General features: G+C 46.7%; 2 protein-coding genes across 7 annotated transcripts; one reads left to right on the forward strand and one right to left on the reverse strand.

Moving 5' to 3' along the window:
• Nucleotides 1-55,438: 55,438 nt before the first annotated feature.
• On the reverse strand, nucleotides 55,439-593,628 carry MIS18BP1 (MIS18 binding protein 1). 4 transcript variants are annotated; one of them, XM_078659685.1, is made up of 17 exons: nucleotides 593,381-593,628; nucleotides 579,485-580,245; nucleotides 552,378-552,557; nucleotides 537,998-538,512; nucleotides 507,471-507,547; nucleotides 501,936-502,066; nucleotides 471,245-471,335; nucleotides 458,644-459,020; nucleotides 423,715-423,881; nucleotides 423,323-423,389; nucleotides 392,390-393,332; nucleotides 304,208-304,380; nucleotides 236,054-236,202; nucleotides 134,464-134,609; nucleotides 105,463-105,550; nucleotides 95,283-95,334; nucleotides 55,439-56,281 (listed from the first exon to the last, which is right to left on the reverse strand). In XM_078659685.1, the coding sequence occupies exons 2-17, from the start codon at nucleotides 580,158-580,160 to the stop codon at nucleotides 56,169-56,171; spliced, it is 3,945 nt and encodes a 1,314-aa protein (XP_078515811.1). In that variant the 5' UTR covers nucleotides 580,161-580,245; nucleotides 593,381-593,628; the 3' UTR covers nucleotides 55,439-56,168. The 4 variants fall into 4 exon arrangements, with proteins under 4 accessions (XP_078515811.1, XP_078515810.1, XP_078515813.1 ...); XM_078659684.1 differs by having other exon boundaries at nucleotides 537,998-538,515; nucleotides 593,381-593,572; XM_078659687.1 differs by lacking the exons at nucleotides 423,323-423,389; nucleotides 423,715-423,881.
• Nucleotides 593,629-593,663: 35 nt separating this feature from the next.
• Nucleotides 593,664-969,947, forward strand: LOC144781059 (uncharacterized). 3 transcript variants are annotated; one of them, XM_078659688.1, is made up of 5 exons: nucleotides 593,664-593,866; nucleotides 739,960-740,721; nucleotides 796,461-796,664; nucleotides 882,647-882,878; nucleotides 969,613-969,947. In XM_078659688.1, exons 2-5 carry the CDS (start codon nucleotides 739,977-739,979, stop codon nucleotides 969,812-969,814), a joined length of 1,383 nt encoding a protein of 460 aa, XP_078515814.1. In that variant the 5' UTR covers nucleotides 593,664-593,866; nucleotides 739,960-739,976; the 3' UTR covers nucleotides 969,815-969,947. The 3 variants fall into 3 exon arrangements, with proteins under 3 accessions (XP_078515814.1, XP_078515816.1, XP_078515815.1); XM_078659689.1 differs by lacking the exon at nucleotides 593,664-593,866 and adding an exon at nucleotides 593,920-594,036; XM_078659690.1 differs by lacking the exon at nucleotides 796,461-796,664.
• Nucleotides 969,948-1,153,433: the final 183,486 nt, after the last annotated feature.

The raw sequence follows: 1,153,433 nt of genomic DNA on the forward strand, positions 1-1,153,433 counted from the left end.
CACCTTCTTGCTGCCGCTATAGTCTCCACTTCAATGAGTCACGTGCTGCTGCTGAGGTAGTAGGGAATCCAGCAAGGGCCAGCGCTGGCTTCTTAATCCCGAGATGAAAACTCCAGGCAGGTCAGGCTTCCAAGTTCTAAGATTGGGGCAGGGGTAAACTGTGTAGTGTTCTGCTGGACAAGTTCTAGTGTCTCAGCAGGTAGCACAAGTAGAGCAGCTACTCCCTTGAGGGCTAGGCACTCACACATCCCACATTCATCCGTCACAAGTGAGGTGGGCCTGCTAATAAAAAGGGCCAGAGTGCACGTGCTCACATCCACGTCCAGGGCACAAGTCATAAAAAAAGAAGTGGGGGGACGCTGTCACGGGAAGTGACGTCATGACAGGAAGTGATGTCATGAAAGGTGCCGAGCTTCTCGTCCCAGAGAGGCCAAAGAGTGAAGTCCAGTTTTTGGCAGGGGGAAGGTGTCCTAAGCATTACCACTCTGTCTCCGTCACTTATTTCCACAGGATGTGGGCTTAGAGTCCACAACTTTACAATGGCGTGAGGGAGCAGACCCCACTTGCTCAGATGCCTGCGGTCACCCACGGTGCCTGGTGAGGTATGCATCAGCTTTGCTGAGATCGCCTGCCCTGAGACTGAGGCCACGCCACCCCGAGTTGAGGGGAACCCTTTCTGTGCTGTGAAAGGAGAGGAAAGAGACTGCGGCGGCTCAGTCTCCTTACAGCTGTAGTGGGAGATGTTCCACCTCGAGATCCGGTGCAGACTGTGGCACCACACCAGCAGAGGTGAAGGCGAGGCCTCACCTCCATGGAGTGACCCCACTCGCACCTACACATCTCCAGCGCCTATGTGAGCAACGACCAGGGTCGGATTGGGATCACAATTCGGCCCGGGCACTGACGAAACAAGCATTTACAATGCAATGGTCTCGGCATTATTAAAGGTAGAGCTATTGGCATTGCTCATGACTTTTTTTTTTTTTTTTTTAAATCATAAATAAATGGCATAGTCATTTACATTGCCAATAGCTTAATCGTTAAATAAACGGCATTGTCATTTACAATGCCAATAGCTTAATCGCTCGCAAATGCATGACCGATTGCATTTACACCCACAGAGCCACACACACAAAGCCACCCACACACACACACAGAGCCCCACACGCACACACACAGAGCCCCCCCCCCACACACACACACACACCCAGAGCCACACACACACACCCAGAGCCACACACACACCCAGAGCCACACACACACACAGGAGACCAAGCACAGCGAGGGGGCGGGGAAGCAAGCACAGCCAGGGGGCAGGGGAGCAAGCACAGCCAGGGGGCAGGGGAGCAAGCACAGCCAGGGGGCAGGGGAGCAAGCACAGCCAGGGGGCAGGGGAGCAAGCACAGCCAGGGGGCAGGGGTGCAAGCACAGCCAGGGGGCAGGGGAGCAAGCACAGCCAGGGGGCAGGGGAGCAAGCACAGCCAGGGGGCAGGGGAGCAAGCACGGGCAGGGGAACCAGGGGGCAGGGGAGGAAATGCGTTACTTACCTGTAACAGCAGTTATCCAGTATTGGTGTCTTTCATAGATTCACATGCCTGAATCATTCCCAGTCGTCGAGACGGGAGCCTCCGGTATATAGAAAAGTAATGTCCTATAGACATACATAAAGAAAAATAGGCCTAAGGGCCTCACCTTAGTAGCCTATCCTTGTCCTTATGCAAAAAGGACCAAACTCTTAGAGCCAGCCAATCAGCTATCACCTCCCTCTAGAACCTTCCCTGCTGGAGCCTCAGTCTCTCAGATTTTCGTACGCACCAAGCTAGGTAGGCGTAAAGCAGGTAGAGAGAAAGTGAGTCCTTCCAGGGGAGGCGGGAGGGTTGCATGTGAATCTATGAAAGACACCAATACTGGATAACTGCTGTTACAGGTAAGTAACGCATTTCTTATCCAGTATTAGGGGTGTCTTTCATAGATTCACATGCCTGAATCAGAGTAGTTAGCAATACATTATGCACATGTCTGATGTAATGATGCCATATAAACAGTTAGATAAAACACTTAGAATCATGCGACTGTAGCATCAGCATACATCAACATAACCAAATAGAAGAGATGTGCATACCAGGATGGCGGGATGTAGGAAGGCTCACCTCACTGGAATACACCTCACTGGAATAGATGTCGAAGCACCGCCTGACCCACTGCTGCGTCCTGCAGAAGTTCAACATCCAGGCAATAGTGTCTGGCGAACGTATGCGGTGACTTCCACGTTGCTGCTCTGCATATGTCCAGAATCGGCACTCCAGCGAACAGCGCTGCTGATGTGGACATTGCTCTTGTGGAGTGTGCATGCACCGTGGCATTCAACGGCCGGCCGGCCTTTTCATGGCAGAATGCTATTGCCGAAGAGATCCACCTTGAGATACTCTGTTTCGTGAGAGGAAGACCAAGCCTTGGTCTACTGTAGGCCACAAAAAGTTGTGACGACTTCCTGAAGTCTTTTGTCTTCTCCAAGTAGAACTTTATACACCTTTTGAGGTCTAAGGAGTGTAACGTCCTTTCTGCTGCAGTGGTAGGGTTTGCAAAGAAGGAACGTAGAACCACTGGTTCATTAAGGTGAAAGTCTGAAGGTACTTTTGGTATGAATTTGGCATTCATCCTCAGCACCACTCTGTCCTGTTTAAATTGCATAAATGGTTCCTGAATGGACAGGGCTTGTAACTCGCTGACTCTCCTGGCAGACGTTAGAGCGAGCAGAAGAGCTACCTTCCATGAGATGTACTTGATGGGTGCTCGATGAATGGGCTCAAAAGGATGGCTCATAAGCTGGGTGAGTACCAAGTTTAGATGCCAAGTGGGCGGAATCCTTCGAGGTCTTGGATACGATCTATACAAGCCTTTGAGGAACTGTTTAATAAGCCTGCTGGACCAAAGCGAAGGGGCCATCGAGGATCTGGTGTAGCGTGAAATCGAAGCCAAATGAACTTTTATAGATGCATGTGCCAACCCTGACTCTGCCAAGTGTAGAAGGTATAACAATATCTGCACAGGGGTAATGTAGTAAATAAGGTTCTTGAATCCAGTATGTAAAATAAGTATAATTTATTATAGATTAATCCAAGTTAAATAATCAATAGATTTAATGATAAAGATCCCACCAGGAGCAGTTCTTCTCTCGCTCAGCCTGTCTGCCATCAACTGCCTCTACTCAGAGCAGTCAGGTACCAAACATTCTAGTGTGTCATCAAACATTCTATTAGATGCAGTGGCTAAGCAATGGGGAAATCTAAGTAAGGGAAATGTAAAGCATGAGCAAGATGTAACACATCCCCTTTCCTTATAAAACAATAATTAAAGATAATAGAATAAATTGCATTGCATTCATAAAATTATGACAATTGAAATATAAGATGGATTGCATTTTCATTTTAAAATATATTGACCAAAGGAACACATTACATTGCATTCTTAATTAACAGTTGAAATGCAAGAAGGATTTCATTTTCATATTTAATGACCTTTCAAATCAAAAAGGCCTCATCCCCTTCCTTAAGAAAAATTATCCACTAGAATGAAAATATGGATTATATGTATAACTTAATGAAATCCACTAGAATGGAAAATATGGATATAATACACAATAACATCCATAAGAATAAAAATGGATGGGTTAGATAAAATTTACATATAAGCCAGATAGAGTAACCTGCAGCTCTTCACAACAAAATAAATACAATATGAACACCTCTTAACATTAGAGCACTTGCGTGGTTCATAATAGCCAATAGAGTAATTTGTGGCTTTTAACAACATTGCACAATGGAACTTCTCAAAGTCCATAACAAGAAAATTGAGCAACTACGGCTCTTCTAAACATCAACAATTGAACCCCTCAGAGTCCATACAAGAAAATTGAGCAACTTATTGCTCTCCATAACAATAGAATAATTGAACTCCTATGAGTTCATATAAACAAAATGGAGCACCTCATAATGAGCACCGAAGTGGCTTCCCAGAAAGTATATATCTATAGTGGAGCGCCTCAAACATGAGCACGGATGTGGCTCCGAAAATTACATATTCAATAAATCCAACACTAGGACAACTAATTCTCTGAAAAGAACACCTGAAATAGTTTGGGCATATAGTGGTTCACAACAATAAAAGAAAATACATGACTCTACTCAGTAACACATGTGAACTCCTCTAATATTTTAGAGCACTATATAACTTGGTACACCAAAAGTAAGGAATAATAACATTGAACACCTCAATATAAATTGAGCACCTAATTGGTGGTTCAAATCAGCATATCAATATCAAACAAATCTGCAAGTAATCACGAAACTAACAAATTGAGCACCTCCAACAAAAGTTGAGCACATACGTGGCTCAATTTAATAAAAGTAAACCAACACATATTGAGCACCACAACTAAAAGTTGAGTGTAATAATGGCTTATTTCATAAATAATTAAAACCAGAAACTTGAATAAAATTGATAGGGCACCTCAACATACGTTGAGCATAAACATGGCTCCTACATTCAAAATATATCATGCAAAGTACACACATACAAAGTACACACATGCAAAGTACACACATGCAATTGATATGAGAAGAAATACATTGCAATTTAAAATGATGTGCAACCTTCCCAAGAAATACATAAATAAAAGAAGCAGCACCACCCCCTTTTGAAAACAAGTAACTTTAAAAGATGAACATACACTCCGGTGAGCGATTTCTCACCCGAATGGGTTTTAGTAAAATTTGCAGTTCCAAGGAAAACGGTGAAATTTCTTCTTAGAAAACAGTTTAGATGTTATGACAGTAAATTGCCGGGACGGGAAGTTCACAACTGAAGTCTTATTAAGCATCACCAATGCCAAAGTTATGTACGTAGGTTCTTCACAATTTCGCAAGTTCCGTCAAAGAAGACAAAGCTATGACCTTTATTTAATTGGGCTTCAAAACTGACGAAAATACATGCGTGTTTCACGCTGCTTCAAAATTTGGGCCAGAGTTCTTCCTTGAAGTGTACAATGATAAATTAACTCACCCCAGGACTCCGTTCCGCCATGAGATAAAGTGTTAAAAACAGCGATGTCGTCTTGCCAAAATAACCGCAGATTGCCGCTTTACTGGAAACAGCTATGACTGAAAGACAATAAATTTGCCAATGACACAATGATGTTACGTTGCGTTGCGTACGTCTTTTTGCGCACGCAACTTTGATGACATCAGCGGCTCTCATGGACGAAGAGAAGACGAAAATGCTTAGCGTTGTCAAGGAGACGACCACGCTTAGAAACCGTTGTGAGCGCTCGAGCCAATGCTCACGTAAGTTGTTGTTGTTTTTATTTAAAATTCGCCATAAAATTGAAAATTAAGAAATGTGCAAAAATCTGCACAGGGCCTTAGAGCGGTAAATGGGTTTGAAACATTTGAATATCCCTTGTCGAAGTCATAGCAGACACCGCAGACAATGCTCGGCTTAATTATGCCAGCGTCGATATCACAGCAGACACTGCACTCTGTGTTCAGCACACCAAATCCAGCATTTTTCTTGGAGGGGCTATAGGAAAACAATAAGTCCATTCTCACGCTGCTCAATCTCTTTAAACAAATTTAATACAATTGAATGTTGCACCTCCATTCATCATAGTAGATGGCAAGGAAATGTTTTCCCAAATATGGCACATCTCTTTTCTTTTTTAAAAGTTGTTGATAAAGCAGGCCAAAACAGATTAAGTCTTAAAAGTTTTCTTCACGTTTTTCCAATTAGAAGCTTTATATGAGAACAGATCCAAGTACTCAGTTCAAATCACGCAGTCAGAAATCAAACAATGCCCTGGGATAGCAGGCTGTCCAGATGGCTAGGGACACTGGTGGGGCTAAGCAGGGCGTTTCTGTAAATTTACCTTTTCTTTTCTGGCTTAAGTAGTTCCTTGGTTGCAGTAGTAATAAATTTAATCCGTCTTCTTTCCACGCATAAGTTCAGTTCTGTACCTCGTTGCCATTTTGTAGTAAATAAGGTTCTTGAATCCAGTATGTAAAATAAGTATAATTTATTATAGATTAATCCAAGTTAAATAATCAATAGATTTAATGATAAAGATCCCACCAGGAGCAGTTCTTCTCTCGCTCAGCCTGTCTGCCATCAACTGCCTCTACTCAGAGCAGTCAGGTACCAAACATTCTAGTGTGTCATCAAACATTCTATTAGATGCAGTGGCTAAGCAATGGGGAAATCCAAGTAAGGGAAACGTAAAGCATGAGCAAGATGTAACAGGTAATTTGGAGAGGTGACAACTTGTGTTCCACGCACCATAAGCAAAACTGCTTCCACTTGAGGGAGTACGTTTTGTTGGTACTGTCCGCTCGCGCTTTCGCTAGGACCTCCCTGCATTCTTGTGGGATGGCTAGATGACAGAATTCTCTGTGCTCAGGAGCCAGGCTGATAATCTGAGCGATGGTAGGTTCGGGTGTTGGATCTGTCCGTTGGACATAGCAGGTTCGGGTGCTGTTTCAGACGAATCGGAGTTCTGATGGAGAGGCGATGAAGGTCCGAGAACCAGTGCTGCCTCGGCCAGAACGGGGCAATTAGGATCAGGGTACAAGGCTCTGCTTTCATCTTCCTGAGGACTCTGGGAATCATCGGGAAGGGGGGAATAGCGTATGCAAAGACGCTGAACCAACTGATGGAAAGGGCATTCCCGAGAGACCGTGGCTGGGGACGCCAACTTGCGTAGTGTGGGCATTTGGCGTTCTCCCTGGTGGCGAAGAGGTCGATCCGCGGGATTCCCCATTCTGAGAATACCTGATCCAGTGTACCTTGGTTGAGTTCCCATTCGTGAGTGAGAGACGTCCGTCTGCTGAGTGCGTCTGCAATGGTATTGTCCTTGCCCGGGACATATTCCACTTTGAGCGTGATCCCTTGGAGCACTAGCCAATTCCAGATTTCTTGCGATTCGTGTGATAGAGTGAGCGAACGCGTTCCTCCCTGTTTGTTCAGGTAGTGCATCGTCGTGGTGTTGTCTGTCCTGACGAGCACCTGGGAGTTCTGGATACGTGGTAAAAAGGCCTTCAGTGCCAGGAAGACCACTCGCAGTTCTAGAAGGTTTATGTGGAATGTCTTCTCCTGCTCTGTCCATTTGCCGCTGACTTGGAGGTCCTGGAGGACTGCTCCCCAGCCTTCCAGGGAGGCATCCGTGGTGATCACCAAAGGCGCTGCTGGAAGGAGGAAGGGTAGGCCTGTCGACAGATTCCTGTGGTTCATCCACCATTGCAGGGTTTTTGAAATTTGTGGTGTGATTCTCACTGTGTCGTCGAAAGAGCCTGTACTTTGAGTCCATTGGTATGCTAGGGCTTCTTGCAATGGGCGCATCCTGAGGCAGCAGTGCGGGATGAGGAGGATACAGGACGACATCATGCCTAGTAGTGATTTGAAAGTCCGAACTCTTATGGTCTTTCTCGAAGCCACAGCCGTGGCCAGAGATACGATCTTGTGTTTCCTTTCCTTTGAAGGAAATGCTTTTACGCATTCCGTGTTCAAGGTTGCCCCCAGGAAGGAGATGTTTCTGGTTGGGGTCATGCAGGATTTGTCGAGATTGAGAGTTAATCCCAGGTGCAGAAAGAGATTGGTGCAGGCGTTGGAGGATGAGGTCGCGCCTGCCGCTGAGGGAGCTTTCACCAGCCAGTCGTCGAGATAAGGGAAGACCTGGTGACCCATTTGACGTAGGAAGGCTGCCACAGGGGAAAGGCACTTCGTGAAAATCCGCGGCGCGGATTTGAGGCCGAACGGCAGCACTTAGAATTGGTAGTGGCGTCCTGCCACCTCGAACCGTAGGAATTTTCTGTGCCCTTTGAGTATTGGGATGTGGTAGTAGGCATCCTGGAGATCTAGGGATGTCATGAAATCTCCTCTTTCTAGGATGCCTAGTATTTCTTGGATCGTCACCATCCTGAACGACTGACTCTTCAGGAAAGAGTTGAGGGCTCTGAGATCCAATATGGGCCTCCACTTTTTCCCCTTCTTGTGGATGAGAAAGAAGCGGGAATAGAATCCCTGTCCTCTTTGAGACGATGGGACCATCTCGATCGCTCCCTTGTGTAACATCGCAGATATTTCCAGGAGCAAGGGCCGCAGATGTTTGTGTGGCCGTTTGCGTGGCGGTGTTGGAGGTGGGATGGTGATGAATTCCAGGGAATGGCCGAATCTTATTAGTTGTAGCACCCACCGGTCTGTGGTTATGAGATGCCAATTGTGTAGGAAATGGGTCAACTTTCCTCCAATTTTGAATGAGGGAGATTGTGGCGGGACTGGCTGGAGTAATCGGTCACTGGCGTCCGCCAGTGCCCCTCCTCTGGTTCTTTCCACGGAAGTTCGATCTGCCATACGAAGTTTGGCGACTCTGCTGTTGTTTCTGCGGGTACTGCGATTTATTTTGGTATGAATAGGAGGATCTATTCTGGAAGGACCCCCTGTAGGAGGGTTGACCTCTGGACCTGTTGCCCCGAAAGGACTGGTTTCTCGCCTGCAGCGTACCCAGTGCTCTCGCCGTATCGGTGTCTTTTTTGATGTTCTGGAGCGCTTCATCAATTGCGGTTCCAAAAAGATGTTGGCCATCGAAGGGCATGTCTAGCACTTTTGTTTGAACTTCTTGTCTAAATGAAGTAGCCTTAAGCCAGCCCTGGCGCCGCAGGACTGCTGCCACCGCTAATTGGCGAAAGCCCGTCATGGCTCCGTCAATGGCACAGTCTATGATTTCCGCTGCCGAGGCTTGTCCTTCTGAGAGCAGTGCCTTGACCTCTTCCTGCATCGTATCCGGCAGCTCCGCCAAATAAGGGACCATGTCCTCCCATAGTTGGCGATTATAACGTCCCAACAGGGCTATAGAGTTGGCGACTTTGATAGTCATGGCAGACGTGGTGGTGAACCGTTTCCCGATGGTATCCAACTTTCTTCCCTCTTTGTCCGGTGGTGCTGACAAGGGAGAGGAAGGGTTGCGGGAATTCTTCTGAGCTGCTTGGGTCACCACTGAGTCAGGTTTCGGGTGCCCATTGAAACAAACTGCCGCCTTGGTGGTAGCTTTGTATTTCTTGTCCAGGCGTGGGATTACCGCCGGTATGGAGGCCGGCGTAGCCATCAGTTTCTTTCCCTTGTCCCAGAGAAATTCTATAATCGGAATTGATTTGGTGGACTTCTTCGTTTGTTCTTTAAAATCATATAAGAAACATTCTGTTTCTGTTGTTTCCATTTCCATGTGGAAACGCTTCGCTGCCCGTTCCACTAACTTATGGAACCCGCCAATGTCCACTGGCGGAGAGTCCGACTGGCGTGGTTGGGGTGAAGCTGGAGAGGGCGCGACATACTCGTCGTCTTCGTCCTGATCCGCGCGATCCTCAGGGACTTCGCCTTCTTCCATCTCCTCAGCTTCCTCATCTGAGGAGTCCACTACTTGCGGCGAGACTGCCTCATGGGAGGTCTGCGGAGGTGGTCGCGTTTGACGTGGGGCTGCCGGTGGAGCAGATGCAGCCGGCGTTGGGCCCCTATCCTCAGTAGCCTGTGCCTCCGGGAAACGCTGCTTATAGTCCTGGATGAGATGTTTATAGTAATCCATGATGGACGCAGGAAGGCACACCATTGGGGTCACTTCCGTCCGTATCTGAGCCTGGAAAGAGTGTTCCTGGTAAGTAAATTCCTCCTGTTCCTCGTCCGTGCTTTGGCATTTGACGTGGAGGTCTGAGATGGACATAGCCTGAGTCGTCGTTTCCTCTTCCGATTCTTCACTCTGGAGAAAGTCAGAAGGTAAGTTGCTTTGTACTTTACTTGGGGACGTCGTTTCAGGCGTGATCAGCTTCTTTGGCAATTTGCGCGGTGGCGTCGGCGGTGGCAGCGTCCATGACGACGTTTCCACTAGCTTGGATTTTTTCCATGGTTCCGCGTTGTCCCTGGTCGTAGACGACTCTCCCGTCGACGGTTTCGTCGTCGACGGCCTGTCCTCCGTCGTCGGTGGTTCAAGCGATGAGATTTTAGTCGTCGTCGATGTTTTCGTTGACGACGCGGTCGTCGACGACGTCCTCGTCGACGACGCACTCGTCGACGATTCGTTTCTCGTCGACGATTCATTCCTCGTTGACGTCTTCTTCGTCGACGGTCTCGGCGACGAGTCTTCCGTCGACGGCGGGCTTCTTGTCGTCGCCGTCCCTGGTCTCGCCGACGATGGGGTTCTCGTCGACGGTGGTGTCGTCGTCGTCGACGATGGGTTCTTCGTCGACGGTGTCATTGTCGACGGGCCCGATTTTGACGTCGATGAGCTCTTGTTCGACGGAGTCGTCGTCGACGGCACCAATTTCGTCGTCGGTGTGCTTTTGGTCAACGACGGTTTGGGCAGTATGATAGATGGGATGGGCCTACCTGCCGACGACGATGATGGAGTGGTCGTCGTCGATGCTAGGACGGACGACGCCGTCGTCGTCGTCGTCGTGGAGACGGCGAGTGGCGTCACAGCTCTCTTTTGCGTCGAAGATGGCGTAGGCTTGGTGGATGAGTGTGCAGGCTTCTTAAAGGCGTGAGAGCCTGTGTCAGACACTGAGGAGGTCGTAGATTTTGCCTCTGAAGATTTCTTTAACATCTTCATAGGAGGAGTGTCTGAGGGGCCAGGGGGGGTCCCCCCTTGGCCTCTTGAGGGAGACGTCCGAGGCCATGGAGAAGCTGCCCTCTGAGGACTCCACATTATCCCTCTGTTTAAGCCTGTCCAGCCAAATGAGAAGTCGACCTTCTCTGTCCCTCAAAGTCTTATTAGGGAAAGAGCGACAGATTTTACAGTCCTTGGGGACGTGGTCCGGATAAAGGCAGTATAAGCACAGGTCGTGCTTGTCCTCCACATGGAGCCTTTTCTTCCCACATGAAGAAAAGCAGGCCCTGAAAAGGGCTTTCTTCTGGGATCCAGGCATTCCTTAAAATTGGTAAGGAAAGACAGCACTTACTGCAAGAGAAGAGTCTGAAGTATCCCTGATGAAGAATTAGAGAAAGTAATCCTTTTCCAAAGTGAAAAAAGTAGGTTTGAAGATATCCCGAGGAGAGCTCAGGTTGGAGACTCCCTAGCACAACGTGCGGTAGAAAATCTGAGAGACTGAGGCTCCAGCAGGGAAGGTTCTAGAGGGAGGTGATAGCTGATTGGCTGGCTCTAAGAGTTTGGTCCTTTTTGCATAAGGACAAGGATAGGCTACTAAGGTGAGGCCCTTAGGCCTATTTTTCTTTATGTATGTCTATAGGACATTACTTTTCTATATACCGGAGGCTCCCGTCTCGACGACGGGGAATGATTCAGGCATGTGAATCTATGAAAGACACCCCTAATACTGGATAACAAGCACAGCCAGGGGGCAGGGGAGCAAGCACAGCCAGGGGGCAGGGGAGCAAGCACAGCCAGGGGGCAGGGGAGCAAGCACAGCCAGGGGGCAGGGGAGCAAGCACAGCCAGGGGGCAGGGGAACCAGGGGGCAGGGGAGCAAGCACAGCCAGGGAGCAGGGGAGCAAGCACAGCCAGGGGGCAGGGGAGCAAGCACAGCCAGGGGGCAGGGGAGCAAGCACAGCCAGGGGGCAGGGGAACAAGCACAGCCAGGGGAGCAAGCACAGCCAGGGGGCAGAGGAGCAAGCACAGCCAGGGGCAGGGCAGCAAGCACAGCCAGGGGGCAGGGGAGCAAGCACAGCCAGGGTGCAGGGAAGCAAGCACAGCGAGGGGGCAGGGGAACCAGGGGGCAGGGGAGCAAGCACAGCCAGGGAGCAGGGGAGCAAGCACAGCCAGGGGAGCAAGCACAGCCACTGCTGTCCCTCCTTACCTCCCTGCTGTCCCTCCTTACCTCCCTGCTGTCCCTCCTTACCTTCCTGCTGCCCCTCCTTACCTCCGTGCTGTACCTCTTACCTCCCTGCTGTCTCTCCTTACCTCTGTGCTGTACCTCTTACCTCCGTGCTGTCCCTCCTTACCTCCGTGCTATACCTCCCTGCTGTCCCTCCTTACCTCCGTGCTGTCCCTCCTTACCTCCGTGCTGTCCCTCCTTACCTCAGTGCTGTACCTCCTTACCTCTGTGCTGTACCTCCTTACTGTACCTCCTTACCTCCTTGCTGTACCTCCGTACCTCCGTGCTGTACCTCCCTGCTGTCCCTCCTTACCTCCGTGCTGTCCCTCCTTACCTCCGTGCTGTCCCTCCTTACCTCCGTGCTGTCCCTCCTCGCAGCCCCTCGCCTGCACTTGCTCCAGGATGCTCCTCTCGCTGCCTCCTGACCCTCCTCCGTACTCCCTGCCCCGGGGAGAGCAGCAGTCACTGCATCGGGCGGTGCAGGGAGGAGCCCCTGGCCGCCGCTGCCCTGGGACCGCCAGTTCACCCTTGCACATGGATTCTCGCACAGAGTTCTAATCTAGTTCCTTATGGCAACACACCTGTACATGGTCTCTACTCGCTCACGTACAGCAATATGCTAAGCTACTGAAGGGTGCAATCAGCACTCTGACTCCTTTGTGAAAGGAATCACTTTGACAAATGGGCCTGCTCTAGATCACACATCACTCTCTTGCTTCTGACACAGTTTGCACGCACGTGGCCCCCTCTCAGTTGTAATGGGCTCCACATCACTCATCACAGTACTCAGTCAATCAATATCCCTTCTCACCTGCTCACAGCATCCTCTGGCTCATGACTGTGCCTACTCACACGTGGGCCTCCTCTCACTTACACCTCACCCCGTTGCTCACAACATTGTTTACTCGCAGATCGCGCCAGGATAGATATTAACAAGACACGGTAGAAAAGCGACAGACTCCAGGCGAAACAAAAAGTTAGAAAAAATATCTAACTGCCTGAAAGCTATGAGGGGACCACGAAACTGTGTGGTTTTTTAAACTGAAAAAAGTAGATCACCAATGTTTAAAAAAAGATGTAGAAATACAGACTACAGTAGGCTCCTGCAAAGTCCATTTTCGGACAGATCGATGTGTGTCCAGCAGACCCTTCAATTTCCGCTCAGTGCAGAAAGGGCTCCTTTGTGACCCGCGTGCGCGTGCAGAATTCCGGGGTTTTGTTTACAGGGGGTTGCAGAATAGGAAAATTGCATTTTGGGACACCCACCTCATTTTCTTAGCCCCTGCTTGATGGACCACATCGAAACGTTACAGAAAGGAGCCGAGGTGGATGAACTTTATTTTTAGAAAGTTTTATGAAGATTCATAAAACAGTGCCAAAGTTATTACCAGACCAAAAAACTATTTCTATGGTAACTAGTTCCTAACTATAACTTCACAGTGGTGACTGCAGACTATATATGTTCACTGGAAAAAAACAAAGGTTAATGTATCCTTCTGCACAAAACGTGCAGAGAGACATTTAAACACCCAGAGAAAATACCCAGCGTTCTTCGCGCAGCGTTGAACAGCTGCAAGCCAGTCCGGGTAAGTAACGCTCCTTCTGGTCTGGTCTGCATCAAGGAAACTTATTAATACGTTAACTACAATAAACAGGTTGGCACTTCCGTTTTTCATGCAGCTCCCATGAGTAATTCGCTAATACTGAATGAAATCCGTACAAGCCTGCTCACGATGAACGCACTACGGACAGTTCACTACATACATGACCCTATATCAGCAGCCTGTAGTAGCCCTAATGTCTGTGGAAAGGTAAGACTGCGGTTTACAGGAACGATGATCTTGCTGGACGCCCAATAATGGTGTCAGCAAGAGGTTGTTGATAAAGTACCCAAACACGAGGGGCTGGCTCCAATACTGCATCCGCCAAGAACCCTGCACCTGTAATCCATAGTCATACCTTTCGATATGATTATGGTGTCCACGAGCCGCGGGGCTGAACTGCGAAGCCTTGAATAGGATGGCCTAGAACTCGCATTATAAAAGCTTCGTTGTAGCCATAGGTGGATAGATAGATATATAGCGTATCTGCTGTAGGGGTAAATATATATTAATAAAAAGGTACTCTCTGGATTCAGGTATTTATCATTAAATCAGAACGCGGTGGATTGTGCACTATTATTCGAGGTGGTTTGGCGTATGTCCAAACCATACTGGATTTGCAAATAACAAATGCTTTGTTAACCTCGTAAATAATTGTGTCCTATTCATGTCCCTTGAATACAGTGGAACCCATACCGGCAATCTGCTGCCCTGGTCAGCGGTCACCACTGCAGGCCTTTGGGAGAGCCGTACATACGGGCTCTCCTTGGGACAATGGGCAGAAGCCCTTGGCCTGAGCTGGAGGCTGGCTAATTGGAGAGAGCTGCTAGGGTGGAAGGATCTCCCCTCCCCCACGCCAATGGAAATGCAGCCCCCCACTTCCCACCTATTGTTGGTGGACGGCGGCCCCTGACAGGGCGCCGCGGGGACCCTCTGTCCCAAGAGGAGGAAGGGGCAGGCTGACTCAGAGCTTCCAGCATGGAGTCTTTTAGACACGGGGGGCGAGGCAGCTTCCTTGCTCCCAGCCCTCTCTGGACCGTGGCCCATAACTCAATAAAATGCATTCTGGAGTGTAGGAGAGTAGGGTCTGCAATCCTATGATCACCCAGATTTTTGCTTTTTGCTGCACTGGTTTACGACTTTCCCTGGCTGTGGGCCTGCTAATCAGACCCACAGCCTAGCTGTTCTCTCTATCCAAATTGTACTCAGGTACTGAATTGGCACTGGGCCCTCTCCAAGTCCCTGTACCCAGGGCTGAGGTGTACCCAGAAGTCTCCCAGGGGCTGAAGCATGTATTATGCCACCCCTGGGCTGACTAACTAAACTGACACAACTGGCTGCACGACAGCTGGGGCAAGGTGGTGTACTCACCCTTTGCTTTAGATATAGTATGCCTATATCTAACCCTAAAATGGACACACAGATCTCCTATCAGTCACTCCTATGGCAGGCCTTAACAATCCTGAAGGCAGAGTGCTTGGAATCGTGTGAGATGGTGCTCTGGCATGAGCTGAGCCTGTCTGCGGCTTTCGGGATCCATCCCTTAGCCGTTTCCATGATATCGCATACCATATACTCTTAAGTGCATTATAACCCTCGCGGTTATATGCCAACTCTGGTATCGCTTTATCAAAACATGTCGAGTAAGGTGTCATACGAATTGGAATACTAACCCCTCGCCAATTCTGGTGACGGGGTTAGCATTCCACCCTTCTAGAGGGACACGACATGTATGTAACCCCTAACCCCGGTTAAAGTCAGACATAGCCTCAGCTCCACAAAATGGATGCTGCCACCGAGACACAAGTCTGCCCTCCTGCTGCTGGGAGTCCTCCCAGAGCAGGAGGCAAGGACAAAGGGTTTCCTGCCAGGGGCGGTGCCAGCACCGTCCCAGACAGGGTTTTGTGTATTCCAGGTAGGCAGGGCTACAGAGGAAGGTGACTGCAAGTGGCACCCCGGTGCTCACTGTGCATAGGCCGGCTGAAACCAGTTCCAGGGGCACTCCAGCCCCTGGCCTGGGGAAAGCCCGCCAAGGAAGTGGGTGTAACCACCCCCCTCCTGGTCCCCCCCCTAGGGCAGGACTTAGTCGCGTGCCAGCCCCCTTTTCCCAGATAAAGGTAGGGACTGGCCCCCTTCCAAATCAGATCATCTTTGGAATCAAGATACCACTTTCCACGAAAGGACTTCACGATTTCTTCCTCAAGATTCTCCCTTGTGGCTAAGGAGTAGTCACCCTGCATCCGCAGGCACCATCCAAGAACACTGCGGTCTGCTGCACGTCCTTCCTCCGGAATCCGACTGCCCAGCTCGACGAGACCCGGCTTCCCTGGCACCTCTGACCTCTACCCACCTCTACAGCACAGCTGAGAACCGTGGGTGCGACGAGACCTCGAGGGACCGGCCATCGCCAAGACTGCACGACTTCTGCACAGCAAGCCCACCGAGTAATTTCCTGGTGAGTGCTTTGGGGTCCGAGAAGCCCCCGCCCTGAGCAGCTCCAGCACCGAAGAGCAGCCCTCCAGCATCTCCACGATCGGCGTGGGGCCCTTCTGCTTTTTGCTGCTCACCGCGTTGTTTGGCTACTAGCCCGCTGGCTTGTGGCCTTCCGAACGACGCCCGACGACAACACTGCTGCTGGTCTGGTTGCTCCAGACTGGCCCTTGCTTCCCTCCATCGGAGAAGTACCCTGGACCCTCCTGGTCCGGCTAAGACGCCATTTTAGGTCCACCGCGTGGGCCTTGCATTTGCCAAGACTTGTTGCCCAATCTTGGGTCCAGCGACGTCGACAGCAAGAACCTTCGTGGGACAGCTCGCACCTCCATCCTGGTCGCCGACAACGCCTCCTGGTCCGAGAGACTGCAGAGCCCAGCAGCGCCCACTCACCTGACTGCGGTGACTTCGCCCGGTGCCATCCTGGTGCCCACTTAATCACTGGCTAGTGATTCAAGAACTTGGTCCCCTCTGCTTTCAGGTTTTCTTCTTCCTTGATCCAGGCTTGGATCCATCGAACTTTTCTTCACTGGTCGCCTGCCAGCAACTTCCTTCTTCCAGGCTCCTGGTCCGGCACGAGGATTCCCGACGTCTTTTCAGACCTATGCAGCTGCAGCCCCTGGGCTAGGTAACTTCGGCATTTCGGTGCCCCAGCATAGCCTCACTATCTAAGGGTCAGGATCCACTGTCGTTTTCTCCCTACCAGGTCGGGTTCGCCCGTGAACACTAACTTTGTGAATTCTAGCTTCCATAGACTTTGTCCCGCATCCCGCGTGAGAGTGCACACTCTGCACCCGAGTTCCCTAGGCCTCCTGCTAGTAATCTGAAGGTTCAGTAGTCCAGTCCTAGCGATCCCAAAGCCTCTGAGAATCGTTACTTACCTGCTAGTAATTCGCATTCCACTTTTAGAGTATATGGTTTTTCGTGCCCCTCGGGCATTTGTGTATAACGTGCTAACTTAAGTATTTTCATAAGAGTTTTGTTGTGTGCTTAGCACCCTGTCCTCATAAAGAGTACAGGGTTGTTGTGATTCTAATAAATACATTGTTTATTTTCATAACACTTGTGTGGTGTCCTTTCACGGGGTGTTCAAGGGGTAATGTGATGGTAAAACAGCTGGCTTAACACGCCCTCTAGAGTCTTAGCCTTAGACTGCTCGTATCCATGCTACTAGGATAGCTGGTCTATAAGGTTGACTTACAACCAATCATCAATAAGGGTTGTTTGGACTGATATATAGTGATCACTAGAATAGTGAGCACTGCACATCAGGCCAACTTCTCACATTGGTGAGCAGCGGTTGGGATTTGAGCTTGCTGTTGTTTTACCACACATGCCCTAAGAATATCTTGTGAAAGATCACATAAGTACTAAAGGTACATATAACTTAGCTTAGAATACTCTGAGTTCTACTGAACCAGCTGTTGTAGCTCCTAGGGCCTAGCACACCCTAAACTACAACTCTAGCAAGGGATCAGTAGGCAAACATATAGTGTAGGTAAGTGCACCACTTACACCTCACTAGAAAAGCATGTCTACCCAGGGAGAATCTACTGAGACTCCCCTGGTCAGTGTTGACCCTCCACAGGTCACTTCAAGATATGCAGCTCTCAGTTTTCAGGAGATGAGACAAATCTGTGTCTCCAGGAAACTGAAGCAGGGGTCTAACCCCACCACTCCCTTTCTGATAGGTCTCTTAGAGACATATGATGCCAGAAAGCTTTCTCAATTACATGAGAACATGCCAGCCTTAGAAGGAACCTCTGAGGATCCAGATCTCCCCAACATTGCTACTGCAGTTGAGGAGGAGGATCAGGGGGAACTCTCTGGGGACGAGGTAGACAAAGGTCTTGAGGTAGTCAGAAGGCTAACTAGGGCCAACTTAGACTTGCTTGGGCTAGGATCTGGGGGACCCCCAGTACTGACCCTAAGTAGGCCTAACCTTGGAGTTAGGAGAGATAGATCTCTTTCTAGGGACTCCAATAGATCTCTGCACTCTAATGCCTCTTCTCAGAGGAGAAGGAACTCTCCCCAGAGGAGATTGACTTCCCCTCAGAGGATGGAGCATGAGGCTAGGATGAGACAGGCTACTCTGAGGATTGAAAGGGAAGAAATTGCCCTGGCCAAAGAGAAGCTTGCCCTGGCAAGAGAGCAGCAGATGAGTGGGTTAGCTCCCACTGGTGGCAGCAATCTCCCAAGAGATAGAGAGAAGGGTTTAGATACTAAACACCTGACTAAGATAGTGCCCCCCTTTAAGCAAGGGGATGATATCCAGAAATGGATGGCTGCTCTGGAGAGAGCCTGCACTGTGCAGTGCATTCCCCAGAGTCAGTGGGCAGCTATACTGTGGCTCTCCTTTGATGGTAAAGGTAGAGATAAGCTCCTCACTACAAGAGTGGAGGATGCTAACAATTACCAGGTCCTGAAGAATACACTGGTTGATGGGTTTGGTTTAACCACTGAACAGTACAGGTTGCTGTTCAGAGACACCCAGAAAACTCAGTCTCAGGACTGGTCTGACTTTGTGGATAGTGCCACTAAGGCTTTGGAGGGCTGGTTGCTGGGTAGCAAGGTTACAGATTACACAGGATTGTATAATCTTATGATGAGAGAACAAATTTTAAACAATTGTCAGAACCAGTTGTTGCACCAGCACCTTGTTGATTCAGATCTGACCTCTCCCCAAGAATTGGGAAAGAAGGCAGACAAATGGGTCAGGACAAGGATCAAGCAGAACCAGAACCAGAACCAGGGTGGTCAGAAGAAAGCAGACCAGAAGGGTAATGCAAAGAGTGAACAAAATGACCAGAAGTCTTCACCAGGTCCCCAACAAACCAAAGAGGGTGGGGGTCAGGCTTCCCAGAAGAAGAAGACTCAAGAAGGCCAGTCAAAAAGGTGGTGCCAGTACTGCAAAAGTAAATCTCACTGGTTTAGTGAGTGCACCAAAAGAGGAGGACAAACTCCTGCCACTACAGCCCCTAAGGCAACTGCACCCCCTAGTACAGTCAGTAGTGGTAGTGTACCTCCCAAGGCATTAGTTGGGTTAACCTTGGGAACTGAGGGGTCTGACAACTTAGTTGGCACACTCACTCAGGCTGTCCTTGTCTGTACAGGGGATATGGATATAACCCCTGAGATAAGTCCCAATACTTTGGGCAAATACAGGCAGACGCCTTTGATTAATGGCAAAATGGCTCAGGCCTATAGGGACACTTGTGCCAGTGTCACCATGGTGACACCTAACTTTGTGGACCCTGGACAGATCATGCCAGGTACTGATTTCCTGGTGACCAATGCCAGCAATGTCACTACTAGTCATAGTGTGGCAATTGTGGCTTTCTCCTGGGGTGGAGTGAAGGGACAAAAGAAAGTTGTAGTCAGTTCAGACCTCCCAGTTGATTGTTTGTTGGGCAATGATTTGGAGTCATCACAATGGTCAGAAGTGGAGCAGAGGACTCACATGGAAATGTTAGGCTTGCCAGCACATGTGCTTGCTGTGACTAGGTCACAGGCCAAAAAATGCCCCACTGAACAGGTGCTGGATCCTGAAATGATGGACCAGACACCTTCCAAGAAGAAGAGCAGTAAGGGTAAGGCTTTGCCTTCCCCCTTGCCCCAGGTTGAGGATCAAGTCTCTGAGGAGGCTGATCTGGAAGAGCTGAGGGAAACTGAGCCTAAAGAGCTTGAACTTGATCAAGTTGAGTTTCTAAGCTCAGGGGGACCCTCCAGAGCAGACCTGGGGAAGGAACAGTTGAGCTGCCCTTCCCTTGAACCCCTCAGACAGCAGGCTGCTGCTGAGGCTGCAGGGAATGCCACAGGTGCCCACAGGGTATACTGGGAAGATGGACTCCTGTACTCTGAGTCAAGAGACCCCAAGCCTGGTGCAACCAGGAGGCTGGTCATCCCCTTGTCTCTGAGAGGTTTCCTTCTCACCTTGGCCCATGAGATTCCCCTTGCAGGTCATTTAGGTCAGACAAAGACTTGGGACAGGCTTGTCTCACACTTTCACTGGCCCCATATGAATGAGAATACCAAGGAGTTTTGTCGCTCCTGTGTCACTTGCCAAGCCAGTGGTAAGTCAGGTGCCACCACAAAGGCCCCCCTCATACCACTACCTGTGGTGGGGGTTCCCTTTGAAAGAGTGGGGATTGACATTGTTGGTCCAATGGAACCCCAGACAGCATCAGGGCACAAGTTTATACTGGTGGTAGTGGATCATGCCACCAGGTATCCTGAACCTATTCCACTTAGGACCACTACAGCACCTGTAGTGGCAAGGGCCCTAGTTGGAGTGTTCTCCAGAGTGGGCTTCCCTAAGGAGGTTGTTTCTGACAGAGGTACAAACTTCATGTCAGGATATCTGACTGCAATGTGGAAGGAGTGTGGTGTGAACTACAAGTTCACCACACCCTACCACCCACAATGCAATGGGCTTGTTGAGAGATTCAACAGGACCCTCAAAGGGATGATTCATGGGCTACCTGAAACTCTTAGGAGAAGATGGGATGTCCTGATCCCCTGCCTCTTGTTTGCTTACAGAGAGGTCCCACAGAAGGGGGTTGGCTACAGCCCTTTTGAGCTTCTGTATGGGCATCCTGTAAGAGGACCCCTGTGTTTGGTGAAGGAAGGATGGGAGAGACCTCTCAAAAAGCCTGCAACCAACATAGTGGACTATGTACTTGGTCTCCGCTCCAGGATGGCTGAGTATATGGAAAAGGCATCTAAAAACCTTGAGGCCAGCCAAGAACTTCAAAAAGCTTGGCATGACCAAAAGGCTGTTCTGACTGTGTACCAGCCAGGACAGAAGGTGTGGGTGCTGGAGCCAGTGGCCCCAGCAGCTCTGAAAGACAAATGGTCTGGGCCCCACACCATCATTGAGCAAAAGGGAGAGGTTACCTACTTGGTGGACCTTGGAACTCCCAGGAGCCCTCTCAGAGTGCTCCATGTTAACAGGCTCAAAGCATATGTTGACAGGAAGGACATGAGCTTGCTCATGGCCACAGATGAGGGACAGGAGGAAGAGAGTGACCCTCTCCCAGACCTGCTCACTCAGAATCCTGATGATGGATCAGTTGATGGTGTTGTCTTTTGTGGCAGCCTCACTGAACATCAGCAACAGGATTGCAGGCAAGTCCTGCAATCCTTCAGACATATGTTCTCTCTGACACCCAGCCAAACTGATTGGTGTACCCATGATGTTGACACTGGGGACAGTCTGCCTGTCAAGAGTAAAATCTACAGACAGCCTGATCATGTTAGAGACTGCATCAAAACTGAGGTGCAGAAAATGTTGGAGCTGGGAGTCATTGAGCCCTCAGATAGCCCTTGGGCTAGCCCAGTAGTTCTAGTGCCAAAGCCTCACACCCAGGGTGGTAAGAAAGAGATGAGGTTTTGCGTAGACTACAGAGGCCTCAATGCAGTCACTAAGACTGATGCCCACCCAATACCAAGAGCAGATGAACTTATAGATAAATTGGCTTCTGCCAACTTCTTAAGTACATTTGATTTGACAGCTGGGTATTGGCAAATCAGGTTAGCTGAGGAGGCCAAACCCAAGACAGCATTTTCTACCCCTGGAGGGCATTATCAATGTGTGGTAATGCCCTTTGGACTGAAAAATGCACCTGCCACCTTCCAAAGGTTGGTGAATCAAGTCCTCACTGGGCTGGATGACTTCTGTGCAGCATATCTAGACGATATTGCTGTCTTTAGCTCCACCTGGGAGGATCACCTGGTCCACCTGAGGAAAGTGTTAGAGGCCCTGCAAAAGGCAGGCCTCACTATCAAGGCCACAAAGTGCCAGATAGGGCAGACACAGGTTGTATACCTGGGCCACCTTGTAGGTGGAGGCCAGGTTCAGCCACTGGAGAGTAAGATACAGGCCATCAAGGACTGGACTCCTCCAATCACCCAGACTCAGGTTCGAGCTTTCTTGGGCCTGACTGGGTACTATAGGAAGTTTGTCAGAAATTTTGGGTCCATAGTGACCCCTCTTAATGACCTGACAAGCAAAAAGATGCCAAAGAAAGTTCAGTGGACAGCAAGCTGTCAGAAAGCATTCAATGACCTAAAGCAGGCCATGTGCACAGCACCTATCCTAAAGAGTCCAGATTACTCCAAGCCATTCATTGTCCAAACAGATGCTTCTGAGTTGGGTGTGGGGGCTGTTCTGTCTCAACTGAATTTTGATGGTAATGATCAGCCTATTGCTTTCATTAGTAGGAGGTTGACACCCAGAGAGAAAAATTGGTCAGCTATTGAGAGGGAGGCCTTTGCTGTGGTCTGGGCCCTGAAGAAGCTGAGGGCCTACTTGTTTGGCACTCACTTCACCATTCAGACAGACCATAAGCCCCTCTTGTGGCTAAATCAGATGAAGGGTGAAAACCCCAAACTGCTTAGGTGGTCCATTTCCCTACAGGGGATGGATTTTACAGTGGAGCATAGACCTGGTACTGATCACAGCAATGCTGATGGGCTCTCCAGGTATTTCCACTTAGAGCAAGAAGACTCACCTGGTCAAGGTTAGTTTATTGTCCCAAAGTTTGGGGGGGGGGTCATGTAGGAGAGTAGGGTCTGCAATCCTATGATCACCCAGATTTTTGCTTTTTGCTGCACTGGTTTACGACTTTCCCTGGCTGTGGGCCTGCTAATCAGACCCACAGCCTAGCTGTTCTCTCTATCCAAATTGTACTCAGGTACTGAATTGGCACTGGGCCCTCTCCAAGTCCCTGTACCCAGGGCTGAGGTGTACCCAGAAGTCTCCTAGGGGCTGAAGCATGTATTATGCCACCCCTGGGCTGACTAACTAAACTGACACAACTGGCTGCACGACAGCTGGGGCAAGGTGGTGTACTCACCCTTTGCTTTAGATATAGTATGCCTATATCTAACCCTAAAATGGACACACAGATCTCCTATCAGTCACTCCTATGGCAGGCCTTAACAATCCTGAAGGCAGAGTGCTTGGAATCGTGTGAGATGGTGCTCTGGCATGAGCTGAGCCTGTCTGCGGCTTTCGGGATCCATCCCTTAGCCGTTTCCATGATATCGCATACCATATACTCTTAAGTGCATTATAACCCTCGCGGTTATATGCCAACTCTGGTATCGCTTTATCAAAACATGTCGAGTAAGGTGTCATACGAATTGGAATACTAACCCCTCGCCAATTCTGGCGACGGGGTTAGCATTCCACCCTTCTAGAGGGACACGACATGTATGTAACCCCTAACCCCGGTTAAAGTAAGACATAGCCTCAGCTCCACAAAATGGATGCTGCCACCGAGACACAAGTCTGCCCTCCTGCTGCTGGGAGTCCTCCCAGAGCAGGAGGCAAGGACAAAGGGTTTCCTGCCAGGGGCGGTGCCAGCACCGTCCCAGACAGGGTTTTGTGTATTCCAGGTAGGCAGGGCTACAGAGGAAGGTGACTGCAAGTGGCACCCCGGTGCTCACTGTGCATAGGCCGGCTGAAACCAGTTCCAGGGGCACTCCAGCCCCTGGCCTGGGGAAAGCCCGCCAAGGAAGTGGGTGTAACCACCCCCCTCCTGGTCCCCCCCCTAGGGCAGGACTTAGTCACGTGCCAGCCCCCTTTTCCCAGATAAAGGTAGGGACTGGCCCCCTTCCAAATCAGATCATCTTTGGAATCAAGATACCACTTTCCACGAAAGGACTTCACGATTTCTTCCTCAAGATTCTCCCTTGTGGCTAAGGGGTAGTCACCCTGCATCCGCAGGCACCATCCAAGAACACTGCGGTCTGCTGCACGTCCTTCCTCCGGAATCCGACTGCCCAGCTCGACGAGACCCGGCTTCCCTGGCACCTCTGACCTCTACCCACCTCTACAGCACAGCTGAGAACCGTGGGTGCGACGAGACCTCGAGGGACCGGCCATCGCCAAGACTGCACGACTTCTGCACAGCAAGCCCACCGAGTAATTTCCTGGTGAGTGCTTTGGGGTCCGAGAAGCCCCCGCCCTGAGCAGCTCCAGCACCGAAGAGCAGCCCCCCAGCATCTCCACGATCGGCGTGGGGCCCTTCTGCTTTTTGCTGCTCACCGCGTTGTTTGGCTACTAGCCCGCTGGCTTGTGGCCTTCCGAACGACGCCCGACGACAACACTGCTGCTGGTCTGGTTGCTCCAGACTGGCCCTTGCTTCCCTCCATCGGAGAAGTACCCTGGACCCTCCTGGTCCGGCTAAGACGCCATTTTAGGTCCACCGCGTGGGCCTTGCATTTGCCAAGACTTGTTGCCCAATCTTGGGTCCAGCGACGTCGACAGCAAGAACCTTCGTGGGACAGCTCGCACCTCCATCCTGGTTGCCGACAACGCCTCCTGGTCCGAGAGACTGCAGAGCCCAGCAGCGCCCACTCACCTGACTGCGGTGACTTCGCCCGGTGCCATCCTGGTGCCCACTTAATCACTGGCTAGTGATTCAAGAACTTGGTCCCCTCTGCTTTCAGGTTTTCTTCTTCCTTGATCCAGGCTTGGATCCATCGAACTTTTCTTCACTGGTCGCCTGCCAGCAACTTCCTTCTTCCAGGCTCATGGTCCGGCACGAGGATTCCCGACGTCTTTTCAGACCTATGCAGCTGCAGCCCCTGGGCTAGGTAACTTCGGCATTTCGGTGCCCCAGCATAGCCTCACTATCTAAGGGTCAGGATCCACTGTCGTTTTCTCCCTACCAGGTCGGGTTCGCCCGTGAACACTAACTTTGTGAATTCTAGCTTCCATAGACTTTGTCCCGCATCCCGCGTGAGAGTGCACACTCTGCACCCGAGTTCCCTAGGCCTCCTGCTAGTAATCTAACGGTTCAGTAGTCCAGTCCTAGCGATCCCAAAGCCTCTGAGAATCGTTACTTACCTGCTAGTAATTCGCATTCCACTTTTAGAGTATATGGTTTTTCGTGCCCCTCGGGCATTTGTGTATAACGTGCTAACTTAAGTATTTTCATAAGAGTTTTGTTGTGTGCTTAGCACCCTATCCTCATAAAGAGTACAGGGTTGTTGTGATTCTAATAAATACATGCTCGTATCCATGCTACTAGGATAGCTGGTCTATAAGGTTGACTTACAACCAATCATCAATAAGGGTTGTTTGGACTGATATATAGTGATCACTAGAATAGTGAGCACTGCACATCAGGCCAACTTCTCACATGGAGTGATTAGCCGCAGAAGCCTTCCTGGTCAGGCCTGCTCCCAAGGGCGAGCAGGGGCTGTGGACAGGCAGCCAGTGCTTGGAAATAAAATGTCTTGCGGCAAATACCGAGCTCGGAGATTTTAACAACACAAAGATTGCAAATGCAATTTAAACTGTTAGCCCGTGAGCGACATGCTGGAAATACCAGTTGACCAGTTACAGATGGTTTCAAGTGGGTCGGGTGGTCCATGTCACGAGAATCTGTTCGAACATGAAATCGAAATCAAATGTGACTTTCTTCAAAGTTTTTGAGTAGCTGTTGTCAAAACTTGAACTAGTGATGACAAATCTGCACAATTCCTACTGGTTAAAAAGAAAAGACACACCGGACCCCAGCTGAACACTAAGAACTAAAGGCTTTTAATGCCATAAAATCCCACAGCGTCATTATATACGTAAAAGAAGAGTTCCACGTTTGGGGACCCAGCATATGGGACAAAAGAAAAACTGGTGTCAGACATGCTGCAAAAACATGGTCTTTGAAACCATAGACTTTCGTGCGAAAAAAACATCCAAAGCGGTAGCTTCACCATAGCAATGCCTCTTTAGTATATGATGACATTAGCAGATATGACCAAATAAAAAAGTGACACTATTCTTTGTGTTATGCCATTCAATTTAGCAATATGTCTGAGCAAGCAGCATAATATATAAATGATATATAAGTTACATGTATGTAGGGATGTAGCGCAGAAAGTAGAAACAAGGAGCATGTGTGTAGTTTCATGTTTAGCCTTTGCGTGTTTGGAGCCTAAGGGATGGCACGAGACACTCTGGGTCGATCCAAGGTAATAGGAATTAGTACATGTATTTAGCGCACTAAAAGTGCAGAGGAGCCTTGGTCTTATCGACCTCATAAGTGTGAACGGCTGCGTCAGTCCTGCCGAGATTCCGTATTGACTTTTAGGTTTACACAACTTCGGGCTGGCTTGAAACTAGCAGATGAAGACAGCACAGCGGGTTTGTGTCATGATTTGCAGGCGTGAACAGATTTTCCGAAGCAATGCTTCCACGCCAGTATCCGCGCAACCCCACTCCGCGTTCGCTTGTAGCGCCTAGTAGAGGGGGGGAGGGCCAGTACAGAGCGCCTCGACCACTACTGGCACAAACACAGCTCGTGGCCAAAGGCGGATGCAGAGCACACGTCGCGGGGATCCGAGAACGGAGGCCTGCTGTAACCAAACAACAGATCGCGAAAGACAAACCACGGAGTGGGTCATGTGGACCCGAGACAATGCCTCAGAGACAGGGGTAAACAGAGGGGGGCAGCGTGCAGCAGAGGGGAGACGCAGGAGGAGCTCGGGATGGAGGCGGTCATTATATATAGATATGTGTGTGGCCTCCGTGCCCTTACCAGTAGCAGATTACATGCAGCAGCCAATAGAACGGGAAACAAGACAGTCCTGTTCTCTACCTTGATGTGTCAAGAGATGGCTCCGAGGGTTTCCGCGGCTGAGAAGGAAGGAGGGTGCCCACACGCAGACTGAGAGAGAGAGGACACAGTCACCGTGATTGAAAGGAACGGCTCTATGGGCTTTATATAGAGGACGCGAGGGTTGGCTTCGGAGTGTGGTGGGGCTGCTGCTTGTGCGCTCCGGCTCCCGCTCCGTACCTGTGATCCTGTGCGTGTCTCCTGTCTGGGCCGGGCTGCCTCCGCCTAACTGCCCGGCCATCGCGAGCTCCCTTGCAGTAATGCAGCAGCAGGGACGAGGACTCGGCGACTTCTTAGGGCGACCGTCGGCGCGAAATGGCATTATAAAAGCGCCGCCATTTTCGGATTCGGGGGGGCGTGTTTTGCTGTCCTGAGTGACGGACGACGTCACTGTCTAAAGAACAGCAAAACTTACGCCCCCAAATCCGAAAAAGACGGAGCTTCTTTGGAGGGACGGCTCTCTCCTCCAATGGCAGGCCTCCGTTTAGGAAGCCAACCTATGGAGGAGAGAGGCGGGATAAACAACCCTACTAAGAAACATAAGATCTCCTCCCGGAAGCTGGCAAGCCAGCATTTCCGGTCCGAGACCTAAAAAGTGGCCCACATTCAAGAGGCGTGGCCCATATTTAAGAGGCGTGGCACATATTTAAGGGGCGTGGCCCACATTCAAGGGGCGTGCCCTTTAATGAAACACCATTTGCACAGACAAGGAATGAAAGTAGGAGGATACTGTTCTTGCACAGGACACAGGGCCAAGGTGACAATGGCCTACATGCTGAGCAACTAAAAAAAATAGCAAGGCCCCTTTCTGTCACAAAATTATTCCAGCCCTCCAGCACAGGAGCACCTGAAAAGCAGCAAAGCCCCTGCTATTACTAACCTACTTAGCCCTCCCCAGACCTTCAGCTCAGGAGCACATGAACAGAGGTAAGGCCCCTGCAATTAGTAAATTAATCAGCCCTCCAGGCCTCTGGAAAATGTCCTGGCAGGGGAGCACAAAAAAACAGCTTTCTGGGTCATCCCAGGTAGCCAGGGGGGAGGCTGAGGTGGAGCTGGAGCATGGGAAGGAGTAGTTTCTGTCCTGTAACTCCAGTTCTGTAGTAGGGGTATCTCTGTTATAGTCATAATCTAGTGAATAGTCCCGCCCATATGCGTGGACCCCGGAGCAATCAAAAATAATCTCTTACAGTGTCAAAAAATGCAGAAATGCATAGACACTTAAGAGAGAATTTAAAGACAGATAATGCAGCCAAAAAGGCTACACTGTCCAGTACTTCAACTAGAAATTCCACCACAAAATCCACAAAACAGCAAAGCCTGTACAGATTTCCCTTGCTTAACAGCAAAATCCCTCAGGAATGATAGAGAGAAGAACCTGGACAGACAAGCCCCATAGGCTGCCATTATGTGGCTTAAATAGGATACTGTGCCTTTAAGGAACCTTCCAGAACCTTCTCCCAGTATCCCAGAATGCATAGCAGGTCCAACTTAGTTTCAGTTCTTTTTGAAGGCGTAAACAACGCCAGACCTGTAGCATTATGTACCTGAACAAATCTCCACCGGGGAGGCGGGAGGACGCTTATGACTATAACAGAGATACCCCTACTACAGAACTGGAGTTACAGGACAGAAACTACTCCTTCTGTAGTAGGGGATCTCTGTGTATAGTCATAATCTAGTGAATAGAATGGCAAGCCCATCCCCACATCAAGCGGCGGTGGAGAATATGAAAATCACGCCACTATTGTGCGAACAAATTCCGCAGCGAAGCCTGCCCAACCTGAGCGTCTGCCCTGGCATCAGTGTCCAGGCAGTAATGCTTAGCAAAGGTATGGACCGACTTCCAAGTGGCCGCCTTGCAGATCTCTGCAAAGGGAACATTACGAAGCATAGCTGTCGTAGCAGCTTTGCCTCTGGTGGAATGAGCCTTAGGCTTACCCCCTAAGGTCTTATTAGCTTTGCAGTAACACAATTGTATGCAGGACACAATCCACCTCGAGATGGACTGCTTAGAGGTAGCAAGACCTGTCCTGACTGAGCCATAATTAATGAACAATTGGTCTGACCTACGAATATCTTTAGTCTTATCAAGATAAAACTTCAGCACCCTCCTCACATCCAGGGAATGTAAAGACCTTTCCGCTGGAGATGACGGATTCTGAAAGAACGTAGGCAAAGTGATAGTCTGATTGATATGAAAATCAGAAACAACCTTGGGAAGAAATTTAGGGTGAGTACGCATAACAACCTTAGCAGCATGAAACACAGTATAAGGTTCTTGGCAACACAATGCCTGAATCTCACTCACCCTGCGGGCCGATGTAATGGCCACGAGGAACGCCGCCTTCCAGGACAGGTGCTGCAACGAAGCCTTATGAATGGGTTCAAAAGGCTCCTTCATCAATCTGGACAGCACCACATTCAAGTCCCACGAAGGCGAAGGAAGCCTGACAGGAGGGAACACTTTCTTCAAGCCTTCCAAAAAATCTTTGATCACAGGGATCTGGAAGAAGGAAGTCTGTGAAGGGCCTTTCCTGTAGGCAGTCAAAGCAGCCAGATGAACCTTAATGGAATGGACATTAAGGCCCGACTGCGCCAGATGCAGCAGATACGGAAGGATGACATCTTCCTTGCATGTCGTAGGGTCATAGTTCTTAGACTTGCACCAGATGCAAAACCTCTTCCACTTGTAAGCATAAGAAGTCCTAGTGGAAGGTCGCTTAGCCTCCTTCAGTATGTCCATACAATCTTCTGGGAGATTCAGATGGCCATATTGCACTATTTCAGGAGCCATGCCGCCAAACTCAAAGACGAGAGGTTGGGGTGTACCATCCGCCCCCCGAACTTCGTGAGAAGGTCCGGCCTGCACGGCAGCTTCATGTGAGGAAGGAGCGAGCGGTGAAGCAGGTCCGTGAACCACCACTGTCTGGGCCCTTCCGGGGCAACCAGGATCATCCGCGCCCTGGACTGGGACAGCTTGATGAGAACCACCGGAATCAGGGGAATTGGTGGAAAAGCGTACAGAAAGCTGTTCGACCAGTTGATCCAGAACGCGTTCCCCAGCGTCCCCTGCTGGTAGTACCTGGAGGCGAAGCCTCGGCATTTGCTGTTTTCGGCAGTGGCGAACAGATCCACGTCTGGAGTTCCCCACCTTGCGAAGACTTCTCCTAGTACTTCGTCGTTTAAGACCCATTCGTGGTTTTCCTGAATGAGTCTGCTCAGTTCGTCTGCCTGAACATTCTGCACACCTGGCAGATGGGTGGCCGTTATAGACAGTCCTCGAGCCAGAAGCCAGTGCCAGATCGCCTGCGCCTCCTGCGACAGAGTGCGCGATCTCGAGCCCCCCTGCTTGTTGAGGTAATACATCGTTGTCGTGTTGTCCGTCTGAACAAGCAGAGAGTTGGTCTGAAAGGACGGGTGAAAAGCCTTCAGTGCCAAGTGCACAGCCCTGAGTTCCAGGAAATTGATGTGGTACGTGGCCTCCATCTGGGACCACGTCCCTTGAATTTGTAGGTCTCCGGAGTGCGCTCCCCAGCCCTGGAGAGAAGCATCCGTCACGATAGTCTGTGTGGGAATGTCCTTGTGGAAGGGAACCCCTCTGAGGAGATTCTCCTTCGAGCACCACCACTTCAGAGACTGAAGAGCATGCAGAGACAGTCGTATCTTGTCGTCCCAAGATCCTCTCCTCTGGTCCCATTGATCCTCCAAGCACTCCTGTAGCGGTCTCATGTGCAGCCGCGCATGTGGCGTCAGGAAGATACACGAGGCCATCGATCCCAGCAGAGAAGACACCGTCCTCACTGTCGTGGACGGAGTAGACATGAGAGCCTGAGCCTTCCGAAGGAGTGATAAACGTCGCTCTTCCGAAGGAGACACGCTTGCCGACAGTGTATTGATGGAGGCTCCCAAGTACTGGATGCACTGGACCGGAATCGGGACCGACTTGGACATGTTGATGTGCAACCCCAGCTTGTTCAAGAGAACGCACGTCTTCTGGAAGTGTGCTTGAGCTTCCGAGAAGGAGGAGGCCTTGATCAACCAATCGTCCAGGTACGGGTAGACAAACACCTTGTTCTTCCGCAGGTGTGCCGCTACCACTGCCATGCATTTCGAGAATGTCCTGGGTGCAGACTTCAGTCCGAAGGGCAGCACCGTGTACTGATAGTGATTGGTGCCGACTTGAAAACGCAGAAACTTCCTGCGTTTGCATGTAATGGGCACGTGGAAGTATGCGTCCTGTAGATCTATGGCACACATCCAATCTCCTCGTTGCAGCTGAGGGTAGATTTGATGCAACGACAGCATGCAAAACTTTTCTCTGCGAATCCACTTGTTTGCCTGTCGCAAATCCAGAATGGGCCTGAACTCGTTTTTGTCCTTCTTGCGGACAAGAAAGAACCGAGAGTAAAGACCTCTTCCTCTTTGAGACAGGGGTACGTCTTCTATCGCCCTTTTCCTTAGCAGAATGTCTGCCTCCGCCTGAAGCTCGCGCAGTTGATACTGCGAGCTGACGGGAGGAATCGATGGAGGAGGGCTGGTGAAACGCAGACTGTATCCATTGCAAACAATATTCAGCACCCACTTGTCCTGAGTAATTTTTCTCCACTCTGCCAGAAAAAATTGAACGCTTCCCCCCACCGAAGCGGGTAACGGACGAGGGGGAAGTAACAGCTCAGGGTCGAGGCCCGGCCGGGCCCTTGGAAGCGGTAGAGGACTGCTGTCTACCTCTACCCCCCTGGTGTTTCTGGAAGGGCCGTCTGTACTGCTGCTGCTGTTGCTGCTGCTGATGTTGTCCGGCAGACTGCCCTCTTCCACGACCCTGCGACCCGAACCGCCGTTGGAACTGGCGGTAGGGTTTCTTCTCCTTGGGCTTCTCCAAGCCCACCGCCGTCAGGGTCTCCGCCTCGGCCTTCATCCTGGCCATCTCGTCATCCGCGTGTTTTCCGAAGAGGGTATCTCCGGAAAACGGGAGATTCGCCACACGTTGTTGTGCTTCTGGCTTAAGAGACGTCAACCGGAGCCAAGCATGGCGCCTCTGGTTAATCCCGTGGCAGTATCCGTGCGCAGACAGCAAGGAAATATCCGCCGCGGCGCTAATGGCCTGGTTAGAGACCAGCATCCCCTCCTGGACGATCTCCATGAAGTCCTCTTTGCGGTCTCGAGGAACGAGGTCCGCAAACTGCTCCATTGAGTCCCACAGTGCACAGTCGTATCGTCCCAACAAAGCCGAGTCACTGGCAGCCTTCATTGACGAGGAGGATGTACCACACGCTTTTCGCCCAGCAGAGTCGATCCAGCGGCTCTCCTTGTCCGGAGGCACCGTGGACGCAGGGGAGGTGGCATGAAGCTTCCGGGCCGCCGTCACAATGACCGAATCCGGCGCCGGGTCCTTTCTCAAGAAGGCTGGGTCCGAGTCCGGAGCTCTGTATTTCTTGAGGAGCCTGGAAGGCGCAGACTTCACAACCGCCGGCGTCAGGAAAAGCTGTTCAGCCGGCTCGAGGAGCCCCGGCACCAGAGGCAGTAGGGGGCAAGACAGGTGTTTCTTGTGTAACGTCTCAAAGATGACAGAAGTCGAAGGCGTAGGCGCTTCAACTTTGATCCCCAACTTCGCCGCTCCGCGCAGGAGAACCTCTTGGAATGTGCCGATATCGTCGATCGGGGACACCCTAGTCTCCGGCGAATCAGACAGCGTGGGCGAGTAAGAACGGGTCCCAGATGAGCGTGACCTGGACCGACGCCTCCTATGGCGATGCCTGGATCTCGATGAAGATCCGCGTCCACTCCTGGACTTGTCCCGTCTCCCCGAGCGAGACCTCGATCTCTTGGGCCTGGGACGGTCCGCCGGCCTCCCCGGTTCCGGAGTCCGAGGCTTCGGCTTCGACTTAGGAGTCTTCTTCGGCGGCGTCGGAAACTTGGGCATCGACACCGCCCGCGGTGGAACCGGGGGTGGGGGAGTCACTGGAAGCGGGGCCTGCGGAGCCGGTCGAGCAGGCAATGCAGGGGGGGTCGGAGCCTTCGGAGGCGGACCCCTTGGCAAAGGAGGCAGTGAAGGAGGCGCTGAAGGCTTCTTCGGGGTATATACCTCGGAATACGCCGTTCCCGGCGAGCCATCATCCTGTCCGGAATGTGGGGAGCCCCTCACAGTCCTGGGCCTGTCTTTTCGACCTCCTGACGCCGAAGATTGGTGCCCAGACGGCGAGCCTGGGTCCCTAGACGTCGAACGGCCCCTCGGCGTCGACCGCCTCTCACTCCTTGACGTCGAACGGTGTCGACGTCTCGACCGACCAGATGGACGAGCCACGGAATCTCGACAACGGGCGATGGTGCCTCGACGGCGACCTCTTCGGACGTCTCGACGTCGACCTGGATCGTCTCGACGTCGACCTCTTGGAACGTTTCGACGTCGATCTCTTTGAATGTCTCGATGTCGACGTCTTCCGCGCCGGAGACTTCTTCCGTCTCGACGGCGGCCTCGACGATGAGGATCCCCTCGACGACGATGTCCTCGACGGCGAACGGCGGTGTCGCCTCGACGGCGAGCGCCGACGCCGGGTCCTCCGATGTCGACCACTCGACGCCGACGGCGACGACGAGGAGATCGACACCGGCTTCGACGGCGGCCGGAACACGTCCCTCGACGTCGACGGGCGACGTTTTCTCAACCCAGAGCCCTGGGGAGACCGGGAACTGGCCGTGGACCTTCCCCTCGACGTCGTGGTCAGCGCAACTGACCCAGACGGAGATTTTGGGCGCGGGCTGGACTTCCTGCCCCTGGGGAGCCCCCCAGAGGCCTCAGCATGGGCAGAAGGAGCCCCTCCTGACCCACCTCGTGCCTTCAATCTTCTTTCTTCAAGTCCCTGACGTCTGATTTTACGCCTGTCCTTCAGGGTCCTTCCAGAGAAGCCTCTACAGATCACACACTCCTCAGGGATGTGGGAAGAGGGAAGGCAGAGGATACAGACCTCATGGGGGTCTGACTTGGCCTTCTTCCTGGAGCACTCCGGGCATTTGTCAAATAATGCTGGCATTATGGACAATAAAAGAGTGCAGGAACCCAAGAAGAAATTCACTAAAGTACTTTGAAAGCACCAAAAATCGAATTTAGTGTAAAAACACCAACAAAACCCTTGAAAAGGGAGAGCTCAATGCTCCAGGGTCCTGCTTGCAGGAGCCGGAAAAAAGAACTGAAACTAAGTTGGACCTGCTATGCATTCTGGGATACTGGGAGAAGGTTCTGGAAGGTTCCTTAAAGGCACAGTATCCTATTTAAGCCACATAATGGCAGCCTATGGGGCTTGTCTGTCCAGGTTCTTCTCTCTATCATTCCTGAGGGATTTTGCTGTTAAGCAAGGGAAATCTGTACAGGCTTTGCTGTTTTGTGGATTTTGTGGTGGAATTTCCAGTTGAAGTACTGGACAGTGTAGCCTTTTTGGCTGCATTATCTGTCTTTAAATTCTCTCTTAAGTGTCTATGCATTTCTGCATTTTTTGACACTGTAAGAGATTATTTTTGATTGCTCCGGGGTCCACGCATATGGGCGGGACTATTCACTAGATTATGACTATACACAGAGATCCCCTACTACAGAAGTGCCTTCCCAGTGTGTTCCGGCAGTTTGAGTGTTTACCATTTATTGCAGTATTACCCTTGTACCTGTGTATGGTACCCTTTTGTAACTTGCACACGTCACTTTTCTCTGGTATCACACTGTATGCTACCTCTCACTTTTGTTTGCTTTAGATACTTGCACACGTGCCACCATTGTCTTTAAATTCTCTCTTAAGTGTCTATGCATTTCTGCATTTTTTGACACTGTAAGAGATTATTTTTGATTGCTCCGGGGTCCACGCATATGGGCGGGACTATTCACTAGATTATGACTATACACAGAGATCCCCTACTACAGAAGTGCCTTCCCAGTGTGTTCCGGCAGTTTGAGTGTTTACCATTTACTGCAGTATTACCCTTGTACCTGTGTATGGTACCCTTTTGTAACTTGCACACGTCACTTTTCTCTGGTATCACACTGTATGCTACCTCTCACTTTTGTTTGCTTTAGATACTTGCACACGTGCCACCATTGCCTACGTAACGTTTGTTCTTGTGCTGGAGTGTCTGCCATTTATTGCAGTATTATACCTCTACTTGTACTTTGTACGCTTCTGTAACCTGCACACATATCACTTTTTCCTCCTGTAATGCACTGATTGCTACCTCATGTATTTTGGTTGCTCACTATTGTCACTTTTGATTCATGTAACTTAACGTTTGCTTTTGTAATTTGTCCACTTGTAATTTTTCTCCTCATGTATTATTGCTGTTCCTAGTGTGAAGCGCTCTGACACCTTCGGGGAAAAGTCCGCGCTATATTAAATTGCATAAATAAATAAATTAAATAAAAAAATTCCAAACATCACCTGGCCCCCACAGCAAGACCCATTCTTCCTCGCCCACTATGCCCTGAATGTGAAGGCCTGTGGGCGAGGTGTTAAGACTAACACCGTTTCTGGGCTGCATGGGCCCCAGGGGTGCCGAGGTGAAAATGGCTCAAAGGCCTGAGAAACACCTGGCCCCCAGGGAGGCCGATTCTTGCAAACAATCACCCCTGCCCAGCCTCAGCTTGATTGCTTGGCAGGTAAGGGGTGAAGGAGAGGCCACAGCTGACAATCGCTGTCCGGCCGCACAGCGAGGCTGCTTTCATTTTCTCTGTCTGTCTCCGTGCACTCTGTGGGCCGTTTTTTTCCTCCCCTTTCCTAGTCCACTCTCTGTGGACTGGGACAGGGGAGGAAAAAACGGCCCACAGAGGGCACTGAGACACCGGCCCTTCGGCCCATGCCCGAATGCCCGCCTTGCCAATCCGCCCCTGGCAACGACTGCACATACCGGTGGAGCTGTCAGTGAAACCCCAAGGACAGCCCCTACAAACATTACTGGAACAAGGGCGGTGAAAGTCACGCTGGCTGCCTGTAGATGCGGACGGTGCCCCTCCTGTAAGTGAGACGAGCCCGGCCCATGGCTGCATCCAAAGTAAGCACCAGCAAGGACTAACCTCTATGTGGTGGCCTGACTGGGATAATGTGGGGAGAAAAGCATCCCTGCTGCACCAGAATCGCCAGAAGAAAGCCTGCCCAGTGACGGGGTGACCTGCCTGAAGCCACACATGCTGTGGAGACTGCAGAGAAGCCCACGGCACCGTCAAGTAAGGCCAGCAGCAATGCTAAGGTTGCCACTGCCTGTAAGGAGTGGCTACAGCACTCCTAGCAGTCGCTTACTGCATATGTTGTAATTAAAGGAAGAATGTCGCGATAGCACATGGCTCAAGAGAAGGCCCCCAGTAGGACTTAACAGTCCAGTGCTAATACGGGCGTGGCGAGGGTAGCCCCTAACTGGCCTGGTCTGTGTGTGACAGGGGCGGTTGAGTTAGTGAAGCTGCTGTGGCCCAAGTTAAGAGGCTGCAGTGCCAACTGGTGGTTGCCTGATGCACTGTACCTCATCCGTTGCAGGGGAGACCATACCTGCTTAAAAGTACAGCCTGTGTGCCTGCATCATAGAATAGCATAGAACAGTTCAGCATACTGAATGCCTGCCACGGCCGAAATCAACAGGCGAGAGGAGCACGGCATTGAGAAGAGGGGCTGCAGTGTCACATACAAGCCAACTGTGGTACTGCACCAGAGCACAGCACAGTCTGCAGTTAAACTGTCCCATTTGAACACTTGTAATCTATACAATGCAGACTTGATCACCTAAGAGCCTGCTGGCTCCTGTGACCTTGACTCAGTCAGCCAAAACTACCGCTGCTGCTAGAGCACCGCAAGAACCAGCTAGTTAGCCAGCAACACACTCAGCACTACAAGTCCCTAGTAGTCTCTTGCCATCAATGCAAACCGCCTAGGCAAAGAGGACAAACTGGCTAACTTTCTCTTGAAAAGTGGAGGAGACCACCACCACAGCAAGTGATAAGAGCAGGAGCACCCTCACATAGACTAAGCATGTTACAAAAAGATCCTGGTTGCCCACCAGCTGCCCACAAAAGAGATGCTGCACATGTCGCTGGAGAAAAGAGGGGAGCAAAGGTCTAGCATGGCCTGAACACAGGAAAAGTGTGTCTACATCTCAATTACAGAAGCATAGCCCTGCAGTGGGCTAAAGACGGTACAGAGTGTCCTCCCCCACACTGCCCCAAGATGGAGTCACCAGTGGCCCAATACAGGCAAGAGGAGAGTCGCATACTCCAAGGGGCAAGCTGCCACCAGAGCATGTGCTGAGAAGACATGCAACGTATGGCCAGACGCCACATCACACTGCAAGCAAGAAGTTAGCGGGGCATGCCACATTCGTGAAGAAAAGAAGTGACATTCCTGTCACTGTGAAGAACTGGACGACCACAGGTGCGCTGGAAAGGTCAAAAAGAGGATATGAACAAGGACTCACACCACTACAGGAGTTCACCTGCAGACACAAGCTGGCCAACGAGGTGGAGCGAAGTCCCTGGCGACAGCACAGCGGGAGAACCAAATGTATGCAGGCAGCAAACGCAAACTGCATCTCTACATTATGATTCCAAGTACGACCATCAGTTCCCGAGCATCAGCAGTTCGAGTCAGATGGCATCCCTGCTCGCGATCGCACATGCCACAGGAAAAGAACAGCACCAGCAAAGACAGCGAGCACGTGGCTGCGAAGTCCCCCAGTCATCCTCACTCCAGGCGAGTCATCACCACCGGTCATACAAGTTACTTACCTTCGGTAACGACGTATCTGGTAGAGACAATTCCAGCCGCAGATTCCTGAACGTAGAATATCCCCAGGCGTGAGACTGGACCCGGAAAACTTTCTTGCCCAGCATCCCTATGCGCCGGGTGGGCGGTGCCACGTGACTCCACCTGACGCCCTCCGCGGGCGTGACGTCAGTGACGTCACATAAGCCCCAACCCGGCGCGCTGACGTCAGTTTGCTTCGGAGAACGTTTCTGTGCCACAACTCGGAGCCATTACAATAAAACTGAGAAGAGCATGGGAACAGTGTGCGAAAACCAGAGAACAAATCGAGAGAAATAAAAGGTGAGGCACACCACCTGACGGCCCCAAAGCACCAACAGGCGACAACAGCGGGCCAGAGCAGCAAAGGAACAGAGCACAAGACTAAGGAACAACGTGTGCAAGCCAAGGCTAAAGCCATCCTGAAGGCACAAGTACGTGAAAGCTCCTCGACAAAGAAAGAAAAAAAGAGAAAAGGAGGAAGAAAGTCCGCAACTACAACCACAAGGGGAAGGGTCACACCCCCGGAAAAGAGGAAGAAAAGTAACCCCACCCCAGATCACCCTGCCAAAGAAGGGCAAACCTCCTGAAAGGAGGAGGAGGAGTCAAGGACAGGAAAACCCATCTGCGGACAACAGTGCCATCTGAAGGGAACAGGAGGCCAAGGACAGGTAAAGAACCCACCACGACGAAGATCACATGGGGATCATAAACTCCAACAACAGAGGGAAAGAGCAAGGTAGGCCCCCACGCCAAACAGAAACCACCTGGAGGAAAGCCTGACCGGAAGAAAACGAAGAGGATACCCACAGAAGACAAGGTACCCAGAGGGAGGCCACCTCAGAAACCCAAGCAGAGGGTTCTCGCAGAAACGTGGAGGAAGGGTGAGTCGTGAAAGAATCTGCGACTAGAATTGTCTCTACCAGATAAATCGTTACCGAAGGTAAGTAACTTGTACATCTGATAGAGACTACTAGCCACAGATTCCTTAACATAGAATAGATATCCTAGCCATACCCAAATGGAAGGAGGGCCTGCGAAGGACCCACCAGCCTGGACTCAACACAGGACCCCGAGGGGATGAGCCAACCGGACAGGAAACAGAGCCCTGTCCCTCCAGGCAAAAGAACACCCTCATTCAGAAGATCATCAGTCCCAGAGAGGAGGCGGGAGGGCGAGCAAAGAGGCGGCCCACCCTCCCCAGCAGGAGAAAACAAGGACAAGGCAAAGGGAGGCCAGAGCACCCCAAGACCAGTCAAAGTACAAAGAATCTCCACCAGAAGTCCCAGAGGCATAAGCAATGCAGAAGAGCACCAAGAAAAAAGAGCTACCCAGAGGCTCTGAGGAGAAGAGGTAGGACCAGGGCAAGCCCCCATCCACCAGGAACACACCCAGTGAAAAGGACATCCAAGCTCACCACCGCCGGAAGGCAACAGACAAGACCGAACAGGACCTCAGCCAAAAGGCAGACATGAGAAAAAGAGACCAAAGGTACAATAGTGCAGAAGAACAGGTCAGCTCTGGCATACACAGCCAGCACCAAGGAACAGTGCACCCGGGGCAAGCCAGATGCCAGCCGAATTTAGAGGCCAGGAGGACCTAGAAGGGCTCGGACACACCCCACAGAAGGGGCCGTCACAACGGACCCACGAGAAAATGGGTTACACGCAAAAACGCAGATAACAGGCCATCCCAGGCTAGCGGCACAGCGATCCAGAAGAAGGACAGACCGTGGCGCAACGCAAACCATTTAGTAAAAGGATCGCACCTGCAACATACTGTGATGCCACGGAGAGCAGAGACCTGAAGGATGACCACACCTCCCAGCACATGACAGAGCTATATAATAGCTACCAATACCCCACATAGGGCATGTTACGTCCGAAGACATGGGAACCCTCTAAGAGAAATATCCACAGCAGAGGGCAACAAAAAGACCTGCGGAGGAGCCGCAGACGGCTTGCCAACCAGAATACACAGAAGGCCCAATCTCAGGGCCAACAAGGCTAACCAATCATCCAAAACTACAATCAAAAGGGGGCCGGACCACCAGCCAACAGCACCAAAGTCCTAACAAAAGGACCGGATGGCAGAACAATCACACAGTCCCCACACACACCCGGGGCCACTCGCCACAAGGCCCCAGAACATAATGGAAGAACATCTCCCAAAAACAGAATGACGCATCGGTCACTGTGGGGGAGAAGGTGGAGGGGGAGGACGACGAAGCCCCGCCAGAAACCTCTGAATGGCTGCAGGGGCGTGGAACAAAAGAGTGCCATCAAAAGGAAGGTCCACCAGCCGTTCCCTAACGTCTCCGGGAACACAATATGCCGTAGCCAGGCATGCCGGCAAAGGGCCACAGAAGAAGCCATGGTACAACCAGGCACGTCCAAAATGTCCAGAGCGGAGCGAAGAACGAATGACGCCAAGACATGGTGCCGCAGATCAACACAGGCACCCTCCTGAGAAACGGCAGACAGAAGGGACACAGCCGAGTCCCACAAGCAAGAAGTGGCCCTAGCCAAGACATACAGAGTGTTAAGGGCCCGTAAGGCCGCGCTGGTGGAGGCAAAGAAAATGCGCCCCCAGGAGTCTAACCAGCGAGCCTCCCGTGACAGGGGAGCCAACACCGATGGCAGAGAGGGAAAGGCAGTCTGCAAAAGAGGGCTCCTGGTAGAGGGGTGGAGGGAAAGACAGATGGGATAATGCGGCGCAGGGCGATGGCAGTGCAGGAGGTGTTAGGGCACCAGGTACCCTGTGGCGGGACGCCCCCAAAAGCTAAGTGTGGAGCGAAGCCTCGAAGGGGAGAAGCATCTCCCGAACAACAGAACCCTGATGGGAGGACCTACAGAAGACGATCGTAGGGAAATGGGCAGCGGGATCGCCCATGTGCAAGATTCCAGCCGCAGTGGAAACAAACCAAGTGAAGGCAGCACCCGCCTCCGTAGGGCCCCGCGGTGGGGAAAGAAACTCCTCTGTGGGTGACGGCTGCAAGCTAAGGTGGCCGTCCCCCAGTCCCACCGAAGGAAGGAAAGGCCAAGTCTGGAAAGGGGGGAAAGGGACCGAGGAATGGGGTACCTAGGCGTCTCCAGCGAAGACTGTGGTCGTAGTGACAGCGAGGAGCCGTCCTTTGACAACGCCAGGGAAAAAGCCACGGCCCGGCGACCCGTATCTAGAGAAGATGAAACCATCAACTGCCAAACCTCTGGAGAGGAAGGGGCGTCTGAAGACTAATCATCAATCTGACGCCGGCCTGGCGCCGTAGAGTCCGCGACTGGGGGCAGGTCGACGTCGACCGGCTCCCAAGGGGACGCCGGAACGATCTCCACCACAATGCGCGGCGCAGGAGACCATGGTTGGGCCGGAGCCGGGGTGGCTAAGGAACGGCGCTGAAAAGGTGTCGACCCGACTCCCACCGCGGGTAGCGCCTGCGAGGAGGGTTGAGGGGAGGATCAAGTACACGCCCGACCCCTAGCCAGCCCCTGCGTGCCACCAGGGCCAGCAACCGCAGGCACCTGAGCGGCGTCACCTTGGACTAGGCCGCCGCCTGCCCAAAGGACCGAGGGGAACTTGGGGACACACCCGAGCACCGGCAACCTCCCGCGACACCACTGGGACCCCCGCGTGGGTTTGCAGAAAGGCAGAGGCGCTGTGGCCCAAAGGAGGGAACCCCGAAGGGTCGCACCCCGACGGCACCACATCCTCCGAACCTGGAGCCGAACCTGTCGGCGCCGGGGCAGGAGCCGCAGATGTCCCCACACGCTGTAAGGGATCCGTGGGCGTCCCAGGAGGAGGAGGAGCCAACAAGGCCTGCAAGGCCGCGGCATAGGCCTCCATCTGGGCTCTAGTCGCCCCCGCACTGGGAAACGGCGGATAGGGTGGAGTTGCGCGGGGCCGCACCACCTGCGGAGAACCAGGGACAAAGTGTGACACTTACCAACAGGTGAGCGACGCTCTTGCGGCCTGGGAGAAGGACGATGTCGGAGACGCAGGCGGCGGTTCTTGAAGCCTTCCGTAGGGGCCGGACGCGGTGACAATGCCGACCTAGACAATCATGCCGAAAGGAGTTTCATCCGGTGCTCCCGCTGGGACTTCAATTTCATTTGCTGACACGCCTCACAGTCTGTGGAGTCGTGGTTCTCCACCAAACACCACATGCAGATGGAGTGAGGATCCGTAGCTGACATCTGGCGCATGTACCATGAGCACGTTTTGAAGCCCAAAGGCATTCGCCCACTGTTCTCAAGTAAAAAACGCTAAAGGCGAAAAAGGGAGGCCTGAAACAGGCCAGGAGACAAGATTCGGGTTCCATTTACATGCAGAAAAGAAGAAAACTGACGACAGCCCGCCGGGATTGGGCTTATGTGACCTTGCTGACGTCACGCCCGCGGAGGGCGTCGGGAGGAGTGGCATGACACCGCCCACCCCCGGCGCGAAGGAATGCTGGTCAAGAAAGTTTTCCGGGTCCAGTCTCACGCCTGGGGATATTCTATGTTAAGGAATCTGCGGCTAGTAGTCTCTATCAGATGTCCAGGTCTAATAGCAACCACATCATTGCCATGTGCATCTCCCAATCCAGCGAAGGAGCAACTCATCACCAGGGTGTAGCCTTGCACCTGGAAAGCACCACGAGACTGAGGCTCCCCTAGCAAGACTTGTCATCATAGTGCCCTGACGCCCCAAGAGAAGACATTGCAACGGGGCACAACTGATGCGCCTGATGCACCATGTTTGAACTGTTTGACAGGCTGCCAAAGAATCTGGACTTCGTCTACACAGTGTTCGTGCCCAGTGGTAGCTGGTTAAATTATGGACATGTGTTGAGATGCCCATGTGCTCCCAGCTGCACCTGTCCACCGTTGTCCTGCAGATTGCCTCTTGAGGCTGAGAGACTAAGTGGTGTTTTGTGTGCATAGTTTTATTTTCACAGGTTGGACTTGTTTTGGTTTTAATATAGTTTGGGAGGAATGTAATATCCTGCTAGACACGTTGTAGTGTCTCCCTTGAGGGCTAGCCACACACACACGCCACACCCATCCACTAGAGGTGTCACGAGTGAGGTGGGCCTGCTAATAAAATACACAAAGGTGAAAAGAAAAAATAATGGACAGAATGCTGAACAAATCAAACATTCACCCCCAATCACAGATCTGGGTTTAATCCATTGTTTTGCTCACCATGCCACCCCAGTTTGGACCCAGCCATATGCAAATCAGTCTTGGCCCTGCTCCCTATGGAAACAGTTCAGCCCGAACTGCCAGGCCAGGTCTCAACAGGCACACAAAGGTGGTCATAAAGTACCTAATTTGCCTCCTTCTACCTCCATCTGAGGGTTTTATTGTTACATTTTCAGCCTTACATAGAGGTTCAATGGCTTTTTTGTTGCTCCTTAGTCACCTCATTGCATTTGGCTCTACACTGTTTTCTCACAACTTTTTCTCAGTTCCACCACAACTGCCTCTTGAAAGACACCTTCTGTATTACAGGCTGCATTCAGGACAATTTTCTTTTTCTTTTTTTGAGTACACTAGGTTGGCAATTATCAAGATCTGCAGTAGTCCAACCCTACCTTCTTCATCTGAAAGGTTCTGCTTTTAGTTTTATAATTTGCACAATACATACGTTTCTGTACAATATAAGCAACATTAAAATCAGTTGTTTTTCTGTGTGTATCCTTGCATTAACTTACAACGTTCACTGCAAAATGTTTAATCAGTTTAAGTTTCCCGACATACTTATAGGTGTCAATCAATGCATTTATATGATCAAAATGGTTCACTGAGCAGAATGATTACCCCAGTTCCAAAGCATAAAGCTCATCCTCATTAAAACACAATCCGATAAATTAACTATACTTTCACAATGTTTGTGCCAATTGTTAGATCCAAAAGCACAGGGATGCAGCAAACAAATATGCAAAAGATTTGCTGCCTGACTTTGATTTGTCTCTTTAGTTTTCTCAGTATTTGTTGCCTTCTTCGCTACTTATCTTTGCTTTTACAGATGGTGATCTCCTTTTGTTTTTACCCAGTTACCTGGTCTTATTTCCAATAGACAATACTAATCTCAATCAATCAATCAATCAATCAGGGAATTGTAAGTGCTCTACTCACCTGTGAGGGTCTCAAGGCACTGGGGGAGGTGAGAGGGGGGGGTTAGGCAGCTCTGTTCAGTCGAAGAGCCAGGGTTTGAGTGTCTTCCTGAAAATGTTAAGAGAGGGGGCACATCTGATTTTGACCGGGAGCTCGTTCCAGGTCTTGGCTGCGATGTAGAAGGCCCTTCTGCCTGTTCTGGCTCTGCGGATGCACAGGATTTCGGGGAGGGCGAGGTTGGCGGATCGGAGGTTTCTTTTGGGTGTGTGGAAGGAGATTTCCTTGTTGAGGTATTGGGGTCTGGTGTTGTGGACGCTTTTGAAGGCATGGGTAAGTATCTTGAAGGTTATTCTCTTCTCGACGGGGAGCCAGTGGAGGTCTCGCTGGTGTTGGGTGATGTGCTATTGTCGAGGGATGCAGAGAATGGGTCTAGCTGCGGTGTTCTGTATGGTCTGCAGTTTGCGGAGCAGAGACTTGTTGATTCCGATGTAGAGCGCGTTTCCCTAGTCTAGTCTACTGGTTATGAATGCATGGGTGGCGTTTTTTTCTTCTTGATTTGGGGGATCCATATGAAGGTCTTGCAAAGTATGCAGAGGGTGTTGAAACAGGTGGAGGCGACGGCATTGTCCTGTTGGGCCACGGAGAGGGAGGAGTCAAGTACGAAGCCGAGGTTTCCGCAGTGGTCAGTGGGGGTGAGCCGGCTGCAGAGGTCGTTGGGCCACCAGGTGCTGTCCCAGGTGGTGGGGGAGGATCGGAGGACGAGGACCTCTGTCTTCTCCGAGTTGAACTTCAAGCAGCTGCTGCACATACAGGATGCGACGTCCTACATACCTTCTAGAAAGCGGAGTCTGGTGGTTACGGGTATGGTGAGGGAGAGGTTGAGCCGGCTCTCGTCAGTGTAGGAGACTATGTTGAGTCCGTGTTGTCTGACAACGGCGGCGAGGGGCTCAAGGCACTGGGGGAGGGGAGAGGGGTGGTAACCAGCTCCGTTGAGTTGAAGAGCCAGGTCTTGAGTGTCTTCCTGAATATATTCAGAGAGGGGGCACGGCATGTCTGATGTCGATGTGGAGCTCGTTCCAGATCTTGGCCGCAATGTAGGAGAAGGTCCTTCCGCCGTTGTGGGTGTGCGAATGCGTGGGGTTTCGGCGAGGGAGGTGGATCAGAGGTTTCTTTTGTGTAGGTGGAAGGAGATTTTCTCGTTGAGGTATTGGGGTCTGGTGTTGTGGAGGCATTTTAAGGCGTGGGTAAATATCTTGAAGGGTATTCTCTTCTCAACGGGGAGCCAGTGAAGGGGTGTTCGGTGACGTGCTCTTATCGAGGGATGCCGAGAACGAGTCTGGCTGCGGTGTTCTGTATGGTCTGCAGTTTGCGGAGCAGAGACTGGTTGATTCTGGTGTAGAGGGAGTGTCCGTAGTCTAGTCTGCTGGTTATGAGTGCGTGGGTGATGTTTTTTCTTGATTCGGGTGGAGGGGCGTCCATTTGAAGGTCTTGCGAAGGATGTGGAGCGTGTTGAAGCAGGTGGAGGCGACGGCATTGACCTCTGTCTTCTCCGAGTTGAGCTTCAGGCAGCTGCTGCACATCCAGTATGCAACGTCCTTCATACCTTCCTGAAAGCGGAGTCTGGTGGTGACGGGGTCTTTGGTGAGGAAGAGGATGAGCTAGGTGTCGTCAGGGTACTCCGCAGTTGATCTCTGTGGGTTCTGAGAGGAAGGGTGGCGGAGACAGCGTTGGTCCAGGTTTCTGTGAAGAAGGTGACGTCTGGCGAGAGGGTGTCAAGGAGGCCCCAGATCTCAATGGTGTGTCTGTGCAGGGAGCGCCCGTTGAGGATGCATTTCAGGGATTCGGTGGTGCGGCGTCTCATGTGGGGGTGGTGCCCGTGGGAGTGCAGTTGGTGGTAAAGGTCTGATGGCAGGAGAACTGGCCAGAACTGGCCATGGGCGGTGTTCGGCGTCGACAGCTCGTAGTTGTTGGTTCTTCCGGGGTTGGGTGCGAGGAGGGCAGCTGGGTCATAGGGGAGGATGCTCGGGGATCCAGGGTCCCTGGCGCTGGTTGGGCAAAGACAGGCTTGCATTTGGCGCTTTCACCACTATATAGGGAAGGGGGAAGGAAGCTCAGCTAGGAGCCAGGAGTGGGGACAGCAGGGGGAGGGGCCACGGGGGAGCAGTGGCAGGAACACGGAGGCAAGAGAACGGGCATGGAAAACAAGGGTACAGATAACAGGCGCAGCAGTTACAATTACAGATAACTACAGTAAAGACAGCCAAAGACACAAGGATAAAAAGGGCACAAAGCGGCACAGTAACAATTACAGATAATTACAAAACAGACAGCCAAAGTCACCAGGCTAAAATGGGTACAACGAGGCAGACAGGCAACAGTGGACACAGCAGAGGCAAGGCTCAAACACCTACCAGCCACCTCTCAGTTGCAGCGGCACAACAGCGGAGCTGCTGGGGGAGAGAGCACCTAAAAGTAAATGCTCGCCCACCTCTCTATTACTGGGGAATTGCTCATATTCTTCAGTTCAGTATCTAAGCCTGATTTAGATCTGGTGTTTGTGGATTTAATTCTGCTATTTCAGTACGGTGGTATTTCTTTTCCATATAGTCGAAGTATTTCTCGAAGATGAGCACCTCCCCATGGACAGCCATTTTTTTCTGTCACACAAGAATTTTCTTAGTTTAATTGTTTCTTTCATTTCTGTGAACATACCTTATTTTCTTGCTTTAGCTCTACACTTATTTTTTGACCTTTCTCTTTTAATATTTTGAAGTTCGTATCTTAATCTAGTCCAGCAATTCTACACCATCTAGTGTGGCACAAATATACATTAAAAGGCCAGAGAAAAACAGTGAAACTAGAACCCGGCGCTAAGAGTGCTATCACAAGTTTGCTTCCTCTGCTTGAGAGATTCTGTTACTGCATAATGAACATAATTTGTACAGTACAAGACACTTCCCTAAAGACCTTAGTGCCCTAAGGATTCTGGCAAGTTCATTACACAGTCACAGTTCCAAATTCTTAGGGTGGGGGGTTCTCACAGATGCGAACAGTGAAGACAGGGAGACCTTGTAGGCCTCTCGCATCTATGTCCCTTAGACAGGAAAATGATTCACATCACCTACAGTTTTCTGTGCATTCATTTTTAAAGTATCTCCAACTTGTCTTTTTATTGGATTCGTAGCCTCTCATTTGATGTGCCTGCATTCATATTTGCTAATATTTTATTTTCTCACTTAACATTAAGCCAGCTGGATCCTTAAGATTTTCCTCCAATTCTTCCTCCGTGAAAAGGGGGGAAAAATAAACTTATTTTGACAATCTTTTCTCAATTTCAGATACCCCTTTTGTCATCTGTGTACAACACAAACGTTTAGGATTCCTGGAGTTATTTATAATATTCAGTTGTGATACCCAGCCAAACTTGTTAGACTGACCCCGGATACGTCAGCTACATATACAATACTTTCTGTCCCCCCCCATGTGGTGCCGCCCAAAAATATATGTTAGAAACAGTGCTGATTTCCGTAAAACAAATCAATGCAATAATGTGATACAAAAATCTCATGTTTAATTTCTAATGACTGCTCTTTATACACAAGCAGGCATCATAAAGATGGAACTGAGGGAAGTAAACACTACCTATGCGCAACGTCTACATACTTATCTGAACAAAATAATATGAACATAAATATGCTTGAGTTGTCGCTGAGAAATTATATTTATATCTTTCAGGTTTAGCTACATAGAGAGGTGCGAGGCACGTCCTGCATCACACCTGATGATACGCAATTGACAACACAAATGTGTGGTCAGGTATCTATGAGAAATGTACATAGCATATTGTAGTATGAGCAAGCTAAACAGATTATTTATTCCTTGTTTATAATAGACACATCACCTAAAAAGAATACATAGCTGTATTCAGTGAGTGAGTCATTCCTGTAATTCATGATATCACATTGCCAACCTATTTGTTTAGAGAATAAACTGCACAGATTAGTCTCTTAAATGGTTCCTAAGAAGTAAAAATTGAGCCATTTCCATTGGTAACTTCTTTGATCAATGTGTTATTTTAGCAATGTTGTCTTGTACGAGACAGTGGAATAAACATTATTAAAAGGGTAAAAGAAAGTGGCCATCGAGGATATATGTTAAATTACAAAGAAAAGAGCAGGAAAATATAGCCAGTGAGCGGCACCGGCTGGTTCTTCCCATTTGCAGGTCCTACAGCCTGGTACGGTGCAGAAGAAGCCTCAGACCTGTGTTTCTCTGCCAAAGCAGCTCAAATAGCTGCGCGGCTAGGGAAATTTACAGAATCAATCCGGGCAGCCCTGTCACAGAAAACGGATTCACAAAAAAGAAACCAACTGGCCAACAAGCAAGAGAGACTTTGACAATACTTCCCACGTAGTTTTATGCACTTGCACTTTACTGTTGGTTTGGATAAACTGTTTTTAATGTTTTAAACTCTCCTATAGTTCGTAGCACGTTGTGTGGGATTTTAACACTTTGCTCGTTTAGATTATTGTAATAATAGTATATTGTACCGATTTTAAATAATTGAACAATAAAGCTTAACTCACTATAGCAGGGTAGATCTATTATAAACAAAACAAGCATTAGAAATGCAATCGGGCTCGGATTTATTTGAGTTTGAGCTAATGGCATTGTAAATGCCAATGTATTGTTGCTATGTGTTATGGAGTGTGTTCATATGGTGTGTACTGCCAGTGATCTCCTTGTGAGTGTGAGAATATTGCACCGTTACTGCCTGTGATGTCCTTCTTGTGAGTGTGAGAAGCTTGCACCTCTGCTGCCTGTGGTCTCCTTGTGAGTGTAAGAAGCTTGCACTGCTGCTGCCTGTGATGTCCTTCTTGTGAGTGGGAGAAGATTGCACCTCAGCTGCCTGTGGTCTCCTTGTGAGTGTAAGAAGCTTGCACAGCTGCTGCCTGTGATGTCCTACTCACTACTCTACTCTACTCACTACTCTACTCACTACTCTGCACTCACTACTCACTACTCTACACTCACTACTCTGCACTCACTACTCTACTCACTACTCTACTCAGTACTCTACTCACTACTCTAATACTCTACTCACTACTCTACTCACTACTCTGCATTCACTACTCACTACTCTGCACTCACTACTCTACTCACTACTCTGCAATCACTACTCTACTCACTACTCTCCACTCACTACTCTACTCACTACTCTACTTTCTACTCACTACTCTACTCACTACTCACTTCTCTACTCACTACTTTACTCACTACTCTACTCACTACTCTACTCTACTCACCTCACTACTCTACTCACTACTCTACTCACTACTCTACTCACTACTCTGCACTCTCTACTCACTACTCTACTCACTACTCTGCTCACTACTCACTACTCTGCTCACTACTCTACTCACTACTCCCTACTCTACTCACTACTCTACTCACTACTCTACTCACTACTCACTACTCTGCACTCACTACTCACTACTCTGCTCACTACTCACTACTCTACTCACTACTCTCCACTCACTACTCTACTTTCTACTCACAAGGTGATATTAAGCCAAGTTAAGTGGCTTTTTTTTTTTTGGTTTTTAAGAAGATCTTTATTATGCAGTATGTGGTTATCTTACAATTCACAATTAACATCTCTACATAGACTGCGTAAGCAGGTAGCTATCTGTTAGGTCCTGAACAGGATGACACAGCCATTCAGCCGACAACCCGGGGGTTCGGCGGCGATTTCCACATGTTAGTTTGTATAGCCATCTGGTGACTAATAACGTTAATGGTAGATCTCATGATTTTACATTTTATCCTCAAGTTTCGTGTCGCAATGGTCACCCAGCATTTGCCTCATGTATGTAACTTCCCCAAGTCCCATAGGTCGTGTGTGAGTCAGTTGTGGGTAGTGTAGAAATGGGGTGGGGAATCAGCTGTATATGCGTTTCCAGTGCTGAGTCAGTTTTGCTGCACTTGTATTGGCGACGCGTGCATTAGTATAGCTCACTGAGGCATAGGAGTGAGCAGGTGTAGTCAGCAAGGTTAGTCCGCAGTCATGTTGGGTAGGTTTCAAATTACTTAGCAGTAGGGTGCCTGTGTGACCTCCCAGTTGCATCACTGAGAGGGCGTTAGGGACATGTCAGCGACCAACGAACAGAGTGTCTTATCCATGTGTAACACGTTTGTGGCCAGTTGTCCACGTGTACCCCTTGCGATGTGTGAGCGGTATCGCGTCTCCGCAATTCGCAGGTGTCATGAGGTCCCGAGTGATTGGCTTCTTTTAGTAACGTGTTACCTCCTGTGTCTTCATTTAAACCAAGGAATTTGGGTCCGGTCAGGGAACTTGACCAGCAAACAAACTGTTCCCTACACCCATATATTGGCTGGGAAAACTGGGGGTGGGAAAGCGTGAGAGGCAGGGGAGGGGAAAGGGGGGGAGATCGTTGCAGGTTTCGATGTGGGGCATCTATTGTAAGGTGGGGTCCAGCGAGGCTTCACGCAGTGTATAGGGACAATCGAGGAGGGGGGGGTGTCATTGGTCTCATGGGACTCCCCGTTCCTGGCAGGCGCGCTGGAATGCCTTTAGGAGGTCGTTCCAAAGCTGGGCGATGGGGAATTTGCGGAGTCCCGCTGTTTCCTCTCGAAGAAGAACCGTGCCCTCCGCTCGTGCCCAGTTAGTGAAGGAAGCGCGCCAATGTCGAACATGGGGAGGGGCCGCTGCCTTCCAGTGTTTGGTGATCAGGCGTTTAGCCGTTATTAGCCCCATGTCCCAGAAGCGGGTCCGCACTTTGTTGAGCTTCGTGCGTTTATACAGTCCTAAGATGCATGTTTCCCACGTGTGTGGCATTTGCTCATTAGCGCTGCGCGTAAGGAGCGTCACGATCTCGCTCCAGTACGTGTGCACCTCAGGGCAACGCCACAGCATATGTAAGAGGTCAGCTCCTGCCAAGTTAAGTGGCTTAACGCTGCTTTGTAATATACGGAGGATATTACCACCAGACCGGCGCTAAAAGTGACATTCGGGTGGCGATATCCCCCTTGTAAATATGCCACTTGGTGTTAATTGTATTGCTGGGTTAGTACCCTATGCTGCCTAGGAATTCACAAAAGGCATCTTGGCACGTGTAAACGGGTTTGGCACTGAATATATATACCCGCCACGAGTGTGAAGAAATGTGCTGTGGTGACTATCTTTAAGGGGTGTTGAGGGGATAGACGAAGGGGTGGTTTGCCTTGTGAGTTTTATGTTTGAAAGCATTCACAAACTTCAATCCGACTATTTTGAGATCGGGAAACGGTCGGAGTAGCGGGCTGGAGTAACTCCCTTCCGAAAATGGGGAGGGAATGGGTCTACCTTGGAGGCGATGCAGAGAGGAGGGATTTCCATTTAAAAAACAGGAAAATAAAATATTTACCTTTGCACTTTGGGCATCATTTCCCCAGTGCTGAAGTGTACTTTTTGGGGGCTGTCTTTATTAGTTTTTCTAATGTATGCATCCGCCACAAATACAATTACACGAGACATAACAACATAGCACAGTGTCTCCGCTTGTCATTACAAATGTATAACAATGTAAAAGTTTAGTAATAGTACCGGAGTCATGCGGTATGCAATTTCTCGGTCATATGTGCATCAGTGATCACAACTTACAGCGATGGTTGCGCACGTTTTACAATATTACTTGATATATCTGTTATAACATCAGAAACAATATTCAGCATATTAATAAAAGTAAAAATCGGGGGAAGAGCGATATGAGCAAAATCTCTACCTTATTATAACTCTCGTTCCACCCCTGTCACTGCACGCCCCATTCACTCAGCCCGTTGCAGGGGACTTCAGAATGACATGGGGTCACAATCACAGTGTGGTTACCTTAATTGCACCGGAGGTATCCTTAGTAAATTCGGGTATCACGAGGGTTGGGTACATTGCGTGGGGAAATGTTTAGCTTCTAATCGTGAATGTCTTATAGGAAGAGCTGCTCAGTCCTGCCTGCGTGGGGCCCAGTCGAGACGGCAAGCCTCCCGCTGGCCCCCCCCCCCCAAAAAAAGCCCTATTCGGCCGTGAGGGCTCTGTGCAAGTCTTGCAACCATTTTGGGATGGAGGGGGGAGGGGCGCAGGCGTGCCTTCCAGCACATAGCTAGCTGCTGACCTTGAGGTAGAATTATGTATTGGAGAAATGGGAGCTGGGGTGATATGTGGCCTGGCATTCCCAGTTATTATTCCTGCAATCCTGCACAAGGAGTAGATTTTCAACATAATAGAAATTATAATATAATAGAAGTTTGAAATTCCAAAAAGTAGTCATCTGCACCCATTCTCAGTACTTTAACATGTACAGATATTTTATTTGTGTGTGACTTGCCCTCATAATGTATACAACCAATGACCAGAGGTAAAAAAAAGCTTCTGCTAATGCATACAACGCAAAAAACAATAATACTAACATAAAATGTAGTTGACAAAAAAACGCTAATGATACAAATATTTAACCCAACAACACGAAAACACGACACTGTTGCTGCAAAATAACACAAAGTCAAAACATCTGTAGAAGAAGCTGCAATTCGAAACAGAAGACAGCCAGACTAGAACTGAACTAAAATCTAAGGTTAAAATCTCATTTCCATCTGCCTTCAATTACCGGCACCTCGGACAGCTGGTAATTGAGGATTTATGTATTCTTCTGCGCGTGTTTCTTAAAAAGTACTGTGACTGCCCTTGAAGCTACAGGAAACTTCTTTCAATTAACTCCGCCGTGAACGCGGCACTCTGACAGCTCCTGCAATGGTGAACGCGCTCCCACCATCTGCATTGCATTACACGGGCACTCGGACAGCTCCTAATTAAGATTAATAAGTCTGCCGGGCACGTAACCGCACACTTTATGCCATGAAACTGAAATAAATGACGGCCGAAAAGTAAATATAGCCTATCACGTCAAGGCTACTAAATAGACAGCACAGCGAAGACGAATCACTAGGCAGATGCCAGAAAAAACGTGGCGCGCACTAAAGAATGTGCCAGCAGGACCCCTTTCAGAATTCTTTTTTTTTTCGAACACATAAGAGCTCGGAAGCTCCGCCCCCCACTTCGTGGTGGCGTAGGCCCGAGCCCTAAAAATACAAAAGGATTAGCATCTTGAACACAGCTTTACATGCACATTGGCAGGTCCAACAGAGAGTATTTTGAAGACAGACATGGTATTGACCAACATGACAGAGGTCCAACAGGCAACAGCCCATGGGTGTGCAACATCATTAAGAGACAAATGAGTACATATTAATTTGGATAACACAGAGTACAATTATGGAAGTCTGGCAGCTAGATGTCATAGAAGTAAAGCATGAAGAAAAAGTGAGAGTAGAACTAGATATACGATGTCATAGGCAAGCAGGGTTCCATAACGTGTAAAACAGACCATGTAGTATATATAATAGAATATCCCTCTCTAAAATGGTTAATTGGCAACACAAATCCGCTGCTTAAGAAACACGTTGTGAGACACAGAAAGACAATACATACCTGGATGCGTGACATTCGAAAGGGACACAGAACATCAACTTTGAACGTTTTCAGTACTATGGTATAGATCAAGTTGAAAAGAACACAGGAGGAAGTAAGACAGTACAAAGACTAGGGCTGTTAGAGTCACAGTTTGTCATCATGTTTGGAGCATGTAACCCAGAAGGCTTGGGGATGGATGAGAAGCTAAAAACGCAAGTTTAAGGAGTTAAGAAATAAAGTCTCATGAAATAGAAAGCGACATATGACCTGTTTAACATTCCTATTTGCACACTGGCTCAATGTAGCCATACTAAAGTAATAAGAGACTAATGAATAAGGGAGCCTTTATGTGGATACACACTGAAAAAGATAAGGCCTTTAAAATGACTACTGAACATAGTATCTGGATATTAAAAAAATAGAATGTAGTGAATAGAGCACTCTGAAAATGTTAGACACATGTGCAATACATAGATGTATTGGATCATACATTCAATGGATTAACTAATAATAAGAAAACAAATGTTATCTGTACTAGCATTTAACAAGTCAGATATAGTAATGTAGGAAACTTGTGATATTTATTGTTAGTAGTACAGTGCACGTTATTAAATGAATGATGAAAAGAAGATTTAGCACTTTATGACAGAATTATTGTGTGACTAAACATTGGTGGCATTTATGGTTAGGAAACGTACAAGAATGCTGCTATGTGCACTAACATTTTGTACTATATACTATGAGTGTAAATAGACTATTAAAATATATTGCTTCAGACACAATGCATATTAATGGATAAATTATGGAAAGGTCATTATATAAACATTATGTACCAGAGAATTCTTTACTTGTGCAGGACAAGACTATAACCGATGTAGATTAAAGTAAAACTTTATTAAAAATCTGAAGATATAATCTTGTGTAGTACATACATAGTGTAGTGGGTGCTCTGAGTTATTCTCTAAAGAAATGGTTCGGTACGAAATACATGCAAGAGTGAATGCAAGATATCATACCGCAGATAGTATAGCCATGGCTCATAATAAATATTGTGATGTTGAGAGGAAAAAGTACATATGTAGTAATGACTGTTCAATCTCTACTGTTGTATACAACATGTAAATATGTGGCCCCATCCTGATAGAAAAATGTGGCTTATAAAAGGACTAGAGGTCTCAAACACGTGGATGCAGATGCTCAATGTACTGCTTTTAATGGATGAAACAAAGGGAGAAGTTGAAAGGGTGCAAGTTTTCTCTTCAAAACTAGAATAGACCTGTAAGGGAATTGAGAAGAGCGGCATAACTGCCTCAAAAAGGTGCTCGAGTTTTCAGGCATAAATAGAAGCAATAATATATACCTGATTCTCCACGGTGTCTCCTGAGATTTGAGTGTAACCAGAAAAAAACAGATTTTAATGAATTACTATGGGCCCACTGAGCCTCTTATATTGATACCATGAGCACTGTTAACTTGAGTATCAGCAAAACTTCATATTTACAGCACAACAAATCCAGTCAGTGGCAGAAAAACGCTCTATTATCAGTGTTACCTGCCTGCAATGTGGCATACATTCATTTCTTAATATCGGTGTGTTCTAACATAAGAAAGCACCTGTAATAAGACAATAATATATAACTACGTAGTAATCGCTTATTACAAGCTAGTAGTCGAGTTCCAACAGGGTCAATACCATCTTTGGCATTTAAGTGGCTAACCACTTATACAACATCGGGTATACATTTTAGTAACTTATAAGTTTGCTTATGTCAACTGATAATACTGAATAATGTAACTAGGTATATTATAGTGCACAATTGGGTGTACATTATCTCATATAAAACTAGGTCATTTTATATGGAGCATTAATTAGAGATGGGGAAGAAATTTTGTTAGGAACTTCTTATCATTTTAAGATATGTTAAACCAGGTTTATTGTATGCTAGATTAGAAAAATGCCCAATAAATTGATAAACCACAACAGAAATTATATATACATTATGAGAGACTGGATGCTTATTTGCAAAAACAGTTTGTCACTAAGTTTCAAAAGTTCTTCTTTAGTTTGTTTTAGGAGATGACTCATTGCAGGTTTTAGTACATGACTAATTCACAATTTATTAGCCTACCGTATTTTCTGGCGTATAAGACGACTGGGCGTATAAGACGACCCCCTACTTTTCCTTTTAAAATATAGAGTTTGGGCTATATTCACTAGCTTATTAAATGACACCCAACTTTTGAAAAGATGTTCAAGGGTTAAAAAGTCGTCTTATACGCCAGAAAATACGGTAAATGTTTTCAACTAGATTAAGTCCCCATACTTCATTTGAAAAGTGCAGGAAGATCTATTGTGCTAAGTATCAGGATTTGTTTTCCTGGAGACAGAGCCAATCGAAGAGTTTATAGGTTAATATTTGTAAACTTGCAAAACATTAACATAGTTAAAGAGGTAGATCCTTCGGGAAATTGGAAAACTGGTACAAACAAAATAATACTTTTATTTTTGTTTAGAATAATGTACACTTTAAAAGGATGACCTCTACTACAAAACGAATTAAAGACATGGTTGTTGGTCAAAAACCATAGTTGCTATAATAAAACATACAAAATTAAATATCAGCAACAAGCATTTTTTGGCTGACTAGGTCTCAAAAAATGAGCCTTCACCATGAGCTATGAACCGCAGATGCTGAATGTGACAGATTGGAGACTGAATCAAAATGTGTAATTTCATAACATACATCAATAGTATAATACACCATTCTTTAAAACAATATTTAAAATTGAAAAGAAATACGAAGACATTTTCTTTCTCAAACAGTTTTGAATGCTAAGAATTTTAACACGAACAATAATAATGTACACATATTTCTTAAAATAATTTTCAATGCAATTCTATTCAGCCATTACAGACAACTATTAAAAAATGTTTCCACTATCTCATTTATATTGACCTTCTCTTTATTTAAAATTTTAAGTCTAACACAACTTCTAGTACAACCAGCAGCCAAGCCAAGTAATGGTTCTTTGCACTGTTAAAATGTCATTTTAAACTGGGCAGGTTAGTTTTGAAATACTCCTTGTAAGATCATAAACAAATAACAGACGTGCACTTGCTGGGCTTATTTTCCCTGAGAAGGAGGAGTCGATTACATGGTTATGCATGTTTCAGAATGTTATTCTTTTCACAGTGATAAGGCAGTCAGGATTTTGAAACATCTGAGAAATAATCATCTTCTTCCTCTTCTTCATCAGAAGGTACAGACTCTTCTTCTGTCTGAAAAAGTTTTCCTATTACAGTTGTATCATTTAAACCTGTAAAAATAAAAAATGAAGCCCAGCTGATTATTTATTCACAATTTGCACCTTAAGAATTGAACACTGGTTGATGATGTTTTCTTAATTTTAATATATTCAGGTTCATCAAATTGAAATACATGGATAAAAATGCTTGATTTTCTTCGGACACGCCTTATACTTAAGTGGTGAGTTAAGTACCAAACTGTTTAAACATAAAACAGTTTGTTTGCTTAGAAGTGTAAGACGTCCACGTGCATAGATATCATAACGCTGATTGTAAAACATAGCAATGGAATTGCAATTATGATGCCTTCTTTCTGTAGAAAATTGGGTATTTGTTGCAGTAGTCCCCCCCCAATATTTGCCTGGTATTTGATGCAACTTTGACTGAAGTGCACTGGGGGCCTGCTAACCAGGTCCCCAGTGTCAGTATCTTTCCCCCAAAACAAGTTAGTCAATTGAGCACCAATTAACCAGGCCTTTAGCACCTCTGGAAGTCCCTAGTAAGTAGTACCCCTGGTACCTAGGGAATAGGTACTAAATAGGGTCCCTAGGAGCTGCAGCCTATATTATGCCACTCTAAGATATCCAGCTCCAAACTCATGCAAACTGCCATTGCAGACTATGTGACATGGTGCTCTAAAAAATGAAAACACAACATGGCACACTCCTTGTATGCTATGTCCCCAACACAGCATGTAATATTTGTAAGTCACCCTTACAGCAGGCCTTACAGCCCTCAGGCAGGGTGCATTATAATACATGTGAGGACATATCTGCATGAAAAGATGGGTCCCTGTGCTGCCAGTTCTATTACTGACAGTACATGTGAACAGGGAAGTCATCCTAAGGTATGTAATGGGCACCGGTCAAAAATAGTTTCCCAGATACATAATGGCTTCACTGAAATCTATGGTTTTTAGTATCAAACACCCAGTATTAATAAACCCGCACTGATGGATTTATTAATACATGCACCCAGAGGGTACCTTTGAGGTACCCCCTGAAACTCACTATTAGCCCTCTAGTGTGCTGGCTGACAGGTCCAGTCCAGCCTTCCACCACAGACGAGCTTCCAACCCCAAGCAGGTGAGAGCAACACTCTTAGAGGTCAGAAACAATGCCTGCTTTGGCGGAGGTGTTTATACCTCCTCCTCCAGGAAAGCTAGTAAATCAACATATCAAGGCTGGAGGCTCCAAAGGCCTCTGCCGTCTTTGATATGTGATCCAAGGCGTTCCCAGAGAGGGGAAATACCAACCCCCTGCCCGGGGCTCATTTGGCAACCGGCTCATCCTGTCGCTGTGAAGAGTCGAGGAAACCAGTAGGGCTGCCGGTGCTTCGCCAATCGCCAGAGAAACTCTCTTGGAGTAGAGAATCTACTCACCTGCATCCGCAAGCACCAAAGAGTCAAGATCTTGTTTACCGTCCAGCTCTACCGGGACTACCGAAGCTGCAACCACCCTGGAAGAGGTCACCATTCTCTCACAGGTTAGTTTGTCATGCCTTTAAGTGTTGGGACACAAGGACCAACCGGAGATGCGCAGTGCCAAATAACTGGGGTACATGCCCCCTTGACGGGAACCAAGGCTTGTTGTGACCAGTCCGGACACCAATGTCGAGGAAAACTGACCTGCACATCGAGAAACCTCAGGTGAGACAGTGAGACCCACATCACGAGTTACCCAGCTGTCCTGTTTACCCACCTACTACAGAACCAAAGACAGAGAGCGAGTGCATGACTACCGCCACCCGATACCTTAAAGCGCCTCTGCACCCGTGCCCCACAGCCTGAGTCCAAGGAAGGTGACAGTACAGATGGGTTCCTGAGCCCCACAAGCACTGAGCCCATATTTATATCTAGCTAGACTGGACTTCCAGTCGCCACCTGCAGCCTCTTTCTGCAGGCCCCCCTACAACCACGAGTGGCTCCAGCACCGAACCCGACGGCAGAAGACACCATTCTACCCATGCCCCACAGCCCGAGTAGAAGTGGACCAAATGTGTCCTTACATGCCAGAGCATCTCAAGGGTTGAGCCCCCCCTGTGGGTTCCCCGGACTGACCCCCAGCCCCAGTCTCCTCCTGACCCAACAGTTCCTCATTGAAGTGAATGGGGAACCTGACGCCGTAACACCAATGTCCCAGTGCCTCCCGGGTTGACCTGCTGGTGTGTGTAGGAGAGTAGGGTCTGCTTCCTATGGTCACCCCCACTTTTTGCTTTGCTTTACTGGTTTTCGACTTAGATGTGGCTGTGGGCCTGCTAATAAGACCCACAGCCCAGATGCACTCTCTCTAAATTTACACCATGTACTCTAGGTACATACACAAATGGGAATTGGTTCAACCTGTCAGCCCCTGTAGAAGTGTACCCAGGGCATAGGTGTAATCAAGGCCTACCAGGGGCTGCAGCATGTATTATGCCACCCCTGGCTGGCTACTCAAATAGGCACAACTGGCTGATCACTCAGCTGGGGCAAGGTCGTGTAATCAACCCTTGCTTAGGTATAGTATTCCTATACCTACTTATATATAGACACATAGTAACCTATAAGTCACTCCTATGGCAGGCCTTAACAATCCTGGAGGCAGAGTGCTTGGTTATGTGTGAGATGGTGCTCTAGCATGAGCTGAGCCTGTTTGCAGCTTTCGGAACCATGTCCTTATAGCTGTTCCATGATAACGCTATACCATATACTCTTAAGTGCATTATGAACCTCGCGGTTAAATGCTACCTTTGGTTTGGCTTTATCCAAACATGTCGTGTACGGTGTCATACGCTTTGGAATACTACCCCCTTGCCAATTCTGGCGACGGGGGTAGCATTCCACCCTTCTAGAGGGCGAAGACATGTTGTTGCTGACTATCCCGGTTAAAGTTAACCAGAGCCCCAGCGTCACAAAATGGACGCTGCTGCCACAGACACAAGTCTGACCTCCTGCTGCTGGGAGTCCTTCCAGTCACGGAGGTTTGGACAATAGGTTTCCTGCCTGGAGAGGTGCGAGCACCACCCCAGACAGGACTTTGTGTACTGGGACAGGGAGGGCTGAATAGATTGAGACACTGCCTGGAGCACCCTAGGTGCTCCATGCATACCCCGGTTCAAACCGGTTGCTGGGGATCTCCAGCCCCAGCTCTGGCGCGAAACTGGACAAAGGAAAGGGGGTGTAACCACCCCCCTTCCTGGTCCCACCCATAGGAGGGACCTAAAAGTAATCCAGCCCCTTTTAGTTGTATAAAGGTAGGAGCTGAGTCCTGAGACTTTAGATTAATCCTGAATCGAAACTTGACACGAAACTCTGGACCTTCGACATTCTGCTGAAGCTGAAGAATCTCCCTTGTGGCCAAGGAGTGACCACCCTGGGTAACCAGGCACCATCCAGAAAATCAACGGCTTGCTTTGTCGACGTTCCCGCCGGAACCAGAGCACAGAGCCTGACAAGACCCAGACTTCCAGACCTCTCTGACCCTCTCTTCATGACTGCAGCATAGCTGAGATCCGTGGAGGCGACGAGACACGTGGGACCAGACATCTTGGAAAGCCTGCAACTTGCTAACTGTGCAGCTCCTGAGGCATCCTCGAAGCTGTGCACTGGGGATTGAGAAACCCCGAACCCGAGCTTCACCTGCACCGAAGATCAGCCCTCCACACTCCAAGAGTTCTGCGTGGGGCCCTTTTGCTTGTGTTCTGCTCGAAGCGTTGTCCGGTTGCTGTCCGGTTGCTGGCCCGTTGGCTAGTAGCCTCTGTGACGACAATCCTTTTGAACCACCTCGCTGGTCTGGTTGCTCCAGACTGGCCCTTGCTTCCCTGCAAAGGTGAAGCACCTCAGACCTTGCTGGTGTGCACCAGAAGCCTTTGTTGTATCCTGCGTGGGTTGCCTTTGCCAAGGCTTGTTGACCCCAATCCGGCAGTCGACCCCTCCATCTGCGAGAACCTTCGTGGGACAGCTCCTCTCCAGCACCTGGTCGTCATCAACACCTCCTGGTCCGCGTGGCTGCAAAGACAAGCTTCACGAAGGCACCTGATTGCTAATCGACGTCGTCTGGTTCCTTCCTGGTTCCACCTGGTCACTGGCTAGTGACCCAGACTCTGTCCCCTCTGCTTTCAGGTCCTCTTCATCTTTGATCCACCCTTGGATCCACCCGGACATCTTCCTCCTGGTCGCCTGCAGCATCTTTCTTCAAAGGCTCCGTAGGATTCAACGGCGAAACCCGACACATCTTCACACCTATGCACCCGCCGTCCGTGGGTGAGGTAACGCGAGTACTTCGGTGCTCCCAAGGGTATTGACTATCCAAGTGTCTAGGTTTTTAGTTGTTTCCTCCTAGCTAAACCGGAAGTGTCCTAAATCCTTCTAAATCTAACTTCTAAGCTCCCATTGACTTTGCATTGACTCGCGTGTGTGTGTGTGTGTGTGTGTTTGTGTTAAGACCCTGCAGGCGCCGCCTGTGGGCCTCCTACTTCTAAACTAAGGTTCAGATAGTGTACTCCAGCGATTCCCTAGGCCTTTCCTTTTCTCGTGACGTGGTACTTATACCACTTTCTTAATATATGGTTTGCTTCGCTCCTAGGGCCTAACTGTAAATTGTGCAACTTAACGTATTCTGACTAAGTATCTTGTCATGTACTTTGGCCTCTAATCTCATAAAGAGTTCAGAGGAGTGTGTTAGTAAATAAATACATATATATTTTATATAAATCTTGTGTGGTGTCCTTTCATTTGATATTCAAGGGGTTACATATGGTAAAACAGCTGGCTTTACACGCCCTCACGAGTCTTTTAGCCTAAGGCTGTTCTGTCCACGCTACCACTAGGATAGCTGGTCTACAAGGTTGACTTACAACCATCACCATAAGGGTTGTTTGGACTGGTGCAAGGTGTTCACTAGAATAGTGAACATCATATACCAGGCCAACTTCTCACATTGCTGTGCAGCGGTTGGGATTAGAGCTTGCTGTTGTTTTACCACTTGTAATCTTGAGATATCATTTGAAAGATCACATAGGTATCTATAGGTACATATAAAAACAAGTCTTAGTATACTTAAGTTCTACTGAACTTAGAGCCTGGGCCTAGCACACCCTGACTACAACTCCTAGAAAGGTTCTGTAGGAAAACAAATAGTGTAGGTAGGTGCAACACCACACCTCACTAGAAACCATGTCTCAGACAGTGAACCCCAGTGGTTTTCTGCCTGCAGAGGTAGATCCCTTGAGGACTGCTTCGAGATATGAAGCCTTAGCCTTCCAAGAATTGAGACAATTGTGTACTTCTAGAAGGCTAAAACAGGGTTCAAACCCTACCCTCAGATTCCTGGTTGAGCTCTTAGAAGAGTATGATGCTCAACAGCCACCTAAGACAGGTGACTCAGTTAGTGCAGATGAAGTCCTTCCCTCCTCAGATGATAATGCTGATACTATTGAACCAGAGGAAGAAGAGGGGGTGGAAGAGGAAGATTCTGATCTAGAGACAAACAGCCAGGTGCCAGTCAGAAGACTTAGCCAGGCTAACCTAAGCATACATGGGAGTCAGTATGGGCAGCCCCCATCAAGACCCCCAAGTGGGCTTAACCAGAGGCAGAGGATAGGGAGATCCCACTCCAGCGAATCTCTCCAATCTCATGGCTCTGATGGCCCTGCTCAGAGAGAGATTACCTCCCCTCAGAGAAGGGAACATGAGGCCAAAATGAGAGAGGCTGCTCTGAGGATTGAGAGGCAAGAACTTGAAGTTGCCTTGGCCAAAGAGAAGCTTGCTCGTGCTAGAGAGCACCGAGAGAGTGGGTTAGAACCCACTGGTGGCAGCAATATCCCTAAGGCTAAAGATAGGTCCTATGAGAATAGAAACCTAAGCAAGATTGTGCCCCCCTACAAAGAAGGGGATGACATCCACAAATGGATAACTGCTTTGGAGAGGGCCTGCAAAGTACAGCAGGTACCACAAAGTCAGTGGGCAGCAATGTTATGGCTCTCCTTTTCAGAAAAAGGTATAGATAAGCTCCTCACAGTTAGTGATGGGGATGCTAACAACTACTCTGTCCTGAAGAGTGCTCTGATTGATGGGTTTGGCTTAACCACTGAACAATATAGGTTGTTGTTCAGGGATACCCAGAAGAGACAGACTCAAGACTGGACTGATTTTGTTGATTGTGCCACTAAGGCTCTGGAAGGATGGTTATTGGGAAGTCAAGTTAAGGACTATACAGGTTTGTATAATTTGATCATGAGAGAGCAAATCCTTTTGTAAATGTTGCCTCCTACCCCCTCCAGGACATGTAGTAGCCCCAGCTTTGGAGTACGAGAGAGGTCCCACCCCAGCACATTCGACAGACAGTTCCATACGCCCGTCCAAAATCTCACTAGGCCACTACAGCCCCACACTGTGTGTAGAAGGTCACCTGTCTCTCGGCTACACCTCAGACACATCGGAGACTCAATCATGCCAGCCCTCCACAGTCTCTCTCTGGTATAGTAGGCCCGATGTAGGTACTTAAACTGTATCAGGCGCAAGCGCACGGCAACAGCCGCCCCCCTTGGGGATTCAAGGGCTTCTCGCCAGTCCTCTTCTCCTAGCTCCCCCACATCTCTCATCCAGCGATCTCGTAGGGGCTGTAGGTCTGAGGAGCAATGTGTGACTAGTGTCTGATATATACGGGAGATTTTCTTCTCCCCCAAGGTCCCCCATGAATACTTTCGCTTCTATCGGGCTGAATTCTGGCAGGGTGTCAAGTCGTTCCAGTGTGGGAGTGATGGCATGTCTCAACTGTAGGTATCTAAAGAATTGCGTGCGGGGCATACTGGATTCTTCACTGAGTTCTTGAAATGATTTAAGCGTAGTGCCCTTCAAGATATGCCCCAACGCAGAGATTCCTATCGAGTCCCAGCCTCCGAAGCCCAGTAGCGACGCCAGTTCCGGCAGTTGCCCATTATGCCAGAGCGGGGTCTCCTTCGTCAGTTTCCCCCACCATCCCACACGACGCAGTGTTTGTCGCCAGAGCTGGAATACCACCTGTGTTGCTCTCGGCAGCCCCCTCCTCAGCCGCGCCGAGTACAGAATAGTGTGTAATGTATCTGGGTCCATCAGGTACCTTTCAAGGGCGTAAGCCGGGTCACCCCTGTCACCATACCACCAATCGTTTAATACTACAAGGTGTGAAGCTTGGTAATGCGACAACATGTCGGACGTCGCCAGCCCCCTGCAATATGTGGACAAAAAACAAGTACGCAAAGCCACTCTCGACGCCCCTTCGGGCCAAAGAAATAGGCCTAGAGCGGAGTTAACCTGTTTGAACCATTGCGATTGGATCGGGTACGGGTGATTCTGCAGCTGCTACAGCATGCGGGGGAGGGCCACCATCTTAAATATTGCCGACCTGCCGTATATATTAAGGGGCATACGAGACCAGCACTTCAGCTCCCGCTGTACTTTGTCCCACACTGGAACTATATTGCGTTCCCAAGCAATAGCCGGTGAGGCCGTCAAAAACACCCCATGATATTTAAGGCCCCCAACCGCCATCTGTAGCACCGATGCCCACGCCCCAATCCCGGAGCTATCGCTAAGCATCCAAAGCGTGGACTTCTGTGGATTCAGGTATTGCCCCGACACTTCCCCGAAAACTTTCATAATCTCAAGGACCCGTGGCCCGGACCGGTTCACATTAGTCAGGAAGAACAGGACATCGTCCGCATACAATGCGATTCTGTCTGAAGGTCCCGCCTCCCATTCAAAACCCCGCAGCTGCGCATCCATCCGGACCCAAGCTGCTAGCAGTTCCATAGCCAGGGCAAAGAGGTATGGCGAGAGGGGGCACCCCTGTCGGGTACCCCGTCCTATTGGGAAGGTCGCCGACGTCTCACCCGCCACTCTTACCGTGGCTGTCAGGTCGGTATATAGCAGCCGAATACAAGACATGAAGTGTGGTCCCAGATTTAGACGTGGCAGGAGCGCGAATAAAAACTGAACAGCCCAGGGAGTCAAAGGCCTTGTCAATGTCTGCTAGTAGCAGTGCCGCCTGATCCCCGGTCTTAGCCATCGCTTCTACTGCCACGTGCGCACACCTGATATTGTGCCTCGTCGCTCTGTGAGGCATAAAGCCTGCCTGATCTGGGTGAACAAGGTATGGGAGTAGTCGGTTTGCAAGGGCCTTGGCCAATATTTTGGCCTCAATATTTAAAAGGGAGATTGGACGGTAGGACTCGTGGCGGTCCGGGGGTCGTCCGGGTTTACAGAACACTACGATTTCAGCATGCCTCGAATCTGCCGGCAGGAGGCCATCTTCTCTCGCCGCCTCCAGGGCCGCCCTATAGTGTGGCCCCAGCTGGAGGTGATACCTTTTAAAAAACTCGCTTGGGAACCCATTAGGCCCAGGGGCCTTGCCCGTATTAAGCTCTCCAAGGGCCGTACCTAACTCTACCGCTGACAGTGGGTCTCGAGCAGCTCCCGCACGTCGTCAGGGAGTGCGCGGGGCGGAAGGTCGTTAATGAACTTTTCAATGTCCATTGCCGGGAGGGATTCCCGCAAAGCATATTGGGCCGCGAGGTAGCAAGCAAAGCTGTCTGCCAGCTCCTTTGGATCTGAAATAGAGGCTCCGGTGTCATCTTTAAGGGCTGGCATCTCATATGCCTGAAACGAGCTCTGACAAAGCCTGTGGAGCATTGTGCTGGACTTGTTGCCCCACTGATATATTCTACTTCTGGTTGCCAACCAGATCTGTCGGGCCTCATCCAGTAAAAGGGACGTGTATGATTGCTGTGCCAGAAGCAGCTGCCCCACTCCCTCTTGATGACTCGCAGCCCCACACTGGGTTTCCAACTGCTCTACAGCCGCCGCTGCCTTCACTATCTCTTCTTTCCGCTTCCGGCGCGCTGTCGCACACCAGGCTATGTCAACCCCTTGCAATGTGGGTTTCAGGGCCTCCCAAGCCGTTCTCGCGTCCTCTACTGTGCCTAAATTCTCCCCCCAGTAGTTAGCAATAGCCGCCCCTATATGCTGCTGGTAAGCCGCCTGTCGCAGATTCCAGGCGGAGAGGCGCCACCGAAATGGCTGTCGCCTCTTGTCTAAGGTGGCTTCTATCACAACCGGAGAGTGGTCCGAGAGACCCCGCGGCAGGATGGACGCCGAGGCAATCCTCCTTGCCACAGGAGCCGGAACAAATATATAGTCGAGTTTCGAAAACGAGTGATGAACCGCCGAGACATAGGAGTATTCCCATTCGTGGGTGTGGAGGTGTCGCCATGTGTCTACCCAGCCCATGCCCCGCACCATATCACTCAGTTTAGTTGGAGTATCTGCAATGGGGTCGCCCCCAGGCCTAAGTCGGTCAAGTCGGCAGTGCATGACATCATTCCAGTCCCCCCCGATCACTGCCAGTCCCTCTGGAATCTCAGCCCATACAGTAAACAGTTTCTCTATCAGTGCCCATTGGAGCGGGGGCGCAGCGTAGACACTCCCAAATATTAGTGTATCGGTGCCTATAGTCCCTTGTATAAAAACGTATCTGCCCTGTGGGTTAGTCCACTGTCTTGTGTGGGTGTAGGACAGTCTGCGGTGCACCAAAATCGCTACCCCCCTAGATCCCCTCACAAATCCCGCATGATAGACCTGGTTGTAGCCATATCTCTGCAGACCCAACGCTTTGTTACCCATCAAATGTGTTTCTTGTAGGAGGAGGACATCCACTTTCTCTCTCTTCCCTAGCCTCAGCACTGCACCCCTCTTAATCTTATCGAGCATGCCCCTCACGTTCCAGCTCATCACTTTCATTAGGGCCCCATCGGGCCTTTGCTCAAAGTTTTCAACCGCCATCTAGGCGTAAACGCAGTAGCGTAGGCAGCAGCAGGCATTCTGGGCCCGGACGCTCTAGCAGCATCATTCGAGACAACCATGTGCAAAACAACTCAATCATCCCCCCTCCCTTGGTCTCCTGTCCCCCCCCCCCCTTCCCTCTCCCCTGCCCCAATACCACCCCACTCAACGAACATGTCCCCAACTTGCCCTCAGTCCCCCAGCCCCCCACCCCATACCTCAGCAACCTTGAAGTACCTGTCGCGGTATAGAGCATCTCTAGTCCCCAACGGGAGACCTGAGACTGTCTATCCCAACGGGGCCCCCCCAACAGTCCCATAAACAGTACCATCTGGTCCCCTAAAAAGAGACAAACCTCCCCGAACTAGAGGCCTTTTAGTTCTCCCCCCACCACCCATCCCGCATCCCGTGTTTATAAGTCTACAAGCTGTCGCACAGTTGTGGCGCCCCCGAAGGCGTACCTCTTCTCCAGCCAGGCCACCGAAAATGTCCACCTGCCAATGTTATAGTGTACGATCCGACACAGGGTGTTCCAGTACCCCTCATGGATCTACCTTCGGATCATCCGGTGTCTCAATGTCCTCCGTGTTCCCCTTCTTTGCATGAGAACGTTTCGACGAGCGAGACCTCCAGTTGCTTCTGCTACGCGAACGCCTGGGGGTCCGCGGCGGCGCCGGCGAGGAGGATGAATCCGAGTCTCGGGCCGGCGGGGTATGAGGTCTTACCCGCACACTTTCATCTGTCCATGCAAACACTTCCTCAGGAGAGTTAAAGAATTGGGTTTGTGAATGAAAGACCACCCGCAGGCGAGCCGGGTAAAGTAGGGCATTCTGGATTTTAAGGTTTCTCAGGTGGGCCTTGGCCGCTGTAAAGGACCGCCGCTGCTGCTGCACCAGTTTTGTGTAATCCGGGAATATCATAATCCGCTGATTGTCATACATGAGGGGCTCTTTCAATCTGGCTTGTTTAAGAATTGTGTCTCGGTCATGATAATTGAGAAGTCTGGCTATGACCGGCCGCGGGCGTTCGCCTACCGGCGGCTTCTGTTTAAGTGCTCTATGAGCCCGCTCAATAACAAAGCAGCGGGAGAGTGACTCTGGCTGGAGCCAGCCCTCCAACCAGTCCGTAAGAAAGGCCTCCATGTTGCCCTTTTCGCAATCTTCCGGAAAGCCAACCAGCCGTAGGTTGTTGCGCCGAGCCCGTCCTTCGGCATCCTCGGCCCAAAGCGCCAGGCCTTTCTGTATGCCCTCCATGTTGGCTACTTTCTTTTTAAGGATCACCATGTCGTCTTCTACTCCAGTAATTCGTGCTTCCGCTTCTGTGATGCGGGCCACCGCGTTTCGCAGGTCTTGACGCAAAAGTGTAACGCCCGCTCCAACGGCCCCAATTGTTTCCTCTAGCATATCTCTCGATTGGGTAATTACAGCTAGGAGGGCCGCATTGTCCGGACCCTGAGTCTGACCGCCTCCCCAGAATTCCCACTCGGGCCCGTGAATTTGTCGATGGTCCCCTGTTTTGAGGCCCCGCCGCCGCTCCCGCTCCCGCCTCTAGTCATGGTTCGGTGGCTATCGGACACCTCCTGCGTCTCTCGTGGCTACAGTTCCTCACCGCCTGGGGCCCCCTCCTCAGGATATCGTTCTCCGGGGTTTACCGGCCTCTCCTCACTTGATCAGGTAGTAAAGTGCCAGGCGGCCCACAATCTAGACCCTCACCGCAACCCTCGACTCTCGATGTCAGCCCTGGGCGTCTTCCCCGTAGGTTCACCGCAGTTCTTGATCTGCGACTGTCTGCCAGGGGGTCTCAGCCTTTGTGCATCCGGGCCCAGCGTCGGTCGATGATATCCGGCAGATCAGTTCATTGGAGCCTGCCACCTGGGTACAGTACCGCTCTCGTGGCCCTCGGTGCCATCTCAGCCCGGCCGCGCTCCGGAGATATACAGTCAGTCCCAGGGGACCGGCCCAGGGCACCCCCGCCGCACCCCACTACAAGGAGAGGCTCACTCGCCTGGTCCGGGGTCTCGTTCCACGCGGTCCGGCGCAACCGCCGGGGTGTCTGTGGGTGTCCCTCCGCTCCGGCCACCGGTCCCAGTTTGCCTCCGCAGTCCCAGGGGTCCGCCGCCGAGCAAAGGGCGCCACCAGGCCCCGGTCTGCTCTTCGGATCTTTGCCCCCGCCTCCAGTCAATCCGACGGCCTCTGCACCAAGTACAGCAGCTCGGCACCTTCCCGGGTCTACCACCGCAGGTCCGATTTGTTTAGCGGCGCCGTAGAGGCCGCGCCGACAACTCCGCCGCCAGCCCTCTTCTCCGCCGGGCGTCTCCAAACTCGAGGTCCCTGGCGCCTCGCTCTTCAGTAGGCCGATCTGCTAGTATCGGCTGTACGGTGCCTTCCGAGCCCGCAAGTCGGCTCAATCTCGCACCCCGTACGCCGGCCACCTTCCGCTGCACCACACCATATCGGGATGCCCTCGGGCGTGGTGGAAGAAGGATAATTTGGACAGATAATTGAGCGGCGGGACGGAGCTCAGTTAAGCTGCGTCCGCCATGTTGGCTGCCTTAGCCAAGCCCGAGAGCAAATCCTTAACAGCTGGCGAAACCAGTTATTGCATCAGTACCTGGTTGACTCTGATCTGACCTCTCCCCAAGAATTGGGAAAGAAGGCAGACAAATGGGTCAGAATCAGGATTAAGCAGAAAAACCAGAACCAGGGGGGTGATCAGAAAAAGGCAGACCAGAAGGGTAATGAGCAGAAATCAAAACACCAGAAGTCTTCACCAGGCCCCCAAAAGGCACAGGGGGAGGGTGGCTCCAAAAAGAACAAACAGAAACAAGAAGGCCCAAAGAAGCCCTGGTGTGGATACTGTAAATCAGTCTCTCACTGGTTTAGTGAGTGCACCAAGAAGGGCACAGCACCAACCACCATTGCCCCTAAGGCAACTGTTCCCCCTAGTCCAGCTGTTAGTGCTGGTTCCCAGCAAAAGGGTGTAGTAGGGTTGAGCCTGGGAACTGAGGTGGACTCTGGCCTAGTCAGAGTACCAACTCAGGCTGTTCTTGTCTGTGATGGGGACATAGCAATGCCCTCTACTGTAAGTCCCAGTAATCTGAGCAAGTACAGGCAGACGCCTTTTATTAATGATAAGATGGCTCAGGCCTACAGGGACACATATGCCAGTGTCACCATGGTGACACCTAACTTTGTGGACCCAGACCAGATCATACTAGGTGAGACCTACCTAGTGACCAACGCTAGCAATGCCACTACTTCCCATAGTATGGCAGTTGTTAACTTCTCCTGGGGAGGGGTAACTGGCCTCAAAAGAGTTGTTGTGAGTTCAGACCTTCCTGTAGAGTGTCTGTTAGGTAATGATCTTGAAACCTCAGTCTGGTCTGAGGTGGAGTATAGGACCCATGCAGAAATGCTGGGAATATCAGCACATGTCCTTGCTGTGACCAGGTCACAGGCCAAAAAGTGCTTACCTGAACAGGTGCTGGATCTTGGAACAATAGACCAGACACCACCCAAGAGAAAGAGAAAGAGGGTTAAGGCAGTGCCTTCCCCCCTGCCTCAGGTTGAGAATCAGCCCTCCCAGGAGGATGATTCTGAGATCCAAGAGGGAACTGTCCTAGAAGAGCTTGAGCCTGATCAGGTTGAGTTTCTTGGGACAGGGGGACCTTCAAGGGCAGATCTGAGGCAGGCACAGTTAGACTGTTCCTCTCTTGAACCCCTCAGACAGCAGGCTGCTGCTGAGGCTGCTGGGAATGCTCAAGGTACCCATAAAGTGTATTGGGATGATGGGCTCCTTTATTCAGATGCTAGAGACCCCAAGCCTGGTGCTTCCAGGAGGTTGGTTATACCTCTGCAATGTAGGGGCTAACTTCTTAACTTGACCCATGATAATCCCTTAGCAGGACACCTGGGCCAGAACAAGACTTGGGATAGGCTTGTCCCTCACTTTCACTGGCCCCACATGTCAGAAGATACCAAGGAGTTTTGTCGCTCCTATGTTACCTGCCAAGCCAGTGGCAAATCAGGTGGCATCACAAAGGCCCCCCTCATACCACTACCTGTGGTGGGGGTACCCTTTGAGAGAGTGGGGATAGACATTGTAGGACCAATGGACCCCCAAACAGCATATGGGCACAGATATATACTGGTGGTAGTGGATCATGCCACCAGGTATCCAGAAGCTATTCCCCTGAGGACCACAACAGCTCATGTTGTGGCAAGGGCCCTACTTGGAGTTTTCTTCAGAGTGGGGTTTCCAAAGGAGGTTGTCTCTGACAGAGGTGCAAACTTCATGTCAGGATATCTAACTGCAATGTGGAAGGAGTGTGGTGCCAACTATAAGTTCACCACCCTCTATCACCCACAGTGCAATGGGCGAGTGGAAAGATTCAACAAGACCCTGAAAGGGGTGATAAAAGGGTTACCAGAAAAGCTGAGGCGAAGATGGGACTTCCTTTTACCCTGCCTTCTGTTTGCTTACAGAGAGGTCCCACAAAAGGGGATTGGCTACAGCCCTTTTGAGCTTTTGTTTGGGCATCCTGTAAGAGGACCCCTATGTCTTGTGAAGGAAGGATGGGAGTTACCTCTCAAAAAGCCTAAGCAGGACATAGTGGACTATGTACTTGGTCTCCGCTCCAGGATGGCTGAGTATATGGAGAAGGCTTCTAAAAACCTTGAGGCTAGCCAAGAACTTCAGAAAGCTTGGCATGAACAAAAGGCTGTGCTGACTGTGTACCAGCCAGAACAGAAAGTGTGGGTGTTGGAGCCAGTGGCCCCAGCAGCCCACCAGGACAAATGGTCTGGACCCCACACAATAGTTGAACAGAAGGGAGAAGTCACCTACTTGGTGGACCTTGGGACTCCCAGAAGCCCCCACAGTGTGCTTCATGTCAACAGACTCAAAGCATTTGTCGACAGGGCAGACATGGGCTTGCTCATGGCTACAGATGAGGGGCAGGAGGAAGAGAGTGACCCTCTCCCAGACCTGCTTACTCAGAACCCTGATGATGGTTCAGTAGATGGTGTAGTCTTTGCTGACAGCCTCTCTGAACATCAGCAACAGGACTGCAGACAAGTTCTTCAGTCCTTCAGACATCTGTTTTCCCTGACCCCAAGTCAGACAAGCTGGTGCACCCATGAGGTGAACACTGGTGACAGTCTGCCTGTCGAGAGTAAAATCTACAGGTAACCTGACCATGTCAGGGACTGCATTAGGACAGAGGTCCAAAAGATGTTGGAGCTGGGAGTTATTGAGCCCTCAGAGAGCCCTTGGGCCAGTCCAGTAGTCCTGGTACCAAAACCTCACACCCAATATGGTAAGAGAGAGATGAGGTTTTGTGTGGACCTCAGAGGTCTCAATGCTATCACTAGGACAGATGCCCATCCTATCCCCAGGGCGGATGAGCTCATGGATAGATTGGCTTCTGCCAAGTTCTTGAGCACATTTGACCTGACAGCAGGCTACAGGCAAATCAGACTAGCTGAGGATGCAAAAGACAAGACAGCATTTTCGACCCCAGGAGGACATTATCAATTTGTGGTAATGCCCTTTGGTTTGAAGAATGCACCTGCCACTTTCCAAAGGCTGGTGAATCAAGTTCTCACAGGACTGGATGACTATTGTGCAGCTTATCTAGATGATATTGTTGTCTTTAGCTCCACCTGGGAGGATCACCTGGTCCACCTGAGGAATGTTTTGGAGGTCCTGCAGAAGGTAGGCCTCACTATCAAGGCCACTAAGTGCCAGATAGGGAAGAGCAAGGTTGTGTACCTGGGCCACCTGGTAGGTGGGGGTCAGGTTCAACCACTCGAGAGCAAGATCCAGACCATCAGAGACTGGACTCCTCCAATCACCCAGTCACAGGTTAGAGCTTTCTTGGGCCTGTCTGGGTACTACAGGAAGTTTGTTAAAAACTATGGGTCCATTGTGACACCACTGAATGATTTAACTTCCAAAAAGATACCAAAGAAAGTTCAGTGGACAGTTAGCTGTCAAAAGGCATTTGATGACCTGAAGCAGGCCATGTGTACTGCACCTATTCTGAAAAGTCCAGATTACTCCAAAAAGTTCATAGTCCAAACAGATGCTTCTGAGTTGGGTGTGTTGTGTGTTGGTGCAGGCTGAGAGGTTGTGCCTTTGACCACTAGAGTGCAGCCGTGAGCCGAGAGCAGTCAGCCGTCAGTAGTGAGCAGTAAACGGGCTAAGAGGAAGCTCGAGGAAGCTACGGGCTACGAAGAAGCGAGAAGCTCCGGTGGTCTGCAGTGGGTCTGCGCCGGGTCTGAGAGCCGTTTTGAGCCGGAAACAAGAAGCGGTGCTTTGTGCTCTGTGCACCGCTCCCGAATTCCGAACTCCAAACTCCGAGGGGGGAAGCGGCGACCCTGCATTGATCCCGGAGAGAGGTTTGATTCAGGCTTCGAGCTTTGAGCCCTGAGCACCGAGGGGGAAGCAGTTATCCCGGTGAGAAGCTTTTAATTTAATTCAATTCAATTGACCCCGGCTGCTCTGAGCACACCTCTGAGTGTTGAGGAGGGAAGCATGATCCCGCAGTGATCTCGGCGGCTCCGAGCACTGTGGGGACAAAACTGTATGCGGTTCCTGTGAGTGCCGTGAGAGACTTGGTTTGCTGCAGAATGATTTTGCAGGAGTCTATCACCTGTATCGCCTGAAATCTCTAGAGTCCCGAGGTCCTTCTGAACCCTTGAATCCGAGAGGCCGCTCGTAGCTTTACTTTTCACCGTGACTTTGGTTCTTTATCTGCTTGCCTGCTCTCCGCCGAACCAAGGGCGCCAGACTGCATTGGAACCGCGTGTGAGGCTGTTTTCAACAGGGGCTGGGACTGCGAGACCCAGGCTGCAGCGCAGGATCACCAGAGCGCACCTGGAGTCTCTTCCCGCCCCCTGCTCCTCCTATAATTACACTCCCCTGACGCGTGCGGGACGCCGGGCTAAGCCCGGGCAAAGGGCGGGCCCTCTGTGCCCCTCAGTGGCTGAGGTAGGCTGGGCTGGGCCCGGTTATTTCCTTTTTCATTTATTCTAATACTTGTATCCTGTCGGATAGTGAAGTGCCTGCTACGAGGGTTCAGTCTACTTACTTTCGTCCATGGACTTTGTCTGCGGGCTGATTGTTTCCCATCACTCCAGTATTCCTTTGGTTTTTACCATCTTAAGCTTACTTACATAATTTTAAACATCGTCATATTAGTGGACATACTTTCTTTTGTGGTGTTATCCCATCTGGAAATTCGTGAGGATGACTAAGAAACTCCGCTCTGGGAGGTTAGTGGGGGGAAGAACCTGTGCAAAAACAAAATCTAACCCCCTAAGAAATAAATCTGTGATTAATTATTCACTTAAAGGACAGTGCCAGCTCTTTGACCTTTGGGAAAAAGCCGTGGATAAGAAAGCAGCTGTGAATGCAATTGACGGTTGTTTACCCATTTCTCAGGCTGGTCCATCTCAGACGGCTGATAATATGGTCTCTCCTCCAACACTGATAGTCCCATTGCAAATAGAAACTACTGTAGGGATTAGCCCTGCTCTTGTCACTGATCATGTTATGGAGGGAAAACAGTCTACCAAGTTTCCGGCGCCACAGGCTGGTAATGCTTGTGTTGGCTCAGGGGGAGATGGCTCTCTATCATTTATCGACCTCGAACTTTGTGGCCGTTATGTGAGCACAGGAAGCCCAAAACTCTCTGAAACCTCCAAACCATTTGTGGGCGAAACTCCATCTGGCCTATTGCTATACAGTAGTACTCCCTCAATAAATGCGCAGGATATGTCCGCACTGTTAAATGTTTCTGTGTCTCCTGAATTCCATCTGTCAGGAATCTGTCCTCCAGTTGCTAATAGCGAAAAACCAATATCGGAGTCTTTGATTGCCCTTGAAAATTTGCTTTCATCTATATTATGTCTCTTGGGTAAATTTGTGGGCAGCTCGGACTGTATCTTAGAGTCAGTCACAAAAATTTTGAATGCAATGTTGCACAAGGCCCCCGAAACCAGGAGTGCTCCCGGGAACGGGACTGATACTAACCAAACAATGGGGAACTTAAATGTACCTTTGGAGAAGCCTGATAAAAAGCCGTTAGCTATGGTTCTAGAAAACTCTTACGGCTACGTCTGTTTCAGCGGCAAAGAATTGTGTAAAAAACTCTGATATTGAAATAGAGGAAGAAATTCAGTCTGATGTACCAAGTGCTGCAGTACAGGAATTATTCCCGATTTTTAAAACTGGGAAATTGGAACTACAAGAAGAGGACGACCAAGAAATTACCAAAAAAAGCCGAAAACACAGAAATGACAAAGGAAAAAAAAGGAAACCTCTGCGTAAATATAGGAAGAAAAGACAAAGGCGGATAATCTTTCAAGACTCTATTGTATCTATTAACAATGAGGAGAATGCCACTAATTCTAACCCGGGGTCCATTAAAAGGGCAAGTGAATCTTGTCATGAACATTTAGGTATGGAGACTAACGATAATTTTCTTCCTTTGCCTCCAGAAGACTTGTCCCAGAAGGGTGGTCATGGCCTGATTACCCCGCAGGTGGTTGAGACAGGAAGCAATACCCCGGCTGTACTGGGGGTCCTTAACCCTTTTGCTCCCTCCTTTGCCCCCTCGGTCGGTGCTGATATAGGCCCGTACCACGGTCCTCAGGTAAAAAAATCATTGAATTTTGTGGACACTTTTGTTTTGGACTTTGTTCCTTTATTTGATGTAAATTTGCCTCTAAATAGATCTTGGTTGCTTAAATTCCTTGGTGATCAGGAATCCCTTCACCTTATTCAATCAAGGGATATTGAGTTAGTGTCTCTGTTAGGTGAAGATAGTGTAACCAGTATTAGAGTCAAATTTTATTCTAAACTCATTGTAAATTTGATACTACAGCAAATGGAGAGTTTTCAATGTAGAGGTATCGATGTCCTGCCTATTTTTGGTTCGGATGTATCGATCTCTCCTCATGGGATGACCAGACAGGGCGACAAGGTGGATAGGCAATCCTCTCCGTTTGAGGATCTAAAAATTTGGGTCTCAAAGGGGAAACGGTCAGTCTCTAAAGTACTGCCTCTTCCGCCAATCCAGAACTCCGCCCCAGTAGACGAGAATCATCGGTGGAATTGGCTGCATGGTGTTCTTGCAACCAAGAGCGCCGATAATTCCAAATTATTCCATCACCTTTAACAATCAACTAAAATTAGTTTCTTGGAACGCAGCCGGGACACACAGTAGCCCCGAGAAACTGGACTTCTTATTCTCGTTAGGAGCAAGTGTGATCTGTATCCAAGAAACATGGTGCACTGGTAGTATTTATGGAGGGAAGGAATATTTCGTGTTGGAGGCTCCTGCCGCCCCTTCTAGGAAAGGTCACGCTAAAGGGGGAATAGCTTGTATGTTAACTAATAAACTGAGCTGGAGATTCTCGCACTACATTGATCCCAGTAATCTTTTTCAAGCTATAAGTATATCGAATCTCCCTAATTTTCCTAATAAATCCGGCATTGTAATTATTAATGTGTATGTCCCACCTGAAGAGTGTTTTAACATTTTATTGAAGCATGTATTTCAATATATTGGACAGATTAAGAATGTTCCCTCTCCTCCTGATGTCATTCTAGTTGGAGATCTGAACTGTAAAATTTCGAATGTCAGTTTAAATTTATTTAGAAATATACCCAAAGAAGAGGCTTACTTTATTCCACAATCGATTTTTCCCGACAAAATTATAACTAATAAAAGAGGAAAGATTCTCTTGGAGGAACTGTCGATGGTTGAGGGACTTATCTTAAATGGGAGATTTCCTTCTGATACGCCAGCAAATTTCACGCATAAGTCTCCCTTCAGCTCCTCTATCCTGGACTATGTGATTTCTGACTTTGACATTTTTCCTCATGTACAGGACCTAATGATAGTCCCCACTTCTCTGAGTGATCATTGCATAATTACCATGATGCTCTCTCTTAAACCTCCTCCCACCGAGTCTTGGTCGCTTGGTGGTAATGAGGTCACCTTCCAGGGAACTTCGGGTAGGTGTCGTTGGAATAGTACTTTAATAAGAGGTGTACATGATATTTTATGCAAAACTATACCAGTATTAAATAGCTGGTGTGGTGTTGAAATCGCTAATTTTGAAAAATTGGTGAGAAAGATCACTTTTGATGTAAAAAAGGTTAGTGGTGTTGGAAAAAAACCTTATGTCCCTAGTGCATTGCGCACCCTGAACAAGGAAATAAATAAACTTGTGCAAATGCAATATATAGGAAGATCTGGGGAACTTGCTAAAGAAATCTCGAGGTTAAAAAGAAGGAGAATCAGATTAAGAAGGAGTTTAAAAAAGGAGAAGGAAGACTCACTGTGGATAAATTTACGGGAGGCTGTTGTTCATGGAAAAACTAGAGAATTCTGGTCCATAGTTGGGAGGGGCTGCGGTACTAGAAGTAGTCCTCTTCCGATACCCATTTCGGAAGAGGTATGGTCCGCTTATATTAGAAAGCTGTATGAAGGGAATGATGACACGGGTTCAGACAGTGTTCCTGAACTCCTTTCTGAGGATCTGATTATTTACCCATCTGTGAAAACAATAGAAATGGCTATAAAGAACATGCGTTTGTCGGGGGCAATGGGACCTGACGAACTCCCCATGGCAGTCTTAAAGCAGGATTCTTTACTCTGGAGTAGGATTCTTCACCCAGTGTTTAAATCCTGCTTTGTTACTAAAACTGTTCCAGCCTCATGGAAGGGAAGTATATTGATCCCTATTTTCAAGAAAGGATCTAGGGAGTGTCCCATGAATTACCGTCTGATTGCTCTCCTCGAGTCAGTCGGAAAGGTTTTCGCTAAATGTATCCTGGGCTTGCTTGAGGACTGGGTAGTGGAGAATAATATTCTCCCATGTGAACAGACTGGTTTCCGTAAGGAACACGGTACATTGGACAATCTCACTACTCTGCATGTGATTACAGATAAATATGTACGTGTAAGAAGAGGAGTGGTGTTCGCGGCGTTCATTGATTTCTCCACAGCGTTCGATAAAGTCGATCGTCGAACGCTGTGGAGAAAATTATCTGCTCTTGGCTTACCAGTGTATCTCTTGGAGCTATTACGTGCACTCCACTCAGAGACGTGGTGCAGTGTGCTTCAGGGGGGTGAGAGGGGACTTTCTCCTAAGATCCCCTCCCAGAATGGCCTTAAACAAGGCTGTCTTTTGGCACCTCTATTGTTCTCACTCTACACTGCTGACCTTCCTGCCTACTTAGCAGCATGTGTGGGTATAGCTCCGGTGGTAGGTGGGACCCCGATTTCTTGTCTCATGTATGCTGACGATATTCTCGTATTAGATCTAACCCCTAAAGGTCTTGCTAATCGGCTGAAAGCTTTGCACGTTTTTGCTGATACCCACTGCATGAAAATTAATATATCTAAAAGCAAAGTTATGTGTATCGCTGGAAAAAAGAAATGCCGTTCTGTAAATTTTGGATGGTTTATAGGGAGCCAAAAACTAGAGGTTGTTAAAACCTACACCTTTTTGGGAAAAATTATTGTGGCTAACTTGAGTGAGAGGCCCCATATAGAGCACTGTTCACGTAAAGCATTTGCCCACGGCAGAGCCTTAAACTCCCTTTATTCTGCTACTGGAAAGAGACACTTTGCTTGTCTTCTTGAAGTGTTTAGGGCCAAGATTCCTCCTACGATACTGTATGGTATAGAACTGTTAGAGTTGAAGAACTGGGAGTTCTGTAATAAAATTGAGGGGAAAATCCTAAGATCTCTATCCAGCTTTAATACTTCCTGCTCTTTGGCAGCCTGTAGGTTGGATTTCGGCCTCAGAAGCAGCTGGGTTCAGGGACTATGTGCCTTGGTAAGATGGGTGGCCTGCTTGGCTAGAGCTGAATCAGGGTCAATGAGGGCCCTTCTTAAAAAGGAACTGTTGGGCAATTTCAACGAGTTTTCACAGATGGTAAGGAACTTCAGAAAAGTTGTGTCACTCTTAAAGCTAGATGAAAGTATGTTATTTCTGTATTCATCATCACAGCTAAAACTGGTCCTAAAACAGGCATCGTGGGAACTATGTCACCAAATGGATAGGAATTTAATACAAGGGAAAGGGGGTAGTAATCTTCTCCTCAATTCCTACATCATGAAGTTGCCCCAACCCTATGTAAGTTGGAATTTACCGCATGGTATTCGTAGATTATGGTTTCTGCTACGCTATGATGTACTGCCCTTAAATTCGCTACTCTCCAAATGGTACGGAACCTCCCCCATTTGCAATCTCTGTAGTTTGAGTACTCAGAACTGTATTCATGTTATGTTAATCTGCCCTGCACTCCGACCATTGCGCTTTAAATGGTTAAAATCGATATGTCTCCAATTGGGTATATTTGATGTTAATGTTTTTTTGCGAGCTTTATACTGTCCCCCAAATGAAATGCTTTGCTTCTATATTTTTAATTTTTTTAAAGGTTTTTTTAGCTCTTTATTAAGGTAACCTGGAGAGATTTGGCTTTGTGCCCTAGTGCCATCGATTCTATGGATGAAATTTACTTTGTATATGTGATGTAGTTTCTTTTCTTTGTCTGTATTTGTCATGAATTTTATGTGGCCCTTAACCAGAGCCAAACATAATAAAATAAATTGAAATTGAGTTGGGTGTGGGAGCTGTACTTTCACAACTGAATATAGATGGTCAAGACCAGCCCATTGCTTTCATAAGCAGAAGGCTGACCCCTAGAGAGAAACGTTGGTCAGCTATAGAGAGGGAGGCCTTTGCTGTGGTTTGGGCCCTGAAGAAGATGAGGCCATACTTGTTTGGCACTCACTTCAAGATTTAGACCGACCACAAGTCCCTCCTATGGCTAAATCAGATGAAGGGTGAAAACCCCAAACTTCTTAGGTGGTCCATTTCCCTACAGGAGACGGACTTTACAGTGGAACATAGACCTGGGACTGACCATGCAAATGCAGATGGAGTCTCCAGATATTTCCACTTAGATCATGAAGACTCAACTGGTCAAGGTTAGTTTAAGGTCCCTAAGTTTGGGGGGGGGGGGGGTTGTGTAGGAGAGTAGGGTCTGCTTCCTATGGGCACCCCCACTTTTTGCTTTGCTTTACTGGTTTTCGACTTAGATGTGGCTGTGGGCCTGCTAATCAGACCCACAAGCCAGATGCACTCTCTCTAAATTTACACCATTGCGCTTTAAATGGTTAAAATCGATATGTCTCCAATTGGGTATATTTGATGTTAATGTTTTTTTGCGAGCTTTATACTGTCCCCCAAATGAAATGCTTTGCTTCTATATTTTTAATTTTTTTAAAGGTTTTTTTAGCTCTTTATTAAGGTAACCTGGAGAGATTTGGCTTTGTGCCCTAGTGCCATCGATTCTATGGATGAAATTTACTTTGTATATGTGATGTAGTTTCTTTTCTTTGTCTGTATTTGTCATGAATTTTATGTGGCCCTTAACCAGAGCCAAACATAATAAAATAAATTGAAATTGAGTTGGGTGTGGGAGCTGTACTTTCACAACTGAATATAGATGGTCAAGACCAGCCCATTGCTTTCATAAGCAGAAGGCTGACCCCTAGAGAGAAACGTTGGTCAGCTATAGAGAGGGAGGCCTTTGCTGTGGTTTGGGCCCTGAAGAAGATGAGGCCATACTTGTTTGGCACTCACTTCAAGATTTAGACCGACCACAAGTCCCTCCTATGGCTAAATCAGATGAAGGGTGAAAACCCCAAACTTCTTAGGTGGTCCATTTCCCTACAGGAGACGGACTTTACAGTGGAACATAGACCTGGGACTGACCATGCAAATGCAGATGGAGTCTCCAGATATTTCCACTTAGATCATGAAGACTCAACTGGTCAAGGTTAGTTTAAGGTCCCTAAGTTTGGGGGGGGGGGGGTTGTGTAGGAGAGTAGGGTCTGCTTCCTATGGGCACCCCCACTTTTTGCTTTGCTTTACTGGTTTTCGACTTAGATGTGGCTGTGGGCCTGCTAATCAGACCCACAAGCCAGATGCACTCTCTCTAAATTTACACCATGTACTCTAGGTACATACACAAATGGGAATTGGTTCAACTTGTCAGCCCCTGTAGAAGTGTACCCTAGGTACCCAGGGCATAGGTGTATCCAAGGCCTACCAGGGGCTGCAGCATGTATTATTCCACCCCTGGCTGGCCACTCAAATAGACACAACTGGCTGATCACTCAGCTGGGGCAAGGTCGTGTAATCACCCCTTGCTTAGGTATAGTATTCCTATACCTACTTATGTATAGACACAAAGTAATCTATACGTCACTCCTATGGCAGGCCTTAACACTCCTGGAGGCAGAGTGCTTGGTTATGTGTGAGATGGTGCGCTAGAATGAGCTGAGCCTGTCTGCAGCTTTCGGAACCATGTCCTTATAGCTGTTCTATGATATTGCCATACCATATACTCTTAAGTGCATTATGAACCTCGCGGTTAAATGCTAACTTTGGTTTGGCTTTATCCAAACATGTTGTGTAAGGTGTCATACGCTTTGGAATACTACCCCCTCGCCAATTCTGGTGACGGGGGTAGCATTCCACCCTTCTAGAGGGAGAAGACATGTTGTTGCTGACTATCCCGGTTAAAGTTGACCAGAGCACCAGCGTCACAAAATGGACGCTGCTGCCACCGACACAAGTCTGACCTCCTGCTGCTGGGAGTCCTTCCAGTCACGGAGGTTTGGACAATAGGTTTCCTGCCTGGAGAGGTGCGAGCACCACCCCAGACAGGACTTTGTGTATTGGGACAGGGAGGGCTGAATAGATTGAGACACTGCCTGGAGCACCCTAGGTGCTCCATGCATACCCCGGTTCAAACCGGTTGCTGGGGCACTCCAGCCCCAGCTCTGGCGCGAAACTGGACAAAGAAAAGGGGGTGTATCCACCCCCTTCCTGGTCCCACCCATAGGAGGGACCTAAAAGTAATCCAGCCCCTTTTAGTTGTATAAAGGTAGGAGCTGCGTCCTGAGACTTTAGATTAATCCTGAATCGAAACTTGACATGAAACTCTGGACCTTCGACATTCTGCTGAAGCTGAAGACTGAAGAATCTCCCTTGTGGCCAAGGAGTGACCACCCTGGGTAACCAGGCACCATCCAGCAAATCAACGGCATGCTTTGTCGACGTTCCCGCCGGAACCCGAGCAATCCTATATAGAAGAATCCTATATATAATCTGACCAAACTGGTTCTGAGCCAGGTAGAAATCGAGGTCCTGACTAAAGGATTATCATTTATCCCAGTAAGACTAAGCGACATCAGCCAAACAAAATTAGAAATACTGCAACTATTCAGAAAAATGCGACTAAAATCTATCTTTGCAGAAAAACAGGAAAATCGAGAAAAGAGTTATTCAGGCCTTAAAGAAGAAACATCAAACTTCTTTCCACCATCAGGGGGAATCCCGATAGAGAGCCAAGTCTTTGAGAGAAATGTCTTGAAAGATTTTGACACACTGGAAAATAAAAAGGAAATGTATCAAATGGAACCTGTCGAAAGAAGAACATAAAGCCCTTGAAGATCTCAAACACAATGAAAACATCATAATCAAACCCGCCGACAAAGGCGGGGGAGTAGTACTGATGGAGAGAGAAGAATATGAGGCGGAAGTTCGGAGACAGCTGGCCAATGAAGATGACTACAAAAAAATCGATAGTGATATGGAAAAGATAATTGTCGAAAAACTAAACATCTTGATTCACAGTGGGGAATAAAATGGATGGCTTTCAAAACATGAGGCCAAATACTTCCTCAACCAGAACCCAAGAATTCCATTAATGTATATTCTACCCAAAATTCATAAAGATGCAGAACACCCCCCAGGCCGCCCAATAATATCGGGAGTCAACTCTATCTTGGAGAGGCCTGCCAAATATATTGACACATTTCTCAAACCACTTGTAAACATGACCACGAGTTACATCAAAGATACAATGCAGGCAATTAACATCCTGGATGACCAACCTTTTGATCAAGAGAATGAACTCCTCGTCACCCTGGATATTGTTAGTTTATACACTAATATTCCACAGGAGGAAGGTCTAGAGGCGATGGAATATTTCTTGGAAAAAAGGACCAGGCCACATGAAGTTCCAACATTATATATAATGGAAATCGGAAAGATATGCCTGAAGTACAACTTTTTTTAATTTAATGGCCAGCAGTTCCTTCAAACAAAAGGGACGGCTATGGGATGCCCTTTTGCGCCAGAAATGGCCATAATGTTCATGGCTCTGTATGAGGAAAGATGGATTTACAACAACAATCCGTTCGATGGCCATATAAAATCTTGGCATCGATATATAGATGATATCATAATGCTGTGGAGGGGATCGTCGGAAACACTGAATGATTTTTACACCTGGCTAAACCAACGAAGCCCACACATACAGTTTACTTTGACATCCAGTAAATCGGAAATCAATTTCTTAGATCTAAAAATCAAACAGGAAAATGGGAAATTATTCACCACACTACATACTAAGGACACTGACCGAAATACCTTGCTACACTATTCCAGCTTTCACCAGAGAAACCTTAAGGACAATTTGCCGTATGGCCAATTCCTTCGGATAGGAAGGAATTGCTCAAAAAAGGAAGATTATTTCTCAAATGCAAAAATCCTACTGGAGAAACTAGTACAGAGAAACTACCCACGAAAAATGACCAAACGAGCAATGAAGAGGGCATGGTATACGCCGAGGGAATGCTTACTAACACCCAAAGAAAAAAACTAAGATATGCCCCTGGTCTGTGTCACCACATTTTCAGGATCCACGAATGATGTCAAAAAGATAATCAGACGGAACTGGAAAATTGTCAAAAACTTAATGGAATTCAAAGAACTACCCATATTTGCTCTAAAAAAGAATCGAAGCATTAAGGATATGCTGGTGCGAGCAAACACCAACAAAAAGAGAATGCAACCATCAATCCAATCAATCCTATCTCTGCCCCCAATCAAAGGGCATCATAGATGTGGAAACTGCATCAATTGTGACAACACTGTGGAAGGTTCAGAATTCATCTATGGAAATAAGACAATTCGCCATGAAGAGTTCACCAACTGCAATACCCCAAATGTGGTATACTGCATTACCCCAAATGTGGTATACTGCATTATCTGTCCCTGTGGTATGGCATACGTGGGAAAGACGATACAACCAGTCAAAGTAAGAATAACACAGCACAAATCCAGGATTAAGTGCAGAGTATGGACAGCACCCATGGTGAAACACTGGATGGAGTCAAATCACAACAGCAATGACATGAAATGGACAGTCCTTAGACAAATTAAAGGACGTTCCCCGGAGAAACGTTTACTGAGTGAGGGAGCAAAAATGATTCTAAGACTTGGGACCACAGAGAACGGATTAAATGAACTATCAGAGATTGAACACTGCATTTAGTCAACCTCCGGCCAAATCTTCGAGCAGAAAGAAACATTTTCTACAGAACAATAAGAACTGTAACGGGTATGCCAGTGCGATTTTTTAAGGAAGGTACTTGAGAAAGTATCATAAATGATGCCTTTGGAGAAAACATGTGAGGGAACGACAGTTATAATACGTGAAAAATACAGTTATAAGTTATGACCACATTACATATGAGACATAAGAGTACAAAAAAACCTTTAATCAAAAGACGAAAAAAACGTACACCAAAAAATAAAAGGATCATGGATCAAAAAGACCGCTTGCTCCTACTACATTAACACCTATAATGACATGGTGTTGAATCGAGAATGAATGAAACACACCTTGGGATCCATCAAAAGCATGCTTTAAATCGAGCCACAGCTATATGTGCATATCAATAAAGTTGGCTGCCATGTCAACAACTCGGGCACAACGAATGGGTACATTGCCAGGAACAAAAGGTAAAAGACGCACGCAACAAACTAGACTCATAGAACCGATGTCCAGCCTGTCGCAGTGCACAGCCAATGATAGGAACAGGAAGTCAGGCAGCATAACCTCGGGACATCGCCATTGAAAGAACCAGGAAGAAGGAAGGGAGACGTAAAGACGTACAATGCGAAACGTACTTAACAGACCTATGAAGAGCCGGTGTAATCGTACACAATTAACCAATGAGCCTCTGAGCAAGAGTAACGGACGAAGCAACTCGGATGAGAGGCGAGAAAGCAACCGTAAGGTTCTCCAGCTTCAAGGATAACAAATATAGAAGAACGGAAGGTAATTGAAGCGATGCTCCCTAACTGCATGATAGGGTGATATTGGTTTAAGACGAGAGTCACTTGGGGCACAAGACGAAGGGATGAACCACCACTATCGATATGCCCAAAGAAAACACAAGGGTGCTTCATAAACGGAACATAATTTACTTACAGGAAGATCCAACATAGTAAGGCAATTTTCGCCTCCCATGAGGTTCTTAAAACTCGGATCCACGTAATCCATTAACCACGGTAATGTAACTGTAAGGGGAGTATCCACCTGAATAACTCTAGCGGATGTCAAACTAACACGATGAGGTGTACACCCTCCACACACTAAGGAAAATCGTAGAGATGACATATTGCTCCTGTAAGGATGGGTCAAGAATGACGTAATATCTCTTTATCCTCTAGAAAAACAGACTCCAAGTGTCCCAAGATGCCTAAACACCAAAGATGGAACTGAGATCATTGACTATGATACCTCCACAGAGATTAGGTATGCCAGAGAATTCTTAAAGGAGAATTTGTAAATGATATCACAAACAAGTGGGTATTGATAGATATTCCCTTATTTTTTTCAAAAATGTTTTTAGATCACGATAATCCTAGCACCAAGTCCCAGTCCTGAGGAAGACCTTCTTCGAAATCCTCCTGGTCCCCAGCACGAAGGTCGAAACGCGTCGGCACACCCACACAATTCACTTTTTTATTTTGCAGAGGACTCAGAGTGTCAACAAAAAATAGGAGTACTAAGAAGGGACTCTTATTGTTAGGCCACAAAAAATGGTATAGGCCTAACAAGAACTCTTTTAGGAACAAATACCTGAGCCTAGATCTATTGAAGGACCACTTAGAAAAATACACTAAGGAGTAATATTGAGTGTTACCCTAGCTAATAGTAAATGTAGGATTAGGATTACAAAAGCCTAAATGTGTTTTTTTCACTGTGTATATAATATGCACTCTAATTTGATTGTGTTTCACTAATTGCAGAGTTCCTTGTAAATGATCCAATTTGTCTTTGCATTAGTATTGTATGTACAAACATGAACAAAAATAACTTAATCATGTGACATTATGAAATTGAATGCTACTTGACTTTTGAAAAAATGAATGTGAAAAAAATATAACTAACTCAAAAGCAAGTTTTGTGTTGCTCATCATTGAGAAAAGGACTGATTAGCTGTGTTTTCTACCACAAAGATAAATAGTAGAAAGTTTTTTCTTGTTCATTAATTGAATTCGCCTTGGATAAGAGTAAAATCCAAGTGTATTAATTAAGTATGAGTTTATGGTCCTAGAGGTAATGTGTTGTATAACCACCCTGGGTAACCAGGCACCATCCAGCAAATCAACGGCTTGCTTTGTCGACGTTCCCACCGGAACCCGAGCACAGAGCCTGACAAGACCCAGACCTCTCTGACCCTCTCTTCACGACTGCAGCATAGCTGAGATCCGTTGAGGCGACGAGACACGTGGGACCGGACATCTTGAAAAGCCTGCAACTTGCTAACTGTGCAGCTCCTGAGGCATCCTCGAAGCTGTGCACTGGGGATTGAGAAACCCCGAACCCGAGCTCCACCTGCACCGAAGATCAGCCCTCCACACTCCACGAGTTCTGCGTGGGGCCCTTCTGCTTGTGTTCTGCTCGACGCGTTGTCCGGTTGGTGGCCCGTTGGCTAGCAGCCTCTGTGACGACAATCCTTTTGAACCACCTCACTGGTCTGGTTGCTCCAGACTGGCCCTTGCTTCCCTGCAAAGGTGAAGCACCTCAGACCTTGCTGGTCTGCACCAGAAGCATTTGTTGTATCCTGCGTGGGTTGCCGTTGCCAAGGCTTGTTGACTCCAATCCGGCAGCCGACCCCTCCATCTGCTAGAACCTTCGTGGGACAGCTCCTCTCCAGCACCTGGTCGTCGTCGACGCCCCCTGGTCCGTGTGGCTGCAAAGACAAGCTTCAAGACAGCACCTGATTGCTCCTCGACGTCGTCTGGTTCCTTCCTCGTTCCACCCGGTCACTGGCTAGTGACCCAGAGTCTGTCCCCTCTGCTTTCAGGTCCTCTTCATCTTCGATCCACCCTTGGATCCACCTGGACATCTTCCTCCTTGTTGCCTGCAGCATCTTTCTTCAAAGGCTCCATAGGATTCAACGGCGAAACCCGACACATCTTCACACCTTTGCACCCGCCGTCCGTGGGTGAGGTAACGAGAGTACTTCGGTGCTCCCAAGGGTATTGACTATCCAAGTGTCTAGGTTTTTAGTTGTTTCCTCCTAGCAAAACGGAAGTGTCCTAAATCCTTCTAAATCTAACTTCTAAGTTCCCATTGACTTTGCATTGACTCACGCGTGTGTGTAAAGACCCTGCACGCGCCGCCTGTGGGCCTCCTACTTCTAAACTAAGGTTCAGATAGTGTAGCCCCAGCGATTCCCTAGGCCCTAGGCCTTTCCTTTTCTCGTGACATGTTACTTATACCACTTTCTTAATATATGGTTTGCTTCGCCCCTAGGGCCTAACTGTAAATTGTGCAACTTAATGTATTCTGACTAAGTATCTTGTTATGTGCTTTGGCCTCTGTGGCGGGGAGGACCCGGACCCGGGCCCTCCCGGCTTACCTTTACCTGTGTCCTCTTTTGTCACCCAGCACGCAGACGCCTGGAAGCCCGTAACAGACTGGCCCAACACGCCCCAAGATGCAGAGGAGCCGTGTTTCTTTAATTGGGCGGAGCTGGAGCCGGAGGCCACCCCACACGGGAGGTAAAGGTGCGCCCGAACAGATCCCAGGTGTGTTTATCACCCGGAGGTAGCGGAGAGTGGTGGCGTGAGCGAGGAGCGGAGTGGAGGAGAACCGAAGACGAGGAGGAGGCGTGTGAGCAGTGGAGGACGGGAGAGGACGGAAGCAAGGAACATCAGCTGGAGGAGGCGTGTGAGCAGTGGAGGACGGGAGAGGACGGAAGCAAGGAACATCAGCTGGAGGAGACGTGTGAGCAGTGGAGGACGGGAGAGGACGGAAGCAAGGAACAACAGCCGGAGGAAGCGGGTGAGCAGAGACGGAGACCGGGAGCGGATTGGAGAGCGGACCAGCGGAGGGAAGAGGCGTTAGAGGAACTTCGGAGGACGGAGCCCAGTGACCCCGGAGACAGCGGACAACGGACCTGGGGAGACGAGGAGAGAAAGGCCAGCGACGACCACGACAAGCCGGGAGGCCAACGAGGAGGCGCATCGCCCAGCCACACTTCGCATGAAGTGTGGCTCGAGCAGGTACGGTCAAGGTTCACAGGGTGGGCGGGTCGTAAGTGGGGTAAACCCCCGTAAGACAAAGCCACCGACCCATCGTGCACGGTACCTACCCTTCACCTCACCGGCCCTTTGAGAGTTACGAGCACGTGTGATTCCTCACTTCCCTTCCCTGACAACCACCCCAAAACCGCGAGCTAATAGTGGTTTTCTTTGTTTCTGTTTCTTTGTGGCACTGAACCGAGAGCAAGAGACACGACGGCGGAGGCAAAGCCTACAACGCCCAGAAGGCATTGGGACAGTCGGAGAAGCGGAGCAGCTAAAGAAGAGAAAGAGGACATTGACAACCCCTTGCCTTTCTATCGAGTACCAGTGCAAAAGCGGAGGCTGTATAAAATAATAAAACCCTCTTTGCCTCGCAACCCAGTATCCGTGAGTTTATTGGATAACCCGCCAGAAAGCCCACAAGTGGTGGAGAATGCGGGCATAGAGGAAACCATCCAGGACACAGAGATGGAAGCCATGTTGCAAGCACTGATAAAAGGCCAAGAACAACTGGGGTGGGCTGTGGAGCAACAGCTTGCCTCCGCCCAACTGGACCGGGATACGTTCCGCTCCACTGTGGTCACTCAACTGGAAGGGCTGCAAACCGCTCCTGGTCCCGGGAGTAGCCCTGTGCGAGATGCCAGACCGCCACCAACCCCGGCAGGCATCTCTCTACAAAGATACACCCCCGGAGAAGATCCGGACGCCTTTCTCTTGAATTTTGAAAGGGTGGCACTGGCATGCGGATGGCCAGTAGAGAAGTGGCCATTCTTTCTGGCTCCCCTACTGACGGGGGAAGCCCAAGCCGCCTATCAGGTGGCCAACAGCAGTGGACAGACGCCCTATAGACTGATCAAAACGATCATATTGGACCATCTAGGGCTGGATGCGGAAGCATACCGAGTGCGCTTCCGGAAGGAGAGAGGACAGGGGGGGGGACAATCCTAAAACCCTCTTCTTCCGCTTGAAAGCAGCCGCGGATAAATGGCTGACCCCCTCCACCAGTACAAAAGAAGAGATAATGGATAAAATCTATCTAGAGCAATACCTGGAGGCTCTGCCATATGGGACCCAACGCTGGTTGCGACAGCACTCCAACCTCACTACCCAGCAGGCTATGGAGATGGCTACCACGTTCGTCCGGGCCCAGCCCCGCCTTCCACCCAGTGAACCAGACAAAACACATAAGGCGATCCCTAGACCAGAACGCAGACCCCGACCCCCTCCTGGACTACCACCCCCACGTTTCGTGAGTCCAGAGGCACCTCCGTTCCGAGGACCACAGTGTTTCGATTGTGGGACCTGGGGCCACATAGCCCGCTTCTGCCCACAGAAACGCCGCCAAGAAGAACCAATGGAAGTGGGTTATATGCCGAAAGCAGTCATGTACTCCGCTGAATTGGGAGGCGCATACCACGTGAGTGTGACCGTAAACGGGACAGTAATCCAGGCTCTGCTGGACTCTGGGTGTAAACAGTCAGTTATGCGGGATGTGTATGTACTGCCTCTCCAGGTGATGCCCAACGAACAAGTGTACATAAAATGTGTCCATGGGGATGTTAAGGGGTATCCAGTGGCCTACGTCCCCATAGTCGTAGAAGACAGGAGTCCCTTGGTAGTGAAGGTGGGAGTAATGGGTTCGCTACCGGAACCTCTCATATTGGGTACTGACAATCCTCATTTCCTAGAACTGTTCGAGGGCCAATTAAGGAAAAACACATCCCCAAAGCAAACCCCTGTCCCGGCTTTGCTGTCCCCTGATCCTTGGGGCAATGATAGGAGCTTCAAGTTCGCTCAAGCCAATGATTCCACATTGCTCAATGCGTGGGAAAAGGCCCATGCGGAACAAGACATCCTCCCAGCGACATATCCCAGATTCCTCATTAAAGAAGACCTATTGTATAGACAAGCGAAAGCAGACGACCCAGTACAACTCCTAGTACCAACCTGCTTTCGTGAGCAGATAATGTTTTATGCGCATACTCACTTGCTGGCCGGACACACAGGCAGCGAGAAAACGACTCAGAACGTGCTACGCAGCTTCTACTGGCCGGGTGTGTACCAAGATATAAAGAGTCACTGCCAGACGTGCGACATCTGTCAACGGAAAAACACCCATCGACCTGCTGCAGTCCCCCTACAACCACTCCCCATTATTGGGGCCCCGTTTGAGAGGGTCGGGATGGACCTGATTGGTCCTCTCCCCAAAACGCGGAAGGGGCATCAATACGCGCTGGTAATAGTGGACTATGCCACGCGATTCCCCGAGGCTTTTCCCCTGAAAGCACCCACGTCGAAAAACATAGCTGAGAAATTCCTTGAGTTGTTCTCCAGAGTAGGGTTTCCCAAAGAAGTCCTAACGGACCAGGGGACCCCGTTCATGTCCCGAGTCATGAAAGAAGTCTGTCAACTCCTGAATCTCCACCAGCTCCGTACGTCTGTCTATCATCCACAGACCGACGGACTGGTGGAGAGGTACAATGGTACCCTGAAGACCCTGTTAAAGAAAATGCTCACCGTTAACGGGACTGAATGGGACCTCATACTGCCCTTGGCGTTATACGTCATACGAGGCCAAACGCAGAGCAGCTTAGGCTGTTCGTCGTTTGAGATGTTATACGGACGACAACCCCGTAGCTTGCTGGAGATGACCCGAGAAGTGTGGGAGAACGAGAGTGACGGTGAGACAAGATCGTTGCTGGAGTATAGCCAAAACTTAAAGAATCAACTAGGGAAAATACGTGAGTTGGCCTTCACGCAACTGGAGTCCAGTCAACGGAGACAGCAGACCCACTACAACAAGGGAAAGAAGTGGCGACAGCTAACAGTATGGGACTGGGCTTTGGTGTTGTTGCCCTCGATGGCCAAAAGGTTCCAGAACGAGTGGCAAGGTCCCTATCGAGTCGCTGAAACGATCGGGAAAACCACGTATCGCTTACAAATGGGAAGGAAGAAAACTCAGGTTTTTCACATAAACCTACTGAAAAAATGGTTGGGGCCAACCCCTCTGGTATCTGTGATAACCCTATCAGATAAAAACAAGAAAAACAGTTCCTCCCTGGACGAACTGGTGATAAGCGAGGAACTGTATGACAGAGAACAGGAAGGACTACAAACCACTTTACGTCCCTTCACGGAGATCTTTTCGAACAACCCCGGGGCCACTACCCTAACAGAACATCGGATAGAAACCCCCGAGGGCGTCACGGTAAAACAAAGACCCTATAGGATACCAGCAGCCAAGAGAAACGCGATAAGCAAAGAAGTACAAGAGATGCTGAGACTAGGGGTCATCCGGCCCTCACGCAGTGAATGGTCTTCGCCCATTGTAATGGTGCCCAAGCCAGACGGTAGTAGCAGGTTCTGCATGGACTTTAGAGCCTTGAACGCAGTGTCATCCTTCGACGCCTACCCGATACCCCGCATTGATGAACTGATAGAGAAATTGGGAAAGGCAAAGTACATCAGTACCCTGGATTTGACAAAAGGGTACTGGCAGGTCCCTCTCAGAGAGGAAGACCGGAAGAAGACAGCCTTCGCCACACCCGACGGTCTCTATGAGTTTAATGTCCTACCGTTTGGCCTCCACGGGGCTCCGGCCACATTTCAAAGACTCATGAATGAAGTACTAAGAAACCATCATGAATACAGCTCGGCCTACCTGGACGACATTATCATATTTAGTCCCTCATGGGAAGAACACTTGACGCATCTACACAAGGTCCTACAGCAACTGAGAGAAGCCGGACTGCATGTCAATGCAAAGAAATCCAGAGTGGGGTTTCGCAAGGTCAAGTATCTGGGGTATGTACTGGGACATGGTGTCATAGAGCCACAAATAGAGAAGGTCAGGGCTATTGCGGACACCCCTTTTCCCTCCAGCCAGAAGGAAATGAGAGCCTTCCTTGGCCTCGTAGGCTACTATCGACGATTTATCCCCTCCTTCTCGGACATAGCCGCCCCCTTGACGGACACATTGAAGAACCACACCAAAAGCCAGGTTCTACTGAATCCGACAGAGGCCATGTGGAACGCGTTTCAAACGCTGAAGCGAGCCATCACGACCAGTCCCGTCCTTACCTCCCCTGACTTCAACAAAACCTTTCTCCTGCACACGGACGCGTCTGATTTCGGTATAGGGGCGGTGTTGTCCCAGGAGACCGAATCCGGCATTGAGCGCCCCATTTTGTACATTAGCCGCAAACTGTTCCCCAGGGAAGTTAAATACCCAACCATAGAGAAGGAATGTTTAGCGATCAGGTGGGCCATAGACAAGTTGAGGTATTACCTGGAGGGGCGTTCATTCATCCTCTATACTGATCACGCCCCCCTGACCTGGATGAGCCGGAACATCTCGAACAACCCGCGCGTCCTGCGGTGGTTCCTGGCCCTGCAACCCTTCAGGTTCCAGGTCCGTCACCGTAAGGGGAAAGACAACGCCAATGCGGACTTCTTGTCACGGTATCCTCTCCCCGATCGGGAGAATCGTGGGGGGGAGGGATGTGGCGGGGAGGACCCGGACCCGGGCCCTCCCGGCTTACCTTTACCTGTGTCCTCTTTTGTCACCCAGCACGCAGACGCCTGGAAGCCCGTAACAGACTGGCCCAACACGCCCCAAGATGCAGAGGAGCCGTGTTTCTTTAATTGGGCGGAGCTGGAGCCGGAGGCCACCCCCACACGGGAGGTAAAGGTGCGCCCGAACAGATCCCAGGTGTGTTTATCACCCGGAGGTAGCGGAGAGTGGTGGCGTGAGCGAGGAGCGGAGTGGAGGAGAACCGAAGACGAGGAGGAGGCGTGTGAGCAGTGGAGGACGGGAGAGGACGGAAGCAAGGAACATCAGCTGGAGGAGGCGTGTGAGCAGTGGAGGACGGGAGAGGACGGAAGCAAGGAACATCAGCTGGAGGAGACGTGTGAGCAGTGGAGGACGGGAGAGGATGGAAGCAAGGAACAACAGCCGGAGGAAGTGGGTGAGCAGAGACGGAGACCGGGAGCGGATTGGAGAGCGGACCAGCGGAGGGAAGAGGCGTTAGAGGAACTTCGGAGGACGGAGCCCAGTGACCCCGGAGACAGCGGACAACGGACCTGGGGAGACGAGGAGAGAAAGGCCAGCGACGACCACGACAAGCCGGGAGGCCAACGAGGAGGCGCATCGCCCAGCCACACTTCGCATGAAGTGTGGCTCGAGCAGGTACGGTCAAGGTTCACAGGGTGGGCGGGTCGTAAGTGGGGTAAACCCCCGTAAGACAAAGCCACCGACCCATCGTGCACGGTACCTACCCTTCACCTCACCGGCCCTTTGAGAGTTACGAGCACGTGTGATTCCTCACTTCCCTTCCCTGACAACCACCCCAAAACCGCGAGCTAATAGTGGTTTTCTTTGTTTCTGTTTCTTTGTGGCACTGAACCGAGAGCAAGAGACACGACGGCGGAGGCAAAGCCTACAACGCCCAGAAGGCATTGGGACAGTCGGAGAAGCGGAGCAGCTAAAGAAGAGAAAGAGGACATTGACAACCCCTTGCCTTTCTATCGAGTACCAGTGCAAAAGCGGAGGCTGTATAAAATAATAAAACCCTCTTTGCCTCGCAACCCAGTATCCGTGAGTTTATTGGATAACCCGCCAGAAAGCCCACAGCCTCTGATCTCATAAAGAGTTCAGAGGAGTGTGTTAGTAAATAAATACATATATATTTTATATATATCCTGTGTGGTGTCCTTTCATTTGATATTCAAAGGGTTAAATATGGTAAAACAGCTGGCTTTACACGCCCTCACAAGTCTTTTAGCCTAAGGCTGTTCTGTCCACGCTACCACTAGGATAGCTGGTATATAAGGTTGACTTACAACCATCACCATAAGGGTTGTTTGGACTGGTGCAAGGTGTTCACTAGAATAGTGAACATCATATACCAGGCCAACTTCTCACAGTGTGGCCTTGGACAACCATACTCATCTTTAAATCCAGAAGAACAGTCCCGTAAGTCACTGTTAAGTGCCTGAATGCAGTACATGTTAACATAACAATTCCGCTCCCATAAACTGCAGTGTTAAATCTGAAAAATGCAAAAATTCATAGCTCGAAAAGTACTTATTTGATTCCGATGATCTGGGTACCTGAATTCATATAAAAGTATGTGTTATTCTTATAAATTGATATTGGATTTCTTCATTTAGTGCATGTCTCACTTATTGCCTTTGTCTATGCAATAAATGCTTAGCACTACCATCTGATAAACCCAACAAATAAGTTACTTACCTTCGGTAACGCCTTATCAGGTAGAGATAGGATCTAGCCGCAGATTCCTTAACTGTGAATTATCTACAGGGGCCAGACTGGATCCAGAAATTGTTTACAGCAGTACCTCTGAGTGTAGGTAAAAGGCGTCGAGCGACTCCGTAGAGACATCATCCCCCTGAATGTGATGTTGACAGAGTCCATATAAATTGTCCCCTGATGCACTGATGTCAGTTTCTTCTGTAAGAAAGTCCCCGTGCTAAAAACGTGGAGCCACTTATAGAAACTGCTTACGGAAAGATTGTGCCCAAGAATATTCTTTTTGTAAACAGTTTCTTTTTTTTAAAAAAAAACGAATAAAAGGAATGAGAGTGTTCAGAAGGGGATCTAATGGACAAAGGATAAACCAGTTTGAGGCGGGGAGGATGTGTGGGTGGGTGGATAAGGAATCCGGGAGCTCCAAAGGTTCCTGCATGTCCTCCCCCAGGAGGTCTCGCAGTGCATGCCTAACTCTGTGGAACTGGAGGGAGCCCCACCCTCTGGAACCACACCCTCTCATCTTCATGCAACCCCACCTTGAAAGAGATCTGCCATCTGCATTATGCTTAATTGTTCCAGAGTAGAAGCCACTTTTTTTTTCACGTCCCGCCATAAGCCAGTGGCACCAGTCAATTGGTATCACACGGAGTACAACAGGGTACTCGCCTGTCTGTTTAACAGGTTACGCCTAGCATGGACTGTCGTGTTTATAGAGTCCAGCACGCCCGTCTTTCTACTTGGCAAGCAGAACAACATCTGGGGGAGACTGAAGGGGTTGGCGGCAACTTTCTCAATATGTATATGTGGCAAGTTCTGCGGCTCGTCAATCCAATAGCGAGCATTGTGCTAATCTATAGTACAGATCTAAGTCCGGGGTCTTAAGACCACCCATCGAGTAAGGCAAAGTAAGGGTGTCCAACTTAAACCATGGTTACCTGCCCATGCAAGTCTAATAAGCAAGGAGCGAAGGATTGCAAGTGTCCTACCTGGAAGGAGCATCGGGACATTCTGGAACAGAAATAAGAATCTAGGAAGTACAACCATTTTCATTAGAGAGATGGGCCCTACCAAGGAGAGGTGCAGGTGAATCCGTCGGGCTACATCCTCCCCCAGTTTGGCAATTGTCCTTCCTCAGTTCTCTGAAAATACCATGCCAGGGTCGGTGTGCACCTGAATACATATAAGAGCATGTAATCCGCGTAGAATTAAAAACATTGGTCCTTTTGCAGTTTTCTACGTTCTCAAAGTTGAAAAATGCACATGGCCAAGTGCATCCAAACGTCCATTTTAAATCTAATGACATACTACATATTTTAGCACGATTCCACTTTATTTCTTATTAATAGGACTACGGTTTTTGTGGGAACCAGCCTCCTTGGCTGTATACATATGGATATATACAGAAAACAGGAGACAAACAGTTTTAAACATTTGAAAGCATTCCAGCTCACCTTTACTCAATGGAGGTTTCCTTCGGGAGGTTGGAGTTGTATAAGTTCCACCCTGCATACAAACGAAAGGACAAATAATATTATGAGATCAAAATGATCTGCTGTAACAAACAATCCAAAGCATATACCCCAGATTACATCTGATTCTGATAAAAAAAATTACCCATAAAGAGGTAAATTTGAATTACTGCTTAATTTGTGCACATAAAAAATCTTTAGGAAGTCATTATTAATCTTGATAGAAAGGTGAAATGAAATGCTGAACTCCTAAAAGCCCAGAATAATGGCACCGACATGTGGCAATTACTTAAATTACGAACCACAGATCGGATTTCTGTAAGTCAGTATGTTTGACAATGCCAGAGACCTCAGAAACGTGAAGGCAAGTAAGGGGAGGGAGAGGTCTTGGGGAATGGTGGAGGTCTTCTAGATTTAATATAGTTTAAGATTACGGCACCATGAGAGCCTTGACAGCTAAGTCCCACGCCCATCTGTGCAGTTCATGGTGCAGTTTCAGGTACATATTACCAAGAAACTGAAACAGCATCAAGCAGCTACGCAAAAGCAATCTTGTTGAAGCAGCAGATGGGACGAGGACTGAGCTCTGGGAGATGTAGACAGCCGGTTTCAGGCTGTACTACCTTCGGAAGAGCTCCTGCTGAGAGGGAAGCATAATGGGTGAAATTCAGGCTGATCACTCAAGGGGAAGTTGTCATAAGTGCAGCGGCATAAACAAGAGTCTGTAAGCACATGCTGCCCACCCGATTGGTGCTCACGAAAAGAGTAACAAGGCATAAAGGATCACAGAGCCTAGATTCAAGGGTCCTTGTCTACATTGTGAACATGGGAGAAGCGGGCAGGGTTCAACCCAACGCAAATCTACATCTATTCTTTTCAGCATGTAACACCACCGAGAGTAAGAGGATGGAAGAGTCTTGGTAGGACATATGGCCGGTTCCAGAAACGATGGGAGCAAGTCATCCTAGCTTAACAGATCATGTATATATAAAGTGTGCATTCTCCCACTAGGTTATCTTGCTGCTCAGTAACATATATTTTCATATAAATGGCACTCATTTTAACAATCAAGGAAGGATAAAAGGCTAAGTGGACCAGCAAGGATTTTACTTGTAACTATGAGGTGAAAATGGGTTTACTAATATACTACACCCCCCAGACCTGGCTTAATTAGCTGCACGGTATTAAATAAAAAAAAGTTTTAAAAATCCGTTGGGGTGCGAGAGAGTGCGTCACTGGCTCCCGTTCACACAGATCATCACAAGACGAACCTAATAAAGTTGCTTTCATACTCTTGAAGTTAGGATGGGCGTGAATATTGTCGGCAATGGATTATTTTAAATAACATTCCAGTCTTCAAAGGGATACTAAAAGTCGCCTTTTCGTCTTTTTTTCTTAGAGCAACGGCACTAGTTTGTCTGGTACTCAACTTAGCAGTAAAATCTATCACGTGAAAGGAATTACAAGTTAACATTATTTCTCAGTGCTTTATCTCATTTTAAGAATTGTATAAACCGAATTGACGCAAGAAACCCTGTAATAATATTTTTTTTCCAAATCTTGGAATTGAAGCAGATGAATGGTGAATTTATAGCATCATTTCTTGTTAGCAATATTTACCTCTGATGCTAATGCCTATTACTTACAGATCCATGTTTTTAGCAAGTCGCATTTTCGAAGGTTTAAGTTAAGCTGCTTTAATAACCATGTATTTTTTTAGCTTCTTTTTACAGACCAGTACACAATTTAATGTCTGTGCCAGTGACGTGGCAATTCTTCAGGTACTGTTAACACCACTGATGCCAGATTACAACATCCCTAAGTGCAAGTTTTGTGAGGATAAGAATTCTGGTGTTTGCAAGGGTGTGACTTGCACAGCAGGCGTAAATCTGGTACACAATGTTATGTAGTCTGTACAGTTTACAGAACACAGCATTCAGGAGTAATGATGGTACGCAGTTTGTGTGCTAGCGTTGTGTACTCTGTACAGCTATATTGCAGGAATGGGTTGTTTGTCAAGTCTTTCTATTTGTTGTATACTTACTTATCTGTATAACATGAGTCTGGAGTCTGACAACACTGACGCATCTGAGATATTGTTGGAATGTTAGCAGAAGGGAATATGAACAGTTACGAGGATGAAGAAAGAATAGTCAGGATTGAAGTCGAGGAGAGCCAGAAGCCACAGATTTTACAGGGTCCCATCTCTTGTTTATCTCAAGAGGTATCCTATGTTTCTGAAACTCCCAAGTTTTCAGAAAAGCTATAGTTGCCCCAAGTGGGTCAGGTATGCTCAGACGTGGGTCCGTGCTCACTATACCATTGGATTCAAGCTATCAAGGCTGATGAGGGGTGATACCATGAAACTGCACCCAGGAAACTTGTTTCCGGTCCAGGCAGGAACTGGCTTGCAGTTCGTGCTGGACTGTTTCCACGGGGTCCAAACCGGAATAGCATGATGAACATAACAAAAAATAAAAACAAAAGGATTTAGGCCCAGATCTATGTACTGTGGGTAAATGCCTAACAATGTTCAGCATTGTGTCCATCATCTTTTTGTTTTGCCTGAAGCACTCAAGCAAGCTTAGCAGCGTGGACCACGTGCTGTGAGTCTGGCAGAGTGCATTGTACTGACTGCACACTGATTATGCAGTGCTGCAGGCTGATAAAGATTTGAAAATTTTATTTGAATTAGATCAATGGGTCGCACCAGCCTGGGGCTCTGTTGCTGTGTGCTGGCTGCATACTGATCAGGTTTCAGAAAAGGGGGTGGTGATGAACAGAGTGTCTGAATTAAGCAGATCACTCTTACCCAGTCCAAAGATCAGGGCTTGATCCATCACCGTTATTTAGCTCACTGCCCCATCCCAGCTCAGAACCTGGCTATATGCAAATTAGTCTGTCCCTGGCCCAGTGCATCATGGGAACAGGGCAGACCAAACTACCAAGCCAATTCTTCACCAGAAAGGAGACAAGCTACCGGGGACCGGTTTCTGGCATTTCAGCCTCGTCGGCCCGGCTTGCTTGAATCCTGATGGAGCAGTGAGCAAGGGACTCATGTCTGAGTATACCCTGCCACACCTATAGTGGCCAAAAACGATTCAGAAAAGGGGGTGGTGATGAACAGAGTGTATGAATTAAGCAGATCACTCTTACCCAGTCCAAAGATCAGGGCTTGATCCATCACCGTTATTTAGCTCACTGCCCCATCCCAGCTCATTGCACCATTAGGATTCAAGCAAGCCGGGCCGACGACGCCTGAAATGGCAGAAGCCGGTCCCCGGAAGCTTGTTTCCTTCCCAGTATAAGAATTGGCTTGGTAGTTTGGTTTGCCCTGTTCCCATCATGCACTGGGACAGGAACAGACTAATTTGCATATAGCCAAGTTCTGAGCTGGGATGGTGCAGTGAGCTAAAAAACGGTGATGGATCAAGCCCTGATCTTTGGACTGGGTAAGAGTGGTCTGCTTAATTCAGGCACTCTGTTCATCACCACCCACTTTTCTGAATCATTTTGTCCACCATAAGCGTGGAAGGGTATACTCAGATGTGAGTCCCTTGCTCATTGCACCATTAGGATTCAAGCAAGCCGGGCCGACGACGCCTGAAATGGCAGAAACCGGTCCCCGGAAGCTTGTTTCCTTCCCAGTATAAGAATTGGCTTGGTAGTTTGGTTTGCCCTGTTCCCATCATGCACTGGGACAGGAACAGACTAATTTGCATATAGCCAAGTTCTGAGCTGGGATGGTGCAGTGAGCTAAAAAACGGTGATGGATCAAGCCCTGATCTTTGGACTGGGTAAGAGTGGTCTGCTTAATTCAGGCACTCTGTTCATCACCACCCCCTTTTCTGAATCATTTTGTCCACCATAAGCGTGGAAGGGTATACTCAGATGTGAGTCCCTTGCTCATTGCACCATTAGGATTCAAGCAAGCCGGGCCGACGACGCCTGAAATGGCAGAAACCGGTCCCCGGAAGCTTGTTTCCTTCCCAGTATAAGAATTGGCTTGGTAGTTAGGTTTGCCCTGTTCCCATCATGCACTGGGACAGGAACAGACTAATTTGCATATAGCCAAGTTCTGAGCTGGGATGGTGCAGTGAGCTAAAAAACGGTGATGGATCAAGCCCTGATCTTTGGACTGGGTAAGAGTGGTCTGCTTAATTCAGGCACTCTGTTCATCACCACCCCCTTTTCTGAATGCATACTGATCAGAGCTGTGCTGAGACTCACTCAGCCTGGGTAGGCTGCATAAATTGACATTGGGGTCATGTAAATGTGTCCATTTGCCGACAGGAACTTAAGTCACTAGTGAGGCGGCGAGCGGCAGTTTTGTTTCTTTGCTGCACTGCTGCCTGTGTGTCGCCTTTTCTCTCACGTGACCATTCGGAAACCCCTATAGCAGTGCAATTAAAATAAACTGCGCTACCTGTATTAAGCTTTGTCTTCAGCGTGGTCTATCTTCTTCTCGTGGGGGTGGGGGTGGGGAGGGGGTTTTTAATGGCCTCTTTCTTTTGTTCACCCCCACAAATGCCTAGTTTTAGACATTTGCTTTTACCCAATGATCAGCCTTCAGAGACTGGCCCCAGGTCCACTAGGTATTCATATAACTTCTCATGGACACAATTACTTAAAAGAGGCACTTCCATAATTAAATGATAAAGCCCATCATAATCATGCCCAGGTCCACTAGGTATTCATACAACTTCTCATGAACACAATTACTTAAAAGAAGCACTTCCAAAATTAAATGATAAAAGCCATCATAATCATGCCCATTGCTATCTTTTAAACAATCACCTAGTGTTTTTACTAAAAGTCTACAAAATCACCCAGGACTGACTGGGTTTTCTAAGTCTCCCTGACCATGAACTCCTAAGTGGAGAGTCCAAAGCCATCAATCAGGGTGTCCTTCATGAGGTCATAAGCTGCAGCATCTGCCTCACTCATTGTCAGGAGCCTATCCCTACACTTTTCTGACAAAAGCTCACATAGAAGAGAGCCCCAATACTTCTTTTCAGCTGTCTCATTTTACAGACCTGCCTAAAGGCCTTAAACCACTTGGTGATATCATCACCCTCTGAATATTATTGGACAATCCCTTTGGGAATTTTAGGGTCCAAACCTTCTTCCCCATTTCATTTTTCATTTTTCATTTCAAAGCTTTATTCGACTTTAGTCATAAGAGCATACTTCCTAACCATGGTACAATAAATACTAAGCATAAAATAAAAAAAATAAAAAAACAATTGATTAAAAAACATATTAAACAAGAAAAGTCGATGCTGATAAGATCTAAGAACATGGATTAAAAAAAATTTAGAAAAAGAGTTTTAAAAACAGACGTCATTAAAGGAGGCAGTTATTAATACATATTAACTAGTAGGCTTTAGCAGCACGTAATCTTATTACCCACGCCCAGGCCAAAAATTTTGCTACGCCTATTGCCGGTAGTGCAGAGGAATCAGATGTTAAGATTCTAAGGGCTTGCGAGGAACAGCGAGTGCCCATGTTTCTACAAATTGGTTTTAACCATGTTTGCCGGGGGTAACATATAGGGGGCAGACAAAAAACAAGTGTGCAATGTCTTCTATTTGATTTTTGCAATAATCGCAGTAGGCATCCTGCGATGAGGACCAGTTTTGTCTAAAAGCATTCACTGGGAGTGTTCCCACACGAAATTGGAAATATAATTTCCTGTCAAACGGACGTTCTATTAAATCCCATTATTTTTCATATGATGGAAGTTGTTTAAAGTCCAAAAAGCGAGATGACAGGGTGGATTGCAGGCCTTTACGGTACATTGTAGCATGCACTGAATCCCAATATATGTCCTTCAGTTGCTTTTTTGTTGAAAATAAGGCAACATCCGTGTTACCCCACAAATGGTCTAGGCCCAGTTTCCCTAGTGTACCCCGGAGCTCTTTTAGCCAAGTAATGCAGTGGAATCGGTCAAACTTCACAACATCAAGGAAAGCTGATACATAGTGGCTTAACTCTGGGGTTACCATTAGGCGCCTCCAATACAACAGAGGACGTAGGCGAGCAATATCTTCAATGCTTCTCCTACCTAATTCCATCTTTAATGGGATTATGGGGGTACTCTGTGGGGCCCCAACAAGCCCTCGCATAAATCTATTTTCCGCCCGCCCCAGATTACCTAGGTTCGAAAATCCCCAAAGCTCAGACCCATATAAGCATGCACTCAGTACCTTCATGCTATAAATTTCGAGCGCACAGTTAATGGGTCTTGTCAAAGATGTATTATGTTTTGATGGAGACCGCACCTGCTAGCTGATTAAATTTCAATAATGCCATGTCAGTGTGTGATTTCCATTTCATGTCATGTTGGAGAATAATGCCTAGGTAAGTAAAGGCATCTACCCTTTCCAGTGGTTCACCCTTATATTTTATTACCCCATTGAAAGCCGATTTGGAACTTAGACACATGAATTTGGTTTTACTGGTGTTTAATTCCAAACCACGGCTGTCACAAAAGTCCCCAAAAGCGTCCACCGCTTTCTGCAAACCACTGGGCGTACGTGATAGCAAAAGCGTATCGTCCGCGAACATTAGTACGGGGACGTGTACACCTGCTACCAATGGGGCGTCAGTTGGGGATTTATTTAAGAATTCCACAATTCCGTTTATATAAATTGAAAAGAGCGTTGGGGCCAGGACGCAACCTTGCCTCACCCCCCGTTCAACTGGAAAACGGGCCGTCACTTCCCCCTGTTTGCCCCACCTTATTTTTGCAAAATTATTTTCGTGGAGGCGGACAAGTAAAGTGAGGAGCTCTCCGCTAATTCCCACATTAGCCAGAGTTTCCCACAATTTTTCTCTCGGGACCAGATCAAATGCAGCTTTTAGGTCCACAAAGACTGCATACAATCTACTATTCCGGAGTGTTACATTTCTCCAATAGATGGCTAAAAAATAAAAAACTTGGTCAACACTGCTAGTCAAAGGGCGAAAGCCTGCTTGGAATGGCGACAATATATTTTGGTCTACGATCCACTGCTGTAACTTGTTCTGGACCATACGACCCATTATTTTCTGTGCGGTGTCAATTAAGCTAATGGGTCTGTAGTTTTTTGCCAGCGTTTTATCCCCCTTTTTAAATATAGGGATAATTTCAGCCCCTTTCCATGAGGGAGGAACTTCTCCACCCATGGCTATTGCATTGGCCAACCAATTAAAATATGTGCACCATGATGGCCGATCGGATAAAAAAACATCTGCTGTGATGCCATGCATGCCTGGTGCTTTTCCGCATGACACGCAGTCGAGTGCCAGGCTAACCTCCTTTTCAGTAAATATTTGAACTTTATAAAAGACAGTTTCTGGGAGAGATATGGCTGCATATCTCGGGTTTCTGGCATACTGAGGTCGGAAAAAATCATTCCATCCTTCCTGGGACACGTGGTTTTGTGGTTGGGCTGCTTCCCCACATCTTCCCCATTTCTAATTTTGCTGCCTCTAGAGGGATAGGGCCCATACCTATCTCAATTCTTTCCTTTTCTGTAGCCAGGGGTTTAGACTCTAATGGTATCCTCCCAGCTAGTTTATGAAGATCTGGATCTTCAGTGTCTACCTCTTCTAGGACACTGATAGGAGTGCTCATAGTGGAGTTACTGTCTGAAGGGGTAGTGATGGAGTCAGTGTCAACCTTACAAAAAGAACAATTGAAGGACAGAATGCAGAACAATGTCACACATTCACCCCAGTATAGAGATCTTGGCCTAAATCCATTGTTTATTTGCTCCCCATGCCATTCCAGTTTGAACCATTGATCTGTGACTGGGGGTGAGTGTCTGAAAAGTTTCAGCACTACGTCCATCATCTCCTTGTGTTTGCTTTGTGTCAGTGTCAACCTCATCCACCTCTTGCTCCTCTTCACCTTCCCCAGTGGGGGAAACCTTACTTACCAAGGCCTTCTCGTTTTCTGCAAGCAACTGCTGCAGATGAGGTTTTGTGGCTTTAGTTCCCATGGCCAGTTTTCCATGCCTTACAGAGCTGCTCGAGGTGGGGTTGTCATGTGCCCAAGTCAGGCCTGGTAGGAAATAGTGCCAATGTACATGGTTCTTTTATTAAGTTGCCTTCCCCTTTGTCACACTGACTTTTGACACGCATTTGCATTTACGACTCAGGTTAGTTTCTAAGAAAAACCGACCTTCCTGACACAAAAGAACTTTGTGTGAACTCTATCATACTGCCTTCGCATTAGGTGCAAGGTCTTAATGTGCGTGAAACAAGTGTGCTCATTATTACGTCCATATGGCAACGCAGCTATTTGCAGAATACAAATAATAGGCAACCTGATCACAATCACAGCCCAAAGCAAGGATGCCCTTTTCTATATACAGCATTTTGATTCTGAATACAATCAGAGGAGACACATCTGCTAACTTCGTAGGGTCCTGCATGCTGAAGCTTTCGCCAAACAGCTGACTGACATCTCTGTGAGGGGTGTCCAGTTTGTCACCAAGACTGGGTCGTACATTCTTACCTACCAGGAAAAGGGGTTAGATCATCCAGAATGGGGTTTCTTGGCAGACCATACTTTCACACCCTAGACACGTAGGTTAGGGTTTGCAACGTCGGAGTATGCTAGATTGTTATAATATTATGTATGTATGCATATACAAGCTGTCTCCACAAGATGGTGTAACTCTTTGTTTTATTCACTGTTTTGACACTCATTATAACTTTTGGTCTAGTAATCATTACAGCGCACATCTACAAAAGAATCACTATGGTTCAATAAAAGCAAAACTTCAGTTTGTGCATTCTCTGAGCGAAAGAGAGCATGAGTGACTAAGCAAAAGTCCAAGGTTTGTCACCACAATTCCTGACGGAACAGGGCTGTCATGTTCAGTAGTTGCCAGAACTATTCATTCCCTGTCTAGGTTCAGGGGAGCTAACGGTGGCACTTTGAACTAACTGTTCCAAGGGACAACATATCCTACGAGGATGCATGGAATCAGTCTGGAACCATCCTAAATTTATGTTGTCCACAAACTCGCAGTTCCTACTTGAGTTCCTGGGGGGTTCTTCAACAGAGAACGTTTTTAAAGTAGTTGGGAACCTTTTAAGAAATTAAAAATGCTAAGTACTACCAAAGGCCTAACATACGTTACTGCTTTTTAAATTCTAAACAGTTTTGTAATGGGGCTAAACCAAGGCCCCAAAAGCTAGTTTAAAACAATGTTGAAGAATCAAAAAAGGGAAAAAACAATTTTGAGCTACAGACAATTTTGGATTCCTCTTTAGAATCACTTATCAACCAAGTGGTACAGCAAATGTCAAGTCTTCTATCCCACTGTGGCACCACCAATGTAAGAAGCTGGCTCTTTATATATCAAGAATCTCGTATACCGTGTAACGAGTCCAGGGGTTCTCTTATGCATGGGTAGGGGCTTGCTATGTAATCCCAAAGTGCTCTATCAGGGGCAGTGTGGCCCAGCAGCCTAAGGCTTAACATAGAGGAGTGCAAGACATTTGCAAATATACACAACGATCAATAAATGATACACACAACTCAAGAAGGAGATCCACTCCAATTTATGAACATAGGCAGTATCTTTTATATGTTTAGGCATCAGAGAAAAATTGTTCAGGCAAGTAAGTTTTAGAATACGCGGGGGGCCAGGTGCACGGTGCAAATCAGTGTTGGGAGCCCAATGTATTTCAATGGAGATCATCACTGCGGAAAGAGCATTATGCTGGAGTACTGCCATTTTTGGTGACATAAGCAGTAGGTGTTCGAATGCAATCACTTAAGGAAGATAGGCACTCGAAATGGCATGGGAGATAGTGGTCAGAACTTGTCACTACTTAACTTTCAGGAGACCTATTCAAAACACATAATTGTATTGTAACACGTTTTTCTTTTTGCTGTTAGCCGATGTAAAGAGAGAATAATGGAGAGAGACTACCTCCAGTTATTTCAGAAAATCAACACTTTCCATTGTAGTAAATGGAAAAAAACAATTTCTTTACGTCCGACAAAAAACCCTCACCAGATATAAATAATCTAAAACAAATCCAGTAATGAAAAAAGGTAAGCGAACAGAACTGAATAATACAAAAGGACACAGTGTACTAACTACACACAATACAATAGCATTTTTTGGTCTGACACCCAAAAATAAAAAATTCTTACCGATCTGTTCCGGAAGTTGCCCCAAGTCTTAAACTTGTCATTCTTCGTGCTCTTTTGGATTCTGTACATATATTTGTCATTAATGTCTCTGTTGGGATCAATATTTATTCAGTCACAATTCGATCACCTCACAAGCAAAGGTACAAATGACAATGACAGTTTAGAATATATACTTAGACATGCTTGGTTTGCAGCTGCTCCTAGAGCAAGCCGTGAGAGAAGGACAAGTTACTTAGCTTTATTAACGATATTACTGGTGGATATTTCATATTGTGATTATTCCCCAGGTGTCAGACTGGATCCGGGCACTTTTAAGCAGTACTTCTGCATGCCGGAACGCTGTGGAGTGCAGCTTCATGCCAACATCATTCTGCTCTGGAAGGGACGAGCTCAGCTGCATGTCAGCACTCGCACTCACGCTGAAGTCAATTGCTTTCTCTGCTGTCCACATCCTCCGACGCAGAGCCCATTGTCAGATTTGCGCGACCAGTGTGCAGCTCTGTAGAATGAGACCTTTTTAGATGAAAAAAGAGCCCAGGTCACAGAATAGGGAGGTGGGAGGGTTTAGATAGAGTATTCACTAGAAAGTTGTTACCGAAGGTTAAGTAACTTGTTCATCTGATGCATACTTCTAACTACACATTCCTCAACTTGTGAATAGATACCACAGCAGTACTTCATGGTGGTGGGTCTGTAAACTGGCTCAACCAAAAAGTCATGCAGAACTAAATAGGCAGACTACCTTTCTCAAGGGACCTGACTGTTGAAGCTTTATGAATGTATAGACTGACGCCTGTGTAGCAGCCTGAGAGATGTCCAGGCCTGGCACTCCGTGTGCCAAGACAGTTGTAGCAGCTTTGGCCCTGATGGCAAAAGCCGGTAAGCCTTGTTAGGGCAGGCTGTTTTTAGTCAGTGTGTAGTAACATTTTATGCAGAGCACAATCCCATCCAGAAAAGTTACGTTTTTGTACTGCCTTGCCCTTCTTTGATCCAGAAAACCCTACAGAGAGCTGAAAATTCACACAATGTTCTTTGGTGCAATTGAGGGATGAGGCAGAGCAAAGAAAGCAGGTACGGTGATAGATCGCCCAAAATAAAATATAGTGCACATTTTCTGTAAGCAGGATGCTTGGGCCCTCAACACCAACTCATCCAGAAAAATCTTTGAAGAAGGTTGGGTAATAGAAAGAGCCTGCAGCTTGCTAACGTGACTAGTCAATGTTATAGCAATGAGAAAGATTGTCTTCAACGTCAGAAGTCTTAATGGACAACTTTGCAGTGGCTCAAAAGAGGTTGACATAAAAAAGTGAGGACCCTGTTTAAGTGCCACAATGGCATCACAAAGAGGAGTGGCGAAAATAAATGTTGCAAGTAAAAAATCTTGCAACAAAAGGCGATTTAAATAAAGAGGGCTTATAATGCATCCCAAACAGGCCGAAAGATCCCATAAGTAGACCTTAGCAAGTGCCAAAAGCAAGTTGTGCTGGCAGAGACCGAATAATAAAACTTCTGACAACTTTGCTTGTAATGGGTCAGGGTGTAGGATGCTGCACCAATCCAGAACTCTGTCCCAACGAAGGGCCTACACTGATTTTGTGGAAGGACGCTCTGCTGTCAAGATGACAATAATGACGTCAGGGGGAAGGTCAACTGCCAGTCAATTTTCAAATATCGAAATGCAAACTGTTCAGGCCTGGGTCCAATACACTGTCCTGCTACTTAAGATCGCTCTCATGGCCCAATTAGGTGCCACAAGGATGACTTGGTTTCTGGTCTTCTTTATAATTCGGGTCAGGAAAGTGTACAGGAGTCCCGTGCTCCACTCTCAATGAAGGACTTCTCTGAGAAAGCTGCTTTAGAAACCCCAATGCACAAAGGTACTGACACTGCACGTTCCCAGCAGTGCAGAAAAGATCAAGCCAGGGTTCTCCTCATTGCTGAGAGATGCCCAGAGCCACCTCTTGCTGCAAATACCAGTTGTTATCCGCTAAGCATTTGGGACCCGAGTTCATCCTCCCTGGCATTTAGAGATCCTGCAAGATGTTTTAACCACTTGTTGCAGTAGCATGTGGTGGTGGTGTTGTCCATGGGCACCTGCACCAGTTTCCTCTGATGGTGGGAAGGAAGGAATTCTATACTAAGTGAATGGCCCTCAACTCCAACAAACTGATGTGGAGTCTAGTCTCGGTCAGGAACCAGAGGCCTCTGATTTCCACCTCTCCACAATGGCATTCCAACCAGTAGTGATGCATCGGTGACCACCATCAGGTCTGGCATGCGTAAGGAGAGGGATAGAAGGGTCTGCCACTGACCAAGTTGTGGACCAATAACCACCACTGCAGATCTTTTGAAGTCTCCCCTGAACTCTGGATACAATACAATCGATTCCTCTTTTGCTGTGCCCACTGGTATTTGAGGTCCCACTGCAATGCCTGCATATGCCAGTTCGTATGACGTACTTTGCAGCATTGCAACTGACTTGAATATCCTGGGTAAGAGATGCTTGAAGGTGTCCAGAACAGTAGGTACAACTTGTGCCACTGCATTCAGAGGGCATGAGAATAATGACCGTGCCTTCAGTGACCTCAAGAAAAAGCTTGTAGAGGGGAAAAACATGTTTATAATGTCTCCGTTCTATTAGATTTACGATCCGGTGGTGTGGAAGGAAAGGCATTGGGATACACCTTGTTTGTGGACTACTCTCTGTCATAGGGTGTTCAGTACAGTAAAAAAAGGCTCAGTTGCCTGGTGTGTGACAATGGTGATGAGCGATCTGCCTATTAACAGGTGGACCTGAACATGATTTCAACTGTGTGCCCAAAAGGGTATCCATAAGGGCTCCATTAAATGGTAACAGGGGCTCTGTAGGAGCCTGACCTTGTTGAAGTACCTCATTTAGCACAATAGTCATCACTTACATAGCGCTGTAAGAGTAGCACTTCTGCTGCTCTTCGCATAACCACTGCGAAGGAGACGCTTTCCTCCATTGCAAAAGAAGTATTTAAACCACTGGAATATTGAACTTTATCATACAAGTTTTCCTCCTTATATTGGGGAACATAGACGCCACTCATTGTAACGGTCTTTGCCAGTGCCAAAACTATTTTTTAAATTTTTTGTTGTGCAGAATATGAGAATACTTAGTTTAAAAAAAGGCCAAACACAATACAATAAGTCACATGATAAATAAGAAAATTTCCAGCAACTGCATTTGGTATTAACAACAACACATTCATACCACTTTCCTCTAAATGTAACAGGATAATAAAACACTAAAATGATACGCCTTTAAAGACATCACAAATATACATAATACAATTTCATCACATAATAAATAACAAAATTACCAGTAATTGGTTTTAGCAGCTAATCGTTAATATTGCCTTCCTCATAATTGAAATGCTACAGGATAAAGTGCTATAGTGTTACACATTCAAAGAAAACATGGATATACAGAAGCTGAAAGGCGATAAAGTGTAACCATGAGGTAGCTTGACTCCTGTGGGCTCTGACTCCAATCCCCTACTCTCTATTGAAACTGACTCTACACCATTTCCTATTAAATACTGAACAATAAATAGTAAAGTGCAAAAATGCTATGAATTTGGACATAAACGCATACATTTATCAGCTCATTAAGAAAGTGCATTAGTGTCTAAATCAAGTAATTCTAGTACTGGTTGCAAGCCCATAGAAAATCAAAACCATACCACCTGAGCCCTAAGGTTCGACCCAGACACAAACCAGAAGGGGAGTCACCAGTCTAACATCTTGAGCCCCACATGTCTTCTCTGGCACCGTGTTCCTGCACCCTGGCCACTCCTAACCTCATGTAACCTCAGGAGGATCCTCCTACTCCACACGCATAACACCTATAATATTAACTAAACTTACACCTTCACTTGCCTACAATATATTACACAACATTTATATAACTGAAAAACTGAATTAAAATAAAGTGGTACTGCCCTCTCTTGTTATCTGCTCCAGCAGAACTTTGGATCTTCAACTGTGCCTCCCCCACTTCAGAAAATATATGAAACTGGCCTTTAAACAAGACCTTGAGTTTTGATTGTCGAATCAGGGAGGCCTAAGCATCGCCAGACCTAAACTGTCCCAGAAGGCCTAGGAACTCTTATCGTCTTTGAGCTGGAAACAGAATAGACATGAAATTTCGAACTAGCCGAGATGCTGAATGTCTTGCTGCATCTAGCATCTGTTCCTTGATACAATAATCCGCAAAGTTAACCATGATAATACATGGGTAATTCATGTTTGGTAGACATTGGGCTGGAATTCGATGGGCTCTCTTAATCGTCAAATCCTTGTTGCAGTCAGGAAAAATATGTGTTTTGATACATGTTTCGACCAGTTGAACCAAGCTAGTAGATCCTCCCAGGTTTTCATCACCTTCTGACACTCCCACAAAATGTAGGTTAGATTGTCTCCCATAAATTTCCAAGTCTTCAATCTTATTAGATAGTAGCCGGATCTCCGTTTTGGCAGTCGCTTTTATTTTGGACAACCGTTTTGTCCTCAAGATCTGAGATTTTCTTTTCAGCAAGTATGATGGGTAGCTGCACCAAGGTTTTGTCTATCTTGACCAATTGCTGATGTAGAGTAGGAGCCTCCTCTTACTGTGACTGTTTCAGGCCTCGTATTTCATCAAGACTGACCACCAATAGATGCACTAATGACTTAGAATATTCATGAGGGATTTCCTGTGTTTGCACCTGCTCTTGATTTGATCCCTGTTAGGGCTTCGCAACCCCTCTCCGGATATCGGACCTTTTTACAAGAGTGGGATCTACAATCAATCTCGACAAATGCTTTATCAGTTTGTGCTCATAAGTTGAAGGTATGAGCCCTTCTCTCAGTGCAAGCAAAGAAGCTCCAGATACAACTCTGTGAATCTCAGACTGAATAGATAGTGGGCTGATCTTTTGCAGTCACTGAGGGCCTCTCTCTGATCCCGGCTTTTGCAACTACAGAAAAAGTTGGTACTTCTTCACACATGCCTCCTTATTTGACCCCGCCTTAAACTGGGTTGACTGATTCAATAAATCAATTAATGAACTCGCCAGCTGGTCGACTTGGGATGCCCGGGATTGAGGTATTCTCTCTCAGTAGAATGGGCACTGTAGCTCGGTCACTAAATCTCTCCTGGGCCTGAACTTCACTCGATGAAGTGGGCAGCTCAACATGGGTGGGAGGCGACACTAGCTCCTTGGAAGAGGAATAAACTTCAGTGCTGACGCACAAGTTACTACTTGTGTAACGATATATCTGTAAGAGACATTAGTCAGTGATAGATTCCTTATCTTAGAATATCCCCAGGCGTCAGACTGGATCCGGAAACTTTTGCGTAGCAATACCCCTGCGCGTCGGTAGGCGTCGTCCGCGGCTCCGCGTCCGTCGTCGTTAGCGCCGGAATGACGTCGCCGGAGTACTTAGACGCTGCCCTCGCACGCTGACGTCAGTTCTGATACACAGCATTTCCGCGCCAGATACGCAGAGCCATGATAGAAACAACACTGGTGCCATGAAACTAGGGCCCTGAAAGGGGATGACCGTAACCCTAGATATCGGTTCGCAGAACGGGGAGGATGGGTGGGTCGGTAAGGAATCTATCACTAACTAATGTCTCTTACAGATATATCGTTACACAAGTAGTAACTTGTGCATCTGAAAGAGACACGTTAGTGATAGATTCCTTACCTTAGAATAGATACCCCAGCAATACCAACCCCGGTGGTCTGCGAACCAATAATCACACCAGAAAGTCCTGGAGGACGGAACGGCCAAAGAAGCCATCCCTCCGGACTTGACTGTCCAGACAGTAGTGTCTCGTGAACGTGTGCAGCGAGGCCCACGTAGCTGCCTGACAAATGTCCTGCAAGGGGACTCCTCGGCCCAGGGCAGTAGTAGTCGCCGTGGCCAGAGTGGAGTGGGTCCTCAGCCCAACAGGAGGTTCCTTTTTAGCCAAAGAGTAACACGCCTGGATGCACAATACGATCCACCGAGAGATTGTCCGCTTGTGCACCGCCTGTCCTTTCTTAGCGCCCACGTAACCAACAAAGAGTTGGTCATCCACCCGGAACTGGCGTGTTTTGATCCAGATAGTAAGAGAGCGCACGTTTTGGGTCCAGACGGTGGAGCCTCTCTTCCTCTTTCGAGGGATGCGGAGGCGGAAAGAAGGTGGACAAGGTGATGGACTGCCCGATGTGGAAGGCTGTGACTACCTTGGGCAGGAAAGAGGGTCTTGTCCGCAACACAACCTTGTCCGGATGGACAGAAAGGAAAGGAGGTTTGGAAGAAAGAGCCCGGAGCTCACTCACTCTCCTGACAGAGGTGATGGCAACCAGAAAAGCAGTCTTCAGAGTAAGAAGGCGGAGAGGACAGTTATGAAGTGGCTCAAAGGGAGCGCACATCAGATAAGTAAGTACAGGGTTCAAGTCCCACTGAGGCATCACAAATGGAACAGGAGGGAACATGTGTGTGATGCCCTTCAAAAACCTATTTACAATTGGGGACTTCAACAAAGATGGCTGATCAGGTAGCCTTAAGAAGGCGGAAAGGGCAGAAAGGTAGCCCTTGATAGTGCCCAGAGCAGAGCCCTGCTGGGCAAGAGAAAGAAGGAAGAGGAGAACCTCAGAAAAGGGGCAGAGAGTGGATCCACAGCCTTTGCTGTGCACCATGCCACAAATCGGTTCCACCTGCAGGCGTATACCGACTTTGTGGAGGGGCGCCTGGCTGCCAGAATGACATTACAGACCACAGGAGGCAAGTCAAATGGCCTCAACTGTCACCGCTCAATCTCCAAGCTTGGAGGTGGAGACTGGACAGGTTCGGGTGGAGGACCGCCCCTGCTGCTGCGACAGAAGGTCCTCCTGAAGAGGCAGATGAATCAGGGGATCGACAGACATGCTGAGTAGCTCTGGATACCAATACCTTCGTGCCCAGTCCGGAGCCACAAGGATAACCTGGGCCCGTTCGCGCCTGATCTTCTTCAGCACTCTGGGCAGAAGTGGTATAGGCAGAAAGGCGTACAATAGACCGCAACTCCACTCGCGACGAAAAGCGTCTCCGAGCGAGTGCCGCCTTGGAAATTCCAACGCGCAGAACTGATGACATTGCGCGTTCTCTTCTGTGGCGAATAGATCTAACCAAGGCTCTCCTCACTGCTGAAAGAGGCCTTGCGCCACGTCCGAGTTCAGACGCCATTCGTGATCCATCATGCACCGACGGCTGAGTTCGTCCGCCCTGGCGTTCAGAGAACCTGCCAGGTGTTGAACCACCAGGGTCACGCCCTGATGTTCCAGCCGCTGCCAGAGGCGCAGTGCCTCCTGGCATAGGGTTTACGGTGGTGTTGTCCGTGAACACCTGCACTACACTGCCCCGGACAGAGGGGAGGAATGCCTTCAGTGCAAGTCGGATCGCCCGCAGCTCCAGAAGGTTGATGTGGAGCTGGGACTCCCCCGGAGACCAGAGGCCTCTGATCTCGCCTCTCCCATGTGCCCCCCCCCAGCCCTGGAGGGACGCGTCCGTCACAACTACGTGCTCCGGTTGGGGTAGGGAGAGGGATCTGCCGCTGACCCAATCGCGGTCCGTGAGCCACCACTGCAACTTTCTTGCAGTGCCCTCCGAGATCAAGACATGGTTGGACAAGTTGCCCTGATGCTGGGCCCACTGAAACTTCAGGTCCCACTGCAGAGCCCGCATCCGCCACCGGGCGTGATGCATCAGAAGGATGCAGGAGGCCATCAGCCCCAGAAGCCGCAGAGTCAACCTGACCGAGACTCGGGATAAAGGCCGAAAGATCAGAATCAGAGCCTGAATATCCCGAACCCGCTGTTCGGGAGGATAAACCCGAAACTGTGCCGAGTCTAGAACCGTTCCGATGAAGAGGAGCTTCTGAGAGGGACACAGGTGTGACTTCGGCACATTGATGGAGAACCCCAGCAGGTGCAGGAGGTTGGCCGTAGTCTGGAGGTGGCTGACGACTGTCTGGGGCGAGCCCGCCTTCAACAACCAGTCGTCGAGGTAGGGGAAGACTGAAACCCCTACTGTAAGGCCGAAGGGGAGCACGGTAAACTGAAAGGGCTTGTGGCCTACCGTGAACCGCAGGTAACGCCGGTGGGTCGGCAGGACGGGGATGTGGAAATAGACGTCCTGCAAGTCCAACGCTACCATCCAGTCTCCTGGGTCTAGGGCAGCTAAGACCTGAGCCAAAGTCAGCATCTTGAACTTCTCCTTCCGGAGGAAGCCGTTGACGTTCCGTAGGTCCAAGATAGGGCGTAGGCCCCCTTTGCCCTTCTTGGGTACCAGAAAGTAGTGGGAGTAACAACCACACCCTACATCTGGCCCAGGAATGCACTTGATGGCCCCCTTGGCCAAGAGGGCCGTAACTTCCTCTTGCAGAAGTTGCAAGTGATCCCCGACACGCGGTGGTATTGCGGTGGCATGGTTGGAGGGGTCGCCTCAAAGAGGAGGGAGTAGCCCCTTCAGACGATTTGCAGCACCCACATGTCCGACGTGACAGTGCGCCAGTGGAAGTGGTGATGGCGAACCCTGGCTCTCACTGGCGTCACATGGGCCTGAAATCACGGACTAGGAGGGTTTTGAGGCGGATGCTGCAGGGGAAGGTGTGGACTGGCCTCGCCGTTGTCCCCGACCGCCGCCACAGCCACGGCCGCCACCGCGCTGTGTAGTAGCCTGTGTAGTAGCCTGCAGTGCGTGGCTGGCAGCACGTGTGGGGGCGCCCCGACCTTGACCATGAAAGGAGCAAAAGGCACCCGTTTGCTGGCGTGGGGCCGAGAGGCCCAAGGACTTGGCGGTAGCCCTGGAGTCCTTAAAACGCTCAAGCGCATGGTCTGCCTTGTCGCCAAAGAGGCGACGGCCATCAAACGGCATGTCCAGAAGGGTGGCCTGGACATCAGCCGAAAAGTTGGCGGTCCTCAACCAGGCGTGGCGTTGAACCGCCACCATCGATGCCATCACTCTGCCCAGTGAGTCCGTGGTATCCAGCCCACACCGGATGGAATAGCGTGCTGCATCTTGACCCTCCGCAAGGGCTTGGGCGAGTTTAGTCCGGGCCTCCTCCGGACATTGTGGCAGCACGTCTGCGACCCATGATGCACTGGGCCAGGGACAGACTAATTTGCATACAGCCAGGTTCTGAAACTGGGATGGTGCAATGAGCTAAAAAACGGTGTTGGATCTAGCCCTGATCTCTTGACTGGGTGAGAGTATTCTGCTTAATTCAGAGACTCTGTCCATCACCACCCCTTGTTGTAAATATTTTTGTCCACCCTAAGCGTGGAAGGGTATACTCAGATGTGAGTCCCTTGCTCATTGCACCATCAGGATTCAAGCAAGCCGGGCCGAAGACGGCTGAAATGCCAGAAACCGGTCCCCGGAAGCTTGTTTCCTTCCCAGTGTAAGAATTGGCTTTTGTAGTCTGGTCTGCCCTGTTCCCATGATGCACTGGGCCAGGGACAGACTAATTTGCATACAGCCAGGTTCTGAAACTGGGATGGTGCAATGAGCTAAAAAACGGTGTTGGATCTAGCCCTGATCTCTTGACTGGGTGAGAGTATTCTGCTTAATTCAGAGACTCTGTCCATCACCACCCCTTGTTGTAAATATTTTTGTCCACCCTAAGCGTGGAAGGGTATACTCAGATGTGAGTCCCTTGCTCATTGCACCATCAGGATTCAAGCAAGCCGGGCCGAAGACGGCTGAAATGCCAGAAACCGGTCCCCGGAAGCTTGTTTCCTTCCCAGTGTAAGTATTGGCTTTTGTAGTCTGGTCTGCCCTGTTCCCATGATGCACTGGGCCAGGGACAGACTAATTTGCATACAGCCAGGTTCTGAAACTGGGATGGTGCAATGAGCTAAAAAACGGTGTTGGATCTAGCCCTGATCTCTTGACTGGGTGAGAGTATTCTGCTTAATTCAGAGACTCTGTCCATCACCACCCCTTGTTGTAAATATATATCTCTTTTATTAGGGCAGTTCCTGAAAAGGGAGCCAGTGACTATGTCCCTATGCTTAATCGGCACAGTACCTCGTACCCTCGAGGAGCGGAGTCTTGCTTCACTAACCCTTAATAGGGAAAAGGTCATTGGTATCCATAGTCAATTTGCCAACCAAGCAGCAAAACTTAAAGCCAACTGGAATCCACCCCAGCTACCCAAAACCCCTCTTTTGACTCCTCCTGGCTTTCACTAAGGGAACTGCTACACACACGTCCTAAGAGGCTGGCCAAAGGGGGAGTGAATATGAAGGACAGTGAACAATGCCAGCCGTGGGTTGGGAGGGCGGGAGAGCACAGCAAGGCATCCAAGATTGAGCAAAGCAAGTGGTGTACTCACTGACAGTCACCTTCCCAGACTGAATCAGAAACTGTGGCCTGGAACCCACCGCTCTGCGATCTCCTACGCTGACTGCCGCCATCCGTGCTGCCTAAGGGTTGGTACCTCTTACAACAGCAGAGGCAGAACAGAGGGTCCATTTGGCTACCTCAATGTATATTTAAAAAGCACCCTTATCCGGACCGAAAATTCACGACCAAGCGTGCATTATCCCCATTTCTCCGCAACCGCCAGGCTTGCTGCACGCCAACTGAGCCTGTATTCCAACGCAGAGTGTAACGTGGGAGGAGGGGAGGAGCAACCTAGCGACCAGGTATACGGGCTCAGCTTGCCCTCCTAACTTCCTTCCAGAATGCCACCAAAAAGCTTGTGTATAGTTTAGGCTCTACTATGTGGTAAGGTCAATGCATCAGAATCTGATATTGGCTGCCTGTAGGTTGGAGCCAGGAGGAACCTCGGTCAAGGTGGATTCTGCTCCGAGTCAGATAGTACAAAAGGCTGTATACACTCTACACCAAATCAACTGTGACGCACACAAATTACATGTTTAGCACGTAACCTGTGCTGCAACTCCTTCTGCTACTATAGCACCAGTGGCAGCTTCAGGCTATAAAAAAAGAAAATCAGAGGTTCAGAGTGCCTCAATGACGGAAGCCAGAGTGGTGAATCAGAGTAAACAGAGTCCCCCCAATTATGCAAAACTGATACAACTAGAAACCCTACAGTGATTAGCATTTATTGAGAGTTGTTGCCAGCCATCCAGGAAGGAACTCAATTTTCTAAGGGAAGTTCCAGAAGAAGCATGATGATCAATAAGAATGGAATGAAACTAAAATGACTTTCATATTTCAGTATACTAATTCACCACTAATCCTTATGGGTTCCGGAGTAGAGTGGTACTCGCAAATAAAGGGCTTCAACACCCCATTAGGGGGAACAAATGCTATATAAATGCTAACCTTTTTTCCCTCTTCTATGCCTTTGCTATCCTTTTCAAGCCAAGTAACTGACTAATATACTCCACTCAAACTGCTTTCATATTTCACTATACTAATTCACCACTAAACCTTTATGGGTTCCGGAGTAGCGTGTTACTCGCCGATAAAAGCTCTTTAACACCCCATCAGAGGTAACAAGCGCAATATAAATGCAAACCTTTTTCCCTCTTCTATCCCTCCGCTATCTTCTGAGTTCAAATAACTGACTAACCTATCCACCACTCAAATTACTTTCATATTTCACTATACTAACTCAACACTAATCCTTTATGGGTTCGAGAGTAGTGTGCTACTCGCCGAAAAAGCGATATGACGCCTAGTCAGGGGTAGTTAGCGCTATATAAATGCAAATACAATACAATACAAGAAATAACTGTTAAAACAGTATAAATGTTCAAATAGAAGAGGTTAATTCAAAATAAATATTCTATTAAATTAGCTTAAATAGGGTTTCAGATATAAAGTACAAACATACCACCGCACAAGCAGCTATAGTTTGGTGCTCAGTCCTTTGTCCTCTCAGGCTAGAGGCCAGCGTACAGGACCACCGAAGATGTGACATTACTATGGTAACAAATGGTACTTAATACCTCATAAAGGTGTTATATTCTATGGTTCTTGCTATCTAGAGTGTTGTTGTTCTACTATCTATCTGTGTTGTACTCTTTGGTATTTAGAATCTGTAGGATGATTCTTGGTTAGGAATTCCAAGCTTGTCAGTTGAGCTGTGACTTTGACTCAAGCTGGAGCGTAGGACTGTTGCAGCCTAACGGCTAAGGCGCTTGACCTCGGACCTGGGGATCTGGGTTCGAGTCTCTGTAACGACGCCCAAAAAAAACCTCCTGTGATTCTGGGCAAATCGCTTAATCTCCCCGTGCCTAAAATGAAAGTGTGTCCTCATGTAACGTAACTGGTGCTATGTAAAGCGCCCTGATACCTGATTCGGTTCGGGTCTAGTTTGCGCTATATAAAACTCTGCAAAAAAAAGAATAATAATAAAGAAGACTTCATCTGCCTTCCTGTCTCCTCTTGTCCTTTGGAAAGTACCCTCTAACATTTGGCGACGAGGATGGGGATCCGAACCCACACGTGCAAAGCACAATGGAGTCACAGCTCAACTGACAAGCTTGGAATTCCTAACCAAGAATCATCCTACAGATTCTAAATACCAAAGAGTACAACACAGATAGATAGTAGAACAACAACACTCTAGATAGCAAGAACCATAGAATATAACACATCTGTTATAAAAGACCAGTGATATAGCATGGCAAGCATCTTGAAACAGAAGACGTACATCCACAACTGTCATACAGATTCCATTACCATAGAAGGTCTGCGGGTGGGTTACTAGTAATTAAAGAACCCTATTGTTTGTGGATGATCTCGTACCTATTCCACCATATCATCCACTACTAAAATGGCATGAAAAGCCGAAAAAGAAGCAGGGAGCTGAGCTTAAAGTTAGTAGAATTCAGATCAGTGCAGGTAAGATGAGCCCTTTTAATAGGAGTTGAACAATTGCATTATTATGACTTTTATTAGATTTTATAACGCTATGCCAGGCTTCTCCAACTAGTAGCTTGTGAGTTACTGGTAGCTTTCCAGCTATCTGAAAGTAGCTCACCTGCATGCAGCTCAGCCTATCAAATTAGAAGCTTTTGCTTGGTAAATTAATATATAGATACAAACATTGAAGTGTGTGTTTGAAATGGAAATGTCTGAATTTTCAGAATTCATAAGCTGATGTTTGGGATAAAAGGCTGAATTCTCCAAAAATATTTAAAGCACATATTTGAGAGGAAAATCATGCAGCATTGGTGAGACTTCTTACTAATAATACTATCTTGGTGGAAGTGGAATTGAGGCTATGGATGTAATATATTACCCATGTAGAGACATTCCACATTGATAGAGCCTTTTTTTACATTACTACTGGCAACCCTACCTGATGTCCTAAGGTGATTACTGACGGTAATCCTGCATGGTGACCACTAATGTAATCTTGTTTGGTGTGGTCACTATAACATCACTAATGATATAAGTAGCCTAGAATGATTTTCAATTAACATAAGTTGTCCTTATTAAAGAAAAGGTTGGAGCCCCTGCTCTATGCCAAAGTGGATTACAATAATTAATGACAAGGTACAATACATATTTTATTTTCTGATATAGCTACAAGCTAAAAATACAAAAGAAATAAAGTTCTGTATTGTGAATACACGATGATCAGAAAAAATGGAATCAACAAGAGTCAGAGACAACAAGCAGCTGTGGCAGAATTCCTGTCTAACATAACAAAGTCCAGAATTTCAGACTTTAAATGTAAACAGGAAATACAGTCTCAGCGCATTAAAAAGTGCATGGCTGGGACAATACACCAAACGAAAGCTAAGTAGCAGACTCACACGTAAGCCATGTTCCTCTAGAGAGCTAGAACACAAAGCAAAGGTAAGGAGCGGGTGCAAGCCTGCAGAAATAAGGAAGACTGCACTATCAGGTTCAATGTTGAGCAATGATCATCTAGTAACCAAGATTTTAATTTGTCAGGACTTCAACTGTATCTACCTTTGAAATGAGGTGAAAAGTATTACGACACCTATTAGTTACAGATTTCACCCATGTTTCAGCTATCAGAGTGCCAAGCAGGTTTAAAGCTTTACTTTGTTACACGAATATTTAAACATCTGTCAGTCAATGTGTTAGCAAAGTCACTGCAGAGTCCTACTGATAGCTGAAATTTGGTAGACAAAACGGACTACAGCTCGCAGACAGTTAGAGACAAGATTAATTTGGAAGATAAAACAATCTGCTTTAGCCTACCCAGAGAGGTTGCTCTAATTATGGATCTGAATAAGGTCCCTTACATGTGAAATGCTGATATGTCTTAAAGTTGTAGAAAGAAAACTTAAAATAATACTTAAAGTTGAATAATTAATGATGCTCATGCCCTGTGGCAAACTACATCCATTTGCCTTTCACTTCAAAGTTTCTAGAAACTCCAAAATGCAGCCTACAGATTTAGAGAGTTTAAGATGGCTGGAAAAAATACATCCCTGATTTAAATGTCAGTGTATCGAAACAGCACAGAAAAGGACACTCAAGAAGCAATCCAAACCACATGAAGAGGTCTTTTACTGAGGGCCCTAGGAATACTATTGTGGGCAATTGCGTACACAAATAGAGGGATTTTCGCTGATTCATAAGGCTGTCTTGCAAATGGTGACTGGCCCTTCTCCTGGGCAAAAGTTTGTAACCACTAATTACAAGATCCAACATGACTCACTGTCCCCACAATCAGCTAACCACTTCACCTCTGTTCACCCCAGTGCTCCATGCGTGACCATTAAGGAAGTCTGGAGCTGCAAGCCGCACCAGATACCCCCTCCCCATGCCTGTTAACCACAGCTGGACCATGACCGACCAGCACCATCACTTAACTGCACATTTAGACAGTCCACTGGCTCTCTCAGGTAAAGCATGACTGTAGGAGAGCAGGCTATTACAATATGAACCAGTGAAAACGCAGGCAGAAGTGAGGGAAGGTGCAGGCAAAAGCACATCTAGGAAATTATGTTACTGAGCAAGAAGGCAGATGGTAGAGAGAGGGAAAAGGGAATTGCAAACTGGTCTCTTATTTGATATAGCTTAAAGCACAAGTTACTACTTGTGTAACGATATATCTGTAAGAGACATTAGTTAGTGATAGATTCCTTACCTTAGAATATCCCCAGGCATCAGACTGGATCCGAAATTTTTTGCGTAGCAATACCACTGCGCGCCGGCAGGCGTCGTCCAAGGCTCCGCGTCCGTCGGCATCAGCGCCGGAATGCCATCGCCGGAGTACTTAGACGCCACCCATGCGCGCTGACGTCAGTTCTGATACACAGCTTTTCCGCGCCAGATACGCAGAGCCATGATAGAACCAACACTGGTGCCAGGAAACTAGGGCCCTGAAAGGGGATGACCTTAACCCTAGATATCGGTTCACAGAACGGGGAGGATGGGTGGGTCGGTAAGGAATCTATCACTAACTAATGTCTCTTACAGATATATCGTTACACAAGTAGTAACTTGTGCATCTGAAAGAGACACGTTAGTGATAGATTCCTTACCTTAGAATACATACCCCAGCAATACCAACCCCGGTGGTAGGTCTGCGAACCAATAATCACACCAGAAAGTCCTGGAGGACGGAACGGCCAAAGAAGCCATCCCTCCGGACTTGGCTGTCCAGGCAGTAGTGTCGTGCAAACGTGTGAAGCGAGGCCCACGTAGCTGCCTGGCAAATGTCCTGCAAGGGCACTCCCCGGCCCGGGGTAGTGGTAGTCGCCGTGGCCTGAGTGGAATGAGCTCTCAATCCAACAGGGGGCTCCTTCTTAGCCAAGGAGTAACATGCCTGGATACACAAGATGATCCACCGGGATGCTTGTGCACCGCCTTTCCCTTCTTAGCGCCCATGTAACCAACAAAGAGTTGGTCATCCACCCAGAACTGGCGTGTGCGATCCAGATAGCAAGAGAGCGCACGTTTTGGGTCCAGACGGTGGAGCCTCTCTTCCTCTTTCGAGGGATGCGGAGGCGGAAAGAAGGTGGACAAGGTGATGGACTGCCCGATGTGGAAGGCTGTGACTACCTTGGGCAGGAAAGAGGGTCTTGTCCGCAACACAACCTTGTCCGGATGGACAGAAAGGAAAGGAGGTTTGGAAGAAAGAGCCCGGAGCTCACTCACTCTCCTGACAGAGGTGATGGCAACCAGAAAAGCAGTCTTCAGAGTAAGAAGACGGAGAGGACAGTTATGAAGTGGCTCAAAGGGAGCGCACATCAGATAAGTAAGTACAAGGTTCAAGTCCCACTGAGGCATCACAAATGGAACAGGAGGGAACATGTGTGTGATGCCCTTCAAAAACCTATTTACAATTGGGGACTTCAACAAAGATGGCTGATCAGGTAGCCTTAAGAAGGCGGAAAGGGCAGAAAGGTAGCCCTTGATAGTGCCCAGAGCAGAGCCCTGCTGGGCAAGAGAAAGAAGGAAGAGGAGAACCTCAGAAAGGGGGCAGAGAGTGGATCCACAGCCTTTGCTGTGCACCATGCCACAAATCGGTTCCACCTGCAGGCGTACACCGACTTTGTGGAGGGGCGCCTGGCTGCCAGAATGACATTACAGACCACAGGAGGCAAGTCAAATGGCCTCAACTGTCACCGCTCAATCTCCAAGCTTAGAGGTGGAGACTGGACAGGTTCGGGTGGAGGACCGCCCCTGCTGCTGCGACAGAAGGTCCTCCTGAAGAGGCAGATGAATCAGGGGATCGACAGACATGCTGAGTAGCTCTGGATACCAATACCTTTGTGCCCAGTCCGGAGCCACAAGGATAACCTGGGCCCGTTCGCGCCTGATCTTCTTCAGCACTCTGGGCAGAAGTGGTATAGGCAGAAAGGCGTACAATAGACCGCAACTCCACTCGCGACGAAAAGCATCTCCGAGCGAGTGCTGCCTTGGAAATTCCAACGCGCAGAACTGATGACATTGCGCGTTCTCTTCTGTGGCGAATAGATCTAACCAAGGCTCTCCCCACTGCTGAAAGAGGCCTTGCGCCACGTCCGAGTTCAGACGCCATTCGTGATCCATCATGCACCGACGGCTGAGTTTGTCCGCCCTGGCGTTCAGAGAACCTGCCAGGTGTTGAACCACCAGGGTCACGCCCTGATGTTCCAGCCGCTGCCAGAGGCGCAGTGCCTCCTGGCATAGGGTTTACGGTGGTGTTGTCCGTGAACACCTGCACTACACTCCCCCGGACAGAGGGGAGGAATGCCTTCAGTGCAAGTCGGCTCGCCCGCAGCTCCAGAAGGTTGATGTGGAGCTGGGACTCCCCCGGAGACCAGAGGCCTCTGATCTCGCCTCTCCCATGTGCCCCCCCAGCCCGGTTGGGGTAGGGAGAGGGATCTGCCGCTGACCCAATCGCGGTCCGTGAGCCACCACTGCAACTTTCTTGCAGTGCCCTCCGAGATCAAGACATGGTTGGACAAGTTGCCCTGATGCTGGGGCCACTGAAACTTCAGGTCCCACTGCAGAGCCGGCATCCGCCACCGGGCGTGATGCACCAGAAGGATGCAGGAGGCCATCAGCCCCAGAAGCCGCAGCGTCAACCTGACCGAGACTCGGGATAAAGGCTGAAAGATCGAAATCAGAGCCTGAATATCCCGAACCCGCTGTTCGGGAGGATAAACCCAAAACTGCGCTGAGTCTAGAACCGCTCTGATGAAGAGGAGCTTCTGAGAGGGACACAGGTGCGACTTCGGCACATTGATGGAGAACCCCAGTAAGTGCAGGAGGCCGGCCGTAGTCTGGAGGTGGCTGACGACTGTCTGGGGCGAGCCCGCCTTCAACAACCAGTCGTCGAGGTAGGGGAAGACTGGCACCCCTAACCTGTGCAGATTAGCTGCGACCACCGCCATCACCTTTCTGAACACCGGTGGGGCGCTCGTAAGGCCAAAGGGGAGCACGGTAAACTGAAAGTGCTCGTGGCCTACCGTCAACCGCAGGTAACGCCGGTGGGCCGGCAGGACGGGGATGTGAAAGTAAGCGTCCTGCAAGTCCAACGCTACCATCCAGTCTCCGGGGTCCAGGGCAGCCAAAGTCAGCATCTTGAACTTCTCCTTCCGAAGAAAGCCGTTGACGTTCCATAGGTCCAAGATAGGGCGTAGGCCCCCTTTGCCCTTCTTGGGTACCAGTAAATAGTGGGAGTAACAACCACACCCTACTTCTGGCCCAGGAACGCGCTCGATGGCCCCCTTGGCAAAGAGGGCCGTGACTTCCTCTTGCAGAAGTTGCAAGTGATCCCCCGACACGCGGTGGAATTGCGGTGGCATGGCTGGATGGGACGCCTCGAAGGGGAGGGTGTAGCCCCTTCGGAAGATTTGCAGCACCCACCTGTCCGACGTGACATTGCGCCAGTGGAGGAGGTGATGGCGAACCCTGCCACCCACTGGCGTCACATGGCCCTGAAAACACGGACTAGGAAGGTTTTGAGGCAGGTGCTGCGGGGGGAGGTGTGGACTGGCCTCGCCGTTGTCCCCGACCGCCGCCACGGCGGTTTCCACGGCTGCCACCGCGCTGTTGAACATTCTGCGGTGCGTGGCTGGCAGCTCGAGTGGGGGCGCCTCTTCCGTGGCCACGAAAGGAGCAAAAGGCACCCGATTGCTGGCGTGTGGCCGAGAGGCCCAAAGACTTGGCCGTAGCCCTGGAGTCCTTAAAACCATCGAACGGCATGTCCAGAAGAGTGGACTGGACATCGGACGAAAAGTTGGCGGTCCTCAACCAGGTGTGGCGTTGAACCGCCACCGTTGTTGCCATCGCCCTGCCCAGTGAGTCCGTGGTATCCAGCCCACACCGGATGGAATATCGCGCTGCATCTCTACCCTCCGCAAGGGCTTGGGCGAGTTTAGCCCGGACCTCCTCCGGACATTGTGGCAGAACGTCCACGACAGTGTCCCACAGGGTGTGGGTGTAGCGGCCCAAGAGGCATGCGGTATTGACAGACCGCAGTCCCAACTCAGGGACGAGAACACCTTCTTCCCGAACTGTTCGTACCTCTTGGATTCCCGATCGGGCAGAGCCGTCGGGAATGCGGTCTGGGAAGTAGAGGCCTGGATGACCAGGCTCTCGGGGGTGGGATGGTTGGACAAAAAGCAAGGGTCGCCCGGAGCCGGGCGGTAACGTCTGGCCACGTTCCTATCCACAGGCGGACCTGTGGAGGGCTTGGACCAAGTGCCCACAAGAACGTCACACAAGGCCTCATTAAACGGTAGCAGAGGCTCACTGGAGCTTGCCTGCGGTTTAAGGACCTCAGTGAGGAGGTTAGTCCTCACGGCCGTGACGGGGAGCTCAAGGTTTAACGCCTTGGCCGCCCTCGTCAACACTACACTGTAAGCAGCCCCCTCCTCCGTAGCCACGGTGGGAGGGGAGACAAATCCAGTGTCTGGCGTAGTGTCAAAACCACTGGCCTCCCCAAGCGCACCTCTTGAGACTGGCACTTCTGTGCCAGAGGGTCCGCAGACCCCTCCCAATCACCATCGTCACCCTTCTCCTGTGGAACAGGGTCAACAGACGGGCCTCCTCATGGAAATTAAAATCTCCAAAGGCCGTCGAAAGCGGCGCCCAGCGGCGCCGCTCCGGCACCAGGGCGCCGCTCCGGCACCAGAGTCGGACCGAGGGGAACATTGGGAACGGCGTCCACAGGGGGCGACACCCGCGGGGCCGGCGCCGGTGAGGTCGACCGGCGACGACCCGGATCCGTAAGCGGGGCCGAAGCACCCGACCCGCTAGGGCATCCAGCTGGGACCGTTGGGCCCGAAGGCGCCACAGGACCCGGCTGAGAAGGGAGGGACCTCATGGCCATGAGGTACCGCTCGACCTCCTCCAGCGTCGCGCCATGCCCAGGGACCCGAAGGTGTGGGGCAGGCGGCGACGCCTGCGACTCAGTCGGAGCCACGTGGCTGGTGTCACCCGAACCCCGGCCGCATCGTGCGAGCGTCGGGGTGGGTCGGAGGAACCATGATGCCTCTCCGACCTCTCATGCCTCTTACCTGAGGACTTGGATCCCGACGACCGATGTCCACTCCCGGAGCTGCGAGGACTCCGACCCCGCGAACGGTCCCTCGACCTCCTGTGGGACGGGGACCTTGAGCGGCGCGGGGCCGACTGCCGGAGCTCGAGCCGCTTGCTGGACCGCTCCCGCCTAGCCTTCGACCAGGGCCCGGCAGTCAGAGCAGGTGTGGTCGTCGTGGTCGAGGCATAAACACTTCAGGCACTGGCGATGGGGGTCGGTAACCGACATCAGTCGGTCGCACTTGGAACAGGGTTTAAACCCGGGCATCCCTACCGGCACCGTCGGAGTCGAAGACTCGAAAAGAGCAATGATCAAAAGATCAAAAAAGTTTTGTCCAAAAATTACTAAGGGGTAGAGCTTCTCCGGATCTGTGCTAGCTGGCGCGGAAAAAGAACTGACGTCAGCGCGCATGGGCGGCGTCTAAGTACTCCGGCGACGTCATTCCGGCGCTGACGACGCGGAGCCGCAGGCGACGCCTGCCGGCGCGCAGGGGTATTGCTACGCAAAAGTTTCCGGATCCAGTCTGACGCCTGGGGATATTCTAAGGTAAGGAATCTATCACTAACGTGTCTCTTTCAGATACAGTGTCTCCAATATATGAGAAGTAGAATATGTGACCCAATAGCCAAGTACATAGCTCCTGTGTCTGGATACAAGTATAAAGCAAGTCATGATTCTCCCCTGCTAAACTTATGCATTATATTAATGTAATCCCAGTGCTCAAAAGGTGTATGTTAATTGATTCCATAAGGTATCGAGAAGAAAGTTAAGAGCCAAAATCTAGTATTGGAAGCTGTTTTTATAAGGTATACGTTCAGCAAATTGCCTGAGCTCTCCCATGTATGCACTTTAATACAGGGAGAGAAAAGGTGAATACGCTGATGACTGCATGGTGATTTGGTATCATAAAACAGTGTTTTATAGTCAGTCCATGCCAGGTGGAGTGTATCATTAATAAACATGATTTCATATGACACAGGAATCAGAACTGAAAGGTGCCCACCTTCAGAGTGTCATGGTGTACATGCTGCTTGATCCCCCAAAAAGTCTTAAGTCTGTTTCTAAGTTAGATGTGGCAGAAAAGTAAATAGTATCAGACCAGGTTTTAAAGAACCACCTAGGAGCCTGAGAAACATGAAGTATGATTTAACTACTGTATTAAGTTATGTTGCCAAGGACAGACCAGAGTCCAGTATATATCTCTCAAGCTCTTCACCAAGTCAAACAGGATAACTAAGAAACCCAGTACTGAGGATGATGGTTGAATTTAATGAGTAGATGCACACTTGCTAAAGGCAAGGATTTGGTCTTGCAAACAGTTTTATGTATTTTTTGGTCATCTGGTTTTCAGGTAGGAGGAGCCAGATCAAAGCATTGTGGCACCTGCTTCTGAAAAATGTTTGAGATAAAAGATGATTCGGCTGCCATCAACATAGCTTTGCTAGCAAGGCCTTAAGAATGGATCACATGGGAAAGGGACTGAGGTTCAGCATAAGAAACTTGTGGAGAGAGTTTTGAAAGGGGGAGAGGTGAATGGAGGAAAGGTTAGGGGGAGGGAAATAGTTAGGTCTCACTACAAAAAGGAAAATGAGGTCCAGTCATAGACCCTAAAACACCACAGTCAAAGAAACTTTGAGGTGTCGTTGGGTGTACTCTGTTGAATGCTAACGGCAGATCTGTGAGAATGGGTACAGCTGCCACATTCAAGTCTTTTTTTCCGAAGTCATCCTAAATGATAAGAAGGGCAGAAAACGTTTTTTGTGTGGCAACAAGGACTGTTCTCTTCAGTGCACTCCATCAATTAGAGACAATGCTATTGTTCCATTACCTTGGCAATAGATTTTTCATTGATATTATGACAAAGTTGTAAGGTCTTGATGCCCTAGTCTTAGATTTTTCTGCAGTGGTTTGACATACATATCGCTCAGGTCTCATGGAACAATATCAGATTAACATGCTGTTTTGTGCCACTTTAGTTAGCGGACTTAGCAACTGTTGTGGACCTTGAAATACTGCCGGGGAGATGAGGCTCTTGATTATCGGGAACTCCTGCCAGAGGTGGTTGGTATGGAAAATAGTGAAGGTGTGAGCAGTTGGAAAATACGCAGAATGGCCAATAAAGGGGATGGGGAAAAGTTGAAATCTTACCAGTAAAGCAATTATTGATGTCTCTGACTTTTCACTGTAATGTCTGGCTAGTAGCTCCCAAAGATGTTATATAAGATCAATTTTGGCACAGGTGGTACCATGTTTCTGAATTTTCCAAAGTTACAGAGAGTTCCTTGGAATGGCAAGAGCGTAGCTCAGGTGACACAAGCTTGCATTTGTAGAACTTTCTGCTGGTAATGTGCAATCCTTTCCTTATTTATGTTTGAAAGTATAGTGTGACATTACGGACTGGTGTCCTGGCACCTAGAAAGAAGGATCATACAAGTATTTGCTCAGTTTAATGAACCTAGAGCTGAAACAGCCAATTATTTATTTTTTGCTGATTATGTATTAGTTAGTTTGAGAAAGAAGATGAAGAGGAAGCTTGTTCTAGTTTTTTATCCATCAGATGGATGAAACAGAGACCATCCTGGCACATCTTAGTTACTGGTGGAACTTGAGTGGCAGTAGGCAGAAGCAGACTGCAATGCCCTAGAGCAGAAGTCTTCAAACATTTTGATGCCGAGACCTCCTTGTCAAACATTTTTAGGCGTAATGACCCCCTTCTGATAAAGATTTCTAGAACCTGGTACTCCTCATCATTAACAACTATCAACAATCATATACGCCCCCAATTCCCACAGCAAATAACTTTTTTGGTGGGGAAATAATATTAAACAGTGTGTAGCAAACCAAAGGCCAGTGATCGTGGGGTGCACTCAAAGGTGTAGCTAAAAACAAAGGGACTCATTTATGAGGAATTGGCATCGTATTTTATTAATACGGTGCATTCATGCCCTTTCACATTGGCGTAGGGCAGCACCGCTAATCTTCTTGCTACACTGCCCTATGCCAATGTGAAAGGGCATGAATGCACCGTATTAATAAAATACGATGCATTCCTGTCCTTTTCCCTTGTGTTGGTGCTTAACTTGCTGCCTAGCACCAACATAGGCAGGGTTGTGTTTTTAAAGGAAGGGGCACCTTCCTTCACAAAAACAATCCTGAGAGGCGTTTTCCTCTTTCTATGTGAGCTGCAGAATGTAGCACACATGGATAGAGGAAAGAACGAGGAGAAATTAAACATTTCTCCTTTTATGCCTCAGCTGGGGAGGCGTCCGTTTTTGGAGCTGCCACAGGTTTACACAGTTTGTAAATATGGGGCAGCATAAAAATCCATGGTTGTTGCGTTGGAATCCCACGCAAAGTTTATGGAACCCCTCCATGACGCAGAGTAAGAGAGCGCAATGACTTGCGCTGCTATGTCTCATAGCTATGAGGACATGCAGGTGGCTTTGCACTGCCTCGTAGGTATGGTTGAGACGCTTGCGCCACTGGACGCTCAAAAAAAGAGATGCTCGGGTGATGCAAGCCTCTCATAATTAATCCCCAAAATATTCTGCACGTTTTTAAGGTCTTTCACCATCAGATTACTACATATAAAATAATGGGCAGCGTAAATGAAAAATAACATTTTAAAAGCTGTTACTCGGTGGGAAATGCACTGTAGTACATTAAGAAACATCTATTAGGTAATGCACTGCAGAGGTCTATGTGTAACCAGAGAGAGACAGAATTAAATCTTGTTTTGTTCAGTGGAGAATAGTGGCGTGTATTTTTAGTGCTACGAGGTCACAGAATGTGACAGAAAGCACTGTGAATATGCAAGTCATTTTCTATACCTGCATAACACACAGCGTACACACTGCTACAAAATGCGCAAAATGGTTTACGCTAAAATGGTGCTTCCAAAATTTAGATTTTAGTAATACCATGTAATAATTTTTTTTCTTACATATAACTGTCCCTTCAACACCTCCTTAGGGGTACTAAGGGCTGTGTAAATGCAGTTACAATTAAAAGCATGCACATCACAGAGCAGTTTTTAAGTCTTTGCACTCCCACTCAAAAAAATTTTTTTTTGTCATTCCAAAGCTTGGAGTGTTGCATCAATTTAACGTCATAACCAGCCACCCAGCATCCTTTACACTTGCAGATTAACTAATAGCAACTTCAGCTGATAATGATCTAAATTAGCCATCAAAGGAAAGCAAACATTTTCAATTGCAGGCACAAGTAAAGCTGAGGAATGCAGGACCCCCTTTCCCAGGACTCCATGACCCCCCTGGGGGCTGCGCCCCATAGATTGAAGACCTCTGCCCTAGAGAGACATACCGTGGATGACGTTGATACAGAGTCGCGCATCGCCCTCTACCGGCACTCAAACGTGCTTTGGGGAAAAAAAATCCGGATCCAGTCTCGCGCCTGGTGAGGATTCTAAAGTAAGGAATCTGCAGCTAGATATCGCTATCGGATTGAAGAATGTTGGGAAACATTCAAAAGTAGCAGTCCGGAACAATTTTGAATGATTTAAAGACATTGAATTGTGTAGGTTGGAGCAATTAGATAAAGAGCATTACAGTAAACCAACTACACTCCAATTATGGCTTGAATTGTGAAAAGTGGAGTGATACTGGCAGATAAGGAAGAATTTTGCATAACCACTGTACATGACAGAAACACTCAGAGGTAACTTCATTAATCTGTTGTAGGTAAGCGGATTATTATGTGGTGTAGTAGTGAGACCTGACCATGTAATAATGTCACCATTTTTTGCAGGGCCAGTTAGATTTGTTTAACTATCCCTTAGCACAGTCCTGGGTAGCTGACTTACAGAGCAGTCAGGCGTTATCAAAGGAACAAGTGTAAAGTATGTAGGAGTACCAAAGCAGTTAATAAGTAACAACACAATAATAATCGGACACCAATTTTTAAAATTTAGTGTATTTTTATCTTAAAATAGTAACCAAAGTGACACAAATCTATTAGGAGAAACCAGAGATATTATTTTTTAAAGGCATGTAATCACTGTAATTTCACTCTTGGGAAATGTAGGTGTACGCGGTTTAGCAGGTCTTAGCGCTACGTCTCTTCAAATGGATAAGCAACTACGGGTTGGAGGCAATAGGCACCCTGAGGCCCAAGGAGACAGTTAACTGTTGAGTCCAGTAGTCTTAGGTTCTTTCCTGAACTTTTATTCTGTAACAAATTCAACCACAAAGTAATCCTGATGCTGCAGATGCAAGATGCTGAAAAGATGCAATGAGGCCATCCTGGGATCCACAAGCGCCAGGGGTCATCTCCGGCATTAGGACTTGCTCTCCCACTAAGCAGTAGGGACTTCCAGTGCAGATCCAGTAGCCACTCCACAACTGGTCTCCCGATTACAGGAGTTGAAGTGGCTGCTTACAGATAAGCAGATCTTCTCTTTCTGGAGACCTGGGTCCACTTCGGCTACAGGTTCCATGAGCTTGTGAACCCCTTGGTAAGGTCAGGACTTGGTAACCTAACAGGCACTTCGGCATTCAATGGCAGCAGGCATTCCCAGGCAGCTGGGCACTCAAGGAGTGCAGGATTCCTAAGCATTTGGTGGTCCTGAAGCTTAACAAAAGGCTAGCCGACTAGCCCTTGGAATCACTTTGTCTGTGCTGGAGCAAGTGGAGCACAGTTGAGCACAGCAGGCCAGTTATCTTTGCGGGTCCCAGCAGCTGAAGTCCAGTTTTTGGTGTAGCAACTCTTTGCTGGGTTCAAGGAGCAGAAGAGTAGTCATTCTTCAGCTTCTTTCCAGTCCAGTAGTGATCTGAGGACTCTGTGCTAAGAGTGCCATTTTTATGCCATTGTTGTGTTTGTGGAAGGGGAGGATGCACAAGCCAATGGGGCAACCGTTTTAATGGGGTTACCCTTCCCACTTTAAATCACATTCTGGGGTTTAGATAAAACTATCCCAGAGCACCATTTTTGGCTAAATCTAAGCTGGTGCAGGTCTTCTTCACCTGTGAGGAGCCTAACCCAGCACAATGAGCCCCTTCTCCTGAAACGGGTGTAACCCAGCATAATGAGCCTCTCCTCCGAGAAAACCAGTTCTAGAACTGGTTTTCTACCTCTGGAGGAGATGCCAGCCTGTCTGCCTACACAAAAAAGCAGCAAGAAGAAGGTGTGGTACCAATTTGCTTCATGGAGGGGTTAGCCTTTTTGAGGCTGTTCCATCTGTGGCCACTGCTCGGAAGTCATCCTACTAGAAGAGGTCACGCCTCTTTCCACCAGCAATTCTCTTTGTTCTCAGTTCCTGGGAGCGCTTCACACTTCCGAGTAGTAGGATAGCATGTTGCTTTGAGTGACAACTGCTGCAAATAGACAGGAAAGGCTTCCGGAGGTTTGGGCAACATACGGGTCACTTTCTTAAGTGCCATTTGTATTAATTGGTACTTTAAACCCAATCTCAGCAAAGAGGTTGATACCTTGGAGTAATATTGTTGGTGGTCCCAACTGGAAGTTAGTACACAGCACGGCACCTAAAGAAACTCCATGGGTAGCATGCATTGGCGGTAAAATAAGAAGGGGACAGGTAACAGCTGGATAACGCAAAAAAAAGGAGGAGGGAGCAGTCCAAATGGAAGGTGAATGGGTCCTGGACAGGGACTATGGGAGAATGGGAGGTTAAGCCGGATTTCTCAGCACAGTGGTTTGAGCTAACACAATCCAAGCCTGAGGGCTGGATAAAAGAGGAAAAAAAGCAGACGAGCCAACAGTTAAGGGTGAAGGTTGTTGAAGTGTCCCTGAATATGAGGGATGAGAAGGGGAGGGTTTTGAGTTGTCAGAAAAGTGACAGGGAGAATGTCTGGTAAGAGTAATAGAGAGAGGATTGGGATGCTATGGTTAATAAAAGAGAGATGATGGCGAGAAGGTAAAGATGAAATGTACAGTCTGAACAGCGAAAACGTAGGGAAAGGAAGAAGAGATAATGAGATACTATGTATTTGTGCACATCTATCCAGGTCCTACTGAAGATTCAGGAATATGATTACGTTCTCAATGGGAATAATACAAGCACACCCATCTGCTTAGCAGGTCACTGACTAATCTATTCCCAGGTAACATGTAGTTGTGTAAACTATAACAAACAGCTAACTTTCTTAGATTGTTTGGGTATGAGTGGTGCAAGTTATGTTATGTTAAGGCCGTACTTTTAGAGCGCACGGCTACCCCAAAGGGTGTCCCGGCGCTTTGGCAAGGGGGCCTGAAGACCAAAAAACACAAAGGCAACAACGCTACCGTCACAGTGGTTACACAGAAAAGAGCATGGTCTTCAGCTCTTTCCTAAAAGCTAGAAGGTTATTAGCTTTGCGGAGGGAAAGGGGGAGTTCATTCCAAAGGCAAGCAGCCATAAATTGGAATGACCGTCCTCCCATCCGAACTCGTCTGACAGTGGGTACCTCCACTTTAGCCAGGTCGGCTGACCGCAGCATCCTCCGTGGTACATAGAAAGCGATACGCTTTCTGATGTAGTTAGGGCCAACAGAGTGGAGGGCTTTGAACGCCAGCGTGAGGATTTTAAACCTAATTCTTTTGGAAATAGGTAGCCAGTGCAACCTGTTTAACAGCAGAGAAGCACTGGCTCTCCTTGGCAGGCCAAATATGGCCCTAGCCGCCGAGTTTTGAACGATCTGCAGCCTGGCCAAAAGGTATTTCGGCAGACCTGCAAAAAGCGCGTTTGCATAATCTAACCGAGACCCTATTAGCGCCTGAACTACAGTCTTTCGGTATTGCAGGGAGAGCAGAGGGAGAAATTTCCTCAGCATTTTAAGAATGCCGAAGCATTTCCCAGCAAGCCCTACAATATGGGGTCGGAAGGATAGGTCTTCATCAATTACCACTCCCAGATTTTTCACTTGGGAGGATGGCCTTTCGGGAGGAAACATGTCCTGGGGCCACCACAACTTCCAACTCGGATCGGGAGCACAGCCAAAGAAAAGAAACTCAGACTTGTCCGAGTTGCATTTCAGGCTGTGCTGCTGGAACCACGCAAAGACTGAACTCAGACAGTCTTTAATCCTGCCGCTGTCAAAGACCTCACCCTTGCTGCACGTAAATAGGAGCTGGGTGTCATCAGCGTAAGAGATGACCCGGGCCCCGTAAGCCTCCGCTACCATCGCCAGAGGAGCCATATAGATGTTAAAAATGGTGGGGCTCAAGATGGATCCTTGGGGAACCCCAACCTCTAGCGATGGCATTTCCGCGGAGAACGGTGGAGCCCAGATCACCTGTCGGCGGCCCGATAGAAAGGATCGAAACCAGTCCAACACCGTCCCCCGTAGTCCGATCTCCTTGAGTCTTAAGAGGAGACCCTCATGAGGGACGGTGTCGAAAGCCGCCGACAGGTCCAACATGACCAACATCGCCTTTCCCCCTCGATCGAGCGTCTCCCTGATGGCGTCGGTCACTTCCACGAGGGCTGTCTCCGTGCTATAATTAGCACGGAAACCCGATTGAGAATCATGGAGAGCGTTGTTATTCTCGATAAAGGTGGTAAGTGTATACTGAACATGCTTCTCAACCACCTTCGCCAGAGCAGGGAGGAGGGAGATCGGTCTGTAGTTGGCCGGCAGCAAAGGATCTAACAGAGGTTTTTTGATCAGCGGCAGAATAAGTGCGTGTTTCCATTCCCTGGGCAAGTGTGTGTGCATGTGTTGCTGTGCATGTCTGTCTTTGTGTCATGCCCTGGCTTTTTATAATTTCTTAATTAATTTTGTTCTTCCATTTTCAAAGTTTAAAGTCTGTAGGAGTTGACAATGAGAGTTTCCAAGTGCAGACTTCTTCAAGGCAGATGTCAAGTGACAGGATGAATCACTTCACCGTTCAAATTAATAAAATGTGATTCAAAGAGAAAAGCTACCTAAAAAAGCATTTTTAGTGGGCATAAGAGAAGCACATTTAATGCATTACAATTCTAACTGAAATGTTATACATATGTTAGACTAACTAAAAGGAAACTGGTACAGACCTACACATAAATTGCAAGGTTTATCTCTCACCTGTTGATGGGTTCCAGCATGCTAGGGCTTATGTGGTCACACTGTGGTGTCTTTGCTAAAGGGAAGATAACGGATGAAGGTGTAGTTGGGTTTGCTTGCTCCAAATGGAAGACATCATCCTCTTGGCTTGTACGAAGTGTTGGTAACTAAAAGGGTGATCATAAGTATTGTTCTCAATAAGGAAATCTATTTGATAAAAGATCTATACCACATATTTCATTAGGAAAGTTTCACAAACATTTGCAACTGCTGCAATCAAAAGGTATTACCGTATTAGCAGCACAATGAAGCATGGTAAGTAATTATAACACTGAACCACAACAATTACTCCAACTGACCGTGAGAAGGGCAATCTAAAATGCACTTGGATGGGGGGAACTGAAGCTTGTAGTGTGCGGAGGGATTCGCAACTTCACCACTCGGTGCGAAAGGAAAGGATTTCTTTGTTTATTTACCCTCCCACACCCTAGTGGTGTCATGCTTCATCATCGGGTCACCCCGACGCCTAGAAGTCAGGGTGGGCTTGACCACAGTGTTGGGAGCTCTTTGAAGACTGTAGAAGACCAGGGGGCGCTCAAGAATTAAAAAAAACCTGTGACAGAACCCCAGTTTCCCTTTATTATTGGTTCTGTCACGGTTATTAAAATAATGTAAAAGGTGGGTCGGTATTGGAGTGTTATGGTCCTAAGATCCTAGTACCAACATGTTTTTCGATCACTCTTAGAGCCATTGTCTAAATACACTGATTGGTTCTTACGTCCACTAGTTACGAGGATCAGGTCACATGTACAGGATACAAAACACCTGTTCAACCTACTAACAGATGTAGAGTATAACCCTGAAGAGAATATCCTTGTGTGCCTAGATGTAGAAGCATTATACACGAATATACCACAAGAGGAAAGTATCAGAGTAGTGGAAGAAATCTTAAAAATGGACGAATGGATGTGGGCAGTCCCTATAAAGTGGATCTTTACTGTCATACATCTGGCACTCACGGAGAACTTTTTTAAATTTGAGAATCAACTCTACCTCCAGGCGCATGGCACTTCAATGGGCAGTACATTCGCCCCAAGCCTAGCATGTCTTTATATCAGTCACTTTGAAAATCTACACATCTGGACCCAAAGCCCATACTCCAACAACATCCATAAATGGTATAGGTACATTGACGACATCTTTATGGTATGGAAAGGAGACATGGAAGGCCTCACTGAATTTAAAGAGTGGGTCCCCATCTCCGCTTTACCATGACCTCACATAAAGAACAGATTTAATTTCTAGATGTCACATTCACAGCAAAAGAGGGCACATTAGCTAGCTCCCTTTACACAAAACCTACTGACAAAAATAGTCTGCTTAGGTTTGACAGCGCACATCCACGCGCACTACGAGAAAATCTGCCAGTGGGTCAGTTTTTAAGAGTGCGCAGAAATTGCTCTGACCTCCAGACATACAAAAAGGAGGCAGTGATCCTCACTAAGAAATTACAACACAAAAAGTATCCAACCAAAATTATTGAGAAAGCAAATAGAGGACGCAACACTCCTAGAGAGGCCCTGTTAGAAACACATGTGAAAACACAACCTGAGCAACTCATATGTGTCACTACATACAATTCATCGTCTAATGATGTAAATAAGGTAATAAATAGGAAATGGCAAATCCTTACATCAAACAATCTTCATTTTGAAAAACCCATGTTTTCTTTAAAAAAAAATACAAGTCTTAGAGATTCACTGGTGCACAGCGGCACACGAACACCCCCACCCATAAGTCAATCTACACTGTGGAATACTCCTTCAGTCATGGGTCATTATCCCTGCGGGAACTGTGTAGCGTGCCCATTCACAGAACACACTAAACACCTTGAACTAGGACTTAATTCACCCCCTCGAGCAAAGATCCCACACTAATTGCAACTCTGAGTCAGTGGTATACCTCATCAAATGCCCGTGTAATCTAATGTATATCGGCATGACAAGCCATAAGGTTAAGACCCGCATCAGCGAGCACAGAAGCACAATACGCCGTGCAATAACAGCCACAAAACTCACGGCACATTACCGGGAAAAGGGACACAAAGATACTGACATCAGTTGGACCATTATAGAGAAGGTGAAAGACACGACCAATTTACAGCACAGATTGCTTGAACGTGAACAAAGGTTGGTATATCGTTTGAAAACACACGTTGTGGGTTTGAACGACTATATCCCATGGAGCCAACTCAATAGATGAGCTTTGTTCTTATGCCCGGGACAACTCCCAGTAATACTTTATCCGGTTACACCTCAGATTAGGCTCATGAGTCCGCCTGTCTATCACAAAAAGGAAGTGTATGACCTGGTTGTCCAACTATTAATCCCACGGTAGTAAGACCATGTCTTATTCCATTTACACTAAACACACGTTGGCCACTTCATTGAGAAGCCACGGTTCCACTTCATGAGGGCAACAGTATGTCATAATGGGTACATATCGACCCTATAATACATGTTCCTCGAACCCAAATAACCTCCAGCGACCCCTTAATATGGGAAAATGTGTATGCGCTCGCAACATTTAATGGGCAACGGGCCCCCACTCACATTTTAAATAGTTCTTGCTATTTAATCTATAGCTACACGGGACCCGGCCATAGTAACTACAATTCCCATGAGCCTAAGAGCTGCGGGACACGCCACTCACACGCCGGTACGTCACACGTAGGGTGGTGCCAAAAATCCTTGGCGTTTTTGCGGGTGAAAACTGCTTACAAAAACACCGGTCCTCGTCAGAACAATGCAAAAGCCGGGGACCGAGACCGAACAGGTTGTAAAGCGGGGCAGGACTCTTGACGAAGTAAGTAAATGGGCGCACTCATACAAGCGGAACTTCTTAAAACCGCGTGCTTCTTCGGGGTAACGCGGCCGTCTTAACATGGCCCGATGTTACCACCAATAGCAGAATCAGAACCCTGAAACAGGCTAAAATGGTTTATCTCTCTGGGGGCATACTATAGGGTTTGACTACAGAGCTACCCCACTTGGCCATACGGTCCCCTGAGACACGTAGACTCCACAGAATCAGGGTAAGACCGAGCATGTGAGGTGATGCATGGAATGTTAAGAGAATGAGTACCGTAACTGGTCCCGCTTCGTGGGTTGAGTCTCCTGCGCACCCACCAACGTGCTGCTGCCCCTGGAGGGGATCTATGAGGGAGAGAACACCGGCTGCCCGCTCCCACCTTGGAAGCCGTGTAACGCTGCTTGGGCTGACTCTGCACTCCGCACGGGACTCCATTGTCCAGGAGCCCGTGCGTGAGAACACCCGGGCGGAGACACGCCCACACAAACTCGGGAGGTCATCTATATAAGAGCCTACGGGTCCCGCAGCGCAGGACGCGCGCGCGGGACTAGCCGGACGAAGCCCGGACAAAGGGCGGGCCTTCTGTGGCCGTCCGTGGACGGCAGAGGACGGGACGGACCACATTTCAAAATTCCTCATTGTCCTTTTGCGCGCACCATCGTTAAGAAACTCGGCACAGACACGCTAACTACAAAGGTACTCTGTGCGTTGCCCTCTATATTTGTGGCTGTTTGGGACTCCTCCACTCCTGTGGTTTGACAATGGGTAAGCGCAAATCCATGGAGGGAGGCGGTGGGGCCATAGAGACAGCTAAACGACAAAAGCGGATTAAAAAGAAGAAACCCAAGGGAACACCGAAGCACGATGGGCTAAATTGCATCATGGACAATATTGATATCATCATTGAGGACTGCCAGGACATTTTAAATGGGGATATGGGAGTCATACAAGCATCTGAGCAAGAGAAGTCAGGGGGAGACCCGTTTCTCGTCACACAAGAGGTAACTCACCCAGTAACTACCATCCCAGAAATGTTCAGAATGAGTACAAAGCATAGGGCGGCCTCCCCAAACCAGCCTGGTCCAGAGAACATTCGAAAGGGGGGTAAGGCAAACTTACACGAGGGAGGAGCCAATGAGAAGATTATAGCCAATTCCCATGTTGTATCTGTTGTTGCCAATGACCCAATTGTCTGTGTCAATAGGTTTACAGTCCTGGCAGAGGTTGAGCCGGAACCAGAAGGAGAAACCATTATTATTAGTGGGTCTGGTAGCTCTCAGCCTCATGTGGTAAACTCTGGCACCATTGGTGACCTGGTCAATCTAGTCTCCTTATTAAGAGACGAGATTGAAGGTCTGAAAGCATTAGTCTTAAATCTAACTAATGCCCCAAATGTCAATCAATGTGTCCCTTGCCAACAAAATTTACCCCCGGCAAATATTTCTGCTATATCTTCTACTGCTTACCCAATTCGATCCCAAGGCACTAGGCAGGTAGTGGGGGGAAAGCCTGCTGTAAAATCTAAGTTGCCAGGCTCTGCTCAAGCTGACGGGGCACAATGGTCCCAGGGACTGTCGCCAATCCGAGTATAAAGACCACCAAATTATCGAGGAGTGACTCTAGAGTGGCTAACAAGCCTAGTACAAGTACCCAGAAACCTCAGTTAGGATCCATAGGGGGGGGAGTGTTAGACCAGGGTTGCTGCCTAGGAACGGATTAAGAACGGTACTTGGGTCTCTCTCTCATGAGACTGACCCGCCTAGGCACCACATGCAGGGTATGGGTAGCTTTGCAACAAATACTATATACATGACAAATGTCCCAAAGTACCATATGCGACCCAATGGAATAAGGGAGGGGGCAGACTCTCTGACAAACAAGGCCATAGATTGGTTAAGGAAAGTTAGAGGGTGTCGATCGATAATCAGGGAAGACATCATTAGAGCTAGGAGGATGAGCCACCCAGGGGCCTCACAGGATGTCATTGAACTAACCCTTGTCTCTGACACTTTAGCAGAGGATCTGTTTAAGATGGAGTATAGATCTAGTCCCCCAGCCCATTCAAGTATTCAGCTGAGGAAAATGCCCCCTCTACCTTTTTCAATGGCTTTAGCCACGGATGCATGAAAGACGGGGAAATGGGCACCTAGGTCCAGGCTTAATTCCAACGATTGACTGCCCCGAGGGGGGTTGGAGAGGTATCTTCTGCCCAACAGGTGCACAACGAATGGTATCCCCTCGAAACACGTAGTGGGGCTAAAGGAAGTGAATACTTGGGTCTGGTAGGCTCTTCCCCTATGACAGTGATCGATTTGGATAGCCCAGTGGGTGGTGGGGAATTCGAAATAACTAATAAGGAGACAGCAGGAGATAGCGTTTCCCTGAGCGTATGCGGCTCGGTGAACCTTCCATTAACCATCCTTACATCAGGGTATAAACCCAGTGGTATGGTGGGTAGTATAGTCTCATGGAACATCGTGGGATTGGGCCCCAGATTGCATTCACCAGAATGGGTATCATTCATAAATGGTTATGATGTAAGCATTTTCCAAGAGACATGGGCCTGTGAGCCCCAGTTTCTCTTGGGTTTCCTCAATTTTTTCGTCCCTGCCATGAAGGGCCTAAAGGGCAGACCAAAAGGGGGGCTGACGATTTGGGCTCGACAGGCACTATTTGAAAAAATAGTAGAACTCCCCACAGGTAATAATGACATCCAGCACATAAGATTAAATGTGACCAAGGGGGAACCGCTAGACATCTACAATTTGTATAGAAGAGGTTCAAACGGGGGGAAATCTCCAGTTCTAGTAGTACTTGATCAGCTGACTGAAGCCCAGCCAAGTGACAACAACATGTTAATTGCAGGGGACATGAATATGACCTTTGAGCCCCTATCTATTGAAGATTGGCAACCTGGAGAGGTGGCAGACATAGAGTGGGGGGTCCCCAAGCTGGGTTTAAATCCTGTGAGTAGATGGTCAGCTGAGGTAATTCAGATGAATGCCTTGTGTATTGAAAGGGGGGTAAGAGCTCTGAATGGAAGGTCAGCAAGTGATGGACAAGGGGCTAATACATTTGATAATGGACGATGACAAAGTAGAATTGATTATGTCATCTGTAACCTGGCGATTTGGCACCTAATGACTGACATGAGGGTGGTCAGTAGGCAGGAGAGTGACCATAATCCCCTATGTATCACTCACAAACTGTGTGGTGGGGAGGTGGAGGGCTTAAACAATTTAGTAGAGGGGATACTAGAGATCGTTCCAACGAACGACATGAGAAGAGTAAAGTGGCCCAAAGTAGCGGTGAACCAAGAGGCCTTGGATAGTATTAACAAAGAACTGGAGACTACTACTGTTGCCATGGAAGCTATGTTGAAGATGGGAACGGAGGGAGGTATAGAAATGGATGAGATCACCAACCTCCATTGTGCATTCTTTAGCCTAATAAAAGGTCACTTCTATACGCCAGTACGTGTGCAACCTGGTAAGAAAACCTCCCCATATCAAGCAGGGTGGTATAACGCCCAGTGTAGGGCAGCAAGAAGTTCATTGGGGATGGCTATTAAGAGTAAAGTTCCAGCTGCTGTGAGGGAGGCGAGGCAGGTGTATAAGGCCAGTGTTCTCCAGGCCAAGAAGGACTATGATGAGCAGCATTGGTTAGATCTTAAGGCCGCCAGTTCGGCCAAAGATTCCAGACTATTCTGGAATATAGTTAAGTGGGGGAAAGGTGGCATCCCCGAACCACCCTCAAACTATGTCTCGCAGAGTAGCTGGTTGGACTATTTTGGGCCCAAATACATGTGTCGCCCGGAGGACATCTTGGGAGAACCTGTGACAACTACAGTTTTTAAAATACCACCTTTTATTAAAACTGATGTAGCAATGGCCCTAGTTTCAGTGGCGCGGGGCAAGGCCCCGGGTCCAGATGGGGTGCCCGCTGATGTCTTTCTCCACGAAAAAACTTGTTGGGGGAAGTATATCTTGAACCTTGCGAACGCGGTAGCTTTAGGGGCACCAGTGCCAAAATCGTGGCTGGGGGCAGTAATAATACCCGTATTTAAAAAGGGAGATAAAACTATACCGGGGAATTACAGGCCTATCAGCCTAATAGATATGGTTTAGAAGGTTGTAGGAAAAATGACCCTAACAAAGATCATGAACTGGGTGGAAGAATCTAATGTATTATCTCCCTAGCAAGCTGGATTTCGTAAATTGACAGCACAATAGATCAGATCTTTAGGTTTACCTTGCTATATTGGAAAACAGTGCAGCTGGAGAAGGGTAGTCTGTACGCAGCTTTCATCGACTTGCATGCAGCTTTTGATTTAGTCCCCCGCTCCATGCTATGGAAAGTCTTAAACGAGATGGGTATGCCAGCTGAGATTTTATCCCTGATGAACAAGTTACTTACCTTCGGTAACGATATATCTGTAAGAAACAGTAGTTAGTATTAGATTCCTTACCTTAGAATAACCCCAGGCGTCAGTCTGGATCCGGAAACTTTTGCGTAGCAGTACCCCTGCGCGTCGGTAGGCGTCGTCTGCAGGCGTCCCCTGCGGCTCCGCGTCGTCGGCGTCGTGCGCCGTGATGACGTCGCTGGAGTATATAGACGCCGCCTCCGCGCGCTGACGTCAGTTCTTTGCACACAGCTTTTCCGCGCCAGAACACGCAGAGCCATGTGAGAACCAACACTGGTGCCATTTGAAACTAGGGCCCTGAAAGGGATGTCCTTAACCCTAGGTATCAGTTCGCAGAACGGGGAGGACGGGCGGGGCGGTAAGGAATCTAATACTAACTACTGTTTCTTACAGATATATCGTTACCGAAGGTAAGTAACTTGTTCATCTGAAAGAAACAGGTTAGTATTAGATTCCTTACCTTAGAATAGATACCCCAGCAATACCAACCCCGGTGGTGGGTCTGCGAACCAATACAACCTACACCAGAAAGTCCTGGAGGACCGAACGGCCAAAGAAGCCATCCCTCCGGACTTGACTGTCCAGGCAGTAGTGCCTCGCAAAGGTGTGCAGCGAGGCCCACGTGGCCGCCTGGCAAATGTCCTGCAAAGGGACTCCCCGGCCCAGGGCAGTAGTAGCCGCCGTGGCCCGAGTGGAATGGGCCCGCAGCCCAACAGGAGGCTCCTTCCGAGCCAAAGAGTAGCATGCTCTGATGCACAGGACGACCCACCGAGAGATGGTCCGTTTCTGTACCGCCCTTCCCTTCTTCTCACCCACGTAGCCAACAAACAGTTGGTCATCCACCCGGAACTGGCGTGTGCGATCCATATAGAATGAAAGCGCACGTTTTGGGTCCAGACGATGGAGCCGCTCTTCATCCTTTGAAGGATGCGGAGGCGGGAAGAAGGAGGGCAAGGTGATGGACTGCCCAATGTGAAAAGCAGAGACTACCTTGGGCAGGAAAGAAGGTCTAGTCCGAAGAACCACCTTATCAGGATGAACAGACAAGAAAGGAGGTTGAATAGAAAGAGCCTGGAGCTCACTCACTCTCCTGGCAGAGGTGATGGCTACCAGGAAGGCCGTCTTTAAGGTGAGAAGACGGAGAGGACAGGAATGAAGGGGCTCAAAGGGAGCGCACATCAGGAAAGTCAAAACCAGGTTCAAGTCCCACTGAGGCATCACGAACGGAGTTGGAGGATACATGTGCGTGATGCCCTTTAAGAATCTTAACACAATAGGGGACTTGAACAAAGATGGCTGATCAGGTAGCCTCAAGAAGGCGGAAAGGGCAGAAAGATAGCCCTTGATAGTGCCCAGGGCAGAGCCCTGCTGGGCAAGGGAAAGGAGGAAGAGGAGAACCTCAGACAGAGGGGCAGAAAGGGGATCCACAGCCTTTGCTGTGCACCATGCCACAAATCTGTTCCACCGGCAGGCGTATACCGACTTTGTGGAGGGACGCCTGGCTGCCAGAATGACATCACAGACTTCAGGAGGCAAGTCAAATGGCCTCAACTGTCGCCGCTCAATCTCCACGCATGGAGGTGGAGACTGGACAGGTTCGGGTGGAGGACCGTCCCCTGCTGCTGCGACAGAAGGTCCTCCTGAAGGGGCAGGCGGATCGAGGGACCGACTGTCATGCTGAGTAGCTCGGGATACCAGTACCTTCGAGCCCAGTCCGGAGCCACAAGGATAACTTGGGCCCGGTCGCGCCTGATCTTCTTCAGCACTCTGGGCAGAAGTGGTATAGGCGGAAAGGCGTACAACAGACCGCAACTCCACTCGCGCCGAAAGGCGTCGCCGAGCGAGTGCCGTCTTGGAAACTCCAACGCGCAGAACTGATGACATTGCGCGTTCTCTTCTGTGGCGAATAGATCTAACCAAGGCTCTCCCCATTGCTGAAAGAGGCCTCTCGCCACATCCGAGTTCAGACGCCATTCGTGATCCACCGAGCACCGACGGCTGAGTTCGTCCGCCCTGGCGTTCAGAGAACCTGCCAGGTGTTGAACCGTCAGAGTCACGCCCTGACGTTCCAGCCATTGCCAGAGGCGCAGAGCCTCTTGGCAAAGGGTCCACGACCCCACACCGCCCTGTTTGTTGCAGTACCACATGGCGGTGGTGGTGTCCGTGAACACCTGCACTACACTCCCGTTGACAAAGGGGAGGAATGCCTTCAGTGCCAGGCGAATCGCCCGCAGCTCCAACATGTTGATATGGAGCCGGGACTCCGCCGGAGACCAGAGGCCTCTGATCTCCGCCTCTCCCAAGTGGCCACCCCAGCCTTGGAGGGACGCGTCCGTCACAACCACGTGCTCCGGCTGGGGAAGGGAGAGGGATCTGCCCCTGACCCAATCGCGGTCTGTAAGCCACCACTGCAACTGTCTCGCAGTGCCCTCCGAGATCAGGTGTGATTTCGGCACATTGATGGAAAACCCCAACTCGTGCAGGAGGTCTGCCGTCATCTGAAGGTGGTGGACGACTGTCTGGGGCGAGCCCGCCTTCAACAGCCAGTCGTCGAGGTAGGGGAAGACTGAAACCCCTAACCGGCGCAGATGAGCTGCGACCACCGCCATCACTTTCGTGAACACCCGTGGGGCGCTGGTAAGGCCGAATGGGAGCACGATAAACTGAAAATGCTCGTGGCCTACCGTGAACCGCAGGTAACGCCGGCGGGCCGGCAGGACGGGGATGTGAAAGTACGCATCCTGCAAGTCCAACGCTACCATCCAGTCTTGTGGGTCTAGAGCAGCCAAGACCTGAGCCAAAGTCAACATCTTGAACTTCTCCTTCCGGAGGAAGCCGTTGACGTTCCGTAGATCCAAGATAGGACGCAGGCCTCCCTTGTCCTTCTTGGGTACCAGAAAGTAGTGGGAGTAGCAACCACACCCTACTTCTGGCCCAGGAACGCGCTCGATGGCCCCCTTGGCCAAGAGGGCCGTAACTTCCTCCTGCAGAAGTGTCAAGTGGTCCCCCGACACACGGTGGTTCTGCGGTGGCATGGCTGGAGGAGTGGACTCGAAGGGGAGGGCATAGCCCCTTCGGACAAGCTGCAGCACCCACCTGTCCGATGTTATCGCGCGCCAGCGGGAGTGGTGATGGCGAACCCTGCCACCCACTGGCGTCACGTGAGCCCGAAAGCTCGGACTAGGAAGGCTCGGATGCCGCAGCGGAGGGAGGCGTGGACTGACCACGACGCTGGCCTCTACCGCCACCACGGCGGAAACCACGGGCGCCACCGCGCTGGGGAGCGCTCTGCGCCGCGTGGCTGGCAGCACGTGTGGGACCTCCTCTCCCTTGGCCACGAAAGGGCCGAAACGAACCCGTCTGCTGGCGCTGGGTCTGGGTCGAGAGACCCAAGGACTTGGCCGTGACCCTGGAGTCCTTGAAGCGCTCCAGCGCGTGGTCCGCTTTGTCACCAAATAGGCGACTGCCATCAAATGGCATGTCCATAAGCGTATTGTGGACGTCTGGTGAGAAGTTGGCAGATCTCAGCCAGGCATGGCGACGAATCGCCACCGTAGTGGACATGGCCCGTCCCAGTGAGTCCGTGGTGTCCAGACCACAACGGATCGAGTACCGCGCCGCATCCCGGCCTTCAACAAAGGCCCGGGTGAGCTTGTCCCGCACTTCCTGGGGGCATTGCGGCAAACACTCCTCGACCGTATCCCACAGGGAGTGGGTGTAGCGGCCCAAGAGGCACGCGGTGTTACAAGACCGCAGCCCAGCACTCAAAGAGGAAAACACTTTCTTTCCGAATTGGTCGTACCTCTTTGATTCCCGGTCGGGCGGAGCCGACGGAAATGCGGACTGCGAAGTGGAGGCCTGGATCACCAGACTCTCCGGGGAGGGATGGGTGGACAGGAAGGCAGGGTCGTCCGCGCAGGGACGGTGACGCCTGGCAACGTTCCGGTCAACCGGCGCACCAGAGGCGGGCCTGGACCAGGTGCCCAGAAGGACATCCGTCAGGGCCTCATTAAACGGCAGCAGAGGCTCCTGGGGGCATGACTGCGGTTTAAAAACTTCCGTCAGGATATTCGGTTTGACCTTCGCGACGGGGAGCTCAAGGTGTAAGACCTTGGCAGCCCTCATCAGGACCACCGAATAGGCAGCACCCGCCTCGGACGCCACAGGGGACGGAGAGACAAACCCAGGGTTGGGCGACTCGTCCAGGCCACTGGCATCACCCAGATCACCTACCCAGTCCACATCGTACTGGCAGGCACGGGATAGAGGGTCCTCAGACCCCTCCCAACCCTCTCCATACTCCTCCTCGTCATACCCATATTCTGGGTCGACGATATAGACATCGGGGTCAACAGGCCCCATCGGCGTCGGGTCCGGCGTCGGCCGACGCCGGTCCGGCTCCGAGTCCGGAGTCGGGGAGGAAAGGGGGGTGGCGCCGCGCGGCGTCGGTGCCGGGGACCCGACGCCGGCCGGAGCCGACGGCGGAGTCGCTGCACCACGCGGGGGCGGTACCATGGGCTGGCCCACAGGAACCGACGCCGGAGAGGCCGGGAGACCAGCCGGCGACGAACCAGAGGGAACCAGCGGCGCCGGGGCCGGAGCCACCGGCGGCGCCGGGGCAGGAGCACCCGAACCGCTCGGGCCCCCAGACGGGACCGACGGGCCCGCAGGCGCCGAAGGCCCCGCCGGAGAAGACCTCGCCCTCATAGCAATGAGGAAGGCCTCGATCTCCTCACGCGACGCGCCTTCCCCAGGGACCGACAGGTGTGGGGCAGACGGCGTCGGCGACCCATGCGGGACCGCGGGGGTGGGGCCACCCGAGCCCCCGGCCGCGGCACGCGGGCGTCGGGGGGAGTCGGGGGTGCGATGGCGACGCCCCGACTTCTTGTGCTTACCTGACGAGCCGGAGGAATGGTGGCGACTCCCGGAGCGCCCATGGCGGCTCCGCGACCGCTCCCTCGACCGCTCCCTCGACCTCCGACCGGACCGGGACCGCTCTCGACGCGGGGCCGACAACCGGAGTTCGAGAAGCTTGCGGGACCGCTCCCGCCTAGCTTTTCCAGTCAAGGCCCGACAGTCGACGCAGGACTCCACGTCGTGGTCCGCGCCCAGACACCGGAGGCAGAGTCGATGGTGGTCGGTGACCGACATCATGCGGTCGCACTCGTCACAACTCTTGAAACCGGGCATCCTACCGGCACCGTAAAGATCAATCAGTTAACAAAAAACTTGGTCAAAAGACCGGAGTACTGCTCTTCGGATCTGCGCTAACTGGCGCGGAAAAAAGAAGAACTGACGTCAGCGCGCGGAGGCGGCGTCTATATACTCCAGCGACGTCATCACGGCGCACGACGCCGACGACGCGGAGCCGCAGGGGACGCCTGCAGACGACGCCTACCGACGCGCAGGGGTACTGCTACGCAAAAGTTTCCGGATCCAGACTGACGCCTGGGGTTATTCTAAGGTAAGGAATCTAATACTAACCTGTTTCTTTCAGATCATGAGATTACACGAGGCTAATTATGCAAAGATCCAGTGGGGTAGGCATGGCCAGGTATCTGAGGAGTTCCCAGTGGAAAGAGGGGTACGCCAAGGCTGTGTCATGGCGCCAACACTTTTTTCTCTATATATTAATGGTGTTGTGGAGCGCATGTTGTCTGCGTCTGTCGATGCTCCAATTTTGGATGGTTTGAAAACCCCAATACTACTTTTTGCAGACGACACACTGATATTATCTAAAACCCCTAGTGGCCTCCAGCGTGCCCTGAACATTTTTGAGGACTTTTGCAGGGATCGTGGCCTTGAAGTAAATGTGGCCAAAACCAAGCTCATGACTTTTAATCCTCACCCCAGCCTCAGAGGGAACTTTTTCTTGGATGGCCAAAATAGTATCAGACTTCGTCTATTTGGGAGTTCATATAGACAAGGGTGTTAAGTGGAAGAAACATATGGAATTGGCGCCCCTCAAATTCCGCCAAAACTCAGGTGTCATAAGTGCTGAGCATAAAAAATCATTGACTAGACCAATCAAGCCAGCACTTCAGGTATATGAGGCCAAAGCAGTTATCTCTGCGCTATACGGCGCTGAGCTTTGGGGCTATGACAACCTGGTACCACTAACACTCACAGAAAACAAATTTCTCCGAAGCCTTACTGCCCTACCTAAAAGCACTCCCATGAAGCCGCTACGTTGCGAGTTGGGTAGGAAAGCCATATCTGATATGGCTAGATTGCGACCCATTCTATACTGGCGTCGCATCTGGGTCCCTCCTGAACTCGCACATTACGCAAGGGGCTTCCTGGACGTAATCAACCGTGATAAGTTCCACAAGATAGGTTGGCTAGGGGATTTGCGTAGATCTTTGGGGACTTTGGGTTTGAATGAGCTTTGGGAGAAACCAGAGGAGGTGCAGTTCCCGGCTAAGGAAATTATAAAAACAAAGTACTGGGAAACAGTAAACCATAGGAACTGGAATGATGCTGACGCTTCTACTTTGGAGGGCCAGTATCTTGAAGTGAAATCTTGCCCTTCCCTTGAGTCCTACTGGGACATTAGAACTAAGCCCCAGGAAAGGAAGTTATACTTCCAGCTCAGGGTGGGGTCTATTCCTATTAGATCGTTAACTGGAAGATGGGCCGAAGGTAACTCTTATATTTGTCCATCTTGTAAAGTCTGCACAGAGACCACTGCCCATCTACTGTTTGTATGTGTGGCCTACTGTCTACCCCGACGTGTCTGGTAGAGGGCCATGTGTAAACAGCTAGGCACAAGGGATAGTGTTGTGGCCCTTAGAATAATACGTACTAATTCTTTCCCCACCATTGCTGTGGCTGTTGCGAAATATTTAGGCTGGGCATGGGCAATTAGAAGAACTTTCCTGGCACAACAATAGGATGTTTAGATAAATGTAGTCCTTTTTCTGCCCTTCCAATTAGCTATTGAGAATCTGCCTATACATTGGTGTTGTATCTGTATGAATTTTGTGGTTTTATAGCGAATTTTAATGGAAGTCTTGAAGCTTTATTTTTTAAATATTTCTGTGATTGTAAATAGGTTTTTAATAATATTGCTATGAACGTATGGTTTTATACGTGTTCTGCTTTTATGAGTTTTTTTTACCTCGAATAAAGCATACTTGACTTGACTTGCTACTAATTTACATGAAATCAGGAGGAGCTTCGCGCGCAACCAAGATGGCGGCGTGAGCTTAGGGCTCCTGAGACCCTCGTAACCTCCCACATCTATCCTGTCGTCTATCCTGTTCCTCATTGATGTCCTCGTGAAGACGAACCACTGGTGAGGCAAAACCTGCATTCAGATCCCGAATCGGACCCCGGGAACTGGTGTTGTGGTGCTCCGAAGATTACGGCCTACGTCTCCTTGATGCCCGGCAGTGGAGTTGGCATAGTGCCCGAGTTGTAGTTGAACAACATCGGCCTGAGGGGACAGGGACGACCGGTCCGGTTGACTTTGATTTTCGATTTGTCTTCTATAGAGATCGTCGACTGGGAACTTCCCCCCCGTGCTGAGGGCTGTTATCCTGCGCTTCACTCGAGTGTGCTCTTTCAATGCCTTGCTGGATTTGGGAAGACACTTGGCCGATGCCCTCTGGCTGAAGCTGGGCCTCCGCTCGGGGGTCCCTGGGGCAGCCATCTTTCTATTTAGTCTAACCGCTCCAAGTCGGACTCCATCCCGCAATGGCGGGGAAACCGGAGGGGGAAAAGCAGAAATTTAAGACGACTCGGCGGGGTGGCTATACCCAGACTAACATCATGGATCGCTACGCCCAGGCTAAGGGATCCCCTGGTGGACCGGGCAGGTCACTGGAGGACACAAGAGATCCACCGACTTCGGCAACAGAGCTGACCCTTCAGGACGTTATGGCCGCTATCGATGGGATCAAATCCTCCCTTGGGCAACAAATGGAGACTCTCGCCCACAAGCTTGATACTGTGGCGATAGATGTCAACCTGATCCGTACGGACTTGACGAAAACGAACGAGAAAGTCACGTTGTTGGACATTAAAACTTCCAGTCTGACGGGTGATGTCGCTGACCTACAGACAGAGGTCCGCAATATGAGGGCCTCCAATGACCTCTTTGCGCGTCGCCTGGAGGATTTTAAAGGAAGGGCTAGGCGGAATAATGTCCGTATCATCGGAGTTCCGGAGAAGGCGGAGGATCCGGCAGCTGACCACTTCGTCAAAGATCTCATCGTTAGCCACCTTGCACCCAAGGGACTGAGTAAGTTTTTTACGGTCAAGCGGGCCCATAGAGTTCCGGGCGGTAAACCAAAGATGGGTGCCCCACCGCGGCCTATCATCGCAAGAATCTTTAATTTCCGTGATAGAGACACTATCCTGCAGGCCTCACGGATGGGTGGACCTATAAAGTTTGAGAACACTATCATCAGCTTCTACCCGGACTTTACCCAATCGGTCCAGAAGCAGAGACTTGGTTTCCTAGGGGTAAAGAGAAGACTGCGTGACATGGGCCTTAAGTACGCTATGCTTTTCCTGGCCAAGTTGAGGATCGAACATGCGGAGCGGACTTATTTTTTCGATCGACCGGAGGGGGTGGCCAACTGGCTGGACACTCTGCCGAGCCAGCGTGCACAGGAAGAACAGTCTGGTTGGGCGGAAGGCGGACCGATGGAACAGGAATAGACACCTGTTGTCTGGTTTCTGGTTGGCCTCGAACTGTGGTTCGCTGATTCTGTTATGTGATTTGATGTGACATTCGGGGGGGTTGCGGGGCTATTGGTGGGTCTCTTTCCTCCTCTGATTGACTTTTTGTAGCTAAGTTAGATGTGGTGGCGACAGGCACACTGCAAGTTGGGGTGGCTTTCTAGTCTCACGCAGGGGTGCAGGGTTTGTAACGGGCTGTTGATGGGGGGACGAGGGGTTCTGTTGGGGAGTTTGTTTGTTTTTATGCAAGGCAATGTATTGTTAGACCTTCTGATCGAAGTGCTGGATTCTTACTGGGTTTGGATCTTCTTTCTCTTTCGGGATGGGGGTAGGGGATTGAAACTGATGAGCTGGAATGTGAATGGGTTGGGGGATAGGATAAAACGTGGGGTAGTACTGCAGTTGTTAAAACGTCTCTCCCCTGTTGTGGTCCTTCTTCAGGAGACGCACTTGATAGGTAATACTTGTCATGCCATGAATAGGAAGGGGTATCGTTTGGTCGCCAATGCTGGGTTTTCCTCTGGTTCCAGGGGGGTTGGTATCCTTGTTAAGAATTCTCTCCCGCTGGAGATTGACGCCACTGTCCTCGATGATAGAGGGCGCTATGTCGCTCTTACGGGTAGGTGGGAGGGCCGGACCCTTTCCCTGGTTTCTGTGTATGTCCCCCCTGGCCTGTAGTCAACTACTTTTGCGGACTTGGGGCGGGTTATCCTCGCTCTCCCCGAGGGGTCACTGCTATTAGGTGGTGACTTTAACGCTGTGGTTTCTGGTATGGTTGATCGACATCCACCTAGGGATCTTAAGGGGCACAGAATTGGCTCCACGATCTCATTGACACTCTGGGTCTGCTAGATTGCTGGAGATTGTTACATCCCGCTCAGCGGCTGTACACGTTTCATTCGGGCGCTCACGGTAGCCTTTCATGGATTGATTATGTTTTGGTGCCTGCCGCACAGGCACTTTCTATTACTGAGGTTAAGCATTTGGCTCGGGGAATTTCCGATCACTCTCCGCTATGGCTTCGAATGGAGTTGAATTCCGGGACTGAGGGACGGGTAGCCCCGATTAATCCCTGGTATTTCCGGAACCCTAAAACTCGTGCTGACCTGGTAAAATCTCTTGACCAATATTTTCTGGAAAACGAGGGTTCTGTTTTGTCTGCGGTGTCACTTTGGGAGGCTTTCAAGGCTGTCCTTAGGGGCCAGGCCCTGTCGTTAATCGCGGGCGTTAAGAAACGGAGGGATGAGGAGGTGGTTAAGATCGAGACGGAGATAGCGGACTTAGAGCTTGGCCTGGAGCAGGAGGTTACCCGTGCTAAGACACATGTTCTGCGACTAAAACAGTTGGAATACAGGGCGCTGGTTACTGACTCAGCTAAGGCCATGAGTGAAGAACAACAGGGACGTATATATGATGTGGGAGATAAAGCAGGCAAACTGATAGTGTGTCTGGATAGGAAAGATAGAGCTAGTCGTGTGGTGCCTGTGATCCAGACGGCGAGTGATGCTCGGGTCACCGACCCTGAAGAGATTGTCCAATGTTTTGCGGATCACTTCCAGACAGTGTACTCCTCCGTGTCGGATAGGCCGGAGGAGGACTCACACCTATTGTTGTGTGATATTGCTTTACCGTGTCTTTCTGATGTTGACAGGGAACAAATGGACGCTGCAATAACCGCGGATGAGGTGGCTCTTGCGATTCGCTCCCTGCGTTCAGGGAAAGCTATGGGTCTCAACGGTCTGCCTATTGAACTTTACAAGTTGCGGCCTGACAAGATGGCTCCCTATTTAAGGGATATGTTTTTGGAGTCACGTGAGTGTGGTTCTCTCCCACGTGATCAGCGTCTTGTTACCATTGTGGTGATTCATAAGGAAGGGAAACCAAGAGATAGGTGTGCATCGTACCGGCCGATATCTCTATTGAATGCCGAACCTAAGATCCTCTCAAAATTACTGGCTAACCGATTGATCACGTTATTAGCGGGTTGATACATCCGGATCAATCCGGTTTCATCCCACATAGAAACACTGCCCTGAATCTTAGGCGTCTACACGGCGTTCTCGCGAGGGCTGCGACGTTGCGTGAGCCGACAATCTTGGCGTTGTTGGATGCCACGATGGCTTTCGATACCGTGGAATGGCCATATTTATCGGCCGCGTTGGCTAAGTTTGGGTTTGGACCCGGTTTTATTGGCTGGGTGCGGCTTCTCTATGAGGACCCCCTTGCGCAAATTGTTGTTAATGGTCGTGTCTCTATTCCGTTTAGTCTTGAGAGAGGTACTCGTCAGAGTTGTCCCTTGTCGCCGCTCCTGTTTGCCTTAGCCCTCGAGACCCTCGCTGCATGGATCCGGAGGGAGCCCTCGATGAGTGGTCCTCTGAGTTTGAAGATCGCATCTCGCTTTACGCAGATGACATTTTACTGTATCTGACCTTGCCCCGGAAGTCATTGATGATATTGTGTGATGTTTTGACCTCTTTTGGTAGAAACTCGGGCCTGATTATTAATTGCTACCTATACGTTCTTTCTGGTGACGTCCCTCTTCTGCCACGTAACTGTCCCATTCGGGTGACACAATCGGGGTTTAAATACCTCGGTATCTATGTTTCATTGGACCCCGCAACTCGGTATGAACAGAATCTTCTCCCGCCCTTGACTAGATTGAAGCAGGACGTCGCGGGTTGGCGTAAGCTTCTGCTTTCGCCGCTTGGTCGTGCGGCCCACTTTAAAATTATGTCTCTGCCTCGTTTTCTTTATGCTCTCCAGAACACTCTTGATATAGTTCCTGCTAGCTATTTCCGTACAGTTGAGGGTCTTCAAAGGAAGTTGATATGGGATGGTAGACCCCGTATTGCACTTGCCAAACTGACGCTCCCGTGGTATGACGGGGGTATTGCTCTCCCTGACATCAAACGTTATTATTGGGCGTCTCAATTGGGTGCCATTAATCATGGTATGTATGGTCCCGAATTGAATCCTGCTTTTGCTATGGATAGATGGCTGTTGCCTGGGGGTAATTACTATAGGGCGATGTATTCAAAATCGGTGGTCAAGGCTTTGTCGGGGCCTACGAAGACGGCAGTACGTATATGGCAGGACGCAACTAGTTCTATGGGATGGAAAGACCGCTTGACTCTAGCGACCCCGCTTTTTGGCTCGGATAAGCTTGGTAAATTGTGGAAGACCAAGGGTTTCGATAAGTGGGACCTCATTGGTATTAGTAAGGTGGGAGACCTCTGGGTCAAGGGTCAGGTGAAATCGTTTGAGATGTTAAAGACGGAGTTTGAATTGGGTGACACAGAGTACTTCCGCTATGTTCAAGTTCGCCATGCCTTGATGTCAGTTTTCCCAGTGGAGGGTGTAATTCTGGAATCGTCCCTGCTAGAAGATAGATTGTTGGATGGTCATGTGCCTGATAATACTATCTCCCTTGTCTACAAAAAATTAATTAACGATAGGTCGGACCTCCTACTGCATCTCCGGGACTTGCGGACCCGTGACGGTCTCGAGTTAGATGACGAGGACTGGCAGTCTGCAATCTCCTCTCCCAAGGAGGTCGCGATTCCATCTCGACTCCGACTGGTACAACTTAAGATCCTCCACAGGATATACGTCACGGGCCCCCGTTTGGTTCGAATGGGCTTTTCTGAGGAGGGCCTATGTAAGCGGGCGTGTGGGCAGGTGGGGACATTTCTCCATATTATTTGGGAATGTCCTGAAGTTGCTGCTTTCTGGAACGGGGTGCATGAGGTAATGAAGGAAGTGACGGGTGTTGCTCTCTTGCCGGAAGCCAGGCGCTGATTGTTAAATGTCTTGGAACCCACTGATTATAATGCAGCCCAGACTCTGTGGGCGACCCAGGGGGCCATGATTGCCAAGCGAGATATTGCTCAGTTGTGGGGGTCCCAGAGGCCTCCTACAGTCGAAGTATGGAAGGAAACATGGACTGGTGTATGTTCAGGGAAAAAAACGTGTATTTGGCCCGGGGCCGTCCCTGGAAATGGTGTAGAGTGTGGGGACCTTGGAATAGTTATCGTGGGGATATATGTACACCGCCTGTAGCAGATAACACTGATGTCCCACTCTCCCCCTGACCCCACATTCTGGCTATTTTCTTATATGTGTATTGAGTCGGCCCATGTCCCCCCCTCCCTTTCCTTATATTGATTGCTGATTTTGTAGTGATGTCTTTTCCTTCCTCGTTTGAACTGGTACTTTGTATGACAATTTTTCTGCCTTGCTTGTTTATATTTTTTCAAATAAAAAGAAACAAACAAAAAAAAAAGTACATGAAATTTTTGAATGAATGTTGGGAGCAAGATGGTAAAGATTTTATAGTGTTATGATTCATTTGTAACTACGCACTACCTGCCATTATGTTACTGTCAGTTTACGAACAAAACTCGCCACTTCACTATAATCTGTCACAATATCTGAGAGTGTACAGACCTTGATGAAAGTGGCACTAGTTTGAAAGAAGTTGAATACTACTAAGTTGCACATCACTTGGCACTGGTGGGCTTGCTCTTTCAATTATGCACATATTGGGAGAAACGAAGGTAAAGGCCTCGTTTAACAGTGCATGCGGTGGGAGTCTCAATGTGAACGCACGGGGTTGTGATCTCGGGTATGACAGCTGTAATAGACATGGTGCGTGGTCGGGCAAAGTCCGTGGTAAGTGTGAAACGTCCAGGGTCCAAGCCGCCACCTCTCTAGAGATTAACCAAAAGTCCTAACGAGACCATGCACTGTCTGTGATGGTCCGATATACATGTCCCTTCCTTCACCAGTGGGTGTCTGTTGCGCCAAATATCTACTGGGTTCCCATCTGCAACTATGGACTGCAAAGGTGAGCTCGCAGCGGGATGCAAGGTCCGAACCGATCCCCTCCTATCCATGGCATCATCAAAGATAGCATTATAATCCCCACCCCAATATAGGAATCTAAAGTTAATGTGGTCGTAGATTGCGAGCTGTGGACCTGCGTGGGTGAGAGGTTAGGTTTATGAACGATACTTGTGAGTCTGAATGGGTGGCTGGACAGATGGTGGTAGATGGGTTGGTTAATGTATCCATTGTTATGGCAGAGTTGACCACTAACATTGTGCAGCACTAAAAGGAACTAAAGACCACCTGAAGGACCACCATTAAACTTTTAGAAACTAAGTGTTCAACTGTGTAAATTAATGCACATTTGGTACAATGTCTTGTACTTGAATTCTCTGCAACAAAAGCCTGAAAATGCCCCATTCTTTTAAAAAAATATTCAGACTTTCAGATTTCAAAAATTAAGATTCATCAAGTGCCAGAGTAGGGGATTAAATTGGAAAGGAAAAGCAAAAATAAAAGAAACAGGTAAAGTTTTAAATGAATATGTTATAAATAAAAGACAATTTCTTATTATCCTTTTGGTCCTTCACAATACGATGAGACAGCTCCCTGACCAGGAGTCCGGAGACACACTACACAAACTTTTCCAGGCAATGACTTATGTTTGCAGTGGCAAACAATCAATCGTAGAAACCCCATTTGTAATTGAACAGGGTAAACATAGCAGCAAAAGACCATGCTAAATCCAAACATATTTCCCCAAACAATGGCAAGAGTATGTTAAATGTGTTAGCATTGTAATGTAACACAGATATGTAGTACACTACTATTGCTCATAAGGAGCTTGTAGGTTCTAAACCTCAACACATGGAAGAAGGTAGCCCAACAGCCGGAGTGAAATAGGTAGGCTTCTCCACAGTTTTGCCCCTAAATACTGCTGCGGATATGCCTTATATTATACCCCTCAGGAAGTTAGAAGTTTGGCAGGCCCAAGTTACCTTTACAAAACATAAGGCTTGAACAAATTTGGATGTAAAGCTCTGCGGATGTGCATCAAGGTTATATATTTAATCCTTTTAAAAAAAGGAGAGCCATTGCAGATCTCGCAAAAATGGAGGCAACATAGCTTTGTCAAGGAAGATTCAGAAGGAGCCTGTCAGCTGAGTTGTGTACCAACTGTAGCTTCCTGAAAGTTTAGCTGGAAAGCCGAGATACAGTGAGTTGGGTTATTCCAAGCTAGAAGTACTGAAAGCATGTGTTACCATTTTTATTTTAACCCTGAAGGGTAATAGAGAAATACATTTTCTGAGTGCTTCAAGTAGTCTGCAAATGTTGATGAGACAGCATTGGACCGCTTGATTAAAAGAATAGGGAGTATCAATTTGACATCCAAATTGTGGACCAGTTCTTCTGCGGACAGACGAGTTTCCAGTCCTGCTGGCCACCATGAGCTATTCCAGGCTTGAAGGTTTTTACCTAGAGTCAACACTTTGGTTTTATCTGGAATCAGCTTTAAGTGTTTTTTATTCAACCAAGCGGAGACTGAACCTAGACAACTTCTGAATTTCTGCTGGCTCTGGAAGCTACTTTCAGCAAGCAAAACTATTACTTGGGTATTCTCAGCAAAGGACACCATCTTAAAGCTGTCACTCTGGATTCACACTGCTAAAGGAGACTTATACAATGCTGAAGAGTGTGAGGCTAGGAAAGACCCCAAGGGACCGCACAGTCTAAAGAAACTGGATGACTCAACCTAAAAGGTGGAAATATAATTGCTTACTGTCCATTAGCTAAGAAGTTCCAATCCAATCAAGTGCAGAGCCTTTGACACCAATTCCCCTAAGGTGTTGGATAAGAATAGCATGGAATCTGGTGTCAAAGGCTGCAGATAAATCCAGAAGGATAAGGTCAGCTGTGCCATCTGCATCCAGGATTTGTCCGCTTCTTCAGAGGAAATAAGCATGATGAATTCCGTGCCATGGGAGGCACAGAAAAATCCTAAAGCAGGCCCTAACATTCCCTCAAGTTATAGGCCAATCACTAGCTGCTTTTTATGGAGAATACACTGTTGAATCTCATATAAACTCTCTGGTTTTCTGGAGGTCAACAAAATTCTGGATCCCACACAGTTTTTTGGATCCAGAATTGAGGAATGTTTAGCAGACTCACTTTTCTGGAAAAAATGCAATTTTGCTGATTTAATAGCCTTATGATAATCCCTACTAGTAGCTCGATAGGCTTGTCAGATTTATAGCATGTAATGGGCCTCTTTCTTCCTAGTCTACATTTTTTCTTTTCAAAGTGACTAAGTACAAAGTGAACCCATAAATGTTCTAGGGTTTCGATAGCAGTAGCTACATTCAAGTCAAACATTATATAACAAAAGGCTCTGGAGTTATCCAACACATTAAATACTGTCTGTCTATAAAGAATAGCCTATAGTTGGACCTCCTAAAACATAAAGTGAAGTGCTCTTTTATGGGAAACCAATCTGGCAATTGCGAAAGTGTGGAAGGAGATGGGTCGAATAAGTTCTAAAAATGTATTCTCAATATTTCAAATTAATGCCCATGTATCCGGATGATTTAATCAATCAATCAATCAATCAGAGTACTTGTAAAGCACGCTACTTACCCGTGAGGGTCCCAAGGCGCTGAGGGTTGGGGGTGGGGGGGCGTGCTGCTACTGCTCGAAGACCAGGTCTTGGGTCTGTCATATGTGGGTAGGGAGGGTGTTCCAGGTCTTGGCGGCTAGGTAGGAGAAGGATCTGCCGCCGGAGGTCATTCGTTGGCTGCGGGGGGACAGCGGCGAGTGCGAGGCTGGTGGAGCGGAGCTGGCGGGTGGGGGTGTAGAAGCTGAGTCTGCTGTTCAGGTAGGCTGGCCCGGCGTTGTGGAGTGTTTTGTGTGCGTGGGTGAGGAGCTTGAAGGTGATCCTCTTGTAGACGGGGAGTCACATAAAGTAATGCAGTAACTTAGGGGCAGATGTATGCACCATGTTTTTTAGCCAAAAACAATCTGAATTGAAAAATGCAACTGCAAAAGTGATTTTTGCAATGTATTGTCATTTAGATACGCCCTTGCCTATATGCTGTGTTAAGTTAGCATGAGCTTATTAGAAGTTTAAACCTCATTTTTCCTTTCTGTTGCTTTTGCACAGGACACATAAACTGTTGTTTTAGCTTTGAAACTAGTAGAGCGCTTTGATTCACACGAGAATAATATGTTATTACTCTGATATCAGCTTTGCTTAGTGAACCGTGTCTGTACAGTGAGTGCTGAAGCCTTCAAGGATAACTCGACACAGTGGTTGTTGTGAGGTCTGATCTTCGCTCCTGCCTAGACATAACATACATGCAGCGGCAGCCAAATTCTGGCTTTAGGACGTTTTATATTGCTTCACGCAGCGCACCCAGACACACTTGATGGTGCTTCGCATGCAGAGAGCTGGTGGAAGATGATGTGATCCCTTACCACTAGGATCTTGAGGTATGGGGCCACCCTGCTAAAACCCAATGAGACCTTCTTAGATATAATATAATTTGCTAGTTAGGGAGGGTGAGAATTAGGCGTTGTTAAACCCGATTCATTTCAGCATTTCAGCATGTTGTCACCTTTTGCATTCTATGGACTAGTAACTAGGCTGATTACTTTGCTTCTTATAATATGTTTGCTGGTATTATCTAAGATACTGCTCTTGAGAACCCTGCATTGGTAAATAAACATTTCAAATATGCTTGAGTCCTCATTTACTCCTTGTTTTGAATTGAAATGATTGTATAACGAAAGAGTGTTCATGTGTTCCACGTTACCTGTGGTAACCTAAGTCCATGTTCTGGTTTGTCTAAGTATTGGGAGTTTGTAATTACCACTGAGACACTGTAGCTAGTCAGGTAAGGGGATTTTGGGTACTAAGGTGAGTTTTGGCACACCCTAACTTACTGAGGTTCTAATTCTCTATGCACAGTTCTGTAGGAGAACAGGATCCCTGCTACATGGCGCCCAACGTTTCGGTGGTCTTATTACATGACACTTGAGTAGTACATCTTTCGATCCTTAACTCCTTTCACTGTCGTTTCCGGAAAACGGTGGTGTCGGAAAAAACCTATCTATTTTTGTAATAGGTCTTTTCAAGCTTGAATCTTTATAAACGGTTTCCTTGAATTACTACCCAGTTGTGCTACAAAGTTTACTTTGTTCTTCTAACTTTCGGTGTCGTTATAGCCGCGGTGGACATTCCGCAGCATAGTCGCATTGCTGTGCGCAACCATTTACAGCATTATAATGTTCCCGTGGATGGCATGGCCGTGATAATGGTGGTGAGTGCAGAGGTGTCTTACCCTTACGAAATATTTTACTCGTGGGTGACCTTCCCGGCTGTGGACGGAACTTCAGGTGTGTTCCACACGTACACTCCCACTCCTGTGCCGAATGAATATACTCGGTATAGGACACAGGAAGTACCTATAGATATATGGCAGCATCGCGTTTGGTTTGGTGGCGCCCTCCCCCACACTTTAGCAGCTCCGAGGTTAGGTCCTTTGTCCATTCCGGGTGCAAATTGGCCTGTTTTGGCTGGATTTACTCCTCATCCTCAACACGGCAATTGTGCCGTTGTTGAGCTAAGACGACTACATGTAGTCTCAATTAGCGTTATTCGGTCGTTGGTACAATACATAACCCGTAATCTCCCGGGCGGGGCCCCGGGTGGTGCGGCGTTTCCTGCAGGACAGGGCGGCATGAAGCTCAGTCCCGTGATGGTCAATGCAGTGATGGGCAAGCGTCCCCAAGATAAGGACGATTTTCCTTTCTGGCTTGCAGAGAAATTTGACCAGCTGGAAGCAGTATTTCCTAACACGTCTCCTGGTGAGAAACACAGGATTCTGACAATAAGCTTACCTAAAGACTTGGCCCCTGAAATCTTTGACTGCGAGAACTGGGGTAGAACATTTGCGGCGGTCTATGCGAGGTGTTATGGCATTCCGTCTATGACTGTCCTGCCTACGATCCTTAAGCGTGTTTAGGATGAGCACGGACCTGAGGCTGCGGTTGAATTGGGTATGCGCCTGTGTGGCACCTTTGATGTAGTTTGCGATCTCGTACTTGCTAATGTCAAGGGAGATGCAGTGAACTTTCAGGTAGCCAATGCTTTGCATGCGCTTCCCGATGCAGAGAAACCCTGTCAGTTAGCGAGGATTATTGTGGTGGCTTGTAAAACCGTGGGCCGCAATAGTAGGGGTCTCAAGCCATTTTCTACTAAAGAGAAAAACCAACCCCAAGGACAGAAGTCGGAGACTGATGTCCAGGCCAAGACCAAAAAACAAAATTGGCCTAAAAAACAAAAACAGGGAAAGCAACAGCAACAGAAACAAGAGTCTTGTCCTGCGTCTCCATTGCCTGCCCCCCACAAAACGTGTTTATGACTTGCGCGATCGCGCGAAGATTAAATCACCTGATCGGTTTCAGGTTTCTGATCAACGCTCTCCTCGTTCTTTTCAGGATTCATCGGCCTCAGCGACCGGTGGTGGAGGAGGCGGCAGGGGTCGGGGTGGCCAGCAAGGACGCGACTAGCCCCGCCCGAAAGACGGTGCAGAAAAGCAGGACGGCTCTACAGCGAAGAGACCCTAGTTTCAAAAGAAGAAAGTCGCCGCTTTAACAGCGAGATATGCCACAGATAGTGAGAACGCGGCTTCGGAATCTGATATGGGCTCGGACCTTGCTGGACAGCGCGGCGGAGATTACCATAGTGCGAGAGGCCCTGCGTCCACTACTGAAGGTGACAGCGACTGACCGTTATGTTGTAGTGGAAATAGCAGACACTAGAGTTGCTCCCCATGACAGACTTTATGAAATTGTCCTTATGATAGAGGGTGACATACAGCATACCATAAAAGGAATATTTTGGGAAAATCTTACGGCTACTTATGACATTTTGTTAGCGGAGGCTGACTGGCCCCCACCTTTTGTTCTCGCAGCTCCGCGAGGGGAGGAGGTAATCCTCCCTAGTTTCGCGCACACAGTCTCGAAGGAGCATGCGCTGAATTTTGCAGAAGAGTGGGCTAAGGCTCTGGCGCCGGCTCTGTACCGAACACACTGTGGTTGGGATAAATTTTACCCACACCAGGAGATTCCTTTGTGGTCTCAGCCACAGCCTCAACTTCAATATCCCATTAGACGTGAAGCTAAGGCCTCCGTTGCGGAAATCCTTGACCAATTAGAGTATCAAGGAGTGATTGAAACATGTGTCACCAATGAATAACCCTCTTTTTACTGTGACCAAGCCTGACGGATCGTATCGTTTGGTATTGGATTACCGGCATTTAAACTTGCATTGCCGTACCTGTGCAGTACAGAATACTCACGGCTCTGCTTTAGTGGATAGTCTTGTGCGAAAGCGGTTTAAAACCACGCTTGACATTTCCAACGGTTTTTATGCCCACCATTTGGATGGTCTGAGTTCCCAATGGACCTCCTTTACTTGCGGCGGTGTGCAAAAACAATTTAGACGTTTACCCATGGGCTATAAGAATAGTCCTGGGGTTTTTACTGCCCGCATTGTATCTCTCTTGGAGAGAATCGACCCTGATGCATGCTCGTATGTGGATGACATTTATCTCACAGACGACGAACTTTGGGAGCATCTGTGTCAGGTTGACCGCTTAATTTGTAGCTTTGCAGACATGGGTTACAAATTCAACTTTGCAAAATCGCACATTGCAGAGTATACAGTATTGTTCCTGGGCTATGAGCTCAACAATGAAGGTAGGGGATTGGCTCCTCACTTCTTGGAGAAATGCGCACTACTGCACGCTCCAACAACTCTGAAAAAATTACATTCTTTGCTGGGATTTTTGAACTTCGGGAGGACATACATTCCTGATTATGCCCAGCATATCAAGCCATTGTATGCTTTGATACAACCTACTTTTTCCAAATCATGCTGGCTGCCTGAGCACTCAGCTATCCTGCAATCTTTGCAGGCTGATCTGCTCGCTTCTAAATTCTTACTGACTCGTGACAACCACACCAACCTGGTGATAAGAATCATCCCTGGGACGGTGGGTTTCACTTACCTGACTTTTAACGAAGGAGACACAGTACCTATTGCTTACAAGTCACACATCGGCTGAAATGCGATTTTCCACTGTGGAGAACGTTTTGACGGCTGTACAGATGGCGATTCTTAAGGAACGTGCTCTGTCACAGGGAAAACGCATGTTGGTTGTTACCCCATGTCCTGCTTTGGAGGCAGTTACGAAAGCCAGTGTACCTAATTCAAAAGCTTTGCACCCTCGGTGGATACAATGGGCTGCTTCATTGACATCCCCGGATGTCACGTTTATTTTTGACACCTCCTTACGGTCGCAGGAGTACTTACAGTATGAATTCGTTCATCCAGCTCCTTTAGCTATGCGGCCTATGGAGGATTTCCATTGCATCATTTACACTGATGGCTCGGCGCAGGTTGCGCATGGCTCCAAACACGCCTACGTTTCCGCTTGCGCCATTGTGGTCGGTACCATAGTGAACGATGAGTTCAAGTACAGAGTCGCGCACACGCAGACTCTAGGGGACTGCACCGCACAATTGTCAGAGCTTCGTGCTCTGATGCTTGCATTGGAGTACGCAGATCCTAGTGTGACGGCACTTATTGTGAGTGATTCCTATTACTGTGTCCAGTCTTACAATGAAAACTTGTTCTTTTGGATTCAAAATGACTTTCGCGATTCCAAGGGTAGCACAATAAAACATAAAATGATCTGGGTCCGGGTGGCTGAGCTTAAAGAGCAGTTGCCGCTCGTGTTTGTAATTCTCACTCTAGGTCATCAGCGCGTGGGAGTACACGCTGTTGGCAACTCGCTTGCTGATGAAGCAGCAAAATCTGCAGTATCAACATATTTCGTTGCAGCAGTTACATGGTCCAAAAGTAAGATTGATGATGATATCTTGGCGGCTGTTGCTGCCACTGAGAAGGGAGGTAAATATCCTGCGGGGTTCCCTTCGAAGTACACATACCACTTAAGTCCCGATCAGGTTCCTTATGTGAAAATTCCTGAAGTTGGGGAGAGGTTGATTCCCAACTCGGACCGCAGGAATACATTGATCACAGCAGTACATGAAGGTGTTGCGTCTGCGCATGTGGGCGTTTCGGCCACTGTATCTCAGTTACAACAGCGTTTCTGGTGGCGGGGACTGTACAAACAGACGCGCGATTATGTCCTTCAATGTAACATTTGCCAGCAGATTAAGCCTTCAACTGCTGCGCGTCCGCCACAGACACAGTTGTACATATCTAATAAGCCTCTAGGATGCGCTTATTTAGATCATTGCGGTCCTTTTTCTTCTGATACTGCATATAAGTATATCTTAGTCGCAGTTGATTCATGCACACGCTTTGTCTGGGTCTGGCCCCACCGCAGCGCTGATTCACGGACTGTCATAAGAGATTTGCGCGTCTTTGTAGGGATTTTTGCCTGTGGTACCTTCCATTCGGATCAGAGTCCGGCTTTCGCCTCTAAGGCATATAAGGATGCCATGATGTCTATGGGGGTCCAAGTCAAATTTTCGTCTCCATACAGACCTGAGGGTAATAGTGTAGTGGAACGAATGAACCGTGACTTAAAGCAATCATCGACAGCTCGAGTTATAGGCACTGGCAGGAACTGGCTGGCCCATCCCAATGGCGTGCAGTGTGCTCTTAATAATCTCCCTAGAAGGTCTCTGGGTGGGCGGACCCCATACGAAATGCTCTTTGGTATCAAGATGTATGTACCGGACCTTGACGGCCTAGACTGGGTGGCTAGCGCTACCTCATTTGACGTAGATGAACATTGCAATGTTTTACAGACTCTACAAGAGACGATCTTGCAAAGGAACATTTGCCCTCCACATCGGATGATGCGTTGCAGATCCCGGTAGTTGGCTGGCTACCCCAAGTTGGAGAACTGGTTCGGGAGAAGATCGAGAACAAGAAAGAATTTGGTCCCTCCTATCGAGCTCCGGTTCCTGTGCTTGGTGTGTAGGGCACAAGAACAGTCATTTTACCACCACTTCCAGGTCGTAAGGAAAACAGGTTTATCTCAATTGACAATGTCAAGATACACAGAGTGGCCGATTCTTCTTAGTATGACCCCGGCAGTCTCCTGTCCTTCGATTGTGAGAAATTCTGTTTTGGCCACTGCTTCTAATTCTGAGCCAGAGGTGGCCATCGAGATGCCTACAATTTCCAGTCCTTTATTAAGTACTTTGCCTGGTACTAACATTGATGAAATTGATTACACTGTAGCTAGTCAGGTAAGGGGATTTTGGGTACTAAGGTGAGTTTTGGCACACCCTAACTTACTGAGGTTCCAAATCTCTATGCACAGTTCTGTAGGAGAACAGGATCCCTGCTACACTGTCTCGCACACTTCAGGAAAGCCCTCTCGGATTGCAGTATATACAAGTTTATTTAAAAAACATTTTTTAATTCCTCCTTGGACGAATGTTTGGCTAGTGCTTTTTTCAATTTATCTTTTTATGTCAATTGGTTTTTGTGTTTTATTTTTTCCGGCTCGTCAATGGACACTATGCCGAAGAAAGAACGTGCATTCAACATCTCAATGGAACATTGTCACCCCTTTCCTCCTCGCATTCTGCACACAGACTGAAGAGAGACTTGGTTTTTGTTAATATCACTGCTTGGCCTGTCCTAGATGGGATTGTATGGGATGCTGTTAAATTTCAAATCCATGGCCCAACTGAGGTTATTAATGTCCCTAATGTGCTTAGAGTAAACATGGGGGATGTAGTGAAACAAAACATACGTTCTAATGATTGGGATGTTCAGGCCGTGGAGGCATTGTTTTCTGATTTGAAATATTATGCTGCCTTTGATGCTGAAGATTTATATTTAGATTCTGCTGATTTATTTTGCCTCCAACATTTTGGCAACCACTTCTTGCACAAAACTAGTTCCAGAAGAAATACTGTAAATTATACACAGTGGGAGCATTGTCCAGCTCCTTTACAAGGCAGTTCAAGTACGTTTTTGAAAAGGTACACTTATTTTACCGACTTTGATCAGTCCAATCCCGCTTCATTTTATTTTAAAATGACAGAAAAATCCATGTCCAAGGTTAGACTTACCGATACTAAGTTATTGTATTCGAAGTCCTTCCTCGATCAGCTAGCTGTTGGAGGCTACGAGTTGTGGAAGGAAACAATTGACCTTAAATCAATTTGGGGTTCTAAAAGTTGGCAGGTGCAAGGCACTGAGGCTTTGCACCGTGCATGTCTCATCCCAAATCATATGTTATTTTTTAACTCTACCGTTTCTCAAACAACATGCTTTGGATTGGCTTTTTCTAAAAAATGGAATACTCCTTCTGATTCGTGCCAACATCGTTTTCTGGGTTTAGCTGATTGCTTCAAACAAATCAGGAGCGATCCCCGTTTTGATAATGACCATTCTGTCACCACTTATTCAATAGGCAAATTATGTCAGAATTGGCTCCAACATTCTACCTTGGCATCAGTTAAACTGCATCTATCTAAACTATCGGGAGATGTTGATTTGAATGATTTTATAAAAGGCCCGGCTAATGGTAAATCAAAAAGATGGATATATGCGGTTTATAATGAAATCTGGAAAACATCACAGTTTGAGGCGGCTACCCGCCTTAGGGCTATTGATCTACCTAACTTGGAGAAAGTGCTTGCAGTTGTAGATAATAGCATTAACACGCTTTCTTCCCGCATTTACACATTGGATAATATTGCATTGTCTGTTGTTGATATTGTGCAAAATGAAGTGTCTGTGTTATACCATGGTCAAAATCAATTGCGTTCCATTATGCAGTTTGCATGGACCCTGCAGACACTTAAGGCCGGAAAAGTGCCTTGGAATTACATGAATGTCTCCTCTCTCTTTGCCCCTTTTAATTTGACTGACAAGCAGCGTTTGCTTTCAATGAGGGATGCATCTTTGTCCATGTTACACATTGAAAAGTTGGAGTCTTTGCCATTCTCTGTGGCAGAGGACACGGCTGCAACGTGGCTTATCCACGGTTTAATTACATTATCGTTTGCTTTATTTAAATTTACAAATTGTATGAAATATGTTGCCATTGGTAGATATGAACCACTGGGTAGTTCATACCTCCATGAAGCCTGGTCGCTCCCTTTCACATACAGATGCCTTAGAGAAGGGAGGGAGGTTTATCTCAAAGGTGAAGAGTGCACAGAAACAGCTGATCAATCATTAATGTGTAGACATATTCAGTTGCACGGTTCTTGCAACCAAGAACAGCCTAATTTAGCCTGTGTTTTGAAAGGTACTCCCGTTCCCGCAATCGTCCCCACTTTCACATTACTGGCAAATGGCAGCTATTTACTTTTAAATAATGAAGATTGTTGTGGGTTAATAAAAGGCATCGCTTATGTGGTTACAGTCACTGAACGTGTGGTTTGCTGTAAAAATGTTTTGTATCCGGCACCAACATTGGCACAATGGTGCAGGAATATGGACATGCTCATGATGATGGAGTGGGCGGTGTACCAGCAGAGGGCTAATCCACGTAAATGGAATAAAATATGGTTGCCATGGAACGTGCACAGGGGGGAGCCTTGTGACCCGCTGCCGGAGGAAGAAGATATAGATAGTACAGAGGAGGAAGACGATATGGAGTAAGGGTGGGAAGGCGAGAATAGGGAGGGTGCAGGGATACAGGCTGCCTTATGACTTCCCGTGCCCTCCTGGCATGGCCGATGGTTTGAATACCTGTGGGTTGTATAATTCTGTCCGCTGTGCTGACACAAAGGCGAAAAATGATGCTTGCTCTACATGCCTCCGATACACCAATCTATAAACCTGAATGTTGACTGTTATGTAATTAGAGACAATGTTGCGACTCTGATGGGATGTGGCTGAATGTTGACGCCGCACCTATTATTGCCTGAAATTGCCGCATGTGATAACCTGATGCAACAATAAAAACAAATAAAAAAAAATAATGTTTTGTATCCTCCTCCGCATGGGAACTCAGATGTTTCCATCTGGCCGCGAATTCCAACCTTGAAGGCAGAGTTCAATGGAATGAACCAGGGCTTCTTACATCCATCTCAGTCCGGCTTTCGGGCCCACTATTCAACTGAGACTGCATTACTAGGGGTGACGGAGAGACTTAGGCACGGCATCGATCGCGGTGAAACTTCTGCTCTCATCCTTTTGGATTTGAGCGCAGCGTTCGATACCGTGTCCCACTCCATCTTACTAAATTCTCTCCGCTCCCTTGGAATAGCTGGCCCCGCACTTGCTTGGTTTGCCTCCTATTTAAGTGAGCGTACATTCCAAGTTTTTTCTCAGAAAGCTGCATCTACGATCTGCTCTTCGGCGTATGGTGTCCCTCATGGGTCTATTCTCAGCCCGTTGCTTTTCAATATTTACATCAAACCTCTTGCTACCATCGCAGAGGAAGCCGGGCTGACTATTTTCTCATACGCCGATGATACGCAGATCGTCTTTTCCCTCTCCAGTGTAGAAGATGGCAACGTGTCGGGTCTAAAAACTGGTTTGTCACTTATGGCTGAGTGGATGCAGAGGCATGTCCTCAAACTTAACGGTGACAAAACCGAGATCATCATCTTGGGGAGGCAGAAGGATCTTTGGGGCCCTCAACATTGGCCTAGCACCATGGGTCCTACTCCTCTTCCAGTCCAGGTAGTACGTAACCTGGGTTTCCTTATTGATGACAAACTGTCTATGAGACAACAAGCCTCTAAGGTGGCGGCCATCTGTTTTACTATCTTAAGATGGCTCCAAAAAATACTTTGGATGTTGCCCCTTGCCACGAGAAGAACAGTAGTCCAGGCTTTAGTAACATCTCGCCTGGACTACGGAAATGTTCTTTATCTTGGTGCAGATGCTGCAACTGTAAGGAAACTACAGGTCATACAAAATTCATCAGCCCGTCTCCTCTGTAATATCCCGAGGAGGTCTTCAACTGCGCAGGCTCTTCGAGATCTTCACTGGCTCAAGATCTCAAGTCGAATTCAATTTAAAGCTTTATGCTACATGTTCAAAATTAAGCAGGGTTCTGCCCCACTATACCTTCAAAACTTGGTTCAACCCTACAGGCCCTGTCGCACTTTGAGATCTTCGGCTAACTGCGACTATGTCATCCCTAGATTTAAACTAGTGAAGATGGGTGGAAGATCTTTCTCCCATCTTGGCCCCAAACTATGGAATACACTGCCCATTGCCATGAAGACTGAGACCAACATGCTCAGTTTTAGAAAAAAAACTGAAAACTCTACTTTTTAAAAAAAATTACTTTTTGTAGCGGTGATTGATGTCAGTTTTCTTCTTCAGTCTGTCCCTTGCGCCGGGAAACCCATTGCGGGTAGCTGTTGCGCACTATAAATTTTAAATAAATAAATAAATAAATGAGTAGAATAAGAGCCCTATTGTCACAAAAAGAAGTTGCCCTGACTTCAGCTCGTGAAACATTTGTCCTTCATATAGCCAACACCCGAACAGAGGTGCAAGCTTTATTAAATACTGACCTACCATTGCATTTCAGTGAACTGATTCATACAATCTTCAACGCGTCCTCCACATCGGGCCTTGCACATTTTTTCGAAATAGTTAGCAGCGGTCTTGTGACTTCATTAGAAAAGGTATTTGGAGTCATTCCTGCTTTCTTCCATTCAATCTTTTCAAGCCTGTTTGGTGGGTTTCCTGTTTTATTGGCGTTGGCTGCAGGGATCCTGGTGATATTTTGTTTTGTTAAAAATGGATGCCCGTCCTGTGTTTCAAGACGCTCAGTCCCGCCTGGCACTGTTTCGCAACAGGATGCTTGAATACTATCGCACGCTGCCACTCGCCACCTTAAGTGCAGCGTATAGATTATCGTTTCGATTTTCCTATTTTACATGTGTCCAGCCTGTCTTTCATTGCCTGAGCTGCGATTTCGAATGGGCCCTGGATTTGTGTCTCTGCAAGATGGTTTCTCCTGACGTGGATTTTAATCATCTCATGAGTCCCTTAGTTGCTCACGAGTTGTTTTGTTCCGACGAAAGGATTATGGGCTTGGCAGCGATGCATGGAGTACTGGGTCGTTGGAATGTATTTGCAGCGGCGCAAGATTTCTTGGCACACAGCTTCATTGAGAACCCACCGAGTTGTCCTCTGATGGTGCTAGAGACTCCGGTAATTGAAGAGCATGAATGTTCATTCCCGCTATTAGATTGGATGGCTGAATTGTTTTCGGATGATGACAGTGACTTCCTTTTGGAGGCTGTTGCTGCTTATTTTGCATATTCAGTCCTGGGCTGAGAATAATCGAGGCCTTTGTTAACATTGAACTTTTTTCGATTTTCTTTTTGAAATTATGACTACATTTTCATGCCCCAGACCTATTGACTTTGAACTGAATTTTTGGGAATTGTATCTAAAATTTTCATGTCCCAGACCTATTGACTTTGCTCAATTGTGAAGATGATGAGATTTTGGTTTTTTGAGTGACGAAAATAGTTTTTCTCACTTCCTCAAATTTGAACTGACTATCGTTCTTGAACTCTGCACTTCAAAGATGAGCCCCTTATCTTATCTTGTCTTATCCGTGCTCGGATCATGGGGGGATGTCATATAGATACGCCGTGCCTATATGCTGTGTTAAGTTAGCATGAGCTTATTAGAAGTTTAAACGCCATTTTTCCTTTCTGTTGCTTTTGCACACGACACATAAACTGTTGTTTTAGCTTTGAGCCTAGTAGAGCGCTTTGATTCACACAAGAATAATATGTTATTACTCTGATATCAGCTTTGCTTAGTGAACTGTGTCTGTACAGTGAGTGCTGAAGCCTTCAAGGAGAACTCGACACAGTGGTTGTTGTGAGGTCTGATCTTCGCACCTTCCTAGACATAACATACATGCAGCGGCAGCCAAATTCTGGCTTTAGGCACGTTTTATATTGCTTCACGCAGCGCACCCAGACACACTTGATGGTGCTTCGCATGCAGAGAGCTGGTGGAAGATGATGTGATCCCTTACCACTAGGATCTTGAGGTATGGGGCCGCCATGCTAAAACCCAATGAGACCTTCTTAGATATAATACAATATGCTAGTTAGGGAGGGTGAGAATTAGGTGTTGTTAAACCCGATTCATTTTAGCATGTTGTCACCTTTTGTATTCTATGGACTAGTAACTATGCTGATTACGTTGCTTCTTATAATATGTTTGCTGGTATTATCTAAGATACTGCTCTTGAGAACCCTGCATTAGTAAATAAACATTTCAAATATGTCTGAGTCCTCATTTACTCCTTGTTTTGAATTGAAATGATTGTATAACGAAAGAGTCGCTACCTGAGGTAACCTAAGTCCATGTTCTGGTTTGTCTAAGTATTGGGAGTTTTTAATGACCAATGAGACACTGTAGCTAGTCAGGTAAGGGGATTTTGGGTACTAAGGTGAGTTATGGCACACCCTAACTTACTGAGGTTCCAAGTCTTTATGCACAGTTCTGTAGGAGAACAGGATCCCTGCTACAGTATGAATCCCACTGAGTAGGTAAAACAGGATTGCGATTGGATACCTATTCGCTATTTGGAAGGGTACATGTTGTTGGCAACCATTCCAAATACCAATTCACTATGTATTGTATCATTGCTTTGCAACTGTAATTCTTGTCTCCAAATACTAAAAAAGAACTGATCCACAAGTTCAGGTAATAACACATTCGCAAAGGAGAAGGGACTCCTGGATCCCTTCCCCTTTGTAAATGTTGAAAAAGGTTTTGGGGTTAGTAGGCCTTGTTCATACCAACTCTCTATAAAACTTTTTTTTAAAGATTGCCATTTTTCCTTTACAAAAAAACAAAAAACAGGTCGCATTAACAAACAATCTTTATTAAAATGCAATCACAGACATGGTGGTCTGCTGAGCCTTAAATGCCACAATCCCTGTAATAGCGTCTAATTGGAGTGAGTTGCAGTTTGTAACATACCTCATGAATATAGATGAGGTAGGACATATAGCAACGTACTCCAATTTGGTATTTTGGCAACTGACCTATTGAAACAGAGGTTGGCTCAGACAATTCCACTCTGGTTGCAAACTGCGACCAGTTTTTGCAACAAGTGTAATGGTCCAACTGGCCCTTCAATGCATAGTGACAGCAAAACACATTCTTTGAGTCCCTTCATAAAATGACAACACTTTACACACCACAGGCACAAGAGTATATTTAAATTTGAGCATCCAACGATTTATTCATTGATTTGTTTTTATTGTTTAGATGAGACATTATCTCAAGGAACGGTAACCGCTTCGCTACGGCTGGAATTCCCCCACAGTGCTGAAAAAATTGACGCGTGCGCGATTTGGACAACCCAAGGCCGTCCTCCATACACGCCCACCATAACGTCAGACGGCCGGGGGACATCCGACGCACGTAAGCGGTTTAAAAGTTTTACATGTGATGTAATGAAAGAAGCGAAGCATTTGTATATCAACACGAAAAGGTTACAGGAGCACCTTTAAACAACTGTAGATCATTTTGCAGTGTAGATGGCTACAAACACAGGCTGAAGGGAGATAATGGAAATACAGTTAATTACAGTTAATTATTTTGTAACCCTCTTTTTGGTGAATACTTTATGTATAGTCCAGTGTCAGTATAATTGATAATGCAGGGGGAGCAAGTTGTCCACCTCCTCACTGTTGTCCTCAAGTAAAACATTTTGGAACCCTTGAAATGCTGCTGAAACTGAGCTGACCAGGGACTCCAACCTCTGGTATTACTGGCATTGAGGAAGAGGCTGGGGATAAATACACGAATGAAATTAGTTATATCAAATGCAGTAACCCAGCATAGGATGTCACAGTGTTAGCAGAAGTGTATGCTCAGACTGAAATAATCAGGAACTGAAGCAGCACAGTGTGACAATAAATAGGTTTTGAGGTGCTTATGACATTTGGTAAGATTTCCTTCTGATCAAATGTGTAGCAGGGAAAGTGTTCCAAGCTTTAACAGTAATCACAGTGTAAGAACACAGGGATTTTTGCAGATGACCTCTCCCTCCCCCTCCCCCACCACATTGTGCTCCAATTTGGACTACTAGATGCTGGTTTTCGACTCGGACAGTGCTCTGAAGCCAGCTAATCCCAGATCTAGTGCCTGTGCTGTCTCCCAAAACTGTTATGTTTGACTTGGTAATCCCAATTTGGCAAATACTGTACCCCCTTATATGTCTCTAGTATATGGTACCAGGGGGTACCCAGGGAATAGGTGGTAAAGGGATCCTCAGGGATACAGCACTGTTTTGTGCCACCCTGGGTGACTCAAGCAAAGTACTGATAACAGGCCTGCCATTGCAGACTGCAGGAGAAGTGCAAACTGCTCAAACTCGGCTGTGCCCTCCCCATATGTGGTGCAGTCAATGCACTGTCTTTAATATGTATCAGGCACCCCGAAGGAAGGCCTCATCTGCCCATGAGGCAGAGTGTATTAAAGGTGTGGACATATAAGTGCAAGCTTACATAGCCCTATAGTGGCGTTCCCCATTGGAAACAACTATAAGTATTAGTCGTTCATAGGATAACATGGGCTCCCAACCGGGCACTCTCGACATTGGCAGCTCCATTACTGTACCACTAAAACGTGTTATGTTTGGTATTAAACAAAGTGCCCTCTTTGGGTGACGTGGTGCACACCTAGGTGGAACCCAAGAGGTTGCCCACCCAGGTGCCCCACTTCACTGTGCTCTGGCTGACCAGCCCACGCTTTCTTGCGACTGCTGCCACTAACAAAAAGGATGCAGCCCCTGGGTAGGGGTTGTCCCCCGGTGCACAGCGTTGAAGAACAAGTGAATGTTTATATCCGGTTTTCAATTGAATCACAAGTTTAAAACAAACGGTCCGTTTTGAAAAATAGTTTTTAATGATCACTTCACTTCAATGATCAATGGTCTTTCAAACGTTGAGATTTTCACAAAATTGTAATTCGAATGTCTCACAGTTAGATTTCCAAATTAAATCCATAATCCCAATGCATTTCGGGCATCGGAGTTGCCCTTCATCAGGGGATAAGGGATAAATCTACAAGCAAAGCAGATAATAATGGGCTCTTAGTAGGAAGTATCTCGGTATGGCTGCTGAATATATGGAAGTGACTATTCATGCTCTATGAAGACTGTGATGAGTTAGAACGCGCGTCAGTGATCGACTGAGGTGCTTCGAGTGATTTAGAATACCTGCAAAAGCGAATGTGGACTCGTGATGCTTTGGGTAATGCTAGTCTCTGGCATAAGTGAACGGAGGAAATGCGAAATGCATGCACAGGTGCACGGTGAGATTGCAACACGTTAAACCATATGTATCGGATTTAACTCATGAAGGTGTGCCTGTGTGGTGAATGAATTCGGGCGGTGAGTAAAAGTGCCACTAATAAAGTTCCACGAAATGTATACAGTGCACGTGTCATGCAAAGTGACGTGATGTGGCTGTGAGCGGGATAACAAAAAAGTTCTCACGTAATCGAAGGATCAATGTGGATGCAACATTATGTAAACAAATGAAATACAGAACTTGCTGTTAAAGGAATCGTTTGTGTCAGGTAGACGTACACGAGACTTGGGATCCACATGAAGCGGTACTTACGGGTGTGAAGGTCGGGGTGTACTAATTTCGTCCAGTCCTCCGCATTGTGGTACGGCTGTGAGCTGTGTTTGGGAGCTAACGAACGGGTGACGCTGGCGTAGCGAGATAAAGTTGGTCCGTGAACTCTAGTTTTATAAATTAGTGTTGGATTTTTCTCGAGTTGCATCGATTACTTATCGTCCATGTGGGTACAGAGCTAAGGATTTATGAGGGTAAATCCAAGGACCACATTTGCGGTACTGCAATAATATTACATGGTAAGGCTACCCAGCCATATCACATAATATTCCACTTTCCTACATGCAGAAAAAAAAGATCAGCAGTACTTAGGCACAGCTATGATGGAACAAAGAAGATTTAAGAGGCAATGCTGCCTAATCAGGAACTGGTGCTTGTGATTGAAAGATGTTGAGAATCTTGTTTTCTTGAGTCAAATCAAACACAGTCGGGCTGCAACATGTTGTACGTGTTTGAATCCGTCAAGCAAGTAGACGGAAAGGCCAATGAATAAAAAGTTACAAATGACCATAGCTTGGATCAGATTCTTCCTGCATGAATTGGGAAAAGGGATGATTTTTTGCTGACTTTCATCAAAAGGAAACAAGTGAACGTAAGTTTAGTAATACAATGTTCAAAGGAGAGAAAATCATATCCAGATTAAGGACTGCAGGGACCATTGAAGGGATGGGCTAAATCTGTTGGCCACAAATTGGGCTACCACAAAGTAGTTACTGAAGAGTATGATTTCGGCTTAGTCTGTGTTGGCTACAGCACATAAACAGTTTATAAACGGCTGAGTGGGTTTCTGCCAAGAAATTAACACAAGAAAATGGTTCTGATATATTTATTTGAAACAGAATGTTTAAGTATGGTTTCCGTAATAATATCACAATGGAGGGCTAGAGGAGATTTAGAGACTCCCATAATTCAATGACATGGCATGCTTCAGCATTGGGGAACCTCCTAGTATCATGTATCTAACTCTGGCCAGGGCCGTCCGAATAAATGTGTTTTCTGAACCTTGGAGTTAGTTTTAAATTATTCGTTTCTTTTCATTTGCTCTGCTGGCCTCACCACTCCAAATTCTACAATTGGGTAGTTAGTATGTACCTCCATTCGTACAAAAATACCTCATCTCTTCCCTCTCAGTGAAGGGGATGCAGCCCGTATTTTGACTGATCATCATATTACAAGGAAGTTCCCCAATGAAGAAGCATGCCACCTAGGTGGGTGAGGGAAATCGTACTATAAAAGGGACGCCTTTTGGTGGTAAGGCCTTATGCCGCCATGACTTCTCTCAAACCAGATATGTGACTGGGGGTGAGTGTCTGAAAAGTTTCAGTGCTCCATCCATCATCTCCTTGTGTTTGCTTTGTTCACCCTAAGTTGTAAGGGTAAGCCTAGACGTCGGTCCATTGCTCACTTTGGCACTGGATTCAAGCTAGCCTGGCTGATGCGGGCTGTTAGCACGAAACTGGTCCCAGGGTGTAATCCAAAACTAGACAACATGTATTGTCTGGTTTGGAGACAGGAAACGAAGGATTGTTCATGGACGAGGTGCATGTTTCAATCACTCCTTGGTATTCAAGTTGATCTAATATCTCCCTGGTCTGTTTTTTAGCTTCTTGCTTAACTGGATACTGCCTTTGTGCAGTAAGTTGATTTTTTAACTGGATTTTATGTTGAGGAGAATCCTCATCCCATCATAAATGTTTTTTATATAACGCCGGAGCCTGGGCTACTGCCCATTTCCTGGCATAGGTATATTTTTTACGAATTGGAATATGGTTGGAGAAAGCTGGCATAATGATGTCTTCGCCATGTGGGCACTCCCTGACAAGTTTAGGTGGCCAGTCTTGTTCAGCTAAAAGAATGTCATAACCCTGAGAGAGCTTCTCACAAAAGAGTGCTCTTATCTTTCTAGGTATGTCCCCCTCCATCCGGAGTGTTACTTCATATAACTTATGTGGGACACTAACCCTGGTATCTGCAGTTTCAACTTGGACGCATTCATTCAAGTCCACTGTCTCCAGATGATCCTTCAAGTTCTTGCGAGCTATGGTGACTTCTGCTGCGCTGTCCAACATCGTTTGAGCCCATTCCCCGTTCTTGAGTTGTCTCCTCAAGATCCTCGGCATGTCTGATCTTTAGACCTGCTACCTTCTTTTTGGTGAATTGAGTTTTCTTATTTTTTGGAACGTGTTGATCGTCTTTCGACTTCACGTGTTCTTTTCTGTTCTGATCGTCCTCTTCTTTTCGATTTCTGTGAGAAAGTCTGAAAGGTACGAGAGGAACGTGTATCAGTATCTTCTTGATATCTATTGGGTTTTCTCAAATTATCGCTATTCCTGAGGTTAAACCTCCTTTCAGAGGGCTCCTTTTGAAGAGACCTACCTCGGGATTGAGAACGCTTCTCTTTAGAAGTTTGCTTAGTGTTCTCCCACATCTTTTTGGGAGGAGTAGGAGTGTTTTTAATAAAGACCTTTTCAGGACTTTCAGTCAGTTGGGGTTTCACTGGTTTACCACCCAAACCGTCTCTACCTAGTTCTTCATAGGATTTTTCAATTATTCTGGCCAGTTCATATGGTTGCTCGGTTACATCAAATTCTCTTAACTTTTGGCGATCGCCACAGATGCTGCTTCACCTTTAATATTAGCTAATATTATTGTTGAGACCTGTTTGAAATCTTTCAGTAGTTTAATACCCAGATTTAAAGCAGGTTCTGCCCCGTATTCATTTTGAATCTGTTTCAGGATGTCTGGTATTACCGCCACAGACGGAACACCATATGTTTTGGTGTAGATTGCAGCAAAGACTGTACCCCAAATCTCGTAGTCCTCCAGGTGTGGTGCGATCCCCATTGGTAAACAGATTGTTAGAATCCTGTGTTTCTCATGAGGGGTAGTATCAGGAAATACTGCCTCGGTTTGAGTAATTTTTTGAGCTATCCAGAATGGAATTTGTTCTCGTTTTGCGGGTAATTTACCCATGACTGAATGTAGAGTCTGTGGTGTAATTTTATTTGTGTTCCCCTGGTAAGGGGTGTGTTGTGGAATCCTTATTGCCGTTTGGACAGTAAAGGTCCGCATGACAAATTGAACCAATTGTCTGTAAATGTTGATTAGTTCTTTTAGTTGAACTAATAGTTCCTCATCCGATATTTCTTCAAGGGCAGGATGTGGTGTATAGCTGGCTAATACCGGCCATGTTGCTCCTGGTCTACCTTGTGGACCGAGTCTGGTAATGTGATCTATGTGTTTTAGGGCGCCTTTAAACCAGAGCGCATGCTCTTGGTATGTTAGTGGAATTTCTAAATCTTCGAAAGAAATGTATTCCTCTGGAGTTTCATCTTCTTTGTAGAAGTGAAACACTTTTGTGCTTGGATTTCCTTCAGGGAAGACTATCCATAAATAGAACACCTCTGTCTGATGATATTCGTGTGCCTATATCACAAAAACTACCCTACCACCTCTAGATGATAGGCCATTTCTTATAAGTTTCATAGTGATGGCTTTCCTTAAAGTTTCTGGAATGCTTATAGCATCCTCGTTGGTCTCTTGGAAACCTGTAAAGTTTAAAACTTGTACGACGTTGTCGCCTGTAGCTCCACCGGTTGCGGTGTTGTCGCCGTTAATCGACATTGTTTAATGAAAGTTGCAGAGTAAGTTTCAAGGAAACAAAGATAAGGTGCACACTATTTTGGAACACTGTATCCTTCAACGTTGAAAATATAAGGGCAATGTGAATTTTAACTATATAAGGGCATGAATCGAGAAAATTCACTCGGAACTCTAAACGCCACACAAGAAGTGCTCGAATGTCAGTATGTCGTAATTAGGAAAGAGATCGGATAGTGTCAGACAATCACCCTCCCTCCAGCCATCAAAAGAACCTGCTGACCGCCGGGGGCAGAGGTTAAAATGGATTGGGGTCTTCTTTCCGATTTCTGTAAGGAAGTCTGAAAGGTACGAGAGGAACGTGTATCAGTATCTTGATATCTATTGGGTTTTCTCAAATTATCCCAATTCCTGAGGTTAAACCTCCTTTCAGAGGGCTCCTTTTGAGGAGACCTAACTCGAGATTGAGAACGCTTGTCTTTAGAAGTTTGTTTAGTGAAAAGATGTCCATCCCACGCCCCAGTGACTGTGTTGGGATGCTAAAATAAGCTTTCCAGGGTCTGTCCTTTTTTGGTTTCCAGACGAGGCAGGCCTTTCTTTCATTCCAGACGAGGCAGGCCTTTCTTTCATCTCTCAAGTGTCCCCTCAAGTGGGGAGCCCCATATTAAAGTCAGGGAAGGCGACGCTGTTTATCCTAGGGTTACCGGGCTGGATCTCTCTCGCTCTTAGTAAAGTACCCCCAGAGACTTCACTGCTTTCCCAAACTCCAGCAAGGAGTCTCTCCTTGGCGTCACCGCTGTTCACAACTGCCGTCTCAAGCTGACGCCATGTTGAGGTCAGGCAGGCCTGCTCTCCGCTTTGTGCTCTGACTCTCTGCTTTGGAGGATGATCTAGTCAACCCGGTGCTCCTGCCCCGCTTAATCTAATGCTCTGACTCAGCTTCCGCCGGAGTTGCAACCCAAATCTCCGCACTGGGCCCGAGACCGTTCTCGAGTGGGTTCGAGAGCCTGAGGTGCCACCTTGCTTTTTGACGGGCTTGTCCTCTCTCATTCGCTGATTCCTCGCTGTCAAAGGCTGGGAACGGCCGCATCTCTCCTTCCACGGTAAGCAGACTTTATATTGTCAGTTACAATGTAGGTGTGCCTCAGCAGCTTTGCACAAACAGCTGAGTGGTGGCGGAGCTGATGTGGATCACGTCCACCTGGCCATATTGCCTAGCCACGCCCCTCTACACAATGACTTTTGACATACAATTTCTTGCATGACTGTGGAGGATTAGTTTATCTGAAACTATATTGCATACATTTCAACTCCGTAGACACACTTTCACGACACCTTGAACACTTAGTGCAAGGCCTAAACATACATTGTGCAAATTTAGTTGTTTGTTGATCGTCTGTAAAGCGACACAGCTGTCACAAGAGGATTAACAATGTCAGCTTTTCTGAGGCTTCGGCACAGAAGCATGGGTGCTGTTCATTATAAATACACAAACATTTCCGGGTTTCAGGAGAGGAGCACTCTGCTTTCATCGTGAGGTTCCTGCTTGTTGGAAATCTCAGCCCATCTGATTCCTGTTTTCCCTCTGTGTGGAGGAGTGTTCAACTTGTGACCAAGACAGCGACCTGCATACACTCACCATCAGGTAATGGAGAGTTAGATCATTCAGTAAGGGATTTGGCAGATCATAATCCATGTGTTCCCTTCTGAGGGTTACTTATGGTTGCACTGTGAGCGATCCAGACTCTAGGCCAAGATATCCCGAGGGTAGTCACGGAATCAGTTTGGCAACATCCTGCCGTTTATGTTGTCCAACGAAAGCACAGTTTTACTGGTGAGGTACAAGCTGTACGACAGGGTGAGGAATCACTACTCCCTTCCATACTCTGATTTGTTTTACCCCCTTCTCCCTTCCTTTACAATCACTGCTTCTCCCCGAGGTTTATCATTATTTTTCCTTTCATAATCCTTCTAACAACTTGCCCCACCCAGTCAAGGCTTCCCATCCTCCGTAGCCTACCCTTTTGAACATCTTACCTTCTTCTTGCTATGCTCTTCTGACTCCCTGACAATTTTATTAAACTACTAGTTCATGGTAGTCGTAAAAGAAGGACAAATGCAACCCATAGTTTTGTTTTTTAAAAAGAAATAGTGTTTGTAAACAAAAATTATCATTTACCTTTGGTTTTTTCATTAACAAATAAATACTTAGAAGTTTAGAAAGGTTTAAAATACAAATGTTATGGATTTTGGCATTCATACCAAGGTCTATGCACTAAATGCCTTTCACTTTCAATTGAAAACCTATTTAATCCCATGTTTTCTAGCTTTTCGTCATTTTAAATTACATTCTGTCAAAATGGTTGAAATTTTCATGAGATGTAATTTCAGTAAAGATTGTTTCTTCAAACTACCTTTTCATCAATATAACTCTAAACCCTTTAAAACTGGTATTGCAGGATGGTCACATTGCAAAATAAAGCCCCTCAGAAAATCGTGGGTCCATTAGCACAGGCATAGAATCTTAACCCAAAAAACTGAATTAGGTTAGCCAGAAGAGATACATACATGTTCTAGAGTGGGACATAAGGAGAATTCCAGATAGGTGCCACAACTGTTCTTCTTGAATTGAGTGAAACTGCCTGAGATTACTCAAAAATTAAACAAAACATGCCACATCAGAGCCTCTCACACATATATCAGCCAAATGACCAAACAGAATACTACAGTGTTGAAGGCTGTGGAAGGTCTAAATGGACCAAGAAGGCTGTGCCTACAGTATCGTGGATCTCTCTGATGTCATCAGCAGCTGATGCCAGATCTACTTCAGTCAGTTAGGGCACAACAAAAGAAAAACATGATCTTGAAGTGAATGGAAGAAAGGAGATGGCTGGAAAGCATGGGGTTGGGGTGGGAGGGGATGCAAATAGTCTTCTTTATTTTTTCCTTTGGGCAGAGAACTTTTTTTCTTTTTTACGGAATCCAGTAATATGAAGACAAGTAGGAATTACACAACGTCAGATAATGGACTATGGAGGAAGTGACCGTTTTGACAAGATATGGGTCTGATGAAAAATAAAAAGAAACGTAGATCAGTTTAGCAAAGACTTCTTAGTGACTCACTTAAGAAGGAGAAAATGATTGGTCCCTTGCAGGCTGTTTTGAGTGTCTATCGTAGTAGGTTGTGAATCAGGTTGGTTTGAAAAAGTGCTAAGAAGTTTAGTGTACTTGCTTCCTGCTCTCGGACTGCTTTCGGGCACATCAGGGGGCATTTGTCATATGACTTTGAGTCATGATCACAGCTTAGAAACCAGAGACACCCCATACGGGTCAGTGACTGACAAATCCTTGCTGCAGTTGCAGCACGGTTCAAAGCCTGTGGTCATGAACGTAGACATTCCTTTCATATGCTAGCAAGATAGTTTTTAAGGATTGGTATCCCCAGACAAAATTAGGAAAAGAGCACCAGATGAGCATCAAACAATGCAGAAAGAAAGTACTGACATCAGCGAGCACAGTAGGTGTCTATGCGGCTCTGCACCATTAACCAGAGCGGTACAAAAGGGGGTGGTGATGGACAGAGCATCTAAACCAATCAAACACTCACACCCAGTCAAAAGATCTGGGTTTGATCCATCACCGTTCTTTAGCCCACTCTGCCACCCCAGTTCAGACATGGCTATATGCAAATCAGTCTGACCCTGTGCCTCATGGGAACAGTCCAGCCCGACCTGCCAAGCCATGCCTTCCCTGGACCGGAAACAAGCTTCCGAGGACCGGTTTCTGGCATTACAGCCATCTTCAGCCCGGCTTGCTTGAATCCAGTGGCAAAGTGAGCAAGGGACTCACATCTGATCATACCCTGCCACACTTATGGCGGCCAAAGCGGTACAAAAAGGGGTGGTGGTGGACAGAGCATCTGAACCAATCAAACACTCACACCCAGTCAAAAGATCTGGTTTGATCCATCACCGTTCTTTAGCCCACTCTGCCACCCCAGTTTAGACATGGCTATATGCAAATCAGTCTGACCCTGTGCCTCATGGGAACAGTCCAGCCCGAACTGCCAAGCCATGCCTTCCCTGGACCGGAAACAAGCTTCTGAGAATCGGTTTCTGGCATTACAGCCGTCTTCAGCCCGGCTTGCTTGAATCCAGTGGCAAAGTGAGCAAGGGACTCACGTCTGAGCATACCCTGCCACATTTATGGCGGCCAAAGCGGTACAAAAGGGGGTGGTGATGGACAGAGCATCTGAACCAATCAAACACTCACACCCAGTCAAAAGATCTGGGTTTGATCCATCACCGTTCTTTAGCCCACTCTTCCACCCCAGTTCAGACATGGCTAACCAGAGGTAGTATGAAGTTGTTGTGAAGTCTGATGTCGCCACCTGTCAGTATGAATTGCTTGGAAAAAAAAATCTAGATCCAGTGTGGCTCAAAGGCATATCCAAAATGAAAGGATTATGCTTTAGAATTTTCCATCAGAAAATAGGGATATGTTCTGTATAAGTAGGTGGTTTGTCAGCAGGTGATTTTTCAGTCTTGCTTAGAGAGAGGTATAGAAGGGGTCTTGTGACTAATTCAGAGAAAGAGCGAGATAAGCTTGACGTCTTGTTACATCGTTTGATTTCAAGATAGAGATTATTTGTGCTTAGACAATACGCCATTGCTGATAAGGACATCTGGCTGGTGTGCTACCGTTACTTCACTGTAACTACATCAGGAGAGCTTAAAGTACAGTGTACCTGACTTGGGCTTCTCGTCAGGCATGAATATCCATGCAGTAATGTTAAATGAAGGTGTCGATAGAAGACCATGTCACAGCTTTATAGATGTCAGAGTAGGAGGCTGCCTTGGTAAACCACAATGGCTCCCTTATCACATGTTGAATGTGTCCTCCACAGAGTGTAGTGTGCTTTTGGCTTTGACATATCAAAAATGAATACAATTGATGATACATCATGCAAGATCTGCTTTAGAAAATGGATTTCCTACATGGGCTAGGCCAAAATCTACACAGAGCTACCTGGTTTTCATAAAGTATTTATTAGGGTCAATGAAGTATATAGGGCTCTTTTAAGAGTTTGTTCCGCATCAAACTGTGGCTGACAGACAAAAAAGAGGGTAGGTCGATTGCTTGACTGATAAAAGGTAAAGAACTTGACACAGAATTACAATGTGTTCTGAGGATAACCCAAACTTTTGGGTACTTTTATAAATGGCTACTTCATCAATGAGGTTTTCTGTGCACCAACCCTGCAAAGAGAAGTGATTGCAATGAGAAAGACCACAATGCAGGAAAGAACCTGCAGTGGGCAAGAGCGCACCTGTTCAATGGAGGTCTCGTAAGTAGTCTGAGGACAATATCGAGCTCCAATTAATAGACTGGAGGCTTTCAATGTGGGATAACCCTACTGACGCACTCCGGAGGGCTTTAATAACAGTTTTTTGAAAATGGATCGTGTCCCCTATTTTTTAGGCAAGGGGCTAAGTACAGCCTTACGGAAGACTAAGCTAGACTGACTTTTGTAGGTGCAGCAAGTAGCAAATGAGGGACTCACCAGTGCTTCACCTGCTGTCCGTTGCTGTCCGTCGTGGTGTGGCATCCTTCTTTTCTTCCTGTGGATTAACTCAACTTCTTGCCGGACCCGCTCCGCGGGTCCCGCTTCGCTGTTTGGCCCAGGAGCATTGTGGACAGACTGTGCAGGAGGTGAAGGCGCTGTAAGTCTTGCAGGGCTGCGAGCAGTGTAGTCAGGGACTCGCTATCCCAGGAGCCCCTGACAGCCCATCAGCAAACACCTGGGCCGCTCTCCCTGCAAGCCCCGCCCCCTCACTCACGAGTGAAAAGCTCTTCGTTCCATTGCCTCTGTGGGACTCAACAGTGCTTCACCTGCTGTCCGTTGCTGTCCGTCGTGGTGTGGCATCCTTCTTTTCTTCCTGTGGATTAACTCAACTTCTTGCCGGACCCGCTCCGCGGGTCCCGCTTCGCTGTTTGGCCCAGGAGCATTGTGGACAGACTGTGCAGGAGGTGAAGGCGCTGTAAGTCTTGCAGGGCTGCGAGCAGTGTAGTCAGGGACTCGCTATCCCAGGAGCCCCTGACAGCCCATCAGCAAACACCTGGGCCGCTCTCCCTGCAAGCCCCGCCCCCTCACTCACGAGTGAAAAGCTCTTCGTTCCATTGCCTCTGTGGGACTCACCAGTGCTTCACCTGCTGTCCGTTGCTGTCCGTCGTGGTGTGGCATCCTTCTTTTCTTCCTGTGGATTAACTCAACTTCTTGCCGGACCCGCTCCGCGGGTCCCGCTTCGCTGTTTGGCCCAGGAGCATTGTGGACAGACTGTGCAGGAGGTGAAGGCGCTGTAAGTCTTGCAGGGCTGCGAGCAGTGTAGTCAGGGACTCGCTATCCCAGGAGCCCCTGACAGCCCATCAGCAAACACCTGGGCCGCTCTCCCTGCAAGCCCCGCCCCCTCACTCACGAGTGAAAAGCTCTTCGTTCCATTGCCTCTGTGGGACTCACCAGTGCTTCACCTGCTGTCCGTTGCTGTCCGTCGTGGTGTGGCATCCTTCTTTTCTTCCTGTGGATTAACTCAACTTCTTGCCGGACCCGCTCCGCGGGTCCCGCTTCGCTGTTTGGCCCAGGAGCATTGTGGACAGACTGTGCAGGAGGTGAAGGCGCTGTAAGTCTTGCAGGGCTGCGAGCAGTGTAGTCAGGGACTCGCTATCCCAGGAGCCCCTGACAGCCCATCAGCAAACACCTGGGCCGCTCTCCCTGCAAGCCCCGCCCCTTCACCAATTTCACTTACTGAAAAGAACGCTAGTATCACCGCTGCGCGGGAGCGCGCGGGAGGGCGCCGGGAGAAGCCCGGGACAAGGGCGGGACCGTCTGTGGCCGTCCGGGGCCGCAGGAGGCCGGGCTGGGCCACCCCTTTTTCATCCACAGGCTTGTGTTTGATTATAATTTAGTAATTATTTGTTTACCAGGATCATCTAGTCATTTGAGGATAGCAGGGGGTTGTAAACTATGGCGAATATCTCAAATACTTCTGCCTTACAGACTTCCATGGGTGATGCTGAAACTGCGGTGATGGGGCCCCTAGATTCGTATTTTAAGCGTTTGCCCCAAGATATTGATAGGGAAATTGCCTTGGCGGAAAGACGCGCTGGACGAAGGTTATCGATTGAATTGATGAAAAATCCCCTTGAAAAACACATAGGACAAAGCTTCCCTGCACTAGTCACCCCGTTATCTTCTACAGTATTGCCACTTACACAAGAAACACTGTATGATATATCTGTATGTAATGAGCTGTTGGGTGCCTCTCCTGTAGATACAGTGGTTACCGCCCTATCATCGGTGCATTTAAAGGGTTCTAATACAGCGCGTATAGGACAAAATGTTACACCAAAAGCAATTGCTCAAGCACACGCTGTCAAGCCCAAAGTATGCTCAAAGAGGAAGAGGGTTACAACCTTAAAAAAATCCATAGTCCCAAATCCGGCTAGGAAGATTAGGAAATTGGCCATCAAAACACCCATAATCCATGCCCTAGCCGAACAACCTAATGGGGTAACAAGGGGGGAGGAATTGGTTACCCTAATAGATGTAGAAAATCCAAAGATTACGGCATCACCAATAATAGAAATAAACCCCACTGCCATAGCATCTCCAGGGCAAATGAGGATTCATCCGGAACATTTATTGGATTTGGAAAAACTAATACGTTCCCTCTTAAATCCCCTTGAAACTAAACTGGAGAAGTTAGCAAAACAACTTGATCATCTTGAACAGGCTAGTTTAGACAATTTTTTCTCAGTAAAATCACTAATTAAGTCTCAGAATAAATTGGACGAGAATGGGCGACAAATTAATCTAGTCGAGCAGGATTTGGGTGTCACGGGGGTCGAGCTGTTTCCCGCAAAAGTAAGTGGGGTTCCTACTCAGCAGAAACAGGGACCGAATAAAAAAAATATAGCAGCACCCCGACCACCGGTAAACAATAGTGGCCCTGGGCGTACTAACACCAACTGCACCAGCACAATGGTCAATAGTATTAAGGATAGCATAAAAAACTGTGCCCCTGTGGTTCATAAAAAGAGTTCACTTTTACCATCTACTATGGACTGTGTCCAGGGCACACTGATAGACACAGATAAAAACCCTGCTATAACTATTGATGGATTAAATGGGCCGCTTGTCTCTCAGTTAGTAAATAAGGGTGGCTATGTAAGGAATGGTAATCACACAGCCGGTGGAAACAATGCTAGTATGGCTGTGGGAAATAGTGCTCCCGCGAGTGTTGCTGCCCCAGAACGCTGCCCACCAAAACCTTATGTTAATAAACCTTTAACTCGGATTCCCCCGGTCCAACTTACCCCTGATTCTTATCCATATGTGGCCATTCTTACCAATGTTCCTCCCCTACCGGATGGCCAAAGGGAAACATATGATATGTTAAAAAATAAAGCCATGCATTGGCTGCGGGTAAATAGACCCCTGCCAGGAGACGTGGATGGCTTGATTATTGGGGTCAGAAGGGTCAATTGGATTGGGAACACTTTGAAAAAGCAGGGGGGGTGAGTGTATCATAATTAACTTTCAAGATCCAAGGGTAGTAGGGTTAATCACGAAACCTGGATGGAATATTAGCATTGGTGGGATTGGCGTTGTAGATTTGACTTTTTTCTATCCAAGATCTCTGTCACCTTACCCAGGGGGGAATGAGTCACTGAGATTAAGTTTGCCTCCACGGGTAGAGGCTAGCTCTTTCCCTGCTCCCTTCTTGCGTTCACATGATGGTTACAACCAGGTACATAATTCTGATGGTGGCGCAGGGTACATGAGATGGGGATGTTGTCGAAATTTACCAATGTACCATAACACAGGCCCTATTATGGATCTGGTTAATCGTTTTAATCCTTTAAGTGGCTTGAACACTAACGATTGACTACCCACACCCCTAACACCACCTACAATAGCCATGCCGGAGAGGGTAACTTCCCTATCATGTACAGTTATGACCTGGAACGTTGCAGGTATAAGAGCTAAAAGATCGGATCCTACTTGGATACAATATATTTCTAAACATAAGGTCATAGCTCTGCAAGAAACGTGGGACACTTCACTTTTCTTTTCCCTAGATGGTTTCCTAAGTTTCATAACACCTGCTAGTACCAGTAACGCGGGGAGAGCAAAAGGGGGGCTTATTACATTTTTTTTCTTTAGACTTAGCAGGAACTTTTAATCTACTGAATTCAGGTTCCCCAAACATTCTAGCGATAGAATGGACAGTCTCCCCAAGCTGTACTATACTAGTAATTAATTTTTACAACGCCTGGGGTGGACCAAATGAATTTGAACACGTGCATTGTTTGGAGAACTTGATAAACAAACACAGTCAAAATTCACATACTCCTTTCGAAATTGTTTTAATGGGTGATTTTAATAGCCACAAATGTCAATTGCCCTGTCAATCACTAGATGCAGATTCTCCTGACGGAGTCTGCATTCCTCACTTTGAACACACCAAAATGGGGGAGTCACTTGACCTATTGTGTGCCAATTTTAATATATACGAATCATACAAAACTGCTTCTAATGAGAAGGTCCCCACCTTTAAAGGCACAACTAAGGGGACGATAATTGATTACATATTTATGTCCGTAGGCTTAATCTCAAAGACAAGTGACTATAAAGTTACTGTCTCACCCCATAGCGATCATAACCCTCTGTCAACTGTAATACACTGGAGTGACTTATGGCGCAGACAGGTGGATCAGCCCCGGGTTTGCGCCTTGGCGGTGCCCAGTGATCAGGGCAGACGGCTCAGATGGGGTATGGCCATGGAGGAACGGTTTATGGAAACCTTACTTCCCAAAATTGAGGGACCGATAGAAACTTGTCTAGATCAAACTGCCTCGAACCTCCAGGTTGTCACAGCTTTTAATTGTATCTGTGCACAAACCGTCAGGGATCTTACAAAACCCAAATCTAAGTACCCCACAAAGCCCCACAAATGGTTTGATAGCAAATGCTCAAGGTCACATAGAGAATTGAAATTGGCCCTTAAGGCCAAGGAAAGGGATAAAGAACTAATCTCTCATCTGAGACGGGCCTATAAAGCCAATGTGAGGGCAAGGAAAAATGAGATCAAGAACAATGCATGGAATGATCTACTTAATGTAGATGTTCTAAAAAATAGTAAACAGTTCTGGGAAATCATTAACCACTCCTTTTTTAAAGGGGAGGACAATATGAACACAGATTGTGTAATTCCCGATGAGAGATGGGTACAGCATTTTAGCAATATTTATGGGGGTGAACCATTAGTCTGCCCAATTACTACTGAGGTGGCTCACTGTGCAGTCACAGTGGTATTTACGGAAGAGCAAGTCCTAAAAGCCATTATGGATACCACAAAAAACAAGGCACCAGGCCCTGATGGTGTCCCGGCAGACTTTTTTAAATATTGCCCAGTACTTTGGAGTAAAGTACTGACCAGAGTGTTTAGAGCAGCAGCCGAAGGATCTTTATCTCAAACATGGGCAACATCCATAATAGTTCCCATCTTTAAGAAGGGGAATCGGGAGGACCCCGGGTGCTATCGCCCAATTTCCCTTATCGACTCTACTTTTAAAATCTTAGGTAGAGTCCTTTTGGTCCAACTAAGGGAAAATTTAGAACTGAATGGGGGACTCTCGAATATTCAATATGGCTTTTGTGGTAAATAAATAAATAATACCCTATTTTTGACTAGACATATATCATAACAGATAGCTCAATAAAATAAGAGTCAAGATTCGAGGTAGTAGGAGTTTTGCAGGTTTAATACAGCATAAGGACAGGAACGGGACAACCTGCATAGGAACAGGGGCCCAGCAGCTGCTGGGGCTGGGTCTGGGATGAGCGCGCTAACTTTTAATAACAATACATGGGCTTATATACAAAACGCAAACACATAGCATTACATTGCAGTAGGCGTAGCAGTGGGTGGAGCAGAAGGCGTGACGCGTAGCAGTCGCGAAAGATAAGAGTAAAAGTAGGTGTAACTGGGCGTATACATAGACATGTGGTGCAGACGTAACAGAATATGTCATGAATGGGGCGGAAACATAGGAGGGGGCTACCCAAGGAGCCGGGACCTCTAACCTGGTGGTGCGCGCAAACTGGCAATGACGTGTTACTAGGAGAAGCTGGGGGCTATGAACTCTGTGCTAGGAGCAGAGACTAAAGTCTGGAGGGTCGGAGCGACATGTACCTAAACCCTATCTAGTATCTGATGTTTAGGGAACATGTTGATATAAACTAGAAGTCAGGAGGGGAAAGGCTAACTTGATTCTAAGACTGGACCATGCATTTATTCTACATGTAGTGCGTGATGAAGAATATTAAATGACCATTAAATACAGTATTTCTCTAACGTGGAGCCGCATAGGCTAGACAATGACGGAAACTATTGATGCAGTTCAGTAGCTTAGGAATGCAGAGAAGGAGGACTGAACTGATAGCTGGAATCATAACATACTTTTGGCAGACTCAGAGGCAGAGCCAAGCTGCACCGGGCACTGCGAGGCAGGAAGTAAGTGAAAGGTCGAGGATACAGGTGGGGGCTGCATCGCTCCTCAGCGAGGCTTCAGGAGACAGGAGCTGAATCTGATGTCCAGGCCCTGTCGAGGCCTGGACACGGGGACTTTATAATGGAATAACGTGCACACTGAGAAACGTGGCAACATTACTTTACATAGGCCTGATATTCGTAGTATTCACGAGAACTGGAAACTGGCATACTAGAGGTGGACACAACTGTAATTGCGTCATTAATCGGACATGGGGAATAACATATGCATATTGGTCATGCACACATAACATATGATGGATGACACGTAGGGACACAGAACATGGCAAAATTTACTTTTCCACATTCCCTCCTTGTCACTACGTTTCCATCAGGAAACATCAATATTCATGATACCATCTATCATTTCATACAGTATCATTTGTTCATCTCGAATTGTCTTGGAACGAGATTTAAAACGGGGCTTGGGACTAGGAATACAAGAGGTAGCACACATGCCGCAAATCGCAGGGCCACATTGTATACAGAGGCAGCAGCTGAATATGATCGCTACTGCAATACCTAGAAAGGACAGGACTTTCCATCCCCAGGCGGAAATTATATTCCAGAACCAACCGGACCATGTCCAGGTGCCTGGATCTTGGTGTAACAGATGGGCAATTTTATGGAGTCTGGTTATAGCTGAATAAACAGACGGCGCGTTATTTGGAATAAAAATGCAGCAACTAGATCCGAGGACTCTACAGGCCCCGCCCCTATCGGCCAGTATGACGTCAAGGACGAGACGATTCTGTAAAACGACAATTCTCATAAAGGATTGCTCTTCGGTTAAGTTACCTAGAGCAGAGGCAGTCTCATCTACTACAGCTTCAAGGGTTCTTGTTAATCTACGGATTAGCTTACTATTTACAACTGTACCTAAATAAGGGAACACACCTTTATCAATATCAATGAATTGTTCTGCAGCAGTTTCAGTATAATCGACAATCGGGAGGTTTCTCTTGTGTCTAGTATGTACTAGGAAGGAATTCCTATGGTAGTCAGGTGGGGCTAGGAAAACTGGTGGCAGTAGGAAAGCAATGTAACAGGTTCCCTCCCAATCGAGGGGCAGACGAACATATGCGGTCTGACCACAAACAAAATAAGAATGACGTGAAGCTTTGAAAATGGATTTCCCACTGTCACTATACTTGATAATAGTAGTACAATCACTATGTCCTACGTGTACGGAACCCTTATTTCGGACACATAATTCGCCTTTGACTGGTAGTACTGAAATAGCAGGTGAGTCTGGAGTAGTATCAGACTGAACATTCAGGACCATAAAATTCGACGAATAGTTACCTAAATTGTATACTTCATTTTCTAGATCTAAACCTGTTCTGTGGGGGAAACCTTGCTTGTCTGGGAAACATGTACTGTTAAGAAAAGACATATCTGTTGAGGATGACGTTAACGTGGACCATGCTCCACACGAACCATTATGTGAGAACGGATAAGGAAACAGTGGCAGAACTCCTTTCGGTGTCTGAAAAGGGGGGAGTCGACCACACACCCAACAATTAGTGGCATTGCTGGTCTGGTGTGAGTAATGTAACATGCGGATAAATGAGTTATTACGCATAGCAAGGCGGTATGAATATTCGTGAGGAGGCAGATCACTAAACGTGTGCTCTGCTGTAACATTAGAATGCTTATTTACATGAGGAACTGGGAAATATAGGAAAAAGGCATAACTGGTGCAGGAAATCATAATGCTGAGAAACAATATGAAACTTAGAAAAACGATACATTTGATTGAGTTTTTACTAACTCTCTCACTATGGGGGTCTATTTTATACATGTCAGAAACAGTCTAACCGTTTCACCTAGGGGAGGACTTAGACAATCAAACTGACTGACGTATTTTACTAGACCGTAGTTTTTGCTTATACTCCTGCTGCGGAGTTTTCTCTACCAAGGGAGGGGTTGTATCAATGTCTTTTGCGGGACAGTCCTTAAGAGCAATATTTTGGCAGTCCTTAAAATCCTGGGAAATGTTCTTAAAGACGGGTTTCAGTCCTTTAAAAAGTTTAACGTGAGAAAGGTGTATCCATCCTTTTCGGCCTTCCAACTTCACGGCTGTACGGGTGGTGAGGAGGACCTGACGGGGCTCTTTCCATCGAGGCTCCAGCGGACTTGATCTGTCAAAGTTACGGACCATCACCATGGAACCTGGAACGATTTCATGCGGTGCCACCTCGGTATTGTCTGGAAATGCGGCAGCAACCTGTGAACGACATGAGTTGAGGGCAGACATCAAGGAAGCTAGGTAATCTGTCAGCATATTACATGAAACATCAGTAATACTTCGGGGTCTAGGAGTACCCCACATGTTAGGGGGGCGGCCGAATACGACCTCATACGGGGACAGACCTGATCTGGAATGTGCGACCATGCGCATATAAAACAAAGCGACTGGCAGAGCTACTAGCCAGTCCACACCCTTATCTTTGCATATCTTTGCAATTCGAATTTTCAGAGTCTGATTATGTCTCTCGACTAGACCGGCTGCTTCAGGATGGCGTACACAATGAAACTTCCACTGGTACCCTAACAACAGGGAAACGTGCTTCATGAGTTCAGATGAGAATGGCTGATCGTTATCAGAATATACGACTCTAGGGAGTCCATATCGAGGGAAGAATTCACGAACCAACTGCTTGGCAGTGGTCGCGGCTGTGTAATCTGGGACTGGATATGCTTCTGTCCATCTGGACAAAGCGCATACAACTACAAGGACATACTTGAAACCTCGACATCGCTCCATCTGAATATAATCCATCTGGAGGACTTCAAAGGGGTGGTCAGGAGGCTGGAAACCACCTTGTTCCACCGGGACACTTTTACCTGGATTAAACTGACAACATATCATACAGGTACGGACTTTCTGCTTGGCTGCAGCTCGTAAATGTTTGTTGAACCAAAGGTTCTGGATACTGTCTAACATAGCTTTTTCTCCTAAATGTGCTGGACTATGTGCGGTATTAATGATGACTTGAACCATAGAGTCGGGGAGAAACCATGTGGCTCCACCCTTCGTTAACCATCCTTGATCTGTCTGGACCCCTCCTTGTTCGGACCATTTCTTGATTTCATCGGGAGTAGCATGTAACTGGATATCTATGACATCTTGAGTGGGGTCCTTAACTGTCATACATGTAATCGGATCTGGAGTGTGTGTCAGGTTAACTGGAATGTCTGGAGTCTGTGCTGTAAGCTTGGCTGTGCGATCTGCTAGATCGTTACCTTGGGAAATAATGTCAGTAACTTTCGTATGTGCTTTGCATTTCATGATAGCAATAGATGTCGGTAAGTGTATGGCATCTAACAGAGCTTGAATAAGGAGACCATGCTGAATCTTGGTTCCATGAGAAGTCATGAAACCTCTCTCCTGCCAGAGCACTCCGAAGTCGTGTACAACTCCAAATGCGTAACGTGAATCTGTGTAAACATTAACTTTCAGGTTCTTGGCGTGTATACAGGCTTGTGTCAGAGCAACTAGCTCTGCTGCTTGAGCGGACAGGGTATCAATACGGTGTGTTTCAATAACTTCGGTGTCAGTAGTCACTGCGTACGCGGCGACTAGTTCTCCTGTACTAGTTCTCATACATGAACCATCCACATAAAGTGTCAGGTCAGGGTCTGGTAACGGAATGTCTGTCAGGTCTTGTCTTGGCTTTGTCGTAATATTGACTACTTCCACACAGTCATGTGGGTCAGGATTTGAATTAACTGATGGTAACAATGTAGCAGGATTCAGGACGTTGCAGCGTCTAATTTCTATGTGTGGCTGGAACAGTGTCAATTCATAACCTGTTAAACGTGCAATTGTCAAGTGCTGAGTTTGTGTTCGGTTTAGAAGAACTTCCACGGAATGTGGAACTTGTACTGTCAAGGTATGTCCTAAAACTATGGAATCACTTTGTCTGATAGCTAGTGCTGTGGCTGCAACTGACTTGAGGCACGCAGGCAACGCCTGGGCGACTGGATCTAATGTGCTAGAAAAATAAGCACAGGGCTTGTATTGTCCTGCTTGATCTTGTGTGAGAACAGATAATGCTGTACCTTCACGTTCAGTAACAAAAAGTGTAAAAGGCTTACTGTAGTTCGGTGTCGCTAGAACTGGAGCTTGACATAAAGCTTTCTTTAACTCGTTGAAACTAAGTGTATGTTCAGATGTCCAAGGGAGAACAGTCGATACGGCTGCCTCCTGTGTTGTTAACTGTATCAGTGGCTTGGCTAGAAATGCATACTGGGGAATCCATTGTCTACAATAAGAAGTAAGGCCGATAAAGGCACGTACCTCCTTCTGGGTTCTGGGCTGGGGAAGATTCGCTATTAACTGGATACGGTCTGGTGTCAACTGCCTACCCCTCTTGGACAGCAAGTGTCCTAAGTATACCACTTGCTGGACACAGAATTGAAGCTTCGAAGGGGACACCTTGTGCCCCATCTCGGCTAGGAAATACAGAACCGTCAGTGACGCTCGCTCGCAATCACGTTCAGAACGGGCTGTGATCAGTAGATCATCGACATACTGGAGCAGGGCAGTGTCAGTTGGCATGTGAATATTATCTAGTTGTCTCTTAAGTGCTTGACTGTAAATACTAGGGCTTTCTGTGAAACCTTGAGGAGCGCGTGTAAACATATAGCTCCTTCCATTTAAACAAAATCCGAAAAGAAACTGGCTGTCTGGATGAATTGGAACACTAAAAAATGCGTTCTTGAGGTCTATTACTGTAAAGAACGTAGCTTCAGAATCAATGGCTGTTAACAGGGAGGAGATGTCTGGGACAACTGGGTACTGCGGAATAATACATTTGTTAAGTTCTCGTAAGTCAATCACTAATCGATATACTGGGGGTGCATTTGGGTCAGTACGTTTCATGACTGGAATGATCGGAGAGTTACATATATTGGAGTCAGTTTCTACAACTACTCCTTGAGCGATGAGCTCGTCAATAATTTTGGATAAGGCTGCTACAGCCTCGGGTGGCAATCTGTACTGTCTGATTCGTGGTAACACTACACCTGGTTTGAGAGTCACACGATAGGGTGTGATTTGCATGTAACCTACATCAGTTGGACCTTGCGCCCATAGATGCTGCGGAACTTGAGACAGTCTTGAATCAAAATCTCGTAATACATAGTGACCCTTAAAGTCACGTAGGAACAGACGTATTCCCTCTGGGGAACAACAAATAACTGCACCTAATTCTTTCAGTGTTTTAATGCCTAATAGGTTTTCTGGACATGACTTAGTAAGTAACAGATCAGTAGTGCGGGACAATGGACCTACTTCTAGAGTAACTGGCTTTGAAATCTCATTTACGATAGGCTTTCCTGAAAATCCAAGGGAAACATTTCTTGAGCCTGAGAGCGGAGCCCCTGGAACTTCGGCGTGACTAATTGTGGTCCTACTTGCCCCTGTATCAATCAAAAACTTTCTGTCTTTCCCTAATACTTGACTGTGAACATAGGGACCTTCTTGATCTACAGGTATCTCGATGAGAGGCAAGCCTACCTCCCTCTCTAGGCTGTTTCATGAGTATGGCTGGTACTCTGGATACTCAGACTGTGCATACTGGTACATCTGCTGTGTAACGTGCTGTGTTGCAGCAATAGGCTGCGGTACTGTAACTGTCTGCGGTGCATTCTGTGACTGAGAAGTCTGTGAAACTTGTTCTTGTCTAGGCGGACGTGGTCTTTCTTTAGTCTTACCAGTAGCTATGTTGTGTTTCAGAACTGCACACTCATTTATAAAATGACCTGGCTGTTTACAATAATTGCAGTTCCCTTTAACGGGTGCTGCAGGATGACCGGCTTGATTCGGACCCCTCTTCTGACTATCTTGAGGAACAGATTGTGCAACTAGCACTTTCATTTTCGTGTCTTTCATACGTTTTCTTTCGTGTTCTTGCTCTTCCCTGATTCTATTCTGGTGGTACTGGAGCATCTGGAGCATCTGGGACGGAGTATTAGCTTGCCAGGTGCTTTCGACTTTCAAAACTCGGTTTTTAATTGGTGGACTTGAATTCTCGACTAATTTAGTAACAAAAAGGTGAGGGTATGACTCACTACTTGTCTTGAGACCACTGTTGATACTGAAACATTTTTCAAATCTAGAATAAAAATCACTAATATCTTCGTCTTGTTTCTGTTTACAGGCTGAGATTGCATCCCAGTCTTCTTTTCTCGTTGTTAATAATCTGGGTAAAACTTGAATCAATAATTCTGGTAATTCTGTACATTTATCTCCAAGACCGGTACCTGGTACACGTGCCTTGTCTTCAGCTTCTAGAACTGTCCAATCGATCTTTTTCTCTCCCACCTCCCATTCTTTTTCCTTTAGCTTTTCATACACCCCTGCGGGCAACAGAACTTTTAACATTTTAATGATATCTGGGTAAGTGTATTCTCCCATACGGAGCATGTCCTTTAATTCTCGATGGAACCCTGCTGGATCTTTGTCATGACAGGGAATTAATTTCTTCATTTCAAGGAGTTCCATCTTTGTGATTGGAGTGTATACAAACACTCGCTGCATTTCGCCACCCGTTCCTTTAACTGGGTGGACTTCTCGTAACGGATTCTGTCTGTCTATGTAGAATGATTTACTTTCTGGGGGTGAGACATGAACAAAATGCGGGTTCAAGAATGTTCTATATTTGTGACGCTGTTCTAGAATTACACTAATTAAATCGGTACCTAGACCTCTCCATTTATACTGGAGTAACTCGTTCAGGATATCATGTAACGGGCCTGGATCAGAGTGCTGACCCTCATACAGAGTAATGAGGTACTGAATCATATACATACCCACCAGTCGCTGCTCGGCTGGGGGCAATTTCAGAAACATTTGTGCCACTATTTCGTCTGGAAAAGTGGTAGAATCAGTAATCCATCGGACTGCTGATCGGACTAGTTCTTGTTCATGCATAGTACTTAACTCACTGTAACCGATTCGTGATTTCAGAATGTGATCGGTAGCTTGAAATACTTGTTCTAGGGAACCTTGTTCTGGTGCCGAATGATGAAAAATAGACTTGGGTTCTAGACGTAAATGGCGATCTGGAAATCTAGGTTTTCCTACATACGCTATTCTGGCAGTATTCTCGTCGTCTTCCTCTTCAGGATCAGAGGTACTTTCTTTCTCGCTTACTTGTGCTGCTTTACGCTGTTCGTGTATCTTTATTATTTCTCTACGGATTTTCTTGTACATACTTTCCATGGCACCAATGGTATTGTGCTTTCCTTCGGCAATATTATCACTCCACTTTGTCAGGACTTTCATTTCGGCTGGATCTTTAGACGGGTAATCTTGTTCTCTTATTAGACAATTAATTAAGAACTTTAATATCATGCGCTGAATCTCGGCTTTCCTTTGAGACATGGCATTACTAATACTTTCTGGATCATCCCCTGTACGGATGAAACGATATATCCTGTCTAGATCTTCTTTCATATTGGGTAGGGTGACTAGATACTCGGTCACTCTCCTTATGCGTACGGAATATAAAACCATATTAAATTCGCCTGGAACTGGGTCATAGACACATTCGCCAAGGGTTTGCCTGATTTCTGCAACAGACTTATTACTCTTGGGAGTACGCTGTGATGCTTGAGCATGTAATTCGAGTGCTGATAAACGCTTGTATGGCGGCGGGGTTTGAGGAAGACCTCCTCCTGCGGCCCCTAAACTGGAATCATCAACTGATGCTTTTCGTCCTGGCAGGGTCGGTAATTGTAACGTGGGCTGGACTTGTATGGCGGGCTGACCCGGGGGAGCTGTTAAGGGCACCCCGGTGTCTGGAGGAGCAGGAATTACCTGATTTACAGGGACGGGCGGAGCGTGAACAGGATTTGCATATTCGGGGACTGTGTCGTCCAAATAGGACGAAATAAAAATATCAGCTGCGGTCGGTTTGTGACGTAGCTTGGTCGGAACTAATGATGGCGGGAAATTACTGGATGCCTCTGGGGTCGCTTTTGGCAAGCCCTCAGCAAGAAGAGGATACATACCCTTAATGAGGGCATGCCTCTGTCTGTCTGACTGTTCGGCTTTGACTCGTTCACCTATCTCGATTAATTCTCTTTCTTGGGCTCGTTCTTGGGATTCTCTACTTAGTTCTGACTTTCTGATTTCTTTTTCGGTTCTTTTATGAGCTTCTTTGCGCCATAACTCGATGGCATCTTTCTGTGACTGTCTGGCTTTCTTTTTCCATAATGCTTCTTCTACTCGCATGATACATTCGGCATCCCATGTACCCGATACGGGCCATCTATACTTTTCTTCTAACTGTTTGGTATAATCTACCCATAAATCTAGATACAATATGGCGCTTATGCCATGTTTCTGATACATAAAGTGACCTGGACTGTCCCTGGGCGGGACAGGAACTGCTTCTTCTAACAAACCCTTTCTAGTTTTTAACTGACGTAGTCTCGAAAAGAGAGACATTGTAAACTTGAATCGGAACACAATACAATAGACGAGGAACAATAACAATTGGGAAAACAATTCAGGCATACCACGACATTGGAAATACATTGAACAACATCATAACATTACAGTTCGGACAGAAATATTACCTGGAATACTGAGAACAGAAACACAAGAATTTCTCGAGAACGGAACAGACTAGAGTTACTGGATGCACTGCTGAAACAGTACGGAACATACCGGTCCCATAAAGGGACGCATCAAGACCCGTATCCACCTAGGTGAACACTTCGTTAGTGGGCCTGGGTACCACCAACCCACGGACCAGAGTCAATTTAGATTGACCCTGTCTAGATACTACCCCAGCAATGGTACTCACCGGGCAGCAAGAACGGAAGGCCTTGGATCAGACTGGACTGCTACGACGACGGACGACGAACTTCGGACTTCAGTTACGGGTGGGCCTCCGGATACCTCGGACCTTGGACTCTTGGCTTGGGCTCTGGTCGGGACTCGCCGCGTTCCTCCACCGTCTCGTTTGGATGCTGGACCGCCTCCTCCGTGGGCCTGAGGGATACTTGAAGCAGAAATGTCTGCACGTGGCCGGTATGGTTCCGTCACGGCTGCAGAGGGTCAGGGGGTCGGCGTGGCTTCACCGACGCGTGGGGAAAGGGCAAGTCCCTATTTGGGCGCCATTATGTGGTAAATAAATAAATAATACCCTATTTTTGACTAGACATATATCATAACAGATAGCTCAATAAAATAAGAGTCAAGATTCGAGGTAGTAGGAGTTTTGCAGGTTTAATACAGCATAAGGACAGGAACGGGACAACCTGCATAGGAACAGGGGCCCAGCAGCTGCTGGGGCTGGGTCTGGGATGAGCGCGCTAACTTTTAATAACAATACATGGGCTTATATACAAAACGCAAACACATAGCATTACATTGCAGTAGGCGTAGCAGTGGGTGGAGCAGAAGGCGTGACGCGTAGCAGACGCGAAAGATAAGAGTAAAAGTAGGTGTAACTGGGCGTATACATAGACATGTGGTGCAGACGTAACAGAATATGTCATGAATGGGGCGGAAACATAGGAGGGGGCTACCCAAGGAGCCGGGACCTCTAACCTGGTGGTGCGCGCAAACTGGCAATGACGTGTTACTAGGAGAAGCTGGGGGCTATGAACTCTGTGCTAGGAGCAGAGACTAAAGTCTGGAGGGTCGGAGCGACATGTACCTAAACCCTATCTAGTATCTGATGTTTAGGGAACATGTTGATATAAACTAGAAGTCAGGAGGGGAAAGGCTAACTTGATTCTAAGACTGGACCATGCATTTATTCTACATGTAGTGCGTGATGAAGAATATTAAATGACCATTAAATACAGTATTTCTCTAACGTGGAGCCGCATAGGCTAGACAATGACGGAAACTATTGATGCAGTTCAGTAGCTTAGGAATGCAGAGAAGGAGGACTGAACTGATAGCTGGAATCATAACATACTTTTGGCAGACTCAGAGGCAGAGCCAAGCTGCACCGGGCACTGCGAGGCAGGAAGTAAGTGAAAGGTCGAGGATACAGGTGGGGGCTGCATCGCTCCTCAGCGAGGCTTCAGGAGACAGGAGCTGAATCTGATGTCCAGGCCCTGTCGAGGCCTGGACACGGGGACTTTATAATGGAATAACGTGCACACTGAGAAACGTGGCAACATTACTTTACATAGGCCTGATATTCGTAGTATTCACGAGAACTGGAAACTGGCATACTAGAGGTGGACACAACTGTAATTGCGTCATTAATCGGACATGGGGAATAACATATGCATATTGGTCATGCACACATAACATATGATGGATGACACGTAGGGACACAGAACATGGCAAAATTTACTTTTCCACACTTTCGTGAGAATAGGGGGACATTGGAACAATGTTCCAATCTCCACCTTCTAGTCTCCAGGTATACGGTGGTCGGGGAGGGGTCAGTTTACTTGGCCTTTATGGACCTCTCCTCGGCCTTCGACCTGGTGAATAGGAGTAAGTTATGGACTATTCTACTAGAGCTAGGTATAGAGGAGTCGTTGGTGGCATTTATGGCAAGGTTACACCAAGATCTCAAGGCAAAAATAAGAGTCACCAGGGATGGAAGGTGCACGGAAAGTTTTAAATCTGAAAAAGGGGTGCGCCAGGGTTGCATCCTGGCCCCCCTTCTTTTTACTATTTATATAAATGGCCTGGGGAAACACCTAGAAACAGGTTTGGCTGATGTTCCCCGTGTAGGAGGAGCTCAGATTCCAGCCCTCCTATACGCGGACGATGCCGTCCTGATAGCACGAACAGGGATTAGCCTACAGATTCTTCTGGACCGCTTTGGTTCCTTTATGGAGAATCTAGACTTGAAAATCAACGTCTCCAAGTCCCAAACTATGATTATTGGTCGTAAAGTAAATATGTCGCAGAAAAAAACTTTTATTTGCAAAGGGGAGATTCTCTCTAGGGTTCCAGTCTTTCCTTACCTGGGAGTCCTTTTTGACCATAGAGGGTCCTGGGCCCCCCAGATCAAAGCAAAAAGTCTTAGTTTAGCACGATCCTCATCAGCTCTGCTGGCCTTTACAAAAAGACTGGGAGCCAAACCAATGGAGGCGGTGATTAAAATATACAACAGTAAGTGCGTTCCAATCGCTATGTATGGATCTGAGATTTGGGGTTATGCAGAGACGGCAAAAATACAGAGGGTAGAAAATGGTATCATTAGGAACATTTTATCTGTCCCTGATTCCACACCCACTTTCTCTATCCATGAGGAAATAGGTTTACCATATATCTCTGATAAACTAAAATTAGCCCCCCTCCTTTTCTGGGCCAAAACATGGTTGAACCCCGAGCTGACGTTAAACCATGCCATTCTTAAGGACGTCATTGCAAGGGATAACGCCATGAGAATTCCCTGGCTAAAATATATTAAATCCACATTACTAATGCTGGGGAGACCGGAACTTTTTAATGACCCATCCAGCATCAGGAGGGAGGATGTCAGATTGATTAAGCAGATGTTTCTGGAGAGGGTTCGTATGGATAGAGAAGAATTGGAATTGAGGAAACCCATGGTGAGGGCACATATTGTTTTAACGACTTCGCCCACCATGGAACCCTATTTAAAAATCGTGACTAATCCTCTTCATAGACTCCTATTAACTAAATTCAGGATGAACTTAATCCATTACTCTCTAGGAAATTTTCCGGTGTGGTCAAAACCTGATAATGGTCCGCCATGCGGATGTGATCAATTTTCAGTTCAAGACACCCTTCATTTTATAATTTTCTGTGACTTTTATAACAGCGAAAGGAAAAAATATTTATTCCCTGTTTTGAAAGCGGCGGGCTTTATTCAAATAAGGCCAGCCTTAATCTTCCTCCAAATGTTAGCAGATACCTATACTATGTTTAGTGTTGCTTGCTATTTAACCGCTGCATTTAGATCTAGGAAAAAAAGACTACCCCAGATAGACCTGTTTTAACTCAAATTTGTTCTTAAAGGAACATTTTTAATATTTGTAAATAGATTTGTTCTTTCGAGTAATAATCTGATGAAATGTAATCACTAAGCAGAAAATTTTTTTGTAAAGAGATCGAGTGATGTTTTTAAAAAAAAATTGTATTTGTGTTTGCTTTATGTCTTTTATGATTTTAACAAAAATCGAATAAAGAGTATTTTGACTGACTGACTGACTGAGGTCTTGTACTGTGGCTTCTAACACCTGCGTGTGAAGATTGGTACTGTAATGGACAATATCTTCACATCTGTGTTGATCATGGTGATGGGGCGATATGCAGAGGGATCGCACCTATATCCGCCCGGCTTCAGGATCATACCGATTTCGCCCTGGTTCATACTCGGTGGAAGCGCCTCACAATCAAACGCCTCAAGATACACTTGTAAGAGGAGGCGGGAAAGAGTGTCCCCAAATGTCTGATAGAATTCAGGGGGGAAGCCATCACTCCCCAGAGATTTAGCCCTCGGCACGCAGGCCATCGCCACGCGCACCTCCCGCAGCGTCAATGTTTCATCTAGTTTGTCTAGCACCGCCCTAGGGAGGGAATGGAGGGCCAATCCCAGCAAATAAGGGAGGTACGAGGTCTCGGTGACCGCCGGATCCGCGGCGTATACTGTTTGTAGGTGGGATTGGAGGACTCGGAGAATGCCCACTTCAGAGTGTACCACACCGCCCGTAGATCCCCGCAGGGCCACGATCCTCTCCGGGGTGAACTCTCGCCTGAGGATCCAGGCCAACAGTCGGCCCGATTTGTCGCCTTCTCTGTGAAGACGTTGCCTATATTGACCAAGGGTATATTTGTCTAGTCGGTCTAAGATGTCATGCACGCACGACCGGGCTGCCTGTTTAGTCTCCGGATGCAAGTCCTCAGGGTCCGACAACGTTTGTTGGCGCAGGAGATTATCCTCTGCCTCCTGTAGGTCTCGGGTAAGTTGCTTCTGGACCCCATAGGTGAGGCCCAAACACTCGCCCTGTATCACCGCTTTCAGAGCGTCCCACCTGGTAGAGAAGGTGATGTCTCCCCCCTCCCAATTTAGGTCTATATAGTTGGTAAGGGTGGTCTCTACATGGTCCCTCCCCACTTGGTCTTGTAGGAGATCTGCCGGCAACCGCCAAGTCCGAGGGCGGGAGGGCTGTCTCTCCCAACTCAAAACGCATACCACTGGGGAGTGGTCAGACAAAAAGCGGGCTGATGAGTAATTGCCAGGGAGATAGTTGCGTCTAAGTTCGCAGCCAAAACCCTATCCAATCGACTATGCGTGTTATGAGTGGGGGAGGAACACGTATACAATTTCTGTGACGGGTTGCTCAGACGCCACACATCACTCGCCCCTAAGTTCCCCATGACCTCCCGGAGCTGCGCTGTCATACGCGGCTTTCTGCCCGCGCGGGGTGGAAACCTATCCAGTACCGGGTCCAGGACACAATTAAAGTCTCCGAGCCAAAGCAGGGGAGCCTCCAGGTCGGGGATGAGGACCTCCTGCAGGGTCAGGAAGAACCCAGGGTCATCTATATTGGGAGCATACGAGTTCAAAATGGAAAGGTCTCTGCCATCCAGCTTCGCTCGCAGGAGCAGGTACCCCCGCGTTTATATCCGCGTCCACGTACTGGAGGGCAAATGGGACCCCGGGCGCCACCCATATCAGAACCCCCCTAGCGTATGTAGAATAGGAGGAGTGAAACATCTGGCCCCGCCACTTCTTCCCTAACTTTTGGGCACCCTCATCATCAAGGTGGGTCTCCTGCAGGCACGTAATGGAAACTCCGTGCCGTCGGAGGAAGGACAGGACTCCATGCCTCTTGGTGCATGTGCCAAGCCCCCTCACATTCCAACTTAAGAACTTATATCCCATGGCTGGTGACATGTCCCACCCGGGTCTATAGATCTACTCCCTGCGACCCCCCAACCCGGTGCCCGAACTGTGATACACACGATGCCTGCAACAAAGCCCCCCAACATTCCCTCTCAGAACCCCAACCACCCCCCTACCACGAGCAATATTCCTGCAACAACCAAACATGCTAATATGTCCTTCCCCTGCTGGTGCCAGGACGTACACAGCCTACCCATGTTCCCAACCGGGCTAACCCACCCCAACAAACAAAGGAAAGAAACCCCTCCCTCCCATCCAGCTCCCAGCACCACCAGCTAATTCGACAATCATAGGTGACTCGGACTCTTAGAAGTACAACATGTGCGTCTGCCTGGACATCCGCTCCACCCGAGGACCCACCCCCCTACAAATTCAAACGCATCCAAATAACGCCCCCCATTGTGTCCAACAGGGTACGACCCAGGGGATCCAGCGAACATACACAAAATAGGGCCAACCTGAGTGAGAGCAATATGTCCCTCAGGATCAGTTCTCAGACGTGGCCGGTAGTTCCCCCGCAGTCTCAGGGATCGTGTCAACGGTAGACGGGAGAACATCCCCAGTAGGTGGCAAGGTGTCCGGAACCAGTACTTCATCTTGAGGCGGATCTACCCGGGCCGCTGGACGATCCCCGGGCTCCGAGGACTCCAAGCAGAGGGCTCCATCGTCTCCCACCGTGACTCGCCGTCTCTCTTCGTGATCCGCATCATCAGACGAGCGTCGGCGTCTGGGTCTACGATTCCTCGCAGGACGTGTTCCCCACGCACTCCTGGTTCCACCTCTTTCCTCCGGCGGGAGGGCATCCCCCCTGATCTCCAGCCACTCCCATACCTCCTCAGGGCCTTCAAAGAAGTGGGCCCTGCCGTGGGATATGACCTTAAGTTTTGCGGGATAGAAGAGCATGTACTGCAAATGCATGTCTCTTAACTTCTGCTTAACCGCCAGAAAGGATTTACGTTGTTCCTGAACTTGGCGAGTGTAATCCGGGTACACAGACACCGTGGAACTTTCAAAGGTGAGGTCCGCCGTTTCCCTAGCCGCCTTCAAGATGCAGTCTCTGTCTCGATAGTTCAGAATTTTGACGATTAAAACCCTGCGGCGGAACGCCGGGCCTCGGCGACGGGACCAGCGCTCTGTGGGCTCGCTCGATCACAAACACCTCAGACAGTCCCGTAAGGCAAAGTGTGGAGCGAATCTAGTGCTCCAGGAAGCGCTCAGCGTTCCCCATCTCCGCGCGTTCCGGAATGCCAAGGACTCTAATGTTGCTGCGGCGTGCCCTACCTTCGGCATCTTCCGCTCTACGCTCCAACTCCCCCGTCGAGGCGGAGAGTCGCGAGACCGTCTGTTTGAGGGACGCCACCTCCTCCTGCAGCTGGACAATATTCCCCTCCGCAGCTGTGACTTTATCCGTTACCTTATGGAGATCTGCTCTCAGGAGATTCACATCTATAGATACCTTCTCGATCTGCCTTTCCAAGGCGTTGTGGGACCCCTGTATCACCTTCAGTAGCTCTGCCCTGGAAGGCTCGCCGGCGGCACCGGAGGCGTCACCCTCCCCATCCTGACTGGACTGACGCGTGATGCGTTGTGATGGGAGCCGCTGAGTGGTGTACTGTGTGTACTGGTGTACTGTGTGATGGTGTTTGGATGCGAGGCTCGGGCCATCCTGTCCTTGCGCATTATAGGAGTCTATGGGGACCCCTCCCAGACGTCCGAACAACAGGGGCGCCTCTCGACAGTCCCCAGAGATGCGGGGGGTCCCGGTAGCCCGTCAAGCCCTGCGCCCCCACGGCCACGGACAGTGCCATGCCCCACTCACCACTATGGCAGCTGCACAGTATCTGTCCCAGGGAGAAGGCTCCGTCTGAGTTCGGTCAGCTGCGACCGTTGCAAGCGCCCAGGATAAATACAGAAGTTACCACACCCCCGGTCAGCTGCGACCGTTGCAAGCGCCCAGGATAAATCCAGAAGTTACCACACCCCCCCAGATATCCACCTAGGGCAGCCTCACGGCCAGGGAGCAGGATGAATTCCCTTCCACTATCCGGTTCCGCTGGTGGGGGCCACCATCCCGATCCCACCGTACCCCCAGCCGTCGTCTTCCGGGTCCGCCGGACACGGCCGGGGACATTCCCCAGCAGCCGCGCAGGTGCCCCCGCGAGGTTAAGGGCTGTCCAGTCGCTTCAGACCGATGCTTCCCAACTCCCTGGGCTCCGGCGGCATCAAGTGCTCCCTCCGCCACCTCCTGTTAGGCCCGACTTGCAGAGGCACAGGAGCCCGACAGCTCCGCCGCAGGACCGGACAAACTTTGGGGTCCCGGGATGGCAGAGGGCCCCCAACGTAGCAGGCTCACCAAGAGGACAGAGAGGAGCCCCGGGCCGGGTCGCTCCCTCCGCAGCTTCTCCACTCTCCGCCACAGGCGCAAGGCCGCAGTTCCGGGAGGCCCCCGATGGAAGTGGGTACCTCTCCGGCCGCACGCGACCTGCCCCCAGACTTCAGGCAGTGGAGTCAGGATCGTAGGCCGACTCCGCTGGTGGAATAGTGGCCCCTGCCACTAGCACGTCGGCTCGCTGTCCCCAGGGCCTGGCAACCTCAGGGGTATTAGAGTGGCGGGAGGTCCCCGATAGCAGTAGGGACCCCGCAGCTGGAAGCAAGTCCACCCCAGGGCCAAGGCCTAGACACCAGGATTCCGGTCTCACTGCACGCCTGCTCTCCGCCGGGCCGAAGCACTCCAGTGATTCCCCAGCACCGGGGCCCCCGCGTGCAGTGGGCGCCCCCCTCGCCGCAGCTCCACCAATCGGCGGGCCCTGAGGGGTCTTGGGAGCTCCGGTCGATGCCTCCACTTCCCTGCCGGGCGCCGCCGCGGATCTGCAGTCCGGTCGTCGGTCACAGCAGGCAGGATCTACGCCATACTAGTGGACCCGGATGGTAGCGGGTTCCTCCTCCACCCCCACGCAGTCCGGTGTTGCGACCGCAGGGGACCTCGGCCTGCAGGCCGCAACTAGGCCTCAGCACCGGCCTTGCGTAGATTACGGCCCCAGAGACCCGCAGCCCGGCCACCTCCTTCAGTTAGCGGCTTTCAGCTGGTCCACTCCCGGTGCCGGGGGGAGCCCAAGGCGATCAGATCCCCTAATCCGCCGTTTCTCAGTCCGAGCACATCAGGATCCGCCGTGAATCAGGATTTATAAACTGGGCCGGCCGGGAGCTGAAGGAGCTCACGTCCTGTCGGCCATGCTGCTTGGCCACGCCCCCCACTTTTTTCACATTTTACTGTATCGTAGGCCCTCTTGGGTAACGCAAAAATAAATTGAATATTGAGTGCTACGAATCATAGGAAGCACATACATAGAAAGGGAGGCTATGAGGATTGGTGAGTCCACATGTAAAGAGCCACAAAGTCCAGGAGTGTACTTGTTTGCCTCCGGGATTGCGCTCCCGACATCCTACCTGGATCGGCAGAAGCTCATCTGGCCCCTTTAAACCTCCCACTGTTCAATCGATCAATCAATCATAGCATTTCTAAAGCGCACTACATACCCGTGAGGGTCTCCAGGTGCTTGGAGGAGGGGGGGTGATGCCGTTACTGTTCGAAGAGCCAGGTAGAGGAGTCTCCTGAAGGTAAGGAGGTGTTCGGTCTGCCGTAGGCGGATAGGGAGGGTGTTCCATGTCTCGACGGTGAGGTGGGAGAATGACTTGCCGGCGGCGGTCACTATTCAGATGTGGGGGGACGTGGCGAGGGCGTGGTCTGCGGAGCGGAGCTGGCGTGTGGGGGGTGTAGAGGCGGAGTCGGCTGTTGAGGTACGCTGGTCCAGTGTTGTGGAGTGCCTTGTGTGTGTGGGTGAGGAGTTTGAAGGTTATCCTCTTGTTGATGGGGAGCCAGTGAAGTTTTCTCAGGCTGAGGCGAGGGATGTCGAGGATCAGGCGTGCGAAAGTATCCTAGATGCGTTTCAGGAGTTTGCCGGGGCTCCTGCGTGGAGTGCGTTGCCGTAGTCCAGTCTACTGCTGACGAGGGCATGGGTGACTGTCCTTCTAGTTCGGGTGGGGAATCCACTTGATGAACCTGTGAAGAATGCAGAGGGTGTTGAAGCAGGAGGAGGAGACGGCGTGACCTGCTTTGGTCAAATGTAATGTTATGGGCCCCTCTTTTAACTCAGCTAATCAATGCTAGTGACGGCTCCACCTTTCCTAAGACCTGGTCTGAATCAATCATTGTGCCAATTTTCAAGAAGGGAGATCGTCAAGATCCTGTTTGTTACAGACCGATCTCCCTTCTTGATTCCATGGTAAAGGTGGTTGGCCGAGTCTTCCTCCAACGTTTGCAGGACTGGGCAACTGAATCTAAGGTTTTATCTGAACTGCAGTATGGGTTCCTGGAGGGCCTGGGTACCCTGGAACAAAGTCTTAACCTGGCTATGTTAGTCGGGAAGTACACTCGAGCAAAAAATGGGAAACTATATTTAGTTTTCGTCGACTTGACAGCAGCGTTTGACTCTGTTGTCCATGTGAGGCTATGTGAGACCCTTGTCAATCTCGGGGTGGATCATGGCCTAATTGCCTTTCTGCATCGTTTTTATGAGAGAGCTTCAAACAGTGTTAGATATGGGACGAAGGGGCAATGCACCTCGGGATGTCCTGTTACAAGAGGGGTGGGCCAGGGCTGCGTGCTAGCCCCCTTTCTTTTTAACTTATATATAAATGGTATGGCCGAGGCACTTCTTAAGGGGGGGCTCAGACTTCCCGCAATTGGTAGGAGAGGAATTCCTGCTCTTCTCTATGCCGATGACGCGGTCATCATAGTGCGAACAGGCAATGGCCTACAAAAAGCCCTGACCAGTTTTAGCACTTTTACGGGTGACCTTGGATTAACAATAAACCTCTCTATGACTTTCACAATGAATTGTGTATCTGGGTCTCGGAGCACCACTGGCCGAGACATTTTTCTGGAGGGAAGCAAGATATCTAACACAAGGACCTTTTCATATCTTGGTGTCCTCTTTAGCTACAACAATACTTGGAGTCAAGCAATCACCCAGAAAAAACTGTCCTTTAAAAGATGCATTAGTGCCTTGACCACCTTTACTAAAAGACTAGGGAGGAAACCACCCAGGGAGCTTATACATATATACAAGGCTCAGTGTGTATCGGCCGTGGTATATGGGCCTGGGGTTTGGGGCATCTCTAATCCCTCTTCCCAGCACACAGTAGAAAATCTCTTTCTTCGTTTTATTCTTGGTGTTCCACCTGGTACGTCCTCTTTTGTTTGCCTTGAGGAGTTGGGTCTTTCATATATTATGGATCTTATTAAACTCGAGCCCTTACTCCTTTGGCACAGGATTTGGTCTAGTGAACAGACCCAATTAAATCGTGATATCATGTACGATTGCATGAAGCTAGATAGAGCATTGAAAATTCCTTGGCTCAAGTACATATTTCAGTTTGCCAAAGATCTTGGTCATCCGGAGTATTATTTAAAACCGAACTCAATGACCCAAATGTCTAGGAAATCCTTGAAGAAAGATTGTTTGGATATATTGGGAGTTGCGAGATTAGCGGTTCAAGCCCCAAAACCACAGTCAACTACAATCAGCTAAGGCTTACAACCTTCGATATGGAACCCTACCTAAATGTTGTCTCTAAAGACTATGACAGAATGTTGTTAATGAGATTCCGATTAGGAATAGTCCACAGAATTTTGACTATCCTGTTAATAAATGACTGGTCAAGAGAACTCCCTCGGTGTATGTGTGATTTGACATCAGAACAGTCTACCATTCACTTTTTCTTTTTTTGTAAATGTTTTAATGAATTAAGGAAATTCTGGATACATCCTATTTTAAGCTCCTTCGGCCTAAGACAATGTCGTCCAGCTCTCATTCGATTGCAATATTTAGAGAATGAATTCGTGGCTTGGAGGGTTTCTAGCTTCTTGAAGAAAGCTGTGTGGCTGAGGAAAAGTATGTGCTTTGATCCTTGATGGGCTTTCCCCCTTTTTAACCTGCTTTGTATAAAAAATTTAAAATATACAGTTTTACAATTTTCTTGAGATCTGTATTTTTATATATTGTGATTTGTCTTTTGTATAGATTTCGATGCTTGCTTTTATGATTGTATGTATGTAAAGCTCGATTTGATTTGACCTGCTTTGTCATGGAAAGTGTGGAGTCGAAGATGACCCCGAGGTTACGTGCGTGGTCAGTGGGTGTAGGGGGTACTCCTAGTGCAGTCAGCCACCAGGAGTTGTCCCAGTCCGAGGGGGTGGATCCGAGGATGAGGACCTCTGTCTTGTCAGAGTTCAGCTTCAGTCGGCTGTTTCTCATCCAGTCGGTGACGGCCTTCATTCCTTCGTGGAGGTTGGTTTTGGCGGTGTGTGTGTCTTTGGTGAGGGAAAGGATCAGCTGGGTGTTGTCGGCATAGGAGATGATGTTGAGGTCGTGCCATCGTGAGACATGGGCGAGCGGTGCCATGTAGACGTTGAACAGAGTTGGGATGAGCCTTGGGGCACGCCGCAGATGATCTTGGTGGCTTTGGAGCGGAAGGTGGGGGGGGAAAGGCAGAAGCTCTGTGTTCTACCGGAGAGGAAGGAGGTGGTCCAGTCCAGGGCCTTCTCTTGAATTCCGGCGTCGTGGAGGCTTGATCGTAGTGTGCGGTGGCAGACCATGTCGAAGGAGGTTGACAGGTCCTGGAGGATGAGGGCTGTGGTTTCTCCGTTGTCAAGCAGGGTACTGATGTCGTCGGTAGCAGCGATGAGGGCAGTTTCGGTGCTGTGGTTGCTGCGGAACCCGGACTGGTACGGGTCCAGGATGCTGTTCTCGAGGAAGCTGGTCAGTTGTTTGTTGACGGCCTTTTCGATAACCTTCGCTGGGAATGGGAGCAGGGAGATGGGTCGGAAGTTCTTGCGGTCCTTGGGGTCTGCCTTGGGTTTCTTGAGTAAGGTGTCTCTGCGTGCTTCCAGCTTTCCGGGAAGGTTGCTGTCTCGAAGGAGATGTTGATGGTTTTCTGGAGATGGGGTGCGATGGTGCTGCTGGCTTTGTTGAAGATGTTGTGTGGGCAGGGGTCTTCTGGCGATCCGGAGTGGATGGTGTTCATGATCTCAATGGTGTCGGCATTGTTGATGTTGGTCCAGGCGAGAAGGCGGTTGGTGCGGGTGGTGTTAGTGGGAGGTGGGGTCTCGGCGGTTGCTGGGGTGGTGACAGCATAGAAGTTGTTGTGGATGTCTGCGATCTTGCGATGGAAGAAGGTGGCCAGCGAGTCGCACAGGTCTTGTGACGATGGGATGTCGTTGGTGTTTTGAGAGTTCCTTCACAATGTTGAAGAGCTCTTTGCTGTTGTGTGCGTTGTTGTCTAGGCGGTCTCTCAAGGAGGTCCTTTTGGTTGATCTGATGAGGTGGTGGTGTCTTCGGGTGGTGTTCTTATGGGCTGTGTAGCTTTCCGGTGTTCGTCCACAGATCCAGTTCTTTTTTTAGATCTCGGCAGGTTCGCTTGGAGGTCTTCGGTGAACCAGCTGGCTCTCTTGCTGGTGTGGGTGTTGGAGGGCTTCTTGAGCAGGGCGAGGGTGTTGGCGCAGTCGTTGATCCATTGTCTGAGGCATCGGGGTAGGTTGGGTCTCCGGGTGGGCTCTGGGCGAGGGCGGTGGTTAGCTGGGCTTCGGTGACCTTGCTCCAGTGGCAGCAAGGCATCTGCTGGGTGTGGTGGTGTGTGGTGGATTACTGGAAGGTGAAGTGGATGCAGCGGTTGTCAGTCCAGTGGAGGTCGGTGGTGCGGTTGAAGAAGATGTGAGGGCTTGTTGAGAAGATGGGGTCAAGTGTGTGGCCTGCGGAGTGGGTGGATGTTGCGATGAGTTGTCTGAGTCCGAGGTTGTCGATCAGGGTGGAAGAGTTGGATTTGTCGTTGTTCTCGAGGTGGAAGTTCAGGTCCCCGAGGAGGATGTAGTCTGTGGAGGAGAGGACGTGTGTGCTGATGAAATCGGAGATGGAGTCGCTGAACTGCGGTCAGGGTCCGGGGGTCTGTAGACGAGGGTGCCTCTGAGGGTGGTGTTGGGGTCAGTGTGAATCTGGAAGTGCAGGTGTTCGGCGGTGCTGAGGGTGTCATCGTGTCTATCGAGACATTGAGAGTGTTTTTGTGGACGATGGCAATTCCTCCTCCTACTCCGTTGGTGCGGTCCTTGCCGGTGATCTTGTAGCCTTCCAAGATGGCTATGGCGATGTCGGGAGCCGAGGAGAGGTTTAGCCAGGTCTCTGTCAGGAAGGCGACATCTGGGGCATCAGTGTCTAGTAGGTCCCAGAGTTTGATGGCGTATTTGCGTGCGGAGCGGGTGTTGAGCAGGATGCATCTGAGGAAGTTGGGTTCTTTGATAGGTGGGTTGGCGGGCCAGATGCTGGTGAGGCTGCAGTTCTGGCAGGAGAAGGGTCCTTGGGTGCGCTTCGGGGCGGCCAGGCAGCAGGTGCGTGATCGTCCGGCGTTGAGTGCGTGGAGGGTGCTGGAGTTGTAGCAGACGCGGACATCGCGGGGGTCAGGGGTCCTGGCGATGGGCGCGGTCCAAGCGCGGACTGGCGCAGACGGGCTTGCCCCGCTGCACGCGGCCTCCATATAAGGGGAGGTGGGAGGGAGGGGCAGCTGGGAGGCGGGAGCGGGGCAGCCAATGGGCAGCAGGGGCGGCGGGGCCGTAGAGACGCAGCGGCGGGAACAGCGGGTGAGGATGGTGGGGGAAAAACGGGAGGCAGAGACAGGGCACAGGGCACGGTGGAACAAGAGATACCAAGGGGGAAGAAAAGTCAATGGAAGAAGCACAGCAACAGATCACAATTCGCACAGTCAAAGGAAACAACAACAGATCATAATTCGCACAACTAGACACAATGCATCAGCAGAGGAAATAAGAAACAACAAGGGGGAAGAAGAGAGTCAATCGAGAAAGCACAGGCACTACAAAAGATCACAATGCAACCAGGCACAATGCAGCGGTAGAGGATGGGCAGACACTGACACGGGTAGCGCAGTGGCGTGGGGAGCGACCTGCCTGGGGCAGGGTCAAGGGTCGCTCCCCAAGTACTGTGATGAGAGATTCATTGATCCTTTGCATGATGCAATGGTGGCAGCATGGATTTGCCCTGGTTAGCCAATCAGATTGATAGGATCTGCGGTTCCTTCAAGGATCCGTGGGACCAGCAAATCGACACCGGACAAAGTTTATTTTTCCGATCGGATTCATATATATATATATATACTTGAAATTTGATATCCCACAGATAAGGATTATCATCTAATAAGAGGATAAATGGTCAATATATCCTCATATTTAACCCCCTTGAGGTCCACCTGACACCCTTTTGAACAGCAAATATCCCAAACATTCTCAATGAATTTACATCAAACCAGAGCAAGAATATATTATAAAATCTAATTTATGTCAGGTTTGGTAAAGTTCCATCAGCAGTTTTTTGGTGAAGCGTGATCTATAAGTTACTATGGCACCTCTCCCTTAGCATTGACTTTCTTAGGGCAGTAAGAGCAAAAAGGCGTACAGTCCTAATAGTTACCGACTATATAACATCACTCGCTTCATTGCACTGCTAATGACATCACAAATATGGAGATATGGGACCTTCTGAATGACTGCACTCCAGACATGCACTTCCTCACAAAATCAGGGCTGAACTGAACCCTGCCGTGGCACTCGACATAGCATCAGCTATCCATGCCGGAAACAAAGCCTTTAGGAGAACAGCCATCATTCCTTAGGACTCTATCAGATACGCTAACTCCGCAGACACCACAACCAGCTACATGGAGCACCTCACCAAGTTACAGATCAAAGCAAGCTTAATTATGTGTGGAACCCTCATCTACAGACAGCCAGGACAGCGCACCAACTTCAGATGTGCATCACAGATTTTGGCACGCCCCTCGTTATCGCCTCTAGTACCTTAATCCTCCTGGGAGACTTGTACTTTTACATAGAAGACCACACTGAATGCAACTAACTCTGTCGCCCTCCTCGAAAGCCTCAGGCACTTCGGCCTCAACCAGCTTTATCAAACCCACCCAAGCCGTTGGACACTCTCTGCATCCAATCTTCTCCTCTCTCAGCAACAACCCCATGTCACCTGGACAAACCATGCCCTTGTTAGCTTCAACATCACCATCCCATACCAGAGAACTGTGACCACCTCGGGACTTACACGCTGAGGTTGAAAAAACTTCTCAGAAGAGGACTAGGCTTTTGCCTTCTTTGAGGACTGCCCCAAGCAAATCGGTAACCCAACGGAAGACATCAAAAACTTTAATGCCTATGATTATAAAAAAGAAAAACTTCAATGCGTAGATCACCACCTGTGCCAACACCCTGGCCAGTCTCAAGCACGGCAAAACAATAAGTATGCCAACACAAGCCAGCTGGTACACAGAAGTACTCAGGATAATGAAGCAGCACTCCAAACAACTGGACAAAGACATCTACCAGTCTGCTCGAGGCTCTACCATCAGCAAATTTGAAACACCAAAAGAAAAGTCCTCGCAGACCGTACAGAAGCTGGCTCCAACAGTAAGCACCTCACCCACACTTTCAAAGCACTGGACAACACAGACTTAGTGGGGGATTAGCTTGTATATACCGGAACACACTATCTGTCTCTTACATGGAGGCTTCCACCTCATCCGTAGCTGAATACCTGTGCCTCAACATCTTTAGTAATCACCGCCCAATATGCAAACTACATACCTTCTACCACCCGCCAGGTGATAACTTACTCTTCATCGAACAATTAATGGAAATTATCTCCTCTAATGATGACCACTCACTATCCCAAATGTACCTCTGTGACTTCAACCTTCACTGGTCTAAGCACAATAATCAAGCGGTGATCTGACTTAACGCTTTTCTAGAAGAGATGGACCTTATTCATTTCTGTGACCGGACAACTCACAACAAAGGAGAAATTCTGGACTTATTATTTTAAAGGGTCATACCATCACTTTGTTAGACATTACTCCTTGTGATTGGTCCGACCACTATTGCATCATCTTCAATATCAATAGGGAGGTGTTACTGACAAAGAGCCAGCCCAAGAAAATTAAACCTTGGAAACGGGACCTCAGGAATATTAACACTGACTGTCTAGCTACCGCCTGTAAAAATGCCTTGTCTCCACAAAATGACCTGACTGATGTTCATGATCTCACTGTCTTCTACAACTCAACTATCTCTGACATCATGGGCTCAACAGCACCTTTACAACTAAAAAATACCGCCTCCAAATTCTTCAAACAATGGTTCAACGGCAACATAAACTTCGAGCACCGCAACTTAAGAGCAGCTGAATGTCTATGGAGATCAAAACCATTCGCCTTGCACTTAAAAGCCCTTAGAAATTAGAAGCTCCTACAATAAAAAAATCAAGACGACTAAGGCAGACTACTTCAGATCGCAGCTTAGACAAGTCACTAATCGCCCCCAAAAACTTTTTGAAATTGTCAAACAGCAATCAGTTATAGCTTCCAATAATATCGACTCAGCAGACGTCTCCTTCCTGCAACAATCTGACTATCTTCTTTATGGAGAAAACTAAATCCATCAGACTTCATCTTGAAGCAAAGAGAGCCCGTATTACATCACTTGAGAGAACGATTCCACCTGTCCCCTCGGCGAATCAAAAGCCGCTCAGTATTAGCACGAAGAACAGAGCCACATGGAACTCCTTCTCACCCATCAGTGAAGATGACATCTACAAAACCCTGCTTAGCATTAACCCCTCCAATCACTTTAGCGACATAATGCCACCAGCTCTCTTCAAAGAAATCAAGGCATCCCACATCCCCCTCTGAACTAAAAATTTTAATGACTCTTTATCTCAAGGCAAGATCCCCGAATGTCTAAAAGCAGCCCAGGTCTCAACTATTCTAAAAAAAAAAAAAAAAAAAAAAAAAAAAAAAAACAGATGTGGACAGATCTGAACTCAACAACTTCCGCCCCATCTCCAAAATCCCTACTCTGGCTAAACTATTAGAAAAATGTGTCTGATCGCAAATGTGCTCGTACATCGAGACTTTCAATCTCCAGGATCAATAACAATCAGGCTTTAGGAGTGGTCACAATACTGAATCAGCACTCCTCCACATCATTGATGATATCTTAAACATACTAGACCATAACGAATCCTGCCTCCTAATCCTCCTAGATATCTCTTCAGCATTCAACAAGGTTAACCATGACAACCTTCTAGCTATTATGGAACACAGGATGGGCTTCTTCGGCTTCGTACTACAGTGGTTCTCTTCCTTCCTTCACAATAGATCCCAAAGAGTTAAGGTGAACCATACCTTATCCCATCCATCTGCAGTTTACATGGGGGTCCTGAAAGGCTGTGCCCTTTCTCCTATACTCTTTAATCTTTTCCTGGAAACACAAGCACATTTTCTATATTCCATGATCATTCGTTTCCATATGTATGCGGATGATATGCAACTGTATCTGAAAATCAATTCTTCTGAAGACTTCATCTTGCTCAACTCATCCTTGACGATTATCCACAACTGGCTAACTGAAAACCATCTCCTGCTGAACACCGCCAAAACGGGAATTCCTTCTCATTTCCCCTCCAAAGAACACCCTCCAGATTGAACTCTGGATGAAACACCTCAGTACCTTCAACTGCTCCCCAGTTATCTTCAACTCAGCAAAATCTCCTTGAATCACCCTGGACTCACACCTGAACATGAAGAAAAATATTAGTAAGATGTGCAAGGGTGCTAATCACCAAATAAGGACTCTTAGAAACCTAAAACGTTTCCTCCCGCAAGAGGACTTCAAGCAGGTGTTACAAGCACTTGTCCTACCTAGGCTAGACTATGGAAGTGCAACGCTCTGTGGCCTCCCCAAATATACCTTAGCCCCGCTTAGAGCTTCACTGAATGCCACTGCTAGACTGATCACTGACAGTAAAAGAAATGAGCACATTTCCCCATCCTTAAGATCTCTAAAGTGGTTACCCTATGAAGCAAGAATACAATTAAAGATTGGTTGTATGATGCAAAAAGCCCTCCACTTCAAAACACCTGGATACCTGGCTCAAAAACTGGAATTATCACGGGTAGAAGACCTTCCAGAAGTGCTAACTCATTGCTACTCAAGCCACAGACTTTTCGCAAAAAGAAAATGAGACTCAGAGCCTTCTCGGGCATGGCATCCAAAATCTGGAACACTCTCCCACTGGAAATTCGCAGAATCCCCTACACGGCGGTGTTCAAACAGGAAATAAAAATAATCCTAATGACCAAGTTCCTACCTTAATAGACCATGGATCGTCCGTTTTCAAAATGTCCTTTTTTTTTAATAAACTGTTAATTGTCTATGATTCTTTGCCTTACCTATTACGTAGAGTTGTGCCTTACCTTATTAAGTTATATCTTGCTCGCATTTATGTACAATTTTATTAGCTCAACATGTTAGCCTCTCTTACCTCTATGTTCCCCTACTTTGTTCCCCTTTCCACTACTGTGAAGCGCTCTGATACCTTTCGGGGTCTTGTTTGCGCTATACAAAACCTTTTAAATAAAATAAATAAATAAATACTTGACAATGGCCCGGCCTATCTCAACAACCGCATCTCCTCCTACCACCCAACCAAGCACCTCAGCTGAGCTGAGCTGAGCTGGACACCTTCTGGCAGACATACCATGCATACATAGGAGTAGAATTGGAGTGTGAGCCTTCTCGTATATCACTCCCAAAATATAGAACAACCTCCTACTTCACATAAGAGCCTACTCCTCCTTGCTTCTTGAATTCTGCCAGAGGCTGAAGACCTGCCTCAATGCTAAGTTTGGTGTTGTTTTATGAAATTTCTTTCTGTTAGACATGGCATCTTTTGGCGTGTTTCCCCTGAGTTTTTGCTTTCTGACCTCCCGGTTTTTACTCTGTTTTTGCTGGCGCAGTGGTAAAGTACAAGTGCTCCTGTGGTAAATTGTGTTATGGATTGGTGTTTCCATGATTTGATATTTGATTTACTTGTTAGTCTAGCAAAGTGAACTGAATGTGCCAGGGCCTGTGAATCAAATGGTACTAGCACGCCTGCAGCACTGACTGAGCCACCCACGTGAGTAGCCCTGAAAATGTAACTCAGACCCGCCATTGCGACTTGGCCAGTGCACACACTTGCCAGTCCCTCACCTTCCATTTTCTTACACTGCACCTGGCCCACAGGGTACCATGGGCCTACCTTAGAGGTGGCTGACATGTATGTGAAAAGTAGGACATGCCCTGGTGTATGTGGCATGTCCTTATAGTGAATTACGGCCAATTTCGTTTTTCGCTATTGCAAGGCTCTGTTCCCCATAGGATAGAATGGGGAGTTTGTTTATAACATCTTCTAAACATAACTGGCCCGGGGAATTAGGTAGGGAAATAAAGTTTAGTATGCCTGAACTCAGAACCTAAAGATGCATCTTTTAGTGAATGTGATTTGTACATTCTGTGTTTCAAAATACCTCTTTTAGAAAGTAGGTATTTTCTTGGTCAGTCATCCCGTGTCCCTCTGCTGAAATGTGGATTGCCTGTCTGGGTTTCAGATGACAGAAGGCTGGGGAGCAGGAGTGGCTCCAGATAGTCTAGGTGGGTCAGGAAAGGGCTGAATAGACCTGGGCTGCAATTGGGGAAGGGGGAGGAGATTTCCTTGCAACTCCTAGGGCCTGGCCTGCCTCTGACCATGCCGTCTCCACTTCCTACCATGAAGACACACCAAAGAAGGCAGAACTGGTCTGGATGGGCACAGACACTCTCTGCCTAAGAGATCAAAGGATTTAGGGATATAAATATTGGGGCCCAGACCCCTGACTTTTTGTACTCTTTTGGACCAAGAAGGCTGCCAAGAAGAAGAGCGTGAGAGGCTGTGAAGCTGTGAGGAGGCACAACCACATTGCTGTGTGCTTTGCTGTGATGTCCTGCAGTGGCTGCTTCTGTCTTGGGCAATGAAAGGACTGGATTGAACTTTCTGCAATCTACTTTTGTGAGTTTCTTCAAGGGCTTGAGGTAGAGCGTGTCCCCTGTTCAAGAAGTCTCAGGAACAGCACTGGGGACAGTGTTTTTGTGTTGCAATAGAAGAAGCAACCCGACAACGACGATGACGCTGCCGACTCCGTGTCCTGAAAGCACCGCAGAGGGCACCGCCGCAAGGCCGCACCGTGACCCTGGTCTCACCGATGACGCCTGCTGAGGCCACCACCGAGCTGCTGCTTGCACCGTGACCTGTGGGCACCGCAGTCCACACAGCCTCGCGACCACACCTGGGTATCCCCGACGATGCCGCTCCATGTGGATATCTACGCCGCTGCTTGCACCGTGGTTCGAGGGCACCGCTCGTAAAGTTACACGACGTGCCACCCTATCTTGCACCGCAGCTTTGGCCTACAGACGCTGGCGCCATCGACTCCCGTTCGTCAGCCGACGACAGTGCTTCAGCAACGACGACAACACTGCTTGCACCGCGACCTGCCAGCACCGCATTCACTTCGCACCGTGACCCTGGTCTCACCGCCACCTGATGCTGCTACTGAGCCGCTGCTCGCACCGTGACTTGAGGGCACCGCACGCCGCACCAGACGCCAGCGCTCCTGACTTCAACAGAGAGGAGTTAAATCTGCAATGCGTTTGACTTTGAGGGCCCCTACGACTCCTGCACCGACTTCCAGAACCGACGCCTGCAGACACCGTGCTTTCGGAAGCTCAACGAGAGGTCGCCAACGCTCTGCATTTCTAAAAGGTACTGTCTGCAGGTCTTCCCGACACAGTAGCTGGCCCGCGACATTGCGGTCAGCCAGAAATGTTTAGATTTGATTGTTCACGACGCCGTGATAGCCCCGGACGGAGCTATCGACATCAAGGAACTGTTTTTCAAGCATATTTTGATAACTGAAGATTTTCATGTACTGTATTGTGGATTCCTATCATTTTTTGTCTGGTCTGAAGTATATAAAAATATTGGATATTTTTCTAAACTGGTGTGGTGTCCTTTTGTAGTGCTTACACTATATTACTGTTGGTTATGTGCAAATGTTTTTCACACTGCCTCTAAGATGAGCTTGACTGCTTGTGCCAAGCTACCAAGGGGTTATTTTAGGAGTGTAACTCCCTTATCCGGATTAGAGTGGTGGTTTCTACCTGGCTTTAGGACATGCCCTAGCCTACCAAAAGGATAATGCTACTTACCAGTATGCATCTGTTCTTGGCATGTAGAGCTGCAGATTCGTACACTTAGCATTAGATCGCCACCTGGTGTTGGGCTTGGATGATTACATGTTGTTGTCGTCTTGGAAGAAGTCTTTGTAGTCACGGGATAGGTGACTCCTCCCTTGGACGATAGTGCGCATGGGCATCGGCTCCATCCTTAGATTGTTTTTCGCCATAATGGGAAATGATGGAGTTAGTAGAAAGAAGAAAATATGTCCATGCCTGTGTATCTAATTAAGATAAGACTGGAACAGACACATGTCCCGGGGAGGCGGGAGGGCGTGTACGAATCTGCAGCTCTACATGCCAAGAACAGATGCATACTGGTAAGTAGCATTTTCCGTTCGAGGCATTTGAGCTGCAGATTGTACACTTAGCATCGATTGTGCAGCAGTGTCTCCCCTAACGGTGGTCACCTGCATCTGTTGTAGTAGTTTGAAAGAGCGTTTTTAGGACAGCTTGGCCTACTGCAGCTTGCTGCTTGGCTTGCACATCAACACAGTAGTGTTTAGTGAAGGTGTGTGTTGCAGACCATGTTGTTGCCTTGCATATGTCTTCTAGGGGGATGTTCCCTAAGAAAGACATAGAGGCTCCTAATTTGCGTGTGGAGTGCGCTCTAGGAGGAACTGTTAATGCACGTTTTGCTTTTTGATAGCATATTTGTATACATTTTACAATCCACCTTGCAATTCCAGCTTTAGAGATGGGGTTGCCTTTATGTGGTGGAGAGAAAGATACAAACAATTGTTTTGTCTTACGCAAAGATTTAGTCCTATCTATATAGTAGAGAAGAGCTCTTTTAACATCTAGTGTGTGTAGAGCTCTTTCTGCTACAGAGTCAGGGTTTTTGGAAAAACACAGGTAACTCTACAGATTGGTTTAAATGAAAAGGAGTAATGACTTTTGGAAGGACTTTAGGTTAGTTCTTAGAACCACCTTGTTACAGTGTAGTTGTAAGAATGGTTCTTGTATAGTGAAAGTCTGTATCTCACTTACTCTCTTAAGAGAAGTAATAGCAATTAGGAAAACTGTTTTCCATGTGAGGAATTGCAGTTCACATTTGTGCAGAGGTTCAAAAGGGGGTCCCATGATCCTTGTAAGAACAGCGTTTAGGTTCCACACTGGAGAAGGTGGTAACCTGGGGGGAATGATTCTTTTTAATCCTTCCATAAATGCTTTAATAGCAGGCACTCTAAAAAGAGACAGATGTTGTCTGTTTTGTAAATATGCTGCAATTTCTGCAAGATGTAGGCGTATAGATGAATATGCCAAGTTACATCTTTGTAAATGTAGAAGGTAGCAAATTATATTTTAGATAGAAGCACCCAGAGGATCAATCTGGTTATTGTTGCAATAAATGGCAAATCCTTTCCATTTAACAGCATAGCAAGCTCTAGTAGTAGGTCTCCTGGCCTCTTTAATGATGTTCAGACAGTCTGGTGGTAGGTTAAGATAACTAAGCTCTAAGACTTCAGGAGCCAGATTGCCAGATTCAATTGATTTGGGTCTGGATGTCTGATGTCTCCATGGTTCTGCGTTAGCAGGGATGGTGTCAGACGTAGCTTTTGGTGTGGAACTAGGGATAGTTCTAGCAGAGTTGTGTACCACGGTTGGCGTGCCCATGAGGGAGCTGCTAAAATCAAATTGAGCGACTTGTCATAGCTTGCGCACTATTAGTGGTATTAGTGGTAGTGGCGGGAAAGAGTACGCAAATCTGCCAGACCAGTTCATCCATATTGCATTGCCCTTGGACAACAGGTGTGGAAACCTGGTGGCGAAGGTTGGGCATTTTGCGTTTTCGTGTGTAGCGAACAGATCTATATCTGGAACCCCATCTGTGAAAAAATGGTTGAAGAACTTGCGGATGTAGTTTCCATTCGGGAATTTGTTGTGTCTGCCGACTCAACAGATCTGCTATCTGATTGTGAACTCCTGGAAGGTGCTCTGTTTTTGTATATAGTACATAGCTGTCATGTTGTCCGTCCGGATTAAGACAGCTTTGTTTTGTACTTGTACTTGGAATGTTTTGAGTGCTAGGAATATTGCTAGCAGCTCTAGATGATTAATATGGAACGATCTTTGTTGAATGGTCCATTGCCCTTGAGTTGTATGATGCAGGAGATGGGCTCCCCATCCTGTGAGAGATGCGTCTGCTGTTAGTATTATTTGTGGAATAGGTTCGAGGAACGGCCGCCCCTTTGTCAAGTTTTTGGTGTTCCACCACTGCAGAGAGCGATGTGTGCGGCTGTCTACCAACACCAGGTCTGTTAGTTGCCCTTGAGCCCGATTCCACTGTTGTGCTAGGCATTCCTGTATCGGACGCATCTGCAGTCTTGCATATGGCACAATGAAGATGCAAGATGCCATCATGGCTTTTAGTCTCATGAACACTCTGGCTTTGAGAGAGTGTTGATGTTGGAAGTTTGTGACTAAGGCTTGAATGCTCTGTATCCTTGCTGGACTTGGATACGCTAGAGCTGTAGACGTGTTTATTGTAGCCCCTAAATACTGATGTACATGAGAGGGTTGCAGGTGTGACTTGGTGTAGTTGATTTTGAACCCTAAGTCGCGCAATGTTTGAATTGTCGGATGTGTGTGTTGGACACATTGATTCAATGACTTGGCTTTTATGAGCCAATCGTCTAGATAAGGGAAGACATGTATTTGTTGTTTTCTGAGATGTGCTGCTACTTCTGCTAGGCACTTTGTGAATATTCTTGGTGCAGTTGTAACTCCGAATGGAAGGACTTTGAATTGATAATGTTGTCCTTCCAGTACAAACCTTAGATACTACCTGTGAGCAGGATGTATAGGAATGTAGAAGTAGGCGTCCTTTAGATCTAGTGTTGTAATGAAATCGCCCTGTTGCAGCACTTGTTGTAAAGTGATCATATGAAAATGATCTGATTGTATATAATGATTGAGGGGCCTGAGTTCGAGAATTGGTCTTAATGTCCCGTCCTTTTTGGGTATTAGAAATTACAGCGAGTAAACCCCTGTTCCTTGATGCTGTAAAGGAACTATTTCTATTGCGTCCTTTTAAAGAAGTGACAGGACTTCTTGTTTGAGCAGAGTAAGGTGTTCTGCAGACATTGGACGCTGCCTGGGTGGTATGTGTGGAGGGGTTGCTGCAAGTTCGAGGCAGTAGCCATACTGGATAATTTATTTTACTCACCCGTCTGTTGTGATGGAATTCCAACCAGGTAGGAACTGTGTTAATCAGCCCCCACAGGAGTGGAATGCTGTTGGGGGAGCAGAGGGAAGTCACTGTTTTGTGGTGGAAGAGGTTCGATTATTGTTGTTACCCCGACCTCTTCCCTTGTTGTTGTTGCCTCTATATCCTCCTCTAAAATATCCTTTGCTAGAGAATGTTTGTGTATTGGATTTGAAGGATGTTGTATTGTCTGCTCCAGTTTGTTTGGAGCCTCCTCTATAGAAGGAGCCACAAAAGGAGCCTCTAGCTTGTGTGGACTGCAAAGCTCCCATAGATTTGGCTGTATCTGTATCCTTCATTTTTTCAAGTGCTGCTTAAATCCTGAAATGCGTAGCCACGCAGGTCTTCTAAGTGGGACACTAGTGTTTACAGCTCTAGATGCATTGTCTGCTACATCAAGTGCACACTTGATTGAGGCATTTGAAATTAACTTGCTTTCTTGTATAAGGTCGTTTTCCTGCGCCTTATTTTGGTATGGTAGGAGCTCTAGTAGTTTCTCTAACTGATCATAATGAGCCCTGTCATATCTTGAAAGGAGGGCTTGTGTGTTAGCTATACGCCATATATTGGTAGCTTGTGCAGATATTCTTTTGCCTGAAGCAGCTTGTGCAGATATTCTTTTGCCTGAAGCATCTATAGCCTTAGATTCTTTGTCAGGTGGAGGTGCTTCACCTGACGTCTGCAAGTTTGCCCTTTTTCTAGCATTTAATACAACTAGTGAATCTAAGGGTAGTTGTCCTTTAATGTAGGCTGGTCCCCCAGGTGCAGGCCTGCATTTTTCTCAATTCTAGGGTTTAGGATCCTAGCACGCACAGGATCTTTAAATACCTCTGGAGCATGTTTGATGACCCCTTTAATCATAGGAAGAATTTGAACAGACCTTTGCGATTGTTCAAATGTATCTAACAAAAAATCTTCCTCCGCTTCATCAGAATGCATAGTGACCACATGGTAAATGGCAGCCCTGTTCAGCAAGTGTCCAAAACTAATATCTTCTGGGGGAGAAGGTTTTGATGGATATGACTGTAGGTCAGGAATATCTGGTACATCCTGTGGGTTTGGGTACCCCCAGTCTGGATCCTCAATAGGGTATGGGAAAGGCTCATCTGGGTCGACCCCTCCCCCTAGACTATACTCATCATCATTTTGAGGTGAATGTGAAGAAAGAAGAGGAGAATGTTGAGGAGAAATTTGAGGTGAATTGTTAAGAGGAGCAGGAGATGAAGGAGAAGGAAGTATAGGAGAAGAAAGGTGCATAGGAGTGTTGGACCCGGCCTCGTGGCGTGGTTCGCCTCTGTCCCTCCACACCCTGGGAGCGTAGGCCTGTGCTCTGAGTCCCCTGCGCAGCCTCCCCATTAGTGTAGCCTGCACCCCGAGCCTGGTCGTCCTACTCCACTTAAACCTAGATCCCCCTAGAACCTCGACCAGGCCTGCCTTTCCCGCTCCACGCCCGGCTCCGAGCGCCTAACCTTGCATGCCCCACAAGGCCCGGACGCCATCTTCCCTTCCCGACATCCCTGTCTCCCTGGGCCGAGCGTGACCCCGGCCCCAGCGAAACCCAGACTCCAAAGGCGCGCCAGTCCCGGCTGGGGGGTAAAGGGCTCCCCGAGTGAGATAAGCCAGGGAGTTTCGATGGCACCTCCGGCCTCCCCTGAGGGGCTGGTTTCTGTCACACCTTTGGCCCTCTCCCGTGGGCCAGTTTCGATCACCCCTCTGGCCTCCCCGAGGGCTGGCTCCAGACCCGCTGGGCGTCTGGGAATTCCCAGACCCATCTTTCAAAGGGATCAAAGAGCCAACCGCCGGACCTCACCAATGACCAGCCGCCTCCGCCCCCCGGGCGGAGACCTCTGCCTGCGAGGGTCCGGAGATCAAAGAGCCAAAGGACTATAACTGGGCCCGCCCGACAACTAGCGGGCAGTTGTATCTTGGACCTGAAGCCCTGCTGATCTGATCGTGGCTGACCCTAAGAAGACTCATCCTGAACCTCTGAGCCCTGCTGACGCTGTCGCGGCTCAAGCTGAACTTGCAACCATCGGAGCCCTGCTGACGCTGTCGCGGCTCGACCTCTAAGACCATCGGAACCCTGCTGACGCTGTCGCAGCTCAAACTGAACCTGCAACCATCGGAGCCCTGCTGACGCTGTCGCGGCTCGACCTCTAAGACCATCGGAGCCCTGCTGACGCTGTCGCGGCTCAAGCTGAACTTGCAACCATCGGAGCCCTGCTGACGCTGTCGCGGCTCGACCTCTAAGACCATCGGAGCCCTGCTGACGCTGTCGCGGCTCTCACGAACCTCTCCATATTGAGCCCTGCTGACCTCGTCGCGGCTCGAGGAGTACTCTGGTCCGGCTGGACCATCGAGACCACCATCACGACCGAGCCGACTCGACGGAGGTGAGGCAGCCAGTACGACCATCATCCCGTACCCCCCGGCTCGAGGATTGAGAGCTGTGCGTAGGGTACGCCGCGTACTGACCCAGAGACTAAAAGACTGTCCCGCTTCCCCCTTCCCGAATCCTCCAAGACTTTGTGGTCCCTTGACCACTGTGTATACAAGAGTGCTTCCTTCGTTATTTGCTATATAAAGAACTTGTTACTAGAATCCAACGGTGTGGTGTCTGTTCGTAGTGTGGTGTGAGCTCAGTGTGTACGATCCTAGACCCGAAGTCCTCCCCGGTGGGGACCTCCCAATAAAGACTCGGCAAGTTCTGTGGGAGAGGTGGATCTTGGGGTGACCGGGTGAGCACAACCTGGCCCTCGGAGATCGCCCCTTCCAACATTGGTGGCAGCGTCGCGATAAGAACCTACGTCTAGGGATCGTACAGCACTGACACACTACCCGAACGAAGAGCAACCATGAGCCTCACGAGTGATAAGACCACCTTCCAGATGGAGCTGCTGGGAGACTATTCGCACCGTGAGCTCAAGCAATTCTGCAAAGATCTCCATATCCCATCAACGGGATTAAACACCAAAGAGGACTTTCAACAAGCTCTAACAGCCTGGGTAGAGACCGGAGCCCAACCTCCAGCACCGACAGAAGCCGATGGAGGGGGAGCACCACTGATCGAAACCCACGCCCCAGAGCAAGAAAGAGCAGAGTCCCCGACGCGGACTCACAGCACGGAGAGAGGTCTATCTCGAGAAGAGATGACCGACCGAGAACGCAACCGAAGCCACGAGCTAGAACTAGCCCGTTTAAAGATGGAGGTAGAACTCAAGCTGGCCGAGAAAAAACTAGCCATCGAGCAGCTACGGCTGCAAGGAGAACTGGAGGAGAAGAAACTCCAACGAGAACATGACGGAAAGAAGCTCCAGCTGGAGCACGAGCGCAGCGTATTGGAAATAGAACTCAAGGCCCGGAACGAAGGCAACAAAACAGCAGCGACCCGAGAGTCTGTTCCCCCAGTGGAACCCAAGGTCCACATCCCCAAGGATGTGGTCAAAGAATATTATAAAAACGATGACATCCAGCAATGGTTCAAGGCCTACGAGGTAGCTATGACCTCCCACCGAGTTCCGCAGAAAGATTGGGGAGCCGGGCTGTGGGGTCGATTCCTGAGTGAGGGGAGAGACACCCTACTCGACCTACCGTCTGCCGAACAGACCTCCTACAGCCACATGAAAGAGGTCCTCCTCACAAGGTACGGGCTCACCCCAGAAATGTACCGCCAACGCTTCCGAGAATGCAGGAAGATCCCCGGCACCACGTAGGTAGAATATGTCAATTTCTACAGCCGGGCCCTGGAAGGGTGGATCAAGGGCAGCAAAGTATCCACCTTCGAGGGGCTCATCGACCTCATTGCCTACGAACATTTGTCCCTGAATTGCTTTGTGGAACTCCGACAGCACCTCCTGGACAGCAAGTTGGCTGACCCCCGGAAGCTGGCCGTCGAGGCCGATCGCTGGGTGAGCACCAGAGTCCCCCGGGGGCCCGGGGGAGATTCTGGCCAAAATGAACAGGGATCGTCCCGCCAGAGGGGAGGGGGGAATCAGAATAGACAGAGGGGTTCCCAGGTAGGGTCCCCGCGTAGTCCCCCCAGACACCAGCCCGGCACCTCGCCTCCCACAGCGCGCGCAGGGTTTCCCCCAGCTAAGCCAGGGCCCGAGTCAGCCAAGCCTACTACCATTGCCAGAAACCCAGGCACTATGCCAATGACCCCCGCTGCCCCTTGTTCCAGAAGCCTGCCGCTGCAGGGCTCCCAGTGCGCCACATTACCTCAGTAGCTCTAGAAGAGGAGGGGGAGGAAGAGTTCGAGGGAGCAGACCCCGCAGCTATGATGTTAGTCTCCCTGGGTGATAGGGAGATGGTCCCCGGAGCCCCCCTACCCGACAACACAGAGAAATACCGACAGCAGGTGACTGTCAATGGCAATCACATAGGGGCGCTCCAAGACACTGGGGCCAGTATCACCGCCGTCAAACGGCACCTAGTCACCGAAGCCCAGATTGTTCCCCACATCTCCTGCAGGGTGATCGCAGCGGATAACTCCGTCCGCACCTGCCGGATATCTCAAGTCCCGTTCGAATGGGGGGGCGTCTCGGGGGAGTTACGAGTGGCAGTCCGCTCCGACATGCCTGTGGACTGCCTGCTCGGCAACGATCTAGAGAGCTCCCCATGGCAGCGGGTTGAGAAAAGGACCCACTTAGAGATGGTGGGCCTACCCGAGTGGGCCTGTGTGAGTACCCGGTCGATGACCGCCCGAAGGACCACCCCCGAAGGGGCGACCTTAGAGGCGGCACAGGCGACCCCAGAGGACCCCGAGGTCCCTGAATCCTTTGAGACCCCTGAGCTGTTCCCCAGGGAGAGCTTCCCCCCCGACGCAGGTCCCCTCGGCCCTGGTGTCGAACCGACCCCGAGCTTGGACGACCTTCCTGAGCTGGCCCAATGGCGCCAGGAAGGGGGACCGTCCCGAGAAGAATTCTGCCTAGAGCAGACAGCCTGTCCATCCTTGGTGGGGCCGCGGCAGCAGGCCGCCGCCCAGGCCGGCTCCCACTTTGTCTATTGGGAAAACGGCCTCTTATACAGCGAGCAAAAGTCCGCCGAACTAGGGTCCGGCCGAGTGCTGGTGGTCCCCCTACGCTTCCGCGGCTTTCTCCTGAACCTGGCCCATGACGTGCCCCTGGCGGGACACTTGGGACAAGACAAAACGTACCAGCGCCTGGTCACCCACTTCTACTGGCCGGGCATGCGCTCCGATGTGGAGACCCACTGTAAGTCCTGCCCCACGTGTCAGTCCAGCGGAAAGAGCGGAGGGAAGCGCAAGGCTCCTCTCCAACCCTTCCCCGTGGTCAGTACCCCCTTTGAGAGGGTGGGAATCGACATTGTGGGCCCCCTCGACCCCCGGACCTCCTTGGGGCACCGCTTTATCCTTGTCTTGGTGGACCATGCCACCCGTTACCCCGAAGCCATTCCTCTCCGAACGGTGACCGCCCCCGTAGTGGGGCGGGCCCTCATGGCCATCTTCTCCCAGGTGGGATTCCCCCGAGAAGTCGTCAGCGACCGAGGGACCAACTTCATCTCGAAATACATGAAGTCCCTTTGGCAACAATGTGGGGTGACGTACAAGTTCACCACCCCATATCACCCCAAGGGTAACGGTCTGGTGGAACGCTTCAACCGGACCCTCAAAGGAATGATCATGGGACTCGAAGAGCCCCTGAGGCGTAAGTGGGACGTCCTCCTTCCCTGTCTCCTCTTCGCATACCGCGAAGTCCCCCAGAAGTCCCTGGGGTTCAGCCCCTTCGAGCTGCTCTACGGGCACCCCGTCCGGGGACCCCTCACCCTGGTCAAGGAAGGGTGGGAGACGGCGGCCCCAGAGCCCCCTCCCGATGTGTTTCGATACATTTTGGCCCTCCGGAACAAGACGAGGAAGTTCCGAGAGCTGGCCGAGGCAAACCTCGAGGCCGGCCAAGAAGAAATGAAACGGTGGTATGACCAAAATGCCACTCTGGTCGAGTTTCAGCCCGGACAGCGGGTCTGGGTGATAGCCCCCGTGGAGCCCTGTGCCCTGCAAGACAAGTGGACAGGGCCCTTCAAGGTGGTAGAACGCAAGAGTCAGGTGACTTATCTCATCGACGTGGAGTCCCCCCGGAACCCCTTGCGGGTCCTTCACGTAGCCCGCCTCAAACCCCACTTCGCCCGATCCGAGTTGAGCTTACTCCTCGCCATGGACGATGGGGAAGAAGAAGAAACGGAGCCTCTCCCCGATCTCCTGTCCACAAAAGAAAAAGATGGCTCCGTAGAGGGGGTGAGTCTCTCCTCCTCCCTCTCTCCCGAGCAGCGAGAGGACTGTCGCCAGTTACTGGGACAATTCTCAGACCTTTTCTCCCTCACCCCCGGCGTCACCAACTGGTGCGTCCACGACGTGGACACCGGGGACAGCCCACCGGTACGGCACCGAGCCTACCGCGTCCCTGACAGAGTCCGGGCCTGCATCAAGGCCGAGGTATCGAAGATGCTAGCTCTCGGGGTGGTCAAAGCCTCTGACAGCCCATGGGCTAGCCCCGTGGTCCTGGTTCCGAAGGCAGCCGCCCCCGGTGCTGTTCCCGAGCTGAGGTTCTGCGTTGACTACCGCGGGCTCAACGCAGTCACCAGAACCGATGCTCATCCCATCCCCCGAGCCGACGAGCTTATCGATCGCCTCGGGGCTGCTCGTTTCCTCAGCACATTCGACCTGACCAGTGGGTACTGGCAGATCGCCCTCACCGAGGGAGCAAAGGAAAGATCCGCGTTCTCCACCCCGGATGGTCACTACCATTTCCAGGTGATGCCCTTCGGAATGAAGAACGCCCCCACCACCTTCCAGCGACTGGTGAACCAGGTCCTGGCGGGGTTGGAAGAGTTCAGCACTGCGTATCTGGACGATATTGCAGTCTACAGTTCCCACTGGCCTGAGCACCTACAGCACCTCTGGGCGGTGCTGACCGCCCTGAGGAGGGCGGGTCTCACCATTAAGGCAAGCAAGTGCCAGATCGGACAAGGGTCCGTAATCTACCTCGGGCACCAGGTCGGAAGCGGCCTCGTAGCCCCCCTCCAGCCCAAGATCGATGCCATCGTGGCCTGGGAGGCCCCCACGACCCAGACGGAAGTGCGGGCGTTTCTAGGGCTCACGGGGTACTACCGCCGGTTCATCAAGAGTTACGGCAGCATCGTAGCCCCCCTCACGGAGTTAACCTCCAAAAACCAGCCGAAGAAAGTCAGCTGGACCTCCGCCTGCCAAGAGGCGTTCGAAACGTTGAAAGACGCCATGTGCACCGCCCCCATCCTACAGGCCCCCGACTACTCACGAGAGTTTGTAGTCCAGACAGACGCGTCCGAGCATGGCATCGGAGCTGTCCTGTCCCAGGTGAACGAGAACGGCCTAGACCAACCAGTGGCATTCATTAGCTGGAGGCTACTCCCTCGAGAACAAAGGTGGAGCACCATCGAGCGGGAGGCCTTCGCGGTGGTTTGGGCCCTGAAGAAGCTGAGGCCCTACCTGTTCGGTACTCACTTCCGGGTCCAGACCGACCACCGACCCCTCCGGTGGCTAATGCAGATGAGAGGGGAGAACCCCAAATTGCTGCGCTGGTCCATCTCCCTCCAGGGGATGGACTTCACTGTTGAACACCGGCCTGGCTCTGACCACGCCAATGCAGACGGCCTGTCCAGATTCTTCCGCCTCAGCGAAGAGAACCCCCAAGAGGATGGGTAGTTCTCCCCGCCTTCAGCTGGGGGGGACGCGTGTTGGACCCGGCCTCGTGGCGTGGTTCGCCTCTGTCCCTCCACACCCTGGGAGCGTAGGCCTGTGCTCCGAGTCCCCTGCGCAGCCTCCCCGTTAGTGTAGCCTGCACCCCGAGCCTGGTCGTCCTACTCCACTTAAACCTAGATCCCCCTAGAACCTCGACCAGGCCTGCCTTTCCCGCTCCACGCCCGGCTCCGAGCGCCTAACCTTGCATGCCCCACAAGGCCCGGACGCAATCTTCCCTTCCCGACATCCCTGTCTCCCTGGGCCGAGCGTGACCCCGGCCCCAGCGAAACCCAGACTCCAAAGGCGCGCCAGTCCCGGCTGGGGGGTAAAGGGCTCCCCGAGTGAGATAAGCCAGGGAGTTTCGATGGCACCTCCGGCCTCCCCTGAGGGGCTGGTTTCTGTCACACCTTTGGCCCTCTCCCGTGGGCCAGTTTCGATCACCCCTCTGGCCTCCCCGAGGGCGGGCTCCAGACCCGCTGGGCGTCTGGGAATTCCCAGACCCATCTTTCAAAGGGATCAAAGAGCCAACCGCCGGACCTCACCAATGACCAGCCCCCCCCACCCCCCCCCGGGCAGGAGACCTCTGCCTGCGAGGGTCCGGAGATCAAAGAGCCAAAGGACTATAACTGGGCCCGCCCGACAACTAGCGGGCAGTTGTATCTTGGACCTGAAGCCCTGCTGATCTGATCGCGGCTGACCCTAAGAAGACTCATCCTGAACCTCTGAGCCCTGCTGACGCTGTCCCGGCTCAAGCTGAACTTGTAACCATCAGAGCCCTGCTGACGCTGTCGCGGCTCAAGCTAAACTTGCAACCATCGGAGCCCTGCTGACGCTGTTGCGGCTCGACCTCTAAGACCATCGGAGCCCTGCTGATGCTGTCACGGCTCAAGCTGAACCTGCAACCATCGGAGCCCTGCTGACGCTGTCGCGGCTCGACCTCTAAGACCATCGGAGCCCTGCTGACGCTGTCGCGGCTCAAGCTGAACTTGCAACCATCGGAGCCCTGCTGACGCTGTCGCGGCTCGACCTCTAAGACCATCGGAGCCCTGCTGACGCTGTCGCGGCTCTCACAAACCTCTCCAGATCGAGCCCTGCTGACCTCGTCGCGGCTCGAGGAGTACTCTGGTCCGGCTGGACCATCGAGACCACCATCACGACCGAGCCGACTCGACGGAGGTGAGGCAGCCAGTACGACCATCATCCCGTACCCCCCGGCTCGAGGATTGAGAGCTGTGCGTAGGGTACGCCGCGTACTGACCCAGAGACTAAAAGACTGTCCCGCTTCCCCCTTCCCGAATCCTCCAAGACTTTGTGGTCCCTTGACCACTGTGTATACAAGAGTGCTTCCTTCGTTATTTGCAATATAAAGAACTTGTTACTAGAATCCAACGGTGTGGTGTCTGTTCGTAGTGTGGTGTGAGCTCAGTGTGTACGATCCTAGACCCGAAGTCCTCCCCGGTGGGGACCTCCCAATCAAGACTCGGCAAGTTCTGTGGGAGAGGTGGATCTTGGGGTGACCGGGTGAGCACAACCTTAGAAATTACAGCGAGTAAACCCCTGTTCCTTGATGCTGTAAAGGAACTATTTCTATTGCGTCCTTTTGAAGAAGTGACAGGACTTCTTGTTTGAGCAGAGTAAGGTGTTCTGCAGACATTGGACGCTGCCTGGGTGGTATGTGTGGAGGGGTTGCTGCAAGTTCGAGGCAGTAGCCATACTGGATAATTTATTTTACTCACCCGTCTGTTGTGATGGAATTCCAACCAGGTAGGATCTGTGTTAATCTGCCCCCACAGGAGTGGAATGCTGTTGGGGGAGCAGAGGGAAGTCACTGTTTTGTGGTGGAAGAGGTTCGATTATTGTTGTTACCCCGACCTCTTCCCTTGTTGTTGTTGCCTCTATATCCTCCTCTAAAATATCCTTTGCTAGAGAATGTTTGTGTATTGGATTTGAAGGATGTTGTATTGTCTGCTCCAGTTTGTTTGGAGCCTCCTCTATAGAAGGAGCCACAAAAGGAGCCTCTAGCTTGTGTGGACTGTAAAGCTCCCATAGATTTGGCTGTATCTGTATCCTTCTTCATTTTTTCAAGTGCTGCTTAAATCCTGAAATGCGTAGCCACGCAGGTCTTCTAAGTGGGACACTAGTGTTTACAGCTCTAGATGCATTGTCTGCTACATCAAGTGCACACTTGATTGAGGCATTTGAAATTAACTTGCTTTCTTGTATAAGGTCGTTTGCCTGCGCCTTATATTGGTGAGGTAGAAGCTCTAGTAGTTTCTCTAACTGATCATAATGAGCCCTGTCATATCTTGAAAGGAGGGCTTGTGTGTTAGCTATACGCCATATATTGGTAGCTTGTGCAGATATTCTTTTGCCTGAAGCAGCTTGTGCAGATATTCTTTTGCCTGAAGCATCTATAGCCTTAGATTCTTTGTCAGGTGGAGGTGCTTCACCTGACGTCTGCAAGTTTGCCCTTTTTCTAGCATTTGATACAACTAGTGAATCTAAGGGTAGTTGTCCTTTAATGTAGGCTGGTCCCCCAGGTGCAGGCCTGCATTTTTCTCAATTCTAGGGTTTAGGATCCTAGCACGCACAGGATCTTTAAATACCTCTGGAGCATGTTTGATGACCCCTTTAATCATAGGAAGAATTTGAACAGACCTTTGCGATTGTTCAAATGTATCTAACAAAAAATCTTCCTCCGCTTCATAAGAATGCATAGTGACCACATGGTAAATGGCAGCCCTGTTCAGCAAGTGTCCAAAACTAATATCTTCTGGGGGAGAAGGTTTTGATGGATATGACTGTAGGTCAGGAATATCTGGTACATCCTGTGGGTTTGGGTACCCCCAGTCTGGATCCTCAATAGGGTATGGGAAAGGCTCATCTGGGTCGACCCCTCCCCCTAGACTATACTCATCATCATTTTGAGGTGAATGTGAAGAAAGAAGAGGAGAAATTTGAGGTGAATTGTTAAGAGGAGCAGGAGATGAAGGAGAAGGAAGTATAGGAGAAGAAAGGTGCATAGGAGATGTGGCAGAGTCCTTCTTCTTGGTAGGCACTACAGGTGTAGGTGCTGTATCTGACTTCCTCTTCCTGTGTGGTGGATACATGACCTGTTTCTGTGTCAATGTAGATCTTCTTTTGTAGAGGATCAGGTTGGAAAAGTTCTTCTCCTTGCAGAACCTTTGACGGTGCCGATTTTTCCGGTTCCGGGCAAGGTTGCTGCTAGTCTTTAGCCTTAGGAGTTGTTGCACAAGTTACTACTTGTGTAACGATATATCTGTAAGAGACATTAGTTAGTGATAGATTCCTTACCTTAGAATATCCCCAGGCGTCAGACTGGATCCGGAATTTTTTTGCGTAGCAATACCCCTGCACGCCGGCAGGCGTCGCCCGCGGCTCCGCGTCGTCGTCGGCGTCGTTAGCGCCGGAATGACGTCGTCGGAGTACTTAGACGCCGCCCATGCGCGCTGACGTCAGTTCTTCTTTTTTCCGCGCCAGCTAGCGCAGATCCGGAGAAGCTCCACCCCTTAGTCATTTTTTGACTAAACTTTTGTGATCTTTTGATCATTGCTCTTTTCGATTTCGGCACCGATGGTGTTGTTTTCGGAGTCGTAGGCTGTTTCGAGGGCTTGGGTGCATCGGAATCAGGCCTTGTAGGTTTCGATACCGAAGACAATGGCTTCGGAGTGGAAGCTGGTCTCGTTGGCTTTGAGGCTTCAGACGCTGGCTTCATAGTTTTGTCTTTAGAAGTCGACGGTTTCGGAGCAGAGACTTCTTTCGGTTCAGGGGCCGAGGGAGCTGGTGGGATCGCCACGTGCGGCTTGCTCAGTAAGGAGCTACCGGAAGGCTTGAGTATTTTCTTCGGAGCCAGGCTCGATGGCGGGGCTTCCGAAGTGTTCTTTCGGTCGCGACTGGGCCCCGGAGGCAGAGTGTTGACCTTTGCCTTCAATTTGGGTGCTTGTGTGGGACAGGGGCAGGGGAAGGGGCAGTAGTACTCCCGCGCTGACCCGATGGTATGGGGTCATCTGCCTCTGATACGACGATTTGGATTTCATCGGAATCTTCTTCGGGAACGAGCAGGACCTCTTCGTCAAAGCTATCCACCGGTTCTGGAGCTGATCTCTGCATGTCGTGTCGACGGGCCCTCCGATCTCGAATGGTTTTCTTGGATCGAAAGGACACGCAGGCTGTACAGCTGGATTTGGCGTGTTCTAGCGATAAGCACAGGTTACAGACCTCATGGTGGTCACTGTGTGGAATCTTTGCTCCACACTTGGGGCATCTTTTGAACAAGCGCCCTTTCCATGAAGTGTAGGCCTCACGGCGTGGATAGGCCCAACGGCCCGCGTCGACGATCGGAATCGAGCTGATGGAGTCAATATGATGTTTGTTGATATCGAAAGTAGTTAGGTGAAGTTTTAATACGGTTTTGCGCTTCAAAGTACTTGAAAAGTAGATTTCGAACTGGAGCGGAAAAATTTCATTCGAACCCTGTGGCGAAAAAAAAAAAACAATCTAAGGATGGAGCCGATGCCCATGCGCACTATCGTCCAAGGGAGGACTCACCTATCTTGTGACTACAAAGACTTATTCCAAGACGACAACAACATGCAATCATCCGAGCCCAACACCAGGTGGCGATCTAATGCTAAGTGTACAATCTGCGGCTCATATGCCTCGAACATTCAATTTCTAACTCTTTCACTTTTATAGACTCTGTAAAACATTAGCCTTTTATATTAAGCACATTGTGTTACAATTGCCATATATATAGTCACAGTAGACCTATAATCCCTTAAATCACCTGTATGGTGCCCAGTACCATTTTGGTAAGTTTGCGACTCCCTATTATAAAAACAATGACTGTAAGCTTGGTACATTGTAGCAATATCACACACAGGACCAAGATGGTACCCAAACAGTGCTCTAGAATCATGTACCCTGCTACGAGTGCTCCTTTCACAGATTTATATGTAAAGGCATTTCCTTGCCGCAATACTATGGTAGCCAAACATGAACTTCAGAGACCTTTTGAGGGCCCACCTGGAAATCTCTTCAATAGCGTTCCAAACACCGACTAGATTGAAGAGAAATGATAAATGACATGAGTATCTCCCTCAACGTCAAGGGCATCTTCAAAGTCAAGCATATTCCTCCCAACATCCAAGAGATGGACTCTCCACACATCAAAAGACAGTCATTGGAGAGGTTTGCGGCTGTCGCAGCATGCTTCCTTGGACATTGGAGCATGTGAAGACCTGAGAGGCAATGTATCAGCATGGCTGGTTTACCACCTATGATATATTGATTGAACAAGTAAGTACGGGTACGAGAGAGAAACATCCCTTGGGTCAGAATGGGAACCACCCTTACGTCCAGGGCTGGTACTCCTCCGATCTGCTTAAACTGCTTTAAAGCACAAGAAGACACAGTAACACCTAGGGCCACAAGCACCTTTGCTGGCATGAACGATTCTCCAACCATTGCAGAGACCACTAATCATGCTGCCACAAGAGCTAACATTACTAGTCAAAAGAAATAATATTCACTATCAGTAGCATGTGGACAAGCCTAGAATAAATGTGCCCAAGGTTGCCTCAGAAGTGCTAGATCCACGCCTAACTCTCAGGATAAAAACTGGGTATATCTCCATATAAATGAGTTAAATTTTTATTAACTCGAGGCACATCTACCTTATGGGTATAGTCTGAAAATCTGACACAGATTAGTTCTTCATGGACCTACGCTGAGAACCCTTGCTGCCACTATCAATTAGTGCCACAAAAAAAAAATTCAAATATAAATATTTCTAGATCAAATTGTCTGTAGTTTTGGTGATGCTTTAAAACTGTACAAAGTGTGGTAACAATTGAAATATTTGGTATTACCTTCACTCTCTTCTTCTGGAAAGGCGTGGCACTAAAAACATCGTCATGATTATCCTTTGGCAGCTGTTCCAAGAATTCCCTCATTTGTTGCTTTCTCTTCAGAGTTCCCACCTTAGCAGTTATCTTTACTGGTTTTTCATGTTCATCACCTGTCACAGAAGAATTAAGTGTTAACTTTTTTAAGCCACTTTTATATGCATTTTGGATTACGGTATAAGTAGTGCATACGAGTTACATCATAAATCAGAAAACAACTGTCAGCACTAAAAGACTACTTCAGAAGGGCACAACAACATACATCAATCAATGGGAAATCAACTGCTTTTCCTTACTGACAAAGGTAAATCATTGAGTCACCCTGAGGTCAGACAGTAAACAGTTAACAGCAGAATGAAAACATACTTTAAAAAAACAAAAACCCCAGAGGCAGGGCGGTGTCAGTGTTATAAGAGGAGCAGCAGGTAAGCGGCTAGAATACGTAGCTCGGCACAAACATGGATGCATCTCTTAGCTTAAGACCACCAGTGTGGGAGACCAAATAATGTGGGAGGTAAGGAAGACTGATCTAAAGCTGTCTAAGAGCCGCTGCTCAGCCGACCGCAGTTCTAAAGTATGAAAAGGGCATCAAATTAGAACCTAATAAGTACCAAGGTCAAAGAGGTCAACCTCGGAAGCGCGCGGCGGCAGCGAGACAAGTTGGCCACTCCCTAGAGCTGTTCCGCGACAACAAGAAAAGGCCAGAATTGAAGGAACCTCTTCCAGACAATGGTGAGGCAGCTAGAACATGGTCTCTTACGTCAGAACTAGTGTGGAGCGCGGAGGCAAGTTTTTTTAGAACTGTAATCGGTCTATTTGAGCGCTTTTTTCTTCTTTGTCCTCTGCGGCACCTAGCACTGAGGCCGCCATTTTGCGAGGTTGGCACTCGCATTTTCATTAGACGGCAGCGCGTCAGAAATGCCCCTTTGGTCGATGTTTTTTGGCCAATTGTGCTACTTTCACCACAGATAAGGATTATTTGTTTAAAAAATGTTCAATTTACAACAGAACACTCTTCTCTTTGCTGAATGCCTTTAATGCACAAGTTACTTACCTTCGGTAACAATATATCTGTAAGAAATAGTAGTTAGTATTAGATTTCTTCCCTTAGAATATCCCCAGGCGTCAGACTGGATCCAGAATTTTTTGCGTAGCAGTACCCATGCGCGTCGGTAGGCGTCGTCCCCCGCTACGCGCCCGTCCTCGGCGTCGTAGGTGCCGTGATGACGTCGGAGTACTTAGACGTCGCCCTCGCGCGCTGACGTCAGTTCTTATACACAGCTTTTCCGTGCCAGAAAACGCAGAGCCATGATAAAAACCAACACTGGTGCCATGAAACTAGGGCCCTGAAAGGGATGACCTTAACCCCAGATATCGGTTCGCAGAACGGGGAGGATGGGTGGGTCGGTAAGGAATCTAATACTAACTACTGTTTCTTACAGATATATCGTTACCAAAGGTAAGTAACTTGTGCATCTGAAATAAACAGGTTAGTATTAGATTCCATACCTTAGAATAGATACCCTAGCAATACCAACCTCGGTGGTGGGTCTGCGAACCAATAATCACACCAGAAAGTCCTGGAGAACGGAACGGCCGAAAAAGGCCATCTCTCCGGACTTGGCGCACATGTTTGTACTCGTGTAACGATATATCTGTAAGAGACATTAGTTAGTGATAGATTCCTTACCTTGGGGCGCTAGGTGGCGCTAGACCGGCATGGCCGCTCTGGTGTAGAGCTCTCGCCCTGCCGGGGATAAAATACAATCATAAACCCTATCCTTCCTTCTAATTGAATCCACAACCTCCACCGACGTCTCGGCGAGACCGAGCTGCTCCCTCGGTGAAACTCTTACGGCGAGCCCGCAGTCGGCGGGCGAAGTTACTGCGGGAGAAGGTGGCTGTGCTGGCGGTCCTGCCGAGCGGACCGGGGACCCACGTGAGACCGGTGCTGCACGGCCTGCTGGTAGGACTCTGCCCCCCCTCCCTGCCCCCCCTCCGTCGGCAGCTCCTGGCTTCTTTTTGCAACGTGGTAGGAGCCTGCAGACCCGGGACGACGCCCGCTGTTGCTCCAACAGTGGTGGGGGGCTAACTGTGTCGTTGCCTGGGGGCGGTGAACACCGAACTGCGTGTGGCGCCGCGGGCGCAGAGGCGAAAGCAGCCGTAACCATCGTCCTCCACACCCATGCACTGCCCGGGTCCCTGAGCTTCTCCTCGCTGTACCTGCCTGCGACTGTCTCGGACACCATCTCCCGACCAGCCCATTGTCTGCAGACAGCACGATCCCGCTCGGCCGCCTTCCCCAAATACATACCCTGTAGCTGCAATTTTGGAAACATCATATGAACGCACCCGCGGGAATAGCCTTAGCTGACAGCCCAGATCCCCTTGCTGTATTGGATCCGTGGGGCGCCGTGGGCTGGCCTGGTCTTGCCTTGCCACTATCATTTGGATCATGAGATAGGCTGCTCTGCACTCTCCCTGGATATCCTCCTGTGTGGAACACACTCGCAGGGTCGCTGGCACTGCCGGAGGGCGCGTCAACGGGGGGCTGTAAGTGGCGCTGGAACTGACCGCATTCATTGAAGGGGACGGTGTGAGAGGACCGTTCGGGGGCTCGCCCCCCCATCCCCTCTGTCCCCCCCACTTGCACGGAGTTTGGGACGGTACTGTGCCACCGCCGCCCAAAGGACCTAACTTGGGTGTACTCCTACCCACCACTTTCTCGAACTGGAACTGCGCAAACAGCTGGGTGGTGGTGCGCGGGCTTCCCTCTACCCTACTCCATCGCACCCCCGTGCTGCCCGATCAGCCGCAATGGGCAAAACGGTACCCAGACAGTCCAAACTACTGTTCGAGGGACGCAAGACAACGAGCGCCAACTCTAAAACCCAGAGTGACGATGATCCGCCCGAAACAGGGGAGGACAGCTGGAAAACCCTCCTTGTCGCCATGCAACAGAGCCTCACTTCAATTGATTCCAAAATTGACTCAATGAACCATAGACTAGATAATGTAGTGGCGAAATTGGATGGACATGAAACACGTCTTAAAGAAGCTGAACAAAGAGTCTCTGATCTAGAAGATGGCGCTACCTCTAATCAAAAGCAAGTGGCACAAATGGATAAACTATTGAGGGTCATAGCTGACAAGAACGAGGAGTTGGAGGCACGCTCCCGAAGAAACAACGTTCGTATGCTAGGCCTGGCGGAATCCACCAACACCGGACGATTGGAAGACTACATGGAACGCCTATTAAGTGATCTCTTCGGACGTGAGTCTTTCTCGGCGCAATTGGTTATTGAACGTGCCCATCGCTCCCTGGCGCCCAAGCCTCCTCCGGGAGCGTCACCGCGGCCGATCATCATGACATTTCTTAATTACCGCGAACGGGATACCCTGCTACGTCTGGCGAGAGAGAAAGGTGAGGTGCGCTTCGAAAATACAATTCTGTCATTTTATCCGGATTTCACCCAAGCGGTGCAAGATGCTCGGCGGAAATTCATCGCGGTGAAGAAACAGCTCCAAATACTCAGTATCTAGTACGCGATGCTCTACCCCGCAAAGCTACGGATTCACCAGAGTCCGCCAACACATTTCTTTGACACCCCAACAAGCTGAGGAATATCTAAAACGCGACAGAAGATCATCCTCGCATGAAGCGGCTGCCCGGCGCCGTTCGCGCTCCCATTCACCCTTGTCTGAACCTTCCTGAGTCGCTGTTTCCATGCAACATCAACCTTAATCTGGCGTCTCTCTCCTGATGACATGCAGGCGACCAACTGACTGGTGATGTATAACGTTCCTATTGACTTGAAGGATCTTATTGTTTCCCGGCCGCTCGCCTCCATCCCGCCATTCCGGCCCCTGTGATCCAGGAGGTTGTGGATGGGTGAAATAAGGAGCTGGAGTGACTCGGGCGGGAGCCCCCAGTGGCCCCCCCATCTGAGGGCATTACCCACTGAGAACTAATGATTGTTAATGTTTGGGACTGTTACGGCTGGGTGCTAATACTCAGCGTATTGTTTGGGGGGGGTGGTGCTTTTTCCTGGCGAGTTGGGGTTGCCAGTGTGGGAGCAGGGGGAGGGGGGAAGAACTGTGGTAATTGGTCCGAAGTATCAATGTTTCTATTCGCAAAACATGCTTTGTGGCACTTTTCTTTCAACTGCTTATTCATTTTGCCGTTTGCCACTACCCTGCCTATTATTTCACACTACCTACCCACATGTCCACTATGACCAGACCTGAAGCAAACCAGACCATTAGATTAGCTTCCTGGAATGTTAAGGGCCTCAATGACCCTAGGAAACGAAGGCAGATCTTGGGATATCTAGACAGGCATGGCATAAATGTGGCTCTTCTACAGGAAACACACCTGGCTCCTGGGCACGCTCCACAATTCGCATCCAGATTGGCCTCCAGCCGCACCTTCTCGCCTTATTCTAATTATGCCAGAGGTGTTGCAATTCTGGTAAAAAAGGGAGTGGCCTTTACGCCTACGGGGTTTGAAACTGATAAAGAGGGCAGGTTTTGTCTGGTGTGGGGGCGCCTGTGCTCGCATGACATTCTATTTGCTAACTTCTACGGCCCCAATGTGGATAACCCCTCCATTTTACTGACACTATGGAGCAAAATACAGACATTGGCAATCACACACATTATCCTGGGCGGAGGTTTTAATACGGCGCTGCAGCCTACGCTGGACAGATCTCGTCCACTCCCTTCACACTATACCAACACACGTACCACGCTCAACGATATAGTAGTCGATAATCACTTGACGGATGCATGGCGATACAGACACCCTGCTTTGCGAGAAGGCACACACTACTCTACCCAATATTCCACCTGGGCGCGCTTAGATTATGTTTTTGTCTCTGCGGGCCTAGCCCCCTGGCTGCGACACGCAACACACCTTGCCCGCACTTTTTCTGACCATTCCCCAGTCCTTTTGGAGATGCAACTTCCCCTGGATAGCTCTCCTTTTCTGTCATGGCGTCTCAATCCGGCACATCTTCGGGACCCTGCTTTTAAAGCCGAATTGGAACAGGACATCCGGGACTTTTTCTAGCGCAATATTTCGTCTGTTGAAAGCATTGTCACCGTTTGGGAGGCTTTCAAGGTAACAGTCAAAGGCTGGTGCATTGCTAAGGGAGGTGGTGTTTTACGGTCATTGCGCACGGACTTGCATAAACTAGAGGTAGAGTTGAGGGACTTGGAGAGGTCCATCGATCGCACCCCTACGGACCCAGATGCTCATATGCAAATGCGTAGTAAACTATCTGAGTACACGCAACTGGCTGAAGGGGAGAGCAAATTCTTAGGACGCCCGCATTTGGCACGTATATACGGGGAAGGGTACAGACCAGGCAGGGCCTTGGCGAACGCGGTTAAGCCCCCTAGATTCACTAACTATGTTACTGAAATACAAGATGACTGTGGCGGTACTTATAAGAATCTCCCTGACATACTTCGTACTTTCCGGGACCATTACCAGAAACTATATTCCTCGCACAGAACAGAACAGAACCCCTTGATCTCCCCACATACTTTGATGATGTCGCGCTGGCATGGTTGGGAAATGCGCAGCAGAAATTTCTCCACGCTGAATTAGAACTGGATGAAATTACCGAGGCTATTATGAGCATGCGCTCGGGAAAAGCCCCTGGCTCAGATGGCCTCCCCATCGATTTTTATAAACTCTTCGCCCTCATTTTGGCCCCCATACTTAAACAGGTGTACTATGCCGCTCTGGAAGAAGGTAGTCTGCCCCAAACCATGCGAGGCCCTTATCACTTCCCTGCTCAAACCAGGTAAGCCCCCCTCACATTGCGACTCCTATCGCCCATCATCACTTTTAAATTGCGACACCAAGATCCTTGCCAAAGTGTTATCTACGCGGCTCAACGTACTCATGAAGCGCCTGGTTCTTCCTGACCAAGCTGGGTTTGTGCCTAATCGTGCTACATCCCATAACCTCCGCACTCTTCACGCTGTGCTTCAAGACCTTAACCCTAAATGCGATGCCGTGGCGGTGTTCCTTGACGCCACCAAGGCGTTCGATTCCCTAGAATGGGATTACCTGCTTGGCACGTTACAACATATAGGGCTGCCCTTCAGTTTCCTGGACTGGGTGAGGTTGCTATATCATCAACCTACAGCTACTGTGCTCCTCAATGGGGCCAGGTCCACTCCGTTTACTGTCCAGAGAGGTACTCGCCAGGGATGCCCACTGTCCCCCATCCTCTTTGCTATAGCGATTGAACCCCTAGCCGCAACGCTCCGGCAAAAGCATAATCATCGCTCCCTCACTTATAGCTCCTGACCACTCCTTGTCTCGCTTTACGCAGACGACCTCACACTTTATATTGAAAAACCCTGTGAAAATTTAAATCCAATCCTGCGTGAAATAACAACATTTGGGGGGATTGCCGGAGTACAAATCAACTGGGCCAAATCTGCGTTTTTTCCGCTTACAGACAGCACACACTCATTCCAGCTGGACTACCCGTTAGTGTGGGAACAAGATGACCTGAAGTATCTCGGCATCCACATACATAGGGATAAGGGAGCACTGATGCGTGCCAACTATGGCACTACACTAGACAAAATAACGGACAACGTAACTAAGTGGCTACACCTCCACCTCTCCATGGCAGGCCGCATTGCCTTAATTAAGATGAATATTCTGCCCAAACGGTTATATCTCTTTGTAAATATCCCATATAACCCAGGCACTTTTTTCTTCCGCTCCCTCAGATCTCAGATCACGCGATTGAATTGGGGTGGGAAACAAGCGCGCCTCAGCCTCGACACCCTCATGCTTCCCTTTCACCTGGGCGGATTCGATGTGCCCAACTTTGAACGTTATTATGACTGTGCACAGGCACACTTCGCCGTCTACTGGTATCACCCACCACCCTACATGGCACACTTGGCAGTTGAGGACGGCTATATGGCCCCCTTAGTTCCAACTGGCTATATACACACCACGGTGAGCCAAAGAAGCCGGGACCCCTCCACTGTGGACTGTACAGTACAGGCCTGGAATCGACTTGTGTGGGCCTTTGATAGCCCATTTGTCTATTTACCCAATCTCCCTTTATTGAATGACCCGAGACTGCAAGTCATCTGCGAAGTCATCTGTCACAACCTGCTCCGGAAACTTAAAATCCGTTGCTGGGGAGACCTGTATGTGCAGGGTACCTTCCGCACGGCGGACCAATTTTTTGGGGTCATGTCCCCGTCCTGCATGGATACCTTCTTGTTTACTAGATTAAGCCAAAATGTCCGGGCCCTTACTCCTTCCTTCCCCACTGAACCAGACACGTTTGCTCCGCTTCACGCCATAGTTCAGCCGGACACCCCAAAACACGTAATATCCATGCTATACAAACATGTGCAGGCTGCACTCGGAACCACCCTCATAAGGGCTAGAGCGGAATGGGATAAAGATCTTGAGTCACCACTAACAGACGAACAATGGGAAAGCAGCTGTATTCAAACGCAGGCTATTACAATCAATAATAGATTACGAATTTTACACTATAAATTTCTTCATAGATTATATCACACACCTGCCAGGCTGAAAAGATTTCACTTGCGCAAAACAGACTTCTGCCTGCGCTGTGGTGCTGCTGGCGCTGATTTCATACACCTGGCTTGGTCCTGCCCCCGGATTGCCAGTTTTTGGGAACAAGTCTTTGTTGGCCTCACACAAATGCTAGGCGTAGCTCTTACCCCGTGCCGCTTCAAGCATTGTTGGGATTGACGCAATCCATGATTACCAAACACAAAAAATTCCTGGCCCTCAGTCTATTACTTGCTAAGCGATTAATAGGGTGCCGCTGGGGTAGAGGGCGTGCCCCCAAATTTAAGTGTTGGATTCGCTCCCTGTCTACCTGGCAAGAAAACTTACACGACTATGCGGAACTCCTACCCCCTAATTCCCAGCCAAAAGACATATGGGCTCCCTTCACGGCATATCTCCTCCAGCTGAGAGCAGGAGAGGACACTGACCAAGCTGTGGAGATCACGGACACTGCTACGTCACCTCAAGTACAGGATAGATAATGCCCTCCTTTACATGCATTCAGTAACTTCCCGACGACGTGTTATGATTTAACTGTATTGCCATTGCTGTGCCTGGGAGTGCGACTGGGAACGCCCATGGGGCCGCTATCTGGGAAGTCATTTGGACATGGTGCCCACTGTTATATCTTGCATGATTGCTCTGTTTAGATGGTTAGGGTTTAACAACAAAGGGGGACAAAATGAGGACAATATTTATAGGAGTCCAGTGTACGTGTCCTATGAACTAATAACCAAATAATGTACAAAGTTCCCCAGAAGGTAGTGATTATATGGCTGAGGAAGTCTCTCTCTCACTGAATGGATATTTGTAGGAGTGTCAGGGAATCAAAGTAATCCCTTATCGGAACTTAGTCGCTGGAGCAGGAGGCCAATGATGAGACAAAACAACCATCTGGTAGGATGACAACAGTCGTCCAGCTTTTTAGTTGTGTGAGGCATCCTAAGTTCCGATAAGGGATTACTTTGATTCCCTGACACTCCTACACATATCCATTCAGTGAGAGAGAGACTTCCTCAGCCATATAATCACTACCTTCTGCGTCGTGCAGCATACCGTCTCCCTGCTGTTGCTGCCGCCCCGGGAGGGGTTCCAATCATCACCAGTAAAGCCGCCACTGAGGGGACATTGTTGGCAGGATCGCGCCGCACGGGACTCTAGGGACCAGGAGCCCGTGCGTGCTTGCACCTGCAGGGAGGCCCGCCCACAGCTCACCGGGCGCATATAACTGCTCGCCGGACCCGCTGGCGCGGGTCCCGCGTCGTGCAGCATACCGTCTCCCTGCTGTTGCTGCCGTCCCGGGAGGGGTTCCAATCATCACCAGTAAAGCCGCCACTGAGGGGACATTGTTGGCAGGATCGCGCCGCACGGGACTCCAGGGACCAGGAGCCCGTGCGTGCTTGCACCTGCAGGGAGGCCCGCCCACAGCTCACCGGGCTATTTCCTCATATCCGGATAACGCAGCGCGGGACGCGCGCGGGTGGCGCCGGGCTAAGCCCGGGCAAAGGGCGGGCCCTCTGTGGCCCTCAGAGGCCTAAGGAGGACGGGACGGGCCATACCACTGGCATTTTCCTTCAAGAGGTACTGGGGTTTTTCTTCCTTTTTATACTATTGACTTACTGTGGCGACCCGCATTATATCATGTCATTGTGGGAGGAGCTGAACGCCCTGTGCGAAACCAAATACGTCCCGGTCATATCACCCACTATAAGTACGCTCACCAATGATGGTGTTATGGCCACCCTGCAGAACTCACCTCTTCACTTTAAATACCGATCCCCAGCAAACGTACTCCCGGGAGGGCCCAACACAAAATGGAAGTATGGGGATGACGTTGGTAAAGAGAAGCAAGCCATATTCCAAAACCCATGCCCCAGCCCCTCTCTACTCCACACCAATTTAACCACAGTATCGGGGGACATGGTGCGTGGAGAAGTAGAAAATGTTTCATCACCCCTCCAACCAACCTTATTGGCACAGCTTGAGAACCTACTAACATCTCTCATATCACCATTGGTGGCCAAAATAAACGACCTGGGAGACAGGTTATCTGATATGGAACTGACAATTAAAACGCATATTTTAAGCACCAAACTGGTACCATCAGACCCTCCTATTCCCCTCACTATCTCGGTAAAACCAAAGCATACACAAACTTCATCGTCTACAACAGGCTTCAACCTGCCCAAAATATATCCATTAATAAATCGTATTGAGGCTAAACCAGAACTCGAACCTGTTAGAATGCCTCGAATCAACCTACCCCCTGAAGCCGCCCCCTACGTGACTGTTGTCTCTGGGATTCTACCACTAAACCATGGAAACCACGAAACACGTCAAGACCTGCTTAATAAGGTCATGCCCTGGTTACAGACCAATAGACCTCTGCCTCCTGACTTAGATGGGGGGATTCTAAGCGTTAGGAGGGTGGGGTGGTTGGGTGCAATGCCAAAAGCCATCCCTGGGGACTTGGTGCTAATTAAATTCAAGCATAGGGAAATAGTCCCTTATTTACGATCATGCAAGCAGCAAGAGGGGGATGGCCCAATTCGCATTTGGGATTTATACGACTTTTATCCGAGCATCCCACCTATCCAGTCACCAAGAACGGCAGTGAAGAAGTATAATGTTTGGGGAGGGGGACTCTGTGCGCCTAATGCCCGTAGTTCTGTTTTGCAGCCCCTAACCGATCTGAACCCATGTTGAAATTCTGTACTTTCCGAGCACTATTCAGATATAACTGCTGACAGAGTCCTGCTTTGTGTCTTTTTTCGTTTTCATATTGATTAGCTGAACCATTTTATCAATTTAATCTTGTTTTTTTTTTATATAAGTGACATGTAATGTAACATGGATGTATTTTATTTGTGTTTCGCTGCTGCTTTTATGATTTTTAATCAAAAATCGAATAAAGCTAATTCTGATTCACTACCTTCTGGGGAACTTCGTACATTATTTGGTTATTAGTTCATAGGACACGTACACTGGACCCCTATAAATATTGTCCTCATTTTGTCCCCCTTTGTTGTTAAATTGAATTGCGTGGGTTGACCCCACGGGACTTCCAGGTTACCAACAGTGATACTTTCTCACTGCTTTGGCCCATTTTATAATCAAAAATACTCAGAAGACCAGACTCACAGCCTTGGCTTCTCTGGTTAGCATATATCCCTAACCCCGGCCACCCGTCACCAACATGGAAGACGTACCGGGCCTTAGTTTTGATGAGGATGCCATAGCCGAAGCCTTAAGGACAGCGCCACCCTTACTTAACAACCCAACTGCCTCTGCCTCTGGCACTTCCAATGATGAATGGTTGATGCTGACTGAGATGAAGAAAGAACTAATAAGGATTACCATACATGGCATAATGATGACAGAATACCTTAGGAGCAATATAGCCCCACAGGGACTAGTCGTGAACATCATTCCTAGGCTCTTCCTAGAAGACAAACAATTCAAAGTTGACTGGTGCCAGGTGTCATGGAAATGCACCAAAGATTTACTTTTCCTAATCACACAAACGGCGAAACGACTATCTGATGCCTTATTGGAAAAAATCTCGGCTTTAGAGGCCACAATGAAGAGTACTGTCAACAAGAACAACAAAGCCGCCTTCACCACCAAGTTAGCTGAAATTAATCAGGAAATGGCGGATCATCATGAATATCTCTTGAAACAAAAAACGACAAAACTTCAGAAAGATATTACAAAGTTTGAAAAGGAGAGAGTATATCCTTACCTAAGAGATGGTTTCAAAGGGAAAAAGACCAACTATTCCTCTGACGACAACTCGGACGATAACAATAGACGAGGCTCCACGAGTAGTGACTCAAGTGGAGGCTACCCCCCAAAAAACAACCGGTTCCCACAACGCCCTAACGGCAACAAGGCTACCAACAAGGTCTAATGTTTCATGGCCCACCACATATGACACCTCCATGGCAGTACCCCTTCTTCCCACAGGGCCCACTGCAATTTTACCCTTTGAACCCGCCACCTTTTCAAGGCAGAGGTTGGGGCAGAGGAAGAGGGCGAAAGCGAGGCAGACAGAAAGGGGTACAGTGGCAAGACCAGCCGACACCACAGACCACGATGGAAACCAGGAGTACCACCTCCAGGGGGAGAAGAGTCTAATTGTCAACCTTTCAAACAAAGTTTTGACTCCAACGGAGAAGAGCGTCTTGGAAAAGGGCCTCCGGTTTGTCCCGACCCCCACCCCAGACAGTTTCCAAGAGATGATCGAAATAAGACAACTTTTCAGAAAGATACGCTTACGGGCCTTCTTTGACGACAAACCCGAGCCGACGAGCCAAGACACCGGATTAAGGAAACCCTCAACCTTTACCCCCACGGATGGTATGGTCCCCCCTGAGGTTCTGACATTCGAGCGAGCGGTCCTTGCCAGCCTTAAGAAAAAACCTCACATCGACCAATTTCAAAACCTGACGAATGCGGAGAGACAAGCCTCTATCACTTTAGGCAATGATGACACCATTGTCATCAAACAAGCAGATAAGGGGGGTGCCACGGTCATCCAAAACTATGATGATTATGACCGAGAATGCAGACAACTGTCCCCCAACACCCACTACAGACCCCTCACTGTGGATCCAACGAAACGGCTGACGACTGCCATCATGAGTCTAGTGATCGAGGGTGAAACGAATGAATGGATCACTAAGAAGGAAGCAGACTTTCTCATTACAACGGAACCAGTCACACCCTACTTCTATACCCTCCCCAAAATTCATAAGGGTACCACTCCTGTTCCAGGGAGACCCATCGTCTCCGGAATAGGGTCTCTCCTGGAGCCATTGTCCCAATTTTGTGATGTGTTTCTACAACCACTGGTGAAGAAAATTCCATCCTATCTCCAGGACACCAGAGACGTCCTCCGCTTGATCAATGACGTGGACGGCAGAGAGGATGTTGACATCCTCTTGACCTTAGACGTGGAAGCCTTGTACATGAACATCCCGCAACAGGCAACCCTGGAGGCCGTTGAGTCCACTTTGAGGTTGGAAGAATGGTCTTCCTCGACCCAGATCTCCTTCATTATGGAACTGGCCAACATAGCTCTAATGGAGAATTTTTTCAAATATGAGTCACAGTTATACCACCAGATCCGCGGAACCTCGATGGGATCCACCTTTGCACCGAGCTTGGCCTGTATATACATGGCCACCTTCGAGAAATACTTCATCTACTCATCTGATCACAACCCGTTCCTCGAAAACCTCACCCTTTGGCGTCGCTATATCGACGATATTTTGGTTTTCTGGAAAGGCGACCGGTCCAGCTGTGATGCCTTCTGCACATGGATCAATCTCCAGGATCCATTTCTGAAATTCACGGGCACCATATCTGAACACTCTCTACCCTTCTTGGATCTGACTATCCAGCTGACTCCCACAGAAATCACTACCACCCTCTACAAAAAAGAGACCGACAGAAATAGCCTCCTTCTATATAACAGCCACCACACTAGGGCCTTGAGGGACAACCTGCCGTTCGGCCAATTTCTGAGGCTCCGCAGTAACTGCACCTTGGTAACGGACTACAAACAAGAAGCCACTACCTTGCAACATAAACTCCAGGACAGGGGTTACCCGACAAGACTACTGAAACAATCGGTGAAGAGAGCGCTCAATAATAACAGAGATTCTCTCCTGGAAACCCACACCAAGGAGACAGAGGATATCATCACCTGTGTTACCTCCTACACAAAAAACTCCACGTTCATAAAAAAAACAGTGAACTCTCACTGGGGTATCTTGAACTCGGCAGGTTTGGACATCCCCCGCTCCAGGTTTGCCTTTAAAAGAACAACCAATCTTAAAGACACTCTGATCCATACTCGACCAAAAAAGACGAGTACCCGTCCTCAGAACACTCTCTGGGACTTGCCCCCAGTTGTGGGCCACTTCCGATGTGGTACGTGTGTCGTATGTCCCCAGTCAACACAAGGTAAATCCATAGCACTGTCTGATACCTTCACTTGGCACTTCAACAAACACACGAACTGTAATAGCTGCAAGTGCATCTATATGCTGACCTGTCCATGTAGGTTAAATTACATCGGAATGACAATGCGTACTGTGAAATTGCGCATTATGGAACACAACAGCAACATCCGCTGTCTGAAGACACATACTCGTCTATACGAACATTGCAAGCAACAAGGCCACCATGCTGAGAGCATACAATGGACTGTTCTTGAATGCCATCCTTCAATCAACCAACAGGCCCTATACAGAATCGAACAGCGATGGGTGCATCGTCTACAAACAGACACACAGGGACTTAATGATTCCGTCCCCTGGAATATGCTAGCCAGATAAACTACAACTGTGTGGCCGCACTTACAGTATAAGATATACTATATCATCCCTTCGATGATTTACCAAACCAATACATTTCTTGAGCTAATCCTTATTACATTATACTGTTCCAAGATGGCGCCCGTGCAGGGATACTAATGTTTGCAACCCGCCCCTCTGGTCTGCCTATCCAAGATACTTTGGATTTTTGATCTGGGTATCTTGGCTCCACCGCCCAATAATAGGCTCCGGGTGGAATCTTGGACCCCAGATAATAGAGATCTATAGATCCTATGTTCACCCGATTAATTCCCGAGGGGTATTAAGCCCCCCATCATTATAGAAAGTTGGGCGCCTTAATTCACTTGAGTCCACCATGTCCTCGAATTAGATCCACACACACAATTTGAACACAATAATTCTCAAATCTTGCCGGTAAAACCCTAAAACCCTAACCGAGTGACACTATCCCCACTCGTTTCCACCGGCTTAGCCCCGTTCTAACATGGCGCATAACCAGGGCGCTAGCGAATTCCTTCGCCCTCGCCCGGGTCCCTCCCCCTGCTCGTCACACCGTTGAACCCGATTGGCCGCATCACCTAGCAACGAGCCATTGGCCACGCCCACCTACGGCGATCTCGGACTTCCGCATTTAAGGCAGACCGGCACCACTGCACACTGCCGGCTGTCCTGCGAACAGAATTTCGCCGAGGTGGGGGTAGGTGCCTACAAGCATTGGCCTCGAGTTCACAAGGTAAGGTGGGGAGACGTGTCTTGTGGGGCTGGACCGCGGTATTATCCGCACCTCGGATTTCCCGGCGAAGTTGTTTGGGGTCTCGTCCCCGGTTTCCCAGGGGTGCTTGGGGGCTACTCTTGCCTTGGGTTTTGCCGCGGTGGTGTTCTGCTGGGCGCCGTCGGGCAGGGGACTCGCACGGTGCCTCCCTGGGAGCATTTCCTGGATCTAGTTGCGGTCGACATTTCCTGCAGCAGGCTGGATGGGTGTGTACTCTGGGTGGCATACGGCGTTGCCGTCCAGGGCCCGATTGGTGCCCGCAGTATCACCACCCCCGCGGCTACCTTGCTCAGGTGGCGTGCCCCCCGGGCTTTCTCGGGGGCCGGGACTGAGCCCCACACGGTTTGTTGGCCAGCTCGTTCCACCACCACCACTTCTCTCTGTCCTGTAAACCGGGACAATTTAACCTTGTCCACCTTCTTTCTCTCTCCTTACTTATCACCCCTTTCATCCAGGTAATTACCTTGCAGCTCAAGCCCCACAAGGACAGTCTGTGGGGACCGTCTACCAGGGATTGAGGGTAAGATCCCAACATTCTAACAGCACACCCTTGGGTCCTCATCCCTCATCCCCCTCCCTCGTGGTCCTGATGACGTATATGGCCCCTCACTCAGTAATTAATTAACCAACCCCCTGCACTTGACATACGAATTAGTAGCAAGCAATGGGTTGCGTACATAATGTATAGTTAATTGTTTTAACCCCTTCGACGCTCATGACGAGCTGGGCTCGTCATGAGGTAGCCTCCTCGCACGCTCATGACGAGCCCAGCTCGTCATGAATAATGGGTTTTTAAAAATCTCAGCACTCGAGCAGAATTCCGCTAGCGCGCATGCGGTTAATTAAGCATGTCAATATATGGCACCCACTATGTCGCTCTCTCTCACCGTTCATTGATGTGACCCCACTGAGCTACGACACACGCTTGGGTCAAGGGTCTGTCCCTCTCTTTACATACAGAACTGACCTACATAGCTTATATGAGGCTGCGGAGAATGATTATCCTTTATTTCTCTCCTAGGGCGGGACTCCACGCAGGATACCATCCTGACTTGGTAAACTGACCGCGCAGGTTGTATATAACACACTTTTCAGCCCGGATGGGTTTGTTATGAGTTTATGAGCACGTTCAGGTCCTGAAGAATTGCCGATATGGCATGAAACATGTTGATCACACTATAGGTGAGGGTTGAATGAAGCCAAACTACCTTACTTTTGAGCTTCGGTACCCCTCCCTTCACCATTTTGACAAGGCAGTTAGCCACATGAATAAAGTTGTCTGAGTGGACTATACTTACCTTTTTTATTACCCCTTCACGCTCACTACTCCACCTTATAGGTCCCTCACACACACTCAACCAACGGCCAGGAACAAAAGAACTCCACTAAAGTGTAGCACCCCGTGCTACCCGTCAGGCATTGCAGCGCCAGCCTGTCGCTGGAGCAGGAGGCCAATGATGAGACAAAACAACCATCTGGTAGGATGACAACAGTCGTCCAGCTTTTTTTTTTTTTTTTTTTAGTTCGCAAGAGTTTTATTAACTTTTGACATTATTACAATCATTTCGCCTACAACCCGGAGGCCGGCTCCATTTCTATCCACAAGTTTACGTGATAATACACAGCTACTCAGCCGACAACCAACGGTCCGGCAGCAACGGCATCAGAGTAGTCCATACAGTAAAAAAATATCTATACCAAGTATCAGTGACTCTCACTTTTGTGTTTTATAAACCAACTTAAAACTTTTGATACAGTACAGTGGAATACACCCCATCGCTCTGTCTCGTACATATGACCTGTACACCTGTGTTCCCGCTCCCTCCTTCGTGTTTGAGTCGGGTGTAAGTACCGCCTTTCAGGGGACCGTCTCGTCAGTCAAGGTGCTAAGGAGACCCCCATGCCAACATTCATCCCCTTCATTCATCCGAGTCCTCCCCATCCGAGCTATCCACTTCATTTTCTGTTAGAGGATCACATATGTCTCCCCGGTATTTATTCCAGGGTGTCCAGACTGCATTCCATTTGCGGGGGTTAGCCCTCTTTTTATACACCGCCCTTTCAGTCACCATAATCGCATCCATGTTCCTGCACCATTGATCTAGCGTTGGTGTCCCCGCCACTCCCCATTTTTGTGCTATATCCCGCTTCGCCACCATGCAACACACCGTCGTTCATATCCTCCCCTGGCGTGTGATGTCAGTCGGGCCCCATATGTGTAATAAGGCCATACGGGGTTCTGGTACCAGTGTCGTGGCAAGCGTCTGCGAAATGGTACGTGCTATACGCCTCCAGTAGTCCGCAATTTTCGGGCACTCCCATAGTGTGTGTAGGAAGGTACCCTCCCCACCACATCCCCTCAGACAGTGCGGATTATCAGTCCTGTGCAGTTTATATAGGGTTGTCCTAGTGAAGTATATGCGGTGGAGGACCTTCAGTTGGACCAGACGGAACCTCGCCGAGACGCCCGCCTCTCTGGGGGAGGCCAGCGCCTCGTTCCATTCAGTTTCGTCCATTTCCCCCAACTCTCCCACCCATTTTTCTCGCAATTTGAGTAAGGGGTCTGGCAGGTTATGTAGTATTTTACGGTATGTGAGGGAGGTGGCGCTCGTGTGCATAAAATCTGTTAACAGTCTGTCTTCCAACGGCGAAGACTCCGGTATCGTAGTCCCCGCTGGAATTACTGTCATGAGTGCATGTCGAATTTGGATATAACGATATGTTTCGGTGGGGCCTAGTTGATAGGTCTGTTGCAGTTGTGTAAATGGGACCACACCACCCTCCACCCACATGTCTCCTACCGTTGATATTCCTATGGTATCCCATGCATCAAACCCTTTGGATTGTCTCAGACTGCCAAGCGCCCTGGTGTCCCACAAGGGTGTCATTCTCGTTATGACTCCCTTCCATTTAAGCTTTGCCTGTGCGCTGTGCCAGAGAGTCGCCGTGTGTTTTGTCGGCCCTAGGAGCTTATTTACCTTCCCTCTATGATATAGCGGTGCCAGCAAACCCGGCAATCCTAGTTGATATCTGTCTGCCATGTAAGCAGGTTCGTTCTGTGGGGCATGAAGCCACTGATTAACAACTTTCAATTGCGCCGCCCAGTAGTACAGTTGCAGGTGGGGCAGAGCTATCCCTCCATCGTACCAGCCTCTCGTGAGCTTAACATGCGCTATTCGGGGTGGGTGCTCATCCCACAGCAGGTTATTCACCGCCGCTGTCACCTGCCGGATATAACCTGCAGGCACTACGCTAGGGGAATTCTCTAACACATACAGGAAGCGAGGCAGCGCCAGCATTTTAAATAGCGCCGCTCTGCCTAACAACGTCAGGGGAAGGGTCTTCCAGTGTCTGACGTCTCCTCTCAATCTAGTCAATGGAGGCATCAAATTTTTCGCGTAGAAAACCGTGTTGTCACGCGTGACGTGTATACCCAGATATTTAAAGGAGGAGCCCGCTGTTAGTAAGGAGCAGTCAGCCGGTAGTGTGGGGGAGGGACCCCGCAGCACGTACATGACAGACTTGGTCCAGTTTATCCTATATCCCGACGTCCGCCCGTGTGTTTCACAAAGTGCCAGCAACGCAGGGATCCCGTCGTCAGGGTCCGTGAGGTATATTAACATATCGTCAGCGTATAGGGAAACCCTGTCTTCCCAGCCGTCTCCCCATACGATCCCCCGCAGCATCGTCGTGGCCCTAAGTGTCACCGCCAGCGGTTCAAGGGCTAACGCAAAGAGTAATGGCGAGAGCGGGCATCCCTGCCTCGTTCCCCTGCTCAAAGGTATCTCACGGGAGATATGGCCATTCGCCGTCACCCGTGCCACTGGATCGGTATAGAGCAGTCGCACCCAAGCTATATACTTGGGGCCAAAGCCCATATGTGCCAGCACCGCAAGAAGGTAGCCCCATTCCACCATATCGAATGCCATCCTAGCATCCAAGGAGAGAATGACCGTCGGTGCAGTCAACAGCGATGCACGGGCCACCGCACCATGGACTCGCCGGAGGTTCAGTGCCGTGCTTCTGTGTGGCATGAAGCCCGATTGGTCCGGGTGAATGAGCTGGGCGAGGTATGGCATCAACCTGGTGGCTAGGAGTTTTGCTAATATTTTAGCCTCTATATTGAGGAGTGAGATCGGGCGGTAGGAGCCACAGTCCTCTGACGGTTTACCGGGTTTCGGGATCGCCACAATGGTGGCTTGTCGTTGATCATGGGGCAACACCCCCTTGGCTAGACTGTCTTTGTACATAGCTAACAGATGCGGGCTTAGTGTATCCGACATTGCCTTGCACCATTCAATCGGGACACCGTTGGGGCCCATTGCTTTCCCTGAGTTTATCATGTGTATGGCTCCCTGGACTTCCTCCACCGTGAAGTCGGCTTCAAGGTCATCCACAGCATCTTGCGACAAGGTTGGTGTCGGCACATCTCGCAATGTTGCCTCCGCCATCTCCGTCGTGACCTCCTCCTCAGGGGTATAGACCTCCTGAAAGTGATCCGCCAGTAGTTCCACTATCACCGCTGGTCGCGTGTGCAGCTCACCATCCCTGTCTGCCAGTTGCAGTATACTCCTGGCTCCCGCCCCCTTCTTTTCCAGCCATGCCAGGAGCTTACTTGCCTTGTCCCCCACATCATATACAGTCTGCGTTGTAGCGGTTATGTGCTCCATGGCCCTCTTCTTCAGGTGGTCAGTGTGGAGCTGCTGACTCAACCGGAGGGAGTGTAGGGTGTCAGGTGACGGATCCTTCGTGTGTGCTGTGTGCGCCTCAGCCAGGCGGAGCTCCAAGTGTGCGGTTTCTAGGTCCTGTGTGCGTTTGTACCCACCGATAGTCGATATCGCTTGACCCCTGAGAACCGTTTTATATGCTTCCCAAAGGGTAGTGTGGGAGTCTACTGAGTCCATGTTTTCCGCAAAATAGTTATGGGTTACTTTTTTCAGTTCCTTTTTTATTGTTGGGACTGCTAGATATCCCGGTCGTAATTGATACATTCGTCTATACGCCCGTTCCGGACATGATAGCGTGAGAGTTAAGGGAGAATGGTCAGATATACCCCTAGGTTTGATTTGAATTTCATCTACGCTGAGACGACCCTCCCCCAAGGTGAAAAAGTAGTCAATGCGCGAAAGGCTGTTATGTGTCGCTGGCTGTTATGTGTCGCTGAGTAATATGTGTATTGTTGTTCACTGGGGTGCATAGTGCGCCACAAATCTACCAAACCCTGCGAGTCCACAAACTCTTTAAATCGGGAGGTGGCCGGGGCATACTGCCGCGTCGGAAATCTGTCCTGAGCGTTGTGCATTACCGCATTAGTCACCCCCCACGATCATGTCCCCCTCCGGGAGTTCCAGCAGGAACTGCCCCAATGCAGGAAGCGCTACGCTGTGTAGCGCCGGGGGGATGTAGACCGATACTATGGTTAGTGGTTTACCCTCCCATTGGCCCCAGGCTGCCGCAAATCTGCCTTGATCATCTGTTTTTGTGGAGGTGAGCAGGAACGGGGACGACCTACACAGCAGAATCCCCGTTCCCCTTGAGCCCGAGGTAAAGTCAGAATGCGCCACCATGTGGTATCCCTTCCTATTTAGTGCCTGACTAGCAGTGCCCACCAAGTGTGTCTCCTGTAATAGCACCAATGCCGGTGCCGCCCTCTTGATGCCCTGTATCACTAAGCCCCTCTTGATTTTGTCCCCCAGTCCTCTCACATTCCAAGTCATAAGATGCAGCGGAGCCACCTGTGTCAGCTGGTGGATGTCTACCCCTGCAGCGTCAGCCCGTGTGTCGTGCGCCATGGTGCAAATCGGGGTACAGCCAACCTGACCGTTATTACGCAACTCCCATATACATAGCGGGAAATGACAGTGTCCTTGCGCAAAGCTATCTCGCATTGTGTACCTTCATCCTGCGTTAAACATGTATCCACCCCCTGTATCGAGGTTATTACATTCTGAAATAACTGAACAATAAACAACACCATCTGTATTAAGGTGTAAACTGTGAAACTCATCCCTTCCTGAACACCCCCCCTCCCTGCCCTCATGCCAAACGGACCCAAAACTGCCCGCCACCCCAACCTAGCATAGTGCTTAGCCCCTAAATAGAACTTGATACTTGCTCGTTGAGGGGAGGAGTGCTCCACGACCCCTCATACTCTTTCCGTGGGGCCCCTCACCCGATATCCAGGGTCAGTCTCTCAGGCCGCATGTTTCATGTCCATCAAATTGTATTCACCGGGTGTTCATTGTTCAGGCGCCGAAGCATCGTTCAGTGTGTCCGACGCATCTGACCGTTCCCTGTCTGTGCGGTCTGGGGTCGACGAGCCCGCGCGGCCTCTCTCTGCCTGGTCACACTTTTTCCTGTGCCCTCGGCGGTGTTGGGCGGCCGGCCTCCACCCATCAAGCCATTCTCGCGCCACCTCAGGATTGTCAAAGAACCAAGTCTTGTTCTCCGCTACTATTCGCAGTTTGGCTGGAAAGATCATAGAATACTGAATTTCACAGGATCTCAGTTCTCTTTTAACATCCAGGAATGTCTTCCTTCGACGCGCGACCTCCGCGGTGTAATCCGGAAAGAAAGCAATCGTCGCATTCTGTATCTTGATCGGAGGGGATCTCCGTGCCGCCTGCAATACGGCATCCCTATCTCGGAAGTTGAACATGCGCGCCAGAATGGGTCTCGGAGGCGCTCCCAGTTGTGGCCTGCCCCCTGGTACTCTGTGCGCTCTCTCCACCGAGAAGAACGTTGATAGACCCTTGGGCTTCAGTTCGGTTTTGATCAGTTCTTCGACATAGAGGTCCATTGCTTCCGTGCCTTCCGATTCTGGAACACCCAAAATCCTTATGTTGTTGCGTCTTGACCGCCCTTCCTGGTCGTCCAGCTTGTCTCTCAGCGCTCTATTCTCTGCCTTGACACGTTCCATCGCTGTCTGCAACTCCGACACATCCTCCACTAGCGATTTAGTGACCACTTCCAGTGAGCCCACCTTTTCCGACATTTTATGAAGATCCGCTCTCAGTAATGTAACCTCTGTGGAGATGGATCCCACCGTGGTTTGCACCTGTTGCAAAGTGCGCATCACATCATCCAGCGTCGCCTTCGAGCCCCCGCTAGCTCCTTCTACCATTTGTTTGCCGGGCGGCCTGGTCTCAATTGGTGAGGACGCTCCCTTGTTGTACGCATACTTCTCGAGGCGGGTCTGCGTCGCATTCCCTCTGGTACCCTTCCCGGCCATTGCACTGGAGATTGCTGCGTATGTTTGTTGCGTCCGTTTCCGGTGCCGCAGTCTCAGTGAGTTTGCAGGTGTGCGCCACCTGGCTCAGCCTTGTGGCCAATGTTCCTTACAGGCTTCGGTGTCCGAGGGGGGGATAACGTGAGAAGCAATCTAGGACGTCACGTGTATGCACACTGGGTGGAGGAGTATCGTCACTGCACTGCCCCTCAGTGTCCGGTGTGTTGCGCCCTCCCAAGCAGGGGCCTGCGCCGTCCGGCTGGTGCTTTGGTACCGCTAGTGTCCCCAGCTATCGCCTGTTGGGCGCCCACCGCGCCTGGCTCACAGCTCCCACTCCTCTGGCACTCCCTTGCGCAGTTTCTTCACGCGGGGTGGGCAGCTCCGCCCTGATTGTCCCGCGACCCACCGGGACCCAGCCGCCACTCTCGCCCCTCTCGACTGAAGTGTCGGTGAAAGTCTGCCAAGTGGTCTTATGGGGAGGGGGGGGGGGGCCTCGCACCCCAGCCGTGTGCCCTCGCGCCCCCTGCCCGGTCTCCCCACTAGGGAGCGTCCTCACTCACCGGGTGCCTCAGGACTCAGGCCCGGAGCCTACGTCAGTCCGGCAGTCGCACCCTGACTCGCGCTGCTCTCCAACAAACTGTGTCGGACCCAAGGGGGGGTCAGGCGCGTCCGGCGGCAGAGTCTCTGCGGTGGTCTGGCCGTCCCTTTCGGCTGTTCTCGACCGGTGCTCCTCCGGTGCCCCTCGAGCGGGCGCTTCCGGTCCGGCCAGTCCCCACTCCACGCACTTCCGGGTGGGTTGGCTCAACACTCGCTGTCCCGGCTTCAAAACGCCGCTCAGGTCGCCAGTGTCCAGTCGATCACCCGGTGTCCAATCTTCACCGGAGGCGCAGCCTTCGAGTCCGCCCGGTCTCGGGCTTCAGGCGCCCCCCAAAAGAGATAAATGTTGCGTCGGATGGAAGGTCGGATAATCGGAGAGGCCGCTCAGTTCACGGAGCTAATCCTCTAAGCCGCCGCCATGCTGGGCTGCAAGCCACGCCGTCGTCCAGCTTTTTAGTTGTGTGAGGCATCCTAAGTTCCGATAAGGGATTACTTTGATTCCCTGACACTCCTACACATATCCATTCAGTGAGAGAGAGACTTCCTCAGCCATATAATCACTACCTTCAGGGGAACTTTGTACATTATTTGGTTATTAGATGGTTAGGGTCCCTTTCTTTTCAACTGAAGCATCAGGACTCATCTACAATGCTCCAGGACTACTTCGGACTTTCGATTGCTGTATTGGATTGCTATGTTGGGGAGGAGTGTGGCTCAATGGTTAGAGCGGCAGACCCTGATGCAGAGTTCTGGCCAGAGTCCAGGGTTCGATTCCCGCCTCGGCGGGGTCTCGGGCTCAATTTCCTCAGACCTGTTAATTCTCGCCTCGGTGCCTATTCTAATCACGGGCCCCACGCTGCAACTCTAGGCAATAGCTTGCTTAGCCTCCACACCGGCCCCAACAGCGCTAAGGATGCCTGGCTTCACCCTGGGGGTGCCCAGGAGTGGACACTTCACAGGGAAAGCCAGGAGGGGTTCCACAGCGGTATGAGTATCAGCGCCAGGAAGCCGCATAGGCGACACCGCAAGGTGACCGTCTGGTGGCAGTGCGCTCTATAAGTACCATGACATTTACAGGGGAGGTGGGAGGGCGGGTGGAGTTACTCATGAGATGTTCCTTTGTTTATTTGATCATTGCTCAGTACTGCTCTGCATGGGAAGATGCCACTATTCTGTAACATAATATAACGTATACCAACTTGACTTTATTGCATTGATGTACCATGCCAACATGCTCAATAAAGATTTTTGAAACTTTAAAAAAAAAAGAAAAGAAAAAAAAAGTAGATTCCTTACCTTAGAATATCCCCAGGCGTCAGACTGGATCCGGAAAATTTTGCGTAGCAGTACCCCTGCGCGCCGGCAGGCGGCTCCGCGGCCGTCGTCGTTAGCGCCGGAATGACATCGTCGGAGTACTTAGATGCCGCCCATGCGCGCTGACGTCCGTTCTGATACACAGGTTTTCCGCGCCAGATACGCAGAGTCATGATAGAACCAACACTGGTGCCATGAAACTAGGGCCCTGAAAGGGGATGACCTTAACCCTAGATATCGGTTCGCAGAACGGGGAGGATGGGTGAGTCGGTAAGGAATCTATCACTAACTAATGTCTCTTACAGATATATCGTTACACAAGTAGTAACTTGTGCATCTGAAAGAGACAGGTGAGTGATAGATCCCTTACCTTAGAATAGATACCCCAGCAATACCAACCCCGGTGGTGGGTCTGCGAACCAATAACCACACCAAAAAGTCCTGGAGGACGGAACGGCCAAAGAAGCCATCCCTCCGGACTTGGCTGTCCAGGCAATAGTGTCTTGCAAACGTGTGCAGCGAGGCCCACGTAGCTGCCTGGCAAATGTCCTGCAAGGGCACTCCTCGGCCCAGGGCAGTGGTAGTCGCCGTGGCCCGTGTGGAATGAGCCCTTAGTGCAACAGGTGGCTCCTTCTTAGCCAAGGAGTAACACGCCTGGATACACAAGCTGATCCACCGTGAGATGGTCCGCTTGTGCACCGCCTTTCCCTTCTTAGCGCCCACGTAACCAACAAAGAGTTGGTCATCCACCCGGAACTGGCGTGTGCGATCCAGATAGTAAGAGAGCGCATGTTTTGGGTCCAGACGGTGGAGCCTCTCTTCCTCTTTCGAGGGATGCGGAGGCAGAAAGAAGGTGGGCAAGGTAATGGACTGCCCGATGTGGAAGGCTGTGACAACCTTGGGCAGGAAAGAGGGTCTCGTCCGCAACACAACCTTGTCTGGATGGACAGAGAGGAAAGGAGGAACAGAAGAAAGAGCCTGGAGCTCACTCACTCTCCTGGCAGAGGTGATGGCAACCAGGAAAGCAGTCTTCAAAGTAAGAAGACGGAGAGGACAATTATGGAGCGGCTCAAAGGGAGCACACATCAGGTAAGTAAGTACAAGATTCAAGTCCCATCACGAAAGGAACAGGAGGAAACATGTGTGTGATGCCCTTCAAAAACCTATTTACAATTGGGGACTTGAACAAGGAAGGCTGATCAGGTAGCCTTAAGAAGGCGGAAAGGGCAGAAAGGTACCCCTTGATAGTGCCCAGAGCAGAGCCCTGTTGGGCAAGAGAAAGAAGGAAGAGGAGAACCTCAGAAAGGGGTGCAGAGAGTGGATCCATAGCCTTTGCTGTGCACCATGCCACAAATCTGTTCCACCTGCAGGCGTATACCGACTTTGTGGAAGGACGCCTGGCTGCCAGAATGACATTACAGACTTCGGGAGGAAAGTCAAATGGCCTCAACTGTCGCCGCTCAATCTCCAAGCTTGTAGGTGGAGACTGGACAGGTTCGGGTGGAGGACCGTCCCCTGCTGCTGCGACAGAAGGTCCTCCCAAAGAGGCAGACGAATCGGGGGATCGACTGACATGCTGAGTAGCTCGGGATACCAGTATCTTCGTGCCCAGTCCGGAGCCACAAGGATAACCTGGGCCCAGTCGCGCCTGATCTTCTTCAGCACTCTGGGCAGAAGTGGTATAGGCGGAAAGGCGTACAATAGACCGCAACTTCACTTGCGACGAAAAGCGTCTCCGAGCGAGTGCCGCCTTGGAAACTCCAACGCGAAGAACTGACGACATTGCGCGTTCTCTTCTGTGGCGAATAGATCTAACCAAGGCTCTCCCCACTGCTGAAAGAGACCTTGCGCCACGACCGAGTTCAGATGCCATTCGTGATCCATCATGCACCGACGGCTGAGTTTGTCCGCCCTGGCGTTCAGAGAACCTGCCAGGTGTTGAACCACCAGGGTCACGCCCTGATGTTCCAGCCACTGCCAGAGGCGCAGAGCCTTCTGGCATAGGGTCCACAACCCTACCCCGCCCGGTTTGTTGCAGTACCACATGGCGGTGGTGTTGTCCGTGAACACCTGCACTACACTCCCCCAGACAGAGGGGAGGAATGCCTTCAGTGCAAGTCGGATCGCCCGCAGCTCCAGAAAGTTGATGTGGAGCCGGGACTCCGCCGGAGACCAGAGGCCTCTGATCTCCGCCTCTCCCATGTGGCCCCCGAGCCCAGGAGGGACGCGTCCTTCACAAACACGTGCTCCGGGTGGGGTAGGGAGAGGGATCTGCCACTGACCCAATCGCGGTCCGTGAGCCACCACTGCAACTGTCATGCAGTGCCCTCAGAGATCAAGACATGATCGGACAAGTTGCCCTGATGCTGGGCCCACTGAAACTTCAGGTCCCACTGCAGAGCCCGCATCAGCCACCGGGCGTGGTGCACCAGAACGATGCAGGAGGCCATCAGCCCCAGAAGCCGCAGCGTCAACCTGACCGAGACTCAGGATAAAGGCTGAAAGATCAGAATCAGAGCCTGAATATCCCGAACCCGCTGTTCGAGAGGATAAACCCGAAACTGCGCCGAGTCCAGAACCGCTCCGATGAAGAGGAGCTTCTGAGAAGGACACAGGTGCGACTTCGGCACGTTGATGGAGAACTCCAGCAAGTGCAGGAGGTCGGCCGTAGTCTGGAGGTGGCTGACGACTGTCTGGGGCGAGCCTGCCTTCAACAATCAGTCGTCGAGGTAGGGGAAGACTTGTGGAAAAGTAAATTCTGCCATGTTCTGTGTCCCTACGCGTCCTCCATCATATGTTATCTGTGCATGATTAATATGCATATGTATTCCCCATGTTCGATTAATGATGCACTTACAGTTGTGTCCATCTCTAGTATGCCAGTTTCCAGTTCTCGTGAATACTACGAATATCAGGCCTATGTAAAGTTACGTGGCCACGTTTCCCAGTGTGCACGTTATTTCATTGTAAAGTTCCCGTTTCTAGGCCTCAAAAAGGGCCTGGACACCAGATTCAGCTTCTGTCTCCTGAGCTTCGCTGAGGAGCGATACAGCCCCCACCTGTATCCCTGACCCTTCACTCACTTCCTGCCTCGCAGTGCCTGGCCCAGCCTGGCTCTGCCTCTGAGTCTGCCAAGAGTATGTTATGATTCTAGTTATCAGTCCAGTCCTCCTTCTCTGCATTCCTAAGCTACTGAACCGCATCAATAGTTTCCGTCATTGTCTAGCCTCTACGTCTCCATGTTAGAGAAATACTGTATTACTGATCATTTAATATTCTTCATCACGCACTACATGTAGAATAATGCATGCACCAGTCTTAGAATCAAGTTAGCCTTTCCCCTCCTGACTTCTAGTTTATATCAACATGTTCTCTAAACATCAGATACTAGATACTGTTTAGGTACATGTCGCCCTGACTCTCCAGACTTCAGTCTCTGCTCCTAGCTCAGAGTTCGTAGCCCCCAGCTTCTCCTAGTGACACGTCATTGCCAGTTTGCGCGCACCATCAGGTTAGAGGTCCCGGCTCCTTAGGTAGCCCCCTCCATGTTTCCGCCCTATTCATGACATATTCTGTTACGTTTGCATCACATGTCTATGTATACGCCCTGTTACACCTACTTTCACCCTTATCTTTCGCGACTGCTACGCGTCACACCCTTTGCTTCACCCACTGCTCCGCCTATCATATGTACTGTAATGCAACTGTTTTTCTATATATGCCTGTGTATTGTTATTAAATGTTACGCCAGTCCTTTCCCCAGAGCGCGCTCATCCCAGATCCAGCCCCGGCAGCTGCCGGGCCCTGCCATCCTATTCCTATGCAGGTTGTCCTGTTCCTGTCCTTTATGCTGTAATAAACCTGCAAACTCCTACTACCTCGAATCTTGACTCTTATTTATTGAGCTATCTGTTATTGCTATGCCTAGACAAAAATAGATCCGGTATTATTTATTTATATACCACATAATGGCGCCCGAATAGGGACTTGCCCTTTCCCCACGCGCCGGTGAAGCCACGCCGGCCCCCTGACCCTCTGCAGCCGTGACGGAACCATACCGTGCACGTGCAGATATTTCTGCTTCAAGTATCCCTCAGGCCCACGGAGGAGACGGAGGTGGCGGTCCAGCATCCAGACGAGGCGGTGGAGGAACGCGGCGAGTCCCGACCAGAGCCCAAGCCGAGAGTCCAAGGTCCGAGGTATCCGGAGGCCCACCCGTAACAGAAGTCTGAAGTTCGTCCGTCCGGCGTCGAAGCAGTCCAGTCCAGTCCGAGGCCTTCCGTTCTTGCTGCCCGGTGAGTACCGTTGCTGGGGTAGTATCTAGACAGGGTCAATCTAATTGACTCTGGTCCGTGGGTTGGTGGTACACAGACCCACAAAACGAAGTGTCCACTTCGGTGGATGCGGGTCCTGACGTGTCTCTTTATGAGACCGGTAAGTTTCGTACTGTTTCAGCAGTGCATCTAGTTTCTGTTCTAGTCAGTTCTGTTCTCGAGAAAATTCATGTATCCTGTGTTCCGTATTCCAGGTAGTATTCTGTTCGAACTGTTATTTTAAATGTTCTTCATGTACTTTAATGTCGTGGTATGAGTGTGAAGTAACTATCGTGTTTATTGTGTATTGTATTGTGTCCAGATTATAGTTCAGTCATGCCGCTCTTTTCAAAACTGCGTCAGTTAAAAACCAGAAAAGGTCTGCTAGAAGCAGCAGTTCCTGTTCCGCCTAGGGACAGTCCAGGTCATTTCATGTATCAGAAGCATGGCATAAGCGCCATATTGTATCTAGATTTATGGGTAGAGTATACCAAAGAGTTGGAGGAAAAGTATAGATGGCCCGTATCAGGTACGTGGGATGCTGAGTGCATCATGAGAGTAGAAGAAGCATTATGGAAAAAGAAAGCCAGACAGTCACAGAAAGATGCCATCGAGTTATGGCGCAAAGAATCTCATAAAGGAACCGAAAAAGAAATCAGAAAGTCTGAATTAAGTAGAGAATCCTTAGAGCGAGCACAAGAAAAAGAATTAATCGAGATAGGTGAACGAGTTAAAACCGAACAGTCAGACAGACAGAGGAACGCCCTCATTAAGGGTATGTATCCTCTTCTTGCCGAGGGCTTGCCAAAAGCGACCCCGGAGGCATCCAGTAATTTTCCGCCACCGTTAGTTCCGACCAAGCTACGTCACAAACCGACCGCAGCTGATATTTTCATTTCGTCCTATTTGGACGACACAGTCCCGGAATATGCAAATCCCGCTCCGCCAGTCCCTGTAAATCAGGCACTTCCCGCTTCTCCAGACACGGGAGTACCTGTTACGGTACCCCCGATTCAGCCCGCCATACAAGTCCAGCCTGCATTTCCATTTCCCACTCTGCCAGGACGAAGAGCATCAGTAGACGACTCTAGTTTAGGGGCCGCAGGGGGAGGTCCTCTAGGAACCCCGCCGCCACACAAACGTTTAACGTTAGCCGAATTACATGCACAAGCGTCACAGCGTACGCCCAGATATCAGTCTGTTGCAGAAATAAGAAAAGCCCTTAACGAATGTGGCTATGATCCAGTCCCAGGCGAGGATAATATGGTTTTATATTCATTACGCGTGAGAAAGGTGACCGAGTATCTAGTCACCCTACCCGATATGAAAGAAGATCTAGACAGAATATATCGTTTCATCCGTACAGGGAATGATCCAGAAAGTATTAGTGACGTCATGTGCCAAAGAAAAGTTGAAGTCCAGCTCATGCTATTAAAGTTTCTGATTAATTGTTTAATACGAGAACAAGATTATCCGACCAAAGATCGAGCCGAAATGAAAGTCCTGACAAAGTGGAGTGATAATATAGCCGAGGGTAAGCATAAGACCATCAGTAGTATAGAGAATATGTACAAGAAAATTCGTAAAGAAATAATAAGGATACACGAACAACGCAAAGAAACACGAGTAAGCGAGAAAGAAAGTAACTCTGATACTGAAGAGGTAGAGGACGAGAATCCCGCCAGAATAGCGTATGTAGGAAAATCTAGATTTCCAGATCGCCATTTACGTCTAGAACACAAGCCAGTTTTTCACCATCCAGCACCAGAACAAGGTTCTCTAGAGCAAGTATTTCAAGCTACCGACCATATTCTGAAATCACGAATCGGTTATAGCGAGTTAAGTACTATGCATGAACAAGAACTAGTCCGATCAGCAGTCCGATGGATTACTGATTCTACCACTTTTCCAGACGAAATAGTGGCACAAGTGTTTCTGAAAATGCCCCCAGCCGAGCAACGACTGGCGGGTATGTACATGATCCAGCACCTCATTACATTGTATGAGGGTCAACATTCTGATCCAGGTCTGTTGCATGATGTCCTGAACGAGTTACTCCAGTATAAATGGAAAGGTTTAGGTACCGATTTAATTAGTGTCATTCTAGAACAGCGCCACAAATATAGTATGTTTCTGAACCCGCATTTTGTTCATGTCTCACCCCCAGAAAGTAAACCCTTTTACATAGACAGACAGAATCCGTTACGAGAAGTGCATCCAGTTAAGACAGAGGGTGGTGAAATGCAACGAGTGTTTGTTTACACCCCGATCACAAAGATGGAGCTCTTAGAGATGAAAAAGTTAATTCCCTGTCATGATAAAGATCCAGCAGGGTTCCACCGAGAATTAAAAGACATGCTCCGTATGGGAGAATACACGTATCCAGATATAATTAAAATGTTAAAAGTCCTATTGCCCGCAGGGGTATATGAGAAACTCAAAGAAAAAGATTGGGAGGTGGGGGAGAAAAAGATCGATTGGGCAGTTCTAGAAGCCGAAGATAAGGCACGAGTACCAGGTACCGGTCTTGGAGATAAATGTAAAGAATTACCAGAATTATTAATACAAGTTTTGCCCAGACTATTAGCAACTAAAAAGGAAGACTGGGATGCAATCTCAGCCTGTAAACAGAAACAAGACGAAGACACTAGTGATTTTTATTCCAGATTTGAGAAATGTTTTAGCATCAACAGTGGTCTCAAGACAAGTAGCGAGTCATACCCTCATCTTTTTGTTACTAAACTAGTCGAGAATTCAAGTCCACAAATTAAAAACCGAGTTTTGAAAGTCGAAAGTACCTGGCAAGCTAATACCCCGTCCCAGATGTTACAGATGCTTCAATATCACCAGAATAGAATCAGAGAAGAACAAGAACATGAAAGGAAACGTATGAAAGACACGAAAATGAAAGTACTAGTTGCACAATCTGTTCCTCAAGACAGTCAGAAGAGGGGTCCGAATCAAGCCAGTCATCCTGCAGCTCCCGTTAAAGGGAACTGCAATTATTGTAAACAGCCAGGTCATTTTATAAACGAGTGTGCAGTTCTGAAACACAACATAGCTACCGGTAAGACTAAAGAAAGACCACGTCCGCCTAGACAAGAACAAGTTACACAGACTCCGCAGTCACAGAATGCACCACAGACAGTTACAGCACCGCAGCCTATCGCTGCAACACAGCATGTTACACAGCAGATGTACCAGTATGCACAGTCCGAGTATCCAGATTATCAGCCATATTCATGAAACAGCCTAGAGAGGGAGGTAGGCTTGCCTCTCATCGAGATACCTGTAGATCAAGAAGGTCCCTATGTTCACAGTCAAGTACTAGGGAAAGACAGAAAGTTTCTGATTGATACAGGGGCAAGTAGGACCACTATAAGTCACGCCGAAGTTCCAGGGGCTCCGCTCTCAGGCTCTAGAAATGTTTCCCTTGGATTTTCAGGAAAACCTATCGTAAATGAAATTTCAAAGCCAGTTACTCTAGAAGTAGGTCCATTGTCCCGCACTACTGATCTGTTACTTACTAAGTCATGTCCAGAAAATTTGTTAGGCATTAAAACACTGAAAGAGTTAGGTGCAGTTATATGCTGTTCCCCAGAGGGAATACGATTGTTCCTACGTGACTTCAAGTGTCACTATGTATTGCGAGATTTTGATCCAAGATTGTCTAATGTCCCGCAGCATCTATGGGCGCAAGGTCCAACTGATGTTGGCTTTATGCAAATCACACCCCATCGTGTGACTCTCAAGCCAGGTGTAGTCCTGCCACGAATAAGACAGTACAGATTGCTACCTGAGGCTGTAGCAGCCTTATCCAAAATTATTAACGAGCTCATGGCTCAAGGAGTAGTTGTAGAAACTGACTCCAATGTATGTAATTCTCCGATCATTCCTGTCATGAAACGTACTGATCCGAATGCACCCCCAGTATATCGATTAGTGATTGACCTTCGAGAACTTAATAAATGTATTATTCCTCAGTACCCAGTTGTCCCAGACATTTCTTCCCTATTGACAGCCATTGATTCCGAAGCCACATTTTTCACTGTCATAGACCTCAAGAACGCGTTTTTCAGTGTCCCCATTCATCCAGACAGCCAGTTTCTTTTCGGATTTTGTTTAAATGGAAGGAGCTATATGTTCACACGAGCTCCTCAAGGTTTCACAGAAAGTCCTAGTATTTACAGTCAAGCACTCAAGAGACAACTAGACAACATTCACATGCCGACTGACACTGCCCTGCTCCAGTATGTCGATGATCTACTGATCACAGCCCGTTCTGAACGTGCTTGCGAGCGAGCATCACTTACAGTCTTGTATTTCCTTGCCGAGATGGGGCACAAGGTGTCCCCTTCGAAGCTTCAATTCTGTGTCCAGCAAGTGGTCTACTTAGGACACTTACTGTCCAAGAGGGGTAGGCAGTTGACACCAGACCGTATCCAGTTAATAGCGAGTCTTCCTCAGCCAAGGACCCAGAAGGAGGTACGTGCTTTTATCGGCCTTACTTCTTATTGCAGACAATGGATTCCTCAGTATGCATTTCTAGCTAAGCCACTGATACAGTTAACGACACAGGAGGCAGCCGTATCGACTGTCCTCCCTTGGACATCTGAACATACACTTAGTTTCAATGAGTTAAAGAAAGCTTTATGCCAAGCTCCAGTTCTAGCTACACCGAACTACAGTAAGCCTTTTACACTTTTCGTTACTGAACGCGAAGGTACAGCATTATCTGTCCTCACACAAGATCAAGCAGGACAATACAAGCCTTGTGCTTATTTTTCGAGCACATTAGATCCTGTAGCCCAGGCTCTGCCTGCGTGCCTCAAGTCAGTTGCAGCCACAGCACTAGCTATCAGACAAAGTGATTCCATAGTCTTAGGACACTCCCTGACAGTACAAGTTCCACACTCCGTGGAAGTTCTTTTAAACCGAACACAAACTCAGCACTTGACAATTGCACGTTTAACAGGTTATGAATTGACACTGTTTCAGCCACACATAGAAATCAGACGCTGCAACGTTTTAAATCCTGCTACACTGTTACCGTCAGTTAATCCAAATCCTGCCACACACGACTGTGTGGAAGTAGTTAACATCATGACCAAGCCAAGACAAGATCTGACAGATATTCCATTACCAGATCCCGACCTGACACTTTATGTGGATGGTTCATGCATGAGAACCAGTACAGGAGAACTAGTCGCCGCGTATGCAGTGACTACTGATACTGAAGTTATTGAAACACACCGTATTGACACCCTGTCTGCTCAAGCAGCAGAGCTAGTTGCTCTGACTCAAGCCTGCATACGTGCCAAGAACCTGAAAGTTAATGTTTACACAGATTCACGTTACGCATTTGGAGTTGTACACGACTTTGGAGTGCTCTGGCAGGAGAGAGGTTTCATGACTTCTCATGGAACCAAGATTCAGCATGGTCTCCTTATTCAAGCTCTGTTAGATGCCATACATTTACCGACATCCATTGCTATCATGAAGTGCAAGGCACATACGAAAGTTACTGACATTATTTCCCAGGGTAATGATCTAGCAGATCGCACAGCCAAGCTTACAGCACAGACTCCAGACATTTCAGTTAATCCGATACAGACACACACTCCAGATCCGACTACATGTATGACAGTTAAAGACCCTACTCAAGATGTCATAGATATCCAGTTGCATGCTACCCCCGATGAAATCAAGAAATGGTCCGAACAAGGAGGGGTCCAGACAGATCAGGGATGGTTAACGAAGGGTAGAGCCACATGGTTTCTCCCCGACTCTATGGTTCAAGTCATTATTAATACCGCACATAGTCCAGCACATTTAGGAGAAAAAGCCATGTTAGACAGTATCCAGAACATTTGGTTCAACAAGCATTTACGAGCTGCAGCCAAGCAGAAAGTCCGTACCTGTATGATATGTTGTCAGTTCAATCCAGGTAAAAGTGTCCCGGTGGAACAAGGTGGATTCCAGCCCCCTGACCACCCTTTTGAAGTCCTCCAGATGGATTATATTCAGATGGAGCGATGTCGAGGTTTCAAGTATGTCCTTGTAGTAGTATGCGCTTTGTCCAGGTGGACAGAAGCATATCCAGTCCCAGATTACACAGCCGCGACCACTGCCAAGCAGTTGGTTCGTGAGTTCTTCCCCCGTTACGGACTCCCTAGAGTCGTGTATTCTGACAACGGCCAGCCATTCTCATCTGAACTCATGAAGCATGTTTCCCTTCTGTTAGGGTACCAGTGGAAGTTCCATTGTGTACGCCATCCTGAAGCAGCCGGTCTCGTAGAGAGACATAATCAGACCCTGAAAATCCGCATTGCAAAAGTTTGTCAAGAGAAAGGTGTGGACTGGCTAATAGCTCTGCCAGTTGCCCTATTTTATATGCGCATGGTCGCACATTCCAGATCAGGTCTGTCCCCTTATGAGGTCGTTTTCGGCCGCCCCCCTAACATGTGGGGTACTCCTAGACCCCGAAGTATTACAGATGTTTCAAGTAATATGCTGACAGATTACCTAGCTTCCTTGATGTCTGCCCTCAACTCTTGTCGTTCACAGGTTGCTGCCGCATTTCCAGACAATACCGAGGTGGCACCGCATGAAATCGTTCCCGGATCCATGGTCCTAGTGCGAAATTTCGATCGCTCAAGTCCGCTGGAGCCTCGCTGGAAGGAGCCCCGACAGGTCCTCCTGGCCACCCGTACAGCCGTGAAGTTGGAGGGACGCAAAGGCTGGGTGCATCTTTCACATATCAAAAAGTTTTATGGATTGAAGCCAGTCTCAAAGAACATTTCCGAGGATTTAAAGGACTGCCAAAGTACTATTCTTAAGGACTGTCCCGCAAAAGACAATGTTACTGAACCCTCCCTGTTAGAGACAACTCCGCAACAGGAGTATAGAAAAAAGCTAAGGTCTAGTAAAATAAGTCAGCCAGTTTGATTGTCTAAGTCCTCCCCTAGGTGAAACGGTTAGACCGGTTTCTGACATGTATAAAATAGACCCCCATAGTGAGAGAGTTAGTCAAAACTCAATCCGATGTATCGTTTTTCTATGTTTCATATTATTTCTCAGCATTATGATTTCCTGCACCAGTTATGCGTTTTACCTGTATTTTCCAGTCTCACATGTAAATAAGTCCTCTAATGCTACAGTAGAGCACACGTTTAGTGATCTGCCTCCTCATGAACTCTCTTACCGCCTCGCTATGCGTAACAATTCTTTTATCCGCATGTTACATTATTCACACCAGACCAGCAATGCCACTAATTGTTGGGTGTGTGGTCGACTCCCCCCTTTCCAGACACCGAAGGGAGTTCTGCCACTCTTTCCTTATCCATTTTCACATAATGGTTTGTGTGGAGCATGGTCCACGTTAACGTCATCCTCAACAGATATGTCTTTTCTTAACAGTACATGTTTTCCAGACAAGCAAGGTCTTCCCCACAGAACAGGGTTAGATCTAGAAAACGAAGTTTACAACTTAGGTAATTATTCTTCGAATTTCATGGTCCTGAATGTCCAGTCTGATTCCACTCCAGACTTACCTGCTATTTCCGTACTACCAGTCAAAGGCGAATTATGTGTTAGAAATTATGGTTCCGTACATGTAGGACACAGTGATTGTACTACCATTGTCAAATATAGTGACAGTGGGAAATCCATTTTCAAAGCTTCACGTCATTCTTATTTTGTTTGTGGTCAGACCGCATATGTTCGTCTGCCCCTCGAGTGGGAGGGAACCTGTTACATTGCCTTCCTACTGCCACCAGTTTTCCTAGCCCCATCTGATTATCACAGAAACACACATCTAGTACACATTAGACATAGAAGGGAGATCGAGTCCCCAATTGTCGATTATACTGAAACTGCTCTAGAACAGTATACAGATTTCAATAGAGGTTTCTTCTTCTTTATAGGACCTATCCAGAATAGTAAGCTAATTCGTAGGTTAACCAGAACCCTTGAAGCTGTAGTAAATGAGACTGCCTCTGCTCTAGGTAACTTAACCGAAGAGCAATCTGCTATGAGATTTGTCGTTTTACAGAATCGTCTCGTCCTTGACGTCATACTGGCCGATAGGGGCGGGGCCTGTAGAGTCATCGGATCTAGTTGCTGCATTTTCATTCCAAATAACGCGCCGTCTGTTTATTCAGCTATAACCAGACTCCATAAAATTGCCCATCTGTTACACCAAGATCCAGGCACCTGGACATGGTCCGCTTGGTTCTGGAATATAATTTCCGCCTGGGGATGGAAAGTCTTGTCCTTTCTAGGTATCGCAGTAGCGATCATATTCAGCTGCTGCCTCTGTATACAATGTGGCCCTGCGATTTGCGGCATTTGTGCTACCTCTTGTATTCCTAGTCCCAAGCCCCGTTCTAAATCCCGTTCCAAGAAAATTCGAGACGAGCAAATGATACTGTATGAAATGATAGATGGTATCATGAATATTGATGTTTCCTGATGGAAACGTAGTGACAAGGAGGGAATGTGGAAAAGTAAATTCTGCCATGTTCTGTGTCCCTACGCGTCCTCCATCATATGTTATCTGTGCATGATTAATATGCATATGTATTCCCCATGTTCGATTAATGATGCACTTACAGTTGTGTCCATCTCTAGTATGCCAGTTTCCAGTTCTCGTGAATACTACGAATATCAGGCCTATGTAAAGTTACGTGGCCACGTTTCCCAGTGTGCACGTTATTTCATTGTAAAGTTCCCGTTTCTAGGCCTCAAAAAGGGCCTGGACACCAGATTCAGCTTCTGTCTCCTGAGCTTCGCTGAGGAGCGATACAGCCCCCACCTGTATCCCTGACCCTTCACTCACTTCCTGCCTCGCAGTGCCTGGCCCAGCCTGGCTCTGCCTCTGAGTCTGCCAAGAGTATGTTATGATTCTAGTTATCAGTCCAGTCCTCCTTCTCTGCATTCCTAAGCTACTGAACCGCATCAATAGTTTCCGTCATTGTCTAGCCTCTACGTCTCCATGTTAGAGAAATACTGTATTACTGATCATTTAATATTCTTCATCACGCACTACATGTAGAATAATGCATGCACCAGTCTTAGAATCAAGTTAGCCTTTCCCCTCCTGACTTCTAGTTTATATCAACATGTTCTCTAAACATCAGATACTAGATACTGTTTAGGTACATGTCGCCCTGACTCTCTAGACTTCAGTCTCTGCTCCTAGCACAGAGTTCGTAGCCCCCAGCTTCTCCTAGTGACACGTCATTGCCAGTTTGCGCGCACCATCAGGTTAGAGGTCCCGGCTCCTTAGGTAGCCCCCTCCATGTTTCCGCCCTATTCATGACATATTCTGTTACGTTTGAATCACATGTTTATGTATACGCCCTGTTACACCTACTTTCACCCTTATCTTTCGCGACTGCTACGCGTCACACCCTTTGCTCCACCCACTGCTCCGCCTATCATATGTACTGTAATGCAACTGTTTTTCTATATATGCCTGTGTATTGTTATTAAATGTTACGCCAGTCCTTTCCCCAGAGCGCGCTCATCCCAGATCCAGCCCCGGCAGCTGCCGGGCCCTGCCATCCTATTCCTATGCAGGTTGTCCTGTTCCTGTCCTTTATGCTGTAATAAACCTGCAAACTCCTACTACCTCGAATCTTGACTCTTATTTATTGAGCTATCTGTTATTGCTATGCCTAGACAAAAATAGATCCGGTATTATTTATTTATATACCACAGACTGACACCGTTAACCGGCGCAGATGAGCTGCGACCACCGCCATCACCTTCTGAACACCCGTGGGGCGCTGGTAAGGCCGAAGGGGAGCACGGTAAACAAAGTGCTCGTGGCTTACCGTGAACCGCAGGTAACGCCGGTGGGCCAGCAGGACGGGGATGTGAAAATAAGCGTCCTGCAAGTCCAACGCTACCATCCAGTCTCCAGGGTCCAGGGCAGCTAAGACCTGAGCCAAAGTCAGCATCTTGAACTTCTCCTTCCGGAGGAAGCCGTTGACATTCCGTAGGTCCAAGATAGGGCGTAGGCTCCCTTTGCCCTTCTTGGGTACCAGAAAGTAGTGGGAGTAACAACCACACCCTACACTTCCGGCCCAGGAACGCACTCGATGGCCCCCTTGGCCAAGAGGGCCGTGACTTCCTCTTGCAGAAGTTGCAAGTGATCCCCCGACACACAGTGGAATTGCGGTGGCATGGCTGGAGGGGTCGCCTCGAAGGGGAAGGAGTAGCCCCTTCGGACGATTTGCAGCACCCACCTGTCCGACGTAACAGTGCGCCAGTGGAAGAGGTGATGGCGCACCCTGCCCCCCACTGGCGTCACATGGGCCTGAAAACACGGACTTGGAAGGTTTTGAGGCAGGAGCTGCGGGGGGAGGTGTGGACTGGCCTCGAAATGGTCCCCGACCGCCGCCACGGTGGTTTCCACGGCCGCCACCACGCTGTTGAACATTCTGCGGTGCGTGGCTGGCAGCACGTGTGGGGCCACGAAAGGAGCGAAAGGCACCCGATTGCTGGCGTGTGGCCGAGAGGCCCAAGGACTTGGCCATAGCCCTAAAGTCCTTAAAACGCTCAAGCGCATGGTCTGCCTTGTCGCCAAAGAGGCGACGGCCATCGAACGGCATGTCCAGACGAGTGGCCTGGACATCGGCCGAAAAGTTGGCGGATCTCAACCAGGCGTGACATCGAACCGCCACCGTCGTTGCCATAGCCCTGCCCAGTGAGTCCGTGGTATCCAGCCCACACCGGATGGAATATCGCGCTGCATCTTGGCTGACGCGCGTCAACACTACACTGTAGGCAGCCCCCTCCTCCGTAGCCACGGTAGGAGGGGAGACAAATCCAGTGTCTGGCGAAGTGTCAATTCCACTGGCCTCCCCAAGCTCATATGTCCAGTCCTGTTGAGACTGGCACTCTTGTGCCAGAGGGTCCAGGGACCCCTCCCAATCACCTTCGTCACCCATCTCCTGCAACGCAGGGTCAACAGACGAGGCTGTTTCATGGAAATAGAAATCTCCAAAGGCCGTTGGATCCGGCGTCCATATTTGGCGCCGACGGCGACACCCGCAGGGCCGGGGCCGGTGCGGTCGTGAGGTCGACCGGCGAAGACCCGGATCCAGAAGCGGATCCAGTGAGTGCCTGCGGCGCAGGGACCGAAGTCGTCGGCGGCGCTGGGGCCGAAGCACCCGACCCGCTAGGCCCTCCAGTCGAGGCCGTTGGGCCCGGAGGCGCCACGGGACCCGGCGGAGAAGGGAGGGACCTCATGGCCATGTGGTACCGGTTGACCTCCTCTGGGGTCGCGCCATCCCCAGGGACCCGAAAGTGTGGGGCAGGCGGCGACGCCTGCGACTCTGTCGGAGCCGCGTGGGTGGTGTCACGTGAACCCCCGGCCGCATTGTGCGAGCGTCGGGGTGGGTCGGAGGAACGATGACGTCTCTCTGACCTCTCATGCCTCTTACCTGAGGACTTGGAGCCTGACGACCGATGTCCACTCCCGGAGCTGCGAGGACTCCGACCCCGCGACCGGTCCCTCGACCTCCTGTGGGACCAGGACCTGGAGCGGCGCGGGGCCGACTGCCGGAGCTCGAGTCGCTTGTGGGACCGCTCCCGCCTAGCCTTAGACGTCAGGGCCCGGCAGTCGGAGCAGGTGCGGTCGTCTTGGTCGAGGCCTAAACACTCACACAAGGCCTCATTAAACGGCAACAGAGGCTCCGAAGAGCTTGCTGGCGGTTTAAGGACCTCAGTGAGGAGGTTAGTCCTCACGGCCGCGACGGGGAGTTCAAGGTGTAAGGCCTTGGCCGCCCGCGTCAACACCACACTATAGGTAGCCCCCTCCTCTGAAGCCACGGTAGGAGGGGAGACAAAACCAGTGCCAAACCACTGGCATCCCCTAGCTCACCTGCCCAGTCCTGATAAGACTGGCACTCACGTGCCAGAGGGTCCTCAGACCCCTCCCGATCAGCCTCATCGCCCATCTCCTGGTACTCAGGGCAAGATGATGGGCCCGGATCATAGAAGAAAAAAATCTCCCATTGGCGTCGAAAGCGGCGTTGCTCCGGCGCTGGGTCGAAGGGGGGGGGGGGGCCACGACGTTCGCGTACAGCCCCGGAGGAGACACCCTAGGGGCCGGCGCCGGCGAGGTCGTAAGGTCGACCGGTGACGACCCGGATCCGGAACCGGATCCAGCGGGGACCTGCGGCGTCGGGACCGAAGTCGCTGAAGCACCCGACGGCAAGGGGCCGAATCACCCGGCCCGCTTGGGCTCCCAGTCTGGGCCGCTGGGCCCGAAGGCGACGCGGAACTTGACGGAGGAGTGAGCGACCACATGGCCATGAGGAAGGCGTTGATCTCCTCTGGCGTCGCGTTCTGCCCAGGGACCGGCGGGTATGGAGCAAGCCGCGACGGTGGAGCCGCGTGGGCGGTGTCGCCCGAACCCCCAGCCGCATTGTGCGAGCGCCGGGGGTGTCTGAAGAGCGGTGTCTCTGCTTCGACTTCTTGTGCCTCTTACTTGAGGACTGGGAGCCCGATGAGTGGTGACGATTCGACGAGCTGTGATGACTCCGGCCCCGCGACCGGTCCCTCGACCTCCTCCTGGACCGGGACTTCGAACGGCGCGGGGCCGACTGCCGGAGCTCTAGGCGCTTACGGGACCGCTCCCGCCTAGCCTTCGACGTCAAGGCCCGGCAGTCGGGGCATGACTTTCATCGTGGTCGAGCCCCAGGCAATGTAGACACCGGCGATGGGGGTCGGTGACCGACATTAGTCGGTCGCAAAAAGTGACTAAGGGTACCACTTCTTCCGGATTGGCACTTGCTAGCGCGGAAAAAAGAAGAACTGACGTCAGAGCGCGAGGGCGGCTTCGAAGTACTCCGACGACGTCATCACGGCACCTACGAACCCGAGGACGGCCGCGGACGACGCCTACCGACACGCATGGGTACTGCTACACAAACATTTCCGGATCCAGTCTGACGCCTGGGGATATTCTGAGGTAAGGAATCTAATACTAACCTGTTTCTTTCAGATTTCTCCTCATATGTGATAGAGGCTACTCAGGCAAGCACCTATAGTCATTGTCCTCACTTGAATTTACAGTGCAATTTCCAGTTCTAAAACAGTATTTTTGTATTCTGATTCCGGTGATCTGAGAGTTTTATTTATTTATTCTTGTGGAAATACACTGTTTCAAATATGGATTCCATGCATCCAAACAAGCCCCAATGGGCTGCTGGCTCCAATATTACAGTCGCAAAGACTCTGTAAGCAATACCAACAAACGAGTAAAAAAAGATCCATCCTCCCCAACCAAATCACCTCTTCCTCTGACTTAAGAGGACATTTTGGATGTACTGAGAAACATTCAAATTGTTATGATGGACGCCACCGAGCCTCTTCAAAGAATTGAAGAGAAATGATCTGGTTTGGACGGAAGGCTTTCGGATGTAGAACAAAAGATTAGTGACGCACAAGCTGTTGTTGCCAAAGTGGACATTCTATCCCGAGGTTGCTCTACTGAAGAAAACTACAGAAGATTTAGAAAATTGAAATAGGCGCAACAACATACGAGTTTATGGAACTCCGGAAGGCTCAGAAGGTACAGTAAGGATCTCTTTTTTGAAGATTCACATTCCTAAGATAGTCGGTCTGCCAAAATTTACAGAGCTCAAGATTCAAAGGGCTCTCACAGGATTGGCCCCCACAATGCATCACCCTCAAACAAACCTTGGGGAATTATTGCACATTGTCTATTATACTCTGAATTGATGCGACTCTCAATGTTGCTAAACAACCTAAACAGATGCTCTGGTCTGGCCAAAAAATGTTCTTCAATCAAGACGTCTCTAAGCCTACTGCCAATCACCGAGGAGAGTTTCTAGACCTCAGACCAACGCTGCGATCCCTGAATGCCCGTCATGTTCTCATTCATCCCAGCTGTTTCAAAGTAACCCACAAAGACAGAACTTTCACTTTTGAGGACCCAGCAGAGCTCAAGAAATGTATTTACATTCATAAAGGAGTAGCTAAGGAATTTAGTGAAACCTAACTTCTGACTGACGTGTTTTCTCTTTTGTTCCACAGGTTTCCCTTTCGTATCTCGTTCGATGCTGATGTTTTTATTCGCGTTGTCCATCTGTCTTGTTGACTATGTTTCAATCCTTTGAGCTGTCTCTTTCTTTGTTCGGTAACTTCCCTTCCATCATGTTGATTATGTTTTTGTTTCATAATTATAGTTTTCCAATTATTTGTTGTCATTAAATGTATCCTTTCACGGTGTCCTTCTTTGGGGTATTCTCTGTCCATCTCGGTCCCGCCCTACATCAATGTTCTTTCTGTTTGTGACTGTTATAGCTAAAGTCTTTTGGCTTTTTGTCATCTTTTCTCTGGATATAATTCAAGGGAGACTGCGTTCTCCTTTTGTTCCTCCAGCCCATCCACCTCATCCTATCCTTTTTCTCCACCTTTTTCCTTTCCTCTTTGCTTTCCAGTTTATTACAGCTTCTCTATTTCTCTATAAATCTGTTCTTGTGGTTATTTACTTTTTTTACCTTGTATATATGATCATGCACATAAGGCTGTCTATTTTATTTCCCTAATTTCTTGTTTTCTCTTATTTTCTGGCCTATTTCTGTTTCTCTCTTTGTTATAATATCTTCCTGTTTGGCATTTTGGCTTTTGCAGTTCAATTATTTTACTTATTTTAAGTTTCATGTATATTTTTGCATAACTTTGGATAAGTTCTTTCGATGAGTGGTTTACGTATTTCATGGAATGTTAGGGGTATCTGTAATCCTGTTAAATAAAACAAAGTGTATTATCCCACCTAGCTAAATTGAAATGCCATGTAGCGTTATTGCAAGAACGCATCTTTTGCAAATTATGGGTTGCGAATGTTTACTGTTCCTCAGCAGTTGATAATAAGAATGGCGTAGTAATCCTGTTTCACAAGTCATTAAAGGTTCTTTTGCTAAATAAAGACAAGGATAATAATGGTAGATGGCTTTTACTGAATATTAAGGTCAATAATACCCAATTTTCTATCTGTAATGTATATGGCTCGAATGGTATTGATCTAATTTTTTGGAATGATTTCTCTACTATCCTTTCTTCTTATGCCTCATTTGATTCTGGGAAGCGATTGCAACCAAGTTATAGACCCTTTTTTAGACCGGAAATCCCAAACCAAATTCATCCAAATATAATGCAAAAGACTTTCCACAAAGCTGTTACATCTAGAGGGTTGTTAGATGCTTGGAGAATTTCTCACTCTGATGTCTTGGAATTTTCCCTTTTCTCCCCTGCTCACAGGTCTCATTCACGAAGATTACATACTTCTCACCCAATCATCTCTTCAATTCATGAGACATGCAGAGATTTGCTCCATTCATATCTCTGATCACGCCCCCGGCATTTTAGACATGGATTACCCACTTCCACACCCATTTCACGCAGATGGCATTTTAACAATGCCCTTTTGTTAGACACTCAATTTGTTGAACAATTTTCACTGTTTATACAGGAATTTTTCAGAAACAATATTTCCTCCGATTCACAGCTTAATTGTATTTGGGATGCTTTCAAAGCTCCCGCCAATTAATTTATAATAGATCTTGTTTCCCGGAACAAAAAGAAGGCACTGAATGATGCAACACTAATTTTAAAACAAATTAAGGCCTTGGAGCATAAGTATTTTACCTCAAATGGTTCTGATACTTTGTCCAATCTCATTAAAGCCAAATTGAAATATAAAAAACAACCCTGGGATAATGCTTGCAGCAGTCTCCTCAAATTTAAGGCTAAAATGTACGGCAGCTGCAATAAAGCTGGCAAAACCCTAGCCAACTATCTTAAAATGAAAAAACAGATATACAAGATCGTTGCCTTCACAGATAGCGCAGGAGTCAGACATATGAATGACAGTATTTATATAAATGACAGTATTTATAACGCGCAACGTTCACTTCAAGGAGTTTCTTGGCGCTAGGGGGGAGGAGTATGGAGGTCAATAGTGGAAGACAGCGAGAGGGACAACTCTAGAAGAAGAAAGAAGCTCACATAAGAGAGAGTACCGGTTTATCAGGTGTGGAAAATAACCAGGTTTTTAGTAGTTTCCTGAAAAGAAGCTCAGATTGTTTCAATCTCAATTGTAGAGGCAGAGAATTCCAGGCCTTGGTACGGAGTACCGCAATGGTTTTTCCCCCTTTTGTTTTAAGACGATAACTGGGGGTCGCTAGGTAGTTACCTGCGGATGATCGTAGCAAACGCTGAGTGGAGTAGGGGTGTATTCTAGACCTGAGATAAGAAGGCCCCATTGCCTGAAGTGCTTTGTACATGATAATTCGGACTTTAAATAAAAATATTTTGTGAATTGGCAGCCAGTGCAGCTGATTAAGTGCTAACGCTGATGAGAATCCCCTCGGGAGCCGGAGTACCAACCTGGCTGCAGCATCCTGGACCACCTGAAGTTTTTCAGTACTGACTTGTTAGCTCCTGTATAAAGGCTGTTGCAATAGTCTAAACGAGACAGAACCAGTGAAACAGCTACTGACTTCCTGGCATTCATTGGGAGTAGGTCTAGGAACTTTCTCAGTGTTTTAATTGTGTAAAAGCACAAACCTGCCACTGCAAGGGTTTGGCTATGGAAGGACAAGGTTGAATCGAACTTGATTCCTAAGTTCTGTGCTGTAGCCGCAGTGTTAGGAGGTGGAACTGAATTAACCGGCCACCACTGGCTAGGCGTGAAGGTGTTAGCCTTCCCAAACAGAAAAATCTCTGTTTTATGGCTGTTGCACTTCATATGGTTGCATTTCATCCAGTTCAGAACTACCGTTATGCAGTGGTGGAATTTTTCTTCAGCATCATTGGAATTTTTGTCTAAAGTGAGAATGATCTGGGTGTCGTCTGCGTACGTTATAGCTTCAACAATGAATGATGGAGGTTTCAAGGAGGTGGACTACGTGTCTCGAGCTTCGTAGTCCACCTCCTTGAAACCTCCACAGTAAGTTACCGCGACCGCATGGCGGTGAATCGTCTTTTACACGAGCGCTTTGTTCGTTGATAACTTTTCATGATCCTGTCTTTGTTTTTTGCAGCACCGATGTGAGCTGTACACCAATGTGGAAGCGTAAGATACTTTCACATTGTACCATTAACCCCGTTTCACTTCACCTACCTGTTCGCGCTAATATTACAAGTCACTGCCGTTTAAACCCAATATGACACACGCCGTATGATTTCAACGCACTTTTTTTTATCGCAATGCACGCATGGTCACAGAACCACCCGGTTTCAGTTATAACTTCCAGTTTAATGACCGCATGCAAATGCCACACCTTCTTTTTAGCCGCATGTACTCACTTTGATATCACCTTAATCATAGCTGACAAATCTTATACACACCCCCCTCACCGCATGTGCACTACTTTACAGCTGCCTGGTTCCGTTGATCTAAATTGCTGTTGTTGTATCCTTCCCGCAGCGCTCCTTGATAAAGGACTACACGAGTCCGAAATGCATTGGAGCATACTTTGAATACACCATTGGATTACATTCAATTGACTTCATGGCGTGATGTAACGCCATTGTACAATGAACTTGTGAACATTTACCAAATATATACAAACTTTGAAAACCTTCCCGTTTGAACCTTATTTGAATCAGCTACGCTGAACTACATAAGTGTGCCCGGATACAGGGATGTGTCTACGTATCACGTAACACACTGTTTTGCTATAATTATTGACGTATTTTGGCTAGTTACGTCACCTGTGGGAGCACCTTCATCCTTCTTTAACCTACCTACCGTTCCTTACACTTTGTGTACATTCCATATTCGCTGTGCGCCTAAGCCTCATTTCTTGGTTCTATATTTAGTTTTCAGATAGATATCACTGAAAATTACACTTCTCTTTACACACACGATCCCTACGTCTGACCAAATTGATTCATTCTTTCAAATCATTCCCAAACCCTCCGACCCTCCGACAATCATGTCAATCTAAAATCCCTCAATAGTCCAATAATAAAACAAGAAATCACAAATGCTATTAATCAGCGTCCCAAAGATAAAAACACCTGGTCTAGATGGTATTACTATACATTTCTTTCTTCATTTCAAGCAATTTCTTATTCCTTAATTGTTACTCCTCAAAAATCACTTCTTAGCCTCTGCTAAAACGCAAGGTTCCTTTACTAAAGCTATGCTCTGTTTGATGCCCAAAAAAGACAAAGACCCTTCTTATTCTAAGAATTATAGACCCATTTCCCTAATGAATATGGATTGTAAGATCTTTGGCAAATTATTAGCCTTTTCCAAAAATCAGGTCATCCTGGACTTAATTAATATATATCGATCACGGTTTATAAAGGGGCTATCGATTACAGATAACTCCAGGACTTTCCTACACATCATTCATTTAACCTCCAAGGCGGACTCACCAGTCGCTGCAATTACTTTAAACACCGAAACAGCCTTTGAAAATGTAAATTAGGAATTCATTTTTGGAGCATTAAAACGGCACAGCTTTAGTCCCCCCATCATTTGATACATCCAGTTGCTATACTCCGCTACCTCCACCTCCATTTGGGTGAATGGATGTCAATCCAAATACTTTTCACCACAGAGGAACTAGACAAGGGATGCCCTCTAACCCCACTTTTATTTATTCTTGCCCAAGAGCCTTTTTTGGAAAAGCTTCCCCGTTCTCCAAAGTTTACGTGATTCCAATTTAAACATATAGATATTACGGCTTACGCGGATGACATTTTATTATACCTCTCCAAATCAAGTACCTCTTTGCCGGAGTTTTTCTCTTTGCTAAATGAGTACTCTTTGGTCTCTGGTTATAACCTCAACATCGACAAATCTGAGGTTGCCATTAAAAAACATATTGCCTCTATGATATGTTTAAAGACACTGGCTTGAAATGGAACTCACAAAGTATTAAATGCTTAGGTATCATATACACTAATAATATCAAAGAAAGCATTAAAATGAATCTTGCAGATATAGTTAAAAACTTTTGGTGTCATAGACAGTTGGTCCCAGCTATTTTTGTCTTGGTGGAGTAGATTTGCCACAATTAAAATGATGCTGCTTTCGATCATTAATTTTTATCTATTCATGTTCCCAATCACTCTTCCACTTTCTTTCTTTAAAACCGTCAATCGTTCCTTGACCAAATTCCTATGGAATAATCACAAGACCAGTATTTCACCATTTCTACTTCAACAGCCCAAAGACCTAGGAGAGGTTAATTTTCCTAATTTTAGACGTTACCATTCTGCATTTATCCTGAAATAAGTTTTGACTTTTCTTTCACACAACTCACATACACCATTAACGGCCTGGAGCTTACTAGAACAGTTTAAATACACACCATTCCCTTTTAACGCTGCCTTTCCTTTATCTCAGCCCCCTAGACATATTTTATCTTGTACACTCACCAATTCCACTGCAGTTGCCACCTCTTTGTTTAAAGCCCATCTCTCTCAATTGGATACTTTAGCACATACTCCTATTTGGTATAACAAACACTTAAAGATTATTAACTGAGCCCTATTTTGGAAAGAATGGATTGATAAAGGCTTTATTACATTTGAACATTTGATGATTAATAGGTCTCTTATGGACTTTACGGAGATCCAAGAGAAGTATGATATATCCCCTTTACACGCTCCTCATTACTCTCACCTCAGAACATCTCTAATTGAAATCCACTCCCAGAACTCTTCCTTGGTTTTACACAATCAGATACCCTCTCTCTCTCTGGACTTCTCTACTCAGTTTAAAGCATCTGCCATTTCATGATATGGCCCCAGGGCGACCGAACAGTCAATACCCACAACAGTGGGAAAGCCACTCCCCCCTGCCCTCGAGCAGGATCGCCCACTCTCCCTTCAGCCTACAAAGAGAAAAAGGCCCGTCTGGGGCCTTGGCTCAAGTTTGAGGGGTCCCCACGTCGCCTTATTATTTTCCTTGGCAATGAAGGAAACACTGGTGGTCTGCGGCTCGCTGTGATTTTCAGGGCAGAGCTGCCTTGCCCGGGCCGGCTCGAGCTGTCATCTGCCCCTGGGGGCAGATCCTGCTGCAGACGTGCACTTCCAGTGCAGGCCTGAGTTTATTACCCACTGTAGGCAGATATGAGCTTCCTGCCCCACTCTATCCCTCGTCAGCTGCCGACGGGGGGTAATCGCCTCATTTGTCTCTGCCTCTTTTCACAGGTGCCGGAGAAGTAATATCCATAAAGTCACCTGCCCTCGGATTTAATGTCACTTAGTTGCGACCTTTCAAGTGGGCCCGGAGAGCGGGGTGGGGTTTTATATACCCGGGCGCTGAGGGAGATGTCCGGAGTATGCCCGTCCTCTCCAAGCCGCCCCTTTACATCTGTGCAGTAAATGGACAGTACCGGCCTACTAAACATGGCGCGCGCTATTTGACTTGTATAATGACAGAATCACGGCTCTGCGAGGCAAACACGGTGCACACACCAAAGAGAAAAAGAGGGAGTAAGAGAAAGAGGGAGGGAGGATTTCACTGCCAATCCCCCGCAAGAGAAATGAAAACACGTCTTAATTGCCATTACGGAAAGAGGTTAAATACAAGCCAGGTAAGCTGCTAAGTACTAGTGAAAAGATTAGAGGAGAGACAACCACTAAAGCACAGGTGGCTCCCAAGAACGTAAAGTAAACATGGTTTATGTGTTGCTGAACGCGAGCATTCCTGCGTCTTCGGTAATAGTGAATGTAGCTTGACTGACACTTTGCTTTTGCTTTTTAATATAAAATCCAACATTTACTAAAGAGGCCATTATTATAAAAATCTGATTAAGAAACACAATTAAAACAAAAGACGATGTAATTTTTCTTTCTTTCTGCTGTCTCTGCGACTTTTATTGGTTTGCAAAGCACATGCTTGTTTACTTTCTAGAGTGCCTGTTTGAACATTGCGACATCATTGCAGGGCGCACGTGGAGCCATTCTCAGAGTCTCTTTATAATATCCAACTACGTCGGCACATCTTGATCATTATGAATTTTGTGAAGTAGCCAGTTGTGGTAGTTTTGAACAAGTTAAACAAATGGCCGTCTCAAGTTGTGCTGCGGAGGACGTGACAGCATATCAAAGAGTGCTATTAGCGAGGGAGTGTCTTTGGCATCCATGAAGTGTGGAGACAAATTTTGTAGTATTGTCTCTGTCTACTCCCAGAGATGTGTTTGCCAAGCCACCTCTTTCTCAAATCTGTTTGAAAATGCACCATTTGCCCACTCTTTTTTTCAAAATTTTCTCAGGGGGAAACCCCCCAAACCCGCGTAGGTGGTTCAGGCTTGCGGGCTCCCCACGCTTGCCACAGTGCAATATTTATGCCTCACCACTTTCAAATGTCACCAGCCGCCACTGCACTTGTTTCATACCTGGGACTCCATTTGGGCAAAAATTCACACCTCCTCGGAATCAGCAAGCACTATGCAGACTCTATATTATTTATTAAAATACGCTTTTTCTTACCCCTACAGATCTCCATAAGTTCAAGTTGTTGGATGATTCAAAATCCTGGTCACGAAAAAGGCAACTTATTTCATATGTTCTTTCTCTGCCATCTAGTTAAGAATTTTTGGTTGCTCATTTGAAAGAAATTGAATTAAATTGTATCCACAGATTTCCATTTGATATTATGCACATTTTTCTGGACGGCTCCTCCTCTATATGGAGTACCCAGGGAAACGTGGGTAATGAATATGCTACTTACCAGTATGCATCTGTTCTTGGCATGTAGGGCTGCTAACATTCATATCTTAGCATTAGATCGCCGCCTAGTGTTGGGTCCGGATGATCGCACATTGTTGTCCTGGAAGAGTCTTCGAAGTATCCTGAGATAGGTGGCTCCTCCCCTGGACTACAGTGCGCATGGGCATCGGCTCCAACCCCAGATTGTTTTTCGCCATTGTGGCAGAAGATGGAGTGAAAAGTGTAAAGGATGTCCATGCTAATGACTGAATACAATAGTATATCTGCAGCTGCGACAGGCACCGGGGAGGAGGGTGGGCGATATGAATGTTAGCAGCCCTACATGCCAAGAACAGATGCATACTGGTAAGTAGCATATTCAGTTCGAGGCATGTGGGCTGCTAAATTCATATCTTAGCATAGAATACATAGCAGTCCCTCCATCAGCGGCGGTTGCCCGTGCCAGCTGCAGAAACCTGGAAGAGAGTCTTGAGAACAGCCTGTCCTACAGCAGCTTGCTGCTTGGAATGCACATCAACACAGTAGTGTTTTGTAAAGGTATGTGGTGTAACCCACGTGGCTGCTCTGCAAATGTCCTCTAAAGGAATGTTCCCTAGGAAAGCCATGGATGCCCCCAATTTGCGTGTGGAGTGCGCCCTTGGGGGTATCGTTAGAGTGCGTTTGGCCTTTTGATAACATATTTGGATGCACTTAACAATCCACCTGGCTATTCCTGCTTTGGAAATAGGGTTGCCTTTGTGTTGTGGTGCGAAGGCAACAAAAAGTTGTTTTGTCTTTCTAAAGGGTTGTGTCCTGTCTATGTAGTACATCAACGCCCTCCGTACATCTAAGGTATGGAGCATTCTTTCCGCCGCCGTTTGTGGGTTTTGAAAGAATGCCGGCAAGTCAATAGTTTGGTTGAGATGAAACTGTGACACCACCTTCGAAAGGAATTTGGGGTTAGTGCATAGCACTACCCTATTTGGATGAATCTGAATGAAAGGCTCTTGGATTGTGAGCGCTTGTAGCTCACTAACACGCCTCAGTGACGTAATAGCTATTAGGAAAGCTACTTTCCACGTTAGGAACTGGAGTTCACACGAGTGCAGTGGCTCAAAAGGTGGTCCCATCAGTCTGGTGAGGACCACATTGAGGTTCCACATCAGAGCTGGTGGTGTTCTTGGGGGAATGACTTGTTTCAGACCTTCAAGGAAAGCTTTAATGGCAGGCACTCTGAAGACAGAGAGATGCTGCCTGTTCTGAAGATAAGCCGCTATGGCGGATAGATGTATCCGAATGGAAGTGTACGCTAGATTGCACTTGTAAAGATGCAAGAGATAGCAAATGATGTTAGGGATAGATGCATCTAGCGGGTTGATGTCATTGGCTGTACAGTAAATGACAAAACGCCTCCATTTCGCAGCATAGCATGCTCTGGTAGTTGGCTTCCTTGCCTCCTTGATGATGTCCATGCATTCCGGAGGTAGGTTAAGGTATCCAAACTCTAGGACTTCAGGAGCCAGATCGCCAGGTTGAGCTGTTGCGGATCTGGATGCTGAATTTCTCCATGGTTCTGCGTCAAAAGTCTGGGCGTGAGGCGCAGTCTTTGATGCGGCACCACTGAGAGTTCGAGGAACGTGGTGTACCATGCTTGGCGCGCCCACGTTGGAGCAACTAGGATGAGAGTCATCGCGTGCTGCCTTAGCTTTCTTGCCACCAGCGGTATCAGAGGGGCTGGCGGAAAAGCGTACGCAAATTTGCCTGACCAGTTCATCCATATCGCATTCCCCTGCGACTGTGGGTGAGGGAACCTGGCGGCAAAGTGTTGGCATTTTGCGTTTTCTTTTGTGGCAAACAGGTCTATCTCCGGATGACCCCACTGCTGGAAGTACGGGTGGAGTACAGATGGGTGTAACTCCCACTCGTGCATTTGATGGCTGTATCTGCTGAGCAGATCCGCCATCTGATTGTCCTTTCCCGGGAGGTGTTCTGCCATGAGGAAAATGTTCCTCTGAATGGCCCACTTCCACATGCTCTGAGCCAGATGAGACAGCTGTGGCGAGTGGGTGCCTCCCTGCTTTTGAATGTAGTACATCGCGGTCATGTTGTCCGTCCGGACTAACACTACCTTGTTGCACAGATGTACAATGAAGGACTTGATCGCCATGAAGATTGCCATCAGTTCCAGATAATTGATGTGCATCCTCTGTTGTTGCGTCGTCCATAGTCCCTGCACTGTGTAAGTGAGCAGATGAGCTCCCCATCCCTGGAGAGACGCGTCCGTTGTCAGGATAATCTGTGGCACTGGCTCCTGGAACAGTCGGCCCTTGTAAAGGTTGTGTGGAGTCCACCAATGCAGAGAGTCGTATGCCCGACTGGTAACCAACACTAGGTCTGTCAATTGTCCCTGAGCCTGTGTCCACTGATTTGCTAAGCACTCCTGGAGCGAGCGCATATGTAACCGTGCGTGAGGGACTATGAAGATGCAGGAGGCCATCATGCCTATCAACTGCATGAACACTCTCGCTGGAAGCGAGTGTTGTGGTCTGAACTTTTGGATTAGAGACTGCATGTTGTCTATCCTGACTTGGTTTGGTTGAGCCATGGCCGTCAGGGTATTGATCGTCGCACCTAGAAACTGCCGGACATGTGCCGGCTGAAGATGCGACTTTGGGTAGTTCAACGAGAAACCTAGATTGTGAAGGAGGTGAATGGTGGTCGACATGTCCGCGGCGCACTGTCGTTCCGACTTGGCTTGAACGAGCCAGTGGTCCAGGTAGGGGTAGACATGGATGTTCTGCCTCCTGAGGTGCGCTGCTACTGTCGCCAGGCACTTGGTAAACACCCTTGGGGCTGTGGTGACTCCGAAGGGTAGGACCTTGAACTGGTAATGCTTGCCTTGGATAGTGAACCTGAGGTATTTCCTGTGGGACGGGTGTAGTGGAATGTGGAAATAAGCATCCTTGAGATCTAAGGTTGCTAAGAAGTCCCCTTGGTTTAACAAGGGAAGAATCTGTTGCAGTGTAAGCATGTGGAAATGTTCTGATAGTATGTAGTGGTTGAGGGGACGTAGATCTAGAATGGGTCTGAGAGATCCGTCCTTCTTTGGAATAAGGAAGTAAAGGGAGTATACCCCCGTGCCTTCCTCTCCCACTGGCACGAGCTCGATTGCGCCTTTTTGCAGCATTGCCACTACTTCCTGCTGTAATAAGTGCAAGTGCTCTGCGGACATAGGCCTTTGCCTTGGTGGGATGTTGGGTGGAGTGGATTTCAACTCCAGGCAATAACCATACTGGATTAGCTGTCGCACCCACCTGTCTGTGGTGATGTTCCTCCAGACGGGCAGGAACTGCTGCAGTCTCCCCCCGACAGGTGTTAAGTGGTCGGGGGGCAGTGACAGAGAGTCACTGTTTGCTAGGGGTAGAGGAGCAGGAGTTGTTGTTTCCTCTGCCGCGCCCTCTGTTGCTGTTATTTCTGTAACCTCCCTTGTTCTGTTTCGCGAACGAGGATTGTGCTCCTCCTCTTGAGAATTGAGATTGTTGACCCATTTGTCCTCTGGTGACTCCACGTGCACCTGAGCGACGAAAATTATTGCCACGAAACTGTTGTGACTGCAGGGCCCCCATGGACTTAGCAGTTTCTGTGTCCTTCTTTATCTTTTCGAGGGTGGTGTCAACATCTGGACCAAACAGTCTATCAGGATTGACTGGCTGATTAAGTATTGTTGTCTGAATATCGGGTTTAAACCCAGATATGCGGAGCCAAGCTTGTCGTCTCAGCATGACGCTAGTGTTGATAGCCCTAGCTGCTGTGTCTGCGGCGTCAAGTGCACACTTGATGGCTGCGTTGGAGATCAGTTTACCTTCCTCTATAAGCAGTTTGGTGCCCTCTTGAAACTGTGGAGGCAGGTGTTGTACTATTTGCTCAAGGGTGTGTAATGCGCCCTATCGTAACGTGCTAAGAGTGCTTGTGTATTTGAAAAACGCCAAAAGTTGGCAGCCTGTGCCGCCACTCTCTTGCCCCCTGCCTCCAGCACTTTGGACTCCTTGTCAGGGGGAGGAGCTTCACCCGTTGTCTGGGAGTTGGCCCGTTTTCTGGCATTTGCGACCACAAGAGAGTCCAGAGGCAACTGTCCCCGAATGTATGCAGGGTCTGCAGGTGCTGGCCTGTACTTCTTTTCGATACGTGGATTGACCACTCTCGCCCTGGTAGGTTCTTTAAAGATGTCAGCTGCATGCTTGAGGACTCCCTTGAGCATAGGCAGCGTTTTCACAGTTCTTTCAGAGACTGAAAAAGTGTCAAAGAGAAAGTCCTCTTCCACCGGGTCAGCATGCATGTCTACATCATGATTAGCAGCTGCCCTCTCGATGAGTGCATGAAAACCTGCAGAATCCTCTGTTGGGGATGCACGTGCACTGAAAGGCTGTGGGTCTTGCCCCACACCTTGGGTGCCTTGGTCACCAATGTCATCATATGCATCTGTGTGTGCATCTGGTTCATTTACTGGGAAGGTGTATTGGTCCTCCTCATTGTAACCCTCACCATCAGAATGGTCTGGTGAGGGAGTAGGGCTTCTTCTTGGAGGAGGCTGGATAGGCTCTATGAGGTTAGAAGCGTCCAGAGGAACTTTTTTCTTCTTTAGTGGGATAACATAGGAGTCTAGAGGCTCTGATGTGATCCTTCTTTTGTATATTGTCAATTTGCCTGTGTTGGCGTCGATGAAGTGCTCAGAATCGTCCTCTGATCCGAGTTCTCGACTTGAAGGTACCCCTGCCGTAGAAGAATCCGCCTTCTTTGGCGTCGATTTTGTAGAAAAAGCCTTCGGAGCCTCTTTCGGCGGCAGAAGGAAGAGAAGCTTGCTTTTAGGCTTGGCCGGAGCATCCTTCGGCGTCTGAGGCGACGGTAACGGAGCCGACGTAGCAGCGGCCTTTTCCCTGATTCTCTGCAGCGAAGCGGCGATGGGAGACGCTTCATCCACAGTGGCTTTTGGCGCTGACGAGGACGTCTTGACCTTCCCCTCGGATCCGACGTGATGGTGGCCCTTCTGAGGTTTGGGCGCCGATGCCGTTGACGCCGACCCAGAGTCCTTGGACCGATGCGCAGACGTGCCAGCAGTTGATCCGTGCGCTTGAGTCGGTTCCGTATCCACTACGCTGCTGGCCTTGGCGTGCTTGGACGGTGTCGCAGCGGTTGATCCGTGCCGACCACCCTTTTTAGAGGATCCCTCCTCCTGCGCCGATTTCGTTCCAGCGGAATCGATCGACTTCTTCGGCTTCTGCGGACCGGAGCCCGACGGAGCCGATGCGGCAGCGGGTGCAGTATGTTTTTGTGGGCCGGCCGCCATTTTAGGGACGCTCGAGTCCATAAGTTTCGTTTTCGTTTTCGGGTCGGCCATTTTAGGTGTCGTCGACACCGCAGGTTTCGGTTTCGATCCGGCTTGCCCAGCAAGTACGTCCGTGGCCGGGCCTGATGGCGGGGCCGTGGCTTGCGGCACTGGGTCTTGGGTAAGGCCACTTGGCGATCCCGTGACCCGATCTTGATCTTCGAAACCTTCGGGGCATAGCTCGTCTCCAGAGCTATCTGCCGCGGCCCCATAAATCTCTTCGACGTCCCCTACCTCGTCGACGTATTGAAGGTCTTGACCCGCGACTCCGTCGTCGTCCTCCGGATCCGCCTCGACCTCCGTTTCGGGTGGGGAGATTTGGAGAAGATGACCCTGTTCATCTTCTTCCTGGTCGCCGAAGATGTTTTCTGGATCGGGGGCCGCTTGTCTGGCCTCCAGGCGCACCGCGCGCCGAAGCTTGAGAGTCTTTTTCGACCTGAATTGAGCGCAAGCCTTACACTTGCCGTCGTCATGGTCCGGTGAAAGGCATTTGTTACAGACCGGGTGGAGGTCTATATGTGGGTACTTGGACCCACAGAGCGGACACTACTTAAACGGACTCCGCTCCATGCTGTAAAGTTGTAGTCGTGTCGCGATGAGAAGGCCTCGATGTTCGAAGAGTGTAGATTCCGTTGAATTCGACTTCAAGAGTTGGAAGAACCCGAGACCGTGCGCGAACAATACCGACGCTAGAAAATACAAGGCCTTTTGGCCTGAAAAAGTTAGTTTTTCTCGGTTCCGACAAAGAGAAGTCGGGACCACATCCGAACCCAATGGCGGAAAAAAACAATCTGGGGATGGAGCCGATGCCCATGCGCACTGTAGTCCAGGAGAGGAGCCACCTATCTCAGGATACTTCGAAGACTCTTCCAGGACAACAATGTGCGATCATCCGGACCCAACACTAGGCGGCGATCTAATGCTAAGATATGAATTTAGCAGCCCACATGCCTCGAACATGTATTGATTTATTTATAGCCATTTCCTTTCAGATTATTACCAGGAATTGGAAGTATACTGCCAAAATCTAGTACCACACCTGGTGAAACCTTTTATGCCATCATCACAGGCTAGATCGTGCACACGCCACCTCTCTACCCTAATTGATTAACAAAGACTTACTCTGGTCACCACTCACGACATTCCTATCTAGGATGGCTGTTCGATCTACCTCGTAGGTACTTTGTTATGAGTCTCCTTAATGATATTATGTTTAGTAAGTTGTTATTGCTATTTTTCTATTACTGATCAGCTGCTTCTTATTATTTCCCCTTCTCTTCCCTTCCCTCCCCTTTTTACCCTTGTTTGAAAATGCCAAATTGCATATGCTTATGTACGTGTAGACGGTTTGAACTGGTTTTGATCCTATACTTCTTAACATTGTTCCTACCCACTTGGGGTTTATTTCGTTCTTTTATTCACTGTACTCAAACTAAGGTTATGGTAGTGTTTGAACATTGCTTGTATACTTTATACTGATGTTTAACTTTGGATATTATCTCAATAAAGCATTCTAAACTTTAAAAAAAAAAGAAAAAGAGGTCAACCTCTTCCTCTGACCAGTGACCGCCAAGGACGGATAATCCCACAAGTGGGGAGGCTGGCTAAAGGTGTTACGCAGCAAAGACAGGAGGCGACCTCTGTAGGAAGATTTTCAAAATTTTATTAGGGGAAAAATAAAGGCTATATAAAATATTGAATTGTGTGTACTAGAACCTGGCATTGCGCGAGACGGTATGACTTTCTCCTACTCCTCATCATGTAGCGCCCATCCTCCCAAACATCGAAGAGACAGTTGGATACGTGACTGAAAGGCCCTGTATCACACCAGCTGACCCACCGCCTCCTGCTTGCCATTATGAAAAAGTCAGAGTTAGAGCACGAGTCTCCGAATCTCTCGTCACATGTTTAATTTGAAGGGTCTTGATTAAAAGTTGGTAAGTTATAACAAGGGAGTAAGCAGAAAATGGAAATACCCCCACTTTGAATTCCAAGCAAGCGAAGCAAAGAGGTAAAACCTCCCAAGACGAGCTCCACTGTCTCTTCCATTTAAGAATCCATCCATTCACGCTTCCATCCAACCACTGATTCAAAACCTCACCTTTACATTCTGTCATCTATTCATTCTTTCATCCATAACTCAATCTTTCAATATTCTATCCAATCAATCCATTGGTCATTTCATCCATCCATCCATCGGTACACACATCCACCATCTATGCATGCATCCATCCATACATATCCCTACCCAGCCATCCATCATTTGACTTACCTATCTTGGAATCTTCTTGTTGCCTGATTGGTGGTGCACACGAGGGACTCGGTGTCCTGGAACTGCAGTGGGACAGGAGGCAGAGTTTTGACAGCCCTCCTGTGCACACGCGTTGAAAAGTGCTGTTAGTCTCCCGCTTGATGGGACCCGCACGGGCCAAAGGCAGGCCCGTCTGCACCCGGAGGAGGCTGGGTTGGGCCACCCCTCTATGTCCTTGAACATGGATCCTGTATTGGTAGCCTGGAATACGAACGCTTGGATTTCCTCGGCTAAGGTGGATTTGAGAGAGCTACAATCTATCGCAACTCAAATGTTTTTTATGGCTTTTATAGATGTTTCTACAGCCTTTAATAAAGTAGATCGACCTCTCTTATGGAGAAAACTACAAAAAAATAAGTTTGCCTTCTCCCCTGTTATCCATGATTATAGCACTCCACTCCCAAACTTGGTGCAAGATATTAATGGGTGGAAATCAAGGATTATCAAAAGTAATCCCTACTGAAAACGGACTTAAACAGGGTTGCTTATTAGCACCACTGCTTTTCTCGCTATATATAGCATACTTCCCCGATTGTTTTGCTCAAGTTGGTGGGGATGCCCCAAAGATTAGTACCCGTCCTTTCGCATGTCTACTATATGCAGATGACATAGTAGTAATGGACTTAACCCCTATCGGGCTGAATAGAAAGTTGGCTCTCCTACAAAAATATACTGTGGGCTACTTCTTGAAAATAAACATATCCAAAAGTAAAATTTTAATTCTAAAAAGTTTTAAAAACAGAAAATCATATGACTTTAACTGGCAAATTGGTCCTGAAAGGCTGGAGGTAGTAGACTCTTACCTTTATCTAGGGAAACTTAACAAGCAGCTTGAAAAATAAACCTCACATTTCACACTGCACTAGTAAAGCCAGCGGCTTGCGCATTTTTTATAGCGCTATGGGTAGAAGACATTTTTTACATTTATTGACTGTTTTTAAAGCAAAAATCCCTCCAACCCTGCTTTATGCGATAGAATCAATTTCTGTTAAAGATTAGAGTTTTTTGGACAAGGTTGAAGGTCAGATACTCCGAAAAATTTGTATTTTTAACACTTTTGTTCCAACTGCAGCAATTAGATTGGAATTTGGTTTGATAAGTTCCTATATTCAAGGCTTATCCAGGGTTTTACGATGGGGCTACCAGCTAAAACATAGCGAGCCAGATTCACTAAGAGGTGTTCTATGCCATGAAATCTTTGATGTTAAGGCAGGTAACTATACTTTTTACTGTGACTTTTCATTGGCACTAAAAACCTTTAGTATACAGGATGAAACAGTGCTCACTCTTCCATTAGCAGGATTTAAGTCTCTCTTAAAAACTCTGAGTGGCCGAATTAGTTTTGATAGAGATATTCAATCCTGTAACTCTAAAGAAAGACTAAAACTAATAATTAGGACAAATTCTCCGAGAACAGCACAAAAATATCTATTCTGGAATTTAGAACACGGTACTCGACGCTTGCTTATTTTAGGACGCATGAATCTCTTGCCTTTGAACGACCTTACAGCAAACTGGTCTCAGAACCCGAATAATGGGAAAATGTGTAATTTGTGTACACTGAGTAACCAGACTCTGGACCATGTTTTGTTTGTATGTCCAGCTTTGGCCTTGAGCCGTCATCGCTGGCTTTGTCCGATGTTTTTGCAAAATTCTGTATAAAATGTAGCATCAGCTCGAGATTATCTCCTGTGTCCTAAAAATTAAGCAGTGTGCGTAAAACTATTTAACTATTTCAAGGAATTTATGTATATATTTTAATTCTGTAACGATGTTCACACAAGATCGTGTAAAAAGTGTAGCATCAACTTGAGACTGCTAATTTTGGACAAAAATGGAAGCAGTGTGACTAAAACTTTTTAATCTCTTCTACCTTTTTAGCACACTTTTTAAATAGATGGCTATTTTTTTAGCTAGCCTTTTAACTAGCTTTTCCATTTGTAAAACATTAATATCTTAGCATTTATTAGTTTGCATCTTGTACATTTTTTAGTGAGCCGGCTGCTATTGTAATGCTTTTTGCACAGGTGTGAATATACCCATGTTTTATTTCTTTGTCCTTAATTTTAAATTGATCCTCTAGATGAATTGGAACTTTATCTCTTTTATTAAATGAATTGCCAGCTTTTATAATGTCCTATGTACATCTTAGGACCTGTTATGTGGAAAATCTTAGGTACTGTATGACTTGGGCTCTCCGTTAATATTGTTCGCCTCCACTTACAAAAAATTAGCAAATTTAAGGTAGGCTGTTAACAATTTTATGATAATTTGTGGATTGTGCTTGTTATGTGCTTACTCCTTTTTTTTAATAACTTGTATGTATTTTATGTGGACCTCCTTGGAGTTCCAAATCTTTAATAAATATTAAATTGAATTGAGAGAGCTATGAGGGAGCGATTACCGTAAAGGGCCCTGTGGGGCATTGCCCCTGCCGTTCAGTACGAGCAGGTAGGAGGAAGATCTACTGCCTTCTTGGTTTTTGTTTGGGGTTACTGATGTAGCACTGATTGAGGCCAGTTTGTTTAGCTCAATACCTGTTGTGAGAGTTTTGGGGAAATGCAAAGGAACAATGGCAGCAGCCCCAGGGCCATCAGCAACTACAATGGTCTCCTTTTTATTAAGGGCAGTAGGGATTTTAGACAAAAAGATTGAGTTGGTGGCCCTTCGGCTCTCCCGCTGCCCTGTAAATCGCCACCTCTCTAGCCCACCAAGAGTCATTATATCCTAGTCTGCCCAGCCGGATATAGGACCTTTTACTTCACCAGCCATATCTACCAGACTGGGGTCGGGCAGGGGACCTCACTCCAACGATGTATTGGTCATTAACATCCAGCCGGAGTCACTATGCCCCATTGTACGGAGCAAGGGTACTACTTTGCTCCTGGTGTATGAACCTTGCAGTATAAACTGTAAAATCTGAACGCAGCCACTCGGACAGACCAACCTGATTCGAACACAAAGTCCTCATAGAGTTTTGGAGAGTTGTGCCCCCGCTGTTTTACATTCATTTGAACAAGTGAGTCTTGAACTCAGTCCAGCTCCCTCTCAAGGGCCTTGCACATACAAACTACAGCATGAATGAAATGACCTTGCAAAAATACATGGAAGGTCTCCCACTCAGTCATAGAGAATGCTACTTTACCCATGTTCTCAAAATAACCATTTGTGCTAGGAAACTACAGAATGTTATGTCTCCAAAATGGAGCCCTAAAGGTGCCACAAGAGAATAGGAGGATGAACTTTGCCCCAAGTCAGGTTCAACAACAACACACTGTGATCTGAAATGGTTTGGCCAAGATCACTGGTGAAGGAGAAAAGCTGGCAGAGCGATGTCAAGCAGACAACTCACTTAAATCGCACATATCGCTCGCGTGGGGGCAGTAAAAGAAGTATAGTCTAACCCCTGCTATGGACCACTGTGCCACCCAGAGTGACAGTACATTTGCTCTGTGGACACACTGAGTCTGCTGTAGTAGTTGATGCAATGAGTCCAGCATGACATCTAACACCATTCAAATCACCATTGAATGTGTAACTATTTAGCCAGCAGTTCAGAGTGCTAGAGCAGAAATGTGTGTTGTTCTGCTATGAGAATAAGTACTTCCTGGTAACATTGAGTTCCTGTCCAACCTTCCCTCCACCAAGAAAAACCTGCCCTTCCTGTCTGCTTGAACCATACACAGTTTGGAAAGGCCTTCTGACCTAATCCAAATTAAGCCCCCATGGAATAGACTGAAGAATTCGAAGTGAAGACTTGACCCCACTGAAGCTCTTGAAGCTTGGCCCCTTCTGGCTACATTATGTGTGATTATTAACGTAGGGCCATATGGACCAAACAATACGTTGCTGCCTTTATAGCGGTTGGGAAAAGAGATCATTTGAATACCCCCACATGCTGGACTGGATACCAAGTGCCCACTCCCAGGCCTTGTTGGGCAAAGGACAACAGAAAAAAACAAAACATAAAAACAAATGTGTCTGTTATGGGTCTGTACCATGGGCAATACAACAGGCCACAAACTTATACCAGTATGTGTTGTAAACAATATTTGTAGCTGGATGCCTGGCCGCTAGAGTGACATCCACTACTTTTTTTTATTTTTTATTTTTTATTTTATTGTTCTTATACAGCACATCTGCAAATAACCACAGTGATAATCAAAGTACCAGTACAATTTACAACCAATTAACAAATCATTGTTCATAGTATTCCCTGAATGCAGTCCAAATTTTTAAGCCAATTCTTTTCTTCCTTAGTCCTTTAACAGAAAATAAGCTCCACTCGATATTATATAAACTCAACATTTTGGCGCCCCACTGATGAAAATTCGGTGGTTTTTCCTGCAACCATTCCATAGCTATAATCAAGCGTGCAGCAGTCATTGCGAGAAAAATAAAATGGCGATGTTGAAAAAGTGGTTCCAGTGCATTATCCTTTGGTATTTTACCTAATAACATCATTGCCGGAGTGGTAGCAACCGGTATTTTAAGAACCAAAGACAAAAATTGTTCAATATCTCCAATATACCCTTGAAGCTTAACACAACTATAAAAAATACGTATCACTCCAGCATCATTTTCGCCACATCGAAAGCACTTCCCTTCATTTCCACCTCCCCATTTTGCAATTCTTTTAGGAGTATAATATAAATCATAAACAGTTTTAAAGAACTGAGCTTTCAAATTTGCAGACATTAAAGCCTCCTTGGAAAGTATTAAAAGATCTTCCATATCAATCTCCAGATCTCCTAAAGAATCTCTCCACTTTAGCATAACTTTATCCATGTCGTCATTCTTAGTTGATACCAGTAATTGATATATCACTCCAATTTTAGCTGACCTCAGAATTCCTTCAATAATTTTATTAGGATTTAGGTTCCCTCCCCGTCGATTTAAGTAGTCACGTATTTTAAGGTATTTAAAAAAGTAACTTCTGGGCAGCATGTATTGATCCTTCATTTCATAGAAAGATTTATAAATCCCATCTTCTTTTATCATATCCCCAAGAGTCCTAATTCCTTTCTGTTGCCAGATTAAAGTCATTGCATCTGAAAAAATACTAGGTAGAATCCTATAAGCACTAAAGGGGGTATAATATGATACTCTCCCTATCGCCATTGATTTTTTAAACCATTTCCAGACCTTAAACGCTCCTAGCACTACCTTGAACCGAGTTCGTTTATAATAACTCCCATCAATCTGCCATCAATCTCATCCTACTTTAGGAGAAAAGTCTTAAACAGTTAATTTTAGACACTCATTGTCCACACACAGGTGTAGATTAATTAGGCCTGGGTGCAAGAACCTTTCCTGCTGCTGCAACAGAAGAGCCTTACAAAGAGCCTTATGATCACAAGAAAGAGCTTCATGTCCAGACGTCTTGGGTACCATATTCTCCTGGCCCAATTCAAAGCCACTAGGATGACTTGACCCCAGTTGTTCCTGATCTTTTTGAGAAATCTGTACAGAGGAGGTAGAGGCAGGAAGGCATAGTGTAGTCCAGAGCTCCAATCTAGGTGGAACACATTTTTATTTACTTAGGATTTGTAATGCGCGTAGCTACCTCAGCGACGAGGCGTCCCAGCGCAATCAGAAACCCCATGAGCCCAGGACCGAACAGTGAAACGGCAACAGTTATACTACCTGCGGGGGAAAGAGCCAGGTCTTTAAGGCTTTTCGAAATGCCAGATGGTTTGGCATTGCTCTCATGGTGAGAGGGAGCGAATTCCAGAGTTTCGCGGCCAGATAACCAAAGGAACGACCACCAGCCCTCGCTCTCCAAACGCGTGGAACACGGGCCAGCGCAAGGTCAGCAGATCGAAGCAGGTGACTGTCGAACCACACGCCCAGATTTGTCACCGCCTCTTTAGGGCGGGGGGCGGGCTTGAGGCGATCCGGCCAGCACTGCTCAGACCAAAGCTCTCGGTCCTTGCCAAAGAGGAGAATCTCAGACTTGCTAGCGTTCAACTGTAAACAGTTAGCCGCCATCCAGTCTGAGATAGCCAATAGGTCGTCCTTAAACTTACCCACATTGGTATTGCACTTCTTCGAGAAAGCAAATACCAGTTGGGTATCGTTGGCGTAAGACACCAGGGACAGCCCCCTGCTCTTAGCCACCTCTGCCAAGGGTCTGACATATAAGTTGAACAAGAGAGGGCTCAAAACAGAGCCCTGTGGGACTCCCCTCTCCAGAGTAGCCTCCCGAGAGTGGTATGGAGGAACAAAGACCTGAAACGACCTGTCTTCAAGAAAAGACCGAAACCAGGCCAATGCCACATCTCTCACCCCCACTTCCTTGAGGCGTTTCAGAAGAATTTCATGGGAAACAGTGTTGAAGGTGGCACTTAGGTCTAAAAGGGCCAGTGCAGCAGAGTCCCCAACATTCAGACTGCCCCGGATAGTTTCTAACGCAGCCAGTAGAGCAGACTCGGTACTGTGCCAAGGCCGAAAACCATGCTGAGTTGTTGCAAGAAAAGCATTCTGCTCAAGGAACTTAGCCAAAGTAAAGTTCACAAGGGATTCCACCAGCTTGGCCAGGACGGGGAGCTGGGAGATAGGTTGATAATTCCCTGGATAACCGGGTCATCTACAAGAGAGTGGCCTTTTGAAAACTCCGACACGTAAAAGTGTTGATATTATGTTTTCCTGGTGGTAGCGAACAGATCGAGCCAGTGTTCTCTCCACTTCTGGAAAATACCCTTTGCCACCTCTGGGTGTAGCTGCCATTTGTGTTCCACTTGTTGTCAGAGGAAGAGTATGTCCTCCCTGGAATTCAAAGATCCTTCCAGGTGGTTCAAGATCACGGAGATGCACTCATCCAGTTCCAAAGGTGCAAGGTGTCCTCGCATAGGACTCAGGATGCCTTCTGTCCTGACTTTTACAATACCACAGGATGGTTCTGTTGTCCGTGAGGGCTTGGACCAGTCTTGGCAGGAAGGCCTTCAACACAAAGTGAATGGTCCTCAACACCAAGAGGCCAATTACGGGTTTCGGTGGTGTTGGAGCGGGCGGTACACCAACACCGCGCACCCTCACCAGCGAGTTTGGCCATCACTTGCCTGCCAGATTATGACTTTAAATTGGTCTGGCAGCCGGGCGGCGTGGCAATCCCATGGCGGTTTCACTTTCAAAGGCTGCGGTGCCTTTAAAAAAGGCACGCAATGGGACTGCAAAACAAGGTACCTGCACAGCATAGACTTGAAAGTCCATGCAGTGTAGGAACTGGTTGCATGCACAATGGGGGGCACATGTTATGTTATGTTATGTTAATGCTTTTTATTGTGCGCACAGCTACTCCAGCTAAGGAGCGTCCTGGCGCATTTGACAAGGAAGCGCATAAAAGGAACATAACACAGCAGAAAGGAAAACCAAGAAGGACCACTCTATTTTAAAAGTACTTAAACGGGCTGGAGCTTAAGGGAGGGAACTAGAACAGGAATGTTTTCAAGGCTTTCCGAAAAGCCATGAGATCCTCCAACAGGCGAATTTCCACCGGGAGAGAGTTCCAAGCTGATGCCGCTTTTACACCAAAGGAGCGTCCCCCCATACGGCAGAGCCTGTATCTAGGGACTACAGCCAAGGCCAAGCCCTGGGAGCGAAGAGTGCGAGTAGGGACATAAAGAGAAAGAGAGCAGGCCAGGATTTCAGGGCCAATGCCTTTCAAGATCTTAAAGGCCAGGCAAAGGATCTTGAACAGAATACGTTCCCTCACAGGAAGCCAATGTAAAGAGCGAAGGACGTTCGTCACCGAACAAAATCTAGGCAGGCCGACAATCGCCCTGGCTGCGGCATTTTGTACCCGCTGCAGTCGAGTAAGCTCAGCCTGATTCGCCCCAGCGAGAAGAGAGCTCGCGTAGTCCAGGCGAGAGATGACAGTGGCCTGGATTACTAACTGTCTGGTTGGGGCGTCGAAATACTTGAGGACAGGTCTTAAGCCTCTCAACAGACCAAAGCAGCATGCAGCTGTTCTTTTAGTATGTCCTACGAAAGTAAGACCCGAGTCTAGCCAGACGCCTAGATTTTTCAGCTCCAACACCGGTGTCGGAGATGGTCCCAACTCTGATGGCCACCATTGGTCACCCCAAAGTTCCGCTCCCCTTCCGACAACCATGACCTCTGTCTTAGTGGCATTCAGCTGGAGACAGTTCCCCGTCAGCCAGCTAGCCACCGCCTTCAGTCCATCCTGAAACCTGGGGGCATCAACTTCCGCATCCCCGCTGAGAGTAACCGCCAGCTGTGTGTCGTCGGCATATGAGACCAAAGTTACGCCCCACTGCCTAGCGACATCAGCCAGCGGTCTCACGTACAGATTAAACAGCGTGGGGCTCAGCGAGGATCCCTGCGGAACCCCCATGGCCAGTGGCTGGAAGTTGGATTTGAAGGGAGGGATGGAAACACAGAAGGAACGATTGCCGAGGTAGGAGCGGAACCACTGCAGAGCCTGTCCGCCGACACCTATCTCCTCGAGCCGATGCAGGAGGATGCTGTGGGAGACGGTGTCGAAGGCGGCGCTGAGATCTAACAATATCAGCGCCGCCGTCTGACCAACATCCAACACCGCACGGAGATGTTCCACCATCACAAGAAGAGCGGTATCCGTGCTGTGCCCAGCACGGAAGCCGTTTTGTGTGGGGTCGAGGACATTGGTTCGGGCGAGATAATCTGCCAGGGCCAAGTTGACATGGGCCTCTGTTATCTTCGCCGGCCAGGGCAGCAGCGAGATGGGACGGTAGTTTTCGGGCTTGGACGGGTCCAAGGAAGGCTTCTTGATAATAGGGGACACCACCGCCTGCTTCCACTTAGTTGGAACCACCCCTGACTCCAAGGATAGGTTGACAAGGGAGCACACAGCAGAGCGCCCCATAAAGGCCTGATCTCTAAACAGAGCCGGTCTAACTGGATCAGATGGAGAACCAGATTTAACTCGCAAAGCGAGTTTGTCAAACCCGTCCAAGGAGAGAGGGGGAAAGGAGAGCAGGGTGGTAAGATGTAACGTCCCATTAGAGCTTCCCAAATCAATCCCTGTGCTAGGAAATGCCTGATAGATTGCTTCGACCTTTCCTAGAAAGTACGAGGCAAGGGATTCGCAGTGGGAGATGGAACTCACCACTGCAGAGGAAGTTCGCTTCGCCACAAGATCCTTCACTGCCTTAAAGATGGTCTTCGACGGGTTTGGGCTACTGCGAATTTCTGCAGCATAGTAAGCCACCCGAGCACGACAGATAGCCCGATGATAAATCTTGGTAGAAATAGCATATGCAGCTTTTAAATCAGCCCCATATGTCTTTCGCCAAGCTCTCTCGGCCCGTCTACAGGCTCCCTTCAAGGCACGCAGGGCACTATCATACCAGGGACTCGACTCTCTAGTACTGATTTTACTCGATATGATGGGAATCAGAGTGTCGAGAGCCCTGGTAGTCCAGGAGCAGAAGCGGTCATAACCCTCTTCCGCATCTTTCAGTGGACCCAGTGGATCTTCCGCTAGAAGGCGATGAAAATCCTCAAGCCTGAGTTTGTTCCACAGTCTCCTTGGAACACGTCTCACCGAAGGGATGGAGGGGGCCGTTGGAATGGGACACAGAATGGTCACCAGGAAATGGTCGGTCCATGCTAACGGAGAAATAGATGTGATTTTAGTCTCCGGCAAGTTGGTGAAAAAGGGGTCAAGAGTATGTCCCCCTATATGGGTAGGCTGTGAGACCAGCTGAACAAGCTGAAAGGCCTCTAAGTCAGCGGAAATGCTGCGTACCGCCAAGTTGGAGGGTGTGTCGAAATGTAGGTTCAGGTCGCCCAAGATTGAATAATTGGCACATCCAGTAACCAGTGTGTTATGCCCCTCTGTATGCATTCACATGCGGTGGAGGCACAAGGGACCCTGTAGAACCCTCTTTGTTTCCTCTCCGCCACGTTGTACATGGAGGAGGAACCTCCATGACATCGCCGGCTGAGAGGAAACTTGTTTTATAAATAGTGGGACCATGGCAGTGGGAGCAGAGTCAAAAGAATTCCCTCATATGCATAGGGCACACACCTATGCAAATGAGAGAACTCCCTCTGAAGGTAGTGCTGGTGCTTTAGGTGTGCCACGGTACTGGCATTATAGAAGAGGACGTACAAGTGTCTGCGCCCCCTTCGATATTACCAAAGTACCCCAGGGCACGCATGGCGGGCTCAAATGCCTGTGGCACCCCTGGGGCACCTTCTGCAATACGGCCCTAGGTCATCAGTCATTTGGTACTCCACAGAGGTCTTTCACTTTCCAATGAAACCAGTAAATTGTTTGATGATGATGGATGTGGGCAGAGGAAGGCAGGCTATGGCAGCTATCCTCAACTTTCCATGACACCTTAGCCACACACATCAGAAAAATTAGGTGTTCATAAGTAAATTCTTTACTGTGCACATTTCCCCGGTTATAGCCAAGAAACTGAACCTCTACATTTTTGTTTCAAAAACCGGTTTTAAATATAACAATTATAAATCAGTAAGGCATTATTCAAGATGGGATGGAGCTGTACACAGAGTTAGAATTTAAAGTGTAGTTACCTTTCATATCCTTTTTACCAGAGTCACACTTTTTGTTGGTGTTTACTTTTGACTTTTTTGACTGCTGTTTTTCCATGTGCTTCTGTTGGCATTCCTCAGCGGATCGACTACCCACTGCCATTGCCACATCAACCCAAAACCCACTCTTATGTTTGGGCAGGGATGACACAGCCCTGGAAGGAAAAAAGTACACAGTCATCTTTTTGTTATGTTTAATAATACTTAATCTGTATATACCACTGTAGTACAAAAAGTAAGATAACATTTTATGGAAAGTCATTAATTTATTGCATAAAAATTATTTTGCTACCCATGTCTTAATAGTTTTGTAGACTGGCATATTTTTTTACATTTAATACACAAGAAATCGTATCTGTGCACACGTTTCAATAAACAAGCAGTCAGTGACAGTTTTTTACTTGCAACAAACATCCTCACCTGGAGGAAATAATTTAAAAGAGAATTTTGTGGTTCTTAACCTTTTGACTGCTGGGGACCCCCACTTAATCATGACTGGAATCCGGCCCCTCCCTCCCACTGAGTCATTACTGGAAGCCGAAGACCCTGGCCTAAGCATTGGCCATGATTTGAACCCCAAAACAATACACAAAAAATGAAGAAGAAAGCATTCCAACAACTACACAAATCATGACACATTTTTTAAAATTCCCAAACACATATAGATTGAAAAAAAAAAGTTTTTTAATTTTAATAGAACATTTGGAGTTCTAAATTCAAATGAGGTCACTCATCGTGTATACTGTAGTCTGTTTGATGCACCTGCACTGCTCCCACGACTCTGAGGATACTTATTTAATTTTTAGCCTGCAATTTCAAAATACTCCACGTTTATAGTGAGTTTTAAAATGTATAATTGTACATTTAGCTTCTTTATTTATATACACTTTATTAATCTGTTATTATTATTTAATTTTCTAAGAAGTTGCAGACAACTCTGAGGGGGATTCGCGGACCCACAGGGGTCTCTGGACCACAGGTTGGGAACCACTGAGTTAGATGAAAGAACTGACCAAATCCAAAATATCACCAATGGTATGCAGTGTAAAGCCTTAATGTCAAGCGAAAATAAAATGACATTTAGGCAAAGGTGTATATCTATGTAACCTACAGCCACTTTTTGCTTTTCAGCTAAAGCAGCAAGAGTACGAACCTGCACATGAATGGGACCACGATGGACACCTGGGAGGTCCTTTTACAGGCAAGCCGTTTTAAAGGACTTGTTTACAGAGGATTAGGCCTAGTGAATGATTACATCGTAACACATGATAGTATGATATGATGAGGCGCATAACCTTTTTTCAATTAATATACTGGATCCAAGAGATTACAAAAATGAATCTGAAATTTACATACCAGTACATCCAAAAACTCACTGCACCCTACAATATGGAGTCGTATTTTTTTTTTAAACCATAATATCCTATTTGGAGTATTTTTCAGAATAAGAAATTTGGACTGAAAATCAAATCTTTTAAGGCCAGCCAGTAAAATCGAAATAAAGATTCAAATAGAGTATACAAAAAGGATATTGACCATAAGGAGCGAGAACCCTAAGGCAATGTAAAGAAAAAAACACAGATGATGAAAACAATAAGTCTCATAACAGACAAACATAAAGACAGTAAAACTCTAAACAATAATGAAAAAACTGGCCTGATAGTTTGTGAGACAATAGGAGTAAACAATAGGACTAAAACCTACAGTAACATATGTAAGAGGACATTGAACAATATGCAGTTTCCATAAAGTCAAAAGTTTTACTTTACACAGAGTGGAGTAGTTGCTCATTACATCTGCATACAGTGAAGAAACTACAACTATTAAACATTTTACATGTTAACTGCTGAACCACACTCATGGTTGACACCCTCATCTGACCTTGTAATAGAAATATTACAAAGAGAATACAAGAGCAATAAAAGTGCGGTTATGAAAAAAAGACTATAGCTATTCAATGGCATTTTCAACCGCACATATAACGAGTGAGATCGGAATAGATCATATCCCAATTCCAAGAGATGGCAACACAGAACTATCTATAATAAAGAAATAAAGCCAAAACACACAGAGTAAACATTTTTTTTATTAAACCTTTCTATCATTATCAGAAAATATACATAACTTAAATTACGCTCCCAAAATTAATCTAATAAAATACAGTCTAAATATCTTCAATGTCAACCATACCGCGTCCCTTTTCTGGCAAATCCATGCTAGATCTTTAAAAATCCACTGAATGAAGCATATGCCCTCCCTCATCCCCACCACCCTCCAGGTAACCTCCCCCTAAATTGACTGTGCAACACTATCTTACCATTTCCTTTGGAAGGTCTATCCAGGCGAGCTCCTCCCTAACTCCTGATACAAGAACTACCTGTGCATACCCTCTTACCACTTACTAATAAATTGCATGTGCCTACCCTTCAAACTGTTAAACCTTACTATTCCAGCTTCTCCAATTTAGATTATATGTAGCACACCTATTTACTCTGGCAGGGAACAAGGCTTCCCATTGGTTGACTCTCCTCATTTTCATTACCTGTTCCTCAAATCTTAGACCAACACGGGACTTCCAATGAGTAGTAATTAGTGACCGGGCAATCAACATTGCAATAAAAATAAAGTTCCCGACCTGGTGAGCCTTCTGGAAATGCAGATCCAGCAGTAGAGCTCCTCTTGGCTGTGGAGGAACATTCTTTTAAGTGGTCCTGCTAACCACTCTAAATATGCCTTCCAAAATGACGAGGAAATTGCAGGACCAAACCATATGTAGCTGCACAAAATCTGGACTCAGCACCTGCTACCAAAAGCTAAGGGAGAGATTGACTCCATCCTCCCTGAACAAATCCTTTACTATCTTCCTGGAAGACTCAATGCCGACCCCATTAATATTACAGAGGATAGCCCTTATTTGCACATCCAAGTGGTGCTGGCTATAGAACACTTTGGCTGGAAGCAACAGCTGTGATGACTCAAAACTTTGACCTACGAAAAAGTCCTGTTCTTCTTTATATTTAAAGCTGCCTATTTGCATATAATTTCTAGGGACAAACCAAAATCTACAAGAACCGAACAGTGTTTCAGCATTTATGGTGGGTATGCCCTGACTTGATAAGATTTACTGTCGCAGTGCCACAAATTGGGATAGTGTTTTTATCTTACTTTTTAGGATGATTGAGGGGTTTTGCAAACCAAGATAGATCAGGAAGGTTCAGGACTTTAAACAGCTAGTGTAGAACCGTATTTTCAAAACTTGAGGATTCCACTGACGTCAAATAATAACAGCTTAAATATGGGAGTCCCAGCACAGCCTTGGGCAATCGTAAAACACTAAGTATGGCTCTGGAGTTTCTGGTTCCTCACAAACATACATAGCATCTTGTCAATTCTACCATAAGAAAATCTAGTCTGTAGGAGACAGCAAGAAAAAGAAACAGAAAAAACAAGTTACTTACCTGTACAGTGTGGTTCTCCAATATTGACATCTTTCATAGATTCACATGCTTGAATCTTCCCTGTTGTCATGGTGGGAGTCCGACAGTATTTTTAAAAGCAGTATAGAAAGATGTACACAGAAACCAATGCAAAAGGAATAGACTTTTTGGTAACCCACGGTCTTCTTTATAAGGTCCAAACTTAAGCCAATGAGACGCCAACCCTGAGACCACAAGCCCCTGCAGAGCCATCATACCCCAGATTTCAAGCACAAGTGAGTTGTATCTAAGCGTAATGAGGTAAAAGTGGTCGGCCTTAAATGGGGAGACGGGCGGGCCGCATGTGAATCTATAAAAGACGTCAATACTGGGGAACCATAGTTTACACGTAAGTAACTTGTTTTTTCCCCACCATTGAATCTTTCATAGATTCACATGCTTGAATCAGAATAGAAAGCAGTATAGGACCCTCCTGGAAAAGCGTTTGAAGGCATGGACACTTTGGGCCAGAAGTACGAAGCATGCATTTTGCGACTTGCAAATTGGGTCGTTTTGCGATTCACAATATGTGAGTCGCAAAAGGCAATGTACAACAGTGCCTAAGACATTGTTTGCGATTCTCAATGGGGTCACCAATTGCATGCCTCATCAATACTCATGAGGCAAGCGTTATTTGCAACCCCATTGGGAATGGCTAGCACTCAGGGATGGTAGCCTGCTGGGGTCAGCAGACCACAATGCTTTTCAGTTTCATTTTTAAGAGGAGGCAGTGGTCTGCTGGCCAAACACCATCACCAACAATGATCTATGGCAGCAGACTTCCCAACTCCCAGCTCATTAGGAAATCATGAAAAGATGCTGAGGTTGGATAGCTCACACACTAGGCAAGGCCCCATCAAATGCTACCAGGCAAGCCCTGACCTGGAACCCTCAAAGGAAACGGAAAAGAAGGACAAAATCACACAAGGCTCTGAGGCTTCAAGGCTGACTGCAAGGAGCTGGGTTACACCTGGAGTCAGATTGAAAGAAAAGCTCAGGACACAGTGGCTGGGAAGTCCTGTTTAATGGACTACACCCCAATGTGGGGTAATAGGCATAAGTAGCTAAAAGCTTCAGTGTGTAGCTTATAATAGGCAAATAATAAAGTGATTGGTCACTAAGACCTAGTGTTTATTGCGGGTTTCCTGTTTTTAGGAATATTAATCAAGACTCCTCTAAAGAAAGAGTCTGGTATCTGTCTACCACCCAGGAGACTATTAAACAAGATAGTCAGAGGTCCTGAAAGGACTGCTGAAAATACCTTAAAAAACTCCAGGCCCAGACCATCTTCCCCAAGAGCCTTGCCACAGGCAAGCTGTCCTATTGACTCCATCACTTCTCTCTCTGAAACGGGGTTTATTAACTTCACAAAGGCTTCAGATCCTGCCAGGAAATCCTCTATTTGTTACTCTGTGACACCCTCTCGCCCATCACCCTTATCGCCACAGGTATGTGGTAGAGTAATAAAGGTAGAAAACATGCTTAATTTTCTCAGCCATATCCGTAAGCCGATTCGTATGGGGGTCTGTAACATAAAAATCAAGTTACGATTTTTACTCTCTTTGTATCGCCAGTCTAGGAAACAGACTACACAGTCTCCTTCTTCATATCTGGTGCTGAAGAGTCTGCTTGTTTATTAACTCATTTTGGAGATAAAAGTCTGACTCTCTCCTTTGTTTACAGCCATCGTGCTCTCAAAAGGCTATTGAAACTATGAGAGAGTGAGGCTTGTTAGGCACCATCAACCTCTTTCTGTAGGGAACAGATTGTTTCCCTGCCCATTTTAATTCTAAACACTGCTAGAGAAATAAAGATCTTATAGTATCCTCTGATAGTATAATTTAATGCCTCTCAGACCAATCAACATCTCTGCAGAAGAGTCATTGACTAAAAAAATAATATTTTGCATCTCCATGCTTATCAGACTCAGACACTCCAACCCTAGGAGCACGACCGTATCCATGATCCATATAGTCACATTTGTCTGCAGAGGGACTATACAGATAAATACTACGGCTGAGTGGTCTGAAAAGCCACCTATGTGATGGCAGATGTCTGTAGTGGACAGGGAACAGGAGGTTAAAAACAGATCGCTCCTGGAAGCAGAGTGGACACGTTTAAAGTAGCAGCTGAAGGAAATAAGACAGCCATGATACAGCAGTACACATCACATAGTGTTATTAGCAAGTACAGTATATCATCCATATTTGTAAAGAATATATACCAACTTTCAAAATAAGTTGTAACCCTGAAGTCCTTAATCTTTGTAAAATCGCCATACTCAGACAAGAAAACAAGTCTTTGAAGATTTTTCATGTGAGTCTTTTGTACTGGGTGTGCAATGGGTTAGAGGAGTCTAGAACTGTGTCTGGTAAAAAGTTAAAACCCCCCTCCCTTCTATTTCATCATAGCTGAAGAAAAAAATGCATCACATGGCTCCAGGTCCTTCACTTTCTCCTCCTCCTTTCTAGACACCAAATGTATTTCCTTAATATAATGATTTTATGAGTCCCTTGGGTCCGTAAAGAAAAAGCCACTCCAGAGCCTCGTGACCTACATCCTCGTATCAAAGCAAACGCAAAGAGATGATAGACGGAGTGCTGAAACTTTTCAGACACTCACCCCCAGTCACAGATCTAGGTTAAAACCATCGTTCTTTTTTTGGACCGGTTTCGGGTTAACACCACTCATCAGCCAGGCGAGCTTGAATCCAGTGGCAAAGTGAGCAAGGGACCCACGTCTGGGCATACCCTGTCAACTTAGGGCGAACAAAGCAAACACAAGAAGATGATGGACGGAGTGCTGACACTTTTCAGACATTCACCCCAATCACAGATCTGGATTGAATTGATCATCAATCTTTAGCTCACTTCGCCATCCCAGTTCAGACCCAGCCATATGCAAATCAGTCTTGACCCTGTTCCTCATGGGAACAGTCCAGCCCGAACGACCAAGCCAGCTCTTCCCTGGACCGGAAACAAATATCCTGGGAATGGTTTTGGGGTAACACATCCTTGTATCCCCTATGTTCTGATACCTCAGAATCATTTTCTATTTTTATTTTGCTTCCCTCCCCACCCCCTTGTTCTTCTCCCATAGTCTAAGCCCCACCCCCCTTGAGCCAGCCTGGAAGACCCTCCCCTCCCTGCAAAATAGATGCGCTGTTGTGCATCTTTGTCCAACCATGGGTGTCTCCCACCTACCCCTCCTGCCCGGTCCCCAACCTAAAAATAAAACACTTCAAACGACCCCTAAAACAGACCCAATCTCTGACCAGTTCAGACACCTTATGAACACATTCCTACATCAAAACCCCAATTACCAGTATTGAGCCAATCCCCCTTCGCCCTCCCAAAGAAAGACCCCCACACCCCCCAAAAGAGCTTGTGCCTCAACCCCCCAGGGCTTTATACACCAGAACCGTGGCTCATCTTACCCTGCTCCTAAGTCTCCCTTCCCAGCCAAAGAAACGTTAAGAGTGGAGATGAAATTACAAGCCCCATTAGGATCCGTAAAGTCCTGAAAGTCCTCTCTCCAGTTGAACCCTAAATTTGTGTCTCAAATAGTTGCTGGGATGACTAAGGCCTTAAATTGTGGAAGCAAGGCGTTGGACTCTTTCTGCTTCCTTGTCTCCCAAGCTAATTCTGGAACAATTGATGGCGCAAAGCCTATAACAGAAGAAATTTACTTTTTCGATCTGGCAGCACTCAAGATTAATCCCATAATTCTGCAGTCCTGAAAGTAGGCAATAATGAATGGTACTTGGCCTTGCCCCCACCTTAGAAGTGCCTGCCAGGACTGGACTGTCCCACACTATTGACATGTTTTTAGTAGGGAGCTCTACAATCACCCTGCAGAGTGAGTCCCTTAGTAGTTAGCCTGCCATTTTTCCATTTCCAATTGCAATGTCTATGAACCCTCAGAGACTCCCGCTATGCATATGTTGGACCGGCAGAACCGGTTCTCTACATCCTGATACTTTCTTGACAGCTTCAGACGATTTTCCATCTTCTGTTGAACTGTCATGAAGGTCGTAATTTTCTCGTCTAAGGCTACCACCTTTTCTATTAATTTCTCTAGGTGTGGTGCTTGTTCAGTTTGAGTTTTCTTAGCCTTCCTAATCTCCATCAGCACACACTTAAGCATAAATTCAGAGTATAGGAGGCTGGCTTAGTATATGTGGAACACTTATTAAAGTGATGCACCATGCACTAATCCAGACAACGCTTATGGTGATTTTAGTGGTCTTTGATAGCCTCTAATTAGCTTTCAAAGTGGTAGCTGTGGACAGCAGCCTTTAAGCTGATCTTGAAGGAGTGTAAAGCAGCTTTTTTTTTACAACTTTAATCAGTAGTGTAGGTCAGACGAAAATGAACCACACAGTGGTTATGTAAAAATAATGTCTATTTATTCACAACACAATCCCTAACAAATTGGTATATATCTCCTACTCGGAGATCAATAGCACACACAAGAATATGTTGAAAACAACCAGGTAAGTAGTACAAAATACAGTGGGCTCCAGGGAGAGATCAAACCATATGTTAAGAAAGAGGAAGACGAATAGCAAAGGAGGATGGGACTTGGACCAGAAGACCCAGAGGATCTGAGGACAAAAGGAACCACCAAAGGTTAAGTACTTTAGGTTTGGGAGCAGGAACTAGAGTGGAAAGCTAAGAGGACCAACCGTTGGGCCCAGCAAGGTCCTAGGGACTCACCAAATGAAAGAGTCAGACAGATCCCGAGCCAGCAGGGGAGCCCACTGAAGCGAGAGAAGACACACAGGAGGACCCACAGGCTGGAGGCACATAAGTCGCAAGAGGACCTCAAGCAGCTCACCAAAGTCGGAGGTACACAATGCAGTAGGTGCAGAGAGGGTTCTGTTCTTCAGGAAGTGAGGTGCTGAAGGCTGGAACTTCTGGTAGGCCAAAGATCTGAGGTGCAGAGCTAACAAGGCTTGGCAACAGTAAGTCGATGCGGTGCACAGGGGTTTGGTCCCAGCGGCCAGACAAGGGATACTGTCCTCAAAATTGCTGAGAAGACAGTTCAGGCCTCTAGCCACCTGTGTTACTGGGAGGAAGTCAGTAGGACGACAGTTTCAGTAGACCGGTCAAGTTTGTTGCGGTGCCTGCAGATGCAGGGGAGTGACTCCATCGCTCCAAGGGAGATTTCCTTGGGTGTCTTTAAAGTCCACAGGTCTGTTGAAGGACCTGAATGAAGCACAGACGACACAGAAGAATTCAAGAAAAGTGAGTCCAAGAGCAGAAGGAGTCTTCCTTGGTGCAGTCTCGGTTCCAGTCTAAGTCCAACAAAGTCCAAGTGTCTAGACAATTGAAAAGCAGCGTAGTTTCAAGGTTAAGTCAGCTCCCTCGACGAATCAGAGGACCCACCCATAGAGGGAGACCTTAATTACCCTAAGGAATGGGATGGGTCGGGACGACTTGGGGGATCCCTCCCAGAGGACAGGATGGACAGAGGGGAGGATACTTCTCATGTACTTTGTCCAGCTACGCGCCAGAGCGGGAACCAAGGGTTCCTGAACTGGTTCAAACTGGAGTATGCAAAGAGGGCACCAAATGTGCCCTTCAAAGTAGCCTGGTTGCACTGGCAAGTGCTCCCACCACAGCCCAAAACACTAAGTCATCTCTGAGAGTTGGTCACACCTCTTTGTGACGAGAAACCGAATGTTTTACCTTCCCCTGCTCGAGCCTGGCTCAGCAGCAGGAGGGCAGATTTGTTTCTGGGGTCGACAGCAGCACTAGATTGCTTGCAGACCCTCCAATGCTGTTTCCGGGAGTACAGGGGGGTCCCCAAGGGGTTCCCCAGTATATAGGATTATACTTCCAGCATCGGAATCGGTGTTGGAGTATGATTCCAACATGTCTGATACCAAACATAACAAGATTTAGTGCAGCTCCTATATAATTAGACATGTCTTAATGACTGATGTCGACTATGTGTCTAAAAATGGCTGACCGCACTTACAAAGCCGACTTAAAGGTTTGTAGGGGTGTCCTGCTCATGCAGTGGCACCTTCACACTTGCAACCGTGCACTGTACCCTCAGGACTGAAGAGCCTGCCATACGGATGACTTAGACGTTTCAAGTGTAGTGACCTGCAATATAAGGAAACTTATATCTGTTGTGAGAGGTGCAAGCACCAACAGGTTGAAATGAACGGCCTGTAGTCACAGTTTAAGTGGACTTCCATTGGTGACACAATACAAGCTTCACCCATCGGAGACCCCAAGTGTACCTATGCCCTGGGTACCTTAGTACCATATACTAGGGACTTACAAAGGTGCACCAGTAGCCAATTGAGTGGTACCAAAGTACCTACCAGAACCATTTTGGGAGCGAGAGAGCACAGATGCTGGGGTCTCGATTAGAAGGCTCCTAACAGGCTAGGTCAAAAACGCATTGACACCAGGCAAAAAGTGGGGGTTAACTATGAAAGCAGATCCTACTTTCCTACATTGATGAATAACTTTAAGAAAGTAAGGCAGGCAAGCTGTCACAATCCTGAAGCAAACCTATCTTGATTTGAACAGACCCATCTTAGGGGCAGAATTGGACTCTGCGTTACAGGCTTATGACAGATGGATGAAAGAAGCGGTGTCCTCCTCTTCGAAGAGGGCTGATTCAGGCAGAAATAGGATGACCCCTTCTCAACCCTGGTATTCGCCCCATCTCCGTACACTCAAACTAGCTTGCAAGAAACTGGAGCGAGTATGGAGATTAGCTTACTGCCCACAGGCTAAAGCAGTGTTTCGCTCAGCTCAGCGAGATTACTATACCAGCATTAAACATGCTAAAACGGAGTTTTTCTCTAGAAGAATTGAGAGAGCTAACAACAATAGTCGTGAAATCTTTTCGATAGTTAAGAGCTTTCTCTCTCCCTGTGCTGAGCAGGTGTCTATGAGGCCTTCTACCGAATGGTGTGAAAATCTCTCCTCCTTCTTCCTAACTAAAATTGCCAATATTCAACAAAGTCTGAGAACAGTTGGAGGAGGGAATGAGATGATGGATAATAATGAAATTAAGGTTTCACCCATCATCACCATGGAGAGATTTATCCCCCCTTCGGTCGATGATACCCTGGCAGCAATTAAATCACTAAAATCTGGTGCTCCTGGGGATGTCTGCCCGGCCCGGGTGCTGGCCGAAGCAGCTGAAATAGTGGCTTCTGAAGTCTCTCAAATAATAGGACTCTCATTCATTACTGCAACTGTCCCAAAAGAATGGAAACAGGCTAAGCTTTTGCCACTGATTAAGAAAACAGGAGCGGACCCAGCTGTGCCGAGCAACTACAGACCCATCTCTCTTCTGCCAGCTATGGCAAAAATTGGTGAGAAGCTTGCATTTTCCCAGCTTAATGCCTTTGTTGAATCTTCAGGGGCGTTACATCCAGCCCAATCTGGCTTCCGTGCAGCCTATAGCACGGAGACAGCGCTGGTAGAGGTTACAGAAGCGATCAGGGGGTGCTTAGACAGTGGCGGCAGAGCGGTTCTGATTCTATTGGACCTCTCTGCCGCGTTTGACACTGTTCCGCATGCACTACTCCTAGCACGTCTGGCAGACATCGGCATAGTGGGTTCAGCACTGGAATGGGTGAAATCTTTTTTATCAGATAGGTCTCAGCAGGTCTGGATCCCTCCCTATTCATCCTCGATTAAACCCCTCACTACAGGAGTGCCCCAGGGTTCTACATTGAGCCCCCTCCTTTTTAATGTATATCTCACCCCTCTTATTGTGCTAGCTGAACAAATGGGAGCAAAAATAATAGCGTATGCGGATGATACGCAACTTCTGTTTACGTGGCCAGATGCAAATATTAACACACAGGTCGTTCGTTCATGCCTCTCTGCTGTGTTCAACTGGTTAGCAGAAGCACAGTTGAAGTGCAATGAAGATAAAACGGAAATCTTGTTGTACGGTCACTTCTCGCCCAACTTCAGAGAAACTCTGTGGCCTTCCGATTTTCCCCAGCCAGGCTCCGCTAATATTCCTGCTAAAAACTTGGGAGTCTGGTTTGGAGAGGATTTGCGATTTGAAGCACACATAAAAAGACTCACTGGGGTATGCTTCGGATCCCTAAAAGCCATGAGGAAGATTTTTCCTTATCTGCCGTCCTCAGCTAGAGAGTCGGTTGCGAGGGCCCTTATTTTATCTCGGCTCGATTATGCCAACTCTCTGCTGTGTGGCTCCCCGGCTTTTTTAATCGCAAGGCTTCAGATTATCCAGAATGCGACTGCACGCCTACTGTGTAATGTGCCGTGTAGAGAAAGCATTCGGACTCACATGAAGGAACTACACTGGCTGCCAGTAGCGCAGAGGATAACTTTTAAAATTCTTACCATAGCTTTTAAAGCAGTTCATGACATTGGCCCTTCCTATCTGAGGGAAAGATTTACTCGCTATGTCCCTACTCGGGCATTGCGCTCAGCTGACTGTAACTTTTTAAGAGTACCCCGATTTCAGCGAGTTCGTTTGGGAGGCCAATCACTTGCTGTCACCGCGGCTAGGACTTGGAATACCCTCCCTCTCTCCCTGAGATTAACTGAAAATTTTTTACTATTTAAGAAGGCACTAAAAACTTATCTTTTCAGAACGGCTTATTAAACTGCTAATAGTAAAAAGAAAATTTAGATCTCTACCTTTTCCTTTGGCCACTTGCCTGTTTTTCTCTTTACGCGCCAGGACACTCTGGTAGTAACTGAGCGCGCTATAAAACAGCTAAATAAATAAATAAAAAACGAGCACCTTCTCTTGCGTCTAGTCTCTCTCCCATCTGAACTGACAACCCTTTCTGACCTGACCATGTACTGCCCTCTGTGGACTATACCAGTATGGAGAATCTACTGGGTGTCAAAAGTGATGACTAACAGGAGCAAGTCCCCTGGCAGATCATTAAAGTCTAATACGCGTCGTCCAACTGGCCATCTCAGCTGATTGTACCCTTGCTGTATATTGAGCAGGGGTACTATTACGCTCCACCAAAACACCCTCCTTAGCCTGATGAATGGAGCGGATGGACATGTTGGAGATCAGTTTAAAGAAGCAAGGACTGTCGGACCTCCACTCCTGCAGGTTCACCGTCTTTCCAAATTGCTCCTTGCTTATAGGCTGCACCTTTTCATCTCTGCACCTACTCAAACAACCAACCATCTTTTAGATCCAGTCTTTTCCAACATAGGAGTTGGTGACAGATCCTCCTCTCAAGTTCTGTGGTCTGACTATTTTGTGGTACCATTTAAGGTTAGTATCCCACACTGCTCTTTAACGCGACCCGGGCTCTGTTCTAAATCCAGGAATTGGGTAAATATGTTTCAGCCCTGAATGAGAGCCTTAATAGCACTTGGCCTATTTTAAAGCAAGTGGCTGACATGGCTCAGGAGGGCCTGGTTCACTACTGGCTTATGAAGGCCATGGAGAAAACTCTACCGGCCACAGATAAATGCTTCGACCAATGTCACCTGTTGGCCTCCTGGTTCAATGACCTGCTGAGACAGGTAAAAAAAACAGTGTAAAGTCTTGGGTAGACTCTAGAGAGACGCTTATATGGAGGAGGCTTAGACTAATTACAAAGCTGCTCTAAAAAAATATCATGGGCTCTGTAAATCACTTGTGCTGCGTTTTACTCCGATAAGATCTTAAGTACCCAAAAGTGTCTTAAGACACTTTTTAAGGTGGTGCAGGAGCTTTCAGATTCTAGCAACTTACTCCCTACACTTTCAATGTGAGGATCTAGCTCACTTCCTTCTCCCTCAAAGTAAATAATATCCTGACCATCTGGTGAGGGATTGCACAATTGGAGAACATATGGCAGAAGCTGTAGATGCTGACATTTTTAACCCTATACTAGCTGATAATAAGAATCTGGCTAATCCTCCATCCATTGCTACAGTAGGGACAGGGTCTCTTTTAGATATGGCGCTCTTTAAGACCATATTACAGTCTATCAAATCAGGATCCCCACTGCATCCTATAACACCCATCAACCTAGAGTTACTGAACCTCAGTTTGTTATTACCGATAATGGATCTTCTCAATTTCTCCTTATGTGAGGGATATGTCCCTTTGAGGTGGAAACACACAATGGTTCTTACACTTTTGAAAAAAGCTAAGGATCCGATTGTTGTCCTGGATCTGGAAGGCTCAGCACTGCTGTGGCCTGTATCATTCTTAAAAGAAAACTATTGACTGCAAGGTCTGAATTGTAAACCTTAACATCTGGAGTTCCACAAGGCTCGGTTTTGAGTCCCCTGCTGTTAAATATCTACATACGCCCTCTGGTGGATGTAGTGGAGAGTTGTGTCTTGACCCTATTTTCTTATACAAATGGCACACAGATAGCACTCCTCTCTCTGGGGCCCACAACATTGGCCGGGCTATCTTGGAGCTCTGCCGACTCCATCTTCAAAAGTCGAAAACGTGGGAATCCTGCTGGAAGACACACTTTCTATGAAACCTCGGGTGACCAAGGTGACTGCCACTTGCTTTACTGCGCTTAAGTGGCTAAGAAAGATAATTTGGATGATCCCCATTCCAGCTCAAAGGTGGATCTATATGTTATACCTGGGCTCTGACAAAGCAACAATTTGTCGGTTGCAGGTAGTACACAATGCGACTGCTAGACTTCTGTACCAGCTGCCAAAATTTGCATAGGTTTCTCATTTTCTTGACGAGCTGCACTGGTTCACAATCTCTAAACTCATTCAATATAAAGCCTTATGTTATATATTCCAGGCCAAAGCTGGACTGGGAACTCGTAAAATTCGGGACATGGTGGTGCCCTACCAGTCCACTCTAGCTTTGAGATCTTTGAATCAAGTTGTATTGGATGTGCCCAACCTCCACCTGTCCCATATGATAGAGCTCTCCTTCAATTACTCAAGCCCGAAATTATGGAACTCCTTTCCAGAACACCTGAGAACTTGTATGTCACTGCATGCTTTTGGCAAGGGTATGAAGACCTGGATTTTTAAATTTGCGACTTTAAAAAAAAAATACGTTGTTGCTTCTGTGCCGGAAAACCCCTGGGGCTAGCTGTGCGCTACAAATCATTAAATAAAATAAATACAAAATCTACAAGGACCATTTCAACCCTGAAGTCTCTGGGATATGCCCCAGTTGATGAATGGCTTGGCTATCCGGGCCTGTACCAGTGGTTTCAGTGTTTTTGTCTGGGGCAGAGAGGGCCTGACAGGAGAACTGGATCCTCCTTTTCCAATACGACCTAATCCCTCTCCCAGCAGAACCTTCATCTATTATGGCACCAGCACTCGCTGTCATGCAGTTTCTAGAAATGCCCAGGTCCTGCACATTTTGGATGACCTAAACTGAGGGCTTGAGGTCCCAACCGCTTATGGAAACCCCCACAGGATATATCGGCCGTTAGACCAGCTAGCTCTACAGTGCCTCTACCACCCCCTGTATCTTACAGTGGAGTAGTTAGTTTCTGGCAACCACTGAACATGACAACCCTGATTCCTCAGGGATCGTGGAAAACAGTACAGTACTTTTCGCTCGGTCACTCGTGCTCACTTATTCTCAGAACATACACAGGAGGGTGATTAGGACATTTCAATAAGTATTTATTGGTCCAGCATCAGTCTTGTATGAAACATATTTGATGACAATCAGGAGACAGAAGCATACGAAAGAGATTGCTAGTACCAATATAGTAAATGGTATACATTTCTACCATAGTGCTAATAAAATTAACATAAGCAGGTCAGATAAAAATAGTAGCACTTGCATATTGCTAAAATGTGCACCCTAAGTAATTTGACTAAATGTACCTAGCCTAGAACTGGATGTGTAGCATGTTTATGCATATATGTAGGCTAGAACACCCTAGGTAAGAACTATCCCCCTCACCTCGTGGTTGAGAATGAAAGGCCCGGTCTCTGCTTCGAGGATGACACCCCACAAGGGATGTCAGACCGCTGTGTGTCGAAGATTCAGCATGCAGGGCCCTGTGAAAGCTTGGAAGGAATTTGCCTCTAATTGGCAGGGGGAAATAAGGGTATTTTATACTAGAGTGGTCACTCCAGGGTTTCTTCTAGAATCAATATGTTTTGAAAAGAGTCATAAATGTTTTGAAAACAATGATAAATGTTTTTCCAAACAAATGCGATCATGCACAGCTGGCTGTTGCCCAAGGATAAAAAAAAAGTGGTGACCCTTATAAAGAATAAGGAAATAGAAAAATGTTACTGTGCCTGAGGACATGTTTATGTACTTCAGGTACATGGAATATGATAGAGTACTGGGAGCTTGGTGTTGAAGAGAGAGGTGCAAGCGACTAGATAAAATGTCACCGGTTCATAACTGTTATTGTTGTGTGGGTGGGATAATGTATGTAAAAAGGGGGCCATACATGACTGGAAGAGCCTAAAGGACATGACACCCACTCCTGATCAAAAGGTCAACAGTGTCAGCTAGACAAAGATAAAGCTAAGGCAAGTAAAAGCATCAAAAGCATTGATAATGAAAATACTAAAAGCACTTTAAAAGCCTGTAAAAAATGTCTATAAGAAAAAAGCCATTTACCCTAAAAGCGTTCAAAAGGTCCTCTAAACTTGTAATTGTGGTTATTATTAGACCGAGCACTTTGAAAGCACTAAAAATGAAACAAAGTCAGTTTCGATCTTTAGTTTAGAAAATGTTTAAAAATGCTGAATAATTCCCAGCACAGGAAAAAACAGATTGTTTATGAGTCCTGTGCTGAAAATTTAACATCGCTGAACATTGTATCCGCAGGTTGCAATCCCTCCAGCACTTCCAATATAATGTCGAGTGAGCAAAGATGGTCATCTCTGGTTCATAAACAAAAAATAGAGGGAGAAGGAGGTTAAACCCAACCAGGTCGGCCTCCAGTCAGTATTTGCAATACAGGAACCCTATGTGAAGGGTCCGGAGACCTGGTGGGTGTTGTGTGGTTACTGCTTACTAAGTCAGTGTGTACCAAAAATGTAAGAAAGAAAAATTTCTTTCTAGAGTCCCCTCACTCACCGGGGTTGCCCCACGGTGACATGCTTCATCATTGGGGCCATCCCAGTTCTCTACGAAAAGGAGCGTGCTGCGACAAGGCGACTACGCTGGAGCACTGGTTTTGTGAGATGACTATGTGTGGTGCTAGTGTGGTGATGGTGGAGTGGGTGTGAAATTAAAAATACCGTGCTAGTGGTCCTCAACAATTTATTTTGCTCCTAGTGTGGTATAAAAATTAAAAAGGGGTAACACTGTGTTCTAACTTTTACTGAGCTAGATCAGTGTTAAGGTCGACATGTTTCAAGCTCCCCCAAGCTTTTCCTCAGGACCATACCAAGAATGACCACCCACTTCATTGAACAGAACCATACACCTAACGACTTGACCTGGGTGGTCATAGAGTCAGTCAAAAACAAAGACAACCTGGAACGAATCCTCCATGAGAAAGAGCAAAGATGGGTGTTCCGTCTGCGTACAGACACCCTTGGGCTTAATGATGAAATCCCGTGGGGGGCTTTTTGCATCTCTGGTTCACACAGCAGCCGCCAGGGAAGAATTAGATGCCTGCACGCCTGGAACCGATGCCTGTACCTGTGGAGCAGAGCTGATTTCCCTTCCAAACAGGAGCTGAAGCATCCCTTGGAGGCTCTAGAAATGCAGTCATCAACATGGGAATACGCTGTGGACAACTGTACACATGGGCCTGCAAGGGCTCCAGTAGCATGTTTAGGTTCGGTGGCGCAACCGATGGAAGTGTCAGACACAGATTCAACAAGCATTTCGATACGCAGAAGAGGCAGCAGAACACATTCAGGACACAGTCTAGCCAGCCTGGTCTTAAAGACAGAAACCAATGCTCACTCAGCTCTCGAAGCCGAGGCATAGTCTAGTAGAACACCATACACTCACGACAACATCATTCCAGCAGTGTTCTCTCCATGTCTTGAGGGATTGAAATGTCCACTGCAAAGCAATAGGATTAAAACATTGATGCCCACCACTGATAGCAGGACCAAAGGAAGCCCTCCAAAAACGCTTCCAAGTACAGACGGTATGAAAGCTGGCATTACTCCTAAGATGGTCTAAAAGTTGGTTAAGAGACCTGTTGGACCCGGCCCTTTTAGCAGGTTCACCCCGAAACATTTTGCTTCTTCCTAGCCTATTTCTGTAACCTGGTGTTGGTGATTATAGGCCTCTGCGCACTTTTTCACTGTGGTACAGTGTAAAGTGCGTGAGCTCTCTGTGTATGTGTGGTGAGTGACCTGCCCTCCCATGGGAATGCATTGGGAATAAGTGTGACCATGGTAGTTCCTGATGTGTGGGGAGTGCAGGGTCGAGTTTGGTATGTGCGAACTCGTGAGACTGAATGCTGCGCAATGATGTATGCGGCATGATTGTGTCTAGTGTGGAAGTGCCACTTCTAGAAGTTGGCATGTTTGTGTAATTTGTGTCTGGCGTATGATTGGCTGGAGCTGGCTGGTGAGCCTGGCTCCAGGTGTCAGGGTGGATCTGCCCCGGTGGTGAATGGAGAGATTAGCATGCTGATGTGAGGGAGGGGTACACCTGGGACCTGAATAGTGAGCTTTCCCCACACAATGCTGGCTCCACCCCCCGTGGTGCGTCTGATATCCCTAGCCTGGCCAGTGAAAGGAGTTCCCCATAACCAGTTGTAGCTGGTTCTCTCATTGCCTGCTAGACAAAGGATTTTGTGTATAAAAAGAGGCTGTGACCTCTTGTAAAATGTTCTTGTTTGCCAAACTTGAAACTACCAGGGGCGTGCTGCTGCTTGGGCCCAGGGGAAGGCTTGCCTACCTGGGCCCTGCCAGCCCCTGGATTCCTGTAGGACGTGCCTTTACTGGGAGCTGCTGTGCTCCTCTTAATGCTCCAGGACTTCTTTGGACCCTTTTCTTTCTGCAGGGGTCATCTCTGGGGACTTGTGGGGCTGTCAGTGCCCCCAGCGCGATGTGAGCGCTTTATTTTTAAATGCCCCAGGAGGAATGCGTGGATTGTGGCAGCACGGCGAGGCCTGACGAAGAGAAGGGAATCCCCTGCGAGGGATTCCCCTGTGATGCCGTCATTGCGAGAGCCCACCTCGCTGCCTTATGGCCGGATTCCTGTTTATTTTTATGTTGCGGGTGTCACCCCGTTTATGGTGCCTTTAGCGAGTGCCCACCTCGCTTCTACATTTCAATTACGCCCTGAGGGAGCCTACCCTTCGGTATGCCAGAAAGGATTTCACCGCCGCAGCCCGGGGAAACGCCGTAAGGAGATGTCCGGCCCGCCGCCTGGTTGTGGGCGGGGCCGTGAGGACGTCGTTTCCGCTTCGCCCTGCCTGGGGGAAGCCATTCTTTGCCCTTCCGGTCTCCCGTGCGGGGAGGGAGACCGGAGATGCTGCGGCCGGAGAGAGGAAGCCAGCGAGGCGGCCAAGCTGTGGAGAGCCCCACCCGCCGCCTCAGTGAAGCCGCCGGGGCTCCCGTGAGCGAGGGAGAGCCCCGGCAAAGGAGTCCTCCGTCCGCCCCGGTGAGTGAGGGCTGGGCAGGAGCATAGACAGTGCTGCTCTTCAGGGCAGCCCTGCTCGTCAGAGGGCTGCCCCAACAGTTGTCCCGGAGCGGAGACCAGGAGAAAGCGCTGTGTCCACCCCCGAGAGCCGGTGAGTTTAGACGGCCCGAGATGAGGGGGAGAGCGCCCGAGTGAGGCGCCGCGCTAGGTTCCTTCACTCCCCGAGCAGCCCCCGCTTGACAGTGGGGCTGCTCCAGCGATGGGGAGAAGTTCTTTTTATCTTTTTAGTAAAACTGAATAGATTCGGGAGCCAGTGTGCTCCGAGGGGGTGTCTGATCATTTTAGAGCCTAGATGGCTCCCACGCATTGCCCATTCTTTTAAGGCCCCTGAGAGGCCCAGCCATGTGATTATTTAAGGGAGTGAGTGCGGTCCACAGTGTTTGGAGGCAAGTTCTTTTCATGTTTATTTGAGAAGCCCCGGTGGGGCCCTGGATATTTAAAAGGAGCCAGAGAGGCTTGTGTTTTCCCCAGTGGGATGCCTCAGTGCTGGGGACAAGTTTGTCCTCGTTATTTTGGGGGACATCTTTAGCTACAGAGCCTGTGTGGCTCCAGCATTTGTGAGGGCCCTGTCGCAGTTTTGCTGATTCCCAGCTGCCCAGCAATTAGTGGGCAGCTGCACCGTTTAGGCGCCAAGGGAGAGAGTCCCTGAGAGGGACAGAAGTGGCACCGAGGTGCCAGGCCTTTCACAGCTGCGCAGCACTTAGTGCCAGCTGCAGCGTTTAGGCCCATGTGACTGTCATCAGCTGCCCAGCAAGTAGTGGGCAGCTGCAACGTTTAGGTTTGCGCCGGTGGCGCACCCCTGACTGGCGCTGCGTTGGCAGCACGCCCTGACATTCTGGACACAGGGCATTTCAGTCCCTTCTTGAGATGGCCAGTTGGCCAGGGGGCTGGTATGTGGATAGGGCGCAAGGCCCCAATGTGATTTTTGCGCAATGTGATTTTACTATGTTTATGATGGTAATGGCCTAATGTGATTTTTGCGCAATGTGATTTTACTATGTTATGATGGTAATTGCCTAATGTGATTTATGGGCTAGAGTGATGTGGTACTAGGAAATGTATTATTTATATGTTTGGCGCACCCGGTATGTGATACCTCTGGAGATGGTTTTACCTATGGAGGTTGGTGTTATGGAGATGTTTTCACTCTGTGAGTTACGCCCCTAAATGTGATTTATTCTTAGGAGGCAGAGTCTAATGTGTTTAGACTAGTGAGAGATTGCCTACTGTATTTATACTGTAGACCTAGATGTGATTTCTGCTTAATGTGCTTTGCCTTTATGCTTGTGCTATACTTCTAAATGTGCTCATGCTTAGAAGTTTGCTTTGCCTAGTATAGTTTATACTAGAGAGGTTATGTGTCCATGCGTGATCTAGGCCTATGGTTATTAGTATTGCATAGTGTGTACCTACCTTCACCAGTGGTTACTGGTGGTGATTCTGACAGTAGCCCACGTGGCCCTGTCCTGGTGTAATTAATCCCTTGTGAATATTGCCCGTGCCAGTTGGCACAATGTATATTGTGTGATTACTATCTGATGTGTTTTGACAATACAAAAGTTATTTTTATATAACCTTGTGGGGAGTTCCTTTTGTGGTGTGCCTAGGATGTTGTTGCTGTTGTGTGTGTGTGTGCAAATGCTTTACACATTGCCTCCGGGATAAGCCTGTCTGCTCGTGCCAGGCTACCAAGGGGGTGAGCAGGGGTTATCTTGGCGTTTGACCCCCCTTGCCCTGACTAGAATGGTGGTTTCTGCCTGGCTTTGGCGCAAGCCTTCGCCAACCAGAAATCCCAGTTCTAACAAGACCCGATCCAAGACACTTAAATAACTGTACAATCCCACTCGTATCAGACATGTTAAAGATACGATTAACCATTTCTCTGAAATGGATCAGGAAGTTTGTACGGACCAGGGCCTGTATCTTTGCTGAAGACCTTGCAACCTGGAGATTAAAAGTCTGTCCGGGTGAAGTTAAGGCCACCTGGCTTTCAGTCTCCTCAGCACATCAAACCTTATACTGAAAAAATTCAATGAAGGCCACAGTGGTGCCTCCCTAACTGTGTGAGCTGGGTGAAACAATACTTGCTTACAGCAAACAACCCTGAGTTTACTATGACTAGATATGCGATGCCTGGCGCCATCCCGCAATAGCCTTGATCATTGTTCGCCTTCGTAGAATTACGGGAAGTGAGATTTCCTTACACACTAAAGATCCACTTAGCGCCTTCTCACAGCCTGTTCCACTTAAGAAAACTTCAGGGTCCTTATTTATACACCTATATCTGTACGGTAATTCCCAAGTTTCCGGTATGTACCCTTCACCCAACGCTGCATACTTGCCTGCTTGGATGTATCTAACATATTATTGGAACTGAAATGTTGTGATTGGCAGTGTGATATAGCCATGAATTAACCATTCCGTAGATGGTGACTCTGCTACTGTAAAAGGTAACTTCTATAATTTTTCATTGAGCAGCATGGTGTACTTTGCATTTTTGTGTGCCATGGTCAACTGTCTGTTGGTCAGATTATAAGCCGAAAACAGATTTGAGCCGTTAATATACCGCCATGGCACGTGGCCAGAATGCAGCGACTGTACCGTCCAGCTCAGAAGCAAAATGGAGCGCAATGGAGATGGCACAGGTGTAAAATAGACAAATCTTGTTCCATTATGTTAATTGCCGAGGGCACAATGTTGCCCAGTGAATAAATATGTGAAGAAAGTGTGGTCATACCATTTTATACCACAGCGAAGTCCTTTTCTAGGTTAATCATATCAATCTCATGTAATCTCTCAGCAGCATCCTGATGGGAGGCTTTCCACAGTTCATTGTAGATGGCATATAAGAAGCGTTTTTTACGCGGTTTCTTGGGACCTAGCAAGAAATCCCTAAGATCCCTGTTGTCTGACAGAAGGGACAAGTGTTGTTTAACCTGTTGTGATGTTGAGGCTTTTAGCCATTCCAGACACAACTACCCAACACTATAAAAAGTCTCTACCCCTGGGTCGTCTGTGTTTTCATAGCGCGGGTCAGGCCTATGGATACTAAACTCTCTGGTGGTACCCTTGAATCTTGTTTGACACCCATTTGTGTTGATAGGCCAAGCCAACCAACCTTTCCAATTGGGAGCTGATGAATTGTATGTACCGTTCTCTATCATTGTTACCTAGTATCTCCTCACTAATCAGTGTATAATTTGATATACCTTCAATAGGAATGGGCGAGGGGATGTATGGTGTTTTCAGGTCTTTAATTTTTGCAAACCTGTAGCAGGTAGTCTGTTGTCCTGTTCGGTTCAGGAATATTACCTGTAATGGAATGAGGCAAGCTCCAAATAAGGCCTCAAATCACTGACCCTGCCAATCTTTCGTCCCTCAGATGGATTTTGTGTCTATCATGCCACTCCAATAGTCGAAACCTTGTATAGACAGTTGGGAGATAAAGGGTGCTGAATATATAAGCCGGTGTTTGTCAGCATAATTTTCTTCGCAGTTGCATTCGTCTGTACTAGCTTATAGTAGTATGAAATTTGGTCTGATGTATTGAACCCTGAAAAGTATGTACATTTCTGTGCGAATGTTTATTTTTATTTATTTATTTAAGGTTTTGTAAAGCGCGTAGTAACCCGTAAGCATCCCAGCGCTAAGATCAAGACAGTCAAGAGGATGCCGTAAGGGAGGAGATCAGGGGAATAGGTGAGTTTTCAGAAGCTTTCTGAACCGGAGGTAATCTGATTCCATCCTAAGATTACGGGGGAGGGCGTTCCACAGGCGGGCCGCGTTCACAGAAAAACGCCGTCCGCCAGTGCGTGCCCTCTTCACTCTGAAAGTAGTGATCAGGTGTTCGTGGTCAGAGCGAAGGGATCTTGTGGCTTTGTAGGGCCTGATGAATTTCTTGAGGATGGGGGGACCCTTATCCTGCAGGAGTTTGTAGGACAGGCAGAGAGCCTTGAATTTGACTCGCTCTCTCACTGGGAGCCAGTGAAGATACTTCAAAGCTGGTTTGGCCGATGATCTGGCCGGAGTGTTGGTAAGGATCCGTGCCGCGGCGTTCTGGATCCTTTGCAATTTGTTGAGGGTTGCTTCGGGGGCACCCAGATAGATGGCATTGCTATAGTCCAGCCTTGAAAGGATGAGGCCTTGGATGAGCAATTTCTGGGAGACGGGAGGGAGCAGGGGCATAATTTTCCTGATAGATTTAAGGAGCCCGAAGCAAATTCCAGCGATTTTTTTGGCCTGGGTCTTAAAGGACAGGTCTTTTTCTATCCAGATTCCCAGGCTCTTGATCTCGGTTTTGGGGACTGGAGGTTCACCCAGACAGGGGGGCCAGATGTTAGGGGGAAGGGAGGTCCCCTTTTGGCCAAGGAGTAGGATATCTGTCTTTGATCCGTTGAGTTTCAACGACCAACCGTTCATCCATCCCTGAATTTCTGATAGACAGCTATGGAGGTTAGATGGTTCCTGGTTGGGATGTGACAGAGACACCACTAATTGCGTGTCATCCGCGTAGTTGATGATTTTCACTCCGAACGGGATGACAACCTCCTCCAGTGGGGACATGTAGACATTAAATAATGTCGGGCTTAATGACGAGCCCTGGGGCACTCCACACTGGAGGGGGGTTGCGGGGGAGCGGGAGTCGTTCTCCCATACCTGGAAGGAGCGATGGTCTAGGAATGAAGCGAACCATGCCAGGGCAGTGCCATCCACACCGATGTTTTTGAGTCGCTGGATTAAGACCTGGTGGTTAACAGTGTCGAAGGCCGCACTATGGTCCAGGAGGATCACTGCCACTGATCCTCCTGCGTCCAGGATGATTCTGGCCTCCTCCACTGCCGCAAGCAGGGCGATGTCTGTGCCCTGACCTGGGCGGAATCCGGTTTGCGAGTTTCTGAGCAAGTTGTTGGACTCTAGAAACTGCGAAAGCTTTTTGTTGACTAGCTTTTCAGTGATTTTACTGATTCCAGGGAGGAGGGAGATTGGCCTATAGTTGGCCATGTCCAGGGGATCAAGTGAAGGTTTTTTAAGAAGCGCCTTAACAACGGCCGCTTTCCAGCTGGGGGGGGGACTATTCCCTGGAGCAATGATGAATTGATAAGGTCCGTTAGAGGAGGGGAGATCGTAGGGGCCACTTTTTTTAGAATGCGTAGGGGCACCGGGTCACTAAGGGAGCCGCTTTTGATTGTAGCTAGCGTTGTTAGGACCTCTTCGATAGTTACCGGGCCAAGAGAATTAAGGTGGGTGGTGGCTGGGTCCAAATTAGTGCAGCCCTCATTGATGAGACTGAGGTCGACAGGAGGTGAGAATTTTTTGAATTTTCTCATCAAAGAATTTGGCCAGGTTGAGGCATTTCTCTTCAGAGGTTTGTGGGTCTGGGAGTTTCTCTGGTCGCGGCTCTGGGACTTTGAGTAATTCTTTTAAAATGATAAAGGTTTCCCTGGCGGAGCAGGAGGAGTTTTTTATCCTTTCATCAAAGAAAGTGCTTTTGGTATTACGAAGGGCGAGTTTGTAGTTTTTTAAGGAGGTGCGAAAAGCGGCTTTTTTACCTATGGATTTATCCCTTCTCCATAAGCGCTCTGTTTTTTTGCACTCCTTACGTAAAAGGTTAAGATCAGGAGTGTACCAGGGAGCCGGGTTCACTCTTTTGACTCGCTTTAAGCTGGTGGTTTTAGGGAGGAGATCGTCCAGTGAGTGGGTGAGCCAGGTGTTGAACTGACTGTCCGCAGTGACTGGGTCGGAGGCCGGAGGGGGAAGAGTGACCCTGAGTGTAGTGACCCATTCTTCTGGCGAAAGTTTGTGCCAACGCCGATCGGTGACCCGGGTTTTCGACGGAAGGGTAGGTGGGACAGAGAAATGCCAATGAATGGGTATAAGGAAATGGTCTGTCCAGGGTAGGGGAAAAGGAGTGTGGGTTTTGAGGTCAGGGATGTTGGTGAAAATGGGGTCCAGGAGGTGTCCTTTTTCATGGGTGGGCTCTGAGTTTACTAGTCAGATGCCATAGGACGTGAGGTCAAGGAGAAAATCGGAGGCAATTATATCCTTGGGGTCTAGTAGGTGGAGGTTCAAGTCCCCCAGGATTAGAAAGTTGGGAGTAGTGGTTGCCATCTGGGTGACTGTGTCGGCAAGAGCGCTAGGGAATTTGGCTGGGGCTCCCGGCGGGCGGTATATCAGTAGACCGGAGAGGGAGGTTGCAGGGGATATCTGTAAGGCAAAGTGGCAACTTTCGCAGTTATCTATATTACCGTCGTCGGTTCTGCAGGAGAATTGTTCTCTGTAGATTATTGCCAGGCCACCTCCTCTGCCGAGGTGTCTATTCTGAGAGTGTATTTGGTAGCCAGGTGGTAGAGCGTTGATAATGTCAGAGTCAGAGCAGGGGGTGAGCCACATTTCCGTGAGGAACAGAATGTCGATGGCATGGTCATGTATCAGGAGGTTGATTTCGTGGGAGTGCTTAGGAAGGGACCTGCAGTTAAGAAGGCCGAGCTGTAGGCCCTGGCATTCATCGACGGTAGGCGCCGGATTGCAGAGGTCACAGTTGATAAAGGGCTTTTCTCCTGAATAGGTGTAGTTACACTTAGAGTTTTTCGATGGGTTGAGTGCAAGGAGCCTGTCTCTGGGGTAGGTAAGACGACCAGCAGGAGAATTGGGCATAGTGACTGGGCCTGAGGCCGGGCCGGGCCCAGACGGGCTTGCCTTAGGTGCGCCCGCTGCGCCCGTCCGCTGCGCGTACGCGGTAGGCACATCACTTATAGGCGGTGTTCAGGGGTGTGGCCTAGTGCGAGTGGGCGTGGCCTGAAGTCAGGCTGAGTAATGGCGGCAAATGTAAATAATCGTTCACCCGCGGCAGCGTTTACCTCGGCTGCGCGGGGTCAGAGGATGCAGAGAGATGCCCAGGGGAGCACAAGACGAGGTAGGATTAGGTATTTTTAAAATAGCAATTTGCACAAAGTTAAAACAGCAGCGTTCTGTAACACACAAACACACAAAAGCTCCCGGCTGTGCCTCAGGAGTGTCGCAATCTACTGGCGGGCTTGTATTCAGTCCGTTTAAGTAAGCAAAGGGGGCGTGGCCTAGTGCGAGTGGGCGTGGCCTGAGGTCAGGCTGAGTAATGGCGGCAAATGTAAATAATCGTTCACCCGCGGCAGCGTTTACCTCGGCTGCGCGGGGTCAGAGGATGCAGAGAGATGCCCAGGGGAGCACAAGACGAGGTAGGATTAGGTATTTTTAAAATAGCAATTTGCACAAAGTTAAAACAGCAGCGTTCTGTAACACACAAACACACAAAAGCTCCCGGCTGTGCCTCAGGAGTGTCGCAATCTACTGGCGGGCTTGTATTCAGTCCGTTTAAGTAAGCAAAGGGGGCGTGGCCTAGTGCGAGTGGGCGTGGCCTGAGGGCAGGCTGAGTAATGGCGGCAAATGTAAATAATCGTTCACCCGCGGCAGCGTTTACCTCGGCTGCGCGGGGTCAGAGGATGCAGAGAGATGCCCAGGGGAGCACAAGACGAGGTAGGATTAGGTATTTTTAAAATAGCAATTTGCACAAAGTTAAAACAGCAGCGTTCTGTAACACACAAACACACAAAAGCTCCCGGCTGTGCCTCAAGAGTGTCGCAATCTACTGGCGGGCTTGTATTCAGTCCGTTTAAGTAAGCAAAGGGGGCGTGGCCTAGTGCGAGTGGGCGTGGCCGGAGGTCAGGCTGAGTAATGGCGGCAAATGTAAATAATCGTTCACCCGCGGCAGCGTTTACTTCGGCTGCGCGGGGTCAGAGGATGCAGAGAGATGCCCAGGGGAGCACAAGACGAGGTAGGATTAGGTATTTTTAAAATAGCAATTTGCACAAAGTTAAAACAGCAGCGTTCTGTAACACACAAACACACAAAAGCTCCCGGCTGTGCCTCAGGAGTGTCGCAATCTACTGGCGGGCTTGTATTCAGTCCGTTTAAGTAAGCAAAGGGGGCGCGGCCTAGTGCGAGTGGGCGTGGCCTGAGGTCAGGCTGAGTAATGGCGGCAAATGTAAATAATCGTTCACCCGCGGCAGCGTTTACCTCGGCTGCGCGGGGTCAGAGGATGCAGAGAGATGCCCAGGGGAGCACAAGACGAGGTAGGATTAGGTATTTTTAAAATAGCAATTTGCACAAAGTTAAAACAGCAGCGTTCTGTAACACACAAACACACAAAAGCTCCTGGCTGTGCCTCAGGAGTGTCGCAATCTATGTGGCAGAACTACCTTTCGGTGTTGTTGGGCAATGTAACCATTGATGGTAAGTGTTGACAGTGCGTGGAACGCTAGCTCTGTGCCAAAAGTGATGACCATAATGCTGGTAACAATACATACTGTCAAAGTCTTCATACAATTCCCTGTAAGAAAATGCGGCAGATTGTTCGAATCTGAGAGCATAACATTTACAGTCTCAATGTCCCAATCATCAGAGCGTGTACTTGGGGTAATTAAATAATTCCATGAAATTTGAAATATATTTGGAATTTTCAAATGTTCAGTAGGACCACATAAATCATATGAAACCCTATCCCAAACTATACCATAGAGGTACTGGCACTGCAGTAATGTTCACTAGGGACAAGTCTCTATTTACGGTGTGACGACGTTAATGGTTTCAGGACCAAGTTCTCAGGTTGTACTGCAGAGCATTGTGGGAGGTAACGTTCATTCAGTAGTAGGAAAAAGGCAGTTACTATGCCAATCCATATTAATAGTAACGGTATTCCCAATGCGAACCAAAGATGCAACCAAGGGGACAAAAATTAAGTTTGTTTGAGCAGAGATAGAACTGTGGGAAGATTTATTTTTTAGAAATGGGGGCGATTGCTCAGGTTCACTAGGATCTGAAGAAAAGTCATCAAAGTTGATGAAGTAGCCAGACGCAGTTCGATCTATCTTTGGGAGCTCTTCTAGAATCAATATGTTTTGAAAAGAGTCATAAATGTTTTGAAAACAATGATACATGTTTTTACAAACAAATGCGATCATGCACAGCTGGCTGTTGGCCACAGATGAAAAAAAGTGGTGACCCTTATACAGAATAATTTTACTGTGCCTGAGGACAAGTTTATGTACTTCAGGTACATGGAATATGATAGAGTACTGAGAGCTTGGTGATGAAGAGACAGGTGCAAGCGACTAGATAAAATGTCACCTGTTCATAACCGTTATTGTTGTGTGGGTGGGATAATGTATGTAAAAAGGGGGCCATACATGATAGGAAGAGCCTAAAGGACATGACACCCACTCCTGATCAAAAGGTCAACAGTGTCAGCTAGACAAAGATAAAGCTAAGGCAAGTAAAAGCATCAAAAGCATTGATAATGAAAATACTAAAAGCACTTTAAAAGCCTGTAAAAAAATGTCTATAAGAAAAAAGCCATTTACCCTAAAAGCGTTCAAAAGGTCCTCTAAACTTATAATTGTGGTTATTATTACACCGAGCACTTTGAAAGCACTATGCTCAGTAGGAGCAGGGAGCTCAACAGTGTTTGTAGAAATGGCAGTTGCTTCTTGTGAAGGCACAGGGATGTAAATTTCTTAATTGGGTCGAATTGCACTTTGTTTTTCAGTTTCATTTGGATGTAACTCGTACTCCGTTATTGGCTACTCCGGTATCTGGCGCAGAGGCGTCTTGAAACATTATTAGTCTTTTCATTTGAATTTCCACTATTGTTGAGAGAGGAGATCTGCGGCTACTCAGGATTCCACGCGGCCTACTGTTGAGAATCGGCCACATTGTGAGGTTTGATCAGATCAGTGGAGACTAATCTTTTTTCTTTCTTGCCGGCAAAATGCGGAAGGAGGACTGTTCTTGTTCTTTGAACCGCCAGGACAGGCACAGGTGTTCTGCAAGATGCCCGAAACTCATTCTTGTCCACAATCTTTTCTCTGACCAGGTCTCCAATCTTTGGGACCCAGACAGATCTTGCCAGTACCGGTTTTACTTCCCCAGTGGTGGTGCAGTTTACTTGGATGGTGCATTGTAATTAATTGAGTTCATGTAAAACAGCCAAACAATCATTCAATTCAAAGGTTTTATAACCACAACTGTGCTGGCACAATCGAGGTCAGGTGCCCACATTATTGTCCCAAACAGGATCTTCAAGGAAGTACGCCCTCCCAAGGATTTTCCTGGCATACTGTTTAGGGTCCTCTGGACCCCATAAAGGTGATTGACCCAACTACTGCCCGCACTCAATACCCTTGCTGTTAAGGATTGTTTTAGGTCCCGGTTTATCCTTTCCACCACTGAATTTCCCCAAGGATGGTAGGGGGAGCGGTACCGCAAGTCCACCCCCATACTTTCCATGGCTTCCTTGTAAGCCCAAGAGCTAAACGCAGGGCCACGGTCGGAATGTAACGTGCCAATTGTGCATGTCTCAATGAAGACTCGCAAATCCTTTATAACAGTTTGAGTGTCAGAAATCTAGAGCATAAATCTACTTTTACTGAAATGTACTTGTAAGCCCCATCTGAATTTAAGGGGCCTCAGTAATCCAAATAGATACATGCAAGAGACTTGTCTGAAATGAGTATGGTGTTTGTGGTGGCCGTGCTACAGTGGGACCTTTCATCTGCTGTTAGATGTCACAGTTTAAGACATAAGCCTTGATTTGTTTAGACAAACCTATCCACCAGAATCGCTGCTTCAGTAGAGAAATTTTAGCAGTGACTCCTGCGTGTGCTGAGCCCAGACCTTCGTATGCAGCTAGAAGTAAACCTAATCTGCGATCCATGTTTGGTATAACTCTATCCCCAACTCCTGGAATTTGAGCACAAAGTGTGTTTTGCGCATCTAATTATAGGAATATTTGAGTGGAAAGCCTTTCGGGATAGCAGAGCCGTTCTTTGAGGCGTTGACAGCCATCAGTATGCCTCAGTCTATCCTCGCACTAAACCGAGAGATTGCAGCAACTGCAGCAGTTCGCACTGTAGTCTTGGTGGCTTCATCAGCCAGTAAATTCCCTTTAACGTATATGCCAACACGTTGATGACTCAAGGTGTGAATAACTTGAGCTCGTGGCAGGAATGCTTTCAGCTTTGCCAAATGTTCCCCAAAACACTTTATGTTTAATTGTGCAACCCTTGGAATCTCTAAACCCATTCTAGCCCAAGTAATAAAGATATTCATTAAGCACTGCACACAGTAAAACGAAATCGCTCACTATGTGGGGAATTCCCGATCCTTATACTGCAGTGCTAGTATCAGGGCTTTCAGCTCTGCCAACTGTGCGGTACAATCGCCCAGAGATTGCGTAGTCGTATTGCTGGGATGAATTTTACCGTCCCGCATAGTCCCTTCACTATCGCACAAGCTGCGTTATACTGTTCTTTACTTCCAATGGCAGGCTGAGCAGAACTATCAGTATAAATGATGTAAAAAATATTTCTCTAGAGGCAAGATTTCATTCGGGAGAGGGAATTCTTGTTCGTACTGTAGGAACGCAGTTGCTTTTAATGTGGAATCGTATTTATATTCCACATCTGTTGCAGCGAGAGAATAAGCCCATTGTATCCATCGTGGATGCAGAGCTTTGGCATTTGGAATGCTCGGTTTGGAAACAGCTTCTAAAGTTGGTACAAGGGTTACAGAAATAATGCGTTTCCCCTGTTCTAGTGCTTTCTCTCACTACAGCAGTCTGTACTGCGGTCAATATTTTTTCAGTTGCTACAGATCGCATTTCAGCGTTTGTGTAAAATTGTGATTTGGACTGTCTCACCTTCAATGAAAGTGATATATGTATATCCTGATAAGCCTGGGACAACCCGGGTCACCAAGTTAGTAGAATTCGCTAGCGTGTGCAAATGTTTTGATGCTATCACATCAGCCTAAACCGAACGGAGAGCATCTGTGTGTTGTTGTGTCCCCTGGTGTGATGAGAAATCAGGTCTGATTAAGTCGTAGAAAGGTTTTCCTTGTTCTGCATAATCTAGAAGAAAATTAAGTTACTTACCTGTAAACTGTGGTTCTCCAGTATTGGTATCTTTCATAGATTCGCATGCCTGAATCATTCCCCGTCATTGAAGAGGGAGTACCACGGTACATAAAAAGCAGTAAGAATGATTCCATCATTAAAGTTAATAGAGAAAAACCATTCACTTTAATCCTAGTCATTAGGATGGTCCAAACATTAGCCAATCAGGCGACAACACCCTCTAGAACCCTCTCCAAAGAGGCTTCAGGCTCTCCGATTTTCGAGCACGCGTGGTATAAACCAAATAAAAACAAGCATTTGCAATGCAATAGGTCTCGCATTAAGAAAGTTTGAGCTATTGGTATTGTAAATGTCAATTTTTTTAATTTATGTGTTGGTTATGAAAATAGCGAAATTATTAGCTTTGTCATTTACAATGCCAATAGTTATAACTTTCGCAAATGTGACACCTATAGCATTTGTAATGCAATATGTGTTGTATTTACGTGACTTACATGTGTTGCTATTACAAATACCAATGGCTTTTAATTTTTTTAATAATTAATACTTAACTAAAAGTAATTGTAATTAATAATGGCAATAGCTTAAACTTTTGTAAATAACTTTTGTGAAGATTATGTTCAGTGTATTTTATTGTGATGAAAATCCAAGAAGAGAAGTGAAATATTAACATCTTTTTGTGACATTTGTAATAAAGCTTGAAACATTGAGAGAACATATTTGAACCAGTGATGCAGTGGCGGTCCTGAGTGATGCTGTGGTGGTGCTGAGTGATGCTGGGGTGGCGCTGAGTGATGCTGGGGTGGCGCTGAGTGGTGCTGAGGTGGCGCTGATTGATGCTGTGGTGGCGCTGAGTGATGCTGTGGTGGTGCTGTGGTGGTGCTGAGTGGTGCCGTGGTGGTGCTGAGTGCTGCTGTGGTGGTACAGAGTGATGCTGTGGTGGTGCTGACTGATGCTGTGGTGGTGCAGAGTGATAATGTGGTGGTGCAGTGATAATGTTGTGGTGCAGAGTGAATGTTGTGGTGCAGAGTGATAATGTGGTGGTGGTGTGGTGGTGCTGAGTGGTGCTGTGGTGGTGCTGAGTGATGCTGTGGTGGTGCTGAGTGATGCTGGGGTGGTGCTGAGTGATGCTGGGGTGGCCCTGAGTGATGCTGGGGTGGCCCTGAGTGATGCTGGGGTGGCCCTGAGTGATGCTGGGGTGGCGCTGAGTGATGCTGGGGTGGCGCTGAGTGATGCTGGGGTGGCGCTGAGTGATGCTGGGGTGGCGCTGAGTGATGCTGGGGTGGCGCTGAGTGATGCTGGGGTGGCGCTGAGTGATGCTGGGGTGGCGCTGAGTGATGCTGGGGTGGCGCTGAGGGATGCTGGGGTGGCGCTGAGGGATGCTGGGGTGGCGCTGAGGGATGCTGGGGTGGCGCTGAGGGATGCTGGGGTGGCGCTGAGGGATGCTGGGGTGGCGCTGAGGGATGCTGGGGTGGCGCTGAGTGATGCTGTGGTGGTGCTGAGTGGTGCTGTGGTGGTGCTGAGTGGTGTCGTGGTGGTGCTGAGTGGTGCCGTGGTGGTGCTGAGTGGTGCCGTGGTGGTGCTGAGTGCTGCTGTGGTGGTGCTGAGTGCTGCTGTGGTGGTGCTGACTGATGCTGTGGTGGTGCTGAGTGGTGCTTTGGTGGTGCGGAGTGAAAATGTGGTGGTGCAGTGATAATGTGGTGGTGCTGTGTGATACTGTGGTGGTGCTGAGTGATACTGTGGTGGTGCTGAGTGGTGCTGTGGTGGTGCTGTGGTGGTGCTGAGTGGTGCTGTGGTGGTGCCGAGTGGTGCTGAGTGATGCTGTGGTGGTGCCGAGTGGTGCTGTGGTGTGCTGTGGTGGTGCTGAGTGATGCTGTGGTGGTGCTGAGTGATGCTGTGGTGGTGCTGTGTAATGATGTGGTGGTGCTGAGTGGTGCTGTGTGAAAATGTGGTGGTGCTGAGTGGTGCTGTGGTCGTGCTGAGTGATGCTGGTGTGGTGCTGACTGATGCTGTGGTGGTGCTAAGTGGTGCTGTGGTGGTGCTGAGTGATGCTGTGGTGGAGCTGAGTGGTGCTGTGGTGGAGCTGAGTGGTGCTGTGGTGGAGCTGAGTGGTGCTGTGGTGGAGCTGAGTGGTGCTGTGGTTGTGCTGAGTGGTGCTGTGGTGGTGCTGAGTGACAATGTGGTGGTGCTGGGGTGGTGCTGAGTGATGCTGGTGTGGTGCTGAGTGATGCTGGGGTGGCGCTGAGTGATGCGGAGTGGTGCTGAGTGATGCTGTGGTGGTGCTGAGTGGCGCTGTGGTGGTGCTGAGTGATGCTGTGGTGGTGCTGAGTGGTGCTGAGTGGCGCTGTGGTGGTGCTGAGTGATGCTGTGGTGGTGCTGAGTGGTGCTGTGGTGGTGCTGAGTGATGCTGTGGTGGTGCTGAGTGATGCTGTGGTGGAGCTGAGTGGTGCCGAGTGATGCTGTGGTGGTGCTGAGTGGTGCTTCTCACAGAATACTGTGTTAGCAGTATATGACTGGGATAATTTCGGTAAAAGTTTGAAAGTGACATTTTGAAACACCCTGGGACAGACACACAGAGAAAAACTGGGGAGGATGTTCAGTAATATGATGAGGGACTATCGAGATAAACCATTAAATTAATTTGGGGACAAGGTTTGTAGTAGATGGTGAATTGTGAGGCATGTCTATGAGTTTGTTAAACCCAGCTCATAATGGCGCATAAATACAGCGTTTACATGCCTTTTGACTAATGGTCCGGTCAGCTGTTCCTCCTTCCACATCTTGCCCCCCCAGCATGGCATACTCTCTCTATTGTCCCAAGCAGTGTCAGCAGGCAATCCATCAATTATAAAAACTCTGTATTGTTATGCATCGGTTAATACTGTACAATACCGATTGCTTCCCGTAAGCCATTGTTAAGGTTGCACTATTCCTCCTGGAGCCCCTGTGATTATTTGACGTAGTCTTGTAATGGTACAGTCATTAACTATTACTAGCAATCAGTTGTTTATACAGCTTCACTGCAAGCCGTGCCCCTTCTTCCATCAAAACTGAATGTACATGTTCTCGGCATAATGTCAGAAAGCCATTATAGCTAAAAATTGACTTTATTCGGTAATGGGTGGGTGGGGGTATGTGGGTCGGGAGCGTGTGAATAATAACTATACCAAAGATTAGGGACGTTCTATGGCGAGTAAGTAATAATTACAAGAAATAAGACAGAGCGTAAGTCCCACCCCAAAATGGGTAAAGCCTGTCGACTCTGAAAATGAGTGACTCAAATAGTTAAGTAACAGGCATTATTTCTAAAGACAGAGTAAGGATAAGGTGGGGCGCAAGATCTTCATATCTGACAATAGTGTGGAAACGTGCCTTTAATACACTTGCGAATGCATAAACTTTCAATTCAAGGTAATTAAAGCGCCTGCTAGGGAAAAGATACTACTCCGAGAACACAGTACCCTTTTTATTTCCGTGAGGTAACAACAACAGGGACAGCCTCCCAGTGCTTAGAAGTGTCCGTTTGGTGGCGCAGTGGTGTCTGCTATGTGCGCTTGTGCTAGGATGCTTTCCCTTTCAACCCAGAGTTGGTGCAGTTCGTCACATTGTGCTGAACTTCAGTATTTCCATGATAACCATCAGGAGCTTGCTCATTTCATGTACTCACTGAAGTCGATCGCAACAACACAGTGACCTGGAAGTAAATTTGTGCGGCTTTTCCGGTTTGTCAATAGTTTTCAGAAAATAGCGAGTGGCGGAATTCAGTTCCATGTATGATGTTGCTTAGTAGACTTTGTTTGAACACAGGCGCCGCCATATGGGGCTTCGCGGAGTACTGACTGCAGAGAATTAGACAGATAAGCTGGCAAGACTCGCAGCACGGGTACAAAAAAGCAAAATAAAAGAGTATCGCGAATTAACAAATTAGACAGTAGCGCTTGTGAAAAGATCTTCGCTGTAACTACATATAACATACGCAAAAGGAGGCGGCCCTATTGCAAGCAAAAGCACAAGCGCCGCACGTTGTGTAGATACCGAACTATACCCACGAAAAACAAGCATTGGCGGCCGTACAAAAAAATCGGAGTACTGACTGCAGAGAATTAGACAGATAAGCTGTTCTGAGGAGTGGCAAGACTCGCAGCACGGGTACAAAGAAGCAAATTAAAAGAGTATAGCGAATTAACAAATTAGACAGTAGCGCTTGTGAAAAGCACTTCGCTCTAACTAGAAATAACATATGCAAAAGGAGGCGGCCCTATTGCAAGCAAAAGCACAAGCGCCGCACGTTGTGTAGATACCTAACTAGACCCACGAAAAACAAGCATTGGCGGCCGCAAACAAAATATCCGCCGCCAAATGAAAAAAGAAAACAAAAAAAAAAAACAAGTCCGATCTGGAGAAGCGTGAGCCTGGGGGGGGGGGGGGGCGGGATGCGAGCGAGTGGGAGGGAACGGCCCAAGCGTGCGCAAAGCGGCCGCAAAATGAAATTAAATGCGGCCGGGAAATGCTCTCGGCAAAGTGCGAAGCGGGGGCGGGGCTGATGGCTTCGATGTGGACGCGCTTACCGCACTAGTGCACCACATGAACTGTCTGAAATCCGCGATGGTTTCAGACCTTGGTTTGGCCTCTATAGTCTCGTCTTTTATCCCTTGCGGGATTAATAGGCGAGACCTAAAAAACAGGGGAGCCTCTATGGGGAGGAGGGTGGGTTGCATGTGAATCTATGAAAGATGCCAATTCAGTTTACAGATAAGTAACTTATTTTCTTTTCCAATATTGGGGTATCTTTCATAGATTCACATGCTTGAATCTGAATAGATAGCAGTTGAAACGTAGGTATACAAGCTTTTACACAATGTACAGGATGTTGTCCTACACCAGTGTATAGTGAATTCCCATACCACTCAATCATATACATATTTTAAAAAAAAGAAGAAAAACATACATATATATATATATATATATATATATATATATATATATATATATATATATATATATATATATATATATATATATATATATATATATATATATATATATATATATCTCCAAACGATCTTCCAGGAACCAAGAGAACCGTGGGAGGTGGAACGGGAGCCAGCGGAGCCACTGGTAATTCTTGGAACAACTGAGGGCCATAGCGAACAAGGACCATCACTACCCCATAGCATGGCATTTTGAACAACATCATTACTTGACAGCTCCAATTTGAAATACTTTGCTATTGAGCAAGTCTACATGGGCATACATGGAGAAAACAGGAAACGTCTATTGAGAAAACGTGAGTCCCGCCACATCATAGATCTAGGCACACATTACCCAGCCGGACACAATATCGATCAAGAAATAGCTGTAGATTTGCACACGATCATCCAGGTGTCCACAATTCAGACAAGGATTCGAATTTTCACTTTTTGCTAATTCTTTTTCCTTTTGGATGCCTCTGTTCTTTAGCGTTCCAGGGCTTGTTTTGCTGTGCCCTGCTAACCCACTTGGGTAATTTTAAGCACTAACATAAGATAATGATGTATGTACATGTGTACAACTGGTATTTTGAGTGAGGTATTTTACAATGCATTTTGCATTATTAAAGCACTTTGTTGCGTATATCCAACCTTGCAATTTTGCACTTTACACTCAGTTCAAACTTTGCAATTTACAGGCTGATGAGCGTTTTCATCGGGACTGATTCCATTTGTCACATACTTCATGAGGACTTTTGAATGATGAACAGACGCGGCGACTCAGGCTGCCAATGTGTGATTTACTTTCCGTGAAATAGACTAGCTGATTACTAGCTTTTTAACGCGGCTCCCCCGCATTCATTGCTGTGCATGTTTTAAAAATTACTGTTTACTTTATTATTGCAACTGGCTATTGTTGTGGTGCTTAGTGAGTAATCTCACCTGTTTCCCTCGCTCCAGACCCCGTTCCGCCCCGGCTGAGTGCCGTTTGAGCGGAGGGTCGATCTCTAGAGCGCCATTCCCCGCCTTCTCTTCTCCACTTCCGCCCTGCCGCACTCAGCGCAGGTTAGCGGTCTAGTGGTTCCACGTCCCTATCGTATATAATGACGGTATGGCGGAAGCGCAGCGGACGAGCGCAGCGGGAGCGCCGACGTCGCGCCGAAGTCAAGCCAAAGTCCTGCCCGTCTGCGCCCGTCCGCGGCCGGTCGCGACCAGTGGCCTTACATTCTGCCCACACATTCTCGTATTCATCCTCGGACTTATGTTCCCTCTGCCATGAAGTTCCCCTACCGCCTGAGGTTATTAGGAGGGCCCAGGCGTGTGGCATCTTTCACTCCCCGAGCACGTTCCTTCCCCCTCCGTCTGGTCCTGCCTCCTCATCCGTACCCTCCACTCCCTTCCCCCCCACTCCTGTGACCTGTTCCCTTACCATCCTTTATTTAAATACACGCTCCCTGGTGAGACACCAATTGGAGATCTATCGTCTATTAGATGACACTGACATAGATATCCTTTTTCTGTCTGAGACCTGGCTAACAGAGGACTCCGTGCCTGATATTCTAGCCGCTATTCCTAACGGCTACTATATCTGACACGTCAACCGTCCTAGGGGGCAAGCTGGTGGTGGAGTTGCAGCCATTATCCGTAAAGAATATGTTTTTTCCATCTTAGACTGCACTCCCATCCCCAATACTCAAACCCTCGTTATACAGCTCCGCTCTATCACTACCTCCCTTATCTGTGTTCTTATGTACAGACCCCCTTCCTATATGCCTTCTTTCTCTCAGTCAGTCGGGGAGCTGGTCTCCCAGCTTCTTATTAATCACTCCAGGATCCTTATCCTGGGCGATTTTAATTACTGGCCTCAAGACCCCCAAGAAAGCCGACTGTCTGAGCTGTTCTCAGAAACCCTCACCAGCTTGAACTACAAGCAACTGATTTCCACCCCCACCCACTGTAGGGGCCACATACTTGATCAGGTTTGGACGGCTAACCTTGACATCGACCCTCCACTGATCACCCCCTTGCATCTGGTCAGATCACTACCTCATTTCTTTCTCTGTTGATCTTCCTAGCTTCCACCGCCCTTCGCGCCCGGTAAACATCACGGCCCGTAACTGGAAAAATGCCAATTTGCCAAAACTTCACGCTCTCTTGGCAGCCTCAGTCCCACCAGTTTCTGAATCAGTCTCTCAACAAGCCTCTTCTCTTGAGCACTGGCTGAAGAAGGCAGCCGACATTGTAGCTCCCCCAAAAATTATAAAAGTCCAGCGCCCCCATGACGCCCAGCGATGGTTCAATGACCAGCTTAAACTTGACAAACTTGCCCTTCGTCAAGCCGAACGTCGCTGGCGCCATAAGTACGACCCTTTACTCAAGATAGAGTTTACCACTCTACTTAACAAATACAAATCCTCGATACTTGAGGCAAAAACTTCCTATTTTTCCAGCAAAATCTTGGAGTCGGCTTCAAAAACCAAAGACATTTTTTCAATTGTCAATGAGCTTTCCCTTCCAGATCGCATCACTCTTCCTCCGGTGCCCACCCAGGCTCTGTGTGATGAGCTTAATGCTTTCTTCCAAGATAAAATTTCCATTATTAAAACCAATATCTCTCCACCTTCCCCCTTTAAACCCTTTCCCCTCCCTCCGAAAACCCTCAGGAATTTTTCACTTTCCCTCTCATTTCCATCACTGACTTCCACAGTCTTCTTCAAAAAGTCTGTTCTGGCTCTCCCAAGGACTGCTGCCCTCCACATATTCTTAAAGAAATTTTCATGGCCTGTCCTGGTCCTGCCTTGGCCCTCCTCAACTCCTCTTTAACATCTGGAGTTGTCCCAGAGGCCTTCAAGCAGGCTGTGGTATTACCTATTCTAAAAAAAAACAGCGCAGACCCACTCGTGCTGAGCAATTACAGGCCCATTTCCCTTCTCCCTTTTTTGGGAAAGATCCTAGAAACCCATGTTACTAGGTGTCTGAGCACGTTTGTGGAGACCTCCCTTTTCTTGGATCCCCAACAGGCTGGTTTTCGCCCCCTCCATTCCACAGAGTTGGTGATTGCGGCTGTCATGGACACTCTCAGAGCTGGCGCCGACAACAACTTCTCCCAGGCCCTTATATTGTTGGATCTCTCGGCGGCATTTGACACGGTCGATCATACTATTCTGATCGACCGTGTCAGAAACGCCGGCGTCCAGGGCACTGCCCTGGATTGGGTTCGATCCTTCCTGCAAGGCCGCTCACAGGCAGTCCACCTTTCTACCTTCTCTGCTCCCTTCTCCCCCCTCACCTATGGTGTCCCCCAGGGTTCAGCTCTTCCCCCCCTTCTTTTTAATTTATATATGCAACCACTTATGGTTTCCCTTCGTCACTCCCCTGCCACTATATATAATTATGCAGATGACCTGCAATTGGTCTTTCCTTTGGACACTTCACCCTCTTCCCGTTCTAATTTTCAAACGACAATGTTGTTCATCTCTGAATGGATGGCTCACAGCCAGCTTAAGTTGAACCCGTCAAAGACGGAACTTGTGCTGGTGGGTGGTCCTACCAATCCTTGGGACGACAATTACTGGCCTCTATCCCTTGGCACTCCCCCTCGCCCGGTCAGCTCTGTGAAAAGCCTTGGAGTGGTCATCTCTGAGGACCTGTCTTTGAAATCCCAGATCTCGGCTGTGACATCATCCTGCTTTTTTCAACTGCGTAGGATCCGTAAGATCTGCCGTTTTCTTACCAGAGAGGCACTCATATTAGTCATACTGGCTTTGGTCATCTCCAGGGTTGACTTTGCTAACATTCTGTATGTGGGGATTCCTGCCTGTCAGCTTCAAAAACTCCAGTTAATTCAGAACCAGGCGGTCCGCTTGGTGTTTCATCAACCTAAACACCAGCACGTTACCCCCCTTCTGAGGAGCCTCCATTGGCTCCCAGTGGCCCAACGGGGCTCCTTCAAACTCGGATGCACCATTTTTAAATCTCTCCATAACCGTGCCCCTGAATTCATCTCCTCCAAGCTTAAGAGATACTTCCCCACTCGTAATCTCAGATCATCTGCTGATAATCTTCTTTGCATCCCATTTAACCGCCGCAAAAAACACGGCGGACTGCGTTTTTCTTTTTTAGGCCCCTCCTTCTGGAACGCCCTTCCTTCTTCTTTTCGCCACTGTCCCTCCTATGAGTCGTTTAGGAAAACTTTGAAAACTTTTCTCTTCAAAGCGGCCTCAGTATAATACCCTTTGCCCTGGTTCGCTATGTCTGTTATGAGCGCCAAGAAACCGTCTCGGTGTACGTGCGCGGTATAAAATTTTTAACATAACACATTTAACATAACATAACAATAATGATGGAGACCTCCCTTAGTATCATGAAAGCTCTTAAATCGGGGTCACCGTCGGACCCGTGTCCCTCGATGATAATAGCGTCAGTGGCGGAGGTTCTGAACCCTGCGGCAAATCAAGTTCTGAATATGTCTCTGTCAGAGGGCAGGGTTTCAGGGAGTTGGAAACAGGGTAAGATCCTCCCTCTATTAAAGAGACCTTCAGCCGATCCCACAGTAGTAAGCAACTATAGACCCATAACTTTGCTAAAACTTTGGAAAAGTATGTGAATTCGATCCTTACGGATTTTATGGAATCTACTAATGCTCTTCATCCCAGTCAATCGGGATTTAGAACTAATTACAGCACGGAAACAGCTTTACTTGAGATAACAGAAACTATCAGAGCTACCCTTGATAGAGGCGGCAAGGCAGTTTTGATACTGTTAGACCTCTCGGCGGCGTTTGATACCGTACCCCATGATAGGCTTTTACAGAGATTGAGGGAGTACGGTATCGGGGGGTACAGTTTTAAGGTGGTTCTCTTCCTTTCACGAGGACCGTCGACAAACGGTGTGGTCGCCTCCTTTCTCGGCAGATATTCCCCGACTAAACGTAGGGGTGCCTCAGGGATCAGTATTAAGTCCCACTCTTTTTAATATCTATATGGCCCCTTTGGCACCCCTGGTGGAGGAATATGGAGCAAAAATTATAACTTATGCCGATGATTCACAGCTGCTGTTTACCGCTGAGAAAGATGAGCAGCTAAATGAGCAATCAATCCTCTTATGCGTTACTAAGGTATTTGATTGGTTGCGTCAGAACCAATTAACGTGCAATTCAGCCAAAACGGAAATAATGTTTTTTGGACCTGTGCCCGAAGATAAATGGCGAAATTGGTGGCCCCAGACTCAGGCACCTCCTGCATCCCCAGTCACTGTGGTTAAACATCTAGGAGTCAGGCTGGACTCATCTTTGTCCATGAAAGCACATGTGCAATCCGTGGTAGGTACGTGTTTCGGATTATTGAAGATGATGCGAAATTTCCTTCCTTTGCTCCCTCTGGCCCATAGGCAGACCGTGGTCCAAGCCCTCATTTTATCTAGATTGGATTACGCCAATGTATTGTATTTGGGAATCCCTAATTACCTACTTAACCGTCTTCAGGTGATCCAACATGCAGCCGCAAGAGCTATTATGCTGGTAGGACCTAGAACACCTATGACGAGCCCCCTGAAAACTCTCCACTGGCTCCCAATGAAAATTAGGATACTCTTCAAGGCCCTTGTTCTGGCCTTTAAGGCCCTACATAATAGTGGAGCACAGTACATTCGACAGAGGGTCGTACAGTATTGCCCGGCGAGGTCGTTGAGATCATCGACACAACATCTGCTGGTGATACCAAGAATTTCTATGGTCAGAAAGGGTGGCAGATCCTTTCAGGTGGTAGTTGGGAAAATATGGAACTCCCTTCCACTCAGCCTTAGACAAGAGCATGAGCTTCTTAATTTCAGGCGCCAATTAAAGACCTGGCTGTTCCATCAATAATAGTCGTTTTTTCTTTGCAGTCCCGCCGGGACACTATTCGGAGTAGTCGTGCACTATACAAATACCCCCATAACATAACATAACTATATTGCTTTTCAGCCTACAAGTATCACACGATACCAAGTCTTCATGGTTGTACTTACTTTAATTTTGATTCCACCATATTTGTGTACACATGGTCCAAACGTAGTCATTAAGTTACATATTGGTTGCTTTCCTCTGCCAACTGTTCAGACGGCAGGATCTTTTGTTGTGCTTTAGGACCATCAGTCATTTTACTTTGCTAAGATGACACTCACCAAATACTTGACTAACAAATGCGTTTCAGCCACCTGGTCTTCGTCAATGACGAAGGCCAGGTGTCTGAAACGCATTTGTTAGTTTTTACTCTCTGAAGAAGCTTGAATACATTTATATAATCAACTACGTGCCGGAGTGCGCAGTCCTGTGTATCCTGTGACAACGTTTTGAGAGTTATTTCACTGAACCGCTTTAGTGAACTGTGGCACCCGTTATGCTGAGAGCGGCATACTCCAGGCGGTACACGTGATTGGAATATATACCTACACATGTATATAAAAAATGTATGTACATACATTAATATCTGACAATGCATATGTATGAATTGCATAATAGCAATATTATCACAATTGTCAAACATAAAGGAAGGCGGGAAGGATAGAGGCTCACCTTCTTGAAAAAGATCACGCAGCACCGCCTGCCCCACACAGCTGAATCAGTATTACTTGCAGCTTCCAGACAGTAATGCTTGGTGAAAGTGTGCCTGCTAGACCAGGTTGCTGCTCTGCAAATATGATGTTTAGGCACACCGTCAAAGAGAGCAGTAGAGGAGGAAACCGCTCTCATAGAGGGAGCTTTCACTGTTGAAGGTAGCAGTTTGCCTGCTAGTTGATGGCAAAACTGGATCACAGAAGATATACAACGAGCTATAGTCTGTTTAGTGACAGGATATCCCTTTCTTATTTTTCTATAAGCCACAAAAAGATGATAAGCCGGACGTATGGTGGCTGTTTTCTGTAAGTAGAATTTTATGCACCTTTTTCGATCTAGGGAATGTAAAAATCTTTCCGCACATGACTGTGGATTTGGGAATAAAGTCTTCAATACGACTGGCTTGTTTAATCAATCAATCAAAGCATTTGTATAGCGCGCTACTCACCCGGAGGGTCTCAAGGCGCTAGGGGAGGGGGGTCTGCTACTGTTCGAACAGCCAGGTCTTGAGCTGCTTCCTGAAGGCGAGGTGGTCCTGGGTCAGGCGGAGGTGGGTCGGGAGGGCGTTCCAAGTCTTGGCGGCGAGGTAGGAGAAGGATCTTCCCCCTGTGGTGGCTCTTCGGATGCGGGGGACGGCGGCGAGGGCGTGGCCAGTCGATCGAAGCTGGCGTTTGGGAGCGTAGAAGTTGAGGCGGTTGTTGAGGTATCCTGGGCCTTGGTTGTGCAGGGCTTTGTGTGCGTGGGTGAGGAGACGGAAGGTGATTCTCTTGTTGACCGGGAGCCAGTGCAGGTCTCTCAGGTGTCCGGAGATGTGGTTGTGGCGGGGGATGTCCAGGATGAGTCGAGCTGAGGCGTTCTGGATCCGCTGGAGTCTCTTCTGGAGTTTGGCGGTGGTTCCGGCGTAGAGGGAGTTGCCGTAGTCCAGTCGGCTGGTGACGAGGGCCTGGGTGACCGTCTTCCTGGTCTCGGTGGGGATCGATCGGAAGATCTTGCGTAGCATGCGTAGGATGTTGAAGCACGACGAGGAGATGGCGTTGACTTGTCTGGTCATGGAGAGGGAGGAGTCCAGGATGAAGCCCAGGTTACGTGCGTGGTCTGTTGGTTTGGGTGCGCTGCCTAGGGCTGGGGGCCACCAGGAGTTGTCCCAGGCGGGGGGTGAGGATCCCAGGATGAGGACTTCCGTCTTGTCCGCGTTCAGTTTCAGGCGGCTGTCCTTCATCCAGTCGGCTACCTCTTTCATCCCTTCGTGTAGGTTGGCTCTGGCGGTGGCGGGGTCGTTGGTGAGGGAGAGGATCAGCTGGGTGTCGTCGGCGTAGGAGATGATGTTGAGGTTGTGCTGGCGTGCGATGGCTGTGAGGGGACCCATGTAGACGTTGAAGAGGGTTGGGCTGAGCGAGGAGCCTTGAGGAACGCCGCAGATGACTTCGGTAGCTTCTGATCTGAACGGGGGAAGGTGGACTCTCTGTGTCCTTCCGGCGAGGAAGGAGATGATCCACTCCAGTGCCTTCTCCTGGACTCCGACGTTGCTGAGGCGCTGTACTAGAGTATGGTGGCAGACAGTGTCGAAGGCCGCGGAGAGGTCTAGGAGGATGAGGGCCGCTGTTTCTCCGTTGTCGAGCAGGGCTCTGATGTCATTGGTTGCTGCGATCAGGGCGGTCTCGGTGCTGTGGTTGGCCCGGAAGCCAGACTGCGAGAGGTCGAGGGATCCGTTCGTCTCGAGGAAGGCGGCCAGCTGCTTGTTGACGGTCTTCTCGATGACTTTTGCGGGAAACGGGAGCAGCGAGATGGGTCGGTAGTTCTTGAGGTCTGTGGGGTCGGCTGATGGCTTCTTTAGTAGGGCGCTGAGTTCGGCGTGCTTCCAACTCTCCGGGAAGGTAGCGGTGTCGAAGGAGGTGTTGATGATGTCCCGCAGGTGGGGTGCGATGACAGCGTCGGCCTTGTTGAAGACGTGGTCAGGGCAGGGGTCGGTCGGAGATCCGGAGTGGATGGAGTTCATTGTGCGGACGGTGTCTTCGATGCTGATCGGGGTCCAGGCGCGGAGGATGGTGGTGGGGGGCGGTGGTTCGGTCGTGGCGTGCCTCGGTTGGGTGCTGAAGCTGTTGTGTATGTCCGCGATCTTGTTGTGGAAGTAGGGGGCGAGGGAGTTGCAGAGGTCTTGCGAAGGGGTGATGTCGTTGTTTCCGGTGTTGGGGTTGGAGAGCTCTTTAACGATGTTGAAGAGTTCCTTGCTGTTGTGTGCGTTGTTGTCCAGTCGTTCCCTGAATGCAGTTTTCTTGGTGGTGTGGATCCGTTGGTGGTGTTTTCGGGTGGCGAGCTTGAGGGCAGTCAAGTTCCTCTTGGAGCTCTTGAGTTCGTCGGTGAACCATGGGGCTTTCTTCCTGCCGGGTCTGCTAGGCGGGATCCTCAGAGGGGCGAGGTCGTCTGCGCAGTCGCTGATCCACTTCGTGAGGTTGGTGGCCGCTTGGCTGGGGTTCGTTGCGCTGGTGGGTGGGTTCTTGCTCAGGGAGGTTGCGAGCTGGTCGGCAGTGATCTTGTTCCAGCTTCTGCGTGCAACCTGATGCTGTTGGTGGTGGATCGTGGTCCTTTTGAAGCTGAAGTGGACGCAGCTGTGGTCCGTCCAGTGGAGTGCGGTGGCGTGGCTGAAGGCGATGTCCTTGCTGGATGAGAAGACGGGGTCGAGTGTGTGTCCGGCGTCGTGGGTGGGGGTGGTCACCAGTTGCTTGAGTCCGAGGTTGGCGAGGTTGTCCAATAGGGTGGTGGTGTTGCGGTCGTTGTTGTTTAGGTGAATATCCGATGGGACCTTGGGTAGAAAGGTAGGATTTGACTGGAGCATAACAGAGTCTGTAGTGAACTGGAGGAAAGGATGACGAGTAGTGAAAACCGGACTCGTCTGGCTGATGTAAGCGTCAGCAGAAGAGACGTTTTCCGAGTAATGCATTTTGAGTCAGTCCTATGAAAAGGCTCAAATGGGGCCTTCATAATCTGGGTTAGAACAATGTTGAGATGCCAAGATGGAAGTGGACGCCTAATTGGCGAGAGAAATTGTTTTATTATTCTTGATGACTAAAGCAACTGTTGCCCATCCTGCCACCTAAATCTAGAGAGCGCGGCAAGGAATACCTTAATGGTAGAATGAGAAAGGCCAAGTCTGCTTGGCCAGTTGCAGGAAAAAGGGCAGTAATTGTTCTGGTGAATAAGGTGCACCACAATGTTTACGCACCAATGACAGAATCTCTTCCACTTGAGTTTGTAAGTCTTAATATTGGAAGGAGCTCTAGCATTAGCAAGGACCTCTCGGCAGTCAGCTGGAATTACTAAGTCGGCAAACTCATAATGTTCAGGAGCCAAGCTGCTAATCATAGCTATGTTGGGTCCGGATGGCAGAGCTGGCCGCAATTCATTGTCAGCAAGTTCTGTAATGGGCATACAAACCTGGGTCTGCACTTCGATAGGAGCAGAAGCTCTGTGAACCAGAACTGGCAAGGCCATCTGGGAGCTATGAGAAGTAATTGGCAGGGTTCCTTTCTCATCCTCCGAGGCACCCTTGGGACAAAAAGAATCAGAAAAAAAGCGTAGGCATAAATCTTCGACCAGTTTATTGAAAAAGGATTCCCGTAGATCACTGTTGGGTAAGCCAACTGGCGAAGAATTGGCATTTGCAGTTCGAACCTCGGTTTGCCCCACAACCGATAGATGCAATTCAGCGTTAGATGGTGGAGTTCCCAATTGTGGTTGGATGTAATCGACCTGCTCAAGGAATCTACTAGGATGTTTGCCACTCCTTAAACATGTTCTGCAGCTAGCGTTATTTGATGCTTAACAGCCCAATCCCAGATCTGCTGGGCCTGTAGAGATAGCATAGCTGATCTTATCCCCCCTTGTTAAAATAGTGAATGCCTGTTGTGTTGTCTGTCCGAATTAATAATGAAGCTCCTGATATTATTGAGAGGAAAGATTTCAGGGCCAGGAATATTGATTTTAACTCTAAAAGGTTTATGTGTAATGTCCGTTGATTAGAGTCCCATTTTCCTTTCACTGTTTGTCCTTCTATATGGGCTCCCTACCTCTTGAGGGATGCATCAGTTGTTATTGTGTAACCTGGCGAATCGACTAGGAACGATAGGCCTACAGCTATGTTCGGGATGTGAGTCCGCAAATATCAAAAGGATCCCTTTCCTGATTTTTAGTAGCAGCTGAGACTAAATGAATAGTCCCCCTACTGAACCTCGTTCTATGGTAACACGTAAGCACGGTCAATATTTGGAGTTATACCCCACAAAATAACAAATTCACAAATCTAACATTGGTCTAGACAATATTAAGCAATTCTATGACAACCCTTTAGTATTCTTATTTAGAAACAACTTTCAACAAAAATCAAGTAAGGAAAGGTTTTGCATTCAAAATATTTATTATAAAAAGAAGAGCTAATCTGTTTATCGGAATATTGTTAAAAACCATTTTTCATACAATTTATTAAAAACATGACATTACATATTAAAAAAACAATTTGAAAAGCAAGAAAACTGTCGACGCGGCGTTTCGGTGAAAACGTTGGTCACCTTCTTCAGGACAATGATTTCTTATATTAAAAACAATCTATTTAGAAAAATATATAAAAGAATTTATTACATAATATACCAGTTTCTAAGAGCAAAACCTTCATTACACAATTTATGATTAACAATATTCTGGTTCATTTTAATTAGATAGAAGCAGATTAGTTAACCAAGCCTATCTGTTGTTTTCGGCGTACATTTCTAATACAGCGTTATTTTCAGTTGCACAGTTTTAAAAAAAATTGTTTAAAAAAATGTATATACATGACTTAATAAGGGTTGAACCATGACAACACATCTCCTATTATTTCTTATTCTGTGGGCTCCTACTTTTTTGACGCATTATGTTGTTTAAACGAAAAGAAACTGGATTCTATTCGCTAAAACATTTGCCAGACGCTTTTTGCCACGACATACTCACTTTTAGATACACTTCATGTTGCAGCTTGACTTAAATGTATGGTACTGGAAACCTGTTTTGTGTTTCAACTGTTCAGTAGTACTGTAACATAAAAGGATTTTGTAAATGATCAATTATTGTGTTGGGCCTTAGCTCTGCACGTAATAGCTTACTACTGGTTTTCAGTATACCTTTCAGGGCTGGAACTTTCAATGTGTCCAACTCCCCCTAGTTTCTTCCTTTTCTGTTTAAAAGCGGATGTTGGATGTAACTTAAGACCAAGTTTTTAACTGGATGAACAGAAACCAGCACAAAATAACCCACTGTCTGTGAAGATACTAGAAAGAGGAATGAATAATATCGCCCTAAGTTACTTCAACTAAGGTTAGTATTCGGAGGGATTCTAAGAACTAACTAATTTAATCATTGAAATTAATCCAACACTTAGTATGTATAAAAAAAAATTCTCGACAGTGGAGTATAACATCCAACATCCGCTTTTAAACAGAAAAGGAAGAAACTAGGGGGAGTTGGACACATTGAAAGTTCCAGCCCTGAAAGGTATACTGAAAACCAGTAGTAAGCTATTACGTGCAGAGCTAAGGCCCAACACAATAATTGATAATTTACAAAATCCTTTTATGTTACAGTACCACTGAACAGTTGAAACACAAAACAGGTTTCCAGTACCATACATTTAAGTCAAGCTGCAACATGAAGTGTATCTAAAAGTGAGTATGTCGTGGCAAAAAGCGTCTGGCAAATGTTTTAGCGAATAGAATCCAGTTTCTTTTCGTTTAAACAACATAATGCGTCAAATAAGTAGGAGCCCACAGAATAACAAATAATAGGAGATGTGTTGTCATGGTTCAACCCTTATTTTTTTTTTAAACTGTGCAACTGAAAATAACGCTGTATTAGAAATGTACCCCGAAAACAACAGATAGGCTTGGTTAACTAATCTGCTTCTATCGAATTAAAATGAACCAGAATATTGTTAATCATAAATTGTGTAATGAAGGTTTTGCTCTTAGAAACTGGTATATTTTGTAATAAATTATTTTATATATCTTTCTAAATAGATTGTTTTTAATATAAGAAATCATTGTCCTGAAGAAGGTGACCAACGTTTTCACCGAAACGCCGCGTCAACAGTTTTCTTGCTTTTCAAATTGTTTTTTTAATAATATGTAATGTCATGTTTTTAATAAATTGTATGAAAAATTGTTTTTAACAATATTCCGATACACAGATTAGCTCTTCTTTTTATAATAAATATTTTGAATACAAAATGCAAAACCTTTCCTTACTTGATTTTTGTTGAAAGTTGTTTCTAAATAAGAATACTAAAGGGTTGTCATAGAATTGCTTAATATTGTCTAGACCAATGTTAGATTTGTGAATTTGTTATTTTGTGGGGTATAACTCCAAATATTGGCCGTACTTACGTGTTACCATAGAACGAGGTTCAGTAGGGGGACTATTCATTTAGTCTCAGCTGCTACTAAAAATCAGGAAAGGGATCCTTTTGATATTTGCTGATTACAAACCCATTCCCTTTTTCGTCAAAAGGGTGTCTCCCAATATAATTGTTGTTGTCGGGATGTGAGTCCAAAATTGGAGCGCTTCTTTCATTCGAGGTGTTATCCTGATAATATTGTCGAAAGACGCTGAAATTTGCAGCCACTGACTGTCCAGTTTCTCTTGTAAGGGTCTCATCCGCGAGCGACAGTTGGGAACAGGGAGAATGCAGGAGGACAACATTCCCAGAAGCGATTTGTACTTGAGGACTGAAATGGACTTTCTTGTGAGAAGTAAAGGTGCCAGTTTGTCGATCTTTTGTTGTCTTGCCTGTGAGGCAAAGGTTTTTGCCTGATGTGTCCAAGGTTCCCTCTAGGAATGTCTTCACCTTTGAGAGAATTAACTGAGACTTCGGAAAATGTATGGAGAGACCCAGAATTTGGAAAGAGAGAGAAATGTTTGAGTACGAGTTTCGGCCACTGCCAAGGATTTTGCCTTTTTGAGGTAGTCGTCCAGATAAGGGAATATTTGAATTCCTGCTTGGCGAAGGTGAGCGGCCACCGGGACCTTGGTGAACACTCGGGGCGCTGAACGAAGGCAGAATGGCAGGACTCGGAATTGGAAATCTCTGCCAGCAACTCTAAAGCGTAAGAATTTCCTGTGCCTGGGGAGGGCAGGGATATGAAAATAGGCGTCCTGAAGGTCCAGGGTCGTCATGAAATCCTCCTGATTTATCAATTGAAGCACTTCCTGAAGTGACAACATCCAGAAGGATTGCTTTTTTTAGAAATGTGTTGAGACAACAAAGGTCCAAGATGGGACATCACTCTCCCGATTTCTTCCTTGTGAGGAAAATCCTTGAATAGAACCCTGTTTCTCGCTGTACAGCTGGTACCACTTCGAATGCTCCCTTTCTTAACATCTTTACTTGAGACAAAAGTTCTTTCAGGTGAGCAGGAGGGGGACCTCTCGGAGGACAGTTGGAATCGATGGGAACTGTGGCTGGCAGTTTGTGTCTGTCACTGATTCTTGGAGTTATCCCTGATTCTGAAAGCCATTTTCCCCTGTGGTGCTTGTAGGAAGCGGCAGGAGGTTTTTTAAATGACTGCTGCTGTTGTGATGATGGGTACCTTGATTGACCCTGATATAGCTGGTACTGCTTGTACTGGCTGTTATTCTGGCACAACGTTGGGCCGCTTGCGAGATCACAGAACCCGGCTTAGGATGTCCACTAAGGCAGGCAGGCGAATTATACAACTTTGGCAAGACTGCCAGAATTAAAGCTGGTGTCTTCATTGCTTTTAAGCCTTCCTGCGATATAAAGTCTACTATTGGAATAGAGCCAATCTGCTTCTTTGTCTGTTTTTTGAAATCACACAAGAAACAATCCGCTTGTTTAGTTATCATGGGAAGCTGGAACCTCCTTGCCGCTTTCTCCATAATGGTATGGAAACCCCCTATGTCCTCAGGTTGTGAATCTATTGGAGGAGGAGTTGTAGGCGATGGTGTCTGGATCTGATAGTCATCCCATTCATTGGGAAGGGACATCTCATCTAACTCTCCCTCCTCCCTATCATTATCAGTGGTGTGACCATCCTGATGCTGCTGTTGCATTGTGGTAGGTAATGAAGAAGTTGGAGGGAGGACATAGTTAGCAAGGAGGGCTGTGTAATAGGCGACTGAGGAATTCAAGATGCCGGCTCTGAGGTAGGAAATCTGCAGTAGTAATCCTTTACCATATGTTGTACGTTTGAGACCAGGGAAACAGGCATCTGGATAGTTTGTTCACTTTGCCTCTCCTGGTTGGTGACCTCAGGGTAATACACATAGTCCTTCATCCTCCTGGCATTTAATTAGAAGGTCAGACGGACTGCGAGCCACGCCAAACATCCCATCATCTTCGGATTCCTCCTCATTTGCTCCATAATCAAAAATTTCCTCTGGAGGACAGGGAGACACCTTACTTGGAGAAGTGTGGATTATTTCCTGACAAGGTCTTTTCTTAGGTAAAAGTTCTTTATTATCTTTGGATGCAGTCAGGTTCGTCAACGGAACACGCCTCGACAATGATGTCAAGCAAATCACTGACGAGGATGATGTAGATGAAGTTTTCGGCGACATTCCTTCCGTCGATGGTCCAGATGTCGACGAGGTTCACCGTTGAGGATCTTGATCTAAAGTCTTCAGCTCCGTCGACGAGGCCAGCGCCGACGAGAAACACCTATTTTTGAGAGCCACTGACAGTCGAGGTGTCGACAAAGCTTCCGTTGATGAAGTCTTAGTTTCCCACAAGAATTACATGCCTGAATAGAGATCTTTTAGAAGAAGACATGTTGGATTGAAGATATGAAGAAATCAAGAAGGCCAATAGAAAGTACTGAGCAGAGCTCAGGGAGACTCCCTTCATATGACACGCAGTAGAAAATCTGAGAGCCTGGGGCCTCTGTGGAGAGGGTTCTAGAGGGTGCTGTCGCCTGACTGGCTGAAGTTTGGACCATCCTAAGGATTAGGTCAAGATACTAAAGTGAATGGTTTTTCTCTATTAACTTTGATGATGATGTAATTCGTACGGGTTTTTATGCACAGTGGACTCCCACTTCGACGATGGGGAATGATTCAAGCATGTGAATCTATGAAAGATACCCCAATACTGGAGAATGTATGTTCTACCAAAATGTAGAAATCCTAAGCTAGATTGCAAACCTTTGAGAGTCTGCGGAAGATGGTGCAGCACGCACTTTTCTAAAAAGTTGGCTGCCAGGCTCTCCCTTCACTTGCGAGCTCATATCCCAAAAACAGGACATTCCGATGGGCAATTTTTGATTTATTGAAATTAAATTTGTAGCCCAAATTGGCGACTTCCACAATTATGTTGTTCACCCTGCACAAGTGTTCAAGTAATTCATCGTCCATCAGATAGAGATCATCTACATAGACACTGCCTCCTCATCACATGTTTGTAATAATTCTGACACTCCTGCCGAGAATAATCTTGAGCTGTTCTTATACTCCTGGGTTAACAACAAAGGTTTTGTTGAGAGCAGGGGGCAGGATATGCTATCAAATATCTGCTTTCTGGAGCTATATTTTGGCAGAAGAATCCATTCAAGATATCTCATGTCGTTTTGTATTTCTTCTGCACAATGTTATTCATTAATGCACCACTATGTGCATGTTGAACTGCAAATGTTTGTGTGCATGTGTTTAAATGTCAGTAGTCTAAAACTAGAGTTCTCAGGTTTCATTACAGGAAACAAAGGCTTGTTCATGGGGGAGGTGCAGGTTTCAATTACACCTTGGTATTCAAGTTGGTCTAAGATTACTTTGACCTGTCTTTTTGCATTGTTTTTAATAGTGTACTGTATCTGTGGATTTGGAGTATATTTTAATGGGGTTTCGTGGTGAGCAGGCCTCAGGTCCCACCTTACATGGTTATGGTATGATGCTGGAGTTAGCACCCACTCTTGCACGTATGAATGTTTTAAAGATTCTTGAACGAGGTTGGAGAAAGCAGGCAAAATGACGCTTCCCTCTCTTGGGCAATCCATCACAAACTCAGGCGGCCAATCTTTTTCGGCTAGCAGAATGCCATATCCTTATGTTAAGTTCCCCCAAAAGAGACTGTTAACTTTTCTTGAGATGTCTCCCTCTATTTGTACTGTAATTTTGTGTAATCAATGTGGGACACTAACTCTTGTATCAGGTGTTTCCACATGATGTGTTCATTCACTACTGCTGTCACCAGGAAATCCTTCAGGTTCTGGCAAGCTATTGTTACTTCTGCCACGCTGTCTAGCATCACCAAAGCCCATTCCCCTTTCAGAAGCTGAGTTCTCAGTACCCTGGCCATGTCTAATTTTCAATCCAGCCACTTTCTTCTTTTTGAATTGAGGTTTTGCTTTAGGTTTCTCTTCCCGTTTGATAATATAATCTGAAGTAAGATTTGTTACCCTTTCGGTCGATCTTCAGTCTTTTATTCAGACAGCCGTCCCTCTCTGAGTTTTTTGATGAACCCTGAAAGAAACATGTATCAGTGTCCTGATACCGGTCAGGTTTCCTAATGTTGTCACGATTCCTACATTTATAACTCTTTTCAGAGAACTCCCATTGGGGAGACCCACCCCTTGATTGAGAATTATTTGCTGAATTGGTATTTTATAGTTTTTATTTTACCATTTCTTTTTAGAAGTGGGTGCTGGGTTTGAATTGTCGGGACTACCCGCCATTTGTGGCTTCTCTGGTTTGGCTTCCAAACTATCTCTACCTAATACAGCATAGGTTTCTTTGATCATTTTTGGCAATTCCTGCTTCTTATTTACAGGAGCTAACTCCCTTAGGCGGTGGTATATAGCCACTGCTGCTGCCTTTTATGTTGCTCAGCATGATTGCAGAGACTTGGGGATAATTACCCATTAGTTTCATTCCCATGTCCAGGGCAGGTCCTGCCCGTACTCATTCTGTATCAGTTGAAATAGTTCTGTAACGTCTGCTATGGAAGGGGTACTGTGAATTCTGATGTAAACAGCAGCAAAGATTGTTGTTCCCCAAGTGGTACAATCCTCAATTGAGGGAACCATCCCCATTGGCAAGCAAATGGTTAGCATTCTTTGTTTTTCCTGCAGACCAATATTGGGAAATACTACTTCCAGCTGTGTAATTCGTTGTGCTATTCAAAACGGAATTTGCTCTTGTTTGGTGGGGATTGTCCCCATAACTGATTTTAGTGTCAGTGGGTTAATGGTAGGTGTGGTTTGATGTGGACCAACTGGAGCCGTTCTCGCAGGTTGGACTGTTAATGTTCGCATGAGGAACTGGACAATGTATCTGTATAGCCAGACTATGTCTTTATATAGAGTACGGACTTCATCCACTGGTAGTGTACCTATCTCGGGATGTGGAATATATGCCGCTAAGACCAGCCGGGTTGCTCCTACTGTGCTGAGTGGACCGAGTCTCAGGACAGATGCTGCGTGTGGGAGGGCACCTTTAAACCAGTTTCTGTGTTGCTGGTAAGTTAACAGGACTTCAATGTCTTCGTAAGAAATGGATTCTTCCGGTGGTTCAACTACAATGTATGTGTGAAACAATTTAGTAATTGGATCTGCAGGTGGTAATTGAACCCAAGCATAGAATACCTCTGATCCGAACACCTCGTGTGCCTCAATCACGAAGGTAACACAGCCACCTGTTGCGGGTAAGCCGTGTTCTATCAACTTAATTGTTACTGCATTTCTACAGTCATCTGTGATGTTGAGAGCATTAGCAAATTCTTCCTCCCTATTCCATAAACTACTGCTCATTGAGTCAGTCATTCTCTAAATGGAGACTAAATGTTTTTAGAAATTTAAGGTTTTGCACGATGTGAGGAATCTTCTAATGTCGTGTAGTTCCTATATTCCCAATAGGCTCTGCGCATTGGAATAATATATCCTGCAGCTTAGACGTAGGACTTAAGTCGACTGGGCCTCTGCCGAATATATTAGACTTAATTGTGAGTGCCAGCTAGCTCAGAGGTCACTAGAAACTTTCTCGAATAAACAAGAAGGGATTAGTCTCTGGCAACCATATAACATGACAACTTTGTTTCCCCAGAATGAAACGTATCTCTAGAGTCGCGGAAACAATAGACGGCTATTTCACTCAGTCAGATGTGCATGGCTTTGTTTCACCAGAGTTGCTTAGAAATAGAGAGACAGGCGTTTTCAATAAAAGTATTTATTGAACAGTCTTATTTCTTAAGCATAAGAAATGCACTGCTACAATTGAAATGCTAGTTAAGAAGTACAATGCATATAATACGAATAGTATTATAAAATAGTACTGTAAAAGCATGATATGGTTTCTAAGCCATAAACATGGAATACATAAAATACATACAGTGATAAAATAGTGGCTAAAAGTACTCAACTGGTGCTTCTAAAATACGCCTACCCCGGTGTACCTAAGTCTAGTACGAGGGATGAGTAAGTGTGTGGTAGCTTAAGTCTAGTAATTTTCTGCCAAGAATCTGTTCCAAGAATTCTCTAAGGGTCTAATCAGCTCCGTTCCTTGGTTTTAGAATTATAGAGATCTTGTATCTCTCCCTCAGGACTCGATCTCCCAGCAACCCACAAGGGTAGCCTGGAAACACCGGAGCTGGATTTCTCGGCAAGAAAAAAGACAGCGTCTTCTCAGTGTGTCAGTTGGAGGGTAGGCTTCCTTCTGCACTTGCAGCAGCAGGGCGTCGGGCAAGTAGTTAGTCAATCTGGTCCTAAACCACCGTGTGTTTGACTGGGCAAATGTAGGCACATTAATTTGAAGGTGCCGAGTTTCACGTAAGATTGGAAATAATATCGTCATTTGTGCCTCAGTTCCTTGAAAACTCCAGGAGTTCTTGGATAAATTTGTATTCAAGCAGGGGGAAGTCCCTGACTGCTGAAGGCTGGTTTTTCCAAGAATTCGTTGTGGATTCTCTGAGTTTAGTGGAAGTAGCCATGCCGTATTTGGGCTGCATAGGCTAAGACTAAATGCCTATATAAGGACTGGGTGAATTATACCTAGATATGGGCATGAATCGAAAAAATTACACTAGGGTCCTAGATTCCCACATAACACTATCCTTACAAGCTTGTTTAAATCTTCAGCCAATACACAGAGTATAACTGCTCAGCTGAGGGTGATTCCCCTTCCACACTTCACTGAAAGGTGTGAGTAGGGCTTTATGAGAAAGCACAACTGAACTACTCAGATTTAATAAGAACCAAACCAGCGTTGGCGGCACCATGTTGTGTAGTTTCTAGGAATCCCCAGGACCTGTGCATTTTGGATGACGCACATCCATAGGATAGGTCAGCCGTTAAACCAGCTAGCTCTACAGTGCCACCAACCCCCCCCCCCCCCTGTATCTTCCAGTAGTGTAGGTAGTTTCTGGCAACCACTGAACATGACAAGCCTGACTCCTCAGGGATCGTGGAAAACAGTACAGTACTTTTCGCTCAGTCACTTGTGCTCACCTGGTCTCAGAAAATACAGATGAGGGTGATTAGGACATTTCAATAAGTATTTATTGGTCCAGAGTCAGTCTTGTGTAAAACATATTTGCAGCGACAATCAGGAGACATACAGCCTGATTCATGAAATGAAAATTGGCTCGCAAAGGGCCAGATTCTGAGAATCTGGCCCTTTGCGAGCGCAATTATTGCATTTGGGATTCATCATCCCAAATGCAATAATCGCTATTATAGAATTCGCTATTGTGCGAGGAATTGCATTTAAGGAATCTCTATTAGAGATTCCTTAAATGCAATTCATCAACCAATTTTAAATTGCGAATTCGCTATATTTGGCCGCTATTTACCACAAAGTCTGACTTCGTGGTAAATAGCGAAAAAATAGATTAAAGCACTTTAGTGCATTTTTTTCTTTTGCATGTTACACACACACATGTCCTTTGGACATGTGTGTGCGCAACACCTGTGTAATGTTGCATTTCAGGGGTGCTACAGGGTGTCCTTTGGACACCCCTGGCACCCTTGAAATCGCTTCCTTATTTGCGATTAGCTAATTGCTAATCGCAAATAAGGAATAACTCCCCATTCATTCCTATGGGCCTAAAGGCCCATAGGAATGAATGGGGAGTTATTCCTTATTTGCTAATCGCAAATAATCACAAATAAGGAATGTGTAGGAATCGCAATTTATTTAGCAATTTCTACATGAATCCCGTTTTTCAAGTCCTTAATAGCGATTCCTTATGAAACGGGAGAATGATGAATCAGGCTGATAATCATACGAAAGAGATTGCTAGTACCAATATAGTACATAGTTGATAAAGTTCTACCATAGTGCTAATAAGATGAACATAAGCAGTTAAGATAAAAACAATAGCACTTGCATATTCCTAAAATGCACGCCCTAAGTAATTTGCATGAATGTACTTACCTAGATCTGTATCTGTAGCATGTATATGCATATATGTATGTAGATAGCCAAGAAACCCCTAGGGAAGAACTATCCCTCTCATCTGATATGAATGAATAAAGGCCCCCGTCTCTGTTTCGAGGATGACATCCCGCATAGGATGTCAGACCGCTGAGTGTCACAGATTCAGCATGCAGGACCCCGTGTCAGCTTGGAAGGAAGTCCTCCTCTTTTTGCGGGGGGAAATAAGGGTCTTATACACTTGAGTGGTCACTCCAGGGTTTCTTCTAGAATCAATATGTTTTGAATACAGTCATAAATGTTTTGAAAACAATCATAAATGTTCTTCCAAACAAATGTGATCATGCAAAGCTGGCTGTTGGCCAAAGATGAAAAAAAGTGGTGACCCTTATACAGAATAATTATACCGTGTTGGAGGACATGTTTATGTACTTCAGGTACAAGGATTATGATAGAGTACTGAGAGTCAGGTGTCGAAGAGACAGGAGCAAGCTCCTAGGTAAAAGGTCACCTGTTCATAACTGTTATTGTCGTGTGGATGGGATAATGTATGTAAAAGGGGGCATACATGACAGGACTAGCCTAAAATACATGACATTGCTACTCCCTTGAGTCCTCAATGGCTTGCTCGTTGTCTCCTGGATTTTTACCTAGGCACCATCCTCTTCGAGTGTCAAAAATCCTCTTCTAGACTCCATAATTGGGGAGGACAGAAGGTCTTTTACCAGAACAAATGTACAACACCTCAGCATACCAGAGCCCCCAACACCAGACGCGGGCGAGGAAATTTGCAATAACAAAATGCAATGGAAGGATGTGTAAAGGGCACTCACCGAACTCGAGCTCTTCTTACAGCCGCGGTGCCTGAATGCCACTCAGAGAACCACACTCAATGCCTCCCATAAAAAAATGAGCTGGACCGTTTACCAAAAATTAGAAATTTTAGAGGATGCTGTGGGAGAGAACAGGAAAAGAAGGAGTGGGAGTGGAGGCATACAGGCCTGGTTTTCCAGTTACATGGCCTTTGTGATGAATACAGAGCACTACAGCCTCTATGGACTCACTGCTATCGCTGGCTTCTTAAACCCAACACAAAAGCGCTTTAGCAGCCAAATCCACTAAATCCATCTCTTGCCTAACCATAAAAAAATCTAATTCACTGGGGGTGCGCTGCAGGACACTGTGTACAAAAATAATCTTGTGTACAATGATGCATGGTGAAAGTCCCTCCCGGAAACATCTCCCCTTTGTCTGCACAAGGTGCTACCACTGGGTCTCCACTTGGATGTCCGCCACAGAATGCCAGCAGAAGTGCGCAGGAGAACCGCACCATACCTGAGGGAATGAGGAGGAAGGTGTGGCAAGGAGAGCGGACGTGGTGCATTATGACTCTGCAATGCCCACAGAACCTTTCCCGGGCTGTCTTCCGCATTCTTCTGAGCGCCGTTTTTGCTGCAGCTTCCCTGGAGATTGCTTGCAGAGTGGGTGCTATCTCACTGCTCTAAGGTGTACTGTGTCAGGGGATACAGTGCTGGAAACAGGAGATAGAATGAAGGCAGATGCGGGAGTGGCAGGCAGTGCACTTGAGCTCTAGGCTACCAGCCCTGCGACTTGGCTCCGACCGCCATGATGGGCACATACACGGAGTTACACAGCGACTTCAAGAAGACACAAAAGTGACCATGAAATGCACATATTGTCTTGTTTTGTCTATACGTATACAAACCTCAATCATTGCGTGAGGATTACATCGCTGAACCTGTTGGTTCTTGTTACAACTGTCCACAGAAACAGTATTGAATAGGAATTATAAAATAACAATTCACTCTTATATGCCTACTGACTTTAAGTTATGCTTTTCACAATCAATATGTCAGGCCTACTGCCTTTATTGTAACTTTTCATAATCAACAATTGGGCCTGTTACCGTGATCATTGACTTGTTACCATAACCAACTCAGACCTACTGTGTTGGTCATAAGTCTTTCCACCAGGCAACTATCAGGTATACTACAATAAAATTACAAATATGTACAAAATACAGTTGTAAAACAATATATAATTTCAACTAACCGTGCTCAACAAGTATTACTAAGTGCAAATCTATTCTCATGGTCTGTTTGGATGGGTCACCAACATCACAAACCGTGCCTACTACAGAGTTTCCACATAACAAAATTCCTTTCTAACAGACTTTAGCACAGTGTAAAAACAATGCAACCTTAAAAGCGCATTACCTTTAACACATGCTTTTCATAATAAGTAAGGCCTACTTGCTTTGTAATAACTTTTAATTTTAAGTTAATCGTATATAAGGAATCTGACATACTTTCCTTATTATTCAATAAGGCCTCATGCCTTTACCAATGTCTTGGTACAAAAGGGGGTGGTGATGGACGAAGCATCTGAACCAATCAAACACTCACACCCAGTCAAAAGATCTGGGTTTGATCCATCACCGTACTTTAGCCCACTCTGCCACCCCAGTTCAGACATGGCTATATGCAAATCAGTCTGACCCTGTGCCTCATGGGAACAGTCCAGCCCGAACTGCCAAGCCATGCCTTCCCTGGACCGAAAACAAGCTTCCGAGGACCGGTTTCTGGCATTACAGCCGTCTTCAGCCCGGCTTGCTTGAATCCAGTGGCAAAGTAAGCAAGGGGCTCACGTCTGAGCATACCCTGCCACACTTATGACGGCCAAAGTGGTAAAAAAGGGGATGTCTTGGTACCATTTAGAACACAGGCCTACTGAAGCGTGTTTAAGCTAACAACCATAAGGTACACATTTATAAAATGATAAATATATACAATAATAATTTTGGCATAATAATGTTCAGCCATCTCAATAGGGCCTAACAAAAACATCTTCACAGTGAAATTCTACTCCAAGGGTTTGTCAGAAGGGGTGACCTACACTAAAACCCTTGCCTACCATAGTATGGGAGATTAAGTGTAACCAAATACCTTTCTACTGCATGTAACAATGTAATAACAAACCACTGTTGGAGGCATATTTATTGTATGCTTTTCACAAAAAGTAAGACAGGCCTACTGGCTTTGTAATAACTTTTCATAATAAACATGCCAGATCTATGACATCTGGCATGACATTTCCCTGCATATTCATAATGCATATGGCTACTATCATTGCCTACTGTACTGAGAGTAAGAATTTACACAAGACAAACATCAAGCATACAGGCATGACATTGCAAACGTTTACAAAAGCACAGTTGGCACAGCAAAATAGCATCTCTTCTAACAGGGCTTAAGCATACGACACGGTCAAACACGAGAACTTACTCGAACTGCTGAATATCAGAATGGGTCTTTCAGGGACAGTACTCAAATGGTTCACCTCCTTCCTCCATAACCGATCTCAGGAATTCTAAATTAACAACACTATGTCCACACCCGTTCCAGTAACACCTTGTTCAATCTAGTCATGGAGCCACTCACCGCACTGCTTCAAGCCTCTAATGTGCAATTTCACATGTATGCAGACAATACCCAACTTTACATCAAACTTCATTCCAATGAAGACATCAAACTTCTCAACTCAACACTCAAGGACACACAGTCATGGCTGGCAGAGAACCACCTCAAACTTTATGCTCTAAAAACTGAATTCCTCCTAATAGCACCCCCCTCCAAAATCCTCATCGCCCAGGAGTGGCTTAAACACCTCACTGCATTCAACGTACAGCCTATCATTGTAGACTCAGCAAAATCTTTAGGCATAACCCTTGACTCCGATCTCAATATGCAACAACATATCAGCAACGCAACGAAGGGTGCTAATTTCCAAATCAATACCTTGAGGAAGATAAAACCCTTCCTCCCAGCCAACGACTTTAGGACTGCTGTCCAAGCGCTAGTTATCCTTTGGATTGATTATGGAAGTGCCGCCCTCTGCGGCCTCCCCCTATCAACAACCGCCCCACAAAGAGCCCTATCAATGCTGCAGCGAGGCTCATCACTGGTTCAAAAAAATCGCTCACACATCTCTCCGGACTTAAATTCACTGAATTGGCTACCCTACGAAGCCAGAATACATTCGCGTGCATTAACCATAAGGCCTTACACCACAATGCGCCCAGTTACATTGCCCAGAAACTGACTATCTCAGGAGGCTCAAGAGCCACAAGAAGCGCATAAACTCTCCTTCTGAAACCACAGAGATTCCACAAGAAAAAAACATACAAACTCTCAGGGATGGCTCCCAGGATACGGAATGCCCTCCCTCCAGAAACAAGACTGATCTCATCTACTGCATCCTTCAAAAAGGAAGTCAAATCGATCCTCTTGGCTAAATTCACATGAACATATACTGGGGAAATACTGCTGACTGTTTATCTCTCTCTTATACTTTTTATCTGAATCGACCACCCACTCACATTTTGTTTACCTGGCACTGTTCGATATTTGCACAAACTGCCTTGTTAAGCTCTCCTCATTTCATATTTATGTAAAGCGCTCTGATATCTGTAAGGATCTTGTTCGCGCTATATAAAACTTTGAAAATAAAAATAAAATAAATAAATACAAAGCTTCTGTAGTAATGATCTATTAGAAGGGTTTGCCAACACCAGAATCCTTGCCTCCCAAAGTAATTTGTGATAGTCCATGTAATAACAAAACATATCTGTGGGAGTTAATTCAGAGTAAAAACAATTCACCACTAAATACTTATTAACTTGAAAACATACTTTTCACAATCAATATGCCAGGCCTACTGCATTTATTCTAACTTTTCATAACAAACAATAAGCCTATAGCCTTAAGCATTTGCTTGTAACCATACCCAAATTAAGGCTACCTTAGTGAGTGTAAGCCTTCTACAAACTGTCATAACAGTACAGATGTATACAAAGTTACAGTTGGCAAAGCAAAATACAATCTCTCCAAAAGAGCCTTACAAGGATTATTGTAGTGCACATCTTCTAGCCTCACAATTTGAATCACCAACACTAAAATCCTTGACTACTATGGTAATACATCCCTTAAAGCTTTAGCACAGCTTTACAGCAACAATACTTAAAAGGCTTTTCTATCTGTAACAAACAAGTTACTTCCCATCGATAATGCCTCACCTGGTAGACTCTACCTTGCTGCAGATTTCTTGTCTTAGAATTATCTCCGGGCATCAGACTGGGTCTAGAACTTGTCAATCAGTAATCCTGCGTGCTGGTAGGTGGCGTCACTCAGCTCCGAAACGGCAAAGCAGTCTGTGCTAGAAGTCACATGCGTGGTGCTTATATATGCGCTACCCAAGCACACGGACATCAGTTACTTTTTGCGCCCATTCCACGCCAGAAGCGCGGAGCCAGCAAGGTTGCTGGGGCATTGGTGTGCAGCACTACATACATCATAAGGTACCCTATATGGAGAAATACGTTAGCAGAGTAGGAATGATGGGAGGGTGAGAAAGGAATCTGCTACTAGATAGTGTCTTTACCAGATAAGGCGTTACGGAAGATAAGTAATACGTTCATCAGATATAAAATTCTGCCTGCAGATATCTTCCCTTAGAATAGATACCCAATACCTCTCTGCATGTGGATTTGTGAGCAGATTTAGACCAGGATTTCTGGAGGGACGAACGGGCAATGTGCCAGGCACAACAGACCTGAGTGTCCTGGCAGTAGTGTTTGGTGTATATGGGCAAAGGTACCCATGTTGCTGCCTGACAGATGTCCAGGACAGGGACTTGGCAAGATAGCTTAGTGGTCGCAACCTTGGCTCTAGTGGAATGAACATGCAATGCCTCACGGGGTTGCTTCTTGGCCAATGTGTTGCAGATTTTAATGTAGAGCACCACCTATCATGAGCTGGTCCATTTCTGCATAACTTTAATTTCCATTGTCTACGCCAGGGCAAAGAAAGCAAATCACCCACCTCGAACTATTGTACCATCAATGCAGAACGACAACGCTCTTTTTAGGTCCAGTCGGTGGAGTCTCTCTCCTCTACCATGGAAGGATGAGGTGGAGAAAAGGCGGCAGGTGATATGTGGGCCCTTATGAAAAGGTGTCATCAATTTGGGGAGAAAGGAAGCACCAGTTCTCAGTACAAGTTTGTCTGGGTAGAATGACGTGTAGGGAGGCGCCACAGAAAGTACTTGCACCTCACTGACCCTAAGGGGCCAATGTTATGGCCACCAGAAAAGCCATTTTTATAGTGAGTATACGGAGTGAACAGTTGTGCAGAAGTGTGAAGAGCGCACACATTAGAATTGTCAAGACCATATTGAGGTCCCACTGGGGCATAATGAAGGGTCGTGGAGTGAGCAGGTGTTGGAGTCCCTTTTGAAAACGAGGAACGATTGGTGCCCTAAACAAAGAAAGTTGGTGCAGCAACCGCAAAAAAACTGAAATGGCTGACATGGAACCTTTGACAGTTCCCAAAGCAGAGTCCTGCTTGGTCAGAGAACATATGAAAAACAAAACTAAGGATAAGGGTGTGGAAAGAGGGGGGCAGGTTGGGGGAGGAGGGCCGGATTGTCAACAATCTTGGACGCTCTCAATGCCACAAATTAGTCAGAACGGCAGATGTACATTGCAGACTTCGAAAAGGATGTTGAAAACTGTCAACCGACAACGCTCAATCTCCAAACATGAAGGCGGGGTGTGTGCAGGTTCGGATGCAACACCCTGCCCTGATGCTGTGACAGAAGATCCTCTCAATGGGGCAGCCTGCTTGGAGGACTGATGCTCATACTCAGGAGTTCGGGATAGCAAACTCGCTGAGCTTAATCTAGAGCCACAAGATTGACTTTAACCTGGTTGTTCTTGAGAACTCTGGGTAGGAATGGTTTAGGCGGAAAGGCATACAGGAGGCGTGAGCTCTACTCAAGAGGAAAAACGTTTCCAAGTGAGAGCCAACTTGGAAACTTCAGCATGCAGAATTGTTGGCATTGCGCGTTCTCTGTGGTGGCGAACAGATCTAACCAAGTTTCTCCCCAGTCTTGGAAGAGACCTTCCACCACATACAGGAGGAGATGCCATTTGCTATCCAATAGGCATTGACGGCTGAGTTAGTCCACTCTGGTGTTCAGAGAGCCCACCAGATGTTGAACCATGAGGTGAATGCATTGACAATCCAGCCATGTCCAGAGACGCAGGGCCTATTCGCACAGGACCCACAACCCCACCCTGCCCGCCTGTAACAAATGGCGGTGCGTTGTCCATGAACACTGCCACTAGCCATCCCTTGATCAAAGTAAGAAAGGCTTTTAATGCCAGTCGTATCGCCCTCAGCTCCAACAAGTTGATGCGATGGCGGAGACTCCGGCAAAGACAAGAGTCCTCTGATTTCCACCTCTCCCAGATGGCCACCCCAAACCAGGAGTGACACACCTGTTACTACAGTCAGTGCTGTGTTGCAAAGGGAGAGGGATTGGCTGCTGACCCGATCACGGTTCGTCAGCCATTACTGCAGTTCTTTTGTAGCTTTCTCTGAGATCTAGACAGGTCAGAGAGAGTCCCCTGATGCCGCACCCACTGGGACTTCAGGTCCCACTGCAGAGGCCGCATATGCCAGCGAGCATGTGTCACCAGAAGGATGCAGTGACATAAAGACCATAAGGCCGGACTCAATCTTGAGCAGGCAAGACTATTTTTTGGGGGAATTATAAACATGTCTGTCTTTGATGCAGATGTTGTCCGTCCTTATCTTTCGAAGAACCTGTGAAAGTATCAAGTCACTAAGAGAATGACATTGATAAGATATCCAATGTGACATCTGGCTGGGACAAGTGCCTTGATATCTCTATTTCAAAGTCAGACAAGAACAATAGCCAAAACAATGTAGTCTAAATTGATCTGTTTTTACCTTAATTGTTTATAAGAATGTGTCAAAGACTGGCATTTCGATGCACATATGTATGCCCAACATTCCTGAAGCTATGTCAGAAATTCCCATCTCAGAAATTATACAGCATAAAAGGGCTGCCAATTGACCACTTGGAAGAGAGGCCCTTCGCCCCAGATTATTGCTTAAGATACTGGCAGAGAAGAACTTGACTGCCAGAGATGCTGTCACATTGCGCTTTCTACAGAAAGCTTATATTAAGCCATGTCCAAGAGGAGAGGAGCTGATGTGACATGTTGGTCTTTTGCAGGGAATACATCGTCCCCGACTACTGATAATTACATCCTTGCTGTAAACAGGTATGCAGTGCGCTGCTTCCCCTTAAGAAACAGTACACACAAGTTATACTACTCCATGCTCTCCTAGTGTAGCGCATAGAAGTAGGTTTTACAGAACTAGGTTTGAAGAAGAAAAATGTTCATCTTATGCTCGTTGTTCGCATCATGCATTTGTTCTGTTTTGATAATATTTTGTGTGGTGATTTTAAATGTACTACACAACCGAATGAGACTGTTTTTTTAATGTAAATGTCTTTCTTAGCGCAGTTTGTGTGTGGGGCATTAAGGAGAGTGAAATAGGTTTGTTTGGGATCACTGTGCCGACACAAATGTCCTACCACGTAGAGTTTCCCTTGGACTACCGAGTAAAATCATACCTCACTTGTGTGGCTGTTCAATGCAGAATCTGCTAAAAACGTATTAAAAAAAAAAAAATGTAACGCTTAGTATTTGCAGTGCAACATGAGTTTTTGGTCCTGGGTTTGGCGGCCATCTAGGGAAACCTACCAAACCCACACATTTCTGAAAAGTAGACACCCTGTGGAGTCCAGTGAGGTATGGCTTGTGTTTCCCTACCCAGAATCACCTGCAAACCTCAAATTTTGATGACAAATAACACCTTTTCCATACATTTTTGTGTAGGATCACCGTGCCAGCACAAATGTCCTACCACCTAGCATTCCCCTTGTATTTCCGAGTAAAATTATACCTCACTTGTGTGGGTGGGCCAAAGGCCTGTGACTGGGAAGAGCCAAAAACAGAGTTTAAAGGTATAGCCCCGCAAATTCCAAGCGTGACATTTAAAAAAAAAAAAAGTTTTTTGCGGATTCTGCATTGGACAGCCACACAAGTGAGGTATCAGTTTACTCGGGAGACCAAGAAGAGCGCTAGATGGTAGGACATTTGTGCCGGCACAGTGATCCCACACAGAAATGTGTGGAAACAGTGATCTTTATAGCTAAATTTGAAGTTTGCAGGGGATTCTGGGTAAGAAAACGTTCGGGGGATTCACGCAAGCCATACCCGCTGGACTCTCCAGGGTGTATAGTTTTCAGAAATGTGTAGGTTTGATAGGTTTCCCGAGATGGCTGCGAGCAGGGGCCAAAAAAACAGATGCCCCCCGCAAAATCAGGTAGCTTTATAATAGGGAATTTTGAAGTTTCCACAGTATGATTTGGGCCCTTTCCTGTTGCAGCCACTATGCCTACCCACACAAGTGTGGTACTATTTTTATCAGGAGACCTGGGGGGAACGCTAGGTGGTAGGAAATTGGTGTCAACCCGCTGATCCCACAACTTTTCCACACAGAAAAGTTAGGAAAAATTGATTTTTTTCCAGCTAAATTTGAGGTTTGCAGGGGATTCTGGGTAGGTGATTGGTGTAGGATCTGCGCAAGAAATACCTCACTGGACTCCACAGGGTGTCTACTTTTCAGAAATGTGTGGGTTTGGTAGATTTCCCTAGATGACCGCTGAGTCCAGGCCAAAAACCCAGATGCCCCTCCCTTACAAAACCAGTTTTTTTTAGTTTAAATTTTTTTTTTATTTGTGGTATTTATACACATACATACATAAAGTGCACAGGGATAACTTTGTATGGGGGGCCGTTCTATGTGGTACAAGGTAAGCGGTACATAGTAAATACTTTGGTGGCCCCCTTTTGCTGGTTATACAGTAGTCTTAGGTTGGGAGTAGAGTAGGAAGAGAGGAAAATATGAATACGTAAAGAGAGAGAGAGAGATAGAGAGATTAAATAGCAGATCCAACAGCTTCAGCAAGCACAGTGTCAGAGTCGAAACATTTTTATTGTTTGATAGTTCATTCAAATGTTCAGGTTTTTACGGTGGGTCAAAAGAGTCCAAGCACCTGTCCAGTGATTCCCATAGGTTCCTGGAGGTAGTTTTCCAGGGTGAGTATCTTATCGCTAGGGAGTAGGCTACTCTTAGGTAGGTGATCCAGTTGAGCCAACCGCTGTAAGATGCTTTAGAAGTGTCCTTCCAGTTCGTTAGTACTGACTTGGCTGCAGCGCTTAGGAGGAGATCAAGGAGCTCCCTTTCTCCCTCTGTGGGGAGTTCAGTTTGAATAAAGGCCGTGGTGATTGAGGCAAAGTCTCTTATTATTTTACATTTGGACACCTTCTCTATAAAGTCAAAAACCTTCCCCCAGAACCCATTGAGTATCGGGCACAGAAAGATCAGGTGTTCGAGGTCACCCTTGGCTACGTTGCAATTCCAGCAAGTGGGGTAGTCTCTGAGCCCTAGTTTGTGTAGGCGGTCTGGGGTCCAAAATGTTTTATGCAGAAGCCAAAGTTTGATCTGCGCGAGGACTGGGGTAATCTTAGTCCGTGTCGCTGATGACCATAGTGTTTCACTCCCGGTCGTCCAGTGGTGGGTGTATGTGGTCGTTCCAGTATTTTTCAGTTTTATCGTTGACATTCAATTTTTGCACGCTGACAGTTTTATATAGGCGTGAGGCTTGATGTCCTAACTTGTTTACAGGCTCTCATGTCCACAATCAACGAATACGCTGAGCTGTTAGGGTATACGCTCAATAACGATAAGTCAGAATGCAAACCGCTAAACATCCACTCCACTAAAGAGGTACTGGGAACGTCCGGAATCAAGTGGCCGACAGGCCACTTTAAATATCTGGGTATCTACTTCAGCACAGACCTGATCTCCACCCTAAGATACAATGAGCAGCTCATACTAGACAAATTTAAGAAAGAATTAGAGGCATGGTCCCCCAAATTCATAACCTGGTGGGGGAAAATAGAAACAATAAAAATGATGATCACCCCCCTAGTTAACTACCTCGCAAGCATGCTCCCAATATTTCTCTCAGACGAATTCCATAAAAAACTAGACAATATGTGCACCAAATTTCTCTGGCGGGGTAAAAATGCTAGGATAAGCATGACAAAACTGAGAAGACCCAAAAATCAAGGAGGGGTAAACATAGCAGACTTCAGAACTTTTCAACTCGCATTCCTAGCCAAGCAGGGCAGACACTGGATAGTGCAGTCGACAGATTATTCTCCAGTGTGGCTACAGCTAGAAAGGGCAATTCTAAATAATCTGAACCCACTTGCCCTTCTCACGGCCAACACACACCCCATGGTGAGCAACACAATACTGAAAAACACAAAGATTGCACTCCTAAAGCTAGACAAAATGATGGAGGTCAGCATTAAGCCGAGTCTCTATGGGCAAATAGTGCCATAAAATACAAAGGTAAAAAGCGCTACTTTGAAAACTGGATAGAAAAGGGTATCACACACCCAAACCAGCTGGAGGCGGACTCCGTCCACTGACTTTCGCCAGCCTAAAATACTCCCACCAACTCCAAGACTCAGACCTCTACAGATTCCTAAAGATCAAAACCAGGTTGTTTTGTGATAGGGGATTTTGATGTCTCCACAATACGTTTTGGGCCCTTGCCTGTCTCAGGTACTTGACCCACCCACACAAGTGAGGTATCATTTTTATCGGAAGACTTTGGGGAATGCGGGGTAAATGGAATTTTGTGGATCCACGCAGATTCCAGAACTTTCCATCTCAGAAATGTGAGTAAAATGTTTATTGTTTTTTTTTAAACAAAGTTTGAGGTTTGCAAGGGATTTTGGGTAAGAGAACCTAGTGAGAGCCACATAAGTCACCCTGAATTCCTCTAGGTGTCTAGTTTTCAAAAAGGTATAGGTTAGCTAGATTTCCTTAGGTGCCGGTAGAGCTAGGGGTCAAAATCTACAGCTAGGAACTTTGCCAAGAAAAAGTCTGTTTTCACTGTAAAAATGTGGTGTGTCCATGTTGCATTTTGAACCATTTTGCACTGTTTCCTGTTGCGGGCACTAGACCTGCCCACACAAGTGATGTACCATTTTTCTCGGTAAAATTCTGTGGATCCAGGCAGATTCCAAACCTTTCCATCACAGAAATGCGAGGAAAATGTATATATTTTTTTTGCAGTTTGAGGTTTGCAAGGGATTCTGGGTAAGATAACCTGGCGAGAGCCACACAAGTCACCACATCCTGGATTCCTCTGGGTGTCTAGTTTTCAAAAATGTAAAGGTTAGCTAGGTTTCCTTAGGTGCCGGCAGAGCTAGGGGTCAAAATATACATCTAGGCACTTTGGGGAAAAAGGGTTAGTTTCACTGTAAAAATGTGGTGTGCCCATGTTGCATTTTAGGCCGTTTCGTGTCGCGGGCACAAGGCCTACCCACACAAGTGAGGCACAATTTTTATCGGGAGACTTATGGGAACACAGAATTGTAGAGCATCTGTTATTACCTATTGACTTTCGATGCATTTCTGCCTTCCAAATGTCAGACAATGTGTAAGAAAGAAATCACTTTGAAAAATGTCCAATAATTCACATGCTAGCATGGGTATCCACAATTTCGGAGATGTGCAAATTGATACTATTTCTAAACTCTATATTTTGTTCCCCTTTCAGAAATACATAGGTGTCTTTCATACCAATTTTTTACTGTTTATATTTTCCCAAATGAATTACTATATACCCAGTTCACAATAACGAATAGTTTCTTACCTGTCGGTGTAGTTTTGCAGCTTGAAGACTTTCTGGATTCAATATGCTGTGCATTATTCCGCGGTCTAGTGGTTGGGTCCAGAATCGTAGTATTTTTTCTCTTTTTTTTACCCGTGGCCCAGGTGGGCGTCGACCTCCTACCATTTGGGGTCCTCCCGTGACGATGGCGTGCATCCTCCAGAAGCTCCTACCTTTGGGCGCCATCTTCAGATTCTTTTCTTCTTCTCTTGTTTATCCACTTTTTTTAAAAAAATGTACAATATTTTTTTGATCCCCTTCCTCCTGTCTCATCTTTCTGGCGGAGGTGGGTGGGTTCGCTAGTAAATCCAGAAAACACAGACAGGTAAGAAACTATTTGTTTTGCAGCGTGAATCTTTCAGGATTCACTATGCTGTGCATAGGCTTTGTAGCAGTTTGCTATGTTTGTGGCGGCTGGGTGGAAGATGAGAGTTGGTTGTTGAATATATGTTGAAGCACTTTTTGTCCTACTTGTGCTTTCTTGTTCATCTGTACATCCACGCAGTAATGCTTAGTGAATGTGTGTACTGAAGGCCATGTTGCCGCCAGGCAAATGTCTTGGATGGGTGTCTTTGCCAGGAAGGCTATTGTTGCTCCTTTCTTTCTGGTAGAGTGGGCTTGTGCAGCTCCTTGTAGTTCTTGGCCTGTCTGCTTGTGGCAGAATTGGATTGTCTGTGCGATCCATTGTGCGATGGTGCATTTTGTTACCGGTCTTCCAAAGAAACTGCTTGCGAAAGACACAAAGAATTGCTTTGTTCTCCTGAAATCTGTAGTTCTCTCACTGTAATGCATCACTGCTCTTCTAGCGTCCAGAAGGTGCAGTGCCCTTTCTGTGCTTGTGGATGGTTTTTAGAAGAAACTTGGTATCTGTATTGTCTGGCTTACGTGGAACCTTGATCTATGTTAAGAGTGGACCTGCACACTTTTTTTCACAATTTATTTTCTCAAGTTTTTATCACTATGTACACAATTTATAGCGTGCTCTCCAGTTCTAAGGGGCGTGCCCTGCTCCCTCAACGGATCAACTGTGTAAATAGGGCCCAAGGGAAACCCTGAGCTACTAGAGGCACTGCTGTGGGGCAATCAGCCTTTCAAAATGTAAACGCATGTTAATCAGTTTGTTTGTACTACTGGTACAAATGTTCTTTATTTTTTTCTCGTAACATAAGAGATTCTTAAGGAGCAAAAACACTGTTAAATGCTAATTGTACACTGTGGAATTTCTCACAAATGCATCCATAAACACAAATACTTTATGCAGTCACGATTTCAATTATACATTTGCATATTTCATTGAAACCAACATCAAAAATATATAACTTGTTGTCAAAACTCCCAATGCATTTCGGGTTGATAACAAACCCTTCGTCAGGGGAAGTAGAAATTAAAGAAATACGATATGTGATGTCGTTGAGTGCTGAAATCTTTCCAGGCTCTACGAAACAGCAACAAAAATCTATATTGCAAAGCTGTCATACAATTGCGTAATATTAAAAGATACAAAGCTAGGGAGTGCCGCCGGGAAAGGACCAACATGTGAAAAGAAAAGCACTGTGTGAGGGGGAGTGCTAAAATAAAAGGTATTTGGAACGCAACCGTTCCTATTTTAGATAAAAGTTCGCGCTCACTCTGAAATGCGTGGTTAAAGAGATATATGTGTGCTTCCTCCTCAAAACATAAGGTGGATATAACCCTTGGTGATGTTAACCGAGCCCATAGAAAGATTGCTACGTGAGGAATTCAAACAAGCGGTATACCTCTCAACATGGCATAAAATGTGGGTCTGTTCTCATTACCACCCTGTCATTGTGAATTTGAATATAGGGTTCTTGTAGTGTTAGCGCTTGCAGCTCACTTACCCTGCGTAGCGAGGTGATTGCTACCAGAAAAGATGTCTTTATGGTGAACATCTGTAGAGAGGCCTTGTGAATGGGTTCGAAGGGCGCTTTCATAAGTTGCGTTAGAACTACATTGCGGATCCATGCCGGCAGAGGCATCCTTTTTGGGGGGGCGATTTGTTTGGCCCCCTCCAGGAATCTTCTTACCACCTGGGATGTAAAGAAACTTTTCCCCGCTTCTCCTCTTGTGTAAGCTACTATTGCTGCTAGGGGTACCCTTAGCGAGGTGTAGCTTAGGTTACTGTTTAGCTAGTGTGTTAAGTGTCTTAGCACTGTTGATTCCCTAGTGATTCTCTTTTGGAGCTTCTCCTTGATGCTCCACTGGGTGAACCTTTTCCATTTTGCTACATAACACTTCCGTGTGGTAGGTCTCCTCGCCTTCGGCAGCATCACCAGTGTGCTCTCTGGGAGTTTTAGGTGTGCGAACTCTAAGTCTTCAGGAACCAAGCTGCTAGGCTGAGGCTCTCTGGTTCCGGGTGGAGCACCCTTCCATTTAGCATCGAGAGCAGGTCTCTTCTTTTTGGGAATTTGTGTGGTGGCCATTGTGCCATTTCCACTATCTGTGAGAATCAGGACTGCCTGGCCCATTGTGGTGCTACCAGTATCAACATCATGTTGCTTGTTCTGCACTTGCTGAGCAGTCTGTGCATCAGCGGTATCGGGGGGAAATCGTAGGCAAATGTCTTCGACCAGCATTTCTCTGGGATTGCTGACCTGGCTGTCTGGATGCGAAGTATCGGCATTTTGCATTCTGGTGTGTTGCAAACAGGTCTATTTGAGGGGTCACCCACTTCTTGAATAGTTTTTGCGTTTCCTGAGTATTGAGCTCTCATTCGTGGGATGATGTTGTCTGTCTGCTGAGTCAGTCTGCTTCCACATTGTCCTTTTCTGGTAGATGTATCGCCAGGAGGTCTATTTGTAGTGGGATGGTCCACTTTCATATCTCCTGCGCTAGCCACGATAGCGACACTGATTGTGTTCCTCCCTGCTTGTTGATGTAGAACATCGTTGTGGTGTTGTCGGTTTGTATCAACACCCTCTGCCCGTACAGTTGTTTCTGGAAGGCCTTTAGGGGGAGGAACACGGTCTTTAGTTCCAGGTAGTTGATGTATCTGATCGCATCTGTTTGTGTCCACAAACCCCTCACTTTGAGCCGGTTCATGCTCGCTCCTCACCTCATTTAGGATGCGTCTGTTGTGATGGTCACTGTTGGAGTTGGTGGTTTAACCTTTGTTATGTTCTCTTTGTTCCACCATGTGATCTCCTCTTGCACTGCATGCGTTACAACCACTAGATCTTCCCAACTCCCTGTTGCTTGTGACCATTGCTGTTGGAGCCATTCCTGGAACGGTCTCATGTGGAGTCGGATATTGGGGACTAGGTGTATGCAGGACGCCATCATCCCCATGAGTTTGCTCACTGTCCTCACTGTCAGAGGTTGCCCCTTCCGGTATTGACGTGTCGCCTTCAGCAGTGCGAAGGTTCTCTTCTCGCTGGGGAACACCCTGCCCTAAATGGTGTTGATCTGTGCGCCCAGGAAGATCTTCATCTGTTCTGGTTCTATTGAGAACTTCCCCCAGAGTATCGAAAAACCTAATTCTGTCAGCGTGTGCGTGACCCGCTGAGCATGTAGTTTGCATTGGTTGTAGGAATTCGCCTTTACCAACCAGTCGTCCAGCTAGGGATATACATGTATTCCCTGCCTCTGTAAGTGCGCCGCTACAGCAGCTAGGCATTTTGTGAAGACCCTTGGTGCGGATTTTAGTCCAAAGGCCAGGTGCGTGAACTGGTAGTGCGCTTTGTTGATGGCAAATCTCAGCAGATGCTTGTGCTTTTGGTTCATGGTAATATGTAGGTAGGCATCCATGAGGTCTATAGTGGACATAAAATACCCGTCCCTTATTTGCGGTATAACCTCCTGTAGGGACGTCATTTTACAATTTTTAGTTTTTATGTATTTTTTTAGGAACCGTAGGTCCAGGATGGGTCTTAACGTTTCGTCCACTTTTGGTACGAGGAAGTAGTTGGGAGTACACTCCCTTGTTTCTTTCCTTGTACGGTACTGTTTCTATTGCCTCCTTGTAGAGGAGTTCTTGTGCCTCCTGCAAGAGGAGTGCGAGCTCTTTTGTTGAGCGAGTTTTGTTGGTTGTTCTACTGTTTTGTGGCTTGTTTTCCAGTTCTATGCAGTAGCCGAACTGTATGATTTAGAGTATCCATTTATCTGTTGTTATTTTCTTCCCCTCCTGGAAGAAGTGTTTCAGTCTGCCTCCTACCGGTGTTACATGTTCGCTGATCTTGTGTGTTTCTCATTGTCTTTCTTTAGTCTTTTGTTTTGCCGCCCTCTAGCGATGTTGTGGAGGTGGGCACTTTTGATACAGCAGAGTCACTTGGAGGTGGGTTGTTGTCCCCCTTTTCTCCCTTGTCCTCGTCCGTTCGGCCGCCTGCGAAAGGACTTGCACCTGGATTGGTACTGCCAGCTTTGCTGTTGCTGACCCTGCTGCGCCTGGTTGTTACCCTGATAAGTTTGCTGGAAAGCCTGGTGCGATGTTCCAGGCAGGCTCCCTCCTCTGCCGTTTGGTCTCCTTGAGGGGGTGCCCCTTCTCATCCCTCTGAACTGCAGAGCTATCATGGACCTTATAGTTTCATATTTTTGTTTTGTCAAATCTGTTTTTATTGTTTTAAAGTCACATTTTACAGCATAAACATCAGTTATAAAAGCTCTAATTCAAGGCAGATCATTCGTCAATGCATTAACGCATGGTCATGGTATGTTACATGCATTCAAGTTTAGTAATGAATGAGCCGCAGATGTTCGCCTAGGGTGAACTGGATTACAGTACACCAGTCCTGATGCCGACTTTGAGGCTGTCTATGAGAACCAGGGTGTTAACCTCTCAATGGCCCGTGCAGCTTCAGGCTGGCCCTCCATCTTGGACATGCAAACAGACAGTGTATTTATAAAACAAGAAACATTAACTGTGGCAGCAGAAACCTCATGTTTAACCAACTCCCTTTCCTCCCCCTGACCCCTACTCTCCGCCCCCCTCAACCAACGCTCGCACTCCCTATCCGTGGCCACGCTATCATAGTTGTCTTTATGCTCTAGTACAGCCGGAGTACAGACTATCAGACTATTTTTTTATTTTATTTTAAACGTTTATAAAGCGCTTGACTCACCCAAATGGGGTATCTCCGCAGTGAGGACAAAAGCGGTACAACACAACGGGGGAAATGGAGCTAGAAAAGATGAGTCTTAAGCTTTTTCCTGAAGGCCAAATAGTTGGTATTCAGGCGAAGAACTAAAGGCAATTGGCTCCATAACGTGGGGGCAATGTAATTGAAGGATTTACCCCTAGTCTGGATTGCCTGATACGAGGAACTACAAGTGAGCCTTTTCCTTCCGAACGCAGTGTGCGAGATGGAATGTGTTTGAGTAACTTTAACTTTGATTAACTATCCCGGCAGGAGAACAGCCCGTGGCATGCATCCATCCGCGTGCGCACTTCCCTACCCTTCCGTGTCACTTGTGCCCCCCACCCTGCCCGTCTGTTGTAGCGCCTCAAGCATCTGCTCCCAGTGTGCCGCTATGGGTTCCCTCGGAATCCCTAGTGTTTCCTCACTGCGGATGGCAATCCACTCGGCTCTGGCCCACGCCTGAAAGGAAGAATTCCATGCCCGTGCACATGGCGGGTCATGCGCCTTCCATCTCCTTGTGAGGAGGCGCTTTGCTACCACCAGCCCTAGATCCAGAAAACGGGATGACACCTTATCTTTGGGGGATCTCTTAAAAGGATGTAGGATGTACTCGGGCCAGTCAAAGGGTATGGTTCGACCTTTGCAACTCCGCAGCAGCTCGTTGATTGCACGCCAGTAAGTGCCCAGCTCAGGTCAGCTCCACAGCATATGTAGGAATCCCGCCCCTAACTCATCGCACCGGGGGCAGAGCGCATCGTCACAGCAGAAGTACTTGTTAATCAACTCGGGCGTGAGGTGGGCCCTGTGGACAATAAAAAGCTGAATCTGGCGAAATTGCATGTTTCTGAGGCTTTTAAGCACCCTTTCCCATTCCTTGTCCGCTAGTGGCCGCCCCAAGTCCAGCTCCCATTTGCCTCTAAAGGGAACTAAACTAACTGCCACGTGCTCCCTTAAGGATGCCGCAAACCAGCGAACCAGATGTCTGCCCCTCCCCATAACATGTAGATACTGCATGGTTAAATGTTTCCTGGGCTCCGTAGTTACATCTCCCCACCTAGCAGTCAGTTTCGCTATCAATGAGCGGTGCATTAGATATCTACCGGGAGGGAGCCCCTCCTCTGTTACCAGCGTCTTGTATGTTGTGAGCTCCCCCTCCTTCAATAGGTCCCAGAGTGTATGGATGTCTGCCTCTCGCGATTCCGCGAGCATAGAGGCCATGAGCACCCCTCCACCACTAGGCGAGCCCTCCAGAGGTATAGCGGCGCGTAGTGGACCGTGTTGCAAGTGAGATATAAGGCCCTTCGGTAGCACTTGTATGCCACCGCTAAGGAGGAGCGGCGTTGGGCGCTCAACCGCAGCTATGGGGTGGAAAAGTTTGGTTATACGCTCTAGTGAGTAAGGTGGCATTACTGTGCCTGTGTCGTCTCTTCCTCTATCTGCCAACCAACGAGTGACCCATTGTAACTGCGCGGCCAGGTAGTAGTGCTCAAAACAAGGAGCAGCCAGGCCCCCCGGTCCGTTGGCAGGTCCAACTTCGCTAGCGCCAGCCTATGCCTAGAGGTGCCCCATATAAAGTCCCGCAGCATCCTATTAAGCATGGTAAAGAAGGATGCCGGAATGTACAACGGCAGGTTGGCAAAGTAGTACAGGAGGCGGGGAAGCATGACCATTTTAGCTAGCGCCACTCTGCCCGTGGTCGTCAGTGGGAGCGTTTTCCTGAAGCGTATCTGTGACCTGAGCACTGCAACCGCCCTCCCAAGGTTCCCATCGAGCAGGTCAGCTGGGTGGCGATAGATCTGTATACCCAGGTATCTGAAGGTACCCTCTTTCCACTGTACTCGCGTAAATCCAAGGTGGTATCCAGGGTCCTCCGTTCCTTCACTGAAGGCATAAAGGCAGGATTTGCCCGCATTCACTCGGAGCCCCGAGATGGCAGCAAAGGTGTGCAGCAGCTGGGCCAGCTGCTCGGGTATGTGCCCCACATCCCTCACGAACACCAGCAGGTCGTCAGCGTAGAGCGATACCTGATGGACTGCGTCTCCCATCGCGATACCATCGTTGAGAGTTGTGCGTATAGCTATGGCCAGGGGCTCGATTGCTAGCACAAACAGCAGCGGGGACAGAGGGCACCCCTGTCTGATGCCTCGGCCCACCGCCACCGAGATGTAAGGGCCTAATTGCACCCGGACTACGGGGTTCCTGTATAATAGGTCGACCATGTGGAGGAACCCCATGTCTAACCTGTAGCGTGCCAACACTGCCGATAGGTAGCCCCATTCTAGGCAATCGAATGCCTTCTCCAGGTCCAGAATCAGGCATCCCGCCCTGGGCCACTCCCGCGTGGCCTCATCTGCCACCCTGAAGTACCTCCGAAGGTTCAATGACGTGGATCTCACAGGGACAAACCCATTTTGGTCAGTGGGGGACCACTGGCGCTAACTTTTCCGCTAACATCTTTGCGAAGATCGTATAGTCCACGTTTAGCATCACCAGAGGCCTATATGAGCCCAAATCGGTAGGGTCCCTATCCAGCTTAGGTAGGGAGACCAAGAACGCCTCCAGCATAGGAGGGGGCAGCGATCCTTCCTCCACCGCCACGGTATACAACTGGTGAAGTAGTGGCGTCATGGTTTCCCGATATGCTTTATAGTATTCGGCGGGCAAGCCGATCGGCCCGGGGGTTTTCCCGGACGCCATGGACTGTATTGCCTCCCCAACTTCCTCCAATGTGAGAGACGCGTTGAGTGTTTTCTTCTGCTCCTCGGAAGCTGTGGGCAGTTGGAGAGAGTCCAAGAATTCTTCTAAAATGTGTCTGGAGACAATGCCCTGGGCCCTGTATAACTGTGGGTAGTGGTCGGTTAGGGCACGGTGGATTTCGCGCTGCGTGTATACCATCCCTTCACCCGTTGTGCGGAGAGCTCCTATCGGGGCACTGCGCCCCTTTTGTTTTATCAATCAGGCCAGAAGACGGCCTGCTCTGTCTGCCCTGGCATGCGTTCTGTCCGTGTTCGCTGCGTAGTTGTGACACCTCAACCTCTCCAGAAGCTCCGCATGTCAGGCGCGAAGGTCCCCCAGTTTATGTGAGTGCCTGCCCCCTCGTTCTCCTTCCCGCTCAAAGTAGGAGCTCAGCCTCTAGGCGTGCCAGAGAGGCTGAGAGCATCGGGCGTATGTTCCACGTGGTCCCCAAGCAGTGCCCCCAGATGGCCACTTTGTGAGCATTCTCTGTCGAGGCCAGGTATCACCTGGTCTATGAGATGCTCAACCCTAGTCCCTAAGGTTTCAAAATATTCAAGGAAAATATAACCTATAGTTGTCAATATGTAAACAAAAATAATCAAAATCAATCAAAGACAATATTTCACAATGTTTCTTTTGAATGTAGCTTATGGTGCTACCGTTCTTTACTTTAAATGTTTTAACATGTTATGCCAGTGAAAACTAAATTTACATGTGCTCAATTTTTGTGAGGTCCGTTCCAAAGGCGCTACAAATAATATGCATCAAAAAGACAATGATTTGGACAAGAAACCACCAGAGAGTTCGTGACAAACAAGCCTGACTCCTTGGTTGAACTCGGTGCCTCATTGTGAGTAGGCAATTCTTGTGTCTGCCTTTCACTGGGGAGTCTAGGTCACATTGATAAGGTGAACACCCAACCTCCACCCACAGGGCACCCCCGCATGTGCAAACATCCCCATAGTCTTCTTGTAATGTAAATAGTAATCCACAAACTAAATGTTTTCTGATACATGTCTTTTTGATGCATATTATTTGTAGCGCCTTTGGAACGGACCTCACAAAAAACAGCCACAACGAACCTTAAAAGAGAAATCATGAATATTGTGAAAACAATTTGAAATTAGCATTAGTATTTGTTACCCCTGAAGAAGGGTCGACATAGACCCGAAATGCATTGGTTTTTAAGTTAATAATGTTTTGATTTACCATTGACATTTTTCATCGTCTATTGTTTCGGACACAATTCTGACAGTGCAATTGAGCACATGTAAATTTCGTTTTCACTGGCATAACATGTTAAAACATTTAAAGTAAAGAACGGTAGCACCATAAGCTACATTCAAAAGAAACATTGTGAAATATTGTCTTTGATTGATTTTGATTATTTTTGTTCATATATTGACAACTATAGGTTTTATTTTCCTTGAATATTTTGAAACCTTAGGGACTAGGGTTGAGCATCTCATAGACCCAGGTGATACCTGGCCTCGACAGAGAATTTCAGGCAAGGGGGTTGGGCAATCCCCACATGAGATTGCTCACTAATCAAAGAGGAACAGCAATAGAGATACTAGTTTTTGGATAATTAAGGTGTGCTAGCCTACACTTACAGAGCACTTTGTGAGCATCCCATTCTACCATGGCATTGCTTGCTGTCCCTTCATTGGCATCGAAATATGCAAGGATAGCTGTGCTCAGAGACGAGCAAAACTCTGAATCTTCTACCGCATTAGGCTGCAGCCGCCACATAGGGACGAGCGGGCGATCCGCCTCCCAGCTGACCTGAAACCACAGAGGATTATGATCGGAGTGTGTCCTCCCAGATATTCGGATTGGGCAATAAGCGGGAGCAGGGACTGGGAACCCACTATCCTATCCAACCGGACATGTAAGCCTTAGACTGCTGAGTAATAAGAATAAATTCTGTCGTCTGGGTGCAGTACTCGCCACAGGTCCTGTAACGCCCATTGTCAAAGCCAGTCCCTGAACGCCTGCGCATTGGACGCTACCGCTGCAGCATGGAGGGGGAGAAAACACCTGTCCAATTGAACATCTAGTACCATATTAAAATCCCTGCCAAGCAGCCAAGGGAGCCCAACATAAGGGTGGAGGACCTGGGACAGCTGCGCTAGGAAGGATGGCAGGTCTATGTTCGGGGCATACAATGATCCTAATAGCACCTCATGACCATTCAACTTCCCCCGTACAAGGATATACCTGCCCTCTTGATCCACCTTTGCTTCTTCACATAGAAAGGGGATGCCCGCCCTCACCCAGATCAGGGTTCTCCGCGCATGCGCCGACAAGACCGTACCATAGATTTGTCCCCTCCAACGCCTACGAAGCTTGTCAAGTTCTGTCAGGATCATGTGAGTTTCCTGCAGGAGGGCAAAACCTACAGAGTGTCACTCCAGGTAGGAAAAAATGGAGTAGAGCTTCGACGATGTGTGCATACCACTTATGTTCCAAGCCACAATGTTAGTGTGCGTCATGTGTCTGGGTAAGTCATAGCCGCACAAGGCAAAGGGGCCATGTCGGGAGGGTCGGGCCGTAATCCAAGGGGAGCATATCGGAGTGCTGCAACTTAAACAAAATAGTAACCACTAACAATGCAACTAATGGGGCGTATCCCGAGAGGGCAAACACATAGATTGGTGAGCTAGACCAGTGCAACGACTAGCGGGGTGTGTGTGATATCAACAATTAATCTGTACTGTTTCCCTGTCTCAAGCCTCCTGTGCTCGCAAGAGGTGTGTAATGAGCTGTGTGCTAGCCGATCTCCGGTGCGGTCCGCAGTGGTAGGAGCCTGCCATGGAAGTATCTGCGCAACGTGTCCCCCCCCCCTCCACCCCCCCTCCCCCTCGGCAGCAATCTGTCTCAAGGCAGCGGTCAGGCATCGCGCTAAATGTCAAAAACGCCTTCAACATGCAATGCATTCCAACAGTATGTGCACGGGCCTATGAAAGATAAAACAGTGCACAGTTTACATATGCTTGCAAGCCATGGGGAGAATCAACATAGCCTCGCGTTATCACATGATCTGGTCCGCCATCTGAGGCGTCACCACAGGCAGGTTCAAGTCTTCGGAAAACACAGTGGATGGAGATGACGAGCCGCTGGTGCCCGGGTCACTGCGTGTGTGAGACTCCATGCGGCCATTGCTGTTCACTGTCCCAAGGGTCGCCACCGCCTCGAGAGCTTTCTGGCGTTCCATCCTGATCTTCTCTGGACTGGGCCCAGCCTCGTGCCCAGATAAGCTCCCCGCCTTCTGCGCCGTCTCGACCTCCTTTCCAGCCGACCGCTGTCCTCCAGGCCTGGGGGTCTCGTTCCTGTCCTCTACCCCGTCTCCTCTAACCAGTCCCAGATGTCCGCAGGGTCATCAAAGAAACGTGCACCTTTCTTCGAGACCACCCTAGGGAGGGACGGGAACAGTAGGGAGTAAGGCAGTTCCAGCTCTCTTAGTTGACGATTCACTGCCATATAGGTGCTTCTCAGCCTCTGCACCGTTGCCGTGTAATCCGGGAAGAACATTACCCGACCCTTTCCCACAGTCAGGTCGCCAAGTTTCCTAGTTGCGCGGAGCACCACGTCTCTATCCCGATAATTAAGGAGCTTGAAGAAAAATGGGCGAGGTCGAGCTCCGGGCCTGGGCTTTTGTGCTGTGCGCCCTTTCCACCACAAACTGCTGTGATAGCGCCCTCTGAGGCAGGAGGGCGCGCAACCAGTTCTCGACGTACTGCTCCAGGTTTCTGTCCTCCTCACCTTCCGGAAGGCCCACCATGCGGACGTTGTTGCGCCGAGAGCGCCCTTCCGCGTCTTCTATGCGGTCTTCAAGCGCGTGGACTCGGTCTATCATGTCTTGGAGTGATGTAGTGCGGTTCTGGACCACAGGTTGGATCTCCTGAAGTGTTTGACCGTGCGAGGCCACTGACTCTGCTAACTTACGACGATAGGCATAGAGAAGGGTGAAATCCGATCCGTGTCTCTAGGGACTCCTTGGTTTGCTGCAAGGTGGTGCCGACTCGTTCCACCGCTGCAAGCACAGTGTCCATTTTGGCTGCAAGGGCCGCAGTCTGGGGTTCCATGTTTCCACTCTGATGCCCCAGCGAAGGGTCAAGGCTGCCAGCTGTCGGCTGTCCATTCTGCGACTTGTTCCGCAGTCGGCCCATCACTAGCTGCTGCGCCGTTGGCATCCGCAGACGGGGTGCAGTTCAGGCGGGCGTGATCTACTGCAGGCCACAGAACTTAGGTCTCTTCCTGTTGTCGGAAGGGGAGTCAGCCGTGCCGGTCCGTCGTCAACACCGTCAGCAGAAAGGACCCCCCTAGGGGGTAGGCGCCGTTGTTGTCGGGGGACCAGTCACACTGCATTAGCCACCAGCCCTGCGAGATTACAGCCTGTAGGGCACCTTCTCATTGCAGCACAAAGGTCTGCCTCCTTCGCCGACCCAGGGCACCACACTTGTGTTCCCGCCTCCTTGTCTGACTCAGCCCGGCCCTGCTTGGCGCTCCTGACAGTTGCTGCGAGTTCGCAGAGGTTGCGGGCACAGCTCACCTATGGCACCTCTGACCGCCTGGGGCTTCCGTTATGCTGGTGCGATTCACGTGTCAGGGGCACACCACTTCAGCCACAGTTCTGCTTAAAATGGCACTGCCCTCAAAATGGCGCCCAAAACACACTGTTCCAGCTTGCAACGGCTCAGTCCTTGCCAGCGAGCATTCCCTGAGTACTTCAAACACAACAGTCTTGCGGTCCCCCCGGTCTGGGTGGCTACGCCTCAATTATCCCTCCAGGTCCAGCGCGGCGCCTCGCTTACGCTGTAGCCAGGGGGGGCCGCCAATCGCCCGCTTCTCTCCTTGTGGCCCGCTCACTGGCCGGGCGCTTCACCACAGTCTGCGCCGCCCTGTCTGCCAGGTATGTCAGCTCCCACAGAAGCTCTAGTTGGTCCTCCCTTAGCAAACGTGTGTCGTGTCCGCAGGCCGCAGGGCTAGCCGGTATCTCCTGGGTCACGTTTCCCCAACCTGGGCCCCACTTCACACCCAGGCCTCAGCACCCCGCTCGCAATCAGTCCACAATCGACCCCCCGGGCCTCACATGTCCGCCTCTCTTAGCCGCGGATTATAACGGCTCCCCCGGAGCCTCTTTGCTGTTGCGGGCTCTCTTCCTGCCTCAAGTTTCGTGCCTCACCTCAGAGTTCCAGATCTGTGATGAGCCGGGTAGGCCCGCAGCGCTTATCAGGCCTCAGCGCCCGGGCAGTACAGGGCTCGGCCCTCAGCGCCCCCTCCTTGAGTCTTAGTAGCAGCCAACTCCTCTGAGGGCACCCGGTGCACTTTCCTAACCGGAGCCACACTGCACCTCCCTCCGGCGTTCAGCAGCCCACCGACTCCCAGGCCGCAGATCAGGCCATCGCCACTTGCGTCCCGCCGCCTGCGTGCGTCGGCTCCTGTCCCAGGCCCTCTCACCGCGCCCGATAGCGGCTGTAGGCAGGGGGGAATGTCCACTACACCTCCGCAGCACACCTCTTGTATAGCCTCGTCAGGACGCCATACACCGCCGGGGCAACACAGGGACAGATTTTCAGCTCCCCTGACAGTGTCACTGTGCCGTCTCAGGCTCCGCCGGCAGCCGTTGGTTCTCGGAGCACTTTTCGCGCCTTCTCCTCCGAAGCCGTGCAACTCGGCCAGACCGCATCCCTCTCCTCAGCACCTCACAATCGGGGACCACCGTGCTTCACAGGCTCCCCGCTGCGTCCCCTCACCATCCCCGCATGCTGCAGATGTAAAAACACCTCTAAAGGAGAAATGGCAGGAGAATTAGAAGTTGTCGGTCGGAGCCCTAAGAGCTCAGGTCCGCCATGTTGGCTAGCTGGCCACACCCCATTGGACCTTGCAGTTTCAGTTTCATTATCATTTTTGAGCTGTGTCAGTTTCTCGTCCACTGGTTTGCCAAACAGTTGTTCCCCTTTGAAGGGTATGTTCAGAATATTGTTCTGGACTTCCAGTTTGAAACCTGAGATTCTCAGCCAGGCATGCTATTTCCCCATCACTCCAATCATCATCAGCCATACGAATGTGTCTGCCGCATCCAGGGCCGACTTTAGGCAGGTGTTGACCATGTTGTTGCCTTCTGCTGGCATTCTGCTGGGAGATGTTTGAGCAGCTGGCCGGCCTCATCCCAAGGTTGGTACGCATGTCTGTCTGTTAGGGCACTGGAATTCGCAATGCGCCAGTAAATTGCCGCATTCCTCTCTATTTTCCTCCCTGTGAGGTCTATTCTCTTACTCTTTGTCTGGAGGTGGCACAGAGTTCGTGGGAATGTTGGCCCTCTTTCTGGCAGTTGACGCTACAATGGAGTCAGCTGGTACGGATCCCTGGATATATGCTGGATCCTTCGCGGAATGCTTGTATTTTTTCTCTGTTCTGGGAGTGACAGATCTGCAGGCTGCTGGCTCCTTGAAAGCTTCCTTTCCCTGGTCCAGTACACTTGGAAGCACGGGTAGGAATTGGCTCCTAATTTGAGTGGGGAGCAGGGTCTCCAAGAGGAAACAAGCCTTTGGTTTCTCTTCCTCTAATTTAACCCCATAGGTTGCTGCAGCCTTCTTGATGACCATGTTGTAGATGCCAATGACGTCTGGCGGCGAAGGCCTCGACGAATATGACTCTACGGCCTCCTCCGGGCTTTCGGCGTCGAGGTCCTGCCATTCCAGGCCCTGCGCCTCCGAGGATGTCGAGCCTGTTTGTTTGTCGATCATCCTCGCCTTCTCCTTCGTAGTAGTACAGGCCCTCTTCGTCCTGTTGCTCTGCTGGTTCTGGAGTTTTCGGCATCGTCGAACTCCTCTTCGACTTCTATTTCGACTACTGTCTAAGGCTTCCAAGGGATGGTGTATCTGCTCATCCGTTCGTCTAAGTCCTTTTTCCTCTGGAGGATAGTGTCCATTTCGGCCTCGAGCCTACTTTTCTTTTACTCCATTTCGGTTGCTTGTCGGCGTCGAGAGTTTCGGCGCTTCTCTTCGAGGTCGTCGATGTTGACATCGAAGTCGCCTGCAGCTCTTTTTCCTTTGGCGTCAATCGCAACTTTTCGGGTCCGTGCTTCGACGACCTACGCTTGGCTAGAGCTTTAGCCGGCTGGGAGTCCTTTTTGAAGGATCCGTTGGGCTGTTTGTCCGTGGACGCCACTGTAGCTGTCGATTGCTTCAACACCAGCACTCCTTTAGAGGAATTTCGCTCCGTTTTTTGAGAGTCTGTCTGGGTTTAAGGGTCGACGTCTCGCTTACCTCCTTTGTCGACTTCTTATCGGTCTCTGCGAAGGTGTAGCCCTCTGGTCCCTCTGCGATGTTGTCCTCTTCTCCGCTGGAGAAGCCCAAGTCCGGGAGCAACGGAGGTTCTCCTTGCCCCTGCATGGCGAAGTTTGCTCTCCTCTGTCTCCCTCTCACTCCGAGGGTCTTGAGGGTCAATGTCGAGCAGGTGTTGCAATCCTTGCTTTTGTGGTCGATTGGCAGGCAGACGTTGCAGACCGGGTGCTGGTCTTTCTGCACGTACTTGTGGTGGCAATTACGGGAAAATTTGAATGGTGTTTTGTCCATCTTGCGCTCAGTGGACCCCCTGTGCGCGCATTCTCCGTTGGAAGTCGAAGTTCTTTATCTTCCTCACCCTCTTCGTCGTCCAGGCTATGTGCTTCTGGTCATGAGATGAAAACTCCAACTTTTGGCGCTTTCTGCTTGATTGTCTCTTCTTCTTTCCAAAAAACTCTAGAACTCTTCGGTGACGATCCAGACCCAAGGGTGGAAAAAAAAGAATTTGAAGATGGCGCCCAAAGGTGGGAGCTTCCGAAGGAAGCACGCCGACGTCACGGGAGGACACCAAATGGTCTTACGTCGACGCCCACCTGGCTCACAGAAAAAAAAAAGAGAGAAAGAATACTACGATTCCGGACCCAACCACTAGACTGCGGAATAATGCACAGCATAGTGAATACAGAATGATTCACGCTGCAAAAAAAACCAAAAAACATTGCAAGACGCTGCTCAGTTATTGGCTCCGGGTTCGCCGGGTGCTTGGTGAACCTACATGTCCTATTTATCCCCACAACCAGTAGCGTCCAGCAGATGTAATGGTATATTGCTTTAAAAAAATCTGCAAATTTAGAAGAAGTTTCAAGTGAAAATGTTGGCACAAATGGCTGTTTTTTTCAACTCATTTTCAATTTTTCCTACTTTCAACTGCTAGTTTCTATAAAAAAAACCTTGACGGATCTACACAAATGACCCCTTGCTGATTTCAGAATTGTGTCAATTTTTTTAAATGTATAGCTTTCCATGATCCATTATTGCTTTCATACCCATTTCTACCATTAACTAAAAGGACGTTGAAAGCACAAATAATAGCAAAAATAGGCTATGTCTCAGTAAAATACCAAAACTGTGTAAAATATTTTGGTTTTCTGACAAAAGTCAGTATGTCCCTGAAAGCTGGGAGGATGGTGATTTCAGCACCACAACCCCTTTATTGATACCATTTGCAGGAAAAAAGCCAGACGCTTTCATCTTCAGCAGTTTTTTTCCAATTTCTCCCTCAAAAAACAAAATGTGGCTGTATTTTGGTTACTTTCTGGGTCCCCTCCAAGGGAATCAACAAACCCTGGGCACCTATAAAATCCCCATGATGTTGGAAGAAAGATGCAAATTTGGTGTGGATACCTTAAATGGTCAAAAAGTTACAGGGGCCTAAGCGTGAACTACCCCAAATAGCCAAAAAAAGGCTTAGCACAGAGGGGGAAAGGCCTAGCAGCGAATGGGGTAACATTGCCTCCCTTTCCCCCTTCTTCCACGTTTTGTCCAAGAACAATAACTTCACTTTCAGCCTGCCAGAGTGGCAAATAATGGATGGATTGTTAAAAAAAATTAACCCACCCCAAACTTCCAAACATGACCTTGACATAGAAGTGAATGGAATTTTATTTCCTTTAAACGCGCTGATTGCTAGCGCGAGCCAGAGGCAAACCTATCTCCTGAGGCGGAAGCCGGGAGAACGCTAGGATTTTAATTTTAAAAATTGTTTGTTATATTGTGCTTTTATACACTCACTCTCTTCTCCCTGGGCACTTGTACTTTCGATCTTCACGTACTGGGCATCCCCGCGCAGCGGATCGTATCGCTGCCGCGGGCCACAACATTCTTGCCGCCATTCCCCAGAGGCCACTGCCACGCCCACTACCAACAGGCCACGCCCCCCCGCCGAAGGCATTTAAACGCGCTGATTGCTAGCGCGAGCCAGAGGCAAACCTATCTCCTGAGGCGAAAGCCGGGAGAACGCTAGGATTTTAATTTTAAAAATTGTTTGTTATATTGTGCTTTTATACACTCACTCTCTTCTCCCTGGGCACTTGTACTTTCGATCTTCACGTACTGGGCATCCCCGCGCAGCGGATCGTATCGCTGCCGCGGGCCACAACATTCTTGCTGCCATTCCCCAGATGCCACTGGCCACGCCCACTACCAACAGGCCACGCCCCCCCCCCCCTGCCAAAGGCATTTAAACGCGCTGATTGCTAGCGCGAGCCAGAGGCAAACCTATCTCCTGAGGCGGAAGCCGGGAGAACGCTAGGATTTTAATTTTAAAAATTGTTTGTTATATTGTGCTTTTATACACTCACTCTCTTCTCCCTGGGCACTTGTACTTTCGATCTTCACGTACTGGGCATCCCCGCGCAGCGGATCGTATCGCTGCCGCGGGCCACAACATTCTTGCCGCCATTCCCCAGAGGCCACGCCCACTACCAACAGGCCACGCCCCCTCCCGTCTCCTTTCCCTATAAACAATGTGTTTCCCCCGTACGCGCAGCGGACGCGCAAAGGCAAGCCCGTCTGCACCCGTTCGCGACCGGCAGGGACCAGGGGCCACGCACTCTGCTCCTGCCGCCCAAAACCCCTCACCCACTCCTAAACCCTAAAAATAACCTTACCATCCAATACCTTTACTCACCCATAAACCTCCAAAAACACTTAATACCCCTCCCCACCCAAAACCCTTAAGAAATAAATAAATAAATATATATATATATATACACACACACACACACACACACACATACATATATCGGTTTCAATTACCTACGATATACTTACATTTTTGTGGTAAAGATATGTGTGGTAAAGGCATATGCGTGGTAAAGGTACTGCATGAAGATGGCTGAGTTGTAAATGTTGTTTCCATGCTGAGTTATGAAACCATATTTTGTCCCCATTACCTTTGTTATCAGAGCAGAGTAAGATGCTGTTTTATGTACTGTGGTTTTTGGAATTAATGTCATAGCTATTTCCTATCATTATCAAATATATGTTGAACCCATGGTCTCACAAATGCCAACCCAACCATCCAAGGTATTTATAAAAATACTGGAGGGAATTTGCTGGTAATTGTACACTATCAAGAAAGTAACTACATAATAAGTAGGGAATATACAATAAGTATGGAAAATACAGAAAGCTCTTGTCTATACAATGTGATATTTGACTGAGGACCATTGGCCATATTAGACTATTCTCACACTCACACTCACTTTGACCTGCACTATGAAGTAGCTTCAGTGGAACGAAGGAGAACATGAAATTACTTATTTACATTGAAAAAGTTGGTCCAATGACATTATGAAGTTTTATTATTGAACTATACTTGCCTCTGTAGTCTCTCAATTTCTTTTTCACTCCAGAATTCACCTTGACGAACATATGGAAATTGCCCGGTAGAACTTTGATGCTCTTCCTTGTCAGCGGTGACAGACTTATCAGTTCCAATACAGCGATTGTCTGTTGATGTGAAGCCACTGGTTACTGAGCAAGGCGATAGTTTTCGTTCAGAGCTCACAAGCTGCCTATCAATGACATCAGAATCTGATTGGTTGTTGTCACATGTGTTCGGGATATAGGTTTTGTTTAAACTATGTTCACTAGAATATGAGGAGTCCACTGGGTTGCTGCGTATTTGCATCCCAGAATAAATTTTCCTCACCACCTTTTCTTCTGAACTGCTGTCGTGGATAAGCTCATACTTCCCAGACCGATTACTGTGGAATGGTGACATTACCTTTGAATTTCTAACTGCCAAGGCGTTATCAATTTCAGTATCAGAAGTTGCACTTGTACTGAGATAATGTTTCTTAGGTCTGACAATTGTCAAATTTACTTTGGGCTTCCTTCTGACAGAGTGTGGTGCATAGGCCTCATCACTCGAATTCTCTTCAGAACTTGAGTCTATTGATGTGCTTTCACTTAAGACAGCAGTGCTTTCCGAAATCACTTTCCTGTGGCGACTTGTGCTTTTGGTATCTTTTATTATGGCTTTTTGTCTTCGGGTTTGGTTTCTTTGTTCTAGAGCCTCTTTCTTGTTAGCATGCATTTTCTTGTTGCTTTTCTGTATATTATTGTAGACCACATTGTGCTTCATACACCTTTCTTGCAATTTAGCACTTGTATTAATCGGTGTCAACAAAACAACAGGCAAGTTACCAGCACCCTTATCGTTGTCATCCTCACTTTCTTCCGTTTCTGACACAAATTTCTTCTGCTTTTTTTGGTCACTTAAATTTACTTGGTCAGAGCTTCTTCTTGTATTGGTTTGCTCTAAAAGAAAAACATTTACATTCTTAGCTGAAGACATACCAGACTGGCACTACCGGCATACTTGTTGGTAAATTAATCAATTCTAAAAATTAAAAAATACATACAAGTAGAATAACATTGGCTACAAACAGGCAAAATACATGGGTAATTTGCAACTTTGGCTATGGGTCAGATAAATGCTTTGTTACCTATAAGGTAGGGAAAGGGTGTAAGAAATAGCAAAGCAGGGGAAGGTGGGCTGTATAGAGGCTTATGAGGAAAGATATGACAGAAGCAGACAGGAAATATATAAGCATCGAGAGCACAGAATATCAAAATAAAAGAAATGCAAACCAGGCAAAAACGTAAAGCTTAACAGAAAAGTAAGAAGAAAAGTTACTTTCTTGTAATTTTAGTGCTAAATCTAAGGAATCTTCACTTAAGTCAATGCGGGATCCAGCACAACATTTTCACATGCCTATCGAACAAGTGACTTACCTTCGGTAATGATATATCTGTAAGAAACTTAAGTGTTAGGTTCCTTACCTTAGAATACCCACAGGCCTCACACTGGATCCGGAAGGTTTTCGCTAGCAGTACCTCTGCGCGTCAGTAGGCGTCGTCGTGCAGATCCACATCCGTCGCTGGCGTCCTATGCGCCGAGATGACGTCACGGAGACTACATAGACGCCACCCATGCGTGCCGACGTCAGTTCTGTACACAACTGTCCACGCCAGGAACGCAGAGCCATGCAAGACACTGACCACTGGTGCATGAAACTAGGGGCCTAAAAGGGATGACCTTAACCCTATCGCAGAAGGGGGAGGATGGGTGGGGCGGTAAGGAATCTAACACTAACTAATGTTTGTTACAGATATATTGTTACCGAAGGTAAGTAACTTGTTCCTCTGAAAGAAACACGTTAGTGTTATATTCCTTACCTTTGGATAGATACCCCAGCAATACCAACCCCCATGGTGGGTCTGCAAACGAATATCACACCAGAAAATCCCAGAGAACAGAGCAGCCAAAGAAACCGTCTCTCCGGACTTGGCTGTCAAGGCAATAATGCTCGGTAAAGGTATGAAGCGAGGACCATGTAGCTGCCTGACAGATATCCTGCAAAGGGACTCCTCGTCCCAGAGCAGTAGTGGCTGCTGTCGCCCAAGTAGAATTGGCACGCAGCCCTACAGGAGGCTCCTTTTTAGCCAAGGAGTAACAGGCTTTAATACACAGAGCGACCCACCGAGAGATGGTTCGTTTGTGCACAGCCCAACCTTTCTTGGCGCCCACGTAGCCAACAAAGAGTTGATCATCCACCCTGAACTGTTGTGCGCGCTTCAGATAGAATGAGAGCGCACGTTTTGGGTCCAGACGGTGGAGCCTCTCTTCCTCTTTTGAAGGATGAGGAGGAGGAAAGAAGGTGGGCAAAATGATGGTCTGCCCGATGTGGAAGGGCGTGACAACCTTTGACAGAAAGGACGGGTCCTTAAAACCACTTTGTCCGGATGAACTGAAAGGAAAGGTTTAGAAGAAAGAGCCTGGAGCTCATTCACTCTTCTGGCAGAGGCGATAGCTACCAGGAAAGCCGTCTTTAGAGTGAAGACATAAAGGACAATTATGAAGGGGCTCAAAGGGAGAGCACATCAGATAAGTCAAGACAAGATTTAAGTCCCACTGAGGCATCATGAAAGACACAGGAGGAAACGTGTGTGTAATGCCTTTGAGGAAGCGATTAACAACCGGGGACTTAAAAAGAGAAGACTGATCTGGAAGTCGTAGAAAGGCGGAGCTGGCCGAAAGATAACCTTTGATAGTGCCCAGAGCAGAGCCCTGCTGGGCCAAGGATAGAAGGAACAGAAGGACCTCAGAAAGAGGGGCAGAGAGGGGATCCATAGTCTTTGCTGTGCACCATGCCACAAATTTGTTCCACCTGCAGGCGTATACCATCTTAGTGGAGGGACGCCTGGCTGTCAGAATGACATCACAGACTTCGGGAGGAAGATCGAAAGCTGTCAACTGTCGCCGCTCAATCTTCAAGCATGGAGGTGGAGGCTAGACAGGTTCGGGTGGAGGACCGTCACCTGCTGCTGCGGCAGAAGATCCTCCCGAAGAGGCAGTCGGATTGGGGGATCGATCGCCATGCTGAGTAGTTTGGGATACCAGTAACTTCGTGCCCAATACGGAGTCACAAGGATGACTTGGGCCCAGTCGCGTCGAATCTTCTTTAGTACTCTGGGCAGAAGTGGTATAGACGGAAAGGCGTACAACAGACCGCAACTCCACTTGCGACGAAAAGCATCACAGAGCGAGTGCCACCTTGGAAATACCAACGCGCAGAACTGATGACATTGCACGTTCTCTTCGGTGGCGAATAGATCTAAACAAGGCTCTCCCCACTGCTGAAAGAGACCTTGCGCCACGTTAGAGTTCAGACGCCATTCGTGATCCATCAAGCAAATTCAGAGAACCTGCCAGATGTTGAACCACCAGCGTAATGTCTTGATGTTCCAGCCATGTCCAGAGGCTCAGAGCCTCCTGACATAGGATCCACGACCCCACCCGCCCTGTTTGTTGCAATACCACATGGCAGTGGTGTTGTCCGTGAACACCTGCACTACACTTCCCCGGACAGAGGGAAGGAATGCCTTCAGTGCAAGTCGGATCGCCCAAAGCTCCAAAAGGTTGATATGGAGCCGGGACTCTGCCGGAGACCAGATGCCTATGATCTCCGCCTCTCCCAAGTGGCCTCCCCGTCCCAGGAGGGACGCATCCGTCACCACTGTGTGCTCCGGTTGGGGAAGGGAGAGGGATCTGCCACTGACCCAACCGCGATTCGTGAGCCACCACTGCAATTGTCGTGCAGTGTCCTCCGCGATCTGGACATGATCAGACAGGTTGCTCTGATGCTGTGCCCACTGGAACTTCAGGTCCCACTGCAGAGCCCGCGTATGCCATCTGGTATGTTGCACCAGTAGGATGCAGGAGTCCATCAGGCCCAGGAGCCGGAGAGTCATCCTGACTGAAACCCGGGATAGAGGCTGAAAGATTGGAATCATAGCCTGAATATCCTGGACTCGCTGCTCGGGAGGATAAACCCGAAACTGCGTCGAATCCAGAACCGCTCCGATGAAGGGGAGCTTCTGAGAGGGACTCAGGTAATACTTCGGCACGTTGATGGAGAACCCCAGGAAATGCAGGAGGTTCGGCCGTAGTCTGAAGGTGGGTGATGACTGTCTGGAGCGAGCCCGCCTTCAACAACCAGTTATTTATTATTTATTTATTTTAGGTTTTTATAGAGCGCGTAGTCACCCTCGAGTATCCCAGCGCTGAAACCTCGTACTCCTACAGGGGGGGGGCAAGGGAAACTTCAAGTAGATCAAGGAAAAAGGAGGGTTTTGAGGGACTTCCTAAATCTTAGGAGGTTAGGTTCCGCTCTAAGGTTCGGGGGAAGAGCGTTCCATTTTCTGGCCGTGTTTACCGAGAATCTGCGACCGCCAAAGCGGGCTTTCTTCACCCTAGGGACAACGATAAGGTTTCCCTGTTCAGACCGGAGCGCTCTCGGTGGTCTGTAAGGGGTGATCCACGTGCTCAGAATGGGGGGGCCAGCGTTATGCAGTGTCTTGTGGGCTAGGCAGAGGGCCTTGAATGCGACTCTTTCCCTCACGGGGAGCCAATGAAGTTTTCTCAACGCTGGTTTGGCCGATGTTCTTGATGGGGTGTTTGTGAGCAGGCGGGCTGCGGCATTTTGGGTTTTTTGTAAGATCTGGTAGGTGGCTTCCGGCGCACCGAGGTAAATAGCGTTGCTGTAGTCTAGCCTTGCTAACACTAGACCTTGAATTAGCAGGAGACGAGACTGGAATGGTAGTAGGGGAAGTACCTTTCTGCATGATCTCAAAAGCCCGTAGCAAATGCCGGCAGTTTTCCTCGCCTGAGTCCTGAAGGTGAGGTCTGTCTCCAGCCACACTCCCAGACTCTTGACCTCTGTTTTGGGGGAGGGGGGGTCACCCATACAGGCGGGCCAGATGTCAGGTGGGAGACTCAAGGTTTTGTGGCCGAGGAGCAGGATCTCTGTTTTTGACCCGTTGAGCTTTAAGTCAGAGTCGCTCATCCATTGGTGGACGGTGGAGAGACAGTCACGCAGGTTAGAGGGTTTTAACTTGGGGTGTGAGAGAGTCACCACCAACTGGGTGTCGTCAGCGTAGCTGACGATCGTGACTCCGAATGGGGCGACCAGCTCCTCCAGTGGGGCCATATACACGTTGAAAAGCGTAGGGCTCAGTGAAGAGCCCTGTGGCACTCCACACCGGAGGGGGATTCGGGGGGAGCGGCTTTCTCCTTCCCAAACTTGGAAGGAGCGTTGGAAGAGGAAGGATGTAAGCCATCTGAGCGCACTGTCTTGTATGCCTGTGTTGTCTAGGCGCTGGGCTAGGACCTGATGGTTGACAGTGTCGAATGCCGCGCTGAGGTCCAGGAGGACCACTGCCACTGATCCTCCTGTGTCAATGATTTCCCTCGCTTTTTCTACGGCCGCTAGGAGGGCGGTGTCTGTCCCCTGACCTGGTCTAAAGCCGGTTTGGGAGTTTTTTAAGAGAAGGTTTGCCTCCAAGAAGTGGGACAGCTGTTTATTTGCAAGTTTCTCTGCGACCTTCCCTATCCAGGGGAGGAGCGAGATGGGTCTGTAGTTGGACAAGTCCGTGGGGTCTAGTGATGGCTTCTTCAATACACCTTTGACCACGGCCTCCTTCCAGCTTTGAGGGACTTCTCCTTGGGTAAACGAGGTGTTAATTAGGGCCGTGAGTCTAGCTACAATAGTCCGGGCGATGTTTTTTGTGAACCGAACGGGCACTGGGTCGCTGGGAGCGCCACTTTTCGTGGCTGCCAGGGTGGTTGCCACTTCTTCTTCCGTGAATGGTCCGAATGAGGCTAAACTGGGGAGTTCGGAGGAATCAGTGGGATTTTTTGACGTGAGGGTACAGTTGTCGAGGTAGGGGAAGACTGACACCCCTAACCTGCGCAGATGAGCTGCGACCACCGCCATCACTTTAGTGAACACCCGAGGGGCGCTGGTAAGGCTGAAGGGGAGCACGGCAAACTGAAAATGCTCTTGGTCTACCGTGAACCGCAGGTAATGCCGGTACGACAGGGATGTGAAAATATGCATCCTGCAAGTCCAACGATACCATCCAGTCTCCACGGTCGAGGGCAGCCAAGACCTGAGCCAGAGACAACATCTTGAACTTCTCCTTCCGGAGGAAGCGATTGACGTTCCTGAGGTCCAAGATGGGGCGCAGGCCCCCTTTGTCCTTCTAAGGGTCCAGAAAGTAGTGGGAATAACAACGTCTCCCTACTTCTGGCCCAGGAACGTACTCGATGGCCCCCTTGGGCAAGAGGGCCATGACTCCCTGCTGGAGAAGTGCCAAGTGTTCCCTCGACATGCGGTGGTACTGAGGTGGCATGGCTGGAGGGGTGGACTGAAAGGGAAGGGAGTAACTGTTGCGGATGATCTGCAACACCCACTTGTCCGATGTGATGGCGTGCCAGTGGGGGAGGTGATGGCGGATTCTGCCAACCCACTAGCGTGGGTTGCCCCACAAATCTCGGATTAGGAAGGTTTGGAGGTAGACGCAGCGGGGCGGAGGTGGAGTGACACCCACGCTGATTCCCAGAACCCCATCCATGTCCATGCTGAGGCTGGTTCTGCACAAACTTGCTGAAGGTCGGAGCATCAAACACGCCGGTGAGACGCGGCACGGGGGGCGAGATACTGGATAGACGTCCCGAGGACACGTGATCAAAGGACATGGTGTTCATATCGGAGACGGTTGCAGGTATGCTGTGGCTCCGCAACCGTCAGGTTTTAGGCGAATCTTAAGTGAAGACTGAGAATTTTAACCCCTATTATCCCTGATGAAGTTGCGAGATGGTGTAGCAACGAAACATGTTGGCAACATTGAATTGATTATGGTTTGATGGGAACCATTTTTAATTGGGAAGGCTTGCAGCTTCGAATAAAATTGGTTGGCCAGCAAGCCTTACCGGTTTTTAATGGTGAGAATTATGTTCACTGATTCTCACACGGGTTCAATGGGCACTTATAGCGAATAGTAAGCACGGTTGTTTTATTTATTATCACTTTTTCACTACATTTATGTTATGGTTCTTTAAAAGGAGAGCATACACTTTTCTTTCTTTTTTCTCCACACAAAGAGAGAGAGTGGCTGATGATAAGTGGGTAAGCTGGCGAGTACCAGTCAACAACCCCTTTGGTGTTTCTACCGTGAGGTAATCTCTCTCTCTCCCTTCACAATTTTTCATTGGTGGGAGGTGGAACCTAGCCTGGATAGTTGTTTTAAAAGTAGGTATTGATACACTGTGACAAATCAGAGTAGTGCAAGTAATCACACTCAAGGGAATTGAGAAGGTTATCGAAAACCATTGCATTGTCATTCCTGTTAGGATTAGGTGTAATTAAGATGAGGCCTCTGTTGTTTATATTGCTGAAGGAACGTGCCTGGGCACCCCTTCCGTGGCCACGAAAGGAACGAAAACCAGGAATGGCTGGGCTTTTGGTGGAAAGACCTAAGGACTTGGCCGTGGCCTGTGAGTCCTTAAAACGCTCCAGCACACTGTCGGCTTTATCGCCAAACAGGCGAGTGCCATCAAAGGGCCTGTCCATGAGTGAGCTCTGGACATCTGGCGAGAACCCGGTAGATCTCAGCCAGGCGTGGCGACGAAGCGCCACAGTCGTAGAAATTGCTCTACCTAGTGAGTCCGCGGTGTCCAAACAACACCGAATGGCAAACTTAGCCGCATCTTTACCCTCGGCAACAGCTTGAGACAGCACAGCTTGGGTCTCTTCAGGACACCGAGGCAACACCTGTGCAGCGGTATCCCACACGTCGTGGGAATAATGGCTCAATAGGCATGCGGTGTTCACCGACCGCAGCCCTAAGCTGGCTGAAGAGAACAACTGCTTGCTGAACTGCTCCAGCTTCTTAGAGTCCTTATCCGGCAGAGGCGTGTGAAAGGCACTCTGGGACTTCGAAGCTTGGATGACCAGGCTCTCAGGCGTAGGATAAGTGGTCAGAAAGGCAGGATCTCCTGGCGCCGGGTGATGATGCCTGGCAACGTTCTTACCCACAGGGGCCCCTGTGGCTGGCCGCAACTAAGTGCCCAGTAAGACGTCCGTGAGGGCGTCATTAAATGGCAGCAGGGGCTCCGACGTAGTGGACGCCGTCTGGAGCACCTCAGTGAGGAAATTAATTTTTAGGGCCGCCGTAGGGAGATCAAGGATGAGGACCTCAGCGGCCCGATGGAGGACCATCATGTAAGAAATGCCCTCCTCCATGGTAGGCAGAGGAGAGGCAAACCCCGGGTCAGAGGAGACATCAAGGCCGCCGGCCTCCTCTAACTCGTCCGGACAGTCCTGCTCAGAGTCACACTGATGAGCAAGAGGGTCCTCGGACCACTCCCAGTCATCCTCCACCTCCGCCGCATGTGGGACAGACTGCAGCGGCAGGGACCAAGGACGAACAAACGGCACCAGAAGGGGCCGAACCGACGCTGTGTTCCAATGCGAATCCCAGGTAGGGACAAAATTGTCCTGGAACCTGGGCAGAGGCAGAACAAATGGCATCGACTGCGGCGCCATGAACGGCGATGGGACGAGTGCCGGACCTCAAGCAGCTTCCGGCGCAGTTCCCTCAAGGCCTTCGGGCCATGGCCAGACAGTCCATAGAGGCAAGGGAGTCGTGGTCGCAATCTAGGCAGGAGAGACAGACGTCGTGGGGGTCCGTCAACGGCATTTTGCGATGGAAGGCCCCACAAGATTTAAAACCAGGCATCATTAAGTGCACCAGAGTAGACTCAAACTTACGGAGACAAAAGTCTCAAAAAGATAGTCAAAAAGTGACTTAGGTACGTGCGCTAACGGATCTGCGCTTACTGGCGCGGAAAAAGAAAGAACTGACGTCAGCTCGCATGGGTGGCGCCTAAGTAGTCTCAGTGACGTGACGTCATCTCAGCGCATAAGACGTCAGCGACTGACTCTGAGCCGCACAGAGCGAAAACTTTTCAGATCCAGTCTGACACCTGGGGATATTCTAAGGTAAATAATCCAACATTAACGTGTTTCTTTCGGATTGACAGCAACATAAACTTGAGGTTGTGCGAGCACTGCGTACATGACAGGAAAGGTTTATATTTCAGATGTCAACCGACTATGGGGAAAATGATACATGGTCTTTATAAAGCTTTTAATTGCATATTAACTTTCAAGATGGAGACACCCAAGTCATCACTTAATTGTGCACCGATATGACTCAGGCAAAGTGGTGGTGGTTATACTTGTAACATGTGGATTAAGTACCATTCTCCAAGATATTCATGAGAAATTCTGTGATCAGACAATGCAACATACAGTTTTGACCATAATGGTGTATTTCACCTTCTAGTTTGTAAACTGCATCCTAGCTAAGTCAGTGTGTTTAAGAAAGATATCTGAGGAGTAAAAAACACATACGCCAATTTAAATTCTTAATGAGACTGGGGAAAAACTTGGGGGCTGAGTTCATCCTTTATGAAACATTGATAATTAGGGTTACAAGTGACATGACTTATGCTTCTCCTTCTTAGGCGCTTTTTTTGATAGTAATCCAAAAGAAACAGAAGAGCAAACTTTCTGCGAATGAGAAGCAAAGAGGAATAACAGAATGTTACACCATACAGAGATAGGATACTTTAACCGGCAGTATGCAAACATTGTCCTTTTGACTGTCTGACACTGAATTTTAGCGTAATGTTTAGTACAAAATTCTAACAGTAATCCAGGTTTCAGCTTTGCAGATTTCTCATATCGAGAAGTTTAATAAAGATTTTCCTACTGTGGAATGTGCCTTTAGTTTCCCTTAAAAAGGTATGTTAGCCTAGTGATAACAGTGAGCAGCACAATCTACTAAGCATCTGCATATGACTGCTTGTAGATTATTGGCCCATTGTACTCTGTTGCCACTTCCAAAATGTAATTTTGTTGATCTCATTGGTTTTCTTGAACAAAAACACTTTCGAGGTCCCAGTAGTTGGAAATCACAGGACAGGCTCCCACATAAACTGTTGACAAATCAGTCAGAGAAGGCTGAAGATAGCCACAACTAGTAGATCCAGAGGAATTTCAGACTGGCTATATAGTGATTTTTAGAAAGCAGAATGAAGGTGGTGACCCATAAGTAAACAATGGTCCACACAAACCAAATATCAAGACCCTTAATCAGCTTCCGCCACCTTACAAGTGGAAATTCTGCTGCATAAAAGAAAGCAAAATGAAAGTACAAAAATAAAGTGCAGAAAAAGAAAAGAAATTACTTGTTCCAGTTTTTAAAAAGGGCTCTCCCCTACTCCCTGCAAACTACAGACCGATCAGTTTGATCGATGTCACACAAAAACTGTTTGCAAGAGAATGACATCATAAGCCCCTACCACGTCGGATTCAGGAAGAACACCTCTACAGTGGACCACATATATAGACTCCAACTTATTGTTTGAAAGACGGTATCAATGGAGGGTGGCAGCCTCTACTTGATTTTTGTGGATCTGAAAACGGCTTTTGATTTGGTGCCCAGAATCAAACTTTGGGGGGTGCTAAGAGAACTGGAGATTCCCACCTGCTTATTAAGCTGCATGACGCCACCTACGCTCAAGTAAGATGTGGCAAAGGCGGAGATTTAAACAACAGACTCCCAGTTGAAAGAGGAGTGAGGCAGGGCTGTGTGCTTGCACCGACCCTGTTTTGCCTCTTTGTCAACGCACTCATTGCCCAACTTACAGAGTTTGAGAACAACGATGCCCCCAAGCTAGCAAACTCAAAGATACCAGCATTGATGTTTGCTGATGACACTCTCTTGCTGATGAAACTCTCTTGCTGTCCAAGTCGCCGATGAGCATCCAGAGGATACTGCACAGGTTTGTCATCTTCTGTAACAATAAGGGCCTAGTGATCAACACCATGAAAACTAAGTTCATGGTAGTTAATCCGCCCAAGAAAACATGCCCAATTTCCCAACTAAATGGCATTGCACTGGATAGGGTTTCTGTATTTGACTATTTGGGTGTTACCCTTACTGAAAACATGGACTGAGAGCCACAATTAGCAAAGCCAAGCTAAAATTAGCACAGACTTCCAGGGGTATAGCTAAAATGTTAAGGAATTCGACTATTAAACCTATTGCCCCTGAGATTTATAGGGTGCTAGCGAGGAGAGCCACGTTGTATGGGGCCGAACTCTGGGGCCACTGTTCCTCTGCCTCCTAAAGTCGAGAACAGTTTCCTTAGACAACTTTTGGGCCTCCCGCTCAGCACCCCGTTAACCCCTTTGCGGCTAGACTTAGGCATAGCTCCGATCGAAGATGAGGTTGCCCTACGGCCCCTAACTTTTTGGCGAGGCTGTGGGTAATCCCAGAACTGGTAGAGTACCAAGCAGAAACCAAAGAGCTATTAGACTACCCAGGGGTATTAAATAAAGTTCCTTGGTTTGCGCACGTAAGGGATGAATGTGTAAGGATGGGCAAACCAACCCTCTGGAGTAATCCTGTAGAAACTAGCTCCATAGTTTCCCGAGCCGAACTGCTGAGAACCTACCGAACCCAAAAGCTGGAGGCCATTCAGGTTAATACGAATTTAGGTGTTCTAACTATACAACTCCTCACTGTAAAGGAGGAGTATAAACTAGAACCTTTTCTGGATGACATCCTACCGTGCACAGCAAGGAAATTATATGTCTAGTTCAGATATAGCACTCTACCCCTCCGGGCCTTCTCTTCCAAATGGGCCGGACTGCCCCTACGTGGCTGTCCCGCATGCAACCACCAGAAGGAGTCTGAACTGCATGTTGTATTCTTTTGCCCCGGGTACAAAGCAGCAAGGCGGTGCTGGCTTATACAACTGTGTCGGAATCTCGGGTTTGTACAATGTAAGGCGGCATTTAGAGTCCTGAAGCACGACACCTCCAAGTCTATCGTCTTTGCTGTCTCCCGTTTTCTAAACGCAATGTGGCGGAGGAGATGGGCATTTTTAGAAAAGGAAAACAGACAGATTACAGTATCAACGCAAGCGTCCAATGCATAGAATATCTTACTGCCTAATAATGGGTAACCGCTTTTAAAATTGTTATGTTAAATGTAGTTTTTAAACTGAATCTCGTAGTTTTAATTATTTATTGTATTAACCGCCGTTATGTCGCATGCATTGGATCGATTTACACTAAATGAACTGATCTGCTACCTGGTATTCCTGCCCATGTATTGTGTTTTTTCCCCCTCTCTTCCTCGCCACTACAGCAATGTTACTCTATTGATGAAAATGCTATGTTGTCATGTGTAGGCAAATTGCCTCTGATGGAACAGGTGTCCTTTGTACTGTTTGGTTTGTTTTAAAGTTACAATGCTACTTTTTTATGTCTGTACACTTTATGGTCCTAGCGACCGAAATAAAGGTCTTTGAACTGAACTGAAATTACACAATTGGCATTCAATACATCTGACACAAGTAGACCACTATGCTAAAAGTGAAAAGAGGGGGTAGAACTGTATAACGTATACACATAGGCACCGGTCGTTCAATTAAAAAAGGCTAGTAAGGAGCCACCAACCCACCTTTACAAAGTAAAAATTCATAGCCCATGAAATTATGACATCAGTACGTAAGCTACACTCAGAGACATATAAGCACATTTAAAAAAAGAACATGATTAAATACATGCATGGTGTACACCGTCATTCAACAATATCACACGTAAGTGATCGGGACAGAGCCCACGCAATAGTAAATATATATGTACACAGCCAACAAGGGAAAGTAACAGATAACCATGTCACACTACTTAACGAGTCACTCATTTAACAGGCAAAAGAGGTAAGCAATAAACAGAAGACACACTGAGAAAGACTCAGAAAGTGGTTCCCTTTCTCTTTTTCCAACATAAATATTACCTTATCAGCGCCACCATTGTGCCAAAGCTTGACTATTGCAAAATACTGGGCTCTAGCTTCCTACCCAAGCAATTGAAGGTGCTCCAGTATGCCATGTCTCAGGCGGACTGCATGAATATTAGGACAAAGTGGAGGTGTACATCAGAGAATTAAGGCCCTATTACATGTTGAGCGGAGTGGAGTTCCCAGGTGGAATTCTGCTTGGATCAACAATAACCAGCCAAGTGTTCTTGCACCAGACTTTCTGAGTGTGGAACACCGGACAAGGATTTTACAGGCTAGTAAAATCCAGCCAGTAAAATTGCAAAAGGAATGAGCTGCACTGCAGCCAGGCCCCATTTGAAACTCTACCACGGCATTGGGGTAGCATGTAATACTTCCCGCTACCAGAGAGCATCATCCCCTTCCCTCACTCGCCAGCCCACCCAAAATGACAGCCCAGCTAAACAGAACTGTATCACCCACTCAAAGCATTAATTAAACCCCATAGAAGACTTCTGCACAGTAAATCAGGATCCACACATTTATTCCTCATTCTGTGCCATATTCTGTGCAGCAATAAGGGTCCTTACACAGGAGTCCCATAGGTAGTAGTGCATAAACTTCAAAATTGTGTGCCACTTGTTAACTTGCAGAGGAGTTTTCTGCCAGAACTTTAAGATCATGTCTAAACGCCAGTGCAGACAATTAAGCACACCAGTTCTGAAAGTAGATCCATGGCCGGTTGTAGGCCTTTAAGGAAAATTGGCATGGAATGAATGGATTTTAAATTTACATTGACTTACTTATCATCATATAAGAGCAAACTGAAAACCAGAAGGCATAATTAACATTGATTTGAAGCAAAGAATGGAGCACAACACTTATTATTCTCAAAACTTATAAATACCACTGCAAAGTGTAAACAGACCATAGCGCACTCAACGTTAGTGTCCATGCTCTTTGGACAAGAAGCTAGCAAATAAGCAAGTAAGTGGCTCAAGGGCATAATGGCAATGGCTACTCTTAGACATGTTTTAATAATAGGAAAATAATGCTTATCTCGATAGGTTTAGGTTAACATCAGTAAGCCGCAAATAAAATAACTAGCTGCTCACACTGACAGGCATTTTAAAGATGCTGAAGAAAAATGCACAGTTCTTTATTTTGTGAAATAGCTTTCCTTTGCAGAAAGCTATTGTAGAAAACAAGCGAAAAGTACTTCCAATTTGTGGTAGTGTTTAATTTGCTGAGCTCAAATGTATTGATTTTTGTTTCTCGAGAAAGAAGCCACATGCTGAGTATTCCTGTTTGTGCAACATATTCAAGGGCCTTTATCCAGCACTACCCCACGCATTGCACAGTGTATTGTTTTCACTTCTTATACAAATGGCATGTTAATATTTCTCATTTCCTATGTATACTTGTGCATGCAGAGTAGATGTTCCAAAATGCTTCTTGTTTCATGTTTTTGTTTATATGAATGATGATTAGTTCTCAGCACTATGGTCTTACTTCACACCATGGCAAGTGTGCCTTTCGACTGTCTGAAAACCTATAAAATGTGTCCTTTTTGGGGGATTTGTCAGATTTTTTGCTAATTTCTCGAAGGCTATCTCAATGTTAGTCTATTTTTTATACTTAGACTTATGTGCTGAGCAGCCTTTATGTCATTCTGCTAAAGATTTATAATTAGACTTTCAATGAATTTTGAATGGAACAGATTAATGCTAGTCTTAGGATGAACTATATTTTGGTCTGGGCTATTTTATTTACTTTGGTGGGCCACCTTATGTTATGACCGCACGCAATTGGTATTATTTGATACATTACTGATTATGAAGAAAACAATTGCGCCCTATGTAATGACTCTTAACTTTCTTTAAACCTTTATGGTTTTGACTTTTGTCCAGCGAGAATTTATTTATTGTTCAAGGACCGATGTAATGTGGGACTCACTTGGCCCGATCCGGACTTTGAATTCTTTGATCTTATTAATTAAAGCTTATAGCCTAGATATCCGTGAAGCCATTCATGTTTAAAGTTTTGCAAAAATTAATTTCATGTTATTTGGAAAACTATGGCAATGGTAATTTCTATAAATGCACCCTAACCTAATCTGCATATTTTGTACTGGCAGATTAGGGCTAGATTTGAAATGCAAATAAACTTTAACTTTTTTCCCCACTTGAAAAATTATTTAAGCCTTTTGAAAATGTGGGTGAGGTTAAGGATGCTTTCACATCCAATGTTTTGCCAATCAAGTTGAAAGCAAAGTTATGTGTGGAAAGCCAATAAGAATGTGAATACCAACATAGTTGTAGTTATTTCCAGAGATGACATCTGTCATACTGCAGAGTTTCGGCAGTTGTAAGTAGGATTTCAGGGCATGAAAAATCCTTAAATTCAGGTTCTGTGAGAATTTTTACCTTTGATCATACTTTTGTTTTAAGTGAAATTTACGTCCACAAGATGATTTCAGAATGTACATTTTCATAGCTAGCATTAAATAAAGTTGGATGAGAACTAGGTAAGCCCTATGCATGAACTCAGTCAGTCAATAAACTTTATTCGAAAAAATACCATAAAAGTATAATATTTCAGATGACAACACAGTCAGCTTATATATAGAAAAACAATTCATCAAATACTAATAGCATAGACAAAATATTTCAAATCCAGTCATATCGAACACCAAATAAAATAGACATGCAAATATTAATCACGGCACTAATTCTTACCTTCTCCTCACTTCTATAACAGTGTGTGTAAAATTAAATACTGCACATCTAATTGTGTCTCAAGACACTGAAAATATCTCATACCTTGTTTATAATTTCTAATAGTGGATACCCGCAGAATTGGGAGTAAAAATCATTTCTGTAAAAAACTACATACAAAGCAAACTGAAGAAAGATGAGTTGTCACACGGACATTTTGGCATGCATGCAAACCAGCCTCCCTGATATGGGAAGGCTACCAAAACGTGAAGAGTGCTAAGGCGAAAGCAAGGTAAAATAAAAAAAATTATATTGTGAATTACTCAAAGTACCAAAGTAGGGTTCTATAGAAGGTGAAGGTCTGAGGTGCTAAACAAGGCTAAGCTCTGCATCTATTGAGACGGTTAGCCTTTTCCTTTGAACAATGGCTTAAGAACAAACTGCTACTCTTTAATTTGTTATTTTATAAATCAACTCAGGATTAGAGAAATATTTTGGCACACCAGCTCCGACATAAGACTGTAAAAGTAAGCCAAGGGATTTTTTGTGAACTATTCAGCTCCAAGCAATCTTTTAATACTAGTCTTGAAAATGTTGCATTTGATGAGAGCCAAATGTATAGACTGTAAAAGTAAGCCACGGGATTTTTTGTGAATTATTCAGCTCCAAGCAATCTTTTAATACTAGTCTTGAAAATGTTGCCTATGATGCGAGCCAAATGTTCATTCAAAGTATTAGAGGGGCTAATCTTATGGTATCTGATGCATCATTTACCCCTAACTCAGTGTGACAAATGTGGGTAGCAGTAGCCGTGGGTACTGAAATAAGTCTATGTAAAAAAACATTTTCTGCTATTTGGAGAGCCCCAGAAATAATGGGACCCCCATATACCCGCCCGTATAGAGCTACTGAAATGCATTTACTCCTATACAACTGTAGCATCCCCCTTGGGGTCTGTGTTCTGAGCTTGTTGGCAAAGAAAAAAAAGCCTCGGTCTCTATTGCAAACTGCTATGATCTGGTATTTATCAAATGCCCCTACTGCAACAAAGTTTCAAAAATAATTCCCAAATACCTGAATGTAGTGACCTTACTGACCTCTGCCCCCCAATAATATATGCCTTAAATTTCGTATTTCATGGTCCACTCGACATAATAAAAGATTTGCTAAAATGTACTTTTAAATCAAGATTACTCATAAAAGTCATAAAAGTATCTAATAGGCCATTTGCCTTTCTGGCTAAAAGTACTTTGTCTTCGGCAAACAGCAAGGCTAGTATTGGACATTTCTTTGGCAACATATTAAACAAGAAAGGATTCCAGACCATTAATGTACATTAAAAACAAGAATGGGGCTAGGATACAGCCTTGGCATACATCACGTTTGAAGCTCAGTGGGGAAGTACATTTTCCATTTGAGCCATATCTAATTCCGACTACAGTATCTGTATGTAATTTCTTCAATAGGATAATAAGGGTCTCTTCCACTCCCATGGTTTCTAATGTGACCCACCGTTTGGAACGATTTACGTTGTCAAAGGCATAAGAGAGGTACTTAAAGCCAAAGTGAACCTCTCCTGGCCTCAACATACTTTCCTATTATTAAGGAGAGATTAAGAGACTGTTCAACGGTACCAGTACCCGGGCAAAAGCCGTTTTGGACCTCTGATAAAACAGAGTGTCTGTTGGCCCAATTCTCCAGTCTTGTAAGTAAAGCTTGTCTTAGGATCTTAGAGGTTGAATCAAGGAGGACGATAGGTCGATAACAATAAGGGATATTTCGATCCCCTTTTTATTTTGAAAATGGGGACTATGACTGTTTCCCTCCATTATGCAATTGAGGCGTCTTGAATTACTGCATCCACAACAATGGTGATAATTGGAGCCCAAAGGGTGATGTTAGACTTAAAAATATCCACTGGCACACCATCGGGCCGGGCACTTTCCCTGAAGATGATATCTTAATTGCAACGGGCTACTTCATCAACCTCAATAGAACTACTAAGGTTAAGGAGCGCCAAAGAGTTTACATTTAGGATTTCAATCTTTTCAACTAGATTACCCTTTCGTGCTACCAGAGTTAAAGACCTCAGCAAAATGTGGCGACCATCTTTCAGCTGCAATGTAATTCTCAATTTTGGAGGTGCAGCTATTGGACAGATAGGGATAATTTATTATATCTCAAAATCTATCTATGTCTCTATAGAAGAGCGCCCCTTTTTGACATGACCAGCCCACCTTTTGCCTGGTATCTGACACAATTTTAACTGGAAGTACTCTAGGTCCCTGCTAACCGGGTCCCCAGTGCCAGATCTCTTTCCCAAAACTGTACTCCAATTGTCAATACCTATGGCACTCCCTGTAAGTCCCTAGTAAGTGGTACCCCTGCTACCTAGGGAAAGGAGGCCGTAGAAGGTCCTTAAGGGCTGCTGCAAAAATTGTGCCACCCTAAAGACCAACTCACCAAACACCTACAGACTGCCACAGCAGGCTGCGTGTCTTGGTGCAGACACAAGTGAAAACACGACAAGGAACACAGCCCTGTGTGCTATGCTGAAGGACACTGCATGGAGAATAGGTAAGTCACCCCTACAGTAGGCCTTAAAGCCCTATGGCACAGTGCGCTATACTACATGTGAGGGCATAAGTGCATAAGCAGATATGCCACTGTGCTGGCCAGCCCTATTGCTGCTAGCACAAGTGAACAAGGAAGCGATTTTGAGTACATAAGAGGGTACATAAGCAGTTCCCCAGCTACATGATGGCTTCACAGAAAATAGGGATGTGTGGTATCAAACTGTTATGTTTACATCGTACACATAGGCTCGTGACTCGCGCTGGGCTCCTGTCGGCATGTTCTCGTGCCTGTGAGCTGAGCGTTCTGTCACGGAGCCGTTAGAAGGAGTGGGGAGCCTGGCACTGCTGGTCGGGTTTTCTATGCTGTTTACTTCGTCAAATAAACGGAGTTATCAAAGCTGAGTCCTGACTCATTCCCTTATTTACAACATTATGTGGCGACTTGGTCCACGCGGTGCGACACCCGTCTTTGAAAGACGAGAAGACATTATTGCCTGCCGAAGTCCGTTGACGAGCAGTCTAGAAAGCAGTCCACAGCCCGATGAAAACCCGACAGCGTGCAACTCACAAGGTACAGACTGAGACGAGAATTCTTGTGAGGACAAGGTACGTTCAAAATTTTAAAACTAAGAGAGACAGTATCTTACCACCGCGCAGAGGCTAAGAGTAATGCGTAGGCGCAGCCAACAGAGGCACGATCCCTTCGCATCACACAGAGGATATAAATAACGCGATACAGCGCTCCCACCGCTTTTGGACTGAATTAAAAGGGAAATTCTCTCGACTTGTTGCTTAAAGCGGCTATGCTCAAGTAGTGGGCCCCACTAGTGCAAATAGACGTTTGACTGCAAAGAAAATAAGGCTGTTGCTGCATATATTGAGAGAAGTGCTGCGTGCTTTAAGGGAATTACTGTGCGCTTTCTGCTGGAAGAGTTAACTATTCGTTCTCCTTTTTTCAAGTGCATCTTTGCACTCAACCAGACTCATTTGTATTTGTTTGCCAACTGTGATATACACACATTGTCACCAAGAGTGCCGCATTCTCTACAGCTGTGATACACACACAATACTACGTGTATCACCTTACTCACTCTTACTTCAAATGAATGTCAATAATGCAATTCAGGCACAGGTCCCGTTTTTGGTTGTTCCTGGGGAACCGTCCATGGATTGGGATGATTGGTGTGAGGCATTTGAAAATTACATTGTAGCCTTAGATGGCACCAAATTTTCTGCTGTTAGGAAGAAGGCATTATTATTAGGAGCATTAGGTAAGGAGGGCCAAAGAATTTTTAAATATTTACCAACTCCATCAGTTGAGATTGATGATGTTTACAAAGATGCTTTGTTCAGATTATATACTAGGTTTGCTAAACAGGAGAATATTGTAATGCGAAGGCATAAATTCTATACTCAGCCACAGAAACAAAACAAATCTATTGATGAATTTGTTTCAAGGTTAAGGGAATGGTCTATGAAATGCCAATTTGGTAACATGCAAGACGAAATGATTAGGGATCAGTTGATTGTCCAGTGTTATAGTAAAAAAAACTCAAGAGAAGTTATGGGCTGCCAAGAATCCTTCCCTTACGGAGGCTATTACCATAGCAATAGTGGCGGAAGAAAGCGATAGGTGCATGGAGGAGATGAAAGTTATTCAACAAGGTAATACTTCTGAGGTTGCAGCGGTACAAATTGACTGTAGCGAGACAATATATCCCATACGCACAAAACATCCACAAACTTCACAAACTAAAGCAGGTAATAGAGGTACCACTTCATATACCAGACCCACACTACCAAATAAGTATAAACAAAACATACGTTCGTGCAATAGGTGCGGAAGTCCTTTCCATCTGGCAGATTCCAAGAATTGCATTGCATTAACAAAAGACTGTTTAAAATGTGGTAGAAAGAGGTACTTTGCACATTTGTGTAGGACAAGTACTAATAAGAAAGTTGCAATGATAGAGTGTGACACAACCGATGACGAGGCAGAAGTCATGATGATTGTATCTGACCCTGAAAATACGGACCATATTGTCCTATTCCGTCCAAAGGCAGATTTCGATGTTAATGGGAAAAGCCTATCACTTATGGTAGATACGGGCTCATTATACACAATCATTCCCAAGAAGTTGTATGATACTTCTTGCGCTACAGATAAGTTAACTACATCAGATGTTATTTTTAAAGGTTATCAAGGGGTAAGCATTGGAGTATTGGGCTATTTTGAAGCATGCATTACATTCAAAGGAAGAGTTACCCATGGGAAAATGTATGTCTCACCTCATGGTCATGCTATTCTAGGCTGGTTACACCAGTATGATTTAAATATTAGAGTAGATCCTAGGGCTGATCCACCAGTCATGTGTGTTGATGGTGAGGATACCGATTTGGAAACTATTTTGAGCAAATATGGGAAAGTATTCAATACAGTGTTGGGAGAGGCATTAGGGAACCAACATATTAGATTAAAAAGAATGCTGTGCCGGTCAAACATGTTGCACTTAAAATACCCTTGTCTGCCAGGGATGAGGTGAGAAAAATTATCAACCAAGTGCTTGATGATGATATTATTGAGCCGGTAGAGGCAACACAATGGTTATCTCCAGTTGTCATCACACAGAAACAGGATGGATCTTTGAGATTCTGTGTAGATATGAGAAGCTTAAACAAAGCAGTAATAATGGACAATTTTCCTTTGCCCAACATCAATGAGATCGTTTTAGGCTTGGGTGGTGGTAAGGTGTTCTCAATGCTCGACTTACGAAGCGCTTACCATCAAATCAGACTCCACCAGGATTCAAAGGAGTACACTTCTTTCATCACCCCTGAGGGCACCTACCAGTTCAAAAGACTACCTTTTGGACTATGTTCAGCCGCAAGTGCATTTCAAAGGATTATTACGGATATCCTCAAGAACATTGAACGTGTAGTCTTTTTCCAAGATGACATTTTAATATATGGCCTGGACTCAAACGATCACAATTGCATCTTAGATAATGTTTTGTCGCGTTTAACTAAAGCTGGCCAAACATTACGTAAGGACAAGTGTGTTTTTGCAGGCCAAAGAAGTAGACTATCTAGGATACCATGTTACTGGGAATGGAATCCAACCTAAAAAAATCTTGTTAGTGCAATACTCAATGTGGCAGAGCCAGATGATAAAGATAAACTACGATCGTTCATGGGCATGGTGGAATACTATGCAAAATTATTCGTAAAAAACTTTGCAGAGAAGGTTGAACCACTAAGAGATATCTTGAGAAAAGGGAAAATGTTCACATGGGGAGCAGTACAAAGAGATGCTTTTGAATTAATTAAGGAAAATATTGTGAATGCTAATATCCTTTCAAGTTTTGTACATTCCTTATCTACCATTCTGACTGTGGATGCAAGCTCTGTGGGCATTGGGGCGGTCTTAACGGAGAAGCGTGCTGGTCAGTTAAACACAGATGCTTTCGCGTCTCGTTCGTTGACTACGAGTGAGAGAAATTATTCTGTCATCGAGCGAGAGGTGTTGGCGGCTGCATGGGCAACAAGGCATTTCAGAGCTTATTTGTGGGGCGTACAATTCACACTCAGAACCGACCACAAACCTCTGTTGAAGGTGTTGGCTCCTGGCGGCATCAAAAATTGTTCAGGCAGACTGGCTAGATTGGCGGTTAGTGTTCAAGATTTCACATGCAACGTAGAATATGGACCTGGATGGTGTAATAGTGTTGTGGATTGTTTATCCAGGCTGCCAGACACCAAGGTTAAGCCAGAGGAGTTAGTAACTGAGAATATAGTTGCTTATTTCGAAGACCTTGCGGAGGATCTTTCTAAGTCAATTTCCAAAGATGAGTGGATACAGGCCATGAAGGAAGATCAGCTTATGGGAAGTTTTGTTAGGGTGTGTAGGGAAGGGGTGTCCATACAGAGCACACTGCCACCCAATCTTAGACCCTATGTCCAACTACAGGATGAAATTTCAATGCATGGGGATTTTATTTTAGTAAGAGGAGAGAAGTACATTCCGTCAGAATCATTAAGGCCTTGGATCATTGGCCTGGCTCATGAGGGTCATTTGGGCCAGACTCTCACTGCCAGACGCCTCAAAATAAATTTTTGGTGGCCGGGCATAGACTCCCAAGTTAGGGCTTGGGTGGAGCGCTGTGAGCCATGTAGGGAGTCAGAGAAAAGGAGCGAGTTCCCGTTCTGGTGGACAGGTGGTATCTGAGGAAGGGGTTTGCAAAAAAGTTTGCATTGACTTTATAGGTCCTTTTCATGAACTTCAGGAGAGTGAAAAATGTGCAATGGTACTAGTTGACTGACCTTCAAGGTGGGTTGAGGTTGCATTCATGAAAAGTATTAATGCAGAGTCCACTATCAAGGTACTTACCAACATTTTCAGGAGAGAGGGTATTCCGGCCATGGTTCTGTCAGATAGTGGCACACAGTTCACATCCAGAGAGATGGAGAATTATTTTGCTCATGTAGGCTTGAAACACTTGCGCACTCACTTTATAACCCCCAAAGCAATGGCCTATGCGAGCGAGTGAATAGGTTGGACAAGGGCACTACGCAACTTGCTTTGGCTTCAAATCGGTCTGTCCAGAGGGAGATCGAGGAAATGCTTTGGACATATCGCACGACTGTACACCAAAACATGAACAAAACACCCTTTGAGCTTATGAGAGGGAGATTAGCTGGCACGAAATTACTTCCCACATGGCTGCAAAAGCCAGACTTGTTAACGGACCACCACACTGTCACGTTTGGCAGGACGAATATATCTGAGGCTGATCTAGTTAAGGTCAAACCTGGCGGGAACCATAAAATGTTTAACCAGTTCAGGAGACCTTTTCAGGTAAAATCTGTGTGTGGTAATTATGTCAGATTACAAACTGGACAGACATGGAAACTCCGGAGGGTAGCATTATATAAAAAAAAAAAGATAAGAGTCCGGGGTCACAGTTACACACATCACGTCCTCGACCGGTTATTGACGTAAAGGGGGATAGACATGTTGACCAGAAAAAGACACCTGCATTTTTGAAGGATTTTGTTTAAATGTTTAAGAAAGGAGTGGGTAGAATTGTAATTACTGCCACTGCTAGTGTATGAATCTTTGCTGTTTCTGTTCTTGCGATTTTGCTGTTTTTGTTCTTGGGATTTTCATCTCACCACATTTGTGTTTTTATCTTACAGTATTTGGACGACATTTACTATTAGAGTGCAATGGTTTTCCAATTGTGATGTATCCAACTTATGTTTATTTTTTGTCATTGTTTCATGTCAAAGGAAAGGAGATGTGTTATGTTTACATCGTGGAAAAGGAGAGGGTTCGCTTGTTCGCGTCCCCATCTGCTGCACTGCTTGAATAAGGAAACATTCCTCATACATAAGGTCATTCTGTCTTAAATTTATCACCATACTCCATAGTACTCCGTAAACTTTTCATCGTTCTCATACTTCACATGTGCTTCAAAAAGTGAGTCACTCCGGAGGCAGCCAGGTGGAACTTGAATGTTTTTATTTTTTGCATTTTCAAATGTCTAATGATGCCGAAGCTTTTTCACAGACATGTGCTTCCCACATACCTCTAGAAGTCTATAAAACAGTAGAAACTGAAATCACTCCGCTTCTGGTAGATTTGTTTAATGGGGTTATGTGTACAGGATTAACACCCGCCTCTTGGAAAGAAACAAATATAGCAATCTTCCATAAAAAGGGGAAACCAGCGGAAAAGGCAGGGTCCTACCGACCCATTTCATTAATAAACTCTGATACCAAGCTGTATTCTAAAATTCTGGCAAAGAGGTTGGGCAGGGTCATCGGCGGACTTGTTTCTCCATGGCAGCATGGGTTTGTCCCAGGTCGGGGTACAACGGATCATACTTGTAGGGCAATATCCCTGTTTGATGCCCAGGCTGCCGTGGGGGGGGATGTCGCTATGATCCTGCTCGACGCAGAGAAGGCTTTTGACCGCGTGGATTGGAGCTTTCTCTGGACTATTTTAGAAGCGAGGGGGTTTGGTCCGAATATTATAGGGGCCCTTAAAGCCATGTATGTAAAACCGACAGCAACGGTGACAGCAATGGGCGAAAAATCCGGGGTTATACATATAAAGAGAGGAACTCGACAGGGTTGTCCCTGCTCCCCCATTCTGTTTGCGCTGTATATTGACCCCCTCATACAGTGTATCCTCGATTGTCCAGAGATAATTCCAGTGACATGTAATGGTTATCCAAGTAAAATACTAGCCTAAGCTGATGACCTTGCAGTTTTAACAAATAATCCACAACAAACCCTTCCTATTCTGATTCAGATGGCTAAACTATTTGGGGAAGAGTCAGGTTATCTTCTAAATGAAACAAAAACGCAGGTTATCTGCTCCAAAAATATAGTCAGAACTGACTACAGATTCGTTGACTCTGCCATCTATTTAGGGGTGAAAATTAATGCTACTGTTGAGAAAATTGTAAGCGAGAACTATCTACCACTTATTAGGGACATTGAGAAGGAATTAAAAAGAATAGATGTACTACACCTCTCACTAATAGGAAGGGTGAATGCAGTTAAAATGTCAATGTTTCCTAGAGTTCTCTACTTATTTCGGGCCATCCCTTTAGTAATAGAGGACAGGATCATGAAACAACTTGAATCTATGTTTATCAGATTTGTGTGGCAATATGGCAGGGTAAGGCGATCTACAAACTTAATGTCACTGCCCAGAGAAAGGGGGGGATGGGATTGCCGAATTTAAAGCTATATCACTGGGCCTGCCTGTTAACTCAAATGACTATTCTATTTCAATCTATATCTGTACCTGATACAACACCTGGGTTTGTGGATCAACAATGCCCACCACAGATATATAGGATGTTACTGGGTGAAAAGGCCATAAATTTATTCCAGTGTGAATTGGAACTAAGCTTTTATAAAAAAACAGGATTGAAGACATTGTTTGGCGCATGGCAGGTTTGGAAAGAATCATGAAAATGTTTAGTGTCCCGAAAGTTAATTCCTATTTGCAACTGTATAATTCATCTCTTTTTCCTCAACTAAAAAATAATAGTAATTTGCTGATGTGGAAAAGGTTGGGGGTTGTAGCCTTGGGAGATGTGATGGAGGAAGGCGAAATCATGGAGTTCGGAACTCTCCAGGAAAGATTTGGTATCCCAGATAGTCAATGGCTGGTATATGGTCAAGTTACTAGGGCAATTAAGGCAGTCAGGCCACGGATCTCACGTACAGCAGATTTCCCAATGATTGAGTTATTACATAGGGGCTGTAGGAAGATTAAGATTTTATATAATTGTTTTTTGGATCAAATCCCGGATGATATCGAGAAGGTCGAATCTAAATGGGCGACAAAATTAGGAGATTCTGATGTCGATTTGGATCTTTCTCTCGTATTAAATAAAAAAATATTTCGGGCATCAAATCTTCGTGCGCAACACTACAAGACTGTTTTTAACCTTTATCATACACCTGCGAAGATATTTTCCTGGGGTCTGAGTGAAAATGATAACTGCCCCAGATGTAACGAAAGTCAGGCTGATATTATACATATGTTTTCTTCCTGCAAACAGTTGGATAATGTTAAAAAAGAAATAATGAAGTTTATGGAGGGGCTGCTAGGTCAGTCCATCGACCTATCCCCTACCTTAATTTTACTAGGTACAGACTCCAAGTTGGGTCTAGGTGAGGTTGAAAGAGATTTAATGTTTTTATCTGTTGCTGTACTCAGAATTTTAATTTCTGCGGCCTGGAAAGATACGAATCCTCCATCCTTCCAGATGTGGCTTTCAAGATTTCTAGGAATCCACAACATAGAATCCTGTCTATATGAATATAAGGGCAAGGGGCAGCGTAACAAGGGTATGCGTTTGTTGGCTCCTGTAACTAATTGGAGAATAGATAGAATTGGATAAAAAAAAAAAAAAAAAAAAAACCTGTTCCTCTCTAGTTAACTGAAACTGAATTTTATCCCTATTTATATATTTACTCATCTCGCTCCCGCTATATATTTAATCTTTTCGCTCCTGCTAACAAGCCTAATTCAAAATGTATGTAAATATATCAATTGTATATCAATTTTCATCATGTATGTATTCATTTTCGAAACTTGTCCTTTATGTACCATCTTTCTTAAATAAAAAAAAAACAAAAAAAGGAAAAAGTAAAAAAAAAGACAAAAAAAAAAAAGACATGTGCTTCCCACATTCAGACGAACGAACAAAGCCAGTGTCAAAACCCAATGCATTTCGAACTTATCGTTAGTTCTTCTTCAGGGGTACTGAAAAAAATAGATAAAGGGCCACATCAAACAAAAGTTAAAAAATAAAGCTTTCATTACATTAAAAGATACAAAGTCATCACCGCTACCTCCTTTCTTGTTCTTAATCCACCTAAGTGCGTGAACTGCCTCTCCTTTCCCACAATGACCGTTTCCCGATTTACAAATGAATCACATGGTATCCGCATCAACCCCTTACAACTTAAGCTCACCCTTCGCCAGTCCTCATTACTAAGAACAAAGACATAATCCGTATCTGGTACTCTCCCCACACCCCTAACTGGTCTTAGCTTAAAGCCACTGTATAAAGATGTTAAATGTACCTGGTTATGTAAACAAAAGCCAGCAGCTTATAACGAGTCTTCTCTCTTAGGTGCCATGAGCCTAGCCAAAGCTATCGTCAGACTGAGTTTCCCCTCCTAACTTGAACCTAAATCCTCAAAACACACATTTACCACATCAATCCCTTAATTGCCATCACGTGATCTTTTGAAAATGTTTACATCGTGCACATAGGTTCGTGACTCGCGCTGGGCTCGTGTCGGCATGTTCTCGTGCCTGTGAGCTGAGCGTTCTGTCACGGAGCCGTTAGAAGGAGTGGGGAGCCTGGCACTGCTGGTCGGGTTTTCTATGCTGTTTACTTCGTCAAATAAACGGAGTTATCACCGTTGAGTCCTGACTCATTCCCTTATTTACAACACAAACATCTCGTATTAATGAACCCACACTGGTGTCAGTGTTGGATTTATTGATACATGCACCCAGAGGACACTTTAGAGGTGCCCCCTGAAAACCTACCTGCCTCTGGTGTTTTGTCTGACTGGTTAACCCAGCCTGCACCAGAGATAGGTTTCTGACCCAAAGGGTGAGGGCCTTTGCTCCCAGGAGGTAAAAAAAAAACAGCTCGAGAACAGGATGTTAACACCCCCTCCCACAGGAAGACCTGCTGATTGGCATTTCGAGCCAGGAGAGCTTAAAAGAAATGCAAATCTGGCTCCTGGACATAGGGAAAATTAGCTAGTCAGGTAGGTATGCCCACTCTCAGGCTATTACCACCCCTAAGGTGGCCAAACCTGAACACAGCTTTTCAGAGTGAGCCATCTTTGTGATGGCAAACTTAGGAACTCTGGAACATGGTTATGCACACTTACCACTGGAAGTGGTTATAAAGGGGGCATGGTGAACCCAGAAGTAGGTAGTCCATTGGCTACAACCCTACACTCCCCTAATGCCCCTAAATTCAGTATATAGGGGAGCCCCTGACACCAGGAGCGCAAATCCTGCTGACCTGAAAGAATACGGATGTGAAGAGTCGCAAAGAGCAAGACAGAAGACCCAGCAATTGACTTGGTGCCAACCCTGCCGGCCTCCCTGCTGACGTCGACAATTTTACCCAAAGTTGACTGGTCCTACAGCTGCTATGTCTCCAAAGCCTGGGAGACCTTTAAGCCCTTCACCCAGGAACCAAGAACTCCCATGAATAGCGTAACTGCTTCTCTGCATCCTACGGGCACCCAAAGACACCTGAGAGGACTCCAAGACTGCAGAAACCTGACATTTAAGGACACCACTGCACAGGTCCCTCCAAGTCCAAACTGAAGTGGGCCAAAGGTGGCAGCATGGCCCACCAGCCCTTCAAAGATGGTGCCCACTATGGTTTCACCCCTTGTAAACTCACCAACGTCGCCTGCAGCCCCTGTTTGCAGGCTCCCTCTACCGCATAAGGAAAGCTCGACGCCTAAGGATACTTCTGCCCGTCGCCCTGGCCCGTGGAAAAGAGGATTAAAGGTTCACCTTCGTCCCGAAGCATTTTAAGGCTTGAGCATCCCTGCTGTTAGTCTGACTGGTCTCCCACTCCAAACCTGGAGCCTCCTTACGTGAAGACCGATTCCCTTTGACTAACATTGGACACCTGACGCTGCTTTGCACTCCTGCATCCGGCCGTCCTAGTGCATGTCTTGCTGGTGCTGCCTCAGACCTTGCCCAGCCCTCATCTTAAGTCTAGGAGATTGGTCCTGTAAGTCGTTGTACTGTACCTGAATGTAGTTCTTGTTCTTCCTTCCACACGATAACATTGCAGCTTCCGAAAAATGCACTGTCAACTTTTTAAATGCAAAAATATTTCTATTGAAAAGTGTACTTACTTGATTGTATTGATTCAGGTGGCTTAAATATATATATGAATAAAAATGTGTTCTTTTTATAAATTGGTGTGGATCCCCTTATTGAGTTGCGTCCCTCATCTATCGAGTATTTAATGTATTTACAGATGTCGAACACTCCTCTCAAATACGCCTAAGGCTGCTCGACCGCACTACCCCCCATTAGAGCACCTTGGGATTGCTAGAGCAAGCCCTGTCAATTCAAAAGCAAACCCCTGGACTCTCTGCACAATATTTCTCATTTTGATATATCACATAAAGAGCCAGCTTTCTACAGTCTCTTTTTAATGACGCTGCTTTGAGATCCATCATGCTGCCTTTCCAATATCCTCTTTACGGGTCTCTAAAACTGTTTTATACGCTAGGTGTGCTTGTCGGACATCGATGATGTCACACAGGATCTGTTTAAGTAATTCTAAAAGAAGTCTATGAGCTGCAGAACATGCTGAAATAAACCATCTCTGAAACGGTACATCCTGTTGCGAGATTTGATGTATGAACGCTTCTTCACTATGCTAGTCACAAAACTGCCCCTCGCTTTACTTATGGGCACCTGACCTCCACTTTGTTACCTAGGTCAGAGTGTTCTTATATTTTCATATCTTCTTTTTTTTTTATCCTTATGAAAAAGACTCCACCTAAACCACCTCGACCAGGAAGTTCTAAAAATGTCATGACCTCTAAATCGGTTAGTAACATGACACTTTTCTAATTACTCATTACATGCTGTAACGAATTCTAAAAGCACAGATTAGAACTGTAGTGGGGGATTATAATTGATCTAGTGCCCTTAAGAGAATACAGCATTTTCTACATGGTAGCTCGAGAAATAGGGGAATTTACATCTAGGTCAGAACCAGAATATGGCATTATGATATTTCAAAGCCTACTTGTACACCAGTGGTGCCATGTGTGAATACTGCTTGAACAAAACTTTAAAAAAAGATGCAGTAGATCAACGAGAACCCTAAATATATACTCCAGCTCATACTTGAACTACTTTTTACATTCCCCAATGAAGTCTCATACTCCAATAGGGATACCGCCAGACAATCTGGATTGGTTCTGAAAGCTGGGACAGAACACCATCACAGTGTCTGGTGTACTCTGTAGACCTAGAGCATAAAAAGCCACACCTTCTACATGAATATGTGCACTTCCAAATCAAGTGCATTAGATCCAGCACACCTTTACTAGTGGTTCAATACTGCAAAATGAGGTTCATACAGAACACTTTCCATTAAAAGTCGTAATTGTCTGGCCAACATTTGACCAAATAGAAAAAGGTCTTCACATTCGGCATGAGAGAATTTGCTCTTAGGGGACATGTAACAGATCCCCATGACATGCCACACATCAGCAAGAGCAGGCCTGCCACACTGACCTATGATGTGGCCTAGCATAATATTTATGTAGAAAACCCATTCAGCCTGAAATCTTCTTTAAAAGAGGGTCTCTCTCTAAAGACTGGTGTTGCAGGAAATACTGACTCTGGCAAATGAAAATTGTAGCCCCCCCCACCTCACCTGTCATAAAATCAGACTGTAAACCATAGCTATACTCAACCCATGGCAGAAGGGCAAGAGTTGTTGCTCTGAGCCTGTAGCAATGGATAACTAGAGAGTGCGGCAATCATGACTTCCTGGAGCTACTTCTTGTGAATAGGCAGAGTCAGAGGGCCCAAGTGGGACTTATAGACAGGTCAGATCATAATATGGGATAGATGATACAGTGTGCAAAGACACGAGTGTTCTAGCTTTGGCTGGACTTTAAGAGGGTGGTTGGCAGGCATCACATCAACGAGATGCCAGTCATTCTAGGGCTAAGATATTCAAGTGACCCAATACACCAACATTTATGTCCAACAACAATGCACACAAAAGCAAATGCCACCAGGCATTCATAGAAGCCATATTCTTATGCATAGATGATGGCATGCCTAGTAATGAGAGACTATTGGTGCATTAATGAAGTGCAATTTGTAATTTTGCTCTTGAACTTCTACCTTGGGTTCTTACACAATGTGGTCCTTGGAGGAGGAGTTTTTCCGTTGTTAGTGGGCTGCTGTTTCTAGTGAAGAAAAGTTAAAAGCACAATTACCGCCTCCAATCCTGACATAGAATCAGGCTGAATAGAAACACAACAACCACAACACAGCAACAGCTACATAAGTATTTGTTTTTATTTTGCAGTCCAGTAAATAGGCCAGTAGATCTGCTAACAATTATTTGAGACAGTCTCTTTTATGGCTTATGACTCCATCGATTGTGGGGCTCAGTTTGTAGACAAACAAGTTTACCTTTGTTTACAGCCTTTTTTCTTTTTTCTTTTTCTACTTGTTTCATTTTCATGGTGTAGGCGTTCATCTTGAATAGAGAGAAAAGACATAGATTTAAATACTCATGTACTGCGAGTCACAATAGCAATGTTAAAATGTTTAATTCATTAAACTTATTCTTAACTGTGTAAGGGTTCTCATTCAAGAAAAATAAGCTTGATCTCAGTATTGTAAAAGTAATCAAAATAAAATAAGAATACCCGAATACATTCTCTGTTAACCACTTCCTATGACAAAAAAATAGGCTTAATACACATTTGTAATGGAAGTACTGCAAATCATTTACATGCATATGTGAACATAATAGTTTGAAAGCTAAACACTCTTTAAAATTTGCAGAGGAAAAAACTTACTAAGGTTTCTGTCAAGAAATCTCTGGAACCCTCTGAAATGGTGCGATTCAGGTCAATGTCAACAACCATTCGCTTCCCACACCAGTATGGTAAAGGTGGTAAAACATGACGTCCACTACGAGTAATGGTGGTAGTTAAAGTAGGCTTTGCCCGTAGGGATCGTTCACCTGGATGAATACAAAAAGCTGAGGTTAGCAAAGAAAATGAAAATATATATATATTTTTTTAAATAACACTTTAGTCTCTATTATACAATGAAAGTAGACACTTCACACTAGAAACATTTTCCCTGCAGGTTTTCCCTCATAAATTACAATAATCCTGAAGCATCAATCGGATTAGAAAATTTGAAAAATTTACTTTTTTGTAACTATAATTCTCTAGCGTTGGTGGTATCTTTCATAGATTCACACATCGGAATATTCTCCATTGTGAGGCTGGGAACCTTCGGTAGACAATACAATGTAGTAGTGTTCTATTAGGCACTTCAGTAATACTGAAAAGAGCCAGTCATGTATAGCATCTCCACTTACTTTTATGACTCAAAGTCTGGCCAATCAGGTGGATTCTAGTGAGCTCTACACCCCGCATAGAGGATATAACTAGTAGATGTTTGAAACCTGTTAAAAGAACACAAAAGGTGAAGCCTCTAGTAAGTGGAGACAGCCAGGTTGCAAATGATGTGAATCTATGAAAAGTAAGAATGCTGGAGAACTTTAGTTGGAGGTGAATAACTATTTGTTCTCCTGCACTGGATCTTTCACAGATTTTGGTACTTGAACATTAACCAACAAAGCAGTATACCTGCTTTTCCCCTTACGTATTTGTGCTTATTGTTTATCTTGACCTTAAGTAACTATGTTGCCATGTTCTAATAACTGTAACCTTTGTAACGATGTAACCTGTAACTGATATGATGCTCATGTAAAGCGCTCGGATACCTCCGGGTCTAGCCAGCGCTATATAAAACCTTTAAAATAAATAAATTAAATTAAATAACCCGAAGGCAGTGGTCAACGAGCATTAAAAATGCAATAGGTCTCGCCTTTGATGAAGTTAAAGCCATTTGCTTTGCTAATAGTATTGTATAGCAAGACAAACGGCTTTAAATTAATCAAAGACGAGACCTATTGCATTTTCAATGCTTGTTTGATCTGCCCAGATCCAGGTTGAACTGGCCACCAGCGCTATCTGTGGAGGCACTGGTCCTTGTGTTGTGCGAGAGAGAGCAATAAGGAAGGACTTTTTCGTTGCACTAGTCACCCATTCTGGTTGTAATTAAGACTTTGCCTGTCTCTGCTATTTTTGTAGGTTCCTGATAGTTTGAAGAGAAGCCTCACACATAGACAGCGCTTCTCTATTTACATATGGATTGAGGAACTGGCTACTTTTGTCACAGGGCTGTGTCAAGGTCAGCATGGGGAACTGGGGAACCAACACCAGCCCTGTCAAAGAATGCTCAAACCAACCCGCTGCCTTTGTCTCCTCGCGCATGCTCTCTTTCGACCCGCCCTTTCTTCCTCCCTCTCTCTCTCATTGGTTTCTTTATACCTTTCCTCTCCCTCTCTCTCTTTCTCTCTGTCTTGTAGCCTTCCCATACAAAAGAATCAAAAAAACTCCCCTAGGTAAAAATAAAATCTCAAACACTCAAACTTCACAGTGTACACAGCCAACATATAACAAGCATTTGCAATGCAATAGGTTTCGCATTTATTAGAGTTTGAGCTATTGGCATTGTAAATCACAAAGCCATTTATTTATGTGTTGACCTAAAAAGGAGAAAAAAAATCCTAAAATGCAGCCTGACACGTCACTTTAATGGAGGAAATGGAGCAGACACACAGTAGAGCTGTAAGATAGGGGAACCATAAAGGAGGACAAGCTAAAACGCGGCATGCGGATATTGCTACAAAAGTATACAAATGGGAAATAAATGCGGCATCTGCCTGTATTTTTTCTATTTATTTACTTTTTTTTATTTTATTTAGCCCCACGTTTTTGGCTGCCCTTCCACCTTGCATGAAACGTTGTGTTTTCACCATGCGAGTTACACATGAGAATCAAGTCTGCAGATTTCTTCCCAGGAGACTGTCCCCTTCAGCAATCCAAGAACAATATAAAACAATGAAATCGTTAAAACCTTCTGTTTTGTACATGCTAAAGTGCTCCACCCAGACAAACCAGCCAAAAAGCACGTCGAACACCCGAGTCGCTAATCGCCAGAGCAAGTTTTTGTTTTCGCTTAGGTTTTATCCTAATGTAAAACTAAATACAAAATACTTTAAAACCGGCGATATAAATGAATGCACTAGGAGCAACTGTTCAAGACAAAGAGATTGTTATCTGGTGCAGTAGGTGGAAATAGTTTCGAGTTGTGTTTCTATTGATGAAAGATGAACTTCGCAGGAAGGACTGCAGCAGTTAACTTTCCTGCAGGGGACCGTAAAGTTACGATCAGCTGATTTTTTTTCCAAATCAGGCTTTCCTTTCAAGTTGAAGATGAAAGAGGTGAAGGAGAGAGAAGTGCATTGTGAGACAGAAGTGCACTGTGACACACGGAACCTTGACTTGCTTCTCTCAGAAAGAGTCAGTGTGTGTGGATGACAATATTTGCTTCCCGCATCTCTCACAGCTTCAAGCCAGTTTACAAACAGTGCCATGAAGCCTTGCTTAAACATCATATATGGTCGGCACGGCTTTTTAAAGACCTTGCAGAGCCCGAGCTTCCGCTTCTTGCGCTCAGTGAATGTCCCAGAAATATTAGATCATAAACAATAAAACTGAGCACTAAGTTAAGCAGCACTTAGAGCTCAATTAATAAAGAGCATCGGACGAGGCAGTCCTGGAAGGCTTCAGTTTGTATCAACAGTCACAGCAGACCGAGTCAGCTGCGAATATTGAGTCTGTTTCTCGGGCACCTCCACCCAACCTCGGCTGTGCATCTTGCCACTGACATACTGATAAAAGCTTTCGTTCAACCCACGCAAATCCACACATATTCTTACCGCCTTTCCTCCATCCTTGGGTGCCAAAACTATAGGACTCAACCATTCTGAAGATTCAATTTCTTCAATTACTCCTAATTTCAAAAAGTTTCTCAATTTCCAATCTCAAGGGTTCAAGCATCATATAAGGAACTTTGCGAACCTTATGTACACACGGTTTTGCAGATTTTTTAAGAACAATCTTGTGTTCAAATCCTTTTAAACAACCCAAGGTATCTGAGAACACTTTAGGAAATTCAGAAAAAATATCATTGGAATCAGAAACATTGCTAACTCTTTGGGAAAGAAAAGAGGAAATTAAATCTTCTATGAAAACTACTTGATCTTGGGGATTTTTAGCACAAGGATTAAGGATTATTCCAAAATCATGTTGATGTTTCCAGCCAAGGAGATTGTCTCCTCTCACAGCTATGTAACCTTTGCTGGTGATTTCTTTACCTCTGAAAGAAATCTTAGCTACTGTATACCCTAAAATGTCTATTTTTGAACGATTATAACTCAATGGAGCAATATCTGGAGGTAATAGTTGAACATTTTCTGGGCCAACAACTTCATCCCAAATTTTGTTACCTATCAAGGTAAAAGGAGATCCTGAATCTGCCATAAGTTTAAACATATACTTGTCAATTCCTATATCACAAAAAGGCATAACAATCTTTTCAGAATCTACATCCTCCTTAATATCTTTTACATTTGAAATAACTATAGTGCGTACAACGTCAGATGAGTTTTCATTAGATTCTTTCTTTTTGTTGGATTTGCAAACACGTGCATAGTGACCTTTACCCCCACAATTGTTACAAATGCTATCCCTTGCAAAACAGTTTGGATAATTAGAAGTGTGAGAAAAACTACCACATCTAAAACAACGCAGTCTTTGATTAGAAAGTGAACGTTGTTGTCTAAAATCACGTTCTTTGAAAAAAGAAGTCTCTTTATTAAATAAAGGACGATTCTCTTGAGAAGTTTTTTGAGATGAGATATTCTTTTGGGGCAGTTTATTCCTTACATTAGCTGAAACTTTAGCTATAGAATCAGAAGAGTCCTCTAAAAACTCATCTTCTTCTAATCTGTGTACAACATCTTGATTCTTTTTTTTAACTTCAATAGAAGTGTGAGTTGCTTCCTCTTTATTTTTTCTAATCTCCTTAACCCACGTAGAAGTATTTTCCATGCCTTCTACAATATCCATAGCCTATTTCAATGAAGGGTTCTTAGATAATAACTTTTCTTGAACTCTAGCGCTATTCGTACACCTCACAAGCTGATCTCTCACCAACGATTCAGCTAAATCTCCAAAATCACACGTGCGTGCAAGAGTTTTCAGAACAGCTACAAATGTACCAACACGTTCTATAGGACCTTGTGCGCGAGTGAAAAATCTGTGACGTTCTAAGGTAACATTAATTCTGGGACCAAAGCAATTCTCTAACATGGACATAGACATCTCAAAAATGTCAGAGGGTTCCCCATCAGCACCACCTACTGGTATTGTGTCCATGCTATCATAGGTGTGCCTACCCTCAACTCCTAAATTATGCAATAAAATTGCTTGTTTTCTGGCAGCTGAGAACTTTTCACCACCAACTGCCACTAAGTATGAATCAAAAAGATTCTGCCACCTTTTCCAAGGGAGAATAGGCTCTCCTTCTTCAGATAGAAAAGGTGGGGGTTGTGACATACTGGAGGCAGAAGTCATGTTGTAGATAAGTAACTAAAGTAGATGAGAAAATTAAAAACAATAAATATAATGTAAATATGTAAATCACACCTCAATATACATCTTAATAAAGAAGAATTTTTAATGTGCGGTCGTGCACATCGACGTTGCTGAAATGGTAGTCCAAAAATACACAGCTGTGTGTATCAGCGTTGTTAATTTAGTCAAAATGCGTTGTTGTGCATTAGTGTCGGTTTCCTAATGATACACTGCCATGTGTATCAGCGTAGTGAAGTTGAAGCGAAATGCGCTGCCGTGCGCATCGGCGTTACTATGGTAACCAAATGTCAACAAAATGGCTGCTGTGATGACGCGTGCTAACGTGATGATGTTGCACGCGAGGTCGAGTTCTACAACACGCAGATCAGGAGAGCGAGCAGGAGAGCGAGCACACAGGTACTGCTACACACGCGCTGCTGTTCACACGCGCTGCCTCACCCACAATGGCACACGCTGCTTGGGTCACACGCGCTACTGTTCACACGCGCTGCCTCACCCACAATGGCACGCTGCTTGGGTCACACGCGATGCCTCGTCTCAGGGTTTCAAAGGGAAACAATGTCTAACGGTAAGCGCCGAGCAGGTTAAGACGAAATCTGTTTCCCACAACTTTGTGTGTTCAAGGCTTCAGCGCGATGTCCAAAACAGGCTCGTTTCTCTCCAATGTAGATACAGCATATCCAATGTTATCCAAGATTAAAATGAAATGACTGAAAGAGATCAGTCAGTCAGATTTACATGTTCAGTCTTAGGAATTCTAGAAAGTGCAGAAAAATAATAGAAAAAAAAACAATCCAAGAAAAATATCTGTAAAATATCAATCCAGTTGATTGAAACCAAGTCCAAATTAAATATCCAGTGTCTAAGGTGTAATCCAATGTCCAAAAAACGAAATTCGAGCAAATCCAAGTCCAAAACGAAATTCCAATTGGTAGGGGATTTGATGGTTGTGGATGCTTGTCCCCAATCAAGCCTTGACCCTCGTCGCCAGTGATAAAAGCTCTTAAGTCAGGTTTAGTAGGAAGAGCTGGTTTATTAATACAACCATCAACAGCAAGCTTCAGTAACTGACTCAGTCTTAGGAATGTAAACACTCCATCAATGATGTAGGACAGGCAGTGTTCTATTAAAGAGACAGTGACCATAACACATACCTGCTTACGGAGCCACGATTGCTACAAAATTAAATAAACAGAAAAGAAATGGCTGTTTGCCCACTTTTTTTCCCTATTTATTTCCTTTTGTAGCAATCGCGCTACACTGCATTTTAGCTTTAAACCTGTGAAGCTAAAGTGCGACATGACGAATGCTACTAAAGCAAATACCCAAAACAGGCAGGCCAACGACTTTTAAAGCTTTACTTTGTAATTTTTACAGTAAAGCACATTTTTAAAAAAATATCTCCTCTGCTGCGCCACGGGCAGCAAAAATACACTGCTCCAAATCAAAGTTTGCCTTGAGCATTTATGAAGAGACAAAACGTGTCTTTGTCCTCTTCAGTGACCTTGGCATCAGGGTGTTAAACCGTAGTGAGTTCCAGCATGGACGAGACTCAAACAAGAGAGCTGATCGTGTCTGTGAGTGAGGCAGTTGTGTTAAGCCCATCTGGAGCTTAAGACACCAGGCCTCCCTGCTCTCCTGTGCGATTGCTGCGCTAAATGAAAGGAACACACAGCGGATATCACTGAAAGTGTCCCTGTGGAGGCAAACTGCACCCACACAATATTATCCAATTTCGCTGGTTTGAACACACACAAGCTGTCGGATCTACAAGTTAGAGCTATCACCTTTCTGCAGCACTGCATCTGAGTGTATGTACCTGAAGAATAGGAGGATCAAGTTGGGGATGGTCACAGGATCGAATCAGAGTAGGATGACGGACTTAACTTTTAGCCACCCAAAGGAAAAAACAAGTGTCTAAAAGTAGATATTTAAAAGCCATGAAAAACACATCGTTTTAACGCTACATTAGGTAACAGAGGGGATCAAAATAATTGGAAAATCTGGCCTATTCCCAGACCACTGAAAATAGTTCCTTACAGGACAATACTTTAATGTTAGAGTAAAATCTACTGCATATATTTCCTCAATTAAAGCTATGCTATGTTGGAAAAATTCCAGGCATTGGTTTTGCCTTTAATTGAGCTTATTTTAAATAATACACTGGATGTTATATGCCAGCATAACTCTAATGTGTTGTTGCGCAAAGCCGTAGGCCAACCTACTCCTGTGCCTTGAGGCATAACAGGAGAAAATGCATTCTAATAATTAATAGAGCATTTGAACCTACGGAAAGCTAAAGCATAAAGCCCCACAGTACATCAGGGAGTATTAATAAACAAAAGTAATGCAAAAGCATTTTAAAACAGCATCTTTTAACAAGGTTTATTGTTCGATAAAGTAACTAGCAATCTAATTGGCTTAAAAACTTTATTAGTAACAAAGCATTTTCAGGCCGCATTAGGGGAGGGGGGTAGCATTTTTGTCACGTGAAGTTAATTGTAGTTAATTGTTCAGAATTTTTACACCGCATCATGAGAAGAGAAATAAAAACGAAAAATGCATTTGTAAAGCGCATTTCCAAGTGAGGTTTGTTGTTCAATATTTGCACACCGCCTTGGGAGAAAACCAATGAAATCTAATTGTTATAAAAAAAGGATTGTCGACTAAGCATTTTCACACTGCTTCGGAGGTTAGCGCAGAAGCATTTTTAAAAAATCCATTTTTAACGTGACGTTTGTTGTTCAGTATTTTCACACCACATCGGGGGAACAGCAATATTTCTCACGTGAGGTTTATCGTTCTATCTTTGCACACCGCATCGCAATGTACAGCATTTTAGTGTACCTAAAAATAAATGATAAAGCCCCACATTACACCGGAAAGCAAAAAGCATTAGTAAGGTAGATCAGTAGATTGAGCACATGCTGCAAATACGTGTGTGCATGCCAATGATTGTACTTCATTTGCACAATAAGCACCATCCCGGGATTTTTACTGGGGAGGTTAATAAAACTAAACGAAGCCAGAAGTTTTAAAGCAGTTAAACAGTGCAAGAGTCCAATGTTAGAACCGGCTATTTCTGGTAGGCTAAGGCTGATGCCAAAGCCAGGCAGAAACCACCATTCTAGTCAGGGCAAGGAAGTCACACGCCAAGATAACCCCTGCTCACCCTCTAGGTAGCTTGGCACGAGCAGTCTAGGCTAAACTCGGAGGCGATGTGTAAAGCATTTGCGTCAGCGCACAACAGCGACAACATACTAGGCACACCACAAGAGAGACTCCACACAAGGTTATATTAAAATAACTTTTGTATTGTCAAAGCATATCAGATAGAAATCACACATGTACATTGTGCCAACTGGCAAACCAGTATGTGCTCTACATCTCATCTATCACCCACCTGGGGATAACCTCATCTTCACCCAACAACTCATGGACATGATCTCATCCAACGCTGGTCGGCAGATCACACAAATCTACCTGGGTGACTTCAATCTCCACTGGAACGATCAGAAAGACGCAGTGGTGAATAGTCTCGAAACTTTCCTTAGCGCGCTTGACCTCACCCAAATATGCAACAGCCCTACACATGACATAGGGTCCATACTTGATCTCATCATCGCCAACGAAGACTCTACCCAACTAGGGGCAATCCAACCTTGTGATTGGTCAGACCACCACATTATCACCTTCTTCATTAAGGAAAAAATCAAACCAACCACGGCTCAACCCACCAAATCTACGATCTGGAAAAGGGACATGAAGAATCTGAACCCCAACTCCCTGCCTCCCCACCTCTCCAATCGCCTCCTTCCCCCTCCTGACGCCTCTGATGTTCAATCACTGACTGACCACTACCTCGACGCTATGAACTCAATAATTAATGAAGCCGCCCCACTGCAACTAAAGAGAGTCTCCACTAAGATCTCGAACCCTTGGTATGACGGCAGACTCAATGAAGACAGGCGTGCTATGCGAATGGCAGAGCGCACATGGAGATCTGACCCCTCATCACGGCATCGCAAAACGCTTAAGAACAAGAGAAATGCCTACTTTAGGAAAATCAAGCGTGCAAAAGCTGACTTCTTCAGCCTTCAGTTGGACCAAGCAAAAAACAGACCAAGAAAACTGTTTGAACTAGTCAAAACTCAAACGAAGACGCAACCCTTACTATCAAACGACACAACAAACGACATCCCACACTGTGAAGACTTTTCTGCCTTCTTTAAGCTAAAGACCGACAACATAAGGTGTGACCTCCTTAATGATGTAAGTCGATACCCGAGCCACATCAAAAGACCCGACACCCAACCTAAAAATAACGCATCTTGGTCGTCATTCGACACCTACTCTGAAGAAGCAATACACAAGCTGCTCGGCACCTTGAAACCCTCTAATCACCTCACAGACCCCCTACCTGCTAATGCTGTAAGAGACTTCACCCCCGTACTCCTCCCACTCTGGACTAAAATCATTAACAGCTCCCTTCAGCAAGGTCTCATCCCAGACTCCCTCAAGGTGGGGCAAGTCACGCCTATACTCAAGAAACCTACAGCTGACCCGTCTGACCTGAACAATTACCGCCCTATCACCAATATTCCCACCCTGGCCAAACTGCTGGAAAAATGTGTGCAACTCCAACTAACAAAGCATATTGACCGATTCGAACTCCTCGACCCTCATCAATCAGGCTTCCGAGCGAAACACAGCACGGAAACGGCCATGACACACATAATTGATGACGCCCTCCAAATCCTTGATCGCAACGACTCCTGTCTCCTCATCCTCCTGGACCTCTCCTCAGCATTTGACACGGTCAAACATGAGAACCTATTGGAGCTCCTAAATACCAGAATGGGCTTATCAGGGACTGTGCTCAAATGGTTCACTTCCTTCCTTCACAACCGGTCTCAGAAGTTCAAGATCAACAATGTGCTGTCCTCACCTGTGCTAGTAGATTTAGGCGTCCCACAAGGATCTTCCCTCTCACCCACGCTGTTCAACCTCATCATGGAACCACTTGCTTCCTTGCTCCAAGCTTCCAATGTACACTTCCATATGTATGCCGATGACACTCAACTTTACCTAAAGGTACAATCCCCGGAAGATATCAAACTTCTGAACTACACACTCAGAAACACCCAATCGTGGTTGGCCGACAATCACCTCAAACTAAATGCGCTGAAAACTGAGTTCCTACTGATATCACCCCCTGCGAAAACTACCACCACCCAAATCTGGCTCAATCACCTAACAGCATTCAATGTCCAACCCACCATCGTGGACTCTGCGAAATCCTTAGGCATCACACTTGACGCAAAGCTCAATATGCAACAGCACATTAGCAAAGCAACGAAAGGAGCCAACTTTCAAATCAACACTATGAGGAAACTCAAACCCTTCCTCCCAGCCAAGGACTTCCAAACTGCTGTACAAGCCCTAGTCATCCCCCGCATAGACTACGGAATTGTGGCTCTCAGCGGACTCCCTCTAACAACAACCGCACCGCTAAGAGCCTCCTTGAATGCTGCCGCGAGACTCATTACTGGCTCAAGGAAACACTCTCACATAACTCCTGACTTGAAATCCCTGAAATGGCTTCCCTTTGAAGCCAGAATGCAGCTGAAAATTGCCGTTATGACACACGCGGCCATACACCTCAAGGCACCCATCTACCTCACTCAAAAGTTGTCTATATCAGGAGGCTCGAGATCCAATAGAAGTGCAAAAAGTCTGCTCCTGAAACCTCGCAGATTCCGTAAGGAAAAAACTTATAAACGCTCCTTCTCAGGGATGGCACCCAGGATCTGGAATGCACTCCCTCCGGAAACGAGGCTTATCTCCTCCACTGCACTCCTCAAGAAAGAAGTGAAAGCCATCCTTATGGCCAAGTTCACCTGGACCTTACTGTTGTAGTTCAGAGACTTTGCATCGACTTTGTAACATTGACTATTTGATGGTCCAATAGCTTTATACTCATGCATGACTGATCTTATTATGCTACTCACCTACTACCCATTACTATACGGTGCACATCTCCCCCTGATCCCCCTACCCCTTGTTCTCTGGATCTCTAAGTAAGTGATATAGATATCCTTTTAGCCTGAGCCCTCCTGATTCCTTCTGCAGCTGGATCAAAGACTCTGCACCATTTTATATTATTGTCTATTTTAAGTGTTTATTGGTACCTGCTGATCTACATTGTAGCTGGATCAAAGACTCTGCACCGCCTTATATTGTTATATTTATAACAGCACATGACTGCTATTCTAGCATGCTAGCGTTTACTATACTGTACCCAATTATTATGTTTATTCACCCTCCTGTTGCCCACTCCTGTTGCCCCCTGTGAAGCGCTCTGATATCTGTAAAGATCTTGTTCGCGCTATACAAAACTTTGAATAAATAAGAGCCACAGAAAATAAATGTTACAATTAAAACTATCTTTGTACTCGCGATAACAAGTACACTAAAGGCACTAGAGTCCCACGAGAGCACTGCGAAGTGGTATGGGTGTATTTGCTTGTGCATGAGTAATCATGACCCGTTCATTGTGGTAGGGGATGTACTCTCTCTAGCACACGTTCTTGAGAGTCACTTTGACTGGCGTGGGTGGGTGGAGGCTTACATTGAGATTGAATTACATATGTAATTTTAAGGGAGGTGGTGTGTAAAGGAAGACAAAGCAACAAGTAAAGAAAGCTGTGTTGTTCAGCAAGTGAGAAAAACAATAACAAGTATCCAGGAGAGGTTCGAGAAGGAACAGACACAATGTAGGCTGGCAGCGACTCAGGAGCTGAGAGAGTTTCACTATTACAAGAGGCCCCTGAGGGTCAATCTTTCAATTTCTTTTGCTTTCAGCAATCATCAATGCAACATGAAGTGTGTGCACTGCTAATGAGAGTGTCGTATTAGAAAGCTAGGGCTGTGAGAGGTGTAGCAGAGCGCAACAGAAATATTTACTAGCACTTGCAAAGCAAACATGTTTGACGGTCTCACTGGAGCGCCGACAACAGCAATCATAAAGCAACACTTGGGAAGGAAGCAGTACAGGGTGTGTGATCACTTTCGCGGCCACTTTGATGTTCTCAGTGGCCGCGCAGCTCACTGAGAACATCGCAGTGGCCGCGAAAGTGATCACGCAGGCTGACAAATGGTGCGCGCGCCCGGCGCACATGCACTGTTCCCGATCCGCCTGCAGCCTTTGGGAGCACTTTTAAAAGACCCTTACTTAAAATCTTGCATAGCATCGCTTACGCGATAGCTAGGCGAGACCTAAACAAGCAATAATGGGGGGTCTGGGGGGGTGGTAAGAGCAAGTAAACACCACTGAGCAGCAGGGAAGTGATGCAGGGGCTCGGCAAGGAGATGGGGGCGAGGAGTGGGACAAGCAAAGGACCCGCCCTGAGATGTGGAGATCTAAACTGAGAGTAGGAGGGTGATTGCTCAGGCAAAGCAGCACACAGCAGGGGGAATACGAAAGCTCATGCAGTGCACAGAATGCTGCAATAAAGAAATACATTCATCAGCTAAACCAACAGGTCTAACCTTTAAACTCCAAGCTTCTGACTTTGCAAATAACTGTTTGCATTGGGATTAAGGAGGGGGAAAAAGAAAAACTCCGAAATTATCTCCGAAGCATGAGAGCTTAGACATACACAAGGGCAGCCACTTGTGTGCACCTGTGGCTGACATTTTGGCACATTCTCTGAAAACTTTTATTACCGTTCCAAGATGACATAACATAACGTGTATTTGTAAAGCACAAGTTCACCCAGAAGGGTATCTTGGCGCTGGATGACACATGTTCACTGTTACCCAACTTAATGGTACTCATTATATCGACCTCAGAAGGATGAAAGGCTGAGTGGACCCGCTGAAATTTGACCTGTGGCCATGAGGGCAAACACAGGCCCTTGCAGTCGATCCATTAGTACACTGATCCACCAGACCCGGCCTATGGGTGACAGCTACGTAAGAATGATAAATTAATTTTTGAAAAGTATGTACAATGCTGCATAGAGATTGACCTGGGAGAGGCGCACTGCCGCTGCCTCGCTGAGGTAAAGGACACAGGAAGGGAAGGGGAAGGTGGGAGAGATGCCAAGTGGGGAAGCCAGCAGCCCAGGAGAGAAGTAAAGCTGAAAGACATCACACAAAGGTAAACAAAAAAAAAAAGAAGCAGCAGGGAAGTGGGGGCACGGGATGAGTTGATGGGGCTGGTGATGGGCATATAGGGAGGTCGGATGGAGAAGAGAGAAGGAAACCCTGCGCACACACAGGCTGCCAAGAGCCAAATGAAAACAAGCCAAGTAAAGGGGTCTTGCCTTTGGGACCTCCAACCTTTGCCAGCGGTTTTAGTGATGCTACACCATGGGCACTCAAACACTTTCTAAGGGATGAAGAAGCATGGTCCGTGGTGCGGCAAAGGGCCACATTGATGCATCATGGTGGGGGCCAAGGGAATAGTGGGTGTAAAGTGGGCGTAGGTGGAGCGAAGCAGGTGCCTGCTGGGAACGGAGCCCTGGAGTTATTCTGAGAGTTTCATTCCGTACTCTCCTCTAAATTATACACATTACACTCTAGTGGACAAACAAATGTAAACACAGCCTGATGGCTGCAACGCACTCCTGGGCACAGGAGACAATAGGTCAAGAATGAGAATGCAAACGTGTAAACCATGGAGGAATATTGGACTAGCACATCCGGTGCAAGGGGCGTGGTCAGCAGCGCTAAAAGGAGAAGACGGCAACACAAACTCGCTGCTTCTGCTGTGCTGAGCATTCTATAGAAATGGGCGTGGTCGTGACGAGCTCAGCTTGTCATGAGCACAGCGCAACCGTGCTGCGTGACGAGCTGAGCTCGTCACGAGCACCGCGGCGCCACCCCCCCCCCCCCCACCCCCCTCCCCCAGCACAGCGGGGGAATTAGCCCTGCAGCGCAGGGGCTAATAGAAGCAGCTAGTTGCAGGGCTGATGTATTGAGGCGCTTCATGTAGCGCCAACATGCCATGGTTTAAAAGCGGCTTCAAGTTGCTTTGACGTGTAAATCTTCACTCTTCTGCCTTGTGAGGAATGCTGAATGCAACAACGTGATGGAAAGAGAAGAGGAAAAAACTGCATGGGGGAATGAAGCCGACGGCAGGCGACTTCTTTTTATTTGGAATAAAACATAAGGTAAGTGGAAGCCTCTACCAGCTCCTGAACCCCTCCGGCTCGCAGGGCACACCGACCACCCACGAGCTGCTGTCCTCAGAAACAATGTGTGAACACCACAGAAACCCCGATGTAAGGTCAATGCAAATCTTTCAGTATGCGGCTCAGCAGTGCCGCCTCACCAAAAGCCTGATTGTAATGTATCGTTCTGTGGAGAGATAGGGGGTACGGGTGGAGAGATAGGGACAATGGCGTGATGAAGAATGGGTAGCTAACCATTGTGTTTTTATGACGGCTTCTCAATCAGGGAAACCGAAATCTAATTTTTTTTTTAAATAATGAACCTACTACAAAAAGCGATTTGTTGGCACACGTAAGATTTGCATCTGCCCTCCTTTAAAACCAAATGTTTTCAATGCAAGGATTTGACTAATGAAGGATCCATTGGCTCTTTGTTTTAATAAATCCAACTGAACAGAACCTATCAAGACTTGTATTGAACAGTACCTATCAAGACTTGTAAAATAGCTTGACACAGTGTATAAACAAATTAGATATTAAAAAACTATCACATTGTAATGTTTGTATTAGTTGATAGCATTAGCTGTACTTTCTGTATCTATACGGGTCATCTTGTTTTTACTGTATCTAAATTAATTGTTTCTTTTGATCTTAATTTAGCAACAAATTATCAACATTGCTGCAATACTATGACCTTTAATAAAACCTTGATGAGCAAGATGTATTAGACCTCGAAGGGTGCAGTACATTCATTCTGCAAGAATTTTGGCATATATTCTGTTGAAAAAATAAATCCGTCTGTATGATGAACAAAAAGCTGGAATTGTGTCAGGTTTGCTCAATACGGATAGGAAACCCTAGACACAAAGCGTGGTGGGTTTTCTGAATGTTAATACAAAGATATTTCTATATTTCAGCCTACCAGTCAATTACGGCCTGCTGCTTTACTGATTTTTAGTTACCATCCTAAGTTTAGTTATTTTAGTTGACAAGTTTTGTTAATCAAATCTATTTAGCTATAGAAGAGTCAGGTTGAAACACATCCTCTCCACCAATGATATACAAATATTATTGTCAATCAACTATATTGAATAAAGCGTCTGATAGATTATGACAAACTTATTTTAATTCCCTCATCTGATATTCTGTTCTATCCAGCATTCTTAATCATCTTTATCAGATTTCTGCTTATTGTTTGCATAGTTTGCCACATCAGGATTTTTACATATTTTTTCTAAATCCATATGGGGTTTCTTGCTGGGCATAATGTTTATTCATCGTAGATTCTTGCGCCTATTTGAGAAAAGCCTCCTCTGTAGGATGATTTACCAGTTCTAAAAACAGACAGGGAAAGCGTGGTAGTCTTGGCTTCTTGGAGCTTTATACGTGGTCTACTAACAAAGGCTTACATATTTTATTGGTGAATCTTTAGACCCCTTCAAAAAGAGGACTTTAGAAGTGGAGACAGCATTATTCAGGAGTCTTTCGAGATCCAATGGGGTTGCTCTGTAGAAGCAGTTGTACAAGGCATTGATTGCATATATTTACAAGTATTTCACAAAAGACAAAGAACACATACGAAAAATGTCTAAAGGGATATGAAAATAACAAGATTACACAACAAAATGATGAATATAGGAAGCAATAACCATCCAGGCAGAACTATGGTGTGTGGTTAGTAACCGAGTGCATGTAGCAGGGCTAAAGGAAGTGAAAATATACATGTCAAATTTTGCACAGGATTGTTGCTCTGACATAGGAAAGTTATTCTACGTCTATGTCACACAATCTCATAATGAAAATATACACAATGGAAATGAAGGTTTACTGTTTTAATCTAGTATTGCTCATTAAAAATGCACTTTTCCACAGTACTTCTTTGGAAGATGTTTTAAATCTAAAACCAGAGAAACAAATATTAAATCTTTCTTCCTATACAAATAACAAACAATAGACAAACTCCCCAAATATTTATCATTGCATTGAAAAACACTGCAGTCAAAATATACTATGGCTTACCTAAATGTGCGGTATTGTTCCTGTTTATGCTCGTCCTGTGCTCATATTTTCAGGTTTTCTGGACATTCTTTGCTTCTGTCTCTTACTTTGTATCTTCCCCTTATACTTTTCTACTTTGATAGAGGATGCTTTCTCTGTACTGGTATCATTTCCTCTTCCTCACTCTCCTGACACCAGGTACACCTACAAAATCCTTAGTATCCAGACAAGTTGGCCTCATCTGTAATAAATAGCTTCAAAGACTAATGTTTAATGTCCTAAGCTGGATATACCTCTGAGTGTCAATCTTCCATGTCTTTCTATACATACACTTAGTTTGTCATAGACCTTCTTTCGCTCCGATATACCACTGTCTCCCAGTCATACCAACTCATGCTAAACGTTCAGCTCAAATTCACTGACTTCAAACCTACTTCATAATTTATATCACACCTGGCACAAATGTGCGTCAGATTTGCTCTCGCAGTTAGGGATTCACATAATGCAAAACTTTCATAATGAGTGAGCAGTACAACTGCTGCCAGCTACAAGACAGGTTTCACTCATTATTTCTCATTTTACCAGTGTTGCTTGAGTGTCGTTTTGTATTTCCATTCCCTTTAAAATTGTAGCAGGAGATTATTCTGTTAGACGTTTCATATCCTGGCAGCTGTCTCATCTCACCTGATTGTTCCTGCATGATTTTAACAAAAATGCTATTTATTTTTTTCTGCAGTTGAGAGATGAGAAAGAATACCCCTTACCTACAGTGGTTCCAAAATACCCCATTCTCTCCCCTGTACAATGATCCCGTTACTCTCTTCCATCCCAACCATTTGTCCCCTGTAACCATCTCCCATTTTTCCTCGGGGGCAGTAGATATTGTATTGTTGCTTGTAATTGTATTGTATTGGTTGAATAATACTGTATGATCCTTGTGCGGCATCCAGTTACTTGGACTCAAAGCAACATTTAAACGTTTGGCCTTATTGCTTTTATATTTCTGTGGTCTGCTGCAGTGCAAAAGTCAATAAAACAAATTTAAACCAGAAACCAATAAAATGATTCAAACATAAACATTTCTAATAAGAGGTAAAAAAAGAACCCGGCGTTTTTCTCCAAGAGTGAAGACATTTTTTTTTTTAAATAACCCACAAAACACTCCAACATGCAAATAAAGGCCTGCAAAACTGCAAACGCAGTAAGGCACAAAGATACTGACATTTCATAAGAAAGGATAGTGATACTGAATGAAGAAACAATTGGCAGTATTAAAAATAAGGCTAGTGGATGTGGTTGGAGGGACTTATGGTCTTCCACATCCCGTGTGGTCAACTAGTTTCAGCCAGGCCTCGTGTTAAATCTGGCTTTCTTCAGGACCTATGTGCAAATGTGATTTAAAAAGGAGCTACATATGATGTATATGTGTTCCAATGTGTAGCACTCGCTAAGGTGCTCTAACTGTAAGAGGAGGATTTCCTCTTGAGTTGTACCTGTAAAGGAAGGTGGACAGTACAAACAGGTAAGCACACACATATGACTGGCTTGTGTATAGTGAATTCGTAAGCTGTGCCTTAGTGAAGAGCGTAAAAAACGGCAGTGTTTGTGCGGTTCGGGTCGGCATGGTGATTAGTTTGCGGATGTTGTAATTATTCGCTATTTGTGCTATTTCTCAGGGCTGCTTAAAAAACGATTGTGGCCAAGGCGGTAGCTACGACAACTGTATGATTGTTGCTTACTTTCAGATTCTCAAAAGCAAACTTCATGAGTCCCTGGAGGGGGTCCGAGTAACGATAGCACTTTGGTGATGTTTCGTGATCCGCTTCTTCACCTGTTGCGGCCGTACAGGGACTCCGTTGATAGGGATACGGAGTTCCGGTTTGGCTTTAAATAGTTTTCCCATGCCGCAGCTGTTACTCGTTACCTGCAGGGCGTGCCTCAGGACGTGATTAGCGCCTGCAAGGAAACGGAACAACACAGAAAACAGACAGCCTCTATGTTTGAGCAATGGGAAAAAGAAAGCAATCTCAGTAATGCTAAAAAATGTTAAAAGGTGTTCGTCAAGGGAAGCGGGACATTAGATGCGGTTTTTATGTGCAGTGCATATAGCATTAAATTGAAGTTAAGGATAGTACTTTTATGTGGGCCACACTAAAAACTCGGCGTCCTGACCTCAAAAAAGTATCTTAGTTGTGTGATTTATGAGAAGTACATTTAGACTGGATGCCCGTGCTACTAGTATGGACGTATATGCATAGTATTTGCTCCTAAAGAGTTCAAAGGGCATGGTGTGTGTCATGGTTGGACACAGAGCAAGGTTGTACACAGAGCCATGTGGATGGGTAGGTCTACCCCCGTATAACTTGGGGTCAACGGCTAAGACTGTTCCAGGGTATGCCGTCATTTAATCCACGGATTTGGGTTGACAGACGGTAAATCCAACATTGTTCCTTAGCCAATAGGATTCTGTCGTGGTTGGGTATCTGCTCGATTACCATCCATGACATATTGTTGGGTGTGTGTCCCATTTCCAAATAGTGGTCCATGAGTCTACTGTTCGTTTTCTTACAGCGGATAGTGCTCCCGTGTTCCGCGATCCTTGTTCTTATTTTCTGGGTTGTCATTCCCACGTATCCGAGTTTGCTGGGACATTCAATGAGATATATTACGTTGGTGGAGTTGCAGTTAGTATGTCTAAGTTGTTGCCATGTTTTGCCTGGTTCTGGGTTCAGTTTCTTGCTGGGTTGTGCAAGATGGCAGACACTGCAGTCACCACATGGGTGATGGCCGACCACGTTCGGTAGGCCACAAGAGTTTTGAATGGTGTTGATCATGGGTTTGGCACTGATTTTCGGGTGTGTAGATACCAATCGATCTTTCAGGCTGCTTGATTTCTTGTAGGCAAAGAGTGGTTGTGACCAGTTTCTATTGCCTGTGTTGACAATCCTCCAATTTTTGCATATTATTTTCGCCATCTGATTGGAAATGCTGTTGTACGTCGTGACACAAGTCAGGGGTGTGGGTGTGTTGGGTCTGGCTTTTTCCTCCAGCAGTGCCTCTCTATTTTGGTTGCGTGCCCGCTTTTTGGTGGTTTTAATGATTGCTTGTAATTTCAATGCCAGGTTCGCCGATTGGTTATGATAGCCTGTGTTGGAGCTAATTGACCAAAAGGAAGGTTCTCACCACCAAAAAGCGGGCACGTATACATCATATGTAGCTCCTTTTTAAATCACATTTGCACATAGGTCCTGAAGAAAGCCAGATTTAACACAAGGCCCGGCTGAAACTAGTTGACCACACGGGATGTGGGAGACCATAAGTTCCTACAACCACACCCACTAGCCTTATTTTTAATACTGCCAAGGGCCCACAAATAAATTAACCCTTGGGATACTAGGACCCTTAGATCAGTTTTTAAACCCCACTCTGCACACCATCACTGCACACTCACTTAACAAGAAAACCGCTCCACTGTAAACAGTCGTCGCAGCACACCTGAGGCACACTTGGGGCCTCGGGTGGGGTCCGATGATGAAGCATGCCACCAACTGGGTTGGTGGGTGAGGGCCTTCATAAAAAAACAAATACGTTTTTCTGACACACACTACATGAGCAGCATCAGTATAGCTAGTTTATTATTTATTTATTTGAAAGTTTTATATAGCGCGAACAAGATCTTTGCAGATATCAGAGCGCTTTACAATGCAGGGAATACCAACAAGAGAGTGAATAACAGGTCATTAGGAATATCGAGATTATAGGTAGTAAGTGACATGGGTAGGTACGTGAGGGAGCATAATAGCACAAGTAAATCAGTAATGCAGGTAGAAAGTCAGTTAAGTGAATCAATAATACAGGTAAAACACAAAGTCGTAGGGATCGAGCAGAAAAATACAGGAAAAACACATAGTCGTAGGGATCGAGCAGAATAATACAGATCGGTGCAGAGACTTTACAGATCCACGTTAATAGGTCAAGTGTATTTGGCCATGAGAATAGCTTTTACTTCTTTCTTAAAAAGTGTGACGGAGGAGATGCGCCTGGTTTCAGGAGGGAGCGAGTTCCAGATCCTGGGTGCCATTCCTGAGAAGGAGCGTTTATAAGTTTTTTTCCTTCCAGAATCTTCGAGGTTTTAGCAGAAGATTGTTTGTGCCTCTAGTGTATCTAGATCCGCCAGAGATTGACAGCTTCTGCGTGAGGTATTCGGGAGAGCTCAGGTGTACAGCCTTGTGTGTCAAGCAGGCGATTTTCAGATGTATTCTGGCTTCAAAAGGCAGCCAGTTCAAGGATCTCAAGTCAGGGGAGATATGCAAGTGTTTTTTTGACCCAGTGATGAGTCTCGCTGCAGCATTTAGAGAGGCTCTTAGGGGTGCAGTAGTGGTTAGCGGGAGACCGCAGAGGGCGATGCTGCCGTATTCAATTCGTGGGATTACTAGTGCTTGTACTGCAGTTTGGAAGTCTTTGGCTGGTAGGAAGGGTTTAAGTTTCCTCAGGGTATTGATTTGGAAGTTCGCTCCCTTAGTGGCCTTGCTGATATGATACTGCATGTTGAGATTGGAGTCGAGAGCTATGCCTAGAGATTTTGCTGAGTCCACGATGGTGGGTAGGACATTGAGTGCAGTTAGCTGTTTAAGCCAGGTTAGAGTGGTAAAGATCTTCGCGGGAGGTGAGATCAGAAGGAACTCTGTTTTCAGAGCATTGAGTTTGAGAGGATTATTGGCAAGCCAGGATTGGGTGCTTCTGATCGTTGAGTTCAGGAGTAAAATGTCATTGGGGGATTGTAGTTTGAGATATAATTGGGTGTCATCTGCGTACATGTGAAAAAGTACATTGGATGCTTGTAGCAGGGTGGTGAGAGGTTCCATAACTAGGTTGAACAGAGTTGGTGATAGGGAGGATCCTTGGGGGACACCTAACGAAACAGGTATTGGCGAGGACATCAGGTTGTTACTCTTGAATTTCTGCGACCTGTTGTGTAAGAAGGAGGTGAACCACTTGAGAACCGTCCCAGATAGACCCATTCTTGTGTTCAAAAGTTCTAGTAAATTCTCATGTTTAACCGTGTCGAATGCTGAGGAGAGATCATGAAGGATGAGGAGGCAGGTATCATTTTGTTCTAGCATTTGTAGGGCGTCGTCGATTATGTGAGTCATAGCAGTTTCAGTACTGTGTCCTGCTCGGAAGCCTGATTGATGAGCGTTGAGGAGATCAAACTGATCAATGTGTTTAGTCAGCTGAAGTTGTGCGCATTTTTCCAATAGTTTGGCGAGAGTGGGAATATTGGTAATGGGACAGTAGTTGTTTAGGTCGGATGGGTCGGCAGTAGGTTTCTTTAGTAAAGGTGTGACTTGTCCAACTTTGAGGGAGTCAGGGATGGATCCTTGTTGGAGCGAGCTGTTGATAATTTTAGTCCACAGTGGAAGGAGCCATGGGGTGAAATCCTTGACAGCGTTGGCAGGGAGGGGATCCGAGAGGTGATTGGAAGGTTTCAAGGTGCTGAGCAGTTTGCCTATTTCTTCTTCGGAGTAGGTGTCAAAAGATGACCATGTAGCATTGTTTTTTAGTTCGGTGGGTGTTATGCAGTTGGGCGTGGTGTAGCGGCTTGCGTCAATGCAGAGATCACTCTTTATGTTGTCAGTTTTTTGAGTAAAGAAAGCGGCGAAGTCTTCACAAGAGGGTGCTTTGCCCAAAGTACTGAGAGGTTGGGGTTGTTCCTTGGCTTGTGTTCTGATTAGCTCAAACAGTTTTCTTGGACGGTTTTTTGCTTGGTCGAGCTGGAGGCTGAAGAAGTTTGCTTTTGAGCGCTTTATTTTCCTGAAGTAGGCGTTTCTCTTTTTCTTCAGGCTTTTCAGGTGCAGTGCAGAGGGAGCTGTTCTCCAGGTGCGCTCTGCCATTTGCATGGCTCGTCTATCTTCATTGAGACTCCCGTCGTACCATGGATTGGAGATTTTAGCGGAGACTCTTTTTAGCTGCATGGGAGCAGCCTCATTAATTATTGATGTCATGGCGTTGAGATAGTGGTCAGTCAAGGATTGGACATCTGTAGCGCCCGTAGGAGGGAGCAGGAGGTCGCGGCTGTTCGGGGGAAGGGAGTGTGGGTTGAGTTTTTTCAGGTCTCTTTTCCATATTTTGGGTCTGGAGGATTGAGTCGTGTTGAGTTTGACTTTTTCATTGATGAAGAATGTGACGATATGATGGTCTGACCAGTCACAAGGTTGGATAGACTCAAGTTGAATAGCGTCCTCTTTGGCGATGATAAGGTCAAGGATAGAACCTTTCTCATGGGTCGGGCTGTTGCATAATTGTGTGAGGTCCAGAGCGTTGAGGAAATTTTTAAGACTATTTACCACCGCATCATTGTGATCGTTCCAGTGGAGGTTGAAGTCACCAAGGTATATTTGGGTGAGCTGTCGTCCGGCGTTAGTTGAAATCATGTCCATGATTTGTTGGGCGAAGGTGAGGTTGTCTCTGGGTGGGTGGTAAATGCCGTGAAGAGAGCATATCGGTTTGCCCTCACTGATAATATCGAGGCAGATGTATTCGCAGGAAGTTGAGGATGGTAGGGAAGGTGCGGAGACTTTCAGAACAGAAAGGTTGTTCCTGTATATGCATGCAATTCCACCACCTATCTTGCCAGACCTGTCAAGCCTAATGATGTGGTAGTTGGGGGGAACCAGAATGTCCATTATAGGTGTAGAAGATTCGGTTAGCCAGGTTTCAGTCAAGATGATTAGGTCAAGGTCCAATGATAGGATGAGATCGGCAATGGCGGAGGAGTGTCTAGAGGCCGATCTGCAGTTGAGGAGAGTGCATTTGAGACGGGGTGTGTCAGGGGAGGTAGAGGGTACTAGAGAGAGGGGGACTTTTCTAAGGTTATTCGGGACGGAGATTCTGTTTAGTGTGGAGGGTCTACGGGGATTTGAGTGTATCGTGGGAATGGGGAAGTGCGTGGCGGTTGTGATGTTTAGGGGAGCTGGGTCGTAGGAACGGAGGAGGGTGAGAGTGTCGAGGTCCGAAAGAGGGTTGCATGTGCGACGGGGGCGGTTGTTGCGATTGTGGGCAGGGATCGCGGCCCAATGAGGGCGGCGGGTGCGGTTGTTGCGATTGTGGGCATGGATCACGGTCCTGTGTGAGGGGAGTAGCCTGGGAGCGTCATCAGGACGGGTGGGGAGCCAGTTGAGAGGGGTGGTGGTGGTGAGTGGGGTGTGTCTGGGGGGTGTGATGAGTACCTGTTTGATGGTGTGAATGTCTTTTTTGATGGTGTGAATGTCTTCTTTGAGCTGGAGGAGGGAGGACATAATCTTGTCCAGCGTGGGATAGGTGTTAGTGCTGGAGGAGGAACTCATGGGTGTGTGGCTGACCTGGGAATTAGCGTGCGGGTGGGGGGGTGGGTTGGTGTTCATGCAGGGCTCCGTGGTGCCGGCGTACGAGTTGGTGTTAGGGAGGAGAGAGGGTATGGGGGCGATGGGAGTGGATGAGGTACGGAGGAGGTTGGAGGCGTGGAGGAGGGCATCGATGGCAGGCGGAGAGAGCGAGGTGGAGGTGGAGTGTATGTTGGTGGTGATGGGGGAGCCTGAGGGGTAGTGAGGGCTGAGAGTGGGAGGGTAAATGGTGTTGGAGATGGTCCTGTCTTGGGGAGGGGGAGTTATAATAATAGATGTGGTGTGCTCTGTGTGGTTAATTAGCGGGTGGTAGTGGGGACTGAGAGTGGGGGGAGCGGGATTGTGGGTGTGAGCTGTGGTGTCAGGGGAGACAGGAGTGGGAGTGGTATGTGTGGGGGTCCACGTGTTGGTGTTAGGGGGGCGGCTAGTGTGTGAGGGGGAGAGATTTGTGACTGTGATTGAGAAATGTGGGGTGGTAACAGCAGGTGGGTGATTGGCTAGGGCGCTGGGGGTAGAGGTGAGGTGCGTGTCGTTCTGATGCTGAGCTAGGTTAGAAGGGTTGTGGGTGGGGGCTGTGATGTCAGGTGTGATAGTGCTGGAGGGGATATGGGTGGAGGTCCGGGGATTGGAAAGGTGCTCTTTGAACTTGGGGAAGAGGTTGTCTAGTAGTTCCAGGTTCTTGTCTGTGGATTGAATTAGGACAATCCCGTTATTGTAGATAGTAATGGTGGTTCTGCGGGGGCGTGGCCAAGATGGCGGTGTGAGCGGACGTGTCTCACTGAGCTCCCGCCGCCGAACGCCGTTACATAGCCTCTAAAGCTTACCTCTGGGCACTGAGGGACCGTGCTGAGTCTCTGGTGCAGTGTCCGACTTGCAGCGGGCGTTGCTGAAGCGAGCTGAAACCTTGGGGTGCGAGATTTGGACCGGCGCGGGGTATGTACGGGGCGGCCTGGGAAGCCCTGCGGCACACGGAGAAGCGGGAGTGAGGCCGAGGGAGGCGGAGCCACCAGGCCGACGCGGGGACTGCCCTGCCGGGCTAGGTTCAGCCTGACCAGCGGGACTGAGGGCACAGCTACCTGCGGCTCTCTGGAGGAGGCGTCTGCGGACCTGCCGGGTGAACGCACCGGCACACCGGAGATCCCCGATCGGCGGAGTGGGACAGGAGGGCCCAGCGGAAACGATCAAGGCTGCGACTGCAGGGCCTGGGACGAGGCTGGAGGTGAGGGGGAGGGGGAGGCTGTGAGGAGCCCTAGCGGCCACGGACTGCGGCCCCGGTGGGCGGCGGGTGCTGACCGCTGCGCTCCCCCCCCCCCCTGCAACGAGCGGCCGCCTCTGCGGACACCCCTGGAGCTGAGGGTGCTTCACTGGCGGGGCTCCGCCATTTTGAGACAGGGAGGTCGGGCATAGAGATCTGCACCAGCGGGGAGCACCCTTCACGGCGCCGGACCTTAGCCTACTCACCTCCGCCAACAACACACATCTGCCCCCCCTGCACAGTGGAGGGCTCGGGTTGGAATCCCCTAACACTGCTGCTCTTGCTACTGACGGGGAGTAGAGGTCCCACCCCACGCTGCGCAGCAGAGCCAGGACAGCGGCAGGGTGTGGGGTCCTCAATGTGACGCTCTTATTTAAGTGGCCCCCGGTGTGAACAGCGGCGACCGGGCCCAGGAGTGGCGCCTGCGGGGTGGTGCACTGAGGACTGGCATATTGTGATTCGACCCGACCCAGCAACTGATTCCCCACGCGGCCTACATCGCTTGGGGTAGCGCCCAACGCACTTTCTGGGAGGGACACACCGACGATCAGGTCCAGCAAGCGGAAGTACTTGGAACAGCGGAATTCGGCGACGGAGCAAGGTGGCCGTTTAGTGCTGGACGGTCTGGCCCTGGACTGCAGGCGCTAGGGCGAGCTTCTGGACTAGAGCGCACCGGGAGCTGCGGACTATCTGGGGCAGTATGGCGAATGGTAGGGTGAGGAAGGACAGGACCATTAAGGACTTACTTTCGCCCGTCTCCACGGGGGGGAAGAAAACGGACCCTCGCGGCGCTGACAACACTGCGGCGTCTGCCAAGTCAGCGGGCGGCACTCCGGGCCCCAGCTCCCGAAGCAATGACGAGCCGGTCACAAGATCGTTCTTGGAATCACTATTTGGAGGTCTGCGGGAGGATCTCCAGCTTCTTAAGACTGAACTGAAGGGGGAGATTCGGGAGCTGAGACGAGACACGGACGCCATTGGGGAGCGAGTTGCGGATCTGGAGTCGAAGACTGACGCCCGGGATGTAGAGATGGAAGCGCTCCAGCAGGAAATTATCCGCATTCGTGACCAGCAAGTTGATCTACAATCACACGTGGAAGACTTGGAGAACAGGTCCCGAAGGCATAACATTCGAATCAGAGGAGTGAAACCCACCCCGGACACAGCGGATCTCTTCAAGTTCACGCAGGGCCTTTTCAACCACGTCTTGGGACGCTCTGCTGACTCCATTATCGCTCTGGATAGAGCACACCGGGCAGGGCCGCCTAGAGCCTCGGGCGCCCTGCCGGCGGACATTCTGGTCTGCGTACAGGACTATCGCACAAAGGAGGAGATTCTCACCAAGGCGCGACAGATGGGCTCCGTCACCTATGGCGATCATTCGCCGACACTTTATCAGGACCTGGCAGCCATCACCCTGGAAAAGCGCAGGTCGTTCCGACCGGTTACTGCGGAACTGCGGCGCCTCGGAATCACATACAGCTGGGGTCACCCGTTCAGGATTGTCTTCAAAATGAACAATAAAGTACATCAGATTCGATCTCTTGCTGACGCCTGCCGGCTGTTAGACATTGAGGAACCTGAACCCCCGGGGGACACCCGAGCGGAGAACGACTCAGAGATAGGCGCCGCGGGGCAATGGCGTCAGCAGAAACGGCGGCGTAGACCGCGTCGCCCTCCCCAAGAGGAGATACAGGAAGGCCAGCGTGCTGCGATCGAGGCAGCGACAAAGGAACTAGCGGAATCGGCTGCTGAGTGACTGCTGCGCTGCCCTTAATTGGCTTTGGCGGTCGGCGGCGGGGGGCGGCTTGAAGAAACTGGACACGTACCCCTCTCTTCTTCACGACCCTACTACTTTTGAGCGTTGTGCACATGGGGAAATTCTACTGGTTGATGGGGGGGGTTGGGCGGGATGGGATTCTGCATGACCAAATTGGGGTGGGTCTGCTGTGGGAGGTGGGGGGACTGTTGGGGTTTGTTCTTAAAGGGCAGTTGATTTTGGGTTTAACTACCGAGTGGTTGCTCTCTGAAAGTTGGTGTGGGGCCATGTGGGCTGCACTAGGCCAGTGTTCATTGTGTCTCCGGACGGTCAGTGCCCCTGGGGTCCGACTGTCACCGCTGCAGGACAGCCTGGTCGCGCATTCTATCCACAATGGCGGGAACTGAGAAATACACATTACGAACCGAAGAGGCGAGAGCCCCACTGCGCGCTTTGACATGGAACGTCAGGGGCCTTAATGACTATAGGAAGCTGAGAAAGGTCCTTAGCTACTTGCGCAGGCATAATATAGACCTCGCTCTCCTCCAGGAGACTCACTTGCCTCTTGCTAGCAGAATGTTACAACATAAGGGGTTGAGTGGGAATAGTATAGCTGCGGGCTTCACCACACACTCGAGAGGGACGCTGATATGGGTGAACCCTCGCTCCAAACTCACATTACAATCACTGGAGTCGGACCCGGTGGGGAGGTATGTAATTTGCAGGTGCAAGGGGCGAGGACACGACATGCTGCTTGTGAATCTCTATGGGCGAAATTACGATTCGCCTGAGTTCTACACTGAATTGGCCAGGAAATGCAAAATGTATGACTGTGAGAGTGTGCTCTGGGGTGGGGACTTTAACCTGGTTTTCAATCCAAACCTGGACAGGTCTGATGGACCGAGCAGGAGTCCGTCGGCGGCTGCCACGGCGCTCCGCACTGAGATGGTGCATCTAGATCTCTTGGATGTGTGGCGTAGTAGGCATCACTCCAAAGGGGGGTACACACACTATTCAGCATATCACGCATTGCACACTAGAATAGATTACTGGCTGGTCTCCCAGCGGCTATCCAATAACATTAGGGACTGTCTCATACTGCCACGCACCCTGTCTGATCACTCTCCCCTCCTCCTGCTCCTGGAATCCCCGGTGCGCGGAATCCCCCCCTTTACGTGGCGCTTCCCCCCGTACTCGTTACTGGACGAGGTGTTCCGTGGGGAGCTGGCGGAGGAAATCGAAAACTTTTTTGTGGCAAATACGGGCTCCGTGGACAGTTTTCAGACGCTGTGGGAAGCCTTTAAGGTCTTCATACGCGGGGTAGCCATGGCCAAACACTCCGGTGTATTGAAATCTATTAGGCAGCGGCTCGCACTTTTGGAAGGTCAGCTGAAGGACCTTGAAGAGAGACACCAGGCGGAGCCGGAAGGTGACGCTCTGGACCAGATAAAACAATTGTTGAAGGAGTATCACTCGGAGGCGGATCGGGAGGTACAACATATGGGTAAATATGCCACAGCCCGTGTGTATGGCGAGGGTGAACGCCCAGGCTCACTCCTGGCGAAAATGATCAAACATGAGCGCCGGCCCCTGCTGATTGGTGAGTTGGTGTCGAGCGCGGGAGAGACTCTCACTGATGAGGAACAGATAGTGGGGGAATTCAAGCAGTACTACTCCGCTTTGTATGAATCCAAATCGACGGGGCTGGACGGGGCGATTGACGATTACCTGAGTTATATTCAAATGCCGCATCTGTCTGACGCGCAGAGAGAATTCCTGATGATGCCTATCCAGAGGGAGGAAATAGTTGAGGCATTGGATAGTATGAAGGCGGGCAGCGCGCCGGGCGCGGACGGACTCACTGTTGGTTTTTACAAATCATTTAAAGACTTGCTGGTCCCCTACCTCTCAGCATTATTCGATGACATATGTGTAGAAGGGTCCATGCCCCTGACGATGCGCGAGGCACTCATTGTGACGATACTCAAGCCGGAGAAACCCCCCACGGACTGCGGATCGTATAGGCCCCTCTCGATGATTAATGTGGACGCTGAGCTGTATGCAAAGGTGCTGGCTACGCGTCTTGCTCTCCTTGCCCCTGCACTGGTGGCCCCGGAACAGGCAGGTTTTATTCCATCTAGGAACCTCACATACAACATTCGTACAGTCCTGGGGACGATGCAGCACGTGAAGCCGGAGAACAAGGCATTGGCTATATTCCTGGACATGGAGAAAGCCTTCGATTCCGTAGAGTGGCCTTTCATGTCCAGGGTTCTCAGGAAACTGGGACTAGGCGAGCCTTTTTTACAAATGATAGGCGCTCTGTACTACAAGCCGAGGGCCAGACTACGGATTGGTGATATAGTCACTGAGGCGTTTGGGATTGGCAGGGGTACGAGACAGGGCTGCCCGCTCTCCCCATTGTTATACGCTCTAGTGGAGGAGCCCCTAGCGTGTGCACTCCGGGAGTACCACAGTCATGAAGGTATTAACTTCCCCACGTACAGGATATGCATATCCACGTACGCCGACGACACACTTTTGTATATTAGGGACCCGGAGATTAACCTCGCGCCGGTGCTACGGGAGGTAGTGCAATTTGGAGCCCTATCTGGACTCAGGGTCAACTGGTCGAAGTCGGTGGCGTTCCCGCTGACCCCGGTGACAAAGGAGTTTGTCATGGACTACCCACTGCAGTGGTCGGACGACCCGGTCAGGTATTTAGGCATCAGACTACACCCGGACCCGGAGGTATTGGTCAGAGAAAATTATGGAGTGGCTTACATGAAACTAGTTGACGATGTGGACAGATGGTGCAGGCTGCCGCTGTCCCTGGCGGGTCGCATTGCGCTGATGAAAATGCTGGTGCTACCGCGGTTCCTGTTTCTCTTTTGCAACCTTCCGGTAGTGCTCTCAAAGGCGTTCTTTGCTACGCTGGTCCAGACCCTCACGAAGCTGGCATGGGGTGGAAAGCAGCCGAGGGTTAAGTGGCAGATCCTGACTCTCCCATATGATCAGGGCGGACTAGGGGCCCCAGACGTGGAACATTACTACAGGGTCGCACAGGCAATGCACCTGCACACTTGGATTCATGGCGATGGTACCATCCCGCATGTGAAACTGGAGACGCTCTTCACGAGCCCCCTCCACCCAGCGTCTACGGTGTTCGAACCTGCCGCGCGACGGACTGGCACCCTGGACTCTATAGCAAGTACGAATCACGCATGGCACTCTCTGGTGGGACGCAGTGGCTGTGCGCTCCTGTATTCACCCTTGGTCCCGATTGAGTGGGCCTTGTGGCTTCCACCCCTGAGAGAACGAGGGGTTGCGCGCGCCCTCAATCAGCTTGGTATAATCAAGCTGGGGGACATGTTCAGAGACGGGAAGGTGGTCACCTGGGAGCAGGTGGATTCACCCCAGATCACTACGACACTGCTTCATCGTTTCAGCCTACATAGAGTCCGGGCAGCGCTGCAGGTGCAGCTGGGGCCGGCCATGGAGGAGCCGGCAGAATTGCCAGAACTAACGTATATCATCAAAACACAGTCGAGTGGCAAGATGATATCGCGTCTGTACAGAATTGGGCAGTGTCACAGGAAGCAGGAACCCTCGAAGGCCCGCCAGGCGTGGCAGCGTGACTTACAGGCAGATATCAGCGACGAAATGTGGCAATACTGCTGTCAGAATACGAAACGAGTGTCGCTGAATGCACGACATAGGCTCGTCCACTTTAAATTTCTACAAAGAGTGTATTACACCCCGGAACGCTTGCACAGGTATGGGCTCCGGCAGTCGCCGGAGTGTGAGCGTTGCGGGACGCCAGTGGCTGACTTCGTGCACTTGGCCTGGAATTGCCCTGGGATAAATGCCTTCTGGGAGGAAGTCTTCCTGGAGTTGGGGCGGATACTAGAGGTGGAGCTCCCGGTAGATCCGGCAATAGCTCTGCTGGGGCACACCAGACCTTTGCCCCCAGCTACGCGTCGTCTGGCGGGCATGGGGCTACTTCTGGCACGACGAACGATAGCGATGCATTGGATGCGCGGCCCCCTTCCGACCAAACAAGAATGGGAAAGGGCTCTGTTGTATAGTTGTACGCAAACCCAACTGTATTGCGAGTTGCTGCCGCCGATGAGTAGGCCGCGGAGCTTCTGGGACCAGTACCTGACGTACGTTTCATATAGGAACGCCACAAGGGACGATTTGGAGGAGATGGAGGAGCAGCAGGATCGGGGGGGAGACACCGGGGACTAGGCTAGCTCGGGTCTGTGGGTGGCTTCGTAAGGATGGAACGCACGGGGTACACAGATTTCTGAGTACTGTGACACATAGGACCATACATATGGGATCCATCGGGCCGAGAGCATCGAGTGACTGACTGATTGAGTGATGGTGCGAGGCGGAGGTGTGTGGACTAGGCTGGGGTGAGAGACACGTACACTTGGAAAGGTGGTAACACATGGGGAGTGGCACATAGGTAGTTGGGTGGGGGGGAGGGACGTTCTGGACAAGTTGGGTTAGGGAAGTTTGACACTGACCAAGTTGCTGGGAGCATGCACTGAAAGAATTTACCAAGGCAGCATAATAGACAATGTACGCTGTACCACTACAGTACTGGAGAGTGTTGATATGGGACACTAGCTTTACTGCACTAACCTGCCGACCTGATCTGCACCCCGGGTGCCTGGAATGGGCGACGCCGGCACCAATATTAGCATAATTTTTGGAACACTGGTATAGAACATGATATAGATGTGTTGCTGGATTGCTGCCGGCCCCAGGGTTGTAGGCGAAAGCTGTGTGCATGTATGGAAAGTGAATAAAGTTAAAAAAAAAAAAAAAAAAAAAAAAAAGTAATGGTGGTTCTGCCAGGGAAGAGTTGGGATGGTGTGATGGAGAGAGTTAGGCCATGAGCCGTTTTCCTGGTGGTGGAGACGGTGAGGAATGCTTTTCTCCATTGAGCTCTACGTGAGGTGTGGAAGATGATATCAATGTTCAGGGATCCATTGACCGGTGAGAAGTAGGTGTCGGCAAAGGGGGTTTCAGGGTGGGACCTCAGGAAGTTGTGTTTAAAGCGTTTAGCGGCTTTTTTGGTGAGTGTGGATGGGTAATTTATTCTATATGTGTGCTTGCCGATGAGATCCATGTTGGAGTGGCTGTAGCGGTGGGTATGGGAGGGAGAACGATAATAATACAAGTGTGCAACGATAATAATACAAGTGTGCAAAAGACAACTGTCAACCGTAAGTTACTTAACACAAAAGTGACACTAGTGGATGGCCAGAAGTAACGGTGAGTGGATGCAGCTTACAGAAATGTACAAGGTATATGAGGTAGCAGCCAGTTAAATGGGGCCAAAGTGACGTTAGTGAATAGCCAACAATAACCAGAATGTAGGAGGTAGCATCGGTGTACTCCAGTAATAAAAGTGGGTGTGTGCAGCTTACAAGAATGAGCAAAATATATGAGGTAGCAATCAGTGCATAATAGGGATAACAGTGACCTGGGTGTAGCTTACAAATTATACAATATACAGATAGGAACCAATATAGGTGCAGAGAGAAGGCTACAATAGACAAGTATGACACTAATGAGCAGCCGGTACCATATGAGGTAGCGATCGGTGCAATACCGGTGAGGAAAAAGTGAGATGGGTGCAGGTTACACAGAGTGTATAAAATACAAGTAGAGGTATAATACTGCAATAGAATGCTCAGGGTGAAGAACAGGTGAAGAACACACTACAGGTGAAGAAAAGTGACATAGGTGCAGGGTACAGTGATACTAATGATATACTGGAACAAATACAGGTGCGCACAAAGTGAAATGGAAAGAGTGCCGCTTACCATAAAGAAGAAGAAAAGAGAGATATATAAAAATATGAGGTAGCACTCGGTGCAATACAAAATAGAAAGTGCAAAGGGTGCAGCTTAAACCATGTACAATATAGGAGTATAATGCTAATTATATACTGGAACAAAATACAGGTGTACACAAAGAGCTAAATGAGTCAAAAATGAGACTAGAAAGCAGACAGAAATATATGAGCTAACGATCGGCGTATTAAATACAAGTAGAGGTATAATACTGCAATAAAAGGCAGACAATCGCTAGTTGAGAATAGACTAAAGAGGCCAGTTCTTAGGGTGTGGTCATATATGAATAAGACTAGGCCATGATGGCCACCAAAGAGAGAGAAGGAGAGCCCAGTCTAAAATGGCCGCCAAATTGTGGAGAATAGAGAGTTCAGTTTCCCTTTCTACTCTGGGTAGGTCGAGTTAGTCCATCTTCTATGTTGCTAGAAGGGGAGGATAGAGTTCAGCTTCTATGTTGCTAGATGGTGCAGAGAGAGGCTTATCTCTGTTTTGCTGATCCCTGACCGCGTTGGTTATGCAGCCTCATGGTCATCCGGTGGGCAGGGGGGCGATTTATGGCAGCAGTTTATGGCCCCTGCCATATTGGCCAATGGAGAGTGAGAGAGATGATCGCAAAGCCCGCGAAAATACAAAGTATAGCGATATCAGTTCACAATTCCGGGCATAAAGTAAAGCGATATCAGTTTAAAGTTCTGGGCAGAAAGTAAAAAGCCGGCATGAGTGTTTAAAGCAATAGATTGCGTGCAAAGTTCCGGGCAGAAAGTGGGAAATCGGCATGAGTATCTAGAATGGTGGATTTGCGTGCAGTTACCTTCCAAGTCGCCACTGAATGTTGCTCAAATTGTTTTGCGTGCAGAAATCCGGGCAGAGAGTGAACAAATCAGCATGAGTATTAAGAATAGTAGTTTTGCGTGCAGCTACCTTCCGAGTCGCCCCTGACGATGTTCAAATCAGGCGCCTCCAGGTTGCGCAGTGGCTGCCCAAAACACACAATCAGGGTGCACCGGAGCCGCTCTAGATGCTCCGTTCTCGCAGATCCACTGGAAGGGGGAAGGGGGGAAGCCTCCCGTCGGAACGCCCTCTGTCACCCATGCCGGATCGGTCCGCGCCGACTCCCATCCACTTGTCTCCCGCCCTGGCGGCTCCGCTGACACGGGGGGCGGGCGAACCCTCCGGGCGCCACCGGGGCGCGAGGGATCCAGCCCCCGGACCGAGAAGACAGGCACCGGGGTGCGAGGGATCCAGCCCCCAGACCGAGAGGACAGACACCCAGCTCGCAGGGACACGTAGAGCACACAGGCAAACACACCGCCGAGCTAGCCCCACTGACCTCTTGGTGCAGAGATGTCAGGTCTTCCTGCCGCGGTCCAGTCCAGGGTCCCCGGGCAGTCAGATGCAGGCGGTGAATGCATGCAGGCGGGGCACCTCCGCCCTCACGAGTCGTCCGTCAGGAGTCTCCCAGGCGTCCCGAGCATGGCTCCGGGCTCAGGCACGCACCCACCAAGTCCGGTGCAAGCGATGCAGGCACGCACCCACCAAATCCGGTGCAAGCGATGGCGATCTCAAGCGGGTCGGACACCTCAACTCCAGCCGTCCTGGTCCTGGTCCGCTCCGATGCGCCGCCGAAGCTGCAGAAGTCCCAGCCGTCAATGCTGCAGGTATGTGCTTTGTATCGATATTCCTGTTACTTTTAACTCCAGTTACTTGTATCTTGTATTTAATCCAGTTACTTGTTTACAATCGCCGAAGCTGGTGCGTGCTATCGGGGATAATTCCAGGAAAGGGATCCCCAGCACTGGGAGCACCGGACTAGAGCTCCTACCAGGCGGCCATCTTTATACATCGGTAGTTCTTTTTTAATATTTATAACCTACGGGGAAGTGAACTAGCTACCCTAGTTCCTTGCTCTCCCTCTTGATATTGCTTATGATTACTTTTGCCCATCATTTGTAGTGAAAAAGACAATCAACGTGACTCAACAAGTAGGCCATTTTGTTTATAACAAAATGACCAGCTGGCAAAAGTTAAGGTGTTAGGTAAAAAGGAGAACATGAATGTGAAAATACAATACAAAAAAGTTCTGATCAGGCTCCTCAAGGGAAATAACTTACCAACTCTATTCTGGCATCAGTAATTACTCAAAATGGCACAAATACATGTTTGAAAAGGAAAATATTAAAATACATTTGCGGCAAGTTGTAACAGGAGTTGTAAATTGGCTGTACTATGTAAGAGCAATAGGGGGCTAAATGAAAAGGGCTATGGGAACCCCCATAATACATTCTGAATTTTGTACAGATACTGGACAGAACAATGTGTAGAAAGATAGAAATTTCCAGACAAAGTCAAATCTAGGGTGTGGGTCGTGCCAAAGGCATATGTTATTAATTTTTTTTTTTTTTTTAAAGTGGACGGGGTGGGAAGAGTAATGATTGAATGCCAGGAAACTCCTAACAAACAGGCCAGGTGGAAACTAGGCCATTCTGAACTATAAAGATGGTACATTAAAAAACATTGAATCCTCTCAGAGATAATGCACCTAAATATGATCCATTTGTGGAATTAAAATTTTTGAAAGCCCCAGTTCTCAGACTAATAAAAAGCAATTCAGGAATGCGTTCTACTTTGTCATGGAGCTTTCAATTCCCACATTGATGTTTGAAATATATTTTAAACCTATGACAAATACAACAGTACAATCGGGACTTTCACTGGAAACAAGACTTTTTTGAAAATGTATAACAACTAATTATCCTACCTCCTTCTCTGCTGTATCTGGACTTGGTGTTTTTAACACGAGACTTTGTTTTAACAACTTCATAAGTCTGATTGTCTTCTGAAAGACTTTCCATGGAGTCCATCTCTTCCGCTCTGGGATCACGGATGAACATATTACTTCTTAGCTGCCTGGTAACATATGTTTCATTTTTTCCTTCTCCGCTTTTTGATTTTTTCGTTTTCCACAAATGCTGTGTGTTATCATTATAGTTAGTGCTTAGGGATTTTGTCATGTTTCTTGATGGGTATTTTTTAACCTTTGATCCAGCATCACCCGTTATCCTTTGGATGCTATTCTTTTCATTCATTTTAGCATCAAATCCTTGTTTTTGTGGGGCCTTAGCTGTGGACATTCCACTAAGGGAAACAAACGGCATGTTAGTGTTTGCATGAGATCATTCTAAATACAGTTATACCAATATCTGGCAACAGTTTTACCTAACGATAGTATTACCCTAGCACTCAATTCTATGTGATATAATCCAAAATAGCAATATCTGAATTTAGAGATGGAATTGTAATTTGTTTGTAATTTTGCAATTCCTGCAAAGTGGTTAGCAGGATGTGGGTACAGATACAATTTTTTCCATAAGTCATCAGACTAGAACACTAAAAATCGTAAGCTGGACTAAATATTGTGAATCATTTCACTGCTAGGAGCAGTGGAATTGCCTTTTGCAAATCATTTTTGAGGCAGTTTATGGCTTAAACCCTCTAAAGTGACCACAAAGCTAAACATCAACAAAAAATAGTACATTTTGGCAAATATTCCATTCAAGCAAAATAGAATGAACAAAGGTATCTTTTTATATTGTAAGTTACCAGATAATTATTATTAAACCTTCTACTGATGGTAAAAAAGTATATTTTAAACCTTTTTCTTTGAGCAAATATCAGACATTTAGGAGGATTGGCATGGGTTTGGCATACTAATTCTTTGGGTGGCACTCTAGCCTGCAATTTCTCAGTCCATGAGCTAAATATGTTTAACCTTGCTTAAATTTCTTATATTTTGTAACACAGTATATTAGACCTGGCTTGGAGTCTGTCCTTGCATGACACTAGTATGTTTGACTTTTAACACCTTCTTGCACAACCCAAATATCTTTGGCTTGTCTTCTACTTTCTCTGCACATGTTCAGAGTACAACTGGCTGACTTTAATTTGATTCTTGCTTTACAGTGACACGTTCTGTGTAGCTTTTCTTTCTTGCAACTGCTCACTGCTACATATTGGTAGACATGGCTTACTTGCTTCTTTGACTTGGGTATGTTGAATCTAAATTTGCTCTGGAATTTTCAACATTGATTAAGGTTTCTCATTGTTCTGGTGTCATTGCTTTTCTTAACTAATTAGATCAAGCAATTGAGCTGACTTTGAGTTCTAAGTTGCAAGGGTTAGTATAATTTGTTTTGGGAAGGGGTGCCATTGGAATGGAAAATAATGATTTGGGTATCTGCATCTCCTGCCCTCATTTCCTCTACACTTAACACACTACAAGATGGACCTGAACTTCAGGACTGAAAGGAGAGATTCAAGCACAACTGTATCCAAACTATTTTCCTGCAGCAATTTGAAGCGTTTATCTTGTATAACTTCTCACTTCAAATCATTTCTTGTTTATCCAATAACAAAAACAATACCTGACCAATTTTACCCATTTGATGATCACTGGAACTAATGTAAATGAGCTGCTCATGAACAGGGTGTAAAATAATCATTAGGGAAAGTGTATTTATGTTCGGTACTCTGAGAGCAAGGCTGACATAATAAATATATGAATGTAAGGCATACATGAGAAAGAGGTAACACAGGGCTCGAAAAATCCACTCGCCCCCTCGCTATGGCCCGTTAGATTTATTCAGGACAAGCTATTTCTAGGGTCTACTAGCCCTTTCTGGCGAGTAGGAAGACAAACTGACTTTTGATCTCTGTCTCTGAAAGCGGAGCAAATGTGATAAGAAATGACGATTTAAAGGCATTTTTATTGCTCACAAAGAAATTGAGCAAAAAAGATTCCTTTAAATCTTATCCTGTCACATTTGCTCCACTATCAGAGACAGGGGTCAGGTATGTTACAGTTAGGTCGAGGAGATTTTTCATGTTACTAAACCTGCAGGTCTCATAACATTGTTTTGATTTTTCGAACCCTGAGTAACATCTAAAATGGCCATGTATTGCAATAGAAGAGTGCTGGTGGTCTCATCTGTAGTTCATATGCTTTGTAAACGTTCTCAGAATGCAGGAAGGCATTATAGGACAAACCACATTGTGGCAATACAGGAACATACGATGCAAGCTATGTAATTTTTATTACAATTTAAAATTTGCTGGAATTTGAATGTAAGGTTTGTATGAAATTGTCATTTGTTTTGTGGTGTACCCCCAGATTTGTGCCCTGTCTCTAATTACTGGCTGGGGAGCTCTGTGTAGTTTACTCAGTAGTAAAGTGTGTGTGCTCCCCTTTTAAATTGGCATAATTCCAATTGCAATATTTAACTTGCCAATAAGTCCCTAAAGTGTACCCAGGGACTGGAGCTTAAATGCCACTGGTGCACTGCAGCAAATATTGTGCCATGCACTACAGTGGCAGTGAAAGTGCGGCTTTTGGCCTACAACTGTATTCTGATAGGAGCAGTGTAAAAAGTGCAATTTGAACTGTCAAAATAAACAGTTCTACATCTTCCTTTTAAATATTAATATATCACCTCTAAGTAGGCTTTGTAGCCCCCATGGCAGGCTGCATGTTATTTAAATGTAGGAGGATGTAGAAATGTAATGTTAACATGTCCTGACTGTGAGTAGCTATTTTCACTGCAGGAAGGCTGACTGGGCAATAGAGAAACACTGGAAAGCAATAGTAAATACTCACTCAGCTAGAAATATGATTACTTTAATATTTATTAAAAGCCCAACACAATAGTAAAGTCAGATTTCTAAAAATTATTAAGGAAATCTAAGTTTCAGAAAGTTGCATATTCCATGCTTGAAGCTGTTGAAGGATAATTTAATTGAGCCTTCCATCTGTCACCCAGCTGGTGAATGGACCTGGATAAGGTGTGGAAACTGCTTCCAGAACAGAGACCAAGGCCTACGTGTGGTGAGATGTTTTGATTACTCAGGCAGGATGGTCATTTGGGCTATGCCCAATAACTTAGAGGGGTTGGTCTAACGGCTAAGGCGCTCGACCTCGGACCTGGGGAACTTGGTTCGAGTCTCGGTAACAACGCCAAAAACCCTCTGTGATTCTGGGCAAATCACTTAATCTCCCCGTGCCTAAAATGAATGTGTGTCCGTCCTCATGTAACGTAACTGGTGCTATGTAAAGCGCTCTGATAACTGATTGGGTTCGGTTCTAGTTCGCGCTATATAAAACTCTGCAAAAAAAAAAAAAAAACTTACTTTATTTTAAATGGTCCTTAAATGTCACAAGCAGATGTTGATGACACCCTGACAGGAATCTTCATTTGTCCCCGCACTCAGGCAGGCACCACACCTAGTGAAGGAAGCTGGCCCCAGAACTGGTCTGGAGTGCCAGCTCATTACCCAGTACACCCATTTATGTGGGCACACAGGCTCTGCACAAGGGAATTGTTTCACCATTTGGTATTTTAGGAGTGCCGACACTAAGGGATTGTTTGCATAAGGACAGAGTGGAACTGCTGCATAAGAAGGTAGTTTTACCCTGGTAACCTTTATTCCATTGATTATGAAGGGGCCAGGAGTCACCCTCACCCACAAGCTAGTGCCAGACATAAATGTTACATTCCCTAGTACCGTCCTCAGTACATTACTCTACCTGAAGTGGACTCCACCTGTCAGAGACCTTAGAGGAGTATTGAAGAACTGAACCTGCTCCCTTCTTGTACCCAGGACAAAGAAACAGACTTCAAGGTTCAGATGGCTGACATACTCTTCAAGCTGGAGGGACTAAATAAGCTACAAGAGGCCTTTTTCTGGGAAACAATCTATACCACACAGTCAAAAACACGGGGTGTCTTTCCAACGCAGTCTGAATGACAACTGCCTCTTTATCACATGCTCCTTTACCATGCAAGTCTTTAAAACAGCTTGCTTTAGGGACCGCATTGTTGGACTGGTGCTGGACTTAAAGTACAACACCACCTCTTCTGTTACGTAAACTGGAGTTGGAATAGTAAATTATACTACCCAAAGTCCTTCGCTTTCCTTAAGGCAAGTCGTTGTAACAACTTGTGTGGTAAAGAAATGTGTGATAAAGAAGCATCCGTTGTTTCAATCGCATTGTAAAGGCATGCATTGTAAAAGCATGTATGGTCCTGACATACAACCCTTATTTCTACAACTGCCCAACTGACCAATTCAAACTGTACAGGTCCTGAACCCTGCTATTGGCCTTTGCAGGAGTGAGACATGACTTCAATGTGCTGTTTCTGAGATCCTAGGACCCTTGGCTATGTCTGACTGGACTTCTACCACCCCAGAATACCAAGGATTTAAAGAAAAATCAAATTCAAGATCTCCGTAGTACCGGTACAAAACTTCTAAACGATATGCTTGAGATTTTTTGCTGATGGGCTCAAGATGCATGTTCCTCTGGCTCGGAGCTTTTCCACATCAACAAATCGCGTTCAGCAGGACCTTGCATAGAAGGTATCTGACCTCGTGGAGCCCTCTTTGGCTACTGCCTGCAGCCTTGCCCCACTGGAGGATTTCAAGCTCTGAAAAAGTAACTAAGTGTGAACGTGGAACTCTGACCGGGAAAAGGTCCCAAAAGTATCTGGCCAGGAGAGGACTTCCTGGGGCCGGAATTCGGATTCTTCCAGCTCCAAGCTTTTCCCACCAAAACCAATGGCTTCATTGGGACCATGTCCACCAGCTGTCTGATTTCATGGAGCCCTATTTGGCTGACCCTGCTGTCTTGTACATGGTCACAGTGTGGAACCTGACTGGGTCTAACCTGGTTTCTGTATACGATTGGGACTCTGCCTCAAGTCATGCCTAGGTCCCAGTCTACAGCGACCAGTTGACCACGGTTGGTATTTACTGTTTTTTTTTACACTTTCTTTCATTCAAAACTTCATTACTCCGGTCCCCCTTATTGGATTTCTGTCGTTTTTGTGTCATTTTATTTAATTTTACACTATTTTTCTAGTTTGGTTGGGTTGCGTTGTGACTTTATTACTGTTTTGATGCTGCATGAATAATTTACGAATTGCCCTAAATCAAGCCTGTCTCCTCTGTGGCATAGCTACCAGGGGGGTGAGGTCAGGTTGATTTAGTGACTTTGAGGGTTCACCCTAAGAAGGACCATCATTATTACTCAAAGTGGGTAGTTATTGTTCTTGACCAATAACCCAAGGGAAATGTAAAACGAAAACAGTAAGTTGAGTACTGGCCTGTTCTGGTAAACTGACTTGTAATGGAAGGAAGAGAAAATATCTATTTATATAGTTAATACAGAATTTCAGAGCAATAGGTTCCACTTTCTTAAAAAACATATACTGCCCATAAAAATCAAACTCTTAAAGCTACTTCCAGTCGGGGCGTGGCCAAGACGCCGACCAAGATTGCTGCGTAGTCTTGGAATTCTGCCGGCCTCCTCCCAATAAAATGCATGCAAGCCAAGAAAAACACCAATAATTAATAAGGAGGCGGCACCGGAAGCAGCTGCAGCCGTACACGCAAAGAAACCTGTGGTTATGGCGCACTGGAGACTTCTGGAGCCGTTGATCAGAACACTTGCATAGGCACCGTGGCTGGAGCTACGGGCACGCCTGGGAGAATATTTCCTTCCTCGACGTAGGAAGCAGCCAAGTGGCTTCGGAGGGTGAAGGCCTGCCACCGACCAGACCCAAGACTAAAGACGCCGTCGCCAGAAAGAGCCAAAACCAGCGCAGCCACGGACTCAATGGGCCTGCGCTAGCTGGATCTGCGGCCTATTGGAGCCCCTGCCACCAGGCTGCACAAGCTTGTTGGGCCGTGCGGAGTCCCGCACGCGAACTTCCGGCTGGGCCTCTTTTGCGATCCACCTGAACTGCTTGGTGCCCCAACCTGGGCCCCTCACCAGAGACACACAGGAAGACCGGACATTACACGATAATGGAGATCTAGGGAAGCATACATAATCGCGTACCGGGAAAGGAACAAGACAACGGCATCCTAGAGTGCAGAATACCTAAACAGGCCTCGGCGGGGCTGACCAGCAGGCGACTCTCCACATCACTACCTGAGCCTCACACTCCATGGCATCGCACTGCGGGGCACCATCCAACAATACTCGTTCTAGCACTGTGCTTTCTTTAGCTGTATCGGGTCATGGTTCGAGTAGAACCTTTGATTAAGCCGGGCGCGCCGGCGATACCACTGGCCCGGGACGGAGGGAGGGGACAATCCAGACAACAATATGGCCACACAACAGGGTTGGATTCCATCTTGGCGGAACTACGAGCGGGATTAGAGGCACTGAACACTCGATTTGACGCTCCAGACAAACGCCTAGACGACATGGGGGCACGACTGGACAAAAACAAGGGTCGCCTTGACACATCGGAGGGCGGGATCTCGAACACTGAAGATGGGGCAGCCCAAAGAATCAATAGACTGGAACGCATCGAAAATCTTCTGAAAACAGTAGCCATGAAAAATTAGGACTAAGAATCGAGAAGTAGGCGTAATATTATTTGCATAATATGGGTACCTGAGTCCACCAACACGGGTCGCCTCAATGGATTTGTGGAGCAATTGCTGGCAGACCTATCTGGCAGAGGCTCTTTCTCCCTGGCCTTTCTGGTGGAAAAGGCCTATCGCTCGTTGGGTACCCGGACGAACCCTGGATGCCCCCCTTGTTCAATAATTGCCCGCCTGTTCAATTTGTGAGCTAGAGACACCGCACTGCAACAGGCGAGAGAGAAGGGCACACTCCACTGGCAGGGTTCAACAATATCCTTCTAACCGGACTACACCATCATGACCCAGGAGGCCTGCCCGTAAGTTCACAGGGGTAAAAGCCACCCTCAGGAACTTGGGACTGAGTTATGGGATGCTGTACTCTGCACGCCTTAGGGGGGACGTGGACGGTAGGTCGCGGATTTTCGACACGAAATCACCTCACGGCTCCAGTTCCAGTGCAGACTTATTTTCATCTAGCTAAACCCACTGGACCTAACATGATGAACACAGCAGCTTAGCATAAATAAGGGTCATTACAGACTGCCTAATTGCCTAATGAGAAATAGCCATTATTACAACTCTGGAGGAACCAGTGTAGCATTGCCACCTCCCAAGTGTTTATACACTAGTGCCATAAGAAGTGAGCTAAAAAGTGGAGAGTAACATAACTGTGGTACGGGTTCTCCCCATAGTACAAGAAATGGGGATGGGCGGTGGGAGGAATGGGAGGGGAATGTTCAGTTTAAATTACAGCTCTTTTTTACCAGAACAGTAGTCCATTCTGTGCACCCACATCCCAGACTTGCTATATAAACCTACACTAGGACAATGAGCAATGAAGTTAGAATTTACCCTTTCGCAACCCTCACATTAGTGTCATGGAACAACCGGGGACTCAAGAATACCCATAAGAGTAAACAGGCGATTTAACATTTACAAAGACATCAGATAGATATTGCATTCTTAAAGGAAACACATTTATCCCCTTGTATCTCAACAGCCTCTGCTAGGAACTGGGGCCCCCATTGTTTCTTTGAAAACTACAGTTCGTATGCCAGGGGTGGGGAAGGGGGGGGGGGGGGGTTTGTGTGTCTCCATTCTAATACACAAGCGAGTCCCATTTAACCCCCTAGAAGTGAACAACAACAGGGAGGGTCGATATCTAATGGTGAAGGGCCATTTGCTGGGGCACACCATTCTGCTGGTTAATGTATACGCAGCCAATATAGATGACCCTGACTTTTATCTTGACTTACTAACCCAAAAAAGTGTGCCTGGAAAGGGGGGGGGGTCTGAATATATTACTTACCCATAGCCCGACACACCCTAGCCGAACTTAAAGAAGGATACAGCTTAGAAGATGCCTGGCACCACTTGCATCCCACGAAGGCAGCATATACAAATTATTCTTCATATCACAACACATGGCCAAGACAGGACTATTGGTTACTATAACCCAGTCTAATAAATTGCACAGTGTCCATGCAAGACTTACCATGCACCATATCAGAGCACTCACCAGTGATGGTGAAGATGCGCATCCCGCGGGCGGGCGAGGTAGAACGAAAATGGTGGTTTCCAGACAAGGCCCTCAGGGAGGTGTTCAAGTCCAAATTGGGTCAAGGAATAGTAGAATACTTCAAGCTAAATGAAGGTACTGTGAACTCATGGGCCACATTGTGGGAAGCCTTCAAGGCTTATATTAGAGGGATCTGCATCTCCAAGCATGCTGGCATTCTTAAAGACCTCTCCCAGTTACAACAGCTACAGGAACTAGATGAAGCACAAGTGTCCCATCCTCAGCCAACATACATACCACTGCGGGTCAAACTGATGACAGAATTTCACGAGGCAGCAGACCAGGAGGCACACTACCTGGGGAATTAAAAAAACTGCAAGAAGGTATGGGAAGGGCGAACGCCCGGTGCACACTTTAGCACGCACACTGCAGCCCCCTAGAGGTCAGCTAAACATATCGGCATCCAGAGACTTGACGGTACAAGGGTATCAGACACGACCCACATACAAGACACTGCTTACTTATTACACAGACCTGTACACGACCCGCTCCCCTGGGGATGTCCCGGAATGCAACAGCTACCTAGACGAAATAGCCATGGTCTGGCTCAATAATGCGCATCACCAGTTTTTTAGCGAACCCTTTACAGAAGATGAAGTCATCCAAGAAATAGATGCCATGGACGGCGCCAAGGCACCAGGTCTCAACGGCTTCTCTGGCTGTTTATACAAAGCACACAAGCATTTACTCGCCCCCTATCTCCTAGAACTATACCAGGTGGCAATGGAGAAAGGTGTCCTCCCACCCACCCTCCAGGAAGCCTCGATAATACTACTCCCCAAACCAGGAAAGGACCCCCTACAATGCGAGTCCTACCGCCCGTTGTCCCTATTGAATTTTGATAATAAAATACTCGCTAACATGTTAGCTACGAGGCTCTCCCTTATACTAGACCAGATTATTATCCCGGCACAATCTGGGCTCGTCCCTCATAAATCCACGCTCTGAACATAAGCACACTGTTTGCGTTCCTCCACAGAATCTCACCGACCATCCCCACTTCCGTAGCACTACTAGACGCTTGACTTACTGGGCCTTTTTACAGTCCAAGCTTTGAAGAATGGGCATTCCAGGGACGTTCTCGTCCATCATCCTTCTCTTATACACCAAACCCACTACCTACATTCGCTTAAATGGAACATTGACCAAAGCATCCACCCCACACCTGGGACTAGACAGGAGTCTGCTGCCACCCTTGTTGTTCGTCATAGCACTGGACCCTCTAGTGCGTCACTTGCAAGAACGGCACATTCACAGAGGGCTACAATTGAAAACCGGCCCTCTGCTCATTATGCTGTATGCGGACGACATTATTCTGTACATTAGGCAACCTTGAAACAATCTTGATCCCATACTCAAAGAGTTGGGTAGATTCGGGGCCCTGTCTGGCCTTCAGATAAACTTGGGCAAATCAGAGCTGTTCCCATTGACTCCATGCACTGGGAAATAGACACAGAGTACTGCCTTGTGAGGTGCGAGTAATATGTGAAACATTTGGGAATACACATCCATAGAGATCCAGAGCAGATTCTGCGACTAAATTACGGGGCCGTGCTTGAAAAACTGACTAGTCAAGTAGAACGTTGGTTAAACTGCCAATAGCGATGGCAGGCAGAATTGCTACAATTAAAATGGTTGTGTTCCCAAAATTCCTCCACCGGTTTCATAAGAAACCATTCCATTGATGTCCTCCTTCTTTGCAACACTTCGCACACCACTCTTACGCCTTGTATGGGGCAAAAAACAGCCCAGGATCTGGTGGGACACGCTGATGCCGACATACGGATGGGGCGGGTTTGGGGTAACGAACTGCCAAATGTACTACCTTGTGGCCCAGTGCAGCTTTGCAAGAAACTGGTATCACCCGGATGTTAGAGTTTCGTACACTAAGCCGAAGCGTACCTCACACACCTGACTCCATTATCTGCTATTCTGCTAGAGGGTTTAAAACGTGACCCACAGGATATTCAAATCGTCTCCACAACTAGTTGGGCATGGAAGAAACTTGCCAGATGCACAAGCGGGCACCTACTCTATTCACCAGCCCTCCCAGTGGGGGGAAATACATGGCTGCCCATTACACAAGAAGAAATAGTCAAGCGCACAATCAATACATTTTCCTTCGATACAAGGAAGACCTGTTTCCCCAGGGACATGTGTTCTCCCGGACAGAAGAAGTTCGGTTACACTGAGCAACACCGATGGACCACTTTGTGCTACACAGACTTCAGAGTGCTCTCTGTGCACAAATCCCCAGTACCCACTCAAACCACCAGAATTCACCCCCCTAACTCTGCTTATCAAAGACTCGGTAGGGGAGCAGCTAATGTCCAAATTATACAAGACGTGCATTACATTACTCCCCACCGAAGACACCGGAATAAGGGGGGGGGGTGGGGGTGGCAGCAGGATTAAGCGCACACAATATCAGACTTCTATTTGCAGTATTGCTGTGCACAAACACGTAAACGTTCTACGGAACATCGTCACAAGCTGTTTCATTTAAAAATGTTATGGCGCCCCTACATCACCCCCCACAAAGTACATCATATGGATGCCTCTAGCTCACACTCATGCTCTAAATGTCTTGCCCCAGCACGCAGACTTTTTGCACATGACCTGGACGTGCATAAAACTGGTCAAATACTGGGGTGCTGTATATACTGAGCGATCCCGCATGTTACACAATACACTTATACCCAACCCATTACAGACGTTACTTGGGTTTGTGCACAATATCCCAAAATCAGGGCGCAGATACGTGGCAATTGCTCTGATGCTAGCTAAAAGAGAAATAGCTCTAGACTGAGGTAACAAACACCCACTGAAACTTAAGAGCTGGTTCGGCAGCTTAATCTTCTGCAGCACCAACAGTGATATATACACTCAATTACAACCACCCACCTCATGTCAGTGGAAAATTTTGGCAGCCACTCCAAGCATACCTCCTTGAAACACAAGCAGCCTCAGACCACACCGCCAAATTGGATTGGATTGGATTTAGTTTTTGTATAGCGCGGTAGCTGCTCAGATTGGATTGGATTTAGTTTTTGTATAGCGCGATAGCTACCCAATATGACACATAGATAACGCCTATGGCCTAATTGGGACGCACACTTACGCTTTACGATATTGTCCACCAAACACAGTAACACTGGTTGTGCAAGGGGTAAAATCAGAACTATTGAATGCTGCTTTGGAAAAGTTATTAACACAGTACAAAATGCAACACAGCATGGAAAAGATATGTATGTCATAATCCTACAATTACGTTATCGGAGTAAAAATAAAGTTTAAAAATAAGCTACTTACAGTGAGGCAGGGCTAACAATAGACCCAACTACAATTATAATGTTTTAATGACTACACTTTTTATTAAATAATACACAGTCATTATACTCACAGAATGACAAAGCTATTCTCACCAAGGCAGTGTTAATGATTGGGTCGTTAGAATGTTCAGATTTTCCATGCTTTTCACAAAAATTAACCAATGAGCAATGGCTAAGCGCCGAGATGCCTGAAGTTTCTCCTGCAATGTACGACCATCAACGGGTCATGATTGCACTTTGAATGTTCCAGTTTTGCTTTAGCTTTCCTGAAGAAGTTACCAATTAAACAATAGGCCCTGCATAGGCTGTTATAATGATGCTTTCTCCACCAAGTATGGAAAATATTTCATGGGTCCCTGTGATGTACTGAATTTTATACCACTGCATTCTGTGCAATAAAAGCACCCAAACATGCAAAGAATACCTTCGTATAAACATGTCTATACATTCTAAAACGTTTTAACTCAAGTTATTTCTCCAAGCTAATCCTGAATACTTCAGCTGATCTTGCATCCACCCTGAAATGTATTGAAAATAATCTTGAGAAAAAGCTTTAGCATCACTCCTGACAGACAGCTCCTCATTAAAAAGTTCACTAGTAGCCGAAGCTTCTCCTAAACAGCCCTCATATTTTAACGTGTAGTCTATGCAATCGTGACGCCAAGACATCAACTGTCTTGGCTCTAACAGGGGGCTCTTTGGGATGACGGTTGGCACATCATTTTTACAAAAATGTCTTATTCTAATGGAATCATGACCAAATTATCGCTAGCAAAAAGTGAAAAGGAAAATACTAGGGTGCAGAATCTATCACCTAAGATAGTTCATACAGCTCACAGGACTTTAATATTTTGTGAGTTTGGTCTATATCACAGACAGGCTAAAAGACTGTGGTTAAGCCACAACGGCTTCCCAAGACACTAAGTAGCAGCATTCCCATTAGTTATCAAAACATACAAAGAATATTTCTTTAAAAATCTGAGATAATCTCAAAACTTAGAAAAGTGCAAAGGCATTACCTGTTTTTTTCCTTTAAGTAATTATCAACATAGAGTTTCCAGTCTTCAGGAAAACCAGATGCAAACATCTTAATAAATTTAGAAGGAAAACCTGATATAAACAGAAAACAATAGAATTACTATTTGTAAAGTGGCAGAACATTGTTTGTATTTGTCATGCAGAAGTGCGATTATTGCAAAGTCACATAACTTAATGGAACACAGCTGTGAAAAATATCAACAGAATTAGAAACATGATCTAAGCCATTCAGCTATGCTAACTAGCTTATGGGCTCATCCGGACCTGGGTGCAAAGTACAAAATCAGATGCAAGGCGTTTCTGCACTAGTATTTGCGACTGCAAGCAAAGTCTTAACAATGAAATCAATTGAGCACAAAAACGTCCTGTAATATTGCGTGGCTCTGGAGAACGTGCTGCTGCCTAACCCTAGATGGATTTTTATAAGTGGCCCATTTTCTCTCAGACAAACATAAAAGCCTACTGAGGACTTTTTTTTATCTAGAATGGTATGAAACAAAACAATTTTTAAGAACACCTAATGAAAGGTCTTTAAAAACATAATTACACACACACATACACATGTTTGGGTGCCTTTATTGCACAGAATGCAGTAAAAAAGACTTATTTCCCAAGGGCCTATGAAATATGGAAATGATTTCAAGTGCCTTTGCAAACTATGAGTTTCATCATCACAGCCCAGAATTCACTCTGCACAGCTTTATTAATGTTATGGCCGCTAATATTTTGCATCATGCGCGGAACAAATTACTTGCCAGCATTATTTTCATTATGGGGCATGTTCTCTAGTAGTGTTATTTTGATTCAAGCTATAAAGAGCATTTTCTGGTGAGTGCTCCAAACTATGCAGCAACGTTTGTGGCAAGTACAGTAAATGAACACTAATGCAGCAAACGCCTCAGCTACTGAACTGCATAATTTCATTGGACATCACCGCTATTTTAGCTGACTTTACTCAAAGGAGTCCCAATGTAAATCCCCCTTCTTCACTCCGCAGGAAAATAGTGTAACCGCTCTTAATAAATTTGAAATGACAACTAGGGAAGCCATAGATACATTTGCCCCTTTAAAACATTTTAAATCTAGACCGGGTAACAAACAAGAAATTTGGTTCTCTGACCATTTAAGGACACTTAAACGAACAGCCAGGAAATTAGAAAAGAGGTGGAGAACTTCCCACCTGGCAGAAGACAAGAAAGAGTATTGGGATGCACTGACCATTTATCACAAAGCTATTCGTATAGCACGTAAAACCTTTATTACATCACAAATTAAAGATGCAGGGAATTCTCCAAGGGTCCTTTATCAAATCTTACAAACTTTTGTTAAGCCAGTCGCATGTGAGTCCTCTGAAATGGCCTCTCAACAGCTTTGTGAAGAAATGTCCTGCTTTTTCACTAACAAAATTAATGCGATCTACGATAAGATAGTCAGTGCTAAAAAGGCAATTATCATAGACTCTGAACTCCCTCAGGTAGATATGGAATTGAAGCAGGATATATACTCTCTAGATACCTTCCCTCCTATTTCTTTACAAGAAACTTCCTCATTAATACTACAGATTAAAAGTGGTAGTCCAGATGATACCATTCCTGCTAAGATAATGCCTGCCTTAACAGAACAACTTTGCTCCACGATTGAAAAACTGGTGAATCTCTCACTCAGTTCAGGTATCGTCCCTAGTGAATGGAAACGGGCCCTTGTCAGACCCATAAGGAAAAATACTGCCATCCCATGGACTGACTTAACCAACCTTAGACCTATATCTTTACTACCATTCTTAGGGAAACTGACTGAAAAGTATGTAAACCATCACCTGTCCAGATACATCGAACTTGCTGGCACCCTGGACTACTCCCAGTCAGGGTTCAGACCAAAATATAGCACGGAATCCACTCTTTTGTCTGTCACTGATGATCTACACATGTACCAGGACAAGGGCTTTTCAGTGATCCTGGTTCAATTAGATCTATCAGCAGCGTTCAACACCGTGTCTCATACCATCCTGACCGATCGGTTGTCGAACGCTGGCATCAAGGACAAAGCCCTTGACTGGTTGAAGAGCTTCTTATCCGATCGCACCCAGAGAGTCACCATGGGTTCGTATCGTTCAGCGGAAGTAGAGATCTCAAAAGGGGTGCCACAGGGCTCCTGTATAAGCCCAACTCTTTTTAACATCTATGTGGCACCCCTGGCAAGAGTGATGCGTAGATATGGTTTCATCCCAGTATCATACGCGGATGATACTCAGCTCCACTTCCCCTTTGAGACTCTACCCACGGAGGTAAGAAACTCTTTCTCATCAGGTATGAAAGCAGTGGCAAACTGGATGTCCGTCAATTACCTTCAGTGTAACGTCAACAAAACTGAGGTAATGTTGTTTGGGGAAGCTAAATTCTTTGGACTCGAGATTGGTGGCCGCAAGACCTAGGAGCAGTGCCAGAACCTAAACAGGTCGTGTAGAATCTGGGGATTCGATTTGACCAAGATCTGTCATTAAAACAACATATCACCTATATCTCGGGTATCTGTTTCCATACCATTAGCCTGCTACGCAAAGTCTTTCCTTTGCTACCTGACTCTGTCAAGAAAACTCTTGTTCAGGCTTTGGTTTTAAGTCGGATTGACTATTGTAATGGCCTGTTGCTTTCCGCCAACGAAGGCGTGTTGGCCAAGCTTCAGGTCATTCAGAACACGGCAGCTCGCCTTGTCCTCAATGCCCCTCTGAAAACAGCATCTAAGCCCCTCCTTGAGAAGCTACATTGGCTTTCAATCCGACAGAGAACTAAATTTAAAATATGTTGCCTGATCCATAAGTGTCTAAATGGACAAGGACCTGTCTATCTTGAAAAGAAATTTGCTCCCTACATCCCCTCCCGATCTCTTAGGTCTAGCAACCTTCTTCTTTTAGTGATCCCCCGTGCTAAGAAAGCTAGACATGGGAGTAAAGCGTTATCCATCACTGGACCCACCCTATGGAACAAACTTTCTCTGTCTTTGAGACAATGTAAGGAACATCTTACATTCAGAAAACTCTTGAAAACTGCTTTGTTCAGAAATGAGATCTAGATTCTATTCATTCCCACTCAAACACAACTTCTGTTGTCACCGGATCCATAAGCGCAGAGATACTCCATCTGGAGTCGATTCGAGCGCTATACAAACCTACAAATAATAATATACAAACCTACAAATAATGTAAAATATTCAAGCAGTGCTTTAAAAGCTTCATAGGCTATAATGGCCCAAGGCCATCTAAACAGTAGCCTATCTATGTCCTTTTGAGAAATAGGACTAAATGTTGGAATCCAGCCAATCAGCTGTTAGCACCCTGTAGAAAACTTCCAGCAGAAGCAAGTTCTCTTCAGATTTTCTAAGCACAAGTGGTAAGTAAGAATCCAAAAACTAAAAGAACTGCCTTTACGGTGAGGAGGGTGGGTTGCATGTAAATTGCGATTCTCCTATTAACATGACTAGAGAATCTGGATTTCATTAAAGACAAGGAGGCTAACATTATGCATTATACTTTTAATGCAGTCCAAGCAGCCGCATACATCACAATAGTAAAGGTTCTAAAACAGAATAAAGGCAACACGCGAAAGGCATGAGCCAACAACAATCTGCCTCTTTTAAATGTGGAGGAAAATAAGACCATGAAACTTGAAACTTCAAAACTTCAGGACAATCTTCAGATGTATTCCACTTTGAGAGCGATCTTGTGTTCCAGACAGAACATCCAAAGTTTCTTTGCTAGATTTGAGAGGTCTTCAGATTTGGTGCCTCCCAGACGATTTATATAGGCTACCGCTGACATGTTGTCCATCTTTAGAATGACTGACCTCCCCTGGAGAGAGTGTTTGAAGCTCATGAGGGCGTAAAGCCCAGCTGTTAGTTTAAATAATTTATGTGGTGAGATGATTCCTCTTGTGACCAGATACCACCAGTGTTCTGATTGAGAAGGCAAGCTCCCCAGCCATGAAGGCTTGCATCTGGTTCTAAAACAAACTCTTGTTTTGAACCAAAGATTGCTTTCCCGTTGCACATGTCTAGGTTCTCGAGCCACCAGGCTAGTTCCGATTTGGCTTCTTGGTCTAGGCAGATCCGATCTCCGTACCAGAGGTCAGATCTTAGGGCTCTCGCTTTTACCCTTTGGAGGGCCCGATAATTGAGGGGAATGGGAAAGTTGGCTTGGATGGATGAGGAGAGGAGACCCAGGAGTCTGGCTCGCTCTCTCAGAGGTAAATCTTGTTGTTTCAGGACGTGTCTTATTTCCTTCCTGATTTTAGAAATGTTTTGGGAGGGAAGTAGAAAGAGACACCATAATGTGTCTACTGTGAAACCTATGAATTCCAGGGTTCTAGAAGGAGTCAGAAATGACTTCTCTTTGTTTATCATGAATCCTAGACTTTATAGGCGATCTATCACAGACTTCAGCTCTTTGACTAATTGTGAGGGATCTTGGGACATTATGAGAATGTCATCTAATTAGATGATTATACGAATGCCACTTACTCTTAGATATGAGATGACACACCTCATGACCTTGGTGAAGCACCAATTGGCAGAAGAGAGTCCGAACAGGAGTGCCTGAAATTGGTATAGTGGTTTTTGTTAAGAAGTAGACAATATGCAGTCGAAGTTCCTCAGAATAAGTTTATTAGAAACAGCCCCACACCGAAGGTGGTGCGTGGGTCAGAGGGACATCAGATATGACAGTTGATGTCACAGGTGGTGAACCAGGGGGAAATGGAATGTAGAGAGGACCAATCAGGGAGGGGAGAGCACAGAGAGAGCTCACGCGCAGGGGTGGGGAAGATACCACGCGCAGGGGCACGGGAGGGGTGGCATGAGTGAGATACAACACATCTTCCTCTCTTGAGAGTTTTGACAACTGTGCCACGAGATGTGGTAAACATTAACATGGGGGAAAATAACTGGTAGACAATTAGTCACAGACAAAGTCATCCAAGCGTTTTGGTCTTCGGATGGTTCTACCAAACCTTCCAGAGACCGACGGTAAGTCAGGTGCACATTCAGAGTCAGAATGGGAATCATAGCTATTTCTGCCGAACCTACCACTGAACCTGTGACCGTCAGACGCAACTTCAGAGTCAGAATGTGGTTCATCGTGACAACTCCGATTATATGTCGAAGTGCTTGGATTGACACCAACAGACCGATCTGTAGATTGACCATCATCTGAGTCAGTGTCAGGTTGGAGATCAAAGTGTGATGTCATTTCTAGACATATTACTCTCTTCAATACAAGACCTATCAACATCCACCCACAGCTCATTGCTAACCGTAACATGTTGCTGTTGATTGTGAGCCTTGCCTCCAGGATGATATTTTGCCAGTCTGCTCATGTGCCATACTTTCCCATCACTGAGTCTTGCCGCATTGTTAAACAGTTCATCAATGTAAAGAGGGGCAGTAAATCTGGTTTCTCCTTTCTTTACTCTTTTCTCTAAACGAACTTTCACAAGGTCACCGACCTTAAATGCATGTTCTTTAGCACTGTGTTTCGAGTCATACCATTCCTTGTAGTATTTCTGAGCTTTGATGATGTTATTCCTTATGTTTTCTGGTGACCATTCGATTTGCTTAGATTTGGACATCCACCCCAGGTCTATGCTTAAAGGCTGTCTGCTTCTCATGAGAACAAATGGTGCTGTGCGTGTGCTTGCACAAGGAGATATCCTGAATGCCCAGATGAGTTTGTATACTTCTTCTTCCCAGTTTAGGTTAGCATTTCTAGATAGTTGTATGTGTCCCTTCAAGACACGGTTGAAACGTTCAGTGAGACTATTACCTTCTGGATGGTAAATTGAAGTGGTGTGATGAGTGATACAGTTCCTTGCTAGAAATGACTTGAATGCCTCTGAGCAGAATTGCGGACCATTATCTGTGAGTACAGATTTGGGTAATCCTTCACTCACAAATAGTTTGTCCAAGAAATTAATACATTTTGAGCTGTCAATCTCATCGACAATTTTTATTTCTGGCCACTTGGAGAAATGATCTATCGCCACTAGGATGTACTTGATTTCTCCGTCATGTCCTTCGATGGGCCCCACTATGTCTAAGCCCAATTTCTCCCATGCCATTAGGGGGGGTTGAATTGGAGAGAGACTGACTTTTGATGTTTTGAGGGTTTTGTCCGAGTCACAGCATTCTACACAGTTCCTGACCTGGACCTCAATTTGTTTATCAATACCCGGCCACCAATAACTTGACCTGACTCTCTGCTTAGTCTTGGTGATGCCAAGGTGGCCTATGTGACACAATCTTAGAATTTTGTTTCTGAGTGTGACAGGGGCTATAGCTTTACCGATTCTGTGTGGTCTGTGCGAAGATGGATTTTGTATCCCCACACATATGCTCTGAAGTAATTGAGCGCCCATGAACAAGCCAGCATTTCACGCTCAGTTACTGAGTACTTTTCCTCTGCAGAGGTGAGCGACCTGGAGGCAAAGGCTACAACCCATTCTTGGTTCGATGTGTTCTTTTGTGCTAGCACAGCACCAATTCCCTTGTTGCTTGCATCGGTGGTTAGATAGATTTCTGCCTTGGGATCAAAACCTTTGAGAAAAGGTGCCTCGCGGATTTCCTTTTTGATGGTATCAAAGGTGTCCTGACAGTCAGGTGACCAGACAAATTTGGTTTTATTTTTCAGTAATTGTCTTATACTGTAGGTTTTTTTGAGAAATTCCTAATGTACTTCAGAGCATATGTGTGGGGATACAAAATCCATCTTCGCACAGACCACAAACCATTAATCAAGATACTGTCTGCCTCGGGTCTGCAAAATGCTTCACCAAGACTGAGCAAAATGTCAATCAAGTTGTTGGATTACAACTACTCGGTGGAATATTGGCCTGGAGTGAAAAACAAAATTGCAGATTTCCTCAGCAGACTGCCTCTGCCTCACACTGAAAGCATGGTCACACAGGAAGATGAGGAGAAAGTGGCTCTGCTCTTCAACACTGACCTGGATGGAATATCAGCGGAAGAATGGGGTCAACACATGTCGCGCGACTCTACGCTACAAGAGGTATGCAAATTTGTCAACTCTGCATGGCCTGAAAAGCGCAGCCTACATGACAACATCAAAGCATACTGGGAAACAAGAAATGAACTCAGTTGGGAAAACGGTGTGTTGTACAGAATCGGTAAAGCTATAGCCCCTGTCACACTCAAACAAAATTCTAAGATTGTGTCACATAGGCCACCTTGGCATCACCAAGACTAAGCAGAGAGTCAGGTCAAGTTATTGGTGGCCGGGTATTGACAAACAAATTGAGGTCCAGGTCAGGAACTGTGTAGAATGCTGTGACTCGGACAAAACCCTCAAAACATCAAAAGTCAGTCTCTCTCCAATTCAACCCCCCCTAATGGCATGGGAGAAATTGGGCTTAGACATAGTGGGGCCCATCGAAGGAAATGATGGAGAAATCAAGTACATCCTAGTGGCGATAGATCATTTCTCCAAGTGGCCAGAAATAAAAATTGTCGATGAGATTGACAGCTCAAAATGTATTAATTTCTTGGACAAACTATTTGTGAGTGAAGGATTACCCAAATCTGTACTCACAGATAATGGTCCGCAATTCTGCTCAGAGGCATTCAAGTCATTTCTAGCAAGGAACTGTATCACTCATCACACCACTTCAATTTACCATCCAGAAGGTAATGGTCTCACTGAACGTTTCAACCGTGTCTTGAAGGGACACATACAACTATCTAGAAATGCTAACCTAAACTGGGAAGAAGTATACAAACTCATCTGGGCATTCAGGATATCTCCTTGTGCAAGCACACGCACAGCACCATTTGTTCTCATGAGAAGCAGACAGCCTTTAAGCATAGACCTGGGGTGGATGTCCAAATCTAAGCAAATCGAATGGTCACCAGAAAACATAAGGAATAACATCATCAAAGCTCAGAAATACTACAAGGAATGGTATGACTCGAAACACAGTGCTAAGGAACATGCATTTAAGGTCGGTGACCTTGTGAAAGTTCGTTTAGAGAAAAGAGTAAAGAAAGGAGAAAGGAGAAAGCAGATTTACTGCCCCTCTTTACATTGATGAACTGTTTAACAATGCGGCAAGACTCAGTGATGGGAAAGTATGGCACATGAGCAGACTGGCAAAATATCATCCTGGAGGCAAGGCTCACAATCAACAACAACATGTTACGGTTAGCAATGATCTGTGGGTGGATGTTCATAGGTCTTGTATTGAAGAGAGTAATATGTCTAGAAATGACATCACACATGATCTCCAACCTGAAACTGACTCAGATGATGGTCAATCTACAGATCGGTCTGTTGGTGTCAATCCAAGCACTTCGACATATAATCGGAGTTGTCACGATGAACCACATTCTGACTCTGAAGTTGCGTCTGACGGTCACAGGTTCAGTGGTAGGTTCGGCAGAAATAGCTATGATTCCCATTCTGACTCTGAATGTGCACCTGACTTACCGTCGGTCTCTGGAAGGTTTGGTAGAACCATCCGAAGACCAAAACGCTTGGATGACTTTGTCTGTGACTAATTGTCTACCAGTTATTTTCCCTGACATCAACTGTCATATCTGATGTCCCACTGACCCACGCACCACCTTCGGTGTGGGGCTGTTTCTAATAAACTTATTCTGAGGAACTTCGACTGCATATTGTCTACTTCTTAACAGTAGTTGATGTCACAGGTGGTGAACCAGGGGGAAATGGAATGTAGAGAGGACCAATCAGGGAGGGGAGAGCACAGAGAGAGCTCACGCGCAGGGGTGAGGAAGATACCACGCGCAGGGGCACGGGAGGGGTGGCATGAGTGAGATACAACAGTTTTTCCAGACAAATTGGAGGAAGGGTTAGTGGATTTCGGCCATAGGAATAGTGAAGTAGGTGTCCTTTAGGTCTAGTTTGACTAGCCAGTCTCCCTCTAGAAGTAAGTCTCTCAAAAGATGGATGCCCTCCATCTTGAAATGTTTGTAAACCAAATACTTGTTTAGATCTCTTAAGTTTATAACAGGGCTCTAGCCCTTGTCCTTTTTTTCCACCAGAAAGAGAGTGCTTATGAATCTTAACGCTTCTAGGGGAATCTCTATTATCGCTCCTTTCTGAAGCATGGAGGAGATCTCTTCCTCTACAATTTTTTGTTGATCTAAGGAGGGGGAAGGTCTCTAGGGAAGGAGGTCTGATCGGGTGTATGAGTAAAGTCTATCATTAAACCCTTTACAGTGTTTAAGACCCAAGGATCTTGAGTAATCCACTTCCAGTTGTGTGAAAAGTGCTCGAGCCTGCCCCCCACTTTTAAGGGAAAAGAAGGGAAGGGAGAGTACTCACTTGTACGGATGTTGGAGTTCGGCGGGATCTAAATTCTCTGCTGCGTTGTCCTCTACCTCGTTGAGGGTAGAACTGAGGTTCATTGTATTGTTGATACCCTCTCCCGTAACCACGGCCTCTCGAGTAGGGCCTTTGATTAAAGCGGCGGTAAGAGAGGGCCTGTCTTCCGGCCCGTCCAAAAAGGTTGGGGTTAAACACCTTGCGCATGTTTTGTTGTGCTTTATCTAAGGCGGTAAAGGTGGATACATACTTCCTCAGAGATTTGATGAGTTCTTCGCCAAAGAGCAACCGCTTGGGGCTCTGAGAGGGTTCTTTATCTGCATATCGCTTAATTTTGGGTTTATTTTTGTAAGGATGATTCTACGTCTCTCTGCATTCATGCTTGCGTTGGCGTTGCCCAGAAGGATGATTTCCCTCTGGCTCCATCCCCTGATTAGGTCGGTATTGAGGGGAGTGCCGTTGATGTGGCTGTCTTCGGCGGAGTCCAGAATTCTGGCTAGTGGACCTAGTACGTCGAGGAGAAGATCTTGGCACCCTTTAAGGGATCTTTCCATCCCTTTTCTTGGGTCATGCCCAAGTTTGAAAAGGAACTTTATTAGGTCCGAATCCAGATTAGGGGTATAGCAAGTCTTGTCTTAATTAGAGGGTCTGGAGCATTCAGCTCTAAGAATTTTACGAGTTTTTCTTTCCAAGAGGTTTCTTACTCATTTTTTTATAAACTTCGCAAAGTGGTATTGAGGGGACCACTTTGAACTTCTTGGATGTTTAAGATTTAATGGGGAGAACATTTCCTCTCCCAAGGGGTTAAAGATAATATCCTTAGAGGATGATGGGAGTTCCTCTTCCAAGTTGTCGAGTTCTTGGTCATTATCATTAAGGCTGAGGACATACTCATCAGGTAAGTCTGAAGAGTCATTAGATTCGTCATCTCCCATGTTGTAAAGAGCTTTGTGATATTTTGTGCCGCCAAGGACATCCAGATGAGTTGTGCTGCTAGGGACACCTTGGGAGTTTGAGGTGCGGGGACCTCCATTATTTGTTGAGGTGCTAAGACCTCCCTGATTTGATGAGGTGCTAGGACCTCCCATATTGCGCTTTTCAATGTTTTCTTTTTCCTTAGTCTTTTGCCCTTGATCCTGAGGCACCTTGAGAATAGGGACATGTGAACTCTGTAAATTTGTCCTCTTCTGGGAGTGATCTTTTAGAGGCCATTATCTGACTTAAGGTCTCCATTGGCCATTACTTCATTTTGATATGGTACATTTTCTTTAGGGCTTCCTTGTCTAAGTTAGTGGTAGGAGCAGAAGCCTCATCGGAGTCGGAATCAGATGTAGTGTATGAAAAGTTAACTGATATAAAGCGTGAACTTAAAATAATATATGGCCTTTAGTGAAGGAGGCAAGATTTATATAAAGGGGTGCCAATAGACTATACCTGCATTGATATATTAGTTTAAAAAGGAAACCAAACCCTTTCCCCCCTATTTCTTTTTTTATTTTTTTATGCAGGAATATCAAAGAGACTTGCGGTGATTGTCGGTACAGCCGACCTCAAGCAACGATTAAAACACGTCCTCGAGCGATCAGCTGTGATCACAAGCCAGCAGTTGCCATGCCAACACCCAGCCTCGAGCGCGATCGGCTTTGCGATCAGATGGAGGCCGGAGGAGAAGAGTGATACTTGGCAACAGGAGGACGTCGCGCTCCCGTTGCCAGGGTACTTTTTGCAGCTCCCTCGCTTGGCGTGGAGCCGCGTTGGAGCCAGCGGCGAAGCGAAAAGCTTAACGCTTCAAGCAGGGATAATTATGAGGTGTTTCGGCCGAAAGATAAGCGACGCGCAAGGCGGTCAGTGCCGCATAATCGGGGAACACGGAAAGGAGTACAACGCTGCGAAGAGCAGCATAGAAACGGAAATGAAGAGGCAGTCATTTATTATAATAAATATCGGGCAAACAGGTGAGATTGACTTAGAAGAAGAGATATACCCACACAGTGTTGAAGTGGGGCGGGGAGAGGAGGATATCTCCATAAATTGGAGATTGGTAGGGGTGTAGAAGGGGTGGGGTTATGCCACGCCAACAGCACCCTGAAAATGAAGGGATTAATATCAAAAGGTTATAATAAATAAATAAATAAGAGTCCACTTATCTGCTTTGAGCCGCATTTAAAAGAGGCAGATTGTTGTTGGCTCATGCCTATTATGTGCTGCCTTTATTCTGTTTTGGAACCTTTACTATTGTGATCTATGTGGCTCCGTGGACTGCATTACAAGTATAATGCATAATGTAGCCTCCGGTCTTGCAATGAAATCTATGAAAGATAGGAATACTGGATAATGGTAGTTACAGGGAAGTAACATATTTTCTTATCCGGTATTGGAGTCTCTTTCATAGATTCACATGCCTGAATCAGACTAGCAAGCAGTACCCTAAATTGTACTGGCTGTTGTTAGAGGAAGGAGGGAGACATGTAACTTATAACCTCCAAAGCCATTGACATATAACAGTGACATTAGTATTCATACCATACTATACTGTTTGTAATGGAAAGTTCTAGCAGAATTAAATAAGAAGAACAATTAAGCTGTGCTTAAACTTCTAAGTTATACAAAGGATTCACCTTGGTAACAGAAATAAGGTACAATATAGATATATATATATATATATATATATATATATATATATATCCACAAAGCAACCAACTCCTTCTGGATCCCATGCGACCTGTGAGAGGTGGCGTGCACGCCGGCGGAGTAGCCGACAAATTTCTGCTTTCTTTGCTCAAAGTCTCTAAAGCGCGCTCTCAGAACAAAATTCAGGTCACCACACAATCTCCATAGTGCTGTTTATTCACAACGCGTTTCGCCGTACAAACGGCTTGATCACGTGAAGAGTACTGTATTACCATTGGTATTTGTTGAAAGTGTCCATAATCATAGAAAGAGGACTGACGTATTGAGAAACATAAGTACAAACATTATAACAAACATTTCCTTCATACGCGACATGTGATTGCATGTAAAACTAAATAAATATATTACAGTGAATACTGTTAAATGCGGTTATTTAACCCACACCAGACCTTTGTTTGTCACAAAATGTAAATCATTACGTGTTTCTCCAAACTTAGCACAAATGTATAACAAATCATAATTAATCTACTCAATTGCATGGGAAACACTGTGTAAAGGTCAAAGTGTATTATTCTCGAGCATAACCAGCAGCTCTCCATGTTAACGGAATTATCGTGACCACTCCCATTCTCCCACTAGATGCGTGTGAAACGGAAGGTCTTCTCCCAAACTCATAGCCAGTAGGTATATATAGTTAGGATTGTTTTCCATAGGGAAATCGCAACATTCTATTGGGAATAACTTTGGCGCCGGTTGAGGAATCTTCCTCAAATCTTCCTTAACTTTGCCTCACGGCGCTCCGCTCCTTCCCTGAAAGTTTGGGGGGGATACGTCAAGCGGGGGCCGAGATAAAAGGGGGGGTCCCCAAAAGTGTTTCCCCCATGTTAATTTCCATAGGGCGGTTGGACTCACTTTTAGCCCGAACGGCTGAATGGTTTTCCACCAAACTTGGCAAAATTGTAGGGACTGGTAGCCCGATGTGCCTTTGCTATGTCTCAAGATATGTGCTCCAGTAGTTTTTACGAAAATTTACTTTGAAAAAATATATATTGGGCTACATTGGGCTATATATATGTTAGAGCCCAAATGTAGCCCAAAGATGGCCACCAGAGACAAAAAAAAACAAATGTAGCCCAAATATCAGCCAGATGTAGCCCAACTATAGCCCAATGACAGAATGTCCCAGAGTGTTCTAAAGAACAACTAGAGCGCTAACAGTCTTACTTATGACAAAAGTATGGCACACCTGAAGTCATCTTGATTGGAATAAAGTGTTAACACTTAAAACATTTAATTTGCAAAGGAACAAAATGAGGGGGTTCATTTTGCCATAGAAATTATGATTAGTGCTGAAGAAAGAACAATTGGGGCACATTTTGAGTGACTTCTCAAATCCTCTTATATTTCATTAAAAAAATTCTGATATGCAGTCTCCCAAGATGGCCACCAGAGACAAAAGAGCCCAAATATCAACCAGATGTAGCCCAACTATAGCCCAATGACAGAATGTCCCAGAGTGTTCTAAAGAACAACTAGAACGCTAACAGTCTTACTTATGACAAAAGTATGGCACACCTGAAGTCATCTTGATTGGAATAAAGTGGTAACACTTAATACATTTAATTTGAAAAGGAACAAAATGAGGGGTTTCATTTTGCCATAGAAATGTTATATATATATATTCACTGAAAAAACCATAGGTGACACACCAGTTATAGTTAGGAATTAGCATTTAAAAAACCTTTGAAATTCACTGAAAAAAACCATAGGTTTCACACCAGTTATAGTTAGCTGGAAATTTTACTCGCATAAAACCATTGAAATTCACACGTTATAGTTAGTTGGACTCACTATAACTTGCACGTCTGCACTGCACTGCTGATGACGTCACATATTACATCACTCATGCATATATTTAAATATTTAAACATTACTCGCTAATATATGTATTCACTAAGATACACTTAATAAGCCAGTTAACCAATCAATTTTTTAAAACAAAACACTGAAAAAACCATAGGTTTCAGGCCTTATATAGTTAGGAATTAGCATTTAAAAAACCTTTGAAATTCACTGAAAAAAACATAGGTTTCAGGCCTTATATAGTTAGGAATTAGCATTTAAAAAACCTTTGAAATTCACTGAAAAAACCATAGGTTTCAGGCCTTACATAGTTAGGAATCAGCATTTAAAAAACCTTTGAAAATCACTGAAAAAACCATAGGTTTCAGGCCTTATATAGTTAGGAATTAGCATTTAAAAAAACCTTTGAAATTCACTGAAAAAACCATAGGTTTCAGGAGTTATATAGTTAGGAATTCGTTTTTAAAAAACCTTTGAAATTCACTCAAAAAACTATAAGTTTTAGTGGTGTTATAGTTAGCTGGACATTTTACTCATACACAACCAATGAAATTGCTCCTATATAGTTAGTTGTACTAACTATATTTCGCGCACCCGCAATCCACTGCTGATGATGTCACATATTAGATCATTCATGACATGGTCAGTGACATCACTGATGACATCACTGATGACATCATCCACGTGACAATCACATACACCTTTTCATACACTATTACAATTTTTCATCACTGTTTGTAAAATACAGAGTATCATATTTAAATCCATTGTCACAGCAATACAAGTATCTAAAAATCCACTCAGTGATTCATAGATGTATACACACATCTAATCACTTACCTATGGATTCACTCATACATGCTGTCAATGAACAATAGAACACTATCAAAAATACTTATACATCTATATCGACATTAAACAACAGCACGCATCCTATTCACATATGAAGTCATCCTACTCACTTATGCAAACAATGGAACATACTTACATATTTACTTAGCAAAACACTTATACAAACACCACTTCTTCTATTCATTTAGATAGTAAGTCATACTAAGTGAATTATAAAATAATTATTACAAGTATACCGTTATCCATACAGTCACTCACACAATCATTGTGTCTTATGTATACTTATTTATATACAACAACTGACACATACACTGCCTTTTATTTTTCTAGTTTGTTGGACCTGTACCTTTGAGAAATATATTTGCTCATCACCACACCCATAAAGAGATTCCCTCACCCAAGCTGTTAGAACATGTAGTTTTAACTTCATATATCTACTGAATCAACTATTCACACATCTTTGGACAGTCACACAACCCCCACCGAACCACACACACTTTCACACTCCCATACAAATACTCAGTTAACTAATCAATAACTAATATAGACTTTCACATAGCTAGTAACCAACTGTAGAATCAGTTTACACAACAACTGACAAAGTGATACAGATATTCACACAGTTTAGTCACTATCCACTATATTTAGTGAGACATTATAAATTGGTCAAGTAAACAGTCAATTACACTGCTACTAAATCCTCCATTCAAATATTTATTTATATATATCCACTCATTCTTCAATGTAAATTGCTATATATATAATGCATATTTAAATAACGAAGCAAACCACATTCACTGGATGATGTCATCAGTGATGTCATCAGTGATGTCACTGACCATGTCATGAATGATCTAATATGTGACATCATCAGCAGTGGATTGCGGGTGCGCGAAATATAGTTAGTACAACTAACTATATAGGAGCAATTTCATTGGTTTTGTATGAGTAAAATGTCCAGCTAACTATAACACCACTAAAACTTATAGTGTTTTGAGTGAATTTCAAAGGTTTTTTAAAAAACTAATTCCTAACTATATAACTCCTGAAACCTATGGTTTTTTCAGTGAAAATATATATATATATTCTTTGAACATTTGAGAACTCTACACAGGTGTGTTTCACTTCTGAGGGGGCGGTGCGAGCTCGTCACCACGGGTTCAGAAAAGGCGGCGCGCAGCAGCAGAGTGCATTCCATCGTTGGAGGTTTGGGGCGCTGACGACGGCCAAACACCGGCCAGAAATGCATCCGCCGATACTTTCCATTAAAAGACCTCCAACAGTTCCCCTGGGTCTCTACTCGTTCTTCTGGGAGGAGTTCATGGCTATTCATTTGTGCATCGGCCAGAGGTGCACTTCGGAGATCCCTGCTTCGTCTGGGCGAGAACTACACTGGCACCCACTGTGGCAATCCCTTGCTACAGTTTATCCCTTTTCAAGAGCACCTTGAACGGTTCGAGCCCGCTTTGGATCCCGGGGAAGGGAGTTGGTGGTGATGAGGTCATCCGACCTCGCTCTGGGCTGCCTGCACTGACAGCGTAGCCCCTGCCGCATGCATTCCCCGCAACCTGAAGCTGAAGTGGTACGGGGAGCCAAGGAGAACTTTTTTTGGACCACAAACCCACAGAATCTAAACTGTCACACTTGGTTTTTTTTCTTTTCTTTTGGGCACACTCTGCTGCAATTCCGCCGTGCACAATGGATCACTTTCCATCGATCCTTCCCCTAATAACATCCCCAGGGACCCGCAACACAGGACACTGGGACATGTAGTTTTCTTTGAACATTTGAGAACTCTACACAGGTGTGTTTCACTTCTGAGGGGGCGGTGCGAGCTCGTCACCACGGGTTCAGAAAAGGCGGCGCGCAGCAGCAGAGTGCATTCCATCGTTGGAGGTTTGGGGCGCTGACGACGGCCAAACACCGGCCAGAAATGCATCCGCCGATACTTTCCATTAAAAGACCTCCAACAGTTCCCCTGGGTCTCTACTCGTTCTTCTGGGAGGAGTTCATGGCTATTCATTTGTGCATCGGCCAGAGGTGCACTTCGGAGATCCCTGCTTCGTCTGGGCGAGAACTACACTGGCACCCACTGTGGCAATCCCTTGCTACAGTTTATCCCTTTTCAAGAGCACCTTGAACGGTTCGAGCCCGCTTTGGATCCCGGGGAAGGGAGTTGGTAGTGATGAGGTCATCCGACCTCGCTCTGGGCTGCCTGCACTGACAGCGTAGCCCCTGCCGCATGCATTCCCCGCAACCTGAAGCTGAAGTGGTACGGGGAGCCAAGGAGAACTTTTTTTGGACCACAAACCCACAGAATCTAAACTGTCACACTTGTTTTTTTTTCTTTTCTTTTGGGCACACTCTGCTGCAATTCCGCCGTGCACAATGGATCACTTTCCATCGATCCTTCCCCTAATAACATCCCCAGGGACCCGCAACACAGGACACTGGGACATGTAGTTTTCTTTGAACATTTGAGAACTCTACACAGGTGTGTTTCACTTCTGAGGGGGCGGTGCGAGCTCGTCACCACGGGTTCAGAAAAGGCGGCGCGCAGCAGCAGAGTGCATTCCATCGTTGGAGGTTTGGGGCGCTGACGACGGCCAAACACCGGCCAGAAATGCATCCGCCGATACTTTCCATTAAAAGACCTCCAACAGTTCCCCTGGGTCTCTACTCGTTCTTCTGGGAGGAGTTCATGGCTATATATACATATATATATATATATATACACATATATATATATATATATATTGTCCAATGTCACTCCAGCAAACAGAGCAGCTGATGTAGGAACTGTCCTGGTGTAGTGCGCTTTAGCTCTTGTTGCTAGAGGCTTGTTAGCCTTGTCATGACGGAACTGGATCCCAGAAGAGACCCAACGGTGGCCTTACTTACTGATGTTCCTTGTCAGTAAGCAACCAGTAACTGATCTGTCTTACTTATGTCTTTTGTTTTAGGCAGGTAGAATTTTAAACCATCTCTTAATATCCAACGCATGCAAAGCCCGTTCTGCTGGGTTAGATGGGTTTGGAAAGAAAGATTGCAATATCACTGGTTCGTTGAGGTGAAACTGTGTCGGGACTTTTGGGGTAAAAGTTGGGTTCGTTCGCAGAGCTGCATAATGATCAGTGAAATGCAGAAAAGGTTCTTTGAATCTAAAAGCTTGTATTTCGCAAATCCTCCTTTCATATGTGAGAGTCAGTAGGAGGGTTGAGAAGGACGGGCGGAAGAAGCGAGGAGGCCGAATTTGGGGCTCAATGATGGCAAGATGTTATTGATTGCAACAGAAGCAGAGTCAGCATAGGCGGGTGTTGAGTTCTCCTCTTCCTTTCCGGGTCTTTGTCCGACGGCTTCTTCCCAGTGGGGTCGTCTTTCCCTTTCAGAGGGGCACCCCAGGAGGCTCACGAAAGAGAAAAACAAAGATGGACGGTAAGTTATTCCACTCCTCTACTGCTGTCAGGATAGAACCCTCCACCAACCCCTGAAGGAGTGGCACACATGTAGACTTCAGAAGGGAGCAAAGAAAGTACACGGGTATCGGAGCTATACGTAAGGTATTCAAGAAGAACGAAAAAAAAGAAGAAACCCCGTCAACATTACAAATGATTTGTTGTCACTCTACCGACCCCTTAACTTCAGGAGGGGGTTTCGGTCGTACTGGTACTGGTTTATTCCCCCCCCAAAAAAAGAACCGAGGCAAAAAGCAGGAAATCGCCACTATTCTCTGGGCCTTCTACTACGAGGATCTTGTATTTAATAATAGGGGCCTTAGTGCAGGGGTGGGTCTCATGCAACGGCGTGAGGGATCGGGTGAGGTGTGGGAGAGTGGGGACTATACATTTCAATCTGGTGACCACAGTGATGTGGCCCTCGTCCCGGTTCCCTCCCTTCACTCCCTCCCGAGTCACGTACCACAAAAGCAGCAACTCTCCTGAGTTGCTGCGGCTCTTCGGCATCCTACGGGGGCATCCACAACTCCTCTGACCAGGCTTCTAGACCTCCGTCTTCGTCTGGATCTTGAGGGTCGGCTTTTCCCGGGGTCTCCTCTCTTCTGATCGAGATGCGCTCTTTCGGCTCCCACACAGGATCCGCGGCACGGGGTCCTTGTTCCTTGTCTCGATCCTCTCTCCTGGCTCCTCCAGACTCAGCGCGTCTTCCGGGTTCTCCGAGACTACCTTACGTGGTTGTGGCCCCACCTCTCCTTGCTCCCAATGGTCTGGGCTCCCCGGCGTGGGCAACACGTTCCTGCACGTAAGAGGCAGCAGCCATGGTTAACTCTTCCTTTCCTGGCCTCATCAGAACAATGTCTGCATACGCAAACTTCAAGGGGCATAAAGGCAGGTGTTAAATAGCGGCTTACTCGTCGGCCCCCTCAAATCCCCCTTCCTTAACTTTCTTGCTAGCAAGAAAAGAGTCAAGCAGGTACAGAGATAAGTAATCCGCATTAGACTGTTGCCTTACATTTCGTTGTAGAGTACTAAAAGGGAAAGGTTGAGAGCCAAGAACCATCTCATGACCCTGAAGTTGTGTCCTTTGTTGCGGGAAAGCCATTCCAAGGGGGCATGATCAGTGTATAAACTGAACTATCTCCCCTCTAGATAGTAACGGAGGGTTTCGATCGCCAATTTGATGGCCAGTGCTTCCTTTTCTATTACTGCATATCTTCTCTCGGATTGGGACAGAAGAGCACCCAGTCCTTGTTCCGAGGCGTTTGTTTGGAGGATGAATGGTTTCTTGAATCGGGGCTTAGTAGCACGGGTTTAGAGGTGAGAGCAATTTTTAGGTCTTGGAAGGCAAGTTGGAGCCTAGCCGAGGGCTGTCACCACTCCTTTTTGGTGTTCACGTGTTTTTGTAGGAGGTCTGTCAAGGGAGCTGCCTTTTGGGAAAAATCAGGGATGAATCGCCTGTAATAGCCTAGGATGCCCAGGAAGGCCCGGAGGTCTTTCTTTGTGTGGGGGAAGAGAATGTTGGCTATGGCAGGGACTTTCTTGTTCTGGGGTTTGATGAGCCCTTCCCCAAGTAGATACCCTAGGTATATTACAGACCTAGCTGCTAATATGCTATTGGCAGAGTTGATGGTTAGGCCCCCCCTCTCCTAGGGGTCGGATAACTGTGGTGAGGTGATCCAGATGCTGTTCCCAGGTAGCACTATGGATCACTATATCATCGATATAGGCCACCGCATATTCTGCACAGGGCCTAAGTATGGTGTTCATCAACCTCTGAAAGGTTGCGGGGGCCCTGTGTAACCCAAAGGGCAGCACCCTAAACTGATACAATCCCCCTGGGGTTGAGAAAGCAGTCTTCTCCCTGTCTGATTTTTTAGGGGCACCTGCCAATATTCCTTACACACGTCTAGTGTGCTAATGTATCAAGCCGTTCCCAGCCTCTCGATCATTTTGTCTACTCGTGCTAACGGATACGAGTCAAACTGCGAGATTTTGTTGACCTCCCGAACGTCGATGCAAAACCTGATAGACCCATCAGGTTTTGGCACCAACATGATGGGAGAATTCCACTCACTTTTTGATGGCTCTATCACCCCCATTTGGAGCATTTACTTTACCTCATCTTCTACGGCCCTCTGGGAGGAGGTAAGGACGTAGCTTCACCCTCTTCCCTGGTGAGGTTGTGATGGAATGGTCAATTAAGGAGGTTTTACCTGGAGTAGAAGAGAACAATGCTTGAAGGGGCCATAACCTGCAATGCAGGGAGTTTTTCTGCTCTTCAGACAGCACAGGATCTATACTTTGGTAGTATAACGTGAGAGTGTTTTAGATAAAGCCACTGGTGAAGGAACCCACCCTTCCCATCTTTTTAGTAGGTTTATATGAAAAATGTGGGTGTTGTTTTTCTTCTCAGGATCCATTTCGAGATGGTAGGTCACAGGGGTGACTATCTCTATGACCCGAAAGGGTCCCTGCCATTGCCCTAGGAGTTTGTGGACTGAGGCAGGCATCATGAGTAATACATATTCGCCTACCTTCAGAGCACGTTCTTTAGTCCTTTTATCGTACTGCTGCTTCTGGGATTCTTGGGTTTGCTCCATATGTGTCCTACATATGCTGCGTATTTCTTGGAGATGTGTTTTGAGGTTTAGGACCTAACAGGGAGGGGTTTGGTTCCTTCTGGTTCCTCCTCCCACTACTCCTTTGCCATATCCAGCAGGGTATGAGGTTGTCGTAAAAACAGTAATTCAAATGGGAAGTATCCTGTGCTTTTGTGGGGTTTACACTATATGGCAAAAAGGGCGAGGCGTAACATATCCTCCCATTGGCGGTTTTCGAGATCTAAGAGTTTTTTCAATGTAGTTTTGAGGGTAGTGTTATATCTCTCGACTAACCCATCAGTCTGGGGGTGTTAGGCTGTAGTGTGCCAAACATACCAGTTTCATGGCTGGAGACAAAAGGTGTTCTCTGGTCTGTTATTATCTCCCAGGGAAATCCTACTCTAGAAAATATGCTTACCGTGGCTTTTGCTATCTGCTAAGCATTTAGATGTCGCAAAGCAACCACCTCAGGGAAACGGGTGGCGTAGTCTATTACCACCAATACATATCTACAGCCGCTTCGGGAGGGAAGCAGGGGGCCGATGATGTCCACCACTACTCGTGTGAATGGCTCATCGATAATGGGCAAAGGTCGTAAGGGAACCTTAGTGGGCAGGGAACGACTGTTCTTTTGCCAGATTGGGCACTCCTTACAGTACCTACGGATTTGTTGGATTATACCTGGCAAAAAGAACCGTTCTAATATGTTTTTTTCTGTGTTCTCCTCCCAAAATGTCCCCCCAAGAGATAGCTATGCGCAAGAAACATCACTTTCTCCCGGTAGGATTGGGGCACTAGTAGCTGGAGAGGCTGGTCCCTTTCTATATACCAACCCCTGCCTGGTAATGAACTGGGGACCTACTTTGTCAGGCTTTTCGGTTTCGGTGGCCCTAGTCCAGGCCTCTCTCAAGGTAGGGTCTTCCCTCAGGGCTGCAAAGAATCCCTTGTCATATTGCCATAAGGGTTCCTCTTGTGTCTGGGTTAAGGCGATCCTAGTCCAGCTTCTCTTCTCTCTTTTCTTCTGTTTCCCGCTTTACTGAGGTTTATCTTTAGGGAAGGCAAGGCACGGTTCTTGAGCAAAAGCAAAGTCTGACACCAGTTGTCATGGTCGACGCCAGTCTCTGGCACCAATGTGGACAGATAGGGATAATCTGACCCAAGGACCAATAATTCCGGTAAGCGGGGCACCAAGCCTACCCATAGGGGTACCGGTTTGCAGGAGGGTGCATGCTGTATCTGTACTTTGTAGTGGGGTACCGTATGTTGTCACCATGCACACATTGTATTTAACTACTCCCTTGCATTGTGTAATCCATGTAATTACGTCATCTTCACCATTGTGGCCTCCATCCTCTCGGATCCCACTTCTGATACCAGATGTGAGAGGGACGGGCGGAAGAAGAAGCGTGGAGGTCGAATTTGGGGCTCAATGATGGCAAGATGCAAGATTTTATTGATTGTAACAGAAAAGAGTCAGCATAGGCAGGTTCTCCTCTTCCTTCCCGGGTCTTTGTCCGAGGACTTCTTCCCAGTTGGCTAGACTTTCCCTTTCAGCGGGGCACCCCAGGAGGCTCACGAAGGAGAAAAACAAAGAAGGACGGTAAGTTATTCCACTTCTCTACTCTGCTGTCAGGATAGAAACCTCCACCAACCCCAGAAGGAGTGGTACACATGCAGACTTCAAAAGGAAGGAAAGAAAGTACACAGGCCTCAGAGCTATACGTAAGGCATCCAAGAGGAACAGAACAAAAAACACAAAAAGAAAAGAAGAAACCCCGTCAACACTACAAATGGTTTGTTGCCACTCTACCAACCCCTTAACTTCAGGGGTGGTTTGGGGTCGAACCGGTACTGGTTTATTCCAAAACGAAAATAAAGAACCGAGGCAAGCAGCAGGGAATCGCCGCTATTCTCTGGGCCTTCTACTGCGAGGATCTTGTATTTAATAACGAGGTGTCTTAGTGCAGGGTTGGGTCTTGTGCAATGGCATGAGGGATCGGGTGAGGTGTGGGAGAGTGGTGACTATACATTTCAATCTGGTGACCACAGTGATGTGGCCCTCGTCCCGGTTCCCTCCCTTCTCTCCCTGCCCCCTCCCGAGTCACGTACAGCAGCAGCCGAAAATCTCCTGAGTAACGGCGGCTCTTTGGCATCCTCCTGGGGCGTCCACCACTCCTACCAGGCTTCTGGCTCTCCATCTCCGTCTGGATTTCGAGGGTCGGCTTTTCCCGTGGTCTCCTCTCTGCTAATCGAGATGCTCTCTTTCGGCTTCCAAACAGGGTCCCGCGGCACGGTGCCCTTGTTCCTCGTCTCGATCCGCTCTCCTGGCTCCTCCGGACTCAGCGCGTCTTGCGGGTTCTCCGAGACTTCCTTACGAGGTTGTGGCCCCGCCTCTCCTTGCTCCCATTTGGTCTGGGCTCCCCCGCTGGGCAACACCTTCCTGCACATAAAAGGCAGCAGGCATGGTTAAACCTTCCTTTCCCGGCCTCATCGGAACAATGTCTGCATATGCAAACTTCATAGGGCATAAAGGCAGGTGTTGAATAGCGGCTTCCTCGTCGGCCCACTCACAGAGGGCCACCTTCCAAGTGAGAAACTTGAGCTCTGCTTTATGAATTGGCTCAAACGGCTGTCTCATCAACTGTATCAGGACTAAGTTAAGCTTCCTTACCGGACGGAGCGCAAGCACCGGGGGAAATGCGCGGAAGAGACCCCTCATGAATTGTTTTAGAAGTCTAGAGGCACAGAGTGAAGGAATTTGAGGAGACTTCCTATAACGGGAAATTGCTGCCAGGTGAACCTTCACTGAAGAGAAAGTGAGACCTGATTTTGCCAAAGAGAGGAAATATGGGAAAATCTGCTCAGTAGGTGCTGAAAGAGGGTGAAGGTTGTATGGCTTGCACCAGAAACAGAATCGCTTGCATTTTAGGCAGTATGTTTTGATAGTGCTATCCGCTCTTGATTTGGCAATAACTTCCCTGCACCTTGCGAGATATAAATATCCCTGAATTCTAAGAACTTAGGAGCCATGTGTGAGATTGAGGGTCTGGATGATTCATTTGGCCTTTGTCCCTCGATAACAGAGATGGACGGCTGCAGGCAAATGGGCTTCGACTCAGACAGCAGGAGTAGCTCCGGGAACTAGTACTTTCTGGGCCATTGTGGCGCTACAAGGATCCAATGAGAGCCTTCCGATGTCATCTTGGTTAATACCATGGGAATTAACGGGATGGGGAAAAGCGTAAGCATATATCCCAGACCACCGCATTAAAAGGGCATTCGCCCTTGACCCTGGTAGAGAAAATATGCTGGCATAATACTAGCATTTGGTGTTCTTCTTTGCGAAGAGGTTCAATGCCTGTTTTCCCCACCTTTGAAATACCTTGTTGAGTTGGGACTGCTTGAGCTCCCAGTCGCGACAACTGGTCTGAGTTCTGCTTAACGTGTGAAGACCTCTGACATGCTTGGCCTTTGAAGAGATCCCATGCTGTGTCACCCAATCCCATAATTGTTGCGCTTCCTGAGCTAGCGTAATGGCTCTTGTTCCCCCGTTTGTTGACGTAGTACATGCTGGTCGTATTGTCCGTATGAACCAGCATTGAGGAGCCTGGTATTCTCTGCAAGAAAGCCTGAAGAGACAGGAATATGGCTTTGAGTTCTAGACGGTTGATGTGCTGATGTTTCTACGCAGATTTGCCCTGAATTTGCAATTCTTGCAGGTGACCTCCCCAGCCCTCCATGGAGGCGTCCGATGTCAGTATGAAGTCTGGGATAGACTGGAGAAAAGTACGGCCTTGTACAAGATTTGGTGCATGAAACCACCATTGCAGTGCGTTTACCATTTGTGTTGTGATCGAAATTACGTCCTCGAAGGATCCCAAAGCCTGTTGCTATTGCTTTTGTAGCTCTTCTTGAAGAGGCCTCATTTTCAGTATAGCTAGTGGCACCAGATTTATTGCTGAAAAACACATCCCCAGGAGCGACTTGTACATTCGTACAGAAACTGATCCTTTTTTTTTTAGGTCTTTGCAATCGCTTGTAGACGAATCTGTCTTTTGTGAGATAGGAATGCTTTGCATTGAATGGTGTCTATGGATGATTCCAGAAAGGATATGACTTGACTTGGATGGAACAAAGTTTTCCCCCTTGTTTATATTGAGTCCCAACATCCAGAACATGCGAGGGCACGTGCTCGTAGCTCGACTGGCCTCCTGTGCTGTTGGTGCTTTGCGCAGCCAGTCGTCGAGATACTGGATTATTTGAAGCCCCTCAGATCGCAGGGCCGCTGTTACGGGCGCCAGGCACTTGGTGCCGATTTGAGGCCAAACTGAAGTATTTTGAATTCGTAGTGGGTACCAGCCACCATGAATCTTAAGAATTGCCGATGCTTTGGATGGATTGGGATATGAAAACATGCTTGTCCATGTCTAGTGAGGTCATGAAATCTGCTTTGTTTAAAAGATCTAGGGTGTAGGAATGCGTTACCATTCTGAACGTCCGTCTCTTGAGAAACTTATTGCGATTCCGTAGGTCCAGAATTGGTCTCCGTTCTCCTGATTTCTTTTTTATTTGGAAAAAACAAGAATAAAAACCTTTTCCCTTTTGTGACTTCAGCACCTCCTCTATCGCTTCTTTAGCAAGCGTGATCATAGCTTCTTTTCGTAATAGGTGAAGACAAGGGGGAGGGGGACCCTTGGGTGAAATAGTTGGAGGGTGCTGAAGGAATGTGACCGTTGGTGACAAGGTCTAACACCCAGAGAACTGTTGTTACTTCGCGCCACTGGTAGACATAGCTGGAAATCTTCGCATCCACAGGCTGGGAGGGGAGGGGCTGGTACCCTGGTGTGATCATTGTTTTCTGCCTGAATCAAGACCTGGTTGAGGCGTTCGATTGCAGCCTCCCGGGCGAGTGGAACCAGCTGTAGACGACTGTCAGTAACATGGAGGATTATAAGATTGTCGATATTGTGACTGGTATGGCTGATACTGTTGAGCCCTCTGGTAGCCTCCCTTGTGAGTGGAGAATCCTCCTCGTCTAGCACCTCTGAAAGTCACCCTTCTGTATTGTAGTGTGCCCAACGACTTTGTAGTGTCATTTTTAATCGCCAACAGTGCCTCATCTATGTGCTTTCCAAAGAGTGACTAACCATCGAAAGCCATATCCTGAACCTTCGTCTTCACCTCGGGTGTAAAGGTGGTCGCTTTCAGCCATCCTTGACATCGGAGCACAGCAGCTCCCGCCAGTTGTCTAAAGCCAGTATTGGCTAAGTCAAGGGCACAGTCAATGGTTTCTGAAGTTCCCCTTCCACTATTATCTTACGTGCCTCTTGTCTTTTATCTTCATGGATAAGGTCTATTAACCCTGCTATGTCAGACCACATTTGGCGGTCAAAGCGGACAATAATGGATGGGGCATTCCCAGCCCTAATTGTCACAACTGCCATAAAAGAAAAATTTTTCCTTAAATGTCCATCCTACGCCCTTCCTTATCCGGAAGAGTAGTAATCGGGGTTGCAGGGTTTTTAGAGAGTCTTTGTTCAGCTTGAGAAATGACAGAATCAGGCTTGGGATGCACAATGAGGCAAGCTGGAGAGTCTCCCGGAGCTCTATACTACTTCTCAAAATGGTGCAACACTGGTGGTATGGACACTGGTGTCTTCATTATCTTGACGCCTTCCTGATATATATGATCTCTAATTGGTATGGACTGTATCAATTTCCTTGTGTCTTCCTTGAAGTCATATAAGAATCATTCGGTCTGTTTTACTGCAATAGGCAGATGAAACCTGTTGGCTGTCCTCTGTATTAGTTTATGAAATCCTCCGAAGAGTCTGATGGAATGTGCGGAGGAGGGGAGAGAGTTGGAATAACATAGTAATCCCAAGGGTCAGAAGCAGAGACTGGATCCGGCAGCTCACCTTCCTCTCTATCCTCTTCTGAGGTGACAGTGTATTGTGTTCTAGGGGCGGCTGCTCCAGGGTCCGGAATATTCACAGGTGTGCTTGGCGGTGGAGCGGCTGGCATACTTGTAGGATCTACTTGAAGCCCTGGCCTGTATGGCTGCTTCTGTTGCGGTGGAAACCTTTGTCAGTAATCCGCCAACATGGCTTGTAGATCTTGTTTCAATGATGATGGCAGATGGGCCAAGTCCCTTGGGCGTGGCTCTGGTTGAAAACTATATTGTTAACTGACACTGAGCCATATACCCCTGTAGGTAGTATTGTGTCTCATCATGATAGTCCTCATCATCTTGACACTTTACGTGAAGCTCCGAGGGGGTGTGGTCCACCCCATAAAGACCATCATCGTCATCGTCCTTTACATAACCCTCCAGCAGATGTGACAGAAGCAAGGGCATAACCTTGCAAACTCTTGCATGGATGGCCGAGAAACATCTTGGTTACTCCTGTGACTTGGGTAATCCTCGTTGACGGTGCAGAAATCACAGGAAAAGGAAATCACGGTGCCGTCAACTGTATCTTCGTCAACAAGGGAGCGCAGACGGTCCTAGGCGACGGTGGGGTCCTGGTCGTCGATACAGAGACTCCAGTAGATAATATAGGAGCCTGGATCACCATCATCGACACAGTTGCCGTCGACAACGGCGTTGTCAATGTAACACAGAATGTTGTCGACCAAAGAGGAAGTCTTGTCGACCATGAATTTTAAGGGTTTTCTTACTAACAGGATCTGATGAGGAACCTCTACGACGATCTCCTTCCTTACTGACAGGCGTAGAAGGCACAGATAATGCCGGCTCAGAGGAGGGCTTAGCAACCTTCTCTTTTCTTGAAGTCTTGGAGTCCAGGGAAGGCTTATGACGCTTTCTTCCTTCACTTGAGGAACTGTCCTTCGATCTGGCTCTCTAATGGGATGTAGAGGCTCTGCCATCTTCCTCATCAGAAGAATGCGACTGGTGATTAGTGGTTTGAAACCACAATAACAACCTTCCCTCTCTGTCCTGGATGGTTTTATTTGAGAAGTTGCGGCAGATCTTACATTCTCTCACCTCATGTCTTGGGTAAAGTAAAAAAATACAGTCTTTATGTGGATCATCTACATGGACTCTTTTCTTGCCACAGGTTTTACATGGGCGGGAAAAGCCTTTTCTGTCTGACATGATGTCAACATTTAAGAGAGCTAAAGAGAAAAACGGAGTAGCGCTCAGGGAGACTCCCTTCCACACGACGTGCAGTGAAAATATGAAGAGAACTTGCTTCTCCTGGGATTGTTCTAGAGGGTGCTAACAGTCGATTGTCTGGATTCCAACATTTAGACCTTTTTTAAAAAGGACATCGATAGGCTTCTGTTTAGATGGCCTTCGGCCATTATAGCCTATGAAGCTTTTAAAGCACTGCTTGAATATTTTACTGTGGGACTCCCAACTCGACGACGGGGAATGATTCAGGCCTGTGAATCTATTAAAGATACCACGATAATGTGCAATATTTTCCTACTTGGCCTTCTCAGGTTTATTTTGAACCATATGGTGTTTGACCTAATGGTTTATAATATCAGTAGCACTCCTTAACTGTGATGTTTGAAGTGTTGAATGATTACCCATTATTTGACCACTTGTTAGAACTGGGGGTCTCTAGTTGGCTGAGGCAGTTACCTTAGTCCAAATAGGGACCCTAGCTTCTAGTCCGAGAAAGGAGGGACACCCTCTTTGATAACCCCTGCTCACCCCCTGGTAGCTTGGCACGAGCAGCCAGTCTTATTTTCAAGGCAATGTGTAAAGTATTTGCAACCACACTCACAGTGAAAAAGTGATAACACCACAAATTGACACCACACTGATGTATGAAAAATGGCTGTATCTTTATCAAGAGGAAAAATAAGGTAAGACCAAACTATAAGAATCCAACACATGCGTATTCGTAATATTTCACTTTGCCGGTACAAACACTTGTAGGTTCTTGCAGTATTAATGAGCAGTTCATGATGTTCAAATGCAGTCCTAATGCAATGCTATGCAGTTCGTATTGTCAGAATAATGCAGTTTGTAATGCAAGAATAATGCAATCTTCAATGCACTTAATCAGGCACTTCGTAATGCATATATAATGCACTCCTTAATGCAAGTAATAAGGCAGTTCTCAATGCGAGAATAATTGAATCCTCACTGCACATAATAAGGCAGTTTGTAGTGCAAGTATAATGCACTCCTTAATGCAAGTATAACGCACTCCTTAAGGCAAGTATAACAGCTGTTCGTAATGCGAGAATAATACAATCCTCAATGCACATAATGAGGCAGTTCGTAATGCGAGAATAATTCAATCCTCAATGCCCGTAATAAGGCAGTACATAATGCAAGTATAACGCACTCCTTAATGCACGTAATCAGGCAGTTCGTAATGCAGGAATAGTACAATCCCTAATGCAAGTAATAAGGCAGTTCGTAATGCAGGAATAGTAACAGGCCAATCGACGCGGTTAGCACAGGCACCACTAGGCCCCAAACCCAGACAACAGTCCTGAAATTCAGAGAGACGAGAGCACTCCTGTACTCCTCCTGCGCCTCCCCAGCCCACACACGCTTGCGGCTCCTGGCCGGAGCCCAAGCCTTACCTGGCAGATGCGCTGCCTCGCTGTCTCTCTCGCTCCCCGCTCGTCGGACGTTCTGCTGGGCGCTCCTGATGACGACACACCTCCGATGCAAGGCGTGGCTGTAGCCGGACAGGTTATGGCGCTGCCTTCTCCGTTGCTGATGATCTTGGGCAGATTCCTCTTGCGAACAACGATCACAATTAACTCACGACTTCTTAGCTTTATGAAATCCTTCAGCACGTTGCGGCTCGGGCCGGCGACCTTGATCCGCAGCCTCCGTTACGATGCCGGCTGGGGCCACAAACAACTTCACAGCAGAGTGGACGATGATTCACGCTGCGGGGGCATTGCAGTCACGGAGCACTTTCTAACCAGCACCACGGACTCCAACGGCAGTCTCAGGCTGCACACGCACAAAGCGTCGCTGAGACTCGGTTGGGTTTCGGACCACACAGTCCTGGAGCAATGCTTACGAAGGTCTCAGGGTCCCCCTACACTCTAGATGCAGGTCAGCCTGTTGCTGTCTCACCTCCTCCCCTGGTTCAAGATATTTCTCAGATCCTATCACATTCAGAGACACATATAATTGTTAGAACAAATAAACCAGCCACTTTTAAAAGTGCGGTTTCTAAACACACCGTGCAAAAACCATCTTCACAAAAAGATGTGTTATTAAATTGTGAGTTCAGGCACACTAAACTTCACCTCTCCATCTTAAGCCTATAGGAAGATAAGCTGGAAACATATTACACAGCCTTCCCCATTCTGTCCTATGGGCAAGCTGGCCTTGCACCAGTGAAAATCAAAATGGAGAGTATTTCGCTGTCAGGACATGGTACACACCTCAGTACATGTCCTACCTTTCACAGACACTGCACCCTGCCCAGGGGGTTACCTTGGACCTACCATAGAGGTGTCTGATTTGCATGGAAAGGGAAGGGAAAGGCCTGGCAAGTGGATGCACTTGTCAGGACAACATGGCAGTTAGCAAACTGCAAGCATGCACTGCAGTAGCAGGCCTGAGTTCTCTTTACGGCTACTTGTGTGGGTGGCACAATTAGGACTACTGGCCCACTAGTAGCATTTGCATTACCAGCCCTTGAACACATAGTGCACTTTACTAGGGACTTTACTACAAACATACCAAGTATGGACAACCAATTACCATAACACTTTATACAGGGAACACTTGTACTTTGACACTGATCAGCAGTGGCAAAGTGCACAAAGCATCTAAGCCAGTATAACACAATCCATCACAGCATCAAAAATAGAGGAGGTAGAGGCAAAAAGTCAGGGGTAATCACGCCAAGAAATGCCAGGTCTAACACCATTCTATCAAGTATTGTCCACTTAACCACTTACTAACCTGATTGCTTCATAGAATATGAATCCATCTTTCCTTTCAGTTCATAGACTCTTCCAGTTACAGTTTTCACTTGATTCCTTTGAATACGTTCTGCAATAACATTGCTGTGCCAAAAGGTTCCACCTTCATCGCTGCAGAAGAAAGATGAAAAGGAGGTATAAGAAAAAACTCAGAGGCTGGAAAAGATGGATCATGTACAGCATAGGTAGCTGTGTTAAGGAAGCATGTTTCTGTATTTGATCTTTCACCTACTCTTCATTAGCTGTCACGAAACTAGAACCTACACCTAAACACAAGTGAGCCCTTCATTTTCTTGGAAACTAGGAACAATAGTTCATAAGTGCCAGTTCTGTGTGAGACAAGAAAGGTGTAACAGCAGTTCCTTAGTGTGGAAATTGTAGAAATCCATTAATTTTGTTTTTCACAGCATTGAGCAAAATATTTCAGAACACAAAACAGGAACACTCACTCCCAGAAGCTAGTGGAGCAACATAGTTTCCAGTGTTGCAACCTGCTTTGAGGGATCTAAAAATGTAACTATCAGAATATAAAGTTTCCTAGCTATTATGAAGGAAAAGTTTCAATTCTATTAAGGATGCAGAGCAAGGATTATGATTAACTCTCAATTATTCCACTTAGGAGCCTAAAACAACACATTTGTATTTAAAGACTGTAACTCCCATGAGTCTGTGCAATAAGTCAACAGTATAACCATAGAGTAAGTCCCATTTAAGCAACATCAAGGAACAGCACTTTCTCTTTCTTTGAGGGAAAAATCCTGATGTCCACTTTTCTTTCAGTACTCCTGCTTCTGGTCTGATTGTGTAAAAAACGAAAATATGATAGCAATAAAATCTCACCATATGACACAGTTTTAAAATGATCTGCAATGTCAGCAATACTGGCGACTGTCGAAATATGCAAAAATGAACTAGAATCATCCTCCCATCAATCGATACAGTTAAAACCAAAATCACTTAACCAAGCATTAATTGAACATTACCATTGGTCCCCCAAATCAGCATATACTTATCTAACACAGAAGACTTCAGAGGACACGGGCGGGTAATAAGTGTCAACCAAGATAGGAGGGATAATCCTCGCCTCTGCGTCCTTAATAGAATTGAAACTTTCCTTCACAATAGCTAGGAAATGTTATTTTCTATGTCAGGACCGGAGGCTGATATTAAGCTAGTTGAAAGCCAGTTGACAACCAGTGAAACCATGCCAGTAATTTCTGTGAAAAAAATGTTTTAAATGTGGAATCGGAAGACTAGGCAGCTCCCAAGAAGAAGGCTTTTGAGGCCATTTCCCATCTGGTGGAGTGTGCCCATAAGGCGGCAGTACCGATCAATACCTGCTTCTTGCAGGATCCATCTCACCCATCATGCAATTGTCGTGGCTGAGATTGGCTTGAAAATCTTCTTGAAGAAGAGAAACAGTTGAGCTGTTCCAGGTGGTCTATATACCTCTGTCATAGACTCATAGGCACCTGATATAGGGTACCAAGCACAATTTTGGATGACCCGGGAATACTGGGTATCGGACCACCCTCGTATCATTTTTGGTGTGCTGAGAAATAGTGAACGACACCCCCTCCAGAATGAACATGAGTGCTGTGATCTCTAAGGCTCGATCGTTAGAAACTCGTTTGCACAAGACGAGACAAAACAGGACTGCCAGCTTACCTGTTAATTCATTATGGGACAGATATGGATTATCCGGCCATGATTGCAACAATTGGAGTACCACATTCACATCCCAAAAAGAAGAATGCTTCAGTTTCGTTGGAAAGGATAAGCAAATGCCCCTGAGGAGCCTACAGACTAATAGGTGTTCCCCTACAAGGACATCATGAAAAGGAACATGGCCCCGCCGAAATTGCATGCATTGACAGAGCAATAAGCCAACCCTTTGCCCACCAATTCTGACAGGAAATTGATGAGGTGCACTACATCCACCCCATGGGATCCAACACCGTCGCAGACACCAGCGAGATCATCTTCTCCATGCCGGGGTACGTCTCTTAACAGTAGAGTCTGCCCAGGCCCTTCTGATAAGGGAGGAAGCCTGTGACGAAAGACCCGGGATCTCCCAACATCCCCTGTAATCCTCCAACCCATCAGTCGGAGAGTCCCATCCTGAACCAGCTGGTGCAAGCTGCCATGAGTGGCAGTCAGTTAAAGAGGAATTGACAAGTAGGATTGGAAAATCCAAAGAAAGTTCCAGAAGAACTGTATACTATACTTGTGATTTCCAAAGCGGTGTCACCAGGATTACCTCCTCCTTCTGACGTCTGACCACGCCATGAGTTAGCTATCATCGAGAACGGGTGAAAACGCATACCCCATAAACTGGCTAGAAATCCTGTGGGAAGGCATCCACCGCTTCCGCCAATGGGTCCAGACACCAGCTCAAGAAGCGGGGAAGTTGGTGAATGAGTCGTGACGCAAAAAGGTCCACTTGGCATGGGCCACACCATGTCATACTATGAAAAAGAGCGAGACCCAGCTTCCAGGCTCTGTAGTTGTTTAGGTGTGTGGACTGTCAGTCCAGAGACTGATTGAGTTTACTGACAACTTGTGATGCAGCCTATAGGTCCAAAAGTCCTTGGACATATCGGCCAGTACCTTGGACCTTGTGCCTCCTAGGCAATTAAATATATCTCACAGCCGATATGTTGTCCATCTTCAACAAGATGGTGCAGGACACCTTTTTGAACACCAAACTCTGAATCGCAAAGAATTCGGCGAGGAGCTCAAGACAGTTGATGTGGAGAGACTCCTCTTGTTCTGACCACTGTCCGTCTGTGGTAATACCCATATAGCGAGCGCCCCAATCATGCTGACTGGCATCCGATTAGATCGCCAGATCCGGTGCCGATCCAAATATGGCTCTGTCGTTCCAGGCTTGCATATGGTCATGCCGCCACCTAAGTTCTTTTCAAGTTTCAGGGGAAAGAGAAATGTCCTGCATGTATGGCAGGCCTCTCCTGAGGTGTTCCGACTTCAGGCGCAGTACGGCCAGATAATGCAAAGTTCCTGGAAAGATCGCTTGGATCGATGAGGATAGAAGGTGCACAATCCGGGCCAGGAGTCAGAAGGATAAGTTTTTCCTTTGCAATGTTTCTCACAATTCCCGACAAATTAGGAGCATATTCTTTTGGGGTAACCAGAGGCACTGGTGCACCATCTCAGCCTCGAACCCCAGAAAGGTCATCCGCTGTGCTGGCACAAAGTCGGACTTCTGAGTGTTCAGTATGAAGCCGAGATCTTGTAAAGGATACTGAGTCATCTGAAGGTGTGAGGTTAAAACAACCTTTTCCTGGTGCATCAGAAGGATGTCGTCCAGGTATACTATCAGATTCACTCCCGAGCCATTCCATCGCCGGCCTCAACACCCTGGTGAAGCACCAAGGTGCTTAGTACAGACCAAATGGCAGGCATGTGAATTTGAAGATTTGGCCGTCCTACTCTAATTGTAGGAACAGTCTGTGGGGAGAAAATATCAGGATGGTGAGGTAGGCATCCTTCAGATCGAGCCAGACCGACCAGTCGTTGGGCAGTAGAACATCTCTGAGGAGGTGGATGCCCTCCATTTTGAAGTTGACTGAAATTTCGGAGATTTATGACTGGTCTGAAACCCTTGTCCTTTTTCTTGACCAGAAACATATTAAGAAACCCCTGGGATGACTAGTTCAATTCTTAATGGACCCTTTCTCAAGAAGGACTCTCACCTCTCTGTTTGTGTGAAAAGACTAAAGGACAGGGTCGGGAGTGTAGTACCGTAAAACTAAGTTGAAGCCCTTCACAGTTTGGAGCACCCAGCAGTCCCCTGTTATGGACTCCCATTGTGGCTGAACCATTATAATCCTACCTCCAGCCCCAGTAGGGAAGGAGTATTGCTTACCAGTGGTGCCACCTGGCGCGTTGCTGGCTCCTCCGAAAATTCCTTTGCTGCCATGTTTTCTGTCATGACCTCTCGAAGGGTAGAACCCTCCCAATTTCTTGTGGTCTTGCCACTGGATGAAACGTCCTGTATGGAATTGTATGAGTGGCCAGAGCAGCGCCCCCTTCCTCTTCTTAAAAAAATGTGCTGGTTAAAGTTATTTTTGAACGACTGTTGGGCTTCATCCAGAGATGAGAATGTAATGAGAATGCGTAACAACGTCATAGTAAAAGGTGCTCCAAAGAGACCCCCATTTGTAACTGGGTCGACTTCAGTGGTGGTCAATTCACCTAGCTGAGTTTCAATTTCTATCAACACGGCGGCGCACTGTTGATAATGCACAATTTACGTTACCCAAGAAACAAAGGCACTCTGAGCGCACCTTGATCGGAGAGAAGGATCGCTCATATGGCCGGACTCCCTGGCATCTTCTGCCATGTACAATATTTTAGTTGGTGTCCTGAAAACATCCATGACTTTATACGGACAGGAATGGTCCAGGCCCTTCTTAGGGTCCTTCACCAACTTAGTGATAAATGCCACCAACCTGGCGTCGATGTCATGGGCACTTGCCATGAGGGCTTGGGGCATTCTGCCTTCAGGCGACCTCGGATCTCCGGGTCCATGAGCTTCCTGATGCGGCAGCCACATAACACGCTAACATTGGCGCCAGAACTCAGTTTGCGGAGCAGAGGTCATAAATGTCTTCCGGGTTCAGCATGGCTGGTACCCTGCAGATTCATGGTTGTCTGAGCCCTCCAGCCTGGGTTCCTTTGCACCAGCTTCCGGTCGCCAGGGTTTACTTCAAGTTGGTTTACCACCCAAATCTCCATCAGGGGTATCCGAGTCGTCCCCAGTATTGCCATCTGCTCCCTGACGGGGACATGAATCATCCTTGAGGTTATGATCCAGCTGGGAATCATACTCTGCCTACAGTGTCTCTAAACTCCTTTTCAGGAATGCGAGGTAAGGGGCGTGACTCATAGTCGGTTCTGGGGTGAGAACCACACTGCACGTCTTGTAGCAACAAGATGTGCCTCGCACACACGGACGAAGCCACTGTTGCACTTGTGGACCCTTACTCACATTAACTACAATCCAAGTTAAAGCATCAATGTGAAACAATCAAAGCTAAACAATTCACCATAATAAGGGCCGATATAACAACATGAAGTAAAACCACGTATCTGGCTGCTGAACAGCGGAGAAAGAGGAAGTGCTGTTCCTTGATGTGGCTTATATTGGACTTACTCTATGGTTATACTGTTGACTTGTTGCAAAGACTTGTGGGATTTGTAGTCTTTAAATAAAAATGTGATGTATAAGGCTGCTAAGTGGAATAAATGAAAGAGTTAAGCATAATCTGAGCCTCTGGTCCGGATTGAATTCCCCACAAGCATTGGGACTTCAAACATGTCAGGCCCATCAACCAATAATCATCTCCTTCATGACCAAAAAGCCTCATTCCCAGTAACCAACTCAGACTATGCAACAGTTAAACTTCAAACAACAATTTAAGCCAAGGAAGAAAATTGAAGCAATACATTTAGTTGCCTGAAGTGAAATCTAAGAAACAGTTATACTTACATCAGTTTTCCTTCCACACATATGCCAGTGTTGTTGTTGACTGGTTTCAGAATCCACTCACTAAGGCAAATGTTTTCCTAAAGATTTGAGCAAAAAAACAAAAAAAATCAAATTCCACAGCACAAGTATTCAACAAGAATATACTTACTTTGGTAACTTTATTCGGTTAAATAACCATCAAAGTACACACAACAAATAAAAACTAGCACAAACGGATAATCAATTTGCGGGAAAAACACTAGGACATATATATACCAATACAGCATCATCACACTTATCATAAAACATTTCAATCAATTCATTAAGAAATTCATAATAACAATAATGTTCATAATTCCAACAATTCCCTCCAGGCAGTTAAAATACACTAAAAAACACAATAAAACTTCTCATAAAAAGTACAATCAAATCAAAATATATATTGCTTAAAATATCAACCCCTATGACCACCAGGTTCACTTTATAGTCATTAGTTTTAAACCAGCAACAATTTCCCTCCTATGCATAAGCAATTCTATCTTCGCATACCATATATGGGCTGTGCAAATATACAATAAAGTGTCCGTGCATAGTGCATAAAACACATGAAATTAACTGCAACACATAATGGAAAAAAATCAACCAGTGAGACTCATCATTCCAAAGCCTTTAAGACTTTCGATCTCTTGTGCTACATTGCTTCTCGAAAAGTACTTACAGCAAATACTATTTTTGTGCAGTATCACTTTTTAGGATCCTAAAGGCTTCTAGGTGACTGCCTGTGGCCATGCTACGACAGATGGGAACTAGCCATTTATGGCGTATATAATAGTACTCCTTACAAAAAAAAGTACTTGCTTCTCATCTTCAGGTGCCAGATCGCAATTGGGGCCAATTTCAGTTTCTTGATTGTAAGGATTCTCAGTGGTAAGATTCCATAGCAAAATCTTATATACAAGTTTCTATTTGAAGATGGAAAAATTACATCTAGAAATTCTTCAAATAGTGGGGAGTGCTTATGGGCCAAGAACGTCATAGTTGCAGGGCCATTGTGGGTATTCATAACAGATTGATCATTTATATAAGCCCAATGCCTGAATTGAAGTAGTTCAATATCAGATTTTAAAATAGAATTGGGCTCATCCCACAAGTTCTGAATACCGATTTTAGAAAACTATCCAGAGACGGATTGAACCCAAGGCATTTTCCTGGCTACCTAAAGGTTCATTACCTCTACAAGTGAGTCTTTAAAGACTACAAGTTCTGGTGTAGACCAAAGTTGGATCCAATATACTAAAGTTTTCAAGATAGTCCGGTTAGCAACTTTTTTTATTCCGACATCGAGGTACATGGGGATTAATGGGGTACTAAATGGTAAACCTAATAACCTTCTAAAAAAGCTGTTTCAGCAGTGGTTAACAGCTGTAAATTACCATAGCCCCATATATCCACCCCATAAAGAGCAGCTCCCTGGGCTGTTGCTCAGTAAACTTCCACAGCACGGGAAATAGCACTCAAATTAGTTCAATTATAAAACCTTAAAATAGCATTGGATCTATGTTCAGTAGTTAATTTAGATTTCTCCAATTGATTTGTCCACCCTAAATTGTCTTTAAGTCTGACCCCCAAATAATCAAAACTCTGTATTCTGCCCAGGGCCTCACCCCCTGCATGAATACTACGACTTACCTTTTTCCACTTTCCAAAAACCATAAACTTAGTTTTGTTTATATTTAGTTCTAAGCCTCTTGAATTACAAAGCGTGTCAATTAAAATTTGGAGACCCATTGGAGATTTACATATGAGGAGAGAATCCTCAGCAAAAAGTAAAATAGGTCTCTTTTTGTTATTCAAAATTGTTGAGTCATTCCTGCAATACTCTAGGGTGTCCACACCATCATTAATACACAAAAAAAATAGGGTAGGCGCTAGCACGCAGCCCTGGCAAACTCCTCGCTCTATGGGAATACAACCCATAAATTCTCCATTTGGACCTCAGCAAACTTGTGCAAAAATATTCACAAGTAATCTATTTATCGATTACACCAAGTTGACTGGGGCACCCATGTTTATCAGGGCTTGCTAGAGGGCCGATCGTGGTATAAGGTAAAACGCCACTCCAAGGCCAGTAAATGCCACGTAAAGTTGTTGTTTCTGGAGTAAAATGCATTTCCAATATTAAACAATGAATCTAGAAATGTAATCTATTGTACTAATTCTTGGTCTAAATCCTTCCTGGAGGGGAGATAAAATCCCTTGGGTATCACCCCAATCCAAGAGTCTCATCAGGATTTGTTTTGAAAAGATTTTTTGAGCATTATCGATGAGGCTGATAGGCCTATAATTAGATGGCTCCCCTAAATCACCTTTTTTGTGAGAATATATTTATTTCAGTGAAAGATCTTACAGAGTTTAACACGAAGTCTGCAGTTATAACAACATAACGTGTTTCGTTCACAGACATTTTGCTAAACATACAGAGAGATTATACAAATGTGCATGTGACAGGGCGCCCCAGGAGGAGGACTATGGGTGCCACGGGGGTGTCGTGAAGGTGTGTTTGACGTCCTTAATGGGCCTGGACCTATAGACACGCTCAGCCCAGGAAGAACGCCAGGAGGTGGCAACTGGAGAGATCAACGAGCGAGCCTGACGCTGAAGCAGCTAGTCCCGAGGGTGGAGGCGAGCGAAAGAAGCGAGGACCAGACCAAAGACGGGAAGACGTGGAGCAGGCAAGTAGTACTAACTAACCCAGGGGAAGGCCCACCGGAAGGGATAGCCATGGCCGCATTATCGGGACATGGTCTCAGGCAAGTGACCTGAATGACCGGTCGCTATGTAGGCGGGTGGTTTCTCACTCGCACATACCTCACTGGGCTATAAAAGCATGCTTTTGGGGATCATTAGGGCAGGATTTGTTTTCTTCTTTTGGGAATGTGAGGCTTTTCTCTCTCTATTTATTTCCTTCTTGCTTGGGTGGGTAGCCAGTTAGGTGAAGCGAACCCAGGCTGAGAAGAGTGTAGATTTGGGGGCCCAAGCAAGGAAAAGCCATCCGTCTTCGTTCAACTCCTTTGCACTTTCTTGCTTTACCTCTAATTTTTCCTTAGAGGTCACCCCGTAAACCTAAGGGAAATGCTAATTTACAAACCATGCACAACTACAAATAATTGGGTGTGCCATTTGTCCTGGATTTCTGCAGGCCAATTGTTATCAAGCCCAAAGTCTGCCACTGATCATGTGTCACTTTTGTCTTTTATAGGGTGACACAGAATTTAGAAATTCTCTTCAAGTTCTCAATACAGCAACAATTACTGTTCACCTCCATGGAACCTTTTTAACTGCCAGAATATTTCCAACGGCTTACGGTGTTGTGGAACTAATTATGTTGGTTTTATTGACCCAGGCTTCTCTTCATGCTATGCAATTGAGAGAAAATACCAATTTCTCAGCAGCTGTATGCAAAGAGAAGAACTTCACTCTGTACCGAACCCCTTTGCAAAACCAGACTTAAAACAGAGGGAGCCACATTTACCAAGAAGAGCAAACAAGGCACGTGGGGCCTGGAAACAGACAGATCGCAATGAACCACTTGACTGTGTCTTTTGCAATGTACAAATTCTAATGTTCCAAAGTATGATGATTACACGCAGAGATGTCAAACATTGCTTCTTGAGGGCTGATTTTTATCATATCCACTAGCAAGAACTATAAATATTAACTGGAATAATTGTCAGTCAATATCCCAAAAATCTATATTTGCTGTGCCAATCGTAAAGCAATATATTTATTTATTTATTTGAACTTGTAATGCGCAACAGCTACCCGCAGTGGGTTTCCCGGCGCCAGGGATAGACAAAAGAGAAAGAGAAGACACAGCAACAATACCGTGAACCAGCTAGAGCGACAGGATAAATCTATTGGAAGAGTAGGGTCTTACGTTTTTTCCGAAAACAGAACAAGTCTGTCTCTGATTTCAGGGCGGATGGTAGCGCGTTCCAGGCTTTGGGGCCTAGATGGGAGAAAGACCGACCCCCCATCTTTACAAGTTTGAATCTTGGAACAACAAAATCGCCATTAGCAGAAGATCTTAATGAGCGACTGGGTATGTAAGGTTGAACAAGACTCTGTAGATATTTTGGGGCCGAGCCCTGCTTAATTTTAAAAAGATAACACAGGGCTTTAAATTTAATATGGCTTGGGACCCTAAGCCAGTGTAGATCACGAAGAGCCTGTGAGGCCGAAGATCTCCTCGGAATGTTACAGAGAAGTCGGGCCGACGAATTTTGTACTACCTGGAGTTTGTTGATGGTAGAGACGTCGGCGCCGAGATAAAGGACATTTCCATAGTCCAGGCGAGAAGTTACTAACGCCTGGACAACGGTTCTCCTGGTAGCATGGGGCATCATCCATAGGATTTTCTGGAGCCATCTCAAGGTAGTAAAACAGATGGCGGCCACCTTAGTGGCCTGCTGCCTCATAGAGAGTTTGTCGTCTATAAGAAATCCGAGGTTGCGAACTACAGAGGCCGGCTGGGGAAGGGGCCAGTGTTGCGGGCCCCAAAGATCTTTATTCTTCCCCAGAATGACGATCTCGGTCTTGTCACCGTTTAACTTGAGGAGATGCCTCTCATATAGAATATAATATAGAACAACCATGTTTCAAATAGACAGGAAATTAAAGGTACTTCAAACTCAGTTTTTTTATTATAGGTGCATGAAGTGATGCTGAAGGCATTAACTGAGTTCCAGATCCCAATCCAAGAGGTCTGAATGCAAAAAGGTTTCTTCTTTGATACTCCCTTGATGAACTCATGCCCATAAGAGTAGAGGGATTCTACCAGACAAAAAAACCTGGGGTTTAGCAGCTTTACTGGCCACTATCATACAGTTATTGACCACCTTTCCCACTAAACAAGTATCATACGCAAAATCTACCAGAAAAATAATCAAGTTCGGAAAGGCGTGGCTTGGGGCGACAAGATGGCGGGCTCAGAACCCCTCCGCCATCGGCAGTCTCACTCACGCCCCATCTGCAGAAACAGATCTCTCACCGCGGCGCCATTAGTTTGGGGCAACTGGAATCCCTGGGGTGCCCGCCTGCTGCAGACCAGAGTCTTCAGGCCTCGGAGTTCCACTACAGCCCACTAATGGGGCACACCATCTTCTCCACCCTCAGGGATTTCGCCGGGGCCTACACCAAGCCATGACACACCTGGCCATAACTGGAAACTGGCGGGCGCTTGAGGCCTGGGCCATCAGCCCTTGAAGACAATTGAGATAATCTGCGTCCTGTGCGCTGCCTTGAGCCGACCCTCGCTGCAGATCTCCTGCGGTCGGAGACCGATGTAGAGGCCTGAGACACACCGCAGCCCACCCAACGAGAGTGAGAGCTGACAGCTGCCCGGAGCCTTACCTGCTGACCCCCTGGCGGAGTTCGGCATGGCCTGCGGCTTGGGGCTGCGATCATCCAGGCGGGGTGTGGATCCGACGAAGGCCGGGCATCTGGAGCCTACTACACTGCTGGTCTGACTTAAGTCGCAGTTGGAGATGTGAGATGACACCAGGGCTCATGTACCACACAACGGAGGCCTGAGTGGACCAGGCTACTGACACCAATAAGACCGCAGAGGGGCACGCGGTCTTGGGAGACTGTGCCCCATGCTGTGCGGTCCGGAAGGTGGTGGTGAGTGTTTCCTGCCTTTGGCAGCCCTGGGGCACACGGTCTGGGGAGACTTCCCGATCCGGCAATAGAGGCTGAGGGGCCACCACATCCGCCTGACCCTGCGCTCCCCGGGAACCCACTTACGGGTTGGAACTTGGCAAAACCCAGGGACTCATCTATGCGCCTCAAGCTGCCTCATCTGCCCTACCCTTGATCTCAGCACCACACCGGCAGAGAGGCCCCGCCGGGCAGCGAAGCCTGAGAGACTCTCTCAGCTGGCCCAGACTACAAGCTTCAGGCCCCTTCAAAATAGAGACAAAACAAAAGATCCGACCTACTCTGAAGGCCCCAAGGCACTTCAGACCTAGCTGTTCTGAGGACACGGCCGCTGGGAGACCTGACCGGACTGAGTCTCACACTGCAGCAAATGACCGAGGAGGCTGTGCTGCGTACTGCTCCCCTATCTTCGGCTGACCCTTCATAGCCAGAGGATTGTGCGAGACAGGCCCTGGTGGGAGTTGCTGGAACCGGACATGTGCGCCAGTCAGACCTGAAGCAGAGACCATCCAGACCAACAGGGAGGTGAGCCAGGCCTTGGAGACAGCACGAAAGGGGTGGAGGGACTGAGAAACGCCCCAGCAGACCTCGAATTCCAGACCTGCCCTTAACTCCGGAGGAGCCTCTCCCGACCTACACTCTCCACGGGGCGGACCTCCGCTTTCTCCTGGGATATTTCCCGGGGTCCTGGCTGATAACATCCCGCAATGGGGGGGATGGGGTGTTGGCCCAGAGATCCTTGCTCTTTCTGCACCAGGGCTGCGACCAAGACCACTGCTTTCTACCCGGCATTCACCCCTCCAACCAACCTGCCTGACCAGGAACGTGGAAGTGCACTCACCCCTAGGGCTTAGAGCTGCCATCGACGCTCATAACCCTGGAGGACCCGGGGGTGGGCGATGGCAGCCCGTCTCCTAGACCTTGACCCGTGAAGCATCGACAGCTGTGAGCACTAGCCAGAAGACCGGACACTGTCTTATTTCACACCACCTCCTGAGAGGGGGGTATAGGCCTTCCCCTGAATCGCTGCTTGGGTCCTGCGCTGCGGCACACTGCCAGTCGAATAGACACAAGCTCCACTCAACATCCAAGATGGGGAAGGACGGGGCCCTCAAGTCGTCCACTACCCAGACCCAGACTTAATTGGACCAGTATACCACAAGCAAACCAGGCCCGGCGGAACGGGTGTCTGGGGGCTCGTCTCTCCCAGGGGCCGATCTCACTGCAATCCTGCAAGCCATCAGCACGTCTCAGGTCTTGGTGGAGAAAAAGATCGGAGAGGTCCACGTAGATGTGACCCTCATTCGTCAAGACTAGCGCAACGCCACCGCTGGTATCTCAGAAGTGGAATCCCGCATTTCCACAGCCGAAGACGATATCTGCCAGCTGAAAGACCAAGTAACGCACCTGCGAGCCCATACTAATGAACTACACGAAAGGGCTGAAGACGCCGAAAATAGGTCACGGCGTAACAACCTGCGCCTGGTGGGATTTGCAGAAGGGGCCAGAGGCGACCAAACGGCAGTCTTTCTGGAAATCTGGCTGGCACCATTGATGCCCAAGGACGTGAAGTCGCTAGGATTCGCTATCGAACATGCCCATCGATCTCTTGACTCTAAACCACCTCCCGGCGCCCCACACCGCCCCATCATCGCCCGGATTCTAAACTATAAAGATAGGGACGCTATCCTGAGTGCAGCCTGGGCCCAAGGCATCCTGAAGTTCCAGAATCAAACCATAATGATTTTCCCAGACTATACTAAGGAAGTTCAGGCCTAGCGTCGCTCTTACACAGAGGTCAAACAGAAACTTCGCAATTTAGGCCTCCAATACAGACTCCTCTTCTCAGCCCGTCTCTGGGTTGTATTCCAAAATAAAACACACTTCTTTGAGTCTCTGCAGTCTGCCTGGACCTGGCTAACTGAAGAACGACCCCTCCCGGTCCGCATCCTCGCTTGGGTCGTCCAGATCCCAAGTAACCGGCCCAACGTCCCCTAAACAACGTAGGAGGTGCACACAATCACGCAGGGGCAGATGAACGTGCAAAGAGGCATCTAGGTCACTCGGCGCAACTGCCCAGGGACCAGGTGTCACCGCCAGCCAGTCAGACTCCCAACCCCGACATCAGGACGGTTCTGCGGATAAACTATCCCCCGCAATGAGTTCCTTCAAGACTTTAGACCCGGCAGTCACAGACTCAGATCACTACACCAGCCCTGCAATCTGAGGAACCAGCGTAATTGTTGGGAGGCAGAACTGGGAGGTCCCAACGGGATGAGTCATGGGAAATATATCCCACGGAATTACGGTACTCAGTGATATCTGCCGATGCTAACATTATATTCGATATTAAGGAAGGGTCCACCACGCAACTCTCAGCGAAATGTTTTAGTTTAGCCTGTTATTTTCTATTTTGCAAGGAGACAGATGCTTCAGTTCCAGAAGTATAGAGTGGGGGTTGAAGGGAGGTAGGGCGGGGAGGGTTAGGACCATTGTCTTCTGTTTCGTTTTATGTTTGGATTTGTCAAGGCTTCTTTTAGTCATTGTTTACAGCACCCCAACACTTGACCATAGCGTAAGCGCTGCGACCACACATGCCACAGGGCGTAGACTGCAACTACACTTTCGCGCAAAACTGCTCCAGTCCTCCGGGGACCCAATGTCCTTTGTCCCATCTGCTCCATTCACCTGGTATGACGTGGACACTCGCTAAGAGTAAGCCCCTCCAAATTTTATCCTGGAATATAAATGGATTGCTGGACCGCATTAAACGGACAGTAGCCCTAAAGTATGCCCAACGACACGCCCCTGACATACTCCTACTCCAAGAAACCCACCTCCTGGGGACTCAGTGCCCCTTCCTTGGCCAATATTACTTCGATAGGGTGTGGCACTCTTGGTTCGAGCGAGGGTCACAATTCTGCTATGATGAGGGCTCCCTTTCACTCCCAACCACATTAATACAGATACCCTGGGTCAGCTTGTGACCGTAACGAGGGCGCTGGAAGGGAGCACCCTCATCTTGGTATCCATATAGATCCCACCAGCTACGCTTGCCTCCTCGCTGCAATAGCTCACTGACATTATATCTTCCCTACCCCTGGGACAGATGGTGATCGGGGGCGACTTTAATGCAGTCATGCAACCAATGCTCGACATGACTGGCACACCCTCGCCTGCTAGGATAACAAACGCAAAAAAACTGGTTGATTGGACAACTGCCCTGCGCTTATGCGATGTCAGGAGAGTCTGGAACCCCTGAGGCTCTCAATACACTCACACCTCGGCAGCACATCACACACATTCGCGTATTGGCATGATCTTCATGCCCTCCCCTGAATGCCAAAGGGAATCAAACATTGCCATCCTCCCCCGGGGAATCTCAGATCACTCAGCCCTACTTTTATACCGAGGTGAAACCCCTGACACGCCGCGCCCAGTGTGGCGCCTAAACATCGGATTTCTGCAGGACAAGGAGGTCAAGAAAGTGATAGGGAAGGAGCTGCACTAATATTTCCTTCCTAATCTAGGATCAGTCCCTTCCCCAAGCACCCTCTGGGAGGCAAGTATAGCTACCCTCCGCAGAGTAGCCAGAGGTCAGATTCAAGCACGACAGCTGACTCAGAACAGCCGTCTGATCCTTCTCGAGGTGCAAGCAACAAAGCTGGAAACAGCACAAAACGGGACCCCACATGAATTGTGAAACATGCAACTCGCGGTCATACGCGAGGAGATCAAACGTATCTCTCTAGAGTCAGTCAAGATGCTGTGGTGTTCCTCTGTGACCCGAGTGTACGGCTAGGGCGATAAGAACAGGAGGCTGCAGCATAGCCCGATCTCTTATCCTCTGGCAAACCGGATAATCCCTGAAGTCTGTGACCTCTCAGGGACCATCAAGCACATGTCACCTACAATCACACAGGCATTTGCGGACTACTACGCCCACCTGTACTTCGCTCGTAAGCTTGACGCTTCCCTCCCAGACATGCTTAGCCAATCGAAGGTCTGCCTCACGGAGACCGAGGTGGCAGACTTAGACCTCCCCTTCACCCCAGAAGAAATACATAATGCAAGCTCTTCACTAAAAGCCGGGAAAAAACCAGGGCTGACGGTTTCCCGCAGGAGTACTATGCTGCTTATCGGGACATATTGGTCCCTGTTATATTTGGGGGTCTCTAGTTGGCACAGGAAGGTACATGTGACAAATAGGGACCCTCTCCTCGAGTCAGGATAAGGGGATTACACTCCTAAAATAACCCCTGCTCACCGCCTTGGTAGCTTGGCACGAGCAGAAGGGCTTTATTTCAGAGGTGTTGTAAGTTAAGCAGTTGTGATCACATAGAGTAATCCAGTGACAACACTACAAATGGACACCACACAGGTTTTATAGAAAAAATAAGTAGACTTTATACAGAGTTACCACAAGACCATAAACGACAAAAATACACAATACGATTACTTTAAGATGGTAGAAGTCCTCGGTTCGATGCGTGAACTGCTGCGGCGACACCCTTACGATGCGACGACAACAGCTCCAGCGGCAACGCTCTTCTCCCACAATGCGTGAAGCTTCCGCTCGATGCGACAACCACAGCGGCGACATCCAAGATATGACGGCAGCAGCTCCGACGGCGGCGCACTTCTCGGGATGCGAGGTGCTCTTCATCGATGCGGTGCAATGCGACTGTTCCAGCGGGGACACCCTCCTTCGGAGTTGCGATGGCAGGCACAGCGACGGTGACACGCTCCGACCTCGTTGCGAGATTCTTCTCCTGATGCGGTGCAGTGCGACAACTACAGCGGCGACACCCTCCTTCGGAGTAGCGACGGCAGCAGCGGCGATGCGCTTCCTCTTCGTTGCGGCACGGTTCCCTCCGATGCGGTGCAGTGCGACAGTTCCAGCGGCGACACCCTCCTTCGGAGTTGCGACGGCAGGCACTGCGATGGCGACACGCTTCTCGTTGATTCGCGCTTCCAGCTCCTTGCGACACGCAGTTCCTCAGAAGGTCCAAAACAGCAGCCGGCACTTCCAAAGAACTCTGGGGAGCTGGGGGGTGAAGTCTGTTGTCCCTGAGACTTCAGCAGGAGGCAAGCTCTTTTCCAAGCCCTTGGAGATCCTTCACAAGTTGAAAGCTAAGTACATAAAGTTCCTTTCTCCTTCCTTTGGCAGTAAGGCAACCACTGCAGGTCAATCCCCCAAGCAGCACTTCAGCTTGGGAATAGTCTCACCTCAGTTCCTTCAGGGTCCTCTCCTCAGTAAAGGTTTCCTCTTGTAGTCCAAAGTGATCTAATTTCATGGGATCAGGGTCCCAATATTTATACCCAAAATCCTTTGTTCTCGGAGGGAAGAGGGGCCTTTGCCCAGTCCAAACCAGTTCTGAAGCACTCTGTTTACCAGACTTCTCCTTTCCTTTCACAGTGCAGGACAGGCACATCAGACGTCCCACAGGAGGTGGATCTAGCATTGTGGAAGGCAAGTACAGTCCTGGAGCACTTTGTTTACAGGACTCCTTCTCTTCTTTCAGGGTGCAGGGCAGAGACATCAGCAACTCCCCAGGGGGTGGAGCCAGCATTGTGGAAGGCAGGCACAGCCCTTTTCAAGGTTCAGGTGCAATTCCTCCCTCCCATCTAGATGCAGATCTCTCTATTCACCACCGGTGACTCAGCCGGTCTCTTGGAATTCCCCTGCCCTGTCACTCACAAAACCAGACATAGGAATAAACAACCTAGCAGAGGCAGGTTTGAATGGTTAGATGAGCAAATACCTACTCTCTAAAAGTGGTATTTGCAAACACAGAATATTAAAACCAACTCCACTAAAAGATGCGTTTTATTATTCAGAGTTCAGGCATACTAAACTCGAATTTCTACCATGTTCTCTGAGACAGTTAGGATTATAAGATGTAATAACTCTAACAGTCCATTCTGGCCTATGAAAAACAGGTAGCCTTGCAATAGTGAAAAACAAAAATTCACTATTAGGACATGCCACACACATCAGGGCTTGTCCTACCTTATGTTACAAGACAGCACCGGCGGGCACTCGATGCCGCACCTCACACCAGTTCCCAAAAGTAGGATCGCTATGCAACCAACCCCTATGTCAACCGTTGAACGGCGTATCTGTGGTCCAGACCACGAAACCCTTAGGTCAAATTGCGGGTGCGCAGCTCATAAGAGTCCAGTACAACTGAGTAAATGGAAAAAGTCACTCCTTTATTTTTATAAATGTTAAGAACCTTCCCAATTCATAAATCAGCCAACGCGTTTCACTCCCTTGCGGAGAGCTTCTTCAGGGCTGAAAACAACAAAAGAAATACATATAAAAACATATATATGAAACAATCAAAAAAACACATATGAACATATGTACAAAAAGTAAACAACAAGACAGCACTAAGATAGAACATACAAAATACAAATTGTGACCAACAGCACAAAACCTTCACAAACACAAGAAAACTGAAATCTTGCCACATACAATACATAAAAACAATTAGAAAATGACTAAACCAACAACGTATATTATGAAAAGATTAAAATCCGTTCAGGCCATAAAGCTCTAACAGGCCTAACTGACAATAAAAAGGATCCATTGGCTGGAATGTAATTACAATATGGTTCATTAAGGTTGTTAGATTACAAAAATAGCCACTTATTCAATATTTGATTTAGCATAAATCATTGTCATATAACCAGTTTGGACATTGAGTCCGGTTGTAAACAAAGTACTGAATGACTGGAACGGAAGAGAAAGTGAAAAGAGAAGGGAGAAGCGGAAGAAAAACCAAAGAGGGATGGTTGAATCCATTATCATTCTTTAGCTGACTTAGCCACCCCAGTTCAGACCCAGCCATATGCAAATCAGTCTTGACCCTGTGCCTCATAGGAACAGTCAAGACGGAACTGCCAAGCCAGGTCTTCCCTGGACTGGAAACAAGCACCCTGGGTCTGAACTGGGGTGGCGAAGTGAGATAAAGAATGGTGAGGGAAGATCTGGCCTGGCTGATGATGGGTGCACCTACAAGTCCCTTGTCATTTTGAACTCCACAGCCCCAGAATGGCTCCACTGAAAAATGGGAAGTTTAGTAACAAACTTCTCAGCATATTAAACCCAAACTGATGCCGGTGTGGGATTTAATATACAATGCACTCAGAGAGCATCTTAGAGAGTAGTGGTGCTTGCAATTCTGATCTTTTTTGATAGGCGCCTTGACACCTTCGGGTTTAGTTTGCGCGATACAAATTGCATAATAAATAAATAAATAAATTAGAGATGTCCCCTGAAAAACTGCCAGCCCTGGCGTAGCTCCTGACTGGCTACCAGACATCTGCCACCACCAGACAGGTGTCTGGACCCTGGGTAGAGAGCCTCCGCTCTCCAGGTCCTGAAACAAAGTCCATCCTGGGCAGAGGTGATACCTTCTCTCCCAGGATGGGCAGGGTCCATGAAGGAGAAGCTTCAAAGACCTGCCGCCTTTGTTAGCTGCCCCCAGCCTTTTGCCGGTATCAGCAACTGGTCCCCACCGGTTGTGACCTCCATTTTGGGAAGGAGAATCGTTGGGAAAACCTAGCCAGGAAGGGAGGTTTGCCTACCTTTCCCAAACCGACAGCTCAGATGGGGGAGGCGAAGTGAAGCACGCATTTCAGTCCCCTTCATCTTGAAGATGAGGGGACTCAACGAATACGGAAGAGGTCTATGCCCCACTCCCACTGGAGGGTGGCATAATAGAGTCTAGGGGTGTAGACACCCTAGAGAAGGGACTCATTGGCCTCGAACTACACATCCCTTAACGACCCTAAATGCAGTATTTAGGGGAACCCCTGAACCTTGCCTCTTCAGATTAAACGACCTAAGAAGGAGGACCGAAGAGCCTTGCAGCAGTGAAGGAGAAGACGACGACTGACTTGGCCCCAGGCCTGCCGGCCTGTCTCCTCCTCCAGCGACCCTGCTTGCAGAAATCGGCATGGCCCGCAGCCAGCAACCTCAAGAATCCCAGAAGGCCTGTGCTGTATTTAACAAGGACGTCAGTCTCCCGTGGACACCGTATTTGTCCAGCAAAGAAACCAGCATCAATCCCGGATCCAGGTGGATCTGCGACACTGCGCCACTCTGAACTCGACGCCCACTGCCTGAGTGAACCACGTCCCCTGCGACGTCTCCCCGGCAATCCTGACCGCGTCTGTACCGCTGGCTGACCTCTGCAAGACCTCTCCTCGACGCCTGCAGCCTCTGTCCGAAAGGTCCCCCTGACTGGATCCAGCTAAGGAAACCAAACACCGAAATGCACCCCTGTATTCTCCGCCCCAGACTTTGGGGAGCCCAGCAGACAGTGCCCAGGTGTCCCCCAGCTATGCAACTTATCTGTTCAGCTGTTGGTCGCCTTCGTCCAGCCTCCTGGTCCAAAAAGAGTTAGCATGCTTACTGACGTACTGCAAAGCCTAAACTTTGATTTTAACTGTTATTAGTTTGTTTTGCCCTAACCTGGAAAAATAACTAAAAAGTAACTAGAAAGTAATCTAAAGTAATTACCAGTATTCTATAGAGCTTACAACGCATTTTTTCTACTGCAAAGTTGCTTGCATACTCCTACAAAACCAGCACACGCTGTATCTTGAAAGGTATTATTGTATTGAAAGTAATACTTACCTGCTACTGAGAAAATGCTGGTTCTAGTAATAAAAATAACAAAGTAACAACTTTTTATACAAACTATTGGTCTGGATTCAGTCTTTGAGTGCGTGACCTCATTTCTTGTCTGAGTGTGTACAACAAATGCTTAACATTACCCTCTGATAAGCCTGGCTGCTCAAACACACTACCTCAAAAGAGAGTAAGGTATTATCTACTTTAGCCTCTACTGTACCTCTGGGGATCCACTGGACCCTGTGTACACTATACCTCACTTAGGTCTAGTATTTACAGAGCCAGATTCCTACATTTTGTCGTCGAACAATCCCTGAGACTGAGCCCACTGTGCATCCAGCTGCTTCTACAGCTATCGTATGCGGAGACAGCAATTGGGGATCAACGGGATGCAAGAGGATATCATCCCAGCATGCACTTGTATGCTCTCACAGAAACTTACTTTTTTGAGGACAGAAGCCATGCCATATCCTGGAGACGTAAAATCCTTACATGAGTGGGAAAGACTTTGTTGAGGTCTGTGTCGAGGCATGCGTCTAGAAAAGTCAGATTTGGAAGGGATGAGAGATGATTTCTTTCTGATAGAGACAAAGCCCAATAGACTGGAAGAGATACTGAATGGCTTGTGTGGAAATTTCGGCCACCTGAAAGGTAGGAGCTTTTATTAAGCAGTCATCCAAGTAGGGAAACACCTGGTGACCAGAAAGTCGTAGGTAGGCTGCTTCCAGGGCCATGCACTTGGTGGAGACTCTGGGAGCAAATTTTAAACTGAACGGCAGCACTTTGAATTGGTAATGGCACCCTGCCATTTCAAACCTGAGAAATGTTTGATGCTTGAGGTTGTATGGGAATGTGGAAATAAGTATTGAGGAGATCGAGGGAGGTTAGATAATCTCATTTTTTCATGAGAAGGATCTCTTGTAGTGAGAGTATCCTGACCGACTTGTTCAGTAACCTGAGGTCCATGACCTGCCTCCATTTACCGGTCTTCTTCTTGATGAGGAAGAAGTGGGAGTAAAACCCTCGAGTGTATTGGTTGCAGGGTATTCCTCTATGGCTATCTTGAAAAGAATCGATCAAATGTATTTTCTGAGATCAGAGATGACAAAGAGGCGATTTCCATGGAGGAACATTTGAGGTCCACTTGTCTGACAAGATGGATTTCCATTTTTTGAAGAATTTGGAGAAGGTGGGACTATAATGAAGTGGAACTATGGTGGCAGGGGCCTGACTATTCTCATTGCCTTCTGTTGGAGACTTGAGGTTTCCCTGCTGATTGTTGACCTTTACGCCCCAAGGGTCTTGAATAAGAAGGCGTGGGGTTGAATCGGTTAGGCTCGATTATAAAACGATGCTTGGTAGGTGTGTTGGGGATAAGGGAGGTGCCACTGGTGATATTGCTGCCGAGATAGGTATTGGCCTAGAACCCTTTCTTGAAAGGGCTGAAAGCGGCTGTTTGTGTCTTCTTTAATGGACTAGAACGCCTCATCTATGTGCGTCACAAACAGACACTCCACATCAAAGGGCACATCTAGTACCTTGGCTTGCACTTCTGGATGGAAGGTAGAAGCCCTCAAGCATCCCTGTTGACACAGCACTGCTGCTCCTGCCATCTGGCAAAATGCAGTGGATGACACATCCATGGCAACCTTGATGAGCTCAGAAGAGGCTTTTTCACCTTCAGACAGAATGTCTTTAGACTCCTTCTCACACTACTGTAGATATTCCAACAGACGGAGATGTCCAACCACATCTATCAGTCATATCTCACAAGTATAGCCATAGCATTGAAGGCTCTAATGGAGGTGGCCGCCAGAGCAAAAACCTTTGGCCTGGTGTTGTCAAGATGGCATCATTCTTTATCCGATGGAGTCGTACATGGAGATGATGGATTTTTGGCTTGACGCTGTGCTGTCTGCATACTGACCGAATCCACCCTAGGATAACCAACAAGACTTGTGGGCGAGTTCTCAGGGGCCTTATACTTTTTGCCTAGCTTTGGCACAACAGCTGGCATAGATTCAAGATGTTCTCATGAGCTTGAGGTTCTCCTGCCACAAAACAATCCACTATGGGAATTGCTCTAATTGCACACTGAGTGCCTGGTTTGAAATCATAGAGGAAACATTCAGCAAGCTTAGCTGGCAAAAGAAGATCAAAGCTCTTGGAGGCACGCTCTAATAAATCATGAAAACCACCAATATCTGCTGGTAGTGAATCTGCAGATGGAGCGGTAGGAAATGGCAGTATGGAGGCAATATAATCGTTCCATTCATCATGAACGTCCAGATCAGTATGGATCTCACCTTCATCTGTTAGTGATCCGTATACTGGGTGTCCTCTGCGATGATGAGAGATGGAGGCAATAACCTTTCCCTTATAGACTTTGGAGTGTTCTGGCCTGCAAGAGTAGCAATAGGAACCTCTTGAGGAGGCGAAGGCAGTCGAGCAGTATTAGCATCAGGCAAGCATCTATATTAGTTGCCTCTCATGTGTTGTAAGTCTGAAACTAATGAAACGTGAACATTAACAGACGGTTACCGTAGGTGATGGCGTTCTTCCTCTCGTTCATCATAGGGATAATGCTCCTAGAAGGATTCGTGAATGAAAAATCACCTGAAAGGTAAGTAAATGGATTGTTGTCCTCTATATCCTCATCATCTGAGTCCAGACATGTGACCCTTAACTGGGAGGTACTATAAGCAGGGCCAAACTAGCCCACATCCTCAGACTCTTTAATGTCCAGGAGACAAGCTGGAGGTAAAGGGGATATTTTTGAGAAGTCCTATATTTGCTTTGGTGGGTGCAGCAAGCTGGTTTTCCCCTCCGTCGACAGGCTTGATGGCGGTGCCTCGACGATATACCTGTCTGCAACAATGATGACACGGCGTGGGCGACCCTCTTCGGCAGGGCAGCCGTAGGCAGTGCCAGTAACGGAAACGTTGGTAGACTGTGAAATCTTCGTGGACGGTGATGGCCTTGTGGAAGGTGATGATGCAGTCAACGTCAGCTGTGTGCCTGACGACGCTACTACTGTCGACATCTTGACCACTGTCGAGGTGGCTGTCACCGACTAGGTCGTCAATGGAATGGGAATGTCAGCTTTTTTTGTAGACGGTGGAATCTTCCATGATGAAGCAGTCGATACCCTCCTCTAAAGAAACTTCTTGTGGAGGAAGACTGATTGTTGCCTTTATAGGAGGAAACATTGGTGTCTGAGGATGTGGTCTTCAACCCCACCACAATAAACGCAGCGGTGAAAGGAGCCCTGGTTATAAGGAGACTGTAGAACTCCCATAGACTTGGCTACTTCAGTCTCTTTTTTCGTTTTTTCTAATGCCTGATCAACTTCGGGGCCGAAAAGATGTTCTTTACCAAATGGAGTGTTTAATATAAATTGCTGGACTTCAGGTTTGAAACCGGAAATCCATAACCAGGCGTGTCTTCTTGTATTCAAATCTATTTTATTTTAAACACAGCGATAAGCCTACAACCTCGTATCGAGGCCGGCCGCGTGAGATGCAGTTCTTTGAGTGTGGCGCCAGAGCGGCCGGGAGAACAAACTTTAACACAGCGCCTTGCCTACAACCCTCCCTGGAGGGCCGGCCGCACGGCTAGCAGATGCAGTGTCGAAGCGTTTGCGGCAGGCAGGAGGTTATCCGCTTTGGAAAGTAGGATATGTAAAGGGCAGATGGCCCGTCTGTCTCCCAGGCGTGTCTTCTGAGTAATACACTAGTGCTAATCTCTCGAGCTGCAGTGTCGGCAGCATCTAAGGCACATCTAATAGAGGAATTGCAGTTGAGTTTTCCTTCTTGTACTAAATCCTGTGTTTTAGCTTTGTGCTCATCTGGAGATAGTGGAGCAATTGCTCCATCTCGTCCCAGTGGGCTTTATCGTACCTGGCTAAGAGCAATGCCCCAATGTTTTGCTGCCTGTACAGCTATTCATTTGCCAGAGGAGTCTATTAATTTTGACACTTTGTCTGAAGTTGGGGGGGGGGATGGAGGGGGGGGGGGTTGGCAGAGGTTTGTGAATTAGCTGGAGACAACAAGTGAGTCTAGGGGTAATGTCCTTAAATGAAGAGCGGATCAAAAGTTGTCGAAAGGTAGGGCCGAATTCGACCAAGAACCCTTCAGTATTTGCCCGGCGTTAGCCGCCTCTCATACCATTCGAGATTACCAAACAAAGAGGCAGGCGCTGGAGACAGAAGGCAGGAAACAGGAGTTTATTCCGACGGAGCAGAACACGTCAAATCAGACAACAGGGTATCTTCTCGAGGTGCTCTAAACGCATCCTTGAGGCCTGGCCTCTTATACACAGGTTTATTGCTTTATTACATGAAACACATTCTTGTCAATACTTGATGTACGGAAAGACATCCTCGGAATCCCCGCTTCACCCCCGTTCCCACACATATTTACAGTAGAGTTCCCACCTCGACCTCAGCATGTGGTGGTTGTCGCGCAGCTGGACATTCTGCTGGGAACGGGAAAGTGGGCGATCGGTCGGATCTGGAGGTGTGAGGGTATTGATTAACCACCGCTCCTTTGATGTGAGGCGGGGCCCTACTGTAGGGGGCAATAAACTGCATCTGCCGGGCTAGGTGATGGCCTGGGATCGGGCTGGACTATCGGGCAGGGAGGAAGAGGTTATCAAAAAAGGGCCTGTTCTTTGAATGAGATGAAAGAGCGAGGGGGTTCAGCACGGGATGTGGCCCGGAGACAGGGTCGCGCTAGAGGTGCGCTTATGGTCCAAGCAGGAGAAACCGGGGGCTGTCGGGGCGCGGGGGAATGCTTGCGAAGCTGGGGTGTGAGGGGGAGAGGCGCGCAGGCTATTATTATTATTATTATTATGCGTTCTTATATAGCGCTCGATTACCCGCAGGCATCTCGGCGCTTGCCTTGGGAACCCGTCCTGGCTTTTTTCCCTGTGAGATACCCGTAATGGGCATCCCCAAGGTGGAAGCCAGGCATCCCGCCGCGGGGGGCCATAGTGGAGATTAAGCAGGCTAATGCCCAGAGCTGCAGAGTGTGAACCCGTGATTCGAGTAGGCACCGAAACGAGAATTATCGAGTCCGTGGATATTTGGGCTCAAGACCCTGCCGCGTCGGGAATTGAACCCTGGTTCCGGGTCTGACCTCTGCTTCAGGGTCTGCCTCCTCTAACCAGTGAGCCACACTTCTCCTCTATTGGCAGTGGGCAGAGAGGCCGTGATACAAAAATGGCTGCCACCTACTTTCGCGATGGGGCCTAAAAGGGACAAGATGGCGTGGCTACTGTTTTCATGATTGTCGCTCTACTTTCAACAGTGGCTGTGGTGAACATAAATGAACGCCGCTTATGTATACCGATTTTAGTCATTTTCCTCAGTCCCCAGTTTTTATCATGAGCTAGTTCATTTCCGTTTATGTCTGAGGTAAGGACGTACAAGCTGGCATCTAGTTATACTAATAAGGGAAGCATGTGGCTGGGCTGTCTATCGAGGTCTTTGGTAGCCCATATGCATTACGGGCAGATGGAAATAATCCTACTATAAGTGCTGACAGAATCGTACATAACCACATTTAGTCAATGCGATAGGCGAGGAGGCAGTGCATATAAAATTACATTAGCTGTGTCATACGTTAGACCTTGGAGACGGGGACATTATTTAGGCGATGTAGGAAATTCGTTCGAATACAAGCATGATGTCATACAGAAAATATTCTGGCAGAATAAGGGCTATTATCACTTGAGGTCTGGACTCCATGGGGATCAAAACTAAACAGCATGTTCATGTGCATAACTGGTGTTCTACAATCATCAAGGTATAGAGTTAACGCCTTCTTAGTTATCCTTGTACAATTGAAAAGTGACCGATGTAAGGTTATGAAAACTCAATTGGGTGGTAATCAATACGAAGCGGTTGGGAGAGAAATTCAACTTGACAAGGGACAGTCAAGGGGTGGCAATGTTCAAAAAGGGTTCGTCTGTCCAGTGTCTTTTTACAGCGAGCCATCACTGGTAGGCTCTCATCGTTCTTCCTCTTTCGTTGGCGCTGTTGAGCACCGGCGGTGGAGCTACGCGTCCGGCTCTACTTCAGATCTCGCGTTGCAGGGTGTGGCCATTCTTTGCTCTTGGACCACAGTCCTGTGTTTGTCCTCAGAGTCAAGTTCAAAAATTCCATATGAAAAAAGGGGGGGTTATGGGGGCGTGCTTTGGGAGGCCGAGGGAAGAGAGGGTGGAGTGGGATCAGATCTGAAACGGACCAAGGAGGGCAGAAATTTCAAGCAAGCGGGCCAATCAATCGGGCACAATGGGCTGGGACTTTCGGCACGAGCTCATCAACGTGCAGGGGCTTCTGGGTGGCCCTTCTTTCCTTCACTTTCCATGCTGAGAACGGTGCCTTGTCCCGCAACTCTTTGCTCTGCGGCTCCCCCTAGGTCGAGGTCATAGATTTTCCCCGATCTGCAGCCAGGCTGTGCGTCACATCCGGCCTCTCTCCTCCCGACGACTGCACGTTATCCTTGAATGAGTATATAAAACATTTTTTTTAGAGAATTGGCAGGGGAAGACGTTTACACACTTTAATTTCTCTCCCAACCCCAAGTAGTTGGGGAAACGTTCATTGGTCACAATAGGGTGGATGCTTAGTAATCCTTACATCGGGGTATGTTGTTAACTCATGCATCATTGCTGTAGTGCAGGTTGGCAAGCATTTTTTATTTTCAAACAACACGTCTGTCTGGCGTTTTACTCTGGTTATATTTGCGAACGTGGCAAGAAGTCTGATGTCTAAAAATTACATCGTTTATCGAATTCAAACCGGCTCCTTCAGTAGAGACTCGCGTTTGTCCAAAACAAACCCTGTTGAGCTATATGTTTCTTCAAGGTCTGTTAATTTATAAAAATTGTGAAATGCTGTTATCATGGGACTATAGCTACAGTCTTTAAGATTTTCTGGGACGGCTGGTACAGAACTGGGACCATTCTGGAGGAACGGGGACGTATCGGACATTCTATTTTTGTACAATGGGCGGAGGTAATCCGAACGATGAGGGTGGTGTTACCAAAGTACTTAAGACAAAAGCCACTGACATATAGTTCCCTTTTTAAGGGTCAGATTAGGATACATCAGTCGTCTCACCTGTCCTTTCTTTCTCAGCCAATTAAGTTTCATCATTTTACAGAAAGGAGAGGCAGTAATATGGCAAAAATACGATCGTTTTGTTTCTGTCAATTTGTTCAAACACTGTCGTGTCTAAGAGCCAATTATTCCCGTACCGGCGAGGTACAGTGTCGTCATTTATTCAAAAGGGAGCGAGGGAGCCCTCAGAGGGAGAGAGCGTCGTGCGTACCAAATAGGCTATTAGTACACGTACAACATAAAAAGAGGGAGAGAGAGGGAGAGACGTGTACAATAATAGGCTATTCAGTGCACACACATATAGATCAGTACGGGTCAGTTTCACGTAAAAAAACACAAGCTGAGGGAAAACATAAATTCATAGTTTACGTATACACAAATACCAGATAGGGTGCGACAGTACATACATCAAGTACGAAAACTTAAGATAAAACAGAGGGCTATTTTTGGCGAAAGAGCCTTTTCATGCGTGTTGCATATTTTCAGTACTCCATTTAATTCATTTGGGGGTCGAGCTCTTCGTTCTCCTTCCTTCCTAATAGCAGACAATTTCTGTTGGTAACCTCGCTTCAATAAATACTTACTCCTTTTAATTGGTCGGACACTGGTCCAGTCGTGCTTATACTCACGGTGGGGCCTTCCAACATCTAACAAATGACGATCCGAGTTGAGGTAAAGGAGGGGTGTCTGTCGGATGTGCGATGGTGCAATTCTGACTTTTCTATGAGGATGGAAGAAGAGGGGGTGAATCTAAAACATGACAATATCCCTAATTTCTGGGCTGAGGGGGGTTTTAGATGAATCCCAACCCGGGGTATCCTTAACTTTTCTCATCTAGTCTGCACATTAAGTTGACTCACTGGTGCGCGTCATTTAGGGCGTTCATTTGGGATATCGGTTGGAGTCCGAGGTACTACAATAACCCTTCAAGTTTCTGGCGTAGGCCACTCTCCCATTCACTAGCTCCAGAGAGGGAGAGAGAGTCGTTCCTAGGTAGGGTAAGTGCTATATTCTTTCTCGTCCTTCACATGCAGGTATCATGTTCGGGCTTGTTTTTCTTATTCCATTAACCGCTCGATCCATACCTTAGTCATACAAGAAAAGCATTCGTCCGTCAACCCAGACGTGCGCCACACATGAGCATTCATACAACACAAATCGGGGCCCACGCGCGCATTCATACCATACAATTCTTCTTCTTTCTGCGTGTAACACGGTGCATTCTGGGTCTTCTCCATACTCCAGCTGAAATTCCGATATTAACCTGCAGAGAAAGAGAAGGGGGGGGTGACAGCGTACAAAGCACATCAGCGCGCAAAAACACGAAAATGTTTTTACCTACCACGTGCCTAACTTATCTTCTTTGGGAAGCAGTACCTTGCATCTCGGCACTGCAGTCCAGAGGAACTGGTTTATTGTCCTATTCATAGATATATCTAAATATCCGAATCTTTTACCTATTGCTTATGCTGCAGGAATGCAAAAATACGACGGATCTTGACTATTCTTTTCGTATTGTTCGTATGTACCATGCCTTTCTAATTTTTCATAACCAAAATTGTTTCATTTTACTTGTCCTTTATTTATTTTGAAAATAGTAGCCTTTATCCGAGAACCTACCAACCTAAGTGACTGATATGAGGCTAGTTCTACATATTTTTATATATATTTTTTTCCTTTAAAACCTTGATTGAAAAAGATGTCAGCATAAAGATACGGGCCTGCAACCATACAGGCCGGCCACGGGGCAGACGGGAAATGTATGAGGTAAGGAGACATTACACTTGTAGTATAGGAGTACGTGATGAGCGGGCCATTGTAATTGGAAAAACTTAAACGAGACAAATGGTTGCAGGATCAATGAAGGTTGATTTTATAATTGAAAGTAAAACAAGATCAGTTACAATAAAATCGTTTATACGCATACCATGGGCGAGCATCATGAGTAGCATTACTTCGAAAATACAATAATCAATAGTGAATAAGAACCAATATCAGTAGGGTTGTCCGCATGCCCAGTCAGTACCCTTCCCCGCCCGCCACGTGCTCAAGGACCGTATACATATCCCATAATATCAAGGCTACGTAACTAAAACGTCATAAGGAGTTGCAAGTCTCGCCTATACTGGTGCCATTTTGGGGCGTGGCCGGGTGGGTCCAGAGTATAGTTCAAATGCCTCCGACAACTAGCGGCCGGACCAGAATCCCTTTCGGTAGTCAAAAAAGTTTGTTAGCGCCAACAGAGAGGACAAGCGGCGTGGACAGCGGCTAAAGGCGGGGAAGGCAAAATCTTCCCTACCGGGTCCCGCTGAGGTCCCACCGGAGCTGATCGAGTTTGGCAGTACAAAGGCCGGTGTCAGCACGAGAGCACCACCATCTTGTGATAACGTTGTGGCCACTCCGGAGAGCGGGATAGCAGGTGTATCCCTCCACCGACACGTTGAATCAGTCTTTCCTTCGATACCAGATGTGGATAAGGTGGCGGTCGCCCGGGGCAGTGGCATATCCATGGGGGATAGTCGAGCAACAGTGGCGGTGGCCCCCACCGGAAGCCTGCGGGAGCCGAGGGCCAGTGACTTTCGAAGAATTTTTTTAAACTGAGAGGACGTCTTCAAGAGTGGGGCTCATGCCCGAGCAGGCAAGCATCCGAGTTCCAAGGCAGCCCAGAGCCACTCCAATGGACCAGGCCCAAATCCGGGGTGTCGGCCGCCATTTTGTGAGCTCCGTGGCAGCCGCCTGTCGCTGCACCGCAAGAGCGGGTGCAATTCAGCTGGATGGTGGATAAAGTCCACATTTGTAAAGCGCACAATCACCCGTAAGGGTCTCTAGGCGCCGGGGGCCGTCGGGAAGATTAAGCGAGCTATTGCCCAGAGTCACATGGTGCTGGGCTAACCTGCCGCCGGAGCCGGGGATCGTACCGTGGTCTCCAGATTCCAGCGTCAGTCGCCCTGGCGGCGGCGCCACACCTCTTCCACAATGAGACACTGTTCCGCAAGAGCGGGCGCAACTCAGCTGGCCGAGCGAGGCACTGTGCCGCAAGAGCGGGCGCAACTCAGTTGGCCGCGTGAAGCGCTGGGATGCAGCTGAGGCACCTCCACCTGGGGAGGTGGGGGAGGCTCGTTCGCGCCACCTCTCCCTCCCGGCGCACCCCACGCCGTCCGGATGCCACCTCAGGGCGGATGAATGGGAAGGCCAGTACAACGACATCGTGGCCGTGGTGCTTCCGGGCCATCCACCCGACGGCCTCTTCGGCCGATGGCTGCCAGCAAGGCCTTGGCGCGTTCGGTAGCTTCCGGCCTATTCGCTCAACGGGCCGCTACCGACGCTGCCTCGCCGGCTGATGGCTTTTGTAGACTTTTTATAGCCCAAAGCCTACTAAAAAGTAGCTCAAAGTAGCCCAACATTGAAGGCGGGACAGGAACAGCGTTAAGCAGACGGCGAATGCGTTGGGTTTGTTGTTGCAGCCGGCTGCCATGTAAATAGTTGTTTAATAAAAAGTTTTAAATAGTTGTTTAATAAAAAGTTTAACATGTTACTTTGCTGGAGTGTTGTATATATTTATAATGCTTGCATAGGGTTTGTCGTTATTTGGGCGGGGTGGGCGGTGGAGCCGAGTTGTCTTGCAGCCATCATGGCGTCGAGCTCGATTCTTCTCACTAGTTTCATATTTCTCATGAGGGGTTGTTCCTAATGTTTCTATTTTAGCGAGGTCAGAAAAGAGATCCCATCAGTGGCCTACTGATTTTGCTCGATTCCTTTTGTTTTTCCTAACGATATTATTTTTTTGTTTGCTAGCACGATACAGCGGCTAACCCGCAATTTTTTATATATATATATGTCCTTTTTATTAGGGGCGTCTTCCGGTGGAGCCGGATGATCTGCCTCTAATAAACGGTCCGGGCTGAACCAACTACCAACAAACGGGGCAAAGATAGGCATGACGGGTTACAAAGGGGACAAAAGTCTGCACTACCTATCCTTCACTATCCGCAAAGACTAAACAGAGTATTGCGACCCTGTGCCTATTTGTGAATAGAGAATAACCCAAAGAGAACCAATTCCGAACGATCAATGTTCGGTCAAACAATCAATCAAATGAGGGATAAAAATAGGCACGACGGATTACAACGGGGGCAAAAGCCTGCGTTACCTATCCTTCACTATTCACAAGGACTAAACAGAGTATTGCGACTCTGTGCTTTTTTGTAAATAGAGAATGATCCAAAGAGAACCAATTCCAAAACAGTAAATGCTTGGATAACAATCAATCAAATGGAGAGGGAAGTAGGCACGAAGGGTTACAACGGGGGCAAAGGCCTGCGTTACCTACCCTTCACTATCTGCAAAGACTAAACAGAGTATGGCGACTCCGTGCTTGTTTGCAAATAGAGAATCTCTCAGAAACAATCAAATGAGTAATACTAGTATTTTCAAACAATCAAACAATCAATTCGCAATTCGTCGTGTTTACACGACCTTACCCGGACCGCATGGACAGTTTCTCATCTTCTGCTTCCAGCGCCTGATCGTCCTCTATTCTCTGTAATTGCTGTGGCACTCCTGATGGTTCCCAGTCAGGACCGTAGATCACTCGAGAGAGGTCTGCTCGGAACCGGTGAAGTTCGGGTGATCGGCTGCCAGACGAGGGTCTATCGGGCAGGTGCACTTCTCGATCGTTGCAGTCATTCACTCTGTCGTTGGGACCTCTCTCACTGGATCCACGCGATGCTGATGGGCCCCACGTTTGGGACGCCAATTGTCAAAAGGTAGGGCCGAATTCGACCAAGAACCCTTCAGTATTTGCCCGGCGTTAGCCGCCTCTCATACCATTCGAGATTACCAAACAAAGAGGCAGGCGCTGGAGACAGAAGGCAGGAAACAGGAGTTTATTCCGACGGAGCAGAACACGTCAAATCAGACAACAGGGTATCTTCTCGAGGTGCTCTAAACGCATCCTTGAGGCCTGGCCTCTTATACACACGTTTATTGCTTTATTACATGAAACACATTCTTGTCAATACTTGATGTACGGAAAGACATCCTCGGAATCCCCGCTTCACCCCCGTTCCCACACATATTTACAGTAGAGTTCCCACCTCGACCTCAGCATGTGGTGGTTGTCGCGCAGCTGGACATTCTGCTGGGAACGGGAAAGTGGGCGATCGGTCGGATCTGGAGGTGTGAGGGTATTGATTAACCACCGCTCCTTTGATGTGAGGCGGGGCCCTACTGTAGGGGGCAATGAACTGCATCTGCCGGGCTAGGTGATGGCCTGGGATCGGGCTGGACTATCGGGCAGGGAGGAAGAGGTTATCAAAAAAGGGCCTGTTCTTTGAATGAGATGAAAGAGCGAGGGGGTTCAGCACGGGATGTGGCCCGGAGACAGGGTCGCGCTAGAGGTGCGCTTATGGTCCAAGCAGGAGAAACCGGGGGCTGTCGGGCGCGGGGGAATGCTTGCGAGGCTGGGGTGTGAGGGGGAGAGGCGCGCAGGCTATTGGCAGTGGGCAGAGAGGCCGTGACACAAAAATGGCTGCCACCTACTTTCGCGATGGGGCCTAAAAGGGACAAGATGGCGTGGCTACTGTTTTCATGATTGTCGCTCTACTTTCAACAGTGGCTGTGGTGAACATAAATGAACGCCGCTTATGTATACCGATTTTAGTCATTTTCCACAAAGTAGCAGGCTAACTGAATATCTCCATTGTCTCCATCATCATCATCATTATAAGGCTGTGAGGGAGGAGAATTGTGTGGCTGTTTGGCTTTTTGGCGTCGAGGGTTTCGGCTCCAAAGCAGTCTTTGGTTTTGAGCTCAAAGGTTTTGGCTCGGTGCCAGACATCGGCCGGCTCAATCTCTAGCCGGAAGGCTTGACAGTGGGTTTCGGGTCCGAGCCGAGAGGCGGGGCATCGGAAACATCGTCTCGGTGCCAACCGTAGCACGGAGGCGGGATCGAAGCCTTTTGCTTAATTGGATTTCGGGGCAAGGGGTATTCAGTACTCACAGAACATTGACCCAGCGGTATGTCCTATTCAATCTCCGAGTCCGATTCAGGTAAGGGCTGCTCTTCCTTTTCCCCTTTGGTCCCCTGTGCATCGAATTCTTCATGCTCGGATCCTTCACCGAAGATGTTCGGCAAGTATTCGATGTTTTGGCTCCGTATTTCACAACGTTGAGCCCAATGATCGCGGAGCGTCTCCTTGGATCGACACGATCTGCACTTGTCGCAATCTTCTTCTTTGTGCTGCGGACACTTGCACAAATACTTTGCATGGCACCGACTGCGTTGTGGACTGACGTGGTTAGGCCCCACGGCCTTCCGATGTAAATTAAGTTTTCCTTTGACCGATACAATACGCGGAGAAATGGGATACGCGTACGACCAATACAATACGCGGAGAAGTGCATGTCTTTTAAGTAATACACTAGTTGAGGTTTCCTTCTTGTACTAAATCCTGTGCTTTAGCTTTGTGCTCATCTGGGAGATATTGGAGCAATTGCTCCATCTCGTCCCAGTGCATTTTATCATACCTGGCTAAGAGGGCCTAGGTGTTAGCAATGCCTCTATGATTTCCTGCCTGGACAGCTATTCATTTGCCAGAGGAGTCTATTAATTTTGACACTTTGTCTGGAGTTGGGGGTGGGGGGGAGCAGAGGTTTGTGAATTAGCTGGAGACAACAAGTGAGTCTAGGGGTAATGTACTTAAATGAAGAGTGAATCAGAAGGAGCAGGCTTATACTTTTTATCTATTCTGGGAGTTAGAATAAGAGCACGAACAGGGTCTTTAAAAATGTCATTGGCATCTCTCATTATGCCTTTGAGCATAGGAAGAGTCTGACTAGATCTGTGTGTCCTAGACGGAGTTTGAGACAAGAAATCCTCTTCTAACGATTCTTTATGTAGTTGCATCTCATGATATTGTGCAGCCCTGGCAAGCAACTCTGAATAACCTACATTGTGGTCAGGATGGGAAGGTTTTGCAGGGTAAAGGTCTGGATCGTTATCTGTAGGGTGATCAATGGTATAGTCTTTCCAAGGACCTACAGGTAACTTAATATCTCCATCGTCTCCATCATCATCATTATAAGGCTGTGAGAGAGGAGAATTGTGTGGCTGTTTTGCTTTTTGGCGTCGAGGGTTTCGGCTCCAAAGCAGTCTTTGGTTTTGAGCTCGAAGGTTTTGGCTCGGTGCCAGACTTTGGCCGGCTCAATCCCTAGCCGGAAGGCTTGACAGTGGGTTTCGGGTCCGAGCTGAGAGGCGGGGCATCGGAAACATCTTCTTGGTGCCAACTGTAGCCCGGAGGCGTGATCGAAGCCTTTTGCTTAGTTGGAATTGGATTTCGGGGCAAGGGTTATTCAGTACTCACGGAACCTTGACCCTCGGTACGCCCTCTTCATTCTCCGAGTCGGATTCAGGTAAGGGCTGCTCTTCCTGTTCCCCTTTGGTCCCTTGTGCATCGAATTCTTCATGCTCGGATCCTTCACCGAAGAAGTTCGGCAAGTATTCGATGTTTTGGCTCTGCATTTCACAACGTTGAGCCCAATGATCGCGGAGCGTCTTCTTGCATCGACACTATCTGCACGTGTCGCAATCTTCTTCTTTGTGCTGCGGACACAAGCACAAGTTGTACAGATACTTTGCATGGCACCGAGGGCAGAATTTGAATTGAGTCCGATTCATCGACTGCGGGGTGGACTGACGCGGTTAGGCCCCACGGCCTTCCGATCGAAATTAAGTTTTCCTTTGACCGATACAATACGCGGAGAAATGGGATACGCGTACGACCAATACACGGAGAAGTGGGATACGCGTACAAAGCAAAACCGACATGGGTATAGAGAATTGCGCACCTAGGGGATCCCAAAGAACAGCTTCGAACCGGAGCACAACAATTCACGTCCGAACCCAATGGCGGAAAAAAACAATCTAGCAATAGAGTCGATACCCTTACGCACTATCACCGAAAGGAGGAGTCACCTTACCTCGTGATTGGAAACAATTTTTTCAAAGAAAAACAACTTGTAAACATCCGGAGCCAACACTAGATGGCAGGAGTATGCAAAGCATGTGATCTACAGCACATATGCCTCAAACAAAGATATTCTAATGGCTACACAGCAGAACCAGGAAAACCGCAGCCAAAACCCTCATCACCAGAAGACTGGACAGTGCGGGAATCACCAACCAACTCACAGAGGCATCAGATCACCCAGAATGCAGGCAGCCATACTAGTTGTCAACCTCCCATACTGGTCTCATGTCAAACCACACCTAAAGGAACTATACTGGCTCCGTATATCCAAGCGCCTAAAGTTTAAGCTTCTTACCCACACATACAAAGAGCACTACACAACACACCTGAGCAGCAGTGTGCAGTTCCACCAACCAACAAGGCAGCCAGACTCCCACTAGCATATGTGCCACATGTAGGCAAAATTCGATCAGTAAGTCATGCCTTCTCATACATCGCTCTTAATGCATGGAACGACCTCCCACACCACATTAGAATCTCCTCACCACTTCCTGAATATCGCAATAAGTTGAAGACCTGGCTCCTGAAGCTTGCTCCACACATCTGCTAAGTGAAAGGATATCCTCATGGGTGATAAGGCGCAACAATAATCCACATAACATAACACAGTGTGTTACCTGTAAAAAGGAAGATTCCTTGCCAAACTAGTGCTGGAATTGAACTGCCTTTTCTGAAGGAATAGAGGTCAGAGGCCGGCTACTTGTACTAGTAGGAGTACACAACTGAATTAAATTCTTTAAGGTCAGTAGGACCTGCTCTCTTGGTATTCCTGCTTTACTCATAGGTATCAAATCACTTAAAGTAAATACTAAGATATATTCATGTTTTCTAACACAGATGTTAACTAAATTCAGTTCAACAATTCCAAATGAGCCAGGATCTCTAAAAATACACAATCATGTACATTGGCACAATTAATATATTTTTAAAACATAGGGTTCTTTCTGGCTCACATTACCTTCATATTTCCGTTCTAGTACAGAAGGAAAAGATTACAGTAAGCCACTAGTGAAATTCACAAGCTTACCTGTTTCTTGGAACTGGAAACAACTTTGTCTGTGTGCGCTACGTTAGATGAGTTATTACTACCCACACTTGTTTTCTGTTTTCTTGGTATATAAACTCTGGGAGATTTAAACAAATCAGCACTGCCATTGTCGTCAGCAGAAGAAATCTTTTTTTCCTTATTTGGAAACAATATCTGTCCGCAAATGCCAGATTGTTGACTACTTTTGATAGGCATTTCTGCAAAGGTGCTGCTGCTAGTAGTTTTTCTGGAGGCGATTTCAATTTCTTTTTTGCTTGTGGTTACTGTCTTATGACTTGAGGGATGGGAGTTGGTGTGCATTGTAATATCCTGAGACCGTTCATCATCACCATCATTTTCATGTTCTAAAAAAACCGTGTCTGGACTACAGTCAGTGCTGCTCACCACACACTCTCCGGTGCCATCCACAGGAGTGGAAAACGGTAGGCTCGATGAGGCCTGGATAGTCTTAGAAGGTGTGAACGTGTTTTCTGTTTTATTTGAAGATGTAGCATCTACTGAAAAAAATTGAAAGTGCATCAGCAAAATATTTAAAATGCTAAAACATTGTGATGTTTATCTAGTACTTACTGCTTCTTACAACAACAAAAAATATACATTAACTTCACATTGTTCTGAATATTCAACAATTCACAACTGAAATTCCACGCAAAGAATTATGCAACAGCAGTTTGATACTACTGGCAACATAATCTTGGTATTTGTAGCACTTACATTTCAGACGCGTGACCTATTTCTGGATGAAAAATCTGTGGATCCCAGTACATCTTGGAATTGGTATCTAACATCATTAGCATTGTCTAAGTATCTAGCGGCATTTCTTGCTTACTGCTTGATACCGGTCAGATCAGCTTTTCGTTAAATGCAGTCCTGGTACTTAAACTGCAACTTCTTCCATTTGACAAGTGATTGACGGAAAGTTCCAGGAGGCAAAAGTGACCATACAAACAGTTAAAAGTTCTATGCTGTAAGTGTGGAGCAACATGGGCCCTCCAAGACCACACAATATAAGCCGCAGCTGTTCAGTTGTTAACCTTTCACTGACATTTTCGCACAACACCACCAATTTCCGGATTCCATCCACAGTATCCTATGTGATCAGGAGTCAGAGAAAAGGGAAAAGATCCACAACACGCCAAAAGCAAAAAGGTGACACTGGAGTCTATAATATTACGTAAAACACAGACTTATTTAGATGCAGTTTGTGTTCTGCATCATTGTGCCGCATGGGTATGCTCAAGAAGTCGTGCATTAAGAACGTTGGGATGGGGTGGGCCAAATAAATTCTACCTCCAATATCATATGGAGTAGTTTTGGCAGCTATGTGTTCACAGGGAGGCTCTACAAGACTAGAAGGAGGCACCAACAAAGATCATCATAATCACCGCTGCAAGTAATGACTTGTAATATCCCATTTTAACAGAACAGAAAAAGCTAACCTTACAGTGAATTGACTAAACGCCAGACTATAGTATTCCAACAATGCTGCAAGCTGGTCACATGATGAGACTTGCATGCCTACATATTGTCTTATGGCTGGATGCTCATTCTGAAGGGGCAAGCTATTGTGCACAGGCTCCACTAAATCTCTAGTCAGATAATCAACTTTAAACACAGGTATAAAGCAATGGAACAGAGAGATGTGAGGCAGGAATATCCACATATTAATCTATAAATATGAACATAGTTCTAGAAATAAGAATCCCAAAAGGATATGGAGTCAAGTGTCCGGAGTCAATGGAACAGGGAGTCATCATGCCAACATGGTCTGGCGACAAGAAAGCATGGTACAGTGAGACATAGTGACACAGTGACAGTGGGTTGAGAAAAATATCAGTCACAAGGATATGAAATCAAGAGAGCAGAAAAAAAAAAAAAAAAAAAAAAGAAGATCAGTGACATATGCCGACAGGTCCAAATCAAGGACAAAGAGGCAAATATAAAAATTTCAAAAAAACATGCAGTAAAAGAGTTTGGGTCTGGAACCTAATACACTACCATGCACAGAACAAAAAAGGGTAAAAGGTATGTCACTGACAGAGACCAGCAGGCAACTACATACAAGAGTCTTTAACCCCTTAACTGCGGCGGCTATTCCGCCGCAGTGCTAAGGGGGCGGGGCGGAAGAGCGGCGGGCGCATGCTGGTGACGGAACCGCTCCGTCACCAGCGTCGGTTGAGCTGTGCTTATGACGGAGCGGTTCCGTCATGGCCCGCCCCGCTCAATAGAACGCTCAGCGCAGGCGCGGAATCCGCGCCGCGCAGGCGTGCCTACCAGGCCATGACGGAACCGCTCCGTCATCAGCACAGCGCGACCGCGGCTGATGACGGAGCGGTTCCGTCATCAGCAGGGGAGGGGTTAACCAGCCACAAAAGTATACAAGCCATAATGTTCAATACATTTATTAAAAATAGCCTACGATCATTTTTATAAAAATTAAAAAAACACAAGTTGAACATTTCCTTTCGCAGTGCTACTATTTTATTCGTTTGTAAACATCCTTGGTAATATCATTCAGCGTAGGACTGTGAAAGTACAATGCAGCATACAATATTAGTATTTGATTGGATCTCTCAATCGCATTACCAATGAAATGAAATGAACTGAAAAGGGGTTTTATAGAGCGCGATAGCTGCCCTGAGGCGTCCAAGCGCTAAAGAAAAATGGTGCTACCTGATGAGACCAGTTGGCAGAAAGAAGTTAGTTGTGTTTATTGAAAAGGAGAGTTTTTAACTGTTTACGAAATGAGGACAAATTGGGGTTGGATCTCAGATAGAGAGGGAGTGAATTCCACATCTTGGCCGCATTATAAGAAAATGACCGGCCTCCTGATCTTGATCTCCTGATTTTAGGGACTATGGCCAAAAAGGCATGGGCAGAGCGCAGTTGTTTGTTAGGCTGATATGGAGTGATTAGGGAATGATTCATCACCGGGCCTGTTTTCCAATAGGCCTGATGGGAGATGCACAGGGATTTAAAATTGATTCTCTCCCTAACAGGGAGCCAATGAAGGCTCCTCAGCCCGGGCTTGGCTGAGAGCATGCGAGGGAGCTGAAGCAACAGTTGCGCGGCACAGTTCTGGATCAGCTGAAGTTTCCGCAAGGTGTATTCAGGGGCTCCTAAATAGAGAGCATTGCCAAAGTCCAGGCGGAACTGAATCAAGCCTTGAACCACAGTTTGTTTGGCTTCAAAGGGTAGGAGGGGGAGAATCTTCTTAAGGAGCCTGAGAATACCAAAGCAGATGGCTGATAGCCTGGTAGCCTGGCTGTCGAAGGTCAAAGTCTTGTCCAGCCAGACACCAAGGCTTTTTATAGTATTTTGGGGTATTGGAGTCGGACCCAGACAGGGGGGCCATATAGAGTTACTGTAAACGAGGTAGAGCAGCCAAGGAGCATAAGCTCTGTTTTGTCTCCGTTGAGCTTGAGACATGATGCAGTCATCCAGCTTTTTACTTCCTCCAAGCAGCTGGTGCTGATTGGCTGTCCCTCTGCACAAGGGAGACCACTAGCTGACTGTCGTCCGCATAAGTAATGATCTTAATACCATATGGACGGATGATCTCAGCCAGTGGTCTCATATATACGTTAAACAATGTAGGGCTCAAAGATGAGTCCTGCGGTACCCCACAACCCAATGGTTTACTGGAGGAGATAATATCCTCTTCAAAGACTTGAAATGATTTGTCACTCAGAAAAGATTTGAGCCAGGTTATCGCTCTCCCTGATACTCCTAGACTAAGAAGTCGGTGCAGTAAAATTCTGTGGTTGACTGCCACCGACCCCCCCTCATCCCCCCCCCCCCCCCCAATCAAGAATCTCTCTGGTTTCCTGTTACCGCAAGCAGGGCCGTCTCTGTCCCATGCTTGGGGCGAAAACCCGTCTGGGTGACATCGAGCAGATGGTTACTCTCGAGGAACAACGTTAGATGCCCATTAACATGCTTCTCGAGGATTTTGCTCGCCCAGGGAAGCAGAGAGATAGGGCGATAATTATTGGAGTGGTTAGCGTCCAAATTTGTTTTTTTTAGGAGTGCTCGTACCATGGCTTGTTTCCACATAGGCGGAACAATACCTGAGGATATAGATGCATTGAGTAGGTCAAGCATGGTAGGGAGGATAGTATGAGCAACGGTAAATAAAGTGCAAGGGGGGGCTGGGTCACGGGGGAACCTGATTTTACTTGCAGTATTATGGATCCAAGTGATTCTGGATCCAACAGAGGGAACTGATCCAGAATATTTGAAGAGTGGCACTCAGTTTCTTGGGGGGACAGGGATAAAGCATCGGCGTGGGGGTCCTTAATTGCATCTGGAAAAGATAAATAAATTTGATGGATTTTTTGAAAAAAGAATTCCGCCAAATCGTTACAATGGGATTGTATGTTATGGTTGAGTGGAGGGGTTTGGGGAAGCTTGATAAGACTTTTCACAATTCGGTATATTTCTTTAGGTTTAGAACTGGCCGCAGTGATTTTTCCTGTGTAGTATGCAGATTACGCCGTTTTTATCTCGTGTTTATAGGATCTTATCGCTTCTCTAGAAGACATTTTATCTGAAGCAGCATAGTCTAATCGCCAATTCCTTTCCAGTTTTATACACTGTAGTTTTTTCTCCCTAAGCCCTACCGAGTACCAGGGAGCAGTTTTCCGAAGCTGTTTTGGAGTAGTTTTGCAGAGAGGAAGTATGGAGTCAAGAGAGTTTGAAATCCAGTTATTGTAATTATTGTTAGCTGATCGTGGCTCATGGTTAATTGGAGGTCTGGAAGCCTCTAGAGCTCTGGTCCACTGTTCTAAAGGAAGTTTGGACCAGTTTCGTAATTTTCTTGGGATAGGCGTTAAGGAGGGGGATTTGTGTATATCCCAAGTGAAGGGGATCAGTGTATGATCAGTCCAGGGGAGACAGATAGGAGACCCTACCATAAGATCGATACAATTACTGAACACAGGGTCAAGATGGTGACCTTTAATGTGGGTGGGGGAGAGGACAAGTTGCTCCAATTGTAGTGCAGAGAGACTGGCCATCAGCTCTGAGGCAGTGCGGTCCGCGATATTGTCGAAGTGGATATTAAAATCGCCCAACAACGTAAAATTGGAGGGGGTGGTGGCTAGATCGGCAGCGATAGAGGGTAGGGCAGTGTGAAATTGTTTTGGGGGTCCGGGAGGGCGGTATATGAGTATTCCAGATGTTAGCTGTTATTCGGAGAAAATTCGATCGAAAAAGACAAACTTTCGCAGTCTGGAATAGGGTCAGTAGCGCAACGGCACGTATAATGATCTTTATAAATAATTGCCAAGCCACCTCCTTTCCCATGGGAACGATCTTTCCGTACGATCTGATAGCCCTGGGGAAGTGCTTGTACTAAGTCGGGTTCGGAGTCCAGGGTAAGCCAAGTTTCCGTCAGGAAAATAGCGTCTGGCGCAAGTTCATCTAGCAGCAGGGCAATTTCGGTGCGGTGTTTAGGCAGGGACGTACAGTTCAAGAGACCCGACCACTACACTCATATGATATATAAATTTCCAGAAGTAACAGATGCAGAGTTACAAGAATAACAGTAGCAATCAAAGGTGTCAATCTCAAGAGTCAATGCAGTTCCAAACACTCTCTCAGGGGAGCAGTAGATTATCAAATAAGGACTTCCAAGTCCTCCTCAAACCTTAAGTAAATAAACATTTCTCCAGTACAGGACTATGGAGTGTGAGAAATTCCAGCCACATAATTATCCCTGTAAATAAATGCAGCAGCCTTACCCCAGATGTCTGTGCGTGTTGTGGCGTTATTTTATTTGTTGTGGCTGACCTCCATAGTTGACCCTTTTCGTCCTCGCTGAGATGTCTTGTGTACAGTGCTTCCCAGGAGTTTGTTGTTTTCGCATTCAGTGTTGATGTTTTGGGGATCAGGAGTTTGTAGATCTGCGCTGTCTGGTGTCCAATCTTGTTGAGGTTGTTCATGTATTGTATGAGGGTGGGCAGTTCGTTGTTTAGGTTCGCCTTGGTTATGGCTGCTTTGATTTTGAGGAACGTGTAGAGTTCTATGTCCGGTAGGATGTGCGTCTGTTTGAGGTTCTGGAAAGTCAGTGGTATATGTTTTTTTTCCAGCTGCGCTGGGGTGGTGATACCCTTCTTGATCCAGGCTTCGTTACACATCGTCCTCCCTTTGTATTGTAGTCTTGTGTTAAAACCAGATTGATTCCCAATTGGTTCCTCTTATCTGTTGTCCCATTTGCTTGTCTACTCTTAGCTGGGCTATTTTGGTGTGTTTGATGATGGGGTCATGCATGGCGGGGTGTTTGTTCGCTGTGAGTATTGCTATTGGGTTTAGCCCCCCCAGGATGTTCCTTTCGAGTTTTAGCCACTCGGGTTCGTAGTCTTGCTTGTTGGTAATCCAGAAGATTCCTTGTTTAACTAGGCAGGCAATTTGGAAGTTTTTAAAGTTCATAATATTCAGTCCTCCGAGACTTTTGTTGAGTCTCAGTTTCTGTAGACTGATTCTCGGTTTCTTGTCTTTCCATATGAACCTGTTTATCAGTTTGTCAAGTTTCTTGTGGAAATCTTCTGTCATTGTTAGAGGCAGCATGTTAAGCGTGTAATTGATAGCTGGTGTCACCATCATCTTTATCGTCTCCACTCTACCCCACCAGCTGATGTATTTGGGGGACCATAGTTCTAGTCTATCCTTTATCTTCCATAGGGTGGCTTCTTCGTTATGCTCCAGGGTTGCTTTGAGGTTTCTACCGAAGAGGAGGCCTAGGTACTTAAGGGGTTTGGTTTGCCAGGATAGGCCTGAGTTTCCTAGTACCGCTTTTGTTGTGTGCACGTTCATGGGTTTGCACTCTGATTTATCCCTATTTAATTTGTAGCCTGAGGCTCTTGCATACTCTTCTATGGAGTTCATCAGTGCCGCGATGGATGTGGTTGGTTCTTTCGTCGTGATTAGCACATCGTCTGCGTAAGTCACTCACATGAAGCACAATTTTCAGTATTTTCTGCTGTTAAAAATAAATACAGACAAGAAACACATTGTTTTCTGTCTGTATTTATACATAATGCAGATAAATGGCACAGAATTAAAAACCGATTTGCGTGCATAAACTTGCAGTCCTGTGTGTAAAGTTAATCCAAAGCAATGTATCTGCCTAAATTAAATAAAAGCTATAAATGTACCGTAAAGCTGTAATATAAGTTTAAAGATACATAGGTGCAGCTCAAAAACGTTGTTTTTACACTGCCTTGTGTAGCAGGGTGAATAAATCCTAGTGGATTATCATTTTTCCAGGGGGGTGTGGGGTGGAAGTTTGGGGGTGGGTGAAGGGGCCAAAAGTTCTGCTGTTGCGTGAAAACTTAGCGTGTGTCCTACAGTTAAGAAAGGAAACCAGGAGGAGCTAACGAAGTGAAAAGCAGCCTTGTTATAAAGATCCTAATCTAGACATCTACAGCAACTGGCTGACAACCGCAGAGATCAGAAAGTTTCTCAACGTGGTCTTTTCCTTCCAAGTTTGAATCTGTTCATGTGATGCGTCCCTGCTGGCACTTTGTATGATCTTTGACACGCATAGTGCTCAGAAGAGAATACCTTAGTAAATGGACATATCCCCTTGCTTTACGTTGTCACACAGTATTCCATTTTTCGAAGAAACACATTTTCAAAGTCAAGGAATAAACCAGAGCACTTCACATGTGCACCAGTTGTTTTACAGATGGACACATTCATTTTCTTAGGCACGGGGAGATTAAGTAACTTGCCCAGAAACACAGGATGTTGAACGTCCCTGCTGATCCGCGCCACCAAGAAAACTGCATTCAAGGAACGACTGGACAACAACGCACACAACAGCAAGGAACTCTTCAACATCGTGAAAGAGCTCTCCAACCCCAACGCCGGAAACAACGACATCACCCCTTCGCAAGACCTCTGCAACTCCCTCGCCTCCTACTTCCACAACAAGATCGCGGACATACACAACAGCTTCAGCACTCAACCAACGCACGCCACGACCGAACCACCGCCCCCCACCACCACCCTCCGCGCCTGGACCCCGATCAGCACCGAAGACACCATCCGCACGATGAACTCCATCCACTCCGGATCTCCGACAGACCCCTGCCCTCACCACGTCTTCAACAAGGCCGACGCTGTCATCGCACCCCACCTGCGGGACATCATCAACACCTCCTTCGACATCGCCACCTTCCCGGAGAGCTGGAAGCACGCCGAACTCAGCGCTCTACTCAAGAAACCATCAGCAGACCCTACCGACCTCAAGAATTACCGCCCCATCTCGCTCCTCCCGTTTCCGGCCAAAGTCATCGAGAAGACCGTCAACAAGCAGCTGGCCGCCTTCCTCGAGACGAACGGCTCCCTCGACCTCTCGCAGTCTGGCTTCCGGGCCAACCACAGCACCGAGACCGCCTTGATCGCAGCCACAGACGACATCCGAGCCCTGCTCGACAACGGAGAAACAGCGGCCCTCATCCTCCTGGACCTCTCCGCGGCCTTCGACACTGTCTGCCACCGCACCCTAGTACAGCGCCTCAGCAACGTCGGAATCCAGGAGAAGGCACTAGAGTGGATCACCTCCTTCCTCACCGGAAGGACACAGAGAGTCCGCCTCCCCCCGTTCAGATCGGAGGCCACCGAAGTCATCTGCGGCGTTCCTCAAGGCTCCTCGCTCAGCCCAACTCTCTTCAACGTCTACATGAGCCCCCTCGCAGCCATCGCACGCCAGCACAACCTGAACATCATCTCCTACGCCGACGACACCCAGCTGATCCTCTCCCTCACTAACGACCCCGCCACCGCCAGAGCCAACCTGCACGAAGGGATGACAGAAGTAGCCAAATGGATGTCGAACAGCCGCCTGAAACTGAACTCAGACAAGACGGAAGTCCTCATCCTGGGATCCTCACCCTCCGCCTGGGACGACTCCTGGTGGCCCCCGCCCTGGGCAGCGCACCCAAACCAACTGACCACGCACGCAACCTGGGCTTCATCCTGGACTCCTCCCTCTCCATGACCAGACAAGTCAACGCCGTCTCCTCGTCGTGCTTCCACATCCTGTGAATGCTACGCAAGATCTTCCGATGGATACCCACCGATACCAGGAAGACGGCCACCCAGGCCCTCGTCACCAGCCGTCTGGACTACGGCAACTCCCTCTACGCCGGAACCACCGCCAAACTCCAGAAGAGACTACAGCGGATCCAGATCACCTCAGCACGACTCATCCTGGACATCCCCCGCCGCAGCCACATCTCCGGACACCTGAGAGACCTGCACTGGCTCCCGGTCAACAAGAGAATCACCTTCCGGCTCCTCACCCACGCACACAAAGCCTTACACAACCAAGGACCAGGATACCTCAACAGCCGCCTCAACTTCTACGCTCCCACGCGCCAGCTTCGATCGACCAGCCACGCCCTCGCCGCCGTCCCCCGCATCCGAAGAGCCACCACAGGAGGAAGGTCCTTCTCCTACCTGGCCGCCAAGACTTGGAACTCCCTTCCGACCCACCTCCGCCTGACCCAGGACCACCTCGCCTTCAGGAAGCAGCTCAAGACCTGGCTATTCGAGCAGTAGCGAACCCCCCCCCCCCCCCCCCCCCAGCGCCTTGAGACCCTCCGGGTGAGTAGTGCGCTATACAAATGCTCTGATTGATTGATTGATTGCTGAGACTCGCACCCGGTTCCCCATGAAAAAAATACAAATGTCTGCTGCGCTTCATGCGATTTTATTGCTTAGGCATTGTGAAATTTCCTAGCAATATCACCCTTAGAAAAAATTCTCAGCTGAGGCTTTGATTGTCACAGGCTGTCCATGTAGGCCCCTGCAGGGGGCTTAATTAAAGCCGTTTTCTGTCCAAACGCACATTCACTTTACAAAATGTTTGTGTGCAGGCTGACAAATGCAGAGATCAGAAAGTTTCCTAACACGGTCTTTTCCTTCCCAGTTTTAATCTGTTCATGTGATGCGTCCCTGCTGGCAGTTTGTGTGATCTTTGGCACGCATAGTGCTGAGAAGAGAACACCTTAGTAAATGGAAATATCCCCTTGCTTTACGTTGTCACGCAGCATTCCATTTTTCGAATAAACACATTGTCAAAGTCAAAGAATAAACGAGAGCACTTTACATGTGCACCAGTTGCATTACAGATGGACACATTCATTTTGTTAGGCACGGGGCGGGGAGATTAAGTAACTTGCCCGGAAACCCAAGATGTTAAGCATCCCTGCCTAGATTCGAACCCGGTTCCCCATGAAAAAAAAAAAAAATGTCTGCTGCGCTTCATACAATTTTATTATTTATGCACTGTGAAATGCTTTAGCAATAGCACCCTGAGAAACACTTCTCAGCTGAGGCTTTGTCACAGGCTGTCCATGTAGGCCTCTGCACGGGGCTTAATTGAAGCAGGTGTCTGCCGGAACGCAAATTCACGTAACAAAATGCTTGTGTGCAGGATGACAACCGCAGATATCAGAAAGGTTCTGAACATGTTCTTTTCCTTCCAAGTTTGAATCTGTTCATATGATGCGTCCCTGCTGGCACTTTGTGTGATCTTTGGCGTGCTTAGAACAGAATACCTAGGTAAATAGGCATATCCCCTTGCTTTACCTTGTCACGCAGTATGCCATTTATCAAATTACCACATTTTCAAAGTCAAGAAATAAACCAGAGCACTTTACATGTGCACCAGTTGCATTACAGATGGACACATTAATTTTGTTAGACACGGGGAGATTAAGTAACTTGCGCAGAAACACAAGATGTTAAGTACGCTGCTGAAACATGCGGCGGTCTCCAGTCTTGCCTGGAGACCCCTCCACAACATAAGGCCCCAGGGTGCAGAGTCTGGCTTCCAGTTCCAGTGACATAATAGAAGATGCTGGGGCCTGTGTTATGCCCAGTCCAGTTCCAGTTTTAATTAAACGCTGCTCTTTCCCACACGCCGATGCCAGTGGAGTCCCGGGCCTTGGCCCGTTTTCTATTTCTGCGTGGACAGCCACTGTTGACATGGGAGTGTTTGATGCTGTTGTCATGGCAGCGGCAGAGGACGACCCTACGCTGCCGAAGCCCTTCTTCCAAGGGGATGTTTTAAATAACGACGGAGCCGAGGATGGCCTGACATGCAAAGGGCTGAAGGGAGGGGCGCAGAAATGCGAGCCTTCCTCGCGATCACCCCGAGCTGCCACTCGGGACCACCCCGAGCTGCCACTCGGGACCCCTCCATGTCTCTCTGCGCGCTGTAATACAACACCCGCGCTGTCACTCAGCACCCCTCGCTCCATCGCACAACATCCAGTCCCCGAGCATCCCATGGCCCAGGGACTCCACTCCCTTTTCTCTCGCGCCCCTGGCTCAGAGAAAACACCCCACTCTCCAGCAGTTAGAGCGGCCAAACAGCACCCCCTGGTGGCCTACTTGGACCCCTTGATTAGCACCCTGGCCTATGGCGGTCCTGAGGCGGTTGGACGGTACTGGGCAGGGTCGTGCCTGAGGTTCCTTGTTGACCACGTGTACCAAGGCTGCCTGTGAGTACATCTGCGCTCCAGCTGAACAACCCCCTGGAAGGCCAGATGCCCGAAGGACTTAAGACGCGCAGACCGGGCTTGCCCTAGGGCAGGGTGACCAGCGTCCCGGATTTGCCAGGACATTCCCAGGGTTTCAGCAGGTGTTCCCGCAGATTTCAGCACATTTGGCTCAAGTTCCGGCTTCCAGAGAGGGATCGACTGAAACCGAGGGCGGCGCATTTTTGTATGTTCCAAAGCAGGAATAGTTAGCAGGAAACAATGTAATTAACAGGTGTGATAGGAGGTTTGAAAATTGCACATTAGTTATTTCCTCAGTGCCTCGTCTGTTTTTGTAGGTTGATAGGCGCGGTCATTCTGTACCCCATAATGATGAGAACTTGAAGACCTTCTATTTTAATTAAATGTCACAGGTTTTGTGTTTTTTTTTAAATATCTGGTCACCCTACAAAGGATGGCAAGAAAGGGACGACACAGTAAATAATACAGAATAAACTCAATGTCCAACCAGTGTTACAGCTTCACAGCGAACCCTACCTTCTATAACCTGCGAATAAGAGGCGCTTGTACTTATGGCAATGATACAGTAAAGAGCAGCAGGTGCCTCCAGCTTGTGATTTGCAGAGTGCTGATATGTTCAAAAAGAGCTTCTAGGCGCTAAGGCCTCTGCCGGCACGAATCAGGAGAACGGAAATGAAAACACTGAAATAATCAGATGCCACAGCTAGATCTGACTAACGAAGCAGGTTTTGAGATTTATTAAGAATCTCTAATGATCAGATGTTGCACGCAGTTCGACAGGAAGTGTATTCCATGGCTCAGCTCAGCTCCCACCTCTTCCGGAAGTACATAAAAGGAGGTGGATGATCTCAGAGGCCTGGCAGGACAGTATAAAGAAAACAGTTCTGTAAAGTGATCGGGGCAGAATTATGGACAGGTCAGTGAACATGATCCGGGTTTTAAATTGGATTCCGTGTCTCACAGGCTGCCATGGCGGTTCCTTCAACTGGAAGACATAGGACAATGTCTCGGCAGATTAAGAAGCGTCTCCTGGCCTTCGAATTCTAGACCAACTCGACGCTCCTAATTTACTTATCAGGCGAGCCTAGGAAGAGTGGGCTCGAGTAATCCAGTCTGGAAGTTTTAAGAGCAAGGATCAGAGAGTTTTTTGCGGGTAGAGGCAAGAAAAACAAGAGCTTGCACAGAATTTTTGGTAGGTCGAGGCAGGTGAAGGGTAGCACTAAAATCTGGCGTTCAGCATGCACCACAGAAGAGCGGGGGCGAGGGAGCCTGTCGGTGTCTAGGACACGCTGATGTGCGTCCTAGACACCGGTGGGAATAGGCGGAGCAAAGGCGGGACAAACGCGTGCCTTTGCCCAATCGCGTGCCATATATATTTTTTTTAAAAGCACGCTAAAGCCAATGGTGGGCCGCGACAGCAAAACCACACGCACGAGTGTGTGGTTAGCTTTCTGAAGCCCGTACAAGAGGTCTCGCGCTGCACGAGCAATTCTACGCACTGCAATGCTGCGCACCGCAACGCAGGCGCGAGACCTAAAAAAATCCCTGGTGACTAGTGTGCTTTCTGCCCCCGGGAGTGGGGACAGGTCGGGGGCTATTGCTCCCATCTTCCTCCAAGGGAGGCAGAAAGGTTGTGACAATTTTGGGGGAGGGGGATTGGCATGCTCATTTTGGGCAGCCGCCACCCCTAAATATGACCTAAAAATAAATTGCTGGTGCCCAATGCGCTTTCTGCCCCCCGGGGGAAGAGACTGGGGGCTTTTTCCCTTATCTGCTCCCCAGTGGCAGCAGAAAGACTGAATATGCCTAAATGTAATTGGAGGGGGGAGCAAAGGCCCTTGCCCAAGGGACCGCTCCCCCCTCCCTGGTGTCCAGTGGGCAGAACCCTGCTTGGGGATCGCCCTCCTGAGGTGACCCCTTTCCAATGATACCTCTCCTGTCTTTCAATGTGCTCGGAGTGCTGAGATAGCCCCACAAGCATGTAAAAAGTGAAACTGGCTCATTTCAGTTTCAATTTCACTGAAATGTTGTCAGAGCAACGTGTGTGCTGATCGTCATTTCAGGAAAACCAACTAAACTGCCTCAGGAGCTGGGGAAGGCTGTTTAGGGGGCATGAGAATCCTTCTGGTGTCTGCACCAGAGGAATTCCCTGTGCATTGGCATCGGACGCGAGGAAGCCATCCGATGCACATGAGCTCTTTTGCGTCAGACGGCTCTCGCACGTTTGATGCATGGAAGGGGTTAAATATTGTTAAGGACTAGGCTACTAACTTATACTGTTAAATACAATGGAGAATTTGAGACTTGGAACAGGTAATCATTAGCTCATTTCATCACTCTAAGCAACAGATTAATTGAAAACCCCATATAAACAGTAACTTGTGAGTGTTGCGTTGGGCTGGTGAAAAAAGTATAGCTGCATCACAATACCGTACAGCAATACTGCGTGCAGAAAATGTAAGGTTGCGACCCATGACAAAACAGATTTCACTGGAATAAGAATATTACGGGTGTCTTCTACCGTATGATGTCACCAGACGTAAAACCCAATCCGATATCAAATGATCACTCTGGAATCCTCATTGGTGGAGAATGTCCATGATGCAGAATCTGGTACAGGGAACTGCACTAATTTCGTTGGCTTACCCCACTAAATGAACAGTAAAGAATGAACATGAAGGATATTTTTACCTGTGGTAAGAACTTGGGACATATTAGGGAATTATATTATAGTCTGGGATTGAAAGAACAAAACTAAACACATCTATTGGTTGTAGGAAATAAACTGATAAGAATCAATATTGTACAATAAAACCACTAACCTGTAACTGAAGAACACCCCTTTCCTCTGGGATGTGTGCCCATTTGCCCTTTATGTTGCTCTTTTGCCTTTTGTTTCATTAGCAGAAAAAGCTGGGCTGGTGATTTTGGCGGCCATGCTTCTGAACTCACAAAACAGAAGTTTTTTCCTCGTACCTCTGCAGCAGGGGCACTATGAGGCACTGAAAAAAAGAGAATGTGACATTAATTGAGTAAATTGATTAAATCAATATCACCCCCCCCCCCCTCCCCCCGTTGCCCTGCTCGCCTGCAGGCAGAACACCCAGCTGTTAGCCAATGCTGCACATCCTTTACAAACGCCGAGTTGGAGGAATGCCGATAATGTCACGGGTTTAGGGAACAGGGAACATTTCCTCGCTCTTCCACCCCTCTGAGTTTTTTCTCCTGGGTGCTGGTGGGCCTCTCTGCCAGACTCTATACCTCCTCCCCTCCGGTTGCCATCACGGTCCCATCGCACTACTGTCACATAGCTGCCAAGGTTTCAGATTGGTATGTGTGACATTTTCATAATTTCAGTGTAATTGTGAGTGACATTTCAAGGACTATGAGTGACACTTTCTCGCACGCAAAATTAAGTAATGAAGACGAGGGAAAAATACAGATATGTAAATTACACTCATTTGAGCAACAAAAAACGAAGAGCTTAAAACTGCTGAAAAGCACCAGAAATGGAAGGCCAATAACTGAAGACAGACTGCGTGATTGCAGTTCTCAGTAACAGAGGGAAGTCAGGCACTGCAGCTGCTGAGAAGATGAATTCATTGATCGGATCATTCATGACCGCACACTAGCCTAAAAAGCAAATCTTACAGCATAGCGCGTGCAACTAGGAGATATACCATCACTAGTCTCACAGCAGGCTGGGTCATCTCATTTCCTTGAAAGGCTGCTCCACTTCACCTGGGGTGGACACAGAGCACTGCAGCCACACCCCTGCTCTCACAACACAACTGGAGGGCAAGGGAAGGGGTTAGAGCTTGCAGGCCCCGTGCCAGGAGACGGTGAAATGCTCCAGGAGGAGGGACTGCTGAGGCTCGGGTTGGCACCTGGCCGGTTTCCTACCAGCACCACTGGTATTTTGATGTACGGGCTGGCACAAAAATAAGCAAAATCACGAAGAAGTATTTTATACATTATCTCTACATACTTCAAACAATAAATAGAAATAGAAAGCACTTTAAAATGTGTTCTAGAGCTACTTTAACTAATCCTGGTTAATAATTGTAGGAAACAAAGGCAGAAAGGTGATGCTATCAATAATTTTATACAATACTGTTTAAAATGATATTTCATAAGATACCCAGGACTTTCAGACTCTTAAAAACAACAATTGGCCAGTATTTTGTTGGTGGAAAGGAGACAACCCTAGCTGAGGCAAGAGCACTACAAGTACCAGACACAGGTTAGTTTAGAGTGGTGCTGTACCAGATGGAAACAGGGTGTATGTGTGCTGGGGTTTTAGGAGTCACCATAAGCAGCTCGATGTAATGAAATGTGAGGAAGACCCCGGGGTAGAAGCCCTGAATTACCCCCGACCCACTACTGAAGCCCCATGGACCCCTTACCGGCTAGAATACGAAGACCCATCTGTGCCGGAAATAAACAAAGACTTTTCCCTCCTACAGAACGCGTCCATTAACCCGGAGGAGGAAACCCTGAGAGGAGGTGGACCGGAACCCCCACGCGACCAATCCACGGCGTGGCCCAGAGGTCACGAGGAGCAGAAAAGCGGGGCAGAGAACGTCGTCAGTGTGTCACGCCGGAAGAGGAATCCAGAAGGTGAAGACTTCAGGAGCAACGCCGAGACGCTACCTGACACCGCAGGAACCAGCGAAGAAGGAACCGTCGACGAGGAAGACTGAGAGGCTCCTGAAACGTGGACTGGTGGATCCCGGAGGACGCAAAAGCCGCCACAACTCTGGAGAGTTGTGGCTTTTAGCGGTACGTGGCGGGGCAAAGGGGGAGGGAGGGAGTTGGCATTACAGGGTGGATAAAAGCACGAGAAACGTCTTGGTGGTGGCTACGCCTGTGTAATTCTGGCCTGCTCGTTTTTTCTTGCCTCGACCCTCTTGAGCACAAAACCCGCTCCGTTTTCACACAAAACCAACACCCTACCTCATAACACCCTGCCCCCACATTTAGACAAAGAAGGGACCGTCCTACGGGTGGTTCTCTGACCCTTACATTTGGGCCATTGATTCTCACAAGTGGTGTGGTGACGGTAGAAAGAATTAGTGAACACCCTGCTGACCGCTTCTTTTCCATTTGTTTTCTTTTGAGTATATTCCGGGATCACATCTACGTTCCACCGACATCCTTGACACTTGGATCCCCAACCCGGATAACCACTCCCCCAAAGAAGATTACTCACGATCCTTGTACTGAAGTGGACATCCCCGACTTCATTTGCTCCCATTTTTAACTCCTGAGTTCCTTTTCTCTTCAAATAAAAATCACATTATTCACCCTATATGGCCTCCTCGCTTCTGTTTCCAACCGTGCCTCCGACATTTGGTGTCAGAAGTGGGATCGGACGAAATGGAGGCCGTAGTAAAAAAAAGATAGCAGAAGGACAGGACCGCCTCGAGAAGATAATGGCCAGATTCCTAGAAACCGCGGAATCTCAGAGGGACGCTCTTCACAAAACTCTCACGGGACAAAGTCAAAGTCTAGAAACTACAATGGGTAAATTAGCAGAAGCACTAGGACAACCTCTGGGATACACGGCTCCTCCTTCTATAGTGGTACAGAAATATGTTCAAGGAGAAGATCCTGATTTTTGTCTCTCCAATTTTGAGAGGATGTCAAGAGCAGCTCAATGGCCGGAAGATCGCTGGGGACAATATCTTGGTCCTGTTCTCAGCGGCGAACTCCAAGCGGCATACCAGGCCGCCAATCCTCTTAAAAGCACACCTTATCCTGATGTAAAAAGATGTATCCTAGAACACCTGGGGATTGATGAAGAAACCTACAGAATGCATCTTCGTAACATCTGGGAAGGACCACACGAAAATCCCCGAGCACTCTGTTACCGTATACGGGACACAGCAGATCGTTGGCTAAAACCTCTTACTGCCTCCAAAGAGGCGATATTAGAAGAAATTTATTTGGAACAGTTCTTGTCTTCTTTACATCCCCTAATTCAGAGGTGGGTCCGCCAACACACGGATCTATCACTAGACAAAGCTGTAGAGGTGGAAACCGCCTATTTCAGAGCACAAGACTTACAGAAGGGTAGAGAAGAAACAACGTGTAAACAACCCAGTAGTTACCCTGTACGACAACCTCGACCGCAACCTAACCCCAGCAAGCCTGAGACTGTAACCATAGTACCCAGTCCTTAACCTCCTCTACCTTCCATCCCTAGACCTCCAGCCCCTGTAGGTCCCCAATGCTACCACTGTGGAACATTTGATCATATCGCAAGTTTCTGCCCTCAGAAAAAGGAAACCATGGAAGTAGGTTATACCTGAGCTCTCATGTGTTCCATAGAAGGTGAGCCCCATTTTTTTCTCTGCCAAATAGCCATTAATGGAGAACACCGAGAAGCTCTTATAGACACAGGGAGCTGTCAAACCCTGCTGAGACCACAGGTCATTCCAGGTGGACCCCCCAACTCCTACAGGAGTAGTGAATATTCAGTGTATTAATGGAGACAGTAAGTTGTATCCCATGACTAATGTTAAGATATAACACCAGCCCACTCAACCCCTGTAAACATGAAAGTTGGACTTCTCCCACATTTGCCTGAACCGGTGGTCTTGGGTACTGATTATCCACATATCCATACCCTACTGAATGAAAAGAAAACAGGTGGGGCTGACTGGAGAGAAGAAGCACCCTTCTTTAATGAGCTAGACCCCGGGTGGGTCCCCGGGAAAGATAGAAAGAGCAGGCACCAGAAAAGGAGAGAAGAGAAATAGAAACCCTGCCCTTCTGAGCAAAACTGCTTCTCCTCTTTGGGATCACGATAGGAACTTTCGTGCTGCCCAGAGGGAAGACAACACCCTCCAAGAAGCCTGGAAACAAGCGAAGGAAGAGGAGGATCCCCTGCAAGTAGGTCCCCAGTTTTTTTTACAAACAAGGGCTTATTATACAGAAAAGGGGGAAAACATCTACCTATTCAGCTCTTAGTACCCACCCCTTTTAGAGAGAAAGTCCTATATCTGGCCCATAGTCACTTGTTGGGAGGTCACTTTGGGGGGAAAAGCTTAAAAATCCATACTAGAGAGGTTTTATTGGCCCGGTATTTATCAACAGGTTAGGAAATTCTGTAGAGAGTGTGCCATCTGTCAAAAAACCAGCCAACACATTCCCCCTCGGGTTCCCCTGAAACCTTTACCCGTAATTGATGTCCCCTTTTCAAGAGTGGGAATGGATATCATCGGGCCCCTACTACCCTCCTGTAACGGTTATCGTTATGTTCTTGTCTTTGTGGACTATGCAACAAGATTCCCAGGTTTGGAAGGAGGCTGACCAGGATGATGAGAAGAGGTACCTACAGAGAAAGATTCTTCTGCCCTGGGAGACTTGCCTGAGCTGGCCAGATACTAAGATGCAGGATGACCATACCGGGCAGAGTTCTGCAAGGAGTAGAAGGAAAGCACCACTTTCAGGGACCGAGGCCCACAAAAATGACAAAACCTCTGGTGATCACTTCATTTACTGGAAGGATTGTCTCCTGGATAATGAGCATAAGGTCACTGAGCCTAGGTAAACCAGAGTGCAATAAGGCCTTCCTACTGGAGCTGCCTCATAACATTTCCTTAGCAGAACACCTGGGGGAAGCCAAAACCTTGGCGAGCCTGGCACCCTCTTTTATTGGCCCTAGATGAGGATCAAGTCTGATGCAATCTGTAGATCCTGTATGCACTGACAAGTTAGGTGAGAAGCACAAGGCTCCCCTCCAGAATTTCCCTGCGGTGGGAACATTCTTTGCGAGGGTGGGTGTGGACACTGTTGGCCCACTTGACCAAACAGCCCTAGGGAAGAGGTTTACCACTAGGTACCCTGAAGCCATACCCCTAAGAACAGTGACTGTACTCGTAGTGGACAAAGCACTGCTGAGTTTCCCAAGGATGCGGTGTCTGACAGATGGACCAACTTCATGTCAGTGTTGAATGAGTTTTGGGTTATCTATAAGTTCTCCACACCGTACCATTCCAAGACAAATTGACTTTTTGACAGATTCATTTTATGGGCTTGTATGAGCTCTTAAGACACAAATGGGAGGACTTGCCATCATGCCTGTATGCTTACAGGAAAGTACCATAGGAAGAAGTAGGCTTCAGTCCCTTTCAGCTTCTGTTTGGGAACTCTGTAAGAGGGCCTCTCAGTCTTGGGGAGGAAGGGTGAGGTAAAGGCCCCAGAAAACCCTCACAATATGTGTTGACTACATGCTAGACCTCAGAGGCAAAGTTGGAGGCCACTGAGAATTTAGAGGCCAGCCAGGAGATAATACAGCGGCTGGACCAGAAGGCCATTTTGGTTGAATATTAACCAGGCTAAAAAGTGTGGCGATGGAGCCCATGGAACTCCATGTTCTCCAGGGCCAGTGAACAGGGGTCAATGAGGTCATGAGGTTGCTCAGCTGGTGTATCTACGGACTTCGAGGAACACATTAAGGGTCCTGCATGTAAACAGACTCAAGCCACACTGAGAGGTCCTAAATCATCATGCACCATGCTCATGGTGAGAGACAGTGGTGAGGAGAGTGAACCCCTCGCAGACCTCCTGCCAACAAGAATGGAAGTAGTCTTCTTCCTACATTGACAGGTCTGCAGAGAAACTGTCACCATTGGCTGGGGATAGCTGCCTCTTTGTTCTCAATGACCCGAGCTCACCAATTGGTGCACTCATGAAATTGACACAGGTGACAGCATGAGTTCAAAAAACAGTATTTACAAATTGTACAATAAAGGGAGAGCCAGCATCAAGGAGGAGATGTGCAAGATGTTGAAACTGGGGGTGATAGAGCCCTCCAGTAGTCCCTGGTGCAGCCCAGTGGTATTGGCACCAAAATCTGCCCCACCAAATAGCACTTCAAAACTGCAGTTCTATTTGGATTAAGGAGACTGAACTCAGTCACAAAGACTAATGCACACCCCATTCCTAGAGCTGATAAGCGCATTGCCAGGCTAGGGGTTGCCAAATACCTCAGTACATTTGATAGGTATTGTCAGATTGTCCTAACTGAAGGAGGTTAGGAGAGTTCCCCTTTCTCTATACCAGAAGAGAGGAGAGAGGAGTTGGCCTAATGGCTAGGGTGGCAGACCTCGAATCTGGGGAACGGGTTTAGAGTCTTGGCATTGAAGCTGAACATCCTGTGATTCTGGGTAAATCACTTAATCTCCCCGTGCCCAACAAAAATGAATGTGTCCTTATGTAACGCAACTGGTGCTATGTAAAGCGATCTGATACCATCGGGTCAAGTTCGCGCTATATAAAATTCCGTCAAATAAAAAAATAAAAATAAAAAGAGCTCTTCCAGTTCCGGGTTATGCACTTTGGATTGAAGAACGTCACTGGCACATTCCAATGGTTGGTCAACCAGGTCCTGTCTGTGTTGGAAAACTTCAGTGCAGCCTTTCTGAACTACATTGCTGTCATCATCTCCAGCTGGGAGGACTAACTGCAGGAAGTGCTTGAGGCCCTTCCTCAGGAAGTGGTTGCGGCCCTTCCTCAGGCAGGCCTGGCTTTCAAACAAGTAAGAGCCAGGCAGGGCATTGAACTGTCGCTTACCTGGGACACCTGGTTGGTGGCCATGTACAGCTTCTCTGGCCACATATATAAATCATACTAGATTTGGAGCTTACAAAGACACAGACCCATGGGCGGTTTGAAAAGAAGTATGGGGACATTGTTGCTCCCCTGACTGAGCTGACTGCCTAAAAGCAGTTGAAGAATGTGATGTAGACCAGTGGTTCCCAAACCAGTGACTCAGGAGGACCCCCACCGAGTCACTACTGGAAACCGGGGACCCCCAAGCAATTTGTATGATTTAAATGTTAAATATTAAAACAGTCATTGGGGGAAAAACCCACAAATGTATGCACATTGAGGCACGCTACATTTAGATCAATCAATACAGACGCCAGTGCACAATCTAAAAAACATTTTTGATATGATTTAAATGTTAAATATTAAAACAGTCATTGGGGAAAAAAACACAAATGTATGCACATCAATCAAGAAAGCAGAGGCAAAATGCTCAGCAAAGGCACGATCAGACTTATTACAAACAGTTCAGAAAGTTGAAACCAAACGCATGGTAGTAGTTTCAAAGTACTCAACTAAAAGCCTCAGTTTCCAAACGTTCTATACTCAAACACTGGCAGATTTTGGCGTTGGAACCAGATTTTAAAAACATTTTTCAAGAGTATCCAAGATTTGCTTATACCAGGAGTAGGAACATTTTGGATATAGTAAAGACTACCAACAGAACAACGATGGCTTTGCAACACAAAGGGACCCAACCTTGTCACAATTGTAATAATTGTGATGCTATTATAAAAGGAACAACGATAAATCACCCACGGAGTGGGAAAGCTATTGAGTTGAAAGTTACGGCCACTTGTGACTCCAAAAACTTACTGTACTTATTGAAATGCCCTTGTGGCCTCGTTTATGTGTGAAAAACTATCAGAAAAATTAAAACGAGGTTAGTGGAACATAAAAGCAGCATCAGAAGGAATGACGAAAAATCCACTGTGGCAATACACTTTCATGAACGCAGACACAACATATCACAACTTAAATTTATGGTGTTAGAGACACTGGATAACATTGAATATATAGATTTGAACCGCAAATTACTACAGAAAGAAAATGAATGGATTTTTAAGTTGGATGCTTTAAAGCCTCATGGGCTTAATGACCGCATGGAATTCTCGTGCTACCTGTGAACACTATGCAATTACTGTAGAATGGACTTGTATGTGGAGGGACCCTGCCAGAGGTCCCGCATTACTGAAGTATATGTGATGCAGTTTTGTTCATTTATTCTTATTATACACTCGAATTGGATTATGCATGATACACCTGTTATTTTTTGTCACCTTCCATTTATCAAATTTACATGAGATCACTAATAACCCAGATTACTCACAATTGTTAACAGTAATTAATACATCTTAAAGATGGCCGCCGTCTACATGGAGGCTTATACTTTATCTAAAGTGACATTATTTATTTCTATTCGCGCGCACGCTAGGTATTCAGAACGTGATGCTTTCTTATTTATTTACTTTTATCACATGTTTACAGTTGGATTATGAGCGAGACTCCCGCTGGGTTTTGTGTTTTTTGTCATCTCACAACTAGTAGATTATTATGCAGTCATTAGCAACTCAGACTATCTTTAGGGTTACTCGTACACTCTAAGATGGCCGCCGTTCACACGGAGGTTTTTCATTTTTTTTTTTTTAGCGGGACATCATTTGTTTCCAAACGCGCGTAAGCCATGCTTTTACAAATGGCAGATTACCGTCAACACGCTTAGTATGCAACAGTTCGTGAATTCACACTACGAAACAGTTTTGCAACTAGTCCGGTAAGTAGGGATATAGTGTAAGGTTTATTTAGTTGGTTATTAGACACGTGGTAGGACATTGTAAGATAAGAGTACCGTTTTGATTATAATAACGCGCGTAACAAGCAGAGAGTGACACTGACTTTATTTTGTTCGCATAGCACCACTATATAAATCTGATTTTTTTAAATACTTCGCATGCACCACGAGTTATTATATGTTATTAGGAGATTTCAGTTGTTTAGCAGCACGCTACTTTGAATGATGATAAATGAGTACATTAATGCAATTCACAATCACCTGTGTTTTATATATGTTTCTTGTTGGTCAACGCATATACTTTAAAATGATACAGACTTTCACCTTAATAGATATATCATAGTTCATGATTATTGTTATATTGATTATACGAGTGTGGGTCCTCATTGAATTTATTGATTTTCAGATTCCCCTAATGAAGTGCCGCACGGCACGAAATGCATTGGGAGCCTATGATTATTGAATAACGGACAAAGTTGAATGTGATATACAACATTACAATTCGCAATGCAATGATATGAAATAAAAAGAAGTTTTCAATGACAATCTAATCGTGGATGTTTTATCGAAAACAAACTTTGGATTATAATTTACAAACATTTAATATCGCAGTGGCGATTCCAATTTAAAGCAGCGCCCAGAGGGTCGCCCTTTCATTGCAAAGGGCGCACTGGTGGCTTTATTTATTTTGAACACCTCTAGGACGACGAGGTGATACCTCTGAGGCACGCTACATTTAGATCAATCAATACAGACGCCAGTGCACAGTCTAAAAAACATTTTTGAAATTATTTACTTCGAGTCGCTCCATAATAGACACGGCTAGAGCTTGTTGAAAGATAACAACAAATCATCATGTCGACATATGACGATATAACAAGAATCACGGATGCACGTGCAGACACATTTGCATTTGCAGCAGAAGAGGTCACAAAAATGTATGCACTTATAGATGAAGACACCACACCCATTCTTAACAAAAAAAGCAAAGAGAACAACATCAAACAATTGCTATATCTTTTAAAACGAGAGGTAAACCAACGACTGCATGCAAGCACTTTAATAAGATATCACAGGGCACAGAGGATACCTAGAGGCCTAAGAGTTCAGTTGAAGCCTTTATTATGCAAGAATAATCAAAAGTTCGTAGAACGGTGGTATGCCGTACTGAATAAGTGCTCGTTAGATTTAATCTTACTCATCATCGAAGAACTTTCAAAGGTTTTGGAAGAGCTGAATAAAGAAATAATTCAGGCAAAGAGTGAATTACGAGAAACTTTAGAGAAGGAAGATTGGGACCAAGTGATATTGGATATCAATAAACAACTAGATAAATACAGGGAAGAGATCAACGAACGCAAGGTTCGTAAGTATAAACGGGACACGATTTATTACAAAATGGGGGAGGTTTATTCATGGGCTGAAGTCTATGCGAGGAGACGTCAAAATAAACCACAAACAAACACCTCTGAAACAGAGACATTATCGTCGGAAGGCGAATCTCGCCCCACGCAACAGAGATCAATCACAGAAACATCGTCCACACGCTCAACCACTCAAACTCCTACAAGTGGGCCTTTTTTAGAATTAGGCCAAAGAGAACCAGCAGACCCAGGCGGGGCAAAAGGAGACGAACCGTCAACCGTGCCAGTGAAGGAACCGGTAGTCAAACCCAAAAGCAGGAACAAATAATGAATGAAAATCAACTAGTGATTAATATTTATCTTATCAACTCGCCAAAAAAGAAATACAAACACTACAAAAAGGAACATCTTTTGTTCCAACGCACAACGCAAACAAACTAGAGTTTCACATCAGCCTTTTCAAACTGATACGGAATTTAAAATTACGTCATTTTTTTGAGAATGTGTTATCACCAAGTGATGATGGAGAACAAGACACTGAATTGAAACACCTTAGAACTAAAATCACTTATCAAGCGCCCATCAGCCACAAGTCAATTGATACATTTGAGTTCTTGGTCATAAATGATATAGATCGACTGGATTACAAACATGGTACCAAATTTTACAACCTTTCAAAAAAAGAACTTAATATTCTAAGAAATATTGCGAACAACCCCAAAATTACAGTACAGAAAGCAGAAAAGGGAGGGGCAATTGTCCTGATGGATACAGAGTTTTATGTCACTGAAGTGGACGCTCATGTAATGGATCAAGAAACGTATGCTCCTTTAGGATTCGATCCTACAAACAAATTTCAGGAGTTCTTACAATCGATTTTGGAACAAGCAAGTAAAGATGGTGTCATTACAGAAAAAACAAAGAAATTTCTCACTAAAATGCATCCTAGAACACCATTCATTTATATGCTCCCAAAGGTCCATAAGAATTTACAGCATCCACCTTTACGTCCCATCGTCAACACTAGGGACAGCATCCATGAACCAATAGGTCAGTTTTTGGATTTATGCCTCAAAGATTTTGTCATCAAGGCCACGTCATATATCAAGGATACAACTGACTTTTTGAAGAAACTTGCTCAAATTACGCTATCTGAACACCAGGAAGTATGGCTATGCACCATAGACGTGAAGACGCTTTACACATCCATCCCGCATGACTTAGGCATTGAGGCAGTAGAATCGATGTTATTACAGTCAGAACTTGATCATGATTTCCAAGTGTTTCTTATCCAACTATTGAACTTTTCTCTTTATCAAAGCTATTTCAAATGGAAGAATGATTTTTATATACAACTTACTGGAACCTCAATGGGTAATTGTGCAGCTCCCAGCTACGCAAATATCTTCATGACCAACTTCGAAACAAAACATATTCTAAGTGGGGAACAGTGGAAACAGCATGCACAAATTTATTTACGATTCATTGATGACATTTTTGTACTTTGGCAGGGCCAGTATGACATTCTGATACAAGAACTAAACAATCTCAACAACATCAACAACCGGATACAATTCACTTACTCGGTGGATAAAACAACCATAGCATATCTTGATGTTTTATTGAAGATTGAACACAACAAAATTACCACCACATTATACAAGAAATCGACTGATCGCAACAACCTGCTTCATTATAATAGTTTCCACCAACTATCTCTGAGAAATAATCTTCCAATCAGTCAACTATACAGGACGAAAAGGATAGTTTCAGATCCTGACGAATCTGAAAAACAAGTGAAAGCGATGTTGGAAAGATTCCAAGAACGGGGATATCCCCCAGAATTTCTCAAGAAAGCAGAGGCAAAATGCTCAGCAAAGGCACGATCAGACTTATTACAAACAGTTCAGAAAGTTGAAACCAAACGCATGGTAGTAGTTTCAAAGTACTCAACTAAAAGCCTCAGTTTCAAAACGTTCTATACTCAAACACTGGCAGATTTTGGCGTTGGAACCAGATTTTAAAAACAATTTTCAAGAGAATCCAAGATTTGCTTATACCAGGAGTAGGAACATTTTGGATATAGTAAAGACTACCAACAGAACAACGATGGCTTTGCAACACAAAGGGACCCAACCTTGTCACAATTGTAATAATTGTAATGCTATTATAAAAGGAACAACAATCAATCACCCACGGAGTGGGAAAGCTATTGAGTTGAAAGTTACGGCCACTTGTGACTCCAAAAACTTAGTGTACTTATTGAAATGCCCTTGTGGCCTCGTTTATGTGGGAAAAACTATCAGAAAAATTAAAACAAGGTTAGTGGAACATAAAAGCAGCATCAGAAGGAATGACGAAAAATCCACTGTGGCAGTACACTTTAATGAACGCAGACACAACATCACAACTTAAATTTATGGTGTTAGAGACACTGGATAACATTGAATATATTGATTTGAACCACAAATTACTACAGAAAGAAAATGAATGGATTTTTAAGTTGGATGCTTTAAAGCCTCGTGGGCTTAATGACCGCACGGAATTCTCGTGCTAACTGTGAACACTATGCAATTACTGTAGAATGGACTTGTATGTGGAGGGACCCTGCCAGAGGTCCCGCATTACTGAAGTATATGTGATGCAGTTTTGTTAATTTATTCTTATTATACTCTCGAATTGGATTATGCATGATACACCTGTTGTTTTTGTCACCTTCCATTTATCAAATTTACACGAGATCACTAATAACCCAGATTACTCACAATTGTTACCAGTAATTAATACATCTTAAAGATGGCCGCCGTCTACATGGAGGCTTATACTTTATCTAATGTGACATTATTTATTTCTATTCGCGCGCACGCTAGGTATTCACAACGTGATGCTTTCTTATTTATTTACTTTTATCACATGTTCCCCCTCTCAGTATCTCTCTCTATCTAAACATGGTCCCAACTCCTGGTCCATTCCGTACCCCCCAATCTTTCTAAACACGCTAGAAAAAAACTCAAACACAACCTCCTCATTCGAAATCCGGAAACACTTATTGTTGACAACTATTACAGACCTACTGCCCCCATTAAAACAAATTACATCTTCTACTCCAAACACCCCTCTAAATGGAAAAGAATCTTCACACAACATCTCCTAGTCACTAAAACCTCCAAAATACCCCATGGCGACAAACTTTCCACCACTCCCTCTCCAACATTTTGTGGGGAAATCAACATCTCCATTTTCAAAACTGGTAACATCCTCATCCAAGCGTCCGTACCCCATCTTAACACCTTCAAACTCCATTTCAGATCCTTGGCCATCCAACTTTCCAATTTCACCAACAGCCCCCCATACCCTCCACCTCCTCTCTCCCCACCGACTCTGCCCCGCCAGCCCACCTCTCCCGCCCCGGACCTTTCAACATCCAATGACACTATGCATACGTTGTCACCTATCCCCTCTTTCCTCACTATGACCTCCCCTCTCCCCTTGATCCTCCCCTCAACCCCTCACTCCCAATCCCCCTTGCTCCCAACCAGCCCACCCATTCCCCTCCCTATTACCCCACCCTCCTGGCCCTCTTTCAAAATCTCCCCTTCCATTCCTCCTCCAACCCCCCTCACTCCTCCTCTCCCAACTCATCCTCACTCACGCAGAATCACAATACTCCTCACCTAGATTCCGCTTCCATTCCTCCTCCATCCCCCCTCATTCCTCCCCTCCCAATTCAGCCTCACACCCTCTGAATCACACCACCCCTCAACCTTCTTCTCCCAATTCATCCTCTCCCTCCCTGAACTATACTCTTCCCATTAGCTCCCCCCTCACTCTTACAACAATCCGCAACTGTACCTCCTTGCTATCCCCAAACTTCTCTTCCACAGTGGTCTCATCTCCCCTCTACCCCAACATCCCACTCCTTCTCCCTTTTAACTACTGCCCTCCCTGCTCTCCTGCCTGCCCTGGCTCATCCCCTCCTCAGAATAGGCCTCCTGCCTGCATCTGTTCACTGCCTCCTCAGAGCAGACCCCCCTCTGCAGCTAACTCCGAACCCCATTTGTCTTCCTCCCCACACACTCTATTTACCCCCTCACTCTTATCTCAAACTCCATTCGCAACATCGAACTTAACATCTCCACTCTTACCAGAAATCTCTCTCGTCTTAGGAACGATTTCCTCAACCTCAAATCCAGTGATCCCCCTCCCCGAAGAAACACCGCTAGCCCCGGTCCAATAAACCCCACCTCCTCCAAACCGTGGAAAACAACTCCCTTGCTTTGCGGGGCTCAAAGACCACTCCGCACCACTTGCACCCTCTCTCACTGGGAGATCTCCGACCTTTAATATTCCTACCCTTCATACTCAACAACCATGAACACGCCTCCCCCTTCTCAAACATCCCCGTCATACTGGGGACTAGTCGTATTCCCCTTTCACCTGTCTCACCTAGACCCCCTCCTCTTCTCACCTCCATCCATGCCCTCCCATCTCCCAAACCCACTCCCAAACCCCTCACCTGCATGCTTGTTAACTGCCGCCCGACATGCCGGTGAAATCTCTGAAACCATCCTTAGCGAATCCATCGACATTGCGTTCCTTACAGAATCCTGGCTTAATGACCACTCTACAAGCATTCTTGACATACTCTCACCCCCGGGCTACTCCATCATTAGGAAAGATAGACCCATCCGAAAAGGCGGTGGTGTAGCTATCATCTTTAAAGACGAATTACAGCTCTCCCTTATCAATAACGCAGAATATGCCTCCTTTGAATACCTCGTAGCCGAACTCAAAATACAGGGTTCCTCCCCATCCGCCTTCACAATATATATATAATCCGCCTGGAAATCACTACCCATTCATTGATGAGCTATCTAACCTTCTTACCCAATCCTCAATTTCCAAATCTAAAAACATCTTCCTGGGAGACTTTAATCTCCATTGGAATGATACTAAAGATCCCTCAATCTCCCTCCTCTCTGACCTTCTCGAAATTAATGACATCAAACAAATCTGTCAGTCGCCAACCCATTTCAAAGGAGCCACCCTTGACGCTATCATAACCAGCAAAGATCTAGCCCTCCTATCTAACATCATTCCCATTGACTGGTCCGACCATCACCTTATCCTGTTCACCATAACCACCTCTGCCTCCCCCCCTCCTTCCAAAACTATTAAACCCATGAAACTGATCAGAAATCTCAGTCTTATCCCTCCCGACTTACTTGAATCCAAACTTCATGCCCAGTTTCTCGCTATCCTACCCTCCCTTAACACGAATGAACTAACCGAACAATATAACAAAGCTGTCACTGCTACCCCTGACCTTCTTGCCCCTCTCAAACTCAAAAAACAAAGAAATATCCCCTCTAAATCATGGTTTAACACAGAACTAAATAATGAAAGGCGTAGACTCAGACTGACTGAAAGATTATGGAGACAGCACCCCTCTCCTTCTAACCTGACCCGCCTCAGACTTGCTAGATCGTCCTATAAAAAAAAACCATCTTTAGACAAAAAACTTCCTTCTTCAGATCACAACTAGATCGAGCTCAGAATAGGCCAAGAGAACTATTCAACATTGTGCGCAACCAAACTGCTTCCGCCCCCCCTGTCCCTTTGGCCTCGACGACTAGATGTGAAGAAATAGCTCTCTTTTTTTCAGACAAAATTAAACTTATTGAGCATTCTTTCCTCTCTACTGTTATCCCTCCCACCAATCCGAACATCTCTCTTAATATCCCACCCTCCACCATAACTCCCCCTACACCCAATACTGCCCATTAAAACTCCGATCTGCCTCACCCCCCCATGCCCTCCAAATTCCTTGACTCCAATCATCCTAACTCTCTTACCAAAAATAATGCCATGTGGTTTAACTTCCAGCCAGTCACTGAAAGAGACGTCTTTAACATCATTTCCAAACTCAAGCCTTCCTCCCACACCAAAGACCCTCTCCCCTCCAAACTTGTCCAAAACCTCAAACACATCATCGCCCCTTCCTGGACCTCTATTATCAACAGCTCCCTTGCCACCGGCTGTGTTCCCACTTCATTGCAACTAGGCCAAATCACCCCCAGTATCAAAAACCCTTTGGCAGATCCAAACGACCTCAATAACCTTCGTCCCATCTCCACCCTTCCCCTTCTTTCTAAAGCCCTGGAAAAATGTGTCCTTCTCCAACTAGATAGACACATTGAACACTTTAACTTACTAGACCCTTTCCAATCTGGCTTTAGGAAAGGATGCAGCACTGAAACCGCCATACTAAACATTATTGACGACATCCACCACTCTCTTGACAATGGTGAATCTAGCCTGCTGATCCTCCTTGATCTCTCGGCAGCGTTTGATACTGTTAACCACTCTGCTCTACTAAATGTTCTTAGAGATCGATTCGGCCTGAATGGTACGACACACAAATGGTTTGTCTCATACCTACAACACCGTTCTCAACAAATCAAAATCCAAAATTGCCTATCTAACCCTACCTCCATCTCCTTAGGAGTTCCGCAAGGATCCATCCTCTCTCCCACTCTCTTTAACCTTTTCATGGAACCCCTCACACTCATTCTTAAACAAGCCGGGATCAACTACCATCTCTATGCTGACGACACCCAACTCTATTATAAGATTAAAACTCATGCTGACATCCTTCAACTCCACAACACTCTCATCAAGATCCAATCCTGGTTCCACAGTAACCACCTCAAACTCAACCCTAAAAAAACTGAAATCATTCTTTTTTCCCCTAAAAATAACCAGCTCCCCATTCAGAAGTGGATCTCTGACCTCAACGCCCTCAACTGCTCCTAATCTTTGTCCTCCTCAGTCAAATCACTAGGGATCTCCCATGACAACCTCCTAACCCTCAAGGTGCACATCAATAATTCTGCCAAAGGAGCCCTCTTCACTCTCCGCCACCTTAAGAAAATCAAGCCCTTCATCCCGATCGATGATTTCAAACTAGCAGTCCAATCCCTTGTTCTTTCTCGCATCGACTATGGCAATGCCATTCTCACCGGAATTCCCAAGATCCACCTTGCACCTCTTAAATCTGTGCTTAACCTTGCAGCTAGGCTTACCTCAGACTGCAAGCGATTTGACCACATATCCCCTGCCCTTAAAACCCTTAAATGGCTCCCCATTGAAGGTAGGTCCATTTACAAAACAGCCTGCATTACACACAAAATTCTCCATCAGAATACACCTACCTCGCTAGCAAACTCACTAAAGCCGGTTGCTCCAGTTCCTTGAGAAGCACTAACACCCTCCTTCTTATCCCCCCCCTTCTAAAAAAGAAAACCACCCAGTCTCGATCCTTTTCTGGCAACGCTCCATGCATTTGGAATGCCCTTCCAACTGACCTTCGCTGCAACCCTTCCTACCCTAGTTTCAAAAAAGAACTCAAACTACATCTCCTCAATAAATACTGGGGACCCTAATCCATATCTGTTCTCTTCCACTGGTTACATCTGTCCGGCCCTTGATGCATTCGCCCTCCCTTGTTTTTAGCCTCACTCGCCCTTTCTCCTCATCACTTCCCCCTCCCTGTTTACCACATTCACTCCTCCTTGCTCCCCCCTTCCCTTGTCCACCCTCAGCCCGCATCCCCTTCAACCTCCCCCTTTTCTGCTCCTCCCGCTTCTCTTCCTTACCAACCTTACGAACCACTAACCTCCCTATCATGACCCTATGCCTTTTGATATTTTTGATTTATCACATCTTACACTTTTTGTTGTGCTTATTTCCCATATTTTATCTTTTTGAAATCTGTCAGGCGGAGACTTTTTGTTGTTTATGCACATTGATGTTATATATGTCCCCTGTCTTATTGACCTTTCTTGTCTCTAAAATGTAAAGCGCTCTGATACCCCTGGGTCCAGCCAGCGCTATATAAAACCTCTAAAATAAAATAAATAAAAATAAATAAATGTTTACAGTTGGATAATGAGCGAGACTCCCGCTGGGTTTTGTGTTTTTTGTCATCTCACAACTAGTAGATTATTATGCAGTCATTAGCAACTCAGACTATCTTTAGGGTTACTCGTACACTCTAAGATGGCCGCCGTTCACACGGAGTTTTTTATTTATTATTTTTAGCGGGGACATCATTTGTTTCCAAACGCGCGTAAGCCATGCTTTTACAAATGGCAGATTACCGTCAACACGCTTAGTATGCAACAGTTCGTGAATTCACACTACAAAACAGTTTTGCGGCTAGTCCGGTAAGTAGGGATATAGTGTAAGGTTTATTTAGTTGGTTATTAGACACGTGGTAGGACATTGTAAGATAAGAGTACCGTTTTGATAATAATAACGCGCGTAACAAGCAGAGAGTGACACTGACTTTATTTTGTTCGTATAGCACCACTATATAAATCTGATTTTTTTAAATACTTTGCATGCACCACAAGTTATTATGTTATTAGGAGATTTCAGTTGTTTAGCAGCACGCTACTTTGAATGATGATAAATGCGTACATTAATGCAATTCACAATCACCTGTGTTTTATATATGTTTCTTGTTGGTCAACGCATATACTTTAAAATGAAACAGACTTTCACCTTAATAGATATAGCATAGTTCATGATTATTGTTATATTGATTATACGAGTGTGGGTCCTCATTGAATTTATTGATTTTCAGATTCCCCTGATGAAGTGCCGCAGCGGCACGAAATGCATTGGGAGCCTATGATTATTGAATAACGGACAAAGTTGAATGTGATATACAGCATTACAATTCGCAATGGAATGATATGAAATAAAAAGAAGTTTTCAATGACAATCTAATCGTGGATGTTTTATCGAAAACAAACTTTGGATTATAATTTACAAACATTTAATATCGCAGTGGCGATTCCAATTTAAAGCAGCGCCCAGAGGGTCGCCCTTTAATTGCAAAGGGCGCACTGGTGGCTTTATTTATTTTGAACACCTCTAGGACGACGAGGTGATACCTCTGAGGCACGCTACATTTAGATCAATCAATACAGACGCCAGTGCACAGTCTAAAAGACATTTTTGATATGATTTAAATGTTAAATATTAAAACAGTCATTGGGAAAAAAACACAAATGTATGCACACCAAACAAATACTTGAATAACTAAAGATTTTAGTATTTTATATTGAAAAGAAAGTGCAAAAATCTAAACATTTTAATGGGAAGGTTGGTGCTGTATCTCAGCGACTAATTTTTCAATGTTTTTGTTTTATTTCGCAGTACGAGGCTCCTACTCCTGTCAGGGCCGGACTGGAAACCCAATGCAGCCCTGGCAAATGTTGTCAGACCAGTTCTCGTATGGTGCACACGAAGTGCAGCGAGTGAGCCTGACCACTACGGGGCACTGGGGGGGTTCCAAGAAAATCTGGGGGGAAAATGGTGCATTCTACAACAAATTTGTCATTATATATTGAATTGTTAGAACGTTTAAAGCATATTAAATGACGACATTACTGTGCACCAGATTACGACAATCTTTATTGGGGCTCTTCAATGATTCCCTCACTATCAACCTCGAACAGGGACTCTCATCTCTCTATATCACCTCTGTCACATGTATTTCATTTGTTTTATAGCACCTCTCATCCCAGTGTAGCATGTCAGAGCACTTTACATCACACACAAATAGAGGCAATGAAACAACATGTGTGAATCAGTGTATAGAAAATGTTAGATAAGGCAAAGGGGACTACAAGGTTTAGGATTCACATGTCATCCATACTGGTAGGCTTTTTTTTTTTTACTTGTTTTTATTAGCATTTACAAGAGCAAATAGAAGAGGGGATAGGGGGCACCCCTGTCTGGTGCCCCTGAAAATGGAAATGGGTTGTGTGAGCTGGCTGTTGACCCGCACCCGAGCTACGGGGAGAGGTAAGGGGCCATAATGCGAGCTATCATCTGCAGGCCTATCCCTATTTTCTGCAAGACAGGTAGGAGAAATACCCAATCTACTCTGTAAAATGCTTTCTCAGCATCGAATGATAGCAAGCAGGAGGGTATCTTCCAATGGTGTTCCTTCCCATCTAAGTGTGCAACGCGGCGTACATTGTCCGCCCCTTGGTGTTGGTGAATAAAGCCCACCTGGTCCGGCTCAATAAGGTAGGTGCGGAGGCGTTTAGCAAAAATTTTTGTGTAACCTTTGAGATCGTGTTTAAGAGTGCAATGGGGCGGAAGGAGGAACAGAGCGTAAGGTCTTTTCCCGGCTGAGGGATCAGGGCGATTTCGGCTATAGCCATATTCATGGAGGGCCCTACTTCATCTGAAAATAATTAAAGAGGCGAAGCATAGGAGATTGAAGCTGCAGTAAAAAGGCACGGTAGAACGAGACAGGTAAGCAGTCCGGGCCTGGTGTTTTGCCGAGGGGAGATCTTTTAGAGCACCGGTGGGCTCCTCTGGAGTGATAGGCTCCTCTTGTAGTTGAGAGTGGTAGTTGCTAATTGGGGACGACTCATAGGCCTCTAAGGTGGCCAATACCTGGGCCGGGTCAGGTGTCTCCTGGGCATAGATAGATGAGTAATAATTCTGGAATGCTTGGAGCTTCGCAGTCTCAGTAGTGGCCCAAGTCGAGTCTCCCAGCTTAAGTTTAGCAATGTGCGCTTTGGCTGCCCACGTTTGGGGCGACAGGACTGTGCCCACCTTGTCCCCCCCTCCTAATACCGCTGTCGCAGGGTAAGGAGAGCATGTTCGGCCTTGTTGGTTCTATGTGCCCGGAGCTGTCCTCAGAGCATAGCTAAGCACCTCTTATTTACTGCCAAAGGGAACTCCTGGTCTAACCTCTCAAGTGCCTTTATGTCGTCTGAAAGTTTGCCTTCGAACAAGCAAGCTTTCCGAGCAATAGCGATGGATGTGAGGCTATCGCAAATCGTAGCCTTGAATGCGTCCCAGAGTACGGGGAGGGGAGTCTCCGGAAGGTCATTGGTCTCAAAGTAGGACATAAAGGCGATTCGAAGTTCCGCCGCATCCACGGGGTCTCTGAGGTTATGATGGGGAAAACGCCACCGGGAATGAAGCTTAGGACGAGAGAAGCGGTCATGGAGAAGGAGTTCCACATGAGCGTGGTCAGAGACTGAGATATCAGACATACATGCTGAGAGAGCGTCATTGACGAGGGAGTGTGAAATGAAGAGGTAGTCAATGCACGAGTAGGAGCGGTGTAAATGGGAGTAATAAGAGTAATCGTGTATATCCGGGGAATGGTCGCACCAGATATCTACAAGACCTAGTGCAGTGAGTTGTCTTTTTAGGGCCGCTTACATGGCTTCCATCCTGTGAAATGAGCCCTCGCTGCAGTGGAGTCCCGCCTCCCATACCAGATTGAAGTCTCCAGGATGAGGTCGGAATCATCGTGTGTTATGTGTTCTCGCAGCAACCCCCGCAAGAATGTGTCCTGGGCCTGGTTCGATGCAGAAGTGTTTCATAGGGTGAGAGTGTGGTGCCCAATCTTGACCATCACCTTGAGAAAGCTGCCATCTTTGATATGAACTGCACTAGAGTCCCCCTGGTTGATACCCGCCCGACAGATGATTGCTGCTCCCGCTGTCCTGGTAGTTGCTGAGGCTCAAAATTGAAGAGGGAATCGAGGATGCGCCTCTTAGGAGGTGAGTTTCTTGCAGATACACGATATCCGGATTTTGCAACAGGACATGTGGCCATATTTGGCGCCGCTTACTGGTGGAGTTGAGACCCTTCACATTAAGGGAGTGAAGTTTCTGGGAGGGTACAGATGTCATGATCTCGGTGTGTCAGGGGCAAGCGATAACCCAGGCAGAAGGGTTGGAGTGGTGTGCAGAGCAGGTGTTCCCCAACCCAGTGGAGGGCTAGAGAGCCTCAAGGCTGTGGTGTACGCCGTAGAGTGCTGGATGGGGGAAGGGCAACCAATCCAATGAGAGTCCCTCATATTCTCGGAGGCGTACCCCCGCCAGGGATGGGAGTAGGTGAAGAGAAAAGCAAGAGAAAACATAACATGTCAAGCATAACAACGGCCAACATGGCCAACAAAGTTTATTCCAGTCCAGGGAGAGGCCAGACGCAGGGGAACAGGCCATCCCGGAGATGTCACTCTCCAAGGAATAGGAGTGGGGTCGGGTCTTCGTAGGTCAATATCTCCTTCCAAGAGCGTAGTCCGGAGCCGCCATCGGGACATGAGTCAGGCACAGAATAGCAATGTACGCAGAGTGTCTCCTGATGTCTTGAAACAGAGATGCCACAAAAGTCATGATGTCGGAGCCTTCCGCCCCAATTGGAACCCCTCTCAGGCGCAGGTTGTTTCGGCGCCCCCATTTTCCAAGTCCTCCTGCTTGATCTGCAGCTCAATGTGCTGCTCCTCCCGGATGACCAAGCGCTGCCATAGGTGTTACTGATCCTCAGAGCAGGCATCAAGCAGTTTCTCGAGATCGTCTACTCTGCCCCCTAGTGCCACCACATCTTTCCAGAGTTCTTTGACGCAGGCCTGGACCTCCGTTCGAAGGGAACCTATTTCAGATTGAGTTTGTGCATGAAAGTGGCCATAAAGGATTGCGTAACAGGGTCTGAGGGTCCCTTGGTTGCTGATGCCATGTCCGCTGCTGGGGCTGATCCTGGCTTATTTCACATAGCAGGGACTGGGTTGTCCTTATGGGCTGCGGGAGGCTCCTTTACAGTCCACGAGCTAGTCATGTCCCCCCAGTAGAGGTGAATCGAGCAGAAAGCCCCAAGTGAGCAGGTGCCACACAAGCACCGGCAGTTGTCTGGTTCAGCCGAGGTGGGCGATCCCGGCCACAGAGACCAGATAGTGCTGAAGAGGAATACGGCACAGGAAGTGAGATCCGAAGGCAGACAAAGGGCAGCCCCTTGGTGTCCCCCCTAGGGCTCCTCTTGGCTGCTGGGAAGATGCAAAGCATGGAGGGGACCGGACCGGGGAGAGGGCAGAGGCCCGGTCAGTCAGGCACCTATAGCTCCTCCCCTCCAACAGGGCACCAAGGGAGGGTCGCCCGCTCTGGCCAGGCAGTGGCTTCCGCAGTGATGTTTGTACTCGGGGGGGGAGGGGGGGGTGTCCCGGGGGTCGGCGGTCTGGAGGAGGGCAGGCTGACGTGACCCCCCACCACAGCCGAAGAGCAAGATAGGGCTTTGGGATTCACAACGATCAACGCCACGCCACAGCTGATGCGCAGTTCAGCAGTGTCTCAATGCCCCACAATGTAGCTCCTGATGTCCCCAATAGTGTCAACAAGGGTGACCCAGCCACAGTTGGAGAGGCGTCACTGGGCTGAATAAGTCATGCGTCGTGTACCACACGGATCCAGGGTGGGAGGGCGGTGAGAATCAGGAGGCGGCGGGCGTAGCATGCTCGGGCGTAGCAGGCCCCCTGCAGAGTCCTCACAACCTGAAGATTATCTCTTCCAACCGGGACAGCCGGGAGTTCCCTCTGGGCAGGGGAGCGCTTCCACTGGCAAATAGGCGAGCCCAGCCAGGCCCGTGCGTAGTCGGAGTATGGAGGCCTAGGATGGCGGCCAAGTAGATCTCGGTCTGGCAAGATACTCCCCGATAGGCGATACCAGCGTTCCCCAGCCCCAGTACCTCGGCAGATCTAATGGTCCTGGTGTCTCTGGCAATCCCCGGTGGGAGGCCGCCAGTCAGAGTGTACTTAGGAGCGCTTCTGGCCTGAGTCTGCAAAATCGCAGTCTCGTTCCTGCCAGTCGATATAATCCGCCTCACTTCTCAGAGCTGCCAGCCGGAGCAGGGGAACGTCAGCGCCGGCTCGACCCAGCCCCAACCTCGCCTCCAGAGGTCCAGGCGTTTCTCTTCCAATGAGCTCCTGCCCTTGATCGCAAGCCCACAACGGGAGCCGCCACCTCAGGAGCGCGCAGGGCCGGGTTGCACAAAATGGCGGCCGCACTCCCAAGGGACGGGGCGCTCGCCTTCTGCCTCTGCTCCCACCGCTACCAGCCGCTCTGGGAGGTCGCCAGGCACCCGCACAATAGCCTGAGCTCTGCTGCCAGCCAGTCGCCCCCAGCCAGCGCACCCCCAGAGCTGTTGTGCCGCTTTGGAACGCTAATTACATCGGCGGTGGCCCGGAGTTCGAACTGCGTGCGCCTCACTCCATCTGCAGTGAGACCACGCTCTGGTAGGCGTTTTTTTAAGAGTGTTTGGTCTGGAGAAGCACAAACTCAAAGCTGCCACTGTACAAAACTCCCATCTCTCTCTCCTGTAGGTACATTAATCACCAGAGGAATCTTGACACTTTTATTGTTGCCCAAAAACTGATTACACAAGAAACTTTGCAGTGCTTTTAAAACTGCTGTCTGCCGACCCCCTGGGAATGTGTCAGGGACCCTTGGGGCTCCGCGGACCCACTAGTGTAGACAAAGGTGTGCCAAACAGCATGTATGGCATAAGGGCACTATTGTTGAAGCTGAATGAGGAAGGCTTAAACCACCCAGTAGACTTTGTCAGTAGACTGCTACTACCCAGAGACAGAGGGGGAGTGCAATTGAAAGAGGCATGGGCAGCGGTGTGGGCATTGAAGAAACTGAGACTTGTTTAAGATTAATTTCTGGGACCAGGCAGATCATGGACCACAAATGCAAATGTAGGGTGAGAATCCTAAACTGTTGGGTGGTTCATCTCCCTACAGGGTATGAACTTTATTTTGGAACATCCTCCTGGGAAGGATCACACCAGTGCAGATGGGTTTTCTGCCTTACTGAGGAGCGCTTCCATGGGAGTTGGTAGTCTCTCCACCTTCTGCTAAGGGAATGTAGGAATTGACCAATTTTGTGTGGTCCACCCTAAGACCCTTGCCTTAACTGTTTCTGCTGATTGTAGAACATGGAGCATGTTACCTCTGCTACCCAGTGGTAAAGTGTCTGTGGTCCTCCTTTCAACATGATGAAGTCAGTATACTCCCAATTGGCATATTTAGCTTACCTATACGTCCTTAGTATGTGGTAGAAAGTGTATCCTGGGATTGGAAGTTATATTTTCCGGCGTATAAGACGACTTTTGAACCCCTGAAAATGTTTTGGAAAGTCGGGGGTCGTCTTATACGCCGGATGCCAAATTAGACCGTCTGTTTTCATGTGTTTTTTTTTTTTAACCCGGATTTATTTTCTCCACCATCCAGAGGCCTCTTGACCTGCTCAAACTGAGCATCTAAAGCTATCTGACATGAAAGTTGCATGTAGAATAGTCACACAGTGCTAAAGTTATACGCAAGGAATAAATCATATTTTCAATGGCTTGTTAGTATAACCATAAGTTTACAGTTTCTGTGAACAGGATAAAATAAGTGTTGCGCGTGCGTGAGCATATATTTTTTTCTCTGAAAAATTAAAAGTGAGGTTTTGGTTAGCTTTGTTCATAACATCTTTAAGTATGTTAAAAAACGGCTAAAGTGCAATTCTAGCTATGAAATAAGAACAAAAATCCCTGATACTCTATAGTTAAAATTAGCTCCACAAACCAGCTTACACCTCCCTTTCGGATAATTGACAAAGAAATCAAATAGTTCTGGAGCCCCCATAGAGTTTGCTCCTCGGGCAGCAGGTTTCAGTGACAACAGCTCCTCGCACCCCAAGGCGCATGTCACGAGGCACGCAGTGAAGCACACAAGTGAATACTTCTCATCGGGCGGCGAGCTCGGGCACCAGTGCATACTAAGCACTAAGCACTTGGCACTCGGAGGCGCGCATCTTCCTCCCTGCTGAGTTGATCACTGTACGGCGCCTACCTGGTCCCACAAAACACTCACCTACAGTTATGAGACCCTCACTTAGCACCAGATTATGAAGTGCGCATTTATCAAAGTAAACTGTACATTTAGCACCATGAGGCAGGCATAGTAGCGCTACAAAAAACAAGCAAAATTCAAAAACCAGACACGGCTACGGAAACAAGGATGGGGTCGGAACGGCAGAAGGAGAGAGAGGGCAGAAAGGGAAGATAGACAAAATGCACGCGTGCTTCAATGTCAATGTATGTCTGTCAGCTTTGGGGTGTCGGCCAGATAACATTCTGCAGGGACACCCCAACAGTTTGTGTTACCCCACCAAGCGCAAAGAGAAAGTGAAAGGAAAGAGAGAAAAAGATAAGAGACGAGAGCAAGGAACAGGCAGAATAAAGAGACAGATACCCAAAATAAATTCTCAAAATGGCTATGCAGGACTGCGTTGGACTGTGCTGGAAGTGGGGGTAGTCTTATACGGCGAGTATAGCACAAAACCTAAATTTTATCATGCAAAGTAGGGGGTCGTCTTATACGCCGGGTCGTCTTATACGCCGGAAAATACGGTAAATGTCACTAGTGGGCTGCAGCACCTATTGTGCCATCCACTACAGTGGCGGTGCAAACATGACTTCAAGCCTAGCGTAAAAACTGCAAGTTGACCTGTCAAAACAAACCTGTTTGACAAGCCAAAACCTCACTTTTAAATGTTAATAAACCACTCCTATGTAGGTCTGTAGCCTACAAACCAGGGTGCATGTTATTTAAAAGTAGGACATCTAGGAATATAACGTTAACATGTCCTTAAGTCTCTGTGCAGATAGTGTAACACTTTGAACATCTCTTAACAAAGTCCTCAAACCCTTTGAAATTTAATTTTTCCTTTATGTAGTATAGTGATCCAAGAAGGGAAAGTTGGTAAACTTACAGCAGAGAAAACATAACAATGTTTTAAAACCTAACATGCACACCATAAATAAAATAAGATTGATTGATCATGGATGGATTTAGTAGCAGGTGACAAGACTTAACCCCTTGCAGCACATCCTCCAGCATTTCAATAACCAAAAAGTAGACAAATGGAATTATAAACAGACATCCAACAGTGCGAACAAACCAAGGCTATGGCAAGTAATGTCATATTTAAAGAAAACATTTTTTAAAACACATGGCATGCCAACAGTGATTTTACCCGAGCATCTGAGCATAATTTTGTGATTAACAGTAGTGGAATCATGCACACCTTCAGGCTACTCCCATGCCTGCCTTAAGCTTAGAAAAACAACAAATTGATGTTATGATTTAATATGCAAATAAAGTGTGTTTTTCTAACAGAAAGATGGCAAGTAATAAATGTCAAGGCAGAAAGGCTTTACTGAACAAGAACTCAATGACTGTCTTTAAAATATTGTAGAATGTTCAAGGACCAAATAAAATCAGACAAACCTGTAACTTGATGCTCTTTCAGAGGCTGTGTGCAGTTTACAGACTGCAACCTGGTTTTAACACTGACACTTCCTGATAGCTGCTGCGTACTCTTGACTGAGGAATTCGCGACTGGAGTTAAGAGAATATCTCTTTGGCAGTTTCCCAAAGTGAAAAGCCGCTCTGTTTGGGATGGCGTTTGAGCAAGTTTTCTCTGAGCCGCAATTGTTTTCATTCTTTCAAACGCCTTAATTGGTGATTCATACTGAGACTCATGCTTGTCCATATATTTTTGGGAAATAATGTCTTTCATGCTTGGAAGATCCAAATGCGAGACAACTGAGGCGCTTTGTGGGACTGGGCATGTGCTAATGGCACTGACGTCCGGGAAATTAGCTGGGCATGGGCCTTCACTCATTAAAGTAGATTGCAAAGCAGTCCCCTTGCTGTTTGGGAGATTGCATCTTCCATTAAGTGTTGCTTTGTAAGCAGGGTTGTTTGTGGGAGATACTCCATTAGTTACTCCTAAAGGAGATACACCAGCGCGGCGAAGTTTCAGCAGGTCTTTTAAGGGAGTGAGAGAATCCGATGGGATATGGCCAAGAAGAAGAGTATGCTTTGGTAATTCCCCTCTTATGCAATGTGGAAAGTTTTGATGTTTTCCAAACGCTTCTCTTTTAGATGGTGTTACAATCATCTTCCTTGAAGGATCAAATTCTCTTTGATGGACTGGAGAGTTCCTTTCATCAGTAAACTGCAAACTTCATTTCTTCACATGGTAACTAAAACACAGAAGAAAAGTTCTAAAATATTAAAGTTCACTTTATATGCCAATTTGCAGTACAAAAAGAGCCTCAGAACAAATACAGGAAATCAGTAGCGAGCCTTGCTGTTGGAAATGTGATTGCAAAAAGCTGGGTCGAGCGGCCACAGTCTCGATTTGACCTGCGAGCAAGTTTTCACGTGGCCAAAACAATTTAATTTGATTTATTAGGATTTTGTGAGGAAATTAAAGCAGACATGCCTTTCTCAGACAACAATGTATGTGGTACATAAGTAGCACCAACAGAGTAACATGACAGAAAGCAGAAAGAGGTAGAGAGAGGATAACCAGAGCATCTATGAAGGCACTGAAAGCACTAGTTGGCTGGAACAGGGACTTAGGGGTATGGAGTTGTTCCTTTGTTATTTTAGTCAACTGCATTGGCTAGTTTATTCCAACATATCATTTCACCTCTGTGCTGTTTAAGAAGGGCGAGTCTTCAAGGAAAATGTTTCAATTACATGTTTGATTTTAAACCAATATTTATCTTTGTTATAATTGTCTACCCCAAACATTTTTTCATTAATTTCTAATTTCAGCACATCAACTCATTCAGATGTGTTTGATGCTTTTGGGGCAATGCATGTGTCTGTGTATCCCAAAGGGCAGTGCAAGTCATCAGCCCTCGATGGACCTTCTAATATTACCTGGGCCCCACCTGTTATTTTGTGAACATGGTTCTCTTGGAGACAGGAAACTCACAGGTGACAGCATGCTATATGGCAGCACACAAACAAAGAAATCTTGATAATAAAATGTTCTACTTGATTTGATATGTAGTTAATATTTACTAACAAATGTGTTATTCAAATCTACATAAAGACATATCCAGCATCACTGCCTAATCTACTGGCTGCGCATCATAAAAACCTCCAAGGCCTTCCTTCCTAAACTGAGAAGCAGCAGTGCCTAAATGCCTGGCCTTAAAAGGCTACATATTAGGCCCTAAAAGTTAAGGTTTTTGTTTGTAATCTCTAGAAACTGTGTATCTTGTCCTATACCCAACCACCAAATTACATAGAGGTATGACTTCTGGTGTAGCACAACACTCATGACACTCTCTCCTTCCTTGTTAATACAACACTCATGGCTGTATTTGCAATAATTAAAGCTCGAGCTGTTTACTGCACCACAAGAATAACCGGACTAGAAAGATAATACATCCTCCCAACCCCAGATCTTTCTTTGCTGCTGTAGCAGGTAGGTGACACGCTGTTCATGCTTCTACTCCAGTTATAACGTCCAAAAAAAGGCAGCCATACCTTTCAAATTTTGAAATCTTTAAGGAAGTTATTCCTGTTTAAATCCATGGGAATTAATAATATTTTGGAGAAGGCAGGAAGGTTTTCAGGTTGGGTTATCCCATTCACATCTACAGAAACATTTTGCTTAATTGGAGGGTGAAGTTGAAGCCAGTGATAGTAACACCATCCCAACATGGATGTGACAAAGGTTTGGTCTACGTGGGCCAAACCACTCAGAAAGTGAAAACCAGAATCTCACAGCACATGAGCAGAGTAAGATGCAGGATTCAGGGTGCACCTTTGGTTGATCATTTTGTGACACACAATCATTCCCCTTACGACATACGCTGGTGGGTCATAGAGAAGTTCAGTGCCCCCACTAGAGGAGGGTCCGCCTCAAGGGCCCTTAATTACAAAGAGTATAAATGAATACACTTCCTCAATACTGTACAAAATGGGTTGAATGAGTTGGAGGAGACCGCAAGACAAGTGGGCCAACTGTAAGCATCTATTGGTCCTTAGTGGTCTCTAGTTAAACACTGTACCTATTTACATTACATGAGCCCTTTATGAACACGCCAGGGTTAAAGACTCCCTTAGTACACACAGGGTAACAGACATTTTAGTACCTCAAGCACGAGAACTTCTGTGCATCGTAACTGTTGCAGTGCGATCTCCACTGTAAATATATACACTTGCTAGGTGCATCGCAAACTATGCAATGCCACAATCACTGTAAATATACGCACCTTTAACTGGTTTTTGATCTGTTTGTGTTTACTAAAACGTCTGTGCTACGCAATATTATACCCACTGTAAATATATGCTCTTGACGATTTAACTAGAACGCTTATACATTGTAAACTCTTTGTAAATATATGCACGTTACTGTTTATGATTTGCAATTTCACCGCTGCAATTTTACCATCATCATGCAGAATAAGGGCGAGCATGAATAATCCAATTGTAAAGTCAGTCCATCGGTGCATGATGTATTGTTCAATTCTATACAATGTTGCATTATAATGGCTGCATGATGACTATTTGCACATGATCGCATTCACAAATGAGGAATATATGCACCGTTATTGTAGTACGACCACGGTGGCTACGTGAAGTCGTGCAGGGGCTAATATAAAGTACCCTTCCTAGATACGGCTCGTGGGTTGCCTAGTTACCCAATCCCTACAAGAAATTCCACTACGTGGCGCCTACACGTAATTTTGGACATGTCATGAACGGATCTGAGCGTCAATGGAGGTCGCCTAGCAACCAACCTAGTTAGCATTTCGCTGCTGCACCGGAATGCGCGACGTCCACGAGGACGTCAATTCTGTGGCGTCCGTGAATATCAGCAACGCTATAGGTTTCCCAGCTGTTAATCGATACAGGAATGCCAGGACTCAGGCCTGGTGTTGTCCAAGACAACTGGATTCCTTTCTACTTCACCACAGAAGGTAAGAGAAATGGGTGGGCACCTAGACACAGTACGTGTGCCTGCTTTCCATTGTCTGAGCCAATTGGGTTTTTTAAAACCTCCCTACTCCTTTCCCCGCAGAACCCACCAGCAGCAGGTAAATCCTGAGAGGGGAGTTCCCGCGCTCGAGAGTGACTATCTGGTGAGTCATATCTCGTTGTTAATTCGACACCATCTAAAAGTGTATCTCGCTTAGTCACAATAACGTTTTTAAACTTCCCCCACTCCTGTTCCTCCGCAGACATCAAGGAAGCCCTGAGACGCAGGTTTCCGCGCCCTAAAGTATTCATAGCGTGAGTCATGTTGTGATATACCCGGTCTTTAATTGGGAATCTGCCAGAAGGCCAAGTCTAAATTCCTGGTGATCTCTTCTTGTCCTTAGTCAGAGGTAAACGCCCCTCCTGACCGGTTGCAACAATAAGGCTCCGCCATTGCCTAGACGCTCCTTCTGCCCCACGGGGCAGAGTTAGGTGAGTCATCCGCCTCTGTCTGAGATAGTGATCAGATATACACTTACTTGGAACACACCTGACCAATACACCTTCATATTTACAGGCTGTGATCCTCCCCGCCAATGCCCTGATGAAGACCCGCAATGACTTACTAGTACTGCAGACCCTGGGTTGACAATATTCCTTGGACCAGCCCTAAGGCTCTGCGAAAAAAGACTTATTCATTCAATTCGCAGAATTATTAATTTCCAATACCTGGTTCCTGGCCACCAATTTTCTTGTACATATTTTAATCACCATATGCCAATATTTAGCTCGTGATGAGGACCTGATACCTACTTAAGGATATGTAATGCTGCAAATTACAGAAGCACACAACTTACTGAAAGCAAATAATTGCCCACACAGCCGGACTACATGTCCCAATAGACATTGCAGGGGCACGTGATGCTGAATGCTCCTGCTTAGTCATGTGGATAATAAATACCTGTGAAACACCTGTGTGAGCCTCAGTGGTGTTTCTGAAAGCTGCCCAGGAAGAAGGGGCCGCCGAGCCCCGAAACGCGTTGGCAAATGAAGAATTAATTCAGGGAATCGAATGCGAGCTGCACTTTAAACCGGAAGGTGGGGGCGATGCTGTGTGCTTTCCTAATGCTTTGGAAACATTTGAGGGATCATATTTTAATCACCCTGAACATATTGTGCACCATTACAGTATCACCGAGCTCTAGATGTCACTTTTGTCACATATCACAACATAATTCACTTTGTGTTTTGGCAGTCTTACAGAGAATGTTGGGGTATTTATAAATGATGTAATTTATAAAAAGTGACGCAATACCCAATATGGTCTTCGTGTGTGTTCCTTTAATTGAAAGAAAACATTGAGTAACTCATTGAATTTTTCGACTGCCTAAGGAATATGTGATACCCAACAGAACCATTGTTATGTAATTAGTGGACATTAAGCCCTGTATTAAGGAATGTGCAAACCTTGGGTATGCAGTGAGTGAAGGTAACTCACATACCCAGTTGTAACCAGACTATTGAAAGTGAAAACATACAGTCCACACTTTGCATGGAACTTAGTGAGTGATATCAACTTGCATGTTTGGCATTTGCCTTTGCTGAGGCATTTGATTTACTCTTTTAACTCTGAGTGAAAGCCTACTTTAGCGTTGTACATGTTTTTGTCTTTGTATTAGCCTTTTCCTTTTCAGATCTCCTTCCCAGCTGTTCCCATCCTAATTTCCCTTCCCCCACTTGATCACTCCAATACTCTGTTACTATGAATCAGAGTTGGTGGTATCGAGAGTTGGGTCTATTTGTCTTCACGTACAGATCCTGAGGAAGAACGTCCGTTCTGACATCTCAGCATTTCTAAGGGGCAGGTAGGACTTGGGTGTTTGGTGTTTTCAAGGTGGGAATAGTACGAGGTCCGTTCCTTTTTATACGTAAAGACATGAACAATTTTTACAATAATATATAATTTTATTATTTGCATCAAAACTGTATATTGACACAATATTAACAGATCCCAGTGGTAGATTGCTAGATACTAGGGACTCAACTAAATAAGTTGAAAGTTTCAAGATAGAACAGGGTTTGAGGCGGAGTTGTATGTTCTGCAAAATAGTGAAACGTTGTCCTCTCTACAAATCCAGAGAGAAGTGACCAGTAGTGCTTTGTTTGCCCTAGTATGTGTATTTGAATTAATGCAGTAGTGTTTTTGTTGTCTTAGTTTATAATTTAGCATTGATGTATATGTAAGTAGAAATGTGGCCACAGATTATGGTCTTTTTCTTTTTTAATTTTGTATTATGTGGTGTTTAACTTTGGATTTCCTATTATGTAAGGAATGTTGTATAACGTTAGGAAAGAAAATGTAAGTAATTGACTGAATTAGGCAAATGCCTCAAGAGTTCATGACTAACAAATAATTTTAATTGTCTCCCCCTGTAACCTTGTCACAGACTAAATACCACAAAGTAAACTGTATGAAGACAATAGAAAGGCGCTCTATAGGGAATCTAATATATATAACAGTCCCAATAATACTGAAGGATGTACCTTCAACATGGCACCAAACATTCCCATCAATCTTGCACTAAAATTGACATGGAGAATATGACAGATATACAGGAATAAATAATAGACGAAAAACTAAATTGAACAGTGGTCTTTGAATATTCAAATAGAGACATGCTGTTCACGGCCAGAAATTGTATTAAGTTAGAAATATGGTAATAGATTCATTACAGACAGATTTATGGACAGCGTTAATAAGAGACAGTCCGTATTTAACAAAATTCTCCTATCATGGGACTTAGTAGATTAAAATTGCAGTATAGAAATGTTGTTTTTTGAGATTGCAATCATATTTTAATATACATAGAACATTTAAATTAAATATTTGTCTTATGTCTACAGGAGTAGAGAATATAGGATGGTAAACTAGTCTGCTGATAGGTTCACCAGCTAAAAATGATTATTTAGAAAAAATTATGAGGATAAGAGTTGAAAGGGAAGAAAAATAGGTTGTATAAGGAATAAATGGAAGTCTATGATCACACAAAAAGAATTGAGGAATATGAAAAGTTAAAGAAGGGTAATAAGGCAACAGGCCTACCAAGTAGGGAGTTTTTGGAGGTTAGAGAGAGAAGTGTACGGTCCATCAATGGAGTAAATATTGATGCATGTCCAGAACAACCTCGCAATTAAAATTTAAGGGTTTGTCGAAGAGATATGGGATCCCCTGTAGAACACCTGGTAGAAGTCTTCTGCTGAGAAAAAGACCGGATAGAAAAACAGTGTACAGAATGGTACGAAGCCACTAAATATCACACACACCCGTGGCCCAAGGAGCCCGCCAGTCCTCCAACTCAGAAGAAACCCAGAGACAGACTAAAGGGCAGTACAATAAAAAGCCATTCACAGAAACAAGTAGTAGGTGTGCAAGTCCAGAAGAGGTAAAGAGAAAGGCCCCACAAATGTCCATAAGACAGAGGGTCCTAGTGATAACACAGTGAAGAAGGAACTACCAGGTGAAGTTCAGGCCAAATTAAATAACTTAGTAGCTTCAGATACCTAGCCATAGACAGAGATACAGCCACTCATATTACACTTTTGTAAGAAAAGGCAGGAAGAGGAAAAGAGTGAGAAAGTCAAAAACAGAGAAAGCAGCAGTCAAATCGGTCCAGCTTAATTTGGCCAAGGAAACTGAGGGAGGACTTGTGACTGCTGCTACTAAGTTAGCCGCAGTATCCCTAGGTGTGCCTCCTGGAGGCATTCCACAATGCCATCCATACGCCCAAGGAAGAAATAACATGAATAGAAGAGGACGGCAAGGAAATTTTGGAGGAAATAGATCAAATATATTTCAAAGCAGACAAACATGCTACTATTGCAGGAAGCCAGGACATTTTATTAGAGAATTCAGGTCTAAAAAGAATGAGGACCAAAATGGCCAGACAAGGGCAACATATGGCCAACAATTAACAGAGCAGCATCCATCAGACACATGACAGAGTCCTAGATTGTGAAAGGAATGCAGAAGTTCCTAGACTTATGTAATTACGTTAGAAACGTTTTTTTTTATAAAAGTATGTTAATAGCCCCACTGTTTGTGTCTATCAAATGCGTTAAAAGACAGGATAACATGGACGGCTGAGATAAAACAATCATTTAGCAAGTTAACAACAGTGATAACAAATGCACCAGTATTAGGAACACCAGTTTACAATAAAAAGGTTTTCCTTTCTTTGCCACTTTAATGGCCAGGTGATGTCAGTTGTTCTCACCCAAAGGTATCCTTTAGGGCGCAAGTCAATTGGGTATTTTAGTGGCCTACTTGATTCTGTAGTGAAAGGCCATTACCCTTGCGGACTAGCAATGGCAGCCTTTGTAGTGAAGAAAAGTACCCCCGTTGTTGTTGGCACACCTCTGACGTACGATGAACATGCAGTATTTGTGAACATTCAGAAAGCCAAAACAGCTCTAACACACAGTATCAGGCTATAAAGCATTATCATCATCATCCCTCAAATAGTTAAGTGCCATATAGTCAACCTTGCTACCTTGTTTGCATCCCCCGTTACAGGTGGTGGTACATATTTTTGTAGATGCTTTTTTAAAAATAGAATAGGTCATGGGATTGAGTCTGATGGAAGGACTGTCATGCATCGTTCCTTCTTAGAAGAGTTGACACATACCTTAGCGCTGCCACATGCACTCGCAGTGGTGAAGGGCACAACCTGTATCAGTGCTCAGGATTTTGTATCCCATGGAAAAGCCTTCGCTGACAGGCCAGCCAAAGATGCAGCCAAATGCCCCCTTAGTTATGCGCACACCACGGTTTTGGTAGCTAGTGTAACAGACACAATCGAACTCTTTTGATGCATCAATACATTACACTGAGACAGCGTACCTGTACCTTAGAGGATACAAGAAAGTGCCCCAGAGCAAATGAAACATTTGTGGGAAGTCAGAGGGTGCACATAGAAAGGAACAGACTTAATATATAGATAAATATCAGTAGGGAAACAGATCATGCCTTAAGCATTGCTACTGATAGTCATAAACCAGCAACGTCTTCTTTTACACACTGACAGCAACAACATGTTCTTCCAAATATGTCAAGATTAATTTGTAATGTTCATACACACCTATACAGTGTGCAAGCAGTATTCATCAAGCTCCACCTTAAGGCAATGGCTTCCATAATACCCCAACCACAAGCACCCTTTTAAGAACTACACATTGACTACATTGATAGATGCACTCATTACGGCTATCTCATAGTTGTAGTCTGCCCATTCTTAAGAAGCCGGACATTGTGTCCACTGTGATGTCAAATCTGCTACTAATTTTCAGGTCTGCGCGATAAATACCCCAGTGGGATATTCCTGAGGGGAACCAGTTCGGAGTTTGGCACCCATGTCCTCAATAATATCTCCTACCACTGAACCACCCTGTTAGGAATAATGCACAAACTTTGTCAACTTATCGTCTCCAAGACCAGCCTTTGAAAAACAAAATCTTTCAACAAGCACTGTTCACCTTAAGAAACACCTCAAGGCAAGACCCCACATCAGATTGTGACAGGGAGAGTAATGAATATATCTGTGCCACTAAGTAGACATAAGTTGCAGATTGAGAGTGCGCCTGTAAAAGTACAAGCTGAAATGTCTGTCTGCATGTCTAATCTAACAAAGCTGCAAAGTTCTACTCTAAACAGCTTAAACAGCTTACACGTGTATTTGACACAAGTCAACGCACAGACACCCTTGCCATTAGGTACTACAATTAACATTGAGAAACTTTCGCAAGTGATAGACCCCTAGGTTTTAAGGACCCTTTTCTGCAACAGACAGTAGAGCTATTGCAGTGAAAGTCCAAGGCCACAAACCATGTATTCATCTGACAGACATGGCGCCAACCACGCCATCCATCCGTTCGGACACTGAGCAGGAAGGGGGCGGGGGGAACAGGAGAAACAACCAGAGTCAAGCCTTCCTCCATCGTTCCAACAATAGACAATACTTCTTTCAAGTTGTGTATTTCTTGTTTGTTTTCCTTCTCTGTGTACCAATACTGCTTTTCTTAGCCCCAGTGCATTTTTATTCCTTTGATCCTACATCAGCTATTACACATATGTGCAGAACTGTTGATAATGATGCTGACCATCACCCTCGCCATACTGCTTTATGTGTTAATATGCGCTACCAGCACATGCATAGTATGGGGACTCCCACATCAAAAACCAGTTGTTATGTATGCTCCCTCATCCCCATGCTGTTGTAATGGACAGATTGCTTCACCCTAAAGAGGCATCTCCAAATAGAACATGCTGTCTCCTGCACCTCTTTTTATACAGAATAAAAGCACAGCTACAACCAACGCATGTAAGCCCTCTATCAGCAACAGTTAACACAACAAGATCTGACACCACCCCTGAAGTCCTACAAGTCATGACCGAGAAACAAGAGATAATGGAAGAGATATCAAGAATGAAGAAGGCAGGGCAAAATAGAGCGCACACAGATTGGGAAAAAGAGTATTACACTGAGGCATTTTTTAAAGGTCTTACCCATCGTCTGAATGTCATAACTATTTAGTTAACCCTCTATCCCCTGAGTGTGCAAGTAGACCAGGTCTTAGCATTATGGGATCAGTATTTGCCCATAACAATTAGCACACTGGAGCCAAATTCACATGTAGAGCAATATCATTATGGGATACCTAAGATTTGATACGATAATAGGCCAATGATAACAAATGTGGGAGGAAAACATACAGAAATAACCCTAGAATAGCAATGGAATTAATACAGTTTTCTATTTGTTTTAGAGTAAATAGGACAGTATGGGTGGGGAGCAACCTCAACTTCAAGATTACCACCTACAATGCCGATATGTAGGGTGGCACCTCCAGCCTGATGGATCACTATTGGATGTGTAGGGCCCGGCTCCACATGCAACTACCACAAACTGGAATGGCCTCTGCTCCCTCATAACTCTACACACCCCCTCCCTGGTGATACCAGGTGTGAACATCTTCCAGTTACATGACTTACCATGGGGCGTCCATCGATCTTGCTTCATCAGCACCAAGCAAAATTAATTTTGGAATACTATAGTACTGCAGTTCCGAAAGAAGTCCTATAGGAACATAGACTATTTAATAAGACAAGTGGTTATAAGTCGAGTGGTGGCAGTCATTATGGTGGCCACGAGAGGGTTGAGCCAGGGGGAATCTGGCTAGGCCCAGATGCAGTTTACAAGCCCCCTGTGAGCTCCCCCGCAATTGATCTTGAAAAAGAACTGGAATTAAAGTTTATATAGCTGGCCATGAAAGGGGAAGTGTGTGTTGGTGGACAATTGGGTTTTGGCTGAGGCCATTCAGACATTGTATAATCTACAAAAGAAAATGGTCAACGAGGGGGGTGCCCTTGATGAGTGGTTCATGGGTTGATTTAAGTGGGTGCTGTCCTGGATGTCGGGGTTGTTTAAGGCCTTGTAGCATTTGGTGGTGCTATTACTCTTGCCAAGTCTTATTTTCCAAGTGATAATAGCTTATTGTAAAAGGATGACAGCTAAAATGTGAGGAACCTTTTTGGTTAGTAAAAGCGCTAAGAATGTCAACAGATAGAGTAGTGAGCATAAGGTGACCCCCCCAGTAGATGGGAAGGTTGGAAAGATAGTTGAAGAATCAAGTAGAGGGGGGGGTGATGTAAGGAAATAATAGGAATACATTCCAAAGGCACAAACACACACATATAAAATCACAAACCCCAAAACAAACATTTCAGGTAAGGATTAGTTTTAAACCTATGTAAGTAGTGAACTGGCCTAGGCTAATACCTTAGCGTGCTGAAAAAGATAACTGTGGATTCTGCAGAAATACATAGGCAATAGTGTAAATGAGCTTTTGGAAATACACATAAAATGCTGTATGGTCAATGTAACGGCGTTGAAACACAAATGGATTATATTTCCTTGCAGACTCAAACTTGACAGGACATCAGTAATTACTATAGATGTCACAGAAAAAGTAACCACATTTCTATATGTTACACAACGAGAGGCAGACAGTAGAAACTGTTTTTAAGACTGGCTGATTTTCCCAATTGATTGATTAAAACCATATTATTGAGTAAAATTGTTTTGTCTTACTATATTAATAGATTTTCCCTCCAACAGAGCGCTACATAGTGAAGAATCCACAAATATCACCTGCGGAGTGCCTCAGGGATCCTCCCTGAACTCCACTCTCTTCAACACCTACATGGCCCAGCTTACAGCCATCATCAGAAGCCATGGACTCAACACCGTCTCCTACACCGACGATACCCAGCTAATTATTTTGCTCAGAGACAAACCCACAGCCACCAAGAGCAACTTACACAACAGGATGAAGTCAGTCTCCACCTGGATGAAGGACAGCTGCCTCAAGCTCAACCCAGAAGAGACTGAAGTCCTCATACTGGGCTCCTCCCCCTCTGCCAGGGACAACTCCTGGGAGTCACATGATAATAAGACTAACGCACTCACAAGTAATTTGGTTAATCATGTACTCTATTTGTTGGTGCTGATTGGTTAATCCTCCAGAGTATGAGGTATATTAAAATGAACTGCATGCGATATCCCCGTCATGTGGGGAACGTCCCCAATCTGTACTCTAGTTTTGAATATTTGAATCACAAACTAGAGTGCAGATTGGGGACATTCCCCAGATGATGAGGATATCGCATTCAGTTCATTTTCATACAATTCCTGTGGGCCCACAGTGCTCGGAAACCCCCACAGACCACACACGAAACCTCTGCATTATCCTGTACTCCTCGCTCTCAATTAACTGCCAAATCAACATCTCGTCCTTAAACTTCTGAGTCCAGGAAAACGGGTCACCCATGCGCTCATCAACAGCAGACTTGACTAAGGCAACGCACTCTATGCCGGCACCACCCAAAAACTTCTAAAGAAAATGCAGAACACCCAGAACGCCTCCGCCAGACTCATCTTAAACATTCACCGCTGCAGCCACATCACCTGTCACCTGAGAGACCTTCACTGGCTACCTATCAACAAAACAATTTCCTTCAAGCTCCTCTAACACACCTACAAAGCCCTTCAAACACTGAACCTGCATATCTCAACCACCGCCTCTCCTTCTACACTCATATCAGACATCTCCGCTCCACCCAACTGGCCACCGTACTACAGATTCGGAAGACCACGGCTGGATGAAGATCCTTCTTGTACCTCGCTACGAAGACCTGGAACGCCCTGCCTCTACATATCAGGCAATCACCGTCGCAATTCAGGAAGGACCTCAAGACCTGGCTCTTGGACCCTGCAGCTCCCTCCCACTCAGCACCTTGAGACCCTTACGGGTGAGTAGTCGTGTTTTACAAGAATCCCGATTGATAAGACTGCCTCATCCCTTACAAGAGGTGAATACTCCCTGTTTGTCGTTTCAGGCTTGAAGGACGCTATACGGTACTGCAGAGAACATATTTCAATTCAGACTGGTTTACTAATTTGCCATTTGATTTTCTTCTGGAGTAGCTCTGCATTTGCTATGTATATCCCACCCCTCACAGCAAACTTTTAGCATACATGTGTACAATGACACTGTCCACGCACTCTGTATTGGGTGTGCAGTATGTTTTACGCTTGCTGTGCCACACGACACATAGTCAAAAGAATTGGAAACGTTATAGGTAATTGCAACTTTACTTTGATATTACATAATAATTCAACCTTAAGATAGCCCGAGATATCAAGCAGAGGGTGGGGGAGAGGGGCGGGGCAAATGTCTGTTTTTATAAATTAATGATGGCTAAAATAAAATAAAAAAAAACGGAAATTTAAACCATCATCACCTGGAAATGAATGGTTTATACCATTTCAGGATTGGTTAGTAACTTAGAAATGATTCTCAATAAAATGCACTTACTATAAAAATACTGCAAGATTTGTTACTTATACATGACAACTTGGATACAAACAATTATTCTCAAATGACTTAACTAAAGTAATTATTCTACGTAAGAATGAAGGTAATAAACAAAACTTGCCACTGAGGGTACAACTCTGGTTCTTATATTACTGCATTATTTGGTTGTCCGGGATAAGAGTAACACGGCATTACCCAGCACCACATTCAACACAAGCAATAAGGAGGTGGGACTTAAAGGCTACAAATCCTTCTTTAACACAAAGTACAAAAAAGTGGTCTGGCTGAGTCAGTAACGCGTGCAAATAAATTGAGCACTCACAGGCTACAGCCTATTCCGACATCATCATAACACAACAACACAGAAAACAGTAGAGCGACAATTGATTGAAAAACCTTCCCTCCCGACTTAACCCGTAGAGCCTTACAACACTATAATATAGCTAAGCTCGCATGCCCTACCTCCGTTTCCGTGCCATCCTGAATCAGGCGGGAAGCTCGCAGCCCGTCAGTGAAGCTTTACGAGCTTTAGAATCGGATTTCGCTTACTGTGTCTAGAAATATTAACGACTCAAATATAATGACTACACCAGTCTTTAATAAACGATAACAGTACGGACAAGCTTCAGAAAACTAGTTTGAAATGTGATTGACAGGTTAATGGGCGGATCTAGGGCGGCATAGACTGTGGGGCCGCTTCATAAAGTCCTGGGATTGGTTGGAAAGTATAGCAAATCCCAGAAGACACTGCACGGCCCATTACCCCGGAAAAGATTGCCCAGCCGCAAGTGGGCCGTCGTTGAAAACAGATCAGTGCTTGTGTTCGAACTCTATACACGCAAGGTGCGATCACCCCCTACTGGAAAGAAGCGAGAACAGCAGTTCAAGACTTAATGGACAGCAGGCTGAGGCATGTGAACAGCCGAGAGCGGTCCCGGGCATGGTCAGGTCAGTGTTGGGGGGCGTGTGCTTTACTAACTGTTAGAGTGATTGGTACCAGCCTGTGATAGAGGGCATCAAAGGCACGTAGCAGTATGTAAGAAGTAACTAAGAGGTTGCGGCGGTCGGTGTCTAATGTAGTATGCCACGCTCAGCCATGGGACACAAAGTGCTACCACGTGAGTACTATTGTAATGATGAATCCACGCAGGGAGTGTTGAAAGCTTTGCTTTAATAACAACTTGAACCTCAATTACACCGTATGTACAGCGACGCGCGTCCACCTCCCGTCTCCTCTGTCCCAGTGACCTCATATTTATTTTATTTATCTAATGCAGTTTTCTATATCGCTAACTTTACTCAAATGTGTCAGAGCGTTTTACAAAAGAACCAGGTAAGTTACAAAAGATACACAAGATAGGCTTAACACGCTAACAAGTTACATAGACAGTTATAGGTACACAAAGATTGGCTGAACACGCTAAAGAGTTACGTATATGCAGTTACAACGCTAACAAGTTGCATATTTATATTGTAAAAAATATAAAAGGTGTCAGCGTTAGGTTAGAACAGGAGTAAAATACATATTTACAAAGTTGTCCTCATGTGAGTGCTAGATGTTCATAATAGTCAAGAAATATGTTGGGTTATTCCAGGAAGTGTCTTTGGAGGAGGATAGTTTTAAGATCTATTTTGAAGGTCGGGAAAGAGGTGGTGGTTTGGAGGGATGGAGGAAGTGAGTTCCAGATTCTGGTCGCATTACCAGAGAATGCTTGAGCCATACATTTTTCCCTTTTGAAGGTAGGCAGTTCGAGCAGTACTTTTTCCTGCACTAAGTGAAGGTCTAGACCCTAGAGCCTCTTGAGATTTTGAGACAACAGTATGCGTGAGATGTGATCATTTCTTTTAGCCCCATATACGAAGCGAGCTGCTGAGTAGCGGATGGATTTTAGAGGGGAAGGTGGGAAATGAGGAGGCCAGCAAAGAGGGAGTTCTGGTAGTCCAATATGAAAAGAACCAATGATTGGAGCAAGGTTTTTAGGTCTTGTTCAGGAAAAAAGCGCCGAACCCCCCTGCAAGTTGAGCCTATTATCTAGGATGATGCCTAGAGATTTAGCACTGTAAACAATGATAGGCTTGTTGTTGAGATTGTTCAGCTTGTTCATCCAAGATTGGATAGGAGGAGGAGATATTGAGGTCGAGAGGAGAAGGAATTCTGTTTTGGGAGGATTCAGTATTAGTTGATGAGTAATGAGTAGACAGCCAGTGGTGGATGGAGTTGAGTGTGGTGATGAGCATTGAATTGTCATGTGTGGAAGTAACCTTTAGGTAGATTAGGATGTCATCTGCATATAGGTGATGATGGATCCCAGATTTATTATGAAATTACCCGGCGGTTCAATGTAGAGGTTGAATAGTGTGGGCATGAAGATCGAGCCTTGAGGGACACCTTGTCCAATAGCCATTGAAGTGGAGAGGCAATTAGCTATTTTGATTATCTGGATCTGCCTGAGAGGAATGATTTGAACCATTTGAGCACTACGCCTTCAAAACCCATTCTTCGCTTTAAAGTGTTCAACAGAGAGTTGTGATTAACAGTGTCAAAGGCTGCTGATAGGTCAAGAAGGATCAGGAGACGGGATTCACCAGAGTCAAGTACTTGCAGGGCATCATCAATCACTTCAAGTAGGGCTGTTTCTGTACTGCAACCTTGGGTAAAACCAGATTGGAAATCCCCCCCCCCCCAGGAGGGAGTCGACCTTAATATGTGTGAAAAGTTGCTTCCCCACCCAACATTCTGTGATTTTAGCAAAAAAAGGAAGATTGGTGATAGGGCGAAAGTTGTTGAGATCTTTTGCATCAGCCGGAAATTTCTTAAGAAGTGGGGTAACCTCTCCTGTTTTAAGGGCAGCAGGAAGGGAACCTTGGTTGAGGAAGAGGTTTATCAGACTGGTCCAGTAGAGGAGTGTGTGGGTGTAAAAGTTAATGGCAATGTCACTGCGGTTGGGGTTGATGGAATGGTTAGAAGCTTTAGTGTCTAGAATGCTTTCAAGGAGGGCTGTTTCTGTGATGAAGTCAAAAGTTCTGCCACAGGACTTGGGATTTGCGGTTTCTCGGGGGGGGGGGGTGGTAGGATGGGTAACCTATCCACAAGTGATTTAACTTTTTCATCAAAGAATATTGCAAATTTTGCTGCTATCTTGGGGGGGTGGGGGTGTCGTCAAATATGGTGGGAGGGATGTTGGTGCCTTTGATAAGGTTGAATAACGTTTTAGATCTGTTTTTGGCAGAATCTATGAGGGTTCCGAAGTGCACCGCTTTTTAATGAAAGATGTGTTTGTGGTAACGTGATTTTGGGAAGCGGAGATTGGATAGATTGGTGGTGGAAGGTGAATGTCTCCCTAATTTTTCAAGGTTCCTCAAGTGTTTCCTTTCTTTGTAGGTTGATTTATTAAACCACAAAGCAGAAGGAGTAGGTCTTTTCTTTTTACTTTTCAGAGGAGCGACATTATCAATTACAGATGATAGACTGGTGAGACATTGCGTTGGTCAGGGCAGTGACATCGGCGTAGGGTTCTAAGATTGGAAGAGAGCTCAAAGCTGTGTTGCATAAAATATCCAGGCCGTTGTTTTTGATGTTGCGTAAAAAGCAAGTAGTTTTTTTAGGGTAGCCAAGAATAACAGAATGACTAGGATATTAGAATGGTTGGGAACTGGAGGATGGGCCATCTCGCATTTAATTTATTGCTATTGCTGATTGTTAGTGTATGTCTTTGAAGCCTTTGAGAGACTATGATTCCCTGTATACGGAAATGTCAGTTGGTGACAGATTGTGTGAGGCTTTTTTGGGGCGTGGGTGCAGGGTACTTGGGAGTTTGGGGATGTGAGTGCTCGCCAAAGGAAGTAGGGAGTTGGGAAGAGTGGAAATTTTAGTACTTAGGTGGGCAATTGAAGTTTCAAGCTGGTAAATACAGAGATGAGGATTCCTAGTTTTATTTTTATGGGAGTGCAGAGCTGGAAACGGAAAGTTGGGATGTTCGATGGTTGGGAGGGCTCAACTTGAGTGAGAGCATGGAGAGGGGGTGGATGTAGGAATAAAGAATGGAGGGAGAGTAGTCAAGATATGTTGATTGGAAGTACTTGTCAGTGCAGCTGAGGAGGAGAGAGAATTATCTGTGCATACAGTGAATAAAACAGAAGTATTGACTTCTAGCTGAGGAAGAGAAAGGTGAGGTTTGGAGTGGGAGGACAGGGGGGAAGGGGATAGAAGTGGGACATAGGAAGGCAGAAAGTCGGGGGTAGAGAAGAGGGAGAGGTGGAGAAGGTGCGCGTGCTGGGTGTAGTGTGTGTATGGGGGCTGGAAATAAGCATGAAAAGGATGGTAGCCCCGGTTGGTGGTTATAGAAAGTGTAAAGTTCTGCTAGATTAGGGGAAAAGGGGAGAGGTGGAGGGAGGAGTTTGTCATAAGGGGATAGTGGTTCAAGCAGCAGTTCTGGAGTGTTGGAGTGATGAAGGGTGGAGAGAAATGAGAGGCTAGTCCAGGATGCATAAAAAAGGGAGCGGGGGAGGTTAAGAAGGAAGAGCATAAGGTGAGAAAGTCACTTTGAAAGCTGAGAAGTCAGGATATTGGAAAGATGGAATGGATAGGGTGGGTGGTTAACCTGGCGAGGGGGCAGATGTCTGCAGAATTCCAGGTTGGTAAAGGGGTGCGGATGAGAGAGCAAGCCATTGGCTGGGAAGGAGACTTGAGGATAGTATCCCAGATGGGGGAAGTAGGATTGGGGGGAGGAGAGGCAGGGGTGAAGGCCGGGAACAGGACTGCCAGGGGGGACGGCTGTGTTCCAAGGGAGGACTGAAATCAGGTGTTCCGGTGGATAAGGGGAGGCGAGAAAGAATTGAGGGAGGAGTTAGGAGAGGAGTCTAGAGGGATAGGAGTGCCAGGGATCAGGAGAGCAGGGATGGAAATAGGTGGTCAAAAAGGGAGAGATTTGTGTCGGTGGCTTGAATCAGGACTTTGCAGTTGTTGTAAAGTGAGATAGTGAGTGAGCCATCAAAACAAGCTGAAGGGAAGATTTTTAGTTGGTGCCCATGTGGGATTGAGGAGGAGGAAGTAACGTTGTGGAAGTTTTTGAAAATGGTATTCCAGGATAAGATGTTGCGGGTGAAGAACATGAGATTGGTTTTGAGCCTAGCATTCTACAAGCTTGGAGAAAACTCGAGCCCCAGAACACCTACAAGCTCACACACATTATAACACTTCCCCTTTCTTACAAATAATAGAAAAACTTTTCTAACATACAATTGTGTTAAAAAAAGAACAGTGAGGAGTTAAAACCCCTCCAACCCTCCAATAAGAAAAATTATAACCTAAAATTGTGCAAAACATATTGCAGTGAGGAGTCTAAAACCCCTCTGATAATATTCTAAAGAGATTAAATACTCCACAAAAAACTCATAAGCACCTAATTGCAAATATGTGTAATATCCTTCAGGCGTTAGGATTTAACACATACCCACCCTGCCCTGGTTACTTCCACCTTTCCTGTGTCCATCGCCCTCTAGGACCCTCCTCAATCCGAACCCATACAATCAACTTCAACTGCACCCGGCTTTTGTGGTACAGGGATGGTGTAAACTCTTTCTGTTGATTCTTGTGATATTGGTCCCTACATAGGTGTGGAACTCTCAATCACTACCCCAGAAGGAATGACAACTTCAGCCCAATCCTATTTTCTCGGTTGTATACACACCCTGGTTCCAAAGCTAGTATCCCTACCAGAACCATCTCCTTCCGAACCGTCACCGAGTAGCTCAGAATTACATAAAATCTTCACTACCTTAAGATGGAGAGGAATATTTACTTTCCCCCTTTGAAGTCATTCTCCCTTTTTTTTACTTTAACAACATCTCCCACATGCAGGCTCACAATTTTTCACTCTGTTAGTGGTCGTATGTGTTTTTATATTTCGCTTGATTCAATTATAGGGAATCTTTCACCCTCCTTGCTGACCATGAGACAACATTTGTGCATTTTAGCCATCCTGTCTTATCTTTAGAACATGGTGATCTTCCCCATATCAATTAAAATGGGCTATGCCCTGTGGACTCTCACTGGGTAACTTTACAGGCCCCCCCAGTCTTCCTTAATTCATCCTCCCAATCCATTCCATTACTGTTTGACATTTCAGTTATTCCTTCTATAACCCCGTTAAAGCGCTCAACGCTTCCATTGCCTTCAGGATGATATAGGGATGTGATTCTATGAACAGTTCTAGTTTTCTTTATGAAACCTTTGAAACAGTCAGCCACAGACTGCACCCTATTGTCTGAGATGATATCCTTCAGTAACCCCTCACGTCCAAATACCTCTCCTGTGAAACATAACAATGACTCCGAATCTGCATTTTGGACTACTTTGAAATCTGGCCATTTGGAGAAATGATCAATTATCACCAGAATTTATTTTTGCAAACCATTAACATCCTTCACAGGAACGTAAATGTCAATCCCCACTCTCTCTCAAGGCATACTCGGAACTGCAATAGGGTGTAAAGGTGGTTTACGGGTGATTACAGTTTTATCAGCGTTAATACACTTCGCACATTCTCTGACAACCCTCTTAATTTCTTTATACACCCCAGGCCACCTGTAAGAATGTTTAACTCTGCACTTGGTTTCACTATTCCCAGGTATCCTTCATGGTAAAGATGAATCACCTTGTCTGGAATGCCTTCGGCTGGATCAATTTGCCTCCTCTGAGCAACAACTCTTCCTCGAGAGATAACTAGTTCTTAACTTCCCAAAATGGAATAAAATCCTTACACAAGTGAGCTTTCTCTGGCAAACCTTCTTGACCATACTTGAAAACAGTAACTAAGATATCATCCTGGGAAATAGCCTTGACCCATTCTTGACGAGTAATGCTTTGCAATTTGTCTCCTAAAATTGATGCCACCAACCAATCATCCCAATCATTCTTTACTTCACCTTCCATTGGTGACGGACATCTGCTAAAAAAATCTGCAATTTTGTTACGTAACACAGGGCAGATACTTAACTTCATAAACAAAATTCAACAGCTGCATGGACATGTGTGATACTCTGTGGGACACATTACTTAAACCCTCTGACGTGAGGACTTTAGTGAGAGGTTTATGGTCGGTTCTCTATATGATATTGGTACCCCGCGCAAACTGTCTGAAGTGTCTGAGGCCCCACACATACACCCCAAAGTCTCCTGCTCAATAACGAAGTACCTTTCCTCCATTGGAGTAAGTGCTCTGGATGCAAATGCTACCAATTTCTCAGTTCCATCCTCCTGCACTTTGGACAACTCAGCACCCAATACTTTACCACTTGCACCTGTGGTGATGAAGCTCTTGAGCTTATGTTCAAAACCTTGAGGGGCTGGTGCTGAACAAATATCATTTTTAATGTCATCAGAGCAGAGCCTGCACTCATCAGTCCATACAAACCTACACTTTATTTTTTAAGTAGTAGCCGAATGCAAAACATTTCTCAGAGAAATTGTAGACACATTTGGAACAGAACACGACTGGACCTAAAAAAAAATCTTACCTCATCCTTACTCTGGGGTACTGGGGCTTTTTTAATAGCATCCACAAAGTTTGACTTAGGACTAACCCCTCATGACCTGATCTCATGCCCTAAATACGTTACGGTCCTCCTTGCAATCTTGTGCTTGGACTGTTTTGCTGTCAACCCATAACGTTCCAACATTCTTAGTACCTCCAACAGAAATCTATCCTGTTCCTCTCTATTCCTTCCCATGACTAGAATGTCAAGCTCACACACAAGATAACTGCGTCTGTTATTGTGCCACTGCGTCTGTTATTGTGGTGGGGGCATTGCCATTCCAAGAGCCTGGGAGTCACATATACACATTCCAGGAATGTCAAATTCAGTTGCGGATTGGTTTTCATGAAATTTCTAAAGTTTCAGCGATTTGGTGCTGGACAGGAGTGTGTTCAAGAGTTTGGACCATTTATGGGGTATGTTTCACATATATTTCTTTGCTAACAGAGAGTATGCTCAAGTGGAGAGATTTTATAGTTGGCTTCCGGATCCAGAGACTGCCGGAATAGATGCTTTTCTGCGGGATTTGAGAGGTATTCATCCTTATGCTTTCCTTCCTTTTGCCATGATCAGCAGAGTGACAGGAATGATTCGCAAATGGAGGTAGACCGTGGTTGTGATCACCCAGTTTTGGAGTTTTCGGGCATGGTACCCGATAATGTTGAAAATGAGCGTAGATTTTCCGGTGGTGTTGCATGTATTTCTGGAGATTTCACGAGGGCCTCGAGGGGAGGTACGTGGTCTGGTAGAAACAGAGCAACTTCAGCTGGTGGCATCGAAACTTTCAGGAGAGTTTGGAGAAAGCCAGGTCTTTCATCTGAGGCTTCAAGACTCATTGAGTAATCATGGGCACCTGGAACTAGGAAGGCATATAGATTGGCCTTGGGAAAGTGGCGTAGCTGGTGTGTGGAGAGGAATTTGGATCCTGTTTCAGCAGATTTAGTACAGGCCTTTCATTTCTTGATGGATTTATTTTCTAAAGGTTTAGCTTGTATGTCAGTGAACTTGTATAGATCCGCTATTTCAGCAGGGCACACTTTGGTGAATGGTCTTTCAGTAGGACAAGACATTATGGTGAGGAGGTTGTTGAGGAGCATCAGGATTGCTAAAGCTTCAGGAACAAGGTATTGTACCCTTTGGGATGTTGTTAAAGTACTCAATTATTTTAGACTCCTGGAATGATAATACTGTTTTGAGTCTAAAGGATTTGTCCTTCAAGCTGATAATGTTGTTGTGCTTGTTTTTTCATAGGGTTTCAGATGTGCGGGCTTTGGAGGTGACCAGTAGGTGTTTTACACCTGAGGGGATTTGCTTTCATTTAAGATAGAGAACAAAGAGTAATTCTTTGACAATTTTTTAACCATACCTTGATGAAAGAGAAAACTTGTGTGTGGTTTGGTGCGTGAAGGAATATGAAAATAGAACAAACTCATAAAGACTCCCTGGAGAGGACCAGTTACTTACTTTATTTCTTTCAAACATCCACGTAAGGCAGTTTCTCCGCCCACTCTGGCGAGATGAGTGAAAGAAATAATGAAAAATCTGGGGTAGATGTAAGTATGTTTGGTCCTCATTCAGTGAGAGGTATGGCTGCTTCTAAAACCTGTATGGTTGGTGGAAGTCTGAAAGACATTTTACGTTGTGCTGATTGGTCTTCGGATTCTCTTTTCAGAAGTTAACTATTTATTATATTTACGATTGACAGTAAAGCTAACTGTTTGGTAGGCAAGCTTTAAACTTTCATAATATTGGCCTTCGGGTCTTGACATAAAATATAGATTTTCTGCAGCCTTGGTGGGCTGAAAATCTGGATTTTATTAAAGACATGGAGGCTAATATTATCCCTCCCAGGTGTTTCGCCCATCCCTGGTGATATTGTTTCTTCCACTACAGGACAGGTTTAAGGAATCACTGAGTTTTTTTCATTGGATTATTCGTTTTCTATGAAGTTATGACAAGAAGGTTTTATGAAAGGCAAAGTTTTTGATCAACTCAAGGAACTTTATTAAGAGCATAAGTTTCATCCTAGTTCACAGTTCATAAAAGAAGGCAGTGGACTAGCTTCTGGGCTATTTTATTATGTCTGAATGTTTTAAAATTCTAAGTTATAGAAGCTTATAAGATGCAGCTTAGTGGTGGCAAAAAAGGGTTTATTGCATAATATTAGCCTCCGTGTCTTTAATAAAATCCAGATTTTCAGCCCACCAAGGCTGTGGAAAATCCACATTTTCACCAAAAGTGGGTGAAGAAAGCATCTCAAATTTTTTTTTATGCTGGTGATCCTGTTTTAATAGACCTTACACTGGTGGGTTTTGCAGAGACAACGGCATATGCCGAATGAATTAATTGATAATAAACCTCAATAAAATTCATGCCATGGTTTTAAAGAAACTAAATGAAGTAAAAAGGCCATTATGGACAGAGACCTCACTCCTTTGTGCCACTTTTCGATCCAGTCCGGCCGATGTCATTAGCCCCTGTTCGGTTGCTTCCGTTTGTCCCACTGCCTGATAGTGGCCGCTTGCTGTTGTCCTGTCATCTGTATTGCTCGCGGGCGGTGTTTCCCCTATTCCTTCGACCGTCTTTACTATGTCTGCTAGGATCTTGGGAAGCAATGCCCATTTTTCCATGAGGATTGAGCAGGAGCATGAGCATTCACCTCGGTTGGATAGCAAGTACTTGTCGATCCTGTTTCCCAGCTTTTCGACTCTGGAGCCTACGTTAACTAGGCGGCTAGCAATCTATTGCAGAAGATCTATTTGGAGTTCCATTTTAGTTGACTGCCACAATAGAGCTTTATTGGTGTTGCTGTTTATTTCGATCATCAATGATTTCCGGGAGTCTGCTTCTGGGCTGTCATTAAAGGTATGATAGTCTGCTTTTGCATTGGTGGCCCATGAAGGCCCCGTTTGCTCCCACCCCAGCAGGTTTTGGGTCCGTTCTAGTGTTCTCTCAATTTTTTGGCCTAGGTTTTGGAGAAATGAAGATGTGCGCTCCCCTGCCACTGGAGACTGGGGACTGAACAATTGATTGTTGCAGAGAGCTTGTAGGAGATAGAGCTGGCACTCTGCTCCCCGTGCTCTTAGTAATCAAGCCTTGATCATGGTACTTTGACTGATAGATTTGCACTCTTGTTACTACGAGGTCGGTGGCTTTGCTTAGTGCAGATGCGTGGTCCGTGCCATTGGTGGCGTTGTCGCCTTTATCTATGGGTATGTAAAGGTTTTGTGCACTGGGTGGTCCGTTTGTTGGTGTACTTTTGAGTTGTTTGGAGTCCAGGTTGGCCATTTCCTGTTCATTACTGGGCATCAAATAAAGTGATGAGTATCCCCTGGGAGAGGCAGTGTGGAGTAGAGACTGTGCGTGCCGTGATGTATTCTCGGCTGACTGCTCCTGGCCAACCTTAGTGATGCCCTGGTTGATGCTAACAGCTCTGTTTGTCCTGAATAAATATCTGATTGACCCCCTTAATTCTGCGTCTTGGGGCAGTTCATTTAAACTTTCCGTAAGTGATTTGCTCCTGGTAATCCTTTTAATTGGGGGGAGCCTCTCAGTGGGGTCCTCTGAAGTCGTTTTTTGTCAGCGGGGGAGCCGGGGCCCGGAGCCTTGGACAGTTTCGGGCGTCCTCCTGCTCTGCAGTTGCTGTGATCTGATCCAAACTGTTGCGTCTGGATTCTCAATAACTAACTATTTTAAGTTTCATCAAATGACCGTTCCTCAATAATTAAGCGTGCATTGTCTCTGGGATAAATGTTAGCAAGTGGAACTAAAGCCCAAACGAAGAAAAACAATGTTATGACTCATCGGGTCAAGAGCAGAACCACAGCCTGTAAGGCTAGGTTTGCTGGGTGAAATCACTTTATGACCACTAGGGTCACCAAGCACAATATTTGCCACCCAGATTTGAGAATGGTAAACTTTACGTCTGTATGTCTATAAGGCTGTGTTGGCTAATTGTGGCATTTGGAAGTATTTAATATACTGGCAGTTATGCTACCAGCAAAGATACATGTCTGTCTAAATGAGCTTGTAGCGGACCATTGTTTTCTTTGCAGCCAATAGCACATGAATCACAGAAAATGAGCACCCAGTCTGTTTTCCCATAATATACCCACAGCACACATGAATTTGAATGAAGGGCTGCCAAAGGTAGCTGCGGACACAGCCAGTTTGCTATTCTGCACTGTTGGCACTTCCCAAGCTCCCCCCGCCTCAGAGGGTCATGAAGGCAGTGACATGAACAGAAAGTAAAAGCAACTCTGAAAGCCTTTTTTTATTTTTGAATTTAGAATCCTGCACTTCTACCTTGCACCTAAGCAGCTAACAGGATGATGGTGGATAAAGCAGGGAGATCAATACCTAAACTTACAGTATACAGCTGAAAATTATTTAAACTGAATATTAAATAACTATATATTTTATGAAAACGTGTAGCAACAGTGCACGTAGACTAACTCTATCGCTGCTTGAGTGTGTAGAATATATATACATTTTACAAATAGCATGATGAGTGTATGCCAGTGGAAGGTAAAGAAATTATGAATACACTACTTGGGAGACTGCTCAGTAGAAGCAAGTAAGAAATCGGGTTATTGAGAGAGACGGAAGCCCCTCTAAAATTATAAACCCAATCCTTGTCAAGGTGAGCCACAAAAAGTCACTAAATTAACCTGTGCTTAACCCTCTCGTGGGTTTGACACAAAAGCTGTTGGCTTAACTTGGAAGCAATGTGTGAAGTATTTATGCAGCACACAACCAGCAATAAAGTGAAAATGCAACCCAAGAAAAATCCCAAACCGATTTAGAAAAAGAGTACATTTTAAATTTCATCAAAATAAACTAAATTCAATCAGTAGAACCAAAGTTATGATTTTTAGCTTTTTTAGTGAAATGTAGTGCCTAAAAGATCAAACTGCCAAATTCTGGTGGGGCCAAGAGTTGAGGCCGACTGCGATGGAGCGTGGGTTTGGATACAAGGGGTGGATTGTGCCCAATCTCTGCTTACTTTCGGACTTAGAAAAAGGTCTTGAAAAATGTCCCGGAGAAGGTAATCTTTTGCTGGGCAAGGCAGCAGCTCTGCCTGATGAGAGGTTGCCAAGGAGCCTCTGGACGAGCCTGCAATGACGATTCTTACCTTCTGACTTCAACAGATTTTGGGAAGTCGGATTCCTCCAGAGGGACGAGGCTTCATGCTATAACCAAAGAGAGCTCCACGAGAGCGGACACCTTTCTGGAGATGTCGTGTTGAAGATAGATAGATATATATATATACTTTTTGTTGCACAATTAATTAAAACCATTGCAATGAAATCACATATAAATATACAATTTTGTTCTTTTATTGTACAAGATAAAAAGACAGATTTTTTTCAATCAGTTATGCTGAAGTTAAGATAATGGTGACACCGTTCTAAGAGGATGTGCTGCTCCGGAGAGGAACGTTGTGGGAGCTACCGCAAAGTGAGGCCGACTGTGATCCACCTTGGGTGCATTGGCTGGCAGGTTGGTCTTGGTCTTCCGTCTGTTCTCCAGGCAGTTTTTCTTGAAACATTTTCTAAGTCTCTGCTTTTAGAGTTAGATCAGAGCATACCGACACCACTCCAAAGAGTCCCTGACCTGAAGGGCACCACTGGTGGGGGTAGGGGATTAGGATGCACTCCTGCAGGGATCAGGGCCTAAGGTGTCGTGTATTTCTATAGGTTCTGAATCGATCCCCCTATTCCTGACCCTATTCTGGTTAAACTTACTAGCTAGTTAACTAACAGTCAGCCCATGAGGCAAGAAATCCCCCATGATGCAGATACCGTTATCTGACGCAGTCACACTACGGCACAGGAACGTGTTATCTGATTAGGTCATAACGCTTGAGATCTAATTAGACAAGCGATATTCCTCCAGCCCCTGATAAGGCATACGACGTTCTCATAACAAATCAAACCTATGACAACCTGGATAATCCGTGCGGCCATTGTTTTGATTTCACAGAGAACTTTAGTAAAGAATGTGCTAACGAGCAAGTCGTATGACATCTTTATTGACGTACCTATGTCCATCCTTACGTCAATCCCGGCACCTTTAAGGTATAAATATTGCCGACCTTGCCCTATGCAAACACACGCGTGGTGACAAGACGGAGCAGCCACCCTTGCCGAAGCCAAGAGCAGAAGCAGACCCCGCAGGCAGCAGCCCCGCCTTCCTGACGCGCTGAGAGACGCGCTGCTATCTCAAGCCGAGAGACCCAGCACCGGCGCTTCCGGGTAGCCCTCGCAGGCAGCCTGGAATATCGAGAGCAGAGAAAGAGATACCATTCCTCATTCATCCTAAATTCCAGGTACAGAACTGAATAACTTCTCCTAGAGAATTCTTTAGTTATTCACTTGGCAAAAACAAACTTAACTTAAACTGTAACTTTCTATTCCCGCCCACGCATTAGACTTAGGTCAGGTACACGGGGTAGGCGTAGTTAGAAACACCAGTTGAGTACGTTTAGTCAAATGTATATGTGTATGTAAATATATTTTAATCATTTTAAACATCATATGGCTCAGAAACCATATCAATGTTTTTACAGTATTATTTTATACTATTGCTTCTAATGTATGCACTTTACTTAACTATAAGTATCGCAATAATATCGATCCATTTCTCTTGTACGAGAAAAGAGACTGATCAATAAATAACACCTTTTATTGAACACGCCCGTCTCTTCCTTTTCTCTACATTCTGATGAGACTAAGAATGCACGTACTGACTGAGTAAAATAATTGCCTTGTGCTCACACGACTCTCGAGATTGACTCTTGATTAGGGGAGAGCAAAGTTGTCATGTTCTATGGTTGTCAGAAACTAAATCCCTTCTTGTCTAATCAGGGAAGTTAATCCTTCCTTGAACATTCGAGAAAGTTTCTAGCGAACTCTGAGCTTAGCTGGCAAACCCAAAAATTAAGTCTAGTATCGACAGTAGTAGACCTAGTTAACGTCTGGCCTAGGCCTTTACTGCTGTAGGTACTATTCCAATGCGCAGAGCCTATTGGGAAAATAGGAACTACACTACATGGCGCCCAACGCGTTTGGAAAGGGCGATAAAACTAACGTAAGACATTTAGAGTAACTCAGTCGTGCTTTCTCACTCAGACCCCTTTTCCCAAATACTCCATAGACGTCTGGAGTGGGTGAAAGGTTATTATATCCTCCAAAACCTCGCAGGAGGGAACTCCTATGTACGGTTCTTGGTCTAGTCAACGTTGAAGGATAAAACAGTTCCAGAATATTGTGCATCTAATCTCTGTTTCCATAAAGAAACCTGATCTGCAAATAAAAATAATACCATCCTGTCAGTAAAATGGGAGACAGTGATGGAGAAAGAGAGGCAATTAGATTAGCTACTGAAATAGCAGATGCTGATGCTACCATGCAAGCAGCAGACCAGGATATAATACTCATCCAGGTCGCCAAAAGGAGATCTATAACCTTAAAACTTATAGAAAATGGACTGACACCTAGAGGTGGCACAGTCATATTCGTAATTGAGGCACACGAATGTCGGCAGACAGAGGTATACTATACATGGATACATTTTCCAGCAGCAAATGCTGTAACAAAGTACTTCCACTATTACAAAGTAGAGGAACCTCCTGAAACGTACACTCCTTTCGAGGAGGTGGAAGTACCACTCAAATTCCAAGAGCATTTGCTCTTATTTGATGGCGCCCTAAAACATAATAATCACATTACAAGGCTCGGTCCTTTAGGAAGACCAGGAGCAACGTGGCCGGTCTTAGCCGGATACACACCACATCCAGACATCGACGAGATGACTGCACCAGAGCTATTAATACAGCTAAAACAACTACTAAAAATTCACAGACAATTAGTTCAGTATGTAATGCGGACTTCTACAATTCAGCCAGCGATTAAACTACCACAGCTGACCTCTCACCAGGGGAACACAAATAAAATTACACCACAGAACATCCAATCCTGCCTAGGTAAGGTTCCAGCTAAAAGGGAACAGATACCATTCTGGTTGGCACAGAAAATCACCCAAATAGAGGCGGTGTTTCCTGACACCACCCCGCTAGAAAAACACAGGATTCTGACTATATGTCTCCCAATGGGAATCGCACCACACATTGAGGACTGTGACACTTGGGGTACAGTCTTTGCTTCCATCTACACAAAAACGCACGGTGTTCCATCCATTTCGGTAATACCAGATGTGCTAAAACAAATTCAAGATGAATATGGTCCAGAACCTGCTTTAACTCTTGGTATGAAATTACTGAAAGACTTCAAGCAGGTCTCGGCTATATTACTAGCCAACATAAAGGGTGAAGCAGCAAACGTGGCGATCCGCCAGAGGTTAAAAGAGACAGATATAGCAGACCAACCAGCTGAAATTGCCAGAATCATAGAAAAATCCTATGAAGAACGAGGCAGAGATAGTCTAGGTGGAATACCAGTAAAACCGCAACTGACTACAAGTCCAGAAAAAATGTTTTTTAATAATAATAATAATTCACCAAAAAAGAACTGGGATGGGAACAAACAATCCAATCCTAAAGAAAAGAAATTCCAGTCCAGAGGAAGGTCTCCTAGGCGAAGAGAGAAATCTCCAAACCCGAGACAAAGGTCACCTCAGAGTGAACCCTCTGGGAATAGATATAACCTTAGAAATAGGGATAATATTAAAAAACCTGATAGATATCAAGACATTGATACACGTCCCTCTCAATCTTTTCAGAATTCCTCGCAGAAATCGGAAAGAAGAGGACGATCAGAAGAGCACGCCAAGTCCAAAGACAAGGAACCTGCTCAACTGAAAAAGAAATCACAATTTCCAAAAAAGAAGGTAGCCAGTATCAAGGTAGTTAACAATGCCGAGAATACTGAGGACACAATTGAAAAACGGAGAGTGGGCTCAGACAATGCTAGACAGCGCAGCAGAGGTGAGCATAGCTCGCAAAGTCCTTATGAATCATCTGGAGACAGTGGACACGAATGAATACCTTCAAGTGGAAACTGCAGATACCAGAGTTAGCAAGCCCCACAAAATATACGAGATAACATTACGTATAGAGGGAGATAAGACTAGGAAAATAAGGGGACTATTTTGGGATAACCTATCCAAGGGCTATGACATCCTTCTAGCTGAAAAAGACTGGCCACCGGAGTTTGTCAGGGAGTGCCCTCATGGCGAAGAAGTAATTATGCCTGCCTTCTCGAATCAAATACCGATTCATAAAAAATACACACTTGCTAGAAAGTGGGCAGTGGCCTTAGCACCTGCTTTATATAAAAATCACGTAGGATGGGATGAGGATTCTCCTCCTCACAAAGTCCAGCTAAAATCACAACCAACTGCACAAAGGCAGTACCCAATTAAGCAAGAAGCTAAAAAACAAGTAAATGAAATACTAGATCAGCTAGAATACCAAGGGGTGATTGAAACTTGCACCTCACAAATGAACAATCCTTTGTTTCCGGTCTCCAAACCAGACAATTCGTACCGTCTAGTTTTGGATTACCGACACCTTAACACATGTTGCAAAACCTTTGCAGTGCAAAACTCACACAGTGCTGCACTAATGAATAACATAGTGCGCAAAAAATACAAAACAACCTTGGACATCTCCAACGGATTCTTTTGTCAAAACATAGCACCAGAGAGCAGATATTTAACTGCATTCTCAGTAAATGGCACTCAAAAACAATTCTGTCGGTTAGCCCAGGGGTACAAGAATAGCCCGGGGGTATTCTCAGCGAGAGTAACAGAATTACTACAACAATATGATGATGAAGCATTATCTTATGTCGATGACATTTACTTAACAGATGATGACTTGGAGACTCACTTGAAAAGAGTGAACACCATAATACTTGGTTTCGCTGCAGAGGGTTACAAATTCAACTTCAAAAAGTCCAGAATTGCCCATCTGACGGTCCTATTCTTAGGATATGAGTTATCAAGTGAAGGCAAAAGCCTGGCAGACAATTTCCTAGAGAAATGTGCCGTAATCCAAGCTCCTAAAACACTAAAAAACCTACAGTCAATTCTAGGCTTCCTAAATTTCGGAAGAACTTACATTGCTAATTACGCAGAAAGGGTCAAGCCCCTTTACGATCTAATTAAACCAGACTTTAAAAGATCCAGTTGGACTCAAACTCACACAGAAATTTTGAGATCCTTACAAACAGACATGCTAATTAAAACAAAATTAGAAACCCGTGATAATACACGCAACCTTGTGATCCGAGTCATCCCAGGGAAATGCGGATACACATACCTGACCTCTAATGAGGGAGAAAAGGTACCAATTGCATTCAAATCACATTTGTACACAAAAGCTGAACAGAGATTCAGCAACAAAGGAAAAATGGTTCAAGCAGTTCAAACCGCAATAGCTAGAGAAAAAGACATAGCTGATGGTCGACATATCACAGTCAGAACAGCTGAATCAGCCTTCGAGGCATTAACAACACCGTGTAATTTACCAACAACAACATTGGATCCAGATTGGTTGCAATGGGTACATTCAATCACAACGGACAAAGTATACTACTTCTTTGATCCAGAACTAGAAGAATTAAAAAATCTAAAATATGAAAAAACGTATCCTCTGCCAATCGACATTCTGCCTCCAAGACATTACGCCTGTGTAATCTATAGACGGACATGCTCAACCCTCCGTTTGGGGAGAACATGCATACAATCCCACATGTGAGATTACAAAAGAAGTGTGGCACGGAGGTAAACTAAGACCTCTATTAACAAAATCACACTCAGTAGAAACTAATTCAGAAATGCAAACTGAAATATTAGCTTTGAAAATGGCGCTAGATAATGCGGATCGCGAATTCCCGACGCTTATAGTGTCAGATTCATATTTCTGCGTCAAAGCATATAACAAGGATTTGCAGACATGGATTCAGAACGGTTACAAAGATGACACAGATGCACCAATAAAGCAGAGACTTCTCTGGGAACAAGTAGCTCTTTTACAAAAAGAACTACCAAAGACTCACGTGATACATACACTGAGTCATCAACGTGATGGCGTTCACGTTGCAGGGAATTCATTGGCTGATGAGGCCGCGAAGGCAGCTGTGCAAACGGCTTCCGTAGCTGCCATCACCCGGTCAAAAACAAAAATAGACAGCGAAATATTACAAGCTGTCAGCGCTTCAGAAAAGGATTCGATAGAACCACTCCCTAAAGGCTTTCCAGTAAAATACTCATACATAACTGATGAAAACAATGTTCCTTTTGCTCAAATCCCTGGAGTGGGGGATAGGGCGATTCCAAACATGGAACACAGATTAGGACTAATAATAGCGGCACACGAAGGGCTTGCTTCTACCCATGCTGGCGTCTCAGCCACAGTATCATTATTAAAACAGAGATACTGGTGGCCGCAAATGAGAAGACAAACAAGGAACTATGTTCTAGCATGTGAAATATGTCAAAAAATGAAAGTATCAACTGTGAGACGTCCAGCACAGACGCCCCTTCTAATCTCGGATAAACCATTAGCCTGTGTTTATCTAGACCACTGCGGTCCCTTACAAAGGGACGGCAACTATAAATATTTCTTGGTCGCAGTGGACTCATGCACGAGATTCATATGGATGTGGCCACAGCGAACGGCTGACGCCAGAACTGTTATAAAAGATTTGCGGGTCTTTATCGGCACATACGCAATTGGCATTCTGCATTCGGACAATGGTCCTGCTTTTAGCTCTCGGGCTTATAAGGAGGCCATGGTCAGCATGGGCGTGCAATTGCGGTACTCTTGTCCATTTCACCCTGAGGGGAACGGAATTGTTGAAAGAAAAAACCGTGACATAAAGCAATCTATAACGGCAAAGGTATTAGGTTCGGGAGCTGGGTGGGTCAAACATCTAATAAGTGTCCAACGTAGTCTAAATAACTTGCCAAGAAATTCTCTGAAGGGATTCAGTCCGTACGAATTATTATTCGGAACTAGGATGTTGATCTCTGACCTTGATAGTCAGACTTCAGTGGTAATAGAAAAAACCTTTGATGTCAAAGACCGTTTGGCTATTTTGCAGGACTTAAACAAAACAAGAAAAGACCTGAGCAACATACAGTTGAAACAACAGCCAACAACCACTGAAGAATCACCACCTGTCCCAGCAAGACCTGTCTGGATTCCAAAAGTCGGGGATCTAGTCAGGGAAAAGATCGCGGTAAAGAAGGAATTTGGGCCTTCTTACAGAAAAGCAGTTCCTGTCTTGTCTGTCAACGGGACAAGATCAGTTGTACTACCGCCACTTGCTGGAAAAAAGGAGAACCGAGTTGTATCCATCGACCTGGTAAAACCACAACATGTGGCCGATAACAAACAGTAGGCCAAGTGGACTCCCAATAAGTAGCAGAACACCAAGGTTTGCTACCAGTACAGAGGTCCTATCAAAGAGGCTCATCACATTCGAAACGCCTACAGAAGAACAACAAGGACTATGCAACAATGCAATAGAACTTAGACCTCTGAAAACCCAAATAAAGACATTTAGTAGAGACACACCAATCTATACAGAAGTACCAAGTGAAAATGCAAGAAACAAAAATCCTGAACCAATTGGAACAATTGACAGAACTGCATCCGGTTACTTCATCAACTTCGATGATTCCTCTGACGGTTTCAGCGAACAAAAGACACAGCCATCATCAAAATCCTTTAAAGACAAAGCGAAGGAACTTTTGAAACAACTGAAAGAAACATATCTGGTTACTCCATGGATTGAATTTTGGGTGGGTTTTGGTGCATTTATCCTCATACTTTGGCTCATCATGGTATTTACTTTGGGACGCTTCATTGAGGGAAAATATGCTAAAATGGACACAGCAAGTCAGAACATCAACTTGGTCCTCAAACCACACACATCTTCACACGTCGAGAAACGAGAACTTTCTTCAGAACTTTCTTCAGCGAACTTCACAGCAATTCCAATACCTGGTGGGGTAGCCTGGGACAACACTGACTATGAAATTTATGGTCCGGTCGAGATCCTGAAATATCCACACCAAATCAAGATCTCTTTGAGTGACTTTGCAAAACCAAACTCATTTGCTGATGATTGGGACTTTGAAAGTATTAACAATATGATGTCTGACTTAGTAATGTCTGCTAAATTTACAAAACATGATTATTTGCAGGGTTCTACAAATTATGATAGTATGTATTGCTATAACCACTATGGTAACCATTTCTTGCATAAATCTGCACAACCTAGAAATGTTTTAAGTTATAATCAATGGGAACATTGTGCTACACCTCCAAAAGGGAGCTCTAGAACCGTATATGACAAATATTCATATTTTTCAGGTTTTAACATAACTAATGCTGAAACATTTTATTACAAATTGTCAAACAAGACAGGGATGAAAACCATGATAACCAACACAAAATTGATATATTCGGATTCTTTCTTTGAAAAAATGAATACTTTTGGATTTGATTATTGGGACAAAAATGTTGATTTGAAAAGTGTTTGGGGTACAAAAGAATGGCAAGTACAGGGTATAGAAGCTTTGTTTAGAGCCTGCATGATCCCAGAACAAATGATATTTTTAAATGACACCGTCCAACAAACCACCTGTCTTGGCTTAGCCAAAATCAAAGATTTAAATAACCTATCTATTCCAAAGCCAACAATGTTTAGCAAGAACTCTGATACAGATGAAGGAATAGACATAAACCATATACTTAACCAAAACAGAACACATCCTGATTGGAAACAATGGTTGATCTGGCCCACAGATACAAATAACTGTCAAGATAGATTCCTGAATAAAACACAGGGTTTCAAAATGACCAGGCCAGACCCTAGATATCCTCAAAGACATCACCCAGGGATAATAACAACCTACAGTGTGGGCAAATTATGCCTTCAATGGCTACAAACTTCCACACTGCCTGAAATTAAGCAACACCTAACTTTACTTACTAATGGTGCTGACTTGCGTGATTTCATACTGGGACCACGCAAACAGCGTCATAAGCGTTTCATAGCAGCCTCTGTATATGCAGCATACAATGAGGCCTGGAAGGTTACTCAAATTGAAACAGCAGAGAGAATACGTGAAATTGATCGTATTAATTTGGAAAAATCACTTTCTGTAGTGGACAATGGGTTAATGACTCTGTCCTCCAGAATTTTTTCATTGGACAGCATTGTGTCTTCAGCAATCGATATATTATCGCAAGACTTACTATTATTACAACATGGTCAGTCACAATTGCGTTCTATTGTACAGCTTGGTTGGACGTTACAAAATCTGCGTTCAGGCTATGTGCCTTGGCGTTTAAACAACACAACGTCACTATTCCAAATCTTTAACCTTACTGATAGACAAATCGGTATGGCGCAGAAGGGTGCTGATTATACAATCTTGAGCATTGAAAAACTAGAAAGATTACCAATGACAATGTCAGAACGACCTGTCAGTGAATGGATAATACACGGAATCATAAATATTCCAATCTCAACCTTCAGGTTTCAATACTGCCAAAAATATATACAGGCTGGCATGTACGAGAAATTGGGAAAAGGGTACCTTAAAACAACTTGGAACCTGCCCTATTCACATGCATGTGTCAGTAACAAAGGACAGAAAGTGTTTCTTAGTGGCAACAATTGTGCTATGTCACTGAGCGGCACGCTTCTGTGTAACGGTATCAGTTTGCACGGAGCCTGTGAAGGGAATTCATACAACCTTTCATGTCACCAGCAAGGCGCACCTGCAACTGAAATAGAACCATTCTTTCAAAGACTCTATAATGGGAGTTACATTCTTATTGTAGACCGCAGATGCTGTAGTCTTATGCCCGGGACTCCTTATCTCGTCACTACGACGGCGAAGGTCAAGTGCTGTGGACGTTCTTTGTTCCCCAGCTCCTTTCCAGACAGGGAGGCAAGGGCATGGCCCGGTCTGAAAATTACTTCTATTCGAATAGACACTTTAAGCAGAATGAAAACAGTGCTTCTTCAGACGCCTACAAGGCTCACGTCATCTAAAGAAACGTATGATCTACAAGTCGCAAGGACGACTGCAGAGATACATACATTATTATCAACCAATTCCCCCGTACATTTCGCGGAAATCCTGAGCGAAATCTTAAATATTTCTGATACCACAGGGGTCTCAAAGGTATTTAAGACAGTATTTTCGATGGCATTAACACCATTCAAAGCCATACTGGGTATTTTTCCAGATTTCGTCCATTCGATTTTTGGCGGACTTCCCCTGATCCTAGGACTAATTGCAGGAATCCTATTCCTAGTCCTTATTTTTCGTTATGGCAACCCATGTCACAGAACAAAATCTCACGACAATGGAAGATACGATCCTAGCCATTGGATACCGGGACCGGATATCAAAAATCCTGGGACTCTCCCGGCTTAGAGACCTAAACATGACTTGGTTTCTATCATTTCGACCAATGTGGCAAAGGTGTGTTTTACCTGTACTAAGGTGTTTGCTATGCGGAGAAGAATGCGTGTTAGACACCTGTCTGACGCTACAATCGGATGCGCCAGTGGATGCAGATACACTGTTGGTTCCTACCAAGGTTCACGCACTGTGCTGCCCTCAAAGGCTGCCAATTCTGATGACGGCATTCCTGGAATCTTCACCACTGCGATTGAAGAGTAGTGAAGTTCAAGATGAAAGCAGCATCGAACAGGTACGACCTTCTGTCAGCAATGCAAATCAGAATGTCAATGGAGACAATCATGCGCATGAATGCATGGTTACCCCTATTTCCGACTTAGTGGAACTTTCCCATGAAGCTGTTGACAGTTTTTTCGAAAGCCTGAATGATATGATGTTCTCTCCGGAACAGAAATAGAGACTTTTGAGTAAACTCGCACACGGCGTTCCCTGAATTCGGCCTTCAACTTTAAAAATAAAGTCACATGAACAATTACAATCCAGTTCACGGACAGCAACTTTTTTCAGCAAGCCCCTAAAATATTTTTCTATATATTTTTTCCCGGGACACTGATCTTCTGCTTAAAGTAAGAAACTATTCCTAGAGAACTAAGATTTCTATTTTTTTAGATTCTTTATAGACTTTAGCTGCCCACTGGTATGTTCACAATATATTTTATGTGATGAAATGGTTTCGACTTTTTTTCTGTATAGCCATATTAAGAGCCATTTCATGTGTATTTCTCATATACCAACAAGCAATAATGCATAACAATGCGTGTTTACTTTTGCATTTAATTCATAGCTTAAGTGCATACAATATATATGACTGCAATTTTTCAGTATATTTGAAAATTTCAAAATGCATTTATGTATTTTGGGGTGGTAAGGTATACACTATACTCTATAGTATGTTGTACTATGTTATACTATGCATAGATTAGTAGATATGACCATAGTTAGCGTGGAGTGGGTGTCGTGTATTTCTATAGGTTCTGAATCGATCCCCCTATTCCTGACCCTATTCTGGTTAAACTTACTAGCTAGTTAACTAACAGTCAGCCCATGAGGCAAGAAATCCCCCATGATGCAGATACCGTTATCTGACGCAGTCACACTACGGCACAGGAACGTGTTATCTGATTAGGTCATAACGCTTGAGATCTAATTAGACAAGCGATATTCCTCCAGCCCCTGATAAGGCATACGACGTTCTCATAACAAATCAAACCTATGACAACCTGGATAATCCGTGCGGCCATTGTTTTGATTTCACAGAGAACTTTAGTAAAGAATGTGCTAACGAGCAAGTCGTATGACATCTTTATTGACGTACCTATGTCCATCCTTACGTCAATCCCGGCACCTTTAAGGTATAAATATTGCCGACCTTGCCCTATGCAAACACACGCGTGGTGACAAGACGGAGCAGCCACCCTTGCCGAAGCCAAGAGCAGAAGCAGACCCCGCAGGCAGCAGCCCCGCCTTCCTGACGCGCTGAGAGACGCGCTGCTATCTCAAGCCGAGAGACCCAGCACCGGCGCTTCCGGGTAGCCCTCGCAGGCAGCCTGGAATATCGAGAGCAGAGAAAGAGATACCATTCCTCATTCATCCTAAATTCCAGGTACAGAACTGAATAACCCCTCCTAGAGAATTCTTTAGTTATTCACTTGGCAAAAACAAACTTAACTTAAACTGTAACTTTCTATTCCCGCCCACGCATTAGACTTAGGTCAGGTACACGGGGTAGGCGTAGTTAGAAACACCAGTTGAGTACGTTTAGTCAAATGTATATGTGTATGTAAATATATTTTAATCATTTTAAACATCATATGGCTCAGAAACCATATCAATGTTTTTACAGTATTATTTTATACTATTGCTTCTAATGTATGCACTTTACTTAACTATAAGTATCGCAATAATATCGATCCATTTCTCTTGTACGAGAAAAGAGACTGATCAATAAATAACACCTTTTATTGAACACGCCCGTCTCTTCCTTTTCTCTACATTCTGATGAGACTAAGAATGCACGTACTGACTGAGTAAAATAATTGCCTTGTGCTCACACGACTCTCGAGATTGACTCTTGATTAGGGGAGAGCAAAGTTGTCATGTTCTATGGTTGTCAGAAACTAAATCCCTTCTTGTCTAATCAGGGAAGTTAATCCTTCCTTGAACATTCGAGAAAGTTTCTAGCGAACTCTGAGCTTAGCTGGCAAACCCAAAAATTAAGTCTAGTATCGACAGTAGTAGACCTAGTTAACGTCTGGCCTAGGCCTTTACTGCTGTAGGTACTATTCCAATGCGCAGAGCCTATTGGGAAAATAGGAACTACACTACAAAGGAGTTTGTTGTGTCCCTCTGGATTAGGTAGAAGACCAGCCAGTTAGTCCCGAGAGTCAGAGGGGCAAGTCCAATCTTCCTTTATCAGGTAGCAGGGCAGTCTTTCCAGCATTGGGGAAGCAGCACAGTCCTTCGGAGTCTTCCACAGGTCCTGAAGTGATCTGAAGATTTATTCTGGGGGTCCAATATTTATACCCGGTGCCAGCCTTTGTGTGTGTGAGGGGGACTCCCTCCCTGGTTCTGGAAGTTCTTCCCTTCCCCTGTCAAGGCTCCAAACTGTCTGGGGTGATAAAGGCTAGTGTCAGGTTCCTTTGTGTGTTTGAGGCAAGCCCTTTGAAGTGTAAATGGAGCATCGCACAGCTCCGCCCTCAGCCACCCTGGAAGAATGGTCCAAATTACCCATACCAAGTCCCCTTTATGTAACTGTCTGGGAGGAATACACAAACCGCAGCATCGGTCATTCAAAGTCATGTGACCAGGACACTAGCAAAAGACACAAAGGAGAAGAAAACTGGCATTCTCATAATTATGACCTAAAATCCAACTTTACCATTAAAGAGAATTTTAAATCACAATCCATTTAAGTCTTGTTAGATCTGGGGGTCTCTAGTTGGCAGGGGTAGGTACCACTGTCCAAATAGGGACCCTTGCTTCTAGTCAGGGTAAGGGAAACCCTCTTCAGATAGCCCCTGCTAACCCCCTCGGTAGCTTGGCACGAGCAGTCAGGCTTATTGAAGGCAATGTGCAAAGTATTTGTACCACCACTCACAGTAACACATTAAAAACACCACAAACTGACTCCACAACAGTTTAGAAAAATAAAGGTATTTAATCTAAACTACACAAGACCAAAACGACAAAAATCCAACATACACAGTTCAAGAATATGATTTAAAATGAGTTCTTAAGGTTGCATTAAAACTGTTCACAGTTGCGTCACGCTTTAGCCAACTGTACCTTTCAATGCAACAAAAGTACCAAGTGAAAAGCTGTAGCGGTAAAAAGCAAGCGATGCGTCACTCCTGAGACCCTGAGGCGGCGATGCGACACCACTCGATGTAGTGGGCGTGTTGCGGTGACTCCGGTCTGTACGGGGAGGGATGCAATACCTTGCGTGGATTCCGGTGCACAGGTTTTGGTGGTAGCGGCTCGCAAAAGGTACGATTCAACGATCTTCGGGTTGGCGACTATCTCCGGTGCGGCGACGATGCGTGGCTCAGCGTCGATCTTCTCCTCTTAGGGCCCCTCGATTCGATGGCTCTACGACGACTCTCGCAGCGACGTGATGCGGTCCGCAAGCAAGCGGTGCGACAATCTCACCCAGTGACGACAGGCTCTGCGACGATACTCACAGCGATGGTAATCTTCCCGCACCGGACTGGTGCGTCCCGCAAACGAAGGATGCGCCGGCTCTGGCAACGGCAACAGGTGCTGTGGCGATCTCTGCCTTCGTAGCGGCGGGAATTTCCTCGCACTGACGGGGATGCGCTCCGCAAGCGAGCGATGCGATAAAACTTGCAGAAAGTTCTTTAACTCTTGGTTTCCAGCTTCCCAACAAAGGTTAAACTTCCAGAGGCACCACAACTGGCCCTAGCACTCTAGGAAGGACAGAACTCTCTCAGCAGAGTTCAGGGAAGCTGGGGGTTGAAGTCCTTTTGTTCCTGGGACTTCTTAACAGGAAGCCAGCTCTTATTCAGGCCCTTGGAGATTCCTTCAAGCAGGCGGACACAGCACAAAGCAAAGACCTTCTCTTCTACTTGGCAGCAAAGTAACTGCAGGTCAGTCCAGCAAAGCAACAGCAGGACAGTCTTCCTTCTTCAGTCTTCCAGCTTTCTCCTTGGCAAAGGTTCCTTCTTGATTCCAGGATCTAATTTTCTGTAGTTAGGGGTCCTGTACTTATACCCCTAAAGGTCTTTGTTCCCTTTGTGCATGAGGGCTCTGAGCCCGGTCTGAACCAATTCTGGGTGTTCCTTGAGCACTCTGTTTTCCTTTCAGAGAGAGGGGTAGGGTCGTCAGCGCCCAGCAGGAGGTGGAGCCAGCATTGTGGAAGGCAGGCACAGCCCTATTCAGGCCCAGGTGCTACCCCCTCCTACCACTCTAGATGCAGATGGAACTATTCAGCTCAGGGATGGCCCACTCAGCCTCTGGGAGCTTCCCAGCCCCTGTCACTCACAAACCATACAGTCAGTTCACAAACAGGCCAAGGCACACAGAAAGGTCAAACAAGGGAACAGCCACTTTCTAAAAAGTGCTGTTCTCAAACACTGGATTTAAAAAAACACCTTTTCCTAAAAGATGTTATTAAATTCGGAGTTCAGGGAAACCAGACTTTTATGTCCTATCTGTAGAAGAGTAGGGTCTGCTTTCCTATGGTCACCCCATTTTTTGCTTTTTGCTTCACTGGTTTTCGACTTAATGTGGCTGTGGGCCTGCTAATCAGACCCACAGCCCTGCTGTTCTCTCTCTGAATTCACACCATGTACTTTAGGTACATCACCAATTGGGATTTGGGTCCCTCTTATGAGTCCCTGTACAGTGTACTATAGGTACCCAGGACATAGGTGCACCCAAGGCCTACCAGGGGCTGCAGCATATCTTTTGCCACCCCTGGCTGGCCATCCAAACTGACACAACTGGCTGATCACTCAGCTGGGGCAAGGTCGTGTAATCACCCCTTGCTTAGATCTAGTATTCCTATGTCTAACCTTATATCTAGACACATATACACCTATAAGTCACTCCTATGGCAGGCCTTAGCAATCCTGAAGGCAGAATGCTTGGTTTTATGTGAGATGGTTCTCTAGCATGAGCTGAGCCTGTCTGCAGCTTTCGGAACCATGTCCTTATAGCTGTTCTAGGATAATGCCATACCATATACTCTTAAGTGCATTATGAACCTCGTGGTTAAATGCTATCTTTGGTTTGGCTTTATCAAAACATGTTGTGTAAGGTGTCATACGCTTTGGAATACTACCCCCTCGCCAGTTCTGGCGACTGGGGTAGCATTCCACCCTTCTAGAGGGAGAAGACATGTTACTTCTATTAATCCAGGTTAAAGTTAACCAGAGCCTCAGCATCACAAAATGGATGCTGCTGCCACAGACACAAGTCTGACCTCCTGCTGCTGGGAGCCCTTCCAGCGAGGGAGGCTTGGACAATAGGTTTCCTGTCACAGGGAGGTGCTAGCACCACCCCAGACAGGCTATAGTGTATTGGGGCAGAGAGGGCTGAATGAAAGGAGACCATGCCTGGGGCACACAAGGTGTCCCATGCATAGTCCAGTTCAAACCGGTGCTGGGGCACTCCAGCCCCAGCGCGAAACTGGACAAAGGGAAAGGGGTGTAACCAACCCCTTCCTGGGTCCCACCCATAGGAGGGACCTAGCAGGTAATCCAGCCCCTAGATTTGGTATATAGGTAGGAGCTGTGTCCTTAGACTTTAGATATATCCTGACTGAAATTCTGATACGAAACTCTGGACCTTCGACATCCTACTCGACGTAGAAGACTGAAGAATCTCCCTTGTGGTCAAGGAGTGACCACCCCGTGCAAGCAGGCACCATCAAGCGCTCAACGGTTTGCTTTGTCGTAGCTCCCGCCGGAGCTCGAACACAGAGCCTGAGAAGACCCGGACTTCCAGACATCCAACAGCCCGATCCACAGCCACAGCAAAGCTGAGACCCGTGGAGGCGACGAGAGACATGGGACCAGCCATCTTGAAAAGCCAGCGAATTGCTTTCCGTGCAACTTCTGAGGTACCCTCGAAGTTGTGCACTGGGGATTGAGAAGCCCCAGCCCCGAGCACCAACTGCACCGAAGATCACTTCTCCGCACTCACCCAGTGCCTGTGGCCCTTTTGCATTTTCCTGCTCGACGCGTCTGTCCGGTCACTTGCCCGTTGGCTAGTGGCCTCTGTGACGACGAAACCCGAAATCTACAACGCTGGTCTGGTTGCTCCAGACTGGCCCTTGCTTCCCTGCGAAGGAGAAGCCCCTCAGTTCTTGCTGGCCTGAGTAAGAAGCCATCTTTGATTCCTGCGTGGGTTGCATTTGCCAAGGCCTGTTGACACTGAATCGAGAACCAACACCGCCAACAGCGAGAGCCTTCGTGGGACAGTCGGTATCCAGCTCCGGGTCGTCGTCGACACCTCCTGGTCCACGTGGCTGCAGAGACCAGCTTCACGACCTCACCTGATTGCTTCCCGACATCGCCTGGTTCCTTCCTGGTCACTGGCTAGTGACCCAGACTCTGTCCCCTCTGCTTTCAGGTACTCTTCATCCTCGATCCGCCCTTGGATCCAACCGGAGTCTTCTCTCCTGGTCGCCTGCAGCATCTTTTCTCCAAGGCTCCATAGGAATCCACGACGAAACCCGACACACTTTGGGACCTATGCACCCGCTTCCTGTGGGTGAGGTAACGCGAGCCCTCCGGTGCTCCTGTGAAGAGTGACTATCCTAGTGTCCTAGTTTCAAGTGGTTAGTTCCTAGTCCAGTCGGAAGACTCCTAATTCTTTAACTTTGTAACTTTACGCACCCATTGACTTCTTTGTGTGCACGCATTCGCAATTAGACACTGCACACTCATCCCGTGGGCCTCCTGCTCCCTAAAAACTGTTAGTCCAGTGTAGCCCCAGCAATTCCCAAGGCCCTAGGCCTTTCCATTGTTCGTGACGTGGTTCTTATACCACTATTTTAGTATATGGTTTAGCGGGCCACCAGGGCCTATCCATATCTGTGCAACTTATTGTATGCTATATTAAGTTACTTGTTATGCGCTTGTGCCTCTGTCCTCATAAAAAGTTCAGAGGATTGAGTTAGAAATAAACACATATATATTTTGAATATATAACCTGTGTGGTGTCCTTTCATTTGGTATTAAAGGGATTGCATATGGTAAAACAGCTGGCTTCACATGCCCTCTTGAGTTAAGCCTAAGACTTCTTTTGTCCATGCTACCACTAGGATAGCTGGTCTGTAAGGTTGACTTTACAACCATCACCATAAGGGTTGTTTGGACTGGTGCAAGGTGCTCACTAGAATAGTGAACATCATATACCAGGCCAACTTTTCACTTTGGTGTGCAGCGGTTGGGATTTGAGCTTTGCTGTTGTTTTATCAATTGTAATCTTTGAGATATCATTTGAAAGATCACATTAGGTACCACAGGTACATATAACAAGACTTAGAATATATAAGTTCTACTGAACTTAGCTGTTGTAGACCAAAGGGCCTAGCACACCCTGACTACAACTCCTAGAGAGGTTCTAGTAGGAAACACATAGTGTAGGTAGGTGCACACACCACACCTCACTAGAATCATGTCTACCACAGGTGAGCCAAGTATGACTCTTCCTGTGGGGAGTGACTCTCCCAGGGCACCCTCTAGATATGAAATGCTCAATTTCCAAGAGATGTGACACTTGTGTACCTCAAGGAGATTGAACCAGGGTTCCAACCCTACCATTCCCCACCTAATAGAACTCTTAGAGAGGGCTGATGCTGAGAAGGCCTCTAAACAAGGTCCCTCAGTTCATGCAGAAGAGGTCTTACCCTCTACAGATGATGCATCAGATCCCCCTATCATAGGTGAAGAAGGGGATGAACCAGAGGACGAATCTGAAGAAGAGGTTTTCCAAGACAGCCAGGTCCAAGTTCGGAGACTTAGCCAGGCTAACCTAAGCCTACATCGGGCTGAGAATGGGCTAGCCCCATACAGACCTATTAGTAGAGTTACCCAGGGGTATGAGAGGAGAAGGTCTCACTCAGGTGAGTCCCACCACTCTCAGGCCTCTAGGGGATCCAATACCCTTGCTCAGAGAGGGATGACCTCTCCTGAAAGGAGAGAACATCAGGCTAGGATGAGGGAAGCTAATCTGAGGATTGAGAGGCAAGAACTAGAAGTTGCCCTTGCCAAAGAGAAGCTTGCCCTAGCTAGAGAGCAGAAATTGAGTGAGTCACAACCCATTGGTGGCAGCAATATCCCTAAGGATAAAGACCGGTCCCATGAGAATACTAGGCACCTGAGTAAGATAGTGCCCCCTTACAAAGTTGGGGATGACATCCACAAATGCATAACTGCTTTGGAAAGGGCCTGCAAAGTCCAGCAGGTCCCCCAGAGTCAGTGGGCAGCTCTCTTGTGGCTCTCCTTTGATGAAAAAGGCAGAGATAAGCTCCTCACAGTTAGTGATGCGGATGCTAATAACTACCCTGTCCTGAAGAGTGCACTAATTGATGGGTTTGGCCTAACCACTGAACAGTACAGGTTGATGTTCAGAGATACCCAGAAGACACAGACTCAGGACTGGACTGATTTTGTTGATTGTCCCACTAAGGCTCTGGAAGGTTGTTTACTGGGAAGTAAAGTTAAGGACTATACAGGATTGTATAATTTGATCATGAGCGAGCAAATCCTTAATAATTGTCAGAACCAGTTGTTGCACCAACACCTGATTGACTCAGATCTGACCTCTCCCCAAGAATTGGGAAAGAAGGCAGACAAATGGGTCAGAACCAGGGTTAAGCAGAAACCCCAGAACCAAGGTGGTGATCAGAAGAAGGCAGTCCAAAAGGGTGGGGATCAGAAACAAAAAGACCAGACGTCTTCATCAGGCCCCCAAAATTCTAATGAAGGGGGTCCCAAACTTCTAAGAAGAAAGAAGGTCCAAAGAAACCTTTGTGTAATTACTGTAAATCTGCCTCTCACTGGTTTAGTGAGTGCACCAAGAAAGGTACAGCCCCTACCACAGCAGCCCCTAAGGCAACTGCACCCCCTAGTACAGTCAGCAGTGGTAGTTCCCAACCCAAGGCTATAGTGGGGTTAACCATGGGTACTGAGGTGGATTCTGGCCTAGTCAGGATTCCTACTCGGGCTGTCCTGATCTGTGATGTGGACATGGCTATATCCACTTCTGTGAGTCCCAATACTTTGGGCAAGTACAGACAGACACCTTTGATTAATGATAAAGTGGCTCAAGCCTACAGGGACACATGTGCCAGTGTCACGATGGTGACACCTAACTTTGTGGACCCTAGGCAGATTGTACTGGTGATAATTACCTGGTGACCAATGCTAGCAATGTCACTACTACACATAGTGTGGCAGTTGTTAATTTTTCCTGGGGAGGGGTAACTGGCCTCAAAAGAGTTGTGGTAAGTGCAGACCTCCCAATTGAATGTCTTTTGGGCAATGATCTTGAAAATTCAGTATGGTCAGAAGTGGAGTATAGGACTCACGCAGAGATGTTAGGCATATCAGCACATGTCCTTGCTGTGACCAGGTCAGAGGCCAAACAGTGCCAAACTGAACAGGCCTTGGATCCTGAAACTATGGACCAAGTGCCATCCAAGAGAAAGAGCAGTAGGGTTAAGGCATTGCCTTCCCCCCTGACCTCAAGTGAGGATCAGCCTTCTCAGGAAGCTAGCTGATTCTGAGACTCCTGAAAGAACTGTCCTGGAAGAGCTTGAACCTGAACAGGTTGAGTTTCTGGGGACAGGGGGACCTTCAAGGGCAGACTTGAGGCAGGCTCAGTTAGACTGCCCCTCTCTTGAACCCCTCAGACAGCAAGCGGCTGCTGGGAATGCTCAAGGTACCCATAAAGTGTATTGGGATGATGGGCTCCTTTATTCAGAGGCTAGAGACCCCACGCCTGGTGCTTCCAGGAGGTTGGTTATACCTCTGCAGTTTCGGGGCTTCCTTCTTACCTTGGCCCATGATATTCCCTTAGCAGGACATCTAGGCCAGAACAAGACTTGGGACAGGCTTGTCCCTCACTTTCACTGGCCCCATATGTGAGAAGATACTAAGGAGTTTTGTCGCTCCTGTGTGACCTGCCAAGCCAGTGGCAAATCAGGTGGCACAACAAAGGACCCCCTCATACCACTACCTGTGGTGGGGGTACCCTTTGAAAGAGTTGGGATTGACATTGTTGGACCAATGGATCCCCAAACAGCCTCTGGGCACAGATTTATACTGGTGGTAGTGGATCATGCCACCAGGTATCCAGAAGCTATTCCCCTAAGGACCACAACAGCACCTGTTGTGGCAAGAGCCCTGCTGGGAGTTTTCTCAAGAGTGGGCTTTCCAAAGGAGGTTGTCCCAGACAGAGGTGCCAACTTCATGTCTGGGTACTTGACTGCTATGTGGAAGGAGTGTGGTGTTAATTACAAATTCACTACACCCTACCATCCACAGCGCAATGGGCTTGTTGAAAGATTCAACAAGACCCAAGGGTATGATCAAGGGTTTACCTGAAAAGCTTAGGCGAAGATGGGACATCCTTCTACCCTACCTTCTGTTTGCTTACAGAGAGGTCCCACAAAAGGGGGTTGGCTACTGCCCTTTTGAGCTTTTGTTTGGGCATCCTGTAAGGGGACCCCTATGTCTGGTGAAGGAAGGATGGGAGTTACCTCTCAAAAAGCCTAAACAAGACATAGTGGACTATGTACTTGGTCTCCGCTACAGGATGGCTGAGTATATGAAGAAGGCTTCCATAAACCTTGAGGCTAGCCAAGAACTTCAAAAAGCTTGGCATGACCAAAAGGCTGTGCTAGCTGAGTACCAGCCAGGACTGAAGGTGTGGGTGTTGGAGCCAGTGGCCCCAGCAGCACTTCAGAACAAATGGTCTGGACCCCACACCATTGTTGAGAAAAAGGGAGAGGTCACCTACTTGGTGGACCTTGGAACCCCTAGGAGCCCCCACAGGGTGCTCCATGTCAACAGACTCAAAGCATATGTTGACAGGGCAGACATGGGCTTGCTCATGGCTACAGATGAGGAAGAGAGTGACCCTCTCCCAGACCTGTTGACTCAGAACCCTGATGATGGCTCAGTTGATGGTGTGGCCTTAGCTGGCAGCCTCACTGACAAGCAGCAACTGGACTGCAGACAAGTTCTACAGGCCTATAGACATATATTTTCATTGACACCTAGTCAGACTAACTGGTGCGCCCATGTGGTTGACACTGGTGACAGTCTGCCTGTGAAGAGTAAAATCTACAGGCAACCTGACCATGTCAGGGACTGTAAAAAGACTGCGGTACAGAAAATGCTTGAGTTGGGAGTAATTGAGCCATCAGAGAGCCCCTGGGCCAGCCCTAAGTCCTTGTACCAAAACCTCACACCCAAGATGGTAAGAGAGAGATGAGGTTCTGTGTGGACTATAGAGGTCTTAATGCTGTCACTAGGACCGATGCTCACCCAATTCCAAGAGCAGATGAGCGCATTGATTGATTGGCTTCTGCCAAGTTTCTGAGCACATTTGATTTGACAGCTGGCTATTGGCAAATCAGGTTAGCTGAGGATGCCAAGGCCAAAACTGCTTTGTCAACCCCAGGAGGTCATTATCAATTTGTGGTAATGCCCTTTGGCTTGAAGAATGCACCTGCCACTTTCCAAAGGTTGGTGAACCAAGTCCTCACTGGGTTGGATGACTTTTGTGCAGCTTATCTTGATGATATTGCTGTCTTCAGCTCCACCTGGGAGGATCACCTGATCCACCTGAGGAAGGTTTTAGAGGCCCTGCAGAAGGCAGGCCTAACTATCAAGGCCACAAAGTGCCAGATAGGGCAGAGTAAGGTTGTGTACCTGGGCCACCTTGTAGGTGGGGGTCAGGTTCAACCACTGGAGAGTAAGATCCAGACCATCAAGGACTGGACTCCTCCAACCCAACCACCCAGACACAGGTCAGAGCTTTCTTGGGCCTGTTTGGTTACTACAGAAAGTTTGTTAAGAACTATGGGTCCATTGTGACACCACTAAATGACTTGACTTCTAAGAAGATGCCAAAAAAGGTTCAGTGGACAGTTACCTGTCAAAAGGCATTTGATGACCTGAAGAAGGCCATGTGCTCTGCACCTATCTTAAAGAGTCCTGACTACTCCAAAGAGTTTATTGTCCAAACAGATGCTTCTGAGTTGGGGGTGGGAGCTGTGTTTTCACAACTTAATGTAGATGGTCAAGACCAGCCCATTGCTTTTATTAGCAGAAGGCTGACCCCTAGAGAGAAACGTTGGTCAGCTATTGAGAGGGAGGCCTTTGCTGTGGTTTGGGCCCTGAAAAGGTTGAGACCATACTTGTTTGGCACTCACTTCAAAATTCAGACAGACCATAAGCCCCTCTTGTGGCTAAATCAGATGAAGGGTGAGAATCCCAAACTGCTCGGGTGACCCATTTCCCTACAGGGGATGGACTTTACAGTGGAGCACAGACCAGGGACTGACCATGGCAATGCAGATGGTCTCTCCAGGTACTTCCACTTGGAACATGAAGACACAACTGGTCAAGGTTAGTCTAATGTCCCTGCGTTTGGGGCGGGGGGTTATGTAGGAGAGTAGGGTCTGCTTTCCTATGGTCACCCCATTTTTTGCTTTTTGCTTCACTGGTTTTCGACTTAATGTGGCTGTGGGCCTGCTAATCAGACCCACATCCCTGCTGTTCTCTCTCTAAGTTCACACCATGTACTTTAGGTACATCACCAATTGGGATTTGGGTCACTCTTATGAGTCCCTGTACAGTGTACTATAGGTACCCAGGGCATAGGTGCACCCAAGGCCTACCAGGGGCTGCAGCATATCTTTTGCCACCCCTGGCTGGCCATCCAAACTGACACAACTGGCTGATCACTCAGCTGGGGCAAGGTCGTGTAATCACCCCTTGCTTAGATCTAGTATTCCTATGTCTAACCTTATATCTAGACACATATACACCTATAAGTCACTCCTATGGCAGGCCTTAGCAATCCTGAAGGCAGAGTGCTTGGTTTTATGTGAGATGGTGCTCTAGCATGAGCTGAGCCTGTCTGCAGCTTTCGGAACCATGTCCTTATAGCTGTTCTAGGATAATGCCATACCATTTACTCTTAACTGCATTATGAACCTCGCGGTTAAATGCTATCTTTGGTTTGGCTTTATCAAAACATGTCGTGTAAGATGTCATACTCTTTGGAATACTACCCCCTCGCCAGTTCTGGTGACGGGGGTAGCATTCCACCCTTCTAGAGGGTGAAGACATGTTACTTCCATTAATCCCGGTTAACGTTAACCAGAGCCTCAGCATCACAAAATGGATGCTGCTGCCACAGACACAAGTCTGACCTCCTGCTGCTGGGAGCCCTTCCAGCGAGGGAGGCTTGGACAATAGGTTTCCTGTCACAGGGAGGTGCTAGCACCACCCCAGACAGGCTATAGTGTATTGGGGCAGGGAGGGCTGAATGAAAGGAGACACTGCCTGGGGCACACAAGTTGTCCCATGCATAGTCCAGTTCAAACCGGTGCTGGGGCACTCCAGCCCCAGCTCTGGCGCGAAACTGGACAAAGGGAAAGGGGTGTAACCAACCCCTTCCTGGGTCCCACCCATAGGAGGGACCTAGCAGGTAATCCAGTCCCTAGATTTGGTATATAGGTAGGAGCTGTGTCCTTACTACAGCACTGGGATGCCTCCGGGTAACCACGCGCTATACAAATGAGTAATCATTCATTCATTCATTCATTAGACGTTAGATATATCCTGACTGAAACTTTCATACGAAACTCTGGACCTTCGACATCCTACTCGACGTAGAAGACTGAAGAATCTCCCTTGTGGTCAAGGAGTGACCACCCTGTGCAAGCAGGCACCATCAAGCGCTCAACGGTTTTCTTTGTCGTTGCACCCGTCGGAGCTCGAACACAGAGCCTGACAAGACCCGGACTTCCAGACATCCAATAGCCTGATCCACAGCCACAGCAAAGCTGAGACCCGTGGAGGCGACGAGAGACGTGGGACCGGCCATCTTGGAAAGCCAGCGAATTGCTTTCCGTGCAATTTCTGAGGCACCCTCGAAGTTGTGCATTGGGGATTAAGAAGCCCCAGCCCCGGGGGCGTGGCTTGGACGCCGGAGTAATGGTGGCTTAATCCTGTCCTCCTCCAAGCGGCTGTGAGCAATTGCCATACAAGGGCTGCGATCCGACTCCGACCCGGACCAAAACGGGTGCCTGGCCGTCGGAACGCCAGAACTACAAATGGGAGAAGTTTGGGCTTGATCCGTCGAGGGAAACGGGATTAAACGGACCGTTTTTCCCCTGACCGGAGGAAGTGCGTTTCACGCCGGAGCCCGCCTCCGGACACATCCACGCGGTCTCCCGGGGCCCCGGTCTCATCATGAGTCGCTGATTGGAAGCGCCCGCCCGCATTGAAATGCAAGCTACAGCAACGGAATCGTGAGTAGAAGAACCTCACAGGAGTACGCTGTTGGTAACATGCTGCTGGCAAAAGTGCAGCTCGTGAAAATGCAGCGTAGGGTCTAATTAGCTAAAATGGCGGCTTCCCAGCATGTCTGCTACCGCGCTCGAGCCATCCAGGGCTCTAATGCAGTGTTGCCTCTGGTTGTACCCACGAGGAGCTGAACTCCACAATTACTCCACCCACCATGCGCTCTACATTGAATTTAGCGCTTTAAGTAACTGAACACTTTCACTAGTCTCAAGTCTGTCAGCGCCCACAATGCCTAGGTGGTGTATGACGGTGATTGAAGGTCTGAGCTGAAACGGCGTAAATTGGAATGATGCCTGAGATAGCGGTGAGGTCAATATGGATGCCAAAAATCTCTGCTAAAAAATGTGTTAATGTATAAAACGACAGCGCGACTGAACCAGGGCGCCAAATTCGCTCACCGGGGCAGCAGCGGGAGCCTAAGACGCTAGAAAAAGGCGTGAAAAGAGCGCGAAAACACCGGCACACAACAGCGCAGCATCTGAAAACCCAAAGCGCTCCAACAAATTGACGGCTGTTCGTGGGGCTCAGCGAAGTAGTGTACCGCCCTCATAAGTAGTGTACTGCCCTCATAACATCATAGTGTTCACGGGCGTTCTTGGAAAACACAGTGCACGTCTGCATCTGATGACTTTTACACGTCCTCCCCCCCTCACTGCGGCACGTTGATTGTCTGTGTGTACTACGGGTCGTACAACCACAGACTCTATAACTCATTTATCTCCATGATGGCAGCCTGAATGGTACATCACCCTGCCGCGAAACGCATAAACTTCTCGTATGCAGGAAATTGAGTAAAGTGAAGCCACGGGCGGCACTGGATAAAGAGCAAGGGCTTGCTGCTTCAAGTTGGGGACCCCGCAGCGTATTAGGTGCTTACCTACTTGTGGCTACCTGCCTGTCTACTGTTGGTCTACTGCTGTAATTACCCTCACGAGCTGATATTCACAAGGAGCAGCTATAAAGTTCATCTTTGAAAAGGGAGGGGTGTATACTCCGCAATCCAAACATACGTGGTCTCATCGCTACATGCCTGAAACCCCAAGACGCCTGTACAACCCTTCGCCCAAGCATTCACAGTATGGGAGAAAAGGAGAATGGTGCAGCTGCCAAACGCCTGAAATCTAACCCACCGACACCGATCAAAGGGAACAAAGGGAAAAAAATGGAGGAAGCCGTCGAAACAATCTTGAGCAGGCTAGAAGAAGTCAGGGACTTGGCCAAATCTACCAAGGAAGAGGTTGTCGCTATCCGCCAAGACATTAAGGACATCAACTCGAGATTAACCGACACCGAGACAAGGATAAGCAAATTGGAAGACCTTGAAAATAAAACGTGTGGAGCTGTCAAGAACCTTTCCTTGTGCTCTGACCATCTCGTGAGGAAGGTTGCAGAGTTGGAGGACAGAAACAGAAGACGGAATCTAAGAATTTTCGGTATGCCGGAGAAATCGGAGGAGAAACATGATTCCTGCATACCCTTCCTCGAGGAGTGGTTCACGCAGGCCACAAATCTAACTTTCACTCAGCCACTGGAGTTTGACAGGGCGCATAGGGTGCCAGGGCGAATCTCAAAGGACCAAAAGGGCCCAAGAGCGATTGTGTGCAAACCACTAAGGTACCAGCACACAGAACAGATACTCACCTTCGCTCGTAAACACAACCACGTACTATGGAAAGGCCAAAAAATCTTCATCTCACAGGACTTCAGTAAGGAAACTATGGAAATCAGAAAAGCCTTCCTTGCAATGAGACCCCAACTGAAGTCACTTGGTCATCTGTATGGCTTTATCGGTCCAACTAAGTTTAGAGTGACGATACAAGGCATATCCCATGTGTTCTTAGATCCGCGAAAACTGCGACAACTCCTGTTTGACCGTGGTGATGGCAGTATGGAAGTCTCCCCCCCAGATCAACAGGGAGCCTCTGCGTCTGGCCTCGGATAAACTCTGATTTTGAAATTTTGAAATTTTGTTCTACCAACCTCATACTCCGGAACTCTTATAAAAGTGCCTATCTGAACTGGACCTGATATGCGGCTCTCTTGTCTTGGACTTGATGCCTGGTTGATGAGTATAAGTGGCCTTTGGACGGTAATGACACGGTAATGTACTCTGTACCCTTGGGCCCTATCTCAGCTATTCACCTGATTACAGACCTATATTGGAACGACCCCTTGAACTATCTGGTGAACCCTTAACCTGAAATATCTAGATTGGATAGATCAGATATCTAGATTAGAACTATTAGACCGATCCCTTGAACGTTCGGATGAACCTTCACCTTGAAACAAATATCATTATAAGCTGCCTCAGTATGGTTCTATCCTTGCTACCGCAACCATGACACCATACCTATGCTAATGTGATATGATGATGTGATATGATGATATGATAACATGCTACCATGATACCATGATACCATGATACTGTTCATGCCCCTTATGGGCCTTAAAGAGGCACTATGCCCTGCTGTACTGTTGACCTGTTGTTGACCACGCTTACGATAATTCTTTGCAAGTACTGATATATTTGGTCCCGACACTGAACCCAAAGCAGTGCTTTACCTGTGTTTAATGTTCTGGCACCAGCGCTGTTTATTGTTTGTTGTTGCCTAACACATTTGGGCTAATTCCTCAGTATTAGGATTGCAGCCTGTAGAATCGTAATTAAGAGTAAGTTGCTTGGAGGCGGCCGACTGGTCGTCATTCCTGAGTCGCCATGTTCTGTTGTATCTACTATTGGGGAGGGAGGGGTGGGAAGTGGGTGAGGGAGGAGGGTGGTGGGAGGTTGGAAGGGAGGAAGGGAGGGGTTGTTTTGTTATTTCGTATATGGTTTTGCTTAATTCTGTCCGCCTTGCATACTAGCTTACATCCAATGTACCACATTATGTTCCGAAGCTTATACTCTGTACCTCTGTATCCTGCATACTGTCCTAGCCCCACATCATGTGTGTCAAAAGATGCTGTCGACTCCTTAAGGGGTTTGAGACTGCTTCCACGGCCTAGTCCTTATGTATACACATGTGTTATGAGACGATATTACTGCTTGCATAGTTGATGGCTGCTGTTATAGACACTCCGATAGGAACGACAACTGTAACTAACCTTAAAATACTATCATTGAATGTAAAAGGACTCAACCAGCCAGTTAAACGCCAAAAGATACTTGACTATTTACGAAGACAGCATGGAGATATAGCCTTATTGCAAGAAACGAAACTGGAAGCAAAGCAATTCCACACACTACGCAATAAGTATTATACTGAAGTGATAGGCTCTGAGGCGATTTCAAAAAAGAATGGGGTGGTAATGCTAGTGGCTAAAAATGCGAATGTGGAAATAGTCTCTAGTGCATCAGATACGAAAGGCAGATGGGTCTCAGCGAGACTACTCAAGGATGACACTGAATTCTTTATCACGACTATCTATGCCCCAAATACGCATGATCCGTCCTTCTGGGTAGGCTTAACGAAGCAGATAAACTCCATCCCCGACACAGTAGTCCATATTTTGGCGGGCGACTTCAACCTCCCACACGACCCAATACTAGATAGAGACTCTAAATGCGTCTTTCGCCCGGGGAAGGCCCATAAGGCATTCATGAAACTGTGCCATAGGTTTCATTTGGTGGACACGTGGCGCTTGATGCACCCTGATGGCAGAGATTACTCATTCTATTCCCCACCGCATGACTCGTTCTCAAGAATCGACTATATACTCATATCTAATAATGCGGTGGCAAGAGTTGAGGACGCGGACATTGCTCCCAGATTAGTATCTGATCATTCCTGCGTCTCCCTTACATTGTCTAATATTAAACCGACCACCCGTCAATCTATGTGGCGTTTCAATGACACCATTATCACTGACACAAAGCACAAAGAAACCCTTGACACTGCCATAAAAGACTTTTTGTTATTAAACAAGAGAGGGGACACTTCAGACACCACTCGATGGGATGCGTTGAAGTCCACCATAAGGGGGGTTATTATAAAAATGTCATCTGCAATTAATAAGAACCGCACTGCAGCCTTGTTAAAATTAGAGGAGGACATTGCAAAACTCCAGCACACATACTTGAGAAATAGAAACCCTGAGGTTCTTACTGAACTGTCCAACCAGAAATACACCTATAACAAACTTATTAGTGAAAAGGCGGGAATTTGGTTAGACAGGAGGAAGCGTTTCAAAATTTGTGACTCGAACAAAGCCGGGAAGGGATTAGCCGCTTATCTTAAATTTAAAATCCAAAAGAATACCATTGCATCCTTACTCGATGACAATGGGACTCCTAACTCTGACCCCACTAAGATTGCGAATATCTTCAAGGGCTTTTACGAGAAACTTTATGCTAAGAACATGCATGTAGACAGCGTAAAAATGGAGAAATACCTCTCCAACTGCACGCTCCCAACACCAACGGCTGCGGAAAGAGACTCCTTGAATGAACCAATCTCTGAATCGGAGGTTATTGGCGCAATCAAGTCTCTCAAAAAGGGGAAAGCCCCTGGGCCTGACGGCTACACAGCACAATTTTATAAGTCCTTTGGCCATATTCTCTCCACCCCTCTCCTAGAGGTCTTTCATGAAATCACCAATACAGGTAAAGTTAAGGGGACTATGGCAGAGGCTGTGATTGCGGTAATACCCAAGGAAGGCAAGGACCACAAACTCCCCAAAAACTACAGGCCTATCTCACTGATAAATTTAGATTGTAAGCTCCTAGCATCAATTCTGGCAAATCGCATTCAAAGAGTTCTGCCGTCTCTTATACATCCCTCGCAAGCCGGTTTTCTGAAGAACAGGCTCTCGAGCGACAATACGAGAATCCTGGCTCATGTCATTGAGAAGGCGAAACTCTTAACTACACCCACCATCGCCATCACACTAGACGCTGAAAAAGCGTTCGACAAAGTAGACTGGGGTTACTTAAATGCTGTACTACATAAATTTGACCTGGGTCCCACATTCACTAAACTAGTCATGTCCCTCTATGCCTGTCCCTCCGCTAGAGTACGAGCTGGCGGCGCTTTTTCCTCCCCATTTGGTCTAGAGCAGGGTACTAGACAGGGATGTCCTTTGTCCCCGTCCTTATTCCTCCTGGCTATTGAGCCTTTTCTGTACTACATAAGGGAAAACTCTGACATCGCTGGAATCCGATTCACTGACTGTACAATTAAACTCACGGCTTATGCAGACGACGTGTTAGTCATGAGCGAACAAGCTGCTAAGGCTATCCCTGCGCTAATGTCCACAATAGATGACTTCTCAGCTGTTTCTGGATACTCCTTGAACAAGGATAAAACTGAGGTGAAGTCGTTGAATAATCTATGTGATAAAGCCATCCTGGGCGACTCCGGGCTTACCTGGCAGTCGAAGAGTTTTAAATATTTAGGCATGGAATTTGAAAAAGACTTGATATCCACCTTAAAAATTAATGAGGAGATACTCTACAAGAAAATACAAAAACTGTTGGATGGGTGGTCCCCTAAATTCCTTTCGTGGTGGGGCAGGGCTGAAACACTAAAAATGATGATCAGTCCCTTGGTGAATTATATGGCATGTATGCTCCCCATGACCTTCACGGAGGACTTTTTACATAGGATTGAAAAACTGATCTCGGACTTCCTGTGGAAAGGGAAGAAGCCGAGAATTGCCATGAAAAAATTGCAACTTCCAAAGCTTAAAGGGGGATTAGGGTTGCCAAATTTCAGGAATTACCAGACCGCCTTTCTCTGTAAGCAAGGAGCCTCCTGGTTTATCGAGGATCCTGCCTACACGCCCTTATGGATCAACATTGAAAAGTCCATTATGGGCAAAACCCCGCTATCTGCAGTCCTGACAATGGACCTCTCACACCTCACGAACTCTAAATACATCATGCTCAATACCAAGAGAGCCCTCCTGCGGTTAGATCGCGCTCATGCCAATGGTCAACGATTCCACAATTCCTCCTCTGCGTCCTTATGGCGTAACCCGTCCATTAAAATCAGTGGATCACCTGTTGTATGGGACAACTGGTCCGATAAAGGTCTTAATGTAATATCTGATCTGTACGAAAATAATATGCCATTGCCATTCTCGACTCTACAGGCCAGACACTCCCTGTTGCCGATAGACTTTTATGCCTTTTTAAAACTAAAATCGGCCCTGTCCACTAAAACATTCAAACTAGTGAAGCCTTGGCTAAAAACTATGCTACCCCACTTTCAATCCACTGGACATTTTGTCTCTAAAATATACAAACTACTCGCGCCAACGGCCAGCAAATCAATGAAGCGCAATGAGTTGAAATGGGAATCAGAAACAAACAACACTGGCATAAGTATAGACTGGGTCAGGATACATGCATCAGCACTCGCGCACAAGGTATCGCCGATACTATCACAAACCAAATATATGATTATCAACAGAGCATTTTGGACCCCACAGAGGCTATTTAAGACTGGCCTACGGGACACACCGGATTGCTGGAACTGCTCCTCTGGTATTGGTGACCTTTCGCACATGTTATTTGATTGCCCCATGCTCCACGCCTTCTGGGCAAAAATCTTTGACTACATTACACACACGCTCCACATACACCCTACGAGGGAATTCATCTACATTCTCCCAGGGGCATTAGATCCATCACTAAAAGGTGACCATGACCGCCAGCTCCTGGATCTCCTACTAACTTTAGCATGTAAGGTGATCCTGTGCAATTGGAAATCAACGGGTGAGGTCTCCTTCAATGCCTGGAGGGAATGGCTGTCCTGCATTAGGGGCACTGACAACCCCGCGTTACACTCATCACCATGGCAGGTCACCAACAAAAAATTATGGTCTTCACTGGACCGAGCCTCCTTCATCTTTGACCCACCTTGAAGCTCCATACGATGAGGTCCGTTCTCAGTGAATTATGGGCTCTGTGTTGCGTGAACTGTAACGGCTATATCTTGGGCTCACGGGCTTGACAACCTTAGAACCATGAAGCAGGAATGATGCAACATACATGGTGTGATATGACTTGACTTGGACAGAGGGCTCTACGGAACTATGTACAAAAATGTGAATGCAAGGATGGTACTTTATTTTCCTTTACTGTATCCGTATTGTTTTGTGTAATAACCCATGTCTGGTTGCGGTACTTTGGCAACATGATTGTAATTCTTTTGATGTTTTCTTGCCGCTATCATCTCTGTTATGATTAATAAATAAAATATGATTTGAAATTAAAAAAAAGAAGCCCCAGCCCCGAGCCCCAACTGCACCGAAGATCTTCTCTCCGCACTCACCCAGTGCCTGTGGCCCTTTTGCATTTTCCTGCTCGACGCGTCTGTCCGGTCACTTGCCCGTTGGCTAGTGGCCTCTGTGATGACGAAACCCGAAATCTACACCGCTGGTCTGGTTGCTCCAGATTGGCCCTTGCTCCCCTGCGAAGGAGAAGCCCCTCAGTCCTTGCTGGCCTGAGTAAGAAGCCATCTTCGATTCCTAAGTGGGTTGCATTTGCCAAGGCCTGTTGACTCCGAATCGAGAACCAACACCGCCAACAGCGAGAGCCTTCGTGGGACAGTCCATATCCAGCTCCTGGTCGTCGTCGACACGTCCTGGTCCACGTGGCTGCAGAGACCAGCTTCACGACATCACCTGATTGCTTCCCAACATCGCCTGGTTCCTTCCTGGTACCTTCCTGGTCACTGGCTAGTGACCCAGACTCTTTCCCCTCTGCTTTCAGGTACTCTTCATCCTCGATCCGCCCTTGGATCCAACCGGACTCTTCTCTCCTGGTCGCCTGCAGCATCTTTTCTCCAAGGCTCCATAGGAATCCACGACGAAACCCGACACACTTTGGGACCTATGCACCCGCTTCCTGTGGGTGAGGTAACGCGAGCCCTCCGGTGCTCCTGTGAAGAGTGACTATCCTAGTGTCCTAGTTTCAAGTGGTTAGTTCCTAGTCCAGTCCGAAGACTCCTAATTCTTTAACTTTGTAACTTTACGCACCCATTGACTTCTATGTGTGCACGCGTGCGCAATTAGACACTGCACACGCATCCCGTGGGCTTTCTGCTCCCTAACAACTGTTAGTCCAGTGTAGCCCCAGCGATTCCCAAGGCCCTAGGCCTTTCCATTGTTCTTGACGTGGTTCTTATACCACTATTTTAGTATATGGTTTAGCGGGCCACCAGGGCCTATCCATATCTGTGCAACTTATTGTATGTTATATTAAGTTACTTGTTATGCGCTTGTGCCTCTGCCCTCATAAAGAGTCCAGAGATTTGAGTTAGAAATAAACACATATACATTTTGAATATATAACCTGTGTGGTGTCCTTTCATTTGGTATTAAAGGGATTGCATATGGTAAAAAGCTTGCTTCACATGCCCTCTTGAGTTAAGCCTAAGACTGCTTTTGTCCATGCTACCACTAGGATAGCTGGTCTATAAGGTTGACTTAACAACCATCACCATAAGGGTTGTTTGGACTGGTGCAAGGTGCTCACTAGAATAGTGAACATCATATACCAGGCCAACTTCTCACACTATCTTGCTCCTATGGAAAGATATGCAGGTAACCACTGTACACAGCATTCCCCATTATAGCCTATGGGCAAGACGGCCTTACAGCAGTGAAAAACACAAATGGCTGTAATTCACTACCAGAGCATGTCACCCACACTAGTACATGCTTTACCTTTCATATACACTGCACCCTACCTTGGGGGGTACCTAGGGCCTTCGATAGGGGTGCCCAATATGTACAGAAAGGGAAGGATGGGCCTGGTCAGTGGGACACTGACCAGGACATGGCAGTTCCCAGACTGCACACAGGCACTGCGGTGGCAGGCCTGAGACACCATTTTAGGGCTACTCATGTGGGTGTCACAATCAGTGCTACAGGCCCACTAGTAGCATTTGTATCACTAGCCCTGGCACACTCCGTGCACTTTACTAGGGACTTCTTGGTGATACAAATATGCCAATCATTGATAACCAATAACAATAACAATTTACACAGAGAGCATATGCACTTTATCACTGGTCAGCAGTGGTAAAGTGCCCAGAGTCCTATTGCCAACAACCACAGGTCAGGAAAAATAAAGGTGTCTGCTGCATTCGACACGGTCGACCACACTATTTTGGTCGGCCGTGTCGAGCAGGCAGGCCTCAGAGGTGCTGCCCTGAGCTGGGTGGAATCATTTTTGTCCGACCGGACTCAAGCAGTGAGATTGGGCACCTTCACAGCCCCTAGAATTAAGAACGATTGCGGGGTCCCTCAAGGCTCATCCCTGTCCCCCCTTTTATTTAATTTATACTTGCGTCCCCTTTTGTACTCCTTGAGGAAATTCAAAGTGTGGATCTTTAACTACGCGGATGATCTGCAATTGGTTTTCCCCCTGGGGTCGCCGGATGCTGTCACTGAGTTTAGGGAGGTTATGGCTCATATCCAGAGATGGATGGGCCTTAACCACCTAAAACTTAACCCAGGCAAGACTGAATTGATCTTGCCTGGGAAGAGCGAACTCAGCTGGGGACCTCAATTTTGGCCTCCGGAGATGGGAAACCCCCCCTCCAAATCCCGCACAGTTAAGAGCCTTGGAGTCACCTTTAGTGAAGACCTCTCCCTGAAAAGTCAGGTAGGGTCAGTGGTTTCCGCTTGCTTCTTTCAGCTGTGCAAGATTAGAAAGATTGCCCATTTCCTAACCCATTCTGCCCTGATACAGGTGACCATCGCCCTTGTGCTGTCTAGGCTGGACTACTCGAATAGTTTATACTTGGGCCTTCCAGCCGGGCAGCTCAAGAGGCTGCAGCTGGTTCAAAATCAGGCGGCCAGGCTGATCTGTGGGCTTCCTAAATGGCAGTCCATCAGGCCAGTCCTGGCAGACCTGCACTGGCTGCCGGTAGCCCAGAGGGTGGCTTTTAAAACCGGCTGCATTATCTTTAGGGCATTACAAAGTAAAGGCCCCAAATTTATCATCAATCTGCTTGCCAGATACACCCCCTCCCGCAACCTCCGCTCTGGTCACAAAAACTTGCTCATGGTGCCGGTTGTTAGGAAACAACGTCAGGGCGGCAGCTCTTTTCATTTTCTTGCTGCCTCCCTCTGGAACTCCTTGCCAGCTTCTTTAAGGTCACACGAGGATATTCTAGCCTTTAGACTAGCCTTTAAGACCTGGCTTTTTAGAGAAGCTTATCCTTAGATGTTCTAAGTTGTCCTCCTGTTGTGTTATGCTCTGAAAACTTCCTACAGCGCCATGAAGCCTACGGGCGTACGTGCGCTTTATAAGCTAAATTTAACATAACATAACAGAAGCAAAAAGTTTGGGGATAACCCTACAAAAAGGGCAATTTCCAACACAACCCCCTTCCAGCCTAAAGCCAGGGTAGACCAAATGATACCTCGATGGGATTCCCTGCTTAAGGTGATAGAACAAGGAAACTGGCCCAAACAGCAGGGCACTATTCCTGTTCTATGCCTTCCTGAACCCAGTTGGATCACTCTATCCACACTCTCAGGGTCCACAAAGCCAATCCATGTGGGACCCTCCCCCTCACCTGTGGACACCATCTGTGCAGCACCTAAACTTAACTTGTTCATAAATGTGTCTCAACAGACAAAACACACAAGATGATGGACGGAATGTTTCACAATGGCAAATCATTCACCCCCAGTCTCAGATCTGGGTTTAATCCATCGTTATTTTGCTCACCAAGCCACCCCTGTTCAGACATGGCCATATGCAAATCGGTCTTGACCCTGTGCCTCATGGGAACAGTCCAGACCGAACTGCCAAGTTATGTCTTTCCTGGACCGGACTCAAGCATCCTAGGACCGGTTTCTGGCTATCAGCCTTCATCAGCCAGGATAGCTTGACTCCAGTGGCGTAATGACAGACAGCAAGCCACAGTGGCCACCAGTAGTGTTCAGGGATGAGACCGAGGCCTTATGCCTCTCAGAGCTCTCAAATCCTTCTGGCGGCAGAGGGTGGTGGGCAGTAGCCCCAGGTGCTCTTCACCCTTTGTCCACTCTCCCTCCTGTCAGGTCAGGTCTGACATCCTGGCAGTGACCCACCAGTCCCGGACCTGTATCCGGCAGCTGGACAGGAGGCTAGGGTGGGCTTCCCCACACCCAGTCCTCCTCTTCCTTGGGGCTCTGTCCCCTCCCACCCGGAGCGGTACCCCCTTCTAGAATAGTCAGGGCACCTGTGGCAGGTGTCCCTCACTAATCACCCACTAGTTGCAGGATAGAACCCCTGAACTGTTATTCCAGGTCAGGGGGGACACCCCGGACCTGGCCCCTCCAACCTAGGCTCCAAAGCCTCCAGGTCAGGCAGCACCTGAACCTGGCTTCCCCACCCAGGGACCAACCCCTGCGGTGGAACACTTACTCGGCGCACCAGGACTTCACTCACAGATGCGCCTACACTCGTAGACAGTACCCACCTGTCCAACACAACGGTGTGGCCCAGTCCACCCCCAGGGGGAGACTCCTGCCCCCCTTCCAGGGGCAACCCTGTCCACCAGGACAACCAGCCACAGGGGCCACTGACCGCTGTCAGTGATGAGAGCCAGGCCGCATGGCTGTCAGGCCTCTCTAGCCTCTGTGGTGTCAGAGAGTGGGGGGCAGTAGCCCCAGGTGCCTGGCACCTTCCTTCCACTCTCCCTCTTGCCAAGTCAGGTAGGGCATCCTGACACTGGCCCGACAGCCCAGGGTCTGTACCCTCAGGCTGACAAGGGGTCACAAGTGAGGCTCTCCTCTCCCTACCCCGCCTTCTGGGTTCCCGCACTCTCCTCCCAGGAGAGGCGCCCTCAGAACACAATTCTCCTACCAGTTCAGGACCCCTCTCCAGCAACTGGTCTCCCAACCTAGGGTCTAAACCCTCAGGTTGTACCGGGGTCAGAGGCGAGGACTCCCTCCCTCTGCACCCCCATCCAGAGTGTTGCACCCTCCCTACTGGAGGGGTACCCCTGGAAGCCAAACTGGTCAGGACATTGGTTACAGATGTCCTTCCTTCCAGGTACGGTAGATCCTGAACCTGGTCTCCCAACCCAGGGACCAATACCTGCGGTTGTGCACTTGCCCGGCGCACCAGGACTTCATTGTTATGTTATGTTATATAGATTTCTATAGCGCTCGGCTGCCCCAGCAAAGGGGCGTCCCGGCGCTGCACCAAAGAGTAGAAAGGGTTGCTGCGGATGTTGGTTTCAACTTATATAACATAGAGCATTTTAGCAGAAGAGGTGGGTTTTTATAGCTTTCCTGAAGGACAGAAGGTCATTCAGACCGCGAATCTGGGGGGGTAGGGCATTCCAGAGCTTGGCTGCCAAGTACCGGAAGGATCGGCCGCCCATCCGTGCCAACTTGACACGGGGGACGACTGCGAGGTTCTGTCCTTCTGAGCGCAGAGTGCGCCGGGGTGTTTGCGGTGTTAATAGTGGACTTAGCATGGGGGGGAGAAGCGTTTTTCAGGATTTTAAATGCAAGACATAGGGTCTTGAAGTGTATCCCCTTCTCTACCGGCAGCCAGTGGAGTTTGATTAGCGTACTTGCCACTGATTGATGCCGAGGGAGACCAGTCAAAGCTCTTACTGCTGCATTCTGAACTCGTTGCAGTCTTGCTTTCTCAGCTATGTTTACCCCTAGGAGAAGCGAGCTTGCGTAGTCCAGCCAAGAGAGGATAGCTGCCTGCACTACAAGTTGGCGCGTCTGAGGGTCAAAGAACTTAAGAATCGGCTTAAGGTTCCGCAAGATCACGAAGCACGTGGCAGCAACCTCTTTGGTCTGATGAGTGAAGTTAAGGGCGGAATCCACCCAGACTCCAAGGTTTTTCACAAGACTTTTAGGGTTCTGGCAGTTTGCCGAGTGACTCCGGCCACCATTTATCGCCCTAGGCCGCTGCCTCTTTTCCCACCACCAATACCTCTGTCTTACCAGCGTTGGGAGCACATATGTCCCCCCCCCCCTGCCCCCGCCGAGGGTGACTCACTACTCTGGTGTCATGTGACAGTCTGACTGGCGCAGATCTCCCGACCCCTGTCCATCTGACAGCGCGGGAAGATCCCCCAGGACAGAAGTGAGGTCACCATGGTCACTCACCGGTGACTCAGCCCTTCTGGCTGACTCCTGACCCACTGGTTCTCCCACTGGGGACTCCTTCCCCCTCTCTCCCCTCAGTCTGGACTTCTGCACCCTCCCAACTGGAGTGGCTCTGCCAGACACCAGAACTGATGGAGGCCTGGTTACAGGCACTCCCCGTTCACCTGACACTAGGAGATTCTCCTCAAATGGCCCACTAGCACCCTCTAGGCCCCCAACCTTGTGTTCCCTTAACTGACGGGGATTACGCTCCGCGAGCGATGCGATGAAACTTGCAGAAAGTTCTTTAAATCTTGGTTTCCGGCTTCCCAACACAGGTACAACTACCAGAGGCACCACAACTGGCTCAAGCACTCTAGGAAGGACAGAACTCTCTCATCAGAGTTCAGGGAAGCTGGGGGTTGAAGTCATTTTGTTCCTGGGACTTTTTAACAAGGAGCCAGCTCTTCTTCAGGCACTTGGAGATTCCTTCAAGCCAGGGGACCCAGCACGAAGCAATTTCCTTCCCCTCTCCTTGGCAGCAAAGCAACTGCAGGTCAGTCCAGCAAAGCAACAGCAGGACAGTCTTCCTTCTTCAGTCTTCCAGCTTTCTCCTTGGCAGAGGTTCCTTCTTGACTTCAGGATTATCTAATTTTCTGTAGTCAGGGGTCCTGTACTTATACCCCTAAAAGTATTTGTTCTCTTTGTGCAGTAAGGCTCTGAGCCCGGCCTGAACCGGTTCAGGGTGTTCCTTGAGCACTTTGTTTTCCTGGCCTCTCCTTTCCTTTCAGAGAAGGGGGCAGGGTCGTCAGCCGCCCAGCAGGAGGTGGAGCCAGCATTTTGGAAGGCAGGCACAGCCCTATTCAGGCCCAGGTGCTACCCCCTCTCACCACTCTAGATGCAGATCTATTCAGCCCAGGGATGGCCCACTCAGTCTCTGGGAGCCACCCAGCCCCTGTCGCTCACAAACCAGAAAGTCAATTCACAAACAGGCCAAGGCACACAGAAAGGTCAGACAAGAGAACAGCCACTTTCTAAAAAGTGCTGTTCTCAAGCACAGGATTTAAAAAACACCTTTCCTAAAAGATGTTATTAAATTCTGAGTTCAGGGATACCAGACGTCTATGTCCTAACTTGCGCCTATGGGAAGATATGCAGGTAACCACTGTACACAGCATTTCCCATTATAGCCTATGGGCATGATAGCCTTACAGCAGTGAAAAACGAAAATGCCCGTAATTCACTACCAGAGCACGTCACCCACACTAGTACATGCTCTACCTTTCATATACACTGCTCCCTGCCCAGGGGGGTACCTAGGGCCTTCTATAGGGATGTCCAATGTGTACAGAAAGGGAAGGGTGGGCCTGGTCAGTGGGGACACTGACTAGGAGGACATGGCAGTTGCACACAGGCACTGTGGATGCAGGCCTGAGACACCATTTTAGGTCTACTCATGTGGGTGGCACAATCAGTGCTGCAGGCCCACTAGTAGCATTTGTATCACCAGCCGTGGCACACTCAGTGCACCTTACTAGGGACTCCTTGGTGTTACAAATATGCCAATCATGGATAACCAATTACAATAACCATTTGTGCCGCAAGATGGCCGCCTGGTAAGAGCTCCAGTCCGGAGCTCCTAGTGCCTGGGATCCCTTTATGGAATTATCCCGGACAGCACCCATCTGCGCAGGACTAAAACAAGTAACTGGATTTAATGCAAGTAACAGGTTTTCTGCAAGTAACTGGATTGAAAAAACACTCACCAGAAACCGCAGCGGAGCCCTGGATGGTGGAGCGAGCTGAGGAGAGCGCTGCTGCTCGACGCTGGACATCGGAGTAGTTGGAGTCCGGGATCCCTTGGAGGCGTCGCTTGGCTCCCGCGACCGCACCGGACCGGCGAGGACTCCACCGCTGAGATCGCCGTGACCAGGTCCATCTCCGCCGTAGCTGAGGAGGCTGTGGCGGCTTCGCTGGGGTCCCGCACCGCTTGCCGGGTGCTGGGCTGCTCACGAGAGGGACGCCCGTGGCTGAAACGGACCCGAGGGCGCACCGGGGACCTGGCAGACCCGAGGAGAGTGTCTCCGCCACGCCTCCACCCCTGCAGGCACTGAGGGGCTAGACTTCACGGGGCATGCCCGGAGCTTGCCAAAATCCAGCTCGGCTGGTCTGCCCCCTGCGCCACCTTGCGTCGACACCTGGTCGGGGAGCTGTAGGTCGGGCGGACTGGCGGAGAGCGGGCGAGAGGCTGGGCTCCCCCGTCTGATGGATCCTCGCGGGCTGTGAGCGGCGTGTCCCGGCAAGGGGAAGGGGAAGGGGAGCTTGTCCTCCGTCTGCAACGGCCATCGTCCTAGGAGTGGGGGAGAGGACGTAGGGATCTGACACGGCTCTCCCTCACACACCCCTAACACACCGGTCATCAAGCGTCTAAGGGCGAGCCAGGCATGTAGGAAGAATATGCCCCTAATGTCTGCCCTGAACTGCCCGACCCTATGCGCGCTCACGCTTATCTCTGGGACGGGCTGCGTGGATGCAATACTTTGGAGCAGTGGCGGCCGGTGAGCCTGTCGATCTGGGCTCCACTGCTGGTGTTACGCAAACGCTGGCAAATAAGGTCGTATTTGCCCCGGCGGCTGGAAGTGCAGAGAACACGCCTAAGTGAAGGCTGACTAAGGTATTTACTGTGCCCCAATACTTTTGTTGGATAAGTTACGTGTTCCGCCCCACTTATTGATCCATCTTGTAAATAAATAAAACCTATTGTCTTCAAAATGGCCGGGGCCATAAACTGAACTGAACACTCTACCCCCGCCTGAACACACGAGGCCCCTCAGCAACCCTTCTTCAGATAACAAATCAGAGATAAGACTCCCTTGGTATGCAGGACCCTGAGACAGCCGGAATTGAATGTGAAACTGCTCTGCCCGGCTACCTAAACAGCAACAACTAAAAGAGGACTAATGACTACATCCTCCCTACTTGGTGGCCATCTTTAAAACTATCTTGCTCTCTTTGGCGGCCATTATGGACTAGTCCTTCCGACTATTATTCACTATCTGTACCAAGGTCCTCACTTAGCCCTATATTTAAATCTATGTGTTCCTAAGTATCTGTCTTTTACTGCGGCATTTATTACTATTGTATTTTACATTTTATGTAACCTAGAGCTCCTGATGTGCTTAAGGATCCGCCTTTTAGTGCAGTATTATACTACCACTGGTACCCTACATCTTGGGCAACATACACCCATCTACACTTTTACTCGCTGACAGTGCACTGATTGCTACCTCATATTCTACTGTCGTATTTGCTATTGCTGTAAATTGTTTGCACATATATCGGACCCAGTAGCTCATTAATAATCTAGCGCTATTCTCATACTGTATATGCGGTAAGCTGCACCTATATCTCCCTTATCCCTATCACTCACTGTTCGCTACCTCATTTATGTGTTGGTTCTTCGATGTAAGATACCTCACGATGCTGCACTGATTATTATTACTACCTCATTCACTTCGTCTAGTCATGTAAGCTGCACCCAGCCACCTTCTACACCTCGACTACACCACTATTACCTCGGACATTCTGATGTGTAAATCTGATTCCACCTAACCGGTTCTACCTCTCATATTATGTACATGGTGTAAGCTGACTGCTACCTCGCATGCAGGATACATTATGTAAGCTGCACCTACGCACTGTTGTTCTTGGACTGCACTGACTTCTACCTCTTACACATTGGTCACCCTCAAGTGTCTCTCCTTTGCACTGTAACGAGCGGCTGACAGTTTTATTGTCGTCCTTTCTCCTATACCCAACATCACAGCCTTTCTATAATGGAGCCCAACGGCACGCACACTTTTAGAATTATCTACCCTCCCACACTCGCCAAAAAAGCCACTAAACGTTTTAAACATAACTTCTTGAGATCGCACCCTGAAACACCCTTTGCCGACACCTACTTCTCTCCGGGCAATGGAGCCCTGAATACTGATATCATCTTCCACACCTCACGCAGAGCCCAATGGAGAAAAGTGTTCCTATCCCTACTCACCGTCTCCACCACCAGGAAAACAACTCATGGCCTAACTCTCTCTACCACACCTTCTCGCCTCTTCCCTGGCAGGACTACCATTACTATCTACAATAACGGGATTGTCCTAATTCAATCCACGGATAAGAACCTGGAACTGCTAGACAACCTGTTCCCCAAGTTCAAAGAACACCTCTCCAAGCTGCGGACCCCCACCCAGAACTCCACCAGCACTACCACCCCTGACGTCGCAGCCCCCACCCACAACACCTATACCCCTAGCACCCCAGTAAACGACCCACCTGCTGTTAACGCCCCACACTCCCCAAGAACAGTCACAAACGTCTCCACCTCATATACTAGCCGCCCCTCTAACAGGACCCCTCGTACCCCCTCTTACACCCCCTCCATACCTCTCCCACTTGACTTAACAACTCCCACTCTCAACACGCCACCATCTGAACACACCAACGCCCGGGGCTTATCCACCCCCTCCTCCCTTCCCCCCCCACGGCAGACCCCTCTCTCTCCCCAGCTCCCTCCCCACTCCCACCCACGAGCCTCTTACACCTGACACAATAACTCTCACCCACACGCCACCATCTGAACACACCACCATTTGGAGTTTATCCACCCCCCACTCCCATCCCCCCACGGCGGACACCTCTCCCTCCCCAGCTCCCACCAAAGACACTCTCACCCTCCCAACAAAAGATACAGAACATACCGCCTCCTTTACCTTAGCATCCCCCTCTCTCCCACCTCCTATTCTCAGCCCCCACTACACTCCTGTCTCCCCCACTGTCTTCAGCCTTCACTCACTCTTTTACCCACCGACACCGTCTCCCACTGATGTCACTACCTATGCCTCCCACCTACCGCCCATTTCTCCTACTTCACCCACACCCCTCGCCCACAAAAAGGCCCCCACTCTGAATGCCATCCCACTCTTTAGCACTGCAGAACCCTCCAACAACGCTAGCATATCCACCCCCTCGATACCCTGCCTGCTCTCCAACTCACTACTCAACGATTCTCCAATGGCTCTCATCACTAACCCCATCCCCAATTCACCCCCTGACCAGACTTTATCCACCCTCCAGCAAGTCAAAGAGGATATTCTACAAATCAAAAAAGATGTCCACGCAATCAAAGAGCTTCTCTCCTCACAGCTCAGTCTACCTCCCACCATCCCCCTACCCTACAAACGACGCACCCTCCCTACATACCCTCGCCTCCAACGACACCCGCGCTGGCCGACTATCCCCGTTCGCACTAACGCCCACCGCCCCCGGCGTGCCCTCAACCCATTGTCGGACCGTGAATTATGCTCTCTACTACGCTCTTACGGCCCTGGTCCGGAAAAACACATATCCAACGTACACATCCCCATACCCACAATTCTTACAAACCCTCTGAGGCTCCCAACACTCAATAATAGAGGTTCCGTCCCTAACAACCTCAGAAAAGTCCCCCTCACACTAGAAAGCTCGACCACCCTTCTCTCTCCCAAACTCAAATGCATCCTACTCAATTGCAGATCGGCCCAGAGACACTCATCCGACATCGCTGATCTCGTCTTAGCTAGGGATCTGGACCTAGCCATTCTAACGGAAACGTGGCTTACTGAAGCCTCTACCCCGATTATGGACATACTAGTCCCCCCAATTATCACATCATCAGGCTGGACAGGTCTCCTGGCAAGACGGGCGGGGGAATTGCATGCATGTTTAGGAGCAACCTCTCCGTTACTAAAATCACCCCTCCCGCCTTCCCCTCCAGTGAACTCCTCTGCCTCGACATCACCAGCGAGGGCAAACAAGCTTGTGCTTTACATCTCATCTATCACCCGCCTGGTGACAACCTCATATTCACCCAACAACTCATGGACATGATCACCTCCAATGCCGGGCGGCAGACAACCCAAGTCTACCTGGGTGACTTCAATCTTCACTGGAACGATCAGAAAGACACAGTGGTGAATAGTCTCAAAACTTTCCTTAATGCGCTTGACCTCACCCAAATATGCGATAGACCAACACATGACAAAGGCTCGATACTCGATCTCATCATTGCCAAAGAGAATTCAACACAACTGTAGGCGATTCAACCCTGCGACTGGTCTGACCACCACATTATCACCTTCTTTATCAATGAAAAAGTGAAGCCTATCCCAGCTCAACCAATCAAATCCAAAACATGGAAAAGGGACATGAAGAACCTTAACCCCTCTACCCTGCCTCCCCACATCGGCAATCTCCTCCTTCCCCCTTCAGGTGCCTCGGATGTTCAAACACTGATGGACCACTACCTTGACTCTATGAACACAGTAGTCAATGAAGTCGCCCCACTTCAACTGAAGAGAGTCTCCACCAAAACTTCTAACCCCTGGTATGATGATAGACTCAATGACGACAGGCGTACTATGCGAATGGCAGAGCGCACCTGGAGATCGGACCCTTCAGCACTGCACCTCAAAAGGCTTAAGAACAAAAGAAACGCCTACTTCAGGAAAATAAAGCGCACAATGGCGGACTTTTTTAGCCGTCAGCTGGACCAAGCAAAAAACAGGACAAGAAAGCTGTTCGAACTAATCAAGACCCAAACAAAGACTCAACCCCTACAATCAAACAGCACAACAAGCGACACCCCACACTGTGAAGCCTTCTCTGCTTTCTTTAAGCTAAAGACTGACAGCATAAGAAATGACCTCATCTTGGATGTAAGCCGATTCCCCAACAACACCAGAATGTCTTACACTCAACCTAAAAACAAGGCATCTTGGCTGTACTTAGATACCTACTCGGAAGAAGCAATCCGCAAACTGCTCTGCACCTTGAAGCCCTCTAATCACCTCACAGACCCTCTACCTGCTAATGCGGTAAAATACTTCATCCCCTTGCTCCTCCCTCTCTGGCCCAAAATCATCAACAGCTCCCTGCAACAAGGCCTCATTCCGGACTCCCTCAAGGTGGGGCAAGTCACGCCTATACTCAAGAAACCTACAGCTGATCCGTCTGACCTAAACAACTACCGGCCCATCACCAATATCCCCACCCTGGCCAAACTGCTGGAAAAATGTGTCCAACTACAATTAACTTAACACATTGACCAATTTGACCTCCTCAACCCTCATCAATCAGGCTTCCGAGCGAAACATAGCACGGAAACAGCTATGACACACATAATTGATGACGCCCTCCAAATTCTTGATCGCAATGAGTCCTGCCTCCTCATCCTTCTTGACCTCTCGTCTGCATTTGACACGGTCAAACATGAGAACCTGCTGGAGCTGCTAAGCACTAGAATGGGTCTTTCGGGAACTGTTCTCAAGTGGTTTTCGTCCTTCCTTCACAATCGGTCACAGAAGTTCAAGATCGACAATGTGCTATCCACTCCTGTGCCTGCAGATCTAGGTGTCCCACAAGGATCCTCCCTCTCCCCCACACTGTTCAACCTCGTCATGGAACCGCTCGCCACCTTGCTCCAAGCTTCCAATGTCCAATTCCATATGTACGCCGACGACACACAACTCTACCTAAAGCTACAATCTCCTGAAGATATCAAACATCTGAACTCCACGCTTATTAACACTCAATCGTGGCTGGCAGATAATCACCTCAAACTAAATGCTCTGAAAACAGAGTTCCTACTCATCTCACCACCGACGAAAACTTCCACCACCCAAACATGGCTCAATAATCTAACAGCACTCAATGTCCAACCTACCATCGTGGACTCGGCGAAATCCCTAGGCATCACTCTCGACGCCAAGCTCAACATGCAGCAGCACGTTAGCAAAGCCACAAAAGCAGCTAATTTCCAAATAAACACATTGAGGAAAATTAAACCTTTCCTCCCTGCCGAAGACTTCCAAACTGCTGTACAAGCTCTAGTCATCCCTCGAATAGACTACGAAATTGTGGCCCTCAGCGGACTCTCGCTATCCACAACAGCACCCTTAAGAGCCTCCCTGAACGCTGCCGCGAGACTCATTACTGGCTCAAGAAAACATTCGCATATTTCCCCAGACTTAAAGTCCCTAAAATGGCTGCCTTTTGAAGCCAGAATACAGCTAAAAATTGCAGTTATGACACACGCGGCCGTGCACCACAATGCACCCAACTACCTCGCTCAAAAGTTGTCTATCTCAGGAGGTTCGAGGTCCAATAGAAGCACAAAAAAAGCTACTCCTGAAACCTCGTAGGTTCCGGAAAGAGAAAACATACAAGCGCTCCTTCTCTGGAATGGCACCCAGGATCTGGAACGCGCTCCCGCCTGAAACTAGGCTGATCTCCTCCACTGCACTCTTCAAGAAAGAGGTGAAAAACATCCTTCTGGCCAAGATATCCTGAACATGATGGGTGCTGGGTCAGAGACTCTGCATTGCTTGTATCACCGCTCACCTTGTCCTCTGGCACTATGTTCCTAACATGATGCTGTCACTACCAATATATGTTACACGTTGACTCACTCTTCAGATGCTCCCACTCAGTGTTCTCGCTACACTAATTCTTTGATATAAGCCATCCACACACCCAAGGTACACATGAACACCCCTGTAGTGGGATCAATGACTTGTGCCGTCCGATATTATTTGTTTACCTGACTGTATTTTGATATGTTTCATGTATGTTATTAGTACCCCACCATGTTAGTGACTACTATATTGCTCCCATTGTCTCTGTTCACTCCTACTGCCACTACCCTGTCTTTGTGAAGCGCTCTGATATCTGTAAGGATCTTGTTCGCGCTATATAAAACTCTGAATAAATAAAATAAATTTACACAGAGAGCATATGCACTTTAGCACTGGTCAGGAGTGGTAAAGTGCCCAGAGTCCTATTGCCAACAACCACATGTTAGGAAAAATAAAGGAGGAAGAAGCAAAAAGTTTGGGGATAACACTGTAAAAAGGGACATTTCAAACAAGTCTTAACAGCATACTGCTCCCGTCCAAAGGTAGCACTTAAAAAAAATTTTAATAAGGTAACTCAGTGTTAGCCTTACAGTAGAGAAAATGGCTTTCGTATTTTTTCAGTAAACCCACATGTCCTACTTTTTTTAATATTATGCACCCTGCCCTGGATAGCTTGACTCCACCAGGCTGATGAAGGCTGATAGCCAGAAACCGGTCCTTGGATGCTTGATTCCGGTCTGGGAAAGACATGGCTTGGTAGTTCGGACTGGACTGGTCCCATGAGGCACAGGGTCAGAGCTGCTTTGCATATAGCCAGTGTCTAACCCAGGGTGGTGTGGAGTGCAAAAAACGATGGATTTAGGCCCAGATCTTTGTACTGGGGTGAATGTATGACATTGTTCTACATTCTGTCCATCAACTGTGTTTTTTGCATAATTACTATAGACATTATCCAAGATTCTTTATCCGTTACAGTTTTTACCAAATTGACCCAACCATTTCCCCCCAACCCGCCCATGTGTATGGGGACAGCCCCTGGCCTTATAGACCACGCACTCTTGTTGTGCACACCAACCCACTCCTTGCTTCCATCGCGACAAGGTAGGAGGAAAAGGACATCCAAGGTGCATCAATATTTTGTTTACCAACTAGGAGGGCTGTACCCAGGAACAGCTCTCATGCCCCCCCAAGGCCTAAAACACATCAAACAATATCAACAAGGGGTAAAGGGAAATTTCCCACCCAAGGACGTCTGATAGATCCCGTGCCAACCTGGTCCAGTAAGTGAGCACCACAGAGCAAGCCAAGGCCATGTGGAAAAACCTGCAGGGTCAATTCTACATCCATGGCAGAAGGGCTTAGGGTGAAGGTCCGCCCATTGCATTCTGATCGGAGAAAGGTAGGCAAAGTGAAGACATGTTTGAACCAGCCACAGTCAACAGGAAATGGTAAGCCCTTGACGGGCCATCAAGGCATCAATAGGATCCAGCCAACCCTCCCACTGGTCTCTGAGATTTTTGTACGTACCAGGAGAGTTAATTATCAGGGTACGGTAGATCTCGGAGATTTCTCCGCACCCAAGGAGTTCGGCCTCCAGGGGACTAACCTCTAGTAGAATTTTAGATGTACTGACATGACCATGGAGAGCATGTCGGAATTGAAGGTATTTGCAAGAGCATAGGTTTCCTGAAGGTCCAGACCAGATGCTCCCTAACTGGGTGATGCCAATAAGGTCCCAGTTCTTAAAACCTTGAAGTGTTACCACCTCTTTCAACCAGGTGCCATGCCAGGGACGGGTCTGCTGTGTAAGCTTGGCATCCCATTGTACATGCCGAAGCGCAGCCCTACAGGCCAAGAATACCACCCTAGTTACGGAGGCATGCTGGTAGGGACTGGTGAGCCACTGAGAAGGGCATGTAGGTGAGGAAAACCCTGCAGAGACAGCTCCAGTTGGTAAGCACGGTCGGCTCATCCCGCATTAAACCAGTCGTGAATAACAAGAAGATGGAGCGCTAAATAATAAAGAGAAGTCCTTCCCAGGCCACCGTCGTTGGGACCTTGTTGAACATGCATGAAGGCAAGACCGGGTCGAGATCCATGCCAAACAAACGTTGTTGCCTCCCCATCTAGATCAGGAAACTACGTCTGAGGTAACTGAAGTGGTAAATTCTGAAAGATGTACAGGAATTGTGGGAGAATAATTATTAACCTCATCTTGTATGGAGCAGTACAGCTCGTAACATTTAAGGGATGGGATTACCATCTGGTGAGGTCAGCTTTAGCCTTCCGGGCTAAAGGCTGGAGATTGAGAGTCCAGGTGAGTTCTGGATGCAAAGTAACCTATATATCTAAATATTTGAAGCTGAGCTGACAAAGTGGAATATTCATCTGCCAGTCAAAGCAGTCTCGAGACCGGGCCAGGGCAACCAGTACAGACTTAGAGGGATTCATCCTAAGACCTGAGGCTGCCTCCGAGCATTTCAGCAACTGAAGAAATCGAAGACAACTTATGGCCGGGTTCCCAAGATACAGAAGGACGTCGTCTGCATATAGAGCTTTGCAGTACTCCTGTGTCATACGGCGGCTGTTCCGCCGTTCCGGGCACCACGGGACACATACAGGACCGGAATACTCACTTCCGGCCGGAAGTGGTGTCCCGGTCTAGTCCTCCTTCGGAAAAAGCACTTCTGGGGAATACGCATAAATGCGTGTTGCACCGCCGGGTCGGTGCTTCTGATACTGATTACTTCCCGGAGCCCAGCAGTATTCGACGGACCGGATTACAGCGCCTAGAGTTTCCGTTTGGTCCGTAGTCTGGCAAGTCACGGTAACGCTGCCTGGGTCTTCCCGCGTTACGTGACATCCTTGCTCCCGTTCTTTTCCTTTGCCTCCCGTTCCACAACCGGCGCAGGAGCGTTGTTGTGGGAAGTTCAGGCTGAGCGCCGTGTGCGCTTGGATTTCCTCGTTTGGACAGGCTGTCCATTATTTTGCTTTGACTCTTTTGGGGCATGCGCAGGAGCGCAATGACATTTGTTCTTTGTTACTTCCAGTAGCAGTGGCGCAGGAGCGCTTCTGCTAATTCCGACCTTTTTAGCACTCTAGAGAGCACAGTTAGGTTACTGAAGGTGGCGCAGGAGCGTCACACATACTTACACTGGGCCGCGCTATAGCGCTTACCCTGGAGTTCCAGTCTAAAGTACCTGTTGTGCAGAGGTGTCTTTTTGTTGTTTGGTGCTTCAAAATCAGGAGTGCCTCCTTCCATTTCCCGCCGAGGCATCTAGCTCCTGGACGCTACGTGGAAGGCTCTTCATTGGATCAACGCAATCAGCGTGTTATGGTGAGTGCCAAAGACAAGGGCTCCCTCCTGTATGTGTCTTGTGGGGTGTGGTGGCGTAGTAGTACCTAGTCCTAATTGGGTCTTTGTCTTGTTCCCCCAGCTGTGCCGAGACCCTCCAGCCGTGCCACAACCCTACCCAACGTCCCCACCACCAAAGGCCACTCCGTTTCCTTATTTGGCCCCCATCTCTGGATCCATCTTGTCCTTGTCGGGTGTTACTCCCCGCGGGGGTAGGTTGGCGTCAGGGGTGGTGGTTACTGTCGTCTCTGCAGAATTACTTCACAAGCCCAGGTGAGTCTTGTGGGGTACCCGACAGAATCAGAAGCCCACGTTCATACATTCTGCCCAGACGACATGGGGGAACCGGAGGTAACCCTGCAGGACATAGCAGCCTTGCTGGCTGCCATGCAGGCAGAGAACCTCAGCTTACGCCAGGACATAATGGCCCTACAGGGCCAAGCGGCGGCTGGCTTCACCAACCCTTGGGGAACCACACCTAGTTCCCGAGTCCGACAAGAGGGGTTGCTTAGACCTCCTACCTTCTCCTTTGGAGGGTCCTCCTCTGCCACCGGTCAGGACGCGGCTATCCAGGTCATCACGCCTCACCCGGTGCAACTAGCTCCACCCGAACGCTTCTATGGCGACAGCACCAAGTTCGGCGTCTTTATCCACCAATGCCATCTGCATTTCATGGCCAGAACAGCTGCTTTCCCTGACGATGCATCAAAGGTGGCATTCATACTGTCCTACATGGGCGGGGACGCCGCGCAGTGGTCCATCTCGCTGGTAGAAAACGACGACCCCATGCTAAACCATTTGCTAACGTTCAAAGAGACCATGCGACGGATGAATGCCCGCCACACGTTTGTGCAAGCCGCAGACAACCAGCTGCTCGGGCTGAAGCAAGGAAACAGCGAACTGCTCCACTATATCACGACCTTCAGTCGCCTAGTCATCGAGGCCCAGTGGCCTGAGGACAAAAAGGTGTCAGTGTTTTACCGGGGGTTGAGAGATGACCTTAAGGACCTTATTGCCCAACACCCTGACCCTCTGGATATGATAGGGCCGTTCATTGACATGGTGGTCAAGATGAACTTCCGGTTGCAAGAGAGGAAAACCGAAAAAGGGAAAAACGGCGACAACCGTTTTCTCCCTTTTGCGGAGAAGGCCTCTGACAATAGCAAGGAGGACGCAACCTCGCCTAGCGACCCCCAGGAACCCATGCAGATAGGCGGCATCAGAGGGGCTCTAACCACCCAAGAGAGGGAAAGAAGGAGGAAACAGAACCAGTGCCTCTATTGTGGTAAGAGCGGTCACTTCGTCAGGGAGTGCCCAGTGAAACCAAGCCGCACACGAAACAAACGGCCTTTCGCCTTGCCCATCGACAAAGGAAGCAAGGCGGGAAACGAGACAACCCAGTAGACATGGGGGTCCGTCCTCTGGGTTTTTCTTCCTGCACCACAGCGATCCCTGCAGTCTTCGATGGTAACCATCACATAGGCATGGAAGTGACCTTGCGGAACCAAACAGGCGCCACTTGGAATGTCATCGCGATGCTTGATTCCGGAGCCACCGGCAATTTCATCGACACCGTCTATTTACAGACCCTCGGAATGAGCACGGTGCCTAAAAAACACCCAGAGACGGTAAAAGCAGTCGACGGTACGGATTTGACCTCCGGTCTCATCCGGCATCAGACCGAAGACCTGACCATGTGCTTCACTAACAAACACGCCGAGACAATCTGTTTCGACGTCATAGACGCACCACAGTTTAAAGTCATCCTGGGCCTGCCATGGCTGGTGAACCACAATCCCCGAGTAGACTGGGTGTCTCCGGTTATCAGTTTGGATTCCGAACACTGCTGTAACACCTACTACGAAGAGGATAACATGCAGGGTATCCGTTTCGTACAAGCCCAATCGCTACCAGACAAGGCATGGGAATGGTGTCTCATGCCGAAGTACCAGAGGCCTATCTGGACCTGGCGGAAGTGTTCGACAAAAAGGGAGCCAACACCTTACCACCGCATCGTTCCTTAGATTGTCGGATTGATCTCATACCCGGCTCGACGTTGCCCTGTAGCAGGATCTATTCCCTTACCGAAAAGGAGAACGTCCATCTACGTTCCTATCTGGATGAGTATTTGGACAATGGGTTCATCCGTCATTCCAGGTCCCCGGTGTCATCTCCCCTTTTCTTCGTGTCGAAGAAGGATGGGGACCTGAGGACTTGTATCGACTTCAGGGCGATGAACGCAATCACGGTTAAAAACCGATACCCGCTACCGCTCATCTCCAACCTCCTGGACCAAGTCAAGAATGCCTCGGTATACACCAAACTGGATCTGCGGGGTGCCTACCATCTGGTCAGGGTCCGGAAGGGTGACGAATGGAAGACCGCCTTCAGGACCAAATTCGGCCTCTTCGAGTACCAGGTCATGCCTTTCGAACTCTGCAATGCCCCCGCAGCGTTCCAATACTTCATAGATGAGGTATTGAGGGAGTTCCTCGACGTCTTCTGTATCGTGTACATAGACGATATCTTGATCTTCTCACAGACCATCACCAAGCACGTACAGCACGTACGTTCAGTCCTGAGACAACTAGGGAAACACCGACTATACGTGAAACTGGAGAAGAGCGTATTCCACGTTACTTCGGTGGAGTTCCTGGGACACGTCATCACCCCAGCCGGCATACAGATGGATAACAAGAAGGTAGAGGCCATCCTTCTTTGGCCCACGCCGGACTCCGTGAAAGGGGTGCAGCGGTTCTTGGGGTTTGCCAACTACTACCGTCGTTTCATCACTGGCTTCTCTGGTATGGTGGCGCCTATCTCGCGCTTATTGCGCAAAGGACAACGCTTTTGTTGGGACTAGAAAGCTGACTACGCGTTCCAGGAACTGAAACGGCGGTTCACTACAGCCCCGGTACTGATAGATCCAGACGCCGAACAGCCATTCGTGGTAGAGGCAGACGCCTCCAAGGACGCATTGGGAGGCGTGTTGTCACAAAGGGACGCCAACACCGGACAGCTACACCCGGTGGCCTTTTATTCCAAGAAACTACAGCCGGCAGAAAAGAACTACACGGTGTCGGACAGGGAACTCCTGGCCATCAAGACGGCATTTGAGGAATGGCGTCATTACCTGAAGGACGCAAAACACACGGTCACCATCTACACGGACCACAGGAACCTGCAGTTCTTACGCTCAGCACGCGCCCTTACCGCCCGACAGTTACGATGGACCCTGTTCTTTAATGAATACAATTTCACCATCACCTACTGACCCGGCAAGGACAACGCCAAGGCGGATGCTCTCTCAAGACTGGACGAGTCCGAGGATGCCACCGAAAACACAGAACCAGTCTCCGTCATCTCGGACGACCACTTCCAGGGAGTAGTGGCCTCCGGAGTTCATGACCCAGTTATGGAAGGACACGGACGGAATAGACCCAGCGGCTCTGGTTCACGGACATAAAGGCGTGGTTCGCGAAAACGGATTCCTGGTTAAAGGAAACATGTTGTACCTGCCTGGGGAACCCTGTCAACAACAAGCGATCTGGATGTCATGACCACGTCCTCTCTGGCCATCCGGGATACCACAAAACACTTGATCTGATACAAAGACGGTTCTGGTGGCCAATCGTAGAAATCGACACACGAAACCACGTCTCTCGTTGTACCATATGCCTCCTTGGCAAGAACAGGTCTGAAACCCCAGTGGGCCTTCTCCGTCCCATCCCGGTACCACCGTATCCCTGGCACACCATATCTATGGATTTCGTTGTGGAGCTTCCATTGACCAAAACCGGCCATACCACGGTGCTCACCGTGGTTGATCACCTCACCAAGATGGCCCATTTCGTGCCTCTGCCCAAAGTACCCACCGCTGCAGAACTGGCATTGGTGTTCGTGAACAACGTGGTGCGCCTCCATGGCGTTCCAGAGGTGGTGATAACAGATCGGGGGTCGCAATTCGTGTCCCGCTTCTGGAGAGCAGTGTGCAGAATCCTGGAGATGGACGTTCGTCTTTCTTCCGCCTACCACCCTCAGACAGACGGACAAGCGGAAAGGACCAACCACACCATGGAACAATACCTGCGCTGTTTGTTGCTCACTGTCGAAAGAGAATGGTCCGACGTACTGTGGATGGCGGAGTACGCTTACAACAGCAAACATTCAGCCATAGGCATGTCCCCCTTTTTCTGCCTCCAAGGGAAACACCCCCGTAACTCAGAGTGGGACGTTCCAGCGGATAGCCCTTTGCCCACGGTACGGGCATATCACAAGACACTGTGTCAGCTCTGGCAACAAGCCCAGTTTGAGCTGGCCAAAGCTAAAGACATCTACAAGGCACATGCGGACGCTCACAGACAAAAAGAACCCGAGTATCGCATCGGCGACCAGGTGTGGCTCTCCATTCGACATCTCAACGTGCATGGACCCAAGAAACTGCTGCCTCGGTACGTGGGTCCTTTTGCCATAGAGAAGGTGATCAACCCCGTGGCCATGAGACTGTCGCTTCCGGCTCACATGAAGATACACCCGGTGTTCCACGTCTCTCTTCTACGGGAGGTCCATCCGGACAGCACCATTCCCCCGTCTCCTTCTCCTGTGGTAGTGGAGGACCACGTAGAGTACGAGGTCCGAGCCATATTGGGTTCTCGCCGTACCAGGGGGAGGTTGTACTACCTGGTTGACTGGAAGGGTTACGGTCCTGAGGAACGGTCCTGGGAACCACGGTCCCATGTCCGCCATGCCCCTGTCCTGGTCCGTGCTTTCCATCTGAGCCAGCCCCTGAGTCCGCGCCCTGCTTCCCCTCTCTAACATCCGGTTGGGGGTTCGGTTTTTAGGAAGGGGGTACTGTCATACGGCGGCTGTTCCGCCGTTCCGGGCACCACGGGACACATACAGGACCGGAATACTCACTTCCGGCCGGAAGTGGTGTCCCGGTCTAGTCCTCCTTCGGAAAAAGCACTTCCGGGGAATACGCATAAATGCGTGTTGCACCGCCGGGTCGGTGCTTCTGATACTGATTACTTCCCGGAGCCCAGCAGTACTCGACGGACCGGATTACAGCGCCTAGAGTTTCCGTTTGGTCCGTAGTCTGGCAAGTCACGGTAACGCTGCCCGGGTCTTCCCGCGTTACGTGACATCCTTGCTCCCGTTCTTTTCCTTTGCCTCCCGTTCCACAACCGGCGCAGGAGCGTTGTTGTGGGAAGTTCAGGCTGAGCGCCGTGTGCGCTTGGATTTCCTCGTTTGGACAGGCTGTCCATTATTTTGCTTTGACTCTTTTGGGGCATGCGCAGGAGCGCAATGACATTTGTTCTTTGTTACTTCCAGTAGCAGTGGCGCAGGAGCGCTTCTGCTAATTCCGACCTTTTTAGCACTCTAGAGAGCACAGTTAGGTTACTGAAGGTGGCGCAGGAGCGTCACACATACTTACACTAGGCCGCGCTATAGCGCTTACCCTGGAGTTCCAGTCTAAAGTACCTGTTGTGCAGAGGTGCCTTTTTGTTGTTTGGTGCTTTGGTGGTTCAAAATCAGGAGTGCCTCCTTCCTTTTCCCGCCGAGGCATCTAGCTCCTGGACGCTACGTGGAAGGCTCTTCGTTGGATCAACGCAATCAGCGTGTTATGGTGAGTGCCAAAGACAAGGGCTCCCTCCTGTATGTGTCTTGTGGGGTGTGGTGGCGTAGTAGTACCTAGTCCTAATTGGGTCTTTGTCTTGTTCCCCCAGCTGTGCCGAGACCCTCCAGCCGTGCCACAACCCTACCCAACGTCCCCACCACCAAAGGCCACTCCGTTTCCTTATTAGGCCCCCATCTCTGGATCCATCTTGTCCTTGTCGGGTGTTACTCCCCGCCGGGGTAGGTTGGCGTCAGGGGTGGTGGTTACTGTCGTCTCTGCAGAATTACTTCACAAGCCCAGGTGAGTCTTGTGGGGTACCCGACATCCTAGCCACCACCCTAATTCCGTCCTGTAATCTGGGCATCAATAAGGACAAGTTGAACCAATGTCTCAACTGCCAGCGCAAATAGGAGTGTGGATAGGGGACAACCCTATGGTAAAAGTTGCTTAAAGGACCCAATTAATCTGGACTCAAGCTGTGGGGTTGGATTAAAGAGTACAAACCAAGCCACAAAATTGAGGTCCGAAGCCATCCCTGTCCGCACCAGCTGAAGGTAGCCCCAGTTCACTGTGTCGCAGGCCTTTTCAAAGTCCATGAAAAAGATTGCTAAATTGTTAGGCAATTGATGACGGTGGGCCAGGGCTACATGGAGCTTTCGGAGGCAGTGTCTCGTGCTACGGGTCAGTGTAAAGCCACACTGATTCTGGTGTATCAGTGCAGCTAGGACATGTTTGAAGCAGTTAGTCAGTTTAGTGGTGAAACTTTCCATCTCTCTGTTAAGTAGTGATATTGGATGATAGTCTGTGCATGATGTGGAAGGGGGTTGTGTCTTGGTAAGAACCTCTCTAGTAGCCAGGTCCAGTTCGGGAGAAAAGACGCCAATGTGACAAACTTTCCCCTACATAGAAGGTGCAGTGTTAGTATTTCGTGGAACATAGTGTAATATTCTGTGGGGGAAGTCGTCTGGTCCGGGAGTCTTTCTAGACTTCAATCAGGACAACGCTTCCCCAGCCTCTTCGTCCATAAAGTGTTCTTCAAGCATGCAAGTTTCAGTAGGGGACAAACTAGCTAGAAGGACTGCATCAAAAAAGTGATCAGCTGAAAGCTTTTTTTTTTTTTTTAAAGTTTATTATTTTTTTTAAATGCCTTCCCTCTTTGCCGGGTGTATGTGTCTCCACGCATCTATGAGGCCATGTTCTGTAATGATGTCTCTAAACAGCGTGCATGCTTTGGTGTAATGGTGTGGGCTGGGGTGTGATCTGTCCACAGTGGGAGCATACGTAACATTGAAATCCCCGGCCCAGACGACGTGATTCGAACCAACCTTCTGCACCTCCTCCCACAAGGCACAGAAGAAGTCTGGGTCGTCAACATTTGGTCCATAACAACACACCAGCGTGATTGATTCAGTGCCCAATCTCCCCCAAAGTATGTTATATCGGCCCGCATCATCGGAGCGGGAGCCCACTAGGGAAAAGGGCACTTGTTTCTTAACCCCTTCGCTGCTAGGCCCTTTCCCCTCCTGTGCTAAGGCTTTTTTTGGCGTTTTGGGGTAGTGCGCGCTTAGGCCCTTGTAACTTTTTGACCACATAAGGTATCCATGCCAAATTTGCGTCCTTTTCTTCCAACATCATGTGGATTCCAAAGGCGCCCAGGGTTTTTGGATTCCCTTGGAGGGGTCCCAGAAATTAACCAAAATAGAGTGACATTTTTGTTTTTTTCAGAAAAATGGCAAAAACGGGCTGCAAATTAAAGCCTCTGGGTTTCTCCCTGAAAATGTTATCAAAAAAGGGTTTGTGGGGCTGAAGTCTCCATTTTCTCAGCTTTTAGGGAATGACCGTCTTTTGTCAGAGAACCGACATTTTTCACACAGTTTTGACATTTTTCTGGGACATAGCCTATTTTTGCTATTTTTAGAGCTTTCCACCTCCTTCCAGTTAATGGTAGAAATGAGTTTGAAAGCAATAATGGATCCTGGAAAGCTGTACATTTCCGAAAAGTAGACAAAATTCTGAATTCGGAAAGGGGTCATTTGTCTAAATCCATGAAGGTTTCTTTATAGAAACTAACAGTTAAATATTGGAATAATTGAAAATTTGTTGAAAAAAACAGCCTTTTGTCTCCACGTTTTCACCTATAACTTTTTCTAATTTTGACAGCTCTTGGAAAGCAATATACCATTACATCCGTTAGACCTTCCTGGTTGTGGGGATATATAGGACTTGTAGTTTCACCAAGAACCCGACGAACCCAGATCCAAAAACTGAGCAGCAACTTGCAATGGTATTTTTTCATTCACTGGGTATAGAGCACTTTGTCTTGGAAAATGTATACATGGAAAAATCTGTATGAAAGACACCTATGTATTTCTGAATTGGGTACAAATTATAGAGTTCAGAAACAGTATATAATTGCACATTTTCAAAATTGGGAATACTCATACCAGCATGAGAATTATTGGTCATTTTTCAAAAAGATTTTTTTTTTACACAATGTCTTTCATTGAAAGGGAGAAATGCATGAAATCTCAATTGGTAATAACAGTTGATTTACAAATCTGAATTACCCCAAGTCTCCCGATAAAAACGGTACCTCACTTGTGTGGGTCAGCCTTGTGCCTGCGACAGGAAATGGCGCAAAATGCAACGTGGTCACACCTAAATTTTGCAGTTACAAATTGACCCTTTTTTGGCAAAGTGCCTACCTGTAGTTTTTGCACCCTAGCTCTGCCGGCACCTAGGGAAACCTAGCAAACCTATACATTTCTGAAAACTAGACACCCAGGGGAATTCAGGATGGGGTGACTCAACTGCCTCCCACCAGGTTTTGTTACCCAGAATCCCTTGCAAAGCTATGATTTTGACAAAAAAAAAACACATTTTCCTCACATTTCTGTGGTGGAAAGTTCTGGAATCTGCGTGGATCAACAAATTTCCACCCACCCAGCGTTCCCCCAGGTCTCCCGAAAAAAATGGTACCTCACTTGCGTGGGTAGGCATAGTGGCTGCGACATGAAACAGCGCAAAACGCAACATGGTCGCACCTCAATTTCCCAGTAAAATATTGCACTTTTCGGACAAAAAGACTACCTTTTGTTTTTGCGCCCTAGCTCTGCCAGCACCTAGGGAAACTTAGCAAACCTATACATTTTTGAAAACTAGACACCCAGGGGAATTTAGGATGGGGTGACTCGTCTGCCTACCCCCAGGTTTTGTTACCCAGAATCCCTTGCAAACCTAAAAATTTGACCAAAAAACAAAACACATTTTCCTCACATTTCTGTGGTGGAAAGTTCTGGAATCTGCGTGGATCAACAAATTTCCACCCACCCAGCGTTCCCCCAGGTCTCCCGAAAAAAATGGTACCTCACTTGCGTGGGTAGGCATAGTGGCTGTGACATGAAACCGCGCAAAACGCAACATGGTCGCACCTCAATTTCCCAGTGAAATCTAGCCCTTTTTGGACAAAAAGACTACCTTTTGTTTTTGCGCCGTAGCTCTGCCAGCACCTAGGGAAACCTAGCAAACCTATACATTTTTGAAAACTAGACACCCAGGGGAATTCAGGATGGGGTGACTCGTCTGCCTACCCCCAGGTTTTGTTACCCAGAATCCCTTGCAAACCTAAATATTTGACCAAAAAAACACATTTTCCGCACATTTCTGTGGTGGAAAGTTCTGGAATCTGCGTGGATCAATGAATTTCCACCCACCCAGCGTTTCCCCAGGTCTCCCGAAAAAAATGGTACCTCACTTGCGTGGATAGACATAGTGGCTGCAACAGGAAACGGTTCAAATCGTACGGTGGTGAATTTACAATACCCTATTGCAAAACTACCTTGATTTTGGGGGGGGGGCACCTGAGTTTTTGGCCCGGGGCTCGGTGGCCATCTTCGGAAACTACCAAACCCAAACAGTTCTGAAAACTAGACACCCGGGGGAGTCCAGGGAGGTATGGCATGCGTGGGTCCCCAATGTTTTCCTACCCAGAACTCCTTGCAAACCTTAAAATTAGGTAAAAATATCACTTTTCCAAACTTTTTTGCGTGGGATCTCCGTGCTGGCAAAAATATCCTACCACCCAGCGTTCCCCTTGTTCCCCCGAGTAAAAGGATACCTCACTTGTGTGGGTGCCCTAAAGCAGAACAGGCCAAAAATGAATTTTGAAAAAAGTAGTATTTAAGTTTTACAAATTAAGCCCCCCTGCCTTAGTCACAGGCCTTTGGCCCACCCACACAAGTGAGGTATCATTTTACTCGGGAGAACACTGGGATCGCTGGGTGGTTGGACATTTGTGCCGACAGCGAGATCCCACCCAAAAGAGCACGGAAAAGTGGGTTTTTTAACCAAAATTTAAGGTTTGCATGGGTTTCTGGGTAGGAAAACATTGGGGGACCCACGCATGCCATACCTCCCTGGACTCCCCCAGGTGTCTAGTTTTCAGAACTGTTTGGGTTTGGTAGTTCCCAAAGATGCCCGCCAAGCCCCGGGCCAAAAGCTCAGGTGAGCCCCTCAAAAAATAAGATAGTTTTGCTAAAGGTAATTTTTAGGTCTCCACCGTACGAATTGGGCCTTTTCCTGTTGCAGCCACTATGCCTACCCACGCAACTGAGGTACCATTTTTATCGGGAGACCTGGGGGAACGCTGGGTGGGAGGTAATTTGTGGGATCCCAGTGATGCCACGCTTTCCCACACAAAAAAGTGTGAAAAAACTGTTTTTTCCAGCTAAAATTGAGGTTTGCAAGGGATTCTGGGTAAAGGAACATTGGAGGATCCACGCAAGCCATACCTCCTTGGAAGCCCCCGGGTGTCTACTTTTCAGAAATGTGTGGGTTTGGTAGGTTTCCCTAGATGGCCGTCTAGCACGGGGCCAAAAACCCAGGTAACCCCTCTTGCAAAAGCTGGTGGATTTATGTCACAGGCCTTTGGCCCACCCATACAAGTGAGGTATCATTTTACTCGGCAGAACAAGGGGAACGCTGGGTGGTAGGACATTTGTGCCGGCAGCGAGATCCCACCCAAAAAAGTACGGAAAAGTGGGTTTTTTAACCTAAATTTAAGGTTTGCAGGGGTTTCTGGGAAGGAAAACATTGGGGGACCCACGCATGCCATACCTCCCTGGACTCCCCCGGGTGTCTAGTTCTCAGAACTGTTTGGGTTTGGCAGTTTCCAAAGATGCCCGCCTAGCCCCGGGCCAAAAACTCATGGGAACCCCCTTGCAAAATCAAATTGTTTTGAATGAATTAAGTTTTCAGATGGAGAACGTGCGATTCAGGGGACAATATCGCATGAAAATTGTGACAGACAATTTCAAGTTTGCAAGAGATTGTGGACAAAAAACAACAATAGAATTCACCAGAAAGACATGACCATATACTACCATGAATTACCAATAATATCTAAATTTAGAAAGTTATTTATAGCTATAATATACACCATAACTGAGTTACTCAAAAGACAAAGAATCAAGCACGACTATCTATTCCTCAAAGACACACACATGCAGGTTGGATTTGGCACGAGGGCGAGTGATGGTTCAGTACATAAAATTTTATTAACATGATATTTCAAAAAAATGAAATGCTCTGTTCATAAATAAATGCATAAAAACCGAACCAGTGACTCGCAACTCGTGAGCTGTAAAGCCACGACAAGGCACCAACCGTTTTACAGGCCATTCACGCACCTTTCATACCTGATACAAACCAGACCACTGACACCATCTGGAAGGAAAAGCAACACATTACAACAATCACAATAAGGGACAAGGTACACCCTACTGCAGAAAGAGAAAAACATTTTTTTTACTGCACAGCCATCTAATCCGCAAGCACACACACATACTGGTTGGATTTGGCACGAGGGTGAGTGATGATTCAGTACATACAATTGTATTCGCAAGTAATTTCACAAAAAATGAAATACACTGCGTATAATTGAAAGTATGATTAACTGAACCACTGACTCTCAGCTCGTGAGCTGTAAAGCCATGTCAAGGCACCAACCTCTTTACAGGCCATTCATACACCTTTCGTACGTGTGACACATTCAAAACATTCACACCGCCAGCCGCGGACCCATCACATTTCAAAACTCACACCAGCAAACAGCGCCATTCAAGGGCCCATCACTTTCACACGCCCACATTTCTGACACTGCAACTACACAAAATGATGGACTGCGTGGAGTGTCACTCAACTAGCAGTGTGTGTAGTGACCAACAGAAAGTAACTACTCACACACCGCCAGCCGAGCGCCAGTCCACCCACACCACCATCCAAGCACCAGACCATGCACACCGCCAGCCAAACACCACTCAGCTCACACCGACAGCCAAGCACAACTCCGTGCACAGACAGCCAAGTACCACTCCACACACACCACCAGCCAAGCGCCACTCCACACACACCGCCAGCCAAGCAGCACTCCGTGCACACAGCTAAGCACCGCTCCACGCACACCATCCAGCCAAGTACCACTCCACACACACCGCCAGCCAAATACCACTCCACACACACCACCAGCCAAACACCAGTCCATGCACAGACAGCCAAGTACCACTCCACGAACACCACCAGCCAAGCGCCACTCCACACACACCGCCAGCCAAGCACCACTCCGTGCACAGACAGCCAAGTACCACTCCACGCACACCACCAGCCAAGCGCAACTCCACACACACCGCCAGCCAAGCACCACTCCACACACACCGCCAGCCAAGCACCACTCCACACACACCACCAGCCAAGCGCCACTCCACACACACCGCCAGCCAAGCGCCACTCCACACACACCGCCAGCCAAGCACCACTCCGTGCACAGACAGCCAAGTACCACTCCACGCACACCACCAGCCGGCACACACCACAAACACATTTAGAATTCTTTTTTTGAAAATAACACTAAACAAATGGAAATACCTACAAATCAGCTAACACAAATTCTTAAACTAAACACTTTGCACTAATGCCAATCCTTGAAACAAACGATTTTTTTTTTACAGAATGCAGACCAGGCAATTCACTTTACAGCTCATTAAAACTCCCAAAACTTCTTTTGCGTGTGGTACGATTTAAAACGAGCTGACAGACACAATGCAGGCTTAGAAGGACAGTCAGGACAGTATATACGAGACTCCCTCCGCACGCCTCTTCGCCAACAGACTCTGCATTTTCTAGTCGGAAAGTCTCTTGCGGTACTGGAAGGAATAGATTCAGGAAAGTGGCGATCTTTCAATCTAGCCACTTCCTCCACCACTCCAAATCTAGGAACACTTGCCTGCTCCACAAGTACAAGGCTGCCTATTATAGACTCCTGAAACTTAACAAAAGGCATCTTCTTCTCAGGACAAGACTTCTGGTACACAACAAAAGCATTAAAGGATGCCAAGTGGAACAGATGGATAGCCAACTTCTTGTACCAAACGTAAGCCTTTCGAAGAGCAGCATAAGGTTCCAACCTCTGATCTACTCTGTCAACACCACCCATGAACTTATTGTAAGCTAAATTGCACACAGGTTTGCGCACTTCAGCACCCTGACCCCAAACAGGCACAGGTTCTGTACTTTCATCGTGGATAGTAGTCAGCATGTACACATCTCTCTTGTCTGAAAACTTCACAGCTAGAATCTCCCCACATCGCAATGCCGTAGACCAGAGGTCTTCAAACTTTTCTGCTCCGAGCCTCCCCTAAGCAAAATGTTTTGAGGTCGGGCCCCCCAACAAAACTTTAAGGCAGTGATTGGTGGAGCGGGAGGGACATGGCTGTGTGCAAGGGACAGGCTTATGAGATGATTTCAGGAATACTTTTTCTATAGCTCATTAACCACACTAAGTACGATACTTATAAAACAGCAAATGCATCAAACAAAAACATGTGTGGTCCCAAAAATACTGCTCCCCATTATTGCGGTGTTGTAGCCCCTCACACTCTTGGACCCAAATGCAACTACTCCTGCTGTATTATTGATAACAGCAGTCCTGAGTAGCAGGCTATCTCCTCTACATCATTCACCTCTTCCCCACCATGCCTGCCCATCTCTCCGATTTTGAATGAGGTTCTCTGTTCCTTTCAGAAAAAACATAAAGCTCCCACACCAGGTCTCCCTTTTTTTGCAAAGGTGCCCTTGGTCCTAATGCTAAAAAGGAAAATAAGCTCCCATGCCTCTTTTTTAAAGGTAGACAGTGATAACTGTGATGCAGTGGGCCCCTCAAACCCATAGGCTCCAGTAATTATTGATAATCAGCAATGGCCACTTACACACCTGGCAGCAGTACCTGCTTCACTAATGAAGGGCCTTTTTTAAAGAAAAAAAAGGCCACTTATATTACCGCATTTGCTACGTTATCCATCATTGCTGCATAGTACTGCATATCCAATTCTTCAGTGCTGTAAACTAGTACTTACAAACATTCTATTCTGGAGGACAGATTTATGTATTTTCGAAAGTTCTGCTTTATTGTGCAGTACAGGAAGACAAATACATTTAGTTGCACACTTGTGCTTTTAAGTGAACCTAGTTCTATGTATGTTGCGGTTTATTTTGCTGCACAATTCACTTCTTTTGTGGTCTTCTGCCATGTTTTTTAAATATGTTGAGCGTGGATTAAGCAGCCATTTAATCTCCCAAACATACTTTGGGATTGGATCACCACGTACACCTTGTTGCTGTTGTCATAAGGCCGTTTGAGCTCGGGTACAAAAAAAACCCATCTGCTTATTGCCGCTCAGATTAATATGTCCTCACAGCACTCAAACAAACATTAACTATTCCCTTGGCCGCTAAACAATTCCCACCTCCTTTAACAATTTCTTCTTTAACTAAATCTTGACAACTTCCGTTAGTGATGAACCCTTTTGCCTTTTCTCCTGACTCCAATATTTCTTTGCACCAAATCAGCCTATCTGGCCCTGAACCAAGCCTGCCTTCCTTTCATTCCACCATTCTCCTCTTACTTTCTGTTGCTCTTTTCCCTGTTACCTATAAACTCGTCCTTGGTGCCTTTTGATGAGCTTGACCTCCATAACTAATACCTCTTTCTCTGACTGCAGCTCTTTCCCAGTGCTCAACCTGCTGCTGAAGTCTATTGTCCCTGTGTACAGAGTTGGCTAGTAGGCTCAGTGCTTCCCTAGAGTAACTGCTCGGTTGTGAATTGAGTGCTGTGAAGCAATTACCACTCCCAAATCTTCCGGGGTGAAGAGGGCAGTACCTACCAATCCACCCAGTGCCCTGCAAGTCCCTCCTTGTGTGGTGTGCATTTAAACCTCATAGGAAATAACAATTGAATTTACCAACACTGTTGTTCTGTAATTACCACATTTCTTATAATCCTGATTCAAGCAGAAAAAAACAGCTACCACAAGATTCGGGACTAAGGAAATTTCTGTAATAAAGGCCTCTGGGCCGGCCTTAGTCCTGGTGGCACCCTGTGCGACAATGTTTGGTGACGCCCCCCTCAGCCCCCAATGACCACCTCGCCACGGAATCCCTCACTACCACCATTTGACAATGCCCCCCAAGTCTCCATTACCACTGTCTTTTAGATTAATTTAGTTTTATAGCACCACTCATACCAGTTTAAGGTGTCAGAACACATTACATAACACATACGTTGCACGGAGACAATCATACAAATGTTAATCCGTGTATGGGAAATGTTACATAAGACAGCGGCCTACAAGTTGTAGGAGTCACATGTCATGCATACTGGTAGGCAGTATAGTTTAAGAGTCCTTGGTCTGGAAAAGCACAAATTCAGAATTTAAAATGTAACACCATTGTGAGTGGTTTTCTTTAATAATAAGACTTGATTTCTACCCAAATGAGCCCTTTTTGCAATACTAGGATAAGGAAAAACTGGTCAAAAAAATATGTAGCTGTAATATATTCCTTGCAGTTTGCATGCAGCTCTTTGGTGACAGTTAATAGCACTCGGCTATAATTAGTATTTTAACTTTTAAACTGCAAGTAACAAAAACATCTCTCTGAGAAAAAAAATAACCTATTTATAGTGTATGTACTTTGCGATCTGAACCGGACATGTTCTGTTCAGCAGGCATATTAACCTTCTGCGCTATGATGAGTCAAAAGAAACTTCCACTTCCCGACAAAGCTCCAGTCTCTCCCCAGAAAGAACATTAATCACTGGAGTTATCCTGGCATTTTTATTGATACTTTGAAAATTGCTGGGGCAAGGAACGTGGCATCGGGTGCTTTGAACATTATCGATGTTTATGCATCATAATAAAAACAGCCAGTTGTTAAAAATACATAAATGTCTTTTGGTTTTAGCAACCTTTTTGACCCTTCCAGCACACTTCCTGACCTCAGCCCCATGGCATGCTGATCACTGTTCTCACAAGGGCTCGAAGTAAATGAAGACAGCCTGGAAATGCAGCAAATAAACATCGCCGCACTTCCAGGCCATCTTCATTTACATGCAATTACAGAGGCATTCGCGCCCCCCTGGGAACCCATTCACGCCCCCCCAGGGGGGCGCGCCCCACAGTTTGAAGACCTTTGCCGTAGACTGTCCCCGCACAAGCCTTTTGCAAACAAGTTCCTTTGGGAAACCTTTACGGTTACTGCGCATTGTGCCACAAGCAACAGTGCCCACTTTGGCCAACTCCTTGAACAACCGCACACCAGTGTAGAAGTTATCTACATATAAATGATGGCCTTTGTTAAATAATCGTCTACCTAGTTCCCCCACAATTTTCTCAGTCACTCCAAAAGTAGAAGGACAACCAGGAGGGTTAATGCTGGACTCCTTACCAGTGTACACCCTGAAATTGTAGACATATCCAGTCTCACTGTCACACAGCATATACAGTTTGATTCCATAGCGTGCCCTCTTACTAGGAATGTATTGCCTAAAAACCAAGCGGCCCTTGAACAACACCAAAGACTCATCCACTGCAATTTCTTTACCAGGGACAAAGATCTCAGTAAAACGATCAACAAAGTGATCAAGGACAGGCCGAATTTTAAACAAACGGTCACAATCCGGGTGATCGCGTGACAACGCTAAACTATTATCAACAAAATGCATCATCCGAAGAAGAAGCATATACCGATCACTACTTATGACTGCTGGAAATATAGCTGTTGCCATCAAGGGACTAGTGGACCAATATGAAGTCATTGATGGCTTCCTTAGCAAGCCCATCAAAAAAGTTAATCCCAAAAACTTCTTCATCTCTTCAACATTTGTGGGAGTCCACCGGATTGCTCTAGAATAGGGCTTAAGGCTGGCACTGTTGGCCCTCAAAAATTGTTCTGCATACAAATTGGTTTGCTCCACAATTTCTTGCAAAAACACATCGTCAAAAAACAACTGAAAAAAATGTATTGGCAGAAAATTCTCAGTATTCACTCTACACCCAGGAACACCAGTGAACTCTGGCAATGCCGGCTGCACCAAGCCAGGGGGAACCCAGAGGCATCCCTATCAACGGGAGGAGCAGCCCCCCCAGCCTGCAGCCCAGAAGCCTCTTGCTGCTGTTCACCAACGGGAAGCCTAACAGCCACAGATACTTCTGGCTGCACAACACCAACAGAAGACATAGCATCCCCAGAGGGCTCTTCCTGCACTACACCAACGGGAAGCCCAGCAGCCTGAGATGCTTCTTGCTGCACTACACCACCGGGAAACCAAGCAGGCCCAGATGCCTCTTGCCGCTCTACACCAATGGGAAGCCTAACAGCCACAGATACTTCTGGCTGCACAACACCAACAGAAGACATAGCATCCCCAGAGGGCTCTTCCTGCACTACACCAACGGGCCCAGATGCCTCTTGCCGCTCTACACCAATGGGAAGCCTAACAGCCCCAGATGCCTCTTGCTGCACTACACCAGCAGGAAGACGAAAAGCACCAGATGCCTCTTTGCGCACCACAGCAATGTGAAGCCTTTTGGGCGCAGGCTCCAGCCCACATGCCTCTTGCCGACGTAAAAAAGAAAGGAAACCTTGCGGCCCTAGGCAGCAGCACAGGTGCCTCTTGGCCCACTACCGGCACCTCAATGTCCTCCTCTACCATAGGCCCATCATCAGCACTAGAAGAAGATTCATCATCCGATGATGATGATTCCATGCGAAGAGAAAACTCACTGCCAGAATCTTCTGCCGCCACCTGGGAGTCCGAATCGGACTCAGTCTCTGAACCATGGTCAGAGGAAGACTCAAAAAGCAAACCAAGAACCTGCTGAGCAGTAATCCTGCGACTAGCCATTATCCTTACGAAGCAAGAAGACTGCACACACAAGTGAACAACAACCTACACTGTGCAAAGTAAGAAGTAAACAAGGTAAGGCTTTCACAAAAAGATAAATACAATCCAAAACAATTTCACTCTTACCAAATATAGCTACACTCACCAGCACCTACTCTTTTGAGACACAGCAAAAAGAAATGATATCCCACTAGAAAGAAAAAAAGAAATGACAGATTAGAAAACAAAGTGCACATCAAACACTAATGCTGGAAAAAAAAACGAAAAAAAAAAACAGAGCCACACAAACTGCTAGAAGTACAACCTTTTTCAAAAAGACAAACATCAAGGGAAAGTAGTACAAAATACATTCACTTACCAAGCACAAGCAACTACACAAGCTGCAAACAGACACGCAACCTACAACAATCCAAACAGCAAAAGCCTGGAACAAGACAAAAATAGAGAAGAAAAAAAAATTACTACCACATTTCACAAACAATACAACAATTAAAACAACAACACACAAATTTGCCCCCCAAATTTAACTTCGGCCAGATGGGCCATCAAATAGGGCTTAGACCAATTGGGATTAGATGAGGTTTAACATCAAGACACTGGTTAATTTTTTGAATTTTTTTAACTGCCTGACCCCTTTGGTGCCAGTCAGTCTTTTGCTCCTACCAGTACCCCCATCACACAGGGGCAGTAAGGACATTCATACACCTTTTGTACGTGTGACACCTACAAAACATTCACGCCGCCAGCGCCATTCAAGGGCCCATCACTTTCACACACCCACATATCTGACACAGCAACTACAGAAAATGATGGACTGCGTAGAGTCACTCAACTAGCAGTGTGTGTAGTGACCAACAGAAAGTAACTACTCACACACCGCCAGCCGAGTGCCAGTCCACCCACACCACCATCCAAGCACCAGACCATGCACACCGCCAGCCAAACACCACTCAGCGCACACCAACAGCCAAGTACCACTCTGTGCACGGACAGCCAAGTAGCACTCCATGCACACTACCAGCCAAGCGCCACTCCACACACACCGCCAGCCAAGCAGCACTCCGTGCACAGACAGCAAATGACCACTCCACACACACCACCAGCCAAGTGCCACTCCACACACACCGCCAGCCAAGCACCACTCCGTGCATAGATAGCCAAGTACCCCTCCACGCACACCGCCAGCCAAACACCACTCAGCGCACACCGCCAGCCAAGCACCACTCCACACACACCGCCAGCCAAGCACCACTCCACGCACACCGCCAGCCAAGCGCCACTCCACGCACACCGCCAGCCAAGCGCCACTCCACGCACACCGCAAGCCAAGCGCCACTCCACGCACACCGCAAGCCAAGCGCCACTCCACGCACACCGCAAGCCAAGCGCCACTCCACGCACACCGCAAGCCAAGCGCCACTCCACGCACACCGCAAGCCAAGCGCCACTCCACGCACACCGCAAGCCAAGCGCCACTCACCGCCAGCCAAGCACCGCTCCACGCACACCATCCAGCCAAGTACCACTCCACCCACACCGCCAGCCAAACACCACTCCACACACACCACCAGCCAAACACCACTCCGTGCACAGACAGCAAAGTACCACTCCACACACACCACCAGCCAAGTGCCACTCCACACACACCGCCAGCCAAGCCCCACTCCGTGCACAGACCGCAAAGTACCACTCCACACACACCACCAGCCAAGCGCCACTCCACACACACCGCCAGCCAAGCACCACTCCGTGCATAGATAGCCAAGTACACCTCCACGCACACCGCCAGCCAAGTACCACTCAGCGCACACCGACAGCCAAGTACCACTCCACACACACCGCCAGCCAAGCACCACTCCACGCACACCGCAAGCCAAGCGCCACTCCCCGCCAGCCAAGCACCGCTCCAAGCACACCATCCAGCCAAGCACCACTCCACGCACACCGCAAGCCAAGCGCCACTCACTGCCAGCCAAACACCACTCCACACACACCGCCAGCCAAACACCACTCCACACACACCAAAAGCCAAACACCACTCCGTGCACAGACAGCAAAGTACCACTCCACACACACCACCAGCCAAGCGCCACTCCACACACACCGCCAGCCAAGCAGCACTTTGTGCACAGACAGCAGAGTACCACTCCACGAACACCACCAGCCAAGCGCCACTCCACACACACCGCCAGCCAAGCACTACTCCGTGCACAGACAGCAAAGTAGCACTCCACGCACACCACCAGCCAAGCGCCACTCCACAAACACCACCAGCCAAGCACCACTCCGTGCACAGACAGCCAAGTACCCCTCCACACACACCACCAGCCAAGCGCCACTCCACACACACCGCCAGCCAAACACCACTCCGTGCATAGATAGCCAAGTACCCCTCCACGCACACCGCCAGCCAAGTACCACTCAGCGCACACCGACAGCCAAGTACCACTCCACACACACCGCCAGCCAAGCACCACTCCACGCACACCGCAAACCAAGCGCCACTCACCGCCAGCCAAGCACCGCTCCACGCACACCACCAGCCAAACACCACTCCGTGCACAGACAACCAAGTACCACTCCACGCATACCACCAGCCAAGCGCCACTCCACGCACACCGCCAGCCAAGCACCACTCCGTGCACAGACAGCAAAGTACCACTCCACACACACCACCAGCCAAGCGCCACTCCACACACACCGCCAGCCAAGCACCACCGTGCATAGACAGCAAAGTACCACTCCACACACACCACCAGCCAAGCGCCACTCCACACACACCGCCAGCCAAACACCACTCCACGCACACTGCAAGCCAAGCACCACTCCACGCACACTGCAAGCCAAGCACCACTCCACACACACCGCCAGCCAAGCACTACTCCTTGCCCAAGGGGTCGCTTCCTAAAAACTAAATTTAAATTCCCTGGTGCTAGTGGGCATTTTCTGCCCCCCCTGGGGGCAAAACGGCAAGAAAAACGGGCCGATTTGCCCCCAGGGTGGACAGAAAAACAAAAACACAATCCTGGCCACCTGGAAGCGACCCTTACCCAAGGGGTCGCTTCCCAAAACAAACACATTGCCCCAACAAAAATCCCTGGTGCTAGTGGGAAATTTCTACCCCCCCCCCCCTGGGGGCAAAACGGCCGAAAAACAGGCCGATTTGCCCCCAGGGGGGCAGAAAAACAAAAAGTTAAGTGTGAGGCCACCTGGAAGCGACCCTTGCCCAAGGGGTCGCTTCCTAAAAGCTAAAAACAAAATCCCTGGTGCTAGTGGGCATTTTCTGTCCCCCCTGGGGGCAAAACGGCAAAAAAAACGGTCCGATTTGCCCCCAGGGGGGACAGAAAAACGTAAACAAAAAATATGGCCGCCTTCTTGGCTCCAAAAAACAACCCTGGTGCTAGTGGGGAATTTCTGCCCCCCCTGGGGACAAAACGGCCGAAAAACGGGCTGATTTGCCCCCAGGGGGGGCAGAAAAACGAAAACATTATCAGAGCCCGCCTGGAAGCGACCCTTGCCCAAGGGGTCGCTTCCTATAATCTAAAATTACATCCCTGGTGCTAGTGGGGGCATTTCCGCCGCACAATCTCGACGCTGTGCGCGATCGTGAGGCAGAAATGCCCTGCAAAGAGACATCAGGGGAGAGGAAAATCTCTTTCCTCTCCCCTGATGCCTCTTCGCTGCCCCCAAACCCCCGCCAGCCACGAGAAACCTACCTTACTCCTCGGCGCTCAGGAAGCAAATGGCTTCCCGAGCGCTGGGATTCCCTGATGATGCCAGCGCGCGCTGTGCGCGCTGACGTCATCAGGGATTTCCATGGGGGCGGCAGCGGAAGCTCTTCTGCTGCCCGCACCAGCAAAACAACAACGATCGGAGACCCACGGGGGGAGCGTCGGCGCTTCCCCCGAGGGTGGGGCTGATGACGAGCTGGCCTTGTCATCAGCGCACGACAGGTAAGCGCCATGACGAGCCCAGCTCGTCATTAGCCCCGAAGGGGTTAATCAAAATAGCCGTGCCCCTCGCATAGCTAGAGTAAGAGGAGAAAACCCTGTGCTCAGCCACACGTGATGCAAAGATAGTTGAATGTCTGGGTGCAAAGTGGGTCTCCTGCAGCATAGCTATGTGAATGTTATGTTGGTCCAAATATGCAAGGACCTGTCGTCGTTTCCGAGGGTCCCCAAGTCCCCTAACATTCTATGTAAGAACATTCGGGGTGTTCTAGTGTCCTGAGCCATACAGCCAGTAGTGTACACACATGTCACGCGGCACTGCCCACCTCACCGCCTCATGGGTGACAACAATTATTATGAGCCGCCGTGTAGTCATCAGATCCAATGCATTCATCAGCAATGTACGCAATCTAGAAGCAAGGCCGTGTAATCCTTCCAAATTCAAACCATACAAACCCCATACATTCCCCCACATCCCTCCCTCCTCCCACTGAATCGACCCCAACCTGCCAGTATCGTCCCCCCCCCTATCCCACCCAAGAACAACCATAAACCAAGGGCAAGATAGCGCCCTTTTTGGAGTGAAACAGCAAAAAGCCAAAGGGTACTTCCTGCTGGGGGCCATATCCAGGTGGCAACACGACAACCCCTCACACCCACTGCGGTCACAGCGCAGGCTGCAGCCACGTCAGGTGACATAGAGGGGATGCCCAGCGATGTGATAATAGGTACCATGGGGACTGCGCAACACATCAATCCATTCGTCAGCTAGGAAAAAAAAAAAAAGATGCGCGGGTCCCCCCACTCACACATCATTTTTACTCACATGGGAGAAAACCGGGTCAATGCTAATCGATCAGGCCAGGAAAGTTCACTACTCATCCCCTTCCATGTCCTCACGCGGGGAATCCGGAGACCCCTCCACTTCATCTCCAGGTCTGTTGGAGCGCTTAAGGTGCTTGATGAAGTCCTCTACTTGTTGTGGCTTCGTGAAGAAGTTCTGTCGACCTTGGTGCGTGACCCTCAAGCGTGCTGGATAGATGAGAGCATAGTCAATTTGCAGGTTACGGAGTTTGGCCTTCACATCCAGGAACTTCCGTTGCTCATCCTGGACCATTGGGGTGAAGTCAGGGTATATGGTAAAGGAGTTGCCATCAAATGAAAGTGATTTCATGCTGCGAGCTGCCCGCAAGGCTACATCCCTGTCCCTGTAATTTAACAAGCGGGCAATGATGGGTCTGGGAGCAGTGCCAGGCTTAGGTCTGGGGTCCAGCGAGCGATGCGTCCTTTCCACTATAAATTGGGGAGAGAAGGCCTCCGAGCCAATCGCCGCCAGCAGAGGTTTCTCCACATTATCCTCCATCCTGGCCGTGTTGGTCTATTCCGGAATACCTAGAAAACAGATATTGTTGCGCCTGCTCCTCGCCTCCAAATCCTCGTTCTTAGCAGCAATTATTCCCAACAGGTTGTCCATCCTGGAAAGCTGCGAGGTGTGCCGTGCCGTGGTGTCGTCCGAGTCCGATATGCGTTGCTCTGCTTCCTTCAGTCGCTCTTCATGAACATCCAATTTTTGGACTACTGCATCCATGCGCGAGGATTTCCTGTCCACTTTATCCGCAATCGTAGCAAATCCCTGGCGGACTTCACAAAGGACGTCTTGTAGGTCAGTTGCCGGCTCAGAGGATCCTCCAGTGGCTCCGCTAGTTCCTGCCAGGCCCTGCTGGTCCTGGCCCGTGCGGGTCCCCCTCTTAGTAGCCTCAAAAGTGAGCTTCGGTTGCTTAGCCTCTGGGTAGCCCATGGTCGCAGCAATCCGTGTAAGTCAAACCGACTCCCTCAGAATCCCAGAGACCAAACTCCTCAGCAGAGGTCGCAGCCCAGAAGGAGGGGTACAGTCAGGAAGGTGAAGGACCAGGGAACTGGGTCCGCACAAGAGCACTGGATTTTCTCAGGGGGTTCCCTTGCGCAGCGTCCATAGGGCAGAACGCCACAAATGCCACCAGGTGGTCTCCAACAAGCCTGGCATGTTTCAAGGGCCAGAGGGAGGGGCACAGAGCCCCGTCGCAGGACTCACCAGGCCGCAGGTCTTACTCAGAGGGTGCTGCTCACTCCAATCTCCTAAGTAAAGGCAGCAGGTCAGAAGGCAGCGGAAACAGGGGGGGAGCGTAGACCGATAAGTGGGTGGATCGGAGATAAAGTTCCCCACCTATGCTCCGGGTCTCCCCGGCAGTTCCCTCGAGCGGGGCCTGTAGGGCAGAGCACCACAAGTGCCTCCGGGTGTCTCCCGCTAGTTGCAGCTATAACTCAAGGGCCAAAGGTATGTGCGCTTCTCTCCCTCGCAGCCCTCACAGGCCACAGCTCCTCCTCCGAGGTCTTCTCTCGCACTTCGCTCTATGGTGCAGCTCAGTAAACAAAACAGGGGTACCTCAGTCTCAGCGTTGTGCGGGTCAGCACCGCAGTCGTGTCCCAGTGCCAGTGCAGTCTCCCTGAGCGGCGGTGCAGTCCTTCCTCAAGTGCTTAAAGGATACTCCCCCAAGGTGCTTATAGGCCTCGCACTCCGTCCGGGCCTCTGAGGGCAGGCAAGTGGCCTAGTGTCTCGCCGACAGTGGTGGATCGGTCGGGAGGGGACCCCAGCCAGCGCATCTCACGTGGAAGAAGAAGCGTGGATCAAGGCCTCATTCCGTTCCCCCCTCTCAGGCCCCCTGTCCAGCATCTAGATGGAGTTCAGTCACAGTGGGGGGGGGGGGAGGGTGACGATAGCGATCTCCAATGTCCTCCGTGCAGGCGATGGCGGGACCCAGGCAGTCAGGGCCGCGGCTGCAAGCTCTGCGTTGTAAGCAGCCTAGGGCGCGCAGGAAGCCGCGGTCTCGCGTAGATGGTGTGGCCGGCCGCCGTTACAACCCCCTCCACAGGTCCGGCTCAGCAAAACTTCACGAGCGTCTCCTGAGCGCAGCTCTGCTCCGATTCGGCCAATACTCAGCCAGGATGTGTCGGAGGTCTCGTGCTACTCGGGCATATAAACACAGTCCCCAACAAGTACCTAAAAAAGGATATTATGAAGGAAAATCGTCACTGGGCGGCGGGAGCCTCACACGAAGGCCACCATTCGCTAGTGCGCCACCTAGCGCCCCATGATCAGCAGAAATCTTGTCCCCACCCATAGGAACCATGCACAATCTTCTATAGTAGTGGGTGAACGCTTGTGCAATCTCTGGGAGAGTGTGTCTTGGGCAACCACTTTCATCGATAATATTGGGTGTGATCCTTTTCACTTGCTGATGGGAGGTCAGCCAATATAACCGCTTCTCGTATTTGTCTCCCCAGCCATAAATCCTGGCTATTGTGGCCCGCCGAAGGTGTTTCTCAGCTTAAAGGAAGTGCTGACGGATTTCTTTGTGGAGGAGACCAAACTGGCGGGAGATGTCCTCCTGGGGATCGGACATGAGGCAAACGAAGGGCGATCTTCTGACTGGGTAACACGAACGGAACAACCATGCTCCTGAGCCCTAATACACCCCTTAGCAAAACTCCATATGGTTGCCTTACTTGCACCCACAGGGTGCCAACTTTTGTGACTTACCCTTCATTACTACGGAAGTAAGCTTGGAGTTCAGTACTAAGTGCTTGATCAGTACGAAGTGCTTGAACAAAGGCCTTATTCTTAAAAATACCAGGCATTAAGACTCCACATAGGGATTTAGCCAGATTTGGGAAGTCCCAAGATGAAGAAATAGAGGGAAATAGTCCAAAATCTGAAGAAGCACGGCTTGGACCTGGGAAAGTCTTTAACAGTCACAGGTGAGTAAGAAGAATAAGTCTCTCCGTGAGTGAGCGTGATGTGCCGCGGATGGGTGTGTAAATTGGCGAAGTCTTGGGTGCCATGTCCTCCTCCAGGCATTGGAGGCAGAAAGTAGCTGCCCAATCGGTGAGATGGTGCGCCCCGGTCTATCGAGAGCTGGTGGGGGACCCAGTTGTATCAAGCTCTGTATCCGGCACAGCATTGAAGTCACCCCCTACTATTGTAAGACCCTGTAGGAGGTTAGAGGAGTTTGGAAAGATCCTGGAGGCAACTATTGAGGGATCTGGGCTGCACATAAATGCACACTAAAGTGACCACCTGTCCCTTCAATATTCCCACCAGAGCGATGAAGTGGGCCAGCCGTTGCATGAGAAACAGTAAGAGGTAAGAAACGCAGTAACAGGATAGCAACCCCCTCAAACCCACAGAAATACCAAGCATTAAAGACCCTGTCATATCCCTTACGTGCCAGGAAGGGGCAGCGTTCTCCCATGAGTCATCCTTATGGCAGATGGGTATGATTACGTACAATGGACCGTGTGAAGGTGTGTGTCAAAACCTAGCAAGCATTTGCAATGCAATAAGTGTCGCATATTTTAGAGTTCGAGCTATTAGCGTTGTAAATGACAATGTCTTTTATCTATGTATTTTGGTTTGAAGTGGTGTGTAGTGGATTTATGAACTGAGATACAGCTGCAGCACTGTCTAGAGGACTAAGAATGAGGAATTACCGGGGGGGCTTGGCCAACAGCATGGCCGGCTAGGAAGTGCAACTGCGGAGCTCCGCTGAGGCTGCTTCTTGATCCGACGTCGAAACATATCCTGTACCCACAAAAATCGACTGATCTGTGGCTGAAGGTGTCCTGCATCGGTACGGGGCGAAGAAACGGAGATCTCCGGTGCCGCGGACCAAGAAAACGCTTCGGAGTCCCTGGCTCGCTCGCCCGACTTCACCAATATGGCGGCCGTCTGCTCCCGAGGGTTCGGAGCACTGTGAGCACCAACACCGATCTATTGTGCTGAGGGGGGGGGACGCGGGAGAGAAGAGCCGCTTCAGGAGCGGGCCCCGACACAGGCTCTCGCCCCACCCCCGCACCCTCCCTGATCCTGTCGGAGACGGGGTGACAGAGGGGGACCAGCACTAACATGGCGCCCGGGGCGAGGAATGCGAGCCGTCGGCTCTGAAAGGTACGAATTGACCTGCCGGCTGCTTGGCGAGGGAAGGCTGGTACAAGCAGCGGTCTGAGAGGAACGCCGCCGCGGGGGTGAGGCGGTCTACCCGCCCGACGAGCTGTGCTCCCGGGAGGCGGAGATCGGGACCCGCCGGCAACCGCGAACCTCAATCCTGATCCCCGGAGGCCTAATGTGGAGTATCTAACGGGAGCGGTGCTCACTGCTGAGCCCTTGGGTGGGTATCCCGCTGCGGGAAAGCTTCAACCGCCGCGGGGGGTGCCACGAGTCAGGTGCGGCCCCCACACGCCCGGACAATACCACTGGGGGCTGAAGTAGTGACTGAGTCCTGGTACAGGCCTATCCCCAAGGGATCCACCAAACGGCTGTGAGTCACTGCTGGCGGAGCCGCCGCTTGAGAGGGGGCGGCCTGGAGGACACGGGGTCCGGCTGACATCCCCTGGCCACTGTCTCCCTATGGGCCAGGACACCGAAACGGGACCGGCGAGGAGCCAGGAGAAACGATAGGCCGAGTGCACGCAGGTGGAGAGGGGCGACCACGGTCCCCACAGGGGCGCGACGGCACACGGCCACCCGCACTCACGGCCGCCACATCCCGGACTAGCGAAGAAATCAGACAGGACGCTGCGCCTACTGGCATACACACAAGGAGGTCGCGCTTTGAGGGCGCAATCGCTGCGGCTGGGGGCGCAGAACCGCGAGAAGGTGTGAGGCCCGTGCCTGCCGGACAGTGGACCAGAGACTGTTCTTGAGGGGAACTAACAACCCGGGGACAGGCCCAACATTTGAGGCAGACCGCCTGGGACCGAAAGCAGTGTGGAGACGCGGGCAAGGCTGTAGCTGGTCGAGGCTACGACGGGAGGGCCCGGACCCCGACTCAGGGACAGAAGAGAGCAGGAGGGGAGCCGCCGCATGTGGAGCCCGACCGGGCAGCAACAGAGGACTACGGAAGTTCTGGACGCTGGGGGAACGTCCGGAGGCCTCAACCAAGGTCGGCGACAGGGGATAAGCACAATCAGACGGAGGCCACTCGAAGAATTATGGGGAAAAAGGAGCTCCCGTCGAAAGGTCCCAAGCAAGGCCCAATGGACAATTTTGCTGCGCCGCGTCCGGTGGCGGAGGGCCTCCCAGCTGCCCCGCAAGCGCGATCCGACACAGATTTGCTAATGGCGACGATCCAGGCCTCTCGCACAGATATCCACGAGTCCAGGGCGGCGCTGGAAGTCAAAATAGGCGAGGTGGGGTCCGAAGTGACTCTTTTAAGACGGGACTTCCGCAACTTGTCAGACAGGGTCACTTCGGCGGAAGCGCGAATGGGTGAGGCCGAAGACTCGATCACGACCCTACGAAGAGACATGGCGGAGCTGCAGGCCTCCCATCGTCAACTGGCCTGGAAGGTGGATGACGCCGAAAATAGGGCCAGACGTAACAACCTGCGCTTTGTCGGCTTTAGAGAAGGACTTGAAAAAAACGATATGGTATCTTTCCTGCACACGTGGCTGCGAGAAACGTTCACACAAGCACAATTCTCACCGTGCTTCATAATAGAAAGGGCGCACAGGGCCCTCCTTGCGAAACCACCTGAGGGGGCGAGACCACGACCGGTCATCGCGCGTTTCTTGAACTTTGCAGACAGGGACCTCATACTGAGAGAGGCAAGGAAGATGGGCGAGATTCGTCTGGAAAACTCCCAAGTCATGATCTTCCCAGACTATAGCCAGGAGGTGCAAAAACAGAGGCGATCCTGGGAGCTTTTCAAAAAATTTTGGGGCAGGGAACGGGGGGGGGGGGGGGGGGCTCAGGTGGGAAAACTGAAGATTCGGGTAGGGGACCACTCAAGCAAGTTAGGCCTTCGCAGCACCTCCAACCGTAAGTGTTGGGTCACTCTTAGTCACAGCACCCTTTCATGGCAGGTACCGTAGAAACATCGCAAGTGGCAGGCAGGAGGCTGAACATCCTGACGTGGAATGTTAATGGGTTGGGGTCAAAGATCAAAAGAGGGCTGGTTAATGCATACATTAAAAAGACGGACCCCGACATCATTTTCCTGCAGGAGACACATCTTAGGGGTACTCAGTGTGCCTTCATTGCTAGGGGCAAATACAGGGTGTTGGTCCATGCGGGTTACACTTCCGATTCCAGGGGAGTGGCAGTCCTACTTAAAAAATCATAACCTTTCGCCACCACACGCACATGGCTTGACCCACAGGGCACATATGCGGGAGTGCAGGGCAACTGGAATAGACACACATATACCCTGATCTCCGTATACGCGCCACCTAAACTACAGTCACGCACGAACGCCTCGATCGCGAACATCCTCCTAGACACAGCAGACACGATACAAGTGGTAGGGGGAGACTTTAATGATGTGATGGACGTTAACCTTGATAGATCAGGCACCATGGTTAACGACGTACATAGAACTGCACTATCTGACCTGATGTCTACCCTGGGGCTGACGGACGCGTGGCGGTGGTTCCACCCGACGCAGCGCGCCTACTCCTATTACTCCGGGGCGCATCAGACGTTCTCGCGTCTTGACTATGTTTTCTTGCACAGGCAATGGCTGAAAGCAGGAGATGTCGCTGAATACAGAGCCCGGGGTATCTCTGACCACTCACCTTTGCTTGTAACGGTGGGGAGCGACGGAGCTAGGGACACGGGGTACTGGCGGCTCGCGGCCTGGGACCTCCAGAACGCAAAAATACTAAAAGATGTGAGGGCAGACATAAAGATATACTTTGCGGACAATGTAGGCTCGGTTGACTCAAAAATCACTTTATGGGAGGCCCTGAAACCAGTCATGCGCGATAGGATTCGACTTAGAATAAGGGAGGACAGACGGAGACTTCAGACTGAGATAGCAGCCCTGGAACAGTCTATTCTACAATGGGAGGGCAAATACTTAACTCATAAGTCCGAAGACTCTCTACGGCGGTTGCTAGACGTCCCGAAGCAATATCGGGAATTGGTGACTAACGAAGCCAAGACCCAATCTCTAGCTACCCTACACAGATTGTATGACGTGGGGGATAAGTCAGGGAAGCTGTTGGCATGGCTTAGCAAGAAAGAGAGAGCTGAGAGATGGATAGACCGCATAGACACGGCAGAAGGTACTGCGGTCAGCACAGACGCAGAGATAGCAGAGGCTTTTGCTACCCACTATGAAACCTTCTATGCAACTCGCAACCTGGCGACATACGAGGAGGCCCTTCAATACTTAGACGATACCCCCTTCCCGACCCTCCCCCCCGGAGGACGTGGCAACACTGGAGGCAGACATAACGCTAGATGACATCACGAATGCGATAGCTGGACTCCGACCGGGCAAAACACCAGGTCCAAATTATTTCCCGCAGAACTTTTTAAACGCACATCGGACCTGCTGACCCCCCCATCTCCGGGGCGTCCTAGTGGGTGCCCTGGAGGTGGGAGAACTCCCTCCAGATCTTACTATGGCCACTATAATACCACTATACAAGGAGGGCAAGCCAAGGAATGACTGTGCCTCCTACCGGCCAATATCCTTACTCAACTCAGAGGTGAAAGTGCTGGCGACCATCCTGGCGGTCCGCTTGAGGGCAACCATAACTGGCCTGGTACATATGGACCAGTTGGGTTTCCTACCTGACAGGGCAATGAAGCTCAATCTCAGGAGAACTCGCAACTGGCTCCAGGAGGTAAAAGAGAGAGATGACCCACATTGGTTCCTCTCCCTAGACGCTGAAAAAGCGTTCGATGCGGTACATTGGCCCTTCCTGTTTGCAGTGCTCCAGAGGTTTGGATTCGGATCGAAATTCACGGCATGGATCAGATTACTTTACACCGGTCCGAGGGTGAGGGTTAATGGACTGCTTTCACGTGAATTTTCCATTCAGAGAGGTACTAGGCAGGGATGTCCCTCGTCCCCACTTCTCTTTACACTTGTTATAGAAGTCCTGGCGGCCAGGATCCGGCACAACCCGAATATTCGCGGCTTCACCGCTGGGGCGACGGCGCTATCCCACGAAAAGATCTCGCTCTACGCAGATGACGTCCTGCTCTATATTACAGAGCCCGAGACGACCGTGCCGGTGCTCTTCCAGGAATTGGAACACTATGGGGAGATGGCGGGCCACAAAATAAATTGGCACAAATCGGTACTGTACGATCCGAAGGGAAGCAATCAATGGGGGAGTCTCTCAGGGGAACTGATGACGACAACAGGTGGGTTCCAATACCTTGGGGTTTATATTACGACGAATGTCCCTCTCTCGTTCCAAAGAAACGTGCAGCGGATCATTGTGAACGCAGTGGCGGATATGGACCGCTGGAGACAGCTCCCTTTAACACTCCTGGGCAGGGCGGCCATGTATAAAATGGTTGTTCTACCGAAATTTCTCTATGCCCCCAGAATGAGTATTATCCGCTACCGCCATCGGTATTCACCAAGATCCATGCAGATTTGAGGTCCTTCCTCTGGCTCGGTAAACAGGCGAGGGTGGCACTGACCACACTACAAAGGCACCAGTACAGCGGAGGCATATCGCTCCCCAATTTGGAAGCCTACTACTGGGTGGAACACCTGACTCCTATCAGTGATTGGCTCCATGCTGCGGCGGACCACCCAACATATTCTCTGGAAAGAGCTAAAATGGCACCTAGAAACATACTACGGTATCTCTATGGGGAGGCTAAGGGAGCCCACCTTCTCCCTGCTACATCCATAACGCTAAGGGCCTGGACGACAGCTACAAAACGTATGGGGTGGGAACGGAAACCTACGTGGCAGACACCACTTTGGCATTGTCGCTGGCTGAACGAGTTGCATAAACTACGCGGATTCCAGAGGTGGGACGACATTGGCATTTCCACCATTGGGGATGTAATAGCCAAAGGGGAACTGAAGTCGTTCAGGGCTCTCCAAACGGAGTTCAGGTTACACAACACGCAACATTTCAAATATCTCCAGCTGCGCCATGCATGGCAGGCCCAGAATATCACGTTGCTTGATATTCCCGAGTATGCACCACTGGAGGGGAGGCTGCTCCAGGAGCACATGGTGGGGTCAGGCGGTGTCCCTCACATATAAAACACTGACGAACCATATGCTGGGTGACTTAACCAAACTTAGACGAGCGTGGGAGGCAGAGGTAGGGGAGATGGAGGACCTGGACTGGGAGATAGTCTTGACGCACCCCAGGGAAGTGGCCATCAAGTCCAGGTTGCGGCTGATTCAATTTAATTTTCTTCACAGAACGTATTTTGACAGGGTGCGCCTGTACAAAATGGGGAGAATAGAGGAATCGAGATGCCTTAGATGCCTGCAGTAGACTTCTTTCATACTGTATGGGCATGCACTATAATACAAAAGTACTGGGCACAGATCTTTCAGGAACTGGAGGAGATCCTCGGGGCTCCCATCCCTAAAGACCCCAAGCTGGCGCTGCTTGGTATGACGACCGAGGTGGACATGACCCGCCCACTGCTCATTTTCTTGGTCCTAGCATTGGTTGTGGCCAAGCGAGATATTGCTAAACACTGGGGAGCGCCCGAACCCCCGGACTTGGAGGAGGGGTTTAGACCTGTATATGGCAGCGGAAACGGTTACTTACAAGGCTAGAGGCTGTCCCCGAAAATTTAGGAAAGTCTGGTCTAAATGGAGGCACTATCATGGCTTGGATGGGGGGGTTATAGTGGGGTGAGAAGGGGTGGGGGGCTGCGTCGTAACCTCTAGACGGCTGAGGTGTAGGAGGGACTGAGTGGACATATTTTCGAACACTAAGGAATAGAGGGTCTCCGATTCCAGCAGGCTCCGAATACATGCATGTGCCGGGCCAATGGTAGGAGGGAGGAGGGCAGGGAAGGATTGCGAAACTGTTGCACTTCTATAAATCTACTTGTATACTGCTGAACCCTAACTTGAGTCTTTTCACGTTCTACCACAATGGGGCAGGGAGGGGGTGGGGGGGGCTGTTTCGATACTTTAACAAAAAAGGAAAAGCAGGACCTTGGGAAGCCTAAGTCTGATCATAGCTGGTGATCATGAGTGGAACTATTACACCGACAATGCTAGCCGCCCGACCTCCGGGGTGTGGGCTGAATGGCTGTGTATCTTTCAGGGTGCGAGGTAACAACAGCTGATGTACACGGGGATCCGCTGACAGATTGTATACTGGCTCCATGTGTTTCTGCAATAAAAAATTTTTTTAAAAAAAAGAATGAGGAATTACCACTGGGAACAGAGATGGAGCTGCAGCACTGCTAAGAGGTCTAAGAATGAGGAATTGCCACAGGGACCAGAAATGGAGCTGCAGCACGGTCTATAAGATTAAGAATGAGGAATCACTAGTGGAACCAAAGACACAGCTGGCAGCAGCACTGTCTATAGGACTAAAAGAATTACCACTGGGAACAGACACAGCTGCAGCACTACTTAGAATGAGAAATTACTGACTGCACCAGAGTAGCGGCTAGCTGCACTGCCTAGAGTACTAAGAATGAGGAATTAGGGGGTGATGCTTCGCTGCGACCGAAAATTGTCTTGTTGCTGAGCTCCGCAAGCGGAAAGGTAAAAACCCTTCCATCCGTTCCAATATCCGGCCATCTCACCGTTACTGAAGTCTGACTTGGACCCTCTGGATAGCAGGCATGCCCTGATCCTCCCGCTGACAGGGGGCGGACCAGTGAAGGCTCCCAAACTTCTCCTGCGGTGGGGCCGACCGGAGCGGCGTTTGCCTGTAGAGGGCACGGAACACGCTGGTGAAAATGAAAGAACTAAGGTCGGCAGTGGGGAGCAGTGGCAGGTAATTAAAAGCGTATGGCGTATGTAGCGGCCTGGACTCTGACAGTACTCACTACTGGTTCGAAGCAAGGAAGATTGGCAGAAAGCGCGTTTTTTTTAACCGAATAAAAAGTTCATCGGCAGCTCACGAGGGTCCCCTGCGCTTCAGAAAGTTGCAGCCAAACTTCCTTCGACTCCATGAAAAGACTTGCAGCTGCAAAAATTGGAGAATAACAAATTATCAACCCGGTTGAAATGAGCCCCTTCCAATTAGACTACACCATGTCAAAACCCTGAGGAGAATGCCACGAGTATTAATGAGATTTGAAACGCGTCGGCACTTTCATTCATTTTGCCATTGAGGAATTAACAGATCCTGAACTCAGACAGTGGTGAGGGACAATATACATTGATTTAACCCCATCTGTTCTTAAGTTCATTCCCAATGGACGGCATCTCTCTAAAGTGATTATGAACTGCGTGTAATGAGTGCTTCATGTTTTACGTTTGAGACACAACTGACTGGTGTATTGTTTATTTTTGTGTGCACTATTATTGAAATCACTTGTACGCACTATTTGTGATTGCTTTTTATTATGTATATAGCGATTGGTTTATATCTTCACATAACGTCTTGATTTATATATGTTTGTATTAAATAGTCTACCCTTTATTTCAGACTGCATGAAATGTTAAAATGACATAATGAAGTAATGATTAAATAAAAAATCAGGACCAAAGAATGTAGATATTGACCCTTAGTCTGTTCAAGAAAATAGCAGCATTGGAAATGGTGGCTAGGTATTTTTTTGTACTAGGGTAATTAAAAGCAGTGGAGATGGTGGCCGAGTGACTGATCGATACTGACCAGAGCCCGGGTGGGCAAATGACGGAGTGGGCCACCTGTGGGAGTTGAAGATTCGGTCTGTTGTATATGAATTTAGGACCCTAGTGTAATTTTACCGATACATGCCGATATACAGGTATAAATCACCCTATCCTTATATAGGCATAGAAATCATAACCATATTTAGACTTAGCCTATGCAGTCCAAATACGACATGGCTACTTCCATTAGTCCAATCCACAACGATTTCTTAGAAAAAACCCGCCTTCAGCAGTCAGGGACTTCCCCTTGCTTGAATATTGATTTATCCAAGAACTCATGGAGTTTTCAAAGAACTGAGTCTTTGATGACATTATGTCCAACCTTACGTCAAACTAGGCACCTTCAAGGTATAAATATGCCCACACTTGCCCAGGCAAGGACACGGTGGTTTGGAGCAGTTCGACTATCTACTTGCCCGACGCCCTGCTACAGCAAGTGCCGAAGGAAGACGACCCTCCAGCAGACGCACTGAGAGAGACACTGTCTTTTCTCCTGCCGAGAAATCCAGCTCCAGTGTTTCCAACCTACCCTTGCGGGTTGTTGGGAAATCGAGTCCGGAGAGAGAGATCCCAGACCTCCTACATTCTAAACCAAGGTACGGAGCTGATTAGACCCTTAGTGAATTCTTGGATAGATTCTTGGCAAAAGAATACTGAAACTAAGCTACACCTCACTTACTTTTTCCCTTGTACTAGACCTAGGTTAGGTACACCGGGGTAGGCGTATTTTTAGAAGCACCAGTTGAGTACTTTTAGTCTTTATTTATTAATGTATGTATTCTATGTATTTTATGGCTTAGAAACCAAATCGTGCTTTTACAGTATTATTTTATAATACTCTTCGTACTGTACGCATTGTACTTTGCAACCAGTATTACGATTGTATTGTAGCAGTTCATTTCCTCTGCATGAGAAAGAAGACTGTTCAATAAATACTTTTATTGAAAACGCCCGTCTCGCTCTATTTCTCTGCACCTCTGGTGAAACGAAGCATGCACGATTGACAGGGTGAAACAACTTTCTATTGTTTCCGCGACTCTAGAGATACATTTCTTATTCTTGGGAAACAAAGTTGTCATGTTTATGCGGTTGTCAGAAACTAATCCCTTCTTGTTTATTCGAGAAAGTTTCTAGTGACCTCTGAGCTAGCTGGCACTCACAATTAAGTCTAGTATATTCGATAGAGACCTAGTAGACTTCAGTCCTACGTCAAATCTATAGGATATATTATTCCAATGCGCAGAGCCTATTCGGAATATAGGAAGTACACTACATGGCGCCCAACGTTTGGTAAGGCGATAATTTAACGCTAGATACTAGAGTAGCTCAGTCGTGCTTTTCACACAGACCCCTTTTTCCCGTAAACATACTCCAAAAAACGTCTGGAGTGGGTTAAAGGATATAATATCCGCCATAACTGAGTAGGACGAAAATCCTATGAAAATCCTATGTATTAGTTTTTGGTTTGTTCAACGTTAAAGGATACAGTGTTCCAAAATATTGTGCACCTAATGTTTGTTTCCTTGAAACTTGCTCTGCAAACTTTCGGTCGACAAAAGGGAGCTGCAGCTCGGGTAGTTTTAGACGACACAAATCTCCAACAAAATGACCCGGATGCTTTAATCATACCGGTAAATATAAGGTAAACAATCACTATAAGACTTATAGAAAATGGAGTATCATCGAGAGGTGGTATAGTAATATTTGTTATAGAGGCACATGAGTATCGGCAGACAGAGGTATTCTATTCATGGATTCTATTTTCTGCAGCAAATCCAGCAACACACGAGTTCCACTACTACAACTTTCGAGGACGTTGAAATTCGACTAACTTACCAAGAGCATCAGCTCTGCTCTGATTTAATGTGGCCCTACAACATCAAAATCACATTACCAGGCTCGGTCCACTAGGTAGACCAGGAGCAACATGGCCGGTATTAGCCAGCTATCCACCACGTCCTGACATTGAAAGAATGACAGGTCCAGAACTGTTTGCTCAGCTGAAACAGCTGATTAAAATACATAGACAATTGGTTCAATATGTAATGAGGACTTTAACAGTCCAACTTACTATAAGAATTCCACAGCACACCCCTCATCAGGGGAACACAAACAAAATTACACCACTGACTATACAGTCAGTAATCGGTAAACTGCCCGCAAAACAGAAACAAATTCTGTTCTGGTTAGCCCAAAAAAATATCAACTAGAGGCAGTATTCCCTGATTGTCACCTCCTGAGAAACACAGGATTCTGACAATCTGTTTACCAATGGGGATTGCACCACACGTATAGGACTGCGACACTTGGGGTACTGTCTTTGCTTCAATCTACACAAAAACACATGGTATTCCGTCTATGGCGGTAATACCAGACGTCCTAAGACAGATTCAAAATGAATACGTACCAGAACCTGCCTTAAATCTTGGTATGAAGTTACTAAAAGATTTCAAACAGGTCTCGGCTATACTATTAGCTAACATTAAAGGTGAAGCAGCATCTGTGGCAATCCGCCAAAAGCTAAAAGAAACAAATATTACTGAGCAACCATATGAACTTGCCAGAATTATTGAAAAATCCTATGAAGAACTAGGTAGAGCTAGTTTGGGGTGGGAAACAAGTAAAACCACAGCTAACTGAAAATCCTGAAAAAGTTTTTATTAAAAATAATCTCACTACTCCTAAGAAGAAGTGGGAAAACAGCAAACAGACACTTCCTAAAGAGAAGCGTTCTCAGTCCAGAGGAAGATCTCCTCAACAGGAGCCCTCTGAAAAGAGATATAACCTTAGAAATAGGGATAATTTAAGAAAACCTGATAGATATCAAGATATTGATACACGTTCCTCTCGTACCTTTCAGACTTCCTCGCAGAAATCCGAAAGAAGAGGACGATCAAAACAAAAAGAACGCGTGAAGTCCAAAGACGAACAGCACGTTCCAAAAAATAAGAAAACTCAGTTCACCAAGAAGAAGGTAGCAAGTCTAAAGATCAGACATGCCGAGGATCTTGAATACACAACTCAAGAACGGTGAGTGGGCCCAGACAATGCTAGACAGCGCAGCAGAGGTCACCATAGCTCGCAAGATCCTGAAGGATCATCTGGAGACAGTGGACTTGAATGAATACATTCAAGTTGAAACTGCCGACACCAGGGTTAGTGTACCCCATAAGTTATATGAAGTAACACTCCGGATGGAGGGGGACATAACTAGGAAAATAAAAGCACTCTTTTGGGAGAAGCTACCTAAGGGTTATGACATTCTTCTAGCTGAACAAGACTGGCCACCTGAATTTGTCAGGGAGTGCCCACATGGCGAAGAGATAATTATGCCAGCATTCTCAAATCACATTCCAATTCATAAACAATACACATATGCCAGAAAATGGGCTGTAGCCCAGGCTCCAGCATTATACAAAAATCACGTAGGATGGGATGAGGAATCTCCTCATCATAAAATCCAGTTAAAAAATCAACCTACTGCACAAAGGCAGTATCCAGTTAAGCAAGAAGCTAAAAACCAGGTCAGGGAGATCTTAGATCAACTTGAATACCAAGGGGTGATTGAAACTTGCACCTCATCTATGAACAATCCTTTGTTTCCTGTCTCCAAGCCAGACAATACATATGTCTAGTTTTGGACTACAGACACTTAAACTCTTGTTGCACAACTTTTGCAGTACAAAATGCACACAGTGCAGCACCGATGAATAACATTGTGCGGAAAAAATATAAAACTACATTCGATATTTCTAACGGTTTCTTCTGTCAAAAGATTGCACCAGAAAGTAGGTATTTGACCGCTTTCTCCATCATGGGGACACAGCGACAATTTTGCCGTCTCCCCCAGGGATTCAAGAATAGTCCAGGTTTATTCTCAGCCAGAGTAACAGAGTTACTACAAACGTATGATGTTGAGGCAATATCTTATGTCGATGACATCTATCTTACAGACAATGATTTGGACGTGCACTTGAAAAAAGTGAACACCATAATACTTGGGTTTGCCTCTGAAGGGTACAAATTCAATTTTAAGAAATCACGAATTGCCCACCTCAACGTCCTATTCTTAGGATACGAGTTATCAAGTGAAGGTAATAGCCTGGCAGCCAACTTTCAAGAGAAATGTGCGCTGCTTCAACCTCCAAAAACGCTGAAAAACTTAGTCAATTCTAGGTTTCCTGAATTTTGGTAGAACTTATGTTCTAAATTACGCAGAAAGGGTTAGACCTCTCTATGAACTAATAAAACACGATTTCAAATCAACTAATTGGACTCAAGAGCACACAGAAATTTTGCGTTCAGTGCAAACCGACATGTTAGCAAAAACACTTTTACAAACACGAGACAACGTAAGCAATCTTGTAATCCGAATCATCCCAGGGAGATGCAGATTCATGTACCTAACCTTTAATGAAGGTGAAAGGTACCAATAGCTTACAAATCACACTTGTACACACAAGCTGAAATGAAATTCACTTCTACAGAAAAGATTTTGACAGCGGTTCAAACTGCAGTAGCAAAAGAGAGAGCTCTAGTGCAGGGTAAACCCATAATGATTGTTACACCTGTACCTGCCTTAGAGGCAGTAACAAAAGCGAGCATTCCAAATGCTAAGGCTTTACATCCGAGATGGATACAATGGGTAAACTCTCTGCAACAGACGTTGAATAAGTTTTTGACCCATACTTGAAGACACAAGAATTTCTCCAATACGAACAAGAATGTCCTCTGCCAACCGAAATTCTGCCTCTAGAACATTACGGCTGTTAATCTATACAGACGGATCAGCACAGCCCGCAATTGGGGGTAAACAAGCCTATAGTGCTGCATGCGCGATCGTTAAAGGTCACTGGCGCGAAGGTAAATTTCGACCTATGGTAACTAAAACTCAATCACTCGGGGACTGTACAGCTCAGCGAGCTGAACTACAGGCTTTCAAGATGGCGCTTGAAAATACCGATCGCGAATTCCCCACACTCATAGTGTGCGATTCGTATTACTGCGTCCAGTCTTACAATGAATATCTGCAGAACTGGGTTCAAAACTGTTTCAAAGATGCAAAAGGTGCCACAATTAAGCACAAAATGCTTTGGGAACAAGTAGTTCTATTACAAAAATAACTTCAAAAGACTCATGTGATTCATACACTTAGTCATCAGCGTGATGGCGTTCACGTTGCAGGGAATTCATTGGCTGATGAGGCCGCGAAGGCAGCTGTGCAAACGGTTTCTGTAGCTGCAATCACTCGTTTAAAAATAGACGGTGAAACAATGCTAGCAGTGAATCCCTAAATGAAAGGCAGCTATGCAGCATTACCTCTAAATTATCCACTCTGATATACATACATAATTGATGCAAACTCACTTCCTTTTGCTCGAATCCCTGGAGTGGGGGATAGAGTAATTCCAAACAGGAACCAGAGAGGTGCTTTGGTTCACGAAGCACATATGGGAGAGGGTCTGACACATCAAGGGATCTTAAAATCTCTAATTGAATTAGAAGAGATGTACTGGTGGCCAGGAATGAGCGTAGAAGTTTACAAATTTGGAAATAACTGTGACACCTGTTACAGAGATCATAGCTTTGAAAGCAACCAGGTACCTGACTACAGTGTAGCCAGCCCAGTACAGATACCATTGTTAGACAGCATTAGACTTTTTACACGCAGACGTCACCATGGACAGATGCGTTCCCACAACTATTAGGACAAGATTCATTTGGATGTGGCCTCAGTGCTCGGCTGATGCCCAAATTGTTATAAAAGATTTGCGAGTCTTTATCGGCACGTACCCTATCGGCACGCTACATTCTGACCAGGGTCCTGCGTTTAGCTCTCGAGCTTACACGGAGGCCATGTCTAGCTTGGGCGTTGTATTGCGGTACTCAAGTCCATTCCATCCTGAGGGAAATGCGTTAGTGGAAAGAAAAAAACATGACATAAAGCAAAAAACATGACATAAAGCAATCTATAACAGCTAGGGTATTGGGTTCGGGTGACGGGTGGGTCAAACATCTAATAAATGTCCAACGTAGTCTTATTAATCTGCCAAGAAATTCTCTGGGGGAATCACTCCATATGAATTACTATTTGGTACTAGAATGCTCATCCAGGATCTTGATTGTCAAACTGCAGTGTTGGAACAAAAACCCTTTTATATCAAAGACCGTTTGGCTGTTTTACAGGACTTCAATGAAAACAAGAAGAAGTCTGAGTAACACAATACAGAAGCCAACAACCACTGAAGAAAAAACACCTGTCCCAGCAAGACCTGTCTGTATTCCAATGATACCCATGATAGCCATGCATCAAAACTGTCTGAAACATTATATAGTCATACAATCTCCCTGGCCAGCAGAAATGGGTATGCTATTAAGTGGGCCACGGTCGACCCAAATTTTTTTTTAAAGGAGGTAATCTCGGAAGACCTTGAGCACTTCATGACATGTCTAGAACAATATCCCAATCCCCACAAGATCAAAGCGGCTTATGATAATATAGTAGCCACTATTAATGACAAATTGTCCAGGAAGCGAAAAGACGGAGAAAGGGTCAGAACGAATGGATGGTTCAACTCTGCCTGCACTAGAGCCCATAAAGCTCTCTTAAAGGCAGTAAAGGCGCTGCCGAAAGATATCGAGGTAGTCAGAGCAGCTAGGTTGGTTTATAAACAGGCACTTCAAAATTGGAAAAAAGAAATTAAAGATCTTGCCTGGGGGCATTAATAAAGGCTAGCGCCCTTCGGGACAATATTTCCTTCTGGAGAGAAGTTAATGCCCCGTTCTTTGTAGATAGAAAGACTGATTCTTTAGAAATAGCTATAGCCGAGGACGTGTGGGTTAGTTACTTCACGGCACTATACAAAAATGACGATCTGCCTGTGGTAAACTACCCTGCGACATCATCACCCATCGCCACTGCCCTGCAGTCTGAAGAGTCTCATACCATAGATACTTTTCCGTTGAATATAGTCTTTTCTCCACCAGAGGTTGAGCAGGCTATTCGAGAGAGCGCAAATTCCAAAGCCCCAGGGCCAGATGGCATCCCTACTGACTTATTTAAAGAAAATATGGACTTATGGGCCCCGCTCCTTACAAATGTTCTAAACTCCTATAGTCAAACGGGCTTTCCAGTAACATGGCAGGAACCCATTGTAATTCCCATCTTTAAAAAAGGAGATAGACACGATCCCAAATGCTATAGGCCAATCTCCCTACTCGACTCCTTGATGAAAGTAGCAGGAAGAGTTTTACTTACTAAATTACAATCCTGGGCCAAAGCGGAAGGGGTTCTTTCAAAGTTCCAATATGGGTTTAAGTGCGGGCTGGGCACAGTCGAGCAGGGACTCAATTTGGCATTAATAACTAGTAAATACATGGTGGCAAAAAAAGGGAACCTATACATTACGTTTGTCGACTTAAGCTCGGCTTTTGACTGCTTAAGCCACAATGTGTTATGGAATACCTTAACTAAGTTGGGGATAGACCCATTTGTTCTCGATTTTATAAAGGAACTATACAGAGGTGCAGGGGCAACGGTCCGCTACGGTAAAAATGGAGAACGCACCAAGAAATTCCCAATCGAAAAGGGCGTTCGACAAGGCTGTATCCTTGCACCTTTCCTTTTTAATCTGTATATCAACGAAGTGGCAGACTTTTTGACCAATTTGGAAGTGGACTACCCCAAAATTTATGTTACGTCGGTACCGATACTACTTTACGCTGACGATGCGGTAATAATGTCAAGAACTCAGGTGGGCCTTCAAAAGGCATTAACTGGCTTTTCCACTTTTATGGGCTCTAGAGGGCTGAAGATAAACGTGGGAAAAACCTTCACCATGTGCTGCACGTCAAAAAACAATTCCAAAATAGACTGCAAAACGTTCGTCAATCAGACAAAGATAGGCTGTACCAAAACTTTTTCCTATTTAGGTATCATTTCTAACAATAGAGGAACTTGGACTACAGCCATCACTACACGCAATCTGGCTTTTTCCCGTATCATTGGCGCAGTAAAACAATTTGCCAAGATACTGGGCGGAAAACCCGCAGACACTCTGCTGAGGATTTACGCAGCAAAATGTGTTTCTACTGCGACCTATGGGGCTGGCATTTGGGGGACGGCCGACTGTAGACAAATCCAACTAGCGGAAAACGCATTTTTCAGGTACTTGTTAGCTGTCCCAAGATCAATCTCTACAACCATATGCCACAAGGAATTAGACCGGGTACATATCACAGACTTAATCAGGATAAGACCAATCATGTTGTGGCATAAGATATGGACTTCCAAGGATACAGCCTTTAGCAGGGACGTGATTCAAGACTGTATGAATCAATCAGCAGCTAGGAAGTTTACCTGGCTTCATTATGTCAAAAAATTTCTGAATTCTATTGGCCATCCAGAACTCTATGTAACTCCCAGCACCTGTGTATTCATTTCGAAAAAAGCTTTAAAGGAAATCTGCCTTGAGCTGCTAGAAGATAGGCGATGGTATCTGGACGGAAATAAGTCTACGATCATCTCTCACCGCCGCCTTCTACATTGCCCAGGTTTACATCCATACCTGGCCCCGGCACTTCCTAGTTACACCAGAATGCTATTAACAAGGATGAGGACCGACTGTTTTTATAGGCTGATATCCTTCCCCACCTCAAATGACTGGTCTGCCACGCTAATTAATTGTCCATGTGATGATTCATCCACTCAGTCAAATATCCACTGCATCTTCTTCTGTAAATACTATGATTGGGGCAGAAAGAGGCATCTGTTGCCCCTCTTAAAGATGTGGGGTTTGAGACAATGCAAACCAGCCTTGATCAGACTGTATATGTTACAAGACGAATTTACTATGGTCGCAGCTGTTAAATTTCTGAAATATGTAGTAAGATGCAGATCTTTGATGGCATAATGATTGCATTGCACATTAATGCACTTAACAGCATACACTAATTATCCTGGTCTCCTCTAGTGTTTTAACGAATGATTAAGTTCGCTTTTTAATGAAAAACAACGTATTAATTTGTACTTCTGTATTTTGTGGATGAAATGTTTTTTTATGTGCTTTTATGGTCTTTTAAGAAATACCGAATAAAGCTATCTTTGAATCTTGATTTGCGAGTCTTTATCGGCACATACACTATTGGCACACTACATTCTGACCAGAGTCCTGCGTTTAGCTCTCGAGCTTACGAGGAGGCCATGGCTAGCTTGGGTGTTGTATTGCGGTACTCAAGTCCATTCCATCCTGAGGGAAATGCGTTAGTGGAAAGAAAAAAACATGACATAAAGCAATCTATAACAGCTAGGGTATTGGGTTCGGGTGACGGGTGGGTCAAACATCTAATAAATGTCCAACGTAGTCTTAATAATCTGCCAAGAAATTCTCTGGGGGAATCACTCCATATGAATTACTATTTGGTACTAGAATGCTCATCCAGGATCTTGATTGTCAAACTGCAGTGGTGGAACAAAAACCCTTTGATATCAAAGACCGTTTGGCTGTTTTACATGACTTCAATGAAAACAAGAAGAAGTCTGAGTAACACAATACAGAAGCCAACAACCACTGAAGAAAAACCACCTGTCCCAGCAAGACCTGTCTGTATTCCAAAGATTGGGGATCTAGTCAGGGAAAAGATCGCGGTGAAGAAGGAATTTGGGCCTTCTTACAGAAAAGCAGTACCTGTCTTAGCAATCCACGGAACAAGATCAGTGTTACTACCGCCCCTTGCTGGAAAAAGGGAGAACAGAATTGTGTCCATCGACCTGGTCGAACCACATCATGTGGCCGATAAGTAGTAGGCCCAGTGGACTCCCAAGATGGACTCCCAAGATGTAGCAGACAATCAAATCTTGCTACAATCCAAGACATATCACCTTTGATAAACCTGCAGTTAGAAAAGAAGGACTATGCAACAAAGCCATGGAACTTGTACCTCTTGAAACCCAAATAACAGTTTGTCAAGAAACACCTGTCTACAATGATATAGCCTCTGACTATTCTAATATGTTTGTTTGATAACTTTATTTCGGTCGTGGACCATAAAAGTGCAGATAAAATACATACAAGCACGGTAATAAAATCCTTAAATAAGCAGTTACAAAATTCTTAAACCACAAGTTTGTCACAAGTTATCAAAAGTTATCAAAAAGGGGAGTAAAAAGAAAGAGAAATGCTAAAAGGGGGGTTGCTCCAATTAGGTCCTTGTCAAAAAGGTGGTCCTTCTGCGCCACATACCATGTAAGAAGCGAGAGACTGCAAACACAATGGGGGGGGAGGTATCATATGTTAAAATTCTGCAAGCCTGAGCACATTGTCTAAGTCCCAAGTTTCTACACAGAGGGGCCAACCAGCATTTCCGTATTTTGCTATACACCGAGCAGAAGAACAGGACATGGACGATATCTTCTGTGCTATTGTTACATGCTGGGCAACTTCCCTCATTTAAAATAGTCCATTGGAAGGTCAGCCCCCTGATGGGCAAACAGCCATGCCTTAGTTGAATATATAGTTTTCTCGCAAGAGGATGCTGTACTAGATCTAAGAAATCCTCCTTCTTGGGCACAGTTTTCACCTGCAGGAATTCAGTTGTTAGCCTTCCCTGGGATGGCGAACTGAGTAGCGTGTTGAGGCTGTTATTTCTCAGGATAGGCAACAGTTCTGACCTTTGGAGCCTAGGACAGCTCACCTCCGGGGACTCCCACAATTGAGGCAAGCCAATTTGATAAAGCAGGGCCTTGATGTGTGATAGCCAGGGTATATTTTTGTTCTTGAGCTGCCCCCAGACAGTAGAAAATTCCGTTCCGTAATCAGCAAGTTCCGGTACAGTCCAGAGCCTTCTCCAGTAGAGGAGGGTCGTGCGGCTATCAGATCTTTTCTGGACTCAAGGCCCATATCTAACCGCAATGGTGAGAGGGGTGCTTTGGGGTAAGCCTACCAAATTTCTCATGAAAGCTTGTTCCACCTTTAGTAGACTCAATACATTCTTGTGCCCCCATAGTTCTGCCCCATACGTAGCTGCAGACCTGGTCTGGGCTCTATAAGTTTCAAGGACGGGGGCGACTGGTTTAAATTGTGTAGTTTTATGAAATTTCCCAATCCCCCCTATAATCTGTGAAAGTCTCAGGGCAGATCTAGACACCTGTTGGCCCCAGTCAAAGTCTTCAGTTAACGTGACACCCAGGTAGACCAAGGTTTTCACCCGCTCAAGTGGGGTGCCGTTCAAGGCAGGGCTCGGGCGGGTGTGCCTCGGGATTGAAAACCATAAACGTGGTTTTGTCCAGGATAACCTCCAATCCCCTCGAGGCACAGAAGGTTGAAACCCCATCCAGAACCCGCTGGATGCCTGTTGAAGATCGGGATAACAGCAAAGTGTCATCCGCAAACATCAGAGCAGGCACCCTTCCAGTTGCCAATCTCGGGCCATCGTTATCCCTAACTCCATCCAATTCATCTATCAAGCCATTAACATAAAGGCTGAGGAGGGTAGGGGCAAGGGCACAGCCCAGGCGTACCCCCCTGGTTACAGGAAAGGGGGCCGAGAGTTCGCCGTTCCTTCCACACCTGACCTGGGCAAAGTTCCCCGCATGGAGTCGGATCAAGACATCTAGTAAATAGAGCGGGAGGCCTAGTTCTTCCAATACTTTCCATAGTTTCTCTCTGGGCACAAGATCAAAGGCGGCCCGCGGGTCCACAAAAACAAGGTAGAGGCTGCCACCCTCTATTCTTGCAGTTTTCCAGAAAAGGACCTGCAGCCTAAAGATCTGGTCCAGGTTCGAGATGCCTGATCTAAATCCAGCTTGGAGGGTGGTCAGTATTTTGTGTTCCTCTATCCAGCCCTGTATCTTATCCAATAGAATCCGGCCCATTAATTTTTGGGAAGTGTCTAGAAGACTAATGGGCCTATAGTTGGACGGGGATAACGGGCAGCCCTTCTTGTAAATGGGGACGATCTCAGCTCCCAACCAAGTCTCCGGTAGCTTGGAGCCCCAAAGGATGGCATTAAACAGGACTGCAAGGTACGGAGTCCTTATTTTGGGCTGGGAGCGAAAGAGGTCACCAGGTAGTTTGTCAAGGCCTGGGGATTTGTTTGGGAGCAATCTTTCAATAGCAGACTCCAATCCCTTGAGAGAAATACTCTCTAGGTTTTGAAAGGAAGTCATCTCCCAATCGCCCACCGGGCCCCTCCGCCGACCCCGGCCCGAGGCCCCCGACAGTCGATACTCGTGCAGGGGGTCTGGGGCCGGGGAGGTCCGAAGGGTCCTATCTACCCCTGGCAACTGGGCCTGTCTATGATGCGCGTCAACCCAGTCTCCGGGCTAGTGTACAGAGCTGCGAAGTGTGACTCCCATACTGCGGGGGCTATGTTTGGGAAATTAACCTCACCCCCCCCCCCCCCCCCCCATTTGTACCAGCATTAATTAGAGTCCAAAATAATTTTGCATCCTTTGAAAGGAGCGCTTGTCTCAGTTCTTCCCACCTGGCTTCCTCCCACTCTCTCTTGCCTCTGGTGATCTCCATTTTGTACCGCTGTCTCGTTGCCCTAATCAATGGCATATCTTTGGATTTTATTGCTGCAAGGAGGTCCCTCTTTGCTTTCTTACAGGTACAATCGAACCAAGGGTGCGACCTAGGAATGCTTTGTTTGTTTCCACTGACTGGGTAGAGTACCTCCCCTAGTGTCATAGCTAGTTGTGTATGTATTTGTACGGGTTGCCGGCACGAGGCCGGCTTGCCCATCTCGCTTATGCAGGGAATTGCAATCTGGTATATTTTAGCGAGGTTAATGGGAGAGTTCACAAAATGCGGCCATTTTACCCTTTTCCTGTTGTTAGTTACCATAAGGGGTGTTCTCTCCATAGCTGGGTCTGGGTCAGGGTTTGTGAGGCCAAAAGACCCAGGCTTAAGGGTTAGAACCAAGGCATTGTGGTCACTATCATGCCTTGGTACAACCCTAAATTCTTTCAGCCTATTCCAATGTTTTGCCTCCATCATGATATAATCTATGATGGAGGTATGATTTGCCCTATTGTAAGTGCATGCTCCTGGACAGTCGGGGTCCAGTCTCCCATTGCACGACCGCATAGACGTTGCAAGGGTGAAGGATTTTATCTGGAGCACCAGAGGTGTCCATGCTCTCACTGGGGTGATCTTCGAATCTGGGATGTGCCAAAGTAAGTCTATCTCGTCTTGTTCACTATCCTCCATGCTGTCCAGAGGCTCGAATTGGCAGTTGAAATCACCACCCCAAATTATCGCAATAGAGGGGTCTAAGCCTTGGATAAATTGATCAAGGGCTTTAATTGTATTTGATTCCTGCCCCTTTTTAAGTGGCCTTGAGTAGATGTTTACTATGGCTACTTGTTGGTGACTTTGGGGTGTTAGTATGACACACTGGACATCCTGGGAATTAGTTTGCATTTGTTCTGCCTGGATTCCCAAGTGGGTACCTATCCATATCGATAGTCCGCCAGAAGGGCGACCTCTTCCTGTAGACACTGCTAGGATATCATAGGTTGCAAAGGCCGGGCTTTTGTTCTCCTCCATTGCCCAGGTCTCCTGCATAAGGCAGATATCATGAGCAGCCATAAAAGAATGCCAATCTGGTGTGGTCAATTTATTTTTTAGCCCGGCTATATTCCAGGAAATTATTTTTAAACAACCTTCCCCTGGTTTTTCTGAGCCTTGCGTTTCCCTCACTCCATTTACAGGGGGGGTATCTAATTTTCCCTTTTCTCTGGTCCCCTCCTTCTCCAAAGGTGAGAGTCAATCCACCTCCTCCAAAACACTGAACCTGTTCCAATGGGCTTGTAGTGGGTTTATAAGATCGTGTGGGAAAATACCCTCCCCCGGTGCTCGCCACTGTTGCATTCTGTTTGGAGGGCCATAGTGGCCCCTCCTGCGAGGAGCCCTATTAGGGTGGACTAATCTCCAGGGTGGGATAGAGTAAAAGTATGACGGACGTAGTGGATATATTTGGGTGTTTGGTCCACCCAAGGGGGCATTACAGATATAATCCACAGTAGAGGTGTCCCTAAAATTTATTACTAAGATGTCTCCTGCCACAGTTTTTGGTCCCTCCCCTATCCATTCCACTCTTCTGACAGCGAGTATTTCCCCTGAAATGTCTGGGGGTAGTGGTCTCTTTGCTTTTAGCCATTGCGTGCACTTACTTTTTAAGTCAAAGTGGTTTTCTCTTCTCCCTTCATTTAGGGGCGGGACTCCTGTGAGTGCTACAACGAAGGGCAAGGCTTCCGGTGGAAGATTGATAGTCTGCAATCGGGCTGGACCAGCATTGGCTGGTACATTTCTTGTTTTAGGCAAACTGTTTTTTGTCTCATTTTTGCCCTCTTTAGTGTTGGGACCGGTTTTATCATTATTGCCGTTAGGGTTTCCTACTCCCTGATGGGTCTGGCCATGGGTGGTGGTTGAAGGACGGGGGGAGATAGAGCTCTAATGGACTTGGTAATAGGAAAAGGTGTCCCTGCATTTTTGTTCAATATAGGGGGGTTTGCTGATGATATGGCAAAGGAAGAAACAGCTCCAGCGATTGCGAGAAATCTGGATGCAATCCCAACAATTGGCAGAACTGCCTCTGGCTATTTCATCAACTTTGATACATTTTCTGAGGATCTCAGTGAACCTGAAACTATGCCAGCAAATAAAACTATCAAAGAAAAAATAACAGAACTCTTTCATCAACTTGAAAAAAACATAACTAGTTTCACCATGGGTTGAATTTTGGATTGTGTCAGGTGTACTTTTTCTCCTGCTCTGGCTCATTCTTGTTTTAAGTTTGGGAAAGATGATTGATGGAAAATACAGTGCAATGTACACAGCGAGTAAGAACATCAACTTGCTCCTGAAACCTCACAAATCATCTCATCATGAGCGAAGAGACCTGTCATCAGTGAACATCACAGCCGTTCCTATACCTGGTGGTATAGCATGGGACACAACTGATTATGTTGATGTGCTTCCAATATGTTTGGTTGCATCCCCCTGTTTGCACACTCCTTTTGTTTCTCTATCACAGAGATTCAATAAAGTTCACATATTCAATTTGAATTTTTGATTTTCATGTTCTCTATTGTTTTTTCGTTATTCATCTTCAATTTCAGATGCGTTTATTATTTGTTCGTTTTGAATCCACATTTCACACATTATAAGTATTCATAATGCTCCAATGCATTTCGAGCTTTTACGCTCTTCACCAGGGAGCCGCTCTATTAAACAGAATAAATACACTCATGTAAACATTTTTGTGTCCAATTGATATCTGATCAAACAAAGTAAAATAATATAGTGATACCATCTTGTGTGCCCTTATATCCTACACAAGCTAAGTGACCGTGTGTTAACTCCTTAGCGTGCCGGCGAGTGACCGTGATGTTTTATTAAAAGATATGGGTGTCATACATTCAGTGACCCCCTCATATATAACCAGCGAGTGTTTTACTTACGAGATCTTTGTCAGTGTGATGTAGACTTGCGTAGATAACTTTAAAGAAAAGGCGATATGAATATCGTTACAGATTATGTTTCATGGTGAATAATTCCACAGTCGTTCTATCTAATAGTCGATTACAAGTGCCAGTACTTACTTAGTGTTTAGTCTTTCCTTATCTCCCCTGAAGTTAGAGGTGCCGGTGAAGTTTCTCCGAGGTGTTTAGACTTCCGCGTTTTGATTCAAATGCGGTAATAAAGATAGCAGTAGGGTTACGAGTTTGCGGCGGTGTTGGAAATAGAAATGAGACTGCGGTTCTTGGCGGCCATCTTATAGTGGCAAACCGAGTGATCTGGCTATATGTATGACGCGAAATGTGTAGGTGACATTGTGGTCGGGCATTGATATAACTGGGCATGAGTTATCAATGTAGTGTACTCATAAATGAATAAATTAATATTGAATTAAATTAATATTGGATACCATAGACATGAGAAAATATCATAACCACATTAAACAACTATTGTCTGTAACAAGTTAATTATAAATACCATAAACACGTTGGGCAACTACTGTCTGTCCCAAGTCCAGAACATACATTCCATAGTGGTGTCTGTTATTTTACAGATAACAAGCATATTCCATTCTTTCATTGAGACCGTTCGGTCTGCATGACTGCAATGTCATAATCCAATAATTTTCTCTCCTAAGGAGATGGTTATTGTTGTCCTTGCCTTCTTCTTTTGTCGCAACTTCCAGTGCTAAGAATCTTAATTGGAAAATGTTGTGTTTGGCCTCCATGAAATGTGCCGCGACTGACGATTTTATATTCTTCGTTCTGATGTTGGATTTATGCTCATTTATCCTGGTTTTGAGTTTCCTTTCAGTTTTCCCCACATACACTTTTCCACAGGGACATTTCAATAAATAAATCAAATTTTCTGTATCACATGTTGCTGTAACATGAAGTTTTATTTCATTCCCTTTCAAGGGGTGATTGATTTTATCACCTCTTATATGCCATTGCAATTGTTGCAGTTTAGACACGGTAACGTGCCCTTAGACTTTGTTGGAACTTTGCTTTTTAGTATCTCTCCTATGTTTTTATTTCTGGTGTAGGCGAAAATGGGTGTTTGTGCAAAACTTTGTTTAAAATCTGGTTCCAATGTTAACATGTTCCAATGTCTATTAATGATTTTTTTCAGTTTTTGACTTGATGTTGAGAATCGTGTTAGTTTTAAACAGTCTGATTTGGCTTTCATCAATAATGTCGGAGGGTACCCTCGTGATTCAAACCTTTTTGCCATTTCGGTTAATCTTACTGAACATTTACCAGGGTCAGATACTATGCGTTTAATTCTGATCATTTGTGATAATGGCATGTGTGGTTTTTTTTTTTAATGAAAATTTTATTGAAATTAACAAGAGACAGTAAAACAAAAAAACACAAGGCAAAAATACAGTGATGGCAATCTTGAGTCCAATCGGGAGCAGCTCCGAACAGTTCAAAACATACAGTATAACTGAAAGCAATAGCGAAAGAGGGGGGGGGCAGCGAGGAAACCATGCAATATATACTGTCAATACAAAACATTGGGAATGTCAGTTAGGGGGACAAGGAGACATCAGGGGTAGAAACGTGGGGGAGTACATATATTTCCACGATAAGCAATCCACTGTGACCAAATTCTGTTCCACTTTCTGGGTCTGCCCCGGGACAAGTATACTGTCTTTTCCCGAAACATGCACCAGTCCATATTCTCCTTCCACGCCAATACAGTGGGCGGTCTATGAGAGCCCCATAGCTGTGCAATATCCCTCTTAGCAACCATGTTGCCGAGGGTCGCCCAGTAGATCTGAGAAGCAGTATAATCGTTAGGTTCACATACATTCAAGAGGCAGCGTCGGGCCTCAGGCAGAAGCGGAACCCCCGTGACATTCGCCACAATCGCATGCACTCGGGATCAAAAACCAGCCACTTCGGGACATTCCCACAAAATGTGAAGGAAGGTGCCAATCATGCCACAGCCACGCTTGCACAACCCATCCAACGAATAACCCATGCGAACCAGACACGGACCAGTAACATACACACGGTGAAGGATCTTAAGTTGGACAAACCGAAGGCGGGCGGGTATGGCAACCTCTTTAGGCGAGGACAAAGCAGACTGCCAGTCCTCGTCGTCCAGTTCCAGCCCATCAGCAATCCATAATGCCCTGAGGTGCAAGAGCAAGTCAATTCTAGTGTTGATCAGTTTTTTATAAATCAGTGAAATTGTACTATCGGGGACATGGCCGTCCAGGATACGGTCCTCGAGAGGCGAGGATTCGGGAATAGCAGTTCCCACAGCAAAAACTGACAGCAGAGCATGACGTACCTGAGCATATCTAAAAAATTCCCTGTCTCCAAGCTCATATTCCGTCTTGTGCGCCTCAAAGGTCTTCACATTTCCTTTAGTCCAAAGGTCACCCACCTTACTTAGACCAATCATGTCCCATTTATCAAAACCTTTCGTCCCCCATAGATTGCCCAAACTTTCGGAAGCAAACAAGGGAGTCGCGCGCGTCAACCTATCACACCATCCCAAGGCCGCATTCGTATCGTGCCACACTCTGACGGCGATTTTCGTGGGCCCGGTCAACGTCCTATGAAGCCCCTTGTAATATAGCACTCTATTAAAATTCCCACCGGGCAAGAGGTGCTTGTCCATGGCAAAGGCCGGGGTAGGACCGGGAGAGTAAGTTGCGTGGTTAACAGCACTCGATTGAGAAGCCCAATAGTAACGCTTGATGTCTGGGAGGGCAATGCCTCCATCGTACCACGGAAGCGTGAGCTTAGACAGAGCAATGCGCGCACGCCCGTCCCAGACAAGCCGCCTCTGCAGGTGTTCCACTTCACGAAAATATCCGGAAGGAATGGGGTAAAAAAATGTTGGGAGTGCATACAAAAATCTGGACAGCGACATCATTTTGAAAAGAGCCGCGCGACCCAGTGGCGACAAAGGCAACTGCTGCCACCGTGCAGTGTCAAGTGTAAGCCGGTGAAGAGGGGGTAGCAGGTTGCGTTCATAGCGAACTGCGGGATCCAAGGAAACCTAAATCCCCAAGTATTTAAAGCCAGTGTCAACAATTTGAATCTGGAATCTACGCGGCAGTGGGGGAAGCTCACCGGACAGAACATAGACACATAATTTGGTCCAATTGATAATGAGACCCGAGTTCCTCCCGAAGGAGGTCAAAACATCGAAAAGCACATTAAGGGATTGATGGGGGGACGTAAGGTACAAAAGGATGTCATCCGCATACAGCGAGATTCGATCCTCAAAATCGGGAGTCCACCTGATGCCTTTCATAGAGAGCTCCCAACGGAGCCACGCCGCCAACGGTTCCAGAGCGAGGGAAAAAAGCAACGGAGACAGCGGGCAACCCTGCCGGGTGCCACGCCCAAGTGTAAAGACGCCGGAGACCTTACTGTTAACAACCACCTGGGCGAGGGGTTTTTCATAAAGGTGCTTCACCCAGGCGATGAATGTCGGACCGAACCCAAATTTGGAGAGGGCAGACCAAAGATAAGGCCATTCGATAGCATCAAAAGCCATAGTGGCGTCCAAGGAGGCCAAAATGGCCGGCTCAGTTAGAGTCTCAGCTCTCGCGAGAACTCCGTGAAGTCTGCGAAGATTAAGGGCGGTATTCCGGTGTGGAATAAAGCCGGATTGATCCGGATGGATCAAGTCGATGATCACCGTAATCAATCGATTAGCTAGTAATTTAGCCAGTATCTTAGGTTCGGCATTGAGTAGTGAGATGGGCCGATACGAGGCGCAGCGATTACGCGGCTACCCTCCTTGTGAATTACTACAATGGTGGCTAATCGCTGATCAAGGGGGAGGGAACCAGAATCGAAAGCTTCAAGGAACATATTCCTTAAGTAGGGCGCCATTTTGTCGGGTTGTAGCTTATAGAGTTCAATGGGCAAACCATTAGGACCCAGCGCCTTGCCAGAGCGAAGAGAACGTATGGCAACAGCGACCTCGTCTATAGTGAAAGGCGCATCAAGTAGGGCTCTATCAGCATCGGAGAGGCGAGGCAATGCTATGTCTCGCTACAACAAGTGGGAATCATCCTCGTCCCTATCACTGACCGAGGCGTATACGGTTTTGAAATGATCAGCAAAGCACTCAACAATACCAGCTGGGTCAGTAACACACTCACCATCCGGCCTTTCAAGCACAGGGATGACACGATTCACTCTCTCTTTCTTGTCCAGCCACGCAATCAATTTACCAGCCTTGTCGCCCAGGTCATACATCCTGCCCTGTTGCTCTCTATTCATCGCTTTCGCCGCGTCAGTCACAAGGGCCCTATATTCAGCTTGTTTCAGACTGAGGGAATGCAGTTGAGAACGAGTAACGGCACCTTCAAGAGCATTTTCAAGCACAGTTATTTCAGTTTCGATGCTCACAAGTTCCTCACATTTAGCCTTCTTGGAAGCAGCAATCAAAGACAATGAATGTCCACGAATAACAGTCTTGAAGGCCTCCCACAGTGAAACAGAGGAAGAAACAGACCCCACATTTTCATCGAAGTAGTGCTCAATGGATTTCAGCAGTGCAGAGCGGGTTTTAGGATTGCGAAGGTGCCAGGGGTTTATAGGAGCCACTCTACCCTCGCCACCCACCCCAGCCTTGACACAAAGCCACAGGGGGAGTGATCAGAAATGCCCCTTGGTATATTGTAGCTGCGTAGGGTGCATCAACCTCAAACTATCTATAAGGCCAAAAGTGTCCAGCAGGTCAGCAAGCCACAATTGAGACCTAGTCAAATCTCTAGGGGGGTGGCGATCCAAAGTGCCAGAGACCACAGAGTTAAAGTCACCACCCAGGATCAGAAGACCCTCGGGAAGACCCAATAGGAGCCGCCCAAGGTCAGCAAAAGTGGACGTCTGCAGGCCCGGAGGGACGTACAGTGTGAGTATGGAAAGCGTCTTACCCTCCCATCTACCGGTGAGCGTGGCATAGCGCCCCCTGTGATTGAGTTTTACATCATCAATTTCAAAAGGGAGGGAGGACCGGATGAGAATACCCACTCCTCTGGAGCCGGAAGTGAATCCAGAGTGAGCGACCAGTCGATATCCACATCTATTCATAGCTTGACATGCGTTACCGATTAAATGCGTTTCTTGCAAAAGAACAATATCGGGGGAATGGCGTCTAAGAAACTGCAGCACAACCCCACGTTTTATCCTGTCTCCCAAACCATTGACATTCCAGGATAGCAGTCTCAACTCACCACCCCCCATCCCCGTAGAAGAGACAGAGCACACCCCTCACAGGACCCAATGATTGGAATGGACGAAAAACAATACAATGCCTTGTGAACAAAACAATAAACAGACGAACAGGTCTTTAAATCCAAAGCCTTTACCCTTTCATTGGTCTTCGCCAGGTCCGCTCTAATCAGTGTAACATCGACACCCACCGTATCAATCTTGGAGGCGAGGGCCTGCTGTCCCATAGAGGCCTTCATACTGGCGATGGCGCTCATGACATCTTGAAGCGATACCTCAGAGGGCTCAGCAAGGTCCACCGATGGGTCCTCAGGAGAACGGCCGGTGCCGCTGGGGAACCCTTTAGGATGGGTGTAACGGTCCATCACATTAGTTTGTGAGTCCCCCACGGAGAGGCGTTTTCGTCTTGCACTTCTCAGTGTCCGGTTTGGTGGCCATCTTGAGAACCGAGCCCCGGAGGGGCCTCGCGACCTGGTGAAAATGGCCGATCACGATGAGGCCAAAAGTACACGAAATGGGCAAAAGGAGAGAAGATCCAATAGGGCTGGAAGCCGGACCTTCACTGAAGAAGGCACACAGCAGTAGAGCAGACTCAGCCAGATCTGGAGTAGATCAGAAGGAATGCCAGTCAATCAGAGCCCGGAGTAGGAAAGTGAAACTGAAAGTTGAAGTGAGGCCGCCTGGGGGAGACCCCTCTGGCCGTTGTTGTTTAACTACTCCATGGCCTGAAAATCAGCAGAGCCCCCGGTCTCGTCCCGGGGCAGGTCGCAGAAGCACGAGCCGATGTAGAAGTGGCCCCCGACGTCCGATTTCGATTTTGAAAAGAATAATGAGGTCAGCCGAGAATCGCCTTCAAAAGCCCATCTTCAGAAACAGGATATTAGCAGGATATTTGCGGAGGGCGGCGCAGGTCTCGGGAGCTCTGTGCTCACGCGACCATCATGGATGCCCGCGAAGCTCCTTGGCATGTGTGTTTTTAATGACATTTGATGGTGACTGTTAATATGCAGGGTGTTGTTTCTCTCCGTTGTTTTACGATAAATGTCTGTTTCCAGACCTTCATTAGTTCTTGTAATCAGAACGTCTAAAAATGTAATTTCATTCTTAGATGTTTCACTTGTGAATTGGATGCGGTCATCTATTGAATTCCAGGCTTCTAGCATCATTTTGGCTTGATCTTCTGTTCCTGCCCATACCAGAAATATATCCTCGATGTATCGGTTATATGCTTTAATTTGATTCTTCCACTGTGGGTTTGATAGAATATGTTGTTCCTCGAACCTCTGCATCACCAAGTTTGCATAGGCTGGTGCTGTACAATTGCCCATAGATGTTCCCGTGAGCTGTAGATACCACTCATTCTGCCATTTGAAATAACTCTGATACAGAGTGTAATGTATTAGTTCCATTAGGAATATCTGCATTGAAGTTTCCAAATCTGTGTGTAACAATGTATGTTCCATTGCTTCCAATCTCATTGAGTGCGGAATGGAGGTGTATAAAGATTTTACATCCGCCGTGCAAAGTATTATGTTCTCCCACGAGTCTGATTGTATTTCTTTTATCTTCAAGAGGAAATCGGTCGTGTCTTTGATGTATGATCTTATTTTTTTCACACTTGGCTGCAAGTATTTATCTATGAATTGGCCCACAGGTTCATGGACACTTCCACAAGTCGAAACAATTGGTCTGTAGGGCGGGTCCTCTTCATTTTAATGGATTTTGGGAACCATATAAAGAGTGGGACTTTTGGGGTTTAGTTTAATGAAGAAATTCTTGGTTTTTTCTTTGATTCCATTTTCATAAGCCTTGGTGACCAAGTCTTTCAGTAGATTGGTAAATTCTCTGGTCGGATTGCCCTTTAATCTCATGTAGGTGGTGTCATCTGCGATGTGTTCTTCCACATGAGTTTCATATTGGGATCTGTTAATTATGACCAATGCTCCCCCTTTGTCCGCCTTTTGACATACAATAATTGGGTTGTTCGCTAATCTTTTTAATGTGTCAAATTCTTTTTTTGTGATGTTCTTCTTTGACAGAGTATTGCAATTTATGTTGGATATGTCTTGTCTAACCAATGTCTCAAATAGGTCCAATGTTTTGTGGCTCGAAGGGGTCATATAGGTACTTCTCATTTTCAATCCTCGTAGTTCATCTGGTTCTCTCAAAGGTTGGTCTGGGATGACATTATCAAAGAAATTCCTTAAACGTAATTTTCTCATAAGTTTGTATAAACTCACTTCAAATTCCAATGGGTTGGTGTCTAATGTTGGGACAAACGATGTGCCTTTTTGTAGTAAATTGATTTCTAATGGTGTTAATCTGTAATCAGAGATATTTATTACTAAGTTTCTTTGACTGTCTTCTTCTTGTCTTTCTTCGGAATAACCATGCTTCTTGTATTCGGATGTTCTTTTCTCTTTGTCCTCCTCGGTCTTCTCTTTCTGACCAGCCTACTTCTAAAAAAGGCTGGCCTGAGGTTGATTGTTATACGTTTTCCTCTGAGGTGGTTCTTGATGTTTCAGTGGTGTCTGGTGTTTTCCTCAGTGCGCCCCGCTGTTAAGATCTGTCTGTTTCACTCCCTGATAAAGACGTATCTGTTTGTTGGGTATAGGGTCGGTTTCTGCGTCTCTGAGCGTACACCTCTGCCCAGGTGTATACTTCCCCTAGTTTATAGTCCAGGGTATCCCTCCTGAACTTCCTGATTTTCCTTTCATTTATTTCTTGCGAATGTTTTGATATCTGGGTGTTTGTCTTCTAAAATCTTTGACCAGTCTTCTGCTGACATCATGCTGGCGAGTTCATTGGTGACTTCTACTATCTCCTTGGACAGATCCTCCAATATATTTGAGAGCTCTTCTACAATTATTAACATTAGATCTAGCGAACACTTATTTAATATTGCGTACCACCGTTCCTGAAATTTCTTAGCATTTTTGCACAACGATGGTTTGAGTGCGATCCTGAGTCCACGGGGAATTCTCTGGGCCCTATGGTATTTAATTAGAGTGCTTGTGTGCAGTCTTTGGTTTATTTCTCTCTTTGACAAGTATATTAATTGTCTGATGTTCTGTTCTTTGGTTCTGTTGGTAGTTGCCTCGGATGTATCCTCCTGTATGAGTGCATAAATTCTGGACACTTCCTCATTTGTAAATGCAAATATGTGATTCAGAAAATTTGATTTATTTATTGAAATGTCCTTGTGGAAAAGTGTATGTGGGGAAAACTGAAAGGAAACTCAAAACCAGGATAAATGAGCATAAATCGAACATCAGAACGAAGAATATAAAATCGTCAGTCGCGGCACATTTCATGGAGGCCAAACACAACATTTTCCAATTAAGATTCTTAGCCTTGGAAGTTGTGTCAAAAGATGAAGGCAAGGACAACAATAACCATCTCCTTAGGAGAGAAAATTATTGGATTATGACATTGCAGTCATGCAGACCTAACGGTCTCAATGAAAGAATGGAATATGCTTGTTATCTGTAAAATAACAGACACCACTATGGAATGTATGTTCTGGACTAGGGACAGACAGTAGTTGCCTAACGTGTTTATGGTATTTATAATTAACTTGTTACAGACAATAGTTGTTTAATGCGGTTATGATATTTTCTCATGTCTATGGTATCCAATATTAATTTATTCATATGAGTTCACTACATTGATAACTCATGCCCAGTTACATCAATGCCCGACCACAATGTCACCTACACATTTCGCGACATACATATAGCCGGATCACTCGGTTTGCCATTATAAGATGGCCGCCGAGAACCGCAGTCTCATTTCTATTTCTAACACCGCCGCAAACTCGTAACCCTACTTCTATCTTTATTACCGCATTTGAATCAAAACGCGGAAGTCTAAACACCTCGGGGAAACTTCACCGGCACCTCTAACTTCAGGGGAGATAAGGAAAGACTAAACACTAAGTAAGTACTGGCACTCGTAATTGACTATTAGATATAACGACTGGAATTTTTCACCATGAAACATAATCTGTAACGATATTCATATCGCCTTTTCTTTAAAGTTATCTACGCAAGTCTACATCACACCGACAAAGATCTCGTAAGTAAAACACTCGCTGGTTATATATGAGGGGGTCACTGAATGTATGACACCCATATTTTTTAATAAAACATCACGGTCACTCGCCGGCACGCTAAGGAGTTAACACACGGTCACTTAGCTTGTGTAGGATATAACGGCACACATGATGGTATCACTATATTATTTTACTTTGTTTGATCAGATATCAATTGGACACAAAAATGTTTACATGAGTGCATTTATTCTGTTTAATAGAGCGGCTCCCTGGTGATGAGCGTAAAAGCTCGAAATGCATTGGAGCATTATGAATACTTAGAATGTGTGAAATGTGGATTCAAAACGAACAAATAATAAACGCATCTGAAATTGAAGATGAATAACGAAAAAACAATAAAGAACATGAAAATCAAATTCAAATTGAATATGTGAACTTTATTGAATCTCTGTGATAGAGAAACAAAAGGAGTGTGCAAACAGGGGGATGCAACCAAACATATTGGAAGCACATCAACACATTCAATAGGACGTCACGGTGGACACATCACCCCAGGAGCACCCCAAAAAATGAATGTAATTAATTACCTTTCGGGATTAGATCGACCGGTTGTGCGCAAGCAAATACTAAGACATAACTGATTATGACATTTATGGCCTGGTGGAACTGTTGAAGATTCCACACCAGTTTAAGATTTCTTTGAGTGACTTTGTCTCACCCAGCACCTTTTCTGATGATTGGGACTTTGAAACTGTTAATAATATGATGACAGATTTAGAAATGTCAGCTAAATTCATAAAACATGAATACTTAGAAGGTTCATCAGATTATGAACAAATGTATTGTTTTAATCATTATGGTCACCATTATTTGCACAAATCTGCAAATCCTAGATTTTTTTTTACTTATAATCAATGGGAACATTGTCAAACGCCACCAAAGGGCAGCTCAAAAACATTTTATGAAAAGTTTCCATACTTCTCAGGTTTTAATGTCACAAATCCGGAAACGTTTTATTTAAAAAATGTGAATAATAAAACGAAATGAAAAACATGCTGACCAATACTAAACAAATTTATTCTGCGAACTTTTATGCTCCGCTGTCTACATTAGGTTTTAACTTTTGGAAAGACCACATTGAGACAAAAACTGTTTGGGGAACAAAAGACTGGCAGGTGCAAGGTTTAGAAGCCTTATTCAGAGCCTGCATTATCCCAGAGCAAATAATGTTTTTAAATGACACTGTTCAACAAACATCTTGTCTTGGCCTAGCTAAGATAAAAGATTTGATTTAAACAAACCGTCCATACCTAAAGCCACACCTGACCGTAATGGCACTGCAGATGAGGAGGTAGACGTAAAACAGATTTTACAACAGAACAGAAGGGTTCACAGTAACCAGGCTAGATCCAAGATATTGCCAGAGACAACATCCAGGGATAGTTACAACATACAGTGTAGGAAAACTATGCCTTGAGTGGCTACAGAAATCCACACTTCCAGAAATTAAACAACACTTAACTTTACTTAAAGAAGGTGTTGACTTACGAGACTTCTTACTTGGACCTCATAAACCATGTCAAAAACGTTTCATATACGCCGGTATATATTCTGCTTACAATGAAGCATGGAAAGTCACGCAAATGGAAACTGCAGAAAGAGTACGAGAAATTTATTGTATTAATTTAGAGAAAGCTCTCTCTGTAGTGGACAATGGGTTAACGACTCTGTCCTCCAGAATTTATTCTTTGGGCAGCATTGTATCATCTGCCATTAACATAATAGAGCAGGACTTGCTAATGTTACAACATCGCCAGTCTCAATTACGTTCTATAATGCTGCTAGGCTGGACGTTCCAAAATCTGCGTTCAGGCTACGTGCCATGGCGTCTAATCAATACCACGTCATTGTTTACTGTCTTTAACCTTACAGATAAACAAATCTCTTTGGCACAAAGAGGAGCAGACTATACGGTGCTGAGCATTGAAAAACTGGAAAGATAACCATTTAACTGTTTCTGAGAAACCAGTCGTGCAATGGATAATACATGGCACCATCACGATACCAGTGACTATTTTCCAATTTCATTATTGCTTAAAACACATACCAGCAGGCCTGTATGAAAGGTTGGGTAAAGAATACATTAAGTCGACCTGGAATTTACCATACACACACACAAATGTTGGAGTGGGGGAAAGGAGGTATTTCTTAGTGGAAAAAATTGTAAGAACTCACTAAGCGGTACACTTTTGTGTCAAGGTATTAATTTACAGGGAGCCTGCGAGGGTTCTTCAAATGACCTCTCTTGCCACCAGCAGCGGTGATCGAACCAATTTTCAGGCAGCTTTCCAATGGCAGCTACGTTATGCTCAATGATCACAGCTGTTGTGGCATGTTGCCAGGAAAAGCGTATCTAGTCAGTGTGTCAGCCAGGGTCACTTGTTGTATGCAAGTATTGTATCCAAGAAGCAAGACACACAGGGAGTCGGCATCATGGCCTTCACTGAATATCTCTTCTATATGAATTGATACTTTAAGCAGAATGAAAGCCATTCTTTTGCAAAAAACTGTACCACTGACCTCGTCCAGAGAAATTTATCATCTGCTAGTTGCAAGGACTTCTGCAGAGATACATGCATTATTATCAACAAACTGCCCAGTACATTTCGCAGAAATGTTAGGTCAAATTTTAAACATGTCTGATACCAGCGGTATTGCACATGTATTTAAGACTATTTTTTCGGGACTGTTAGCACCCTTTGAACAAGTCCTAGGCATTTTCCCTAACTTCGTCCACTCTGCTCCGATATGGCAAGTCCAGTCACCGACGATACCCAGACCACCATGGAGCATGCTCTCCTAGCCATGCGGTACCGTGACAGAATTACACAGATTCTTGGCTTGGCTTGTTTAAGAGATCGGAGTACCACATGGTTTCTCTCGTTCAGACCAATCTGGCAAGATTGCATCTTACCTGTTCTACGATGCCTGCTTTGTGGAGAAGAATGCATGTTAGATGTTTGTCTAACACTACCATCGGTTGTGCCAACGGATGCAGACGCATTACTGAGTCCGGTAACGGCTCACGTGTTGTGTTGCCCCCAACGGCTACCAATCCTGATGACGGCATTCATTGAGATCTCACCGGTAAATCCAACTGGAGGTGAGCTACGCGGATCAACAGGCACCATCTGATTTGAACATTGCTAACGCGGCTGATGCTGACGGCGATGCTTCTCATCTGTGAACAATTGATCTACTTAATGAAGTAGTTCCACTTTCACCTACTGTGGTAGACGATTTCTTTGCCAGCTTAGACGATTTGATGTTTTCTCCTGACACCAAAATAACTTTTGAAATCTGCACATAGCGTTCCATGAACTCTAAATTTGGCCTTCACTTTTCATAACAATCCTTCCAAAGCTTTGGAATTCTATTTTTCTACAGCTAATTTTGACTTTTTCCCAAAGAACGTGAACATCATTATTATTTTTTTTTGGCACAAAGTAATCTGCTTAAAGTAGAACTATTCTTCGAGCACAGGAAATTCTTTAAATACTTCCTATAGACAATATTTGACCTTGTCCTTAAAAACAATAACAGTCTATATATTCTGCTATGGAATGGTCTCGACCTTTTTATTCTGTAACTTAGAGCCATTTCATAAATGTCATTACATGATTCATTCAGTTAGCTTTGCCAACATCATAATTCATGTTTTAAATGACGCCTATTGCTTTTAAATGCGTTCTGTACAAATGCTCATTTTTTCGTGTGCAAACCCTTTCAAATGCATTTGATGTATTTTGGGTGGGATTGTAAACGCATGCTTTAGATATGTTTTAGTGCTTATAATTTAGTAATGTTAAACATAATAAAGTGGAGTGGGTGTTGTATATGAATTTAGGACCCTAGTGTAATTTTCCCGATTCATGCCCATATATAGTTATAAATCACCCTATCCGTATATAGGCATAGAAATCATAACCATATTTAGACTTGGGCTATGCAGTCCAAATACGGCATGGCTACTTCTACTAGTTCCAAAAATCCACAACAATTTCTTGGAAAAACCCGCCTTCAGCAGTCAGGGACTACCCCTTGCTTGAATATTGATTTATCCAAGAACTCATGGAGTTTTCAAAGAACTGAGTCTTTGATGACGTTATGTCCAACCTTACATCAAACTAGGCACCTTCAAGGTATAAATATGCCCACACTTGCCCAGGCAAGGACACGGTGGTTTGGAGCAGTTCGACTATCTACTTGCCCGACGCCCTGCTACAGCAAGTGCCAAAGGAAGCCGACCCTCCAGCAGACGCACTGAGGGAGACGCTGTCTTTTCTCCTGCAAGAAATCCAGCTCCAGTGTTTCCAACCTACCCTTGCGGGTTGTTGGGAAATCGAGTCCTGAGAGAGAGATACCAGACCTCCTACATTCTAAACCAAGGTACAGAGCTGATTAGACCCATAGAGAATTCTTGGATAGATTCTTGGCAAAAGAATACTGAATCTAAGCTACACCTCACGTACTTCTTCCCTTGTACTAGACCTAGGTTAGGTGCACCGGGGTAGGCGTATTTTAGAAGCACCAGTTGAGTACTTTTAGTCTTTATTTATTAATGTATGTATTCTATGTATTTTATGGCTTAGAATCCATATCATGCTTTTACAGTATTATTTTATAATACTTTTCGTACTGTACGCATGGTACTTTGCAACCAGTATTACGATTGTAGCAGTTCATTTCCTCTGCATGATAAAGAAGACTGTTCAATAAATCCTTTTATTGAAAACGCCTGTCTCTCTCTATTTCTCTGCACCTCTGGTGAAACGAAGCATGCACGATTGACTGAGTGAAATAACTATCTATTGTTTCTGCGACTCAAGAGATACATCTCTTATTCTTGGGAAACAAAGTTGTCATGTTTATGCGGTTGTCAGAAACGAATCCCTTCTTGTTTATTCGAGAAAGTTTCTAGTGACCTCTGAGCTAGCGGCACTCACAATTAAGTCTAGTATATTCGATAGAGACCTAGTGGACCTCAGTCCTACGTCAAATCTATAGGATATATTATTCCAATGCGCAGAGCCTATTGGGAATATAGGAACTACTCTATAGGTCTTGGGGCCTAGGGTGCGTGCGCCGCCACCGTGACCCTTGACAGTCGAATCTCCCCGAGAAGGTGACAACGGCCGAAACACAAATTGCCCAGCTTCAATCAACAAAGCGTCTGGAATCACAACAACAACAATGACTACTAATCTAGAAGATCTAGAAGGTATGGCCAGAAGAAACAATATCTGCGTAGTAAGGGTGCCGGAGTGGGCGGAGGCCCCTGATGTTCCTAGAGAACTTCATAATTAACAGACTGAAACTCAAAAGACGGTCCACGTTTTTTTTATGGTAGAGAGGGACCATCATGCTCTGGTTTCCCCGTTCAGTCTGAGAGCTCCTCCAAGAACCATAATCGCACGAATCTTTAACAATCGTGACCGGGATGCCATACTACAAGCCGCTAGAGCAGCAGGTGACATTCAATTTGAAAATTCACACATCCGGTTCTTCCCGGATTTCATGTGGTTAGTACAGCGACAAAGAAGAAGCTTTGAAGCGGCAAAGAGAGAAATCTGTGAATGGGGCCTTAAATATATGATTATGTTCCCGGTCAAATTAAGAGTTCTAGTGGACGGTAAGACCTGGCACTTCGAGGATCCGGACACTGTATGGAAGTGGTTGGAGGAACGCTACCGTTGAGGAAATAATAGTGGAAGAGGGTCAAAGCCGAGTGGCAATGATTTAGTACATGGACCGAAGTGGGAGAAACCCCGAATCCTCGGGGGGAGGAAGAGGCAGAAAGTGAGCATAAGAGATGCAGCAAGCTGAGAAGTCGGGACCAATATCCTTGACAAACACTATGGGGAAGGGGGGCATGAGAGTGGGGCAGCAATGGAACAAGAGGTTTTCAGGATCCTAGAAATGCTGCTGAAATCTAAGTGAGTGTGTTGGGAATCCAAACTGAGAATGGTAAAGGATTGAAAACCTTTTTTTTTTCTTTCTTTCCAAAACTGTGCTAACCGCGCTTGCACTGCCAAACTCTCCGCACAGTGTATTGACTAAGTTTAGGGTTGTGGGCGCCAGGCGCTCTGCGGGTTGACAGGTTGGGCATGGGCAACCTATTTAGCAGGGTGGGGGTTAGAGGGAGGCAGGGGACAGTTAGGAAACTTTAGTTATGAGGTTTATTTAGTTCAGGTTGACGCTTTGAGACAGGCGAAGGCAAGAAGTGTGACCAGCACTGCCAAAGACCCAGACCAGATAGTCCTCCACTCCAAAGGGAGCAGGAGAAGAGAGGGAATCACAAATAGTCCAAATGACACCCACTGACACTCAGCCAGGTTCAGTTAAAATATTGTCCTGGAATGTAAATGGCCTGAACAGCAGGATTAAACGCACTATGTGCTAGGGTTCATCAAGAAACACTCCCCAGACTTAGTTATGATACAGGAGACCCACCTCCTGGGCAACCAATTTAGGGCACTGAATAGATACGGTTATAAGCTGTTGGCTCACGCAGGCTACACCTCGGGCTCCAGGGGCAATGTGATACTGTGCAAAACATCCTTCCTGTACTTGCAAACACAACAATGGTCTGACCGATTAAGCAGATATGTAGCAGTAAGCATTCAATGGGAAGGGAGGACTTTGAACCTTTGCTCAGTGTATGCCCCCTCAGGGCTTACAGGCTGCGACCCTGGAGTTGGGCATTACACACATGTATAAGGGGCATATGACAAAATATATATATTAAGGATTGCCACCAGCATTTAGCCACAGGTTTTGCACCATGATGTGATGGAAGACGTAAACGTAATACATAAGGGTAAGCATTTTTTTTGCTCTCACCGATGAGCCAAGAACACCAATATGCCACTCTGAGCATTTTGCCATGGGTTTAGCACCAAAATGCCATGGATACCCCCAATATGCCAAGAATGCTCACCAATATGCTAGGTGCAGCATTTTGCCGAGGGTGTAGCACCAAAATGCCATGGGTGATCTAGAATTTCAAGAAGGACTGGCTATGTATAGAGCCCAGAAATGTACCATTGGGGGAGCACCAAAATCCTAGGATGCCCCTAATGTGCCAAAAGGTACCAGGTATTTATGGGATGTTGCCATATCAGAGAGAGACACACTCTCACACACACTCTCTCTCACACACACTCACTCTCTTTCCCTCTCTTTCCCTCTCTTTCCCTCTCTTTCCCTCTCTTTCCCTCTCTTTCCCTCTCTTTCCCTCTCTTTCCCTCTCTTTCCCTCTCTTTCCCTCTCTTTCCCTCTCTTTCCCTCTCTTTCCCTCTCTTTCCCTCTCTTTCCCTCTCTTTCCCTCTCTTTCCCTCTCTTTCCCTCTCTTTCCCTCTCTTTCCCTCTCTTTCCCTCTCTTTCCCTCTCTTTCCCTCTCTTTCCCTCTCTTTCCCTCTCTTTCCCTCTCTTTCCCTCTCTTTCCTTTTCTTTTCTTTTTCTTTTCTTCTCTCCCCCATACAGACACACACACTCCTGCAAACACCCCCCACATACAGATACTCATGCAAACACACACAGCATTCGCAAACCTTTTTTCCAACCTTCCCTGGTAGCTTGCACGAGCCTGCTTCAGCTCAAGGGTGAGAGTGGATTATCCCCGGCCTGGATTTCAGTGTCCACATTCTTGGAAGAAGACAGGATGATGTTTCTTGTGTGCTTCCAGCACCTCCCCGAACTTCTTCTTGGCTTCTTCCTGATGCAAAGGGACCCTGCAACAAGTTATGTGTCTAGGAGAAGCAACACATTCACACTGCTCCAGGGAAATGCAGAATGGAGTTGATTCATTTTTCACTGAAGAGTTGTTTCCTCGGGTGGATATAAACCATCATCCTAAAAGCCAACTGTAAACACACCTCGCCATAGCGCCTGTAATCAGCACCCCTGCGTGAGACCACAAGCAATCCCGTGGTTTGGTGATGTACCTCAGGTCTGAAGGCATGGTTCATGGGAGCAAGCGGTAGTCTGCACAAAAAGAAAGAATGTGCAGTGATGGGAATAAACTGTAAAAATAAAACAATATTGTAAAAGTGAATGACAGCGAAAGGTGGAGAAAAAGCGGAAAAGAGGGAAATTGGAGAAAGAGGTAGTGAGAAAATGTCATTAAAGTAAGAGAGGACGTGAAAGAGTGAGAGGATGAGAATAAGAGAAATTGTGCCAAGGTGCAAGAGAGAAGGGGCTCTCCAGGGGGCCTTCCTTTCTGGACCGGCCCTACTTACGCTATCTACGGTATGTATTTTCATATTTTCATTCATATATATATATATATATATATATATATGAGAGAGAGAGAGAGAGAGAGAGAGAGAGAGAGAGAGAGAGAGAGAGAGAGAGAGAGAGAGAGAGAGAGAGAGAGAGAGAGAGAGAGAGAGAGAGAGAGAGAGAGAGAGAGAGAGAGAGAGAGAGAGAGAGAGAGAGAGAGAGAAAAAAAAAAAAAAAAAGAAACAAACTAAAGCAGGAAACCAAAAAAAGAGTTTTCCGCACTGATAAACTGACAGCGTAAGTAACCTGTACTTGTCCGTGCTCCTCATCTAACAACAGAAGTGAGATATCTGCTGCACGAACAAATTAGGAGGTCGCAAAGAAGGGCCCTGAATTCAACCTATAATAGGCAGGAGGCGGAATCAAATTCCTTTTACTGAATACACCAGGTTTTACAGACCGTGCATGCCAGCTGCCTAGGCTCGACCTACGAAGGAAGAAAAAAGGCGAACATGCATGCAATGCATACTCCAGCACTTAACAAACAGCAGCTTGCAAATGAACCCCCACCGCTCAGCTCCCACCCCTTCCCAGAGTTCAAACCCAGAAGCCCTGAAAAAAAGGTTTCTTAAGAAAAACAATATGCACAACAGTGTAGAAACATCAATGGGAGGAACCCCATCCTAGTAGAGTAGAAGACGTTAAGATAGCCGCAATTCTGTATGATGGAAGTGTCTACATGGCGAACATGTAAACAGCTGGGTAGGTGATTTAACAAGCACGCCTATAGAACAGACAGAGCATCTCTTAGAGTCCAGTATCATATAGCTGCCGGGAACTCATTTCCAGTTAAATCGTGGAACGATGAGAAAGATCAGTGTCCATATGGGGAGCTACCTGTGTAGATGACAGTGAGTCTGGAGGTCCTCGGTTCCTGTGGGTCTGCAGTGTCCTATCGGCACGACAAAGAGGCAGCAGGGCTACAAAGTGGATGATCCTCTGTAAGCCACTGCCATACAGACTCCAGGTTATCAAGAAGCATGATTTGTTAGCATGAATGACTTGGAATCTAGCTGGAAACAACAAGTGATTTGAAGCCCCATGGCTCTGAGTTTTTGCTTGACCTCTGTGTACGAGCGTCGCCGCTGGTGTACCTCGTGGGTGTAGTCTGGAAAAAGGATGACCTTTGTGTCAACATACTGGAGATCCAATTGCACCCGAACCTCACAGAGAATAGCATCTCTATCCCTGTAGTTAAGAATGGGAGCGAACTTTGGTCATGAGGAGGCTCTTGGTGTCGGTTGGGGGCTAGCGTATGGTGTACCCGCTTTATTGCAAACCAGAAGGACTTACATTCAGGGGGCATCCAAGATTTAATCCAGCGCTCTATATACTCTGCCACCAGGTGGGGTTCACTGCCCTCCGTACCTTCGGGGACTCCAATTATATGGCAATTGTTGCGCCTTTGAAGCTCTGCTGTGCGGGTGAGCAGTGTACGATCTGGACTTTAAGAGTGGAGATGTCATCCGCCACTGTGGAGATCTGCGATTCAGCTTCTGCTATACGTGCAGCATTCCAAAGATCCTGACTCAGTAACACCACGTCCATCATCACCTCTCTGATTTTCGTCTCCACTACAGTCTGTGATGTCTGAATAGATTTAAAGATAGCTGAATGGGTGGGTCTATCCTTACCCATCACGGTGGGATCTCAGTAAGGTCAGGTCGCATGGCAGAAGGAGTTTATCCGCTTGCCATGAGATTGCAGCAGCATGAGCAACCGGTTCCATGGGTATGGTGAGTATTCTCCATAGTACATGAAATGTAGGGCACCACAGCTGGTGAGTGGCTAGGCATCACCAAGGGTCCCTTTGCATAGGCACCAGAAATCACCACTCCTGACCAGCGCACCGGAACCCGAGAGGTAGCGATCATCTCAGCAGTGAGGTTCGCCACAGGAGGAGGCAAGGTCCAGATAACATCAAGTGGGACCAGCCCGGTCACCAAATCAAGCAGGTGGGTGTAGGGCTAGGTCAGTGGAGGGTGTCTGGCTCAGCCCTACCCCTCAAGGCCAGAAATCGTCACCTTGCGCATATAGGGGGCCAAAGGAAAATGCAATTTACAAGGCAAGCAGGACCAGGATTTGTTGGAGTACTCAAGGCCCAGGGCAGCAGGTACTAACAGTGGAACACTTGTGGAAGGCCCCGTTTCCACAACACCCCCAGGAGCCACATCCGTTTGTTTCAGAGACCAGAAAGCAGTCACCATAAAGGAGCCCCACACAACACCAACAGCTGCAGAATCTGTAATGGTTCACCAGGCCAGTTCCGCAGGAGCGTCAGGAATTCGCCGAAAGATCCCCAACCTTCCCCTACGACCTCCTGCCTCTATCAGACACTAGAGCACAAAAGGCACGCAAGGGGAAAGCAGGAAAACAAAACAAGGAAAGAAGGGTAAGATCCAGGCCATGGAACCTCTTCGTGGACAGGTGGCAAGGAGAAGGGCTGTAAAGGAAGGAAGGTGTTATTATACTGTATTCATACATACATCTTCTATTCTCTAATTGCTATAGGAAATACCTTGCTTCTTTACAGGATTGTATCATATGTTCAATGAGGCGAAGAACCATGCATCTCAATTCTAAGTGCTGGAAAATAAATAACATAAGTACTTCGCACAAACTGATGTCTAGGATAGCATACTCTAATAAGAAATGTGTAACAATCTCACCCACGCTATGTCCTTGTGAATAGGTAAAGGTAGCTATTTTCTTGTGCCAACACAACCTCAACATAATCTCCTACGCCGACGACACCCAGCTGATCCTCTCCCTGACCAACGACCCCGCCGCCGCCAGAGCCAACCTGCACGAAGGGATGAGAGATGTAGCCGAGTGGATGACGACCAGCCGCCTGAAACTGAACTCAGACAAGACGGAGGTCCTCATCCTGGGCTCCTCGCCCTCCGCCTGGGACGACTCCTGGTGGCCCCCCGCCCTGGGCACCGCACCCAAACCGACGGACCACGCACGCAACCTGGGCTTCATCCTGGACTCCTCCCTCTCCATGACCAGACAAGTGAACGCCGTCTCCTCGTCATGCTTCAACATCCTACGCATGCTACGGAAGATCTTCTGGTGGATCCCCACCGAGACCAGGAAGACTGTCACCCAGGCACTCGTCACTAGCCGACTGGACTACGGCAACGCCCTCTACGCCGGAACCACCACCAAGCTCCAGAAGAGACTCCAGCGGATCCAGAACGCCTCAGCCAGACTCATCCTCGACATCCCACGAAACAGCCACATCTCCGGACATCTGAGAGACCTGCACTGGCTCCCCGTCAACAAAAGAATCACCTTCCGTCTCCTCACCCACGCACACAAAGCCCTACACGACCAAGGCCCGAGCTACCTCAACAACCGAATCAACTTCTACGCTCCCGAGCGCCACCTCAGATCAACCAGCCACGCCCTTGCCGCCGTCCCCCGCATTCGAAGAGCGACAACAGGAGGAAGGTCCTTCTCCTACCTGGCCGCCAAGACCTGGAACTCCCTCCCGACCGACCTGCGCCTGACCCAAGACCACCTCGCCTTCAGGAAGAAGCTCAAGACCTGGCTGTTCGAGCAGTAACGGCACCCCCCCCCCTCCTAGCGCCTTGAGACCCTACGGGTGAGCTGAGTCTAACCCCAGAATACCAACTCCCACCACTGAATACTTACCTTTGAACTGATAACGTCCTATGTGTGGAGTTGGAAAAACTAACTAAATAACCAAAACGCTTTTACTTACCTGTTTACAGGAAATGTCCCAGTACATATCCAGGTATACTGCACTGTGGAAGAAAAGTGATCTGTAAAGTAATCTACTTGACCTTCTACTAAAAAGCCAATACCAAGTATATGCACAGTATATCAAAAGCATTGCATTACTAGTACCTCTACTGTAATCAAATCAAAGTGCATATATAATTGTAATTCAAACTGTTTACAAACTGCATTACTACTGTAAAGTACTTATTGCTTACCTGTGACAGGATTGCTTGGTTCTAGAAAATAAAATAACTAAAAGAATATTTTTATACAAAACCAATTAGTCAGAAGTTCAGTCTTTGAGGGTGTGAAATCATTTGCAGATTGAGGGTGTACAACAAATGCTTAACACTACCCTCTGATAAAGCCTTACTGCTCAACCACACTACCACAAGTAGAGGGTAACGTGCTATCTACTTTTACCTCTGCCTACATTTGGAGTTCCACTGGAATCTGTGCACACTATACCTCACTTTTGGTATAGTATATACAGAGCCAGCTTACTACAAGCAGGTCTTGCAGATCGCATACACCCTGCCTAGGCTCGACCTTAAAAGGTGAGTGAGCCTGTAGGCCTCACTCCAGTGTCACAGGTTATAAAGGACCGGTCTATTCCTACTGATCAGTATAGGGAATGGTGCGAGTTAGACCTGGCACCATTGGCGTGGGTCTCCCTTCTATTTTTGCTGTTGCCTCATGTGTTTTTGCTGGTGTTAGATGCTTTGGGCACTGTGCTACTGCTGTCCAGTGCCACAGTGCAAGTGCTCCCTACTGTAACTTAATGTATTAATTTGTGGTTCCATGATTGGTTGGTTTGGTTTACCTGTCAGACCCTAGTACAGTGCACCAGGAGTGCCCAGGGCTTGTAAACTAAATGCTGCTAGTAAGCTTGCAGCACTGGTTGTGTCACCCACAGAAGCAGCCTGTAAAAGTGTGTCTAAGGTTTGCCATTGCAGAGCCTGTGTGCAGTCTGGTACTGTCATGCTGACTGGACAAGTGCACCCACTTGCCATTCCCTAAACCTTCACTTTTCTTCATGTCGGACACCCCCATGGTAGGCCCAAGGGCAGGTTGCATTGTAAGTATAAGGTAGGCCATGCCCTGGTGTGTGTGGCATGTCCTAATAGTGAATTACATCCATTTTCGTTTTTCACTATTGCAAGGCTATCTGTTCTCCATAGGCCAGAATGGGCAGTGAGATTATTACATCTTATAATCCTAATTGACTCTGGGAACACGGTAGAAATTCGAGTTTAGTATGCCTGAACTCAGAATGATAAAACACATCTTTTAGTGAAGTTGGTTTTAACATTCTGTGTTTGAAAATACCATTTTTAGAAAGTAGCTATTTTCTTGTCTCACCTTCCAAGCCTGCCTCTGCTAGGTTGTGTGGAGTTTGTGAGTGACAGGGCTGGGGATTCCAGGAGACAGAATGAGTCAGCCCAGTGGTGAATAGAGAGATCTGCATCCAGATGGGAGGGAGGAGTTGCACCTGAACCTTGAATAGGGCTGTGCCTGCCTTCCACAATGCTGGCTCCACCTCCTGGTGTGCGGCTGATGTCTCTGCCCTGCACAGTGAAAGAAGAGAAGGAATCCTGTCAACAAAGTGCTCCAATGCTGTGCTTTCCCTCCACAATGCTGGCTTTACCTCCTGTGGGGCGTCTCACAGTGCAGGGCAGAAACATCAGAAACATCAAAGAAAAGGAGGAGTCATGTAAACAGAGTGCTCCAGAACTGGTTTGGACTGGGCAAAGGCCCCTCTGCCCTCGGAGGACAAAGGATTTTGGGGTATAAATATTGAGACCCTGACCCTGATCCCAAGAAATGTGATCACTTTTGGACTACAAGAAGAAACATTTGCTGAGGAGAGGAACCTGAAGAAACTGATGAGAGACTATCCCTAAGCTGAAGTGATGCTTGGGGGATTGGCCTGCAGTGGTTGCCTGACTGCCAAAGAAAGGAGAAAGAACTTTGTGTACTTTATTTTCAACATGAGCTTGCCTCCTGCTGAAGTCTCAGGGACAACAGACTTGAACCCCCAGCCCCCCAGAGTTCCTTGGGAAGTACCTGCTGCTGTTTTGGGCCTTCTGAGTGACTGCGTGTCGCAAGGAGCTAAAAAACGGTGTTGGATCTAGCCCTGATCTCTTGACTGGGTGAGAGTATTCTGCTTAATTCAGAGACTCTGTCCCTCACCACCCCTTGTTGTAAATATGACTAATTTGCATACAGCCAGGTTCTGAAACTGGGATGGTGCAATGAGCTAAAAAATGGTGTTGGATCTAGCCCTGATCTCTTGACTGGGTGAGAGTATTCTGCTTAATTCAGAGACTCTGTCCCTCACCACCCCTTGTTGTAAATAATAGCAAGGAGCTGGAAGCGCGGCTCAACAAGAAGAAGCGTGTCGCTGCTGCTGCCGTCGCATCGTGAATGTCGGCTCTGTAGCTGTCGTATTGCATCGCATCGAGAGAAGCATCTCGCAACGAAGAGGAAGCGTGTCGCCGTAGCTGCTGCTGCCGTCGCTACGTGAATGTCGGCGCTGTAGCTGTCGTATTGCCCGCAACAAGAAAAGCACCTCGCATCCACGGAGAAGCGCGTCTCCGTTGGAGCTGCTGCTGTCGCATCTTGAATGTCGCCGCTGTAGTTGTCGCATTGTGCGGCAGCCTCTCACAACGTCGGAGAAGAGTGTCGCAGTTGAAGCTGTTGCCGTCGCATCGCTGAACAAGGGTGTCGCCGCTGCAGTTGATGCCTCGAACCGAGACTTCTCGCATCATCGGAGAAGCGTGCCGCATCTGGAAGATCTTCACGTCTTTATTTATTTGCACCAGAACTTTGACGCATTTCCATCGCTGCAACACTTTCGTTGTGGAAGCGCAACGCATCGTAAGGTACATTGACGCAAAGTGTCGCATCTTAAGAACTCAACTGAACTAAGCGAAAACTACCATTTTTAGCACCTTGGCTGCTAGAGATATTTTCCTCATGTGCTGCATTCCCTGATTTCCCATTGTTCATGACAAGGTCAGCTCGTCATTAGCACAGCTCCAGTGTGCTTCATGACGAGCTGAGCTCGTCATGAGCATGGAAGGAGTTAAGTACAGTATTGTGGATTTTTGTCGTTTATGGTCTTGTGTTAAATCTATATAAAGAATACTTATTTTTGATATAAAACCTGGTGTGGTGTCCTTCTGTAGTGTTGTCACTGGATTACTGTATGTGGTCACAAATGCTTTACGCACTGCCTCTGAGATCAGCCTGTCTGCTCATGCCAAGCTACCAAGGGGGTGAGCAGGGGTTATTTTAGGAGTGTACCCCCTTACCCTGACTACAGGCAAGGGTCCCTATTTGTCACACGTACCTAACTGTGCCAACTAGAGACCCTCAAATCTAACAGTGCGACCACCGCTCTCGTACTACTTAATGCATAAGGGATCCAGACCTCAATAGAGTTGGGTAGAGGACTTTTCTGTCTCAATAGTAGGGCTCATTAGGTCTCGCCTATGCATCGCGCATGCGCTGCATAGTAAAGAGACGTCTTGAGATAAATGCAGCTTTCCAGGCAAAAGCGTGCACGTGTTGCATTGCTTTCAATGCAGCGCGTGCACGTTTTGGTGATTTCCTTGCGGAAGCGTGCAGCGCCATTTAGTCGCACGCTCCGCAAGGGAAACGCTGCCTGTTCTCGGCCGCACTCCCCCTTGCGCACGCCTGTGCGTAATGCTTGTTTTTCTTCTGGACAATCAAAGGCCAGCACGCAATACTCTGCCAGCCTTTCTTCTTCCTTCCCGGCTGCGTAGGGTGCGGTGATGGAAGTCTGCGCGATACGTAAGCAGACTTACGTAGGGCTCGAGACCGCTGTAGCCTTCGTCGTGCGCTGTGCACTCGGTTCGTGCAAGAGAGGCCTTCCACAGCCCTCACTCAAGGCATTTATGTGTAAGTCAACAGTAAGGAACAGGGGGCTTGCTGTAAATTAAGCAGTATAATACAGCTCATTTCGGGACCTCTCGGAGCGGCTGCGAGGGTCGGCTCCCCTTGGAGCGGAGCCCACTCTGCCGTGTCCGGTGCGCAATCATTCACCCAGCTCGGTCCTGCCGCTGCCGGACATGCAGCACATGGAGCACTCGGCTGACACTTCTGCTACAACGGCAGCCCCTGCAAAGGGCCAGCGTGGGCCCTTCGCCTTAGATTTTATTGGCTCATGGCCTGCAGCACATTGCAGTCGGAGGTACGTGGCTGACGCGGTGCGCGCACCGGAGGAACTTACCGCAGGCATCCCAGGCATCTTCCGGAGATGGGCTGTGACGAGCCGCATTGTAGCCTTGAATCAACTGAGGAGTGGGTGAAATCTCCCCTTGTTGTGTAATCGCTGGACGGCAGCCGGGGAGCGCTGTACTCACGGGGCAGCGCATTCTAATGTAGTTGCCAGTTATTGTTGTTGTTTTATAATCTGATGCGAGGCTAAAGTGCTCTACAGATTTCAAGCATGCAGTTCGTCTCGCTTTGGACCACTTTTGCCCTAAAATAGCGCCCAGAAGCCCAAAGTAGAAGGATGAAGTGCATAACGTGAGTACATATGCTATATTGCAGTTGTTTTTTTCTTCTCATAATTGTAATGAGTTCCGACCCTGAGGTAAACATACCTGTCATTCACTGCTGATGGAGGGAGCTATAGATTGCCGGCATTGATTTTCGCCCCTTGGACTAGGCCGCTGATTTGCATTTTTTCTATTAAACATACGTCCCCTGCCAAAGACTCCCGGGGAGTTTGCATTGATCCTTGAAATTGTTTTTCATGATATTAATGTTTTATCGGCGCATCTAATTTTTTGTAAATGAATGTCTGCCGCAGCAGCAGCGCCTGATGCACCCTCCAGTGCAGGAAAGTTTAAACTTCCATATAAAACAGATTTCATCAGTTGCTCTTAGATGGGCAGACCTCGGGAGATGTGGCCATGTTCTGTGTCCTAGTGGTTTGTAGATTCTGTGCATGCTGATAGCGAGAAGCAATGGTGATGCTATACATTTAGACTGAAGGTGTCTTTATTTAGGGACTTTTATATAGCATCGAAATGTCACTTATTGGCTGCTATTACAGAGCACTATAGTATAAACATAAGTATTTGTAAAGCACATGTTCACCGCAGAGGGTATCTTGGCGCTGAGTAACAGATATTTAGTGTTAGCCAACTCAATGGTATACATTTTTTAGACTTCAGAAGGACCCACCAGGTTTGAACCTGTGACCATGAGATCAAACACAGGCCCCTACAGTGGACACATTAGTCCACTAAGCCACCAGACGCAGCTATAAGAATTGGAATCAAGGTAGAAGAATAAGTAATACAGGATAAATAATTCAGGATATACCAGATCAGCAATGCAAGTAGAGTTAAACAATAACATAGGAACAATTCTGCATAGATCTAACTGAATAACACCATGAGGAGCAGGTGAACTTGGAAAGGTGTTGATCTGCAAGAGGGGTGTCCAGTATAAGTCCTGGAGAGCATGTGCTGTGCCCCATTTTCGCATAGTCCTATTTACATCCAAACTCATCTGGACCTGCATCGGACGTCCCATAGCTGTGATATTTTGAATAGCACTTATGTATCATGCAACTGTTGCGTGGCTAAACACTTATAAGGTCCCAAAGGGGAGACCTATTGGCTATGCCAATGCTTGTTTTTCATTTGGAAATAATAAAGTTGTTTAGAAGATTGACAATTTTTTTTGTCATGAGTGATGTGCCAACGACTGGTCGGCAGACACCGGAAGCCTGGCTAGGTTGCTTCCCGCATTTTGTAATGTCCTAAATGAAAGGCTTCAGAGCAATTGCAGAAAAATGTGTCTATAGAGGTTTACTTCAAAGTGGCTTTTTGTGCATACCTTTTCTGAACAATAAGCCATGGATGTGAGCTTAATGTCGCGTGCCCTTTCAAGTTACAAATACTAGCTACTTAAAATAGATTTAAGTGGTCTTAAAATCTTCCTACGAGACTTCAGGACAAACCGCTAAATGCAAGTGTTCAAGTTACTCACCACACCGACTTTTTTGTTCCTACAATGCAAGTTTCTCCTTCCACTGTCTATCTAACCCTTTGTCCGTTCTAATATGCCTACTAAAAGTTGGAATGAAGACTGCAGGGGTGAGGAATTTATATGACTCGATGCCCTAGAGGTAATGTTTAGGGTCAAGGAAAACAATATTCATGTGTATTTTGCTCATTGCATACACCCTCTGCCTGCCAGTTCACAGTACCACAGTCTGGTTTGTCTGCTGCAAAGTCAGGCAAATATGTTCCTGTACGTAGAGGAACTGCAAAACGTTATTCAAATCCTTTATTAACGCAAAGCCCTTATTACAAGGGTGACTGTTACAACTAAACGCTGTAAGTTGAGCTTTCATTGCGGACAGTGGCTCCATTATGAAAATCTGTTGTGTATATATGTACGGCTCCCAGAATGTTCCTTGTGTATATGAAATAGATGTAGAAAAATGGAAGCAATATTAGTTATCTGTTTTCAAAATAAAATGAACCACAGAAATAATTTGCGCTTTAAAAAAATAAGGACGTTTGGAGAAAGTTTTTCTAAACTATTTTTCGACTTTCGAAAGACCAGTTTAAATACTATTTTTGTGAGGCATCATTTAGAAAAACATGTTCGATGCATGCCTATAATTGCAAAAGAAAATAATGAAGTGTAAAACCACTGTGGCCACGGAACATTAAAAAAAAAAGAATAACTTTAGGGGCCTAGTCTTTAAGAAAGCCAAACGTGCACCCACAAACCTTGCCTGGTTGCAATTTATGTCATTCAGGAAATCAGGAGCGTTTCCAGGGGTGACCTGGAAACCATACATAGCGGCAAGTTTCCAGCCATACTCTTAGCAAATATACACTCATTTGCTGAGCAGGTGCTATTTTTTTCTTATCTCCTGGGGGAAATTATTTTTGCCTCATGAAGAAACTCCATTCCCTACAACCTCGTCTTTTTTCCAGAAGGAGCGGGGCTCCCTTCAAATCTGGGAACAGTTTGACTCTGCCTTGTCATCAGTAAATGTCTGACCTTTTCCGGAGTGGGAAGGTGTGGTAGCGGTCTAGTTGTTCCGGAGACGGAACAGGAAGCAGCTAGGCAGGAAGCGGAAGGCGGCCATGTTGTTTTGCTGGCGCCGACCGCAAGAGCAGTCACGCAGCCCCGGCGCTCCGAATAAATACTTATACTGTTAATACTAAACGGAGTCAAACGTCTTTATTACAATGGCGACGAGTCGGGATCTCTAAAGACCCGCACGAGCACACGCTACCTCGGCAATTACACCCGCATTGTGCGTGAGACACAGAATAAGCTCCGGAGCGTGGCAGAGGAGCTGGGACCAGTGAAGTTTTGGCGCGAAGGTGAACCACCACACCCCCATGCCAAGCAACTAACAGCCAGCCAGCCAAGCATAGTGCACCACCCTACCAAGCTGGAAAAACGCCCAGAAAAACGCCCAGACAGCAGAGGGCACCAAAGGACAGTGAGGGACCACTGCTGACAACCAGGAGGGCACGTCTGTGTTGCGCACGGCGGAGGAACATCACCTGGTGACCAGGTACCCGGGCAGAGTGACACACGCTGGCGCAAAAAGCAGGCCCATCACGTCCAGGGGCGGTAGGGGCAAGGCAGGCGACATCCGACACCACTAGGGGCACGCTAGTGGAGGAGAGTGAAGAGGAGAACGGGGGAGACGAAGGAGTGGAGCAGGACGCTCCGGGCAGTCCGACCAGGCAGGCAAACGCCGCATCTACTGGAAGGAGGAACGCACCAACCATGGCGAACCCGAGCAATTCCCTCACGCAGCTAGTGCCATTTCTTACGAAGAGCGGAGAACCAGAGAGAAAATGGGAGGACTGGAAGAGGTACTTCCTAAATTACCTGGAGGCATTAGAAGAGGAGGGCGACACCCCATTCACAAGCAAAAGAAAAAAGAAAATTTTGCTCCACAATTTAGGCCCAGAAGGGCTCAGGATCTACGACACCATTGTGAAAGGTGAGAGGACGGCGGGGGACGCGGAAGTGTTTGATCACGCCATTGAGGATTTAGACGCACATTACAGACCAGTGGTGTGTGTCGCAATTGACAGGTTCAATTTCTTTCAGAGAAAGCAGAAAAATGGAGAATCAGTGGACGAATATGTGGTTGCACTGAAGAAGTTGGCCATCACCTGCAAGTTTGGAGCCCTACATGATGAACTCGTCAGGGACCAAATAATTATGCATACCACCAGCTCTCACATTCAGGAGAAGCTGTGGGTCAACGGCGACGCTCCCCTCAAGGAGATCTGGGCGATGGTAAAGAAGGCCGAGTTGTCGAAGAGGTGCGCTCAGGCGGCGAAGAGAGAAGCCCAAGAATCTCAAGCGGTGTGCAGAGTGATGACGCCCAACAGAAATGACCGATGGAAACAGAGTGATGCGAGGAGGAACCAAGGAAGTAGCAGAGCAGAGTTCCATGCAAGACCGCAGTCGGACGGCAGGACGCACAAAGCGGGTAAAGCACAGTGTTACCGGTGCGGTAGCAGCTCTCACTTGGGCAACGACAAGGCATGCCCCGCCTTCAGGGCCAAGTGCTCCTACTGCAACATATTCGGACACTATGAGAAGGTGTGTCGTAGGAAGCCCAAGAGCGCGGTGGTGCGGCTGGTGGACCAAGAGCAAGGAGGGGATCCCAGCGACCAGGAAAGTGCAGTGGAAGAGGAGGAATTCCTCTACATCGACGTACAGATTTTAGAAATGGATGGCTCCAACACGGATAGACCCAGGCTAGACATGCACATAGGGGGAGTACCCCTGGAGATGATTGCGGACAGTGGAGCACCTATATCTATAATCCAGAGACGAGTGTGGGAGAACGATTTCGCACCCATTCTCAAAGACACTTTGTTACCCATGGACGTGAGACCGGTAACGTACACCGGACAAAAGATTCCCATGCTGGGCTATTGTCCACTCATGTTCGAATTTAGAGGCCGGCAGGCGCAATGTAAACTGTATGTTGCTGAGAAAGGCCCATCTGTACTAAGTTGGAAAGACCAGGGGGCTTTGGGAATTCAACTCAACCCGGGTGGCATAGAGAAAATTCTACTGATGGACATGGAAGTCAAGGAGAATGTGCAGTTGTGGCGGGCAACGTATCCGAGAGTCTTCAACGGGCAGATTGGTGAGCTGAGCAAATACACGCATCTCATCAAACTCAAAGAAGGAGCGGTGCCGGTAGTGCACAAAGTGAGGAACATCCCGTTCCGCAGCAGAGAGGCGGTACAAATGGAATTGGAAAGGCTGGAGAGGGCAGGCGTCATCAGAGCGATTGAGAGTGCGGAATGGCTATCTCCCCTGGTCGTTGCCCAGAAGCCCAACGGCAAGGTACGTCTATGTGTAGACCTGAGAGAATTAAATAAGAACATTGTTGTGGATAAATTCCCTCTTCCGCGCATCAATGAGATGTTGGCAAAAACTAAGGATGTCACATGGTTTTCCACGGTGGACCTATCATCTGCCTACCATCAAGTGAAGCTTCACCCATCGTGCACACACCTCACCTCCTTTATCACGCCGTTTGGGTGTTATGAGTTTGTGAGGATGCCGTTCGGCCTTGCCTCGGCAGCGGCCGTATTCCAGAAAATAATGCACAAACTGTTGAAAGACCTGAAGGATGTCCTTTTCTTCCAAGATGACATTTTAGTGATGGGGAAATCAATGCATGATCACAACGCAAAGCTTCACAAGGTGCTACAGAGGCTGCAGGATAATGGGTTGACGGCTGAATGGTCCAAGTGCAGTTTGGGAGTTCAGTCTGTCACGTATCTCGGTCATGAGATTAGCGGACAGGGAATAACACCCAAGAAGGCAAACATCCGAGCCATCGAAGAGGCACCCACTCCAGAAAAGAAAGAGGATGTTCGGTCATTCTTAGGAATGGCTGAGTATTACAGCAAGTTCATCCCACAGTTCGCGACCAAGACACACTTTATGAGACAACTGCTTAAGGATAGAAACAGGTTCCAGTGGAGTAAGGAAGAGCAAGCAGAGTTCGATGCACTCAAACGAGAAATGAGCACTGCAATTCCCCTCAAGGGCTTCGATCCCAGAGCTGATTCCGTTCTCACCACGGACGCAAGTGACCGAGGCCTAGGGGCAGTCCTGATGCAGAGGGAGGATTCAGGTGTGATGTCTACGGTCAGCTTTGCCTCCCGTTCGTTGACGCCTAGTGAGGAGAAGTTCAGCGTGGTGGAGAAGGAAATGCTGGCTGTAGTCTGGGCAGTGGAGAAATTCAGGCAGTATCTATGGGGAGCCAAGTTCCTTGTCAAAACGGACCACAAGCCATTAGTTCGCGTCCTGACGTCGAGCGGACATGATCACGCCACACCCAGAATCGCCAAGATGACCCTCCGATTATTGGACTTTGTCTATGATGTTGAACACATACCGGGGCCACAGAACAAAGTGGCTGACTTTCTGAGCAGGGCGGCGGCCATGGACGAGGCACAGAATGAGGAAAAGAATGAATGGGAAGGATATATGGTAGCAACCATTCAGGACACTGAGGAAGTAATAAGTGCCCAAGACTGGGAAAGTGCCTACAAAGAAGACACGGATCTGGAAGCAGTGAAAGGCTACGTGACACATGGCTGGCCTGAGAAGAGACATTTGAAGGAGGAGTTGAAAAGGTACTGGGAAGTTCGGGAGGAGCTGTCTATAGCGGACAACCCTGTGTTCCTACTCCGTGGTGACAAGGTGGTACCACCCCAGAGCATATTGGAACGGCTGATGTCCTTACTCCATGAAGGGCACCAAGGGATCACAAAGACTAAAGCGTTGGCCAGACAGGCATACTGGTGGCCTGCCATTGATGCACAAGTTGAACGGCACGTGCGCAACTGTGAGTCCTGTGCCAGGGCTGACAAATCTCAAAGCATGCTCAGGCCGCCATTGGGAAGATTTCCTATTCCGGAAGGTCCATGGGAAATGTTATCGGTGGACATAATGGGGCCAGTCCTGGACAAAGAGGGTACTCCGAAGTATGTACTAGTGGCAATTGATAAGTATTCCAAGTGGCCGGAGCTGCAAGTATTGGAACAGGTGGACACTGAGGCGGTGATACGTTTCCTGCGCACCACGTTCGTCAGCGAGGGCATCCCAAGGATCATCACCTGCGACAATGGTCCCCAGTTCACGTCTGAGAAGTGGATCGCCTTCACCAGCAGGAATGGCATTGAAGTGAAACACTCCCCGATCTACCACCCCGCTGGAAATGGACAGGTGGAGCGCTTCAACCGGGTGATAATGGGCACCATACAAGCAGCTATTGAAGATGGCCTAGATTGGGAAAGAGAGTTGGAGAAAATGATTTGGGCATATCGCATTACACCCGGAAGTACGGGATATAGCCCCTTCAAGATCTTAAGAGGCAGGGAAGCATTCACCAAAGACAATGCGGCCTGGAAGAAATTGGTGGTGCAGAGCAAGTGGTCACCAGCGGTGGTGAGAAAGAACCTGGAGAGAGCACAGGACATATACACTGTGCATTACAACAAAAGGAGGAACACGCGCAGTACGGAATTGGACAAAGGAGAGTGGGTGAGGGTTAAACTCGCCATCAAGAAGAAGAAAGGGGAAAGTAAGTTTTCTCCACCCCTCAAAGTAGTGGAGCCATACTCCCGATCTGCACTGCTGAGCGACGGAAAGGTATGGTCTATGGACAGAATGGCCAGGTGCAGCAAGATAATGAAATGGGAGGAGGAGATAGAAGAAGGATCGGAACAGGTCATTGAAGAAGGAGAAGGTGAAGTGAGTGTGAGACAGGAAGAGAATGTCGGAGGAAGTGGTGAGAGACAAGGAGAGAACGTCGATGCGGCTGATGGGAGATCTGCAGGTGAAGGAAGAGAAAGGGGGAAGCCAACAAGAGAAGGAAACAGAAGAGAAGGAAGTGGTGAGAAGAGAGAGAGAGACAGAGAAGAGGAAAGCAATAGAGAACTAAGAGATAAAGGTATGATGGAAGGTGAGAGGAAGGAAGAGAGAATGGAGACTCGTGTAGGAAGAAGAACCAAGGTGCCGGAGAGATTCAAAGATTTCGTAATGGACTAGAAGTAAGACATTGTAAATTGTTGTGTGATTAAAAGGGGGGAGATATGTGGTAGCGGTCTAGTTGTTCCGGAGACGGAACAGGAAGCAGCTAGGCAGGAAGCGGAAGGCGGCCATGTTGTTTTGCTGGCGCCGACCGCAAGAGCAGTCACGCAGCCCCGGCGCTCCGAATAAATACTTATACTGTTAATACTAAACGGAGTCAAACGTCTTTATTACAGAAGGGTTGGAGAGGAGTTGGTGAACACCATCAAACATGCAACATTATGGGCGTCCATCTACATGAAGGACTTTCCAGCTCTGAAATTTCCACTAACCACCTACTTCCTGCCTTATGGAGAACACTGGTTCATGTGAAATTCTTCATGCATATACATTTTTCAAGAGTGCAAAACCAACTTTTGTGCATGTAAGTCTTATTTATACATGTAAATATCTTTGAGAAAGAGACTCATAACATTGAAACTCTGACAAGTTCAGCTGGTTTTAAAATGTAAAAATGTAGTGCTTGTTATATGCCCACAATTATTGCACACAAGGGACCTGAAGTACAATGAAATGAAGTCATGTGATTTATTTTGCTCATTAATGATACAATATGGTCAAGTGCGGAAGATAGAGTGTAGACGGTCTTCCTGATCCTTCGGTGGGAAGCTTGGTCTGGATTGTGAGTGTAATCGGAATTAATTTGCAGTAAAGTTTTGTGAAATCAAGTGATTGATTAAAAGTAAATTTTCTGTAATGAAAATGCTAGTAATATTTGAACAATACGCTGGCATACATATACAGCCATAGATATTTGCACATCATATAAATATTTACTCTTAACTTTTATTTAAGTATTAAAAATGGTAAATCAAAATATTTATAAAAATGTATTTTAATTATGTTTTATATGTATAAAAATAAGTATATTTACACAATATATATATATATTTAAAAAAAAACTTACCTATGAAGTTGGGATGTGATGTAAGGTACTCCTTATGTGGAGACTCCCTATGTAGTGTCTGTAGTTTACTTATTCCAAATGTAGTTACTTGCTCTACAATGACTTTCTACCGTAAGGGTTGCAGCATCTGTTTTTCCTTGTAGTTATTTGCACCGAGAAGTGTAATTTGGTTAATTTGACATTTCTCCGTTTCCACAGTGTTCTAACAGAGAGCAATGGAAGTAAAGAGGTGCAGAGGTGCAGAGGAAGTCGGGAGGTGCAGAAGAGATCAGAAGAAGTTTGTGCTGCCTGTTAATTGGTTGCTGTTGCCCCAGGAAATATTTCTAAAGATATTTATGTATCTCTCGCCAACCGACAAGGTTAATATTCGTGTGACATGCACTCATTTCAGGATCCTGATAGACCACCATGCTCTATGGAAAAATAGCGTATTTGTCTTCAGAGAGCTAGGGGTTTTTAATGTAATTTTTTTGAAAATGCTTCAGACAAGGAGAGTATGTTCAGTAGAAGTGGACCGTTTAAAACTTTATCATTGGAAAAGGTTCATTGAAACCCTGCCTGACCTTCTAAAGATAACTGTCTATTCCTGCTTGACAGACGAGGCAATCAAAGCTATGAAGCCCCTTACAAATCTACAGAGACTGCATCTAACCAACTGCACAGGGCTTGAGGATGAAAAACTAGTGAGTGGGGTTTGCCATTTTCAGCAGCTGACCCACTTGTGGTTATGCAAATTAACACTGAGCAGTTCTACTGCATTGGCTGGGATATGTCAACTACATAATCTTATCGCTCTGACGATTCATAGCAAAGATGGGTTTGTTCCCAAGAACGCTTTGAGACACGTTTTGTTCCAGTTGCCAAAGCTTAAAGAACTTTCTCTTTCAGCTCAGAATATGAGTAATGAGTCAATGTCATTCTGCTTCAGCCCACCGGAAATATTTGAAGGACATCCAGGGGGTGAGTATTGATTCGTTTACTTTCACATATACAGTAGTTGAAAATAAATGCAATAGTACTCGAGAACAATCCAAAATACTTATGCTAGCCACCAAAGTTTTACAACCGAGTTTCAAATAAAAGAAAATACCAATATTGATTGATCGCCATCATGAGCAATAATAAGTGAAGTGGATTAGCATCTGCAGCATAAATGTGCACAGTTAGATAAGAGTGAAATATCTTGAAGAGGGATGTGAAATAAAGACATGTTAACATTTTTACCTCCTCAACACATAGTTACCTCATACTCGCTCATTTGGCACTTCCTGCCATCATTCACAAAAAACCTAGGAAGTGTGCGGTGACTGTGAAGAAGAGTGAGCTAGTGCCAGCTAGCCTTAACCTTCACCGCGGTGTGTCTTGAATCTGAGAGGTGCAAATGACAGGGACCTAGCGCCTGATTTAGATTTCCGCGGATGGGGGTAATCCTTTACAACTGTGACGAATATTCCGTCCGGCAAAATTTAAATCCCATAAAATCCTATGAGATTGATATTTCAGCAGACTGGATATCGTCACCACTGTGGCTGAGTAACCCGTCTGCTGAAATCTAAATCAGGCCCTTAGTGCTTGCCAACAGCTCAGTGCTAGATCAGTGACTGTTCATTGCTGTGAAACACTCTTGTGCTAATTCGCTGTCATTAGGAGTAGAACAGGCTCGGTTTTCAGCTGGATTGGAAGAGCGAGAGAGTTTGTCGGGTTATGAACTCATGGACCCACCAGAAATCCCTCCCCTCGAGTCCCTATGCCAACATCAAAGTGAAACTTGGTATTGACAATAGCAAAGTGGGGGAAACAGGGAAGAGAGAGTACGTTCAACACTTATCATAGATGTTCTTCAGTTGCATGGAAATAGAGCAAGATGTCATAACTATACCACCATGAATACATTTGGTTGGGCTCAAAGGTAGTGTGGATGCGTTGCAAAGGCTGAATGGCATGACTAAATATTAAATTGCACTGTAATTAGACTTGAAGCACACCTTCTTTTGCCTTTTCAAACTTCATTTTTCTTTTAATGTTTTTTCCATTTTGGCGTGCAGCACTCCGTGATGCTCCATCCCAAACAAGCATCTGAGGTAAACAGCTCTGTAGGTAGCGCGGAACGTCCGTGCCACAAAGGAGTTGTACAGCCGTATGCACAAATGTAAATGATATTCACACGTATTCCATATTTTCACCAGATTCATCCAATTTTTATTCCAAGTTTTATTCCAAAATTTACTCGTTTTTTTCATGTTTTTCACCATCACGTCAAAGACATAAAGTTTTCATGTTTTATGCGTCTTAATACTCTGAGTGCCCATCCGGGCTTAATCGCAGGCTACTGGCGAATTGTCAGTTGTAGCAGTTTCGTGCAAATGGAGCGTTTATTAAAATATGCTTTTAATATTATAGATACCCCCGAAGAAGGTCGTGCAGACCGAAATGCATTGGGTAGAATGGAATGTTCTGGAACTATGAAGTTTTAAGTTAAAGCCTGCGATTAAGCCCGGATGGGCACTCAGAGTATTAAGACGCATAAAACATGAAAACTTTGTCTTTGACGTGATGGTGAAAAAAATGAAAAAAACGAGTAAACTTTGGAATAAAAATTGGATGAATCTGGTGAAAATATGGAATACGTGTGAATATCATTTACATTTGTTCATACGGCTGTGCAACTCCTTTGTGGCACGGACGTTCCGCGCTACCTACAGAGCTAAATATTAAATTGGCCATAGTATGTATTATGCACCATCTTCCATTCATTTTTATGTAATTAAACTGTTCGATTAGTTAAAATCAGGACAGCCAAAATATATATCCACCTCACAACCCCCTCCACCCAATAACCTTATTTACCCATTTCCTTTGTAAGAAAAAATCATGGAATCCGGTCTTTTCATCACATTTCAGTTACACTAGTTCTCCTTCAGTAAAAAGAACATAGTTCCCCCAATTGCACACAGCCCACTTTACTAAAAAAAGGAAAACCGTCAATTAAAAATTGGTCAGTTCCTATTCAGATTCTTGGTCAACATAAATCTAAATTAGCAGATCCACCTCTATACTAACAAGCATTTACAATGCAATAGGTCTCCCATCATTAAAGTTTGAGCTATTGGCATTGTATATTACAATGTGTTACATTAATTTGTTATCAAACTCTGAATTGTTGTATAAAGATGATTTGCAAACTGTCAAATGTTGCTGAATAGTAAGCAACGTTGTGAATAATATTGTTTGCTAGTCATCCTTGGGTACCAGAGTACTTCACTTGAGGCAGCTCACTGCTCTGCACTCACTACTCTGCACTCACTACTCTGCACTCACTACTCTGCACTCACTACTCTGCACTCACTATTCACTACTTTGCACTCACTACTCACTACTTTGCACTCACTACTCACTACTTTGCACTCACTACTCACTACTTTGCACTCACTACTCACTACTTTGCACTCACTACTCTGCACTCACTACTCACTACTCTGCACTCACTACTCTGCACTCACTACTCTCACTACTCTGCACTCACTACTCTCACTACTCTGCACTCACTACTCACTACTCTGCACTCACTACTTACTACTCTGCACTCACTACTTACTACTCTGCACTCACTACTCTGCACTCAGGGACTGCTGAAACAATGTCTCTCACCTGGTTCTCGCACGACAAATAACACAAGTAAATCATGAAATGATAGAAACCCCTATGAACTGCATTTAATACTGCTTCCTGCAGTGGGAACATAACGATAATTTAGTACAACACCTACGAGGAAAAATAAATTAGATATTTACTAAGTAAGCTTTACACACTAATCAGTACATAAGATGTGCATCTAGTAATTGTATACATTCTTGTTCATCAGTAAACTAGAGCCCAGTGAAAAGTGCAGTTCCGCGGTAGTGTCCCAAAGTTCCCTGTCCCCATTGTGCACCCCGGATGCAATACCTTGAAAGTTTGGACCTGTTGTTGCACTTACTACCTGATAGTGGAAGGTCGTTGTTCCCTCAGCTTCCATCGAGTGTGGCCTGGATCTCTTCACTGCTGCAATTGCGTCCTTGAGCCGCCTCGATGCCTCCACACTTCTCCGCAGCGTCCAGCATCTGTCCGTGTAACTAGCGGACCTCAGAAGTGGGGATTATTGGAGGTGAGATCTGCAGCCACTGCCCGGGGTGGGGGGAGTGGGCGGGGGCTATAACGCCTGCTGAAGCACCAAGGAAGTCACTGGGGTTACTAAAGTGAGGCTTGTAGGCACAGGGGGATAGGTTAGTGGGTATACCCGTGCAGAAGTGTCACAGCGAGCTGCACCCCACACTTCTAACCCCGGACCCCCTACATCTTCTCATACATTCCGGGCCAATAATGGGACTGCCATGACAATGGCTGCTGGCGAGGGCAAAGTTGTTGGCTTCCAGTCAATCACAATAAATCTGGCCGGACCGCAGAAATTGTCTGGAGTACCAGGGAGGCCAGCTGCAAAAAGGGGAAAGCATCTTGTGCACCATGCCCACTGCCTGCCAGCTCGACCTCTCCCCACCCGAACACTGTGAGGGTGGCATTTGACAATATGAAAAGAAAACCAAGACCTACCACTGCCAGAGCGGCATTCGCTGTCTATAGTGTGTGGTCACTGGTTCGAGACAACAACAGACGATGGTCCATGTGAGGCTGGGTCCAGATGGATCCCAGTGTTTGTTTTTTTCACTCACTGATTCATTGCTGCATGACCATGTGGCCCAGAGAGAGGCTATTGTTGCAGCAAATCGTGGAAGCCACGACTTGTAACACCTTGTAATGCTCACCCTCCCAGCCGGGCTCTGCGAGCTGCAGCCAGAGGGAGCGCAGTCAGAGTAAGGCAAGCTGGCTGCTTTTTGTTAGACAGTTCTCAAGTTCGTGCTATATAAAAAAAATGCTTGTTTTTCACTTGCCATGGAGCCGCTAGTATACCTGCTACACAGTAGCGAAGCGGACTGGAAAAGTGGACTTGGAACTTGCATCTTACTGCTCAGACTGAAGGGATCTAAATAGCTCATGAGATATCCTCCAACTACAGTCATTGGTTCCATAACAAAGGGGTGCTTCGGACTACATCTCCAGTAGCTCTGTTAAACATTTAATAATTCTGTCTTATTCAAGATAAGCTCCGATGCAGTAGAGGCTGAGTGCAAATTAATTTATTCAACTTAGTCACCACAACGCGTTTCAGCCGTTACAATGGCCTCGACCACATACTGTGCGCCATTTTAGAATGTGCACATGATTTACTTGTATCAACATAAAATAAATATTTCCATTAGGAAACGACGTAAGCAGTTTATACGTACACATATCATCAATATCAAAAACATTCACAATTACTTACAAATGCAACAAAAAATACAAAATACAACTTAAATTAACCTGACTCAAATTAATTATAAGTCCCAGAATGCATTTGGTTGTTAAATGAAAAATCGGAACTGGACCGCTTGGTGTTTGGAGACATGTGGTCATCTGTTATCCTAGGCTATGATGGCTAACATATAGTAAGAGGAGGGGGTATGTAACAGCTTTCCCTCGTGTTACACATTGTAAATTGCATTGTCTGCGGTCCACTGAGAATATATTTGTTGATTTTGTGCCCATGCAAGTGTCTGGGTGTGGACATTGCACCCTCCGAGACAACAAGCGCTTCTACACTGCTACCAGTGACTCCGAAACGTGCCTGTGGGATGGTGCAGACTCTCTGCACATTAATCATTGGCCCGTGGCAGGCATGAGTGCTGCTACTCTGGAGAAGCTGTGTGCCTCAGAGGATGGCTGTCCGAGCAATGGCGGGCCAGGCGTTCGGCTCTAGCTGTGATTTATTTATTTAATGGTTTTGTAAAGCGCGTAGTAACTCAGAGAGCATCCCAGCGCTGAACCTGTTCTCCAAGGGGATTCAGCCGTCTGATGAAATGATGTCTGCGGGAAAAGGAGGGTCTTTAGGGTTTTTCTAAACTGGAGGTAGTTAGGTTCTGTCCTGAGTTTTCGTGGCAGATGGTTCCAATGTTTTGCCGTGTGAACCGAGAAGCGACGGCCACCGGTCTTGGCTTTTCTAACTCTGGGTATGACATCACCGATGAACTACACACATACACGAACGAGGGATGGGGAGATGAAACATAGGCAGGTGGGGGTGGGAGAAGAAGCCTACGGGGGCAGAGGGGTGGAAGAGGTAACAAGAGTCCTTGCAAAGAAGTGGGTCTGGGCGCTGTGATTGTCAGTGACTGGAAAGGCTGCTCTGACTTGGAGAAGCATGGCGGGCAAACGCTGCATAGTCACACCCCATGGAGTATCATTTATTGAACACAACCGTTTCCTTTAGTTGCCATTTTTTTAAATAATCTACTTGTACACGAAAACGCATTCAAGTGAATTGCATTTAACTGGGCGAATACTCCTTGGTCGTAGCAGCAGGAAATCAATTGTTTTCACACAACCAAACGAATGCCAAGAGAGATCTTAGCTGCTTTTTACAGAGTAAAACGCTTAGACGGTTCATATTCTTCTTTTTGCTTTTATAATTTTTTTTTCAATGTTATTTTTTAATTAATATTAAGGTACAATCTTAGCTGTCAAGCAAGCAATTACGCACTGAAAGTGCTTGTTTTACGAGTCACTGTATTCGATGCACAACGGAGCGAGTGAAAAACTTAAACCATATGGTCCGTGGTTTCCTGTTGCTGTGGGCTGGAGTGCTGAAATGAGGTCTGCTGCTGACACGGAGGAGGACGCAACTGCGCGCGCACTAAAAACGAAACCTATGGTGGGGGCGGGACTTCCGTTTTGTGAAGCCCGCGCCCACGGAGTGCCTGGAGGAGCAGTGGTGACGCGGGGCTCCCATGCCCGAGGGAGAGCCCCGCGGTCGGAGGCTGCACAAGTCCGGAGTGCCGGTGAGCGGGGAAGGGGGGATGCCTGTATGTGTGCGTGTGTCTGTGTATGCGACGGCGGAGGGGAGGGGAGGATGTCTCTCCGTGCGTGTATGTGTGCTTGTGTATGTGTGTGCGCATGCGTGCAGGGGGAGGTGTGCCTGTGTATGTTTGCGCTTCCCAGGAGACAGCCACGGCGAGCGCGTTCGCGCGTGCGTGGCCTGCGCCGATCGCCTTTTGCGAAATGTGCGCGGCCAGGTGCTGTCTCCTGGGAAGCAGAGTCAGTAACAAAAGATCTCCTGGCGGACACAGCGCTGACGCGCTGTTAAACGCCAGGAGACCTAAAAATTGCACACTTTGCAATTATTTCACTGGAGCCTGCCTAGCAAAACGCTTGTCACTGTTATATTACTGTAGAAAATGTTCATTTCTCATTATTCCATTGTTCACACAAGCCTGCCTAAAACATACCTTGCACTGAATTATCCTTCAGTTGAAATTGCACAATTCTCATTATTGCCCCCAACCTCTGTAAGCCCTAATTATCCTTCAATGCGAGAGTTGCACAAATCCCCTTAGTGTACACCACCCACTCTAGTCAAGTATTCTGATAAAAGTGCTTATGAATCCCTGAATTGACTAGTGGTACAATTACACTTCCCCTTCCTACCCCAAACCAATCATGTTAAAGTGCATAACAGGTAAACGCACAAAATTCCTGCTTAGTTCACCAACAAAAACTTGATGCACCAAAAAGTTATAAAGCGTATCAGGTTTTCGGGCAGCATGTTTTTCAGATGTTTTTTCCTTGTAATTATACGTCAGTGGTGACAGCCTGTTGAATAGCTCTGCCACTGCTTTCATATACCGTAGAAACGGGCTTGACAGAGGACTTAATTCACCTCTTAGTCAGCAGAGAATGCAGGCACAATTCACCTCTAAGTCAGCAGAGAATTGTGTCCCTACAAGATCGAATGTTCAGGGCCAAAAACATTAGTCATAGCCAAAACTTCCTCAGCTGTATTACTGCCTCACAGATGCAAATCACTTGCAGCAGTGATTCCTTTGATTTACTGCATAATCTACATTGTTTACTCAAATCTCCATTTTGGCACCCATACCAGTAGCATCTAAGAGGTATCAAACCACATTGCCACCGCATGAGACTATTTTTTCCCTTGATGGAAAGTGCCAAGCTCAGGTAATCTAGGAGGCAGCCAGCAGCGTAAGGTCGGTAGCCAAACTGCCATGCAACTTGTTCCCTTATTCCCTTAGGTCTTGGTCCACCGATGGAGAGTTTGTGTTCTTCATTAATAGTTTCGCTATAGCCTTTGTCGAAAAATCTGTGTTGACAATGTTTTCTGCATTCAGCATTTGGATGCACTTGCTTAGGAAAGTACCCCATTCAAAGTTCGGCTCCTGTATTATCCTCCCTTGCAATTGTTTCAATATACTGGTCTTCCCTGTTTTTAGGTCGAGCATTCGAGATTTCTTGTATATACTTTAGTATATACTTATATTTGTCTGTACTTTCTGGGCTCTGGACCTCAGCCCTAGGACTTGTCTGCTTACGCTTAAAGACTTTTTTTCTGTTCAATTGCCTATATTTAACTGTCTTGATAGAAAACGACCAGCAGAGGTCAGTAAAATACCAGAATCACTTTAGCATTCTCTAGATTCCAGTTTATAGAAATTGTCTTTCACAAGCTCCTGTAGACCATATAATTTTTTTTAAATCTTGTATTTTCAGTGATACGGCCACTAAAGGCCCTGCTTTTATATTAAAAACAGAGCTTTGGACTAACATTTTCAGCTGAAAGGAAATATTTCTCTCCATGTGTTCCCATACCTGGTGTGTCATGCAGTTTGGTGCTTACTTTCCCTCCATGTTAAAGAACAGTAGATGTTTCAGCACCCAGGCTAATGTGCTGCATAGCTAAATACATATAAGGTACCAAAGGCTAGACGATTGCATTGCAAATGCTTGTTAATAGTATGATCTCCATTTGGCATGCAACACCAGGTTTTTCTTGGAGAGATTAAATTCCAGCCTAGGTTGATCTTGGCTGGTACAGTCTGGTAGAGCAAACAGACGTCTATATTGTGTGCATTGCTGTTTGTTCAAAAGTTCAAATAATTAATCTTGAAACCTTATAGCTCCATAAGAGAGAGCATGCATCACTTTGCAGCCCACAGGTGTTAGAAGATCTTGCAGATTTGGGCTGGTCAAGCTTTTCCTTGCCCCATTGTGCTCGCTAAATGCTTGGTTCATACCTTTAAAACTTCTTCTTGTGCTCATTTGCTGCCTCTTTCATCCAAGTGCACCCCCAGGAATTTAAAGCTTTTCACTCTCTCCAATTGCACTCCCTCAACGTAATACCAAAACCCTATTATAATTAATTCCCTGCCAAATAGCACTTTTTGTTAAGTTGATTTTGATGACATTGTTGCTACTGTATTGAGCAAGGGGGTTGAGAGAACTCTGTAAGTCTATTTAAGTGTCTAGGATAATCTTCTCATCTGCATATTGGAGTATTTAAACCTGCTGACAAACCAATCGCGGTGGACATTATCTAGGGCTGATCATGTTGCTTTCCAAATATGCCATAAAGAGATTAACTAACATGGGTGCAAGGATACATCCTTGCTGAAGACCTTAATCTGTAAGGATTTTCTCTGAAGTGGACTTGTTGTCAGTTTGATTTTTACCCATGTCTCACTGTAGATTGACTCAATTGCATTCAGTAGTCAATGGGAAATCACTTAGCTGTGTAACTTTGCCCATAGCTGGTCTTTAAGGATGTTGTTGAAAGTGCCAGTAAAATCAATACATTCCGCATAGAGTGGCAATGCTTTTGGGCGAACAGCATCCTCCATTAAACAGGACAAGGTGTGCAAATTGTCCTCTATGTTATCAGTCTTTTCCACCCATGCTTAGGCTTGACAATTTCCTTGTAGACCAATTATAATCTATGTAAGCGACTGTTAGACCTGGCACCATTGGTGTGGGTCTCCCCTGTATTTTTTGCCTTTGCCTCCTGTTATTTTGCTGTGTGTTGGACTTTGTTTTTGCTGGTCTAGATGCTTTGGGCACTTTGCCGCTGCTGTTCAGTGCCAAAGTGCAAGTGCTCCCTGTAAATTGTTGTTACAAATGAGTGATTTCATGATTGACATATTTGATTTACTAGTCAGTCCCTAGTACAGTGCACTGTGTTTGCCCAGGGCTTGTAAATCAAATGCTGCAAGTGGCCCTACAGCACTGATTTTGCCACCCACATAAGCAGCCTGTAAATGTAACTCAGACCTGCCGCTGCAGTGTCTGTGTGTAGTTTTGTACTGCCTTGTTGACCTGGCAAGTGCATCCACTTGCCAGGCCCTAACCTTCCCTTTTCTTACATGTGAGTCACCCCCTAAAGTAGGCCCAAGGTACACCTGTGGGCAGGGTGCAGTGTATGTGAAATGTAGGACATGCCCTGGTGTGTGTGGCATGTCCTGATAGTGAAATACTGCCAAATTCGTTTTTCACTATTGTAAGTCTATCTGTTCCTATAGGATAGAATGGGAAGGTTGCTTATAACATCTTTTAAGCATTACTACCCCTGGGAACCCGGTATGAAAATAAAGTTTAGTATGCCTGAATTCAGAATGTTGAGATGCATCTTTAAGGGAGGGTGATGTTTAGGTCTCGGACCGTAGGCTGCGCTGGCGCAGTCTCGCTCTGAGATTTAATGTTTTCTAGAGTGGGGCTTGAACTCGCCCCTATTCTCCATTGGCTGGCTTCCTAAACGGAGGCCAGCCATTGGAGGAGAGTGGCGTCACTCCGTGCAAGCCCTGTCTTTTTCGGATTCGGGGGCATCTTTTTTCGCTTCTTTCTTGTATTCTTTCTCTCCTCTTCCCATTGTCTGGAATTTTACATTCCAGCCAATGGGAAGAGGAGAGAAAGAAAACCACGTCCCCAAATGCGAAAATGACCGTGCTTTCTCCGAGGCATTCCTGCTAATGCCTCGGAGAAACGTGGTGGTGTGATGGCTGAGCTCGCTTGTTACAGTAAGAGTGGTGAACTGTCAGGGGATCCAGGCTATATTCGGGACGGTCTGTACCATCAATAGTAGGAAAAAGGAAAGACGGGAACCATCCTTGCATTAGACCGTACGCTGCAATCACAACAGGAGGTTATTTCTTCTACAGATACAGTGCATATACAAAGGAACAGAGGTGAGACCTACAAGCTCTATACCAACTAGGCGCGTTATTTTAAATGCCGCTTTCAAATCACCACGGCCAGGTAATTCAGCCAATTCTGTGTTCCGCCTCCAGCATGCGCCCGCGTAGCTTCTGCTGAAGCGCGTGATCCAGGTCGTCGGGCACGAGCGTGATGGACCGCACCCGCGTACGCGCGCTCGGAGCTGCCGGTTTGTTGTGTTGAGCCTGAACCCGGCGGTGGCGAGGGTGAGGGAATGAGGCTCGCGACCCCAGCCCCGTATACCCCCAGTTTGCAGTAGATGGATCTGTGCAGCCCGAGCACCGACCGACCGACTGACTGACTGAATGCCCCAAACTCTAGCAATAGCTACAATGCCTGGTGCCAACGCCAGCATCAGACTGCACCACCAGCGAGTTCCACCTATCATCCACTGACTTCACAGTGCCAGATCCACGGCATGCTGCCAGAGAGGCAGTGCATATATTGTACACTACAGAGGCCACTGCGCAGTGCTAGAGAGGCCTTTGCGTTGCACAGTTGCAGACTGATCAAGGATGAATACAATGTTTAGAAAAAAAAAATGTGTGGGCCTTGTCAGTTCCCTAAGTGGCAAAACCAGAAATGCGTGGTGCCGCCTCTCACGCCTCGTCCCCACTTGTGTGTTATTTACAATGCACGCATTCTGTTGATTGTGTCAGTGACCGCTCTCTGCGGAGGGTAATCACTTCTTTCCTTTCAATTACACACCTGCTGTAATTGCTCCCTGTATGGCAGCTTCCGGTCCTCCCGCCGAGAAGGTGCATTCCTCCTCTCGCTGCCCGACCTGCACCTGCTGGGTGTTGTCCCACATTGCATGTCAAGTGGAATCGGTCGTTTCAAAAGCTGCCGAATCTCTCAGATCCGGCACAGTGCACTCAACCCCCACCTGCAGCCTCCTCCTGCCAGATGCAGGGGTGCAAACAAAGCTCCTTGTGCGGAATTTTATGTGCCTTCCCATCTGTCCACTTAACCTAAAACATTTTCACAATGTTTACACAGTTTAATATTTGTTTACAAGCGTTTTTCAGTGTGTAGCCTTTTATCAATGAAGCGACCCCTGCCTGTGGGAGGGTGGGGAGAGACGTGGAAAGGGCCGTGCATTTATGCGCAGCTTAATGACTATGTTAGGGGTGGACTCTTTCATGTTGTCTCCAGGACGAATACCCTCACCAGAGTTGTTAGCTTTCTGGGATAGATTTGCGCCTGTGCCGCAGCCAGTGTGCCATGGGCTTTAGGACAAGAAAGGAAATTGGCCCCTGGCCGCCCTTTAACTGTGAAATACAGTAATAATGTTGCTAATGTTAATTGGGATTTGTAAAGCACCTAATCACACCGACAGGTCTCTAAGCGCTGAATAATGATGGTTCAGTGAGCCCTTAAGGCTTCTGGACCTTGGTGCCACTGCACTTGTTGCACCAGTGGAGGCTATTCTGCTGATTTGGTAATTGTTTTCCTGATTGATCCTGTACCCGTAATGATCACCAGGTTTGAGATGTGTGCAGCATGGTTGTATGAAAGGTGAAATATTCATAGTGATGTGGTAAACTTGTCTTCTGGGTTAAGGAGTCCTTCAAAGGTTCCCCCTTTATCCCATGCATTACATCTTTTTGCCTTTGTTGGAGCGGTGTGTGAGATTGTCTCCCACATGAGTGGCAGGGGTAACCCTTAGGGAGCTTTGTTCTGTAATAATTTGGGTCCAGTTAGAATTGTTGAATTGGATGTTCCAGAAGAGGTGTTTGAGGTAAGAAATAAATGGTTTGAGCTATATGGTTAAAAAAGTAAGTTCACCAGACAGACGGGACCAATATGGCGTGGTACATGAGTCTATAATGAAGTGAGGAACTGTAATGATGTAAATAATGTCTGTGATTGGTGTGATGCCTTGCTTTAAGAACGCCTTGTTGTCATGTTTAAGAAAGATATGTTAATAAATTCAACAAGATGTCAATCTCTAAAACCACAATTGTTGTATGGATTGTCTTATTTTCGGCCCTGCTACCTAGTTCTGTTGTCGAATTTTGCTCCTACTAAGTGAATTCTAAGTATTGGTCGTCGTTGCTAAAAGTTTACCGAAAAAGAACTATTGGTGAATGGAGCTTATGTGATTAGTAGCTAGATGTAGAGCTAAAGCGCAATATAGAGCTGGTGCACATAACTGCAAGGTAATGTGAAAACAACTGGTGTATAATGCCAAAAATTAACCACTGTTCCACTGGAGTTAAAGTGTCAAGCTTTAGACTTCCATACAGAAAACAATTTGTAATTTCTGCTGTCTTTTATCTCGTAATCTTTAAAAACGAAGCTTAGGGGGTCATAACTGCGTTTTACCGGGTACAATACTAATTTTGATGTTAACAATTACTTAGTGAGTCTACATGATCCTAGTTAATATTAGTGAGTGGGGTAAGTAAATGTAGACTGTACCCTAAAGGCCAAATTGCAAAATATGCTGGATAGGTCACTGCGTTGTGCACACGTTTCTGATATATGTTTTGGTTTGAATGACATTTTTAAGCCTTAGTGACGTGTAAGACTTTTTTTCAACTGGGATCCTACAGCAAGAATGCCTTCCAGAGCAAATAGGCTTTGCTAGAACACAGGGCTTTAAGTTGAATGAAAAAACTGAGGGTGTTTCTCTCAAAGGGGCGTGGCCAGTGTAATTAGGGGCGTGGCTTTAAAACACTTACGCTAAAAACCTGTATTTACCATAGTGTGCTGCCCGACTTGTATTTTGCTGTTTCCGTCATTGCATCCAGATATCTGATACAACAAGTAACATCATACCTACAACAATTAAGGACTATTGGCTTTGTCATTGGCTATTAGTTGCATAAGATAAATAAGCTGCAACTATGGCTTGTTACATATAATATTGAAAAAGCTTCCAATTAAAGCCCTGGTGCCCCTACCACAATGTTCCTGCTCTTGCGTTTCTGAAAGAGAAGGAAAATCCAGAGAGAAAATGACTCTTAAAAGGATTTCCCTTCCCCCACAACGCTCACCTGGCATTGCGTCATGCCGTAAATTCTCCATTAGTGAGCAGTGTGAGCAGCGCCCATCGATGTGCCTGCTGTCTCGAAACGGGTCTCCATCGGGCTGTTTTGCACCCTGGCACTTTTTTCCGGACTGCAGTGACAGCAAACTGATGTCACTGCAGTTAGGAAAAAAAACGGCCCGCCTCTGCCAGGGCTCAAAACAGAGCCCGATAGAGACCCGTTTCGAGGCCCCCTTTAAAAAACTGCCAGTTCTCAGACCCCTTGAGACCCGGCCCACTTAAAGCGCTGCTAGAACACAAGGTTCCCGAATATACACCCATAAATATTTGGCCTCTGAGCAGTAGAAGTGTGTGCACACGTCTCATCCATGGTTTGTCTTTGTCACCTTGGCTATTCAGTGCTTATGTCCTCTGGTTGCCAGATATCATAGAACAATTCATGATTTTGTACCAGAGTTATGCTAACGATACTCAAATCCTGGTCTGACTTCAAGAGAACAACCTCAAGAATGGATATCACCTCATGCTTCATTTCCATTCTGGTGTGAATGAGAATATGATGTTGGGGCATTGGTTTTGATGATGTTGGCCAGAGGCGTCATGTATGTGTTGAGAAGGATGGAGCTGAGGGATGAACCTTGAGGGACACCCCAGATGGTGCTCTTGGGTAGCGAAGTGAGGGGTGGTAGTCGGATTCTCTGGGTTCGTCCTGTGAGAAGGATGCAATCCATTTGAGGGCCTCTCCCTGGATTCCTATGTGGTGTAGTCCACCTTGACTTGATTACTCTCCTGGCCAAATGGCCCAACTCACTGGGAGAACCACCATCTTGAGTATGTATGCGAAGCCAAAAAAACCTAGGTATAGCCTTGGATCATAGCATGTTTTTTACTCCCAGAATGAATGCAGACAAGCAGTGCATGCTTCCACCTTAATGTACTCAGCAAAGTGAAACAATAATTAAGCTTCTGACACAACGTAGGCCTCACAGGGTCCTGGTATTGTATTGGCTTGCTTATTGTAATAGTATTTATATTGGCCTTCACATACAGGTCCAACTAGTCCACAACTCTTCTGCAAGACGTGCAACAGTTCTTTAGATTAGAGCACATCGCCTCAACACACCTCAACATCTATTAGCTTCTCATCAAACAAAGGATAACCTTCAAGTTGACCTGGTCGACCCATAGAGAATACAGGACCTACAGCTTAAAATACTTGTCCAAACTGTCCTCAAACTGCAAACATTTACACCTTGTTAGACATTCACTGGACTACAGGATTACCATGGCACAGTTTAGCAAAAAATACCTAGTAGGAAGATGCTGAGCATTTGTCAGTTTTCATCATGTAACAATCATCCCGGAACTCTGGCATTGGCAGGACAACTTCAAAGACTGGAAGGAACTGAGAACCATATTTTTCTGCAACGCATTACCTGAGAGTGTACTCTAAGAATTGCCCAGATCTTAGTTAAGTATACAAGGTCATTTTTGCTCTGTTTTCCCCTCCCTCACTCCTTCTTGGTTTCCAGGATCTTCCTTCGATTGTAAGGACTTTTCTCCTTCTTTCATCCCTTGTTGGTTGTGCTTGCTCTCCTACCCCTGCCCCCTCGTTGGTTGTGCTTGCTCTCCTGCCCCCTCGTTGGTTGTGCTTGCTCTCCTGCCCCCTCGTTGGTTGTGCTTGCTCTCCTGCCCCCTCGTTGATTGTGCTTGCTCTCCTGCCCCCTCGTTGGTTGTGCTTGCTCTCCTGCCCCCTTGTTTTTTGTGCTTGCTCTCCTGCCCCCTTGTTGTTTGTGCTTGCTCTCCTGCCCCCTCGTTGGTTGTGCTTGCTCTCCTGCCCCCTCGTTGGTTGTGCTTGCTCTCCTGCACCCTCGTTTGCTATGCTTGCTCTCCTGCCCTGCTATTGGCATTGTAAATGACAATGTCATTTATTTGTTTTAAAAACAAAAACATAAATAAAAATAATGTCATGAGCAATGCCAATAGCTCTAACTTTAAGAATGCCGAGACCATTGCATTGTAAATGCTTGTTACATTTTGTGTTTGAAAATACCACTTTTAGAGAGTGGGTATTTTCTTGCTTAACCATCCAGTGTGCCTCTGCTAGGTTGTGTATTGACTGTCTGGCTTTGGAGTGACAGGGGCTGTGGATATGCATTCTGTTCAGCCAGCCACCTGGGTGGAGGGGGGAGAGAGGTGTGTCCTGCCTTTCCAATGTGAGTCAGGGCAGGACTGAATAGACCTGGGCTGCATTTAGAGTAGGGGTATGAGATCTCTTTCACACCTGAATGGGCCTGTTCTGCTGTACATTATGCTGTCTCCAGCTCCTGCCAGGAAGATGCACCAGGAAGGACAGAACTGGTTTGGCTGGGCAAAGAGCTTCTCTGCCTCAGAGAACAAAGAGGGGCACAGCCCCCAGATGGTTAGATCACTTTTAGCACCATCTCACCCTGCAGTGCAAGCCTTGGTCTCAGGACTCCGTCAATGAGCCGCTGCCTGCACTGAGCTTGTGAGGACACCGCATGCTGCAACGCTTCCATCGCACATCTTGGACCTTGTGTGGAAATCCCAAATGAGGGAACATTCTTCGCAGCGTTTTTATAGTAGCAAAGCTTGATCTTGCTAGTTTATCCACTTGGGCATTCATCAACAGCTTGAAGTCCATGGTCATTCCAAGGTTTCTTACTTCCTTCGATACTTTAGGCAGTGTTCCCAGTTCATCAGGCCATGCAGCAAGCGGGTTGTAATGTTTCCAATCGCCACACGTGAGTGTTTCAGTTTTTGAAGCATTCAATTTGAGATGGCTCCAGGTCATCCACTGATCCACGGCTCTGAGACAGCGGAAAATTGGTGATTTTCCAATGTCTTTGGGGCATTCCAGTTGAAGTATTTGCGTGTCATCTGCATAGTTATAGCACGTAAGGTGAAAATTAGTACTGGTAATGACTTCATGTAAATGTTGAAAAGCATGGGCGAGATGATAGAACCTTGAGGGACCCCTGCTTTTGTGGAGTACGGTTTGGACGAGAAAGGTGGGGTATGGACGACATTAGTTCTGTTTCAAAGCTAGGATGCGATCCAGTCTAGAGCAGTTCCTTCAATGCCGGCTTCATAGTCTTTTTTTCTAAATGTCATGGTCAACCGTGTAAAAGGCAGCTGAGAGGTCCAAGAGGAGTAGCGCAGCAACCTCGTTGCGGTCAACTGTATTCTTTAGGTCATCCCAGATGGCAAGGAGGGCAGATTCAGTGCCTCTTCCCGGACGGAATCCTGTTTGGAACTCTGAAAGTATGTCATTCTCTTCAATGAATTGTGACATCTGGGCGAATGCTGCTCTTTCTATCAGTTTGCCCAGGAACGGTCCATTTGTAATGGGTCTGTAGTTGTCAGGGTTCAGCGGGTCCAAGCTTGTTTTCTTCAGTAAAGGGCGTATGTATGACTTTTTGAGTTCTTCTGGAAATATTCTAGTAGTTAAGGAATCGTTGAGGATTCTTCTTACTGGAGTGGCAGCAGAGGTTGTTAAAAGAATTGTCTTGAAAGTTTGTAGCGGACCGGGGTCAAAAGGGCTGCCGGCAGGCCTGCTTGTTTTGAACAGGTCCATAAATTCAATTTGTGAGATCTGTTGGAAGGAATGGAGAGGCTTGATTAGAGCATTCTTGGATTGTTGTTTTGTACAAGGGTTAGTGCTGGTGCTTTGTTTCTGTTTGAAGTACGATGCCAACGTGTCTGCTTTGTCCATGTAATGATTTGCCACTTTGTCTGTGAAATCTTGAGTAACATGATGAGTTCCTTCTAGGCAATTTGGATGGCGATTGAGTATTTTATAGAATTCTTTATATCAAATCAAATCAAAGAATGCTTTATTCGATTTTAGCAAGAATATAAAATCATAAAAGCAACAATAAAAGAATGATCCAATATATACAAATTCATCATATAAAAGAACAAAAAACATGGCATTCTATACAATAAGATACTATACATCTGCAACATTAATAAATATTTTGTATAAAAAATCATCCCTTATCTCTAGCTATCAGCTGGCTAACACATTATTGCTTTTCGTCTCTTCAAAATGCTCTTTAAAAAATTTTATTTGCACATTTACCGTTTTGAATTCTGTCTGAATAGTACGTTTACTTAGCTTTTTTGATAGCAGACTTGTAAAAACTGTTAATTTTCTGTAGGTGAAGTTTGTCTTGTTTGGTGTTTGTTTTGATCCAGGTACATTGCAGCTTTCTAATGTGTTGTCTTATGTCTTTTATTTCTATGTTTCTCCAAGGCGCTTTTTTTCTTTTGTTCTGTTGTGTGGTTTTGAGTGGTATCAGGATGTCAAAAGCTTCCTGTAGACACTCGTAGATTTTGAATAGAATTTATTGTTTTCAGATTTGTTCTGGATGTTAGTTGTGTTTCCAAGTGTTCCAAATTGAGTTTGTTTCACGGCCGATAGGTGAATGGATGTAAGGTAATTTTATGGGAGTCGCTTAGCGTTGTTTTATGTTGGAAGGCAAGCAAGTGGTGGTCTGACCATGTGACTGGGGAGTTATAGTTTGAAAGGTAACTAGTTCAGTATTAGCAAAAATGACATCTAGGATATGTCCAGCGGTGTGTCGGATTGTGGACAATAAGATGCAGGTTCAATGCGTCTAGGCCAGGTGGCCAGTGTTGGACAGGCCACATGAAGGGCTCGCTCCCTCCCCGCAGGACAGGGCCCGGGCCACCGTCGGCACCATTGCCCGGCCCAGCCGCCATCTTGGACACGGCACCACGCGGCCGCGCGGCCTCAGCCCGACCCCAACCCTGGGCCTGGCCAGGCCCCGACATCCCGGCACCACCCTCCACCCAGGAGGTGAACGGCCCACTTGGCAGGTCAATGGGAGTACGAAGTGTCGATGGCTCTCCCCCGCCAGGTGCCGAGCACCCCCAGCCTCCTCGGGCGCTGGCTCCGCCCCCCTGCTGGGTGTCTGGACTCCCTCATCCCAGACCTCCCGACCTCCAAGAGCGAGGGTCCGGACATCAAAGGGCGCCAGACCTATAACTGAGGCAGCCCCAGGACAGGAAGGCAGTTGTATCCTGGAGTCGAGAGACACCGTGACGAACTCATCCTTGACGGACTGTTGGCGCTGCCACAGCCCTGCCTTGTGAACTATTGTCCTGCCTGCTGGCGCTGCCGCGGCCCTCTGTAACCTTCATCCTCGTGGGACCTGCTGGCGCTGCCGCGGCCCGTTGCAACCTGCATTCTCGTGGGACCTGCTGGCGCTGCCGCGGCCCGTTGTAACCTTCATCCTCGTTGGGACCTGCTGGCGCTGCCGCGGCCCGTTGCAACCTGCATCCTCGTGGGACCTGCTGGCGCTGCCGCGGCCCGTTGTAACCTTCATCCTCGTTGGGACCTGCTGGCGCTGCCGCGGCCCGTTGCAACCTGCATTCTCGTGGGACCTGCTGGCGCTGCCGCGGCCCGTTGTAACCTTCATCCTCGTTGGGACCTGCTGGCGCTGCCGCGGCCCGTTGCCACCTACGACCTCTTCGGGACCTGCCGGCGCTGCCGCGGTCTGACCCATCCGAACACCGAGCTCGAGGATTGTGAGCTATCACCGTTACACACCCGTACCCGTGGGTACCAAGACTGTCCCGCTACCCCCTTCCCTTACTAGAGACTAGAATTGAGAGGATCATCGTGTCCTGATCGCCTTGTATCGTACCACACTACTACCCGAAGTGCCTATAAAAGGTGTTACCCTAATCTTTGTGTGGTGTCCATCTGTGGGGGGGAAGTTACCTGTCTGTGCGATCACTGTGCTCGGCCGACCCTCCAGGTCCCCGTCTAACATTGGTGGCTAGCGGCGCGATCCGAACCAACGCGTACCGTACAGACAGTAACTCACCCTACGACTAAAACCACAATGACGACCAAAGAGAGCGGATCGGCGGAGAAGTTCCAGATGGAAAAGCTGGAAGAATACAACCACCGAGGGCTCAAACAATTTTGCATGGACTTAGGCATTGCTACCACCGGGCTAAGCACAAAAGAAGACTTCAAAAACGCCCTAGAGGCCTGGACAGAGACAAATACCGCAACCCCCCGGGACCCCGCAGCCCCGGAAGTCAACACCACCCGGACGGAGGAACGGAGAACAGGCCCCTCCCATGAAGAGATCCAAGAGCGGGAAAAAAATAGATTACACGAGTTAGACTTGGCACGACTCAGATTAGACGGAGAATTGAAACTGGTGGAACAAAAAATAAACTTAGAACACTTACGGCTCAGAGAAGAGCGAGAGGAAAAACAGAGACAGAGAGACCTCGAAGAAAAAAGACTGGCATACGAGCACGAGTGCAAACTAGCGGAGATAGAAATACGCAAACTGAACAAAAACCTAGGGGTGCCCGAGCAACCGCACTCCCCGGGTCCTACCGAGCAGAAGGTCCACATCCCCAAGGATGTGGTCCGAGAATATCACCGGAACGACGACATACAGCAGTGGTTCAAGGCCTATGAGATTGCCATGACCGCCCACCAGGTCGCTCGAAGTGACTGGGGAGCCGGTCTATGGGGGAGATTCGTCAACGAGGGTCGTGATGCCCTGCTGCAGCTTCCGGACCATCAAATGACGTCCTATGACCACATGAAGGCCGCCCTCCTCAGTCGATATGGACTTACACCCGAAATGTACCGCCAGAGGTTCCGCAACTGCACCCGGATCCCAGGTACGACGTGGTTGGAATACGTGAACTATTTCAGCCGAGCCTTCGAGGGGTGGATCAAGGGTAACAACGTAACCACTTACGAACAACTCTTCAATCTCATTGTGTGGGAGCACCTCTCCAACAACTGCTTTGTCGAGCTCAGGCAGCACCTCCTCGACAGTAAATTGACTGAACCCCGGCAGCTCGCCACCGAGGCTGACCGGTGGGAGAGCACCCGAGTGGCCCGGAGTGGGCCGAATGAGCAGAACAGAACCAACCAAGGTCACCATTGTCCCCGAGGAGGAGGAGGAGGCCCGGGCCGGGGCAGAGACGCCGCCCCGGCCGCACCCACTAACGCCACCCCGGCCCCAGCAGGCCGGGGAAACCCCCCGATGCGCCCGGGGTTCCGAGCTAACGTGACATGTCATCGATGCCAGCGAGTCGGCCACTATGCCAGTGACCCGACCTGCCCGAAGAACCAGGCCCCCGGGCCCCGCCAGATGGCGGCCGCCGCCCTGGGAGAAGAACAAGTCTCCGAAGACACGGAGACCTATGAGTCGGAGCAGTTCGAGTGGGAACCCGCCGCCATGACCCTGGCATGCCTAGGAGGAAGAGACATGGTCCCGCGGACTCCCCTGCCCGCCAACACTCGGAAGTACAGCCAATGGGTGAGCATCAATGGGCGCAAGGCCGAGGCCCTGCGTGACACCGGGGCCAGTGTGACGGCCGTCCGCTGTCACCTGGTGACCCCAGAACAAATCCTACCAAACGTACTTTGCCCCGTCCGATCGGCAGATAACTCGGAGAGCCTGTGTCGGATGGCCTGCGTCCCCTTCGAATGGGGAGGAGTGTCCGGCATGCTGAAAGTAACTGTCCGTGACGATGCCCCCGTAGACTGCCTCCTGGGGAACGATCTCGAGAGCTCCCCGTGGGCCGCTGTGGAAAGAAGAGAGCATCTGGGGATGTTGGGTCTCCCGGACTAGGCGTGCGTAACCACCCGGTCCATGGCCACCCGCACCATCCCTAGACCAGAAGAACCAGAATGGGCAGCACCTCCGCCCTCGATCACTCCAGAAGAAGACTTCCTCCAGACCGACCACCCGGACCCCACCCCAGAGGGGTCCACACAGCCCCCCGAGCTTCCCGACCTGGCTCAGTGGCGTCAAGAAGGGGGGCCCACCCAGGAACAATTCCGGCAGGAGCAAAAGACCTGCCCCTCCCTCGAGGGATTGCGACAGCAAGCGCTCGCCCAGAGCCAAGGAGACACCACCGGGGCCCACTGGGTTTATTGGGACAATGATCTCTTGTACAGCGAACAGAAAATCGCAGAACTGGGGGCCGGGCGAGTGCTGGTGGTGCCCCTCCACTTCAGAGACTTCCTGTTGAACCTAGCCCATGATGTCCCCCTGGCCGGGCACCTGGGCCAAGACAAGACCTACCACCGCCTGGTGACTCACTTTTTTTGGCCCAAAATGAGAAATGACGTATCCAACCATTGCCGGTCCTGCCCGACCTGCCAGGCCAGTGGGAAGAGCGGCCGCAAACTCAAGGCACCCCTACAACCATTCCCCGTGGTGACCACCCCGTTCGAAAGGGTGGGAATAGACATTGTGGGGCCCCTGGACCCCCGAACAGCACAGGGACATCGCTTCATCCTGGTCCTGGTGGATCACGCTACCCGCTATCCTGAGGCGGTCCCCCTTCGTACGATAACAGCCCCAGTAGTGGGTCGAGCCTTGATGGGGATCTTCTCTCGAGTGGGCTTCCCCCGGGAAGTCGTCAGCGACAGGGGTACGAACTTTATTTCAAAGTATATGAAATCCCTCTGGCAGCAGTGCGGAGTCACTTACCGATTCACCACCCCCTATCACCCCCAGGGGAACGGACTGGTCGAGCGGTTCAACCGCACCCTCAAGGGGATGATCATGGGGCTGGAAGAACCCCTACGCCGCCAGTGGGACGTGCTACTACCGTGCCTCCTCTTCGCCTACCGAGAAGTCCCCCAGAAGTCCCTCGGCTTCAGCCCCTTCGAACTCCTGTACGGACACCCCGTTCGCGGGCCTCTCAGCCTAGTGAAGGAGGAATGGGAAATGGCCCCCCTAAAGACCCCTCCGGACGTCTACAAATACCTCCTGACCCTCCGTAATCAGACCCGGAAATTCAGGGAGATCGCTAAAGCCAATCTGGAGGCCAGTCAAGAGGACATGAAGAAGTGGTACGACCAACATGCCTCCTCCATCGAGTTTGAACCGGGTCAGCAGGTATGGGTGATGTCCCCCATCGAACCATGTGCCTTGCAGGACAAATGGACGGGGCCCTTCAAGGTGATCGAGCGCAGGAGCCCCGTCACCTATCTCATCGACCTGGAGTCCCCCCGGAACCCCCTCCGGGTCCTCCACGCCAACCGACTCAAACCCCACTTCGTGCGCTCAGAGCTCAGCCTGCTGATGGCTACCGACAGTGGCGCAGAAGGAGACTCCGAGCCCCTCCCTGACCTACTGAGGACCCGGGAAAGAGATGGTTCGGTGGACGGGGTCCGACTCTCTGAGGCCCTGACCCCAGAGCAGCGTCAAGATTGCCGGGCCCTCCTGCTGCCGTTCGCAAACCTGTTCTCTCTCGCACCCGGAGTCACCTCCTGGTGCCTGCACGACGTGGACACGGGGGACAGTCCTCCTGTTCGACACCGGGCGTACCGAGTACCGGATCGGGTACGTACATGCATCCAAGAAGAAGTCTCCAAGATGCTCGCCCTCTGAGTCATCGAACCTTCGGACAGTCCCTGGGCCAGCCCGGTCGTCCTGGTCCCCAAGGCCGCGGCCCCGGGCACCACCCCTGAACTCCGGTTCTGCATTGACTATCGGGGTCTGAACTCGGTCACCCGAACCGACGCTCACCCTATCCCCCGAGCAGATGAACTAGTCGACCGCATGGGGGCAGCCCGCTACCTAAGCATCTTCGACCTGACAGCGGGCTACTGGCAGATCGGCCTCACCCCCAGAGCCCAAGAACGTTCCGCTTTCTCCACCCCGGATGGGCACTACCATTTCAGAGTGATGCCCTTCGGCATGAAGAACGCTCCAGCCACTTTTCAAAGACTGGTGAACCAGGTATTGGCGGGCCTCGAAGAATTCAGCGCCGCCTACCTGGAGGACATCGCGGTATACAGCCGCCACTGGACGGATCACCTCCACCACCTCAGAGAGGTCCTGCAGGCCCTCCAACAGGCCGGCCTCACCATAAAGGCCAGCAAGTGCCAAATCGGCCAGGGGTCCGTGGCCTACCTCGGACACCAAGTGGGGAGCGGTCTGGTGGCCCCCCTCCAACTCAAGGTAGCTGCCCTTCAGTCCTGGCAACCCCCCGAGACACAAACCGAGGTCCGAGCCTTCCTGGGGCTCACCGGATACTACCGGCGGTTTGTAAGGGACTATGGCAGCATTGTGGGGCCCCTCACGGAGCTCACGTCTAAGAACCACCCAAAAAGAGTCAACTGGACTCCCGACTGTCAAGCAGCCTTCGAGACGCTGAAGGCCGCCATGTGCACCGCTCCTGTGCTCCAGGCCCCCGACTACAGCCGCGAGTTCATCGTGCAGACCGATGCCTCCGACCATGGTATTGGGGCCGTCCTCTCCCAACTGAACCCCGAAGGAGTGGACCAACCAGTGGCCTTCATCAGCAGACGCCTACTGCCCCGAGAACAGCGCTGGAGCACCATTGAGCGAGAGGCCTTCGCGGTGGTATGGGCCCTCAAGAAGCTCCGGCCGTACCTCTTCGGAACCCATTTCCGGGTACAGACGGACCATCGGCCCCTGCAATGGCTCATGCAGATGCGGGGGGAGAACCCCAAACTATTGCGATGGTCCATCTCCCTGCAGGGGATGGACTTCACTGTGGAACATCGCCCTGGCCAAGACCACGCCAACGCGGATGGCCTGTCCCGCTTTTTCCGCCTCGACGAGGAAAGTCCCCAAGAAGATGGGTGACTCTCCCCGCCTTCAGCTGGGGGGGACGCATGTTGGACAGGCCACATGAAGGGCTCGCTCCCTCCCCGCAGGACAGGGCCCGGGCCACCGTCAGCACCATTGCCCGGCCCAGCCGCCATCTTGGACACGGCACCACGCGGCCGCGCGGCCTCAGCCCGACCCCAACCCTGGGCCTGGCCAGGCCCCGACATCCCGGCACCACCCTCCACCCAGGAGGTGAACGGCCCACTTGGCAGGTCAATGGGAGTACGAAGTGTCGATGGCTCTCCCCCGCCAGGTGCCGAGCACCCCCAGCCTCCTCGGGCGCTGGCTCCGCCCCCCTGCTGGGTGTCTGGACTCCCTCATCCCAGACCTCCCGACCTCCAAGAGCGAGGGTCCGGACATCAAAGGGCGCCAGACCTATAACTGAGGCAGCCCCAGGACAGGAAGGCAGTTGTATCCTGGAGTCGAGAGACACCGCGACGAACTCATCCTTGACGGACTGTTGGCGCTGCCACAGCCCTGCCTTGTGAACTATTGTCCTGCCTGCTGGCGCTGCCGCGGCCCTCTGTAACCTTCATCCTCGTGGGACCTGCTGGCGCTGCCGCGGCCCGTTGCAACCTGCATTCTCGTGGGACCTGCTGGCGCTGCCGCGGCCCGTTGTAACCTTCATCCTCGTTGGGACCTGCTGGCGCTGCCGCGGCCCGTTGCAACCTGCATCCTCGTGGGACCTGCTGGCGCTGCCGCGGCCCGTTGTAACCTTCATCCTCGTTGGGACCTGCTGGCGCTGCCGCGGCCCGTTGCAACCTGCATTCTCGTGGGACCTGCTGGCGCTGCCGCGGCCCGTTGTAACCTTCATCCTCGTTGGGACCTGCTGGCGCTGCCGCGGCCCGTTGCCACCTACGACCTCTTCGGGACCTGCCGGCGCTGCCGCGGTCTGACCCATCCGAACACCGAGCTCGAGGATTGTGAGCTATCACCGTTACACACCCGTACCCGTGGGTACCAAGACTGTCCCGCTACCCCCTTCCCTTACTAGAGACTAGAATTGAGAGGATCATCGTGTCCTGATCGCCTTGTATCGTACCACACTACTACCCGAAGTGCCTATAAAAGGTGTTACCCTAATCTTTGTGTGGTGTCCATCTGTGGGGGGGAAGTTACCTGTCTGTGCGATCACTGTGCTCGGCCGACCCTCCAGGTCCCCGTCTAACAGCCGATGATTATAGTTTTTGGATAGGTCATATTGGGTTTGTCAAACCAAATGTTAAGGTCACCCAGAACGCATAGGTTGGAGTGTATTGTTATCAGGTTTGAAACTGTGTCTAGAAGTGTGTCTGGGAATGTTACCTTGCTAGGTGGAGGTCTGTAAAGGAGCAGGAAGTTACAGGAGGAAGACGGTGTAGGATAGCATCTTGTTTGAAGAGCCTCACAATTCTTTATGGAGATGTTGTCAATTTTAGTGATATGTATTGTTTGCCTGAATACAACAGCTAGACCACCTCCTTTTTTGGCTATACGATTTTGGGTATTTATTTGATAGCCTAGAGGAATGACTTCATGCAGGACTGGAGCCATATCTTCTCCCAACCATTATTCGGTTATGAATAGTATGTCTGGTTTTGCATCGGTGAGAAGGTCGTAGATGTGATGCTTGTTTTTAGAGCGGGATCGAGCATTTATTAGTAGACAGTTTAGTGAGTGGCCTTTAGTGATAGTGGGACTTTGTTTGGTAGAAGAGTAATCAGTATTGTGTGGGTTTGTAGCAGGTGTGTTTTTAGTGCTGGTATTAGCTGTATTAGGATAGCAATTGTGTAGCTGTTCTGTATTCCCTGAAGGAACGACTGGACAACAACGCCCACGACAGCAAAGAGCTCTTCACTATCGTCAAGGAGTTCTCCAACCCCAGCACCGGCACCAACGACATCACTCCGTCACAAGACCTCTGCGACTCCCTCGCCTCGTTCTTCCACCGCAAGATCGCCGACATCCACAACAGCTTCGGCGCACCACCCACGCACCCAACCGTCGAACCAACCCCCCCCACCGCCACCCTTCGCACCTGGACCACGGTGACCACCGAAGACACAGCCCGCACGATGAACACCATCCACTCCGGATCACTGACCGACCCCTGCCCACACCACGTCTTCAACAAGGCCGACTCCACCATCGCACCCAAACTCCGGAACATCATCAACGCCTCCTTCAACACTGCCACCTTCCCGGAGAGCTGGAAGCACGCCGAGATCAGCGCCCTCCTGAAGAAACCTACAGCGGACCCCACCGATCTCAAAAACTTCCGCCCCATCTCGCTCCTCCATTTTCCTGCTAAAGTCATCGAGAAGATCGTCAACAGACAGCTGACCGCCTTCCTCGAGACGAACGGATCCCTCGACCCCTCGCAGTCCGGCTTCAGAGCCAACCACAGCACCGAGACCGCCCTCATCGCAGCCACCGACGACATCCGGACCCTGCTCGACAAGGGGGAAACAGTGGCCCTCATCCTCCTGGATCTCTCCGCTGCGTTCGACACGGTCTGCCACCGCACCCTAGTCCAGCGCCTCAGCAACATCGGTATCCAAGAGAAGGCACTGGAGTGGATCATCTCGTTCCTCGCCGGAAGAACACAGAGTCCGCCTCCCCCCGTTTCGCTCCGAGGCCACCGAAGTCATCTGCGGCGTCCCGCAAGGATCTTCACTCAGCCCCACCCTCTTCAACATCTACATGAAACCTCTCGCAGCCATCGCACGCCAGCACAACCTCAACATCATCTCTTACGCCGACGACACCCAGCTGATCCTCTCCCTCACCAGAGACCCCGACACCGCCAGAACCTGCCTACACGAAGGGATGAAAGACGTCGCCGAGTGGATGAAGGACAGCCGCCTGAAACTGAACTCGGACAAGACGGAAGTCCTCATCCTGGGATCTTCGCCCTCTGCCTGGGACGACTCCTGGTGGCCCCCAGCCCTTGGCACCGCACCCAAGCCAACCGACCACGCACGCAACCTGGGCTTCATCCTGGACCCATCCCTCTCGATGACCAGACAAGTCAATGCCGTCTCCTCATCGTGCTTCAACACCCTGCGTATGCTTCGCAAGATCTTCCGCTGGATCCCGACCAAGACCAGGAAGACTGTCACCCAGGCACTCGTCACCAGCCGACTGGACTACGGAAACGCCCTCTACGCCGGAACCACAGCCAAGCTACAGAAAAGACTCCAGCGCATCCAGAACGCCTCCGCCCGACTCATCCTGGATGTCCCCCGACGCAGCCACATTTCCAGCCACCTGAGGAACCTGCACTGGCTCCCCGTCGACAAGAGGATCACGTTCCGGCTCCTCACCCACGCACACAAGTCTCTCCACGACCTGGGCCCCAAGTACCTCAACGACCGCCTGACCTTCTACACGCCCCACCCGCGAGCTACGGTCCACCAGCCTCGCCCTCGCAGCCGTACCACGCATCCGAAGAGCCACCGCCGGAGGAAGATCCTTCTCTTACCTGGCTGCCAAGACTTGGAACTCCCTCCCCATCCACCTTCGACTGACCCAGGACCATCTCGCCTTCAGGAAACAACTCAAGACCTGGCTGTTCGAGCAGTAGCATACCCCTCCCCCCAAGCGCCTTGAGACCCTCCCGGGTGAGTAGTGCGCTATACAAATGGCATGATTGATTGACGATTGATTGTGTTCCTCATCCAGCATGCAAAGAAGGCATTTTGATGGATCTGCAGGTTGTATGTGTTAGAGATGGTGTTTGAGAGGGAGTTGGAGTGCTGTGTTGCTTTTGTGGTGTAACATTGTTGTGAAGTAGACATGGGGAAGCAACGTTGTGAGGTGTGGCATGTTACTTATATTTTTTGCGTGTGTTTAAGGTGTAAGGTGTAAGTCAGGGGACAGGGTGCAGCATGTGAGTCATGTAGTAATGACCCACATGCTATAAAGTCTTCATATCCTGGTCTCCTAAACCCCCAGCTATATTGCTTTTTTAGTTGTATTGATCTGCAGATGATATTGCTTTCGCCTCATTTCACTTGTACTACAAGAGGTATTTAAAGCGTTGATGATTGCATCATGTGAATACAGTGGATTTAAACAAAAATTATCTGCCAATCAGAATTTGTTTCTATGCTCTTGTCTCCTTATTCGTTCTGCAGGTGATTTCATAAATAGGTCGGACAGTGCTTATTTTTGTACTGATGGTGGATACATTTTTTTAGCTCAGTAAACCAGAAGTGATTGTGGTTAGTGTGAGTTTGAGAACTCTTTATTGGCATGTATTGAACCATGGACGTAAATCTACCACACTACCATGCGTAGATGAAGTGACATCTAGGGAGTATTTGGGTTGGTGTGGCTTCTCCACAACCAAGAAAAGTTTAAAACAATGGAAATGCATTATAAAGCACATTTTCCACATATACCCGCTAAAAGGTCTAACACTATGAAAGGGCACTTTCAAGTCCTTTAATGGTGTACCTAGCCAATAAAACCCGATGCTCCCATTGAGTTAATACCATTCTATTTTTTCAGAATGTGGTATAGGTGCCCATGTGTTTAAAAACAATTGCCCCATTATGCCAGGCTAAGCTATGCAAAAAAGTGATGGATGGTATGTTTGAATTCTTCTCAGCCACTGGTAATGGCTCTTGGCTGCATCCCAGTCGATCGCTATTTTGCGCCCCATGCCACCGAACCTCACAGTTTGTGCTTGACTGTTCCCATTGGTGAAGGGTCAAGACTGATTTGCATATGGCTGGATCCAAACTGAGGTGACATTCTTCCTCACGTTCACTCAGTCTCACCTACTGTTACTCACACTCATTATTACACATACGTTTACAGTCTTACTCACATTCACTTTCAGTTACTGATATGTTTTCATGCATTCACGCAACACTCTCTCTAACTTTGATTAACTAATTTTCCCTCATTCTCACTCATTCTGACTCACTCTTTAGCACTCCCTCACACTCATTCTTACTTCTCACTCACTCAAAAGCAGTCAGTTTTTCTCACTGATACATTCGGACTGACTCTTACTTTCTAACTTTTTCTCCACTCACTACCTGTCACTTATATGCTCACACATACAGACACATCCGCCTGCACATATACATGCCCTTTCAAACAGACCGTCTCACACACACAATATGAATTTAAAAGCAATTTATTTTAGTTGACCTTATTTGCCAAATGAAAGTCCCGTTCCAGATCCTGGTGCTCTGTTTTGTATTATGGTAATTTTGAATACTAGCATATTATTCAGCATTTGCATAGTAACAAATAAAGCAAGCAAGAAGGGTGGAGCTCTGATGCCTATAATGAGGGTGAGCTGCCCATGTGTTTTTAGCACTAATTTTGCCACCTCTGAAGCCAAGGGTCACAAAGGTAGTGCAAGAGGTAACCAGGGAAGCTGCGACCCCCTTAATGAAGTCCATGTATTGATTGTAAACATGTTTGATCTACACATTGTGCTATGCATATGAAATTGTCTGATTGCAAACATGTTCGTTGTTTATATTGAGGTACACATGCTGCATATCACAATATAATACAAAATGTATAAAATGTTAGGTTTTTGTGAGGTTATCTGTGATTGCTAACAATGTACCAATAGGCGACTCATGACGAGTCTTAAAGGGAGGTAGATGATTGTGAATTGGCCAGTGATGGGCGATAATACCCAAAGACTATTTTGTGGTCATTTACATATATTTAGAGTTGTGCCTCAGCATAATGTAGTCTGCCAAGGGACAAATGTAGATATTACAAAGAATATGTAGTAGTTTAGATTCCTGGCAGACACCACAGCTAAGGTCCGGGGGGGGTTTAAAAAACAAAGGGGGAAGTGCTGCAAAATGTGTTTGATTTCCTAGTGTAGTGTAGTTCCTATATTCCCAATAGGCTATGCGCATTGGAATAATATATCCTATAGATTAGACGGAGGACAGAGGTCGACTAGGTCTCTATTGAATATACTGGACTTAATTGTGAGTGTCAGCTAGCTCAGAGGTCACTAGAAACTTTCTCGAATAAACAAGAAGGGATTAGTTTCTGACAACCGAATAAACATGACAACTTTGTTTCCCAAGAATAAGAAATGTATCTCTAGAGTCGCGGAAACAATAGATAGTTATTTCACTCAGTCAATCGTGCATGCTTCGTTTCACCAGAGATGCTGAGAAATAGAGAGACGTAGTATTTATTGAACAGTCTTCTGTCTCCTGCAGGAGAAATGAACTGCTACAATCGCCATACTGGTTGCAAAGTACAATGTGTACAGTACGAAGAGTATTATAAAATAATACTGTAAAAGCATGATATGGTTTCTAAGCCATAAAATACATAGAATACATACATTAACAAATAAAGTCTAAAAGTACTCAACTGGTGCTTCTAAAATACGCCTACCCCGGTGTACCTAACCTAGGGCTAGTACAAGGGAAGAAGTGAGGTGTAGCTTAGTTTCAGTATTCTTTGCCAAGAATCTATCCAAGAATTCTCTAAGGGTCTAAACAGCTCCGTACCTTGGTTTCAGAATGAAGGAGGTCTGGTATCTCTCTCTCAGGACTTGATTTCCCAACAACCCGCAAGGGTAGCTTGGAAACACTGGAGATGGATTTCTCTTCAAGAGAAAAGACAGCGTCTTTCTCAGTGCGTCTGCTGGAGGGTCGGCTTCCTTCGGCACTTGCTTCGGCGAGCTGTGTCCTGTAGGTAGATAGTCGAACTGCTCCAAACCACCGTGTGTTTGCCTGGGCAAGTGTGGGCATATTTATACCTTGAAGATGCCTAGTTTGACGTAAATTTGGACATAATAACGTCATCAAAGACTCATTTCTTTGAAAACTCCATGAGTTCTTGGATAAATCAATATTCAAGCAAGGGGAAGTCCCTGACTGCTGAAGGTGGGTTTTTCCAAGAAATCGTTGTGGATTTCCGGAACTAGTGGAAGTAGCCTTGCTGTATTTGGACTGCATAGGCTAAGTCTAAATATGGTTATGAATTCTATGCCTATATAAGGATAGGGTGATTTATACCTATATATGGGCATGAATCGGGAAAATTACACTAGGGTCCTAAATTCAAATACAACACCCACTCCACTTTATTATGTTTAACATTACTAAATTATAAGCACTAAAATATATCTAAAGCATGTGTTTACAATCCCACCCAAAATACACAAAATGCATTTGAAAGTGTTTGCACATGAAAAATGAGCATTTGTACAGTACGCATTTAAAGGCAATAGGCGTCATTCAAAACATGAATTAGGACGTTGGCAAAGCTAACTGAATGAATCATGTAATGACATTTATGAAATGGCTCTAAGTTGCAGAATAAAAAAAGGTCGAGACTATTCCATAGCAGAATTAATATACTGTTTTTGTTTTGAGAACAAGGTCAAATATTGTCTCTAGGAAGTATGTAAAGAATTCATGTTCTCTAAGAATAGTTCTACTTTAAGCAGATTTGCTTTGTGCCCAAAAAGAAATTTTTCAAGTTTTTTGGGAAAAAGTCAAAATTAGCTGTAGAAAAATAGAGTTCCAAAGCTTTGGAAGGATTGTTATAAAAAGTGAGGGACAAATTTAGAGTTCATGGAACGCTGTGTGCGGATTTCAAAAGCTATTTTCAGTGTCAGGAGAAAACATCAAATTGTCTAGGCTGGCAAAGAAATAGTCTACCACAGTAGGTGAAAGTAGTACTACTTCATTAAGTAGATCAATTGTGCACAGATGGGAAGCATCGCCGTCAGCGTCGGTCGCGTTAGCAATGTTCGCAGTAGATGGTACCTGTGTGCCTGTTGTTCCACGTACCTCACCATTACCTGTAGTTGCTGGTGAGATCTCCACGAATGCCGTCACTAGGATTGGCAGCCGTTGGGGGCAACACTATGCATGAGCTGTTACCGGACCTAGCAAAGCGGCAACATACGTTGGCAGTGCTGATGGAAGTGTAAGACAAACGTCCAACACGCATTCTTCCCCGCAAAGCAGGCATCGTAGAACAGATAAGATGCAATCTTGCCAGATTGGTCTGAACGAGAGAAACCTTGTGGTTTTCAGATCTCTTAAACAAGCCAAACATCTGTGTAGTTCTGTCACAGTACCGCATGGCTAGGAGGGCATCCTCCATGGTAGTCTGGGTATCGTTGGTGACTGGACTTGCCATATCGGAGCAGAAAGAACAAAAATAGAATTCTGTAGTTCTGAATCACGTATTATGGGACAGTTACTAGTTGACACGCCAAAAGTCTTGCCATTATGCCCTATTGAATGTTTGTATGAAATCAAAATGGGAGCAGAGTTTGAACACCGAGAATGCTTATAAATGTTATGTGTTTTAAATGCTGAAATGTTTCGAAATTTTGAAATACGGACTGATAAAACATCAAAGTATTTTCTTTATGTTTATATGTTTGGCAATGGAAGTAGGACTTATATGTGGCGAAATTCAAAATCGTGGCTACTTGAAAAAGGCTAACGCCGAAACGCGTCGTCCTTGTTCTATGAGTGCACAATAAAGGATTTGTGCAAAGATCTTCTGGTGTGCCGTCTCTGTGTCCCTCTACATAGTCGGATTGAGAACTAGTGTAAGATATAGTTATATATAGATATATAATATATATATATATATTTACGAAAATTCCACTATTTCCAGGTCTTGGAGTTATTACGTTAAGCCTTGAGAAAGCCCTGTGGGCGAAACGCTCGTCGGCCGTTATGGTGCTTCTTGTGAATTGTGGAAATTAAAAAACAGACCTCAAGATAGAAGATCTGACTGGACTACTTGATTTTCTTGTTTGGTTCTTTTGAGATACTTATGGATCTATAGGATAAAGAGCGTTGAAAAACTGCGGACTTGTTTGGAGAGATACCTATGCGCCCTCCTGTTTGGAAATAATGATATTGGTGTGCTTAGGTATTCTATGTTTACATGTGTGACCTGGATTCGGCTGAATCCGAGAACTAATTGACACTTTGGTGGGTAGGTGTCATATACCTTTAAAGCACCCCAGCCTTAGTTGCCACGGATATTATCAGATTCTCTTTCAAAATTGGCATTACTCTGAGATGTGCGGCTCAATTTAAGCAAACCCATAATCTGTATATGTATATTTCTGCAAAATGTATTGGACAGTTCGTTGATAATAGGGCATGTATCTCTGCAAAAGTCCTTGCTACTTGTAGATCATACGTTTCTCTGGTCGAGGTCAGTGGCACAGTTTTTTTGCAAAAGAATGGCTTTCATTCTGCTTAAAGTATCTATTCGTATAGAAGAGATATTCAGTGAAGGCCATAACAGCGACTCCCCGTCGGTCTTTGTTTTAGGAAACAATACTTGCATACAACAAGTGACCCTGGCTGACACTAACGAGATAGGCTATACCTGGCATTATTCCTGCCTAAAAACTGGGTTTATCACTGTTGCTGGAGAACCGTGCAGGTGGCAAGAAAGGTTATTTGAGGAACCCTCGCCGGCTCCGTGTAAATTAATACCTTGACATAAAAGTGTACCGCTTAGCGGGTTCTTACAATTTTTTCCACTAAGAAATACCTCCTTTCCCCCACTCCAACATTTGTGTGTATGGTAAATTCCAGGTCGACTTAATGTATTCTTTACCCAACCTTTCATACAGGCCCACTGGTATGTGTTTTAAGCAATACTAAAACTGGAAAATCGTCACTGGTATCGTGATGGTGCCATGTATTATCCATTCGACGACTGGTTTCTCAGAAACAGTTAATGTCAATCTTTCCAGTTTTTCTCTGCTCAGCACTGTATAGTCTGCACCTCTTTGTGCCAAAGAGATTTGTTTATCTGTAAGGTTAAATACAGTAAACAATGACGTGGTGTTGATTAGACGCCATGGCACGTAGCCTGAACGGAGATTTTGTAATGTCCAGCCTAGCAGCATTATAGAACGTAATTGAGACTGGCCATGTTGTAACATTAGCAAGTCTTGTTCAATTATATCTATGGCAGAGGATACAATGCTGTCCAAAGAATAAATTCTGGTGGACAGAGTCATTAACCCATTGTCCACTACAGAGAGAGCTTTCTCTAAATTAATACGATCAAATTCTCGTATTCTTTCTGCAGTTTCCATTTGCATGACTTTCCATGCTTCATTGTAAGCAGAATATATACCGGCGTATATGAAACGTTTTTGACATGGTTTACGAGGTCCAAGTAAGAAGTCTCGTACGCCAACGCCTTCTTTAAGTAAAGTTGTGTTTAATTTCTGGAAGTGTGGATTTCTGTAGCCACTCAATGCATAGTTTTCCTACACTGTATGTTGTAAATATCCCTGGATGTTGTCTCTGGCAATATCTTGGATCTAGCCTGGTTACTGTCAACCCTTGTGTTTTGTTCAGGAATCTATCTTGACAGTTTTTCGTGTCTGTGGGCCAGGTTAACTATTTTTTCCAATCAGGATTAGTTCTGTTTTGTTTAAAATATAGGGTATGTCTACCTCCTCTTCTGTAGTGTCATTACTGTCAGATGTGGGCTTAGGTATAGACAGTTTGGTTAAATCTTTTATCTTAGCCAGGCCAAGACAAGACGTTTTTTGAACAGTGTCATTTAAAAACATTATTTGTTCTGGGATGATGCAGGCTCTTAATAAGGCTTCTAAACCTTGCACCTGCCAGTCTTTTGTGCCCCAGACAGTTTTTGTCTCAATGTTGTCTTTCCAAAAGTTAAAACCTAATGTAGACAGCTGAGCATAAAGGTTCGCAGTATAAATTTGTTTATTATTAGTCAGCATGTTTTTCATTCTGGTCTTATTCACATTTTTTAAATAAAACGTTTCTGGATTTGTGACATTAAAACTTGAGAAATATGTAAACTTTTCATAAAATGTTTTTGAGCTGCCCTTTGGTGGCGTTGGACAATGTTCCCATTGATTATAAGTAAAAACATTTCTAGGGTTTGCAGATTTGTGCAAATAATGGTGACCATAATGATTAAAACAATACATTTGTTCATAATCTGATGAACCTTCTAAGTATTCATGTTTTGTTAATTTAGCTGACATTTCCAAATCTGTCATCATATTATTAACAGTTTCAAAGTCTCAATCATCAGAAAATGTGCTGGGTGAAACAATGTCACTCAAAGAAACCTTAAACTGGTGTGGAATCTTCAACAGCTCCACTGGGCCATAAATGTCATAATCAGTTGTGTCCCATGCTATACCACCAGGTATAGGAACGGCTGTGATGTTCACTGATAACAGGTCTCTTCGTTCACGATGAGATGATTTGTGAGGTTTCAGGAGCAAGTTGATGTTCTTATTTGCTGTGTCCATTGTACTGTATTTTCCGTCTATCATCTTTCCCAAACTTAAAACAAGAATGAGCCAAAGTAGGAGAAAAAGTACACCTAACACAATCCAAAATTCAACCCATGGTGAAACCAGATATATTTTTTCAAGTTGATGAAAGAGTTCTTTTATTTTTTCTTTGAAAGTTTTATTTGCTGCCGTTGTTTCGGGTTCACTGGGATCCTCATAAAATGTATCAAAGTTGATGAAATAGCCAGAGGCAGTTCTGTCAATCATTGGGATTGCATCCGGATTTTTCAAAAAACGCTGGAGCTGTCTCTTCCTTTGTCATATTAGTATAGTCAGAGGCTATATCATTGTAGACAGGTGTTTTTTGATGAACTGGTTTTTGGGCTTCAAGAGGTACAAGTTCTATTACTTTGTTGCATAGTCCTTCTGTTCCTACTACAGGCTTATCAAAAGTGATGAGTCTTTCAGTTTGAACCTCTTGGATTGTAGCAAGATTTGATCGTCTGCTACATCTCAGGAGTCCACTGTGCCTACTACTTATTATCGGCCACATGGTGTGATTTAACCAGGTCAATTGACACAGACCTGTTCTCCTTTCTTCCAGAAAGGGGCGGCATTAACACTGTTCTTGGTCCGTGGATTGCTAGTACAGGTACAGGTTTTTTGTAAGAAGGCCCAAATTCCTTCTTATCCGCAATCTTTTCTCTGACTAGATCCCCAATCTTTGGAATCCAGACAGCTCTTGCTGTGACAGGTGGTTTCTCTTCAGTGGTCGTTGGCTTTTGTGTTGTGGTGCTCAGACTTCTTCTTGTTTCATTTAAGTCCTGTAAAACAGCCAAACGGTCTTTGATATCAAAGGGTTTTTGTTCCACCACTGAAGTTTGACGATCAAGATCCTGGATCTGCATTCTAGTACCAAATAGTAATTCATATGGAGTGATTCCACCCAGAGAATTTCTTGGCAGATTATTAAGACTACGTTGGACATTTATTAGATGTTTGACCACCCGTCACCCAAACCTAATACCCTAGCTGTTATAGATTGCTTTATGTCCTGGTTTTTTCTTTCCACTACCGCATTTCCATCAGGATGGAATGGACTTGAGTACCGCAATGCAACGCCCAAGCTGGCCATGGCCTCTTTGTAAGCTCGAGAGCTAAACGCAGGACACTGGTCAGAATGCAGCGTGCCGATTGCGTATGTGCCGATAAAGCCTCGCAAATCTTTTATAACAGTTCGGGCGTCAGCCGAGCGCTGAGGCCTCATCCAAATAAATCTTGTCCTAATAGTTGTGGGCCCGCATTCGTCCATTGTGACGTGTGCGTGTAGATAGTCTAATGCTGTCTGAACTGGGCTGGCTGCACTGTAGTCAGGTATCTGGTGGTTTTCAAAGCTATGATCTCTGTAACGGACATCACAATTAATTCCGAATTCGTAAACTTGGAAGCTCATTCCCGGCCACCAGTACATCTCTTCTAATTCTATTAGAGATTTTAAGATCCCTTGATGTGTCTGACCCTCTCCCATATTCGCTTTGTGAACCAAAGCACCTCTCTGGTTGCTGTTTGAAATTACTCTATTCACCACTCCAGGGATTCAAGTAAAAGGAACAGCGTTTGTATCAATTATGTATGTATATCCGAGTGGATAATTTAGAGGTAACCCTGCATAGCTGCCTTTCATTGAGGCATTTACTGCTAGCATTGTTACACCGTCTATTTTTGTTTTTGAACGTGTGATTGTAGCTACGGAAGCCGCTTGCACAGCTGCCTTTGCGGCTTCATCAGCCAATGAATTCCCTGCAACATGAACGCCATCACGCTGATGATTCAGTGTATGAATCACGTGAGTCTTTTGTAGTTCTTTTTGTACTAGAACTAGTTGTTCCCAAAGCATTATATGCTTAATTGTGCCACCTTTTGCATCTTTGAAGCCGTTTTGAACCCAGTTCTGCAGATATTCATTGTAAGACTGGACGCAATAATACGAATCGCACACTATGAGTGTGGGAAATTCGCGATCGGTATTTTCAAGCGCCATCTTGAAAGCCTGTAGTTCAGCTCGCTGAGCTGTACAGTCTCTGAGTGATTGAGTTTTAGTGACCCTAGGTCGAAATTTACCTTCGCGCCAGCGACCTTTAACAATCGCGCACGCAGCACTATACGCTTATTTACCCCCAATTGCGGGCTGTGCTGATCCGTCTGTATCGATTATACATCCGTAATGTTCTAGAGGCAGAATCTCGGTTGGCAGAGGACATTCGTGTTTGTATTGGAGAAATTCTTGTCTTTCAAGTAGGGGTCAAAAACGTATTCAACGTCTGTTGCAGCAAGAGAATTAACCCATTGTATCCATCTCGGATGTAAAGCCTTAGCATTTGGAATGCTCGCTTTTGTTACTGCCTCTAAGGCAGGTACAGGTGTAACGATCATTATGCGTTTACCCTGTGCGAGAGCTCTCTTTAGTTACTGCAATTTGAACCGCTGTCAGAATTTTTTCTGTAAAAGTGAATTTCATTACAGCCTGTGTGTACAAGTGTGATTTGTAAGCTATTGGTACCTTTTCACCTTCATTAAAGGTTAGGTATGTGAATCCGCATCTCCCTGGGATGATTTGAATCACAAAGTTGCGCACGTTGTCGCGTGTCCGTAATTGTGTTTTTGCTAACGTCTGTTTGCACTGAACGCAAAATTTCTGTGTGCTTTTGAGTCCAATTAGTTGATTTGAAATCAGGTTTTATTAGTTTGTAGAGAGGTTTAACCCTTTCTACATAATTTAGAACATAAGTTCTTCCAAAATTCAGGAAATCTAGAATTGACTGTAGGTTTTTCAGCGTTTTTGGAGGTTGAAGCAGCGCACATTTCTCTAGAAAGTTAGCTGCCAGGATTTTGCCTTCACTTGATAACTCGTATCTTAAGAATAGGATGTTGAGGTGGGCAATTCGTGATTTCTTAAAATTGAATTTGTACCCGTCAGAAGCAAACTGAAGTATTATGGTGTTCACTCTTTTCAAGTGCACGTCCAAATCAACGTCTGTAAGATAGATGTCAGCGACATAAGATAATGCCTCATCATCATACGTTTGTAGTAACTCTGTTACTCTGGCTGAAAATAACCCTGGACTATTCTTGAATCCCTGGGGGAGACGGCAAAATTGTAACTGTGTCCCCATTATTGAGAAAGTGGTCAAGTACCTACTTTCTGGTGCAATGTTTTGACAGAAAAACCCATTTGAATTATCTAATATGGTTTTATATTTTTTCCGCACAATGTTATTCATCAGTGCTGCACTATGTGCATTTTGTACTGCAAAAGTTTTGCAACAAGTGTTTAAATGTCTGTAATCCAAAACTAGACTATATGTATTGTCTGGCTTGGAGACAGGAAACAAAGGATTGTTCATAGATGAGGTGCATGTTTCAATCACCCCTTGGTATTCAAGTTGATCTAAGATCTCCCTGAGCTGTTTTATAGCTTGTTGCTTAACTGGATACTGCCTTTGTGCAGTAGGTTGATTTTTTTAACTGGATTTTATGGTGAGGAGAGTTCTCATCCCATCCTACATGATTTTGTATAATGCTGAAGCCTGGGCTACAGCCCATTTTCTGGCAAATGTGTATTTTTTATGAATTGGAATGTGATTTGAGAAGGCTGGCATAATTATCTCTTCGCCATGGGGCACTCCCTGACAAATTGCAGGTGGCCAGTCTTGTTCCGCTGAAAGAATGTCATAACCCTTAGATAGCTTCTCCCAAAAAAGTGCCTTTATTTTCCTAGTTATGTCCCCCTCCATCCGGAGTGTTACTTCATATAACTTATGGGGCACACTAACCCTGGTGTCAGCAGTTTCAACTTGAATGCATTCATTCAAGTCCACTGTCTCTAGATGATCCTTCAGGATCTTGCGAGGTATGGTGACTTCTGCTGCTCTGTCTAGCATTGTCTGGGCCCACTCCCCGTTCTTGAGTTGTGTCCTCAAGATCCTCGGCATGTCTGATCTTGAACTGTAGTTCCTATATTCCCAATAGGCTCTGCGCATTGGAATAATATATCCTGTAGCTAAGACGTAGGACTGAGGTCGACTAGGTCTCTACCGAATATATTAGACTTAATTGTGAGTGCCAGCTAGCTCAGAGGTCACTAGAAACTAATGGTGACCATAATGATTAAAACAATACATTTGTTCATAATCTGATGAACCTTCTAGGTATTCATGTTCTGTAAATTTAGCTGACATTTCTAAATCGGCCATCATGTTGTTAACAGTTTCAAAGTCCCAATCATCAGAAAATGTGCTGGGTGTGACAAAGTCACTTAAACCTTAAACTGGTATGGAATCTTCAGCAGTTCCACCGGGGCATAAATGTCAGAATCAGTTCTGTCCCATGCTATACCACCAGGTATAGGAACGGCTGTGATGTTTACTGATGACAGATCTCTTCTTTCACGATGAGATGATTTGTGCGGTTTCAGGACCAGGTTGATTTTCTTACTTGCTGTGTCCATTGTACTGTATTTTCCATCTATCATCCTTCCCAAACTTAACACCAGTATGAGCAGGAGGAAAAGTACACCTAACACATTCCACAATTCAAAGCATATTGAAACCAGATCTGTTTTTTCAAGTTGATGAAAGCGTTCTGTTATTTTTTCTTTGAAAGTTTTATTTGCTGGCGAATTTTCAGGTTCACTGGGATCCTCAGAAAATGTATCCAAGTTGATGAAATAGCCAGAGGCAGTTCTGTCAATTGTTGGAATTGCATCCGGATTACTTGAAATCGCTGGAGCTGTTTCTCCTTTTGCCATGTAGGTATAGTCAGTTGCTATATCGTTGTAGACGGGTGTTTCTTGATGAACTGTTATTTGGGTATCCAGAGGCCCAAGTTCTATGGCTTTGTTGCATAGTCCTTCTTTTTTTACTGCAGGTTTATCAAAGGTGATAAGTCTTTCAGTTTGAACCTCTTGGATTGTAGCAAGATTTGGTAGTCTGCTACTTCTCGGGAGTCCTATGGGCCTACTACTTATTATCTGCCACATGATGTGGTTTGACCAGGTCGATGGACACAACTCTGTTCTCCCTTTTACCAGCAAGGGGCGGTAGTAATACTGATCTTGTTCCGTGGATAGCTAAGACAGGTACTGCTTTTCTGTAAGAAGGCCCAAATTCCTTCTTTACCGCGATCTTTTCCCTGACTAGATCCCCAATCTTTGTAATCCAGACAGGTCTTGCTGGGACAGGTGGTTTTCTTCAGTGGTCGTTTGCTTCTAAATTGTGTTACTCAGACTTCTTCTTGTTTCATTTAATTCCTCTAAAACAGCCAAACGATCTTTGACATCAAAGGGTTTTTGTCCCACCACTGAAGTTTGACAATCGAGGTCTTCGATTTATCATTCTAGTACCAAACAGTAATTCATATAGAGTGATTCCACCCAGATTGGCAGATTATTAAGACTACGTTGGACACTTATTAGATGTTTGACCCACCCATCACCCGAACCTATCACCTTAGCCGTTAAGGATTGCTTTATGTCACGTTTTTTTCTTTCCACTACCGCATTACCCTCAGAATGGAAGGGACTAGAATACCGCAATGCAAAACCCAAGCTAGCCATGGCCTCTTTGTAAGCTCGAGAGCTAAACGCAGGACCCTGGTCAGAATGTAGCGTGCCGATTGCGTATGTGCCGATAAAGACTCACAGATCCTTTATAATAGTTCTGGCGTCAGCCGAGCGCTGGGGCCACATCCAAAGAAATCTTGTCCTAGTAGTTGTGGGACCGCATCGGTCCATGGTGACGTCTGGGTTGGCTGTACTGTAGTCCGGTACCTGGTGGTTTTCGAAGTTATGATCTTTGTAACAGGTGTCGCAGTTAATTCCAAATTTGTAAACTTCAACGCTCATTCCCTGCCACCAGTACATCTCTTCTAATTCTATAAGAGATTCTAAGATCCCTCAGGCCCTTTCCCATATGTGCTTTTTGAACCAAAGCACCTCTCCTGTTTCTGTTTATAATTACTCTGTCCCCCCACTCCAGGTATTCGAGCAAAAGTAAGGGAGTTTGCATCAATCCTGTATGTATACATGAGTGGATAGTTTAGAGGTAACACTGCATAGTTGCCTTGCATTGAGGCTTTTACTGCTAGTAACGTTTCACTGTCTATTACTTTTTTTGAGCGAGTGATTGTAGCTAAGGAAGCCGTTTGCACAGCTGCCTTCGCGGCTTCATCAGCAAATGAATTCCCTGCAACGTGAAGGCCATCACGTTGATGACTCAGTGTATGTATCATGTGAGTCTTTTGTAGTTATTTCTGTAATAGAACTAATTGTTCCCAAAGCATTTTATGCTTAATTGTGCCACCTTTTGCATTTTTGAAACCGTTTCGAACCCAGTTCTGCAATTGCTCGCTGTAAGATTCAACGCAGAAGTACAAATCGCACACTAAGAGTGTTGGGAATTCGCGATCGGTATTTTCAAGTGCCATCTTGAAAGCCTGTAGTTCAGCTCACTGAGGTGTACAGTCTCCGAGTGATTGAGTTTTAGTGACCATAGGTCTAAATTTACCTTTGCGCCAGCGACCTTTAACAATCGCGCACGCAGCACTATAGGCGTGTTTACCCCCCAATTGCGGGCTGTGCTGATCCGTCTGTATAGATTATACATCTGTAATTTTCTAGAGGCAGAATTTCGGTCGGCAGAGGACATTCATGTTCGTATTGTAGGAATTCTTGTGTCTTAAAGTAGGGGGTCAAAAACGTATTCAACGTCTGTTGCAGCAAGAGAATTAACCCATTGTATCCACCTCGGATGTAAAGCCTTAGCATTTAGAATGCTAGCTTTTGTCACAGCCTCTAAGGCAGCTACAGGTGTAACGATTATTATGCGTTTACCCTGCACGAGAGCTCTCTTTTGCTACTGCAGTCTGAACCGCTGTCAGTATCTTTTCTGTTGAAGTGAATTTCATTTCAACTTGTGTGTACAAGTGTGACTTGTAATCTATTGGTACTTTTTCAACTTCATTAACGGTTAGGTATGTGAATCCGCATCTCCCTGGGATGATTCGGATCACAAGATTGCGCGTATTATCGCGTGTTTCTAACTGTGTTTTTGCTAACATGTCTTTTTGCACTGAACGCTAAATTTTTGTATGGTTTTGAGTCCCATTTGTTGGTTTGAAATCAGGTTTGATTAGTTCGTAGAGAGGTTTAACCCTTTCTGCGTAATTTAAAACATACGTTCTTCTGAAATTCAGGAAACCTAGAATTGATTGTAAGTTTTTCAGCGTTTTCGGAGGTTGGAGCAACGCACATTTCTCTGGGAAGTTTACTGCCAGGCTCTTGCCTACACTTGATAACTCGTATTCTAAGAATAGGACATTGAGGTGGGCAATTCGTGATTTCTTAAAAAGTAATTTATACCCTTCAGAAGCGAACCCAAGTATTATGGTGTTCACTCTTTTCAAGTGCACGTCCAAATCATCGTCTGTAAGATAGATGTCATCGACATAAGATAATGCCTCATCATTGTACATTTGTAGTAACTCTGTTACTCTGGCTGAAAATAACCCTGGACTATTCTTGAATCCCTGAGGGAGACGGCAAAATTGTCTTGTGTCCCCATGATTGAGAAAGCGGTCAAGTGCCTGCTTTCAGGTGCAATGTTTTGACAGAAAAACTCATTTGAATTATTTAATGTGGTTTTATATTTTTTACGCACAATATTATTTATCAGTGCTGCACTTTGTGCATTTTGTACTGCAAAAGTTTTGCAACAAGAGTTTAGGTGTCTGTAGTCCAAAACTAGACGATATGTATTGTCTAGTTTGGAGACAGGAAACAAAGGATTGTTCATTGATGAGGTGCATGTTTCAATCACCCCTTGGTATTCAAGTTGATCTAAGATCTCCCTGACTTGTTTTTTTTTGCTTCTTGCTTAACTGGATACTGCCTTTGTGCAGTAGGTTGATTTTTTTAACTGGGTTTTGTGGTGAGGAGAATCCTCATCCCATCCTACGTGATTTTTGTATAATGCTGGAACCTGGGCTACAGCCCATTTTCTGGCATAGGTGTATTTTTTATGAATTGGAATGTGATTAGAGAAGGCTGGCATAATTATCTCTTCAAAGAACCATTGCAGAATCACGGTCCTGCATACCAATCGCACAGCTCAAAAACGATCAGTGCAAACTTTATTTCAAACTTGATGTTTATTACATGTATTCAAAAAGTTTATCACATTTCTCTTGATAATTCACAATAAGACTGTACATAGTCCCATTTTTTCAAATGAGGTGGTTGTGCCGATCCGCGCCTCTGACCACATCACGAGGGACTTAAAATTTATGCTAAGCAGCTGTAGATATAAAATATCCCAATGCATTTCGGGCTTATATTTTTTAGCCCTTCGTCAGGGGTCGCTGTTGAGATTAAAATATACCTCCAATAGTCCATGATCTAATACCACAATGTTCACATAAACACATTTTACAGTCAATAATTAGTTTATCACTCAACTACATGCTGTAAATAATACACAACCCTCTTGTTCGTGAAAATTAACTGAAACTGTAGTGGTGCTTCCTAAACCAGGGAAAAAACCCACGCACTGCTCCGCGTTCCGTCCCATCTCCTTGTTAAACCTAGACCTAAAACTTTATACCGGTATTCTTGCAGCACGCCTTGGCCCGTGCCTGCCTGGTCTTTTGGAACCTGATCAATCCGGATTCGTTCCTGGCCGCCAATGTAGCGACAACACCAAACGAGTACTCCACCTTATTGATAAGACACATTTTCAGACATCGGACTCTGCGCTTCTCGCCATCGACGCAGAAAAAGCGTTCGATCGCGTAAATTGGAACTACCTACAGCATGTGCTCCGCCGGTTTGGCCTTAGTGACCGTTTTTGCTCACGCATTGCGGGCTGTTACCATCGCCCGCAGGCCACGGTTCGACTGGGGAGCCTGCACTCGCTCCCGTTCGAGATCCAACGAGGCACCAGGCAGGGGTGCCCCCTTTCCCCCCTCCTATTCGCAATGTATATTGAGCCGCTTGCACAGAGAGTCCGGGACAACCCAAAGATAGAGGGCATTGACTTCGGACACGAACCCCATCCTATCAGTCTTTACGCGGACGACGTCATAGCCACCCTAGACAGTCCTAATTCTTCTATTCCTGCCTTCATGGAGGAACTGGGTTCGTTTGGGGCGGTCTCGGGCTTCCGCATTAATATCACAAAATCCCTAATTTTACCGCTAGGCAAGCACGCACGCCCGCAGGCCCCGACCATAGGACACGCTAGTGGCCTTCAGTTAGTCGCCCAAATACAGTACCTAGGAATAACCTTGACTCCCTCAACAGATCTCACAGTTTCCACCAATTACGCTGCTCTCACCACCCAGGTCCGATCGGACCTGGCGAGGTGGTCCAAACAACCTCTTTCACTGCTGGGATGGGTGGCAGCTGTAAAAATGTCAATCCTGCCGCGGATTTTATATTTGTTTCAAACGATCCCTATCATGCCCCCAAAAGGCACATTGAAAGCCCTGCAGGACTTGCTATCTAATTTTATCTGGGGAGGGAAGAGAGCACGACTTCACAAATTGCTCACGTACAGAAGCATGGATGAGGGCGGCCTTGGAGTCCCAGACTTGGTGCGATACTTCCAGGCATCCCAACTCCGATACCTGGTGGAGTGGTACAGACCCGAATCAGAGAAAAGATGGCTCTTCCAGGATAGAGCCATGGCGCGAGCGCCGCTGTGGAGAATCCCATTCCTGGCTAAACATCAAAGGCCGAGATATATGTCGCGGTCCCCCATTACCCGCACAACTCTACAGGTGTGGAATCGGGTAGCACTTAAACACGGGCTGACCACTTTCCCTTCCCCCTTCACTCCCATACTAGACAACCCTGACTTCCCCCCAGGCGAGGGCACAGTCACATTCTCTCAGTGGCGGGGCTCGGCATGCCGGGCTGCGGGTGCCCTTTTTGACTTGAACGGATTTCTTACCTTTGAGAACATTAAGCAAGGATATGAGTTAGAGCGTCCCCATCTCTTCCAATACCTACAACTCTGACACTGGCTCACTGACCCTAAAATCATCACCCTGGTGAGCCGCCCCATGACGGACTTTGAGAAATGGCTGCTTACCAAAACTACAGACAAACACCTCATCTCCGAACTTTATAAAATGCTTGCACCTTTACCCGCCCTGGCTAAATCAGCTAGCCAAAGACGTTGGGAGGCGGAACTGGGGAGGGCCTTCTCACCCAAAGAATGGGGGTACATCTACTATAGAGCCTCACACACCACACGCAACACCAAGGCAAGGGAGACAGCAGTGAAACTTGCCATATACTGGCACCTTACTCCAGTCCGACTACACCAAGGGAACCCGAAGCGCAGCGACCTATGCTGGAGAGGGTGCGGGGAACAGGGTACCCTAACCCACATCCTCTGGGAGTGTCCGGAGCTGGGAGACTTTTGGAAACAAGTCCTAGATGAGATTGACTCCACCTTCGAGACTGAAGTCCCGAGATTCCCTGCGTATACTGTGTTGGGCCTACCCAATGCACTAATGTTCCCCCTGAAATCATTGCGTGGGAGACAGATGGGCATCGCTATGCAGGCAGCCACGCAACATATATTGTCACTCTGGGGCTCTACGACTAAACCTACACATACTGGATGGCTCCACAAACTGTGGTTCACCCTTGGGATGGAGCGCATTCACGCCACTCTCACTAACTCCACAGACGCCTTCCGTAAAACGTGGCTTCCTTTGCTGACCCTTCTGTCCAAGGAATTCAATGAAATTACCTGCCCCAGATACCTTAGGGTTATGCGCCTCACTAACACCACCGATGACTCTCGGTGACTTTACTTCTGGTCCCGTCGCGCTTCTGCGACGCCATGCTGGTAACACTGACTTTCACAGGCACACTGGTCGGGGTGGGGGGCTGGGGGATTGCGAGGGAAGGGGGTGGGGGTTTTTAGTTCTTGTTGGTTTTCTTATGTCACTTATTTGCCCTTCCACGTACGATGTCGAACCACCTATTGGGCATATTTTCATTGCTTGTTTTGGCATGCTAGGGAAGACATGCTGGTCTGTCCCGCCCGCTATATGCTCTAAGCTTACTTTTCTTGTAGAGATGTCTCACTTATACCTGTTGAAATTTTCAATAAAAACACTTTTGAAACTAAAATTAACTGAAACTAAACAATTCACTTTCCTGTTATAGCGGCCTCATGGAGTTTATACTGCCCGCGGCAACCTCCCCCCCCTTCCATCCTCGTTGTTAAACCTGCCATTTAAACCGCGGTGCTGCATAAAACCTTCACTACCTCATGTTATCTGCATAAATTATGAATTCCCTCTACTCGTCTACTCCTCTTGCAATAGTTGTATGCAATAGAACCTCACCCTTATGCGCTTCGAAAGTAATGTTATGCCCTACCCAAGTTTTTATCTTTCCTACATACCTGCTCATTTTTCATAGATGCGCACAACCGTTCTCACACGGCTCCTCTCCATGACCATGACGCATTGTAAACCTCCAAGCTTTTTACTCCTCCCCATACTCGCAATTTAAACTCATCCTCTCACACTTTTCTCCAATCGTGAAAGCATAATTCATTTCATCCGCCTCCCGTTTTTCACTACCCAACATCACTGTTCCTGGGGTAGCCAGTGCCCCTCCCTCGCGGTTCTGATTCTAGCAACTCCCTCCAAGGTAATTGCTCTTTGCAACCATTGGCCCTTCCCTATCTGAAAAATAACGTTCTACGGACTACCTGTCCCATAAACCCTTTGCAAAAAGTGAAAAAATAATAAACACAAAAACTATTGACCCCCTTTGCCCCAGATATATACATCAATATTGGCTGAACGATGCTGAGGAGACACCCACAGGTGCCAACTGTTTAGTGTGTACAATCAAACCTAGAATGTACAAAAACATGCAAAACTATGATAAACAAATACACTCAACAAATGTTCTCAACGTGTCTGAATGTCATTTCGATATTCGTTGGAGCAAAAGCTTCCGAACACAGTCCATCGGTGGTTTTAACATAAATATTGACAGTCTTATTTGTGAAGAGGTTACGAAAAGAAGTTCTAAATTACTCCTGTTTGTCTTTCTTTCCGGGTGCAAAACTGCAAGATGAGGCAAGACTTCATTTGCAAATGTCGAGAATGTAGCAGATGCACACCTATTTTTTCATCAATCTTTTTCGAAGTTATACGTGTTCTCATGCTTGCTTGCCGATTGGGAATGTGCCTCGCCTCGAAATTATCTCTTCGCCATGTGGGCACTCCCTGACAAATTCAGGTGGCCAGTCTTGTTCAGCTAGAAAAATGTCATAACCCTTAGATAGCTTCTCCCAAAAGAGTGCTTTTATTTTCCTAGTTATGTTCCCCTCCATCCCGAGTGTTACTTCATATAACTTGTGGGGTACACTAACACTGGTGTCGGCAGTTTCAACTTGAATGCATTCATTCAAGTCCACTGTCTCCAGATGATCCTTCAGGATCTTGCGAACTATGGTTACTTCTGCTGCGCTGTCTAGCATTGTCTGGGCCCATTCCCCGTTTTTGAGTTGTGTCCTCAAGATCCTCGGCATGTCTGATCTTTACACTTGCTACCTTCTTCTTGGTGAACTGAGTTTTCTTATTTTTTGGAACGTGCTGTTCGTCTTTGGACTTTACGTGTTCTTCTTTTTGTTCTGATCGTCCTCTTCTTTCTGATTTATGCAAGGAAGTCTGAAAGGTATGAGAGGAATGTGAATCAGTATCTTGATCTCTATCAGGTTGTCTTAAGTTATCCCGATTTCTGAGGTTGTACCTCTTTTCAGAGGGTTCCTGTTGGGGAGACCTACCTCTTCGTTGGGGAGATCTTCCTCTGGACTGGGATTGCTTTTCTTTAGGAAGTTTTTGTTTAGTGTTTTCCCACTTCTTTTTAGGAGTAGTGAGATTATTTTTAATAAAAACTTTTTCACGATTTTCTGTTAGTTGTGGTTTTAATGGTTTTCCATCCAAACTATCTCTACCTAGTTCTTCATAGGATGTTTCAATAATTCTGGCAAGCTCATATGGTATCTCAGTAATATCGGTTTCTTTTAGCTTTTGGCGGATTGCCACAGATGCTGCTTCACCTTTGATGTTGGCTAATAGGATAGCCGAGACCTGTTTGAAATCTTTCAGTAATTTCATACCAAGATTCAAGGCCGGTTCTGGACCGTATTCATTTTGAATCTGTCTCAGAACGTCTGGTATTACTGCCAAAGACGGGACACCATGTGTTTTTGTGTAGATTGAACCAAAGACTGTATCCTAAGTGTCGCAGTCCTCTACGTGTGGTGCAATCCCCATTGGTAAACAGATTGTCAGAAATCTGTGTTTCTCATGAGGTGTACTATCTGGGAATACTGCCTCAATTTGAGTAATTTTTTTATCTAACCAGAACCGAATGTGTTCCCTTTTTGCTGGTAATTTACCAATGACTGATTGTATAGTATGTGGTGTGATTTTGTTTGTGTTCCCCTGGTGAGGGGTGTGCTGTGGAATCCTCACAGTAGGTTGGACTGTTAAGGTTCGCATGACACATTGAACCAATTGTCTATGTATTTTAATTAATTGTTTTAGCTGTACTAACAGTTCTTGACATGTCATGTTTTCAATGTCAGGATGTGGGATATAGCTGGCTAGTACCGGCATGTTTCTCCTGGTCTCCCTAGTGGACCGAGCCTGGTTATGTGATTTTGATGTTGTAGGGCGCCTTTAAACCAGAGCTGATGCTCTTGGTAAGTTAATGGAATTTCAACGTCCTTGTAAGGAACATATTCCTTTGGAGGTTCCTCTACTTTGTAGTAGTGAAACTCGTGTGTTCCTGCATCTGCTGGAGGAAAGTGAATCCATGAATAGAATACTTCTGTCTGCCGATATTCATGTGCCTCTATAACAAAGATTACTTTACCACCTCTCGATGATACTCCATTGTTTGAGTTTGTAAGTTATAGTTTTTCTTACATTTTCCAGGATGATTTTAACATCCGGGTCATTCTGTAGGAGATTTCTGTCACCTAAAGCTGCTTGAGCTGCTGCTGCAACTCTTTCTAATCCTTCGTCACTATCCGTCATTTTTGTTGACTGGAAGTGTTGCAGAGCAAGTTTCAACGAAACAAAGATAAGGTGCACAATATTTTGGAACACTGTATCCTTCAACGTTGAACATACCAAAAACTAATATATAGGATTTTCGTCCTTCTAAGTTATGGCGGATATTATATCCTTTAACCCACTCCAGACGTCTATTGGAGTATTTTTACAGGGAAAAGGGGTCTGTGTGAAAAGCACGACTGAGTTACTCTAGTATCTAGCGTTAAATTATCGCCTTACCAAATGTTGGGCGCCATGTAGTGTAGTTCCTATATTCCCAATAGGCTCTGTGCATTGGAATAATATATCCTATAGATTAGACTTAGGACTGAGGTCGACTAGGTCTCTATCGAATATACTAGACTTAATTGTGAGTGCCAGCTAGCTAAGAGGTCACTAGAAACGTTCTCGAATAAACACGAAGGGATTAGTTTCTGACAACCGCATAAACATGACCACTTTGTTTCCAAGAATAAGAAATGTATCTCGAGTCGCAGAAAGAATAGATAATTATTTCACTCAGTCAATCGCGCATGCTTCGTTTCACCAGTGATGCAGAGAAATAGAGAGACGGGCGTTTTCAATAAAAAGTATTTATTGAACAGTCTTCTGTCTCATGCAGGAGAAATGAACTGCTACAATCGTTAAACTGGTTGCAAAGTACAATGCTTACAGTACGAAGAGTATTATAAAGTAATACTGTAAAAGCATGGTATGGTTTCTAAGCCATAAAATACATAGAATACATTAATAAATAAAGTCTAAAAGTACTCAACTGGTGCTTCTAAAATACGCCTTCCCCGGTGTACCTAACCTAGGTCTAGTACAAGGGAAGAAGTAAGTGAGGTGTAGCTTAATTTCAGTATTCTTTGCCAAGAATCTATCTAAGAATTCTCTAAGGGTCTAATCCACTCCGTACCTTGGTTTCAGAATGAAGGATGTCTGGTATCTCTCTCTCAGGACACGATTTCCCGACAACCCACGAGGGTAGCTTGGAAACACTGGAGCTGGATTTCTTGGCAAGAGAAAAGACAGCGTCTTTCTCAGTGCATCTGCTGGAGGCGTCGGCTTTTGCTTCGGCGAGCTGTGTCGTGTAGGTAGATAGTCGAACTGCTCCAAACCACCGTGTGTTTGCCTGGGCAAGTGTGGGCATATTTATACCTTGAAGATGCCTAGTTTGACGTAAGTTTGGACATAATAACGTCATGAAAGACTAATTTCTTTGAAAACTCCATGAGTTCTTGGATAAATCAATATTCAAGCAAGGGGAAGTCCCTGACTGCTGAAGGCGGGTTTTTTCAAGAAATCGTTGTGGATTTTCGGAACTAGTGGAAGTAGCCATGCCGTATTTGGACTGCATAGGCGAAGTCTAAATATGGTTATGAATTCTATGCTTATATAAGGATAGGGTGATTTATACCTATATATGGGCATGAATCGGGAAAATTACACTAGGGTCCTAAATTCAAATACAACACTAGAATTAGACTTTAACATGTATATAGTGTCTTTGAAACCTCAGACTAGCTGCCAGGACATAGTATTCAGTGACATTGATGGCTGCTGATAAATCGAGAGAAATTGGTGTCCCCAAAGCCGCTGCCATCTTCGATCGCACAGAGATCATCAATTGGAAACAAGCGATTATTCTGCCCTTGAAGAAAAAACCCTCAGTCGCCCCAGAGCTACTGGAAAATCTCTGTCCTATCCCTTTACTTTCTTACCTCTCTAAATTAGCAGAGAAGGTGGTGAACAAGCAATTAGTGGCCCATATTAATCAGCACAATCGTTTTCATCCCACGCAATCTGGTTTTAGAGCCCCATACTCGACCGTGTCAGCGCTTCTCTTTGCCATGGAGTATTTGCGTAGGCATGTGGATGCAGACTTTGACACGGTATACCACAAACTGCTCCTATAGCGACTACAGTTAGGCGGGGTGGATGGAGAAGCGCTGTAGTGGATGAGTTCCTTTCTACAGGACCACAGCATCCTCATATGTCAAAAACATTGCCACTCTCACAAGTGGTCCCACAGGGCTCAATTCTTAGCCCAACCCTCTTTTATCTACATATCGGCCCCCTGCAAGATATTGTGGATAAACACATGATCACCATAGTGTCGTATGCGGATGACATGCAGCTTGTAGTGACTCTAGCCCAGGACTCAGACAAGCCAGCAACCCAGTTCTCCTCCTGTCTAAAAGACCTAGCTTCATGGATGTCAAACAACTGCCTGAAACTGGATGGCAGTGAGACTGAGGTGATGGTCATAGGGAAAGCCCCTCCATCTGGGGCTCGGCCTGGTGGCCCCAGAGGTTGGGGCCCGTACCCACTCCTAAAAAAGAAGTATAAAATCTTCGAGTGTGGATCGATTCGAAACTATTTTTTGAGACCCACACGAGGAAAGTCACAGGGAGATGCTTTGGTATCCTTAAAATTCTACGGAAAACCTTGGATATTCTTCCTGCCTCAGCAAGGAAAAACCCTAGCCTACACTCTTGTTACATCGCAACTGGACCATGGAACTGTCCTTTTTTTGAGAGTAACGCAAGGAAGCGTGCAGCGGCTGCAACACATTCAGAATGCGGCAGCGCGCCTAGTTCTTAATCTACCCAAGAGAACTTCCTTTACGAAAGCTCTTGAGAAACTTCACTGGTTACCGGTTTGCAAAATAATTATTTTTAAAGCCTTGTGCTTTTGTCACTGGAGTCTACAGGGAAAAGGACCCAGCTACCTGCATGATCTCCTGACCCCTTACAATCCCACTCGTCAGTTGATGTCGACAGGAGCGCAACTGCTCAAAGTTCCAAAAATCAAAAGGGCCAGGATGGGTGTGCGCTCAGATGGCTATTTGGCAGCCAAAAATTGGAACACTCTAGCGCCTTTGATGCGTGCAGAAACATCTGAAAGTGTTTTCTGAAAAGGCTTGAAAACCTGGCTTTACTTGATGTGAGCTATGCCTACCGGCCCTATCTTGCATGTAGCTGTTTTCTGGAGCGCCGTGACACACCAATCGGTGTAGCCAGGCGCTTTGTAAATGATTTTTTTTATTAATAATAATAATGACTAAAAGCCTGACTAATTTAGTAATTCGCCCTTGACAAAAACCTATTTGATGCGAGTCTCAAGACTTTCCACCAAAGTTTGAAACTGCATAAAAGCAAATGTCTCCATTAACTTTCTCAACTAAAGCAAAGAGGTGGGCTAGGAGTTATATGCACCATCTGTCTTTTAGTAAGTGTTTTATGAGTAGCATTTAATTACTCTTGTTTTCCAGGCTTTTGAATTGGTACTAAATGAGCTTTTGATTAACACAAGGTCCTCTTGCAAATTGGGTCTAAGCTGTTGAATTACTTTTTTTCATTAAGTGAACCAGAGAGGTGACATTCGTAATAACTGTCAAAACTGCCCCAAGCTAACACTGCGCTGTGCATATGTTCAGATATTCTTTATAGAGTTTTGACCCGGATATTAATAAACAAATCCCCGCCCCCCCACCCGAATTTGACAAGAAGGCTTTTCACCCTGTAAAAATTGACTTGCTGCTGGACTAGCACAAGGACAATCCTAGGATCATATGCGCCTTCTATAAATCTTGTTTCATCGTAATCTGGATATGACCTGAGTTTATATCTGGCCGACTCTTTTCAGTTTTGTTGTTGGGGCTGCTGTTACGTAGCTGAACAAAGAGCATTACAAAGATTTGACCTACAACAGAAGTTTGTAGTAGTCTCTCCATTTTTCTGAACAGTTCTTTGACAACATTTTAGGCTTTGCCTATATGCTGTGAATATTATGATTTTTTTTTTGGTCTCTATTTGGATTTTTTCTTCTTGTATGTTTTTGTTAATGTTAATGTTAATGGGTGACTTATATAGCGCACGGCTACTCCAAGGAGTGTCCCGGCGCTTTCTGACCCATTACTGAAAAAAGGAGAAGGACAACAAAAACATAACAGAATTACTGATTAAAAAGCCAAGTTTTCAGGGCCTTTCTAAAGGCAAACAGGTTGGGGATGCGGCGGAGATCAACGGGAAGGGAGTTCCATAGTTTGGGGGCGAGATGTTTAAAGGAACGTCCACCAATTCTGGCCTTCTTAATGGGAGGCACCATTGCCAGGCCAAGATTTTCCGACCGGAGAGATCTGGTGGGCTTGTAGAAAGAAAGCCGTTTCTGAATGTAGGAGGCCCCTACCAAATGGAGTGCCTTATGGGCCAGTGTAAGAGCTTTGAATGTGATTCGCTTCTTAATCGAAAGCCAGTGCAGGGAGGAAAGCAACTCAGATGATCTGGCTTGCCGGGGTAGGCCGAAGATGGCTCTGGCCGCAGAATTTTGTACAACCTGGAGTTTGTGCAAAAGATAATCCGGCAAACCCAGGTAGAGGATATTTGAATAGTCAAGCCTGGAACAAATCAGAGCTTGTACTGTCAGCTTCCTATGGGCTAGAGGGAGCAAAGGAAGGAATTTACGCATCATTTTTAACAGACCGAAACAGGTACCCGTGAGACCTGTGATCTGTGTTTTCAAAGCAAGGGTGTTATCAATTTTAGACGTGTGTATGACCTTCAAGGTCTTGTGGGTAAGGTTTCCCCCATTTTTTCTGACCCTGTACTTCAAGAGGACTCTGGGCTTTGTTTTAGTATAAAAGATTATGTTCTAGTCAGGACAATGTCCCGTCTGTTGCTTCAGTCGTATTCGTTGAAGCATTAGAGTATGGTGTTAGGATTTGTGTTTGACAAAATAGGACCCTGGTGACTCTAAGGTAGAGGAATACGGCTATCTTTTCAACATCAGTCTCCTTCCAACATCTTTCTGCTCTGGTGAAAAAAACAGCAATATTTTTTTGGGAAGCGAGTTGAATATCTGAAAAAGTAGTGCAGGGTGGCCCGACCATGTAAAACGTTCAGCTACTGTGGCCATGTTACTTATCGGATATTTGAACACCTCAAAGGTGCCCTTGAACTGCAGGGTTAATCCTTTAGTAACCTCAAAACGATGGCCTAAAGTTTAAAACACGAAATTTGATAATGCTTCCATTTTGTTCCAGTCCCCTTGAAGTCAAAGGGCCTTTTTATGAGTTGCTCGTTAAATTTCGGCTGGACGTAAACACCGATTTAAGCAGGGACGGAATTACGCATTTGGTTTCACTTAATACATTTGAAACCTGCTGAAATGTAATAGGGGAAAACATATGGATTTACCGTATCATGTGGATTTTGGTGTGTTAATCACCAACATTTGCATGCTATTCATATACTCATAAAAGGTGTTATTTATCACACCCGATAAATAATGTACCCCATGGTATACTCATTTATCAGGGGCAAAAGTTATGCATCAACTCGAAATCAGGCCCTAGGTGGACTGTCCTTGCATGCTGAGGATGGCGTGCTTTTTGTTCATATTGAATAACTGATCTCCAGCTTCCTGTGTCAGCTCAATATCCTTTTCCGTCCCCAGTTCCAAATGAAGGCTTAACTGTTGTGGATACTTTATTTAACTTTCTATTATGTATCCCTGAAAAAACAGATACTTACCCCAGATGCCTAATTGAGGCACATATGCACAGCATCAATTATAAATGGGTATTCACCTCACAAAGAACATAAATATTTGGAGGAAAGAGTGAAATAACTTTAGCCAAGTTCCAAATCTAAATCCTAGGTATAAAGAAGGGTTCCACCCCAATTTATTTATTTTTAGAGTTTTTATATAGCGCAAACTAGACCCAAAGATATTCGGTATCAGAGCGCTTCACATGATCACCAGTTTCGTTACACAAGGACACATTCATTGTTAGGCATGGGGAGATTAAGCGATTTGCCCAGAATCACAGGATGTTGAGCTTTGTTGCTGAGTCTTGAACCTGGTTCCCCAGCTTCGAGGTCGACTGCTCTAGCCGTAAGGCTACATCCTCTCCCCAAATTGCAACAAATTCTGGGTATTGTGTGAGTGCTGAGTGTATGGTTGATGGCGGTTACATAAGTTGGTAGCAATGGTGGATGTATGTGGCAAAAAAAATATTAATTATGTTGAATGGTTTCAGCAGACATTGTGCGCGATAATCTACTATTAAAAGGTTTTAGGTGTAGGCCCTGTTAACACTTAGACACACGCATCATTTAACGATCTGCAGGATAGGAAATTATTAAATTAGTGAATTAGATTTCTTCTACATATTTTAGGGCACGTATGCGAATGACTTTTGACTACCGTATAAATCTGTAGAATCAGTAGTTACTGGAAAATTGAGCACATTTATGATGTTTTGCTGGAACTCTGAATGTGGTTGAAAAATTGTATTTTATTCGAGATCGGTTTTACCAATGTACTGTTTAGTTGACGGTCCGCTGACCTGTACTGATGCTCTAAGAGTGTTTTTTTGCTTTATGGAATTATTTTATGTATAATTTACTCAAATAAAACAAAATACCCATGTGTTTTTCTTTTCTTTTTCTTTTGAGCTTAGAGTCTAGCTGTGCGCCAAGACTTCACCTACAGAAATTGGAGTTTCTTGCACCAAAGTTCACAGTTTTGTCAGAGACTGCCCTGCACCAGCTGTCTACTGTTACCACGCTAATTCTGCAGCATTATAAATCTCACGCATCCGAGGGAAATCTCTTACTATCAATGTTGGCGAACCTACCAAATGTGACTGAATTAAAACTTGCATGTAAGATCGTATTCATTTTATTTTTAATACCTAATATTATGTGACTAAAATAAATAATGAGCTTTAATACCAAGACAAGAAACAGTTACTTTTTAGGTTGAGCCTACCAGATACCAGATGCTCTGTGGTTCCAAAAGACCTGTTGTGAGCGTACCAAGAAATTACAGCCCACTCGTTGTTCGTTGGTTGGCGTTATGGTCACTCATTTGCTTGCGTCTTATTTGGTGGCCTTCATTACTTGTATTGTTTCTCCCTCCCCTGGAGCATCCTCTGGCAGATTTCTGTCCTTCCACTGCTCACTTTTAGGGAACTACTTTTTAGGTCGAGGACCGAAGGCTGCGCTTGCGCAGTCTCCGGGAGGAGATTTAATGATTTGGAGTATGGGGGCTGAACCCGCCTCTCTCCTCCTCTCTCCTCCATTGGCTGGCTTCCTAAACGGAGGGCAGCCTTTGGAGGAGACAGGCGTCACTCCAATAAAGCCCCGTCTCTTTTTGATTCGGGGGCGTGTTTTTTTGCGTTCTTTCGACTGTGACGTCACCTGTCACTCAGAACGCCAAAACACGCCCCCGATTCCACAAGAGACCAGGCTTTGCGTCCGCCATTTTTTTTCCCTGTTTCTGACTTTATAATCATTTTTGATTGCAGCGCCCGTTGATTCCTGCGGGAAGCGAGATGCTTTCTTTCCTTCACAAAGGAAAGACCCCCACCGTCCTGCCAAGGATACCAGCTCCCCCCCCATTCCCCCATCTTTCGAAGCCCCTTCTGCCATCGCGAGCTGTGCGCGAGAGCCTGGACTGGGAGCCGGAGCTTCACTCTGGCGGCAGCAGCGGGCATTGTGCTGGAGCACCGCAACAGCTGCCGCCGCCATGGACTTCACCCCGAGCCCCCCCGGAGAGAGGTGAGATGAGCATGAAGCGAAGCTGCGGGGAGAGGGGCCTCCACACCGGCCTCGCCGTGCACCCCCCCGGCCGGCCTCTCCCTGCCACAGCACCGCCCGTAGCAGCACCTCACGCCCCGCAGTGCCAGCACCCCGCCGCCCGACCCCAGGGCCTCGGCCAGCCGCCCTGAGACCAGCAGCGCGCACAGTGGGTCTGAGGAGAAGGGCTCCACCGGTCTCAACAACACGGCACCGCCGCCAGTTAGAGCGGGCAGAGTGCGGGATCAGTGAGAGGCAGCGAGGCAGTATCCCCCTGCACGCAAGGCCGCCCAGACCCCCAGGCAAATTACCTGCTGATGCGGCCGACAGTGGCGTTGCTCGGGGTCCACCTTCCCCCGGTCCATGCTCTCTGGGCCTCCGGTTCTAACAGCTCATCTGAGGAACAGGCCGGAACTTTGCTTATTCTCAGGCCCGTCTGCTCCATCCACGCCGGGGAGCAGCGGGGGGCGTGATTGCTGCGATAAAGAATAACAACAGCTCCCAGGGTTGAAAATTGCAGAATATGGAAGTGAGCGGCTCGGGAAGCAGAGAATGGAATATCAGCATCGCGTTTCAGCACTGGGGGACCCCGGCGGCGAGCCCCGAGCACAAGCATCCGTCGAGCGCTGCTAGTTAACGGGGAATGGGCTGCAGTCACTGGGCCCGAAGCTGGGCTTCACCTGCTCATGTCTAGGGTGACATGAAAAGGGCCCAACATAGACCAATTATCCATCCCTCTGCGGCGGCCAATGCTGGCGGCCAGCGAGAAACTTTCTTGGGGGCCGGGGCAAAAATGAGTTGGGAGGCCCTGCCCCACATAATCTGGTTTCAATCCCATTTGACGAGCTCTGTGACCCTGGGCAGTTCGTTATCTTTTCCTTGACTCCTTTTCGATGCTTATCACATCTGAGAGCACATGAAACTAATTAAGTTAAGGATGTGCAGTGTACAAAAACGTCTCACATATATGGTTTAGGAGACCATAATGTTGCTCTTTCATTAACAGAAGGGTGGATCGTTGCACAGCTATGTTTGATTTAGAAAGATTAATAGGTGTGAGTTCACAAGTTCAACAGTTCGTGAGGTTTGCTGCCCGGGAGACGTCTCTTGTCAAGGACGTCCAATAAACATCAAAAAAGTGCTTCCAATGAGATTGGAAGCATCCCCTGGCGCTCCGCTCTGAGATAGTTCCAATTAATTCAAAAGAAAGTTCATACAAGAGTTAGTTTGAGAGAAGTCTTATTTTATGTTCATAAGTTCAAGTGATGGACCATTATCCATTCAATTATGCAGTTCATTGAGTAAGGTCAAAATCAAAACAACACGTTTTCAAGTCCAATGCATTTCGGGCTGATTTGCCCTTCATCTGGGACAATAGCTAGAAGCAAGACAGAAAATACTATTCAAATCGCTGTATAAAATACATTCTATTTCACAATGCGAATACATTTCACTCATGTATGAAAATAAAACAAAAGATGTGCCCAAAAACGTTGTGCTCTCCCCTAATGTGCGTGCATGCAAAACTTGTGAGAATCGTAATGACTCACGTGTTGTTCGTATATAGTCTACTTGCTCGAGCGTTGGTTACAATGCTAGAGGATAAGCATAAAATTTGTTAAGTATCCAATTTATTCCGAACTCCTAACGGAGAAAGCCTTAACAACGGTGGGTTATGAACTTACTTAGTGTACGCAAGGCGTCTCTTAAGTTATCGGGCATGTTGTCGGTTTCGCGTCTGGCGCGAAGAAGCCTGAAATCGACGTCTACTCACGTCTAATGTAAGATATATACAAGGTCCCTCCTTTAAGTGTAGAGCAACGTGAATGGTTGAAATGCCGATCATGTGATCGGGACTCCACCAATCAGCTGTGAATGTCACGGTGCATCTGGCTAGCAAAACAAATGTATTATTTGTATCAATAAAGTTACATTGTACAGAAATGTTTTTGGAACACATGTAGCAATTGAGTAAACCAAATCAAAAACAAGGTTAATAAAAAAAATACAATGTGCAGATCGGCCACCAGTACATTTCAACAGGAAAAAAGATTATAACAGTCTTTTTAAAGTAGCATGCAAATTCAGTGCGGTCATTGAGACTGTTCGGTTTGCTGGAATTGAGTAAGTAAATCCAATGATTCTCTCTTTGTAATAGAAAGCGGTTATTGTCTCTGCCTTCTATTTTGTCAATGGTTTCAAGTACCACGTATTGAAGTTGGGAAATGTTGTGATTGGCTTCAGCAAAATGAGTCGCTACTGATGATTTAACATTCCTAGTTCTTATGTTTGACTTGTGTTCATTGAGTCTGATTTTTATTTTGCGTTCAGTCTTTCCGACGTACACTTTGCCACATGGGCATTTGAGCATATACACCAGATTAGAAGTGTCACAGGTCGCGTTGACTTTCAATTTGATTTTGTAGCCCTTCATTGGATGGACTATTTGATTGCCTCTTATGATATTATTGCAATTTCCGCATTCTAAACAGGGACGAGTTCCACGATATTGTTTGGGATCATCGGTAGTGTTTTTTAGCATTTCTCCAAAATTTTTGTTTCGGGTAAAGGCAAAAATGGGGGCGTTGTCGAAGGCCTGTTTGAAGTCTGGTTCTGCCTTTAGAATATTCCAGTGACTCCTGATAATTTTCTTAAAGCTAAAACTCGCGGTGGAGTATTTAGACACCACTGTCATTCCGTCTTGCTGAGATTTGTGACTGATGGTAAGTAGATCTGTACTTTGCAGTTTCTGTGCTTTATTCTCTGCTTCTTTAATTAGGGTCTCTGGATAGCCTCTTGAATAAAATCTTTCTCCCATTTCTCTGATGGTTATATTTGCTTTTGCTGGATTCGATGTAATTCGTTTTACCCGCATCATTGAAGATAGCAGTAGATGTCTTTTCAAAGGCTCTTGATGGAAACATAGATATGGAAGGGTATTATTCCTATAGGTGTTTTTCCGATACATTTCAGTTTCAATTTTGCCTTCTAGTAAATTCACTCGTACGTCTAGGAAAGTGATGGACTTTGTGGAAATTTCCCAAGTGAATTGGATCTTTTCTTTTTTCTTGTTGAGTTCCATTAATGCCTGTTCTAATGACTCACTCGAGTTTTTCCATAAAATGAAAATATCATCAATTTAGCGTACAAACATCTTGAGATTGTTTGTCCAACGTGGGTCTGTCAATATGTGTTGTGTTTCATATGATTTCATGAAGAGATTCGCGTATACCTGTGCTGTGCTGTTGCCCATGCTAGTTCCAATGAGTTGCTGGTACCAGGTGTTATCATATTTGAAGTAGCTATGGTATAAAGTAAAAATAGTCAGCTCCATGAGAAAAGTTTGTAGTTTTGGATCATAATCTGTTGTCAGTATGGCTTCTTCCATGGCTTCAATGCCCAATCCATGCGGGATCGACGTATATAGTGATTTAACGTCGGCTGTGCAGAGTATTAATCGTTCTTGATCATTGAGTTCCAAAGCATTTAATTTCGATAAGAAGTCGGTGGTGTCACGAACATATGTTACCATGCTTAAAGCTAAAACTCGCGGTGGTTGCATTAGTCGATCAATAAACTGGCCAATCGGTTCATGTAAGCTGTTTCTTGTTGAAACAATAGGGCGTAGAGGAGGGTCAAGCAAGTTCTTGTGTACTTTTGGCATCATGTAAAATGAAGGACTCTTTGGATGTGTAGTCATCAGAAATGTATTCGTTCTGTCATTGATTGTGCCCTCATCTTTAGCTTTATTGACAAGATCTGTAAGTTTCGCTAAATATTCATTAGTGAGATTGTACTGAAGAGGTGCATATGTATTGTTGTCGCTAATGTGCTCTTGGATTTTTCATTTGTACATGGTAGCATTCATGATAACTAAGCCGCCGCCCTTGTCTGCTTTGGTGCATACGATATCCTTGTTAGTTGATAGTCTTTTCAGGATACCAAGATCCTTGTTGGTGACATTATTGCGACATTTCTTTTGACAGTTAATTTTTGAAAGGTCCTGTCTGACCAATGTTTCAAAAAGGTCGAGTGTCTTGCGGCTCATGGGAGCCATGAAAGTACTTTTGGGTCTTAGGCCTCTGAGTTGGTCTGGTTCTTGTGTCGTGGGTTTTATTGAGATGTTATCGAAGAAGTGACGCAGTCTTAATTTTCGCATTAGTTTAAAGAAACTAATTTCCAGTTCTAAAGCATTGGTTCGAGTAGTTGGAACGAAAGATTTTCCTTTTTGAAGTAATTTTAGCTCTTCTTCTTTTAACCTGTAATCTGAGATGTTGATAACTAGTTGTTTTTGTTCGTCTGTTTTTTCTTCTCCTTCTCCTTGATGGTCACACTTCTTGTGTGTGGCCCTTCTTTTTCTCCTCCTGAGTCTTCGGTTTCTGGTAGACCTCGTTCTAAAATTTAATATTTGTGAATAGAAGAAACCACAGAAGAACTTTCATTAATGCTAACAGGAGAAGAACTCGACGCCCTACTGAAGGATGTTAAAGAACAGATCGAAAGACACACGCATGACATAAATGAAAGAAAAATTCGCAAATTTAGGCGGGATACGCTAGATTACAAATTAGGGGAGGTGTACACATGGGCAGATGTGTACGCCCAAAGACGTAGAAATCGCCCTTACACCCCTTATACAGACACTTCTTCCTCAGGTAGTGACATGTCGAATAAACCACCTTCTAACAGAACGCAACCTACCAAGAAGGGACCCATCAACCTCCAAGGCGACTAACACAGAGAAGGAACACCATCAACTTCAACCACCTCAAATGTTTCGGAAGTGCCTTTTTTAGAATGAGGTCTACCAGAAACCGAAGACTCCGGAGGGGAAAAAGAAGGGCCACACACAAGAAGTGTGACCATCAAGGAGAAGGAGAAGAAAAAACAGACTAACAAAAACAACTAGTTATCAACATCTCAGATTACAGGTTAAAAGAAAAAGAGCTAAAATTACTTCAAAAAGGAACATCTTTCGTTCCAACTACTCGAACCAATGCTTTAGAACTGGAAATTAGTTTCTTTAAACTAATGCGAAAATTAAGACTGCGTCACTTCTTCGATAACATCTCAATAAAACCCACGACACAAGAACCAGACCAACTCAGAGGCCTAAGACCCAAAACTACTTTCATGGCTCCCATGAGCCATAAGACACTCGACCTTTTTGAAACATTGGTCAGACAGGACCTTTCAAAAATTAACTGTCAAAAGAAATGTCGCAATAATGTCACCAACAAGGATCTTGGTATCCTGAAAAGACTATCAACTAACAAGGATATCGTATGCACCAAAGCCGACAAGGGCGGCGGCTTAGTTATCATGAATGCTACCATGTACAAACGAAAAATCCAAGAACACATTAGCGACAACAATACATATGCACCTCTTCAGTACAATCCCACTAATGAATATTTAGCGAAACTTACAGATCTTGTCAATAAAGCTAAAGATGAGGGCACAATCAATGACAGAACGAGTAAATTTCTGATGACTACACATCCAAAGAGTCCTTCATTTTACATGATGCCAAAAGTACACAAGAACTTGCTTGACCCTCCTCTACGCCCTATTGTTTCAACAAGAAACAGCTTACATGAACCGATTGGCCAGTTTATTGATCGACTAATGCAACCTACGGTACAAAGCATGGTAACATATGTTCGTGACACCAACGACTTCTTATCGAAATTAAATGCTTTGGAACTCAATGATCAAGAACAATTGATACTCTGCACAGCCGACGTTAAATCACTATAAACGTCGATCCCGCATGGATTGGGCATTGAAGCCATGGAAGAAGCCATACTGACAACAGATTATGATCCACAACTACAAACTTTTCTCATGGAGCTGACTATTTTTACTTTATACCATAGCTACTATGATAACACCTGGTACCAGCAACTCATTGGAACTAGCATGGGCAACAGCGCAGCACCGGTATACGCAAATCTCTTCATGAAATCATATGAAACACAACACATATTGACAGACCCACGTTGGACAGACAATCTCAAGATTTTTGTACGCTACATTGATGATATTTTCATTTTATGGAAAAACTCGAGTGAGTCATTAGAACAGGCATTAATGGAACTCAAGAAGAAAGGATCCAATTCACTTGGGAAATTTCCACGAAGTCCATCACTTTCCTAGACGTACGAGTGAATTTACTAGAAGGCAAAATTGAAACTGAAATGCATTGGAAAAACACCGACGGGAATAATACCCTTCACTATCTAAGTTTCCATCAAGAACCTTTGAAAAGACATCTACCGCTATCTCAAATGATGCAGGTAAAACGAATTACATCGAATCCAGCAAAAGCAAATATAACCATCAGAGAAATGGGAGAAAGATTTTATGCAAGAGGCTATCCAGAGACCCTAATTAAAGAAGCAGAGAATAAAGCACAGAAACTGCAAAGAACAGATCTACTTACCATCAGACACAAATCTCAGCAAGACAGAATGACAGTGGTGTCTAAATACTCCATCGCGAGTTTTAGCTTTAAGAAAATTATCAGGAGTCACTGGAATATTCTAAAGGCAGAACCAGACTTCAAACAGGCCTTCGACAACCCTCCCATTTTTTTTCCCCAGAACAAAGACAACCCTCCCATTTTTGCCTTTACCCGAAACAAAAATTTTGGAGAAATGCTAAAAAAACACTACCGATGATCCCAAACAATATCGTGGAACTCGTCCCTGTTTACAATGCGGTAACTGCAATATCATAAGAGGCAATCAAATAGTCCATCCAATGAAGGGCTACAAAATCAAATTGAAAGTCAACGCGACCTGTGACACTTCTAATCTGGTGTATATGCTCAAATGCCCATGTGGCAAAGTGTACGTCGGAAAGACTGAACGCAAAATAAAAATCAGACTCAATGAACATAAGTCAAACATAAGAACTAGGAATGTTAAATCATCAGTAGCGACTCATTTTGCTGAAGCCAATCACAACATTTCCCAACTTCAATACGTGGTACTTGAAACCATTGACAAAATAGAAGGCAGAGACAATAACCGCTTTCTATTATAAAGAGAGAATCATTGGATTTACTTACTCAATTCCAGCAAACCGAACGGTCTCAATGACCGCACTGAATTTGCATGCTACTTGTAAAAAGACTGTTATAATCTTTTTTCCTGTTGGAATTTACTGGTGGCCGATCTGCACATTGTATTTTTTTATTACCCTTGTTTTTGATTTGGTTTACTCAATTGATACATGTGTTCCAAAAACATTTCTGTACAATGTAACTTTATTGATACAAATAATACATTTGTTTTGCTAGCCAGATGCACCGTGACATTCACAGCTGATTGGTGGAGTCCCGATCACATGATCGGCATTTCAACCATTCACGTTGCTCTACACTTAAAGGAGGGACCTTGTATATATCTTACATTAGACGTGAGTAGCCGTCGATTTCAGGCTTCTTCGTGCCAGACGCGAAACCGACAACATGCCCGATATCTCAAGAGACGCCTTGCGTACACTAAGTAAGTTCATAACCCACCGTTGTTAAGGCTTTCTCCGTTAGGAGTTCGGAATAAATTGGATACTTAACAAATTTTATGCTTATCCTCTAGCATTGTAACCAACGCTCGAGCAAGTAGACTAGATACGAACAACACGTGAGTCATTACGATTCTCACAAGTTTTGCATGCACGCTCATTAGGGGAGAGCACAACGTTTTTGGGCACATCTTTTGTTTTATTTTCATACATGAGTGAAATGTATTCGCATTGTAAAATAGAATGTATTTTATACAGCGATTTGAATAGTATTTTCTGTCTTGCTTCTAGCTATTGTCCCAGATGAAGGGCAAATCAGCCCGAAATGCATTGGACTTGAAAACGTGTTGTTTTGATTTTGACCTTACTCAATGAACTGCATAATTGAATGGATAATGGTCCATCACTTGAACTTATGAACATAAAATAAGACTTCTTCCAAACTAACTCTTGTATGAACTTTCTTTTGAATTAATTGGAACTATCTCAGAGCGGAGCACCAGGGGATGCTTCCAATCTCATTGGAAGCACTTTTTTGATATTTTTTGCTCTTTCATTAACAACATTGAAGGCTGGTATAGGAATTACAGGATTACCGACCCGCTTCTTTAGCCACCAATGAAAAAAAACCCTCACCGCACAAGCGGATGTTTTACTATCAGTTGTATAAAAGGGCTTTTAGTGCGATGATATAATATGCTGAAGTGAAACAATTCAAAACTTTACAGAATACACCTTTCTAATTTAAACATGGATACATCCGGCTTAGTGGCCATCAGTGACTCTTGAAGGGCCGGAGGTCACGTCTGAGGTAAGAACAGGTTGTCTCTGTTACGTTCCTGCAGCAGGAATCCCGTCACAAGATGGAACAAAGTTGGGCCCGCTGAAGAGAATTATGGGCCTCACGTAATCCTCGCTATCACTCCCCATTGAAGCTGACAGAGAGGCGGGAGAATCTTGGGTGTTGAGCGCTCGGTATGATGGCGCAGGACCTATGAGTGTGCGCATCCAGTCATCAGTGAGCGCAGCTTCCCTGACTCTCACAGCTGCGCCTATTACTTTCTGCCTGCTTTGCCCATAGTGTTGGGCACAGTGGAACAATGTGACGTCTTCCCCCTTCTGATGGCATTAAATGCTGGCGTCGGTGAGAATGCTTCCTGGTCCTCCCTTTTCATTCTTCTTTCATTCCGTTTTTATTAATTTTTATTTTGTTCTGCCCATTCTTCTTTCAGGTGTCCTTTGAGCTCTCTCTCCTTTTCTATATTCGTGTTTAATATTTCATCCATCTTTCCATCTTTCCATTCCTTAGTCACATTCTCACATTCTTGTTTTATCATCTGCTGTACTTTTGTTAACACTTCTCTCGTTCCTCTTTCTTCTTTCTTCTTGAAATCCTTCCATGTGTTAATTCTTTATTATATTCCCTTCCACCGACCTTCCATCCATCTCTCATTTCTTCTTTCCAACATTTTATTCTAATTTCAGCTTTACTTTCTTTCTTCCTCCTCATTTTTATTTCTTTGTTTCTTCCTGCCACCCCCTTTTCCAAGTTTCATTCTTTTCTTCCCCTCCTATTTTCTCCTCTCTCCTTCTTTCCCTTCTTCTTTTGTGCCCAAGTTCCTTCTTACTTAACATTTTTCTTCTTTCTTTCATTTGCATTTTTCTTTCCTTCAAGCTATTTTATTGTATTTGCCTCTAACTTATTTTTTATGTTATATTCCAAACATTTCTCTTCATTCTGTTTCCATTTTAAGCTATTTTAACTCTACCACCTCTTCCCCAACCCACAGTTGTACCACTGTAGTTTATAGGTCTTTCCTTCTGCCTTGCAATAACCTGCAAGCCTGAAATTAAAGTTAAGAGGGGCCATAAAACAATTTCATGTGTCCATGGCAAGCCTGTTTAAGCTGGCAGAGCGGGGCTTTGCTACGCCCTTTCTCAAGAGGCTCCTTTGACCCCTCCCCTAATAGGTCACACAACCTGTGGCATGCTCTGAAATATGGAAACCTAGCCAGTATGTTATGGGAATCACTCTGCACACACATCTGTCCCCATCTGCTCAATAGTCCATCCTGGAAGAAGTTACCCATACGCCGCATTTTCAAGCCCGTAATACACTAGTCATCCCCTTCTCTTGCCCCAAAGTAAACCACATGCACCAATCCAGGTGCAATATTGGCAAATAGAGAAGAGGCCCCTTCTGATGCACGTAGATGTGCTTCCGTAGCATTTAGCAAGTCAAAGGTTTTGTAAAGCCGGCTCGTAGGCAAGTGCCTGACATCTCTAATGGTGTATCTTGAAATATTCTTCAGTCATGGGGGTGAAGCAACACTGGGGAGGAGGTTATGTAGAAGTAAGTCATGGGTGGGCTCTAAGCCCCTTTTACAAGTTTTATTCAAGAGAATTTGCAAGCACAGTGCAGCACTGTGCAGGCAAAACCTAAAAATCTGACCCCGTTTTTGGTGCCATATCTTGACAGTGGCGGGTTAAACATGTATGCAAAAGATGATTAATTGTGAACTGCACACTTTTTTTGATTTAAAGAAGTCAAAAGATATGCGGTAACTAAAGTAATGCTGTATTTAAGCCACCTGTATATGTTTGGTTGCGTTTTGAGCTATCCAGAATTATACAAAAAAAGTGATGTATGGAATGCTTGAATTAATATCAGCCACTGGTAATTACTCAGACCGCATCCCATTCCATCATTTTGCACACCATGCCACCTCAGTTTGGATCCAGCTACGTGCAAATCAGTCTTGATCCTGCTGTCTCCCCCATAGACCCTTAAAAAACCCCTAGGCCTGTGCACCTTCAAGTGGACGAAACGTGTTGTTGGCTGCGTAATCCAGCTGCTGTATTCAATGAACTTTGACACAAGTAACCATCATAACCTCTGAAATGGAATATACAACATTTGATCGAGTAGCGATCAAGTGCATACGATCTTGTGCCGCTCTCTTTTTCTACATCAAGTTCTCTTTTGTTTTTATTTACAACACATGAAGATATTGATGCTACTAAACAACACTAAATATTTGTGAATAGCTGCTCAGATATGTCCTGTATTCGATTCAGGAATTACTAATAGTTAGAGCCTACATGTTAAACACAGATTATATTTAACATTTAATATTTCTTCATGGTAAAAGAAAAATATTGCATATTACCATAAATATTTCTACAAAAGACTGCACATTTTTATGTGTGGGGAAACCTGCTGTAAGGCTTCCACCTGCTCCCATGTCATACCCGTGCAACCTTTAGCCAGCAGTGCCTGGACAGCCAACATCTTAAAATTCAAGGACTTGCAGACCGTATACTGGCAAATGTGAAACCCATTTACTAAAGGTCACTGAATATGTCCTATGAGGTGTGGAGCCACATGGCATCACTATGAGGCACATAAGGTATTCCTCGCTGGCCTTTTCTTTGAGAAGTTCAATTACATTTTGCTCCCACATAGCTGCCATGAAGCAGCATGCTATGCATGCATTCTGGGACTTTTTCCTGCTTTATCCATAATACAATTCCCTGAATGCAGTGTGGTTTGTGGAAAAGCCAAGACTGTCCAGAGCAGTGTCTGATTGGAAAGTTGAGCAGTCGGGCATTGGGCTGGTGCCTAGGGGTAACCTCTGGGCCTTTTTTTAAGGGCCTCTGCTTCAATCTTCCTCTGCTAGGCCATCACACTTCAGGCTATGGTGGGCAGGGGAGGGAGTGAGTCTGATAATCTTCCACCCTGGGGGCTAGGTGTTGCTCTGGCTGTTGTACCATTCTCACCTTGCCTCTTACCCCTTGAGGCCTGCTTGGCCCAGAAGCAATGTGTTTCCCCTCGCCAGGCTATCACATTCGGACAGTGATGGGTGGGTAAGAGTGAGAGTTGCAGGGGACTCGCTGGGGGGGCAAAATATTTCTTGGCCATGATCCATCTATACTTTAGCCCGGCCCCTCCATCCCCAGAGCAGTAGTAGCTAGTGTCTTTTCTTGACCCCTCCCCAGCCAGATCATTGCCCTGGGGCAATGGTGGGATGATGAGGGGGTGAAGTAAGTGAAGCAGCCTCGGCCTCGGCCCCCCCCCCGACACCCCCCTTTCGTTTGCCATTATTGTAAATGATGCTCGTAGGGTAATTATTACACTTATTTCTGTAGTTGGTTCTCTCTTTTGGTTTGTAGTCTGACGGAGGATCGTGACCCACAAACTTTAAAAAGTGCCTTATACCGCACTACACGGGTCTATTGAAATAAGACCCATTTAATTGCTGTAGGAGGCAGAAGAAATGACTACTTAACTTGCTGCAGAAATACTTATCATTCACATTCCTTTTTCGGTCGGATATATATTTTAGGAAGGGTAGAGAGCTGAAGCTGCCAGTGTTGCAGCAGTGAGTATGATTTGAAAAACTTCACTGGAAGAAAGCATGGCTATCTTCATTGTCTGTCGTCTTTCTGATGTATGACATTTCAGTTGCAACAGAAGTTTCGATTCTCTGCATAGGAGAGTTATTAGATTGCATGTTATAATGGAATATCTTGAAGTTTGAGTGTGTTTAATATGTGGGAGTATACTAACTGCGGATTTATTGAAACAGGGTGTAGTTTTTTGGGACTGTTTACGATTTAAGCCATGCACCCTGCACTTCTCATCTAGCTTGAATTGAAAATAAGTTTTCAGCACACATAGTAAGGGGGAGGGAGTTGGTGATTGTCATTAATATAGAGCACGTTCTCCATCAAGTCCCCTTTTTAGGTCGAGGACCGTAGCACTGCGTAGCAGTGGGCGGAGCCGAAGATTTTATGTTTCTGTGTGTGAGGCTCTGTGTGGATAGCTTTTTTTGTAGGTGGCTCTATGTGTGGATAGCTTTTTTTGTAGGTGGCTCTATGTGTGGGTGGCTCTGTCTGTGTGAGGGTGGCTCTGTGTAGGTGGCTCTATGTGAATGACTGTGTGGGTGGCTCTGTGTGGGCGGCTCTGTGTGTGTGGGTGGCTTTGTGTGTGTGCCTCTGTGTGGGTGTAAATGCAATAGGTCATGCATTTGCGAGCGATTAAGCTATTGGCATTGTAAATGACAATGCCATTTATTTAACGATTAAGCTGGTGGCAATGTAAATGACAATGCCATTTATTTATGATTTAAAACCCCCCAAAAAATCATGAGCAATGCCAATAGCTCTACCTTTAATAATTCCGAGATCATTGCATTGTAAATGCTTGTTTCTTTTTAGGTCGAGGGACTGCGAAGCAGTGAGGGCGGAGTCCAGAAGATTTAATATTTTGGAGTTAGGGGGCTTGGAACCCGCCTCTCTCCTCCATTGGCTGGCTTCCTAAACGGAGGCCAGCCATTGGAGGAGAAGGGAGTCACTCCAATAAAGCCCCGTCTCTTTCGGATTCGGGGGCGTGTTTTTTTGCATTCTTTCGACTGTGACGTCATCCATCACTCAGAACGCCAAAACACGCCCCGAATCCGAAATTTTCGGATGTTTACAGGCCGCCATTTTTTTTTTGCCGTTTTAGCTTGTTGTGACTTCTCTCCTCGGTTCAACAGCTCCTCGCCGAGTTTTCGCTCACAGGCACAGGAACTGGTCGGACGTGTTTCTGGGACCTGACACCGATGGCCTGAGAGCCTGTTTTGTTCACTCTTTCGTGGCCTTCTACCTCCCCTATGCACTGTTTCTTTTGGAGGCGTGTAGAAAGCCTGTTAGGCCAGAGACCCCTTCACTTCTAAAATGTTTAGCTTATTTTGCTGCTGCAGCGCCCTTTTCGATCCCGTTTTTCATCTGTGAACTTTTCACCTTTTAGTACACTTTTTTTCACCTTGGGGAGTGGCCAGACTGTGCTGCCAGAGTTGAACATTAATAGTTCGTGCAGAAATCCCCGCCCACCGCCGGGTATATTTTTTTCCTAAACGAGGCCACATCATTTTCTCCGGGAGTTGGTGGTCCAGGGAGATATGGAAATGGTGGCTTGGGGAGACCCCAACGGGGACACCAACGGCATGGGCAAGGGCTACCCCCGCAACTCCGAGGAGGAGGAGACCTCCCCCCCAAGGCGGTGCCAGCGACCAGGAGCACGGGGACGAGGAGAAGAGCGGCATCCAGGTGGACTGCGTGGTGTCCAGCGGCAAGCACTACGGGGTCTTCACCTGCGAGGGCTGCAAGAGCTTCTTCAAGAGGAGCATCCGCAGGAACCTTAGCTACACCTGCAGGTAATGGAGCAGTCCGGGGTCCTCGGGTATGGACCTCGCAGGGTCATAGGTAATGGGCCTGTTAAGGCAGGGGCCCCTGGTGCCCTGCCGGTAATGGGCAATGCAGGGGCCCCTGGTGCCCTGCAGGTAATGAGCAAGGGAGGGGCCCTGAGTGCCCATTTGTACAGGTGGCGGGGCTCCGAAGCACAGAGGCCGGGGTTATGCTTTAGGTCATTCTGCGGAGTCGGGCCCGTCCTTTACCTTCCGGGCCGACCTCTCGAACGGTGCCAGCGACCAGGAGCACGGGGACGAGGATAAGAGCGGCATCCAGGTGGACTGCGTGGTGTGTGGGGACAAGTCCAGCGGCAAGCACTACGGGGTCTTCACCTGCGAGGGCTGCAAGAGCTTCTTCAAGACGAGCATCCGCAGGAACCTCAGCTACTCCTGCAGGTAATGGAGCAGTCCGGGGTCCTCGGGTATGGACCTCGCAGGGTCATAGGTAATGGGCCTGTTAAGGCAGGGGCCCCTGGTGCCCTGCCGGTAATGGGCAATGCAGGGGCCCCTGAGTGTCCTGCAGGTAATGAGCAAGAGAGGGGCCCTGAGTGTCCTGCAGGTAATGGGCCTGGCAGTGCAGTGCCCACTGGGGTCCTGTAGATAATGGACCATCCCGGGCTCCAGTAGGTAATGGACATGGCAGAGCCCTCGGTGGTCATGCAGGTAACGGACCTGGAAATGCAATGCTGGTAATGGAGCGACCGAGATGGGGCACTGGGGTGGGGGGGGTGGGCGGGTCACTGAGTGGACCAGGATCATGGCATGTTTGTCTAGATTCAGTGTGTTTCTATCTCTGCCAGGGCCGTGTCTAGGCTCCCACGGTCATGGCAGGCCAGAGATCATCCCTAACGACCAGCAATGTCAAATTAGCAAGTTCGGATTTGAACCCAAACCGGTGGGGTTGAATAGGTCTGCCTGAGATGTGGGAGCTCCTCTCTAGAGTAACAGTTTTTGACTTCACCTGCCCACCATCGTGATATTTATTTTGCACCGCATTCTGTACACCAAAATGACGCTCTTACCCTCTCAAAATATTGCAGCAGGGAACTGGTTTTGTGTTTTTTAACAGAAAGCTTCTGTTGTGCAACATGGACACTAGTAGCGTCGTGTGCTAGTTTTTTTTTATAGAAGATATCACCCATTTTTTTTTTCTGCATTTCATTGGTTTTTGTCACATGCGGTATATACACCAGGGCACTAGACTTCTGCTTCACAAGAAAAATTACATCCTAGTTTACTATCGAATCGCACACGGGAAGATATATATACATATATAGTATAGCATCAGTAAGGAATGGTAATGTGTAATTTGTAAAAGTGCCAATGTAAGAGGGTAAATCCCGTTGCCGGGTTGTGGAAGTGCTGCGGCCTTGGATTGTATGTTTTGTTCCCCCTCCGCATGAAGCGACTTCTGCCCATTTGTACAGGTGGCGGGGCTCCAAAGCACAGAGGCCGGGGATTATGCTTCAGGTCATGACAGAAACCGCAAAATACGTGTCGGACAACACACAATGCTTAGCACAGATTTTTAGCTTGTGTGTTTTTAAGCCACGCCCTTAATTAAATTGGCCACGGCCGTTTGAGAGACACCCACCCTCTGGATGCAGTGACAGAAACAGCAAAATAAATGTCGGGCAGCACACTATGCTTAGCACAGATTTTTAGCTTTTGTGTTTTTAAGCCACACCCTTAATTAAATTGGCCACGGCCGTTTGAGAGACTCCCCACCTCCCCCACCCACCCACCCTCTGGATGCAATAACCGAAACAGCAAAATTCATGTCGGACGGCACACTATGCTTAGCACAGATTTTTAGCTTATGTGATTTTAAGCCACGCCTTTAATTACATTGGCCACGCCCTTTCAGGGGACCCCCCCAGATATGCCAAAGTCCCTAGTAGCATCCGACCTTTGCACTTTGTAGACTTTGAAAAGTAATGGCTGGATCTTCACAGTGCACCCCTGTCTGTCCTGACACCATGGTTCTCTCCTGGATGGAAACCGAAGGTGAGCATCTTAGAAGACTCTGGACCCCTCCCGTCGGCACCGCTTCTTCCCAGGGTCAAAGTGGGCTCTTCATGCAAGGGTCATTTTAAGCAGTGTTGAAGGGAGCTTGCCAGATTAATATGCTGCTTTTTATCGAGACTAGGTTATTATAAATAGTTAGACATGCCTCTTTTCTCACCATCTGCCTACTCCGGTCTGGTTTCGGCTTCATTACTGTGTATAGGTCTTGTTCCCTTAAGCTCCCACTCTGTTGGCACCAGGGATGACACTCTGTTGGCACCAGGGATGACACTCTGTTGGCACCAGGGATGACACGTTTCTACCTAAATTCCTTCATCAATGAACCTCTTGTAGCTCATCTCTCCCTACCTCCAATGTTTTGCTCACCAACTAGGCACAGGACAGCTAACTCGGGGCACAATAAACAAACTTATGCCAGCACTAGCATGGAAGCAAAGTGTTTTTTTTATGTGCACAGTCATTTTAAAAGGCGTGTTTCAATTCAATTTTTATTTTTGGTTTTAGTCTTGAAAATAAAATTCCACAGACACTTTAAAATCCCAAAGAGCTTTGACTTGTATTTTTAACTGATGTCCAGTTCTTAGAGTGGCTCTGTCTGTCTGTCTGTGTGTGTGTGTGTGTGTATGTATGTATGTGTGTGTGTGTGTGTGTGTGTGTGTATGTATGTGTATGTATGTATGTGTGTGTGTGTGTGTGTGTGTGTGTGTGGGGGGGCTCTGTGTGTGTGTGTCTCTGTCTGTGTGTGCGTGGCTCTGTCTGTGTGTGTGTGCGTGGCTCTGTGTGTGTGGCTCTGTGTGGATAGCTTTTTTTGTAGGTGGCTCTATGTGTGGGTGGCTCTGTCTGTGTGAGGGTGGCTCTGTGTAGGTGGCTCTGTGTGACTGTGGGTGGCTCTGTATTTGTGTGTGGGTGGCTCTGTGTGGGTGTAAATGCAATAGGTCATGCATATGCGAGCGATTAAGCTATTGTCATTGTAAATGACAATGCCATTTATTTAAGGATTAAGCTATTGGCAATGTAAATGACAATGCCATTTATTTATGATTTAAAAAAAAAGTCATGAGCAATGCCAATAGATCTACCTTTAATAATACCGAGACCATTGCATTGTAAATGCTTGTTAGTTAAGCACTCCATCAGAGGCTTTTTTTTCCAGCACTCACCTTGTGTTTCTCTGCCTCCCCCCTTCCCCCCCACTCTAAAATACCTGTTGCGCTGTGTTTGCTCTATTTCTGTGCTGGCTTCTCGCTCTCTCGCTCACATGTACTTTATCTCCCTGTATCACCCTGAGCTCCTTGTTGCTGTCTTTCTCATGTGCTTTGCCCGACACCAGCTGTGGCCCATGCAGGTAAGAGCGGTGGGGGCGAGTTGGGGATGGAATTCGACAGACGACCACGAGAGAAACTTAAATAATTAGTTTTCCCTTTACTGTCGAAATCCCCCCCCCTCCGGCCCACTGCTCTTACCTGCACAGGCCACTGCTGCCCCCACACCACTTGTTGCTCTCTCCCTCTTGGCTCACCCACTCCCTATTGCTGCCCAAAGGCCCATAGGCCCGCTCACCAACTTTTTTTGTAGGGCTAGACAGGAAGTTGCCGTCAGCCCTCCTCAAAAGTCATTTTGCATATTTTTTGTTTTGTTTGTCTGAGCTAAGTGATTCACACCATCTTAGATTGGTCAATAAAAAAGAAAAGAAAACGGAGCCCATTTGTCTTTAGCCACTCGCCAAAAAGCACTGACCAAGCAGTAAGTCCCAGAGGTGTGACTTGTTGGCTTTTTACAATGCTTGTTATACATTGTGAACTTTCGGTTTGATTCCTTGTTTTGAGATTTCTTTGCAGCAAAGTATGGAAGTACGCCATAGACGCCAAATCCAAAATGTGTATTTTATTAATAATCCCTATTTATTTGTAAAGAATTATTTTGTTTGCAGTTTTTTTTTTTTATATATATTTTTATTGATTATAACACAAGAGTAAAAATGTACATAACGGGTGTCATTGGTGGGACATATTACAGTGGTGAACGGGTGAAGGAATTGAGGAAATACATTACAATTATAGGCATCTGAAAAATATCAATACCAGCGTAGAGCTGAGGCAAAACAATACGATACAGATAACCATAAGCAAACCTCATCAGAACCCGCCCACCAGGAATACAGGATACGCAGATTGGACACGCGACACCCGGATATGAGGGACAGAAAAATCAGGAGAATATGCCACATCTCTTGTGAAGAAGGGAAAAGGGAATAGAAAGGTCATAGAACAAAATAAAGGAAAAATAAAAAAACCCCGCTCAACCCCCCACCCTGCACCCCTGCAGATGGCTACGACCTAACCCCACTAGCAGCGTGCCTGTCGCCCCCTAAACTACACCCCAAGGAAGGGAAAAGATGGAGGAGGAGATGTATTACAAGACGATAGGGGCTCCCGGACTCCCCTCCCCCCCCCCGCCAAAAGCAGACATCCCCTACCGTGGTATTAAGCATGTTATAACAGACTAATAAGCAAACCAATAGGGGAGCCACCGACAGAGAAAAGACCGTCCCGCCCAGCCCCCGATACCACAGAGGCAGCAAATCCCTTTTCAATCGTAGCAGTCACACCAAACCCAGACAATAAGAATTCCATCTGGCCCGCACTCCCACAGATACAACCCAGCAGAGCCAAAAGAAAGTCACTGTACCGAATTCAAGTCAAATTCAGCCCTGGCCCTTACGATCCATTGCACAGACCCCATCCAGTAGAACCAATATAGTAGCAAAAGAGTCAAAGCGTTGTTGAAAAAGGAGATCAATATAACCTGAAAGAGTCAAAAAGGTTAAGTCTCGAAGTCTATCGGATACACGAAAGTCAATCCAAAAAATATTAGTGGAGGTCTCCAGAAGAGAAGGAAGAAGTGAGTCCTGTGCGGGCGATGACTTCACCGATCTTGCTAGGTGTTCAGGGGCTCCAGTAACGTAACGCTGTAATCTTGCGGGTACAATTGGCACCAGTTTCAGAACATATTCAGGGTTCTCCTCTCGAGGTAAATCAAGCTGCGCGGGGGTAACCGTATGTTGCAGGTCTGACACAAGGCTGGAGTCCGGTCTCAAACAAACAGTCTCAAGGCGCGCAGTCAAATTGTGGAGAGCAGCCTCCATTTGCAGGCGAAGAGCCCCGATGGCGGCCATTACGGTCCCCAGGGTCGGTCCACACACCGTCCGATCCATCTCCGCGTGAACGATAACAAATCAGATCTTCAACCCCGGACGCCGGCTACTCCGGGGGAACCAACAGGTGCGGAGTGGACGGAGGCGACTGGCGACTCACAGGCTTGGCAACCTTTACACCACTACCGAGAGCGGGGGCCCCACCCGTGGACCCCGAGGGCTGCAGCAGGGTCCCGGGACCTGGCCCCCCACCCACCGCGGCAACCACGTCTTGTCGCCGTTCGTCCAGTATTCGCAGGGACCAAAGACCACCACCAGGATAGAGGATATGTTCCACTCCGATGAGACCGGACTCTGCCGGGCACCCGCGGCCGATGTTGTTCAACTGAAACCCGGCTGGGTCAGTACTCGAGGCTCCGGCTTACACACTGGAGGAGGCCCAAAAATGAAAGACGGTGTAACTTCGTCAATAAAGGCGATAAAAACTCCGGGATTGCCCCCCTGGGCTCAGCAACGATTCAGACACACAGGGAGTCTGGCGGGAGGTCAGGATGAAGTTCAGGATAAGTCCGCCAGCGACGGAGGTCTACTGAGCCGGGAGCTTATGCGGCCATCTTGGTTGCTTGCGTAGCTCCTCTGCAGTTTTTGAAGTAGATTAGGTTACATAGAAGTCGAGAGGCGTGACTGGCCATTGAAGCATTTAAACTGAAGCATCATTCTTTGCCTTGTATTGTAGAGAAATACAGCAGCTTATTTGGAAATAAACATGGTGGTGTTTATTGAGTAGAGTTGAACATGTGATACAGACATTAATTCCCACAAATCATCAAATGGGTGATTTAATCTTAACCAGGAGGCTAGCTACACTTGAGCCTCTGACTGTTCTAAATTAAGGATTACAAATCTCAGGAGTGGAGCTGGCTGTCCCAGCGCAACTAATTGCCAGTTGCAAAACTGGTATATGTCTCCAACTTTGGAGTTATCATCAGACAGCATTCGTGGTTCAAGATTTTCCTATACTGAACTCACAATCAGGCTTGAGACTCACAATGATGCTCCCCAGAGTTATCACTGCCTTGTACCATATAAGGATAGATGTGCTATGCTCCCATTAATAGCATAGGTCACATTCTTCTGCACGGGTTTAAAAAATATTGTCCACACCTCTGCTGGGCATGCCCATATTCTACATGCATTGCTGAATCCCTCAAATTGTAACCAACTGGGTTGGATCCCTGAGTTGACCGAGAGCCCGTCATTTTCTTTTGTTTTATCCCCGATTTCTTTAGTCTTGGTGTAGCTGTTCCTTACTAGAACTTGTTTTGAGGTGCAGTTTGTCTGCTTATGATCCCAAAATTAGGTATACAACACTGGGGATTGACTCGGTTTAGGAGAACAGAGGCTGGAATCTATAACACAATATTTTATAAACAAAAAATACCTCTGACACCATAAATTACAGTCTTATTTGTTGCCACAATAGTCGCTTTAATTGACTTTGGGCTTTCAACTTATAATTTTTTCGTTATTTCACTATTTTATACATTGAGAATCTCCTTCATTTCAAAGATATATTCACCTCTCCGAGATTCGTATCTATACACAACATATATATGCACCAAACATTACTTTATACAAAACATATATATATACACAAAACATTGATTTGTACACCATATATACATTCAGCTCATTGCTTGATGTAGTTTAGAGTAGTTAAACTCTATATCAGTTCATCATAGTCAAGCATTACACACAAACTTTCTAATAATTCACAAATTCAAGGCAAATTAATTTTCTCGTGTTTGTCCTACTTATATTTGCGAAAATGCCACACCGGGACCTTATCCTTCTTTGCCCTCAGTGTCACCTCAAATATGGAGACCTATATAGGGTCGGAGATTATTTAAATTCATTCAACCAGTGGAAAACTGAGTCCATTCCACAGAAAATTCCCATGCTGGAAAGTCTATTCCATTTACGCTCCAAACCACTATTGATGCCGACGCTTTTCGACCTTCTCCAATTAGGACCAAAAATGTTGGGCAATACCATGATTAACACTCCCCCATCGCTTTTAACATCTATTTAACATCTACCACGCCAAGATGGGCTGTCCGAATGGAACTGTGGTGATTGCTGGGAAACGGAGTGTCCGAAATTAAGCCTCAGATGAAAGCACATTTCTTGTAAACTCTGGATGAGCCCCCACAATCCTCCAGAGTTTACAAGAAATGTGCTTCCATCTGAGGCTTAATTTCGGACACTCCATTTCCCAGAAATCACCACAGTTCCATTCGGACAGCCCATATGGGCGTGGCAGATGTTAAATAGATGTTAAAAGCGATGGGGGAGTGTTCACCATGGTATTGCCTTTGAAGAAGTGGATAAACGAAACGCGTCAGGCAAAAAAGTGATTTGCATTTATTTCTGCTTGCAGGCGGATGCTGCCCCGTACCATTGATTCAAGGAACAGGTTGAGCCTTACTCAGCTGCTCGAGTGCTTTCCAAACTGCGTGTGTCAACCAGGAGCTTGATGTTTTGGCGGCTGCAGGGCCGTCGGAAGGGCACCACCCCGCGTACATTGGGGGCCATAAAGCTTGGTATTTACCTGCCTGATCATGGAGCAACTGCGCTGGATTGAGGACAGTGACGCTAGTGGGGGCTCATCCAGAGTTTACAAGAAATGTGCTTCCATCTAAGACTTAATTTCGGACACTCCATTTCCCAGAAATCACCACAGTTCCATTCGGACAGCTCATCTGGGCGTGGCAGATGTTAAATAGACGTTAAAAGCGATGGGGGAGTGTTCACCATGGTATTGCCTTTGAAGAAGTGAATAAACGAAACGCATCAGGCAAAAAAGTGATTTGCATTTATTTCTGCTTGCAGGTGTATGCTGCCCGTACCAGTGATTCAAGGAACAAGGTGAGCCTTACAAAGCTGCTCGAGTGCTTCCCAAACTGCGTGTCAACCAGGAGCTTTATATTATATATATATATATATATATGTATCTCCACACTCCTCTCGCACCTTCAAACAGCGCACTTGGAAGGCGGGTGCCTTAAAACGTGCCGGTGCAAGCCGCGTATATATCACATTCGTTTCCCACCAATCCAGGTTTAGAAATAGGCACTCACGGGGTTATACTGCCACCAACATAGGTTTTTTTCCGGCACAGAAACATGGAAAAACATGTTTCTGTGCCGAAAATGACGGAAATAAACCTATGTTGATGGCAGTATAACCCACTGAGTGCCTATTTCTAAACCTGGATTGGTGGGAAACGGAGCGTGATATATATAAAAACACAAAATATTGTCTCTTCCCAATGATGTCCACTGGAAACAGTAAATACACGAACACAGACTTGCATCCAAAGGCAGCCTTTGAATTTGCAAAATTCATAGGCAAATAATCCATTCTACGTGTTTCGGGAAAGTTTCCCTTGCTCACGAATACTGATAGCGGATTCGTGATTGGTTTAAATAAACATGTGACATTCTTAAATCAAAAACAGTGGAAACAGACTTCCGCTGTAGTAAAATTATAAACAAACGTCAAGAAAGTGCCTCTTCTTGCGGTCACAAAATACAAAAATAACAATTGTACATCATGGCAATTTTTGGCAGAAAATACAATAAAATTACAATTTCAATCTTTCACTGGCTTTCTGTTCATGGTCAACCAGGTTCAACAGTCGGCATTTTGCGTTATCTGCTACGCGTGTGTTTTTTTTGTTAGATTCAATCTAACTTTATTAGCCAACCTCTGTTGCTTGCAATGCACCAATTCTGCCCCAGTGGGCATTAGGCTTTGACTCCATACAACAATGCCAAACCATGTAAAAGAGAATATACCACACCATGTAATATAATAACAGACTTGCTGGTCGTGACGTATTGCTTCTTGTTTTTCCAATACCAAATTCTTTATGTTATAATCTACGTAATCAAATATATACATACTTCTTTCTTTCAGTATAGGTGCACACAATTATTTTATTGCAAAAAGTTTCGCTCCTGCCCCAGTGTGCAAGTTTTTGTACATCGGTAATAAATGACATTGCATGTAATTTGTACGTATTCTGGCTAGGTAACAAGCTGCCTGGTATTAAACCTAACCTACATCATTGCCGCAGTGGGCTTAATCGTCTATATGTACATGACATATACCTTCTTGCTCTGCCTCAACCATAAGTTTGGTGTAACCTTTGCTCTTTAATGTTTCCTCGAAGACCGCAGCATTCCGCACATTCTAGAGAAAAACACAAATCATACAAATGAAAACCAAATAAACTATCAGTGATTAAAAATTCAAAGTCAAAATTGGGACATTGACGTGCATTATCTACATTATACACAATGAAAACTAATTCCGTATTAGGTAAAGATTGTGGCGGCTTCAGCACAGACCATTCTTGTTATTCTTTCGGACCTCAATTCAAAGACACATTTTTGGGTAAAAACACAGTTGTTAACGGGATAGACTGTTTAAATAGTCTATCCCAAATGCACTGCAAGTTCCTCATCGCAGTTATGTCCTATGGGTACTAACGTTTTATACTGTATAATTAGTCTTGACTCTAATCTGCGCAGACATAGCACTCGATTGCCACCTCTCTCATTATGTTTAATCATGTCCAAACACAGAAATTGAGTAAGTTGGTATTCTGATTGTGGTGACTCTGAAAGTGCCGGGCAATCAGATATTATTTATCCCCATTTTTGATTGCCCGGAGAAGTTCCTAAATCTTAATTTTTGCTTTGTGGATTGTGCTGCCTGTGTACATCTTTTTACATGGGCAGAACAATGCATAAACTGCAAAGTCTGTGTTGCATGACGTGTGTTCTTTTATTTTGAAAGGTTGTGTACTTGGTGACAATTTAACTTCTTTTAGATTGCGGCTGTTTTTGCAGGCTTTGCAATTCCTGCATGTGTAGAACCCTTGTACTCCAGCTATCTTAGTTTTAGCGGGCTCTACTGCTCTGCACAAATGATCTTTAAGAGATCTTGCTCTTTTGAAAGTTTTTTGCGGAGAAATCTCCACATGTTTTTCTATATCAGGATCTGTTTGCAGTATCGGCCAGAATTTGCCCAAGCTGTTCTTTATCTTAAATGCTTGGCTGCTGTATGCAGTGATGAAGCGAGTCTTTTCATTCTTTTTGTGTATCTCTTCATCACCTTTATCTACTAGTAACTATTCTCTTGTTATTTTTGAAACTGCCACTTTTGCTTTATTGATGATTTTTTGAGAGTAACCCCTGGCTGCAAATCTTTGTCATGATCTTTTCTTCTGACTTAACTTTGGTGCTGCAAATGAGTTTCGCTCTTAGCAATTCGTCCACCGGAATGCTTTGAATGAGTGAGCTCGGATGGCAGCTGCTTGCATGCAGGAGACTGTTTCCTGAAAGTTGCTTTTCTAAACAGTGCACTCTCTAATTTGTTGTTCTCTACCTTCAGTTTTAAGTCAAGAAACTCAAGATTGTCTTTAGACCATTGGCTTGTAAGTTACAAGTTGTTATCATTCTCATTAAGAGATTCAACAAATCCCTTAGCTTCAGCTTCCATCCCCTTCCACACTACAAAGATGTCGTCTATGTATCGTGTCCACCTAATTACATTTTCCTTATACATAGACGTCCTGTAGACTACTTCCTCTTCCCAGTACCCCATGAAGAGACCTGCAAAGCAAGGAGCAAAGCAGGTCCCCATGGATGTCCCAAGGATTTGTCCTTAGATTTTACTGTCGAAGAGGAAGTTGTTTTGTGTGAGGCAAATTTTCATCATTTCAATTAACATCTGTGTGTGATATAGATGTGAGATGGACCTCTCTGACAAAATGTCTACATGCAGCTAAGCCTAATTGGTGGGGGATGCAGGTGTAGAGGCTGGTCACGTCTAGGGAGAGAAGAGAAACGCTTTCGCCCCATTCAATCTTCTCTAGGCATCTTAAAAAGTCACTTGAATCTCTCACGTCAAGGGAAGTTTCTGCACTTGATTCTGCAAAACATAATCTACGTATCTAGATGTATTTTGGAGACAACTACCCCTCAACAAAACTATTGGCCTACCTGGTGGATTGTCACGGTCTTTATGGATCTTTGGTAAAAGATAAAGAGCCGGAAGTTTCGGGAATTTACATTCTAAAAACTTAAATTCATCTTTTTCAATTAGGCCTTTATCTTTCCACTGTGTCAATTGCATATTAAAAGATCTCACATAATGTTCGTATTCAATACGGTTACTTCTACAGTTTTTAGGCTTATCGGAAATCTGTCTCAGACCTTCATCAATGTATTTACTTCTTGATAACACCACTACATTCCCACCCTTATTGGATTTCTTTATGACAATTGTGTTATCCGTTTTCAGATTCTCTAGTGCCTTTTCTGTGTAGATGTTATATTGCTCCAACCCTTATGGTTTTCATCATTTGCGATGTGTTGTAATTCCTTATTCATACTTTTTTCAAATACATCAATCACCTCATTCTTAATTTGAGGAAGGAAGATTGACTTTGGTTTGAAACCACTTTTCGCACTCATTCCTAGTGAAACATTCTCTGCCAAGAAGCTAGCATAAGGGTTACTGGTTTCATCTACTTCTTCTGCTAGAACATTTGACTCTGCCTCCACAATACATATATTACTGGGCTTGTCATCTACACTCTCACTTTTATCAGATATCTTAGTCTCAAACCATTGTCTTATACGTACTTTTCTTGTAAAGAAAAACCGGTCTACACGGCTCTGGGTGTAATTAAAAACATTTGACGGACAAAAACTAAGACCCATAGATAAAAACTCTACCTCAAGTTTGGAGAGTTCTCTCTCGGAAAGATTGATGACTGTCTGTCTATCCATTATTTCACCTTCAGTTGGCCCCTTGTTCGTGTTCCCACGGGGCTTCCCAGTTATCCAGTATTAGGGTATCTTTCATAGATTCACATGCCTGAATCATTCCCCGTCGTCGAGGCGGGAGTCCCACGGTAAATAAAATATATAATAGCAGTGCCTAAAATTTCTTGTAGTAGGCTGGAAAAGCCTAAAGGCCTAACTAGGCCTCAAAACTTAGCAGCCTATCTACATCATTATGTAAAAAGACCTGAAATATTAGCCTCAGCCAATCAGCTGTACTCACCCTCTAGAACCTTCCCTGCTCAGGCAGTTCTCCTCAGATTTTCACCGCACTTCGTGTGTAAGGGAGTCTCCCTGAGTGCCTACTCAGTTTTTGGATTTTCTAGCTTCAAAATGTCTGAAAGGAAAGCTCTTTTCAAACCCTGTGGAACCTGCTTCAAGAAGAGAGTCCATGTGGATGACAAGCACTCGGATTGTATTTATTGCCTACACCCTTCACATGTGGTGGAGGACTGTAGAATTTGCCGTACCTTCCCTCAGAAAACCATCAGGGATAGGGAGGCAAGGGTTCTTTTGTGGCTGAAGTCTTCATCTGCTGATGAGGAGGACAAAGCCTCAACTTCTAGCAAGAGAGCTAGATCCACGGACAATGCTTCTCCTGAGAGAAAGAAATTGTTGAAATCCTCTCAGAAAGCTTCTGAACCCTCTCAGAGTGCATCGCCTTCTTCAAATGTGAGTACTACCCAGACCAAAACTTTAACTCTGGTGTCTGTACCAACTACTACATGGACTTCTACCTCCTCTTCTACTTCTGTGGTTACCACTTCAGCTATCACGTCACCTTTGATGTCTGTTCCACCTTTAATATCAAAAACCAAGTCACAGTCTTTGAAATCCTTCTCTGCGAAGGCTCCACCGACTAAAACGTCTACTCCGTCGACGACCGCACGGCCGTCGTCGACGAAAACAATGTCTCCAAGGGATTCGTCGTCAAAGACATCATCGACGACCTCGTCGACGAAGATCTCGTCGACGAAGACGCCACCATCGGACGCGTCGACGACGGCGTCGTCGGCGAGAACATCATCGACGACCCCGACGACGAAGGGATCGTCGACGAAGACACCATCGACGGCTCCGTCGACGAGGGACCCGTCGACGAAGACACCATCGACGGCCCCGTCGACGAGGGACCCGTCGACGAAGATATTATCGACGGTCCCGTCGACGAGGGACCCGTCGACGAAGACGCCGGCGACGGTCTCGACGACGAGGGACCCGCCGATGACGGCCTCGTCGATGACGGCGTTATCGACACTCTCAACATCGAAGGACTCGTCATTGACAATACCTTTCACGGCCTCGTCGACGACAAAATCTTTGGCGTTGGCAGCGCCGTCGACGGAGAATCCGTTTACTGGGGCTTCTGCTCATCGGCTGCACGGTTCCCCACCTGCAAAAATACAATTCACTCATTTCCAAATGAAGACTTACAAAAGGCAGGATTATTCACATATATCTCCGCTCTTGCCATCACACATTTTAGAGACATACATGCAAGGAGAGTCAGAAGAAGGAGAAGAGGATGATGACCCCTTTGGGATTGCCTGTCACCCTTCTCAATTGCATATTAAACTTCAAGAGGATGATGAAGAAGAGTTTCAGGAGCAATATACGCATGACGTATACTCCACTCCATATCAGTCACCTCGTTCTAGACTTCCTCGGTCTGAGGACACAACACATTTACCTACTTCCTTAATACAGGACTTGCAAGCTATGTTGGCAGATTATCGACAGAGATTTCCTCCAACTGAGGGTGCGCCTGCTGGGTCATCTGCTTCGGCTACTGTGCCACGACCTCCGTCGCCAAGTGCTCCTTTATCTCCACAGCCACGTACTTCACCAATTCCTCAGGTTTTGGACAGTTCGTCCTCTGATGGTGACGAAAGTAGAGAGGAGGGAGAATTGCCGGATAACACTCCAGTGGACCCTTGGGAGGATTATGTCATCCCTACACCTTCTCCACCACCTCCCCGTCCTTCAGACTCTCCACCTGAAGATATTGGGGGTTTTCACAATATTATGCAGAGAGCTGCTAATAGATTTCAATTGGTCGTCACAGTTGAGCAGTCGGACTGCTTTTTACATGACTTTAAGGAAGGGTATCGGAGAGTGATCAGAGCCATACCTATTATTGACTATATCTGGAAGGAAGGCCTCAATATTATGAAAACACCAGCCTCCATTCCAGCAGTTTTGCAAAGGATTGATAAAAAGTATCGAGCACCATCCGATACACCTGCTTGTTTGATCGGCCATCCTCGACCGGATTCGGTGATTTCTCAGGCGGCGCAGCAAAAGTCCAAGAATCCTTCTGCTCCCATCTCAACGCCACCTGACAAGGAGGGAAGAAGGCTTGACGCCATTGGGAAGAAATTTTCTGCAAACGCAGCAGCATCCTTTAAAGCAGCAAATTCCTTAGCTATCCTGGCTCGATATGACAGGCAGATGTGGTCGGAGCTCTCGGAATATCTTGAGCTGATCCCGGAGGATCATCAGATGGATGTACGCAGAATTGTGCAGGAAGGTGAAAGGGCGGCCTCAGAGATTATTGATTGCGCCCTAGACATTTCTAATACCAACTTTCGACAACTGGCTGGAGCAATTGTCCTTAGACGTCAAGGTTGGCTCAAGGCTACCACCTTTAGACCTGAGGTCCAAACCAAGATCTTGGACATGTCTTTCGATGGTGAGTCCTTGTTTGGAAAGCACATTGATGACGCTTTATTGGCTATTAAAACCGATACCGACACAGCGAAATCTCTGGGAACCCTGCAATACAAGAGGGGGTCCTTTAGAGGTGCAAGAGGTCGTGGTTACTCCTCCAGAGGAAATTATTCAAACCAACAAAATCGACAATATCAATCATCCTACAACAAACCATACTATCAATCTTCTAACAGGCAGCCTGCTTCTGGTTCTTTCTCTCGGCAGGGAGGACAACGGCGCTCAGGTAATCAAAGGAGAGATTCTAACAAGCGCCAATGAGCTTTGCCGGATGTCGGCCACTCCTCTTTCCCTTCCCGTGGGCGCCAAGATTTCCGCCTTTTACCATCAATGGAGGAAAATAACTTCAGATCAGTGGGTCCTGGATTTGGTCAGCAAGGGACACACTTTGGAGTTTTTACAAAAACCTCCCACAACGCCGCCCAGGGGTCCCCCTCCCCCTCGTCTGCGCTTACTCTTCAAAGAAGCCTTAAAGATGCTACACAAGAATGCAATAGAACTAGTCCATCCTTCTCAGAAAGGGCTGGGCTTTTATTCACGTTTCTTCCTTGTGGAGAAAAATTCAGAAGAGTGGCGTCCAATATTGGACCTGCGCAAACTCAACAAATATCTAAAGAAACAGAGTTTCCGCATGGTCACGTTGAAGGACATTCTGAATTGTCTGAACGAAGGAGACTTTCTGGCTTCTCTGGATATGCAAGACGCATATTTTCACATCCCTATTCACCCCAACCACCGCAAATTCCTAAGATTTCAAGTGGCCGGCGTCCATTTCCAATTCAAAGTCCTCCCATTCGGCCTCAAATCGGCCCCCAGAATCTTCACAAAATGTCTAGCCCCAGTGGCTGCAATGTTGAGGTCCCTGGGACTCCAGGTGTTCCCATACCTCGACGATTGGCTGTTAAAGGGTCCCACCAGTCATTCGACCATGGAGGCAGTCAACAAAACACTTTCACTGTTCTCGAACCTAGGATTGACCCTCAATTCTCAAAAATCTCAGCTCCACCCTCAACAACGACTAACTTTTCTGGGTGCAGTCTTGGACACATGCCAGTGCAAGGCATACTTGACACAGGAGCGTCAAAACAAGCTCGTCAAACTGGCAAAACAAATATCCGCAAAAAAGTCACTTTCAGTGCGGATGTATGCTTCCCTTCTGGGGATGTGTTCAGCTGCGATCAATCTCATTCCTATGGCAAGACTCAGAATGAGACCGTTGCAGGAAGAGTTGCTTCGTCAGTGGAAACAGGTCGAAGGATCATTCGACGACCGCATCAAAGTCACGGTCAAAATGAAACAGGCTCTTCTCTGGTGGTCGAAGACACACAACTTGTCGCAGGGTCTCACCTTCCTCCAAGAGATTCCGGACTACACTCTGACTACGGATGCGTCCATGGAAGGTTGGGGAGGTCACCTTCAGGACCTTCAAATCCAGGGAAGATGGTCTCATCAGTACCAACAGATGCACATCAACATATTGGAACTCAGGGCCATCTTTCTTTCCCTGCAAGCTTTCCTACCGAGGATCGTGAATTCGTCAGTCCTGGTGCGCACGGACAATACCACCAGCATGTTCTACATAAACAAACAGGGAGGAACGAAATCTCTTACCCTGTCACTGCAAGCTCAGGAAATGTGGGAATGGGCCTTACAGCACAACATATCCCTCAAAGCAGAGCATGTTCAAGGGATTCGAAACTCTCTAGCAGACAGTCTCAGCAGAACCTTTGTGGACTGTCACGAATGGGAACTCGAACAACATCAAGTAGACACAGTCTTTCGCCGTTGGGGGAGACCAACGCTGGATTTGTTTGCCACGCAGCAAAACAGCAAGTGCCTGTTTTATGCCAGCAGGTTCCCAGGACGGGGGTCAAGAGGAAACGCCCTCCTCATGAGATGGACCGGAATGTTTGCGTACGCTTATCCTCCGATTCCGCTCATTCCGAAAGTCCTGCAAAAGATGAAGAGGGAACACTGCACTCTCATTCTCATTGCTCCACGTTGGCCGAGACAATATTGGTTTCAAGAGCTTCTCCTGCTGTCTCAACAGCCTCCGTTTCGGCTCAAACCGACTATGTCGATGCTGACAAGAGAGGACGGTCAGATTCAACATCCAGATCCTCAATCACTGCACTTGCACGCTTGGCTCCTGATTTCCTAGAGTTCAAAGACCTAAACATTCCCTCGGAATGCAGGAAAATATTGTCGCAAGCACGTGCACAAAGCACCATCAAAACATACCGTTTCAAGTGGAAGAGGTTTTGTTCATGGTGTGGAGATAATGATGTTCATCCGCTGCAGGCTCCTCCTGAAGCCATCCTTCCATACCTGCTTTCTCTGGCTAAATCAGGTCTAGCTTTTTCTTCCATTAAAGTACATTTGGCAGCAATCTCCAGATTCAGGAAGCACTCCAACAAACCATCCTTATGTTCTTCCTCCTTGCTCAAACAATTCCTTAAAGGACTCTTCAGAGTTTTTCCTCCAGTTCGTCCTCCTCCTCCGGAATGGGATCTTAATGTAGTCCTTTCCCAACTTCTTAAAAGGCCCTTTGAACCAATCCATAAAGCGGAACTGAAATTTCTGACTTGGAAAGTCGCAATTCTGTTGGCTCTTACTTCTGCTCGCAGAGTTAGTGAAATACAGGCGTTCACTATTACTCCACCTTTTCTGCAGTTCTCTAAGGACTTTGTTACACTTAGGACCAACCCTAAATTCATTCCTAAAGTGCCAACTCAATTCCACATTAATCAACCGGTCAAGCTTAGAACCTTTTTCCCGGATCCGAAAACTCCTGCAGAAAGGGTTTTACATTCTCTAGATGTCAAAAGATGTCTCAAATTCTATCTGCAAAAGACAAAAGACATGCGTAAATCTACACAACTGTTTGTTGCCTATGGAAGACCCACCTTCGGTCAAGCTGTCACAAAAGCAACTATTGCCAGGTGGTTGTCCTCCACAATTACCTTCTGTCACGACAAGGCCAATAGACCTTTATCAAGGAAGGTTAAAGCTCATTCCACGAGAACAGTGTCGACCTCTACGGCCCTTTTCGCTGGAGTGACTCTAGAGAACATTTGCCGAGCTGCTACTTGGAAAAGTGTGCACACTTTTACCGAACATTACTGTCTGCAGTCGGCAGTTCAAGATGACACAGCTGTTGGTGATGCAGTGCTGCAGCATCTTCTTCACTAAGGTTGGAAAGATTATATATTTTAAACTTTACATATTTATAATGCTGTCCTATCTGTTATATTCGAAGGTTTTGATGCATATGTTATGTTGGCATGTTTTGTACTCTATTACCTTCCTGGTTGTGTGGGGATTGATTTATATTTTCTTTGTCTCCCACCTTCCTCTATCGACAGACATGATGTTACTGCTTGCTATTCTGATTCAGGCATGTGAATCTATGAAAGATACCCTAATACTGGATAAGAAAACGAGTTACTTACCTGTAACTACGGTTATCCAGTATTGGTATCTTTCATAGATTCACATGCACCCACCCTCCTCCCCGGTAGGGCAGTTCTGGCTATGGATACTACTTCTCACTTGTGCTGGGAAAATCTGAGGAGAACTGCCTGAGCAGGGAAGGTTCTAGAGGGTGAGGACAGCTGATTGGCTGAGGCTAATATTTCAGGTCTTTTTACATAATGATGTAGATAGGCTGCTAAGTTTTGAGGCCTAGTTAGGCCTTTAGGCTTTTCCAGCCTACTACAAGAAATTTTAGGCACTGCTATTATATATTTTATTTACCGTGGGACTCCCGCCTCGACGACGGGGAATGATTCAGGCATGTGAATCTATGAAAGATACCAATACTGGATAACCGTAGTTACAGGTAAGTAACTCGTTTTCTTCTCCTAAAGTTGAGGTATTCTTGTTTTTGCCGCCTCTGTTTCCTCTTCCTGGATTTCGAAATCCTTGTCTGTTGTTGACTTGTCTTCCCTTCATGACCATGTCAAACTCGGTTAAAACACTGTTTTTTAGGTCTCGTCCTCGAGACCTATTGCTGCTGAGATGCCTCTCAAGGGAGACAGACCGGGGCACACGCATCGATTTGGGACCGTGGGTGCGCATGTACAGGTACGCGCGCACATCTCCTGTCCCGCAGGCAAACCAGCATTCAGTTTCACTGCTTACAGTGAGACAAGAGATGGCATGCTGTTCACACACATGCGCGGACACACACGCACACGCACACACACAGGCACACACACACACACACACACACACACACACACACACACACATCCCCTCCCTCTCTGCCCCCCCCACTTACCGGGCTCTTTCCGCGTTTCGTCTCGTGCGCTCCCACCGCGCTGTTTAGCACCCGGCGATCCTCAGCTTGTTTAAAATATTTTGCGAGGCATAATCTTATATGGGCTCCAAAGGTTAGAACGCTGACTCTGCTTTTCACAAGACCTTGTACCGGTGGCTGGGTGAGAGAGGAGGGTTTCGTGGGTGGTTTGGAAAGTCGACCAAAAGTGCAAAGCGGCTATAATACCACCCGAGCCTGCTCCCTCCACTTCAAAAAGAGGGGGATGTGACGCACTGTGGTTCGGCCCCCTCTAGGGGCTCAGTTGGGAATCTGCAAGCACATCCACCTCTTATGTTCTCCCTCTCTCACACGCACGTACGTAGCCAGCACCATATTTTGGGAACCGAGCCGCTTCAGTTCTATTCTGAGCTTAAAAAACATCTAATCTGGTGAGTAAAATAGAAATGCTATTGAAAGTAAGCATTCATTGTGGTAATGCACACACCACACCATCCATTCCTGCGTCGTTCACTAGAGAATCAAGGCGGCGGCAGACGCAGTGCAAGCCACAGGAGCCTCAGTTTATTGCTGTAGTGATTCTAAAGAGGTGGGAATAAGCTGATAATCAAAAGCCATCTTCCTTATCAGACTTGTTACTGTTTGCTTTGTAACCGTAACTGCATTTTAACTGCGTTTGCAGATGATTTAGATAAATAAAAAAAACAGAAATCATACTTAAATACGTACTTTGTCAAAATTGAGTACCATCAATTTGATAATAGTACCTCCTGTTATTTACAGTGCTTCAAATCTGCATCGGCTCAGTGTGAAATACTATATAGAAAGTGTTTTCAGTGAATACAACCATTATTGGCATGGTGTTTGGCATACTTTTATTTCGGGTATTGTGCACACCTAAACCGTATATGGGGGATATGTGAGTTTATCATTTTTCCCGCTTAAACTTTGTTTGTTAATGGTCCCTTAATCATATGGTTAATTGTCACTTATTCATAAAACATTCAGCGTTTGCTTTTCTTGGTGGAACGAAGGAAACTGTGGTAGTGATTTTGTACCAGTGACAACTTTTAGAGTATATTCTAAAACTAGATAAGTGTTAGAAAATCCAGCGTTTTAGACACTTTGCTCTCACCATACGTACTGAGGCAGAAGCAGGATTTACTCAGAGAAGCCGCCTGAGTGTTAAAGATGTAAAATTCAAAATGTCGTTCCTGGAAATACTTGGTCTTGCGCACCGATGTCGAAACAGCTGCAGTACTGGTCATTCTCGTGCTCGACGATGCGATGCACACATTAAATCAGTTAGCACATGGCTGTGCCGAAGGAGTAGGGAACATGGATGTGGTCACGTTTTAGTTTCGGAAGGCCACCTGCGAGACATGTCGACAGTGATCGCTAATTTTCCTGAAACTGCTTTCTCACCGAGAGCGCCTCCCGCATGTTTGACTTCCAGGCACCCGATAATCTTTTCTCATGAGGGGATGATGGGCCAGAAAGCTGGCAGTGAGGTGCAATGTTGGCAGAGCCTGTTTTCGCACGTATCCTGAAGCATTTTACGACTGCGACATATTGACACTCCGTGAATTCTTCTTGAGAACTCCTCTTGTCTTAGTTAACAACCAGTTCATCTTCGTTCTGCTGTACAAAGACAAACATTGTTTGCTTTTGTGTCTTTGTATCTTGGAATTGCCCCTTTATTGAGGATTTCCAGAGCAGCTCTTTGCAAGTGGCTCTTATCAGAGCAATATTATATTATTGTCACCAGGAGCTTCATAAAGTGCCACTTATTTACGGCTGAACTGTAGAATGTTTAAATGGCCCATTGAGTTGCTGGCACTTTCTCTGTGACGCCTTACGGTGCCCCGTATGTGTCAAAACACACTAGGTGCAGGGAGGAGCTACGATAGCCACCAAGATGGCCGTGTGAGTTCCCGGCTCCGCCGACCTCCGTCTCCTGCCAGTAGATCCTGTCATATATCCTGAATTTGCGCCCTGCCTTCTTGTGTCTGAACTGGTCTGGATCGAAATCGTGCACTCCTGAGATTTCTGCCACTCCGGTGGACAAAGATACGTCGTGTGGCACTTTGCGGCCTACACCAGCTTGAAAGCCAGGGTCTCGAGTACTGGCCCAGCCGGGCTGAAGTTGAACAACATCGGCCGTGGTTGTGTGACAGGGTCCGGGCAGCTGAGGTGGCAAGTTTTCTTTTGACCCGTTACGGACGGCGATTGGTGTGCTTGGTGTACATTGAAAGAGGGGTGACGACGCATAATTGCAGCAGCGGACCGGGGTTCCTGGCCCGGTGGCCCGGTTTTGGGAGCGGCTGGTGCTCGCCGAGTGGGGTTCTCCGCCTTCGGTAGCTGCTTCCGGACTCTCATTGTCGCCAAGGAGTGTCCCCCCTCTGCAGTCTTCCGTTCCGCATCCACTTGTTTTCCCCTCCTGGGGACCCTCTCCGGAGCCGACACAATGATTGAGACCGAATGCAGTGTTGTGGAAGGAACCGGTGGTGTCCCGTCACTACGAACTATGTTGGCGGCCATAGGGTCATTTCATGAGTGTATTGATGTACACCTACGCAGTATGATAACTTGCTTGACTGGATTTGAGCGAATCGGACCGGACCCTGTTCCACTGCGGGAGGCGGAACTACTCGAGATGCCCTTGATGGCCACTTCGACGGGGGAATCCAGATCCTGTGCTATGGGAGGTGTCGGAGCCTTTGCACGGTGTTGAGAGTGAACAGAGAGAACACGAATTGGTGACTGAATCGTGTAGCCCACGACTACTGCTGATTATGGATGGACTACCTGCTGCACCCCTTCCGGGACCCAACGCTGGGAACTATTGTCGGCCTGGGCCTGCGTTACTCCCCTGTGTGTCTAGGCCGCTAAGATGGCGGCCGCAACAACGCTGTGCATCCGTAAGGGTTAGGGGAGCCTCGGACCCCGGTGGAGTTATCGGCACTCTCCACCCTGTGCTACATCCTGGTCTTGACTCTGTTCCAATTTTTTTTATGTTTTGGCTATCCTGCTGAAGCGACTGTTCGTCCGGAAGGGGTTTGTGTGTCTGCTCGAAGGGGACAAGGTTGAGATTGAGAGACTGAGTTTCACATCGAGTCTCGCTGGACACGGGGTTTGCGATGGTATGATCTATGGAAGGCAGGGTGGTATTTGATGTTTCCCCTGTTACGCTACAAATTTGCAACTTACTACGTTTTTGATTTATTTCAGGGGATTCTCGGCTCCGGCAGGGGGAGGGGTGGCCGGGGATATGATAGACGATGCCCTCCTCCATTTCTTCCTTCTTTTAGGGCTTAGTTAGCTGGGGCGACAGGCACGCTGCTAGTGGGTGGGGCTGTAGCCATCTGCAGGGGTGCAGGGTGGGGGGATGTTTTTGTTTTGTCTTTATTTTGTTTCTATGGCCTTTTCTTCTTTCCTTTCTTTCTCGTACTAGATGTGGGTGGATTATCCTGAGCTGCTCTGTTTCTCATATTCGGGTAACATGTGTTCTGGCTATAATTATCCTGATTTTGCGGGTGGACGGGCCCTGAAGGTTTCAGCCTAGCCAGGTTGTTATGTTATGTTATGTTATTTGTTTTTTGTACCGCGCAGAGCTGCCCCAGCAAAGGGGCGTCCTGGCGCCTTGAGAAGGTAAACACAACACAGCATCTAAAAAGGAGCATGCTCCATCAGGCGGATTAGACAAACAGAAAAGTTTGTATTGCCCGCCTAAACTGCAAAAGGTTGTCCAACGCCCGAAGCTCAACAGGAAGAGAGTTCCATAACTTTGCGGCCACCACTCGAAAAGAGCGTCCGCCCATTCTGCTTAGTCTAAAACGAGGGACCGTTGATAGGTGCATACCCCGGGATCTCAGGGGTCGCAGGGGGACATAAGGATTTAAAAGGTTGATCAGAATTTGTGGAGCCATGCCTTTAAGGATTTTAAAAGCCAGGCAGAGTACCTTAAATTTAATCCTCTGGCTCATAGAGAGCCAGTGTAAAGAGCGCAGAGTCTGAGACCGAACACCGTTTAGGCAGTCCCACCACCACTCTAGCAGCGGTATTCTGCACTCGCTGAAGTCGGGTGAGTTCTGCCTGGTTAATCCCGGCCAAGAGTGCGCTGGCGTAGTCCAACCTGGACAGGACCGACGCCTGAACCACCAGGCTGTCTGGTGGAGGCATCAAAGAACTTAAGTATTGGCCTGAGTCCTCTGATGACGCCATAACAAGAGCCTGCCACTCTCTCGGTATGGCAAGTAAAACTAAGCGCCGGATCCAGCCAGACCCCAATATTTTTTATCTCAATTACAGGGGGGGGGGGGAGTCGTCCCCAGTTTCTGCGGCCACCAATTATCGTTCCACAGCCCGGCCTGTTTTCCCAGCACCATGACCTCCGTTTTCTTAGTGTTTAATTGGAGACAGTTCTGATTCATCCAATTTGCCACGGCACATATACCCTCACGAAACATGTGGGCCTCCACATCAGAGTCCCCACTCAACGTGACCGCCAGCTGCGTATCATCCGCATAGGAGACCATTGTCAGGCCCCAGCGTTTGACCACCGCAGCCAGCGGTCTAACGTATAGGTTAAATAGGGTGGGGCTCAAAGATGACCCTTGTGGGACCCCTAGTGTCAGCGGGTACGATTTAGATTTGCCGGGTGGGATAGCAACCTGGAATGATCTATTCGAGAGGAAAGACCGAAACCAGCACAGCGCAGAACCCCTAACTCCCACTTCCTCAAGTCGCTGCAAAAGGATACCGTGTGAAACCGTGTCGAACGCGGCACTCAGATCTAATAACAGGAGTGCCGCAGTTCGACCGGTATCCAACACGGAGCGCAAATGCTCGACCATAAACAGTAGAGCAGTCTCCGTGCTGTGACCTGCACGGAATCCATTTTGCTTGGGATCTAAGATGTTGGCTCTGGCAAGATGGTCTGCCAGGATCCCATTCACATGGGCCTCAGCCACTTTAGTAGCCCATGGCAGCAGCGAGATGGGGCGGTAGTTCTCGGGCTTAAGAGGGTCCAAGGTAGCCTTTTTTAAGATAGGCGTAACTACCGCCTGTTTACACCTAGTAGGCACAGTTCCAGAGGCCAGCGACAGATTAATAAGATCCAGCACAGGGGCCCGACACACCGCCGGCATATCCCTCAACAGAGCCGGTTTAAGTGGGTCCATAGGGGAGCCCGACTTAATTTTCCTGCTCAGAGAGTTAAATGTTTCCATAGATAGGGGGGGTAGCGTAGCCAACTCCACACCACTATCCTTGGACCCGCTGCATGATTCTGGAGTCGGCTGGTCGGTGGGGAAAGTGCGGTAAATTTCTTGCACTTTACCAATGAAGAAAGATGCCAAGCTTTCACAATGGGGGTCTGAACGTATTTCTGTAGCAGTTCTCCTCTTAGCCAAAAGGTCTTTTAATACCTTAAATATCGCTTTGGAGGGGTTGGAGCTATTCAGAAATTCCTGTTCATAGTGAGCTGCACGCGCTCTACATACCGCTCTGTGATATGCTTTGGTTTTACCCGCGTAGCAGATTTTAAGCGCGGGGTCGAAAGATTTTCTCCAGCGCCTTTCGGCTTGCCTGCACTCTCTCTTGAGGGACGCTAGCGTGCTGTCATACCAAGGGCTGTGATCTTTAGCCCGGCGTTTCGACCAGACCAACGGGATAAGAGAGTCAAGCGCATGAGAAATCCATTTACAGAACGAATCATAGCCCCCATCCACATTCGTGAAAGGGTCTAGCGGAACTTTCTCCAATAGGAGATAAAAATCCTCTAATTTTAGTTTATGCCACTGTCGAGCGAAAATAGTTTTGTTCTGAGTGGTAAAAAGGGGCTCTGACATAGGGATGATCGCTTTCACTAACAAGTGATCGGTCCACACCAGCCGAATAGGGCTGTGTAACTTAACTCCCTCTAGATTGGTGAAGAGTGGATCAAGAACATGTCCATCTCGATGTGTGGGGAGAGTCACCAATTGAGAGAGCTGAAGAGCTTCTAAGTCAGACAAAAAGCTCCGAATAGAGGGTAGGGATAAACCGTCAAAGTGCAAATTAAGATCTCCGAGCACATTGAAGTTTGCAAATCCTAGCGCCTCGGAGCTAATATAATCCGGGAGAGCGGCCCTAAAGGCAGCATCGCAGCCCGGAGGTCGATAGATTAAAAAAGACCAGAGAAGGTATACTGATGACTAAAAGAAATTTTAAAACGGGCACATTCACAACCGGAAAGCTTCACGTCCTTCCAATCACAGGGGAAGCACAGCTTAACCGCCATCGCGATTCCACCCCCTCTCGTGCCACGATTAAGAGTGAACACCGCGTATTCCGGGGGGAAGGCCAGGTTTAAAACAGAAGTGTCCGCGTCCTGCAGCCAGGTCTCTGTCATAAAGAGAGCATCAGGCGACTCATTAGACAGGAATTCGTGAATCTCCGCATAATGCTTAACCAGGGACCTGACATTCAGGTTGCAGATAGTGATATCGCGCACCCCAGGCGATCTTTTCAAAAAAGCCGGTAGCTCAAAAGATCGTGTACGGGACGGAGATGGTAGCATCCAGCTGCAGCACGTGCAATGATATGGGCCACATAACGGCCCCACTGGGGGCGGGCAACACTCAAAAGACCGGCCTCGAATCGCCAGCAGGTCATCCCTGCAGTACCTGATAGCCGTTGTGGTCATCCTAAACGGTGAGAGTCATAGAGTCCTGCCGCGCCCCGCGCTTCCTTAGCGCTGACGGGCGCAGACGGGCAGGACTCTGGCAAGACTCCGGCACAGCGCAGGCACACCCGCTGCGCAGACCCACTGCGCGGTTAAGGGAGCTTTAAGTAGGCGTCCCTCGCCTCAGCCTGAGCGCTAGAGCGCTCGACGATGTAGCCCAGGCGGGTCCACACCACTCAAATATGGCGCCCAGATCCAAACCCACCCGAGGGTCCTGACCCGCCAAACGGCGGTGGGGGTGCCAATTACAGTGCAGGTAAGGGGCCGCTAAGATGTCCCAGATGAGCGCATAATTAAAACAAAAAAATAAGCTCCAGAAATGACTTTAAAATCGTAGCGCTGCACAGGTAGCGCTTAGCGCGATGCTGCACGCAAATACCTTCTCGAGGGAACTGCCACTCTGATCGCCTTAAGTAGGGGTCCCTCGCCTCAGCCTGAGCGCTAGAGCGCTCGACGATGTAGCCCAGCCGGGTCCACACCACTCCAATATGGCGCCCAGATCCAAACCCACCCGAGGGTCCTGACCCGCCAAACGGCGGTGGGGGTGCCAATTACAGTGCAGGTAAGGGGGCGCTAAGATGTCCCAGATGAGCGCATAATTAAAACAAAAAAATAAGCTCCAGAAATGACTTTAAAATCGTAGCGCTGCACAGGTAGCGCTTAGCGCGATGCTGCACGCAAATACCTTCTCGAGGGAACTGCCACTCTGATCGCCTTAAGTAGGCGTCCCTCGCCTCAGCCTGAGCGCTAGAGCGCTCGACGATGTAGCCCAGCCGGGTCCACACCACTCCAATATGGCGCCCAGATCCAAACCCACCCGAGGGTCCTGACCCGCCAAACGGCGGTGGGGGTGCCAATTACAGTGCAGGTAAGGGGGCGCTAAGATGTCCCAGATGAGCGCATAATTAAAACAAAAAAATAAGCTCCAGAAATGACTTTAAAATCGTAGCGCTGCACAGGTAGCGCTTAGCGCGATGCTGCACGCAAATACCTCTTGTGGATTGTTATGTCCTTACTCCTGCTACGTATTTGCTAATGTGGACGTCTCAGTCATCGTTTAATTGATATGTACCCCTTTAGTCTCTTTGCCTGTTAACCTCCGCAATGTGCTCTGTTGTACGATACCCGATGTTTGCACTCACTCTCTTGTTTTTCTTCAAATAATAAAAATATGTATAAAAAAAAAAAACACTAGGTGCCTTCTAGTGACCTTTGCGCTGCTGCATGAGCTCATTTCGTTCTTTTTTTATTCAGTTCGTTAACTTAAATGGCCTCAGTGTTAAACTGGCCCCAGTTTATTTCCCAGGGTGAAAATCTAGCCAATAAAATGTTACAGTTTTAGGAGCGCTACGGGCAAACAGAGCCTAATGAGTCTTTTCATTTGCCCTACTGCATGGCAAGAATGTCATGCTTCTTTTTCACAAGGATAGCTCCAAATCCAATAGCAAACCTATTTCCTTTATTACTGGCTCTTGTTCTAAACTAAAGGGGAAAGCATTCACAGTGGAGTGTGAAGAGCTGAAAACACATGTTGCAAATGGATATAAAAAATGTTTCTGAATATTTGACCTATCTTACCGCTTTTCTTTAATGAAGCAGTGAGTGTTGCTTTCCAACAGTGATGTACTGCATGTTCTGCTTTGTAATATCTTACTTGAGTGGTTTCACTTTATTATAAATTGCTTTATTCACTGTGTTGTAACTCAGCAAACTTGTTGAAGCGTTGGCTATGATGCACAAAAAGGGATCTAAAATGAGAGCAGAATTCTAAAAAATCTTATCACTTGACGCCCAGACAATATCCAAGCAAACGTGAGTGCTGCAATTTCCTTCAGTAATATTATGCTTGTTGTGCCTTAAAACTGGCATTACTGCTTCGTTTCTCTTTGTAATAGAGACTTACATGAAGGTGACCCTTCATCAGATGGGTACCACGTTGTCCCTTAACACTTTTTCATGTATAGAAACGCCGTGTTCAGGTTGATGTTATTGCACAGTTACTTCAACCCATTGCAAAAATGTTTGCAGCAATTCATAAAAATACAAAACACAAAGAAAGGTCGTTGCCTGAAGTGGGACCTCAAAAGACAAAAATTAGAATCATGTTAGTCACTCGTGATAGTATATGCCCAATAAAGTCACAACAACTAGCCACTAACATTACACAGCAGTTGTCACAAATGTTAAAACAACCCATTTGCTAATAATTATCTCCTTTAATCTATTAGTCTCTTCTTCCTTACAGATATGAATTTTGACTTTCAAATTTAATAATTAAGCGAAAAGAAACACTAATAACCTATTAAGCACTCTACATAGTCCATAAACTTCAAGCAACAGGCTGTAAGTTGTCGGATGTCACCCTTTTAGCAAGTAACATTGGGGTCTCTATGTTTTTGCAGTCCTAGCTGTATGTTATTAAATCAATCGGCACCATAGACTCTGCTTTATAGCTACATGGGCAATAGCCGATGCTGATAGTTCCGTATTTCCACCTAGCATAAAATTATTTCAATGCTAACAGCTGAGAGTGAAGGGGGGACTAATTTACACTTCAATGAAAGTGGATGTTCAGGTATTCCTGACTTGCTCCTTTTGCAGCGAAGGCTAATTCATTAGGCATATTCTATTGTTATATTTATAATATAAGCTTTGCCTCTGTTCTTTTCTGTTCTTTGCCTCTGATCTTATTAACTTTTGAAGGTGATCCAAGGAGGTTGACTGTCCCACGTTGTCACCAGTTTAAAACGCAGTAATGCTTTTCTCAATTTATTTGACTATGGTTTGTTTCTAATGAGCGAGGTTTTTTTTAATTCCTGCCATATCAAAGTAGAGTTTGGTGGTGATCTAATTCTTGTTAAGTAGGTGACATAGTTTGGTGGTACTGAGTAAATTTGCTTCAGCATAGTAAATTCAAGGTGAGTATTATCTTGTTCAGTATCATGAGAAAGTTACCACAATGATCGTTGAGGGTTCCATTGTGCCAAATCAACCAAACAAATTATTCTATCTGGAACAGAAGCAAAGCAATATGTAAGTGTTGCCATTAATTATGCCTTTATTATTCTTAGTGTTGGGCTTAGTGATGGACCAGAAAGTTGTTTACTTAGTGGTAAGAAAACAAATGTTCATTTAGAAACCTTTGCCTTCAAGGCCTTCAAGAAAGAGAGGTAGTCACTCTTCTCTTTAAGCCACAATCCCAGGTACGCAACATGTGTTATACTTTTGTTTATTCCAAGACAAAATGGCAATTTTTGCGCAATCTGTTATCAAAAATTAAAACCATGGTCTTTCAATGTTTGTTTAATTTATTTGAGTGTCAGTAAGACCGCAAAGCAGTTAATGCCTGGTGTAACCCAATCACCGTCCTTTCTAACTGAACACATTCAACTGCATATTGCAGAATAGCCACAGTTTGGTCACCCAGTTTTGAATAAAAGAGATTAGCACTGTAAATGGAGGCACCAATGTCCCCAATATATTAATTAAAAAGCAGGGGTACAGAAACAGAGTCCTGCTTCAGACCTCCATTAGTACAAACTTTGTCTCGGGCAATGGTTGATGTCCCCAGGTTCCCCTTGACCATGTATCTAAGTATAGCGCTATAATAGCTCCCAGAAGAGATGAGAAATGCCTTAATTTGCCAGTTTTGACAAAATTGACTGCAAACCACACATTTGAAAGCAGTCTTAAAATCAATAAACACTGCTTAAGGAGGTTTGTCTGTGATGGAGGTTCCCTAATCTAAAGCAGGGAGAGAGCCATTAGGGTGTCCACTGTACAGTTGGTAACCAGTGTAAAAGTTTGTATTCATTTTTATACCTCACCAAAATTTTAAGTTACCATGATAGATTCTTTGCAAAATATTTTCCTCCTACATCCAGCAACACAATCAAGAAAGAGATAGTTGTCAGGAAGTTGGCGAGGCCCCCCTATTATTTTGTTAACAATATAGACACCCGCCAGCTATTTGGAATTTTTTAGTTAAAAAGATGTGGGTAAAGAGCGATGACAACATATCTCCTCTATAGTGGCATAATATGTTTTAAAAATTAGCTCAGGAACTTCTTTGGGGCCAGGGGGCCCTTCATGCTTTTACTGACTGCAACATCGGTATAACTCTGAGGGGGATTTAGTTCCTAATGCACATCACTGGTGCAGTTCATGAGATCTTCACCAACATCCAGTAACATAGAATAAATGTACTGAATCCATATATTGGTTGCTGTTTCATTGCTTGCTGGGCCATTGCTATCCTTCCTAAAATTATGTGCCTGCAAGTAGATTTGCGAGCGTTCTTGGACTTACGATCAGTGCAAATCTCTAGGCATGGTTTATCCTTAAACTCCCTCCATTTTTAGGTCTCGCTCTCGAGACCTATTGTCACCGAGATGCCTCTCAAGGGAGACAGACCGGGTCACGCGCGGCGATTTGGGACCGTGGATGCGCACGTACAGGCACATGCGCGCGCACATCTCTTGCTCCACATTCACACTCACAGAAGCACACACACGCGCGCACACGCACACGCAGTCACACAGACACACAGACACCTCCCCCACGACTAAGCCCCACTTACCGCATCAGCCGCCACTCCTGACTTCTGCTGCCACCGCTCCTCTGGGCCGGCCATCCACTCTGTGGGCGCATAAGGCGGAAGTCCCGCCCCACGACAGCCGTGAGCGTGCACATCCTGACACCGGAAGTTCGGGAGAGTGCACGCTCACGGCTTGTTCCTCTTGTGACTCCTCCGGCGTCTCAGGCAGCCTTCGTTAGTTCAACCACACAGCAGGACAGCCCTGCCTTCCTTCATTGATCAGCCTCCGGTGTGCAGCTCCAATCTAGCCTGCGGGGGGAGGTTAGCACATGCAGGGGAGAGAGACGCATGAAACGGCTGCAACGGTTGCCATATCATAGTTATTGAAAGATCCCAGCTGGCCAGCATTCCTGGTAGAGCCGCTTCCAGTAATCAGGAACTTGGAGCAAGCCCGGAGCAGTCTTCGGCAGCGCAGTGCCATGCCCCAGCAGCAAGCCTCTCATGCAGTCCCGACTCACAGATCAGCGGTCTACCGGTGAGTTACTAAGGCCCTTGGAGTCACCACAGCACCCGGTGTGCCTTCTCCATTGTGGCTCTTGCTTTAGTGTTTGCTGGGAGTAGTCAACGGGATACCTACAGACAACTAACACTCAATGTTGAAGTAACAGACACTAAGCTGATAGGCTCCAAGATGTTGAACCGAGGCTGATATTTGGAATTCGATTCCTTTAAAGCATACATCTTTCTCAGTCACCTGAATGCTCAACCTATGCCACAATACACAAGTCCCCCCAAAAAATTGTGAGACAGCTTAGTCAATGGACAATTGGTGCAACACGATTGCCCTTCACTTTGATAAGTAGAATAGGAAAGAAAGCATGACATTTAGAGTACATTTAGGAACATCCATGCAGAGCACAACCAACAGGTCTAATAACCGATATCTCCATTAATCTTGTTTGCAAACTGATACTCTTGCTTTAAGTTATCACATTTTGTCCTTTCATTGAGTTGGGCTGTCATAAGGCGTTGTTCGGGGGTAATCCTCTGGTCAGGGGTAAAAAAAACAGTGCAGTGCCACTGTAAAAGGGATATGGGAAAGGTGCAGTTAAGCTGCTATGTCTGCAGAGCAAGCCTCCGTCTGCAGCAACTGCGCATACTCTGACATGGCATCGAAGGGATTTTCACCCCCTCCCGCCAAAGATGGAACAAAACGAGCATGAGGTACTGACTATCACCCTGAGTCTTTGTCACTGAGAAATACTAATTGTCTTCACTCGCACTTCTTCACCATCGACTGACGGTAATGTGACGCCTATGCCAATACAGCAGCTAAAATGCCATTATTAAATTATTCTCTTTTTAGGCAAGTATGCCTAAAAAGGGGTAAAGTTAAAAAGGGAACTGCCTCCAATGCATGCCTTTGCTTTCATACATTGAATTATATGCAATAGGTAAGAAATATAATACTTATGGATGAGTGACGATATGTAAATAAAAACATGGTAAAGATGCCAGGACTGCGCATTAGGTTTCCAATTCACAAACGAGTGTGCATACCTCAGCATGAAATAAACACCCTCGCCAACTGCCACCCACCACTAGTTAGGCTAATGCATTTTAGTGCCTTTCCCTGCATCTCTAAAGCAATGTCTCACATTATTACCTAAAGGTGCTGCAGCTTTAGTCTCAGTATAGCACTGCCGCCCAATACTGAATTTTCTCTGCTGTGTGTGCCCTAGGAAGCCAGTGTGAGCTGGGTCAGGGTCGAAGAGAGGTCATCTGAGCCTAGGGTTTGCTTACTTTGATTTACATCTTACCCATCTCATGTTCGTATCTAACCATTCGTGCTATAATTAGACCTCCATCTTTTTTATATATATCATTTTTGCCAAGTTGGTTTGCTTTAAAACTAATTTAGAAAAAGTTTAGACAAGATAAAACACTGTGGAAAGGTTTCCATCTTGTATCTATTGCTCTAGGTGTATATTTCAAAGAGTAAAACATACTGAATTATGATGATTTACCCATTTATGTTTACTTCTATTAACACAGAAAATACTAACCAGGCGGGAAAAATACTGGTCAAGTGGCAAACCTAATGATGACTGCATGTGATACATATCTTTCCAACTTTCTTATACCTGCGGTAAAGATTGCCTTGTCCGCTACAGCCACTCTGAAATGTTTTCCTAAAAGCGACCAGGTAGCGTTCGTGGCAATCAATACACGGAGGCCAGGTTGTTTCTGTAAACCACTAGAGTACAATAAGCAACTTTAGTTTAGGTAGCAAAATTGTTTGTGTGTGTTTCAGCATGCCTGCTTGTATACTGATGTACACCTTTTGCATTTGAGAATGTGTGTTTTGTGTATGTTTGGTAGTGTGTGCATGTGAGTTATATCGGGAGCTAGCTTTTACTGATACACGACCACACTGTGAGCTGCGCTCACTCAAGGCCCATCACACTGGGAGCTAGCCCCTGCTGCAGTCACTGCGCACAGGATGTTGTCCCTTACTGCAAGGACATCACACTGAGAGCTCCTGCTGTAGTCACCGGACAGTGGCAGTGGTCTTTACTTCAGTGACAGCTTCATGTGTGCTATTACTGCAGTCACAGCCATGCTGTCTTTTACTGCATCACACTGGCCACGCCTACTGTTGTATCAGTGCCACACTGCGAGCTGTCTTCACTATACTGTAATTACTATTGGCAGCCCACACTGGAGTGAACTGATGCCCTCTCACGCCAATGACACTGCTCATGAGAGTTTTGGTCACTGTGGAGAGAGAAGAGACTGGGTTCTACGCTACTCACCCCCCGCCCCCCAACAACACCCGGGGCATCTGCCTTGTGACACCTATGCAGCTAAGATAGCCTCCAGCGAGCCCCCCTGCCACACCCCGTGTGATCTCCATCAGGCACATCTCTCCCTCAGCAGAACTATGTCCCAATTCACATTTTACTTCTGCAGATCGGCCTGGAGCATCTCTCTTTCTGGGCATATGATCGACCCCCTTAAGCACCCCCAGTGTACATCTGAGGTTTCATCAGATCGTCACCTCTGCTCATCTGTACAGCTCCTCTGGATGCCATGGATTTCGATATTTCATCCTCGAGATTTCATACCCTGCAGATCTCTTGCCCGTCGGTGTGTTTTTTAGCAAGCAGTGATGCATGCACAGGGATGCTATGTGCAGATACACAGAGGCGACCGGTAATTGTTTTAACAAAATAATTATTATTGGGAGGGTTACGAGAATGCCCGTTATTCCATTCATCGGCAAAGCAGGACAGCGCGGATTCGGTTCTCAGTCCATACAATGATGGAGAAGAGCACGAGTCAGACCTCAGTCCATGCAACGACAAAGTGCTAATGACCAAGCACTGACGAAATATAGCACCAGTCTGATCTTCAGCGCTTCCAGTGACGAAGGAGCGTGTAGTTCAGTGTGATCTTAGTCCATGCAGTGACAAATGAGCATAGCACGGGTAAAATATTCGGTCCTTGTAGTGACCCAGTGAGTGAGCTCGGATGCAGATGCCTGGTGATTGCAAGGGGTGTGCTTTATTTCGCGCAGTGGCACGAGAGCAGTTCAGTTCTCAGATGAGGGTTGTGACAATGGAGACTCCAAAATTCAGACGCCAATGAGAAAATGTAGGACTGACTGCTTTACAAATGTACCCAGGCAGAGCAGTACACTCGCTGACTCAGTTCTTTTGGCATGGCCAGACGGGAGCAGTACCACCCAAGATTTCGGAGATGCAGGGCCCTTCCTCTTTGCTGCTGGACTACAAAGAACCTCGTACTGTGAATTCCATTGCCACCCCACCAAGAAGCCAGACTCAAGTGATGTTTGTACAAGGGTTGATGTACTCTGGTTCTTGATCTTTAAGATTAGCTGGTCACTGAGCTAATGTTGTGAATGGGTGGTGTAGACCTGGTGGGTGCTCGGTACGACAAGTGGCAGAACTGCTTTAAAAAATGTGTACCGACCAGTTGTTTTTTTCCCATTTTGAGTGGGAAGATGGTGTTTGCTGAGGTCTGAAGCAAATTATATTACATCCATTCAGTATAGCAAGTGTTACTGCCAAGGATGGGTGGGAGGGTTAGGTTGTTGGAACTGCATAATTGGGGGTACAAGTGCTGCACCCACAGCATGGACTACACCTTTTGTGATTGTTGCAGACACGTGGCATTGCTGTGGCAGGGTAGTCATGTGACGTCACCAAATAGGAGGGGATCGAATGACATTTTCTAAGACTTTGGGTATGAACGTTGCCAGATTGTGGGGGGTGGTTGATATTGCTGCCATGGTTGCAGTTCAGGATCCTTTGAATGAAAGGAGAGCATGGTGGCATTGCTCTGATTAGGGCTATTAGGTAGGATTGCACAGATTGGGGTAACATATGATATTTCTTGGTTGGGTGGCCGACAGCATGGTCTTGAATAAGTGATATTACCTAGGAAGCTGTCAGTGTAGCAATATGTAGTATGGCTCCCAGCCTCTGCAGGCAACTCTTAAATATGCAGAGAGATACTGTAAATGCTTGCAGTGAGAGACGCACGCACAGCCATTTGGTTAGATTTCTCATCAACCTGTTACATTATCATCCATGATTAACCAATAGTGTGCTTAGCTAGGTTGGCGACAATCAGAGGTACATCTCTAAAGTGGCTTGCTTTGTTCCTTGCAAAACCGGTTTGGGTGGAGTTGGATCCCTTTAGTCCAAAAACTAAATTACCTGTGGAGTTTCTCAAGTGTCGCCCATCTGACCCACCCTCCTCAACAATGACACAGACACACTGGCCGAGTCTTTCAGACTTCTAACATAGTGTTTATATTCATGCAGATGATGCACAGCTCCATCTGAACCAATAATAGGTATCCTGGAAACTGGCATTGGGTGGCAGCTTGCCTGTTACCAGTCCTCCACTGAAAGTCTCACAATTGTCCCTATTCCAAGCTACACAAGGGGTGTACCACTCCTGTGAACAAACCAGAAAATTGTCTTGATCTTCACAGTGATGATGCCATACCTGAGCTAGTTTCACATCATAAGCATTGGATGCCTCAATACATTCCTTGACAAACTGCAGAGAGAGGCCAAAAAAATACACGACCCCCACTCCTGAGCATCCTCTTCGACAGTGCTAGTATGATACCCGCATTGAAAACTACACCCAGTCAAAACAAGCATTTGCAATGCAATATTATTATTTTTTTATTTTATTTGTGTCTTTTATAAAGCGCACAGCTACCCCAACGGGGCGTCCCGGCGCTGAAGAATCTGGAGGCAGTGGGCAAGTATAGGAAAGATTACAGATCAAATAGGTGAGTTTTAAGAGCCTTTCGGAAAAGAGATTCTGATGGACAGGCTCGGAGGGCCAGAGGAAGCTTATTCCATTGTTGAGAGGTGCAAACTTCAAAGGTTTTCCCTCCTTCCGGGTTCTCTTAAACCTAGGAGTGGCTAGGAGAAACTGGGAGTTTGAGCGCAGTGACCTGGCATTATGATAAGGACGTAGGCAGGTTTTAAGATAGACCGGGCCTTTGCCCTGTGAAGCCCTGTAGGCTAGTGTCATGGCTTTAAATTGACATCTTTTACTAACGGGCAGCCAGTGCAGTTTACGGAGATGCGGGGTAATATGATGTCTGGGAGGAATACCCTCCACCAAGCGTGCCGCCGCATTTTGGACCGTCTGAAATCTGTTAAACAGACCGGCCGTAATGCCTACATATAGTGCATTGGCGTAATCCAAATGGGCAGTTATCAGGGCGTGAACCACTGTTATTCGACAGTCAGTAGGCAAATAGGAGATGAGTCTTTTTATTGTTCTGATCTTTGCAAAACAGGAACCTGCTACCTTTTGCACCTGGACTTCAAAGGTGAGCTGGTTATCCCAGCATACCCCGAGGTTCCGTACAGAATTTTTTGGTACGGGTGCTTGGCTCAAATCGTCCGGCCACCACAGATTTGAAGATAATGGGGTTGGTGTGTTAAAAAACAGAACCTCCGTTTTCTCGGCATTAAGCTTAAGGGAATTAGAGTCCATCCATCTTGATATGTTCCTAAGCAGGTTTTCATAAGATCAAAGGCCTTGGCTGTGGGCTCTTTAAAGGTGAACAGGCGCTGAATATCATCTGCATAGGAAGTGGTTTTGACTCCAGCCTGCGCAATCATTTCAGCTAGTGGGGAGAAGTAAACATTGAAAAGAAGCGGACTTAAGGAGGAGCCCTGAGGTACTCCCCACTTAAGTGGTCTGGCAGGGGATGTGAAAGGGGGAGTGAATACCTGCTGAGTGCGTTCTGAAAGAAAAGAAGAAAGCCATTTCAGCACAGTACCCCCAATACCTAGAGTAGCCAGTCTTTTCAGTAGGATCTTGTGGGAGACGGTGTCGAATGCTGCCGAAAGATCAAGCAGCACCAACACTGCCCTCGATCCCTGGTCCAGTGTCCATCTCACTGAGTCTGCCATTTCTATCAGTGCCGACTCTGTGCTGTGACCAGACCGGAAACCGTGTTGAGTCTCATGCAGAAGTCCATTAGTTTCTATATAATTGGCCAGTTGGGAATGCGCCAATTTTTCCAGGACCTTAGCCGGCGCAGACAAGAGGGATATCGGTCTGTAGTTGCTGGGGTTGTCCGGATCTGCATTAGGTTTCTTAAGGATAGGTATAAGGGAGGCATGTTTCCATTTATCAGGGAACTTTCCTGTTTTCAAGGAATCATTCCAGATGGAATTGAAAAGGGGGTTAAGGAGCGATGTCAGTGCCTTATATTGTTTGGCTGGTAACGGATCATTGGGAGATCCGGATTTACATTTCTGTAATTCAGCAAGAGTGACTTCTTCTGATACAACTTTGAACTCTGAAAGGGCGGGGGATAACTCAATCAGAGTATCTTCTTCCTCGCTCTGTTTGGGACTGTTGGTAGTGGGGAAAGAAGCATATATGGTTTCTATTTTGTCTTCAAAGTAATTAGAGAGTTTATCACAGAAGGACTGGGTGGCTGGCACACTCCTATTCATTGCTTGAGGATCCGTAAAGGATCTAACAATGTTAAAAATCTCTCTAGTCCCATTCTTGACTTTATTAATTCTATTAGCCAGGTAGTCCCTTTTGTGTGCCACAATTGATCTGCGATATTCCTTTAAGGCAGCTCTGTAAATGGATTTGCTTTCAATAGTGTACTTTTACCTCCAGATACTTTCGAGAGCTTTACACTATGCTTTTTCCTGACGAAGGGTGTCAGAATACCATGGGGCTGATGGTTCTGATCTATAGGTTTTGATAGGCTTCAATGGGGCAAGTAATTCCATGGCCTGGCCTAACCAGTCGTCTAGATTAGTAATACGTGAATTCAAGTCAGGTGCAGGAGTGGGCTGTGAGTCTTTTAAATGTTTTTGGAACAATTCCACAGTAATGCGACTCCAGTTTCTACCTGAAGTCTTAGGTATTATGGTCGGCCTGTCTGACTGAGGTAGTTCGATCGTAAAGGAGATAAGAAAGTGGTCTGACCAGATCACAGGCATGGAGTTGGTGACCAGGGTATTATCAAGGTTAGTGCAGATCAGGTCAAGAGTATGTCCTTCTTTATGCGTGGGCCCCTCTACCAATTGATTCAGACTGCATGCGGCGAGTATCGCGAGGAAACATTTGCTGTGAGAACTAGTCTTATCATCCACATGCAGATTGAAATCTCCTAAGGCTGTAAAGTTAGCATAGCGGGTACTGGTCTGAATAATGTAATCCGGCAGAAGGGTGATACTGGAGCCAGGGGGCGATAGATCAAGAGCCCTGAGCAAGATGTCGATGCGGATAGCTTAACACAAAAGACCAGTCCCTCAATGTTGTCAATTTGTTCATATAAAGGGATTACAACAGGCCAATCAGATTTATGAATGAGTGCTACCCCGCCTCCCTGTTTGCCATTAGATCTATTGGCACAAATGATGTTATAACCATCAGGGATGGCTAGTGAGATGGCCGGATTAGTAGTTTCATTCAACCAAGTTTCCGTGAGGAAAAGAAGATCCCATTTGTTGTCCTGAAGAGACTGCCAGATGTCAATGGCGTATTTTGACAGCGATCTACAATTGATCAATGCCGCTCTAAGGGATATGGGAGCTCCTGCTCCTCTAGGAACAATCGGATTCCGGATGTGAGAATGATTCCCCTTTAAATCGCAATTGACAAGATCGAAATCGCAGTCTTTGCAGGAAAAATTAGAGCTACATGAGTTCAGTGAAAGCAAGGGGCTACCATGGCATCGCATAGGCCTCAATGCAAGCAACTCAGCCCTGCTATATATCCCCGTCGTTTGATCAGTCAAACAAACAGGGGGACCGGCCCCGGTCGCGTCGTGATCACGGACGAGCGCAGACGGGCTCGCCGTCGGCGCGGCCGAGTGATGGCAACCATTTCTAGATGGAGAAGGGAGGGAGGGGCCGGGCAACTGGAGCGTCAACCCTCCACTTCCCCCAAGATGGCGGCAGGGTGTATCCGGACCTCCGCACCAGCGTTCAATCGGCTGTGCGGTGTCTCGGCAAAGAGTGTAGCCTCACAGAGTGTGAGCGTGGAGTAAGTAATTAAAATGCGATGTGCAAGCAAAAATTACAGTTTATAAACGTGTCAGTTCTAAAAGCAATTTTAACAACATAATATATTCTAAAAGCGCCGCAGTCTTCCCGGCTTCCGCCTCAAGAAGAACTGCTGCCAGATTCAGGTCTCGCATTTACACAAGTTTGAGCTATTGGCATTGTAAATGACAATGGCTTTTATTTATGATTTGTTTTTTAAAACATAAATAAAAGGCATTGTCATTTACAATGCTAATAGCTTAACCTCTCACAAAAGCGAGACCGATTGCATTGCAAATGCTTTATTTGTTTTATTTTCTAAAGCGTCGAGATAGTTCGCTCGGATGTAAAGTCTTATACTAAGATACGAGAGCAGAACAACCTGTCAAACACCAGAATGCAAGGATTACATTTAAATGTATAATCCGAGAGCTACCAATCAATAACTTCGGCAGAGGAGCCAAGTCAATAAAAACAATGTCTTTAAGCCGATTGAAGGCGTGAATGAAAGTTGTAACGAACTAGCGACAGAAGGGGTAAAGAAAACAGTCTCTCTCTCTCCCCCACTCTCCAGTTCCTGAAAATGAAATGCACCGAACAGTCTGGTCGGATCAGTGGGGGGGGTCTGTGTGTGTGTGTGATAGTGTGTGTGGCTCTGTGTGTGTGTCTCTGTTTCTCTGTGTGTGTGTGTGTCTCTGTGTGTGTGAGAGTGTGTGTGTGTGTGAGAGTGTGTGTCTCTGTGTGTGTGTGTGTGTCTCTGTGTGTGTCTTTGTGTGTGTGTCTCTGTGTGTGTGTGTGTCTCTGTGTGTGTGTGTGTGTGTTTCTGTGTGTGTGTCTCTGTGTGTGTGTGTGTCTGTGTGTGTGTCTCAGTGTGTGTGTGTCTGTGTGTCTCTGTGTGTGTGTGTCTCTGTGTGTGTGTGTCTCTGTGTGTGTGTGTGTCTCTGTGTGTGTGTGTCTCTGTGTGTGTGTGTCTCTCTCTTTGTGTGTGTGTGTCTCTCTCTTTGTGTGTGTGTGGCTCTCTGTGTGTGTGGTTCTCTGTGTGTGTGGGTGGCTCTCTGTGTGTGTGGGTGGCTCTCTGTGTGTGTGGGTGGCTCTCTGTGTGTGTGGGTGGCTCTGTGTGTGTGGCTCTCTGTGTGTGTGTGTGGCTCTCTGTGTGTGTGGCTCTGTGTGTGTGTGAGCGTGTGGCTCTCTCTGTGTGTGTGTGTGTGTGTGGCGCTCTCTGTGTGTGTGTGTGTGTGTGGCTCTGTGTATGTGGCTCTCTGGGTGTGGTGCAAATGCAATAGGTCTCGTATTTGCGAGAGATTAAGCTATTGGGATTGTAAATGACAATGCCATTTATTTATCTGTTTTCAAAACCAACACATAAATAAAAAGTTTGCCATTTACAATGCCAAAAGCTCTAACTTTTCCGAAGGCGAGACCGTTGCATTGTAAATGCTTGTTACTCCAGAGAATTCTTGAATGCTTGAGTAGTCACTTCCACTTGTTAGACTTCCTTCCGTCTGTACTTCGTTCATTTGCTGTCCTTCCACTTCCTCTGTGTTCCCAGCTATCTGGGTTGTCTGGCCACTAGCTGTTTGCATTGTTCCTCTCAGTTTGTCATATTTCTTTGCGAATGTTATTATTTGTCCCCTTTGGTAATCTACTAGATCTCTTTGAAATTTTCTTTGTTTTTTTACCTTAATGTCGTCTTCAATCTTATTCAAACTTACTTCCATTCTTTCCATTTCTTTTTTTAATTCTTCATCGCTGCACATTCCTTTCAGTTCCTCTTTGTATTCATCAATTTATTTGCTCAATCTTTGCACATCTTTAGTGGCAAATTTCACTAACATTTGCAACATATTCACGGAACACTGATGGTTGTTAGCAGCCCAGTCCGTTATCAGCTCCGGATCGGGATTGTGGAAAGTTGGAGTGATAAAAATTCGTAGACCTCGGGGGATCCTTGCTACATCAATATATTTTTTAATTTGAAGTCTGTTTTTATTTTACCCCCGTAGTAGGGAGTACCCAAAAAAGGTGACATATACACAGCAATAAGCCTACAACCCAAAAGGGCCGGCCGCGTCTGAAAGATAAAAAATCCTCCTGTCATGCCAAAAAAGTCACTGCCAACAATAACCTGGCCTCTAGGGCCAAGTGTAGACCAGGAACTAGAACTAATAGAACTACCGGACCAGAGCGGTCCAAACTGCAACCAGGTGCCTAGAAAAAGGCAACAGAACAGAAAAGGTAACAGAAGAGGAGAAAAGGAAAGAATCAGGAAAGAGGAGAGAAAGGGCCTAGAGAACAGTGAAGGGACCAGAGGGGAGAGAGTCCTCACAGGTCTCACAGATAACAGGAGCGCACGCCATGTGCCACAGTTCGGACTCAAGGGCTATTATAGCACAGGCCTATGTGAGGTAGGGGGAAGTACAGCATCATCCACTAAATGCAGTGCCCTAAGTTTAGGGGGCATGTTTCGCGCATGTTCTATTTTGCACAAATAGGTCACTAGAGGTTGCCATACCGCCTTAAAGCGTGTATTACGAGACTGCAATCTAGCTGCGAGTAATTCCATGGTAATGACATGCCAGAGTCTCAATAACCACGCAGCAATGGGGGGTGCCTCCGTCTTCTTCCAGTACAGGGTAATGAGTTGTCTGGCAGCCCCCAACATTTGTAGCGCTATGGTCCAATCACTCCGGGTCAGCGCTAACAGATTCGCAGGTTTGACTCCCAGCAACAGTGTACTAGCGGCATCAGGCAGAGGAAACCCCAGGACCCCCTTAATGTGACTCAGGACCTCCTTCCAGAAGACAGTTATCAAGGGGCAGGTCCACCAGATATGTAGAAAGTCCCCAGGTGCAGCTCGACACCTCCAGCAGTCAGGAGAAGAGGTTGGGAACATTTTATGTAAACGTTGGGGCGTGTAGTACCACTGGGTCATCATTTTATATGCGTTTTCTTGTTGCGGTATACTACGATATACTTTAGGTATATCCCACCACAGACTGATCCATTGCGCTGATGTGATATCGGCCCCTAACATGGTGTGCCACCGTTGTTGATAGGCCTGTGACGGCGGCACCTGAGGGTGTTGCAGGATCTGGTATATCTTGGAGATCAAGCCCTTCGTTTCGGTACAAGAACGGGCTAGTCGCTCGAACGGGGTAAAATCTCGGGTAGCCCCGGGATATGTTGCATCCGTCAGGACCCAGTGTCACAGCTGGATATATTGCATCTCGGCCTCAGGCGGGAGTCGAAATTCCTCCCTGCAGTGAGCAAAAGACTTAAGGGTGCCCCCATCAAAGAGGTCTGGAAGGACCCTACAATTTATTTATTTATTTTCTTGTATAGCGCAGGATTCAACCCCCGAAGGGGTATCTCCGCGCTAGCGCTTTGACACAGATGTTAGACTGATAACTGAGTATTTTAACTGCCAGCAGATTAGGAGGTCGAGTATAGATGGGTTTTAAGGAACTTCCTAAAGGATTGGAAATTGGAATTTTTCTTTAGGGCAAGTGGAAGTGAATTCCAGAGAATGGGACCTTTATAGGAGAGGGCGCGCCCTTCCTGTCTTACCCTCCTAATCCTAGGGACCTGAAGCAGTTGCTGATTACCTGAACGCAAGGAACGGGATGAACTTGTCCGTTAAGTATTTTGGGCCTGACCCAAAAAGACATTTATGTATGGTACAGCAGATTTTGTATTTAACCCGCTGCCGAACAGGCAACCAGTGAAGACTGTCCAGAAGCGGGCGGGAAGGAGTCCTGGGCAAAACGTTAAGCACCAGTCTTGCCGCGGTATTCTGGACCACTTGCAAACGACTTAGTTGTTCCTCATTGGCCGAGATGAGCAGGCCATTGCAGTAGTCCAGTCTACTGACCTTTGCTGGGGCATCTGTGCGCTATAGAAATGCTATTAACATAACATAACATAACAACCAGGGTCTGGACCAAAGTCTTTCGATGATAATCGGGCAGAAATGGGAAAACGCGTCGCAGGAGTCCGATAGTATGGAAACACAAACCGGCGACTTGATTGGCATGTTCTTTAAGCACCAGTGCCTGGTCCAGACACACACCAAGATTTTTTACAGTCTGTTTTGGACTCGGCACTGGCCCAAGATCTAGAGGCCACCATTCTGGAGACCACAAAAGTGGGGCCTCTCCAAATAACATCACCTCAGTTTTGCCTACATTACACTGGAGGCAATTTGTAGCCATCCAGTTTGAGACCGGCCTCATACCATCTGCAAAGGAATTTATTATTGCTGGAGTGAGGGACTGGAAAGGGAACAGAAGCTGGGTGTCGTCAGCATACGACACCGGGGTGAACCCGTATTCTCTCACAATGTCAGCCAAGGGGGCTACATACACATTAAATAGTGTAGGGCTTAGACATGAGCCTTGTGGCACTCCCTTGGTGAGCTCCCTAGAGATGGAATAAAGGGAGCCCAATCTGACACCTTGTGAGCGGCCTGTGAGAAAACTCTCCACCCAGGACAGGGCCACACCCCCTATACCCACCTCCCGCAAGCGGCCGAGAAGAATCTCATGTGACACCGTGTCGAAGACAGCGGACAAATCTAACAGCACCAGAATCATCGAGCCCCCTCCATCTAGTGTCATCCGGATCGTATCTGTCACTGAGAGGAGGGCAGATTCGGTGCTGTGATTGGGTCTAAACCCCAATTGAGAGGAGTCCAGACCCCCCGCTGCCTCGATGTATTTTGACAAACAGGTGTTCACATGTTTCTCGGCCATCTTGCTGAAGTAAGGCAAAAGGGAGATGGGTCGGAGGTTGGAGAGATCTGTCCATGGGTGTGCCGTGTTCTTACGAATAGGGTTCACCACCTCTTTCTTCCACTCCATAGGTACCCGCCCTTCCTTGAGAGAAAGGTTTAGTACAAATTTGATCTCCGGTCTAATCAAAGTGCTCAAGGGAGCAATCATTTTGGCTGGAAAAAAGTCACCTGGAGACCCAGATTTTATATGACTGATAAGATTGGAAAAATCAACATCATTAATTGATGGAAAGGTGGTAAATGAATGGTCACCAAGTATGGATGATTTGAATGGAGCAGGAGTACTGTTCATATGGCTGGAGGCTTTCATGATTTTATCATAGATCATATTTATTTTATTCTCAAAAAACAGAGAGATGTCATCACAGAGAGACTGAGAAAACTCATCCGAACTTTCACAGGCCGTCGGTTTTACAAAGGCCTGTAGTATTTTATAAAGTTCCTTAGAGGAATTACCTGCCTCATCAAGTTGCTGGATAAGTCTGTTCTTCCTTGCCAGCCTAATATTTTTATAGTAATTCGATTGGGCCTCCCGATGTGCCTTCTTATTCTCCTCAGTTCGGGTTTTCCTCCATACCTTCTCAATCTTTCTACATCCCTGTTTCTCTACTCTAAGTGCTTCGGTGTACCATATTTCTTGCTTAGAGGTGGGATGTTGTTTATGTAGCTTTAACGGTGCTAGTATATCGGCTGCCTTTATGAGGGAGTCATTAAGTTTGGAAAGAGCTGAGTCCGCACTATCTGTCTCAGTGAAGATCGGTCTCTTCCATACCCTCTGCAGCTCTTCTACTGTTATTTTGTGCCACTGTTGCCAAATTGGCGACAGAGGTGGCTTATGGGAGGGTTTATGTCCACCCAGTAAGGAGAATTCCGCTAAAAAGTGGTCAGACCAACTTATTTGAGTAGCAGGATAGCATCGTATATTAGAGCAGTTGGAAAAAAGTATGTCCAATGTATGACCTCCTATATGCGTGGGGCCCTTATTCTGCATTTCTAGGCCCAGGGTGGAAAGGTCGGCTAATAGTATTAGGGTTTCAGGGTGCGAAGGGATATCAACATGAATATTAAAATCACCCAAAAGAATGAAGTTTTCTTTTGCTTTAAAATATGGTGCCAATACTTCCAGAAGGGATAGGGTAAAGCCCGAAATAGGTCCTGGAGGCCGATAAACTAGGGCTCCTTTCCAAAAGGTTTTAGCAGCAGAGCTTATTTTAAATATCATAATTTCCATTGATGAGCAATGGATTTGCTCCAGTATAGCGACCTTCAGATCCTCCTTATGTAAGATAGCTAATCCACCCCCGATTTTATTAGAGCGGTCAAAGTTTAAGAACTTATAGCCTGAGGGGACCCCTAACGTTATAGCGGGGACAGTATGGGGTTTCATCCAGGACTCAGTTAAAAAGCATATATCAGATTGTAGTGAAAATACAAGGTCCCATACTTCCAAATGGTGCTTAGGCATAGAAGGCACATTCAATAGAAAGCTCTTCAAACCGCATTCTGACAGAGGTTTCTCTTTCTTTTCCCTAACAGTTGGTACGATATGGGATGCCTGGAACTGACAATTTATACATGAAAACGAACCCTCTGGGCATGGCCAAGAGTCTCTGTTGCAACCTTTAGGAGGGGCAGTACATAATTGTCTTAGAATGTGACTAGAATACCTTATTCTGGGCGCCCTTATGGTAGTAGAGGATCCCCGGGGAGCAGAGCCCATAGCCCCGTCCTGGCGCGGACGGGCGCAGACGGGCTACTCTTCGGCTCCTCTTAGGCGATCCCTTAGGCGTCCCCCTGCGCGCGACCGCAGCGCGCACAGTGTGGGGGGAAGGCTTTATGGCCCTCGCACTTGGGGAAGCTAGAGCGCTAACCGCTCGTGAGGCAGAAGTGTGTCTGGCTCTTGCCTGTCCGCCCTCCGCTCTACGGTGCTAATCACCGAGTCGGAACGAGGCGTGCAGGCTAGCAATTGAGCGCAGACTCCCTGAAAAGCTTAGTGCGTGTAAGTGAATAAAATAAAATACAGCAAGATTACATAAATTTTAAAAAAGTGTCCGTTTTAAAATCGCACAGCAGTCAATAAATTCAATCAGTCTTCCTCACCGCAGCGCTAGCTGGTATCTAAAGCGGATCAGGGGAGACTCTGCCACCGTCTACACCTTACCTTACAATCACCCTGAGACCACCTACGGAAGGCTCTAGTTCGGAAAGCCGGCGGAAACCACGGGTTCCCCTCAATTGGGGTGTGCGGGGAAGGAAAAGTCGTGAGACCTCTACGCACCGCTACTCTGTCCCATATTTCCAACACTGTTTTCGTGGGCACCGCCAAGTAAGCGCTCGGGGAGCGCCCTGCCTTATGGTTCCACGCCAAGTCCCATATGGTATGACCTGTTACAGCCCTATCTATGTGGAGCCACCCCTTTCACTCTCTCTGGTGCCCCACTCGATCACGAAGCGTAAATGGGCAGCCCAATAATAGTCCACCAAATTAGGACATGCCAGCCCTCCACGGTCGCGCGGCGCCATAAGGAGTGCCTGGGAAAAGCGTGGCCTCTCCACTCCACCCCCCCACCCCCCCAGTTGAAGTTTGTTAAATCTCTCTGCAAACTCCGAATACTATGTAAGGGGATGGGTGTAGGTAGACACTGAAACAAGTAAAGAAGTTTGGGTAGGATGGATATCTTTATCGCATTGAGTCTACCCAGCCACGACGGTATCAGTGATTTCCATCTCCGCAGGTCTTCAAGGACCGACCTGCGGCAGTCCCTCCAATTAACATGCGACCAACCATCTAATAAAGGAGTCAGCTGCAAGCCGAGATAACGAATGTGGTGTTCCGTCCAGCGATAAGGGCACATCTGCTCCAGGGGGGAAATTTCAAGTTTGGGGATGGTAAGGTTGAGTGCCCAGGACTTGCTGTGTTTAATTTTCAGGCCAGAGACACGCTCAAAGAGGCAGAGCGTAGAATGGACCGCTGGTAAGGACTCTCGGGGCTTACTGAGGGTGAGAATGAGATCGTCCGCATAGAGCGCCACTTTATGGTCCTGTCCTCCTAATGGGATGCCATGAATGTCCGGAGCCCGACGGATCATGTCCGCCAGAGGTTCAATCGCAAGGGCGAACAGTAAAGGCGAGAGTGGGCAGCCCTGTGTAGTCCCTCTCCCTATACTAAACGGTTCCGTTAGCTGCCCATTCACGCGAACCCTGGCCTTTGGTGCAACGTAAGGCACCATTATTCTATTGACCATCTTCGGGCCAAGTCCAATCTTGCAGAGGACCGCCCGGAGGAATGACCAGTCCACCCGGTCAAACGCTTTTTCAGCGTCCAGCGAGAGGAGGCAGGACGGGATCTGCCAGTGGTGTGCCTTCCCCACCAGATGAGCCACCCTTCGCACGTTGTCATCCCCTTGACGGCCGCGTATGAACCCCACCTGATCTGGGTCAATCAGTTCAGGCATATGGGGGCCCAGCCGCCTCGCCAGCACTTTGGTGTATATTTTAAAATCGGTGTTTAGCAGAGCTATCGGGCGGTATGACGAACACAATGTGGGGTCTTTCCCAGGCTTTAAGACCAAGGCAATTTCCGCCATACCCATATCCGGAGAAGGACCCTGTTCATCAGTGATAGAGTTGAAGAGCCGGAGAAGGTAGGGCCCCAGCTGAGCCTGAAACATGCGATAGAAGGAGAGCGGAAGCCCATCAGGACCCGGCGTTTTCCCCAGGTGGAGCTCACGAAGAGCCGAGGTCACCTCCTCCTGTGTTATCGACTCCTCCAGGAGCTCTGCGAAGTAGGGGTGCAATGTTGCCCCACCATACTGCTCCAATACTTCCTCCACCACTTCAGGAGGCGGCGTCTCCACAGCATAAAGTGAGGCATAGTAATCCCGGAAAGCCCGGCATTTATCCTTAGCCGCCGCAACCCTGGACCCATTTGGTAGCTGAACATTCGCTATGTGAGACTTAGCAGCTCTGACCCACAGTCTCCTCGCTAAGAGTCTCCCAACCTTGTCTCCTTCCTCAAAATGTGTCTGTTTTAAAGCCAAAAGGGAGCCTTCCTCCCTATTCGTGCGCAACAACCGCAGTTGGCCTCGAAGATTCGCCAGGCGGCGCCTCGTCTGCAGAGTAGTGCCGCCCTGATCTTGCGCCTCCGCCTTCTTTAGGACCTCCACTAGGCCATCTACCGCTCGTGCCTCACGCGTTCTCGTGATCACAAGGGATGTAATATGGCCCCGGATCGTGGCCTTAAAGGCATCCCAAACCACTGGGAAAGGCGTCTCAGGTAAGTCATTGCTCTCAAAGTAGGAGGTAATGGCCTCACGGATGTCCTCAACATTTGCTGCTTCCCGGAGGATACTTGACGGCAAGTACCATCTCCGCTCCCGAGGGGGGCACGCACCCGGATCCTGTAGGAGCAGTTCTACATGGGCGTGGTCCGAGATTGAAATGTCGGACATCTCTACTCCTACGACATCTCGGACGAGGTTGTGTGACATAAACATATAATCGATGCGAGAGTAGGAGCGGTGAGCACTCGAATAGAATGAGTACTCACGTTTATCTGGGGAGAAATACCGCCACGCATCAAACAGCCCTAAGTCACCGATCTGCTTGCGGACCGCTAAAGACATTGCTCCAGCCCCACTGAAGGAGCCCTCGCTCCCATCCATCTTCGGGCACCACACCATGTTCAAATCCCCCCCCAGAATTAGCCAGGGGCCGCCCTGGGGTACCTGATCCCGCAAGAGGTCCCGGAGGAATCGGTCCTGCGTCTGATTGGGGGCGTACACATTGCACAATGCTAAACGGCGACGTCCCACCTCGACAGTCACCCTGAGAAAGCACCCATCGCCATCCCGGAAAGGCCTGTCTTCCCCCCGCCTGATACCAGCCCTGCACAAAATCGCTACCCCTGCTGTTTTCGTGTCCGCCGCTGCCCAGAACTGAAGAGGGTACCTAAGGTGAGCCATGCGCCCAGTGTCAGCCTGTAGGAGGTGGGTCTCCTGCAAGAATATGATATCTGGATTGTGACGCAGGAGATAGTGCCAAACCTGCTTGCGCTTGTTGGGTGAATTAAGACCCTTCACGTTGAGGGTCATGATCTTCATAGGACTAGCCACATTCACAGCCATGCCAAGGTGTCACAGAGGTTATCATGATCCACACAACAATCAGACCATTCTCAGCACATCCACCTCCAATCCAGGGCCATATACCCTCACCCCCCATCCGTAGCCCACCTCCCCTCCCCAGGCCCCCACAAGAAGAAAGGAAAAGAGGAAGAAAGAGCAGCAAGAAACCAAGGAAGGTAGAAAGCGATAGGAAGGGAACTATCCATCAGGAGAAAACAGTCGCGGCCAACCGGGCCGCAGAACACTGACCCCATTACAGGGCATCCTACACCCACAGGTTCGGACGCTCTCCGGGATGTCACTCCCTAAGGGGCAGATCAAGAACATAGAGGGGGGTGTGATGGTCTAAAAGGGAATCACGCTAGGGAGCACCCGCCGTCCCCGCAGCCCTCAAAGTTGGAGTCAGGGGTGGAAGTATGGAGTCTCCCCGCACCTCCCTACTCAGAGCCCGACAGGCTCAGGGGCATCCCCGGGTCAGGGACAGAAAAAGAGACAGCCCATTGATCAAGATGTAAGGGGGCCCTCGTCTAGCGCTGCCTTATCCCCCTCCAGGGATCGTATGTGGGCTATAATGTCTTGCTTGGCCTGATCCCTTCTGCAGGGGGGGTACAACGATGCCGATGCACCGTGGTCCAGTCTGGTCCCGCCGGCGCCCTCTTCTGTCTGCGGGGCTGTGACGGGCTCGGCGGAGGGGTCGTTGCCAGGCGAAGGAGCTGCGCCGCCTCCGTGTAGGATCTCACCGATCTGCGCTTCGACTCCCACTGAAAAATAAGTGCGAAGGGGTGGCCCCATTGATAGGCGATGCCCAGACTTCGCAGCTTCTCAGTCACTGGTCGGAATGCGCGTCGCCACTTAAGGGTGTTGGGCGCCAGGTCCTGAAAAATGTGAATCTTATGGCCGTTGTATCTCAGATCCGGGTTGTCACGGGCATTTTTCCAGATCGCCTCCTTTTCAGTGAAAAAGTGGACCCTGGTCAGGATATCCGGCAGGTGTCCCGACCTCCCCGCCGGGGCGGCCACCCGATACGCCCGATCCAACGTTGGGGGTGAGGCGTTCTCGTCCCCCCAGACCTCGTGCAGGAGCTGCGCCACGTAGCCCATGATGTCCTCCCCTTCCTCTCCCAACGGAATGCCCCGAATGCAGAGATTGTTGCGCCGACTTCTATTCTCCAAGTCCTCCTGCTTCACCTGGAGCTCGATATTCTGCTCCTCGAGGGCCGCCAGGCGCTGCCACAAATGCTCTTGGTCCTCCGTGCGCGTGTCCATTCTCCGTTCCAGCCCATCAACCCGGTCTCCAAGGTCCGTCACCTCCTTCCGAAGCTCCTTCACACAGCTGTGCACCTCGGATCGTAGTGAACCTATCTCCGCTTTCAACTCAACCATGAAGGATGACATGAACGCTTGAGTGACCGGTGGAGAGCCCTCCGCACCCTTGGATGGGCCTTCACCCGCCCCACATGGCCACAACCGTGTTGTCCTTGGGGGTTGCAGCTGAATCGGCCTTGCCGCCTTTATTGGAGCGTGTCATCGCCGAAGGTTCGTCAGAGCCGGCAATACAGGCAACTCTCCCGCTGACTAGAGGAGGAGGCCGGCTCTCCGTAGGCTAGCCGAGGGATATAACAAGGCCCCCCACCTTACACCAAGGATTTGGCCTTGCACCAGGGCAGGACCCTCCACCCGCAAAACAAAGGTCCGGGCTTCCAGGAGGGCACTCTACACCAGTCAATCGTGTCCCGGAAGGTGATCAGCCAGCCACACAACTGACCAACGCTGCGCCACACCTGACCGCCCCACACAGCACCAGGCCAGGAAGAGTACTTCAATAAGTCAGTTTTAGGGTCTGGTCCGCCCAGGCCCAGGGCTCCACAGTCGGTGGCTTCAACGAGGGGCGAGAGCGTACCCCCGCAATTCGCCTCTGCGCCACTCCAGACACCCCCGGGACCGGGGCACTCCACAGCTAGGGGCCCGATGCAGAGCGGGAAACAGCACCCCCGCAGCTCTCCGGGGGATCCCACGCAGGACAGTAGGCCTCCCAAAGCAGAGCTCCTAGGATTCCGAAGATGATGAACCGCTCAGACCTCCTCCGCCACACCCACCGGGATGGTATCGCTCACCTTTATGCGCTCAGGCCTCGCTCCCCGCCAGCTCGATTCCCGGAGGGCTCCACTCCTCCACTGCAACCAGCAGAGTCAGAACGGCACAGGGGGGGGGGCTGAGGGGGCTGAGGGGGGTGGGGGCGTGGGGGGCGGAGGCCGGCACAACCCACCGTCTGGCCGGGGCCGGCGCTGTCCGGGGCCTCAGTCCTTGCCGCTCGGCAAAAGCCCCCGCCACCGCTCACAGAGGCGGCACCACGTATCTGCCCCGCAGCACTCCGAGGGCTTCAGAGACCACAGCGCGCTCAGGCCTCCCCCGCAGTTCACAAGATGGCGGGTCGCGGTGGCCGAGAGGATTCCCGCTGATACACCGCTGCTCAGAGGAGCCGCCCGCAGGACTCCCTCACTCCGCACCTCAGGGCTGCGATTGTGAGAGTGCCCACAGCACTCAGGATCCGGCACTCGGACCACCACCTCGGACCTCCAGGCACAGCAAAATGGCGGATCCCCTCCACCCGATCCGCGTCGGGGACCCAGCACCTCCGCTCGTCTGCTGCTCACTGGGGCAGGAAGAGGGCCAGCCGCAGCTATCCGGCAAAGTTTGTCCGCGGGGGCCCTCCGGGAGTACACCAGCAGCACTCTCCGTCTCGCACCCTCCTCTCGGTCGACCAGAGCGATATCAGTGACGGCCAGGGGCTCCAAGATGGCGGGTCACCGCTCCGACCGGCGCCGTCAAGGAACTCTCCTCTGCCTCTCTCCTTTCAAATCACCAGACCGGACCCCGCTCTGAAGCCAGCAGCCCCCACCAATAGCTCCGGGGGTGAATTTGAAGCCCCCCGACTCCGCTTTAATTGTTTATGAAAGCTGGTAACGGCGGGAGCTCCGACGAAGTGCGTCTGCTCACATCGCCGTGCAAGCCACACCCCCCATCAATATATTTTTGCAGAGTGGTGGCTTCCCACCATTTATTCTGCTCTGTTTTTAAAGCCTTCCACAGCTTGTCCCACAGAATTCTTTTCGGTGATTTATTTGTTGTTATTGCTTCTCCTGTACTTGTTGTAGTACTGTTGGCTGCGTGGCATTGTTCAAACATCACATCAGCCACCTGCGCATGCCTGTCTCTCCTTAACGTTGCCATACTTTGCTGTTAACAAATAACTGCACTATCACGTGCCGCTACCTTGATGCTGTACTTCAAACGTTCCCTTTCATCACGTTTGAAACACCCTCTGTCTACGAAGCTGTCCGTGGGCACAATTTGTTTGCTTCAGGGATTGAAACCTACTTGGCCGCTTCACCGCTTTCAGGTCCAACAAAGCCGACGACTCCCTCGCGAGTTCCGTGCCCAGGTTTTTTCTTCGTGGGCTAGGCCAAATTCAAAATCCAAACTCGTTGTGTTCAACAAACGCCGAGCAGCGCCATGGCCCAGCCGCTTAACGAAAGCGGTTCGTGTAGAGTTGGCGAACCTTCAAATAAACTCCAAATACACGAACACAGACTCGCATCTATATATATATATATATATATATATATATATATATATATATATATATATATATATATATATATATATATATTCACTGAAAAAAACATAGGTTATAGACCATATATAGTTAGGAATTAGCATTTACAAAACCTTGAAAATTCACTGAAAAAACCATAGGTTATAGACCATATATAGTTAGGAATTAGCATTTACAAAACCTTATTTTACTCGCACAAAACCATTGAAATTCCATATATAGTTAGTTGCACTAACTATATATCGCGCACCCGCAATCCACTGCTGATGATGTCACATATTACATCATTCATGACATGGTCAGTGACATCACTGATGACATCACTGATGACATCTCAAATGACATCACTGATGACATCTCACTTGACATCAATGATCACATCACTGATGATATCATTCATGTGATAATACAATGCATCTCCTCACACTCTAATATAACCTCTATTACACCCAGTGTTAAATAGAGAGTATAATTTTTGAAACCATTGACACACCAATACTAGTTACTACATACGCACTCACTGATTCCTATGTCTACACACACATTCACTCATACAATCATTCATACATACAATCACTCATCTTTACAACACTATCATATGCACTCATACACCTATACAGACACTCACACTCTGCCACTCATCCATGGAGTTACTCACACACCTAGTCAGTCCTGAAAAGAATCAATCACACTTCCATTTTCTCATCTATACAGTTAAACACAGAACACCTTACATTTTTGAAACATATACTAACACATACTTACTCTCTTATAGAATCACTGATACAAGTACACATTGATCTGCACAGAGTCACACACCTCCCAGCCAGCCATACACGCACTCAGTCTCCCATACAAATACTTGTGCAACCAATCAATAACCCATATAGCTACTTATATAGCTACTGATCAACACATGCAGCAGCTTGCACAACAACAGACATACTGATGCACACTTTCAGACAGTTTAGTCACTAACCCGTGCATTCAGTAAGACGCATTTAATCACTCACTCATACAGTCAATCACGCACCTACTAAAACCTTCATTCAGACACTTATACATCCACTCATTCTTCAATATGTAAAACATATTTAAACTTTACAGAAACACATAATCACTGGATGTTGTCATCAGTGATGTCACTGACCATGTCATGAATGATGTAATATGTGACATCATCAGCAGTGGATTGCGGGTGCGCGATATATAGTTAGTGCAACTAACTATATATGGAATTTCAATGGTTTTGTGTGAGTAAAATAAGGTTTTGTAAATGCTAATTCCTAACTATATATGGTTTATAACCTATGGTTTTTTCAGTGAATTTTCAAGGTTTTGTAAATGCTAATTCCTAACTATATATGGTCTATAACCTATGGTTTTTTCAGTGAATTTCATTGGTTTTTTAACAGCTAATATCTGTAGCTGTAAAATGTATTCTTCTTTAAATCCAAAAAGATATTTTATATGTTTATGAATAATTTTTTTTTTAAATGTTTTTTTTTTCTTCGTTCCCGCTTCGCGAATCGGGAAGCTTCCCGTTAGCTGACCTTGATGCCGCGAAATAGACCGCGAGCCGGTAAACGATTCTTTACCGCAACTGCCGCGTTACAAAACAACATCGTGACGCCTCCCGTCCGCATGACGTTTCACGTTGTCGCGTGATACGTCATATTACGTGCTACGTTAGCGAACTGGTACGCGAACCGAGTCGCAAAGCGCAGGTTTCTGGAAGCAAACCGGGAGGCCCTGCAAAGCGCTTAACGTAAACACAGCAGGTCATGTGACTTGGTAATAACACTTTTCATTGGTTCATTTCACTTTTGGTTTCCTAATGATGTAAGACTAGGTCATATAATCTAAAATGAACACTTTTCATTGGTTGAGAACTCTTGTTTTTCCCAAATGATGAAAATCCCTCCTTCTTTCCTCACTCTGACTTTCATCATTGTGAGAGAAAGACCCTTTGTGATCACTGAGCAATGGCTTCTTTAGTAGCTTCAGCTGGTGCTTCCCCACCACCTCCACCACATCCAAGGAAGAGTGGACCACCTGCTCAAGTTATAATTCAACAAGAAGAGGAAGAAGAGGAACAGGACGACGAGCACGAAGAGAGGCAGTTTTTGCCTGAGGAGCCCAGGACGTCTCACCGGAAAGAAAACTTCATTTGGCAATTTTTTAAAATTCCCAAAGGTGAGAAAAAAGTAAATGCAAGATACGTAACTTGCCTTGTATGTCAAGATAGACTGTCCAGAGGAACCGAGAAAAAATACAGTTTCGGAAACTACACAATGCATCGCCATATGACTAGGTGGCATCCTAACAACTACAGTGCTGCACAGTTTCGGAACGACCTAGATAATCTCCCTATTATGGCCAGAAGATCTGTTGTACCGGAAGTAACGGGACCAGAGGGCAGGGAGATGGTGCCAAATATACAAATGAGATTTGGTGAAGTAAAACACACCTGCGTATTTTGCGATGGATTCATTTGCTACGGAGAAAGAAGCATCACTCTGATCAACAGAGCTATTGACTATCATATGCAAGTTTGTACGAAACGCCCAAAATAATAAATACTTTTTTTTTGTTTTGTTGCTCCTGTTGAGCCCTTTACAATGAATCGTTTTCATTGCCCCCTCCAAGAAAAACCCAAAAAAATATAAAACTGTTCAGAAAAATTCAAAAAAAGTAAAAAAATGTTCCGAAAAATAATAAAAAAAATTTAAAACAACAAAAACAATAAAAAAAAAGTTCTTTTCAGAACTACCTCCCCGTTATTAAAAAATTGGTACAATATGTGGAACTGTGCCAACCTCTATTTCTCTTAGTTCGCTTCCCAGTTCGCTCGCCGGTACGCGAACCGGAAGCGAACCAAAAACAGTAAGTATAAGGGAAGGAAACAGACACTTATGTTAAAAGAAAGACAGCTATAGGGGAGTAAACTAGAGATACTATTACCCGTAATCCACTGCTGATGATGTCACATATTACATCATTCATGACATGCTCAGTGACATCATCAGCAGAGGATTGCGGGTTTTTTGGCAACGTGCCTTATCCACGGTTTAATAACGCTGCCTTTTGCTTTATATAAGTTTTCAAATTGTATGAAATATATACCAATAGGTCGTTATGAACCTTTAGGTAGTGCTTTTCTTCATGAGGTCTGGTCGCTTCCATACACATACAGATGTTTCAAAGATGATCAAGAAGTTTATCTGAATGGAGAGGAATGCACTGAGACGCCAGATCATTCACTAATGTGTAGGCACATACAGTTACACGGTTCATGCAACAAACACCGACCAAATATGGCTTGCGTGTTGCAAGGCACGCCAGTTCCTGCTATCATCCCCACGTTCAAGTTGTTGGAAAATGGTAGTTATTTGATGCTCAATAATAAAGATTGATCTGGGTTAATTAAAAGTATTCCTTTTATCGTAACAGTAAGTGAACGGGTTATATGCTGCAGAAATGTTCTATTTCCTCCCACACATGAACATAGGGAGTTTTCAATCTCGCCACAAATACCAACCTTGGGAGCAGATTTCAACGGCATGGCAAGAATAAGAGCTCTTTTGTCTCAGAGAGAGGTGGCCTTGAGTTCGGCCCGTGAAACTTTCGTGCTTCACATAGCGAACACCCGTACAGAGGTGCAGACCCTTTTCAATTCAGATTTGCCTTTCCATTTCAGCAAGATGGTTCGGACTATCTCTAACGCATCCTCCACAAAGGCCCTGGCGCACTTTTTTAAAGTTGTTACCAGTGGTCTCGTGACTTCATTTGAGAAAATCTTTCGAGTCATCCCTACTTTCTTTCATTGTATTTTTTCCACTCTGCTTCGTGGATTGCCATTTTTACTTGCATTACCAGCGGACGCTCTTGTGCTTTTTTACATTTTTAAATATGGATGTCCCTCCTATGCAACCTCCCGCCCTGCAGCTGCTGACACTGTTCCGCAATCGCATGCTAGAATATTATGGCACAATGCCGTTGGCGATATTAAGCACGGCATATGGATTATCTTTTCGATTCTCCTACTTCACCTGTGTCCAGCCTGTATTTCACTGCCTGACCTGTGATTTCGATTGGGCCATTGATTTGTGTCTCTGCGGACCGGTTTCTCCTGACGTCGACTTTAATCAGCTGATGACTCCTATCATTACTCACGAGTTGGTTTGTCCTGGCGAAAGGATTATGGCTGTGGCATTGATGCATGGACTAATTGGTCCCTGGAATTTACTGGCGGCAACACAGTCTTTCTTGGAACAGAGCTTTCTTGAAAACCCACCGAGCTGTCCTCTGATGGTGATAGAGGATCCGGTGCTGGGAGAGCACGTATGTTCTTTTCCGCTTTTAAATTGGATGGCTGAACTGTTTTCGGATGAAGACGGTGACTTCCTATTGGAGGCTGTTGCAGCTTATTTTGCATACACAGTTATGTCATAGACCTTTTTCATGTTTGATATGCTGAGTACTAGCATTTCATTGACAATTCATTGACTTATTTGTCAAGTTTTTATTATTTACCTTGCCTATTGGCTTAAGACTCGATAAAGTACTTGGCTGTTTTATTTTTCTTTAGCATTACATTTTCCTAGTTTTTAATGCTTTACCTTGCGGACCGTCCACATATAAACTTGCAATCTGCTCTCATGAGATGGCACTTCTATTATCTTATTCAGTTCGTTTCCGGATCATGGGGAGGTGTCATCTACGTCCTGGATATCTTTACACCGTGTTAAGTTAGCATGGGCTCATTACCGGTTTAAACGCCATTTTTCCTTTTTTGCAACTTCTGCACACGACACTTAGTTGTTGCTTTAGCTTTCAACCTAGTAGTTCATCGTGGTTTACATGAGAATAATATGTTATTGCTCTACTATCTGCTTTGCTTGTTAAACTATATCTGTACAGCGAGTGCTAAAGTTTCAAGAACAACACGATACAGAATTGTTATGAGGTCTGATCTCCACGACTTCATACTCATAACATAAGTGCAACTTCTGCCAATTCTGGGCATGAGGCGGGTTTTATATTGCTTTGCCGAACACACATACACAACACTTGATGCGGTTCACATGAAGAGAGAGCTGGTGTATGCTGATGTGATTCCTTCAAATCTAAGACACTAAAGTATGGGCACGCCCTAAACCAACACAAAGAGACCTTCTTAGCAAATAATATAATATGTGTATTAGGGAGGGTGAGATATAAGCAGCCGCGGGCCGTGGAGGGAGTTACGGTGAGGCAGGGAGGCGGGGAGGGGGAGAAGCAGGGTGGAGCCCTCTCCACCCTGCCCCTCCCCCTCCCCGCCTCCCTGCCCCACCGTAACTCCCTCCACGGCCCGCGGCTGCTTATAAGTGTTGCTAACTCTTATTCATTTACAGCATGTTAACATACTGTCACCATTCGCTTTTTATGTACTAGTAACTATGCTGGTAATTTTGCTACTGATAATATGTGTACTTGTATTATCTAAGATACTACGCCTGAGAAGACGGCATTAGTAAATAAACATTTCAAATACACATGTGTTCTTCTTAACTCCATGTTCTGGTTTCTAAGAAATATATAACGACCGACTGTTCATGAGTTCCACGTATCCTGAGGTACTATAAGTTCATATTCTGGATTGTCTAAACATTGAGAGTTTGTTATATCCAATGTGACACTGTACCTAGCTTGCTAAGGGGTTTTTGATTACTAAGGTGAGTTTTGGGACACCCTAATTCGCCGAGGTTCCAATCCTCTGTCCACAGTTCTGTGTGAGAACAGAAACCCTGCGACAGGGGCACCCCCGACCCTTGCTGGAGCTTCATCACACTTGCGATACAACTCCAGCAATGCGCCACCTTTACGGCACAGATACATCACGCATCTGTGCTGTTTTTGCCCCATGATGCGCCGCATTGTAAATGCAGCACACCATAGGTGACGGAACAGCGGCACAGAATGACTAACACATCCCTGGTGATGCGCCAGTCATCATAAATCTATCCCTATGCTTCTTATCTTGTTAGAGATGAACTGCCATATGTATCATCAAAGTTTTTTGCATTTCCTAAATAGCGAACTTTAAGGAATAAATAGCGATTCTTTACCATTCCTAGTTTGCGATGAGCTATTTGCTAATTACAAATTACCCATTCATTTCCTTCATTTCCATAGGACGGTTAGACTCACTTTTAGCTCGAACGGCTGAATGGATTTGCACGAAACTTTGCAAAATTGTAGGGACTGGTAGCCCGATGTGCCTTTGCTATGTCTCAAGATATATGCTCCAGTGGTTTTTACGAAAATTAACTTTGAAAAATATATATTGGGCTACATTGGCCTATATATATGTTGGAACCCAAATGTAGCCCAATGTAGCCCAATGAAGCCCAATGTAGCCCAAAGATGGCCGCCAGAGACGAAAAAAAACAAATGTAGCCCAAATATCAGCCAGATGTAGCCCAACTATAGCCCAGTGACAGAATGACCAATCAGCGTCGCAAACCTCCGTTACGCGAAGCGGAGCGCTGTTACAGATATATATCTTTTTTTGAACGTTAATTTCTCAAAATCCACTGGAGCACATATATTGAGACCTAGCAAAGGCACATCGGGCTACCAGTCCCTAATATTTTACCACGTTTCGTGCAAATCCATTCAGCCGTTCGATTATTATTATTCGAACGAGGGCGGTTGGCCTCACTTTTAGCCCGAACGGCTGAATGGATTTGCACGAAACTTGGCAAAATTGTAGGGACTGGTAGCCCGATGTGCCTTTTGTAGGTCTCAATATATGTGCTCCAGTGGATTTTGAGAAATTAACGTTTAAAAAAAGATATATATCTGTAACAGCGGACCGGGCAGCGCTCCAGGACGCGTACTTTTCGCGCAACGGAGCTTTGTGAAGCGAAGCTGATTGGTTCTCCGGCGTCTGTCAACATTCCAAACAGTCCGTAGCGGCCGCCATCTTGTCTCTCGGTAGGATCGAGAGACAAGAGGAGGCCAAAGCGAAGGGGCAAATGACCATAAGGGAAAATAGTAGATCCTCGCTGACCCCCTACGTTTGATGTGGAGGTTTTAAAAGGGCTCCGCGGGGCAAAAAAAAAACAAAATAATAATAATCGAACGGCTGAATGGATTTGCACGAAACTTGGCAAAATATTAGGGACTGGTAGCCCGATGTGCCTTTGCTAGGTCTCAATATATGTGCTCCAGTGGATTTTGAGAAATTAACGTTCAAAAAAAGATATATATCTGTAACAGCGCTCCGCTTCGCGTACTTTTCGCGTTACGGAGCTTTGCGAAGCTGATTGGTTCTCCGGCGTCTGTCAACATTCCAAACAGTCCGTAGCGGCCGCCATCTTGTCTCTCGGTAGGATTGAGAGACAAGAGGAGGCCAAAGCGAAGGGGGAAATGACCATAAGGGGGCATAGTAGATCCTTCCTGACCTCTTAGGTTTGATGTACCATTTTGTCAAGTTTGGTGTAATTCCGTTCAGCCATTCAGGCTGTAGACGTATGTAAATGTCCTATGGAAAATTGCATGGGGAAAACACATTTGAAAGTGTTGAAATTTAGAACCAATTAAAATGTTACTTTGGTTTTGTATTTGTGTGTGATGAAAGTTAATTGGTTATGTATATATGTCAAATGAGAGGAAACCACAGCCATTTTGTGATACTACTGTCTGAGGTACATTTGTGAGGAATTTTTGGTGGTGAATTTCTGGTGTTTGATTTACACAGTACTAACACTTCTGCTACTTTTAAAAAGGTGAGTTGTTAATTTGTAAGGGGAACTATGTTGTACACTTGAAGATAATTTGAAAAATGTTTTCTGTTATTTATTTGCAGTCCTTCTGTTATACTAAATACTTGATAAAGTTAGTTTTATATTATGTATTACTAAAAACGATAAATGAAAGTGATTATTTTTTTCTGCAATTTACAGCAAGCAATTTCAAAATAAAATGGCTCACAATGAAGAGACCGTGGCAATTTCTTTTGAATTGTCCACTACATTGATTGAAATTGAGAGCACCAATAATGAAATATTGTCACAAGGAGGACATGACTTGTATGATTCCATTAGATTGATTGAAATGGACAGCACCAAGAATGAAATATTGTCACAAGGAGATGACTTGAATGATTCCACTACATTGATTGAAATTGAGAGCACCAATAATGAAATATTGTCACAAGGAGGAGATGACTTGTATGATTCCATTAGATTGATTGAAATGGACAGCACCAATAATGAAATCTTGTCACAAGGAGGAGATGACTTGAATGATTCCACTACATTGATTGAAATTGAGAGCACCAATAATGAAATATTGTCACGAGGAGATGACTTGAATGATTCCACTACATTGATTGAAATTGACAGCACCAATAATGAAATATTGTCACAAGGAGGAGATGACTTGAATGATTTTTTTGATCAATCTCTTGATGGCGAATTTATCGAGTGTTTGGAGACCATAGAGTTACAAGAATCATCATTGGAGACTTTTAATGAGGACATTGCTGATGAGGACATGTTACTAGTTCTTTCAAATTTAGAAAATTCTGAAGAATAAATTTATATTTAGAAATCAAAAATTGTTTGAGACATTATTCATTTTTATTTTTAATTTATGAGGTTGTAGCGAAGTGATTGTAGTATAAAATGAGACTTATAGTATAGAGTGCAACATTTTTATGTTACATGGTAAGTTTACTCATATTTACTTCCCTTCTGCCACTATATTATCTCCAATGTGTATTTGACATCTCTTCTTCATCTCCGGCCTCCTTTCTCTCACTGTGTGTCTCCGATGCATCTTATCGCTGCTATTTTGTGTAATTACAGAAGAGAGTAAAATAAAATAGTTCGGAACGTGAAAAGGGGGCAAAGTAGAGTACTCCTCACCCCCTAGGCCTTTTTAGGCGGTCCCAAAAGGATCAGTTTCTGCTTTCCTGAGAGATTATGGTATGAGTTCCATATACCACAATAACTTGCATTACAACATGCAAGATATCTATCTCCTATTACCAACTTTTGGAGATATTCGCGCTAAGCGCGAATATCTCCAAAAAGTAACACCTGCCCTGAGCAGTTCTTAGCCATGTTATCCAATGGGAGGTGGATAACATGGCTAAGAGCATTAGCTCGGTAATGCATGAATATCGCTGAGTTTTTAGCGATATTCATGCATTGCGGCCGTTTATTATCGCATTTGCGATAAACCTTGATAATAGCAAGGTTTATCTTCGATAATTTCTGACGATGCTTAGTGGTAAAAAATTGGTTGGTAAGCATCGTTAGCGATAAATATCGCTTAACTTTGGTAATATGCCCCAACGTCTGTTAACGTTCGATTCGAAGGAAATGAGGAAGTGTTGAAAAACATTGTCTGCGCCATCTTGCCTTTTTTGAAATGCCACACTTTTGTCGTGCACTGCAGCCATTTTAGATGTCTTGACCAGACCCACTCTCTGCACGCTGTCGATTCGTAGCATGGCTCCTCACCCACGCAAGCATCTTCCCTAGGCACTGGTCACCACCGCTCTCTGTCTTATGCATGGGCAATAAACCTCCCCCCATCTGCGCTGCTCTTCCCTGAGAATCACACTCTGTGCCCGCCCGACACCTCCCTTTCGCCCTATTCACTACCGCACCCTCTGACACTCCTCTTTCTCTGTGTCCGATTGTCCAGGCTATCAGTAGCCCTGCAGATGTAGTTTATGGCCCCAGCTGTAAAGAATCACCCCTCTTTAAAGGAGTTATAGTAGATCAAGGCCCACACCCGATGAGATCCGTCACACCACACGTGTTCCTACTATCTGAAAACCATCCTGTATTGTGATTGGGGAGGGGACCGAGCCTGAAGCGGAAGATTCCAGGAATGACTCTTTGTACATCAAAGTTTTTACAATTATGTGTCACATTAAAAATATATAGCACTCCAACAAAGTAGTAGGAATATAAAACTTTAATAACATATAAATATATACAAGAAAACAAAAACAGTAAAAACATTTAAACAACGAAGAGACCGTGGCAATTTCTTTTGAATTATCCAATAGATTTATTGAAATTGACAGCACCAATAATGAAATATTCTTGTCAGTAGCGGTCTGTTGTGCGAATAGTTCCAAGGCAGCAGAACGCGCTGAAATCTAGATGGCACGAAAGTGATGTCTAGTAAGTTGCTGCCCAGCAAAAAACGGCGTGGGGCGCCGCGGGGGTGAGTGAGTCCAGTAGGCACCACAGCTATTCTTACCGGCATTGCAGAATTACTGCTGGGGACAATGCCTGTGCTGTAGCAGGGTCACAGCAGAAACAAAAAGGATTCTGTTGAAGATGTTGTTGGTTTTCAATTTGAAAACAGTTCTGGTGTCAACTGCTATGCTAATGTAGTGGTTAATGTTTTGTTTTCTCTAGAAAATGTAAAAGAGGGGGAGGCAGTCCAAAGTTCCGTTAAAAGGGCAAAGGAAAGGATCGGTGGTTTGAACTATCAGTCAAAAAGGGGAGGGGGTGCAATAATTTTTCCTACCGGGTCACACTGTGCTTTCACCGGAAGTGAGGTCTGCAGGATTCTAGTAATTCAAAGTGAGGCTGGCGCCAGCATGGGAGCGCCGACGTCCCGCAGATACAGTTTCGTCACTCCACGGGCGATCATGGCAGTCATTCCCCATCGGGGGTCGGAGACTCCCGCGGCTCCTCTAGAATCTTCAAGGTCGTGGAGGACTACGGTGGTGGAGTCAACCAGTGACCGTGCCATTTCTTTATGCTGGGCCCGCTCTTGCCAGGTCGACCGCCATTTTGAGAGTTCGGCAGCTACCGGCGATCGCGGGGTCACATGAGCGGACGGGCTCCACCCTGCCGGGCGAGACGTTGCAGCATGGCCACAGTGGAAGAACCCTTTTCCGGGCGCCTGGAGCGCTGAGGGTGCAGCTGGGAAGCCTCCACCTGGGGAGGCGGGAGAGGCCTGTTCGCACCGTCTCTCCCTCCCAGTGCACCCCACGGCGTCTCGCTTGAGATTTGTTATGGCCGGACCAGGCGATGAGGACGAGGGGGGGGGGGGGTCGGAGGCATGTGCAAGACATCCCCCCCCAGTGTTGTCGCAGCCATTATAAAAGAAAGAAGTGTCCCGTCCGTCTTCGGGCCGGGCTTCCGGTGGATGTCGGCCGGACGCCCCTGGCTCTGGCCCCATGAACGGGTTTCTTGGTTTATCGGCTGCAGCCGGATCCCGTCGGCCTCGGCCCCCCGACCGTTGGTGGCCGGACCGGAAGAGCATGTGGCGGGACTACCTGCAACTCTCAAGGGCCACCGCGGCCGGACTGGGAGAGAGAGGGGAGGGTCGAGGAGACATTCCCCCCCCCTGCAACTGTTCAGCGTTGTAAAGGCAATCCCCTGGCCGGGTCCCGCTGGCCTCGGCCTCTCCTCCGGCTACACCCTACGTTAGGATCTCCTGGCCGAGGCGTGGCAGCAGGACCTGCCTTATATGGGCTGCTCCCGGCTGGGCGTAGCCGGAACCCTGCCCCACCTTGGAAGTTTCCAGAGTGGGGGCGGATGTTCTACTGACTTGCATTTTCCCTAGTCTATCGATTTTTTTGGCGTGGCAGGCGGTGGGACAGCGAGGGGTGATTTGGTTTCTCTTACTGTTTTTCTGGTCTCTCACCACTGGCATATTTTAATGTTTTCTTGTTTCTAGGACATTAATAGGTTTTATCATTACGTTATGTTATCGTTTCTTTGTTCGTTGTTTAATAAAAGTTCATGTTCATCAGTGGCCTACTGATTTTCGTTTTCCTATTTTTTTCTTTCCAGGTTGTTTCATGGTAAAGTTTCTGTTAACAGGATACAGTGATCACTTCGTTATTATTGCATATGTCCTTTTCACTAGGGGTGCTCTCTGGTCGGGCCAGATGACGTATCTCTAGTAAATGGTCCGGGTGAAAAAGGTGCATCAATCAGTGGGGAGTAGATAGGCATGACAGATTACAACGGGGGAGAAAGGTCCGCATTACGTACCCTTTCACTACTTGCAAAGATTTTCCTACGTTTATTTGCAAACAGGGAATACCTCCAAAAAGAACTAATTCCCAAACAGTCAATGTTCGGACAATCAATCAATCAATGAGGAATGAAATAGGTACGACGTGTTAAAGGCTTGCGTTACCTACCCTTCACTATCTGCAAAGGGAGAGAGAATATTCCTATTCTTCCTCGTTTGCAGGTAGAGAAGATCCTTAAGAGAATTAACTTCGAACAATTCAATGCTCGATTGAAACAATCAACAAGGGGTACTGTGAACACAAATGAACGCCGCTTATGTACATACGCATTGCTATTTTCAACAGGTTGTTCCTAATGTTTCTATTTTAGCGAGGTCAAAAAGAGATCCCATTAGTGGCCTACTGATTTTGCTCGATTCCTTTTGTTTTTTTACACGATTTTTCGCTATCTGCAAAGACTAAACAGAGTATTGCGACTCTGTGCTTGTTTGTAAATAGAGAATGAACCAAAGAGAACAATCAATCAAATGGAGAGAGAAGCAGGCACGACGGATTACAACGGGGGCAAAGGCCTGCGTTAACTACCCTTCACTATCTGCAAAGAGAGAGTACTCCTAATAGAAATGAGGGGTGGGGGGCAGCATTCAAAGCAGATCAGTGTGCATAAACACGAAAATGTTTTTACTTACCACGTACTTGACATTCGACAGCTTATGATATTTGCTATTAAAAAACCATTGAAATTCACTGAAAAAACCATAGGTTATAGACCATATATAGTTAGGAATTAGCATTTACAAAACCTTGAAAATTCACTGAAAAAACCATAGGTTATACACCATATATAGTTAGGAATTAGCATTTAAAAAACCTTATTTTACTCACACAAAACCATTGAAATTCCATATATAGTTAGTTGCACTAACTATATATCGCGCACCCGCAATCCACTGCTGATCATGTCACATATTACATCATTCATGACATGGTCAGTGACATCACTGATGACATCACTGATGACATCTCAAATGACATCACTGATGAGATCACTGATGACATCATCCAGTGACTGTGTGTTTCTGTAAAGTTTAAATATGTTTTACATATTGAAGAATGAGTAGATGTATAAGTGTCTGGACGAAGGATTTAGTAGGTGCATGACTGAATGTATGAGTGAGTGATTAAATGTGTCTCACTGAGTGCATGGGTTAGTGACTAAACTGTCTTAATTTGTGCATCATTATGTCTGTTGTTCTGTAAACTGCTGCATGTGTTGATCAGTAGCTATATGATTAACTATATGGGTTATTGATTGATTGTCCAAGTATTTGTATAGGAGACTGAGTGTGTGTGTGGCTGGCTGGGAGGTGTGTGACTCTGTGCAGATCAATGTGTACTTGTATCAATGATTGTATAAGAAAGTAAGTATGTGTTAGTATATGTTTGAAAATGTAAGGTGCTCTATGTTTAACTGTATAGACAAGAAAATGGAAGTGTGATTGATTCTTTACAGGACTGACTAGGTGTGTGAGTAACTCCATGAATGAGTGGCAGAGTGTAAGTGTCTGTATAGGTGTATGAGTGCATATGATAGTGTTGTAAAGATGAGTGATTGTATGTATGAATGATTGTATGGGTGAATGAGTGAATGTGTGTGTAGACGTAGGAATCAGTGAGTACGTATGTAGTAACTAGTATTGGTGTGTCAATGGTTTCAAAAATTATACTCTGTATTTAACACTGGGTGAAACAGAGGTTATATTAAAACGTGAGGAGATGCATTGTATTGTCACATGAATGATATCATCAGTGATGTGGTCATTGATGTCAAATGAGATGTCATCAGTGATCTCATCAGTGATGTCATTTGAGATGTCATCAGTGATGTCATCAGTGATGTCACTGACCATGTCATGAATGATGTAATATGTGACATGATCAGCAGTGGATTGCGGGTGCGCGATATATAGTTAGTGCAACTAACTATATATGGAATTTCAATGGTTTTGTGTGAGTAAAATAAGGTTTTTTAAATGCTAATTCCTAACTATATATGGTGTATAACCTATGGTTTTTTCAGTGAATTTTCAAGGTTTTGTAAATGCTAATTCCTAACTATATATGGTCTATAACCTATGGTTTTTTCAGTGAATATATATATATATATACACAAAAAAAATATTTTTTAATTTGTCGGCAAAATTAAGAATCAAGATAATTTGAGCACGCGGACGTAGGGCGCCAATTGTCACGATCTACAGCTCCCGCTTCCGAAGCCACAGGAGTTGGATCTCTAACACTTTGACGCGCTGACTTATTTCAGTGCACCAACACAAATTAAAATCCAGTTGGACTGTGACCCGTACACAACCCAATAAGGAATGGTGTGTAAGTGATGTTTTCACGTCCTGATTAGTCCCTCTAGATGAGTTAAGGGACACAGCGGAACACCAAACTCTATTTTGTAACTGAATAGGACACTCAAAACAACACTAAGAAACACTGGATAAAACCTTAAAATATTTATTTCTAGAATCCAGTTTACTGCATATAATCTGAAAATTAACCAAACAATACATGCAGCAGCGCATGACATTGGCTGAGAATGTAATGTAATGACACGCGTCAACACAAGCCTTACTGTCGCACAGAAAAAAGGCAGGTTTGAAGTTTCCTGTAGAATACAGTCTCTAGGGGAATCGGACGCGATGAATGAATGAATTAGGAATGTAATATAATGTAAGGTGGGTTTGTAGAGTGCTGCTAGTCACCCGTGAGGATATCCAGTCGCTGAGTGCAATATGAATATAGTTCCTTCCATAATATCGCTACTTCAAAATGCTATTCTAACACTTAACAGGAGCAGAAAATAGGAAGCCCATAATAATTCATGTTTTTTTTAGCTGAATCAGTCATGCTTTTTCCCAGCGAGAAATAGCTGCTTAACTATTTCCCATCACAGTCCTTGCCCTGGTCAAACCATTTCACTTCAGTGTTAGTCTGTGGGAGGACCTTTTCTCCTACGTTTCAAAATGTGTCCAATGAATTGATTCTGCCATATAGGGACACATGATGTTCCCCTTTGGATATGACATGTCTGCATTCTGCCCTAGTGTCTTTCTGGTTCTTGGTGCAAAGCTGGAAAATGGTCATGCAGCTGAGATTCTTGCAAAAAAGACCTAAATCTCCAAATCCTATCACAGAAACGGGAGTGGTCCAGAGATGTATTACGGTAGCAAAGACTTGTTATTCAAAGGCTTACTCTTGAAGATTCATCAGGCTACTTCTGTTGTCGGTCTAGCAGGCCCCACTTCTAAGCAGGTCAGTTACAAACCCAAATAGTTCAATGATTTCTAAAGGAGGATAAAAGCTACGGTGTTCAAGCCCTTCTGGAGCTACCAAACCTCAGAACCTCCACTTTGAAATGAGATCATCATTGTCAAGATTTTCAATATTACATAATAGCAATGACTATACATCATTACGTCATACATATTATTATAATAAAGCTAAGTCATGGTGTAAGAATCGGCTGTACCATATGAAGCATCGATATCACTTGGAACAGGGGTGATTGTCCCTTTAGAAATTGGAGATAGACCTGTTGCAAGTAAATTCCAAATTTGACATAGACGCTATGTAAAGTAAGCCCATAATATAAACGTAGCCAAGGGGCTGATTGCGATGGCGTTGAACCCTCCACCGGCAGGCTGGTGGTGGTAAGTTCACCGCCATCGTACTGCGGTTTTCCGTACCACCAGATTACTATGGCGGGCGGAAACGTGGCAGTCCGCAAGACCGACCACCACGGTTCCACAGGCAGTCCTTTTCCGACCGCCTGTCGGACATCCGCATTGCCTAGAATGGCGGCAGTGCCCATCAGGCAACGCCAGTCATATTATGATAGTCTATCCAGCGAGCCTTTCTATAGTGGTTCATCCGCCATGGAAAGGCTGGCAGGGATGGACTTTGGGGGCCCATAGCGGGTCCCCATTTCCCCCAGGCACTTTGGTTTTGTACTTGGGGGGCACCAAAGGTGCCCCACTACATTTGCCTGCACCATGTGGCAGGCACCGCATGGTGCCTGCCACGTATTGCAGGGAATTGCAAAACCTGCATTTTTTCCATTGCGGAGGGTGCTGCAGCCAGCAGCACCCGTCCCAATGCAAAATATGTAAAATGCGACTGCCACAGTGGCGGTCGAATTGTGATTTGGCCTGTGGGACCCTAACCCGATGTCGGGCGGTCCTCATCTCCATTAGGGTGGCCGCCCGCCATCCTAATCAGGCCCCAAGTAATGTGCTTGTGGCATGCAAGCAAAAGAAGATATCTTCACATAAGAGAAACTGGTTAAAACTGGCAATAAACAGAATCGTTTATACTAACATTCCACAGGTAGCATAATAAACATGACAGGAAGTATACAAATAGACACTCTGTCCAGCACAACAGTGACACACAGAGATGACTCTAAATAACTAAGCAAAATGAACATACTGTATATGCAATGTGAATGAAGTATATCCTATAAAAAACAAAACCGATTTCACTACGCTGCCACAAATCCAGTTTGTTTCTATTGAATCTTTTTATTGATACAAACTTCAATTTTCCCATAAATTCATAAAACAGCAAGAGGTACACAATATTAAAATGTGTCCTTCCACATGGCACAGCGACTCGACTATCACTTTTACTGAACATATATTCTTTTTGACATTGAGACATCCTTGACCCTTTTCTTGACTTTCTTCCTACCTGTCATGCACATTGATTCATCTCTTGTCATGAACCCAATTACCCATTGTTCGGGAAAACTTTTGACCTTCCAGATGCTTGCCTTCCCTCATCCTAAGCCGGCAAAGGAAACGTGTGCTAACGTTTAAAAGGTTCTAAAAATGTTCTCATATCCACTTGCTTAGATTGTAAAATATGACCTTCAGATAAATTAATCTGTCACTCTGTATAATGTTCTTTATTTCAGCTGAACTTCTACCAGGTGTACTCAACTTTTTTGATATTCATATGTAACCTCCATCCTTTGCCCATCCATCTAAAATATTCATAAATGTTACTGATTACTTCGCAGCGACTCAAATGTGGGAACACTAATTTTATAATTTATGAGTGATTGAGTATGTGAAAACTAAGATATTTAACATACCAATCTATAGCTTGAAAAACTCGCAACTGACTAAACATTCTTTTCTAATTCTACTAAATCTCTGACTGTTAGACTTTGTGTGATAAATTCTAGTGGGCCTATTTGGAATATCGTTTTCTTTTTATAATGTTATCTGAAACGTTGGTGCTGGGGGAAATCCTTCCTTTCACAAAATTAGTTGTTTTCTTTGCCACTTAAGAAGTCACTCTAGCTTAAGACTATTTTAAGTATTATTGCATTTACTGTACTCTGAACTTGGCCATTTTTCCCAAACTAGCCAGACAAGTTTAATCCTAAACATTTCCACTGTGATCGGGGTAAACGGGAAGGAGTTACAATGCTTAGGATTTTTAGTCCACCTTTAGCACTGAACCAGAAATTAAAGTATTCTCCAGCCATCTTCTTGACCACGACTTAAATTCTTCCCACCAGCTATGTCCTGTTTGGCCATAGTAATTCCATTCCTGAAGGCTTTGTGAGCTGAAATTATTCACCTATTACTTATTTTTTTTTCAGAGGTATGAAACAAGCATATTGTAAGTATTTTGCCATTCTTCTTCTTAAATCCCATTCATTTAGCCGTGTTCCTTGCTGTTGAAATTCCAATATTGACAAAGTACATGGGAGCAGAAATCTGCCCTCTTCTTCATCACTTATGATACACAGAACGGGTTAATCTAGCATGTGAGAGTTACAATCCACATTGAAAGTGTTGGTGAAAAATAGCTAGCACCTGTTTGTGACCTCACTGAACTATGCATTTCCTTCAGTGTAAAAATAAAAACGTCTGTTATTTATTCCTTACCCACGTCACAGCGAATAATTAGGCATCTTTCAAAGATATTGACGCAAATGCTGTGCTTTCTTCCTTCCTTTGCATTAATGGTGCTCCTAAATCTTACATGCTGGTACTCTTGGCCCACACTGGAAGTACCTACGATATGGATTTACCTCCATTTTCTACCAATAGAACTATTTTTCATAACCCAGCAATTGTGTTTGAATTCGTATTCTATTCATAATCCGTTCACATTATAGTGAGACGAGATTTTTGAATTTACAGATTCTTAATTTACCAACATCAGAAGGTTGGAAAGTTGAGTTTGCCTAGCTGGGATTTCAGCACATGGCTTACAGAGTAGCGTAGGTGTCGGCTGCAGGCGTTGACTCACGGAGGACACTTCACCATTATTAGGAACCAACACAATGTCCATATCTTTCTTCCATGGTCTGCTTAAGAGACATTCTTTTTTCTGCCACACGTCCTATCTTTAATCTTCAGATTTTCCAGTCCTCATGGTCTAATATCGATACAAAATAGTCTAAAGAGGTTTTGTGAGAAGAAATGTCCTGAATATTAACGGGTGAAGTTGATAAAAGGAAACAACAGTGTGAAAAAAAACCAGTAGAGACTTGTGTGCCCAAAATTGCACATTTCACGGACTATGGTATGGCCATGACTGTTGTAGATCATTGTTCGCCTTGGCACTATTCTTGTTTGTTATGTCTTATGATTTCTGCGGCATCTCCTCTTTCTTTTATTTTCAGTTAATAAAAGACCACAAGAACAAATTATGACTATGCATGACTGGTGTAATCTTTTAAAAATTCTAGTCCCATTAATTTGTTTTCTTATTTCCAGGGAGCTCCCTTTTTGATCCCTACGGTATAGGATCATGGATCCATAACTTGCCAAGTACACTTGAGAAGCTGCACCTTTTTGCAATGAATATCACAGAACCTTGTTTCAGTGAACTATTTAGGATTAAACCGAAATTAAGAGTATTGGATATGAGCTTCTGTTACGGCTTTGGAGAAAATATTCTGAAGCAAATTCCCCGGGAATTCCCACTACTGACTAAGCTATACCTCAGGTAAGATTAATTAGTTCTAATAATCATGTTTTTGAAATAACTCTAAACTCTGTAGGTTTTTTGTGTGTTGTAGCATACCTCTGGAAGATACTCTGTTAAACAATGGATTACTTCTTGGTGTGGGTGAATTTGGAGAGGTATGATGACAGCTTTGTTTATTGGATTGCTAAAGAAACAGCTCATCTAAGGGATCTTTGTCACACATACATCTTTTGACAACTGGAGAAATGTATATCCCATAAGCCCCAGAGAGGTAGCTGTTGTGACAAACGGGCATATTGCAGTTGACTAATCTGCAGCTGTGGAAACTAATGTCCACAAAGGATGAGGATAAGACCATTTCAGTCAATCAGATTATTCACTGGTAAATTATCCTTTCCAGAAGCCTAATCTCAGCAATTTAGTAATGGCATACCACTGAATCTTTGAAATTAAGCGAGGATAAGTCATGCTTGCTTATTACCAACGTATTTGAAAAGTGCAGACAATGCAAATAACAAAAGATGCCAAGACGGCAGCAGTCTTTCAAGCGTAGCAATATGAGTGGAAAAAAGCTAATATAAACGTTTGAAAAAAAACCCAGTAATATACTGATAAATGTATGTTAGAATACTGACTTGCAGTGCAAGTAGATTATAATGCAAACACAAAGCTAAGATGAAAAAGCTTTAGAAATATACTGGAATTCTGTGAAGCATAACCATGATGAATAATGCAAAGTGCTGCTATTTCTGCAGTGGTGGCCTTACCATCTGCCTGACAGACTACCTTAACATATCTGTTATCAGGAGCCTCAAAGATGACCAGTACCACAGACTGGCACCTGCATCCACTGTATTGCACTCAAGAAACAGTGGATGATATGGACATTTCTTAACTTGCTTTCACCCACCCATTCACCTGTGCTTAATATTGGCACACGGTGGAGCATCTGCATGTGTTGGGATGTATGTTAAGCAATCTGTGTAATGTCTTTCATTTAGGTCTTAAAGAGTTGTTGCATAGTCTGCTTCGATCTTTGACCTCTGTATATTGTGGCTTGTGTTCATGTAAGTTCCCTTTCGCTAGCTACCACCCCTTCTCATGAACTGTCCAAACTATAGGCTGTGTGAGTAATGTACTCTCCTTGCTCCTAATTACCAGGATGTCTGAACTAATGTCCTGCATACAAAATTGCATTGCAACAATCGACTGGCCTTCTCACCATGTTCTTTTTGTTTCCGTTGCACACCAAGTAATGCATGTTCAGCCTGCAATATAAAGAACTTTCTTTAGGCGAAGTATTATATTGACGTCTGTTTTATTTTTATCCTTGCCTCCAACAACTTGTATGTCTTGCATTTCTGTTTGCAGCTTACTGTGGCTTCTCGCATCAGCTCACCCCAAAGTGCTGTTGACCTTTTGTCCACTATACCAGTGCTGATGATACAGACCTTGTATCTGCAGGAATTCCCTCTCGGCCATGCGCTATGGAATAGTAGAAAATAGCTTTTAAGATGCAAATTTCATTTACACAAGATAAAAATATACATGTTCTGCCTCAAGAATATAGCAGTCTCTGCATATCTACTTTAACTATGGTTCTCTCCTTTCTTTACCATAATCGTATCTGTCTGATCTGATTCTTACTGGGTCCCCAGAAAGATTGCCGTCCACTAATGTCCTCGATAACATATAAAGGAACACATATTTGACGCCATATTAGTGCATAGCTGGACCCCACAATTCTCCTGTTGAATTTTAAACTTGTCAAATACAGGTATCTGATAGAGGCATCTAGCCCCATAATGCTTACCTTTGATTTTTCATGAGCAGTACCCTAGCTCACCAATAGGTGGCGTCGATCGGCTCTGCGTGGCGGCGTCCAAACCAGAAGTGACATCCGCGTCACCTTTATAGGCGCCACGTTGGCATGCTGACTGATTTCAGTTAAATTTTTTCAGCGCCAGCCAGCGGTGATCCGAGAGAAGAGCCATCCATCTCTCTCAGTTTTTGACAGCATTTTTGTCACATTTGTCGTTCTTTTTTTGAGGCCTTACCTTTTCATTATACCACTGTGGGACCTCAGTTTGGTTCTCACATTTCTGATGTGAGCCTTTACACAATTGTCTCCTCAGACTGTTCACCATCAAAACAGCTTGTAGCATTTCCGTTGGCCAGGAGGGTGTGTGAGCTGCCGGCTTTATCATCCAAGCCTCCCTTCCAATCAGTATTTCCTGACAAACTGGTGCTTCGCACTAAGGCATCTTTCATGCCGAAAGTGGTTTCTCCATTTCATGTGGACCAATCTGTCACCCTACCCACTTTCTACATTCCTTCACGTCCCGCAAAGAAGAGCAGCGTCTCCACCATCTGGACCCAAAAAAGAACGTTGTCGTTCTACCATGACCGCACACGAGAGTTCCAGGTGGACGACCAACTCTTCGTGGGGTATGTTGGTGCGAAGGAAGGTTTTGCGGTGCAGAAACAGACCATCTCTCGATGGGTCGTTCCCTGCATCAAAATCTGCTACCCACTGGCAAAGAAGTAGCCTCCTGAAGGCTTAAGGGCTCATTCCACCTAAGCTAAGACTCCGGCCACTGTGTAAGCCTGTGCAGTTCCAGTCCTGCCTATCTATCAGGCAGTAACGTGGGTGTCCCTCCACATGTTTACCAGGCATTACTACCTGTACAGTCCGATCCACAGGGACGGGCATTTCACCTGTTTGGTCCTGCTGGACTTCTTAGTCTAAATTTGTCTGCAGACCCACCTCTGGGGATGTTATTGCTTGGGTATCTATTCAGAGGTACGGAATCTGCAGCTAGATGTCTATCCGATGAACAAGTTACTTACCTTCGGTAACGCCTTATCTGCTAGAGACCATAGTGATCAGCAGATTCCTTACCGATCCACCCATCCTCCCCGCTCTGTGGACAGATTTATAGGGTTAGGACTGATCCTTTTCAGGTCCCTAGTTTGGACACACCCGTGTCAGTGCACTACATGGTTCCACGCTTCTGGCGTGAAACGTAACTGACGTCTTTGTGCCGAAGTGGATCTTATATAGGTGAGGCGGACGTCACTTCCGGCACAGACGATGCAAGGAGCTGATCGATGCCATTTACTGGCAAACAGGGGTACTGCTCACGAAAAAATGTACGGATCCAGTCTGACACCCAGGGAGATTCAAAGGTAAGGGAATCTGCAGCTAGATATTGTCTCTAGCAGATAAAGCATTTCCAAAGGTAAGTAACTTGTTTAAGTATTCGGTGCTGTAAGTATTTATGCAAAAGTATCACCATCCACCCCACCGCCTACCTTCTGAAAAGAATTGGCTTTTCCCTCATCACCATTGTAGCTCTCTATTTTACAAGCGTGAATTAACCTTTCTCACTCTCACCGTACATTGGTTTCCTCCTTATATGTATCTACTGACATTATTTTAGATAGGGATCTGTTTAATTAGGTATACACTGACACATCCCCCCCGCCCTAACGTGCCGTTACCATTCAACACATCCAATTTTTTAATTTGGCGGCACCATGGTTCATCTGACCAGGGCACTATTGGGAGTATGCTAGATCAGAATCTCTATTGGAAGTATACTAGATCAGAATCTCCCTCATGTCAACCACGTGTGTGTACGATATATTTATACATTATCAAATTGTGGCACACCGGGACTCCAGTTTATTTATCATCATGGAGCCCTGTACCTTCTTACACATACACCCCCGGTGGGGACAAGTGGGGACGGTGGCTCCCCACTTTGAACACAGTACATTAGATGGCCATGTCCTTAAAGTTCAGGGCTATTCCCCCGCCCCATGTGTGTAGGAGGACTCGGGGTTTAACTCCCCCAGCACGTAATTCGGGACTCAGCGCTTCTCTTAGCTTGTCGATAGACATGATCATTTCTTATCGTGTTTTTTCATTATCCCTACCCTGGCGGTTTTATTGATATCAGCACGCGGAAGGCATGCACCATTAAATATAGGCCTTTGATGTCTGGCCACACGCTCCCACTTACAAGACTACATGCCTTGTTTCCATGGCTTACACTGGTTGCCTCCATGACAGCCCCTAGCTTCACGTTACGTAGGCTGTCACCGCCCTCCGGTCGCCAGCACACGTCATCACACGTCCCTCACGCTACACATGATCGGAACAATGAGGATCCGGAATACATGGATAAAACGCCTGGTGCTTGCCTTCACCACCACAATCCTACACGGTGGATGAAGGCGAGCAGCTTGGGAGGAGCACCACCCTTGGAGTAGTAAGGAGTGGGGGGAAGCAATGGGGGCACAACATTTTTCGTTTCTTTTGCCGCCATACCGTTATTTCCTTGCTGTAGAGCTACTGTGGGGGCAATGGGTTTGACATTTTCTCTAACCATGCCGGTCTGTGAAATCATGCATGGCCCATTTCAGCTAACCACCGTGATCGGCTTTATGTAGCAGGGCGATCACTGCTCACCGTCCTTTCTTTGACTTAGTGCCTTTCTCCTTAGTTGGTCACATATTAGCGCGCTGCACAGCAGACCAGGACCTAAAGCCCCCCGTTAGCAGCCATGATTATGACTACTATGGTACGGTGGTCAGAGTATTGCGCACTATGCAGCAGACAGGGTCCTTTTTTTTACCCTTTATGAGCGACCTGAACCACTACTACTAGAATAGTTTTTCACGCCTCTAGAGATATTCTTGCATATACTTTGGGCGCATTATGAGGAGACTGATGGTCAAGATACGAGGCCTCTTCTTACTCTTTTCCTGTACTGTATCTTGCCATTTTGTGATTATTAACATGACGATTTCTCTTTCCCGCAATTAAGAGTGTGACTAGAGGGGGTATCTCCTTGCCCACCATCAGTTCTAACTCCAAATAGGGTTAAACTGGGTGAGTAGACATGCACTGGACCCCTATTGTGATGAAAAAGGGTTTCAGGCTGAACAGGTCGATTACCCCTTTTCTAGGTTTGCCCGGCGTTAGCCGCTTCTCACCCAACTCATGATTACCAAATAAAGAGGCAGGCGCTGGAGACTGGAAGGCAGGAAACAGGAGTTTATTTCCGATCGGAACAGAACACGTCAAATCAGACAACAGGGTGTCTTCTCGAGGTGCTCTAAAAAGTTTCTCTACGGCTCCGTCTTTTATACACAGGTTTATGATGTACAAACATTCCTTATTGTAATAAAGACACTTTGAAGTACGAAAAGGCATGTTTGGAATCCCAGCTTCAGGCCTATTCCCATACCGGTTGCTCAGATGTTGTTTTCCCCTCCCAAATGTAACATGTGATTGTAATCTGCAGCCGGACGTCTTAACAGGACACGAGGGCAAGGGGGGGTGGTCAGATCTAAGGTTGGGCAGGCGATAAGATCACTTTTCGCTATGCGGGGCCGGAGGGGGTACATCCACGAGACCTAGTTTTATGATATGGGATTGGGTCGAGAGGCCAGGTGTAGCCGGGGGGGTGGGTCATCAGAAGAGAGGAAGGGTGTTCCTGGGAGGAATGCAGGGGTGTCGGTCAGATCTAGGGGTGTGAAGGCCTTGATTAATCACCGCTCCTCTGATGTGAGGCGAGGTCCTACTGTAGGAAGCAATAAACTGCATCTGTTGGGCTAGGTGATGGCCTGGGATCAGGCCGGGCAATCGGGCAGGGAGGAAGAGGTTACCAAAAGGGCCCGTTCTATGGGTAGGATGAAAGAGCGAGGGGCAGGGGTTCAGCACGGAGACAAGGTCGTGTTTAGCGGTGCATTTATGGCCCGAACAGGAGAGACCTGGGGCTGTCGGGGCGCGGGGTGCTTGCGAGGCTGGAGAGAGAGAGAGAGAGATGCTGGCTATTGGCAATGGGCAGAGAGGTCATGACACAAAGATGGCTACTATCTATGTTCGTGATGGGGCCTAAAAGGGAACAAGATGGCGGGGCCACTGTTTCGTGACTTTTGCTTTACCTTCAAAAGTGGCGAGGGTGAACACAAATGAACGCCACTTATGTACATATACATTGTCATTTTCCACAGTCGCCGCTTTTTACATAAGATAGGTCATTTCCGTGTTTATCATAACTGACGGGGTGTACATATAGTCGTGTGTAGTCCATGAAATAGCGTTTGTCAATACTGGTAGACTTGCATATAACCGTGTGCAGTTGATGCGACATACGAGGTGGAATACATATAAATTTACATTTGTCGTATTTAAAAAGTGACCGATGAAACATTTTACAGGCAAAAGTGGTTGAGGGAGGAAGTTAGTCCAATACAAGCAATTAGTCAAGGGGTGTAGAAAGTTCCGAAAAAAAGGGGGGTCTTCGCCACAGTGTCTTTTTAGTAGCGAGTCATCACTGGCAGGCTCTGGTAATTCGTTTTCTTACGTTGGCGCTGTTGAGCACCGGCGGTGGAGCTATAGGTCCAGCTCGGGTCCTTCTTTACACGTCGCAGGGTGTGATCTGTCCTTTGCCGTTAGGCCACAGTCCTGTTTCCTAGCTAATCTCTCTTAAGGGTGCCTTATGCTGGGCACCTGCATTTCTTTCTCGGAGTCAAAATCCACGTGGAAAGGATAGAAGGGGTTTTGTCGGATAATCGAGGGAGGAGAGGGCGGAGTGGGACCGGATCTTTGAGACGGACAAAGGGAGCAAAAGGGTGATGCGCAGGCAGGTCCATCAATCGGGTTCAAAGGGCGAGGACTTCTGGCACGCGTGGGTCAACAAGTAGAGGGCTTCAAGGCAGCCCTCCATTCCTTCGTTTTCTGCGTTTGAGAGTGGTGCATCGTCCCGCGTCCCGTTGCTCTGCGGCTCCATCTTAGGTCGAGGTCACACGCGCCTCACGATCTGTGGCCAGGCTGTGCGTCACGTCCAGCCCCTCTCCTCCGGTGACTGTGTATCCTTGAATGGGTACAAAACAGGTTTTAGCAAACTGGCAAGAGAAGGCATTTATACATTTCAATTCCGTCCCAGATCTAGGTAGCTGGGGGTACGTTTCATCGGTCACGGTCAGAAGTTATCACTGTGGAGCATGTATACAGGCATGTCTACTGAGTTTGTACTAAGTCTATTTGGTGTTCATTCATGTCGCATGTGGCTTTCTGACCCTAGCCGTCTTTTATCATCATGAGAGAGGGGTAGAGGCTGAACACTCTTTTCTCGGGGAGCAACAGTTAAGCAGGGTCATCAGTTATACCTCGAGTTTACGGAGCTGGGGTCAAGCGGGAGGAACGGGGACGTTTTGGACATCCGTACTTGGGTGCGGAGGGGTGGGGCAATCTGGGCATAGGAGATTGTGTTTCTAACGAGCTGAGAGCAGAAGGCCACTGACGTATAGTCCTCCTATAAAAAGGGCCAGATTAGGGGGACATCAGTCGTCTTACCTGTCCTTTCCTTTATAGCCAATTCGAGTTCTATCATTTTTACAGAAAGGAGAGGTAGTAACATGGCAAATTACAATTGTTTTAGTTTCTGGCAATTTGTCGATCACCTTTGTGTTCGAAAAACCAATTAGGCTCGTGCCGGCGGGGCACAACATTACCACACAAAGGAAGAGGGAGCAGGGGTCGTTCGCATTTTAAATGAACTATTCGGTACACGTACAACATGAAGAGAAAGGAAGAGCGAGAGAGAAACGTGTACAATAATAGGCCATTTTGGTGCGCACACAACACAAAACAGTAGGGGTCATATTATATAGAAACACAGACTGAGGGACAACGTAAATCCATATACTACGTACACATGAATTCAGGCGGGGGGGGTACATGTATTTACATACAGAACTCAAGACAAAACATAGAACAGTACTTGGCCAAAGATTTTTCCTCCTGCATGCTGCGCATCCTTAGTTTCCTATTTAATTTTGCCTGGCTGTCTTTTGCTGTTGGTCTCTGTTGCAAATATTTATACTTTCGTCAATTGTTCGGGAACTATCCTGGTCGGGCTAGTACTTACGGTGGGATCTTTGAATCGTTTTTAGCGAATGGGTATCCAGGCTGAGGCAACGGAGGGTGTTAGTTGGGGGAACAATGGGCAACTTCGAGTTTCATGGCGTAAGAATCTACTCGTAGGTGCACGTCATTCTTGGTTGCATTATTCGGGGGCCGGTTGGAGTCATATTTTTGTCATACTGCAATAACTCGCCAAGTTTCTGCTTCAGGCCACCCCTCCAGTCGCTGGGTTCAGAGAGAGAGAGACGGTCGTTCCCAAGTAAGGGAGTGTTATATCTATGTTTGCCCGTCGTGTATAGGCACCATGTTCAGACCCCCCCTTTTTTTCCCATTCCATCGGTCGTTCGATCATCACTCAAGTCGTACAAAAACATCTCTCTTATCAAGCCAATGCGTGCAACGTATATCCAGTCGAGTTATACACATCCGGTCATACACGCGTGCATTCATATCACCCAAAATAGTCATGTCCTCAGGGGCAGTCCCCATGGATAATGTATCATTTGTCCCCGCGGAACCATGGCGCGTTGCTTAGGTCTTCTCCATACTTTAGTCGATGTTCCGATGTGACCTGCAGAAAGAAGGGGAAAAAGAAGGGGTGGGGGCAGCGTTTTAAGACACATTCGCGCGCATAAACCCAAAAGGCTTTTACTTACCACGTATTCGACCTATCTCCGCGGGGTGCAGTCCCTTCCATCTCAGCAGTTTAAGCCCAGAGGGACTGGTGGTGCGGGAGGCATAATCATTGATGGACTGCACGTTGCATAGATCGCCCACGTGTGGTATTGCGGATCTTGTGTGGGGGGGGGGGGTAGAAACAAAAAGGGCATTCAGTGTAAAGTGGGGGTGAACTCGTGTTCTTCTTCGAGGAGTCGGGGTGGTCTACAGTGGTACTGGGTCTGGTTTAGGGGCATCTGAAACAATTTCCCTGAGATATGTGGCATACAAAGTAAAACAGAACACCGGGACCTTTATCGATTGCCTTATGTTGCACAAAAGAAAAAAACACACGCAACAAACTTGGATCATTCACATTTTCAATATTTCTGGGTACTTTGCTTTTTAACCTTTCAGTAATCGACTTGCTTTATTTCACCTGTATTTTACGTAGATCGGGAACAAGGGCTATGTATTCGAACTTACCAATCCAAAAGCTACGACTATATTTGTTTGTCACAAAATCTTTATTTAAAAAATGTTGACGTACAAATGCAGGCCTACAACCACGTGGGCCAGCCACGGAGCAGACTGGAACTGTACATGAGGGCATATTTATCTACGGAAAACATAACTGAGTCGGTGGTTTTATTTCATCAAGGTACGATAAGTGCAATAAAATCATATTGAAAATTCATTGTGGGTAAGTACCATCAGTGTCAAAAAGATTCGAACTTTCAATAATACTGTAATCAATGATGCGTCAGAACTTAATATCAAATTCATTGTTCGAATGTTCAAGCAATACTCATCCCCTCCCGCCATGTGCTTCAAAAACTGCATACATATCTCATGATATCAAGTCTGAGCATCCGGAACACAACGGGGAATTGCGAGTTTCGTTTTGTACCGGCGCCATTTTGGGTGGGGTCAGGCGGGTCCAAGTATAGTCAAAATGTCTCCACCAACTCGTGGTCGGACCAGAACCTCTTTCGGCAGTCCAGAAGTTTCGTTAAGGGGCAACAGAAGGGACCGGTGACATGATCCATCAATCAAAGAAAAGGGAGGGTCAACAATCTTTCCTACCGGGTCGTACTGATGTTCCACCGGAACTGATCAAATCGGTAGTCTGCAGTATTTTTGGTCATTCAAAAACTGAGGCTGGCGCCAGCATGAGGGCGCCAACGTCTCGTGGCTACGTCTTGGTCGTTCTGTGGGCAATCATTGCAGTCGTTCCCCATTGGGGGCCTTGGGCCCCTGCAGTTCTCGTAGAATCTTCAAAGCTGAGGAGAACGTGTCTGAACGGAGGACTCGTTTTTCTAGCTGGCCAGCGACCAGGCCATCCTTGCACGCCAGGTTCATTCCTGCAGAGTCGACCGCCATTTTTAGGAGTTCTGCAGCTACCGGCAGTCACTGGGTCAAATGAGCAGACGGACTCCAGCCTGCTGGGCGAGGCGTCGTTGCACCGCCGCAGTGGACGAGACCCTGCTGGGTGAGTGGAGCGTCGCTATACCGCAAGAGTGGACGAACCCTTTGCCGGGTGCGTGGAGCGTCCCTGCATCGCAAGAGTGGACGAACCCTGTGCCGGGTGCGTGGAGCGTCCCTGCACCGCAAGAGTGGACGAACCCTTTGCCGGGTGCGTGGAGCGTTCGGGGTGCAGCTGAGGGGCCTCCACCTGGGGAGGCGGGAGAGGCTCGTCCGCGCCGCCTCTCCCTCCCAGTGCACCCCACGGCGTCTCGCTCACATTTGTTATGGCCGGACCAGGCGATGAAGAAGAGGGGGGGGGGGTCGGAGGCATATGCAAGACATCCCCCCCCCCGTGGCCTGCAAGGCGCCGGGAGAAGAAGGGAATGGGAGGACCAGTTCATTCCGGGCCGGGCCATTCACCCCACGACTTCTCCGGCCGAGGGGCGGCTAGCCGCTCTTTACCATGGCCACCGGAGCGGGTCCCTTGCTTCATCCTGGGGACAGGCCCTGGCGCGTGGCGTCGCCTCCGGACTATTCGCTTAATGGTTCTCCACCCCAGGCCGCCACCGACGGCTTTTGTAGACTTTCTGACGCCCAAAAACCTACTAGAAAGTAGCCCAAAGTAGCCCGACATTGCTACTTTGGGGAAGGAGGGACAGGAACGGCGTCAAGCAGACGGCGAAATGCATTGTGGGTTTGTTGTTGCAGCCGTTTGCCGTGTAAATAGTTGTTTAATATATTTTTGTTCAAATAAAAACGTTTTAACCTGTTACTTTGCTATAGTGTTGTATATTTCTAATATTTGCCTAGGGTTTGTCGTTAATTGGGCGGGGTGGTCGGTGGAGCCGAGCTGTCTCGCAGTCATCATGGTGTTGAGTTCGGTTTTCCTCACTAGTTTCATATTTCCTGAGGGGTTGTTCCTAATGCTTCCATTTCAGTGAGGTTGAAAAGAGATCTCATCAGTGGCCTACTGATTTTACTCGATTCCTTTTGTTTTTCCTAACGATTCTTATGTTCTTTTATTTGCTAGCACGATACAGCGGCTAATCCGCATTTTCTTTATATATGTCCTTTTTATTAGGGGTGTCCTCCGGTGGAGCCAGATGGTCTACCTCTAATAAATGGTCCGGGCTGAACCAACTACTGAGCAATGGGGGGGGAGATAGGCATGACGGGTTACAACGGGGACAAAAGTCAGCACTAACTATCCTTCACTACTTTGCGGAGACTATGTAGAATATTTCTATTCTACAGTATTCGCAAATAGGGAATACCCAAAGAGAGAACCAATTCCAAACAGTCAAGTTCGGACAAACAATCAATCAATCAAATGAGGAATACAATAGGCGCGACGGGTTACAACGGGGGCAAAAGCCTGCGCTACCTACCCTTCACTATCTGCAAAGAGAGAGATCTTCCTGTTCCTCTCTGTTTGTAGGCAGAGAAGATCCTTTCCGAGAACCAATTCCGAACGATCAATGTTCGGTCAAACAATCAGTGGGGGATAAAAATAGGCACGACGGATTACAACGGGGGCAAAGGCCTGCGTTACCTATCCTTCACTATCTGCAAAGACTAAACAGAGTATGGCGACTCTGTGCTTGTTGCAAATAGAGAATGATCCAAAGAGAACCAATTCCAAAACAATAAATGCTTGGATAACAATCAATCAAATGGAGAGGGAAGTAGGCGCGACGGGTTACAACGGGGGCAAAAGCCTGCGCTACCCACCCTTCACTATCTGCAAAGGGAGAATACTCCTATCCTTCCCCGTTTGTAGACAGAGAATCTCTCAGGACAAAACAATCAAATGCGTAATACTAGTATTTTCCAATGACAATCAAACAATCAATTCGCAATTTGTCGTGTTTACACGACCTTACCCGGACCGTATGGACGGTTTCTCGTCTTCCGTTTCCAGCGCCCGATCGTCCTCTATTCTCCGTAATTGTTGTGGCACTCCTGATGGTTCCCAGTCAGGACCGTAGATCACTCGAGAGAGGTCTGCTCGGAACCAGTGAAGTTCGGATGATCGGCTGCCAGACAAGGGTCTATCGGGCAGGAGCTCTTCCCGATCGTTGCAGTCGTTCACTCCGTCGTCTGGACCTCTCCCACTGGATCCACGTGTCGCTGATGGGCCCCACGTTTGGGACGCCAATTGATGAAAAAGGGTTTCAGGCTGAACAGGTCGATTACCCCTTTTCTAGGTTTGCCCGGCGTTAGCCGCTTCTCACCCAACTCCTGATTACCAAATAAAGAGGCAGGCGCTGGAGACTGGAAGGCAGGAAACAGGAGTTTATTTCCGATCGGAACAGAACACGTCAAATCAGACAACAGGGTATCTTCTCGAGGTGCTCTAAAAAGTTTCTCTACGGCTCCGTCTTTTATACACAGGTTTATGATGTACAAACATTCCTTATTGTAATAAAGACACTTTGAAGTACAAAAAGGCATGTTTGGAATCCCAGCTTCAGGCCTATTCCCATACCGGTTGCTCAGATGTTGTTTTCCCCTCCCAAATGTAACATGTGATTGTAATCTGCAGCCGGACGTCTTAACAGGACACGAGGGCAAGGGGGGGTGGTCAGATCTAAGGTTGGGCAGGCGATAAGATCACGTTTCGCTATGCGGGGCCGGAGGGGGTACATCCACGAGACCTAGTTTTATGATATGGGATTGGGTCGAGAGGCCAGGTGTAGCCGGGGGGAGGGGTCATCAGAAGAGAGGAAGGGTGTTCCTGGGAGGAATGCAGGGGTGTCGGTCAGATCTAGGGGTGTGAAGGCCTTGATTAATCACCGCTCCTCTGATGTGAGGCGAGGTCCTACTGTAGGAAGCAATAAACTGCATCTGTTGGGCTAGGTGATGGCCTGGGATCAGGCCGGGCAATCGGGCAGGGAGGAAGAGGTTACCAAAAGGGCCCGTTCTATGGGTAGGATGAAAGAGCGAGGGGCAGGGGTTCAGCACGGAGACAAGGTCGTGTTTAGCGGTGCGTTTATGGCCCGAACAGGAGAGACCGGGGGCTGTCGGGGCGCGGGGTGCTTGCGAGGCTGGAGAGAGAGAGAGAGAGAGAGAGAGAGAGAGAGAGAGAGAGAGAGATGCTGGCTATTGGCAATGGGCAGAGAGGTCATGACACAAAGATGGCTACTATCTATGTTCGTGATGGGGCCTAAAAGGGAACAAGATGGCGGGGCCACTGTTTCGTGACTTTCGCTTTACCTTCAAAAGTGGCGAGGGTGAACACAAATGAACGCCGCTTATGTACATATACATTGTCATTTTCCACAATTGGGCAGTGGATGTGACTGTTTGAACTATAGCAGGATGTATGCAAACACTGATATTTTATTTGTAGCTAAGATTATATATCTGTTTAGGTAACTGTACCTCCAGTTTTCACATACACACGTGAAACTAGAGGCACTATGGATCTCTCGTGGGGAATGAATGAAACACTAGAGTGTATTTATGTGTAGACAAATCACTATACACATAGAAGTAATCTTCTCAGTACATAACAAACTGCTTGTTTCTTCGCTTTTCTCTCCCATTATACTGGTGTTCCCTTTTATTCCCTTTTTAGTAATTCCACTACTATGCTAGTTGAAATCCCTCGATACGGAAGAACAGGTTTAAAAACACCCTTTTATCTCAACTGGAGGTGGGAGTATCAATACACTGGGACAGGTAGAGTCCTGAGGAAGGCTGGGGTGACCCTACAATCAGGGCACATACACATAGCTAAAAAATGTTGACCACTTGGCAGTAAAGGAGGGGTGTTAGGAGCACATAGCATCTCCCAATCACTACGATCCTTCATGTTTTTAACCCTGGCCAGAGGGTCCAGGAATAAAGTCTTAGGCCCAGCGACACTTCCGAGCTAGTTTTAACTCACACAACACTGCATTTTCACTACCGTCGTTAACAGCCACTTTGAAATAAACTGTTTCTCTCTTTGTTGTATTGTCTTCTCTCACCGATAGCTCCAGCGGTTGCGTGGCTACTCCGGGGTGTATTGTAAGAAGCCCTATGATGAAGCATACTTTTGAACAAAACAAGGGAAAACCCAAAAGGAATAACACTAGGGTCCTTGGGCAATAGTCTATTTTAAAGAACAGGGGACCCTAGAAAATTTTAGGATCAAGCATAGAGTAGACATACACTCAGTAGTACAAATGTCCTTTGTCCAGCCGGACAGGAATTTATTTTTTGAATAACATATATTAAATCATATGGTAAACATTTATACACAAATGGGTACAACCTGTAACCCACAGAAAACAAGACAAAACAGGAGAAAGCAAATTATGCAAGGACGTTCAAGGCAGTCTGTACTAGTATTCAGTTTTTTACAGACTTAGATTCATTTTTAGCAAACCATTGTAAAGCATAATGTGACTTTGCAACATATGGTGCTTTTTAGGGTCGACGACGTTTCGATGCAATCTCGGGTACATGCATCATCATCAGGACAAAAAGTTAATTGAACATTTCATGTTTGTCTTGAGAGCATTTACAGAGCCTCTATGACATATTTACATAATGGCTAGGAGAGAGAATTGGGAAAAAAGACAAAAAACAGTTTAACATTAATTATAAAGTAAGCTAGGCATGATAATGATTCTCATTCCGTGAATGGATACACTTAAGGTGAGGAGGTGAAGCAGTAGTGAGAGAAATAAAGTTATTACGCTAGTGAGTAATAATTCCTGTTCAGTCAATGGAGACAATAATAGGTGAAAAAGGTGGAACGCGTTGGAATATCTATAAGGTTCATTTCACATGTGCCTCTGCATGCCGGTCGTCGTTTGTGTATCCATGCTTTTCAACCGACTTTAAACTAAGGTCAGGTGACAGATCGTGGCGTGGGTAATTTGCAAACTATTCGGCGCAGTGACAATTGTTCGGCGCGGTGATATTAAGTGCTCAGGGCAAGTGGGAAAATTTATACCTGCGTGACGGAACACGCGGGATTCAGGTCAGAAGGAACAAGATTAGGGGTATGTAATTCCCTGACTCTACGGAAATAAATAGGAATGAAGGGAGATTAGATGTGCAGGAGGCTGCCTTAAATTACAAGCGCTAGTGCCATATTGAGAAGTCGAGTGGATACTCACTAGAAATATATAGGCAGGTCGGTTATCGCACTGCGGGGATAAAAACGCGGAGTCAGATTTAGTTGAAAAATTACCGCTAGAATATTTAAGTGACGCCGCCAATTGCCCGTAACTCGAGGTAGACTTACGTAATATTTAGGGGATCCAATTGTTACTTTCACGGTAGCGGAGTGCTCCGGCGTTTAGAAGGTTCTAAGGGATAAAGACGGAATATTAGCTAGGGGAATAGATTACACTATATTGGAGACACACGGGTGCTTCATGGCTGAAAAGCAGAGAGCTATTGCAACTTACTTGATAGCGTCTTGCTCGATGGCACGACGGATGGGGTTCTGGCACTGATGGCTGCCGGGAAGCAGGCAGGGCGGGATATTTGAAGATTATGAACATTGAAGTAGGACATTCAGCAGGGTGCGGGCGGCGGCCATCTTGGAGTGGGGGAATTATCTAGAAAGGGACTGGATACCTAAGTGCATCAACCCTCATATTCAAGGGAGGGTTGGAGGTATATCCAACACGTATGGGGCAGTGCCGGCCAGGCGGGTGGGCGATGAATGGGCAAGGATCAGTGAGTGAGTGCTCAGTGCAGATTAAGAAACCCGTGACTTTTGTGACTTAATATACAGACTTTAAAATTCAAAGTATATTACATTGTGATCTCTATTTACAGGGGGGAATTTTCTGAATAGGCTAATATTGTCTGAATGCAGAGGCTTATAGTAATGAGGTCCAGTCCTCAACTCTGTTCAGGCCCGTGCGTATACTGTCCGTTCGCAAGATCCAGTGGAGCTCTTCTTTGTTCATGATTTGGGCAATGTCTGCACCCCGGGGGGGAGCTTTTACCTGTGTGATCACAGTCCATGTAAAGTCGTTCTCAGTGTGGCCTTTATCCATGAAGTGTTCTACCAGCGGTGCATTAGCCGTTTGACAGCGAATCCTGCTTCTATGTTGTCCTATCCGCAGCTTTACCTTCTGGCTGGTTTGACCTATGTATATTTGCATGCATGGACAAAAAATTGCATAGACTACATTCGACGAGTTGCAATTAGTGAAAAAATGTCTTTCATATTTGATGTTGCCAAAGGTGAATGTTTTTCCCTCAGTGGTTGAATCACAATAAATACATTGGCCACATTTCGCATGCCCCTTGAGGGTGGGCAAATTCCACATATCATTGAGCGTGGTTCTGGTATCAGGTTGTGGAAGTGAAGCACATACTAGGTGGTCTTTTATATTTTTGGATCTTTTGAAGGCAAACAGGGGGCGTTCCAGATTTAGGCACCCAGCATTGAGCACTGGCCAATGTTTAAGGACACTTTTTCTGATCGCATTGGATGCGGGGGAGAATGTAGTAACACAGGTGATTCTGTCTTGGTCATTCTTTATTCGGGGTTAAAGTCTTAGGCCCAGCGACACTTCCGAGCTAGTTTTAACTCACACACCACTGCATTTTCACTACCGTCGTTAACAGCCACTTTGAAATAAACTGTTTCTCTCTTTGTTGTATTGTCTTCTCTCACCGATAGCTCCAGCGGTTGCGTGGCTACTCCGGGGTGTATTGTAAGAAGCCCTATGATGAAGCATGTCACACATTTGTGTGAGTGATGGCGGTATTAGCACACACAGCACGTGCCATCACGAGATATAAACATTTTTACTCCCTACTCCTTCTGGTGTACTAAGTATTGACGGGGTTGGGGTTGGTGAGTCTGTACACTCACCCCTTCTTTTGTGTGGACTAATGTATAGAGCGGCGGTTCAGCCGCAGGGGAATACAGAACTTTTTAATAGCATTTGAAGTGTGTATTTTGCACTAACTATCAGCATGCAACACCAGCTTGGTGTTTGAAGAGTCCACCACTACAGGGGATATATATATATATATCCTTTTTTTTTAACATGGCACAAGATCAGGGACTATCGTTTGGAGAAGACATGGTGGCTGAGATCTTGGCAGGTCCTTTCCTATTGGGTGACTCTGCTGTCAACAGGGTCCTAACACAAGGGGAAGGTTGGGACACCCTCCTAGAGCTCAAGAGATCACATGTGAAGACCATACTTCATGGGGCTATCCTTACTGAGTATCTGAGGGGTAACGCAGCTCCACGCGGTCTCCTAGTCACCAATGAACCCCTCATCTTCTTGGAGGACGTAGCATTTAGAAAGGATTGGCTAGTCACTTGTCTCTTGGAAATGCACCAGGGATTGGCTAGTCTTAAGACTAGCCAATACCCTGTTGATAAAGATACAGACTAGTGAGACAGGACTAAAGGCAGAGGTCGTCACGGCCACGTTCAGTCACAATCTGAACGAGGTTAACACCAAACTGGGGGAATACCGCGATTACTTGATGCAATCCAAAATCACCAAATTGCAAAAGGATTTGAATTTTTTTCCCAAAAGAGAAGGTTTATCCTTATACTACCGATGCGTATGTCCAACAGAAACTGGCAGACATGAAAAGAGGTAACACACAAAGTAGGAAACGCCAGGACACCGTTAGTAGATCCAGCAACAGGAGTGACAATGACTTCCCACAGCGCAGGAGAGGTAGGGGCCGTGGGTATCAAAGGGGACTGAGCCCCTTTTCCCCCCCAACCCCTTTCAAAGCTACCCCAACCAGGACTACAATTGGCCAATGATGGGCTTCCCTCAACATCCAGGGTTCCAGAACCCCATTTCCAAACAGCACAGTTTCAACAACCACCGGTCCCTTTTTTAGGGAGAGGCAGTAACATGGGCAGGGGCAAGCAGAAAGGACAACGGAGGGTCACCTGGGATGACCAGGAATTGAACCAATGGGTGACTAGGAGCATGGCCCGAGCATGCAACCGGGAACGAGCAGGGAACATCTCTAGTGGTGAACCTCTCCTCGACGGTCCTTACTAGGGCACAGGACAACCTCCTCAACAAAGGCCTGGGTTTTGTCCCTACGAACTACTTGGACCACTTCCAACTACGCCAAGAGTTGGCCACCTTCTTCAGGAGTGTAGGACTTAGAGTATTCTTTGAGGACGCGGAAGATAGAAAAATGGCGATAGGAGACACTGTTGCGCCCCAAGTCTACTTTCACACCACAGTTGGCTACCCTTCCACAGGCGATAGGGACTTTCGAACAGGCGTTTATACACGACCTGGAGAACGTAAGGGGACAGGATGTACGCTCCTTTTCTAACATGACCAAAGTCGAGAAGGCTGCACTGAAAAAATGCAAGGAAAATCCTGCAATTATCCTAAAACCGGCGGATAAAGGAGGAACGATAGTTGTCTTGGACAAGACAACGTATGACAATGGATGCATACGTCTCCATTCTGATGACAGAAACTATCAAAGGCTAGGAAGAGACCCCACGCTGGAGGTAACAAGGGACATTGCCACCCTGGTGGAGGAGGGTCTAGCAAACAATTGGATTTCCAAACATGAGGCAGAATATCTTATCAAGAGTCAACTGAGAACACAGTATTTTCATATTCTGCCCAAGATACACAAAGTTACTAGACCCCTGCCTGGGAGATCCATTGTGTCGGATCCCTGTTGGAGCCGTTATCACAATTTTGTGATTTCTTTTTGTTAGATTTGGGGGTCTCTAGTTAGCCGAGGTAGGTACTTTTGACCAAGTAGGGACCCTTGCGTCTAGTCAGGGTATGGGGTAAACTCCAAAAATAACCCCTGCTCACCCCCTTGATAGCTTGGCACGAGCAGACAGGCTTATCTCAGAGGCAGTGTGTAAAGCATTTGTGAATACATACAGCAACCCAGTGCCAACACTACAGATGGACACCACACAAGTTGTAGTATAAAAATAAGTGTTTTTATATAGACTTAACACAAGACCACAAACGACAAAAATCCACAATACTGTACTTTAAAAATAGTAGAAATGGCTTAGTTCTCTTTAGATGTAAAATGCGACACTGAGTTAAATGTACCTTTGGATGCGTAACGATGCTATACGACAAAAGTGTTGCAGGGAAGGTGATGCATCGGTTTCTTACACGCAAGAATGGTGATGCGTCTGGTCCCTACTGCTGCGTAGGGGATGAGTTGGTTCTTCTCCGCATGGGGAGGTGATGCATCGGTTTCTTACTGTGCTTCCGTGGCAATGCGACCAGCAGCGCCGTGATGCGATGAAGAACCTGTGCAATGAAACAAAATGGCGTCTTCTTCCTGATGCGACAACGATGCGTGCACGCCCGAGGGCCGTGCGGCGACACAACAATTCTTCTGAGCCGCGACAGGCCCTGCGACATGCTTCTACGGTGATGCAACAGCGTCTGCTGCAACGGCGACACTCTTCTCCAGTGATGCGAGGCGCTTCGGATGATGCGATGGGGGCGGCATACTACTCCGGTGATGCAACGGCGTCTGCTGCAACGGCGACACTCTTCTCCGGTGATGCGATGACCATGGCTGCGGTGGCAACACGCTTCATTGTCTTGACTCGCGCTTCCAGCTCACAGCGACTCGCAGTCTCTCAGAAGGCCCAGCTCAACAGCAGGCACTTCAATTCCCAGCAAGGGAAGGCAGGGGAGCTGGTTGTTGAAGTCTGTTGTCCCTGAGACTTCAGCAGGAGGCAAGCTCTATCTCAAGCCCTTGGAGATCCTTTACAAGTTGATTTGAAACTAGCACAAAGTCCTTTCTCCTTTCTTTAGCAGTGCAGGCCAATCCCCCAAACAGCACTCAGCTTAGGGATAGTCTCCTCCTCAGTTTCTCTGGTGCCTCTCCTCAGCAAAGGTTCTTCTTGTTTCCCTAAAGTGATCTCAAGTTCTGGGTTCTGAGCCCCATATTTTTTGTAATTGTTTTTTTTAAAAGCAGGAATCCAGTTTTGTTTTAACTATTAATCTTTTTTCCCCACAGTTGCTGTTGCGTTTTTTTTTTATTTATAATTTTCATTGAAGGCATACAATACACAAAAACAAAGAACCTTACAAGCTTCCATTTATATAATATAGACATGTATTACAGTTCCAATTGTCCATCGTAGCAGCGACCAAACATTTACAACGTATAGATCTCCCCGCTCTACAGTTGGGTGTGCTCGGAGATAAGTGACCAGATACATCCATCCGATAATCCCTGGATTTGGATCCCGTTGGCAGCTCTTCCTCATATGTCTTTAGGGTGTCTTTAAAGTAAGCTATGTCCTTAATCCATAGTTTGGCCTGTGGACTAACCCTGCTACCCCAACCAACGATATCCTGCGTTTAGCCAGAAGGAGTGCAATGAGACAGAATTTACGTTTAGTGGATCTTACATTAGTGACTAGGCCCAGAAGGCATGTATGAATTGAACAGTCAATAGACACTTCCAGCATTACACTCAGGATTTGTATAATCTCATTCCAGTGTATTCTAATGGAATGGCACTCCCATGTGAGGTGAATGAAGTCCGCATCATCTGCCCCACACATTCTGCATCTGGAATCTGTACGAAGACCATATTTATGTAGCTGCACTGGAGTATAATAGGTTTGGTGCAGGTATTCATAATGGAGTATATGTAAATTACCATTTGGAGTAAGCATACTGGTTATGTTGCTACAGATAGCCCATTCTTCCACTGTGAGGGGCGTGTGAAGCGTATTGTTCCATCGCGCTAATGTCTTATTCGTATTTTAAACTATATTGTCTTGAAGGTGTGTATACAATCGTGTTACCATATGAGAGCTGCTTGGTGTTGTGATAAGCATTTGTAGCGTATGAAGGGTTTCAGCTCACTAGTGTACAGTTTCTTAATGGCGCCTTGTAGTCTGTGGTAAGGGAACCGAAATAGAAGAGTCTGATTACCATGGCGCACATGTCAATTTTTGGGGTGCCAGAGGGTGTCAAAGTGACACCCCCCTGCACCCTTGCAGAATTCGGTATTTACCGATTCGGTAATTACCGAATCGGTATTTCCTATCGATTCCTATGGGCTTTGAACCCATAGGAATCAATAGGAAATACCGATTCTGTATTTACCGAATGGGTAAATACCGAATAGTACCGATTCGGTAATTCCACATCTGGAATTACCTACATCTCCCCCCTTCATATTTACCAACTCTTAAATACCGAATCGGTAAAATTCGGTATTTAAGAGTCGGTAAATATGATTTACCCACATCTTGCCCTAGATCTTCAAGCTCTACAAATGTGCCGTTAGCATATAGGTCTCCCAGCTTGTTAATACCCGCCCGATGTAGCAAATCTGTACCTACTGCCCGATGTAGCAAATCTGTACCTACTTTGTCTTGGGTAACAGATAACCCTGGGTGAAAAAGTAGTGTCATCGCCGGCGCATACAGTGGCAGTTTATTTGCTAGTTTCCCCATCTTTTGCCAGGCTGCATTTGTCGTATCAATAGTGTTAATGGCGCACCGATGTATGCGGGCCCGCCGACGTGGAAGGATAGCATTCAATTGAATAGGATGCGCTTCCCCGTCTTCAATCGCGATATGAGGCATATAGGGAATGGGATGATACCAAAAATGCGCGTATTGCGCGTGAGCGCATAAATAATAGAGATGGAAATCTGGGACCCTGAATCCTCCTTTAGCGAACAATAGTGTTAGAGCGTGCAGTTCAATACGGGCTTGTTTGCCTGCCCATATGAGACGGTTTACTACAGTAGTCAATCTTTGGAGGACCGCTTTAGGTGGGGTAATGGGAATATTATTAAAGAGATACAAAAGCTTAGGAAGTACGACCATCTTAACAATGGCAGTCGATCTGCCAATGATAAGGGTAAGTGTATCTACCGGACAACTTTTTCTTCAAGTTTACTAATAGTCGTCCCATTGTTGGCACGAATAACCTTTTCTGGGTCACGATGATACCACACCCCAAGATATTTGACTGGATCTGCTTGCCATTTAAGAGGGTCTTCTACTTGATGGGGTAAAGTAGAGTCTGTCAGTGAGATGATGATGGATTTAGTCCAATTAATTTGATGACCGGAATGACACCCATATTTTATATATTCTCGGAGCAGCGGGGATAGATTGGTAGCAGGATTTTTAACATATAGCACTATATCGTCTGCATATAGTGAGATATTAAGTGGCCGTTGTAGAAACTACAGAGCAGTGTATTTGTGACCCTGCCGTATTTTGCATGCCAGTGGTTCTAAGGCAATGGCAAAAAGTAATGGGGATAGGGGGCAGCCCTGCCGTGTACCTCTTTAACCACTTGGCTGCTAAGGGTCCTCGACGAGCTCCATTGACTTTCCATTGAAATCAATGGAAAGTCCATGACGAGTTACCCTTGTCATTAGCGCTGAAGTGGTTAAGTTTTGATAACGTCCGACACATATTTATTAACTCGTATACGCGCTGTGGGCTTCGTGTATAATATTTGAATCCATTGTAGAAAGATAGGGGGGAATCCATTGTTATATAATATAGTGTGCAGATACGGCCATTCGATCGAGTCAAATGCTTTTGCTCCATCCAACAAACAGCAGCCGCTTGAAGGTCTAGGGCAAGATAATTGGATAATGCAAAGAGCGTTCGAGTATTATGGGCAGTAGAACGACCAGGAATAAAGCTGAATTGGACCGGCAGTACGATATTAACCATTAGCGGCTTCAGTCATTACGCAAGCAGCTTTGCCAGAATTTTGGTGTCAGTGTTCATTAGGGATAGAGGCCTGTATGAGTCACACTTCTCCGGATCTTTATTAGGTTTCAGTAGAGCAATGAGCATGGCCTCTCTTAGCGTAGGAGGGAGAATCTGATTGCTATGGGCGTCACCATTCATTTGTACAAGGTGAGGTGCAAGCAGGTCTATGTATACCTTATATAATTTGCTTGTAAAGCCGTCCGGTCCTGGTGCCTTACCATTGGGAGGAGACTTTACTATTTCTGTGACTTCTACAGTCACCGGTTGCGCTAGATACTCCCTCTGTGCATCTGATAGCCAGGCCAGCGCTACATCTTCCAAGTATGCCATAACTTCGGATGGTGCAGCCGTTTCTCGCGACGAATAAAGATCTCCGTATATGTTCATAAATGCTCAGAGTAAGCCCTGTGTATCATAGTGAGATGTGCCATCATCATCTTTTATAAAAAGAAACATATGTGCCTTATGCCCCGCTCATATTTTGCTTGCCAGAGTGTGTCCCGGTCTGCCCCCCTCACCATATGTTCGTGCTATGTGCCGTTTTGAGATCTATTTGAGTTCGTCCTCTGCAAAGTCTTGATATTCTGACAGAACTGTCCTAATATCACTCAGAATGGACATGTTATGTGTCTGTTCATATTCTCGTTCTAAGGCACTTAGGGCCAGATGTAGCAAAATCAGAAATACCGACTCTTAATTACCGAATTTTACCGATTCAGTAATTGAGTAGGTATTTCTAATGTAGGTACCAATGCGGTAAATTTTACCGAATCGGTAACTACAGAATCGGTATTTGCAATTGAATCCTATGAGCCTTGAAGCCCATAGGATTCAATATCAAATACCGATTCGGTATTTACAGAATCGGTAAATACTGAATTTTGCAAGGGCACAGGGGGTGTCACTTTGACACCCTCTGGCACCCCTGTTTTAGGCTTGTGTGCCATGTGGCACACATACATGCCTTAGGGCCACATGGCACACAAGCCTAAAACAGGGGTGCCAGAGGGTGTCAAAGTGACACCCCCTGTGCCCTTGCAAAATTCAGTATTTACCGATTCTGTAAATACCGAATCGGTATTTGATATTGAATCCTATGGGCTTCAAGGCTCATAGGATTCAATTGCAAATACCGATTCTGTAGTTACCGATTCGGTAAAATTTACCGCATTGGTACCTACATTAGAAATACCTACTCAATTACCGAATCGGTAAAATTCGGTAATTAAGAGTCGGTATTTCTGATTTTGCTACATCTGGCCCTAAGTGCCTTAGAACGAGAATATGAACAGACACATAACATGTCCATTCTGAGTGATATTAGGACAGAGTGATATGAGCGGGGCATAAGGCACATATGTTTCTTTTTATAAGGCATGTATGTGTGCCACATGGCACACAAGCCTAAAACAGGGGTGCCAGAGGGTGTCAAAGTGACACCCCCTGCGCCCTTGCAAAATTCAGTATTTACCGATTCTGTAAATACCGAATAAAACAGGGGTGCCAGAGGGTGTCAAAGTGACACCCCCTGCGCCCTTGCAAAATTCAGTATTTACCGATTCTGTAAATACCGAATCGGTATTTGATATTGAATCCTATGGGCTTCAAGGCTCATAGGATTCAATTGCAAATACCGATTCTGTAGTTAGGGCATGTATGTGTGCCACATGGCACAGGTGTACATGCACAGATGTGCTTGTACACCTGAATAGGTATTTTACCATGCAATTGTATTGCATGGTAAAATACCGATTTTCAAAGCCCTGTGTCAATGTTAAAATTGGCACCTACATACCAAACATGCATTTTTGGTAATTTTACCGACCGGTATATTTACCGATTCAGTAAAATATACAGAATCGGTAATTTTACCGATTTCTGTAATTTTACCGAATCAGTAAAATTACAGATTCGGTAAAATTACCGAAAATGCATGTTTTTTTATCCCCCTACATCTCCATTGCCATTTACCGGTAGGTAACGGCCGAATTCGGCCGTTACCTGCCGGTAAATGGCCAAAATCTCCCACCTACATCTGGCCCTTAGTCTACCCCCTCGCTGCGTGAGTTGAGCTCGGATGTCATTGAGAATGCCCGCAAGTAACACTAATACAGACACCACGAATAGCAGCTTTAAATGCCTCCCATAATAAGCTGGGATCATCTGTGGAGGCCTGATTTGATATCAAAGTATTCAGTAATCGCTTGCGCTATGGTATCAGAATATAACGGGTCCAGTAAAGCTTTGGCATTAAATCTCCACACATAAGGTGCTGGTGTGTAATGGGGGAAGTTCAATACTTAGCAGCACTGGTTTATGATCAGAAAGTGTTTTGGGCAGGTGTCTAATTTGCTTGGTCCAGTTCATGATCTCCTCTGTCCCTATCCAATAATCTATTCGAGACTACTGTGGACTGTGGCATGGTATGTGGCTTCCCTGTGATGTGGGTAGCGTGCCCTCCAGATGTCTACCAAATTAGCTTCTGACATAATAGCTTGCATCACAGTCACCGCTTGCCTATGCGACTCTCTAGAGGAATCCTATGTATCTAATTGCTCATTTAATGAGGAGTTAAAATCCCTGCCCCATAGTAATGTCATGTCAGGTAGGGCCTCCAATTTATTACATAACGATTTATAAAACTCAGGATCATCCACATTTGGGCCATCTGTATTGATTATGCCTATGCGATGCCCACGAAGGAGCCCCATGACTATAATATACCGGCCCATGTCATCAGCTATGGTATGCTCTATGTGAAATTGCATTCCCTTTTTCATTAAGATTACCACGCCTCTAGAGTAGGAAGAGTATGAGGATGTCTGTCGTCTCCGCCCACCTACGCCCTATTTGGCTGTTAGTAGATGGGGCCATGTGAGACTCCTGCAGGAGTGCTATATGTATGTGCAATCTGTTGGGTCCCCATATTTATACTAGCAAATCCTTTGTCCTCTGAAGGCAGAGGGTCCTGTACCCAGCCCAAACCAGTTCTGTGCAGTCCTGGAGCACTTTGTTGACAAGACTCCTTCTTTCCTTTGACAGTGTGGGCCAGGGACATCAGACTCACCACAGGAGGTGGAGCCAGCATTGTGGAAGGCAGGCACAGCCCTATCCAGGTCCCAGGTGCACTCCTCCCACCCATCTACATGCAGATAGCACTATTCAACCCTGTGCTGACACACCCTGTCTCCTGGAATACCCCAGCCCTTGTCACTCAAACTCCAGACAAGGAATACACAACCTAGCAGAGGCAGGCTTGGACAGTTAGGCTAGAAAATACCTACTTTCTAAAAGTGGTATTTTCAAACACAAAATGTTAAAACCACCTTCACTAAAAGATGTATTTAATCATTCTGCGTTCAGGCTTACTAAACTCGAATTTCTACCAAGTTCCCCGAGTCATTTAGGATTATAAGCTGTAATAATCAAACTGCCCATTCTGGCCTATGGGGAACAGTTAGCCTTGCAATAGTGAAAAATGAAAATGGCTGTAAGTCACTATTAGCACATGCCACACACACCAGGGCGTGTCATACCTTTTACCCACAATGCACCCTGCCCTTGGGCCTGCCGTAGGGGTGACTAATATGCAGAAAATTGAAGGTTTAGGGACTGGTAAGTGGGTGCACTTGCCCAGTCAACATGGCAGTACCAGACGGCACACAGGCTCTGCAATGGCAGACCTGAGAGACACTTTTACAGGTTTCTGTGGGTGGCACAACCAGTGCTGCAAGCCCACCAGCAGCATTTGGTTTACAAGCCCTGGGCATACTCAGTGCACTGTACTAGGGTCTGACAAGTAAACCAAACCAGCCAATCATGGAATCACTAATCCATACATCAATGTACAATAGGGAGCACTTGCACTGTGGCACTGAATAGCAGTGGTACTGTGCCCAAAGCATCTATAACCAGCAAAAACACATGCGGCAACATAAGAAAATGGGAGACCCACGTCAACAGTGCCAGGTCTAACACTTTTTAAAACCATTGGTCCAGAAGTTGCCAGCTTACCTGCGGGACACCTTGGATATCTTAAACCACTTAAAAGATCTGGACTTAGATCCTAACAGTGAATTCCTCATAGGCCATGATATCGAGGCATTGTATACCAACATCCCACAAAGAGAGACCCTCAGGTCCTGGAGGATATACTGTTCGAAGAGGACTGGCATTATCAAACACCACGTGCCTTCATCTTGAACCTAGCTGAGATAGCACTAACAAAGAATTACTTTGAATTTGAGGGGACCCTCTACTTGCAGACCCACGGAACCTTCATGGGCAGTACCTTTGCCCTGAGCCTGGCGGGTCGGGTACGTGGGTGCATTTAAAAATAAACGTGATTATTGACCCACTATGCCCATGGATTGAGAATATAAGACTGTGGCGTTGTTATATCGACGACGTGCTTTTGATATGTAAGGGTGATGAACTATCGGTCACCCAATTCCTTGACTGGTTAAACCATAGTAATCCCCTCCCCCATTTTACATTGACTGTCACTAAGACAGGTTTACCATTCCTGGACCTAATGATTGAACCTGAGTGAAGTGAAGTGGTGTGGCTCACTGGTTAGAGGTGACAGACCCGGGAGCAGAGGACGGCCTGGGACCAGGGTTCGATTCCCGACGCAGCAGGGTCTTGGAAAAGTGTCAATGGACTCGATAATTCTCGCCTCGGTGCCTACTCTAACTAGGGATCACACTCGGCAACTCTGGGCATTAGCTTGCCTCATCTCCACAACGGCCCCCCACATACACCGGGGATGCCTGGTTTCACCTTGGAGATACCCAGTTGGGACCATCTCACAGGGAAAGCCAGGACGTGTTCCCCAGCGGTCTACAGCGCAGAGATACTCCTTCGGGAGTCGATTCTAGCGCTTTAGAAACCCGCAATCAATCAATCAATCAATCAACCGAAGGAAGGGAGACTTCACACAAGAGTCTATTATAAACCCACAGACAAGAATGCCCTACTTACTTATGATAGCTTCCACCCTAAATCTCTCAGAGAGAATTTGCCAGCGAAATCAAGTTTTAAAGAGGAAGCGACCCTCCTCTCCAATAAACATACAAAAAGGGGGTATCCGGAGCGCACCATCAAAAAAGCCAGGAAGGGGGCGTGTCTAAGATGGCGGCGTGATCGGACGTGGGTCTCTGGAGCTCCCTGCCCGATCCCGCCTAACCGCCGCAAATTTCGCTTAATGTCCCCTTAAAAAGCGAGGTACAGCATCAGGGACGGCGCTACATTGCTGCGATATTCCCGGAGTGCAGACATCAGCCGGTGGGCTCTGTCAGGCTCGCGGACGAGAGGGAACGCTATTCCGCGATCTGTCATGGCGGCTCCGCGAGGGACCTGAAAGGCTCCGGCGCCGCTGCTCTGGAGTCCCTGAGTCGGACAGGGCGAGCCAGCACCACTACAAGCGGAGCGATCTGGTCGACGCTCTCTGCCGCCGCCGCCAGTACTGTGGGGACAAGGGGCGAAACTCAGCCGTCCGGCGACCTGGCCGGGCTCAGGAGGATCCGGCCGGAGGTCGTGAAAATCGAGGCCCCGGCTCTGGGCCTACCCCTCGGTCCCGTACGCTCCCTGAGGCAGCCGGTCGGAGCGACCCTGCGCAGCCGAAGCGGGCCCCACCAAAGGCGGACCGCACGAAGCAACTCCCCCCACAGCACTTCGGGATTTTGAGAGCCCCGACGAACCGGTGCAGCCCCTCCGCGACCGGTAGAGGTGGCGCTGATGAGGCTTCGCAGTCCACAGCCCTGGTGCACACCCGGAGAGGGAGCGAGGCGGCGCTGGGACGCTGATGTCGGACGGCGGACCGCTCCTGGCACAGTGAACGGAGGTGAGGAGAGCGGAGGTGGGCACCGGAGGAGGCTCAGGGGGCATCATCGAGCTCCCGGTGGGGGGTTGGCTCGAGAGGCCGAAGCCACGCTGCATAGGAGGATAATCCGGGCACATTACACTGGGACACTTGGGGCCGCAATTCACAGGCCCCCACTGCTCACTACTACATAGTGCACCAGATACGGGACATATGGTTGCCTGAGAAGAGGTCGACCTCGCTGCCCTCTTGGCCGGCAGGAGGGGGACCGGTGACATCTGCTGTCCTGCACCTGGGGGCCGTGGAGGGTGATTTGGACCGCACTGGTGAAAGTCGCTCCTGGAAGCCACACCGCCACCCCCGGCATTTACCAAGGGCCCCAAAACCCACTGCTTACTTATCTCTGACATTGCCCACAACATGGCGGGACAGAGGGGGAAGAAGGGAACCCAGACGATCCCCGAACTAATGGCTACGTCCCAACCTAAACCCAGTAAAGACCCACAGTCCCCGGTGACCGCAAAATCGCCGCCAACACTGACGGATGACCAAGTGCCCATCACCAGATCATTCCTGGAGACATTATTTAATTTGCTCAGAGAGGACTTCAGATCTCTAAAGCAGGAGGTGGCGGGTGAAGTTCGAGAACTCCGGCGCGATGTGGAGGGCCTTGGGGAACGTGTGGTAGCTGTTGAAGAGGCCGACCAGGCCAGAAGCGAACGAAATTGCGCAGCTCCAACAAGAGGTCCTGCGCCTCACAGACCAACAGCACGATCTCCAGGCCCACGCGGAGGACTTGGAAAACCGTTCCCGTCGAAACAACATACGGGTACGGGGGGTCCCTCAAAAGGAAGAAGGGACTGATATAATGGGGTACCTACAGGCCCTCTTCAGGAGCATACTGGGGCATCCCACGGACTTTGCCATTCGCATCGACAGGGCGCACAGAGTCGGGCTGCCTCGGAGAGCCCCGGCCCCGCCACCAGACATCCTGGCTTTCCTCCCCGACTTTCCGTTGAAGGAGCGGATTCTCCGAGAGGCTCGGCGAGCCCAGCCCCTCCAGTTCCGGGGCCATCCAATTGCCCTATACCAGGACTTCTCCGCCATCACTCTGCAAAAGAGAAAGGAATTCAAGCGAGCGACGGACTTCCTACGACAAAAAGAGATCCCCTACTCGTGGGGACATCCGTTTCGGCTAATATTCAAATGGAATGGACGATTACATCAATTACGCTCGCTCAAAGACACTTGCACCCTCCTGGGACTCGACCAAGAAGATGATGAGCCTATGTCGAGGGAATCACAAGGGCCGTCTAAAGGTGGCTGGCACACAGTAAGCTATAAGCGATCCCCGTCACACCGCCTTAAACCAGACGCCTCAGTAATCTCACAAGAACGCGCAACAGCGGTAGCGGAGGTGGCCAAAGAAACTTCTACCTCTGAGTGACTGCTTCCTTTACATGGGTGGTTACCTATAGCACACACTTTGCCCTTGCGGCGGGAAGGGGTCGGGCGGGGGGGCCGGGGAAGCCGCCGTCGGATATGACCCTTTCAGAACACTCTACCACATCCCTGTGCGGACTAACAGGACTGGGACTATACATTTCCTTGGTTTGGGGGTTGGGAGGGGGGCGTTGGGAGGTGGGGGGGTACTTCTTTAGCTCCAGGACACACTACCTTTAACCTAAGCGTACAGATTGCTTGTTGGATTGTTGCCATGGACACGCTTTCCCACTACCAAACAATTTACTACAGGCCTGGACTACCACTTGAGATGCCTGGGACATTGTTCACCAGTTGGGGTTGCACAGTTGGGGGAGGGGCGCGGGGGCAGGGGGGTGGGGGTCTCGGTGTGTTCGAATTGTACAGACGGTATGCAGTAAGGTGGAGGGGGACAGTAGCCCAGGGCTTCAGCGGGCAGGACAGGGATCTTCCAATTGATGAGGAATCCGTCCAGATCCTCACACTTAATGTGAAAGGGCTAAACAACCCCGTTAAAAGGAGGGCGGTCATCTCTTACCTAGAACATTCAGGGGCAGATATCTGTCTCCTCCAGGAGACACATCTAGTAGCTAAAGACTGGCACCGCATGAAAGCCAGAGCTTTCCTGCACCAATACTATTCCTCCACGAATGAGAAAAAAGCGGGTGTAGCTATATTGGTGGCCAGGCACTTTAAGGGACGCGTAGGCAACAAACTTGCAGAAATCAAGGGCAGACTCCTGGCTTATACGGTTCACACAGGCACAACAACACTCACAGTGGGGTCCATCTACGCACCCAATTCCAAATAGGACACTCTCAGATGCACTAGCCGGAGGCGGGGTACACGTCTTGATGGGGGTAGACCTAAACCTGGTCATGGACAACGAGAAAGATAGGTCGGGCGGAGATTTGGGGACTCAGGGGCCCTTTCCACAGCAGGGAGGCAGTGGCTGGCGGACAGGGGTTAGTAGACATATGGAGGGAAAAACACCACACAGCCCCGGGGTACACTTTCTATTCCCATGTGCACCACACATATGCCAGAATAGACCACTTTATAGGATCCACTGAATTGACTTCCAAGGTACGAGATGTAGCGGTCACCCCGGCGGCACTGTCGGACCATGACGCGGTGGTCCTTCAACTGACGGTCCCACGCACGCCCCACCGCAGAGGTAGATGGCGCCTCAGGGAAAACATACTCACTCGCCCGGAGGTAACCAAACAATTATCCCACTGTATCTCTGACTACTTAAGCCGAAATTACACAGAAGAGGTGACCCTGGCGACGGTTTGGGGAGCACGGAAGGCGGTCCTTAGGCGGGAGATAATGGCGATCACTGCGGCGGATAACAGGGAGCGTAAAGAACGCCGTAAGGAGTTGATGGATAAGGTGATGGAATTGGAAAGGGTACACTGCCGCACGGGGGCCCCGAGAATCTGGCGTCAACTGAAGTCGGCAAGAGCACAATTAGCGAGCCTGGATCTAGACAGGGCGGAATACGCGGCACTCCGCCTCCGCCACACGTACTATGGAGGGGGGGACAAAACCGGCCGTCTGTTGGCCAGCAAACTGAAGGCAAGGACAACCCGTTCAAAGATTCCCACAATCCGCGCGGACGGGGGGGGGGAGGAGGAGGTCGGAGACGACGACCGCATCGCGGAAGCCTTCAGGGCCTTTTATGCTAAACTCTATGCCGCAGACCCTGATCTGGATCAGGACGTGAGGACTGCGTACCTTGACACCGCGGACGTCACGGCCATAAACGATCCCAACGCACAGGCATTAGAGGCCACGATACGCCTAGAAGAGGTAATATCGGCGATCGCAAGACTCAAACCGCTGAAGGCTCCAGGCCCGGATGGCTTCTCCGTCGGCTTCTATAAGACGTTTTGCCCTCTTATAGCGCCGGTGCTCACGAAACTATTTAATTCCTTCCAGGGCCCAGGCTCGATACCGCAAGAAATGCTGGAGGCAGACATTGTCTTGCCGAAGCCGGGGAAAGACCCAACCATGTGTTCGGCGTATAGGCCGAGATCACTCCTTAACCTGGACCTGAAGTTGTTCACCGGGATTTTGGTCGCGCGGCTGGGCCCCTGCTTGCCAGGGGTAATAGAACCGGACCAGGCGGGCTTTGTGCCCAGCAGGCAGTGCGCGGACAATACTAAACGTCTGATGCACGTGATAGATAAAGCAAACTTCAATGCCTCGGATGCGGCCCTGCTATCAGTCGACGCGGAAAAGGCGTTTGACAGAGTAGACTGGCAATATATGAATGACACCCTGGCGAGGTTTGGCCTGGGAGACAGGTTCCGGGCATGGGTAGCCAGCTGCTACGCGTCCCCCCGGATGACAATCAAAGTCAACGGAACCAGCTACAAGACGTTCGAAATCCAGCGGGGCACACGGCAGGGCTGCCCGCTCTCGCCGCTGCTATTCGCCCTTTACATGGAACCCTTTGCCCAACATATTCGAGACAACACAGACATCACGGGCATCAAATTCGGGGGTGAGGAGCAGACCATTAGCCTCTATGCAGACGACATCCTAGTCGCTGTGGACAACCCAAGGGTGTCTGTACCGGCGTTCCTGAGGGAGATGGAATGCTTCGGGGCGGTCTCAGGATTCAAGATGAATGTGGGAAAGTCTGTTATTCTCCCCTTGGGCAGCAACACCCGCCGAGCTAACAGGGGGACGCTTCAAATAGAAGGGCGGGCGGTGCAAACTACACTGCAGTACTTAGGTATCGATCTAACTCTCTCAACAGCCCAGACAGTCTAACTAAACTACTCCAAACTTCTGACGCGCATTCAGGGGGACATAGCGAGATGGCGCCAACAACCGCTCTCGTGGTTGGGCCGGGTCGCCGCGGTCAAGATGTCCCTGCTGCAGAAAGTGCTGTACTTGTTCCAGACTATCCCGGTCACTCCCCCACTGGGTATGCTTAAAAAGTTGCAGGATACCATATCTCAGTTCGTCTGGGACAACAGACGTCCTCTGCTCCGGCGCGACCTGGTCACGAGGGCGACAGAGGAGGGAGGATTGGGAGTACCCGACTTGAAGCGATATTTTCAGGCGGACCAGCTGCGATATCTCCTGGAGTGGTCCCGGCCACTCTCCGAGAAGCATTGGCTCTTCCAGGACAGGGCGATGGCGGGCACGCCACTATGGAGGGTCCCTTTTCTAGCACGGGTGGACAGACCAACCTACCTCAAAAAATCGCCCATCACCAAAACACTTATTCAGGTCTGGGATGGGGTAGCGGTCCCGAGAGGGCTTACAACATTTCCCTCACCATTGACGCCCCTGCTGGACAACCCAGCGTTTCCCCCGGGGGTGCCCCCCGGCTCCTTTCCCCAGTGGCGACACATTGAACATGGCTCCGCGGGACATCTGTTCGACCTCCAGGGCTTCATGACATTAGACACGATTATAGACACTTATGGACTGGACAAGCAACACAGATTTCAGTACTTTCAGCTACGACATTGGCTCACACACAAGGACGTTGAACCCTTCGTTGGCCGCACCCTCACCACATATGAGAAGTGGCTTGTCAGCAAGTCTAATGATTCGAAGGCCATCACAGAATTATACAAAATGCTGGCCCCCAAGCCACCTACCACGAGATCGGCGGGTCAGAGGCGATGGGAGAGGGAGTTGGGTCGCGCACTCTCAGATACTGAATGGCTAGACATCTATTATCGAGCACACCACACAGCTAGAAACACAGCCAGCAAAGAATCTGCGGTGAAAGTGGCCTATTACTGGCACCTGACGCCGGAGCGCCTACACCAAGGTAACCCTCGAAGAGACCCCTCGTGTTGGAGAGGGTGCGGACAAGTAGGAACCATGATACACATATTATGGGAATGCAGAGAAGTGCAGGATTACTGGGAGGAAGTACTCAATGACATTGACAAGTACTTCGAAACAGAGCTTCCTCGTTTTCCGGCACATGCGATTCTGGGTCTCCCCAACAAACTCACGTTCCCACTTAAATCCATTAGAGGGAAACAGATGGGACTGGCATTGGGGGCTGCAACGCACCATATCCTCTCCCTATGGGGAACAACACGGAAACCCACACACACAGGGTGGTTGTACCGCTTATGGTATATAATGGGGATGGAGAGAATCCAAGCTTCACTTACGCAAACGTCAGACCCATTCAAAGAAATATGGCGACCCATACTCACCCTCCTCACCGGGGAATTTACTGAGCTCACTTGCCCTAAATATCTACGAGTCCTCAGGATATCAGATGACTTCCACAACAGGACATCGGAGGAGACACATAGGGCCTAAACTAATTCCCCTCAGACACTGGCTACAGATGAACACACTGTGAGGAGGGAGGAGGGAGGAGGATGGGTGGGGGAGGAAAGGGGTAGTTGGGGTTAGGGAGGGCTTGGGGATGGGCAGTGGCATTAAAGATCCAGCTTACAATGTTGATCCACTTGTTGTGTTTTGCTGCTTTGCTGAATCCAATAAAAATAAATTTGATCTAAAAAAAAAAGCCAGGAAGAGAGCCACCAATACTAACAGGGAGAATCTTTTGGAGAAAACTGTCAGACCTAACATTGACAAACCAGTGTGTGTTACTACATTTAACACAGCGTTGCACCAAATCAGACAAGTGATATTGAAACACTGGAATATACTTCCCTCTAATGGGATGAATATTGAGAAACCCTTGTCCTCCTTTAAAAGAAGTGTGAATTTGAAAGATATGTTGTGATGTATTCTTATAGGTTCTGTATCGATCCCCCTATTCCTGACCCTGTTCTGGTTAACAAGTTAACTAGCAGCCATCCCATGATGCAGAAACCGTTATCTGATTAAGCCACACTACGGCACAGGAACGTGTTATCTGATTAGGTCATAACGCTTGCCATCTAATTAGACAAGCGATATTCCTCCAGCCCCTGATAAGGCATACGGAGTTCTCAAAACAAATCAAACCTATGACAACCTGGGAAAAACCCTGCGGCCATTGTTTTGATTTCATCGAGAACTTCAGCAAAAGAATGTGCTAACGACCAAGTCGTATGACATCCTTATTGACGTATCTATGTCCATCCTTACGTCAATCTCGGCACCTTACAGGTATAAATATTACCGGTATTGCCTTAAGCAAACACACGCGGTGGTGACGAGATCGGAGCAGCCAGACTTGCCGAAGCCCAGAGCAGAGCAGACCCCGCTGGCGCAGCCCCGCCTTCCTGACGCGCTGAGAACGAGACGCTGCTTTCTCCTGCCGAGAAATCCAGCTCCGGCGCTTCCGGGTAGCCCTCGCAGGCAGCCTGGAATATCGAGACCAGAGACGAGAGATACCATCCCTCATTCATCCTAGATTCAAGGTACAGAACTGAATAACCCCTTGCAGAGAATTCTTGAGTCAGTCACTTGGCAAAACAAACTTAACTTAAACTGCTACTTTCTATTCCCGCCCACGTATTAGGCTTAGGTCAGGTACACCGGGGTAGGCGTAGTTAGAAACACCAGTTGAGTACGATTAGTCAAATGTATATGTGTATGTATCTATTTTATCCATTTTAAACCACCTTATGGCTTAGAAACCATATAAATGTTTTTACAGTATTATTTTATACTTCTGCTTTTATTGTATGCACTTTACTTAACCATAAGTATTGCGATAATATCGATCCATTTCTCTTGTATGAGAAAAGAGACTGATCAATAAATAACATCTTTTATTGAACACGCCCGTCTCTTCCTTTTCTCTACAATCTGGTGAGACTAAGAATGCACGTACTGACTGAGTAAAATAAGTTGTCTTTTGTTTTCACACGACTCTAGAGATACACTCTTGATTAGGGGAGAGCAAAGTTGTCATGTTCTATGGTTGTCAGAAACTAAATCCCTTCTTGTCTATCCAGGGAGGTTCAACTCCTTGCCTATTCGAGAAAGTTTTTCTAGTGAACTCTGAGCTAGCTGGCAAACCCAAAACTTTAAGTCTAATATCGACAATAGAAGACCTAGTTAACGTCTGGTCTAGGCCTATACTATTGAAGGTATTATTCCAATGCGCAGAGCCTATTGGGATAATAGGAACTACACTACATGGCGCCTAACGTTTGGAAAGGCGATAAAACTAACGCAAGACATTAGAGTAACTCAGTCGTGCTTTTTCACTAAGACCCCTTTTTTCCCATAATACTCCAAAGACGTCTGGAGTGGGTGAAAGGTCATATCCGCCAAACCTCGCAGGAGGAAACTCCTATGTATGGTTCTTGGTATAGTCAACGTTGAAGGATACACTGTTCCAAAATATTGTGCATCTAATCTTTGTTCCCTTAAGAAACCTGATCGGCAAACAAACAAAATAACCTTCCTGACAGTAGAATGTCAGACACTGAAGAAGAAAGAGAGATAGCTAGAGTAGCAGCTGAACTCGTAGCAGCTGATAATACTATGCAAGAAGCAGACCCGGATTTAATACTCATCCCGGTCAACATAAGGAAATCTATAACTTTAAAACTTATAGAAAATGGACTGACACCTAGAGGTGGCACAGTCATATTCGTAATAGAGGCACACGAATATCGGCAGACAGAGGTATTCTATTCATGGATAAACTTTCCAGCAGCAACCGCTGTAACAAAGCACTTCCACCATTACAAAACAGAGGAACCTCCTGAAGAGTACACTCCTTTCGAGGAGGTGGAAGTACCACTTAAATTTCAAGAGCACCTGCTCTTGTTTAATGGCGCCCTAAAACACAACAATCACATCACCAGGCTCGGTCCATTAGGTAGACCAGGAGCAACGTGGCTGGTCCTAGCCGGATACACACCACATCCAGACATCGAAAGAATGTCTGTAGCAGATCTTCTAATAAAACTAAAACAATTAATAAAAGTACATAGACAATTAGTCCAATATGTAATGCGGACTTCAACAATCCAACCAGCAATTAAAATTCCACAGCTGACCCCTCATCAGGGGAACACAAATAAAATTACACCACAGAACATACAGTCCTGCCTAGGTAAAGTACCAGCTAAAAGGGAACAAATACCATTCTGGTTAGCAGAAAAAATCACCCAAATAGAGGCGGTGTTTCCAGACACCACCCCTGTGGATAAACACAGGATTCTGACTATCTGTCTTCCAATGGGAATCGCACCACACGTGGAGGACTGTGACACTTGGGGTACAGTCTTTGCTTCCATCTACACAAAAACGCATGGTGTTCCATCCATTTCGGTAATACCAGATGTGCTAAAACAAATTCAAGACGAATACGGTCCAGAACCCGCTTTAACTCTTGGTATGAAATTACTGAAAGACTTCAAGCAGGTCTCGGCTATATTACTAGCCAATATAAAGGGAGAAGCAGCAAACGTGGCGATCCGCCAAAGGTTAAAAGAAACAGATATAGCAGACCAACCAGCTGAAATTGCCAGAATTATAGAAAAATCCTATGAGGAACTAGGTAGAGATAGTTTAGGTGGAATACCAGTAAAACCCCAACTGATTGAAAGTCCTGAAAAAATATTTATTAAAAATCATCTAAACAGTCAAAAGAAGAACTGGGATGGAAACAAACAATCCAATCCAAAAGAAAAGAGATTCCAGTCCAGAGGAAGGTCTCCTCGGCGGAGAGAAAGATCTCCGGACCAAGGACCCAAGTCTCCCCAAAGTGAGCCCTCTGTGAAAAAATACAACCTTAGAAATAGGGATAATATAAAGAAACCGGATAGATATCAAGATTTTGATACACGTCCCTCTCAATCTTTTCAGACTTCCTCGCAGAAATCGGAAAGAAGAGGACGATCGGAACCCAGGGAAGGGCACATCAAGTCCAAAGACAAGGAACCTGCTCATCCAAATAAGAAGTTACAATTTCCAAAAAAGAAGGTAGCCAGTATTAAAGTAGTTAACAATGCCGAGAATACTGAGGACACAACTGAAAAACGGAGAATGGGCTCAGACAATGCTAGACAGCGCAGCAGAAGTGAGCATAGCTCGCAAAGTCCTTATGAATCATCTGGAGACAGTGGACACGAATGAATATCTTCAAGTGGAAACTGCAGACACCAGAGTTAGCAAACCTCACAAAATATATGAAATAACTTTACGTATAGAAGGGGATAAGACTAGAAAAATAAGGGGACTATTTTGGGATAATCTCTCCAAGGGCTATGACATCCTTCTAGCTGAAAAAGACTGGCCACCAGAGTTTGTCAGGGACTGCCCTCATGGCGAAGAAATAATTATGCCTGCCTTCTCAAATCATATCCCAATTCATAAAAAATACACACTTGCCAGAAAATGGGCAGTAGCTCAAGCTCCTGCTTTATATAAAAATCACGTAGGATGGGATGAGGACTCTCCTCCTCACAAAATCCAGTTAAAATCACAACCTACTGCACAAAGACAGTACCCAATTAAGCAAGAAGCTAAAAAACAGGTAAAAGAAATACTAGACCAATTAGAATACCAGGGGGTGATTGAAACTTGCACCTCACAAATGAACAACCCTTTGTTTCCTGTCTCCAAACCAGACAATTCATATCGTCTAGTTTTGGATTACAGACACCTTAACTCATGTTGCAAAACTTTTGCAGTGCAAAACTCGCATAATGCAGCGCTAATGAATAACATAGTGCGCAAAAAATACAAAACAACATTAGACATCTCTAATGGATTCTTTTGTCAAAATATAGCACCAGAGAGCAGATATTTGTCCGCGTTCTCAATAAATGGCGCTCAAAAACAATTCTGTCGGTTACCCCAAGGGTTCAAGAACAGCCCAGGATTATTCTCAGCAAGAGTAACAGAGTTACTACAAACATATGATGACGAAGCATTATCGTATGTCGACGACATATACCTAACAGATGATGACTTGGATACTCACTTGAAGAGAGTGAACACCATAATACTTGGGTTCGCAGCAGAGGGTTACAAATTCAACTTTAAAAAATCTAGAATTGCCCATCTAACAGTCCTGTTCTTAGGATATGAATTATCAAGTGAAGGCAAAAGCCTGGCTGACAATTTCCTAGAGAAATGTGCCGTACTCCAAGCACCTAGAACACTAAAAAACTTAGTCAATTCTAGGCTTCCTAAATTTCGGAAGAACATACATTGCAAATTACGCAGAGAGGGTCAAGCCCCTTTATGATCTAATAAAACCAGATTTTAAAAGAACAAATTGGACTCAAAAACACACAGAAATTTTGAGATCCTTACAAACAGACATGTTAATTAAAACAAAATTAGAAACACGTGATAACACACGCAATCTTGTGATTCGAGTCATCCCAGGAAGATGCGGATTCACATACCTACCTATAACGAGGGAGAAAAGGTACCAATTGCATTCAAATCACACTTATACACTAAAGCTGAAATGAAATTTAGCCCAACGGAAAAAATTCTTACTGCAACACAGACAGCTATAGCAAAAGAACGAGCCCTGGCACAAGGTAAATGAATAATAATCGTGACACCGATACCAGCCTTGGAGGCGGTAACAAAGGCAAGCATTCCGAATGCTAAAGCACTACATCCAAGGTGGATACAGTGGGCTAATTCTCTTGCTGCAACAGACGTGGTATACGAATTTGATCCCAATTTAAAAACACAAGAATTTCTCCAATACGAATTCGAATGTCCTCCGCCGACCGAAATTCTGCCTCTAGATCATTACGGCTGTATAATATATACAGACGGATCAGCACAACCCGCAGTGGGGGGTAAACAAGCTTACAGTGCTGCGTGCGCGATTGTTAAAGGTCGCTGGCACGAAGGAAAATTTAAACCAGCTATCACCAAAACACAATCTCTGGGAGACTGTACAGCTCAGCGAGCTGAACTGCTAGCATTCAAGATGGCGCTTGAAAATACCGATCGAGAATTCCCCACACTCATAGTGTGCGATTTGTATTATTGCGTTCAGTCTTACAATGAATACTTGCAGATCTGGCTTCAGAATGGTTTTAAGGATGCAAAAGGAGGCACAATCAAGCATAAAATGCTCTGGGAACAAGTAGTTCTTTTACAGAAAGAACTACCAAAGATTCACGTGATACATACGCTGAGTCATCAACGTGATGGCGTTCACGTTGCAGGGAATTCATTGGCTGATGAGGCCGCGAAGGCAGCTGTGCAAACGGCTTCCGTAGCTGCCATCACACGGTCAAAAACAAAAATAGACAGCGAAATATTACAGGCTGTCAGCGCTACAGAAAAGGATTCGATAGAAACACTCCCAAAAGGCTTTCCAGTAAAATACTCATACATAACTGATGCAAACAATGTTCCTTTTGCTCGAATCCCTGGAGTGGGGGATAGGGCAATTCCAAACATGTAACATAGGTTAGGACTAATAACAGCGGCACACGAAGGGCTCGCTTCTGTACATGCTGGCGTCTCAGCCACAGTATCATTGTTAAAACAGAGATACTGGTGGCCACAAATGAGAAGACAAACAAGGAACTATGTTTTAGAATGTGAAATATGTCAAAGAATGAAAGTATCAACGGTGAGACGACCAGCGCAGACGCCCCTTCTAATCTCAGATAAACGATTAGCCTGTGTCTATCTGGACCACTGTGGTCCCTTACAAAGGGATGGTAACTATAAATATATCCTGGTCTCAGTGGATTCATGCACGAGATTCATATGGATGTGGCCCCAGCGCTCGGCTGACGCCAGAACTGTTATAAAAGATTTGCGGGTCTTTATCGGCACATACGCAATTGGCATGCTGCATTCTGACATGGGTCCTGCTTTTAGCTCTCGAGCTTATAAGGAGGCCATGACCAGCATGGGCATTGCATTGCGGTACTCTTGTCCATTTCACCCTGAGGGGAACGGAATTGTAGAAAGAAAAAACCGTGACATAAAGCAATCTATAACAGCAAAGGTATTAGGTTCGGGAGCTGGGTGGGTCAAACATCTAATAAGTGTCCAACGTAGTCTAAATAACCTGCCAAGAAATTCTCTGAAGGGATTCAGTCCGTACGAATTATTGTTTGGAACTAGGATGTTAATCTTAGATCTTGACAGTCAGACTTCAGTGGTAAAGGAAAAAAGCTTTGATATCAAAGATCGTTTGGCTATTTTGCAGGACTTAAACAAAACAAGAAAAGACCTGAGCAACATAAAGTTGAAACAGCAGCCAACAACCTCTGAAGAACCACCACCTGTCCCAGCAAGACCTGTCTGGATTCCAAAAGTCGGGGATCTAGTCAGAGAAAAGATCGCGGTAAAGAAGGAATTTGGGCCTTCTTACAGAAAAGCAGTTCCTGTCTTGTCTATCAACGGGACAAGATCAGTTGTACTACCGCCGCTTGCTGGTAAAAAGGAGAACCGAGTTGTATCCATCGACCTGGTAAAACCACAATCATGTGGCCGATAACAAACAGTAGGCCAAGTGGACTCCCGATAAGTAGTAGAACACCAAGATTTGCTACTAATACAGAGGTCCAAACTAAGAGGCTAATCACATTCGAAACGCCTACAGAAGAACAACAAGGACTATGCAACAATGCATTGGAACTTAAACCTCTGAAAACCCAAATAAAAACATTTAGTAGAGACACACCAACCTACAATGAAGTAACAAACGAATATGCAAGAAACAGTAATCCTGAAGCAATTGGACCAATTGACAGAACTGCATCCGGCTACTTCATAAACTTCGATGATTCCTCTGAAGACCTAAGTGAATCAAAAACACAGCCATCAACAAAAACCTTTAAAGATAAAGCTAAAGAACTTTTGAAACAACTGAAAGAAACCTATCTGATTTCTCCATGGATTGAATTTTGGGCGGGCTTTGGTGCATTTATCCTCATACTTTGGCTCATCATGGTACTAACTTTGGGACGCTTCATTGAGGGAAAATATGCTAAAATGGACACAGCAAGTCAGAAAATCAACTTGATCCTCAAGCCACACACATCTTCACACGTCGAGAAAAGAGAACTTTCTTCAGTCAACTTCACAGCCAATCCTATACCGGGTGGGGTAGCATGGGACAATACTGACTACGAAATTTATGGTCCGGTTGAGATCCTGAAATATCCACACCAGATTAAGATCTCGTTGAGTGACTTTGTAAAACCAAGCTCATTTGCTGATGATTGGGACTTTGAAAGTATAAATAATATGATGTCTGACTTAGTGATGTCTGCTAAATTTACCAAACATGATTATTTGCAGGGTTCGACTAATTATGATAGTATGTACTGTTACAACCACTATGGTAACCATTTTCTACATAAATCTGTACAACCTAGAAATTTTTTAAATTATAATCAATGGGAACATTGTGCAACCCCTCCAAAAGGAAGCTCAAGAACCTTTTACGACAAATATTCATACTTTTCAGGGTTCAACACAAGTAATGCTGAAACATTTTATTTCAAATTGTCAAATAAGACAGGGACAAAGACCATGCTAACAAACACGAAATTGATATATTCAGACTCATTTTTTGAACAAATGAATACTTTTGGTTTTGATTATTGGGACAACAATGTTGAAGTTAAAAGTGTTTGGGGTACAAAAGAATGGCAAGTAGAAGGTATAGAATCATTGTTTAGAGCCTGCATGATCCCAGAACAAATTATATTTTCAAATGACACTGTTCAACAAACCACCTGTCTTGGCTTAGCCAAAATCAAAGACTTAAATAAACCGTCTATTCCAAAGCCAACAATGGACAGCAATAGCTCTACAGATGAAGAGATAGACGTAAACTATATATTAAACCAAAACAGAACACATCCTGATTGGAAACAGTGGTTGATCTGGCCCAAAGATACTAATAACTGTCAAGACAGATTCCTGAACAAAAAACAGGGGTTCAAATTGACCAGGCCAGACCCTAGATATTCCCAAAGACAACACCCAGGGATAATAACCACCTACAGTGTGGGCAAATTATGCCTTCAATGGCTACAAACTTCCACACTGACAGAAATTAAGCAACACCTAACTTTACTTACTGATGGTGCTGACTTGCGTGATTTCATTATGGGACCGCGCAAACAGCGTCAAAAACGCTTCATAGCAGCCTCTGTATATGCAGCTTACAATGAGGCCTGGAAGGTAACTCAAATTGAGACAGCAGAAAGTATACGGGAAATTGACAGTATTAATTTGGAAAAATCACTTTCTGTAATGGACAATGGGTTAATGACTCTGTCCTCCAGAATTTTTTCTTTGGACAGCATTGTGTCTTCAGCAATCGACATAATATCGCAAGACTTACTGTTGTTACAACACGGTCAGTCTCAATTTCGTTCTATTGTACAGCTTGGCTGGACGTTACAAAATCTACGTTCAGGCTATGTGCCTTGGCGTTTAATCAACACAACGTCACTATTCAATATCTTTAACCTTACTGATAAACAAATCAGTATGGCACAGAAGGGTGCTGATTATACAATCCTGAGCATTGAGAAACTAGAGAGATTACCAATGACAATGTCAGATCGACCTGTCAGTGAATGGATAATACATGGGATAATTAATATTCCAATATCAACCTTCAGGTTTCAATACTGCCAAAAATATATACAGGCTGGCATGTACGAAAAATTGGGAAAAGGGTACATTAAGACAACATGGAACTTGCCCTATTCACATGCATGTGTCAGTAATAAAGGACAGAAAATGTTTCTTAGTGGCAATAATTGTGCGATGTCACTAAGCGGTACACTTCTGTGTAATGGAATTAGTTTGCATGGAGCCTGTGAAGGGAACTCAAATAACCTTTCATGTCACCAGCTAGGCGCACCTGCAACAGAGATAGAACCATTCCTTAAAAGACTCTATAACGGGAGTTACATTCTAATTGTGGATCGCAGATGTTGTAGTCTTATGCCCGGGACTCCTTATCTCGTAACTACGACTGCGAAGGTCATGTGCTGTGGACACTCATTGTTCCCCAGCTCCTTTCCAGACAGGGAGGCAAGGGCATGGCCTAACTTGAAAATTACTTCTATTCGAATAGATACTTTAAGCAGAATGAAAACAGTGCTTCTTCAGACGCCGACCAGACTCACGTCATCAAAAGAAACGTATGATCTCCTAGTCGCAAGGACGACTGCAGAGATTCACTCATTGTTATCAACTAATTCCCCCATACATTTCGCGGAAATCCTGAATGAAATCTTAAATATTTCTGATACCAGTGGAGTCTCAAAGGTATTTAAGACAGTATTTTCGATGGCATTAACACCATTCAAAGCCATACTGGGTATTTTTCCAGATTTCGTCCATTCGATTTTTGGCGGACTTCCCCTCATTTTGGGACTAATTGCAGGAATCCTATTCCTGGTCCTAATATTTCGTTATGGCAAACCATGTCACAGACAAAACACCTGCGACAAGGGAGGAAACAATCCGAGCCATTGGATACCGGGACCGGATATCAAAAATCCTGGGACTATCCCGGCTTAGAGACCTGAACATGACTTGGTTTCTTTCATTTCGACCAATGTGGCATCGATGTGTTTTACCTGTATTAAGGTGCCTGCTGTGCGGAGAAGAAAGCGTGTTGGACACCTGTCTGACGCTACAATCAGATGCGCCAATGAATGCAGAAACATTGTTGAGTCCAATAACGGCTCATGCTTTGTGCTGCCCTCAACGGCTACCAATCCTGATGACGGCATTCGTGGAAACTTCACCACTACGATTAAGGGGTAGTGGAGTTCAAGATGAAAGCAGCATCGATCAGGTACGACCTTCTGTCAGCAATACTAATCAAAACGTCAATGGAGACAATCATGCGCACGAATGCATGGTTACACCTTTTTCCGAGTTAGTGGAACTCTCCCAGGAAGCTGTTGACAGCTTTTTCGACAGTCTAAATGATATGATGTTCTCACCAGAGCAGAAATAGAGACTTTTTAGCAAGCTAGCACACGGCGTTCCCAACACCCTGAATTTGGCCTTCAACTTAATAGCAAAATAACATGAACAATTTTCCCTCCAGTTCACGGACAGCGATTTTTTTCAGCAGCCCCAAAATATTTTTACGATTTTTCGGGACACTTACCTTCTGCTTAAAGTAAGAACTATTCTTAGAGAACTAACATTTCTATTTTTAGAAACTTTATAGACATTAGCTGCCCGCTGGTATGTTCATAATTATTTTTATTCTGTGATGAAATGGTCTTGAACCTTTTTCTTCTGTATTAAGAGCCATTTCATGTGTAAATTCTCATATACCAATTAGCAATAATGTATACATATGCGTGATTACTTTAGCATTATGCTACAGCTTGAGTGCATATAGTACATGTGAATATTTTTTTCCGTATATTACATTATTACATTACATTATTCGAAATGCATTATATGTATTTTGGGGTGGTAAGGTATACACGATACTCTACAGTATGTTTTACTATGCCTAGATTCGTAAACATGGCCATAGTTAGCGTGGAGTGGGAGTGATGTATTCTTATAGGTTCTGTATCGATCCCCCTATTCCTGACCCTGTTCTGGTTAACAAGTTAACTAGCAGCCATCCCATGATGCAGAAACCGTTATCTGATTAAGCCACACTACGGCACAGGAACGTGTTATCTGATTAGGTCATAACGCTTGCCATCTAATTAGACAAGCGATATTCCTCCAGCCCCTGATAAGGCATACGGAGTTCTCAAAACAAATCAAACCTATGACAACCTGGGAAAAACCCTGCGGCCATTGTTTTGATTTCATCGAGAACTTCAGCAAAAGAATGTGCTAACAAACCAAGTCGTATGACATCCTTATTGACGTATCTATGTCCATCCTTACGTCAATCTCGGCACCTTACAGGTATAAATATTACAGGTATTGCCTTAAGCAAACACACGCGGTGGTGACGAGATCGGAGCAGCCAGACTTGCCGAAGCCCAGAGCAGAGCAGACCCCGCTGGCGCAGCCCCGCCTTTCTGACGTGCTGAGAACGAGACGCTGCTTTCTCCTGCCGAGAAATCCAGCTCCGGCGCTTCCGGGTAGCCCTCGCAGGCAGCCTGGAATATCGAGACCAGAGACGAGAGATACCATCCCTCATTCATCCTAGATTCAAGGTACAGAACTGAATAACCCCTTGCAGAGAATTCTTGAGTCAGTCACTTGGCAAAACAAACTTAACTTAAACTGCTACTTTCTATTCCCGCCCACGTATTAGGCTTAGGTCAGGTACACCGGGGTAGGCGTAGTTAGAAACACCAGTTGAGTACGATTAGTCAAATGTATATGTGTATGTATCTATTTTATCCATTTTAAACCACCTTATGGCTTAGAAACCATATAAATGTTTTTACAGTATTATTTTATACTTCTGCTTTTATTGTATGCACTTTACTTAACCATAAGTATTGCGATAATATCGATCCATTTCTCTTGTATGAGAAAAGAGACTGATCAATAAATAACATCTTTTATTGAACACGCCCGTCTCTTCCTTTTCTCTACAATCTGGTGAGACTAAGAATGCGCGTACTGACTGAGTAAAATAAGTTGTCTTTTGTTTTCACACGACTCTAGAGATACACTCTTGATTAGGGGAGAGCAAAGTTGTCATGTTCTATGGTTGTCAGAAACTAAATCCCTTCTTGTCTATCCAGGGAGGTTCAACTCCTCCTTGCCTATTCGAGAAAGTTTTTCTAGTGAACTCTGAGCTAGCTGGCAAACCCAAAACTTTAAGTCTAATATCGACAATAGAAGACCTAGTTAACGTCTGGTCTAGGCCTATACTATTGAAGGTATTATTCCAATGCGCAGAGCCTATTGGGATAATAGGAACTACACTACAATGTTAGTACTGACAAATTGTAATTCTGAGGGTGTTCTCTACCTCAGTGGTTCCCAAAGTTTTGGCTCCTGAGGACCCCCATTGAGTCAGCACTGGAAGCCTGGGACCCCCTAGCAATCTGTATAATTTAAATTTTAAACAGTAATCCGAAAAAAATAAACACAGGTGTGAACACAAAACAAATAGTCGAATTACTAAGGATTTTAGTATTTTATATTGAAAGAATCTGCAAAAAACAAAAAACTTTATTGGGAAGGTTGGTGCTGCATCTCCATGACTAACCTTTAAATGGTTGGTTTTATTTCACACTACGAGGCTCCTGCTCCTGCCAGGGCCAGTCTGGAAACCCAAAGCAGCCCTGGCAAATGTTTTCAGACCAGTCCCCACAGGGTGCACACCAAGTGCAGTCACTACAAAGGGGACTTTGGGAGGCTCTCCCCCCAAGACAATTTAGGAAACAATAGTGCATTCTACAACACATTTATCATTATATATTGAATTGTATTATCTTTAAAAGAATAGTAAATGATGACTTTACTATGCACCAGGATACGATAATCTTTGTTCGGGTTCTTCAGTAATTCCTTTTTTATCACACTCCAACAGTGCCTCTCGTCTCTCCATAGTCCCTCTGTCACATGTATTTAATTTGTTTTATAGCATTTCTCCTACCATTGTAGGATGTCAGAGCACTTTACAACACACACACATATAGGGCAGATTTACAAGATCCTTGCGCAACCGGTGCATCACAAAAAGTGACACTCCGGCATTTTAGTGCTCCATATTTATAAGAACAGGAAAAGCCACCCTGCATGACTTTTCCTGTTCTTATAAACATGGCCCCTTTGCACACAGGACTTTGCTTGAAAGGTGCATTTCATGGGTTTTGCTGTGAGTGTTCCCAAGAAACACCCATGAAACCAGACATTTCCAGATTTACGAGAAATCATGAATCTGGAAATGCGTCGAATGCTACACCTCTCCAAGGGAGGCGTAGGGAGGTGCTACAAGAAGAAATGTATTCATTTTTCCTCATTGTTTAGGAAGATGAAATCCCCTCTAGTGATTGTTTATGTGCAGAAAGGGACAACTACCTGAACATAAACAATCTCCCCACAACGCAGGCATCCTTGCACCATGGTACAAGGGTGCCTGTGCCGGCTAATGGCAGCAGTTTGTGCACCAGCGCAGGGAGAGCACTGAGATGCAACATACTATGATAAATACGTTGCATCCCTGTGCTTTGAAAGTGAATAAGTGCAGCACAGCCAAATGGCTTGCAGCACTCACTGAGTCACTTTCCTTGTAAATCTACCCCATAGAGACAATGAATCATACATGTAATAACATGAGGCAAAGGTGACTACTAGTTGTAGGATTCACATCATTCACACTGGTAGGTATAACACAGTGTTTAGCATTGACTTTAACAATGAAACTTTATTTCCATTCAAATAAACCTTTTTAGCAGCATCAGGATAATGAAAGACTGGGAAGAAACTTAAGTTACTATCTTGTACCATGCAGTTTGCAAACATCTTTTTGATGCCAGTTTATACGTCTCTGTGCTAGATCACAATTGTCACTTATAAACTGCACAGTAACTAAAGAATCTCTGTGACAAAAGCAGTAACCCATTGACCTATGCAGATCAAACACAGGTAAAAAAATAAATACAGGCACACTTTCTTTGCAAGAGGCATATTAACCCTCTGTGCTACATTAAATAAGTCAAGCTGCCACTGGACAAAACTCATCTCTCTCCAGCAGGAACATTAATCACTGGTGTTATCTTGGTCTTGACACTTTTGTTGTTGCTCGAAAACTTCTAATTATACTTAGAACATTAGCAGTGCTTTTAAAACTGCTGCCTGCGGACCCCCTGGGAATGTGTCACGGACCCCTAGGGGTCCGCGGACCACAGTTTGGGAAACGCTGCTCTACCTCATTACCTGCCCATGCGTAATTAGGGTCTCGGTGCTTCCCTCAGCTTGTCGATAGACATGATGATTTCTTATTGTATTTTTTCATTATCCCTACCCTGGCGGTTTTATTGATATCCGCACACCGAAGGCATGCGCCTTTAAATATAGGCCTTCACTGTCTGGCCACACCCTCCCACTTACAAGACTACATGCCTTGTTTCCATGGCTTTCACGGACTGCCTCCATGACAGCCTAGCATCTCGTGACGTAGGCTGTCACGCCTCTGGTCGCCAGCACACGTCATCACATGTCCCTCATGCTACACGTGACCGGAACAATGAGGATCTGGAATACATGGATAAAACGCCTAGTGCTCGCCTTCGTTTCTTTTGTCGCCATACCGTTATTGCCGTGCTGTAGAGCTACTGTGGGGGCAATGTGATTGAATTTTTCTCTGACTATGCCAGTCTGTCCCTCATGCTACATGTGGCCGGAACAATGAGGATCCGGAATACATGGATAAAACGCCTGGTGCTCGCCTTCACCTCCACAATCTTACACGGCGGATGAAGGCAAGCAGCTTGGGAGGAGCACCACCCTTGGAGTAGTAGGGAGGGGGGGGTGGGTGATGGGTGCACAAACGTTTTCGTTTTTTGCCGCCATACAGTTACTTTCTTGCTGTAGAGCTACTTTGGGGACAATGGGATTGAAATTTTCTCTAACCATGCCGGTCTGTCTAATCATGCATGGCCCTTTTTAGCTGACCACCATGATCGGCCTTCAGGGCAATCACTGCTCACTGTCCTACCTTTGACTTGGTGCCTTTCTCCTTAGTCGGTCACAGATTGGGGTGCTGCGTGGCAGATGGGGACCTAAAGCCCCCCCGATAGCAGCCACGATTATGACTACTATGAGAGGCTTTGTAGCCCTACGGTGGTACCTTTGCACATACTTTGGGCGCATTGTGGGGCTATCAATGGTCAGAGTATTGCGCACTATGTAGCAGACCGGGTCCTTTTTTGCCCTTTATGAGCGACCTGAACCACATCTACTAGAATCGTTTTTCACGCCTCTAGAGAAATTCTTGTATATACTTTGGGCGCATTATGAGGAGACTGATGGTCAAGATCTGAGGCCTCTTCTTAATATTTTCCTGTACTGTATCTTGCCATTTTGTGATTATTAACATGACGATCTCTCTCCCTGAGATTTCTCTTTCCCACAATTAAGAGTGTGACTAGAGGGGTTCTCTCCTTGCCCACGGCCAGTTCTAACTCGAAATAGGGTTAAACTCGGTGAGTAGACACGCACCTGACCAGACAGTGGATGTGACTGTTTGGACTATAGCTGGATGTATGCAAATGCTGATATTTTAACTGTAGATAAGATTAGTAACCTGTTCAGATAACTACCTCCAGTTTTCACATACACACGTGAAACTAGGAGGGTGAGGCACTATTGATCTCTCGTGGGGAATGTATGATACACTAGAGTGTATTGATGTGTAGACAAATTACTATACACATGGCTTGTTATGTACTGAGGAGAAGATTACTCCCAACTGCTTGTTTCTTCTCTTTTCTCTCCCATTATACTGGTGTTCCCTTTCATTCCCTTTTTTGTAATTCCACTACTATGCTAGTTGAAATCCCTTGATATAGAAGAACAGGTTTTTAAGACCCCCTCTTATCTCAACTGGAGCTGAGAGTATCAATACACTGGGACAGGTAGAGTCCTGAGGAAGGCCGGTGTGACCCTACACGCGAGGCACACACACACACACACACACACACACACACACACACACACACACACACACACACAGCCGAAATATGTCGACCACCTGGCAGTAAAAGAGGGGTGTTAGGAGCACATAGCATCTCCCAATCACCACCACCCTTTAAGTTTTTAACCCTTGCCGAAGGGACAGGAATAAAGTCTTAGGCACAGCGACACTTCCAAGCTAGTTTTTACTCGCACAACACTGCACTTTCACTTCTGTCGTTTCCAGCCACTGTGAAATAAACTGTTTGTCTCTGTGTTGTATTGTCTTCCCCCACCCTATAGCTCCACCCCGTGCGTGGCTAAGGTGGGTGTATTGTAAGCAGCCCTATGATGAGGCATGTCACACATTTGTGTGAGTGAGGGTAGTATTAGCACACACAGCACGTGCCATCTCGAGATATAAATATTTTTACACCCTACTCCTTCTGGTGTACTAAGTATTGACAGGGAGTTTGGGGTAGGTGAGTCCGTACCCTCACCCCTTCTTTTTGTAGACTACTGTCCTGAATAGGCGCCAGGATGGCTGGTGGTTAGGCATGTCGACGTCTTTTCCGTTTTATAGAATATGTCCATCAATTGATGTTCAGTGAAACAATGAATAAATCCTTAGGGTTCGTAGTAGACCGCATACTATGCCGATCTTAAGATGGTGTGGGATAGCCCCTTCAGATACCCAATCCCTACAGTATAGGTATTGCAGTGTACAATGCTCGTTGGACAGTCAGGCAGTATTTTGAAGGTGTGTGCTGTACTCTTCTATTAAGATCTGCAACTATCAATGGTAGGCGTTCTGCACTGGGATGGGAAATGGTGTGTCCCTTTGCCTTTTACACATAAACTAGCACAAACTTACTTCGAACTAGCAAGTTAATCTCTAGTTTCCTTCCTCCTGCCAAGTGATACACCTATATTAGACAAGGATATTGTAGAAAGGAACATTTTCAAAAGAGAGTTAAATATTGAGTAATTGACAAGGTTAGGGGAGGAGGGCGCATTGAACATCAAAGGACAAAGGGCCAGATGTAGGTGGCCGTTTCATGCCATTTACCGACCGGTAACGGCCGAGTTTGGCCGTTACCGATCGGTAAATGGGTGACAGGTATGTAGGGGGCATTTTTTTTACCAATTTGATGGTAAAATACCGATTCCGGTGTGCATGCACATGTGTGCATGCACACCTATGCCATGTGACAGGCAGACCTGCCCTTAGGGCATGTATGCCTGCCACATGGCACCCGAGCCTGTTTTGGGGGAGCCAGAGGGGGTGTCAAAGTGACACCCCCTGCACCCTCAGCCAGGATAGCTTGATTCCAGTGGCACAGTGAGCCCAGGAAGTTCCATCAATTGTGTGTCTTTTGAAACCCCAAAACCAGTCCTAGGATGCTTTTTTTCCGGTCCAGGGAGGACCTGGCTTGGCAGTTCGAGCTGGACTGTTCCCATGAGGCACAGGGTCAAGACTGATTTGCATATGGCCAGGTCTAAACTAGGGTGGCATGGTGAGCAAAGAACGATGGATTTAACCCAGATGTCTTGACTGGGAGTGAGTGTTTTGATGGCCTGAGCTCGCAAGAGAGCACCATCTTGGGAACATCCTAGTCCTGCCTCATCATGTTTGATATTTTGAGCTTCAACCCTCATGGTGGTTGTTGCTTTCATAAGGTAATAGGAGAGAAATAATTATTATTGTTAAAGGCTTACCTTCATAGTGACAGACCCTTACCGATTTCACCTTTCTTTGCACCCACATGGTAGGCTTCCATGCTTTCTGGACTTTCTTAGCAGGGACACTAACAAGTTTCTCTACCCCAGCATGACATTCTCGAGCTTGACTTCTAGGTTCTTAAGTATCTGTAATATGGTAACCTAAATCTTCCCAAATGACTGTATAAGTGCATCAGGTGCCTTCAGCCGCAGGTGCCCCCAAGAACCTACCAAGAGGAGACAGCACTGCATTATCTTCTTTTCTAATCAAATCAGCCCTTTTGTTTTGTTCTTTTGAATGGCAATTCTGACAGCTCCATTTGTACACCAAGCTTAGCATAGTCTCATCAAAATAAGGGGGTGGGGAACCACCTTTTGAGCCTTTACATAAGTAATATCACTAGTATTTATCCTGACGAGTGGCATTCCTGGAAGACAGTATTTCTGGTAGATTGAGGAGTTGTCTTCAAGATGTCTGCACTTAAGTGTTCTACAGTGTTTAATCACAGCTAGGTTTCGTTAAGGACTCAACCTTCTTTCCTGCCTAGATTTATTTCAGATATAAGCAGACGATTACCCTGCCAAACATCTTTCCAGAACATTCTTCTCAGACAGAGCGGACTTTTTATGCAATAGGTGTTGGAAGACAAGGATACAAATGTGGAAAAGGCCGACAAATTAGTACAGTTCAAACAGCTATTTAATAATGTATTTGTTTAAATGGGTGTGGCCTCAACAAAACGGTCCATAGCTAGGTCGAGAGGGATGTGTATCATATTTCATACAGCCTCCATCCACCTAATAACCTTGTTTCCTGTTCAAGCTGGTTGATGCTAAGCTGAATTTCCAATTTTTAGCACGTTTGCCCTTGGCTTGCAGTTTAGCCATATCTCTAAACCAATTCCTAGATTCATACTTTCTTGGGCTGCACCGCAATACCAAAGATACTTCTGTCAGGCAAGTAAAGATTGACTCTACTCATCAGACATTAAGGTAGTGGCCACATCTTCCCAAAAATGAGAAGGTTTGAGCACTGCCCCTGATACGGTAAAAGTTTGCAGTGTCTGTGCAACATCTGGAACAGTTTGAGTTTGCTGTGTCACATATACTCCCTATATGCTTAAGCGTTATGCAGTACTCTTGCCCACACATTCTTGAGCAGTTTTACAGATTGTAAGACTGCTCAAGGGCCATATAAAACCGCAAGACAACCCCCCTCCTACACATTAAGGATCATGTGGATCACCAAATGAGTTTGTTGGGGATGAGTCTGAATCCCCTCAATCCCAGGTGTGCTGTATCATACAAACCTGGTCAGCGTGCATGAAGTACTGCACCGCTGAGAGTTGATACAGTTGCTGAGACTCTTCAAACAGAGCAGGACGCTACCTCCAAACAAATGACCATGTTTTGGAATTCCACTTTTAGACCAACGGGCCTATTAGACACTGTGCACCAATAGCCAGCATAAAGCATTCCACAACTAGGTCTATATTGTTGGGGCCTTGTCGAAAGTGTAGCCCTTGGATGGGAGGAAAGCAGGGGGCTCCGCAAAAATCCAATGTCAATGGAGTGGGGCATGTTATTGGAGAGTTGTAAGATGCATGCTCCGGATGGCGAGAGGGCGACAGGCTCCCAGTGAGTGAGTATGCATTAGTCCATAAACTATCACACCCCGGTTATTACAGGTGTGTGAAAACCATTATAACTGGCGTCCCCAAGATTGATAAATTAAATAGCACTACACCCACATAGGCACTCCCCCCACCCCCCATCTCCTTCTCAGTATCATATTAGTAGCACTCTGGGGAAAAACAGGTTCTAGTTTGGCTGGGGATGGGGGGGGGGCTTCATAGTTGAACAATTGATTTTATGTCCATGGTCATTAACTGTATATGTTTTGACACATATCAAGCTGGTGACAAATGTTTTCAATATACAGATAGGAAATGGATTGTATTCTACAATGTATGCTACTGAGAAGGACATCATACTCCTGTAGTGCTGACTGTTTACTATAAAAAAAATGCAATAAAGTTTGTGGGGAAAAACATTCCACCACTAGGAGGAGAGATGTGCCTCCAACATTAACTGGCTGCCCCCTTGTTCCATAAAGAAGTGCCTATAGTTGTTTTATTCTTATTAATTTCCAGGCCATAATCCCTACAAAAGAGCATAAACTTCTCTAAGAGGTTTGGTAATCCTGTAGATGTTTTAGATATCAACAAAGTATCATCCGCAAATAGTAGGAATGGAATCTTACTATCTTTAATCTTTGGAGAATCATTCTCACAATCAGACAGGTAGGGTAGGCATTCATTAATATACAAGAGGAAGAGCGTCGGTGCCAATACACAAGCTTGGCGTACTCCTCTCACCGTAGGTATTTCGTCAGTTCGTTCACCACCGCTCCTCAACTTAGTCTTACAGAATTGTCCACATAAAGTTCCTTTATAATCTTGGAGAGCCCTGACGAGACCCCTAACCTGGCTCAAATTTCCCATAGTTTGGGCCTGGGGACAAGGCTACAAATAATCTCCCTTCTTCCAAATTCACAAGTAAAACCAGCTGTTATCCAGTTCGTATATCAGTATAGGGAGAAAGCATCACCATTTTGGTCAGTGTGACATGGATGATCTGATAGAGACGTCTAGCCGCAGATTCCTTAACCTAGAATATCCCCAGGCGTCAGACTGGATCCGGGAAATTTTCCGCAGCAGCACCTCTGCACACCGGGGGCGGCGCCGACCGGCTCCGCCCTGACGTCGTCCACGGACATGACGTCAGCGGAGCCATATATTCCCCTCCTTGCACGCTGACGTCAGTTTTCTTCTTTTCTGCATCCGAGCGATGATCATGGAAAACCAGCAAGGTGGTTCCTTGGCCTGGTTTTTTGGGCCTTCACGACACCCTCGGTGTCATGGGAAGAGTGTGCAATGCCTTCCGGCTTTAAGGCTTGTGAAGCCTGTGCGCGTCAGATGTCTGGCACTGACCCCTGTATGTGGTGCCTCGGCGGGCACCATGACTCCAAGGAGTGCGACGCCTGTCAGAAGATGAAGCCCAAGTCCCTGAGAGAGCGTCGTATGAAACTACTGGCCGTGCGGCTGTCCGGTCCATGCCCTTCGCGTCGCCGCTCTCCCTCTCGAGATCGGACCCGTTCCAGAGGTCATTCCCGTGAATGTCGTTCAAAGGCAGGTAAGCGTAAGCACAAGAGTCAAGTTCGGAGGTCTTCCTGTACGCGTACTTCTGGCGCCCTTTCCTCTCGCTCTATGACAGGGAACGGCGCCCGGCAGTCGGTTCCTCCATAACCCCCCTTTCCGGTAGTTAGAGCGACTGATGCTCAAATGGAGGCTTATTCTGAAGCACTCCAGTCTTACTTTAGGTCACCCCCTCTCCCTGGAGCGCCTTCGGGCCCCAAAGAGGTGGAAGGCACTCATGTCCGGTCATCGCCGGCGGATTCTTCCTCGGCACCGGCTGTGTGCATCGACTCCGGTTCGGGAGCCGATATGGAGCTGACGGGACACTGCCCAGTGAGTCCTCCCTGTCGCCTGTCCGGCCCTCCCCGTCTGTCTTCGCATAGCCCTGAGCGGCTTCCTGCGCAACGCTCGGATCGACGCCCGGCTTGCACACACGTGCACATTTTGCAGTGGGATCGACGTCGGGCGAAGTCCAGGTCGAGTCCCCTCTGGTGGTCGTCTATGTCCGTTCAAACCCGCTACGACGTTGGTTCCTCTTCCCCTGGTGAGGTTGTTGCTCCTCCCGACTCTTCTGGCGGTGATAGGTCTCCTACACGGCATCGGTCGACGCTGGTACTAGCAATAACGCCTCTTCCTTTACAAAATGATGCTTCCCTGGACTCCCCAGATCAAGGGCCTATGTTGCAAGTACCCAGTGTTTCCTGGCCTTCGGGTCAGTCTCCAGCTCCTCCACTCCTTATGTCTACTGCCAGGGTTAGTCTTCAACCGTCTCCGATCAACGGTTTGTTATCACCAACACAGATGGCTACTGAATCTAATGCTGCCTTCGCGCGCGCTATTCTTGGGGCAGCTGCGGTACTCGGCTTTCAGCCTCCTATGGTGACTCTACTTTCCGATCTTTATTGAATCTGCTCCATTTGGAACCTATTGAGGTAGAGTCTTTGCTACCCCTAGGGGGCTCTTTATTTGACATCCTGCGTGACACTTGGTCCATCCCCTCTTCTGTTGACCCTGTTGATCTGGCTATTGCTCGTAGGCACCGCCCTGCTCTGGGTGATCCTCTTTGCCTGTCTCTTCACTCATCAGCTCAGGGCCTAGTTGCTCAGGCAGCTTTTAATTAACAGTCTTCACCCACATTGCCATTGTTACCTCCCACCAGGGACTCTAGGTAGCTGGATGATTGTGGTCGCCGGCTTTACGCCTCTGCCGGTCCAGGCGTCCGGGCTTTAAATACGGCCTGTGTGTTTGCACCCGCATCCTCAGCTCTTTGGAACTCAGTTGCAAACCTTCTCCCTTTTGTTCCAGAGGGGCCACGGACAGAATTGCTTCGTCTTCTGCTGCATGGCAGGAGCATGGCACAGCTTTCCCTAAGGTCTTCCCTTGATGCAACTGATTCTATGGGATGGGTCCTTGCTCGTGCTGTGGCTTTACTCCGCCATGCTTGGCAGCACGACAGTCGCTTCCCTGATCGTATTCGGGATGCCCTCAGAGATCTGTCATTCAATGGGGTGGATCTTTTTGACCTCCACGTGGATTCAGTGGTCTTCCGTCTCTTGTCTGGGCCGCAGTAAATCTTGGTGCCATATTCTATGCCTCATTTTACGGAACCCAACCTAATGTGCTGGTTAGTTTTAGTGCTGGTTACTCTTCATAGCTGGTTAGCCATTTTTATGTTCATTCAGTACAGCCGTTCGGCTGCTTCTCTTGTTTTTGCGGTCCTCTGACTGTGTGCCTAGCGTTAGAGGACACCCCTACCGGGGATTAGCCTTACCCTATGTGGGGTATTTGCAGGCATTTGGTTCTGCCTGTGCCTTGGTACGCTCCTATGGAGTTTCCCCGCGGACATCCTGCTGGGTGCCACTTGTTTCTTCCTACAGTGATCCTTGTACAGCATTGCACTATTGCATATCTGGATTGGTCCGTCTGTGGTGCATCGGAACCTGGCATAGGTTCCATGCCGTGTGGTGTCTATCTCGCACACCTGGTGATACACCTTGTTGTCGCAGTTTTTTCACAACTGGCACCCTATTTGCCGCTCTAGCCTCTTGTTGAGTCATGTTCTCATGGTTTTAATGTTTTTCCTTCTGCTCTATATCTGCTCTGTGGTCTTACCAGACGGATCCGTGCAGGCTCTTTCATTCATGCGTTGTCCGTGGCTCTTGGCCCGGTTTGTTTGTTCCTCCAGCTCTTTTGTAGTGTCTGGCTTGTTTGGTGCCCTTTTTTGTGACCATTGCCTTCTTGCTGTTGTGCGCTTCTGGGCTGCTCACGCTCCGCTTCAGGAGGTCCTGGCTTACTTCGTGTGGTTCCAACATCCACACGGTGTGCTTAGCTACTTTCTGGTAGGCTTAGGTGCCTTCCGGGCTTCGCTCTTGTTCGGTACAGCTTGACTGCTTGTCATCTGCCCTTTTTACAGGTTGTGACACACCACCTAAGTCCTGGCGTGTCTTGGGCCTTTGTACTACCGGCACCTTCTGGTCGCGGTTTGGCATCCTGCCACTGCTGTCACTTGTCTTGCTGGTGCAGGTTTCAACAGGGCTCCTTTTCGCGGTTCTGCATATTAGACCGGTGTCATGAGGCTTGCTGCAGGCGACACATTGCTTCGGCAGCTCTCTCTCAAACCCTCGGTTCAGCTCCACTTCTTGCGAAGTCATGGCCTTCCTGTTTACTCCAGCAGGTCTAGTGTATGTTTTCTTCCATGCTGGCACTTGTTGGATAAGGGTCAGCCTCTTGCCACTGCTGCCCCACGTGTCTTGCTGGTGCAAGTTCTACAGTGCCCTTTTTCCACTGCTTTGCTTGGTCGACCGGTAATTGCTTTTTGTTTTCTGTTGCCACTTCGGGTCCTATGGATCCCTCAAACCCTGGGTTGGTTATTCCCCTTTTTCAAAGTTTTGACCTCTCACCTCACCACGGGCATCCTGGCTCTATGCTTTCCTTCTCTCACCCCAGGAATGCACAAAGGGGTTTGTCTGCTGTTCTTAACAGCTTCTGGTGCCTTTGTTTCCCAGTGTTTTCCGCTCTCTTTAGAGCTTCATGGTCTGGCGGTTAACTGAGCTACATTACTGTCCTCACTATAGTTCGTCCCAAAAGTTGACGGTGCTGTTGTACACATCATATGGACGGCTAAGTTCTCTCGGGAACTTATTGGGGCACAGTCGCAGACCTACCTCCTCCATGGGTATGACTTTGGTATCTATTCTAAGTTAAGGAAGCTGCGGCTAGATGTCTCTATCAGATGAACGAGTTACTTACCTTCGGTAACAAAGTATCTGGTAGAGACATAGTCTAGCCGCAGATTCCTTAACGCCTGCCCGTCCTCCCAGTTCTGCGAGGACCTTTTCAGGTGAGGCTTTCTATACTCTCCTCCTTTGGGGTGGCTTGCCCTTTCTAGGGTGATATACTCTCACTCCAACACAGACTGATTATTTCTGTTTCTCTGCTACTTCCCGCCCATTCTCTAAAATTCGGCGGTATGTTAATAGATCATGTGTTCCTTCCAACCCTCGGCCTGGATTGTGGGTGTGAAATCTATTCACGTTTTTTCCTGCTTTCCCCTTCTACATGGCCTTGTGGTCTTTGCCACCTCAGCTGCATTTTTCCTTCTGGTCTATGGGCTATGTACATTTATGCATTTTTAATTGGGATTGCAACGTCTCTTTCTGGTGATATCTTGCAGTGAACTCTTCTTAATCTAGTGTTCCGGACCTGTTCTCCTTCACTGTTTTACTTTCAGGATGTGGACTTTCTGTCCTCTGCAAGGCTGCTTTTCCACATCCTTGTCTCCCTTTAACGTTGATTGAGCCTTCACTCTTGCAGGGTGGCTTTTCAGAGCACTGCTCTGTCTCACCTGTCGATTTTCTATTATTTTTCTATCGTTTCTGCACATTGTTCCCATATTCTCAGTTTTTTGGTGATGGCTCCGCGTTCTGATGCAGAGACGTTTCTCAGACGAAAACTGACGTCAGCGCGCCAGCAGGGGCATATATGGCTCCGCTGACATCATGTCTGTAGATGACGTCAGGGCGGAGCCAGGTGTCACCGCCCCCCCCGGTGCGCAGTGGTGCTGCTACGGAAACTTTTCCAGATCGAGTCTGACGCCTGGAGATATTCTAAGTTAAGGAATATGCGGCTAAACTATGTCTCTACCAGATACATCGTTACCGAAGGTAGGTAACTCATTCATCAGTAGGAGGTGCCTTCAAAACACACTAAACCCCTTAAAGAAAGCTGATGTTATTGGCGCGCTGACATCCGTTCTTTTGATTTGCACCAACAGCACGGATTCAGAGAGCTACCCTGGCCCTTTTTTGACACTTTTTTTCTGACTTTTTCTTGACCCCTTTTTGTGAGTTCGCAGTGTGTTAGGGACATGCATCCTACTGAACAAACTGGATTTAAGCCTTGGGGGGAATGTCACTGACCGATGTCTGTGTGTGATCCCCACTTGGTCAGTCTCTGGTGCCTGGGGTGTGGCCCCGACTCCAAGGCCCACACAGAGTGCAAGTCGATGCTCCCTAAGACGATTTGCGAGCAGGTGATGAAGCTCCTGGTTGGGTGGCAGTAGAATGCTCTGCTTTGTTCTCAGTCCCATTCCGGACATCGGGGCTGTTCCAGGAGCCGTTCCCGTGCAGATGATTTTTGTTCTCCAATACTTTTTTTCTCTAAGTCGGGTAAGTCCCAGAAGCACAGGAATAAGTCCAATCGCTCTTCGACTTCCCCCTCCAAACTTCATGCTTTTTGGCCCTGTTTCTGCAGAGCCGGCTCCGGGTACGCTCTGTTCTACTCCAAAATTCTCCGGGGCCACCGCTGCCCAGTTGAAAGAGTTTTATGAAACAATGCTTGCTATTTCTGGGCGAACAATTCTCTTTGGCATGCCCTGGGCCCCATGGAGCCAAGAGGTGCTCCTGCTGGGTTACCTTCAGTGGGTCCCCCTGTGGCGAACTGGGCCCTCTTGACCAGCCCCCAGATTCCAATTAACGCCGACACTGGTGCCTCAATCCACCCCGGCCCCAATTCTCTGATGTGGGCACTACTCAACGATGAGCCTATCCCTATTTCAGACTCTGAGACAGCGCTGCCCAACGTTAACTACAGGTCTGCCTAGGCCATGTCAACCCTTGGACTTGCCTCACTTTGACATGCCTTTCATTCCTCAAGGGGGGATGATGATGATGAGGTGTGAAGACCCTTTGAAGAAGACCCAGACCAGCAAGAGAACTGGCATGAGGAGCTGTGGGATGCCAGTACGCTTGATGCTTCCAATGACTTTGGCATTCACTCGCCTCCAGGCCCTGTGTCGCAGGTAGGTGCATCTTTTGCCATTATGATGCTTCGGGCAGCTGAGTTCCTTGACCTACAACTGCCAGCCATTGAGGACAAGAACAGTATCTTAAGAGGTACTTCACCCGGGAACGAGCACTACTGAGCCTTCATTCCCCTTTAATGAGGCCCTCACTGACGTTCTTCTGGGGGGAGAGGGGGGCTTGGCCTAAGCCTTGCAGAGTGGCTTCTGTGCATCACACAATTTCCTGCCATCATTGTCTCGTGATGGGAGACCCAGTCTTTCTTTCCCAGGATTGCACCTCTGAGAGCCTGGTAGTGCTGACCTCAACAGCGAAGTTCAACACTGCATGCCTCTTGGGCCGATATTTCCATGCTCTATGGTATTCGGTTGCACAGCTGCTGCCCATGCTTCCTGAAGAAGGCCATGCCATTCTGAACAAAGCACTGGTCAATGACCAGGGGATAGCTAAGATCACCATTAGGTATGGACTAGACACAATAGGCTCCCCGTGCTGGGCCATAGCCTCTTCGTGGCACTTCTTAACCACGGCTGCTTGCAGTCTCCTGGGTTATCTGGATGTCCAATCATCCTTGATTGATATGTCTTTTGATGGATTCAGCTTATTTGGCGATAAGGCTGACCACACGCTCAAGAGTTTTCACGACAGCAGGTTAACCAACATACTCCTAAGCCTCTTTCTTTCTTTCTTCCTGACCACAACAGCAGTCCTTTCATCCCTTCAGTGGTGGCATCCGGGACTCCTGTGGGCATCCACAATATCAGCCTTATCCCCCACCCCAGCAGACTTCCTAGCCTTTTTGCGAACAGGGTGTGAGAAAGTGGCTCTATATATACTGGACCAAAGTAAGGTACAGTGTGTATAGAGTCCACAAACCCCAGAGGTATAACAGGTCTGACCGTACTCTCTAAAGTGGTAGCTTGGTCGAGCGGTAAGGCAGTATCAGAGGACAGTGTAAAGCATTTGCTTTTCACACTCAGTGAGTAAAAGGTTTCACACACTCAAGAACTGAACTCTAGGCCAATTGGTTTTATATCAAAAGATATAGTTGTTTTATTTTTAGAACCAACAGGTACCAAAATATACTTTTCTCAATATGAGAACTCCCAGGTAATTACTTTGCAAAGAGGCAATAAACTTTGTCAACACAATAGGTACAGGGATTGCAGTAGGCAACACAATTCTAAACACAATTTAACTTTGAGCTCAATGGGTTTTTCTACATAAATGCAGCTGATTACTTTATAGATTACTTTTGTAACTCGAGGACTGGATCCTAGATTCAGTCCTGGGGTCTAAGCTGAAAACAGTTTACTAAAAACGTTTTAGTTATTGCAATGATTTTTAACGAATAAAAAGGTATTTTAAAAGTTTACAGAAACTTTTCAGTGAAAAACTAGCTATGTTATCCAATGGACGGAAATTCAAGTCACAGGTAAAGTAGGTTCTAGTTACTTTTGTAATCCAGGACTGGATTCCTAGGTTCAGTACTGGGGTCTCTACCTAAGACAGGTAAGTAATTACGGTTCAGTAGTTGGTACGATTTTTAAGGAATATTTGTAATTTTCAAAAGTAGACACTTCAAAATTTCAAAGAAAAACAGTCAATGGTTTCCTATGGGAGAAAATTCAGGTTATGGGTATGTGAAGTTAAAGTTACTTTTACAGTTCAGTACTGGGCTGAAAGGTACAGTACTATTCATAAAAGGGGGTGGTGATGGACAGAGTATCTGAATTAAGCAGAACACTCCTACCCAAGTCAAAAGATCAGGGCTTGATCCATCACCGTTTTTTAGCTCACTGCACCATCTCAGTTCAGAACTGGGCTACATGCAAATTAGTCTGGCCCTGGCCCAGTGCATCATGGGAACAGGGCAGACCAAACTACCAAGCCAATTCTTTACTGGAAAGGAAACAAGCTTCCGGGGACCGGTTTCTGGCATTGCAGCCGTCGTCGGCCCGGCTTGCTTGAATCCTAATGGTGCAGTGAGCAAGGGACTCATGTCTGAGCATACCCTGCCACACCTGTAGTGGCCAAAACGATTCACTGGGCCAGGGCCAGACTAATTTGCATGTAGCCAGGTTCTGAACTGGGATGGTGCAGTGAGCTAAAAAACGGTGATGGATCAAGCCCTGATCTTTTGACTGGGTAGGAGTGTTCTGCTTAATTCAGATACTCTGTCCATCACCACCCCCTTTTATGAATCGTTTTGGCCACCATAAGTGTGGTAGGGTATACTCAGATGTGAGTCCCTTGCTCACTGCACCATCAGGATTCAAGCAAGCCGGGCCGAAGACGGCTGCAATGCCAGAAACCGGTCCCCGGAAGCTTGTTTCCTTTCCAGTAAAGAATTGGCTTGGTAGTTTGGTCTGCCCTGTTCCCATGATGCCCTGGGCCAGGGCCAGACTAATTTGCATGTAGCCAGGTTCTGAACTGGGATGGTGCAGTGAGCTAAAAACGGTGATGGATCAAGCCCTGATCTTTTGACTGGGTAGGAGTGTTCTGCTTAATTCAGATACTCTGTCCATCACCACCCCCTTTTATGAATCGTTTTGGCCACCATAAGTGTGGTAGGGTATACTCAGATGTGAGTCCCTTGCTCACTGCACCATCAGGATTGAAGCAAGCCGGGCCGAAGACGGCTGCAATGCCAGAAACCGTTCCCCGGAAGCTTGTTTCCTTTCCAGTAAAGAATTGGCTTGGTAGTTTGGTCTGCCCTGTTCCCATGATGCACTGGGCCAGGGCCAGACTAATTTGCATGTAGCCAGGTTCTGAACTGGGATGGTGCAGTGAGCTAAAAAACGGTGATGGATCAAGCCCTGATCTTTTGACTGGGTAGGAGTATTCTGCTTAATTCAGATACTCTGTCCATCACCACCCCCTTTTATGAATCGAAAGGTACAGTACTGGCTCCTCTCCTGATTCCAGGTGAGTAATTCGAAATGTGTTACTCGGCTGATTTTAAAATAATATTTTAGAGTTTCAAAACTTCACACTTGGAAGATTTTTCGAGTCAAACCAGTCAATGTTATCCTATGGCAGGAAAGTGAGGTGTCTGTTTCCAGGTGAGTACTCGACTGGTGAAGTTAAGGTTCTGAGCATAGACTCGGGGGTCTCCCAGGGTCGGAAAGGTACAGTAGGTTACACCCTCAGCAGCACAGGGGCAGCCGGGTGCAGAGAGAGTAGGCCCAATGCAATCCAATGGAGGGTAGGGGGCCTTCGGTTGGTGGCTGCAAGCAAGCAGGCCACGCGGCTGTGGGAGCTGAGCTCCTGGTCACTCACTCAGGGCAAGTGGAAAAGTAGAGTAGGGTAGTAGTTGCACTTCCAGCTGCACTCGGGCGGCTGTGTGCAGGGTGCTTTTGAGCCGTCGGGCGCTCAATGTTATTCAATGGAAAAGGTAAAAAGGGAACAAAGGCTGCAGACTCGGGGACCGAGATTTTTTAGGTGCGACCACCACTTCGAGCGGTAAGTTGGGATCTTGGAGAAGAGGTAAGTACCCCAAAGGAGGGCACAGGGGGCCGTGGAGCGCCGGGTGCAGGGGTGTCTTTGGGTGTCGTGAAATCTTACCTCGGGTGGTCGCAGTTGTAGGGGTACCTGGTTCTGATGCTGCAGGCGTCATCTGGATCGTCGAGGAGGGTCTTTGGGCACTGGACTTCGGGTCCCAGTTACCGGGGTGGACGTCCTCTTGGGCTTAGATCACTTGGGCACGGGCCGGGCTTGGCGGGTGCAGAGTGGACTGGAATTCGCTGTTCCTGGCTGGCACCAGGGGGGTTGCTGTTGGAGCAGACCCTCTGCTCATGGGAGTCCCAGTCTGTTAGAGGATCAAGGCAGGCAGGTCCTCCGGGGGGTCCAAGGTTGCTGTCCGCAGGAGTCGCTGAGATTTAGCAGGACCAGGTTCCAGGTTCAACAGGCCGGTAGGGCTGGGGCCAAGTCAATTGGTGTCATCCTGTTGTTAGCAGCTGCACGGCGGGGCTTCTACTTCTTGGTCTTCTTTCTTCTTTTCTTATCTGATGAAGAAAGGTTCAGGGAGCCCCTAAATACAGAATGTAGGGGTGTTACAGGTAGGGCAAGGGCAGGGACCAATAGGTCTGTGTCCTGGGGTGGGTACACCCCCTAGACTGCTCCTCTCCGGTGAGAGGGGGACAGGAGCCTAGCTGTGATTAGGCAGGGCTCCACATCTTCAAGATGGCCAGAGCCCGGGGTCGTGCTTCACCTCGCCTCTCCCACCTGAGGGGTGAGGTTGGCACAGGCTGGCACACCCCCCTTCCTGACGTAGGGTTTCCCACCAATCTTCTCGCCAGAGTGGGGGTCAGAACTGGTGGGGGCCAGTTGCTGGGTACAGCAAATGGTCTGGAGAAGCTCACAGAGGCGGCAGGCCTTTGAAGCTTCCCCCTGCCCATCCTAGGGGAGGAGACCTAGTACCTCGACCAGGATGTGCATTGTTGCAGGCCCAGGAGAGCGGGGGGGCTCTACACCCAGGGGTCCAGCAACATGTGTGGCAGCCTCTCAGTCCAGACGTAGATTGTAGGTTTAGGTTTCAGGGGGCATCTCTAAGATGCCCTCTGGTGCATTTTACATTAAATCTCACACTGGCATCAGTCCGGGTTTAATGTGCTGAGAAGTTTGATATCAAACTTTAGTCTTCAGTGAAGCCATCATGGTGCTGTGGAGTTCGTAATTACGACCTCCCAGAACCATATACTCTTAATGGCAGCACTGCACTTACAGTGCCCAGGAATGGCCCTGGGTACTGTAGGGGCACAGGGCTCATGCGCATGTGCCCACACCACTGGCATAGAGCACCCAGCTAGAAGGGTGACTGATGTATGCATGGGCAGTGGGTTTGTGGGCATGGCACACAGAGATGTGTGCCATGTCGACTCTCTGTTTAGTCATGTCCTTAGACACTCAGCCTGCAAAGGCAGTGTGTGCGTGTCAGGGTACAGGGCCCCTAAGGATGGCACAATAAGTGCTGCAGCCCTTAGGGGTCTTCTCTGGTCACCATGCTCTGGTTACCTAGGGTACCATTTACTGGGGGCTGATAGGAGGCCAGAGATGCCAATTGGATTTTAGTTTCAACAAGTTTTAGGGAAGGAACACAGGCCCTGTGCACCTGGTGGATAGGAGCCCAGGGCACACTCAGTCAAAGCACATCAGCAGTTCAGAAAAAAGCAGGGGCATACCAATGCAATAAAGATGGCACTTTCTCATACAGGATTGTGGATCCTACAAAGGTTGCATGAGCCAGACCCAGCGCACTGCCCAGTCCCCACACGTCTGGCTGCCGCAGCCTCCAAGCTGCTTTAATGAGCCCTTCACCCAGTATAACCATTCCGTTGGCATCAGGAGCAGGAACCAGCTTCCCCAATGGACCAAAGTCCCTCCTACCACAGGGTGCTCCAAAGTGTGTGCAGGGGTTACGCCCTTCCATGTTTGAAACCCCAGCCACCATCACCAGAACAGTTGTTGAAGGACCATCACTCCTTGCTCCGTCGGGCTCTGTTGGTCAGAGGAGCCATTGAGCGGATGCTGGCCCCAGAGTCAATACAGGAATGCCGAAAAAGGTCTCCACCCCATACTGGATCTGCACCCTTTCAATGGCTTTCTGAAAAAAGAAAAATTCAAGATGCTCACGTTGGAAGAGGTGCTATCTGCACTGGACCTTGGAGACTGGATAGTAGCTTAGAACTTGCAGGACGTTTAATTCCATATCAGCATCCTGTAGGCCCACATGTGTTATTTATGGTTCACTGTAGGCCTCAAACATTACCAGTTTCCTGTGCCCCTTTGGCCTCACCACTGCCACTTGGGTGTTTCCAAAAGTGATGGCAGTGGTTGCAGAGCATCTGTGGAGGTCAGGGGTTCCAGTCTTTCGCTACCTTGATGACTGGCTGCTGAAGACGGGTTTTACCCAGGCAGTCCTCACCCATCCCCAGACTATGGTGAACCCCCTGCATTTGATGGGTTTATTATCCACATGCTGAAGTCACACCTGACTCCTTCTCAGACTCATTCTTTCATTGGAGCCGTTCTGGACACAGTGTGATTCTGCACCTACTTTCCGGAGCAGAGAGTCCAGGACATTTGGGCTTTGATCCAGATGTTTCATCCTCAGTCTAGATTTTGGTGAGTCTAATTTTGAAGTTGCTGGGGGTGATGACAGCCTGCTGGTGAAGCACGCTAAATGGCATACGCGGGCTCTGCAGTGAATCTGAAGTCTTAGTGGGTGCAGCATTAGGTGAATCTCTCCAAACTTGTCCAGATTTCGAAGGAGACTGTGAAAGATCTGCAGTGGTGGCTAACGGAACGTGATTGGGACAGCAGCAGGCCCTTCTCATTTCCCCACCAAGAGCGGACAATGGTGACTGATTCATAGCTTCTGGACTAGGGTAACCACATGTGGGAGTTGGAAGCTCATCTCCACATCAGTCTTTTGGAGCTGTGAGCTATCTGTTTGGCATTGAAAGCCTTATTCCCATCCACCAAAAGGAAGGTTGGTTCAGGTGTTCACGGACAACACTACCACCATGTGGTATATTACGACAAACTGGTCAGAGTGGGGTCCTGCATTCTCTTCCAAGAATGAGGAAAACCTTAGCTTGATCTATTCACCAACACCAAGAACACACAATGTCAATACTTCTGTGTGCTGGAAATTCCAACCCATCTCTATTTTGAAGACACGGTCTGCTTTGATTGGAACCTGGTACTCCCGTACTCCTTTCTGCTGATACCACTCTCTCTATGATATTAGTGATTTCAAAACCAGAAGCAATACATGGTATGCCACAGAAGTTTAAGCCTGAGGTAATTTTGACCAGCTCTGTACTCTGGGTCTCACTGAGGAAAATAATGGATTTTAAAAGCTTGAATGTTTACACAGAACCTACAAAAGGGTGTGACTGGTATTGAATTGAACTACCTATTCTAGCATGCACTGAAAAGAAAAACACACTGAGCAAGGCAATTATTAAATAACATGCAACTGGGTATAAATTCAAAGTCCATGTCCAGACCATGGAGAATCTAGCCTCCTGTCTGCATAATATATCCAAATGGATGGGCGACTCTCAACTAAAGCTCAATGGTGAGAAATCTGAGATTATGCTCCTAGGCGACCCACACAAGCTCCCCAAGTCCCTTGCCTGGCCATCCAGCATGGGCTCCCCCCGCACCAAAAAAGGAAATCAAGAGCTTAGGCTTCTGGCTCGACCAGGATCTCAGCTTCAGATCCCAAGCAAGAAAGACAGCCGGCACCTGCTTTGGGCTCTTGCGAACTGCCCGGAAGATCCTCCCTCTCATCCCCCCCAGTCGAGGAAAATTCTCATCCAGGGCCTTATTATCTCCAGACTGGATTATGGAAACGCCCTGTACCTGGGCGCCCCAGTAGCTGTCATCAAAAACCTTCAGCACGCTCAGAATGCCGCAGCAAGACTCCTTACCGGGACGAAAGTCAGATGCTCGGCTAAACCCTCCCTCAAAGCTCTTCACTGGCTCCTCATCCAGGAGCGCATCACCTTTAAAACCCTATGCATATCTCATAAAATCCTACAGGGCAAAGGTCCGCCAATACTAAAACCACTCATCAAACACCATCAATCCACCAGACAGCTCAGATCAGACTCTCTGTTCCTTGCCAGCATCCCCAGAATAAGAAGAGCGCGCACGGGCGAGCGCTGCTTCTCTTACAACGCCCCTAAGCTCTGGAATAGCCTCCCCCTTACCATCCGCAAAGAAACCAACTTGCTCTCATTCCGCAGGCTACTGAAGACCTGGCTCTTCCCCCAATAATTCCCCTACAGGAGCACTTCAGGTTGATACTATAGCGCTGGGACGCCCATGGGTAGCTACGCGCTTTACAAATCCCAAATCAAATCAAATCAAAGCGCTCTGGAAACATTCACAATCTGTAAATCGCCTATGAAGAAAAGGCAGGAGCCTTGAAACGCGTTAGGCGCTATGATCCTTTACTGGAATGCAGATGCTGGTTCCTTTGTGAAAATAAACCTCTCAGTTTTCACCTGCTGTCAAGTGCGTCCTTGAAAGCTCTTGGGCCTCCAGGCTTCTGCTTCTTCTTTGGAGGGAGGTTCCTGCAACGCGTGCTCCTCAGGAGATTCACTCTCGGGAGCGTGCGGCCCATCTGGTCACAATTATCGCTCCCGCGAGTGAATCCCTCCCCCCTGCTGCCACGCAAGCGCTTTTTTTTCTTGTTTCACATTCTCACAGCCACATCCTCCGCTTTAATTTCCCTGCCCCTCCATGTTCTATGTTTTCCCTTTGCATCACCTCCATTGCTGTTATACCCTACTTTCTCTCAGTGGTGCTGCTGAGTGGCATTCACTTTATCTCCCTATTCCCCACCACTCCTCTGCTAAACAGCATCAGCCAAAGGATTAAAAAAAAAAAACTTTTTGCAGATTCACGTCAATAAAAGGCCTGCACCAATGCATGAACTATCGACATAGCAACAACTGAGAGTTATACATTATGCACTTGCAGGTCGTTGCAGCCAATTTCAACTAGGCATTCTGTCGTTTCCTATGTATAGTGACAGCTATTATCGAGTTCCACATCATTAGACAGCTTTTACTTTTTAGGTTGCGTATATGGGATATCCAAATAGATGAGTACAGTATTTAAACGCAAAACTACAGATCCTATCCTATTGGAACGTGTAACAGATGCAGCCATATTTAAAACAGAAGCCAATGAGGTCCCGTCGTACGCATAATCTTCGCCCACCGCAATGACGTACACTGGCTCTAACCAATCGTTGCTATAAACGTCCTTTCTGCCGGGCAAGTGGCATATCCTGCGACCAATCGTTTGTCATCCTGTGCGTGTAACTGCACCAATCAACATAGGAGGCAGACCAAAGGTTTTGGATGTAAATAAACATAGGCGGTAGATTTCGGGTAAAGTGGGGCCTGGTTGCACAATGGTGTCCGTGGGACTGGACGATATCAGCCACGGCCTGGAAGCCATGCCAGTTCGTTGTGAGGAGGGAGTGGAGCTTTCGGACTTCAAGGTAAGCGCTATCAGGCTGCTCTTTTCAAAAGATGGTAGCCAATCACTCACTTCCGGCCGAAGACCGCCAATCATAAATATGAAACACTGGCACGTTGAGTAGGCCTCTACTGCGAAATATACTATACTTTACCAATATGCCAGGCTTAACTTCTTAATATAGGGTTCAAACTATTGAAGTGTAGCCTTCAAGGGCAGGGCAATGACCGCCCGTCATCTGGTGTGTGAGGACGCAGTGCTTAAGTCAGGGGTTTGTCTGCCATTTATTGCAGTATTATCCTTCTACCTGTGTTTGGTACTCTTTTGTAACATGCACACGTCATTTTTCTCTTGTAACATACTGGTTTCTACCTCTTACATTTTGTTTGCTTTAGACACTTGCACAAGTGCCACCATTGCCTACATAACATTTGTTCTTGTGCTTGAGTGTCTGCCATTTATTGCTGTATTTTACCTGTACTTGTACTTTGCACGCTTTTGTAACTTGCACACATGCCACTTTTTCCGCCTGTATTGTACAATTGTCACATTTGCCTCATGTAACTTAACGTTTGCTTTTGTGTAATTTGTTCTCATTTAATTTTCTCCTCATGTATCATTACTGTTCCCCTTTGTGAAGCGCCTCTGACACCTTCGGGTAGGGTCCGCGCCATATAAAAACGAATAAAATAAATAACTAAAAAATAAATTAAAAAAAAGTTAAACACGTTTTTCAGTTGTGTTGATTCAGTTGAGCAATCAAACCCGAAAAAAAAATGTTTTCTTCAATGCGCAGGACTGGGGTATTGTGTGCTCGCTGACATGACGTTGCCTGTTAACTAAACATTCAAGGCCGTCTTTCCTGCCTCTGTAACATATTGTGATATTTTCTTTGAGCTTTACTGAACAACATGTGTCATTCATCCACTATTAGTGTTCAGTAAGCGCTGCTCTTTTTGCTGTAGTACAGACTATTCCAACATTCTAGTTTTTTAGGTCTCGCCTTTTCCATTCCGAAGGAATGGGAAATGGTGAGAATTCAAGTGCTCGAAATTCTCGTGAAACCACCGCTTTTTTCGTGCGGTTTTCATCGAGTTCACGTGGCCACAGGCACGCGCTTTTGGGCCATAAACTTTCCCCCTCCCCAGCCAGCTTTGCCAGCAGCATTTGCCTCATCAAAGGCTTCCGCTGCCCCGCCCCCCGCCCTCACTTATTCACGGCCGCAGGCCGTGACTTCAAAGGGTGCATCTTGCTTAACAGGCCGGGCTGCACGCATGTCTCGCGCTTTAGAAGACCAACAATATAAAACCGAGCAGTGCACACCAACGTAAAAAGTAAAACAGTGGCTTTATCTGAAGAATTTAGAGTCACTGATAAGTATTAAACACTCATGTACACAAATAATCAATTGCCTACTACAGACCAACATCGCAGGAAAAAAAACTCGCTACTGACACGGAGCCGAGGAGTCCTATTTAGAGAGCTGCCTCCTGAATACAAGTAACATCGCAGGAAAAAAAACTCGCTACTGACACGGAGCCGAGGAGTCCTATTTAGAGAGCTGCCTCCTGAATACAAGTATCGTGCTTATCAAGAGGAAGGGCTGGAGAAAAGGGGAACAAAAGAAAACAAGCATTGGCGTAGCCAATAGGTCTCGCTTGTGGGACCTTATAAGTATTTAGTTTTGCAGCACAATATCCTTGGTGCAACAACATCAGCTGTTGCACGGCTAAACCTTGTACCTTATAAGTGTTTAGGCATGCAACAGTTGATGTTGTTGCACTAATGATATTGTGCTGCATAACTAAATACATATAAGGTCCCACAAGCGAGACCTATTGGCAATGCCAATGCTTGTCTATTCGTATTTGCGGTTTCAAGTGTTTGTTTCAAAGGGGCAACACATGCCTTTACGGATTTCCCCCGCGTACCAGATTTTAGGTAAAAATGGCAGCTTGTCATTACAATATTGACAAGGTGGTAACCACAGAGGAAAGTGGAAATTATTTCACCTCAAAGGAGAGGGCAGTGAGTGTGGAGTTCTCCATACCAAGGTGGATTGATACTGCTTTGGCAACACCGTTTTGTTAATTTAACCTGTATTTAGAGCATACTTGTGGCACAACAGTGACAAAACTTGACATGGCACCTGTCAACTTTTAACCTATACACTTATGGTTTGGGCACATCTGTTCAGATTGCCGTTTCTAAAATTGACATATATTGTGCTCCAGGTGGGATAAGACGTTTGTTTAGGTCAGAGTAATCGTCCTCTGTAAGTTCTTTAGTGCTTTTTTGTGCTCATTCCTGGAGAAACCATTATATATGGCAGAAGGTATACCCTACCATATATTTCTAAGGATAAGGCTGGTTGCAAAAAGTGGTGACCATATTAAGGAACAAGTCTGACTAGTTCTTTACACAGTTGTGTAATTTCAGGAAGACTTACATTGTATTGTTAAGGACACCTATGTGGTGTGTTATGGTGCAAAAAATATACCAAGCCTAGGTTGGTCAATACTTTGAAACCACCCAGGGTATCCTTTGGTGGCCTCACTAGACTAAGCTGCTGTAATTACAACACGGTGGCGACATCGTTAAGATCAAGGAGACTGGCACTGATAAGTGTCTATTCTGCTTTCCTGAAGAGACTGACATTACTTAGAACATGTATTCCAGGTCCTAGGTGTCCTTTGCATACACAAACTAAGGAACCGAAATCTACTCATTCCTATTTTGGGGAAAGTCCCACACTATATAGAAGTTAAGACAAAACATCAGCACCACATACTGATCGCTCGGTGTCTAAGATCACACATACAGTTAGAATATGGACTTTTCTGGATTGCTGAGATGCATGTTGCTTTAGCTATGTTCTAAAGAGATTGAGTTTATCACTTGTGTTGTGTTTCACCAAACTTTGATGCAAGGACATAGCTGTGTGTAGTTTGTTTGTTTGTTTGTTTGTTTTGGATTTATATAAGTCTAATATGTAGTAAGTGAAGTACCTCAGTCTACTAGGGCAGCCAATGCACAGATATGTCTGAAGGTCACAAGTTTGATTCTTGACTGGTTCACTCTTCTCTTGCTCTAATTCGGTTAAAGGTGATAAAATGAGGACTGTTATTGGCACCCAGAGAAGATATGATTTTGTTTGTTTCGTAGGCTAAATAACAAGTTTGCAATCTCTGCATATTGTTTCTTTATACAGTTTAATAGTGACAATACTGTTAATCTGTAATAAGACATGATCACTCAACTGTAATAAGCTTTGAGCCCGGCTTAAATATTAGCTGCCACCCTACATTCTTCTTTAAATAGTGCAGCCCTCTTTTGCATCTCATCACAGACTTCCGAGAACAGACTGACTCGCACTTTGTTCTTGCATCACTAGTCACTGACAAGTCACCTATAGGCTTCCTTGAGCCTCAGGCCTCAACACACTAGTAGCACACCGCAACCAAACATTGACCCAATCATATGATAACTCGCATTCAATCTTCATATCGCACACCCCAGCCAACCAGATGTTGAATCTCCTCATGACCTGCAAACAATCCTTTCCTTCTTCATGTTGATTAGTACAGTTCATTCTCTACCTCCGGGTCCCCTTCTCAGTCAGACATGCACTCTAGACGTATTGTTACTCTGAATGCATACAGTCCCTATGGCTCCAGAAGGGGTTGTTCGGATCCCTCCTGAATCCTATTCCACTCTGACAAAGGGCTGTACCTAATCCCTTAACCCACCAAAGGAATGTCCTTATCACGATGTATAATATGTCTAAACACTTATAAAGTCCCAAAGGCGCGACCTATTGGCTATGCCAATGCTTGTTTGATTTGCTAATAACTTTGGCATCATTTGATGAATCTTCGCAAAAATTCTCCCAAAAAAGTATTTCCAGGTCAGCTCCTATCTTGAAAGTTTAGGAGTGATCTGTCAATTGGGGGCTGAGTAAAAATGGGGGAGGTCCCAAAAAGTGTTTTCTCCATAGGAAGTTTTAGCCAAGGCTACAGCCCGAACTGCTGAACCGGAATTACACGAAATTTGGCAAAAAGGTAGCTCTTGGTTCAGAAAGCGACCTTTTTCTTTTTTTTGAACGGTGTAAATCCGTTGAGTAGTTGCTGAGAAATTAAACAAAATAAGAGTCAAAAAATCAATTTCCCATAGGAAACTATAGCCAAGGCTACAGCCCGAACTGCTGAATTGAATTACACCAAATTTGGCAAAAAGGTGCTGCTTGGCTCAGAAAGCGACCTTTTTAAAAATTGTGTAAATCCGTTCAGTAGTTGCTGAGAAATTGTAAAAAAAAACAAATATCGATATCTAGGGGCGCGGAGGATCCGCGAACCCTCCCAACCACGACCTTCATTTTAATTGGCTGTCAACACTCCAAACCAGGAAGTGTTGGCAGCCATCTTGTGACTCAGTATAACCGAGTCACAAGAAATCAGAAAAACAAAGGTGGAAAAAAAAGAAAAGGGGGCAGGGTAGAAGCACATTTACCCCATAGGCCTGCTCCAGGTGTCCCACAAGGACCCCCCAGGGCCAAAAAAAGCATTTAAAAAAAAAAAAGAATTGCCCGAATTAGCGCTGGGTGCGCGAATCCGGCCAAATGTATTTTTTTTTAAACAAAGTGCGGGCTCCCGCACTTCGTATTTAAAAAGCCCCCGGGTGGGCCAGGTCCCAGGGGAACTTTATAAATAATGTTGCAGGGCCCCCCGCTGCCCCGGGGACAACCACCTCCCCTGGGTTTATTAAAATAAATGCGGGGGCATGCAGCCCCCCCCCCGTAACTACGGGGACCGCCACCTCCCCGAGGCTACCTAAAGAAACGCGTGGGGGAGTCCCCCCCGAGACCAGGGACAGCCACCTCCCCAGGGCTAAAATACATAATAGGTGTGGGGGGGCAAGCCCCCGACACTGACCCTAGGACCACAACCTCCCCCAGGCTTTAATCACATAGGGAGGGGGTCCCCGCAGCCGCCTTCTTGGAGCCCTCCATGGCCCTGGGGACCGTCACCCCCCAGGGCCGTCTCCTGCAGTGTCCCGGGGTGCCCAACCCGGGACACTGCTGTTTGCTATGACAGGGCAGGAGCCGTGCGGCTCCTGCCCTGTCATAGCAAATTTGCTTTGGATTTTGGAAGCGAGAGCAGGGAAACCTCCTCTTGCTTCCAAAATCCAAAGCTGATTGCTTTTCCACACGGGGAGCTGCATGCCAGCAGCTCCCCCACCTGAAAAAGCAATGCCCGGCTCCAGCAGGAGGCAGGGAGCCGGTGGGACTGTGGGGGCATTGGGGCTCCCCCCAAGGTCCCCAACCAAGTGGCCAGGCCCCAGGGGATGGGGTTCCCGGGGCACACCTGACTTGCTGTTTGCAGATTTTATTTCTTAATGTGGCTGGGCTGGGTACGGGGTGACTTTATGCAAGTTAATGTTCAAATAACAAACAGGAGTATCAAACTCGTAGCAGCATGGTTTTAGCACCGCCCACTGGAGGGAAGAAAGCAGACATATCCACTTGCACCACAAGCCCCACAATGCAAGTATAAAAACATTCCACCTGAGGAAAGAAAAAATTTATGAATTAAGGACATGCCACATGCTGTTACATTAACAAATAAAATCTGCAAACAGCCAGTCACGTGTGCGGCTCACCTTCTTTCCTGCTGGGGGGAAATTGTTGATGTAATATCGGCTTGGTTCTGCCGAAGAGCGACGCACCACCACTAGAGCGCCATCATTGCCCGACCTAGATCCGTCTGTGCAGCTCGTGTAAATTTGAAGGGCAATGCGGTGCCGCCGAAGACCGGCTTTTGTTTTGGACCCGAATCAGCCTTGAAAATGGGCTAGATACGGGGTGACTTTGTGCAAGTTAATGTTGAAATAACAAACAGGAGTATCAAACTCGTAGCAGCATGGTTTTAGCAACGCCCACTGGGGGGAAGAAAGCAGACATATCCACTTGCACCACAAGCCCCACAATGCAAGTATAAAAACATTCCACCTGAGGAAAGAAAAAAATAATGAATTAAGGACATCAGGCTGTGGATGCAAGCGGCGTGTTTTGGTGCGGGCTCACCTCTGAAGAAGTTCTATGTTAGAATGAAATGCATTAGGATTATGCCACATGCTGTTACATTAAGAAATAAAATCTGCAAACAGCAAGTCACGTGTTCTGCTCACCTTCTTTCCTGCTGGGGAGAAATTGTGGAGATATATATATATATATATATATTCACTGAAAAAAACATAGGTTATAGACCATATATAGTTAGGAATTTGCATTTACAAAACCTTGAAAATTCACTGAAAAAACCATAGGTTAGAGACCATATATAGTTAGCTAGACATTTTATTGACATAAAACCAATGAAATTCCATATATAGTTAGTTGCACTAACTATATATCGCGCACCCGCAATCCACTGCTGATGATGTCACATATTACATCATTCATGACATGGTCAGTGACATCACTGATGACATCACTGATGACATCATCTAGTGTCTGTGTGTTTTTGTAAAGTTTAAATATGTTTTACATATTGAAGAATGAGTGGATGTATGGAAGACTGAGTGTGTGTGTGGCTGGCTGGGAGGTGTGTGACTCTGTGCATATCAATGTGTACTTGTATCAGTGATTGTACAAGAGAGTAAGTATGTGTTAGTATATGTGTGAAAAAGTATGGTGTTCTGTGTTTAACTGTATAGATGAGGAAATCGAAGTGTGATTGATTCTTTACAGGACTGACTAGGTGTGTGAGTAACTGGTATTGGTGTGTCATGATGTCATCAGTGATGTCATTTGAGATGTCATCAGTGATGTCATCAGTGATGTCATTTGAGATGTCATCAGTGATGTCATCAGTGATGTCACTGAAGTATGGTGTTCTGTGTTTAACTGTATAGATGAGGAAATCGAAGTGTGATTGATTCTTTACAGGACTGACTAGGTGTGTGAGTAACTCCATGGATGAGTGGCAGTGTGTGAGTGTCTGCATAGGTGTATGAGTGCATATGATAGTGTTGTAATAATGAGTGACTGTATGTATGAGTGATTGTATGGGTGAATGAGTGAATGTGTGTGTAGATGTAGGAATCAGTGAGTGCGTATGTAGTAACTGGTATTGGTGTGTCATGATGTCATCAGTGATGTCATTTGAGATGTCATCAGTGATGTCATTTGAGATGTCATCAGTGATGTCACTGAACATGTCATGAATGATGTAATATGTGACATCATCAGCAGTGGATTGCGGGTGCGCGATATATAGTTAGTGCAACTAACTATATATGGAATTTCATTGGTTTTATGTCAATAAAATGTCCTGCTAACTATATATGGTCTCTAACCTATGGTTTTTTCAGTGAATTTTCAGGTTTTGTAAATGCAAATTCCTAACTATATATGGTCTATAACCTATGGTTTTTTCAGTGAATTTCATTGGTTTTTTAAAAGCTAATATCTATATCTGTAAAATATATTCTTTATTACGTGACGTATCACGTAGCCACGTGAGACGCCTCATGACGTGTCGCATAACCGTGACGTATCGGCTCTGCAGCGCAAACAAAACCCGTAACGTAAGCGCGTCGGAGCACGCTTACAGATATATATATTTTTTTAACCTTAATTAGACAAAATCCACACGTGCACATATCTTGAGGCCTTCCAAAGGCACATCAAACAAACAGTCCCTACAATTTTTCAAAGTTTGCTGGAAATCTATTCCCTTAATTTTTTTTTACTGTTTCTCTTGGTTTTCCCCTTGTTACGCTTACCGGGACGCTACCCGGTACGCAAACCGGACGCTCCAAAAACACAAGATGGCGGACTCCCGTTACGCTGCCGGTTAGCTGCCCGGTTCGCGTACCGTGAAGCGCCTCTACCGCGAAAAATCGCAACATTTTTATTTTTTTATTTTTTGCCCCGCGGGGGACTTTAATATCCCCCACATCAATCCTAGGGGGTCAGGAGGGGTTTACCTTGCCCCCTTTCCTTCATTTCCCCCTTTGTTTTTCACCACATCTTGTCTCTCGAACCTACCGAGAAACAAGATGGCGGCCGCTCTGGACTGTTTACAATGTTGACAGCTACGCTGCCGGTTAGCTGCCCGGTTAGCTGCCGGGTGAGCTGCCCGGTTCGCGTACCGGGCCTCTACGGCGAAAAATCGCAAAACATTTTTTATTTTTTTTGCCCCGCGGAGCACTTTAATATCCCCCTCATTAATCCTAGGGGGTCAGGAGGGGTCTACCTTGCCCCCTTTCCTTCATTTCGCCCTTCGTTTTTCACCACATCTTGTCTCTCGATCCTACCGAGAGACAAGATGGCGGCCGCTCCGGACTGTTTAGAATGTTGACAGCCACCGGAGAGCCAATCAGCTTCGCTTCGCGAAGTTCCGTTACGCGTCAGGTACGCGAACCGGTGCGCTGTTACAGATATATATATTTTTTTAAACGTTAATTTCTCAAAATCCACTGGAGCACATATATTGAGACATAGCAAAGGCACGTCGGGCAAACCATATCTACAATTTTGCCAAGTTTCATGTAAATCCATTCAGCCGTTCGAGCTAAAAGTGAGTCCAACCGCCCTATGGAAAAATTAATGGGAAAAACGCGTTTTGGGACCCCCTTTTTTCTCGGCCCCCCCTTGACGTAACCCCCCCAAATTTTCAGGGGCTGCTCATAAACAAAATGTGCCATTTTCCTGAAAATTTCAGCCAATTCTGTCCACAAACGCCAAAGTTATTAGACATAAAATTTTCAGAAAACCCCTAGGGAAAAAATCCTAACTATATATACCTACTGGCTATCGCCAGTAGGTAATATATATTCACTGAAAAAACCATAGGTTAGAGACCATATATAGTTAGCTGGACATTTTATTGACATAAAACCAATGAAATTCCATATATAGTTAGTTGCACTAACTATATATATATCGCGCACCCGCAATCCACTGCTGATGATGTCACATATTACATCATTCATGACATGGTCAGTGACATCACTGATGACATCTCAAATGACATCACTGATGACATCATCTAGTGTCTGTGTGTTTTTGTAAAGTTTAAATATGTTTTACATATTGAAGAATGAGTGGATGTATGGAAGACTGAGTGTGTGTGTGGCTGGCTGGGAGGTGTGTGACTCTGCATATCAATGTGTACTTGTATCAGTGATTGTATAAGAGTAAGTATGTGTTAGTATATGTGTGAAAAAGTATGGTGTTCTGTGTTTAACTGTATAGATGAGGAAATCAAAGTGTGATTGATTCTTTACAGGACTGACTAGGTGTGTGAGTAACTGGTATTGGTGTGTCATGATGTCATCAGTGATGTCATTTGAGATGTCATCAGTGATGTCATCAGTGATGTCACTGAAGTATGGTGTTCTGTGTTTAACTGTATAGATGAGGAAATCGAAGTGTGATTGATTCTTTACAGGACTGACTAGGTGTGTGAGTAACTCCATGGATGAGTGGCAGTGTGTGAGTGTCTGCATCGGTGTATGAGTGCATATGATAGTGTTGTAATAATGAGTGACTGTATGTATGAGTGATTGTATGGGTGAATGAGTGAATGTGTGTGTAGACGTAGGAATCAGTGAGTGCGTATGTAGTAACTGGTATTGGTGTGTCATGATGTCATCAGTGATGTCATTTGAGATGTCATCAGTGACGTCATCAGTGATGTCATTTGAGATGTCATCAGTGATGTCATCAGTGATGTCACTGACCATGTCATGAATGATGTAATATGTGACATCATCAGCAGTGGATTGCGGGTGCGCGATATATAGTTAGTGCAACTAACTATATATGGAATTTCATTGGTTTTATGTCAATAAAATGTCCAGCTAACTATATATGGTCTCTAACCTATGGTTTTTTCAGTGAATTTTCAAGGTTTTGTAAATGCAAATTCCTAACTATATATGGTCTATAACCTATGGTTTTTTCAGTGAATTTCATTGGTTTTTTAAAAGCTAATATCTATATCTGTAACATATATTCTTTATTACGTGACGTATCACGTAGCCACGTGAGACGCCTAATGACGTGTCGCATAACCGTGACGTATCGGCTCTGCAGCGCAAACAAAACCCATAACGTAAGCGCGCCGGAGCACGCTTACAGATATATATATTTTTTTAACCTAATTAGACAAAATCCACACGTGCACATATCTTGAGGCCTTGCAAAGGCACATCAAACAAACAGTCCCTACAATTTTTCAAAGTTTGCTGGAAATCTATTCCCTTAATTTCTTTTTTTACTGTTTCTCTTGGTTTTCCCCTTGTTACGCTTACCGGGACGCTACCCGGTACGCGAACCGGACGCTCCAAAAACACAAGATGGCGGACTCCCGTTACGCTGCCGGTTAGCTGCCCGGTTCGCGTACCGGGAAGCGCCTTTACCGCGAAAAATCGCAAATTTTTTATTTTTAATTTTTTGCCCCGCGGGGGACTTTAATATCCCCCTCATCAATCCTAGGGGGTCAGGAGGGGTTTACCTTGCCCCCTTTCCTTCATTTCCCCCTTTGTTTTTCACCACATCTTGTCTCTCGAACCTACCGAGAAACAAGATGGCGGCCGCTCTGGACTGTTTACAATGTTGCCCGGTTAGCTGCCCGGTTAGCTGCCCGGTGAGCTGCCCGGTTCGCGTACCGGGACGCGCCTCTACGGCGAAAAATCGCAAAAAAAATTTTTTTTTTGCCACGCGGAGCACTTTAATATCCCCCTCATCAATCCTTGGGGTCAGGAGGGGTCTACCTTGCCCCCTTTCCTTCATTTCCCCCTTCGTTTTTCACCACATCTTGTCTCTCGATCCTACCGAGAGACAAGATGGCGGCCGCTCCGGACTGTTTAGAATGTTGACAGCCACCGGAGAGCCAATCGGCTTCGCTTCGCGAAGTTCCGTTACGCGTCAGGTACGCGAACCGGGGCGCTAACCGGAGCGCTAACCGGAGCGCTGTTACAGATATATATATTTTTTTAAACGTTAATTTCTCAAAATCCACTGGAGCACATATATTGAGACATAGCAAAGGCACGGCGGGCAAACCATATCTACAATTTTGCCAAGTTTCATGTAAATCCATTCAGCCGTTCGAGCTAAAAGTGAGTCCAACCGCCCTATGGAAAAATGAATGGGAAAAATGCGTTTTGGGACCCCCTTTTTTCTCGGCCCCCCCTTGACGAAACCCCCCCCAAATTTTTAGGGGCTGCTCAGAAACTAAATGTGCAATTTTCCTGAAAATTTCAGCCAATTCCGTCCACAAACGCCAAAGTTATTAGACATAGAATTTTCAGAAAACCCATAGAGAAAAAATCCTAACTATATATACCTACTGGCTATCGCCAGTAGGTAATATATATATATATATATTTTTTTCTCCAAATGCATTTCAGCAGAAATGTATTGCGGTAATGCATGACTCACCGCGTTTCGGAAAAAAGTTCCCTTGGTCACGAGTCTATATATACATAAATATATATTTACATCCATCCAGCGTACATGCATCATTTGCAACTTTCAGGCCGCTGTTCAAAGAAGGCCATCTGCTGTCAATGAAGTGATAGCGGGCAAAGGCAACAAATCTGTTAGTCTTCCACATCAGAGTCCAAGCTTGAAAAGCCAGTTAGAGCACCTTTAGGTTGGTTCCCAGGCAGTCACACGATCCAAAAGAGAATTTTTTTTACAGTAGCCCAGTAAGTACTCCACATTCGAGCTCCCAGCATGCTACGGCAGGCCAATACCCTGTTTGTTGTTGTATATGGATTGATTTCTAGTGTTATCAGCCTTATACAGTACATACCGAATGAGCTCGGTCATTGTTTGCAGCCATGATACTGGAGATGTCAACAATGCACAATGTTCACCTCTGTCTTTTACCCTCTCCGTTTGTGTTTACCCATTCAAAGCAGATTGATGTCCACAGCAAGGACATCTGTTTTACCCTCCATCACTGTGCTAGTGCAGCAATTGATCCGTTTTCAGTAGCTGGAGTCTGTTGCAAGAATTGCAGCATCTGATCTGTCAGTTCAATCTTAGTGGAAAACATCTGGGTGCAAAACAACATAGGACAGGGACTTGTTCATTCTGGACTTACTGATGACCAGAAAATAACGATCCAGGTAGAAAGCAGTATTTATACGGCAAACAAAATGATCAAGGCACAGGTAGCAGTTGCTGACTCACAAATTGGATTAGTTGGATGTTTTAACAGATGTCTGCATCCAAGTATATGGGCTCAACATCAATGCAGTACACTGAGTCAGACAGGCCATCTCTACAGAGAATCAGTACCCTTGTCACTGAAGCAGGGATTATAGACTAAAGTGTTTGGATACTTTCCAGCTTTGTGACCCACTACCAGAACCACTGTCCCAATTAAAGGGGCCATCTGCATGAGGGTCAGCCAGTCACTAAGGACACTCTCATTCTGCCCCAATCAGTGGCGCAGAACAATCCCAGGACAGCTTGAAAGCCCCACCCACATCTTGACTGGAGGGTGGGCATGCAGTGGCACAGAGTAGGCTACCTTCAGAGCCACTGCCCTGGCGATTGGCCCAATCCTCTGAATTGGGTTCTTCGCTTTGCCGAATAGGAGCTCATGGCTCAGACGCAAGCTGGGCTGTTACCACAAACTCTTCATGCTGCAGCCTACAAATGGCCGACTCATGCTCCAGGTCTGTGATGTTTGGAGCTGCAGGGACGAGGACCTCAGGTATGTGGTATGGGGAAGGTCCCAATCATTCAGGATTGGGCTTTCCTTCCTCCAAATTCAGCTGCAGCAAGAAGGCCAAGACCGTAGGAGTCATGCCACACATCCTTACTTCTTTGTAGTCAGCTATAGGGTCATGTATTATAACATGATACCAAAATGCTCACTCTCCTTTGCAGCCTGAGAAGTCCATTTATCCTTCCTTGAGATGTCATTAACCGCATGCGTGCGGCGGTTATTTTTGCGCTGTGCGGCTTTTTTCTAAAAGCCGCGTTACATGACGAGCTCAGCTCGTCAGCGTGCGAGCGGCACAACTCATGACGAGCTGAGCTCGTCATGAGCAGGCAAGGGGTTAATACCCCTTTGGTCAGTTATGCATGAAGTGCCCAATGTGGTACTTGCTTGGAGCGGAGCCTATCGAACTCTGGTAAGCCAAATTCTTGCATAATTTGCTAAAAGGATTTTATTATTTTGGCAGTATATCGCCATGATTTTTCTCTGCTTTTAGCACTAGTGTACCAGTGTGCAATGTGCATATTATCAGATAGGCACAAAACATTTCTGAATGTCTGCTCTACTTTTTATTGGGCTTCTGAGTGTGTGTAACTCTACCACTCCTTCTCAATGGCTGGACTGAACCTAGTTGGGATAGTACAAGCCCTTTGCAACATGGCTGCTTTACTTTTATTTTGAGTATCACGGATTCTCAGGACTGTTTTTCTTGATATGAGGACCTCTTTGTTGCTAGGGCAGAAATATGTGGGTTCAATGAATAGTAAGCATCTGCTGCGACAGTAGTTTCAGGTTTACATTCAGTGGGAGCCTACTGCATCCCCGTATGAATGAGATGATATAAGGACACTTCCACAGGTCTACTTTTATTTGGACTGTACCACTAGGTTTTAGCATGGCTATTTTAAACTTAATGGCACTAACTACAACTGGATAGCAACAATCAATGTTTTTTTTATACCAAAGCTAATCACCTGCGAGGGTCTCCAGGTGCTAGGTTGCAAGGCTCAGTTGAAAATCTAGGTCTTGAGTCTCTTCCTGAAATCTGCCAGCGAGGGTGAGGTCCAGAGGTGAGGTGATTCAGCGGATGCGCAATGTCTGCGTGAGAGTGGCTGAGTGACGGTCTCTGGATGGTATGTGGAAGATCCGTTGGTGGTTGATGTATGCTGGTCCTAGGCCGAAGAGGGCTTTGTATGCTTGTCAGTATCTTGAATTGCCATCTTTTCTGGACACTGAGCCAGTGGAGGTTCCTGAGCTGTTGGATGATGTTGGTCTGTTTGGGCAGGTTAGGGATGAGTCTGACCACTGAATTCTGTATCGTCTGTAGTCTCTTCATCAGTTTGGTGGTAGTTCCTGCATACAATGTATTGCTTTAGTTCAGCTGGCTGGTTACGAGGCTTGAGTGACAGTTTCCTTGTGCTGATGGGGAGCCATTTGAAGATTCTTTGGAGCATGTAGAGAGTGTGGAAGCAGGTGGAGGAGATTGCTTTGATCTGCCCCTTCATGGGGAGATTGTTGTCCAGGATAATGCTGTGGTTGCGGCTGTGGGAGTAAGTTCAAGTTTGGTGGGCCACCAGGTGTCGTTCCAAAGAGAAGTGTTGTTGCCTAAGATACGCACTTCGGTCTTGTGAGTTTTGAGCCTCAGACAGTTGGTCTTCATTCAGTTGGTGACGTATTTCATGCAGTTGTGGAAGTTTATCTTTGTGGTGGTGGGGGTCTGCTGAGAACGAAAGGATGAGAGGAGTGTCAGCGTAGGATATGATATTGAGATTGTGTGTTCTGACTATGTCGGCTAGAAGTTTCATGTAGGTGTTGAAGAGGGTGGGACTGAAGGGTGAAACTTGAGGGACTCTGCAGACAGTGTTCCTGGGTTCTGAGGCGAAGAGAGGTATGCAGTTTCTCTACATTCGTCCTATGATGAATGATGCGATCCATCTGACTGCATCTCCATGGATCCCGATGTGGTGGTGTCTCTTGATGAGTGTGAGGTAGAATATGGTGTTGAACGCTGCAGCGAGGTCAAGGAGGATCAAGACCACTAATTCTCGTCTGTCCCGAAGGGTGCGGATGTCAGTGGTGACGATGAGAGTGTTCTCGATGCTATGGTTGGTGCAGAAACCATATTTGGAGGTGTCAAGCAGGTTCTTTCTCTCCAGGTGTTCGTGACATGCTGGTTGATGGCATTCTCGAGGACTTTGGCGGGGAAAGGGAGCAGTGAGAAGGGGCGGTAGTTCTGGACTTCACTGTAGTCGGCGAAGGGTTTTATGAGGAGCGGTCTGACTTCTGTGTGTTTCCAAGCATCAGGTAAGGTGACTGTGGCGATGGATGGTGGTGACTTGGTGGCTGATGCCCTTGATTCTGAGGTTATAGAGGTGGGCGGGCAGTGCAGCTTAGGTTAGTTACTGCTGCCTGCCCTTGGACAGCCTGTAAGTTAACCCACCACATTGGCATACTTCTTGTATGAAATAAACCTGCAGCAAATTGTTTTCCAACAAAATTTATGTGGACTTATTATTTTGTTCCCTGTGATCAATTACTGCTAGCGGGGGGTCGCTAATATCCAGTTGCGGCCGGCAAGCTTGCGGGTGGGGGGTCGCGCAGGGAGAGAGTGGGCGGGGGGGTTACTTTAGTAATTTTTTTTTTTTTTTACCTGCATTCGCCTCCAGTCCTGTGCTGCTTCTCCTGCTCTCTTTCTGCTCACAGGAAGCAGAAACAGGCAGCCTCCCTCTCCTAAGCCAATCACAACCCTGCAATGGCAGTGGTGTGATTGGCTAGTACGCCGTCCGAACAGGCGTCTATGGGGAGGCCGTTTTATCCATGCAGGCTGCATGCACCGTACATGGAGAAAACGGGATAGTGCTCATGACTGGTTTGGTCGACCCTGGGGCCGACCAAACAGTCAACACCCATAACATTGGGCTAACCACTCCTCCCCGACCCGCCCACTCCCAACCACACCCTTCTAGTTTCTCACAGTTCGAGAAGCCGAAACATAAAATTATATTCATACGATTTCATGTTTCTGCTTCTCGCACTGCGAGAAAGCAGTGGGGCGACGCTACCCCGCCCATGTGGAAGAGCCGCCCCTGATATTATCGGCACTATGGCTTGTCAACAGCGAGCAATCCTTTGTTTCACAATGATAGGCATCTGGACTGTGTTTTCGGTTCCAAGAGCAGTCAGAATGTTGTCAGCATATCGATGGGAAGCTGACGCCGCTTCTGTGTGGCCCTTCTGCAGAACATAAAACCTGCATGAAGGCTGTTAACAGTGGCACACATCATGACCTCTTCACAAAGATTCCCCGTTCTGGTAGATATGGAGACCTAGGAAGGGGCTGGGGGGTTGTCAAAAAGGGCGATTGTATCTGCTCAAGATTACATAGTTTAGTAAAGCAATAAGAGTGGATGTCTGTTAATGAACCGTTTTGATGGCTTGTCTACCCTGGCTGTGGTTATACTATAGACCCCTCTGTTGTATGTGGGGTGAAAGAGATATTTAGTACACCCCCTGATACTTACTCTGCGTCTTCCCATGTGCTTTAATACATACAAGCGTGCAACCTGTTGCAGAGGCGCACCTAAGACTACCTGTCTTTGTCAGTGCTGGTCCCCTTTGAGCCCTTTAGGAATCCAAGGCCTCTATCCGTTCACATGCGACACGGTCCAACAGGATGCGGGGCAGCCCCAACATGAACATAGTAGTCTCACGGCGTTATAGCCGACAGCTAGTATAATTGTCAGAAGAGAAATTACCCCCAAGATATAGGCCAAGTACAGCCGCCAGAAAGCTGGTTGCACTCGCCAACAAGCGCTTGAATGCGTGCGCGCACGTGCCTGCCGGGCAACAGGGGTCCGACTTTACTAGTCCAAGTTTCCTGAAGGTCCAGTGATGTGTTTAGGGGTTTTAGGAAAAGGCTGCTGATTTATTAGTGCAAAATGAGAGGAATTGCACGTGAACTGTTGGGTCTAACTGATTACCATATAGCAATATTATTGACTTTTCCCCAACCCAAGATCTTTAGATTCTCTATAAATGAAACTTTAAATGTGTGGTTATATGATGGGAGCGCATACTTGGATACAGGGCTTCCACGTGCACAAGATTTTATTATATTATTGGTATTTGTGTTAAGAATTAATGGTTAGCTTGTTGCAGTTCATAAAAAATTATCGTTTCTTTTAAATCCTAGCAACATCCCGCTGACTGATGACATTTTGTCTACTTTCATTCATTTGCGGTACTTGGAAGAACTTGATATTTCCAACAACCACGTGTTGACACCGGAAGCGATTATGTACTTCCGCAACGTGACTGGGAACTCGGTTCATATCATCCGGAAACGGCCCGCAAGATCTGTAACTTGCGAGATTTTTTCTACGCTGTATGAGTAATCGAATGTTGCATGTCGGCCTTTAAAAAAATGTAACGTTCTGAAGTTCTAATGATGTATGCATTGTTTGTTCAGCCATGATTTAAGCATGGTTGGGTATTTACTTGTAATAAAATGATTTTTTCTAATTAGTGCTCAAGTTGTTGCTTGTATATTGAATGGGCAAAGGTTACTAGCTCTGTATAGGTGTGAGATGTGGTAGCGACCTATCAGACTATTCCTGCGCGTACACAGCACCAGGACGCAGCTTCTTGGTGGCGAGGTGCTGTCTGCTGATAAGGACTATGGCGAAACTGGAACAATAATTTGGACAAAAACTAATTGTTAGTGATAGGCGCTAGTGCTGCTCCTGGCTGGACGGTTATTGGCCTTTGGCTTTGGGGTGATCTCCTCCTCCTGCAGAATCCGAAGAGAACTTAAGTGTTCTGTTTGATTCTGGCCATTTCCTCGCCCCTCAAACCTCTGCTGTGGTCTCCAATAATGCTGACTTCAGACGCTTGCCAGTGGCTGCCGCTCTTGGGCCTCGGCCGGACTAGGCCAGTGTAAATTACTTAAGTTTGCCAACATTTCTTATCATGCACTTCAAAGGGGTTTAAAAACATGCAGTTCTGCTCATCATGGGTGTGACTATGTTCTATCATGCCTGCCCACTTTTGGTCTGCACTGGTTGCCGATCACGATATCCTTCTGCACTGTTCCTTGCGCACCTTATGAGGACTGTCACTCCTTTATCTGGAAACGATCCCGGCCTGTGTATCTTGGATACGTCCTAGATCTTCTATGCGTGTCTGCAGTCTACATCTTAATTTCCATGTGATCTGTTTCTTGGTGTGCCACATCCCCAAAGGCGCTCACCTGTGTTCCATTCGCTCATCCACATTCGGGTTCCACAAGTCAGTCCCCCTCTCCTCTGGATCACTGATCCTCCTGCGGCTATTGACCGGCTCCGCTGGTTGGGTGGCCTCTTCGGGTGCTGCGAAGGAGGGATTCCAAGCTCTATCCAAGGTTCTGAAAAATGCAGCCAGCACAACAGGGGGCAGGCCACCTCAGCTCTGGAATGAACTTACATCCTTTCGCACAACCTCAAAAACTGCTTTTTTTGTACACTCTATTGATAGTTGTGTTATGCTTGCCTTATCCTCAGCGTCATGAAACTAGTAGGTGTAATACTTCTCCATAAGAAGCTTTCAACGTAAATTAATTGAAATGTCTCCCGTTTTCTTAAGGTATCTCTGGCTCGCTGTTAGGTAGCTTGGCATAGAAGAGCGATCAAACCTTGCTGGTGTTTGAAGAAGCAATGTACAGCACAACATAATTCAAATCACTGTTGGAAATAAACACCTAAGCCAGGGGATACAGAAGCTCTCAAATAATAGGAACTCTATTCTTCATACTAGTTACTAATGATAGAAATAAGCAATAATAGGCGAAGTGACATAAAATATGCACAACTCGCCAATTGTAACTACAAATCTGGACCCTAGAGTAAAATTTTTGGAAGATGGTAAAACATCTTGTAACTATATCGAATTAAGTCTTCAGCAGGCCAAGACTTCAGAACTGAGGTAGGCTAGAAAATAAAGTAGATGGCAACTGATAGGTGTGCAAAGTTCTCTATTTAATGGAGTGCTCCACATTCCAATGTTCTAATAGGAGTATTGGTGCTGGTGTCTGTAAGAAGTGGAAAAGTGGTATTGGCTCAGCAGTTGCTCCTAGTTCTTTGAGCGTGCACTTCATACATGCAGATTGTTTGGCACAACCCACGGTTCGTGTTTGAGTCGAGGCACAAGATCTTAGGAATAAAGCATCACTATGAGTATAACAGGATAATTTAAAAATCAATTTCGTATATTCTAATCAAAACTCTACATGAGGACGGAAGCACCCAGCAGAACGGAATTATTTACTGCTAGCACTTCCATCTACCACAAAGGAGGCTTTGATAAACTCGCCTTTAGCAGTAATCCAATTGTCCAGTATTAGTCTCAATGTTGGTTTTGTTTTTCAATATTTCAAAAATAAAAGTTAGAAAAAACCGAAAAGTAAAAAACAATTTTTATATTCTTTATTTAGGTTTTCCAACAGTTAGAGATGGTTTGCTCCGTCATTATGCTTTCAGTACCTTGCCTATTATGTAGGGCTGAATAATCATTAACATATCGGCAAACCACTAACAGGAAGTCATCGACATTTGCATCAGTATTTTCACCTTACCAAGAAAGAGTGAATACGCTATTGAGAGAGCCTTATACGAGGGTCATCTGTGGCCGTGTCATATATGCCACAAATGTGCCTATATCTCGGCTCACCACTTGTTCTCTTGCTGTTGACGGCTGCATGCGTTTCACTTTTCTGAGACATATATTGGAGTTACCACCAATATCTCCAGCACGCTCTTGATCAATTCATGTAGCTTCCCTGATCTTTACCCTCGATTTGACCTGTGTATCTAATCTGAGTCCATTGGAGCTTGTTCCAGTATATTTTCTTGGGGCCAACTAAGGGTCCTGTCCTGACAGCCACAGTGCCATTTCCTTGGTCACCTTTTCGTCTGTCCTTACTGCTTTTGTACTTATCTTTTCTGTCTAGCAGACCCTTTTTCCTTGCCTCTTTCACAGGAGCTCTAGGGTGCAGCCAGTGAATTAGAGTGCGTTGCCTAGCCACTAACCAACCCCACTGTGCAAATGTGTAATAGGGTTAATGGTTCCTGGCTTTGGGTAGGACTCCCACTATTCAGTGTAGAATTTTAATCTCAATGTTGATCCCCGTGACTGTTTCTAGAGTTCTCACAATGCTTTCCCAGTATGCCTGTAGGTGTCTGCATGTCCATACTATGTGTGGGAATGTAGCATCTTGTTCACACATCTGAGGCAACAGGAGAATGTGGCATCACAAAAGAAGCATGGATGGAGTGTTGAAACTTTTCAAACATTCACCCCTAGTCACAGATCTGAGTTTAGTTCATTATTATTTTGCTCGCAGCGTCACCACAATTTGAATCCAGTAACCGGCAAATCAGTCTTGAGCCTGGTCTCCATGGGAACAGTCTAGCCCGAACTGCCAAGCCAGGCCCTCCCTGGACCGGAAACCAGCATCCTGGGGAGGAGAATGTGTCCGGGTAAATTGTCTTGAGATATCTTAGGGTCATGGATGTTCTGTGTAAAAGTTTAAGGGAATTAGTTTAAATCTGGCGTTACTATAGACTTCTTGCACCGTAGCGCACGCTCTCCCTTATTCGCCATCTGACCGATGTCTTTGCAGGCCTACTTACCAGGCTTACCTGACCTGTATCGGAATTTTGACTTTACCTACTTTGATGGCGTTATAAAGATTCAACACCAGCCGGCGCCCACTTTCTAGCGTTAACAGTGACTCTAGCTTGGCTGAGGCTTCAGGAGTTCCAGGAAAACCTACACATATCTCCCTGGCTTTTCTTGATAGGTTTGCATTTTAGAGGAACTGCTGTGGTCCTACACTAAATGCCCCCTGTGTTGCAGCGAAGGGGATGAAGGTATCACATGGTTATAGGTCTCTTGGTATGTTACGTCCCCCTCTCTCCAGTCGTCTACAGATAAGTCAGTGCCATTTAGTCTAAAAGGTGACAACCAACCCACCAAATTTCTGAGTCTCTTGAAGGGTGGGCATCTCAAAACTTTTTTTTGGTTGTCTTCCAGGCCGACACTGTAATTCGCGATGTGTGGGTAATTATTTCCCAGGCTACTACTTCTCATCGGCACATGAGGCAGAGGCAGAATATCTTCCTCAGGCATGCCTCCCACCAGCATTTTCTCCCAGTTGTTTGCTTCATCGCCCCTTTTTGCTGCATGGTTCATTTGTTGCAATTGTGCCACCAAGTAGTATATTTCTACGTCTGGCAGACCAAAACTGGCTTTCTCGCTATCTTTTTGGACCCTCCTCTTCTTCCCTGCCCATACTAGGGATGTTAGTGGGTGGGCTAGTTCCTTAAACATCTCTACAGAGGGGACTCTGTATTCTGCAGCACATACAAGCCATGGGGAAGTAATGCCCTCTTTGCCACAGCGATTCTACTGGCAACCAAAAAAGGGGGGGGTTTACTCCAGATATGCATTGATATATGTTGGTATTTCTGTACTCTCCCCATATTATTGTTGTATTTCCTCCCCTCTCCCCAGAGTGCCCAATTTGCACACCCAAAGAGCAAAAGCGATTGGTCTCCCAATGCAAGCCATTGTTAAACAAGTCAGCATTCTTTAGTGTCCACAGCCGCACCAAGGGGACCAGTACTGCCCTGGCCTTATTTATATAGCCTTGTCATCTTGGCAAAGAGGTCCAGTTCTCGTAGGTGGATGGGGACTGACATCTGAGGCTCACTTAGTTATACGAATGTGCCACCGATATACATGGATATGATGTGTACTGTATCCCCAATATGTATCTCACCCACTCCTGCAATGCCCCTCTACACGTAGTCACCAAGGGTTCTGCTGGTATGGCAAAAAGCAATGGAGACCGGTGACAGCCCCTATGAATCTTCCATTTTGTGGCTCACTCCCCCAACCTAACCCTTGCCAACTTGGCAGTATAGAGTCGTTTCACCCATGCCATCAAGCATGGACCAAATCTCATCCTTTTCGGGACCCTCAGCTTATGATTCCAATCTAATGTATCGAAGGCTTTTTCGACATTGAGTGTTACCAGGGCACCCCAATGCCTGCCTGGTTCACAGCATGCACTAAATGGTTTTTATTGGTCTTCTAATCTTCAAGATTCTGGTGTACCAGCACGCAAACTACTCGAAGCAGCGTGAACTCCAGAGCCTTAGCTAATATCTTGGCGTCTGCTGCCATCATAAAGGGGTCTATACAATCCACGGGGCACAGGAAAAACAAAAGTTAGAAATAAAAGCATGGAGGCAGAAAGAAAAGAAACAAAATGTAAAGAATATTTAAAACGGGTAATATTTATGATTATCTTTGATATGATTACAGAATATTAGCACCGAGAGTGGGAGATAACGATAGACGGCGCTTTATGCACTTGATTGTTCGGTGGTGGTGCGTCTGTCATCGCCTGAAAGTCCTGCTGTGTTGACTTTTATCTTTGCTGTCACTTCTTCAACTCCTATTGTCATCTCATACGTTCTTGTTGCTGTCACTTCCTTTAGATCCTATGGCTGCTATTCACATGCACATTTAGTGTACCTAAACAGAGGCCTACTGGTATTATGAAAGATTTAGCAAAGTGAGAAAGAGCGCAAGAGAGGGTGGTTTCCAGTAGGGTCATTTAAAGATTCAGAGTCCCATAATGTACCTAGTGCTGCTCTTTGTTCTCCACAGTCATTGCCCTTCTGATCTCTTCTTTCCTGTCTGTCTATTACATAAGAATCTCGGTTGTGCCTTCCCTCCATTCTCTAACTCAGTCCATTCTCTCCCTCACTTTTTAGGTCGAGCCTACAGCGCTTGCGCTGTCAGGCGATTTTTGTCTGTACTTTGTGGGATCTGACTCCTCCCACACTTTGGATTGGGGTCTGACTCCTCCCACACTTTGGATTGGCTTTCCTGTGTGTCCTTTAACAATTGTTGCCTGCAAATGGCTACTGGTGGGTGCATGTCCCACCTTTTCTCCCAAGTTCACTCCCATGTAGTATAGCTTTGGGAGCGAGCAGGGGCACTCGCGCTACTTGCCTGTCTTTATCTTTTGGTTTTCCGGCCTCAGACAGTTTGTACAAATCATCTTTTTTTTTTTTTTTTGGCAGCACAGCCCGCTCTAACAATAGTGGCTATGCGCCTTTCATCTAAACATTGACGTTGCACAGTTTTGTCGGGTTTGCTGGGGAATGATGTCCCAACACTGCCAGGTCCGCAATATGAGTTGCCCGAGCACGTTTCATGAGGCAGTGTGTTTACAGCCGGGCGGTGTGTATCTCCGTCTGATCTCACTCTACACCGTACTGCGTATTAATCGTTCTCTAAATGAAGCTGTCCCGGAGTTACTCGGGCAATGTGATCTCGTTTCAACCAGAGGAAGGGAGGCTTCCTAATAATCTATGCAGCTGTCCCCGGAGAACAAGAGGAATCAAGAGACAACTAACAGAATGCACAAAGTTTCAGGGTGTAGTACCATATGTGGCCAAAAGAGGTCACATGGGACTGCACCTGCAATATGGCTAGGTAAAGAAGCATTTGCAGTACAATAGGTCTCGCATTTGTTAAAGTTAGAGATGTTGGCAAAAAAGTTTTTTAAAAATGCCATTTTCAATGCAAAAGCTCTAACTTTAATAAATGCGAGACCAATTGCATTGCAAATGCTTGTATTTCCTTCCCCTGCCCACCTCACAGCTCCCAATGGCAGTTTGGCCCCTCCCATGAAGTTCAAAAGAAAAAGAAAACGCAAGTAAACACGGAGGAGGAAAGGTGTTGTTTTTAGGCCTTTTCCTATTACCGTCTCTCCACTCCTTCAGGTTATTATTCTCTTTCTCGCCCTGCGAAGTTGGTGGACAAAAGAGGATCCTGGAAAGGGACCGAGTGGGGCGCTCCCGCCAAGTCTGAGCCTCTCTTTATACTTTCTCTTGTAAAAGCACCTGTGACGGCGGGACTATGAAGAGGCAAGAGACGGGTCTTGGTTAAGCTGGGTTTTATTTTCTCTAACAGAGAAGCGGTACAAGTTTTTCTCAACGCTCCTTTCCTGGGTGAACGGCTCCTCTCCTGTCGGGTTTTTCGGAGTACTCCCTCCTCCTTTCTTCGGACGGGGCTCCTCCTCCGGCTGGTCTTCGGAGGCTCCGTTATGTCCTCGCTCGCCGACACCCAAAAGGGAACAGAAGAGAGGTATGTATCAGTATGGGGGGGTGAGGAGTAACAACCCAAACGCAAAGGGGGGGGGATGCACCCAGTGACAATCACACTCTGACGTGAGAGAACTTAAACAATGGAGGGGCTTGTGGCTGAGCGGTGAAAGATTCTCATACTTTCAGGGACAATTTACACTAAGTCAGGCGTCTGCCTCTCCCTCTCCACCACCCCAGGAAGCGGTTACGCACCTCTGCTAGCCGTACCCCTCCGGGTGTACGGCTGGGCGACTCGTGGTGTTGGCCTCCTGGCGTCTCGCGTCCTCCCGTCCCGGTCTCTACTCTTCCTCCCGATGTCTCCGGAGACCCAGCTGTTCCTCGGGCTGTCGGCTCGGCTCTTTGGTTCCGACTCGTCGATCCCTCCACTTCCGATATGCGTTCCTCTCTGCTCCACCACACTCCACTCTTCCTCTCCTCCTCGATGCTTCGCCCTCCTCCGCTGCTCCACTCCTCCTCGCTGCTTCCCGCCACTCCGCTCTGCTTCTCACTGTCCACTCCTCCGGTGTAGTAACACACCTGGGGATCGTCGACGCCGCCCTTTATCGTCGCCCCGGACTCCTCCTCCTCCATTAGATCCTCGGTCCGCTTAAAGGGGCCGCACTCTTCCTCATCGTCGCAGCTGTACCTCTCCTGACCAGTCCACAACGGAGTGTGCGGGGGCTGTGAAAAGAAGAGGGGGAGTCACAAAAGGTCAGTGGGCGCCCGGCCTCGGGGCGAATCGCAGGGCCCTGGTTACAGCACCACTCCGCCAAAGCCAAGTAAATTAATTGAAAACACTCCGTGGCCTTCCTGCCCATCCTATCTGGCGCCTCCAGGCACAGTACACTGATCTTACTTGGTCTTCAGTTTATCCCTGAACCGCCCAGACCAGTTGATCTGCTGTGCCTGCCTTAGAACTCAGTTTATTTACAACCCCCTTTTCTTTGCCTGATGTTTTTAACCAAACTTCTCAATGTTGTGTTTTAGCCATGCAATTATGTTTAAATCAGGGTTCTCTAACCCTTTTGTGATGAGAGCTGGTTATGTTTAAGGATATCATACCGAGCTGTTAACACCATCCGTGTTCGTATAGTGACCACATCAGCCTAGATTACATTGGTGGCCACCATATTCAAAACTACTACCAATGAACACACCCGTGAGTCAAGCTTGGTTACTAGCAGTAATGTTAAAAAAAAGATTTTGTCAATATGAAAAAAGCTGCTGTATGGGCATCACAGAACCGCTATAGCTGCAATGCTCCTGGGTCAAACCTTATAGTTACTTAATAGTTATAAGTCCCCCAGTTAAAAGTTGGACTATTGCAGTGTTCACTCATTTAGTGTTTCTTGCCCCTTTCTTTCAGCGCTCGTTGACGCTTGTCCGCCCCAATCCCTTAATCTTTTGTATCTCGCGTTCTAATTTTTGTCATATGACCTGCCTTCCCTTCCCTTCCATTTAAATAACTTATTTCCCTCCTAAAACCGCCCAGCAATCCATTCAACTTCCAAAGTTAAATCCACTCATTTCCACCTCCTCCTCTCCATATCCCTTTTCTCCTCCCTACCGTCTGTAATGTGCATTGTCTCCTCCACCCCCTCCCCCCCACCCCCTCCCCCTCCCCCTCCTCCCTCTCCTTCTCCATGTATAGCCTCTATAATCTACGGGCATTTAGATAGGGGCTCACTGAACTAGATCGCTTCTTGCATGATCTGTTCAGGTGCTTCAGTGACAGCTGGATAAATGGATGGGTTATGTGTCTTACCCGTTGCAATGTCCGGGGTGCTGTGCTTTACATCCAGGGTCACTAAATTGTGCAGCAAGGAAAAACAAGTTATGATGCACATCTTTCCATCAAAATCAGCTCTATAGAACAGTGCAGTACATGTAATATTGGATATATAAGCGACTCACTAGAATATACTGTAGCATTGAGCACATGTGACCTCAAGAACTTTCTGATTCTTTGAAAGTCAGAGTCCTGGTTGGAATGAATACAGTTTTGGGTATATACTCTGTAATGTGAATAAGAATTTGTATTTGTTGGTGGTATAGCCCTGCCAGCAATCAAAAACGACTACTGGGCCTCCCCCAATTGTGGTTACTAGCCTTACGGCTAGAGCGGTTGACTTCGAAGCTGGGGAACCGGGTTCGAGTCTCGTGAACGACGGTCAACATCCTGTGATTCTGAGCAAATCACATAATCTCCCTGTGCCTAACAAAAACAAAAAAATTAATGTGTCCTACAGTAACGAAACTGGTGCTATGTATCTAATAACCGATGTCTCAGGTCTAGTTCGTGCTATATAAAACTCAACAAAAAAAATGGGTGCATCTGACCCAGCCTACAGGATGGACAGACTCCATATGTCCCCTGGTAATTACCCCAGAGCAATTTAAAGAGGGGCAAAAAACGCGCCAAAATACACTCCCAATAAGCACCACCGTCAATCTATGGCATATGGCAACGGCTGCTCTGGGGTGGAAAAACAAGATTACACAAGTCACCCCATTGTTAGAATCAGACTATCTAGGGGGGTTATCGAAATTCCCAGGCTTTGATAAGTGGGACCTGATAGGTCTTTCAAAAGTTGACGATTAGGGTTAAAAGTGACCCCTTTCAGTGATCTCCAATGGGACTATGACTTGCTTATAGGGGAAACCTTCAGATACCTTCAAACTCTTAATGCTCTGCAGAGGGCAATTACCCAAAGGTACTGAGCTGCCTCTCTCCTCGCCCATGGGGGACAGACTCCTAGATGACTACCTACAGGATAAGGCGATCTCGCTGACATACTGAAAAATACTAAACGATACACCGGACACAATGGGGAAAACTCGGGCAAAATGGGTGGAGGATGTTTGGGGCATTAGAGACGACGACTGGCCAGAGGCACTGGCATCCCCCCGGGAGGTGGCGATCCGATCTTGATTCATACTTATCCAGCTCAAACTCCTGCATAGAGCATACTATACAAGTTCGGTATTGGTCAAAATGGGTGCCCTGAACTCCACAGCGTGCCCTAGGGGGTGCGGGCAAGTAGGAACCTACCTGCACCAGTGGTGGGAATGCCCGAATCTCCAAATATGTTGGGAGAAGGTCACATCGGCAATGTTTTTAACTTGTCACAAACCCATGAAGGTCTCGCCCTGCTGGTGCCTCTTCAGTATATTGGAGACAACCGACCTATCGAGTACTGAGAGAGTGTGGGTTTCCCTTGGTTGCATGGTGGCGAAACGCAACATAGCAAGAACGTGGAAGGGGGTCACTAGGCCCAAACTCAGTGATTGGGAAACCGATATGGATTGGTGCATGCAAGCGGAGTGAGTGATAGACGAGGGTGCCCACAAAAATGGTCCAGGATCTGGGGTGCGTGGAATGTAAATAGAGGGATGATATGTACTCCAGTTAACAACACTTCCCCATCGACAACAGACCACATGAAAGAGTAAAGTTTAGATCGTAAAGGATTTACTGAGATACGAGGTCTCGTTATGGGCCCTAGATATCGTACTGATTGATTTTATACCAATGCACTGTGATTGTCCGAAATTATTGAAGAGTGCACTGTATTTTGCTTTCTTTTCCGTTCTTGTTTTGGATTATTCAATAAAAAGATCTTTTAAAAAAAAGAATTTGTATTTGTTGGTTATGAAGTGCAATCAACGCACACTAGTTCTGCCTGCCCTGTTTGAATTACATTTAACATTTAATAGTTTGTGTTTATTTCTGCAGACAAACGCCCTTCCATCAGTACAGTAAATGGGGGATGCTCACTATATGTGGTCAACATATTAATCTCTTAGACTGTCTAATTACAGCAACTAGAAGGTAAAAGAGGGCAATTTTACGTTTTTAAAGTGACTGGTGTGGCATTGTTTTACTAACTTTTGGTTCTCTGTAGCTAGAAACGTGTTTTTTAAAATGGGGCAACTATGCAGCAGATGATGGAATGTGTGGCAAGTTCATGTTTAGGGTTTTCAGGCACATTTGTCCAGTGGCTCTGCCTGTATCCAATTTGGACTTGCATTCTAGGCACGTCACTGTAAATAAAGTGTTTTCATTGTTGTCGTATTTTGAGAGGTGCTGTATCGAGCCAATCGTATTTTGAGTATTATTATTACTACCCACAGGCAGCCAGAAATCCGACCCACACTCTGACCTGTAGGAGAAGCCTGTCGGCAGTGCCTGATTGCCCTAAGCCGACATTTTTGGGAAGAAGCAACATGTTTCAATTCAGTGAATTTGTGCGCAACGAAAACCCGCCTTTCTTTGTAATTATGTTTCATAATTTTTATTCTTGGTAACCCAATCCACAAAAATACACTCCATGCCATGCCACATAACTCCAATCACCATCATTTAACTCAAAGCCGCATACTTCCACACCATAAAATTCAACTCTACACATTTCCATTCCATACCACATAATTCGACAACAAACTACATAATTTAACTCAACAATACAATTACACAACACACCACATGCATCCAATCCACACCACAAAATTCCACATCATGGCAAACAAATGTAACAGTACACTGCATAATTAAACTCCACCACATACCACTCCACGACACAAAATACTATTCCACATAACTAAACTCCATGACACACAGTCCCACTCCACATAATTCCAGTACACTCAATACCACATAATGACAATCCACATAATTCAACTGCACACCATGCCACATAATTCCACTACACAAATCCACTCCACACCACATCATTCCACCACACACAATTCCACAACAAAAATTCCAATCTAACCCACATAATTCCACTCCACACCACATACATCCACGTCAAACCAAAACACATGGGTAAAAAACATTGTCATTTACAACGCTGATAGCTCTGACAAATGCGGAACCTATTGCATTGCAAATGCTTGTTCTCCCCTTATCTTCCTCTGTTTCCATCACACGTGCTCTCTCGATCACTGCTCCGGATTTCAGTGCTTCTTTTAATCTCTTCTCATTTTCCTCTTGTTACACCTTCATTTCTCTTTTCTCCCTCCTCTACTGTCTTAACTCACATGATTTGTTCAGACCTGCCTCTCACTTGCCCTCTTCCCACGCCCCATAGTCTCTTCAGCATATTCACACTAATTTTTTACTCCCTCATCCCTTCTTCTTCTCACAAGTCTCTTCCTCCTATCACGTATTTCTATCTTCTTCCTCACCCATGAGACCAGGTGAGGAATATTTGCTACCCTAAGTTAAGCCCCTCCCCTCTCTTGAACTCCTTGCTATCATTCATCTTCCTTCTTCTTAAACTCCGCTCCTCGCACATTCTCCTTTTTCACCTCCCTCTCTCTCACTCTCTCCATTTTTCACTTTTCCACCCCACTTTACTCTTCCCACTTTCTAACTATCCGCTGGCTTACCACATGCACACTCACACGTCCATCTCACAACTTCCTTTTCCGTGTATTCTATTCTCTTCTTCTCAGACTTTTCTCTTCAAGATGGCCATGGTTCTAAATCTCCTCTTTCCATTCCACCCCACTCTCACTCACATACACTAACTTCCTCTTGCTCACCCCACCCTAATCTCTTACTCATCCCACTCTAACTTCGTCTAACTCATCCCACACAAACTTACTGTTACTCACCCCACCCTAACGTCTCTTACTCATCCTACCCTAACGTCTCTTACTCCTCCTACTCTAACTTACAGTTACTTACCCCCACTCTAACATCTCTTACTCATCCCACTCTAAATTACTGTTACTCACCCCACTCAAACTTACTGTTACTCACCCCACCCTAACGTTTCTTACTCATCCCACTCTAAATTACTGTTACTCACCCCACTCTAACGTACCTTACTCATCCTACTCTAACTTAGTTACTTACCCCACTCTAACATCTTACTCATCCCACTCTAAATTACTGTTACTCATCCCTTTCTAACTTCCTCTTACTCATCCCACTCTAATGTCTCTTACTCATCCCACTCTAACTTACTGGTACTCACCTCACTCTAACGTCTCTTACTCATCCTACCCTAACTTACTGTTACTCATCCTACCCTAACTTACTGTTACTCACCCCACCCTAACGTGTCCTACTCACCCCACCCTAACGTCTCTGACTCATCCCACTCTAAATGACTGTTACTCACCCCACTCTAAATGACTGTTACTCATCCCACTCTAAATTACTGTTACTCACCCCACTCTAACGTCTCTTACTCATCCTACTCTAACTTACTGTTACTCACCCCTCTCCAACGTCTTACTCACCCCACCCTAACGTCTCCTACTCATCCCACTCTAACTTACTGTTACTCATCCCACTCTAACTTACTGTTACTCATCCCACTCTAACTTATTATTACTAACCCCACTCTAATGTCTCTTACTCATCCCACTCTAATTTACTGTTACTCATCCCACTCTAACGTCTCCTACTCACCCCACCCTAACGTCTCCTACTCACCCCACCCTAACGTCTCCTACTCACCCCACCCTAACGTCTCCTACTCATCCCACTCTAACTTACTGTTACTCACCCCACTCTTACTGTTACTCACCCCACTCTAATGTGTCTTACTCACCCCACTCTAATGTCTTACTCACCCCACTCTAATGTCTTACTCACCCCACTCTAATGTCTTACTCATCCTACTCTAACTTACTGTTACTCACCCCACTCTAACATCTCCTACTCACCCCACTCTAACTTACTGTTATTCACCCCACTCTAACTTACTGTTACTAACCCCACTCTATTTGTCTCTTACTCATCCCACTCTAATTTACTGTTACTCATCCCACTCTAACGTCTCTTACTCATCCTACCCTAACTTACTGTTACTCACCCCACCCTAACGTCTCCTACTCACCCCACCCTAATGTCTCCTACTCATCCCACTCTAACTTACTGTTACTCACCCCACTCTTACTGTTACTCACCCCACTCTAACGTGTCTTACTCACCCCACTCTAATGTCTTACTCACCCCACTCTAATGTCTTACTCATCCTACTCTAACTTACTGTTACTCACCCCACTCTAACATCTCCTACTCACCCCACTCTAACTTACTGTTATTCACCCCACTCTAACTTACTGTTACTAACCCCACTCTATTTGTCTCTTACTCATCCCACTCTAATTTACTGTTACTCATCCATTCTAACTTACTGTTACTCACCCCACTCTAACTTACTGTTACTCACCCCACTCTAACTTACTGTTACTCACCCCACTCTAACGTACTGTTACTCACCCCACTCTACCTTAATGTTACTCACCCCACTCTAACGTCTCCTACTCACCCCACCGTCTCCCACTCACCCCACCCTAATGTCTCTTACTCATCCCACCCTACCGTCTCCGACTCATCCCACTCAAATGACTGTTACTCATCCCACTCTAAATGACTGTTACTCATCCCACTCTAAATGACTGTTACTCATCCCATTCTAACTTACTGTTACTCATCCCACTCTTACTGTTACTCACCCCACTCTAGCGTGTCTTACTCACCCCACTCTGTCTTACTCACCCCACTCTAATGTCTTACTCATCCTACTCTAACTTACTGTTACTCATCCCACTCTAACATCTCTTACTCATCCCACTCTAACTTACTGGTACTCACCCCACTCTAACTTATTGTTACTCACCCCACTCTAACTTACTGTTACTCACCCCACTCCAACGTCTCCTACTCATCCCATTCTAACTTACTGTTACTCACCCCACTCTAACGTCTCCTACTCACCCCACCGTCTCCCACTCACCCCACCCTAATGTCTCTTACTCATCCCACCCTACCGTCTCCGACTCATCCCACTCAAATGACTGTTACTCATCCCACTCTAAATGACTGTTACTCATCCCACTCTAAATGACTGTTACTCATCCCATTCTAACTTACTGTTACTCATCCCACTCTTACTGTTACTCACCCCACTCTAGCGTGTCTTACTCACCCCACTCTGTCTTACTCACCCCACTCTAATGTCTTACTCATCCTACTCTAACTTACTGTTACTCATCCCACTCTAACATCTCTTACTCATCCCACTCTAACTTACTGGTACTCACCCCACTCTAACTTATTGTTACTCACCCCACTCTAACTTACTGTTACTCACCCCACTCCAACGTCTCCTACTCATCCCATTCTAACTTACTGTTACTCATCCCACTCTAACTTATTGTTACTAACCCCACCCTAACTCTAATGTCTTACTCACCCCACTATGTCTTACTCATCCCACTTTAATTTACTGTTACTCATCCCACTCTAACATCTCTTACTCATCCCACTCTAACTTACTGGTAGTACTTTAACTTACTGTTACTCACCCCACTCAAACTTATTGTTACTCACCCCACCCTAACATCTCTTACTCACCCCACCCTAACATCTCTTACTCACCCCACCCTAACATCTCTTACTCACCCCACCCTAACATCTCTTACTCACCCCACCCTAACATCTCTTACTCACCCCACCCTAACATCTCTTACTCACCCCACCCTAACATCTCTTACTCACCCCACCCTAACATCTCTTACTCACTCTAACTTACTGTTACTCACCTCACCCCAACGTTTATTACTCACCCCACCCTAACATCTCTTACTCACCCCACCATCTCTTACTCACCCCACCCTAACATCTCTTACTCACCCCACTCTAACTTACTGTTACTCACCCCACCCTAACTTACTGTTACTCACCCCACTCTAACGTCTTTTACTCACTCCACTCACGGTTGCCTCCTACCTAATTCTCCTTTCCCTTCCAAACCTGTCTTACTTCCCCTTCTCACATATCCTCTTACTCTAGACTCTGTTTCCTCTTGTTTACGACACTCTTCCTCAGCTTCTTCACTCTCTCAGCTACACAAACTTACACACCCCTACCAAAGATGGCTGTTTTTACGCTCTTTGTCACCTGTGCTAATGTTGAATTAGCATTTTCAAAACTTACGATGCTGAAGAGAAAGCTGTGTTCCACAATTCAACTTCGTATGCATTGGTGAATATAAAGTGACGGGCATCTTGCTGCTCAAAAAAGTAAGAGTTTTGGGGTAATTTACAAACTGTAGGACTTTCTTGTTGATTCCTTGGTTTTTCACATAGGGAGGATTAGCTGAAATCTGTCTTACCCGCTTTCTCCCACCCCTTCTTGCATTTGCAGCACCTGTTGAAAATGATGAGGGCCACCGCAAATATTATTTTGATTGCTTTATAAGGTGTCTGGGGAGGAAGTCATCCCTGACCCACACACTACAATAAAGTATAAGTAGAAAACCTAACTGGGCAGTCTCCGGTCGCTTTTGCCGTCCTTTAGTGATCTTCCTTTGTATATGCAGCATGCCTTTAACGAAAATAACTATTTAAAATATTTTATTTTGAAAACAGTTAAGATCTTCCTAAAATAAAAAAAAATTCTGAAAGCAGTAATTTATGTCCACGAGGTGGCGCTCGCCTGTAAATCAATTTCCAGACAGAATTGTCAATGCTGTTCAATGTCCACGTGAATTACATATAGACCGTGTGGACTTTAAATATATAACAAAAGAAAGTGAGGTAAAGCTGAATTAGCACAGGTTTTTCAAACACTTGATAAAAAAGAGAAGGCCCCTGATCCTTCTACTATTGCCTCTACGCATGTGTCTAAATAATGTTAATAATTCCTGGATCTATAACATTCAGCAGACTTTTAAAATATGACATGCATTTGATCCGAGGCACTTATACTGGCACAAGAGAGGAACCAACACTGGGAAAGGTAAAACATGGGTATGTGGACAAGGAGACAGGCATGCAGAAGGAGAAACCAACCATAATGGGGACGGTATAGACACCAGCGCAGGTAAAACCGTCGCTCTAACAGTTCAGGAAGGCCCATAAGACCTGGATCTTAGACCAATAGGAACAGGCAGCGTGATCGCGCAGCAGGGTCCCACAGTGCCTAGTCGAGACCCTCGCTGATGACGCAGACACAATTCCTGATTGATTGATTGACAGAAAGACGTCCGTTCTGAAGAAAATACAGGCACTAGGGACACATGCACTAAGAAGGGGAGATAGGCACAGAAGAGCCAGACAAAAATGGCACTGAGACAGTATGCCCAGTTATAGACAGACAAGAAAGCACAGCACAGGCACTGTGACAGGTAGAGATGGGCCAGGCACTGCAGCAGAGGTGCACCGCCGATCTCAATGGAGCTATAAACACTGGGAAGCAGAGATATGGACACACTCTGGAAGAAGGAGGCAAGAGCATTGCAGCAGTGATGCATGGCTTCCAGGAGCAGGTAAATGTGGCGACCGACATTGGGCTCAACCTGTCAGTGAACACACAGCCACTAGGGGAAGAAGTCATGGACACCTAGCTAGGTTATGGTCACTGGGTCAAAGAAGTGCAGACAATAATACTGATACTAGGACTGGTGACACCTACAAAGGTACTTTAACAGCCAGTCAATGGGACAGGAAAACATTGTCACTGAGGACTCAGCCACTAGGACAAGGAGCCATGGACACTCAGGAGATGGACACAGGGTAAAAGAAATACCGCCAGGAGGACACCCACAAGAGTATTTTTAACAGGCAGTCACTGACACTGGGACAGAAAATAAATTATGAGAACGTGGTTTATTATTTGGGGTGGATCAGTGTCTATTACGAGCAATCAAGTCACTGTGTTGCTAGGTCCAGTCAAAGGTTTCAGTGATTAAAACTTGATTTCAAGCCCTAGTAACTGGGGCACAGAGCAGACAAGCTTAAGTTGGAAAATCCATAAAGCATCTAGAAATTTCAAAATAGTTAAACGGTAGAAAACACAATCAAAAACTCACCCTAATTGAGTAAAATAGAGTAGAATTGAATAAACAAAATGACGCCAAATTGACAAACATCCAATAAGGGGACTGAAGATATGAATTTTTAAAGATTTAAGTGAAAATGCCTCCTAGACATTCTGTTCCAATGGTAGTCAAGGTTGCTTAATTTGGGGCCAACCACAATGGAATGGGGGCCGGATACACCTGTTAGATAAGGCCCATTTCTTCATGGAAGCAGGGAAGTTAAGAAACATTCTTACGGGGGAGGAGCCTAGCTCGCGACCGAGATGGCCGCGTTTTAGCTCGGCTCCGTTCAACCGCCTGTTTTCTTCGTTTATCCTGTATTACTCCTGCCCCGGGAAGCCCTCCTTGCTGTGTTCTGGTGTTGAAGTCACTTTGTGGACACTTACCCGTTGCTCCGGTGATCCTGGGTGCTGTCGATCCTGTGCAGCGATCCCGCTCGGAGCCTCCGGGGCGGACTGGCCTGGACCTCCTTGCGACGCCGGGACGTGACGGAACACGATGGTCGGCCCTTGCTGGCGCTGTGGATCTGGATGCGGAGGCTGATGTGCGAATAGTCCGGCTGTGCCTGTTGGCGGACCCGACTGGCCTGGGCCCTGGGGTGCGGACGCTGGCCCTCGCGGGAGAGCCTACTCATTTCTCCGGCTTGGTCCCCCCCTTTGTTCCCCGGCCCGGCCATTTTGAATTTCCGCCCGAGCTCTGAGAACGGGGCCGGCGGCACGAGGGGGCCGACGAAAATCCTTCTTCTGTTGGGTCTCCTTCCTGCCTTGGGGCGCCCTGCCGCAGTTCGGCTGACCTCCTTTTGCTTTGGTGTTGCCCCGCCGGGGCCCCCGACGACCGAGGACTTGCTGGGCTCCTAAGATGGCGGCCGACCCTGGGAGTCTCTGCCGGGCCTGGGCGAGCACTGGGGGCCCGCCACATGGCCCGGATGTCGGATCTTGTAAAGAGTTTCCTGCACTTCAAGTTGTCCTGGATGCACTGAACTCCTGGCGAACTACCGTGGCTGCACCTGTCTCCGTTGTGGAGGCGAACCCTCATTTTGAACTGGACGGGCCCCCGTCATCGGATTTGGCCTCCTCGTTGCAGGTTACGGCTGGTGTGCTCCTGGACTCTGTGCCCCCGGCGGAGACCGCATCCTTGGGTCGGAGAGTTACCGACGCCCCTCGTCGTCCTCCTTTGTTGCCTCGGCCACTGGTCTGCGGTCCGCTTGCATCCTGGCCTGACCTCGATGATCCTTCCTGTTTCTCATCGCGTCGGCTCCTTGGCCGAGACGCATGTGCCGACCCGGCTGGGCTTGCCTCGTTGGAACTGTCCTTGGAACTGTGCCTGCGATGCGAACGTTGTACCATGACTTTCCTGGATCTTCAGTATTTTCTTTCACGTTTCTTCTCAGGACTGCCGCGGGATTTTCTCCTGTGCCCTGTGTCCCTCGCCGTTTGGTCTTTGTTTGTTCGGATGGTTATAACTTTGGACAAAAGCGGACAGGGCTGAAATGACTTTCTATATGCGGTAGTCTCGTTTTTTGATCTGTGACTGACATGTGCTGCTGTGCTGTTGTGTAACTTCATGGGACTCCTGAAACTTATCCTAATATCGTTAACTTCCCGTGTGCTCTACCTCTCCCTTATTACGGGTGGCGGGATGGATGCAGATAATACTGTTTTTTCGCCCTCTCCCGTGTGTGCCGATCTTTCCCTTCCCCTACCCCTTCCCTTTTGTCTTTGTTTCTACCCTGTTCCTCTTCTTCTATATTTCGGGTTCTATTTAGGGCGACAGGCACGCTGCTGGGGGGTAGGCCGTAGCCTTCTGCAGGGGTGCAGGGTGGGCTTGTGGGGTGGGTGGGGGGGTCTGTTGTTGTTTTTGGAGGGGTCTTTTTCCTCCCCTTTTTCTCCCTTTTTGGTTCTACGGCCCTTGTGTATCCCCTTTTTCGGGGCTCTGTCTCGTTGTTTGTCCCCCAGGTGTCTTTCTGGTGTACTTTTCCGGTATTACGATGATTGTGATTTGCTATGTGTGTCTTCTTATTTTTGTTGTCTATTTTGTACCGGATTTTTGTTTTTCCTGGTTTGTCGCCTGGGGGCCTTGGGTGAGAGTCCCTTCCTTTTCCTTCTTCCCCTTTCCCTTCCCCCTCCCCCTTTTGTGGGGTTTTCTTCTCTATTGGGGGTGCGTTTCGTATTGTTTTTGTATTTGGGTCCTTTTCTGTGCTGATTGGTGGGACGGGTGGTGGCTGCGGTGGGCGGGCATTGGACAGTGTGCGCAGTGGCCTTTCCCCATGTCCGTTGTTTTGACCGGTGCTTCTTGGTATACCTATTTCGTATTTGTTTCTCCTGTGTTTTTTGAGATCGCTATATTGCTGCCCGCCGCGACCCCGCCCCTCTGATTTGTTTCGCGGCCCGCCATGCTCCTGACCTCCCTAATCCGTCCTTTTAAAAAAAGAAAACTACCTTTCTATTTGTTTGCTCCTGAGACTGCTCTAGGATGCTTGTTATTTCCCCTGTTTCGTAGCCTTTGTATACTGTGACACTTTATACATTGCTCCTGATACTTTTGCTATGTGGTGGCCAGCCCGGTGGGTTGTAGGCCCGTATTTGTGAGCTCTCTCTGTACAATAAAGGTTTTCAAAAAAAAAAAAAAAAAAAAAAGAAACATTCTTACATCTATACTTTTAGGCCCCTCACGCCCACGGCACCAAACAGCATATTGAAATAAAAGATCTCCGCCAAAGAGCCCCTCATAGCTAGCTCGTCCGGTATTGCAGCGCCGACCTGACGAGGAGCACGTCCTATGATGAAGCATGACACCCAGCCGGGTGTGTGAGGGCCCTAATTCCAAAAGGAGGATTTCCCCATTCCTCCTGCTATTAAGTACGGACGTATTACCACCTAGTTAACTGGTCTCTCCTTAACCAGTTAGGAACTGCATACATTTTTGGATGGACTTCACTTTGGCATGTATGCTGGACCTCTTAAAAGCCCTTAGTCTCCCCTCTTTGATCTGTCTCCCTTTCCCGAGTTAGCAGTATTAGTATTTTATTCTGCATTCTACATAGAACAGCCTGTCCTGCCACAGCGAAAATAACTATTTGGGTCTGGTCACTGTAGGGACACTATAACATTAATTATCTACATATCCCATTTTTAAATACCATGCACCCTATATTGTGGGCTGCAAGGTCAACAAAGGGGTGACTTACTAATATTTATAAGGGTGGGGTTTACCTGTCAATCAGGGTTATTTTAAAGGTAGCAGCCATTTACCCAGCTAGATAGTGAATTTTTTCTGTTATTTACTCAGCCGCTGGCTACATAGCAGAAATTCTTTAATATCTGGCTGGCAGCCTTGTGAATAGTAGAGAAACCTCAATATTTACCCAGCCACTGGCTAAATATTGGAGATTCTTCACTATATGGCTGACGGCCGTGCAAAAAGCAGAAAAACTGCACTATTTACTCACCGCTGCATAAGTAGTAGATATTCTGCACTGATTGGTTGTCGCAGTACAAACAGCAGAAAAGCAACTTTTTTACCTAGTTGCTGGCTATACAGTAGAGATTCTTCACTGTTCGGCTGGCGGCTGTGCAAATTACTGAAAAATGTAAATATTTACCAGGCTTCTTATTAAATAGTAGACTTCTTGCGCTGTCTGGCTGGCAGCCATGCAACTAACAGAAAAAATTCACTGTTTACCCAGTTACTGGCTAAACGGTAGAGATTCTGCACAATGTGGCTGGCGGTCATGAACATAGCAAAAACACGTCATTATTTACCTGGCCACTGGTTAATTAGTAGAGATTCTGCACTGTTCATCCGGCAGCTGGTCAAATAGCAGAAGAACTTAAACATTTTCACAGCTGCCTGCTGAATAGCAGAGATTCTGCCCTGTTTGACTGACAGCTGTTCAAATAGCAGAAAACCTTCACTATTTACCCAGTTGCTGGCTAACCATTAGAGATTCTGCATGGCTTGGCCGGCAGCCAGGTAAATAGCAGAAAAACATCACTGTTTACTCTGTTGCAACCTAAATAGTAGAGATTCTGCACTGTTTGGCCGTCCGTTTTTGGAAAACCTCTCCTCCTTACGCTCCCAGCCCTACTCACCAATAATCCCTCCTAAACAGTGGCTTAGCTAAAGCTCTTGTCGGCTGGGGCGGTCCCGAGTTTGCCGCCCAGTGCAGGTAAGAGCAGGGGGGGGGGGTCGACAGACGATGACAACAATGGAAAATAAAATTACAAAAAGCAAAACCGTACCTTGGGCCTGCTGCCACCCCCAAAAAGTGCTGCTCCCCCTATATATGCCACTACTCATAAAAGGCTACCAACATCCTGTCCTAAGGGGACCCCTTCCCCTTTGCAAATTAGTTAACACCCTAACTTGATGGTTGTTAGCTCATCAGTGGTTTGCAACAGCAATTGCTGTCCCACACTATCAATAAATTCCTTTCCAAATTGGAAAGGGGAGAGAGAAAACCTTTTCATGAACTCTCCTATTTGTAATTCAGAAACAATCACAGAAATCCTTTTACTGTTCTAAAGAAATTTCAAACTCCTAGAAAGGGTTTGTAAATAATGGTAAGTACATTTGTGGTCATAAACCTTGGGATTTTGTGACATGAGGCCTTTAGTTCTATAACTGGCTTAGATGCAAGCACTAACTTATAGGCATAAAGGTTCCAAATATATGAATGTTTCCAAGTTATTTTGACAAACATGACCCAGAATGCCACTCCATCACACCGTGGGCCAAAACATAGCAACATGGGAGGCCTTTTTGGAGCTATCTCGTGCTCCACTATTGCTCTCACTGTACATTTTCCTGCAGCTGTGACCAATGATAAAGACTAGTTAAAGCGGTTTCGTCTTCTAAAGCTATATACTCATTTTACTCACAAAGCAATGGGAATGTACACAGGTCAGATATAGGATTTCCAAAAGGCTCCATGTTAGGAGAACACCTCTTGTTCTGGTGCAAATCAGTGCATTCTGGAATTATTCATTCTGGTCCAATAAATTAAGCAAATCAGACTAAAACACCTGGAAACAATTATGCTTAGAAGCAAAAACCAGAAATGGAAATGGTGTATCCTAATTACAATGAACATCTATTATTTAGGGTGATTTTATCAAAACTGAAACAATTCCATAGTGTACCTTTTGAAGTGACCAATACCGTTTAATTGAGAGGCTTCATTCCAATCTATTGACAGCAGTATGAATAACTATAGGCCTGATTTAGAGTTTTGAGGATGGGGTTAACTCTGTCAGGATGGGGGAGGACAATATCTCCGACATCCTGTGGGACCTCCAACCACCAAATTTAGAGTTTTCTGCTGGTCCTGTGGACAACTCTCCATATTGACAGGAACTGCTGTCATGGTGGTTCCTGTCTATGCACAAAACATTTGAAGGACAGTACATACAGACATGATGACCGGTTAGCAAACTTTAAAAAAAAAAAGATTTAGTTTTCAAAAACAAAATAATGAATGGTCCCCCACTCTGGGAGCTTTCTCACAGGGTGACGGGGTCATTATTGTTTCCTGCCCCTTGCAGCCAGAGTTTACTCAAAATAGGGTAGATGGTTTAAAGTCCTTTCTACAATGGCCTATAATATGTCGGACCATCGGAGGAAGTATTCTGTCGAGATGCCATAAGCAATGCAATGGGACTATACTTCATTGAATTGAATGTTTTTGGAATATTAATACATTTTCCCATTAAATCAGAGAAAGAACTATAGACATCAAAGACACATAAGAAAAGAAACACATTTTTATTCATTGATTTTATTACAAATATTGCAAGAAATAAGACTCTGAACAAACAGGCACATTGTATTACCTCCATTCGTTTGGCCTTCAGATTGAACATTTCACAGTTCCACTTTAATACTAATCTTCCAGATGGGAGATGTGGATCCACCATTGAGGTTTCAGAACGGAGTTGGGGTGTTTCTCTTTCAAATATCATTACCTGGCTGTCGCACAGACACAGCCTTTGTGGTAAGTGATGACTTTCACAGCAGAAGTATCCAAAACAAGGACACAATGAAGCATGAGATCTCAGCACATGGCTATCATCAGCCTTTTTTAACAGTCCGCCACAGACAAATGGGCAGCCCTGCTTAAAAACTTTGACACTGAGGAGCCAAGATGGCGCGCGGGTCAGACGTGTAGACCCTCGGCTCCGGGGACCGTCTCCGCTGTCGAGCCTCTCCTGCCAGATATCCTGACCTGGGGTGGCTGATTCCGGACGCGGACGCGCACCGGCGACCCGCTTTGAAATCCTGACGCATTTGCTCCCCGGCAAGTGGAGAAAACGCTTGGACGCAGTTGGCGGCCTGCATCGGCATGGTGACCGGGGCCTCTCGTGACTGTTGAGGCCGGCCGTCGGACACGCGTTCCCGGACTTGGTGACTGCGAGGTCTCGATCGGTGGTTACCGAGGGGCGGCGGACCCGGCACTTAAGTCCCGCTGCGTTGCTGACGCTGGGACTTGCTTACCTGGCTGAAATTGTGCCGTTACGGGCAAGTGTGCTGCTATTTGTTTTGTCTTTTGCCTGCACCTCGTCCCACTAATGGTGGTGGGCTCTTGGCCTGGCCAGGTACCCGGAACTAAGCGGGACGCCATATTGAATGTACTGTGCCTTTGTCCGCACCCGAACTACATCATCTGTTCCTCGCAGCACGACCTGGGTTTTATTCTATGGTGCGCAGCCTGCTCCGATCCGAGACTTCCTTGTCTGACGCTATGGTGGGCATATTTCGCTGTATCCTGAATATTTGCCTGTGACTTGTGTCTCTGAGTACATTGTGTGAGACGACATGTTTGACATACAGTGTGCTACCACTCATGGCTATGGTGATATCCTGGAAGCGGTTCTTTCCTTCCGCGCTATGGCACTACGCTCTGGCTGCGCCCTGCTGGATAAGTTGGAGAGCTTGCTTTGTGTATCGCCTCGTCCTAAGATGGCCGACTCGCGGGGTTTCGGCACCGCTCTTTGTTCCACCTTCGCCTGTGCTAAGATGGCGGCCATTGGGGACTATGGCGCCCTTGTGACCCTCGGCCAGCCTTTGCCATTGACTTCGGGAGGTCGGCTCCCGGATTCGTCTGCCCCTCCGGGGCTTCCGCTACGGCGTGCACCTTCCCTCCTCACCATGCTCACGGATCTTCGAGCTTCGCCCCGAGTGGTGATGGTCGCAACTGTCTCCCTCCCCGTCCTGGCTGTGCCCTATGATTCTGAGTCGGCGTACTCTGTACCCTTTGTGAGACTCCTGGTTTTCTCTGCTTCGGATACATCTAGTTACCCGCACCGCGGATATGTCCCTGGACTGTGTTCTGTGCCGGCATCGCCTCCACTGGTCTGTGGTGGTAAGGAGAAAACGGGACAAGGATAGACACTTCTACTATCGTCCTGGCGGATTTCTTGTTGCTGAATGTGGCGGATGGGGGAAACGCTGCTGTGATTCTGTTTTACTGGTGTTATCATGGTGCCCTATTCCGTGCTTTTTGACCTATTTTTTGCCATCGAACTATTGACTCCTGTTATGGCGCCGCTCTTGCGGGTGGGGTAGCTGGAGGGTTGATCTTCTTTGAGTGGCCGGGACATGTATTGATGATGCTAAGGGACTGTCACGGGGGCCTCCGTTTGTTATTCATGATTTTGGGATTCCTTATGGATGTCTTGGATGGCTGGGTTGGAGGTTGTTGCCTTATTTATACTGCGCGCTGCTGCTGTGCTTCCAGTGTCCTCGGCATGTCGGGTATGTTCTTACTATCGGGCTTTAAGCTTTCTGTTGTTACTATTTCCACGAGAGAGCGGAGCCGGGAGACAGATAGCGGGCTCCTCCCCGCGTTTCTCTCTTTTATGAGAACTTTAGGTTAGGGTTTTTATCTTTTTCTTTTCTCTCTATATTTCGGGACTCCTTTTATTGGGCGACAGGCACACTGCTAGGGGGGGTCAGGCCGTAGCCAGCTGCAGGGGTGCAGGGTGGGGGGTAACCGGGGGGCGGGGTTACTTTCTTTTTGTTTTTCTTTTTGTTCTATGGGCCTTCTATTCTTTTTCCTTTTTCTTTTTCCCTCCTTTTTTCTTCTCCTTTTCTTCCTTGGGGCTTAGACGTTTTCTTCCGGGTGCCGCGCAGCGACTCTGGTTGTTTTCATCCGTCATATGTTGGTATATCCTGCATGTCCTACACCAGTATCGACTTGTTGTGCTACGATATCCTGTTTGTGTCTCTCCTATAGGAATATCTTTAAAATTAGACCTCGGTCCTACTGTACCATATCCTTGTGCCTACAAAATGTTGCAATGTATCGTATGTGTGAGCCCTCGGGCTCTTTGTTGCACTGTACTCACCTTTTTTCTATCAATAAAGGTCTTTAAAAAAAAAAAAAAAAAAAAAACTTTGACACTGTTAACAAGAGAAACCTATGACCTACCCCTTCCACGATCTACCCTATGTTGTCACTCAGGAACAACTAATCAGCAGCCCTTTGCTAAAAGGTACCTCCAATATTGTTTTGGGTAGCCTTTTCTCTGGTCTCCCTCAGTATGTAGGGAAGCTGCATCTACTCTCCATGACATCATGCAAAATGCATCCCACTGGTTCATGTCTAAGATTTTCATCATACAAGCAGTCTTACTACTATGCATTTAGGGGCAGATTTACTAAGGACTTGTGTTGCACTTACGTCAAGCAAGGGAACACATGCCCTAAATGGAATTTACTAAGCCACGCAGATCCACCTTACACGGCTCTAATTAGCTTAGTAAATCCAGATTAATACAAGGCAGCCCAAATCGCTGCCTTGCGTTCCCCTGTGTTGAGAAGGCATTCCATTGGGGGAGCATGGGCATTCTCATGTTTCCACCCATGGATTTTGATGAATCCGAGATTTACTGAGGTGAGTAAACATGGGATTGCTTCAAAATGGTACATCTTTCCAAGTGAGGTGTGATGAGAAGAAATAGCCGTATTGCGCCTTGTTACTTCCACTTTAGTGCGTGCTGCCGAAGAAAAATGAAAATTCCTCAAAGGATTGCTTTTGTGCAGGAAGGTTCTCCTTCCTGCACAATCCTACTCATAATGCAGCAACTCTTGCACCATGGTGCAAGGGTGCCTTTGTTGGCGCAAGTCAGCATACAGTGCACAAGGAGAGAGCGGAAATAAGCCATATCTTAGAAGATATGGCATATTTCTGCTCTCTTCCCATCACACAACACAGCTCAGCAAGTTGTCTTGCAGCCTTGTGTTGCGTGACTTCTTAGTAAATCTGCCCTTTGATACATACCCCCCTCACATACACACACACGGAATGTCAGTGCAAAGATCTGGGTGTCACACAGAATCCTTCTTTGGGCCATCTGAGATGATGTATCTGGAGCATCCTCTTCTGCTCATCAGAGCCTTCAATGATCTTAAGCTTCCGTTTGCTGATTGCCATATCCCTTTGACCCCTTAGATAGCTGGAAAAATATTTAATGGCTAACAAAGTTTTCAAACCCTTTCTTCCATTCTTCACAGACCACACTCATATTCACCCATCCACCTTTAACCTCCTCTGCCAAGTTTCAGTCACTGTGCCCTCAGACTACTGTGCCGGTATCAGACCGCCTCTTCTACACGCCAAGTCCCATGTGTAACAGTCCCGGCTTTTTATTTACTGTTCATGCTCTAAATTTTCAGAAAATACTTACCAGTTCTATATGTGGGCTGGAGATGTGGGGGTTCTAGAGCTTGGCAGTATAAGAAGCATGAGACCTCTCCCTAGTCCTGTTCCAAGTCCTGCTTTACTGGGTTATTTTGGATCTCCTGATCCTGGCTCTGTTCTAAGTAGTTATGGTCCCCACGGTACTGGTTTCCTGAATCTGGGGGCCTGGTTGTAGTCCTTCCTTACACTGCTCTTCCTGGACCTGCTCCTGGCTCATCCTTGTATTAGACTTTCCTGGGCCTCCTGATCCTAGTACTACTGATCCTTATCCTGCTGGTCTGGTGGGTCCTTATTCACCTAACCCTGTTACACTGGTTCTCCTAGGGCTGGCCCTCTTAGTATTCGTGGTTTGTGTCATCCTGATTCTCCTCGCCCTAGTCCTTGTGGTCCATCTGGTACTACCTCCACGGGTCCTGGTCCGCCTTGTTAGGTTCTCTTGGGCTGGGCCTGATCATTTTGGACCTGGTCCCCATTGATCCTCATGGCCCTGGTTGTCCTGGTTCCCCCGATCCTCACCAACCTGGTCTTAATAGCCTGGTTCCTAGTCCTCCTACTCCACTTGGAAATTCAGGTCCTGCTCCCGTGGTTCTGACCTCTCTGGGTGTCTCTGCCTTGTTCCTGGCCCTGCTTATTCTGATTTTTCTAGTCCACCTAATCCTCCCCCATCTGGTCCCTGGTCTCAATGGCCCTAGTCCACCTACCCCTGACCTGACTAATTCTCTGGGTCCTCCTCTAACATGTTACAATACACTTGGCTGTGGTCCTCCTGCTAATTGTCATCTTTGACCAACTTGTCCACCTTATCCTGATCCTCCTTGTTCAGGTCATCCTGTTCTTAGCCATCCGCCTTGGTCATCATGGCTCCTATCAACCTAGTCTTCCTTGTCTCGGTCCTCCTTTTCCTTCCCATCCTGGTCCTGCTTGTCCTGGTATGCCAGGTCCTGATACCATGGGCCTCTGTGAATTGAGCTTCCGTTTCCCCTTGGTTATGGTCCTACTGCACCGCATTGCCCTGATCCACTAAGGACTTGCCCTGTTGGCTCTGGTTGCCTGGCCATCTCTTCTTTATTCTTCAGGTCCTGTTCTGTGTCTTCCTTACTCTGTCTGGTTTGTATAGCAATGGTCTTCTTATTGCTGGTCCTCGCCGTCTGTGTTCTCTTCCTGGTTCTGTGCCCACTAGACTTGATCCTTTTGTTTCTGGTCCGCCTTGTACGGGTCTTTGTATGCCTAATACTCTTGGTTCTGGTCCTTCTGGACATCCTGGTCCTTTCAGGCCTCCTTTTCCTTGCTCTTTCTTTTCTTTCCTGATCCTCTTGACTCTCATCCATTTAACCTGGTCCTTCTGATCCTTCTCAACCTGCTCATCCGATTCCAAGTACATTAGTCCCTGTTCCTGCTGGTCCCCTTGGCCTACCTGGCCTAATGTGTCCTGGCCCTCTTAGGTCTTGTCTTCCTGCTTTGGATCTTCCTTTGTCCTCCTGGCCCTGTGCATTGTCCTCGTGGTCTTTCTGGCACTGCACCCAATTGTCTGGGCCCTCTTGGCCATGGTTGTTTGGGTCCTTCTGAACCTGAACCATGTAAGTTTGATCCTTGTCCTCTGGGACATCCAGGTCCAGTCCCCTAAGTCTTCCTAGCTCTGGCTGTTCTGGTCCTCCTGATCTTCCCCACCGTGAGCCTGCTACCCAAGACCCTGGTTTTTCTTAATGACTTGGTACTCTGGGCCCTGGTCCCATGGCCCTGGTCTCCATGGCACTCCTAAGCTTGTTCTTCGGCCTATTGGTAATGATCCTTTTTATTCCTCCTTGCTCTTGTCCTGATCTTCCTATCTCTGGTCCTCCTGGTATTCTTGGTACTGACTCTCTCGTCTTCTTTGCTTTTCCTGCCCCCGGTCCCATTGGCCTTGATCTGGTCTTCCTTGATCTGCTCCTGATCCTCTTGGCCCTGGTCTTCCTTCTGCTTGTCCGCATGGTGCTACATAAACTCATCATGGTCCTCTTTTATTTGGTCCTCCGAGGCCTGGCCCTCCTCATACTCATATTCTTCACCAGCCTTTTCCTAGCCCGGTAGCCTGGACCTCCAGGCTTTCATTATCGTGGTCCCGAAGTCCCTGTTCCCGATGCTCCTTTTCCTCATCCTCCTTTTCCTCCTTACCCTGATCTTCCTTGTCCTGTTACTCAAGGTCCTGATCCTCTTGGCCCTGATCTTCCTGTGCCCCTTAGTCCTTTGTTTCCTGGTCCTCTTAAAACCTTTCCTTCTGACTCTGGCTGCCTCTGTCCTTGGTCTCAGCTGCCTGGCACTCCTGGCCAAGTCTTGCTAGCCTTGTTTTTCGTAGTCCTTATCCTTCTCAAGATCCTGCTTCTATTGTCCCTGATCCTCTTGGTTCTGTTCCTAATAGTTTGGGTTCTCCTGGTCCTGACCCACCTGCAGTCTTAGTCTTGGTCTCCTTGGTCCTGGTCCTTCTTGTCCTGGTGTGCCTATTAACATAAACATTGCCTTTTGGCCATTATGGCCCTTCCTGCTTCCCCTGGTCTTGGCCCTACTCGTTCTGTCCCTTTATGGTCCTAGTCACCTTGTACTGGTTCTCTTCACCGTCGATCGTCTAGCCCTGGTACTGGAGGTTCTGGTCCATCTTGCTTCTTGTGTCCTGAAACTCTTATTCTTTGTCCTCCTGGTTTGGGTTGTACTAGTTCTCCTGGATCTGCTCCATGTCCATTTAGTCCTACTAGTACTGCAACCTTTGTTCCAGGTTCTCCTTGTTTGTGACCTCCTGAGCCTGGTCATGTTGGTCCTGATCCTCCTGCACACCACTGCCTATTCCATTTGGTATTCTAGATGCTGGTTGGTCTTCTTATCTCAGATCCTCCTCATCCTGCTACTAGTAATGATTGCTCTGCCCCACTTGGTAATCCGAGCCTTGGTCCCCTTGCTCCTGATCTTCATGATCCTCTTAGCCCTCCTGGTCATGATCTTTTTAGTTTACCTTGTCCCAGTGCTTAATTTGAGCCAGTGGTTTCTGGTGCTCAGCACCTGCAATTTTACAGGGCCGGTACTGCAGTGTTTTTTTCTCCATTTGGTGGTGGTTCCAAACTGAAAATAAAATGGAAGATGTATCTCATTGGATGAATCACTCCGTATATTATGGCGCTATTTTACTACCTGAAACGGATGAGAACAAACATTTTCCATGATTGCATTAGGCTCCAGTCACCCATACTACGCCACTGCAATATCTAATCTAGAGCGTTTCAACTAAAATGTGGAATAGCTCAGAGAGTTAAGGTTTTGCTACTACAGTTTGTATGTCGTCTGCATGTGGCGCTAGTTGTAGCACTTCTGAAACTAGTTTCATTTTTCCAATATGTAGACAAAAAGTGTGGCCTCTGGTTATATTATCATCTGAGGCCATGTACATAATACAAAATAACATTGACCAGTACAGAAACTACCCAGGCATTCAGGAGCGGCGGGCTTCTGAAGAAAATGTGGGCACGGCACCTATCTTTAACAAATTAAGCACTGCCTAGTTCTCTTGCTCTTGTCTTCTGGGTGCCCTTGGTACTGCCTACCTCAGTTTTCCCAATTCCTGCCCTGCTTATCCTAGTATCCTGGACGTATTGGCCATTGCCCTTCAAGTCCTGATCATCTTATTCCTCTTCAGTCTGGTCCTGATTAACCCTGGGCGGAGTTCATGGAATTGCACTACGCGGAACTCCGCGAAGTGTAGAAAAACTCTGCCGCACAACTTGGAGCTCCGCAAGCGGCGGAGTACAGTAGAAAAATTCCATTTGCGGTGATTGCACAGTGCCGGATGCTTGTCCGCCTTGTGCAATCATTGCGAACGACACCATGCACAGTGCAAGCGGTCCCTGCTTTCCTTTTCTGTCGCTCGAGTAGATTTTTACTTGAGCGGCCGTTTTCTCAATGCAAACAGGCAGTTTCTCAACGCGAGCTGTCGCGAGCATACACGACCACTCGCAATGAGAAACCTGACCTGGGATGTTGATTTTCCACGCTCTCGATCGCCAACTTGATGTTGACGATCGCCAATGAGAAAAAATCTCGCCGGGAGGTTGATATTCCTCGCTCACAGCCGCTGACTTGACGTTGACGAACGCAAGCGAGGAAATAAACTCTGCTCCGCAATGCAAAGCCGAGTTTTTCGCATCTCGGCTGAAAAAGTGCAGAAAACTCCGCGAGTGGAGTTCACCGCCCAGGGTTAGTCCTGATCCTCCTGGCCCTCGTCGTCCTCCTTGCCTGTATGGCTCTGCAATAACTCGTCCTATCACAGATCATTCTAGCCTTTGATAGTTATGATGTTCCTTGCCATTTGGTTCATGCTAGAACTTCCTTGCCCTGTACTTTCTGGTTTGACTGTTCGTCATTCCCATATACTCCTGCCCCTAGTTGTTAGGATCCTGGGTCTCCTGTTTCACTGGCTTCCAGTCCTGAACCTTTTCATCCTCCTCACCATATTTCTCTTCCTTCAGTCTTTCTGGTCTGGCTCCCCTGGTTTATCTATTTCCCTCATTTGCCTGTTCCTAATCCTTCTTATCCTGGTCATCTTGGTGGTGTGCTCGTGGTCTTAGTTCTGGTACTACTTTATCTGGCCCTCATGTAACAGGTCTTCTTATGCGGGTTCAACATGCCTTGATTCCCCTAGCCCTCATTGTCCCTGGTCTTCTGCCTCATCCTACTCCTACTAGTCATCCTGCTTTGACTACTCTACCCTTTTCTACTCCTGGCCCTGTTTGCCCATGTCCTCTGGTCCCAGTCGGTGGGCACAGGCCCTCTTAGCTCTCCTTGACTTTATGGTCCGGGCCCTTCTGTTCCTTCTACCTCTAATCATTTGGGCCCTTGTCTACTGGTCAAGATCCCCCTAGTCCTTCTGAAATCATCAGAAGGAACATTATGAACATTAAAAAAAACACAATGTATTCTCATGAGTGAAAAAAACATTAATGCAACATTGGATAAACACTTGAACATGCAAGCACACATCTACTAGGGGAGCCAATTTCAAACTCAACACACTGAAGAAAATCAAACCTTTCCTCCCCCCTGAAGATCTCAGGCCAGCGATTCAATCCCTGATTATCCCTAGATTAGAATAAGGGCTGGTGACCCTCGCTGGTCTTCCCAAAGCTTGCTTTGCCCCAATCAGAGCTACCTTGAGCGCATTGTCTAGACTTATAACGGCTCGAGAAAATATGATCACATTTCCCCTGACCTTCTGCAACTAAATTGGTTATCTATTGAAGCTAGATTTCGACTCAAGATAGCTTGTCTGACTCATAAAACCATACACTACAATACCCCGTACAACCTAGCAAATAAGCTTGAGCTATCAGGCTCCAGCCGGAACCTCAGAAGTACGTCCTCCCTGCTCTTGAAACCTCCAAGATTCAAAAAGAAAAGATCTTACAAACGTGCTTTCACCGGTCTTGCTCCAAGAATCTGGAACTCCTTGCCATCCGAGATCAGATCCAATCCTTCTACTACTTCCTTTAAAAAACGGGTAAAACAAATATTAATGAAGGAACGCTAACTCCTGATTCCTGTGATCATGCGCCTGTGTTGGTTAATACTTAACTGCATTAACTGATGATCTCGCTCTTGTTTTTTTTGGTTAAAATTCCCTGATTCATATTGCACTTCTTAGTTCTTTCTATTGTCTGATGTTTTACTCTGCCTGTTCTAGGCACCGTTGATACCCCCTACTTTTTAACTTGAATGTTTTCCCTCAGGTTGGAACTTCACTTACTTGCATTATGTTTGTACCCTTGCTGGCGCCAACTTTGTACAGCGCTCTGATACCCTTGTGGCTCTTGTTCGCGCTTTATAAAACTTTTCAAATAAAATAAATGAAAAATAAACATGCTTTAAAACCATACTCCGTATTCTTTGCTGACAGCCAAGTACTCTGTGACTGAAGAACAAAATATCTGAGTGCCATATCCTGAAGCTTCCGTTGGATTTCCACGGTAATTTTAAGAAGGAGGGGGTTGGACAGACGAGACACACACACACACACACACACACACACACACACACACACCCACGCGCACACACACACACACGCACACACGCACCAAACACTCACACGCACCAAACACTCCTACATGCACGCACGAAACATTCATACACGCACGCACCAAACATTCATACATGCACGCATCAAACATTCATACATGCACGCACCAAACATTCATACATGCGCGCACCAAACATTCATACATGCACGCACCAAACATTCATACATGCACGCATGCACCATACATTCATACATGCATGCACGCACGGCCCAAACATTCATTGATACATGCACGCACTTACCTGCAGGTCTGCCTCAGGGGCCCAGGAGACTTGGGACTGCTGCCTTCCCTCATTGGCTGGTCTAAGTCCGAACGTCATCACAGAATAGGATGGGGTCAGTGAGACTACTGACCCCACCCCACTCTGTGATGAAGTGTCACTGATTGACACTTGACCCTGTGCGCTTCAGGGCTTAAAACTGAAGCTCCTAAGTGTGAGGCAATCAGTGACGCTACCCCTCGTCACTGAGGGCAGGGCTTCAGGGACCTTTGCTGAGCAGAGGAGTTCATGCCCACAAGAGCCTCGACTTTCTCAGCCCAGCAAATTTCAGCTTAGGCAGCCAGGAGCCTGCGCATGTGTGGTTCCTGGCTGCCTTACCTGAAAATAAAGTGTCTGTCAGGCTGACCTTTGTTCAGCCTGACAAAACTGTTTGTGAGGTGCAAAAGGTGGGGTGGCATGGCCCCTCTGCCCCAATGGACCAGCCACAGCTGGCTGCCCAGTTCTTCCCTTGAATGATCTGGCTCGCCCACATCTAAGCGTGCCCGCTGTGAAGTTGTGCTTGCTTTCTCTTATAAAGGCTCCTTTAACGGAAGTGTAATAGCCCTCACATACACCGCAAGAGCCAAACACTATCCAGCAGGGACATGTCTCCTCCCTGCCGTTCATCTGCCAGGCTCGCAGTGTGCCCACGGAGAGCGGGCGGCGAGATCTCGGCGCAGGAATCAGTCAGATGAAAGGAGTGCTCCTGAGCCGGCGTGTCACTCAATAAGTCAATCATCTGTGCAACCTGCATTACAGTTGTTTCCCTGTTGCCCCACATGTTGAGACTGTAAAAATGATTGCTTTGGGCAAGCGAAAAATGAAGCTGGTATCCAAGAGCAGGCTTTTCAATTACACCAGCAGCACACAGAAACAATTTCACGGCGTCTGTAGGTTGTAACCCGAAGATGTGAAAATATTTCGCCTAAAGAAAACATTTACACTGTGCGGTGGGAGCTGACAGGGTGGATCGATGGACGAAACTTTCTGATGGGAGAAACTTTTCATTTGTCTCTCGGTTAGAAGAGTGATCTTTACTGAGCAGAAATAAAAATTGAGAAGTGTATCTTGCTTCCTGTTAGTTCAACGTCTGCGTGAAATGCTCTGTCGATATTTCTCTCTTCTCTTATTCTCAGACTAATGCCACAACGAAGACATTTATCGTCGCACACTAAATAAAAACTTGATATTTATATTCTTTTAATTTTGCATTAGCTTCTCAAAGCTGCCATATAACTTGTTTAAAAAAAAGTATAGCACTTTTACATCATATCAATATTTGTTTTTTCTTTTATTTATTATTACCTAAGAATCATCATTTGTGCATTTCTTCAATGTGGAATAATCATGACGTTATTTCTTTATTGTGGCTTCTTTATCCCTGCATAACAGCCTCGTTAATTCAACTTCATCAAAAAGGAACAACCAACCATTCTGTGATATTAAGAGGCTAAAATTGCACGTATTTATTTTACTTTTCTTAAAAGTCAGATTAATCATGTCTCCTTTTGCCAGATGACAATGTTCTACAGTGACAGACGTTGGGGGTTCATAAGTGTGATGGCGTGATATGCTTTGAGATTAAAGATTGTGGGGAGCAGCCAGACGCCATGAACAGTATTGAGTGTAAAGAACCATGAAAACATCTCCCACTACATTGTGCAACAGAAACATACATTTTGTGGGCATTGCTGACATCGTTAAGGCTTTAGATCGCAAAATGGTGTTTATCTTCGACACAGATTGAGCATGTATGGCATACGTCAGACGATAGTTGCCACACTGACATCCCTGCCTCAATTACTGCTGCCTCTGACCTATGGAGGGCCCTGCCCTAATGATGCTCTTGCTTTATATGTTGTGGTCATTCTATGCATAACTGAGGCTTTCCATGGCTAATAGGGCACGTTCCTGTAGTCAGGGCCACTGGAATTATGAGATTTTGTGGCCGCAACCTTTTTAGCATAATTATGGATTTGCAGCATAATCCTTCATTTGGTGCAAGATTTTTTTAACATTTTTTTTTAATTAAACATGTGTTCGGGCTCAATGGAAGGCCCTTCATAAATGTTAACTGCTCATCTTTAAGTTGCTTATTTTCGATTTGGATAATAAACTGGCACTAAAAGGTGAAATTGTTGCTCAGACAGTATTACCATGTGTAACAATATCAAAATAATGAAGATATGCCATCAAAAATTATGCAGCATAATGCTGCAAAATTTGCCTTTTCTTGTCACATAATTTAGCAAACCTGCTGCATAATTGTCTGCTTCCCTGATGCATATTTCCAGTGGCTCTGGCTATAGTGTGGTTATTACTGACCTAAATCTAGCAGTCCATGAAAAATAGAGATATGCATCGATGACGAATTATGGAGAGTATTAACTTAATTTTTCCTAGTTACTTTGGTATATTCTGCCAACCCATGAATGCTTGGGCATTCTAGACCTAACATTGTCTGTCCCTGACACAATAGTACTGGAGCAGCGTAATTTTGATAGCACCTTAAGTACTGTAGGAAAGCATTATAATCATGTGTAGTTGGCACTCAAACATATTCTGTGTGATTACTGTTGCCAAGAAAAGAAGAGGTGTTGCATATTTAAAGTACTCCACAAGAAACCTAATGGAATTATAAACTGGGTGCATAGAAATGTGACTAATAAGGGTCTTTGCAACATTTACATATTCATGAGCTAGAAGAAATTACAGCCTGGACAGGTCTCATTGTGAAGTTAATGAAAAAGGTGTATGTGTAGACTAATGTTTAAGCATTACTGTGTGTAACAAGAAATTGTATTCAGGTTGGTGTATTTGAAATGACATTTTTGTAAACATTTTTTGCAATTTACTTATGCTTAAAGCATTTGCTATGTATGTAGAAATATGAACGCATTTGTAACCTTGTGCTTTATAAGTTGACATGATTTTCGGGGCTCGAGAACTGTTTCAGTACAATCTCAAGTTTAAAGTCTCAAATGTAATTCGTATTTAACCTTCAATGTAGAACGTAGTTTGCGTGCCTTTTTTTTGTTTCTATTTCAGGTGCGAACAAAGCCTTATTAGTTAGAAACGTAGGGTTTTTGTTTTAGTTGGATAGCAAGGTATGAGAAGATGGACCTTGGTAAGGGGAAATACGGTAACAAGCAAGGAAGCGACTTCCCATGGAAGAGGAAAAGAATGGCCAAGGAGGAATGAAGTAGCAACTTACTGATGGGGGAAAGGTGGTGCCAGTAACCAATTTGTGTTGGAATCGTGGAACGTTACTGGAGATGAACACATGTCTTACCTTGTGTGCAACTAATGTCTTATGCTGTAACTTAGTAAGGGTCAGAGAGACATCTTAGGACTTAATAAGGTACAGACTTCTGTTTCTGTGGCTTTTGCTACTTGACTCTTAGTTGAAGTTTCTTCTACTGAAGACTCTTACAATTGACACCTTTCTATTTGTCATTCTTACTTAATGCCTCGTAGTTTAAGGTTGTCCCTTTTAAGGCAGTGCAGGGAGAGATAGTGTGCTCATGTTTACCTTTTGAGAATCATTTGATGCAATTTATTGTTAAATTCTTTTTCCTGATTACCCGCATCGTCATAACAGAATTAGTTATATACTTTTTTTTATATAGTGTAAATCTTTTCAGGAGATGTGGACTCATTTTGTTTGTTCTGTATTTTTATACTGTGATGCTGAGGTTGATTTATATCAATCTTTTCCCGAATATATAATTAAAAATATTATTCTCAGATTTAATTGTCGAGTGGATTATTGTGTGACTAAATTGGTTACACTGTATTGAAATTGTGATTGTTTCCTCCCTCTTATATTTAAGTGGGCCCAAGGTCTCTTAGTACTCGTCAATTGCACGGTGAACATTCTTGCCTTTTTTTATGACTATTACTGGCATGCTGGAGGCCTTAGTATAACTGTACCTATTTCTGACATATTGTGAACATACCTGACATAATTGTGGACTCCATGGCATAATTGGGGCACTTGGATAATGATGCCCATACTTGTATTTGTTGAGCATTTGTCATACAACGCTGTCTATACCATGCAAAATGGAACCTTCCATCCCATTTTATTAACTTTTGTTACATAATTGTGGCTATGTGGAATATTGATGGCCTTGACATAATAGTATAGCTGTACCCATTCTTCACATATTGGGGAAATTCTTGACATAATTATGGCAATCCCCTGCAAAATGGTGCCAATTCTTGACATCTAGTGGTTGTACTTGACATATTTGTGGCTCTCCATGGCATACTGTTGGCCCAGGCTTAATGGAGCCAACTCTTAACATTGTAGACTATATAGACGTTATATAGTACATTTTGGAAATATTGTAAAGATTATAAATATTGTGTGCGTGTGTGTATATATATGTATATATATACACACACACATCATATATATATGATGTGTGTAAATTTAGTTTTCATCTTGTCAGGTGAGATGTGCATTCAAACGTGGAGGTCAAAAATCAGGCTGCATGTTATGAGAAATTTCTGCTTAATCTTTTAGCATGGAGATCAGCGTTTAGTGTTCTTTGACTGCAAAGTGAGTGGAATTTGTTACATCATATAAGTGACCACTTGCAGGGTGACAGAGTATGAAAGCAAAGGCTGGATGATGTAAATTTTTCTAACATGCAAAATTTAAATATTTGTAAATGAACTGTACAGATACTACAATTATTTAAGCAGCTGGGTAAGCACAAATGAAGCACACTTTTAATTCTGAAGTGTGATGCAAACAGATTTTAGTAGAATCAAAACAAATCCAGACTTTTTACTTTGTGATGTGCAGATGATAAATGTTCACTGAAAGCAGTTTCCCACGCATTTTTATCTGTTTGCTATATAGTTTTATAAATAAAATCGCATGTGCAAATTTAGTGGCCTTCTCATTGGAAAACGGGATGTTTGTAAATGACAGTGCGCTACCATTTCATGCTTTAGTAATATATTAGCGATAGTGGGCTTGAAAACACACCTTCAGGTATATACTATTACCATTATCACTTTCTTGCAGAATGGGCGTGGCTCATTTGCTACTCTGGTTCTTTGTGCAAATACTTGGATTTTTCACAATCCTTATGACTTCAGTGATGTAAAATTGATGTCAGGACCCCCACTCTGAAAATTGTTCCAGGACCGCTGTTCCCACGGATCCTTAAAGTTTTTCCAGGGGAGAAAATTCCCTCACCTTGTCTCCAAATTCATTCACTGCAAGTCAATTCACTCCATGTCGCTTCAAAGGCATTCAGGCACCTTTCTAGTATCACTCCAGCAAGATGTCCCGTGAAGAGTTTTTGTGAACTGTGACCATAGCAGTTCCAATTCACATAGGTATTGCAGAACATTGCAGTGTGTACTCCGACAGTTACTTTATAAGGTGGCAGTTATTCATATTGTACCGTTTGAGCGTAGCATCCTGACAATGTAAAAACTGCCCCAAAGTGCGGGGGAATGGAATGGAAGACAAGGGAAATACCATTTACTTAGAGCACACAGTTGCCTAAACCTGTTTAGCAGGCCTCCATCTGCAGCACATATTCAAACCTAAAGGCCTGATTTAGGTGAGGGTTGAAAGACACCAAATGCTTTGCCAAAAAAGGGCTTCCCCAACTGTGTCTATGGTGAATGAACTACTCTATTAGAAATGTTATGTTATTAGCATTTATAACACGCACGGCTACTCAAAGAGTGTCCCGGCGCGAGCCTAGTGGGGCGGAAGTAAACGGACTATTAGATGAAAAGCAAAGTCTTCAGTCTTTTCCTGAAGAGCTAAGGGTCATGGATACTGCGAAGGTTCAGAGGAAGCAAATTCCGGGCTAAAGCTGCCTTGTATGCCAGAGAACTTCAACCAATTTTCTTAAGGCAAAAGCGTGGAATAACAACAAGAAGTTGCGTTGCTGAGCGCAGCTGTCGCACAGCTGTCGCGCAGGGACATGGAACCGGAAGCGATTGAAACAGACTCAAAGCTGAGTGAAAGACCTCGGGAGCTCACCTCCACATCACTCCATTCCCGCAGACGAGCGCTGATGTTGGGCGCTGCCTAGAATGCGTCCTGGCCCCGAAAACTGGCCGCGCTGGCAGGAAGGAATGCAGGGGCTGACTGCAAGGCGTGAAGGTGGACAATCAGCAAGAAAAAACTGCTGCTCGCACTGGGAAGCACTCGCCTGGTTGCTGCTGACAGCTGTCTCAGGCTGGGGGAATCCCGTCAGGTGCCGGCCGGAGTCGCCTAGCAACATAGACGCCGGATCCACAGGAGTGCTTCGGAAGAAAGCAATGGCGATGGCAGCGCGAGGAGTACGAAGCAAGACACGCTCAACAATCCTGGTAAGTACCTCTGTTGTACAGCGTGATCCCGACCCAAAAGCAGACCGTGAAGTGAAGAAGCCCGGTCAAGTCATGGGTAAGAAAAGTAAATTAAGCAATGGGAGAAATGCTAAACCCCTCACATCAGGCAATTTACCTACTGGAGAATCGGAAAGGAAACAGCCTGCAATCACGAGTCTGTTCTCTAAAAAGGATATGAGTATGGAGGAGGGAGGACAAAGGAGTAAGCAAATTAAGGATTGTGCTAATATTGATAAATCTGGTGAAGTTCAGACACAGGCTAAAGAGAACTTGATTGACATAAACAATATCCGTGCCTCATGGGATTCAAGTAACGAGATTACAGTGCTGAGTATGGCTAATTCGCCCATAACTACCCAACAAGACAGTGAAGGTAGTAGGGAAAGGAACCTCTCGCAACCTTCCCCCCTCCCCATTAATGAAAAAAAGGAGAAAGATGTCTGTGTCAGCCAAGAAGTTAAGCAGTTACCACACATGCTGACAGATGGGGTACAAGAAAGCCTCGTAGAAAATACAGAGTTGGGCTACCTATCTCCCGATCCTATGGAAAAAAAATTCTCACTGAATGAGGGGAGAGGAGTTAGCTTAACGGCTAGGGCGCTCGACCTCGGACCTGGGGATCTGGGTTCGAGTCTCGGTAACAACGCCAAAAACTCCTGTGATTCTGGGCAAATCACTTAATCTCCCCGTGCCTAAAAATGAAAGTGTGTGTCCTCATGTAAAAACGTAACTTGTGCTATGTAAAGCGCCCTGATACCTGATTCGGTTCGGGTCTAGTTCGCGCTATATAAAATTCTACACACAAAAAAAAAAAGAATGAGTCTGGAGACTCGGATATCATTGAATCGCAAAGTGGTAGCAGCGACGATGGGTGCGTGGACATCTCAACGAGTAACTGTAGCCAACAGGGGGTAGAAAGGTGCCCAGGAAATCAAACAGGCTTTCGGAAGGGAAAAGGAAACCTGGAAGCAGGACGGAATGGAGGAAGAAGGCGAACTCAGGAGGGACCCTGAGCAGTCACCCAAACCTACATTAGCTACGATCCTGCAATCATTAAGTGCATTTCAAACTGAGGTTTAAAACGGAAAATTGGCACGCCGGCGTTGCTGCAAAAAAATTACAGGGGTCAGTGCGCAGCATTGGAAAGACCTGCACTGAAATAGCAGAAAGGATGAGTATGGTGGAAAATCGGACGGAAGTACTGGAAACCACCGTTGACACTTTAAAAACACAGGTGACCTCGCAGGAGAGTGCGGTGAAAGACATTATATGGAAACTTAAGGAGGCAGAAAATCTCCGTCTAAATAGCCTAAGGATCCTAGGGATCCCGGAGAACAGTGAAGGAAGCGGTATTCCCTCATTTACTATCAATCTGTTCAAGAATGCGTTTCTAGAACTAGCGCCATGGACCTGGGACAAAGAGATCTAACGTGTGCACAGATTCCCAATGACAATGTCTCAACATCCGCAAAATAACCAATCATATCCCAGACTTGTTTTGATTTATTTTGGAAATTTTTTGCTCCGACAGGCGGTGTACGATCTGGCCAGACCTAATAAAAAGCATACTGGGAAAGTTTTCCATTTTTCGCTAAACCAGATTTTGCACATGCCAGAGTGGAGAGACGCTGGCGGCTTCGACAGCTGATTACACTGTTTCAAAAAGCAGGCGCCGTTGCTTTTCTCCAGAACCCTGCAAAATTGAAAGTAGTCTCGCAAGAACGAACCTGTTTTTTTACATCAGAAATGCAAGCCGAGCAAACACTGAATAAAATAATTGCAGGAAAATCCGAACATGCTCAGAGCAATCAATAGCCCTTATTTCTCTATCTCATTTTTTTTGTCTAATCGGATAGTGGGGGTTTTTTCTGTGAAGTAATTGTGTTACTCCTTTTTTTTTGTAGCTGGGTGGAGGGAAAAGTTGGGCAAGTATTAAGAAGAGGATGTATAGATAGGCGGGTTGGGGGGGTGTGGAGAGTGGGTGAGGTTGGTCAGACGCTATCTCACAGGCTCAGGATTGAGCCTGGTGGCTTAAATAATGGTGAGGGTTGGGGAGGAGGAAGGACAAGATCTGGGGAATTTCTAGACGCAAGGTGTATGTGATGGGTACAGGGAGGGGGGCCAATGTAAGAATGGAAATACTAGTGCAGAGCAAATATGGCTTAAAATGAGGGATATTACTTCAGTTAAGTATGGATGGGGTAAACAAACATTATCATGGCCAAGTTGAAAATTGTGACTGTTAATATTTGTGGTCTTACCGACATTAAGAAAAGACAGAGAGTAGCTGCGGGACTACAGATGACCGGGGCTAATATTATTTGTCTACAAGAGACACATAGTGAAGGATCGCAACAACACAGGGTGTGCAAGCTAGGGGGGTGGCAATTTTGGCAAGAGGGGGAGATCTTCAATTTACACGTACACTAGCTGATAAATGTGAACGGTGGGCAATCGCAGAATGCCACTATGACTGTGGGGAAAGTAAATTGACTCTCTGTACTATATATGGTAATATTAGTGATGACCCAGATGTGCTGTTGAGTGTGGCTAATGAACTATCTCACTGGCCTCTTCCGCTGATTGTGTGTGGGGACCTCAATTTACATTTACTGGGGGAGTGGCTTTCGGATCCAGGTTTTAAATATCAAGGGCGGAAACCGAAAGATTTCCAGGCACTAAAAAATATGTGTGTGTTACATGGCCTGATTGATGGTTGGCAACTAGGGCACTCTGGGGACCTGGGATTAACATATTATTCATATCTGCATTCCCGGCATGCGCGGTTGGATTATATACTCATGTCTAGCTCCTTGAGGTCTGCTAGTATAATAGAAAAAATGGCAAGAGTTTTACCGGACCATAATCCCCTAGTATTAAATATGGAATGTGGCTAAGTAAATCTAAGACTAGGACATGGACGTTCGAAAGAGCATTATTGGGGAATGAGAAATTCTGTCAACATATGATCAGATGGATTCCGGGTTTTTTGGAGGATGCTGCTTTACTCTCCTGAGGCGGAAGCCGGGAGAAATTGCCGAAATACTACTTTTAAATCACTGAAACAACTTGTTTTTTAACTAAAAGCAACTCACCTCTGGGCACTTTCCCTTCTATTTCACCATCACTATCCCCCCCGCGCAGCGGATCTTAGCGCTGCCGCGGGATTGGGAAAACAATTGCCGCCATCGCGCGCCAAGCCCCCGGGCCACGCCCACTCTTTTGAGGCCACGCCCACTTCTCCCCAGCCTTAAAAGCGCGCTGAATACTAGACGCGCCATTGCCGCTTTACTCTCCTGAGGCGGGAGCCGGGAGAAATTGCCGAAATACTACTTTTAAATCACTGAAACAACTTGTTTTTTAACTAAAGGCAACTCACCTCTGGGCACTTTCCCTTCTATTTCACCATCACTATCCCCCCGCGCAGCGGATCTTAGCGCTGCCGCGGGATTGGGAAAACAATCGCCGTCGTCGCGCGCCAAGCCCCCGGGCCACGCCCACTCTTTTGAGGCCACGCCCACTTCTCCCCAGCCTTAAAAGCGCGCTGAATACTAGACGCGCCATTGCTGCTTTACTCTCCTGAGGCGGAAGCCGGGAGAAATTGCCGAAATACTACTTTTAAATCACTGAAACAACTTGTTTTTTAACTGAAGGCAACTCACTTCTGGGCACTTTCCCTTCTATTTCACCATCACTATCCCCCCGCGCAGCGGATCTTAGCGCTGCCGTGGGATTGGGAAAACTATCGCTGCCATCGCGCGCCAAGCCCCCGGGCCACGCCCACTCTTTTGAGGCCACGCCTCCCACCACCCTATTTTAATGTGCACTCACCGGACGCACAGCGGGCGCGCCGGCAGCGCGCCAAAGGCAAGCCCGTCTACGCCCGTCCGCGACCGAACGGGGCCCGGGGCCGGTCCCCCTGGTTCACTTGCTCCCCTGGACATGACGGGAACCCACAGACAGGGGCTACACTATACTAAACAAACACTACTATCTCTATGCCCGAAACTTAATGAAAGCTGCCACCACACCTTACAAGCGGACTCTTTTCCTCTCGTCTGTGAAACCTGCAAACACTCTTTCCAACTCCCGAAGAAGGAACAGTCGGAGACAGCCAAGATAAAAATGTTGCTACTAAACTGTAGATCTATGAAGAAACATAAAATAGAGATACATGATCTACTAATGGAGAGCTGTCCTGATGTTCTATTTCTTACTGAGACGTGGCTAGACGAAGCTTCGTCGCCTGAAACTCTCGAAGCCACCCCTTCAGGTTACGGCCTACTTAGATTAGACAGACAGACAGAAAGGTGGGGGGCTAGCTCTTATCTATAAAACAGACTTAGATTGTACCCTACTGAAGGCTAAGCTACCTAATAGCGAGAGCGTTTCTTTTACTATAAAAGCAGGTCCCAAAAACATCATTAATGAACTACTTATATACCGCCCGCCCGGAGGGGCAGCACAGTTCGGCAACCAACTCATAGAACTGGTGACCCAGCCGGCACTTGGTTACAAACAATTCCTCATCCTGGGTGACCTAAACCTCCACTTCGATGATACCGAATGTGGGGAGGCACAAGCTGTGGCAGAAGCATTGAAAGCCCTAGAGCTTAACCTACTATCCAAATCCCCCACGCACCAATTAGGCCATCTAATGGACCCCATCTTTGCCAATAGGGGGGGCGTAATTGTCTCCTGCCAGATATGAACGACTTGGTCTGATCACTTCATCATCCCGTTTGAAATAGAAGGGATTCCTTTAGAATCCAGATCTAACTATCCCCTACCCCAGAAACGCAGAGACTGGAAAAAATTCAAGCAGGAGACATTTAATCTTGCCCTACTTGAAAACCCCCCGCCCCCTAGCGATACCTTACAGGAGGCATGGAACAGTTACGAAAGATGGGTGTCCAATGCGTTAGATACGGTAGCACCCTGGACACACAAACCGCCCGCAAGACGGACCAAAACTGCCCCCTGGTTTTCCGAAGAACTTAAAATAGCCAAAGCTAAATGCAAAAACTTGGAAAGACAATGGAGGAAATGTTATAACCAAGAATGTAAGTCACTTTATAGAACATAACTAAACAAATATCATCAACTTGTAAGGGCAGTGAAAGGCGCCCACTTTAAGGGTAGAATAGAATCCGCCGATAACCCACTAGAGCGCCAGACACCTTCTCCAGCGAGCTATGTTACTCCATAGCTGATCATTTTGTCGGCAAGGTCGACAAAATCCATGCCACCTTCACAGACAACACTGATCCCTCTAGCAAATATGTGGAAGTTAGAGACGACTCCACCGTTAAACCCTGTCTGACATTTTTTAAAGTACCTGAGAGACAGGAACTGCTGAATATTGCTAACAGCATACAGTCTGGTTCCCCCTGCGACATGTGTCCCCCTAATCGCTGTAAGGGAGTCTTAGAGAGCATGATCGACCAGATTACTCATATCGTCACTCTCTCCTTCCAAGAATGCCATGTGCTTGATGCATGGAAAACAGCCCTGGTCATTCCTTTGAAAAAAAAAAAAACAACACTCACATCTCCCAACTTCAAAATCTTCGCCCTATATCCCTTCTTCCCTACTGTTCGAAAATAGTGGAAAAAGTGGTCAACGGGCAACTCATGAAATATCTGGAGGAGGAATCCCTCCTCCACCCCACTCAATCGGGATTCAGAGCCGGCTGCTCGACGGAGTCAGCCGTCCTCTATTCCACTGAGTGCCTCAGACAGATGGTGGACGAAGGACAGACAGCAGTGTTGGTTTTATTAGACCTGAGTGCAGCTTTTGACACCGTGCTGCACACAACGCTGCTGTCTCGCCTCTCCGACATGGGAGTGGAGGGATCCGCCCTTGCCTGGATAAAATCTTTCCTAGATAACAGAAGTTTCCAGATGCACTGCCCCCCTTTCAAATCCTCCCCCCGTAAGCTGAGACACGGGGTTCCACAGGGCTCCAGTTTGAGCCCTACCTTATTCAATCTCTATATGGAACCCCTGGCTCATATAGTTAAAGCTTTCGGGGTGGATATTGTCACCTACGCCGACGATACCCAACTGATGATCAAGCTTACGCTTGACCACACGGAAGATGCCACTAACTTTTCCAAATGCCTGTCATCAGTGGCAACTTGGATGAACAACAACTGTCTGCACCTGAATGGCGAAAAAATGGAACTTCTAGTTGTCGGTAAATCCCCAACTGCCTGGTCACACATGTGGTGGCCCGCAGAACTGGGCAACTTTCCCACTCCCGTCGACTCCGTCAGAAACCTTGGAGTGATGCTCGACTCAGATCTCTCTTTCAGGTCCCAGGTTAGCAAAGTTACGGGTAGGTGTTTTAGCACACTAAAAACCCTCCGCAAAGTCCTTGACCTGCTTACCATCAACGCCAGAAAGACACTTGTCCATGCCTTAGTCACACCCCACCTTGACTACGGCAATGTCCTGCTCCTAGGTTTAAGTAAAAAAGGCCTGCACCAACTACAGTGCGTGCAAAACGCTGCTGTCCGCCTGGTACTTAACCTGCCTCGTAGAGCATCTGGGAAGAATGCTCTAGCGAAACTTCACTGGCTACCGGTCAAGGAACGCATCAAATTCAAAGCTCTATGCTTTACGCATCGCATCGCCCAGGGCAAAGGCCCTAGCTACTTGCAAAAGCTCCTCACTATTCACCGCCCCACCCGGAATTTGAGGTCGTCCGGAGCGATGCTGTTTAAACTCCCCCGCACTCGCAGAGCCAGGATGGGAGGTTGTTCCTTCAGGCACCTGGCTCCTAGGCACTGGAATGAATTACCGCTCGACCTCCGAATGGAACCTTCAGAAATCAGATTTTGTGCTAAACTTAAAACTCACCTGTTTCCAGCCATCTAATTTCCTCTTATCTCCCTGACTTCGACCTCGTTCTCTCTTAAACCTTCTGCCTCTTGAGATATAGCAACAATTCTAGCGCGGGGACACACTATCTTTAGTGCAGCCAGGCGCTTTAGAAATGGCTTTATTATTATTATTATTATTATTATTATTAATAATCTCGGTAGTGAAGCAATAGATGTGGTTTGGGATGCCCTGAAGGCCGGTATTAGAGGGTAGACGCTGCAACTCTCTCTTAGCTCCAACAAAGAGGCCAAATTAAAGATGGCGACGTTACAACACAATTTGGGTAGGGCAGAGGGAGAGTTGATTAAGGCCGTTCAGGAGGGGCGAGTACCTGACAACGAATTAAGTCGGGTGGCGGTGGCTAAAAAAATCAGATAATCGATATCCTAACGGAGAAAGCGGTCGTCAAAGCAACTCATAAAGAGAACATTTCCGAATGGAGTGCACAGGTGGGTCACCAGTTGGCGGTTCGCACTCGAGAAGAGTACTCGGCCAGTCTAGTTAAAAGAGATCAAGGATCCAGAGTCTGGCCTCATGACTGAATCCTCCGAAATTAGAGCCGTATTTCAAAGATTTTAATAGAATCTCTATGAAACAGCAGAGAATCAACAGGGCAGACCCGAGGTATATTTAAATCTAAATGACTCGGTGAGATTTGAGAAAGCGGATCAAGAAAGTTTAGACAATCCTCCATTTTGGGAGGAGATTCTACTATCTATGAATAGCCTTTCTACAGGGAAAGCCGCTGGTACGGATGGAATTCCAACTGAGTTCTCAATTAAAAGAAATAATACAGGAACTTTTTATCCATATTTGTCAGGGAGGAAGTGCACCAGCCTCATGGTCATCTGCTAAAATTGTAGTCTTTTAAAGAAAAAAAAAAGATCCTCTAGAACCTGGGTCTTATCGTCCCATTATGCTGATAAACGGAGATTCCAAAATGTATTCCAAATTATTAGCGAGCCGACTGGCACCGATTATTCATAGGATCGTATCCGGACGTCAGCACGAGTTTATCCCCGGGAGATCTACAATTGATCACGTCCAAAGGGTCATTTCTCACTTTGATTTTACTGAGGTGACAGGAGACCCTATGGCGCTTATATTACTCGACGCTGAAAAAGCTTTCAATAGGGTCTCCTGGAAATACCTGTGAGCTGCAATGTTACATAGTGGGATCAATGAGAGATTTATTAAAGCAATACAAATGCTATATGTGGAACCAGTAACCAGGGTATCGATAAATGGGGTATTATCGGACAAAATAACCATCACAAGGGGGACGAGGCAGGGGTGTCCATGCTCTCCTCTCCTATTCGCGATTATATCGACCCGTTCATCCATAGGTTAGTTAAAAACATACTATTTACATCAATTTGGGCACGAGAATATGAGACCAAAACACTAGCCTACACAGATGATATCACTAGTCACCAGCGATCCTATTACTGCAATAGATGCGATAGAAGAGGAGGATCTGACCTTCGGAGCAGTCTCTGGTTATAAATTAAATCAAAGTAAAATGCAGATCATTCTTAATGGACAAGACTAAGATGAGGGATGTTAGAGTCACAGACAAAGCTATATACCATGGGGTCAGTATAACTGCAAAGGTGGATAATATAGTTAGTAATAATGTGGAACCATTGATACAACGAACAAAAATAAATGGGTCCGTCTAAATAACTTACATTTAACGATAGTTGGGAGATGTAATGTGATCAAAATGCTCTATCTTCCCAGATTTTTATATTTTTTGAGGACCATCTGTTTGGAATTTCCTCCCCAACTGTTTAAATCCAAAGAGTCCATGTTCTCCAGGTTTATTTGGGGATATAAGAGGCCACGTACGGCTTTAAGATTTATGACACTCCCAAAAGATAGAGGGGGACTGGCAATGCCCAATTTTTAATTGTATTACTGGGCTACGGTATTAAGATATTGTGCAGTACTCCTATCTACAGGGCCTATTAGCGATAATATACCTACCCCACAAGAACTTCTATTGGGAAGGGGCTCTGAAGGCAGTCTCTGGCGACACATTAACAACAGCTACTTTAAGAAGGTTAAATTTAAGACTATCTCTGGCATATATAAGGTTTGGGTTATGCTCGTAAAGTACTGGGACTTGGCTGATATTCGCATTATACTCCTGTATCTAAAAATGATGACCTTTGAGAGATATTCGACGACAGGTGTATGGATCGTTGGATGCATTAGGGATGCTACACTTTGGCTGTTTCTACACGTCAAACGAGTTTAAGACCTTTAAGGAACTACGTAACGAATTTGACCTTAGCCATAGGGACTTCTTTAAATTCCTACATGTTAGAGAATTTTTGACAAAGAAGGGGGGGGGGCAGGGTCAAATTTCAAGCAATTCAAATTATAGATAATATACGTAAATAATCTATTTTTAACTATTGGAGAGATTTATGAATCTTTGAATTCTTTATGTCCAGATGATATGGAGAAACAGATAGCTATGTGGCAGGCTAAACTAATAGTATCGCCCCAAACCCCCCTACGCTCCTTTGAACTGTCACAGATTTGCTTTGTCAGTAAAGCTACAAGCCCAATATTATAAACTTTTTTTTCACTGTATTATTCCCCGCATGAGATAGAAAAATGGGGGACCGGAAAGGGTACAACATGTCCACAATGCTCAACTGTTTGAGGCTGATAGTGTGCACATATTCTCCTCTTGTGATGTACTGTCAAGTTTGATAGTGGACATTTCCGACTTTTTATCAGAAATATTTGGAACAGGAGTCAACATCACAGCCGTGGAAATACTGTTGGGCACAGAGGATGGTACCCGTCCAAAATGTATGCAAGGACTGATTTTTGTGGCTATGGCCATCTTAAGGTTATGCATAGCTTCAGCCTGGCTAGACCTGAATCCACCGGCATTTCAGCAATGGAGAGCCCATCTGTTAGCAACATGTAGCCTAGAGGTTGCCATATATAAAAGGAAAGGACGTAATAAACATAAAAGAGGCCTGATGATCTGGGATCCACTGTTGCAATGGATACACAATCATATTTAGGATGGATAGATGGTAACAAGGAGAAAATGTTTGTCAAGTAAGAACTAATGATTTCTAGATTTATTTGCACTGTATCATATATGAACTCAAATGCTCCGCACCTTTGTACCTTAGGGTGTTTTGTTGAATTATAAAAATTGCGTCTTTGTTCGAGTATGGAGAAAATGTTTACGGGTGGGGGTGGGAGCTGGGGTGGGGGGTGGCGTTTGTGTAAAAAGAAACTTAATAAAGATATATTTTTTTTTAAAAGAACCGGAAGCGATTCATAAGGTAAACTGGTGATTTAAGAGTGCCAAAGCATTGCCCAGCTAACTTCTTCATCCGTGTAGTAAACAAAAGATTTTCTAACCAAATTCCAAGATTTTTAGAGGGCAGACCAATGGAATTAGGCATAGGATAATCTCACGGCCAAAGCAGTTCCCTGAACTGTGGGGGGAGAGCCACAAACAGAGGGATCTCTGATTTGTCTTCATTGTGTTTGAGCTGAGTGGAGTGGAGCCATTGGAACACGGCTGTTAGGCATGTTCTGGCTCGAGAGGTGGATAGATCAGTTTTGTTCTATGTGAAGAGGAGACTGGTATCATCTGCATATGCGATGATCTTAGCACCAAGCTCCTCCACCATCTGGATCAGCTGGGTGACATTTATATTGAAAAGAAGGGGGCTCAAAGTAGACTCTTCAGGCACTCCTGTGGTCACACTTTGAGGAGCAGACAAGGAAGGAGTGAGCCAAACTTACTGCGTTCTGCCCTCTAGGAACGATTTCAGCCAGTTTCAGGCAGACCCCTAGATACCAATGTCCGAGGGACGGGCAAGCTCCAGAGAATGAGGCACAGTATCGAATGCTGCAGAGAGGTCCAACAAGATCGGAGCCGACCTGCCACCGGCATCCAAACATTCCCGAATGGCTTCTGAGATTTCAACAAGGGCTGTTTTAGTACTATATGAGGCTCAGAAGCCTGATTGGGTTGAGTGGGGCAGGCCAAAACCTTCAACATAGTTGGAGACCTGTTTATTAACAACTTTTCTCGCAGACCTTTGCCACGGCAGGAAGGAGAGAGATAGGGTGCTAGCTAGCAGGGACAAATGGATTCAAAGAGGGTTTTTTCAAAAGAGGCAACAGTTTGGCCTGTTTCCAAGCTGGAGGAACTGAAGCAGCCCGTCGAGACATATTGACAAGCCTATTCACCTCTGGGTTCACTGTCTCTGCGACTGAAGCCAACAACCTGGCCAAGCAGGGATCGGACGGGGAACCCGATTTCAAGGACTTGAGAACCTTCAGGGAATCAGGCGGAGCAGTAGATGAGAAGGCTGCCAGAGATGGTAATGGGTAGCATGTAGATGTCGGCCCTTTTGGAACTAGGTTCCCTACCACGGAGTTGGTGCCAGTATTAAAATTCGCCTGAAGAATCTGGATCTTGTCAATAAAGAAACTGGACAGTTTCTCACACCAGGTGACCGAGGTAGGAAGCATGATGGTCTCTGCGCTAGGGGCTAGGAAGCTCTGCACAAGGGAAAAGATTTCCTTGGCATTGTTTCCGGAGAGAGCGGTGCGTTTGGCATAGTGGAGGCTCTTAGATATAGACACATATGTTTTTTAGCTTTCCTGAGTGCCAACTGGTCATGGGGCAGTATGCCTGTCTCCAGGAGCGCTCTAGTTTTTTACAGTGTTGTTTCTGAACTTTAAGCCAGCGGGAGAACCATGGTTATGAAGGAAAATCTTTGGATTGCCTATGCGGTAAAGATGGAAACAGGTGCTCAACCGCCTACGAAATCCAGCTAGTGAAACAATCACGGGCTCCCTCTAGGTCCTTTTGTTAAACATTTTATTGGTTTTAAAGCACATATTCACAGCAGTCGAATACCCCCCCACACCCACAAACGAACATACACAGTACAGCTCCAAATTGTTTCAATACGAGTGTCCGCCATCCGGTAAACACACAGCCGAACAGCCAACAACCCTACAGTGAGCAGGCGGCGATCAGTACATTCATCAAGACCAGAACTAACCGGAGCGGCAGACCACCCCCAGAGCCGCCACTCCCATTAAAATGCTCTCCCAACCCATGCCCTCCGTGTATGACAAACTACCTGCATGCGCGCACTTTCTCTGGGAAGCTTCTAGTGTGAAGTCGCCTCGGCCCCCTAATCACTCTCAGCCCTATAGGATTTCTACTACTGCCAGACCCCCCCTTGGTGAGGGCCCTTCAGGGACGCCCCAAGGTGTAACTCAAACTACGCTAGGAGGAAGGGGGATATCATCTTGTGCCTTCGCATTGCGCTGTCTCCTCTCCGCCACCGGGAGGGTCCACTGCCGTGTCCCCAGGTCGCCTGACAAACTACCTGCATGCGCGCACTTTCTCTAGGAAGCTTCTAGTGTGAAGTCGCCTCGGCCCCCTAATCTCTCTCAGCCCTATAGGATATCTACTACTGCCAGACCCCCCTTGGTGAGGGCCCTTCAGGGACGCCCCAAGGTGCAACTCAAACTACGCTAAGAGGAAGGGGGATATCATCTTGTGCCTTCGCATTGCGCTGTCTCCTCTCCGCCACCGGGAGGGTCCACTGCCGTGTCCCCAGCTCGCCTGCCATTTAGATGTGCCTGGTATAGCCCACAAAAGTTTTTCGGGTGACTCTTGGGGGTGAGGGGGGAGCAGCTCGCTGTAGAGCTCAGACTGCGAGCAACAGTATAGCATGTCATGCGCCCAGCGTTTAGTTGTAGGTGTTGGCCCTCTCATCCAGCATAGAGCCACTACCCTTTTGGCAATGAGCATCCCTATGTCAACCAGCCTGCGAACGGCCGCGGGCAACTTTTTGAAGTGACCTAGCAGGGCCAGCGCAGGGTCTGGTACCAACTCCACCTCCACTATTCTGCTTAGTTCTCCGAAAATGTCCTCCCAATACGCCCTCACTCCCGGGCACAACCACGCCAAATGCAGAAAATCCGCCCTTGGTGCATGGCACCTCTCGCATTCAGCCGCATCTATGCAGACGTTCAGGGGTGTAATACACTCTATTAATACATTTGAAATGTACTAATCTGTGCCTGCCATTTAAGGAGACCCTCTTGGTGTTTACGCAGCAGTAGCGCCACATGTCGTCATCAATTGTACACATTAGATCTCTTTGCCATGCTAGCCGTGCCGCCGTGAATCGGTGTTCTCTGTGTGAGATCGTAATTTTGTAAAGGTGGGTTATCAGCTTGCGAGGGGACTCAGTTTTAACTATATAGGAGAGCTCGGGAACCTCCGGCGGTTCCGCAAAGTGGTCCCTCAGCTGCTCCAAAAGGGTGCCACGCACTCTGTGATACTGAAAACGTAGCAGTAAGGAGTCCTCCCCTCCACTCTCTGCGACCTGATCCCAAGACGTAACCTTCTCATCACAAAAGAGATCCCCCGCGAGCTCAATATTCAACTTGTGTAGCGCAGTTATCACCCCTTTATCTCTGCAGGGGGACAGCCATTGGGCCCACTCAACCGGCATTCTGGGCGAATACAGCAACGCCCCTCCCTGCTGTTGCAGGAGGCAATGCCATGCGTGATTGGTGGCTGCGATAGAATCTATAATCCCAGTTCTACGATCCGCCGAGCGGAACACCATTGCAGGGAGGGTGAGTGGGGGTGAGTGGGTCTGCAAATAACTTTTCCATACGAAAACCCTACCAGCCCAAGCTAGTTTAGTCAAGAGTTGCGTCAGTCTCTGAAAGAATACCCGGGCAGTACCGCCGGAAGGCTAGAGAACAGAAACCGCATTCTTGGGAGCACTACCATCTTCAAAATAGAGATGCGGCCAAGAAGGGACAGCGGGAGTTTGCACCAGGCTTCTACATCGTCCTCCAGTTTGCTAACAGCCACCCCATCGTTTTCCCTGAACACTATCTCAGAGTCTGTGTGCAACCGTATACCCAAATACCTAATCAAGTCTGTGGTCCACTGCAGCGGGAACTCCATGTCGAATTCCTGCATAACCAGAGTGAGGGGAAAGGCCAGTGAGTTTGTCCAGTTCACCCTGAGGCCAGAGAGGCACCGTAGTGTACCACTTCTCTAAGCATCGGTGCTAGGTTATTTTCTGGGTCTCGGACATAAAGCAAGGTGTTGTCCGCATACATAGAGACCACAATCCTGTAGGTGGGGAAGCATATGCCCTCGTGGCCATGGTATTCCCGCAACGCACACGCTAGTGGCTCTGCCACCAGGGCGTACAGCAGAGGTGACAGCGGGCAGCCCTGGCGTGTACCCCTAGAAATGAGGAAGGAGTCTGTGACTAAATCTCCAAGACAGAGTCTGGCCCTCGGTCTGTTGTACAAAGCTACGGTCATTTGCAGGAACGGCGTACCCAGCCCCATCCTTATTAACACATGCCTCATAAAAGGCCACTCCACGGAGTCAAAGATCTTCTCCATGTCGAAGAACACAGCCACTGCCTTTGTGTCCTGCTTTACGTGTTGTATAGTTCCGAGGACTGTGCGTATATTATATGTTAGGTTCCTGCTCAGGATAAACCCCGCCTGTTCAGGCGCAACTAGCAGAGGGGCCAGAAGCGCCAGACGATTTGCCAGCACCTTGGCGAATATTTTTGTGTCAACGTTTAATAGGGAGAGGGGCCTATACGAGCCACACTCATCAGGCGTCTTACCCGGCTTGAGGATAGCAACCATGATCGCCTCCCTCATGGATTCTGGCATGTGTCCCTCTACACAAATGTCATCAAACAGCGCCAACAGATGCGGGAGCAATTGGTCCTGGAACGCCTTATAGAAGCCCACCGTGAGTCCGTCCGCTCCTGGGGCACTATTAGACCGCATTCCCACAAGGGCCTCCACAATTTCGTCCTTCTCGATAGGAAGCATCAGGAATTCCCTATGCATGTTGGTAAGTGTAGGGAGCTCTATATGCTCCAGGTAATCAAGAGTTTCCTCGTCCATATCCCCATTCTTGGAAGAGTACAGGTCCTTATAATAGTGTCTAAACCTTTGGGCTATAGCAGCCTCGTCCGTGAGGACATCACCCTCGTTCGTCCTGATCGCCGTGACTTGTGGCCTGCCCCTTCTGCCCCTCAGCATCCTCGCAAGAACCGAGCTGGGTCTCTCTCCCTCTCCGTACGTGCGGGCCGACGCGTATTTTCCTATGTGTTTGGCCTCCCTGTCCGCTTCCTCATGATATTCGGCTAGTAAAGATTTAATATCGTCATCCGTTGCTGTATCCGGACCCTCAGCTGCCGCTCCTCTAATTGTGCCAATCGCTTCTCCAATTCCGCCAATCTTTGCCTTATGGATCTGAGGACCCCCGAGTGCTTAGACATAGCGATGCCCCGTATGTAGACCTTAAATGCCTCCCAAAGTAATTGAAAGATGTCCACTGAGCCCACGTTGGTTTCGAAATACACATCAATAGCCTCCGCTAGCTCTCCTCTGAATATTGGGTTGAGGAGCGAGTATGGCGGGAATCTCCATGTAAATGGTGGAATCGTTTTCTTAGGGGTGGCTAACACTAACAGAATTGGTGAGTGGTCAGATAGGGTCCGTGGGAAGACTCTACAGTCACGTAGCTGTCCCAGCAGGGAGGAGGACACCAGCCAGAAGTCTATACGAGTGTGGATGTCATGGTAGTCTGAGTAGTGTGTGAAGCCCCCCTGTGCTGCGTCTTCATACATCCTCTAGGTCCAAACTGGTAATCACGCTGTGTAACGTTTGCGCAGCAGCTGTAGGCCTACGAGCTGGACCCGCTGACCTATCCAGCATCGGGTCTAGTACCAGATTAAAATCCCCTCTCCACAGGAACTGGGCCCTACCGCATTCGCAGGCAATCGATGCAGCGATGTATAAAATTCCGGGGAATCATAGTTAAGGCCATACACATTGACTAGTACTAAGTCCAGCCCCGTCCTTTGCACCTAGATATCACAAAGCGGCCTGCCGGGTCAGCTCGTAAGAGCTCCAGTGTGAATTTAGATTTGTGGTTTACCCAGGCCAACACTCCCCTGGCAAGTGTCATGAAGCCCGCTGTGACAATGTGGCCCTCCAAACCTCTGCAATGTAACATCCTGCTCGCTTGCGGGAGATGTGTCTCCTGTAGGAGAGCCACGTCTACCTGATGTCTCTGTAAGTAGCTCAACACCTTCCTCAGCTTTCGGTAGTCATTAAGGCCCCTAACATTCCATGTAAGCGCCCTAATCGAGTCTACTGGTCTAGGGTTCTCTGGTTAAGCCATCCCCACCATTGCTATCCAATCTGGACATCGCGCGTGCTCACTCACTGAGTGTTTCTGAGCCATGCTCTGTGTACCAAGACCCAAACATACCCCCCGAACAGCCCAACACCCGTCCCATGCACACTATCCCACCCGCCCCCCTCCCACAGCAGACCGCCCGCAACCTGGCCTTGCAGAATCCCCAGCCACCCTCCCCTCCCGCATTCAACTCCCCAACCTGGATGACCCTCAGAGTCATTTGGGTGCATAGCACACGGGGGCCGATGTTGCTTCACAACCAGCCAGTAATGCAGCTACACCATTTACTGAACGCCCTCCTCCGTCCGCCCGTTGTGCTGATTCTCGTGCATCATTAAGGATCAGAATGTACCGAACCCCTGTAAATCGTTGATCAGTAGAAATGTCCGCAAGTGCTTAACCCCCCCCCCGCGTGCACGCCTGAACATCGATGCATGTGTGGGCAGTGATCTAACTATACATCACTCTCGTGGTGGCCCTCTGGATCACTAAATCCTTGTGCCCCCCCCCCCACCACCAGGCGGCATGTCCAACAGTTATAATGTCACCAAGCTCCATGTTACGCCGCACACTTCGCCCCTTACCCCCTCTGGCGACCTATAGCTCAAAAAGAAAGTCACTCCTGCTCATCCAACTGGCTTCCAGCCTCCTCGCCTTCCAGAGTCCTGTTTGGGGCGCTGCGGTGCTCCCTCGTCCACCCTCTCAGCGCCTGTTGCAGGGCCTTCGGGTCCGTAAACAGGTGGGATTTCCCCTGCCGATTGACCCGCAGTTTAGCGGGGTACAACATGGCGTAGTCCAGTCCCAGTTCACGCAGCTGCCTTTTAAACGGGACAAAGTGTTTCCGAGCTTCCTGCACTCTGGCCGTGAAATCTGGGTAGAGCGATATCTCCGAGCCCTCAAATTAAAGCATCTTCTTGTCCCTTGCGTGGCTCAGCGCCGCATCCCTGTCTCTATAACTGAGCAGCTTTGCAATTATGGGACGTGGCGGGGCCCCTGGCCTCGGACGAGGGCCCAGCGAATGGTGCGCACGCTCCACGACAAACATTGGCGAGAACACTCCCTCGCTGAGCAGAGACACTAGCAACTTTTCTACAAACAGCTCAATGTTGCCCGTGGGGGTCGTTTCTGGAAGGCCCGTGATGCGTAGGTTACAGCGGCGCGAGCGGGCCTCCAAATCCTCAGTCTTATCTTGCAAGACTTGCATGAGTTTTCCGAGCTTCTTCTGGTCTGAGTCCAGCTCAGTGTGCGCCTCTTCAACCTCAGTGTTCCTTCTTTCGGACATGTTGAGTCTTTCCGCATGCTTGTCAATCCTCTCTGCCATTCTGTCCATTCTGTAGGTCAGAGCATCTATTTTCGATCCGAGGGACGTCATGCTATTCTGTAGGCCCTTTTCCATAGCGAGAAGCAAGCTTTTGATGTCTGTACTTGCTGCAAGTTCCTCGCCGGTCCGCGTGCTGTCTCTGTCCTCGCCTGATGCGTCCTGTGACTTCGAGCGTCTTTGTTCGAAGGACAGCTTGCTCTGTGTTTTGTCTCCCCTACCCATGTTGCCAGGGGCCCGAAGTGGGGTGGTTACTAGTGCGCTGGACAAATTTTGTGTGCTGCTTACCGTAAGCTCCGCGAGTTAACTCTGGCTAGCTGTGTCTTGCGAAATTTTTTTGATAATGTGGTCACCGATACAGACCAAAACCCCAAGATGAATTAAAAGGCTTAAAAACACACAGCACCTACATGCCACCGACTAGTCATAAAACCATCGATCTGTTTGAAGAACTTTGTAAATGAAATATCAGCAAAATCAACTTTCACAAAAGGAGCAAAAGGCAAAACATGACCAACAAAGAATATGGAGAAATCGGAACTATAGCCAGAAACGACAAAATCATATGCCAAAAGGCAGATAAAGGAGGGGCACTAGTGATATTAAATACATCTTATTACGAAACTGTGGTCAAAGAACACATAGAGGATGAACAATTATACATGGAAATTGATTTTAATCCAATGGAAGAAATCCGAAAGACCTTGCAATCTATTCTACAAAGAGCCGAGGAAAAAGGTACTATAACTGGAAAAACACGCCAATATCTCACACAAGACAGCCCAAACAGTCCCACCTTGTACATGGTACCTAAGGTACATAAAGATGCAAAAACACCACCATGCTGCCCAATTGTGTCCACAAAAAGAAGTCTCCACGAACCTGTGGGAAAATTTTTAGACAAGTACATGCAACCATTGGTATTGAAATCACTGTCTTACATCAAAGATTCGACAGACTTTTTGATTAAACTTCAACACCTAAACATTCAAGAGGATATTGTGATGGCAACAGTAGACGTAAAGGCGTTGTACACGTCGATACCTCATAAAGAGGGATTGGAAGCGATAGAACATGCTTTACTGAACAGCACGTACTCACACGATCTACAAATCTTTTTGATGGAGCTCATGGAATTTACCCTCATGAACATCTACTTTACAATCAATAAAAAATGGTTTATCCAACGAAGTGGCACTTCGATGGGCAATTGCGCCGCCCCGGCATACGCAAATCTGTATATGGCATCATTCGAGGAACAATACATTTACCAAAATCAATTATGGGCATCACAACTTCTCAAACCAACTAGAAATACTGAACAAAAGAAACGACCGGATTAGCTTCACATGGCAAATCAACAGCAACAGTATTCAATTCCTAGATGTGGAAATTACAAGAGATGGAAACCGATTTCGGACGAATTTATACCGTACACCCACAGATAGGAACAATCTTTTTAAGTACGAAAGTCCTCATCCTCAAACCCTCAAAACACATCTTTCCTATTCTCAGTTTCTCAGGGTCAGGAGAGTGGTCTCAGACACACAAGAATGCCAAGAACAATTGAAATTAATGGAACACAGATTTCAGGATAGGGGATATCCAACTACCATAGTTAAAACAGCGTTAACAAGAGCACTACATAAATCAAGAGAAGAACTACTTATGCATAAGAAAAAACCAGCAGAGAACAGAATCACATGTCAGCAAATTTTCAAATGTGAGTTGTCAGTTCACGAAGATCATTAAAAAACATTGGCAGATGCTAAAATTTGAAACAGATTTCAAAGGAGCATTTGATAAAGACCCTTTGTTTGCCCACACCAGGGGCCGGAATTTGGGAGAAATGTTAAAAACCAGAGAAGACCAGCCCACGATGAATTCATTCAGAGGAACAGTACCATGTATGAACTGTAGTAACTGTCACAACATCATGAAAGGGAATACAATCTCCCATCCAATGAAAGGACCTAAAATTCCAATAAAGGTCAATGCCACGTGTGATACTAGGAATATAGTATATATGTTGAAATGCCCGTGCGGGTCAGTATATGTGGGACACACGGAGAGAAAGTTCAAGACCAGGCTAACAGTCCACAAGAGCAACATAAGAACAGGCATGCTTAAATTGACCGTGGCAACACCCTTTTTGGAAAAACGACATCACATCAATCAATTGCGGGCCTGTATCCTGGAATTAGTCCCTAGAGTTGAGGGTCCCCTCAACAAGAAGAATTTACTCAAACGTGAAAATTATTGGATCTATCATCTTAACAGTCTCAAGCCTAACGGGCTTAACGATCGGATAGAATTTTTATGTTATCTGTAACCGTTTCGAAGTTAACATTGTAACATGGAAATCAACTATTATGTTTTGCAGGTTTAAATTAATTTACTTGTTTCTTGATAACAACAGTGATATATGGACACAACATTATTGTTTACATGGACACTGGCTGGAGCATGCGCAGCGTTAGACTCTTAGAGACAGGTACCTGATAGTCAATAAAGTTACACATACAAAAAAAGCGCGTAACCTTTAACACCCATGCGCGTAACGTGCACAGCGTAAATACCCGTTGCATACCGGTCCTGTAACACAGACCGAACGAACACAACGAGGAGAAAGGACGCCGCATTAGAACCGCACGCGAGGTAAGATGAATCACGCTTAAATAGAGCGCGTTAGGAGCAGACACCCAGCTAGCAGTTAGGCGGCCGAGTTTAATATAAACGGTTACACGCGACTCATTTGATCAAAACGCGAGAACCTTTGGAGTGTAACCATTACTAAATAAAAGGGGACCCCGTGAGCAGTAACTACAAGCACCTAGAACATCAGCGAGTGCGTAAATGACCAAAGCCAGCACATACTGGGATAGATAGAGTATTGGGTATTAAGTATGTTTATTTGCACATTTCAGATTTTCCCTGATGAAGGTGCATGAGGCACCGAAATGCATTGGAATTATATAAAAGCGTTTGAAGATGGTTCAAAACGTGAATAAAAACATAAGTGGATGAATAAAATAAATTGAACCTGGATAAAAACACATGAAGTTCAAAGTGAAATTACTCAACAAAAAAACTGCGGAGAAAAAAATGATCTGCTGAATATCGTTCAGCCCCAATATCTGTGCCAAGGGTGAGAGACCTATGGATTAATAGGTCTGCTACACTTAGAAGTGTTCAGTCACACTCCGGAGGGGAGTGTTACCCTCGCGCACGAAAAAAGACACAAAAGAACACTAGGTGGTGCACATCCCGAATCTTTAAGCTAGCTTTGTCTTGGTTGACTCCAGGTAAGGTGCCGTGTCCTACACAATCACTGTCGATTGACTTTACTGCCTTAGACCACTTCCTTCCAGCAGCAGTTTCGCCTCTGATCACCTCCAGCTATAGAGCCTGCTCCACCTGCCAGCCTCCCTCACAGGCTTCCCCACATCGCTCTCATGCCCTGCTCCGGGCCTACACCGTGCCTTTCCAAACTCCCCCGATGTGTGCGTGGCCCCCGGCTACAGGCCTCCGTTCAGTCAAGTTCCCAGCGTCCACCGCGGTAGGGGGGGAAGGGGGCGAGAGAGAGGAAGCCGCAAACACCCCCAGTATGCGCGTGTTTATACTGTGGGCGCAGATCGTCCTGCACTCGGAGGCCCCCACCACCGCACTATGCCGCAAAGTGGTCCTCACTGCCGATCTCGTGGCGAAGCCAGTGTGCCCATTGCCCGTACAATCTCTTAATTAGGCCCAGCCGGGCTCTGCCCAAGTCCGCTCCCTGCCTGTCCAGGGCACTGCCACAACATCAAGTGCAACGCCTTGTGTTTACTCAATGCCACCGCCGCGGCCGTCACTCCCGCACACTCCCAGGCGGTCACTCAGTTGCTTACACCACACTCGTCACAGCATGGGGGGCCCCACGTTGTAGCCCCAGGTCTTGGGCCGCTGGCACTAGACGTCGCGCCGAGTCACTCCCACACCGCCAGGGTCCTTCAGCCTCTCGTCTTCCCTGCAGGCAAAGGAGGGGGGCGCCGGGTCTCACCTCCCCCGCCGGACTGGGTCTCAGGTGCACTCCCTCCTCCGGGCGTCCAAGCGCCGCCGCCGAATCAGCCTCCGGCGGCCACCAGCTCCCACGCCGCACGCACTGCAACGCAGCGCGGCCTCAAGCAGCACTCCAGGTCGCGTCTGCGAGGCCCACCATGTCCCCACACAGCTGCGGTAGAAAACTTTGGGCTAGAAGTCTCAAACTCGGATCGCCAGGTACCCACTGGTAGCTCCGTACTTCCGCCAGGTTAGGGGGTGCCTCAGCAGTACTTAATCATGAAAATGATGCAGGATAGTGTTGGATTATTAGCACAACAGGACGGAGCACTAGGCTCAGGCAGCCATCGCGGTCGCTGGCAAGCTCCGCCCCGGCTCCCTCTAGGTCCTTAGCGAGGCTGGCCGTGTCTCAGCCAAGGCTAGGCTAACGGCTATAGGATTAATTTTGGGGGAGGGTCTGCCTTGACAAGGCGGGATAGATGGGTAGCCACTGTTGCAGGTCCAAGAAAAGTGGATAAAAAGTGATCGGTCCAGGATACCGGGAGAGGATTTTTTACAGTGATGGGGAAATTAGAGCATATCGGTGTGGTGACGGTCTAGTGTCCCGTCCCTGGAAGAGGAAATGAGGGGACGGGAAGCGGAAGGCGGCCATCTTGAGATCGGCGCCGACCGCTGTAGTTAGCGGGTGTTATCTCCCGGCGCTCCGGGGAATAAAGGAGTAAATAAGATATCCGCGTCAGTGTGACATTTATTAACAACTTTACAATGGCGATGAGTGATGCGGAATAGACCCCACACGCGTCACGCATCGCAGAAAAGCCGTGCGGACTCTGTGTAGCGCCGCTAGCACCCGGAGCGTGGCAGAGGAGCAGAAGGGGAGTTAGAAAACGCTAGAGCTCCAACGCTCGACCAACAACAGCCCTAGCGCCAGAAGTAAGACAGGGGGCATTTTTCTGCTGGGAAGAGCTGGACTAAAAGAAAAAAAAAAACGATAGAAAAATATAAAAGAAATGAAACCCCCAGTGCTGCAATAAGTCTGGGAGCAAGCCTTTGCTAAACACAGCCACTGAGGGTGCATCCAATCCCTAGCTGTGGAGGCAGTGTCCAGCACCCTGGCGGAGCAGCGGACAGGCAAAGAGGAGCCCAGCTCGACAAGTCCTGCCAAAGGGAACAGCCTGCAGGCGTTACCAAGTTCCTCAGGGAGAGAGAGGGGTGAAGATAGCGGCAGTGACTTAAGCGAAGGGGACACGTCTGAGCAACACACGCCGGGGAGCCCACCGAGTCGGACAATCCCCATTCAGGCCTTCCAGAGAGGTACATCCAAGTTGGCGGTCCGTACTTCTTCCCTCACCCAATTGGTGCCATTCCTGACAAAGAGTGGTGAACCGGAGATGAAATGGGAAGACTGGAAACGGTACTTCCTCAACTATCTCGAAGCCTTGGAAGAGGAAGGCGACACTCCGTTCTCGAGCAAGAGGAGAAAAAAGATACTATTACACAACTTGGGTCCAGAAGGGATCAGAATCTATGACACCATAGTAAAAGGCGAGAGGGATGCCACGGACATGGATGTGTTCAGTCACGCCATCGCGGATCTGGACACACACTACAGGCCAGTTGTGTGTGTCGCAATTGACAGATACAATTTCTTTCAAAGGAAGCAAAGAAGTGGAGAGACGGTGGACGAGTATGTCGTGGCCTTACAAAGGTTGGCCCTCACGTGCAAGTTCGACAGGTTGCATGACGACCTAATTAGAGACCAAATCATCATGCACACCACCAGCTCCCACGTCCAAGAGAAACTGTGGGTAAATGGAGATGCTTCCCTCAAAGAGATATGGGCAATGGTCAAAAAGGCGGAAATGTCAAAGCGTTGTGCACAAGCAGCCAAGAAAGAAGCAGGTGGAACACAGACGGTATGCAAGATCATGGCGCCGGCGAGAGGTGAACGACCTAGGCAAAGAGACCTGCAAAGGAATCAAGACGGAAGAAGACCCCACAACAACAACAACAACTACGCCCAGACGGACAACAGATCGACTAAAGGAAGTAAGCCGAGCTGTTACAGGTGTGGCAGTACCACACATATGGGAAATGACAAAGTGTGCCCTGCGTTCAGGGCAAAATGTTCATATTGCAGCGTGTTCGGGCACTATGAGAAGGTGTGCCGCCGAAAACCCAAAGGAGCGGTGGTCAGATATGTGGACCAGGAACAAAGAGAGGATGCAGACGACCAAGAAGATGCAGAGGACCAGGAAGAGTTCCTATATATCGACGTCCAGGTGTTGGAAATGGAGGGAGAAGGAATGGACAAACCCAAACTGAATATGCACATTGGTAGGATACCCCTGGAAATGATAGCGGACAATGGAGCACCCATCTCCGTCATACAACGACAGGTTTGGGAAGAAAAGTTTGCAACCAAGATCGAAGAGACACTGCTCCCGATGGATTTGAGACCGGTCACATATACAGGACAAAGAATTCCCATGTTGGGGTATTGTCCCCTCCTGTTTGAGTTCCGAGGTCGCCACGCACAATGCAAATTATACATCGCCGAGAAAGGCCCCTCAGTATTGAGCTGGAAGGACCAAGGAGCGTTGGGAATACAACTCAACATGGGGGGCATTGAGAAGATCTTGCTAATGGACATGGAAAGGAAGGATGACGTGGAGTCATGGCGGAGAGCGTACCCCAAAGTATTCAATGGACAAATTGGCGAACTGGCGAAATACAAACACCTCATAAAGCTAAAGGAGGGAGCGAAACCAGTGGTGCACAAGGTGAGGAACATCCCGTTCCGCAGTAGGGAAGCCGTACAATCGGAATTGGACAGGCTAGAAAGAGAGGGAGTGATCAGAGCCATAGAGAGTGCTGAATGGCTTTCTCCTTTGGTGGTAGCCCAGAAGCCAAATGGTAAAGTGCGGCTGTGTGTCGACCTAAGGGAACTGAACAAAAACATTGTGATCGACAAATTCCCTCTACCACGAATAAATGAGATGCTAGCTAAGACCAAAGACATCAAGTGGTTCTCCACAGTGGACTTGTCGTCGGCGTACCACCAAGTAAGACTACACTCCTCATGCAGCCATCTTACATCGTTCATCACGCCTTTCGGCTGCTATGAATTTGTGAGAATGCCATTTGGACTAGCATCCGCAGCGGCGGTCTTTCAGAAGCTTATGCACAAGTTACTGAAGAACGTGGAGTACGTACAGTTTTTTCAAGACGACATCCTGGTGATGGGGAAAACCAAACAGGACCACAACGAGAAGCTCCACAAAGTGCTACGGACACTACAGGACAATGGCCTGACAGCAGAATGGACAAAGTGCAGGTTCGGAGTGAAATCAGTCACGTACCTAGGACATGAAGTGAGTGAGAACAGGATAATGCCAAAAAGAGCCAACATGAAATCTATTCAAGACGCCCCCACACCCACCAAGAAAGAGGATGTTCGGTCATTTCTAGGAATGGCCGAATACTACAGTAAATTCACTCCTCATTTTGCCACTAAAACACATCTCCTACGCCAACTCCTGAAGGAAAAGAACAAATTCTTATGGAGTCAGGAGGAACAGAAGGAGTTTGATGCCCTTAAACAAGAGATGAGAACCGCCATTCCTCTGAAGGGATTCGACCCAAGTGCGGAATCCATCCTCACCACAGACGCCAGTGACCGTGGCCTAGGGGCGAACCTAATGCAGAAATCGGACAACGGAGAAATATCGACGGTTAGCTTTGCTTCAAGGTCGCTGGCATCCAACGAGGAGAAGTTTAGTGTAGTGGAGAAGGAGATGCTGGCAGTGGTATGGGCGATGGAGAGATTCAGACAGTACTCGTGGGGAGCGAAATTCTTGGTCCGTACGGACCACAAGCCCTTGGTCCGAGTACTGACTTCAAGCGGCCATGCTCACGCGACCCCTAGAATTACCAAGATGACTCTCAGACTTTTGGACTTTGTGTATGAGGTGGAACACATTCCTGGGCCGCAGAACAAAGTGGCGGACTTCCTGAGCAGAGCAGCAGCAATGGAAGTAGCGGATAACAGTGAGAAACAAAAGTGGGAAGGATATGTGGTAGCCACCTTCCAGGATACGGAGGAAGTGATCAGTGCCCAGGAGTGGGAAGAAGCATACCGAGAAGACGTCGACCTGGAAGCCATCAAAGGATACGTGGTCCACGGGTGGCCAGAAAAAAGACACCTCACGGAGGAACTGAGGAAGTACTGGGAAGTAAGGGATGAACTATCATTGGCGGAGAACCCCATCTTTCTGCTCAGAGGCGACAAGGTGATTCCTCCACAAGGCATAATGGAGCATCTGATGACTCTACTGCACGAAGGACACCAGGGAATCACCAAGACCAAAGCTCTCGCCAGGCAAGCATACTGGTGGCCAGCCATTGATGCGCAGATAGAACGACATGTGTGGAGATGCGAATCATGTGCCAAGGCAGACAAATCACAGAGCATGTTAAGACCACCTTTGGGAAAATTCCCTGTACCGGATGGACCATGGGAAATGGTTTCGGTGGACATCATGGGTCCTATTCTCAACAAAGAAGGAACACAGAAGTATGCTGTAGGTCTAATCGACAAATATTCCAAGTGGCCAGAGGTGGAGATAATGGAGAATGTGGACACCGAGGCAGTGGTGCGTTTCCTACGTACCACGTTCGTTAGAGAAGGCATCCCGAAAATTATCACGTGTGATAATGGGCCGCAATTCACCTCTGCGAAATGGATCGCCTTCACGACCAGGAACGGCATAGAGATAAAACATACACCCATTTACCATCCAGCCGGAAACGGTCAGGTGGAACGGTTCAATCGGGTGATCATGGGCACCATTCAGGCGGCCATCAACGATGGTCTGGACTGGGAGAAGGAATTGGAGAAGATGATCTGGGCCTATCGAATCACCCCGGGAAGCACGGGATACAGCCCATTTAAGGTTTTGAGAGGAAGAGAAGCCTTTACTAAGGACAACATGGCATGGAGGAAATTAGTGGTGCAAAGCAAATGGTCACCGGCCGTTGTCAGAAGGAATCTAGAGAAAGCACAAGCAGTGTACACGATGCACTTTAACAAGAGACGCAACGTTCAAGGTGTGGAGCTGGAGAAGGGAGACTGGGTGAGAGTGAAGCTGGCCATCCTTAAGAAGAAGGGAGAAAGCAAATTTTCACCACCTTTGCAAGTGCTGGAGCCTTACGCCCGGTCTGCCCTGCTCAGTGACGGAAAGGTGTGGTCACTGGACAGAATGGCCAAATGCAGCAAGATCTTGAAGTGGGGGGATGAAACTGAAGAAGGAACACAGCAAGTAGAAGATGAAAGCGAAAGAGAACGTAGCGGAAGGAGTAACGAGAATGTAGTAGAACGAGAGCAGCAAGTGGAAGACAGCGAAGGAGAATGCGGGACGAGTGACGGTACGAGGAGCGGGTGCAAGGTGGAATGCAGTGAGAATGTGATGGACAGAGAAAGAGAAGGTGAAGGAAGAAGGTCAGACAGAAGGGAACCGGAGGTAGAAGGTGGTACTGAAGTGGTGAGAACCAGAGTTGGAAGAGCTGTAAAGGTACCAGAGAAGTTCAAGGACTATGATATGGACTGGAAGTAAGACTTATTTGTATATTGTTGATTGTTGCATAAAGGGGGGAGATATGTGGTGACGGTCTAGTGTCCCGTCCCCGGAAGAGGAAATGAGGGGACGGGAAGCGGAAGGCGGCCATCTTGAGATCGGCGCCGACCGCTGTAGTTAGCGGGTGTTATCTCCCGGCGCTCCGGGGAATAAAGGAGTAAATAAGATATCCGCGTCAGTGTGACATTTATTAACAACTTTACAATCGGTTCAAGAATATGACCTCTACAGTGCATAGGGGAGCCAACCCATTGAGTGAGCTGTGCGAGGCCCAGGGAGTCCAGGAACTCCAGAGTCTCCCTGGCATCCCCGCAATCCAGATGGATATTGAAATCCCCCAGGAGTAAAAAATGGGTAAAGCGTAGGGCACGTGGGATGATGACATCATCCAGGGCTTTGGGGAAATCCCCTGCCGGACCGGGGGGTCAACATAGCAGTGAAGTGAAGCCACCGTGAAGTGGGATGAGATGGTGATGTGAAAGTCCAAAGCCTCTCCCTCATCTATCCACAGGGTCTCGCCGCGATGGAAGATCCAATTATTCCTGAACACCACACTATAACTCCACCCTCCCGGTTTTGCGATCAACGCGATAAACTTTATATCCCCCAGGAATGGCCAGCTCAATCACTGGATTAGAGAACTCATTGAGCCAGGTCTCTGTTATAAACAGTAGGTCAAGAGACTCATCAGAGAGGAGGTCAAAGATGTCATGGGAATGCTTACATAGAGAGCGGGCGTTAATAATAGCCGATGAGATAGGTTGTCCCTTCTGCCTTTTGATAGAAGGACTGGAAGGGGGAGGGGAGACTGCCAGTCCAAGGGAACAGTCGAAATTTTCAACTCTTGCAGATTTTGAATATGCTATCTAAAACCTCCCAATGACTAGAACAAGTACCGGGTTTGGGCCAGAGCAGGCGCAGCTCAGCACGGCTGTAGGGCCAGGGAAATGCTCTAAGATGGGGGGCAAAACTGGCAGCATGCCTGGCGCTGGACGCTTCCAGGGAACTGACTGGCACCGACAGGCTTGCCCAGTGGTACGCCTGCTGCAGGCGTCCGCTGCTCGTCCGCGCAGCGCGCATGCTAGTAGGCAAGCTCCTTGAACAACTAGGGCACGCACAAGCAAAAATGGCATTTCTAGTTGTCCACCCGGAGGAGAACACGAAGGGGAGTAACAGCTGACCGGCTCACCCAACCCCGGAGTAAAGTGCAGTGCAAATGAACAGGTAGGAGCAAGCAGCAGTTAAACTATTTTAAAGGCAGCCGTACAAATTCAAAGCATCTCCACATTACATGCAGTACACTGAGCGAGCAGCGAAACAAATTAAATACAGTTTCACAAACAGATGGTAAAATAAGCAAAGTGATCATTAAAATGCAATAAAATTGATAGTTCAGTAGTGAAGATAAAAATGGCAATAGAGCTAAAAGACTGTGAACACTAGGTTGATCTGTGATCACATAACCCCACAAGGCACTGGTGGGCGTGCATATTAGTAGGCAAGCCCCTTGGACAACTAGAGCCAGTGTTGCCAGATTTTGAGACCCATCCCAAGCCCAGAGCCGCTCAATTATAATCCCAAATTAAGCCCAACCAACCAGTTTCAGCCCAAAAACCAGCTCAAAGTAGCAAGTCTCAAATTATGCTGAAGCAATTTTAAGGACAAACATACATTCTATTCAATATAAGCTAAGCGATATTTAAAATGCAATACAATTGATAGTTCAGCAGTGAAGATAAAAATGGCAATAGAGCTAAAAGACCGTGAACATTGTAGGGAGATCTGTGATCACATAACTCCACAATACTTCCTTGGTGGACAGTCACTGTTGGAGAAGCCTCCGTGTGCATCATCAGCTTCTCTATTGTGCAGTGTTAACTCCTTCAAAGGGTGTGACAGGTCTTCCGCCACCATCTGGAAAGTGTGGCAGATTTCATAGAAGGGTGAGTGTTGCATCTCTAGTATGCTGGGAGACACCCCTGCAAATTTAGCAAGGGAAAATATCTGAGCACTGGTATTGTACACTTTTAGGGCCAGATGTAGGTAGCCAAATACCGGTCGATAACGGCCAATTTCGGCCGTTACCGACCGGTATTTGGCTTTTGAGATGTAGGTGGGTCGGAATTTACAGAATCGGTATATTTACCAATTCGGTAAATTTACCACTTCGGTATTTTATCGAATCGGTAAACATACCGATTCTGTTAATCCATATGTAGATGACACTCCTGAGAGTGCCACAGGCCCTTAAGAGTCGGTATTTTACCACCCAATCCTATTGGGTGGAAAAATACCGAATTCAGGTGTGCATGCACATCTGTGCATGCACACCTGTGCAATGTGACACACAGACATGCCCTTAGGGCATGTATGTGTGCTACATGGCACACAAGCCTGTAGTTGGGGTGCTAGAGGGTGTCAAAGTGACACCCCCTGCACCCTTGCAGGATTCGGTATTTACCGATTCTGTAAATACCGATTCTGTATTTCCCTTTGATTCCTATGGGCTTCAAGGCCCATAGGAATCAATGTGAAATACAGATTCGGTATTTACAGAATCGGTAAATACCGACTCTTACAGAATCGGTCATTTTTTACCTACATCTGCCACCTTCAAATTTACCGACTCTTAAATACTGATTCGGTATGGGTTGGTATTTAAGAGTCGGTAAATCTAAATTACCTACATCTGGCCCTTAGTGTCTAAATTACCACCATACAACTACTGCAGTGCTGTAATTTCTGCCAGAGTCCCACCACAGACCTCTCCAAAAGTGCTTAATTCTATGGTTCAGCTAGATCTTTTGAAGAGAATACCTTTGATGCGGGAGAGAAGATCTCACGTGAGACAATGTCAGTCAGCCACCAATTTGGCAGCCGATGTGCATTAACCCCGCTGCCGGGAGCTGATTCTGCAGACAAAACTCTAAATCAGTCTGAAAGAATTCAAAAAGTGAAACAATTCAGAACCTCCCAGGGGGTGTTTCTGAAAGCAATTAACATTATGAATCTCATAATGAAGCATTGTGTCACATTTATAAACGAGGATGTAGCCTCCATATTAATAAGACACAGTGGCATGGTACAGCTCTTGTGCTCACAAAGTCACTCATGGCTACTGCCTGCCTGAGCTGCTGGTAGCCCTTTCCTGGCACTTCCTTTTTGCAAATTCACAAACCGCATTTTATGGTACGTTTAGTAGTATTACAGTAGCCCAACTAAAGTACTACAAGACTGTTTCATAAATCTGTGAGTGTAAATCTCTACCTCCAGTTGAGGGACAGGAACAGGTTTAGGGTATGCACAGACCCACAAAAGAGTAAGCCCATTGCATTTCATAAACAGCGCGTTTAAAGTTATTACCACTAAAACAAGCATTGACAAAAGCCAATAGATCTCACCTATGAGACCTATTGTCTTTGGCAATGTTTTGTAGCCATGCTGTACAGCAGCGTGGATGCTTTGTAGGTGGGCTAAAACCAATTTAAAAAAGTGCTATGATGCAGTCGGGGCTAGTGCACTTTTTGTTAGCTTTAGCACTGGATGCTTCATAATCCTTTTTTAATTATTATTTTTAGTTGTGCTGCACTGCAGCTACCCTGCTGTACAGCATGAAAAAAAGGCAACGGCAAAACCAATAGTCTCAAAGGGAAGACCTATCCGTTTTGCCATTGCTTGCTAGGTGTCCACACTACACCCCTGTAATTCTGAGCAAATTAGTTAATCTCCCCAGGCATGAAAAAGTAATGACAATTGACAAGAAAATACGATCACATAAGAAAGCAGTTGTGCCTTTGTCCATGTCTTAGTGAAAATACATTTGGAAGCAGATAACATTTGTTAGAATAAACTTCAAAGGAGAAAGGGCTTATTTGAAGTGTGTATGCCATTGTAAAACATAGCTACAAACTGCAAGAGGTTCAACAAGGACAACAGGGAAGAAATAGAAATAAAAGCAGTCCCTCAATCACAGCGCTATTAGCAGAAGGACAGCAATCAAGCTGAAGCAATCAGTACTTGGTCCACACTCCAGCCGAAAGAAGAGGAAGTGAAGCCAGCGTACGCTAGCCAATTAGAACGCAATTAGAAAGTGTGCCAATAAAGCCAATGATTTTAAAGCAATGGGCGGGCTGCAAGCTTGTTGTTGTATACACATGCGCAGCGCGTGCGCTGTTGCAGGCAAACCGAACGAAGACCCAGGACAACAGTAAGTTACTAGAGTAATGCTCGTTCATCTGGCTGCATTTAAGACTCTACTGCGAGTATGTCCACGTTATGTTCTGTGTTTGCTTCATTTCATTTCTTCATTATTAGTATTATTAAAGATGAACATGTTTCTAAAGCTCAGATTCATAGTAACATGGCTGTACAAGATTCTTACTGTCCAGGAAGATTGCAACATTGCACGAGGGTTACTGACCTTTCTCATTATAAACAAAAAAAAGCATTCTCCAAGGCAATAGGTCTGCAAATTACTTCTTCCTTGTTTGTGAAGTTTGTGTAGTAGTGTGCATGGTTTATGAGGCTAGAACAAGTGAATGGTTTAATAGATGCATGAGTGGGTACATGGATAGATGAAGGGATGAAAAGTGCGTGTATACATAGATGAATGGATGAATGAATGTGCGGGTGCACAATTACATTTTGAGCGAATTTCAGACCAAATGTGATACATGTAGAAATACTGGTAACTACGAAATTAAATTGCTTTTTCCAATACTAACATTTGAAAGAGACAAAAGATCAAAGCTTTAACAATTCAGTGATCCACAATGAAACCACCCATGCTTTCTCATTTCAACACCTTGCAGTCTGCTGTGGTATGATCCTCGCTCACTGTGCCCCCTAAACGACTTCGCCCCAGTCCCAGATATGGGTATGTAGGTGCTAAGCATTGGACCAGCTCTTCACGCACTTACTAGTCGTGCCCCATGTGTATTGGATTCAGCAGTGCGCCAACCAACTTTAGCTTTAACACCTACAGACCTTGTATACATCAGTGTACACTTTTCTCTCACATTCTTATCCACAGGTACTTCTCAACATCATTATTACAAACTTGTTTTTGCAGACAGTGAATTGTTACAGCATGGGTAGCAGCCTTTCCTGTGGCTGGGTGGACAAGGTTGGAGTGGACTACACAGATATCAGGAAACCCACAAATGTGGAACACTGCACAGCCGGAACAAAGGTACAAAAAGGGTGTGACATTTACACATGCCACATGGCCAACAATCATGCATAAATGTGGCACTTCCAAATTCCAAGCTCAGAAACACGGGAGGCTGCCTTACAAACTGTATTTTGAGTAGGCCTGGGCTGTGAACTTCGCTCCATTTGCGGAGTTTTCTGCGCACTGCGTGGAGCTCGCAGACTGCAGAAAACTCTGCTTCACGATGTGCAGCGTAGTTTTTTTCCCGCTCACGATTGCGAGCGGTAAGTTCGCGATTGCGAACAGTAAGTTTGTGAGCACCGAGCTTCCGCTCGCGTAGCATTTCTACCCGAGCGGCAGAAATACCAGCACAAACCGTAGTTCGCACTGCACTCTGCCACTCGCGGAACTTCGAGAAGTTTTTTTGTAACTTCGTGGAGTTCCTCGTAGCAAAACTCTGCAAACTATGCCCAGGCCTATTTTGAGGCCTCCTCAAACGTGTTGAATGGACATGCAAGGGAAGCTGTGTTTTCTGTTTGAGTGCCTGGAATGGCACAACGTTTGAGTGCCTGTAATGGGTCGTTTGTAAGGAAGCACTGGGCTGGTAAGTGGTGCCATGGTGTTTGGGAAATAGAGGACTGTTAAAGTGACGTGATGTGGGTGCAGGGTCAGTGGCTCTCTTTGGTTGATGGTACTGCAGAAGCTGCTGCAGTGGGGTAGTCTGAGTGCATTTAGACTGAGACCACCATAACGAAGAGTTGACTCCCCTAGCACCTACACTGTGCACACGGATCAGTAGTTTTGCTACCTTCATATAGCCTGACTACAACCTCATTACTGTATGGGACCGTGACAGGATCAGCCTGCTCACGAATGGAAGGCTGACACGTGATTTCTCCAAAGCACCACCATCACTTAATAGTTGGTAAGCATTTCCTCATCCATTTCCAAGTCGCAACAGAGTCTTCAAAGTCCAGGAACCAAAAAGCAATAAGAACTCCTTTGGTAAATTGGGTTGCTGGTTGAGGGGTGTTCGACCCCTCTTCAAGCAACAGCCACAATCTCAGTCCTGATGAACCACTGAAGTCACTATATTAGCCTGTCCTTAACCCTCTGGTAGTTTTGCACAAAAGCAGTCAGGCTTAACTTAGACGCAATGAATGAAGTATTCATGCAGCATCCAAACAGTAAGAAAGTGAAAACACAACAAGTGAAAAACCTGAACCAATTGAGAAAAATAGAGTAAAATCCAGTACATTATTTAGATCTAAAACAACAATAATCTGATTAGTAGAACTGGAGATATGCAGTTTAAAAGGTTTCGCAGAAATCAAGTGCTAAACTTAGCAAAAAGAGACAACCACATTTTTCTGGTTTTGATGGACCCACTGGATATAGGGGAAATACCTTTTTCTTAAAGGAATTCTCACTCCCTAAATGTTATCCAGTGACATGCTTCATCATTGAGTTCTTCCCGAATCTCAGAGGGTTTTCTTATTTAGTGGATGCTTGGTGGCCCATAGGGATCTCCGGATGCTATTGAACCCAGTAGTCAAACAGTCATCATGGGTCCCCACTCGTCTCAAGACCTGTTCACCTCCTCTGTAGCCTGCAGGCTAAATAAGTGGACCCTCTTCAAAGAATGGTTATTATGGTAGTGTGGCATGGTATGAATGATTAAATAAATAACCAGCCGTCTTTCCCAAAAGGGTATTAATAGGGACAAACTGATCCTAACAAAAGCCACTGGATTGGGGTACATGGCAGAAACTAGTTGATCATACGTAAGGTCCAAGAAGTGATAGTAACTCCAGCTAGCCCATGTTTTTAACCTTGTCAGACAGGCCAGTGAATAAATACTGATTTGGGCATCATCAAGGCATTTTTAAAGATTATATAACCTTGATCCGAAAGGAGCGCTTTAATTCATCAAAATTCACAAGTTAATTACTCTTTATGTAGGTCAATTCACAAAAAGTCCATAGGCAGTTTTTTATTCATCCAATTAATGCAATTTATTTCACAATGTTCACTTCATGACTCCAGATCACACCATAATAATCAATGTCAGTCGACACGTTTCGTCCATGAGGGACTTCATTGGGGCTGTAAGTTAAAGAAACAATACATACAATACATACATGAGTGATCCCAAAAAAATATATCAATTTCTCAATAAAACCATCAATCATACAATGTACAATCCATAGTAAATGTTAACACATAAAAAGCTAAACAATAGTCCCGACCTATATCCAATCTTCTTTCACCACAACACATAAGTAGTAGCCTCATGAGAGTGCTTCAAAGTATGAAACCAATGCACATCCTGTACCTTCACACCTATACTCATCTTTAGGTTCAAAATCATTGTTTCAGTATCATTCCTGTGTTAATGTACCTTTAAAATCCTTCCTCTTCCTACATTTATTCTTTATATTTGGTTTATTTTTTATTTTTTACACCACGTCCACCCAATACTACCCTACTTTACTCAGAATAAAGAGTCTCTATGTCGGGAAGGATTGCACCGACCAGATGGACTTCATTTTGAATTGAACAGAGGAACTGAAAGGTTAGTTTTGATATGGGATTGAGTCATGGCCTGTTAAGGGGGAAGGAGTGCTTGCCAAGAATTGAGAGGGGCAGGTCTCGCTTCACTAATAGAATATGATGGAATGCTTTTGGAATATTTTTATGCCTTTTACTTTTTCTAAACAAAGGTGGTGATAATAATGAAGAGTGATTGGGATTAAGTGCATTGAGGGACACCCTCATCATTGGACTGACAGTTGTACCATTTTCCTGTTTCCCCCATATCACACATACAATTGAAGGGACAGACAGATGCTGCCAAGAGGAGTATCCAGTAAGAAACTAACTGCAAATAATAATGTTTTAAGGTAATTATGTGAAATATATGGTCACAATAAGTTTTGGTTGAGGTTGGACACATAGAGACTTTTTTCTGAGTAAAGTGGGGTAGTATTGGGGGGACTTGGTATAAAAAATGTTATGTTATTTATTGTTATTTATTTTCTTCTATAGCGCACGGCTACTCCGAAGAGCATCCCGGCGCTTTGGCGAAGAGAACTTTATGCAGAGTAACAACACAACAACTAAAAGCTGAAGAGAAAAGAACCCAAGAACCCCTATGCAGAAAAGAGCCAAGTCTTTAATTCCTTCCTAAAAGCAAGAAGGTTACTTGCCCTTCGTAAGACCAGAGGTAGCGCGTTCCAGCCCCGCGAAGCCAGATATCGGAAAGCCCGGCCTCCAGTTCTGGATCGCTTAATGACAGGCACAGCCACTTTGGCCAAAGAAGCAGATCGTAAAGCCCTGCTCGGCAGGTAAAAGGTGAAGCGTTTCCCAATGTGCTTAGGGCCGATACCGTGGAGAGCTTTAAAAACCAAAGTTAGGCTTTTGAATAGGATTCTCTTAGAGATGGGCAACCAATGCAAAGCTTTGAGTAACTCAGCGGCATTGGCCCGTCTCGGGAGTCCAAAAATGTCTCGAGCCGCAGAATTCTGCACCACTTGCAGGCGGGTTAAAAGATATTTAGGTAGACCCAAATAGAGGGCGTTCGCATAGTCCAAACGCGACCCTATTAGAGCCTGCACGATGGTTTTTTTGTGGTGAAGTGACAGCAAAGGAAGAAATTTCCTAAGCATCCTGAGAATGCCGAAGCATTTCCCTGAAAGCCCGATGATATGGGGCCTAAAGGATAAGTCACAATCAATCAGAATTCCAAGGTTTTTCGCCTTGACAGAGGCATTGTCCGGGGGAAACATATCCTGTGGCCACCAGGACTTCCAGCTAGGATCGGGAATGCAGCCAAAAAAATGCAACTCCGATTTATCGGAGTTGCATTTGAGACCCTGACATCGGAACCACTCGAAGACAGCATCGAGACAGTCCCTAATCCGTATGCCGTCAAAAGTCCCACCTCTGTCACATGTGAACAGAAGCTGGGTATCGTCAGCATAGGATATGATCTGGGCGCCAAAGGATTCCGCAACCGCCGCCAGAGGGGCCATAAAGATGTTAAACAGCATGGGGCTGAGAATAGAACCCTGGGGCACCGCCACGTCTAGCGGCGACATATCAGCAGAAAAAGGAGGCGCCCAGATCATTTGCCGGTGGCCGGTCAGAAAAGATTTAAACCAGCTCAACACCGTCCCCCGTAGGCCGATTTCCCAGAGTCTTGTCAGGAGGCCTTCGTGGGGCACGGTGTCGAACGCCGCCGACAAATCAAGCATAACCAACATGGCCTTGCCTCCAGAATCTAAAACCTCCCTGATGGCGTCGGTAACCTCGAGAAGGGCAGTCTCCGTGCTAAAATTCGCACGGAAGCCAGATTGAGACATGTGAAGAAGGTCGTTCTCCTCGATAAAATTGGAGATCGACCGGTGAACATGCTTCTCGGTTACTTTCGCCAGCGCCGGGAGGAGAGAGATCGGCCTGTAGTTTGCGTGTATGAGAGGGTCAAGGTTTGGCTTTTTGATCAACGGTAGGATCAAAGCACATTTCCAGGCCTGAGGAACCACACCAGTGGACAGAGAGGAGTTAAGAAGTGGGTTCAGTAAGGTGTTAAGAGCTGACGCCACTCTCCCCAGACACTTCGCTGGACAAGGGTCCAGCGGCGAGCCAGACTTCAAACGGGACAGGAGGTCAAGAGAATCAGTAAGGGTCATAAGAGGAAATTCACACATCAAAGGACCATTGCCATCCAAAGGAGGCAGGGACGGCCGACAGCTAACATCCAACAAGGGGCAGGCAGAAAGGAAGGAGTCCTGAATAGATTTAATTTTATCAACAAAAAACTCGGCTAGTTGCTTTATCCAAGCTTCTGAGTGCGTGTGAGAGGGATTATTTAGGGAAGGAGAAATAAAATCCTTTACAATTCTAAAAATCTCTCTACTAGCGTTATCGGCCTCATTTATTCTGCGCTCCAAAAACGCCTTTTTCCCCACCCAGATTTGCCTGTGGTATGATCTTGTCACCACTCTATAATGCAATCTCTCGGCTGGATCATAGGCTCGTCGCCAGGCCCTTTCCGCCTTCTTACACTCCTGACGTAGGGCCTTCAGATGCGGGGTAAACCATGGAGCGGAACTACGTCTCTCAGTAGATTTAGTCCTCTTCTCAGGAGCCAACAACCTCCAATCTGGCCGAAAACCAATTCTGGAAGAGAGCAAGATCCTCCTCCAGATTGCCAGAAAGTTGGCAAGGGAAACTGAGGAGGGCTTCGGATAACATATCCGCAGAGATCAAGTGAAAAGGCCGAGAGGTCCTCACGATGTTTTTTAGAGGCCTCGTCGGAGATGTGGCAGTAGAGAGCAGCGCAAAATTAATTAAAAAATGATCAGACCACAGGACAGGCTGCGGGGGAGAAACATTTATTGGTCTTGTAGAAAAGACCTGATCCAAAGTGTGCCCCTTGTTATGAGTCGGCCCCTGAACGAAAGGTACCAGCCCTAACGGAGCCGTAATATCAACAAGTTTTAGAACCTCTGGGTCTGAGTTGTTATCCATGTGCAAATTGAGATCACCAAGCAGAATACACTGCTCTGATCTGAGACACGGCACGGAAAGTGCCGCTTGCAAGTCATCAAAAAAAGACCCAAGGGGTCCCGGCGTTCTATAAAGAAGGATCCCAGTAAAGGCTTGCGAGGGAGAGAAGTGGAGGGTAAAACCTAGGGACTCACAGCCCTGAATATTGTTTACAGGAAAGGTCGTACAGAGAAAACGATTGTCACCAATCAAAGCCACGCCTCCTCCTCTACCAGTCGCTCTGTCCCTCCTAAAGATATTATTATTAGGAGGTAAGGCATTAGCCAAATCCGGGGCAGAGCCTTCCCCCAACCAGGTCTCAGTGAGGAAAAGACAAAATGTATTCGTTTCCCTCAAGAGATTCCAAATGTTGAGGGAATGGCAGCTCAATGATCTGGTATTGAGAAGGAGACAGTGGTAGTGGAGCGGCGGAATATCCAACAAGGGACCCCGCAAAGCTGGAAGACGCCAACCGCACTCCGTACATCCCTTCCTGAGAGCCCGTCCACCGGGAAAAACGTGGTGACAAGAACCACGAGCACCACGTAAGGAGAGGAGATCCTCCGAGGAGTAGGAGAGCACACTTACTAAAGCAGTGGTAACAACGAAGATAGTCCTGCCGTCTCGCCCCGGCCGCCTCCGAGACGCTGACGGGCGCAGACGGGCAGGACTCTGGCAAGACTCAGGCACAGCGAAGGCACGCCCGCTGCGCGGAAAATGGGAGCATTAAGTAGATATCCCTGAGGGCGTGAGGAGCGCTAGACCGCTCACTACTGGTCTTCCTCGGCGTCCACACCACTCCAAGATGGCGCCCGTTATCACCCCACCACCCGTAACCGGACCCGCGAAAAATGCAGTGATTTCCGATTACAATGCAGGTAAGGGGCCCTAAGTAATAGCAGCTAAGAACAGGGGATAAATGTAACACAAGAAAAAATAAAATAAGTAAAAGGAGAGTTAAAAGAGCAGCGCGATCGTAAAGCGCTTAGCGTTATGCAGCAATCCGTGTCTTCATCAAGGGCTTTCCCCCAAATGCTCGCCTTAAGTAGATATCCCTGAGGGCGTGAGGAGCGCTAGACCGCTCACTACTGGTCTTCCTCGGCGTCCACACCACTCCAAGATGGCGCCCGTTATCACCTCACCACCCGGAACCGGACCCGCAAAAAATGCGGTGATTTCCGATTACAATGCAAGTAAGGGGCCCTAAGTAATAGCAGCTAAGAACAGGGGATAAATGTAACACAAGAAAAAATAAAAAAAGTAAAAGGAGAGTTAAAAGAGCAGCGCGATCGTAAAGCGCTAAGCATTATGCAGCAATCAGTGTCTTCAAAATAAACCCTATATAACAAATAAATGAAGGAAGAGGAAGGATTTTAAGGGTACAGTAATGCAGGAGTGATACTGCAACAATTATTTTGAACTTAAAGATGAGTATAGGTGTGAAGGTACAGGATGTGCACACTGGTTTAATACTTTGAAGCACTCTCACGGGGCTACTACTTATGTGTTGTGGTGAAAGAAGATTGGATATAGGCATGGACTATTATTTAGCTTTTTATATATTACCATTTACTATGGATTGTACTTTGTATGAGTGATGGTTTTATTGAGAAATGTATATATTTTTTGTAATCGCTCATGTATTTTTTGTTTCTATAACTTACAGCCCTGATGATGTCCCTAATGGAAGAAACGCGTCGGCTGACATTGAATATTATGTTGTGAAATAAAATGCATTATTTGGGTACATATAAAACTGCCTATGAACTTTTGGTGAATTGAGCTACAAAAAGAGTAATTAACATTGGAACTTGGATGAATTAAAGCGTTCCTTTCGGATCAAGGTTATGCTGTGTTTAGAAATTGGTCCTGTGGCGGTGGGACCACTCAGAGTGGAGTGCGTCCTAAACAATTGGAAATACTGTTACCAGGATTATACACCTGTGCGCCCGATTCTTACCCGCACCGCTGGACGTTGTGTTTGAGTACTTTTAAAGCTTACCTCATATAAAGCCCACCCGCTTTTTTCCTTAAAACAAGTGCTTCTTTGTAAGTAAAGAGGTCGTAGCATGCCTCGACCCTCAGAGGGTCAAGAAGAACTTGATGATGAAGCATGTCACTGGATAACATTTAGTGAGTGAAAGTTCCTATAAGAAAAAGATCTTTCCCCTGTATCCAGTGGGTTCACCCTAGATGACTGGAGGTTGACTATCGCTTGATTGTTAAACTGTATATCAGAGTGTGAGTCATAACCTCCATTTCCCTCGTCCTTCCCTGTGATTTTTACCTTGATCACAGCAGTCACCGCAGTCCTGCCAAGCATATTACGAGTTTCCTCTATGCCATGGTTTTCATGGCAGTTCCTCGTCCATGAAAACTGTGGCAGAGTTGCCTCTGGGCCGTGGGGTTCTTGCAGCGGGACACAGGTTGTGCCCCCTTGTGTGCCTGCACCGCAGTACCTGCACAGCATGGACTTCACCCGTCCATGCCGTGTCTATTACTGCCTTTGACGTAACCATTGCGGTGCCTATTTTATAGGTACCGCCATGGCAACACCAAAGAACCGCCTACCAGTGACTGAAAAAGTCATAATCTGGTGGGCGGTGCGCACACAGGTTTGGCAGTGCAGGAGCGGGATGCAGGCATTGCAGTCCCCTGCCGCACTGCCAAACTCGTAATCTGGCCCAATGTTTGTGATCTCGGCATCTAAATGCAAAATTCTTGCGTCAAGCTGCAATGGGCTGGTGTTGAGGAGCTGTTGACGAGGAGCTGTGATGCATGGTCCGGTGTTGAGATGCATCGCACAGCAGCAGAGCTGATGAGCCATTTTCTGGAGATTGCCATGAAGGGAGCTGCAGGGGCTGCGAAGACTTGTGCTGGGATGCGTCGGTGCAGGGGACAAGATGCATTGCGCTGTGCCAGCGTTGATGCCGGTCGGGGTCGAAGGATCCATCAGGGCTTGTGAGGACTTACACTGCAAGAAGAGGTAATAATGGAAAAATGTTTGCACATCCGTATCACCAGAGAATTGTAGTACACACAACAGTGGTGCTTTAAACACTATTGACACATCTGTCGCCACAAGGTGTCCCAGCTAGACCCACATAAAACGTTGATCATAGTTCAAACAACAAGTTAACAATGGAATAGCAGAGCTCTCCCAATGTAAATATATTGTACTCTCATTCCACAGTGTTAAGACAGAAAATCATTAAGGACTCCGTATAGTACTGTAGGTGGTGTTTTTTATTTCTTCTCAGAACAACCCAAAACAATCACTATAGATGTTACAATAATGATGTTTCGTAGATGATTCAGGTGACACGTGTTTCGTCCCAACTTAGGACTTTTTCAAGGCTATATCTGTATATTTCAAAAGTAGATTGGAGAAGGGAAATGTTTTTCCTCTTGATAAGACAACATATTCAAACCAAATGGAAGGCAACCGAGCGGCCTTATTCCCACAAAATCAAAAGTTTAGCAAAACAGCACCGGTCAGTAACAAACCAATTCAATCCTTTGATGATCTGACCCTAGTCAACGTGTTTCAAAATTACTGCTGTCAGTCCTTGGACCTTAATAAGTCCCAGTAAAGACCGTGTTTTACTGCAGAAATTACACAGAACAATTTCTGTGGCATGCCATAGTCAGGACACAGTCAACAACCATTATACAAACAAGAATGTAAGCTTATATGTGTAACTATACACCTCGCAATAGTTTGTATCCGTAATGCTACTCTACTGTCTAAATAAACACAAGCCACACCACTGTTATGCAATATATAAAGTTACAGGATAAATCACTCTTTACTTTGTTGAATACCCTGACCTTAGTCCTTCTGCCTAACTCATTTGACGAAAGCTGCAAGAAACCATCACATTTGATGCTGGCAAGATAATTATTTGCACTAAACATTTTGCCAACGTAAGCTGTTAGCAGGTCACAAATTACAATTCCATCAAAGTCAACCTAACCTTTCGTCCTTCTTAGATCAATAATGTAAGTGACATTGAATCTGGAAGTAGTTCAATTGTTATTTCCATATCTTTAAAATGTCTCAAATGCAACATAAAGCGCTATATCAAAACAAGTTTGATATTCCAAAGGGCAGGTTGTCCTTCAGTACACTACCTTATCACCACACACCACTTAACCGCATGCGTGCGGGCGGAATTCCGCCCGTACGCTGGGTTTTTCAAAATCGCACTTTACGTGACGAGCTGGGCTCGTCATGAGCGTGCGAGGAGGCTACCTCATGACGAGCCCAGCTCGTCATCAGCGTCGAAGGGGTTAAAAAGGTGCTCTATCACAGTCCAATGGGGTAGCCTGTCATCAACATTTCTAGTCTAGAATGCAGCCTTCTCATGTGGAAATGGATTTCATGATCTCAATACGGTGACTTATGGACTATAATATATGTCAAAGGAGACTCATTCAAGGCAATATCAAAAACAGCCCAACATTGATGAATCATTAAGCATGCACTACAGAAATCTGTAGCAAGCAAAGGAAACCTCAGGTATGGGGACCATGGGTAGTACTGCACTGGTGAAGCTTGGCCACTGTACAGGTGGCAGGTAGTCAGAGCACTTCCAAAGATTTGTGACCAAGAGGACACCTCCTCCAATGGGAAACAGTACGTGCCTCCTGAAGCCTCTAATTCGAGTTACAGAAACAACTTAACCGAGGAATAAGACTAAGGGTTCTCTTTATCTAATGGGAACAAGCCAAATCTTCTTGAAGTATATATTTCCCATTAGAGGAAAGTATCTGCCAAGCTGTGGGACTTAGAGGGCCATTCATCAAATAGAAATCAGCCTGTTAACATTAAAGCATCTATTTCTGTTGCCAAATGTGCCCGTCAAGCCTTCGTTAATGACAACTAGACTGCCAAGCCACTTAAGCATCTATTTGCCATTCCAGAATCGGCCACACCAAGATAGGTGGCCCAGAGGTTCCTTCCTCAAATAGGAGGTAACCTCTTCCTAATGAAGAGTCTGTTTCTCATTAGAGGAAACAACCTGAAAAACTTGAAGACCAAGAGGACTTTTCCTCTAATGGAACCCAGCCTGTTCACAATGAAGCATCTGCTTCTGATTAGAAAAAGGCCCTGTCGAACTGCAGGGCTAAGAAGTGACTTTCTCCAATAAAACTAGCTTTAACAGTGCAAGTATTCTAAAATCAATTACAATACAGGAACTGACTAGGAGGAGACAATATTTATTTTTTATTTTATCGGTCTATTTCCTTTTACAGATAAAGCTCTGGCAATCAAAGTTCAGATTCTCTAATGGAAACTAGCAGCAACCCTAGGCTTAACCCCCCACCCCTCCCATAGCCCATGTGACTTACCAACAACATTTCTGCTTTGTTGTATAAAGCAAAAGACTCCCTATTCTGCTCCTTTGGGCATGTTGCAGAGTACTGTAATCTTCTTCTCACAGTGAACAAGGCTTTGCCATCCTTACTGTGAAAACCACATCAAAGCTCCTTAAACCAGTGAAACAGCAGCCCATTGACCAATGCTGCAGTCCTTCCAACCCAATGCCCATAGAGTGGCTCAATACCGTACTGGTAATTTTCATTAATCTTCATGTCTTTTACCCTGCTCAATCTCCTCTCCGATGTTGTCTCTTGACATTTACTTCTTTTGTTTATTTCTGATTCAAGCCCCTTTCGTTCTCTTATCTTCTCCCAATATTCAACTATCATAGCCTATCATGTATATTTTCATGTTCCCCTCCTTTTCATCTAGCTTTCCTCCTGTACTCCTTGGCACCATAAGTTATCAATTTTATTTTCAAATCTTCAGAGTGATCTTTACTTCCTGGCGCTGCCAGCTCAACTGCTTTTTTCCCTTGAAACACACTCCTCCTACTGAGGTGCTTCTCAGGGACTATTCATTTAATCTGAATCATGGTCCACCCCTTGTGGCATACACACATGAGGGGGGCCTGAGGAGATTTAATGGACCAGTGAGGGCACACTCCCCAGTTATAGATTCAATACCACACAAAGAGCTCTTGTGGCACCAGTTGCTTCTCCATTGTTAGATTTGGGCGTCTCTAGTTGGCAGAGGTAGGTACCTTTGACAAATAGGGACCCTTGCGTCTAGTCAGGGTAAGGGGGTACCCTCCTAAAATAAACCCTGCTCACCCTTTTGGTAGCTTGGCACGAGCAGACCGGTGTATCTCAGAGGAAGTGTGTAAAGCATTTGTGAACAGATACAGTAACCCAGTGACAACACTACAGATGGACACCACACAAGTTGTAGTATAAATATAAGTATTTTTATACAGACTTAACACAAGACCACAAACGAAAAAGATCCACAATATTATACTTTGAAATGGTAGAATTAGCTTAGTTCTCTTTTAGATGTAAAATGCGACACTTTGAGTTCAATGTACCTTAGGATGCGTAACGCTATACAACGAAAGTGTGGCAGGGAAGGTGATGCGTCGGTCCCTTACACGCAAGAACGGTGATGTGTCGGGTCCCTACTGATGCGTAGGGGATGCGTCGGTTCTTCTCGGCGTGGGGAGGTGATGCGTCGGTTTCTTACTGCGCTTCTGTGGCGATGCGGCCCGCAACGCCGTGATGCGATGAAGATCTGGTGCAATGAAATAAAGATTGCCTCTTCTCTTGGATGCGACACAATGCTTTCACGCCTGACGGCCATGCGGCAACTTAATGATTCTTCTGAGCCGCGACAGGCCCTGTGACACGCTTCCGGGTGATGCCAGCGCTGATGCCGGTCGGGGTCGAAGGATCCACCAGGGCTTGTGAAGACTTACACTGCAAGAAGAGGTAATAATGGAAAAATGTTTGCACATCCGTATCACCAGAGAATTGTAGTACACACAACAGTGGTGCTTTAAACACTATTGACACATCTGTCGCCACAAGGTGTCCCAGCTAGACCCACATAAAACGTTGATCATAGTTCAAACAACAAGTTAACAATGGAATAGCAGAGCTCTCCCAATGTAAATATATTGTACTCTCATTCCACAGTGTTAAGACAGAAAATCATTAAGGACTCCGTATAGTACTGTAGGTGGTGTTTTTTATTTCTTCTCAGAACAACCCAAAACAATCACTATAGATGTTACAATAATGATGTTTCGTAGATGATTCAGGTGACACGTGTTTCGTCCCAACTTAGGACTTTTTCAAGGCTATATCTGTATATTTCAAAAGTAGATTGGAGAAGGGAAATGTTTTTCCTCTTGATAAGACAACATATTCAAACCAAATGGAAGGCAACCGAGCGGCCTTATTCCCACAAAATCAAAAGTTCAGCAAAACAGCACCGGTCAGTAACAAACCAATTCAATCCTTTGATGATCTGACCCTAGTCAACGTGTTTCAAAATTACTGCTGTCAGTCCTTGGACCTTAATAAGTCCCAGTAAAGACCGTGTTTTACTGCAGAAATTACACAGAACAATTTCTGTGGCATGCCATAGTCAGGACACAGTCAACAACCATTATACAAACAAGAATGTAAGCTTATATGTGTAACTATACACCTCGCAATAGTTTGTATCCGTAATGCTACTCTACTGTCTAAATAAACACAAGCCACACCACTGTTATGCAATATATAAAGTTACAGGATAAATCACTCTTTACTTTGTTGAATACCCTGACCTTAGTCCTTCTGCCTAACTCATTTGACGAAAGCTGCAAGAAACCATCACATTTGATGCTGGCAAGATAATTATTTGCACTAAACATTTTGCCAACATAAGCTGTTAGCAGGTCACAAATTACAATTCCATCAAAGTCAACCTAACCTTTCGTCCTTCTTAGATCAATAATGTAAGTGACATTGAATCTGGAAGTAGTTCAATTGTTATTTCCATATCTTTAAAATGTCTCAAATGCAACATAAAGCGCTATATCAAAACAAGCTTGATATTCCAAAGGGCAGGTTGTCCTTCAGTACACTACCTTATCACCACACACAACTTAACCGCATGCGTGCGGGCGGAATTCCGCCCGTACGCTGGGTTTTTCAAAATCGCACTTTACGTGACGAGCTGGGCTCGTCATGAGCGTGCGAGGAGGCTACCTCATGACGAGCCCAGCTCGTCATCAGCGTCGAAGGGGTTAAAAAGGTGCTCTATCACAGTCCAATGGGGTAGCCTGTCATCAACATTTCTAGTCTAGAATGCAGCCTTCTCATGTGGAAATGGATTTCATGATCTCAATACGGTGACTTATGGACTATAATATATGTCAAAGGAGACTCATTCAAGGCAATATCAAAAACAGCCCAACATTGATGAATCATTAAGCATGCACTACAGAAATCTGTAGCAAGCAAAGGAAACCTCAGGTATGGGGACCATGGGTAGTACTGCACTGGTGAAGCTTGGCCACTGTACAGGTGGCAGGTAGTCAGAGCACTTCCAAAGATTTGTGACCAAGAGGACACCTCCTCCAATGGGAAACAGTACGTGCCTCCTGAAGCCTCTAATTTGAGTTACAGAAACAACTTAACCGAGGAATAAGACTAAGGGTTCTCTTTATCTAATGGGAACAAGCCAAATCTTCTTGAAGTATATATTTCCCATTAGAGGAAAGTATCTGCCAAGCTGTGGGACCTAGAGGGCCATTCATCAAATAGAAATCAGCCTGTTAACATTAAAGCATCTATTTCTGTTGCCAAATGTGCCCGTCAAGCCTTCGTTAATGACAACTAGACTGCCAAGCCACTTAAGCATCTATTTGCCATTCCAGAATCGGCCACACCAAGATAGGTGGCCCAGAGGTTCCTTCCTCAAATAGGAGGTAACCTCTTCCTAATGAAGAGTCTGTTTCTCATTAGAGGAAACAACCTGAAAAACTTGAAGACCAAGAGGACTTTTCCTCTAATGGAACCCAGCCTGTTCACAATGAAGCATCTGCTTCTGATTAGAAAAAGGCCCTGTCGAACTGCAGGGCTAAGAAGTGACTTTCTCCAATAAAACTAGCTTTAACAGTGCAAGTATTCTAAAATCAATTACAATACAGGAACTGACTAGGAGGAGACAATATTTATTTTTTATTTTATCGGTCTATTTCCTTTTACAGATAAAGCTCTGGCAATCAAAGTTCAGATTCTCTAATGGAAACTAGCAGCAACCCTAGGCTTAACCCCCCACCCCTCCCATAGCCCATGTGACTTACCAACAACATTTCTGCTTATTTGTATAAAGCAAAAGACTCCCTATTCTGCTCCTTTGGGCATGTTGCAGAGTACTGTAATCTTCTTCTCACAGTGAACAAGGCTTTGCCATCCTTACTGTGAAAACCACATCAAAGCTCCTTAAACCAGTGAAACAGCAGCCCATTGACCAATGCTGCAGTCCTTCCAACCCAATGCCCATAGAGTGGCTCAATACCGTACTGGTAATTTTCATTAATCTTCATGTCTTTTACCCTGCTCAATCTCCTCTCCGATGTTGTCTCTTGACATTTACTTCTTTTGTTTATTTCTGATTCAAGCCCCTTTCGTTCTCTTATCTTCTCCCAATATTCAACTATCATAGCCTATCATGTATATTTTCATGTTCCCCTCCTTTTCATCTAGCTTTCCTCCTGTACCCCTTGGCACCATAAGTTATCAATTTTATTTTCAAATCTTCAGAGTGATCTTTACTTCCTGGCGCTGCCAGCTCAACTGCTTTTTTCCCTTGAAACACACTCCTCCAACTGAGGTGCTTCTCAGGGACTATTCATTTAATCTGAATCATGGTCCACCCCTTGTGGCATACACACATGAGGGGGGCCTGAGGAGATTTAATGGACCAGTGAGGGCACACTCCCCAGTTATAGATTCAATACCACACAAAGAGCTCTTGTGGCACCAGTTGCTTCTCCATTGTTAGATTTGGGGGTCTCTAGTTGGCAGAGGTAGGTACCTTTGACAAATAGGGACCCTTGCGTCTAGTCAGGGTAAGGGGGTACCCTCCTAAAATAAACCCTGCTCACCCTTTTGGTAGCTTGGCACGAGCAGACCGGTGTATCTCAGAGGAAGTGTGTAAAGCATTTGTGAACAGATACAGTAACCCAGTGACAACACTACAGATGGACACCACACAAGTTGTAGTATAAATATAAGTATTTTTATACAGACTTAACACAAGACCACAAACGAAAAAGATCCACAATATTATACTTAACAATGGTAGAATTAGCTTAGTTCTCTTTTAGATGTAAAATGCGACACTTTGAGTTCAATGTACCTTAGGATGCGTAACGCTATACAACGAAAGTGTGGCAGGGAAGGTGATGCGTCGGTCCCTTACACGCAAGAACGGTGATGTGTCGGGTCCCTACTGATGCGTAGGGGATGCGTCGGTTCTTCTCGGCGTGGGGAGGTGATGCGTCGGTTTCTTACTGCGCTTCTGTGGCGATGCGGCCCGCAACGCCGTGATGCGATGAAGATCTGGTGCAATGAAATAAAGATTGCCTCTTCTCTTGGATGCGACACAATGCTTTCACGCCTGACGGCCATGCGGCAACTTAATGATTCTTCTGAGCCGCGACAGGCCCTGTGACACGCTTCCGGGTGATGCGGTGGCATCTGATGCGGCATCGATCCTCTTCTCCGACAACACGAGGCGCTTTCGGTAATGGTGCAGCAACTTGCAGCGGCGACACGCTTTCCCAGCGATGAGACGACAGCGGTGACATGCTTCTTCGATGATGCGGCAGCATCTGGTGCGACGTCGATCCTCTTCTCCGGCGATGCGAGGCGCTTTCGCGTTGTGAAGCGACTGCGGCAGTTCAGCAACACGCTTCTCCTTTGTGAGTCGCGCTTCCAGCTCCTTGCAACACGCAGTCCCTCAGAAAGCCCAACACAACGGCAGGCACTTCCAAAGAACTCTTGGGGAGCTGGTGGGTGAAGTCTGTTGTCGCTGAGACTTCAGCAGGAGGCAAGCTCTTTCTCAAGCCCTTGTAGATCCTTCACAAGTTGATGAAAGTACACACAAATTTCCTCTCTCCTTCCTTTGGCAGTCAGGCAACCACAGCAGGCCAATCCCCCAAGCAGCTCTTCAGCTTAGGGATAGTCTCTCCTCAGTCTCTCTGGTTCCTCTCCTCAGCAAAGGTTTCTTCTTGTTTCCCAAAAGTGATCCAAAGTTCCTGGGTCTGGGTCCCCCTTTTTATACACAGTTTATGTTTGTTCTCTGAAGGCAGAGAGGCCTTTTCATAGTCCAAACTGGTTTTGGTCAGTCCTGGAGCACTTTGTTTACTTGTCTCCTTCTTTCCTTTCACTGTGCAGAGCAGAGACATCAGATGCACCACAAGAGGTGGAGCCAGCATTGTGGATGGAAGGCACAGCCCTATTCAGGTCCCAGGTGCACATCCTCCCACCCATCTACATGTAGAACTTTCTATTCAGCCCTGTGCTGACTCACCCTGTCTCCTGAAATCCTGTCACTCAAACTCCAGACAAGGAATACACAACCTAGCCGAGGCAGGCTTGGATGGTTAGACAAGAAAATACCTACTTTCTAAAAGTGGTATTTTCAAACACAGAATGTTAAAACCAGCTTCACTAAAAGATGCATGTTATTCTGAGTTCAGGCATACTAAACTCGAATTTTTACCTAGTTCCCTGAGTCAGTTAGTTCTGTAATGGCAGACCTGAGACACACTTTTACAGGCTGCTTCTGTGGGTGGCACAACCAGTGCTGCAAGCCCACCAGCAACTTTTGATTTACAAGCCCTGGGCACACTCAGTGCACTGTGCTAGGTTCTGACAAGTAAACCAAACCAGCCATACATCAATTTATAATAGGGAGAGCATATGCACTTTAGCACTGATCAGCAGTGGTAAAGTGCTCAAAGTCTCAAAACCAACAAAAACAGGTCAGACAAAATACAGAAGGAAGGCAAAAGTTCAGGGATGATCCTGCAAAAAGGGCCAAGTCCAACACAATCCCCTTCCAGCCAAAACGCAGGGGAGACCAATCACTACCCTGATGGGCTTCTCTGCTTTGGGTGATAGAACATGAACCCAGGCCCGCAACAGCAGGGGCATATTCCAGTTCTACGCCAATCTGAACCCATTTGAATCCCTTTGTCCATACTCTCAGGGCCCACCATGCTAACCCATGGGGAACCCTTCTCCTCACCTGTGGACACCATCTGTGCAGCACCTAACCTTAGATTGCTCACAGGTTTGTCCCAACAGACCGACAGCAAGCCACAGCGGCCACTGACAGTAGTCAGTGAAGAGACCCAGGCCTTATGCCTCACAGGGCTCTCAAACCTCTGTGGCGCCAGAGAGCGGGGGGCAGTAGCCCCAGGTGCTTGGCACCCTTTGTCCACTCTCCCTCCTGTCAGGTCAGGTATGACATCCTGACACTGACGCACCAGCCCCAGGCCTGTTCACGGCGGCTGGACAAGAGACTGGGATGGGCTCTCCCATACCCGGTACTCCTCCTTGTGGCCCTGTACCCTCCCACCTGCAGCGGTACCCCTAGAAGCTACATCGGTCAGGACACTGATTAAAGTTATCCCTTCCTCCATGCCAGACAACACCTGAACCTGGATTCCCAACCCAGGGACCAACCCCTGTGGTTGAACACTTGCCTGGCAAACCAGGACTTCCTGGGGAGTGCAGATACCCTCCCCAAGAGTGACACATTACTCATGTGTTGTGTGACAGTCTGCCCAGTGCTGATCTCCTGACCCCTGTCTATCTGACAGCGCGTGAAGATCCCCCAGGACAGAAGTGGTGTCACCATGGTCACTCCTCGGGGACTCAGCCATTCTGGCTGGCCCCTGATCCACTAGTTCTTCCACTGGGGACTCTTTCCCCCTCTCACCCCTCAATCTCAACTGCTACACTCTCTATTTAAGAGTGGCACTGCCAGACACTAGAACTGATGGAGGCCTGCTTACAGACACTCCCAGTTCACCAGACACACCCGGACAGACTAGACTCCCCACCTGGTGTTCCCTTAAAGAACCATCCAGGCTCTGAGACTGAGGTTGGGCACTATCGGGACATAACCCATTCTCACTCCTTCCCCTTAAAGACAGGACGTGAGGACCTACACCCCTTTCACTTCAACAGGAGCTATCTGGGCTACTCAGAGCCACTTCCACCACGCTGGGTTGGAAGATACCTGAGCCACTCCTCTTAGGATCACTCCCCAATTCCCTCTCCAGACCATCTGGAATCTACCACAAGGTCTGCCTCCAATGTGAACTCCCTGTGGTCAGAGACCTCACTCTCCAACTGGTTTTGGCATAGCTCTGGAAAACAGGGACTTACCATATGCTCTCCCACAATTGCATCACACAGCCCTCTACAAGGGTTAACGAAACTATCCTTCACCTCACCATTCTGTGCCTCGCACACTTATTCCACACCACTCTCCTGAGATTGGCAAGACAGCAGCTTGACTGTCTGTGTCACTCAACCCACACTCTTCTGGGTGGTCTTCATACTCACATACCAGGACTTCAACCTTGGGGAACCCTTCTCCCTGCACCTCTCATCTAGAGTCAGTAGAGTGTCCCTCCCACCACTAGGACCATGAACCTCTGCGTCCGCACGAAATCCCTGAGCTCCTTTGCTGTCTACCTCTATTTCAAGATGGAGGGCATTCACTTCTAAGACATCCTCGTCCATGTTCTCCAGATGGACCACCTCGCCCTCATCTAAGTCTACTTCTCCATTCCAACCCATCCTTCCCACCAACAATTTCTAAAGTTACAATGGAAGTGAAGCCAATTTTGAATTCCAGTGTCCCCCTCTTCGAGTTGTTTTCCACCTCTTGGTGTTTTACCATGCACCCACAGATCATCATCTCATTCCTGAAAGCCGAGGTATTCACCTTATATACTTGGATGGCATTCTCTTTGGCTCAATGCCCAGACTCTCTATCTTCATCTCTCCCTCACCATCAGTCTCTTCCGCTACTTGGAATTCATAGTGAACGTAAAGAAGATAGCATGCTCCCTGAATATTTGATGGAGTTTTCAGGCTTTGTAATAGACATTTGTACTACCTTCTGAAACTTCCCGGGGACATGCTGTGCAGTATGTAGAAGTATCCAGCTTTGCCAGTCCTTAGCTTGCCCTCAAACCCCAAGGTTAGTATGACCGAAAACATTTGCTATCTAGCAAATGCCCTGACAAATAGTATTTTGGGATCATTTGCAGTAAAGCAAACAGAAACGATTGCAAAAGTAGTTAGATCAAGGCCTTGAAACCTTTACTCCATTGGTCAAAGAGGAACTAGGCGTGTCTTAGAACACTGCTTAATTTGTAAAATAATGAGTTCTGGTGCGAAAGCAAACGTTGCTATTTGGTTATGAAGAAGTTGCAGGGCTAGCAATGTGAAGTCCTGCGTAGAAGAGGCTTCGCGCACCGGTTCCTGGAAGGCTGTGTGCAGCGATGTCCTGGGCCAGGGATGTGTCATGCAGCAGCCCCGATGCAAAGTTTGGTGAGGTGATGCATTGTGATGCACCGGTTCTTCTGGCACCACAGTTTGGCTGGCAGAGCACATTCAGGCACACTTCTAAGTGCCCAGGCTTGTGTGCACCACTTGAGAGGGCAGGGCCCACAGCTGGCAGAGTCCAGGTGTTGGGTTCAATGTGAATGAAGACTGTTCTGTGCTGGAGGTGTTTGATCAGGAGGCCAGCCAACTAGCCCTTGGAGTTACTCTGGTGGTCCTGCATTCAAGAGGCAGATCAAGTCCTTCATCCTCAGGCAGGAGGGCAGCAAGGCAGCAGAGTGTCAGTCCTTCTTGCATCAAAACAGTACAGCAGTCCTTCTTCTGACTCTTCCACAGGCCCAGATTTGTACTCAAGAGTTGGGCTCTGATGTCCAATATTTATACCTGGTGCACACTTTGAATTAGGAGAAGTTTCTAGAAGCTTCCACCTCCCTGAGTTGTCAGGCATCCCCTTCTTCCGTGCCCTGACTCCAACATGTCTGGGAACACAAAAGACTAGTGACAGACCCTTTGTAAGAGGGCTCAGGCAGAGGATGTGTAAGTGTGGTAGGTGATAGCTCCTCCCCCTCATTAAGTCAGAGTGGTTCATCCTGGCTACGACATAAAAAATGCCAACTTTCCAAAAGTCATTATAAGCTAATGGGGTAACCCAGAAGACGTTAAGAGGACCTGGGTGCAATGCGTTAAGAACAACAATTGGCCCTGACGTACCTCAATGCAACAACCAAGGAGGAAATTAATAAAAGAAGTTAATTCTCTCTTGAGACATTTATGTATGGTTATTCACACACAGGAATAAATACTCTTCAATAATACACAAGAGAAAGAGAAAAAACAACCTAGGTCTTAGGAAAAGGAATTCTTTATATATTATTTTACTTATACAAATAACATATTCAATAAACCATATGGAAAGATATCTATAAGCGGTTGCTCTTAATAAGAAGTGCAAAGAAAAGTGCTTTTGTGTTATGTGAGTGAAGGAATGAAAATCAGACAGAAAACAGTAATAGATTACAATCTGATAATTCCATATAAGCAGTATTGGTTACCATGGTAATATAAAATGGGTAACCCAGAGTTCTCAGGCCAGACTACAAAACAATTATGTTTCTATTATTCCAGATTCACTTGTCAAATGATGCTGCTATTTTTGAATGCATCATCCAATTTCGCGGATGACCAGTAATGTGTAGTTCAGGCCATGAAGTAGGAGGTGACGATGTTTCGACCCGACTTAGGCGATGAGGGTATCTTTAAACCTCTGCATGCGCGTCTTCATCAGGACAAGGAAAATATAGAGACAACCGTGGTGGATGCCTGACAGGTCAATCCAAAGATGCTACTAGTTTGGAAATCCGTAGTGTATGTTCACTAATCTCCAGATCAATGGACGATCGCCGAACTGCGGTGCAGAGGTGCTCTTCACTCTATGATCCCTATTTGTATTAAAGGAAGGGTCTTCATTACTAGTCCTGCTTGCGTCCGGTATAGTTGTTGTAGTGCGAACAAATCGCCAAAGAAACCTTGTTATGCGTCTGCGGCTGTAAGCAGAAGATGCTCTGCGTGCGGGGCGATTTGTTCGCACTACAACAACTATACCTGTCCATCATCTCCCTGTTTTTGCTTTGTTCACCCTAAGTTGCAGGGTATGCCCAGACGTGGGTCCCTTGCTCACTTTGCCACGGGATTCAAGCTAGCCTGGCTAATGAGGGGTGTTACCCCAAAACCGGTCCCAGGATGCTTTTCTCAAGTCCAGGGAAGACATGGCTTGGCAGTTCGGGCTGAACTGTTCACATGAGTCACAGGGTCAAGACTGGTTTGTATATAGTTGTGTCTGAACTGGGGCGGCAAAGTGAGCTAAGGAACGATGATGTATTCAACCCAGATCTGTGACTGGGGGTGAGTGTCTGAAAAGTTTCAGCACTCCGTCCATCATCTCCTTGTGTTTGCTTTGTTCACCCTAATTTGGCATGGTATGCCCAGACGTGGGTCCCTTGCTCACTTTGCCACTGGATTCAAGCTAGCCTGGCTGATAAGGGGTGTTACCCCGAAACTGGTCTCAGGATGCTTGTTTCGGTCCAGGGAAGACATGGCTTGGCATTTCGGGCTGGATTGTTCCCACGAGGCACTGGGTCAAGACTAATATAGCTGTGTCTGAACTGCGGTGGCAATGTAAGCTAAAGAACGATGATGGATGCAACCCAGATCTGTGACTGGGGGTGAGTGTCTGAAAAGTTTCAGCACTCCGTCCATCATCTCCTTGTGTTTGTTCATTTCATGGCCTACCCTAGGGATGATTTATATGTATTAAAAAGGAAGGTTTAAGCCTGGCAAAAGGTTTCTTTTTCCAGGTCAAAATGGCAGTTTGAACTGCACACACAAACTGAAATGAAAGGCCTGACAGATGTTGCACAAACTCTCTCCTGAGGCGGAAGCCGGGAGATTTTACGCTCATTTAAATTTGTTATTTACTGTGATACTTGTGATTTTTAAAACTTGTACTACCTGCCGCTACGTGCACTCTACCGCCCAGCTGACCGATAGCTGACGCGGACCAGGGTCCACGCCCACTTGCGCTGGCCACGCCCCTAGCCACTCAGCTTAAAAACGCGCGCTGAATACAATTGCGTGTTGCACAAACTCTCTCCTGAGGCGGAAGCCGGGAGATTTTACGCTCATTTAAATTTGTTATTTACTGTGATACTTGTGATTTTTAAAACTTGTACTACCTGCCGCTACGTGCACTCTACCGCCCAGCTGACCGATAGCTGACGCGGACCAGGGTCCACGCCCACTTGCGCTGGCCACGCCCCTAGCCACTCAGCTTAAAAACGCGCGCTGAATACAATTGCGTGTTGCACAAACTCTCTCCTGAGGCGGAAGCCGGGAGATTTTACGCTCATTTAAATTTGTTATTTACTGTGATACTTGTGATTTTTAAAACTTGTACTACCTGCCGCTACGTGCACTCTACCGCCCAGCTGACCGATAGCTGACGCGGACCAGGGTGCCATAGCAACGCCGCTCTTGGACAACAGCCACGCCCACTTGCGCTGGCCACGCCCCAAAACTCCCTATGAACAATGCACCGGATCCGGAAGCGCAGCGGACGAGCGCAGCGGGCGTGACGAATGCGCGCCGAAGGCGTGCATAAGGCAAGCTCGTCTGCGCTCGTCCGCGCCGAGACCGGGCATAGGGCCGCCCCCCCTGTCCCACCACCCCCCCATCCCGCCACCAGTTCCGTACCAATAACTTATACCGCGGACCAATTGCTCAGCATCAAGCAAACAATCAGGTTCCCTCACTCCTTACCTAACTTCAACTACAACAATCCTAGGATCGGACCTCTCAAGTGTCCCACCTGTACCGAGACTACACCTACTCCTCTCCCTACACCTCCCCCACTAGTGACAGCAGCACTTATAAATGTAAGATCCTTGCCGAAACACAAATTTGAAATCGCAGATTTCATAGAATCGCAACAGATAGATATTTTATTCATCACCGAGACATGGGGAGACGAGGCCTCTGGGCCGGACTTCAGAGACGCCACACCTAACAATTATTGTGTGTGTAAATTAGACAGACCGATAAGGAAGGGTGGAGGAGTCGCGATCATCTACAAAAACCACCTCAAAATAACCACAGCAGACACAACCTACCCTGAATGCGAGGCCCTTCTCTTTTCGATAGGCTTATCCAGTAAAGCCACATTCAAAGGCATGTTGATCTACCGCCCCCCAGGATCCAGAGCCAAATTCCTAGCACGCTTGGATCACATAATCGAGACATCAATTGGATCACCACAGTTCACCATCTTAGGTGATCTCAATTTTCATCTCGAAGTTTTAGAAGACCCAGACACCACAACGCTACTTGGAGACTTAGAGACAGTTGGTCTTACACAAATTGTTAATAAACCCACGCACAAAGCAGGACATACGTTGGATGGATTATTCACCAACAACTCTGAAATCTCCATCACCGAGGTCATTCCTTTAATTTGGACAGATCATTCAGCAATATGCTTCTCTATTCCCACAAAACCCACTTCCCCTCGCTTGTCTCTTCCCCCTCCCACCAAAATCAGAGACTGGAAAAACTTAAATCTCGAACGTCTTACTCAGATGATACAGGACAGCCCATTACCTAATGAGCATGATCCCATAGCAGCTTCAGATACTTACATGGAGAATCTGATCGAAGCCTGCAATAAATTAGCACCGTCCAAAACTTCCCATCGGAGTAGAAAACTTCCTTCAGCCCCTTGGTTCTCTGAGCCGCTTAGACTCCAGCGCCAGCACTGCAGAAACCTTGAACGGCAGTGGCGCCGTAACTTTAATACGCCTGACAAGATTATTTATAAAAGCGCCCTCTCCAACTATAAAAAACTCATAAAAACAGAGAAAACCACGTACTACACAAACCAAATTAATCAGGCTAAAAACTCATCAGGGAAACTATTCCAAGTAGTAACATACCTGTCTAACCCACCTGTTCCCCAGTCAGAAGGATCTCAAGCCCTCTCTGATGCATTGGGAAATTTCTTCGAGGACAAGGTCAGAGCCATTTTCAACACATTCACACCCGACGTAGTGCCCACTTCCCCTCACTCTATCACTGATACTGGCCCCATATTCGCAGCTTTCGAACCTACCACCTGTGAATTCACCCTACCCCTGATCGCTCAAACCAAATCCGGTTCACCTCTAGATCCTTGCCCTCCAAGCATCCTCAACCTCATACCGGAAGTTATTGCTCCACCTCTAACCACCATCTGCAATGCAATGTTTGCATCTGGTGTCTACCCCCCGGTATGGAAAAAAGCAATAATTAAACCGCTACTCAAAAAACCCAGCCTAGACCCTCTCCTTCCTGCTAGCTACAGGCCCATCGCCTGCCTCCCATTCCCCGCAAAGATCTTTGAAAAGATCATGAATACCCAGCTGTCAAATTACATCCACCACAACAATCTACTGGATGACACCCAATTTGGGTTTCGACAAGGCCACGGAACGGAGACGGCACTGCTAAAAGCAGCAGATGAGATTAGGTCCACGATGGATAACGGAGGAGCCGCAGTACTGATACTCCTCGATCTATCTGCGGCCTTTGACACGGTCGACCACGCCACCTTGATCGACCGTGTCGAGGCCATAGGAATTACAGACAAAGCTAAAAACCTCCTGGCCTCATTTCTGTCAAACCGTCCGCAAACTGTGAAACTAGGCAATTTCACATCACAGACCTTCTCCCTGCCATGTGGAGTACCGCAGGGATCCTCGCTAAGTCCGACACTATTCAACATCTATGTGTCGGACCTGGCGAGGGTCATAAAATCCTGCGGAATCTCCCTCACTACCTATGCCGACGACACCCAATTGGTGCTGTCGATTTACAACGACGGAATCTCGGTGGCAGCCAATCTCCAAACGGGAATGAAGGCAATAAGCTCCTGGATGTCATCCAACTGTCTTAAACTCAACTCTGATAAGACAGAAGTGATGACATTCGGGAGGCTACAACCTACCTGGTCCCCACAATGGTGGCCCCACCAGATGGGACCACCCCCAGAACCTGTAACGAAGGTACGCAACCTGGGCGTTATCTTCGATAACAAGCTGTCATTCCAGCAACATGCCAATGCAGTGGTTTCCTCTTCCTTCCACATACTAAAAAGGATAAAAAAATTAATTCCATACCTTCCTCCACATGCAGGCAAAACCCTAGTCAGTACTTTAGTATTCTCCAAAACTGACTACTGCAACGCACTGCTTCTCAATGCACAACAAAAGGTCCTCAATAAACTGCAGACAGTGCAGAATGCAGCAGCCAGGACACTGCTATCCATCCCTAAGTTTGCACCGGTCTCCCCCTACATCCGACAGCTACATTGGCTACCAGTGAGGAGCCGTATCAAATTTAAAGCATTATGCATAGCATATAAGGCTATCCACGATCACGGACCTCTATTCCTAAGAAGAGCCTTCCGACCGCTTGAACACACAAGAGCCCTGCGGTCATCATCAGCGCACTTACTCATGGTCTCCCGTACAAGAAGGGCCAATTGGGGCGACAAACGCTTCTCCGTGGCAACAGCCATACTGTGGAACACACTTCCTCTACACATCAAGTGTGCTCCGACCCTTCTCAACTTCAGAAAAAAACTAAAGACATGGTTGTTCCCTGCCTAAACCTCCCTTCCCCCCCCTGAGAGTTCTGCAACTACAGCGCCGAGACACCCATGGGTATTTGCGCGCTCTAAAAATCGCCAAATAAATAAATAAATAAAATAAATGTTTAAGGTGCTACTTAAGTAGACAGCACAATAAGTGCTGCAAGCCCATTAGTAGAATTTAATTTACAGGCCCTAGGTACTTGTAGTACCATTTTACTAGGGACTTACATGTAAATTAAATATGTCAATTGGGTGAAAACCAATTCTACAAGCTATATTGGAGAGAGCACAGACAATTTAGTTAGCTGATTAGCAGTGGTAAAGTGCCCAGAGTACTAAAGCTAACAAAAATGAGATCAACAAAAATTGAAGACGTGAAGGCAAAATGTTTGGGGGAGACCACCCAAAGGCTGACAGGTCTAACAGTAGTGCACCACTTGTGAAAAGAGGACCAATATCTCGAATATGATTTCAAAGTAGACGGTCTTCAGGATTTTTGGATAGCTTCAGTTTAATAAAGCAGAAGACCCTTTCTATATAAACTTAGGTCCTCAACTTCTAAACCAATAGAGATAGTCTGAGTGCAAGAGGCAGGTTTGAGGCTCTAAGAGGAGATGGAGACAGTGGAAGGATCGATGGAGGACAAACAGCCAGGGATTGAAGAAAAGGGATGGATATCTGAGTGGTCAAAAGTGAACTGCTATCCCAACTTCCTTATCTTCCTACTGAACTTTGCTCAGGGGCCATGGAATCGGAGAAAATGTGGGAAAAGAATATAGTAACCTCCTGGGCCACTGCCAATCAAATGGAAAATATTAGATTACAAAATTAAATAAATGTACATTTTGTTTACAAAAAAAATTGAAAAAACCAAATTATACAAAAATATACATATATATATTAATAAATTAAACAAACAAGTAATAATATTAAATATATTTAAACAACATAAAAAATGAAAATCTGGGATTAATACATATACTATACCCACACCTGTCTGTGGAACAGTAGGGAAAGCATTAGACCTCAGAGGGGTAAGATTTACTCTTCGCACTCCAGTCTGTGTAACAGTTGGGAAAGCGTTGTACTTCGGAGGAATTAGATTTTCTATTCCCACTCCAGCCTGTGCAACAGTAGCAAAAGTGGTTTACTTCACAGCAGTCAAATTTACTATTCCCTCTCCAGTGTGTGCAACAGTAGGAACTGTTGGACTTCAAAGGGGTAAAATGTACTATTTCCGCTCCAGTCTGTGCAACAGTACCGAATACGTTGGACTACAGAGGGGGTAACATGTACTATTCCCACTCCAGTCTGTGCAACAGTAGGAAAAGCACTCTAGTCTGTGCAACAGTTTGATAAGCGTTGGACTTCGGAGGGAGTTACATTTTCTATTCCGACTCTATTCTTTGCAACAGTAGGTAAAGCATTGGATTTCGTAGTGGTTACATTTACTATTCCCACTCCAGTCTGTAAAACAGTATGGAAAGTATTGGGCTCTGAGAGATAACATTTACTATTCCCACTCCAGTGTTTGCAACAGTTTGGAAAGTGTTGGACTTCGGAGGGATTACATTTTCTATTCCCACTCCAGTGTGTGCACCAGTAGCGAAAGTTGTTTACTTCAGAGCGGTAAAATTTACTATTCCCACTCCAGTGTGTGCAACAGTAGGAAACTGTTGCATTTCAAATGGGTAAAATTTACTATTTCACTCCAGTCTGTGCAATAGCAGAGAAAGCGTTGGAATTTGAAGGGGTAGCATTTACTATTCTCATTCTAGTCTGTGCAACAGTAGGAAAAGTGTTGGACTTCAAAGGAGTTAAATTTACTATTCCCATATTCCCACTATAGTCTGTGCAACAGTAGAGAAAGTGTTGGACTTTGGAGGCGCAACAATTACTATATATATATATATATATACATATATATATATATATATATATATATATTACCTACTGGCGCTCCTTCCCTGAAAGTTTGGGGGTGATTCATGAAGCAGGGGCCGAGAAAAAAGGGGGGTCCCAAAACGTGTTTTTCCAATGCAATTTTTTATAGGAAGTTTAGCCAGGGCTACAGCCCGAACGGCTGAACGGAATTACACCAAATTTGGCAAAAAGGTCGAGTTCTGTTCGCAGATCACGCTTTTTGTTGAATGGTGTAAATCCGTTCAGTAGTTCCTGAGAAAATCATAAGTATATCTATAGGAGCTTACCGTACTCTGTACTGTACTCTGTACAGTACGCTTACCTTCCCGAGCACAACCTGCATGCTGATTGGATATCAACTGTCTATCAACACTCCAAACCAGGAAGTGTTGGCAGCCATCTTGTGCTCGGTAGAACCGAGGCACAAGAAAGCAGAAAACAAACGCGCAAAACACACAAAGGGGACAGGGTAGACACACCCTGACACCCTAGGCCTGCTCAGGGGGTCCCACAAGGAGACCCAAGGCCCCAAATATTATTTTTTTTAATCGTGGAGTATGAAGTACAGTACTCTGCACGGTACTTTGTACCGTACTCTGTAATTTCCTGAGCGCACACTGGAGGTTCCTGGTGGGCTAGTTGGCCCCCAGGGACCTCCAGTATGCAAGGGGAATTAATTCCCCCTGTGCAAACGCCCCAGGGGGCTGCGTTGCTGAGAGGTGTAAAAAGGGCTGTGGTCTCATTACACCTCTCTTCAACGCAGCCCACTGGCGCATACTGGAGGTTATTAGGTGGGCTAGTTGGCCCCAAGGGACCCCCAGTATGCAAGGGGAATTAGTTCCCCCTCTGCAAACACCCCAGGGGGCTGCGTTGCAGAGAGGTGTAATGAGGCTACGCCCCTTTTTACACCTCTCTGCAACGCAGCCCCCTGGCGCATACTGGAGGGTCCTGGTGGGCTAGTTGGCCCCCATGGACCCCCAGTATGCAAGGGGACTTAATCCCCCAATTTAGAACATGCTAAGGGGCGTGTTTGCACAGTGGTGAAGGTAGGGGGCGGGGCTTGAGGTGATATGTGTGCAAACATGCCCTGTGGCGCGTTTTAAGTTGGAGAATTAATTCCTCTTCAATCCAGAGGTCCCCTAGGGGCCAACTAATCCAACAGTTACCTCCAGTAAGCGCCATGGAGCTCCGTTATAGTTAGTTCAGCTAACTATAACTCGCGCGCCCGCAATGCACTGCTGATGACGTCACATATTACATCACTCATGACATGGTCAGTGACATCACTCATGACATCACTGATGACATCTCAAATGACATCTCTTCTTCATTTCGGAGGAGTTCTTTTCATATATATGATCAGTTAACATAATTAGTAAACAAATTAATTAACAATTCTGAAAAATTTCCTTTATTTATTCCTTATGTAAATAACCACACTATAGCCCCACAAGCCTACCAGACCACACTTAATAAATAACTAAAATAAATAAATGTAACACAATTAACACTCAAATAATAATTATTCTTAGTTAATAATTAATTAATATTTGAGTGTTAATTGTGTTACATTTATTCCTACCCTATACCCCTACAAAGCCAGCAGCCCACACCTAAAATACACCTTAAACAATACAATTATTATACAATTTACATATTTATTAATCAATTCAATAATTATACATAAATTAAATGTTATTTGGATATCGAGGCGTTTATCAATAAAAATGAACTATTGTCCATATTAATAGAATCACCCGTCCCAAACTCACCATCTACCTCGACATGCAAGTATGTAGTCAAGCAGGCAGGCCCTGCGACATAGGCACAGGATTACTGATTGATAGGTGACAGGTGGGAGGGTGACTAGCTGGAAGGCAAACTTGTGGGCAGGAAATGCTTGATCAATCCCACAGGTACGATCTGCAACATTAGAATGGTCAGGGGAGATTGCCCCCAATAAAGCACACATGGCCCGAGGGGGGCATCCGCTATATAGTATGCCATAAACTTTTATTATCTGTTGTAAAATTGTATATAAGAGTACGTAAACTCAATGTAAATTGAGACAGTCCTAAGACCTCATGTTCTTCCGACCAAATTGTTTAAAAGCAACATTTTAGCGAACCAGCCAGGAGGATAGGGACCTCGTACTCTACTGCAGCCGAAGGAAGATGACCCTACCAGGATGGCTTGACGTTTAGCAATGACAAAGGTGGGCAGACACCGCAATTGATCGGAAGTTCTGCTGAATCCACTGCCTGGAGGTCATCTTGAAGCAGATTACACAGAGGGTGGAGACAACATCTGAGCCTGAAACATTGCCTTTTAAAACATTTTGTGCATGGTAAACTAGGGAGAATCGTAATTGGATAACCTCAGTGCCATGCTATTGACAGGGTCTGGCAAATTACCTATTTTATATGTCCCAATTGTATCAGTCGTAAGGCGGGTCGGAGGCGAGCCCGCGGCAGTCATGTTTTATTGAAAGTTACCACACTAGGAAAGGTGAATACTTTTAGGTAGTCTTTTATTGCACCCAGGACGCTATTTTTGTGATACAGCTATCCTAAATGGGCGGAGGTGCCACCTCAGTTTCAGAGTTGTTTTAGTTAGAAAGGATTTCTCAGTGTTAAACAATTGTATTAGCACTGTTAATATCTGAAAGGAGTGAGAGGTGGTGGTCACTTGGACCTCTGGGCATGACACAGGGAGGATTTGGACTTTTAGGGAAAACTTGGATACAGGAAACTGGACGTAACTTGTATGGGGTCAGGAGGGGCTACTCTTTCGTATCTGTGACTACCACCTTTGTCTAGGAGCGGATAGTGGCAAACTATCCAGCGCACTTATGAACTTGTTCCACACTAGTGGATAAATTGCAATTAACAACTAAGTTTTATTTTTGACTAGGTAAATTCCCCCTACGATTTGACAAAACAAACTAGAACAACATTATTTGAATCGTATTAGTCAAATTACTGAATTGTCATGGATTCCCCACTAAAGCACATGGAAACTAGGTTCCCCAAGCTGATAAAAGACTAAATAAATGTTGCCAAGCGTGGCATTCACACACAAAGGCCCACACATTTCCCTGGCCTAAAGAGGGAACATTTGACACAAACATAATTGGGCACACTTAAACATATGTAAAAACCAAATATACAGGTCAAAAGAGAGAAACATTCTTAGAATTATGGGCCATATTCAAAGAGACCAGGAGCTATAGCCCTACAATGCTGTTAGCAAATAAACCATCAGCACCTCCCCCACCAAATGCAGGGAAAGACGTGCTCACACCCGCTCCCACTGCATTAGGTTACTCAAACCCAACAGAAACTGACAAGCCCCTCAACGAAAGAAGGTCAGTCAGATCTAAGCCTGAGAGAAACAAAACCAAGGGAGCCCAGACACCTCTAGCACAGCTCAAGCTCCTAGGAAGGTCCCCAAAAGCTTGACCCCCATCCACCACACACGACATGTGAGTAGGTAACTCATTCCCACTGGGTCAGGCAAGAGTAAGCAGGTGTCAGAGAAGTTTGGGGTGGTTCTCAACAGTGATTCAGTGAGCTCAGGAGAGGAAGGGTGCTCCAGTTCTCCGGGAACCTTTGGTGGGGTGGGGCTACAGGATTTGCCTGGGTAGCTGAGGTAGAAACAGAGGGTGAACCCGAGAGCAAAGCCAGGTCAATGAAAGCAGCGTGTAGTTTGAAGCAAAAGAAACCGGTTCGGTGTCGCGAAGGAGAGAGGCAGGAGCATTGGCTCAAAAGAGAGAGGGCACGCAATCAGAAATCAGACCAAGAGCACAGTACCTCTTGCTTCCCACACGAGGGAAGCAGAGATAGGTACAAGGGGCAGTGCGGGGATGAAACAGAGGTAGATGAAAGGCAACTAGCAGGACTCAGAGTCAAGACATCTGGTCATCAAAGTAGAAGAGCTCACCAAGAAATGAGGATTCAAGGCAGTCTATTCTCATCCACCCATGACGCAGGAGAAACACAGGAGAGCAGAGACAAGGATATGCACTGCTCCAAGTGGGTGTATGGCAAAGATAGACTTACCCCCAGGGAGATAATAGCAAGATAGGAAGGCAAGAGGTTTGTGTACCTGTTTTGCAACCTGATAGCAGACTGGACTGAGGAGAGGGAGCAATATGACCGGTCTTGGCCTACAGAAGGATCATTTGAGCCCCAGGACATGGCAGTAGTGGAGGATTTCATCAGAGATGAAGGAGGAAATCCCAATTGGAATTTCCCCTACATGCAACAGTCCCTCGCATGGTGGGAACACTATGTTGCGGATAAACCCTTAGGGCCATCCAGATCGAGACTGTGCCCACTACTGCAGAAAGGTACAGTGGGGTTTTATACGTGCCTTGGGCCCAGATGGACAAAGCGGAACTAAGAACAAAGTTACCGTCATTGCTGAATGGGGTAGGGACCGGGAAATAGATGACATGCTTCGAGAACACCAACACAGATATTAACCTAGCGATAGGCGACATTAGGAGTCTGTTAAGCAGTCTAATTGGGGAACAGACAAACACAGTGTTTGCCCAAGCCCACATTCCAGCAATAACGCTAACAGAGACCAAGCATATGGTGCTGTATTTGATTTGTACCAGATTTGGATCTCCCTAAGAGAAATATTCCCTGACCGCCCAGATGTAGCGGGGCTAATGGCAGAGACCATGAAGCCAGAGAACAGCATAAGCGAGAATAGAATGAGAGAACAATGGGGACAAGAGACAGGACAGCCATGTATAGATACGGGCTCACAAGTCACATTTTTCTACAATATTCTTAAAAGGGGTTACCCACTGAAATACAGAGCGGGCTGGATAGCGTATTCGGTTTAGATACCAAATCCTGTCGGGAGATACAGGCTCACATACTCCACTTTCACAAAAAGAAGTAAGAAAGTGATGGCCAACAGCAGGAGCAGGCCCAAAGAGACATCACAAACTGCTTCAACACATGTTGGAAAAGACTGCCCTCGAGGGGGCAGCGATGGCTGAAACCGTGCAGGTGGCACCAGTCTCAATGGGGGCTCCACCGCAAAACCTTAGGGGGGGGCCAAAGAAGCTATGGCAAAGAAGCCAGGGGTTTGGCAGCAACCAGACCCTAGGGAGTGCTACTATTGCCGTAGGGCAGGTCAGGCCATTTAAAGGCATACTATGAGCAGCAAAAGCAGCAGAGATCCATGAGCCATGGCCAACCACCACGAAACCCCACGAATATCCCTTCTCAGCACATATCACAGGGGAATCCGAATGCACCCTAAATCCAGTCGCATTGAGGTTCTCGGGTCGCACACACAACAGCAGCTGGGATTCAGCAATTGGGCAAGCATGTGGCAGCAGTAGCCACAGATAGGGACTCCAATGCAACAGGGGCTGGGCCACAACACCCTCAAGGAAGGGAGACAGTGTGGGGAGGTAGTACCTTCACACAAATTAACAACTTAAAACTCAGTGGTTAATAATTAGCACCTACTTACCCTCTTTCCCCAAAAACTGTACCATGTCCAGACATTCAGATTGGCTGAGAGCTCTTTCGATCGCGGGCCCGCACGAAGTTCATCATCAAAAGGTGATTTCATGGGACCCCACTCTGCTGCTGATCCCCGAGGGTGGGGCTGGCTGGCCATGTCCCAGAGGCAGGGCAGTCTGACGAGGGGACGTGACCGAAAACTGTTTAAAAGGAGTCACCCAGGTCCCGTGTCTAAAGTCACAAGGGAAGCAGCTGCTGATCACCAGCTCACAGGGTCCCCATTCTCGGGCTCTACGCTGGGGGCCAATGTTTCCTTTATGGCGTGTAGTCCCAAAAGCACCTCCAAAAGCTAGAAGCCTCCAATTGGAGGCTCCCTTTCAGTTCTAAAACAAAGCTATCCTCAGTGGCGGGAACCAGATTTCCCTTGAGCCTTGGATGGTAAAACCCTAAAACGCCAAAGCACACACCCAAAGAGCCAATAAGCTGCAAGACCTCAGCATGAAGTTGAGTCCACGCCTCCAGTTCGGCGGGGGTCACCTAGGATGACCAGGCGTCCCGGATTTGCTGAGGTTGTCCCGGTTTTTCATCATCGCTCGGCAGCCCCTTGCACTTTTTTGGTCAAAATCCTGGGTTTACATTACAAGACAAATAATAGGTTAGTTAACATGCTGCTCTGTTTTATGAACTGTCCCATATTTGGTTTTCAAAGTCCCGTCACCCTTCCACACCCTTCCAAAAAGCAAAATGAGAAACACCAATTGATTAGGCAACACACAACTGTAGAAACCCCAGCCACAAGCTAGGGACAGCGGGCCCACCAGTATGCTGAGAGGAAGCGGGATGTGGTCCGAGGGAGAAGGGGCTGCTTGGGAGCTGGGGATCCGAAATCTCTACTCTGGCTCCAGGCGAACGTAGGGCACTGAGAGCTCCAACCTTGAAGGCACCATCCGGGAAAAGTAGGTGGCCTGACCTCGGACACCACGAGAAGGCATAGGTGAGAGAAAAGGGGGCCACAGCATGACACTCAGGGAAAAGCCTAAAGTTAAATAAAAAAATGCCCAAATCTAGCCCAAAAAGAAGATTCCAGATACAAAGGCAAGGTCAAGATCAGCCAAAACCAGGCACCTGAAAGTCATGAAGGTGGGCCGCTCTATGTTACACCCCATGTGCCAGGAACAAAGACGTGCACACACACCAAAAGGTGCTCATTGCACGTGGCAGACATTAGCAACACCAGTGGCAATACACCCCCTCTTTCCACTCACCTATAGCTGTACTAAGCTAAACAGGGAATAACAAATGCAACTGAGGGTAGTATCAGTAGAGGTAGTCCCCATCCAGGAACATAAATTCTAGAAGGGGCCGCACAACACCCGGACCATTAGCCAGTGGGCGAAGTGCCTATGATAAAAAAATTGTACCAAAAAACAACGTTCACAAGGAACTCATTTGTCTAGATCAGTATAGAATCTGCAGCTCAAATATTTGCAATGATTAAATCATAGCTAGAATATAAAGATATGCGTATTCGTATTCACTAAATAGGTTATGGTCACTTCACTGGGGTTCACAATTGAACTGCAAATGTTTAATGATATGTAAATATTTTACTTTAAGATAAGGAATACGTCTGTGATACAGACTGATATTGCAAATAAATGTACCTACTTCGGCTCAAGTCAGGTTGACTTGATAAACTAAGTGTACGGGCGTTTTCAATTAATTTCTATGAAGTCAACATTATTGCAATTAATGCTCGGACCTGATAGGGGGTCATAAATGTATATAATAACTTCTAGCTATGATTTAATCAGAGCAATTATTTGAGCTGCAGATTCTATATTGATATAAACAAATGAGTTCCTTGTGAACGTTGTTGTTTGGTACTATGTACTCACCCATATCGCAAGGACGTATAGGTTGCTCTTGTTTTCTAAAATATATGATAAAAAACTAGCATCGCCGTAGGACTCCTGCTAAAAACCAAAATTCCTTCCCTCCCTAGGCTCATAGGACCACCCAACAAACATATTTAGCACCAATCTAAGTATACAGTCAGGATTGGAAGGGGGGCCTTAACTGCTTATAAAAAGATTTGATCTGTCTAGATAACTAATAATCTCTCTTAATCCCCGAAATAACTAAAACATACCCAACAGGGGTTACCTTCCAGTGCCTCACTAGATTGTGACAAGTGGAGAGTGGAGAACACAGCCCTAGAGTGAAAATACAGGAACTCCGAAAACAAATAATTATAAAGCATATGTAATGTTTCTGGGTTAACCATCAACAAAGTTTTTTTAAAACCAGTTAACAGAGAAGACACCAAAAGCACACCAACGAGACATATCGTCAACTTCCACAGAGACATTTTCCAAACCCACTCCAATGGAAGGAGGAAAACCCATGGCATGCTTAACACTCAGGGGGGGGGCATCATTCCTTCGTGTAGTCGAGCCCTTCCATAGCGATAACAACAATGAACTAAATGCAATGAACATTTCCAAATGGTTCAAAGAAACAAAGCCATTGGAGGAGCATAGATGACACTGAAGGGAATCACACCTCGAACTACAATATCACAACAAATGGTATGTATATTTCTACGCATATGTCTCCTGTCTACCATGGGTTATCCCACACTTACTAGAGGAACTGCCAGGTCAAAAGGTATTCACAAATGGGGACCTACAGCGCCTGCGTATGGACCTCTTGTATGACACCTACAATTACACTAACCCGAACACTAGCATTCCACATGCACTACATGGCGCCTTCCTACATAACACCTTGTACCAACACATAACCTCTGTCAGCTCCAAGCATCAGCCAGGTTATGTTATGTTTGTTTGCGGATCCCAAATGCAATAGGCACGGATAGGCTTTACCTATCTGAAGAGGTAGCTCCCGAAAAAGCAAAGTGCCTTATTCACCTTTACTTATTTAGGATAAGGGTCAAGATCCAGATCAATAAGATAGAACCTCACAAGGTAGTTGTTAACCTGACCCGATACAACACCAACCCAACAGTGTTATACCTCTTCACTGAACCCAATGATATCCAAACCGAACTCGACAGGATACGTTGAAAGGGAACCATTGGGGAGGGAACTGTTTGGCCCGAGACTTCCCAGAGAACAGATTCCTGGAGGTAGCAAAACCCCCAATTCAGTGCGCAAACAAGTCCACTCCTGTATTCATCTGTGGTCTGAGGGTGGGCCTTAGCGTGTCTGGGACGGTCTTCTTTAACAGCAAGTGGTCTCCTTACATGGAGTTCCTGAGTAGTGCCATCCAGCTCTGGGATGAAAAGGGGAATAAGGCACATGGGGGAGGGTTCAATGAAAGTATGGCTAACCCATGTCAGGAAATCTGGGACACTGAGGTGGGTGGATACACTTGGCTAGAAGGGAAAGGTCAACCCCTGATTGTACGGAAACTTACACTGTATTCCTAATAATGCAATAGGGCACCTCCAAAGTTAGAGATGTCTACTGGCAGCGTGGCACACATGCGTATACCCTACTGGTTATCGGTTGGAGGGGAATGTGCTCCCTGGTAATTATGCACACCCGACCCTGGTCATTCCCAGAGAAAAAGTAACAGTGTTATACCAGTACCAGTTAAAGAAAAAGTCCATCTTGCTGCTCCAAGCTTGTGAGAAGAGAGCGGGAGAATATTTCAGTTCAAGGGCATACCAGAAGGGATTAGACTGTTCACAAAGGCACAGCTGTGGGCATGGGGGTCTATACCCTTCTTCACACTGCAGACAAAAGCTAATGCTGCTTGCTTCAGATAACCAGGTGGGAAATGCTCAAAATGATGAACAGCACTGAGCTCGAACCTCAATTCAATTAAGGAAGAAATGCGAGCCATTCACCTCGTGGTAATGCAGGATTGGTATGTGATGACTGCAATAGAGGGAGAAGTCTGCGCCAAGCTCGGGAATAACATGGACAATGGAACTTTGAAACTTGCCATCCAAGAACTGCATAATCTACAGAGAAGCATGTGTGAAGGAGCTGTGACTAAGCAGGAGTGGTTCTCAAATTGGTTCTCCTGGCTCCCACTATGGATATCCGGTCTGTATAAATCACTTTTGCCAGCAGTTATTGTGTTCCTGTTGGTTTGCAGGGTTATACATGCTGTAAAAACGCAGTCCAAAAATTAGGTAGACTGCAGGTAACTAGAAAGATTGCTGTAGTCAAATGAAATAAATCTTTATTAACATAAAATATCCATAAATGAATTGCAAGATAACATTTTACAAAAATCTTCATAAATATTCTATATAAAATCCATAAAATGACCTCATAATGTGGACTGTTAGAGGTACAGGCACAGAGCACCAGGTACCAGTTTATGCATCAATTCAATGGTCATCAAGTTAAAAGGCATCATACAAATCAAGTGAGGGATAATTAATGGACTATTGAATTCAATATTAACTTTATTCAATCTAAATAAATTAGACCATAAAAGTTCAATAAAAATATATAAAAGTACAAATTAAATCAAACGAAAAGTTTTTTTTTACAAAAGCATTTCAACTGCATAGTCGCTAAGTCCTGATATTTGGACAATCGTACATTGATTTTGCATAGCTAATTTGACAGGGATAAAAAGTTAATGGAAATAAATGCAAAAATCTCAATAAGGGTCTGCTATGCATCACTACCTAATTTTTTCAAATAATCCTCCAATCTCTTTTGTAATCGAAATTTTAAACATTCACTAAAATCCATAATTTATAATGGTTTCTAAGCAATAGTTTTCGATCCGTATTAGTATCACTTTTTCCAGGTAGTCCTCTGCTCTATTTCATAATGACATTGTTTGTAATATGTTTCAGAGCAAACATTGTAAATCCATGTTACTAAAGCGTTATATGTTATTTAATCATTTATAATTATTCAGCAAGGTTAATCATATTATCTATTATGATGTTCTTTCGGGCATAAAAAAAGGCCAATAGAAATCTTGGCATTCCACAGCACAGCTCAACAGTAGATAGTGATTGTAAAAAATATATACAGGTCGACATTGTGTAAACTGTAAAGATTTAAAAAACGGTAAAATATAGTGTTTTCTCCCAAAAATATAAAATTTACAGAAAAGTATGACGTGCATTGTGCTCTTCAACATTTGGCCATCACAAGGAAAATTACTTACATTTGATGTCCTGTCGTTGAGTTTAGGGAAGCTGATCAACCGATGGAAAATATCCATTCTAAAGCGAGTTAGGACAAATCTATGTTTTACATTATATACAGCTTTCATATATAACTGCATGTCATAACTGGTTACAATAAGTTTATGGTAATTCGGCGGTCAACCTGAGATCGTCTAAGTGCACAGTGCATTCATTTTCATTCATTTTTTAATTCTGTTCTGCTGATATCTGCAAAGTTTTAGTATTCTCAAAGTAGTATGGGTGCCCCAAATCTAGGCAGAAAAGTTGAATATATGCCAACCACTATATTCGTGTAGACAGAGTTGATTTTAAACTGTCCCTGAAATAGCACAGTTTCAGGCAGTGTATTCAGAGGTCCAGACTTTATGCCATATTAATAACGGTTGCATCCTAATTAAGTCTGTAAGAAACAATACCCCCAACTCCGCATGGCAGACATATGGGAAGCACTTTTGAGGACTGCAGGCAGATACCTCAAAAATTCATTCTCTGCCACTTGCAGTGCTGTACATTTTGTATACCCCCATATCCCGGCACCATATAGTGGTACACCGATGCACTTAGCCTTATAAACGTTAATCATCTCCACTGGAGGGTTTGTACCCAACCTGCCAGCAAAATTTCGTAGAGCCATACTAGCTTTTCTAAGCAATAGGGCCTTTATAGATGTAGCACAATTCCATGTGCCTTCCTTGTCAAAAAGGACACCCAGTTATGAGACACTATTTGTAAAATCTATCTTGGAGACCCACATTTTCATGTCACGCCAAGTCGTGGGTGGATCACTGACAGAATATCGACAGTCACAATATCGAGATGACAAAATATCGAGGTAAAAATATCGACTGCCAAAATATCGACTTCCTATCTTCAAACAGGTAAGTACAAAAATATCGACTCCAAAATATCGAGTGTAAAAAATATAGACTGTCAAAATATCGAATTTTTTAAATGTCTTTTATTAATTTATTTTTAATACATATATATATATATATACATATTATTAAAAAAACATATACAATATTTTTACCGTAGGATGGCAAGAGGTTTAAATTTACTGTAACGACTCCAGTGAGTGCAACAGTATGGAAAGCGTTGGATAGCGTAGGGGTAAAAATTACTATTCCCACTCCAGAGAGTGCAACAGTAGGGAAAACGTTGGATAGCGTAGGGGTAAAAATTACTATTCCCACTCCAGAGCGTGCAACAGTAGGGAAAGAGTTGGATAGCGTAGGGGTACAAATTACTATTCCCACTCCAGCGAGTGCAACAGTAGGGAAAGCGTTGGATAGCGTAGGAGTAAAAATTACTATTCCCACTCCAGAGAGTGCAACAGTATGGAAAGCGTTGGATAGCGTAGGGGTAAAAATTACTATTCCCAATCCAGAGAGTGCAACAGTAGGGAAAATGTTGGATAGCGTAGGGGTAAAAATATCTATTCCCACTCCAGGGAGTGCAACAGTAGGGAAAGCGTAGGATAGCGTAGGGGTAAAAATTACTATTCCCACTCCAGAGAGTGCAACAGTAGGGAAAGCGTTGGATAGCGTAGGGGTTAAACTTACTATTCCAACTCCAGAGAGTGCAACAGTAGGGAAAGAGTTAGATAGCGTAGGGGTAAAAATTACTATTCCCACTCCAGAGAGTACAACAGTAGGGAAAGCGTTGGATAGCGTAGGGGTAAAAATTACTATTCCCACTCCAGAGCGTGCAACAGTAGGGAAAGAGTTGGATAGCGTAGGGGTACAAATTACTATTCCCACTCCAGCGAGTGCAACAGTAGGGAAAGCGTTGGATAGCGTAGGAGTAAAAATTACTATTCCCACTCCAGAGAGTGCAACAGTATGGAAAGCGTTGGATAGCGTAGGGGTAAAAATTACTATTCCCAATCCAGAGAGTGCAACAGTAGGGAAAATGTTGGATAGCGTAGGGGTAAAAATATCTATTCCCACTCCAGGGAGTGCAACAGTAGGGAAAGCGTAGGATAGCGTAGGGGTAAAAATTACTATTCCCACTCCAGAGAGTGCAACAGTAGGGAAAGCGTTGGATAGCGTAGGGGTTAAACTTACTATTCCAACTCCAGAGAGTGCAACAGTAGGGAAAGAGTTAGATAGCGTAGGGGTAAAAATTACTATTCCCACTCCAGAGAGTACAACAGTAGGGAAAGCGTTGGATAGCGTAGGGGTTAAAGTTACTATTCCCACTCCAGCAAGTGCAACAGTAGGGAAAGCGTTGGATAGCGTAGGGGTAAAAATTACTATTCTCACTCCAGAGAGTGCAACAGTAGGGAAAGCGTTGGATAGCGTAGGGGTAAAAATTACTATTCCCACTCCAGAGAGTGCAACAGTAGAGAAAGCGTTGGATAGCGTAGGGGTAAAAATTACTATTCCCACTCCAGAAAGAGCAACAGTAGGGAAAGCGTTGGATAGCGTAGGGGTAAAAATTACTATTCCCACTCCAGAGAGTGCAACAGTAGGGAAAGCGTTGGATAGCGTAGGGGTTAAAATTACTATTCCAACTCCAGAGAGTGCAACAGTAGGGAAAGAGTTGGATAGCGTAGGGGTTAAAATTACTATTCCAACTTCAGAGAGTGCAACAGTAGGGAAAGAGTTGGATAGCGTAGGGGTTAAAATTACTATTCCAACTCCAGAGAGTGCAACAGTAGGGGACGTGTTGGATAGTGTAGGGGTAAATATTACTATTCCAACTCCAGTGAGTGTAATAGTAGGGAAAGTAAATACTTCATATATAAATATAAATAACAGAAATAGTAATACCAATTACAAATTAATTAAAATATTTTACAATTGTATAAAATATATTAAATAATTATTTATAAATATAAATTAAAATTATTTAATTATAATAATTACCTAATAACACTAATTAATTACCTATTAACAATAAAATAATTTACAATTTAAAAATTAATCAATTAATTTTAATTACCAATTATATTTTAATTAATTACCAATTAATAAGTAAACTATCAATTAATTCTAAATAAATACCAAAAAATTAAATAACATATTTAATTAATTATAATTAAATTACTTCCCACCCTTTTCCCCTATAAACCCACAACCCGCTACAGAAAATAAATTAATGAAATTAACATATTTATCAATTAATCAATTAAAATTATTTACCAATTATATTTTAATTAATTACCAATTATTATTTAATTAATAATTCAAAATAATTAACAATAAATACATTAAAATATGTAATTAATTATAATTAAATTACTTCTCACCCTATTCCCCTATAAATCCACAACCCGCTACAGAAAATAATTTAATAAAATTAACATATTGATCAATTAATCAATTATAATTAATTACCAATTATATTTTAATTAATTACCAATTATATTTTAATTACCAATTTATAATTAATTAACAATTAATTCTAAATAAATATCAATAACTAAATTAACAAATTTAATTAATTATAATTAAATTACTTCCCACCCTATTCCCCTATAAACCCACAACCCGCTACAGAAAATAAATTACTAAAATTAAAATATTTATTAATTAATCAATTATAATTAATTACCAATTATATTTTATTTAATTACCAATTAATAATTAATTAACAATTAATTCTAAATAAATATCAATAAATAAATTAACATATTTAATTAATTATAATTAAATTACTTCCCACCCTATTCCCCTATAAACCCACAACCCGCTACAGAATAATATTACACAAAAAATAAAAAATAATATTAACTTACCTTAAATTCGATATTTTTGTTGTCTATATTATGTCTAGTCGATATTATGTCGATTCTATATTTTTGATTCGATATTATGTCCATTCTATTGGATATTAATTTTTTCTAGTCGATATTTTTGTTGTCTATATTATGTCTAGTCGATATTATGTCCATTCTATATTTTTTACTCGATATTGTGTCTAGTCGATATTAAAAACTCGATATTTTGACTCTATACCGTCGTGGGTCTCCTGCCACACTTCATTATGAATGTTTTTGATTGATTGACTAATAAGTCGTGATCCTGCATGAATTTGTCAAAGGTTTTAAGTAGAGACTGCAAGGCAAGGGAAGTGCAGGCCATAAGGACGACATCTTCCGCATAGAGTAGTGCCGGCACTGGGCGATGACCCGCCTGCGGGAGGTCTTTACATTATAAAGTCAGCTCTTCGCCTACATTGTTTATATATAAGGAGAAAGCAAAGGGTGCTAAAACGCAACCCTGTCTTACCCCTCGCTCCACACAAAAAGACTGGGTACATTCTCCCCTAATACTGTATCTTACCCTGGCTTAGGATCCTGTATAAAGATCTCTGAGGAAGTTGATTATCGATGTCTCCACTCCCATATCGGACATGATTGCCCATAGATTCGAGTGAATGGCACAATCAAAAGCAGAGGAAAGATCGACAAACCCCAGGAACAAGTTCCAACCCTTGATCTTTGTATATTTTCCTATTAACATCCTTAAATTCAGGCCCTGCTCAACTGTCCCAACTCTGCTGCGAAACCCATATTGAAGGTCTTTCAGAATTTCCCTTGAAAACTATTCATTTTCATATCTCAAACTGTCCAGGTGTAGCAGCTGTTTACTCCTTTGTATGGTTTAAGAAACAGAAACAGAAACTCATGGCACAGATTCAAAGAACTAAGATTTCGGATAAAATTTAAGGCATCTTCATAATAAATAATGTTTTCTTTTAAGAACAATGGCCACAGTATTTGTTTCCTCCGATCCCTATAAAAGTTACAAAAAACAAAAAAAAGGCAATGTACTCTGGTTGGACTTGCGATCACATGGGCATTTGGGTAACTTTTGATGACAAACACCCATCTCTGAAAAATCACGCAGTCTTGATAAATGAAATCGGTGCTGTTTGTTAGTGACTACGATGAGGTAGTTCTGGGCATTTGATTGTGTGGGACCTGAAGGTTGGTGTGACAAACTCTCTCTTTTCTCTACCGGCCATCGTTTTACCCATCAGAACAGATTTGAAATCTTTCTTACTAAATTGGAATATTCCCTCCTGCTCATTGATGCTCAAATTCCCATCCACCTCCTTTAGCAAACTGTTTACATAAGCCAGCCAAGGTATTCTTGATCTATGTTCCAGAGTTAGACAGTCTGTTATTGTCTCTGTGGTGAATTTAGTGCCATCTTTACTCCATATGTTATGTCAGAGTGTGATGGGACTTGTCTGCCAGCCATCCTCTAAATATGGGACTCCTAATTCCTTATTAGCAATATAGGAGGAGGTTGAAGGGGCACTGCTAATAGTATGCATAGGAAATGATTTACCTGTTTCTCAACAATTTACCATTTGTCAGTCCACACAATAGGGCTCCAAAATTGACTCTTGGAATACATTTACTTCTATATATAGCCAACAGCTCTCTAATAGGCTTATCACCAATTTTTGATTTAAACCTAAAAAGGACTTCTGCCAAACGAATGCATTTCAGTTTTGCTGCTTCTACCCGAGTCCCTCATTGACCATTACTAGAGAGATTCACACCTAAATACGTAGAACCTTCTGTTGCAGCAAGTGCTGCTCCCTTAATATGATGAGATTTCTTCTTGGATCTCCCATTCCCATACATCAAGGTAAAGGTTTTCTTTAGATTGATTTTCATATCCTTATCCTCCATGTCCCCACATTTAGGAGGACCACCTAGGGCAGGAATTGTTTTTTTCAGGACCACAGCTGTGCTCTGGAATAGCCTTCCACGGACACTAAAAGCTGCTCCCTCTCTACTCACCTTCAGAAAGGCCTTAAAGACCTGGCTTTTCTCACAGGATTAAAAGGCACTTGATCATCTGCTCGACTCGCATCTGACCTTGCTGCAGCTATATCCGTTTTCTATAGCGCCAAGACACCCACGGGCAGAAGTTTGCGATTTATAAATGACATTAATTAATTAATTCATTCATTCATTTCATGTATGTGGTGAAACCATCTATCAAATGCTGGAGACCATACCAGCTCTAGATATCAGAAAAGCATCATCAATGTACAGGAGTACTAGTATTAAGCACTGGCCAACTTTTGCAGCATCTGCATTTATCTTTTGCAAAAACACATCTACTCCATTAATATATAATGAGAATAAAAAGGGGACAAGGATGCAGCCTTGCCGGATTCCTCAGGTTATTTTAATCTGTGATGTAACTTCTCCCCTTGATGTTAACTGTGCATATAGCTGTGACAAAAATGTCACAACCTCATTTGGGGCCCCTATCTTAACCAGTGACTGCCACACTTTGGCTTGATTAAGCAGGTCAAATGCACTACTCAAATCAGCAAAACATACATGAATGTGGCCCTACTTTGCCAGGGTATATTTGCTGAGGAGCAGATGAAGGTTAATACATTGTTCCATGATGCCCAAATCCCATCTAAAACCATACTGTGCTTCTGTTAGGATCTGATTATCTGTCACCCAGGAGTCCAACCTTTCTGATAAGACTCTGCTCATTAGTTTTGCTGAGGAATCAAGGAGAGATATTGGGCATAACATCTTGCATCCCCATGTCCGGTTTTGTAAAAATTGGGGCAATCATACTTTCTGTCCAAGATGTGGGCATATATCCTCCGGCTGCCGTGTTGCATACTTGCATCAATATAGGAGCCCATAAAATAACACATGATTTGAATATGTCAGTTGGTACCCATCAGGGCCAGGTGCCTTTGCAGCAGCAAATGTTTTCATGGAAGTAGTAACCTCCTCTAGACTAAAGGGTTTTAGATGTGATGGTCCTACAAAGCATGTTGCTCCAGCGTCCAACGTGGTATTCAAAAGCGAGCAAAGAGAACATAAGGACCCTAGAAAAGTAAAGGTACAAATATATAAGTTAGACAGTGTAATTGAACAATCAACTAGATGGTTGAATAACAATATGGATATTGATGTGTTTATCAAAATCAACTATCCGTATCAACAGAAACACCTGTCCCGAACTCCACGTCTACATCGACATGCAAGTATCTAGACAGGCCGGCCCTGAGACCTAGGCTGGGATTACTGATTGATGGGTCACAGGTAGGAGGGTGCATAGCTAGCAGACAAACACGTGGGCAGGAAACTCTTGATCAATCCCACAGATAGGCGCTGCAACATTACATTACTTTCTGAAAACACCATAAAGTCAGATGCCACATGAGTTAGTAACACATCGCCAATCAGGACCTAGCAAACATAGTGATCATGAGTGCCCATCACTGGACATCTGGACACATTCACCACTGGCCACACTGTGTCCACGCAAGGTTGAGACCCACCTGCAGTAACCATGTGACGATATATTTATGACTCTAAAGACAATGACCCACATTTCTCACTATGGGGTCGATTCCGATTCGGTAAAATATTCAGCCGTATGACTCGCATCCGTATCCGATTCCGTACGAATGGGAACTTTACGTCCGACCTGCGAATTCCGATCCATTCCCGTCTATTTCCGTACGATTATCACCGAACCGTCCGAATCACAGTCGGTGATCCGTACGACCATGCATCGGGAATCCTACCGTACCATTCGTAAACAGCTCGTACAAACACACAAGTACGATCCTGTACGAGAAGCCTAACAGCGAATCGTACGGAACTAAGTTATCGCACTTGAATAATGATCCGTACGGCAATATGCGGCTCGCATCTAGCAGCGTCAACACATACCACACGCGTACCCCTCGCTCACGCACAAGTACGACACGCACACCCCCCCACGCGAACACCCCTACCCGCCAACGGCCCGTACCAGTCACTCGCACGCACAAGTACGACACGCACACCCCCCCAACAAGCCTACGCGAACACCCCCACCCGCCAACGGCCCGTACCACTCACTCGCACGCACAAGTACGACACGCACACCCCCCCAACAAGCCTACGCAAACACTCCCACCCGCCAACGGCCCGTACCACTCACTCGCATGCACAAGTACGACACGCACACCCCCCAACAAGCCTACGCGAACACCCCCACCCGCCAACGGCCCGTACCACTCACTCGCACGCACAAGTACGACACGCACACCCCCCAACAAGCCTACGCGAACACCCCCACCCGCCAACGGCCCGTACCAGTCACTCGCACGCACAAGTACGACACGCACCCCCCAACAAGCCTACGCGAACACCCCCACCCGCCAACGGCCCGTACCACTCACTCGCACGCACAAGTACGACACGCACACCCCCCCAACAAGCCTATGCGAACACCCCCACCCGCCAACGGCCCGTACCACTCACTCGCACGCACAAGTACGACACGCACCCCCCCCCATCCTACCGTACCATTCGTAAACAGCTCGTACAAACACACAAGTACGATCCTGTACGAGAAGCCTAACAGCGAATCGTACGGAACTAAGTTATCGCACTTGAATAATGATCCGTACGGCAATATGCGGCTCGCATCTAGCAGCGTCAACACATACCACAACGCGTACCCCTCGCTCACGCACAAGTACGACACGCACACCCCCCCACGCGAACACCCCTACCCGCCAACGGCCCGTACCAGTCACTCGCACGCACAAGTACGACACGCACACCCCCCCAACAAGCCTACGCGAACACCCCCACCCGCCAACGGCCCGTACCACTCACTCGCACGCACAAGTACGACACGCACACCCCCCCAACAAGCCTACGCAAACACTCCCACCCGCCAACGGCCCGTACCACTCACTCGCACGCACAAGTACGACACGCACACCCCCCAACAAGCCTACGCGAACACCCCCACCCGCCAACGGCCCGTACCACTCACTCGCACGCACAAGTACGACACGCACACCCCCCAACAAGCCTACGCGAACACCCCCACCCGCCAACGGCCCGTACCAGTCACTCGCACGCACAAGTACGACACGCACCCCCCAACAAGCCTACGCGAACACCCCCACCCGCCAACGGCCCGTACCACTCGCACGCACAAGTACGACACGCACACCCCCCCAACAAGCCTACGCGAACACCCCCACCCGCCAACGGCCCGTACCACTCACTCGCACGCACAAGTACGACACGCACCCCCCCCAACAAGCCTACCCGAACACCCCCACCCACCAACAGCCCGTACCACTCACTCGCACGCACAAGTACGACACGCATACCCCCCCAACAAGGCTACGCGAACACCCCCCACCCGCCAACGGCCCGTACCAGTCACTCGCACGCACAAGTACGACACGCACACCCCCCCAACAAGCCTACTCGAACACCCCCACCCGCCAACGGCCCGTACCAGTCACTCGCACGCACAAGTACGACACGCACACCCCCCCAACAAGCCTACGCGAACACCCCCACCCGCCAACGGCCCGTACCACTCACTCGCACGCACAAGTACGACACGCACACCCCCCCAACAAGCCTACGCGAACACCCCCACCCGCCAACGGCCCGTACCACTCACTCGCACGCACAAGTACGACACGCACCCCCCCCCAACAAGCCTACGCGAACACCCCCACCCGCCAACGGCCCATACCACTCACTCGCACGCACAAGTATGACACGCACACCCCCCCAACAAGCCTACGCGAACACCCCCACCCGCCAACGGCCGGTACCAGTCACTCGCACACACAAGTACGACACGCACACCCCCCTAACAAGCCTACGCGAACACCCCCACCCGCCAACGACCCGTACCAGTCTCTCGGGTGAGTAATTGATGAGATAGCTGCCTTCGGATAGAATTACCTGCTTAACTTAGTCCATTCTGCTGCTAACTTTTGTATTTTTATTAATTGTGCTGCATCTTTTTAATCGTACCGAAATAGTTTTTTAATTGTATTTTGTCTGTCCCTCATTTGCCCGGAGACCCTAATTCCGCTGCACTTTGTTGGTGTGGTGTTTACATTTGCTCTTTTGCACAGTCTGCGCTTTGATCATGTCCCCCTACCTGCACCGGCCTCAGCGCTCGACCCCAGCGGTTCCCGGAAGTTAGGCGGGACCGCATTGCACCCGGGGTTGGCGCTCTAGTCGACAGCTCGACCGACCTCATTTAATCGGCAGAGGCGGCGAGCATGGCTGTGAGTAATTGATGAGATAGCTGCCTTCGGATAGAATTACCTGCTTAACTTAGTCCATTCTGCTGCTAACTTTTGTATTTTTATTAATTGTGCTGTATCTTTTTAATCGTACCGAAATCGTTTTTTAATTGTATTTTGTCTGTCCCTCATTTGCACGGAGACCCTAATTCCACTGCACTTTGTTGGTGTGGTGTTTACATCTGCTCTTTTGCACAGTCTGCGCTTTGATCACGTCCCCCTACCTGCACCGGCCTCAGCGCTCGACCCCAGCGGTTCCCGGAAGTTAGGCGGGACCGCATTGCACCCGGGGTTGGCGCTCTAGTCGACAGCTCGACCGACCTCATTTAATCGGCAGAGGCGGCGAGCATGGCTGTGAGTAATTGATGAGATAGCTGCCTTCGGATAGAATTACCTGCTTAACTTAGTCCATTCTGCTGCTAACTTTTGTATTTTTATTAAATTGTGCTGCATCTTTTTAATCGTACCGAAATCGTTTTTTAATTCTATTTTGTCTGTCCCTCATTTGTCCGGAGACCCTAATTCCGCTGCACTTTGTTGGTGTGGTGTTTACATTTGCTCTTTTGCACAGTCTACGCTTTGATCACGTCCCCCTACCTGCACCGGCCTCAGCGCTCGACCCCAGCGTTTCCCGGAAGTTAGGCGGGACCGCATTGCACCCGGGGTTGGCGCTCTAGTCGACAGCTCGACCGACCTCATTTAATCGGCAGAGGCGGCGAGCATGGCTGTGAGTAATTGATGAGATAGCTGCCTTCGGATAGAATTACCTGCTTAACTTAGTCCATTCTGCTGCTAACTTTTGTATTTTTATTAATTGTGCTGCATCTTTTTAATCGTACCGAAATCGTTTTTTAATTGTATTTTGTCTGTCCCTCATTTGCCCGGAGACCCTAATTCCGCTGCACTTTGTTGGTGTGGTGTTTACATTTGCTCTTTTGCACAGTCTGCGCTTTGATCACGTCCCCCTACCTGCACCGGCCTCAGCGCTCGACCCCAGCGGTTCCCGGAAGTTAGGCGGGACCGCGTTGCACCCGGGGTTGGCGCTCTAGTCGACAGCTCGACCGACCTCATTTAACGCCATGATTAAGCGAACGCGCGCAGCGGAAGCGCCGTCTGCGCACCAAAGGAGCGCCAAAGGAGGGCCCGTCTGTGCCCGTCTGGGCTCTGGCCGGGCACAGGGCCACTACCCCTGGTCGACTCCTTCGGACTTCTCAACCTACTACTGCACCCAGGTATACTTCTGCAGACCTCATGGCTCTAAATGTTTATACCTGTGAGGCTGCGAATACATGGGCGCCCATTGACAGCCTTTCTAGAGTATGTCCTTTGTGCAATTTTTGCTTCCTTACTTATGAAACACTCCCTAGCCAAGCCTGCACTGAAGCCAAGGGGATACAGGCTGGATTAATTAATGCTAGATCGCTAGTGTGTCACGTGGCCGAGGTCTTCGAGTTATTAGCAGAGAACCATCAGGATCTGTTTTTTATCACTGAGACATGGATGACTGACTCCTGCGCGCCGGTAGTAGAGCTAGCCATTCCCCGCGGGTTTAGGATCTGTAGAGCAGATCGTCAGCAGGGAAGAGGCGGAGGGGTTGCGGTGATTTACAGGGACCATTGGACCCTTACTTGTGAACATCAGGATGAGTTGGAAGAGGCTGAACTCCTCCACTTTTGCCTGGAGCTTAACCCGCATTTCACTCTGGGTGGCACTTTAGTCTATCGACCCCCAGGCCACGTTGGAAACTATATTGGTGCCTTGGAGGAGGTCATTGTGCCGCGCTCATTACGGTTCTCCCGGCACTTACTTTTTGGTGATTTTAACATTCATGTAGACGCGGGGAGCTCCACTGAGGCTATTCGTCTCGGTGAGACTTTTACTATGGCTCACCTCAAACAGTGGGTGGAAGCCCCTATGCACGTGGGCGGCCATGTCCTCGACCTGGTTTGCGCCAATTTTGACATCACCATGACTCTTCCTGAACCTATGACGTGGTCAGATCATGACCTGATCAAATTCTCCTGGCAGCTAGATAAGGACTTGGAAAAAAACCCTCCTCTGGCCCACTCGCAATGAATTAACCTGACCGCTTTGTCTGATTCTCTTTCTTGCTCTCGACCAGCACCGTCCATGGAGATTGAGGCGGCTGTTGATGCATTCAATCTTTGCGTTGCGAACGGTTCTGCTGCCTCCACAAATGCGGGATGCATTCGCCGGATGCGGTCGAGACCTTCACAGCCATGGTTTACTCATGCCTTGCGAGAACAGAAGCTGGAATGTAAGAAACTGGAGCGTGTCTGGAGGCAAGCCTACCTGCCGGCCGCTAAAAAGAACTTACGTACTGCTCATAAGGATTACTATGCTGCGATTAAGGCAGCTAAAAGTAGGTACTATTGGGAGAGAATCGCGAAAGCAGACAATAATAGTAAAGAGATTTTTTCGATAGTCCAGAATTTCCTATCGCCATGTGCTGCTCAACCCCTACTTCCCTCTTCTGTCCAATGGTGTGAAGAACTTTCCTTCTTTTTTACTGATAAAATTAAGAAAATCCAACTGGACTTAGAAGCTGTTCAGAAAACTTCTCAGACTCTACCTGCTTTACCGCTACTGGAGAGTCACAAATTGGAGGCCCAGTTCGTTGCTTTCTCGCCTGCTTCTGAATCTGACATATGGGCAGTCCTGGCGGCCTTAAAGTCGGGGTCACCCTCAGACCCATGTCCTGCTAGGGTTCTGGGAGGGATAACGGAAACCATTAACCAGGAGGTGACACAGATTATTAATCTTTCTCTATCCTCAGCTACTCTCCCGGGCAGCTGGAAGCAAGCGAAATTGCTACCACTTCTTAAAAAGGTTGGACTGAACCCAACAGCGCCGTCGAGCTACCGGCCCATCTCATTGTTGCCAGCTTTGGCAAAAGTGTGTGAGAAGGTGGTATTTAGACAGCTTGATAGTTTCATCGAGTCCTCCCAAGCGCTACATCCAGCACAATCAGGGTTCAGAACCGCCTATAGTACCGAGACGGCACTGGTCGAGGTCTCGGAGGCGGTTCGGGAGTGCCTGGACGGGGGTGGCAGAGCGGTCCTGATTTTATTGGACCTCTCTGCCGCCTTCGATACGGTGCCCCACTCACTGCTCCTTGCGAGACTAGAGGCCGTTGGTATCTCGGGAAAAAACAACAAGTGATGGACTGAATGTGGATCAATGTCACACACTCCCCCAGTCAAAAGATCTGGGCCCAAATCCATCGTTTTTTTGCACTCCACACCACCCTGGGTCAGATAATGGCTTTATGCAAATCAGCTCTGACCCTGTTGCCCCATGGGAACAGTCCAGTCCGAACTACAACAGCCATATCTTTCCCAGACCGGAATCAAGCATCCGAGGACCGGACCGGTTTCGAGGTAACACCTCTCTTCAGCCCGGCTAGCTTGACTCCAAGTGGTGTGGAGTGCCTGGGACCCACGTCTGGGCATCCCCAGCGCACTTAGGGCGGCAATCGCAAAAAACAACAAGTGATGGACTGAATGTGGATCAATGTCACACACTCCCCCAGTCAAAAGATCTGGGCCCAAATCCATCGTTTTTTTGCACTCCACACCACCCTGGGTCAGATAATGGCTTTATGCAAATCAGCTCTGACCCTGTTGCCCCATGGGAACAGTCCAGTCCGAACTACAACAGCCATATCTTTCCCAGACCGGAATCAAGCATCCGAGGACCGGACCGGTTTCGAGGTAACACCTCTCTTCAGCCCGGCTAGCTTGACTCCAAGTGGTGTGGAGTGCCTGGGACCCACGTCTGGGCATCCCCAGCGCACTTAGGGCGGCAATCGCAAAAAACAACAAGTGATGGACTGAATGTGGATCAATGTCACACACTCCCCCAGTCAAAAGATCTGGGCCCAAATCCATCGTTTTTTTGCACTCCACACCACCCTGGGTCAGATAATGGCTTTATGCAAATCAGCTCTGACCCTGTTGCCCCATGGGAACAGTCCAGTCCGAACTACAACAGCCATATCTTTCCCAGACCGGAATCAAGCATCCGAGGACCGGACCGGTTTCGAGGTAACACCTCTCTTCAGCCCGGCTAGCTTGACTCCAAGTGGTGTGGAGTGCCTGGGACCCACGTCTGGGCATCCCCAGCGCACTTAGGGCGGCAATCGCAAAAAACAACAAGTGATGGACTGAATGTGGATCAATGTCACACACTCCCCCAGTCAAAAGATCTGGGCCCAAATCCATCGTTTTTTTGCACTCCACACCACCCTGGGTCAGATAATGGCTTTATGCAAATCAGCTCTGACCCTGTTGCCCCATGGGAACAGTCCAGTCCGAACTACAACAGCCATATCTTTCCCAGACCGGAATCAAGCATCCGAGGACCGGACCGGTTTCGAGGTAACACCTCTCTTCAGCCCGGCTAGCTTGACTCCAAGTGGTGTGGAGTGCCTGGGACCCACGTCTGGGCATCCCCAGCGCACTTAGGGCGGCAATCGCAAAAAACAACAAGTGATGGACTGAATGTGGATCAATGTCACACACTCCCCCAGTCAAAAGATCTGGGCCCAAATCCATCGTTTTTTTGCACTCCACACCACCCTGGGTCAGATAATGGCTTTATGCAAATCAGCTCTGACCCTGTTGCCCCATGGGAACAGTCCAGTCCGAACTACAACAGCCATATCTTTCCCAGACCGGAATCAAGCATCCGAGGACCGGACCGGTTTCGAGGTAACACCTCTCTTCAGCCCGGCTAGCTTGACTCCAAGTGGTGTGGAGTGCCTGGGACCCACGTCTGGGCATCCCCAGCGCACTTAGGGCGGCAATCGCAAAAAACAACAAGTGATGGACTGAATGTGGATCAATGTCACACACTCCCCCAGTCAAAAGATCTGGGCCCAAATCCATCGTTTTTTTGCACTCCACACCACCCTGGGTCAGATAATGGCTTTATGCAAATCAGCTCTGACCCTGTTGCCCCATGGGAACAGTCCAGTCCGAACTACAACAGCCATATCTTTCCCAGACCGGAATCAAGCATCCGAGGACCGGACCGGTTTCGAGGTAACACCTCTCTTCAGCCCGGCTAGCTTGACTCCAAGTGGTGTGGAGTGCCTGGGACCCACGTCTGGGCATCCCCAGCGCACTTAGGGCGGCAATCGCAAAAAACAACAAGTGATGGGCTGAATGTGGATCAATGTCACACACTCCCCCAGTCAAAAGATCTGGGCCCAAATCCATCGTTTTTTTGCACTCCACACCACCCTGGGTCAGATAATGGCTTTATGCAAATCAGCTCTGACCCTGTTGCCCCATGGGAACAGTCCAGTCCGAACTACAACAGCCATATCTTTCCCAGACCGGAATCAAGCATCCGAGGACCGGACCGGTTTCGAGGTAACACCTCTCTTCAGCCCGGCTAGCTTGACTCCAAGTGGTGTGGAGTGCCTGGGACCCACGTCTGGGCATCCCCGTTGGTATCTCGGGGCCTGCCCTTGACTGGATAACATCATTCCTGAGTAATAGGACACAGCAGGTCTGGATGCCTCCTCACACCTCCTCGCCGAAGAGACTGACGACAGGGGTCCCGCAGGGGTCTACTTTAAGCCCCTTACTCTTCAATGTATATATGACTCCCCATCATTTATCTGGCGGAACAGCTGGGAGCCAAAATAATAGCCTATGCGGATGATACGCAGCTGCTTTTCACCTGGCCTAAGCGTATCTTTGATCCATCTACCGTATGGCTCTGCCTGTCAGCGGTCTTTCGGTGGCTTGCACAGGTCCAACTTAAGTGCAATGAGGACAAGTCCGAGGTCCTTTTCTTTGGTTCCTTCCCTGACAACTTTAAGGACCAGATATGGCTCTCGGACCTGCCCTGCCCTAACTCAGTGGGAGGTCCAGCCAAGAACTTGGGGGTCTGGTTTGGACAGGACCGTAAATTCTTGGACCACATCAAAAAACTGACTGGCATTTGCTTCGCCACTCTTAAAACTTTGAGAAGATTTTTCCCTCTTCTCCCTAGAGTGGCCAAAGAGACTGTACTACGAGCCCTGATTTTGTCTCGGCTCGACTATGCAAACGCACTATTTAGTGGCTTGCCCGACTACATGGTACACCGCTAGCAGGTGATCCAAAATGCGGCGGTTCGTCTGCTATTCTCGCTACCTAGGAGATCTAGTGTGCGGAGCCATATACGAAGCCTTCACTGGCTTCCAGTGCCGCATCGAATTCTTTTTAAGGTTCTGGTTCTGGCATTTCGAGCGGTCCATCGTCTTGGACCGGTTTATCTGCAGAAACGGTTCTCATTCTACACCCCAAACCGTGCACTGCGCTCTGCCAACCAATGTCAAATGGCCCTGCCTAGATACAAATATGCCAGACTGGGAGGCCAGTCCATTGCAGTTAAAGCCGCCAGAGCCTGGAATGCACTTCCTCTGTATCTTAGAGCCTCTCCGACCATCTCTGTTTTTAAGAAGGGGTTAAAAACCCATCTGTTTAATGCCCCTCTCTAGCTGGGTTGGTTATGCTATGTTCTGACACTCTCCTTGTCTAAAACTCACCGCGCCAGGATACTCTGTAGTAACAGAGCGCGATTCAAAAGATTTAATAACATAACATAACATAACTCGCACGCACAAGTATGACACGCACACTCCCCCAACAAGCCTACGCGAACACCCCCACCCGCCAACGGCCCGTACCACTCACTCGCACGCACAAGTACGACACGCACACCCCCCTCAACAAGCCTACGCGAACACCCCCACCCGCCAACGGCCCATACCACTCACTCGCACGCACAAGTACGACACGCACACCCCCCCAACAAGCCTACGCGAACACCCCCACCCGCCAACGGCCCGTACCACTCACTCGCATGCACAAGTACGACACGCACACATAACGCCAACACCCAAACCAGCACAAGGAATTTGCAAACAAGTGGCACAACAACACTGAACATGTCTCCTGTGTACAGACCATAGAGAATCAATGTTCTGGTCACAGCCAAACAGAGGTCAACACTAACACCCACCCCATATAACACACACACAACCAATTCAAATTAAGCCACACCCACTATTTGACCAATAAAAGGCTCCACACATACAACCCATCATCCTTTGCAACATACCCATTCTTGCAACGAAACAGAGAGCACACCAACTATAGCAGCCACATATCTTCACACATACACCCTATCACATCTACACCCACACCACCCCCTTCACAATCACAACCACACACCCTCATCCATACACACCATCACCCCCTCAATCACATACACCCCACACCATGACCACACCCAAGAATCCAAAGTTCACTAACCCGGAGAATGAGATACTTACAGATGAAGTCATCAGAGTCGAGCCACAGCTGTTTGGCGCATTGGTCAGACAGACCAGCATGGCAGAAAAAACACGCCTGTGGGAGAGGATCATAGACCGGGTCAATGCTGTTGCACCCATCCGGCGCACCAAGGGGGAATGCCAGGCCAGGTGGTATGATCTGCGGAGGATGGTCAAGAAGAAAATGGACCAGGACTACGCCAATGCACACTACACTGGAGGTGGTGGTCCCCGCAGACCTCCTGTATACCAGCCCTGGGAGGAGAAAGTCATGGCCCTGCTGCCACCGGTGGGAGTACATGGAATCGAAGGAGCCGTTGAGTCTGGTGAATTTACTAAAAATACATGTTACATTGGTGGACTTACAACAGTGCCCAGCAGCATGGGGTGGGTGGCAATGAGTCCTAGCAGGACACAACTAAAAGTGGTTTGTTGCAAGTGGGACCCACAAAGGGTGGAAGGTGGAGGGTAGGAGGCTGCTCTCATCCCATATGCCCCAGGGCCTCACCCAGGCACCATGCCCAATCTACAGGGATAGGGAAATATCACACAAGATAGTAGACCACAGCTCCTAAACAATATCATGTTGTTGACACACCTTCCAGAGATACAATATTTTGTGACACAGTAAGGCAGTGTAGCAAGTGAACAAGCACAAACAACCTGCCTCCAACCCTGTCTCCCCCTCCTACTGTTGCCCTCTCCCTCTGTCGCCCTCCCTCCCACTGTCACACTCTCCCTCTGTCGCCCTCTCCCTCTGTCACACTCTCCCACTATCGCCCTCTCCCACTGTCACCCTCCCTCCCACTCTCACACTCTCACACTCTCCCTCTGTCGCCCTCTCCCTCTGTCGCCCTCTCCCACTGTTGCCCTCCCTCCCACTGTCGCCCTCCCTCCCACTGTCACACTCTCCCTCTGTCGCCCTCTGCCTCTGTCTCCCCCTCCCACTGTTGCCCTCTCCCTCTGTCGCCCTCCCTCCCACTGTCACACTCTCCCTCTGTCGCCCTCTCCCTCTGTCACACTCTCCCACTGTCGCCCTCTCCCACTGTCGCCCTCCCTCCCACTCTCACACTCTCCCTCTGTCGCCCTCTCCCTCTGTCGCCCTCTCCCACTGTCGCCCTCCCTCCCACTGTCACACTCTCCCTCTGTCGCCCTCTCCCTCTGTCGCCCTCTCCCTCTGTCGCCCTCCCTCCCACTGCCACACTCTCCCTCTGTCGCCCTCTCCCTCTGTCACACTCTCCCACTGTCGCCCTCTCCCACTGTCGCCCTCTCCCACTGTCGCCCTCCCTCCCACTCTCACACTCTCTCTCTGTCGCCCTCTCCCTCTGTCGCCCTCTCCCACTGTCGCCCTCCCTCCCACTGTCACACTCTCCCTCTGTCGCCCTCTCCCTCTGTCGCCCTCTCCCTCTGTCGCCCTCTCCCTCTGTCGCCCTCCCTCCCACTGCCACACTCTCCCTCTGTCGCCCTCTCCCTCTGTCACACTCTCCCACTGTCGCCCTCTCCCACTGTCGCCCTCCCTCCCACTCTCACACTCTCCCTCTGTCGCCCTCTCCCTCTGTCGCCCTCTGCCTCTGTCGCCCTCCCTCCCACTGTCACACTCTCCCTCTATCGCCCTCTCCCTCTGTCACACTCTCCCTCTGTCGCTCTCTCCCTCTGTCGCCCTCTCCCTCTGTCGCCCTCTCCCTCTGTTGCCCTCCCTCCCACTGCCACAATCTCCCTCTGTCGCCCTCTCCCTCTGTCACACTCTCCCTCTGTCGCCCTCTCCCTCTGTCACACTCTCCCTCTGTCGCCCCCTCCCACTGTCGCCCTCTCCCTCTGTCGCCCTCCCTCCCACTGTCGCCCTCTCCCACTGTCGCCCTCCCTCCCACTGTCACACTCTCCCACTGTCGCCCTCTCCCACTGTCGCCCTCCCTCCCACTGTCGCCCTCTCCATCTGTCGCCCTCCCTCCCACTGTCGCCCTCCCTCCCACTGTCACCTCACCGCACCTCCCTGGGCACACACACAGTTGCACCCAAGCACTGCACAGGCCTGACAAACACCATAGAGCAGAATGTGTAGGGATGTCTCCTAATTACCAGCAGTCATCCACTAAGTGCCTGCAACACACACACCATTTCCAGCCAACACTGTACTGTGTCAGGACACACATATCGTAAACCTCTGTAGTACACAATGGCCACAGGTGTAGGCAGCACAAGTCCCTCCTGTGATCACTGCAAACACAAACACCAGGACAAGGTCACACACCCTGTGCATGAAGACAAAACCACCAATATGCCAGCATGCAACATCAGGGGGCAGCCAAATCTTGAACGATGGACGCTTGCAAATCACACACAAACTACTACCATGGCCTATCCTACACCCGCCTTACAGAAACTCATCCCCTGGGGACAGGCTTTGGAGTGCAACACTGTCCCAATTGTCATGTACCACAACAAAACACTCACTCATATGAAAACGCATACTACTCATACATGCACATTGCAGATGCTCAAGTCCATTGTGGCGCTCAAACAATGCACGTGCCCCATCTCATGAACGTTGTGGATGCACTGAAGTACCAACATGGACATGGGTATTGACAAGGTAATGCGTCTTACAGAAGTGCCAAGTTCTAAATCCATGATCTATAAGTGTGTGTACAGGTCCAGGGGTGTTGGCATTGTTTGGCCATCACGGTACAGCAAAAGACATCCAAAGTAGTAGATGTCATGCAAATTAATGATGCTCTGTCTCTAACATCAACATGCTGTATATAAACTCTGTGCATGCTTGACGCAGACATAAGGATTTACACCGTATCCTGGATGTTGCCTGAACATGACCAATGCCTTACATGTGTTGTGACGCCAATACAAGACACAGCAATGGCTGTGTCAGTTATTGTCAAGATAATGGAATAGTGAAAATACCCCAGAGTACATGTCTAATTACTACCACTACATACACAACAGAACAATGTCAACAATGTGAAGCTTGTGGAACTGTGATGCTCATAATGGATAACTAAACAAGATGTCACCTGATAGTGCCTTAACAGTGTCTGTCTCTCCCACACACAGGGGAACGTGTGCCCCCCCCCAACCAGGGGGGAGAAGGATCCCAGTCCCAGGCTCAGCAGGACCCAGACCCCACCGACAGCGACGCCACTCAACGCACTGTGGATGACCCCAACCAACCTGGCTCCTCTGGATCCCAAACGCCTGCAGCAACTGTACCAGCTACATCTCAGCCAACCTCCGGACCCATTCCCACCACATCCCAGCAGACAGGTCACAGCCCTGCCCATGATCCACAATCGAGCCAGTCTGAAAATGAGGGACACCCTTTGTCGGGCGCCCCTGAGGTTGCTGACTACCTCCACCCTGGCAGCAATCGGGGGGCCCGTCGATTGGATGTGCCCACAAGCGCAGGCCGTGTTCGTGTGGGTCAGGGTGGTGGGAGTGGCGGAAGGCGGAGGCGAGATTCTGGCCAGTCAGCTGCAGCATCCGGTATGCCTGAACTCGCTAACATCCTGGAGGCATACCGGCGGGACACCAGGGAGATAGGCCAGCTTGCGGAGACCCTCAACCAGGTGAAAGAACAGCAGGCAGAGCAAATAGCCAGGCAAGACCTACATTATGGACGGGTGGAGGCAAGTCTGGCTCAGCTCTTGACGGTGCATCGGGAAATGAGCCAATCGCTACGTCAGATAGCTGCCAACATGCAGCACCCTCCCTGTGTCACAAGACCAGCAACATCACGACAAAGTGTGACACCAGCCGCAGGGAGGGAGGAGGAGGAGGAGGAGGTACTCTCTGACGTAGCATCCTATGCATCGTCCAGGCCTGCACCTGAGGGTCCCCCAAGGAAGGTGGGTCGTCCACGGCTAAGATGTTGTGGGGCAGTGGGCCATGCACATCTCCCAGGACACTGGACCTGGCATATTGCCCCTGGGTGCAACAGCATCCCCTATGAGACTCTCCCACATGGACATGCTAGTCACAGTCTGCCCAATGATGCCAAGCACTGTGGCCTGGACTCTGTTGACTGAAACTGTAAGGCATCTCATCTCCGGCAGTAAACTTTGGATTCCACCCCTTTCTGTACAGCACTTATTCACGTTCCCTGCACAAGATCTCCCAATAAATATACTAATCCTCATACGCATGTGGTGAGTTATCTGTGAACCACAGCATAAATAGATATGTGTGTGCAAATGTATGAAATGGAAGGGTATCCGACAAACAGCAGCCTACCACACACTTGGATCAGAATCTGAGTATGGACACACATTGGGGGGGAAATCCTAACAACTAGATACATGGATGGAAAGACACACCTGTGTGGGATAGTAAATGCTGGAGGGGGGTTTGGAGCCCAAAACTGCTATCACAGGCAGGCCCAGGAGAGTCACTTTGAGGTGTACAGATCAGTGTGACAAAAGTAGTTGGCCACGTAGGGAGTACCTACAACTGTGTCCCCAGGTATGTGAACTATCGTCTGCATGATGCAGTACTGTGGATGTGATGAATGGCGCACAGGACAAGGTTGGCAGGACAGACTGTGGGCAATGGGCTGTAGCACTCTACACAAGCACACCTGAATAGGTGACCTACCCCTATGTAGCTACAAGTACTATACTACTGTAATGGGAGCAACGCATACAGAACTACTACCCACATCTGACAAATACCTACACCAGAATGGGGAAATCACACCACACCCAAGAGACGTGGTCATGGTTTGTCTCCCCTGTGGCTACTTGACTGACAGTGACAGCTATGTTTTTGCTGATGTGGCGTTGACAAGGTAACACTGTACAATATTGTGCAGATGGAAGGTGTGTGTGTGCTGTACACGGCACATGACCTGGTGGTACATAGACCCAATGTCATGTGAATCTGCCATAGTCGTGCCAGTATGTGTTTCACACACAGGCATAGCAGCTGCAATGGCTGAGTTAGAAGCATTGTGATAGCAGGAGGGTGAATGTCTGGGGTAGTCTGTGTGTAGGGTGGCAGGAGCATGCTCTATAAATGGATGGAAGGAGGGTCATCCTGTAGGTCTCTGTGTCCCTGGATAATGTGTGCGGCATGGTGGCTGTATATGCAGCAGCAGCAATGAGTGAAGACATGCTGGCAGGAGGGGTGTGACAACTTGCAAAACAAGCACATACCACAAGGGCATTTGCAAGCCACAAAGTGACATGTGTATGTGAAGGCAGGAGTGTCTGCCTCACTCAGGGTCACAGCAAATAAAATGGCACAGTAATCACCAAAGATCACAGCCACTGGATCAGGGCCCTTACGGACAAGTGGGGCACAAGACACACATCGTCAGCAGGTGTACACTACAGCTAGTGTGTACAAAGCCAAAAAGCAACTACAAAGCCATCTACCTCACACACAACATAGTATTCTAGCCTCCCCCACACCATGTGTGTGGTCACTTTACAGGTAAACACATAACAAGCATAAGCTAACTTCATGCTAAATAGTATACATGCACATTAGAAGGACATGTGCGTTGACATCAAGGCGGCACATTTATCTGTAGAAGTCAGACGTCATGCACAACATGATTATTTACATTGGGAGCCCATAGAGCATTATCAAACATACATGAGCATTGGCAAGAACTCCAAATAACACTATTAATGATGTCACCTGTAATGCAGCAGTACTATTGGCTACAAGCCTGTCAAGGACTGGCCGTACCTTACTTCATCAGTGTGGTGTGATGCTCAAAGGGTTCCACCTCCAAATAGCCCCTTGGTCTGAGTACAAACGACAGACACAAAAGGGTGATCAGGCGAGGGAAGGAGAGGATGGGAACTGCTGGGAGGGAGACCTGAAACAGAGGTAAATAACCATTAGGAGTACATTCTCATGTCACTGACACTACAAAAGCATAATTAGCTACACTGTACCAGTCACACCTGTGAAGTTTACTGACTGTAGACAATTTTAGTAGAGTAATCATGGTATCACATGAGATCCGATGCTATGACACATAAAACCTAGGACAGTCTGTCATCCATTCGAGTCATGTGTTACGCTCTCAAGTGAGCTACCATGCAATGAGATCTATGTTGTTACAAATCATTCACTGGCTCAGATGAGGTTGACCTTACAAACTCATGGAGACATATGGCAATGCTATTTACGCTAACTGTAATGTCTTCATGTGATTATGGGTACCCATAAGGGCCATGTATCCCAACTTGACTTGACCCACAACAGCTGTAAGTATCACATATGATGACGAAGCTAATGATCTACATGCAATGAAGGCTCTCAGTAGCCAGTCTTTTGATCTGTCAAGTGTGCATTACTATGCTAAACATGATATGCAGGTTTAAAAAATTTAAAGTGCAAGTGATGTTGATCCAAGCCACATAATGAGACCCTAGCATTGCCCAGTAATGCTGCACGGGACTAGAGATTCATGGGAATGACCGCACTCCACTGGTGCTACACAATAAAACACATATGCATCACCCAAACATTGTCATTTCCCATGGTAAACATTAATGGCATCATGTGAATCAAAACAGAACTGCTACTCACTGTGAAGGCTGGTGTAGCTGTATTTTCTAGCTGCACTGCGGTAACGACATGACAGTGACATGATATACTGCAACAAGGGGCAATGCATCCATGTAAACAGAATGACAGGACAGTTATCTCAACATGTGGAACATAGACTGTGCCACACCTACACCACATGGTTTGATGGTAAACAAACGGAACTGGCCCACAAGCTGGAGGAGAGGATCCAGTCACATTCTAATGCACACAGTGAGGCTGCAATCCCCCACAGAGTCCGTGGTTCTGACCTCTGACACAATGTAAAGCCATGGTATATGCAATGTAGCAGTGTCAATGTCTACACACATGGATGATTTCACCAGAGTCTCTAACTACAACAGATGACAGTCAGATGGGGTGACTATCCTGTCATGGGAGTGGGCATACATGTAATAAGTAACATTTTGTAGTTGCATGTATCCATGGTCTCACTACATGCACATGAACATGTACCACACGTTTCTAAATATACCAACGCTAAACAGCCTCATATGAGTCCTTACCCAAATTGACTTCTCCACATGTCCATGCATGCTCCGTTGATTTGGCAGACGTTGCAATCATGATGAGCAATAGCAGGATGACCACGATGACCCCAACGGACAACAGGCAGGGCGAGCTGTGGGTGAGAGTGGCACACAAGGGGTCAAGTTCTGTTTCATGTAATTTTGACGATGTCCTGTTTATTATCCAGATGTTGTAGTACACCTGTACATTCAAAATGCACACATAGCACGTATGTGTGTTGTATGACATCTGCACCTGTGTGACACTGCACACCAAACATCCAAGTGAGCTTGCATACAGTCTGTTGCATACACAGCATGCTACCCATGCAACTCTATTGTAGATGTTTCAGATCACAGCTGCTATGACTCACCATCATGAAAAGAAGTTGCGGATGAGGTGACTCCGGATATCATCTTCACCCTCCTCGTCGCTGGCATCCTGGGCAAGGCCTTCATCCTCAACAGGCGGATGTTCCAGCTCATCCGGATCAAGGTAGAGTGGCACGGCCTTCTCCACTGCCATGTTGTGTAGCATGCAGCACACGGTGAAGATGTCACACACCTTGCGTGGGCTGTATTGGAGGGCTCCGCCTGTCTTGTCCAGGCACCTGAACTGGCTCTTCAGGAGTCCAAAAGTTCGCTCGATCACCCGCCTGGTCTTCCCATGAGCATTGTTGTACCGCTGGTCTGCAGCTGTCCTGGGGTTGCGTAGTGGAGTCATTAACCATGGCATGTTTGGATATCCTGCGTCTCCTGCAAATTGACATCATGGAAATGAGTGTGTAATATGATGCAGATCATGAAGTTGTGACATACTGACATACATAGCTGACAGGGTATACTCACCAACAAGACATGCCCGGTGGTTGTGCAGCTGCAGCATCATCTGTGGTACCCTGCTACGCCTCATGATGAAAGCATCGTGGCACGATCCTGGAAAACGTGCACAAACATGTGAGATAATCATGTTGGCAAAACACACCACCAGGGCATTTATCGAGTGGTAGTGTTTCCTGTTGCGATACGCTTGCTCCTGAGCCTGTGGTGGCACTAGAGTAACATGTGTACCATCAATTGCACCAATTACATGTGGCATGCGGCCCAGGGCATAGAATTCCCCCTAGACATCTGTCAACTCTTCTGGAGTAGGGAATGTAATGAATTCATCCAGGTGCAGCAACATAGCTGCCAATACATCACCCAATACCCGGCTAAACATAGTCTGAGACATCCCTCCCACATCAGCTATGGTGAATTGGAACGTACCTGTGGCAAAGAAATGGAGGGCTGCCATCACCTTTACCTTGGGTGTCAGCGCAGTTGGATACCTGTGGCGTGGTTGTAGGTGAGCCTCCAGCCTGTCCGTCAGGTCCTTGCTCATCTGTCGGTTGAAGCGATACCGACGGATGCAATTGCGCTCCCTCATGGCTTCCAAGTCAGGCAACGGCCTTTCCAGAGGGGGTGCCCTGCAATACACAATTTATAGAAAATGTCTTCAACGGTCTGACTAAGACAATTACAATGTACATGGCACAAGCAACACTGCTTCAAATAATCTAGACAATTTGGAGTGTGGCGTGGGATACACACTAATGTAACATGTGCCAGCTCCCAGCCACTCCTCCGTGAAAAGTAAAAGACCTGTGGTGTGTGGAATGGATATGACATGCATACAAACGATCTGATGGAAAGGTCTTAGTGGGCATGACAATGGATCATGTCAGTGACACACGTCATGTGAATGTGAGTAGCAGCTTGTCTGCACATCCAGACAGCTGACAGCAATACACACACACACCACATGTGCCATCATTTGCACAGTTCTGACTTAGTAATGTTACGGTGTTTACATTCCCAAAGTATTACATGACCATCATCATACATCATAAATCTTTGATTTGTGACAAGTGGTATGTGCTGCCATCACACATATGAGTGGGTAATTAACACACGGGGCATGGTGTGTGTCCATTACAAACCAGGTCATCACGCAAAGGACACAACATAGATGCTCCTACAGCACATGTACTGAACTGTATGGACGAGTTACTTACGTTTTGTAACAAGATATCAGTAAGGAACAGTAGTTATTCGCATAATCCCGACTTTGAATACATGACAAGCTTTTGACAAATATGCCTCCCTGGATGCCATCAATCGGCCCAGTGAGTCGGGGCTATCCAGGCCACATTGGAAAAAAGACAGTGTGGGTGATTGGCATCCTACAAGGGCGTGGCCAAGTATTGCCCGTACCTACAATGCACACTCTGCCAGCAGTTACACAACCATGTCCCACAGAGAGTGTGGGTACCAGACAAAAAGGCATGTGATGTAGGAAGAGCCCACTCCCAGACTCAGGGAGGATGAAGACATGTTTCCGTAGTGCTCCTACCTCTTGATGCCCTTTACAGCGGAGCTAACGGGAATGTGGTCTGTGATTTGGGGGCCTGGATGCCCCTGCTCCCTGGGGTGGGGTGGGAGGATAGGGAACATGGTCAGTCCGGAGAGGGGAGTGGTCGTCTGACAACGTGCCTATCTACAGCCAAACATGCAACGTGCCTGTACATGCTGGCCAATATAGATACAGTACATTCCTGAAGATAGGCCTGCAGAGGCACAGCGGAGCGTGAGTGGAGTTGAAGGACCTAAGTGAGGAGGTTGGTCCTCACGGCGGCAACGGGGAGATGAAGGGGCAAGGCTCCGGCCACCCACGTAAACACTACACAGTACGTTGCCCACTCATCCACAAACACGTTTGGAGTAGAGACATCACCAGTGTCAGGCTAGGTGTCCAGACCACTCGCATCCCCCAGTCCACCTGTCCTGTCGTCTTGGGACTGACACTCACGTGCCACTGGGTCTTCATGACCCTACAAATACCCATTAACACCCATTGTAATGAGCTGTGACAGGCTCATTGAAGTTTTACTCCCCATGCAGCATTTATAGCGGTGTTCAGCCGCACAGTCTCCACGCTGGAGCCGTACAGTGTGTGGTATTGGGGACAGCACCACCCAAGAACGGCACCAAGGCTGATACCTGGGGGACTGTTGCCAGTGAGGTTGTGAGGTGAACCAGCGAGGACCAGGGTGACCATTCACATCCTGTCTGTCCCAGCGGTTCCGGGACGTATGCGCCGCCTGCGTCAGGGACAAAGCGAGTGATGGCGTCAGGGGCAATTCACCAGACACGCTCGTGCCCCCAGACGGGTCCGCTGGGACAGGAGCCAACGCGGAGGCCGTTGTTGGGTTGAGGGACATCATGGACATGAGGAAGTGCACTGACTCCTCCTGCTTCACATGCAGGGCAGGGCCCGGAGGTCGTGGTGCAGGCTACGACGGCAGCTAATCTGACAGAGCCGCATGGCCGGTGTCACCCGGATCACATGCAGCATTGCACGTGCATTGTGGGGATTTGGAAGTGCGATGACATATCTTTGACTCATTTGGGATACGTGACGACTCAGCCCTGGAGGACTGATGTGTAATTCAGGGGCTCTGATGTCTCAACACCCACGCCCAGGCACTCGTCCTACGTCCAGACCATGAGCTATATTGGTGCAGCGCCAACTGCTGGAGTCTGAGCGGCTTGTGGGTCCAATCACACCTGGATTCCCAGCAGTTTGAGCAGCTCTTGTTGTTGTGCTTGACGTGAAAACAGTGGAGACACCAACGGTGAGGGTCAGTCACCAATATGAGTCGTTAACTCCGGTGTGAAGTGTTGAATGCATGTGATGCACATGTGAAATATGGTTGATGACATGTCTCGCCAGCTCTTCACACATCAACTGAGTCACAAAGTCACAGTCCCTGTGCTTCTTCTATGTCTGCCACACCTTGGGCATGCTGATGTATGGATGCCATGCTGATGTATGCATCCACATCCTAGACATGAGTGTAGACTACATCCCTGCTATGTGATTTCCTGGACTCAGTCTCCCAATGGTGACATGGGGTAGGACAGGGATGCAGCCTACACAATCGTACACTCGAGCATGTCTGACGCACTGTATCCCAATGGTACGTGCGTGTGTAGGCCTCGTTTCCCTATTGCATTTCAGCCATACGCGAGCCAAGCGTACCCCAATGGTATGTGCGTGTGTACGCCTCGTTTCCCTATTGCATTTCAGCCATACGCGAGCCAAGCGTACCCCAATGGTACGTGCGTGCGTAGGCCTCGTTTCCCTATTGCATTTCAGCCATACGCGAGCCAAGCGTACCCCAAAGGTACGTGCGTGTGTAGGCCTCGTTTCCCTATTGCATTTCAGCCATACGCGAGCCAAACGTACCCCAATGGTACGTGCGTGTGTACGCCTCGTTTCCCTATTGCATTTCAGCCATACGCGAGCCAAGCGTACCCCAATGGTACGTGCGTGTGTAGGCCTCGTTTCCCTATTGCATTTCAGCCATACGCGAGCCAAGCGTACCCCAATGGTACGTGCGTGTGTAGGCCTTGTTTCCCTATTGCATTTCAGCCATACGCGAGCCAAGCGAACCCAATGGTACGTGCGTGTGTAGGCCTCGTTTCCCTATTGCATTTCAGCAATACGCGAGCCAAGCGTACCCCAATGGTACGTGCGTGTGTATGCCTCGTAACACCATTGGATGGGTTGCATACGCAACGGCAATGTCACCGTACTTGTGTGGGAATTTGAATAAATACATAGCCAACATCTAGGGGAACAGTGTACTGATCAAAATGCAACCAGGTTGTCATGGATACAGAGTTTTTTGAGGCTCCTACAGGTGTTGTAGGAAATTCAGTTGGGCAAAAGTATACAATGTTGCAAATGTCGTTGTTCAGCTCAGGCTCAGTTTTCAAACCAAGCAGGCTCTGAAACATCAAGAAGAGGTGGCAGGACATCCGGTGCTGGACCCGCCGCATCGCCAGAGTCCTGCTGCATCTGGAAGCTCCACGCCGGCATGGCGGCACCCGCCACCTCACCCCCCACATGCTCCGGGTCCTGGAAGTGGTGTTCCCAGACCTCCATAGGCAGTTGCAGGAGGGACAGCAGCAAGTAGGGGGTAGGTAGATGTCTGTTTGTTGTCATGTGTGTCACATGCTCCCTGCAGTGCTCCAAGGCATGGTAACACTCCCATAGTTTGAGTGGTGTGGTCAGACAGGCACTTCATGCATTGGCATTAGAATGTCCCAGTTTCTGCAGCAGCTTCTTTAAACTTTTAGCCGTACTCCACATTTGCCCAGCACTTTGGCTGATGTTAGTTTTTCACATGTACTCCTATGGTGCAATGTCTCCGTATGCATCTTCCTTTGCACATCATCATGTTGGAGGTGGGTCTGTGACACCAGTTGGTACATTACATGTAGCACCACATGTGCACTGTGTCTGCCATTCTTAATACTTTGGCACGTATCCTGAGTGTCAACATGTGTTTTCTGCACGAGTCAGCCTCAGTGGCCTTTGTCCATGGTACTCTTTCGATTTGTCATGTGTTGGATACAGGTGCCCAATGTACATGTGCAATATTTTGGGCTCATGCATACTCACACTGGGCAGTGCGTGTGTGCATATTCGCCAAATACTTAGATTGTTGTGTCTAACTAATAATGATGGTCAGCCACACAATGTGGCTTTGGGTGTCAACCGCTGTGATGCCAGTGTGAGGTGATGTAACACTTGATTCATGTCCCAGGATGGCATCAGATTTCAGTTCAGGCAGGACTTTTCCCATGTGGCACAAGGTGTAAGCAATTCAAACATGTCCAGGTCTGGGTTTGGGTGGCAGGGTGGGAAAATGAGCTAGGATGCATGATCAGCTATCCTGTTGTCAGGCTGTGGATCATCATTGTGTCTCTCATACTAGTGTTTTCCTTGGCTGTTGCTTGTATCCCACTATACATTGAGCGTTGTGTCTCTCACAATTGGCCACAACTAGACTTTGCATTGTGCAGAGTTCTGTGTCATGTGACTCATAATGCATGCCACGTTTAGAAATGAGGCAAAATGTATTGTAGCTTATATGTCTGATGTGTACAGGTGACTGATATGTTTTTGTTGTTCTCCTTGCCCACAGCAGCAGCATCTGAATCTGAAGGAGACACAGGCGCGGACCAGGCAGAGGGACCCAGCGACAGTGCCACCTGCTTTGAGGAGTCAGAGGGAGGCAGTGGCACGGAGGGTGAGGAGAGTCTGCAGGCCGGACGACATGTGACTGATACATCTTACCATGCCGACAACTCCGAGTCAGACTCTCAGGAGGAGGGGGAATATGCAGCAATGGTCACATCTTCTTCTTTGTCTGCCCTCCCCTCCTCCAGTACCATCTCCACCCTCCCAGTCGTTAGTGTCCCTAGGGTCCGTGCTAGACCCCGTGTCTCCTTTGTTCCCGGCACCGCAGCCCCTGCCCCTGTGTCCCCTGCTGCCCTCAGTGCTGAGACTGTGGACCTACTCCGGCAGATTGCAGTAGGTCAGACATCCATGCTGACGGTCCTCCATGGACATACACAACTGCTTACACAGGTGGTGTCGTTCATGGAGGGCATGTCATCGGCCATGTCTGATCTACGTCGGAGTGTGGCTGCCATGGAGTCAACACTGACGGCAGCTCTGTACACCCAGCAGCATCTGTCCCCCCCATCCTTCAGACCCATCCACCTCTGCCTCTCACATACCTACACAGCATACTCGCACACGCCACAGGTCAGACACACCCAGCTCACACACACAGCATAAGAAGCTCAAAGCTCCACGCACCCATTCTCAAGGGGAAGTAGGCACACACCCAGGGAGAGGGGAGACACCTCACACACGCATCCACACACCCAGTAGAACTGACTCACAGCCCTGTACCTCCACCCCCAATGTGTCCCCGGGTTCAGGTGCTAGTTTTTCTGCACTGGCTGCGGTGTGCAGCCAGGTTTTTGAATCTACTTTTGGCGATGCCCCAACCAGTGTGGATGAATCCACTCCACCTGCACCCACTCCACCTGTCCTTCCCTCTCCTGTCCATGCGGTGCCGGAGGATTCCACAGATGGTGCCCCCATAGTTACCACAGCGGGTTAAACGCCATGTGCAGGCAAGTTTGGGTGTGTGCACACCCATGGAGGCACAGACTGTTGCAGAGACATCTTTGGACTGGCCATTGTCCTTTAATGAGCGAGTACTCTTATTTGCTTTTATATTTGGAACCAGCTGAATAAAGCTATTATTTTCCTTTTCTGAACTTGAGTTTGTGTGAAAAAGTCTGTGACTGCTGTGTGCCTGGGAGGTGGTATGATGTTAAAATATAGTTATGTTGACATGTGTCAATCTCCTGGTGGTAATGTGGTTAAGAATGTTAGCTATTTGTTGTAATGGCTGGCCACTGTTGGGCAGTGGGGGGTGTTATACACACACACTCTGATGCTGGGCACTGGTGGGCACTGGTGGGCACTGGTGGGGGTCTTAGACACACACACCCTATGCTGCTGGGCACTGCTGGGCACTGCTGGTCTTAGCCACACACACACTCTGATGCTGGGCACTGGTGGGCAGTGGTGGGGGTCTTAGACACACACACCCTATGCTGCTGGGCACTGCTGGGCACTGCTGGTCTTAGCCACACACACACTCTGATGCTGGGCACTGGTGGGCAGTGGTGGGGGTCTTAGCCGCACACACACTCTGATGCTGGGCACTGGTGGGCACTGGTGGGGGTCTTAGACACACACACACTCTGATGCTGGGCACTGGTGGGGGTCTCAGCCACACACACACTCTGATGCTGGGCACTGGTAGGCACTGGTGGGCACTGGTGGGGGTCTTAGACACACACACACTCTGATGCTGGGCACTGGTGGGCACTGGTGGGGGTCTTAGACACACACCCTATGCTGCTGGGCACTGGTGGGGGTCTCAGCCACACACACACTCTGATGCTGGGCACTGGTGGGCACTGGTGGGCACTGGTGGGAGTCTTAGACACACACACACTCTGATGCTGGGCACTGGTGGGCACTGGTGGGCACTGGTGGGGGTCTTAGACACACACACACTCTGATGCTGGGCACTGGTGGGCACTGGTGGGGGTCTTAGCCACACACACACTCTGATGCTGGGCACTGGTGGGCACTGGTGGGGGTCTTAGACACACACACACTCTGATGCTGGGCACTGGTGGGCAGTGGTGGGGGTCTTAGCCACACACACACTCTGATGCTGGGCACTGGTGGGCACTGGTGGGGGTCTTAGCCACACACACACTCTGATGCTGGGCACTGGTGTTGTGCGGTGACGTACCGTACCCCGAGGTCGTTGACGTACCGTACCCCAGATGGATGGCGTACATGCAGCACGTATGACACTGGTGAAGCGCGGTGACGTACTTCGATGACGTAGGTGCGGCACGCCTCCGTATTGCACTGGTGTTGTGCGGTGACGTACCGTACCCCGAGGTCGTTGACGTACCGTACCCCAGCTGGATGGCGTACATGCTGCACGTATGACACTGGTGAAGTGCGGTGACGTACTTCGATGACGTAGGTGCGGCACGCCTCCGTATTGCACTGGTGTTGTGCGGTGACGTACCGTACCCCGAGGTCGTTGACGTACCGTACCCCAGCTGGATGGCGTACATGCTGCACGTATGACACTGGTGAAGTGCGGTGACGTACTTCGATGACGTAGGTGCGGCACGCCTCCGTATTGCACTGGTGTTGTGCGGTGACGTACCGTACCCCGAGGTCGTTGACGTACCATACCCCAGATGGATGGCGTACATGCAGCACGTATGACACTGGTGAAGAGCGGTGACGTACTTCGATGACGTAGGTGCGGCACGCCTCCGTATTGCACTGGTGTTGTGCAGTGACGTACCGTACCCCGAGGTCGTTGACGTACCGTACCCCAGCTGGATGGCGTACATGCTGCACGTATGACACTGGTGAAGTGCGGTGACGTACTTCGATGACGTAGGTGCGGCACACCTCCGTATTGCACTGGTGTTGTGCGGTGACGTACCGTACTCCGAGGTCGTTGACGTACCATACCCCAGCTGGATGGCGTACATGCAGCACGTATGACACTGGTGAAGTGCGGTGACGTACTTCAATGACGTAGGTGCGGCACGCCTCCGTATTGCACTGGTGTTGTGCGGTGACGTACCGTACCCCGAGGTCGTTGACGTACCGTACCCCAGCTGGATGGCGTACATGCTGCACGCATGACACTGGTGAAGTGCGGTGATGTACTTCGATGACGTAGGTGCGGGACGCCTCCGTATTGCACTGGTGTTGTGCGGTGACGTACCGTACCCCGAGGTCGTTGACGTACCGTACCCCAGCTGGATGGCGTACATGCTGCACGTATGACACTGGTGAAGTGCGGTGACGTACTTCGATGACGTAGGTGCGGCACGCCTCCGTATTGCACTGGTGTTGTGCGGTGACGTACCGTACCCCGAGGTCGTTGACGTACCGTACCCCAGCTGGATGCTGCACGTATGACACTGGTGAAGTGCGGTGACGTACTTCGATGACGTAGGTGCGGCACGCCTCTGTATTGCACTGGTGTTGTGCGGTGACGTACCGTACCCCGAGGTCGTTGACGTACCGTACCCCAGCTGGATGGCGTACATGCTGCACGTATTACACTGATGAAGTGCGGGAGTGTGTGGACCAACGTACCCAGAGATGACAGTCGTGCAATGGAGATGTGCGCGTGTGGAAACACGTACAGGTATGTTGGATTTTGTTGTACTCACCTTTTGCGCCGTCGTCGGTTTCTAAGTACGAGGTGGTGGCCGTACATGATAGGGATGAGACAGACGATGGCGTTCATGTCCTGCTTGTCGCGTACCGGGGTGCGGTTCGCGCCGGAGTGTGGTTTTACGGTAGTTTTGAGCTCTCGTAGAAAAAGAGCCGTACGGAGTGTGTTCTACACGGATCGTACTTCCTGGTTCGGGAAACGCGCTCTTTTTACGTTCGGACGTTGCGTCGAGCGTCAGCCGAATGCAATTTGTATGGACTTTCGATTCGTACGGCGTTTTTTACGAGCCGTACGGAGTGACGCTTTAGATTGGGATCGTACTTGCTGATTCGTACGGGGACGCCTACGGGTACGACTCGTATGGGGAAAAACGCTCCGAACCGCTATCCGGAGCGCTTTTTCCCGGATCGGAAACGACCCCCAGATGTGATATTCCAGAAACTATTATTGCCTGTTGGCAAATTATATATCAGATGTATGCGACCCCAATGTAAATTGAGACAGTCTTCAGACCCAGTATCTATAAGTGTTGTACGGGATAAATTGTTAAATTAAACAAACTGTTCCTGTTTTGCCAAATGCATCTTGTCTTCTGTTTTTACTAAGGAATTCAAACCCGAGCAACAGAATAATTAATTAGTCCTTACTTAAAAAAACTCTCAGCCTATACCCCTTCAAACCCAACAGCCCACACCTAATATGTCACTTAAAAATATAATTATCACACAATTTACATGTTTATTAATGAATTAAATATCTCATAATACATTGATTATTAATTGTTAATTATTACTTAATTAACTGCCGACCCTACACCCCTACAAACACAGCAGCCTGTGTAACTTAAAAAATACAATTATTACATGTTTTACATGATCACTAATCATTGAATTAATAATACATGATTAATTAATTGTTAATTATTACTTAATCAAATTAATTGCATTATTGCTGGCATTGGAGTCTCTTAGACTCGCATTGGACCGCGGTTTAACTGTGGCTTTGATAATGTTGGATCTCAGCGCAGCATTTGGTACCATTTCCCATGGCCTGCTGATAAAATGGCTATGAAATTGCGGTTTGGGTGTACTGCACTAAAATGGCTGGCCTCTTATCTTCAAAACCATACCTTCCGGGTAGTTCAGAGCCCTTTCGCTTCAGATGTGCTGCCTCTGTCACAGGGGGTGCCTCAGGGCTCTATGTTAAGCCCTACGTTGTTTAATATTTATATGCACACCCTGGCTGATGTCATTGTGCAACACAATGTTACCATTGTGCCTTATGCCGATGACACATAGCTTATTGTTACTCTGGCTCAGGATGAGGGAGGGGCTGCAATGCAATTTAAATATTATCTGGTGGAACTGGCAGAGTGGATGAATATGATTTGCCTTAAACTTAATGGCAATTAAACTGAGGTACTCCTAGTTGGCAAGCAACCCTCTGTGTGGTCATCCACTTTGGTTTGATGCCTACCTAAATTTAGACAGTCAAATAACCTGTCTAGCCTGAAGATATTTTGGCACTCTTAAAATTGTGTTGAGTTTCAACGGAGTATACACTGAAAACTGCCTGACCTGGGTCATAGAGTAGGTACGTTGGGTATGGGTCAATGTTTAAGTTTTATCGAAAATACACAATGCTTTCAAAATCAAAAAGTTCAAAAGTTCACCACAATGCTATACCACATTTCATATTTAATAAGCAAAAAGTTATGGAGAATCAAAAATACAATTTCGTCGCTTCAAATGTATAATTTAAGAAATTCAAAAGATTCGGTTTTGGAAACGCCAAAGTACATAAATAACTCTTGTAAATCAAAGTTATCTATCTCTTATGAAAATTTGAACGTGCTCTCAGTGAAAAAGAAGAAAGGGGTGTTTGGGTAAGATGGGGGTGATGAGGTAAGTGTGGGACTGGGTAAAGGTGGTGTGACAATAACACAATCACAATATGATTTGCAAAAGACCTTTACAGTCTAGTAAGATCCTTAGTTCCCTATATCTCTTCACATATAGGATGGATTTCTTAATATATTTGGATCCTATGATGTCAGACAATCGTGTAGTCAGTCTACGTTTTGACTCCGCTGGATTAAAGGGCTATTTCCGCCTCATTCTGGAGTCTTCATCAGGACAATATGATTGTTGGAGCACTTAAAATAAGAACAAGTGTTCAGTGTCATAGTCTGACAGTCTAAGGTGAACTTATGTGCATAATCGGGGGGGTATCGAGGTACATGATACCTACTTTGTGAACGGCCTCCAAGTGACCGTCTGTATTGGACCATACACTAGTTCCTCCGTCGCTAGGTTGATCTGTGAGAATATAAATGGGGGTCCCTTGATTAGACGCTAGGACATACCTTTGTTGTCCTAGTGTATGCGTCATTATTAAATGAGGGAGACTTACTGGGGTGGGGTCTGGGTACAACCGGGTATAAATCTCCTGGTTGGTCTGCATGTAGTCCGATATGTTATTATTATCATGTGAGGCGTTAACGATCCGCCTGCACGGGTCGCTAGAATAGTCAGGCCCAGTTGGGGAAACGGCCACTACAACGAGGCCGTTTCAACGAAAACCTTAACCACGCATGCATTACAACGCATGCGTGGTTACAACGACAGCCTTTACCATGCATACTTTTACTACGAGGTACGTAGTAAAGGCATGTGGGGTAAAGGGTATATATAAAAAAGGGGGGCTGGGGGGGTTCCCCCCCCCAAAAAAACACTTACCTTTAGACGAGATGTCAGGCAATCGGCATCGCAGAGGAAGAAAACGGCCATTTCTTTTTCTCCTATGTATGACGTCACCACGCAAAAATAGGTGGAGAAAGATAGGCGTGTAAATAGTATTCCGTGGTAACGCATGCGTGGTAAAGGCATGCGTTACAACGGAGTTCGTTGAAAAAACATACAACCGCCCAGTTGGTGAATCTGGAAGGGGGGGAATAGGAAAAGATGGGCATCAATTGCCACTATACTGTCATGAACACGGGCGTGTAAAGCAATTACTAAAAAACATTACAGAAGCCGCAATACAAAAAGTACATTAAGTTAAATCAAGCCCAGAATGGAGGCAATACTTGGAAAACTGTTGGAGTGTTTCCGAATGACGTAACGTGTCATAACGTCATAGCATTACCAGTTCGCTGAAGGGATGATAAAAATCATCAGGCCACTGTAATGATTCAGCAGAAAATCAAGATTAGCGTAAGGAACATCGTTAAGTTTCCAGACGCCGAGAGCCCATAGAGCTTGCCCAAAGGACCTAAACGTCAAAACTGGCCTCGGTATTAATTTTAAATGAAAAACAGAATGCCGAATGCGTATCCCTACCTGAGCACCGCCACCATCACTGCCTGAGTCAGGATGAGCCGTCCAAAACGTGCTGCTTAATAGGGAGGCTCACGAGGTGCAGGCGCTGGATGCTGCTCGGAGGCTCGTTCTGCTACGGCCAATCGCAATCCTCTCAAACGGGAGCCGCGAGGGAGCGTCATCAAAGAGTTGTGGTTATTGTATCATGTATGTATCAAGGGGGTAGTATACCAGTAGTATCTGAAAGGGGGAGGGGTGATGCACTGTACCTATTGCTTCTATTCATAAGTAGAGAGGAGAATAGTCATTGACTCAATCCCCTATCAACAACCAAGGTATCGGAAAAACATCCAAGGGATAGGAGGAACTTGGATAAAAGGATTGCATGATCACACAACGTGTTATTTACTAGACAGAGATGTCTGTTAGTAAACCCTAGGGAACCAGGTTGTTATGGCAGACAACAACATTTTAGTACGTATTAAATGTTCAACTGGATTCGGTATATTTGCAATACAGTATTATAAACATTATTGTTTCCTGGGTTATACAAGGTACAATAGACATACATGGCATACTTTATCACATAGGTTTAGTGCTGCTAGATGGAATATTAGCAACAAAGGGTGGACAGTCAACAATAACTTTGAGTTCGTGTTAACAAGAACTATATAACAGCAAAAAACAGTGTTACTGATTATAATTCTGGGTTCAGGCCTGCCAACTGGGCATAAGTGGCATCTAATTCATTGAGTCCATTGTGGACTGAGTGAAAATACTGCATCCATTTACACTCCCTGACATTCATGATGGAACTCAAATTGCCACCCCGTGGTTCCAGGGTGATTTTCTCAATTATCAGCCATTTCATAGATTCAGGTGTGTGATTGTATTTTGTGTAATGTTCCACTAAAGGAGCACCCATAGTGTGGCATCTAATCCTACTAAAATGTTGTAAGATATGATTTTATGCCTTTTGTGTAGTTTGACCCACATACATAAGGCCACAGGGGCAGATGATGGCGTAGATGACTTCACTCGTGTTATAGTTGGTAAATGATTTAAGAGTTATAGTCTTATTGTTGTGTGTCCATGTTTTGGTCTCTTGGCATGTTGGGCATGCTTTGCATTTCGTGCATCTAAAGTGTCCCACCACCGCAGGTAGGTTCCATAGTTGTTGAATTGAAGGGGTAGGTGGCGTGTCCAAACGTGAACGAACCACAAAGTCTCTAATGTTTTTAGCTTTTTTAAAAGCATGCATTGGCGGTTTGGGCATCTCTATGATGTCTGCAATTATGCCCCAATGTTTGTTAATTATTTTCTTTATGTCATTACTTTTGGCGCAGTGGGTTGTAACGCATATCATCCTGTCATCCATTGGAGCACGTTCTTTAGGTGTCAGCAGCGTTTCCCTGTCATTGTACCATGCTCTTTTCCTCACCCTTTTTAATAGTCTCTTGGGGTAGCCCCTTTCCAGGAGGCGCAAAATGAGGTCATCCGACTCTGTGAAGAAATCGTCTTTCAAAGTGCAGTTCCTCCAGATTCGGAGGAACTGTCCGAACGGTAAATGATCCCTGAGTCCTCGAGTGTGGTGGCTTGAGTATCTCAGAAGGGTGTTCCGTTCAGCCGCTTTTCTGTACAGCGTGGTGTAGAGTAGGCCATCCTTCACTTTAATACTGATGTCAAGAAAGTCTATCGATTCTCTATCAAAATGCATAGTGAATTTGATGTCTTCAGATTGGGTATTGAGCCATAGTGTGAAGGCTGTAAGTTCTTGTTCGTCCCCCGTCCATGTGATCAGGACGTCAACGATATACCTCCGCCACTCAGAGATCTTGTCCAGGTATGGGTTGTGTGGCGAGAGGATGCATTGCTGTTCGTAGTCGTCCATGAACAGAATGGCTAAGTCTGGGGCGAAGGCTGCCCCCATCGCCACACCCTTACATTGGATGTAATAATTATTCTGGAATATGAAGAAGTTCTTTAGCATCGCGATCTCTAATAGGTCTATTATAAAATCAGTGGGTACTCCTACAGGTTGTGGTCTCCTCTGCAGTGCTCTCCTCATGGACTGGAGAGCCTGTGCTTGCGGGATACTTGTATACAACGAGACAATGTCCATTGTGACTAGTAGTTGTTTGTCCTTGTCGAAGGGTCTTTGGTCCACGAGGTTGATGAGTTGCATAGTGTCTCTTAAGTAGGTGGATGTAGTTTCTGCCAGTGGCTTGAGAAATATATCCACGTATTTGCTCAGCTGTTCAAGAAGGGAGCCACACCCTGATATAATTGGTCGGCCCGGAGGTTTCACTGGATTTTTGTGGACCTTGGGAAGGATGTAAATGGTCGGTGTCCTTGGTTGGCTCACATTCAAGTATTCAAACTCCTTATCCGTAAGGAAGCCAGCTTCTTTGCCTTTCTCGGTGATAGCCCGAATATCAAGTCTGATTTCTTTGGTAGGGTTGGTCATGATGGGTCTATAGCTTACACCATCTCTCAGTTGGGAGTAGATCTCAGTTTTATAATCATCCACATCCATAATCACTATGGCCCCGCCCTTATCTGCCGGTTTAATAACCACAGATTTATTGTTTCTTAGGGAGTCCAGGGCTGTGCGTTCTCCTTGTGAGATGTTGTGTCTTACAAAAGGTCTTTTGTCACAGATCTTCAACACATCCCTCAGTACTATACTTTCATAAGTTAGGACCCTGTGGGAAACTGATGCCATGTTAGGCATAAATGTTGAAGGTAGTCGAAGTCCAGTAAAAGAAGTGGTACTAGTTGGTGTCTTATGTAGGAAGACATTTTTCAGTCTGATTCTGCGGAAGAATCCGCCCAGCTCAGCCTTGATGTTGAACCTATTCACATGTGATGTAGGTACGAAGGAAAGTCCCTTACTTAGGGCACTGACTTCATCCATAGATAAATTGTGGCTTGATAGATTAATGATGGGGCTGGTTCGTCCTACCACCTGTATATTTTCCTCCTGGTGCTGATTTCGCCATGATTCGTCTGTTACCTCACTTGTTTGCTGTTCTGGCCCTGTTGCCTCCCATCGTCCCAGTTCTGTGGGTTCTGTCCTCTGGTCGGGCGCCTGTTCCATGCTCCTCCTCTGTCTCTCGGGGGTCTCCAGGTGGTGTCCTCTAAAAAAGCCTGGTTTGGTCTGAGTGTGCGGTCTTGGGGAGGCTGATAGCATTGGTCCTCATATTGGTAGCTGCCGCTGGGTCCTGCCTGTTCGTTATCATTGCCACCGCTGTAGGACGAATCCGAAAAATTGGTAAATCTCCTTCCTCCTCGATATCCACCTCTTCCTCTGTAGAAGAAACGTCCCTGATTATCCTGCTTAAAGTAGTCTTCTTGTAGGTATGGGTAGGTCTTCTTTTTGTTGTAGTATTGTATATCCTTTGCAAGTTTATCCAATTTCTTGGTCTGTGTTTCCACGTCGAAGTCCCTTAAGGTTTTTTCCAGGCGCTCTCGGGTCTCTTTGGCACTGGAGAAGGCTGTGTGGTTGGCTATTTCTTGTTTCAGATCACTGATCTCCTTGTTAAGTTGTTCTACTTGCTCGCGTGCCGTCTCCGTTCCCAACACCATCCAATGGCATGAACAATTGTTTGCCACGAAGCTGAACCCTTCCTTGAATTTAGGGTTATCCACAAAAATTGCCGGTTTATTGCGGACTTGCAAGCCTGTATGTATGATGTTTGCCCTTAGGTATCCTGTTAGAAGGTGCCCATGTAATTTGGTTCGTACACGCTTCTTCTCTAGTCGGTCCAGTTTGTTGATTTTCTCATTCAAAGAGAAGTCAACATTGGTGCTGCTTGGTGTTAAGAAAGTTGCCCCTGTGTCTCCTTCAATAAGACCTTTTATATATTCCTCAGTGTAAGAGAGGGTTTCATATTCATTCATGATACTGCCCTCAATATAAAATCCAATAAATAAGTGCAAGTTGTAGAAATAAACCCTCGCAAGACAGCTCTTGCAGAGAGAGTGTTGAGTTTCAACGGGGTATACCCTGAAAACTGCTTGACCTGGGTCATAGAGTAGGTACGTTGGGTATGGGTCAGTGTTTAAGTTTTATCGAAAATACAAAATGCTTTCAAAATCAAAAAGTTCAAAAGTTCACCACAATGCTATACCACATTTCATGTTTAATAAGCAAAAAGTTATGGAGAATCAAAAATACAATTTCGTCGCTTCAAATGTATAATTTAAGAAATTCAAAAGATTCGGTTTTGGAAATGCCAAAGTACATAAATAACTCTTGTAAATCAAAGTTATCTATCTCTTATGAAAATGTGAACGTGCTCTCAGTGAAAAAGAAGAAAGGGGTGTTTGGGTAAGATGGGGGTGATGAGGTAAGTGTGGGACTGGGTAAAGGTGGTGTGACAATAACACAATCACAATATGATTTGAAAAAGACCTTTACAGTCTAGTGAGATCCTTAGTTCCCTATATCTCTTCACATATAGGATGGATTTCTTAATATATTTGGTTCCTATGATGATCCTAAAATTGTGGCAAAAATATCAGACTTCTCCCTATAACTACCAAAAAATCAATAGCCCAGGCTCTTGTGATATCAAGACTAGATTATTGTAACATACTTTACATTGGAGCTACTCAGGACAGAATATTAAAGCTGCAGAGAATGCAAAATGCAGCCGCTCATTTGCTATTGAACCTGCTGAGATGGGCACCTCTGCACGGGATTTGGATGAATTGCATTGGCTACCGCTTAAAAAAAGAATATCTTTTAAGGCCATGTGCCTGTGCCAGAAAATCTTTAAACATGGATAAACAATTGGGTCTGTTGGGTGCGTATCATTTCTTCAAATTTTCTCTGAACATTTGACAAATTTACTCCTCATTTTTAAGCGAATTCATCCAAAGAAATATAAATCCAAACCATCTAGGGTATCACATAAGTTTTTTTTATAAATTGCATTCATTTATAAATACCCTTATTTACATATTTACAAGGCTTTTGCCAGTACAAGGTGACACATAAAGTGAAGACAGTGACTTTTCAGTGCTCAGTGATATTTGTGATAGTGTTATATACAGTGATGATTTGGGTAAAAGGGGGGAAAAAAGTCAGCCAGTAATGCAAAATCCTTAAGATAGTTCTGCGGACCACATTAGTTGGTCTTGCTGCAGAGTCCTTAAAACTGGTCCAAAATGTTCTAAATGTCAACGTTTCAACCCTGGGTAAGCAGTCTTAAAGGGTCAATGCAGGTCTTCATCAGGACTGATTTGGGGGGGAGGTCTTTGTGTGGCAGCCACACAAGAGGCACGGACTGGCTCTCCTGGGGTTAGTTTCAAGCTAGGTCACTTATGTTGTAAGGCTGGTAGTGAGTTCAGTCTCCTTGGTGAATAATTCCTGAGTATGGAAGTAGCTGATTCAAGACGCTGTCTTTGGGATCAGCGCTAATATTCCAATGTCGCTAAGGTGCTGTAAATACTTTTCGCCCCATACGCGATCATGAGGAATGACAGTGGTTTTTAAGTTAAGCGAGGTAGCAACGGAGCTGTAATTGTTTTGACTCCGTCCTTTGGGATCAGCGTGAATGATCCACGGTCACTGGGAAGCTCTAGTCGCTTTCGGCTCGGTCCAGGCTCGCTGTGCGATTGACGAAAATCTTTAAAGGCAAGGGTCCTCTGTATCTCTCTTCCACGATGAAACCTTATTCATCCAGTGGAAGCCTTAGATCATCTGTTACTGCAATGGTGGCAGTCCCCATTGTGAAGAGAGTCCACATGGGCGGCTGCTTCTTTGGGTTCTGAGCCTCTAAGTTGGGGAATATTTTGCCCTGCCACTTGAGACAGGAACCTGTAGAATAAACCTTTAGGAAACATTTTTAGACTTGGTTGTTCAAGCTGATCTAATCTGGTACCTGCTGCAATTGTGATCTGGTTTTGTGTTTCTTTCCTTTCTGCAGACTGTGGGGTGAGTTTTCCATTCCTTTAATCAGTAATTTTTCTATGGTATGTCATTGGCTATAGTTCCCGTTGTTGGGCAATCCGAGCACGGGGACACTCCACCTGGAATAACGGTGAGATTTAAAAAGAAAACTTTAAAAAAATATATATATTTCTGCAACAACTCGATGAACAGGAGTAAACCCGTTAACCCAGTTTATACCCAGGTGGAGTATGTAGCATAGGAACAATGTCTCAACCCCTAATCATTAAGTGGGACAATTTCAAGGAGAGTATAAGTCACTCAAAGGAGGGAAAGAAGAAAGGGAGACTACAACAAAGTTTGACAGAGTATAGATTCTTATTTGTAAGTAGTTGTATCAGCATTGAAGGTGCTAGTGACGGTGAATGGCGCAGTGACACAGGGGTGAGAAAACAGGGTGAGCGGCAAAATACAAAGTACAAAAATAATTGAGTGGTCAACGATACAAGGAAAAAGTATATACAAGGTGGGTATTTTGATTTGGACTGATTCGGTTGACCACATAAACGCCACGGTTTGTGCTGAGTAGTCGACGGCGTTTCGACCTGTTCAATTCCAGGTCATCATCAGGACAATGGTTACTGATTTCAGTATAGTGCTGTACTAAAAGGAGAAAGGAAAACTGAAAAATTGAGGCACTGGATACAAGTAAATGACAATAAAATGAGCAGGTGGGAGAAGAATAACTACCTGAGATTGTAGTTGTGTATCAATTCAGACAGCGGGTGGGGGTAGCCGGGTGGCGAAGGGGAAATTGGCGGTCCAGAACGGACCTCTAGTGGGGGAAAGAAAGTGATATCAATGGGTAGCCCTGTGAGGGGCCATGAGAAACAGGCAGGAATTACCGGTGTTGTGAACGTGAAAAGACAGGGGCAGTTGTAGAAAGATTACCTGTGCCTAATTAATCCGACAGAGAAGATCCGTATTCGGAAAGCAAGGTAACGATGTACCTGTTCAGTGAGAATTGGACCAGAAAGAAACGAGGAGGGCAGTATTGTCAGGACAACACTTGGGCGAGTAACTAAAGAGAATAAATCTGTGTTGGTTCAGGCAAGTCTTTATTGTTGGCAGACACTGTACAGCATTGCTCTCTGAAGCACCACGAGACAACCAATTATTGATATATGGCTAACTCCAAATCCTTTGAAGATGAAGGTGAGCTACATTAGGAGCCACCACCTTTGTGAAGGCTCTTGGGACTGACCAAAGACCAACTGGATGGACCTTCAACTGCCAGTTTTGATTCTGGAAGTTAAATCTTGAAAATTACTCATGGCAACTTTCAATAGGTATGTCGACGTTATCTTACATCAAATCTGTTGTGGCCATTAGGTGCTTTATGGGAATTAATAGAATTATTTTTGTAAATCCTTTCAGGTTCCTGATCCATAGACCTGCTCAAGGCGCTCACAGTCTGGGAGAATGACCAAGGGAGACAAGTTGCTTGTTGTAGCAATCTGGATTGAACAGGGAATTTAGAGAGAGAACTAAACACTGGACTGGTCTTGTGTTTACTCTCAGACTGAAATATGAATAGGTCTGGAGGGATAGACAAGGCCTCACTTGCAGGATTATTGGAGTTTGCTACACCAAATGCAAGGAAGTGGGAAACCACATGTGATTACAGGGTATAGACTGGTTGAATTCCATAGTAGCACAACCAAGACCCAGGAATACCGGATTTGGTGGCAGATGTTGCTGTATGAACCCCCTACATATCAGGATACCACGAAGAGGTCCATGAGGTCACCTCAAAGATGTCTGGACAGGAACCACAGAAGCAAGAGAGAGAGAGAATGCCGGGGGGTATCACAGACAACCATACAGACAAAAGTAGGGAAGTGGAAAGTTCTACGGTTAGAAATTTCATTTTCCTTTGCCTCCGATCTCCAGAGTCTCCAACGCTGACGCATCCTACACTTGAGTTGATACCTTCAATGTGACAAAAGCCTGACATATATCCATCTTGAATGAAATATTCATTACCCATTTGTTGACTTTCTTGAGGTCTCTCCCATTTAAAATCCTCCAGTTACTTTGGAAACCAAGAAGCGTATTGAATAGACTACTTTCCCAACTCGGATGAAATTGAAATGATTGTCTGCTTCTCCACCAGAGCACAAGTTCCTTGCCCCACTGCTTTCCCCTTTATGGGACATTTCTGCCAAGGTGTAGGAATGTTCCAAAATCCAGGAGAAGAGAAGCCCTTCTAGGAAGCCTTCTAAACTATATCCAGTGCGCAAGCATCTGAAGTGAATTTGTTCCACTCCTTCTGAAAGTGCTCGAATCCCAAATTGCAGCTTTAGGATAGCCTGGAAAGAGACTTTTTTGCACATTGATCCTGCTTTTGTTTCTTGGAGTATGGATCAGGAAAGGATTTCACTTGGAACTTGGATACTTGCTCTGCTGATTGATGTCTCATTGAAGGGTGTCTAAACGATGATTAATGCTCATAGGTACCATAAGATTTGGATTGCTGTCATCTGAAAAGAATAGGATTTTTGATCGCCCTGAAAAGCCAATGTAGTTTATCTTATAGATCAGGCTGAATAAGATGAGTTCCCTCAAATGGCATTCTGAAGGCTGTTGATGTTTGAGATTAATCTGTATTCCATTCTTTTCAAGAATAGATTACGGTGTGCCGGTATTCATGTCCCAGTCACCAAGGTTGATGTACTGACCACATCAAACAAACATCTAATAGGAATTATATCTGATGTTTTATACCTGTAAGTAGTTCCAAGTACTCTGAACCATCCTGGGCTGCTTTGAATCTAGCCTGCCGTAGCAGGCTATACCGACTATTAAAGGCCCGCTCTAGCGTTAAAGGCCCAAACCGAAGGCGAGGACCTTTAACAAGGGTGCGGAACTTTAATAGCCGGTATAGAACTGAAACAAAGGGCTATAAGGCTATTCAAACATTCTGCCACTAGAGGGCAGATTGTTCTAACAAATAAAACAAAGGCCTCTCAAAGCTTGATGGGATTTAAATCTCCTAGAGATCTGATAGGCCTTTGTAAAAGATTGAAATGTTGCTTTGCGAGCCTTTACCGGCCTGTAGAAGCACTGAGCACTCCATTGTCTTTAATGGAGTGCTCCACATTTCAATGTTCTAATAAGACTTTAAGACCTAGAATTGAAGGCTGCAATCTACATGGTCCATAAAAACCAACACGAAGAGTTTCATGACCTTCAATAAGCTTTCTTTAATGCTGAATCAGCTTTCTCAGATGGATCTTTCAAAATGTTTTTTCAGCAATTGAATGTCTGCCCACAACTCTGGCCACCCCTGATGGTGCCTGGTAAGGTAGAGTCCATATCTTCTAAAGGGTAGGGAAGAGACATAATTCAGAGCATTTTTAAGCTATCAGGATCTGTCCACTCCATCAGAATAACTTTCATCATATACTGAAGTATCTGAATTCCTAGCATACATTCTGAAACTGGTGCAGAAGAGTTTCTTCTTCTGTTCCCTCTTACTTACCAGAGTATTTCCAGGCGCACATCCTTGGAAGTGTATTTTCTTTACTGATCCCCAGGGGAGGGGAAGAACTTCAGTGTCCTCAGAACCAGAAAACACCTTAGTCCGTTCATCAGACTAGATTTCTTCGGTTTGGACGCTTTTTGTTTGAAGCAAGAGCAGGGTTTAAATAAATACTTTCCTTATCTTTTCATCATCAATTCTTCATCTCTCATGTATGGATCTCTTTTAGGGGAGAGATCTTTAAGAATCTGCAGCTGGGGAATCTTGGCTTTTCCTAGATCAATGCCTCCCATTTGTCAGCCAACTGGGTACCGTTTGCAGGCTAAATTGAATCAAATGTCAAGTGATGTGAGCTTATGCCAAGAAACACTGCAGCTACCACACAATCAGCAGCGGCTCCTTCGCTAAGGTGGAGAAGCGTCGACCAAAAAGATAAAATGAAATGATAATACTGCAAAGTTATTATTTTATTTTTCCGTAATGGCTCAATTGGTTTGCATTCTAGGTGCGGGGTGGGGTTCGGCTGTCCAGAACAGGGGGAGGAGTGGTGGGCACTAAGTGCACATGGCAGTTTGGCCAGCCGTCTTGGGTCGGCCAAACAGTCATGTGCATTTAGCATTTCTCTACCCGGCTGTATTGCACAGCCAGGTGCAGAACATGCACAGGCTCCCACTCCCTGTTTGAGCGTTGAACCAGGCCGCTCAGACCAATCATAATGCTGCTGTCATGTAAATGTAAATGTGGTGTATTTGTATAGCGGACAAATCGACCCCAGCAGGGGTATCTCGGCGCTTGTACGCATACCGCTGTGGAACCCTTCCTGGCTTTTCCCTGTGAAGTGCCCACTCCTGGGCACCCCCAAGGTGAAGCCAGGCATCCTAGCATTGTTGGGGCCGTTGTGGAGATTAAGCAAGCTATTGCCCAGAGTTGCAGAGTGGGACCCATGATTAGAATAGGCACCGAGGCGAGAATTATCACGTCCGAGGAAATTGAGCCCAAGACCCGCCGAGGCAGGAATTGAACCCTGGTCCCGGGCTAGACCTCTGCATCAGGGTGTGCCGCTCTAACCATTGAGCCACACTTCTCCACTTCACCAGTCTTGCTGGTGACAGCAGCGTTGTGATTGGCTAGGGGAGTCTGGGAGCCTGTGTGCTTCCGTGCTGGTGGGAGAAGAGGAGAGGATGGAGCGAGAGGTGGCTGCGGTACCTAGGTAAGTGCTATATATTCCTCCTCTTCCCCCCGGCCTCACCACCCCCATTTGGTAGCAGCCGTCACTGCACACAATACACTTTAACTTCATTGGATTATGTATAAATGGCCTAAAACACTCTACTCTTCTCTCGGGCTCCTGGCAGAGCCAGCGGATCGGCGGACACCAGGGTCCTACCGCGCATGTATATCCTCTGACACTTTACCCATCCGCAACTGAAGTGACAGATCATGCAAATGAGTCCCCATGAACAATGTAATCGAAATCCTTTCTTCCTTACAGGACCTTTGTCTGAGAGATGAAGGGCCTTTTCCAATGCTTGCTTTGCCATTGCACCCATGGTGGAACTCTGACTCCTCCCAAGGGTGGCAGGAAAGGAGAACAGAAACCACAGCAGAGGCTCGCGCTCATCAGTGACCTCTATACTGACATTCTGGTCTCAGATAAGACAGGAAGCAAACAAGAGCATGCTGGGATTGCCGGCTCTATCATGGCACACAGTTGAGGGTCTCTGTGGCTTGCACTTTCAGCACTCCTGATGTTATATGTGAGTAATGACTCAGAACTAATGTAAGTAGTGACTAGTGGCTCACTTAGTGTTTTGTCTGAGAATTGTAATTTTATTAAATCAATTGTATTCGTACATTCTGTCACTAAAGACCATATAGCTAAAGGCTAAAATCATAGTCGATGAAACACCGTTAGGCTTATGCTTTTTATACATCTATAGTTCTGTTAGGTGTATTTATTACTGATGTTGAAGAATACTTTATGAGGACCTAAATTGATATAACCATCAAGAGTTTGTATGATTATCTAAGTACTCATCCTCTTGCTCCCGGGATCAATGAAGTTGCACTGTTGTCTGTATATGAATGTTAGGGAATTACACTTTGTCAACCAATGTTTACACTTCCAGTTATTGTACTTTTTATACATTGTCTTTTAATCTATTTATGTACTCTATTTTAAGGAAATTATGTGTTTTTATTTCTTTGATGATTCTGTGAATCGAATAAAGATGCTTTAAAATAAAATAACCATAAATTAAAATATTAAATGTCAAGGAAGATCCTGTACCACTGGAGAGCTCCGTTTACAAGCACCATCCTATATTTTCAACAGAGGAGGGAAATGCCATGTTCCTTGATTATTTTTGTTACACTAATGTTTATTACGCATTTAAAGCAGTGCTTTAAATGGGCTGGTACTCACACTTACTGAGTACTGGCATTCTTATTTTTATAGCTCTGACTGCCGGCACTTCTCTGCTACCAAGGAAAGGTAGGCTCATTCGGCCACATGCATCATTGTAGGATTTTGCGATTCCTAACTTGCGAAAATTAAGGAATCGCAATTTAGGAATTGCAAAATCCTATGCATCAAGAAATCCTAAAAGTTTTGGGGATTTCTTAATTTTCGGTATTTGCGATTCCTTAATTGCGAATCGCAATTAAGGAATGGCATTACATTGATTCCTATGGGCCTAGAGGCCCATAGGAATCAATGCCTTTTTGCATTTTTTTTTTTTGCGAATCGCAATTTGTTGATGCATTTCAAGGGTGCTGAGGGGGGTCCAAAGGACCCCCCCCTGCACCCTTGAAATGTTTTTTTAAGTGCAAGTTTTACACACACATGTCCAAAGGACATGTGTGTGTGTAACATGACACTTTCAAAAATGCTTATTTGAGCATTTTTGAAAGTTTTCGCAAATTAACACGAGGGTCAACCTCGTGTTAATTTGCACCTCCTATTTCAGAATTCGCAATTTTGAAAACATTCATGCATTGCATTTAAGGAATCGCACAAATGCAATTCCTTAAATGCAATCGCATTTTTAGGAAATGCAAAAAAATGCGTTTTAAGAAAAAATGTTTCATGCATCCCAAAAAGTGATTTTGGAATCGCAAATGGCCGAATTTTCCGATTCGCACCGTTTGCGACTCCAAAATAGTTTGATGCATGTGGGGGTAAGTTACTAGTCCTCAAAGAGCACGAACAAGGCTGTCTGACAGCAAAGCGCCTCTGTAGCCCAAGCGGAGCCACCTCCAAACTATTCAGCAGGGCTCATTTGCCTACTGTACGGTGTTCACCACCATGCTGTGTTTGACAGAGCAGGGTCCATTCCCATTCAGGCACTCTGCTGTCACTCACATTCACACGAGCGTGTGAATTTGTGCACACACTCAATCCAGGCATCCCTCTGACAGCAGCAATTAAGAAAGCCACCGGAGATAAGAGTGTAAAATGCCCTTTATCCCACCTGAGTCTTTTGTGTGAGTGTCTGCGTGTGTCTGTGTGTTTGCCTGCTTGTGTGTGCATGTTTGTGGGTGTGAGAATAGCCAGTGAAAGAGGGAGAGAATCCAGACACTCTGCAGGTATTTTAAAGGACATTGTTGGAATGCTTGGTGTGTGCATTGCTGCTTGTTTCTCTGAGTGCGTACTCAAGAATATTTAAATATTCATCCACATCCAAGCATATAAGAGTATGGCATTAAGAAGCTGCAGATATTACAAAAGCAGGAAATATTAACATATGAGTGTGATTGGCCTTCATGTTGTATAACAAGGTAACCTATTTTATTAATAGTACATTTGTTATTCCAGTCAGTCTCCAGGGGCACACTGATTATTAACCCCGTGGGGGCTATGGCTTAGCTACATTAATAGTGATTTAGGGCCTATTCCCAGCAGATGTTCATACCACTGTTTGGTAACATAGGAAATTAAAAGAATTCCCATTTCGCCTTGTAAAGAAAGTCGGCCCCTTGAAAGCATACCTATCACATCTTATTTATAGTGTGGAGCTACATCCAGTATGGGCCTCTTCAGGTGTTTTCAAATGCAGCAGTCAGAGAAGATAACTGGGGGCTCTTTCAGTTAATGTAATGAACCAACCCAGTATTATGCCAGTTGCACTGCAACTTCATAACAATCATTAATACAATGCCTACATCTGGCAAACTGTGGAAAGCCTTTGTGTTTGGTGTTGAAGATACACATGCCTCTACATCAGATGCAATCCAATATACTTCTCCATGAAGCTGCTAAACATTTAATACGATGTATAGTAAATTCCCTGTACATAATGTTGGTGCATTAGTAGCACTTATCTCAATATACAGTGTTGGCCCAGTCCACCTATATAGAAAGTGGTAGGCAAGATCACTCAACGTTGTGGCCAGGTATCACAAAGTGCATACAAATTACACAGCTCTTCTCCAGTATATAGCAATGGCATAAATTCACATATCGTACTATCAATAATCATTATACCACATCCTATTCTATACATGACACCAAATTGGGAATACCTAATATTTTTAGAGACATATATTGCAAAAACTATATTTTCTTCTTCGCTTTCATCAGAATGAAGACAGCATGGAGAAGATGAAATATAATTTTAACTTCCCTGCATGAGGTTTTGCAAGCATGCAATTAGGAAATTAATGGTGCTCTTCATGCGCTCACCCTGATCTTTTCATTATGTCCTCTGTGCAAAACAAAGCACTGAGCAGATATCTAAAATGACTGAGCCAAGATCAGACAGGGCTGAGCTAAAACCTCACGTCGCTGGCACAAGATAGTAAATCGATGGTTCAGTATTGTTGCTGGTCTAAATCACAGTAATGGCTCAGGATCAGATAAGAATGGCTTAAAAACTAGCCGTTTTCACCCATATCCACTGGTTACTAGCCTAGGACAACACATCATGGGTCAAGATCACACTGCACTGAACCAATTTCACACACTATGTGGCCAAAATCAACCACTCGCTGGCCAGAGATCATACACTACTGAACCACATAACACAGAGCCAAGCCAAGTTCACATACTAGTGGATGGAAATTATCATCAAGATTCTGCTGATTATTATGTGTAGATATAAACCTGGCAAATTGGCATTGAATCTCCTGAGGCATCAGGATGAGTATCCAGTCTAATCTTTCCCTTCCAATGGACTGAATACATATTTCTGAAGGTCATAACGTCATACTAGCGGTTGACTACTATATTTGTCTTATGCAACATGTGCAGAGGGAATCTGCACGTACGAGGAATTAAAGACTACTATCAAGGGCAATATGAATACTCCATAGTAGAAGTGTCTTATATGTTTTTTCCTTAGCCCTGCCCCTAGCCCCACCCACTTGCCACACTCATAGCTCATTTTAATGAGTACCTGCACTTATTTTTCCCATTTAAAGCACTGATTTCAAGTAATATAAGACATTCAACATATCATGATATGACCATCCTTTTGTCATAATCAATGTGAGGATATACAGACTATGTAAAGCTTGTCATCAAAAGTGTAGTGTAACACGCAACAAATATAGGAATGGAGTAACCATCCTGAAAGTAAGGAGTACACCCCCACCTACTAACCCTTAGACGAGAGAGTCACTCAGGCACTGGTCTCGTCTCGGTCGATTTTACCACGTATATACCTCTGAATAATACAGTTCCATGTTACATGAGAACAGCACGTTTCAGGATTTCTTTTAATATATAAGGAGATGTATAGTTTTCAAACTGTGCCTGTTTATATTGGTTTCTTTCAGAGCTCAACGGCCGGGGATATACAATTTACAGATTGTGTTGTCTATGTCCTTATTTTTTAATAATTCGACATTTAGCGAAAGCTTTACAAAGATATCTGAATTTGAGATAGGTATGCATCATTTTCACTTACTTTAAATACGTGTCAATAGCCAGCTAAATTAAATAAAAGAAAAAGCAAACGTTTAATTTTTGGGAATATTTACTTCCAGAAGCCTAAATATACTTACGTTGTAATATTCTTTATGTCCACTAGGTGGCAAACACTACACGTATAATCACTTTTCTTAAACACCGTTCGAAGCTTTTGAAAGGATGCAATCTTTTAAGTAGCGTGGATTGTAGATAATGATGCCAAGATGCCATTGCGTTTTAATTTTAAGGCCTATTTCATTATAAAGTCTGTTCATGCATAGCTGCGGCATATCAGGTTTTGCAATGCTGAAAGTATGTGCATATTTACATCTTCTATATTAGATACAGCAAGTTCATAAGTATTTCTGTAATGGAACAGAAATCATTTATTTATTTGCACAGACTAAAGGCCTGATGTACCATTATTCCATTTGTAAAAAGTGGCCGACCTTTTGCGAATGAAATAGTATTTTGCAAACCAACCTATGGAGTAATGTATTGGTTTACAAAATACTTAATTGTAGGGGTCACAGAATAAGGTGCCTGATTAATATTCATTACGCAGGTTGAAGTTTGCGACTCTCACCTGTGGCAAGCTGAATGCTTGCTCTCCAAATGGAAACCCTTTTTTTACCCAGTCCGTGTTCCTTAAAGAAACTAGTGCTGCTGTAAAAAAAAAAAAAGGTTTACCGTTTTGGAAAGCTTCAGGGGGCGCAGGCAGTGCCTTCTCCCTCAGAGACTACCAACACGATTCCCAAATATTAGGCCTTTTGTACATAAAGGACAATCCCTTTTTTGGTCGTTAAAACTCTGTGATTTTGTGAATTGCCAGGGTTTGTGATCACATAAGGGCTTTGTACACGAGGCCCTATTTTCTGTGTTGAATGTGATTAGTTCAGTGACCTATGTACTGCCTATTTTAGAGATAGATATGTGACAGGTCATAAGTTTGACTCCTTGAGGGGGACTTCAGCTGCAAGTTTTACAGTCGCTTATGTGACCCCTTCTGTAATAAAAATCATGTTGGTGCGATCCCATAGGGCGTGCCCTCATGTCCAGCGGGTACCCTAGAGTATGATGGACGGAGCATTTGAGCAAATCAAACACTCACCTCAGTCAACTGATCTGGGTTTAATCCATCATCATTCTTTAGCTCACTCGACCACCCCAGTTCAAACATGGCCATATGCAAATCAGTCTGACCCTGTGCCTCATGGGAACAGTCCAGCCCGAACTGCCAAGCCATGTCTTCCCTGGACCGGAAACAAGCATCCTGGGACCGGTTTCGGGTTCATAACCCTCATCAGCCAGGCTATCTTGAATCCAGTGGCAGAGTGAGCAAGGGACCCACGTCTGGGCATACCCTGCCAACTTAGGGCGAACAAAGCGATACCAAAGGGGATGATGGATAGCTTGTTTCTGGTCCAGGGAAGACATGGCTTGGCAGTTCGGGCTGGACTGTTCCTGTGAGGCACAGGGTAAGACTGATTTGCATATGGCCATGTCTGAACTGGGGTGGTGGAGTGAGCTAAAGAATGATGATGGATTAAACCCAGATCAGTTGACTGGGGGTGAGTGTTTGATTTGCTCAAACTCTCCGTCCATCATCCCCTTTGGTATCCCTTCAGTCCAGCGGGACATGGCCCCAGATGAATGACGGCATCCTGCACCTTTGATCCCTGCAGTGTTATAGACGTAGGTGTAGTGGCAAAGACACAACCATGAGGTGTACTGACTGTATGTCACTTAGGCCCTAAGTCTGGCGGTCCACAGACTGTCGGACTCGCTGGGGCTTGGCGATGACAGTCTCCTGACTGCCCTATTACAATAAGGGTCGTCGGACCGCTATTGCCCTGCTACATCCGCCAGGGAACTTCTGTTCCGTGGTGGTTTGGCAGCAGTCACGAGGCAGTAATATGCTCTACGGGACAGCAGTTTTGATATCGGTTCCACTGCCACCCCAATGAAAAACATGGCGGCAAGGAAACAAAGCAGGCCCTACAGGGCCCACTGGTGCCTCACTCCCTGTGTATGCACACAAGGGGGCAAAACATTTGACCCCCTGTGTGCATACACACCAGTTCCTGCACGGCAAGTTTTTACAGTCAGGGCACCGCAGTGGGAATGTCAAAAACAAAGCCCCCCAGACAGGAGCAAGCGTCTAATCTGGCAGGTGGTCTGACCGCAGCTTTGGTGGTGTGGACCAACACAGTTGAGGCCAATGGGGTTGCAGCTCTGTTACTACTTGCCCTCTCTACTGCCTTCAACACAGTGGACCCCAAAATGCTATCCAACAGGCTCAATGGGACTGTTCTGGACTGGGGCAACTGCTTCTCGAAGGGATAAAGGACGGACTGTATCCTGTGGTAAATAAATAATTAATTACCGGTTCTATTTTTGACTGGATACAATATAAACAGATAGCTCAATAAATAAGAGTCAAGATACGAGGTAGCTGGAGTATACAGGCTTTAATTAAGCATAAAAGGACAGGAACAGGACAGCCTGTACGGGAATGGGATGGCAGCTGCCGGGGGCAGGATCTGGGAGCATAAGGGTAACTTTTAATAACAGTGCACAATATTTATAGTTAAACAAATACATTGCATTCAATACAGTAGGCGTAGCAGTAGGCGGAGTTTGTAGCAGTCGCGAAAGATAAGGCATAAAGTGGGTGTAACAAGAGGTGTGTTCAGGGCGTATACATAGACATGTGATGTAAACGTAACAGAATATGTCATAAATGGGGCGGAAACATGGAGGGGGCTACCTGAGCAGCTGGGACCTTTAACCTAGTGGTGCGCGCAAACTGACAATGACGTGTTACCAAGAGGACTGGGGGCTATGACTTCTGCGCTAGAAGAGGAGACGAAAGTCTGGAGTGTCAGAGCGACATGTACCCAGGCATATCTAGTATCTGGTGTTTATAGTACATGTTGATAGAATCCGAAAGTTATCAGGGCAAAGGCTAACAGACTTTAAGACTGGTGCATGCATTATTCTACATGTATTGCGTGTGTGAGGAATATTCTATGAACATTAATACAGTATTTCTCTTACATGGAGACATAAAGGCTAGACCATGACGGAAACTATTGATGCGATTCAGTAGCTTAGGAATGCAGAGAAGGAGGGCTGGACTGATAACAAGAATCATAACATACTCTTGGCAGACTGGGAGGCAGAGCCAGGCCGAGCCGGGCACTGCGAGGCATGAAGTAAGTGAAGGGTCAGGGATACAGGTGGGGGCTGTATCGCTCCTCGGAGAGGGTTCAGGAGACAGGAGCTGAATCTGAGTCCGGGCCCTTTTGAGGCCTAGAAACGGGGACAATTCAATGAATTAACGTGCACACTGTAAAATGTGGCAACGTAGGTTTACATAGGCCTAATATTCGTTGTTTTCACGAAGACTGGAAACTGGCATACTAGAGATGGACACAACTGTAATTGCGTTTTTAATCGATCAGAGGGGAATACATGCATATCGATCATGCACATATAACAAAATATGGGGAACACGTAGGCACATACAACATGGCAAAATTTACTTTTCCACATTCCCTCCTTGTGCCCTACGTTTCCATCAGGAAACATCTATATTCATGATACCATCTATCATTTCATATAGCATCATTTGCTCGTCTCGAATTGTCTTGGAACGGGACTTAGGACTAGGAATACAAGAGGTAGCGCACATGCCGCAAATCGCAGGGCCACATTGTATACAGAGGCAGCAACTGAATATGATCATTACTGCAATACCTAGGAATGACAATACTTTCCATCCCCAGGCAGATATAATACTCCAGAGCCAACCGGACCATGTCCAGGTGCCTGGATTCTGGTGTAACTGATGGGCAATTTTATGAAGTCTGGTTATAGCTGAATAAACAGACGGCGCGTTATTAGGAATGAAAATGCAGCAACTAGATCCGATGACTCTACATGCTCCTCCTCTATCGGCCAGTATGACGTCAAGAACGAGACGATTTTGGAGCACGACAAATCTCATAGCAGATTGCTCTTCGGTTAAGTTACCTAGAGCAGAAGTAGTCTCATTCACTACTGCTTCGAGGGTTCTGGTTAACCTACGTATTAACTTACTATTCTGGATAGGTCCTATAAAGAAGAAGAAACCTTTATTGAAGTCTTGATACTGTTCTAGAGTAGTTTCAGTTTGATCGACAATTGGGGACTCGATCTCCCTTCTAAGTCTGACGTGTACTAGATGTGTGTTTCTGTGATAATCGGATGGGGCTAGAAAAACTGGTGGCAGTAGGAAGGCAATATAACATGTTCCATCCCAATCGAGGGGCAGACGAACATATGCGGTCTGACCACAAACAAAATAAGAATGACGTGAGGCTTTGAAAATGGATTTCCCACTGTCACTATACTCGACAATAGTAGTACAATCACTATGTCCTACATGTGCGGAACCATTCTTTCTGACACATAATTCGCCTTTGACTGGTAGTACTGAAATAGCAGGCAAATCTGGAGTAGTATCAGACTGAACATTCAGGACCATAAAATTCGAAGAATAATTACCTAAATTGTATACTTCATTTTCTAGATCTAACCCTGTTCTATGGGGGAGACCTTACTTGTCTGGAAAACATGTTCTATTCAGAAGGGACATATCATTGGAGGATGACGTTAACGTGGACCATGCTCCACACGAACCATTATGTGAAAATGGATAAGGAAAGAGTGGTAGAACTCCCTTCGGTGTCTGGAAAGGAGGGAGTCGACCACACACCCAACAATTAGTGGCATTGCTGGTCTGGTGTGAATAGTGTAACATTCTGATAAATGTATTATTTCTCATAGCAAGACGATAGGATAACTCGTGAGGAGGCAGATCACTAAATGTGTGCTCTACTGTGGCATTAGAAAACTTATTTACATGAGAAATTGGAAAACATAAATGCAATGCATAACTTGTGCAGGTAACCATCAAACTTAGAAACAATAGAAAACTTAGAAAAACGATACATCGGATAGAGTTTTGACTAACTCTCTCACTATGGGGGTCTATCTCATACATGTCAGATACCTGTCTAACCGTTTCACCCGAGAGGGACTTAGACAATTAAACTGGCTGACTTATTTTACTAGACCGGAGTTTTAACTTATACTCCTGTTGCGGAGTTTTCTCTAACAGAGGAACTGTCAGTTCGGGATTGAGATTAATGTCTGATTTAGAGTCTTGTTTCAGGCAGTCTTTAGAAATGGAACAGTCTTTGGAATTGTCATTAAAAGTCTTTTTTCGGATTCCATGAAATTTCTTGATATGCGACAGATGGACCCAACCCTTGCGGCCTTCCAACTTCACGGCCGTGCGGGTGGTCAGGAGGACTAGTCGTGGCTCCTTCCAACGGGGCTCCAGCGGAATTGAACGATCAAAGTTCCTGACCAGTACTAGGTCACCTGGGATGACCTCATGCGGTTTCACTTCGGTATTATCTGGAAATGCAGCGGCAACCTGTGAACGACAAGAGTGTAGGGCAGACATCAAGGAAGCTAGGTAATCTGTCAACATATTACTGGAAACATCTGTAATACTGCGGGGTCTAGGTGTACCCCACATGTTTGGGGGCCGGCCGAATACGACCTCATAAGGGGACAGACCTGATCTGGAGTGTGCGACCATTCTCATGTAGAATAAAGCAACTGGCAGGGCAACTAGCCAGTCTACACCTTTCTCTTTACATGTCTTGGCAATACGGATTTTCAGAGTCTGATTATGTCTCTCTACGAGACCGGCTGCTTCAGGATGGCGCACACAATGGAACTTCCACTGGTACCCCAATAGAAGGGAAACATGCTTCATTAACTCAGATGAGAATGGCTGGCCGTTATCAGAATACACGACCCTAGGGAGTCCATAGCGGGGAAAGAATTCACGAACCAACTGCTTGGCAGTGGTCGCGGCTGTGTAATCTGGAACTGGATATGCTTCTGTCCACCTGGACAAAGCGCATACAACTACGAGGACATACTTGAAACCTCGACATCGCTCCATCTGAATATAATCCATCTGGAGGACTTCAAAAGGGTGGTCAGGGGGCTGGAATCCACCTTGTTCCACCGGGACACTTTTACCTGGATTGAACTGGCAACATATCATACAGGTACGGACTTTCTGCTTGGCTGCAGCTCGTAAGTGCTTGTTGAACCAAAGGTTCTGTATACTGTCTAACATAGCTTTTTCTCCTAGATGTGCTGGACTATGTGCGGTATTAATAATGACTTGAACCATAGAGTCGGGGAGAAACCATGTGGCTTTTCCCTTCGTCAACCATCCTTGATCTGTCTGGACCCCTCCTTGTTCGGACCATTTCTTGATTTCTTCAGGAGTAGCATGTAACTGTATGTCTATGACATCTTGTGTAGGGTCCTTAACTGTCATACAAGTAGTCTGTTCTGGAATGGATGTCTGTGTCTTGTTAACTGGAATGTCTGGTGTCTGAGCTGTAAGCTTGGCTGTTCGATCTGCTAGATCGTTACCTTGGGAAATGATGTCAGTAACTTTCGTATGTGCTTTGCACTTCATGATAGCGATAGCTGTCGGTAAATGTATTGCATCTAACAGAGCTTGAATGAGGAGACCATGCTGAATCTTGGTTCCATGAGAAGTCATGAAACCTCTCTCCTGCCAGAGTACTCCGAAGTCGTGTACAACTCCGAATGCGTAACGTGAATCTGTATATATGTTTACTTTCAGGTTCTTGGCACGTATGCAGGCTTGGGTCAGAGCAACTAGCTCTGCTGCTTGAGCAGACAGGGTGTCAATACGGTGTGTTTCAATAACTTCAATGTCAGTAGTCACTGCATACGCGGCTACTAGTTCTCCTGTACTAGTTCTCATACATGAACCATCCACATAAAGTGTCAGGTCGGGATCAGGTAATGCAATGTCTGTCAGGTCTTGTCTTGGCTTAGTCATAGTGTTAATAACTTCCACACAGTCATGTGTGGCAGGATTTGAAGTAACTGACGGTAACAGAGTAGCAGGATTTAAAACGTTGCAGCGTCTGATTTCTATGTGTGGCTGGAACAATGTCAGTTCATAACCTGTTAAACGTGCAATGGTCAAGTGCTGAGTCTGTGTTCGGTTTAAAAGAACTTCCACGGAATGTGGAACTTGTACTGTCAGGGAGTGTCCTAATACTATGGAATCACTTTGTCTGATAGCTAGAGCTGTAGCTGCAACTGACTTGAGGCACGCAGGCAGAGCCTGGGCTACTGGATCTAATGTGCTCGAAAAATAAGCACAGGGCTTGTACTGTCCGGCTTGATCTTGTGTGAGAACAGATAATGCAGTACCATTACGTTCTGTGACAAAAAGTGTAAAAGGCTTACTGTAGTTCGGTGTAGCTAGAACAGGTGCTTGGCATAAGGCTTTCTTTAATTCATTAAAACTAAGTGTATGTTCAGATGTCCAAGGGAGGACAGTCGATACGGCTGCCTCCTGTGTCGTTAACTGTATCAGTGGCTTGGCTAGAAATGCATACTGAGGAATCCATTGTCTGCAGTAAGAAGTGAGGCCAATAAAAGCTCGTACCTCCTTCTGTGTCTTGGGCTGTGGAAGACTCGCTATTAACTGGATACGGTCTGGTGTCAACTGCCTACCCCACTTGGACAGTAAGTGGCCTAAGTAGATCACTTGCTGGACACAGAATTGTAATTTGGAAGGGGACACCTTGTGCCCTTGCTCGGCCAGGAAATACAGAACTGTGAGTGACGCACGCTCGCAGTCACGTTCAGAACGGGCTGTGATCAGTAGATCATCGACATACTGGAGCAGGGCAGTGTCAGTTGGCATGTGAATATTGTCTAGTTGTCTCTTAAGTGCTTGACTGTAAATACTAGGACTTTCTGTGAAACCTTGAGGAGCTCGTGTGAATTTATAGCTCCTTCCATTTAAACAAAAACCAAAAAGGTACTGGCTGTCTGGATGAATGGGAACACTGAAAAATGCATTCTTGAGGTCTATTACAGTAAAAAATGTAGCTTCAGAATCAATGGCTGTTAATAAGGAAGAAATATCTGGGACTACTGGATACTGGGGTATGATACATTTATTAAGCTCTCGAAGGTCAATCACTAATCGATATACTGGAGGTGCATTGGGATCAGTACGTTTCAGGACTGGAATGATAGGAGAATTACATACATTGGAGTCAGTTTCTACAACCACTCCTTGAGCAATAAGCTCGTCAATAATTCTGGATAAGGCTGCTACAGCCTCAGGTGGCAATCTGTACTGTCTGATCCGTGGCAGGACTATACCTTGTTTGAGAGTCACACGATGGGGTGTGATGTGCATACATCCTACATCAGTTGGACCTTGCGCCCATAAATGCTGTGGAACATTCAGTAATCTTGGATCAAAATCACGTAATACATAGTGACCTTTAAAGTCACGTAAAAACAATCGAACTCCTTCTGGGGAGCAGCAAATTACTGCACCTAATTCTTTCAGTGTTTTAATGCCTAACAAATTTTCTGGACATGATTTCGTAAGTAATAAATCAGTAGTTCGGGACAATGGACCAACTTGTGGTAAATAAATAAATAATACCCTATTTTTGAATGTATAAATGAATAACAGATAGCTCAATAAATAAGAGTCAAAATTCGAGGTAGTAGGAGTTTCGCAGGTTTATTACAGCATAAAGGACAGGAACAGGACAACCTGCATAGGAATAGGATGGCAGGGCCCAGCAGCGCTGCTGGTGTCAGGATCGGGACAAGGAAAAGGATGACCTTTTTTAATAACAGTGCATGAGCATATATACATAACGCAAACACATAGCATTACATTGCAATAGGCGTAGCAGTGGGTGGAGCAGAAGGTGTGACGCGTAGCAGTCGCGAAAGATAAGGGTGAGAAGAGGTGTAACAGGGCGTATACATAGACATGTGATGCAAACGTAACAGAATATGTCATGAATGGGGCGGAAACCATGGAGGGGGCTACCTGAGGAGCCGGGACCTCTAACCTGATGGTGCGCGCAAACTAGCAATGACGTATCACTAGGAGAAGCTGGGGGCTATGAACTCTGTGCTAGGAGCAGAGACTGAAGTCTGGAGAGTCAGGGCGACATGTACCTAAGCAGTATCTAGTATCTGATGTTTAGAGAACATGTTGATATAAACTAGAAGTTAGGAGGGGAAAGGCTAACTTGATTCTAAGACTGGACCATGCATTATTCTACATGTAGTGCGTGATGAAGAATATTAAATGACCATTAAATGCAGTATTTCTCTAACGTGGAGACGTGAAGGCTAGACAATGACGGAAACTATTGATGCGGTTCAGTAGCTTAGGAATGCAGAGAAGGAGGACTGAACTGATAACTGGAATCATAACATACTTTTGGCAGACTCAGAGGCTGAGCCAGGGTGAGCCGGGCACTGTGAGGCAGGAAGTAAGTGAAGGGTCGAGGATACAGGTGGGGGCTGTATCGCTCCTCAGCGAAGTTTCAGGAGACAGGAGCTGAATCTGATGTCCGGGCCCTTTTGAGGCCTAGAAACGGGGACTTTACAATGGAATAACGTGCACACTGAGAAACGTGGCAACGTAGCTTTACATAGGCCTGATATACGTAGTATTCACGAGAACTGGAAACTGACATACTAGAGGTGGACACAACTATAATTGCGTCTTGAATCGAACATGGGGAATGCATATGCATATTTAATCATGCAAACATAACATATGATGGATGACACGTAGGGACACAGAACATGGCAAAATTTACTTTTCCACATTCCCTCCTTGTCACTACGTTTTCCATCAGGAAACATCAATATTCATGATACCATCTATCATTTCATACAGTATCATTTGCTCGTCTCGAATTTTCTTGGAACGGGATTTAGAACGGGGCTTGGGACTAGGAATACAAGAGGTAGCACAAATGCCGCAAATCGCAGGGCCACATTGTATACAGAGGCAGCAGCTGAATATGATCGCTACTGCAATACCTAGGAAGGACAATATTTTCCATCCCCATGCGGAAATTATATTCCAGAACCAACCGGACCATGTCCAGGTGCCTGGATCTTGGTGTATCAGATGGGCAATTTTATGGAGTCTGGTTATAGCTGAATAAACAGACGGCGCGTTATTTGGAATGAAAATGCAGCAACTAGATCCGATGACTCTACAGGCCCCGCCCCTATCGGCCAGTATGACGTCAAGGACGAGACGATTCTGTAAAACGACAAATCTCATAGCAGATTGCTCTTCAGTTAAATTACCTAGAGCAGAGGCAGTCTCATTTACTACAGCTTCAAGGGTTCTTGTTAACCTACGGATTAGCTTACTATTCTGGATAGGTCCTATAAAGAAGAAGAAACCTCTATTGAAATCTGTATACTGTTCTAGAGCAGTTTCAGTATAATCGACAATTGGGGACTCCCTTCTATGTCTAACGTGTACTAGATGTGTATTTCTATGATAATCAGGTGGGGCTAGGAAAACTGGTGGCAGTAGGAAGGCAATGTAACAGGTTCCCTCCCAACCGAGGGGCAGACGAACATATGCAGTTTGACCACAAACAAAATAAGAATGACGTGAAGCTTTGATGATAGATTTCCCACTGTCACTATACTTGATAATAGTAGTACAATCACTATGTCCTACATGTACGGAACCATTATTTCGGACACATAATTCACCTCTGACTGGCAGTACTGAAATAGCAGGTAAGTCTGGAGTGGAATCAGACTGAACATTCAAGACCATGAAATTCGAAGAATAATTACCTAAATTGTACACTTCATTTTCTAGATCTAAGCCTGTTCTGTGGGGGAGACCTTGCTTGTCTGGGAAACATGTACTGTTAAGAAAAGACATATCTGTTGAGGATGACGTTAACGTGGACCATGCTCCACACGAACCATTATGTGAAAAAGGATAAGGAAAAAGTGGCAGAACTCCCTTCGACGTCTGGAAAGGGGGGAGTCGACCACACACCCAACAATTAGTGGTATTGCTGGACTGGTGTGAGTAATGTAACATGCGGATGAATGAGTTATTTCGCATAGCGAGGCGGTAAGAGAGTTCATGGGGAGGCAGATCACTAAACGTGTGCTCTACTGTAGCATTAGCGGACTTATTTACATGAAGGACTGGGAGATACAAGAAAAATGCATAACTGGTGCAGGAAATCATAATGCTGAGAAACAATATGAAACATAGAAAAACGATACATCGAATTGAGTTTTGACTAACTCTCTCACTATGGGGGTCTATTTTATACATGTCAGAAACAGTCTAACCGTTTCACCTAGGGGAGGACTTAGACAATCAAACTGACTGACTTATTTTACTAGACCGGAGTTTTAGCTTGTACTCCTGTTGCGGAGTTTTCTCTAACAGGGGAGGGTTTGTAGCAATGTCTTTTGCGGGACAGTCCTTGAGAACAATGCTTTGGCAATCCTTCAAATCCTGGGAAATGTTCTTTAAGACGGGTTTCAGTCCATTAAACTGTTTTACATGAGAAAGGTGCACCCAGCCTTTGCGACCTTCCAACTTCACGGCTGTACGGGTGGTGAGGAGGACCTGTCGGGGCTCTTTCCAGCGAGGCTCCAGCGGACTTGATCTGTCAAAATTCCTCACCATCACCATGGATCCTGGAACGATTTCATGCGGTGCCACCTCGGTATTGTCTGGAAATGCGGCGGCAACCTGTGAACGACATGAGTTGAGGGCAGACATCAAGGAAGCTAGGTAATCTGTCAGCATATTACTTGAAACATCGGTAATACTTCGGGGTCTAGGAGTACCCCACATATTTGGGGGGCGGCCGAATACGACCTCATACGGGGACAGACCTGATCTGGAATGTGCGACCATGCACATATAAAATAAAGCGACTGGCAGAGCTACTAGCCAGTCCACACCTTTCTCTTTACACACTTTTGCAATACGGATTTTCAGAGTCTGGTTATGTCTCTCTACAAGACCGGCTGCTTCAGGATGGCGTACACAATGAAACTTCCACTGGTACCCTAACAAAAGGGAAACATGCTTCATGAGTTCAGATGAGAATGGCTGGCCGTTGTCAGAATATACGACTCTAGGGAGTCCATAACGAGGGAAGAACTCACGAACCAACTGCTTGGCAGTGGTCGCGGCTGTGTAATCTGGAACTGGATATGCTTCTGTCCACCTGGACAAAGCGCATACAACTACAAGAACATACTTGAAACCTCGACATCGCTCCATCTGAATATAATCCATCTGGAGGACTTCAAAAGGGTGGTCAGGGGGCTGGAATCCTCCTTGTTCCACCGGGACACTTTTACCTGGATTAAACTGACAACATATCATACAGGTACGGACTTTCTGCTTGGCTGCAGCTCGTAAATGCTTGTTGAACCAAATGTTCTGGATACTGTCTAACATAGCTTTTTCTCCTAAATGTGCTGGACTATGTGCGGTATTAATAATGACTTGAACCATAGAGTCGGGGAGAAACCATGTGGCTCTACCCTTCGTTAACCATCCTTGATCTGTCTGGACCCCTCCTTGTTCGGACCATTTCTTGATTTCTTCGGGAGTAGCGTGTAACTGTATGTCTATGACATCTTGTGTAGGGTCCTTAACTGTCATGCATGTAATCGGATCTGGAGTGTGGGTCATGTTAACTGGAATGTCTGGAGTCTGTGCTGTAAGCTTGGCTGTGCGATCTGCTAGATCATTACCTTGGGAAATGGTGTCAGTAACTTTCGTATGTGCTTTGCATTTCATGATAGCGATAGATGTCGGTAAATGTATGGCATCTAACAGAGCTTGAATAAGGAGACCATGCTGAATCTTGGTTCCATGAGAAGTCATGAAACCTCTCTCCTGCCAGAGCACTCCGAAGTCGTGTACAACTCCAAATGCGTAACGTGAATCTGTGTAAACATTAACTTTCAAGTTCTTGGCGTGTATGCAGGCTTGTGTCAGAGCAACTAGCTCTGCTGCTTGAGCGGACAGGGTGTCAATACGGTGTGTTTCAATAACTTCGGTGTCAGTAGTCACTGCATACGCGGCGACTAGTTCTCCTGTACTAGTTCTCATACATGAACCATCCACATAAAGTGTCAGGTCGGGGTCTGGTAACGGAGTATCTGTCAGATCTTGTCTTGGCTTTGTCGTAATGTTAACTACTTCCACACAGTCATGTGGGTCAGGATTCGAAGTAACTGATGGTAACAGTGTAGCAGGATTAAGGATGTTGCAGCGTCTGATTTCTATGTGTGGCTGGAACAGTGTCAATTCATAACCTGTTAAACGTGCAATTGTCAAGTGCTGAGTTTGTGTTCGGTTTAAAAGAACTTCCACGGAATGTGGAACTTGTACTGTCAAGGAGTGTCCTAAGACTATGGAATCACTTTGTCTGATAGCTAGTGCTGTGGCTGCAACTGACTTGAGGCACGCAGGCAGAGCCTGGGCTACAGGATCTAATGTGCTCGAAAAATAAGCACAGGGCTTGTATTGTCCTGCTTGATCTTGTGTGAGAACAGATAATGCTGTACCTTCGCGTTCAGTAACAAAAAGTGTAAAAGGCTTACTGTAGTTCGGTGTAGCTAGAACTGGAGCTTGGCATAGGGCTTTCTTTAACTCATTGAAACTAAGTGTATGTTCAGATGTCCAAGGGAGAACAGTCGATACGGCTGCCTCCTGTGTCGTTAACTGTATCAGTGGTTTGGCTAGAAATGCATACTGAGGAATCCATTGTCTGCAATAAGAAGTGAGGCCGATAAAAGCACGTACCTCCTTCTGGGTCTTGGGCTGAGGAAGACTCGCTATTAACTGGATACGGTCTGGTGTCAACTGCCTACCCCTCTTGGACAGTAAGTGTCCTAAGTAGGCCACTTGCTGGACACAGAATTGAAGCTTAGAAGGGGACACCTTGTGCCCCATCTCGGCTAGGAAATACAAGACTGTAAGGGATGCTTGCTCGCAAGCACGTTCAGAACGGGCTGTGATCAGTAGATCATCGACATACTGGAGCAGGGCAGTGTCAGTTGGCATGTGAATGTTGTCTAGTTGTCTCTTGAGTGCTTGACTGTAAATACTAGGACTTTCTGTGAAACCTTGAGGAGCTCGTGTAAACATATAGCTCCTTCCATTTAAACAAAATCCGAAAAGGAACTGGCTGTCTGGATGAATAGGAACACTGAAAAATGCGTTCTTGAGGTCTATGACAGTGAAGAACGTGGCTTCGGAATCAATGGCTGTTAATAGGGAAGAGATGTCTGGGACGACTGGGTACTGAGGAATAATACACTTATTAAGCTCTCGTAGGTCAATCACTAATCGATATACTGGGGGTGCATTTGGATCAGTACGTTTCATGACTGGAATGATCGGAGAATTGCATACATTGGAGTCAGTTTCTACAACTACTCCTTGAGCAATAAGCTCGTCAATAATTTTGGATAAGGCTGCTACAGCCTCAGGTGGCAATCTGTACTGTCTGATTCGTGGTAACACTACACCTGGCTTGAGAGTCACACGATAGGGTGTGATTTGCATATAACCTACATCAGTTGGACCTTGCGCCCATAAGTGCTGTGGAACATTAGACAGTCTTGAATCAAAATCTCGTAATACATAGTGACCCTTAAAGTCACGTAGGAACAATCGTATTCCCTCTGGGGAACAGCATATAACTGCACCTAACTCTTTCAGTGTTTTAATGCCTAGTAGGTTTTCTGGACATGACTTAGTAAGTAACAGATCAGTAGTACGGGACAATGGACCTACTTCTAGAGTAACTGGCTTTGAAATTTCATTTACGATAGGTTTTCCTGAAAATCCAAGGGAAACATTTCTTGAGCCTGAGAGCGGAGCCCCTGGAACTTCGGCGTGACTAATTGTGGTCCTACTTGCCCCTGTATCAATCAAAAACTTTCTGTCTTTCCCTAATACTTGACTGTGAACATAGGGACCTTCTTGATCTACAGGTATCTCGATGAGAGGCAAGCCTACCTCCCTCTCTAGGCTGTTTCATGAGTACTGCTGGTACTCTGGATACTCAGACTGTGCATACTGGTACATCTGCTGTGTAACGTGCTGTGTTGCAGCAATAGGCTGCGGTGCTGGAACTGTCTGTTGTGCATTCTGTGGCTGAGGAATCTGGGAAACTTGTTCTTGTCTAGGCGGACGTGGTCTTTCTTTAGTCTTACCAGTAGCTATGTTGTGTTTCAGAACTGCACACTCATTTATAAAATGACCTGGCCGTTTACAATAATTGCAATTCCCTTTAACGGGAGCTGCAGGATGACTGGCTTGATTCGGACCCCTCTTCTGACTGTCTTGAGGAACAGATTGTGCAACTAGTACTTTCATTTTCGTGTCTTTCATACGTTTTCTTTCGTGTTCTTGTTCTTCTCTGATTCTATTCTGGTGGTATTGGAGCATCTGCAACATCTGGGACGGGGTATTAGCTTGCCAGGTACTTTCGACTTTCAGAACTCGGTTTTTAATTTGTGGGCTTGAATTCTCGACTAATTTAGTAACAAAAAGGTGAGGGTATGACTCACTACTTGTCTTGAGGCCACTGTTGATGCTAAAACATTTTTCAAATCTAGAATAAAAATCACTAATATCTTCGTCTTGTTTCTGTTTACAGGCTGAGATTGCATCCCAGTCTTCTTTTCTAGTTGTCAATAATCTGGGTAAAACTTGTATTAATAATTCCGGTAATTCTTTACATTTATCTCCAAGACCGGTACCTGGTACTCGTGCCTTATCTTCAGCTTCTAGAACTGCCCAATCGATCTTTTTCTCTCCCACCTCCCATTCTTTTTCCTTGAGCTTTTCATACACCCCTGCGGGCAGCAGAACCTTTAACATTTTAATTATATCTGGATACGTGTATTCTCCCATACGGAGCATGTCTTTTAATTCTCTATGGAACCCTGCTGGATCTTTGTCATGACAGGGAATTAATTTCTTCATCTCGAGGAGTTCCATCTTTGTAATCGGAGTGTAAACAAACACTCGTTCTAGTTCGCCACCCGTTCCTCTGACTGGGTGGACTTCTCGTAACGGATTCTGTCTCTCCATGTAAAATGGTTTACCTTCTGGGGGTGAGACATGAACAAAATGCGGGTTCAGAAACGTTCTATACTTGTGACGCTGTTCTAGAATGACACTAATTAAATCGGTACCTAAACCTTTCCATCTATACTGGAGTAACTCGTTCAGGATATCATGTAACGGGCCTGGATCAGAGTGCTGACCCTCATACAATGTAATGAGGTGCTGAATCATATACATACCCACCAGTCGTTGTTCGGCTGGGGGCATTTTCAGAAACATTTGTGCCACTATTTCGTCTGGAAAAGTGGTAGAATCAGTAATCCATCGGACTGCTGATCGGGCTAGTTCTTGTTCATGCATGGTACTTAACTCACTGTAACCGATTCGTGATTTCAGAATGTGATCGGTAGCTTGAAATACTTGTTCTAGTGAACCTTGTTCTGGTGCTGGAGAATGAAAAATAGACTTGTGTTCTAGGCGTAAATGGCGATCTGGAAATCTAGATTTTCCTACATACGCTATTCTGGCGGGATTCTCGTCCTCTACCTCTTCAGTATCAGAGTTACTTTCTTTCTCGCTTACTTGTGCTGCTTTACGCTGTTCGTGTAATTTTATTATTTCTCTACGGATTTTCTTGTACATACTCTCCATAGCACCGACGGTCTTGTGCTTACCCTCGGCTATATTATCACTCCACCTTGTCAGGGTTCTCATTTCAGCCGGATCTTTAGACGGGTAATCTTGTTCTCTTATTAGACAATTGATCAGAAACTTTAATATCATGAGCTGGATCTCGGCTTTCCTTTGAGACATGGCCTCGCTAATACTTTCTGGATCATCCCCTGTACGGATGAAACGATATATTCTGTCTAGATCTTCTTTCATATTCGGTAAGGTGACTAGATACTCGGCCACCTTTCTTACGCGGAATGAATATAAAACCATATTATCCTCGCCTGGGACTGGATCATAGCCGCATTCGGCAAGGGATTTTCTTATTTCTGCTACAGTCTGATGTCTGGGCGTACGCTGTGACGCTTGTGCATGTAATTCGGCTGTCGTTAAACGCTTGTGTGGCGGCGGGGTTTGAGGAGTACCTCCCCCTGCGGCCCCTAAACTAGAGTCGTCAACTGAAGCTCTTCGTCCTGGCAGAGTGGGAAATGGAAATGCAGGCTGGACTTGTATGGCGGGCTGGACCGGGGGTACCGTAACAGGTACTCCGGTGTCTGGAGGAGCGGGAAGTGCCTGATTTACAGGGACTGGCGGAGCGCGAACAGGATTTGCATATTCTGGGACTGTGTCGTCCAAATAGGACGAAATAAAAATATCAGCTGCGGTCTGGTCGTGACGTAGCTTGGTCGGAACTAATGGTGGCGGGAAATTACTGGATGCCTCTGGGGTCGCTTTTGGCAAGCCCTCGGCAAAGAGAGGATACATACCCCTATTAAGGGCATGCCTCTGTCTGTCTGACTGTTCGGCTTTGACTTGTTCACCTATCTCGATTAGTTCTTTTTCTTGTGCTCGTTCTAAGGATTCTCTACTTAATTCTGACTTTCTGATTTCCTTTTCAGTTCTTTTATGAGCTTCTTTGCGCCATAACTCGATGGCATCTTTCTGTGACTGTCTGGCTTTCTTTTTCCATAATGCTTCTTCTACTCGCATGATGCATTCGGCATCCCATGTACCCGATACGGGCCATCTATACTTTTCCTTTAACTGTTTGGTATACTCTACCCATAAATCTAGATACAATATGGCGCTTATGCCATGCTTCTGATACATAAAATGACCTGGACTGTCCCTAGGCGGAACTGGAACTGCTGCTTCCAGCAGACCCTTTCTGGTTTTTAACTGACGTAATTTCGAAAAGAGCGGCATGACTGAACTATAATCTAGACACAATACAATACACAATAAACACGATACTTATTCCCCATTCATACCACGACATTAAAATACATGAAGAACATTTAAAAATAACAGTTCGAACAGAATACTACCTGGAATACGGAACACAGAATACATGAATTTTCTCGAGAACAGAACTGACTAGAACAGGAACTAGATGCACTGCTGAAACAGTACGAAACTTACCGGTCTCATAAAGAGACACGTCAGGACCCGCATCCACCGAAGTGGACACTTCGTTTGTGGGTCTGTGTACCACCAACCCACGGACCAGAGTCAATTAGATTGACCCTGTCTAGATACCACCCCAGTAACGGTACTCACCGGGCAGCAAGAACGGAAGGCCTCAGACTGGACTGGACTGCTACGACGACGGACGACGAACTTCGGACTTCAGTTACGGGTGGGCCTCCGGATACCTCGGACCTTGGACTCTTGGCTTGGGCTCTGGTCGGGACTCGCCGCGTTCCTCCACCGTCTCGTTTGGATGCTGGACCGCCTCCTCCGTCTCCTCCGTGGGCCTGAGGGATACTTGAAGCAGAAATATCTGCCGGTGCGCAGAAGAGTTCCGTCACGACTGCAGAGGGTCAGGGGGTCGGCGTGGCTTCACCGACGCGTGGGGAAAGGGCAAGTCCCTGTTCGGGCGCCATTATGTGGTAAATAAATAAATAATACCCTATTTTTGAATGTATAAATGAATAACAGATAGCTCAATAAATAAGAGTCAAAATTCGAGGTAGTAGGAGTTTCGCAGGTTTATTACAGCATAAAGGACAGGAACAGGACAACCTGCATAGGAATAGGATGGCAGGGCCCAGCAGCGCTGCTGGTGTCAGGATCGGGACAAGGAAAAGGATGACCTTTTTTAATAACAGTGCATGAGCATATATACATAACGCAAACACATAGCATTACATTGCAATAGGCGTAGCAGTGGGTGGAGCAGAAGGTGTGACGCGTAGCAGTCGCGAAAGATAAGGGTGAGAAGAGGTGTAACAGGGCGTATACATAGACATGTGATGCAAACGTAACAGAATATGTCATGAATGGGGCGGAAACCATGGAGGGGGCTACCTGAGGAGCCGGGACCTCTAACCTGATGGTGCGCGCAAACTAGCAATGACGTATCACTAGGAGAAGCTGGGGGCTATGAACTCTGTGCTAGGAGCAGAGACTGAAGTCTGGAGAGTCAGGGCGACATGTACCTAAGCAGTATCTAGTATCTGATGTTTAGAGAACATGTTGATATAAACTAGAAGTTAGGAGGGGAAAGGCTAACTTGATTCTAAGACTGGACCATGCATTATTCTACATGTAGTGCGTGATGAAGAATATTAAATGACCATTAAATGCAGTATTTCTCTAACGTGGAGACGTGAAGGCTAGACAATGACGGAAACTATTGATGCGGTTCAGTAGCTTAGGAATGCAGAGAAGGAGGACTGAACTGATAACTGGAATCATAACATACTTTTGGCAGACTCAGAGGCTGAGCCAGGGTGAGCCGGGCACTGTGAGGCAGGAAGTAAGTGAAGGGTCGAGGATACAGGTGGGGGCTGTATCGCTCCTCAG

Source organism: Lissotriton helveticus, chromosome 9 (genome assembly GCF_964261635.1).
Source record: "Lissotriton helveticus chromosome 9, aLisHel1.1, whole genome shotgun sequence".
In the NCBI taxonomy this organism is placed as follows: Eukaryota; Metazoa; Chordata; class Amphibia; order Caudata; family Salamandridae; genus Lissotriton; species Lissotriton helveticus.

Bases quoted from the DNA above. Each gene is read 5' to 3' on its own strand.
- MIS18BP1 (XM_078659684.1), bottom strand. From the start codon at position 580,160: ATGATTGTAACACCATCTAAAAGAGAAGCGTTTGGAAAACATCAAAAC. The intron at 304,381-392,389 runs GCAAGTATAGTT...TTTTCCTTCCAG, and splicing joins GAAATTGAGAGACTACAGAG to GGCTGTGTCATCCCTGCCCA. The intron at 236,203-304,207 runs GTAACTACACTT...CTTCTGTGACAG, and splicing joins TGGTAAAAAGGATATGAAAG to GTGATGAACATGAAAAACCA.
- LOC144781059 (XM_078659688.1), top strand. From the start codon at position 739,977: ATGGAAGTAAAGAGGTGCAGAGGTGCAGAGGAAGTCGGGAGGTGCAGA. The intron at 740,722-796,460 runs GTGAGTATTGAT...TTTTGAGCTTAG, and splicing joins ATTTGAAGGACATCCAGGGG to AGTCTAGCTGTGCGCCAAGA. The intron at 882,879-969,612 runs GTAAGATTAATT...TTTAAATCCTAG, and splicing joins CTGACTAAGCTATACCTCAG to CAACATCCCGCTGACTGATG.